The sequence below is a fragment of the Macaca nemestrina genome, chromosome 2 (assembly GCF_043159975.1).
Source record: "Macaca nemestrina isolate mMacNem1 chromosome 2, mMacNem.hap1, whole genome shotgun sequence".
Lineage (NCBI taxonomy): Eukaryota > Metazoa > Chordata > Mammalia > Primates > Cercopithecidae > Macaca > Macaca nemestrina.
Window position 1 is genome coordinate 22,355,883 of NC_092126.1, and position 1,153,433 is coordinate 23,509,315.

The following is a 1,153,433-nucleotide window of genomic DNA, read 5'->3' on the forward strand; positions in this document are numbered from 1 at the left end:
CCTCCCCTCCCCTCCCTTTCCCTTTCTTTCTTTTTTACAGCAAAGGAAAAGGTAATATTATTTGCTAATGATAGGGGTAAAGCAATGGATTAACTTCCAAAGAGAGAGTCAGGTTGGAAATGGCAGCCCTGGGGAATGGAACAGCATGCTGCTCAGGGAGACCTGCCTAGGGTGTTCAGAGGCACTAAGGTCAATTGCCACTCAGTTGCCACTGGAGACCATGATTTTTACAGCAGTGTTTTCTGTTAATGTTTGTCAGTTTTAATGTGCATATGAATCATCTGGTGATCTTGTTAAAATGCAGATTCTGATTCAGTGGACCTGGGGCAGGGCTGAAATTCTACAGTTCCTACAAGCTCCCAGGTGTTGCTGATGCTGTTGCTCTTTGAGTAGCAGGTGGTTTTTGCCATTTTTTCCAGCACCACTCAGGAGGCCTGGCGCAGAATGGAGCTGATAGAGAGAGGTCAATTCAATAGAAGGAAAAGTGGAAACAGGAAGTTAAGGAAGTTAAAAAGAGTAGATAACGCTAGAAGCTGTTGATGTGAAGAAGATGGAGAAGGGCTTGAAGATTGGAGTAGGCGTCGGATGGGGCAAAAGAACTTTCAGAACTGAAGGTAGGTAGGAGTTATCAGATATGCTTGGCAAGACAGGTTAAAAGCAACTGATGCAGTTTGTAATGGCTGAAATAGAAATTCAGCTACCTAATAATGGCATATAAATAACATGATAGGAAAAATACAACCTACATTCGCTTTATAGTCTTCCTAAACACAAAAAAGTTAAACTGGGTGCACTAAAATTCTTATCTTCTTCCTTTTTAATTAAATGTCTTTTGTTCCTGTTATCTTTGCTCTAGGTTTTACATTTTTTTTTTTTCCCAAGTGTTCATGTTTATTGAGGGCATTAGGGGCTACAAAGAAGCCCTGGACATCTGTGGACGAGGCCTGGCATTTGCCTAGACAGTGGCCCAGCGAGCGGCCAAGGATGGGGTCTCCACCACCCGGTTTACTTGAAAGTGTGGCTGTCGGCTCCACCCCGACCAAAGCCTTTCTGCTCAAACATGGCGGCGTAGCAAGGGTGGTTGCAGCAGGGCCTGCCTTCCTGCTCAGCGCGGCCCCCCGAGGTCAGCGTCTTCCCACCTTCTGGCACTTCAGGCAGGGCCGATGCCAGTCCTTGCCCAGAGAGGTCACCCTCTCGGCGAAGTACACCTCCTTGTCGTACTTGAGGCACTTAGGTATGGAGGCTCCGGTCCGGCGCAGGCGGCAGCGCCTGGGGCGGGACGGGCTGCAGGTGCGAGACTAGATTTTAAATTTCTACGAGGTAAAGATTTTACTTCGGGATTAACATTTATACAGCCTTACACTGCACAGGAAGCTTGGCTGATCAGCATATTTAAGTGCTTTTCTTCTGGACGAGTACATGAACTTATCCATAAATCCAGTCATTTTTTTTATCAGGAAAACCTATTGTCATCATCTTTCTCATTAAAACCGTGTAATGCCATTTTTTCGCAGTTTTTCTTTTGAAGAAGGCATCACCGGCATTCTTAGAAACATAACTCTGTTGTGTAAAAGACTGAACTAATGTGGCAATCCTGTAGTCTAGCACCTGTCCAATTATGTTGCACTTATAACGAGATTCTTTCATACTTGAATGGAACATTATTAATCTTTAGGAAACGGTGCTGTATGATGGGAATATAAAGGGGCATAAGATAGGATGCCTTCTCTTGGCTGTGTTCAAAGACTGAGATATACATGTGTAAAGTCTTAGGGAATAATATCAGGCAGTATTTTAGTTAAATCCCAGAATAAATGATATAAAGAGTTTAAAGGCAGTTTGAAAGGAAAAGCCGTTACCAGATTTTTTTTTTTTTTTTTTACTTTAGGATCAATTAAAGGCATAATTTTCAATTAGTGTTAATTCTGTCTTGAGTGCTATATTCTCTCAAACCTGAAATCAATATTATTAGCAGTTGTTATTAGCCAACACTAAACTGGAACAATGTAACTAGCACTTAAAATCATTATAAAATATTCTAGACAAGCAAAAAGGCATAAAGGATAGATAATATAATAAATACAAAATAGTTTTTCTTTCATATTTGCCAGTCTTCAGCCTAGCAGATACTCAGTAAATGTTTGCTGAATGAATAAATGATTCTCATTTATTATTAAATGCCTTGTCTCCGTATTTATAATTTCCTTGGAGCCAAGGACATTTGTCTTCCATGGTGCCTGTAAAATGATGGTTTTGTGGTTGGTGTTCAATAAATACTTGTAGGCTGGTTTATTCAAGGCCTAGGCTCCCTGTGTGTAGCTCTCTTTAAACTTGAACCCTAACTCATAGCTCTTTTTAACCTGATATTTAGCCTAATTGAAATTACTTTCTTATACATTGTTGATTAAATATACCTCTACAACTCTAAGAAGAGCTAGAAATTTAAACTATAGCTTTTATTTTGTTTTTTACATCCTAACGTCTTTTATTTTTTTACTAGAAATAGGACATTGTGTAACTCCATGTTGTTGCTTTAAAAAAAAAAAAATAGGACATTGCTTGAAGTCCTGATTTGTAATTAGAGTAAGAATAAGTCAAAATCTTATATTGCAAAATAGTTAAGCATATATATATTTTTTCTTTTTTCAACAATGAACTCAGCTTCAATTTTAAGAGTCCTCCAGGGACTACCAGGGATTCATCTCCATAAAATCCCATAAAAGCTCTATAAAATTATTCCATCCCTGCTGTGTGCATTTATTTTCTGCTTCTTCCTCTAGTTCACTGTTTTAATGTGGGGTTCAAGGACTACTTGCATTGAAATTGTCTGTACTGCTTGTTGTATAGATTCCTGACCCTCCTGTCAGGTCCTTCTATATCCCAAACAGGCCAGTGAGGGTGGTAACTTGTCACCCACATTTTTCAGCTCTCCAGATGCTTCTTAAAGAAGCTAAATTTGAATACATTGTTACTGCTGTTTTCTTAGCTGTGGTTCTCTTGTTCCACTTCCAGCTCTGGATTAGTTTTATATTTCGGTTCCTATTCTTCATCTTCCATACCCTACCCCTGCTTCCAACTTCGGCAGTTCACTAACAACACTCTTCTCTCAGTCATGGCCTCATGCTCTACCCGCTGACATGGAAATTTGGGAGTAGCCATTGTTACAAGATTGCTTGCCCTCCTCACTTTAGTCTCTGTAGCCATAGTCACCAGAGACACTAAAAACCATTCTATTTGGTGTGTGTAGTGCGATAGATCAGTGCTACCCACAGGAGACTATGAACGAGATAAGCTTGTGCTTGGATAAGCAGTACACTTTCAAGAAAGTCTTGTTAGTTTTATAGTGGTGCAAGCTCCTTAGCGCTTTGTGGACCAATAACCCATGGTCCATGGAAGGAACCATTCCACTGAGCACATTTTGAGGCCTGTGCTACAGATTTTTGAGGGAGATGACTTCACTGAGATATAATTCATATACCATAAAATTCACCCATTTAAAGGTTACAAAAAGTATATTCAAAGAGTTCCACGACCCTCACCACAGTCAATTTTAGAACATTTTCATCACCTTGAAAAGAAACCCTGCGCCCTTAAGCTGTTGCTCCCAATCCCCCAGTCCCCCAATCCTGTCCTCCCCCAAGGCTTAATAAATCACTAATATACTGGTCTCTCTATATTTGCCTGTTTGGGATATTTCATATAAATGAAATCATATAATATGTGATCTTTTGTGGCTGGCTCTTTCATTTAGCATGTTTTCAAAATTCGTCCATATTGTAGCTTGTAATAGTATTTCACTCATTTGATGGCCAAATAATATCCCATTATGTAGATATACCATATTTTGTTCATTCATCCGTTGATGGGCATTTGGATTGTTTCCACCTTTTGGACACTGTGAATAATGCTGCTATGAACATCCATGTACAAGCTTTTTTTGTGGGCATATGTTTTCAATTCTCGGGTGTATAGCTAGAAGTGAAATTGCTGAGTCAAAGGGTGTTTCTGCATTTAAATTTCTGAGGAACTGTCAAACTTTTCCACCATTTTACATGCCTACCGTATGAATGTTCTCCACTCCACATTCTGGCCAACATTTATTAGCATCTATATCTTTGCTTATAGCCATTTTACAGGTGTGAAGTGGGAGCTCATTGTGATTTTCATTTGTTTCCCTGATGACTAATGATACAGAGCGTCTTTTCAAGCATTTATTGCCTATTTGTATATCTTCTTCGGAGAAATGCCAATTCAGATCCTTTGCCCATTTTTTAATTGAATTACTTGTTTTATTATTGGGGATTGTAAGAGTTTTCCACTGAAAACAAGTCTATTATATATGATTTGCAAATATTTTCTCCCATTCCATGGGTTGTCTTTTCACTGTCTTAATAGTATCCTTTGCAGCACAAAAGTTTAATTTTCATAAAGTCCAATTTATTTATTTTTACGGAGGCTTATGGATTTGGTATTTAAGAATTTATTGCCAAATCCAAGTTCATAAAGACTTATCCCTATATTTTTATCTGAGAGTTTTATAGTTTTGACTCTTTCATTAAGGCCTTTGATCCATTTGGGATTAAATTTTGCATGTGATGTGAAGTAAGGGTCCAACTTTAGTCTTTGGTGTGTGGCTATCCAGTTGTTTCGGCATTGTTTGTTGAAAAGACTATTCTTTCCCTGTTGAATGATCTTGGCACCCTTGTTGAAAATCATTTGACTGTAGATATATGGGTTTATTTCTGGACTCTCAACTCTACTCCATTGACCTATATGCCTGTTCTTATGCCAGTTCCATACTGTCTTCATTACTGTGGCTTTCTAGTAAGTTTCCAAATTGGGAAGTATTGATCTTTCAATTTTATTCTTCTATTAGAAGATTACGTTGGTTATTCTGGGTCTCTTGAGTTTCACGAATCTCAGAATTGGCTTGTCCTGTTCTACAGAGTCAGCTGGAATTCTGCTAGGGATTGTTTTGAATTTATAGATCAGTTTGGGGAGTACTGTCATCTTAACAACATTGCCTTTCAATTCATGAACATTGGACATCTTTCGATTATTTAGATCTTTAATTGATCTCAACAGTGCTTTGTGGTGTGAGTACAAGTTTTGCACTTCGTTTGTTCAACTTACTCTAAGTATTTTATTCTTTTTGATGCTATTGTAAAAATGGGTTTGTTTTTTAAATTTCATTTTTGGATCATTCATTTATAATTTTTACTCCTTAGGGACATGTAAAGAAAAATAAATCTGTTGCAGGGAAAACTTGGCTGATGGCCTGGCAGCCATTATTTCTCAAAATGCATTCTTTGAGATTCTATGTAGAGAAGAAAGTGTTCTGTGGTCAAATAATTTTGGGGAATGCTGGATAATATGTTTATGATCCTCGTAAACATATAGAAAGGCCTGAGAAGTCAGCACCTTAAACCTTTAAATCCTGTGAAAGCAAAGTCCTTCATCTATTTTGAATTACTTAATCTTAAATGCAAATGAATTTCAGATTCTTCTTAATATGTGATGAAATATAGAATTTATGTGACTGAGGTCTTGAAAGGCAAAGTTAAGATACTTCATAATTTTGCCTAGAGTAGATATTAATGGTTGACCATGATGTTTATTGTAAAATGTACCCTAAATGCCAGTGAAAATAGTTTTTTTTTGTGAAAGTACCATTTAAAATCAACCAGCAGCCTGGCACAGTGGCACATGCATGTAGTGCCAGCTACTCAGGAGGCTGAGGCGAGTTCAAGGTTACCATGTGCTATGATCATGCCTGTAAATAGTCACTGCACTTCAGCCTGGGCAATATAGTGAGACCCCATTTCTAAAAATTAAAAAAAAAAAAAACCCTGTAAACTACTGTCTTTTTAAAATTTTTTTCTTTGAATCAAGTGTCTTAAATGAAAGTTTCCTGTGTATAACAATATAATGATAAGAGTAGGGTGTTTAGGAGTGAAGAAATGGGGCTTGAAGGAGCTATTAGATAAACATACAGTACTTTTAAGGTTAGGTGAGGTATAAAAAAGGAGCATGGCCTGAGGAGTTGAACACACCTATATTTGAATTGTAGCTCTGTGTGTATGACTTGAGTGATAGTGCACATATCTCATGGTTTTTCTGAATCTCAGTTTCATCACTTTAAAATAGTTTTAACAGCTACATCACTTTATAAAATATACAACTTCGTTCTCTAAAGGAGGGATATAGTATTTATAATTCCATTTTTGCATAGGCTTTGCTTGTGTCTCTTGGTCCAGCCCTGGAGACTTGTGTCTGATTTAAAGAAATACTGGAGATTCAGTTCTGGGGGCAGCTTAGAGGCTTGCGTAAATGGAGTAGATTCAAGCGTTCCACCCATCTGAACTACGCCTAAAGCTGGGTCAAAGCAAAATTTGGAATCACATGAAGTTTACCTGCACTGTTCCCTCAACTCTTATTTCTGTCTTCTTTCCCTGTAATCCAGTTCTTCCTTTCTGAAACAATCTGTTGTGACAAAACCAGCTTTCTGGAAATGTAATATCAAATAAAATCAATATCAAATCAAATACAATTGAATGAACAAGTTACCTGTAGCAGTGATATTTTCAGTTTTCTGTCCTCTCTAAATGTGAAATGAAAGGCGTTATTTCTAGTTAGATAAATTTTGAAACTTTGTCATGGATGGAAGTGAGAAGGTATGGAATTCTGTTTTGAATAGGTGATTCTTTCCGAAGGATTCTGATTTAATTTGGTGTGCTTGATGATTGATTCTATTACACCTTTCGCATGTGATTTTAGATCACCTTGGGTTTTTTTATGCTTTGTTGGTTTTACCTGTGGTGTTAGGAAGCTAGGGTGGGAGAAGGAAGAAGAATAGCTAGTTACAAGGAGACTGAGCAGACAGATGGAAAAATAATAGAATTCAGGTCCAATAATAAGGCATAAAAATGTGGCTACTTGCCTTTGTTATTGCAATTTCCAGAAGGTTTTTTTTTTTTCCCCCACTGGAGATAACTTCCCAAACACATCTGTTGACATGAAAATAGAATTATAGCTGGCCAGGGGCGGTGGCTCACGCCTGTAATCCCAGCACTTTGGGAGGCCGAGGCAGGCAAATCACGAGGTCAGGATATCGAGACCATCCTGTCTAACACGGTGAAGCCCCGTCTCTACTAAAAATACAAAAAATTAGCTGGGTGTGGTGGCAGGCGCCTGTAGGCCCAGCTAATTGGCAGGCTGAGGCAGGAGAATGGCGTGAACCTGGGAGGCAGAGCTTGCAGTGAGCTGAGACTGCGCCACTGCACTCCAGCCTGGGTGATAGAGCGAGACTCCATTTAAAAAAAAGAAAATATATATATATATATATATTTATATATAGAGAGAGAGGGTGGGGGGAGGAAAGGGGGAGAGAGAGAGAGCGCGCGCAAGTTACTGGGGTCTATGGCAGTGTTTTTGTTTGTTTTTGTTTAATTCTTGACCTTCCTATAATTTGAGTTTATTAGCAAATGATTTTGTGACTTGTTCTAAACTGATGAATAAAATTTAACATAAACTAATCAAGGGGTAGAACAAGGGAGCTTCAGATATGAAAACAAATCAGTTCACGAAGAATTCACTCAGTCTGTGTGCAGGAGACTTTTCAGGGATAGAGAAAATCTATATATCTCTTCTTCAGGAGGATTGAAAGGAACAGTAAGCTCATTTGACAGTCTGGACAGTCCTAACTCTCAGATACTACTTTTGTTGAAACTGAAGGCTCAGCTCTCTCCAGTGGCAAGAGATGTTGGATGACTGAGATTAGGCCAAACAATAGTCTCCTAGAAGCATGACTTCTTCTCCCATGACCTTTGAAGAGGCTGCTCTAATACAAGGGTAAAATAATTTTTTAAACAGCAAAAGGCATTTTTGACATTACCCAAACCAAGCACAAAATGGATCTAGCCACCTCTCTCCTCTGGCTCCTCTCTCCTGTCACCCCCCAACTCCTATCTCCTCTCTCCTCTCCCACCCACCCCTCTCCTCTCTTCCCCAGTCCTGCTGCTCTCCCCTTGTCCTCCTCTCTCCCCTTGTCCTCCTCTCTCCCCGCCGTCCTCCTCTCTCCCCGCCGTCCTCCTCTCTCCCCGCCGTCCTCCTCGCTCCCCCCCGTCCTCCTCGCTCCCCCCCCCGTCCTCCTTGCTCCCGCCCGTCCTCCTCGCTCCCGCCCGTCCTCCTCGCTCCCGCCCGTCCTCCTCGCTCCTCCCCCGTCCTCCTCGCTCCTCCCCCGTCCTCCTCGCTCCTCCCCCGTCCTCCTCGCTCCTCCCCCGTCCTCCTCGCTCCTCCCCCGTCCTCCTCGCTCCCGCCCGTCCTCCTCGCTCCCGCCCGTCCTCCTCGCTACCCCCCGTCCTCCTCGCTCCCGCCCGTCCTCCTCGCTCCCGCCCGTCCTCCTCGCTCCCGCCCGTCCTCCTCTCTCCCCGCCGTCCTCCTCTCTCCCCGCCGTCCTCCTCTCTCCCCGCCGTCCTCCTCTCTCCCCGCCGTCCTCCTCGCTCCCCGCCGTCCTCCTCGCTCCCCGCCGTCCTCCTCGCTCCCCGCCGTCCTCCTCGCTCCCCGCCGTCCTCCTCGCTCCCCGCCGTCCTCCTCGCTCCTCCCCCGTCCTCCTCTCTACCCGCCCGTCCTCCTCGCTCCCCCCGCGTCCTCCTCGCTCCCCCGCGTCCTCCTCGCTCCCGCCCGTCCTCCTCGCTCCCGCCCGTCCTCCTCGCTCCCGCCCGTCCTCCTCTCTACCCTCCGTCCTCCTCGCTCCTCCCCCGTCCTCCTCGCTCCCGCCCGTCCTCCTCTCTACCCCCCGTCCTCCTCGCTCCCGCCCGTCCTCCTCGCTCCCGCCCGTCCTCCTCGCTCCCGCCCGTCCTCCTCGCTCCCCCTCCATCCTCCTCTCTCCCCCCCGCGTCCTCCTCCCTCCCCCCCGCGTCCTCCTCTCTCCCCCCCCGCGTCCTCCTCTCTCCCCCCCCGCGTCCTCCTCTCTCCCCACTTTCCCCTCGCCCTCTCCCCCTTCCCCTTCGCTTCCCGCCACCTTGTAATCGTTAAACTAGAATATTTGATTTTTGAGCCGTACTGGTAAACAATGGAGGCTCTCATTCAGGGATTCAGGGCTGTTGAAAGAAGCCTGGTTGTATTCATTCTTTCAGAAGCTAACAGTGTGGGTAAAATATGACATGTTTGGTATCAAGTTACAGAAAAAAAGGTTCTCAAACTGGGAAGGGCCAATGCAATTCACTGGTCATATTTTTCAAATTATTACTCTTATATTCAAATAATAGGAAGAGTAAAAAAAAAATAGAAATATTTAGCTAGAAGGGAATACCAAATCTAAATCCCTTTCATTTTATAGACAAAGAAACTAGAGACCCAGATAAATTATACTTTGAAAGAATTTTTTAACAAATAAAGTCTGTAAAAATTGAAGCCAAGGAATTAAAAACTGCTGTGAAAAATTTCATTTGAGGTTAGTTATTGGAGACAAATGAACAAACAAGAAATGTAATGTGAAAAAGACACAGTGGGAGATAGTTTAATTAAAAGCAAGAATTGTACAGCAAGACAAATTCCTAGGAGAAATCCATGACCAAGGTAATAGCAAAACACTTCAGGCTTTTACTATATTCTGTATTATCAGATGTCCATGATCAAGTGAAGCAATCATTATGTAGTTGTCAGAGACCTCCTGGGAGGGGTCAGCTCAGCTAGTACAAAGATCACCACTGGAAAAATAGCAAGGCAGTGAATTTATAGATGATGTGTTCAGGGAAACAGATTTTTAAAAGACAGCCAAGAAATTGTGGTTGCCTGAACTTAATATTAGAATCACTGAGAATTTTTGTACTTAGAACTCTACTAGCAACCACTCTTACTCATCAGGAGAAATATTCTCATTTACCAGGTGTGAAAATTAAAGAACAAAATGGAAACAAGGAATCAATTGTAATAGATCTTCTGTGAGGCTTTTAAGGACTTCCTTCAATGTTTAACTGGAGGTCCTATAATTTCTTGGGAAATTTTTAAGGGCAATATCGTGAAGGAGCCATTACTTGTAAGAGGAAGACAATAACTGTGATCCACATTATTTTATTTTTCTGGTGGTGAAAGAAAAGAATGTACTGTAGTAGGCAAGTTAGTTTAATTTCTAAGACTTGGTCCCTGATTTTTCCCTTTTGTAAGAATGAGATAATAATAAGAATATTAGAGTAAACAAAATATGAAAATTCCAGGCCGGGCGCAGTGGCTCATGTCTGTCATCCCAGCACTTTGGGAGGCCAAGGCAGGCAGATCATTTGAAGTCAGGAGTTCCAGACCAGCCTGACCAACATGGTGAAACCCCGCTCTACTCAAAATAGAAAAAATTAGCCAGATGTGTTGGCTCATGCCTGTAATCTCAGCTACTTGGGAGGCTGAGGCAGAAGAATCTCTTGAACCCAGAGGTGGAGGCTGCAGTGAGCTGAGATTGCACCATTGGACTCCAGCCTTGATGACAGAGTGAGACTCTGTCTCAAAAGAAAAAAAATAAAAACAAAACCCAAAACTCCAAATGTACTAGTGACCTGCTCCTGCTTAAAAACTTCTTCAATAGTTTGCCATTGTGAATTTTCATATGTATGTTTGTTTGTTTGGTCCAAAGATAAAAACCCCTAACTTGACCCAATAGGCCCTGTTTCATTTGACCTTGGTCGTCTTCTCTTCCAGCAGTAGTTGTCTTCTCTAACTTCAACTATACCATGCTCCAACAAGCCTGAGTGTGTCATACATGCTACTTGCTAGTCTTGAAATGTTAACTCATATGTCATCCTCAGAGCTTAACATAATTTTCTCAGGAAAGCCTCCAACCTCCTGCTTCATTGTTTTTCCCCACCAATCACAATGATTTATTTACGCAAGTAGTTATTTAATGCCTTTTTTCCACATGCTTCATAGAGGTGTGCTTTAAGTCTCTCTAGTTTACTTCTACATCTGTAGCACCCGGTGCCCCATATGACACATGGTAGGTGTTTAATAAGTGTTTGTGGAATGAATTAACAGGCGCAAAAGACTTTACCTGGTGCATAGCAAGTAATCAATATTAACAGCATTGTTATTTTGACTTTTGTTTCACTCTCCTTCTGTTGTTTGCCTTGTTTGCCCAGCAATTGGAGTATGAGGAACTAATGGTGTGCTACTGTGTGGAATAGGAGCTTGATACACATCTGTATTTATTAATGATGAAGATGATAGCAAAGCTGCCTGGCCCATGAGCCTCTCCAACGCTGACCTTGGACCTGTTATCACTATAAACTGGGTTAGCACTCAGGGCACTTCGTCATGGTTAAACATATTAACTGTGGTGATACTACATTAGCTTTCTGTTTGGAAATTTTGGAGTTTTCTATTTACTTAAATGTTTATTACAAAGGACTTGTTCTGCTATGGGTACTTTTAGAAAGCAGAAAAGTTTTAACTCTTAGCTGGGTCAGAAGCTAAAGGATGTTTGTCAGAGCTAAGATATTTTAACATTTGTTCTTACCCTCAAGTACTGATATTTACCGTTCTTACTATCACCTTTAGAGTGGTCTCTACACCTGCTGGGTAGTAAAATTAGAGAACTGGAAAGGAGATTAAACTCACTACTCTGGAGGAGACAGAACTGGGTTCAAATCTCATTTCTACCACTTATAGCAGTGGGACTTTTTATAGATGGGATTTCTCATCTGTAATATGCGGTTTATAATAAATAATACCAAGATGTTCATCAAATCCTTTTTATATTGTTGAAAATAACAACATACATATCCTTCTACAACAGTGGTTCTTGATGGTGGTGCGAGAGAAGGCTTTTGTTTCTCAAAGGACAAAATGTCTGGAGACATTTATGTTTGTCATGATGGGGATGGTGCTAGTAGTGGTGATATGTTACTGGTTTCTAGTGGGTAGAGGCCAGGAATGCTGGTGAACATCCCACAATACATAGGACAGGTCTTTAAAAAATTACCCAGTCCAAAAAGTTGATAAGTGTTCTTAGTTGATAGCCTTTTCATAGTGAGCTCGAGAAATCCCTTTTAAAGTAAAATGGTAAACTAATCACTGCAGTTATTATAAGAACGAGAGCAATCTACATGCAGCCATAGAAAGATTTCAAGGATAGCCAGTTAAAATAACTAAAGCAACTCACAGAGCAGTATTTATAATACGGTCCCATTAATTACTCACCTCTTTTCTGTGTGCGTGTGTGTGTTTCCACATACTTATAAAGGATTTGGAAGGAAACATACCTACTTGTTAACCAGAGACATCTATAAGGAAAGCAGATTTTAAAGGAGTGTTTGCAAATTTTGCTGGACATACTTTTTTTATTGTGTTTTTTCAACCAGAAGGTATTATATTTATAATTTTGAAAAATTTTAGAAATAAATTCATATTTCATACAGCTCTTCTGAATATTAAAGTAGATAATGCAAGCAATATGTTAACACAGTGCCAATATAATAGGAGCCAATAAATGTTATTGTTTGTCATTAAAATTCTATATAATTTTTTCTTCTAAAAATTGAGTTTTGGAGGTAAAGGTTTACAGGTAAACATGGTAATTATAAGATTTCATTAATGAATTTGCATAGCTTCGGATGGGATAATATCCATTTTTCCATCACATATGAGTTTTCTTTTGTGCTTACTGAAAGAACTATTTCATTTTATATCATTTTGTGCACACATCAAAAGGAAGACAAAAGTGAAAAACACTGGTTAAGAGTATTCCTACCACTTCATATCCAGAGGGTGAATCTTCTGAATCACTGATCCACACAGAGGCATTAATGATCTTGTTTTTCTATACACTCTTATTTTTGTCAAGTGTTGGAAATACAGCATTTTTGGGGTAAACTTTTTATTAAAATAATGAAAAGTGTAAAATTCGAAAGTGTATAGCTGAGGGAATTCTCAAAATATATATTCACCCCCCAATTCAGCAAATAAAAATTATTAGCACCCAGAGTCTGTCTCCCACAGGTAACTACATCTTGACTTATAATATTATAGATTAGTTTTATCTGTTTTAAAATTTTATATAAAAATACCGACCATGGTAGCTCACGCCTGTAATCCTAGCGCTGTGGGAGGCCAAGGCAGGTGGATCATCTGAGGTCAAGAGTTTGAGACTAGCCTGGTCAACATGGTGAAACCTTGTCTCTACTAAAAATACAAAAATTAGCTGGGCATGGTGGTGGGTGCCTGTAATTGCAGCTATTTGGGAGACTGAGGCAGGAGAATCGCTTGAACCCAGGAGGCAGGGGTTGCAGTGAGCCAAGATCACGCCATTGCACTCCAGCCTGGGCAACAGAGCAAAAACTCTCTCAAAAAAAAAATAATAATAATAAAATTTTATATGAAGGGAATCATATAGTGTGTATTCTTTTATGTTTGACTTTAGGTTGCTATTTGTGAGACTCATACATGTTAAGTGTAGCGGTAGATCACTCATTTTTATTGCTGATCAATATTCCATTATACATACATACAATATAGCCGTTCTATCACTGATGGATATTTGGATTGTTTCTAGTTTGGGGCTGCCATGAAGTGTTGCTATATATGTTCTTGTGTGTGTCTTGGTACATAAGTATGCATTTCTATTTGTATATATCTATTGATGGCAGCAGTGGGCCATCTGGAGTGGCCATTGCCATCATGCTGGCCCCAGTGGGGAGGTGCAGGCGGTGGCAGCAGGAGCGGCTGCAGGAGCAGCAGTGGCAGTGGTGGGACCCCTGTGCCCCACATCCCCAAGGCAGCTGACTATACCACCCCCACCCTCGTATGGCTGGGCAGGACCCACTCCAGGCCTGGAGTCTCTGCTGCAGCCTCAACCTCACTCCTTGCCGTGTCTTGGGAGCCCTCAAGCACCCGGCTGAAGGCACAGCCAGGACTTTTGGAGTCAGCCCTGAGAGCATCAGATTTGTTAGTGTGCGGCTGGCCAGGGCGTGGCATCACCTGCACCTCACCTGCTGTTGCTCTGGGGAAAACGTGGCCAGGGCTGTGCACTCCATGGAGCCCGCGGGAACCATGGACAAGTGGGAGACTTGCCCCTTCTAAGTTAGTGGTGAGGGAGCTCATCAGGCACAGCCGCAGCTGCCCAAGTTGTGACTGCAACCTGGGAATCCCTGTGCTTCTGGGAACCAGAAGCAGGCAGAAGCCCTGCCCTCCCAGGCACAGCTGTAGCCACCCAAGCCGTGGCTGTAGACTCAGGGATCCCTGCACTCTCAGGGACCCAGGAAGGCCCTCCGTTTACACCCCCCAGGCTCGGAGGTGCCTGCTCCTACTCTCTGGCTTCTCTTCACTTTTGGCACCTGCTCTGATCACAGAGAAAAGTTGAGGCTACGCCTGGGTACTATTGCAGCCTGACTGGGTGTGTGCATGCTCAAGGCAGCGCTGACATGCCAGCGCCCTGAAGCCTCGGCCCCCTCTGGACTTTGGGTGCCAGTAAGCATGAGAGGGAGGCAGGGGGGTGCTGAGGGTGGCTTGGTGCTGGCCTGAAGGCGCCACCTCAGCACGATCAGCCTTGGCGCCCTGAATAGCAGCAGGAGGCAGACAGGCTACTTAGTGGAAATGAGTGGGTCCCTGGTGAAGCCCCACCTTAAGGCCTGGAGCCTGGGGGCTGAGCTGCTGATCCTGTGGACCAGAGGACCTAATGCCCATAAAAGCCCCATACTCAGGCTGGACCCAAAGAGATAATGGGATGACCAGCTGCAGAAAGGCGTCACCCTCTCTGCTAAGAGCTGAAGAGACAATGGGACCACCAGCTCCAGAGAAGAGCTGCCCTCTCTGCTGAGAGCTGAACACTCAGTGGGGACAACCTGCCTGCAGAGAGGAGCTATCATGTCTAAGAGCTGACCACTCACCGGGACATGCTGGCTACAGGGAGGAGCTGCCCACTGCAAGTCTCTTCTGCGTCGTTCTGTCACTCATTAAGGCTCCTCTTCACCTTGCTCACCTTCCACTTGTCTGCATACCTCATTCTTCCTGGATGTTGGAAAAGAACTTGGGACCTGTCAAATGGGGGGCTAAAAGAGCTATAACACAAAGAGGGCTGAAACATGCCCCTTCCTTGCCACTTTGTGAGCAACAAGAAGAGAAGAGAGAAGGACAAGAGCTGTGGCCCTTCAGGGACCCCAGACCTCCTCAAGCCAGGAGCTCCCCAAGCCAGGGCTGTGATATTCTCTTTAGGGCTCTGCCTGGTGTTTTCAAGTTTCTGGGCACCACTGTGTTCCCCGGTGCCAGTCATGGAAGCTGCTTGTGGTAGGCCTGGTCCAGCTGCAGCCTGGCAGGGAGCCAGCACCTGTGCTGGTGCCTGGGAGCAGACTGCTCCGTCACAGCCAGCATGCCTGGCTGTGTGCAGTGGACAGACCCCATGCTTGCTTATACACCCACTGCCACTCCATGCCTGGCTCGCCCTTGGCAGACATAAGATCCAGGCCAGTAGTGTGAGCTGGGCACAGCCTGCCAGGTCAAGTGGGCAGAATGAGCCCAGTGGGCCAGAGCAAAACTCGGGCAAAGGCACCACTGACCACAGAGGTTTCCGGCTGGTGAAGCGACACCCCAAGGATCCCATAACACTATGAGTTAATTTTCTGATTCATAAGATATATAAATGTTTAGCTTTAGCATATACGGAGAGACAGTTATCCAAAGTGGTTTAGTAGATTCTGAGTAACAGTCTTCCAAAGTGGTATCCAGTGGTAAGCTCCATAATACTAACAGTATATGAGAGTCTGTGTTGCTCCACGTTCTCACTAACATTCGGTATAGTCAGTCTTTTAAATGTTTGCTATTCTAATGGGATAGCGTTCTTTTTTTATTTTAAATGACTTATTAGAGCCTACTTTTTTTTTAAAGTAAAAGCTTTTGAGCATTTGCAAAAGGAGTAGAAAGATATTCACCAAACTGTTAACAGTAATTACCTGAATGGCAGAATTGTGGGTCAATTTGTTCTTTGCTTTTTCTTTCAACCAGAGATATAGTTTCTAAACATATAAATTAACATGTTATTTTATTTATTTATTTATTTAATTATTTGAGACAGAGTCTTGCTCTGTCACCCAGGCGGGAGTGCAGTGGTGCAATCTCAGCTCACTGCAACCTCCACCTCCCAGGTTCAAGCAATTTTAGTGCCTTAGCCTCCCAAGTAGCTGGGATTACAGGTGCGTGCCCCCACACCCGGCTAATTTTTGTATTTTTAGTAGAGACGGGGTTTCTCCCTGTTGACCAGGCAGGTCTTAAACTCCTGACCTCAAGTGATTCACCCACCTCAGCCTCCTGAAGTGCTGGGATTACAGGTGTGAGCCACTGTGCCCAGCCAGCATGTTCTAATAACAAAAATAAAAAGTGGCAGTAGTTCCCAAAGTCTTTACATTAAAACGTGAGTTCCAAGGATGTTAATAGATATTCCTGAAAAGAGTATCAAGACTAAATAAGTTTGACTTGCTTACTGCAGGACTGCCCAGAGGCTTTCTAAATGCTAGTGAGTTTTGTGAATTCCTTGTGCATGGGTACTATACAGTAGTGTGCATGGTTTCTGAAACTTATAATTTCCAAAATACTTATTTATACCTCAAAGTTCTAGTATACTGAGAAACAAGATTTACTAAATGCTGGAATGGAAGAAGCAAACATATAACACATAAAAGTAGATTACAAAAAGGCAAATAATTCACATAATAGATGGAGTGTTCACAAATAAGTCTTCCCTGTAAAACTAGACACTTTGAGAAATTTGTATGCTGCTTTCAGTGTCTTCTGAATTGAAGATATCTTTAATATCTTCTATTGTGAATTTGAAATTATCCAAAATGTGAATCCAAGAGTGGAATCGCATAGTACATCCGTATTTTTCCCTCTGCTTTTGAATGTTAGCTATTTGAATATCTTCTATGATGAGGACACTGGATGTGGATTATAAAGTTTAAAATTGCAGGCCGGGTGTGGTGGCTCATGCCTGTAATCCTAGCGCTTTGGGAGGCCGAGGTGGGCGGATTGCCTGAGCTCAGGAGTTCGAGACCAGCCTGGGCAACACGGTGAAAACTGTCTCTACTAAAATACAAAAAAAAAAAAAAAAAAAAAAAATTAACCAGGTATGGCGGCATGCACCTGTAGTCCCAGCTACTCGGGGAGGCTGAGGCAGGAGTACTGCTTGAACCTGGGAGGTGGAGGTTGCAGTGAGCCTAGATGGCACCATTGCACTCCAGCTTGGGTGACAGAGCATGACTCCGTCTCCAAAAAAAAAAAAAAAAAAAAAAATTGCATAGGTGCTGAGGTGCTGAGGTATCACAAGATTCACAGGACCTTGAGCTTTGGGTTCTCTTTGATCCTTTGGATTTCAAAAAGCAATTTGCTTTGTTTTTTGAACAAGGTAAGACAAAGTAGATTCAGACTGGTTTCAAAGAAAACATCTAGTCAGTCATACAAATGATAGACATTTATCTTTATCACCATAGTTCAGCAATACAATTCTACTGAGGGCCAATGGCTAGAATTATTCACCAGTGTTGCCAGCTTTTTAACATGTTGCCAAATATGCTATATTGCCAAGTATGTTAGCCAACTTGGCAGTATGACAAAAGGGTGTGGTTTGGAGTAAGAGACTTGAGCTTGATTTTCAGTTTCACTACTTACTCAGCTCTGTGACTTTTCTTTTTTTTTCTTTTCTTTTTTTTTTTTTTTTGAGATGGAGTCTAGCTCTGTTGCCCAGGCTAGAGTGCAGTGGCACAATCTCGGCTAACTGCAACCTCTGCCTCCTGGGTTCAAGCAATTCTCTTGCCTCAGCCTCCCGAGTAGCTGAGACTACAGGCATGTGCTGTACACCTAGTTAACTTTTGTATTTGTTAGTAGAGATGGGGTTTCACCATGTTGGCCAGCCTGGTCTCGAGTGATCTGGACACCTCAGCCTCCCAAAGTGCTGGGATTACAGGCATGAGCCACCGCATCTGGCCGCTCTGTGACTTTCTCTGAGCTTTAATTTTCTTGACTGAAATAAGGATGATAATACTACCTCTCTTAGGGTTATTGAAAGTTAATTAAGCTTCTATGTGTGAAAGGACCTGACTAGTACTGTAACAAATTGACACCAGGGTTCTCAGTAAGTGAGGCTTCTTAATGAAATAAAGTATATGCACTGGCAAGGCTACAGCTGATCTACTTTCAGACCTGAAGATGTTTCTTTTCTCCACTCAGTTTCACACAATTTGATGCTTTTGTTCGCCATCTCCCCTCCCCTCTCCCTCTATTCTTTTGGTACCGATAATTTCTTCCTTCCCTCCTCACACCATCCTGTTTCTCACTACTACAGAGACATAATGCTTTAACCAATTCTTAATCTGTTAACCGATAAAGTTAACAGATTAAAGTGTAAGGTATTTTACTCTTGCTGGTAGTCAACCAATAATACTTGAAAACACAAAAGACTCAAGGATGCTGAATAATGAATCTCAAATGGCCGAGTTTCAGCACCACCATGTATGGTGCATGAAATTTTTCTGACGGAGGCTTCTTGATAACACCTCAAATCCTTTTTTAAAGCAATTTTTTATTGAACACCAACTATATGCCAGGCACTTTCTTTGACTAGCTGGCATTATGTGGTATCCTCTTCATTGAACAGGCTAGTCTCACTCTTTTACTTTTCCCAAACAACATTTAAAACAGAAATATATTCCTTAAAGAGTCTGCATTCTTCAGCCGCCTTCTGGATCTTTCCACATTCTGACAGTCATCTCAAAGAGGAAAGCTGATAGATAAAAGATACTAGTTATATATGACATCAGGGCTGACCTCTTAATTCTTTAGAAACAAGTAATTTGCTATTTTTTATTAATCAGCATACTAAAAGATGGTATCTTCAAATTTTTTATTTTTAATTCCTACCTTATATAACTTGCAGGTACCTTTTTTGTTTTGTTCCTCCCAAAATGCTGGAATTACAGACAAGTGCCACTGTGCCCGGCCGTTCCCTACTTTTCTGAAATGAAAACGGTTGTGGTGGGAAAACCACTGCTATCTCATTTTTTTTTTTTTTTGAGACGGAGTCTTGCTCTGTCGCCCAGGCTGGAGTGCAGTGGCCGGATCTCAGCTCACTGCAAGCTCCGCCTCCCGGGTTTATGCCATTTGCCTTCCTCAGCCTCCCGAGTAGCTGGGACTGCAGGTGCCCGCCACCTCGCCCGGCTAATTTTTTGTATTTTTTTTTTAGTAGAGACGGGGTTTCAGTGTTAGCCAGGATGGTCTCGATCTCCTGACCTCGTGATCCACCCGTCTCGGCCTCCCAAAGTGCTGGGATTACAGGCTTGAGCCACCGCGCCTGGCCTGCTATCTCATTTTTTAAGGTGTGAGTCTTATAAACCTATGAAGTAACAATATCAGATGACTGTGGGCAACCAGAAACTTCAAATACAGCTTACTAATACACATGATAGACTGTGTATCTTGTTGGTGAAGGGCAGGTGCATGATAACATCTAATGTCCCCCAAAGTAGAATTTTCTCAAAACAAGATGCATCTTTGAAAGTCCATCCAATTATTAGACTTTGTTACAAAGGCCAAGAGCAACTTTCTTAAGACACATGCTAATTTTATTTTCCATGTTGTATGAAAACCCTGAATTATTATTGAGAACCCTGAATTACTGAGAACCCTGAAATATTATTGAGCTATATCAGATAAGTGAAAGTGTCCCTTCTATCTGTATAATTAGAATGTCACCAGATCAGTGTAGCTTACTTGACCAAAACCAGTCAAAACAAACTCCTGCAAAACAAAAAATCAAAACAAATACTGTATCCTGTAGTTACTGCAGGTAGAAATTGAAGAACTTTACCTGCTATCTGTCTTCCTAGTGGTAATAATACTTAGGAATATGATCATTGATATCTTCAGTCATCCACAAACACTTGTTACTTTTGGTGCTTAAATATCATTTTAAAAGTAAAAATATACTTATAAAATATTTGGAGCAATTAAATAGTTCAAAGAAGCAGAGTTAAGAAACTAAATTACATTTAAACATACAATAGTCATTAAGTAGGCAATCACTGAGTCTACGATAGGCCAGACATTAACAATTTTTCTTATTCTTAGCCCAGCAACTTTGTATATTGTAAGGATCCACACAATTAATGCAATGAGAAGGGAGAGGTGAAATTATAGACATTGAATTTTGAATTCAAATGTTAGCTTCTTTAAATGCTCCTGAGGTTAAAGATTTGTCCTCCTCCTCCCAACTGAATCTCAATGTTGGAATGATACACAACATTTAAGTGGAAACTATTGAAGCTTTGGCAGATACCTAGAAGTATGGTTTTGAGTTGCTATTTTCTTAGATAATTTACTTAGTAAATTACCTACTGTGTATAAAGTACGATGATAGGTGTGGCTTATCAGGTAAATTGTTTATTTTTATTTTTTATGTATATATATACTTTAGAGATGGAGTCTTGCTCTGTCGCCCGGGTTGGAGTGCAGTGGCGTGGTCTTGGTGCACTGCAAGCTCCACCTTCCGGGTTCAAGCAATTCTCCTGCCTCAGCCTCCCGAGCAGCTGGGATTACAGGCACATGCCCAGCTAATTTTTATATTTTTAGTAGAGATGGGGTTTCACCATCTTGGCCAGTCTGGTCTTGAACTTCTGACCTCAGGTGATCTGCCTGTCTCGGCCTCCTAAAGTGAGGTAAATTGTTTATTAAACAGCAAATGAATAAATATAAAATTGCTTTTCAATTAAATGATTAGCTCGAAACTATATAATTCGAGTGTGGACTTAAGGCAAAAAATGCATCTTCATCACCTTTTTAAATTCCCAGGTCCTGAGTACCTAACACAGCAGGAATTTAATTTTTTTTTTTCATTGCTACAATAGGGAACTATAAGATCTGAAAATAGAAATTCTGAAGTAGTTAGGATAAGCTCCTATGGAAGCTACTCAGAAATCTTGACTAAATAAAGACCTTTATACAGTCTATAGAAATGACTAATTTCTAGTTTTTCCTTTTGGTCAGTGCTTGCTATGGGGTAGAAATTAAGTCATTATATGTAATATATACATATAAAGTAGTATCTAAAACTAGGCAAATCTGATATAGAAGGTTTTTTTTTTTCTTTTTTTTTTGAGATCGAGTCTCGCTCTGTCGCTAAGGCTGGAGTGCAGTGGCACGATCTCAGCTCACTGCAACCTCCGCCTCCTGGGTTCAAGCGATTCTCCTGTCTCTGCCTCCCCAGTAGCTGGAATTATAGGCACGTGCCACCACACCCAGGTAATTTTTGTACTTTTAGTAGAGACGGGGTTTCACGATGTTGGTCAGGCTGGTCTGGAACTCCTGACCTCAGGTAATCCACCCCTACTTGAAAATTACTTTACATTACCCCAGAAAAGAAAGCTATGCTCAAGTTGGTACCATCAATTTTATCATAAAGATATGCTAAGTCTGCTGCACAGTTAAAAAGAACAATTCTTTAGAAGCCGAGATACTTTTAATCTAGATTCCGTCTTCCACTCATCACAAATCTCTGCTTTAAAAATGTTGATTTTCATGTATATTCAGCAATTCTTATTTGCAATTCTTCTGGGTAAGTCAATATTTTCTTAAAACTAATAACACTTATTAAAGGGTTTTTTTCATACTGAGAAGACAAAAGGACTCAATGCCTCACATAAGAGGCAAGTGAAAAGAACATTGTTTTTATTAATCTATTTGAGTTTTGAATATATTGTTTTATTCATTTCAAAATCTGAACCTAGGCCAGGTGCGGTGGCTCATGCCTGTAATTCCAGCATTTTGGGAGGCCAAGATGGGCAGATCACTTGAGGTCAGGAGTTTGAGACCAGGGTGGCCAACATGGTGAAAACCCCGTCTCTAGGAAAAGCACAAAAATTAGCTGGACATGGTGGCGGGCGCCCGTAATCCCAGCTACCTGGTAGGCTGAGGCAGGAGAATCGCTTGAACCTGGGAGGCGGAGGGTGCAGTGAGCCAAGATTGTGCCACTGCACTCCCACCTGGGTGACAGAGCAAGACTCTGTCTCTAAAAACAATAACAACAAAAAACTGAAGATAAAGAGCTTTGACAACTTAAGTTTAAAAAAGGAGACAGCTATATATTTTATAGCTTAGCTTCTACCTAATACTCTTCATTAAAAAACTCATTGCCTTTAACATTGACCCCTTTTCAAACAAAATACATGTGTACTTGGAGATGCAAACTCACAGTAAGAACACAAGATCATTTTAACAAGCACTAAACTGAGGCTCAGGGAAGTTAAATAACAAGGCTATCGGTACTTGGTCAGGTTCAGAAAAGTTTGCACCCCAAGTTCAAGGTAAAGAAAGACTTCACTGTTCTGAAGTCCCTCGTATGGCAAAGTTACATGGCCATCAGAGAGCTAATTTAAAAAAACTGTGTTTAAATTATTTCCATGTTTCAGAGTTCTCCACCTCTAGACTCAGAACGCAGTTTAAAGATGTGACCCGGGACATTTTTGTTTTCCCTTGAGAGGAAATGCACAGTTGGAAGTTCACAAAAACACCTCTTCAAAAAACAGCAATACTGTTTCCACCTTTAAAAAAGCTCTCATCGCAACTCTTTGGTGGCACTTCATGCCTTCAAGTTCTCATTTTGGTGATCGTTGGCTCCTTTTTAGTCTGTCTCACAAGCCAGGTTATAAATGGTTTCAAATCAGGGGCCCTGTTTTTATTTTGAACCCATCGCAGAGCCTGGCACAGCGTGGCAGAGTGTGCGCCCAATAAATACTTGAGTGGAATTACACTGAAAAACAGGAAGAAGTAAAGCCATCTTCCATCTGCCAAAGACTGTGGTGTTGCTGTATCGGTAATTTTCATTCTTAGAAAGCTTTAATGTGAATGAAATTTTTCCTTACTGTGCATTTGAAAATTCCACTGAAAGCGGTTTTAAAAATTAAGCCTGCCCTCTTAGAGGCAGGGGGCACAGTTCTGGACACATGAGAAAAGTGACAGTGACATCTCCGCATTGTTCAGAGAAGAAAGGTCAACAAAGAGTAGAAATAGAACACTCAACCCACCCTGCATTCATTCCCTAGAACGTTCTCTGTGTGTCCCTTATCATTTAAGCTTTTCATGTGTAGTGTTCTTGAAACTGACTATATCCTCTTTTGGGGTGAGGGGAGGAGAGGGAGGACGGAGATGGAGAAGGTCTGAGATGATTTGTTTTTGACAGCAGCGTCCACTTAGGCCCTTGGGGAGACCGGGTCACGGGGCCTCCTTGCACCAGTGGTCTACAACGTCTTGCCTGCGGTTTACAACCGCTCTTTAAAAATAATTTCCCTTTGGGACGGCCCCCGGCTGCTTCCTGCCACCCCCACGCCCACTCCCACCCCCGCCCCCATCCTCATCCTTAGAGGCCCCAGGCAAAGAAACGCTTCGGCTTCCCGGTTAGGTCTCAGAGTAAACAGCACGCTTGGAGGATTACAATCGACCCGAGGCCAATTCGACCCTTTCCCTTTGCCGCCCTCAATTGACCCTTGACAGCAGCCCCTGCTCTCCCTTCAAATGGAAAACCCACAGACACACACACAAACAAAAACCCCAAGTCTTCCTTTCGGTTGCTACCCGCAATGACGTTTTCCCCTCGGGTTCCGCCCCTCCAGGGGGCTTGGAATTTTGGGATTGGTCGAGAGGCTGTGGCGACAAGGCCCCGATTGGACAGCATGGCGCTGACTGACAGCGGGGGCGACCGCCGCGCCCTCCCTCTCTTCCCGGTGTGCAAATGTGTGTGTGCGGTGTTATGCCGGACAAGAGGGAGGTGACCGTGGCGGCGGCGGCTCTGTTTATTGTCCCTCTCGGTGTGTGTGTGTGAGGAAACCGGGGCTGCAGGGAGGCTGACTAAGGTGGCCTTTGAAGCAGCGGCGGCGACCGAGACGACTACTCTGGCGACTCGAGCGGCTGGCCTTCGCGGAGTGTGAGAAGGACAAGGCACCTCTGCGTCCTCGCCACGTCCGAGCGCCTCCGGCTCCCCGGCCGCCCTCGCGGCTCGCACGCCTGGGCTTCAGCCCGGCCTGCAGCGGCGCCCGCGGGCGGGCGAGAAGGCAGCGCCGCCGCTCGGCGGTCGCCGGTCGCTCCCTGCTTTCTCTTCCCCAGCCGCCACGCTAGGCCCGGGCGACGCGGACGCCGCGCCTCGAGTTTGAGGGCAGCCGGCGGCGCGGCCTCCTCAGCGGGCTCGGCTGGACGTCCGCTCCGGGTCTTCGCGATGGGGCGCGGGGGTCGGCGCGGCTAGGAGTGCGGCGAGTGGAGCGGTGGGTGCGGAGCGGCGGGGCCTAGCGGCCCGCAGGGAGGCGGGAGCGGCGGCTGCGGCCTCGGGGCCTGTGAGCTGGAGGCACTCGCCATGGCCAAGTCGGGTGGCTGCGGCGCGGGAGCCGGCGTGGGCGGCGGCAACGGTGCACTGACCTGGGTGGTAAGTGACGGGTCCCCGGGATGGGCGGCTGCATTGTTCCGGGCTCGCGGCGGGGGCGGAATTCCGCGGGTCCGAACGGGCGGGGGAGGGGAAAGGGAGGGAAATCCCATCTCCGGAACGGGCGCTCCATCGGGGCCTGTGCTTGCAGAATCCTCCAGCCGGCTCCCCGCGCCTTTTCTTTCTTTTTTCTCTGTGCCTCTCTGGAAGCCCTGACTGCCAGAGCGTAATGTGTACTTGAAACTCTGGGGGGACAAAATCGCGAACGTAACATACAGCCCCCGCTTCCTCTCTTTTCCTTTTAACCAGACTCTTCCGGGGCAGCCGGGCCTGAAATGGTGGGGAAGGTGATAATGCAAGTGTGTCTGTGTGGGGCAGCATTTTCTCCAAATGTAGTTTAAGAAAACCCTGGGAAAAGGGGTGTGTGTGTATTTTAAATGCAGCCCTTTCTGGGGCTTTAATCTCTCAAAGAAGAATGCACTGGAGCTTCTACAGCAACTTGCACTTCGATTTGGAAAGTCTCATTCAGTTGAGAGCGCAGTTGGGATGACTTTTACAGCAGTTAATACTGTAGGTCTTCACTCTGTCAGGGTGAGATTATTAAAAGAAGTGCTTGCCTACGTCAGCATCGCAGGTGTAACGGGGTGGGGGCTGAATGGGTGTCCCGGAGAGGTAACTGAAGTGCTTAGTCTTGGAGTTAAAGGATTTCGACGCTCAGTTCCTGCTGGGAAGTAGAAGTAGCTGCAGCGGAAGGAGGAAGGGAGACCGGATTCCCACGACAGATCGATAATTCACCGGCGTTTCACTTGCTCAGCGTGGAGTTCAGACCAGGGTCATTTCCTATACAGAAAATCTAGGTATTTCGGAGAAAAGTAAAAAATGTTACGTTTTTCTGGACTTTTGACGGTCTGTTCCCCCTTGCCTGTTTTAAATACCTCAAGGAAGCTTTCATATAGGCATTTTTGTTACTTAATTCATTTTCTCTTTGTTTGGGTGAGGTTTAGGTGAGTTGAGTAGCAATTTGTGCTATATTGATAACTGCTTCTTATAAAAAGGGTGTTAGTGACAGCAGCAAAACATTTTAATCACTTATGTTTGCGTGCCAGGGTACATTGCAAAATAACTTGCCAGGCTTTTATTGTTGCAATTCTCTGAATGTTGTATATTACACCAGTTATGTAGAATGAAAGTATGAAGGGACTAGAGCCAGGAGAGAAAATGTCAGATGCTAAGTGGTCCATGTGGACTTTGCAGTAAGAGGGTATGTGAGAGGAAGGAGGAGATGGACAGATACATGCAAAAGAATGACTTTTCAGAATTAATGGCTTTTACCCGTCACTAAAATCAGACATCGGAAAACTGACTGAGACAGCCAAATGGTATTGTAAGTTCTCATTAACTACTTGGAAGTGTTGAGGCCTGATCGGTGTTTCTTCTGAAGACCTCTGGTTCTATAACAGTAAACGTTTTTCTCCATAGTAGATTGTTGGCTTTAACATTTGATAGCAGTACTTTAATTTCCTGTTGTATAATTTTGTAGATAATTAAATAACAATTTATTTCTTTCAAGCTCCATAGGAAACTCATTGCTAATAAATTTAGCAAAACTTGGAGGATCTCATTCAACATAGAAAAATCCATTTGAAACTGAAATTGACTTATTGATTAAAGGAATTTTCATTATAAAGTGGATTATGGAAAATATGGGAAATGCAGTAAAATAAAGAGAAGTGAAGATCACTTAGTCTTTTATTTATAGAGTATATCTTATGGAATTAGAAGTTTATTAAAAAGATAATCACTCCTATAAATCTTCTTTAAGAGTTGATGCTTACTCTAAATTTCAGTTAGGTTATATGAGCATCTTTATGTCCATAATATACACCATTGATCATAGACTGATTTGATTTTATGGGAGGCAATATAGTGAGGTAGTTATGGGCTTTGACATCAGGCTGATGTAGGTTCAGATACTGTCTCTCCAACACATTTAGTTGGACTTTTCCCAAGGAACTTTACCTTTCTAAGCCTGTTTTTTTAAGCTGTCAAATAAGGTTGCATTGAGAATGAAATGAGATAACGTATGTAGCACAGTGCTGGGCTTATTGAATGTTGTTATTGGTGAACTTCAAGAAATGCACACTCAAATAATAATTGCAGTTGATTTTACATAAAATATCTTTTAGCTAGGGTAAAAGCAAATTAATTTTTCCTGTGCATGAGTTGGGGCTTTATTGCAGTGGTCATCTATTTTGAGAAAGGTAACTTCGTCTGCTTTATTGAAGCTAGTGTTATGTTGCCACCTGCGTGTGGATAACAGGAAGAAATAAAAATAGAATTAGCCCCTGATTTCTTTCTTCTGGGTGGAGGGTTGTATGCCATGTGTTGCTGATATTAACTACTGTTGGGATGCATGCCAGCATGTGGTGTTAATGTTGTCATTGCTTGAAAATTTACCTTTCAATATCTGAAACCACAAAGCCAAGTGGTTTTAGGACTGGCATTAATTTCTTTTAATAATTCATTTGGTTTGTGTTTAATTTGTAGTAGTATCTCAACCAGAATTTTTTATAATTAAAAAAAGTAAAAAATACAAGCATGGCAAAGCTATTTTGATTTAAAATGTATAGCAGTTACAAAGGCTTCTCTTAAGCCAGCAGGGTTTTTTGAATTAATTCTTTGTAAAGCTTTGATTAGTAGACAGTAATAGTCTGGTTCATTCTGTCAGTCTTGTATCATAATTGATTGTAGCAAATACATTTGTGGAAATATTAGAATATAGTTATATGACTTGATCCTTTTCCCAACAATATTCTAACTTGGTAGATTAAAAAAAAATTGTAATGGAAAATGTTAAGCATCTCAAAAAGTGGTAACCAGAATAGTATAACAGGCTTCCTTCTATTTAGCCTTAAGCTTCAGTAATTATCAACCTGCTGGGTGCGGTGGCTCACGCCTGTAATCCCAGAACTTTGGGAGGCCGAGGCAGGCAGATCACCTGAGGTCAGAAGTTCAAGACCAGCCTGACCCACATGGAAAAACCCTGTCTCTACTAAAAATACAAAATTAGCCGGGCTGGTTGTGCATGCCTGTAATTCCAGCCACTCGGGAGGCTGAGGCAGGAGAATCACGAACCTGGGAGGCGGAGGTTGCAGTGAGCTGAGCTCATGTCATTGCACTCGAGCCTGGGCATCAAGAGCGAAACTCTTGTCTCATAAAAAAAAAAGAAAAAAAAAATTATCAATCTAAGACCACCCACTTTATCCCTTCTCATTCTTTTGAAGCAGAGCAAATCCTAGAATGTTATCACTTTCTCTAAATATTTCAGTATTTATCTCTAACAGTTAAGTCTCTTTTTGAAAAACTGTAGAGCCACAAATATTGTAGTTTTCCCAAAAGTAAAATTTTTTGAAATATGTAACATATTTTTTGGACTGTGAATATCTCTAATTAAACATGACTATGTATTTAAATATTGTTTAAAGATTTGTTTTAAGAACCTTGCTTTAGTGGTTGTCTAAATTGCTGAGCTTTTCATAAACTATGTGCCCTTTCCAATGAAATTTATTTATTATAGTCTCCATAGTTAGATTTATCTCTTCACTGTCCCCTGTACAAGTTATGCTTGTTTTTGTCACTTTGTCTTTATATATTTACCTTCCATCCAGAATTACTCTTTCACTTCTCTTTACTAGTCTCAATCTTAACTGCTCTCTAGCTCAGAGCCTCATCACATTATTATTTTCCAGTTTATACTCATCTTTTTCTTTCATTGAATGTTTGTTACTCTCATGAATCATAAAACAGAAGTCTTTATTTTTTATGTAACTTTCATGCATGATAACTTTGCCTTAACAATATTACAAACTTCTGAAGTTAAGAGAGCATGTATTTTCCTTGTTTGTATCCTTTATAGTGTTGAACAAAGATCTGGATACATAATCCAGTCTCAGTTATTAACAAATTGGATAACTGACATACTGACTTCCTAGAAAGTATTCTGTCATTAGTAGAACAAGTGTTTAAGTAGCAGTGTTTTTTAGATACATTCTCAAGTACATGATATAGCAGTATTTAGGCACTTTTTAAATAAACTTAATTTTTCTGAATAGAAGTATGTTTACCTGTAATCCCAGATTTGTTGTTTAGGTGGTGGCAACAATTGCATTTGACTGAGTATACTTTAAAAAATAAACTTCTTGAATTTTTTAAAATATTAACACATATGGAACCCCATTTTAATGAAAAGTTGAAGTAGCTATAGTTGTTCCTATTTGCAGAGAAGAAAACAGGTTTAGAGATTAGGTAACAAATTCTTAGGCACATGGTTAAGGCTCAGGTGGAATTTAAACCAGACTCAGTGTTCTTAACATTTACATAGCCTTCAACTTTAAAAGCATTGAAAGACAAAACAACATATCTTATACTCTGATATGACAGAATAAGGAGACATCTGGGATATACCTATCTTTTTACTTTTACTTTTACTTACATACAAAAAGTTAAGGAGTATATTTCCTTTTTCAGAATACGTGTATCTAGTATAGCATAATGCTAAGAGTATGGGCTGTGAAATCAGATCATCTAGTTTCATAATTCACCTTTTTCAAGTACTAGTTTTGTTAGCTTTGGGAAAACACTTATCCCGACCTTAGTTATCTCATATCTGTACAAAGGGAATTATAACAGTGTCTATTTCATGGAGATACTCTATAAAGATTAATTAAGATTATCGTAGTGCTTGGCACATAGTAGCTCCCAGATGGGTTCACACATACATTCTCCCTTCTTTTTTAATCCAGTGATAAGTATCTTCATTCCCTTTATTATAAAGAAAGCCTATTTATTTTCATAGCAGAAGTCTAAGCATTTGTTACTGTCTTAAGTATCTCTTACCTCTTCCTTGCCCCTTTGTTTACAAGGGTATTTCTGAAGGACCATAAGACGGGGGACAATTTGTTGCTTTTTGCTTCATTAATGGTGGGTAGATAACATGGTCTCTCCATTTACATGTAGGTGAAATATGGTTAGAATGAACATCATGGGATGGCAGCCTTGAGGGAGAAAAGAGAGAGGAGATGTTATAAAAGGTTAGTGTTAAGTCTGAGGGGATTGTACAGAAGAAGGTAAAAGAAGGGGCTTGTTGCTAGGCTGCCAGCCCCCACTTCCACTCTTGTTGGCCTGGTGATGGAGAGCTTTCCGTGTCGATTATGTGAATGAGTGGCTCAGTTCTTTTTTAGTACCAACTGGCAAGCCATCTCCTTTACCCTCTTTGTCAGCAATTCATTCTCCCTCAGAAAAACAGAAACTGTAGGTGCTCTGCCAAATTGCTATATTTCAGGTGACAACTCTGTCCATTGAAGAATCTTTTGTTTTGCAGAATGATCTTGGTGTATAGTCGTTCTGAAAACTAGGAAGTTTTACTGCAATGTTTTCCATTTTCTTCTGATGATTGAGAAATGTTCTTGAAAAAGATCAAATCTTTGATTAGTATTAAATCTGTATTTTTATTAGGCATTAGCAATATTGCAAAAGTGCTGTAAGGTAGGTTAATATTTAAAATATATAGTCTGTATATTTGTTTTGATATTTTTGTTACAATTTTAAATTTTCCCCAAATGCTTTGTTTAATTTGGCAGCTGACTTTTGAAATTCAGAAAACGTCAATAATGTTATCATAGTTATAAATGAAAAAGAATAGAATTAAAAAAACTTTTAGATATGTGTAGGAAATTTATCTTAATATGGTGATTATTTTACATTTTTATTCTCTTTATGAGAATGAAAATGTAGCCTTGATTTTTTTAGATTCCAATGTAATTGGATGCTGGCATTATTTATTACTATAAGTAGTTTGGTAATTTGTTCACATAAATTAAGGCAGGGAAATAAATTACAAATAAACTTAAATAACAAGTTTTCAATTGTTTTATTTAGTCTCAATGCAAATTTATTCAAAATGCTCTTGGTAAATTATTATTCTTATTCTTATTATTTTTTTTGAGATGGAGTCTAGCTCTGTCGCCCAGGCTGGAGTGCAGGGGCACTGTCTTTGCTCACTGCAAGCTCCACCTCCCGGGTTCACGCCATTCTCCTGCCTCAGCCTCCCGAGTAGCTGGGACTACAGGCGCCTGCCACCACGCCTGGCTAATTTTTTGTATTTTTTAGTAGAGACGAGGTTTCTCCGTGATACCCAGGATGGTCTCCATCTCCTGACCTCGTGATCTGCCTGCCTCGGCCTCCCAAAATGCTGGGATTACAGAGGTGACCCACTGCGCCCGGCCAGTAAATGATTATTTTTAAAGACATGTTGTCAATTTTTATTCAATGTGGAGTACTGGGAGCAATTGCTATAGAACGTGATATCTTGTTACTATGAACATAAAAGAATAAGAAAAGGTAAAAGACTCTGCTGGGTCTAAAGTGAGCGTAATTCTGTTAACCTACTTGTGTCAAATATACATCACTCTCTTTTATCATCTGTGGAGTTGAGGTGCTTTTACAAACATGCAGATATGAGTTTGCTAGTTTGTGGTGGATCAAGGCAATTTCCTGTTCTCTTTTCTGAATATTGTCAGCAAAAGTGTTAAAACTGAAGAGCTACCCAGGGGTGACTTGTTTTTTAAGAGAGAGAGAGAGTGATGATAACAGCAAGGGAGAAGGTGCAGAATAGATTTCTCATTTAGCTTCTCTCTTCTAAGGCCAAAGGTGGTTTGTATTAAATATGCATACCTGTTCTAGGGATGGGATCATCTTATTAACTGGGTAAGTTGCCCTCGTTCCCCTTACCCTAGATTTTGATTTTTAGTATCCTGGACATTGCTCAGGGACAACTTTCTGCTGATAAACAGGAGTTGAAAGAGACTATTATTTCTGGTTTCTGTTGTAAAAACTTATGAAAGTCTCAGGGGAGAACCACCTGTATTTGCCACTAGTGAGCCAGTGAGCAATGTAAATTACCATTTGTTGAGAATGGGAACATAAAAGACAAATTGAATTCTAGTGTTAGTTTCTACTTTCTACTCTGCCAAGGCTGCCAATCTTATTTGTGTATTTTGATTTTGTTTTTGCATAGCCTCTAGTGAGAAAGTTGGGGTTGCAGAAGTAATAAGTAGGTATAAACATTGCCTCTAGGAAAAGAAACCTTCAGTTGTATTCTAGCTTAATTATGTTTTCACATGTATGGGTTAATAAGCCTTTAACATATTTGTTTATGCATTCATTGTAGGAAATTAGAAAACGTGTAAAAAAGATAAAAATGGCATGTATTTCTACTCTATAGATAATTTTTATTGATACTCTGTTGGGCATATTTCACATTTTTTCCTATGCATGCATATATTATGCATAATTTTTTCTGACAAAAATGGGCTCATGTTTTATATATACTCTTTTGTAATGTTCACTAAACAATGCCATTTTGATAAACGAATTTAAAAATACTTAATTATCTTTACTAATACAAATTTTCTATAAAAGAGCAATAAAAGATTAACACAAATTATTTTTAGTATAGTAATTATAAACTTATTTACTCATTGAAACGTCCAAGTTTAAGGGTTTATATTAAGGGTTTTTGTTTTTTATTTATTTATTTATTTTTCTGATGGAGGCTTGCTATCACCCAGGCTGGTCTCAAATTCTTGGGCTCAGGGGATTGATCCTCAGTCTCAGACTCCAGAGTATCTGGGACTACAGGTATTTGGCACCATGCCCTATGTCAGATTTCATAAGTTGTTTGATACTGTAATTGGGAGTAGATTTGAAATATCTGCAAATGATTTCCATTGTATTCTATAAATAATATGTATCCCTTAATGCTTTTCGTGACTTTAAATAGAATAGTATCTCTTTTTCTTTCCTCAATACTTGTCATATGATATTTAGAAAAAAATACATTGTCACACATTCGTCACACTCATTTTACAGTATTTTTATGTTCTTCCTAGAGAAAATTACGAATAGTATTAGACAAAGTCAGCTACATTTCACATATTCAATTTTTTTGTTGTAAAAAACATATAACATTAAATTTACTATCTTAGCTATTAAGTGTAGAGTTCACTAGTGTTAAATATATTCACATTGTTAAGCAACAGATCTCTAGAAGTATTTCATTTTCCAAAACAAACTATATCTACTAAACACTAATTCCCACTCCCCCCAGCCCTTGATTAACCACCGTTTCTATGATTTTGATTACTGTAGATACTTTATATGATTGTAATCATACAGTATTTGTTCTTTGTGACTGGCTTATTTTGTTGTTTAGCATAGTATCCTTGAGGTTCATCCATTTTATAGCACATAACAGGATTTCCGTGTTTTTTGAGGCTGCGTAATACTCCATTGTATCTAGATACCACATTTTAAAAATCCATTCATACATCAGTGGACATTTGGGTTGCCTTGCCTCTCGGCTGTTATGAATAATACCCATGATGAACATGGGTGTGCAAATATCTCTTTGAGATTTTGCTTTGAATTCTTTTGGATATATACCCAAAAGTGGGATTGCTGGATCATATAGTAATTCTATTTTTGATTTCTTGAGGAACCTCCATACTATTTCCATAATGGTTATAGCGTTTTTCTAGGATTTTATATTCTCACCAACAGTGTAGAAATGTACCAATTTCTCCACATCCTTACCAATACTTATTTTCCGATGGCTGTCTTAATAGGTGTGAGGTGATATCTTATTGTGGTTTTGATTTGCGTTTCTCTTATTAGGAATGTTGATTATCTTTTCATATGCTGTTGACCATTTGCAAATCTTATTTGGGGAATTGTCTATTGAAATCCTTTATCCATTTGAGTGGGGTTATTTTGTTATTGTTGTTGAGTTATAGAAGCTCCTTATCTAGTTTGGATATTAACCCTTTGATGGTTTACAGATATTTTCTTGATTCCATATGTTGCCTTTTCACTCTGTCAGTTGTTTTCTTTGGTGCACAGAAATTTTTAAGTTTGATGTCCTGTTCATCTATTTTTGCTTTTGTTGTCTGTGCTTTTGGTGCCATATCCATGAAAGCATTGCCAAATCCAATGTCTCAAAGCTTTTCCTTTATGTTTCCTTCTATGAGTTTTATAGTTTTAGGTATTACTTTTAGGTCTTTAATCTATGTTAATTTTTGTATGTGGCATGAGAGTTCAACTTCATTCTTTTTGCTTGTTATCTAGTTTTCCCAGCACCATTTGTTGAAGAGACTGTCCTTTCCCCAATGTGTAGTCTTGGCATTCTTGTGAAAAATCATTTGGCCTTTTATGTAAGGGTTTATTTCTGTGCTCTCTATTCTGTCTATATGCCAGTGCCACACTGTTTTAGATTTCTGTTGTTCTGTAGTAAAATCAGGTTTTCAAATCAGGAGGTGTGAGGCCTTTAGCTTTATTCTTCTGATTAAAGACTGATTTCGCTGTATGGGTCCTCTTGAGATTCCATATGAATTTTAGAATTTTTCTTTTTTCATATTTCTGCAAAAAATACCATTGGGATTTTGGTAGGAATGGCATTGAATCTGTAGATCACTTTGGATAGTTTGGACATTTTAACAATATTTTAAGTTTTTCAAATCATAAGAATGGAATGCCCTTCCATTTATTGGTATCTTTTTTTCATTTCTTTTAACAGTGTTTTGTATTTTGATGTTATTCTCACCTCCTTGGTTAAGTTTACTCTGTGGTAGTTTATCCTTTTTGAGGCTATAGTAAATGGGATTGTTTTCATAATTTCCTTTTTTGATTGGTCATGGTTACTGCATGAAAACATAACTAATTTTTGTATCCTGCAACTTGCTGAAATCATTTATTAGTTGTAATAGTTTTTCTGTGGAATCTTTTGGGTTATCTACTATAAGATTATGCCATTTTTGAGCATAATTCTACTTCTTTTCTAATTTGTATGCCTTTTATTTCCTTTTCTTGTCTTAATTGCTCTGACTAGGACCTCTAATACTATCTTGAATATTGGCAAGATTGAGCATCCTTGCCTTGTTCCTCCTGATCTTAGAGGAAAAGTTTTTAGTCTTTCACCAGTATGTATGCTGTTAGCTGTTGGCTTTTTGTGTATCGCTTTTATTATATTGAGGTGTTTTCTATTTCTAGTTTGTTATGTGTTTTTATCAGGAAAGTGTATTGAATTTCATCAGGTGCTTTTTGTGCATCAATTGAGATGATAATGTGGTTTTTGCCCTTCATTTTGTTAATATGGTATAGTACAATGATTTGTTTTTATATTTGGAAACACTGTTGCATTTCAACTATAAATCCTATTTGCTTATTGTGTGTAATCCTTTTAATGGGCTGTTGGGTCAGGCATGGTGGGTCATGCCTGTAATCCCAGCACTTTGGGAGGCCAGTGCAGGAGAATCGCTTGAGGCCAGGAGTTTAAGACCATCCTGGGCAATATGGTAAAACCTTGTCTCCAGAAAAGATTTTAAAATTAGCCAGGTGTGGTGGCACACAGTTGTAGTACTAGCTGCTTGGGGCAGGGGTTGTGAGGTATTGAGGAGGAGGGTGGGTGTGCTGAGGTGGGAGAATCACTTGAGCCTGGGAGGTTGAGGCTGCAGTGAGCCATCATCATGCCACTGCACTGCAGCCTGTACAACAAAATGAGACGAGGCGGGTGGATCACGAGGTCAGGAGATCGAGACCATCCTGGCTAACATGATGAAACCCCGTCTCTACTAAAAATACAAAAAAGTAGCTGGGCGTGGTGGCGGGCGTCTGTAGTCCCAGCTACTCGGAGGGTGAGGCGGGAGAATGGCGTGAACCTGGGAGGCGGAGCTTGCAGTGAGCCGAGATCACGCCACTGCACTCCAGCCTGGGTGACACAGCGAGACTCCGTTTCAAAAAAAAAAAAAAAAACAAAAAACAGTGCTATTGTATTGAGTTTGCTAGTATTTTGGGGGAGATTTTTGCATCAGTCTTCGTCAGGGATATTGTTCCGTAGTCCTCTTGTTCTGTCTTCTAGTTTTTGTATTAGAGAAATGCTGGCTTCATAGAATGATTCTGGAAGTGTTCTCTGCCCTTCATTTTTTTGGTAAGAGTTTCAAGAGTTAATTCTTTGATTATTTGGTAGAATTTTCAGGTGAAGCCATCTGGTCCAGGGCTTTTCTTTGTTGGGAAGTTTTTGATTACTGCTTCATATCCTTATTTGTTATAGGGCTGTTCAGATTATTTACTCATGATTCAATCTTGGTAGATTATATGTTTGGAATGTATTCATTTCTTCTAGATTATCTAATCTGTTGCCATATATGTGTTCATGTAAGTCTTTTATAATTTTTATTTCTGTGACATCAATTATGATGTCCCCTTTCATTTCTGATTTAGTTATTTGACTATCTCTTTTTTTCTTACGTAATCTAGCTAAGGGTTTGTCAGTTTTGTTAATTTTTTCAAAAAACAAACTCTTGGTTTCATTGTTTTTTTTTTCTCATTGTTTTTCTATTCTCTATTTTATTTATCTTTGTTTTAAACTTTATTTGCCTTCATTAATTTGGTTTAGTTTCTCTTTTCCTAGTTCTTTGAAAGGGTCTAAAGTTAGGTTGTTAATTCGAGATCTTTATTGATTGTTAATGTTAAGTGTAATACTGTTTTAGCCGCATTACATAAATATTGGTGTATTGTGTTTTTGTTTTCATTTGTCTCCTGATATTTTCTAAATTCCCTTGTGATTTCATCTTTGACCCATTGGTTGTGTAAGAGTGAGTTGTTTAACTTCTACTTTTTTGTGGATTTTACTGTTTTCCTTTTACTGTTGATTTCTAGTTTAGTGCCATTGTTGATAGAAAATATACCTTATATGATTACAGTCTTCTTAAGTTTGTTAAGACTTGTTTTGTCACGTAACGTGGTCTGTGTTGGAGATGTTCCATGTACAATTGAAAAGAATGTGTATTCTGCTGTTGTTCATTGGTATGTCTGTTAGGTCCAATTGGTCTATAGTGTTGTTCAAGTTCTTTGCGTCTTTATTGATCTTCTGTGTGGTTGTTCTATCCATAACCGAAAGTGGGCTAGTGAAGTCTCCTACTATTATTGTGTTGTTCTCTCTCTCCCTTCACTTCTGTCAGTGTTTGCTCATAAATTTGGGAACTGTAATGTTAGATGCATATCTTACTGGTGAATTGACCCTTTTATCATTATATAATGTCCTATTCTGTCTCTTGTGACAGTTTTTGTCTTAAAGTCTATGTTGTCTGATGTAAGTACAGCTACTCTCTTCAGATTCCAGTTTTATGGAATATCTTTTTCCATCCTTTTATTTGTAGGCTTTGTGCATCTTTGGATCTGAAGCAGGTGTCTTGTAAACAACCTATAGTTGGATCTTATTTTTTTATTTTTTATTTTTATTTTTTTTTTGAGATAGAGTCTGGCTCTGTCACCCAGGCTGGAGTGCAGTGGCCGGATCTCAGCTCACTGCAAGCTCTGCCTCCCAGGTTTACGCCATTCTCCTGCCTCAGCCTCCCGAGTAGCTGGGACTACAGGAGCCCGCCACCTCGCCCGGCTAGTTTTTTGTATTTTTTAGTAGAGATGGGGTTTCACCGTGTTAGCCAGGATGGTCTCGATCTCCTGACCTCGTGGTCCGCCCATCTCGGCCTCCCAAAGTGCTGGGATTACAGGCTTGAGCCACCGTGCCCGGCCGGATCTTATTTTTTTATTCCATTAGCTAATCTATGTGTTTTATTTGGGGCACTTAATCTTTTTTTTTTCTAGACGGAATCTCCCTCTGTTGTCCAGGCTGGAGTACAGTGGCACAATCGTGGCTCACTGCAACCTCTGCTTCAGGTTCAAGTGATTCTTCTGCCTCAGCCTCCCGAGTAGCTGGGATTACAGGTGCCTGCCACCACAGCTGGCTAATTTTTGTATTTTTAGTAGAGATAGTGTTTTACCATATTGGCCATGCTGTTCTCTAACTCCTGACCTCAAGTGATCTGCCCACCTCGGTCTCCCAAAGTGCTGGAATTACAGATGTGAGCCACCATACCTGGCCCAATTCACATTTGAAATAATTATTGACACGGACTCACTATTGCCATTTTGATTATTGTTTTTGTATGTCTTGTAGCTTTTTTGTCCATCTTCCCTCCCTTGCTGCCTTCTTTTGTGTTTCATTGATTTTTTTTTTTAGTGACATGTTTTGATTTTCTTCTAATTTCTCTTTGTGTATGTTCTACAGATATTTTCCTTGACTTTACCTTGCAATTTACATAACATATCTTCAAGTGATAAAACTAAATTTTAAATTAGTAACTTCAATTACGTATGAAAACTCTTCCTTTTTTCACCTCTGCCCTACCCTGCTTTGTTTTTGATGACACTTTACCTCTTTTTATATTGTGTATATTTTAACACCGATGTATAATTATTTTTTATGCTTTAAAAATTCTATACCATATTTAAGTGATCTGTATTACTGCATTACAATACTAGAAGATGTCATATTTCTTTATATACAAATAGTCTTCAAAAAGTTCATGGAAAATGTATATTATGAGAAAATTATGCATGGATTTAAAAATTTTTTTGTATCAAAATAAACTTCTAACTTGTTATAACATTTCTGAACAAAATCTAGTTTGAGGTACTAGGAAGGATAAGACATCATTTGGAAAAGAGCCCTTATCAGAGCAATATGAATTATGCTAAAATTGAAGCAAGAACAAACATCAAGTTTATGAAGAAGCTTAGGTGGAAAAATGGTGAAATCATTGATTTACAGTATGTTTACAGAGCCAATGTCTCAAATAAATGAGCAGTTTACAAATGGATAACTTCTTTTAAGAAGAGATGAGATGATGTTAAAGATGAAGCCTGCAGCAGCAGACCATCTGCATCAATTTGTGAGGAAAAGATTAATCATGTTCATGCCCTTATTGAAGAGGACCAATGATTAACAGCAGAAACAATAGCCAACACCATAGATGTCTTAGTTGGTTCAGCTTCCACAATTCTTAATGAAAAATTAAAGATTCACAGACTTTCCACTCAATGGGTGCCAAAACCATTGTGCCTAGATCAGCTGCAGACAAAAGCAAAGTTTTTAATGGAAATTTTAAACAAATGGGATCAAATCCTGACGAATTTCTTCAAAAAATTGTAACAGGAGATGAAACAGGCTTTACCAGCATAATCCTGAAGACAAAACACAATCAAAGCAATGGCTGTTAAGAGGTGGAAGTGGTCCAATCAAAGCAAAAGAAGACAGGTCAAGAGCAAAGGTCTTGGCAACAGTTTTTTAGGATGCTCAAGGCATTTTGCTTGTTGACTTTATGAAGGGCCAAAGAATGATAACATCTGCTTATTATGAGAGTGTTTTGAGAAAGGTAAAGTTTTAGCAGAAAAATCCCCAGGAAAGCTTCACCAAAGTCTTTCTCCATCGTGACACTACGCCTGCTCATTCCTTTCATCAAACAAGAGCAATTTTATGAGATTTTTGTTGATAAATAATTAGGCATCTATCTTATAGTCTTGATTTCGCCCCTTCTGAGTTTTTTTTGTTTGTTTTGTTTACTAATCTTAAATCTTTAAAAGGCACCTATTTTTTTTTTCAGTTGATAATGTAAAAAGACTGCATTGGCATAAATTCCCAAGACCCTTGGTCTTTAGAGATGTGCTAAATGGCTGATATCATCACTTATAAAAGTGTCTTGACCTTTAGGGAGCTTCTCTTGAGAAATAAAATTTATATTTTTTATTTTTATCTTTTGATTCCATTTTTCCAGGAACTTTTTGAAGTCTCCTTGGACTTTACCAGGGAGTTAAGTATTTTTGTGTTACTGTGTTGCTATTTTTTATCCTTTTGCTTTAAGGGACTCCCTTTATCATTTCTTGTTGGGCAAACCTAGTGGTGATGAACTGTCCCAGCATTTGTTTATCTGAGAAAGTCTTAATTTCTACTTCATTTTTGAAGGGCACTTTAGCTAGATATAATGTTCTTGGTTGGCAGTGTTTCTTTTTTTTTTCTCTTCAGTACTTCAGATATATTCTTCCAATCCCTTCTACCTTGCAAGGTTTCTGCTGAGAAATTGGCTAGTAATCGAACAGAAGCTCCTTTGTACTTGATGATTCCCTTTTTTGTTGCTGCTTTCAAGATTATCTCTCTGTCTATGACTTTTGACAGTGTAATTATGTGTCTTGGTGTAGTTTTCTTTAGATTTATCCTTGTTGGAGTTCTTTGAGCTTCTTTAATTTGTATGTCCATTTATGTCCTCAGATTTGGAAAGTTTTCAGCTATTATTTCTTCAAATAGGCTCTTTCCCCATTTCTCCCTTTCTTCTCCTTTGAGACTTACATAATGTATATGTTGTTCTGATGATAGTGGCCCATAAGTTCTTTAAGCTCTTTTTGTGTTTATTCATTCCTTTGCCTTTTTTCTCCTTTCCCTTGGCAGTTTTGAAAGTTCTGTCTTCAAATTTGCTGATTTAAAAAATTTCTGCCTACAAAGTCTACTGTGATATCCCTCTAGTGTATTTTCAATTCATTTACTGTATGCTTCAGTTCCAGAAATAATGTTGGCTACTTCATCATAGTTTTTATCTTTGTTGATTTTTTTTCTTTTTGTTTATGCATTGTTACACCGAGTTTTTGTTTGTCCATCTGTACTCATTTATTTCATTAAGCATCCTTTGGCAGTTAATTTGAATTCTTTGTATGACTATATTTCCATTTCTTTAGGCTCAATTTGTGGTGATTTATTTATTATTTTTTTGAGACAGGCTCTTGCTCTGTCACCCAGGCTGGAGTACAGTCGTGTGCTGATGGCTTACTGCAGCCTCCCAAGTAACTGGGACTACAAGTGTGCGTAACCACACCTGGCTAATTTTTTTTTGTTTGTTTTGTTTTGGTAGAGATTTGGCCATGTTACTCAGACTGGTTCTGAGCTCTGGGCCCAAGGGATCTGCCTGCCTCAGCCTCCCAAAGTGCTAGGATTACAGGTGTGAGCCACTGCGCCTGGCTACAATTTAATTTTTTACATTGAATCGGCCATATTTCCTTGTTTCTTTGTATTGTTATTTTCTGTTAGGGCTTTGGCATTTGAAGGCTTAGCTAACTCTCCAGTCTTTGCAGTCTGGTTTCATACTGGGAAGACTTTCTTCATCCAGTTTGTCTAGCTAGGTAATCCTGAGACCTCACAAATATTTTATGGGGATGCATCCTCTTTAGGTTTGTGCATGGAAGGTTTGCGTCTGTCTGTGTTTGCTCTCTCTGGAGTGTGTGTGTCTGCTTTACTTGTGGCCGCTGGTGCTGTAGTAAACTACAGTACTGGAGCTCCACCTTGTGTCTGTTTCTGATACTGCAGAGTCTGATGCTAAACTTTGATTGCCTTTGTTCTCAGTGACCCTCATCCTGGCACCCTGTTCAATGTCAGTACTTAGATTCAGTCAAGAGGTTTCTAGGGTAATACTGCCCCCAACTGTTCCATTGGAGGTATATTCCTCTTCTGCTCCTCCCTAGGGAGAAGGTGAAAGTTGCTGTTGTCATGTTTTTCTCAATCTTGCCTTGCTGGGGCAGATAGGAGGGAGGACATGAGCTTTGATGCTATTTTATGTTCACCTGGGGTGCTGGAATGTATCACAAAGGCAGTAGGATTATATGTTATTGTTGAATCCATGTCTTCATGGGGAAAGAAAGGCCTGGGGTTTCTTATTTTGCCATCTGGCTGACCACACTCAAATGTTATCTGTTTTTTTAGACATTATCTTAGCAAGAATGGCAAGTCTTTGAACTTGATAGAGGTTTGGTGGGTTCAAGCTTTCAAACATTTTTTTTGTAATATATCCATTTGGGAAGAGATGCAGGGAGGAAGAGGTGGTGATTATAAGTAAGGAAATATGGAAAAAGTTGTAAATTCTTAAGCATGAGGTAAGGCTTTACTCCTGTTTTTTGTTGTTGTTGTTGTTCGTTTTTTTGTTTTGTTTTGTTTTGTTTTTTAATCCCTGTGCGCCCTTTAGTTCAGCTTAGTTCATACAAATTAGATAGACATGAGCCTCTGGTTGAGTCTCATCTTGAAAATATTTTCTTTGTGATGGGGTTGGTTTTGGAAGAGTAGCCTGGAATAGGAAAGCTTTTACTTGTATGGTTATCATGTGTCCTCAACCTTTATGTCAATAATTGCAGACTTAAAATAGCAGTTCTGAGTTAATGGTAAAATGTTGCCTACCTTTGATTCCATAGCATCCATCTTCTTTGAGTACTTTCTTACAGTGTGATTTTAATGATTATGATCTTTGTTCTATTTTGAGGCTCCATTAAAAAATAAATTGTGATTTTATTGTTAGAATCATTTCTATAAATTAACGTCACTGTGCCTGGCCCTTAAACATAAGTTCGTTTTTACCAATCAACTATTTCTTTATAAAACACAAGGAATGTGATTAGAAATTTGAAGACTATCTGGTATTTAAAAAATAAAGTTCATCTTTCTGGCCAGCTAGTTCATCATCTAACTTTTGCAGAAGTAGAATGTGAAAACTTTGTGAAACAGAATTATTTGCTTTTATGCAAAGCCATTTTTAATTGTCTTTGAGCAGTGTTAATGGAAAAACTTATAAATGTAGGAATGTATAAGAATGTAGTTTAAAATCTAGTAGAATGAGTTGTTTTTAATACTTTTATTTTGAACTATTATTAAATCTTTAATTTTATATAAAACTTACTGCATTGTGAAATTATAATTAATGTTTGAATTTCCTCAGGATATATTAAATTCTTGGTTTAGACTTTTCAGAGGTCGTGTTTTTGATTTTTAAACATGCTTAATGAGAAAGTTTTTAAAAATAAAAACTTTAAAGAGGAATTAAAATTGCGTACTGCTTGTTTAAATGCACAAAATCTCTGTATCTTCTATTGTCTGTATTCTGTTTCTTTAATTTCTACTAAAATTTGAAGGCCTATGAAGATATTTTAATTCTCATTGTGTTATTTTTTGACTCTGAAAAAATAGGCCATCATATCTTTTCAGTGGGATGTCATATTTGTCAGCATTAAAGAATCTCAGAAGGAGAGAAGTATATTCTCTGCTGCTCTTAAGAAGACAAGGAAATTTGTAGACCTTGGAAATTTCATTTGACATCCTCATCTGCTGTAGGAATGTTTAGAATTAGAATTTAGAATTAGGCACCAACCTGTGCCTCCTTGAACCTGGTAGAGAAACTGGGATCAGTATTGGGGCACCCGGAGCTGATATGTGAGGAATTATTGGCATGATCTACAAATGTGTGAAATTTGAAGATTTTATAAGCTATTATATTTTCAGTCATATCAGTGTTTATTAACTACATAGGTTAATATTTTGCGTAGGTCATATTTGTTTGTACCGTAGTCTTCAGTAACTTAATGGTGGAGAGCTTACATCTGGAAGCTTCTGGGGCTCCCGTACCTAGCAAGGTTCAGTCATTGTGATTCTGTAACCTCACCAGAACTCAAGGTTTTGAAGACCACAAAAATTAACTTGAGGCCAGGCATGGTGGCTCACGCCTGTAATCCTAGCACTTTGGGAAGCCAAGGCAGGCTGATCACCTGAGGTCAGAAGTTCAAGACCAGCCTGGCCAACATGGTGAAACCTTGTCTCTACTAAAAATACAAAACAAAAACAAACAAAAAAAACCAACTAGCTGAGCATAGTGGTGCGCATCTGTAGTCCCAGCTACTCAGGAGGCTGAGGCGGGAGAATCACTTGAAACTGGGAGGCAGAAGCTGCAGTGAGCCAAGATCACACCATTGCACTCCAACCTGGACGACAGAGCAAGACTGTCTCAAAAACCAAACAAACTTGATATCTTATAGAATTGGGAAATGTATGTATTTTTGGATTGCTAGAGACTGCTCTAGTGATTCTGGTGACTATACCCATGTTTTGGGCTCAGTCAAAACTACAGGTTCACGTTGTATAATAAGAGCCAGACTGTCAGTAATAGACTTGTGTTTTCTTTAGGATTTAAAAAATCAGTGAGTCTGAAAGATAATTTTGCCATTAAAAAAGAAAACCCATGTCGTGTGTCCATACTCATTGTTTACTCCTTGGTAGGTTATTTAAATTTGATTTTTTGGTTAATTTTAGACTCTTTTTGATCAGAACAATGCTGCAAAAAAAGAAGAGTCAGAAACTGCCAACAAAAATGATTCTTCAAAGAAGTTGTCTGTTGAGAGAGTGTATCAGAAGAAGACACAACTTGAACACATTCTTCTTCGTCCTGATACATATATTGGGTCAGTGGAGCCATTGACGCAGGTAATTATTGCTAAAATTGATTGAAATTAGGAGATGTGCATCTATATCTACTTTTTAATGTTGATAAAATTGTAATTACATGCTTTGGAAATCTGTAATTTCACCTATCTATAGTCATGGTCAAAGTAGGGTGAAAGATCTAGAAGGAGAAATGTATTTACTTCTTTCTGGGGATAAAAACCATCACAAGAGCCCGGGCACGGTGGCTCACGCCTGTAATCCCAGCACTTTGGAAGGCCGAGGCAGATGGATCACCTAAGGTCAGGAGTTGAAGACCAGCCTGGCCAACATGACTAGTTGAGACTAGTAAGAACTGGGATTCAAAGTAGATCTCTCTGACTCCAAAGTCTTGCTTTGTTCGTATTATTTTACTTGCTCCCTGTATTATAAAAAAAGATAAAGCATGAATTTTCCATTATTTATGAAAAGTAATGTTTTTATTTTTTCAACTATTTAATTCTGTTTCTAATAATTATTGATGTCTTACATTAAAACTGACTTTAAGGCCAGGGGCAGTGGCTCACACCTGTAATCCCAGCACTTTGGGAGGCCGAGGCAGGTGGATCACGAGGTCAGGAGATCGAGACTATCCTGGCTAACACAGTGAAACCCTGTCTCTACTAAAAATACACAAAAATTAGCCAGTCATGGTGGCAGGCGCCTGTAGTCCCAGCTACTTGGGAGACTGAGGCAGGAGAATGGCATGAACCCGGGAGGCAGAACTTGCAGTGAGCTGAGATCGTGCCACTGCACTCCAGCCTGGGCGACAGTGCAAGACTCTGTCTCAAAAAAAAAGGAAAAAAAAGAAAAAAAGCTGACTTTATGTATAATAATACAAACTTGATACAAAATGAACAATTTCTCAATTTTGAGGTTAATTTAATATGAATAGTGAAGTCGACTATTACTGAAGTTGTATATGTTTTTCTACTTCGCAGATCTAAGTATTCGTATAGTGTAAATGACTGGATGTGGATTATACTATGAAAAATTGATGTTAAGGATTTATCGAGTAAAAAACTATTTTTGAATTTTTCAATGCAGTTCATGTGGGTGTATGATGAAGATGTAGGAATGAATTGCAGAGAGGTTACCTTTGTGCCAGGTTTATACAAGATCTTTGATGAAATTTTGGGTGAGTACTTGCTTAGGATTTAATGCATATTTCTATTAATATCATCATAATGTCCTTTTATATATAAAGCCAGACTTAACCAGTATAAACTTGAAGGGTATATCTCTGGCTTTTATCCTTCTGAATATAAATGATCTTCAGAAAATTTATACCATGATCTGTAGTGTTTATCTCTGTTTCATCTTTGTTTCATTTTCTTCATCTATGAAATCAGTGTGTTGTGTTTGTAATCCCATATTTGGTCTGTACTCCTCTATGTGTAGTCTTCCGGGATTTGCTAGCATCACAGTTACCTGGGGGCATCTTGAATATGGAGATGACAGGGACTGATTTTGCAGATTCATTGAGTTGGGATATGTAAATATGTTTTCACCAACAAATCAGATACTTCTGTTGGGCAGCCAAGTTTAATAACCATTGCTCTAAATGTTCTCTGTCCTCTCGAAATCACATGGTTAATTAAATTATGTGAATGCCTAGTCGACTGCCAGGGGATGCTTGTACTTTGGAAATATTCTAACCAAGGACACTCTAGAAATTCTCTTGCTCTGCCATCTCAGTGCAACTTGAGGTTTCCTAGTGTAGTTGTATGGGTCTCTCAGAGCTGCTTCTGTTGGTATTTGGTGAAGAAGTAAGAGATTAAAACTGGGTTACATTTTATACCTTAACTCTTGCCTCCATATTATAATTTTACTGTTTTAAGTTTATTACAAGGGTTTGTCAGGAACATATTTCTTCTATGATTGTGTTCAAATTTCCTTGAAGCAGTGGTTAATGAATGTAAAAATATTTATGTTGTCAGTTATAGTGCCTAGGATACAGAATTTTGATTTCTAAGGGTGTTAAACACTTTTTTTGGTAACTAAAAATGAACTGGTTTCTATTCAATATGCCTATAAAGTCACTAGTTTATTGAAAGAGGTCAGTAGAATGCAATTACTTGTTACCAAGAAAAAAATATAATTAAACAAAAGTTTTTACTTTTAGACCTGGATTTGGGTGTTGTAAAATGCAGGTGTTTGCTCTGACTTAATTTGTTTTGATTAATATGTATACTAAAACATTTCCTTCTCTTTTTTGTGATGGAAAACATAATAGTAATTTGATGTGATAATACAATTTAGGAATATTATTTAGAAAATAAGATTTTATATGAGAAGTTAATGGTACTTATTTTCATTAACTATTACCATATGTAGATGTTTATATTAAGCAGTGATGCACATAAAGTTGTGTCCATGTATTTATTTATATAATTTTGTATATTACTCACTGAGATGTTTAATTTTGTAGTTAATGCTGCTGACAATAAACAGAGGGATAAGAACATGACTTGTATTAAAGTTTCTATTGATCCGTAAGTATATTTAAAGTTTAATTTTTTATGCTGTTTTATTCAGATAGTCCCCAATTAATGAGTACTCCTCAAATAATGTATATGGGTAGTACTTTTTTGTTTCCCTGTTGTTTGAGACTTTGTAATTTTTGCCTCTTTTCTGTGTCATTTATTGTCTTTTCCTCCAAAGAACTTCCCTGTCGGGACTCTTGGAGACCATTTTTCTTTGATGCTATATATGCTATTTCAGCTGCTAGAGTAGTCACCCTATCTTTTCTTTGGGACTCAAGGCTAAGGGCCATTAGTGTGATTCCAGTTATACTTTAAATTTACTTTTCATGATTGGTGTTTGGAGTTTTCCATTATTTATGACATGATTTAATAGATTAGCTACTGTTGGTGTAACTAGTTGTTTGGCTAATTATATTACTGTGGTGATTTTTATTATTTTTTTTGCGTAGGATGAAGGTGTATTAAAAATAGTAGTGTTAAATCAGAAACATAACTGTTATATTTCTCCTGTTTTTACCAGCATGCCTTTTGTAAAATATTACATTCGTTTGTGATTTCATTAGTAATTTAGCATGATTTTAAGATTTTTCTCTAGTAAACATAAAAATCTAATAATTCAGGTGTAGTCTTAGTAATCTAATTTCAGTTAAGATTAGTAGTATAATAAAACTATAATTTGGTTATACCTTGAAGTTAACTGTATTTTATATGAAAATGTTACCATATAACTATGCTGTTGGATTCTTTATTTTTCTTCTCCATTCTTTTTTTTTTTTTTAATTTGGATTATTTCTATAATGAATGTGTTCTTGAGAAGTTATATAAGGTATACAAGGCATAAATTACAACTTATACAGAAGTTTAAGATGGTTTCAAGGAAATTTTGGCTGTTAAAATTCCTTTTCCTTGTTTAGGCAATTGTCAGTTAAAAATCATCTCTCTCTTCATTTATTATGTTTTAAGAGAGTAAGGAGTAATAGACACTGAATGTTTGATATTTTTGAATTGTTTTCAAAATTGAACAATTCTAATTGAAAACTAAGAAAGAACCCACTGTTGATGAACGTATTTGCAATTGTTTAGTTCTTTTATGTGGTACTAGCCATATTAGTCCAAATATTTTAGCCACATTAATACAATAAGATTAAATTTAAGAAATAGTGTATAGCATACCATCATAACAAAGTGACGAAGTGAGCTAAACCAGGTGCAGCAGCTCACGCCTGTAATCCTGGCACTTTGGGAGGCTGTCAGGCGGATCCCTTGAGCCCAGGAGTTAGACACCAGTCTGGGCAACATGGTGAAAACCTGTCTCTACCAAAAAAAAAAAAAAAAAAACAAACTTATCTGGGCATAGTGGCACGTGCTTGTAGTCCCAGCTACTCAGCCGACTGAGGTGGGAGGATTGCTTGAGCCTGGGAGGTCAGGCTGCAGAGAGCCATGATTGTGCCACTGTACTCCAGCCTGGGTGACAGAGCGAGACCCTGTCTAAAAAAAAAAAAAAAAAAAAAAAGACAAGAAGTGAGCTGTAAGACAACTCTGTAGACTGGATAAGGGCTCTTGGTTTATTTTACTTATCAGTTCATTACAGATTTTGTACAAAGTGTAATTCTACATAATTCTAGTAATTCTAGTGCCTTTATCACTCCATTTTATACTCTGTTTTTAATCAACAAGCATTTTTGTGTAGGCGTAAGAGGGAAAATTATAAATAAGTTTATTTGTTTTCTCAATGGCAATGAGGTATCAATTTTTTTTCATATTTCCCACCTCATTTTAACTGCTTCTGGTAGAAAATTATTTTATTTCAATATAAACAAAAATCCTTAGCTATTCCAAGAAGAAAAGGTGATGGTAGTATAGTTTTTCACCCCTCCTTTCTTATTTCTTTCATTGTTTATGAAACATTGATGAAAAATTGAGTCTTAATCTTGCCTTTAATTGAATTTCATATACTTCTAAAATTGGCGTTAGGCAAGCATTTTGTGAGAAGTTGCTGATTTGTATATTGTATTTCTGAGTTTTAACTATAGCATTTTGTCTCTTGTGAATTTTGTCCCATAGTCACTTTTTTTTTTTTTACCACATATACTATGGAAATTAGTATTATTTTGATTAAAATAAATGGTATTTCAGCAGTGCAGTTTTTGCTTCAGTAAGATTTCTAATTGTCATTTTAAAGCTAAATTTAAATGAGAAAAAGAGCTGTTGCACTGTTTATCCAATTGATCCAGTTTTATCTGCTGTCCATTTTTGTATTCTTTGAGTTTCATTCTTTTTAATATTTTTGTATAGCAGATTTTTATTTTTCTTTGTACATTCGTTCACATAAACTTCTTGTGTGGAGGAGAGGTTAAATTTTAATAGCTAATGGGCAAAGTATATAGGATATATAATACAGTCTAGCTCTTATTCTTTCTTTTCCTCCATAGTATTCTGTGATGTGGGCATAAAATTTAAGGAAAACATGGTTGTAAAGCCATGAGAATAGATTAAATACAAGGTATGCCATACAGAATTTGGACAGTTCTTCTAGAAGTTAGAGAAGTTAGAGCAACTTCTTACAAGGGAACTTAACACTTATTAAATAATATAATATAATAGTATTGAAACAATTTATTTGTGGATGTCTATCTGACTAAAAACAAATGTGGAAGCTGGGCACAGTGGCTCACGCCTGTAATCCCAGCACTTTGGGAGGCCAAGGTGGGTGGATCATGAGGTGAGGAGTTTGAGACCAGCTTGGCCAACATGGTGAAACACCGTTTCTAATAAAAATACAAAAATTAGCCGTTAGTGGTGGTGCGCGCCTGTAATCCCAGCTACTTGGGAGACTGAGACAGGAGAATTGCTGGATCCCAGGAGGCAGAGGTTGCAGTGAGCTGAGATCGTGCCACTGCACTCCAGCCTGGGTGACAGAGCAAGACTCGGTCTCAAACAAAAACAAAAACAAATGTGGAAAGCATATTAACCAGAGTTCAAAATATTCCTCTAGCTTAAGTATTCTTTACTTAGAATTGAAACTTTAAAACTATAGCTTAAAAAAAATATTGTATACTCATGCTAAATTATATATGTAGACATTTCTTCTTTTAACAAATGGAATCATAGTATATATACTATTTGATATCTTTCTCTTTATTCAACATATTATAGACAGCTTTCGTTATTAACTTACATAGATCCACTTAATTTTTTTAAACTACTTGCAAGTATTTTATTATGTTGATGTGTCATTTATTTAACCTCTTGCCAACTGATAAGTATTGGATATTTAGATTTTCAATGTTTTTTTTAGCCTAATTATTTTTGAAAATTTATTTGTAAACTATTAAATGCAATATTCTTATTCTTAATTTTTATTGAATATTATCAATGGAGCAAATTGTAAAATTCTGAATAATTGTTTAGAGATTACAGAGATAAATACCAGATCTGACAAATGATATAGATTGAAATTTTATAAGAGAGTTTGATAGCAAGTTCCAGTTTCATACTCATATGGACTTAGCTATGTTGAGGATGCCAAACGTTGATTTTTTTTTTTTTTTGAAATTGTGATGAAGATAATTAACTTACAAAATGCCTATTTTAATTACACTACCATGTGCTAAACATGATGAAACCTTTTTTTAAGGTTTTCTCATGAGTATGTTGCCTTTTTTGTCATCCTGAGATATTTAAGGTCTGTAATTTTCCATTCTTGCCTTTATTTCCTTCATAATCTTTCTCTATTAGTTATGACTCAGGGAAAGAAATGTTTGTCCTCACCGAGTATTTTCTTGAGAGATGAATCAGTGCCTTCCAATTGATAATGACTAGTATCTTATAATCTTTAAGGTTTATTCTAGATTACTTTTTAATGAATTAATTTATCTTGACTATTTTAAGCTCTAAATTCTGCTTTTCTTTTTCTTTTTTTTTATACAGTGAATCTAACATTATAAGCATTTGGAATAATGGAAAAGGCATTCCAGTAGTAGAACACAAGGTAGAGAAAGTTTATGTTCCTGCTTTAATTTTTGGACAGCTTTTAACATCCAGTAACTATGATGATGATGAGAAAAAAGTTACAGGTAAAGTCTGAATGGAATTTTGATTGAAAAATACTGTTTTCTTAATATAAAATGTATAACTTACTAAGGAAATTGTGCAGTTTTGGTGTGAGAAAATCATTTTCAGAATTAATATTTATAAACTATCATGTATAAATATTGTCTTGATAATAGTTTAACAGTGACATTTTATTTTATTTTATTTTATTATTATTTTTTTTTTGAGACGGAGTCTTGCTCTGTCGCCCAGGCTGGAGTGCAGTGGCCGGATCTCAGCTCACTGCAAGCTCCGCCTCCCGGGTTCACACCATTCTCCTGCCTCAGCCTCCCGAGTAGCTGGGACTACAGGCGCCTGCCACCGCGCCCGGCTAGTTTTTTGTATTTTTTAGTAGAGACGGGGTTTCACCGTGTTAGCCAGGCTGGTCTCAAACTCCTGACCTGGTGATCCGCCCGTCTCGGCCTCCCAAAGTGCTGGGATTACAGGCTTGAGCCACCGCGCCCGGCCAACAGTGACATTTTAAAACCTTAAGTCTGATAGTACATTGACTGTTGTTAGAACTGCTGGAAGTTTAACTTGGCTGATAGCTTGAGTTTTGATTTTAGATAGGACTAGTATGATGTCTATGTATATAAATTTTTTATTACATAAGTACTGTGTCTTTTGGTATTAAGTTACTTTTAAACTGTTTTCCTTAAGAAGGTCAGGTTCGAAAATCTAGACTCTGTAAATAGAGTTGAAAGTGCTTTGACCAAAACCATATGTTTTCATACTTATTTATGTTGCCCAAATAGGTTGATGGGTTTTTTTTGTTTTGTTTTGTTTTGCTTTTTAAATCAAGGCTCTGGGAAATGATATAGATTAAAATTTTGTAATAGAGAAGCAAGTTTGATAGAAAGTTCAGATTTCATACTCACAGAGATTTACTGGGTCATGAAAGATACAAAGCTTAATGTTTTTGAAATTGTAAAGACTGGTAAATGTACAAAATACCCATTTTAATTACACTACTATATATGCTAAATCTTAATTGTATCTTTCTTTAAATGAAAAAAATCTAATTATGCTCTGGAATAGTCAATTGGTGATTGATAATGCAGTTAGTGGAACAGTTTTGCAACAGCCTTGCCCTATGGTAGTAAATTAACAAAATTCCTTTAAAATCATTTTTACTAAACCTTTTACATTTAATTTTTCTTACAGGTGGTCGTAATGGTTATGGTGCAAAACTTTGTAATATTTTCAGTACAAAGTTTACAGTAGAAACAGCTTGCAAAGAATACAAACACAGTTTTAAGCAGGTATGCTAGAAACACATCTATTTCTTTTTTTAAAATAATGTTTTATTATTTTGTTGAGATAGTAGAACCTTAGATAAATTGCAGTAATGCCTATATAACTTCATTTTTTGTTTTCAAAGCATTATCCAAGTCAACTCATCAGAGTAAAGAGATGTCAGAATGCCTGGGAGATTTAATATAAGCCTATTCCTCTATCATTCCTTTAAAACAAAGTGCTTTATTTAACAGGCTTTATTTAACTTAAGTATTAGTGAAAATATCCTAAACCTCACAGACTCATGTACATGCAACCGCTTAGTGTGTTTGAAAAATTCCTCAATGAATCATCAAATTTGTATTTCAAAATTTTATTTTATTCTTGCAAGTCTATGAAAATGATTCGAAATTTTATATAAGCTAAAATAATTTTTATTTTAAGTTTTCTTTATTGCTTTCCAACAACCCTACTGTTGAAGTAAGCAAAAATAATTTTGTCAGGAAAAGCATCATGCATGTTTATTTTTCTAAAAGTCTATATGGTCATGTTGAAGAATTTGAAAGAGGTTTTGTGGACAGTTTAAAAATTTGTACAGTTTAGTTTATTTTTAACATGAGATAATTATCACAGTAATACAGTTGTCCCTCAGAAGGATTAGTTCTGGGATGCCCTTTCTATACCGAAATCAGAGGAGGATCAAGTCCCTTATATAAAATGGGGTAGTATTTGCATATAACCTATACACATCCTCCCATGTACTTTAAATCAACTCTAGATTACTTATAATACGTAATACAATATAAATGCCATGTAAACAGTTATGCTGTATTTTAAAAATTTGTATTTTTTATTATTTTTTCCCAAATATTTTTAAGCTGCAGTTGGTCAAATCTACAAATGTAGAACCTACCCAAAGGCTGACTGTATTTACTATTTTTTTTTTGTCTGTAATATTATCAAAGATTTGTTTGGTTTGTTGTGAGGTTGGAAAATTGATATCGTTTGATGAATGAATTTAATGAGCGAAGTCTTTATATATTATGAAATATGGAAGCATTATAGAAATATTTGATTTTGTTTCTTTTAAAGACATGGATGAATAATATGATGAAGACTTCTGAAGCCAAAATTAAACATTTTGATGGTGAAGATTACACATGCATAACATTCCAACCAGATCTGTCCAAATTTAAGATGGAAAAACTTGACAAGGATATTGTGGCCCTCATGACCAGAAGGGCATATGATTTGGCTGGTTCATGTAAAGGGGTCAAGGTCATGTTTAATGGAAAGAAATTGCCTGTAAGTCTCCTGTAAAATAGTTTTAATACTATGTTATTTTATACAGAGAATATTGTTGGGTCTTCCTTTTTAAAAGTTCATCTGGTAATCTCTTTTACTGGTGTGTTTAGATGATTCACATTTAAAGTGATTATTGATACATTAGCCCATTCTTTCTTCAAATAATGCTTCTGTCTTGTTCTTTCCTTTCCTTCTTGGTTATATATATGTTACATTCTTTGATATTGTCTCCAGTTCTTGAATGCTCTATTTTATTCACTCTACTTCCTCTTTTTGTATTAGTTTAATTTTTATTCCCCTCTCTTCAAGTTTACTTTTTTGCAATCTCTGCATCAAGTTTCCTGAAGAGCCTGTCAAAGGCATTCCTCATGCTTTCTATGTTTTTTATTTTTAGCATTTCCATTTGATTATTTCTTATAGTTTCCATGTCTTTGCTGAAGTTGCATGTTGTCTACATTTTCCATTAGATACTTTAACATACTAATGAATTGTTATTTAAAATATTTTATCTGATACGTGTTACGTCATCTGTGAGGTGCTTATTCTGTTTCTGATGATTGCTTTATCTTCTCAGATTGTTTTTTTTTCTTGCCTTTTGGCACGCCCTGTAAGTTGTGGAAAATCAGATATGTTTTGTAGGGCAGTAGATATTGAGGTAAATAAGCATTAGTGTAGGACTTAGGTTATATTTACCCAGGAGATGGGCTGTGTTTGAAGTTTATTTTTGCTGTAGTTATTAGTGTTGAGGTTTGTTGCTGCTGTGAGTACCAGAGACTTCCAAATTCTGTCTTGTTTTTGTCTTTCCCCTTGGCTTAGGGCCTTCTTTTTGAGCTGCCCCTCAGAGGTGATCTGACTCTTGCAGCTTTTCCAGCTGAAACCCACTGTTGTTACTGGAGGCTTGGTAGCATGATGGTAGATTTTGGGGGAGATGTTCTCTAATTACATCCCAACCTTTGGAGTGCATGGTGAACCTGTATCTCAGGGGTTTGACCTTTATAAGTTTATGCCTCTCCTCCATAGGTAAAGACTTTTTTCTGCCTTCTATTCTCTTTCCCCAGCTGCAGCAGGTTTCCACCAGTGACCAGTGTTCTCAGCCTATGTCCTTGAGGTTCCCTGCCCTGCAGAATAAGCATTTTTTTTTTTGGGTAAGGGAGATAGATCTGGGTGGATTTCCCAGTGACTACTGTTTCTCTCTCCCAGCTGGCACCATAGGAATGCAGAGGGGAAACCTTCTCTAGATTCTCACTGGTCTTCTCTGTGAGAATTTGGTGGGTTTTCTGGAGGAAAAACTTGCAAGTGTGTGAATAAATGAACTTATGACTATAGCCCCTAGAAGCTTTATGCATTCAAACTAGCATATACTCTTTCAGTAGTAATTAGTCAAAATTTCTAGTTTAATGTTCCTACTATATCTGCCCCAGGTAAGCAAAAGCTTAGGTTTTGCGGTCTTCTACAGACACTTGTGTCTCTAGGCTTCAGGATGGCCAGCTCTCCTGTGATCTCAATTCTTCAGTGGGTTCACGAAAAACTCTTTAATTTGTTGTCTGATTACCCGTTTTCTTGTAAGGATGGAAGCTTTTTTTCCTGCTAGTTCATTATCTGTCTGAACTGAAGCTAGAAGTCTACCATATCATTTTAAAAATATAAATTTCTGAAATATTTTATAACAATTTACCTGTCCCTTCACATCCTTTTTTTTGTCAAGTACACATAGAAATGAATTTCTTTTTTAAAGGTCAAGGGTTAAGGAATAGATCTGGGAAATGCCACTAAGATTTGGATCTGTACATTTAGAACTGTTGTAAATGAGATGAAATGAAAGTATACGTACTTAAGGTCATTCACCTATTTGAGCTGCCAGTATAAGATTTTTAATTGTTTTTGTTTTTTAAATTAATAGGTAAATGGATTTCGCAGTTATGTAGATCTTTATGTGAAAGACAAATTGGATGAAACTGGGGTGGCCCTCAAAGTTATTCATGAGCTTGCAAATGAAAGATGGGATGTTTGTCTCACATTGAGTGAAAAAGGATTCCAGCAGATCAGCTTTGTAAATAGTATTGCGACTACAAAAGTAAGTAAGCAAATTATTTGTTTCCAAGTCAGTGGTGGAACAGTGCTTCATTAAAAACTACAAAATAAATAACGATATCAGCAACCCCCAAAAAACCCAAATCTGTTTTTGTTAAATAAGAATTGACTTATGAAAAAGAAAACCTGGGCCGGGCGCGGTGGCTCAAGCCTGTAATCCCAGCACTTTGGGAGGCCGAGACGGGCGAATCACGAGGTCAGGAGATCGAGACCATCCTGGCTAACACGGTGAAACCCCGTCTCTACTAAAAATAGAAAAAACTAGCCGGGTGAGGTGGCGGGCACCTGTAGTCCCAGCTACTGGGGAGGCTGAGGCAGGAGAATGCCGGGAACCCGGGAGGCGGAGCTTGCAGTGAGCCGAGATCACGCCACTGCACTCCAGCCTGGGCGACAGAGCGAGACTCCGTCTCAAAAAAAAAAAAAAAAAGAAAAAACCTGTTTTCTATGAAATTGCTGTATTAAAATTTATTTAAATATTCATTGAGAAGTTTATATGATTAGTGTTTGTAGTTGAACATATTTATATTTTATGAAATTTGAAATGACAAATTCCTTTTTCTGTAGCTTTTAGCCCCACCTTCCCCAACCTCTGGGGAGAGGAGAGGGGGCTGGTGACTGAGTTAAGAATCAATTATGGCTATGTGATAAAGCTCTATAAAAACTCCTGAACAGTGGAGTTCACAGAACTCCTAGGTTGGTGAATACATTGAGGTGCAACAAAGAGGGTGGCATGTCTGGGTAAGGCATGGAGCTTTGTGTACCCTTTCCCCTGTACCACCATTTGGCTGTTATTGCTGGATCCTATATAAAAAACTGGTAAATGAAGTAAAGTGTGTTCTTGAGTTCTGTGACCTGTTCCAGCAAATTATCATTCCTGAGGAGTGGGTCATAGGTTCGTTAGAAGTACAGGAGGCCTAGGACTTGTGACTGGCATTTGAAGTGTGGGGAGTCCTGTGGGAGTGAGCCCTTAACCAACCCTAAATACTTGTGCTAACTCCAGGTAGTTGGTATCAAAATTGAATTACATCGTTGAACATCCATTTGGTGTCTGGAGAATCAGCAAATTGGTTGTTGGTGTTGAAAGCACCCCAGAATTGGTGATAGAATTGAAGTGAGAAAAAAGACCAAAACACCATAACAGTTGATTTATTGGCTCGTTAGCTAAAATACCTTATTTTTTTAAAAATCCCAACTCTCATTCTGAGACTCCTGTTACTCTTTTAGAAAATAGGGTTTATAATACAGATAAAATATTTTGCTACTTTAACAATACAGGAATTCGGATTTTACATGTTTTCTTTCTTTAGGGTGGACGGCACGTGGATTATGTGGTAGATCAAGTTGTTGGTAAACTGATTGAAGTGGTTAAGAAAAAGAACAAAGCTGGTGTATCAGTGAAACCATTTCAAGTAAGGGATGCGTTATATATTGTATATGATGCATATATATGCATTATATATATGCTGAATTACTAAATATCAGCTCTGATGTTGACTGTTTTTGTTATGTTTTCAACAGGTAAAAAACCATATATGGGTTTTTATTAATTGCCTTATTGAAAATCCAACTTTTGATTCTCAGACTAAGGAAAACATGACTCTGCAGCCCAAAAGTTTTGGGTCTAAATGCCAGCTGTCAGAAAAATTTTTTAAAGCAGTGAGTAAAACTTGTATAAAACTTGTATTATTTTTTATTGTTGTTATTAAGAGTTGATTAGGTAGTTTTCTTGATTTACTTTATTTGTGATTAGTTTCTTTCATCATATTAATTGTGGGTATAAGCATGCTTGCACTGCAAACTAATATGCTTAATTTGATAACTTTAAAGGGTAGACTTTAATGTTTCCTAAAACAATTGTTTTGCCAAGAACTAAAGTAGGAAATTGTGTAACTAATTGGATTTTTAGTTTTGCATTGACCATTGTAAAGGTCATATTTCCCCTAACAAATGTACCGATCCTCATGCAACTCTTTCATCTTTTATACTCTCAACTTGATCTACTGATTTTATCTTTACACATGTTTAAAAATTGTGGTAACATATGCATAACAAAATGTACTATTTTCTACATGTTTTAAAGTTGCTTTGCTTTGCACGTAATTTTTTTAGGCTACCTTAACTTCTCTAAAATAATGTGAGAGCCCAAATAAATAAATGAAGATGAATCAATCACAGCCTCTCCTCTTTGGAATTTTGGTGGGGAAATACTGTGTAACTGCACTAGAACTAACGTATTTCTCATATTCCAAAAAGTAGATTATCAGAAACAAAAACAAAAGTTGTTTTTAGGTTCTAACTTAAGGCCTGTAGAAATAGTACTTTTGGATCTAATCTTAATGAATTCTGAGTACAAATTACCCTATGTTAATGCTTTCCCAAATTTCTGTCCTCATAACAGTTGTTTCCTTGATGAAGTGATTTGACTTTAAATTTTATACTTTTTCATTTTAGGTGCACTAAGTTTAAATTTGGCAACACAGTTCACCTCTTTTGTTTATGTCTTAAACATTCCAAAAAACTGTTTTATACACCTAACATCAAATCACCCAGGATGATAAAAAATCTTTAGTACTTAGAGTTGGAGATGCTTAACTTTCTTTTCCTTTTTCTGTCTGGGTTAACATCTTGCCACAGATTGATTCACTGCAGAGTACAAACAATATGTAATGTTGAAATATTTGTTACCAAACTATTTAAAGAATAAAGTCTATTCATAAGTTACCAAGGTTATCCTAATGTTCCTTTTAGGTTAATACTTTTTGTCATAGTGAATTAAAGGCTCACATTTTGTATTGAAGGATATCAGAAATGTCAACGTCTAGAATTTCCCAGCTAGTAGGTTCATGTGTGGATCTGTTTTCACTGTGTTAATTTTAATAAAATTAATTTGTAACAAGAGCAATGTATATTCCTCATGGAGTTTATTATAATAGAATGTTTCCCATATGTAAAAGTTATCCTTTTTAATGTATTTATATTTTAGCTTTAGTTTTACTGTAGCTGAGTAAAAATTGGTTAGCATGTATCATGATGCTTATCACCATTATTGTTTTGCCCTAAAATACCTTAAAATTGCACAGATTCCAGGTCTTGCATTAGGCCCTATACATTTTAGCTAAATGTATGAATTTTCAGCTTGTTTGTATACCATTATTCTTTTATTTTTAGGCCTCTAATTGTGGCATTGTAGAAAGTATCCTAAACTGGGTGAAATTTAAGGCTCAGACTCAGCTGAATAAGAAGTGTTCATCAGTAAAATACAGTAAAATCAAAGGTATTCCCAAACTGGATGACGCTAATGATGCTGGTAAGATTGATATTTTTAAATAAGATTTTGATTTAAGTTTCACTTTTAATTTATCTAGTTACAGAAATTTTTTATTTTCCACATATAGTTAGACTATGATTTTCCATTGAGAGTGTAATTTTACTTCATTGAAATTATCACATACACAATATATTACTAGTTTTCAGGGGATAGGAATTCAATAAAATATACTTAATATTTGTACTGAGCAATAATGTAAGATAACTTTTATAATCTTTCACTGTCAGCATTCTGATGTTAATTTTCTGACTTCATTTTTTTCATCAGTAAAAGTATGAGAAATTTTTACTATGTATAATTTTAAATTTCTCTCAGGTGGCAAACATTCCCTGGAGTGTACACTGATATTAACAGAGGGAGACTCTGCCAAATCACTGGCTGTGTCTGGATTAGGTGTGATTGGACGAGACAGATACGGAGTTTTTCCACTCAGGGGCAAAATTCTTAACGTACGGGAAGCTTCTCATAAACAGGTATATATATGTATATATATGTATATATATATGTATACACACACGCACACATACATATGACATTTCTAATACTTTACTAAACTTGTGGAATTTTTAAATGTAATTTCTGACTCATTTTATATTTCAACACTTTGAACTACTTTCAATGCTTTTCCGTTTTGAACAGATCATGGAAAATGCTGAAATAAATAATATTATTAAAATAGTTGGTCTACAATATAAGAAAAGTTACGATGATGCAGAATCTCTGAAAACCTTACGCTATGGAAAGATTATGATTATGACCGATCAGGTTGGTTTTAAAGTTACCATATATTTTAAATTCATGTCTTCTTCAGATTCTACTTTTAATATTTGTTTTATGAGACTTGCCCCAAGATAGTATAACTGAAAGTGATTATACATCAGGGGAAAAAATAAAAAAACTTCATCATTTAGTGGAAACATTTGTATGAAGCACATTTTACATTATCTAATTTTTGGGGTAACAGTTTTATGGGTTAGTTAAAAATATTTTAAAATGCAATATGTGTGAGGAGAACATAATACAGTGTGGTAGTATGGCAGCCTGCCTACAAGCAGGAACAAAATTGTGGAATTAACAAGTAAGAAAGATTCATGATAATGGTTAATATTTATATATGATGGCATGATTTGGAATGCACAAATACCAAGAAGACTTAAATAGTAAAATGACAGTAATCAAGAACTAGAAAATTGAAAAGTAAGGATTTCAGATGCATTCAACTGTTTTCTCTTACACACTCTAAAGTATTTGTAGAGAAAATCTGCAACTGAAAAAACTATTAATATGTAGTTTTAAGCAGAAATTTTCCAATTTTTTATCTAAGGAAGACTTGTGAATATCTGTATTACCTGGATTTCCCTACCATTGCCCATTAAGGTGGCATCGTAGCCATGTTTTATTTTATGTATTTTCCATCCTTAAATCATTCTTTTAGTGAAATCTGGGGAAACTATAGAACAGATACAATGATAATACGTTTTTATAATGACAGATTCAGTCTATTACTACTATATTCTTTATTTGCATATTAAGAAAAAATTTAGTGTGATCATCTTAATAGCTTTTGTAAAGTGCATTTCTAAAATTCAGAATTTTGTTTTTTTGCATTCACAGGTTTTAAAATTTGTTTAAGTAATCATTTTATAAAAGTATTACAGGATTTTTTTACTTTACTAACATTTATTTAGGATCAAGATGGTTCTCACATAAAAGGCCTGCTTATTAATTTCATCCATCACAATTGGCCATCACTTTTGAAGCATGGTTTTCTTGAAGAGTTCATTACTCCTATTGTAAAGGTACTCTTTGCATTAATATATTTTTATATTGTTGTCTTAAAGGGTAGCAGAAAAACTAATTTTTTTTTTAATTAATTCAAGGCAAGCAAAAATAAGCAGGAACTTTCCTTCTACAGTATTCCTGAATTTGATGAGTGGAAAAAACATATAGAAAATCAGAAAGCCTGGAAAATCAAGTACTATAAAGGTTTGTATTTTAAAATACTTAGATTTTAAATATTGATATAAATGTATTCTTATGAAAGCAATCTAAAAGACATCTTGAAAGTTTGACTCTATTTTAGACTTCGAAAATAGCTATCACTGATTTTAAAATATTGTTACAGAAAAATTTATGCAAATAGAATAATGTAATAGATTCCATTGAATGGGATCACCATTCCAATGGCCAGTCTTGTTTCCTGTAAACTTCCTTTATTGCCACTCCATTAGTTTGAAAAAACTTCCAGACATTATAGTCTAGTATTTCACCTATAACTAGTATGTATTTCTAAAAGAATTTCTTTAAGTAACCCATAATACCATTATCATAACCTTCTTTAATATCCTATTGTTGAGACAGGGTCTCGCTTTGTCACCCAGGCTGGAGAGAAGTAGCATGAACACAGCTCACTGCCACCTTGACCTTCCGGGCTCAAGTGATCCTCTTGCCTCAGCCCCCCAAGTAGCTGGGACTACAGGCGTGTGCCACCACACCCAGCTAATTTTTGTATTTTTGTAGAGATGGGGTTTGGTTTGTTGCCCAGGCTGATCTTGAACTCCTGATTTCAAGCCATCCACCCACCTTGGCCTCCCAAAGTGCTGGGATTACAGGTGTGAGCCCCCATGCCTGGCTCCCTTTTTTTTTTGGATAATGTTAAATACCCAACCAGTGTTAAAATTCCCCTGGACTGTATTAAAAATGTTTATTTTTAGAGTTTTTTATTTTTATTTTATTTTTTTGAGATGGAGTCTTGCTCTGTTGCCCAGGCTGGAGTGCAGTGGTGGGATCTTGGCTTACTGCAACCTCTCCCTCATGGGTTCAAGTGATTCTCATGCTTCAGCCACTCGAGTAGCTGGGATTACAGGCTTGTGCCACCATGCCTGGCTATTTTTAGTAGGGGCAGGGTTTTGCTGTGTCGGCCAGGGTGGTCTAGTCCTGGCCTCAAGTGATCACCCACTTCAGCCTCCCAAAGTGCTGGGATTACAGGCATGAGGCACCGTGCTTAGCCTGAGTTTTTTTTTTTTTCCAAAGTTAGGATCCATATAAGGTCCACACATTGCATTTGATTGATAAGTTTATTAATACAGCATTTCTCTTTTTATATTTTTTCCTTGTAATTTATTTGTTAAAGAAGTTGGGTTGTTTGTTCTGTGTAATTTTCCACATTCTGGATTTTGTTAATTATATTCCTCTAGTTACATTTAATATATAGTATTTTCCTGTGCCCTTATTTTCGGTTAACTGATGGTTAAATCACAGGCGTGATCAGATTTGGGTTACAGTTGTTTGGCAAAAACATTTCATAGGTATCGCTGTGTACTTTCATCAGGAAGCATCTAATGTCTACTTTGTCTTTAGTTGCTTATTAAGATTGCAGTTGGTATAGGTGTTGCCAGCGTGATCCATCTGTTACAACTTTTCCACCAACTTTTCACTTGATGGTTTTGAACAGACATTGATATCCATGACTCACTTTTATTTTTAAAATTGTGCAGGATTGGGTACTAGTACAGCTAAAGAAGCAAAGGAATATTTTGCTGATATGGAAAGGCATCGCATCTTGTTTAGATACGCTGGTCCTGAAGATGATGCTGCCATTACCTTGGTAATTAAGTTAATTCTTTAAAAGCTTTTGTTAGCCATCCCCCTACCTTCTGTTCCTTTCCTCCCAGTCCTGGTTCCCTATGAAAAGTCTCTTTTGAATGCTCAAGCTAGTTAATTTTAGTTTTTTCCCCAGATGATGCTGTGCTAGTATAAACTTCTTTAATTGAAAGACCTTAGTTCAAATGTGTTTTTGATAAAAATATTGTAAAATAACCTAATTTTCCAGAAATTAAGAATTAGTTATTGGCCAGTTATATGTTTTAATTTTGTAATGAAATTTATTTTATTTTTAATGTGCAAAATCATTACCTGGAATCTTTCAGGCATTCAGTAAGAAGAAGATTGATGACAGAAAAGAATGGTTAACAAATTTTATGGAAGACCGGAGACAGCGTAGGCTACATGGCTTACCAGAGGTTAGTCTTAAGAGCGGTGACCTGGGGGAAGAAGGAGAGAGAGACTAGAATTCATGCAGTAATAATGATAATATTGCTATATAACTTTTCTCTTAGCAATTTTTATATGGTACTGCAACAAAGCATTTGACTTACAATGATTTCATCAACAAGGAATTGATTCTCTTCTCAAACTCAGACAATGAAAGATCTATACCATCTCTTGTTGATGGTGAGTAATGTTTATTTAAAAACCTCATTTTTGTATTTTATTTACTATAGTTTAATTTTATGTACTTTAAGCCATCCTTATGATACATATTAAAATTCTTACTTGAAATTTTGTATATGAAGAACTTGTTCAGACGAATTTAAGGCCTTTTTGATTTTGCTTTTGTTACATGTTTTCATAGTGCTGAAATCTTTAATATTCCTTAATTTGAAACTTTTAAACCCTTTCTGAGTTTTTCAGGAAAATTAATTTTAAAAGTCTTAAAGCTTTTGCCCAAGTTGTCTGCAAATTTTCTGAAATACAAAGTAAAATGGAATTTTGATCATTTCTAGAATATTTATCAGAGATTAAATTTTAAAAAACTTTTATTCCGCATTATCCAAAGCCTAAAGCTTTAACTTAACTTGAAAAAATTTAGGAACTATTTCTAACTTGAAAAAAATTTAGAAACTATTTCTTGTTAGTTGAAGCAGATTTTCATCTTCTATCTAGAACTTTTTTTTTCTCATAACCTTTACCATTTGTTGATCTTTGTATTGCTTGGCTTTTCTGGTAATAGATGATTCTACCTATCCCTCAAGTTCTAGCCACAAATTGCCTTTCTTCTATGAAGCCTTCCCTAGCAATTCTACTCTAAATTGGTCTTAGATACCTTAACTTCTATGCCAATTATTATGTACCTCTTATTTTACGTTTGTTCATTTTGCCTCTAGAATTAAATTACAAAATTCTTAAGGAAGTTACCATATTTTATCATCCTCATGTTTTATCATACTCTGGGTCCCGTATGATTACAGCGATGGCATATACTGAAAAGATTGTTACTGTGCTCATTGGCCTAGAGCAGGGGTGTCTAATCTTTTGGCTTCCCTGGACCACATTGGAAGAGGAAGAATTGTCTTGGGCCAAATGTAAAATACACTAACCCTAATGATAGCTGATGAACTTAAAACAAAAACAAAAAACAAAAATAATCGCAAAAACAAAACAAAACAAAACAAAAACATGATGTTTTAAGAAAATTGATAAATTTGTGTTGGGCCACATGCAGCCCATGGGCCATGGGTTGGACAAGCTTGGCCTAGAGCAAGAAGAATGATAAGAAAGCAGAGTGATTTGCCCACATTGTTTCATGCAATCCTTATGATAATTGTATTAGGAAAGTAATTATTTCTATTCCTTGGATAAGGACACAGACTTACTAGTTATTTGCTTAGTCACATGGTAAATGACCAAGTTGAGAAGAATATACAGATTAGTGAGATTCTAAAGCCTTTATTCTTCACTACCACAATAAACCTCTTTTTATAAGGGTTTTCCTGAGTGGGATAATTAGAATAGATTTCAGGATCCTTGATGGCATGCTGGCAGTTTAGTTAGCTACAAATGGCATTTTGGTTGTATGAGTGTTTGGAAACTACTGTTAAAAGAGTTTGGTGCCACTGGGTGATTCTTTAAGGCCAGAATGTTGTCTTTCAGTTAGCAGTTCACTTTTGGAATATATGGAGATGGCATAAAAACATGTTAGTGTATACCTGCAGATAGCTTTCTGGGGAAAAAAACAAAACAAAACAAATGTGTTAATATATACTTACTTTGGTACAGAATCTCAAGTAACAATTTTACTGATATTCTTGAAAAGCAAATTGTATCTTTGCTTTATTTCCCTGAATTGTTACAACTGTATCTTGAGGTAACATTTTAAAAGAACTCTTTTAAAAATAGGCTTTAAACCTGGCCAGCGGAAAGTTTTATTTACCTGTTTCAAGAGGAATGATAAACGTGAAGTAAAAGTTGCCCAGTTGGCTGGATCTGTTGCTGAGATGTCGGCTTATCATCATGGAGAAGTAAGCATTAAGATTGGAATCCGTTGAGAACTGTAATTATTGTCTTGAAGAATGATAATTACACGTAGTATTTTTCCTTTAGTAAAGTCTTCAGAAATGTAAAAGAGTTAAGAACAGAATATACAGATTAGTGAGATTCTAAAGCTTTTATTCTTCACTTGGATTTTAATACAAGTTGGGGAATAATTATAGAAAATTTAGAACATTAATGTTATGTTCTGCCGCCTTCTGTTGTATAGCAAGCATTGATGATGACTATTGTGAATTTGGCTCAGAACTTTGTGGGAAGTAACAACATTAACTTGCTTCAGCCTATTGGTCAGTTTGGAACTCGGCTTCATGGTGGCAAAGATGCTGCAAGCCCTCGTTATATTTTCACAATGTTAAGGTAAATATTTACTGATACAATGGTATAAAGTTTGATTTGATTTGGAACCAACTGACTAAATGTTTGATGGAATTATAGCTGTGGAGAGATGTGATTGATTGGTTATTCTACTTAGAAGGTGAATGTTCCAAATTATTTGACCACAAATAGAATGAAGTCAATTGACCTTAATTTTTATGAATTAATTGGTGAAATCAGTCCTAATGAATGCAGGGTGTTTTTCTCACTAACTTTACTCTTTAGGCTGAAGATGGGTTATATGCTTTATTCAGAGTAATAGGAAATTCTTAAAAAGTTATCAATATTAAAGAAGTCAGGTAAGTAAGTACCTAAGTAAAATAGGACTATTTTATTCTGGGCTTGTAACTGAGAGAAAGATGCATTTGATAATACAGTTAGGCAGATTTTATTGTTAAGCAAACGTAATCAACATTACTGAAAATGCATTCTCTTTAAAAGATTTATTTTTGCAATGTGAAGTTTTCAATTATGTATAAAGTTTCTTTCGCAAAGCCATGACATTTTTTCATTTGCTGCTTTTTTTTTCATTAGCTCTTTAGCAAGGCTACTTTTTCCTGCCGTGGATGACAACCTGCTTAAGTTCCTTTATGATGATAATCAACGTGTAGAGCCTGAGTGGTATATTCCCATAATTCCCATGGTTTTAATAAATGGTGCTGAGGGCATTGGTACTGGATGGGCTTGTAAACTACCCAACTATGATGCTAGGGAAATTGTGAACAATGTCAGACGAATGCTAGATGGCTTGGATCCTCATCCCATGGTAATTATTTTGAACTTATTGTTTATTTAACAAATGACAATGGGTAAGCTACAAAGTCCAGTCATTTTAGAAAAGTAATGGAGTATTTTTATTTTAGAACATATTGTAGACCATAAAGACCTAATTAGGGTATAATTTGATATGTGCCTACAGTAAAAGGTATAAACTTTGGAATGAGTTCTGGAGGTAAGTTTCATGGGGAGAAACTGTTTATTTAAATTTAGAAACACCTCATATTCCAGGTTTTCAAACCTCTAAACCATATATTAATAGAAAACAATCCTTTTCTGATAAAATTATATGTAACTTTGTTTCTGTTCTCAAACTACCACCTCTTATTAGTTTGTAAGCATGCTTAAAAACACATTGTATTCATTAGTGTACCATTTGTAAAAAGATAAAAACTACATTGTATATATTTTAAATATATCCGCAAGGCTGGGCGTGGTTACTCACACCTGTAATCCTGGCACTTTGGGAGGCCAAGGCCTAGGCCGAGACGTGTGGATCACCTGAGGTCAGGAGTTCCAGACCAGACTGACCAACATTGGGAAACCCCATCTCTACTAAAAATACAAAAAAAATTAGGTGTTGCTTGGGTGCGGTGGCTCACGCCTGTGATCCTAGCACTTTGGGCGGCTGAGGTGGGTGTATCATCTGAGGTCAGGAGTTCTAGGCCAGCCTGGCCAAACCAGGCAGAACCCTGTCTTTACTAAAAATACAAAAATTAGCCGGGCGTGCTGGTGGGCGCCTGTCATCCCAGCTACTTGGGAGGCTGAGGCAGGAGAATCACTTGAACCTGAGAGGTGGAGGTTGCAGTGAGCCAAGATTGTGCCACTGTACTCCAGCCTGCGCAACAGAATGAACTCCGTCTCAAAAAAAAAAAACAAATCCCCATTTTTTTAATGCTCTTTTCTTGTATCATTCACTCTGCTCAGACCTCCAAGAAAAATGTCCTCAAAAAATGTCCTTCCTTTCTCCCCATGATTTAAAATTACCTGGAGAAAAGTGTGTTTGTATTACCAAAATGATAATGCTTATTGTAGAAAATATAGATAAGGAAAGAGGAAAAAATCCATAATCCCACAATATAGAGACAATATTTTGATGTATTTTTCCAAGTTTTATTTCATTTTTGTATTTTAAAATGAAAGTTACTCTTTAACAATAAGACATATATTCTGCTTTTTCTCTTAAATATTTTAAAGTACTTTAAAATATTTCTAACATAAGCATCAAATTTTTAATGATAGTGTGTTACTGAAATGGTTTTGAATTCTTTAATGGATTTTAGATTGTTAAGATAGTGTATTTGATCAATAAATGCTGCTTATGTGCCTACTATGTGTATGAAACTGTGTAAAGTGGTGAGATAAAGAGCTATAGTTTTTGTCTTCGGAAAGTTAGACAGTTGTCAAGACAAGACATTGAAGCATCAAGGCCTGAAATTTAACAGTGACCAACGATACTGATAGTTGCTCAGTATGCCAGAAGAAATATCCTATGCTATGTGCTCAGTTTCTTTTTTTTTTTTTTGAGACAGAGTATCACTCTGTCACCCAGGCTGGAGTACAGTGGTGTGATCTTGGGTCACTGCAACCTCCACCTCCCAGGTTCAAGCGATTCTGCTGCCTCAGCCTTCTGAGTAGGTGGGGCCACAGGTGTGTGCCACCATGTCTGGCTAATTTTTGTATTTTTAGTAGAGACAGGGTTTCACTGTGTTGGCCAGGCTGGTCTCGAACTCCTGGCCTCAGGTGATCCGCCTGCTTTGGCTTCCCAGAGTGCTGGGATTACAGGCGTGAGCCACTATGCCCTTCCTATATATTCAATTTCTTAATGATAATAATGAGTAAGAATTTTAGAATAGGCCAGGCGCAGTGACTCATGTCTATAATCCCAGCACTTTGGGAGGCTGAGCTGGGCAGATCACTAGCTCAGGAGTTCAAGGCCAGCCTGGGCAACATAACAAAACCCTGTCTCTACAAAAATACAAAAATTAGCTGGACATGGTGGCACGCACCTGTAACCCCAGCTACTTGGGAGGCTGAGGTGGGAGGATCGCTTGAGCCCAGGTTGTTGAGGCTGCAATGAGCCAATATCGTGCCACTGCGCTCCAGCCTGGGTGGCAAAGTAGGGACCCTGTCTCAAAACGAACAAACGAAAACTTAGAAGAGGGAGAGATGACTTATAATTCAGTTGGGAAGGATGAATAAGATTTATGTAGATGAATGATGAATGGGGTTGGGCCTGAATATGTGTCAGGACTTGTGGATAGAGTGAAAGTGAGAATATTCAAAACAGTCAAACAAAATGTGGGAGAAGAGTAGTGGTTTTGTAAGACAAGTCATTAGAGAAAAAATTGAAAGCCAGGTTGGGTTCAGACTATGGAATGCTTTCAATGTGAGCCCCAAGGAGTTTGAATTTAAAGGATATTGATCTAGGGGAGAAGTAGGTGTAGGGGAAGTAGGCTGAAAGAAAGTACTGTTCCAGGAAGACTAGGAAAGATGATACTAACATTTTGAGATTGGAGGATGTTCAGGTTATATTAACAGAAGCTATGAGTTTAAGATCAATTGATAAGTTGGAAAGGGACAATTGAGGATGAGAAATTCTGTTTGAGGTACATTAATCTGTCAATGTTAGACCATAGAGTCATGGTACTGGTACTCAAGAGAGAAGTCAATGCTATTTACATTTTTCTCTACAGCTTCCAAACTACAAAAACTTTAAAGGGACGATTCAAGAACTTGGTCAAAACCAGTATGCAGTCAGTGGTGAAATATTTGTAGTGGACAGAAACACAGTAGAAATTACAGAGCTTCCAGTTAGAACTTGGACACAGGTCAGTGTAAATATGTGATTTGCCTGTGGGAAGGGCAGTGTATTAAGCAATTTTTTCTGGTAAGGATGGTTCCACCATTGTTTGTCCTAAGCATGCGTAGTGTTAAAAAAATTCCTGTAGCTTCTTTTACCCTTCAGTTGAATTTGTGCTTTGAATATTTAAATAGTATTTATATCTAAGTAGTGTAGTATGATTTATGTTAGGTAAGGCTTTTATAGACTATTATCTTTGTATTTATCTTAGAATGAAAGGAGTAGAATATGACATAGTGTTTTTAATTCTTATAAATGTGGTCAGTAAATTCATGTCAGTATCAACTTTACAAATCTAAAAGCTAGTTGATGTCATCCTTTTCATACTCAGCCTTTATCTTACCCTTTAGAGTATGAGTGGGTCAGCACCATTACTACTTACGTCTTTTCCTACCACCAAGATCCCCATATATTGCCTTCTATACTGATTGGATAGGAGAGGATAGAGATCAGGGTTTCCTTTTTAATTCCCCATAAGAGTTGAGAATTTTCAAAAGACTGTATGACTTGTAGTATGAGAACATGAGAGTGTGTCATGAAAAGAATCACTTATTTTTAAATCTTTTATAGGTATACAAAGAACAGGTTTTAGAACCTATGCTAAATGGAACAGATAAAACACCAGCATTAATTTCTGATTATAAAGAATATCATACTGACACAACTGTGAAATTTGTGGTGAAAATGACTGAAGAGAAACTAGCGCAAGCAGAAGCTGCTGGACTGCATAAAGTTTTTAAACTTCAAACTACTCTTACTTGTAATTCTATGGTAATTTATTAGATTTACTATTAATTTAATCTTTCTTGCATGGTGTAAGTCAGATTATTATAATTGGTTTCATAATGAGAGTGGCTGTAGTAAGCCTGAAGGCATTTTTTGCCGAAGATTCTAGGGCCACGTTCCTTTCTTCTAGTATTGTCCACTACCCTTACTCTCAACTCTGTGTTTATGCATCTGGGCTTGAATACACAGGATACACACACCTTCACACACATTGACTAAAAGTTATGAGAGTGGTTATTGGAGGGCCTTTGTGTACTTTATGCCCATCTCTATTAGCATTTTAACTGTAGAGTACTCGTAACTCTAATCTGCTTTATTAAACTTGTACATTTATCTTTGTACAACTGGGGAGGAAGGTAGAAACTTTTAAGTGTGTGATTCTTCAAGTTCCATTCCAAATTACCTTTTAGATTTAAAAAAGTAAAAAAAGTTCAGCAATGGTACAGTGGCTGAGAAAAAGTGCCATAGTCTGCTGAGAAAGGCTGATGGAAGAAAGAAAAAGGATAGGGAGTTTGGGTGACTGGATTACAGCAGATATAAAAGAGAGAGAGAAAGGGGACAAATGCATATACACAGAATATATGGGGGAGGAAAAACTTTAACATTTTTAAGCTTAGCAATAGAATAGGTATGTTTTCAGTTTGGGGAAAAATCATTTTTTAGGTGGTTTTATGGCTACTTTAAGAGCTCTTTTTTAAAGGCCTATTTTTGTCTTTCAAAATTATTCCTATTTTAAATAGTTTCGTCGTCATGAGAATTGATCAGCTTGCAGTCACCAAAGGAATATTTACAGAAATGTGCTTAATAGTTTTAGTTCTGTTTAATGGTTTTTAGGGGTAGTCTGTGTTCATATACATGCATTATGGTTATATATTATGGTTATTTTAAATTTTGTAGATGTTATGTAAGTTAAAATACCAGTACAGATCTATATGATCTGCAAAATATATGTGTTTCGCTTAGGTACTCTTTGATCATATGGGATGTCTGAAGAAATATGAAACTGTGCAAGACATTCTGAAAGAATTCTTTGATTTACGATTAAGTTATTATGGTTTACGTAAGGAGTGGCTTGTGGGAATGCTGGGAGCAGAATCTACAAAACTTAACAATCAAGCCCGTTTCATTTTAGAGAAGATACAAGGGAAAATTACTATAGGTAAGATACAACCTTTAAAAATTTGAACATTAGTTAAAATGGAAAAAAACTTTATTAATAGAAGACATTTTTATCAGTAGAATATAAGCAAATACAAATTGAATCTCTTATCTTGATCCTAACTTTATTTTTCCCTCACATAGAGAATAGGTCAAAGAAAGATTTGATTCAAATGTTAGTCCAGAGAGGTTATGAATCTGACCCAGTGAAAGCCTGGAAAGAAGCACAAGAAAAGGTAATCATTTGCAGAAAAAGACATTCAGAGAAGCTTTTAAAAGCAACTTCCAAAACAAACAAAAATTCAACCCCTAAATTTTAAATTTAGTACTACTAAAGGTGCTGAGTTGTCTGTTTAGAGACTGAAATCTTCTGTTTATCCACAGAACAGATACAGTATAGGAATTTATAGTACACACCCACCACAAAGCACTTGGCCAGTGTGACTCAACCAGAGCCTGGAGAAATGACTCCAGGTGTGAGAAGGTAGCTCAGTGTCCTTGACCTTTTTTCCCTGAGTCTGCCACTAAAAGGTGGTGTGGTGGTGGTTTTTATGAGGTACATGTATATTATCTGGGAATCAGACTGGTCGCACCCAGAATCAGCCTATGTTCACAGTATGGCATCCAGTCACCACTCACTTGATCTGGTTTTGGTTAATACTGGGAGGACAAGAGACAAAATGTTAATTATTATAGACAGTATTTATCAAACACCAAGCTCTGCTTCATTCTTGGATTTTTGGCCAGATATTTAAACCCTGGAACTTCAGATTAAATGTCTGATGTTTTATTAAGCAAGTTGGCCATTGCAGATCACAAAATAGTAATAATAGTTAAATGAATGGAATGTTGAAACTTTGAGATTCCCCTCAATTAGCTTTTTGATGTTTTGTATAACTAAAAGAAAAATGTAAACAACAGTACAACGTTGTGATTGAGAACAGAAATTTATTACAGAAGAGGAAGAAAAGTTGAATGATTAATTTTTTGGTTACTAGATTACTTGTGCTTATATGATTCTGATAACATTAACATCTTTAAAAAATAGTTATAATTATGTGACATAACTTGAACCTTTAAACTGCCCTGTACTTGAGTTCTCAATCATAATGTTTTTATATGTTTCATCAAACTACATTGAAATATTGCTTTTGTTTACATTTTTCAGTTTGAAGTCAATAAAAACCATGTATTAAAGTGAATAAAATTAGAGCAAGTTATATAGAATAGCAATTACATAGTAAGATAATAGGCTTATTCATTATTTGAAGAAAATTCGGTAGGACAAGATGGGCGCATTCAGAATTAAGATGATTGAAGCCCTTTGTTTTCCTCTTAATGTGTTTTATTGTATTGTTAAACCCCAAATTACGGTTTCTACAACACTTACCCTTCTGTATCACTGTTGGTTTAAGCTATACTTTTTTTTTAAAAAAAAAGTAACTAGTAAGCTGATGAATTTTTAATGCTTAGTCTTAAAAGCTAAAGATTTCTACAGTTTCAGAATGTCCTTCTGGTGGAAGTAGAATTTATGGATAAAGCCTAGCTTGATTTCAGTTATTGCGTTACCACCATCAGAATTTTTTCAGCATCTTGACCATGTGTACATTTTGGGGAGTTCAGGTAACAAAAGGAACTGCTCTTACAAGAGTGTCCTGTTATACAGAGTTGGAGAAGAGAGAATTATAAAGTAGTTAATTAGAAGATTAAAGTTTTTTATGAAGCATAATGGAATTTTGTCATTAGAACTTGCAGTTTATTTTTTTTTTAATTTCTGGAAGTGTCCTTAGTTATATTTCTGTTAACAGTGATAGATACACATATTCATAGAACACTTATTAATAATACTTTGGGTGCAGTCGAAACCTAGATCAAATAGACTTCCAAAATGTGAGTCTAAACAGGATTTTGTTGCATCCTAGTAATATTTTTATAGTTGTCTAACAACCTGAATACTCCATAGAAACGAGCTGTTTCATGAAGAATTTTTCAAAAGTGTAGAATTATTTGTTGTCAGTTATCTAGGTACTTACTAATCATCTGTCAACTCAACAACAGCATTCCTTATTTGGCTAATGTGGCTTAATCAAATTTATAGTTTTTGTTTATATAATGAAACATCTTGCTTTGCAATTTTAATTTTTATCTTATTTATGAAGTACATTTAAACTGTACTTTGTGTATACACATTGTTTTGCTTACAAATTTTAATTATAAAGGGTTTTTTTTTTTTCCTTTTTTGGTTACCAAAAGTGAACTTTTTGCTTTATGGAGTGTCATGGTTAAGTCAATCATCTTAAACAACTTAGATAAAATTTTGTTTAATGGCAGTTGTTATTTTAAAAAATTTAAAGGTGATATCACCTAAAATAACTTTTATTGAATTCATTGTATTTTGAAATTTAATATTAGCACAAGGTAATTTTTTTGTTGCAGCTGTTTCTGTAGACAAGGGCCTGATGAATAAAATTTCAGCAAAACCCTGACGAAATTCTTACTCTAACTCACCAACTCTTAAATTCTTAAGTGGACTTTCTCTGAGTCCAGACATGAATATTCTGGCTTTAGAGAATTTTTATTAAGAATTCACCCTCAGTGAGTGAATGTACCTTAACATATTTATTAATAACTGCAAAATAATTTTCACAACTGGTATTTATTTTGTATTTCAGATTGTTCATTCACTCACCAGTATAAAAATCTGACAAGATGCAATGATAAAACATTAATTCTACTCTATTAACTTTAAAATGTGGTATCCTCTCATTTTGTTACTTAGTACCTGAGGAAATCAGTTAATTTTTCATCAGATTCCTGAATAAATAGGGATAGCGTTTACCATTCCTTCTGAAGATCTTATTGTGCGTCTTTAGAAAATTTTAAACTTTTTATAAGGAAATATATTTTTATAGGTAATCTAAAATAACCCCACCATCCTGAAGATGTAGCATTTATAGTGTAGCACTTGTAGAATTTTAAACTAATTATTCAATAAAATTCAACATTAATTTGATACTATACAAGACTTTAATATACAGTTTGTTATTTTTTACAGGCAGCAGAAGAGGATGAAACACAAAACCAGCATGATGATAGTTCCTCCGATTCAGGAACTCCTTCAGGCCCAGATTTTAATTATATTTTAAATATGTCTCTGTGGTCTCTTACTAAAGAAAAAGTTGAAGAACTGATTAAACAGAGAGATGCAAAAGTATGAACTTTTGTGGGTTAAATAGTTTGCAACTATTTCAATGTTATCTGTATCTTTTTCTTTTTCCAAAAATAAGTATTTTGATTTATCCTTCATACGTTTTAAAACTATTGAATGTTTAAACTGTACTTTTTTATTATAGGGGCGAGAGGTCAATGATCTTAAAAGAAAATCTCCTTCAGATCTTTGGAAAGAAGATTTAGCAGCGTTTGTTGAAGAACTGGATGTAGGTTAAGTCTCTCAAAATTTATTTGGAAAAGTAATGTTTGTGAACAAGAATGAAATTCTTTTAAGTGATCTTAAAGTTTTCTTTAACTCTGTGAAGGTTAATGTGTTTATAAGTTGAGTTAGGATTAAGCTTCTGGTTATGTGAAGTTATAAACAACTTCTTGTATGGAGGAATTTAAATGCTATGAAGTTGAAATTTAGAATAAATTTAATATACTTTCAATTAGTTAAAAATTGTTAACTCATTTTTAGATTAAAAATTGATTCAGTTTAATGTTTTCCTGGAAAGAAGTAAGGCTAATATGTGTGTATAATTGAATGTAAGTACTTTGGTTTTAGGAGTAGAGAATGATAGTCTCTTTACATTTATAACAGATATTTCAATATTTGATTGTCATAACAGTTTTTTCCAAGTAGAATTCTAATTTAAAAAATAAAAATGTAGAGATAAGATATAAAAAGTACACCTTTTCTAAAATTGCCCACTTAAAATATTAGAATTAATGGTAACACTATGAATATGTGATTTTTGAGTAGCAAAATGTAAAATACCATTTATTACTCATATTACTTTTTTTTTTAAAGTTGCTTTGTTGATTTATCGTATACATGTTCTACTTTTACTTCGATGGTCTAAGTCAGAATTAGAGCTCGTAAGAACAAGTGTGGTAAATTAGTTACCTAAAAGAGTTTAGAATTTTTTAGTGCTATTTTTCTAGGCTCCCTCAACGATCTTTCAAGTGCTGCAATGTGAGTCTTCCTTGATTTGTGCTTTCCATATATTGTTCATTAATTAAATTTTTTTGCACATTTTTTCCTGCTGGGTTATAATTTATTTAAAAATTCATTAAAAATGAAGCCATCATATATTAAAAGAAAAATTATTCCTAATATTATTGATATCCTGATATTGCTTTACATTTGATCACTAATATAGTGAAACACAGGAAACTTTTGTGGTTATGCCTGTAAATTTCCTCACTAATGAAAAGTCGTCATTCAAAACAACCCTAGCAAAAAATACTGTTTCATGTTTAATTTTTCATCTTAGTTTATTATTTGACAATTAATGAAATAGGTCCAAACAACTATTTGACAATTAATGAAATAGGTCCAAACAACTTAAATTCTAGATGTATTTATTTTTAACATCTTAAAAGATTTAGACTTAAATTTCATGTCTCTCTGTATCATTTAAAGTCCAATGATAACACTAATTGAATATCTATCTATTGTACACTGGCACAGTCTTCTATGTAATGCTTAGAGTGACCCTCACCACAACCTCAAATGAATGAGATTATTATTAACCTATTATACAGATAAGGATCCTGAAGCTTAGAGAGGTTAAGTCACTTTCTTAGGAATTACATCATTATAGAATTACTCATCCTCTCAGACACCCACTTTCCTCATCTATAAAATGGGGATCACAGGGTTTTTAAAATACCTAGCACATGGTGGATGCTCTATAAGTAATCTGGCTTTTTTGTTTTGTTTTGTTTTGTTTTGTTTGAGACAGGGTCTTGCTCTGTCGCCCAGGCTGGAGTGCAGTGGCACAATCATGGCTCATTGCAGCCTCAACCATTCAGGCTCAAGCAGTCCTCCTGCCTTAGCCTACCGAATAGCTGGAACATGTGTGCCACCGCATCTGTCTAATTTTTGTATTCTCTGTAGAGATGAGGTTTTGTTATGTTGCCTAGGCTGGTCCCAAACTCCTGGGCTCAGGTGATCCACCCACCTCAGCCTCCCCAAAGTGCTGGGGTTACAGGTGTGAGCCACTGCACCTGACCTCTGTTATTTCCTGAGGATACATAACTAGTAAGTGGAAGTGCAGTTGAAATCCAGAACTGTCTGATTTCAAAGCTTGGGTAATTTCTATTAAACTATTGTGCTACAAAGATCTTTTAAAAAATCTCTAAAGAAATGTCATTTTTTCCTTGTGCCTTTCAAAGCCTATTTTAAGGAATAATTCTGGTAAATGCAGAATCTAGGATATTAATCGTGATTATACCATCATTTATCATTACATAGACCTGCCTAAGTTCATTTTTAATTTCTCATACTTTGAGTTTACATTTAGGAAGTTTTTTTCATATTTTCTGTTATGACTAAAGCAGCAGAAAAAAATAGCCTCATGCTTCTTAGCAGAACTGCCTTTGTAGATGATTTGCTAGGATTTTGATGATACCAGGTTATCAGAGGTCTTGATTCTGTAATATATCACGGGATCCAAGAATTGGCAGAGAGTTCTTAGGTTATTTAGTCACTATTGCCTGCTCGTATTACAAATGGGAAACTAGTTAGATGAATTGGGATTACAATCCAAGTCTTCTGATTTAGAATTCTTTATTTTTTTTCATTATTTAATCTTGAATTAGATAAGTTAAAAGGAAAGCTTCATCTTTACTGAGTGAATAACATTTGTTTCAATATTTTATGAAGTAGTGATTATCTTTTCTAAGAAGTTGTTTATGTTTCTTCTGCTGCCTTTTAATTATATTTTAGAAAGTGGAAGCTCAAGAACGAGAAGATATTCTGGCTGGAATGTCTGGAAAAGCAATTAAAGGTAAAGTTGGCAAACCTAAGGTGAAGAAACTCCAATTGGAAGAGACAATGCCCTCACCTTATGGCAGAAGAGTAATTCCTGAAATTACAGCTATGAAGGCAGATGCCAGCAAAAAGTTGCTGAAGAAGAAGAAGGTATGACATACCTCTTGTCATTGATAGACTCATCTCTATAACGAAATATATATATAATTTAAAAAATTTTAATGCGTGTTTAAATCATGCTTTGTTTTATTCAAAATATATTTCAATGGTAATAGGAAATCATTCTATGACAGCAGTTGATCTATAGAAGGAAAACATACTGGTAAAGGATCACATATTGTATTAGCAATAATTGTGCCTCGGATAAACCTCATTGGCTACGATACTGCCACTGTTCAAAGCTAGATCACATATTGTAAAGAGCTACGTAATTCAGCTTTTAAAATGAGAAATAGAAACACTCCACTCAGCTGCCTTCTAAATTAAAATCTTGGAAGCCGGCCGGGCGCAGTGGCTCACGCCTGTAATCCCAGCACTTTGGGAGGCCGAGGCGGGTGGATCACAAGGTCAGGAGATCAAGACCATCCTGGCAAACACAGTGAAACCCCGTCTCTACTAAAAACTAGAAAAAAATTAGCCAGGCGTGGTGGCGGGTGCCTGTATCCTAGCTACTTGGGAGGCTGAGACAGGAGAGTGGTGTGAACTTGGGAGGCAGAGCTTGCAGTCAGCTGAGATTGCACCACTGCACTCCAGCCTGGGCGACAGACTCCATCTAAAAATAAATAAATAAATAAATAAATTAAAATAAAAATAAAAAACTTGGAAGTCAAAAAGAAAAAAAAAAAAACCCAAAAACCCAACCATGAGTATATCAACTTTAAAGTATAAGCTTTAGTTCTATATCATAATCCGTTAAAGAAGACTTAGAGTGGGAAAGGGTCTGTTTGACTTACAAAGTACTCTGTCATCTTTTACTATTTACTTGTTTTTGTCCTTAGTTAAACTACTAAGCACATCCTATGTCATTGTCACTGATAAGTGCTATTGAGGATTAAAGAAAAAAATGACATTGACCTCACCTCAAGCAGGATGGACCGGACGGAGTTAGCAAGAAGAAGAAAACATCAGAAAAATGTTCAGAGCTGAGGAAATGGGGTACATGTTGGGCTTAGAGAGGCTAATGTTTTTGGACAGGTTGATTTTTAGAATTCAGGAAGTATACGTTTAGATGTGTCCAACAAGTAGGTGGGAATATAGCCTCATTCTTACTAGAGCTTGAAAAATTAGCCTAAAGAGCTAGAGTTAGAGATTGGAGAGTTCTCTGTGCAGAGCTAATGTTTGAAGCGTAGGTGCATTTTGACACCAGAGTGGGCTCTCTCTTCTACTGTTGTGATAAACTCAGGTCTATACTGCTTTCCTCTTACTTGGCTCCCCACCGCACACAGGTTCATTTACCTAGACACTCTTGCCTGTCTCCTTCGGAAAATGGCTTCTTTTCAGTTGGCGTTTGTCAGATTCATTTCATCAGCACTCTTCTCTCTACCTTAAATGGTCCCCTCAAGTAACCTCATCTATGCCTAGAGCTTATTCAATTCGTACTGATGGCCCCTAAATCTTTGTTCCTAAGCTATAATGCTTTCAGGAGTGCCAAGCTCATAGCCACTTGAATGCATGAAGCCCATCAAACTCAGCATGTCTGAAACTGGGCTCATTATCCTGATTTAAAAATCTGTTCTTTGCCTTCTCCCAGTTAATGACACTATCAGCCATCACTGATAGAAGCCAAAAACCTGGGAGTTTCCTCATTTAATCAGTAACTAAATCCTATTGACTGCCTACTAAGTAATTCCAAAATCCACCCCCTTATCTTGGTCCCCATTTGACGTTGCTGTAGAATTCTGTGTTTTCTGTGAGATACTTTAAAGTGGTCCTCTTAACTCTCTCAGTTTCTAGTCATTTAATTATGATTTCTACCACTTTCAACTTCATTCCTTTAAGTTCTATATTTTACTAGTAGAATGAAAATTCTAAAAAGTCAGTCTGATTGTTATGCTTAAAAATCTTCAGTGACTCCCCACTGACTATGCACACATTCTTGGTATACAGTGTTAGCACCTGTATGCCTCTGTGTGTTTCTCCTCCTGGCTACTTTCTTCTCACCTTTCCTTGAGTTCTAGCAGACTATTTCCTGTGTTTAAAAACCTAATTCTGTAAACATTTAATTCCTGTTAGATGACTTTGTGCCTTCTGCCTGGGATGCCCTTCCCTTCTTGCTTCTCACCTGACAAACTTAACGTGATTCCTTTAGAACTCAGTCAGAAAAGGCACTTCTCCATGGAGACTTTTTTGACCCTGCCTTGAGCAGAGTTTCTCACTTCTGCCCTCGGACCACGGCTCTACCAGCCTCTATGTTTGTTATTTGTATTGTAATGACTCATGCTTGTTGTGTGCCTCTGTGTTTCTAGTTTTTGTTTTTTTACCCCATAGTCTTAAGGTTGGGGTCTGCCTTACAGTGTCTAGCAGTGCAAGACACATGTTACTTATTTTCCTTCAATAATTTGAAGATTTTTTAAAAATTTACTTTTATCTTTATTTTTTTGAGACAGAGTTTCCCTCTCGTTGCCCAGGCTGGAGTGCAATGGTGTGATCTCGACTCACCACAACCTCCACCTCTCAGGTTCAAGCAATCCTCCTGCCTCAGCCTCCCCACTAGCTGGGATTACAAGATTTTTTAATAGTATATAAAGGCCTGCCTGAGCTATAGGAACTTATTTTGCAGGTACCTTTTAGCTAGTGGTCTGGAAATCCCTCTGATAATCAAAAGCTGCCTTATTTTTTATGGTTGCTTCTAAGTAGCTGTCATTTCACTGAATGTACTGGAAAATTAGAGTTATATGCAATATTATTTACTATAGATAAGTGAAGTAAAACATGGTCTGATCAAAGTCAGCTGTTAGGACCTCGTCAGAATCACAGTTTTTAAACTTCCTTATTTGGAGGAGCTATCTGTTGATTGAAACTATCTCTAAAATATGCGATGTTTTTATTTTTACTCGTGGTTTGATTTTCTTTTTATTATGTAGGGTGATCTTGATACTACAGCAGTAAAAGTGGAATTTGATGAAGAATTCAGTGGAGTGCCAGTAGAAGGTGCAGGAGAAGAGGCATTGATTCCGTCAGCTCCTATAAATAAAGGCCCCAAACCCAAAAGGGAGAAGAAGGAGCCTGGTGAGAAATTATTATAGTTTTGTGGGTGAGAGAGAAAAACCATATGTATAGAGTATTAGTAGATTCTTTTGATTGTGCTCTTTTTCTGTAGTTGAAATAATGCCTTCAATTTTAATAAACATTTATTATTTTTAATGAACTTTTCATTATAACAATTTTATTTTTACTAATGACGTTTGTATAAATATGGGTACATACTTTATTGCTATTCTTTTGCTTTTTAGGTACCAGAGTGAGAAAAACACCCACATCATCTGGTAAACCTAGTGCAAAGAAAGTGAAGAAACGGAATCCTTGGTCAGATGATGAATCCAAGTCAGAAAGTGACTTGGAAGAAACAGAACCTGTGGTTATTCCAAGAGATTCTTTGCTTAGGAGAGCAGCCGGTATTGTAACACAACTTGATATTAACAGTAACAGTAATTTAATATTACTGTATATTATAGTTTAGCCTATGCGTTGGTATTGTTAGTATTATCAGTGTTGTTTAAGTACTAAGCCATTACTATTTCAGACGTTACAGTTAGGAAGAAGAAAAAAATGCTTTATAGAATGGTCTTTCTAGCAACGTTGGACATAGATTTCTCTAAAGTGAATCATGTTTCCTTACTGATTTTTATTATAAAGTTTGGTTTATATGCCTTCCACAGTTTGAAGATGTTTGGGAAAAAATGTACCTTGCCACAATACCAGCAATGATAGATCTATTAATATTAGAAGTGCTTTGTGGTTTTATTTTTGTTTGGTTTCCTACCCCTTGTATCATAAAAAATTTCCTCCTGCTTTAGAAGTCTGAGTACATAGCTCTCTTTTAGGTAATGATAGTGGTATGGGTGAACTGCGAAACCCCATTTTGCTGTTATAGTAATATAGTACTTATAAGAATATAATTTGATCCTTTCTGAATTTTCATTAACAGGAAGTGTTGACATTATTAACATCTAGTGAGTTTTCTATTTTGTACATTCTTCTGAAATTTTGTTATTTGAAAATTTGTCCTAATTTATTAAAATGAATGATACAGCATTGTGGGTGTTTACTTCTGAGAGATACATTTTTAATTATACATCAGACCTTAAATGCTTTGGTTCTGTAATCACCAGGTGATTGAATTTCTTTCCCTAGTGTACATAGGTAGCATAATATAGGTGAATCTTTAATATGAGTAGTTTAAGTTAAATGAAAATTGTTTATTAAATGCTTTAAAACTGTATTTACATACATCAAAAGTAAGGTGTAAAATTATGTAACATTCAAGTAATTTAAAAATTTTATTCCATAATACATGCTAGAAATTATAATCAAACATACTTGCTTTATAGCAATATGCCTTTCACTATAATTGGTATCTTTTTATGCATTGTATTATTGTTTTGTGAATATATTGAGATCTTTATGTCTCCTGTCTTTTCTCATTCATCTAAAAAATTACTCTGTTATTTCATAGTAAAACTAACTCTGAAGAGAAGATAGAAGTTTTTATCCAAAAAGTTAAGAGAAAGTTTAGGTGTTGGTACTGTGACTCACACCTGTAATTTCAGCACTTTGGGAGGCGAGGAGGGAGGATCACTTGAGATCAGGAGTTCAAGACCAGCCTGGGTAACATGGCAAGACCCTGTGTCTAAAAAATTTTTTCTTAAAAATCAGCCAGGCATGGTGGCACACCTGTAGTCCCAGCTACTCAGTAGGCTGAGGGGTGAGGATTGTTCGAGCCCAGGAGTTTGAGGCTGCAGTGAGCTACAGTCATACCACTGCATTTCCTGTCCAGGCAGCAGAACAAGACTCTGTGTCAAAAAACAAGAAAGTTTAGCACTTTTAAAATAACTGTGAAATTTGTTGTTTGTGATTGCAAATATGGGAAACATTATATTCGTTGTCATTTGTATAATGGCTGTATGAGACAAGGCCATATTGACTACTTTCCTTAGCGTTTTTAATTAACTATATCAATAAGTACATTAGTTTATGCTCTCCTAACATGCACAGTATTATCTGGTAGCCTCCTGGAAAGTGTAAGACAGACATTAACACTACCAAATAACTAAGGCCAAAGTTGTTGGCTTTTATTCTGTAAATGCTTGCCTTTTTTTCTTATAGTATTTTTAGAGATGGTCAGAATATACTTTAAACGCTTTATCAGTAATAATATTTCACGTATATAAAGCTAGGATTTGAGTTTAACATTCATTTTTATTTTTCCTCCTAGCCGAAAGACCTAAATACACATTTGATTTCTCAGAAGAAGAGGATGATGATGCTGATGATGATGATGATGACAATAATGATTTAGAAGAATTGAAAGTTAAAGCATCTCCCATAACAAATGATGGGGAAGATGAATTTGTTCCTTCAGATGGGTTAGATAAAGATGAATATACATTTTCACCAGGCAAATCAAAAGCCACTCCAGAGTAAGTAATGCTATTTAGTGATGTGGTATAGTTAGTTGTAAACATTTGCCACAGATACTATAGTGAGCTCTTCTAAGAAATTGTTATTCTAGGCAAGGTCTTCTTCATGAAGGAATCAATCTTGTTAATATTGCAGCTGTTCCCATCACAGTTGCTGTAGTTTAAAGGAAGGATTGGCAAACTTTTTCCATAAAGGGCTCAATAGTAAATGTTTTAGGCTTTGTGGGCCATGTTGTTTATGTCACATCTTCTTAATGCTGCCATTCTAGTAAAAAAGCAGCCATAAATGATACGTAAATAAATGAGTGTAGCCATGTTCCAATAAAGTATTATTTACAAAAATAGGCAGCAGGCCCATGGGATATAGTTGGACAACCCCTGGTTTTGAGAAAACTTACTAAGTCCTTAGAATTGGGTGGTTTGTTTCTTCCCTAAATTTGGCCTCGATAGATTTTTCTTGCTTTTGGTGAGCATGAACACATCTGGGATTTGAGGTTTGTGAACTATTTTCGATTTTTTAAAAAGTATTTTCTCACGTATTACAGTTGGCCTTCACCAGATCCTGAAATAATTGCCCACCTGTAGTCTTGAATTAGAAATAGGATTGTTGCCAGGTGTGATGGGGATTCTGTCTTTCTCCTTGGGTTTTTGTCCATAGTTTGCTGATCTTAAATTCTGGAATGGTTATTTCTATCAACTATAGAATTTGGTTTAATAGTATTTTGAATAACTTTAAACCATTGCTTAGTTTCCATTCTTTTTTATATTAAATAATTGATTTGTATGGTGTCTGTGTGCATATATGGTGTGTGCACATGGATCATGGATATGTGTGCACACTTTTACACGTAAGAGAGAAAGAGTTTTATTACCCTGTCTTTAACAGAGAAAGAAATGAAAACTAAAGTTTTGTTCTGTGATTATAATCCTGCAGTATGTATTATATATAATTTATCAGGATTGAAGTCAGATATTTAAATTGTATCCTCTGTGGTGTTTCTTTTCTTTCTAATAGAAAATCTTTGCATGACAAAAAAAGTCAGGATTTTGGAAATCTCTTTTCATTTCCTTCATATTCTCAGAAGTCAGAAGATGGTATGTTCATTTAGTCTTTTCATTAGTTACTGTACTTTTGCTTTTAGTGGTGCAGAGAAAACAGTAAATAAATCGTTAGGTCATGATTTAGCTTCAGAATTTTTTATAAGTAGGAAACTTCCTTTTTATATTTTGCTCAAGATAATAAGATTTCTTTACTTTTTCTGAGGTGATTCCTAACTCATTGGTCAAAATAGGCATTATGGAAGCATTTAGGTGGACACGCAAATGCTTATCTTTGTTTATGGGTGTGAGTGTATGTGTAGTGTTTTAATGAGAGACAAGAAATAATGAAATTTTGAAAGCTTGAAATTTGATTTTCATGGCAATGTGAATGTATATACTACAGTTTTCTAAATCTGTAAGGGCACCAGTATGATTGCAGATTGGTTTTACTAAACCCTAGTTACCTGAGAGATTAAAACCTTCATAAGAACAAATTTAATTGGTGTATATACTTTTTGTTTCCTATATTTTTTTTGTATGGAATTTTTAAGGTTATTTAATTTATTCACTGTCATTTTTTAATACACACATCTATACATTTAGACATATTTGGTACATGTTCCATATGTATAGATACTCATTTTTGACAGTGTGTCAAAAGAGTTGTATAAACATATTTACTTACATCCAAGTAGCTATTTTAAAAGTTTGTGCTATGGTGTTAGCGAAGAACGGATTGATTAAACTAATTTGCATGCAAAAGTAAACTGAAGGTAAGCCTGTCTGCCTTTTGAATTAGTCTTCAATAATTTATTTTAAAATAGGAATACTTACTATTCTTTTAGATGTAAACATTGTTACTGATATTCCTGAAATGGTTAATAGTATTATTTATGTAGGTACTAAAATAATCCAGTGGAACATTTTCATATCTCATTTTAAAATAAATTGTCAGCATGTATTTTTGAATTGGTCAGTTATGTTTTAAATATTTAACATTTAGTACTTTTAATTTTTACTACTTTATGCACTTCTGTGTTATTTCACCACAGAGTTAACATTTTTGGTGTATAACTGATATGTTTTATTTTCTGCTGTTTGTATATTGTGGATTATCTGGTCACATAATAGTAACATAAGATCAATTGTCTAGCTAAAGAGAAGTCATCAGTTAAGAGTCAAAGTTTACTGAGAGATCTTTATAATATCTCTTTACTAAAAGAAGGCTTTGCAATTTTTAGATTCAGCTAAATTTGACAGTAATGAAGAAGATTCTGCTTCTGTTTTCTCACCATCATTTGGTCTGAAACAGATAGATAAAGTTCCAAGTAAAACAGTAGCTGCTAAAAAGGGTATGTACTTATATTTGATTGAGTTAAGCATTGCATAGAGATAGTTAATGTAAAAGGAAATGTAACTTAATTTGAAACTATTTGCATTTTTTATCATAAAACAATTAAGAAGTATAAGTGCTTACAAGGAGAACCTCTCTTGTTTTCTAACCATGTGAGGCAATTAATAAAATTCTAACCATGTGAGGGAATTAATAAAATTTCTTTAAGACTTCATTTTAAAGCTGTTGTAATTATAAAATAATCCCATGCATTGATATCTAAAGATAGCTTTCTAGAAAAGCTCCCTTGTGGTTAGGTTGTAATGGAGATTAAAATTTTGTCTTGCTAGTAGCCTGCTTCTGTTATCTTTGTTATCATTACTCAACTCCTTATGTGGAGGGATTGATCAGTTCAGTGGAGGTCCTCTTTTTCTATGTGAGTCATGCAGCTTCTCTCTTTTTCATAGCCTTAGATTGGCCACAAAACACTTTGAGTTGATTAATGGATCTCTTACTAGTACCAAGATATATGTACCTTGGTCTTTCTGAAAGGGGTCAGTATTTGTGCTTTGTGTTTGAAGGATGATACTTAAAAAAAACCCCACAAATCTAATTGAGATGTGTGCTACTTAAGATAGCAAGTAAATAATATGGATTGTTCCCTCAAGGATTTTAAAAATTCACAACAGACAACCTCATTACAGACACACATGTATTGAATGTAGTAGAACAATTTTGAAAAGTCCTGCTTACTCTGACTGCACTAGAACCATATTGAGAAATTGGTTATCTACAAGAGTCTCTGTAGCCAACACACTGAGTGACCTACTCATGTCCCAGGGCCCTTACCACTTAGTGCACATTGGGCAATGTCTGCATTCTTTGCCTGAGGACTTCCTCTTTGCCACTGTGCTGGAATATTAATGCTCCCCTGCTCCCAGCTGCCTTTAACTAGTGGATTGAGGAAAGTTGTTCTGTAAATATCTCAGTGTCCTTGCCTCTCATGTGAGCCAACTGTGAGATGTGTGTTTCACACTGGCTCTCAAAAATTTCTCGTGGAATTAAGCTCCTAGAGTGATGATTGGCTTGATAACTTACCCATTACTGGCTGCCTTCTCTTCGTTGTCTCATTTTTGTCTCCCTTTCCTTTACCTCTCAAATAAATACTTATACTTAAATCCTTACTCTAGGATTAGGCAGATTGGCCCAAATCTGGGGAACCCAAATTGAGATAGACCCTCTAATTTCTCTTTTTTTTAAAAAAAACAGGCTGGGTGCAGTGGCTCATACCTGTAACCCTAGAACTTTGGGAGGTCGAGGCAGGGAGATCACTTGAGTTCAGGAGTTTGAGACCAGCCTGGCCAACATGGCGAAACCCCATCTCTACTAAAAATACAAAAATTAGCCTGGTGTGGTGGCACGTGCATGCCTGTAGTCCCAGCTACTCAGGAAGCTGAGGCACAAGAATCGCTTGAACTCGGGAGGCAGAGGTTGCAGTGAGCTGAGATGGCAACACTGCACTCCAGCTGGGACGGTAGAGTGAGACTCCATCTCAAATAACAACAGAACAATCAAAAAACATGTTTTTAAAATAATCTTCATATGAGCATCTTATAAACACCCTGAAAACTTAGGAGCCATATTACTTATTGAAACATACCCCGTTTCCTTCATAGAACTGTTCACCCATATTGAACCTAATGAGTTTAGCATGACTAAAAGGCTAGAATATCATGGCACCTATTCTACTTGCTTCCTTCTTTAATAGCTGAACTGACCTTGTCTAAGTTGAATAGGTGACTGCCTGTGTGGTGTGATTTCAGGGACCCCAGCAAGTCCTCGACCTTCCTCTAGTCTCCCTTACAAAATACAATTCCAATTAAAATATCATTTCAAGAAGAGGATGCATGACATCCCTCTGTGGGATTGTCTGCGTTAACTCCAAATTGCATATATTATACAAGTTAAATTCTGTAGTTTACAGCAGAAAGGCAGCTGTAGTACTCAGATATCTGACCTGTTTGCCTGGTAAATTGAAAGTGCCATGTAACTCCAAGCAAAGGAAAAAAAGTGGTTCCTAGAACACCTGGCTGAGTTTATACTCCCTGCCGGGAGCTGCCCTGTGGTTCTTGTGGTAGATATAGTCATGAAAAACCACACAATATGGGTGCCACTTTCCTAGGGCTCCTCCTGCTCTTGGCTCATGATCTTGATCTTGGCTCACAGCAACCTCCCTTGCCTGGGTTAAAGCGATTCCCCTACCTCATCCTCCCAAGTAGCTGGGACTACAGGCGCACGCTACCTCATTGGGCTAATTTTTTGTATTTTTAGTAGAGATGGGGTTTCACCATGTTGGGTAGGCTGGTCTCAAACTCCTGACTCCAGGTAATCTGCCTGCCTTGGCCTCCCAAAGTGCTGGGATTACAGGTGTGAGCCATTGCAACTGGCCTGATTTATCAGTTTTCACATAGAACTGCAGATAAAGCTGTAAAACAAGGTCTATTTTTCAAAATTCAACAAAGCAAAGGCCTTGTATCTATTGTCTACTTATCTAGGACTTTATATTTCTTTCCATATAAAAATGCCAACTCTGGATTTCAGCTTTTGAATGGAAGTGAGTTGGTTTCTATTCATTGTATTTGAGGATCCCATACATTTTTTTTTTCTCTAAAACATTCTAAAAGGACTTGATCTGTGGTTATACTTGGGTTATAATTAATTTATCAAATATGCTACTCTTTTGTCATGACTATATTTAAAAGTTACTGCTTAATTTATTTTTAATGGCTCTTCCTTAAAATGTCTTAATTGTATTACCTAAGGGCAAATTATACATAATTAAATAAAAAGCATTTTGTCATCTATGAGAAATTGTTTGCCTTTACATTGCCGCCAAGCAGAGAGAAACCATTTCATTAAGGCGACTCAATTTTTTTTTTTTTTTTTGAGATGGAGTTTTGCTCTTGTTGCCCAGCCTGGAGTACAGTGGCGTGATCTCAGCTCACTGTGACCTTCTGGGTTCAAGCGATTCTCCTGCCTCAGCCTCCCAAGTAGCTGGGATTACAGGCACCCACCACCATGCCCAGCTAATTTTTGCATTTTTACCATGTTGGCCAGGCTGGTCTTGAACTGCTGATCTCAGGTGATCCACCCAACTTGGTGTCCCAAAGTGCTGGGATTACAGGTGTGAGCCACCGCGCCCAGCCAGGCAACTCAGTTTCTAATCAGCTATGAGAAATTCCATTTATATAGGACTCTCTTCAGTTTGATTTGTTGGTAAGTATATTGACCTGTGAAATGGAAATTTGCTTACTAGGAAAACCGTCTTCAGATACAGCCCCTAAGCCCAAGAGAGCCCCCAAACAGAAGAAAGTAGTAGAGGCTGTAAACTCTGACTCAGATTCAGAATTTGGCATTCCAAAGAAGACTACACCACCAAAAGGTGAGGATTATCTTCTTATAACCCTTTAAACATATACTGTATGGAAAAGATGGAATTTTTTCTACCTCATTGAATTTAGAGAGGCTAGGTATCTATTTTGTTTTAAATTGCTTTACTCCTCAGTAAGGGGTATGTCTAGCAATCAGTGCTGAATATAGTCCAAAGGAGGTATAGCAATTTAGTTCAGTCACTTTGTTTTACAAATTAAAAAAACTGAGGCTCAAAGAGGTTAAATAAGAATCCCTAAGAATGGTCCAAATTCTCCCCTGCAGCCAACTCACTGAAAGTTGTTATTAAAAAGTCAGATTAGCACTCCACACTAACTAAACTGTGACACTTATTGTAATGGGCTAGATCCAGGACTCTTAGGCTAGAACTTTTTTTCTCACCTAAGAAATAACTGTACTCAGGACCACACAAGGAACCAGCTCCAGTTCTCCGTGGCATCCCTTCTTTGTCTCCAGAATCTGGAAAGCCCTTAAAGATGCTTTATAAAATATGTTTGTAAGACATGATATGCTCTGAGGGTAGCTGCTCCATCTTTTATTCAACTGAAGGATATCTTCCTCGGTGTGGCTCTTCTATTTCTTAAAGGAGTGGTTGGGATAAGGAGCTGTGGACCAAAGGGAAATGGGGATAATAGGGTGGAAAAGAATCATAGGGACTGGGAAGGTAGTACTCATGATATGCAGGATTGAAAGCCTTTATCAATTCAAAAATGCTATTTCCCTGATTAATTTGATCAAATATGACATCCCAAGATTATGTAAGGCTATCTTTGTACTTGTCCAATCTAGCTGTCAAGGAATTTTTAAAGATTTAAAATTAATTGCTATTTAGTTCTATTTTATTTCATTGGCATCATTGTGGGATGGAGAACATCTGGCCCCTACTTAAATATTACCTTTTCTCCTTTCACCTCCAATGATGAGAATAAGAGGTTAGGTAGATGAAAAAAATGCTGCATGTGCCAAGTCTAGGTCTGAGAAGGAATATGTATTTGACATTTTATAGTCAATACTGGTGGTTCTCAGATGGTGCCACTCAACGTGGGATATGCAATTGGTTGTTACTAGTCTTTGATAAGTAAAACTGAGTAAACATTTAGACCTTGATGATAATTTTGTGTTAATAAAACAGCATGTGATTACATTTTTTAGTAATTTGTGTTCTATTGTATTTTTAAAAGTATTGGCCCATGACAAATTAGAAATTAAAAAAAAAAATTTAAATCACATGTAATTTAAAAAATACTTTTCCAAGGTATTTCCTTTTCAGGCTCAAGGACCACATAGCAAATACAGATGTTTTATGTTTGAAGGGATTCATCATTAAAATTTGTCTTTGGGACTTTCCCATTAATTTAAATATATTTGTGAAAAAGTCTTTGGTCATGTCAATCCCAGAATTGAAATGCTACTGCCAAGTTGTTTATAATCACTCATAGTAAGAGATTAGGACTGCAGTGTTCCACTGATTGGGCATGCCAAAGAAATAAACTACAATGTTGTGGCATTTATCTTTTTATATTGCACTTACCCATGGAAGAAAAAACCTTTTGTATCATTTTAAGGTAAAGGCCGAGGGGCAAAGAAAAGGAAAGCATCTGGCTCTGAAAATGAAGGCGACTATAACCCTGGCAGGAAAACATCCAAAACAGCAAGCAAGGTAACTGGGAACATCATTGCACATTAGTGCGTGGCTTTTTAAAAAAGATCTGCAACTGACTTAGTTTGCTTATTACTACAGTCCTGGAACAGCTTTCCACCTAGCATCTCATATCAATATGGGGCTTGTATATGGTTAAGGAATTATTCAAGTATAAATGTATATAATCAGGACTAGTTTCTAAATAACAGTGTGCTATAAATTAACCTACTTAGAATCTTCCATTTCATCCATTGAGCTATAGTACTGTTATGTTACCTAAATATTAGACTCTTTCAGACTAAAATATTATTTTTCAGACTAAAGACTGTTTCCTGTTAACTTGTATTTATTTGACCAGGGCTAATTTGATTTTTTTTTTAATTGAATTCATTCGACTGTGGCTAATTTTCCCAATTAGTCTGACCCTTTTCCAGAAGTACACTATTTTTTTTTAGGTAAATGAATGACATCAGCTACCTCCATCCCTTTTTTTCTCTTCCTAGTAAAACTTAAAAATACCAGTGTAGATGATCATAGCTTTATGTTGATTTCCACACTGACCTTTTCCATCCAGTCATCTTCTGTGTCTCAGGTCCACCTCGGTGATGCTTTGCATGTTTTAAAACACTTAACAGTGCATACTCCACGTGGTGCGGGAGTCTTGTTTCCTCCCATGAATTCTTGATACGTACTTAGCAATAGGACAGCTTGAATTTTTACTAATCTGGGCATTGTGCATACTTTTTGGGTAAAATATAATTTTAGAAATAAAAGTGTTACATTTTTCAGGCTAGAACTTGGTAAATATGAAACCACCAAGGTAGCGAATTACTGTATGTAATCTTTTTCCTCCAAAAAACAAGGTAACTGGTCTTAAACTTAGGTTAGCATTACAACTCTAATTTTAAAAGTTCCATGATTTGTAATACTTCCTAAACATAAGTGAAGTTTAAGGAGTGATAGTTCTTCATACTAGTCTTTATTTCTTTTAATAACTTTTAAATCTAATCTAATCTATTGAAAAAAAATATCTAGAAACCGAAGAAAACATCCTTTGATCAGGATTCAGATGTGGACATCTTCCCCTCAGACTTCCCTTCTGAGCCACCTTCTCTGCCACGAACCGGTCGGGCTAGGAAAGAAGTAAAATATTTTGCAGAGTCTGATGAAGAAGAAGAAGATGTTGATTTTGCAATGTTTAATTAAGTGCCCAAAGAGCACAAACAAACATTTTTCAACAAATACCTTGTGTTGTCCTTTTGTCTTTTCTGTCTCAGACTTTTGTACATCTGGCTTATTTTAATGTGATGATGTAATTGATGATGGATTTTTATTATTGTGGTAGGCCTTTTAACATTTTGTTCTTACACATACAGTTTTATGCTCTTTTTTACTCATTGAAATGTCACGTACTGTCTGTCTGATTGGCTTGTAGAATTGTTATAGACTGCCGTGCATTAGCACAGATTTTAACTGTCATGGTTACAAACTACAGACCTGCTTTTTGAAATGAAATTTAAACATTAAAAATGGAAATGTGTTTTCTGTCTCTTTACTGAAGATAAAGGTGTAGTAAAGGCTCCCACACACCTTTAAAATAAATATATTTTATTCTTTGCCAGGAGACTCCATGGAAAAAGGTAAACAGTATATGAACATAGAAAGCATTGTTAAACAAACAATCTCAATGTACAAACAGAGCCAGTGAAAGTACATCACAGACTTGCTAGTATATCAAAAAAAAAAAAAAAAAAAAAAATTCCACTAGTGCTTAAATGAGAACTAAGAAACTGACACTTGTATCTGTTAACCACTCTACCACAGCTTTCACTCTGCTTCATAGTGATTGAACAAGGTCAAAGGAGTCCGATTCTATGCCTGTGTCTTTGGGAGTTAATATTAGCCCCTCGGCATCAAGAAGGCTGGAAAAAAAATCCCAGTATCAGGCATGAATCAGGAAGGACACTAGAGTTACATGGTCCAGGTGGTAGACCAGCCTGCTAATTATCCCATGAAATTTCCCTAATGGCTTGTGAACAGGTAAACAAAAACTTAACACTGAAAAGTGTTTCTGCCTTGGAGGCTATCATTACTGTAAAAATTTTTTTTTTTTTAAACTGTGTAGTTATGTCATTAAACAAGTAATAAACCACTTTTAATTTAAAGTGACATTAACAATTGAACAAATGACATTTGATTAACTGAACTGGCAGTTACAATGATACAGAATTCTCTTCTGCTAGTGCAGGGAATTTGTATACGTTTACTGGGCAACATGAAATAAAAGATGCAGTTTGAGAGCATCAGAAAGAGCAAAGACAAGCTTCCATACTAACTAAATTAGAATATCTTCAGTCTTATCTTGTCATACTGTACAATAGTCCTGTTTCCTTACCTTGATGTCTTGACTATTCCATGAAAGCAAGACAGTTAGTTATCTTTTTGAACGTAGGTGGACATGTAGTCTGTTTCATAACCTTGGTGTCATGGTTATTTTGAGTATGCAAGACAAAAGGAAAGCACCAAACATACAGTATAGAAAGAACAGAGCCATACTTCTGTATGTACAAAGTCTTCAGAAACTTAACCAGGGGTGAATCATTTTGACTGGGTCTTTGCCATGCAATCTTGAGTGTTCAAAGAGGAAAATAGAAGCTTTTAACTAGTTTCTGGTTGCATGAAATGGCTGATTTTTTTAGAATTTGAAAAGTTTGTATTTCTAGGTAAGTTACACAGTGAGGAGTATATATATTGATACATACGAAAACTTCTTGGTCCTTCTTGAGTTTTAATATATTTTCAGTCCAAAAACTAAGCAGCAGTAAAAATGTTTTTTCTTGCATTTTAAATCCTGGAACTGAAGGTACTGGGGAATGTTTGAAGTAGCTAGAAAATGTCTTATTGCACAAGTGGTGACTGACTGACCCCACTGTTTTCCACTGAGCTGGGTGAGATGCTAGGACTGTGCTCTGCTGTGTTCCCACTTGAACTTGGGGTCAAGGGTTCATGTCCTTCAGAATTCTCCAGCATTTCTTGAATGAGAGGTGGCATTGATCCAGGAATTTCCATTTTCAAGGTAATTACACGTTCTGCACCTTTTCAAAAGAGATAATGGAAATCTGGTTAAGATAAGGAGTTAAGCTATGACAGATAACCAGGGACCAATTTTCATATATTTTAACAGAGGTGTTTCCTAAGACTGTCACTTAGGAATTATGAAATGTTGCTATCAGGTGGCTTTTTGTTGAAAAGGATCCATCGATTACTATCACACTCATAAATACAAAGATGTATTTGGAATGGGAATTGCATCCACCAAAAATCATGTTTGTTTGTTCTGAAGTTAGAATCAGATTGGGTTCTCAGCCAGCTCAGACTCACAGTATGTTGATAAGAGAGGGTCTTTTTATGATCTGCTAGAACTTTATTCGTCTTTTATGCAAGCAGTAACTGATACAATTGCTCCTTTTGATAACAGAAAATTATGCAAACAGTGCCTCCCAGAGACCATCCGTATTTTACACCATTAAAACATTTTTTACTTTATGGAAAAGCAGCAGAGATATGGTGACATTTAAACTTGATGTCTTCGTTTCAGGAAATAACAATTTACAAAGAGAAGTTCCTGATGAAAGAAGTGTATCTTGAAAAAGGTTGATGCCAGTTACCCGCAAACAGAGGAATTGACAATGTGCGGTTATTATTAACAACTTGATTTAGCAGCACTCTGTCCAGTACAGTACCCACTAGGTAGCTAAATCTGTTAAATAAAATTAGAAAAACAGTGCCTCAGTTGCATAAGCCACACTTCAAGTGCTCGAGAACCTCTTGTGTCTAGTGGCTACTGAAATGAACAGTACAGATTATTTCTGTAATTGCAGTAAATTCTATTAGATATCACTAGTCATCTGTACAGAATGACAGTATTAAGTTAAACAGCCTCGTTTTTAAAAATCGAAGATACCATATTCACAACCACACTGGTATCTGCTGTTTACTTCTCTTAATCCCATGCAAGGATGAATTCAGAATGCTCATCGAGGAGACCTCTTAGAAGGAGCTCAAGAGTTAAGACTGCTTATCAAACAAGTTCCCTGTGCTTTTAAGCACTTTCTGAAATACAGAGTTTATTCCTTGGCTAGCAAACATCTTCAGAGAGAGAGTAAGTAGTCTGATGGGGAAAGGAGAATGACAATAACCCATTTGGTACCAGGGATAGCTGCTGAGTTTTGTCTCTACATAGAAAAACCTTACTGTTAACATTCAACTGTGATATAGCTCTAGGCACCTCTCTAATTGCTTGAGTTGCTACATAAACAGAAAATCACTAGGCAAAGAGTATTTATACCTCTTAGGAAGGCAAGAATTCCTTTGCTTAGAAGTGTGCAGAAGGAAATCTGCCTATATACAAAAGAGCAATGGCTAAAGTGATTGAGAGAAACTTAACAAAGGTTTAGATATTCAGGAAAAACTGGAGTCAAGGTTACATAAACCAGAGGTGTGTAGAAAGCTGGAATTAAATGTATGAACCTAGACAATTAGCCTGTTATAGTACATTCTCTTGAAAACAATGTTTTTCTTATCGGTCAAATTTTAAAGCTCTTAATCATTAAGATAGTTGAATAGGGTAAGATTTGAGGGGTTTTTTGGGGGATGGGGTGGGGGGGGATACTATTTCTTTTGATTTCCATGAGAAATGAGTTCCAAAACTTAAAAAGCAGCCATTAAACATCCTGAATTGAATAAAGCGACACAACCTGGTAAGGCCCTCAAGTCCACTGTGTGACTACAGTATTGAGAACACAAAGACATACCTTTAGCACTGATGCTACGGAGATCTGTGATTTTCATTAAGATCTTTGGAAACATGTGAGGCTTGCTGGGTCGTCTTTTTCTGATATAAATTTTTAGTGCTTCCAGCAATGGTTCTTGTAGTTTATCTACTTTTGTCGGTTCCTCAAGGTCCTGGCGGTCTACATACCAGGAATAAAGTATTAAATAAAATCAGGATTTATGCCCTTTTCCCCTCTTCCTTGTTTCCTTATTCCTACTGAGTTCATTAATTTGGTAATTCAGTTACATACACAAATTTGCAGACTTATGCAATTGCTTTAAGCAGTGATACTTGAAAGAAAAAAAAACCGCCCCCCTTGGTAGTATAAACATTTTGATGGCTGGTTGCTTTTGTCCCAGGGAAAGAATTACCTCCTGTGACCAGAAGGTGTCACTACCGAACTGAATTAAAACCTTGAGCAGGATGGTTATTTTAGCACAAAGTAAATCGGCTCCTTAATTAAAGCCATTACTTTTTAACCACTTACGAGTCAGCCTCCTGTAGGCCAGTAGGGGTCACTACAGAGAAGAAAGCTAAATTTTATCCCAGTCCTCCAAGGGTTGGTGGGAGGGCCCAGCCAAATACTTGTATACCTACCCACTAAATAACAAACAGCACATACAAGTCCCTGGTCATCATTCAAATGTCCCCAGGCAATTCATTTTACAATAGTCTGATCCTACATTTAAGGAAAAAAAAAAAAAAACCAAAAAAACCCTGTGGCAATTGGAGTAATAGCTTTTTGGGATTTCTTTCTGAGCTGAAGGATCCCAAATACCATTAGTTAATTTGTAACAACATGAAAAAATACAATGAACCCAGGCATGTGTGCCTGGCTTTATTCACATCTTTTCCCATGTAAACAACTCCAAAAGGGAAATGAGGAATTTTTTCACAAATGGCAAGTATCAACTGTTCTTCATGGAATTTCATGAGGCTTTTCTACATAGTTGGTACCTCCACAGATTAAGCAGATGGCACTGAGAAGGCCTGTTTCTGTGTCATCCATTTCCAAAGGCAGGAGCTGGTTGGCAAAGGTGAACACAAGGTCAGTCAGAGGACCAAATCCAGCATTGTGCATCTGAGTTCGATTTAGGGTAAGGCCGTCTGAGAAAGTCATGGTGTCTTGTTCTGGGGTATACCTGGTGCAAATTCTAAGAATCTGGAAGGGGAAAAAAAAAATTGATGGATGTTCTAAGCCAGCCTGTCCTGAAATCATCAATCAGATTTAAGCAGGAAATAACATGAAGATTTCCAAGAAGCTCTTACATCACATGGGGCAGTCTGTCCCCCTTTCACATGTTGAATGTCTTCTTTAGCTCTTTCATTAAGAGACTACAGAAGTCAAAACCTAGGGGCTGAAGTGTTTTAGGAAATACTAAACAGGACCCAAGAAATTCTGAGAAATATCTTTTTAAAAGTAATTCATTATTTGATTCAAATAAACATTTACTGAGTACCTAAGTATGTCCCAGGCACTGTGCCAGGTGCTGGAGGTTTAAAAAAAAAAAAAAAAGATGAATAAGAGTCTATTTTTTAAGAGCTTACGGTGTACAATAAATGACAATATCATTTATTAAATGCATAGTATATATCAAGTTTTATACATACCCTATATTCAATCTTTCAAACAGCTTGGTAAAATGAATATTATTATTATTTTACAAATGAAGGACTTAAGATGTGCCCAATGTCACATAGTTAACATGTAACTGAATCTGACTCAAACCCAAGTTAGGATGACTCTCCCATGATGCCTCTGATCGCATAGTTACACAGACAGCTACAATACAAGGCACGTGAGTGAAACCAGCAAGGTATTAGGGAGTTCAGAAGAAGGAAAGCTCAGAAATAGGCAAGAGGAAATCAAGGGCAGATCCATAAAGAGGTGGCATTTCAACCAAACCCTAAGGTGTTGACAGGACTTCTACAGGCAAAAAGCCTGAGTCACTCCGCCAGAGTCTCCCAGTCCCACCCAGTGTATGCTTGACACATAACCCTGTTGGCCCCCTGGGGCGCCAGCTACTGAGGAGACTCCTGCTCACTGCCCTATGCCTCTAAGCCTCACTCAGAGCAAAACAAACTGAAAATGCCTTGCCGGGCTCAGGTTTCCACTGCCCTATGAAGCCTAAACGCTGGTGAGGAGCTCTGTGCATTCCAGAGCACTTCCCCACCCAGAACCACATTTCTGCACCAGCAGTAAAAGGTGTCTGACCAGGTTGCCATACTTGACTTTTCCCTCTGAAAAAGTTTCAGAGCTGCTTGAAACACAGAGAGAAGTAAATTGAAAGTGAACAACTCAGTAGGCTGAAGAAGTTGAGAGTTTTTCCCAGATACTGGCACTTAATTTGACTGGGTATAGCCCTGTGAATGTCCACCTCAGTATCAACCTACAGGAGGACAGATGTGATCGGAAAGGCCTGCTTTATTCCTGTTACATGGCCATGTGCAGAGACGAGTGGCCTCTGAGGAAGACACAGGACCCCCTACCTGGGAGGGAACTCCTCGTAGTAAAGCCTCTGCATCCTGCCCCTATTCCCATCAGGTCTCCTAAAACAAAACCTTCTGTCAAATCTCTCCTCTTGTCGGGGAAACACTGGGGGTTTGGGACCAGGACACTGCCCATGGGGAAGTCAGTCCCATCTGACTGGTGGTGGATCCACAGGAGCCTCACACCCAGTGGACCACATGAACCACGATGGGACAGTTGCACTGCGATGGTCACGTGCTTTTGGGTTCTCTATATCTCCAAGAAGGCAGTGACCTAGGAGCCAGCCTTCTTCCTACACAGAGGACTCCAGCGTGTATACGGAGGAAGGCACCAGGACATCCGATAGAGTGAGGGTGCAGCGCCTCTGTTGGCATATTTTTTTAAAAGTCTGACTTCAGTGTGTTATTGGTTAAAACTCCAAGAGGAAAACTGTGAATGAGTAGCACTCTTCATCCCTAACATACAGTAAGAGCTAATGTTTTACTGATCACCTAACCAGGTACCGTAACTAAACACTAGTGTATTATTTCTCCTATCAACCCATGAGTTGTTACTATTTGCTGGGGAAACACATCTGAATAGCTTATGCTAGGTCACGTAAGCTAGTAGAATGATTGGATTTAGGCTATGTTTTTCTAGAACCTGTGCTTTTAACCACTGCTCCATAGCTGCCTCATTTTCTCTTCATGCCAATACTCAAACCTAGACACCTCTCTAAGGTTAGATCACCTTTAGCCCAGTATTGACTTCAATATCAGCCTTACTGGGCACTTCTGTGCAGCACATAACTGCATAACTATTCACAGTGGCCTACCTGGTGTAGAGGGGTGCAGAGCTTGTGGCCTGGAAACAGAAACCTCATTTTATATTGGGAGGGGTGGTAGAGATATCTAAATCAGGACATGTCATCAAACTTCTTAATGCTCCTACTATATAATCAAGTGGCATAGTGAATTAGCAATTGACCGTTACTGTGAGTGGTTATCCAAACACTACCATGATCTCTCTTCATTGGATGGGTGGTTATTTTCACCTCCCAGATACTTGCCCAGAGGCCCTTCTGAGCTAGCCCAGCCATTTCCTCTGGGTTCCCAACTGGTTGACTTGTTTCACTTCACCTTGGTAACTAATGGGGTATGAAGCCATTCCCAATGTCAGAGCAGTAAGAAAACTCAGAAGTCATTGGGCATAAAGCCTCACATTTCCCCTGAAAGCCCTGGGAGATCAAGTGTGCCCAAGATCACACAAGCAACAGTGCTAGAGCCTAGAATACAGGTCTTCCAATCCCCAGCCTGATGTTCCTTCAACTACCTGGAGAAACATGAGGAAATACTGCCTATGCAGGGAGTTATCAAGTGACAGTCAAAGTTAGCACTTTGGGAGGCCAAGGCGGATGGATCATCTGCAGTCAGGAGCTCGAGACCAGCCTGGCCCACATGGTGAAACCTGTCTCTACCAAAAAGCACAAAAATTAGCCAGGCCTGGTGAAGCACACCTGTAGTCCCAGCTACTGGGGCGGCTGAGGTTGGAGAATCGCTTGCACTGGGAGGGGGAGGTTGCAGTGAGCTGGGATCACGCCACTGCGCTTCAGCCTTGGTGACAGAGTGAGACCCTGTCTCAACAACAACAATAACAACAACAACAACAACAAAGGTAGTATGCTCAATATTTATGGGCCCCGAATCCCCGGATACATTTCTAGTCTGGAATCAAATGGGTACTAAATAAGGCTTTGCATCTTTAACGTGCTGCCAAGAAATGAATGCATGAGATCTGTCCCCTGCAAAAATGCAAGAATCCAGAGATTTGTCGGAAAGGAACAGAAGACCAGGATTTAGGACTTCGCAAATTGCCAATAACTCACTTAGAAATCCACATCCAAACTGCAGCCCTCAAATGTTTCTAACTATTCTATTCGAAAAGGTTTTCCTCCTCAAAAGGTAGAATGTATTTGGATTCTGATGAGGCATTTAAACCATGTTCTGTTGCCTCTCTTCCTAGAAAGTTCAAAGCCGAAACCAAGTACAATCGGTACCTCCAGAGAGGAACGCACGTGGCCTGAGGAGGAAGACTGCTCAATGTCTCCTTTTATCCGAGGAGCCTCCATTCGCTGCCCCGGCCCCAGCCTGAAACAGGATGGCCCCAGGTGAAACGGGCATCCTCCTCACTGCTTCCGGCTGCTTCTGTCTCTGGAGAGAACCCAAGTCGTTTCATTTTGTCACACTAAAATCAAATGCCAGTGGCAACCACCAAGTACTTCTCCCGGATTAAAACACTCTTTGTTTGAAAGGAAGGCATCTTATCTGGAAAGACCAGCATCCAGGCCCCACGAGATGGGTAAAAATAGCCTAGGCCAGGCTGTCTCACCAAAGCAGGGCCCTGTTGGACAACACAAAGCTCCAGTTGATGGTCAAACTTGATCCTCCTCAGGGCAAAAAGAACCTTCTCTTCTTGCCGTCAGCAAAGACAGCTGTGCATGTCTCTGCTGCTTCTGATGGGAGTGTGAGTTCTGTGTGTGTCTTGGGGTAGGCCTGCTTGATAATGGAACCCTGGAAGAATCTGATGATGCGGGACCCCAGAGGCAGAACCAGGGGCTTGTCCACCAAGCTGCCATTACCTCTCTCATGGTGGGGGCCTCTGAAGTGATCCCTTATTTCCATTCCTGCTTGAGTACTACATGGTCAATCCACAGCAGCCAGAGCATGTTGTCCAAAATGTTCACCAGAGGAGAAGACTCCTCAAATGACTTCTAGTCCCCTTCAGAATAGAATCCAGACTTCTTCCTGTGGCCTCAGTGGCCTCTCCCTACCTTGCCAACTTCAACTACTTCTCCTTTCCTTTGCTCATGAACTTCTGGCCATCTTGGTCTGCTTTGTGAAGCTTCAGTGACGCACCGCTGAGGCAGTGTTTGCACTTGCTTTTCCCTCTGGCTTCAGTGCTTTTCCCTGATCTTCACATGGCTCACTTCTCAGAGTTCAGCTTGAATGTCACCTCCTCTAAAGCCTCAGTGAAAATGCTTTCTAAAACCCGTGATTTTCTATCCCATCATGCTTTTGGTTTTTGGAATAAGAAATAACATTGTTTTAAAATTGAGGTATAACATGTGGTGGTTTTAAAATGTGTGTGCAAATTCTTTGATCTTACTCCCTTTAAGGGGCGGAGCTTAATTCCCCTCCCCTTGGGTGTGGCCTGGACTTAGCGATTTGCTTCTAACAAATAGAATATGGTGAAAGTGATGGTGTGTGACTTGTGAAACTAGGTCACAAAAAGCATTGTCACTTCCTTCTTGCTTGCTCTTTCTTGAATCTCTTGCTCTGGGGGAAGCTAGCTGACATTTCAAGAGGACAGTTATCCAGCCCCATGGACAGGTCCACAGAGGAAGAAACTGAGTCCTCCCATCAATGACCAGCACTAAGTTGCTAGACAAATGTGATGAGTGATTGTGGAGGCAGAGAACTTCCAGCCTCTGGAATTCTTTAGATGACTGCAGCTCTGACTGGTGTCTTGATTGCTATTTCATGACAGATACTGAGCCAGAACTACTCAATGAAGTCAGTACCAGATTCCTGAACCACTGTGACTATGGGAGATAATAATGCTTATGTTTTAAGCTGCTAAGTTTTGTGGTATTTTGTTACACTGCAATAGATGATGAATATAGCATGCAAGCCTGGAGCTGTACACAAATCTCAAAAGTACAGCTTAAGGCATTTTCCCTAACCATATACCTGTGCAACTACCACCTAGATCAAGATACGGGTATTTCCAGCACCTACCGGCTCCTTTGACTACTCCTAATCAAACCTCTTCCTCAAAAGTAACCATTATTTTGACCTCTATTCCTACAAGTTAGTTTTGCAAGTTCTTGAACTTCAGATCAATGGAATTATACAGAATATTCTCTTTTGTGTCTGATTTTATTCACTCAATATTATCTCTGTGTGATTCACCCACACGAGTGTACACAGCAATAGTTCATTCTTTTTCACTGCTGTGTAGTATTCCACAATGCAAACCACCACCCTGTTTTCTTTTCTTCATAGCAGTTGTCACGATCTGAGTTTCCTGGCCTATCTCCCTTCTAGAATATGAGCTCTGAGAATGAGACTGCTGTTTACACCTGTCTTGCTCTCTGCTGTGTCTTTAATGTCTAGAACAGTGTCCTCCACACAGCAGGTGGTTAATGAATATTTCTTGAATGAACAAACTGAATTCCTTCATCAGACTCTCTTCTATCTTGTAAACCTCGGAGGGAGGCATCAAGGGATTGCCTGGTTTTCAGGCAAAGGAGAAAGCTCAGGTTGTTCACACATCTTGGTCACTCTACACTGATTGTGTTTGGCAACATGCGGGCAGATCCTGAACTGATTTGACAATCTATCCCCACATGCCTGTGGGAATGTTTAAGTAGTGATACTAGTAACAACGTTTAAGTAGAGATACTAATAACAATGACACATGCAGCACACACAGTGCCTGTTGTGATGAGTTCATGGGAACAGAACGTTTTCCCCAATGGGACCTGTAGCCAGCCTGCCTTCACTGAGGAGAAAATACAGACGTTAGAAGCAGCAGGAGAGCCTTGTCACTGTCACTGTCCCTGTTTTGTAGACCAGCACTCTAGTAGCCATTGTTTTGCAATGTTAAGAGAAATAGATGGAATTATTTTAATAATCTAGTTTAACTTAAGATATCCAAATTATTTTTGTTTCAACATGTAATCAATACAAAAAATCATTGAGGAGATGTTATACATGTTTAAATACTATGTCTTTAAAAGACAGTGTTTATTTTGCAATACCCACTTCACACCAGGCACATTTCCAGGTGCTCATGAGCCACAACTGCCTCACAGCTGCTGAACGTGACGGCGCAGCCCCAGGTGCTATTGCCTAGCCGCTCAGACACACCACTTCACAAAGGCAGCCTAGGCTTACTCAAGACTGACGATTACGGCTTATTTAGAGGAACGCTCACCAGGCGCCAGGAACTAATTAACTCAATTCTTTATTCCAGCAACCTAAATGGGGAGGAGCTACTATTCTACTTATTCAATTGGTGGGGAAACTGAGGCTCAGAAGAGGTAAGTTAGCTTCCCTAAGTTCACTCAGCTCCTACACGGCAGAGCTGGGATTTGAACCCAGGGAGTTGGACTGCAAAGCCCACCCTCTTAACCACTACACTGGCTACCCCACAGCAATTCCTGGTGCCTCATGCGGTAATCGTGCCACATCTACGGGTGGGTAAGCTGAGGTCAGGAGAGACCCAGGGCCTCCTCATGACGGCACAGATGCCCAGGCGCAATGCTGAAGCCTGAGCTCGGGCAGTGGGACTCCAAGGCCAGAGCTCGCTCCCCACCAGCCTGGGCTCTCATCTCTACTGACTCCCAGGAAGGGGAGAGGGAGCAACAGGTTCACATGGGAACAGCCCTCCATGGCTATACAGCTGCATGGTCTCCAGGGCCTCAAGGAGCCACAAATCACATTTTGAAGTCACACAGGCCATCACTTTTGCGTCACCAGAAGCAAGGTGCCGCTGTGACTGGCATGGGAATATTTTCCTTGGGGGCAGTAAGGGCAGTGGGTGGGTGGCAGGACTCAGGAAGTCGTGTGTCTTGTAGGGAAAGACTTTAAATCTTGAAGCCTTAACAGACGTGACATTCCAAAGGCAGTATATATGCTGGAATTTGAATTGTGACTTTTAATTCATTTGCCCATTCATTCATTCACAACTATTCGCTAAATCCCCCTTTCGAGCCTGGAACTCTGCCACAGCGACCAACCCAAAGATGGTTCCTGCTCTCACTGAGACAAGAGACCGGGGAGAAGCTGCTGGGAAATGCACCTGTAATTACGCTGTGCCTTAAGAGCTTGGGACAGACCCGCGGTGTGAGGAAGGAATCGGGTGGCTGGTCAGGGAAGGCTTTTCTGAAGACATGGCATTTCGGCTGAGATGAGGAATAGGCCAGGAAGGATGTGAGGAGAAGAGGGTGGGCAATCTAGACAGAGGGAATGGGATGTAAAAAGGCTCTGGGTCAGGAAAGAGCTTGACTGAGGCTCGAGGCAGCGCCAGGAGGTGATATAGCCAAGAGAGGCGCCCTTGTGAGTTGGGCCAGATGGACACCTAGAATTTCCAGCCAAGCTCTTCAAGCCCGCCTGCCCTGCCCCCAGTTTTACCGCAGTGTTTACCTCCTTCACCCACCCCGCCCACCCGTCCTGGCTCCACACTGACCCTGCTCCCCCTCAGCTTGCCCACGCTGTTGAATGTGGGCTCTGAGGGCAGCTCGCCTCTGTTCAACATCTGGCTCCACTGTTTACCAGCTGTGTGACCTGGGGAGAGTCGCTTCGCCTCTCTGAGCTTTCTCCCATGTTGACAAATACAATCAGTTGCCTTTCTGAAGTTCCAGCTTTGAGAAACACAGGCAACGGCTCTTCTACGAGGGCAACCCTGGCAGAGGCAAGATGGCCTGAGCCCCGGTCCAGGAAGGAAGGCCCCTCTCGCTTCTGCGGAGTGGCCTGGCTGCACCACCCACGCCTCACTGTGGCATACCAGCTTTCCCCGTCATTTGCCCACGGCGGCTGCTATGAAAACCCTGTCTTCAGAATCACAAGTGGATCATTATCCCTCACTGTGTTCCCACAGGGTTTCATTTCATTGTAAAAAATACAGCTACTTAATGAATTCTCCACCACAGTCTTTAAACAAACCCTGGCAAAGCAAGTCATTTTCTCATCTGAAAATTGCTCAAGGTTTTCTACTTTGCAAAAGCGATTTTGCCCTCCTTTATCCGGAGGCTGGAAACTCTCTCGGGGGAGCTCTATGGGTTTTTGGCTTCCCCTTGGGCCTCAGCTGCCTCGCCTGCAAAATGTGGACAATAACAGGACCCCTGAGGGCGTAGTGCAACTTCACAATAACACTCAGCGTAACTGAGGCCTGTGGGGTGCCACACACTGTTCCAAGCTCTACGTGCCACCTCATTGCATGCTTTCTAGAGCCTGAAAGGAAGCTGCTATTGCCATCTTCATTGTAAATACGAGGAAACTGAGGCTCAGAGAGGAAAGTAACTTTCCCAAGGTCACACAGCTAGTAAGCAGCAGAGCCGGAGTTTGAACCCAGGCATGCTAGTTTCAGAGCCCACATTCAACAGCTGGGCAAGCTGAGGGGGAGCAGGGTCCGTGTGGAGCCAGGATGGGGTGCAGTGGGGTGGGGTGGGGGTGAGTGGAGGAGATAAACACTGTGGCAAAAGAAGGAGCAGGCCAGGCGGGGCTGGAGAGCTTGACTGTAGAGTGCAACAGGACAGGGACTCTCCACTCTGCCATCACACATCCACGAAGTAAGTGCTCAGTAAATACGCGTGAGAATCATGACTTCAAGCAATATTGACGCAGTGCTGCATGACGAGACAGAGCGAACGTTTAAACCAAAAGTCAGACCGCGGTACACCTCTGCTCAAAACCCAGTGACTCTTTAGGAGACCAAGGAGGAGAATCTGTGCAGGATCACAGGCCCCACTCTGGGATCGAAGGTCTCGTCCCCCCGGCTCACTCCCTTCCAGGCACACTCACTTCCTCCAACCTGCCGGGGCTTCCCCTGCCCCAGGGCCTTTGAACTCCACTCTCTCTAGGCTCCCCAGGACTCGCACACCCCTCCCATCAGGGTCTTCTCCTGGGCCTGGCTCTTTCTGGGAAACACTGGGAAATTCTGTTTCTTCATTCGGGTTTCTTCAAACGCCATCTGTGTCTGAGCTACGGAAACAAGCCCCAGCCCTCCCTCCCATCCCAGATTCTGCTTCTGTCCTCCTTTGTTGCACGTAAGACGCTGTCTAATCCGTGTATCTGCTTCCTTACTGTCTGTGTCCCCCCAGGAGAAGGTCGGCTCCGTGAGGGCTGGGGTTTCAGCGTGGCTCCCTCTGCTGCCTCCTCAGAGCCTAGAATAGTGCCCAGCACACAGTAGGTCATCAACAAATATTTGTGGAAGGAGGAAGAGAAGGAAGGGAGGGAGGGAAGAGGGGTGGAGGGAGAGAAGAGGCAGAGAAACCAAAGTGTGACCACCTCAAGGTTTATTTTTATGATTTTTATTTTAAGTTGAGAGAGACTTGATCCTAATTATTGCAGAGGAGAAGAGGCAGGTGAGAGGGGGTGGAAGAAAAGGCAAAAAGGAGACAAAGGAGATTGAACAAGAAGGAAACATGAGGGCAGAGCCAGGTGAAGGGGCCACTCCTGCTCCAGGGCTCCCTCACTTGCCTGAACACAGCCCTAGGATGCTACCAACTCTTGAGTGAACATAAAAAAAACCCCATCTGCAGTGGTTATGAAGAGTCTGCCTATCTTAATAGAGACATTTTTGGCTACTTGGCTCCTGTGGGAAAACATGAAACTCAAAGCATGGCCTCAGAATCTTCTGGCTCCAACCTCATGCAGGAAGCCCGGCTATGGGCTGCCCACCAAAGGGTCCCCACCGAGCAGAGGCGAGGATGGGAAATTCCCGTGGAAGGTGAGCAAGGGCAGGACAGGTGAGGCCTTCCATCCTCTGCCTGTATCATGAGGGCCCTCACCTCGTGATTCTGAATCGACCCTTCCCGGAGAGCCTCGACTGCGTGTCCCACAGCTGACCGCATCTTCCTGGGAAAGTGCCAGCCCTGGTAGGCGCACAGTCAGAAATATTACCTTGTCTTGTTGAGAGACCACACACAACACAACGAGACACGTGGCTCTGAACAGGCCATACTCAATCAGGGCTGGTGACCCTTGAGAGAGCCTGGGTTTTCCTTTCTAGGGTCTGAGAATAACCTCAGCCTGCGTCTGTCTGTCTGTTCATCCTCTCGGTTTCTCTGTCCCACCCTATCTACATATCAATGACTTAGATAAGAAGATTCTTCTAAACAGCTGTGCCAGTTAACATCCTCATTCAAAATATGCTCTTTGAACTTCTGTACTTGCAGGATCTTGTGATTAACTGCCTTTGCTACAAATTCTTGGAAACAAGCTCTTGCCTAGGGCCAAATGCGTATTCCTTCGAGCTTTGTCTTGTGTGACTGGAGGTCTTTGCCCTTTAACTATCAGGACATTTTCCTCGCTGGCCTATTGCACCCCAACCCAGACTCCTCACCCCCATGGCCCAGGAAGGAGTGGTTGAAAGTTTCCTGATTCCCACCACAGGGCTGAAATTGCCCACATTAACCCAGCTTTGGCCTTGTCAACGTCATTGGTTAAGTACCTGCTGCATGCTAGGTATTACAGCTGTTAATATAGTTAATCCCATTTAAGTAATTACCTTATTTAATGCCTTAATGATTTGCATTTCTATTTTATATACATAGGTAAACAGAGGCTTAGAGAAGTTAAATAACTTGGCCAAGGTCACAAAAATTGGTTTCTGTTCTACCTGACTACTGAGGGGCTAATGGCGAATTCTTGGATCCACGGGGCTGGAAGACTGCTGCAGGATTCAGTATAAGCTGAGATGTGGAAAGAGAGCTGCTGGAGGCAGGAAGGGGATTTCTAAATTGAGGAAGGGGATTTAAATCTTGTGGAGACTGCACCCCGATCACTAAGTGTGTGGCTGTGCAGAAATAAGCCACTTTCCCAGAGGATCTCAAAGTATACCTCTCACTCCATATGCTAGGGCTGAGAATCACAAACTGTCATCATCTGGCAACTAGACAAAAGAAGGATTAAGGAACAAGGAGAAGGTCAAGGTCAGAACCTGAGGACTGGGAAGGCTCCAGGCCCTGCTGGGTGGCTGCGTGATACAGGCTGTCAGAATGACATAGCATTGCTTACTGTGGACTTGATTTGCTGTGTGTCACCTCACAGACCACTCAGACACTGTGGTGGTAACTCCAGTCTCCGCTAATATCTTGCAAGCGTTCTGAGGTTTAGGGGAAATTCTACTGAGTGTTACATTTTAAGTTTTTGTCAGGAAAGCATTAAAAGACCCAGTAATTTTTGTACATTGTTCTAATAGCTCATTGTTAATCCTCATTATTGATTTGTCAAATTGTCTCTGTCACTCTCTGGTGGTCTAGCTGGTTCTCTCACTGTGGCCCACAACTCTCTCATCTCTGCTGTCCCTAAGGGCTCCTGTTTATGCTTCATCATCCTCTTTTACATCCTCTTAGGCCTGGAGGTAGCCCAGTACCACCCCAGCTCTATACCCCACTCCACCCCTGATCTTGTACCACCCCCATCTGTGACCTTGGGAAGACCCCTGCCCTCCTGTTCTTAGTCAGTTCAGGCTACTATAACAGAGACCTGGCCCGTTAAACAACAACATTTGCTTCTCCTAGGTCTAGAGGCTGAAAGTCTGAGGTCAGGGAGCCGGTATGGCTGGGTTCTTGGTGAGGGCTCTCCTCTTAGGTCACAACTGCCTTCCTGCTATATCCTCACAAGGCAGAGAAAGGGAGCTCTGGTGACTTCATCTCCTTATAAGGGCACTAATTCCATCTTGGGGCTCCACCCTTGTGACCTCACCTAAACTTAATCACCCCCCAAAGGCCCCACCTCCTAATAGCACCACATTGGGAATTAAGGCTTCAACATACACATTTTTAGAGGATGCAAATATTTAGTCATAGCAGGTCCGTGGGCCTCAGTTTCCTCACCTGTACAAAGGGGATACCTGATGCCCCTTGGCTCCCTGCCCTGCTCGTGCTATGCTTCTAGAGCCTTAAAGAGGGTAAGGGGGCCAGCACCCTTTGTCTTCCACAGGCTGGATGTCCACCCTGTCTTTCCCTGGTGGGGACTTCAGGCTGGGACTGTTTCCTTGGATGGGAGCAGCTCCCATTAGACGTATGTATGCAGAGAGGCCCGTGGAGCCTCTCCCAGGGATGCATCAGAACATAGGGAAAGTATAATCAGCTTTTGAAGTGCTGTAAAAGCATTGCCTTTTTATTAGGTTTTTCACAGCTTTGGGTATAAACCATTCTGCAAAGCAAATACAGTTACTATAATTAAGCACATGAACGCACTCCCACTTAAGAGGAGAGAGGTCCCTGCGTGCGGTGGTCGTACAGGAAGCTTGAATGTTTATGTGTCCTGTTTGCTAAACAGACCTGAGGAAGAGTGGCAATGGTTACTCGGTAACTGACAGGTGCCAGGCGTCCTGACAGCATACGTGATTATTTTATTTCTTGTAAAATCAGGGTATCCGGGGTGAACTTAGAAACATTCAGGAAGACTGAAACAGACCAGCATTCACCTGCAGAGTTTGCCAACCTCAGCTCATTTGAGCTTCGCAGACCTCGGTGAGCCTGAGGGATGGGAATTCAGCCCATTTCACAGATAAGGAGCCAGAGGCTAGGTGAGTCCACCTACTAAGTCAGGTGAGTGCTAGAGTCGAAACTCAAAAACTCCTCTGGAGATCTTCAATGCCTCTTGGTCCCCTCCCCTCCCCTCCACGGTGCCCGCTCTCCCTCCCCAGCCCCATCATTGAGAGCTCAAAAAAGCACATACCAGGATGTCCAGGCAGGCGGCCTTCAGCAGGGTGATTTGGTCTGCGATGGTCAAGCCAGTGAAACCAGGCAGACGTTTAGCAAACTCCACGATCTTAATAATGCACTTGGTGGCCAGTTCACTGAATTTGTCCCAGAGGCCCAGGTCCAGTCGGACTCGATGGTCAGCACTGGAATTCTAGGACAGAGAGAAAATGTCATCAGATACAGTTTCTGGGAAGCACTACAGGAGGGGAGAAACTCAGTGTGTTTCCTATTAAAGGGGGTGACATGTCAGCCTTGAGCAGGCAGCTTGTTGGTGGAGCAGCTGTATTTTTTTTCAGCCTGGATTCATCTTTTTTTTTTTTTTTTTTTTTTTTTTGGTGAGACGGAGTCTCACTCTGTCATCCAGGCAGGAGTACAGTGGCACAATCTCAGCTCACTGCAACCTCTACCTCCCTGGTTCAAAGAATTCTCCTGCCTCAGCCTCCCAAGTAGCTGGGATTACAGGCGTGTGCCACCACGCCCGGCTAACTTTTTGTATTTTTAGTAGAGACAGAGTTTCACTGGGTTAGCCAGGATGGTCTCGATCTCCTGACCTCATGATTCACCTGTCTTGGCCTCCCAAAGTGCTGGGATTACAGGCATGAGCCATTGCATTCGGCTGGATTCATCTTTTTAAAATGCTTAAAATCTTATTCCTGTACCATTGGATAATCAAGTAACAGATGAGAGGGAGTTTCTCTGCATGCAGTTATCCAGCTAACAAACAAGGAAAGAATGAGGATTCACCATTTTCTAACTGATGAACGAATGGCTCTAAGCGTCGACCATCAGTAGTTGTTAATCTCTTAAAAACAGGCAACCTGTCATGCTGATGCCCTGATGGGAAAACACACCACCACCTCTGAAACATTCTGGCCAAAAATCAAACTTGAATCAAACTGAGACTCTAGATATAACCTCAGGAAATCCAGGGATATGGTAAACGACACAAAAGGGGTATAGCTGTCAACATCCAGAATGCCAGAAAATCCACAAAACCAATGAACCGGTTTTTTCAATGAGTACATTGCAAGAGAGAAAAACAAGTGGAGAGAGAAATGTATAGATTGAAAGCAACTCAACCCAAATGCTCGTTAACTGGTGGGTGGATAAATAAATTGTGATTACAACTTTGCATTGAAAATGCTAGGTAGCGTTAATAAGGAAGGAAACTGTAATACATGTTACAACATGGATAAACCTTGGAAGCATGCTAAACCAAAGAAGGCACACATAAATGCCCACATACAAAATGATTCCATTTATATGACATTCTGGAAGAGGCAAAACGATAGTGATTGAGAACAGCTCAGTGGTTTTCCAGGAGTGGGAATGCAGGTGGGGACTGACCAGAGGTGCACAACGAAACTCTTTGGAGCAGTGGAAATGTTCTACATCTTGACTGGGGTCAGGTTATGTGACTGTGTACTTTTGTCACACTCATCAAATTATACCTTTAAAAAAGATAAACATTACATTATGTAAATTATACTGCAATAAACCTGACCTAAGATACTGAGAAGACTGACAACCAATTGCGTGATGTAAACCTTATCTAAATTTTAATTCAAAAAAAAAAAAACTGTAAAGAGATGGTGATATATATGAGAAAACTAGAAATATGAGCTATTAGGTGTTGGAGATAATTTTATTTTAGGATGGTAATAACGGCACTGATGCTTTACTTTTGTTTGCAGAAGCTTCTTTCATTTAGAATGCATATGAAGATATTTACAGATAAAATGAGATATTTGTAATTTACCATCCAACAAAAGGCTGACGTTGTCCTCTGACAAATGTAAACAGCTCAGGAGAGGTACTGTGTTTCTCAAACTGGTATCTTTAGTTCCCCACCTCAGTTAAAATCAGTCTACAGGAAGTCAATAAAACTAGCTCTTGCTTTGAACGTCTGCATGGAAAGCCAGGAAGGAGAGTTTGCACGAGGTGCCCTAGACACCGTAAAAATGATGGTGGCCAAGTGTGCCTTCCATGACATTCCTTGTGGAGAGTAGACACGCATCCTTCAGATTTATTTTATTCCTTCCTCAAGGACCTTGGTGGAATACAGTACACTTGGGGGAACATGAGATCAAGATGTGTGGCCATTCGGACCGTAATTAAATTTAATAGGCAGTTTATCCGGTTCATAGGAAGATGACACGGAAGAGAGGGACGGAGAGTCAAGCTTATGGAGGGAAATCATTTTACTATAGAGTATCCATCTGGAAAAAAAGACATTGCCCAGACCCAGCAAGTGTGAACGAAATCTTCATCAACATTGGATGAGGTTACTTTATCACGCGCCAGGGCTGAGAGAGGAGCCTGTCGCACCTTCTATTAAAAATAATGCACAGCCGTCTTAACGGCATGTAAATCTAACTCACTATTATGCAAACTGAAGGGAAGAGGCAGTTAATAAAACACAAAATAACCTGGTGTTTTATTATACTGGCTGCTGGATTCATAGGCATGAGGCTTCAAATGGCTTATATATTATCTTCCAGCTGCGGCAAATGGAGAGCCCTGGCCTGCTTGGGTTGGTAATGAAGGCGGCTGTGGGGAGCACCAGGGAAGTGTGGATTTTCAGCAGCATTTCTGAGTGTGCAGGAAGGAAAACCAGCAGAGGAGAGGCAGAAAACTGGGTGGTGAGGAGGGGCCCTTGCTGTGAATATGAGGCAGGCTGATGAGGAAAACAGCCAAGGCAGAAGGGCAAGGGGCTCTCCTCCATCTGCTGCCAGTTGTGAGTCTGCTCAGGGCTTCCAGGGAGGTCCCCTCTTTGGCAGGAGACACAGGAGCTGCAGCGCCTCCCCAGGATGCTGCGCGGTGGCCCATATGGAGGATTGCGCCATGGCCTCCCAGGGCCATCTTAAGCAGCAGAAAAGCCCAATCCTACTATGAAATCCAATTAAATGGCAAGTTTTGCCACTCAAATGGATCCCTTTCTTCTGCTGGTTTGGTTCTCTGCTGCAACAGGCTGCCTTCCTGGACTGGCAGGACTTTCAGAACAAGACCCATAAAGGAAAGTGGAATCACCAGCATCTTTAAATCGCGCTGGAGGCAGCGTCTGGGTATTACAGTGGTTTGTTCAAGGGTTCTGGCTTTTTTTTTCAAAGCTAAGCAGGAAATGTAAATTTTCATTAAAGGAATAAAGAATGAAAGATCTGTGGCAATGTTGGGTATATCCATGGAGGTGCCTCCTTCCACCATCCTGGAGACTGATGTCCTTTCAAGTTCAATTTGCAGACTGTCCCTGTCACTCACATTCCATTCCTGCATTTTGTATGTTTTTGTAGGTAACCAACCCTTTTCTAGGGCTTGCCTCGTGCCAGGCACTGTTCTATGTGCTTAACAATCATTGACTCGCTTCACTTTTCACAGCGCCCCCATGCGGTAGGCACTATTATGGTCCCCATTTGGCTGATAAGGAAGCGAAGGCCCACAGAAGCGCAGTCATTTGTGCAAGATACTGCAGGAGAACTGGAGGATATGGGATTCACCCACACAATTGGGTTGGGGTGTTTAGGCTGCACCATGTCACCCCCCTCCCTACTGATTCCTCACATATTTCTACTTTCTGGTTAGAACTTCCTGACTCCTAAAGCCTGTGGTTGCATCTGTGATCTCCCTCCTTGTTGGAATCTCTGGATGCTTCCATCAGGTAGCTACAAGAGCTCCAGCACGCCTATAAAGAGAATGTTATGTGCCAGCCAACATCTCTTTGTGGTCAACACACACATTATCTAGGCACTATGACAAGATGGCTTTGGGAACGTCTGCCCCCAACAGAGGAGAACAGAAGAGAAGGCCCCCAACGTGCCTGCAGCATTTTCCTCAGGACCACATGCCTCCAGCAGTGGGGAGAAGGCAGCTTGGCAGCCACCCTGTAGCTCTGGGTAGACACGAGGGCGTCATCTTAACGGCATGGTGCACTGTGTGGGCAGAGAGGGCTTCGAGCAAAGGGCAATGGGAGAGGGCAAGTAGGGAGGGTCTCTAGAATCTTTCGAGTGTTTCCTAGCAACCTGGCTCACAGCAAGAGTGATGCTGCGGGATTCCCCTGGAGGTCATGCTTCAGGTGTGCTCCTGGACCACCATCGTCTAAGGTTCCTGAGCTGGGACATGACCCTGGAAGGGACCATCTGTCCATCTGCAGCCCCTTCACTCCTGGGGGTTCAGAGATCCGGGACCTTGGGTAGAGTGCAGGGGTGGTGTGGTGGGTGTAGTCCAAGACCCTAGAGGATGTCCAGGAAATACTGGAATTCTGGAGTGGTCCCAGCTGCTGAAAGGGGCCATGAATGCCTTCTGGAGCTGCAGGATACATCTGAGAACGATCAAAAGCCCTGCCCTGTGTCCCTGCCGAAGCCTTCCAGTCAGATACAGCAGCTAGGGGCCACCTTCTTGGAACTGCTTTTTCTCCTGACTAGAAACTCCCCTTGGCTCCCGAGGGCTAATATTCACACACTTTATCCCGCACCCAAAGCCCCTAGGAAGCCAGCCCCGAACTACCTCCTCAAACTTAGCTCTGCCTCCCTCGCACCCCGCCCCATCCCTGTGAAACCCTGTGCCAGGTTCACGCCATTGCTTTTGCTGGGAACGTCTTTCCCTTGTTCCACTACTCAGGAAGAATGTGGGTACTTAGTGCAGTGCCTACAGAACATTTTTCTTCAAAAGATCAGGACTTACGTGTGCTGCCAGAGGTTTCTAAATACTCACCACACTTGTGACAAAATTTGATTTCCAGCTAGGCTTTGCAGAGAGCGGCCGGCATGGAAAGGTAATGTCCGTGCACTCCAATTCTGCACTCACTAGGTGTTACTGTTTGCTATGGGTTAAACTGTGTCCCGTAAAAAGATGTGTTGAAATCCTAGCCCGAGTATGTCAGAATGTGATGCTATTTGGAAATACGGACTTTATAGGGGTAATCAAGTTAAAGTGAGGTTATTAGGGTAGGCCCTAATCCAGTATGACTGGTGCCCTTATAAAAAAATAAATGTGGAAATCTGGACAGAGGTTGACATGCATAGAGAGAAGACATGGTGAAGACACACAGGGAGAAGATGGCCATAAGACGACGGAGGATCGGTGTCATGCAACTACAAGCACCGCCTTCCATGCCGGAAGCTATAAGAGGCAAGAAAGGGCTCTCTCCTAGAGCTGTCAGAGACAGCGTGGCCATGCACACACCTTGATTTTGGGACTTCTAGCCTCCAGAAACACAATCAAATAACGTTGTCTCAAGCCACCCAGTTTGTATTATTTTGTTTCAGCAGCCCTAGGAAACTAACACAGTAGGTATGCAGTCATTGGTTGTTGCAACATGAAAGAATGTTCTAGGTCAGGGGTCTCCAAGCCCTGGGTCGTGGATGGGTACTGGTCGATGTCCTGCTAGGAACTGGGCCACGCAGCAGGAGGTGAGTGGCCAGGAGTGAGCGTTATAGCCTGAGCTCCACCTCCTGCAGATCAGTGGCGGCATTACATTCCCACAGGAGCATGAACCCTGTTGCAAAGTGCACATGCGAGGGATCTAAGTTGCCCACTCCTTATGAGAACCGAACTAATGCCTGATGATCTGAGGTGGGGTAGTTTCATCCTGAAACCATACCCAAGCCCCGCATCCATGGAAAAATTGTCTTCCATGAAACTGGTCCCTAGTGCCAAAAAGGTTGGGGACCACTGGCTGGGTGAAACCGGCAGCACACGTGTGTTTACTAGCAAGAAACTGAGGCTCACTAACAGCTGGCTTAAAGTCAGACAGCCGTGAGGTGAGAGTGGGGACTGGAACTCAGGTTTCGTGGCCCCCACTGACTTTCCACCCCTGCTGCTGCATCTCTCCTGGCAGGCCGAGCTCCCCGAGTTCCAGGTTCTGCTCCTCTGGCTGATCACAAATGTTAATTTCCAAAAAGCGCACCAAGTCCACCCATGACTACAAGGGTTCAAAACAGCCTTCCTTTTCTATGGTGTGTCTCCTGGAAAGTCTTTTCACGGTTTCACAATTCTGTTTGTGGTCATTTTTCCGAGCGGGTTAAGGGCTTCTTTTTTTTTTTTGAGACGGAGTCCCGCTGTGTTGCCCCGGCTGGAGTGCAGTGGCGCGATCTTGGCTCACTGCAAGCTCTGCCTCCCGGGTTTACGCCATTCTCCTGCCTCAGCCTCCGAGTAGCTGGGACTACAGGCGCGCACCACCACGCCTGGCTGATTTTTCGTATTTTTAGTAGAGACGGGGTTTCACCGTGTTAGCCAGGATGGTCTCGATTTCCTGACCTTGTGATCTGCCCACCTCGGCCTCCCAAAGTGCTGGAATTACAGGCTTGAGCCACCGCGCCCGGTCAAGGACTTCTTAAATCTTCATAGTTCACATTCACGAGCCCCTCGGAGGACAGCTTACCTCCTGCCAGGCCCCACGTGGTGATGAGCAGCGCGCACACGGCAGAGCTGCGGGAGGCCGGGAGCAGAGGCAGCCCTGAGCAGACAGCACGAGCTGGAGGTGGGAGCTACACCACCTGGAAATCCGTCCCACGGTCACACCCACGCTACTTTACAGAACCTGGGCATGTGGCTCGAAAAAATGACAAGACACTTATGATGGGACGGAGAGGAGGAGAGCTGCACATTCAGCAGGCCTCCTCTGCGCCGGAAACTGTGCAAGGCGCTCCATAGAGTTTTCTCGTGGAACCTCCTCTGCGCCGGAAACTGTGCAAGGCGCTCCATAGAGTTTTCTCATGGAACCCTCCAGGCAGGAGGTGGATGTTTTCAAAACGCCCGTTCTACAGATGAAGGAGCTGAGGCACACATGACGATGTCACTCTCCAAAGTCATGTAACTCCTAAGGAGCAGGGGTTAGAGTTGAACTTGAATTTATGAGGCCCTAAAGCCCAGATGACAGTCACTAGGGTTCACCCTAAGGAAATGGAGAACACGTCCTCAGAGCTAGGATGGTGCCTCTGGTTCAGTCCTGATTCTATTTCGGAAAGCTCATCTATAAATAGCTTCTCTCCTGCTTTCCACCTTTCCACGGGGAATCCACCCTCTCTCCTTTTATGGCGGCGGAGGGTCATTGGGTAGAAACCTTCCCGGGGATAACAGCTCTGAAGATTGTGGGTGAGTGCCCTGCCCTGGCCTGAGCTGGGGGTGGTGGGGATAAGCTTCTGCCTCTTCCATCCATTCCTGCGGCCTCCTGGGACCCAACCATTTGTCCCAAATCTACCCTAATTAGGGAAGAAAAAGGAACTACTCTTTCAAAGATCTGTAGATGCGCAGCTGGCTGCCTTTTTTATTCCTCTCTGCCCACTAATTCCAAAGGCATCTGACAGGGATGCCACTCTGGTGAAGATGACAGGAAGTTTCTTGCCGTGGAAGCAACTGCCGGTCTAAAAAAAGCTCTTTTTAAAAATGCTCAACTCGGAACTAAGAGCTTGCAGAGAATGTGTTATGGCTGCTGTTATTTATTTATACCACCGACTTCCAGAAAGGATTTTAAGTGGCTCACAATAAAAACACAGCTAGATCTGGGGAGGGATAGTAGAAATGAAGAGCGCGGTGAGCTGCGAGACTGGCTCAGAGCACCCTCCACCCCGCGGTGGGCAGCAGGCCTCTGGAAGGATGCCCAGTAGCCAAGGGCCACGCTTTAGAGATAAAATTGTGCTTCTGTTTTTCCTGCCTGATTGAAAGAAGTACAAAAAGTCTCCACAAAGTGTTTAGGAGGTTGGGCCCCAGTTGAGGACTGGGGGTGTCACCCCCATATTGGGGTGGATAGGAAAGGGCTCTGGAGGCCCACAGGGAAGCCTCTCTCTCAGGCCAGAAGCTGAGGCTGAGACTAGAATTGGAATGCACGGTGGTTTACGTGGGAGGGGATCCCAGGAAGCACTGGAGGAGCAGAGTGGGCAGGGAAGGAAGGCGGCCAGCGGAGTTCATCACTGTGGGCAGTCAGGGCTCCATCTAGTTGGGAAACTCTGGGAGATGGTTTAGAGGATACCTAAGAGTTATCCTGCCCAAGGAATCAGGAAGCCGAGGGGTTTACCTCTCCAGCTTCTACTCATCAGTGGTGAGGGACCACCCACAGGAGTGCCAATGCCTCACATGTGAGCCACCCTGTAGGAACCCCCGGTCACACCAGGCGCACGTTCCAGGAGGGGCAAATGCTGGACGTTGTGTTTGTCCTGCCCTCCTCCAGGCTAGAGTGGGAGCCGTTTCACCTGGTTACTAGGTGAGTCAGGGTCTGGGGACTGACTTGGCAGTGCTAAGATACCACCTGGAGGAGACGGAGGGGGCCCCTGATGTAGCAGTTAGTGGCCCTAGGTACTGCCATATAAAGTCTCTCACCTCATGAACTGGATCAAAAGTCTCCTCTTTCAGGAAGACCTCCCTACTCTGATCTCTTTTCCTCTGACTTTCTTGGAGCTACAAGATTGATTTATTCCTGGGTCACAGCTCTCTCCTCCTAGCTAGATGCCTCCAATGGCCCCAGCTTCCATTCTCCCGTTCTGGCAACCCTCTCGAGGGATTCTGTGTAGAGTGTAGTGGTTAAAAGAGTGGCCCTGGAGTCAGGCTGTTCAAGTTCAAGTCTCACCTCTGACCACTTGTTGACTGAGAGAAAGGGGAACGTTATCTAGGCTTTCTGTACTTGGCTTTCGCATCTGTAACATGAGGGCAACGAAACCCAATTCATAGAATCCTCACAAGGAGTAAAAGAATTAGTATACTTACAGTACTTAGCATGGTCCCTAGTACATAGTAAATGCTCAATAAATATTAGATGTAATAATGATTACAATGATAATAAAGATTTTTGACCACAACCCATCAATTACTGTTCATTATCTACGAACTAAAATACAGACTCCTCAACTGGCACTCAAGACTCTGCCAGGCTTTTCCCATTCTCTCTTCCCTCTCTCTGTCAACTCAACACAGTCCACTATTGTACAACGCCCGTTTTCTCTCATCTTCTGTTTTCATCCCTTCCCACGGTGCCAGCCTGAGTTCCCCCATTTCTTAGGTCAAGATGCCCCCATCTTGATACACAGCCCAGTACAGGGCCTGAAATGCCACTGAATGGCTGGCAATTAGTAAGTATTTCTGAAAGAAAGAAATGCCATACTTTTTGGTATTGCTTATTCATCATGTTACTTTTCTGTATTGTCAGATGCACCCAGCATGGGGGCCAGGTCCCTGGAGGGTCAGTTCATAGCCAGTAGAAGACGCACGGCTGGATGATGCTTCTGCCACTCCACTGCTAGGTAGATATATTTGGGTCCCATCACAGCAGCTTTTCACAAATTGTCTCATTTCATCCTCCCAACTGCTTCACATTATTCCCATTTAGAGATGGGAAACCTGAGGCTGAGAGACGTTAGGTAATTTGTTCACTGTCACGGGGCTGATGGAGGCTGAGCAGGACTTGAAGTACATTCGTGTGGTTCCAGGCCTCGGTTCTGGATACATGGGGTCACATTCCACTTTCTCTCCCAGGTGAAAATGAAAGCTCCCTTACAGTGTCCAGTCTTGTCCTGGCCTGTGTCCCTGCTCTGGGATGGGACAGTGCTCCCCAAGCTCAGTGAAGGCTGGTTGAGGTGAAGCCGAGCCTCTCCCTCAGCCTGGCAGACATGCCAGTGTTTCTCCTGGCTGACACCAGTGGGCGAGCTGGGCCCCAGGGTGCCACCCTGGCTCTTGCTTCTCAAAGCCCAGCTTATTTGCTCTTCAGAGTCTGGTCTGCAGACCAGCAGCATCAGTAGCCTGGCAGCTTGTTAGAAATGCCCCTAGGCCATGCCTGCTGCACCGGAACCTGCATTGTGAAAAGATCACCAGACGCGTCAGATGCACACTGAGTTTTGAGAAGTACTGCGCAAGGTTCTACCTCTGCTTCCAGATCCACCAGATCTGGGCTTAGCCAGGAGACTTATCTGTTTAAGGTGGGTACCAGCCCTTCAGAAGCTGGTGCCACCCAACTGTGTAGCCTCATCCTCATCTGAGAAGCCACCTAGGCGTGTGCGGGCATCAGTTTCCACAGGCGCCCCTCTGGGCCTGCTCCTGGTCCCCAATCTCGTGTTACAGATACCATGGTGGCACCAACATCCTAGCGCACTACACCCCATGCTCACCAAGAGCTGCTGCAAAGCCCCTCCACTCACTGTGGTTTTTTCTTGCTGGTATCACTATTCTGTCTTTTTATCTTCAGGACCTCCCATGCTATCCTTTTTCTAGCATACCAGTCACCAAACCACCAAGGGCTACAATATTTGGATTTTTTTTTTAAAGTATGTGTACTATAGCATTGTAGGTGAGCAACCTAAGGTTTTTAAAGAGGCCAGAACAACATTCTAGTTATATTAATTCATCAAATATATATTGAGTGTCTATGACATGCCACAAGTTAGAAATATACATCAGTGAACATAATATATGCAAAAACCACTTGGAAAAATTAAAGCACCTCATGACCTCTCCACTGGCGCAACCTAGACCAGCCAACATACACCTCCTGCCTTATTCACTCACTTCTCTTTTTCCTCCTTCTCTCTCTGTATTTCTAATCTCAGTGAAAGGTCATTCCTGGCAGAAGGCTGGGAAGCAGAGGGGGAACATTCACTCAACAGGCCATGGGGCATGCCTACCCCAAACTTTTCTAGGCCCTGTCTTAGGGGTTTTGTACATGTCCTCTCACAGAAGGCAGACCTTGGCCCAGGAGAGGGCCTCTTTATCTTGGCTGGATTTCACAGCTGGATTGGGGTTTTTAAAAGATCGGGCCCTTGTTCCCCTGGGTCCTTCTGTACAGATGTCTGTCATGACCCATGTAACGCTTCACAGGCTTTACTTGTTTCCTTCACCAGATCAAAGTCTCTGAGAGCAGCACTCAGTAGTTCACATTACCAGGGCTTGGAACACAGCCTGTCGTATAGCAAATGCTCAGTTAATGCATCCAGCGTGAATGCATGTGTGCATGACTGCAGGGAGGTGGCACTCAGCCTACTCACTGACTGCCCACGCCCAAAGGCTACCGCACAGAGGGAAGTGGCTACTACATAGCCCCAGCCGGCTAGCATGCAAGTCCCCGCCAGGCCCAGTGCAAAGCGTGTGTCTGTGTGTGTATCTCTGCACACATGCATGTGCGAGGTTTCCACACGCCCAGCAGCCTGGGGCAGGAGTGTCTCTTACCGTGGTGTATTTACCCAGCTGGCAGAGCGAAGGAAAAGTTTCCTGGTGAGCTTTTCGGATCTTCTCTGTGAGATCGTCCAGCTCGGCTGTCATTTCATAGCTCTCTGTGCATTCTTGCTTCGAAGTCTCCTTCTTTTTCTTGTTCCTGTCATTCCTGACAGCTGGAAATGAGAGAGAAGGCACATCAGAGACTGCTCCTGGGCTGGGAGGTTCCACCCCCCGATGCTGCCTTAAGCTCATTTGATATTTGGGACAGAAACAGTGGGAAGAGGTGGTAATGATACACCTCCCTGGAAAGGGATTTGGCAGCCGGGGAGTCCCGGCAGAGAGCTAGGTTCGTCTTTCTGTATATGCATGTGCCTGTCAGTTATTTGGAAAGCTTGGGCTCAACCCAGGAGGCTCAGAGTCTTGGCTTGTTGTGAGAGAACTTCTTCTGTGGACTGGATCTCTTGAAGAGAGAAGGATTTTTCCAACAGCTTTACCCTCAAAGGAGATGCCCTGAGTGACATTGTAAGGGAAGGGTCAGGTCTCTGAACAAAGCTCCTGTTGCTTCATAATTAGTATTTCCTAGTTACACATTTTGGTGTCTTCGCTTTTTACTTTTGAAGAAACTCATCTGAGAGGAGATAAGGATGATGGTTTTTGTCCCTTCGTGTTTTTCTTCTTTCTAAACTTTCTGTATGAACCATGTTATCTGTTTTGGTCTACAAAGTTACTTAAAAATAATAATTGATACAGTATGAAACCTTCCGCCTGGAAAACCGTTCATTCCCTTATTCGCTGGTGGCCACTCGACTCCACATTGTATCCGGAACACTGGACCCACAGCAGGCGTGTGTCCTCTCCCTCTGCATGCTCCGGACCAAGCACAGTACCGGGCACAAAGTCAGGGCCCAGGACACAGTGCTACGGAAGCCCGTGCTTCCTCCTGAGGCACAGGCCTCTGCTGTGACTGCAAAACCGCGTGTAACTCAAAGCTCTAGCCCCTGACTAGGATCTCGTGGGGAAAGAAACTGAAACCCTGGGAGGCAGACAGGTGAAACCAGACCATGCCACCCCCTCCAGGAAGTCCATGTTCCCTGGGGGCCCAGTGGGTGCCAGGCTGGACGCTGCCTGGCTATGCCAGCCGCCACCGTGACCTGGGAATCTGCACTGCAAAATGACCCAGGGCATAATCTGATCTGCCTAAGAGGATCTGGCCTGAGTTGCCTCCCTAAGAGCACACGGGTGATTTGAGAACTGGCAGTTCCCTGTGTCCACACCATGAGAACACCCATGTTTGGGGTGGGAGCTGAGGGCAGAGTAAGACAATAGCAAGAGGAGAGAGGAAGCGGTGAAAGGAAAGAGCAAGGGGTGAGAAGGGAGAGTAAAGAAAAAAAGGGAGGGGAGTCGTACTACAAAGTCAGTGTCTGTACAAGCCACTCCTACCTAACCAGGAGGGAGGGCAGCTGGGGAGAAAAGGAACAAGGAAATTTTTTTGTGTATGATGAACATGGTATCACAGTATCTCACTTGATCCTCTTATCAGGTAGGCAAGTTTAAACCCATTTTACAGATGAAGAAACTGAGTCTTGGAGAAGCTAAGAAATATGCTCAAGTTCACATGGTTGAGAAGTTCTTTCCTCACTTGGACTCACTCACTTATTCCTAAGGAAACCAACAGGTCTGAAGAGAATACCCTTCTAGACGGTTTCCTTCCCCCAGGACTCTGAAATGACACTGCTCATTGCTCAGAAAATTTCTCGATCACTGGTGAAATGAGTGGGTAGAGCAGCCTCAGCTGTATTCTTGCCCAGTGCAGACTGGCCCCTCGAGACCTCTGTGACCGGATCCCTCCCAGCCAGTGCAGGACGCTGGGTGAGAGCGGGTATCGTGGTTCAAAGCAGAGAGAATGCAAAGAAGCCGGTGGGCAAAGGAGACACAATGAGGGGGGAAGGTGTCATGCAGGGTGGCAGAGACGGCATGGTGGCTCTCTGTGAGGTGGAGCCTGGACTGCTGAAGGGAGGGAATGCCTGAAGGTTTGTATGTGAGTGCGCAGGATCTCAGGTGATCAGACTCCCCTCTTTTCCCCTGCCTTTGCCAATGGCCTTCTTTAGCTAATGAAAAAGTCAAATCTAAGCAGGATGGTCCTTCTAAAACGCAGCCCCGAGGAAAAGTACTCGGCAGTTTTTCACAAAGTTATACACAGAAGTACCAAGTGACCCAGCAATTCCTCTCCTCGGTGTACACCCAAGAGAACTGAAAATACATGTCTATGTAAAACTTGTCCATGAATGTTCATGACAGCGTGACTCACAGCAGTTGAAAAGTGGAAAGAACCCAAATGTTCATCACCTGATGATGGAGAAGCGGAATCTAGGATGTCCTTATGGTGGAATATTATTTGTCATAAAAAGGAATGAATTATGGACACATGCTGCAACACAGATGAAGCTTTAACACATATACCGTAAAGAAGCCAGTCACAAAAAGCCACACATTGTGTGATTCTAATGATATGGATGTCCAGAACAGGCCAATCCAAAGACAGAAAGTAAGCTTGTGGTTGTCAGGTCCAGGGGCCAGTTGGTGGGGAGGGAGGATTGGGAGTGCTAACGGGTTCAGGGTTTCTTTTTTTAGGAGATGAGAATGTTCTGGACTTACTGGTGAAGGCTGCACAACTTAGTGGATCCACTACGCACCACTGAATTGTACAGTTTAAAATGATGAATGCAATGCTATGTGAATTATATCACAAAACAACACCAACAAGAAACCCAGAGCCCTTTGGGAGGTCACACATTGCTAAATACTAGGAACTGCTTTGAGTCGATCATGAAGCGGAGATGACACCTACAGCTCCATTAAAACGCAGCAGCAGCTGCAATCAATACCCTTTAGTGATTGTACAGCAAGGGCCACTGGGGCACCAGCAGGTGAAGAATCCTAGCTCACGAAATCCCCACAGTAAGCCAGGTGAGGTGGGCATGATGACCCCATTTCTACACTCAAGGAACGTGAGGCCCAACACCACCATGTTTGAAAGTAGTCAACCCAATGTGCATTTCAGTGGAATGTGCAGAAAGAGAGGCCACCAAACAAACAACCCACCCAAGGATTCCCCATAATTCCATCCACAGGGAGCTCTTCAGGACCCGTGTCTGCTCCTAAGCATTCTGCTTCACTGTCTCCATCCACCACCAGGGGCCTGGAAAACTCAGATGAACAAACACGGCTCTAGAGGGTTACCAGGAGAGAGGAGACACCGGGAGCTCTCACCATGGAGTATCTGAACCAAGCAAGAAAGGGAGGGGTGAGGTCCTGTGGGAAGGGGCCCCGGGTGAGCTGCAGCTGGGCACCAAGTTGGGAGTCTCTTTTGGGTTGTACAGTGATAGCACCTGCCATTTGCAAAATCACAACTGTGAAGCCAGAGCACCATGTTCTGAGCTTTGGGCCCAGTTTGGAGCACCCTTTGCAGCTGACTCAAAGGGGACCATGGTGTAACCTCAGGCTGCTTTCCACAGTCCTTCTGTCCCCTAAACGAAGTCCCACCACCACTGTCTATGTAACTAAAGGACTCCTGGAATTATCACAAACTCTTCCACACGTGCAAACTGCAGGAACAACCCCTCTGGTGATAGTGCCCCAGTTACATACAGCTTCATAAGTCGCTGGACAAATTTTCTAAACATGTGGCTTCAGCAGCTGCTTCCCTCAATGGTTTTAAACTCTAGAAGAACGCAGACACAGTGTTTCAGAAGGGCTGCCAAGAACCACCAGAATCACGGAGGTGACACAGTGCACAAGAAGCCACAGGGGCCTGGGGATGGTAGCTTTGTCCAGGTTCTTGGGACCATTGGTCCCTCTGAGGCCTCATGGTCAGCAGCTCCTGGGGCAGGGCAGGGCTCATTCCCCTGGAGGTCAGCAGTGGGAGCCAAGGGGTGGCACAGGGACTGCTGGGGAAGTCAGGAGATTAGAACAAGTGCCAGCTCCACCACTTACCACCTGGGGTCAACTCCAGAGGAGGCAGCTCCTTTCAGAGCCTCCCCCGAGATGGCAGTAGCACCTGCATGGAGACACACAGATGGTGGGTTAGGTGGGAAGGAGGTAGACGGCTGTAAAGGCCCATGTGGGTTAGTTATGCAGGAAGAATGTAAGGCTCTTCTGTGGGGAAACGGATGCCCCAAACACCAAGGACTTGTGGGGATTACTGTGGGGCCTGTGGCTGTCAGTGGCAGAGGAGACTTGCTATAAAAAATGGTGCTTGGAGAAGCCATTGCAGTGGCACCAAATGAGTGGGTGGATTCATTTGTTCCTTCATTGTTTAATTCATTCATTCAATCAATGAATATTTACTGACCATCTACTACGTGCCATTGTGACACAGGATGGTTCTTGCTGCCATGAAGCAAAAGCTTATGGTAGGAGACAGACATGAATCATATAATAAAACAGTGACAGTAATAATAATAGAATATTGGCATCACTATTATGACATGTACTGCAATTAATATATGAGAGTATTATTTACCACAGTACTGAAAGTGTTCATTACAACTATCATAAAGCCTTCTATTCATGGTAGACCATTCAATCCTTACAACAACTTAATAGGGTAGATACCACTATTATGCCCATTTTGCAGATGAGAAAACGGAGGCACAGGAAGGTGAGTACCCTGCCTGAGGTCATGCATCCTGTGAGTGATACAGTCAGGATCAGAACTTAGGAAACCCAGTGTGCTCTGCTGAGTCTGAGCCTACCCCATGTACACACATTCTACAGTGTAGTGAGTGTAATGAAGCATGCTACAGGGACCTGTGCCTGTATATTACTGGGTGTGGCAGGGGGATCCTGCTGGTCCTAGATTAGGAAGCTAACCCTGGGGAATTGGGAGGGTAAGCTGAGGGGCGTTGTGGGATGGTGGGTGGGGAGATGACTCTCTTCTCTGGGAGCATAGGGTGTGTATCTGATGCTCAGCTCCAAAGGCTGACTGGGATGTTTGATGGTGGGCCTCTTCTTTCACTCTGATTGCAACTGACTGCTATATGCACTCATATACCTATGCCAGACCTGGGGGTTTGACAAGCTGCTTTCAGGTATGGTGCACCCTTGGGAGGGAATGGGGAGGCAAAGAGAGGAACAAACACTGTCAAGCCTGCATCAAAGCCCTCCCCTCCAAGTCTGTGAATATCTGAAAGGCAAAGGCCGCATGTTACTTGTCTCCATGTCCCCAGCGCTTAATACAAGATCCAACCCACAGATGGGGGCCTCATACCTGTTTTGCAAATGATAAGGTAGACATGTAACTAAATGTGATGTTCTGTCCACTGTCAGGGCCTATATGTGGCAATACAGAGTTCACCTGAGCCTCTTTCTTCCAGAACTTAAAGTTCTCATTATCACGTTGGGGCCTGCAGGGGAATCACTGACTACTCTTCACCCCTACAGTAGTAGCCAGAAGGTTGATGAAGCAGGTGGGGCATTCAGCGGGTCACAGATGTGATTTATACACCGGATAGAACCCGGCCCGATGTTTGCAAAGCGCTTCTTGGATGAAAGGTGCTCCATAAACTATCAAGTATTCTCCTTGTGAGGGGCTAAGTGCTACAAATCAGATTTGGTGGCATAAAAGTAACATATTTATGATCCACTATCATATTGCAAATGAAATGAATGTAATAAAAGTGTCACTTATACAAATACCTCTGATGTACGGATCTCGACCTATGAATATGAAAACAGACACCCAAGCACTTTTATTTGAATGTCTAATCATGGAAATAAATGAAGTCATGTTCATTTTAATGTGTGCACTTGTGCATGTATCTGGAATATTGATTTTCATGCACACAATAAAAATTTAATGCAGGAAACATGCAAAAGATGTAGATTCACTTGGAGTCAGGAAGAGATGAAAACAATGCTTCACTAAAAGTCCTTTCACATCAAAAAAAAAAAAAAAAAAAGGAAAATACAATTGATGGTATTTTTGTCCATAAAGTTCTTTATATTCAGCTTAGCAAAGGAAGCATGATGGTCTATTTATTCTTGCTTGAAAATTAAAGTCTGGAATTTGTTCATCTTGACTCTTCAGCCGCTTGCTAACTGCAAGAATAATGAGTCACAGTTGGCGATCAGAGCTATGAGGCTGTCATGAGTCGGGGATGACCTGTAACTAACGCACTGATATATTTAAAAGAAAAACGTTAAAACATGCTTTAATTTTAGTTAAAATATCATTTTCTAATCTCATTATGTAAACGAGCTACCATGGATCTGAAGGCAGGTGGATCTATTACTAATAGTTAGAGACTTGCTTTTCCCATAACCTAAGGATTTAACTCAAGCATTTAACACAGCAGGTCCCACGGTAAACTGGGTAGAGTTGGGGTGAGTAAATACTTCTACATCAGAATCTACCTGAAGGTGCGGACTGTGTCTTTTTCCTAATAAAGTTCGTGCCATGTGAATTCTAGTTGAAACTGGAACAAATATACAGAGAAAAAAGGCTAGCAGCTAAGTTTTCTTGCCACTCATGAGACATGTGCCTTTTGGGCCAGGCTGAGGGTAGGGCGCCGAAGAGTGTGTTTTGAATGAATCAAGTTATTCCATTTCCAGGGACCTTGATTTCAGGGTTTGTAAAATGGAGGTGAAAATGGAATCCTAAGAGAACCACTCCGAGTCTGCAACATGTAGCATATGTGCAAGGACTTCAAAAGGGGACAGGAGGCCCCATAAAACCTCGAAGTCTAAGAGATGACCTGGTGTCCACTGGGCCAGCAATCAAGCAAGGAGCATGCTTAGAATGTTTACAGAATATTAAAGTCTTAGGGGAAACAGTCTGGACACAGCATTCTGGGAGTTTAACACGGATCTTCCAGCCTAGCTCAGCTTCTTAAAGGTATTTAAAGAAGTTACAGAAAATCCCTGAAATATCAGAATGTACAGATGTCAAATACTTCTTTGGAGTTAAAGTGGTATGTTATGCTAATGAAACTTTCAAAACAAATTTAATCACATTTCCCTCACTGGTTACTTTTTGATATGCAGATTTTACCTCTTCTTGCGTGAAGAGTCTTTCAAATACTTTTTCCCTCCTCTGTCTGGGCTGGTAAGGGCAGCCCTACTGTGGTCGCATTCATTTTCAGACAAGCACAGTGTGGTGGGCATCCTTGCAAGGCAACAGATTTAGTTTTAGATGAAAAATCCTTTTCTTTGGACATATGAGCTATAAGAAAGATCTTAAGTTCAATTCCAGAAATGAGAAAAAAGAAAATGTTCCGGCATAATGTACAAAAGTAGGAACTCAACAGTGAGTAGCTGAGGGACCTCTGAGATGCTTTCCTTCATCAACGGTGGTGCTTCTTTGCACATTTCCTCTGGCAGAAATGGGCTATTCTCAGTGATGACTTTGCCTAAATCCTATCCAAAGAGGCATACGTGTCTGTGACTCCATGTTTGTGACAGAGCTACCCAACATAAATAAGAGCTGAGATGAAGCCCTTTACTGATGGCATAAAACTGAATGTTAAAAAATGTAAATGAAAGACATTGGGGCTGGCCCCTCTGCTTTTTAGCCAGGATAAAGTCACACACTTCCTGCATGATCAAGTCACCTTGTTTTTAAAAACTTCTGATCTAGAAAAAAAGAAGGCTTAGTATCACTTCCATAATCAATTTTCATAGGCAGGAAATTCTTTGTTATGCCAAACTCAAGTTCACTTCTGCTGAAGCCTAAGCTGCCCTCGTGTATCTGAAACACTGTGAGTGGGTCTTTTAACTTTTTTGAAAAAAGGCAGACAGTCTAAGGTTCAGGAACCAATAGCCTTCAAATAGAGGTCCCATATATCTAGGGTAAAAAAGTTGAGCAGGGATACAAGCACATCCCTTTATATTTCTTTCATGGAATAGGCATAGACTGCCTTTCAAACACAGAATCTGATGCAGGGCAGGAGGGCAATAAAGAAATTTCCCAACAGCAGACTGTTCCAGATAAGCTTGTATCTTGCTCTGTGTCATGTATATTCTTTATAACAAGTTATGGGCTTTCAAATATTAAATAACAGTCTCTATCATGACAAAATATAATGGCCCGATCTTTCATTCCTACTGTCCTTTAAAACCCAATACATATTTAGCAAATGAACCGAAGTTCTGTTTGATATTTTCATCATACATTTCCTCTTAAAATGTTATGTAAAATAGAAATGAAGTTTTTCTCAGCTTAGGAAAAGTTCTGAGAAGCAGAGCTTCCAAGAGACCATAAAGAGGACAGCCCAGTTGTTCCAACCAAGACCACACCAGATCAGTCTGGAGCCAGCTTAAACCTGGGAAACAGTGCGGGTAAGATCAGCAGAGTTGCCTACCCAATGAGAGAGCCCAGTGAACCTAGAACTGCAACCCAACTGATCCATGGTGCTGTGAACGATAACAAATGCTTATAGTTTTAAGCCACTGAGCTTGGGGGTTGTCTGTTACACAGCATATAATCTGTGTAATATAGTCTGTGTAAAGAGTGTTTTTATGCAACAGTAACACGTGTCCAAATGCCTTTTACCCTACAGGATATTTGAATACATGGTTCCCTCTATTCAGCATTTGAGGCAAGAAAGAAAATAATTGGTCATTCCTACAACTCAGAGTTCCAGATCCCACCCACATCTGTTACAACACACAGAAATGATGGCACTGTTCCCCATAGGTCTTAAATAATATGAAAGGAACATTGGACAAATGGAAGGATCCTGGGGTAAAATTTCAAAGGCCCGCATTTTAGCTCATCATTTATTGTACTATGTAAGCTCAGGATAGTCTCTTAATGTCTCTGAGCTTCAGTTTCCTCACCTGAAAAATAAGGATGTTAATTTTTGTTCATTGCACACAGGATCTCATATATATTTAGATATATACATGATTGCAACACAGTGTAACATAAACAAAAATAGTGGGAGTCCTATAGCAATTTGTTTATTCACCAAACATTTATTGAGTCCTGTAGCCACTAAAGAAACTGAGTCAAATAAAGCATGAGGGGTTCTCCTTTCAATAAATGAAATGCACATGATACATAATATAGAATATAAGGATTTAATATACACGAAAGCTTTGAAATGTGAAATGCTAAGGCAGCAGTTGAGGAAGGAAGGTAGAAAGAAATGAAGGAAGGAAAAAATGAGGGAGGGAGGAAAGAATTTTTATCCAAGGCAAGACCAGCATTCCAGCCTGGTGCTCTATAACTGGAGATGAAAGGGAAGACAGAGTATGGAAACTGTCAGTTATTAAGCTTCCAGTGAGTTCATCTCTAATGTTAGGACTTTGTGTCTGAACTTGGCTTAGTGAACATTTATGACCACACTCACGTCCTTGGGATTCTACATTTTCTGAGATTGCTTAACATACATGATGGATTTCTGCTGAGCCATCCATGTGTCAATAAGGTATCTGAGAGAGATAGACAAATGGCTTATAATTTTGCCAGATGTTTGCCAAATATCCTGTTAAGATATGAATGTAGAGAAGCTCTCACATGTTGTCAAATAAATTCTAGAAACCCAAATCATTAGAGAAATGGTCTACATATAGATATAGTAGGTGCTTATATCACGTAGTTAGTTTAAATGAAAAACCTCACTTTACAGCATTTCAAATGGTTTGCACCAGTCTATATACCCCTAAGTGATTCTCAGTGAGGTCCTTGAAGTGCTAAAATTTCTAAGGATCTTCAGAATCACCACATAGAAATCTTATTCGGTATAGCTTTTGTTCTAAATGCATTCTATTAATTTTAATTTTTAGAAAATTGTCAGTCCATGTATGAGATATATACTAGCCCACTGTTGGATATGATTAGTCAATTAACTATAATATTCTTTCCTAATCATTATAGATCTGAACAGTGTCATATAACTGGGAGTTTTTTCCATCCATCCATCCATCTGTCCATCCATCTATCCATCCAAATAGACATCCGTGAAAGAATTGCCTGTTTATCCAGTCCTTCTGTCTACTCATTCATAAACACATCCGTTTGTCCATCCTTCCATCTATCCAATGCAGCTGCCCATCTATCTGTCCCATTTTCCATCCATTGATCCATCTATTTGTCCATTTGTCCATCTGTTCATCCTTTTATCCATTCATCTGTCCATCTACTTATCTATCTAATCTATCTATCTATCTATCTATCTATCTATCTATCTATCTATCTATCATCAATCCATCCATCTTTCTATCCATCCATTGATCCAACCAATTAACCATCCATCCATCCAACCATGTATCCATCTATTTATTTCTTCTTCTGCTCAAATAGTTATTGAGCATTTACACTTTGTTTGGCATTATACATGTTAAAGAAACAAGAGTGAGAAGGTATCATTTCAAGAGATTCACATTCTAGTAAAAGACACAGTCATCTAAAGAAATAACTATCACGCACTGAGCTAGATGTCAGAAGGGAGATATTCATTCTTAGACTCAAGCAATATGAATTCAAAATCTAAGGGGCTGGTTGTAAGATGGTGCTGAGAGTCACAGATGAGGAAGCTGATAGTTTAGCCTCTGGGGCCGTAGGGAAAAAATCTCAGGAGACAGGAATCTTGAGCTGAAATTCCTTATAAGAATAGGCTAGGTCTTATTCACTCAGATATCCTCAGTGCATAAGGAATGTTCAACATATATTTCTTAAATGAATTGGTCTTAGAGAGGCTAGGAGACATTCTGGATGAAGAGACCAACGTGTGCAAAGGCCTAAGGGTTGGAAACACAAGGCTACATGATGGAATTTAGCTTTGGGGTGGCCTTCAAAGGGTGGGGTCTCATTCAGGAGGCCGAAAAGGGAGAGAAGAACATTCTGGATGGGACAGATATGAGAAAATACTTCCAAGAATGACTGCATCATGTTTGAAGGGGAGTGGAGTGGCTGGTGTCACTAAAGAAAAATGTGGAGACAGGGATTGGTGGGGAGAAATAATGAGGACAGACCGAAGTGGGGAGATATAGTGAATCACTGCAAGGAAAAATACGCTGGACTTGGCAACAGAATGAAAATGAGGATGAAAAAGAAGACTTAGAGGTAACAATAAGGTTTTAACCCTGTCTTGGGCTACTGATGGTATCAAAACAGAGAAGAAATGTAGGGTAGCTGGTGGGGAGTAGGGAAGCCAGTTTTTGGCAGACACACAATGAATTTGGTTTGAGGGGACGTGACTTAGGAATCCAGAGGCTGTCAGACCAATGGCACTGTGGATTTGGCAAGAGAGCAGCTCCCAACTTAGATTATTTAGGAGTCAAACCTTGGAGATGACTGTTGAAGTCATGAGCGAGGATGAACAATCTAAGGTGAGAGAGAGGAAAGATGAAATAAAATTCCATCCATCTTCCTATCCATCCATCAATCCAACCAATTAACTATCCATCCATCCAGGGCCAGGGTCAGGAACCAATCCTTGGGAATTGCTGGTGGTTGATGGGAAAGGGAAAAGGATAAAAGGATGAAAGCAGATGAACTGTGGGAGGACCTGGAATAAAAAACCACAGAAATCAATGGAGAAAAGAATTTGAAGCAGCAGCAGCCTGGCCAAGTAAGTGTTCAAGTAGCCGCCAGTCAGAAAGAATGAAGAGGGAGCAAAGTTCATTTGTTTTGGCAATGGAGAAAGTGGTGACTTTCAAGAGAACATTTGTAGCAGAGCAATGAGGATGGAAGCCAGACTTGGGGGTGGGGAAGGTTAAGAGGAGGCCAGAGAAAGTCCTTCAAAAATCAACCTAGAAAATAAACTTGAGGCCAAGCACTTGAAAACATGTTTTTGTGTAATCCAACCTGTAGGAGAGGTCAATGAAACCACCCATGTTTACAAACACAAAAACGCTGTATGAATTTTTCAGAGAATCTGAAATTGCTCATTTGCAGAGAGAGGCTCGCTGGAGGGTCACTATGGAGTGAGATCTTGAAAGATGCATTCACTTAATTTCTACGTAAATATCCAAAGCAGAAGACTTGAGCTAACCAAAGGCTGGGAGAAGAGAGTGCTTTCCAGGCAGAAAATAGAGCCAGTTTGCAGACCCAGAGAGAAGCAACAGGGCAGCTTTGGAGCTCTGCAAGGAACAGGGTGAGGCTTGCAGTTCTGGGTTGTGGCTGGACCACAGCTCATGTGATCGTGTGAACTTGGCCAAGGAGACTTGGCTTTTAAGTTTATCTGGGGTTGCTGTTTAGACGAGTCACTGTTCATGGTGAAGAAATGATTGGGGGTATATGGACCACTGAAGTCGTTGCTAGAAGTTCTGAGTGAGAGAAGAGGGACGTCTGAACTAGGGAGGGACTGTAGGGAAGTGCCAGGGGGAGCAGATGCAAGGCGCCAGGCAGCAGGAAGCGTCAAGGGTTTCCAGCTTGCACAATGGCGAGGGAACAAAGGAGAAACAAGGGCCTCCTCCTTCTCCACTTAGAATTCCAAGTGCCCATGTGCCGCGCAAGTGGAGTTATCCAGTGTGTGCTATATATAATTGGCTATCTGGGTTTTAGGCTCAGGAGAAGTGATAGGCTGCAGAGAGAGCCTTGGGAAAAGCCCACTTATGATTGGGATGGTATCTATGGAAAGTGATGAGGAATTCCTTAGTCCCTCTGGGTTTTGTTTCTTCTAGCTCTTGACTCCTAGAAATTGGCTGAATGTGATATAGACTCAGTTATTCATTCCACTAATAGTTACTGAGCTACTACTGTGCCACAGATGCTGATGTAGACACAGGCTACAGAGGAAATCAAAGCAGAAGTCTCTACTTTCATGGCAATTGTGTGTGTGTGTGTACATAATGCCAAATGCCAAGCAAAACACAAAGAAAGAGAACTTCTTATAAGTCTACTCTAAAGACACCCAACAGCACGTCATTGTGAGAAAATGCCTGTGCAAGGATGGATCCATATAATTTGCTGACCTACCTTGCACATCAGAAATTGTTTACAAGTATTACTATGAGAAGATAATAACTGTTCCTTGCCCTTGGCTTTGAAATGCAAAGATGAGAGAAATTCTAACCCAGTATGGAAATTCAAACTCATAATTGCCAACTGTCACAGACCAGTTTCTCAAATTAAGACCGTGGTGTGTGACCCAGACTTCTCTTGCATCTCCCTCAGCTGTAAGGACAGTTTGCCATGAACAGGCGACATCACTGCCGTCATCAACCCTAGCCCTTCAGGGTGCTGGCTGTGCTAAGTGCATGACATACGTTCTCATTTAATTCTCACAGCAGCCCTATGTGGTCGATGGCATGATTTACTTCCCAAGTTGCACATGAGGAAACTTTGGCCAAGAGAATTTAAAAGGCACATTTAAGCCAGTAATTTACAGGGCCAGAATTTGAACCCATTTCTAATTCCAAAACGAAATATTGCTCATACAATAATTCTTAAAACTTTTTGCTTTTTCAAAAGATTAGTGTTGGTAACAAGAATGTAATGAGGACTGTAACTGGGAAATTTTTCTACTTGGCCTTGGTTGTCCTGAATGCCATTGAAAGGTCACTCTCAGTCCACATGTGTTGCTAAAAGAAAATGTTAAAAAAATGAAACAGCAGAAATAAGCCACAGCTCCCGGGTCAATCTCAGCACATGAAGTGTTGGCTAGAATTGTAGCCAACTTAGCCTTCCCCTGAGTGAACTTATCAGTTTCTCAATATAAATAGATCACCCCAAATTGCACTGTCTGTAAAGGATTGCTGAATCCCATTTAGTTCACAAAAATCTTCTTTCTGGCCTACAGAACTTTAATTCTCAGGTATTTATTTCTCTGGAGAGTCATTTGGAAAAGAAATAAAGCCATCTCCACCATTCTCTGCATAGCTTACAGCCACAGTCTTGGATGTCTAATATTAACAGAAAATCCAGTTTCTATTCCTGGGAATGCTTCTGCTAAGGGGTCAAAAAAAAAAAAAATACAAGAAGTCCAAGAAATAACATACAAAACGTTCCTGCCAGCGCTTCACAATCCACTTCCCTTTGCCCTTCCTTTTCCCTTCCTTTAACACCCACACCCATGCCCAGAATGGACTTTCTTTCCCTTTTAATAAAAAAGACATCTGCTAATGCCTTCTAAGGTAGAGGCGGCCTCCAGGCCTTGTGGGAGAGAGGAAAGGCAATGGTAGATCAGCAAGTAGCAGAGAACTCCAACATCCCCAGGGCCATCTATTTCTCACCAATCCAGACCTTAGGGGTGTAAGATCAGTACCAATAAGACAGTGTTTGGGATCCAGGGGGAAGGCAGTTAACATCCAAGAAACAACTAGAGTACATACAAAGAAATCCTAGGCTGCGTGCAGTCCATTCTTAATATGATCATTCATTTTCAAATATTTGCTGACTAAATGATACACACATGACTAAAACTTAATCCTGACAGAGCTAGCAAAAAAAATTAACTGGGGATCCACTATGCTCCAGGTACTGTTCTAGGCACTGAGGATGTGGCGGTGATAAAAGGATGTTCCCTGCTTCTTGGTGTTTATTTTCTTCTTGGGGGAGGCAGATGAGAAACAAATGCATATCCAGTATAATGACAGGTAATAAGTGTTCTGAAGAAAACCAGTGCAGGGAAGAGAGAAAGATCGACAGGGGACGCTGTGCTGTGAGGTATGGCAGGGAAAGCCTCTCTGATGAGGCACCATCTGAGAAGAGAGCTGAAAGAGGTGAAGGAGCAAGTGTTGTAGATATCAGGGAGGAGAAAGTATTGCATGTATTGAGGGAAAAGGGTTTCCTATAAATTAAATAAACAAACTAGAGTAGCTATTTGTCTATTTACTCATTCATTCATTCACTAATTTTATTCAAATATTTACAGGGAACCTCCTGTGGTTTGAAGATTTTTCCCCTCTGAAACTCATGTTGAAACTTAATCCGCGATGTGGCACTATTGAGATGAGAAGCCTTTAAGAAGTGATTGGACCAAGAGTGCTCTGCCATCAGGAGTAGACTGACTCATTTATGAATTAATGGGTTAATGGATTAATGGGTCATGAGAGGAAGTGGTGGCTTTTTAAGAAGAGGAAGAGAGATGTAGGCTGGCATGTTAACACACCCAATATATGAGGCCCTGTGCCATCTTGGGACACTACAGAGATTCCCTATCAGCAAAAAGACCAGATGCAGTGCCTTGACTTTGGACTTCTCAGCCTTCAAAGTAAGAAATAAATTCCTTTTCTTCATGAATTATCCAGTGTTCTGGTATAACCAACAGAAAATGGACTAAGGTAGAACCTATGCTACGCTGTGCCCGGCACTGTAAGGGCTGCTGGAGGTGTTGATGGTGAAGAGGCAGACGGGGTTCCTCATTGAGTCACAGTCTAGCCCAGGATGTCGTATTTTTCTCCTAATAGGCCAGATAGAAATGTTGTAGGCTTTTGGGCCTTCCCAGTTTTTGTCACACTACTCAACTCTGCCCTGGTAGTGCAAAAGGAGCCAGGACTACATGTCAACAAACGCACAAGGCTGTGTCCCAGTAAAACTTTCTTTACCAAAATAAGCAGTGGGCCGGGTTTAACCCACGGACTGCAGAGTTTGCTGACCTGTACACTAAAAAATGTCCTTGATGGTTAAGAAGTTGCTTGTGCAACAAATCAAAGTTAGGGAAGAAAATAAATTTAACAAAAAGTAAAACAATTAACACCCACTCCCTCATGTTTTTTTGTTTTATTTCAGTTATCAGGCAACATACTAGATGTCAGCTGTTATTTTCTGCACATCAGTGAGCTCCCCCTGCCCTATACCTCCATACACAGATACTTTCTCTCGGGAAATCCCCTCCCCAATCATAACAATGGCCTGCAGTATTTGTAGACCCCTGCTTCAGAGGTAGACACAAACATTCCTCACTTAACCACGCACAGATCAACGTGACATTAAACGCTGAAAACACATGGGGAAACAGTGTGGCAAACACAGGTGACATGGGCTTCTTTCTAGTTGGGTAGGGGGAGTGGGAGGTCGGCCAGAGAAAATCTGCACAGAACATACCGCATCAGAATGTCTGGGCCGAGCACTGTTTAACTAGGTGAAGAACATTCTAGGCTCAGGGGAAAGCATGAGTAAAGATCTTGGGAACCTCTGGTATTTGAGAGGTGACTGGGAGATGTCAGGGATGTTTTGATTCTCATGAGGCCTGGGAACGAAGGTTGGCCTCCAATCCTGCCAGGCTGCAGCGAAGACCCAGTGACAATCCATGCAAATGGGTTCAGCAGATGCATGCCAAACGCCTTTGGAGGGCAGATGTTATCAAGGCCAAGGGAGTGTCGACACGTAAGATATTACAAAGGGAGTTTACTGATTGCTCCACATTCTTAGGAAGCAACACTTCAGATGACTGGTTTTTTGGTGATGTTAGAGAGAGTTCTTCCAAAATTCTTCCTTTATAAGTATCCAAAGACTTTCCAAGGCCATTGCATTACCTGTTGCTCCTTTGGAAGGTAACGTGGTCAGAAAGGGATGCTCACAAATAGCTGAGTCTAAATCACACAGAGATGAAGAGGAAGGGCTTAAAGATCCCTAGAGTTCCCTAAAGAAAATTCTCTGCTCCCCTGCCAATCATTCCTTGAGGGGTGGTGAAGAGTATGCCTGGGCACCAGAGGCAGAAACCACCCTCCCTCAAGGAGGCTCCCACGAGAGGCTAGGTAGCCGGAAAAGTCTGTAGGTAGCGATCAATATAGTTCTGTTTTATTTACTCAAATCTTTAAAAAAAAAAAAAAAAAAAAAAGCAAAAGATGGCAGGAAAAAAATCATCTCTATAGTACTAAAATTTTGAATATGTAAGTACTTTAACTCCTCATGCATTTCATAGTATTCACCAAGTGAATTATAGTTTGCCCATCTTCCTTTGCAGGATATCTGTTTTTCATTTTCAAGCTTTAAAACACAAAGTCATACCGTTAAAAAGGTATGTCATTAATTCCTCCAGTCCTGACAACTGGAATATGTATTTATATTTAAACACATCTGCTACATAAAATCTGAGACATACTTAAAGTAGAGACCATGATGTAACAGCCCCCATTCACTCAACACTCTGCTTCAATGGTCACAACTCATAGGCCAAACTTATTTTCTTCCTACTCCCACATCTCCCAAGATTATTTTGTAGTAAACCCTAGACATTGAATATTTACATCCATAAGTATTTCAAAATTCTCTCTTTCATTACCTTTATCATACCCTTGGTTCATTTTAGAGGGGTAAAGTAGTATCTCCTTCAGGTAGATTTTAGTAGGCAGAAAGATGAAGAGAACGGACCTTCTAAAAACTTGAGAGAGGAAACCAGACTAAGAGATGTGGGGTGCTCACTTGATCTAGATATGTGCAAAGCAGGGCCAGCTATCTTGGAAATATCTGGAATGCAGGCAGAGAGGTCAAGTTGCCCTAACAAGCCACTGACACGAGAATGTTCCCCCTCCCCTTTACCAAGTCCCTTCCACTTAACAACCAAAGCACATTCAGCAAGAATTGGCAGCCCTCCCACAATCCCAGCCATTTCCATTATCTTGAGAACGTATGGTCCAACTGTGCGTGCATTTAAGGTTGTCTAGATCTTAAGCTGGAAAGGAATGCTGGACTCTAAAATAATATTTTTCTCATTAATTTCATGAGACTGACTTTCCCTTTGCCCAGCCTGTTTGCCCACTTACCCTATAATCTTTTGACCAAATTCAGGAAATTGCACGATGGTTGGTCAGCTCCAGGAACTGCCATTTTCAATCACACAGACTGTTTTTGCTACCATGTACCTTGACTACAGAGGGGCCCGTGGTCAACTATGATTATTGGCTTTGCTGTCTCATCCCAGGGCTCTCGCTCATATCTAGGTTTATTTAAAAACAGGGCCAGCTCAGTAGGCTATGGGAACTTTTTAGGATGTCTCTTGACTTTAAAAAGTAGCAAGAACTATGAAACATGATTATTAAAAAATGCCTTGAGCTAACTAACTTCAAAAAGAGGAATGTAGGTAGGCGTGGACTGGGATTCCCCTCTCTCAGAACTATTGCTAACTTCCAGATTTATGGAAAACAGATAGAAGGCTTGATTGAGAAAGCTAAGAAACACTCAACTTCGGACATCTGCATCCTAGGATCCCCACAAGACCTATCTGGCAGCCCATCTAAAGAATTCTGTACATCTGGGAGTGTCCCTAGCCCTCTTCTTCCTCTATGTATAATGAGATCCATGCCCCAGCCCTCCACTCTCAACCACATATATCCAGGAGACTCAAATCTCAATCTCTAGCCCAGACCTTTCTCCTAAGCATCAGATGTGACCATCCCGTTGCCCGCTAGACATCACTGGCACCTCACGTTGATCTTCTCCCTAAAATGGACTCTTTAGCTGCTCCACATAACTCTTTCTCATTCCATGTTGCCACCTCAGTGACTGGCACCATAGTCAATCTGAGGGCCCATGAGTCCAACGGGAGAGGCAGACCTATCCTCCTCTCTTCCTTATCCAGTATATCCACCAGGGTCTGCTGAGTCTATCCGCTAGTTCTCAAACTCACTCCCTCTTTGAATGGTGCTTTGCAGACAATAGGTCATCTGCTGAAGGTAGAAAAATACCATATATGACAATGAACAGCAAAAAGTAAAAATAGTAGCGTTAGAGGTCAGATGGACTGCCTGGTTCCACAGATGACTCCTTACTCATTCTCTCTGGCTGGGCCCCATATAATACCTTGTGAATTGCTCAGGTAACCAGAGGTCTTTACTATGAGGACAGCATTTAAAACCTCTCCTTCCCATCCTAACTACTCTGCTAAGACCCTGCCCTTAAAGCCTTCAAAGATGATTTTTGTCATTAATTTTGTATGTCATCTTCTTAACCCCTTAAAACAGTCAATTCTGTAGACTCAATGTTTGTGTCCTCTCCAAATTCGTATGCTAAAACTTAATCCCCTAAAGAAAATGTGGTGCATATATATACATCATGGAATACTGTGCATCCATAAAAAGGAACGAGATCATGTCCTTTGCAGGGACATGGACAGAGCTGAAAGCCATTATCTTCAGCAAACTAATGCAGGTTCAGAAAACCAAACACCACATGTCCTCACTTATAAGTGGGAGCTGAACAATGAGAACACATGGACACAGAGGAGGGAACATCACACACTGGGGCCTGTCAGGTGGCCGGGGGAGGGAGAACATCAGGATAAATAGCTGATGCATATGGGGCTTAATACCGAGGCGATGGGTTGCTAGGTGCAACAAACCACCATGGCACACGTTCACCTGTGTAACAAACCTGCACATCCTACAGACGTATCCTGGAACTTAAAATGAAATAAAAATAAATACAAAATAGAATGAAACCTAATCCCCAATGTGATGGTATTTGAAGGCGAGGCCTTTGGGAGGTGAGTGGTCATGAGGGTGGAGCCCTCACGGATGGGATTAGTATCTTAAATTAGTCCTGAGGGAGCTTCCTTCCCCCTTCTGCCATGTGAGGTTACAGCAAGAAGACACCTATCTATGAACCAGAAAGTAGGACCTCACTAAGCATCTCCTGGTGCCTTGATCTTAGACTTCCCAGCCTTCAGAACTGGGAGAAATAAATTTCTGTTGTTTATAAGCCACCTGGTCTATGATATTTTTGTTACAGCAGCCCAAACAGACTAAGGGGGGCAGATGCAGACACACATACTCCTTTTCCTCAAGGCTTTAGGAAACTGCATAATGTCAAGAACTAATATTTTCAAAAGTGTAGACAGTGTTTACTGCCAAGTATCTTAACTGCAAAGGGATCCTCGTTTTCTCAACCTCAATGCAGCAAGTGTTCCCAGGTTAATCTCATCTTATTTTGAGTACTATAAGAGAGTATTCGCTCTTTCTGCTTGGAATGTTTCCAAGTATCAGGCAATAATGTTTGAACTCATACCCTGAATAGAGACCATCAGAATTCTACAGCTGCAAGGGACCTTGGAGATTATCTAGAATCATCAGTCTATAGAAAATCTCAGATATGGTGAGATCACAAAAGCTGACAGAGAGAGAGTTGGGCTTACATCTTGACTGTGTAGCTTTAGTAGTTGTGTAAATTTTGACAAATTATCTGGCCAATTTCAGTGTTAGTTGCCATGACCATGAAAGAATGGTAATGTCTCATAAAGGTGTTGAAAAGGCCCAGCACTCAATAAATGACAGCAAACTATGACTTTCCTTTTTCTCATCTCATAGCACACAACTTTATGATCTCATGCCATCTTGGTCAACATTCTTTGGATAATGTCCAATTCTAGGTAACTTCCCTCTTAAAATGAGGTGCTCAGAACAAAAACCACTAATGTTTCAAGGTGTGCTCTGATCAGTCCCCAGTACAGAAGGTTATGGTCTTTCATGATCTGATTAACCAAACACCTTAAAAGAGAGGACACGTGACTACCCCGAGTTGGTTCATGGCAAGCTTCTGGTCATCGGATCCTCAGCTTGATCCTTCCCAACCTGTATTTCCTCCACCAATTTGGCTGAGTCTGAATCAGAACATAAAGTTCACCTCTGTTAAATGGGATCTTGTTTGTACTGGCCCATCAATTACTTCTGTTTAGATCTTCTGGAGTCTTCAGATCTGAATTTCTCACTCTACCAGGTTCATCTAGGATTGATCTTAGAAGTGGGCCTTCTGTTTCGTCTGCCTTCTTTTTAGTCTCTAAATGCTTATCAGACCTACTACCTCTTCAGCCTTCATTATTCTGTTTGCTGCTCCTAAATGCCCCTCACCAAGAACATGGCACAAAACAAGAAACCTTTTAAGTGCTATTGCTTGTTAGGCCACCAGGTTTTGATAGCATTTCATACACATGCTAGATCAAATGGAGCTGCAAGCCATAACAGAGGAATTCATAATTACTAACCTAGATTTCGACATGACTGGAATTGGTTAGAAGCCACAAATAGAAAAAGTACAACTTACTTCCTAAAGTGAGTCAGGCCTCTTGAAGAAAACAAACATAATCAGGTATTGGGCTCTAAATATAGAGTCAAGCCTCCTACAAACTAGATACCTTGTGGCTCACCCTAAAACATCTATAATGTCAGCTGCTGCTATAATAGATATTGGAAAAAATTTTTAGAACTAAAATATAGTATTTCTCCAGGGAATGTATATAAAAATGGGAAGAAAGCAGCAATTACTAGAGAAACTCAATAAATAACTTAGCAACCTGTCACTTTTCTTCAGGTGCACTGATAACACATATTAAAAAAAGATTCAAAACTCGCTGCTTCTCAATTTTTTTTTTTTTTTTTTGCGGGGAGGGGTGGGAAGGTCAAGTTTTCTGGCAAGTTCCATTCAGATCATCAGCAGGAAAAAAAAATCCTCTATAATGCAGGCAAAGACTTGGAATGTGCATTGCATTTAAAGAAATGGGTTTGTCTAAGACTTTCCCTTGGCACTGCCTTAAAATCAAGGGAATCTGAATGCTGGTCCTCCTGTATTATTCATTACATAATTGCTGTGTTTTATTAGAAATATGATCTATTATAACCTTGAATAGAGTACATTAAATGACATTGAAAATTAGATTATTCTGATTATTAGAGAAGTGAGAAATGTGCTAAACATTTGTAAGACTGATAATCAATCAGGGTATCCATTTGAGTGTAATAAAAATCAATCTGGAGCCAGTGTGTTTAAATCTAATTTTTTAAGCATGACATTTTCCTCAGAGTTTCTTTCTAAAATGTCACCATCTTCTACCACAGTGATTGATTCTGTCTCTAGGGAGAAGCACTCACTCCAATTACTTCATCCACTGCACACAAACCACAGTCCACTTCAAAAAAAAAAAAAAAAAGCCAAATGAATCACAGAAATGACAGTATATTTTATGGGGGGGCACAGATTTATGTCACTCAAGCTAGAAAATCACCCATATTCCTTTTTCGGGATCAAACAGATAAAATATGCTGTTAAGATCATGATGTGTCTCTTTACTTACTTCCAACAGAAACGAGGGGTTTTTATATTGGGTTTGTATTTCACCTGAGAAAAAAGACTACACTGACTTATGTAAAATCATTATTTCCCACATATCTCTTCATAGGAAGAAAAACGATACAATGACTTTGTCTTAATTTACCCTTTTTTCCATCCACCCACTCTCTATCCTCCTTTCTTCCCTCTCTGCCTTCTTTGCGCATTCGTCCATCCATCTACTCATCCATACATCCATCCATAAACAATTATTCAACTCCAACAAAGGTTACCAAGATACTGCCAACTTGGGGGATCATTGATCTTTCTTCTTTTGAGTATATTCAGCTTATACAGGGTGAGAAGGATGACTTACGACATCCAAGGGGAACCCACTGAACTCATCCTGCATTCTGCAGGGGGTTCACTAGGTTGGCAGAAAAGCAATGACTGCCCAATAATTTGGTTTGGCCCATTAAATTGGCACATGGGACTATTTACTTTATGAAATTTTGGTATTTTCCTGGAAACAGTAGTGGAAGGGGGAAGATGGCAATTACTGAGCATTTACCACGACTAAGTACTTGACATTCATTAGTCTGCTGAAATTCCAATGGCGGGAGGAGACCTCTGCTTTTCTGGCCTTGGGTATTCATGTATAGACAGGCCTTTCACCAGGGTGACACTCCTGGCCTCTTTCTCTACCTCCCTTACTCATTTTCCCAGGGAAGAAGAGAGGCTTATATCGGTGAGTCTTAGTAAGGGCTCTTAGAATTCTGTGAACAAACTCTCCCAGACCTTCTCCATGTGTGTCTGCCTGCAGGAAAGGGAACATGGGCCTGTTCTCCATGACACAGAAGCTCCCAGGAGCAGGCTCTGCCCTTGGAGGAGGCCTTCAGGTATCAGCCCTGCTGTGACCAGGCAGCTAAGCTTATCTGATTTGGGGGTAAAGTTTTAGGAAGCCCATCAAGGCTGTACCTGTAAGCCCCACCCTCCACTAAGCAAATGGCTATATAAATTAACTCACACTAGTAGGAAGGAACATTATGCTGCCATTAAAACAATCTTTTCAAAGACTATTTGATGACACAGAGGAAATATTCACAATGTTAAACTAAAACATGAGGTAAGGAAAATTTAAATATGTGTGTGTATGCAGAGAAAAAAATCAGAATAAAAAAATATTAATAAGACATTTCTACACCCTAGAATTATGATTTGTATTTTCTTCTTTACAAATTTCAGTACTTTCCAAATTGTCTGCAGTGACCCTATGTTGCTTCGATTATTGTTAAAAGGGTACTCTTTTTTTTCCATTCAAAAGAAAACAGCTTTTCTCTGGCACTAATCCGTTTCTCAGACTAGACAGTGACTATTAGAAACGAGTTGCTGACATTCTGATCCCCATTCGATTTCCACAGCTACTTTGCAACTGGGCCTGAACGTGTGAGGGGTGGAGAGGCCTGTGAATACGGGCCCCTCCCGACCACTCACTGCTCCCTGCTCTCCAGGGTCCCAGCGCCTCTCATCGGGTTAGCTTCTGCAGCCCCCTCACACTCTCTCTGCCTCTGCCCTGCCCTCCCCTCCAGTCTGTGCTCTACAGAGCAGACACCTGGGTGCTATTCACCCCAGTGTGGCACTCTTCTGTGCAAAACAGCTGACGCCATCGAAGCCGGAGAAAAAAGCTAGAGTTCGCACACAGCCTTCCAAAGCCCATGTGAACAGGATCTCTTCCTGTGGTCTCTGATTCCTTCTCCCGCTGTGGGCCCCATCATGTATTCCCCTGTAGACACACTGGCCTTCTTGATGGTCCCTACACATGCTAGGACATAGTCTAAGTGCTTCTGCACTGGCTGTTCCCTTCGCCCGGGTGTCCTCTCTCCTCCTCTCCCCTCCCAGATATCCGCTGTCTCCCTCACCTCCTTCGAGTCTTTATTGACGTGACATGTCACCTTCTCATGAGGCCTTCCTTAACTACTTCATCAAAAATTACAACCCGATTCCCCTTCCTGGTTTTATTTCACTTCTTGTGTTGTCTTCTTTATTATCTTTCTCCCCAAACCTGCCAAAAAGATATAAGCTCCAGGAGGGCAGCAATTTCAAGAATTATTCACATGCTATCACCAGCGCCCAGAAGAGTGCCTGGTACATCCTGAGCCTTCCATAAATTGTTGTCGATGAAGGATCTGGAAGGGAGGCCATGTGCTGGGCAGGGAGGAGAGAGGGGTGCAGCCCTTGGTCTGTGGGCTTGTAGCTACCCAGGGAGGAGCTGCAGGACAGGAACAATGCAGAGAGGTGTTCTGTCTGACCTTTACAGCCCTGGCCCAAGGCTTTACCCGCTACTCAGAGCAATGCCAACTGCACATACAGGAGCACGGAGGGAATAAGTGTGGAGAGCAGATGAACATCGGATGGCCAGCTGGGTCTGAGGAGAACTGTCACCGCAAGTAACACACCTGGCCTCAAAGTCTAGGTTCTCCTGCAGCTTCTGGCTTGGGAGGGCATGACACAAGTAAATGATAGTGGGCTAGGAGAACTGACCCAGGCAGATGTCTAAGCCACACAGAGCACCATTGAGAGGCAAGGGGACAAAGCAGAGAGCTTCCTTGTGGCTCAATAGAGCCCATCACTGCCATCTTTCTTAAAAGTACAAAGGTATGCCAGATAGAAAATGCCTAGCCACCAGGCCAGGAATGGTGGCTCATACCTGTAATCCTAGAATTTTGTGGGGCTAAGGAGAGTGGATCACTTGAGGTCAGGAGTTCAAGACTAGACTGACCAACATCTGAAACCCTGTCTCTACTAAAAAATACAAACATTAACTGGGCGTGGTGGCTACTTTGGAGGCTGAGGCAGGGGAATCGCCCGAACCCGGGCAGCAGAGGTTGCTGTGAGCTGAGATCATGCCACGGCCCTCCAGCCTGGGTGACAGAACGAGACTCCGTCTCAAGAAAAACAACCACCACCACAAAAAGAAAATGTACAGACAATAGAATAAAATCCCTGATTTCTTATATCCTATTTCTTGAAACCAACAGCTCAAGTGAACTTAATGCAACTACAACTGTAGATTCTGTCTTAGCAATTGCTTGAAAAACTGACCTCCGTTTAGGACAAAAATCTACACATTCCAGAAAGAGGGAAGGCAAAAAGAAAGGCAGCTGAAAGTGCTCAGGGAAGGTAGCAGCCGCTTGGAGATATTGCCTGTAGTGTGTAGATCACTGAACGGGCATTTTGAGGAGTGGGCAGGGGAATGGCCATGTCAAATGAGCCAGACAGCTCTGCCTGTTTCCCATATTCCAGATGGGCAGTTCCACAGTCTACCAGGAGAAGGAAGAGGAGGAGGATTTTTTGGTGTTCAGCTAAACATCAGTGTGTGACAAGCAACACAGGGCATGAGATGAACTAACTGAAGTCATCTTCCAGGTAGTAACTGGTTTTTGGTGAGGATAGCTGCTAAACTACGTCTTGGGTAACTAATTTCCCAGTCTCCATATAGTATGAGAACCTCTTATTACTGCCAGGGAAGAGCTTCTTTGTTTTGAAATTTTACAAAAGTATCATTTAAAAAACAACATGGGCTCACTGTAGACAATTTAGAAAGTGCTGAAACTTGCTAAGAAGAAAATATAAATCTTAATTATCTACGCCCTCAAAATAAAGCCCTATTCACATTTTGATTCATTTTATTCTGTTTTTCTACGTGTTTACATATTTTTTTCAACAAAAGCATATACCCAGTTTTTCTGATCTTGCTTTTCATTTAAACTTAACATTGTAGATATTTCTTCATGTTGTTAAATAGTCTTTGGAAGAAAATTACTTTCAATGCCAGTAGAGTGTTCCCTTCTATGAGCGTGAATTAATTTGTATAGCCATTCTTTTCCCGTCAGTCCTTTATTACCCACTCTATGCTAGCATAAATAATGCTGCAATGAACATCTTTATACATCATGATTGCACACATTTTTCATTGCTCTTTAAAATAGCTTCAAGGAAGGGATCATAAAGGCTTTTTCAATACATGGCCAAGCCATATGCAGTTTCTAACGTGAAGCTTGCATCTGTCTGTCACAGGCTTGGTTCTTGCTCTTCACTGAAGATCATGGGGGTGCATTCTATGGAAGGTTACTTTTGCATTTCCCATCTTGCTCATCCCTGTGGGGAGCTGACTGCTCTTCTCTTGTCAAAGTTGCCCATCTGCTAGCCCCCACTGGCAGGCTATTACACCCTCCCTCTGGTCCATCTATCATTCCAAGGAACATTGCTATCGTCCATCTCACTTAGGTCAGCACTGCTTGCTTAATAGTTCCCGAAATGGCCACAGATGGCCAATGGGCAGATATAGCAACATAATCTGATTATAGAACAACTGTGACCCCCTTGGCCAACCACCCAGAATGAGTGGATTTGCCACACTGCCCCTCCAAGCTGCAGAGTTATTGAGGCACTCATGGAAGGGCCATCTTGAAGTACAGGGTTTAATTCTTTTCACCGCCTGAACAGATTGAATTTTCTGTCTTATTTGGAGGATGTATGTCAAGGAGAGTAGAAGCTGGTGGCGGGGCGGGGAGGTACCGTTAGGAAAAAAGACTTTCTGGCAACGCCTAGTTAATTAAGAAAACATTAACAGCTGATTCCTACTCACAGTGAGCTTTGTCTTTCAAGAGCCAAGTCATTTGTCTGTTCAGATCCCAAAGCTCTATGGATACTTTAGGTGGTCCCAAACCACATGTACATGTGTATATACATATGAGTGTCTCTACCTTGGCATGACTGATGTTTTCAGCCAAATATTCTTTGTCACAAGACCCATCCCAAGTATGGCAGGATGTTTAGTGGCATTCCTGGCTCTACTAGTATCTCTTCCAGGTGTAATAACTAAAAATGTCAACAGACATTACCAATGTTTCTTAAGCGGTAAAATCACCTGCAGTTGAGTGTCCATGGGTATATACAAATGTTAGAATCTTGAATTTGTGAGTGATTAAGAGCATAGGCTTGGGAATCAGATTACCACCATCACCACCAACTATGCAACAAACCACTTGATTCTGATTCCCTGTCTGCAAACAGAAACGATACTAAACACTTCACAGAGTTGCTGTAAGGATTATGTAAGACAATGGATGTAAGGACTTGGGAGGGCCCTTAGTAAGCGCTCCATAATTTTACTAATTACCTGCTCCATGGCAGTTACTAATGCTGTTAGGCACATTCACAGCCACACCCATGGAAATGATCATTGCACAAGGGAACAGAGGAGGGCAAAGGGATGATGACTTTTTCAGAAATATCAGCACACATAGCTGCAAAGCTTCATTACATCAAATTTTGTATTTTGGCTAAATTCTAACTGTCTTAGGCCATTCTTAGATGAGTTAAGACAACTGAACAACTTCTATTAATACTACAGTAGGAATCCCAGACTCTTGATTGCTCCCTGTGGTGGACCCTAGACAGTTTGGTTGATTGGGAGGAGCAGTACTTAGCATCTATTTCTCCACCTTACCACCACCCTACTTTCCTTTGGAAAAATTACCTCTATCCCACTGGGTTTAATTTTGATAGGAAGAAAAATCCAGTCATTTACTAAGGGATGAGGAGGCTCCCAAAGGCAGGCACCTAATATTCTACTCGCACAATCATTTTTAAAGATTTTTTTATATACTTTATTAGCCTGCAAGTGGAATGGAAAAACACGGCCTGTAAGCCACAGCTCTCTTTCTTTCAACACCCAAAGCAGACATATTAATTGATCATAGCTCTTCTCACGAATACAGCCTCAGAATCCAATGATACAACCACTACTAATTGATCAGCATTAGCACACAAAGTGAAACCACTTCTTTGCCAGCCCTAGTCTTAATAAAAGGCTAGAGCTTCGCCTAACTTTCCTTTCTCCTTCTTTCCTTTTCTCTCTTACATCCTTTCTTCCTTCTTCAGATGACAATTTATTTAACAAACATGATCGAGGTCAGCTATGCAAAGATGGTGGAAATATAGCCACCTCCCACGAAATGAATAGCAGAGTTCTCAGCTAGTACCATGGTGGTGGCCACAGAGGGGCTCAGGAGTCTGGGGTGGAAGGGGCCAGAGGGTAGTTCTGTAAAGCCATTGGAGACTAGACCAAATTCGAAAGTAAAAAGGAGGATATTTACACTGTCTGCTTACATCATGCACATATTCACAGTATATCACAATAAGGAGTCAGGTGTTGGAGCCAATGGACTAGAAAGCAGTTCCCTAAAATATCCAGGCTTTCGGCTGTGTAAGGGGAAATGTTCATGATTCTAAGCTAAACTCTCCCTTTTTGACTGTCAGGGGCATCCACTTACTCACTTGTAAAGCTTGAACTGGCCTTTTTTTGCAAGACGACGTGAAAGAATTCTGATTCAACCTTCCTCCAGACAGAGCTAGACTCATTCATCCATTCAACAAACATACATGCCAGGGACTGTTGCAAGCACTGGAGAGGTAGATAGGAACACAAAAGACAGAAATCTGTGTCCTCATGCATGATTACAGGAGAGTAAAGGTCAGAACGAAACACAGAAAAAAGACTGGTCAGAGAGAGAAGGAGAGAAAAACAAAATTCGGTCACAGTGGGTGAGGGAAAGTATTTTCAAGAATTGGTGGAGAGAGCCAAAGGCAGCTGAGAGGCTGAGGAGGATGAGGAGGGATTCAGGGCCACTAGAGTGGCTAAAATAAATGGATTTATTGATAGAGAGCAAGGGTCAGCCAAATGATCTCTGTGGGCCATACAGTCTCTGTCACAACTACTCAATTTTGTGGTTGCCCTGGGAAAGCAGCTTTAGACAATGAGTATAAATGAATAGGCATGGTTGTGTTCCAAAAAAACTTTATTTACAAAAGCAGGTGACCAGCTAGATTTGGTCCACAGGCCACAGTTTACTGACCCCTGATTTAGGTCGTTAGAGAACTTTAGAAAAGCATTTATTTTTCCTCTGCAGAGTGGTTGGGGTAGAAGCCAGAATGCAAGGCGCTAAGAAATGAGTGGGTCATGAGTTAAGTCAGACAGCCATTAAGGAGGAAGGCCCCAGCATAACCTGAATGAGTCCTAGCCAACAAGCTAGTAGGAGTGATTTCTTCCTTCTCTTTAATCTTTTCTATTATTACATTTCTTAATTACAAAAATCATACATGCTTATTATAACATGTGAAATAATGTTATGCTCGCTCTCTCACTCCTCCTCCATCCACGGCACCCTGGGGCAACCCATATAAAATGTCTGGTAACTATTTCTTGGTGCCTATGTCTCACCTTAGTGGTTATAGGATGCTGTGACCATGCCATCAGAAGCTGGGATGCTGGGTACAATCAGATATGCAATCTGGTTACTAAGGAAACAGAGGTCACAAAATTCACAGTAGAGAGACCTCCTTAATTAGGGATTCTAAAAGGGGAGGAAGATGAGGGTGGAAGTTAAAAATAACAAAGTGTCTATCCAGGGAGCTCACTGATAAACCAGATTCTAGAGAGTTTAGCTAGTTGGGAATTAGTTAATTGGGTAACCATACCCCGAGGTGTGGACCAAAGAGTTGGGGCCTGCCCAGACACTGAGGCTCCAGATCAAATTAACTAGGAAGATTAAAAAGCCTAAACCGCTTTCCTTCCACTAAAGCATGATTTCTTCTCGAAATATCTTACAGGATTAAAATCACGAAGCAGATATTACAGAATTCCATGGCCTGGCTAGCTGGATGCGTCATTGGATGGTGAGTGAAGGAAGGAATTGATCAATTAATAAATCACTGGGTCAATAAATAAAATAACCAATCAACTCAAGAAATTCATATGAAAAGGACTTAGCATTCTTATCCTTTTACAGTTGTCCCTCAGTATATGCAGGGGATTTCAGGACCCCTGTGTATACCCAAATCTGTGCATACTCAAGTCCAGCAGTCGGCCCTGCAGAACCTGTGTGTATGAAAAGTCAGCCCTTTGTATATGTGGGTTTTGCATCCCATAAATACCGTATTTTTGATCCACATTTGGTTGAAAAAGAATCATATATAAATAGACCCACACAGTTCACTCTAATTCATATATAAATGGACCCACAGTTCAAACTAATATTGTTTAAGAGTCAATTGTATAAGACATCAATGTGATGGGGATACAAAATAAGTAATGCAGTCGTAGATTACACTATAGGAAATACAGTGTATGGATCGAGGAAGATGATCATTTTCCTGTAGTCTGGACAGACCACCTCTGGAATACCAGGATCCATTAATGGGACTCTCTTATTTTAGGATGGACTTTGACTAAAGAGAAGGTAGAGAGTGTAGGGGAAAAAAAAAAAAAAAGAAATACAAAACAAGAAAAAGAAAAAAAGAAATAAAGGGAAAAAAACAGGCCAAAAAAAAAATTAAAAAAAAAAAAAAAAAAAGAGAGAGAGAGAGAGAAGAGTGTGACCAGGTGGTGAGTCTGTGGGTGAGGGGCATTCCCGAAGTCATACCACACAAGCAACCACTGAAACAACTAGAGATGTTTGGTTTGAAGTAGAGGAAGACGTTTCAGAAGGGACACAATGACTATGACCAAATACTGAGAATTATTCTCAGTACCTTGAGAAGGTAGATATAGGGCCAACAGGTAAGAATTAAATAGGTAGAGGTGGGGACTCTCTAATTGTCCCTGCTGGCCCCAAATAGAATGCTGTCAACCGTGAGACATTCTTCCCATGGTAACTGATGTGTCCACTGGAGGGATCATTGCCAGGGAGCTATGTGGTTTCCCTTAGGTCTCTTTCAAACCTTAAACGTCTACGCAGTTAGCATCTTTCAACTGTTTTGGAAAGCACAGGGAACTGGCCAGTTTGTTGGTATCTAAATGGTTGTATGAATTGCGAGAACTCAAATGTCATCAATGGTTATCTGTTCATAGATCATTCAAGGTTAATTATACACAAAGAAACCTTTTAAAAAGCTTTGGCAAGACTATTTGTAATTAAGCTTGCTTCAACTTGTCTGTGATTAGCAGAGCAGTATCTTGGAAAATGCTGGCTGTGGGTAAGAGGAACTAAAATGTGACATCAACTGCTTTTACCTCTTTGAACCCAAGTATATTTACCTGAAAAATGAGGCTTAAAATGCAATCCCTATCTCCCTCACAAAACCTGTTGTATAGCATCTCATTTGGTGTTGCACCAAATGAAATAATGTATGTTATACAACACATTTCCTCAAACTACTGCGATGAAGGACCATGATTCTAGTGTTTTCCCTCCATTTCTAATCTATCATGGACAAATGCTTTTATAAAATACATAAAGATGAACTACTAGGAAAAGGAAATGCTGCTTAAATGTTGTAGCAGTATCAAATTGCTAAAGTTTCTAAATGCCTACTCTCCACATCAGGCCCTAACTTGTGGGGCCTAGTAACAAATAGCGCACCAAACATCTCTGGTCCATGGACCGTACTTTGAGTAGCACTGCTCTAAACTGTTGAAGAATATTATTATGAACAGTAATTTTCTATGTTAATACATTTTAAAAATCACAATTACAAGACATCTAAAACCCTGATGTAAAGACAGAATTCAAAATGATGCTTAGCAAATGCTTCCCTTTCCTTTTGATAACCAGATGAGTTTAATGACATAACTGAGTCAAATTACAGGAATAACAAGAAAGTTCTATATAATTATGAAATGGATGTAAGTCTCCCATCCTGGCAGGTGGATTCCAATCTTTCTGGACACTGATGTAGTAGCATTGGGCATTTTAAAGTCCTTTCACAATTAAAAAGGTTGAGTTGACCTAGTGTCTGATAAAACAGTGAAAAAGAAACTTGTTACTGGAAAACACCATTGCTTTAAAAAAATAAAGTTTTCATTGTTGATTTTAAATCTAACTGATTACTTGGAAGCCCCTGAAAACTTCCAGAGACAATATCCCGCACACAAGGGATTTTGTTTCTATAAAGAGGCAGCAGTTTACACAGAGTTAACTCAATAAAGTAGCACTTTCTACTTGGATAAACTGACCTAGATATCCTGACTTCCATGCAAAAACAAAATAGGCAGGCTGAGATTTTGGGGGCTGTCTGTGAGGAAAGAAAAGGGGTAGGAGATACAGGTTGGGAGAAGGCCCTGGGTAAAGAAGAGCAAGATTCTTCATTTTGATTGTAGTTAAAACTTCTGTCCTCAGCTTTATGAACTGAAGGGTTCTGCTCCAGGCATTCAAAAAGAGAGTCACAAATCAAAGTGCATCATGATTCAGAGTTGGGCCCATAGAAGAGAGCCTCCTTATAAAAGGGAGCTGCAGAAATACACACTCAAACCCACAGTCCCCTCATTCCACAGGCATTTTCATGATACGGCAACGTGGGGTTAGGATCAAGGGCACCACAGTCAAGCAGCCCCACAAGACCCTCAGTAACTACATCTGTAATATGGGAATTATGTGAAAACTGAATGAGTCGGTGCATAGTATTGCGAATGTAGACTATATCAATAAGCGACGTTTGTGTGGGCACGCACACACACAGAGTGCAGCACACTCAGGGACTATTCAAACACACAACCAATTTTGAACAGCCGGGTAAGACAATCTCAGGGGAAGAGCTATATACAGTTGAAGTAATTTACAAGAACATAAGCTCACATTACTCAATTAGCTTGGCATGAGTTTAAAGCATCAAATGGCCCTTTCCAGATGCTTCTTGTTGTCAGCCGCTTTCCTGTCAGCAGGCCTTTCTTGACCAACCTCCCTTCCCTTCCACTAAGCCAAACCCCTCTTTCAACTTCCTCTGTCCCTGTGGGTTTGGGGTCTTTTCTTGACTCAGTTCCAAACCACCCCTGCCAGCCTCCAACTGCAGCAGGCCCCTCCTCAGCAACCTGTAGAGAGAGGACCCGGAGTCAGCTTTTTGATCCGGGTGCTCCCCAGGGGAAGCCTTTGACTAGTTTTTCTCATGATTCTGGGAATTTCGTCTCTTACTCAATTTCTCTGAACTGGATCCACCATCTTGCTTAGCACAATGTGGGTTTCTTTTCTTTCTCAATCGAAAATTTCACTGGAAAACTCCCCAACTTTCTTTTCCTAGGACTTCTAAAAATCCTATTTCACAGTGACTTTCATAAAACTCCCATGAAGAACCCTTTGCCACTTACCCCACAAACTTCCCACCATTTATTCCCCCGATGATAAGTTTCTGAGAGAACATTTCTTCCAGAAAGACTCAGCTGCATTTGCTTAACACAGCAACACATCTGCATTTTATTTTCCCTGCAGTTTAACTTTAGCTGTAACAAACGAATTCCCCTAGATCCACCAGAGCCCAGAGATAAAAATATTTGATTGTTTGTTTGTTTTTTGAAACCACAAATCTTATCTAGGTTTGTACTCTACTTTCTAAGGAATGGTTTGATTTAAAACATTTTACCCTCCTCCAAGTGCCTCAATTTCATTTTGTCTTTTTTCCCCCACGGTGGGTTTTTTCTGTAAGCTAGCTTGTGGGGTTGTAATGAACTGGCGTAACCTAACTTCCATTTCAACCTTCAAGGAACTGACCCTGCTAAGTCTTCTGAGGCATTCACACTTTAATATTCATTATTCCGTGTCATGTCTTTAGCACGACAAATATTATTAGCATTAGACTGGAATTCTGCATGCTATGGTTTCTAGGTCTGACTTTGTCTGTAACTAGCTATGTGACTTTAGAAAAGTTACTTAACCTACTCTTGGCTTTATCTCCTGCTCTTAAAATGATATTAAGTTAATTTTTTTGTTTCCCTATAAACCCTAATACTTGGGTTCTACTGAACATGTTTTGAATGGTGAGATATTAACAGCAGGTAGGAGGAAAAAGATTGTTTACTATAGTGGGTAGGTGAGAGTGGATGGGGAACCCTGGCATCACTGTTGTCATCTTTATGTCCTCCTCACCTTCACTAATGGCTTTCTCTGTATCTGGAACTCTTATAAGCCACTTCTTCGTACAGATGTTCCTTGACCTACAATGGAGGGTGGGGCTACATCTTGATAAACCCATTGCAAGTTGAGAGTATTCTAAGTTGAAATGCATTTAATACCCTGATAACATTGTAAAATAAGAAAAATTCTAAGTCTAACCTCATAAGTCAGGAACCATCTGTATTCACTCCATTTGCCCAACAACCTAATGAAGCAGGGATTCATATTCTTTCTCATTTAAGAGGTAAGGATGGTTTCCAGCTTCATCCATGTCCCTGCTAAGGACATGAACTCATAAACCATCCTTCTCAGCAAAGTAACACAGGAACAGGAAGCCAAACACCACATGTTCTCACTCATAAGTGGGAGTTGAACAATGAGAACATATGGACACAGGGAGGGGAACATCACACACCAGGGTCTGCCGGGGGCTGTGGGGGCTAGAGGATGGATAGCATTAGGAGAAATACCTAATGAAGATGACGAGCCGATAGGTGCAGCAAACCACCATGGCACTTGTATACCTATGTAACAAACCTGCACATTCTGCACATGTATTCCAGAACCTAAAGCACAGTAATAATTTTTTAAAAAGGCATAAAGACACAGAGACATGAAGAGGTTATTTGACCAATGTCACATGGCCAGCAGGTGGTAGAGTCAAGATATAATGTTAGGTTGTGTCCCTAAACACCAGACAATACTGCCCTGACATCACTCCAAGCAAGTGACCACTGACCCCAACCAAAAGATTTCCATTTCAGAACTCATCAAAATTCATTAATTAAGAAAAAGAAAAGAGGAACAAGTTTTAGAACGACTGATCCAAAGCCCTGATAAATTAAGTAACCAACAGAACACTCAGCTGGCCTGGCTAATAGTGGAGTGAAAACCAAGTCCCTGTCCTTACTGCTTTTCCTTCACTGGGAAACCCAAATCTAACTACTTTCTCCTCCTTCCATTGCATATCATTAATACGATACATCCAGTTTGCTCCATTTTGTTTCTCCTACAGCCACATGGCTATTTTGATCATTTTCATTCACTTTACTGGCAAGCATACACAATATGGCCTGGGCTTCAGAATGACACATCTGGGTGCCCCTGAAAGAAGGGTTACTGGAGAGGTGATGGCCTCCACCTCCTCAGCAGAAGCTGGAACTTCTTCCAGTGTTCAGTGCACTGGCAGTCCAGCATTAGCCTGTCCCATCTTTTAGTTAAAGATGATCAACTATTAGGTGCTAGTCCCAAAGCCAACAGGTAAGGGCTCTTTGGATAAAACAAAATACAAACCTAAAATGTGGTTCAGTGTGTTTCACAAAGTTTCCTCTGAAAAAAAAGAAACAAACAAAAACTACGGCCTGTGTCACAGAAATGTATCCAAACAGGTATGTTCAGCAGACACTGTGCCGGGGGGCCCAGGAAAGCCACTGATAAGGGAACCTGTTACACTCAGATACTTGAAGGAAGAAGGAAAAGCAGGAAGAGCGGGAAAAGCACACGTGACATTCCCACAGGGCTTATGAGCAGTGACCTTTCTCTACTTATGCTATTAAGGTAAAAAAGTATGAAAACCCTGAGTACTTCTCAGACTCAGCAAGGTAACTGAGGACCCATTAATAATAGTAATAATAATGAATATTTATTGAATGTAGTACTTATTATGTACCGGGTACAAAGTACCCAAGCATGGTACATAGGTTCCCATCCAACCTGCTCTACCATTAAGGTAGGTACTCTGATTACTCACCTTTAACAAATGCTCTTGGTTATTTGCTCAAAGTCTTAGGTCAACAAATGGTGAAGCTGGGTTTTCAACTCACATGGGCTGATTCCAAAGTCTGTACTGTTAATATTCTCATTTTCTGATGATTGATTATAAAATAATAAACTGAACTTTTAATTCTCTAGGAAGTTGGAGCTACATTGAGCCAAATAAAGTCAGGCATTTCTTCAACTGGCACATAGTAAAAACATTTCTTAAATTGCTAGACATGAGCAAGGGCTTATTGCTGCTTCCGAGGAGGAACTCTGAGAAGCCCCCTAAGAGCGCTGAAAGTTTCAACAGGAATCAGTCTCGCCATCACAACTGAGAAAACCAGGATTTAATTAAAGATTTATTCAAAGCATTGAAGTGTTAGGAAGTAAGGTATTTACTCTTGCCCAAGAGTTTACATTACTTTAAAACATGCTTTCAATTACATAATTTAAAACTTACTTATGCAGATAGTTCCCACTTTAAACTTAAACTTTGTAATTGGTTTTCTTTTTCATTTAGTATTGTCTAATAGAATCATGTGGGTTCTTTTTGCTCCCTCTATGGGATCGCTTTATGATTTCTGCCAATGATTGGGCAGAATGAAAGCAACAAAGTAGAAACCTAGATATATCATTTGCAAAGTAAGTACTTACTCTACTGGCTGGCACATAAGATACAATCTCCTCTCTCACTTCTCACTAATCAAACATATCCAAACTTTATCTTGCATTCCATGTGCTATACTACCCATGGGGAACTAAAAGCCCAAGATGCAAAATAATAAACAATGCTATCCTCTTGTGAAATAATACACCGCTAGTCAGGCAACTAATCACGCATTAAGTTTGGCTCATTAATGTTTTAGATTGACTTCGGTGCTATTACAATCCTCCCATATTCCAGTATTTCCTGATACCAATGTATTTATCTATTTCATTTCATATTTTTTTCAGGGTTAGCAAAACATAACATTTACAAAACTAACATCTTATTGAATACTGGCATAAAGTGTAATATTATGCTTATATAAATAAAGTAATGTGTCCTCTTCCCATAAAACTGCATAATTATTTTCACTTTATTTATAAAAATAGAGCTTTTTGTTAGTGTGCATTAACATGGCCTTTACAATGAATGCATTAGATTTAAAAACGGAGGTAGCCTCTAGAGTATTTTTGGCAAGTATTATTCTTTCATAAAGAATTCTCTTTGAGTTTTTAATATAATACCTCTGGCTCATTAGCTACACTAGTTTGGCATGACCTCAGTATTGCCTGCCACCTAGTGTCAGCAATCCTGAATTGCAAGCATAGGTCTCAAGCTGGTTCAAGAGTGCTAGACGTACTGAAGCCAGCCTCTGAAGTGAACTTCAAATGTCCTGGAAAGCAATGCCTTTCTTTCTAAAATGCCCAATTGTATTCCCTGGGAGGAATTCCCTCATCTTGTGGCTCGGTGTCTGAGCCACTCTCAACAAAGAATGAAGTTAAATTCTCACATTAGAAGCAGTTATAGGAAGCCTCTTTAGGGCTCCAGACATTTGGACCAAGTTCATAATAGTCTGAGAGTTAAATATTTAGCTCCTCTTCCTGGATGTTAGCCAGAGACCATTTACTAACCAAATCAGTTGGTCAAGCATTTCCACATTATATATGGCAGATTTCAAACACTCTTGGGAGGCAAAGTGCTACAAAAATAAAATAAATTATCACTAGAGAAACTACCACAACACTCTAAAATACTCTTCCCTCTTTTGCTTTGCGGAAACAGTATCATAAATAGGAGACATATCTTTTAAAATGAAAAATGCTATTTGTTTTTTTAACAGCTTCACTCTCCTTTCATCCCGCGCCCCTCTGCTGTTAATAACATCTGATCTTACATTTAAGCAGGAAGAAAATGTAGCCACATGATTTAAAAAGCATGTGTTTATGACTTGCCATGTTTAAGCACTGCTGAATAAATGTATATTGAAAACATATTTCAAGTGAGAAGCCATAATAAGGGGTTTAGGGATATTCAATATTACTCTACTAATTCATAGCACACCATAATTATGGAATGTGTAGACTTTCTAGATATAAATTATAATCCATGACTCAGTGAGAGCCCTTTGCAGCCCTCCCTCAGTGGAATGCCACAACATTACACATTTTAGGCAAATTGACAGAAAATAAAGTAAATCATGTCAAGAGCTGTATAAAACCATTATTTCAACCTTAAACATTTCATTAAAACTGTACAGCTCAAAATCTCCCCTCCCCTCCCCCACCTATCAGTCTGTATTGAAAAGAATAGGTCCAAATATCCTGAATAATGTAGTTTTTTTACATTTTCTGGTGGAAAGATTATTTTTACTAACAAAACTGAATCCAGATTTCTGTTCTCGTCCCTTCAGCAAAGACCCTGAGGGAAATTAAACTGAGCTCTTCTTTGCCCCTCTCAAATTCCTACCTGGCAGAAAAGAATCCTGACACAAAATTTTTATAATTTGCAGGCCATGAAAGTGGTATCCGCTTTTTTTTTTTTTTTTTTTTTAAGTGTCTGTATCTTTTCCTTGTTCTAGAACAAAATTTATCAAAAAAAAAAAAAAAAAATACAGAAAACTGTAGCACTTCTGGATGTTAGCCAGAGAGCATTTGCTAACCAAATCAGTTGGTCAAGCATTTTCACATTATATATGGCAGATTTCAAACATACATTGCTCTTGGGGGGCAAAGTGCTACAAAGATTAAATAAATTATCACCAGCGAAACTACCAGAAGACTTTAATAATTTGAGATACACAGATGTGTGCGTGCATGTGCACACACACATATATAAATCTATCTATATCTATCTATCTGTGTGTCGATCTTCCTCTTGGCCTTGACTTTCTCAGTATGTCCTGCCCTGACTTCCAACTACCCACACTTGCATCTCTTTGCTTGAGGGCTTTCTTTGGCCCTGGAGCCCATGTGGTCCACAGGTCCTGGGAATGAAGTTCTCCCAAGAGCAGCACTCGACCCTTAACTGATGCTTATTGGAGGATAACTCTGAGGCTTGTATTTTTCATTGCTTCTCATAGTTCCCCAGGTTAAGTTCTACTTGCACACAGAATAACTACCTTAAAACACACTCTTCTTTGGGTATCTTTACTTCCTTATCTCTATTTCTCCACCTGTGTTTATGGCAATTATGTAAAACAAACACACAAATAAAACAAAAACTATATGCATTCAAATCCTTGTCTTAGGGTTTGCTCCTAGGGTACAAAAGTTAAAACGAAAGTCCATATGATCCTGAAACCAGGAAGTGGCATTTGCTACATGCTGTCACCCTCTTAAATTTCAGTGGATAATTTTATTAGTTCTTCACCGTAGGCAGTAGGCAGAGTAATGCCTCCCCCACCCCACTCAAAGATGTTCACATCATAATCTCCAGAAGCTGTGAATATGCTATGTGGCAAGGGGGAATTTAAGTTGTAGATGGAATTGAGATTACTAATCAGCTGATCCAAAAATAAGATTATCCTGGATAATCCAGGTGGGCCTGCTGTAGTTACAAGACTCTTTTAAAGTGGAAGAGGGAGCCTGAAGAGTTACAATCAGAGCAGTGCAATGTGAGAAAGACTTTGGCCATGGCTGGCTTTGAAGATGGAAGTGGCCACAAGTCAAAGAATGCAGGCAGCTTCTAGGAGCTGGAAATAAGAAAGTGGATTCTCCCCTAGAGCTTCCAGAAAGGAATGCATCACTGCCAAAGTCTTGATCTTAGTTCAATGAGACACCATTTTGGATGTCAGATCTCCAGAACTACAAGATAATAAACTTGTGTTAGTTCAAGCCACTAAATGTGTGGTAATTTGTTACCACAGTAACAGGAATCTAGTAAACCCTTGGCCTGTGGAACTGGCCAAGTCTGAAGTAATTATCACCATGTAGGCTCTCCACGTCTTACCCATTTCTTCCCATTGTTTTTCCCCTACAGAATCAAAGGGGATGCCTGCATATCTCAACAAAACTGCACAAATCCTTCCGAACTCCTAGGATGTGCCAGACCCAGAGGACATAAGGGGTAGATAACACTCAGGCAGCCTTCAGCCTACTGGGACATAGAGAAGTCCATGGACAGCTGCAATCCAGCAAGGTCAGTGCTGAGACAGGAAGGGGAGAGGCAGCCACGGGTCCATGGGTTGCTCAGGGAGGGGAGGCGAGCAGGGACCAGGACGTGAAGGGCTACATAGGCCACATAGACAATCTGACCCTAACCCGAGAAAATGGTGAGCCACTGAGGGGTTTTAAAAATCACTTTTTTGAGTACCTTGTGTAGCCGTAAAAGGATATAAAGTACACATAAGGTATATTAAAAAAAAAATAAACATTATCTGTGTGCCCGCCACATACTCTTCTTTAACATGGGTATTTTCAACTGAGCTATACTTTACATACTACAAAATTCACCCTTTTTGGCATACAGTTCTATGAGTTTTAACAAATGTATACAGTCATGGAAAAACCACTATGATCAATATATGGAATAGTTCCATCATCCCCGAAATTCCCTCACATACTTTTAAGACAAAGCGTATCATGTTATCCTTTGAAGTCTCCTTTCCCATTTCCTCCTCCTTCAGAAGTAACTCCATTGTCCATTTCATCATTTCCTCAGTTTCCTTCTGAATTTTATCACACTTCTATCCATTAAGGAAAAGGTTGTTTTGCATGTTTTGAAATTTATGTAAATAAAAACATATGTGTTTCAGTTATTAGAAACAGATGCTTCTGTTGCTGACCCTATGTTAGGATGAATCCTAAGCCTCATCCATGTTTTTCTACTATACAATTTCATTGTTGTATAGTACTTCATTGTTTGATTTTACCTATGCATTCTATTGCTGATTTGAATAGTGTCGCTAGGAACATTCTTGTACACATTTTTCTAGGATGTGTATGTATACACTAGATGTGTATATACACACACATCACATATACACATACACATACTTAGGAAATAGCTATTTTTTTTCTGGGTCACTAGGTATATGCCTCTTTCACTTTACTAACTAATGCTAAATCGTTTTTCAAAACTGTTATATCCACTTGTCCTCCAACCAGCTGTAATATTCTAATTATTCCTTATCTCATTGTCACATTTGAGCTCTCTCCTGCTCAAAATTGAACAAATGAACAATTTTGAGCAGGAGAGAGCCACACATTGATTATTTATTTATTTATATAGCTTCAGAAAGACCACGCTAAGAGAAAAGCTAAGAGAGTAGTATGGCTGAAGGAGGTGAAGCCCAATCAGCGCTAACTTGCAATGATGAGAATGGATCCAGAGAAGGGTTCTTACGGAGGTGAGTCTTTACGTTTTTGTTTTACGAAGAATGGCTGCGTTTTAAAAGTTGCTGCTTCTGAAAGTGGACACATCAGACTACTCCGTGTGGAGTGGTCCTCTGGACAGATGCAAATAGAGGAGAAATAAGAATCTTTTTTCTTCTAAGGCAGCCATCTCTACCCTCCCTACCATGGGGAATATGGAAGCCCCTCGAGAGGAACGGGCCCTTCCATCCCTCAGGAGGAAGTAAGGGGAAGGAGACTGCTTTGAGGTCCCATCCACTGGACTGGCCAGTGCTGAATCACATGGCAGGAGGGGAGCCCTCCCTTCCTTCTACTCCTCCTCCAGAAGATACTGAGCATGAAAGAGGGAAACATCTGGGTGAGTGAGTTACCTCAGTTCAACAATCAGAGGATGGCTGGTTCCAAACACAGCACGGGGCCCATGCTGGAATTTCCCCTGTCCCAGCACCCTGTTTGGGGCCACTAAAATGTTGTAACAGGGTTTCACCGCACAATTTTGCACCAAGCTGTCTGGACTCAGGAGAGTACATCTGAGACTTTGCTCATCTTCTTGTCTCAGCCTCTTGCTGTCCTGCACAGTTGAAACAAATGCTGGCCATCTGGGCACACTGTCCTTCAGGGGTTTAACTGACCATTTCAAAACAGTTTGACAAGCTTCCTTGAACTCCATGGTGGGCAGGCCCTTTCTCCAAACACTCGAGGCTTGGCTTCAAGTCTGTCTGTCTTCCTTCCTCAACATCCACCAGCCTCTTTACTTTCTTTTCTCCTGGTGCCAACTCCGCAGACATTACCAATTAGTTAAACATCAGTGTTTGGCAAGCATTTTCCTAAGCCTTCTGGCTCAGCTTGCAGAGCACCTCATCCACAGGCCTCCCGCCTGGCTTTGTGCGGGGCCTTGTTGCTGGAGCAAAAACAGCACTCATTATGCTTTTAGTAGGAGACACTGAGGTAAAGAAACAAACAGCAAGAAAATCTGTGGGGGGCAAGGGGTAGGGCTTTTCTTTTGAGGTTTACAGAGTGAGTTGTTTGTTTTGTTTTCTCTTAAATCCATAGAGGCAAAGATAATCACAGTTAGTTTTACCGTTTTAGTCACTCAGGAGAAATAATCACATTTAGGTTTGTTAGAGGAATGCCAAGAGCATCTACCTACCCTCCAAAACCTCAAAAAACCCTTTTTACCTTAAAACATAAGGGTACACTACTTGTCCTTTGTTTCATTTACCCTGTGCTTGGAAGGTTTGGGACTAAATGCTTCCTGTACGAGCATGTACAAACATAACACACTACCAAGGTCAGCTCAGCCCCATTTTGTACTTAGGGAAACTCCAGTTCACAGACCATTTGGAGATGGAATTGAACCCACAGCTGACTAATTTCAAAGTACAGCTTTTTTGACCTCTATCCTAAAGGAAATTGGTTTACTTGAAAAATCCAATGCTCTTTCCCTACCATTTTTGGTGTTTCTCAGTTGCAGGCCTTGCCAGCTAGGTCTCCTTAGCTAAGGAGGAAATCGAGTCACAGACAAAGGTCCACTCCTGGGTTTCCATGAGCAGGCAGCTCACAGGGCGTTTCTGGAGCTGTTGCCTGCAGAGCTGAAAATATTTGCCATCTAGCCACTTGCTGATCACTGCTCTAAGCCCTTGCTGGTCAAAGTAGGACCTGAGGACCAGAAGGATCAGCATGATGTGGGAGACTGTTGGAATCCAGAATGTCAGGTCCCATTCCAGATTTGCCAATTCAGAATGTGCATTTTATCAAGATCCCCAGATGACTGATGTACATAATCCATTTGAGAAGCACTGCTCTAAGTAACTCAATCTTTCCCACTGCTGGCACTGAATAAAGTAGTAATTACACACAAACACATAAACATACACTTGCCCCTCACCGCCCCTCCCCCCCGTCCCCCCCCACACACTGCTTCCAGTTGCATGCTTAACTATCAGTAAGGTTTTCTGGCAAGAACATTCACTGGCAAATAATATAATACCTTCGCCAGCAGAACTCCATCATTAAAATAATGAGTAAGGAATCATGGGAAACTAAAGATATACCTGAAGAAGGGGAACATCTCTAAGTACCAGCTTAGATATCACTCTGTTCTCTTTAAAGTTTGAGAGTGGCCTGCCAGAATTGCATTGGAAGCCAGAGAACTAGTAACCAGCCATTCGTTCACTCACTCATCCATCCATCCACTCACCCACCCATCCAGTCCATCTGACATTCTCCATGTACCTTTTATGTACTATTTAATGTTGGTTCTATCTCTAATTTATTTATCAAAATCCATTCACTTCTCTTTATTTTAAAATTTAACTTAATTTTTCATTTTTAACTCCATTAGTCCAAGCCATCATTATGTTTTGCCTGGACAACTTAATTGACCACCTCACTTCCATTCCCAGCCCTTTGCCCAATCTATTCTCCACACAGCAGAATACAAAATAAGTATATTCAAATTGCAAATGTGATCATGTCACTCAATGTTTATCTCTTATCAATGGGCTACACTGCACTGAGAATAAAAATCAAACTCGTTCAAGTGGGTTACAAGAACACCGGCCTTTGGCTTTCTCTTCAATGACATATTGGACCACTTCCTTCCTTGCTTACTATATTCCAGCCCCAGCAGTTTTCTTTCATTTGGGTTCCTAGAAGACTTACCCCAACCCAGGGACCTTCTCCCATGCTGCTCTCCTACCTGGAATGCCCTCTTCTCTCCATACATGTGCTCAGGCTTCACACCTCCTCCATGAGGTCTCCCCTCATCAGCCAGTCCTAAGTCTCTTCCCCTACTTATTCTCTATCATAGTTTGATTGTTAATTATGAATTTCTTTGTTGCCTAGATTAATGTCTACCTTCCATATAAATGAAAACACCAAGAGGATGAACCATGACTGTGCCTGTTTTGTTTACCACTCACCCCCTACCATACAGCTCAGGGCTTTGCAACTGCTGTTCCTCTGCCTGGAACACTCTTCTTTTGATATCTGCCCGCTCACTCGCTCACTTCCTTCAGGTCCCTGCCCAAATGTTATCTTGCCAGACAGACCATCCATGACCACTTTTCATAAAATAGACCCCTTTGGCTCCATGATGCTCCGCTTCATATTTTTATATATATTTACATGACTACCACATTATACAGCACAGTTCTAAGCAGTGATGACCACCTTCTATATTATGTAAAATTGCTTATTATCTGTCTCTGTCTACCCTCTCCCAACGCTGAATATAAACTTCAGGACATCAGGAACCCTTTCATCAATGCTGACTTTCATCTAAAACAGCACACAATAAATATTGGTTGTTGAAAGACTACATAGTAAGTGCTCAGGAAATATGTGAATAAATGAGTCAATTCATGAAGGCATGAGCCCGAAGCTATGTTTGCTGAGGGGGTCTATGAAGACAATGAAGGGGAAATTCCTGACCTCAAGGAGCTTGTTTTTGAGTATGGGAGGCAGGAGTGATTTGGTGTCATATAAATACCTCCTACCTTCACCCTCTCTCCACTCTTTCCACACCAGCTCTCTCTGCCCCTTCCGTCCGCTGCCTCTCCCCTCAAAATGACACCACAGTTTCATTCTGCTTGTCCTGTGTTGCCTCCAAAATGAACAGAATAACCTAACATTCTGAGAATTTTCTTTCTGAGCTAGATCTCTGAGTGTTCTATTTTCCCCTCATCTATTTAACACCATGAACATATGGACTTTTGAAGAGCTTTGTCAGAACACTTGATGATGTTATGAGGTAAACTGAAATTTTCCACATAAAGTATAATTTCTGATTTTATTTCCAAGAGCTAGAAAAGAAGACCTTTTAAAAACATACAAAGGGCTGCATGTGGTGACTCAAGCCTGTAATCCCAGCACTTTGGGAGGCTGAGGAGGGTGGATTACCTGTGGTCAGGAGTTCGAGATTAGTCTGGCCAACGTGATGAAACCCTGTCTCTATAAATACACAAAAATTAGCTGGATGTGGTGGTGCACGCCTGTAATCTCAGCTACTCAGGAGGCTGAGGCAGGAGAATCTCTTGAACCCGGGAGGCAGAGGTTGCAGTGAAACAAGATTGCGCCACTGTACTCCACCCTGGGTGACAGAGTGAGACTCTATCTCATGATAAAAAAAAGTAATAAAAATAAAAACATAGGAAGCAAAAGGGACAGAAAGAAGAGGATAGGAAGAGGAAGAAACAAAGGAGGATGGAGGGAGGGAGGGAGGGGGATGACAGGGGGAAGGGATAACTTTTGAAGGAGCTTGTCAGTCTGTGGTTTTAGTCCTTAACTTCTATGAGATAAAAAAGATTTGTACTAAATTACTTAGGAGCTTCATCTTTATTCTACCAAGATGGAGAAGATGGTGGTTCCAGTGGGACTGCTGAGACTTTGCAAATCTAACCCAAATTTCTGTTGGACAAAGGTTCTGATTAAATTATCCTTTACATCTTATTTCTTCTGGCCAACACCTTGACCTTGACTGTAAAAGTACTTTCTGAACGGTTTGATTCTCCAAGCAGTTTTAAATGATTGCTTATGCTGGGTGCCGTGGTAACAAAAGTAGGTCACTATTATTTGGTTGTACGTCTTTCTGAGTCCATTAGAACTGTCGGTTAACTTCCTAAGCTCAAATTCCTCAGAAAGTGCATGTTTGTTTTCAGCCACACATTGTGTGGAGGAAAGGTAGCAGTTCTGATTTCAAATGCTTCTTACATACTTCAAGAATTTCCTTCACTTTTTAAACAAATTCCTTCCTAGCTGCAGTGAACAACCTATAGTATACAGAGGTCACAGCAGTGAAACCCACAGAAAATTCAATGTGCATCAGCCTTAGGCATTGCCCATAGGATATAACGCTACAACTTTTTAAAGAGGCAGTTTTAAAATTGTACTTTATATAGGAATGGCATGAGAGATTTCCCCCTTCTACTACTGCTAACAATGGTCCATTTAAAAAAATAATGCAATGTTACTAATAGGTCCTGTGCACGAGAGAAAAAAATTGTAAAAATTGCTGCAGAAGTTTTATGGTTATTTTTCCCCCTTTAGCTCTGAAAGTGTGAGTGAGGGCTGAGTCTTTATTCAAATAGGAAAAGAAGAGGAAAGCTATTTGCCTACCATTTTCAAAAAACATTTGTTAAGCCTTTTTTGAGGGAACCACATAAAGTATATGGGGTAGACATGGTCCTTGACTTTCAGACAATCCTAATTTGTAGGTTATTCAGTTCAGCTGGTAAAAGAAAAAAAACCCACTCCAAAGAATATCATGCTATGATAATAAAGGCACTCCCCTTAGAAACTGTACAGCCAGGTTCTATTTCTAGCACAACCTCTTATTAGCCATTGACGTTGCCAAGTCATTTCACGTCTACAAATCTTGAATTCCTGAGTCTTTAAACAGGAATTTCATTATCTCCCTTGTTTTCCTCATATGACAGCTGCCAAAATCAAACTACCTGGAGGGGATAATTCATATCATTCACTTTGCCAAAAAACGTACCCACACTTCCTTGAGACAATGATCACACCCTGTATTTGAAAAAGTCTTTCTATTTATAAGAATGGGATTCTTACCCCCATTAGATCAGAAATCAAGTACAAACAAGGGCAGAGAACCATTCCCTTGGGAGGACATCCCTCAACTCCATATATGTAAAGAAATAATGCTTCTGACAACACTGGGGAAACTTACTGGAAACCAGTGATATTCTCAATACATTCGGGCATGAATTTGCTGTTTTCAACACATAGTGGGATCACAATAAACACATAGTTGCCACCAAATCAAACATTTCCATGTGTCAAATATGAGCCCTTGTGACCAACAGAACTTTCTAGACAGCACCATCAAACTAGAAAACATTTAAATTAGATTCTAATCAGGCATCCATTTGTCCCTCACCCAGTACCTACTGGAGACCAACCAGCCTGGGTCTCCTTCTCTGTGGACAGAACCTTAAGCCAAGAATCTAGGGCCATAACATACAGTTTCAAAATATACCTTAGATGTGGTCAAAGAGGGCAGGACAGGGGCATCTCAGGAATGGAGATGCCCAACGGCTCTAGGAGGACCTGCAGACCTCCCCCTTACTCAGGGCTGTGCTTCTGGAATGAAATTCTGTGCCTTGATTGAGTCTGGGCCAAGCCTCTCCACTGTTCTCTGTCTTTGCTCCTCCCACAAACTGCCCTCACATCTACCTTCTCCTTACCTCCCGCCTCCAAATGTGCTCTCAAACAAGCAGGCAACACTTTACTTCCTGTCGGTTACCATGAAGTGATTTAACCTGCCACCTTTCCTTGGGGAAACTTCCATTTTCAGGGAATAATAAAGAAACCTTACTGCTAAATAAAGAAAACTTCTATGTTGAGGATGAAAAGCCAGAGACAGGCGGTCTGTGCTTGGACACAGAGTAGGGTGATGGGTGTATATTGTTACCTACTCGTAAAACGTGCCCCGCTCCCTATGCCTACCAAAAGGTTTTTAGACCATTCTCTTAGTTTCTTTCTTCCCAGCTGCAGTTTACTGGCAAGGGACATCGAAAGTACAATTTTGATGAGCTTTTAAGTCTACATGTTCATGGTAGATCCCCTAGAAAATGTAAAGTGCATAATTACAACTTTAATTATCTTCCATATCACAAATACAGGCCTTTTTCTCGACCACTTCTGCTTGAAGTATTTTGTTTTCATGTATTTTCTTGAGTGAGGTAATTAACCTCTTTGTGTCTCAGCCATTTCATCTCTAAAATGATGACACTCTTTTATAGCACACCATGACAAAAATGTTCAGAGATCCCCACATAAAAAGGTGACATATGAGAAAAAAGCAGCAAGAGAAGTCAATCTTGGCACATTATGTTCAAAAACCACTTAACAGCTCTCTCTCTACTGTATATGGAGCAGAACACAGTATGAATTAGGTTTCACTGTAATTATGTCCTGGAAGCAAATATGATTTTCAATGAAGAGGTTTTACTGACTCTAATTAAAGGGATGTTACAATCTATTGTCTCAGATTGTGTGATGTCTGGAAGGGATCTTACCGGTCATTGCCTCAATGTCCTCGTTTTATAGTCGTGCAGTACCCAGAGAGGTTAAGTGACTTGCCCATGGCCACCCAGCTAGTTGGGCATGGCTGGCCCCTACGTTTCACATTCTGGGTTCTCAGTGTAGTGCTTTTTAATAGACAGCTATTACATTAGACCCAAGTGGATACTGTATATTCTTTCCTACTGCACAGATCTCTTCTGCATTTATTAATGAATTACAGGCCAACAGAACCAAAGTTCCAGTGGATTCTCATATCTTATTTTTTCCCCCAGAATATCCTAGAAACTGTCAGAGGCACCAGGAATAACTCAGAAGCAGCTGTCAGCTCTCTGCAGCAGCAAAGTTCACATGTTGATTCACCCTTGAAACAGGAACGTGTGTGATGAGTTTGGATGGGAGGCGATGCTTGCGGCACCCCCGGTTTTGTATAATTAGATCTAGGAAGGAACTCTAAGAAAGATGGTTGTATCTTTTAGATGCGCAAAGTTTGAAAGCTAAGTAGGCCGGGGAAGTTCTATCGTGACAAGAGCATGCATAGCAAAGATTTCTTCACTGGAGACATGCTCTGTTCTCTGTAGACAGGAAGTCTTGGGTGATGTGGGCTTCAGGAGAAAGGTAATGCCCTTTCCTTGCCTGATGGGGGAGACCCAGACATAGGTTGCTCTGAAGGCTTTGAGTCAATAAAATTAACCACAATTATATCTTTTGTTTTGAAAGCATTTTGATTTCTCAAAGCACTTTCACAGCTTTTTGATACTCTTGATATTTTATTCTCACAGACTCCCTTAGGTGTAAAAAGGGTAGGAATGAAGACTTTTATGTTACAGGTGAGAAAACAGAGGCAGTTACTGTTCTTGCTTGAAGTCCATCTTAAAAATGGGCCAGTACATCATGCTCGCTTAAGGGAATTTGCTTTACGTGCCTTTTTGGTAGTTTATTAAAGGCATCAGTGAAGGGTAATAAGTTTGTCATGAGCTGGACTTAAATGTTAGAGTATTTCACTATATATCATGTGCGGCTATAAATGAGTGAGGTTTTATATGATATATGACTGTTCGAAGAAAAGTCATCCTGAGTTTACTTGTTCCAACTCTAGTGTCACTGCTTACAACATTTATCTCTCTCCTCTTCTGGAACTGCCTTCTGAGGCAATTTCTAGACAGGAAAAGCAAGCTCATCTATTCACAGTCACTACTTACTTAATCTAAAAAAAAAAAAAAAAAAAAAAAAAAAAAAGAGTTATCAGTTGGATGTTTAAATTCTCATCTATATGTGTTTTAAAAGGATATAACTTCATAGTTAGTTGCATTTGTATTAGGAACCAACACTTTTTATGTTCCCTGTACCTCAAATGACCAGATTTTGGAGGTTGGGAAAGGAATAGTTTAAGAATTTTCAGTTCAGAGTTGAAATCAGAAAGTCCCTACTGAATTGTTGAGATAGGATGGTAAGGCATGTAACCACTGAGTAGCTTCTATGAACTGGATAGAAATGAAGGCTGAAGTTACAAATTGCACATATATTTGGTATGGAACTAAACTCTTATAACCAGTGTTGGAATTAGAATAGAAAATTTTAAGAGTGAATACGGCAAGGGTTGGCAAAACTTTTTCTTTAAAGGGCCAGATGGTAAATATTTTAGGCTTTGTGGGCAGTATGGCCTCTGTGACAACTACTCAGCTCTGTTGTTTAGCAAGGAGGCAGCAGCAGACAACACGTAAGTGAATGCATGTGGCTGTTTCAATAAAATTGTATTGACGAAAACAGGCAGCAGGCTAGATTTGGCTCATAGGCTGACCCCTGATTATGGTCTTTTACACTGAGGTGAATATGGATGTTATCCTCAGATACCAACATTTCTAAATATTTAGGAATGGATTTGATCTTCTTTGGGGGAAACAAAGAAGTAAGTGCAAAAACAGTATTGGCCACAATTTTTCTCAACCATTTCTATCTAAAGCATTGTCAATATCCAATGTTATTTAGTGTTAGAAAATCAGGAAAACTGAAGTTTTACCTCAGAATAATCTGAGTTAATTCACTTTTTAAAAATAACTTTTCTTTTTTTTAATCACACAAACAAATGTGCACTAAAATGCTGAATGATAAAAATACAGATAAGCTCAAAACACGTGACAATAACTTTTGACATTTTGGGTTTTATCTTTCAAATCTTAGGTGTTGTTACAAATATGAGATCAAACTGTGCATAATTTTGTTTTATACTTTCTAACTTAATAAATGAGTTTTTGTTAAATTAGAAAGAAATGCAACATCACTAGTCATCAGGAAAATGCACATTAAAACCACAATGAGCTACCACTTCAGACCCAGAAGGATCTCTGAAATTAAAAGACTGAAATATCAAGGTATGGAAGGATGTAGAACAACTGGAATTCCCATACACTGCTGATGGAGGGTACAATGGCAGGTAGAAGAACCACTTGGAAAACGAACTGCTTTTAATAAAATTAAACACGTGTGTCCCTGTGACAGAGTAATTTCACTCTCAGGTCTGTACCCAGGAGAAATAAGTGGCCATGCTTCCCACAAAGCATGTACAGGATATTCATGGCAATGTTATTCATAATAGCTTCAAACCGGAAACAACCCAAATGTCCATCAACATGAGAAGAGCCTATCTATAAAATAGAATGCTACTCAGCAACAGAAGGAGCAAACAACCAGTACATGCGCCAACATGGGAAAATCCTACAGATGTAATGATGAATGAAAGAAGCTAGACACAAAAGAGCATACACTGTGATTCTGTGTGGATGAAGTTCAACAAGCAAAACTAACCTATGGTGACAGACATTGGAAGAGTTTACCTTAATTATAACCACCACCCAAATAAAGATACAAAGTGTTCCAACCCCAGAAAGCTCCCACATGCTTCTTTCTAATATCTTGACTTAGGAGGTGGTTTGAAGGATGCATATATTTATCAAAACTTACTAAACAGTACACTTAAAAGTCTATGCCATTAAGATATGTAAGTTATACGTTAATAAAGAGAAACATGTTCTAAAATAAAAAGTTGATTTCTACCTTAAAAGGGAAAATCAAACAGAAACAGACAATACCCATAAAGGCATTATTTGAAGGAGAGTGCTTTTAAATTATAGAATTTGAAATGGAATGAAGAGGAGAGTCAACTCTTGTTTTGAGGAAGCCATCTTTATTGTACTGTCTCCATTTCATGCCCATCGTTATTTCTTTTGGATCTAAGGTCATAAGGATTGCCTTGCTTTTCCATGCCTTTTTATTTCAATTTGGAAAACAGTTGAGATTGAATAACTACCTGGAGGGATGTCCTGAGGAAGAGCAACGAAAAATGTCAAGGACATCCTAAATTACGTCTCCCAGTACTCACTTTATAAAGACCTGTGGGAAACATTCATCTCAAACATCAGTATCTAGAACATCTGTGATTCTTCTGAACAACAAGGCTGTTTTCCTCTTGTGGACACCTAGAATCTTGTCACTGACCTTGTCCCCTTTTAGCTCTGAGTACCAAACAATTTTTACCAAATAAGAGCCCTCATCTAGTACATACACAACTTAGTATACGAATCTCACTCCAAGGTGTATTTTTGTATTTTCCCTTACATCAATTAATCTAACACTTTAAAATCGTCTGTTTTCTTTTAGAACTGAGATACAGTTCAAATGTTATAAATCTGCCCTTTTAAAATGTGTTATTCAGTGGTTTTTAATATATTCACAAATTTCACAAACTGTGAAACAGTCACCATCATCTAAGTCCAGAATATCTCATCGCCCCCAAAAAGGAACTCATTAGCAGCCCTCCCCATTCACCACTGATAGACAACTTCTAGCAACTCCGAATTTACTTTGGGTTTCTATGGATTTGCCCTTTCTGGACATTTTGTATGGATGAACCCATAGAATATGGGGCCTTTTGTGTCTGGCTTCTTTCACTTAGCGTAATATTTTCAAAGGTCATCCGTGTCGTACCACATATTAATATTTCATTCCTTTGTATGGATGAAAAATATTCTGTTGTAAGGATATATCACATTTTGTCTATTCATCAATTAATGGACAGTTGGGTGTTTCAGCTTTTTGCTATTATGAATAATGCCTCTATAAGCATTTCTGTCAAGTTTCTGTGTGGATATATGTTTTTATTTCTCTTGAGTATATACTTAGGAGTAAAATGAATGGGTACCATGATAACTCTCTGTTTAAGTTTTTGAGGAACTGCCAAACTATTTTCCATAGTGGCAATGTACCATTTATGATCCCACTAGCAGTGTGAGAGTGTCCAAATTTCTGTACATCTTCCTAACATTTGTTATTGCTCGTCTTTTTTATCATAGCCATCTTAATGGGTGTGAACCAGCATCCCATCATGGTTTTGACTTGCATTTCCATGACTAAAGATGTTGAGCATCTTTTCATGTGTTTATTAGATATTTGTGTATTTCCTTTGGTGGAATGTCTACTCAAATCCATTGCTCATTTTAAAATTGAGCTATTTGTCTTTTTACTGTTGAGTTGTCATTTTTTTCGCAATACTTTTGTAAGCCTCATTGTATTCATTGAAGATGGCAGTAAGAGATAAATATATTTCTATAAAGAGGGTGAGGGTTTGCTAATATTCGCTTTTGCAGAGATAACCAACCCTATTAGTTTTGATATTTTAGAAGTGATATTACATATGTTAAATCAACTTGTTAAAATACCATCTCATGAAACCACAAGTTGTATGTCTTCATGTCTAAATTTCAAATGCTGGATTAATTGCTCATACTCTGCAAACTGACATTAGGAAAGAATTTGTCATTTTTGCTGCTTTCTTTTCTGCCATAAGTATATATTAAACACTTTCAAATAATAAAAATAAAAAGGACAAGGAGGCTGGGCACAGTGGCTCACACCTGTATCCCCATGAGGGCGAGGTGGGTGGATCACTTGTGGCCAGGCGTTTGAGACCAGCCTGGCCAACATGGCAAAACCCTACCTCTGCTAAAAATACACAAATTAGTTGGATGTGGAGGCACATGCCTATAATCCCAGCTACTTGGGTGCGTGAGGCACGAGAATCACTTGACCCCAGGAGGCAGAGATTGCAGTGAGCCAAGATTGCATCACTGCTTTCCAGCCTGGGTGACACAGTGTGACTCTGTCTCAAAAAAAAAAAAAAAAAAAAGACAAGGAAATAAAGATGAATCTGATAAATTTAGAACTTACAAATAAATTACTCTGATGGCTTTTTTTTTTTAAAACTAGGTTGCCTATTGTAGCAGCTAAAACTTTTTGTTAACTTCCCTAAGCCAGTCTCAATTTGATTATTCATTTGAAGTCCCAGTTCCCTTTAATGAATAAATCAAAATATAAAGCACCTTGTTTTTTTAATTCTGGAAAAAATAATTAGCTAATTATTAAACTGGAATCCACATAAGTTCATAAATCACATTTTGAACACTATATTTCTTTTTTTTTAAATTATATTTTAAGTTCTAGGGTACATGTGCATAACGTGCAGGTTTGTTACATATGTATACTTGTGCCATGTTGGTGTGCTGCACCCATCGACTCGTCAGCACCCATCAACTCATCATTTACATCAGGTATAACTCCCAATGCAATCCCTCCCCCCTTCCTTCTCCCCATAATAGGCCCCGGTGTGTGATGTTCCCCTTCCCAAGTCAAAGTGATCTCATTGTTCAGTTCCCACCTATGAGTGAGAACATGCGATGTTTGGTTTTCTGTTCTTGCGATAATTTGCTGAGAATGATGGTTTTCAGCTGCATCCATGTCCCTACAAAGGACACAAACTCATCCTTTTTTATGGCTGCATAGTATTCCATGGTGTATATGTGCTACATTTTCTTAATCCAGTCCGTCACTGATGGACATTTGGGTTGATTCCAAGTCTTTGCTATTGTGAATAGTGCCGCAATGAACATACGTATGCATGTGTCTTTATAGCAGCATGATTTATAATCCTTTGGGTATATACCCATGAATACTATATTTCTAAAAGGAACTTACTGCCACTACTGATAATTTAACACTTAGAAATAATAATTCTTACCTTATCTTTTTTAGCTGTTTATTATTTGATGGGTCAAATAATTTTTCAAATATAACAGGCTATAAACAAATCCCTGGGCTATTAATTTGGAGTGCATAGCCCTGAAAGAAAAAGCTAGTTATGTGGGTTGATGCAATTTGGGGTATTAGATAACCATACTCAGAGAACTAGGAGTAGATCATGGCCCATAGTACATTTCTGGTGTTCCTTACACATTCAAAGCTGAAGCGAAAAGGGTCTCAAACCAGAGGAAAAGGCAAAATGCCAAGATGTTAAAACACTGCCTGAAGAAATGTTAAAGTATTAACAGGAAGGAAGATTCTTCTAATGAGAGGTATTACTCTTCTTGGTGCTAACACAATTTCTCTATGCACAGGAAGAAATGTCCATTCCACTACTCCACATTTTAATCTGTTTCTTTTTCACTGAAGTATAAAATACACACATAGTTTTGTATGTACACATCAGATTAAAGTTTAGAATGTCAACCACCCCACAGGGATCCCATGTGCCTCTTTCGAGTCAATATCTCCTTTCTGAGGGTAACCACCATTCTCATCGTTATCACATAGACAAGTTTTACTCATTTTAAATCTTTAAACAAATGGAGTAATATAGACTATTTCTTGTCTCTTATTCTAAGTTCCTTCACTCAATATCATGTGAGTTCATCCATGCTGTTAGTTCTTTATTACTAAGCATATTCCATGACTTGAATATATCCAATTTATTTACACAGTCTACTGTTGACAGACCTATGGGTTCCCCCCCACCCCAGGACTGGGAATAAATCTTCGGTGAACATTCTTGTATGTGTCTTTGGGTGGGCCCATACTCTCATTTCTATTGAGTATGTTCCCAGGAATAGAACTACTCAGTCATATTGATATGTTTAGCTTTAGGAGATACTGCCAAAGAGTGTTCCAAACTTTGGCTTGATTTATACTTCCACAAGCCACGCGTGAGAGTTCCAGTTGCTTCACATCTCACCAACATTTGCTATTGTCAGTCCTTTTAGTGTCAGCCATTCTGGTGGAGTAAAGCACCACACTTAAATCTGATGGATGCAGTTCTATTTTTAAGGAATACAATGCCACACAGAAGGCACTATCTGTAAAAACAAAATGGAGCTTTGCACTCCATAGACCCGGACACCATTGTTATCCTAAGAATGTGGGGAAGCCCACCTCCAAGAGTTTGCTCAGCCCCAAGAGGCAGGACGAAGCCCTGACGTCTTTCTTCCTGAAATAACTCACTCACTGCATCTATTAGAGTAGGGTAGGAGTATATTCTGAGACTGCGTATTTTCAGATTTCTGGGAGCTCAAAGTCCAAGGGCATCACAGCCAAGTTTCCATTCAGTTTAAAACTACTGAAACATTCTGTCTGGACACTTTCAGGATATAAAGTGGGACTCCTTCACTTATTACCTTTCGCTTGGTTCTCCTCCTGTCCTCATTAAATCCCTTGAGTCCAGAATTTACTAGAAGCAACTTTCGTCTTTCCCTTTGGAAGGGCCATATCATGACTGGCTCCCAAATGGGTCCATTTTGAAACACTAGTGAAGTTTCTTAGTTTTATTTTAAGATTTAAACAATGTTGCTAAACCAAAATATTGTTTAGAAGTCAGACCAACTGACCTTATAACTCCCTCCCCCTAAAAAACAAGCAAAGAAAAATGGAGGATTTGCATTTTCCAACATCAATAAGTTTGTCCTAAAATCATTTTGAAAATGAAACAAGCAGATTTTTTTTTTTTTTTTTTTTTTTTTAAATCACGAAGGTATTTTACGCTTGGTAAAATGAAGTGTCGGAACAATCAAGTGTGTATTTGGGACAAAAACATTCCTTCTCTTGAGAAAACAGGGTGTTTGCTTTGCTTGTTCCCAGTACTAAAAGATGTCTGTCTTCATTAATCTAATTCATCACATAATTGCTCAACTCTTTGTTTTCCAGCTGTAAAGGGAGAAGGATGAAAGAAATAACCTAACCATGATAGTTAATATTTTGTGATAGCAGAGGGAGAAGAGATAGGGTTTAAGTGCTTGATACCACTCCAGGAAGAGCAAATTCCAGACTGTACTCTATGTAAGGATTTACTGAGTGATTTAGGTAGCCACTCTCCTGAGAACTGCTGTCACTGGGAGAAGGTACTTAAAGGGCCATGTTCATTGCTCCAGAACACAGGGACTGCAGGAGAATTTCGGGTTGCTATTTTTAGGGAGACATTTGTTTCCAAACAAAGGGCTCTCTGCCAGCTATTTTAGAAGCACTTGCATATTTATTCAGCCAACTCTCTGTGCTGGGGATTGTCTTTGGGCATTAAGGTTTTATCAACGTCTATTTAAAGCAGAATAAAAAATAGCTCAAGATGAAAACATCCAATATTTCCAGTTTAGAATGTAAGGCACTTCCTTTTTTCTTACAGGGTTGATATCTGGTTTCTCCCTCTCTCCCTTCCTCTCCCCGTTTCTGAAATTGCCACCTGTCTTACAATCTGTAGTGTGTCTTGGTTTAATAGGCGCAGTTTTCCCTTTTAGTGGTATTTAAAATAATGGTGCACCTTAACAAATGATCGATCTGATGAAATATTTGTGTGTGTGTGTGTGTGTGTGTGTGTGTGTGTGTGTGTGCATAGCTTTGAGAGAAAGTAAATCTCTGTTAGGACCTATTTGCAAGCTTCATCTGTTTACATGCACCATGGAACAAACAGCATTGTGATGTCATGTCATGAAAGGGGTAACATGCTATCATTCATATGGTGCAAAGTGGGAAAGCAGGCAGAATGGGAAAGGTAAAAATGGGCTCATGATATCAATAAGACCTAATGTTTTCTTGGGCTTGTATTTCACTTTAGGTCCACGTGCTCAAATCTCTTAACTCTTGGAAAGATCAGGCAGAAGTTCCTGATTCAGAATCCCCAGTCCTTAAGTACCCTTTTCGTTCTTTCTCTCTTTTCCTTCCTTCTTCCTTCCTCCCCTCCCCTCCCCTCCCCTTCCCTTTCTTCCTCTCTCTCTCTCTCTCTCTCTTTTTGAGATGGAGTCTTGGTCTGTCGCCCAATCTGGAGTACAGTGGCACGATCTCAGCTCACTGCAACCTCCGCCTTCCAGGTCAAGCAATTCTCCTGCCTTAGCCTCCTGAGTAGCTGGGATTACAGGCACATGCCACCACATCCGGGTTTTTTATTTTTATTTTTTATTTTTTTGTATTTTTACTAGAGATGGGGTTTCACCATGTTAGCTGGGATGGTCTCAATCTCCCGACCTCGCGATCCACCTGCCTCAGTCTCCCAAAGGGTTGGGATTACAGGCGTGAGCCACTGCACTCAGCCGTACCCTTTGCTTTCAATTCATTCCAGAAACATCTATTAAGTACAAGGCACTGGGCTCACAATTAAAGATTCAAATAAAAACCAAACTCCATACTCGTCCTTGAAGCACCCCCAGCCAGTGAGGGACCTCCTGTGTGATGGGTTTTCTCTCTCTCAACACATATATACACACACAGACACCAAAATCTCCTGGACCCGCCAAAAAAACAGTTTGACTCTGAAAGTCATCTCAGTAGAGGTGCCACTAACACATCATAGCATAGAGAGGTGAGAGCGACCCCCATACACGCCTTGCTGTTAGAGAAGTGTGTCGTGTGTACATGTGCATGGCTGCTCATTTAGGAAGAAGGTGGCTTCAAGGAGGAGTAGGGAGGGAAAGGCATTGCAGGCAGAGAGAACAGCAGGCACAGCCTAAGAATGCTGTCACATGCGAGGACACTGAGTGGCTAGTGGCCAGTGCATGGCACATTTGGGGGCATGTGACAAGAGATCAGTGTCAGGCAGGCTGGGGCAGCTGTGCAGGGCTCTCTGCTCATGCTAACACGTTTGGACATTTGGAGTTGATTCTGTAAGTGTTGAATTCCAACATCAGATCATCTGGCTTAGAGCTGAAACTGCTTCTGGCCCCATCTACCCATCACCATGCTTTGTGGGGGTAGATGTGAGTCCCAAGGACACATACTTCTTGTTTTGAGTAAAGGGACCACTGGTCCGGAAGGAGCATTAGCTGTCCTGTACAATCACTAAGGACTACTGATGAATGAATACACCAATCTTTAGAGACTAGGGTGGCTCAGTCTCATAACAGATACCGGAACAGTAACAGGAGCTAACGCTTAGCTAAGTACTGTTTTTAGCCCCTGCCATGTATTAATTCATTTCCTTCTCACAATAACCACATGAAGTAGGTACTATTACTCTCTTCATGTTACAGACAAGCAACCTCGTGCACACAGATGTTAACTGACCTGCCCAAGATCACACAGAGCTAAGTAAGTGGTGGGTTGGGGTATGAAACTGGCTGCCCCTTAAGTTCCGGCTTTAAGCTGCATACTGCCTTGCCACTCTTTGGGAGGGGGAGTAAATGGTGCATCTTGAGAGTCTCCCATGTCTCTCATTATCCCTCCATCAGTTCCCCTGGATGCTTAAAATCCACTGTGACAGATCCACCCATTCATTGACCCTTTGTTTTATTAGGAAAGGTCTAAACCTTGAGGATCCAAAAAACTGAGACCCCCCCCTTCCCATCTTCAAGTTGTACACAGAGTTCAGGATGTGAGGAAGGGTTAGGGGCAGGCAGCAAGGCAGGGGCATGTCAGTGGGATCTGACCAGCAACTGAGGCACTACAGAGACTCTGAGAGGGCCGAGGCCACAGCTTAAGACTCTGCTTCTATTCCTAAGATACAAGAACATATAAAACCAGTGTTTCTCAAACTTCAGTCCTTTGAAGTACTGCCTTCACAATTTTGCACATATTCACAGGCTGCTATACACTTGTGATTTCTGTCTCAATTGGTTTTTTTCTTAAATAAAATTTAGAGGAAATTTTTATATTACTACTATAAAGGGGAAAGGAGTGCCATTTGCCATAAATAGAAAGGTAGGGTAAAAAATAAACAGGGTTTTCAGGTCAACTGCCCGTGTTTCTAAAGTCTGACTGGAACAAAGCCATGCTCAATTGTGAAGCTCTGAAGCTGCAATAGTAGAGTTGAGTAGTTGCAAAAAATACCAAATGGCCTGCAGACGCTAAAATATTTACTGCCTGGCCATTTAAGAAAATTTGCAGACCTCTGAAATAAATACAATCCAGTCCTACCTAGGTATTGTTGCCATCCTCTGTTAAAAAGAGAGATGAGCAGAGATTCAAGAAATATTAAGGCTGTATTGGCATCAAACTGAGATTTTTCTCATTGGTAATAAAAAGACAATAGATATTGAAAAGGAAATACTTTATCATTAAATGAGTAGATACGAACTCATGCCAAGTTCGTTATTCCCTAAAATTACATTTCATATCACAGCATGCAGTTTACACTTAAGGGAATACAGAATTAAACTAGTATACATATCAAATCAAACCACACATATGATTTTTTTTTTTTTTTGAGACAGTCTTGCTGTGTTGCCCAGGCTGGAGTGCAGTGGTTCGATCTTGGCTCACTGTAGCCTCCGCCTCCCGGGTTCATGTGATTCTTGTGCCTCGGCCTCCAGAGTAGCTGGGATTACAGAGGCACACCACCGTGCCCGGCTAATTTTTTTGTATTTTTAGTAGAGACAGGGTTTCACTGTGCTGCCCAGGCTGGTCTCAAACTCCTGACCTCAAGTGATCCACCCACCTCAGCCTCCCAAAGTGCTGGGATTACAGGTGTGAGCCACCATGCCCCATCTATAATTCTAGAATATTTCATTTGGGAGCGAATACAGGTGAAGATACTGAAAACTGTGTAACCTTAAATGTGTGCAAGAAGTTCATTGTTTAGAGAAGCAAAGGGTAGTTGAAAGGATGCTGAGAATTAGAATGAAGACCCATGGGTATAAACCAGCTGTGTGACCTTAGGCAGGTCTCTTACCCTCTCTCAATTTCAGGAAACTGAATCAGAATATGATTCCTGTCCTACCTGCTGCACAGGATAACCTGAAGTCTTGGGGCTGTTGCCATCGGTAAAGCCTCTTGTGACCATGAACTACCACAGCACCACTGATGTCCTCCCCAGCTTTCCTCTCGGGTGGCTAACAGCAAAAGCGGTCTTGCTGAGTAGAAGACAGAGTGGACAGGAGTTGGTTGGGAGAAGGGACATGATGGATCTGGAGGCAGGCAGGCTACAGAGTCCCAAATAAGGCAGAGGAGAGATGGAAGGTACCAGATGAGCGAAGAAAGGCAGCTGCTGGGAGGGCAGGGAAGGGGAAGGGAAGGGAAACTGCCTCTGTGGTGATTTAGCTTGGGCTCAGTACCACTGGAAGACCCCGATGGCCTCACCTTGAGCTGACTGAGGCAGGAAGGGGGCCAAGCATCCTTTCTAACGCCCCAGTTCAGTTTTCTCCATGGAGTTGCGTTCCAGGATACCAGGATACTCTCCCGTTCTCTGATTACACATGTCTCGGCATCTCTGGGCAAATGAGCCATCTGGCTCCCGGTTTAAGTAGCCAAGAAAGGTGGATATTTATTTTAGAAACCATGCTTGCAAGCTTTATTTTTAAGGCTGTGACATAATATTTGGGGCTGCACTTCTACGTTCTAAACAATTCAAAATGAATAGAGTCTCTACTTTTAACTTTTCTCCTGAAGTATAATCAAGGCTGTAACTATAATAACACACAGCTGTGGCAGCAGCCACAGTGGCAGCCAAACTGTGTCACCACAAGAAGCAGTGGCAGAGAACCACTCTCATTCAACACCTACTATGTGCCAAGCATGGTGCTAAATGCATTGCCCCATGAGGTCCAATCCACAAAACAATCCTGCAGCATTGCTGTGATAATCTCCACGCAATGGGTTAGTTCCTTTCACGTGAAGCAAAATTTTGCCATGTGCCCAAGTTGAGACAGCTAGAGGCGAAGGCTGCATTTGAACTCAGCTCAGGCTAACTTCAAAGCCCTTCGTTCTTTCCCCTGTGCTGTTCTATTGTGTAATGGAAATTTCTCATTTTTCTAAGGTGAGAATGTACTGAGTGTCCCCACTCCAGGAGACAGGCAGTGGGGAGAAATGTGTCAGTAAAGCTGAAGGAATGTTAATACTTCCTTTGCAGTCTGAGTGTTAATGGGCTTTGAGTCCCACAGTGGCACTGACATCACCGGGCTGCTGGTACCCAAACAGAATTTTTATTTTTTTAAAAAAATCTCCTAAACAGATGCAGGCAAATACTCCTATTTGGCAAGTAGAAAGGGGCAGCAGATTTTTATCTTCCAGCTTCTAGGACATTTTTAGATATAAAAGTAGGAAGTTTCCGGCCTTTCGCTTACTTTTGGGAGGCTCTTTGGGGATTTGCGTGCCGCAGAGCAAGAAGAGAAGGTGGGGGTTAATGGTAGTCTCTGGTGAGCAGAACAAAAGGATCACAGTGAACCTTGGAAGCAAAGTAACAGGCTGGGATCTAACACGGGAGCAAATGAAGAAATAAACTAAAATTAGAAAGACATTAAGTGCCCTGATGATGATTTTTATGTAATTTCCCAACTACACAGGGCAACCTACAATATGAATTTCCCTGTTATGAAGCCAGTAAAATCCAGCAGTAGAACCAATGAGCACATCAATATAATTTGTGCACCAGCAAAGGCGATTCTAACTAAGGTTAAGTGCCTTCAGTCCAAAAGGTTTGTTTTAATCTAAGTTGAACAGTAAAGGGGGAATGAGAGAAACATAGAACAACAAAATTCTCCCACAGAAGTATCTAAGTGCCCGTACAAAGCACATTCATTCCATCCAATCGACCCATGGGGACGTTCACGTCTAAAGTATAAACTGGAATTTAGAGACTTTATGAAAAGCTGTTTTTAAGCTCAATATGCCCCAAATGAAAAGGTGTCAATGAGTACTTAGGGACTCTTAAATTCAGAGATTATTCAATTGCTCTATTCTACAAATACACTTATGAAACTGTCATAGGAAAAAAATGCTGTGAAATAAACGTTAAAAAGCATTCTCAAACAAAATCAGACATGTTTTGCTCATCACTCAAGGGCATGGGCACATAAACATAACCTCAAAGAGAAATACAAAGAGGCTCCCCTGCATGAATTCATGGCCAGGGGTTTTCAGAAAGAAAGGAACTAGGATGAGGGGGTGGCAGCAACAGTACCTTCCATGGTGTTTTTGTTACAGACACAGGGTGGGGGCACCCAGTCTTGAAGGAGGCCAGTGACTCATGGGAACCTAGCCTAACCTCAGGGGCATCCAGGGTATACTACTGTCCCTTCCTCACAGCACCCAAGTCATAATGCTGGCTTAATTCTTGTCTTCCACTTTCCTTTTGACCTCCTGACCGCAGTGTCTCCCCTATCCCTGGACCCCCTTCTGTGATAGCTATGGTTTGGCAAAGGTAAGGTCCAAACCCCAACACATGCCCATCTTTGCTTCTCCCTCTTAACTGGGCTTCTGCCATGCACAACTACCCAAGACACCTGCTCAGCTCAGCCTTTTTCACTGGCAAAAGCCCTAGAAGATCTAATGTCTTCTGGGGCAGGGAACTGGGAAGAGGAAGCAGCTTATGGAAACACTGCTGTCTAAACAGGATTAAAAGCATCAATTCTCATGTCACGCCTGGGCTGTTAGGCAATACCGATGTTCCTCTCATCCAGGTAGAAAACACAGCCTCAAAGAAGTTGAATAACTTGTTCTGGGCCCCTAGAAGATAAATGAATGACTACAATTTGAATACACACCTAGAATTGTTTTGCCTCTGACAACTTTTCAGAATGTAAAGCCAGGCAGAAGCTGGGTTTGCCTTTAAAACTGGTCACATTTAACCACTTGATCATTCTAACTTCACTGAGCAAAGCTTCATGCTAAGTTCAGGGGCTACAAGGTGAGAAAGACACGATGCATGCCTTTTAGGAGTTTATAATCAAGCCAGGGAGACTCACTGGTGTGTGAAGAATCATACTATCTGTATAATATAATAAGTTTGCGGTTCATGGAGCTTTGTGCAAAGCACTGTGAGAACATGAGGTTGGGGAGGGAAGAATGAATAACTCTGCCTAGAGTGTGGAATGAGGCTCACGGGTGGCTTTAAAGAGGAAATAACATTTCATCAGGCTCCTGGGGTTCAACTGAAGGAGGAGGAGGTGAATCCTCAGAAAAATGGAGACATAGGGCTCCTAAGTCAGCATGGTGTAGTGTGGCTGGAAGCTGGGTGTGTCTACTGGTAGGAGATAAGCGTGGGATGGGATCACAGAGCAGCCCTAAGTGGCATCTGTGGCCACTGGATGAGCCACTTAAAGCAGATGTTGGCAAACCATGGCCTGTGGGCCAAACCTAGTCCCTCACCTGCTTCTGTAAATAAAGATTTACTGGAACATAACCACACTTGTTTGCTTATGTTTTCCATGGCTACTTTTGTGCTATCATGGCAAAGTTAAGTCATGAAGACCAGGACAAATATTTTCTTTTTTTTTGAGACAGGGTTTTGCTCTGTTGCCCAGGCTGAAGTGAAGTGGCATGAAAATGGCTCACTGCAGCCTCAACCTCCTGGGTTCAAGTGATCCTCTTGCTTCGGCCTCCTGATTAGCTGAGTAGCTGGGACCACTGGTCCACACCATCACTCTCAGCTAATTTTTAAAAAATTTTTGTAGAGTTGGGGTCTTGCCATGTTGCCCAGGCTGGTCTCATCAAACTACTGGGCTCAAGAGATCCTCCCATCTCCTTCTCCCAAATTGCTGGGATTGCAAGTGTGAGCTACTGCACAGGGCCTCAAAAATATTTTCTAAAATTTCAAACTTTTTTTTTTAAAAAGAGCTGTTTCTTTTTTTTTTTTTTTTTGAGACAGAGTCTCACCCTGTTGCCCAGGCTGGAGTGCAATGGCGTGATCTCGGCTCATTGCAACCTCCGCCTCCCAAGTTCAAGCGATTCTCCTGCCTCGGCCTCCTGAGTAGCTGGGATTATAGGCACGTGCCACCATGCCCGAAGAGCCGGTTCTTTTAAAAAATGGTTTGCTGACCTTTGGCTTAACGATCTGAACTATTCATTTGAATTTCTGTAACTGACTTAAATGCATATGATCAGGCTTGCTAGGGCTTTACTCCCATGGTTTCTAAACAGTATCATCTTAAATCTTCTTTCTCATCATGGACCATCAGCTATTATCTATATTATAAGCTTGTCTGGACATTTCTTTTATCATCCAAATGTTATGCCTTCATTTATTGTTTCTCTTTTTCATTAATTGTTTTTATTTCACGGCTTTGCCACATGCTTTCCTCTTCTGACATCATTACAAATCTCCCACGCCACCAGCAGAAGTTCATCATTCAACTTTGAGTCCATTTGCTTCCTTTGCCTCCGTTTCCAATTCTTAGTAAATTTTTGTACCACCTTTAGAATGCTGCTAAAAATCGATTTTTTTTCACTTGCCATTACCATGTTCAAATTCTATGCTTTGACAGACAGCTACTTCTCTGCAAAAAGGCTTCCCTTGTTCTATAAGCCCTTGGAAAATACAAGGTATACCCAGCAGTATTTACAAAACAGAAAAAAAAAATGAAGAAATAAGCATACTGTGCTGGCAGGGCACGTTAAAAAATTTCTTTTACTTGTAAATCCCCTTACATACGTAAAATCAAATTTGATCTATAAAAATTAAATTTGCACATGATTTTCTAGGGGATACATCTCTAATATAGAGCAAGGAGTATGGTTATTGTTTTATTAACCACTGGCAATAAAATAGAGTGGAAAAAGGAACTCGGAGTTTTAAATGCTGCTTCCTATGGCACGCAGTATATATTTCAATTTGAATATAGACTTTCTCATCAAACTGCCTGGTTCCAAATCTCAGTACTGCCCCTTACTAACTGTGTTACCTCAAGTAGATTAACGTCTCTGTGTCTCAGTTTCCATATCTGCCAAAAAAAAAAAAAAGATGGGACTTGGGAAGGAGGAATCATAACTAATCTATCTCATAGGATTATTATGAGGATCAATGGGATAAAGCATTAAAAGTGGTTAATGTAGGCCGGGCACGGTGGCTCATCCCAGCATGTTGGGACGCTGAGGTGGATGGATCACGTGAGGTCAGGAGTTCAAGACCAGCCTGGCCAACATGATGGAACTCCGTCTCTACTAAAAATACAAAAATTAGCCAGGCATGGTAGCAGGCGCCTATAATCCCAGCTACTTGGGAGGCTGAGGCAGGAAAATCGCTTGAACCCAGGAGGTAGAGGTTGTAGGGAGCTGAGATCATGCCACTGCACTCCAGCCTGGGTGACCAAAAAAAAAAAATAAATAAAAAAGTGGTTAATATAGTACTTGGCACATAGAAAATACCCTGTCTAGTTAGCTATTACTATAATGATTCTTAAATTTTCCCAGTTTTTACCCTTCTTTTTTTGTCCCACAGCATAAAGAAGAGCACCTTGGGAACAGCACTGTGGGACCAGACAAATCATGGTGGACATGAAGTCGTTTTTGCCTCCTGTCTTTCTGATTCCCCTCTGAGGAACATTTTCTTCCACACTCCCCACCCACATGGTTTGGGTGAAGTCAACCTCAATCCTGGGCTGTAGATAATGACACATAATCCAGACCTGGCTAATCACAATATTCTATCCCCCGCCCAAAGCAATGCATTCATAGAGGGGCACATGACCCAAGTTAGGCCACTGAGAATCTGTCCCTTGGCTTTGATGGAACAATCGGGATCTAAGAGTCTCTCTTTTGAATGGGTCAATAGATTATCAGCCTGGAGCTGTTGGTGCCCTTCTTTGTCAGACATGGGGAAAATCTTCCTGAGAATGAAGCCAGCACAGCAAAAATCAGCTGTGAGAGACAAAGAGAAACAATGCCCCGAAAACAAACATGTGCCCTTGGATCCAGCATATTACTCTGGACTTTTCAGTGACATGTGCAGAGTGCTGTAGCTTAAGCCAGCTTGGGCTGGGTTTTCTGTCACTCTCATCTAAAGGATTCTGACACATACAGATGAACTGACATGTCCTATGGCTAGAACAGAATGTGCATCTTGCTAATCTTGCTAGTGCAGAAAAGGCATGGGGAGGAGAGGTGGCTGACTTCACTGTATTCTTGGTTATGTCTTCAGCCAGTTGGGACAGCTGGGAAAACCGTTTCATCTTTCTGAGTCCTAGTGTACTTGTATGTCAAATGAGAGAGGTGAGTGAAAATCAATCTCTAAGATCCCTTTTCACTTCTAACATTCTACGAGTATCTAATATTCTTGGGTTCATTTCAGTTGCGTATACTGTGGTATAATTGGTTACTGATTCTCATATTTGCCTGCTTCCTTCTGTTTCAACTTTAAAAATATCCTATTAGACTCTCAATCTCTATATTCCAAGTGTTTATTTCCTTCCCTTCAATTTCCTTTTAACAAAAATATATTTATTTTTGTGTACTTGGACATAATGATCCCATTTTCTTCCCATTTCTATATTTTTAAATCTAATTAAGGTGATAAGCTCCTTGAGGGCTGATGCTAGAGTTTTCCTGTGGGTGTAAACATTATTTTTTTTAATTGCCAACCAAGCTGCCAGTTTTTACAGAGCAGCAGGATATGGGTTTTAAGTAATGTAAGCAGGAAATGGGTCTCCAGCCCACACAAAATAATGCAAAAGTACTGATTTTCCCCGAGACCACATCTGGCTTACTCATTTATAATTTCAGCCTGAACTGAAATTCTCCCACAGAAATGCTGCGTGACATCCATGTCTACAGAACATCAGACCAAAACTGGAGCAGTAGGTGATCATCCTGTGAATCTCACATACAGGAATAATCTGGCTATTTCAGGTTATCATACTTTTCTCTTCAGTGGTAGGATTTAGAGCCTGAGCCAACTGAATGTTAGCTTCCTATCTTCAAATGTATGGATTTTGAGTAACTCAATGGCTCTAAAATTTAGAGGGAGGGAAAGGAAGTGGATGAAATGTGGCCAAGTGACCGATCACCTGCAGATGGAACTGCCTAGGGGAAAAAGAGCTTCCCAGAAGGAATGGCACATGCAGGATGCTTTCCTGTCTGATGGCCCAGTCCATTCTCATTCATGAGGACTCTAAATATTAACAAGACGTCCATTCCAAAAGCCTTAATGGGTTCTTCTTGGCAAATAAAACGACCTGGAGGCAGTGGTTTCATAGGGCTGGCTGGTTCAGTAATTCCATGGTGCTATTAAGGGCTTGATTTCTGTCTTTCCACTTTTCCATCTACAGTGCATGCTTTGTCCTACAGCTGACTTCCCTGGGGATTGGAGGATGGCCACCAGGGTACTCGTGGCTACCGGTTTCCTTGTTCACATGCATAGAGGGAAGGGTACTTCTGTCCTGATATTCTACGCACGAGTCTTGAATTCCCTCTCACTGAACCAGTCTAGGTTACATGTTCACATATGTGGTTGGAACATAAAATATGCTGATTGGCTTTAATTGACTGAGTGGATCCCAGCCCTGAAGTTTTCTCTGAAGCGTAGAAACCTAACCGGTATAAAAGAAAACTAAAATCTGAGTACAGTTAGGAAAGGTGAAGGGGCAGGAGTACAGTTAGGAAAGGTGAAGGGGCAGGAGTACAGTTAGGAAAGGTGAAGGGGCAGGAGTACAGCTAGGAAAGGTGAAGGGGCAGGAGTACAGTTAGGAAAGGTGAAGGGGCAGGAGTACAGTTAGGAAAGGTGAAGGGGCAGGAGTACAGTTAGGAAAGGTGAAGGGGCAGGAGTACAGTTAGGAAAGGTGAAGGGGCAGGAGTACAGTTAGGAAAGGTATCTGGGTGGGCTACCGAGAAACATCTGCTACAATCCCTGAGCAACAGCTCTAAGCAGAGGCAAGATTCCCAGCTGGGCATCCTTAGAGCAGTGCCTCTGGCTGGCTCTAGGGGCTTTCCCTCTTCAGTCATTTCACCCAAGGGTCACGTTTCCCAGTTCCAAAATCTAAGAGCTCCTGATTCACAACATAATTCCTCCAACCCCATTAGAGGATTACGGTTGGGGTGCTTGGCTCTTTGTCCCATGCTCTTGGAGGGCAGTAGCCATGTCTCGGGTATCTCCAGGGTCCTCACGCAGCACCCAGCCCACTGCTCACATGTGCACAGCACGCCATCACCAAAATCCCCCCGTGATAGAGTGACAGGAAGAGCAGGAATCCCACAAGAGCATCACTGGGCACATATCCCCATGACATTCCCAGGCCTGCTTGAGCCAAGCCATCCACCTAATACTTTCTTATTCCCTACATTTGTACATGTCAAAGAGAGAAAGAGCAAAATTTGTTGTAGTGTATATATACTCTGTTTACACTAAAGCCTGTATATTTCAAATCCTTCCCTCCTAAAAAAGGGCAAATTATGACTACTGTTAACATTCATGCCTATCATTTTATCTTATCCTTACTGATACAGGCGAAGATCCTTATATCCATTGTCAAGATGGGGAAATGGAGTCACCATGTGACTGTGCGATATGCTTGAGTTACTGCTAATGGCTCTGGGATCCACAGCGAGTCAGCCAATGCTTTGGAATACAAATCTGCCATTCACAACACCTAACTCCTGCCTTTCCACCAACTGTCACTCAAGTTTCATCTCAAAATCTCCATATCAATCCCCATTTTCATGTCATCTCGATTCACACCTACCCTTGGCAAGATATCATTAGTGTCATGTGTGAATTCCACATGACTGTGGAAGGTGAGCAAATCACAGAAATCAGGAAAAAGGGAAAAAGGTTTTTGAGACTCCACTTACATTCTTTGGACATTCCCACTTCAAAGCACTTCTGGAGTCGACAGTATTGGCATCGATTCCTGGTGACTTTATTAATAACACAGTTCTTATCTCGGTGACAAGTGTAAATCATATTCTTCTGAATACTTCTGCGGAAAAAGCCCTGCAAGCAAGCAAGAAGATGAGAAAACTCAGTAAAGCAAATGAGCTTAATCAGAAATCAAAGCCAACCTTATCAATGCATTAATTGCTCTCTTTGCATAATGAAGTGATGGCAGCAGAAAAGTTAACTTACATAAACCTTAAAATCCTCGTGAGAGATCAATAGCTTCTCCCTTTGTTGCAAACCCAAAAGCCCCTTTTAATCAAAACTAGACATGACCATTATTATCTTGCTAAAGGAAAATTAATTCCAAGTTGATTTACTTGGAAAACACCAGAGTTGGGTTCCCTCCAAACAGGCTTAGCTTTCCTAACTGGCTCCCTTGCTGACCAGAACAATTTCAGATGAGCCCACTACCAAGAAACCCAATATATGAGGATTTTTACCCAATAAAAGAAATTATTGGCTGGGTGCGGTGGCTCACTCCTGTAATCCCAGCACTTTGGGAGGTTGAGGCAGGAAGATCATTTGAGGTAAGGAGTTTGAGACCAGCCTGACCAACATGGTGAAACCCTGTCGCTACTAAAAAAATACAAAAATTAGCCAGGCACAGTGGCGCACGTCTGTAATCCCAGCCTTGGGAGGCTGAGGCAGGAGAATTGCATGAACCTGGGAGGCAGAGGTTGCAGTGAGCCGAGATTGTGCCACCGCACTCCAGCCTGGGTGACAGAGTGAGACTCTGTCTCAACAAGAAAGAAAAGAAAAGAAAAGAGTAGAAAAGAAAAGAAAAGAAAAGAAAGAGAGAAAAGAAAAGAAATTATTTGCTTAATGAGAGAGTTGGTTTTCTCAAAGGAGTCTACTCTGAGTTCTTTTACATAGCTCCTCTCACAACATCTAAAATACAATTTTAAAAAACTATCCAAAATTGGAAACAAGAAATAAAAATGAGTGTCTGCCCATTTAATGGCATATTAGAGCTATGTTGTCCAACATGGTACCCATTAGTCACATGAAGTTACTTAAATCAAAATTAATGAAAAGTAAATAAAATTAAGAATTCAGTTCTTTAGTTACATTAGCTACATTTCAAATGCTCAATAGCCACATCTGGCCCATAGCTACCATATTAAACACTACATATATAGCATATTTTCATCATTGCAGAAAGCTCTATTGAGTAGATGTACTACAGCATTGACTGACAAGTCTACCTAAGTGTCATCTAACACTCACAGGAAATATAACTTTGTTTGACTTACAAAGTCTATTTACTATTGATTGGACCCAGATTCTATACAGACTGTAGAAAACTGGTAAATTACACTTAATTTTTGTCTAGTATAGGTGCAAAACATTTCTGACCAGATGAACAATAACCCCAAATATTATTGTTTTATTGCCCTGTAGGAAATGAACCATTTTCTATCTAACTTTGCAATCTTATTCTAGTATTCTCTTTTCCTCCACTCCTTTCTCTCTTGTTTTCTATCTACCTGAATATCTTTCTCATATCTCCCTTTAAACCAGCTTTGTCATCCCACTATTCCCTTCGTCAATGAGTTAAATAAATTTTTGGCATGTGCTTACTAAATACTTGAATGAGTTTTTTGCTTTTTAACTTTTTGAAAATCACATTTTGACAAAAGAAGCAATTTACCCTGATTTTCTGTGAAACACTGATGAGATAAAGCAGACTTCAGGCTCCAGAAGCAAGGATCCCCAACTTCCTCTTTGTCTTCCCTGTTTCTACATACAGCTTTGCAGACAATGGATGATCAAGTGATGCTTGCTGAATACACAGAGGAAGGGTATACCTGCTGCCTTTTCTCTCTTCTAAATGCCTAAGAAAAACTTCCACGTCGCTATGAGTATTAGGAATGAGGAAGTCTACCTTGCCAGTTGTGATGTGGCTTACACCAACACCAGAAACTACTCTCTTGAATGTAAGAAACACACCATCAAATGCGTTGAACAGAAACGAAGACCCACCATCTGAGTTCAACTTTCCCTGCAGTACATTAAGGCTGTGGAGGCCAGAGCTAAGAACACGCAAAGCTAAAGCACATTAGCAAAGAATGCTCGTGTAACACACATTGTTTAGGATACTTACATGGGCACCCTAGGATTTTAATGTCTAAATAAGCATATTTTTACTGGCATGGTTCAACCGTAAGCACCTGGAAATCTTGTTTAAGGTTGCAACTCCTGTCACATATCCCAGACACACACATTTTCCAAGCAAACACAGCTTATTTTTGTGCTTCTGGAGCTACAAATACGCTTAGAATCTAAAATAACAGGTTACCAATACTGTGAAATCCTCCCAGACTCTGTGCAGAGTGGTCACCTAAAACCATATCTTTCCCTACAAAAAATATAACTGCGGGCCACCTTCTGTTGCCAGCTGTAGAAACTCAGTTTACAGAAACCTCCATCGCTCTTCTGCCGAGAAACACTGACACGACGGAAGACACGGTCCTTTACACACGTGGGAAGAAAATGAGGTACGGACAAAGGTGACCCCCTCCATTTATTAAAAACCAAATACCCAGTTCAGCAAACACTTAGTGAGTGACCAGGAAGGAGAGAAAAACCATCTCATGATGCTCAAATGAAGGAAGACTGGAGAATTAAAGAACTTTATATGTCACTAATTACCCAGTCAGCGTGGTTCAGTAACAATGACGGCAGAAACTAAATAGGACTTCTTGGTTTTCCAAATCAGATTTTTGGCTGGATTTCAGGAGAAGGTCTAAGTTTCAGTAAATCATTTCCACCACGCTAGAACACTTGCTGACTAAAATATATGCTAGGAGGTATTTTTATACATGGGTTGAGTAAACAGACATGCCCTCCGAGCCAAAGAGAAGTTTGCATCGTACAAATTCTCCTCCTCCTTCATTGGTATCACGAATTGTTATATTAACCTCACTCCCTTCTGGATCACTGCTTTGAGGACCCAGTGTATGTGGCGGGTGAGGGCAGATATCCTCATACACCTAAAGTTTACTTAGCTAAGATTTCAATTGAGGTTGATTCCTCCTTTTAACACTATTTAAAGTGGAAACCATTTCTCTCTGGCTTACTTGGAAAACCAGATCAACTGTCAATATTAGAAGGTACTCATGAAATAAGAGAAACACAAACAATACAATAATCAGATGTCATTTCACTCCTACTAGGCACTGTGTCTGCTGCAGGCCAGGAGCCCCAGCCCTCCTCACTTCGTGCTGAAAAGGGAGCTTGGCAAGCATGAGACACACATCAGCACTGACTCAAGATTTTCTGTTTGAGGAATTCAGAGAAAAAAATAAGCTTCCTATTATGTGACCGATTTAAAGCCATGGATCTGCGCCACCTAAAATTAGAACCCTCAAACTTCGTGACAAAGTTTGGGATAGTTATTGAAGCCAAGGGATGGGTAGACACATCTGGAGGAGAGGAGATTCAAAAGTTGAGCATGTACAGAGGATGAATTCAGTCCCATTTGGAGGAGCAACCTGAGAGGAGAGAGCAGAGGTAGGACAGGTCCAGCCCTGGATTAGGAGTTGAACGCCTGGGCTGCAACCTCCTCATGGTCACTAAGAGGCCTTGAGTGAGTCACAACCATGTGGGACTAAGCTCTTTCTTTCCCTGAATGAGGGGTTGGGCAGTTTACTTGTAAGGTCCTCTCTAGTCACAAATTTCTGGGATTCCAAGTGTGTCATAACACCAGGAAGTGATGAATTGGGTAGCTAGAGAGTGAGACTTGGGGAGTTTCTGAGGGCAAAGAAATTGGCGAAAGAAGAGGTAGTATTTGCAGACTAAGGAAAGAGAGACCATCCACCTGCATGGGCAAGAATAGCAACTTTTGGAAACCAGCCTGGAGCTTAAAGGACACCATCATGAGGGCCTTTATATTTATCTGAGAACTGAGTCATTGCAGCACCTCAGTGAGGGCCTCAGGCAGGTATCTGTGCTGGACTGAAGTTGGAATGTTTCAATACTATCCCAAGTGATTGTGGCTAGAAGTCTTAAGATCTAGTTTTCGGCCAGGCGCGGTGGCTCAGGCCTGTAATCCCAGCACTTCGGGAGGCCAAGGTGAGTGGATCACCTGAGGGTTGGGAGTTCGAGACCAGCCTGACCAACATGGAGAAACCCCGTCTCTACTGAAAATACAAAATTAGCCAGGTGTGGTGGTGCATTCCTGTAATCCTAGCTACTCGGGAGGCTGAGGCAGGAGAATCGCCTGAACCCAGGAGGCAGAGGTTGCAGTGATCTGAGATTGTGCCATTGTACTCCAACTTGGGCAACAAGAGTGAAACTCCATCTCAAAAAGCAAGCAAACAAACAAAAAAACACCACCTGGTTTTCTGCTGCCAACTCTGGAACTGCTGACACCATAATTTTACTCTTTCATTTTCTGGGAACTTCCTTTTCTCAGCAAATCCAGGAAAATTCTATGAGGTCACTTTGGCCAGGAAGCCTTCTCTGACTGATCTAAGCCTACATGGATGCTTCCTCTCCTAGGCAACCATGGTATTTTGCTTTTCCTTCCATGTTATACCTATTCAAGGGTGATACTTAAAGTCTTAAACAATAGTACTGTCTGCTTTAGAGGTTACATAGGTAACATGGGGGAATGCCAACCTGTGGCTGGTGGCCACAGCCTCAGGGAGCCCAATAGGCATTGTGCATTTCTCCATTAAGGTGTCACAGTGCCACCAAGTGTGCCATCTTCCTTGCTGATACCCATGCCTGCCTGACAGGGGAGTAGGATAGGTATAAAGGCTGGTTCCTAGGAACCTGAGCTGACAACTTGGTGGACCCAAGGTGGCCTCCAGGCAGTGCCAAATATGACCTCCCTGAAACTAAGTCAGTACAGCTGGATGGAGGGAGGGAAGACCCAAGGCAATGGTCAGGCAGAAACTGGCAGGAAAGTGTTTCAATTTTTCAACACCTAACAAATTTTGTTGGGACACACCAGCTGAATAGCTCGGGGCTGGGACAGAACCTGACACACAGAAGATATTCAATTAATAATTGTTGACTAACAATTGTTAGTCAATTGTAATTGTAACTATAATCGTAATTGTAATTGTTGATGAAGTCCTAGCTATAACCAGAGCCAGAGTAACCATCTTGGATTATACCTTAGTTTCTTAAATATATTCCTTGAGGATGATATCGTCTGTATTTAAGAAATTAAACAGTAAGATTTCTCAGCTGTTAGTAGCAGACCCACTGATTTGAGTTGGAATCAGGTCAGTCAGGGCCTCCGTTGGCTAACTGTGACTTGTGCACGTTGACTATGACTTTCGTTATACATCATAGCTTCTGCTGGCTAATCATGAATTCTGTCGGTCAAACATGAGTTTTGTTGCCTAATAATGAATTCTGTTGCTTAATCCTAACTTTTGTTGGTTAATTATGACTTTTCTTTGTTAACCATGGTTTGATTAGTCATGACTTCTGTTGTTTATGATAGTTAAAGCCGTTAACACAATGAACACCAATTACCGAGATCGGAAAGACAGATCTGTGTTACAAACTGAGTCAAGCATTTTCTAACCGTGGATTTTTCAACCTTCCTACATCATGCTCTTCGACTGCTGTTATCAAAGAACTGAGGTACAACCAAAAAGGATAAAGAAAAACTCACATGGTGGAGAAGGCTATACATGCATTAGAGTCATTTGGTTCATGTATTAGCAGTAATTACGGAACGCCCATATCTGACTCAGATTACTTCTGTCTCCCTGAGGGTATGAAATACCACCGTTCCCAGTCATCCCTATTATCTACAGTGAAGAAAGAAGCAAAAATCAAAAGGAGGGATAACTGTCTTTTTTATACCTAAATATCCTATACCCAAATACATAAAATTTATAATTTTCTCGATGGACTCATCTTAAATCACAAATCGAGAAAGGACATGGAGAAAAGTGCCTCATCTCCCTGCACTCCTGCATATTTTGATATGGAATTGGGTTAGGCCATCTTCCCTCCTCCGATACCCTCAAATTGTTGCTCTAGATTTTTTTTTCTCCACACATGAACCCTGCTTCACCTTCTAATTTTCAGATATTATCACACAAAATAATCTCCACTATCTTCCACAGGGGATGATTTCTGTTGGTTTAGATACTGGTCTAGTGAAGTGTCTAGTTCAGGCACATGTGGATTTGAACTGTGACTCGGCCACTTACTATCTGTATGACCTTGAGTGAGTTCTATTAAGACCTCCATTTCCCCATCTGTAAAAAAACAAACAAAAAAAAAAGAATGACAAAGTACCTCATGAGAGAACTGTGTGTATCTAAAGAGGGAATGCATGCAAAGTGTTAGGACAATCTGGCCACAAAGCAGGCATCCAATGAATAGCAGCTACTGTTACTGACAAACCTTCTTTCCTCAAAGCTTTTTTCTGAACAATTTCCCATATACATTCTATGTTTAAAATAAAGATCCCCAAATAGTATAGGACAGTGTCCAACCTCTAAACAATATAGGCTCTTGGGGATGGACAACTTCATGATACCAAAGGCCATCTCTATATTTAATTGTTCACTTTTTGATTCATTCACTCAATGCCAATTAGAGTAGATGTGGTAAGCTTTCTTGGAGCGTACATAAGTGGTTCCTGTCCTTTCTCAGTATAGAAGAAACAATAAGTCAAGTGAACACTATGTAAGATGCCACCAAGCAGTGTGATAAGAACTTTTATGGAAGCAGAAAGTGAAAAAGTGTCCACTGTAGTGCCTGATCCACATATTGTAGACACACAAAATATTTATTGAGCAAATAAAGGCCTTAGGAATTCAAAGGAGTTAGAAGGAAGGAAAACTGGCACTTGATCTCAGCTCTAGTGAAAAAGTAGAATTGGAAAGGCAGGCTTTCCCCCAAGAATATTATGGGTAAGCAACAGAGGTCAGGAGTAAGAAAGTGCAGGGAACAGCCAGTGGTCCACGTTGGCAGAGATGTAAATGATGGGGGGGAAGGTGTAAGATACAGCTAGAAGATGGGGCTAATGTTTAAACAGGGGAAGATCTTAAAGGCCGTGCCAAGTGTTTACTAGAGAGACACTGTACTTGTCTGTGCAGTAGAGGGCTGAATTATATTCTGCCAGGATTGTCCGGGAAGCTGTGATTCATTGACTTCGTCACGTATCTATCTGAAGTAGATATTGAGCTCTGGGAATCAATACAAATACCTAATAGCCTGAGTCTGCCGTTGGGTCTAGGCAGGAATGTAGTCCAAGAATCCTTGCTTTCTGAAATAACAGTGCAATCTGCTGACTCATATTTAATCATACATTTGCTTGTGAGAATTCATACTGTGGTGTTTTGAATGGAAGTTACTTTTTAGCCTTAGAGCCATTGACATCAGGTTTAACATGTGTGGAATGTGTCAGGATTGTTTGAAGAAAGGAACTAAGTAAAAGATTAAACAAAAATTTTTAAGGCAATTTGGCACTCTATTTAGTTGTAAAAAGCATTGGATCAGGGGAATCCATCCAAAAAGTGGTGTGGAAAGTACATCTATGTGAGCTGGGCTATTGCAGAGTTCATTTCTATCCCATGCAAAGTTCAAAAGGATCATTTCTCCTTCTGGAGCAAAAGAAGGAAAAGCATTACTTAGTCATATTTTCCTCAGTCATTAAAAGATTCTAACCTCATCTGAATAAAAAAGTAACCAAATGACCAGCCCAGGTAGTCATTCGGCCATGCAGCAGGCTGGAACTCTGTGCGGTGTGACCCCAGGCCAGTAGAAAGCTTCCAGTAATGCTCATTTCCAGCCAGTAGTAAATGCTGCCAGTAGGAGGTGAGTGTGGAATAATCCCATCACAGCTACTCTGGGAAACATGGTTTTTAAACCAGGAAACACGTTGCCTTAAACAAACAAAAAACACCCTCCGGAGTGAGTGGAAGTCCGTGCGTGACAACGTCTGAGAAGTTATTAATAGCAAAATTTGGGGCGAGAAAGAGAAAAGTGAAGACCTTTTCACCCCACTGAAAGACAATGGGTGAGAGGGAGGGAGAAAGTAGAAAAACAGCCTATTATTTTGATGACAGCGAGCTTCCTTCTATGCAGGGAGGGTGGACATAAATGTAATGAAAAGAACAGTGAACAAGTCAAGTTAGAGGGGGCCAAACTCCGGGACACAAAAAAGAAAAAGACCAAATCCATACTCCAAACGAGAAAGCTGAGTTGTCTCAAGGGCAAAAGCTCAGAGTTGTTTATTTTTGTTTAAAAAAAAAAAAAAAGGTAATAAATCCCCACCAGGACATGGTTCCAGTGCTGGGGATTTAGTAAAGGTGTAGCCGTGGCTTCTATAAGGTCTGTTAGTCTATAAGCACCTCTTGCCTGCTAACTTGGAGGGTATCTTCTGGCCTTTCACTGAGAACTTGACCATGTATTTTAGGCCTAAAGGTCTCCTTTCAATTCCCTTGGTCTAGAAGCTTCCTCAGCATACTTACTCTTACCATTAGAAAAGAAAGCCTGAATTTTGAAAATATGCATAGAAAAATGTCCTAAAAAAGGCAGAGATTACAGATTTATCAAAACATCATCACTGTGAAAGCAAATCTTTCGAGAAGAATATGATTATAATATTTTCCTGGATTTTGTCAAGTGAACCCCTGAGAGCTGAACCTCTGTTAGACCCAGAGACAACAGCTGTCAATCCTTTTAATCCCCAATTAATTAAAACTCCCTGAGAATACCAATGAAAAGGTGGCCCATGTTCTTAACTGAGAACCTGAACTCACATCATCAGACATCAAGGTCTAAACTTCCAAAGTCTGTGATGTCCCAGGAAGGGCATGAAGCCAATGTATTCAGTTCACAATGTTCTTTATTTTAGAGGAACATGAGCCAGGGAAGAAATGTTACTAGGTAACGTAAACTGGAAACCAGTAGTAAGGAGAGATTACTCAGTTGGATAAAATGTCCTTTAATTTAGGTGAAAATATATCTTTTTCTATTTCCAAAACATGACCTTGGATAACATATTGTTTTAAATGACCAGGTATCATATAGGTCTGATGATCATAACCCCACTTTAATTGGTAGGCAGCAAGTCCACCAGGTTTTGTGACCAACTATCTCAAAACAAAATTTTCAGGGAGCAAGTTTCGTAAGGCAAGTAAACACTGCTAAACTGTCTTCGAAAAGTGAAGAACTGTGTTCTGGGCAGGGCATGTGACTATGCAGTCCCTCAGGGCCTTGCACCTAAGGGCCCGGAGCTTGGTTTACTGCTCTGCTGTCACTGTCCTAAAATTCAAAATAATTTTATTTTTTTATTTTATTTTTGAGACAGAATCTCACTTTGTTGCCCAGGCTGGAGTACAGTGGTACAATCTTGGCTCACTGCAACCTCCGCTTCTTGGGTTCAAGCAATGCTTGTGCCTCAGCCTTCCAAGTAGCTAGGATCACAGGCACCTGCCACCATGTCTGGCTAATTTTGTAATTTTAGAAGAGACAGGGTTTCACCATGTTGGCCAGGCTGGACTTGCACTCCTGGCCCTGAGTGATTTGCCTGCCTTGGTCTCCCACAGTGTTGGGATTACAGGTATGAGGCACTGCGCTCAGCCCTAAATAATTTTTGGATAAGAGATAAGCATTTTCATTTTGCATAAAGTCCTGCAAATTATGTAGTCAATCCAGGCTACAGAATACCATCTACAGCAAAAGTGTTCCACCTCTTTTTCCTTTATGAGGACATGGCAGTCTTGGATAGTCTCTCTTCTCTTCTGGTTGACCTAACGTCTACTTTAAAGACTGTAGATCAGACAGAATTAAGTAGTTCACTGCAAGCACACTCATTCTCCCACAGGATTCCCGTGGGACGCGTCTGAGAAAATCCACAACCTGAGTAAGAGCTAGAAAGAAAAACCTTTCAGGAGGGCTTTTATGTTTTACTACTGGGCTTTATTTCTCTAGTGGAAAAGGGACTTGGGGGTGGGGGTGCAGGGGGAGTGGGAGAAGCCAAGAGATCACAAAGATCTTCTTTGAAACTGGATAAATTTCCTTCGAAATAGCACACATATCTAGGCACGGTTTCAAGAGGATATCTAAAAGCTCATCATAAATCCCCTAGGTGTCTCTGACCACTACTTGGGAGCCACCAAAATAAAGGTGACTTAGAAAGAAGGGAAAGAGTATGAGGTTGAGTAGTTATCCAAAGGAATTTCTGTGCAGTAGGCTAAATATCATAAATATGATATCTTGGGAACTACTTTATCTCTTCTCAAGAGTTTGAATTAAGATGTGGCAGGTATGATGAGGGAAACAAAGCCTCTAAAATGGAAGATTTCGCTCTTCTCCACATGCTTTCTTTAAATCTGGTCTTGAGAATTTGAACCAACTAAAGACATCTGTTTTCTAAATTACTTGGGTCAGTTATTTTGTGCCCTTCCTTGGTGAAATCCACAGTTACCAATCTATTATCAGGATTACTCTAAGTATAACAGGGCAAGAAGCCAATGAATTTTAAGTTTTTACATTTTCAATTATTTTATTGAAAAAAAATGCAACAAAATAGTTGCTCAGCTACAGCCCAGGAGTTTGTGGACCCCAGCTGCTTTGCACATTAATTACTAAATCTCATCTGGACCCAGATTAAATTTTCTCATCTGTACTGAAAAGGGGGGAAAAACAGTAAGCAGAAGGAGAGAGAACCAAAACATGCTCAAATATATTGAAACTCTTTATCAAAGAGCATGAATTTTAAAATCTCTTTTGGAAGTTTGGTATGCAACATTTTGCCATTAAGAAAACCAGGACATGGCTCTATCATAACATGCTGGTTGACGGCAAGGCACATCACCATGGCAATGCTGCATATTGCCTAATTCAAAGGTCTCTCACAGACCCAAATAATTATGATGTACTTGTATTGCTTTATGATGTTAAGGACCTAAGTTAGTACAGAAAAATAAATGCTTGTCTATAACTTGGTGCCTTTTCCCCAAGTCTATTTAATTTTCAGGGCCATGTTGGGATCTTCTCATTGGAATTTTTCTCACTTATACATGGTTCCATCCTGACCCTGGAATAAAAAGGAAAAAATCATAGAGTATATGAGAATGGGAGAAGGAAAGCTAGTCAGGTATTTACATTGAAGTCAAGTCTGACAACTGAAAAATAACAGAGATTTATTGGATGTAGCCTTCTGCTTCTCTTCACCACAGACACTGCCCTGACAGTGCAAAAATCTCACGAAGTTTATTGAGAAAATATTACTTAAGTTCCAGCTCTCAAAATGGATTCTGTCCTTGTATGGAAAATCTGTGGTGAGTCCAGGCTGAGGCCCGATAATGCTGAGTATCGACCTCTACACACTGAGATCAGAGATGAAATGGTTTAAAACCCACCTGCCCCTCAAAGTTGCTCATGCCTTTGTCCAGTCATGCTTACCCAGGCGCCCCAAACCTAGAGTGTTCTCTCTCTGCTCGGTGCCTTTCCGCAGGCCCTATGACTTGAAAGTCCTTTCCTCGCTTTGTCCTTTGGCTCAGGACTGTTCATGCTCCAAGATACAGCCCCCAAGAGGGGTCAGGCTCCCACCAAGCCCCCACGACCAGCATATGCTTTTGGACCACTCACTCTACAACAGTGCAACAATCGATCTTTGTGTCTCTTTCTCCTTCAAAACAGGAGTCCTTTGCAGGCAGGGATGTAACAATCTTTTTTGTGATGGAGTAGGGCAACTTTTATAATTAAAAAATAATATTATATGGATATTCCATGTAGAAGGAGAGGGAAGAAAAGAAAGATCAGCAAAGAAACCCAAATTTAAACGAAAATACTTTATATGCAAGGAAAGGAAAAAGGAAGTGATATTTTCATTGGTAAAACTCTAATATAATAAATTCAGGCAGCAACGTTAACTTAATGATTTATCCCAAATTCCCCTCTTTCTTATTCCAAATTAGCAAAAAAATAGGCTCAAATTTCACCCACAGGCTCCTCTTTCTTGATCCTTAAAATTAAAGTAGCTATACTATGTCAGCACAGTGCCAAGATTTGAAATTAAATAGGTCCCCAATGCAAAAGAAAAAGTTCTTTTAAACAACATGAACTTGTCTGCAATTAGCACATTATAGCTTCCACCTAAGCACCATGCTATATGAAAATACACTCCTGGAGCTGCTGCTGTTTCAGAGACCTCAAGTTTTGCCCTTTCTGAAGTTGTTTTGTAGGAGAACATTTAGCAGAACACACACAATTAATTTTTTAAGTGTTACCTCTCTGCTTTTCCATTTCATATCTGACTTTAGTTTATAAAAAGAGGAACAGCCTTTTGACTACACTGGAGAGAAGGGGAAAAACAGTCTCCATAATAAAAGAGGTACCTGCCAATTAGTTAGATTGTTCTCCAGTTTTCAATTAAAGGCAGCCAAATGGATGTAGGGAGACCTGTTTTATTTTCCCTGACAGAGCCCTTATTTTTAAACTCTTAGCTTCATTTTCCAAAATTGCTGGCTTTAGACAGAAGAAACATATATCTTGAGTGAAAAGCTGTACTGTTCTTCTATTTCCTGTATCAAAATTACATTTTTCTCCTCAGTGGCTACTTCCCATCTGGCTCCACAAAGCTTTCTGCTGCCCAGGATGGGCTTGTTAACGGATGGTGGTCCCTGATGTTATAACCCACTCCAAAAGATGGGGTGTCAGATCCTGCCCCTGGGCCAGGAAGCCTCATCTAGGAGCTTTGGGGCTGTTTCGACCTAATTTTGCTTTCCTCAGGTGATCATTCCATGGAATGTCATTTGCCCTTCTCGTTTTCTCCAGAAGGACAAAAGAGATCGCTTAGGAGGGAGTGTTTATTTTGAACTCATCCAAAAGCACTTCAGTCTCTCCCGAGCGTCTGCCTGTGGATGAAATTTGGGAATCATTTTCCTTAGATGAAACAGGACTGAACATTTCCTTAGACATGGCTGGCCTTCTTCCTTGGAACACACACATATTCAAGATTGATATTTTTATTCAGAGTTTTCTCAAATGAATAATTACGAGATGTTCACAGGCAGGTGTAGGAAAAAGAGTGGGGCGGGGGTGGGGGCATAAATCATGATTAAACTACATTTAACCACCAAAGATCTGAACCACCTTTTGCTAACAGCTTAGCAGTTTTGTTTCTGTAGGATAGCAGTCCCTAGACTTTGGGGATTTGTGGGGCCAATTCCCCATACTGTCAATAATAGTTACAGCAGCTGAATAAATCCCTCCAGATTGGACCAACCACTCCCTCCAGGCTGGAAAATAAGCCTGAATCACATTATACTGGTAACTTGAGATTTAACATATCTATAGAGGGAAGACATAAAGCTTCATATATTAATTCCTATTTGTTTTCAACATCACCTGAAGTTTACTTGGTTCAGACCAAAGATGGCTACAAGAGACACATTGGAACAGAGCAAGACGCCTTAGTGAGCATTAGAATAGATCCTGTGAAAGCACCAGGCAGTGACACAAATGTAATGCTTTCATCCTGCCAAGAAAACAGAAAGGGCTTTTAGGAACCCCTCAGAAGGAGATTCTGAATTAATCTGTAATTTCAGGTTTCCAAATGGCTTTTATGAGCTTGCTTACCCAAAGTATTTCAGAACATCATCTCTTTTAATTTTTAATTTTTATCCGCGCAAAGCTCCAAAAATACACCGATCTGAATCATTGCCTCTCATCTTGTTATCTTAATGGGGGAAGGATAGAGTGTCATGCTGGCCATTCCGCATTAGGTGTCCTCATTTACAGATTGAAAAAAAAAAAAAAAAGTGCCGGACATAAATTATTGAAAATCTATTGTATCAGTGTGTGTTCTGTAAGCATTCACTACCGGCAAAGCAGACAGATTATTTTTCACTTTTAATTGTGTTGATACCTTATCTGCTTTGTTGAAAGCGGAGAGTGGTAGGTGAAACCACATCACACGCTGAGGAACAGAGAAGCGATGGGGTCTATTATTTAAAGCCGAAGTAACCCATTTAGTGGACACAACGTTAACACACTTCCACAGAAGGGAAAACCTGGAGTTGCTATTTACATCTGTAATGTGTGTCTGTTACTGTGTCAAACACGACTGAGGGTAGCACAGGGCCGGGTTCCTTAAGGAAGCTGTTAGCTGACTGCATCAGGGACACCAGACACTTCACATCACCATCCCAGCACAAAGGGAGAGAATGTGTGTAACTGAGCAGGGGAACTCGTTCAGCATCCCTCCTCTCTCTCCTCTCCAAGTCTCAGGTGTGTTGTAAAGCAATGGAAATCAGAGGTCATCATAGGTATACCTGACCTAATCCAAACCTTGTCCTAATCTAAGAAAAATATTTACAGTAAGAAAAATATACTTAGATAATAAAATTAATAATCTGTGATTGGAAACTGATCGAAATAAAATTATACATAGGGATACAAGGATTATTTGAATTCAAAATTAGCCCTTCTCCCATTGTCCCTGAAGACCATCATCAGGAAATGCACATATGTGCTGGATATATCAGAATGCAGCCAAAAAGTACCTCACCATTATCCAAATTTAAAAGACCCTTCCAAACTCAGCAACTTAGGAATTCATTTGGGTGAAGTGGCAGATGACGGCAGGGTATATACAGATAATGACTACAGAATTGTTCTGATGTAGTTTATTAAGTTGAAGACCTGTCATAACTCTAGCTTTTTGTATCCTCGGCACCAAATCCAGCACCTTGCCTGGCATTCAGTATTTGCTCACATGGATGGGTGGAAGTTTGCATGGGAGAGTGACTTCGTTTGCCAAATATCCTCTGCCAGGCCTGTAGGATGGCTGAAGTGACTTCTACTTCTACCTAAGTAGAAGTCCAAAGGGCTCTGGGCTAGTCTACTGTCTTCCTTTAATTGGCTTTAGACTCTGGGCGAACTGTTGAGTCATTTCTGTAGTTCCATTTCACAAGTCTGAAATGATCTCTACATGCCTTCTAGCACTGATACTTGAGATTTCCATGTGTCTTTTTAAAGGAACACACATTCATCATGTCTCCAATATAAGCCTTCGTTCTATACCTTTTGTGAGACGTGGCTGGTTTGGTAAGATGCAACGAGCTGAAGAAAGCCCAGTCTCCCAAATATGAACCCTTTTTGCCTTGACTCAAAATTCAGTAAAAAGACAACTCCCAGCAAAATACTCAAGTCAATACCCAGACACAAAATGGAACTGCATCATATCTGATATTTGTGAGTTTCATTTCCACACTGTCAAATATAATTCGTGGCAACCCACTTCAGTGAAAGCCCAATGTAAGCCACTGCACTGTTCTTACCCTCCAAACTCCACAACCCCAACCAGTGTGAGCTTCAAATTGAACTCCTGACCTTTCCAGCAATTATCCCCGGAATCTAGACAGCCCCATCATCACCTCAAGCCAACGTGTGAGAGGAGCAGCAGCCAGGAATGCTCTGCCTCTGTTCCCGAAGGGAACCAGAGAGAGAGAGAGAGGATCCTGCTTTCCTTTCCATCTGCTTTCTCCAATAAAAGGGAAAAAATAAATGGAAATGAAAAGTATACAATTAAAAAAAATTACATTTAACTTCCTTTTGCTAATGTCTGTAAGATGATTTTTGGCCTGGCAGGAGACTCCAGATGGGCCGTGTAATGAATATAATTTAATACAAAGAACCGGAGTTCACAGAAACACATTTTTCCAAGTCTGAAGGTAGTGGGTTGTCTCACACTGTTTAATGCAAAACACCAGGACAAGTCATTGCATTTATTTGCTGTTGCACATTGGCCTTTAAACCTAATATGAATGGGGCTAGACCTGAAGCCATGAAACCAGAAGCTGTCACTCTCTGAGATGAGGCTGGCACCAGTGCACACTCACCCAAAAGGCCAGAGACCACTAACCACTCAATGTGTTTTTCCTCTGGGGTCTGAGGATTTATATCACCAATTAAGGCCATAATGAGTGCCCCAAGTTGACCTCCTAGGAGCAAGAATTAATTAAGCACAGTATTTCTTAGTAAAGAATGACATTTTTCCAAACGAGTTATATAAGGTAGCCACATTTTCTGAGAGTACTGTGCTTCTATGTAAATTCCTAATTGTTAACACAAACAGAATATTCCAGGAACACAGCTTAGTTTATGTTTTTAATTTGACAGTAAAAGAAAATAATTTTTACTTTTATCCTTATTTTGGAGGCAAAGAGAATGTTTTGAGTGTATCGCCTGTGTGTGAAACACAAAATTCTTTACATTAGTAATATAATATCACTTCTTTCAATTATTAATATGACTATAAATGAAGGAAGCTAAGACTCATATTTATAACCTTCCCAGCTTTCAAAAATGAAAAGTCATGTTTTAAACCCAGTTGTTCTCCAAAATTCTTATGTTTCCATAAATATTGCAATTGAGGTTAAAAAACATAGGTTAAAGCTTCCATTTTTTAAACTACACCTTAGATAGCCTCATCCAGGGGGTGACAGATTTCTACAAAGGGCCAAATAGAAACTCTTTAAGCTGTGGGCCAGACTTAACTGCAAATACTCAACTCTACCATCACAGAATGAAAGCAATCATAGACAATACAGAAATGAATGGATTGGCTGTGTACCAAGAAAACTTTATTTATAAACACTGAAATTGAATTTCATATAATTTTCATATGTTATAAAATTAAAAATTTTTTTCAAGCACTTACAACGTAAAACAATATTCTTAGCTCTTGGCCGTACAAAAACAGGCAGCAGACCAGGTTTAGCCTATGGGCCATGATTTGACAACCCCTGGCTAAAACACATGTATATTTTGTAGTAATCAGTGAGGTTGGAGAAAACACGATCTCCTTCTCACTCTCTCGCAGATGCACACATGTACACATACACCCTAATTATCAACATCATGGTCTCAGAAACTGTTGACATAGTACCGAAAAAAATGTGGCTTCAAGCATGTCTCTTTTGCTATGAACCAAGACACGAAGAAAACCTCAGCCTTGAAGAAACGTTACGAGGGTGGTAGGAAAAAGAAATCTCTTTCCTTCTCGCCCCTTCTCATAAAGAAAATTCCTACTCTAAATTAGAAATCATGTCTTTCCCTCCTTTAAGGAGTTAACATAGCCAGCACGGATCTGGAAATCCCTATAGCCTACTTGCCAATTAATGTATTTAACTCTAAAGAGCAGGAGTTTTTTAATTTAGCTCATCCATCACTAATGGAACATTTTGGTAGAAAATATTAGGATTTCCAAATAACTTTATAGCTCTGTAAATTGCCAACATACCATCTGCAATTGAATTAACATTTATAACCGAACCCAAATAATAAATAAAGCAAATTACGCTGCAAATATTCGTGAGTGCCCAAGATGCACTTGAGAACGATAATTAGCATTTTATAATCACGCTTCATTTTCTTTATCCAACTCCCTGTCACATTAATGATAAAATATTTTAAACTGTGCTCTATCAGCAAATGGCAGTACAATCTCTAGATTAGCCATTAACTAACATGGAGAATGAACACAGTTTGTGCTGCTGACATTATGCATCCAGAAGTTTTACTCGTAATCACATCCTCCAGTCTCCCTTGCTCTTATCTCTGCGTTTTGTTTTGTTTTGTTTTCCTATGCTACCAAAACAAGGCTGAGAAAGCCAGTGCTTCATTTGCACCATCTGAACCTGAAGCTCTCTGGGAACTAAAGCCACACACTCTCTTTTTTGAGTTAAAAAAAAAAAAAAAAGAAAGAAAGAAAAGAAATATGATTTTTAAATTTATGACTTACTGATCTAGAAAACCAGGGTCTAGAGGTCAAGAAGCTTAAGTCACTCAAATGGAATAATTCTTGTCCTCAAATAATTCCAAAGTTCTCTCTTACTATCATCTGACATCCTCTACCATAGTATGTGCGATTCTTTTTCTAGGTTCAAATAAATGTTAATTCAACTAAATAAACTAGTAAAGACTATATATGCACACATATTTTTTCAACTAAAATTTCTACCAATTAGCAAAATTTCCCCAAGTTTTCCCATTATCTTCCTTGAAAATCAATTCCCTTAAAACAATTGTGTCCTGATGCTTTCTTGAATCATTTCTGCCTCTCGTTCCATGTGTGTTTGCACTTGACATTTCGGGGTTCTCTGCCGGTGTTGCTCGGCTGTAAATTCTCACATCTCTTTGATCCAGCGCTGTTCTGTCCACTACAGTAGCCACTAGCCATATGTAGCTATTGAGCACTTGAAATGTGGCTCATTCAAACTGAGATGTGTTAGAAGTGTGAAAGTTAACATCGAATTTTGAAGACTATGAAATTACTATGTAAAAATATCTCAATAGTTTTATATTAACTGTTGAAATAATTTTTTGATATTGCAGTAGATAATGTTTATTAGTAAAATTAACTTCATTTGTTTCTTTTTAAAAATGTGTCTGCTAGAGGGCTGGGCAGGTGGCTCACGCCTGTAATCCCAGCACTTTGGGAGGCTGAGGCGGGCAGATCATGAGGTCAAGAGATTGAGACCATCCTGGCTAACACGGTGAAACCCCGTCTCTACTAAAAATACAAAAAAATAGCCGGGTGTGGTGGCACGCGCCTGTAGTTAGCTGGGAGGCTAAGGCAGGACAATCGCCTGAACCAGGGAGGCGGAGGTTGCAGTGAGCCGAGATCACGCCACTGCACTCCAGCCTGGGAGACAGAGTGAGACTCCATTTCAAAAAAAAAAAAAGAGGCTGCTAGAAAATTTAAAGTTAGATGTGTAACTCACATTTGTGGTTAGCATATTTCTGTTGAAGAGTGCTGGTTTACTGGGTTCTAAATGCAGTGATGCCTGAAACTTTTTGTTGAGTACATGCTCTGCTATTGACCAACGTGATTATTATTGAAAGGCCAAATCAAGTAAAGCTTTTGATCAAATAAATCCTACATGAGTGTCAACAGGCAACTCCAGAAATTTCAAAGAGCAGTAATCTTTGTCTCAGCCTGCATGCAATCATATTTTTATTGAGACAAAGGTTTGATAAGCCAGACATACCACTTAAATATGGAAGGAAAATGGAAATGACTGTTTCCATTATAAGCTGCTATGTGCTAAGCCTCCCTACATGTCCAGCCAGGTTCTGCAGGGAAAAAAAAGGGACTGAAAGCAGAGGCTTCTTATTGTAGAGATAGTCTACTGGTTGTGGGCTTGGGTCCTGCTGCCAGATACCCTAGGTTCAAGTTCGGCCTCTGCCTGTTATTAACTGTGTGATCTCAGACAAGTTACATAACCTCTCTGTGCCATACCTTGTCTTTTAAATGGGGATAGTACTATTTCCTATCTTGTGGGATTGTTATGAATATTAAATTTGTTAAGAGCCTAAAACAGTACCTGGTAGAGCATAAGCAGTCAAAAAATATTTGCTGTTATTATGATTACTAGTCTTTACTGCCTTTAAAGACAGACAGAAGTGTTCACAAAGCAAATGGAAGTGGTAAAAGGCGCAAAGAAAGCTAAAAACAGAGAGTAGGGTAAGACCAGGAAAGAAGGGAAGTTGGAAGTAGGTGGAAAGAAGAGGAAGAATGGCTGCAACGTACCACAGGGACAATATGGTAAAGATGCACAGAAGCACTGTCCTGCTAGGACCATTCACACAAAACATGCTTGCCACCAGCTGATAGGCTGATTCAGTGACCATAACAGACAGGCTCTGCATGCTTAACCGAGGGAACAATCTGTTAATTCTAACAGTTTATGGATTTCCCTTTTAGGTTATAAAAGGAAAGCACATTTCTGGACTAGCTTCTGGCCTAGCTTTAAAAATATTCGGCCAGTGTTTTTCATAATTTTTTAGATGCATAAAAATTCAAAAAACATTATTCTTTTATTTTCATCCATTATTTCTTCCTAGCATTTAAGGCAGAGGTTGCAAACTGCTAATCTCCAAACTGAATTAAGCTAACAGACATGTTTATTTTGGCTCAGTCATGGCCAACACAGTCTTTTAAAAACTTTTAAATACATTGCCAATACTTAAAGAGTAGATTTAAATTATGTAAGAGATTGACTTAATGTTCTTTCCTATTTCTTGCCTAATCATTGTATGATCTGAGTGTTTCTTGGTAGTGAAATGTGTGGAGAACCAAAAAATACCTTGAAAAAGCCATAATCCTCAAGTAATAGAGGAATTCTCTTGAAATATTGGAAAACCTGGCAATGTGAGTTCCACATTCCTGTAGGGCAGTGACTCTCAAAATGTGGTTCCTGGGCTAGCACTCAACATTCCCTGGGAGCTTGTTAGAAATGCACATTTCTAGACCCCCTGAACCTGAAACTCTGGGAATAGGACCAACTAATCTATCCTTTGACAAGCCATCCAGGTGATTCTCATCATTCTAAAGCTTGTACTCTACTGAGGCATGAAGTAGCAAAGAATCAGAAGACAGCTACTATCTTTGCTACATTCCCCACTACCCTCTACTGTACCAAATCAGCCTGCATTATTTACTTACCTGCCCTGCCCTCCCAATAAAGCACCTGATTTCTCAAATCCAATAATAAAAATTAACTCTAATAAGAAAAAGTAAATACAACTTCTCAATGGGCTAATTTTTGAAGAAAATGATCAGGTATCCTTTTATCTAAACTCAACTAAATGGATTGGAATATACAGTGACTCTCACCTTTAGAACTATATGAAACATCACCAAAATGCATCCTTGCCATACTGTCAAGGACTAATGAATCAGATAATGTTAAAGACAGTAGTTAGTTACCTTAGCTACCATTTGAACCTAATCTGGCTCATGTCATAGGTAGGAAATCATGTTCCTAAAGGAAAAGGGAAAGAGAAGTAACTGAGAGGTTCACAGACTTGGCCCAGGTGCTACACCCTACCTGGAAAATGTTGCAGCAACAGCATCTACTTTATAGAGCTGTTATGAGGATTAAATGAGTTAAAAATATGGATCTGGAATACAGCAAATTCTAGATACATGCTCTTGGTACTAAAGAAGCACTGTGTATACACTACATTGTCTATTTCTCAAAATAATTCCAGTGCTCATATATTATTACATGAAAGATGAAACTGGATTTCAGTGGTTTGTCCAATAAAGTGATGGAGCCAAGATTTGAACCCAGGCTGATTTCCAATCCAGTGGAAATTACTGGCTTAGGCTAAGGGGCTGCATACCAGTAACAGGGAAAGCAGAATCCACACCCCTCTATAATGTTCCACCTCACCAAAATTGAGTCTGTTGTGAAATATACAAATCTCTCACTTCCAAACAAATACAACCAAGTTTTTTTTTTTTTTTTTTTTTTTAAATTCAGGGGTAATGGTCATTTTGTGGGTCATTCAAGTTCTTTTCCAGTTTCCTCGTCATTGCACTGCTGGTAATGGGAGCAAGAGGAGGGAGGAAGTCATATCAGTCTGTTTCACTTCCATGTGGTTGTTATTCAAAAACATTCAGTAGAAGAGGGGTTGAAAGATGCAGTGGAATTAACACGACCTGTTGTTTCTGTGATCAGTGATAATCCAGCTTCCTTTATGAGAGATAATAAAGCCTTGGTAGGTAGTAATGAAATGTTTGAACCAAGAATGAGATTTGAAGACTTCCAAGTCTTCAACTCTGACTAACCAAGTAACAATTCAGAGCTGTCAAAAACACTTCCATCATTCTCTAGATCTCCTTAAAATCTATGAAATTCAACACTTTCAAAAGTCATCACATGTACTTATAAGGATTCGAACAAAATTCAGCAAATTCCATTTCATTTTGTGTTTCAATTTTAAATAGGAACAAATTAATAAATAGCTTTTGGGGTTTTAATCTAATCTGAATTGTAAAAAAAGAAAAATAAAATTCATGGTCAGAGACAGGCATGGACTACAAAATACCAAGCACAACAAAGTTGAGATTTTACAAAGCAGCCATTTAACATAGAGTAAGACACCTCTCATTTCAGTATTACCATACTGAAACCAACGAACACACCATGATAGAGTCACTGAGTAGTTTTTAAGTAAATACCCCTGCATATTTTCTCATTGCCCTTCCCTTGACACACTGTACTTCACAAAAATTCATGTCCAAGTTCAAAGGCAAGAAAAGAAGACAGACAGACGGCAGTTTTTAAACAGTCCAGCCTTAGAAATATGCACAGAATTTATGCCTGTTTCAAGTGCTCTTTCCCCTTACCAGAGGGTACAATTAAAGGCCCATAGACAACTTCCAAACAGAGGCCGGCCAAAGAGAATTTTGGTCAGAGTCAATAGGAGTTCACCACCCTGACCATGCACAGGAATAACTCTCCCCAAAAGGAATAAATAACTATTTTGGCAACGAGCACCCTGAAAACACAAGGACTGGAACAGCTCACATTAGAGCCCACATTTGGTAAAAATAAAAAATTCACTCAGTGGCCTAGAATCAATATGAGAATAATGATATGATCTGATGCAACCAGGAGAAAGCAGGGGGCCTGAACTTGAGACCACTCCCTGAGAGATCAGCTTGCGGTCTGTTTCCATAATGCTGGCAGAGCCAGGTTTCACATGGGCCTTCTGATTTCTTCTTTTTCTCCCTGTGTCCATAGACGTCATGTCGATACTAAGGGCACTGCATTTTTCTCAGTTACCAGGAAAGCCAGAACGCATTCACAGCAGCTTAAAGGTGGGTGGTAGCCACATGTCCATCTGCCATTTAACTCAGTGAGTGTGTGCCCTGAAGTAGGGCAAGATGGGTGGTGGGAACCCACAGCTCCCTCAGCCTGTCTCAGTTCCCATCTGCTTTTCAGAATGAGCCACTAGTCTTCCGAGGGCATAGAGATGCATATTTTTCCTACAACAGGCTCTTAAGAACAAGCCACCTGCTTCATCTGGCATCTAACTGAAGAAAGAGCCTGTGATTCAAAACTAAACTCAGTCTGCAGCAGCTTGGATTTTCCAAAGATGGCCACAATAATAACTCCTTCCCAGATGCTCTTTTAAAGTGACTATGGCACTATCCCAATGAAAGGAGGGCTTATGTCCCCTCCTCTTGTATCTGGATGGATCTGTGGCTGCTTTAACCAATAGAATTTGACAGAAGGAACACTATGGGACTTCCAAGGCTAGGAAATAAAAGGCCATGTGGCTCCTATCTTGTCCTCTGCAACCCTAGTTTTTGGACCTCTGAGCCACCATGTAATAGGTCGAACAACTCTGAGACTGCCATTTTGTAAGGAGGCCCAAGCCACATCAAGAAGCTACTTGCATTGATGCTCCAGTTAGCAGCTCTAGCTGAGGACTTAGCAGGCAACACCAACTACCAGACCTATAACTGAAGACAACTCCAATATCTACCGGACCCTGAGTTACTCCCAGATGTTGACTGTCATCAGCTGGGCCCCAGAGAGCAGGAAGCAAAGACAAATCATCCCCACTATGCTTCCATAAATTCATGACCCACAGTCTGTGAGCCAAATAAAAAAGTTTTATGCCATTAAGATTTGTGATGGTTTGTTATACAGCAATGGTAACTGGGACACGCTTTGGGTGATTTAAGGGTCATTTTAACCATATACGATATTTAACTCATATGCTTATTCTAGAGGTTAAACCCTGAGGGAGAAGAGATTCCACTCTCTGTCTTACTTACATAATAGAGCTGTTATTAAAAGGAGATATTGCATATGTACGTCCTCAGTAAACTGCAGTATACAAGTACTTGTAGTAATTATAGGATTTATCACTTCAAAATGAACAGAAGGCGTCTGTTATTTCACTGTTGTATACGACAAATAGGGAAAGACCAATATTTGAAACCCAAAACCAGTTCAACTTGGGGCTAAGAAGTAACCTTAATAATTGATAAGTTCAACCATTGTGTAAAGGAAATAGTCACCCTTGGCAGACACCAAAAAGCCATCTCATCAGCTGGCAAACTGAGCCCAAATGTTGTTCTTGAGTCAACTACCCCATGCCCAAAAGCAGCATGACAATAGGCAACTAGGAAGAGACAGCAAGACAGATGGGGCGGACACCTCTGCATACCTCTGAGTGCTCAGATGAGCATTTACTTTCCTAGAAATAAAAATGAAATGAATAAAGGATGCCTATTGACATTTTCATTCTTCCTTTCTGATCTGTTAAGACATACTTGGCCAACATTATCCTAAACGTCTCCATTTGCCCTATAGCTATTGTCCTGTGATAACTTGGATCGAGTACAAATGTGCTCTAATCCTGTGTTTTCTCCCACCTCTTCTGTATACTATTTATTATTGATTCATTCAACAAACATTTATTGAGTGCCTACATCATGCCAAGATTTGTTGTGGGTGCTGAGAATACGGAAGTGAACAAGACTTACAAAGTTCCTATTCTCATAGCACTTACGCACTGGTGGGAGAGAAAAACAGTGACTAAGTAAACTATTCATGAAAGAGTTTCAAATAGTAATCAGTACCACAATGAAAGTTCCACTACAGGAAACTTGCAACCTCAGGATGGCTGCCAGCACTTCTACTCCAGGGAAGACTCAACAGGCCACAGTGGGAAAAATGGTGATTATACAGAATGGGACAGTTGTAGGCCCACGACTGGGTCTCTCACATAAAGACAAGGATAGCAGGTGCCCTTTAACTGCTTGGGGAGGTCCCAGAAAGGCAGAGGAGACTATGGAAAGATAAAATGAAAGATACGTTATGATCATATTCAGTTTGGAGAGAGGCAATTTGGGGTGTAACACAAACTTTTTTGCCTAAATCTACCCTATAAACTATGCTTAAGAAACTTTTAAAAGGCTTCTGCAGAGAATGGAGTGTAAAAATAGAAGGCACAGCCAAATAAGAGTATCTCTACTCAAAAGGTTTTACATAAACCACTTATTAAGGGCCCAGAAGAGTTTGACATTGCTGGGGAGGGGACGCTTTATCCAGTGCATGTAAATGCAGCTGTGCAAGACAAGTATACTGAGAACCACATGGTTATGGCAAAACAAACAATAGTTGTAATTCTTGGAGCAGAAGGAAGGAGTAAACATTGGCAACTGCCCATTCTCCTAGACACACGGTATGCTTGCATTTTCATCTATTCCATTTGGATTAGGTGAGGCCAAGAGAACTGCTTTAGTCAATGAATTGTGAGTGGGAATGATGTGTGTGAGATTCAGTAGAAAGATGCCAGTGCAAGTGGGCGATTCTCCATTGTTCTCCTTCCCCTTAATGCGAGAGCCAGTGATTTTCTAAACGGAGGTGACTCCATCAGTCTTGGTCCCTGAGTGAAGGTAACATGGAGTAGAACTATCTATCCAAAATGGACACATGGTGCGAGTGACAAATAAATAACTATTGTTTTAAGTCATTGTAATTTTGAATTTGTTCCTGCAGCAGAACCTGGACTTACCATGACTAAAATTGGAAGAGTTAGGGCCTCAATTGTGAACGGAAGAAAGGATGTTACAGTGAGAGTAACAAATGCCAGATTCATATCCAGCAGGAGTAATAGCACTGCAGAGCCGAGGAGACCAATCTTGAAGGCTACTTTAGAATGTTATTGGTCAGTGTGGATATGGCAGAGGACTTCCATGAGAGGAGAGGTGACTTGGGTTCCAGCAAAGATTCAGAAACAAAGATTTACCCACATCCATTGACTGTGCTCCCCAGATGGCTTGAAGAAAAAGAAGCAAGTGTCACAAAATATCAAGCCCAAAAATTTATCTAAGTTATTTTTTCTTTCCTATATAAATTCTGTTTTTTATATCCTTACAGGAATGTCAGCTTTATTATTTAAAATAAGTTACTAAAACACTAAATACTTAAGAGTAATATACTGTAACATAACTTATCTACAGTGATTTTTTGCAGGGGATCCCCTGCTTTGTTATGTGGCTAATAGCTTATCCACCCTGACATAATTCAGGTAAACATTTACTTCCTTGGAGGTCACTATTACCATCCCTCATCCAATGCTCATATTTCTGATAGTGTATGTAGTGGAAAACAGGAATAGTCTTTCTGAGGCCCAGAGCTCCTAAGAAATAAGACGGATAAAAATAATCAAATAATAAAGGAATATCTGATCTAGACTCAGTAATTCAAAAATACTCTTTTAGGTATCTTAAACCACGAAGTCTGGGACATCAATCCTGTGAACTCTCTAACAGCAAACATCATACATGTGAGCATAGCAAAAAAATGCCTTCGGGCGGGACGTGGTGGCTCAGGCCTGTAATCTCAGCACTTAGGGAGGCCGAGGTGGGCGGATCATGAGGTCAGGAGATCGAGACCATCCTGGCTAACACGGTGAAACCCCCGTCTCTATTAAAAATACAAAAAATTAGCCGGGCGTGCTGAGGGGCACCTGTAGTCTCAGCTACTTGGGAGGTTGAGGCAGGAGAATGGCGTGAACCCGGGAGGCGGAGCTTGCAGTGAGCTGAGATTGCACCACTGCACTCCAGCCTGGGCGACAGAGCAGACGCCATCTCAAAAAAAAAAAAAAAAAAAGAATGCCCTCATTATGAGTTTGGGTTTAAAACCAAATATATTCAGTGAGGACAGTAAGACCCATTTATGATTTGTAATGTAATTCATAATTTTGCACAGATCCTACCTGCCACAAATACTTATAGAAAAAAAATGATATCTGTATGTATATTGTGCACAACATGAGACTCAAATTTTTGGCCAACAGGCAAGAATTAGCACCAAACATGCATTTAAGTAGGGCATACTTTCCACCTAATTCTTAAAGCAGAAAATGATAATTTAAGAGCAAAATACAATTGAATTAGAAATTATACATTTAATTTCCTTCTAGGGAAATAACCAGAATGAGCAGAGTCACTTAATTTCTGATACCCTCTTTCTACATTTTGGTACTGGAATGAAAACTTTCATACTTTTTATCACAGCTCAACACAACAAACACACTAAAAGATATTCAAGCATTTCAGCATAATGTTTTTGATGAAATCATGAGCATGACAAACCGTAGAGCCAAACAGAATAAATGTCATCAAACAATATCTTATGGAGTATGGGGACTGTAAACTGGCTTAGGGTGCCAGCCGGCTGAAGGAACACCTAACGAGCAGGATGACTCTGGAAACTGAAAAATAAAAAATATACCACTCTCTCATGCTATTATTCTGAATTTATTTATGTTAATGAGCAATGATACACATAAATGAGAGCAGCAGCTTTCAAAAGTATTTCTTATTGAAAATATGACCATAATCCCAAAGTCCCCAGATATAGCATAGCTCACGTACGATTTGAGTACAATACAGAGAAGTAAGATCCAAACAAAAATTCTTATTTCCCTGAGGAACAGTCAGATGATCCCTACTGGGTTTGACTAATAAGGATAATTTTCCTGACGTGGGGGACTTTCCAGGGCTGTATGAATGGTGATGTTGTGTACTTAGAATTGCTGCTATTTTCAGATTCAAAAGCACAGCGGAGAATTAACATTGCGTGGTCATTCTAGTTTTCCCAAATTTGTTTAACCATGAAAATCCTTTATAAAACCATGGTATTCTCCCCATCGCTGACCTACCTCAGAGTTTTCTACCGCTCATTATTTTAAGGCTCACAGAACCTGAGAAGTACATTTTACACGCTCCAGTTCAGAGTTGCAGCCAACATAAAGGTTTTTCTTTTTCTTTTTTTTTTTTTTCCCCTCCCAGACATAGAAAATACCTCCATAGAAGCAGAATTGAGAGGGTCACCAAAGATTCTGTTTTCTTCTTATTGAAATATTTACTTTGCAAATCCACCAATCTCTGTTATAAATGAAACATTACATGAAGTCCTGAGAGGGAGGAGGAGCCCATGTTAAAACACAAGGCCTGCCTCAGAAACACTTGAGAACAAGTTAAGAAGTGACATTCACTGTATATATGCCTTCTCATACATCTTGACACCCGTGAAAAGGAAGCAGACACCCTGGCAGACGGGCCACCTTGACTGTACTGACAAGTTCGGTGACAAGCTTTATAAAAACAGTTCTACCTTGTACATTTATAAAGCCTGCACTTTGCTGCTTTTGAAATAAAACAAAACCAACCCCAACAAAAATGCCCCAGGCAATAGTGCTGGCCATGGAACTGGTGCCAGAAATCCAGGCAGGACGCTGCTAGCAAAGGAATGTCATCTTTTCAATATGGAACAAGAAACAAGGCTCTAATGGGGCCAGCCTGCCAGAACCCCAGCTTTTCCCCTTCACCCCAGACAATGCTAGCTTTGTACAGGCAGAGATGCACACAGAGTTTTATTCCTCTCTATTTTTTTTTTTCAGGGATGAGTTCTAGGGTCCATAGAACAAAATTTTCCCTTCTGGTGTTGCTAATCCATATGACACATTTAATCTTCTTTTCTGAGGTGGAAAAATACTCAATAACAACAACAACAACAACAAAAAGACATCGTTCCTAAAAGGCACAAGAGAAATTCTAATCCCAAAGAAACCATTATGGTAGAAGATAGTGACAAGAAGATATTGAGAGGGATGTGTGGTTTTCACGACATGAGCATTGTGTTGTGCTGGTATGACTGTGGCACTTAAGGACACATGTTTGATACAACAGGAGAACAGAAAACAAGTGTTTCATCTGGTGTTCGTGGAGTGATCTGTTTCCAGAGCTAGAGAGCAAGAACTGGCTTTGTAGGTCCTAATGAGAGGCATATGTCAGTCTCCAGCAGCGTGCTTTTCAAAGGGATTTTCTGGGGTCATTTTGTCTGCGTGTGATTTTTGCCTCATGTGATGACACTGGAATCTAACCCCTGATAAAGGCCTACCTCTATTGGGTAAGGATTTCCCAGTTTCTCAAAATGTCAAAGCTGAATGAACTAGGAATACGGGGATGTTTAGAATCATAGGCCTTGAAAAGATAGTTTGATAAGTTTCAGGGAAGCTTATAGAAATGTATTTAAGGAGGGTTCCCAGAGTAACCATTTCAGTAACAGAATCGGATTATAAATCAAAACCACAGATGGTAGAAGCTGGTCTCATAAATTTTCAGTTTCCTCACCTGTGAAATGGAGGGGGAAACAATCGATTCCACCTACTTCTCTAACTATGATGAGGATCAAATAAAAAAAAACCTATGGCAGAAACTGTTAGCTCGTCACCAAATCCATGATTTCTTTCCATAAAAGTAGGTCTGTACCTGAGCACATGGCTAGACTATATCTCCAAGTTGACCTTGCAGTTGGTTTTGGTCATGTGTCCCATTCAAGCCAATGAGGTATGCCATTCCTGGCCGGGGCTTTTAAGAAGCAGGTGTACTGCCTCCCCCATGCTCTCTTTCCATTCTGGTAGCTAGAATAAGATGATGCTAAGAACCTAAGAGGATGACAAGCTGCAGCACTGGCAGGAGTCCTAATTACTGTGTGGAAGAGAGAAGGCTGCCAATCAGGAGCTGATGTGAGAAAGAAATTCTGTAGCAAACGTTGTACCTTGTGGGGTTTATTTTTACTTCAGCTAAGCCTGGCTTAATTTAATTCCATACATGAAAATGCATTAGAAACACTAAGGCTAGAGGAATGTAAGACATAAGACAGTTTTATTATTTCTGTGGTTTTACACAGGTACGTGGGTCAGGAGGGAGGCAACTGTAGAGAGCGGGAAGACCAAGGGCTCTGAGCCCTGCCCTGACAAAGAGAAGCTAGAGGGGGCTGATGAAGAAGGAAAGCCTTCCCAGACAATTTCATTTCATATCACCTCTTTACAGGCGTCCACCCAGGAGAAGGAAATATGGAAAGCTCTCTAACTTTTCTAGTAAAAGGTGGAGAAAGAAAGAGGATAATTGCAATAATAACAGACTTTTAGTTTGTTATAACAAAAACAGCAAATGAAAGTGTTCTAGATATTTTCAAACAACAAACAAGCAAAGCAAGCATTTAAACAAGCATTCCTGAACATTTAACTATTAAAAAATTTATAAGTCCCTTAAAAACCACCAAATTCAATGAACTATTTTTACCACGCCAACACAAGGAAAAAAAAAAAAAAACAAAACACAGAGTTGCAGGGCTAATTCAGAATTCACCCCTCCCTCCAACTTCCTGTTTATTCATACACCAGAAGAAAAAAAAAGGCAGATTTTTCGGCTTTTTCAATCCAAAATCGGTTCTCAATTTGTTAGAAGAAGAAAAGCGTTTTCTCCTTCAGTAGGATTACTAGGAAAAGCTAGATTGTCATTTCAGCTGTCCTGAGGTTCCTCGATATGGAGGTAGATTCTCTAAGTTGAGATTTTTCTTCTCTTTAAAGCACTAACAGCCCTCAGTACTCTTCCATTTCAGTGTATCATTCCAGCCACTAGTTCTTAAGAGTTTGCCTAAAGATAGTATCAAAGAGAACATATCTTTTGCAATGAAGGTTAACTGAGGTAGAAGGCAGAAATTACTAAGAAATGAGCTAGACTTTGGTCACCAAAGACCTTGTCCTGCTTATAAATAATTCCATGAATGTTTACATGAAGGTATCATCTCAAGCCCTATGTAATTAGATGCAATTCATTATATAATTAGATAAAATGTATGAAATTAATATACTGTTTGCACTATTATGCAATTATGTCTTATTACACGTTATTTATAACTACACTAATTGCTATATAATTAGATATAACTTACGATAAAAGCACATACGCATTAACGTCCTACTACGTGCCTCCCTAGCACTGTGCAAAGCCCTAGTAATAAGGCTGTGACAAGAGAGACCTGCCCAGCCCTCCTGGAGTTTATAGCTGACATTAAACTAATGACTTGGTAATAATGACTTAATTTCAATTGTGTTAAATGCTACAAAGGAGAACAATAGCAAATGTAAAAGAGGGGGACCTAACCTGGGGGTTCCAAAGGAAGGCTTCTCTGAGGAAATGCTATTTAATGAGTCCTTTTGAATGTCTTTAATATCCTACGGATCCCTAGTTGTTTACATAGGGTTATGCAAAATAAATGTTAACAGAATGGATAGATTTCCATTTTTCCACGTAACTCTACATAGGCAATTTAATTCTGAGCACTCTTGCCTTCCAGCCCCAACTTCAACTTTTGCCTGGAACACTCCTCTCCCCTTCCTCATCTGGAAAATGCTTATACATCTATAAAATCACATCTTCTATAAAAGCTTTCCATGAATGTGTCAGAGGGATCCGAGGCTCCTTCTCTGTGCCCATCAACCCCTTAGCTACACTTGTCACAGCGCATGCCACACTGTTTCCTTGCTCATTCGTTCATCCATCCAACGAATATTTACCATTTACCTGTAATCAAGGAGCTTCGCTTTAAAATGCATTTTAAAACTTTTTTTTTTCCTTCTTGTTCTCAGCCTTAAAACGTACTTAAAACTTTTTGTTTCCCTCCCTTCCCACTAGACACGCTCTTGTACTACTAGCTTATCTAATTAGACACTTACTTAGAAGTTCCCGGAGCTAATTTTAAAACAAACCAGGTATGGAGACCCAGCTGTGAAACTGCAAAGATTACCTCACAAGGGTTAGTCTATAACCCGGGCATTGCTGAAATGACGACAGGCTACGCTCCAGGTGGACCGTGACTCAAGACGGCCTCTGGGACAGAACACACAGACCTTGCACCCAGCACCACTCCCACATGCCCCCACCCCTGCTCCACGTTCCCCTTTTTAAGACCCTCTCCACAGCCTAAAGTTTGGAATGGTCTTTTACAGACTTGAGCCTGGTCATTCCCCAAAGGCCAGAATTTAAATCCTTTTACCACACCTCGCTTCTCATGTTTTCTGCCTCCAAGCAGCTAGCAGCTGGACTTGAGCCAGTTACATCCCTATTATTGGACAGGCCTGGTTCTGTGTATTTTTTAGGCACCGGGATACAGCATTGGAAAGAAAATACACACAAAACTTTCATTTCTATATCCTGGAGCCTGTCTCATGGAAGGTACTTAATAAATGTCTGATGAATGAATCAGGGAACACATAAATCCTCCACGGTTGGCAGATTATAACAACAGGGAACAGAGAGCCGCTTTTCGGGTCTATGAGGGAATCTACTCTGTGTCATCCAATATCGTAATGAACTTTATGGCAGGTTTCATAATTCATTTTAGCTATCACATGTGGCACACGGAGTGTCCTGTTTTTGCTATTGTCTTGGGTGTGTTATTTTGTTCTTCGGGATCCATACTGTAGCAAACCCCTAAAACAGAAGCAACTATCAGGGTGAGGAAAGCTAAAAATATTCTCCAAAGCGAGCATCATGTTCATGTTTATCCACTCCAATTAAAAACAACAATGTGGTTTTAAATGGCCTTGGTCAAATAAAATCATTAAGCTCATTTAAAGTATTTAATAGAAGTTCTAAAATTAAGTGCAGACATCCATCTTCCTGATTGCAAAACTTTCTGTGACTGAACATTCTGCTTGCTGTCCGCCAGGAAAACCCAGCCCAGCAGCCGAACGCTGTCATGGAGATGAGGGCCTCCCTCTCTTCAGAGGCTAGCAAAACAAAGGCAGATGAGAAAAATGGACAAAATTAGCCCTGAGGGACTGAGGGGGCTAGTGGAGTTTAAACTCTTAAAAGACTGCTTTAAATAGAAGGCTAGCAATGTGACCTTCAGCAAGCATTTCCTCCGCGCCCTTGTGGAGAAGACACGCCATCACGGCTGTGCCAGGCCTCGCCCTGGGGCCTTCTGCAGGACAGGCTGGATCGTGGCCCCCAAAGGTTGGCTTAGGGATAGGAAGTTTCCACCCATCAAAGGCAAAATGTAGAGAACAAGGACAAAGCTGCATCTGGGAACATGCCCACGTGTGGGTTCTGCCGGCTAACTGTCTCTTGTTGGGACAGACTGACTGCCTTGTAAGCGCTTCCTTCTTAAATTTTTTGTTGCAGAGATGTCATTTCTTTTACGAAATGATCAAGACAATATGTTTTTTTTAAAAATATGCCCCTATCTGTTAGTTTTAAATTTGGTGGCCTATGAAACCCCCACACTAGACCATAACACACCACTGCTTCAGACCTTCTGTCTTAGGGTGGCTTGAAGCAGTGGGGTGTTTTCTAACAGGAAAAGCATTTGAATCCCAGCTCTAGCAAAGGCTAGCTGTGTGTCCTTGGCCAAGTTCCTTAACCACTCTGACCCTCTGTGACGTCATCTATAAAATGTGGGTCACGGAGCCTACCTTGCAGAGCTGTTGTGAGAAGTAAACACACTATGGTTTAAAAAAAAAAAAAATGCCCAAATGCCTGGTATACAGAAGGCACCCAACAAGCGTCGTTTTCTCCTTCCCTCTACTCCACATTTGGACGTGCAAACACTGAAGACCTCTCACTCCACATAACCAAGCCCTAACAAGAAATCAGTGCCATTACTGGGTTCACTACTTTTATGTCTGTATTTGGCATGGGACTCAGTTCAAACTTGTGGATTTGCTTTCATTTTACTGATAGGCTAAGGCCCAGAGAAGTCAATGGACATAGCCAGGAGAAGTAGAAATGGTCTGAGAATCCAAGTGTTTGGTTTCTGACCTAAAATGCTTTCTCTCTATGACTCACACTGCTGGTTCCTTCTCAGCCATGAGATCCCACCTGACCCCCATCACATCAGGCCTCTTTGACCCCTGTGAAATAGAATACCCCTAAATTATTCTTCATCAGACCGTTCTGTTTATTGTCTTCCAAATTTGAATTGTTTATCATCTGTCCGTTGTATGAGACACTAAATTCCATAAAGAACTTTGTCATGTTCACTGTTGTATCTCCAGCACCCGGCACAGGGCCTGAAACTTAGTAGGTATTCAACAAATATATGCTTAAGGATGAATGATTGGTGAATAGGGTTGTCAGAAGAGACTTACCCATCAAACTAGGGAATAATAGAAGATAGTATGTAATCAAATGAAAGCTCTGGTAGCCTCTCCCTTTTGCAAGGTGACTTTGTCACTTCTCCCCTCAGGAGGTAAAGTTCATTTCTTCATCCACAGAATCCAAGCTTAGTCATGTAACTCGTTTGGTCAAGAGGATATTAGCAAATGTGATGCAAGCAGAGGTTGAAGAGTGTTTGAGCACGGTTATTGTCTTCTCTTACTGATGGGAACCCATTCACCATGTGAAGAAGCCTCGGCTAGGCTAATGGTGAGCAACGACATGGGGAGAGGATCTGGTCATCCTGCCAAGGCCCCAGACATGTGAGTGAGACCATCCTAGACCACCTGGCCCAAGCCAAGTCATCCAAGACAAGAAGACCTGTCCAGAATGATAATGAATAATAAATGTCTATTGTTTTAAGACATTAAGCATTTGAGTTATTTGTTAAGCAGAAGAAGCTAACTGATATAACAGCATAGAATATGTTCCAGAAACCTCAAGGTGCAATGCCAGGCATTTCTGGAGGTAGCTCAATTACATGGATATTTCTAATTTCTCTGATTTTGGATGACGGGAAAGTGGGAGTTGAGTGTGAAAGGAAGGGTGGAGGAATGACCAGACATGGCTGAAAGCTTCTAAGGCATGAAGCCCCGGGCAGGTGGATGTGAACTTCTTTTAGCAGTGTGGAAGTGGAGCAGCAGACCCAGGCCCACAGCCCAGCAAAACCAGCTGGCTTGCCACTTTTGGCATGAGAGCTTTGGGACACCAGCTTCTGAGTTTTAGAAGTTGTAAGAAGAGTAACATCATCAAGGGCTAAATCTGGTCCACTGCTTTTGTAAATAAAGTTTTATTGAAACATAGCCATGCCCATTTTTTTTACATATTAGCTACAGCACCTTTCATGCTACAATGACAGAGTTGAATAATGGCAGCAAAGACCACATGGCCCTCAAAGCCTAAAATATTTACTACCTGACTCTTTGCAGAAACAATTTGGCAACCCCTGTACTAGGGTAATCCAGGGAGGCTCCATGGAATAGTTGGGTCTTAACCTGAGCCTTGAAGGAAAGAGGCAGTGTTATTTTGGTAGAAAAGAATGGAAAACTGCAGAAAGAACACTACAAGAAGAGTACTAAGATTATAACTGATGTTATATCACCGTGTGCAAAAGTCATTATAACTTAATGATAAAACAAACAATAGACTGGGAGCAGTGGCTCACACCTGTAATCCCAGCATTTTGGGAGGCCTAGGTGGGTGGATCACCTGAGGCTGGGAGTTCGAGACCAGCCTGACCAACATGGAGAAATCACATCTCTACTAAAAATACAAAATTAGACGGGTGGGGTCGCACATGCTTGTAAAGCCTGTAATACCAGCTCCTCAGGAGGCTGAGGCAGGAGAATTGCTTGAACCTGGGAGGCGGAGGTTGCAGTGAGCCTAGATCACGCCACTGCACTCTAGCCTGGGCAACAAGAGTGAAACTCCATCTCAAAAAAAAAAAAAAAAAAAAAAAAAAAATCAAAACAATAACTAAGCATGTATGTGCCACTTAGTACCTATCACTTAGTATGTGCTAGGTACTATTCTATATGTTTTATACATGGTAAAAACATTTTATCCTCACAACAATACCATGAGGTAGGTAATATCGCCCCCATTTTTCCAGATGAGAAAAAGAGAGAGTTGCACCAAGCTAGTAAGTAACCTGGCTAGAATTCAAATCCCAGCATTCTCACTCTAGACTTCACATTCTTCAAAAGCTATAAAAATGGAAATGGAAAATATGATTAAGGCCAAAATTTTGCATTAAATTTTAGCTATGAGCAATAAGACTGTTTTCCAAAGACATTATTTTGTCCTATTATTTTCTTTTTAATATTGCTTTTTTTTTTATACTGTTAAACATTCTTGGCTAACCACACTGCACATTCATTTTGTGTGCTCTTTGTCCCCTACACAAAAACTGCCATTGCTCAGCTGGAAACCCCCTAAACGGGGCATCCCTACCGTGTGTCTAGTGGTTATGCTGCCATGGTAATGCTGTGTCAATATAGCAGCCACTGACCATTCCCAGAGATGGACCACACCCATTTGTTAAATTCTGACCACCATCATATGGCTGCAGCAGAGGCTGAGACTGTCACCCAGTCCCTAGGAGGACGGAAAGTTCTCTTCCCCAAATAATAGTCAATTAGGTCATCCTGGGTATGACAGGCAGAAGCCACTGTAGGCATTACTTCTTGAAGATACACCAGGCTCTGGGAGTCCTACTTTAGAGCAGAGGTTCTCAGCTTACAGTAGTAATCTTTGATTTCCAGCCAAAGGTTGGGCCAGTTTCTACAGGTCAACCAGGGGCCTGTGGTGCATCTGCTGGTATCCTAAAATGATATCACACACTGGGCCCATAGTAAATATCAAATGAAATACAGGCAGAATTCAAGAAGAAAAGTTGCTTCTGGATTCATTACCTTATTATATCACAAGGGAGAGATTCTTAAGAGATAGTTTCCAAAAGGATTAACCTTTTACAGATTACTAGATAATAACCTTTTCTAGAGGGTATTTTGGCAATCTGATTCAAAGGCCTTAAAAATATGCAAAGCTACTGATCTAAAAATTCCACTTATACTAATTTATCCTTAGGAAATTTTGATCCTAAGGAAAATTTCAGAGATATCCCTAAAGGCCATACATTAAAGTGTTATTTATAATTGAAAAACACTGTAAGCACCTTAATTAATTAGTTAAATAAATTTTGACATAACCATAAACTACTATATTAATTGTATAACCATAAAAGCTATGCAGTTGCTTAAATTTGGGTCATAAAATATTATTAAAGATTAAGTTACAACCAGTATACAACACAAAATTTCATTTTTCTGAAACAATAACAATACGCATATACTTACAGAAAAGCTGAGTTTTACAGGGGTTCTCTCCCAGGGTAGGATCATGGTTGTTTTAAATTTCTATTTTGATACAATAAATTCTATACTGTATTGATAATTTTTTTAAATGACAATAAAATTATATTTAATTTTTTTAAAGTTATATTTCTTTTTCTTTGGCTGTTACATTTTACTGGTACCTCCTCCTGCTTCTCAGTTCTGTGAATTCTGTCACTCTATTTTCCCAGCAAGCTTAAATGTAGACCAAGTCTTTCTCAATGACCAGGGAGAAGGGCAATCCACCCACAATATAAAAAGTATCAAATTCAACTGGTTGCCGAACTCACCTGACCTTATTGGGTTTATAGCTCTGTTAACAAGATACACCATAATATGACTCTGTATCACTTAACTGAGTTTATCCAAGTTGTTTGTGCTGGTATGGGTTTTGTTTTTATTGGGTTTTTTCCTAAAAAAAGTCAGAATCCCAAACTAAGGTCAGATAACTCACTGACCATAAGCTGATTAAAGCAGTTTGTTCCATACAGATCGTGACACAGCTTCATATGCAGCTCCTAGTATGTGCCACAGAGACACGTTGGATAATGATGAGAGCAGGTAAGCTGAATTACAGCAGACCTCATTCAGATTTCTGGACATGAGATGACTTAACATTTTTCAGAAATAAAGAAGTATCTTTTCATTTACTTTTCAAATAAACATTAGAAAATGATTTATTTATATATTGCACAACAAGTGGACAAAATGAACTAGCTATTCCCCTGAAACCTTTCCAAATCTCAGGATAAATTTAAGTAGGTTCCGCTAGGGGTTACTAATAATAAAGCAATAATTGAATGAACAAATGTCTTGCTTTTTAGTCAGTTGCCAACTGGTTGCCCATATAACCGACTACCATGTCAGAATCTACTGGAGAAAAGAGAATTGCCATAAAATAGCACAATCCCAGAGGCAGAGAGATCTTCCTAAGCCTTTAATGAATTTCCCAAAACTGGCCTTACCTTATTATAGTAATAAACCATAATAAATATATTTCAATGATTTGAAAAGACAGGAAAAACTCACAAAATTACTTTGAGGGGTTGAGTGACATTTATGCATTTGTTCAGTCTTTAAGCACCCACTATATGCCAGACTGTGTGTGACATGCTGGGCAGTGGAGCAGGGTCCCCATCCACCTTGCGTTCATAGGCAATCAGACATGCAGTACAGTAGTCTAATTACAAAAATGACACCCATTCCCCCGGCCCCTCCACATCTAGATCACTTATTACTTTGAAGCTCTGCCCATTAAGAAATTGAGTGGGGCTGGATACGGTGATGCACACCTGTATTCCCCGCACTTTGGGAGGCCAAGGTGGAGGATCACTTGAGCCCAGGAATTCAAGACCAGCCTGGGCAACATACGTGAGACCCCCATCTCTACAAAAAAGTTTTCTCAAGTTGACAGATTAGTTTTATTTTATTTAAAAGAAGAACAAAAGTTGAGTTTATGTTCCTACCTACTGAGTCTAGGCTGACCTTACGACTTGCTTTGCCCAATAGTGTGGCAGAAGCGGTAATGAGATGCTTCTTAGCCTAAGCCTCTGGAGACCTTACGTGCTTTTGTTCTGTCTTCTGGAACCCTGCCTCTGTGAACAAGCCAGGGCCAGCCTGATGGAAATGAGGGATCACATGGAGGAGAGCTGAGTCTCTCCAGCCCACAGTCAGCACCCCCAGAAGCAGAGCCAACTAGCTAACCTACAACTGCCCAGAGATACATGGTGGAGCCTAGCCAAGTCCAGATGAACCATGCAGATGAGTCTGGCTGAAACTGCTGACCCACAGAATTGCAGGCTAAATAAAGAATTGTTGTCTTAAGCCATTTAGTTTTAGGATGGTTTGTTATACAACAGTGCCTAACCAATATATACAGTTTAGTGCTAACTCTGATAAGCCAAATATAAAATGCCATGGAGTACCTGTAACATTATTCCAACATGTTAACAATTACAAATGAATCATGCAATTTAGATGTATAAACAACAGATCTAAACAACCATCCAGAGAGGACTTAAAGAAGTTATATATCTAGGGAAGGGCTAGTTCAAGACAGCCATAGTTCCTTTGAGAAATTTTTTATGGATGAGTTAGTTATATTTGCCTTTGAAGTCATTGTTTCTTTTCTTTCTTGAAAATAAGAAGCTCTTTCACTCAATTAAGACTGTTGGACTTGATAACAATTGTCTTGCTTGATTCAAGGCAGCCATATACTACTCCCTGACACATGTTCAGCCTCCAGTATTCTGTAGGCAGGAATTTTAAATCCAGCTCCCCTTAATTTATGACACACATACAGTAGCAAGTCCCTACAGGCTGAAAATCAAACTGTAATTCAAAGGCCACAGAGCTGAGGAAAACAGCCAGGAGATAAATCCCAGTTTCAACCTTGGATTCCCTGCAAGTTGATTCAGTGGACTGTCAGTCATATTCAAAAATAAAATAAAACTACAGACACCAGACGGCACGTTCTAAAGAGAAACAGAATGATACTTCTCAAGATTCTTCCAACCAGTTCTTTGTTTTTGTTTGTTTGTTTTTTGAGACAAAGTCTCGTTCTGTTGTCCAGGTTGCAATGCAGTGGTGTGATCTTGGCTGGCTGCAACCTCTGCTTCCCGGTTTCAAGTGATTCTCATGTCTCAGCCTCCTAAGTAGCTGGGACTAGAAGCACCAGTCACCCACGCCTGGCTAATTTTTGTATTTTTAGTAGAGATGAGGCTTTGTCATGTTGGCCAGGCTGGCCTCAAACTCCTAACCTCAAGTGATTGCTCACCTTGGCCTCCCAAAGTGCTGGGATTACAGGCATGAGCCATCACACCTGGCCTAGCCAGTTCTTATCATCTAAAAAGAATTGTTATGTGGGGGTATTTTAAGGGCCTTAAAACCTTTGACCCTAATCAGTCATTTACAGAAGTTTCTGAATTTTAAACCAAAGATCTATAAGGAAGTAATAAAAACCACCGAATATAACTGAATTCACCACACTGATGGGAGGTGATGTTACACATCCAGCCCATTTCTGGAACTGGGTAGGTCACCTCCAGAAAGTACGAGGAGAATGAGAGTTCATCAGGTACAGAGGTGTGAACACTCACCTTACATCCCTCACAGGCGCTGACCCCATAGTGGTACCCTGATGATTTGTCCTGGCAGACGAAGCAGGGTTTGTACACTCGAGGGGGAGGAAGTGGAGATGGGGGGCTTGGGACGAGTTCCTCAGAGCTGGTGCTCTGTGTTTCAATTGCTATAATAGAGATGGGGTAGAGGGAGAAAAAAGAGAAGATGTATTTTAGTTCATTACTTTTTTCAACAGTGAATTCATATGCTTCTGCCCCAAATTCAGCAATAACACTAGCAGGGATGAGCTCATAAAAACAGCTGTCATTGTAGGCCCAGCAGTGGTGACACTGACATTGATGTGGTGCTCTACGGTTTACAAAGCAGTCACATACATCTCTCGCTTGTAGTCCACAGCTCACACAGCACTGTGAGGGCCATGGTTTTTATCACAATTTTACCCACAACAGAAACAGAAACTCAGAGGAAGGAAGCAACTTGTCTAAGATCAACAGAGCAGTGGTAGAGCCAAGACACAAATTCAGATAATCATACTACAAACCCCAGTAGCTTCTGATTTGTGTAGAGTCTCAAATGACTTGACCTTGTTGCTCACTTAACCAAAAGTAAATTTCCTTTGGGCCGGGCGCGGTCGCTCACACCTGTAATCCTAGCACTTTGGGAGGCTGAGGCAGGTGGATCACCTGAGGTCAGGAGTTCGAGACCAGCCTGGCCAGCATGGTGAAACCCCATCTCTACTAAAAATACAAAAATTAGCCAGGTGTGGTGGTGTGCACCTGTAATCCCAGCTACTCAGGAGGCTGAGGCAGGAGAATCACTTGAACCCAGAAGGCAGAGGTTGCAGTGAGCTGAAATCCTGCCATTGAACTCCAGCCTGGGCAACAGAGCAAGACTCTGACTCAAAAAATAAATTAAATTAAAATTTTTAAATTTTCCTTTGGACAAATGAAGAAAATGCCCAAATTATTCATTCAACAAGTGTATTTAGCATGATGCCGCCATAACTGATCTTCATTAATAACAATATGGGTAAGACCCTTGCTACTCAAAGAAGGCTCCTTGGGCCAACATGCATCAGCATCACTTAAGATCTTATTAGAAAAATAGTATCAGGTCCCAGCTCAGGCCTATGGAATCTGAAATCTGCATTTTGATGAAATCCCCAGATGACTAAATGTACAATTAATGTTTGAGAAGCAGTAGGTTAAACCTAGTGATGACACAGAGTGGTGCGATTCACTTTTAAGTCATGTTGCTCTTTAATCTAGATTTTAAAAAACATAATCCTCTATACTGTTATCTAATCACCCAAATTCCATGGGAAATGGGAGTTCACAAAATACAAGCACGGGGTGTTCTCCTACCCCTAATTCTCCAGAGTTGTACTCAGAATCAAAGCAAGAACTGGCTCTACTTGTATCACAGGTAACCATGCTCATAAAATAAGACGGAAATCAGGAAGGGGAATTAAAGTGGTTAAATGACGTTCCAGAATCCTCTAGTCTCCAAATTGCTTTTCAATACACAGTATAGTTCCCAGAATATAAAGTTTCCAGTTGCCCTACTGCTTATAATCTCCCAGAGTAGATATTCTCCTGACTGGATTATCCTGTGGGCAAGCTTTTAGCAAGTCAGGTCGACTCTACCCACTACGCTTACTGTTAATCCATCCCCATATCACTATGCTGCTACCACACCATGCTAGTAGTCCACCATCACCTCTCACAACTGCTGCAATAGCTTCTTCATTGATCGCTTCATGCCCCTTCTTCCTACCTAGGGTCTAGTCTTCAAACAAGCAGTCAAGATAGTTGTTCAAACGTTAAAATCCATTTCTTTCACTTGCCTATCTAAAGCCCTCCAACAGTCACCAATTAGATCAAAGTCAGACTCCTTAGTATGTTCTACAAGGCTTTTAATCACATGGCCTTTTAGCAGCATCATTGCCTTCAGTGAGTTCCCTAATTTATTGAGTTCTATATAATTGGCATCTATTCTGTCTTCTGAATAGGCCAAGCTCTCATACCAACTGAGGCTATTGCAATAACTATTTGTCCTTTCTGGAAATTCTTAGACCTTCAAATATCTGGTTGTTTTTCATTTCTTAGATCTCAAAGCAAATGTTTCCTTCCCAGAGATGACTTCTGTCATTAAAATGCCCCTCTCCTCTCCATTCCTGGTCACTCTGTCTCACTATTTTATTTCCATAAAACCCTAATCAGTGTTCAAATTTTAGATGTCTGTATATAATTTTATATTCTACATCTGCCACCCCCCATACTCTGAATGTTGAGTTTCAGAAGGCAAAGAAACTCATCTGCATTATATACACCTGTGTTCCAGGACTAGACGAGGTCCTGGCACATGGCAGATAATCAACCAGTATTTATCGAATTAGTGCATGAACTTTTTCCTTTTCCTTTTTCTTCCTCATTTTGAGCACTAAGTGCCCCCTCTAAGTTGTTAAATGAGAAAATTAAACCAAATAGCTCTTATACTCCTTTGCTTCCTTAAAAAAGTAATTAATTAGCCCTTTGGAACAGAATCAACTATAATTATAGTATTTTCATAATTCAGAAGAATCTTGGAATGAATTCATTTGAGTAGTGCAGGTCCTAGTAGATAAATCTATTATAGTCTTTACTGGTTAGAACCGAGGTATCTAGGATGAAGATAGCAATCTTGAGTATGTTATTTCTGGCAGATAGGAAGCCCTTACTTTGAATAAGTTGGCACAGTGGTAGCAACTGTTTTATAGAAGGGTTGGCATCCGAGATGTCACTAAATCTTATCAGCTATTAAGCAGTAGATGCAAAAGCCTTCTTCACACGGAACTAATCAGCTTCACTAAAAGCAAATCAACAAGAAAACACTATTTGCTAAAATTACAAAACAATGTATCACTCTTTGTTAAAAATCTAAGAAAAAATACACACTGAATCACCCACAATCTTTTCACTGTGTACGACCTTCCAGAATTTTTTTCTATGCACATAAATGTTTCGAGTTTGTCTACTAATGTGGAATTATACTGAGATTGCTGGGGACTTTGTTTAACCTATGATGTCATCGATTTATTTCCTTGTCGATAAATATTTTTCACAGAAAACATTCCATTGTGATGAACATCTTTGTAGCTAATCTCAGCACATCTTTATTTCCTTCAAATACACTACTGAAGTGCATTTATCAGATCAAAAGTTATTTTATAAATATTTTGTTTTTAATGCATGTTGATAAACTGACTTCTAGAAAGGCTGTGTGGATTTACACCCCTGATATTAACATAAGTGATCCCCTCCCCAGATGCCTCTCAGACCTTTTGGAGTGGTTTGATTTGTGTGCTTCTACTTCCATCCATGTGCTTCAACAACTGACAGAGTCATGTCATCACCACTACGATCAGTCTCCCACTGAGTTCTTCACAGAAGGAAGGTGGGGAGGGGTGTGTTTTAAGGTCCTACTCACTCGTGTAGAACAGCTAATCTGGCTTGTCTAGGAAAGTTGTAAATAGAATTCTGGTGGGGCTGGAATCAGCTGTCAGAGCTATGCCCTGAATTTCAAAAGTGGGTAGTAATTTTCATAAATATGCCACTTCAAACACATGCACTGAAGGGAGTCCACCATTTCATCTTCCCAAAGAAAGGAAACAAAATTGTGCATAATTTAATACCCAAAAAACTTGGGGCAAAGCACACAAAAAAACGTGAAGTCTACTGGATGTTAAAGATCCCAAAACATTTTGTGAAGATTGGATCTTTTCCTATGGATAAGAGTCATTTATAACAAATGAATGAATCCAGAAGGCTTTTCCTGAACAGTTGCCATGAATGAAAATGTTCTGTTGTAAGTAATCAATAGTGAGAGCCCTGGACTTTTATTTAGGTTGTGGTGATTTCACCAGAAATTCTAGGAACTTTCTCATATGAGTACAATAGATTCTCAGACTGTTCATGTGTTCAATCATTTGTTTGGCTGAGTGACATAACATGCCAGGCATTGCGCTATACGCTATGGACAGTGATAGTATATAATCCCTTATCCTCGACAAATTTGGCCTAATGGAGAATAAACCAACAATTACAATACAGTGGGTTCCAAACTTGGCTGCACACTAGAACTAGCTGGGGAGCTTTTAAACGTCCTAATGACCAAGTTGTATCCCAGATCTATCATGCCAGAATGTCTGAGAATGGAGCTAGGAATTGCCCTTTTTTAAAAATATTCTCTTTTAGCTGACTGTAAGATTTAAAACAGCAAAACAAAACAAAAAATAATAAAAGATATTCCCAGGCGAATTCAAACTGAAGTAGTTTGGGAACCACTAACATAATGCCAGAGAGAACTACAGGCCTTATTTATCCCAGGAGAAATCAAGGGAGCCTTCCAAGAGGAAGTGACCAGGCTATATTTTTAAAGGATAAATTGGTTCTTTCTACTATTTTTATAATTTGAATCCCACAAATGCCATAAATGAACATAATTTGAATGCTACAAATGCCACAAAAACAGAAAGGGAAAAGTGTTATGTACGATCCCAAACAAAATCATCTTTGGAAAAATTTTCCCACCGGTAGTAAAAAATTAAGTATTTGACTATATATATTCAAATATCACCCTCAAAATTGATGGTCAGTGGTCTTTTATTTCCTCTATGTGGCCTATAACACTGAGAACAACGCAAGGAAAAAAAACATTTTCAGTGGTATAGTCTATCAGATCACCAAAGCTTGCCTCAGGCGAACACGTCAAGACAAGTTCTAGAATTACAACCAGGATATGGCATCGATATAAAAGATTTGTACTTTAATGCAATCTCTTGCCTTTTTGGTAAGGTAGCAAAAACATACTTTGGCAAAGTTTCTTAGAGCTCCTTTTCTTTTTCTGCCTTCCTCCACTACCACCCCCCCAAAGAAAGTCAGTGAGAAACCAGCAGGGGGACAGCCCATGGCTTTCCTTTTACCAGTCATTTTTGGTATTTAAGGTAGATACAGAGTGCTCAGCCATTGATCTGTTCACTGTCATCCTGCTTAAATCAATAATCTATTAGTCCCTTTAAATTAGAGTTAGATTCATCAAAATACCCTTGAGAGGCCTCAAACATTTTGTTCCTTATTCCAGGCAAGCACAATCAGTCTATGGAATGATAAAATTTTTGCTCGAAAACTCTGCCGGCTCAGCAGACAATGTGTTCTGTATTAGCTCATTCAGCGATCTCAGGCAGGCCAAAAAAGCAGTTTTTAGACTTCCCAGGGGGGAAAAGAGGCTTGTGTCATTCAATAAAACAACTACACTGCAGCCATCCTGATGTGATTTCAGTTTGGAGAAGCAGTCTTTGAGGAATAATTCGGATCTGCTTTTTGTCTCCTGCTTTTATTTATTTCCTTGCCTACTTATGGACTTACTCAGTTCTGTTTGCTGATTGAATGCCCAACAAGCAGCAGCCTCCAATGTGGCGTCCAAACTGCTAACCAGATGGGCTGCCCTGCTTCGTCAGGGAATGGGCAAGTCAGAGGAACTTCTGTTACTCCGGTGAGATGGATGCTTGGCTCTGTGGGTCCCCGCCCAGAGCACAGTCAGCACCAGTGATGCTGAGAGGGCTGCTCTGAACTGCACACATGAGTGGAGACAGTGAGCCTCAGGGAAGATGAGAATGAACCAAACCTGCAGCGTCGTCGGAAGCTTCTAGCCCCTATTTTAGACCTCTCCACCCCCACAACATACAGATAACTATCAGTCAGGGAAGCAAAGCTAGAATCCCCTTCCTTGTATAATAAATTAGTCATGGGACTCATTTGCCTTTAAATCAATGTTCCTCGAAGTGTGGTCTGCAGCAGGAGAATTCTTGAGATTAGGGAGGACATTTGCTTTAAATTCGTGTTTTTCAGACTATCAATGGTGAAGCACCATTTCTTAGTCTTTCCCCCAATCCCTCATGGATTGATAAAATTCAATACAAATGAATCTCCAGGAAATAGGAGTCAAGGAAAAACAAAGACGTCCAAAGCACGAGCTCCAGCTTTTTTTTTTTTTTTTTAAATTTGATTTAACGGGCATAAAATAACCCTGTCAAATAGCTGCAAAAGTTTCGAAACACTTGCTCTCAATGTCTGAACTTCTCTCACTGCGGACGGGCACAGGTCTCCGGATTGCATTTTGAGAAACAGTCTTCTAAAAAGACTTCAAACTCAGAAGTTGTTTGCAGACAAAACAAAAACAAAGCTAAACAAAATCTCCTCCAACTGGGATGGTACAAAAGCAGAATTCCCGAGTTCCCACTGTCGAAGCTTTCTTAAACACTGCCACGACTCTCAGGTTGATTCACTCCCAAAAGAAAAGAAATTAACACTGCTGCCTGTTAAGAGGACTTGGCACTTACGAATTTAACTCACCTGAGAAAACACAGTATAAATGTCCTTGTTGTTACAACACACCTGAGTGTCATTTAAACACACAGAAAGTCTTCGACAATAGCTCCCTTCACAATTCCTTACATGCTTGGCATTTTTCTAAAGGTTAGATTAAGTAGCAGATAACATTTTTAAGAGAGCTCAGTATACTTTTTTTTTTTTTTCTTTGTGAGAGCTAATTTACGGCTGGCTAAACCATGTTGACAGATTTCAGGATTTTAGGTTGGGTCTGATTACAGGCAGGCAGGCAGGCATCATGCTTTAGGAAAGCCCAGCCTTTTTTACTAGAACCTTCTATGATTAAGACAGTATTTTAATGCACTCTCTGGGCAGCTGAGCTTTAAAAGAAAAAGGAGTTGTAAAGCAAAAGACATTTCCTGCATGGCCCTAGGGGAATTTTGAGCCCAGAACTCCGAATCCCAGTGGAAGGGAGTAATTTCAGCTAATTAAGGGAGAAGAGCGAAGTTGGATTTGGTCAAAATGTTCGTTTGGACTTCATTTTTGTTGGCACCAAAGAAGGCCGATCTGGATTTTTTTCTCCCTTTTTCTGTGGATTCACTGCAGGGCTGCAAAGCCTACAGCTCACATACATTAGGGAGAGAGTCAAAGGAAACGCAAAAGTTCAACTAAAGTACAAGTAATTAGAACCAGATTCTCTGCTGTTTGCATGTGCGCATGCGTGTATGAATGTGTGTGTAGACATTTTATTAAAATGTAATTTACATGCATCCAAACACTTGGGGCACGGAAAGACTCCACACTGTTACTCACTTAATTTTTATGTCGCCTTTTCAGGAGAGGATCTGCTTTTAATCATGTTTCAGGAGAAACGGTTTCCACACACATGGGTTTTGCAAATCTGTGAATCGCATCCTGAAATTAGGTAATTGCCAAACAAGAAAAACTCTGCTTTGAAATCTTGCCTTACTCTGCTGCTGGCTTTGTTGTTATTAAGCAGCTCCAAGATTAGTCCCGGGTTTGGGGTGGCCAGGGAGGGAGGAGGATGGGGAGTGAAGGAAAATATCATTGTGGGGCTTTGGCAGTCTTGACTCAGTAACCTGCCCGTGACCCTGAAGAAGTGTGTGTTTGCCCGGGTCACCAGGGATCCTGGCCGAGGGCTGGAGCTGGGTTGTGAGAAACCCTGCTTTTCTGACCACACATGCAACAGGTGCTGAACATAGGCAGGAGACAAAAGGAAAGGCTAGGGGAAAGATTTTGGTTTTGAGTCTTTAGTAAAGCCTTGCTCTGCAAAGTGTGGTCCTGGACCAGCAGCGTCAGCATCACCTGGAAACTTGTTAACATGTAGAATCTTGGCCCGGCACAGTGGCTCATGCCTGTAATCCCAGCACTTAATCTGAGGCAGGCAGATCACCTGAGGTTGGGAGTTCAAGACCAGCCTGACCAAGATGGAGAAACCCCCGTCTCTACTAAAAATACAAAATTAGCTGGGCATGATGGCGCATGCCTGTAATCCCTGCTACTCGGGAGGCTGAGGCAGGAGAATTGCTTGAACCCGGGGGGCGGAGGTTGCAGTGCCCTGAGATCATGCCATTGCACCCCAGCCTGCGAAACAAGAGTGAAACTCCATCTCAAAAAAAAAAAAAAAAAAAAAAAAGGAGAATCTTGGCCCCACCCCAGAAATGCAGAATCAGAATAGGCATCCTAACAAAACCCCTTGATCATTTTTATGCACATCGATGTTTGAGACACCCTAACATAAAAAATGTCTTGTTATTGTCCTAACCTTCCTGTAATTCCATTTTGCTGAGTTAATTTAGCATCAGAACTCTGTCAACTTGCCCTTTGCACAGGTCCTTACTAAATACTCCGCCTTGTTAAGTACTTAATGCATTAAGATCTTCAGGCTCTGTGTGTTTATGCTCATCATAAACCAGAAGTCTCCGTTCACTCTCACAGAATTTTGGCAGTGGCTTTTAGTTGGCAGTGTGTTCAAAGTTGTACCAGAAGAGCCTGAACTAAATCGTAATTACTATTTACTGAGCGCCTACTGTGTTAGGAGCCATGCAAAGTGCTTAATAGACATTAGTTCATTTACTCCTTCCCCATACCATGTGGAGGAGAGGGAGAACTGCGCACCTTAGAATTAGGAAATGTAAAACACAACAATGCTTTCAGCCTTTATAAATGAGATTTACATGACTTAATATGTTTACTATTATCTCACCAAACCTCCCACCTTTTTAAATTCTCATTTTCCATCTCCCTGATTTATTTCCTAGGCTAGAAAGTTCACAGGGTTTGGTCTGGTCAGGCCCACTTACTCAAATTTGAGAATTGCAGAACTTTGTAATTCTCTTGCTTTTAACTCATGGTTATAACTTTCCAAACACTGATTCAATTCAAGATATGGTTAAATTTGATAAGATAGTTTGGGCCTTAGAAAGAGAGTAAGGCTCAGGACCCACTAATCACTCTGTATTATAGCTATACCTGTCTGGGCTCATGGCCAGCAACAGAAGTTATTCCTGGGACTGGCTTTTACCATGGGAAGTGCTGTCATATTATCATAAGGTACCATGACACGTTCAACACCAACATTTCATTTTTATAATATGTGTTCTCACCACAAGGAGTATATTCAAAAATATCTCATAGGTTGTTTTGCATGACGTTTTAAACAGACGTTTTCTATCACTATTTTCTAGGACATACTAAGATAGCTTATGCCAGCGTTCAAATAAATCCTCTCTTACAGTCACTTAAGAGGCCAAAACATCTAACTGCTTATTAATGATCTGAACGTGGAGGCATCAGAAATGAAACTGCATTAAGTGAACAAATGCTAGAACAGGTCTCGGGAGTCACGTGTAGATGAAGCTAATTGCTTTGCAATATTGAGGTCCCCTGAAGAGTTTCTCTCAACATCAAGTGACTCAGCTCCATATTTCACTTCTATCGGGATTCCCATAATATTTACAAAAGGAACTATCACACTAATAAATGACATTATTTTATCTGATCAAATTTCCTGCACACAGGGTAGGTTAAAAGAGGAGCATTAACATGTATATCATTTCAGACATACACAGTCACATTCATTTCAGATACACACACACACACACACACATTCTTTGCTTATGTACTATATACCTATTTGAAAACCACATTGGTACCAGCCTGACAGAAAACTAAAAGGGAAACGCTTGGAAGACAACAATGAAATTATGTTCTGTCACATACCTTGCCACTCCTCTAAGATGTAAGGAAGTTCAAGTGTGATCGATTACACTACAATTTAGACAAAACCCTCTTTTTCTTAATAAAATAATGCTTGGCTTACTCAGAATTTTGCTGCAAAGAAATTTTTCTGTTTTGTTTCTTACAGGTATGCACCATATGAACAGCCTCAAAATAACTTTGAAACCGATTTAATCCTCACTGTGTGGGTTTTCTTGTTCCTAAAAAGAAAGAAAATGCCATGAGCCTGCATAAAATTGTGTGGAGGAGGTGATGGGAAAGTGGTAAGCTTTGCTGCCAGGTGGACCTGAATTTGAATCTCTCTTCTGCCACTTACTAATGGCCATAGAGTTTCATTTCTCTGAGCCCTAGTGTTTCTTTGCTGAAAATGAAGATAATCCTGATTCCTGTTGGTAAACCAGAGACAACGTTTGCAATTTGCCTGACACACAGTAAGTGCTCAATAAATGATAACCAACGCTCACCTCCACCTTTCCCCTCCTCCCACAAACACATTTCCCTTCCACCTTCCTTAATCTAAGGCACAGTTTTTTGTTGTTGTTTTTTGTTTTTTTTTTTTCTGAGATGGAGTTTTGCTCTTGTCGTCCAAGCTGGAGTGCAATGGCGCGATCTCAGCTCACTGCAACCTCCGCCTCCTCGGTTCAAGAGATTCTCCTGCCTCAGCCTCCTGAGTAGTTGGAATTAACAGATGCGCGTCACCACGCCCAGTTAATTTTTTGGATTTTTAGTGGAAACTGGGTTTCACAATGTTAGCCAGGCTGGTCTCAAACTCCTGACCTCAGGTGATCTGCCTGTCTTGGCCTCCCAAAGTGCTGGGATTACAGGCGTGAGCCACCGTGCCCAGCCGGGCAGGGGTTTTTAGCCAGCACCATTTTGTCTTTCACGGGACATTCTGCAACATCGGGAGACATTTCTGGCTGTCACAACTGGGGGCTGCTCCTGGCATCTATAGGTAGAGGCCAGGGACGCTACAAAACATCTCACAATGCCCAGGGCAGGCCCCTTCTCCACAATGAAGATTTATCTGGCCCCAATTATAGATAGTGCTGAGGTTGAATAAACCCTGATCTAGGCTAAGGATACTACTGGTGGGGAGACTCTGGGACCAAAGAGTGGGAACAGCAAAGAAAATACCACAGCTCTGGAGAAATGGCAACTGCAGAGTGCTACAGTGCAGACGGTATGAGCTCAGTTCCTAATGCTGCCTCTTACTAGCGGTCACTTGTCCTTCCTGATCCTCAGTTTTCTCATCTGAAAAATCGAGATGACAATCACGCTTACTACATTGCAGGGTTTACACTTCGTAAACTACAAAAAGTGTAAAAACATATACAAAGAATAGCTAATGCTTTATTATTAGACTATCTGGGGAAAAGGGGACTAAGTCCGTATCAATAATGCGACTAATATGGTCACCACAGAAAACAACAGAACCATCTCTAGAGTTTAGTCAAACATTTCAACAACAGTAATCGCTAACACTCATGGAGCATGCACTGTAGGCTAGTCATGCCCCTTCACTCTATTCTAAGCATTTTTAATCTACTAATTCATCTAATCCTCAGAGTGACCCAATAAGAGAGTAAGTCTTGACCAGGCACGGTGGCTCATGCCTGTAATCTCAGCACTTGGGAGGTTTTGGCGGGTGGATCACTTGAGGACAGAAGTTTGAGACCAGCCTGGCCAACATGTTGAAACCCCATCTCTACTAAAAATACACACACAAAACAAATTTGTGGTGGTATGCGCCTATAATCCCAGTTGCTCGGGAGGCTGGGGCAGGAGAATTGCTTGAGACCAGGAGGTGGAGGTTGCAGTGAGATGAGATCGCACCATTGCACTCCAGCCTGGGCAACAGAGCAGGACTCCGTCTAAAAAAAAAAAGAGAGAGAGAGAGATATTTTTAGTCTTAGTATTTCTTTTTGACAGGCAAGAGGAAACCAGAGGTATAGTGTGGTTAGGTAACTTGTTCAAGGCCATACAGCTGGTAAATAAAGAGCGTGGACTTGAACTTAAATGGTCTTAAGTTCAAGGGACTGGGTCTGACCCCCATGCTGAGAGAAGAGTATGACATCCCCTCTTAGGACCGTGCAGGACTCCTGTCACAAGCAGCTGTCCCTGGCAGGGAGTTTTACAGTATGCAGGGTATGTCTAAGTCAGACAGACAGACACACTGTTATCCCAGCATAAAGAACAAAAGTAAAACTGGAAAACTCAAAAGAAAGAAGTTAAGGAGACAGAAATAATGCCGTTTTTCCTTTCCAGTCAGAGCAATAAAGTAGGAAAGTCCCCCAGAAGCAAACGCAGGAATTAGAAGGCACCACAAACACACCCACTAACCCCTTCTGCATCTTCCCTGCTGAGAACCCGGCCCTCAGCAGGGAGAATGGCAGCAGCTAAGACCAAGATTCCAAAGGCCTCTGGCGGCAGTCCAACGGCGTGTGGCTGAACACCGTCAGGAGCAGTCACTCAGGCCAAAGGGAGTCTGCACAACCACCAGCTTCAGGGCTCTTCGGGGAGGCAGAGGAGGAGGGGACTCTGAGCCCCCAGCCCCTATGCAGGTTCTCCTTCCCTCACCTGAAGGCCACATATATTTCCTTAACCAAAATTTATGTGGCACATGAATGAACCCAATATCCACAATTGGCTGTGCAATAGCTTTTCTGTCACTGTCTACAGAATTAGCATGCCCCATAGGCTGGGCGCAGTAAGCCAGCACTTTGGGAGGCCGAGGTGGGCAGATCACGAGTCAGGAGATAGAGACCATCCTGGCTAACACGGTAAAACCCCATCTCTACTAAAATATACAAAAAATTAACCGGGCGCGGTGGCGGGCCCCTGTAGTCCCAGCTACTCGGGAGGCTGAGGCAGGAGAATGGCGTGAACCCGGGAGGCGGAGCTTGCAGTGAGCCGAGATTGCGCTACTGCACTCCAGCCTGGGCGACAGAGCAAGACTCCGTCTCACACAAAAAAAAAAAAAAAAAAAAAAAAAGAATTAGCATGCCCCAAAAGAGGGGCTGAATGACTGTCTTCCCAAGATGTCTGGGGGTTGGCGGGGGAGGTGAGAGAAGTAGACAGTGAACATCCTTAGTGTACCCTCTAGTTGACTAATATGAAAATTATATTACTGCTGGAGCTGAGCATAATGCATCAGTTCAAAGCATGCACTTGATATTTCATTTGAAAAGATTCTGGCCCAGGCGCGGTGGCTCAAGCCCCTAATCTCAGCACTTTGGGACGCCAAGACGGGCGGATCACCTGAGGTTGGGAGTTTGAGACCAGCCTGACCAACATGGAGAAACCCCATCTCTACTAAAAATACAAAATTAGTTGGGTGTGGTGGTGCATGCCTGTAATCCCAGCCACTTGGGAGGCTGAGGCAAGACGATTGCTTGAACCCGGGAGGCGGAAATTGCGGTGAGCTGAGATCATGCCATTGCACTCCAGCTTGGGCAACAAGAGTGAAACTCTGTCTCAAAACACAAACAGAAAAGATTATCAAGTTTCTATATAGAACTGTTCAAATTACAGGAATGCTGCCTTGTTGATTATTTTTTTCTTTCAGACAGTGATTCCTAGATATGAGAAAGCTAAGAGTTTCAAAGTACTTTAGCATTATTTCTTTTTTAAAAATGTTAAGAAATTTTTGAAAAAATAATTCAAAGACATTTTCACCAACCTTCCAACTGAGAGCAGTCCCCCAAGGTTCAGGTCTTTTTTGTATATTCCCGAAACTTGTCCACCTTGTCTATAAGATAAGTTGTCTGAGGCATATGGTTGGAAGTATGAACTCGGGAGTCGGCCTTCCTGGATTCAAATCCTAACTCTCCTACTTACTGGCTGTGTGACTTTTGGAAAGTTACTTAACCTCTCTGAGTCTCAATTTCTGCTTGTATAAAATGTCTATTCTTCATTGAATCATTGCGAGCATTAAATAACATCATTATAAAATACTTTGCACAATGCCTGCCACATAAGTGTTACACAAGCAGTTATTACCATTATTGTATCATGCTTATGTTGATGAATCTCAATGCTATTCACCTTCCCTTCTTTCCCCTGACTTGACTTGGTGACCTTCACTTCCATTTTCCCTCTCAAAATAATTTTCCCTTCTGATGTACCTAAGAAATTCTCTACAAGCTAATGTGAGGAAAGCAAGTCATGTCAGTTTTCCCTGTCTCAACTGTCCTTTCCTTCCCAGGCCCACAGGCATTAATCTGAAGTGTTCTCACTCCTAGTAGGTGTTCCTGGCCGATCCCCGATCCAGGCTGCCTAGCCCCCTCAGAAATGACTTCTTTAAACCCCTCTTTACCACAGCGATCTCTCATTCGAGAGCCTTCAATTGCTGTTCAAAACCCAAAGTCCCAAACCATTGCATGGACTAAGGTGGGTGGGGGAGTAGAAGGCAGTGATTATCAGTCAGCAACATCCAGCTGCTGACAAATATTTATTGAGCACCTGCCAGGGACCAGACCCCTTGATACATGCTGGGTTATAAAGAAGTTAGACTACACTGTCCCCTGCCCACGCAAACAGATAACTGAGAAATGCCACAGACCAAACACGGCCCCAGCTAGAAAAAGGATCTGATGGGGGTCAGAGGCTGTCATGAGTGGATGTGTTACTAGCACACACAAAGATTTTGGTGGCCTTGCCTTTAAATGCTCAGGGCTGAAGGAGTGTCCAGTACATAGCAAAAGTTCAATCAGTGTTGGTTAAAAAAAAAAAGAATGAAAAAAAATGAAATATGCATACAAATCCTTACATGTGATGTGAAATAAATACTTTCAGCCAGTTCAGTAGAATCTGCCAACAGCACACTTTATATGGCGGGGGACAACTTGAGGGGGGTTTTCACACACATTACCCCATTTGCTCCCTCTTGACAAAAGTGTGAAGAGCAAGGATCATTAACATGATCAGTTTTCTTCTTCTTTTTTTGATCTCCATTATTCACATGAGGAAACTGAAGCTTAGAGAGGTTAAATGACTTGGCCAAGGTCACACAGTTAGGAAATGAATTCAAAGTAAGTTCGCCCCCTGAATCCACATAGAAGATTAGTATAAATGAGAAACCAAGTACACATTTCTATTCCTCACAGTCCTATTCATTTTTTATGTTTTAAGGCAGGGTCTGCAAATTTTATAAATGGTCAGATAGGAAATACTTTAGGCTTTGTGGGCTGTCTGGTCTCTGTCACAGTCACTCAACTCTGCCACCATGGGGGAAGGCAGTCACAGACAAAATGTAAATGTATAGGTGTGGCACATTCCAAGAAAGCTTTATTTACAAAATCCAGATTTGGTGTAGTTTTCACCCCGGCTTTAAGATAAAGGAAATCAAAACTATTCCTCCTAACAGTGACTGCACATGTTACTATAAAATTCATGTGTTTCCTCACTTCCAGGGTAAAGACAGAGGATGACAGCCATATGTCACAGAGACGTGGGCAATATTTTAAAGATACGAACACTACTGTGTGTTGTAAGGGCTACGCATTTTCTTCAAAACCTCATGTATACATTTTTATTAGTTAGGGAGGTCAATATGTCCACCATAAATACATTTTAAAATTCCTTCCCACATATTCTGTCTATTGGGATTATTTATCATGCTTTGTTCCCTGGCGTAGAGCCAGGGAGAATATGGGAGTTTTAATACCTTTAATCCATTACATGGATTTTTTTAGAGCTCCATAAGACAAAATGAAATGCACTCTCATGGTCATATATGCAATAAACCCGGTATGTCACTTAATATTTCATGTCCCATTTTATATTTCAGTTGTAACTGTTCCCAGCTTTCAACATCCAAAATGACACAATTCCAGCCATCTTTTTGCTCCAATTTTTTTTGTTGTTGTTTAGAGAACTCCTGACAATTTATAAATAATAAATCTCACTGTGGACTTTGAGGGGCAATTATTATTGCTCTCTGATATTCCTTATTATTTTTTTGAGAAGGAGTCTCACTCTGTCGCCCAGGCTGGAGTGCAGTAGCGCGACCTCGGCTCACTGCAACCCCGTGCCTCCGGGGCTCAAGCAATTTTCCTGCCTCAGCCTCTTGAGTAGCTGGGACTACAGGCATGCCCCCACCACGCCAGGTTAATTTTTTGTATTTTTAGTAGAGACAGGGTTTCACCATGTTGGCCAGGCTGGTCTCGAACTCCTGACCTCAAGTGATCCACCTGTCTCGGCCTCCCTAAGTGTTGGGATTACAGGTGTGAGTCATGCGTCCGGACTGCTCTTTGATATTCTGAAGAAGTACTGAAATAACTGTCTACTGACATATGCCACCCAGTTTATGGCAACGTCGTGAACTGGTCATGCTTATTTTAATTAGGCCATGTTAATCTTGTTTTGAAAAAGAGGTACTCGGCCGGGTATGGTGGCTCATGCCTGTAATCCTAGCACTTTGGGAGGCCGAGGCGGGCAGATTGCCTGAGCTCAGGAGTTCAAGACCAGCCTGGGCAACATGGTGAAATCCTGTCTCTACTAAAATACAAAAAATTAGCCAGGTGTGATGGCATGTGCCTGTAATCCCAGCTACTCAGGAGGCTGAGACAGGAGAACCACTTGAACACGGGAGGCGGAGTTTGCATTGAGCCAAGATTGCGCCACTGCACTCCAGCCTGGGCCACAGAGCAAGATTCTGTCTCCAAAAAAAAAAGAAAAAAGAAAAGAGGTGTTCATTCATTTCTCCAGCTAGTTGATATGGTTAACACTGGTCTCTAAAGATGGTCTGCTCAATACACCTCACCTCCTGTAATGCAATGGGTCTTTTTTTTCTCAAATTGCTTGTAAAACTCACTCATAAATCCACAGGAGCCCAAATGTGAAAACCACCTGCCTATCACCTGCACACACCCTCTTTTATTTTGTGATGCAGATGTTTGCTTATAGGGCTGTTGTATTTTTACTTGTTCCTCCAGGAGATAAACTGAATCTTCCTCCCCATACTGGACACTGCAATTCAAAATAATAGCAAAAGACCTGCAGGTAATAGGCCATAATACTCACTTGATACCCACTAAAGGAAGGTTTAGATCACTTGTTCTCTGTTACCTTTCATGAAACATCTGTTTCATATGAGCCACTTAAAAGTGTATACATCTGTAAATAATAAGGCTGTATGTGTACATAATTTAATGAATTAGGACATAAAAAGGAATTGAACAGTAGGGGCTCAGCAATTAGAAGAACTGCCCATTTTGTTAAAAATGTATTATTTCCAGCTTTCACTTGGAAACCATTTTATTATTCTGTGGATTCTGAGGCTTCTAATCTTCCCCATCCCTCTTTCCTGCAAAGAAAATAGAAATTTATATAGTTGGCAAAGAAAAGGAACCCTACATTATACAAACTCGACTTGGGAACTTTGGACTTGCTTTCTCCTACTCAGGAGATTCAAGGTAGGTATTTGAACCTCTCCGTGCCTGGGAATCTGCATTTGTAAAGTGGGGCTAACAGTGCCTTTCTCTTCAGGCTGCTCTGAGGACTAGATGACATGGTTCATTTTAAGCACCTGACACATAATAAGCACTTACTAAATATTAATTATGATAGTGATTGTTTTACTTTAATAAAAATCAATCACAATTTTAAATCAAAGGGGTACGGAAGCAAACCGTGGTTCAAAAGTTTCTCTTGATAGCTGTTTTAGCTATTTATTTATTTTATTATTATTACTTTTTGAGACAGAGTCTTGCTCTGTTGTCTAGGCTGGAGTGCAGTGGTGCTATCTCGGCTCACTGCAACCTCCACCTCCTGGGTTCAAGTGATTCTCCCACCTCAGCCTCCCGAGTAGCTGGGATTACAGGCACCCACCACACGCCCAGCTAATTTTTGTATTTTAGTAGAGACAGGGTTTCACCATGTTGGGCAGGCTGGTCTCGAACTCCTGAGCTCACCTGATCTGCCCACCTCAGCCTCCCAAAGTGCTGGGATTACACACATGAGCCACTGCACCTGGTCCCTTAGCATACATATATATATATATATTTTTTAGACGGACTTTCTCTCTGTCGCCCAGGCTAGAATGCAATGGCGCGATCTCGGCTCACTGCAACCTCCACCTCCCAGATTTTAAGCGATTCTCCTGCCTCAGCCTCCTGAGCAGCTGAGATTACAGGCATGCTTTAGCTTTATTTTTATTTACTTTCTTCACACCATTTCTAGGGATAGACCAAAAAAAAGGGGGGAGGGGATAAGAGGGAGCAATAATGTCCTGGTTAACAGGAAGTACCATCAGAAAATCTATTTCTGTGACACCAAAGTAAGTGCCAGAAGCCTAGGGAAATATTCCATTCTCACGTTTCCAGGCCAGTTTGCCAGTAAATGCACTTACAAGGGCTTACTTACCTTGCCATCCCAGCCAAACTGAACCTCCCACGTTTTTGACAGCCCCCATCAAGTTTACTTTAGGTGTTTTGAATAACCAAAAAATATTAGCTCACTTGAGATGTTCTCAAGTTCATTTTCACTGAACTACACTCAGCATACTCCTGAGTACCTACTGTGTGCCGTGCTCTGGGTTATGAGCAGGGGACGAGTGTGAGCAGGAGAAGGCACCGGGGGAGAGCTCATGGTATTTCCTAGAAGGCAAACTGAGGCTTCCATAGAATATGGCCAGTTCCTCTCTGCCTCCCTGAAGTTTGTTGAAATGTTCAAGCTGAGTTGATAGCTTGAAAACGTTGGAAGATACTCTGCCCATCTCAAAACTAAGCAGGTGTGGAGCACAGGAATAGACATCGTATGTCACCATGATTTGATTGCTACAGGGAATGTAATTCCCGCCCACTGAGATTCTGCAAAAATCTTGGTTTAGCCGTGTAAACTAAATGTTAGCAAAACAAGTGCTAAATATTTGCCAGGCCCCAGGAAAAATAGTTCCACCCAGAAGGAAAAGGAGTTAAACAATGACTGAAATCACCACCCTACAGCATTCTGTTTATATTTTCCTGCAGTCTATTTACCCGCTACATAAAGGGATAATTAGAGCTTGCTAATAGCCATAGGAGAGAAGAATAAAGGCTGAAGGGAAAAAGGAAATAAACAAAGAGAATGAACAAATATTGAAAGAATAATAATAGCTGAAGTATGCAGAAGTGAATTGTGTAATACAGTAGCCACTAGCCATGTGTGGCTATTGAAAGTTAAATTAATTAAAATAAAATAAAATTGGCGGTTCCCGCCTGTAATCCCAGCACTACGGGAGATCAAGGTGGGTGGATCACGAGGTCAGGAGTTTGAGACCAGCCTGACCAACATCGTGAAACCCCGTCTCTACTAAAAATATAAAAATTAGCTGGGCGTGGTTGCACGCACCTGTAATCCCAGCTACTCAGGAGGCTGAAGCAGGAGAATCGCTTGAACCTGGGAGGCGGAGCTTGCAGTGAGCCAAGATCGGGCTACTGCACTCCAGCCTAGGCAACAGCGCGAGACTCTGTCTCAAAAATAAATAAATAAAAATAAAATTAAAAAGTCACTTCCTCAGGTGTATTAACTGCATTTCAAATGCCAACAGCCATAAATGGCTAGCGATTACGATATCAGACAATGTAGAATTATAGATCCTTTCCATCATCGGAAACTTCAAAGTAGGAAGTTCTGTTGAAGGGCACTGATATTGAGTATATTAAAGGGTTGCTTATTAGAACATACATGTGGGTTCAACCATAGTTTACTGAGGATCATAGACCAAGTACTATATTAGCACTGGGAAAGCAGAGGTAAAAAGCACAATACCTGACCTCAAAGGCTTCTCAGTTTAGTAAGGAGACCCAGTCAACAATGCAAAAACAAAACAAAACAAACACATGCAAAAGGGGAAAAGGGTGGGAACACCGAAAAGAAACCTGGTAATTTTAATGGTAGCTATGGTAGTAGGTACCCAGGTGTTTGCAGTAAAGCTGTGGTAACTTTTCTGCATTAAAAAAAAATTCATAGTAAAATATTGGGGAATTGGGTTTCCAATTGAGGCTCTCTGACGCCAGCGCCACCTCTAGCTTGCCGAGCTCTGGGCGAAGGAGAAGGGGGAAAGTAAGGAGGTGTCCATACCATGGTTCCTACAAAGCACACTACTCAAAAATCCACCCGTGGAAAAAGCACCCGGGAAGAAACTGGCCATAAAAGCCATTCTCGAGAGTGCGCCATCTACTGGAGGGGTGGAGAAACCTCATTGTTACAGGCCTGGGACTGGGGGACTCAGTGAAATTAGGCCTTACGGAAATCCACTGAACATAATGATTTGCAAACTTCCCTTCCAGTATCTTGGTGCGAGAAATTGCTCAGGACTTTAAAACTGATCTGAGCTTCCAGAGCACAGCTACTGGTGCTTTGCAGGAGCCAAGTGAGGCCTATCTGGTTGGCCTAGGCACCAATCTGTGTGTTATCCACATCAAACGTGTAACAATTGCGTCAAAAGACATCAGCACGCTGTATACGTAGAGAATGCGCTTAGGAGTCCCCTATGATGGGAAACATTTCATTCTCAAAAAAACAAACAAAAAAAACCCCAAAAAACAAAAATTCTCTTCTTCCTGTTATTGGTAGTTCTGAATATTAGTTTTTTGTTTTTGTTTTTCCCAATGCAGTCAAAAGTATATTGACTTGCAAGTGGAAAAATAGGGGACAGAAATTCGCTATTGGCAGTTTTTCCATTTTCATTTGTGTGTGAATTTTTAATATAAATGTGGGGATGTAAAGCATTAATGCAAATCAAAATGTTTCAGTGAACAAGGTTCAGGAGTTCAATTTTATAATAATTACAAATAAATCTGTTGAATTTTTCTGGACAATGCTGGCATTTGGATTTTTTTTTTTTTTTTTTTTTTTTTTTTGAGACGGTGTCTCACTCTGTCGCCCATGCTGGAGTGCAGTGGTGCAAACCTCGGCTCACTGCAACCTCTGTGTCCCAGGTTCAAGCAATTCTCCTGCCTCAGCCTCCTGAGCAGCTGGGACTACAGGCGCAGGCACCACCATGCCCAGCTAATTTTTGTATTTTTAGTAGAGACAGGGTTTCACCATATTGGCCAGTCTGGTCTGGAACTCCTGATGTTTGTTGTGATCCACCTGCCTTGGCCTCCCAAAATGCTGGGATTACAGGTGTGAGCCACCATGCCTGGCCTGAACTTTTTTTTAATAAATTTCTTTCTTTTTTTTTTTTTTTTTAGACAGGATCTCACTCTGTTGCCTAAGCCGGAGTGCAGTGGTGCAATCCCGGCTCACTGCAGCCTCAACATTCTGAGGCTCAGATTATCCTCCCACCCCAGCCTCCCAAGTAGCTAGGACTACAGGTGTGTGCCACCATGGCCAGATAATTCTTTTTGTAGAGACAGGGTTTTGCCATGTTGCCTAGGCTGGTCTCAAGTGCCTAGGCTCAAGTGATCTGCCTGCCTCGGCCCCCTAAAGTGCTAGAATTTCAGGTATGAGCCGCCATGCGAGCCTAAAGCAAGTTTCTTATTGACAACTGTGTTTATATATGAAAACAATCTATTTACTGAGCATCATGTGTCAAATACACTCTCTTATTTAAGGCTTTAAGACTGATCTTAAGCTTTCAAGGTAGATATTATGGATTCATTTTAAAGATTAAAAAAGAAAAAAACAAAACGGAGGCAACCTGAGCGCAAGCTTCCACAGCAAGGGCAGTGCACAAAGAAAGTCCACCCAACTTCACTGTATCACACTGCAGGGTACCATGCTGTATTTCACTGCATCACTGTTAGCATCTTACAGATGTAGATCTGCTTCCACTTAGAATGCACTACATGACTTCTAGCAAGTCACTTCAATTTGTCCCCCCGTCTCTATTTCCTCAAAATATATAATTCAGCAACAATTAGATTTCAAACAAAACAGGTAGAACATGGTATATAAAAATTCAAAATACAGAATACATTTCATTTAAGACATATCTGAGCAGGGCACAGTGGCTCACACCTGTAATTCCAGCACTTTGAGATGCCAAGGCAAGCAGATTGCTTGAGCCCAGGAGTTTAAGACCAGCCTGTGCAACATGGTAAAACCTGTCTCTCCAAAAAACTAGCCAGGTGTGATGACACACACCTGTAGTCTCAGCTACATGAGAGGCTGAGGCGGGAGGATCGCTTCAGCCCAGCAGGTTGAGGCTGCAGTGAGCTGAGATCATACCACTGCATTCCAGCCTGAGCAACAGAGCGAGACTCTGTCTCAAAAAAATAAAAAATAAGACATATTAGAAGTCACTGAAATAAGAGCATTATCTGAGAGGCCAATGAGATCCACTATGATTCATGTAAGTTTCACTAAATGGTAATGGTTAACTTAAGTTTGGGATCCTCTACATGTGATACTTAAATTATGTAGCAAATAAAAAAACATTAATTCGACTTTACTATCAGAAAGTTTTATTTCTTCCTCTTTGTCTTTTATTTTTTTTACTTTGGTAATGGAAGACAAAATAGCTCCATTTAATGAAGAGACACTCTCTAGCACAAACACTTAGCACCCATCTTTAGATGAGGGTTACCAGTAAACTAGAGCAACATGAAAAGCCCCGTTTCCCATCTCTCATCTTCTTGTGACTCTTCAGTAAATACCAGACTAATCCTGCTCTGAACCCCCTGAGCTACAGCAGTGACTAGGCCAGCGTAGACTTCAACAGCAAACAGGATGTAAAAACAAAAGGGCAAAAGAGTAAAATAGCCTCATAGTTTGGGCAGAGTTTCCTCCACAATGTAAAAGACTAGTTTATAGTAGAGAAAATAATGTAATCAGAGGAAGCTATGTGAGTTACAGTACTTTACCTCTCTTTTTCCTACCTCTCCCCTACACCAAAACACTTGGTGGTGTTTTATTCTTGGGATTATCAGGGCATAAAACATTTTTCAGGAATTCTTCACCCAGCTGATAGGATGACAAACTCCTGAAGCCGAGGGCCCCCAAGTGAGTAACAGCACATGGAGGCAAGAGAAAAGCCCTTCATGGGACTTGAAACCACACTCTGTCCCTTGCAATCCATGTTGTTCACCTTCCCTGAGCCTCCATTTCTTCATCTGTAAAATGAAGATATCTCACTTATAGGGTTGTGAGGATTAACTGAAAATGAGTATGTTGTCATTAGAGTAGCATTTCATTAAATATTGAACCCGCCAAAAAACTAAAAGCCCCACAACTGTTCTTCAATTTAATCATTTTCAGAAGACAATACTTTCTTTCTTGTTACAGCGCATATATGCTACGATGGTTATGGTGGGCATTCTTTGCCTCTCTCTCCCAAACTGAAAGGTAGTTATTGAAACTGGGCTGGCCCTGCGTCTGCTTCACCAGTAGAACAGAGTGAAAGTGACTGAATACCACTCTCTGGGTCTAGCCTTTAAGAGGACTGGGAGCCTCTGCCACCTCCTTCCTGGAAGGCTCACTCTGGAAATGCTGTCTCTCAGAATACTGCTGCCATGCTGTGACATGCACAAGTCACACGCAGATCCCGCAGAGCTCTCACCGACAACCAACACCCACCGCCAGCCATGAGAGCAAGCCTTTTTGGATTTCCAGCCCAATTTAGCCCTGGATGATTCAGCCCCAGCTGACAGCACGCAGAGCAGAGGGTCTGCCCAGCAGAGCTCAGCCCATCCACAGAATAATAATAAATTGTTAGACCCGGAAGTTTTGGGATGGTTTGTTACACAGCAATCAGTCACAGAAATCATAGAGAAATAAGTGATTTTTAAAAATCCAATAGAATCAAACCCATCCCCAAAGAACACGAATACTTAACAAGCTCCAGAAACATCCATAAGCAAATCTTCAAGGAGCTAGTTTGGAAGGTGTGCATTTATTCCACTGTTTAAGATAGGTTTAGAACTCCTCTTTGTGAACTACTTTTAGAGATGATCTATGAGGCCTACACACAGAAAAACTTCACGCCCGCTCCACTGTGACAAAAATGTATAATCCACTTGATCACCCACCATATAAACCAGCTGTGGTTCCTGGCAGTTCTTAGTTCTTTCCATTATCAATCTCAGGTTCAAAGACATGAGGAGATTTCTGGGTTTGTTATAAGGGGGTTATGTGACAATGACTTGTGTACACAAGTTCTTCCCATTATATCATGAGTTCAGAGGGAGAAGGGACAGTGTCTGATTCATCTTGGTGTCCCCCACAGATCACATCAAGGAGCCTGGCACATGGCAGACACCCAAGAGCCATTTGTTGAATGGCACATTGCAAGATCTAATCCATCAATGAGCAATAAAAATGTACAGTGCCACGACAGCATCTTTGGGCTAAGTGTATTGTGACAACTTTGAAGGTAACAATGCTCACTTGTAAAAGTCAATTATTTGCAAGAAATCTGGGGATCTGGTAAATGGATGCCCCTGAATCAGGCCACAGTGCTACCTGACAAACAGAAAGGACTGCCACCTAGGTTATGAGCTATAGACCGAGGAATCATTTCACCAAAGAAAAGAGATACCTACCTTAGATATGACCAAAAAAAAAAAAAAAAAAAAAAAAAAAAAAGTTTACTATTAGCAAAGGCACGTAAGCCACAGGTGTCATGCCAAAATCAGGGCAGAAGGCCTACCTGGTGACTTCCATATGTTTTCAAGACAAGAATAGAATCTTAATTTACATGATCTCTAATCCTTCTACAAATCCTGCAATGCAGACACTATTATTCCCATTTCATAGCTGTAGAAACCAATCCCGTGTCAAGGCAGGCTACTTGCATTATCTTGGACCATCAATCAGGCCATGATGGGAAGCAGAGGTGGAGAGATGTGTGGAAGGGTAATTCTGAGAGGATTAGGGAGAAGCAGCAGTAAAACTCTTGGAAAGGGAGAACTTTTCACAGCCTCTGCTGAGTGCAAAAACATTATACCCCCTTCTCTAGAAAGGCCTTGAGGTACAGGTGATAGCATAAGCTCTGGAAGAGTATCTGCAACTTCAGCTTCTGCCCGAACTATAAGCCCAGCATGGGTTTCTGGAAACTCTTGCCCAAGAAGTAGAGAGATGCCTTGATCATCTGCATCCCCCAACTTTCCCTGCAAATCCAAACCTGTTCATCCTACCTCTAGTTCTTATTGTTTCCTCTGATAAGCAGGGCCCCAGTGAACAATTAAAGCTTTCAATAAATAATCTCCAAGCACATTCATTTGATTGACTGTTATTTGATACAGCAGTTAGTTTCAATGGGGCAGTTAATATTGATCACATAAAGTACTCCAGACAAACATGAAACAGTTCCAGAACTCCATGGATTATTACCCTTTATCTGCCAGTCATCTGGGTTACTTGTAATGGTCACGGAATTTAAAATCAATAATAACAATTAGTGTTCTGTACACCAAAACGGATGAATCATGTGAAATGGGTTTTCATATAAAATCAAAGGTAAAGCAGGCCGATAGAATGGGGAAAAAGCTCTCTGAATTTCCAATGCACATTTGGCAAGGCACTTTCATGCAAATCCTCAAAACAGGAAGCAAGAGCGAAAGAAAGGTGTTCAGGAGAAGATGTGGCCATAAAAAGGCATATGAAACCCCTGACGATCTTAATCCAAAAAGATGAAGCGTAAAAGATAAAAGTGATCAAAATGAGTTCTAACAAATGTAGTAAAATTAATGGAACCGGTAATTTACTTCCTTGGAGATGTGTGTCTAGCTACCTTTTTCAGCTTTCAATTTGTAGGCATTAATCGTGATTTTTTTTGTAATAAAATGGCAACAACGGTATTTTAGTAGCTCCATGGCACCACTACTGTAATATAATGTATATATAATTAAAATGCAAAGCAACAGAGAAATGTTTCATCATTAAACTGTAACCAGCGCACTATGTGAAATCATCCATTCCAAAGACTTGTTTTTCATCAATTATTTGTTATTTATCTGATGTAAATATAAAAAGGACTAATTAAAATGTATGCCTTTTTATACAGCTTCTTGTCATTAAAGCCAATGAAAGCATTCTGAGGACCATAATGAAATAATTATGTTTGCCTTTAAGAATTCTCTTCAATAACACATGGCAGTACTGAGCTAAATTAAAACATCAGGAACTGAATTTCGCTGCCTCCATTTCCATTTTAGTTAATTAAACCCCCAAGTTTTCCAATAGACCAGACCCTAAAAAATCTTTTGAAGCTGAAATGGCCTTCAGATCATCGGCCTTTTTATAATTATGGACTTTGATGACATGACAAAAGTACTGTAGCCGTTGAAAGCTTTAATATTTTTGAGAAGACAAATTTATTACATGAGGTCTTCATTTGCTCAGGAAATGGGAAAAAAATTGGGATGTGATCCAAATCTTCTCTCCCTAGTTAACTGATGCACTCATCTTATTTGTTCTTTTACCTTCACAGTATTTTGAATTTAGCTATTTTTTTGACTTGACAAAATTTTATTCTATGATGAACAGTAATTTATCAATAACATAACAAACATTCCACTAAATATGGGTCAAATTAGACAGTGATTCTTTGTCAAACACTAAAACTTAAAAAATAAGAAGCAATCTTTAAGACGTCAGTGGACTGAGGAGAATCTGCGAATTTTAAGAAATAAAATCCTTCTGTTTGAATTTCTCCTCCTCCAAACCTCAAATCAGATACTTTGGAAGGCAAAGAATAGAATAAAGTAAAATAAAAATAAATCTGGGTTTAAGAGAAAGGGAAGAAGGAAAAAGGTGAGGAAAACTGCTAAGTGGTTTCAGGGCTGGTAGCAAATGAAATGGCTTTAGCAATGTTGTCATCTGATGCAGATGGGGGTGGGAACTTTGTACTTTCAAAAGTAAACAGAAGGGCGGGCGCGGTGGCTCATGCCTGTAATCCCAGCATTTTGGGAGGCCGAGGTGGGCAGCTCACGAGGTCAGGAAATCGAGACCATCCTGGACAACATGGTGAAACCCCATCTCTACTAAAAATACAAAAATTAGCCAGGTGTGGTGGCACACGCCTGTACTCCCAGCTACTTGGGAGGCTGAGGCAAAAGAATCACTTGAATCCGGGAGGCGGAGGTTGCAGTGAGCCAAGATCGCACCACTGCACTCCAGCCTGGGAGACAGCGCAAGACTCCCTCTCAAAAAAAAAAGCAAAAACATTAAGATTACCAAGGATTAACTCTGACAACGTGAATCCCCTCACATTTTGTTCTATACGGAGAGTTGGCGAGGTTTGTGAGTGGATCATATCTGGTGATTGCTGGATAGCCTGTCTAATGAGACATCAGCAGTAAATTGTTGACAGCTGGCAAACAAATACCTATTCTATGACAATGTGAAATTACAATTATAATCTCAGAATCCACTTTTATTAAACTACTTTATTCCCCCTAGTTTTTCTTTGTTCTCTCCAAAGAAATCTGCTTTTGGAAATCCGGGACATCATCACCCACTATCACCCCTGTAAAAATCAGTTTTCTTCTTTCTCCCTCCCCTGAGCTGGTTCAGTTCTTCAGCTGCTGGGGGAGGCCCAGAGACTCCTGGAATCCCTGAGCCCTGACTAGAGGAAATGCTTGGCCAGGTTGAGTCGCCTTGCTGACGTCAGTTCCTGTTATCCTCGCCTTATCGCGCAGGGGGCAGAGAGTCTTATCGTACTAAATGGCCCCCTTGTAGCTCCCCCACCTTGCAAGGCCAGAGAAAAAGCAAGTCAGCAGTTCCACTGCCTGTTTGAATTCCCATCTAAGAAGCTCTGAAAGCTCAAGACAAAATGCCAGTAGACTTAGGCTCTTCTGCTTCCTAGGTAGAGAGAACTTTTGCAACTTTATTTTTCATTCATTTAAAGGGGTTTGGGGAGTGGGATGGGACAGAGATCATGCTTTTTAATGATGGGGTAAGGAAGCTGGGAATGAAAAGAGGAGAATTCAGGGCAACATATTGACTGATAAGGTTGTGTTATTAGATCTTACAGATGGGGCAGGTTATCTCATCTCCTATTTAACAAGAGGTACTTAGGCCAAGCCACTTACAAGCAGGATACTGATAAATCTGAAACCTGAGTTAACTCTACTTTTCTCCCTCCATCACCCCAGCTCCAACTTTTTAAGAGGAAGCTGGTAAGGGCTGATACAGATTTCTTCATAACAATTTAATTCTACTCCCTCCTCCCCACCCTGTCCACGCACACACAGGTGCTAGAGTGAGAACCACAGCCCAGTCCATTTTGCAAGGAATGCCTTCTATTCACAGATCTATAGTTTGCTACGAAAGCAATTCATGTTCATAAGAATGACCCAGAAACACAAGGCGATCTTCAGACATAATGTAAAAATTAAGCTGTGAGAGCTCTACTTATATTGACTATAGAATCCAAACAAAGACTTTCTGTGCCACTCCTGGGTTCAACGGGCAGCCTAGGAGATGTTGTAATATTAAATATCTGGCATATTTCGATGATTTATGTGGGAACCGTGCAGGACATTTGAAAGTGGGTTATTCTAGAAAATCAGAGATATATGATTGTCATAACTACCCTGTAATTTGAAAGGCAAGATTCTATCTACATTAATATCTTTGGAAAGGTTTTCAGCCAAGATTTTTCTGATTAACCTTCATCAAAAACTCCCATTTCTGAAATAATCTATTTAATTGATAGTTAACTGAATTTATATTAGAACATTTAAAGTATAAAAATGTCATTTAAGGATAAATTTATGGCACTTACACATAACTCAAACTGTATAGAAGATTCTAAGATGTTTTAAAATGAACACTGCATTTATTGTTCAAGTCCTGTGTGACTTGAAAAGAGTTTTGTATTTCGCATCTTGGTTTTTACATCGCAATCTTCTGCCCAAAGAGTAACTTAAAATTCGCAGCTTTTTCTAAATTATTGATTTAAAAAATTATAAATTCCTTGAGAGCAGAATTTATAATCTTTGTTATTTATCATGTATTTCCCTTCTCAGATAGAGTTTAATGATATTTGTGGAATGTATAAAGGAGAAAACAGGTTCTCTTTCCTTTTCAGCCACCTCAAGGCTTAACATATGTTGCAGGTAAATTATAAGCATCTGATATCCAGAAGAACTTTCTTTTATTCTTACGCTTTAGACAAAAGTGCACAATACCCTCGGGTTGTACATATCAGCGCCAGGCTTCTAGAAATGAGAAGGAAACTTCTGATTCAGGCCAGCTAGCCTATCAGAAATAGCCATTCTGGTCATTTATCTATTAAGGAAAAAAGACCTGATTCAATGTAAGGGCTTTACATTATTGGCTGGGAAATCAAATTCTAACTAGAGCTTCCAAATCAATTCCATAGCTTAAGTTTAGGCAAGCAGATGTCTACCTTTCCTACTGTTTGGTTTTTTGATCCATCCTTTTCTGACAATAAAGTTTAAACGTATGCTTTTTCTTTTCTAAGTTGCACATCAATACTCACTCCCTTGTCAAATGTACCAATTTATCTGAATATTCACAATGTGATTTCTTTTTTTCTACAAGGGAGGAAAACTTTGAATCTTTCACTTGTTTTCAAACAACCCTGCCTGCACTCTCTTTGTGATTTAGGGAAAAGTCCCTCTTTTTCTCTTCTTTCTGATGGCATTAGTTACCACTGTCATGTGTCCGAGAAGCAGAAAATTATGTCCTACTTTAGAAAAACAATTGGGCCTTTTCACTGAAATATTTATTCAAAACCCCATTCAATTCATACGGTGGCTGTCAGTCTTTATTTAGTCTTTCTTTCAGAGGGTATCTTTGATTTTGCCACTTTGACCCCAATTTATATCTCACTAGGAGAGGATTTAGATACTGTTTAATACTTAAAATTTGGGTCCCAGAGCTTTGAAAAGAGGCCTTTTCTCATTCCCTAATCAAACATCACTACTGTTTGTTTTAAAAATAATTTCTTCTCATTAATGGGCAAAATCTTATTTCAAAAAGAAAATATATTTTTTTAAATTTTTGCTTTTGACATGTTGAGTAGGGAGAAAAGACAGGGAAAAAGGCAAGAAGTTGTCACACTCGTTATTTCACCGAAGTAACTATATTTAGACCACAAAATATTAAGATTTATCCTATGCCCACTGAGCAATTAATGTTGAAAACATCTGGAGCCGCCTAAAACCAAGATAATCCTGGAGGCATCTGAACAGAAATTCAGTGACTCCTATACCTTCCAGGGGCAGTCGTCAATCGTAATATTTAGACCACATTCCCTTAGTAGTCCCCTAATCCTGACTTTGAATGCTTATAACAAGCAATTCACAGACACTACTACAAATGGCAGCTGGCTGGCATATCATTTTTCTGCCTTTAAAATTAAAAAGCAAATAAAGGGAATATTTTAACACCTTTCAAAGTGAGCTTCTGGCGGTGTGCTCCATGTTCAAAGGTCTTACTTTATTTACTATGCATACACACACACACCATAAAAAAAAATCTCAAAGCAGAAAACAGTTTTGGTTGGAATTTAGTACTTTTTCTTCTTTGCCCACTGTTTCCTCTGTGTTAAAAGCAAAAACAGATCTGCTTCTCGTCAAAATAGCCATTAAGTAAAATGGAAAAGGTTGTGGTTATGTTCTTACTTACACAAATGTAGCCCTAATATGCTTTTATTTCAAAAGTTCTAAGTAGCTATACCACCCTGAACCAAACACTGCGTGGCACAGACATTTGTTAGAATCTTTAAAAAAAAAAAAAAAGTTTTAGTTTTATTTATGCTAAAGACAAAAAAACAAAACCTTAATCGCTAACAACTGACTATCATAAAGTGGTTTATGGAGGGTAAAGCAACTCTGCAATGGCACAAGCAATATTTACATTTTATTCATTTAACCTAAAGTTGGGGTATGGGATTCAAACTCTTGTGAAACTGACCACAATAAGAACTAATTGCCCTGCTTACAAAAATAAGACACTGGAATTTCTGAAATCCCTTTGTCAAATGCCTTTATTTACTTTGTCTAATGCAAGTTTCTTTGATTAGCTAAACTTTGCTGTTATCAACACTTCTTGCTTATCGGCTAGTTTTAGGCGAATGACACATTCACCGCTCGCTCTCCCTAGATAAAGCAAATCCCTTGTTTAACTTGTCCAAGAACAAACAAAGCTTTTCCCCCTACTCTTACAACTTAATAGGCATGTTTGGAGGGTTAATTACAAAAGGAAGAATGTCTACATGTAAAAACTCTATTAGGTCTAATAACTTTTGGCGAGGATCCTGAGCATTTTTTTTTCCTTCTGTTAAAAAATATGTTTCGTTACAACTTTCTCTAAGAAGAAAAAGTTTCAGAGAGCCCCAGTTCCCTGGAATTCCAACAGAAAATGTTCATACTGTTTTAATTGCCACAAAGAGGACAGGTCTGAAAGGTCTCTTCTTGGATTAGAAAATTATTTTGTAACTCAAGTTTCTTTGAGTTCTCCAGAAATAAAATAGGCACCAAAAAAGAAAAGGCATTTGGGGAGCAGCTGAAGATTAAGGCGCCTACTGAAAACGATATTCTTTTTGCCCTGCTTATGGCTCTACAAAATGTTAAGTCAGACAGCCAGGCTGTTGGCATCAAATGGTTATTGATTTTTCAGCTACAAACCTGTTGATTTCCTGGCCCAAGAAGCAAGTCTTTATTCTTAAGAAAAAGTTTCAGAGAGGGCAATTTAAATCCTGTCATTGTCCCCTCTCTCCTTTTTCTTCTCTCTTTAGATAAGCCACCATGTTATTAGGAAAACTCAATTTCTTCCAGTTAAACTTTGACCTCTTTGAAAACAAAGATTTAAAATGTCATTTTCAGGCTAATGCTCCAATGAATTGTCAAATAAAGTACTAAAAACATTTTGATAGATAGCTGAGCCATTTATCTAAATCACTGTCAGGGCGGTACAGCATCCTGCAGGCTCCCACTACAGCCACCCGAAGGTGGGATTTTCTGGGACTCCTGGTCATTTCTCAAGCCTGCAGCCAGGCTACTGTTGACCAGATGCGTACCTCGGCACTGTGTCAGCATCAGATAACAAACTAGTCAATATTTTTTTTTTAAATTGGGCTATCCCACTTATATTTCCTTTCCTTTAACTGATGTCCATGTTCCAGGCTGAATTGCAAGATATGAAAATAATGGATGGCTCAGCCCAAGGGGTGTTCATTGCCAGTAGTTTTCTAGCAAAACAGCAACTTCTTAGACCAACAAAGTGACTTGGAAAGGTGGCAGCAGGGTCAATGCTAAGAAATATTGCCTTTCCTTAGCAAGGAAAACATTGGAAGCGGCAGCTTGAACTGGTGGTTTATGAACTTCGGGAGCAGCAGCCACCTTAATTAAACTAAATTCCTTTCAAGGAAAATGTCATATTTTAATTACTTTGGACTGTTGGAATACACAAGGGGTGGAGGAACCTATACAACTAGTAGCTAATCCAAAGAACAGTAAAGTTAAATTCCACTCTGCACACATTTTAGTAAAAACTGCAAAATGGGTCAAATTGCCCTACTTGAAGAATGTTTTAAAGTCTTGTGGTCACCCTCTACTCCCCACCCCCCACACTTTTATGCATATTTTCAAAATTGTTTTCAACAGACTATAAGGTTGGTAAGGAGAGGAGCATGGGGGCGGGAGGGGTTATTTGGGAAGAAAACATCTAACAGGAAATTTTCAGCAAAGGGAATCAATATGCATGCCAGCATATCACACCCCTTCAGCATTAAATCATTAAATCCTTTGTCTTGCTACCAATGCAGTTTATTTCCAATGTCTTTATTGCATGCAAGAGAGACAATTTTTTTTTTCTTGGTAGAAGAAGGGAAAAAAATAAACCTACATTGAGCAGTGTGCCGATGCTGCCATTCGGTTTGGGTCAATCCACTGAAGCATGCTTTGAGAGCTTTCTCCTGGAGCATGCAGGAAGACGGACTCGCAGTGTAGAAATCCAGGATTTGCCCAGGACTCACTGACAGAACATCCATACAGTCAAACATGATCTCCCCTGCACTGAATGTCTGCAAAAGTGCTTATCCTCTAGGTGTGGAGGCAAATGGCATAGAAAAGTCCACCCAACTCCATCAAACTCTGCCCCTTTTTTGGCACGTAGGCTGTTGGTCTTTTTCCCAGCCCCGAATCATGAATTATGACAGACAAGCCAGCTAAAAGCCTGTAATTGATCCAAATGATCATTTACCATTTTCCAGGCTTGCTCGGCCAATCCAGCCGGGGCGGGGGGTTCTCAGAAAGATCCCAAGTTCTCCTTCCAAGTAAATGCTTGCAAAAAGCCTTCCGAATGCGTTCCGGATCCTACCCCGACGGTGCCCAGACAAACCCTGCTCCGATCGCTCGCGTTCTCGGCATCCCAGTCCTCAAACAGCTCGCATGGGGGAATTCTGGTCCCCCCTTTGGCAAAGAATAGACCCTCCTGCCTCTGAACAGCTCACTTCCTACTACTTCTGTCACACAGAATGAAAGATTGAATTGCCTAATATATGCGAGTGAACTTTCGGTGAACCCTACCCGGGCTGCTAACCTTCAAATGACCCAACTAGTCTGACATCACCAACTCCCAGGATTCTCACAGAGCTTAAAAACTCCCAGCAGCCCTGCAAAAGCAGACAGCCAGCGAGGCAGGCAGCGAGCGCACAAGCCGGCGCTTTCTTTCCTATTTCTCACCTTAAAAACAATACAAGAAGTGCTTTTAAAACGAGCAGGGGAGGAGCCGGGACGCTGCTCCTGGCTCACGTTGAGCACCAACTTCTCTCCCTTTACGCCTTTTTATTTGCGGCGGCTTAGCTTGGAAAACAGTGTTTCCCCGCCGCCCCCCCCCCCACCCGCTCCCGTTCGCCTCCCGCCCACCGCCTCGCCCCCCAGCCTACCCTTTAAATTCCTCTGTGCGCCTTTCTGTCTGTTAAATTCCTTATAACTTATGTATTTTTCCACTCCAGAAAAAAGCACATGCAAGCCCTAAACTGTAGAACAGAGAATGGCTACCCCTTGGGAAAGGCTTGAGTTGGGAAACTTTCCATTCCACAGTCTTTCTCTCTTTCTCCCTCTTGCAAGCCCCTGGCTGAAGTGACTGCATTCGTTTGCTCTGCAATCCAGCTTTCGGGATTCATTTACTTTGAGAAATCCTTTCCAGGTTCTATGCAGCATATGGAGTAGTCAAGAATTAGTTACCCCTGCCCCAAACACACAAGTCACACAGAAAATGAGATTTTAGATCTGGACTTGAAGAAACAATATAGTGGTCAAGAGCATGGACTGGGGAATCAAACTGAACTAGATTCCAATTCCAGGTCTGCCACTTACCAGCTGTGTGTTCTGGGACAAGTATTTAACTTCTTCGGGCTTCAGTTTCCTCCTCTATAAAATGGGCATATAATACTACCCACCTTGGTGGTAACTGGGAGGACAGAAATAACACTTGTATGGTGCTGGGTAAATATCATGGAACAAATGTTAGCTGTGACTCATCCTCATATTGTTCAACTGGGGAAACAATAGCCGGGGGAGATGGGACCCACCCAAGGTCACACGGCTCAGAGCTGTGACTAGAACCCAGCTCCCTAGGATCAAAGTCCAACGTGAAAATTACTTGCCTGTTCCCATATCCTTGCACCCCAAAACGCCATGTTGGTTGGTTGCCTCTCTCATCATACACCTACACACATCCCACCACATAATTAAACACATATTTTGTAAGCTCGTTTAAGTATGACAGTTTTATATTTTGAAGGACCAGTTTTCTCTCGTACCAGCCCCTGCCCAATCCTTTTATTAAAATACAGTAATTTTAAGGGAAAATGATTTTTTAGATCTCTGACACTGACCCAACCTACAGGAAGAAGAGTCTTTCCAGCCAGTCTTAAAACACTGAGAAGTATAGATGCAATATTTACAAATAAACCCAGCCGGATGGAGAGCTTTAAAAGGGAGAGCCAATTTACCCTGCAGCCATTTTGCACAACTTGCTTAAAGGATGCAACATACATCAAAGAAAGGAAACTCTGGGGAGGAATTTAAACACCCTGTCTTCTCCACTGCCTCTCTAGTATTTACTTATAGTTCTCCCACAAAACAGGGCAGGCAAGAGGGTAGGCAGGGAGGGACAGTCTCCTTGCCCAATGCAGGCAAGAGCACTGCTCCAGTCTGCTTTTTGTGGATAGTGTTGGAATGTGCATTGGCATCCAGGCCTTTTAAAAGCCTGTCAGGGGGCACCCCACCCCATGCTGAAACACTGCCCTGTCTAGCGGAGTTGCTAAGTGGCACTTGTGGTGTAACATGAAAAGTATGCATCGCACACACTTACCAAGTCAAAGATCCTTTTATGAAGGTACATTAAAACAATTTTCAGCCCAGCAAGCTCAGTTCTTGCTATTGAAAAGTTCAGGGCAATAAAGGGGTGAGATTTTTGCTGAATCTGTGTTTGTTATTTTTTTCCCCTCTCTTCTCTCTTTTATATGGCCATCATTTTGTAACAGAGACTTATTATAAGAAACCCTTTAACTACAAAGAAAACACACATTTTAAGCAAGGGAACACAGAGGAATTTACAAAACATTTTAACACACTGTCATTAAGGTAGTTGTAAAGATACACAAAGCACTACATTATGTGCCAATTTCTACTTGGTCCATGAGGCTTATGACTCCAAATGCTTATTTAAGGTCCTTAGAGTTCCTTGGAAACTGAGCTCATTTAGACCAGATAATGGAGGGGGATGAAAGTTGTTAGACAAGAGTAGAGGAAGCAGCTATATTGAAAGTACAGCAGGAGAAACCTAAGTGAGAGATGGGAAACATGGCATCACTGACAGGTATGTGTATACAAGGATCTGTTATCCAGGGGAGGCTGCTGCACATTCTTGCTTAACATCTTTTCAAAGAGTAGAGATGCACTGGTCCCAGGGAAGTGAAGATGGGGAGGGATGTCCTCAAAATTCTGTTCATTCTGATTTCTTAAGCTACGGAATCAGCCTCATCGAGGGAGAGCACTGCTTCCAAATTTCTTACCTCTATACTGTATCACTGCACAAAAATAACAACATTAGTGTGTCCCTCCATGTGTGTGGTAAAGGTTGGGCGACTCGATGTTTTCTTTCTTTGTGTAAGAAAATGTAAAATGTGTAATTACCTTAAAGTTCTCAACTGAGAAATGAACTTGGGCCTTGAAATGAATAATCAGTATTTAAATCCCAGTGAATGGAATAGTATGGGTTTCTTATAATGCGACAGTATTCGCTAGTCAATTAATCATTCCTCATCATGAATTAATTATGCTGATAGCAATAATTGGAGCTATTACTTAATCCAAGTATTAATTTATAAAACAGACCCATGATTTAGCCACATGCTAATTATTTCTTCATCAGTAAATGCTTACACTTCTTCAAAACTTGATTCTGCCTCCTAATTCTTCATTTTAAGTAAAATGAAGGAAAGATACATAAATAAGCCACAATTCTTTAAATACATATCCATGTACTATAAAGATTAATGAGTAGGGTAGAAAGTGAAAAATAGACCGATTTGTCCATAATGAAATGTAAACTACTGACACCCATTTTAAACATCAGTCACAGGGTTGGAAGAAACTTTCCCAAATATCTTCTTGTTATGGCATAAAATAACATTCTGATGTGTCATCTCTATTTTCTTTGTGTTTGATCAATGATCTAATAAATGTATTTCCAACCAACAAGCAAACAAAAAGTAAAAACCAAAAGCAAAAGTTTGAGAGCAAAATCCATTTTGTTTCAGAGTAACTGTATATTTGTCAGTGTGACACAGCACATTTGAAACCCATAATCATAAAACAAAAATTTATAGCCAGGGTTCAGGGTCTACATCTGTTTCTCTGGTTTTCGTACAGCAATTACCCACTGGACAATCCAGAAAGAAACACCATGAATCATGCTCTGCAAACATGTTTGAACTGGAGAGTTTTCTGAAGAAAGAGCAGTCGTGTCTGTGCACCAGTATTGCAGCCGGCCGTGTTCAAAATTGGGCTAATACCTTGTGATGTCTAAATAAGAAGATTTTCAGAGGCGCAGACATATCCCCCCACCACAGGCGCAGGCATGCAAAGGGCAGGCAGACACAAGCACAGGGCTGGGGGAGGCGGACACTGATTGTTTTAAAGACATGCCCACCTCTTTCGTGTTGTTTTGGCTTTTTGTTTGTTTTTTAAATTTTCTCCCTGTTAATCCCCTCTTGCCACAGCTCTGCCAGAAGAATAAATGGCTAGTACTGAGTGACATGTGTGTTCCAGCAGGAAAGCCAAGGCAGAGATGTCGCCAGCACGAGGCAAGTATGAGGCTGTTCCCAGGGCTTCCATACTAGCAGGCAGAGCTGCTTTTGTGTTGGAGGGGAGTGGGGGAAGTTCTAACAGTAATAACACATGGAAACTTTGCTTCTGGCCCTTCAGTATGAACACCTGCTCACATAACAGGACTGCTGATATTTGTGGATCTTATACCAAAAGACCCCAATGCGCTTTCCAGATGAACTTGCACGGTGGCTCTGGGCATGAGTATAGAGACTTTTCAGAAACGCTAGAAACACGTCTTCTTCAAAAATGTCTTTCTACTTTGAGTGTTGGCCACCGTGTCCTTCATTTGGCTCCTTTCTCTTCAGCTCTCTGCTTTTTCAGACTTTCCTCCACAAAGTCTTCCCACTTGGTTACATACAAATATTGTTCTCCCAAGACAAGGGCATACTTTTCTCTTTCCATATTTCTGAATTATTTTCTTTAGCGCTTCTGTGCTTTCTGCTGTTGATGACTCATAAAGACACCTCTTCAAGCCCAACAGTTTCCGTTGGTTCCAGCTTGAAAGTTAAATACAAACCCTGCTGAACGCCTCAGTACTGAGCAGTGAGCTGCGAACCATCTTAGCTGACTGTCACTGCTGGTGGTCTCAACATTAGTTTTGGGGAGACCTATCTTTGGCTGTTTCATCTTGTTTACATTTCCCTTTTTAAATCTAGAGCTTTACTTTTTTCCTTTTTTAAAATTTTATTTTCACATTTTCCATCACTCCCTATAAATCTAGATTTAAGTAATACACGCTCATAAAAATTCAAAGTCTAGTCCAAAAGATATAAAGTGAAAAGTAAAAGTTCTCTATATTTATTCATTAAATGTTGAATACCTACAATGTTCCAGGCATCTTAATTGGTGCTGGGCACGTATCTGTATATTTTTATGGGGCTGGGTGCTGTTTGTTGCTATTACACCAGTATTTATGATACATATTGCTCTGCAACATTTTGAAATTTAGCAATATTTCTTGAACATCCCTTCAAAATAAATAGTACATATAGAACTAGCTCATTAAAAAAAATAAATTAGAATCTCTTTACATCAATGCCTTGTATTTCATTTAACCAATGGCCAGCTGTTAGACGTTTAGGTTGTTTCTAACTTTCTAGTACTATTAGGTTGGTGCGAAGAAGCCCTGTAGGCCTGTGCACCAATACACCTGCTGGATAAAATTCTAGTAGCAGTATTCCCAGAACAAGGATTATGAGCATCTTAAAATTTGATGGACACACAAAATTGTACTCCAAAACAGTTATGTGAATATATGTTTCCTTTTTGTTCTAAAAGAGGGGTCAGTAAACATTTTCTGTATGGGGTCTTTGGAAATATTTTAGGCCTTGAGACTATACAGTCTCTGCTGCAGTCGCTCAACTATGCCATTGTAGTATAAAGGAGCCATAGACTGTATAATAAATTAATGGGCATGGATGTACTTAATAAAACTTAATTTACAAAAACTGATAGTGGACTAGGTTTTGCTCATGGGCTGCAGTTTGTCCACCTCTGTTCTAAACCAACATTGAACAATTTCATGAAATTTTACATTGCCTTGTCTCTCCCCTTATAAAACCTAGCTATATACATTTGGGTTTTGTTAACACTTTAATTTTCTTTCCCTTTTAAAAGCTTAATTCAGTTTCAACTTGTGTATCTCATGAAGAATAATTTGGCTCTTTATTATATTATTCATCGAGAATGCATTATATTACTTCATCCAGAATCATCTTTCCTTCTCTCTTGGCTGGTAATTTCTCACTTTTCTACCTTATTGTCTTCATTTCCTTCTATAAGAAGGAGTTTTGGATAGTATCTCTGCCTTCAAAATGTGTGCAGGTACCCCTGTTCTTCCACCATTAAACCCTTCTTTAAAGTCCATTATTTCCATCAACACCCCGCCTCAGTCCCATATATGATGGCAATATTTGAGAGATGGAAAATGTAATGGTGACCCCTGAGAATAAATGCCAATGGCACTACCATGCTACAGCTTGCTTGTGACTTCCCTGTACTATTTCACATGAATTTTGTCTCATCTCAGTACATCTTCCAATAAGCTAAGATTAGATGTGCCACTTAGTTGACAAAGGGCTTAGAAGAACACCTAGACTCTTTTCAAGGATGGAAAGAAGCACAAAGGATTCTAAGAGAGCTTTCCAATTATTTCATGTTAATATTATTAATAAAGGATAATGTCTATAACTGAGATGCCTGCCTTAGTTCCTAGTTCAGCACTTCATTTTTTTAAGATCATATGTATGAACAGAAACAGTCGGCTCTTAAGCTGTGCTGTTTAAACTAATTAAAATTAAACAATTAAAAATGGGTTCTCAGTCACATTAACCATATTTCAAGTGTGCAAAGGCCTCATATGACTGGTGGCTCTCACGTTAATAGGACAGTGCAGACACAGAATGATTCCATCATTGCAGAAAGTTCTATTGCAGCACAGTGCTCTTAAAGGTCAGCTTAATGATTAGAGAGGCAGTGTAACATGGTAGGTGGGGCCACACAGTTTAGACACTGCCTGTGTTTAAACCCCAGCTCTGCTTCTTACTAGCTGTCTGATTAGGCCAAGTTACTTAAAATCTATATTCTCTCGCCTGCAAAATGTAGATATTAATGGTACCTACGTCAAAGGGTGGTGGTAAAGATTAAATGAAGTAATACAAGTAAAAAGCACTTAGAACAGTGCCTCAACTATAGTATTTAGAAAACGTCAGTGCAAGGCTGGGCACAGTGGCTCATGCCTGTAATCCCAGCACTCGGGGAGGCCAAGGTGGGTGGATCACGAGGTCAGGAGATTGAGACCATTCTGGCTAGCACAGTGAAACCCAGTCTCTACTAAAAATACCAAAAAAAAAAAAAAAAAAAATTAGCCGGGCATGGTGGCACGCGCCTGTAATCCCAGTGCCTGTAATCCCAGCTACGCGGGAGGCTGAGGCAGGAGAATCGCTTGAACCCGGGAGGTGGAAGTTGCAGTGAGCTGAGATTGTGCCACTGCGCTCCAGCCTGGGCAACAGAGCAAGACTCTGTCTCAAAAAAAAAAAAAAAAAAAAAGAAAAGAAAAGAAAATCTTAATTCAGTATCTGCAAGGAGAAAATAAAGTCAGGCACACATTGCTCAATACTACTCAAATACTATCTTTACCAGATACGGAGAATTTTCTGTCAACCAGAATGCACATTTCAGGCTGCAGGTGGAGTGGCTACCGGCTGCAAATATACAATTAGGGCAAGTTCTCTAAGAGAATTTGCTGCATATACCTGATTAAGTACTACCACACTGAAGCATTTTTATATTTATATTATAAAGGAAGACGGGTTTCTTTCATTTCACAAAGCACACACTGAGTCAGAATGGCCATGAAATAACTGGCAAGCCCCACCCTGCTGTCCCTGTGGAAGACACAAAATACATCTTATGACGCTGTTTGTTTTGGTTTGTTTTTTTTGCATAAGTCATGTTGAGCCCCAGCACCTGAGGGCTGATGATAGTTAATTAAGTGGCAAAGGCATTGCGTAAGATGGAAGACTTGCATTATTAATCTATGTTGCCTTATCATGTTATCTTTCCACCCATCCATCCACCCACCCACCTACCCATTCATCTACCTGATATCCACCCATCCTTCCATTTACTGATCCATCCACCAATCCATCCACCCTTTTAGTTATCCATACATCCACTTGTTCATATACCCATCTACCTATCGACCCACTGATTCACTCTCTGAACCATCTACCTGTGACCTAACCCCCAAAGGTGATGAAGCAGACTATGGCTTTTTGCAGACAATATATAAAGTAGTGAGAGGGACAAAAGTAAAACTTCTCAGATCACGCATGTATCTTTTTCTAGAATCCTTGAAAAGAATTTTCTGATGAGATGTGCCGCCAGAAATAAGGTCAAAGGCACTGGTCACTAGAGATTTCAGTTGAACAGGTTTGATAAATCAGGTTGTGGCTGGAGAGCCCCTTAGATCTAACTCTGATCTCTAAGAGCATCCCAGGATTTGAAATGCTAATGAAGCCAAGTTCTATTAGCAACACAAAAGTTTCTGACTCTGAGGTAAAGCTAAAAGCCCAAAGGAATTTCCTTCAGATTCTACAGGGAAAGTGAACGTAAAAAGTACAAACACATCAGAGAGGCAGTTGGAGAGGGAATGGAGTTTAAATTCATCCTACTGTCTGACAGAGAAAAAGGCAAATAAAAAGCTCAATGTGATTGAGTGGGAATGATCAGGGTAACATAAAGCCAGATAGAAATCCCAGTGAAATTTCTGTTAGAGAAACAAAGAAACGCATATAAGCACATTACACACACACACACACACACACACACACACGTAATGTGAATACAATGTAAGTATTTTTTGGTGGAAAAAAATAGTTTTTCTCTCTTCTTTCGAACATCAGGGTATAAACCCACCTTCTCAACATCTACTCAGCCAAGAGCTTCAAAAGCTTCTCTTGGAGAGGACATCGTGGTGGCTTCCAATATTAGATTTCTGCATTTTGTTATTGTTTACTTAAGTTACAATTGCTTAAAAAAAGATAAGCAAAGATAATTCAGAAGGCAAGAGTTTCAAAATTTAAGGTAACACAAAAGCATGGGAGGTAAAGAAACGGAAAGAATAGACAGAAATATCAAACACTTTCCCTCTCTGCTTAAGCAAAATGCAATGATAAAATATAAGATCTGCTGCAATGATTCCCAAGGCTTGGTGAACTCAGGGCTTCACACCCAGAGCTACCTCACACAAATTTCTGGGGTGGGGGGTGTATTCAGTTGCATTTAAATCAAGGTCCTCGGGTTTTTATTCCACACACTACATTGTCAGACTGTCTGAGCTGATGGGACATTCCACTTGGTGAACACCAAGGCACCAGAGAACCTTTAGAGAACTTGGTATTGTGTCCGGAATTGGTAGGTTCTTGGTCTCACTGACTTCAAGAATGAAGCCGTGGATACTCGCAATGAGTGTTACAGTTCTTAAAGATAGTATGTCCAGAGTTTATTTCTTCTGATGTTCAGACGTGTTCAGAGTTTCTTCCTTCTGGTGGGTTCGTGGTCTCACTAGCTTCAGGAGTGAAGCTGCAGACCTTCGTGGTATTACAGCTTTTCAGGCGCTGCGTTTGGAGTCGCCCATTCTTCCTGGTGGGTTCCTGGTCTCACTGGCCTCAAGAGAGAAACTGCAGACTTTGGCGGTGTTATAGCTCATAAAGGCAGTGGGGACCCAAAGAGTAAGCAGCAGCAAGATTTATAGCAAAGAGCAAAAGAACAGAGTTTCCACACCATGGGAGTGCACATGAACAGGGTTGCCACTGTTGGCGCTGGCAGCCTGCTTTTATTCCCTTATCGATCCCACCCACATCCTGCTGATTGGTCCATTTTACAGAGAACTGATTGGTCCGTTTTGAGAGGGTGCTGATTGGTGCATTTACAAACCTTGAGCTAGACACAGAGTGCTGATTGGTGCATTCACAATCCTTTAGCTAGACATAAAAGTTGTCCAAGTTCCCACTAGATTAGCTAGACACAGCACTGACTAGTGCATTTATAAACCTTGAGCTAGACACAGGATGCTCATTGGTGCGTTTGCAATCCTTCAGCTAGACATAAAATTTCTCGAAGTCCCCACTTGACTCACGAGCCCAGCTGGTTTCGCCTAGTGGATGCTGAGACAAGCCAGGGCCGTGGGGCAGGTGGGGGAGGGGGCTGCCCATCAGTCCTGCTCCGCTTGCCTGCGCTCCTCAGCCTTGGGCGGTCAATGGGACCGGGCACTGCGGAGCAGTGGGTGGCGTCCGTCGGAGAGGCTAGGGCTGCACAGGAACCCATGGAGTAGGGGAGGCTTGGGCATGGCGGGCTGCAGGTCCCGAGCCCTGCCTCGTCGGGAGGCAGCTGAGGCCCGGAGAGCGCAGCACCAGCAAACCGGGACTGCTGGGGAACCTGGCCCACCCTCCGCAGCTGCTGGCCCGGGTGCTAAGCCCCTCACTGCACGGGGCCTGCGTTGCCAGCTGGCAGCTCCGAGTGCAGGCCAGCCAAGCCCAAGTCCACCCGCAACGACTGATGTGTCCCTCTGAAAGATCTGAGTAAGGTTGCCCAACACCATACTCAAGTCCAGGGGTTGGCAGACTCCAAAGGCCAAATCCAGCCTACCACTTATTGTAAAATAAAGTTTTATTGGAGGGGAGCAATTGCACATTAATTTGTTTATATATTGTCTATGCTGCTTTTGCACAACAACAGAGTTAAGTGACTGCAATGGAAACTGTATGGCCCACAAAACTGAAAATATTTACAATCTGTACCTTTAGAGAAAAAATTTTGCTGACTGTAAGCATTCAGTACCAATCCATTGAATTGGCTTTGAAGATGAACTCTAGCAGCAGTCCTGGAACTGGATAATATCAAAGGTTTCTTCAAGGTCTAAAAGTCTCAATTCAAACACTTCAAGAATCCTCTGCAGTTATTTATTTACTTATTTATGAGACAAAGTCTCACTTTGTTATCCAGGCTGGAGTGCAGTGGCGCAATCTTGGCTCTCTACAGCCTCAACCTCGCAGGCTCAAACAATCCTCCGGCCTCAACCCCGTCAGTAGTTGGGACTACAGGCATGTGCCACCACGCCTGGCTAATTGCTTTTATTTTTATTTTTAGTAGAGATGAGGTATCACTACATTGCCCAGGCTGGTCTTGAATTACTGGGCTCAAATGATCTGCCTCCCTGAGTGCTGGGATTACAGATGTGACCCACTACACCCAGCCTTTGCTTAGATATTGACATGCCTTGTTGCATCTTTTTCTTCAGTTCTTTTTGAATATGTTGCCATAATTAAGACAATGATGACCCTAATTAAAATAGGACTCTAGGTCATGTCCATCACTGTGTGTTCCTTGCCCCAGCATTTTTTATTTATAACCCTACCTGGCATGTATTTATTCTTTACTGTATGTCTATCACAAAAAAAGTAGTCTCTTCGATGGTAGCAACTCAGTCCAGTTCACTGCTATGATCCCAGTAATCAGAACAGTATACAACACATATCATCCCTCAAGGAGTATTTATTGAATGAATGAATAGCACTTCCTGGAAGACACTGACTAGCAGAGCCATGTACAAGTTGGTAGAAATTGAAAAGTTGGAAGAGACTATGATCTACTGTTGTAAGGCAATTAGAATGGCCTCACTGTAAGTAGAACAAAATTAGGACTAATTATTAGAAGACATCATTAAAACAATGCAATCTGATGGCACAGACCTTGTGTTTCTAACTCATAAATGGGGAAATCCAACCTATATAAAGACCAGGAAAAAGGTAGTATTTTCCTAAAAATAGTGCTGGAACAATGGGGTATATATTGCATACAAATGAAACAACAAAAATAAAGGATTTACACCAGGAAAAAGATAGTATTTTCCAAAAAATGGTGCTGGAATAATGAGGTATATATTGCATACAAATAAAACAAACAACAAAAATAAAAGATCCATAACCCACAGCATATGCAAAAATTCACTCAAAATGGATCCTGGACCTAAATGTAAAGCAGAAAATAGGAGAAAATTTTGTGACCTCGCGTTGGGCAATGGTTTCTTAGATATGGCACCAAAGTATGACACATTAAAAAAAACCAAAATAATTTGAACTTCATTATAATTTACAACTTCTATTCTTTGGAAGACTCTGCTAAAAGAATAAGAAGACAAATCATACAGCAGGATAAAAATTATGCAAAGTGTAATCCCAGCACTTTGGGAGGCTGAGGCAGGTGGATCACCTGAGATCGGGAGTTCGAGACCAGCCTGGCCAACATGGTGAAGCCCTGTCTCTACTAAAAATACAAAAATTAGCTGGACATGGTGGCAGGTGCCTGTAATCCCAGCTTCTCGGGAAGCTGAGGCAGGAGAATTGCTTGAACCTGGGAGGTGGAGGTTGCAGTGAGCCGAGATCGCACCATTGCACTCCAGCCTGAGCAACAAGAGCAAAACTGTCTCAAAAAATTGTGCAAAGCATATATCAGATAATGGATTTGTAACCAGAATGTTAAAAATTTCAAAATTCAAAAATAACAAAGCAAGTACCCTTCTTCCAACTCTTACTGGGTAAACAATTTGAACAGAAAGGTCACTGAAAACATTATATATATGGCAAATAAACCTATGAAACAATGCTGAACATCATTAGTGATTAGGTAAACGCTAATTAGGTAAATGCCAATTAAAACCACAATGAGACACCCCTACATACCTATTGGAATTGCTAAAATTAAAAAGCCTGCCATACCAAGTATTGCTGTGAATGTGGAGAAACTAGAACTCTCATATACTGTTGCAAGAAATATAAAATCATAAACCAGTTTGAAAATTTCTTAAAAAGTTGAACATATACTTACCAAGTGATCCTGCCATTCCATTCCTAGGTATTTACTCAGGAGACATTAAGGCATATTTCTATTCAATAACATGAATGTTCATAGTAGCTTTATTTGTAGTAATAACCCCAAACTGGAAGCAACCCAACTGTCCATCAATAGATGAATTGGTAAAACAAATTGTGGTATATCCATACAATGGAAAGCTTCTTGGCAATAAAAAGGAATGAACTATTGATACATGCTACAGCATAAATGAATCTCATAATAATCATGCTGAGTGAAAGAAGACGGATACAATAGTAGCTAATGTATAATTTGATTTATGTAAAGAAATTCTAGGAAATGCAATCTAATATACGTGGCAGAAAGGAAATCAGTGGTTGCCTAGAGACAGGGCTTAGGGGAAAAGGGAGGGACAGGAGGGCAAGATTACAAAAGCACATGGACAAACTTCTGGGTGGTGGTGGTGGTGGATATGTTTATATCTTGATTATGGTAATGGCTTCACAGGTGTATGTGCACGTCAAAACTTACACATTTTACATTTTAAGAATGTGCAGTTTATTAAATGTCAATTACAACTCAATAAGATTGTCATGGAAAATAGTATTGGGCAAAATATTTAACAACCAGTATGCTACAGACAATAATCCTTGAGAATAAATGCAGACCATGCCAGTGTGTTGCAGCTCAATGCCAACTAGCCTTGGTTGCAAAGGTGATCAACTTCATCGGTTATCCGGGAATAAAATGTAAGACCACATGCAGTAGCACTACACATCTACCAAAATGGCTAAAATTAAACAAACAAACAAACAAAAACAAGATACCAAGGGCTGGTGAAGATATGGAGAAATCTAAATTTTCATACACTGCCAGTGGGAATGGAAATTTGCCCAACTATCTTGGAAAGCCATTTTTCAGTATCTACTGAAACCTAATATAGCTTCAAACTCTCATAGCTGATAATTCCATTTCTATGTATATACCCAATAAAAATGCACACATATGTTCATGTAAAAGGCATATACACAAAACATAATCATAACTGTACTAATCATAATAGCCCCAAAGACAAAACTACCCAAATATTTATCAAGAGAATGGATAAAAAATGTGATATATTCACACAATAGAAGACTATCCAGAAATGAGAACAAACAAACTTCAACGATGTGCAATAGAGTGAATGAATGCCACAAACATAAAGTTGCATGATAAAAGACAAAAATACACAAAAAGTACAACTCTGATTCTATTTATATGAAGTTCAAAAAACATTAATGTTTTAGTTAATCTCATTAGAAGTGAGGATATTGGTTACGTTTTAATATATGTTGTTAAAAGTGAGGATACTGGTTATGTTTTAGTCAGGATTTAAGAAAGGCACAAAGGAGCTTTTGGTGTTCTGGTCACATTTTTTCTTTCTTCTTCTCCTCCCTCCCCCCGACCCCGCCAAGAAGGAATTTCACTCTTTCACTCTTATTGCCCATGCTGGAGTACAATGGTACAATCTCGGTTCACCACAACCTCTGCCTCCCGGGTTCAAGTGATTCTCCTGCCTCAGCCTCCCGAGTAGCTAGGATTAGAGGCATGCGCTACCATGCCCAGCTAATTTTGTATTTTTAGTAGAGATGGGGTTGCTCCATGTTGGTCAGGCTGGTCTTGCGACCTCAGATGATCTGCCCGCCTCAGCCTCCCAAAGTGCTGGGATTACAGGTATGAACCACTGCACCCGGCCCTTGGTCATGTTTTTTCTTGATCTGAGTGCTGGTTAAATGTTTGCGTTCAGTTGTAAAAAATAAGCTGTATACTTATGATTTATGTACTCCTTTCCATGAACGTTTTATTTCAATAAAAGTCTTTAGTTAAAAATAGAGTGGACAGATGACTCAGATTTAAAACAAACAAACAAACTCTCAATTGGTCCTGTAACTGAGAACGTTTGAAAACAAGTACTCTGGTCAACAGTCTTGAGAATGGAAGGAGCTCTCAACATGAGCAGGTCAGATACTGGGGGCTGGGAAAAGAGAAGCTGTGAGTCACCACAGAAGTAGCTTTATGTTTAACTCTAAAGGTGTTAAACGTAAATTTGGATGAAACTGCATGCCACTATCTATATAACTAGGCCCCTTGGTTAACAGTAACATTCAATAATAATAATAATAAAAAAAACCCAAAGCCTCAATATATTAAGATGTAATTTTTATCTGTTAAATAAAGATCTGAGTGATTAAGTGCAGGATAAGGATGAGAATTTAAAAAGGAGGACAAAAGAAAAATAAAATATCTATTGTCCTCTAGTTCATTGCCTGCTGTCAAATCCCCAAAATGAAGCACTTTGACCACAAGTTTTATTAGAAGCCAAGAGCCATTAGATAATTTGCAGCCATTTCCAGGGAGTCTCCAGTTCTGTAATACCTCATAATGACTGCCCCTCATGCTACCTACAATTCCTGGAAGAAAGAGAATGTTTAACATCAGAATGGGTGATTCCACTTGCATTTTCCATTTCCCGGACATCAGCTGCTTCTGCCCTCTTCCTATCTAGCCTTGCAGTCCCTACATGGCCTGTTGCACTGTCGTTCTTTCTCCAGGGTCCCCTGTTGTCTCTTCCAAAGTTGTCCCTGCATCTTTTGACTTGCTGGAAGTTGGGTAGTTTGGGGCCTTCTCTCTGGATGTCCAGGGGTCACTGTCCTTCCAGCCAGTAAATTGTTCTTGTTTACACCAACGTACCAAGACAAAGGGGCTCTCAGGCCATAACCATCAAGGGCAGGTTCTTTGGCCTTGACTTACATTACTAGTTTTCAACCAGAGCAGTAATATTCCTCAGGCAATTTGAGTGTCTGGGAGATATTCTTGGTTGCTTCTTGAGGTCACTACTGGCATTTAGTGGGTGAGGCCAGAGAAGTCAGCTGTTCTATGCAATGAGGAACTCTCCACATCTCACACGACTTTAGAATGTAAGTGACTCGTGTAGATAAATAACCTGAGCCTAGAACCTAATTTCTTCTTACATACCCCCACACACTATTTTTTGTATGGTTTTAACACGCACTGGATCTCCCAAGATGGGATTACCTTGGGAGTTGAGGGAAAAGTGTGTTTTCTATTGTGTAGAATTTTACCAAGAGTTGTTTATCATTTCATAAAATCACTGATTCACTAAAATCTGATCTCTGTAGGACTGCATTGTAGCTGCTGCTTTCATATCAGCTCTACAAAAAGGCGTGAACGTGTGACTTCTTCATCTTATCTTCCAGAGTAGTTATGCCTAAGAATTTACATGTTAAAACATAAACTATTATAAATTTTCTTTCATTTTTTTCTATATATTATCAAGATGCGATCCTGATTAAAAAAGGTAGATTACATTATCTATGATTTCGATTTCAGAAAAGTATAGGATATGTTACAAAGTATTTACTGTATAAGGGACACTTTGGGTTCAAAGGGTAGGAATCCACTGATTTAAAGAAATAGCTCTAATTCCTCTGAAAATGTTTCAAATGCTTCTGTAAGGCCTTAACTTCCTAAACTTCTTATGCCAAATACAGGCTGACCTTTGCCCAGTGGTATGCTCCTAAACATTGAGCAAGCGCTGTCTGCAGAGCAGGGGTTGGGGCAGGGAGCAGGAATTGAGAGGGAAGGAGGAGAGAAGCCCTGATATGCAGTGTTTGCTGATTTCTGTGGTGTAAGTACTCTGCACGTGGCCCATTTCAAGAATCAAACAATATGGCATCACTGGACAAAGAGCTGTGTAGAGATACCAAAAATTAGTTCTTATAAACTTAACAGGTGAGAGGACCTGAGGACTCAGTATATGTTACATTTCTGCTTAGACACCCCGATATTTTCTAGGTCACTCTAACAGGGCTTAGGGGACTATAAGGCAAATTAAGCAAAAAAGAAAATAAACAAGTCTGAAATGTACATGGGAAAGAAACACAGATGTCACTAGGCTCAGCTAGTTCACTACTCAAGATTCAAAGTGAATAAATACAATAACGAAATAATTCTTCATAAAGCTAGGAGATATCAGTTGTGATTCTACGATAAAAAGAACTGCCTTGTTCAGATGAGAACTAAAGGACACGGCAATATGTTCCTAACATTTATTCTGCTGCCAGCTTGAGGGAAAATATGAGAGACAGATTTGTGATATGGTTTAAAGGCAGCACCTGAGAAGCCCCATTTAATTCACCAGGCACTGGAAATTTATGGGAGGCAGACTACGCCTACTCATTTGTATCTTAGCTTCTATGTATTTGCTAATCAAAGAAAGGGCCAGCTATTGTGATAGACTAACCCACACTCTGTTGTCCTGTTATCGGTCATTTTCAGAACTTAGGGAATCTGTTTGGCCTAATTAAAAAATCTCATCGAGAGATTGATGAATGGATTATGGGCTAAGAGAATGAATGAAAACAAGAACTGGGTTGGTATAAGCAGTGCTAAGGCACGAAAAAATTGTCAAGATCTAAAGCAATGGGAAACTGATACATACACTCTTGTCTGATTTAGGATTTGTCTAGGGGCAAAATTAGCAATATTTTGTTCTGCAACTCCCTGATAAAGAACACTGAAGGATTCCTGGGATGTAAAAGTAAGACACCATTGTATAAAAGGCATTAAAGTACTTTTGGAATCTATGGTGACACGTGCAGTAAAAGTTTGGAAAGGAAATGTGGGGAGTTGCTCAGTCGGCTTGCACATGGACTGAAGTTTTACTGGCTACTTTGAATTCTGCATATTATTACAGAGATCACCAACACAAAGTCCTTTGTAATAATTTTGCACAGTTTGCACTCTGTATACCTCTTTACTGCTTTTATGTTTTCGGAAAATTCAAACATAGTCCCACATTAAAGGTATTACTGGCCAATATTAAAAGGTGTAAGACTCTGGGGTTTCACATTCTCTATGAGCCCTAAATATTCAAGGTGACCGGAGAAGGTTCTTACACCCTATGGAACTACAGAGTTAACACAAATTTTGAATAAATTGAGTCTATGATGAATGTGTTCTGAACATGAAAATGTTTACAATGACTATCAACCAGGAAAATGTGCAACTCCAGCAGATGATGGCATATGGTGTGCGAGCTGATGAGGAGGAGGAGGTTTGCAGAGCCTTTGCTAACAGATGCTCAATGACAAAAGAAAAGTCAGTGGTATGGTCTCTTGGGAAAACAACAAGAAAACATAGGTGAAAATTTTTTCTTTTTTTTTTTCTTTTTTTTTTTATTTATTATTATTATACTTTAAGTTGTAGGGTACATGTGCATAACGTGCAGGTTTGTTACATATGTATACTTGTGCCATGTTGGTGTGCTGCACCCATCAACTCGTCATTTACATCAGGTATAACTCCCAATGCAATCCCTCCCCCCTCCCCCCTCCCCATGATAGGCCCCTGTGTGTGATGTTCCCCTTCCTGAGTCCAAGTGATCTCATTGTTCAGTTCCCACCTATGAGTGAGAACATGCGGTGTTTGGTTTTCTGTGCTTGTGATAGTTTGCTAAGAATGATGGTTTCCAGCTGCATCCATGTCCCTACAAAGGATGCAAACTCATCCTTTTTGATGGCTGCATAGTATTCCATGGTGTATATGTGCCACATTTTCTTAATCCAATCTGTCACTGATGGACATTTGGGTTGATTCCAAGTCTTTGCTATTGTGAATAGTGCTGCAATAAACATACGTGTGCATGTGTCTTTATAGCAGCATAATTTATAATCCTTTGGGTATATACCCAGTAATGGGATGGCTGGGTCATATGGTACATCTAGTTCTAGATCCTTGAGGAATCGCCATACTGTTTTCCATAATGGTTGAACTAGTTTACAATCCCACCAACAGTGTAAAAGTGTTCCTATTTCTCCACATCCTCTCCAGCACCTGTTGTTTCCTGACTTTTTAATGATCGCCATTCTAACTGGTGTGAGATGGTATCTCATTGTGGTTTTGATTTGCATTTCTCTGATGGCCAGTGATGATGAGCATTTTTTCATGTGTCTGTTGGCCGTATGAATGTCTTCTTTTGAGAAATGTCTGTTCATATCCTTTGCCCACTTTTTGATGGGGTTGTTTGTTTTTTTCTTGTAAATTTGTTTGAGTTCTTTGTAGGTTCTGGATATTAGCCCTTTGTCAGATGAGTAGATTGCAAAAATTTTCTCCCATTCTGTAGGTTGCCTGTTCACTCTGATGGTAGTTTCTTTTGCTGTGCAGAAGCTCTTTAGTTTAATGAGATCCCATTTGTCAATTTTGGCTTTTGCTGCCGTTGCTTTTGGTGTTTTAGACATGAAGTCTTTGCCCATGCCTATGTCCTGAATGGTACTACCTAGGTTTTCCTCTAGGATTTTTATGGTATTAGGTCTAACATTTAAGTCTCTAATCCATCTTGAATTAATTTTCGTATAAGGAGTAAGGAAAGGATCCAGTTTCAGCTTTCTACTTATGGCTAGCCAATTTTCCCAGCACCATTTATTAAATAGGGAATCCTTTCCCCATTTCTTGTTTCTCTCAGGTTTGTCAAAGATCAGATGGCTGTAGATGTGTGGTATTATTTCTGAGGACTCTGTTCTGTTCCATTGGTCTATATCTCTGTTTTGGTACCAGTACCATGCTGTTTTGGTTACTGTAGCCTTGTAGTATAGTTTGAAGTCAGGTAGCGTGATGCCTCCAGCTTTGTTCTTTTGACTTAGGATTGTCTTGGAGATGCGGGCTCTTTTTTGGTTCCATATGAACTTTAAAGCAGTTTTTTCCAATTCTGTGAAGAAACTCATTGGTAGCTTGATGGGGATGGCATTGAATCTATAAATTACCTTGGGCAGTATGGCCATTTTCACGATATTGATTCTTCCTATCCATGAGCATGGTATGTTCTTCCATTTGTTTGTGTCCTCTTTGATTTCACTGAGCAGTGGTTTGTAGTTCTCCTTGAAGAGGTCCTTTACATCCCTTGTAAGTTGGATTCCTAGGTATTTTATTCTCTTTGAAGCAATTGCGAATGGAAGTTCATTCCTGATTTGGCTCTCTGTTTGTCTGTTACTGGTGTATAAGAATGCTTGTGATTTTTGCACATTAATTTTGTATCCTGAGACTTTGCTGAAGTTGCTTATCAGCTTAAGGAGATTTTGGGCTGAGACAATGGGGTTTTCTAAATATACAATCATGTCATCTGCAAACAGGGACAGTTTGACTTCTTCTTTTCCTAACTGAATACCCTTGATTTCTTTCTCTTGCCTAATTGCCCTAGCCAGAACTTCCAACACTATGTTGAATAGGAGTGGTGAGAGAGGGCATCCCTGTCTTGTGCCAGTTTTCAAAGGGAATTTTTCCAGTTTTTGCCCATTCAGTATGATATTGGCTGTGGGTTTGTCATAAATAGCTCTTATTATTTTGAGGTACGTTTCATCAATACCGAATTTATTGAGCGTTTTTAGCATGAAGGGCTGTTGAATTTTGTCAAAAGCCTTTTCTGCGTCTATTGAGATAATCATGTGGTTCTTGTCTTTGGTTCTGTTTATATGCTGGATTATGTTTTTTTGATTTGCGAATGTTGAACCAGCCTTGCATCCCAGGGATGAAGCCCACTTGATCATGGTGGATAAGCTTTTTGATGTGTTGCTGAATCCGGTTTGCCAGTATTTTATTGAGGATTTTTGCATCGATGTTCATCAGGGATATTGGTCTAAAATTCTCTTTTTTTGTTGTGTCTCTGCCAGGCTTTGGTATCAGGATGATGTTGGCCTCATAAAATGAGTTAGGGAGGATTCCCTCTTTTTCTATTGATTGGAATAGTTTCAGAAGGAATGGTACCAACTCCTCCTTGTACCTCTGGTAGAATTCAGCTGTGAATCCATCTGGTCCTGGACTTTTTTTGGTTGGTAGGCTATTAATTATTGCCTCAATTTCAGAGCCTAGTATTGGTCTATTCAGGGATTCAACTTTTTCCTGGTTTAGTCTTGGAAGAGTGTAAGTGTCCAGGAAATTATCCATTTCTTCTAGATTTTCCAGTTAATTTGCGTAGAGGTGTTTATAGTATTCTCTGATGGTAGTTTGTATTTCTGTGGGGTCGGTGGTGATATCCCCTTTATCATTTTTAATTGCGTCGATTTGATTCTTCTCTCTTTTCTTCTTTATTAGTCTTGCTAGTGGTCTGTCAATTTTGTTGATCTTTTCAAAAAACCAACTCCTGGATTCATTGATTTTTTGGAGAGTTTTTTGTGTCTCTATCTCCTTCAGTTCTGCTCTGATCTTAGTTATTTCTTGCCTTCTGCTAGCTTTCGAATGTGTTTGCTCTTGCTTCTCTAGTTCTTTTAATTGCGATGTTAGAGTGTCAATTTTAGATCTTTCCTGCTTTCTCTTGTGGGCATTTAGTGCTATAAATTTCCCCCTACACACTGCTTTAAATGTGTCCCAGAGATTCTGGTATGTTGTATCTTTTTTCTCATTGGTTTCAAAGAACATCTTTATTTCTGCCTTCATTTCATTATGTACCCAGTAGTCATTCAGGAGCAGGTTGTTCAGTTTCCATGTAGTTGAGCGGTTTTGATTGAGTTTCTTAGTCCTGAGTTCTAGTTTGATTGCACTGTGGTCTGAGAGACAGTTTGTTATAATTTCTGTTCTTGTACATTTGCTGAGGAGTGCTTTACTTCCAATTACGTGGTCGATTTTGGAGTAAGTACGATGTGGTGCTGAGAAGAATGTATATTCTGTTGATTTGGGGTGGAGAGTTCTCTAGATGTCTATTAGGTCTGCTTGCTGCAGAGATGAGTTCAATTCCTGGATATCCTTGTTAACTTTCTGTCTCGTTGATCTGTCTAATGTTGACAGTGGAGTGTTGAAGTCTCCCATTATTATTGTATGGGAGTCTAAGTCTCTTTGTAAGTCTCTAAGGACTTGCTTGATGAATCTGGGTGCTCCTGTATTGGGGGCATATATATTTAGGATAGTTAGCTCTTCCTGTTGAATTGATCCCTTTACCATTATGTAATGGCCTTCTTTGTCTCTTTTGATCTTTGATGGTTTAAAGTCTGTTTTATCAGAGACTAGTATTGCAACCCCCACTGTTTTTTGTTCTCCATTTGCTTGGTAAATCTTCCTCCATCCCTTTATTTTGAGCCTATGTATGTCTCTGTGTGTGAGATGGGTCTCCTGAATACAGCAGACTGATGGGTCTTGACTCTTGATCCAGTTTGCCAGTCTGTGTCTTTTAATTGGAGCATTTAGTCCATTTACATTTAAGGTTAAGATTGTTATGTGTGAACTTGATCCTGCCATTATGATATTAACTGGTTATTTTGCTCGTTAGTTGATGCAGTTTCTTCCTAGCCTCGATGGTCTTTACATTTTGGCATGTTTTTGCAATGGCTGGTACCAGTTGTTCCTTTCCATGTTGAGTGCTTCCTTCAGGGTCTCTTGTAAGGCAGGCCTAGTGGTGACAAAATCTCTAAGTATTTGCTTATCTGTAAAGGATTTTATTTCTCCTTCACTTATGAAACTTAGTTTGGCTGGATATGAAATTCTGGGTTTAAAATTCTTTTCTTTAAGAATGTTGAATATTGGCGAAAATTTTTTCTTATGTCAGTGAAAGATATTAATGAACTACACATTTTTTCTCTGCTCTTAAGGAACAAGGAATGGTGAGCTCATGGCAATGGGCTTAGGTCACTGAGGTCAGTGAGTACCAGGTTACTGGATCCTGCTGCGTTGGCACTCTCATACTTGAGCATTTAACAACATCACAGCTTTTATTGTTATTATTATTTTTAGACAGAGTACTGTTGTGTTGCCTAGGCTGGAGTGCAGTGGCACGGTCTCAGCTCACTGCAACCTCTGCCTCCTGGGTTCAAGCGATTCTCCTGCCTCAGCCTCCCGAGTAGCTGGGACTACAAGTACCCACCACCGTGCCCGGCTAATTTTTGTATTTTTAGTAGAGACAGGGTTTCGCCATGTTGGCCAGGCTGGTCTTGAACTCCTGACTGCGTGATCCACTCACCTCGGCCTCCCAAAGTGCTGAGATTACAGGCGCAAGTCAGCGCACCTGGCCCTGTTATTATTTTTTAAGTGCCATGGTGGCATATACCTTGTTGTTGCTTGACATGCCTGCCTCCTGGAGCCAGGCAAGTCTTCCCTTAGCAATTCTTTAATGGAAAAAGAACTGGTAACACTAGAAACCTTGCATAAATCACAACTCCAATTTTCTTATGGCCACTGTGTGGAGTGGTGTCAGCTGTTTGCAGCCTGATATGGTTTGGATTTGTGTCCCCACCAAAATTAGAGAAGGGGCCTGGTGGGAGGTAACTGGATTATGGGGGTGGATTTCCCCCTTACTGTTCTCATGATAGTGAGTTCTCATGAGATCTGATAGTTTAAAAGTGTGTGGCACTTCTCCCTTTGTTCTTTCTCTCTCCTGCTTGGCCATGGGAAGATGTGCCCTGCTTCCCCTCCGTCTTCCGCCATGATTGTAAGTTTCCTGAGGCCGCTCTAGCCATGCAGAAATGTGAGTCAATTAAACCTCTCTTCTTCATAAATTACCCAGTCTCAGGTAGTTCTTTACAGCAATGTGAGAATGCACTAATACATAGCCCATTGTTAGATGTTACTGAGGAATCCAGAAATGAGAGACAGAGCCTGTTCAGTGTAGTTGATGAAAGATGATATATGTTATATTTTTATCTTGGGTTGGGTTCCCCCAGAAACAGACATCGAGACAAGGTTTTGAGTTTAAGTGGTTTATACGGAAAATCCAAGAAAGCAGTGAAAGGTAAGTGGGGAAGTGAGACAGCAAAGAGATGGGGACAATAAAAGGTGTGTTATTGAGAAGTTACCACTGTGGGCAACTGGAGTTCGATCCTGCTGGGGATCTTGGGAGACATGAAGTGTATACTTGGGAGTTATCCTCCTAAAAGGGCAAGAGAGCTTGAGGATTTATCCACCAATTCCCCATCTTCTTGTTTAGGGCTATTTAATTTTCTTACACTTCTAGCTTATGCTGCATGAGGATCAAGGATATTCTCATGGCCAGGGAAAAAAGCCTTCATGCAGAGAACTGAAGGTATTCACAGTAAGCAGCTTTTGACATGTAGAAGGGAGGGTAAAAGGGACTCTGATAGTTATCTGCAACTCTGTATGTGTGCCTGTGTGTGACTGCTCGTGTGCGGACGTGTGTGCACATGTGCAGAGATATAAAACGAGGTAGATTTTCAAGAACAGAACTAAGATAGGCATAAAAAGGGGCAAGGTCACAGCCAGTAGGTGGGATAGTGTGCTCAAAGGGGCAGAAATGCAATATCCAAAGTAGAATCAGGGATGATGATAATTATTGTGCCTTTGAGAACCTACAATATTTAAGCAGGCCTCTTGTAAATGTGAAGTGTCCTCCCTAGCATCATTCAAGGTAAGGATTATTATCCTCAAATATGATGATGAAACTGAATTTTAGTTACATTATCCCAAATCTCAATGCCTAATGGCCAAACCAGAATTTGCAGTCTTTTTCTAAAGACTGCAGTTTTTTTGACTACCATGCTGCCTAGTACCCCCATTTGTCTGTTTGCAGTGACATCTCCAGAAGCTATCAGGAAGTTAGGTTCTGTGGAGGAACATATAAAATACTGGACTATAGACAGTGGGGAACTGCTGAAGGCATTTTGAAGAGAGAAGCACATGATGTGGCTGGCGAAATATCTGGAAAAGATTGGCTGAAAGCAGCCAGTTAGGTAACTGTAAAAATTTGTGGGTGGTAAAAATAGGAAAAATGACAATTGTGAAAGACAATATTTACTCCAGAAAATGTTACAGAATTTGGAACTCATTCCACATTAAAGGCAGAGAGAAGGAAGCGAAGATAACTTAGAGGCATCAAAACAAAGGGCAGGTGGGAATGATAAGCAGCCATCGCGATGCCTTGGTACAAAGGACGAGCTCAGTTGTTTTCACTCTGGGTTGAGGCAATGTAAAGTATGTGAGCACAAGCTCGTGGTGTGACGGTGGTAGCTGTGGCCTCTGCCATCCTGCTCCCTACTGTGCCTGATCTGGCTTTAAGGCAGATGCCCTTTCTCCCTTCATCCCCATTATGCACTTAATTGTGTTTCCTAAAATTTATATGCTGAAGTCCCAACCTCCAGTGTCTCAGAATATACTTGTATTTAGCAACAAGGTCTTTAAAGAAGTGATTGAATGAAAACGGGGTGTTAGGGTGAAGTCCTAATCCAGTATGACAAGATTATCCAATATCCTTATAAGAAGAGGAGGAGACACTAGGAGTGTGCACACACAGAGGACATCATGTGAGGACAAAGCAGTGAGAAGGCAGCCAGCTGCAAGCCAAGGAGAAGGGTCGCAGGAGAGACCAACCCCGCTGGCACCTTGATCTTGGACGTTTAGCCTCTAATACTGTGATACAATTCTGTTGTTTGAGCCACCCAGTCTTTGGAATTTTGTTATGGCAGCCTGAGCAGACAAATACAATCCCTGATGGAGTTGTGTGCTTCTTCGGAGTGAATGCCCTTCGTGTATACAGGAGGACAACTCTTCCGTCTCACAGCGATCCCTTCCTGGAACCTCCAAATAATGTTTGGAGCACATCCAAAAGATGGGTATGTACATCCGCGACCCGAATGTGGCCAGCCGTGGATATGGACAGATGCCTGGTCATGTTGGTGAAGGTCAGAGTCACAGGAATAGAGAGAGAGCAATCACAGGAAAAAGAAAGTAATGAGAAAAAAGATGGCCAGTTCTTATGGTTAGAGGATGGGAGCCCTCTAAAGCAGGAAGAGAAGGAATACTCTTGGGATAGTGACCACAGTATTACTGCTACTAATGTCAACACCAAACGTGTGTCAACAGTGCCCTTGGCTCATGCCGTCCCTCTGGACAGTCTTCACGCTTTCTCATTAGTGTCCTGCCCCTCCACCAAGAGCTGGCTCCTATGCCACATCTTCCATGAAACCCCTTGACCAAGATAACAGAAGTACTTTCTTATTCCTTTGAACTTTCAGAGCAGCACTGTCCAGTAAAACTTTCTGTGATGACAGAAATATCTGCGCCCTGTAATAATGCATCATTAGCCACATGCAGCTACTGAACACAAGGAATGAAGATACTGTCACTGAACAACAGAATTTTTTATTTCATTTCATTTAAATTTAAATAGCCACGTGTGGTTAGTGGTGAACATATTTCACAACACAGATCTAGAGTGTTTACTGTGGCATTCCGGGACTCACCCCACATTGCCTTGAATGATGGTTTTATCTTTGTACATGACATTCTCTAGCCCCATAGCAAGACAGGCGAGAGCAGAGCAGTTCTCTTAAGTAAGTTTGTATTTCCACAACACCAAACTCAAGACCTGATGTATAGCAATGCTTACAATATGTTTGCAAGCATATTCACGGCTATCATTTTGTCTTATTAATATAGCAGTTGTTTGTTAGTTTGCTTAATAGAGACAGGGTCTCACTATGTTGCCCAGGTTGGTCTCAAACTCCTGGCCTCAAGTAATCCTCCTGCCACAGCCAAACTCCTGGCCTCAAGCAATCCTCCTGCCACAAACCCAAAGTGCTGGGATTACAGTCATGAACCAATGTGCCCAGCCAGTATAGCAGATTATTTGTCAATCTTGTGGCTCAAAAGAAAAAGCTTTCAATGACTTTCATGCATTCCACTAAATGCTAGGTCTCTGCTCCAGTCTCTGGGGATTAAGGGATGGTTAAAAAATAGCTTTGGCCTCTCAGGGCTTACATCTCATGGAGCAAGCAGAGACATGAAACCTGCAAATGCCATTGAACCAGACCTATAGTTGGCCTAATGGGATTTAGAAATTATATTCCTGGCATTTCTCTTTCAGGTCCCCATATAATAAATTTTCTTTTCTGCAGATAGAAAAAAAGAAGATAGAATAAATGCTGACTGGGCATAAGACCTACTGGGTTACTGAAAAAAAAAAGTAGTGAGTACATTTAATTATTTCAGAAGCAATCAACAACTGGGTTGGGGGTTCAGTAGGTATAAAGAGGAATTTGGTATGATGTTTCAGAACAGAAACAACAAAAATCTTCACTTGTGTCATGTAACTGCAACGTGAGTCTAACTACATCACAAAAAGGTTTTCTCTTTGTGGGCAACCCTTGAAATCCAGAGACCATGCCTAATTTATTGGCATTTTCTTCTGCCCCATGCCCCTGCTTCCACTGCCAGTCCCTAAGCCGAGAACCTTACAAACAGCAGGCGCTCAAAAAATGTGTGAGCATCTACTCAAACTCTCCTCTTCATAGTTCCTGAATAGTGAAAAATACTATGTTTACCTTCTCTACCTTGGGTCAATTATTTATTCCCTAGAATCATATCCTTCATAAAAATGGAGAATATTAAATTAGCCCTCAGGTCTCCCTTTAGCCTAGTCAGAAGTAACTCTTGGAAAAAATAGTGGCTCCAGGGAATTAAAGGCAAATAAGCATTAGCAAGTCAACTTTCTACCAAGGAGTGAGTTACTGTTGGCTACACAGCACTCCAGGCCAGTTAAGCTAACCCTGTTGGAATGTTAAACAGAGTGCAGCCAACACCTTGTAAATGTGGAAGGAAACCGTCAGGGCTTTGCCAGGACTGCTCATCAGTGAGAAGGTCCCCTGGAAAGAATGAAGTAACAAAGAGCACTGAAAAAAGTATAAAGCAACCTGAGAATCCAGTGACACGTTGACAAATATCACTCCTCGCTGCTTTCCTCAAATCAAAACCAAGCAGTTGAAGCACGAGCAGTTTCTATATAAGATTTTCACTGTCCAAGATTACGCTCTTCCTTACCCTATCAGCAGCCTCTGAAAGGCTCCAGGTGGATCCTGTCCAGGAAAAAAAAAAATCCTGAAATATTGAGTAAAAAGTTATTAGGGAGGCTTTGGCCTATAACTATAAGCTTCTGGAAAAAAAATACCCCCCCGCTTTTTTTTAAGAAAAAGAAATTCACAGCTTGTGACACTTGGCATCTTTTTTTTTTTTCTTAATGAAGATGATGGCCAATTTCATAAAAGAAAAAGAAATGAAAGTAACAGCGCTAAATAACAGTGCTCAAATGTCAAAGAAGCCACATTTTTTTTCCAGGAAAATATCAGAACTCATCAAAAAAGCTGAAAAAGTTATTAAGACGGTAATATCGTTTGAGACACAGTCTCTTGTCACTTCAGAGTGTATTAAAAAATTATATCACAGAGCTGAAATTTTTATTTTTATTCTGGTTCTAAAGTTAAGCCAGGGTAACTTTATCCTAGCCTGAACTGCCTAGGATTACTCTGGTTTAAAGGCAAAGTTGAGGTCAAGTTTAACACGAATGTTTCATTCTCTAGCCTAAGTAACATGAATTCAAGTGACTTCACATGGCCTTACTTTTTTGTTTGTTTTGGGTTTTATTGTTTATTTTAAATTTTTTTTATTTGTAATTTTTGTGGGTACACCGTAGGTGTAGATATTTATGGGGTACATGAGATGTTTTGATACAGGCTTGCAGTGTGAAATAAGCACATCATGGAGAATGGGGTATCCATCCTCTCAAGCATTTATGCTTCAAGTTACAAACAATCCAATTACACTCTTTATTTTAAAATGTACAATGGAGTTATTACTGACTACAGTCACCCTGTTGTGCTATCAAATACTAGGTCTTACTCTTTTTTTTTTTTTTTTTTGAGATGGAGTCTCGCTCTGTCACCCAGGCTGGAGTGCAGTGGCATAATCTCAGCTCACTGCAACCTCTGCTTCCCTGGTTCAAGCAATTCTTCTGCCTAGGCCTCCCGAGTAGCTGGGACTACAGGCACCCACCATCATGCCCAGGTAATTTTTGTATTTTTAGTAGAGATGGAGTCTCACATGTGGGCCAGGCTGGTCTCGAACTCCTGACCTCGTGATCCGCCTGTCTCGGTCTCCCAAAGTGCTGGGATTACAGGTGTGAGCCACCATGCTTGGCTTTATTCATTCTTTCTGGCTATTTTTTTTGTACCCATTAACCATCTTCACGCCCCACCCCAACCCTCACTACTGTTCCCAGCCCCTGGTAAACATCTTTCTACTTTCTATGGCCATGGGTTCAATTGTTTTGATTTTTAGGTCCCACAAATAAGTGAGAACATGTGACGTTTGTCTTTCTGTGCCTGGCTTATTTCACTTAACATAATGTCCTTCAGTTCCATCCATGTTGTTGCAAATGTCAGGATGTCATTCTTTTTTATAACTGAATAGTACTCCATTGCATATATGTATCACATTTTCTTTATCCATTATCTATTGGTGGAAACTTAGGTTACTTCCAAATCTTAGCTGTTGTAAACAGTGCTGGACAAACATAGGAGTGCAGGTATCTCTTTGATATTCTGATTGCTTTTCTTTTGGGTATACACCTAGCAGTGGGATTGCTAGATCACATGGCAGCTCGATTTTTAGTTTTTTTTGAGGAACCTCCAAACTGTTCTCCCTAGTAGTTGCACTAATTTACATTCCCATCAACAGTGTACAAGGGCTCCCTTTTCTCCACATCCTTGTCAGCATTCATTATTGCACATGGCTTCACCTCTAAACCATGAACAAATTTATAGTGTTGGATGAAACTGGCTTTGAGTAATTGGGTTTTATCTAGCTTGGAATTCAAATTGTGTTATTTAACCTGTAATGATATCTTCCACTAATTTTGGAAAATTTGTGGCTTTCTTTTTAAAATTCTTTTTTTTTTCTCTGTACTCTTTCTAGAAATCCAACTGTATATGTTGAAAATTTTCAGGCTGGGTGCAGTGGCTCACTCCTGTAATCCCAGCACTTTGGGAAGCCAAGGCAGGTGCATCACTTGAGGTCAGGAGTTCGAGACAGCCTGGCCAACATGGTGAAACCCTGTCTCTACTAAAAATAACAAAAATTAGCTGAGCTTGGTGGCGTGCACCTATAATCCCCACTACTCAGGAGGCTGAGGTAGTAGAATCGCTTGAACCCGGGAGGCAGAGGTTGCAGTGAACTTAGATCACGCCACTGCCCTCCAGCCTGGGTGACAGAGGGAGACTCCATCTCAAAAGAAAAAAAAAAAATTCAATATGTATTTTTGCTGTTTTCTGCATTTTCCATCCTTTTATCTGTTTGTGCTTCAGTCTGAATACTTTCTCCTGACCTATCTTACAGTTCACTACTCCATTCTTCTGCGGTGTCCAATCTGCTACTAAGCCTAAGATCTTCATTTTAGTTAATATACATTTCGGTTCTAAAATTTCTATTTGATACTTTAATAAAGTCCAGTTTTCTGGTAAAATTCCCCATCTAATCATTTATTTCTTAAATATATTCATCACATTGATTTTAAAGATGATTATAATATCTGGATCACCTATGGTCTGTTTTATTATCTGTTTTTTTCCTGGTCTTGTTTCTTAGTATGTCTGGTAAGTTTTGGTAGAGCAAGGAACGTTGTGTATGAAAAGTTATAAAGGCTTTAGATGAAAAAAATATATATAAAAGCGATCTTTCTTTAGAGAGGCTTTACCCTTTCTCAAGGTAAATCTAGGTATCTAGAGTAGGGGGTGTATAATCTCGACTGAATCAAGGGCTCAGCTGACTGGAGAGAAAGTTTTCTCTTTCTCAGCCCAGGTCTACCTTGGGTCCACCCACTCTTATGGTGGTGTCCTCTAGGGATGCCAAAAGGAGCCTGAATGTTTTCCGCAGCCTCTCCTCCTGAATTTCAAGTTTTGTCTTTCTGGCACCATGAGATTCTGAAAACTCCACTCTGCTTTTTGGCAGCTTTTCTTTGGCTTGGCTTCTTACCCTCTTGCCTTATGCAACTAAGAATGAGAAAGTTACTGAGGGGGCATGAGTTTTGCATTGCCTTTTTCAGAGGGGTTGACCCCTCAAATCTTGGCGACCTTGGCAGATCTCTGACACCTTAAAAACAGATTCATATTTTATATTTATATTTTAATTTAATTTTATATTTATATTTTATTTTATATTGTCTGGTTTCTCTAGTTCTTCTTGGGAGCATTGGTCTGTTATAAGCTGTTCCATCCCAGCCAGAAGTAGAAGTGTTGAATAACTGTGGTTTTCGCAAAGGCAAAATCCTAGAGGCTGAAAACGATCCAAAAACCCAACTAGGAAAATTTATTCTATATGCCAGGAACTGATTTCTATTGGGGTTTTCAAATGAATAAAATAATATTCCCATCCTGAGGGCATTCATATCCTATCAGAACTCTTCTAAGGTACACTTGACTCTGTTCCATCCTTATTCTCTTCTTTGTTTATTTTAAATATTTAGTTCAAGACTCCCAATAAATCTTTGATGGAAGAGTTAGGTAAATATTGAGACCTTCTTTCCCTGAAACCTCATATTATTATTATCAGCATTTCACAGAGCAACATGTCACAATGCTTGAATTATTGAATAAATTGTTCCTTACTCCCTACTCCTTCCCCTTACCAGATCATGAGTTCCTTGAATAGAAGAACCTGGTTTGATGCTTATGCTATAACCTCCAAATCCATACATATAATAATTATTATTATTTCATCATGATCACTGGGCAAATTCCCAAACTCCTGGTAACTTTTGTGTGGGAAAGAATGGGGAGAAGGAAGTGTCCTTCTCTTCAGGATCCTGTCTATGGAAAGAGGAGAATTGAATTGCTGGGACTGTGTCTCTGGGAGTTAGTTCTCCTTGGCTATGCACAATCAAGAATGATCTGCCTCTTCTTCCAGATTATAGTAATAATGGGTAGCATTATTAAATGCTTCCAGTATGCCTGGCATTATCCTAAGCATATTATATATATTACTTCATTAACTCTTTAGGAGAATACTCAGAGGTAAGTCTTATTATTTCTTATCTTCATTTTGCAAGTAAGGAAATAGAGACATAGAGTGACAAAGTTTTAAAAACCTAACCATAAGGCTCACTTCTCTAGAAACATCAACAGAGACCCTAACTCAAGACATTCGTGGTGGGAGACCAAGAGGTGGATAGTTAATGGCAGACTTGCTAGTTGTATGCAACAGTCTCTGCCTGAGAGACAAACCTTGTATTTTCTTCTGGTTCCAGCTAACATTTTTCTTTTTCCCAATTTTAGTTGGTTTTAATATATCAGCTAGGATTGGGTTCCATCACAGCAGCTACAGTAGCTTCACAAGCTAAGGGCTTATGCTTTTTCCAGAACAAGAGGCCTGAGGTTAGGTAGTTCAGCACTCACACAGAGGCTTTTTGCTTCCTTCCTACTCTCTTAATTAAATATGTACAGGTTGCCTTCACATTTGCAAACTGGCTGCTACCTCTTCAGTATTGTGTGTGTATTTCAGGCAGGAAGAAGAAAACGGATGAAGCGGATAAGATAAAGAGTAAAGCCAACAATTCAGCTCCTGTTCAAACAGTTTTCCCAGAAGCCCCATTCAGTGACTGTCTTTACATCTAGGTGGCCCAGACTGTGTCATATGGCTACCCCTTGATGCAAGGGGGTTTGGAAGATGGAGTACTTTAAATGTACAAATTGCTACACTGAAGAAAATAAAGTTACTTTTAGCAAGGACTAGGGAGAGACTAGCGAGCCAAAATATCTGCCATAGTTATTAAACTTTTAACTGAAGTCAGAGGAAAGAACTTCAAAGCCAGTAAGCCCAGGGGGTTTATTTCTCAGTGAAGCATCATAGTGACACATGGAGCTAGAATAAGAAACCTGCATCTTCTTGGATCAGGTCTATGTATCTTTTTACCTGTAAGCAATCTCATGCTGCAAAGCCAGGAGGGTACAGTGAAAAGAGCCCTGAAAGCAGACGAAGAGGGCCACATATTGCTTTTGTCACATGTAATCTGGGGACTCTGGACAGATATTAACTTCACATTCCTTATCAGTAAAATGGGCAGAAATGCAAGGGACCTTTCCTTTGTGTAAGTCCATCTAAAATTACACAGGTATATGAATTGATAACATTTTAACATTTTGTATAGAGACATAAAACATATATTAATGTAGATAATTTTATAACATTAGAACATTTATATACACATGAATGTATTTATACAGTTATTTAATACAATTTTATAACATCTTTATAATGGAATATGGTAGAATATACAATGTGCTTTAGGATATCGTTTCTAAAATTAAGGACTTAAGCTTCTGGAATCCACCTGGTTTGCCAATCTACTTCCCATATAGGGGGAAAAAACAGGGCTTGGTTTATCCCAAATAAGGGGAAAAAAGAGGGCTTGGAATTATCAGTGTATCTCAACATTAAAACTGTCATCTCTCCCATTGGAAATATGGCAACTGTGTTGTGTTTTCTAAGATATATGCCAGCAATATTTCAAAATATGATTAACAGTGCCAATACCTTGTAAAGTTGGGCACATCTTTTCTTGTTTTGTCTTAGTGATACCGTCTATCTTTGTGAAAGCTGATATATTAAATAGCTTTTTAAAAGCCTTATTGTGGCTTTTCTTTCCCCTTGGTATAGTAGTGTAACTTTTATCGATAATAATGGGAGTTATGTTGGAGCATCCAGGGTGTTTATGTGGGTCCTGTAGTTAATGGTGATGGACCAGCCTTGAAATCGTGGCCTAGAGTTCAGGGGCCTGTCTCATTTTTTTATGTTCTCAGAGGGATGGAAAAGTGCCTGGTTACATCTCTTTTAGCTAGCCCCCAAACTTGGAGCTTCTCTGCCTTTCTATTTTGGTGGAAACTGGTGCTTGGATACATACATTGAGATGGAATAAAAACAAATTTCATGTAAAATTATATGATATCCGAATCCCAAAATTAGAGGAAATTTCACCCAAAAAGATTTACCTTAGCTTCAGCCTAAATTTTAGTTAAAGACTATATGAAAAATTATATCATTTTAAAGGTCATATAAGAGTTATAACCAGTTAAGAATATATAGACCAACCCTTGAAATGTATGTAAGAATTTTTTTTTTTCTAATCAAAACAACCCACACATTTTCACAAATCACGTAATTTTTGAGCTAGAAAAGGACTGTGAAGTGGCCTTATTTTATAAATGAAGAGATGAAGGCCCACTGAGGCTAAATGCATTACCTGAATTTTCATTCCTGACCACAGACATGGAAAACATTATGATAATGAAGAACTTGGTAAGTGAACAAATATATGTATGCTTGGAACAGAAAGGATACTCAATACTTTTTAAATAAATTCAATATTGGGGTTTTAAAATGCAAAGTACAGAGATAAACTAATATAAAATTATTGAGAGGTTTCAAAAATGTTGGCTAGGAGGCAGGACTAACTTGCAGGTCCCACTTGGATGACAGAACAGCGTGTGGAGACTCACACTGTGAACTTTTGCTTTGAGAACTACTGCAGAAACACACCAGAAAAAATGAAGGAATTCACAGACCCTTTGAAGGAAGTGGCTTGCCACCGTAAACTCTGTGAGACAGCCAAAAAACTGTGAGTGCCCAAAGTGTGATGGGGAAAGTCCACCTCTGAACACACATCCTCATGGAGGAACCTGAAAATCCAGATCAGGGGAGGATTTAACCTCACCCAGAGGTCAAACAAATTTAGAGAGCCAAGCGAAACATAAAGGTAGAAGCAGCAGCAGGAATACCCCTGTAGGCACACAGTCCCCAGGGAACCCAGGGAAGCCATTTCTGACTTTCTCTCACAGGGACCCTTGGGGAGGGCTGCCAGTAGAATTGAGGAAGGACCACATGGAGAAGGAAACTTCCAGCTGAAATCTGTAATAATTTCAACTTCCTGTGCAGAATCTGAGGTTGCGGGGGCAGCAAATGGGAAGTGTAGATATGCACACAAGAAACCAGGGCAGGTAAGAGTGGTGGGGCCTGAATGCCCTGATTTCTTTCTTAGCAGGGGGGCTTGTAGCCCGGGGCAAGATCTCAGCCATACTCACTGGTTGCCTAGATATACACTCGGTGCTGTTGGTGGGGCACAGTGGGAGTGAAACTGACCTTGCTGGCTGTATGGGAACTGGGTAAGGCCAGTCGCTGCTGGTTTTCCTCTACTTCCCTGGTGACCTGTATGATGCAGCAGAGGCAGCCATAATCCCCCTGGGAACATAACTCCATGGGCCTGAGAACCACACCCCCATCCCCCACAGTGGCTGCAGCAAACCCCACCCAAAGAGAGTCTGATCTCAGACATGCCTAACCCTGCCCTAACCTGATGGTTTTTCTCTACCTGCCCTGGGAGCTGAAGATGAAGGATATAATCTCCTGGGAGCTCTATGCCTACTAACCTGAATACTTATCCAGGAAACCTTAGGGCAAGCTTGTATCCGCACTATGCTACCACAGCTGATGCTCTTTGCAAAAGTGCCACCACCTGGCTGGAGACCAACCTACTCAAGCCATTCAGCAACAAAAGAACAACCCCACTTGAAGAAAGGAGGAAACAACAGTTAATTCCACCGCCTGTAACAGCCTGGGTAACCTGAGTCTGTCCACATGACAACTTCACGACTAGTACAACCAGCATTCAAGAAAACCAGCACACTAAACAGAACTACAACCAAGGACCCTCAGAGAGTTCAATTCACTGCCCTGCTACCTCCACCAGAGCAGGTGCTGGTATCCATGACTGAGAGGCCTGAAGATGGATCACATTGCAGGACTCTTTACAGACCCTCCCCAGCATAAGCCTGGAGCCCAGTAGCTCTGCTGGGTGGCTAGACCCAGAAGAGAAATAACAGTCACTACAGTCTGCTTCTTAGGCAGCCACATCCCTAGGGGAAGGGGGAGAACACCCCATCAAGGGATCACCCTGTGGGACAAAAGAATCTGAATAGAAGCACTTGAGTCCCATGTCTTCCCTCTGACGTAATCTACCCAAATGAGAAGGAACCAGAAAAAAGATTCTGGTGATATGACAAAACAAGGTTCTTTAACTCCCAGCAAAGATCACATTAACTCACCAGCAATGGATCTAAACCAAGAAGATATCTCCGAATTTCCAGAAAAAGAATTCAGAAGGTCGATTATTAAGCTACTCAAGGAGACACCAGTGAAAGGTGAAAACTAACTTAAAGAAACTTAAAAATAATACAAGATATGGATGAAAAAAATCTCCAGAGAAATAGATAGCACAGAGAAATCCAAAATACACTGCAAAGTTTCAACAGTAGAGTTGAACAAGTAGAAGAAAGAACTTCAGAGCTCGATGACAGGGCTTTCAAATTAACCCATTCCAATAAAGAAAAAAAAAATTAAAAAAATGAATAAAGCCTCCAAGAAATGTAGGATTATGTTAAACAACCAAACCTATGAATAATTGATGTTCCCAAGGAAGAAATTTAACAGCTTGGAAAACTTCTTTGAGGGAATAATCGAGGAAAATTTCCCTTGCTTTGCTAGAGATCTAGACATCCAAATACAAGAAGCTCAAAGAATATCTGGGAAATTCATTGCAAATAAAATCATTACCCACGCACATAGTCATCTGGTTATCTAACTTCAAGATGAAGAAAAGAATCTCAAGAGCTGTGAGGCAAAAACAAAGCGTAACCTATGAAAGAAAACCTATCAGATTAACAGATTTATCAGCAGAAACCCTTCAAGCCACAAGGGATTGGGGTCCTATTTTTAGCCTCCTTAAACAAAACAATTATCAGCTAAGAATTTTGTATCCAGTGAAACTAAGTTTCATCAATGAAGGAAAGACAAAGTTGTTTTCAAACAAATACTGAGAGAATTCACCACCGCCAAGACAACACTATAAGGGCTGCTGAAAAGAGCTTTAAATCTTGAAACAAAACCTCAAAATACACCAAAATAGAACCTCCTTGAAGCATAAATACCACAGGGACTATAAAACAATAACACAATGAAAAAAATAACTAAGGTATTCAGGCAACAACTAGCACAATGAACAGAATAGTACCTCACGTCTCAATGCTAACATTGAACGTAAGTGGCCTAAATGTTCCACTTAAAAGATACAGAATGGCAGAATGGATAAGAATTCACCAACCAAGTATCTGCTGTCTTCTAGAGACTTACCTAACACAGAAAGACTCACAAACACTTAAGGTAAAGGGGTGGAAAAAGATATTCCAGGCAAATGGACACCAAAAGCAAGAAGGACTAGCTTTTCTTATATCAGACAAAACAGACTCCAAAGCAACAAGAGTTAAAAAACACAAAGAGAGACATTACATAATTAAAAAAGGATTAGTTCCATAGGAAAATATCACAATCCTAAATATACATGCCCCTAACACTGGAGCTCCCAAATTTATAAAACAATTATGACTAGACCTAAGAAATGAGATAGATGGCAACACAGTAAGAGTTGGGGGCCTGTAATCCCAGCACTTTGGGAGGCCGAGACGGGTGGATCACAAGGTCAGGAGATTGAGACCATCCTGGCTAACACGGTGAAACCCCGTCTCTACTAAAAAATACAAAAAAAAACTAGCCGGGCGTGGTGGCGGGCGTCTGTAGTCCCAGCTACACGGGAGGCTGAGGCAGGAGAATGGCGTGAACCTGGGAGGCGGAGCTTGCAGTGAGCTGAGATCCGGCCACTGCACTCCAGCCCGGGCGAACGAGCAAGACTCCGTCTCAAAAAAATAAAATAAAATAAAATAAAATAAAATAAAAATAAAAAAGGGTTGGGGGACTTCAATACTCCACTGACAGCAGTAGACAGGTCATCAACACAGAAAGTCAGCAAAGAAACAATGGACTTAAACTATACCTTAGAACAAATGAACTTAACAGATATTTACTGGATATCCTAACCAACAACTGCAGAATATACATTCTACTCATCAGCACATCGAACATTCTCCAAGGTAGGCCATATAATAGGTCACAAAACAAGTCTCAGCAAATGTAAGGAAACTGAAATTATAACATGTATGCTCTCAGACCACAGAATAAAATTGGAAATCAACTCTTAAAGGAATCCTCAAAACCATGCAAATAAGTGGAAATTAAGTAATCTGCCTCTGAATGGTCGTTGGGTCAACAATTAAATCAAGATGGAAATTTAAAATTTCTTTGAACTGAATAATAGTGACACAACCAAAACCTCTGTGATACAGCAAAAGTATTCTTAAGAGAAAAGTTCACAGCATTAAATGCCTACATCAAAAAGAACACAAATAGACAAACTAAGGTCACACCTCAAGGAACTAGAGAATCAAGAACAAACCAAAACCAAACTCAGCAGAAGAAAAGAAATAATAAAGATCAGAGCAGAACTAAATGAAATTGAAACAATAAAAAAATACAAAAGATAGAAAAAACAAAAAGCTGGTTCTTTGAAAAAATAAACAAAATTCATAGACCATTAGGGACATTAACCAAGAAAAGAAGAGAGAAGATCCAAATAAGCTCAATTAGAAATGAAACAGAAGATATTACAATGTATACCACAGAAATACAAAAGATCATTCAAGGCTACTATGAACACCTTTATGTGAACAAACTAGAAAACCTAGAGGAGATGAATAAATTCCTGGAAATATACAACCCTGCTTGATTAAGCCAGAAAGAAATGGAATATCTTAACAGACCAATAACAATCAGTGAGATTGAAATGGTAATAAAAAAAAAAATTGCCAACAAAAAAAAGTTCAGGAACAGATGGATCCACAGCTGAATTCTATCAGAAATTCACAGAATGGGTACCAATCTTATTGAAACTATTTCAAAAAATAGAGAAAGAAGAAATCCTCCCTAGGTCATTCTATGAAGCCAGTATCACCCGAATACCCAAACCAGGAAAGGATATAACAAAAAACTACAGACCAATATTCCTGATGAACATAGACACAAAAATCTTCAAAAAAAATACTAGCTAACTGAATCCAAAACCCTATCAAAAAGATAATCCACCATGATCAAGTGGGTTTCATACCAAGGATGTAGGGATGGCTTAACGTATGGAAGTCAATAAATGTGATACACTACATAAACAGAATTAAAAACAAAAATCACATGATCATCTCAATAGACACAGAAAAAAGCATTTGACAAAATTTGACAAAACCCAGCATCGCTTTATGATGAAAACCCTCAGTAAAATCAGCATAGAAGGGACATACCTTAAGGTAATAAAAGTCATCTATGACAAACCCACAGCCAACATTATACTGTATGGGGAAAATTTGGGGTCATTCCACCTGAGAACTGGAAAAAGACAAGGATGCTCACATTCACCACTTCTATTCAACATAGTACTGGAAGTCCTAGCCAGAGCAATCAGACAAGAGAAAGAAATAAAGGGCATCTACATCGATAAAGATGGAGTCAAACGGTTGCTGTTTGCTGATATTTGACTGTACACCTAGAAAACCCTAAAGACTCATCCAAAAAACTCCTAAATCTGATAAATGAATTCTGTAAAGTTTTGGGATACAAAATCAATGTACACAAATCAGTAGCACTGCTATGCATCTACAGTGTCCAAGATGAGAATTAAATAAAGAACTCAACCCCTTTTACAGCAGCTGTCAAAAAAATATACATAGGAATATACCTAACTAAGGATGTGAAAGACCTATACAAGGAAAACTACACAACACTGCTGAAAGAAATCACAGACAACACAAACAAATGGAAACACATCCCATGCTCATGGATGGGTAGAATCAATATCGTAAAAATGACCATACTGCCAAAAGCAATCTAAAAATTCAGTGCAAATCCCATCAAAATACTATCATCATTCTTCATAGAACTACAATACACAATCCTAAAATTCACATGGAACCAAAAAAGAGCCGACATAGCCAAAGCAAGACTAAGCAAAAACAACAAATCTGGAAGCATCACATTACCTGACTTCAAGCAATACTATAAGGCTATGGCCACCAAAACAGCATGGTACTGGTATAAAAATAGGCACATAGACCAATGGAACAAAACGGAGAATGCGGAAATAAACACAAATACTTATAGCCAATTGATCTTTGACAATGCAAACAAAAACAAAGTGGAGAAAGGACACCCTATTCAGCAAATGGTGCTGAGAAAACTGGCAAGCCACATGTAGAAGAATGAAACTGGATCGTGATCTCTCACTTTATACAAATATCAACTCAAGATGGATTAAGGACTTAAATCTAAGACCTGAAACAAAAATTCTAGACGGTAACATCAGAAAAACCATTCTAGACATTGGCTTAGGCGAAGACTTCATGACCAAGAACTCAAAGCCAAATGCAATAAAAACAAAGATAAATAGATGGGACTTAAACTAAAAAGCTTCTGCACAGCAAAAGAAATAACCAAAAGAATTAACAGAACATTCATAGAGTAAGAGAAAATCTTCACAATCTATCCATCCAACAAAGGACTAATGTCCAGAATCTACAAAGAACTCAAACAAATCAGTGAGAAAAAACAGACAATCCCATCAAAAAGCGGACTAAGGACATGAATAGACAATTATCAAAAGAAGATATACAAACGGCCAACAAACATGAAAAAATGCTCAACATCACTGATTTTCAGGGAAATACAAATAAAAACCACAATGTGATACCATCTTACTTCTGCAAGAATCATCATAATTAAAACATAAAAATAGTAGGTGTTGGTATGGATGTGGCAAAAAGGGAACACTTTTGCAGTGCTAGTGGGAATGTAAACTAGTACAACCACTGTGAAAGACAGTGTGGAGGTTCCTTAAAGAACTAAAAGTAGATCTACTATTTGATTCAGCAATCCCACTGATGGGCATCTACCCAGAGGAAAAGAAGTCATTATATGAAAAAGCCATTTGCACATGCACATTTACAGCAGCACAATTCACAACTGCAAAAATATGGAACCAGCCCACATGCCCATAAGACAATGAGTGGATAAAGAAAATATGGTATATATACTGTGGAATACTACTCAGTCATAAAAAGGAATGAAATAATGGCATTTGCAGAAACCTGAATGGAGTTTGAGACCATTACTCTAAGTGAAGTAACTCTGGAATGGAAAATCAAACATTGTATATTCTCACTTATAAGTAGGAGCTAAGCTATGAGGACACAAAGGCATAAGGATGACACAATAAACTTTGGGGACCTGGGGGAAAGGTGGCGGGGGGTATGAGGAATAAAAGATTGCACATTGCAAACAGTGTACACTGCTTGGGTGATGGGTGCACCAAAATCTCGGAAATTACCAAGAACTTATCCATGTAACCAAACACCGCCTGTTCCCCCAAAACCTATTGAAATTTAAAAAATATTATCAAAGTTATTATTGTTTTGCTGAAAAGTACTAGGAAAAGTCAAAGTGCTTTAGATATACAGGGCTTAGCAGGGTTCTGAGAATCTACTAAGAGCTGAGTAAATATTTGTTGATGGAAGGAAGCATGTTGAAAGTTTATTGGGCATTTGATGAAATATGCCAAGAGAGTAATTTTTAACTTTTTCCTTTGATGACAGCTTTTACTACTGTGAAGCCCAAACTTGATAAATATGATAGGATATGCATTTCATTATTCTATTTGAGTAGACTTCCACTACATATTTAAAAGCCTGTACTGTTATATTTTGAAGAGAAAAAAATGAATGGGTCTTCTAATATTCACACAGATACCCTTCGTGTTTTTATATCCCACAGATTGTCTTTCACCCAGTCTTAGTCCGTTTGGGCAGCTATAACAAAATACCTTAGACTGGGTAATTCATGAGCAACAGAAATTTATTGCTTATAATTCTGGAGACTGGGAAGTCCAAGATCAAGGTGTTGGCAGATACAGTGTCTGGTGAGGGCTTTTCTTCATAGATAGTGTCTTCTATGTGTCCTCACATGGTAGAAGAGGCACACAAGCCTCCTTGTCAAACTCTCAAACTCCCAGGGTCAAGCAATCCTCCCTCCTCAGCTTCCTGAGTAGCTGGGGGCTACAGGCATGTACCACGGCACCTGGCTTTCAGGCCTCTTTTATAAGGGTGCTAATTCCATTCATGAGAGCCCTATCCTCACAATCTAAACACCTCCTAAAAGTCCTACCTCTTAATATCATCATATCGGTGATTAAGTTTCAATATATGAATTTTGGGGTGACACAAACATTCAGATGACAGCACTCGGTAAGATAAATAACCGCAGCCTCTGTCTAAGCCTTCAAATTTATCTTTCCGCCAGCCTCGTTTTACCCCTTGAGCCACAACTGATCCAAACTTATGTCTCCTTACCACCCGTCTGGGAACCTTTTGCTAGCTACATCAGTACTCTTCCTCATTTTCTTTACCTTTGTTCAAGACTCAAATATTATTGTCTTCTCTTTTATACATTTTCAGGCTAATGCTCTTTTCCCTTGTGCTCCAATGCGCTTCGAAGATAACTAGTTATTTTAATTATTTCTATGCATACAGGTGTACTTTCTATTAGTGTGAATTTTGAAAGGGCAGATATTCATACATTCTATTGATTTTTAGGTCCATAGCAAATAAGCCCTGTACTGAACACAGAGGGGATGCTCAGCAAATACTTGTAAAATGAATGAATGGAAAACCAAGGTCTCTCATTCTCCCAAAACCCAGTTCTCTGCACTGGTCCTCTACTCTAAGTACTATGATAACTTCCTATGTGCCAAGCAGAGCTGACTAGCCTATGTTGCTGTATTTTATTGTCACAGCAACAACACTGAGTTGGTCCTATTGCTGGTACCCTTTTACTGATGAGGAAATTGAGACTTTTGAGACATTTAGTTACTTCCTCAAAGTCACACAGCTAATCAGTGACAGATGTCCCTCAAATGATGGTGCTGTGGAAAAACGAGGGAAGAAGCACATGACAAAATGGACATTGTTGGGTAAAAGCCACAACAATAACCACAGCAGTGTACACTAGTGCTATCACTAAAGCAGCAGCAGAATAATCCAAAATGATTACTATCTAAAACAAGGAAGGCAAGGCTGTGGGTAACCTGACGGGTCTCACCCAATCAACTCTGGTACTTGGAATTCCATCAAAACAATGGACAGATTGTTTCTGCCACCTCCCCAGAAACCTCTTCCAGAGGCTCTGCATGTGGAAATATAACCTTTAGCCAACCTAAATGTGGCACGCTGCTCTCTGAGCTCCATATTTATTATGAAGCTATTTTCATCATCTTCCTTTTCCTTGTTTTTTGCAACTGGCATTATGTTTCTGTCCTCTATTTTATTCAAGAGGATGTGTTTCTATTCAATGAAACAGATCAGTGGCCTTTTCTACCACTAAATCATAAATCTCCTCTTACAACTTTGAAGAAAAACCTAGTAATAAAAACAGTTTCTAGATTTTTTTTAATACCTAGAAATTCACTGACAAACAAGATTGAAAAAAAGCCTTCCCACCTACTCCACACGCTTGTGAACATTTACAACGCCATCATTGTTTGTTGTGTTTGATTCATTTTTGTCAGCAGGCTTCCCTTGTACAGTTAAACTACTTTCTTATGCTAAGCTCTCTGTGAATTGTCACAATGGTTGACAAAAATTTCTGTATCAAATACTACTTAATTTTAAGCACTTCTGTCTTCCAATTTATTACTTAGTACAAATTTCATTTTGCCAGGGCAAAAAAACAATTTGTTTGTTTCATGTTGAAAACAGTTTTCAAATAAATTCTGATGGTACACTTATCAAGCCCTCTTATCTTTCATTAAACTAATGCTTTCAAGCATAATTAAGAATGAAAGGGAAAACTAAGTATATTGTAATGCTCTGATATTAAAGAAGACATATCAAAATAAATTTACAATCACATCATCACATCAATCTCTACTACGACTACAATAGTATTATAACCATAATTAATTAGCTATGGTACAAATTACTAATAAATCTTTAGATATTAAATGCCTAATTTTTCAAAACCATATGTCTTTGTAAATTGATTATTTAGAATTTAGAGGCTTTTTAATTAGGAAGAAATTTATGCAATGCTGTATGTAATAATTAGGAATCAGCTTTTCTGCAATACTTTTGAACATCAGCAAAAATTAAAGCTGTGGAAAATAGTCTGAGTTAATTACAGTATTTCACTGTCAAAAATCAACATATAGGTAAAATTTAGAGGTTAATGTGGCATTTCCATTTCTTTAACTTCCACCTAGCCTTATGTTCTTAGTGCTTGAATCATTAACCGAATCCAAAAATCAATGAGACGGGGGAAGTCTCCTTAGTGATTTATGCCTCTAAGAAAGTTTTCATTTTATCCAATAGTTTCAGCAAACCTCATCAATCCAGGTTAAACATTTAATGCTCTTTTTTTTTTTTTTTTCTATTCCCTAAGGATAAAGCGGGAATATTTCTGAGCCTTGCCATCATTTTTGGTAAGTGATTATTTTGACATAAGACAAAAAAGCTGCTTTGTCAGGAGGGTGGGAACGCCATTTGGGGTCAAAGACATTGCTGAAGTGAGACCTCATTGTGTGTGTGGTCAAAAGACCCCAAGAGATGGGGAGAGGACCTGATGGTGAACCACTTCACACTCACAGGGGCCTGCTGAGGGTGGATTTCAAAGTCAAGGCCCTCCTGTGTCCAGAGGACTTGTGGGGAGGGAGCCTCGGACATATCTTATTCTGCCTACACTATAGAAAGGTGTGGAAGATACTATAAATAAGAGAGGAATATTACAAAAAACAAGGAATGATTGCCTACACAACACAGAAGCCAGTTTTTTCTCCTTCTTGCTTCAACTCCTCCCCACTTCAGTTCTCTGAAGACATCCCAGCCAATGTGTTTCCTACCCATAAGGTGCTGTAGGAAAGAGGGCGGTCTAGGTAAAATTCACCTTTGTTCCTCCCATTATGTCTTATTTTTAAATTTATTTTCTTTAATAAAAACCTAGATCCTCAGTCACCCAAAGCCAGTGTCCTCCTGTCCATCCAGGAAACAGAATTTTTCTTCCCTGATGGCTCCAAAAGGAATTAAGCCACTGTTTTCTCCTGCTGGGTTTCTGTTGTGCATCTTCAAGCCATTTCTTCATCTGAAGGTCTTCAGGCAAACCCACTAAACCTCTTGAGCACATGACTCAAGAGTGACAATTGCTAACAGATGCATTTGTACATTTGTATTCTGGCAGAATTGGTCTTAAATTGTTGCTCATAGGAGAAAGGAAGAGCAACTGTAGCACCTCTGTTCACTGTTGCTGGCAGATAACAAACTTGAGATGAAGCCACATTTACAGGGGGAAAATTGCCTACGCCCACAGAATGAAATTTCAGGCTTTGACAGTTGCTAGGTAAGTAAATGAGAATCATTTTATTCTGAGTGAACGTAACACCTAGCACATCTTGAACAATAAGAAGAGTTGGTGGCCCGAGGGTGGTGACACCCCAGGTTGTACATGTTCAGAAGAGTCTCCTGGGAGGAAATATAAGGAACTAGTGGCCAAACAATCGCCCCCTTATGGTTCCTCATAATCTTAACTAGAAAGTACAGCTCCTCTCAAAGGGAACCTCAGAAAATGACTTTAATTCTCTGATTTTAATTCAACAAATATTGCACCAACTCTGAAGAAGCCCTGTATGAAGGCCCAAGGCCTCCACCTGAATCCGGGATACCTTCATCTCATGCCTGAATGCTTTTAACAACCTCAAGTAGTTTCATGACTTCAATCTTTGCCCTGCAGCCAGAAAAACAAAAACAAACCTTTCTAAAAAGTTACTTTTTCCCTTCTTATAAAATCGTTCAATAACTCCACCTACCATCAGGAACAATCCCACTTCTTGACATAGACCTACAAGGCCCTCCCATGCTAGCTCCTGTTAACTTTTCCAACTTGGTTTCTCAGTGTGACCCACCCCTCTCCACCCCAGCCTCTATGCCTTTGAGAGGTTGTTCCCTTTCCCCACCCTTCCCTTTCCACTTTTCTGGCCAACCTTTAGGTTTCAGCTTTAACTGCTCCTTTCCCCAAAAAGCCTTCTCTGACTTGTCAAGTGGGTTAGATGCCCTCTTTCTGTGGTTCCACAGCTCCGTTTGTGTCCCCGGTGTATCTTTATCAGACTTTATTGCTTGTTTGTATTCTGTCTCTGGATCCTTCAAGGTTACAAGGGACAGAAACTCAGCTCGAATCAGCTTAAGCTAAAGAGGAAATGTGCTGGGCCCTGGGTTAGCTCCCAGACCGCCGGAAATGCCAAACAAACAAGCTTGAGGAAAGCAGAAACTGGGGCCCCTCCCAGATCTCTGGATTCTGCATTAGGGCTTTCAACACTGATCACGGCATATCTGTGAGAGTTCTGATTGCTCCTTCTTAGGTCATGTGTTTGCCTAGACTAAGAACTGTGGTCCTGGTTTAGGAAATATATAAGAAGATCTAGAATTCCACTTGGAACACTTTTCAAACCCTTGGGTAACAGAAAGGGAATGAAGGAGAACAGAAGGAGGGCAGGGCAGGCTGTTATGTACATCACCTATTGCTGCAAAACTAACAACCAGAAAACCTCAGTGGCAAACAGCAATATATATATATTTTTAAATGCAATTGCAGGAGGTCAACTGATACAGTCTTGATGGCTTCGCTTTAATCTGAAGGTCTGGCTGAACCAGGATCCTCAAGGTAGGGGAAACTGAGGCTTACTCCAGGGATGCTCATTTGGGGCCCCAGGCTGAAGGAGAAATGTCACCTTTTCATTGTCTGTGTCTTGCTCAGTGGCTGACACGTAGGATAGGTGCCTCATAAATTTGAATTTAATAAATGAGTAATCACGTCCAGTGTCCAATAAACTACCTCTTTAGCTTAAGATGATTTGAGTTTCTGTCCCTTGAACCCTTGAAGGATCCAGAGACCAAACATGAACAGGCAACATAGTCTGATAAAGACATACCAGGGACACAAAGGGGGCTGTGTGGTCCTTTCTATGGATCTTGGCAAATAGACAAGTCAGGAAAAGGTGCTTGAGACAAAGGGAATAGTCTGAATTTGGTATAAGAAGAGAGAGGGCACATCTTAGAATGGCTATGTGACTAGTACATGGAACGCATTGCAAACTACAGGGCTACAATGGTAAATAGAGGACAAGTGCGGAGGGAGGAGTGTACGCTTTATTCTGCCTATAAGTATCTATTAGGGCCATGGGGGTACAACTCAATGTATGACCTCGTAGGTAAGAGTTTATGATGCATTTATGGCAAAACAGATTATAGGTGATATCTGAAATGGAATAATTTGGAACCAGTGCACCTATACAAATTTTTATTATTAGCTGGCTAATGAAGGAAAGAAATGCACTTAATTGGGTAAACAGTTTATTTCTTATCTTCTTTTAAGCTATCTGAAAAATAGAATTTGGCTAGCTGGTTTTCTACCCTTGAAAGTATAAAGAAGGCTGGACTGTCTGAAAATATTCTTTTCTGGGAGCATGTACGTAGACAACTGAAATAAACCGCAACTCACTGGTGCCAAATATATCACACAGCAGCCCACCTCCTGCCACGGTGAGCTTGTAGCAGAGAAAAGAATGTTCTCAGGTGAGGAGGATGTCAGCCTCATTCTAGAGAAAGAGGAGCCAGTCCTGCATGTGAGTGTGATTTCAAAGCTCGAGTTCTGAGGCTACAAAGAAAAAAAAGAGCTGAGGAACAGGTCCCTGTCCCCCGTCCCCAAACAATGATGCAGGGCCATCACCATCCATACCTTTTCATTTTAAAGACAGGAGTTGAGAGTCCAGTTGATAATTCTAAACACAAGCCTTTTGCCCAATATAGAGGACAACTCTCATTGTTATTCTATATACTGCTCATATTCCACCCTATTGGTTAATAGGAAATAATAACAATAAATAAAGCTTGCTCTGAGGAGAGAGGGAGGGAGGGAGGGAGGAAGAGAGGATGGAGGGAGAAAGAGAAGGAAGGAGTCATTGTACTGACTTTTCAGGTAAAAGCCAGACAACTGGTTAACAACTGCCATGCAGTAATGGGGCAGGGCTCTGCTGGGATGCAGGGACTCATGGACCCCCAGATAATTCTAATCAGACATGCTAGATGTTTGACAGAAAAGTGGATTCTGTTTGATGATTTGTTTCAAGAAGTTAAGGGGACAGAAGTTAAATTATGTTTCTGTTTTTTTCTTCCTCCAAATGAAACTCATTCTAAACACCCAACTAAAAAATGATCTTACAGATCTGTGTAGTCTAATGCCTATGGACATGTTGCTATTCAAATTTAAAATTAAAAACTTTTTTTTTTTTTTTTTTTTTTTGAGATGAAGTCTTGTTCTTGTCCCCCAGGCTGGAGTGCAATGGTGCAACCTTGGCTCACTACAACCTCTGCCTCCCAGGTTCAAGCGATTATCCTGCCTCAGCCTCCCAAGTAGCTGGGATTACAGTTGCCTGCCACCATGCCTGGCTAATTTTTGTATTTTTTAAGTAGAGATGGGGTTTCACCATGTTGGCCAGGCTGGTCTCGAACTCCTGACCTCAGGTGATCTGCTCGCCTCGGCCTCCCAAAGTGCTGGGATTACAGGTGTGAGCCACTGCACCCGGCCAACTAAAAACTTAATTTAAAAAATTAAATTAAAAAAATGTAGCTCTTTAGCAGTTACCATGTTAGATAACATAAATACAGAACATTTGCATCATCATACAAGTTGTACTGGACAGCACTGCAGATGCTGATGGTCACCGTTCTCTAACATTGCTCAGCCTCCTTGTTCTACCAACTGGAAGTCTGGGAAAATACTGGAGGATAGCAGAGGCTATCAATACAGGGGCTGTGAAATCTAACAGGCAAATCATCTTTTCATTTCTTAGGTTCAGAGAGGGGCTTGCCTGCTGAGGAGCCATGCTCTCTCCACGATGAAGAACTAGAGACCGTCTTGTGCAGCGGGCTGGCAGAGAGGAGCCAGACAGTGAACTGGAAAATGCCCAGGATCGCAATTCAGAGGACATGGGCTCTCACCTTGGCTCTGTGACTCGTTTTGTGCCTTTCATCCCTACAATCTCTCTGAACCTCAGTCTCTGAATCAATAAAATGAGACTAACCAAACCAATCTGGCTGAATATAAAGGTATAACATCCTAATCAGACACAGGAATTTGTGCTTGCATAGCAAATGCCTCAGTAGCATACCTTTGGGAAACCATTGCTCTTAGGTGGTATTGTGAACAATGGGCCTCCTAATCTAGGTGCTCTCACTCTAGTTCTTCCATGAGGATTTCTGGGAAGTCTGCCTATGAGGGAAGGTTGTGACCCGTGACCTACTGTTGCTTTGGGAGGTCTTCAGCAGCTGGTGCCAGCTGTGTTTTCCTGATACATTTTTTTGTTTGTTTGAGATAGATAGAGTCTTGGTCTGTCGCCCAGGCTGGAGTGCAGTGGCGTGACCTCAGCTCACTGTAACCTCCACCTCCAGGGTTCAAGCGATTCTCCTGCCTCAGCCTCCTGAGTAGCTGGGATTACAGGTGCGCGCCACCACGGCCAGCTAATTTTTTTGTATTTTGAGTAAAGATGGGGTTTCACTATGTTGGCTAGGCTGGTCTTGAACTCCTGACCTTAGGTGATCCACCCACCTCGGCCTCCCAAAGTGCTGGGATTACAGGCATGAGCCACTGTGCCCGGCCTCCTGATACATTTAATAAGAGAGGTATATGTAATCCTCTGCCATCTTTAACAGAGAGTTTCACAGGTTCTGTGAATTACCTGGTGCTCTTCAGGACATAGGCAATGCCACAAATATCACACCCACGGATGAGGCTACCCAGTCCATGTCCCTGCATGGGGAAGTTCTCCCACCACCCCAGAGCCTTCAAAGGAGCACACATTGATTTGCTCTAAAGAGTATCAACTTTGAAAGCTTCTAAACATGTCCCAAAGGAGACAATTTGAAAATTCTAAACACAGGTCTCATTGAACATTTATTGCCAGTTGTCTTGATTATTCTGAGAGGTGAAAAGCACTCATGTTTAAATCTACGTTTGGACCATCTAGTCTTGCCTGCCTATTCCATGAGAATAAAGAACATCTCTTTGTTTTAATCTGTCCTCACCTACTATATGCTTTTGGACTCCTACTCTTTGAGCCCAAAGAAACCCGCAATTCACTACTGGGGCCAAAGAAAGAGATGATTCTAATGTTCTTCAGTTAGAATATTGCTATCTTGCACCCTACTCAAGTTACTTTGAAGATGACAACATGGACCACACAATGGCTCAGGCTGTTGCTGGTGGTAGTAGTGGGGGATTGAGATGGAGACAGCTATGTTCTATATTCTGAAAGCAGCCTGAGAGTAGAGAGGGGATGTCCACCCTACAGTGGTAGTTCTTAAACGTCAGCATCATCAGAAGCACTTGAAGGGTTTGTTAACACTCAAATTGCCTGGCCCACCCTCCAGGTTTCTCATTCAATTGACCAGGGGTAGGGATAGGGCCTGAGAATCTGCATTTCTACCAGATTCCTAGGTAATGTTGATGCTGCCGGTCCAAGGACTCAACTTTGAGAATCGCGGCTTCAGGACCTTCTCACGCTTCATTTCATATGCACACATGCAAGGGGAAATGCATTTCTCAAAACATGTTTCCTTAAATGTGATGCCAACTTGAGTGACCAAAGCAAATGATAATGGCTAATATGTGCATAGCTCTTACTGTGTTCTAGGCACTGTTCTAAGTGCTTAAATATACTAACAGATTTAATTCTCACAAAAATTGTATAAAAGTTGTATTATATTATCTTTCTTTGACAAATGTGATCCGGAGAAGTAACTTTCCTAAGGTTACACAGCTAAAGTATGCATTAGGGTTGGTGCAGGAACACAGGAAGTCTGGCACCAGAGGCTACAGCCACTGCACTACATTGCCTCTCCCTGCAACCCCCTTTATTTTCCAACATTATCCTCATCCCCGGGCAAATGACAACATTCCTTTCAGAGAGTCCTCCTTGGGAGCCTCCCTTAAATGGGATGTTAACAACCTCAAGGCTGTTTGACGTTAGCCTTGGTCAAGTTTATTTTTAATACCTAGTAACTATAACAGAGCACAGTTTCTCATTTGCCTATACCCTGTCATTTTGGGAGTATCCTTGATTCAATAATTATTATTTTACAAGGAATGCAGAAAGACTTGACAAATAGAAAAACGGAAGCCTGAGTGAAGGAAGAGAAACAATAAACAGGAAAGAGAAAATAATAAAGCAATAGGAAGAAGGGTAAAAATAACCAGATGGAAAGGTCGAAGTAGATACAATGCAGGAGATAAGGATGGGAGAGAAAAATACGAAAACTAAACATGCATGACAAAATAGTTAAAGTCCAACTAGATGTCATACTGAGAAAATAGAAATATAAAACCTAAGCATAAAGCCAGTCACGATGAGTAAATAGAGGACATGAGGAGAGGAGGAAATTAGCAGGGGGAGGGAGACGAAAGATGCCACTAATTGGATTTTGAACTCCAGTTGCTATAATTGGGCATTTAAGCTATATCAACATTCTTCTTCATCTTTAGAATATTTCGCAATCTTTTAAAATACAGGAAACGCCATTTGATTTTGTCCCAACTCTGGCCACTCAAATCCTGGTTGCTTGTTTATTTTTTCTTGAGCAAGAAAAGTTTCACTAAGGGTTGGCATGCAGGATAAATCTTTTAGAGGAAAGAGGGGGAAATAATTCAATAGGAAGGAAGGATTCATTATGACAAGGGCTGGGTCAGGGAAATGGTCACATAACTGCATTCCTGAAAGCAAAGGCCTGCTAAAAAACTAAACCTGAGTCTTAAGGCTGTTTGCTCTGCCCTGGGATCGAGTTGAGGTCACTCTGGAGGCCAGTCACAGAGCCTGAGACTCTGAACGTTCTGTTTTAGATTAAGAGCTGGGTTCACCCAACGGGTACAGAGTGGGAAAGAGGATGGACGATGTCAGCTCTAGTCTGAGGGCTGGCGTCCTGCATGTGAGGATCCCATCACTCCGGGACCTCCCTAGGAGTTGGTTGTTCCATTAAATGGGGCACAGGAGGCCAGCCTTCACTGTTTATTCTTTCCCTTTCCCATTAGTTGTCAGATTCTTCTCTTTACATTTCTATTATGATATAATAGGAAATTCTTGGATTTTAAAATGGTATGCTTGCAAAATGTATTATCTTTCCCCCAGACGACTTCTTATCCAGTCCAACATGAATTTTCCAGCCATGCAGCTTACACAGTCATTCTTTCTGCAGTCTTTCAGAATCTGTCCTCTGGGGATACACCTCCCTCTTCCCACAGTTCCCTTGATCCCCAAGGAAAGTTATCTGAGGGGCTGTATTATTAAATTTCATGGAATCTAAGACACAATTGGGTATGAAAAAGAGTCACCATTAACTCATGCACCACTAAGAAAGAAAAAGTCTTCATTCTAAGATAGACCATTAGCTATGAGATATGCCTCAATTTGAGAAATATTATGTAAAATAAACAATGTCTCAGGTCTACAAAATGTGACATCTTCTCTATTTGACTGTAATCTCCTTGAGAGTAGTAACTGTGCCCTAGTTCTTTACCCCCTAACCTCTCCAAGGCAAATAGCTCTTTGTATTTTCCAAGCATGCTTGCTGACAACTCTGACTGCATTAAGTATGTGTGTATATGTGTGTGGTGTTTGATCACACATTTGCACAGCACGTTATAACCATTTTGTCCTTAATGTCCTAGGAAATTCAAGAATGTGACAGGGATTGAATTGCTTTTCTTGTTTACAGATGACCAGCCTGAAGCTTAGAGACATAATCTGACATACCCATGGCACTAGGTCACCAGTAAGAGTTGGAATTAGGACCTGCAACTAAGTCTGAGTCTAGTATTTTTTTTTTTTGTTTCCAGGTTCAACAAATAGTAAAAAGTAGAAAGATGTGGACTCCTCACCTCCTACTCTAGCTCCTGAGAAAAATCCTGCATTTGATGAGAAAATAACAAATGTTTCCATGCCCTAGTATGCTCTGGCATGGGGTTCCTTATTTCATCTCTGTGGCAGCTACCTGTCAACGTGTGATGCTTGGAGCTGAGGGTGGGGAGTTTGTACACACCAAGGCTATCTAAACAGACCATTAAGTGGTAGTAAAGTAACACATGTGAATGACAGGTCAATAAATCCCCAACAACTTATGTTGCCTGCAAGAAGCTGGCTGTTGCCGAGTGTTGTTGTGTTTACATAAAATCAATTTTACAAGCAATCTTAAATAATTAGGGAAGATGCCATCACACAGAGGATATTCTGCATTCACTGTAATCGCTCTGGCATTCATCTCATTGATCCCTTTTGTCTGATATTATGTGTGGGTTTTTTTTCCTCTCAAGCTGCTATCTTCCCTGATAGCTTCTTTATGAGATGCTGAAATACTACCTTATAAGAAACCAAGACACACATTCTTATCAGTATTTTACAGACCAAAGACCTTGAAGTTACCTATTAGCTGAGTCTTCCTGAAGCTCAGCTTTATATGTGTTTTTCTTTAATTCTCTAATCTCAAGCCCTTAAAACATTTGGAGACAGATAAATTGGGGTAGGGGGTAGGTACTGTAGATACTGAACATAAAAGTTTGAGAAAAAATTAAAACTGTGTTGGGTTTTATGATGATAGCAGGGAACATATAGACGAATATAGGTTTCTCTCAATCTTCTAGCCTTCTGGATGATGCTGACTTATCCTTTATAAAGTTTAAATAGAATAGATTTTTGTTGTTGTTGTTGACAGCAAATATCCATTAATGATACATTGCAGGGGTACAGGATGAAGCCAAGGGTCCCACCGGGGACAAAATTTCCTTTAGGGACTCCTAGACCAGGGATTTACAAACCACAGGCATCACGCCACTTCAGCTGTCCCATCAGGTAAAAGGGAGCCACTCTGCTGGTGACTGTAGAGCCATAAATCCTCATTTACCATGGAATACTGTGGCTTCCATCTGTTTCCTAAAGTGCCTACATAAACTAAGTCTTTGTAAGCCATCTGCAAAATGCCCTCGTGCATGCATGCCGGAGTCTTGTGCTAATGCAATGTGGTGATTTTGCAACTTCAAATAAGGTTCATTTTAATTGTCATTGTTAAGATCAAATGCTTTGCAGCTGTCTCTCTTCTACAGATGAAAAACATAACTTTGATGGCTAATATGATGAACTCTTATGTTCCATTTTTCATCTAAATTGCTACACTTCAGTGCCTATGTTGTCTATTAAGTGCCTAACAAATATTTTTGAATTTAAAAAATTATGACTAGAAAAAGGTCAGTAATATGGGAATAATGTAAGACTCAGATTTAAAAAGTGGGCTTTGGCTATTGCTTAGTTACTAAGGAGCCATGCGAGGGCCTCTTTTTCCCCATTTGGAAAATGAGTGTGTTGGGTTAAGCGACTCAAAGGTCCCTGCCTGCTCTAACATTTGGGTTCTAAATTTTAACCCAAATTCTCTCACAGGTAACTCAAACTTTGCTTGAATTTTCTAATCTAGGGAACAATGGAACATGACCCATTTTGGAAATTGTGTCTCCCTACTTTTTCTTTGTTCTACAATCCCAACTAAATGTTTATATAAACCAGCTCAGAGATTTTTCAGTTATCATTAATCACCTATTTTAAATTAAACTACTTAGTATAAAAGATGACTTAATTAACTCTGGCAATTTTTATCTGCTTAAGAAAAGCTATTTTCTATTACTGTACTTTAAGTAAAAATAAAAAAGCAACAGTTGTAAAGAAATATCTGACCTACACAGTGCCATGCCCAGCATGCAAGAATACTGCCATGGCATTAGGACTGTTTATTAGGTCTGCACATGTGTCTATCTGCACGTTTTTTCCTCTGTCTGCCTTGTAAAGGACAAAAGCAATGCACAGTTCTGAACACTGTTTTCTTAAGTCCCCTTTTCAATATGGGTTGGTATTTAGCCTAACAAGAAAAGCAAAGAAAAAACAATTAGACAAAGTCTAGGAATACCTGTCCTTTGACTGCTGATAAGCTCAACCGCATGGGGCATGTCTGAGAGGAATCTGTCATTAACACAATGTACTATTTGTCCAAACATCTGTAGGTCACATTATTTCTCCACAAGCCAGTGGTAGAAAAAGCAAAACCAAGATGGGTTATTAATCACTTACTCAGTATTTCTCAAGAAACACTAAAAAAAAAAAAAAAAAAAAAAAAAAAGAACCTAATAGATTGAAAGAAGAAAAACAAAGAATTTGTCATTTATTATGAAATGAGCCACCGAGGTCCCATTAAGACCACCTTTTACACATGGCACACTGGGTAGGCTCCAGGAGATGTAGGGGGCTAGAAATGGGACCAGTGCCTAACAGAGGACACCCTGGTAGTTCTCATTTCCTTGCGAAGGAAATGGAAATTCAGATTTGCACGTCTTTTCTATTTGTGTTGGAACTGCTTCCACCAGGGGTGTGGGAATCCACATGGATACAATGAGCCAAACAATTCTTGGGACAGCCTGATACTATTAGAAACAGGTAGACCTGGGGAGAAAAGTTCAACCGTCCATTAATGCCAACAGAAAAGAAACAGCGTGGTTTACTGGCTACTCACAGCTGTCAAGGTGATAGGGAGTTGTGTAGGTAGGTGCACTTTTACACATCTGTCAGCAAAAACCGGTTTCCAAATTTAAAAATCTACTACTCAGGAACGGCACGTGTATTGTTGACTCTCCCAGGTGGTTTCACAGAGCAAGGAGTGGATTATGAGGTGACATCAAGACAAGGTTGTATCTGGGGCCATAAAGACTGGTAATTACTCAGGGAGACAAAAATTTCTTCTTTGGCTGTATACTACATTAACCAAAAATAGTATTTTGAAACAAATTGGACTTGTGTCCTAGCGGACTACATGCATCTCACAGACAATAATGGAGCCCCTCGTATGTGTTATGCACTAGGCACTTTTCTGGGGAGTTAATAAGGGCTTCCAGGGAGGTAAGAGCATGGTGGGAATGGCAAGATATCCAAAGTGGAGTGAGCAAAATGTCATTTTATGTGACTAACTTTACACCAGTTAGTGATAGCCCGACTTTGAGGTTTTATTAATAAACAGTGCAATACATCATCAGACCTGCAATAAAATAATACTGTAAGAGCTAACATTTACAGAGTACTTCCTATGGGCCAGGCATGGTTTTAAGAGCTCTACGTGTATTAGCTCATTTACTCCTCATTAATCCTGAAGAGTTAGATGTAACATTATCCCCATTTCTTAGATGAGGAAATTGAACCATGGGGAGGTTCAGTAACCCTCAAGGCCACATAGCTAGTAAATGGTAGGTGGAAACCTGAATCCTGGAAGTCTGGCTTCGGGGTCCAAGCTTCTAATCATTCCCTTTCAAAACAAAAAATGCTATGGCTGATTGTGGCTGTCCACAAATAGCGTCTCAATTTTGATCATGGTACATGCATCCCAGCATACATCTACTTGTTTATACACAATCAGAGAATTTAGAGGGGGAAGAGACTGTAGAGATTCTCTCGACTAATTTGTGGTGACCATTTTTCAACTGATAGATATGGAAATGTAGACCCCTCAAGAATCCAAATTTGCTTCAAACAAAGGTATTCACTATTCAACCTATATATATTAGCCCCATATAGTCCCATTATCCATCCATTAAAATGGTAAAAGGGTACTTCTTCAATCCCAACACATAGTGATGGGAGCCAGGGGACCCAAATCACCTTGCCTGACTCCACAATCACCATATTATCACAAAGTTCCTTAGTAAGGTGGTAGCCCCTGATATTAACACAACAGTAGCACCAACACAGGAATCCTTCAGAGTTAGGGACTGATGGCTGTGGTGTTTCCTACAACACACACTGTTCTCAAGATATAAAACAGATCATCATTATGAGGTAATTCAGCCCCAGTGACAAGGTGGTAGAAATGCTTTGTTATCAGTGAGAAGGTACTGGCTCACCTACTATGCATAGAGTTCTACATTTATTGCCTTGTTTGAGGCTAATGATTTTTCAGAGGTGGAATATGCTGATGGATGATAATTTTCCAGGCTTTATTTTTTCCCTGGCAGATCTCCAGTAACACAGTTTTGGTGGCTAGCACCATGGAGTAATGATTTTTCATTGTTTGTTGACAACCTTGTTTATTTCTCTCTGCTTTAAGTTTTCAGTAAAGGCTATTCTCAGCCTGGAAGATGATCAGTGCATCTTGCACTAAATAAAAGGTAATGGATTTCAGAAAAGGAACCCAAGAAAAAAAAGGGGGAAAAAAAAATCTTAGAGTCTTCCCTGTGGTGTTCTCTAGATGTGCTCCTGCAGTTCATTTGTAGGCAAAATCAAGGTTAAAACTGCTCAGTGTAGCTAAATTTGTGGTAAAATCAGCCCTGAAGAAAGAAACCTTGTACATTCTGAAAAGCACACAAGTTTAGGGTGAATCCACTCATGTCAGAGGGAGCCAAGGGAGGATGGCTTCCACTTGCCCCTCCAGATCTATGATCTACTCTCCATTCTTCTTCTTGTCCCAGGAGGCTAACATCTATTCTGGATTCTGGCTGGAGATTGATTGACAGGAAAAAGCAGACTGAGATTGAGATGCTTATCTTCCCAGCTCCCACCCAATTAGGAGCAGCACGGAGCTGTGTTCTGTTACCAAAGGCCACTAGCTTCTATAGGGCAGCTCATCCTTATAATCTCCATGATCTGGTAACTGTTCCCTTCACCCTTCAAGCTGGGCATGATAATAAAGCCTTGCTGTTGCTAGTATCAGGGCACTTCATCATGTCTTGTTGGTCTCTCTTAACCCTTCCTCCATCTTTAGATTTTCCTCAATTAAACTACCTGTTTCCTGCTGGGAACTTACCCCATGTAAAGTCTAGTTTGTGATAACTGGTCCTGAGACTTGTCTACCTGTTCCCAGTCCTCAGACCCTGTTTTCCGTTTCTTGCTGTTTCCTGGTGCGTGGTGTGAGCACAGTGTGTGAATGTATCTGCGTGTGTTACTGTGCTCTCTAGGTGCTGACTGATGCCAGTCCCTGGCTTCCACATCCAGCTACATCCAACTCAGCCCTCCTACCCTCACCATTCACCCTACTCATGACTCTTGGGCCTCTGGAGTTTAAGTAGGATTCCAATTTGAACACGACTTTGTCTGAAAGTGGGCTGAAATATTGAAATATACCTAGGGATTTTATGTAATCATGAGCTGCCCTCATTTTATCTTGCTTTTTGTGATTTAATATATGATGGTTCCCCAACAATGTACTCTATCTAGCCAGACACTGCTCTGGCTTCTCATGTGTGAGCAACCCTGATTTTTGGTTCTTTCTTTTCCTGCCAGTTAGTCCCCCATTACCTGGATCTGGAAATCAGCCAAGACGAAGACAAATGGCCTCTCTATAGTTCAAGTCACTGATGGGTATCACATAAGAACATGGGCTTTTAAAGTTAGAAGGGAGTGTGAGAGGTTCTGTGGCCCATTCCCTGCCATGGTAGTAGATGGGAGTTTACAGCCCCCTTTTAATTACCAGAGGAGAAGAATACCCAACAGGGCAGATCTTAAGACTATGAAGCAATTAATTCTTTAAGTGCTGTAGAACATTGGGTGACTGACCCACGGACTGGCTTTTGTAGTTAAAAATGGTTAGAGGAGAAGAAACATTTAGAATCTCTCAACGCTAATAAGATTATTTATTCTGACTTCTGGGAACTTCTTATTCCTTGTTTTTCTAGCTCAATAAAAGCAATGTCTCAGAAGTGTAAGGGTCTGCACACGCATTCTCATGTTCCTCACCGCTTTTCTGGACCCTCCTCACTCACTGCACTCTCTTTCTTCATTTCCTGAGTTGGTTTCTCATCCAGTAGAACATGGAGTATGGTAGATGCCAAGCTAAGTCTCCTGGAATTCCTTCTTCTCTTCTCTGTTAGTACTGTCTTTCTTTCTCTCTCAGAAATCTCATCTTGACCCATCTTGACCATGGCTTTCAATACCATCCACACGCCAAAGACTTCAACAATTTTATCTCCAGCCCCAAGCTTCCTCCTGAACTCCAGACTTCTGTATCTAACAGCCTGCTTGACTGTGTTCTCCCTTGGATGTCTAATACATATTTCAGACAAACGCTTCCAAATCAGAGCATCTGCCTTTCCTGTCCACTCTGCGTCCCCACCCAGCCTTGCTCCTTTGTCATTCTCCTTGTCAGTAAAAGATACTCCTGGTCACCATATTGATCACATCACAAACCTTCTTTGACTCTTATCTTTCCCTTCACCCACATTCCCAATTCATCAGTAAATCCTGTGACTTTACAAAACTACAATGCATATTTCAAATCTATCCATTTCACTCTTTAAAAAAATTTTTTTAAGTTTACATTTTTCTTTTTTTCCTTTTTTGAGATAGGGTCTTCCTCTGTCGTTCAGGCTGGAGTGCAGTGGCATGATCACAGCTCACTGTAACCTCAACCTCTCAGGTTGAAGTGATGCTCCCACCTCGGCCTCCCAAGTATCTAGAACTACAGGCATGTGCCACCATGCTTGGCTAATTTGTTTGTTTTTGTAAAGACAGGGTCTTATCATGTTTGCTTAGGCTGGTCTCAAACTCCTGGGCTCAAGCTATCCTCCTGCTTCAGCCTCCCAAAGTGCTGGGATTACAGTTGTGAGGCACTGCACCCAGCCCATTTCTCTTTCTGCAGTTAAAAACTACCATCTTCTCTTGCCTGGAACATACTACAGCTCTCTAACTGGTCTTTTGGCTTTCACTGTTATGTCTCCTGCAAAAATTTCTCCTTGAAGTAGTTGGAGAGCGATTTATTAAAATCAGTGGTTTTCATGTGGGAGTCATTTTGTCCTACAGGGGCCATTTGCGAATATCTGGAAATATTTTTGGTTGACACGGACGTGGCATCTAGTGGGTAGAATCCAGGGATGCTGCTAAATATCGTACAATGCATAAGACAGGCCTCATAACAAAGAATTATCCAGATTGAAATGTCAATAGTGCCAAGGCTGAAAGACCACTATTTATTTATTTATTTATTTTAGATGGAGTCTTGCTCTGTCGCCCAGACTGGAGCACAGTGGCGCGATCTCGGCTCACTGCAAGCTCCGCCTCCCGGGTTCACGCCATTCTCCTGCCTCAGCCTCCCGAGTCGCCGGAACTACAAGCGCCCACAACCACGCCCGGCTAATTTTTTGTATTTTTAGTAGAAAGGGAGTTTTACCGTGTTAGCCAGGATGGTCTCGATCTCCTTACCTCGTGATCCGCCTGCCTCGGCCTCCCAAAGTGCTGGGATTACAGGCGTGAGCCACTGCGCCCGGCCTATTTATTAATTTTAAAAATTTTTTATTTTTATTATACTTTAAGTTCTAGGGTACATGTGCACAACGTACAGGTTTGTTATATATGTATACATGTGCCATGTTGGTGTGCTGCACCCATTAACTTGTCATTTACATTAGGTACATCTCCTAATGCTATCCCTCCCCACCCCCTTCGCACAATAGGACCCAGTGTGTGATGTTCCTCTTCCTGCGTCCAAGTGATCTCATTGTTCAGTTCCCACCTATGAGTGAGAACAGGCGGTGTTTGGTTTTCTGTTCTTGCGATAGTTTGCTCAGAATGATGGTTTCCAGCTGCATCCATGTCCCTACAAAGGACACAAACTCATCCCTTTTGATGGCTGCATAGTATTCCATGGTGTATATGTGCCACATTTTCTTAATCCAGTCTGTCACTGATGGACATTTGGGTTGATTCCAAGTCTTTGCTATTGTGAATAGTGCCGCAATAAACATACGTGTGCATGTGTCTTTATAGCAGCACGACTTATAATCTTTTGGGTATATCCCCAGTAATGGGATGACTGGGTCAAATGGTATTTCTAGTTCTAGATCCTTGAGGAATCGTCACACTGTTTTCCACAATGGTTGAACTAGTTTACAGTCCCACCAACAGTGTAAAAGTCTTCCTATTTCTCCACATCCTCTCCAGCACCTGTTGTTTCTTGATTTTTTAATGATTGCCATTCTAACTGATGTGAGATGGTATCTCATTGTGGTTTTGATTTAAATTTCTCTGATGGTGAGTGATGAGCATTTTTTCATGTGTCTGTTGGGAAAGGCCACCATTTAAATGGAAATCTGACCATGTCATGCTCCTGTTTAAAATCCTCCAATGGTTTCTATTTGCTTTTAAAATCCAAACTTTTTATCCTGGCCTACAAGATTTCAAAGGATGTGGCCCCACATGCTTCTTGGGTCTCCTCTATACCTCTCTTTTTCATTCTCACTTTCCCTCCAACAGGCCAAGTTTAGTCCTTAAGACATTGGTGGCAGCTGTGAGCCTGAAATGCCCATCACCCAGATATTCCCAGTGTTCAGTGTCAAACGCATCTCCTCAGTGAGGTCTTCCCTGACCACTCAACCTCAATACTCCTCATACACTTTCTTTCACACCACATCATAATTTATGTTTGCATTTATGACTCTATTTTCTGGTTTACCTATTATTCATATATTGTTAGCTCATGTGAGCTGGGAACATTTTCAAACTTTATCCACAAAGCCACAGTAAATGCTTTATAAATATTTGTTGAATGAATGAACTTCATGTTTGTACAGTAAAGGTTGATTGGCTTTGTGTGTTTTTAAGTGGCCTAATAAGGAACACCTACATCGAGAATAATTTTTGACCCCAGGCCAACGTTTACTTAAAACACTTACTGGGTTACTTCCACTGGAAAAGTACCCTCCTCATCTCTAAATATAGGCAATCTTTTTTCTATTGGCTTGCAGATTCATTTATTTCTTCATTAATTCAATAACCAGCAAATCAGAAACCATGAAAGATATTTTGCTCTTAATAATGACCAAGAAACATCTCCAGTCCTTGAGGCACCCTCAGGCTTGAACTGCCAGCACCATCTCCCAAGAAATCAAATCTGATTATATTATTTATTGCTTCTGACTTGCCCCATCAGCACTGTAGTAGGTTGAATGGTGCTCCCCTCCCCCGAGGCTTGTCCACATCCCAACCTTCAGAACCTGTGAATGTGACCTTATTTGGAAAAAGGGCCTAAGTAATGGTATTATTATTCCAAAATAATGGTATTAATCCATTCATGAGGGCACAGCTCTCATGAGAAAATTACCTCTTCAAAGTCCCACTTCTCAGCACTGTTGCATTAGGGGTTAAGTTTCCAACACATGAATGTTGGGGGACACATTCAAGGGTCCTTGCAGATGTAATTAAGTTAAAGATCTGTAGAAGAAATCATCCTGGATAATCCAAGCGGGCCCTAAATCCAATGACAAGTGTTTTTACGAAAGACCCACAGAAGAGATACGTGAATGAAGATAAGAGGGCCACGTGAAGATAGAGATAGAGAGTGGAGTTATCCAACCAGGGTCTAAGGAGCCCCAGCAGTCACCAAAAGCTCAAAGAGGAAAGGAAAGCTTCTCTCCTAGAGACTCTGGACTGTGTGCCACTCTGCTGGATTTGGGATTTTTGGCTCCCAGACCTGTTAGAAAATAAATTTCTGTTGTTTGAAGCCACCACACCTGGGGTAATTCTTTACAGCAGCCATAAGAAATGACATGCCTGGTTCTTCAGCCGTCACTCAAAGCTCTCCTGGCTTTGCCCTCTGCCTGCTCTCCTACCCATCCCCAGGTTCTGCAACTGCTTCCCACATGCCACACCATTCTCCAGGCCTGCCTCCACCAACCAAGCCATGCTCGAGTCAGAAGGGACTAGTTATGCTCTCCAAAAACCCAATCCTCTCTCAAATTTAAGCAGGTATTTTCACCTACCCTGTTCCTCCAACCTCTTCCCTCTCTAGTTAAGCCAGAAAACTCCCCCTACTTTTTTAAGACCCAACTTAGGTTTCCCTCGTTCCTCAACTCTTCCTTAAGGCTCTCGTGTAAGCACCTTGCTACCCTTATGGTATCAATTACTTCCTTATGGAATTTGTATAGCTTGGAGTACATACATTTACTCTAACACTAATTTTTATGCTAGTGTATTTTGATGATCAATTTTTACTAACTTTAATTATAGTATATTTCATGAATACTTTCTTATTTAAAAAGAAAATTATAAAGGTAAAGTGCTCCTTTAACCACATCCCCATCCTGCTTTCCTTGCAAATCTTATATAAAATAAATCCTATTATTTTATATGTTTTTAAATATAAGTCATACGTACATATCTATGTATGTGTATATATGCATACACACATACATGACACACTCTCTGTAAATATATACATAGGGTGTGTGTTTTGTTGTGCTCTGTACCTTTTCACTCAGTTCTCCTACTAGAAGATGAACATTTAGGCTATTTCCAATTTATCATTATTCCAAACAATGTGAAAGTCAACATCTTTTTTTTTTTGAGACAGAGTTTCACTCCTTTTGCCTAGGCTAGAGTGCAATGGTGCGATCTTGGCTCACCGCAACCCCCGCCTCCCGGGTTCAAGTGATTCTCCTGCCTCAGCCTCCCTAGTAGCTGGGATTACAGGCATGTGCCATGACGCTCAGTTAATTTTGTATTTGTAGTAGAGACTGGGTTTCTCCACATTGGTCAGACTGGTCTCGAACTCCCGACCTCAGGTTATCCGCCTGCCTTGGCCTCCCTAAGTGCTGGGATTACAGGCGTGAGCTACCGCACCTGGCCATGAAAGTGAACATGTTTGAATCGGCTTGCTCATGCCAGTGTGACGGCATTACTTACAATGGATACAAAGAAGTAAAATCTCTGGAATAGGCATCCATTTTAAATTTTAGCAAATACTGCCAAATATTCCTTTGCCATGGGACTAGAATGAGGGTGCCCACTTTGTAGTTTTTTAATTGACTTATCCACAGAATCTCGCTGCTCTGAGGATCAGCATCTTGTTTCTTCTTTTCATTGTTGTATTCTCAGGTCCCTTGAATAGTGCCTGGCACACAGTGGGCATTCAGTAAATGTCTGAGAATGGATGACCGTTGCTCTCTTTTGGTAGAATGTGAGCTTCCCCTGGGCAGAATTAATGGCTCACACTTTCTGTATGGCCAATGCCTTACAGTGTCAGACATAAAACAGGTGCTCAAAAGTACTTATTGTTGAATTCATGAAAAAATTTTCAACACTATAACTGTATACTGTATTTTTGATTCTCTGTGATGACCACATAGGTGTTTATTAAAATCAGAATAGGCGAAAGAAATTGTTATGTATTTTAAACGTGGAAACCATGATCTTGACCCACTCCTCTCTCCCACCACTGACAACTATTATAATTGGGTGTTTCACATATCCTATACATAAAATGCCACTAGTATTTGAAATATGTAATTTTTTAACATGTAAGTAGAGTTCATAAGGAGCGTATCACAATGATGTGGCTCAGCTTCCTTACCTGTAGTCCCATAACACTGCAAACGGGCAGTCAATTCGACAGTAGGGAATGGTTACCCAAAGGGGTCCAAATCATCTGTTAGAATCTGTAGTTATGAAATACAGGCTAAAGTAAGAGCAGCAATGGGTCCTGTAGGCTGACTCCAGGCCAGCACTGGATAGCATTAGGCAAATTTCATTCAGATGTAATGGACACACCTGGAAATCTACTTGCTTTTAGAAAAGGATAATGAACTCATCTATCAAGGCTAGAACTGTGTGTCAGCAGTTCAGGATGCAAAGCAGAGCCAGGAGTGCCTTATCATGACCTAGGTTTTCAGTGAAAACATGCACAATTCCTCACAAGCACATTGCCACCTCTTTCATTGGTGCATAGAGATATTAGTGGTCTTTTATGAAAGTATGTGAGTGTGCACACTTAAATAATACATTACAGTAAACATCTTTGAACTCGCCTGCTTGTGTATAAATGCTGTATATGGAATACACATCTTAATGACACATATGAATGAGAAATACTAAGTTTTTCTCAAAGTAAGTGATATAGCTATTCATTACCAACTCCATTGCCTATTGCACTATTTAAAGAATTCTTCCATTGTTTTCTAAAATGCAAGAGAAAAAATATCAATTGCCTAGTCTAGAAATTCCCAGACCTTCATATTTCATGAAGTAATTAAAACAGCTAACCAATAAACAAATTTGGAGTCTATTATGACTTGCCAACTTTTCATTTTGCCAAGAAAGGACATTAAAAAGAAAAACAACTATTATTTACTGCCATTATCATTTCATAAAAGGAAGATTTTCAAGCCCCTACCCCCTAAAAAAGTTCAGGAAGAACATTCTTAGAAGAAAGGAAAACCTTTTAGCTTGAAATTTTTGTTTGTAAAAAACCTAGGCCTAAAAAATATTTTCTTATATATTCTCATTTCACAGAGGAGCACCGAAAACTTAATTGCCTGCCCGCCCCTGTGCATGAAACAGTATTGTGGAATCGTCTTTCCAGCCTGTCTGCCTCAATACTCCCTTGATTCTTCTGAAATTCTCCTATGAAATTGAATAGCCACATTTCTTTTTTGTTGTTGTTTTTTGTGACAGGGTCTCACTTTGTCACCCAGGCTGGAGTGCAGTGGTGCGATCCTCTGGGTTCAAGCAATCCTCCTGCCCCAACCCCCTAAGTAGCTGAGACTACAGGTGAACACCACTATACTCAGCTAATTTTGGTATTATTTTATAGAGATGGGTTTTTACCATGTTGCTCAGGCTGGTCTCAAACTCCTCAGCTTAAGCGATCTGCCAATCTCAGCCTCCCAAAGTAATGGGGTTAAAGGTATGAGCCACCATGGCTGGCCGAATAGCCACATTTCAGCTGAGCTAGGGGACTGATACAATTCCACTAGCATTTATTGGGGCCCTGCTATGCGCTTGGACCCCGAAGTAGACGCTTTGCCAAAGCATATAAAAGTAGACATGCCATCTTTTAAGTTAAGGTATGTCCACTCCTGTGGTCCCCTTTTGCCATTTCACAGAAGGAGTTCCTGGCAAGAACAAGAACATGGGAAGAAAATTCTCCTGTCAAAGTATGACTGACGCCATTATGCTGGGTGCCAGAGGAGACTGCTCAAATGCTCTCGTAGCCTGGAATTGTCTGCCAAAATGATGCTCTGTGCCAACATTGAAAACCCAATCTTTCAAGTAAACATTGATAAGCATGTCTGTCTTTTGCTTTTCCTGGTATTATTCCAACCTGAGGAAATACTGGAAAGAATCTTTTTAGAGCTATAGATTCACATGTTTAGATTGACAAGAAAGAAATGATGGAATATAAACTCTTGGCTGGCAATAAGGAGGGTATGAGACAGGCTGCCTGTTTAAGGGTCATCCTTTCCTCTCCCTTCTTCAATCCAAATTTATGACATTCTGCCTGTTGCTACAATCCTGAGGATTCTGCCACAAGAAAAAAAAATGGTTACATTTGGGCCTGACGATATGTTTGCCACTCTGTGAGTAATCTCTTTACCTGATGAGGTAGAATGAGGCCCATGAACAATTCCAGATGCAAGGTTATTATTTAGGAAATGCTCTCACTGGAGACTCTCCAAAGAATGCATTCACTCTGTGCCACAGAGAGTACACGTGTACTCACAGAGACCCAAAACATGTAGGCAATAACGTAACTCAATATAGATTGATAAGAACAAGTCCCCCTCACAAATGTAGGCTTTTTGAAAACAGTGGTTGACCGGTGTTTAGGAACCATGAGCTAAAAATATTTTGATTGTGCCCTGTACATTATTTCCTGTATGTTGAGTTGACCAACTCCCCGCCGACTCTCAATTTCAAAGTTCTGGTTTCATCCGTTTTCTAGGAATCTTTGTGCTGTCTACACACATATTCGAAAGCCCTTTAAAACAGAGGTTACTTCTATTAACCTGATCATTGATTTCACATAATTGGCACTTAATTGCAATTGTTGTGCAGATGTTGTTTCCTATGTTTTTCTACCTATTATTTTACTAACAAAATAGTAATCCTAAGGGGTAGAAGGCAAAGCATCATATTCTAGTAGGGAGAACATGGGACTGGGAGATAATCAGTTGTAGGTTCAAATCTTTTCTCTACTACTTGTTAGCCTTGCAAACACAGTAAGTTTCTTAATCTCTTTGAGCAATACTTTCCCATTTGTAATATAGAAATAACAACATCCATATTACAAGGCTGTAACAAGTACGGAAGAAAATGGATGTGAAGCCTTAGCACAGTCCATAATACATAAAGTCCTTGAATGAATGGCAAGTCTAGTTGTGTCTCACCCCTGTAGGGAAAAAGTCAGTAAGAAGAAATCTGTTCAGCACTCTCCACAGTGATGCTTATATTTGTAAACGTGTGGTGTTTAAAAAAAAATGGTTACACTATTGACAGACTGCCTGTAGAGAGCTGGGAGGTCCCTGTTTCCTCTCCATGAATGAGGGCACGGTTGTGACTACTGTGGTATGGCAGAAATGTTGCCATGTGATTGCTGACATTAGGTTATAAAAAGCTAGGCTGTTTCTACCTTGTTCACTGAAATAGTTGTGCTGGAGGTGCCCCCATAACAAGTTAGATTACCCTGAGGCCTCCATGGTTGTGAGGAAACCAAAACCACATTGAGAGTAAGTTTCTTAGTCCACAATCTCAATCTTTGTATTATCCTAGCCCAGAAAACAGACACGAAAGTGAATAATCCTTCATGTGATTTGAATATCTGACCTTCAAGCCACTCTTGGATTTTGGACATTTTTTTTGCTGAGACCCTAGATATTGTGGAGCAGAGATAACCGTTTCTGTTGTGACCTGCTCAAATTCCTAACTCAGAGACTCTGTGAGCAGAATAAAACGGTTGTTTTATGCCCCTCAGTTCTGGGTGGTTACACAACAATTGTAACTGGAACACAGAACCATATTTTTAATTTGGGAGGGAGAGTAGAAAGCATGGATGAGCCAGGCATGGTGGCTTATGCCTGTAATCCTAGCGTTTGAGAGGCCGAGGCGGGAGGATCACTTTAGTCCAGGAATTTGAGTCCAATCTGGGCAACACAGTGAAACCCCAGCTTCACAAAAAATTAGCTGGGCATGGTGGCATGCACTGTAGTCCTGGCTAGGATCCCTTGAGCTCCAGCCAAAAAAAAAAAAAAAAAAAAAAAACCAAAAAAAAAAGAAAAAAGAAAAAGAAAACATAGATGGTTTATATACCTTTTGTATGGTACACAGTACTTTCCGGATAGGGAGCTAGAAGCCCAGAATGGTCTCATTTTCTGTATTGCCACATTTGGGAGAATTTTTAGGGTCTGTGAACGATGGGAAATTCCTAGGTATCCCCTAAATATCAAAACAAAGCACTAAATTGAAAACTTAGATCTCAGTGAATCAAATGATATTAATAGTAATCAGATTCTAAGATAATGAGGCAACTGAGATACGTCAGAAGTGTAAAGGAAGTTAATAAACTAAGATGTATTTTAATTGTCAAAATGAAGTACTTAACTATATCTTTTATAATAAGAGGGAGCTTGTACAAATCTTTTAGAAATTTTATCCATTTCACAAGTTTAAAAAGCAAAGGAAGACAGAAATAAATTGTGCAAATGTATACATTGAATTGGTGGTGAATAAAAGACAAATTACTGGGCACGGGTCCTCATGTTTTCTATTGCCTTGCATGTTACATAGAAACAACCTTCACAGTGGCATTCAAGGCCCTCTCCGATACAACCCAAATATGTCTTCCATTGCTCTCTTACATCATCACACACTCAAGCCAAATGGTTCCTGCTGAATCTCTAACCCATGCTGCACATTCCAGCCTCTGAATCTTTGTCCATATTGTTCTTTCTGCCTAGGACATAGGTTCTTAATCTTGGGTCCATGGATGATGTCTTAGGGTGTGAATGAGCCTTGCGGGTGTGAAGGCCACATTTTGTGTAAATTTGCAGATGTGCATTATTCTGGGAAGGAGGATTCAATGCAGGATTCAACAGACTTACCTAGGGGGCTGTGAGCCAGTGTTGTTTAAAAATTGCTCACCACCTCCACTTTTTGGAGTAACCCTAATTCCCTCATGAGTCCACTTGCTTACTTATTCATAAATATTCATTGAGTACTTGCTCTGTGCCAGACACTGTTCCAGGTACTTGGGATTTAGCAGTGGACAAAACAAGCAAGGATCCTACCCTTTTGGAACTCAGATCCTAGCAGAAGAATTTGGATAATAAATCACAAAATAAAACAAAAAAAGAATAGATAAATTATATAGTATGCTAAAAGATAAGAAGTGCTATATAAGAAAAAAGAAACTATAAGGAGAATCAGAAATGCTAGGAGAGGGTATTGAAATTTTAAACAGAAGGGTCAGGGTAGAACCTACTAAGAAGATGTTTGAGAAATGAGTGGAAGGAAGTTAAGGAAAGATCTATATGGATATCTGAGAGAAGATCATTTGAGCCAGTGCCAGGGACCCAAGATGGGAGTCTACTGTCACGTAAGAGGAACAGCAAGGCTGCCAATGTGGCTGGAGCCAAGTCAGGGAAAGAGATGGTAGCAGGCATGAGGCTGAGAGGTGCCGCAGATCATGTAGGACTTTGAGAGGAATGGGGAGCCACAGGGAGACTGGGAAATACAAGTGATGTCAACTGATCTGTGTTGTGCTGTGAAAAAGTTATAAGGCATTGAAAGGGTGGAGGCAAGGAAACGGTCTAGTAGGCTACTTCAATAATCTAGTTGAGAAGTAATGGTGGCTTGGACCAGGATGATGGTAGTGGAGAAGTCATTAGATTGTAGACACATACTGAAGATGGAGTCAATAGAATTTCCTCTTAGATCAGATGTGGTATAAGAAAGAAAGAAAGGAGACAAGAATGATGTCAAGTGGCCTGAGCAACTGGAAAGATGAAGTTGTCATCAACACAGATGGGGAAGGTTGTAGGAAAGTAGGTTTTCAGGAGCAAGACTGGAATTGAGTTCTGGACATGCTACATTAGGTATCTAAGTGGAGATACCCAGCTGGCAGCTGGATGTATGAGTTGAGCTCCAGATAATGTTTACCTGGGGGTAAACATTTGGGAGCCATCAATTTATAGATACTATGGAGAGCCATCAGACAACCCCACAGCCTACATCCCTTCTCTAACCTCTTATAACACTTCACTTGTACCTCCCTTGTGAAAATTTTTACATTTTTCTTTGTATTATATTTTTCTGTATACTTCTCTCATCATCCTTCCTGGACAATAATGTCCTTAAATTATGTCCTATCCAATTTTGCACTCTTCGTTTTGCCTACAAAAAATATGGGTTAGGTTGAATCAAAACATTTTTTTTAAGCTCCTATCCACTCAACTTTCATATTTCAATTGCCAGGACCTGTAGATCGATTGAAAGTAATTTTTTTTTCTTACTTATCAACATTTGCCACAAAATCTACGCTCTGTTCCTGGGCAAGATGGCCATATAGGAACACCTCTGGTCTGCAGCTCCCAGAGAGACCAACGAGAAAGCTGGTGATCTCTGCATTTCCAACTGAGGTACCTGGTTCACCTCACTGAGACTGGTTAGACAGTGGGTGTAGCCCATGAAGGATGAGCCAAAGCAGCGTGGGGCACTGTCTCACTCAGGAAGCACGAGGAATCAGGGAACTCCCTCCCCTAACCAAGGGAAGCCATGAGGGACTGTGCCTTGAGGAATGGTGCATTCCTGCTCAGATACTATGCTTTTCTCATAGTCTTTGCAACCCACAGACCAGGAGATTCCCTCAGGTGCCTACACCACAAGGGCCCTGGGTTTCAAGCACAAAACTGGGCAGCTGTCTGGGCAGACACTGAGCTAGCTGCAGGAGTATTTTCCATACCCCCATGGCACCTGGAATGCCAGTGAGACAGAACTGTTCACTCCCCTGGAAAGGGGGCTGAAGCCAGGGAGCCAAGTGGTCTTGCTCATCGGCTTCCAACCCCATGGAGCCCAGCAAGCTAAGATCCACTGGATTGAGATTACTGCAGCCAGCACAGCAGTCTGAAGTTGACTTAGGACTCTTGAGCTTGGTTGGGGGAGGGGCGCCCACCATTACTGAGGCTTTAGTAGGCAGTTTTCCCTTCACAGTGTAAACAAAGCCACCAGGAAGTTTGAACTGGGTGAAGCCCAACGCAGCTTGGTAAAGCTGCTGTAGTCAGACTGCCTCTCTAGATTCCTCCACTCTGGGCAGGGTATTACTGGAAGAAAGGCAGCAGCACCAGTCAGGGGCATATAGATAAAACTCCCATCTCCCTATCTCCCTGGGACAGAGCACCTGGAGGAAGGAGTGGCTGTGGGTACAGCTTCAGCAGACTTAAACGTTCCTGCCTGCCAGCTCTAAAGAGAGCAGTGGATCTCCCAGCACAGCACTTAAGCTCTGCTAAGGGACACACTGCCTCCTCAAGTGGGTCCCTGAACCCTATGCCTCCTGAAGGGGACACCTCCCAGCAGGGGTCAACAGACACCTCAAACAGGAGAACTCCAGCTGGCATATGGCGGGTGCCCCTCTGGCATGAAACTTCCAGAGGAAGGAGCAGGCAGCAATCTTTGCTGTTCTGCAGTCTCCACTGGTGATACCCAGGCAAACAGGGTCTGGAATGAACCCCTAGCAAACTCCAGGAGACCTGCAGAAAAGGGGCCTGACTGTTAGAAAGAGAACTAACAAACAGAAAGCAATAGCATCAACATCAACAAAAAGGATGACCACACAAAAACTCCATCTGAAGGTCACCAACAGCAAAGACCAAAGGTAGATAAATCCACGAAGATGAGGAAAATGAGCAAAAAAGGCTGAAAATTTCAAAAACCAGAATGCCTCTTCTCTTCCAAAGGCTCACGACTCCTTGGTAGCAAGGGAAAAAAACTGGGTGGAGAATGCATTTGATGAATTGACAGAAGTAGGCTTCAGAAGGTAGGTAATAACAAACTCCTGTGAGCTAAAGGAGCATGTTCTAACCCAATGCAACGAAGCTAAGAACTTTGATAAAAGGTTAGAGGAATTGCTAACTAGAATAAACCAGTTTAGAGAAAAACATAAATGACCTGATGGGTCTGAAAAACACAGCACAAGAACTTTGTGAAGCATACACAAGTATCAATAGCTGAATTGATCAAGCAGAAGAAAGGATATCAGAGATTGCAGATCAACTTAATGAGATAAAGCATAAAGACAGGATTAGAGAAAAAAGAATGAAAAGGAATGAGCAAAGACTCCAAGAAATACAGGACTATGTGAAAAGACCAAACCTACATTTGATGGGTGCACCTGAAAGTGATGGGAAGAATGGAATCAAATTGGAAAACACACTTCAGGATATTATCCAGGAGAACTTCCCCAACCGAGCAAGACAGGCCAACATTCAAATTCAGGAAATAGAACACCACAAAGATACTCCTCAAGAAGAGCAACCCCAACACACATCATCATCAGATTCACTAAGGTTGAAATGAAGGAAAAAATGTTAAGAGCCATCAGAGAGAAAGGTCGGGTTACTCAGAAAGGGAAGCCCATCAGACTAACAGTGGATCTCTCTGCAGAAATCCTACAAGCCAGAAGAGAGTGGGGGCCAATATTTAACCTTCTTAAAGAAAGAATTTTCGACCCAGAATTTCATATCTAGCCAAACTAAGCTTCATAAGTGAAGGAGAAATAAAATCCTTTACAGTCAAGCAAATGCTGAGGGGTCTTGTCACCACCAGGCCTGCCTTACAAGAGCTCCTGAAGGAAGCACTAAATATGAAAAGGAAAAACCGGTACCAGCCACTGCAAAAATAAATGAAAATGTAGAGACCATCAGCACTATGAAGAAACTACATCAAGTAATGGGCAAAATAACCAGATAGCATCATAATTACAGGATCAAATTCATACATAACAATATTAACCTTAAATGTAAATGGGCTAAATGCCCCAATTAAAAGACACAGACTGACACATTGGATAAAGAGTCAAGACCCTTTAGTGTGCTGTATTCAGGACACCCATCTCATGTGCAAAGACACACATAGGCTCAAAATAAAGGGAGGGAGGAAGATTTACCAGGCAAATGGAAAGCAAAAAAAGCAGGGGTTGCAATCCTAGTCTCTGATAAAACAGACTTTAAACCAAGAAAGATCAAAAGAGACAAAGAAGGGCATTACATAGTGGTAAAGGGATGAACACAACAAGAAGAGCTAACTCTCCTAAATATGTACCTTATACAGGAGCACCCAAATTCATAAAGCAAGTTCTTAGAGACCTACAAAGAGACTTAGACACCCACACAATAATATTGGGAAACTTTAACACCCCACTGTCTATATTAGACAGATCAATGAGACAGAAAATTTGCAAGGATATTCAGGACTTGAACTCAGCTCTTGACCTAGCAAACCTAGTAGACATCTACAGAACTCTCCACTTCAAATTAACAGAATATACATTCTTCTCAGCACCACATAGCACTTATTGTACAATCAACCACATAATTGGAAGTAAAACATTCCTCAGCAAATGCAAAAGAACAGAGATCATAACAAACAGTCTCCCGGACCACAGTGCAATCAAATTAGAACTCAGGATTAAGAAACTCACTCAAAACTGCACGGCAGCATGGAAACTGAACAACCTGCTCCTGAATAACTACTGGGTAAATAACAAAATTAAGGCAGAAATAAATAAGTTCTACGAAACCAGTGAGAACAATAACACAACATACCAGAATCTCTGGGACACAGCTAAAGTAGTGTTTAGAGGGAAATTTATAGCACTAAATGCCCACAGGAGAAACTGGGAAAGATCACAATTAAAAGAACTAGAGAAGCAAGAGCAAACAAATTCAAAAGCTAGCAGAAGACAAGAAATAACTAAAGTCAGAGCAGAACTGAAAGAGACAAATACATGAAAAACCCTCCAAAAAAATCAATGAATCCAGGAGCTTGTTTTTTGAAAAAAATTAACAAAATAGGTAGACCACTAGCCAGACTAATGAAAAGAGAAGAATCAAATAGACACAATAAAAAATGATAAAGGGGAGATCACCACTGAACCCACAGACATACAAACTACCATCAGTGAATACTATAAACACCTCTATGCAAATAAGCTAGAAAATCTAGAAGAAATAGAAAAATTATTGGACACATACACCCTTCCAAGACTAAACCAGGAAGACATTGAATCCCTGAATAGACCAATAACAAGTTCTGAAATTGAGGCAGCAATTGATATCCTACCAACCAAAAAAATCCCAGGACCAGACAGATTCATAGTTGAACTCTACCAGAGGTAAAAAGAGGAGCTGGTACCATTCCTTCTGAAATTATTCCAAACAATAGAAAAAGAGTGACTCCTCCCTAACTCATTTTATGAGAGCAGTATCATCCTGATACCAAAACCTGGCAGAGATTAAAAAAAAAAAAAAAAGAAAAAGAAAATTTCAGGCCAATATCCCTGATGAACATCAATGCGAAAATCCTCAATAAAATACTAGCAAACTGAATCCAGCAGCACATTAAAAAGAGTATTCACCATGATCATGTCAGCTTCATCCCTGGGATGCAAGACTGGTTCAACATACACAAATCAATGAATGTAATCCATCACATAAACAGAACCAATGACAAAAACCACATGATTGTCTCATTAGATGAAGGAAAGGCCTTCAATAAAATTCAACACCCCTTCATGATAATAACACTTGATAAACTAGGTACTGATGGAACATATCTAAAAATAATAAGAGCTATTAGTGGGAACCCACAGCCAATATTATACTGAATCGGCAAAAGCTGGAAGGATTCCCTTTGTAAACCAGCACAAGACAAGGATGTTCTCTCTCACCACTCCTATTCAACATAGTATTGGACATTATGGCCAGGGCAATCAGGCAACAGAAAGAAATAAAGGGTATTCAAATAGGAAGAGAGGAAGTCAAAATGTCTGTTTGCAGATGACATGATTATATATTTAGAAAACCCCCATTTTCTCAGCCCAAAATCTCCTTAAGTTGATAAGCAACTTCAGCAAAGTCTCAGGATACAAATACAATGTGCGAAAATCACAAGTATTCCTATACACCAATAATAGACAAACAGAGAGTCAAATCATGAGCAAACTCCCATTCACAATTTCTACAAAGAGAATAAAATACCTAGAAATACAACCTACATGGGATGTGAAGGACCTCTTCAAGGAGAACTACAAACCACTGCTTGATGAAATAAAAGAGGACACAAACAAATGGAAAAACATTCCATGCTCATGGATAGGAAGAATCAATATCCTGAAAATGGCCATACTGCCCAAAGTAATTGATAGATTCAATGTTACTTCCATCAAGCTACTGTTGACTTTCTTCACAGAATTAGAAAAAACTACTTTAAATTTCATACGGCACAAAAAAGGAGCCTGTATAGCCAAGATGATCCTAAGCAAAAATAACAAAGTTGGATGAATTGTGCTACCTGATTTCAATCTATACTACAAAGCTACAGTAACTGAAACAGCATGGTACTGGTACCAAAACAGAGATATAGACCAATGGAACAGAACAGAGTCCTCAGAAATAACACCACACATCTACAACCATCTGATCTTTGACAAACCTGACAAAAACAAGAAATGGGGAAAGGACTCCTTATTTAATAAATGGTGTTGGGAAAACTGGCTAGCCATATGCAGAAAAGTGAAAATGGACCCCTTCCTTACACCTTATACAAAGATTAACTCAAGATAGATTAAAGACTTAAATGCAAGACCTAAAACCATAAAAACTCTAGAAGAAAACCTAGGCAATACCATTCAGGACATAGGCATGGGCAAAGACTATGACTAAAACACCAAGGGCAATGGCAACAAAAGCCAAAATTGGCAAATGAGATATAACTAAACTAAAGAGCTTCTGTACAGCAAAAGAAACTACCATCAGAGTGAACAGGCAATCTACAGAATGGGAGAAAATTTTTGCCATCTTTCCATCTGACAAAGGGCTAATATACAGAATCTACAAGGAACTTAAACAAATTTACAAGAAAAAAACAACCCCAACAAAAAGTGGGGGAAGGATATGAGCAGATACTTTTGAAAAGAAGACATTTATGTTGCCAACAAACATATGAAAGAAAGCTCATCAACACTGGTCATTAGAGAAATGCAAATCAAAACCACAATGAGATACCATCCCATGCCAGTTAGAATGGCAATCATTAAAAAGTCAGGAAACAACAGATGCTGGAGAGGATGTGAAGAAATAGGAACACTTTTACACTGTTGGTGGGAGTGTAAATTAGTTCAGCCATTATGGAAGACAGTGGGGCAATTCCTCAAGGATCTAGAACCAGAAATACCATTTGACCCAGCAATCTCATTAGGAGGTATATACTCAAAGGATTATAAATCATTGTAATACAAAGACACATGCACACGTATGTTTATTGCAGCACTATTCACAATAGCAAAGACTTGGAACCAACCCAAATGCCCACCAATGATAGACTGGATAAAGAAAATGTGGCACATATACACCATGGAATACTATGCAGCCATAAAAAAGAACGAGTTCATGTCCTTTGCAGGGACATGGATGAAGCTGGAAACCATCATTCTCAGCAAACTAACACGGAACAGAAAACCAAACACCACATGTTCCCACTCATAAGTGGGAGTTGAGCAATGAGAACATGTGGGCACAGGGAGGGAAACACCATACTCCAGAGCCTGTCGGGCAAGGGGAGAGATAGCATTAGGAGAAATACCTAATGTAAATGATGGGTTGATGGGTGCAGCAAACCACCATCCACATGTTTACCTGTATAACAAACCTGCACATTCTGTGCATGTACCCCAGAAATTAAAGTATAATAAAAAAGAAAGAAAACAAAATCTAAGCTCTGTTGTTTTTTCTTTCATGTAAATTATTAAAGATTATCAAAGACCATGAAATTATACAGCAGAATTTCCATGTAGAAATAGACTATTATAAAAAGTACATTTATCAAAACACTAAGAATATTTAATGTAAATAAAACTTAGAAAAAATGTCAAAAGGCAACGTTTAAACCTTTTTTCCCCTCCTATAGTTAAAATTAGCTTTTGTACTCTGCTTTCATTTAGCTGAACACTTGAGTTTGGTGGATCTTAAGTTTCTTATCCAGAAGAGGAAGAAACTAGGCTAGAAGGTTCTAAAATTCCATAATTTTCTCTTTGAAAAATTCAGAATGGCTCTGTCAAATCACTAAAATCGCTAGATACAGCACTTACTGTCCTTAAAGCTAAGTGTAATCAGAATATCAGCAAGAAATAGATCTTGTAGTCAGCAATCTTTACTACATCTCCTTTCTATTAACTTGCAAACAGAGAATTTTTTAAAATACAAGAATATTTCTAAAAATGATGCTGAGCATTTTCTATGTAATAAAAGTTATTTTCCAAATTCCTGCTTAACATTTTTTTTTCTAATTAGTGACAGCTAAGTTCATTATAGACACATCCAATAAAAAAATAAGAGACCTACTCATTAAGCAAATAAAATTATTCTCTACGATCTGGCCCAAGTATGTATTATGAGACTTAGGATACAATTTGCATGACTAAACTGGATCTTGTGATTCTTACATTAGAAATATTTTAGCTAATTATGAGGTTTGGAAAATGCTGTGGTCACAATGTCTTAGCTTTCGTTTTGCTTTGAGTCTGATAACAGACTATTATGTTTAATCATGAACATCCTGATGACTTACAAGCAGCTCCTCTCAAAACTGATTTGCAAATGCCATCTGTAGAATAATGACAACTTTTTTTTTTTTTTTTTTTTTTTTTTTTTTTTTTTTAAAAAGGCTAGATCAGGCTCAGTGGTAAGTAGTGGAGGTCAAACAAAGCTAGGGAAGGGACAAAAAACCAAACAAGCTCCAGCCAGAGAAACTCCTGTCAAGAAGAGGCTAAGTGGCTTTGACTGAAGTGCCTTGCTATGTGACAAAGGGGTTAAAATACAAAGATTCCATCAGATTATCTCAGATGTTAAAGTCCTTGGAGAGTGGGAGGTCAGCCAAGGAAAACCTTGCCCTCAGAAGAGATGGATGGAAAAGATTTTTAAAATTCCCTCAAACAAAAAACACACCCAATAACCACAACAACCAGCCCAATGGTGGCAATCAGGCTTCTCATGCTTGAGTCTGACAGCATATCCCCACATGAATCTTCACTGTTACCCTCGGTAATCAGATTTATTTAAAAACACACATGTAGTGCTTTGAACACACCAGGTACCATTCTAGGCTCTTTACAAATATTATTTAATTTTCCTGTACATCCTATGAGGTAAGCAGTAATAGTATCTTTATTCTCTGGATGATGACTGTAGACCCAGCAAGGTACTATAACCTGCCCAAAGTTGCACAGTTTATGAAGTGGAAGAGCTGGGATTCAAATCCAGTCAGTCTGAATGCAGAGTGTGTGCTCACGGTTTCATGGTTTCTGTGTTACGCTATGCTGGATGGAAAAGGAAAAGAAAAGAAAAAGACATTGCAAACAAATGTATGTGGTTCAAAATTCCTACTTTTCCCAGTTCATGAAACTCAATAACCCTAGAGAGGACTCTTCAACAATTGAATAGCAGCAAAGCGCAGGATGTTTCTTAATTATGATTGCTTAGTGTGTCCAACCCTGTCTCCAATACATCAAACCCCACAAAGGCAAGATGAAATAATCAAGGCATTTAACTCGGAATAGGTAAGTGGGGTGCGCAGTTTGGTTTATGTCGAGTGCCTTAAAAATGGGCATCGAGGGGAGCCCAGTAAGTTCAGCTTCCAGTTCTACAATATATGAGGAAGAACAACAACTCAGTTTGCCTGTACCATGGGAAGGCTTTCCATGGCTTATGATAGCTCTTTTTCTCCTTTATCCAAAATAACAGAAAATAAAATAAATGAGTCGCTTACACTTCTGGGTCCAAGAGGATGTTGATATAAGTTTTAGAAATGAGAAGAACAGACCACCCCCAAGAGGAAATTCCAGACAGGAAAAACATAGCATCAGGGTACACACAATCATAACCTGATTTAGCATCCTATAAAACCACAGTCTCCTCAAGGATTTTCCTGATTACTGTCTTCAGAAGCATGACAAAGTTACAGGGGATTTTTCTGATTATTGAATGCAAAAGCATGAGAAAGTTCCATGAGTCACATTATAGACTTGCCGAACTTGAAGTTTACTGCCGGGCAGTTTGGAGGGTTACATTTTTGTAACTGCTACGTGACAGTTCTGGGAAAGGAATCTATGTTAGTCTTAAGAAATCGCATTCTCTAAGTGGACCAGAATCTTTCATTCCAGTACCCTTAACTATTTTTTGGGGGGGTGGAGGGTTTGGGGTGGAAAGGAATTGAGAGAGGGTCTTGAATCCCACAAAAACTATGAATGTACTGCCCCAGAAACATGCATGAACATATAGTCATAATATACTGCACTTTATTTTATGGGATTTGCAAACCTCTTCCTCTCTCTCCTTAGAAAGCATTTTATATATTCAGGCCCTAAAAGAATTCCATAGACAGCTTAAGATGATAGTCTAGAGCCACTCAAAGGCTGGGTTTATTGTTAGAACTGGATCAAAGACCACTGGGCCTATTTTTAGGAACTGTCTGGCCTCACCATAATTATCTGGCCCAAGAAGAAAATTTAGGGTTAAGAAGTATGGAAGTATCTGTCAATCATGGCCACCTTCCACATTAAGAGTTATCAGAATTTTAGTTTTAATTACTTTATTTCTTCACAACATTACTGAATCCACTTCGGGGTAAGAGAAAAAAAATCTCAGCAGCAGTTTTCCCACAAAAGATATCAATCTTACGGTTAATTTTAACAAGGGAAAAAATTACCTGTGAAAACTAACTGGAATCAGATAAGACAGGAAAAAAATAGGAACATCACAGGAATCTATATTGATACTGCCAAGCACCGAAAACAAACCTAAATGGTTCAGTGTAATGTTTGTCATTGATTCACTCATTCATGATTGATTTATGAATTAATTTAAGCAATTTTCTGCTGAGACCTTACTACGTAGAAGACTCTATAGTATGGTGATATAAAATTAATTCAGCAGGTTCTGTCCAGGTGTGCCACTACAGTACTGTGAGAATTCAGAGCTGGGTTTCTTGCCTCCTGCCATCAACTTAATCACCGCTTGCCATTGAAAGAGGTGGTAAGACAACCAAAGGCCAGATTATGGGAACTCTCTTGTCATGGGTCTAAACTTTAAAGTAAAGGCAGCTGTGTGTTGATGATGAAAACATCTCCAAAAGGTAGGTAGAAACTTCACTTGATTTCTGTACTCTAAGTGCTTCACACATTACTTGGCATATAAGAGGTGCACAATTAGTGTTTGCTCAGAAGATGACTTCTCACTTGGCTATTCAATGACTTCATAATAGGCAGGATAGTCATAATCATTTATGTTACACAGATGAGAAAAGCCGAATCTTTGAGAAGTTAAATGAATGTCCAAGGATAGTCCAGTTCATATGCTGCAGAGTCGCATCTGGAATTCAAGTCTTTTCAGCATTCAGTTCGATGTTCTCGAACTCAAGAGGGAGGTGGAAAGTAATGAGTGATGTTGCATATTCCTGAAATGGACGCAGTAAATAATGGAAGAGAAGGTTTGCAAATTTGAATTGAGGTCTGTTCAGAGCTTCCTAATAATTTTGTCCTGCTGACGTGATATAGGTCCATTTTGAGAAAAATGAGAAAAATAAGCTAATTAGTTAACCAAATCGCACACAGAATGTGAGAAAGAAAAAGACAAAGAAAATATCAAGTTTCTTACAAATTGGGGCAGGTTAATACTATAAAAATCGCAGAAGCAATGCTAAAAACAGACTTGCTTGACAAAGAGGAGGCAAGAAGATAAATAACAAACAGTTTTAAACTTGTTGCTGGTAGACTTCCATTATTAGAGGCCTCAAGGCTGTTGCCAAACCCAAGAGAATCTGAGATTGGTGTACGGCCATACCACCCTGAACGTTCCGTATCTCATCTGATCTTGGAAGCTAAGCAGGGTCAGGCCTGGTTAGTACTTGGACAGGAGAGAATCTGAGATTTTTTCCTCTCCTAGTTTTGGAGAGCCAGGGAACGAGTTGATATCAAAAAAGATGGGGATTCAGCTGAAGAGAGAGAGAGAGAAAGGAAGCTGGGGTGATGAAAAAGGGAACTGGGTTTACAGTCTTTCAATTAGGTCCCAATATGCCCATGGCCTCGCCTTGGTTCACTTTCAGAAGTTCAACTGGGCCACTTCAACGCAGAACTCCAGACTCACTAGTTCACAGCTGGTTTTGGGAAAGTGCCTTGGAGCAGTGTTTGCATTGAGGGTGCAAACTTACAGGACATTGTTGGTTTCTTATTTGGACTTAAAATGCACTTCATATTCTAGCATCTCTAGGCCTAGGATCTAAAATGGCTCAGAAAACTCTGACAGCTATAGCATCTTTGAAGAACTTGGTTAAGGTTATTATAATCAGAAACACCCACATTAGTGCTCTTAGAGAACACTCTTAGCCAGATGGCCTCCTTGTGCAGCCAGACCGGGCTGAGGCTGCTGTGAGTAGAGGAGCCATACTTCAGTGACACAAGCATGACTAGGGACAAGGAGGGGAATGGAACAAGGGAAACCAAAAAGACATGGAGGAAAATAACTAGAACACAATCCAACAGAAATATTTAAAATGTTTTTTCAAAGCAATTTTTTTAACCTCTTTTGAAAACACACAAGTGTCTTCAGGGCTGGTAAAATGGTTGGAAACCATAGCACTGAGGACCACTTTGCACAGAGCCAGAATAAATGGATTTCAGATAAAGACTCCATAAACGATAAGGAATAGACTAGGCATTCAAAGGCGAGGTCCCACAAGTGACAGTTCCAGGTGACCTGTAACCAAATGAGATACAAGCGCATAATATTCATTAAGAAAATCTGATTTTTCTGTGATTGATAAACAATCGAAAGAGTGCATGGACAGGAGGATGAGCACAAATGAGGATTCTAACAAACTATACCGAGTTTTCAAAGGGATGCTATAGAAAAAAAAAGAAAACATATATAGACTAGTAGAAAGCAAACTCGAGAGAAAAAGAAAAGAAAGAAAAAGACAGAAAGCCAGCCAGCCTGCCCGTCCCTCTCCATCAAGTGAAAGAATATAATGAAAAACTATCTGGTTAAGCCTCTTTTTAGGAATGAATAGCTAATGTTCACAAACTAGTCTTAGCAAGGATGAGGATATCCAAGTTTTAATTGGAAATAATATAGCATTGCACCAGATGCTTGTTCCTTAAAACTAAGGCATTAGATAAAGCCAGGTTCATGTTTCTCCCACCTCTGTGTTTGGAAACGGGAGCACAAAGCCTAATTGGCCAAATAAAGGAACTGGAGGTTCTACAGAAAAACCCTCTAACCCCATGATTGATGTCCATTGACACCTCCGAACAATGACACCATGGAAACTGGCAGAGGGTACACCCCGTATGCAACAAGGGGACATGCAGCCCAGGCTCTATAGAGAGAGACAAACCTCAGCCATAAACCCTGCATCATAGCAACTTATTTTGAAGTTGTCAGGTCTGCATATTCTCATAGGCAGATTTTCAGTTATGAAATGTATATACTCATTCATTCAATAAATATTTATGCAGGGCTTTCTGTGTGCCAGGTACTCTCGGTGCTGGGCATCCAGCAGAGAGCAAAAGAGACCGAGTGTCTTCCCCTGGGAGTTTTACTTTTGACTGGAGGGAAACAGACAATAATCAAGTAAACAACTACTTAATAAAGGATGAGGCAGTGGTGAGTGCTATGAAGAAAAAAGGAGGCAGGATAAGGGGAGATAAAGTAACTAGTAGAGTGTTTGGGCAGAAAGTTAACAGAGATGCCTGTTCAGCAGACACATGTCCTTGCACTCTGACAATTCTCTCTCAACTAAAGTCAAAGCCACTATTCCCTCTTTGGGAAGCACTATTGTTCATCCTGAGATTAACAACCTGCCTCTGTTTAAGCTGAGCTGGCCTGATTGTGGTACGGAATGCAAAGAGCTCTGAAACAGCAGGGAGTGGAAAATCCAGCATCATCATGACTGTGGTAGGCTGTTGCTTTGGTGGGCTCCAAAGACCCACACTTGCTGGTGTCCATGCCCCTGTGTCTACTCTCTCCTTGAGTTTGGGCTGGCTTTGTGACTCATTTTAAGCAACAGAATGTAATGCAAAGAATGATGGGCCAGTTCTAAGCTTAAGCCTACAGAAGGTCTGGTAGTTTCTGCTTTTGCATGCTGGGTACAGGCACCTTGTAGGAGCCCTACTACCCCGAGACCAAACTGCTGTGAGAAGCCCAAGCTAGTCATGTGGTGAGACCACAGGAGAGGAAAACCAAGGTCCCAGCCAACAGCTCCAGTACCAACTTGTCAATCAAAGTGAGTGGAGCCCATTTGGAAATAGATTGTTCTGGCTTAGCTGAGCCACCCTAGCTGACCCTACACAGAGCAGAGTCCCACCAAGAATGGTGCAAATTGTAGACTCATGAGCAAAGAAACAGAAGGGTTGTTTTAAGCCACTGAATGTTGGGATAGTTTTGTTACCCAGCAACAATTATTGAAAAAAAAGACTTTCAATTTCAAAATTAAAAGACACAAAACACACAGAACTTTTAAATGTACACCTTTGGTTTAAAATTTTTGTTTGTTTAGAATTTTTTGGTTGGCTGTCTGTGCTTTTGATTGTAAAATATCTCATTTGAGGACAGGAATTGCTGGATCTCAAATAAAGGAAAATTACGATCTGATTTAAGGCTTAAAAGTAGAGATGCCTGGATTAGGAGGACAATATGATTCTGCTGACCTTTTCATCTTACACGGGCCAAACTTATGTCCTGCCATAATTCTGTAAGTAGGAAGCTGAACTAGAATTGACCTCAGTTAGCATTTCCCCATGCAAGCGACAATACCCACCCTGGAATTCCTGACGACACTATCAACCTGATACAGCAGCCACATGCTGGCCATCCTCGAAAAGTGCTGGCAACAAAGTCTTGTTCAAACAGACGGACAAATCTGCCTAGTTTTATGCAAAGGAAAAGGAAAAGCAAAGCAATTAATTCACCCTGGGGAAACATGCTGAGGGCATGAATTTACCAGGTAGTGCAAGTCACTGTCAGTTGCATTCACAAAGAGGATGCGCCATCCTTCCCCTGTCCTCTGGACCCTTTCCGCCTTCATTGGGGGAAGGGTAATGGATAGTGTGGAGTGGGTGGAAGGGAAATGTAGCACATGAATGGGTAATCTAAACTGGAATGTAAAGGGAACATTACTTCTTGATGGCACTGATCCTGACGAGATTTGTATTATACATACACCAAAGATTTAGGGGAGGATGCAACCTGGGGAGTCTTCAAGATGCTCTACTGCAGTGTTTCTGAAAGTGTGGTCCCTAAGTCCAGCAGCATGGGCTTCATCTGCAAACTCATTAGAAATGCAAATTCTTGAGACCTACCCCAGATGGACTTAATCAGAAAGTTTGGGAGTCACAAACCCTCCAGTTGGCTTGGATGCATACCCAAGTTTGGGAACCACTAAACGTGTTGAAATTCAGGGAGAAAAGTTAGAGCTTCTATTTTGAATTTTTAGAAAAAGCATTAAGATTTACCAACACTTAAATTTACTAACATTTAATATTGACTCTCCTGTTCTTATCTGCTCTGTAAGTTGTGGGTCATGTGTCATGTGCAATTTCCACAACCCAAAGGACTTGCAATTATTATCCCTACTTGTTCATTCACTTTCAGCTTGCAGTATTTTTTATGTATTCCCACTGGTGGATTTACAAATTATATTACCTGCTTTTAATTTCACTAACTTGTCTCAAGTGGCCAAGTGGCTTGATTCCTGCAAAGAAGCCATCAAGCCTAAGCAAATAAGAAATGGGCAGAGCTGACACTTTTATACTGTCTTCCGAATCACACCACTACAATGCTCCCACTATAATTATTACTGAAAATATTTTAGTGAGTACCAAAATAAATTTTTATTTAAGATAATAAAATTTAAAATATCTAAGAGATTATTTCATTTTATCTTTTAGTTTTATATATCTGTTTTTATATAGTTTAAAAGAAACCTGAGGCTTATGAGGAAACTGAGGTTCAGAGGGGTTACCTAAATTTACCAAAAGTTTAAGGCCAAGATTTAAACTCTGGAACATCTGTTGGATCTCACAGCTTGTTGCTATCAGCTGTGTGGTGTATTAGCCCATGAAGCCTACGAAGATCATTATGGAAGATATAGGTTGGCCACACAAGACTGGAACAGGTGGAAAATGTGCATTAATCAGTAAGTTTGCAATGATTCTGGGAAGACAGGGCCAGTATTGCCCTCAAGGAATCCAGACTAATTGGAAGCAGTAAGACCAGATCAGATAAACTTTCCTGAGTAGAGTCTTCTGTGATATTACCAGTGCTGTACGTACTCCTGCAATATCACCAGTGCTAGGAGTGCTCTGCCGTTATCACCAGTGCTGGGATTTGCCATGTGTCCTGCAGGCAATGATGAACATGTGTGAATGATTGGAGCTGTCACTGCATTCACTCTTCCACCTGTCACATTGATTCCCTTTTTCATAAAATACAAATCCTGAAAACTGGCATGGATTTAAATAGCATGAGCTTTCAGGCCCTTTGCTGATTTTACAAAATGTCTAAACCTGAAGTTTCTGTTACCATGATACTTTTCTGTGCATTTCAGCTGCTAACTTGGGCTCCTTTGACACTGTTTGGAAAAAGAAGTCTGCACAAAGTGAACTTTATAGGAAACTAATAATAAATAAAATAGAGAAAACGTCATTTAAAAATCTAAGGGTGCCTAAAGGCAATTTTGTTATATGTGGTTGATAATTTTTGTAGAAGACTATCATCAAATATAGCTTTTAGGTGAGTGGCAATGACTACCTTCAGATGGGATATACCATAGCTCAGGATTGCCAGCTCTACCTTGTCATAGGCTCGAGCTGGTCAAGCCCACCATGAAGGATGGAAAGCCTCATCCACTTTTCACTTACGTGATTGAATTTGCATTCCACATTGTGTCATTTCAGAACTCCCTTACGCTTTGTAATTTCATCAGATCCAGCCAGCATGAAACCAGCCAGCCAGCCAGCCCTGGATATATCGAATTGTTCAATTTCTTAGAGTCTGCATGTGGACAGCTAAACCTTGCTGGGGGAAAATCCATGGTGTCAGTTTTACCAGCTGGTAATCTGGCATGTTTTCCTGGTCAGTCTGCTCCTTCATTCTCAACCACCACAATTTTAAAGCTTCCCTCTTCTGAAACCTATATTCCCAATGCTTTCTCTTCACAACACTCATTAGAGTTTGTATACCTACATGGAAGACCACTCATGAACGATCCTCTTACTAACTTGACTACAGCCCATCAGGGCAGAGCTAGTATCAATTTTGCTCACGAGAGCCTCCTTTTGGGGGCCTGGCACAGGGTAGATTCCCCAATAAGCATTGAGGGTTTGCTGTTTGATGCGAGATGAGCAGCTGCTTTCAAACCTTGAGCCTTGGGCCACGTCCCCCTCCCAACTGCCAGCAAGTCTTGTAGGGGGCCTCAAACAGCCTTGTCCAAACAGCTATGTCCAAACATCCTGTGTTGACGGAGGCAGCAATCAGTCACTTAGAGCTTCCTGATCAATTGGTGAGAGACAATCCGGGCACATTCTGCAGTGGCTGCAGAGTTTAAGTGATGTCCCACATCAGCCACGGGATGAAGTTTCTAAGGGCAAAATTGCCAGGGACTGGTGAGCTCATCTGAGACATACAGGAAACAGGGAGTAGAGATAAAAAGCAATAAATTCGATAAAAATGCTAATTTGTTTAGCCATCAATTTTTAATCATTTGACCACCTAATTAATTAATTAGTTTTGTTTGGACTGTAGTTCCTTCCTGAAAGCATTTGAGGCTGATGACTATAAAAGACACAAACACAATAACCCTAAAGGTTATTAAAAATAAGTCAGGAGAAATGTTGGCTTTCACTTTACTCCCTGTCTCAAGAAAATTCAGGCAACCCAGTTAAAGGATGTTGACCCTGGGGATGCTCTAATAAGATCCAGATGAAGGAAATGACAAAAAGAATTTAGAGACAGGGAGAGATCAAAAATAAACAGAAAAGGTATGGAAGTTGTTTCTGAATAAGGACAAGACTGAGAGACTACATGGAGAGAGGCCTCAGTTGTCCTTGCTTTGGCCATCCTACACCAGAGTGTTCACAACTCACCCACCACAGACGCATGAGTGAACCCAGCAGAGATGGATCAGCCGCAGCCCAGGTTAGACTACTCATTGGAGCCAGCCCCAAACTGCAGACTTTGTAGAATCAAGAACTAAAGTAAATGGTGGTTTCAACATTTTTTTCCTTTCTTTTTAAAAATTAACATGTGATAATTATACATATTTAGTGGTGGCTGTTTTAAGAAATGAATTTTGGAGGTGTTTCTTAGATAGCAAAAACTAACTGATACGGTTCATTTCACGCACAATCACTCTCTGAGAAACTTCAATCTTCAGCTTTACAGGATTAACAATATCTTTTTAGCTTTTCCTAAATCCATTTAAATTTAGTCCTTTGATAAATTTCTTTTTTTTTTTTTTCTTTTTTTTGTGAGATGGAGTCTCACTCTGCCGCCCAGGCTGGAGTACAGTGGCACGATCTCGGCTCACTGTAACCTCCACCTCCCAGGTTCAAGCAATTCTCCTGCCTCAGCCTCCTGAGTAGCTGGGACTACAGGTATGCATCATCATGCCCGGCTAATTTTTGTATTTTTAGTAGAGATGGAGTTTCACCATATTGGTCAGGCTGGTATATAACTCTTGATCTCGTGAGCCACCCACCTCGGCCTCCCAAAGGGCTGAGATTACGGGCATGAGCCACTTTGCCCGGCCAGATGAATTTCTTATAGTTTAACTCTATTTGCCAATATTATGATTACTGGGCACAACAGCCCAAGAGGAAAAATAAAGCGCTATGAATTTCTGCTCAGCAGCCTCAGCTGCTTCTTTTTCATGGAAACAAACAAAACAAAACAAACAAAAACCCCCAACCAAAAAAACCTCTAGAGGTTACGTTTGACTCTTACAGCACTGAACTCAGCTTTTGTGAGTTCCGTTTATTTAGGCTTTTTATTAGGCTTGAGGGTGGGCTGGTGGTAGTATTAATACTATTGAGTTTGGGTTGAGAACACTTTTTCTCTTTAGGATCCTGAGTCAGGGGTTGACCTAGAAAATCAACACCCACAGATATTTTCTACAAGGCGGTAAGTCAAGCAATCCAAACTTCAGCACGTCTGCTCTCTCATTTTAAGATAGTCTTTGTAAACCAAACAAATAAGCATAAAGAGAAAAAAGAAAATGCTTAAGACCATAAATGTCTACTTTAACTTACAAATACAAACATGCCAAATACTTTTCAGAAACCATGCATGAGAATGACAATTTAAGCTTAAGTCCTAAAAGCTCTCCACTCTCTCTAGCTCCCACATGTGTATAAAAGGTTTAAATGAACAAGAAAAACACGTTGGGATTAGGATTTGATTCCAAAAAGCTTTTATAGTCCTATAGAATGACCAGGAGTTACACTAGCTTCAAAAGACACACCAAACAAAAACTGATTTTTATCAAATAGTATTAATACTTGATGGACCAAAGTTGTTTTCACAAAGTATTTCCAAAATGAGGAGCTTGCCAAGCTGTGCCAATGTTCATAGCTCCAGGGGTCCTATCTTGGAACTTTCAAATTCAGTCAAAAGCAAAAAACATGTGTTTGTCTATCTGAACTTGAAAATTCGTCAACAAATACCAAACTCAGCACTTCTGAAACATGAATTGGAGGCCCATTCCTGAGCTGACTCAATTTCCTACTTTGACACAATGATCATTAGGCATATCGCACTAGAGTGTGGCAGACGCATTTTGATAAGTTATTTTGTCAATTAGCTCAACCACTTACCAATCTCTCAGGCATAAACACTACTGAGAAATTAACTGCTCTCAATTTGTTAGTATGAAAACTTGCCTGAGATTCTCAGGGACCTCAGACAAAAATTAATAAACATAAGTTTTTTAAAAAACAAAGCACCACATTTTTTCATACATATGATTTGACTATCTTCTTGAAATAACTCAAAAGTTCTCCAGCAACTTAGCTTGTAACTCATTTCAAATAAGTTTGCATGAAAGAAGAAATGAAGGCGTTAATATGCCCCATCACCCCTGAGGCAATTAGTTTAGAGAAGTGATGCAAGTCATTTAAAGAAAGTTTCTGGAGTACATTGCCAGGCTCCTGATCCTTAGCCTAACGCTTCTGCCAAAGTAAATTCTTTGGTCTCCATGCTATGCTACTCATTTAGAGACCATGATGGCAGGCATCAAACTACACTTTCCTATCATAACTTCTGGGTCTTTTTGTCTGCTTGAGTTTCCCTTTTTCTGAGCTGCCTTTTAGTTCCTTTATCCTTTTATCCTTTTAGTTCCTTCTTCACCAACGCCCTTGTGTTTTCCTCATAAGCCTTATGATCGAAAACAGCAGTTTCCAAACTTTGCCACACCTGAACACATATTAATAATTAGACAATCATTATTCCCTGATTTGTTGTCCTGGAATCCTTTTGGGGTTAAACAGGGACTTGAAGAGTAACAAACCATATACCTCTTAGAAAGATACAACATACATTAGTGTATCAAAGACTGTAACTATTTAATCCAGTATTGCTCAAATTAAAGAATTTATTTTAAGGAACTGGGTTCTGTGGAGTATAAATTTGGGAAAATTTCCTTTTCCAACGTGTATTTTCTGGAAAAATGTTCTTTTTCTTAAGGATTTTGGCTAACTCAGGGCTTCATGTTCTATTCAAAATATAGGAAGTATTGCTTGTAAAAACAAACAACAACAACAACAACAACAACAAAACAGAAGTGAGGGAAAGAAATGAAATGAATCTCCTCCAGACTTTAATTACATCTCTTCTTTTTTACAACTATGCATTCTAAGACAAAGGGGGAGAAAACTGTAAGTGTTTAATCTGAAAACATTGACTGATATTATGGTCTAGGCATGGCACTCTTCCTGGACCAGAGAAACTGAGAGCAACAAGACATGGTTCTTACCTCCAAGGTTCTCATAGCCTAGAGTAGAAGAGCAGAGAGAAGAGCAGAAGATGGTAGAGGTGCTTTGAAGCCTGTATCCACAAGAGTTGGTAGAGTAGCCACTTTGTGTTCAGGTCTTTCCCTCCATTCAGAGCCTTAAAAACCGCATCTAAAACCCTCATATTCTAACCACCGCCTCAGCACTACACATACACACACACACACACAAGGTACTTGCAACATGTACACAGGAAATCAGCTACACTGTATTATGAATACTTTCCCCCCGCCCCCTCTTAAACCATGAGCTCTGGCATCTCTTTTTCTGAGACTCACCACAAAGCAGCACCGGGCTCCATCACAAATCTTTCAAGGTTACAACCTCTACTACTTTAGATCCTTCTGTTTTCGTTCTACTTCAGATGATATTAAGCCCAGGCCAAGCTGTGCTACCTACCATCTCTGTTTCTGCTTTTGCATCATTAAGAAGATCATGAAAAAAGATAAGCTACCAAGGCAGAGAAATGTATCATCAGGTAGGGCTGCATTTAGCTGCAGGTAAAAGAAAACCTAATTATAGTGGCTTAAATAGAGGTAGGCTATACTTTCCTCATTTAATAATTAGTGCAGGCATAGGCAGTTTGCTGATACTGGGTCCAACCAGGAGAAACAAAAAGAAGGTTGGTACTTGTTTTGCCTCTCCCTTTTAACAGAAAAGCAAAAGCTTTCCCAGAAATCCTGTCTCAGCAGATCTGCTTTTTATCCCGTTGACCAGAATGGTGTCACACGGCTGTAAGAGAGAATGGGAAAGTGAGCCTGAATGGCTGTCCTAGCAGCCGATGAAGATTCTCTGCCACAAGATCAATCCTGGTTCAACTCCCAAAGATTTTTTGAAAGGGTTGGCATCCAAGTTCCTTTAGTGATAAAGAACTAAAGTGCTGAAATACTGCAATAAATCTATACATTAAAAATGTTATAGAGTTTATTAGTTCTATGTTCCCTTCATATTGTGACTGAACTCATTAGTTTCTTGAACTGAAATGGAGAAATCCAAGATCACTGGTCAAACTTCAGGTGATTCCTGAAACTGCAACTCTGCTTAACAACTTGAGTATCTCTTTTTCTTATTTTTCCATATTAGTTATTTCTTGATTCATTCATTCATTCAATAAATATTTATTGAGGATCTACTATGTGTTAGGCATCGTAATAGATGCTACAATACAATGGGGAACAAGATACATACATTTCTTCTTCTATGAAGTGTTGTTTTAGTGGAAGAGACAGATACAATGTATTTAATTATAATTGTGGTACATGCTATGTAGGGTAAGTACAAAGTAAAATGAGGATATTACAGGAAATCAGCTTAGTTTGAGGTGTGTCAGGAAAAGCTTTCCCAAGGCTCAATGAAACCAGGGCCTGTATGCTTCAGCACTTTTGACATTTTGAGTCAGATAATTCTTTGTTATGGGGGGCTGTCTTGCTCATAGTAGGAGGTTTAGTGGCATCCCTTGACCTCCACCCACTAGACACCAGTGGCTTTCCCTTCCAGTTGTGACAACCAAAAGGAGTTCTAAACATTGTCAAATATCCCTGGGGGCAAAATTACCCCCAGATGAGAACCACTGATTTACATAAAGACTTGGAAGATGAACAGGAGAGTCAGTCACACCACAGAGAGAAGTCATCAATTCCTGTCCATGTTTCACCCCAATCCTTCCTTTGGCAAACTTTTAAGCCCTCTTGCTTTATTCAAAGAGCTTTGAAACTTCTTCTAGGAAGTCTTTGCTGAAGACAAAATAGGTGGCAAATTCCCTCTGGCTCTCACCCTGAAAAAACCATGAGTTCCACAACTTTTTTTCTACCCAGTATTTCACAATGTCTGGAAACACAGATAACGCTATTTCACTTTTTCACAGATGGAAGACGTCCTTGATGATCTTATGTATATTCACCTATGTTTCCAGACTTCATGAACAGCCTCTGTACTTCTTTCTTTCTTTTGAGCACTCCAGAGACAAGTATTAAAGGTCTGCTTCATGCCAGGCATGGTCCTAGATGCTACAGTTTAAATATGAGTAAGAGAAGACTTTTGGTCTCCCAGAACTCGTTGTCTTGCTTCACTCAGGTACAACATGGAGGAAGCTGTAGAGGCAAAGTTGAATGTTCAATTAATTATGTTCTGCTGGCTGCATGTCCTTTCCAATGAACACAGATTGAGAGGCAAAGACAAAGCCTATTTAGCTCACAATTCCGCACCCATGAGGTTATGCAGAGAATATCTGCAGAAGATTTGATTGATAATTCTGATATAAAATGATTACTGAGAATGATTCTGTACTCACTCAGATAACCTCACCTGGAGTGGCAATTCTACTCGGCTTGATTCCTCATAATTATTTGCTGAATACATTGAGACTTGATTTTCATTTGCTTCAAGCTCTGTCAATAGCTTCTCCAAAGCGAGATCCTTCCTAAAATTCGTTGCCAGGCTTTGACCTACTTCCTTCTTATTCCTTCTCCCCTAGACAGAGCTTCCCCCTAAAATCTCTCTTGTTTATCACCTGTCTAGCCAAATCAACTGCCAAGGACAGGAATGCTGAAGTGAGGCAAAGTATTTATTTCCTGCTTTGTAGAGCCAGATACTTTAAGCGGAGAAAAAAAGTCCTCACTTGCTTCTAAGTAATGTTTTGTTTTGGTCAGAGCCACACATTAATTCACATGTCCAGGCTGCTTGTAAAATAAAACCAGAGGCATAAGAACTGATAAGAACATGCATTCCTATTTCCTTTCTCTACAAAAGAAAGCCTGATGGTGGTGGCTCATCACTTGTGAACACTGGACTTAAAATTTTAAAGAAAGCAGGGCTTAGCATGGAGGGATGGTTCTATCCAGTACTCAAATAAATGGCAAATTGAACTTACACACCGGGGAGGCAGAAGCAACTCACTAGGGAAGCTTCCTACAGAAACAAAAATTACTAAAACAACATGATGAGGTAAGTACAGTAGTACAATAAAGTCACCTATTTTTCTTCCATTAGTCTTTAGAGTCCTTTATAGTCAGCCCAGTGTAGTGACTGATCAGCACCAAAACTCCTCATTTTTCTTGGGAGGGAGAAACATGTCAGCAGGTCTCTGCACTTTACTATCACTGATATTCATCCCACCTGTTCTCTTTCGCTTTCCATGCTGTGTACCCACAGCTAGTAGGCTGCAGGTCTTTTTTTTTCTATGTCCATGCCAGGGCCTTTAAACCAATTCGGGACCTTCTGCATGGCTCAAGCTTGGGTCAGCTCCACAGCAGGCCTCTTATTTATTTTTTAGAAATTGTCTAAATTGCAACATAAAAACTGCAGTCAGAGTTATGCAAGTTTTATGTAGTTTTGTGGAGCCTGTTGAGGATGATCTTTTCCTAGAAAATGAATAGGTTTCCAAGCATTGCAGTATATGTGATTAATTGAGCCCAGTCTTCAGACCTTCTCTGGAGGTGCAATGCTATGGCTCCTGGGAATGTAATACAGTTGACTCTTAACATCCAAACTATGTCTATAATACAGGATCCAAGACAGCAAGATCCCTGTGCCTTTGCGGGTGTATGTGTTAAAACCAGAATGTCTTTTTTTTGCGGGGGGAAATGCTCTCAAATTAGGCAGAGTGTGATTTAAAAAAAAAACAAAAAACAAAAAACAAAAAAAACAAACTTAAGCTGAATTAAATTTAAAGGAATTTAATTGAGCAACGAACGATTTGCGATTCCAGCAGCCTCAGAGTAGACTCAGAGACTCCTGCGCAGCTACGTGGTGGAAGAAGATTTATGGACAGAAAAAGGAGAGTGACGTTCAGAAAACAGAAGTGAGGTACAGAAAGCGTTGAACTGATTACAGTTCAGTGTTTGCCCTATTTGAACATGGTTCAAACAGCTGGCTACATCTGAATGGCCAAACTCAGTGACCGGCACAAGTGTAGGCTACGGAGTATTTATACTTCCTGTTGTTATAGTTCACAATGTACAGAGAAACCTTCAGGCCAAGCTTAAAATATGGAAGGAGGCAGCTTTAGGTTAAACTTCATTTAGCAAGTGAGGTTTGTTTTGGTAGGGCAAAGCAATACAATTAGATCCCAGGAGACTTCTCCTTTAAGGGTGTTTCAAAACAATTTAATATTTTCAGATTATGTGACTTCCATTTCTGTTAAGCTAGTCTTGAATTTCTTATGAAGTAATGAACATAGACCTTTCAAGTGCAGGTTTTACTGCTATTACAGTCTCAGGTGAGGTAATAATCAAATATTTATTATATGGAAAGTAGTGGGCACTGCTACTCAGAATGGACCTTAACTGTTCTCTCGGAGACCTGGTTTTGAAGGTCCCCTGCTGTGCCAAGAACTAACCTTTGAGTGGTGATTTTGGGAAGGTCTGGTGAGGTGACCCTGGTGATGAAAGGCTCAGAGTAGTGGCCACTTACCAAGGGCTACACAAATATTTCAGTAATTTAATAACCACTAGAGTTGTATTAGTGAAAACTGATGAATGTCAGCCTTTCCTGGATAAAATTAAGTGAATAAATGAATGAACTTAAACTTATGAATAAGCGACATGACCTGAATCTTCCAGAAATCCACAAAAGCTTGTGCAGATAAGTTTGGTTTGCTAAATCTTTTCTTTTGAACTTCCCTATGGATAAAAGGGAGGTTCCTAGCAGGCTGACAGCTACCTTTTGGCTAGATGTCAAAGTAACTAGAGAGTGTAAATGATTCCAGCCAAACCATCAATAATTGACAGTGGGTAATTCAGTACATAGACTCCACAGCCACCTATCTACAAAGGTGGCAAAGAGAATGTCTGTTTCTCTTCACCCATTCAATTTAGACACCAGCCCACCCTTCAATAATGCCACACATTCCAATCATGAAAAACAAATGGTGTGACAATAGCCAGGGGACTTTCAGAGCAGAGCATCCCTTTGGTAAACACAGCCTCTAGATACTATCTCTTGCTCTCCCACGGGATGCCTGCTGCAAAGGAGGCTGAAATGCAACGGGTTAGGAAACTAGCGCTTTTATGGTCTAAGTGACCAAAATGTAGCTCATGAGTTTCAGAAAACGTTTATGTTTTGGTACTTTGCTTAATTCTCTCTCTCTCTCTCTGTGTGTGTGTGTGTGTGCCACACACACGCAGGCATACACATGTTTCAATGCTCAATAACAGTGATTTTATTGTGAAACCTATGGTTCAATGAAAGATTTAGTGTTGAATGTTTGTAGAGATAAATTACAATTTTTACATCTAACTGACCCGTGCTTTGGATTATTCTGTCTAGGTAAACTTAGTTCAACTAAATTCATCCATTTATTCATTCAACAAATATTTACTGAGTATCTACTCTAAATCACCTACTCTTCTAAGGCTCTGGGGATGTAGACAGGGAAGAGGGCAAACAAGAAACCTATCCTCCTGGAATGTACATTCTAGGGCAAAAAAAAGGTATTTATAATTTCAGGTAATAGTACTGTACAAAAAAATAAAGCAGGGTAAAGGGTTAGAGGTGACTGAGGATACCTTAGTAAGGGTGGTCATGAAAGGCCTTTGTAAGGAGGTGATGTCTGAACAACTAATTGAAAAATACGAGGAGAAGAGGCAGGTAAAGATTTGGTGGAAGAACATTTCGGGCAGAGAGAACAATAAAAGCAAAAGCCTTGAGGTGGGAATGATGTCGATGCATTTCAGACACATCAAGAAGTCGACTTTCCTGAGTAGAATGAACGAGAGGGCAAATGTAGAAAGTGAGGCTAAATGTAACTGTTGCTAAAGCCCCGTAAGGTGAGGTCTTCTGACAGACTGAGGGAACTTTTCAAATAAATGCTGTAGATTCTCTCTGAATTCCTAAGAGCTTCCTAAATTAACTCTAATGGTTGTGATTAGGATTCTGAATTGGAGAATCATGTTCATACACACAATACTTTATTATTGTTGATACATGGAACATTTTGCCTTGCTATTCTGTAGTGAATATATTCTAACTTTTTGTGGGGGTGGGGGTGGGGGTGGGTAAGAAAAAGGATGGTGATAGTGGTTGACATATCCACAGATGAGCAAAATGTACATTTTTTGTTTCTGCCTCTTCTGATTTAGTACATGGTCTCAAATCTCTCACTTTTCAGGGGCATCCCATTCTGATACATTGAGATCTAATGGCGTTTAGCTCTACTAGAAAGTAATATCTGTGAGGGCAGGGACTTGCTCATCACTGCATCCATGGTGATTTATAAATAATTATTGAACTCGTCCACACACTCTGCCCAGCTTCATTTACTTCCTTGTCCTTTATCTTTCCTCCCTTAAACCTCACCGAGAAGGACCCTGCTCTGAGAGGAGCACAGCAGGACACTCTGGGTCTCCCAAGTGAGCAGTTCTACAGTGTCAATCACTCTGTCATCCTGAACATAATGTGATACAGACCATTTCTTGGAAAAACCCCAATTCTCCCGGTATTGCTTGACCACATTAACCTTTAGGTAATTGGCACTAAACTTAGAACTTAGGATTAGTTCAGTGGAATTCCAGCTAATGAGAGAGGTGGCCATAAATGTCCAAATGTCACTGTTGAAAATTTGTTTCAAGTATCATATGTTACTGGGCAGACAGGAAGGACCATCCCTCCTTGTCCTGCTCCAAAGCTGAAATACTTATAAGCATTTAATATCAAAGAAGAATTGGGCCAGGCAGTTGTATTACAGAGAAGTCTAACATTTGATTTTTGCCCACAAGAGGTGGAATAATGACAATAATAAGAAGCCATTAAACAAATACTAAATGAATAAAATACATTTTATTACCAAGTACCTTGAACTCTAAAAGCACCTAAAATTATAATAGAAAATAGTAAGTACTGAAGTTATTTGTGGAATTAAATTTAATTGTGTTATTTATATTGAGGCTATTATTTTTAAAACATATATGTTGTTCTCATAATAGACTATACATATAAAAGAAAAGGTGTAAGAAAGAAAAACTGCTAAATCTCTGAACCCAGAATGACCTCTCTCAGGATTTTGGTTTATATTCTTCCAGTTGTCTTTATCTTTCTCTTCTTACATAGATAAGATCATATGGAATACATAATTTTATTTCCTTTTTTCCTCTTAAGATCATAGCATGTTTTGAATATTTTTTTCCCTCCCTAGTGGGGGTGTCTTCTAGTGAAAACCGAAAAAACCTACTAGGAAAATTCTAAAAGAACTTTAACACTTGTTATGTATGTTTTAAAAACCTTTGTTTTAGAGGCTGAATAATACTCAAATAAGTGAACGTTTATTAATGAGACTTTGAAAGTTTATGTATGGCTACACTACTAAAATATTTCCACATTTAAATGCTTTACATGTTCTCCTGTGTTTTCCTGTGGACTGTTCCCTGGTCACATAGGTGACAAAATATCAGTACAAGAAGAGAATATAGCAGAGATCATAATAGATGAGGTTGTCAGAGGCAGAAACAGAGTTTCCCTGTCTGCTCTTGCAGAAAGTAAATGTGAAATTCTGGCAATTTGGTTGGGTTATTTGGTCTCCAGCAGGGCCCCTCTCAGGAAGTGAACTCACAGTGGCCTTTCAGTTGACAGCCAGAAGATGGGGTAAATGCTGTTAGCAGTTACCCTAGGGCAGAAAACTTAAGAGGTGACTGCACAATGGAACTGGGGAAGCCAAGAGAAGGTAATGAGGTGCCAAACCTGGCCTGATATGCACAAGGCAGGAGACAGAAGCCAAGAAAATACACGCCAACATGCCGGGCTTCAGAGGTCTGTCACACCGTGGATTGCTTCTGCAAAGCTTTTCAGTTCATAATCAGTGCCCTGTAACTGATAATTATTTTTATCCAAGAATTAATTTTCAAAAATCCGTGGGCTCTGCCTTCTAGGCACTTAGGATGGCCTTCTAGCATTGTACTTACAAGTTCATGATGTGTGTGGCCTTATCTAAAATCGAGTGGCAACTGCTGCTTATTGAACATTTGGTATGTGCTACACACCAAAGCACTCACTGAACATCCATTCACTCAGTTAAGCCTCCCTACCAAACATATACAGTACGCCTGTGTGATTACCATCCCCATATTATAGCTGAGGAAACAGAGGCAGAGAGAAGTTGCCCAGGGTCAGCCAGCCAGCATGGGTGGGGGCTGGAATTCACACCCCCGCCTAATACCAGAGCCTATGCTCTTGACTCCTCTAACCCCTGTCTCTCCCCTTCCCTAAGTAACCCCAACAAAAGCCAAATTGTTTCTTATCTCCTCATTCTCCACAACTCACACTGATCTGAAAAAAGAAGGCGACCAACACATGTTACTTGAATTGAATCAGCCACAATGAATATTTCTTTTCAATTTCTTTGTCAAAGTAATATACATACATAATTAAAATGGTGCTGAAAGAAATTTAACAATTTAAGAAAATTCCCTACACCCTGAACTCTCATTTTTTCCCTTCCCGTTCCATTTTTTGGAGGCAACCACTAATTTATTTATTTTTTATATTAATGATTTACTTATTATTATTTTTAAATTATACTTTAAGTTCTAGGGTACATGTGCACAACGTGCAGGTTTGTTACAAATGTTTACATGTGCCATGTTGGTGTGCTGCACCCATTAACTCATCATTTACATTAGGTGTATCTCCTAATGCTATCCCTCCCCTCTCCCCACTCCCCACAATAGGTCCCGGTGTGTAATGTTCCCCATCCTGTGTCCAAGTGTTCTTATTGTTCAGTTCCCACCTATGAGTGAGAACATGCGGTGTTTGGTTTTCTGTCCTTGCTATAGTTTGCTCAGAATGATGGTTTCCAGCTTATTTCATGTCCATACAAGGACATGAACTCATCCTTTTTTATGACTGCATAGTATTCCATAGTGTGTATGTGCCACATTTTCTTAATCCAGTCTACCATTGATGGGCGTTTGGCTTGGTTCCAAGTCTTTGCTATTGCGAACAGTGCTGCAAAAATGTACGTGTGCATGTGTCTTTATAGCAGCATGATTTATAATCCTTTGGGTATATACCCAGTAATGGGATGGCTGGGTCAAATGGTATTTCTAGTTCTAGATCCTTGAGGAATCATCACACTGTCTTCCACAATGGTTGAACTAGTTTACAGTCCCACCAACAGTATAAAAGTGTTCCTATTTCTCCACATCCTCTCCAGCACCTGTTGTTTCCTGACTTTTTAATTATCACCATTCTAACTGGTGTGAGATGGGATCTCATCGTGGTTTTGATTTGCATTTCTTTAATGGCCAGTGATGACGAGCAGTTTTTTCATGTGTCTCTTGGCTGTATGAATGTCTTCTTTTGAGAAGTGTCTGTTCATATCCTTTGCCCACTTTTTGATGGGGTTGGTTTTTTCTTGTAAATTTAATTGAGTTCTTTATAGGTTGTGGATATTAGCCGTTTTTCAGATGAGTAGATTGCAAAAATTTTCTCCCATTCTGTAGGTTGCCTGTTCACTCTGATGGTAGTTTCTTTTGCTGTGCAGAAGCTCTTTAGTTTAATTAGATCCCACTTGTCCATTTTGGCTTTTGTTGCCATTGCTTTTGGTGTTTTAGACATGAAGCCCTTGCCCATGCCTATGTCCTGAATGGTATTACCTAGGTTTTCTTCTAGGGTTTTTATGGTTTTAGGTCTAACATTTAAGTTTCTAATCCATCTTGAATTAATTTTCGTATATGAGTAAGGAAAGGATATACTTTCAGCTTTCTACTTATGACTAGCCAATTTTCCCAGCACCATTTATTAAATAGGGAATCCTTTCCCCATTTCTTGTTTCTCTCAGGTTTGTCAAAGATCGGATGGCTGTAGATGTGTGGTATTATTTCTGAGGGCTCTGTTCTGTTCCATTGGTCTATATCTCTGTTTTGGTACCAGTACCATGCTGTTTTGGTTACTGTAGCCTTGTAGTATAGTTTGAAGTCAGGTAGCATGATGCCTCCAGCTTTGTTCTTTTGGCTTAGGATTGTCTTGGCAATGTGGGCTCTTTTTTGGTTCCATATGAACTTTAAAGTAGTTTCTTCCAATTCTGTGAAGAAAGTCATTGGTAACTTGATGGGGATGGCACTGAATCTATAAATTACCTTGGGCAGTATGGCCATTTTCATGATATTGATTCTTCCTATCCATGAGCATGGAATGTTCTTCCATTTGTTTGTGTCCTCTTTTATTTCACTGAGCAGTGGTTTGTAGTTCTCCTTGAAGAGGTCCTTCACATCCCTTGTAAGTTGGATTCCTAGGTATTTTTTTCTCTTTGCAGCAATTGTGAATGGGAGTTCACTCATTATTTGGCTCTCTGTTTGTCTGTTATTGGTGTATAAGAATGCTTGTGATTTTTGCACATCGATTTTATATCCTGAGAATTTGTTAAAGTTGCTTATTAGCTTAAGGAGATTTTGGGCTGAGATGATGGGGTTTCCTAAATGTACAATCATGTCATCTGCAAACAGGGACAATTTGACTTCCTCTTTTCCTAATTGAATACCCTTTATTTCTTTCTCCTGCCTGACTGCCCTGGCCAGAACTTCCAACACTATGTTGAATAGGAGCAGTGAGAGAGGGCATCTCTGTCTTGTGCCAGTTTTCAAAGGGAATGCTTCCAGTTTTTGCCCATTCAGTATGATATTGGCTGTGGGTTTGTCATAAATAGCTCTTATTATTTTGAGATACGTACCATCAATACCTAGTTTATTGAGAGTTTTTAGCATGAAGAGCTGTTGAATTTTGTTGAAGGTCTCTTCTGCATCTGTTGAGATAATCATGCGGTTTTTGTCTGTGGTTCTGTTTATATGCTGGATTACGTTTATTGAATTGCATATGTTGAACCAGTCTTGCATCCCAGGGGTGAAGCCAACTTAATCATGGTGGATAAGCTTTTTGATGTGCTGCTGGATTCGGTTTGCCAGTATCTTATTGAGGATTTTTGCATTGATGTTCATCAGGGATATTAGTCTAAAATTCTCTTTTTTTGTTATGTCTCTGCCAGGCTTTGGTATCAGGATGTTGTTGGCCTCATAAAATGAGTTAGGGAGGATTCCCTCTTTTTCTATTGATTGGAATAATTTCAGAAGGAATGGTACCAGCTCCTTTTCATACTTCTGGTAGAATTTGGCTGTGAATCCGTCTGGTCCTGGACTTTTTTTGGGTGGTAGGCTATTAATTATTGCCTCAATTTCAGAGCCTGTTATTGGTCTATTCAGGGATTCAACTTCTTCCTGGTTTAGTCTTGGGAGGGTGTATGTGTCCAGGACTTTATCCATTTCTTCTAGATTTTCTAGTTTATTTACATAGAGATGGTTACAGTATTCTCTAATGGTAGTTTGTATTTCTGCAGGATCAGTGGTGATATCCGCTTTATCATTTTTTATTGCATCTGTTTGATTCTTTTCTCTTTTCTTCTTTATTAGTCTTGCTAGAAGTCTATCAATTTGGTTGATCTTTTCAAAAAACCAGCTCCTGGATTCATTGATTTTTTGGAGGGTTTTTTGTGTGTCTCTCCTTCAGTTCTGCTCTGATCTTAGTTGTTTCTTGCTTTCTGCTAGCTTTTGAATGTGTTTGCTCTTGCTTTTCTAGTTCTTTTAATTGTGATATTAGGGTGTCAATTTTAGATCTTTCCTGCTTTCTCCTGTGGGCATTTAGTGCTATAAATTTCCCTCTACACACTGCTTTAAATGTGTCCCAGAGATTCTGGTACGTTGTGTCTTTGTTCTCATTGGTTTCAACGAACATCTTTGTTTCTGCCTTCACTTCGTTATGTACCCAGTTGTCATTCAGGAGCAGCTTGTTCAGTTTCCATGTAGTTGAGCAGTTTTGAGTGAGTTTCTTAATCTTGAGTTCTAGTTTGATTGCACTATGGTCTGAGAGACAGTTTGTTATAATTTCTGTTCTTTTACATTTGCTGAGGAGTGCTTTACTTCCAATTATATGGTCAATTTTGGAATAAGTGCGATGTGGTGCTGAAAAGAATGTATATTCTGTTGATTTGGGGTGGAGAGTTCTCTAGATGTCTATTAGGTCCACTTGGTGTAGAGCTGAGTTCAAGTCCTGGATATCCTTGTTTACTTTCTGTCTCATTGATCTGTCTAATGTTGACAGTGAGGTGTTAAAGTCTCCCATTATTATCATGTGGGAATCTAAGTCTCTTTGTAGGTCTCTCAGGACTTGCTTTATGAATCTGGGTGCTCCTGTATTGGGTGCATATATATTTAGGATAGTTAGCTCTTCTTGTTGAATTGATCCCTTTACCATTATGTAATGGCCTTGTTTGTCTCTTCTGATCTTTATTGGTTTAAAGTCTGTTTTATCAGAGACTAGGATTGCAACCCCTGCTTTTTTTTTGTTTTCCATTTGCTTGGTAGATCTTCCTCCATCCCTTCATTTTGAGGCTATGTGTGTCTCTGCATGTGAGATGAGTCTCCTGAATACAGCACACTGATGAGTCTTGACTCTTTATCCAATTTGCCAGTCTGTGTCTTTTAATTGGAATATTTAGCCCATTTACATTTAAGGTTAATATTGTTATGTGTGTACTTGATCCTGTCATCATGATGTTAGCTGGTTATTTTGCTCGTTAGTTGATGCAGTTTCTTGCTAGCATCGATGGTCTTTACACTTTGGCATGTTTTTTTCAGTGGCTGGTACCAGTTGTTCCTTTTCATATTTAGTGCTTCCTTCAGGAGCTCTTGTAAGGCAGGCCTGGTGGTGACAAAATCTCTCAGCATATGCTTGTCTGTAAAGGATTTTATTTCTCCTTCACTTATGAAGCTTAGTTTGGCTGGATATAAAATTCTGGGTTGAAAATTCTTTTCTTTAAGAATGTTAAATATTGGCCCCCACTCTCTTCTCGCTTGTAGAGTTTCTGCTGAGAGATCCGCTGTTAGTCTGATGGGCTTCCCTTTCTGAGTAACCCGACCTTTCTCTCTGGCTGCCCTTAACATTTTTTTCTTTCATTTCAACTTCGGTGAATCTGACAATTATGTGTCTTGGAGTGTCTCTTCTTGAGGAGTATCTTTGTGGCATTCTCCGTATTTCCTGAATTTGAATCTTAGCTTGCCTTGCTAGGTTGGGGAAGTTCTCCTGGATAATACTGAAGAGTATTTTACAGCCTGGTTCCATTCTCCCCGTCACTTTCAGGTGTACCAATCAGACGTAGATTTGGTCTTTTAACATAATCCTGTATTTCTTGGAGGCTTTGTTCGTTTCTTTTTACTCTTTTTTTCTCTAAACTTCTCTTCTTGCTTCATTTCATTCATTTGATCTTCAATCACTGATACCCTTTCTTCCACTTGATCAAATTGGCTACTGAAGCTTGTGCATGTGTCATGTAGTTCTTGTGCCATGGTTTTCAGCTCTATCAGGTCATTTAAGGTCTTTTCTATGCTGTTTATTCTAGTTAGCCATTCGTCTAATATTTTTTCAAGGTTTTTATCTTCTTTGTGATGGGTTCAAACATCTTCCTTTAGTTCGGAGAAATTTGTTATTACCGATCATCTGAAGCCTTCTTCTCTCAACTCATCAAAGTCATTCTCTGTCCAGCTTTGTTCCGTTGCTGGTGAGGAGCTGTGTTCCTTTGGAGGGGGAGAGGCACTCTTATTTTTACAATTTTCAGCTTTTCTGCTCTGGTTTCTCCCCATCTTTGTCGTTTTATCTATCTTTGGTCTTTGATGATGGTGATGTACAGATGGGGTTTTGGTGTGGATGTCCTTTCTGTTAGTTTTCCTTCTAACGGTCAGGACCCTCAGCTGCAGGTCTGCTGAAGTTTGCTGGAGGTCCACTCCAGATCCTGTTTGCCTAGGTATCACCAGCAGAGGCTGCAGAACGGTAAATGTTGCTGCCTGATCCTTCCTCTGGAAGTTTCGTCTCACAGGAGCACCCAACTGTATGAGGTATCAGGCAGCCCCTACTGGGAGGTGCCTCCCAGTTAGGCTCCTCGGGGGTCAGGGACCGACTTGAGGAGGCAGTCTGTCCATTCTCAGATGTGAAACTCCATATTGGGAGAACTACTACTCTCTTCAAAGCTGTCAGACAGGGATGTTTAAATCTGCAGAAGTTTCTGCAGCTTTTTGTTTAGCTATGCCCTGCCCCCAGAGGTGAAGTCTATAGAGGCAGGCAGGCCTCATTGAGCAGCATTGGGCTCCATCCAGTTCGAGCTTCTGGCCACTCTGTTTACCTACTCAAGCCTCAGCAATGGTGGACATCCCCCCCTTTGTCTCGCTGCCACCTTGCAGTTGGATCTCAGACTGCTGTGCTAGCAGTGAGCGAGGCTGCGTGGGCGTGGGACCCTTTGAGCCAGGTGTGGGATATAATCTCCTGGTGTGCCATTTGCTAAGACCATTGGAAAAACTCAGTATTAGAGTGAGAGTGTCCTGATTTTCCAGGTACCGTCTGTCATGACTTCCCTTGGCTAGGAAAGGGAAGTCCCCGACCCCTTGCACTGCCTGGGTGAGGCGATGCCCTGCCCTGCTTCAGCTCATGCTCTGTGGGCTGCACCCATTGTCTGACAAACTCCAGTGAGATGGACCCGGTACCTCAGTTAGAAATGCAGAAATAGCCCATCTTCTGTGTATCTCACACTTGGAGCTGTAGACTGGAGCTGTTCCTTTTCGACCATCTTGGAACCTCCCCCTATTTCACTTATTTGTTTTTACTTTTTTTTTGAGACAGAGTCTTGCTCTGTTGCCCAGGCTAGAGTGCAGTGGCATGATCTTGGCTCACTGCAAACTCAGCCTCCCGGGTTCAAGTGATTCTTCTGCCTCAGCCTCTCTAGTAGCTGGGACTGTAGGTGTGCACCACGGTGCTCAGCTAATTTTTGTATTTTTAGTAAAGATGGGGTTTTGCCATGTTGGCCAGCCTAGTCTTGAACTCCTGACCTGAGGTGATCCGCCCGCCTCAGTCTTCCAAAGTGTTGGGATTACAGGCTTGAGCCACTGCACCCAGCCCAGAGGTAACTACTTAAATCTCTAATCCATTTATTCTGATCTCTAGATTGCCAAATATCTTGTATTGCTATTTCTTAATATACCAATTTTATACTGCATATTGATATTCTTTATGGGACAAGAGGAATTAGCTCTCTTATACCATCCTCCTGCTTACTTCATTTAAAGATATATATTGCTAATAATACTTTAGAACTATTTATAATTCTTGATAAGGTTTTCGTTAAATAGTGTTTAAAAGTACTATGTATTATTTACTGCAAAGGCAACTAGTGTACTCCGTTCTATTTCTCATACAAATTCTTATTTTTCTGCAAGTTGATTGTTGCTTCTCTTTTTAAACTTGCTTAGTCATATACCTACTCTTAATTTTCTTTCATATGCCTCATTATTAGTATTACTTTGCAATAGTTAAATAGACCAGATAATGTACCAATTACATTGTTTGTATCCAATCTGAACTTGTTTCTTTCTAGAGCCATACATACAGCTGTCATGTGAGACTTTACCTTTTCTCATCATCTCAATATTGCTTTACATTTCTGATTTGTGTTGGACACTTAGTTTCATGAATCCTTTCTGTTTCATAGTTAACTGCCTAATCTGGTTAAAGCCAAACCTCAAGGATCAGATTAGTAAAGAGTACAGTGGAGAGAAACATTCTGAGACCTTACATGTCTAAAGATGTCTCTATTCCATGCTCAAACTTAAAAGTTTTGGCAGGTATAGAATTCTAGGTTGATAGTCGTTTTCTGTCAGAATTATAAAAATATTGCTTTTTTGTTTTTCTCTCTTCTATTGTAGCTATTAAAGTCTGATGATTTTCTGATTCAAATTGCTATGATTATAACTTTCCCTCTACTTTTTTGGATCTGTTATTTTGAAATATTGTAGTAGTGCTGCTTGATATGAATCTTTTAAAAATTTTTCCAATAACTGTACCTAGACATTTTACCCTTCTAGTCTGAAATTTTATATTCTTCAGTTCTCAGGAAATGCCCTTTTTAAAAAAAAAAAATTTCCTCCCATTCATTTTCTCTTATTTCTCCCTTAATTCTTAATAGCCAAATGTTAAACCTTCAGGGCTGATCTAAATCTCTCTTGCCTGCTCCCTCCTAATTTTATAATCCCTGTGTCTTTTTATCCTACATTTTGTGAGAGTGTCTTGATGTTGTCATCCAGCCTACCTATTAAATATTTTCCTTTCTATCAAAGGATGTTCATCGTGACTTTTCTGATTGTCTCAATGTTTCAGGAAGAGATTCCAGGGACTGACAACAAAAGGTGCCAACAGATCCACTAGGGAGATGCTAAAGAATGATGAAACTACAAAGGTAACTAGTTTGCTGAAAAACAGTTGGACTTTTAAGGTGTAAATCATGAAAAGAAGTTGTTTAATGTATTTTTTAATACCATAGCCTGTCAACCATATTATCTTGAAGTTTTTCTCTACCCATGAAAGGAACTTGGGCGATTTTCAGGTATTAAAAATAGTCTAAATTAGACAATTGTCTTACTAGACAACTGGGGACATCTTGTCTTTCCGGGGGTCCTTTTCAGGATGACTCAATTTCTGTTCCTTTCCACATGCAACCTTCAGGAGGTATAAACCTTTGTCCAACTATCAGTGAGACGCCGCAAGCCTTCACTGTAGCCCTTTCTCTTTGTTCTACAGTTAGGGGCAACTCCAGACAGCCTCGCTCCCACTTTTGACTTTAGCAGGTCCAGCTGGATATCAATCACACTGCCCCTCAGAATTTTAGGGAGATATACGGCAATATCTTTGAGTATTTCTCTAAAAGTCAACTCGCTTCGCTTCTGGGGTAGAGGGGGCAATCCCCTTACTTTCCCGGGGGGAGATAAGCAGCAAAGAACACACTGTTAACTCTCTTTAAGAAATTCTCATGACCAGCCTTCCTCAATAAATCTTATCTTCTTTCATATGTGCTTCAGGTAGGTGATGAAAGGGGATGTAAAGTCAGACTCACTTTCTCTTGCATGGTCTCAACAGGTGATTTGGAATCTGTTGGTCTTGGACTTAGCTAAAACTGAGTACGTAAGAAAATTTGCATTTAACAACTTGTTTCACTTGGGTAATTTTATCTTTATTTCCAAAAGTTCTTTCTTCCCCTCGCCCCACCACTTTGTTTTCTGCTTCCCCCCCACCACCCCTAAACTGAAGGTCCCCTACTGGTCTTGCTTCCATGAGTGTCCGTGACCAGAAAAAAAGGGAGAAGAACCAGTAGTATGGGGAGGGCTCATCTCCACAATTTTCCATTTATACACACAACTCACAGACAAGCATGAGTAAGCACTGCAGTTAGAAGTTGGCAGCAGAGGAAGGATAAGGAATAGGTGAGGAGTTGGGGTGTTATTAAAAAAATACCCTCCCCCCAAACTGAAGTGCCTGCGGGGTACGTGGTCTGTTTCTGTCAGAGCGTTTGAGCCAGATCGACTCCATCCAAAACAAGGACTGGGTAAAATAAGGCTGAGAGTTCCTAGGCTGCATTCCCAGGAGGTTAGGCCTTCTAAGTCACAGGACGAGATAGGAGCTCAGCACAAGGTACAGGCCACGAAGACCTTGCTGATAAAACAGGTTGTGGCAAAGAAGCCAGCCAAACCCCACAAAACCAAGATGGCCATGAAAATGACCTCTGGTTGCCTTCACTGCTCATTAAATGCTAATTATAATATATTAGCATGCTAAGAGACACTCCCACCAGCACCCTGACAGTTTACAAATGCCATGGCAACATCAGGAAGTTATCCTATATGGTTTAAAAGGGGAAGGGATCCTCAGTTCTGGGAATTGCCTGCCTCTCTCCCAGAAAACTCATGAACAAGCCACCCCTTACTTAGCATATAATCAAGAAATAACTAAGTATCCTTTGTGGAGCAGCCCATGGCACTGCTCTGCCTATGGAGTAGCCATTCTTTTGTTTCTTTATTTCTCTGATAAACTTACTTTCACTTTACTCTGTGGACTTGCCCTACATTCTTTCTTGCATGAGATCTAAGAACCCTCTCTTGAGGTGTGGATCAGGACTCCTTCCTGTTAACACTTCAACCCAAGAGGAATCAGAAGATCAAAAGTAATTTGGGAAGGCTAGAACTGTCAGGGATGGAAGGGAGAGGAAAAAACAGGGCTTGGTGGGGAGCTGTTTGGCAACTGGGGTGAAAGGATTACTCTCCCCCTGCTGAGATTCTCCAGTCCCTTCCTGTCTGTTAGGAGCACAGCAGCCTGCAACCCCTGTGGGCAGGTCTGGAGCTTCCAGATGTTCCAGGAAGGGGGATCACAAAAGCTTTCCCTCCAGGGAGATGATGGCACTGCCTCCCAGCTTCTCTGCCAAGGTGCAGTCATTCTTGACTTTCGCGTAGCAATTTGCTTGTAATTCATGCTTGATCCCCGTCAGCTTTTTCTTGATAGTGTCCTTGGAGTTGGCACAGATCATTTTGCTCTAAAGGGGTGCAGACTCAGGCCCAGAAGCTGAACACCAGGTCCTCCTTCTTGCTCTCGTTGGTCTCACAGTTTGCATCATAGACGGTATTGTGGCAGTCTTTGACAGCATCTTGACAGAGGTGGTGGAGAGGCCATTGACAGTCTGGCTGACATCACCCATCAACATCTGCTTGCCCTCCTTGAGGATGAGTTCTTGTCCTCACTCAGGCAGAAAAGTACCACCTTCCTGAGCTTCTTCACCTCCTCTGGTATCAACAACTTGTGCACCTTCATGTCATTGGATACCTTGGTGATGCCATCAGACAGACACACAGGAAGCTACATTTCCAGAAGTCAAAAAGAGATGGCAAAGAGAGCCAGAGAGGAGGAGCTCTGATTGGACCTGCTCTTTATTTTATTTTTTTAATATTTTATTTATTTATTTTTATTTTATTTTATTTTTTTGAGACGGAGTCTCGCTCTGTCACCCAGGCTGGAGTGCAGTGGCCGGATCTCAGCTCACTGCAAGCTCCGCCTCCCGGGTTCACGCCATTCTCCTGCCTCAGCCTCTTTTTTAATATTTTTATTTTTTGAGACGGAGTCTTACTCCGTTGCCCAGGCTAGAGTGCAGTGGTGCAACATCGGCCCATTGAGAGCTCCGCCTCCCGAGTTCATGCCCTTCTCCTGTCTCGGCCTCCCGAGTAGCTGGGACTACAGGCACCTGCCACCACACCCGGCTAAGTTTTTTGTATTTTTAGTATAGACGGTGTTTCACCGTGTTCACTAGGATGGTCTCTATCTCCTGACCTCGTGATCCGCCTGCCTTGGCCTCCCAAAGTGCTGGGATTACAGGCGTGAGCCACTGTGTCCGGCCTTGAACCTGCTCTTTAATAGTACACAGTATCTTCTAATTTATCCAAGACTAGAAATCAATGATTTTCATGATTTTCTTCCATTTCCTTTCTTAGCTCTGCTTCCTTGAGTGTCATCTTTTGTTTGTTTACTTTTGCTTTCTAGTTTAGCAGAGGCTTTCTTCATGTGCTTGGTGATCCTTGATTGCCTATTGTCATTTAATATTAAGGTACTAGAATGTGAATCGTGTTTAAGAAGGGAGATAAACTTGTAGTTAAGCTGAACACACTTAACTGGAAGTCTTCCTGGGTTTTGAAATCATAAATTTAGTTTAATTTCTAAATCTTATCCCTATATTCATCCATTTTAGGTTTGTGGTTTATGTTTTTTCTCCAGCTCTTCATCTTGGTGTGGGCATAGAGGTCCACCATAAAAATGTGTGGCCCTTCATTATCTAGGACAGTGTGGGTTTTCTGAAGAGTTCCTAAACTAGAGCTAAGTTATGGAAAATATTTCATATAAAAATGGATGAAATATACAAGCCAAAGTTATGGCATCTACTTTCCCATTCCAGGTATGCATTCATAGTTTCAATTTTGGAAGATTTTGAATAAGTTAAAAGAAAATCCTTGGGAATTTAAATTGAGTAGACTACTATTATAGTGTACAGCCACTCTTAGATTACTATGTTTTGTTGTGTATGAATGTTAGGGCGCAAATGGACAAATTCATCTGTTGCTAAAAGTGGCACATTTTCAGATAACTCTATTGTGGTAGGTTGTTCTTTAATAATGACCACAGCAATCGCTCTTATCCCACATGTCCTTTTGTAATGTGGCTGTGCCATTCCTCCTACTTTGGGTCTATTTCTCCTCAATCTTGTCTGACCCTGTGGTTTGCTTTGACTAACAGAATGTGGTGAAAGTGATGCTGTGTGTTGGCTGGGCCCAGAGCTTCAGAGATCACATGGCTTCTGTTTTTGCCTTGAGCCTCCATGTTTTTGCCTCGAGCCCAGGCTATTCTGTTGGAGAGAGGTCAATGGAGGAGCACTGAGGCACCCCTGCCAACAGCCAGGACCAGGGCCCCAAACATGTAGGTGAGGCCCTTTTGGATCCTCTGACCCCAGTAATGTGCAGACAACCCCACATGAAGCCCGGGGAAACTGGACCTGCTGAGTCTTGCCTAAGTATTTGACCCACAGAATCATGAGCAATAGAATGGTTTTTGTTTTAAGCAACTAAGTTTGGGGTTGGTTTGTTATACAGCAATAGAACACTGACCAACTCTCTTTAGAACTATTTAGAGCAGGGATTTCCAACTCACATTGAATTTTGGGTATCTGCACTTATGTGCACTTCTCAGAGGATCGGGGCCACAGCTTCTGATGTTTAAAGGAGTCTTTGTCTTCGAAAAGACTAAGAACCATTGAATTATGGGCCATTACAAGTTAAACACAGTATCAACAGATTTTACTTTATGTTTATACAATACATGCTTATGCCATTATAAAAATATGATTTTAAAATTATATTAATTCAAAGATGTCCCAAAGTCATAGTAAAAATTTTGTTTGTATCTTTCCAGAGCACAAAAGTATTAGGGATCTAGTTGGAGAAATTAAAATGGCATATATGTATTTATATACATGTGCCAATGTGTATACTGATATATAAATGAATGTACTTGGCCAGTAAGAAAATCAGATCTTTGAAATAGTAGTATGTATTGCAAATATCTTGTGTTAGCTTGTTGTTTGTCTTTTGACTTTTGATGAGAACTTACTTTTGTTTTGTGGTCAAATCAATATTTCACTTTCTAGCTCTTGCATTTCATGTCACTCCTAAAAAGGTCCTCTTTCCCTAAGTATAAAATAGACCCATATTTCTTTTAGAACTTTGCAGTGTCAACTTTTTCTTCGTCCCAATCATTTATCCCTCTATGGCATATCTGAGGTTTATTTTGTGGGAAGCAATGAGGTAGGAAGCTTGCTTTCCCCCACAACATTTATTAAATAGTATATGTTTTCATCACTCATTTCAATACCCACCTCTTATACTGAATTTCCATATGTATTTGGGAATACCTCCAGACCCAGTGCTGCACTATTCATCTTGCTACTCCAGTAACTCATTGTTTTGATTGCTATTGCTTATAATGCATTTTATTTCATGGAAAAGTGGTCTTTCCTTCTGTCTTTTTTTTCTACAAACTTTTTCCTTCAACTATTATCTTTTAATTTTTTCAGATGAACTTAAGAATCATCACTTCAATTAGCATCCATCCTTCTACTGCCTGCCTCCACAAATTCCCCAAATAATCTTTTTTTTTTTTTTTTTTTTTTTTTTTTTTTTTAAATTTTAGAAAACATCACATTGAATTCACAGCTTCTTCTGGGGAGAAGTTACAACTTCACAACACTGAGCTCTCTACCAAAGAGCAAGGTGTCTTTGCATTGATTCAAGACTTAAATGGCTGACGGTGCAATTTTTTTTAAATTTATTTTTTGAGATGGAGTCTCACTCTGTCACCCAGGCTGGGGTGCAGTGGCACGATCTCGGCTCGCTGCAACCTTTGCCTCCTGGATTCAAGTGATTCTCCTGCCTCAGCCTCCCGAGTAGCTGGGATTACAGGCGCCCACTACCACTCCTGGCTAATTTTTGTATTTTTAGTAAAGACGGGGTTTTGCCATGTTGGCCAGGTTGGTCTTGAACACCTAACCTCAGGTTATTGGCCCATCTCGGCCTCCGAAAGTGCTGGGATTACAGGTGTGAACCACTGTACCCAACCTGATAGCACAATTTAAAAATTTTATTTTGGTATCTGTTAAATTTTCCTGTAGATACTTTAACTTTTTTGGTCAACAAAAAAGACAGTGTATTACACCAATATTCAGTTACCTCTAGCTTGGTGGAAGCAGTACCTAACCACTCCATCCAAGTAAATGATCATGGTTTTTCCCTGTACACTTCAGACATTCTGGTCAAGTTCCCAAAGTCTGAATGCATCACACGTAACTTATAATGGGTCATTTGTCCTGTTTAACTCAGGAATAATTGTACTCAACAACCCTGATGGTTTCTAAGCTTATCCTAAACTTACTGTGCCTCATACTGAAAAAGGTCCGCTTGTTAAACACAGATTTCCACACTGGGGTTATACCACTTGGAAAAACAGTGCTCCCAAAGGGAAACCCAAAGTTCCTTTGATGGACTTACAGGCCCTGTAATTTGAAGGATATAAAGAATGAGCATGTTTAAATATCAATGTTGGGTGGATACCTCAAAATTTCCCAGGTTCTATCCTCTGCTCCATAAATCAAAGTATTTTTAAGGGATTAACTGATTAACATTGAGGCATTACCTGGGGTTTGACTATATGCTACAAGACTGAAGGAAGCGGGAGTTGAGTTCACTGGAAAAGAAGCCAAATCATATCTCTGGTCAAAAACAACAACAAAAAAGTAAATCTCAGGTTTCACAAAAAGCTCCTCTAGCACTTTTTTGAGAGGTATGTTAACATCAATAATTCTACCTACGGATTCACATAAATAGAAGTCTAGATTCTAAATATCACTTTGGTGCTAGAAGTGAGACTTAGCATTTAGAAGCAATAAATTAAATATTTGACATGAGGAACAAAGTAAAATGCAAGGAAATGGCAGAAGGGAAAAAGGTTGGAAATCCTGGGTCAGGGACTGATGAACTAGTAATGGCGTCAGAGCAGACAGGCTTTTTATTGGCCAAATTTTCAGTTGTATGTCCTGGCCCTGGAAAGCTCCTTTTCTGCAAATACCATAGATCATTTCCAAGGATGATCAGCCATAGTTTCAAACTGAAGCTGGTGTGAGAGTACTACTACAGAGAAAGTAATATCTTATGGAATGGTGATAAGACCTTACGAGTCATTTTAATTTACTATAATATTTTGAGGAAAGATAAGGAAGGTAATAGGAAAAAAAGAAAATGCCCTAATATTCTTTCTGAAAACATCCTGGCAATGTTCAATGACTGCACAGAATTTGCTGTGGAGAGGAATCGTAAAGATTAGGAAGTGGGTGTGGGGATGTTGTAGAGGTTGGGGTGACTTCCGGGGTCAGAAGTTCCTTAGCAGCGCTTGCCTTTGTCTAGATTGATGCATCAAGAGATCCAAAGGCAAAACATCCATTAGCAAAAAAAAGAAAAAAAAAAAAAAGATGATCTTTATTACAGAGAAAGCATCCCCACTGTTCCAGAAACAGACTGATTTATGGCAAACTTTTGACCACCCAAATTAAACTGTGACACTGAGATAGTGCTAGTTACTTTTCTAATGAACAGTTCTAGGCTAGATCACTTTTTCAAAAGAATGAAAAGAAGTGATCTGAGAGTATATCCTGAATCAATAAATGTCCATCTACAACTAACACAGTACAGAATCCACTGTGAACATCTCTCTTTTCTGGATGGTAAAACTCCTTAATTCTACCAATACAGGGTTTACTTCACCATCAGATCACTTTCTCATCACGACCTGTGTCTTCTCAGGCAGTGGTGAGCTCTGTTATTCAGGAGAAAAAAAACAAAACTGCCATGCATGCATGCAATCATGTTGAATGGAATTCTTAGGCCTGTGAGGAAAAGACCCTCATTCGTGGGTTTTCATGGTACCTGACAGCTCTTTAATTTTGGTTGGTCAGATGAGATTGTCTGGGACAAGGGATGGAGAACAGGCATAAACTAAGAATGTGTTGAGAAGGGAAATGGGTAATGGAATTGATGACAGTCTTACCTATAATGCAGCTGTCAGATTCAAAATACTCAAACTCCCTCACCCTGTCTCAACATGGCCATTCCACAGAAGGGAAACCAGTTATCTTTCCAGGGAATGAAATGGATGCTATTAAGATACTCCCACAAGGATTTAGTTATTATGTGGGCATTGTCTATGTCATTAAACTGTATCCCAGGAGGACCTGAGGGTTTGATGGCAGACTCTCAGGATCACCAGGATAAGAGGGTGAGAAAACATGCATGTCACTTCCCTTATTCCTCATGTTCCCCCACTTTTCAGAGGATAAAACTTCACCATTAATCTAAACACATCATTTGCCATATAAGAATTTTCTGTCATCTCCCCAGGTCTGAGAACACAAATAAATTGGTCCAATGTATTATTGAAAATCATCTTTAATATTATAGTTAATAAGAATTAATGGCTAAATTAGGTCTTCTCAAATCTAATTACTCAGTGATCAAACATAAACATGGAGTCCCGGGGCAAGACAGAGCATGAGTTATTATCTATGCTGGGCACCATAAGAGTTAAAATAAAAGGTTTGTTCATTGACACAGAGAAAAGGACATTAAGGATATTGTCCGATGACAATGCTGAAAAAATCAAAACCTTTCTGAAATTCCCTTCTGTTTCGCAGGTCATGAGAGAGTTTCAGGGTGATAATTTTTAAATGTGGAGGCCACTTACAATTCTGCTAAGCACTATTATAGTGGCTATGTGGCTGGGTGAAAATCATTCTTTCCGGAAGACCAAAGAAGTCTACATTTTCTCCTAAAGATTTCCTTCTTTAATAAGGACTTGAGCAGATCCCTGTCATTGTTCTAGATAATGGATTACCTACACATACATTTCCAAGTGTAATGACACTCTTGCTTATTAAAGACCTCTCAGCTGAAGGGGTAGAATATTATGAACTGGCCAAGCCATTCATTTTCTTGAATATGTTATTCAGTATTTTATGCTAAACCAGCAATACACCATCCATTTTAGTACAATGATCCTTATGTTCAATAAAATTGAAGTGTCGCATCATAAATCATTATAGTCATTTATTTTACATTAGACACATTAGCCACTATATTCCATAATCTATTACAATAAGGTGGATTTAAATGTACCCCAAGGAACTGCAATAATAACTCGAGAACCAAATATAGCAATTTACGGATAAAATATGCTTAACCTAAAACTGCACTAGCTATCGTGATGGCGGTGAACTCTGAATGGAATTTAGTGCTGATGGTGACTGAACTCAGCTATACATAAAGAGGGAGGAAAGAGAAAAAGAAATGGCAGACCTTCCTCTAATTTTCTGTTCATTAATTTAAAAAATGTACTAGATGATTACACTATCCGTGAGACAGACACATTTGGCTGGAGGAACTCAGGCTCAATTGAAACTTTTTCTAAGTAACACATGTTCAAAATCTCTAGTTAACTATTCAACAGGATGCCTGTTGTTTCCAACAACAGCAGTGTCTGGGAAGGCTTCGTCAATTCAGACGAATTCTACTAATTCCGCATTTGTGAAAATTCAGACAGGCTGGGTGGTGTGAAGAAAAAGGTTTGCATATGTGATTCATAGCGTAAAAGAGGTACCCCGATAATGTTTTTATACCAGAGAAGCATTTCAAAATAGCCTTAAGTTTGTAGGAGGCATTCTTTTACTAATAGTTGAGATGATAATTATAAATTCTTATCAATTAATGAAAATCATTTTCTCAAATGATCTCTTAGATAATATTAGCCTACTCCCATTTCCTATATGTATCTAAAAGCAATAAAACTGTGTCCCATAATTCAGATTCTTCACTAATTTGGCATCCCTCCACTTAATCATGGATAGTGAGGTCTTTGTAATTTTAGGTAAATAGTTACTACTCATGTTATTTACACTGCTAAATAGCTCACTCGGCAATCTCAGGTCTTTGAGATATGATCATGAAATGAGACTAGCCGGATATATTATATTGCCGGATATGAAGTCCTTGCTGTTCAAGATTAAAATATGTGTTTGTTTCTGTGTTCAGTTTGAGATAGCATGACCCAGAACTGGTATAGTTAATTCTTCCTCAGGAAATTAGGGAACAGATTTACATTTCCCATTTGTAAGTCCTCATTCACCTACCTTCCCTTCCTACCTCCCCTCCTTCCTCCCTCCCTTTCATCCAACCACCTAGTCATCAGCCAATGATCCATTTAGTGACTATCCTACTTATTTAATGCCTTCTCTGTGCCAGACACAAGGCAGGCACCAAGAACACAAAAAAACAAGACAAGGCACCTAACACTTGTAATAAGATATTTTCTATGATAACATTATTCCTTTTATCGATGCAAAAATGTTGTATTCTTTTACATCATTTATGATAATCAAATACTTAACAGTTAGTTATAAGATTTCCCTCAGTCAACATTTATAGAATTATAAATTTATACATAAACCAAATTCTGAGGGGAAACAGAGGACGTTGGTTGGCTAAATGACCTGGGGTGAATAATTTATTCTGTCTAACCCTCACTTCTTCATCGGTACAATGAGAGGGTTAACTGGATAGTTTCTTAGAGTTCCTTCTCAAATTTTAGGACTTGAATCATTTTCTCTGTCCTTTATAGTCATCGGTTCCATTTATTAAAATGTCTCCAATGCAAAAAGGGACAAAAAAGTTAAAGAACTAGAAAATGTCGTCATTGTCATATTTGTCAGTCCCTTGCAATCCAGTCTATACTGCTTCGTCTTTTCCTTTTACTGTCAACTGCTAATACCAAATGTGCTGTTCTCTAATCAGTTTGCTGTCTAATTTATGCCCGTAAAATATTGTTACCATCTGATGACGATGCGAACACCAAATCTGTTGTCTCTACTCTTCTAAATTCTCTTTCAGCATCAGTATCATCCTGGCTTTGCTCTTTTTCAGATATATCTGAATTATACATTATTTCCCCCAGGCATGCTTTTCCAAATTAAATAAAATTTCATTTTCTGTTTCTTGCCTTAATGCTACCAGATGACTTGGCTTAAAATATTTACAGATTCCACTTTGTACCATTTTTAATAACTTGGCCCTATTGTATGTGTTTATTTTATCTTGTGTTTTAGAGGGTTGTGGTTTGTGCTCACCCGTAATTAAGGCTTTCCTCTAATACCATATGTCACCTTTGGCATGCTCTGTCAATTATGGAGAAAAATTATATGCCCTACCTCTAGATAGATGGAATAAAAATTACATAAATAAATAATAAAGATATATAGATACAATGGTCCTCAGATCAACCTATGGGCTCAATAGGGTGCCTCATAAAAAAAGTTTATGTAGACAATAGACATCTATCTGTACAAAATCTTTAGGCCAAATTTAGAAATATAAAAATATTTCTGAGCATATTATTTGATCAAAAAACAAACATAAAACAGAGTCCAGTCTAGTAGATCTAGGTGACTGATAGAATAAATGTAATGTGGAAAGTAGTTACAAATATTTTGGACAATCTGAAAACGAAATGGTATGATGATAGATTAATGCAGGTCAGGTGCGGTGGCTCATGCCTGTAATCTCAGCACTTTGGGAGGCTGAGGCGGGCAGAACCCTTGAGGTCAGGAGTTTGAGACCAGCCTGGGTAACATAGTGAAACCCCCTCTCTATTAAAAATAAAAAATAAATTAGCTGGGCATGGTGGTGCACGCCTATAATCCCAGATACTCTGGAGGCTGAGACATGAGAATTGCTTGAACCCGGGAAGCAGAGGTGCAGTGAGCTGAGATTGCGGCACTGCACTCCAGCCTGGGCGGCAGAGCAAGACTCTGTCTCAAAAAAAGATTACCAGAGGCAGGAGGCACTATGCATCCTAGGCTGGAGAGCTAAATGGTCTCATCCAAAAAGCCAGGAGCCTTCCATCTCTTGCCAGTGCTTCCTTTTGGCCAAATCAGGTAAAAGGATAAGTGGATTGAGAGGGAAGTTAGGGAGTCTCAAGCTTCTGAGCCACTCACTGTGCACACTCCTAAGACCTGGGAGGGGTGCTAGCAAACTGTGTACATGGTCATATGTATACAGTTTGAAAAAGTATAGTATTTTAATTTAAATAGTTACAAGTATTTTCTTTTTGTACTTTGATATCCCCTGCATTATACTTCTCAAGTACGCCCCTATCTAGGGACTGATTAGGGGGAGTTGAGCTGGAGATTCATTTAGTTTCTGTCTAGTGGGATATGTGTATATGGTTCACAGTTTTTTTTCTGTGTAGATTTAAACCATCGGTTGTAGCTGACGTAAGAATTGAGGGCTACTAATACCACTCATTGTGTGAAGCCTGGGAATACCAGAGAGCCTGTAGACATAGAACTGCCCCATACGCTTAAGAATTTTTCCACATCCAGCATGAATTTTAAATGCCCACCAAGTGGATAAAGAAAATGTGGTACCTACACACCACCATGGAATACTACACAGACATTAAAAATAACAAAACAATGCCCTTTGCAGCAACATGGATGCAGCTGGAAGCCATTATTTGGTTTTCTGTTCCTGTGTTAATTTGCTTAGGATGATGGCCTCCAGTTGCATCCATGTTCTCATAAGTGGGAGTTGAACACTGAGTACTCATGGACATAAAGATGGAAGCAATAGTCACTGGGGACCACAAGAGAGGGGAGGAGGGAGGCGGAGAAGGAGTGAAAAATTGTTGGGTACTATGCTCACTACCTGGGTGATAAGATCAATTATACCCCAAACCTCAGCATTACACAATATGCCCATGTAACAAACCTGCACATGTACCCACCTGAGTCTAAAATAAAAGTGGAAAGTATTTTAAAAAATTTAAAAATGAAAATATAAAAAAGAAATACTCCACCAGACACTCAGATAGGTGAAACAAAAGGTTTTTGTTGATGTCTTGGTGTTAGAATGGATTGTAGTAATATACACACACCCATTGTGCCATTTTACCTGGCATTCACCTCAGATGTCTCCACCCCAAGAAACTGATGACAGACTCATTGGTTGCAACACAAGAAACTTAAACTATCTTAAAATCTTACAGCTCTCCTGTGAAAACAACTTGATAGAGGTTTTCCCACAATTGACAATGATCCCTACAATTTATGTAAGATTAATAATGTTATGAATGGGAACTTTTCTAAATTGTCAGTAATAAAAAAGTAAATTCCAATTAGCATACTGAGGAAAGACAATTATATTTCTGCTTTTCCTATAGAAAATTATTGTTATAAAAAGAAACAAAGATGAAGCTAAAAATTCTAGGAAAAAATTATGAGATATATCTCAACAGTTAATAAAATAAGACCTTATTTTTCCAGATTTTTTATTTGTTCTTGATTTTTAAAATTCTGAGTAAATTTTTAAGATTTGTAATGTTTTACAATTTTTTTTTGAGAAAGAGTCTGGCTGTGTCACCCAGGCTGGAATACAGTGGTATGATCACAGCTCATTGCAACCTCCAACTCCTGGGCTCCAGGGATCCTCCTGCCTCAGCCTCCCAAGTATCTGAGACTACAGATGCATACCATCACACCTAGCTGTTTTTTTTTTTCTTTTTTGTAGAGATGAGGTCTCACTATGTTGCCCAGGCTGGTCGTGAACTCCTGGGCTCAAGCGATCTTTCTGCCTGGACCTCCCAAAGTGCTAGAATTACAGGTGTGAACCACCACGCCTGGACTGTTATTTTTTTCTCCTAGGAAATAAATATTCCCTTTTGTACATAATTTTGTATGTATAATTTTGTATTATGACTAAAGACAGCCCCCAAATTGCATAAACTTTAGATCCTATAAACTTGCTGACATAGGAGCTTAGGAAATGAATTTTAGTTACCTAAAGCAACACAGAGTAGAATAGGAGAAAGGTGGAGAAGAGATCTGGGAGCCAGTTAGCAAAAGACAAGCACTACAGTATATTAAAGAGCTTGCAAAATCTCTGGAAGGTCCAGGGAACCAGACGAAGAAGTTTCACAACCAGAGATAATCGCTGACATCATACCAGGGAGTTGGGGAAACCTACTTACTTCCTACATTAGGCATAAGCATTCCAGTTCAAGCCACCAATGTACTGATAATGAATTTTGAATGGTATCAACCACTGACGTATCTGCCAGGGCTGTCTCTAGAAACCTGATGTAGATCTTGCAAACCAAACCACACATGCATGTCTGTTTGGGTCACTAACTCTTAATTCTAAGTCTGGTTTCTCTACATTTGATTGGAGTAGCCAGGGTCACTCATCCGAGAGAAAAAACAAGTGGGTCTTCTTATTCCCATAAGACGGGAACGTCCAAAGAAAGGATTAATGCTGGGAAAACAAAAACAAAAACAACAAACAGATATCCACTACATTCCACCACCATCATCCCTATTTTATAGAATGGAAACAGAAATGGAAGCCTTGACCTGGAAAGCAATTTGCCCACATTCAAATTAGGTAGAAATGGATAGAGCCTGGATGCTGCCTCCAGACTTGAAGACACAAATTCAAATGCCTCTAGAATCCAGGATGTGATACAGATGGGTGGAGAAAAGCAGCAGTACAGTGTGATGGAAAATATCAACAGACCATTGGTCACCAGGACTGGCGGCAACAGGGAGTGGCAAGATTGAGGCGAACCAGAGAGCTCATGACCATCTAAGAAGGACAGCTGCTCCCAAGTTCCTCCTGGCTGTGGCTGCATGGGAATGTTCCCCAGTGGGGCCATCTATGCAGATTGTAAAAGAGAGGTTAGAAATCTAGATTTTTATTATGAAATGTCCCGATTTTTAAATGTTTTTGACAATTGAAAAAACTTTGTGACTATTGTTTGGGCCACAATTGTACAAGCTCATCTGCTGCTAGATGATTACCTCAGGCTTCTATTTGCAATTTCTGCTCCAGAGAGAGCTCTCACTCACTAAATTATACTTCAATTAATTGCATTTTACAAACCCACTTTTAACTCCCAGCCTTTACTTTTCCTCTGTACTTGACCAGAGTTGAGTCGGAAGGTCTGAATTTTCAATCCTGACATACCGCTTATTAGCGATATAATCCTGAGTCCTTTAACTTCTCAAAATCTTAGGTCTTTATCTGGAAAATGAAAAAAAAAAAAAAATCCACTCTCCCTACCTCCTGGGGTTGTTTTGAGAATCAAATGAAACAATGAATATGAATGTGTTTTGAAAGCTATCAAAATCTACAGAAAAGTCAGTATATTACTTTTAATGATAACCTTAATTTTCAGAAAAGTAATTACCCCAAATTCCTCCTTTCCGTTTATAGAAAATAACACATTAATTTTTCTTCCGTGTCTGATTCTACCCCCATCATCCTTGGCATTTCAAAAATGATTGCCTTGTAGTCAATAAGTTCATTAACCACTTCCCTAAACACCACAGGAAACAACTCATCTCCCCCAAAGAACCCATATTTTGAACACAAGCATTTATTTTTTTACATGCTTTTTTTCCTTTTTTTTTTTTCTAACCAAGTACAACATTAATGAGTTGTGTTTCACTTGAACTTCTGTATGGAGATTTCAGGGTAACTGACTTGAACAAGGAGGCAGAATTTCTTAGGAGGTCAACCAGCAGGCAGAGCTTGAGTGTGAGTATCCACATCCCCCACTGTCATTCCTTGCGTTTTTTGAGTTTGTGTCATGAGCCTGAACTGTCTATGTACCATATGTGCCCTGGGGAAAGCCATTCTTATTGAAAGGCAAAATAAAGCCATCACTTATATGAAGAATGGAACCCATTTGGCAATGATATTCCTTTCCATGTTTCCCTTCTCCGAACATTCTGTTACAGAGCAAAGACAGGCATAAACCTCACCCTGCTTCCCTTGTGGAAGCCCTCGGCTACCCCGCCGTGAATACTGATCTGGCACTATCTGCCACCAATGGGAAATGTTTGGGGGGAACATCTACATATTTGATAGTATAGCTTTTGTTAATTAAATAAAAACTATAAACAGAGAATATGTGACAAAAGGAAAAAGTCCAGATTTGCAAAGTTCTTTTTTAGCTACAGGAGGCCTCTATGAGGAGGAAATGAAGATATCCTTTAGTACCGACCCAAACTGTATGGATGGCTAGTGCTGTATCTTTTAAAATTCATACCAGTGGACTCTTCTAATAATTGTCCACACAGGGCAGTTCAGAATCTGGTCTTCACTCCCATTCTTTGTACTTGCAGCTGGTACTCAATTCTGTTTTCACAAATATGCCACATGCATCCTCTCTTTCCCCTTCTTGAGGTGGCCGCCCTGTCTGATATGCCTCTCCTTTATGCCTGCCACCTACTTAGAATATAAAGATCTTCAAGGCTTGGAAAAAACCCGACACCCTCTATGAAGCCTTCCCTGATTGCGCTAATCCCCCCCTAAACTTCTTTTCTTCTGACCTTGACCCACAGTTTAGCATCAAATGTTGTATCCTCGTACCTAAGTGGCAGTCTCATCTGTTCCATTGGACTTGAAGTTTCAGGGCCATTATGTATACATCGCTTTTAATTTCCGGAGTGTGCAGTTCAAGGCAGTGGTTGGCACAGAATATAAACTGAGTAACAAATTTATTTACATGCAAATTCTGGCTATATCTCATGGCTTCCAGAACCTAAGTGCTTCAGAGTAAAAACACTGACATAGGCACTGCCTGAGGAAGTGCTGTACGTGCTGTACGTGCTGTTTCGAAAAACATTCAAGGAGCTGTTGAACAACCACTGGCACAGATGGTACAGAGTGGAGTCATGTGTGAATAGAGAGGGGGAAAGAAAATGGTAGCCCAGACAGGGATGGTTGTCAGCCCATAGTCACGCAGTAGATGAGTGGTAAAAGTAGCACTTAAACCCTGGCATTCCAGCTCCCAGCCTAGACTCTTTCTAAAAGTGTTCATGGACAATCACGTATCTGAAGAAACACTCTGAACATACTGCATTTTGTCTGCTACACGGTATCTGGAGCGGTCCAGGTCTCATGTGGTTACTACATGAAATGTCCAAACCCCCTATTTCCACAAGGGTAGAGACTTTTGTTCATTGTGATAACTCTGAGTGCTTTTCACATACTAGGTACCAAAAAATATTGACCTAATGTTGAATGAATGAGTGCCTAGAAAATCTGAGTATCAGTCATACAGACGAGGCTGTGTTGCAAAAACAATGCTCAAACTTCAGCCACTTATAAAAATGAAGGACTATTTCTCTCTCATGCTCCATATCCACCATGAGTTAGCAGGAAACTCTGCTCCATCTCACCTTACGATGAGACCCAGACTAGCAAAACAGCCACCATCTTGAGTGCTGCTGGTCACAATGCCAAAGAGAAAGAGCACTGGAGGGTTTTAAATGTGCAGACAAATGGTTGGCCTGGAAGCTACACACATCATTTTCACTCCAAATTCACAGGTCAGACTTCATCGCATGGCCTGTTCAACCATAAGGGGCCAGCAAGGGCAATCCTACCATGCTGCTAACAGGGGAAGGGGCAATAAATACCTGTAGAGCAGCCTTTGCGACTTTCATGAAGAATCTTTGCCTTCAGTGCCTTTAGTTTCTTTAAAGCCATCAAGTAGGTTGAAGAAGAATAAACAGTCTGGAAGAAGCCATCCTTCATGTGTGTAGGTAATGTACAAGGGAATTCGAGACATCTGTTTCGTTACTTCTCAGGTAAGAAGCAATTATGAGGCTGGGCACGGTGGCTCATGCCTCTAATCCTAGCACTTTGGGAGGCTGAGGCGGGTGGATCACCAGGTCAGGAGATCGACACCATCCTGGCTAACACGGTGAAACCCCATCTCTGCTAAAAATACAAAAAATTAGCCAGGCATGGTGGCGGGCGCCTGTAGTCCCAGCTACTTGGGAGGCTGAGGCGGGAGAATGGCGTGAACCCGGGAGGCGGAACTTGTAGTGAGCCAAGATCAGGCCACTGCACTCCAGCCTGAGCAACAGAGCAAGAGTCCGTCTACAAAAAAAAAAAAAAAAAAAAAAAAAGAATAGTGGCACAATGCAGGCAGAAATGACTGGGGACAGGAAAAAGAGAAAGTTAGGAAAATCAGCAAGGTACTTTTCTACAGATCAACAAAGGGGTTTTGGTTGATTTCATGGAGAGTCTGAATCAACAGTGATGCGGTTTCCCCAAAGGTGAATTAAATTTTAGGTTACATTAACAGAAATATAACTTCTAGAATGATGGAGGTGATAATTCTGCCTAACTCCACATTGGTAGAACCACATCTGGGATATCATGTTAGTGCCTAGTGAGGGATTAGTGCAAACAGAGGAACATGACTGGATTGCTAAAGAGCTCAATATTCTGCCACAAGAGGAACAAAGAAAGTAAATTGGAATATTTAACTTGAATTAGAAAATACTCACAGAGGCTGGGTGCAGTGGCTCAGGCCTGTAATCCCAGCACTTTGGGAGGCCAAGGCAGGTGGATCATTTGAGGTCAGGAGTTCAAGACCAGCCTGGCCAACATGGTGAAACCCTGTCTCTGCTAAAAATACAAAAATTAGCTGGGCATGGTGATGCATTCCCACCTACTCAGGAGGCTGAGGCACGACAATCGCTTGAACCTGGGAGGCGGTGGTTGCAGTAAGCCGAGATCACACCACTGCACTCCAGCCTGGGCAAGAGAGCAAGACTGTCTCAAAAACAAAAACAAAACAAAACAAAAAACACTCAGGGAGAAAATGATAATAGTTTTTAATAGCTGAATGATTGTTGTGTTGAAGAGCATTCATCCTTGTCCGTATGCCGGCAAAGCATAGGAATATGACCAAGGTAAAGAACTTACAAGGAGATAGATTTGTACTTGATACCAAGAAGAGTTCCTTACAGAACTATCAAAATACAGAATGGCATGTTTGGAGACTTAAAAGGTTCCCCAATAGCAAAAAGACTATTGTGGTAATCAAACATCGGCCATGTGGAAATTAAGACGAGGTGATTTCTAAGATTCCATCTCACTCAAACACATGATTTTAAGTTCCATGGTATCTACTCTTGCACTCACTGCTGGACCTACAGCTGTACCTACTCGTGGGCACCATAATTTAGGAGAACGTTTTAGAGGAACACAATCCTACAGGGCAGGGATTAGCCAACTTTTTCTGTAAAGGGCCAGATAGTAAATATTTTAGGCTTTGCTGGCCATATGATCTCTATTGCAACTACTCAACCCTGCTGCTGTAGTATAAAACCAGCCATAGATAATATGTAAACAAATGAACATGATTGTGTTCCAATAAAACTTTATTTATAAAAGCAGGTTTGGGGTAGCATTTAGTTTGTGGACCTTAGTTTGCAACCCCCTACTACAGACACTGAGAAAGATTCTAGCTAGAGAAGCTGCTTATCTAAGAAATCTACACCCTCTGAGTGCCTCGTCCTCATTCTAGTGACAGAGGCCAAAATGTTATAGGACCTACTCATCTCTGTCCAACGACAAATAAACTAAATAATTCCTGGCTTAGCAGGGGGTACAGAAAGCTCTGATCAAAGCACAAGTATTTGTGATAATAGCTTGAAAATACAAAAGAGGAAATGAAGATATTTTTGCATAACTTTCAAACCTGGCTCACTGTTGGAAACCAAAAACTGTGACCAGAGATGCCATTGAGGAATTTGTGTGTTGGCTAAGGGACTTTTGAGATTGGCAGTAATCATGCAATCATATCAACACTATGCCGAGAACTTACATGGCCATATTACAGATTTTTTTTTTTTTTTTTTGAGGCAGAGTTTCATTCTGTCTCAAAAGCTGGAGTGTGGTAGTATGATCTCAGTTCACTGCAATCTCCGCCTCCTAGGTTCCAGCGATTCTTGTGCCTCAGCTTCCCGGGCAGCTGAGATTACAGGTGTGTACCACCACACCCAGGTACTTTTTTGTATTTTTAGTAGACACGGGGTTTCCCATATGTTTACTATGTTGTCCAGGCTGGTCTTGAACTCCGGTTCTCTATTGATCCGCCTGCCTCATCCTGAGGGATTACAGGCATGAGTCATTGCGCCTGATCTATATTACAATTTTTAACTAATTTGGATAAATAGCTAACTGGTATCATGAGTGTTTTCTAGACTACAGTAAGACCAGACATACATAAATCTCTGGCACTAGTAGAATGTGAAGGAATGTATCTGTCTTAGCATGGGGAGCTTAATGCACCAACCCTAACAAGCCTGGACAATGAAAAGAGGGCACAGCCATGACTCCCACCAAGGATGGAGCCAAGCCAAGCAGACAATTCAAATAGACAAATGACTTCTGATTTGAAGTAAGAGAAATGTTCAACCCATCCCACTCTCAGCATGTTTAGCTCATAATCAGGCATTATTATAATGGTATGCAAATTGTGGAAACGGCAGACATTCTTTCCAACCATGTTTTCATTAAAGATTCAGCTTTTTTTTTACCCCAGAATAATAGTAAATGACATGCGAACTTCATATGAACTATAGGTCATGAAAGGATTTAGCATTGGCATTTTTAATCTAAAAAGTCTAGTGCCAGAAAATCAATATGTTTCAGTTGCAGCATTCGAATGCAATTTTCCTCACGTAACAGGGTTTCTTTCTTTCCTTCTTCTTTTTCTTCTAAGTCTTTTTTTTTTTTTTAAAGAATGAATAATTCCTGGTTTTTCTATGAAACAAGCTGCCGTATTATAAGGTAATGACATCAATAACACATTACATGTAAACAGAAAATGAACAAAAAATCATTCAAGGCCCTTTTGAAACTGGAGTGCTTTTCATCAGCCCTATTACAGGTTCCATTCACATTATCGGATTGAAGCATCCTGCATAACCGAGGTGCTGACAAGTCCTGATTACCCAATAACTCCTATATCCCTTTCAGGCAGGTTCACGGAGAGGACAGGAATACCAGGCCTTCCTGGGGGGCAGCTGGCCTGCCACGGAGACCCAATCAATGAAACTCAATGCCCTGTCACTTTCCTTCTCCAAAAATGGGGCACTGGACTTCCTGGTGCATAATTGGGTCTTTTTATTCCCTGTGTTCTCAATTGTTTCAGATAACAACTGTTTATAACACAGCAGAGGACAGGCCAGGTTAACACTACCAAACTCTTTCCCCCAAATACTTACAGCTCCATTGAAGCTCTCTATATGGCAAATTAGATAGTGTCTTTCTTAAGTAGCAGAAACAACTGAAGAGATTGGCACTTGGGACAAGGTGGGTACCAGACAGGCTGCAAACGTTCATCATCTGAATGTTTATATGTTTCAAATAACCACTCCGTTACACTTTACTCTTCAATCTCGAGTCACACCACTAATATAACACCCAAGGACCCTTTTCCTTATTTTTTATACCACTGTGTGACATTTTACTCTTTTTGAGGAAATTTTTGTTGAAGCCCAAGCTCTCTCTGCTATTCAACAAATGCAATATCACCCCCACTAGGTAGGAGAGCTGTGGACACCACGGCTCAGGTGTGACAGATATGACAGCCAGCTGCCTGGCTGGCCTGCCTGATATCTGTGGGGTTGGGGTGATTCTACTAAAGGTTCAGAGCCTCTGGGCAAGACCACAATTCATGTTCTCAAGACAACTTTGCAACCCTTGCATGGAAACTGCAGCCTGTTGCTTGTGGTACGGCTCTGAGAAGCAGCCAAGCCATTTAAAAATAAGTTTTGAAACAAGCAAACTGTGGCTTTTGCCTTTTGGGTGGTATATCACCATATATTTGACGTAATCTTCAGCTTGGGAGATATCATATTTTTAAAACAAATTTCTTGGCTTCCAGCTTGGCTCTGGGGCACTGCTGTCTGAGGACGTGGGTTTACCTAATGAATGCAGGCTCCAGTCTTTTTCTCTTTTTCCTTCCTTAAAATCTCTCCTCCTACAGTTAAACTCACACACTGATACATTTGCAAACAGAATAAAATAAATAGAGTACTGGGCTCCTTATTGAAGTGTTTCAAATTGAAATGAAGGTATAATTATGCAGGTTGCAGCACATCTCAGTGCATCCTACCGTCCAGAGGCAGGAGGGGGCAGTGGTGTAGAGTATGGGCTCTCTCATGGTTCGAATCCTAGTTCCGGTTGTGCACACTGTGAAAGTCTCCTGGCCTCTTTGTGTCTCAGTTTCTGAACTGTAACGTCACCTGTAGGGTACAGCAACCCTGAATCTGTCAAAGGCTTAGAACAATGTCTCTTGTGGGGTAAACACTTGTCAAATGCTATCATTATTACAAATAAAAATACCACTGGATTAAGTCTAAATTGTTATTGTGTCATGGCAGAAACTGGTGAGATCAGGTGTTCTTCTAAAGGCCATTAGAGAGCTTTGAATAGGGAGGGACATGACTGGACTTGCACTGTAAAAGGATCACTCAGTTACTGGGCAGAGGTCAGTCTATAAGGACAAGAGCAGAAGCAAGGACACTAATTAACTGACTACTATAATAACCCAGGTGAAATCAAATGGTACGTGGACTAGGGCGGTAGTGGTGGAAGTAGGAATCAGTGGTTAGATTCTGGATGACTTTAAAGATAAAGCCCAAAGAGTTGTGGAAGGATTAGATTTTGGGCATGAGAGGAGAAAAAGAGTCAAAGTTTATTCCAAATGTGGGCTCACCAGCTAGAATTGATCAAGGTTGATGAAAAAGTCTGAAAGAGTGAAGATAGAGACAAGTTGAAGAGTGAGGAAACAGACCATCTAAGAGGGCGATACTAGGCATAGCAGTTATGGCAGACATGTCATAGAGGTGGTAAGATTTGGGATCATCAGCAAGTAGAGGGGATCTTACAGGGCATTCTAAGCAGAAGGGGAAAAAGATGTGGAAATGGAGCAAATGTTTAATGCCAAAGAAAGAGGAGATGAGCAGAACTGAATAAAGAAGTCTTCTTAGGAAGCACTGAGAATAAGGTTAGAGGAGCCCAGTACAGCTGGGATGCAGAAGGCCTTGACTATCTGCCAGACAGTTCTGTTTAGTGATGGAATGGAAGTCTGGATGCTTGGGTTTTGGGTTCAGCTATCATCTGTGCATATATATTTATTTTTAAGGTTAGCAAAGAAAAGGTGTGCATGTACTCATACTACTAAAGTCAAGATGGGTCTAGGAGGATCCACTATGTTTTCCATTTTTTCGGGAACTTAGGGGCTGTTCAGTGTCCTTTTTCGTAGCGGGCACCACCAAGCCTCAGGAGTATATTGGATATGATCTGGCCATATTCACAAGCCTCATTAAACCTGTGGGCCACCCACAGTCACATTTCATCTTTGAACCCTGGACTTTGCAATTTGCAATTAAGAAACAAACCCAGACCAAGCAAAATAAAATAAAAACATGCTGCCAGGCTGGTTGTGGCTCTATGGAACTCAAAGTGGCTTTACTGAAATGCCGCCAGTGATTGTGGTAAGTTGTTATTGTCCCCCAGTTTCACAAAGAAGGAAACCTGAGCAACTAAATAACACACACATTTATTGAGGGAAGACAGCTTATGAACAGTACCATGCAGAAAAGAAATCGTTTTTTCTCAATGAGGTTTCAACCATGTGGCAAATGTCTACGGGTATCTGCCCAGCAAAAGATCCCAGGAGATTAGAGAGACATTCAGCTAACGTCAGAGGGGACATGGGTCTTCATTTTGGCACTCAGTCAGTCACGGCCTTTTGCTTCACTTAGTCCTTGGACTAGCTCAAAAAAATTAATGGGAGCTCAGCTCTGCTATTGTTGTCAAATATTATGTTCTAGCTTAATTGCAGTCATTACTAAGCAGAAAGTCCTGTGACAAATGCAGTCAACAGGAGTTCACTGTTAAAAGCACTTGAAGAATCAGATTAAAGGGGCTTGGCAAACTTGGGAGGATACAATCAGCATCAGTTTTCTTTGCTTCTTGGGTCACAGTCTCTCTGACTTAGGTTTTCTCACCTGTGAGTGGAGACAATAATACCTCCCAAAAGTTCTTCAGAATATAATATAGGCTTTGAGGCTGGACCTGCTGAGCATGTCAAGAGGTTGTCTATATAAAGGACCAAGGAGCCTACTGAGAAAGAACTCAAGGAAATAAGGGAATACATTCAGGCTCTGACGGCCATCAAGGGTCAGAACATTCTAAAGAGAGCAATGAGCTTGCCATTCAGATTATTGTCTAGTCTAGCTCCCTTAGAAATAGAGAAGCTTATATGTAAAGAAAAATACTAAAAAAGCAATTTATCTCCCTTTCTCTTACAGACACACAAATTCTGTGACAAATGGGGAACAGCGCTTTAACATCCAATCCACATAAGGGTGGATAAATGGAATCATACTCACAGGACCTTGTATGATTTCCATGGGGGCACAGCCCAGCTTTGGTGGAGGTTTTTTAAAAAATGGCTTGAGATACAATTCACAATAACATGAAATTCACCCTTTTATAGTATACTACTCGGTGGTTTTAAGTCTGTTCACAAAGGTGTGCAAATATCACCACTATCTAATCTTGAAACATTTTCATCATCTCCCAAGGAAACCCCATGCCCATTAACACTCACTCCCCCATTGTCCCTTGTCCCTAGCCCCTGGAAGCTACTAATCTACTTTCGGTCATATTTACCTATTCTGAATATTGCATCTAAATGGGATCATACAGTATACGGCCTTTGTGACTGGCTTCTTTTACTCATCATAATGTATTCAGGGTTTATCCATGTTGTAACATGTATTGGCACTTCATTTTTTATGACTGAATAATATTCCATTTTGTGGATATAGCACATTTGTTTATCCACTCATCAGTTGAATATTTGGGTTATTTACAATAATGAATAATGCTGCAAGAACTTTCACATTCTAGGTTTTGTGTGACATGTTTTCAATTCCTTTGAGTATATCCTAGGAGTGGAATTGCTGGTTTATAAGCTTAATCTTTGCTTAACCTTTTGAGAAATGCCAGACTGTTTTTCAAAGCTATTGCTGCATTTTATAATTTCACTAGCAATATAGGAGGCTTCCAAATTCTCCTTATCCCTGTTATTGTCTGACTTTTTGGTTTTAGTCATGGTAGTGAGTATAAAGTGGTATCTCATTGTGATTATGACTCACTTTTATTTATTCTTCTTGGCATTAATGTGAACTTAGTGTGAGGACTTGCTATGGTTTTGCTGTTAGTTTCTCATGTGTGTCAACTGATTTCACTCCTGTGGGCCATTGTCCTTTTCTCCTGCTAGGTCCCTTTTAGTAGTGACAATTACTTGGGCCTCTGCTATTTGTGGGGCTACTGAAGATGTGTCTCTAGCACCATGACCCCAGCGCTGACACCAATGGTCTGGCACCTATGCCAAAGATACTTTCTCAGATGTGATATTGGTGCCACCTTCCACTGGGGCTGAAGCCGTAAGTAATTGAAACTGCCACCGCAAGAACCTCAGATGTTAGGGACAGGAACACAGGGTCTTTGTTCTTGTCAAGACTAGCACTTTAAGTCCTGCTTCTAGAATCCTCAGTGTTCTAAAGCTCTGCTAGATTTCCAGTTTAAGATGGTAGATGGAACACCTGCCAAAATTAATGCCCAGGCCCATCTCCATACAAAATGCAGAAATAAGAGATATAATTAACAAGTACATATCCACATTCTACAACACAATATGAACGCACTACATAGAAATGGAGGAACATGTAGGACCTTATGGTGATAAGGAGAAGGTAGCCATGATTATATCACCAGCACAGAGCTGTGAGTAACTCTGTACCTCCTGTAAAAGCTCGAGCCAACAGTGCCCTAGGGCTGCCTCAACATCAGTCTATAACAGCCCAAGACATGCAAGGGAGGATCCTCCCACAGAAGATATGCACAAAATGGAGAGGCCCCAGGTAGCTGAGGAAGACTAACCCCATTGGTATTCAGACTGTAGTACAGATGCTCCTCAACTTATAATGAGGTTATGTCCTGATAAAACCATAGTAACTTAAAACTATCATAAATAAAACAGAAGTGAAAAATTCCTTTAATACCCTGATAAACACATCATAAAGTAAAAAAAAAAAAAAAATTAAGTCAAACTGCCATAAATCCAAATGTTTCTCAACTCACAATGAGGTTACCTCCCATTGTAAAGTTGAAAAATCTAAGTCAAACCATTGTAAATCAGATTTATTTATTTATTTATTTATTTATTTATTTATTTATTTTTTGAGGTGGAGTCTTGCTCTGTAGCTCAGGCTGGAGTGCAGTGGTGCAATCTTGGCTCACTGAAACCTCTGCCTCCTGGGTTCAAGCAATTCTCCTGCCTCAGCCTCCCGGGTAGCTGGGATTACAGGTACCCACCACCATGGCCAGCTAATTTTTTTTTTTTTTCATATTTTAGTAGAGATGGGGTTTCACCATGTTGCCCAGGCTTGTCACAGACTCCTGAGCTCAGGCAATCTGCCTGCCTCGGCCTCTCAAAGTGGTGGGATTACAGGCATGAGCCACCGTGCCTGGCCGATGGTTTGTATTTTATTATAGCAGCAGCTAAAAGTGATTCAAACAGTGGAGATACATACAGTCCTAGCTTCCCTGAGTAACTATTATGGTCTCTCCTTTTTAAGCCTTTATGATCCTGTTACAGAAAGCTTTGGTTCCTTCTGTACTTCTCAGAAAACTGCCCTCTGCCTGCAAAGGTCCCTGCAGAACTATTTGTACCGTGAGACCCTGTCCCTGTGCCTCTTCAATGGATCAAGAAGGATATCCAAAGTAGACAGTCATATTCTTTCTTCTAGAATTTAGAGTTAATGATTCAGAGACTAGATTGTCTCTATTAATGGTTAGACCAAGAGTCTTACACATTGTGAAAAATTATTGTTCAGCACATACTCACTCTTCTTCCTCCACAAAGACAAGATCTAGACATTGTGCCACATTTTACAGCATCTTAATCATTTTTCCACATTGAGGAGTTATACATTTGTGCTGAACAAATTATAATGCAAGGACATTTTGTAGAAAACTGTCATGTTTTGTCATATAAGAAAGTGTTTATCAGACACACAGCAGCAGTGATAACAGAAACACAGGTTAAATTTAGAGCAGTGGTTCTCAAATTATTTCATGTGATATCATCTACTCCTCAACCATATCTGATGAAGGTATAAACTCTGAAGACTATGCTTAAATGAACAGAGCTTGGTGTTGAAATCGAATCAAATGAATTTTAAAAATCAATTTGACACATATTTAATGCTATGCATAGTTGTAATTATATGGCATGGCAATTAGACATAGGAAGCAAACTGTTCAGGTAGATTCTTATGCAATTATTTGACTTTTCCACAGTCAGTTGCAAGAGGGCAAAGGCAAATTATTCTCGAACAGGAAAGATGAAGAAATTACTATTTTCTAGTCTTTAACTTCCTACAGGAGAATCTCTGAAATTTTCTTTTTTTTGGTGCCACAGACCTTTTAGTAGGCTGATGAGGGTTGTAAACTTCTTATCAGAATAATGTTCCTAAAATAAAACATACAGGATTATAAAGAAAACCAATTTTAAAACTTTTAAAAACTTTTAAAAACTTTAAAAAATAACTGTCTTTTAAAAAAATTGAAATATTGCAACAATTAAATGTGATATTAAAAAATCACAGGCACTGCTTGTAATACTGTGGTTACTTTCATTCATAATTTCAAATTTCATTTAGGAGTGAGGTGGGCCAGGTGTGGTGGCTCATGCCTGTAATCCCAGCAATTTGGGAGGCCAAGGAGGGAGGATTGCTTGAGTGCAAGAGTTTGAGACCAGCCTGGGCAACATGGTGAGACTCTTTCTCTACAAAATAAATACAAAAGTTAGCCATGCATGGTGGTGCATGCCTGTAGTACCACCTACTTGGGAGGCTGAGGTGGGAGGATCACCTGGACCTGAAAATGTCGAGGCTGCAGTGAGAATGAAGATGCATCTTTCTTTTTTTTGCTATTAAAGTTGAAGGATCCTCTGAATTGAGGTTAAGAAGTCTGCCCTGAGGGGAGAGGTCAACCACCATTCTCCAATAAATACTCACTAAATGTTACTTATTATAAAAACCCCAAACTAATAATAAACAGTTTTTACGTTACGTAAACCTGGGCTAACACACTGACCTTATATGAACAAGTCACCTTAATGCCATTACCAGAAAGCTGTTTTAATAACTATGCAAGTCTATGATATCTATGATGTGAACAGTGACCCCTTAGATGTGGAATGCACATTAGCATAATCATACAAGGGAATCTTAATATCGGTATTTCAGATATTCCAGGTCTCTCCAGGAATTTGGAATCAGGTCTGTCTCCCAACCCCACCTTCAGTCTGAGGGAATCCTTGAGGGGTTCTTGGACAATTGGGCAGAGTTAAAGAAGCCTCCACGCCCATGGATCAGGTTGTACATGTAAGTTATTAGAAATTCCTTTAGAATGTTCCAATTCTCATCCTCAACCCCCTCAGGGAAGCTGAGAAGTTTTTCTCCTCCTTGGAAACAGTAGACCCCATGCATCCGATCTCCTGAGACACCCAATTACAAGACAGAGGAGGAAGATTGCTGGAATCCCCAAAGCTAGTGTCATACCTGGACTAAAAATTAGAGGCAAGCTTAACTCAATACTATGCAAATCACCATCCTGGGATTTGATTCTAAAACACAGACACACAAAGAATTGTTGAATGAAAGGAATGTCGGCATAGCCTGCTCTGGCTATGCCATCCCTATCTCTGTATCTCAGCTGAGTTTTTAAGCATATACTAGAGGCCAAGGCGGGTGGGTCAAGAGGTCGGGAGATCGAGACCAGCCTGACCAACATAGTGAAACCCCATCTCTACTAAAAATACAAAAATTAGCCGGGCATGGTGGCGCATGCCTGTAATCCCAGCTACTCAGGAAACTGAAGCAGGAGAATCGCTTGAACCCGGGAGGCGGAGGTTGCAGTGAGTCAAGATTGCACCACTGCACTTCAGCCTGGGTGACAGAGCAAGACTCTTGTCTCAAAAAAAGATTTGGTAGCAACTCTTAATAAAATTATATGAGTGTTTACATAGTCAAAGTAGTCCTTTTGTAAGCTGCACAAATAAATACTATTACCCCTACCCTGAACCTCTGCTTTGAAGAAAGAACACGTGCTTAGCTATCTTTTGTCCTATATTACAAAAGAAAGTCCCTTTCTGTGGAATATCTGAATCATTCACTGGCAGTTTCTCAAGGTAAACAGAGTAAATTAAAAATTAATGTTTCTCATATGTATATACACACACACATAAGTGAATGCAATTCTTCCTGGCCCCACCAGGCATTAAAAGCAGTCGAGCCCATCTGTCATTTCAAAAAGCCTCTAAAAAAGTAGAAATCTAGGACAACATCAAACAAATTCTGAAAACAACCTCTTGGATAAAGATAAATGTTCTTCCAATGATTTGTCTTGTCTAATTAGTCCCAGGCATGAGACTAGAATGGGGAATGAGGGGAAAAAATGGGATCATGTCTAGGTTTTAACAGGGGACAAAACAAAAAGAAAAAAACTAAGACTGTAATTATGCTGATAACTTAAAGGAAAAAAATCCCATGAAAATCTGCTTTTCCCTGTACATGATTAGCTTTGCTTTATGAATTAGGTTTTTGATAAAAGCTGTTTCAGATTACAAGAAAACAAACAAATCATGCTTCTTATGAATTCATATAATATTACATCTCTGTAGAGGAAGCAGGAGTGCCTTTGACCAGTCTAAATCCAAGATAAAATTAAAAGTAAGCTGTAAGTCGAAAAAAAAAAAATAGCTTCTGAGTCCTTACGTTTTCAAGCCATGTCAGGAGTAGGGAGGGAGAGGTTGTAGGGCTAAGTGAACTGATTGTAATCTCCTTTCGTTCTCTGATTCTATGTTTCAGTTATAGGCCTAATTATTCCGCTGGTAAAAAATCTAGACCTTAATTCCCTTACTTTATCCTAAGTTATTTGTTAACCATTTGAGAATATGATGAAAGCAATTAATCCTCTCCTAAGATGTACACTTGTGTGGGAACATCCCATTTTGTATACCATCACAGAGTTCATGGATTTCCTGAAGTTTATATACATGGAACTCTTAGAAGTCTACACAGGCCAGATAAAAGACTTCGGTCTTTAGCCATTTGAGAATCCATTTAGCTCTTTCACGGATACTATCTAGGTAGGGAATGAGAGCCCTACACAAAACTCAAAATCTCTAGGAATCTTCTCAGTCCGCGAGCCTCACAGACCGCCCATGATACCGAAGGCATATCTTCTCACTCCTATAAAATATCTTGTCCAGGGCAGCTTAGAAGTGAAACACTGCTAGGATGGCATGCCAGTGAGATGTCTGGCTCACTTAAATATATTATGGATTCAGGCAAGTGAACAAAAGCAATCGGACTTCCAAATTCTAACTAGTAATACATGGACCAGTTCATGGGTCAGAGTTAGAGATTCATTCTGAGAACCACTGAGTTAAACAGTAAACAATCTGGACAGGGAATAAGTTGACCCTCCCAGTTAGAGTGAGGTGCTTTTATTTTCCCCCTCCAGTAATCCAGATCATTTCATTCTTTCTCTGCCAGACCTTTACCACTGAATAATTAAAATAATTAAACTAAGAATTTTTGAATGTTTACTACCTGCCGGCTACCATGGTAAATATATTCATGTATGAATTCACTTCAACCTCCCGTCGACTTCAAGAGGTAGGTACAATTAAAATCAACATTTTGTAGATGATGAAACAGAAGCACAGAGATAATTTGCCCGAGTTCCCAGAAAGCTAGGAAATAGTGAAGTTACTTCCTACCTTTCATTTCCCATGGACATAGATAGCTTAATTTTCCTGTAAGTAGGAGCTTCCAGCAAAAACCTAATTACCAACTACTTTGAGGAAAAAAGGCTTTCTGGCAGATTCCAGGCTGCCTTGCCTTTCGAATTTTCTACTGTGGGTTTGAGAGGATTTTTCCTTGTTTCTGGAACACTTCATGATGTGTGTGTCTTCTTACCCTCTTCTAAGTTTCTTCTTTCAAGGCTCATCTCAAGTTTTGCCTCTTTTGGTGGATGTCCCTAGGGTTCATTCTATTATGTAAGATTAGGCACCCCTGAACATACTTTCCTTAGACAGTTGATTCAACTAGATCCTAAGTCTCTAATATAGAAAACCACGAAAGTTTACTGAGTCAACAAGATACACTTTTGAGAAACACCTTTGGTGTGTGAAGCAAAGCTCCCTTTTCTCCAAATAAATCTTCCATCTCCATATGCCCTTTTCTCCCCGCTGATGCTTCTGAATTCTCCTTGTAGCTGCTGTGGTAAAGGGGTTAAAGGGTCATGAAACTTGTTCTCAACGTATTATTTCCTGCTGTTGATGATCTGCCTTACATTTAGATTGGTATTCAATATCTAGCATGTGGGTGCCTTAGTCAAAACCAAAGGAGAAATAGTCCCATCTTGTCCATATATCACAGCAATAAAAGTGGGCCACTCATATATCAGAATCTTAGGCCTGGGAGAATTTTCATTTAATACTTAAAAGAACACAGCCCTACATATTAGGCAGATAAAATAAAAATGTCATGAGGTTGGGACCCTTTTCAATTCCATCATACAAACAAGAGAACAGAGAGGTTAATGTCTTAGTTTGTCCAGGTTGCTATAACAAAATACCTTAGACTGGGTAATATATAAACCATGGAAATTTATTGCTCACAGTCCTGGAGCCTGGGAAGTCCAAGATCAAGGTACCAGCAGATTTGATGTCTGGTAAAGTTCAGTTCTTCATAGATGGTATCTTCTCACTGCATCCTCACATAGTGGAAGGGCAAAGGGGTCTCCCTCAAGCCTCTTTTATAAGGGCAATAATGCCATTGATGAGGGCAGAACCTCATCACCTCCCCAAAACTCTACCTCTTAATACCAACATGTTGGAGATTGGATTTCAACATGAGGATTTTTGAGGGACACAAATATTCAGACCACAGCAGTTAAAATGCCCCAAAGTCACAAAGCAGGCACAACCAGGATTTGAACACAAGTACTTAAGAGCTCTTGTTCTTAACTACTGTACCATGTTGCCTCTCTAGCATAAGAGAGTTACATGGGAAGTGGTAACACATAGTCTATATAATTTGGGTGATATATTACTCTTTTGGGAAAATGGACAGATTGTCTTTCAAGGAAAAAATAGAAATACTTTCTGGCATCCATGAGATAGAACAGGACTGATCACATAGTCCAGGGCTAACTGGGGCACTGTTACCTGTGTATATACCTCACTGGGGCACTGTTATCTGTGTATATACCTCGACACCCTGTGATAAAGAGCAGAGCAGGGTAAGGGCAGGGAATGAATCTGAGAGCAAATCTGCAAAGCTGGTGATTTTTCCTCCTCCTTCCCCCCTTTCCTCCTCTCTCTTCTTTTACTGAAACAGCAGGAGAGCCGGGCGCGGTGGCTCAAGCCTGTAATCCCAGCACTTTGGGAGGCCGAGGCGGGTGGATCACGAGGTCAGGAGATCGAGACCATCCTGGCTAACATGGTGAAACCCCATCTCTACTAAAAATACAAAAAATTAGCCGGGCGAGGTGGCGGCGCCTGTAGTCCCAGCTACTCGGAGGCTGAGGCGGGAGAATGGCGTGAACCCGGGAGGCGGAGCTTGCAGTGAGCCGAGATCGGGCCACTGCACTCCAGCCTGGGCGACACAGCGAGACTCCGTCTCAAAAAAAAAAAAAAAAAAAAAAAAAGAAACAGCAGGAGAAAAGACTGGGAGGCGGTGAATATGTTGCCAACTGACTTCTAGGAAGCTTCCGCCAACAGGCAGTTGGAAGGAGAGAAGCTATGGTCTCTCTCCTCTCTCTCTCTGCCTTAGGTGGCTTCTCCCACAGTGACTGAATTTCCTCTCTGGTGTTAGCTTCCACTGTCTGCCCAAGATCTTAACCTCCAAAAGCACCATCTCTTCCTGTAGTCCCTTCAGCCGGGGTTGGGAGAGGGGTAGTGACTTCCTGTTGTAGCTAATGTCTGGGTGGCCCCATTCTGCAGTTTCTTCTTTTAGCTCTTACATCAACTGTATGATCAACTCCCCGTGTTAAATTCCTTCTGCTAGAAATAGCTGGAATGGCATTTAGTTTTCCTTATTGCATGCTGACTGGTAGAGAGAATTAATTTAAGACCACAACTTGCCTAAGTTCGGTACTAAAGTTAAGTTCCCAGGGTTCAAATGTCTCTCTTCAAAACCTGCACTTTTCCTACTAGAATATGCTGCTTGTCAGTGAGTACCCAATGTTTATAAACTTAATGGTTAACGAATGACAACATAATCAAAATATAGTGTTTTTTGGTTTATCTCAGTCCCCTTTGGTTTTTTAAGTACATTGATCCTTTTGGCAAGTTCTGACTTGTTCATGGAATTCTTACAGATGTGAAGCTCTTTCCTGGGAAACAGGCTGCATTTTCCTTGGTGAATCCTTTGGTGAACATCCCCTCCTTACCTCCTCTGAAGTTATTGTCTCTGTGATACTTGGGCTGAAGCTGAGAAGGCTTATTCAAAGGAACAAAGCCCTTCGAACAAACGAGAAGGGCACGGACAACCGATGAGCCATGAGTAGCCACTCCCAGTTGCGACACATGTGAAATTGAGCCCCAGCATTCTTGGCTTGAATTTCAAAAATGTGACTAGGTTGTGACCCCGTGAGCCTGGCTAGGATAGGTGAGCAGAACCAGTTCTTCATTTTGGTGGGAGAGAACAGACAGAAGACAAACACATACAATCTTTTTAGCCAGAACTCCTAAACCTGAGACATTTCCATTTAATCAGAAGCAAAGATAGAGATACTAGGTGATGATGGTTTTAGGCAGATAGGATTAGTTATTGTCATAGACACAGCTGCTTCCTATCTCTGGATTTTTTTTTTTTTTTTTTTTTTTTTTTTTTTAGTGGAGTAACTCTAGCCTTGGGAAATTCTTTTTCTTTTGTGCAGGGTTCTGCAAAATATCATCTGAAATTGGAAAATGCTGTGTCGTATGTTGGGTAATAGGCATTCTTCCCATCGTCAACAATACAATAGCATCAACTACAAAAGAAGCATTAAAATGTTAATGACAATGAACATTTGAGGGCTTGTGATGTGTCAGGCACTGGTCTAAGTGGTTCATTATAAAACATCAACTCTTAAGGACTTTATGAAGTAGGTATTATTATAGCCTCATCTTACAAATGACAAAACTGAGTACAGACAGGTGCTCACTGCCCAGACTGAGACGGCCAGTAAGTGATAGAACTGGCATTTGAACACAGAAAATTCAGGGCCTTTGCCCACATTTTTAACTACAGTACTGTACTGCTTCTCCATAATGTATCAGAATACAAATACAGGTATATGGTGAGACATTCTACATAACGTGTCTGATCTGGTTGCGTGACTGCACAGCCAGGCTGTGAATAACTAGGAGAGCTAATCTTCTGTCTCCATTGGATTCTCAGCCACAGAAAAAAAAGAAAAAAGAACACAAAAAACCAAAACCCACCGCCTTTACTGAGTGTCTAGGATCTTTTTGGCTCTTGCGGAGAACACATCATGCTTAGTTTGCATTCAATTTTGGGGGCGTCTTCAGTTTCATAGACCCTAAAGGTATTTTCAGGCTAACATGAAGGCAAAGCTGTTTCTAAGTGACCAGCCTCAAACAGGGCAGGACCATGTTTTCTCATAACACAGGCCTGCAGCTAAAATCAAGGGCACGTTTAAACACGCCCATTTTGAATCCAACCCAGGGCTCTTTCTTCCCCATTTGCTAGTGGGGACAGCTGATCATATCAAAGGGAAGGGAGCTCCTGAGGAGTCTAGTTTCTGGAGACTTTGGTTTCTGAGGATTTAAGAAAGCTAAAGAGGGAGGCATTAATATAAATCTTTCGTTGCCTAACTCTGTCTGGGATAGGAAGCTAATAGCAATGCAAGCTCCCTCTTGTTTTAGAATAATTTTTTCATCTCATAATCTACTTTAACAAAAACTACAAAGGTTTGTTTCTATAGGCTTTTCTCCATCTACTCTTCCCACCTCAAAGGAAGACGGGGCATAGCATTTGGCTCCCCTCTTTGAGAGAAAGCTCACCATTCATTTAGTGACATGACCCTGCTCACATGAAAGAAAATGGTGTGCGTGCCCCACTTCGCCTTTAGACTCTGTGACATTGGGGAGGACTTGCTCAATGTGGGACATTTCTTGGACACATTTCCAAATTACACTTTGGTGGGGTGAGGGTGGGAAGGGGCCATCTCGCCATCCAATGGCCCTAAACTCGCTGCATCACCAGTGGTGAAGAACAGCCCTTGTATTTTTGTTAATTTGTCAAATTCTCCTGCTGGGGACAAGAGAGCCAACTCTGCTCATCAGCAACCCCTAAAGCAGGGTATTCTTCAAGCAAAGGATGGGGAGTTTGAGAAACAATTAATCTCTATCAAAGTTTGGCAAAAAAAAGTGGGAGGAAGACTCACTACCCTCTTCTCACATATTAGAAACACCGTCGTATTAAATTGGTAAAATTTTAATGAGAGGAGTGGTTCTGTCGCTCCCCATAAGAGAAGGAAAGTTAAAATCCTGGGTTAAAGATTAATATTCCAAGTTCAGAACAAAAGGATGTTCTTTTGTGGCTCTGTGCTTATGCCTCTGAATGTAAACATTGTTCTGAGAGCCATTTTTTCTTTGCCAGATCTTTAAAGGGTAATAAATTAGCCCGTGGACAGCCATACAAGCTGCTACTAGATGTGAATGTGAATGTGTCTGAAGAAAAGGCTGACTTTCAATCAAAGTCTATTGAAAGAATGGTTGGATTTTCTAAAGAAGCATGTTGTGCCTATTAACCAACTTACAAAAGGGGCCATTTCCTTGATTTATGTTTGGTTGCTATAGAGATCCTGCAGCCCAGACTGGCAGGTGAAGCTCCCCTCTAACAATCTCAGAGGTTTTCCTTAGTTATCCTCTGAGGCTGAACTGCTGCAGCGGGTAAAAGGCAGTGTGCAAACAAGCTGTGCGTGTTCAAAAAAAAAAAACAAAAAAAAAAAACCAAAAAAAAAACACCAAACATCTGGCTCAAGCATTTTTACCCCTATCTCTTAAATTATGACTTATTATTTCTGAGACTTAGGGCAAGCATTTTTACAGCACTTGAAAACATGAGTACAGAGAAAAGTTTATTTTTCTAGTTGGGAGCATTAATGACTGGTTTCTGCAAGTGCGGTTTATTGCTTACATTATTTTACGGAATGCACAGCATTCCATGTTTGAACTCAAACTGATCTTCAAGAATGAGCTGTCCCTTCATGACCTGAGGGAAGATATATATGTGTGTATCTATGAGTGTATTTGTGTACATTTTTGTGAAGCAGATGGATTATACTCATTGCATGGTAATGCTGGAAGGATCTTAAAGATCGTTTGGCCTCAACCCTATATTTTTCAGAAGGGGAAACTGAGGGATTTCAGAAAGATTTGCCCAAGTATGACATAAGTGATCTGTTGTAGGGCAAAATTTGTCTCTTTACCAAAGCTCTTGCCATCATTCCCCTATCATATGAGCAAGCTCATAGAAAACTTCAGGGTCAGAGAGGTGAGGAGAGGGCTTGAGCACTGGCGATGATATAATTTCACGTATAATTCACAAGGAAAACATTATTGCTGGGTCAAAGACTAATCAAAGTTTATGTTCTGGGGAAAGCAAGAGAAGAGGGGAGAGAAAGGGAAAAGTAAAGGACTGAACAGAATGCTAAATGCATCCCTCACTGTCAATGGCCCTTATATATACAGAGAGAGGAAAGACAGCCCAAGATTCCAGTTATCAACCAATAGAGCAAAGTCACTGCAAGGAGGTGAATTGCCTGAGCAGGACCACTTCTGACTCCTGAACCTTTTTACCATGTACCCACTTTGAGTTTCCTAGTATCAGAGACACTCCTTGTAAAGCCTTCTGAACGTTTTAAAGGGATCATGAAGGAATCCTCTTCTGCAGTCATGAAGGTGTGTTTCCTGTGTCCCTCCACACAGTGGATTAGTTTTCTAGGGCTGCCATAACAAAATACCACAGACTGGGTGGCTTAAACAACAGAAATCCATTTTATCACGGTTCTGGAGGCTAGAAGTGTGAAATCAAAGTGTCAGTAGGGTTGTTTCTTCTAAGGCCTCTCTCTGGGGCTGGTAGGGTCAGTTCCTTAAGTGTCTTTACATGGTCTTCCCCCAGTTCATGCCTGTGTCCTAATCTCGTCTTCTCATAAGGATGTTAGTCCTATTGGATTAATGACTTCCTTTTAGCTAGATTGCTTCTTTAAAGACCGTATTTCCAAATGTAGTTATGTTCGTAAGTCCTGGGGGATGTCTTCAGCATATAAACTTGGGGCAAGGGGGACACTGCAGCCTGTAACACAGTTAAATGAAATTACTATCTGAATAGCTCAATGCTTCATTAGCCTAAAGAAAAGGGGAACATTCTTCAGAAGGTTCTCTTAAATCCCCCAAGCCCAGGACCGAGAGGGGGATTTCCACAGGCCCTCCCAGTACCTGCCAGAGTCTTTTCCTGATTTCCAGTAAAGTCAGGATTTCTTCCCAGCTCAGAGTTGTGGTGACATCCTTTTAGCCACTAGGAATTCCTGGTAGCCTCATTCCTCACAAGATCTTAGGGTCTCCGGTTAAGAACTGTTTACTAGTGGCTGGAAAATTAATCCTTTGGTTGATTTCCAAAAATTATGACTTATTCCATTGCTATCCAATACTTCCAAGAAACCAAAGGGAATAGCCCAGATAGAAAAAAATCCATTGCCTTCCTCCCACTCCCTTATTATGCTATAAACATTTGTTAATAGAGCAATTATCTTTTGAGTTGTAAAGGCTAAGTAACTACAAGGAAGAAAGGGGTGAAGGAAAAGTGCAATTCTTCAAGCTTAATGAAGTCAAGTGAAATTATTTCAAGTGGATGTGAATTATGGAGAACAGAATCCTCTTTTGCCAAAGTTTAATAAATGATGGCAAGCCATTTTGTTGAGCCAAACCTCCTTGCAGCTTGGTTTTGTCAGACAACATATACAAGAACACAATAAAGACATCTGTGGACAGACCTGGCCTTTTGGAAAAGGGAACTCTTTGTGGTTGAGAGGTGACTGATGGTAACAGGGAAAATGGATACTCCGTCTCTTGGATAGCCCCTTGTTAATAAAGCCAGCTTCACTGAGCATTTGCCAAGTGTCCACCATTGTGCTCAGTGCTTTACACACAGATCTCATTTCAACCTCACAGCATCCCTGTGAGGGAGGTCTTACTTACCATTTTGGTGAATGAAAAAAACAGGGTGAGACACTCTAAGGAAGCTGATTGCGGTACCACAGCCTACAGTGGGTAGAGCTGACATTTGAAATTGACAGTGGTTCTAAATCTGAGCTCTAATCCACTACATGAAACAGCTGAAAAGACTTCTCTGCTGGTCCAGGCAACTGCATGCTCTTTGACATTATGCAGCATTGCCTCAGTGGCGGAACAGTATGAATGAGTTATCATCATTGGTTCATGGGAGTACTGTTCCAGAAATTAAGGTTTCCAAGTATAGGTGAAGTATGAGGGCTGGGAAACAGTAGGGGTCCTTTGCCTTTTGGAAAATAGTTGTTGGTTGAAACTTGCATAAAAGGGAGGGCTAACAAGAAGAGAACAAGTGGAATGAACATCAATGTCTCAAATTTCTACAGGGACAATTCAAAGCAGACATTTCAATCTGTAGGGGAGAAGAAAAAAAAAAGAACAGAAGAGGAAAGTTCCAAAAGATAATTTCTCTTAGAAGGGGACAGCTCTGAGACAGTTCTGCTTGGCTCTCTTCTGTTATTGTTTCTGGTACAGAGAGTACAATGGACGATCAAGAATGGAAGCATCTCCAGTGGTGAAAGCCAGTCTGTGGCCAGGTAATCATTCACCAAATGGATACCACCTGGGGTAGAATCACTCACACATGCAAATTGGCCCAAATAGTGTCCTGGGCCCATGGGTTATTTAAATGAATGCAGCTGGGATTTGATTTCAAGTGGCAGCAAAAATACCAAGAACGTTCTGCACCAAAGAAAACAGCACATTGACTGTGTCCCCTTTGCTTCAATTAGCTGCAAAAACCTTACAGTAATTCACTACAGTCTAGCATGACTAGGGAGAGAAGAAGTGATTAACTGCTTTATGGTCTGCTTTTGAACTCAGTTCCAAAGTTTCACTAGATCATTTCCTTTGCTGCTGTTTTTATTTTTAATATCTAGAATGTCTTAGCCATTTTCCTCCTTTCTCTCCAAACTAGGGCTACGGTGCAAACAAAATTTACTGCTAAATGTGATATTGCCTATAACCTACCCTGGACAATTCCCTGTAGCTTCTTTATAGTATTTGCAGCTTGAATTTCTTTGACAATATCTTGCTATATTTGGTGCTTACTTTTAATACCAAACTTGATATTTTAAATTGTATGAACATGTTAGATATTTAATTTCTATTAAATATGAACTTTATTTTTAAAAATATACTGGCTTTGTGGAAAATTTAATAAGTGAAAAGTCTCTTCCCCTTCTCCCCTTTATCATGCATACTGAATTAAGTTTGTGATCTTACATAGAGTGTCCGAATGTTTAAGATCACAGTCGATGTACTTTTATCAAGCTCTAAGTGAATATGGCTGACAACAAAGAGTAGAGAAATGTATTTATCAAAAGCTGCAATCATTTCTCAAGATGTCCATTTGGATCCTTCCTGGATATGGTTTTATAAAAACTGAACAGTGGAAAACATGCAATACATAAGACATTATATTTGATTAGGCCACTTTCCAATTGACAAAGGGTTTTCCAGGCATCACATCAGTTGACAAAGGGGAAGATCCTTAAATTCTTTGAAACCCACACAAAAGAAGTCAGAATTTGTGAGGTGACTCTTGAAGCTGGAGAAGGCTGCTTGGCCCAATACTAAAGCAGGCCGAGAGCATCTATCTGTGTGTGGACCAGGATAGGATGGGTGGAAGCAGTTATCATCTATGCTTCCCCCTCCTGCCCTCCTAATGACCTAAGCTCTGGCCTGAGGGACCAACATCCCTTAGAATGAGAGGTTATTTAGTTTTGATATGAGTGCAGCCTTGAGACTCCCTGTAGAGAAATTGCTTATTCCAAAAATTTAGCTTGTTTCTCTCCCTTATATGTGGAAACACAGGAAGAAATGTGGTCTGGAATACAGAGTGTAAGGGAAAAACAAAACCACGTCAGAAATGAATTTTGGATGAAAAAAGAAGAGTAAGTGCAGTAGTGTCTGCTGGAAAGGGAGTGACACCAGAGTTTACAGACAAGCACCATAGGTTGTTAACTTTGTTCAAGATGTTATACACTTCAACAATGCATTCATCCCCAAGATATAAACCTGTACCACTAGAATGTGAATTAGTTTATGTGGTGTATAAATGACCAAATTGAGTCACATAGAAACAAACTGCCTCTTCCATTGTTTGTAATTACAGGCAGGAGAAAGCCTTCACTTTTGTGTTTTTACCACTCTGATCTCCCCTTAACAAAGACAGAGCGCATCATGAGTGATTGGGAGTTTTTCATTTGTGGCCATGATACATAAATTTTCTTGGAAAATAGATATCTTGAAGTAAAAGCGTAGGATTCTTTAAACAGTTGAGAGTGATAGTACTCTGCTGTGGACTTATTCTCCTTGATCATGGATCTATTCCTCTGTGAAATGTAAAAATAAAAATGCCAATCTCGCAAGGTTGTTGTAAATATTACACATGACTTTGTCAACTCTCAAAGTACAATTAAAATGTTCAAATGGGCAGGTAAGAATGAATAAAGATTAAATTAATTGGGGGGAAGGATTATAAAGAAAAATAATTTTGGAGTTTCCTCCAAAGGGCCTTAATGGAGGAGTAAGGAGGTGAGACTTCGGCAGTAAGAAGGAACTGAGATTTTTGAACAGGGTGTATTATGATGAATAAAGTCAATTCAACAATGTTGTATAGGACACACTGAAGAAGAAAGGCTCGAGAGGAGGAGAAACATCAGAAGGTTTCTCAGTAGGCTAGAGAAGGAAGGAAAAGAATGTATTTGAGAGAGGTTGTAAGAGAAGGATCAAGACTAGCAATTAATTGAATGGGGGTGGGTGGCTAGATAATGGCCTAACACAGATGGTTTAAGGAAAATAAGAATAGGGAGGCAGAAAAAGTGATGGGGTTTAACAATTTTTTGAGTTTGTGTGTGTGTGCACACCCTTGTTACTGAGCATGTACAGATGTATTTGTATGTGTATATTGGTGGCTACACCACCACAGAGACAGAGAAAGAGAAAGCCAAGTAGCATGCTCAATTGTCTAAAATGGAACATATTATCCATACTCTTCCTTCTTCCTTTGACTCTGCTATCAACTTTGGACAAGTTGTCACTTTCTCTAAGAGCCCCCTCTTTGGTAAAATGGGCACAGTCACACCGCCTCCTCTGCATTCCCTCCAATTCATCACCCAGTCTGTCTATTTCACCTGATAAGTTTCTCAAATGCTCCCCTCTCTCCAGCCCTTGGCCATCACCTTAGTAGTATAAGGCACCCTCCCCTCTCACCTAAGTTATTCCAAGAGCATCTTAATTGTTATCTCAGGATCAATTCAAGTTCAACTCCAACTGTTTCTCCACACTGCAGCCAAAGTTACCTTTCTGAAGTGATCATGTCACTACCAACTGCCCCCTTAAATGGCTTCCTATTGTCATGTGCCCTACAAACTGCTGCGCAGCCTGCCCAAAATCCACATGTCCCATCTCTCTCTCTCCTCTCTTCCTAGAGCATCAAACAATGGGCCTTCCCAACAAAGGGGTTTTGAATACACTACTTTGACTGGAAAGCCTTTTCCTTTTCTAATTCACTTAATTCATTCTTCAGAATTCATCATATCACTTTCTCAGTGGAGCTTTCTCTAACCCTGCCTCAATATGGGTCAAACTCCTTTGTTAGGACCATTTCTTTACTTCAGAAAACTCTCTCAAGTTTTAATTGTATATTCACTGTTGTGATCATTGAGGTAATGATGCTCTCAGCTATTAAACTGGAAGCCCCATGAGGGCTCCATGTATCTAACACAGTACCTAGAGATGCAAAGGTGAATAAGAGAGGGAATAAATGAGTGAATAGATGAATAAACACAGGAATGAGTAAATATCAGGGCACCTATCTCACAGAGCTGCTCTAAGGACATTTAGCAAAGGCACAGTCATCCCTTGGTGTTGCTTCCAGAACTCTCACATATACCAAAATCTATGCATACTCAAGTCTGCAGCCAGCCCTGTGGAACCCACATATACAAAAAGTTAGCCTTCCGTGTACCTAGCTTTGGCATCCCATGAATACTGTGTTGTTGATTTGTGTTTGGTTGATAAAATCCACATCTAAGTGAACCTGTGCAGTTCAAACGCATGTTGTTAAAAGGTCAACTGCAATTGTTATTCAAATATGAGTCGAGGTTCTGACTTATAATCCTGAGTGCACATCCAAATAGTTTTATCTTGAGAACTTTCCCTACCTTTCACCTTACAGGGATTTATGAGGTGCTGACAACCTACATTTTAGAATGCTGCTTCCCTCACTTTATTAGTTAGCTATTGCTAAATGCTGTTGTTTGAAGCCACTCAGCTTTGAGTAATAAAAATATCTGAGTAATATTTTTCCTTGAGTAATACTACTCAAATAAAAACACACTTGAGTAATACTACTCAAATAAAAATATTGCTCAAATATTTTTATTACTCAAAGCTAAGTGGCTTCAAACAACAGCATTTATTATTTCAGTTTCTTCAGGTCAGGAATCCAGGCTTAGCTTAACTGGGCTCTTACTTTCAGGGTCTCTTATAGGGTGTAGTCAGGTGTTGATTAGGTTTAGTCATCTACAGGCCTGATTGGGGAAGGTCCACTTTCAAGTCCATGTTGTTTCTTTGCACGATTCAGTTCCTCATGGGCTGTTAGACGGAGGGTCTTAGTTCCTCCACGGGTGTTGGCCAAAGTTCAACCTCATTTCCATGTGGGTTTCTCCAGCATGGCAGTTTACTTCATCAAAGCAGCAAAATGAGAAGGAGGGAGCGATGGAAGGAAGGAGAGAGACTGCCAGCAGGAGAGAAGTCACAGTCTTTTATAACCTATACTTGGAAATGACCGACTATCACTTTTGCCATATGCTACATGTTAGGAGAAAGTCACTAGGTCCACTCCATGTGTACAAAGGGAAGAGATTATTCAAGGGAGTGAATGCCGGGAGGTGGGGATCATTGAGAGCTACTAGAGAAGGCTGCCTGCCCCACTCATCCAAATGCCCAAAAGTAGAGTTGCTTAGCGACATGTCTCTAATCTTGTCTGGGTCCTAATGAATGCCATTCACAAACTGCCCCCCTTAGAAGGGCTTGTGGCTGTTCCCGATGATGGAATAATCCAGCTCAGTACAGCAGTCCCACAGCAGATGACCTTATTGATCTGCAGCTTAAAATTTGTCTGTTTCTTCACAAGGTGTGTCAGGGAGAGAAACAGTCAGTCTGACCCAGCAAGGTCATAGTTACTCCATTTCCATTAAATAAATATTCATAGACTCCAATGAGCCACCTCTAAGGTGTCAGGTATTATGTTTTAATTTCAGCAATTACGTGGCCTCCTGTCAGATTGATGTGGCACTGGTGTTGAGATACAGAGGAACTCAAGAATTTCCACTTGGGGTCAGGCCCGAGATAAAGAGGGAAGTCATTTAATGTTCTGCAACCTAAGTGGACTGGGTATGATAGCAAAAACGACTGGCCATAGAAGAGGCCCACATGTTGAGTTGCTATTCTCAGACCTCTGACTGGTTTCCACAAGCCCAGCTCTGCTCTTTTGTCTGGTTCAGGCTGGCAAAAGTGAGAGGTCATTGCCATCATTCTAAGAGAGGACAAAGCTTCCCAAGGACTTAAACTTTTGATTTTGGCCTCATTAATACTATCCTGTGCGCAGTCAAAAGGAATGATCTGGAGTAAAACAAGGGCTTTGGAATCAGGAGACTCAGATGGGTAAACGTGACTTAGTGATTTACTTGTGAGACCTACAGCCAGTTACATAACCACTCTGAGCGGCCAGTTGCTCATCTGAAAAGGGAAGAGACGGTGTCGCTCCTCCATGTTCTTATAACGTCCAGTGACAACGAGTTGGATTGGTTTCCGCAGCTTTCATTTTACCCTCCCCTTCTATTTGGAGGAGTTGAAAATATAAACACTACATTTACCAGGCTGTCTTCCTGGAGATTTGGAAGCTGGAAGTGAAGCAGAAGCCATCTTCCCATGGTGTCCAGGGCTTACGAGGAAGCTTCCAAAGATGTAGGTGGTGGCGGTAGTGAGCAGTCCTCGTGGGTGCACTCATAGGCACATCAGCAACAGTTTCTAAATGATGGATCACAGTTATGGTGGTGTGATCTTGAACTCACAAGCCTAGCAGTAATGCCCTGGCTTCCTCTGCGCCAGCTCTTCTGGTAATGCTGTAAGTGCTTGATCCACTCAGTAAATATTTATCAAGCACCATCTATATTCCAGGGACTAATTTAGGACTAATCAGTGAACCAGAGACAAAATCCTGCCTATGGAGCTTACATTCTACTATGTGTGGGAATAAGTGATATACATATTAAGTATTTTTTATCCTAAAAATGAGGTGCTACGAAAAGTAGAAAAAGTATAAGGGGCATCAAAAGTGCTGGAAGTGAGAGTGGGTAACAATTTTAAATAGGGTAGTAGAGGCAGGGCTTACTGAAAAGGTAACATTTGAAGAATGATTTAAACATTCAAGAGTCAGCCATGTGGTATCTGAGGGAAGAGTATTGCAGACAGAGGGAATGGTCGGTGCAAAGCCCCTCACTGGGAGTGTGACTGGGGAATTTGAAGAAGAGGAAGCAGTCCAGTGAGGTTGAAGCAAGGCAAGACAGGGAAGAGGGGGTACAAGATAAAGTCTGTCGGGTAATAGAGGGCCATATCTGGCACCTAATTCCTTATATTAAATCTCTTCCTGCATGAAACAACTACAATGTTCTCTCTTTCCTCTACTAAACTAGGACTGATGTATTGCCTTTGCATACTTTTATACTCGCCCTTATCTAATTGCACTGAAATTATGCTTTTGTGTTTGCACCCACTCCAAAGACAGTGCCTCATTAATCTCTGTAATCTGAACACCTAGCCCAGGGCCTTGCAGAGCAGGCACTTAAATATACGATTAGTAACACAACATGAGCACAGCTATTTCCAAACTACTGCCTCTTCAAAACAGGAGATATCTCTGTAGGAGGATGCAGCTTCCAATATGGCTGGATATGTGGGGGGATAAAGACCTTCCTGGTTGAAGTAATACATTTAGTATTCTAATGAAGTAATTATAAAAGTAAGTAATTATTGAAATAACCACATCAACTCCCAGTCATTAAAATCCTCCTAAACAGAGCTGGCATGACGGCTTAGGCTACTAGAAACCCTGGCAACCACCCAATGCCTACAATAGCTTCTAATTAATTGATCTCACCTCTAATCTGCTATTGTTAGCCCAGAGCTGATCATTTGTTTGGCCTACAGATCCTATTGCCCCTTCCTTTTGATTGTATTTGTTACTGTACCCTCTCTATCTCTTTCAATTAAGCACAGGTTAAGTGGTTCACCCGCAAGAGAATAGGAGATAATGGCACCAATCAAAGTAATCTCTTTAATTTGCTAAATGGATTACAGGGAAACCCCAGCCAAAGTGAAGTCATAGCTAGTGGCCTTCACTTGAACTATACACAAGGAGTATCTAATTATTAACCCATCGTAAGCCAAGCTTCATTGTGGAATAAACGTCTACAAAGTTAGCAAGGTATAGGCAGTTTCAATAAACGAGATGGCCCTCTGTGACTAAACTGTTCCCAGGGTAAAATGTCTCCACTGGCTCCATTCCCAAATTTCTTGCTTGCCTTAACTTTCAAGTGAAACACACATCCTCACATACCAATCAAAATACTGCCCAGCACTCCAGTCAAGAGAGTGGATTTATAATCTCTTTAAGAGCATTCTCTAGTGAGGATTCATTCTTCTTATTTGTACTATAAATGCAAATGCAGTTTCATAGGCACAATGGCTCTGGCTTTTGCTGACTTTGACAAAAGTCTGTGTTTAAGAGTAAACAAGTTTGTTCTTAAGCTGGTAAGTGATCTTCCTTCTTTTTGTGACCCTGCTTGTTCCTGCCCTTATACGCACAGACACACCCCTCCCCATAAACCCACTCCGAGACCAAGATTGGGTAGAGGACAAAAAGACCCCATGCTACTGGAATTCTGGCTTTGCACATGTCCTTGGTTGATTAAGCCAGGAAGCAAAAAATGGCAAATCAAGGCATATTTCAGTAGAATATGGGATAATTGCAAGAATACAATGGAAGGTGAAAACATGCTGAAACAAAACTCCATGAACTTTCAAAGATTGAGGGACCTGGTTCCTAATTTGAAGAACTCAATAAACATTGACATAACATCTGTGTCTCTGTACCCTCCATCTTTGTGGGGGTGGGTGGGAGGCACTGTTTTTTCCAATATCCAACTAAAATTATTTGATACCCAATACCCTATGTTCTGCAAAAAGTCTAGTGACCTTTCCCACATTTCTGAGCATTCCTAAGGAGATTTATGTCCAGGTTATATCACTCAGCATTCCAACTCTTCACTCTGATGGGGTTCAGGACATGCTACCCCAAAATATGGCACCTTGGCATTTGAGAAAACAGCAGAAGCAGGAAAGTCACTCTCATCTTCTCCTCATCCTTCTCCCCTGAAGCAGGTCATTTGAGAGGTGGCCTCCCTATACTCACAGGAAAGGAATATTCTTATTTCTGGAGTCACAGGGTCAGAGAAAAGAATCTGAACAAACAGGCCTTGCTAAGTTCCCCCCAGTTTATTAGCATCAGATTGTACCCTCTTGTCCTCCAATCGTATTTCTCCATGACTGCCTACTATGTCAAACCTGAGCACAACATTACACAACTGTAACTCTTTCTTTGGGCCTTCATTTCCTTATGAAGCCTCCTGTGTCACATGAAACATTTATATTAAATGAATTTGTATGCTTGTCTCTAGTTAATCTGTCTCTTGTTACGGAAGCCTCAGCCACAAATCTAGCAATGTGTGAGGAGAAGAAATCTTCCCTCCCCTACAATTCTGCCTCTCAATACTTTCTTCCTGTCTTGCCTCCTGAGGCACTTGACCTCTCCCTTTAGACCAAAGACTGACTTAACCCCTCTTTCCTAAAGTACCATTGACACAGGATGTATAATGTAATATTACCAAAGTTTGGGACAAAATTACCCACAGTGATATTACAACACAGAGCAGAGGAGGAAATGGCTAAAAGCTAATATAAGATATCGCTAGTCCTCAACCATCCTCACTGCCTAGACCTTGTCATTCTTCACTGGTTCTGGCCATCCACCATCTCTCTCAAAATCACTCTAACTTTCTTTACCATTTTCTCCTTTTTGATCCCAACCTTTCTCCCAAGCTGTCAGAGAAAAACATTTAGTTTTTTTTTTAAAATAGATCAATAATAACTGTCTCTTCCCTAGATTTGCTTTGCAAACTATTTTTGTACAATCAGAAGATCCCTTAAGAATTTTTCTCGGTCAAGAGTCCCTTTCTTTCCCTAGAAGCATCTGAACTCCTAGAACAACCTATTAAAATTGTAACCAAATGATAAAGAAACACAATTATCTCAGCTACATTAAGCACCCGTTATGCTTAAGATGCAGCAGTGGGTGCGAGAGAGAAACAGAACACAGGACAAGAGGTACCCTCTGTTCTCAGGGCATTTATGATGCAGTGGGGGAGGTGATCATGCACCTGAGAAGCTGTGTAGTGAGTAGAAGGAAGTTGGAAGGCAGAAGGTCCAAGTTTCAGTGTTGATTTTACTATAATGTGTCCCTGGACAAGACAAGTAACCTTCTGCATTTTGATGTTGTGAACATTCCACAACCTGCACCATTTCTGGGGCTTCCGAGACGGTAGAAGGGAATGATCTGTGTGGATGGGTTATAAAAATCATAAAGCCCTGCATGAGTGTATGGTGTTGCCATGATCACCACGTGAAAAGTAACACACAGTAGCTGGCTATGAGTGCAAATCCCCACTGCTGCACAACCTTTTTAGGGTTTAAATGCTAAATATGTTGATGCTGTGCTTACAGGGACTAAAGAAACTAAACATCAAATAAGTTGAGAATTATTACAATGAAACCACAGCCACTTACCTCAATAGCTTCCCAAATCTACAAAAGCATTCTTAGCTCCCATATGTGTTATCCTTTAGTAGTGTTACTGAGTAGAACGTGCTGCCCCAGCTATGTTCTTTCATATGCTCACAAGTGCAAATTCTCACATAATATGGTAAATATGCAAATTTGCTTTATAACTGGGCTGATCTTTTGCTATCTCTTTCTGCTTACTTTCAAGCAGCTGTATCTGGGTTTCTACGCATTTAGATGACCTGTTCAAAGTATCTATCAAAGCTAAGAATCCATCAATCCTTGGATACAGCTACTGGATTCTTAGCTGTGGCAGAAATAAAATCTACACATCCATAGATATTCGGCAGTGCCCCTGTGTAGAGACACTGTTGTACCTATGTACCTTGACCTAGAGTGAAGAACCACTGTTATAGACCCCATGTTCTATAAGGATTTGGAAGGCCTGAGAGTGGTTAGACAATATTTAGTTCAAGAACGCTGCTGGCCCGATGGGTAGAGAGTAAAACAGAAGAGGGTCTTCCAAGGGGCAACTCTCATATCTGCATCATATTTAAAGCTCACAAAAGTTTCACATACATTATTTCATTTAATCTTTACAAGAAACAGTGAGATTCATTCATTTCCCAGATCTAGCAGCAGATACTTAGAGGTAAGCCACAGAAGATGTATGCGTGTACCGCCACCCCCAACACCACACCAAAATGTACAAGAAAACCTGTAGCTGCAATGCTCATAATGGCCCTGAAGTGGAAAAGTCTCAAATGTTCATCCTCAGTAGGATGAAAAAATACATATGAATTGAGCACTATATCATCTAGCAATGAGCAAAGCCAACCACAACTATCTGCACAAAAGGATGAGTCTCTCAAACATTACAGTGAATTCAGAAGACATAAGAGAGAAAATATTGTGTGACATCATTTATGTAAGCAGAAAAGCAATCTGTCAGAAGTCAGGAGTTGTCATGTTTACAGGAGAGTAGTGACTAGAAGGAGGTATGTGGTCTTCTGAGGTATAAGACATGTGTTTCTTGACCTAGGTTCGGGTTACTTGTGTGTTCACTTTGTAAAAATTAATGAAGCAGTGCACTTATGTGCTACACTTCAATAAAAATTGACATTAAAAAAGCAGAGGGACCCACACAGAATGGCCAACTTCTGTTTTGCTAAGTAAGCAAAAAGTACACCAAACTCTATTTACCATCTATTATCACAATCTAAACATTTTAAGACAATAGAATTGCACTAAATATAGGAAGGACATACAACTATAGCGTTGCATAACTTTATAAAAAACAATTTGTGTATTAGCCTTATTTTGCTCATTTTACTCTAGGCCCATGAGAGTCTTCTGAGGACAACTCAATTTGCAAACTGTTTTCTGAGAACCACTACTTTGGGATGTAGATAAAAACTCCCCTTTTTGTTTATTGATTCACAGGCAATTTCACTTGTGTCTTTCCACTTCTGCAAGCCAGCAGCTTATTTTAATAGTGACTCACTGGAGCTCTTTGGAACTCTTGGAGTGGATTAGGATGACTTTTGGGTGACTGAGAAGGTCCTGGACTCCATGTCCCAGGCTGCTCTGCTTAACTGGCTCTTGTTGGCCTACCTGCCCTCCACCTACATTGGCCTCCACAATGCAATCTACCAATTATTTGACACCTACCTAGAGTTCTTCCTTACCAGCAACATTTTAAATCATGCCTTGAAGGTTTGAGCTTCTTTTCTACTCCTTGGATAAACAGTTAGCTAACTTTTCCAGTAATATGTGGATATAGGCTTTGCTGTTGTCATTATTAACCTTAAGAGAGATACTCTTCATTCCTATTTAATTACCCAATTATTCATTCATCTATCCATGCATTCACTCATTTTCACTCTTTTTTCCTTTCCTGTCTAAACTCTTACCAATGAGATAAGATGACCAGTCCTAGATCTAGAATTTAAGTTTAAATTTTATGAACTGTTATACAGATTACTGCCAATATATACTGTATTAGTCAAGTGCTTTGGATTCCCAGACTGTCAACCAGTCTTATGAAGTGACTGGTTTGACAAAACTTGGTCTTTACATAGCCATTGGGTTTACTACCAAGGACTGTCCTCTTTTCCAGGTGTTTGCAAATGGAATACAAGCTGGCTTTTCTTTTCTTTAGGCCTTTCTTATGCTAAGTGTTCAGTCTATTATGTCTATAATCACTCTTTAAAATTAGAGGCATAATGTCTTTTAACATCCTTTCTTCCAAAACTCTTACAAGTCACAGTTGATGGTCTGAGAATTTCTTTGATCAGTTTCCTAGTTACTAAGAGAGAGAAAATGAAATATGGAATTAAATTCCTTCCATTATATTTTACTTCATTTTGGTTTCCTATGTTCCTATTCTACAAATTATACTTATTGAGTATTTTGTTTGTAATGAATACATAATTGTACATATTTATTGAGTATTGTGTGATGCTTCAACACAGGTATACATTGTATAATGATCAAATCAGGGTAGTTAGCATATATAATGGGCTGAAGACCTATACAGACATTTCTCAAAAGAAAACACACAAAGGGTCAAAAATATGATGAAATGCTCAAGATCACCACTAATCATCAGGGAACTGCACATCAAAACCACAGAGATACCACACTACCCCAGTTAGAATAGCTATTATCAAAAAGGCAAAAAGTATTTTTTATGATTCACACGTATTCTAAAGCTTTTACATGAATTGCCTCATTTAATTCTTACACTATCCCCATGATGTAAACATCACATTATAAACTCATTTTACAGAAGGGGAAGCTGAGCCTCAGAGAGGTTAAGTGACCTAGGGATGTCCTAGCTTCATGTGAAACCCTGTATTTGGCTCTTACCTTGCTGCTCATTCTAAGGTAATTTCCTTCAATTGAACAAATCTTTATTAAGGGCAATGATGCCCATCATTGAAACTGGCATTGGAGATTCAACTATGACCAAGATGGGCTTAGTTACTGCCCTTACAGGGCTTCTCAGTTATAGGACAGATAGTTCTTGAATATGCATGATCCTAAGGTGATACATATTATCAAAGGGTTGCCCTATGGCTAACAGTACAAAGGGGTAGCTTCTGGCTGGTGCAGGCAGTAAAGCCAGGTGCTAAAAATACAGACTGAGTTTGTTTTGTTTTTTGAGACCAGGTCTTGCTCTGTCACCCAGGCTGGAGTGCAGTGGCCCAATCACGGCTCATTGCAGCTTCCACCTCCCAGGTTCAGTTGATCCTCCCACCTCAGCCTCCCGAGTAGCTGGGACTACAGGCACACACCACTACACCTGGCTAATTTTTGTACCTTTTGCCATGTGCCCAGGCTGGTCTTGAACTCCTGGGCTCACTCAAGCAATCCTTCTGCCTTGGCCTCCCAAGTGTTGAGATTAAAGACATGAGCCACCGTGCCTAGCCAGACTTGGGTTAAGAGGTGCTCACGGAGACTCTGTGGGTACGACGTGGTCACCACTATGACTGAGACTGTGTACAGTGAACTCTGATAGCACGATGGAGCAGCATATAAGAGCATGGGGCCAAGAGAAGCCATAGATCTTATTTTTTAAAAATCAGTATTTTTGAGCTTCCAAGCAAATGCTGATCAGCTAAGTATCCTTACATGGTATAAAGAGTTGATTACAGGCTCACACTAGTTCCTTCCCTCCACTGTGGGCAAGGATATTTCCCTACCCCATTGCTCTTGAGCTTGGTGATGTGACTTCGTTTGATCAAGGAACATGGGTAGAAATGTCAGTCTGCCAGTCTTGACCCTGAGCCCTAAGATGCCTTATGTATTTCCTCTCCCCTTCCTGTATTTTTGCCGCTGTAATGAAAAGACTATATAAAGAGGCAGCTGCTGGTCCCAGAATAAGGGGACATGCGGAAGAAAGCCAAGTCCAGCTGATTCCCACTAAGCCCTCCAAAGCCCTGCAGAGCCAGGCTGACCTACAAAAAATAGTTTGTTATTATAAACCACTGAGATTTGGAGGTTGTTTCACAACAATATTACAGCAAATACACACGAGATGTGTCTTAGGTCCCCTTTCCAGGGAGCCAGGCTCCAGAAATTTCTACTAGTTTTCCCACCTTTTTACTCAGCCGTCCCGAGTAGGAGAGGCCTTCCTAATCACCCTGTATACACTGGCAGCTTCATAAAGGCGACACCTGATCTGAGTCTTCAGGCTGAATCGGGATAAGCGTGTGAGGTGCTTGTGAAGGAACTGGAAGAGCGTCATGCTGTATGGCAGCCTGTGGCCATTAGTCACGTGTGGCTCCTGAGCACTTGAACGGTCCCATTCAGATGGAGAGGTGTTATAAGTATAAATACACACTGGACTTTGAAGACTTAGTATGAAAAACAAAACGTATACTAGTTAATTTTCATGCAGGCTTTGTGTTTAAATCATATTTTAAATATGTTGGGTTACATGAAATATATTGTTGAAATTAATTTCACTGGTTTCTTTTTACTTTTTCTTAACGTGGTGATCAAAAGGCTTTAAATTATATATGTGTCTCAGGGGACACGTCTACTAGGCAGCTGTGGGCTAGGAGGACTTCCAGGCCATAAGCCAAGCTGAGAGTGAGAACCATCCCAGGTTGGGGACAGGCTGCCGCATGCAGCAATAGTTAGGGCACATACAGTGCACAGTGCAGGGGTCGCAGGCCAGTTGGAGTCACAGCAAATGGGCTATGAGGTCTGAACACCAAGCTTGGGGCCTGCACCCATCACCTGGAGGTGCCTGAAAAAGGATGTTGCTAAAAGCAGGATGCCTCGACGCTAGGTGGTGGGTTATAAGAGAAGACTGGCAGACACTGAGGAGGTGAACTATCTGTCACAGTGAAGTCAAGTGCCAGCTAGCAACTGCTTTCCTATTCTAAGGCACTTACAGGTTGATTCATGGGCAATTTGAAACCATAAGCAGTTTCGGTGATGAAACATGCAGACCAAATGATATCACATTCCTTATCTTTGCCAGTGAGCAGACTTTCCCCTCTGCCCACTGTCACAAACACTGTCACCTTGAAATGTGCTATCCTATCACTGTATCTGACGAGCTGAGCAGGGAGATGTCACTTCTAACAGCACCTTGAAGTATGGGCCCATTCGGAGACATATTAGGCAGCCTCTGAGAAAGCCAGCCTGCTTTGGGAAAACGCAAAAGGGAAGAAACTCAAGTCATAACCAGATTAGAATGTCATGATAAATATAACTTTCACCTTAGTTTCCATTAGGTGATGATTTTAAAGGTTACTTGGAAACATTCTGAAGTAGGCAATATAATGATTAAGTGAGCAGCTCAAAAGACTTGGGATGTAAAAGAAAGCATGAGCTTCTCATGCACAATAGCCGAGGCCAGTTCGAGTCCTTTGTTAGACACAGAAATATCAGCAATGATTCTGCACTTAATAGGACATGTGGATCCACATGGAAGTGGCTAAATATTCTGCTGGATTCTAAACTCAGTGTTTAGAATTTGTCATCCTGTTCCCCCAATACATTGAGGAAGCTTGGGGCTATTTGGGTAGACTCAGGGCTATCTATGTGCTTGCAGAGCATCAGCTTATGGGAAATGTAAAATGCAAATGAATGAGTTGGGATGTGAACAGAAAAAAAAAAAAGTTCTCTCCACAGTTTGATATGAACAGTTCTGTTGGCTTAAATAGGAATGGGTATTTCATAAACTGATAGAATTTGGAGGTGTGTAATGAGCGACCCTGTAGTTTAATAGGGGAAGATACTGAGGCTCAGGTGGGACTAACGTATCCAAAGTTACACAACTAGTCAGCAAGAGGGCTGGAAATCAAACCGGAGTCTCCTGTATCACTGTTCAGTCCTCTTATGTGACTTGATACCTGTGGCTGACCCAGGGACACAGAAGCCTTGCAATAAAACTACTTAAGGTGCTGAGAACAGGCCTTAGGGCAGTAGTTCTCAACTCTGGCTGAACTTCAGACTATCTCAAGACATTGCTCTGGCCACACACCAGAGCAATTAATAAGGAATTTATGGAGATAGGACCCAGAACACTGTATTTTTAAAAGCTCTCCAGGTCATTCTAATACGTAGTTGAGAATTACTGCCTAAGGGGATACCGGAGTGATGTAGGAACACACCCAGCTTTCAAAGGCAGGACATCACCTGCCTCAGATGACTACCATGTCTGGGTCCATCCAGAGGCCTCTGTTATAGAGGAGGCGGAGATCAAATCAGCAATATTATCTTGATCACAAGACTTTGTTTGGCAGGCAGACACCGGTGAATTGTAAAGTCACCTTAATGTTGTCCAAAGGAGATCATGGCATATCTATCAGCCCTAACCAGCCGATGGCTTTGTTGATGTAAAAGTAGGTTCCCTCACATCGGTGCCATATGGCCAGCACAGGACACAACTGGAGATGAGCAAGTTTTAAAAGAAAGCATATTCAGCTTTTAAAGATGTTACACTGTCCATAGAATTTTCTGCTATAAATGAAAATGTTTTATAGCTATACTTTCTAATATGGTTACCAGTAGCACATGGCTGCTGAGTACTCAATATTCCAAGCATGACTAAGAAAATAAATTTTAAATTTTATTTCATTTTAATTATTTTATCTTTGAACTTAAATAACCACATGTGGTTACTGACCACTTTATCAGACAATGCAAGGAAGTTCTCAGAACTCTCCCAACCAGGCAGGAGACAAAGAATTTGTAAAGGACAAAGATAAGTATTTTAATTTTAAACTGTGCTGTTGCCTACTTACTCTATACATGTCTTTAGCTTATTCAGCAAGATTGGACATTTTAAAAAACCTTGCTAGAAAATGGTTTTTGACAATAAAGGTACAGATAGCATTGATTTTTTTTTTAAAGTGCTTTAGTGTATTTGGTTTTCTTTTATAAACAAGATTACTGAATAAGAACATTCTTACCTTGGAATATTCAAGTTTCTGATGAGAATGAGTTTTGGGAATAGCAAGTATCTCATAACCTTCCTCTCAGATGCTTACAAGAGTCATATTGCAGGAAAGATGGAGCTATCATTTCATCTAATGACCACCTTTCCATGGAACCTCTTCCAAAAGAAAGGTAGTTGTATGCCAATATCAACTCATTCTCCCAGAAACACAGAAAGCACCTCATTTTCCTAATGTAGATGCCTTTGGGCAAAGAAGGTGACTAAACTTTCTGGTCACTTCTTTCAGCTCAAGAAACAAATACTCTTGTGTAGGCTTTGCATTGAGATGAGATTCTTGAGACATTGATATGCTTATCCTACATGGCATTTCAAAAGTTAGTTATTTTTGGTTAGCACATTATTTGTATGAAAAACCATAGCATGCCCGTGCACATGCAAGCCTGCAGCCACCCCTATCTTACAATTTTATCTCATTTTTAAATACTTGATAGTAGTTCCTGATTTATACTAATAAAAATTGAGGGGAGAAAAATCAAAGCCATATTCGATCATAATTAGGGGGTGCAATATCTCTGCTGCTAAAGTTAGAGGTGACAAGAGACTTATGTTCTCTTTGCCCATGCTGATGCCAATGAATATCATTTGTATTTCACTGGAAGCTGGAATGAGTGATGTATTTATGGAGTAAAAGAAGATCTGGTCAAGGGATGGTATGACTTCAAGGACAGAACAGAGGAATAAATGCCTGAAGACTGGGGGCTTAAGCCCTGACACCAAACTTACCGGTAATATTAGATTGGGGCAAAAGTAATTGCGGTTTTTGCCATTACTTTTAATGCCCGTTGCTTTTAATGGCAGAAACTGCAATTACCTTTGCACCAACCTATTACAACCCTGAACACCACACCACTTAATTTTTCTGAGATCCATTCTCCTCATCAGCACTAAAGGGATAAAAATAGCACTACTTCAAGGGATGCTGTGAGAACATCATAAGGTAATATGTGTGTTTTGTAAACAATTAATATTACCCAGGTATTAATGATCAGTGATAGGCTGGGATAACACGGCCTATTCTTTCCCCATTAAGTTTTGCATATAAACCTTCTTTTTTAGGTCTATCGTGAATTTAAACAAATATGTACACATTCCATTTGCTTCAAATGTGACAGGTTTTAAAAATATATATATCTTTTTTTATTGTGGTAAAATATGCATAACATTTTTACCATTTAAAAAAATTTTAGGTGTACAGGTCTCTATGAATTTGACTACTTTAGATACCTCATGTAAGTGGAATTACATAGTACTTGTCTTTTTGTGTCTGGCTTAATTTCACTTAATGTCCTTAAGGTTCAACCATACTATAGTATGTTGCTGAATTTCATTCCTTTTTAAAGCGAAATAATACCCTGTTGTACGTACAGACCACATTTGGTTTATCTGTTCATTCACCAATGGAGATTTGGGTTACTCCAACTTTTAGCTATTCAGTTGCTATGAACATTGGTGTAAAAATATCTGTTTGAGTCCCTAGTTAACACTCATAAGTGAAATTAATGGATGATATGTGATTCTATTTTTAGTATTTTGAGGAACTGCCATACTGTTCTCATAGAAGATGCCACATTTTCTGTTTCCACCAGCTAGACCCAAGGTTCCAATGTATCCACAACCTTGCCAACACGATTTTCTTTTTTTCCCCCCAAATAATAGCCATACTAAATGGTATGTGGTGGTATCTCACTGTGGTTCTATTTTGCCTTTCCCTAATTATTAGTGATGCTGAACATCTTTTCATGTGCTTAATGACCCTTTGTATGTCTTCTTTAGATACATTTCTATTTAAGTTCTTTGGTCACTTAAACATGACGTTTTTAGCATAAAATGAGTATATACACATTTTGTTAAAAAATATATTTTAGGATATAACAGCAAAGTCATAAAGCCCTTAAAAGTAGCTGTTAAGTGAGTTTACTATTATTGTTGCTATTTGTATCATTTATAATTACTACTGCCATTTTATCTAGCATGATTGAAGACTAGCTATTTTCTAGGTACTGAGCAAAGTAGTACACATATATTAACTTACTGGATCTTCACACTTATTCTGTGAAGAAGCAGCTCATCTTGTTAGTATCCACATTGAACAGCCAAGGAAACTGAGGTATAAACAAGCTAAAGTAACTTGCCCAAGGTCATGCAGCTAGTAAGTGGAAAAAGTGGGATTTGAACCCAGGCAGTTGGACTCCAGAATTTTTGTTCTCAGCTGTCACACATTCTCACCTCTCAATGATGGATGGTGCTGAATGATCCATTGATGAGCTTTATGAATAATAAATATTTATTATTTAATTATATATTTATATAACATATATAATTTATAAAACGTATATATTTATATAACATATAATTATACATTAAAGAATAATAAATAGGTTATTGTTCATGATCTTTCATTTCAGAATATTTAAGGAGATTCATCGACTTATTTCTATGACTATTCAATGGACTTCTAAAATAAGCCAGCAATATGACTATTTGTTTGCTATTATTTGACAGCCCAAAGTTGAGACATATTTTGGCACATACTTGAGAAATTATATTCCACTGCACTGTGCCGTATTGGTTTGACAGTTTATTGGAGGGTAGAAGATAAGATCATAATCACTTTGGGTATTCAACATTCTTTATATACTATTGGAAGATAATATTTATACTTTCTCCATTTATTGCTCAAATCTTTATTGAGTGCATATCCTGTGCTAGATACTATTTGAGTTTCTGGAAATACAAATGGATACATCTCTGCTCTAACAGGTGATTGTGTTGGGTGTGGTTTGACAGGCTGTAAACACAGAATTGCAAAGTGCACAAATATTTTGATACCAAATCATACTGGGGAAGAAGAAAAAGCAGGTAAGAGGAGAGAAAGATCTGAAGCAGCGCAGAGGGGCTGACATGTTAGGGTTGTCAGGCAAGGTTTCCATAATGAGATAATGTTTGAGAGAGACCAAAATGAAATGAGAAAATGAACCATGGGTAAAAGAGGATCTCAGACTAAGGGAACAACCAGTGCAAAGGTGCTGAGGCAGGAGCCTCCCAGGAATGTTTGTATAACAAAGAAGGCAGAGTGAGGGGAACAGAGTAAAAGAGGGGCTAAAATTAATTAACTCTTCCATTCCTTGAATTCTCCATGATAACAATGGAATGTATCAAACACTAAACTCTGGTGGGGACCAGGGTCAAAATATACCATATCTAAAATCTGGGTTGGAGAAAATAATATGAAAAACATAGATTCACTTTTGTAGACCACATGGCATCCTGACTTTTTTTTTTTTTTCTCTATTTTCTGGGGGACTGTGAATCAGAAGTTCTATGAACACAAAATAGATTACAGATATGATGTGCATTTAGCCACACTTGAATAGGTCCAACATTAACATTCATTTCTTCTACATCAAATAATGAGCCAGCCCTTCAATGGTGGATCTACCTGGTCCTAAAAAAAGAAAAAACATATCAATGGCAGTCACCAAATGCTCTCTAACAGAGATGGAGAAATCCACTGCTGAGAGCTGTTAAAAGTTCAAAAGAGGAAGGTTGATGTCATTCATGTTAGACTGTGACCTCAAACACATTTTTTGTTTGGGAAGATTATCAAATTTTATATACAAATCTCTACTATGTTCCAAGAAATTTGACATTGTAACCACTGATGACTTAAGAAATATATAACTCTCCTCCTAGCATTTGAAAAAACCTTGAGAGAGATTATCCAAATTAAGAATATAGTTTCAACATTATGCGTACACATTTGCCAATTTTTCATATTAGATTTCTATGCTCATTCTTGAGTAGCTCAACCCAGAAACAGTGGAAAATAAAAGTACTTAATTCTGTGACATTATCATATATAACGTTGTGATTTTTACTATCTATTTAACCAAATACTGGAGTAACCATAAATTATAGCCCTCCAGTCACACAAAATGAACTTCCAGATAGCTCCCAAATTTGAGTAACTTAAATGACTCTATTTCAGAATAATATCCAAACACTAAAAATATTTGTCACATTTGCTGCAGATAAAAAATAACCTCACTCAAGCATGGGGAAGAGAAGGCTCTGTAGGATTCCAGCCTCCAAACACCACTCTCAAGCCAGAAAGTTATTCTAAAAACAAGAGGACACTGAACAAAAGGTGATAAAGACAGATCAAAGAAGTAAGTGGTAGAGTTAGGAAAACAGTTTAAACTCAGGAAAGACTAAAATGTAGAGACTTTAGGACATCTGGATAAGGAATAGACAGTGGTAATGTGAGGTGGAAGACAGGGGATGTGAAAGGCCAGAGTGGAGCTGGGGGCACTATTTGGCCTCTAAGAGAGGCCTTCACTGCTTTAACATTTAAAGGCTTTCCACTGTCTGCTGTGTTCCCACCATTTCCTTACGATGCCTTGTATACTAGCTGCTCAAAATGATATACTCTAAATAAAGTCTGGTTAAAATGAAGGTGCTTAGTAAACACTGAAGCAAAGTCTGCTTAATCTTCTACCTTCAGAATATCTCACTGTAGAACACTCAGCACAATCTGCTGGAGCTACCTAAGGCCTCTATGGTATCAGATCACCCGTGGGAAGTTTCCTTACATATTTATGCCTAAAGAGCTTCAGGGAAGGGGTCAGAATCACAGAGCATTTAGGAAGGGGGAAAAATTGAACTATAGGCAGCTTTGTGGTTGCTCAGTATTTCTAAGCTGGTGATTGTGTTAGTCGGCTTGGGCTGCCACATCAAAATAGCATAGCCTAGGGGCTTAGACAATAGAAATGTATTTCTCATACTTCGGGAGGGTAGAATTCTGCAATCGGGGACCGGCATGGTCAGATTCTGGTGAGGCTCTTTTCCTGCCTTGCAGAGGGCTGCCTGCTCACTGTTTCCTCAGATGGTGGGGAGAGAAAGCAAGTTCTGGTGTCTCTGTCTCTTTTAAAAGGACACCAGTTCTATCAGATAAGGCTCCAGCCTTATGACCTTACTCAACCTTAATCACCTTCTTAAAGTCCATATTTCCAATTCAGTCACTTGGGTGTCAGGGTTTCAACATAGGAATTTTGCAGGGACGTAGTTGAATCCATAGCCGTGATGGTTTAAGTTCAAAGATATGACAACAAAGCCTGATAAAAAGGACCGAGGAATGTGGACATAAAAATTTTAAACTTCTGTACAGAGACCATAAGTTTTAAAAAATGTAAAATTAAGAAAAAATATTTGCAACATACATATAATATTCTTAATATATTAAAAACTCCAGTAATTAAGAGGTCAACAAAGATAAGGGGAAAAGGTGTGAAAAATTCAATCATTGAAAAAGGACAGAAAAACATTCTAGAAAGGATGCCTGCACAGTATAATCATAATTTTAAATTTAAGTGATAGAAAAAATTTTCATTTTAGATTCCAAGGGGCTAGAACCCCTATTGTTGTATTAGGCAAAATATTAGCCCCTAAAAGCCTAATGTTGTGTTAGGCAGAATATTAGCCCCCAAAGATATCTATGTCCTAACACCCAGGATCTGTGAATATGTTAGGTTACATGATATTTAACATATTAGGTTGTAGATACAGTTATAATCATTTGACCTTAAGAGTGAATTGATCCTGGAGTATGCAAATGGATCCAATGTGATCACAAGGGTCCTTAAAGCTGGAAGAGGAATGAGAAGGAGTACTATAGAAATGACTGCGTAAGGATCAATCACCAGGTTGAAAGTTGCCGGCTTTGAGGTGAAGGAATGGGGCCGTCAGCCAATGAATGTGGGTGGCTTCTAGAGCTTGTACCAAGCAAAGCAAGGAAATGAATTCTCCCCTAGAGCTTTCAAAGGGAACCCAGCCCTGCTGACACCTTCATTTCAGCCAATGAAGCCCGTTTTGGTTTTCCGGCCTTCAGAATTGTAAGATTTAATTGTAAGACATATTTGGGCCGGGCGCGGTGGCTCACGCCAGTCATCCCAGCACTTTGGGAGGTCGAGGCAGGAGGATCAACAGGTCAGGAGATCGAGACCGTCCTGGCTGACACGGTGAAACACCGTCTCTACTAAAAATACAAACAAACAAACAAAAAATTAGCCGGGCGTGGTGGCGGGCACCTGTAGTCCCAGCTACCCGGGAGGCTGAGGCAGGAGAATGGTGTGAACCTGGGAGGCGGAGCTTGCAGTGAGCGGAGATCATGCTACTGCACTCCAGCCTGGGTGACACAGGGAGACTCCATCTCAAAAAACAAACAAAAAAATCTTGTTGGCCAGACATGTGGTTCATGGCTGTAACTCTAGCACTTTGGGAGGTGGAGGCCTGTGGATCACTTGAGCCCAGGAGTTCAAGACCAGTCTGGGCAACAAGGAGAAACCCTCTGTCTACAAAAATACAAAAATTAGCCAGGCATGGGGGTGCATGCCTGTAGTCCCAGCTACTTGGGAGGCTGAAGTGGGAGGGTTGCTTGAGCCTGGGAGGTGGAGGTTGCAGTGAGCTGAGATTGTACCACTGCACTGCAGCCTGGGCGACAGAGTAAGACCCTGTCTCAAAACAATGACAACAAAAATGTGTGTGGTTTAACTTGCCAAATTTGTGGGGTTTTTTTTATAGTAGTAAAGGGAAACAGTGAGGAAGTGGGAAACTTGCTATCAATTTATACAAATATTTTTAGAGGGCAATTATGTATGTATTTATCAACATCTAAAATACAAATATTCTTGTACCTAAAAATGGTAACTTTTATGAACTCATTCCATGAAAATAATTAAGCAATTGGTCTTTTGTTTTGCCTTCAAGTAGTAGAAAATGGAATATAAACTGAGTGGCCTGTACTGTAACCACAGAATACAGAGCTATTACTCTTAGTCCATTTGGGCTGTTATAAAAAAATGCCATAAACTGGGTAACTTACCAACAACAGAAATTTATTTCTCACAGTTTTCTGGGCAGTCTGAGATCAAGGCATTGGCAGATTTCGTGTCTGAGAAGGGCCCATTTCCTGGTTCACAGAGCCTGTTTTGTAAGGGTGCTAATACTATTTCTGAGAGCTTTATCTGTGTGACATAAGTACCCCCCAAAGGCCTCACCTCCAAATACTATCATTTTGGGAATGTTTTTACATATGAATTTTTGGGCACACATTCAGTCTATAGCACTAAGGATAAAAAAAAAAAGGGCAGTATGTCTTCAAAGAATAAAAATTCTTCACTGAATATAATTACAGACAAGTATGTTCCCAGTGATTTCAGTTTTGAAAAAGGAAAAAAGTGTGTACACACCCACACAGAAGGAAAAACCATCTGAAAAAATATATTCCCATATTATTAACAGGATTCTGATGGGTAAGAGTTTAGGAAAAATGCCAGTTACTACCATAATTATATGTTTTTATATTGTTTAAACTTTCTAAAAATTAATAAATGTTAGCATCTGATATTTTAAAAGTAAAGATATTTGCATAAAATTGTACTGAAAATAAAGCAATATGTAATTTTGGCTTCGAAGTAATTAAGATTAAGTTAATCATAAAAAAGCTATTCAATACCTTTCTCAGTCTACTTGAAGATCCAACAACAGAAAACAGAGAAAGACCAAATTCACTGAATTCATGTGGCATTGTTCAAGGTTTTGCTGGAGATTGAGTCTTAGCCTTCGCCTTATATAAAAAAATAAAATAGTAGATCTTGCCCATCATGTCTACTGAGTGGAGAAAAACCAGTTTCCCTTTTCACCGCAGGGTTCTTGAAGGTATACTGGGATGATGGTATCCATTTAATGTTGTTCACACTTTCCTTCTTTCTTCCTTAGATTACAAACCATTCAGGTTACAGTTTAGCAAGAGCTGTGAATTCAGTGAAAAATATCATTGGCTTTCTAAACAAAGTTGTTTGCAATAAAACAGAATCAACCTTTTTAAAAAAAAACAACAATGCCCCAAATGGGAAATACATATTATTAGTTTACCCTGCCATTAATTGAACTGCTGATATGAGCACGGGAGTCTTCTGAAAACTTAGGAATTCTGTTACCATTGTGCAAAACAACCTCCTGATATCCCTTGCCTTTGATGGCTTCTATTACATTCTAGAGCTCTAAGAGAAATAAGCTTGTCAGTACAAAATGCCTTAAAGGGCTCTTCCCCCTTCAGAACTGCTGAGAAGACACAGAATTTGTTGACCGGGAGGAGGCGATCAGTGTGTCCCCCAGAGACAGCATCAAAGGCAGATGCTGTAAGCAACTGCAGATTTAATGTGCTTCATCCCTCCATCTTTCCTCCCTGGCACACTGGCCTTCCCCTAGGACTGACTCTCACCAAACTGACAAAATGATCATCCGTGGACTCACGGTTAGGACCAAGGATTTTCCCAAAGACCAAGGTGGCTTTGAAAGATAATACATGGCTCATTTTTACACTTGAGGCCCATAGCCTGTGTGTGTTAGAGGTTGGCTGGCTGAAAAATCTCAGATGGAGTCAGCTAATTCACTCAGTTCTCTTCTTAAACCCATGAGGCTAAAGGCTATTAGGTTTCATGAGAAATAAACAAAATTTCAAATTAACTATAGTGGCCTCTCATTTAAGCAGACTGGTCACAGAAGGGATTGTTTGGGTTGGCAAAGTAGACTAGTTAACTCAGAATTACTGTATACTAAGCCGGCTGACACTAGGCAAGTTATTTAATCCCCGATGCCACAGTTTCCATATTCATAAAATGGGCAATACTAATTATTCTTACAGCAGAAGACTGTTGTAAAGACTAAATGAATTAACGCATGAAGGTACCAAGAAAAATGTCTGATATGTGATATACAATATGTAACTTTATTACAATATATAATTTTATTATCGACTAGAGCAGGAAGACCAGTGCAACTTACATTACTACCATCACATTGGATGACAAATGCTCATAGAAATGGAATCATTAACATGCATAACTCAAATTACTGGGCATAGATTAATCCCCCTTCTGTGCTGATCCCTAGAAGGGTCCTAGGTTATCACTAGATATTTGAATTACCTATATTATTTCAAAACATGTATAGAAAGTCTTCTATTTACTCTTAAGGCAGGGATTCAAAAATGAGTAAGACCTTAAGACAGTCAAAGTTAAGTCAGAGAGACAACATACAAATGCTTATGACAATATTTACTAATGTGGAATGATAGAGGTAAGCACAGAATGTTATAGGAACACAGAGAGACATTGTGACAAGGCAGAATGACATCCTCTCCAAAGATATCCAAGTCCTACTTCCTAGAAACTATGAACATGCTTCATTATAGGATATAGGAATTTAGTTTGCTAACCAGCTGACCTTAAGATTGGAAGATTCTCCTGGATTTTCCAGCCGGGCACATAGTAAACACAAGGGTCTTTAAAAGTGAAAGAGGAGAGCAGAAGTATAGGTCAGATTGATATAGTGTGAGAAGGAGTCAACCAGCCATTGCTGGACTTGAAGATGCAGGAAGGGGACCATGAACATGGGATGCAGATGGCCTCTAGGGCCTGGAAAAGGTTAAGGACAAGGATCATGTCCAAAGTCTACAGAGAGGAACGAACCCTGCTGATGCTCTGACATTAGCCCCAGATCCATATTAGATTTCAGACATGCAGAACTGTAATAAATTTGTATTGTTTTCAGACACTAAATTTGTGGGAATTTGTTACAGCAGACATGGAAAACCAACACAGGATAGAGCCCAACTTGCAGGTGAAAAGGGAGAGGAGTGATGGGGAGGAGGGCATCCTCTGGGACGGATCACGGCTGAACGTTAGAGGGAGAATAGTCATTACGTGTAGTGAGGGCGCGCACTCTGGGCAGAGGTTCTGGTTTGGAAAAAAGACCTCTTGGTGAAGTTCCATTGATCTGGTCCGGTGAAAAAAGTTTGAGAAGTGAAATGGTTAAAAATGAGACTGCCCCGTAAGACCAGCAGGCATTAGTGATGGCTTGGATGTGAGGCATGAAGGTAAAGAAAGAATCCAGAATGACCTCTGCATTTCTAGAGTGGGTGACCAGAGAGATGAAGGTGCCCTTGAGTGAGATACAGAATGGAGGAACAAGAATTTATTTAGGCAGAAGATAACTTTCCTTTTGGATGATCTGGGATGACCAGATGGAGACATGCAGCTGCCAGCCAAGTAGCAGCATCTGTAACCTGAATTAGTGGAAGCCTGAACTGATGAGGTGGATTTGACATCTGAAATGAGCAACTTCTACCAGCAGATGGGAGATAACTGAAATACTATAGACTATTTAACAGATTGAATGATATCACTCCAGCATAAGAAGAGTGATAGGTTGAAAATAGAACCTCAGGAGACAGTAGCATGTTACAGGTACTGTAGAAAAGAGACACTCATGAAAAAGGTGGGAGAGAAATGAGCAGAAAACAGCCTGGAGAACTAGTAAGGATGGTGATCCAGGAGCCAAGGGAATAGAGTTTAGAGAAGAAGGGAAGGATAAATAGGGTCAAATGTAACAGGGTCCAGAAAGAGAATAATTAGATGATGAGATGACAATGATGGTGGTGATCATGATGACCATCATCTAACTATAATAATGATGACAATAGCAACTAGCACTTCTTGAGCATTCATTATGTGCTAAATACTACAATTTATTTAACTAACACATATAGAACATGTACTCCCTACCAGAAGCCCAGTGTTTTTAAAGGTTTAACTCATTTAATTCCCACAACAACCCTATGAGGTAGATACTATTCTTAGCTCCATTTTACAGATAAAGAAATAGAAACAGAGGTTAAGTGACTTGTCCAAAATTACTCAGTGAGTAATAGGACCAACATTCTCCAGAGGCTATTTTCCTAACTACTAAGCTTTGCTGTCTCATGTCCTATTTCATTTAATTTTCTCCATACGTGAGCCAATGAGTACATTCTGCCATCATACTAATTAAACAGATAAAACAAGAATCAGCAAAGTTAATCAACTTGCCCAAGGTCACCCAGCCCCAGTGACAGGCTGAATGGGTGACATCAGGCTGAATTAACTGGTATGAATATTGAGATTAGCGAAGTTAATCTTCAACTGAACACAGGTGGCTGCAGATGACATCTCTCATCGGAGCACTAGAAGAAAAGAGATGGGACCCCTCTTCCTCTAGTGGGCAGATAAGATGAAGGGCTGGGTTGGGGTTGGGTTGCAGTTTTTAAGACTTGGCTCAATTCTGATTTGTTTCTACTCCTTGGATATGGCTTCTCCGACTTTTAAGAACCCAGTGGGTCCCTGTCTTTTGTGAGATTTTCTTCTGCCCTTTGGAGGTTTGTAAATGTCTTCTCTCACTAATAAGGAACATGAACAAATCCCAACTAATTAAACTCTTCAGTTGTGTGGTTTTTGTATGCATGGTAGGCTAACATAATCTGGGACAGTTCTCTTTTAGGAATTCTTTATTGGTTTAAAACAGAACATGGAGTTTCCAAAACCACATATATATGTATTTCTTATTCTATACAAAACACTGCAGCTTTCTTGTCTATGAACAAAGCCTTGCAAAAGCCTGGTGTTCCTGCACTCACGATCTCCCAAACCAGGCTTAAAGGAATGCAACCAGGGTTCCCTATTCCAGGGAACACTGCCCACCGGGTATCAGAGGCTGATCTCAGAACAGTCAGTACAAACAACAAACAAAGCTGAAACTCATCTGGGCCTTGTGCCCAAGAAAACCAGCCACACACGAACTCACACCATGGGGGAAGGAGAAAGGGGAAAAACGTTTCAAAAACAAACCGAGGAGAGTAAAAGGCTGGCTGAGAAGTTGGCTCCACACTGACTGCCCCCCTCCCCTCCGTGAATGCCAGAGAGACAAAGCCTGAGAAAGAAAAGCTTCCCTAATCTTGTCCAGGAAAGAAGCTCAAATCTCTTTACTTATGTGGAAAGCAATGACAGATACCAAGAGCTCTGACTTGACTGAGGAAGAAGATGGCTTTGGTTCATGCATAAAATAAAATGGGTTTGGCTGAAGAAGAAAAACTCAGAAATGCTTTAACATTTCCAATATTATTTATATGTAGAAATTTGCCTAACTGATGCATTTATTTAAAACTGTATGAACTAGTTATATTCATGCTAGCTGCTGTAATGGATAAACCTGAAACTTCATTAGCTTCGCACAACGGAAGTTTACTTTTTGCTCCTGTGAAGTCCAGTCAGTAGATGGGAGGAAGAAGTGCAATGCTCTGCTTAGGCAGTCATTCAGGGACCTAGGCTAAAGGTAGTTTTGTCAACTGTAACATGTGACTTCCTAGGTTACCTTGGACATTGACATCCAGCTAGTATAAAGGGAAGAGAGAATGGAGAATTATACAGAAGATTTTTATTCACCAGGTCAACAAGTGATATATGAGACCTAATAAACATTTTTCTTACATTTTTTACATTTACAAAAGTACATAAATACTTTTGCCTGCATATCATTGGTCAGATAGAACTCAGACACATGGCTACATCTAAATATGAAGAATGCTGGGAGATTCAGTCTCTGTCTGAGCAGCCACTTCACAGCAAAAACTCCCTATTATGGAAAGGGAACGCTAATCATTGGTGGAAACAAGATGTTTCTTCCACAGTGGATTTGCTCTGCTTTACCATGTCTATTTACTGTATTATTAAATAGTTTAGTGTTTCTTGAGAGGTGAGTTATTGTCGTTTTGCATGAGAGTTACCTGGTTGCTGTACTGTTTCTCATACTGAAGTATGTTCACACTCCTGGTCCCTGCCTACTAATATCAGAAGCAGTCTCAGACACCATATACTATGGTTTGTCCCCACCAAAACTCATGTTGAGGTTTGGACTCCAGTGTGGTGGTGTTGAAAGGTAGTGCCTTTGAGAGCAGATTGGGTCCTTAAGAGAGGTTTATGCCTTTCTCTTGAGAGTAAATTCAGGGACCTCTATTAAGACTGAATTAATTATTGCAAGAGAGAGCTGTGTTAAAGTGAGGCTGCCGCTCCTATTTGGTGTCTTTTGCAGGTGCCTGCTACGTACCCTTCTGCTTCTTCTGTGTTATGAGGTAGCATAAAGCCCTCACCAGAAGCCAGTGAGATGCAGCTGCTCATCTTAGACTTCCCAGCCTCCAGAACCATGAACTAAATCAACCTCTTTCCTTTATAAATTATTCCATCTTAAGTATTTTGAACAGTAACAGAAAACAGACCAAGACACCATGACAACCCAAACCACTATACATTCCAAATGCCCACTTCGGGGTTGGTACTTCCCTGGGCTAAGGACCACAAGCAGTCAGAATTTCAAGGTACTGGCTAATTCTTTACCCTTGCTAGATCATGTTATCAGAATCATTTCATCAAGCAAACCTCCCAGCAGCTACCATTCTGATTAACATTTCCCTAAGGAATCCTGCATTCTACCTACTTTACAATATCAATTACGACCATAAAACAACATACAAATATCACAGAAGAGTGCTGACCGTTCAAAATCATCACTTTGGGGTGACTAGCTACTTAGTGTAATAAGTTTACCATTCCTTTAAGTGTTTTTGGAGCTGCTCATTTGCAAATCACCTTTAGAGGCAGTGCTACATAGAAACATGGAATTATTAAGCTCAAGGGAAACTCAGAGTTTCCTCAGTCCTAAGTTCAATCTGATGCCCCAATCCTTTCTACCATGCCTCTGCCAGCTATTCATCAACCTTTCTTCATGTGTTCTGCATGTTTTCTGAGGCACTGCCTTAAAGCTGAGGACAACACAATGATGAAGTCAGGATTCCTAACTTCATATTTTAATAAGGGAGATGTATATAAATGGATCATTACAACATAAGTCGGTAAATGCCATTGCTATGGCAGGAAGAGAGTGCTGTGGAAATACAAATGATGAAGGGGCTAAATTAACTTCATGAGTAGACACATGATTTGTGCTTTCATGAGAAAGGTTGAGTTTTTCCGGCTGAGAATGCAGGATGGTAGCTGGGGTATTTTAAAGGACTAGGTAACAGAGAGGGCTTAGAAGGTTTGGGAAGAAATAAGGCTCCTGGAAAAGATAGAAGGGGAATAAAACAGATGAAGAGAAGTTGGGTGGAAAGGGGAGGTCTTGGAAGACTCTGTAAATAGAGAGCAGATAGAGCCTGGGAAGGAGGGGAGGCACCAAGTAGGCTGCAGGACTTGGAAGAACTTGGAGACAGGGCTTTCCACTTAAACATCATTAACAAGACAGACCTCCTGATGAAACTGACTCCATATCTGGACTATTTTAGATGTTATATCTCATTATTCATCCAAAACCTGCCCCACACTAGTTCCAACTATTCTGTCCTGGTTTTCTTCTCCTAGACACAGAGATCAATCATAATCACTTTTCCAGAGATCAGCCCTTCCAGAATCTGAGGACAATTATTACATCTCTATGAGTGTCTCCTCTTCTCTAAGCTAAATACCCTGTTCATATGTGTTTTTCTGCAAGGCTGTTTGCAATTCCCTTTTCATTCTACTCTCACTCCTCTATGTGGGACATAGTCCAGTTGGTCAACATTCCCCTTAAAATGCGGTACCCGGAATGGAACACACTACTCCAAGTGTGGTTCACCATCACAATCTTTGATCTGCATTCAAGCATCAAATTAAGTCACCATGCAGACATACCACATTACTGAGTCATGCTGAACTTACCGTCAACCACCATGTGCATTGCTGGTAAATTCATACCCTATTTCATTCAGGGGCAGATGTTCTTTAAATGTGTGCATAACTCTACATTGATGAACTTGCATTTCCCTTGGCAAAATCTAACCCTTTTTTGAAGCTGTCAGGAGCTTTTAGGATAGTCCTTATTGTATGATATTTTGGGCAAGCACGTCAAGCACAAAGCTAATATTCTCTTCCAAGTTCTTGATGATGTTCAATGAGAAGAGCCTGAGACAGAACTCCATAAACTGCTACTCAAGACCTCTCAAAAATAGGCTGTTTGTGCCACCTCTTATTTTCACATTCTTGGATATTTTTATTTTTTTTCCATACTTTAACATATTTCAATCATTGTACACATGTTTGTCAAAGAACTCTATATGTAGCCAAATTGGTTTCTTGAGTTTATCTTTTCTGCTCCACTGATTACACAGAATTTCATTTATGACACCCTTCCATCCTTTATGACAAGACTATCCTTTGAGTTTTTGTCATACATTTCAACTTATATTTGCTCAAATACTGAAACATTCTGAACTCATGGTTATACATTTGATTATGGGCTAATTTGCAGCACAGTATTTTGTTTTCATACGAATTTTTAAAGCAGCATGGACATCCTTTAAAGGATCTCTCTCTTTAATCAATTTCTTCTCAATGATTATATACATTTCCCTTATTGCTTCTCTTGCATTCTAGGACATCATGTCAACAAGAGTGAAAGAATAAAGGTAAATAGATTTTCTAGATTGAGGGAGCAATATGAGAAAAGGCAGATAAGTAAAGGTAACAGTGTGTTCTTCAGATTCTTCACATATATATGTTTAGTTCATTTCTCTCATGTAGATTAAAATTTTCTTAATGGCAGGAAGGGGCCATATCTTTTCAGTGGAATATTGGTTCATGTGGTTCTATAACATGACGAGTATAAAACAGGTGCTTAATGAATATTTTTGAACAACAACAACATCAACAACATGGCTTGTTTAAATGGGCACATACTTTCATTCACTGGTTGAAGTAATTAAGGTATTGGAGATTTGTTCAATGTGTGACTTCATTCCTACATAGAAATATTGTCAGACATTTACGTGATATGATACATTAAGAGATGGTCACAAATAATCAAAGTTAAGAAGGAAAAGGTCACTTTTAAGAAATCTCACTGAAAAATCAAAAAATCTGTGGGATATAAACATTATTAAAGCATTTCACATTAATAGAGATAAATAAATAGATGTAAAGTAATTAACAAGTACATTTACAAGCATACACACTTTACTCATCTATTCCAAGGATATAAAAATGATCATTTTTTAAAACTATTGTTTTCAGAAATTATACATTAAGGAAGAAGAGGTTCCAATTGTTTTTGGACTTGAGTAGCTCAACTGAAAAGTCAACAAAACTGTACTGCATAAACCACTCTAATATCATGCAAAGTCTTTCTACAATCAAAGACTAAAATTACAGTTTGTTTTTCACCTATATTATCAGTACTTTGAGACATCTACATGGCAAGTACTGACTCTTGTTCACCAAGATAAGGTATTAGCTTTTTTTTTTACTTGCAATGTGCATAATGATTAAAGATTCTAGTTGCCAAGGGTGAAATGCTTCAAACTCGAAGCTCAATTGTTTTGCGAATTCGTAATTGTACCCTTTCTGAGGGATGGAGAAGGCAGAGGAGGAAATTCACAAAAGTGACACAAAGCAGATAATAACAGAGCCTCATGAATTCATAATGATGTTCAAGGTATAAGGGAAATTGTTTTCATCACAAAGAACAATCTGTGATCACTTACTGCTAGTCACTGCTGAGGTGGCTGTGATCTAAGGACCCACTTTATGTTCCAAAAACAGATTAAACATCCAGGTTCTGATCTCCAGAAAAAAATCATATTTGTGTTCATCTACCACTGTGTCTATGAGGGTTGGGGGAGACTGCATGAGAGAACTAACTAGACATTCATTTGATGCTCGTGCCTAGTAAAGAAATGTGTGCATGTTACCCTACAGCCAGATCCAAATTTACACTGGTCAGTAAGCCTGATGTTTGGCCAATTTTGAGAGCAGCCCCTAATTTAGACACAGAGAGAAATAGAAGGATGCTAATATATTTTGAGAATGTAGTAGGTGTCAGGTACTATGCTGGATTCCTAAAAAGTCCAAACTGTCAGAGAAGGAAAAACCAGTTGGCTGCCAAGGTAGTGCCTCAATAATATTCTCAATCCAAACACAAGAACACCAAGCTTGAGAGCAACATGTAAGTTGTCCCAGGTTAGTGGCAGAACCAAAGACAGTTTTATATCCGTCCAAATATCATCACACTATCTTCTTCTTTATCCTACTTCATTTTCTTTTATCTCCCCTTTGGACCCAGATTTTTGTGATATAGTCTCTGACTAACCAAGTCATCCAGAACCCTCCCTCTCCTTCCTTCTCACTGCACCCACAAGGCCTTGAGTTGATTTTAAATATTTTAGGCATGATTTCAATAGCCACCCCCCACACCTCCTTTAAGTGATACCTTTAAGGAAAACTGTCAGAGAAAGAAAAACCAGTTGGCTGCTAAGGTAGTTCTCCAATAATGATATTGCTTCAGTGTGATTTCCATTATCCTTGATGTATTTTTCAGCTTTGCAAAAGCAAGAGGGGGATGCTATTAGTTCCTTTAGAGATAATCAGCCTCTAGGTGACTAAAGTTCACTCAACTTGCAAGAAATCAATTACTAACACAGAAACTCCTAGACTAAATTAAGAGGAAAAGCTACCCATGTAGAGATGTAAATCTTGTTCAACTGTTTCTCAATAATGGGGACATGAAAAGTAAAAAAAGACAGGAAATACTCTTGAAGTCCATAAGGAACACACAGATCTCTCTCTTTTGGATAATAGGAAACACTGATACATTTTTAATATTAAACTCCTTATTCTATGATGTATTACATGTCTCATGAAGTTACGCCAAGCAATTGAAAGGATTGACATTTTATTTCAACTCTTCTCTTAGACAGTTCGGTCTGTATTGGTTGAGTCCATTTTGAGAGCAGCCCCTAATTTAGACACAGAGAGAAATAGAAGGGGTTGATTTTTCAATCTCAAAATATTACTTTTCCTTGATTTTGTAGCCAATTACTAGAAAGCACTTTATATGAACCCCTTATGCATTGACTACAGTGAAATCCTTTTATTCTCTTAGGACATATTTCCCTACCGATATTCTAGCCCTTCTAACTAACATTAGTATCTATTAGAGGTTCTCACAAGATATTGTTTTAAGCTAAAGGTGTGGTTCCAGAAATACAAGCAATTTGAGGGACCACTAGGGCTCAATGGAAAAGAAAGGGGTCTTTTAGTACCCTTCAAATAATATAACCTTTATAGCCTTCTTGTCAACTGATAAATCATATACAAATGAATAGATAAATCATCTCTTGTGGTGAGCTATAGCCTTTGACTATTATTCTTACCTGCTCTATTTATTCTAGAAATTAATTCTATTTTCCTCTTTCTTGAGTTGTTTATTCATCTATCCATTTCTTCCCTCTACTCTTCCTTTCTATTACCTTTGAAAATTCAGTATATCTCTACCTAGGCAATATATAAATTATGTTTGGGGACCCTCCTGGTACATAAAGTGGTTTGCTGCTCTAGAAAATCTAGTATATGGACATTTACTATTTCTTTGAAAATTTTATAGATCCTTCAGGGTAAATGGGTGGGCAGACACACCATAGAGTCTCTATGTATTTCAAAATAAAGTTAAGCAAAGTGGATGGAATTTCCCAGAACAGTAAACTTTTCTTGTTGATGCTGGTTATGTAAAACTATTCTTTTAAGATAGGCAAAATACAGATGTACGACTCAGTCTTCCTTTCCTTCAGGTTTTGATAGAGAATACAATAAAAAAAACACATGTGTATGAAAGTGTCAGCTTTATTAGCAATTACAAGTATCTATTATCCCCCCCAAATCCAGAACTCTTTGGCAGTACTAGTAGTTGACAGGACTGGAAAGCAGATTAGAAATGAGGCAAATGGGATAATGAAACCTCCTACCAATACCTTCCACATGTAATCAAGGTTTGTGAATTCTAATGCCTATGAAGAGAGTTCAGTTTAACTTACATACTTAGTCACAGACACATAAATTGGTACAGAGAGGGAGAGAGTGCATATTACCCTCCCCTTCATAGAGACTCTGCTCAGTTGAGCTCAACAAATGGGACCTAGAAGCTGAGGAGAAGGGAAAGTAAAAGCCACTGTGCCAGATAAAAAAAGATCCGTAAGTAATGACTCATGCTTTGTGTGTTGGGCTTTCATCAATTAGATTAGATGCTACTGTTCTCCTGGAGAAGAGTTAAAAGGGATACAAATTTGAAGCAGTCCTTCTACAAAAAAATTATTAGAAGTAATAAATACATTCAACAAGGTGGCAGAATACAAGATCAATATACAAAAGTCAATTGTAGTTCTATAAACTGGCAAAGAACAATCTGTAAATGTAAGAAAATGAAACATCCTGACTAACATCTCAAACAATAAAATAGTTCAGAATAAGTTTAGCAAAAGAAGTGCAAGACTTATCCACTGAAAGCTACAGAACATTATTGAAAGAAGTTAAAGAAGACCTAAATAAATGGAAATATATACCATGTTCATGGACTGGAAGACAATATTATTACATGACAATATTTACTTAATTGATCTACAGATCTACAGATTCAATACAACCCCTACCAAAATTCTAGCTGGCTTTTTTACAGAAATTGACAAGCTGATCCTAAAATTTATATATAATTGCAAAGGCCCCAAAATAGCCAAAACAATCCTCAAAAAGAAGAACATAGCTGGGGGACATACACTTCTCAATTTCAAATTTACTATAAAGCTATAATAATCAAGACAGTGGGCTAAGAATAGACAAATAGATCAAAGAAATAGATGTGTAGTTCAGAAGCAAGCACTTATACCTGTGTTCAATTGATTTTGACAAGGGTGGCAAGAAAATTTAATGGTAGTAAAGAATAATCTTTTTAATAAATAGTGCTTGGACAACTGTGTATTCACATGTAAAAGAATAAGATTAGACCCCAATCTCACATCATATACAAAAATTAACTCAAAATCTATTGAGACTTAAACATAAGAGCTAAAACTAGAAAACTGTTAGAAGAAAACACAGGCATAAGTTTCTGTGACTTTTGGTTAGGCAATGATTTCCTAAATACGGTACCGAAAACACAAGCAAAGACAAATTTGATAAATTGCACTTTATCAGAATTGAAAATATTTGTACTTCAAATGACACCACCAAGAAAACAAAAAGACAACCCAAAAGATGAAAAGAAGTGAAAAAAAGAAGTATTTGCAAGTCATATGTCTGAAAAAAGGCCTTCATTCAAGATGTATAAAAATTTCTTACAACTCAGCAACAGAAAGACAAATACCCCAATTAAAAAATGGGCAAAGTATTTGAATAGACTTTTCCCAAAAGAAGATATGCAAATAGCCATTACACACATCAAAACCTATTCAATATCATTAGTCATTAGGAAAACGCCAACCAAAACCACAATAAGGTCATTTCACATGCACGAGGATGATATCATTACAAAATGGACAAGTTTTGGAGAGGATATGGAGAAATTAGCATGCTCACAGGAATGTAAAATTTTGCAATTACTTTGGAAAACAGTTTGAAAGGACCTTAGAAAGTTAAACATACAGCTACCATATGGCCCAACAATTCCACTCTTGGGTGTATACCCAAGAAAACTGAAAACATATGTCCATGCAAAAACTTGTACACAAATATTTATAGCAGCATTATTCATAAGAGTCAAAAAGTAGAAACAACCCAAATGCCCATCTTGTAAAGAATGGATAAATATAACATTCTATATCTATAAAATATTATAATAAAATGAATGAAGTAGTAATACATGCTACAATATGGATGACCTTGGATATATTGAGGTACGTTAAAGAAGCCAGTCAAGAATGCATATTCAAGGTGGCTGAATAGAGGAATGTGGTACCCACTCCTCCACAAACAAGAACCTAAACAGCAAGTAGATAATAGAACACCTAACAGAGAACACTTTCAGTAGAGAAGTAACAGGAAACACCTAAGGCAATGAAGAGGAGAAAAGCAAGGTAACATGCTCTGCTGGGATCAACTGGAAGCCTGTAGAGGTTCCCAACTGTGGGAAAAGGGTAAGTGAACAACCCCCCATTGGTACAGATTCCCACCACAGACTCCTGCAATCTTAGCCATTGTAGAGTCTCAACCCTCGTGAGTCCTGAGACTAACATGGAGTTGCCTAGGATCACATGACAGCATTGCTTGAGGAAGGGAATTCACACTGGATTCCATACAGCCACCAAGTTCTCAGCAGCTATCGCAAGGTGCCACTTGGAGAGCCTAGTCCCTACCAGACTGCCTCCTACCCTAGGGCCCAACAGCCTCTTCATCTCCACATTTCTGAAGCCCAGTTGACATCCCTTGCCCGCAGCCGACTGTCACTTCTGGCTGCTGCCACCAGGCATGAATCATAAGTCACTGTCAGTGACCCCACAAACCCGGTAGTGGGGACACCACACATCTACAAGTGCCATGAGATGCTATCCTGCCCAAAGCCATCAACTGGGACAAAAGTGTTCATGCCCCAGCTGCCTGTTTATGGTTGCTGCCACTGAAAACAACTTTGCCCTCCTCAGTAGTAGGACTGCAGCACAACCACTGCTGCCCCGACTCAAGCATTCATCTGGGGTCCTGGGAATTACCCTATCAGTAGTAGGACTGCAGCACAACCACTGCTGCCCCCACTCAAGCATTCATCTGGGGTCCTGGGAATTACCCTATCCTTGTCTACCATAGCCAGTGCCTGCAAACATCACATGGAGCCTGAGGATAGATCCACCCAGGCTGGCCCTGCCTCATTCACACACAAGCATGCCTGGGGATCACCCTTCCCCATCCACCATTGTTGGCATCCCTCACAGGGACCTGAGAATAAGCTCACCCAACCTGCTGTTACTACTACAGCTGGCACGACCTGTACATGCCACCTGCAGGTCTGAGTACTGATCTGCTCAGCCTGTCACAGCCACCACCAGCACCAGTATGGACCACCTGGGAGTCAGAGGGTTGTCCTACCACTGCTACTACCATTAATCAAGCAATTTCTGATGCCCACGGGACTGAGGACCTTCCTACCCACTCAGCTCACCACCATTACTATCAGCACCAGAGAAAGCCACCTGGTGACCCAATAATTAGCCCAACTAGACCTGACAATACTGCTGCAAGCATATGCCACCCTGGGACCCCAAAACAGGAACATACAGCCTGCTGCTGCTACCACTGGGGCCCAAGGACTGACTTACCTGACATCCCCATCCCTGAAAAACTTCATCACAGATTCTACTAACAACCATACCCTATGTAACTAAGGGAATCACAGACACTGCTGATGCTGTTTACAGCTCCCCCCCGCAAAAAAAAATCGTACAGAGACTACACTACTGGATACCCAGAATCAAAGCCGAACTGCCGTACCCAACCAACATCATGGATACATCTTCAGGAAAACCTCCTCTACAAAGCAAATTCAAAAAAAATAAAAGAAGCAACTATTATGTCAGAGGTGCAGATATCAATGTAAGGACACAAGAAACAAAAAAGCAGGGATATATGAAATCTCCAAAGGATCACAACAATTCTCCAGCAACAGATTTCAATGAAAAATAAATTTATGAAATTCTGGAAGAAGAATTCAAATTAATGATATTAAAGAGCTAGTGGGATATAAGAGAACGCAAATGAACAATACAAAGAAATCAGAAAAATAATTAAGGACATAAGAAATTTATTAAGAGATAGATACCATAATAAAGAAACAAATTCTGAAACCAAAGATTCACCAAATGACATAAAAATACATTCAAAAGCTTTAATAACAGACTAGATCAAGGAGAAAAAAGCATTTCAGAACTTGAAGACAGGTCTTCTGAAATAACCCAGATAAAAATTTAAAAAAATAAACAAGAATGAAGAATGCCCACATGATATATAGAATGCCATGAAGTGACCAAATATTTGAATTTTCAGTGTCCCATAAGGCAAAGAGAAAATGAAAGACACAGAAAACCTATTTAGCAAAATAATAGCTGAAAACTTCCTAAGTCTAGGAAGAAATTTAGATATTAAGATCTAGAAAGCTCAAAGACTTTCAAACGGACATAATTCAAAAACTCTTATTCATGGCACAGTGCAGCCAAACTGTCAAAAGTGAAAGACAAAGATAATTCAAACAACAGTAAGAGAAAGAATCTAATGACTTATAAGGGAACCTCACTCAGACTAACAGTAGACATCTAAGCAGTAGACATCTTACAAGCCAGAAGATAGTAGAATAATACATTTTATATACTGAAAGAAAAAGTTGCCAGCCAAGGATCCAGCAAAATTATCCTTTATAAAAGAAGGACAAATAAAGTCTTTCTCAAACAAGCAAAAGCTGAAGGAATTCATCACCATTAGTATGGTCCTGTAAAAAATGCTTTAAGGGAGTCCTACACCTGGAAACAAAAAAGGATACTATCTACCATCATGAAAACTCACAAAAGTATAAAAAACACTGGTAGAGCAAACATACCATAAGGAATGGAAAGGATCCAATGGTTACAACTACAGAAAACCAAACACAATGATAAACAGGAAAGAAACAAAGAATATTCAAAACAACAATAACTCAATAAAATAATAGGAGTAAGCCCTCCCATATCAATAATAATCTTGAATATAAACAGATTAAACTTTTCACTTAAAGGACAGTGGCTAAATGAATTTTAAAAACATGATCCAACTATATGCTGCTTACAAGAAACTCACCTCACCTTAAAGACATATAGATTGAAAGTAAAGGGATGAAAAAAGATATTGGATGCATATGAAAACAACAAATGAGCAGGAGTAGCTATACTTCAAAGAGACACAAAAAGTCATTATGTCATGATAAAAGGATCAGTCCAGCAAGAGGAAATAAAAATCCTGAAACATATATTCACCCAACACCAGAGCATCCAGATATATAAAACAAATATTCGATTTAAAGGAAGAGAGGAATTTCAATACAATAATACTTGGGGACTTCAACACTCCACTCTCAGCATTAAGCAGATCATCTAGATAGAAAACTAACAAAGAAATACTGGATTTAAACTGTTTTAGACTAACGGATCTAACATTCATTTACAGAACATTTCATCCAACAGCTACAGTGTACATATTCCCTCTAATCAGTACTTGGAACATCTTCAGAATAGATATGTTAACATAAATAGGAACAGCTCCTGTCTGCAGCTCCCAGCGAGGCCAATGCAGAAGGTGGGTGATTTCTGCATTTCCAACTGAGGTAGCTGATTCATGTCATGGGGACTGGTTAGACAGTGGGTGCAGCCCACAGAGGGTGAGTAGAAGCAGGGTGGGGTGTTGCCTCACTTGGGAAGTACAAGGGGTGAGGTAACTCCCTCCCCTAGCCAAAGGAATCTGTGAGGGACCATGCCGTGAGGGATGGAGCTATCTGGCCCAGATACTTGGCTTTTTCCAGGGTCTTCACAACCCACAGACCAGGAGATTCCCTCGTGTGCCTACACCACGTGGGCCCTGGGTTTCAAGCACTAAACTGGGTGGCCGTTTGGGCAGACACTGAGCTAGATGCCAGAGTTTTAGTTTGTACCCCAGTGGCATCTGGAACACCAGCAAGACAGAACCATTCACTCCCCTGGAAAAGGGGCTGAAGACAGGGATACCAGTGGTCATGCTCATCGGATCCCACCCCCACAGAGCCCAGCAAGCTAAGGCTTACTGGCTTGAATACTTCACTGCCAGCAGAGAACTCTAAAATCTACCTGGGATGCTTGAGCTTGGTGGAGGAAGGGCATCCACCATTATTGAGGCTTGAGTAGGTGATTTTTCCCTCACAGTGTAAATGAGCTCCCAGGAAGTTCCAACTGGGCATAGCCCACTGCAACTCCACAAAGCAACTGTAGCCAGACTGCCTGTCTAGATTACTCCTCTCAGGGCAGGCCATCTCTGAAAGAAAGGCAGCAGCCCTAGTCAGGGGCTTGTGGATGAAACTCCCATCTCCCTGGGACAGAGCACCTGAGGGAAGAGGCGGATGTGGGTGCAGCTTCAGCAGACTTAAACGTTTCTGTCTGCTGGATCTAAAGAGAGCAGCAGATCTCCCAGTACAGAGCTTGAGCTCTGCTAAGGGACAGATTGCCTCCTCAAGTGGGTCCCTGAACCCCTTGCCTCCTAATGGGGAGACACCTCCCAGCAGGATTCAACAGACACCTCGTAGAAGAGAGTTCCAGCTGGCATCTGGCATGTGCCCCTCTGGGATGAAGCTTCCAGAGGAAGGAGCAGGCAGCAATATTTGCTGTTCTGCAGCCTTCACTGGTGATACCCAGGCAAACAGGATCTGGAGTGGACCCAAGCAAACTCCAGCAGACCTGCAGAAGAGAGGCCTGACTGATAGAAGGAAAACTAACAAACAGAAAGGAATAGCATCAACATCAACAAAAAGGAAGACCATGCAAAAACTCCATCCAAAAGTCACCAACAGCAAAGACCAAAGGTAGATAAATCCAAGAAGATGAGGAAAAACCAGCACAAAAAGGCTGAACATTCCAAAAACCAAATGTCTCTTCTCCTCCAAAGGATGACAACTCCTTGCCAGCAAGGGAACAAAACTGGACGGAGAATGAGTTTGACAAACTGACAGAAGTAGGCTTCAGAAGGTGGGTAATAACAAGCTCCTCCATGGTAAAGGAGCATGTTCTAACCCAATGCAAGGAAGCTAAGAACCTTGAACAAAGGTTAGAGGAACTGTAACTAGAATAACTACTTTAGAGAAGAACATAAATGACCTGATGGAGCTGAAAAACACAGCACAACAACTTCATGAAGCATAAACAACTATTAATAGCTGAATCAATCAAGCAGAAGACAGGATATCAGAGACTGAAGATCAAATTAATGAAATAAAACATGAAGACAAGATTAGAGAAAAAAGAATGGAAAGCAAAGAACAAAGCCTCCAAGAAATAAAGGACTATGTGAAAAGACCAAACCTATGTTTGATTGGTGTACCTGAGAGTGATAAGGAGAATGGAATCAAGTTGGAAAACACACTTCAGGATATTATCCAGGAGAACTTCCCCAACCCAGTAAGACAGGCAAACATTCAAATTCAGGAAATACAGAGAACACCGCAAAGATACTCCTCGAGAATATCTCCTTGAGAAGAGCAACCCCAAGACACATCGTCATCAGATTCACCAAGGTTGAAATTAAGGAAAAAATGTTAAGGGCAGCCAGAGAGAAAGGTTGGGTTACCCACAAAGGGAAGTCTCTGAGACTAACAGTAGATCTTTCTGCAGAAACCCTACAAGCCACAAAAGAGTGGGGGCCAATATTCAACATTCTTAAAGAAAAGAATTTTCAACCCAGAATTTCATATCCAAGCAAACTAAGCTTCATACGTGAAAAAGAAATAAAATCCTTTACAGACAAGCAAATGCTGAAGGATTCTGTCACCACCAGGCCTGCCTTACAAGAGCTCCTGAAGGAAGCACTAAATATGAAAAGGAACAACTAGGACCAGCCACTGCAAAAATAAACCAAAATGTAAAGACCATCGACACTATGAAGATACTTCATCAACTAATGGGCAAAATAATCAGATAGCATCATAATGACAGGATCAGTTTCACACAAAACAATATAAATCTTAAATGTAAACAGGCTAAATGCCCTAATTAAAAGGCACGGATAGGCAAATTGGATAAAGAGTCAAAATCCATCAGTGTGCTGTATTCAGGAGACCCATCTCACATGCAAAGATACCCATAGACTCAAAATAAAGGGATGGAGGAAGATTTACCAACCAAATGGAAAGCAAAAAAATCAGTGGTTGCAATCCTCATCTCTCATAAAACAGACTTTAAAGCAACAAAGACCAAACAAGTCAAAGAAGGGCATTACATAATGGTAAAGGAATCAATGCAACAAGAAGAGCTAACTATTCTAAATATATATGCACCCAATACAGGAGCACCCAGATTCGTAAAGCAAGTTCTTAGAGATCTACAAAGAGTCCTAGACTCCCACACAATAATAGTGGGAGACTTTAACACCCTACTGTCAGTATTAGACAGATTAAGACAGAAAATTAACAAGGATATTTAGGACTTGAACTCAGCTCTGGATCAAGCAGACCTAATAGACATCCACAGAACTCTCCACCCCAAATCAACAGAATATATATTCTTCTCAGCACTACATAGCACTTATACTAAAATTGACCCCCTAATTGGAAGTAAAACATTCCTCGGCAAATGCACAAGAACAGAAATCATAACAAACAATCTCTCAGACCACAGTGTAATCAAATTAGAACTCCGGATTAAGAAATTCACTCAAAATGTAACAACAACATGAAAACTGAACAACCTGCTCCTCAGTGGCTACTGGGTAAACAACGAAATTAAGACAGAAATAAATAAGTTCTTTGAAACCAATCAGAACAAACATACAACATACCAGAATCTCTGGGACACAGCTAAAGCAGTGTTTAGAGGGAAATTTACACTAAATGCCCACAGGAGAAAGTGGTAAAGATCTGAAAATGACACTCTAACATCACAATTAAAAGAACTAGAGAAGCAAGAGCTAACAAATTCAAAAGCTAGCAGAAGTCAAGAAACAACTAAGATCAGAGCAGAATGGAAGGAGATAGAGACACACACACACACACAAAAACTCTTCAAAAAAAAATCTATGAATTCAGGAGCTAGTTTATTGAAAAGATTAACAAAATAGACTGCTAGCCAGACTAATAAAGAAAAGGGAGAAGAATCAAACAGACACAATAAAAAATGATAAAGGGATATCACCACTGATCCCACAGCAACACAAACTACTATCAAAGAATACTAGAAACACCTTTACATAAATAAACTAGAAAATCTAGAAGAAATGGATAAATTCCTGGACACATACACCTTCCCAAGACTAAACCAGGAAGACATTGAATTCCTGAATAGACCAATAACAAGTTCTGAAATTGAGGCAGTGATTAATAGCCTACCAATTAAAAAGACCCCAGGAACAGACGGATTCACAGCTGAAATCTACCAGAGGTACAAAGAGGAGCTGGTACCATTCCTTTTGGAACTATTTCAAACAACAGTAAAAGAGGGACTCCTCCCTAACTCATTTTATAAAGCAAGCATCATCCTGAAACCAAAACCTGGAAGAGACACAACAAAAGAATAAAATTTCAGGCCAATATCCCTGATGAACACCAATGGGAAAATCCTCCATAAAATACTGGCAGACTGATTCCAGCAGCACATTAAAAAGCATATCCACCACTGACAAGTCAGCTTCATCCCAAAGCATATCCACCACTAACAAGTCAGCTTCATCCCTGAGATGCAAGGCTGTTTCAACATATGCAAATCAGTCAATGTAATCCATCATATAAATAGAACCAATGACAAAACCCACATGATTATCTCTATAGAAGCAGAAAAGGCCTTTGATAAAGGCCTTTGAGTGTTTTCAGGCTAAAAACACTCAATAAACTAGGTATTGATGAAACATATCTCAAAATAAAAAAGAGCTATTGATGACAAACCCACAGCCAATATCACACTGAATGGGCAAAAGCTGGAACCATTCCCTTTGAAAGTCAGCACAAGACAATGATGTCCTCTCTCACCACTCCTATTCAACATAGTATTGGAAGTTCTGACCAGGCAATCAGGCAAGAGAAAGAAATAAAGGATATTCAAACATGAAGAGAAGAAATCAAATTATCTCTGTTTTCAGATGACATGATTGTATATTTAGAAAACCCCATCATCTCAGCCCAAAAACTCCTTAAGCTGATAAGCAACTTCAGCAAAGTCTCAGGACACAAAATCGATCTGCAAAAATCACAAGCACTCCTATACCCTGACAACAGACAAACAGAGAGCCAAATCATGAGTGAACTCCCATTCACAATTACTACAAAGAGAATAGAATACCTAGAACTACAACTTACAAGAGATGTGAAGGACCTCTTCAAGGAGAACTACAAACCACTGCTCAAGAAAATAAGAGAGGACACAAACAAATGGAAAAACATTCCATACTCATCAATAGGAAAAATCAAAATTGTGAAAACGGCCATACTCCCCAAAGTAATTGACAGATTCAATGCTATTCCCATCAAAGGACCGTTGACTTTCTTCACAGAATTAGAAAAACCATCTTTAAATTTTATATGGAACCAGAAAAGAGCCTATATAGCCAACACAATCTTAAGCAAAAAGAAAAAAGCTGGAGGCATCACGCTACCTGGCTTCAAACTATATTACAAGGCTACAATAACCAAAACAGCATGGTACTGGTATCAAAACAGATATATGGACAAATGAAACAGAACAGAGGCCTCAGAAATAACACCACACATCTACAACCATCTGATCTTTGACAAACCTGACAAAAACAAGCAATGGGGAAAGGATTCCCTATTTAATAAATGGTGCTGGGAAAACTGGCTAGCCAAATGCAGAAAACTGAAACTGGACCCCTTCCTTACACCTTATACAAAGATTAACTCAAGATGGATTAAAGATTTAAACATAAGACCTAAAACCCTAAAAACCCTAGAAGAAAGCCTAGGCGATACCATTCAGGACATATGCATGGGCAAAGACTTCATGACTAAAACACTAAAAGCAATGTCAACAAAAGCCAAAATTGCCAAATGGGATCTAATTAAACTAAAGTTTCTGCACAGGAAAATAAACTACCATCAGAGTGAACAGACAACCTACAGAAAGGGAGAAAATTTTTCCAATACATCTATCTGACAAAGGGCTAATATCCAGAATCTACAAGAAACTTAAACAAATTTACAAGAAAAAAACAACCCCACTGAAAAGTGGGGGAAGGATATGAACAGATACTTTTGAAAAGAAGATATCTATGTGGCCAACAAACATATGAAAAGAAGCTCATCCACTGATCATTAGAGAAATGCAAACCACAATGAGATACCATCTCACGCCAGTTAAAGTGGCGATCATTAAAAAGTCCAACAGATGCTGGAGAGGATGTGGTGAAATAGGAATGTTTTTACACTGTTGGCGGGAGCATAAATTAGTTCAACCGTTGTGGAAGACAGTGGGGTGATTCCTCAAGGATCTAGAAACAGAAATACCATTTGACCCAGCAATCCCATTAGTGGGTATATACCCAAAGGATTATAAATCATTTTACTATAAAGACATGTGCACACATATGCACATGCACTATTCACAATAGCAAAGACTTGGAACCAACCCAAATGCCCATCAATGTTAGACTGGATAAAGAAAATGTGGCACATATACACCATGAATACTATACAGCCATAAAAAAGAATGAGTTCATGTCCTTTGCAGGGATATGCATGAATCTGGAAGCCATCATTCTCAGCAAACTAACACTGGAACAGAAAACCAAACACTGCATGTTCTCATTCATAGGTGGTAGTTGAACAATGAGAAAATATGGGCACAGGGAGGGGAACATCATACACCGGGGCCTGTCCGGGGGTTGTGGTGGGGAAGGGGAGGCATGGCATTAGGAGAAATACCTAATATGGATGACGGGGTAATGAGTATAGCAAACCATCATGGCATATGTATACCTATGTAACAAAACTGCATGTTCTGCACACGTATCCCAGAACTTAAAGTATAATTTTAAAAAGACATAAAACAAGTCTCAACAGATTTTTTAAAATCAAAATCATAACAAGTATCTTCTCAGACCACTAAAAATCAGTAACTAGAGAAACTTTGGAAATTGTACAAATATATGAAAATGAAACAGCATGTTCCAGAATGATCATTATATTACAACTGATACCACAGAAATAGAAAAGGTCATCAGAGACTCTTATGAACAACTATACACGAACAAACTGGAAAATCCAGTGGAAGTGTATAAATTCCTTGACACATGCAATCTACCTAGACTGAATCAAGAAGAAATAGAAAGGCTGAACAGACCAACAATGAGTAATAAGATTGACTCGGTAATAAATAACTTCCCAATAAAGAAAAGTCTAGGACCAAATGGCTTCATTGTCAAATTCTACCAAACTTCCAAAGAAGACCAATTCTTCTCAAACAATTCTAAAAAGTTGAGGAGGAAGAAGTTTTCTCTGATTTATTCTACAAAGTCAGAATTACCCTGATACCAAAACCAGACAAAGACACAACAACAAAAAAGAAAACTATAGGCTAATACCCCTGATGAACATGTATGCAAAAATCCTCAACAAAACACTAACAAACTGAATTCAACAGCACATCAAAAAGATGATACACCATGATCAAGTGGGGTTTATCTCAGGCATGTAAGAATGTCTCAACATATGTAAATCAATAAACTTGACACATTACATCAATAGAATGAAGGACAAAAACTGTATGATCACTCAATAAATGCAGAAAAGGCATAAGATTCCACATCGCTTCATGATAAAAAACTGTCAACAAACTAGGCATAGAAGGAATCATACCACAAAATATGATAAAGGCCATATATAACAAACACATAGTTAACATTATACTAAATGGAAAAGAGTTGAAAGCCTTTTCTAGAAGAACTAGAACAAGACAAGGATGCATACTTTCAACACTTCTATTCAACATAGTACTGGAAGTCCTAGTCAGAGCAATCAGGCATGAGAAAGAACTCAAATACATTGAAATTGAAAACGAGGAAGTCAAGTTGTCCTTTTCTTCAGACAACATCATCTTATACCTAGAAAAACCTAAAGACTCCACCAAAATTCTTAGACCTAATAAATTCAGCAAAGTTGCAGGACACATAAAACATGCAAAATGCAGTAGCCTTTCCATACACCAATGATGAACTAATCGAGAATGAAATCAAGAATTCAATCCCATTTACAAGAATTACAAAAAACAAAACAAAACAAAACAAAAAACCTAGTAATAAATTTAACCAAGGAAGTGAAAGACCTCTACAAGGAAAGCTACCAAACATTGATGAAAGAAACTGAAGAAAACACAAACAAATTGAAAGGCATCTATGCTCATGGATCAGAAGAATTAATATCATTAAAATGAAGATACTACCCAAAACAGCTTACAGATTCAGTGCAATCTCTGTAAAAATACAAATGTAATTTTTCACAGAAATAGAAAAAATTTGTATGGAACCAAAAAAAAAAAAAAAGCCTGAATCACCAAAACAATCCCAAGCACAAAAATCAAAGCTGGAGGCATTACGTTATTTGATTTCAAAATATATTTCAAGGCTCTGCTAACTAAAACAGGATGATATTGGTACAAAAACAGATGCACAGACCAATGGAACAGAATGGAGAACCCAGAAATAAATCTATATATGTATAGCCAACTGATTTTTGACAAAGAGGTCAAGAACCTATACTGAGAACAGGACATCCTCTTCAATAAATGGTGCTGGGAAAATTGGATATCCATATGCAGAAGAATAAAACTGGACTCTTATCTCTCATCAAATTGAAAAATAAACTTTAGATGGATTAAAGACTTAAACATAACACTCAAAACTATAAAATTGCTAGAAGAATACATAGGGGAAACACTTCAAGACACTGGTCTAGGGAAAGACTTTATGGCTAAGATCTCAAAAGCACAGCCAACAAAATAAAAAATCAACAAATAGGACTATATTAAACTTCTGATCAGCAAAGGAAACAATCAACAGAGTTACAGAACAACCTGTTGAATAGGAAAAATATTTGCAAACTATTCGTATGCCAAGGGACTAATATCCAGAATATATAAGGAACTCAGACAATTTAATAGTAATAAACGATCCCATTAAAATGTGGGCAAAGGACATGAATAGGCATTTCTCAAAAGAAAACATTTTTCATGGTCAACTGATGTATGAAAAAAAGTTCAACATCACTAATCATCAGAGACATACAAATAAACACCACAATGAGATATCATCTTACCCCAGTTATCGTGGCTGTTACTACTCTTTGAGACATAGTCTTGCTCTGTTGCCCAGGCTGGAGTGCAGTGATGTGATCTCAGCTAACTGTAACCTCCGCCTCCCAGGTACAAGCGGTTCTTCTGCCTCAGCCTCCCGAGTAGCTGGGACTGCAGGCACGTGCCATCATGCCTGGCTAATTTGTGTATTTTTAGCAGAGAAGGAGTTTCACTGTGTTGGCCAGGCTGGTCTCAAACTCGTGACCTTGTGATCCACCCACCTCGGCCTCCCAAAGTGCTGGGATGACAGTTGTGAGCCACTGCACCCAGCCCGTAGGTATTATTAAAAAGACAAAAAATAACAGATGCTGACAAGGATGCAGGGTAAAGAGAATTCTTATACACTATTGGTGGGAATGTAAAGTAGTACAGCTACTATGTAAATGTGTATGGCAATTTTTCAAAAAACTAAATATGGAACTACTATACAATCCAGCAATCCCATTCCTGGGTATTTATGCAAGGGAAAACAATCAGTATATCAAAGGGACACCTGTACATCATGTTTACTGCAGCACTATTCACAACATCAAAGATATGGAATCATTTTAAGTTTCCACCAACGGATAAATGAATAAAGAAAATTTGGTCTGTATTATATAATGGAATACTATTTGGCCATACAAAATAATAAAATCATGTCATTTTTAACAACGTGGATGGAATTGGAGGTCATTATGTTAAGTGAAATAAGCCAGGCATGGAAAGACAAATATTCCATGTTTTCATTCATATGTAGGAGCCAAAAAAAAAAAGTGGATCTCATAGAGGCAGAGAGTAGAGTCCTAGATACCAGAGGCTGGGAAGGGTGTGTAGTGGGCTGGAGGATGAAGACAGGTTGGTTAATGGTACAAACATACAATTAAATAGAAGGAATAACTTCTAATGTTTGATAGCAGAGTAGGATAACTATAGGTAAGAGCAATGTGTTATATATTTCAAAATAACTAGAACAGAAGACTTCAAATGTTCCCGACATGTAGAAATGATAAATACTCAAGGTGATGGATATCCTAAGTATACCTTCTATGCATGTAACAAAGTATCACACATACTATTTCTATATATGTACAAATATTATATATCAATAAAATAAAAATAAAGAAGCCAGTCACAACAGACCATATATTATATGCTTTCATATATATGAAGTATCCAAAATAGGGTTGGTGCAAAAGTAATTACGGTTTTTGCATTAAAAGTAGAGTAGGCTAGAGTAGTATTTGCCAGGGGTTGAGGGGAAGTAGAATGGAGAGTGACTGCTAATGGTTTATGATGTTTCTTTTTGGGGTGGCATAACATGTTCTGGAATTAGATAGCGATGATGGTTGTGTAACTGAATAAATTAAACTCACTGGATTGTACACTTTAAAATGGTGAAATTTATAATATATAACTAAATCTCAATAAAGCTGTTATTTTCAGAAAGAGTTTCTAACAAAAAAAGGTTTTACATTATATTTTTAGAGGGTGGCTTTTTAAAAAATCATATATTATCTGCTCATGTAAAATAAAAAACTGTTTAGAATATACATTTTTCTCTCTGGTAAGATTTAGAAAATACCATATGGCATTTGGAATATTGAAATGCAAAAAGAAAAATAAACGGCAACAGTGATCAGATAGGAAAAAGAAAAATATTTACTAAAAGAATATTCTGGTTACCTTAAGATCATTTTATAATGCTGCTTTGGGAAGCCACCCTTTGGGGTTGTCTAATAAATGCCACCAACTTCTAATGAGATCATCTCAGTTTTTCAGTAACCAAGTTCTCTAAAGGGATTAGCTAAAGTATAATGAGTATTGTTCTATATAGAATTCCTCTGTTTTGAGGTATTAACCCAAGAAAGCAACGCCAAAAGTACAAGTGCACAGTTGATTGACTCAGTTCTGGAAGACCAACAGCTTGTGTTTAGAGTGAGGTAAAGAAACAGGATAAGATAACAGAACTATCAGAATAATGATATCCTCTGAATTTCTGGGGTTTTAAATAAACATTATATTAGAAAACTCTATTAACCTTAAAAAATGACGCAACATCTTCCAGATAAATAACACATTCAAAACAGTTCCTAGCACTCTTAATAAAATGTATGGCAGGAGGAGACGTTCCACTCTATTTTTCTTATGACCCCTACCAAACACCAAATTCGATATGAAATGCTAAATAATTCAAATAGCAGCAGACATACATTAATGTAAAATCTAGCATTTATTTTCGTTATTACACATGTATATATTAATAGTTTGGAGCACTCAGCACTTTTATATGTATTAAAGTGCATAGTGAGGGGTTTCTTTCCTCTTCTCTTTCCTTCCTCCTTCCTTCCATCCTTCACTAGATCCCATGTTCAATTCCTTCCTTTCTTTGTACTAGTAACATAACTATTATTTATGTATTGTTCATGGTTTTTGTTTCAAAAACTCAGGACATTTTAGAAGAGGACTTCTTAGTCTTTAGAAGGTCAGCAAAGTGAATATGTGGCTACGGATATGTAAAGCAACAAATGAATCATCTGTTATTTTGAGATAAGAATTAACAGGATATTATTACCTTTGAAATTATCTGGAGCTTAAAACCTGTTGCTGAGTAAAATTAGGCAGAGTGCCTAATTATCCACCACATGCATTGTTTTTGTTTACTGCTCTAATTCTTTTTTTTTTTTTTTTTTCGAGATGGAGTCTCGCTCTGTCGCCGGGGCTGGAGCGCAGTGGCCGGATCTCAGCTCACTGCAAGCTCCGCCTCCCGGGTTTACGCCATTCTCCTGCCTCAGCCTCCTGTGTAGCTGGGACTACAGGCGCCCGCCACCTCGCCCGGCTAGTTTTTTGTATTTTTTTAGTAGAGACGGGGTTTCACCGTGTTCGCCAGGATGGTCTCGATCTCCTGACCTCGTGATCCGCCCGTCTCGGCCTCCCAAAGTGCTGGGATTACAGGCTTGAGCCACCGCGCCCGGCCAACTGCTCTAATTCTTGCAATTAGCATTGTTCTTGGCACAATTAATATTTGTTGAATGAATAGAGCAGGGCAAGTGGCTATATTTATAAAGTTATTTATACAGTGAGCTATAACTACATCATGAATGAATCAGAAATATGAATGATATTTCTGAGGAATACACAAAAATATATCTAGAAATACCAAAGAAGATAGAGTTAAAAGATCCTCTGAAATAATTCACATGTACTATTTTTTCAGGATATATAGACTTGAGGCTTATAATCTTATAAAGTATCTAGAGATGTTTGATTTTTTACAATCCTAGAGTTGATTTAAAATATAAGAAAACAGAGTTGATTAACATCTCTAGTATTCAAATAAGTAGTGGAGTAATATGTGGCACTGTTTATTCACAGATACAAACACTATGGGGAAAATTATGACATTTCTATTTATATTTTAATGGACAAACAAAAGTGAGTAATAGTCAAAGAAGGGGTTTTAGAGCAAAACTTTCCACCTCCTGTGTTTGTGTGTGTGTGCTTGGACGCATGTCTTCATTCTGCCCTATTACCTTGTAACCTCACTCAAGAGCTGTAATAGATAATGGAAAAGTGGTTAACCACATGAAACAGCAGACTTGCTTATTTCAGCTATGGAATGTTTTGTCTGTGATTTGAGTGAGTAAAAGGCATGATGACTATCACAGACACAGAGGAAAAAGGCGGTTGAAATTCAACCATAATGAAGACTAAACACCTTTCAACTTTGCTGAGACTCTGAAAATACCTCTGATCTCCTTTTGGTGAGGAGACAGATACTGTCTTTATATAGTTTGGTATTCTAAGTCTCTTTAAATATCCCCCAAATTCTGAATCTACTATCATTCTAATCCCGACTTCCAGAAGCATCTCTTCTTCTGAGTAAAATTTTGCTTATGATATTTGATGATGAGAACTTACAGTACTGATCAAGATGGAGTAAGTCCACTAGAGACCACTCTCTCTACTTACCACAACCAGAGTTTCAGACAGAATAAAAAGCAACTATCTGAGGATTCTGAAAAGTAAACAACTGCAGGCAGATAATAAGGAAGCAAAAACTTGAAGAATGGCCAGAACCACTAAATTTTCTGGTTTACTGAGGATAAGCTTAGTGGCCTGAGCTGGAGAACAATGTAGTGATCATGGGCAGTAAGAACTCTGACAGAAACTCCTATTTCTGGCCAGAGATCCAAAAAGGGGGCCCCCTGTGAACTAGACGTTGCAGGGGAAGTAACTGATATATTTCTCCCTTCTTTTTTCTCCCAAGTCCTACTCTAAGAATGTTCCCAGTGATAAAATTGTGTTGATGTGGTGGAGACAGCAGCAAGTAGCATGGGTAGGTAAAACCCCGAGAAAAAAACCTGCCTATGCAGACAGAGGAACCAGAAAAATGGGTCCCTGTGGGCTGAAGAGTGTGCTTGGGGTGAAATCTTCGTAATTTCTTCTTCCCTCTTTGCTCTTGTTGCTTCAACTCCAAAGGCAGATAATCACTCAGAAATGTGCAAGAGTTTAAGGGGAGAAATCTATGTTTCTGGTTAGAAGAATGAAGAAAAGGGAACTATCTGGGATCAGAGACTATGGGAAAAAAAAGTCCCAGGGAAAAGAGAAGTGAGGCAGAAGATCCCCTAGCTCTGTATTATAAACTGACACAGGTTCCAGGTTCACCCTCAAGCCATGCATGGAATAGACCCAAAGAAAGAAATAATATAGATAGAAGAATAAAATTGGAAACAGAAAATCTATGGAGAAAAATAAACAGCAAAAGCTGTGTTTTTAAAAGGATCAACAAAACTCTTAAGCATCTAGCCACACTGACGAACAGAGAGAGGAGACACAACTTACTAATATTAAGAATAAAAGAGAGGATATCACTACAGACTCTACAGGCACAAAGTCTAACAACTTAGATGAAATGGACCAATTCCTTTAAAGATACAGACTAACAAAAGTCACTCAAGAAGAAATCTATAACTTGGATAGTCTACATATATTAAATAAATTGAATTCTTAGTTGAAAACCTTAAACAAAGAAAATTCCAAACCTAGATGGTTTTCCTGGTAAATTCTAGAAAATATTTAAGAAATAATTAATAGCAATTCCACATAATCTCATTCAGAAAATTAAGGAGAAAGTAATATTTCTCAATTCTGTTAATGACGCCAACATTACCCTAATAGCAAAACAAGACAAAGACATTACAGGAGAGCTACAGATCACTATCTGTCATGAACAGCCTTTGAAATCTTCAACAAAATATTTGCACATTGAATGTAAAAAGAATAATACATCAGAAAACTGGGAGTTTATTCTGGGGACACAAGGATGGTTCAACATTCAAAAATCAATTAAGTTATATGATGGCATTAACAGATTAAGGAAGATGAATCATATGATCTTCTCGATATAGAAAAACTATTAGACAAAATTCAACATCCATTCTTGATTAAAAAAAAAAAAAAAGAAAAAAAGAAAGCCAAACAAAAATGCCTGGCAAACCAGACAGCAACAACAACAACAACAACAACAACAAAACCCCCATAGCTTATATGGGTTTCATGCTACAGGGTGAAAGAGTGAATTATTTCTTTCTGATATCAGGAACAGGACAAGTATGTCTGTTCTCACTATTCTTATTAAATATTCTAAAATTTTTAGCCATGCAATAAAATAATTAAAAGAAATAAAAGATATACGGATTAGAAGGGAAGAAATACAACTCTCTATTCACATTAGAGATGACTGTCTACATGGAGAATCTCAAAGAATTTATAAACCCACACACACAAACCTCCAAGAACTAATAAATGATGTTAGCAAGGTTGCAGGATATAAGGTCAACATCTATATAAATATATATTTAAAAATCACTTGTTTTACTATACAGATACTCCTTAACTTACAAACGGGGTTATGTTCTGGTAAACCTATCATATGGTCAAAATATCATTAAGTTAAAAACTCATTTAATGTCTGGGTGCGGTGGCTCACACCTATAATCCTAGCACTTTGGGAGGCTGAGGCAGGTGGATCATGAGGCCAGGAGCTTGAGACCAGCCTGGCCAGCATGGTGAAACCCTGCCTACATTAGCCAAGTATGGTGGTGTGTCCCTGTAGCCCCAGCTACTTGGGAGGCTGAAGCAGGAAAATCTCTTGAACCCAGAAGACGGAGGTCGCAGTAAGCCGAGATTGCACCACTGCACTCCAGCCTGGGTGACACAGAGAGACTGCCTCAAAAAAAAAAAAAAAGGCATTTAATACACCTAGCCTACCCAACATCATAGCTTAGTCTAGCCTGCCTTAAATGTGCTCAGAACACTTACATTAGATTACAATTGGACGTAATCATCTAACATAAAACCATTTTTATAATGAAGTGTTGAATATCTCATGTAATTTATTGAATACTATACTAAAAGTGAAAAATAGAATGGTTGTATAGATACTCAAAGTATGGTTTCTATTGAATGTGAGTCATTTTTGGACAATTGTAAAGTGGAACAATTGTAAGTTACACCATCACAAGTTGGGGACCATCTCTATATCAGCAATGCACACTTGGAAATCAAGATTTTAAAAAGTACCATTTACAATAGCATTGATACTTAGACATAAACATGAAAAATATATGGACTAGACGTGTATGCTGAAAATGACAAAACGCTGGCCAAAGAAATAAAAAAAAAAACCTAAATAAACCTGAAGTTTTCTTTTATTTGGTTTATTTGGGTTTTCTCTTATTAATATATAATACATAGAGATATACTAGATTCATGGATTAGAAGTGTTAATATTGTCAAAATGCCAATTCTTTTTAAATGACTCTATAGATTCAATGCAATGATATTCAGTATTAGGTTGTAAATACCAATAAGCTGAGTCTAACACTTACATGGAAAGTCAAAGGAACTGAAGTTGTTAAACAATTTTGAGGAACAAAATTGGAACAACCATACTATCTGATTTCAAGACTCATAAGCTATAACAATAAACACAGTATGAAGTTGGTAAAAGGATAAACACACAGATCAATAAAACAGAGTAGAGATTCCAGAAACAGATCTATACATCATGATTAATTAACCTTTTACAAAAGTGCAAAGGCAGTTTTGTAAAAAAATAAGTTTTTTCAACAAATATCCCTCAGAAAATGTGGTATCTATATGCAAATAAGGAATCTCAAACAATATCTCATAGATCTAAATATTAAGCATAAAACTTTATCACTTTTAAAAAGAAATATAAACTTTGTGACCTTTGTTGGACAATGAGATCTTAGACATGATACCGAAAGAAAAAAAAGATATATTGAGTTTCATCAAAATTAGGGACTTTTGCTCTGTAAAAGACACTAAGAGAATGAAAAGATCTGCTACGAATTGAAAATAAATATTTGCAAGTTTTATCTCTGAAAAACCCACATAAGCAGATTATATAAAAAACTCAAAATTCAACAAGAAAGGATGCAACCCAATTTAAAAGCGTGCAAAATATTTGAATGGATTCTTCAAAGAAGGCAAGTAAACACATGAAACCATGCTCAATTTTATCAGTAACTCACGAAATGCAAATTTAAACCAAAATGAGATACTTTTACACACTAGAATGGCTAATTTAAAAAATAAAAGTCATTACTAAATGCTGGTAAGATGTAGATGAACTGGAACTCTCACAAGTTGGTAGTCATTGATGCAGCTTACCTTCTCAAAGGAATAACCTAAAACATATCTGGGAGCTAATTGCTTCCTAACAAAGAGTATTGCTTGGCTGTAAGAACATAAAACTAAAGGTCTACAAGGATTTCTTGGTTTGACTTCGGACAACTAGAAGACACCCAGTAATCACAGGTACCTTGTCTTGGTGCTTCTAAACAGGAAAGATCAGTGTGATATAAGCTAACTTCAAAGAAGCTAACTTTAAAGAAGGTGTAAATGCTTCTATTTCCTGAGAGAAGTGAGCATTGCTTTGCTGGCCCCTGTCTTGATGAACAATCCCTTTAATTAAACTTTCCAGAAATGTTGAGTTTTTACCTTCAAACGTCATTGTTTTGCATAATTAAAATGTTAACAGCAATGTGTAAATCTGTTCTTGGCTACTTGGTATAAAAGTATTTGCTTAAGGAGGGATTCTTCTCAGGAGCTCAGAGCCAATAAAACAAACTTACAAAGCACACATTCTGTATATTATTAAGATTTTCTTATTTTCCTAATATTTTAGAGATATCATAGTTTTTGTTCAGTGTATTAGTTATCTGTTGCTGCATAACAGAAAACAAAAAATGAATCTTATAGAAGACCAACTAGATTTGTGTTGTCTAATATGGTAGTCCTGTGTGGCTAAGTTTAAAATGGAACAAAATAGTTTCTCAATCATATTAGCTACATTTTATTATTGAGCACATGTGCTCAGTAGCTACAAGTGGCTAGTGGCTGCCCTGTTGAACAGCACTATAACAGTGAAGCCTAAAGACAAAGCCTGTGGGTCCTGAAGTTTGGAAGAATGTAGTTTCCATTTAGACCTTAGGTAAACCTCAGCTTTCTATAAATCAAAGAATATTTCCTAACTGGGAAGATTAAACCAGGTGATGTGTATATAATGCCTATCAGAATGCCCGACACGTCATGACTACTAGATCAATATTAACTATAATAATTATTGCTAGAAACTGATCAGTGGGAAAATATAACCTACCTGGGATAATTTAACTTTTCTTTGAAATACTGTATTCCAAGGTTGAGTAACAATTTATGTTGGTGAATAGGACATTATGTTTATTTCTTCATGTCATTCTAGCTCCCTGAGATTTGGGGGATGAATGGGAGAAAGAAAAGTGTGTCCTGTTTTTATTTATAATTTCATGAAATGGGGGAAGGACAGCTTGACCACTAAATCCACTTCATTTCTTAGAAATCCATAGGTTCCCAGTGTGTAAAAAGGTATGTGACATGTTCAGAGAATAAATATGTTAGGTTTTGGGGGAAAGATGCAATAATCTTGCTGTTCTTAATCATTATAAAATTATTCCTCTCCAAATAGTTATTTAGAATGTGTTTCTATATAAAATAGAATGGTGGGAGAAACAGAGAAGACAGAAGGGGGAATCTACGAGAACTTCCTAGGCTAAAACTTCAGTATAAGCATACTTCATTCATTATTTATTTTTATTTCTTTGGTGTCACTAGGCATCATCATTCATAATATATTTACTCAAGATCCTTCCCCACTCTAGAAACATGTTTTATCATACAAGTCTTTGATAATCTCAGAAGCTATAGTGCACTTCATTACAGAGTATACTTAAAGAGAGGATGAGCTTCAGTTGGGGTGACCTGTCACACCCAGCTCATCCATTATATCTCTTGTCACAACTGTTTACTTTTTCACACTGTGCTGAAGCCATTAAGAAGGAACACGAAGGTAGGATTGGCTACATGCTGTTCTCCTCTTGACCTGCCAAGGAATTAATCTTGAATGCTCAATTTAATGCTTTCTAACAACGACTGCTGGGGTGGGGGGTGGGGAGATGTCTGTTGCATTTAAAAAAAAAAAAAAAAAGGGTGCCCATTCAAAGCATAGAACTTAGTTTCACTGATGTACACTCCGTCATTTTATCTTTGATAGGGAAATAGCAAAAGGTCCACACATTTTTAAACTAGTATACAAGATTCTCAGTTGGGGTAGAATGCTTACTTATGTATTAATGTAGATAAATATCAGTAATAGATACCAATTTGTAAACAAGAATTGCACATGGTGGTAGTTTATGTAGAGTTGTACTGTCTATGGTCAATTTGAGAAAGGATTTTAAAACTTTTTTGTACTTATCAAATTCAATTGAGAAATATTTGTATTTTTGTATACCTTCAGAAAGAAATTCATCCAGTAAAAGAGAATAAAGTTATGTATATTCTCTTTGTTAAAATGCATAGAAGGGAATAAAAGGAATAAAAAATAGAACAGAAAATACAATCTATGATCAAACTAAGAAACAACTACAACTACAAATAATGGACTAAAAAGATGGTTTGCCTGAGACAGCAGCAGCATTTGCTCCAAGTTGAGGTGTAAAAACAACTGTCAATAAATCTTCACAAATTTATCTGGCAGGATGTAGATCTTTCTGAAGGTAAGTCAGCAGGTCTTGAAAGATTCAGACAATAGCCGATCCCTTAGAAGAGTGAAGACTGAGTTAGTGGATAGGACAGCAGGGACAAAAACTTCCTGGTAGAGTTCTGGCTCCTGCAACCAGGAGAGCATATTGTAAAGGAGGCAAAACAAAGAAACAAGGAAAAAAGAGAAACAAATTGCAACTTGGTGAAGAATCTTCACTAGGAGTCACTCCAAGGATTACTTCAATGATTTGCTCTTCTAGGAGAGAAATATTCACCTAGAGAAGAAGCTACATTGGTGAGAGACTATCCATGCTACTCTCTACTGCATGTGTGCTTTTATTACTTAAACTAGAGTTAGCACACCAAAAAGTCACACATAGATAACTTATACTTAGTAAGGATCAAATATGCCACCTGCACATCGTTACCATTGCATTTCCTGGTCTCCCACCAAAAAAAGTTAAGGCAATCAGTAAATTTCAGGGAATGGGAAATGAAAAGGACTACAGACAAATATTCCTCTCTAATAAAAAATGGAAGAAAATATGGAATCTTTAGTAGCTGTGAAGAATATCAAAGAATCAATATAGGAGATAATAGAAGAGAAGAGATAATTAAAGAGATAAAAGGCACTCTGATCATGCTTAGAAGATAAAGTCGTAAAATTATTGAAGAAAAGGAAAACACATTAGAAGCAGAAATAGAATGGATACTGCTAAAAATAGAGGCAATGACAAGGACAGGCATGAGAAAATAACATAAATGCAAAGGAAAACTAAAAATCAATGAAAGTAATACAAGATATAGCAAATAAAGAGTAGAGTATCCTTAAAAAAAGAACTGGACAAATGAACAACCGACAAAAAGCCCAAAGACCCTCAAAGTCACCATAGATGAAAACTTTCCAATGAAAAAGGAAGTTCTGTATCTGCACATCCAAATGGCTCAGCAATTATTCTTAAAAATAGTTATAATCAGTAGAATCATATATTCTGGTGAAGTTTTTGAACTTCAGGGATAGAAATGTGAGAGTATTGAGACAAAAAATTGTTAAATCACCTACAAGATATAAAACTCAGGCTGGCCTCAAACTTCCACATAGCAACATTGACTCCCAAAAGACATAGAGGCAGTGTCTACCTGTTTTTAAAAGAAAAACAAAACTAATATACCCAGACAAGGGTTCAGTCTTTTTTAAAGACAAAAAAGTCATTCTAAAGCAAGTGAATACTTTGTAAAACCTGATTGGGATAATGGAACTCAGTCCATCAAGAAATCAATGAAGGGGTTGTACAACTCAGGGAAGACAATCTATGAAACGAAGGGATGGTCACTGAGACTGGTTCCCATGTAAATATAGTAGAGACTTAATGATAAACTACTACTGGAATTATGATAATAAAAGAGAGTATAAATGCCGTAAACATTCATAATGCCAATATAATAATACAGCAGATGATGTAGTTGTTATGGGAATGGGGAGAAGTATTAAGCAACCAACTTGTAGCTACTTTCTTCATCTTCCACAGCAAGCTGTCAACAATTACTTTCTAGAGGAATTTTATGTCCCAATATAGAGAACATCTGTATTACAAGAAATAAAAAGAATAGTTGTGGAAATATATATGTAATATAGTCCTAATTGTGAATTTTGGTAGGGTGGGGGAAGATAAGATTAGCAAGAAAAGAGACCTGTTAACACTTATGAACAGTATGAAATTTCTGTAGTGCTTTTATAATGAATATCAAATAAATTCCCCTTTTGAATGGATAAACACATCTACTATGCTTAGTTAATATGTCAAGCTGATTTATTTTATTGTATAACATATTCTTTTGAGAACATTTCCTAACTCAAATATTCAGACTTTTATTGATTTCTTTGAAGTTTTTCATTTTTCAGTATCATTTCAGCAAACTTATTTACCTCCTCAGTGAGCCCACGAGCCCATCAAAGACCATCTCTTAAATGGCACACATGCTGTCCCAGCCCTGCATGTCTCCTAAGCAACATCTTTACAGTGTCCGACCCACCAGTTCTGGAATAGTGGATTAAAACTCCAAACAGTAAGAGTAAATGGGCTCACTAAGGAAAGCAAATCATCTAATTAAATAAACAAGAATCATCTTATGCTTAAACATTGTGGGTGATCATAAAATTGGTCTCTTACAGTGTGACACATTTTGAATTGTGAGAGAAACCACAGAGTTAAGTCTTCCTGAGGTGCAATTAGGGATAACTGTGGGTAGTTCCAAGCTCCCTACATTCAGCCCCTCTTGAGCCTGTCATAGCTTGATCTGTTTCTAATGTGTCTCCTTGTGTTTGATTCACAGAGCAGCCTGATAGGAAAGGACATGGAGTTGGGGAGAATCTGCCAGAAAAGTGAAGAGAGACACTATTTTTGATTGAGTACCCACCAGCAATTCAGACAGCAGCCGACCTGCTTGAAGACAAGTTGAGTGTAAAATCAAATTCACACCCCTCAGCAGATGTTCTACTTGTTCACCTGTCATATATGTGGTATAGATTATATTAAGACATTAGGATTGGCAGGTTTGTAGGTTTTATTCTGAGAAAACAAGAAAACTTGCGTAGAAAGCTCTACAAAATGCTTGAAAAATCATCATAAACCTGATTTTAAGTCCCTTTTCAAAAGAGATTGGCCATAGTGCTTTTTTTCCTGAGAGAAATATTACAATGAGGCTATTTAGGGGTAAAACTAAATTATCTTGAAGTCAGAGCAAGTTCACTGCTATTTTAAAGTAATTGTAATCTAGCTCCATTGTTTAATAAAGGCTCTTGTAATACCTACTAAAATAAACTTCAATACTGTAATATTGAGGTGCCTCATTTTACAGAGTAAACATGAAGTCTACAGAGTAAACATTGAAGATATTTCTAACTCAACCGATTATTTAAGTGAATAAGGGAAAGGCAACATTTTTAAAAACCTGATGGCAAATCTTTGAGAAAAGTGGACACATCTTTCCTTATGCATTCTGTAAAATTGAATTTTTATATGGGCAGTTTGCTTAAAAAAAGCTACTGTTGTCTTTATCAATTGTAGTTATCTATGAATATTTAAACTGCAAGAGATTTAGCAATTGCTTTTCTTATATATCTATTTTCTGATTTTAGAGGTAATAAATGCACCCTTACTTGGAAGATGACTAAACAAACTTTGCAACACAAAAATCTGTAATGGGTGCAAGGTTGTTGCGTGAGTTATCAGGTTGTTCACCTCTAACTTCCCTTTTTTAAGGTCCAATCAAAGATATCATCGTGCTACTTAAGCAAATTAAAATAACCTATTGACTGAAAAAGACTACTGTCAATATTGGTGTTGGTTATCTCCATCACAAATATATGTGCGTATATGTGAGAGTATCTGTATGTCTATATTATCCAGTTGTCATATTGCCTGTAAAATTCTCTCTCACTTTTAACATTATTTTTCATGAAATTCCAGGTCATGACATTCTGTTCTATCAATATCCTGTTTTGCGAGACTTTAACATTTTTATTATGGTATATTAATTATTGGGAATTTAAAGATTCTAGAAAGTATAGGGTCTTACAATGATGCTGAGTTCCATTTATTTGGTGTTGAAATATGGCCAAAGTCATTTTGACCTACTGATGTGTATCACACCTTGAAAGCATTTATATCCCTCCAAAATGGAATCCAGAGAGAAGATACTCAGTTATTACCCTTTTCATAGAGATGATTTGCAGCCCCAGGAATCACCTTTATCATATTAACTTACTAAAATGCCTCTCCTCTTAGAAGGCCTAGCTCACAAGTCACCTCTTGAAGCCTTCTTTAATTATCTTTCCGCATTGAAATCCTTTGTTTGTCCCTTTGCACTATCAGAGTATTTTATTCCTGTGTTATAGAGCATCTGAACTGTAGTAAGCATCTCATCAATAATTTTTGAATTAATGGATAGATGAAGCAAGTCAGAGTTTGATCTAGTGGTAAGGGCACCCCAAAAGCACTAGTTTAGGTATCACCTTAAGTTGTAAAACACAATTCAGTTTTATCTTAATGGTTCACTAGATTTATAAAATTCAGAGTACTACAGAGGACTACATCTAAAGCTGTCTTATCTTCTGAATACAAATCCTGTGAATGTTAAGCTGCTTAGATGCAGTATATAATAAGAGGTGACTGGCACTGTGGCTGACACTTGTAATCCAGGCACTTTGGGAGGCTGAGGCGGGTGGATTGCTTGAGCCCAGGAGTTCGAGACCAGCCTGGGCAACATGGCAAAACCCGTCTCTACTAAAAATACAAAAACTAGCCAGGTGTGGTGGTGCGCACCTGTAGTCTCATCTACTTGGGAGGCTGAGGTGAGAAGATTGCTTGAACCCAGGGGGTTGAGGTTATAGCAAGCCATTATCATGCCACTGCACTCCAGCCTGAGCAACAGAGTGAGACCCTGTCTCAGATAATAATAGGCAAAATTAATCTATTAAGATTTCAGGTGAGCTCATCTGAACACCCAATTTCTGGAAAGCTTAGTGACTTTGCAGACAGAAAACATCTTAAAGGCCAAACAAAGGTTTCATTTAAGGCATACAAATTAATAGATTTTGCCATTCACTGTGATTTCCAGTAGACTTGAGGCTTGGTCTGCTTCCAGTACAGAATTTGGCCTTCATTTGTCTGTTTTTCTTGCTTTGGCATCAATTCTATTTTAAGCTCTATAGCTGGCACCTTATAAGTTATTTTTTCCTTGATATGCTCTGAAGTATCACTCAACATAATAAACTGCATACTACCAGTCCTCTTAAGTTTGGATATGAACAAATAAGCAAACTAAGAGATCTTTTGTTTTCAATTCAGTTCAATAAATTAACTGCTTGTTTGTTGGGCATTAATAGGCTATTAAAAGTTATCTTCAATGGCACAAAATTTTCTACCAAATGTATGAATTGAGGCCATTTTCAAGAGTTGTTTCCTCTTCTGTCAAAATAAGGACATTAGACTAAACCATCTTCAAGTGTTAACATTCTATGGTGTTCTGTTTCCAAGTGTACCATTTCTTGATTATGCTTTATATGTTTAGAAAAACCCTTGGAACTGAAGAGCATGTATAACTCAAAAAATTTTTAAATATTTAGAAATACTCAGGGCAAATAAAAAGACAGTGCATAGTAAATGTACTAAGTTAGTTATCCCAAAGCTGGGAATTTAGAATAAAATACACTGGATTGGAAAAGCATTTAAAATACTCGGGCGATTGTACTAAAAATAGATCTGAAAGGAAACTGAAATATGTGCAGAGAACTGAGTCACTTTACAAGCACTTCTATGGTAAGTGCTCAATAACTGGTAACTAATGTAACTTTCTCTTTATATTTTACCCTTATTTTGAGGGACTGCTCTCTTCATATGACTACTGTACACGGATGATGAACATCTATTAACGTCTTCATTCACTCATTTAACAATGATTTATTCAGCACCTAGTAAGTGCAGGCACTGGGCTAGATATTGCAGACATAATGGGAAGCTAGAGAGCATGGTTCCAGCCATCACTTAGCTTTCAAGCTTGTCATTGTAGAGTATTAAAAAAATATATTGGAATAGAAGGCATTTGTTCTCTATTCAAGCAAGAATACAAATTGCCACCTTTATGCTTCTTATCAAATTCATATGGATATTTCTTCTAACCACTACACTTAATATTCCTTAAGCTTTATCCTCATAAAAATAAATCCTAATGAAATACTGTTCAGCAATAAAAGTGAACATAATATGAATACATACAACAACATAGATGCCATATGAAAGAAGTGTAAAGACTACAAGTATAATTCCATATATATGACATTCTACAAAAGATAACATTATAGTGACAGAAAGAAGCGCAGTGGTTGCCTAGGGCTGGGGGTGAGTTGGTGGGATCCACTGAGAAGGGGCATGAGGGAACTGCTCAATACCTTGATTGTCATGGTTACATGATTATATATAGTTACCAAGATTCATCAAAATTTATTCACACAGGGTAAAGTTTATTGCTTATAAATTATACCTCAATAAAGCTAAAAAATAATACATTATTATTATCTACTTTCTAAAAATAGTTCAGAAGACAGAAGTGATATTAAACATTAGAAAAAACGATCCTATTCATTTTGGTAAGTTTTCTCTTTTTGCAAAGTAATTTATATACTTGAATTTCATTAGCTTTGCTCTTCACAAAAATGCCTTAAACAGACAATATTTTAAGATCTTGGCTTTATCAGAAGGTGAGAATAAAAAATTGCTATGAAGAATGTTACTGTGTTTCCAGTATTATTACCATTGTAGGCAAAGTCCATCAAGTTCTTAGCATCTCTTATATAAAAATCTACATAAAAATTAGAATATTAAAAATGAAGTTTCTAAACAGAATAGTGCTCATTCCTTACATCTATCAGCTTTTTCATTTTGCTTTCTCAGAGACGAATATAATATTCAACTATATCAACTCTATTAGCCTTGTTTTTTAGTATTTTTTCTATCTTCTATTTATTGGAGTGGCATCATTGTGTAAGTTTCCTTAATGTATTTGAGAATTATATCAGCTATGAATCATATAGAAATCCACAGGCACTTTGACAAATATAAACTGACTCTTAAAATACGAATCTTCAGGAAAGAACCAAGTGACTCAGTTACGTACCCAAAGAAATGAAAGTCATATATCCTTGGACGAGTAAGAAAATCAGCAGTAAGAATGAAAAACTTAGAAGAGTTTAGGGGCAGGTGGTCACTGGTTTTGATAGCTTAAAAATAGCTCAACTTTAAATAGTAAGAAGGAGATAGGGCTCAATTATATAGGCCTCCTGGGCCTTAGGTTGCAGTCATCATACATCTGCCCCTTGATGCTTTCTGCACCGGATAGTCCTGCCTCTGGAGTAACACCTTATTAGTGGGATTTACCCTGTTGATGAATTACACTAATGCATCATTAGAATGACAGGTCACGCCAGTGATGTATTGCCAAGTAACTTAATGAGAGTGATAGCTCATTCCGATTACCCTCCCATGAAAGGAGGGCTCCGTCTTCAGAAGAACTCATCTCTAAGCTGATTCTGCTTAATTACAGGATACAACATGTGCTAATAGTAATGTTAAGATGTTCTTTGGCACCATAGTTTTGGCACTGATCAAAATATGATTTATTGCTCTATACACTTGGAAATGTTCAAACAGGATGCACAGTCTCAAGATGAGAAGACACTCTGGAATCCACTTAGTTTCTAAGCTAAAAACACACACATTTCCATTGTAGATCTCTAAATTGACAGCTGAAAGATTCAGGTTTGAGAGCTTGTGTCAATCAAGTTCTCCTAGAAGCAGCATTTGGTTAAAAAGAAATGGGGGAGAGAGGAGGAGAAATGATTTCTCTTTAAGACTGGCAGAAATGGTATATTATACAAGTGGTATCTTCATAATGGCAGATTACTTTCAGGGGGATTAGACTTATACCCACCAATGTCTTAGGCTAGTGCAGAATTTTGACAGTATTTGTATCAGCCTAGGAAAGCAAGAAAAACATGATGATGAAGAAGAGGAGGATTATTTATTAAACTTCTAAGAATAATCACTACCACGATTATTATTAGCTGCAGGCTTCAGGCAAGGTACTGGCCCTGACACCGTGGTTTCTTTAAAAAGTGGTGATGATTTATGAAACCTGTGTTATGTAAGATATAAAGCTACCTTAGTAGCACTCAGTTATGAACTAACTTAGCACATAGCATAAGGACAAAGAGTTGTCTCAATTAGACTGGGAGAACCTTGCAAAAATGTGTTTTTCTTTTTCCCTTGACTGCTATGATGCTTAGGGAATTTTACGTTCAGTCTTGGTAGTTTCTTCTAATTCCTCTTGCCTTTAGTATCTGGCTGCTTTTTTTACATCTTCATTTGATTAGTTCCATTATATCTGTATCTCGTATGAAAAGCCACTTCTTTGTTTTTTGGAAAGTAGAACATAAATTACAAGTGAAAAAAGAGTAGATTTGCAAAGCTGTTGAGTGTGTGTGTGTAGCAGGGGAGGGAGCCTTAAAAACACCACCAAAAGAATAATCCATTGCTTTACACTTTTGCAAGTGCTATTTGTTCATCTCAGTTGACCTGCATCAGTGACCCCATTAGATAGCCAAGACCATGAAAGACCATCTCCACTTAAAAGATGACTTGCCACATAAGAAATACGTGGTTGACTTAGTGTATTCATCCATTTTCACACTGCTATAAAGAACTGCCCCGGACTGGGTAATTTATAAAGGAAAGAGGTTTAATTGACTCACAGTTCTGCATGGCTTGGGAGGCCTCAGGAAACTTACAATCATGGTGGAAGGTGAAGGGGAGGCAGGCATCTTCTTCACAGGGCAGCAGGCGAGAGAATAAACACAGAAGGAACTACCAAACATTTATAAAATCATCAGATCTCATAAGAATTTACTACCGCGAGAACAGCATGGTGGAAATTGCCCCCATGATTCAATTATCTCCACGTGGTCTCTCCCTTGACACGTGGGAATTATGGGGATTATAATTTTGAGATTTGGGTGGGGACACAAAGCCTACCCATATAAGTTAGCTTTTGAAACTGGGTCTTGTAACCCCTAATGTGTTAGTTCTCTTTGATATTATGCTTTCTCCAAAAATAATCACAGTACTAATCAAATGAGGTTTGATAACTTAAATATTGGTTAAAAACACAACATCTAAGTTACTGCAAGATGAATTCCTACACATGGAAAAATTGTTCTGTTTTCCTAACAGAAGGAAATTTCCTACTACTTGGCGTCTGCTAAACCATACAGTTAGGGAAATGTAGCTGTCAGACTGATTGGTTGAGTTTGAGTTAGCAATGAAATAGTCCAAAGGCAGTTCAATTACAATATTTAATTAATGGCTACAGGTGAGGATTTTATGAAACATGTTAAATAGTGGATTTCTTGTTATTTTATGTAAGGTGATATAGATGCATTCTTTAAGATAATCCGATATCCCTATTCAATAACTGTCTTTAGAACAAAAGGAATGAAACTCATTTTTCCTCAAGTGTTTTACTCCAAACAATAGTTTTAAAATGAGGTATGTGTGCCACATTATGCAGATTTACTTCTATTTTTGCTTTTAGATTATCTTTTCCTGTACCAAGGTTCACACTTTACTCTCTTTGGATAAGTCTAAAAACCTCTGTGGAGCTGGCAAGGTGAGTGTGTAGGGACCTGTATTCTGAAACCATTTGGGAGTATGGTTCTTTGACAAAACTAATGGGACTTCTTGAAACCTTGAAGTTGTGGTTCATGATCCAACTCAATTGTCCAGAAAAAAGCACAACAGTGAGCACATGTTTAATTTGAAGATGCTGATAAGACGGGGTTTGGGCTTGGGGAGCGGTGGCGAGGGCAGCATACGGCTCTTCAGCAAATGTGATCAAACAACAACAAAAGAACAGGCACTTCCCTCCCTGCTTCCTTCTCCCCAGATCCTTGCTTTTGTTACCAAGAGATGCATCAGGTTTTATAAAGCAAATTGTCGATTTTTGACCACAAGAATAAGTTAGTATTAACTTCAAATTAGGAAAGACTCAGTGGTTCAGGCCCAAGAACTCAGAGCCATTACATGGTTATTCTTCTGCCTCCTCCTTCCATGCTCTCTCTCTCTCTTTTACAGGAACAGTCAGAAAATGAGAATAAGGTAGCTTGAGACTTCCTTAGTCTTCGCTATAAGATGGTGTATGGATGCACCTTTTTTTTTTAACCTAGAGGTAATTCCTTTATCAATTTCCTTTCAAGAGAGAAGATCACTAAAAATTGACTTTAATAGGAAACTTCAGATATTATCTATTAAATTTTATATATAAAAAATTTTCTTCCACTTGACTATAAGCAACTTGAGGGTCTTTGGTTCCCTATGAATGAGGGCACAGAGCTTAACACATAGTAGATGCTAAATAAATACTTATAGTTGAATGAATGGATGCCTACATGTTGGGTTGACAAAGGGAATGCAATAAGCTTCAAGTGACTGTATCAGCTGGAAATCCAGGTGCAAAGGCCAAGATCCATCTCACCAGGAGAGCAAGGCAAGGGTGAAGGTAGAAACTCACACTGCTCTGAGATAAATGGAAGCCCAGGGTAGGGTAGCAGAAAGACCACTGGATGGGGAGTAAGCAAAGTTGAGTGTTAGTCCTGGCTTTACAGTTCTGAGGTCTTAAGTAACCTCTCTGAGCCTCGATTTCCTATTTTTTGAAATGGGAATAGAACTGTCTCTATAGCTTTCCCCAGAATTATCATAAGAATCATAGGCAGCAGGGCACATGAAAGCCTTTTGCTAGATATGGTCAAACCCTATAACAAGGTAAGGTCTTAGCAAATGACTTCCTGCTTCTCTTGCAGTTGAAGAAGTTTTCTGTTTCCTGAGGGTCCTCCTCTCTGTCTAGGTAGATAGGGGTCATCCAGTCCGAGAAACCACAGGTTGAGGTTGGCCTTGCTTCTTCTGGTTTCAGCCACAGCATTCAGAGAGGAGAATTTCTTCCACTTTGAAAATACATGACAATTGCTAAGCATGTTCCTATTTTACAATGATACTTTTCACAAGTGAAAAGGAACAACTTGGGAACTATAGAGCAGCACCCTGGGTATTTAAAGGGGCCTTGTTGGGGGCTGTGTAGTAACAAAAAAAGCAGCCTCAGGGGTGTGTGTGTGTGTGTGTGTGTGTGTGTGTGTGTGCACGTGCACTGGGTGGGGGTGCAAGGCTGGTGACTCACATTCCTGAAACAGTGCCAGGAAAAACCATCCTCCCTAGAAGCTGGAGTCCTTCAAGCTAGATAAAAGTGGGGGTGACTGTCCTCTGCCTGGGAAGCCCACAGTGCTGTAGCTAAGGGCATCCTTTCAAAAGCTAGAGAAGCTGGTTTGTATTATAATAAAAGGCTTATAGGAAATACCAGTTAACTTTATTCAGAAAACAAAGGGAATGAAAATAAACTTTATTGAATGGCAATAATGAAAACTTCCTGTAGATGAAAACAAAAAAGAGTAGAGGGATTTTTTTTTTTTTTAAAAAGAGAGAACCATATGGATTCATGGGGCTTAAATCTTTGAACATGTTGCCCAATGAATGACCCCATTTTTAAAAGCGCTTCCATTTCTCATAAGTTTGCCTATGGCTAGGTCTAGAACTCATTGTCTTTAGGATTTGGTGCGTATCCCTTTGCAAAGGGAGCTCAGGACAGGAAAGGAACTTGTACTGAATGCCTACTATGCAGCAGACATTGTGCTAGGTGCTTAGTGCACATTCTCAATTAATACATTACACTGAGCTAAGACAAAACTTATTACTCTCAATTTCACAGATGAGGAAAGGGAGTCTCAGAAATGTTCAGGGGGAGACACAAGGTCACACAGCTAGTAACTGACAAACCAAAGATTCAATCCCAGGTCTCCTGGCAGTGACTCCAAATCTTGAACTCTCTCTACTATGCCATCTTGCTTCCCTTGGCCATACAACTTTCAAGGATCAGAATGGCGGGGTGGGAGTAGGCCTTTTCAGGCTCCCTTTGTCCTCTCTCAATCATCCCTGTGGTAATGGCTATACAGGCATAATATTGACTATCATATAACCATAAAAACATTCTCCTAAGAGATATTGTAACCACTATGATAGATTGAAACAAGTCATATATGCTTATTATCCCCAGCTCCTAATGATACAAAAATAATAAAATGGCCACCTTTTTGAAAGGATGCTAGGGAATTGAGGGTTTATTTTGAACATTGGCAAAATGAAATGCTTAAATATTTATCCTGTTCTTCTACAAACTGTACCAACAGGTAACCACATTGTAGATGAGAGGAAGTTTCTCTGTATAGAAATCAATTCTAATAAATTAATGAAGAATAAAATTGCAATATCACTACTTCCTCCTAATGAATGAAGGATTGAGAAGCAATGGCTGCTTCCAAGAGAGACAATTAGATAGCATGCATCTCTTGATGAGAACACATCACCATCTAAGAAGCCATCCTTGAACAATCAAATCTGGATGTCATTAGGCCCTAGATCCAACTACCAATTTGTAAAAAATACGTAGTCCGGAGAAAGATGTGACTCTACACTGTGGGAATGAAATCAGCAAAATCTCAGCTGAGGGAAATAAGAGATGATCTGATTTCTTCAACAAGTAAATTGCAATGAAGTAAATAGACCAATGGAGGAGCAAATCTATAGACTAAAAGAGCTCGAAATAATATATATATATATATTTATATGTGTGTGTATATATATATAAAATACATATATATTATGTTTCTTCCAAAAAAAAAAAAAAAACGGGATACACATGCAGAATGTGCAGGCTTGCTACGTAAGTATACATGTACTATGGTGGTTTGCTGCACCTATTGACCCATCCTCTAAGTTCCTTCCCCTTACCTCCCCCACCACCCCACAATAGGCCCTAGTGTGTGTTGTCCCCCTCTCTGTGTCTATGTGTTCTCAGTGTTCAGCTCCTACTTATGAGTGAGAACATGTGGTGTTTGGTTTTCTGTTCCTGTGTTAGTTTGCTGAGGATGATGGCTTCCAGCTTCATCCATGTCCCTGCAAAGGATTTGAACTCATTCCTTTTTATGGCTGCATAGTATTCCATGGTGTATATGTACCACATTTTCTTTACCCAGTCTATCAGTAAATATTTTTTCAAAGCAGGCAACATTTAGTGTTTATGGATATACATTTGGCCGATAAAGGTATAAAGAAATGAAAAAAATAAGAAATGAATTACCATAGAAATCAGTGATTCCTCTTGTGGGGGAGAGGACTGTGTTTAGGAGGCAGCAAGCTGGGGGGGCCCGTGGGCTGTCTGGTAACATCCAGCCTCTTCCATGGGTGGTATTCTGAGGTGTCCACCTTTAATAATGAAACTACACATTTACGTTACTTTAACAATAAGTACATATGTACACTGCACCTCTCTGACTGCTTCAAGCACATATTTTTAAGTTTAGGGCTCTGAAAGCGTTAGTCCATGTCCTTGAGTGTGAAAGGCACTTCTGGGAAGAATTTCTTTTAAAACCTGGCTTAGTTGAAATGAAAATTCTGAAGTTCTTTCCCTACAAAGTGCCATTTTCAGTTTGGTATAAAAAATACTACAGTCTGAGATCAAAATATGCCAGACATTACTTTCTTAAATCACAGAGTACGGCTCCATGTGTAGAACATTCCAGGGAAGAGTCCTGGTCCTCTTAAGACCCAGGTGGCCTCTTATTTTTTCACATTTGAATGACTCCCTTCATTCTGAGCTTCCTTTCCATAGACAGAAGGCCAGAGGAACTGTGATGGGCAAGCTACCAGGAAAGGCTGGTTTCAAATCATAGAGAGAAAGGATCCCCTTAATACCCTCCAACACGCTGTTTCTGTTGGTCCCATGAAGTCCCTCAGGCATGGGTTCCCGAGGCAGAACTTCCTCCTGCTGCACTTCAACACCCCAGGCCTTCTTGCCACGTGTGGAGAGGCAATAGAGATGACCCCGCTTCAGTGCTCACTCACTCTCTTGTCCACATTCTTAACTATGTGAATGGTCAGTACTGTGGATGGACACGTCAGATGACCTCCATAAATTACGTTCTTTTCCATTTATCGTTTCACTAATGTGTCATAGGTAGAACAGTCCACAGTTTGTCAAACCCTTTCCCAAAAACACTTCTATTTCCATGTTTTCTTTTAAAAAAAAATCACATTTATGATTTAGCTTTAATTTTTCAGCCTACAAAGACATTTCATCTTAGTCTGTGGTTCTCAACCCTGGCTACGAAGAACCACCTAGGAATCATTTCAGGTAAACTGCTGCCCAGGCTTCATCCAAAACCAAATGAAACAGAAGTTAAGGTACTGACACTTGGGCCCCAGGTGAGTCCATGTACAGCTGGGATTAAGAACCACTGGCTGGGATTTTTACTAACTTGAGTGAAATCAATCAGCCCCACTATATAAGTGTTTTATATCTTCATGGATTTTCCACCTGCTACTCACTGGACATGTATTCTGATTCCCATTCTTTCCTTCCCTAGTCATTCATGTTGTTGTTGTGTGTGGTTTACATGCACCCTCAAAAATAACTTCTGTGACTCTTCCCTGAGGTAAGAGTGGAGAAAGTGGATGGGTGAAGGTCATAGGTCTACTACTTGCTAACTACATGCCACTGGGGAAGAGGCTCAGCCTCTGTTTTTGCATATATAAAATGGGAACGGCAATGTTATCCTTTCAGGGTTGTCTCAGAGATGGGAAGCAAAGTTCAGAGAGAACCTAGCCCAAAGTGAGGGCTCAGAACAGGAAATTTTCATCTGTGTAAATTGAGCCAGTTCCACCCAAGTGCTGAAGTCCCTTCAGGGGCATTTCAGGGCGCCCTGTGAAAATGTTGAGGATTCTTACAGTAGGAAAATTTCTTCTGCAGACCCATTAATTCAATGTGAAAAATACAGACTTATACAAATGGATGTTCGTATTTTATGTATTTATATTTACATACATACTTACTGAGACGCTATTTTAAATTTATTTTTAAAAGCCACTGAACCCACCTACCCCAGATATTGTCTCCCGGTGTGTGGCTGAAATACTTGTTATAAGCACTCATATTCTTCAAAATTAGAAAAGTGCTCCTAGTTAGCACAGGCAAGATCTTATTGGTAGGAAGTGCTCCAGTGCAGCTCATTTGCTCAAGTTAATCGCTCAAAGAGAACTTCTCTTACCTGGCCTGAGCCTCTCCCTTTGAAGTCAACAAGAGCCCTGCCAGCACAGAGTGAGAAAGCAAAGAAGCCAAGGATAGGGCCCCACTAAGTGCTTCGACCTGAGTTTCAAACTCAAAATGCTGCTTTTCTGGGAGCACACATGCTTTATATTTGACCTCAAAACTCCCATCTGTCTATGCTGACTATGAATCAACTGTATTGCATTTTCACAGAAATATATGAAAATGCTCTGTATGCATGGCTTTGGTGAGTTGGCATCTCTGGATTTTTTTTTTTTTTACTAGTATTTCTATGCTTTGGTTGGCCAACAGCGTGTCTAGAAATATATGACAAAATCTATATTCATTCATAAGGAAAGAGCAGATCATATGGGAAATGAATGGTTCTGCAAAAATGACATTGCCAAGTAAGAGAAACTTATCATAAGAGTCCAGACTTATATTATGGAAGGTGCCCTACCTTGCCATTTTAAATAGGCATTATTGACCACAGTTTGACATCTTTGGTGAGTCAAAGCTAAGCACTCCTAAACATTATTCTAACTCTCATCGCTGTTGCCATCAGTATGCCTGCCTTTAGCAGGACTGAATTCCAGTTTGTTTAAAAGCTGTTTTGGGCTTAAGGAAATTGTTCCACAGAAACTATTAAAGCTGAACATATGTATATCCTACAACTCAGCAATTTCACTTCTAGGTAGATACTCTGGTAATGCGCACATGGTCACCAAAAGACATGTACGAGGATGCTCAGAGTGCCTTATTGGTAATGCTTCAAAACTGGAAACTTCCCAAATGTCAATGCAATAGAATGGATAAATAAAATGTGGTATATTCATACAATGGAATACCACCGAGAAGTGAAAAAGAACCAACCATAGCTACATGCAACAATACGAATAAATCCCAAAAACATAAAATTGAGCTAAAGACGTCAGACAAAAGGGCCCAAACTGTGTGATTATAGAGTATAAAAACAAGCTGTACAGATCTATGCTGTCAGAAGGCAGGACAGTGAGGCCTTGGGGAACAGGAAAGAAAGAGGGAAAATAAGGTGCTCGTCAGGTGCTGGTAATTTTCTCTTTTTTGATCTGAGCACTATGTACACCAGTGAATTATTTCAACTATATTCTTACTATATATATAGTATCTTATATGGATGGCAGGCTTCATTTAAAAGTTAAAAAAAAATATTGTAGTGGGCAAGAAAAAAAAACAAAGCATGGTCTTTAAAATGTGAATTCGGAAGAAAACCTGAGAGCTTCTCCTGAGAGTAAAATACAAGAACACTATGTGCCACAATGCTCAGGGACCTCCCTTACTTCCCATCCGTGGCCTAGTTCAGGCTCCCAAGTGAGTGACCTGTGGTAACTAAGATTTTTACTCTACATAGCTTTACTTGGAGTTTCCCTAAATTGCTTTGGTCTTTTAGTTCACGGGGAAATGGAGTTCAAGCTAATAATCACAGGTTTGTAATATATTTTTTTCATACTCACAAAAAAGTGGAAAATAACTGGCACATTTATGGAAATAGCATCAGATGGAGAGATAATAGATGATATGAAGATTTATGGACACAATGGTCTAGATAGCACACTGCCTCAGATTTAACATGATTTACGTTTTCTTTTTTTCTTTTGAGACAGAGTCTAGCTCTGTTGCCAGGCTGGAGTGCAGTGGTACAATCTCAGCTCACTGCAACCTCTGCCTCCCGAGTTCAAGACATTCTTCTGCCTCAGCCTCCCGAGTAGCCGGGATTACAGGCGTGTGCTACCACGCCTGGCTAATTTTTGTATTTTTAGTAGAGAAGGAGTTTCGCAGTGTTGACCGGGCTGGTCTTGAACTCCTGACCTTGTGATCTGCCCACCTTGGCCTCCCAGAGTGCTGGGATTATAGGCGTGAGCCACCGCACCTGGCCAATATACACTTTTTCTAATGTAACATAGGTCATGTAAATAGAAAGTTGTTAAAATTATTGATGCTCAATTTAGCATAGTCTATATTATTTATTTCGGCATTGAGCTTATTTACTTTTTCATTTTAGAATCACAAAAATAAAAGTAGGTTTAGGTAAACTTTTTAATCACAGCCCATTGCTGGTTTCTTGTTCATTAATGTCTTTGACAATGTCACTTCAACTTATTAGAAGAAAACGACAATGCTCGCCACCTACTCTAACCCACTAAACAGAAATCCCCAGCAAAACAAAGTGAAATTTAGGTAGTAAAATACATCTCTTTTCTTTCAGATAGACCTTATGTTCTTGGCAAATGGATATATTTTAAGTGAGGGAAATAAAGTTGTATATGCAAGAATGGGAAAGTGATGGAAAGAGAAGAAAAAGGAAACATGATTTGTAATTATTTAAATCATGAGTCTGCAAATTACGGGTCGGGGCCAAATTTGGCCCATCACCTATTTTATAAATTTTTGCTAGAACACAGACATACACATTCATTTATATATTGTTTATGGCTGCTTTTGTGCTATAACAGCAGAGTTACAAAAGAACACATGACTCCCCCAAAGCCAAAAAATTTTACCGTTGGGCCCTTAATTAAAAAATGTGTCAATCTCTGATATAAATAATACAGTTTACATTTTTGAATTTCAGATTTGAATCATGGGGAGCTGAACCAGGCAGCTGTTCCATCCCTTGATGCTGGAGTTCTCATTCTACAAGAAAATATCCTATGTATTTTTTTGTGCTATTGATCTTTATTAATAAATTTCCATAGGGCTATAATGCTTTTGCAATATATTGCAAAACATACTATATCCTGGGAACTATTTCTTCTAATGGTGCTTTTAAAATTAATGACTGCAGTAATTTGATATCTATTCTAAAAATATTCTTTCTTGTGTCTTTGTAGAAATGGCTTAAATCTATGCTAATCAAGAAGCTTTATAGAACAAATTTCTTTCCTCTGCTCAGCACTCACCCTGCTGTCAGTTCACTTTTAGGATTCCATCTACTTTATGTTTTTGCCACTCTCAAATAAAATAATCTAGTCAAGTACCTTGAACATGTCTGTCTTGGTCCTTGGTAACAAGACCATATTTTCAGCATCAATAATATCAATTGATTTGATGAATGAAAATTAGTATTTGTTAAGAGCTATGTCCCAGGCATGACTCTGAGAGCTGTAACTTCATTAATTAATCTTTACAACTTTATCAGATAGGTACTGTTATCAAAATGAGGAAACTGAGGCACAGAAAGGTAATTGACCCAAAGTCACACAGCAAATAAGTGTCTGGACCAGAAGAATCCATATCAATGTTAAAAAATAATGTTGAATGGACTTTTATGTGGTAGGTCTACAGGAAGAGTCAGTAAACTTTTTCCTGTAAAAAATCAGATAAAACCTGGGCATGGTGGCTCATGCCTATAATCCCAGCACTTTGGGAGGCTGTGGTGGGTGAATCACCTGAGGTCAGGAGTTTGAGACCAGCCTAGCCAACATGATGAAACCCCATCTCTACTAAAAATGTAAAACTTAGCCAGGCATGGTAGTGTGCCCTGCAATCCCAGTTACTCAGGAGACTGAGGCACGAGAATTTCTTGAACCCGGGAGGCAGAGGTTGCAGTGAGCCGACTCTTACTTGGGCAACAGAGTGAGACTCTGTCTCAAAAAAAAAAAAAAAAAAAAAAAATCAGATAAAGATTTTAGGCTTTCAGGGGTCAGATGAACTCTCTGCAACTTCTGACCTTGTGATGAGAAAACAGCCATAGATAACACATAAGTGAATGGGCATAGCTGGGTTTCAAGAAAATCTTGTTTACTCAAGTAGGCTGCATACACACCGTATTTGGCCTGTGGTCACAATTTGCTGGCCTGTGGTCAAGATGATCCTCCTAACCTAAAAATTTTATTATTTTATATGCCTAGCACTGTGCTGCACAGGGTGTACTGGGACAGGAATGAGAAATGATATGAAGAGAATTTTCTCTAGAATCCATTAACCCAGTGTAGACTGTAATGGACAGGCCATGCCTAGCTGTCTTACTTCACAAATCTTTTCTGCTAGCTAGTATCTACTTCTATTATTTTCTATCTTAAATTGATAATCTGAGAAACTATAGAGCCTATTCTGAAACCTCATCTCCAGAAAATAGAACCAGCTCAGGAGAAAAGTGTTGGTAAAAGACAACAGAGAATGTCTTGTGGGGATAATTTCAGTAAGATGTTGGCTGTAGTAATATGTCATAGAGGGAGAGGGATTAACAAATTTATCTTATTAAGAGAGTTTAGTTTGATAACTTTGAAATCAAAGTTAAATGTAGGAAGATGACAGAGGAGAGCTTCCCGGTGGTAGTTTTGGTCACATCACAGGGCAGACAGGTGCAAAATTTCCAAAATGCATTCTTAAGGCCAACTAACCTTCCAACCTAAGGGAAGAAGATGTTTTCAGTTGAATAGGACTGCAATGCAAGTCTGAGAACTTGGTCTTCTTTTTATTTTCAAAATGACATGGTGGCAGGGAGCAGGAGAGCTAGGGATGGAGGAGAGACATAAAGCTGAGGTCCGCTCTGCACAACTGTGAATGTTACACCCAGCAGAAGCAGAGGTCCAGCTAAGGAGGGTGAAAGAGCCGAAATGTATTCTTCAAGCCATGTATCCATGCGTCTGCCTTCCTTCAGGGTGATTCCTTTATCACTTCTCACAAAAGCATCCTATGGTGCTGTAAAACCTTGACTTTGGCAAATCTTTGGGCTGTGACTTCATGGACATGAAGTATGAACTCATCCTAGCCTACATGACTACAGGACTTCATCACATCTATATATGCTTCTGTAAGAGAAGAATAAACTCCAAAGTGTCTTCAACACACACCCGTGGGATGACCATGCACCCAAGAAAGTGCTCGTGCTTCCAAACAAAGTTGAATAAAATCACAACAGCCCAGAAACAACAGAGAGGAGTCAGTAACTTCCTCTGGTCCCAGGGATCTTCTGCATGACCAACCTGACTCAGTCACCAGCAAAATGGAGTTCCAGCTGACTGATGAAGGGGTCCAGTGGTTGGGACCCATGGAAAGGCAAAGTCAAGGTTTGACTAAACTGTTGTCTGTGGACTCACATATATTAGTGTCCACGTGTTATGCTGACAGTGGGAACAGGTGACATGTCTTCAGCCTTCTGTTTCATTTTTAACCTAAATCCCTCGTCGCAACACAGGGAGCCATGTTTCATGTTTGTTTGCAGACGTTCACCTAGACCCAGGGTAGGCTGCTGCTTATGTATTCCGTGTGGAGCACTTTATTAAGTAAAGAGTTCCTCGATAAGAGGAAAGACCTTTTCATGAACTCTAAAGATAATGAAGAAGGCAGGGGCTTCCCAGGAGTATGACAGACCCTGTGTCCAGGTCACCTTCCCCTGGTGAGTTGCAAAAGGTGCAAGTTCAGCAGCTGGGGACTTGGCAGCCAGCATCTGAGGGGCTCAATGAGATCTCATTACTTTAAGAAAGGAAATACATTTTTTTTTCTGTAAAACAAATAACAAAAGGAGATAACATTGTCATGTCAGAGGGCCGGACCAAATGTATGGTGCAGTGAGACGTTTTCTCTTCTAGAAAAAAAAAAAAATAGACAAAGAGAGTGAAAGGGAATAGTATCCTATTTCAACACAGTATGGCACTGATATTTAGGATGAGACTACATCCTAGATTTTGGGGCTATCTCCTAAGGTGAGCTTTATTGATAGAATATTTAAATATAGCCAAGAAATGCAAAATTAGAGCAAATGACTTGCTTGAAAAGTCAGCAGGAGAAATTCAACAGAATCACTGGAATAAAGTTGAGAAATCAGTATTTTACTATCTATAAGTGGATGAGACTTCTGATTAACCTATATTCAAAATTTCAGAATATTAGAAAAAGAAAATTTTTTCCCTCAGATTGAAACTGAAATCCTTGGATCCCTAGTGTCTCATTCAGAACAATAAATACACTAATAAAGTTTGGATGTCCCCTCCAAATCTTATGTTGAGAAGTAATCCCCAGTATTGGCGGTAAAGCCTAGTGAAAGGTGATAGGATCATAGGGGCAGATTTCTCATGAATGATTTGGCACCACCCCCTTGGCACTGTCCTTGCAATAATGAGTGAGTTCTCATGAGATCTGATTGTTTAACAGTGCGTAGCACTCCCCTGCTTTGCCCCCGTTGCCCTTTCTTGCTCCCGCTTTTGCCATGTGACATGCTAGCTCCTGCTTTGCTTTCTGCCATGAGTAAAAGCTCCCTGAGGCCTCTTCACAACCCAAGCAGATGCCAGCACCATGCTTGTACAACCTACAGAACTGGAACTGCAAGCCAATTAAATCTCTTTTCTCTATAAATTACCTAGTTTCAGTTATTCCTTCGTAGCAACTCAAGAACAGCCTTACACACATTCTATCTCTCTGAAGAGTCTTAATTGCATATGTTCATTCATTCATTCAAGCAATATTTGCTGAGCACCTTAATGCTGTTCTAAGTACTTGGGGTATGTTAGGGAACAGCATAAACAAAACCCTTTCGGGGGTTTTATTCTAGCAAGGAGAGAGAAACTAAATAAATAAGTAAATGGTTTGGTATAATAAAATGTGTAGTATAGAAAAAACGAGGAGGGAAGGGAAATACTGACATTTTTATTCATGTTTTGTAATTTTACTAGTTATTATCCCTTGTCAAGAATGGTCACTTTTTATGTGTTTGATATATAACCTTCCTACTATTATTCAGAATATATAAGAAGCACATTAAAACAAGAAAGAGAAGATATGACTACATGTCCCAGACAAGCTGTGTTTCCTTGGGAAAAGCAGACCACTCTCAATCTCAAATTCCTCATTGTTAAGATAATGTCATTGAACGTTAAGTGAATAAGAAGATACATGATCTGAAATGAGTAGACGGGCACAGGGGAGGACCACAGAGATTTTCTTAGTAAAGACTCAAAATGAAAACATACTTAGTAGATCTGAGTTGGAATTATATCTCCAGGCAAATGACCTCATTATTCTGCCCTGAATAAGCAGCAAATCTTCAATGAAAAGCAGTAGTGATTTATACATTTTCCCCTGAGTTTCAAAATGTGACCAGACTGATAATTTATTTCTAAAAAGTTCTCATCTTAACCTCATGGTTCTGTGATTCTAAGAATAAATCATTACCTTATTAGGAGTGAAGTAAATAACCATAAAAAAAAGATGTCAGAGTAAATTCTGCGAAGTCCTCCCTTTCATAAAGTTCATTATAATCCACTTTCACATGGTCAAGTAGCTGTGGGTGCACCTGGGACTGATCACTGGCGAGGCACTAACAATTGATTCTAGCACTCAGGTAGTCATCAGTCTAAGTGTAAGTGGTGAACATGGATGAGAAAAAGTAGTCAGGATTTGGAGAAATCTCTTGGAAGCTATCGGGCATGACAAAGCATCCATAGCACTCTAGCACTGAAGCAGTACTCACCCTATCATATTTTTTCCAGAAAGAATAATCCCAACATAATTTTTGTGTGTTTCATTGACCTATTGTATTTCATGCAAATACTGTTAACTCTGTAATTTACATATCTTTAAGGGGTTTCTCAAGCACATGGGTAGCTTAGAAAGATAAAAGATCTGAAATGGGTAAATGGGCACAAGGAATGACCTCAAAACATTTTCTCAGTAAAGGTTCAAAATGAAAACATACTTAGTAGATCTGAGTTGGAACTATATCTTCAGTCAAATGACCTCATTATTCTGCCCTGAGTAGCCAGCAAAATCTTCAATGTAAAGCAGTAGTGATTTACACATTTTTTCCCTGAATTTTAAAATGTGACCTGAGTGATTTAGGTGTAAAAACAAGTAAACATTCGAGATTTCCTCTTTAGAATTACAAATTTCACTTGACAATGCCTTAAAAATATCAACTTTATGTAACAATACTAGCAAGTTCAATTTTGAAAGCTGTTTTAAATTGCATGGGCAAACAGAACTAAGGAGGGGATTCACTTGAGATAAAATATTATTAGAGCTGGAAAATGGAACTTGAGAAAACAATGAGCCATATTATCACCATCTATACAGATGATCCTTGACTTATGATGAGGTTATGTTCCAAAAAAACCCATTGTAAGTTGAAAATATCGTAAGTCAAAAACATCCGTCATACAGCTAATCTACCAAACATCATAGCTTAGCCTAGTCTACCTTTAAATGTGCTTGGAACACTTAGACTGCAGTTGGGCCAAATCATCTGACATAAAGCCTATTTTATAATAAAGTTGTCTTTGTAAAAGAAAATAAATTAGCTGGGCATGATGGCTCATGCCTGTAGTCCTAACTACTCAGGAGGCTGAGGGGGGAGGATCACTTGAACCCAGGAGGTCAAGGCTAATGTGAACCATGATTGCACCACTGCACTCCAGCATGGGCAACAGAGTGAGACCCTGTCTCAAGAAAAACAAAGGTTTTTAAAATTTGGTTTTATTTATTATTTTTATGGGTACATAATAAGTGTACATATTTATGAGGCACATGAGAAATTTTGATATGGGCATACATTGCATGATAAACACATTAGGGTAAATGCGGAATCCATCAGCTCAAGCATTTATTCTTTTTTTGTGATAAAAACATTCCAATTATATTCTTAGTCATTTTTAAATGTACAATTATTGTTGACTATAATCACTCTGTTTTGCTGTCAAATACTAGATCTTATTCATTGTATTTTTATACCCATTAACCATCCCCATTACCGCCACCCCTAACCTTGGATGACCTTTCCCAGCCTCAGGTAACTATCATTCTACTTACTTTTTCCATGAGTTCAATTGTTTTAATTTTTAGCTCCCTCAAATAAGTGAGACCACGTGATGTTTATCTTTCTGTGCCTGTCTTATTTCACTTAACATAAAATGTCCTCCAGTTCCATCCATGTTGTTGCAAAGGACAGGATCTCATTCTTTTTCATGGTTGAATAGTAGTACTCCATTGTGTATATATACCACATTTCCTTTATCCATTCATCTGCTGATGGACACTTAGGTTGCCACCAAATCTTGGCTATTGTGAATAGTGCTACAATAAACATGGGAGTGCAGATATCTCTTCAATATATTGATTTCCTTTTTGGGGGATATATACCAAAAAGCAGTGGGATTGCTGGATCATATGGTATTTCTCGTTTTAGTTTTTTGAGGAATGTCCACTCTTTTCTCCATAGTGGTTGTACTAATTTACATTCCCTCCAATCCTGTACAAGCATCCCTTTTCTCCACATCCTCACCAGCATTTGTTATTGCCTGACTTTTGGATAAAAGCCATTTTAACGTGGGTAAGATGATATCTCACTGTAGTTTTGATTTGCATTTCTCTGATGATCAGTAACGTTGGCCACCTTTCCATATACCTGTTTGTCATCTGTATGTCTTCTTTTGAGAAATGTCTATTCAAATCTTTTGTCCATTTTTAAATCAGATTAGAGTTTCTCCTATTTATAGGAATACTATTTATAATAGTTTTTCCTATTGAGTTGTTTTTATATTCTGCTTAATTCTTGTCCAAATATTTTCTCCCATTCTGTGGGTTGTCTCTTCACTTTGTTGATTGTTTCCTCTGCTGTGCAGAAGCTTAACTTGATGTGATCCTATTTGTACATTTTTGCTTTAGTTGCCAGTGCTTGTAGGGTATTACTCAAGATATCTTTGCCCAGATCAATTTCCTGCAGGGTTTCCCCAAAATTTTCTTTTAGCAGTTTTATAGTGTGAGGTTTTAGATTTAAGCCTTTAATCCAGTTTGATATGATTTTTGTATATGGTGAGAGAGGGGGTCTAGTTTCATTGTTCTGCATGTGAATATCCAGTTTCCCAGGACCACTTATTGAAGAGATTGCACTTTCCAAAATGTATGTTGTTGGCAGCTTTGCTGAAAATGATTTCCACTATAGACGATGAGATTTATTCCTGGATTCTCTATTCTGTTCCATGGGTCTATATACGTCTATTTTTGTGCCAGTACCATGCTGTTTTGGTTACTATAGTACTGTAGTATCATTTGAAGTCAGGTAATGTGATTCTTCCAGTTTTGTTTTTTATGCTCAGGATAGCTTTAGCTATTCTGGGTCTTTTGTGGTCCCGTATACATCCATACACATTTTAGGATTATTCTTTCTGTTTCTGTCAAGAATGTCATTGATATTTTTCTAGGGGTTGCATTGAATCTGCAGATTGCTTTGGGTAGTATGAAGATTTTAACGATGTTAGTTTTTTAAAACATTCCATGAACATGGAATATCTTTCCATTTTTTTGTGTCATCTTCAATTCATTACATCCATTTTTTTTTTAATTGTAGAGATATTTCATTTCTTTGGTTTACTCCTAGGTATTTTATTTGTAACTATTGTAAATGGCATTACTTTCTTGATTTCTTTTTCCAATTTTTTTTTTTTTTTTTTGCTATTGGTATATAGAAATGCTACAGAGTTTTTGTATGTTGATTTTGTATCCTACAACTTTACTGACTTTAACAATTCTAATAGTTTCTTGGTGGAGTCTTTAGGTTTTTCCAAATATAAGATGATGTCATCTGCAAACAAGGATACTTTGACCTCTTCCTTTTCAATTTGGATGCCTTTCTTTCCACTGTCTTATTGCATGGCACTGGTACCAAAACAGAGATGTAGATCAAAGGATCAGAACAGAGGCTTCAGAAATAACACCACACATCTACAACCATCTGATCTTTGACAAACCTGACAAAAACAAGCAATGGGGAAAGGATTCCCTATTTAATAAATGGTGCTGGGAAAACTGGCTAGCCATATGTAGAAAGCCGATACTGGATCCCTTCCTTATACCTTATAAAAAATTAATTCAAGATTGATTAAAGACTTACATGTTAGACCTAAAACCATAAAAATCCTACAAGAAAACCTAGGCAAAACCATTCAGGACATAGGCATGGGCAAGGACTTCATGACTAAAACACCAAAAGTAATGGCAACAAAAGCCAAAATTGACAAATGGGATCTAATTAAATGAAAGAGCTTCTGCACAGCAAAAGAAGCTACCATTAGAGTGAACAGGCAACCTACAGAATGGGAGAAAATTTTTGCAACCTACTCATCTGACAAAGGGCTAATATCCAGAATCTACAAAGAACTTAACAAATTTACAAGAGAAAAATCAAAAAGTGGGCAAAGGACATGAACAGACACTTCTCAAAAGACGACATTTATGCAGCCAACAGACATATGAAAAAATGCTCATCATCACTGGTCATCAGAGAAATGCAAATCAAAACCACAATGAGATACCATCTCACACCAGTTAGAATGGTAATCATTAAAAAGTCAGGAAACAACAGGTGCTGGAGAGGATGTGGAGAAATAGGAACACTTTTATACTGTTGGTGGGAGTATAAAGTAGTTCAACCATTGTGGAAGACAGTGTGGCAATTCCTCAAGGATCTAGAACTAGAGATACCATTTGACCCAGCAATCCCATTACTGAGTATATACCGAAAGGATTATAACTCATGCTACTATAAAGACACATGCACATGTATGCTTATTGTGGCACTATTCACAATAGCAAAGACTTGGAACCAAACCAAATGCCCATCAATGATAGATTGGATTAAGAAAATGTGGCACATATACACCACAGAATACTATGCAGCCATAAAAAATGATGAGTTCATGTGTTTTGTAGAGACATGGATGAAGCTGGAAACCATCATTCTGAGCAAACTATCACAAGGACAGAAAACCAAACACTGCATGTTCTCACTCATAGGTGAGAACCGAACCATAAGAATAGCTGGACACAGGGCAGGGCACTTCACATGCTGGGGCCTGTCTTGCGGAAGGATAGTATTAGGAGTAATATCTAATGTAAATGACAAGTTAATGGTGCAGCACACCCACATGGCCCATGTATACATATGTAACAAACCTGCATGTTGTGCACAGATACCCAGAACTTAAAGTATAATAATAATAAAAATTTAGAGATGATTCTATTAATGATATACTTGATAATCTATAGATACATGCTGACCATGAAGAATTTTTAAATGACTTGAAGCAGAGGAACAAATATAACCACAAAACTCCCAGTCTTGTTTGCATTAGTTCACTTACCAAATAATTGATTTAAAATAGAGCCATAAACATTGATTCCAGGAAATTAACAGATTGCAAATACTTCAGATATATATATATGTATTTTATAGAAGATGTTTACATTTTCATATTTTATCACTCAAGAGATGGCTTTTTTTAAATCTGATTAGCTTCACAAAATTTCTACATAGAATTTTAAATTAGATTTAACTTCCCTTTTCATTCTGGGAATGAAACTGTAATTTCACAATAAGTTAATGATAAAATACAGTCCACTGAGCTATAATTCACTATCAAGTTAAATTTTCAATGCACCTTTGTTCCATAAAAAGAATTTTAAACTCATTGATCTTCATAAGGTGCTAAGAAAACGCTTGGGAATTCAGTAAAGGTGGAAAGTTGTACTAGGAATAAAATATGATGAATTTATCTGGAATAAATTCAGAAGTTGAATATGATATTAGGGATATCCAAGCTAATGCCACATGTGCTATTTTTTAATGTCTGAATCATCTTAATAAATATTACTTTAGCATGTTACTGCTGAAATTAACCAACCAAGTCCAATGTCATCAAATATCTATTCCTTTAGCCCATGAATAACTATAAGAAACTTTCTGTAAACTATTGCCAGAAATTGAGCATATATGACACTACATATTCTTAAGTGATACAATTTTAGGTCTAGGCCTGGGTTGATGAGGAATTGGTAGGCTCCCAAGAAATGGATAACTTCAGGTGAAACTGTTTGGAAAAGAACTTTTTATAACAAGACCTAAAGAGAGGATGGGTAATAGTTTGTATGATGGGATTTCAGCAGTATGATAAAGACCTTTTGTACCATGAAATATCCGTTGCCTTCTAATTACTGACTGATATCCAGCACACAAGCACACACTTTTAGAGACACATTTTAAACTTTTTTGTTAAAGCTTTTGTTTCTGTTAAAAGAAAATCTCCACTGGAGGTATAAGAAAGCAAGTCATATAAATCCTTTACTCTTTAGTATGAATTAGTGTCCTTTTCCACCATACTCTTTCAAGCATGCTTTGAAAAGCAGAGCCAGGAAAAGAAGAGAATGTCACTGAATGTTCAAAGAGGCACAGACCACAGCAGCCATCATAGCAACTTGATACTGGGGTTCACAGAAATTAACAAAATTCTATAGTCTTTTTTAAAAGTTAATAAAAGTAGCATTGTGTTAATTTATTTGATTCCAGAATGCTTACACAAATATGCACATTGTTTTGGTCAATAAACATTTATTTAAAACTTCAATGCATTGGGAAGTGGAGATTGAAATAAAAAAAAAAAAAGCGACCCTGTTCTCAAAGAACTCTAATTATGCTCTTATGACAGCTTTTCATTTCCAGGTAATCTTTTCATTAAATGGTATGTATTTAAGGTGTATAACATGATATATACATATATATATCAACATATATAACACCATATATCTCTCTCTCTAGATCTATATATAGATCTATACATATATATATGGTAAAATGATTACTACAATCAAGCAAATTATGCTATCCATCACCTTCCATGGATATCTTTTTTGTGTATGTGCATATGGTAAAAGCACCTAAAACCTATTCTCTTAGCAAATTTTCAGTATACAATATTATTAACTATACTCCTGCAGTACGTTAGTTCTCTAGGCTTATTCATGCTACACAACTGCAAGTCTGCATTCTTTGACCGACCTTCTCTCTCCTTCCTGCCCCGGTAACCACCATTCTACTCTTCGTTTCTATGTACTGAACGGTGTTAAGATTCCACATAAGCGAGACTGTGAAGTATTTTTCTATGTCTGGCTTATTTCACCTAGCATAATGTTCTCCAGATTTATCTATATTGTCCAAAATGGAAAGATATTTTCCTTTTTTAAAGCCTGAATATTCCATTATTTACATGTACACACACACACACACACACACACATATACATACCACAATTTCTGTATCCATTCATCAGTTAATGGATGCCTAGGCTGTTTCCATATCTTGGCTATTGTGAATAGTGTAATATTAAAATACAATATTTTCATCTAAATTGTGTAGCTAATTAATCATCTTACTAACTGGTTAATTACATATACAGTTTTGAATACTTACTGGTATATATTTTGAACCGAGTGTGAGTATAGTGTGTATGTCATATGAATACAGAAAATGTACATATTGCACGTTTATATAGTCGCCTTCATTTCCCTTTTTTCCTTTTCCATTTGAACATTTTCTTTCTCTGAAAAACAACAATCTACATACACAACAGAAAAAAATTAGAATGAGAATTGTTGAAATATGTCCCTATAAAATATCACAACAGCTGCTAGCAAAGAATATATTCCAATGTAGCAGCAACAAATAAGACGAACAAATACTAAAATGAACAATAAAATTTGATAATTTCTACTATTTTTTCTGACAAATTTATTGCCTAGAATGAGATGCTGACAAGCAATTACAGTTGAGTTAATTGAAACATATAAAGCAATAAAAAGCACAGTCAGATCATGAGTACGATGAAGTATCTTACTCAGATAATTGATTTCTGAACTTTTTAGGGACTTAAGGTTTTAATGTTGCTATCTTTTTATTCCACTACAAACAGGTTTTATTTTTTATTTTTATTTTTTTAGAGACTTCTTTTACATTGAAACAATCTTTAAGATTTCTAAATATCTAGTGGAAGGTAGCTTCTGTTCTATGAGAATATAATGTTCTCTTTCTTCATTCTTCCTTTGAATGGGGAAGAATGTAAATAGAATTAAAGGGTTCGGAGAAGTTGTGATCAGCGGAAAAGGGAGACATACAACTAAGCCAAAAAGTCAAGATTAAAAGGAGGCTGATGGGACAAGTGATGACATGCTTTTCCATTGCTTGTAATGTTAGCAACCGCTTGAGGCCCTTATGCCTATAACTCAAAGTTTTCATTTGCCTGCTTGGTTTAATAGTGAATGACAGTTTGTCTCTTGCTTTTTCCACCTGCAATGTCTAAAGGAACATTTATTTAGAGCTTCTTTCTAGAATGTAAGCTTCATGAGGGTCTGGCTCTTGGTTCCATTTACATATGTATATTCTAAGAGCCTGGAAGAGTTGTCTGACATACAGTAGGTACTCAAGGAGTGTTTGCCTACAATGGACTAGATACTATGCCAGTCACCTGCTCCCAATTATGAGTAAGACCATGTCTAAAGATGCTTGTGTTTTTCAATTAGTGTCACTGGTGTTTTGAGCAGAACAAGTCTTGTTTTGTGTGTGTGTGTGTGTGTGTGTGTGTGTGTGTGTGTGCGTGTATGTGTTTGTGGTGCAGGATTGTCTGAGGCAGTACAGATGCCAAACCTCCTTGTGCCATTCATTAATTGCCAGTGGTATCCCCTAGTTATGGCAAACCAAAAACTTTTACATAATTCCAAATGCCTGCTAGGGGACAGTTCTGCCCCAAGTAGAGAACCACTGATGGAAAACATGATGAATAAAGAGCGTAACTAAATGTTAAATTAATAAATAGCATGACAGGTTATTTACAAAAAACTTTTAATTCCTAGTACAGGCATATTAAAAGTTCACTTATAGTGTCTATGTAGTATTTTATTGAATAGGTGTATCTTATGTTCAATCATTTCTCTTCCATTAATCAGGGAGGATATTTACATAGCTAATGCCACAAAACTGTCAACCAATAGTTTTAAAACAATTACACGATTTTTACCAACCAAAATCTTTTAACTGTAGCAGGATATCTGAAGAACAGCTTATGAGATGCCTCAAGAGGCTACTATGCTTCAGTCTGATGTATAAATTATTTAACTATGAGAGGTTATTTAGTTGTACTTAAAGAATCAAACCAACAAGGTTTCTCATTCTTATTCTGCTATTCACAACATCGTTAAGCAAAGACACTACCATCACGTCCCACAAGATCCAAAGATGAAGAATCATGTAAATGTTAGATTTTGAACATTCAAAGCTCTCAATCATTGTTACACTTTTCCAAAGCTGTTTAAATAAGTACTTCCAGAATAACTGCCGTGATTCGATATTATGTCAACACTCAGTCTCTTCCCCTAAGAGACTCTCTTCTCCACATCCCCGCCTCCTCTGCCTGCTTTACATTAAAGGAAAACTTATACATCAGCAAATTCACAGGATTCCTTGACTATGTAATCAGAGACAACATGGGGAACCTTTTCTCAAAGATTTGTCATTGAAGCAAACTACTGTACCTTGTAACACTGGATTATAGATATTTTAATCTTCACTGAGGGAGTATAATTTGGGAACACAGAATTCCTGATTTAGGAGATGCCATTTCAAATCCTTGCATAGATGGAAGAGACCAGGTTAAAAAGTCTTCCCCCAATGCAAGTTACTTAGTTATTGCCCAGCTTAGTTACCGTAACACAATCCAGGAAAGTGGTTTAAAAGCTCAATATGGATCTTTTCACTTATTCCCCCATGTGCTTTGGAATGAAAATTCATAGCTGTCCATTTTTGGATTCTTTCCTTCATTCAACAAAGTTGCTCAGAATCTCCCTGGTGAAAGACATCACCCTAAGTGAGGTAGGAGACAATATGGCATTTGCACTTAGCACTGGAAAATTTCATGGGAGGGAGAAATGTTTAAACCAATGACCACATTATAAGATGGAATAAACAAAATTCTTTATTAGAGATATAAAATTCATGTGTCAAGGGCCCAGAGGAAGTAAAGATGGATTCTAAGGGGAGCTTTCATTCAAAAGGGAATAATATTGTCCCACAAGCAATGTCCCAGTGTTCATGCAATATTGCTGCCAGTATTGTGAGTAACAGAGTCTATGTAAGAAATACGATTGCTTGGGGTTTTGAAAACTTTCCCCTCCTATTTTTTTCATGGACTAAAATGCCCTTTTAATATATGAACGAAAAACATGGAAGTTATATCAAAATCTATAATACATGCCCATGCTGACAGCCTCCCAATAACTTTGTGTTTACAGAGTTGTTTTTGCTTTATACAAAGCAAATGTGAACCTAAGGAGGAAAAGAGGAAGATGATGGGCGAGGCCCCCAACACAGATCCATAAAAACCAATCAGTTGCCTTTAGGGAATTAATTGACTCTGACTCGATTTAGCACAAGTTTCTGAACCGGATGATTTTTTTTGATGGCACATCTGGCAACATCATAAAAACTCCAAGTCCCAAGTGATTAGACACGAATTACTTTTGTAAATCATTTATGACTATTACTGATGTGAACTCATTCTGAGCAGCACGCAACAGAAGTAGCCAAGGACAAAGAAAAAAAATCTAGAAGTGGAGAGGAGACCCTTTCTCTTTGAGATGCCTTTTTGGAGGAAGGGCATTTATCACTTGAAACTAGAAAACTGTTGTCATTAACAGATTGGAATTAATTAACCATACCTCAAGGAATCACCTGGCAGTCTCTTTTTCATTTGCCTGTTAAAGAAATGCATTTTTTAGCTGATCAGTTGAAGCTTTCCATGAAAAAACGTGGCACATTTTGACCTCAAACAGAACATGCCAGTTAAACATCTCCTGGAGTGCTCTCTAATGAAAGACCCACAGTAAGATTAGAAATACTTTACACTTCTACCCAAAACATAGATACACACATACATATGCATATATAGTTGCACATATCAGTACACAAAAGAAGGGATTATCATTTGGAAACATGAACCATCTTCCCCCTTGTGTGTTTTTGTTGTGTGTGTCTACCTGGGATATGGGCCTGGTAGGGCGCATAAGGGAACATGTGAGTACATTCGTTGACTGTTCCTATGTCCAGAGAGAATTAGATTGAGGAAAATTAACTCTTGAATCCATTTGTTTCTACTGGTCTCCTTCTATGAGAAAGTTCTAGATATTATGATTTTCCATTTACACTTTGCCTTTATTTCTTCATATTCCTCCTCTTCCCCCAACCCCTTGCATCACAATCAATAAATGGACCCATACTGAGGAATAAATTGGGCTTAACTGAGGCTCTATGCAAAGTATCTCCCAAACATTACTTCGTTCAGTTCTAACTCTGGCCCCATTGCAAGGCACATAAAAAGGAGAGTTGAGGTGTTTATCCAGGGGTCACACAGCTGGGCCACAGTGAAGCATTTTCTTTCTTACCTGTTCCTTTTTGAGACAGTGTCACTCTGTCATCCAGGCCTGAGTGCAGTGGCATGATCTCAGCTCACGGCAACCTCTACTTCCTGGGTTCAACCAACTCTCCTGCCTCAGCCTCCTGAGTAGCTGCGATTACAGGTGCCCACCACCATGCCAGCTAATTTTTGTATTTTTAGTAGAGACAGGGATTTGCCATGTCGGCCAGGCTGGTCTTGAACTCCTGACTTCAAGTAATCTGCCCGCCTCAGCTTCTCAAAGTGCTGGGATTACAGGCGTGAGCCACCATGCCAGCCCAACAATGGACGATTTTCTGACTCCAGGGTCTAAGCTTTTAAACATGCTGCTCTACATTTTCCACCACCTGTTGTCTGTTGGAGCCGATTCAAAATGATTGCATGAGGGAACATTTTGGCCTTTTCCTGGGCACTGCTGGGGCCCCTGCTCCTAGGGGTGGGCCGGGCCTTTGGCTCCTCAGGTCCTTGTCAAGGGAGTATTACTTCAAATTCATGGTTTCTCAATGCTTACAAAAATCTTTGGCTAAGGAAAATAGTTTTTATGGATAATTGCCCGAAGGCTATGAAGATCATTTATTTATCTTGACACTCTAATATTTATTTTTGGATTAAACTCAGACTGTCAGAGAGCTATGTACCTGGAGACAGGGTTTAGACCCCTGCAGGGACCTGCTTTCGCTGACTGACCTTTGGAATGATTAATTTAGCCTACATTGAGGGAAGATGTTAAAAACACAAACACACATAAAGAATCGTATTTACTCTAAAGGTAGAGTTGGGATGTGGTTCATGGTACAGTCATCTGTGCTTCTCCGCGTGCCTGGATGACTTCATTTTATGAACCCTCTCAACTATATGACTTTGTGACTCCTATTCTTGGGTTAGACTTTTAGTTTCTTTGAGCAACGTTTATTATCTATATCATAAGATGCATTTAATGCATGGCCTCAAATTGGCTTCAACCTGTTTCCCTGTACTTATATTCTCTTTCCCCAAATGTCCTCATTTACAATTGTAAAAAGTTACACATATAATTTTTTCACAAGTGGTCATAAAATCTTTCTTTTTTCAAATAAAACATGGTATGTATAAGTAAGTGAATTCAAGAAATAGCTCATATATCTATTGTGGGTAAAAAACAAGATGATGTATACAGTTTCTCATACAAATGGTAGTTACAATTATTATAGATAGTAATGATAACATTTATAATTTATCTCAAGCCTAATAAAATAGAAAATGCCTTAGTCGTGGGTAGAGTACATGGATATCAGATGATACAGCTTTCAAAGAAGCTGACAGAATAACTTTTGTACTCCAAAATACCTCCTTGGAAATTCTACCACTGCAGGGTCAGGACCTTAAATTAAAAGTTCACACTTCAAAATGCAAATATCCCTCTGAAGGGTTAATGTCTTGGAAATAGAATCAGGCATGAATACTTTTGATCTTGATTTAGCTAGGATATTTGGTTTAACCAAATACAATTGAATTAACCCAACAAAAGGTCTCCCTTTTTAAAATTAGTTCCATAAATTGTTATTAAACACACTTATTTATACAACAAACATTTAGTGAGCACCTACTATGTGCCAAGCACCAAGCTCCGAGCAATGAGTATTGAATGATGAACAAGATGTCATGGTGCCTGAGTAAAGATAAATAAAATATCAGGGATAATTCCCTGACCCAAAAATGAAGACTACTACTATGCTTGCCAGAATTTGTCCTAAACCCACATTGATACCCCAAAACATATACACAATATATAGGTTTAAAATGTAAGAATATTGTCTTGATACTTAATATTTCATTCTATTAATTCTGTAACTTGTTTATCTCATTGAATATTTCCATGTCAATATAATCATTTCTCCATCAAAATTTTAAGGACTGCTTGTTATTTTCATTCTCTAATCAGTCACCCCTTATTAGCCAGGAAGGTTGTCTCCAGGTTTTTAATTACCAATATGTCTGTGTTAATATCTGTGTTGGTCCCAAATACAGTAAAACATGTATTTATTATGAATAAATTCATAGTAACAAAATGTAAAGTCATAGGTAAAAATATTTTAAGGCCTTTTTCCTAAGTTCAAAATTATTTCACAGAAAGGAGATATTAATGTTCATTCTCCCCATCAAGGCTGTAACGGAGTGTTCATTTCTCTGTAGCCTGAACACCACCAGAAATCTTTCTTTTAAATCTTTGCCTCCTCACAACAAATAAAATCTTCATTTGCATTTCTTTTTAAAATTGCTTTTGTTCAATTATTTTTAAGACAAAGATTAAAAGTATTTTTATTAACCATTTGCCTTAAAAAAAAAACTTTCCCTTTCTCCTGTCTCTAACATATAAAGGATATATTCATATTTTATCTTTGTAATGTACATTTAATAACTATAAAAATGTAACATATATGCATATGGCAAAGCATACTGGAAAATGAATACTTAATCCCTTAGAACTTCATCCTTTCTGCTGTGTCTACCCCTGTGCTCTTTATCCTACCCACTTGCCTGTCCCACTGCACCACCAAGAAGTACCTGTTATCTCAAATTTAGTGTAATAACAAATAAATAATATATAGCATTCTTACAAATACCTATTTTTCTAAACAATGTTTATTTTAGATTTTAACAGGGTTCAGAACATGCTATACCTAAAATACGGCAGCATGGTTTTTGAGAAAAAAACAGAGGTAAGAAGGCCATTGTCTTCTTCTTCTCACTCTTCTCTCCTGCAGGTCATAAGACCCTCATTTGAGAGGTGCCCTCCCAATAAGAGGAGGAAAGGAACATCCCTATCTCTGAAGAAGCAGGGACACAGACAAGAATCTAAGCAAACTGGTTTTGAGAAGCACCCCTCAGGGTATTACCATTAAATCCTACTTCCTTTGTTCAATTGTAAGACTGATATGACCAGCTACTCTTCATCAAGCTTTGCAGGAAAACATGTACACACACATACACACACGTACACACACACACACATGCACACACATACAGGCTTACCTGTTTCTTTGGGTCTTCATTTCTGAAGGTTCCCATGTACATATAACTTACATTAAACAAATTTGTATGTTTTTCTGATGTTAATCTGTCTTTTGTTATAGGGGTCTCAGTCATGAATCTAGAGATGGGTGAGGAAAAAAATCATTTCTCTTCTACAATTTATAAAAATGTTGGCATCCTAAATGTGCTCTTAAAGAGTTTTTCATTCAACATTATCTTTCTATGATCTAATCATGTTTGTTGTATATAAACTTTCACTGATGAATAATAGTCAGTTTAGTGAATATACCACTTATTTTGCCTTCATCTGCTCATATTCAAGTAGCATCCTTTTTTTATAATCTATGAACAGTGCTACCATAAACATTCTTAAACCTAAATTCAGGCCGGGCGCGGTGGCTCAAGCCTGTAATCCCAGCACTTTGGGAGGCTGAGACGGGCGGATCATGAGGTCAGGAGATCGAGACCATCCTGGCTAACACAGTGAAACCCCGTCTCTACTAAAAATACAAAAAAAAACTAGCCGGGCGAGGTGGCGGGCGCCTGTAGTCCCAGCTACTCGGGAGGCTGAGGCAGGAGAATGGCGTAAACCCGGGAGGCAGAGCTTGCAGTGAGCTGAGATCCGGCCACTGCACTCCAGCCCCAGCGGCAGAGCGAGACTCTGTCTCAAAAAAAAAAAAAAAAACTAAATTCATATTAAAGAGATTCTCTAGAATAATACCCTAGAGGTAAAATTGTTTGGTTGAAATTGAATCTGAGTATTCAATTTTATAGAATGTGCTAAGTCATTTTCAAAACAATTATACTACCAGAGGTTTCACCAGTCGTGTATTTCAAAGTATCTGTTGATCCACACTCTTTCCAACACTTGGTATTGTAGCTATAATTCTTAATTTTTGCATCTGTAGTGGATATAAAATGGCATACCATGGTTGTCTTGATTTATATCACCAATATGAGGTGATATGGGATATCTGAATTTCTTTGTAGTGAAATAAAATATTTTGTTTATTTTTGGTTGGGGTTGTGTTTTTGATCTGACTTGCACAAAGTCTATATACATTCTTTATGTTCTTATATATTTTGTCTGTGTTAGTTGTATTTTTAATTGGAATGCTGGAATTCCCAGGGTCAAATTTTGTTCTTCTTCCATTCCATAATACTCCTTTGTTTGCCCAATACTGGACATACAACTCTGTTTTCTGTTCTTAAAGTGAAGACAGAGAAACTGTGGTAAGTGTTAAAGATGATGTTAGCCTTTACAGCAATTTATATATAATTATATTACATGTTAAATGTAGTCACCAAATATTATCATCAATAGTGACATATGAATTCTTTGATTTGTTATTTGGCTTTAGTTCTGGAATGAGATTTCTTACAGAAGAAAAAAATGAAAGACAAATTCTAAAATTGCCTACACAAGGTTAGGACAGAAGTCAATGTGGCTATGAAAGTCACTTTATTTAAATGTCTCAGAGATTTCCATCAGGACTCACAGAAATTCCTGTTTTGGCATTCTAATAAAAGCCATTCTGATAAAAAAAAAAAAAAGATCTACTAAATATTCTTAAGGGTAGAGTTCTTTTTAACCATGTGGTTATCATTAAAACACTATTCACTTGTATGAAATGTCAAGGTTAGTTTTTCTCCTTAGGTACCTCTTTTTGGTTAGCCAATTCCATAACCATTAAGCAATTAATATTAGTGTTGGAAAGTGTTCATTATTATAAACATCACTGAAATTAAATCAAGCATTATTACAGATTGTTTATAAAGGACAAAGTGACATGTAGACCCTGCAGGTCCTAAGAGAAAAGGAAGTTCAGTCTTTAAGTTCTCCGACTCTAAAGGACCCTCATCTATGAAAAATAGCCTTAAATGTTGTGTATTTCTTGGATGTGAACTCTTCATGATAAATACAAAATTATTCATCAGGGCAAGCTTACTTATGTCTTTTCCAATACCCAAACTTAGGATTGCCCCCTTGAGAATTCTTTTTTTTTTTTTTTTTTTTTTTTTTTTGAGGCGGAGTCTTCACTCTGTCGCCCAGGCTGGAGTGCAGTGGCGCGATCTCGGCTCACTGCAAGCTCCGCCTCCCGGGTTCGCGCCATTCTCCTGCCTCAGCCTCCCGAGTAGCTGGGACTACAGGTGCCCGCCACCTCGCCCGGCTAATTTTTTTTTGTATTTTAGTAGAGACGGGGTTTCGCCGTGTTAGCCAGGATGGTCTCGATCTCCTGACCTCGTGATCCGCCCGCCTCGGCCTTCCAAAGTGCAGGGATTACAGGCGTGAGCCACCGCGCCCGGCCGAGAATTCTTAAATTAAAAAAAAAATATCTTGGCAGGGTATAAGCTCTATGAAGTGAAAACTTCCATATGCCTAATGTAAACTTTAGAAATATGTGGAAAAGCACATGCACATGTAGAAAGACCTTTGCATTTTGGAAGTTAGAATGCATAATTAAGGGAATGATTGTCCTGTGACAACAAGATTTTTACTAGTAAGTGGATGAATTGTGGCTGCAACGCATGGATAATAACAATGAATGCTATTATTTACTAAGTTTTTTCTTTTTTTTTTTTTTTTTTGGACACAAGGTTTTGCTTTGCTGTCCAGGCTGGAGTGCAAAGATGTCATCATAGCTCAGCGCCGTCTCCAACTCCTGAGCTTATGTGATCCTCCTGACAGTCCCGCAAAGTGCTGGGATCATAGCTGGGAGTCATCATACTTAGCCTACTTTTTAGTCTTATAACACTGTTATAAGTAGTTTACATGTATCAGTCAATGGAAATTGATCATAATGAACATCATAATCTTTGGAAGATAAATTATCCTTATTTTACAGAGAAAACAGCACAGAGAAGTTAAAAATCTGTCGAAGGACACAGACTGGGTCTGTGAGCAGCAACCTCTTTCTCACTCCCATTTTCAACCTCCTATCTTTCTGCATCCCCCACCCACTCCCCTAGATTTTCAACACTAACATCAACTGTGGTTCAACAAGATGAACATTTCCTAATTATTAATTCTGAGTTAACTATAAGCTCCTAGAGGTTAGGGGCAGTCTCCAAGTAGTACTTCTCACAGAACCACATGTGATTTACCATGAAATAACAGCCAGATAACTCTCTGCTGTCACCTGTGCCCACGAACCCACAGATAAACACTAGCCTTACTCTCAAAATGCCCCATTTTTTTTATTTTGTCTAAACATTTGCAAAGCTTATGGGCATTTGGCAAAGGATCTCAACACTAAATTATCAATGCACATTCTCATTGAAAAGTAGTCATTTTCACCAAAAGGTACAATGGCTTTTTTCGGATTTGGGCACTAACTCGAAAAAAAAAAAAACCAAACTCTGTATTTGTAGATTTTCATGCTATTAAGTTTGATTCATCTGATTAACATAAAAAGACAAGGGTAGGGGCCAAGTTAACCAGGGAGGGATTTAGTTAGGTAGTTAGGGCCAGAATCCTTTAGTAAAGTTTAAATGTGGTGAAACCCTAGGTTACTGCAAAGAAGCTTACGTAGGCTTTTGGCCATAAGAAACTAAAAGAATCCTGGATAAGGAGAACTAATGGGGACAGATATAAAGACCAGGACACCAACAGTGTGTAGAACTAATTACATAACAAAATTAGCTCTAAGTATAAGGGAGAAGATAATAAGTGTTATTGCAGGAGAGATGCTAGGGCTGGACAGAGGAGTCATTAAAATTTGACTGTTGAAAGACTGTCCAAGAATTTTGGACACTAGAAGCTGAGGCAAAGTCAATACGGAAGTTTGTATGATAAATTTATAGTATACAAATCCTAAAGAAAGACTACCAGAGAAGCCAATAAAGTGATGTCCAAGATAATACAGAACTGATAATTATAATAAGATCACTGCCACCAATAATCCCTCGGTGACTGAAACTTAAATATGAACTTGTAATATGAATGGTTTTTCTGAAGAATCTCACAGACTCCAATTTGACAGTGATGAGTAATCCTGCAGGGTTTTGAGGCAAAGGTTTTAAAATGAAGAAAAAAAATGAATATTAAAGAGAACATGTTGAGGTCAAGAAAGGAGATGGGAGTTTGCCATCCAGTAAGACAAAATGAAAACCAGAGGAAGAGAAAGAAATTCATTCTGAAAAATTGTGAACATTGTGAATTATAATCATGGACTTGTAGCTGCCAGGGCCAAGACAGTTGGCTATGTAGTAATAAAAAAAAACATATTTTCTTCAAATATTATTCATTAGTCCAAGCCAAAGAAGCTACATAAAGTAGGAAAAGAAAGTCATTATAAGGATAAAATTATGAGAAAATAAACAAATTAATGGATATTTTTAGATGGAGAAAGTATCAAAAACATAGTTTTTTCTTTTTAGTAGTAAGAAGTTATGGTCCCTGTATCAGTTTTCTAGAGCTGCTGTCACAAAATGCCACAAACAGTTCTATAGGCCAGAAGTCCAAAACCAAGGTGCTGGCAGGGTTGGCTCCTTCTAAGAGCTGTGGGGGAAATGTGCTCCATGCTCTCTCCTAGCTCCTGGTGGCTTGCCAGCAGTCTTTGGCTTTTGGCAGCTAGCTCCAATCTTCACATGTGTCTCTATCTCTTTGTCTAAATTTCCCCTTTTTATAAAGACATAGTCATACCGGATTAGGGCCCACCCTAATGACCTCATCTTAACTCAAACCTATTTCCAAATAAGGCTATATTCACAGGTACTGGGGGTTAAGCCCTCAACATCTCTTTGGAGGACACAATTTAACCCATAATAATTTTAGAATTGTTCCTGCTAAATACTAATATAATGTTTCATTGGAGATAGAACCTGACACCACACACAAGTGAAAACCCATCATTCTCATGGATTTACCCAGAAAATTCTCAAAGAGCTTCTGAGGTGTCTAACACAATACCTGACACAACACATATGTGTTAAATATGTATCAGAAGAGTGAATTCATTGTAACAATACCTTTGAGTCCCTTTTGTACCCTTTGGGGACATTGGCTACATTGGCTACACATCAAGAAATGAAGGCAAGAGCTAGATGGTCCTTCCTAACCCCATATGCCATCCAAGACAGGAAACTTTCCTGCTTTCCCTGGGCCTTCTGCATATGGCTCTTCCCAGCACCATGCCCACTGCCACTACCCCAGGGCATAATCGCTGGTTCTGATGTTGCAAGCCCTCTACTGTCCATCTCACTTATAAACTCCCTTCCTCTCCTCTTAATAGCCAGAGCATTTATTTTCTAGTCAGTTTATTTCACAGTGTTAGTTATTTTTTCACTAATTCATTCATGTATTCATTCATTCACTCATTCATTCCAAAGATTCTCAACCCTTTGGACCTAATGCTTCCTTTAGCAACATATATCATGTGCTGTATGATTCCAAAATGAAAGTCATGGGTAATATAGGCCACCTACACATGTAATTCCAAATAAGTTAATACATTTCTCTGACTGCAATACCAAGGATAGATGGAAAAATGTAATTTGTAATAAAGTAATGGTTATTTCAATGTGTAATTGTTCAGGCATAAAGAAGTGATAACATGCTTGCCCCTCTATGCATAATTACAGTGAATGTTTTAGCTACGAATGCAGATTGATACAAGTTTGTGGTATTGGCGACTTGAATACCAAGAACAGCACTGCCATCAGTGACATGAGTTTATAAAATGATGAATGACTCTTAGAAAAGTTCCCAACAGAACAAAGATCAACCTACTATTGACTTGCATGGCAGTTAAAGTCCTAACTAATTTAGGATATAATAAAAGCATAAAACAATGTTTTGTATTTATATGTAAAATGAAGTTATGATTTAGGATCAGTTCATCATAATTTATTTGGTCGGGGGGCGGTTCTTAACAGGAATGCCTGGTGGGACATCGAAAAGTCATGAGAACACGAGGCACTTCTTTATTATTTGCAACTATTGCATACATTGAAGGACACTCAGCCTGCTAGCCTCTGCCCACTAAATCTCTACAGTGCTCCCAATGAGCATGGCACCCAAAAGCGTATCTACAAATTTCTAAAATTCCCTCACCAGCAAGAACCATTGATTCAATCATCCCACAAAGATGAAATGGGTTTCCACTATGTCCGATGTATTAGATTAACAGACAAGCAGAGGAGGAAAAGTTATGAAAACAACTAAAGACAGCAGAATAAGACATGCATAGTAAATCAAAGTACTTACGATGCACAGTGGGTACCTGGGTGGGATGGAATGTTACAAGCTTTATAAAATCTAGGTCCTGAAGGGCAAAGAGAGATCAGGGTTTTAGATCTAAATGGTTTTCAGTGATTATGACTTCTCAGTAGGAATGCAATATCCTTAACGACAGACGCAGTGCTTTAAAAATCTGTGTGTCCCCTCAATATCCACAGCAAACATAGACTTATGAAAAGAGGACTGACTTTGGTCAGAACAAGAAGAGTTCAAGCCCAGCCCCACCACTGAGCAAACTTAGAAAAGTTGATTACCTGGATCTTACCTTCTCTATTTCCCTTTTCCAGTTGGCAGACAGAGGTAATATATGTAGCAAAATAAATGTTATTTTTGATAGTTAATTTTCATAGCAAGGTTAAAAAAAAATCAAGGGAATTGATGGTACCACCCCCGCATTAGTTGGTCTGGGAGCCCTAAGTTTTTGGAGGTGCTCAAATAACAGGACTAATTAGATTCGTTCTTTCACTCTCTCCCTCTCTTTTTCTACCTTCCTCTTTCCTTCTCCCTCTCCTTCTTCTTCTAGATAAAATTACAAAGATTCATTCAAACGTCAGAGGGAACTAAAGGAGAAAACACAGAAACAAAGACAGAATAAGGTGCTGCATCATGTCAGTGACAAGGCATAAATCACCAGAGCTTTTGTGGGACTGCCTGGGATACATCCTGAAGATGGCCCAGGCCACTCCACCTGACCTCATGTCCACCTACCTGCATGGAGGCTAATCTCTCATCACTCAAGGTCATCTGAATATAGCCTATCTGAAATCAATAGGAGTTGCAGATGGATGCGTTCATTGAGGCAGAACTTTAGAACATGAGATATGGAAAGTCTCATTTTCTATAATGAACTCAGCCAACTCAAAGCCATTGTCATGATTCTAACTTTTCCAAACTTCAATTTTTATAAGGTCAAAATGCTCTTTTTAAATGTCTACATTTTAACTATCTAATAAATACAACTGGGATGTCTTTATCTAAAGGAATTCTAATACAAATTCTTAAACCATTACTCCATCTTTTCTCCATTCTCAGTCCTTCCTTGTGTATATTCTTTCATCATGTCCTCCAGAGGTAAAAAATGATTGGCAGGAGTAACTTGAAGGTAAATTCATTCCTGTCTTTATGATGGCCTCTATGGACTGAAAGCCTACCTCTACTTAGGGACACACTTCCACAATTGGGACACTCCTTTGGGCATTGTAGTTAATTTGATGAAAGTGAATGATATGCTTTTTGTTTTTAATTCATGTTCATATATTCTTGATCCCTTTGGGGGTAAAGATCAAAAAACAGAATGAGCTCAGCCCCTCATTAGAACTCTTCTGAGGATTATTAGATTGATGCAAAAGTAATCATGGTTCTTGCCATTACTTTTAATGGCAACGTGATTACTTAATACATGTTATGCTCAACCAGAGTCTGGGGAAATTGTAGAAACACCAAAAAGACACAAAGATTGTTGTATTTTCGGGGAAGAGAGGCACTGAAGTAATCAATACCTGTTCACCTTTAAGGAATGGTCTCTTAAAATAATACACATATGACTCTGGGCCTAAGAAAGTCCACCAAAATAGTTCCATTACGTCAACAGTATAAACTCTATTTCTCAAACATTCAAAGCCTTTGATCCCCCTAAGCCAAAGATCAAAGGCAGGTGAAATGGGCAAAACTATTATAACTCAAATTCCCAAGAAGTGTCTTACTTTCACTTATTTTTATTTGGTTTAACAATGTAAGGATACACAGATATAAACAATACTATTATGTTTGACTTTCACAAAATACCAGCAATATATTAAGTCCCTGATATCTTAAAATCAAATGTGATTCCTGTCCAGTAGAATCATTGTGTCAGTTTAAGGACAAATATAACTCAACAGGAAGAAGACAAGACTATGGAGTAAAAGGTGACGGTAGAAATTAATGAGTTGGATTTACTTGCCATCAATCTGCATATATCTAAAACAGGATCCACACCTCTGAGCCAATTGTCCCAAACATGTAAGAAGGAAATTCAATCTGTGAGCACACCCCGCTTTAGACAAGCTAGGTAACAAGGCTCTTCTTAGTTTAAGACAAAAAATAGAAACAAGACTCATTTTATGTTCTGTCATTGGTAATTCTGAGATTGCACAGCCTGTCTCTCCAGAAGGTTGGGATTTTTTAAGCAAATATCCTATTTTGTGATTTTGACAGGAGAGCACTTTCTGATCATTAAAGAAGCGAGGGAAAAGAATTCGCATTTTAAGATGCTGGAGTTAAACTAAGATCATTCTGAGAGAGGTTCTGAAGCCAAAACACTTAACAATATTTTCCAGCTTGCAACAACCTATAAAAAGCACATGTGCAGCAATAAAACAGAACAAGCAGCCATGAAAGGAACATAAAGAGAGACAGACAGACAGTCATCCAACTCTCACAGAGAGCCCTACCACATAATATTTTGAGTGTTCGCTGGCATAGCATATCAGGCTCCTCTCCCATTGGAAGTCATGCTTATCAAAGGCACTGCGGTGGCACCCTTTCGAATCTCCACTGTGATGAAAACCAATAGTGGCTTCCACAGTAGTTGATTAAATTAAAGGGGATGCAAGGTCCTTTAAATATCCATCATCTCCAAGGACTTTCTGGAACATCGTGGAAAAAAGATGTCCACAATGGGGCCGTGAATTTTCCAAGGGATTATACTGGCCTCATGGCCCAAAACACTGGGAAAGGCATGCACTCTGGGGTCTCGAGGTCTGGATGTGGAATTTGACTCCAGCATTAACTGGTTATGTAAGCTCTTTACTCTCTCTAAGCCTCCTGGTCTTTATCTGTAAAATGGAACTTCTGTAATGTCCTGGCAGTGACGTCGAGGCTATTAAAAAGACTAAGAATGGCATACACTAAATGCTCTGTGGGTAATCCAGGATGTGCTCAATGCATGGTAGTTTTTCTTATTACATATTTTAACTCCCCCTTTTTTCATATGTTCCCTGTGTTCTAAGCTTAGGGAGACTCTATGCTGTAAAAATTAAGTCAGAATGCAAAGACAAGGGCATGTATACACAGAAGATGCTTTCAAGCTCTCTTCTGCAAATATCTTTTCTCCTTTAAGGTAGAAAGCTCTTGAGAACAGACCTTCTGAAAAGTGGCCACATCTTCCCCTCTGAATTGCCAGAGGTCACAAATGATCATACCAATAGCCAAGTATTCCACACTGCAAAAAGAACAGGGCCCACCCCTGCAAATGGCATGTGGACCAGGAGACACCTGAGTTATGTGAAATCATCGCCTATTAGAGTTGAAAAGATTTTGGGGATGACCTGATTTCACCCCTTTATAGTACAAGTTTCCTTCCTAATGTAGACTCCACCTTCATTCTTAAAAGATTTAGATATATAGTAAAACGCTGTCCTATAAATAACATAGTTGATAGAACAGAAATTCAGAGAGGTTAAATGACTGCAAAGTAGATATAACATCAAGAACATGTTTACGTGTGGGAATGGAGTCATTGTGCTGTAGGCTTAGAGAAGTTCAATATGCAGAGCTCAGGTTCAGGTCTAGGAGATAAGGCTGACCAGAGTCAGAAGTGAATGAAGGAAGGGTGAGGAGCAGGTATAACTTCAGTAGCTGCTATGGAAATTGTTCTTACTTGCTTTTGAGGTAGAGAATTCTTGAGCCTTTACAATTACTTAGTGCTGATAGACCCTCACTCCAGGGGCAGGAGAATTTATTCTTTCTAGTGAGCTGCAGAATCAAGACACGTACAGATAACAAAAGAGATATCAGTAGGTCCTACAGTTCAATGACATGAATCTCTTTACAGTCATTCTCCATTATGTTTGTTCCCTTTTGATTCCACATTGGTCAGCTTTTCCACCCAAGTATGTGTGTTGCTAGTTATTGAGTCTACAGAATTTGGCTACCTTCCTACTAATCTCAGTACATGTACAAAACCTTAAATTTATTTTTAGCCAAGTCTGTGAGTAATTTTCAAGACTTTATCCTTTTCTAGGAACTTTTGAAAACATGGGCTTTAACAAAGACAATTCGTCCTTTGAGGGCCAACTAACAGAGTCATATTCACAGTGGCTTCTTCTAATCATTTCCATCCGAGCAGCTTTCATGTGCTTCGACTGTGGCAAGAAATAATAAAACAAGGTATTAGGGTATGAAGTAAGTCATCTTTGATGTTTCCAGCCTGAACTTTCTGTACCTAGTCCTTTTTCTGCCCCTTCTCCAAACACATTTCAAGGTGCAGTTACTTAGCACTCTGCTTACAAGGCCCTCAAGAAAAAAGTCATCAATTATTTATCCCTTTTTTTTTGAACTTCAAACCCTCTCTTTCCAAAGGTTGAATCTATATATCACCAGTTTTGATCTAGAAAATGACAACTGCATTATAGTTCAATCTAATAGTAATGGCATCTTGTACTTTATTAGTAACTGTGAAATAAAAATAATTACCTTGTATTTTGAGTGGAAAAGAGGCTTAGATATGATATATCTCAACCACTCTTCCATTTAATATGCTCCACATTTTCCTTAAAATCAGTAGTAGCCAAGACCAGGTGCGGTGGCTCACAGCACTTTGGGAGGCTGAGGTGGGCAGATCACGAGGTCAAGAGATTGAGACTATTCTGGCCAACATGGTGAATCCACGTATCTACTAAAAATACAAAAGTTAGCTGGGTGTGGTGGTGCGTGCCCGTAGTCCCAGCTACTCAGGAGGCTGAGGCAGGAGAATCACTTGAACCCAGAAGGTGGAGGTTGTAGTGAGCCAAGATCATACCACTGCACTCTGGTCTGGTGACAGAGAGAGAGATCATCTCAAAAAAATAAATCAGTGAAAGATAAATGGAAATAAAAATAAAAATAAAAATAAATCAGTAGCCAAAGAAGCCTAAAGCCCAGAGTTGCTTTTGGGAACCTAGAGGTTTCAGACTGCCTTAGAGTCTCAATCTGCTCAATTTGATCATTCAGCATGGGAATCCTACTCATATCTCAATTTCTTGGCTACATCTACAAAATATGCTTCTGATCTCAGGAAAGAAACCTGTTAAAATGTGCTATCAGGCCAGTTGAGCAATGGAATTAGAGGCTCATAGGTGAAATTTTAATGACTTTATCAATCATTTAGGCCTCCTCATTTGCTAGCTAAAAGTAACCTCATTACATCATTTGCATATTGGGTGAACATGATTTGAAACAGCACTTGTGTCAGCAAGATATTTTGAGTGCTGGTACTATGTCCATTTCTCCGGATAGTCAATAAGCTGCTTTGGCCGCTTCAACTTTCAGTTTGAACTTCAGAAGCATGGGAGAAGGGTTTTAGGCAATTCCAGAGACATTAGGGTCATAGGATCAAGCCAGAAATTCAAAACACAGAAGGAAAGAGCCATCAGCAAATCAAGTCACTGTTTATCAGGAATGATAGAGCACTACGATTGCAATCAACATCCCAAAAGTGAAAATCCGTCATCTGTTTGCCTATCTGTCAGTCTGTCTGTCCATCCAAACATCCATCCCCTTGTTCTACGTAGGTAGAACAAGCTCCCTGCTTTCAGTGAGCTAAGGGTGTAGTAGAAGGAATGAGTGAGGCACAAAGAGCACATTATAGAAAGATTAAGGTGGTATCCCAATGATACCACGCTAATGTTTGGGGGAAGTCCTTAAAGTGAAGCAAAATGCAAAACAATCACCAGGAAGAGTTACAAAGAGCTCCTGTTGCTCTATGAGCCAGAGAGAACTTGGAGAACATGCTGTGGATGCCTGTTGTTAAATCAATATGCCTTTTCACCTCCAGATGCTAAACCAAGTAAGTTGTTATTAACAGGTGGAAAAGCTCGCTGGCTACCACAGTTTGTCTTTAAACAGGCAGAACTTTCTAAAAATTGCACAATATAGATGTTTCAATATGGAAGTCATATCAGTCTTGGAGAATTCTAACTTTGACTATTTTTATTTTATAGTACCTTATACAGAAAATTTAAGGGAAGATCTGGGATAAGAAATAGCTAGTACAGAAACAAAAGGTGTCAAGAACACTAAAAAAGCTTAATGTGATAGGAATTGGTAGCAAAGGTCTATGGGAAGTTGAGAACAATTACAGATATCATTTGTACACAGGAAATAAGTGTAAGATTCAAAGGAGATCTCACAACCAAAATAGATTTTAACTCTAGTATTATCATTAATGATTTTTATGGTATCATCTCCTAATTCGCTGCTTCCATTATTTATCACATGGCCAATTTCTTTAGGTATTGACCACAGATGTTTACCCCATATGCTCATTATGTTTTGTGTTTGCATTTTATGAAATAGAGCAAAATACCAAAGCAGCCTTGAACGGGCTGAATTCTAAAATTTGCCACTTATCTAGTTTCAAATCATATCTCTTTCCACAGAACTAAAAGTAGAATTCAAGACCAAAAGAAACCGGCAGCCAACGAAATGAGAAATTGCCCGGGATACCAACCATCCTGTTTTCTCAGGTCCCTTCATCCAATCAACCAAGAGAAAAGAGAGCAAATCCAGCAGGACTTACTTGCTGGTGATGGGGTGCTGCACCCACTCGGAGGCGGATGTCCATGAAGGCCATGGAGGGGAGGCAGGGAAAGTCCTCCGATGACAGGTGGAAAAAGTAATGGGTAGGGTGTGGCTGGATAGTGAGTCATGTGTCCATTCACTGCTGGGACCGGACATGCGTGGCCGCTAGTGGTCATGTTTCGGGCCTCACAGAAAGAAAGGTGCTCTGGAGCAGGAATACATCACTCCAGGTCTTGCACGAAAGTGAGGGAAGTAAATGCACTGCAGGAGTTGAGGCTGAGCTGTGTTCTGGGCCAAAGTCAAGATGGTTCAATTGATGACCTTGTTTCTTCCCAGCACGGTTTTTCCACCTCTCATTTTGTTACACTGATTACAGGAAGGATGCTTTCTTCGTTCAGCTTCTCAGTTCAAGACCGGGGAGACACTAGCACCTTCAAATTTCAGAGCTGTCAATTCTGTAAGAAAAAAATGAAAAACATAGGTATATATCACAAAGAAAAAATCTCTCCCTCTTTATCAAGTTATTATACAAAACATTTCCAATACTAATCCAGGTCTCCTAATTCCTTGTCTTCCTACAGTTACTACTTCCCCCTTTTCTCACATTCTAACATAGACTACAACTTTTACACAATTTAAAAATAACTGACCATCTGATATTAAATAGCAAAACCCTCCACTCCTATGTTATTTCGCTGTATCACTCTGCTAAATTTTTCTCCATGGCAGTTAAACAACTTGATATATTACATGTGGGAGTGTTTGTTTTTGTCTGTCTCCCCCATTAGCATGCACTCACCAGGAGGGCAGACTGTTTTTGTTAACAGTTATGCTTTAAGCTCCTAGAAGAGTACCTGACAAAGGAGAGACCCTGAGTATGTATTAGTTGAATGAATGAAATTTTTTTTCTTGCTTTTTTAGGGAAACTATTTAATGCTATTCTAACTGATATGCTTTCAAATTTTACTTCTTTTATATGAATAACTTTGGATTTTATTGTGGCTATTTGGAGTCATATAGCCAAGATAAATAAAATTATAGGAGAAACTATAACCTAATGAGAGAGTAAAACATTATGTATTACTTCTTTATTATCAACATCTTTCACAGTTGTCCATCCATCCATCCATCCATCCATCCATCCATCCATCCATTTGTTGACCCATTTGTCTGTCTATCCAATCACCTACTCACCAATCAAATCTCACTATTATGTGCCAGGCGCTAATGTAGGAACTGGAGATATATATAGTGCTAAAGAACACTAATGTGATTTCTGCCCTCACTGAGTTGCTAGTTTTAACAACTCTTGATTAAGGTCATATTGTGAAAGAAGCATAAACTGCCCCATGATTCATGAAGGACAATCCAGAGATGCTCAACACCTAGGATCCCTTGAGACTGGGAATAGAAGCAGCTTAAATTCTAGAGTAGGCTGGATGTAAACTTCACAGCCTCACCTTAGCCCTGATAACCAATATTAATTAGAAGCTCCCAAACTCTGCCCACTGAATGGCAACCTCTGAATGTATTCACGTGGCACGAAAAAAAAAAAAAAAGATTCATGTGGCACAAAACAAGAGTACTTCAAGGCCAGAATAGAGTAGTTGTTAAGAGCATGATTGTAGAGCCAGTCTGTCCAGCTCAAATAATTGTGCCTCTCAGGCAATTATTTGTCCTTTCAATACGTAATTTTTTCCCTATAAAATAAGAATAATAGAATTTACTTCAGAATGGTATTGTGAGGATTAAATGAGGTAATACAACAGAACAACAGTGCCTGGTATATAGTAAACAAGAGGTAAATGGTAAACAGTAAAAGTTTCTATTAACGTTAACATATTTGTTATGTCAAAATAATATGCTTCTCACAACAAGCTTGCTGGAATAGACAAGAGGTTTTGGGGTTAGGGCAGGGAGACTATATTATAGTAATCCCAGCAAAAGAATATTAGGACTAAAGCTTATATCCTTGAAGGAAGGAAGAAAACAAGGGATCTGGGTAAGGCTGAGAACAATCACTCATTAAGCCTTCTTGACTTCAGTTTGTGAAGTGAGTCAGTTTGTTTCTTATAAACCCCACAATGTTCTAGTCAAATATAATTTTCACTGACTATTTACCACATGTGAGGCACCTCACTATAAGCTCTAACCCTTTTAAGGCAGATATTTTTTTATTTTCCAGATGAGAAGAGTAAGTCTCAGGGAGTTTCAATGAATTTCCCCCAATGTCACAGAGTAAGCCCTCGGTAAGCCAGAATTTGAATCACCTTCTCTGCTCTTGCCCCTCTGCCAACCTAAGCTTATGTATTTTGAACGCCAATGTTATGCTGGTTGTACTCTACAGTGGAAAAACTCAGTGAGCAGTTGTGATGTTTGCTTCTGTCCTCACTTAGATGACATCTGCCCCAGGGCCTTGAATCCCTGGCCTATTAATATTAAAAATGAACAGCGTCAACAGTGAGACCATATGGTCCCAGGCCCCCTAGTACTCTGCTGAACTTACAAAGGAGATGACATTGCCGGTTGGCTTATACAACACACTAACTCTAAAAATCCCCCCCAAAATATCAATGCCTTTTTCAAACTTTCAAACTACAACTTGTTTCTCTGATGAAAAGAAAGTAAACAGCCTCTGAATCCTTTTTATCTCAGAGGTGCTTTTGATGCTTTTTCTTCTTAAAAACATACATTATCCAATATATTCAATAGCTTTATTTTGTAGTTTGTAGCAAATTAATTAGAAAATAAACAATACCATTTAGTATTTGCTGAGTTTCCACTCAATTTGATTTTTAAATCACACACAAAGCACAGCATTGTTATAAATGGTCTTTCTATCTCCATTTGACAAACTACCTCATTAACTGGTGGAGCTGACAGTTCAGCAAACCCACCCCCGCAGGGCACAATTCTGATTTTTAAAGCTGTTTGTTTGTTTTTTTAACCAACCAGGGACTGGTTGGGAAAAAACCATTATTCCACCCTCAATAATCCCTCATTTCTCTTTGCTTTCAAACACTGCAGATTGTCAGCATCTTGCCTGTCTGGTGGAGAGGTCTGGTATCATGTCTGGGATTTTTTTTTGTTTTCTTTTTTAACTACTTATACTGATAATAGGCAAAAAAAAAAAAAAAAAAATCAATGTGTCAAGAAAATCCCGACATTAGGTTGGTGGAAAATTGTCTGAGCAGTCACTGGGTCTATGTTCACATATGTGACTGATTAAGGCTATTCCTGGAAGCAGAGAATTTCCTTTGTTTCAGGCTTTTAGAAAAAAAGATTAGCAGCGCTCTTTTTTCTTTAAGCTTGATTTGAGTTTGGGCTCATCTGGGGTTCTTTCCTTCACCACCTCAGGCAAAGCAAACAGGAGCTGGTAGGAAGAGAGGAAGGAAGTAGGGACTGGGTTAGGAGGTCTTGGATTTACCAGACAAGAGATTCTATGGGTATCAGTTTAAGATTCTGTAAAAGGGGTCAAGTGAAGAGAAGTAGGCTTTATGTCACGTTTCTCAAACTGCATTTTCTAGAAAATAAGTGAAAAAAAAAAGATTAAAATAATTGTTTGCATAGTTGATACTGTTATGCAATAATCAGCCTTTGATAAACAAGATGCCAGACAGGAGGAAGCATGATTGGTTTACTCACTGACCACCTGAATCATACATGCACATTTAGTGGTGGGGCCTTGGTAATCTCTGCAAATCTTAATATTTATGCCTGTGTCTATGATATCTTATTAACCAAATAATTTATTTTTCTATTTTTCTCCACACATATGTATATAATTTTTCTCTAGTTTATTATTTTGGTTCTATGAAAACATTTTTAAAGTAACATTTGAGTGACTTTCTGTTACATTTCATTCACCAGAGGTCGTTTTTGCATTAAGTTTAGCTCAAATTTGCATGTAAGTTTCCAACCTTATACTTCTCAACAATTCAAATTTATTTGATAAACATAATACTTACAACATGATTTTTAAAAGTCAAATAGTTTCTTTAGATCAGTGATTCTCAAAGCGGGTCCCTCAGCTGGCAACATGAGCATCACCAGCAAACTGGTTAAAAATGCAAATTCTCCAGGCCCCACCTGAGAGACCTATGGAATCAGAAACTCTGGAAAAAGCCATCCCTCACCTACGTTCTAACAAGCCCTCCAAGAGGACTCCGATGCAGCTAACATTTGAGAGCCACAGCTCTAGACATGAGGTTGGCAAACTTCTTCTGTAAAGAGCCAGAAAGTGAGTATTTGAGACTGCGGTTCATACAGTCTCTGTCACACTCCTCGACTCTTCTGTTGTAGCAACTGATTTCACACAAAAACAGCCACAGAGAATCCATACATGATTTGGTGTGGCTGTATTCCAATAAAGCATTATTTATAAAAACAGGCAGCCTCATGAATTTGACCCATGGCCCATGCTTTGCTGACCCCTGCTTGAGACTGATAAAGAATAACAGCTCTCTATCCTTTCCATTCTTGAGTTCCCCTCAGAAGCAAGTACTTCAATTTCTTTCTTTTTTTTTTTTTTGAAACAAGGTGTCGCTCTGTCACCCAGGCCTGAGTGCAGCAGCACAATCACAGTTCACTGCAGCCTCAACCACCTGAGCACAAGCAGTCTTTCCACCTCAGTCTCCAGAGTAGCTAGAACTATAGGTGTGTGTCACCACGCCCAGCTAATTTTTGTATTTTCTGTAGAGACGTGGTTTTGCTATGTTGCCCAGGCTGGTCTCGAACTCCTGGACTCAAGTGATCTTCCTGCCTCAGCATCCCAAAGTGCTGGGATTACAGGTATGAGTCACCGTGCCAAGTCAAAATTTTTTTTATCTCTTGGTTCCTACTATAAATATAACTCTCTTAAACTATTGCTCACACACAGAAACCTCTTTCTCCTCTTACTTCCAACATAATTTTATCACAATTTTAAAAATAAAAATCATTTACATTATATTTACATTATGACCAGATAAATATTGTTACAGTTGAGTTACGTGATATACTGCATTTATAGTTTTCTTATAAAATTGTTTTTTTTTTCCTGGAGCTAACAGCTTTATTTACATAATTTGATTAGTCTTCTTTGTATCTGTGAATAATTCTTTTCTAAATCTCTAACAATTTTGTCTGACATGTCATGTGATAGATGAATTCCACAATTGGAGACATTCCTCCTGCTCCAGGGCTGATTGGCTTCTTTCCCAGTCCCCATGCACTGATGTCAGACTAGGACTTTCTATTATTGCTTCTCTCTTTTTTCGGAATCCCCATTTCCTGAAACTCATGTCTTTCTTTTCTGGCTTTCTTCAGTTGGGTAGCTTTTTTCCTAAGAGTTTTCTGAAGGATGTTATGTGGGAGGTAAATTTTTTGAGACTCTGCATGAATTACCGTATTTTTATGTTGCACTTCACATATGTTTAACAGTTTGGCTAGGTATAAAATTGTGGATTAGAAGTCATTTTTTTTTAAACAGAATTTTCAGTATGTTGTGCCATTTCCCCAAGCTTTTTACATTGCTTTGAAAAAGTCCAGTATTATTCAGATTTCTGATCCTGTGTGTGAAATTCTTCCATTTCTTGTACTCTTTAATCCCAAGGATCCCTTTCTTTGCTTTATTGTGTTATGCACTTGGTAAATGTATTCAATCTGCTGACTCAAGTCCTGTTAGGAAACATTTTATTTTACGCTTCCTTTGCTAATATCTTCCTTAACTTCTGTTTTGCTGTCTCCATTTGGAAATCTTATTTAGATGGTAGACATTCAGAATTGATTCTCTATATTTTCTATTTCCACTTCATCCATTTGTTCTCCTTTCTGGAAGATACCCTCACCTTTAACTTCCAATTACTCTATTGATTTTTACATTTGTGGTAACACATTTTTAACATCTAAGAGTTTTTCTTGTCTTTTCTTATTTATACATTGTTCTTTGTCATGACTGCCATGTATTTTCTGATTTTTTTTAGGATATTAAGAACAGTTCTAGGTGGGGCGTGGTTTCTCAAGCCTGTAAAACCAGCACTTTGAGAGGCTGAGGCAGGTGGATCACTTGAGATCACGAGTTTGAGAATAGCCTGGCCAATCTGGTGAAACCCTGTCTCTACTAAAAATACAAAAAATTAGCCAGGCATGGTGGCACCTGCCTATAATCCCAGCTAGTTGGGAGGCTGAGGCAGGAGAATCAATTGCTTGAACCTGGGGGGTGGAGGTTGCAGTGAGTCAAAATTGTGCCACTGCATTCCAGCCTGGGCAACAGAGCAACACTCCATCTCAAAAAAGAAAAAGAAAAAGAAAAGAGAAATGTTCTTTTCAGTGTTTTATTCTGCTTACTATATTATTGACTCTTTCTCTTCACTTTTTTTGTTTTATTTCCATTAACATTAGATGTATTTCTCATTTGTATTGTCTGCCAAATTCTCTAGTCTGTCCATTCATATTCAAAAGAGGAAGTTTATTGCAAATTGTTCTCATGGCTGAACCTTGTCAAATGAGTGAATTTCATAAAAAGTTATATAACTGTTACATTTATTTCATTGTGGGACTCCCCAAATGTCAGATTTATGGGCTTTTTATTTGGGACTCTTGGATAACTCCATTGAGCAATCCTGTAAGCATCTGCCCAGGGTAGGGTGGAAAGAAAAAACCTTATGAAAGACTCTAGTATTTGAATGGAGGAATGAGGCTGTGGCTACTGGTAGACTTACTATGAAATAAGTAAGTGGCCTTTCACGTCTGTCTTCAGTTTTCAGTCAACCATTACCACCTTATGGTATATTCATGCTTGGTATCTAGAACTCAGTAACCCCTCCGCTTTAGTTTCTTCAAAGAGTAGATTTACCTTTCTTACCAGGGATGGGTGACTATAATCAAGATAAAATTGGTAGAGGAGTGAATTTATCTTCTGCTTACTTGGAACAACAACCAATTTTCCTTTCAATCATCACTTCCTTGTTTCAGGATAGCTGGTGCCTCTGCTCTCTGGGACTGGCCAAGATTCCACAGCTAGTATCTCCTTGCATCCCCTTTTCATCTTCTTCTTTAGACACAGCAATCTGCTTTCAGTACTTTGTTCATTTATTTGACACTGCACATTTGCTCTCCATCTTCCAAAAAAGTTGGTGCCATCTCTTGTCAGTGATTAGCATCACTCATGTTCTTGTTACCTTTGATGATTTATACTTTTTACATCTCTTGTCATTTTAGTGAAGATTTGAGAACAGGAAAAAGTGCATGTCTTTTAATAATTATATTTCACTGGATGTTCATTAAGTTTAAAAACAAGAGCTCTGTGGTCAAATAAGTTTGGGAAACCTACACTGGATGATTCCTTAACCTTTTCAGCTCTAAATGTCTTCTCTGAAGAGGGAGTTAAATAATAATTTAACCATGAGGAAACGTTTCACTCAAGACCACAGCTGAGACAAGATTAAATCAATAGCTAAATTGGTATTCCCTTGTGGCAAGAGAAAGGCAGTAACAGCACCAATCTGAAATTGAACAATAAAAAAGTGAGATTTGACCTGCCATTATGGACATGCCATGGGGCTGTGTCAAATGCTTCTACAAATATAAATAAAATAAAGATGGGATTTGGCTTGCCTTAGACACACATCTGCAAATATAGCGGATAATGTGAAATGCCACTTAACACATTGATGACTTGATATGTGCTTTCTTGAAGACTCTACCTTGGAGACAGGACTGTTATTGGAGTTGGCCTTGAGACACAGGAGCTAAACACTTTGACATGGTGAGAAGCGTTAGTTTTACATCGTGCTGCCTTCAAGAGTGATCCAAGCAACAAAACAGACAAGATTTTTGGAGAAAATGTATCCATTTCCTCTGGCTGCAATTTACTCACACCATGGCTGATGTGGCTAACATAAAAAACAGAAATAAGTGAAAAAGAGATTTTTAAAATGTCTTGTGACACAGTACAACAAATTCTTTTGTACTTCTCTGGCTGATTTAGAACTTGGTGTGGGAAATCTTTGCTTTGACAGGCACTACATATATATTGCCATTTTTTTCCCAATGTATTTTAGCTCAAACCTCCCTATTTAAGAGATTGGTTCCAGGTAATGCCACTTAAAATGTCTCAAATGCATTCAGCCAAATACCTGTTTTCAGCAAAAATGCCAGACTCAGCACAAATCCTGTCAGTTGCTTTTGCTGCTGTTCTTGATAGAAAAGAAACATGGATGTAAAGAAGTCAGTTTTGCATGCCTGGTGGTTTTGCAACCTCTCGTATATTCAGCATCCTCATCATAAATATTGCTGATAAAATTACTCTCAACTTAAAGAGAAGCCACAATGGAAAAACTTGAATTTGGCCAAAAAAGAGGCACTTCTTATTTCCTTTTAATTTGGGAATAAAGGAGAAAGAAGAGAGTAATTTAGAGGAAATAACGCAGTCAAAGGAGTCTTAGACCACCAAGTGAGGAAGGATGAAATCTAAATAGCTTCCTCTGCATCAGGAGGGGTCATTTGATACAGTAAAATCTTTTTTAAGAAGCTTATAAAGAATGTCCTTGTATTTGTTTTTAGGCCATTTAAAAAAATACGTAAGATTCCGTCTGCTAAAGAAACAAAGTTCAAATATGACTTTCAGAAAAAACAATAGGCAGAAATGCACATATGTTAACAATATATAAAACACTAAGATTTTACTTCTATAAACTATGAGAGCAGTAATGTAAATAGGGGTTTTTAGGGAGTCATTCAACCCAAAGTTGTTACATCTGCTAGCATTGCACACACATGCTGAAGTCAGGCTTCACCTAAGGTCTTTTCAGGTAGATTTCCAAACATAAGGTGTAGATGTATTGGACTAAAGGTCTGCTGGTACCATTGCTTGTTTTTGAGAAAAGCAGTGGTAGACAACTCCTTGTACAATAGTTTCCATACTACATATTATGGAATCCTCCCAAGCCTAGGATTTGGTTCTCAAGGAAAATTCAGTTATCTACAAGATCTAAAGGCTGGCAGAAGCCTGTGAGACAGCGTAGAAGTAGTAGTGTGCCCAGTGGGACTCTTCACATTGGATGTTGACCCATCTGTCCTATCAGAGCCTTGCTGCTGATTGGTTCTGAATGCCTAAGACACCAAGAAAGACACACAGAGAAGACGGGCATAGAGATGGAAATGTATACAGAGAAGCAAGGTGGCAGAAGCCATGAGATTAGAGAAACCACGTGTAAACAAGAGACATGAGAGAGAACAGAGAAGCAAGGTACTGATAAAAACAGACAAAATGAGTCACAATAGCTACAACTGTGCTTCTGAGTGAGGCTTTAGTGAACAGCATTCTAGACATTGTGAGGCCGGTGTCTTTAACCATTGAAACTGGTTTGTATTTTTTCTTTCTTCTTCCTTAAAACAAACTCCAAAATTATCTCTCTAGGCCTTAGATCTCAGAAGGACCATACTAACCCAGTACTTAACTGCCCCTTTTAAGAGAGTAAGGTGCACAATCTTCAGTTGACTGTGATTACAGACCATGACTGAAGGTTGACCTTCACATTGAGATTAAGCCTGATAGGTTGAGTGGGATTAGGAAGCATTCATTCATGAATGACACAGTGCTGGAAAGAACAAGACAGGGACACAGCTGAGATTCCTGGACTGTTGTAGTTTATAATTTATGATAGAGAGTTAAAAACAGTCACAGCATACTTGCTATAGTCAAACTCAGTATGTATGCATATCCACTTTTATTTGAAAATAAGTTTATGGAACATTTATTCATTTTATAAAAGAAAAATTCATGTAATTAAAACCATAACAGGGTCCCCAAAGTAGCAGATTTAAAAAAGTATTTAATATTTAAATATTACAACATATCTATAATTTTGAGGGGTATATCTATTCTAGAAAAGGAGGTCTAGCCATAAATATATTTTTAACAATTTCATTCATTTGAATTTAAAAGTCAAGACAACAAAAAAGCAAGAATTTTCAAGGTCCATTTGAGTTATTTGTGGTCCAATAAATGAGATAGCCACATAGTTCCACAGGTCAGGACTGTCCGAGTTGCCACAGAATGTCAGGTCACTGAACACATGGGTTGCCCATGCTTCCTCAGCACTAACGCTGGCCTTCCCACCTGTATGAAGCAGGTTCGGCACACCTTAGGAGCTTCCTATAATGGCAATCAGGATCTCTAATAGTCTTGCTGCTCAATATCCATTGGGCCATGGGTGATATCTGGACCCACTCTCATCAATTTCTTAGGTGAGATCCTTGACCATCCTCCAACACTCACCCCTACTACCTTCCGGCTGAGGTCAAAGATATAATACCTAGTTCTTTCCAGCTACCTTCTCCCCAGTGGCCAGACTGTATCTTCATGCTTCTAGGATCTGCATTTTTATGTCAAGCCAGGCAGCCAGTCTGGGACTGTCACCACACAACCCTGACCTACCACCTCTGTCTGCACTCATTGTAGCTTGGTCTATTCTTCATCTACCATACTCAGCCCCTTGGAGAGGAATCAGTACCCATTTTGGATACTGTGTGACACACAGTTAGTTCCTTTGAGAACAAGGCCTATGGCCAGGGAAGTTCCCATACTCAGGTCTTCTCCTATTCCATGCTCTTTTCATTCCCCACCACCTTTACCTCCTGAGGTCAAAAGAAACATCACAACTGAATTTAGTAAAATTGAGTAATTGGTGTTCCAGAAAATGGATTAGAGGTATGCCTGTGACTTTCGTCTCCCCAGTCTCTAGTGGCTTGGTGGGGCCTGAGAGTGAAAGAATGGGGCCCTTGACTCAATGAGTCCATCCCTTAGCAGACTCTTTACTGACCACCAAGGGCCATGCGCATATTAATTTCTGTGTTCCTTGATGTGGAAAAATGTCAGAAAGCACATTAGAATTATGATATTTTCATAAGGAAGGCAAGACCAAATACTTTTTTTTTTTTTGAGATAGGGTCTTATTCTGCTCAGGCTGGTGTGCAGTGGCATGATCTTGGCTCACTGTAGCCTCACCCTCCCAGGCTCAAGCAATCTTCCTGCCTCAGCCTCCTGAGCAGCTGGAACTACAGGGAAATTGCCACCATGCCCAGCTGATGTTTTATTTTTTTACAGAGACAGGGTTTCCCTATGTTGCCCAGGCTGGTCTCAAACTCCTGGATTCAAGCAATCTGTTCACCTCAGCCGCCCAAAGTGCTGGGATTACAGGCGTGAGCCACCACACCACAAATAACTTTTCTTCAGGTGTGGAAGAAATGTCTAGTGTCTGTATTTTATTTAAACCAAATTTGATTGGACTCTAAATCCTTATCCTGACACATAATAGGAAATTCAGCTTACTGTTACGGTTTTCTCCCTCTCTCAAGGTTTTGCAACAGAGAGATATGCAGACATTGAAATGCTTTAACATTGCTGGTGAGAATGTCAAATGTTTCAGCCACTTTAGAGAACAGTTTGGCAGGTCCTCAAAAAGTTAAACACGGAACTACCACATAACCCAGTAATTTCACTTCTGGGTGTATACAGTCAAGGGAATTGAAAACATGTCCACATAAAACCTTGTACACAAATGTTTATAGCAGCATTATTCACAATATCCATACAGTGAAAACAATCCAAGTGTCCATTAATTGATGAATAAACAAAATATGGTCCATGTGTACAAAATTATATTGATTGACCATAAAAAGGGAATGAAGTAGTGATTGTGGATGAACCTTGAAAACATGATGCTACAGGAAAGAACCCAGACATAAAAGGCCACATATTATATGATTCCGTTTATATGAAATTCTAAAGTAGGCAAATCTTGAGACAGAAAATAGATGAGTAGTTGTCAGGTGCTAGGGGGAGGAAAGAATAGAGGGTGACTGCTGGTGTGTGTGGAGTTCCTTTTTAGAGTGGTCTAAATATTCTGGAATTAGATTGTGATGATGGTGAACTAATTTGTGACTATATGAAGAACTACTGAATTGTGCATCTTAAAATGGTGAGTGTTGTTATTATTTGAATTATATCTTGATAATTTAAAAAGAATAGCTGGGTGTGTGGTTTGTGCCTGTAATCCTAGCATTTTGAGAGGCCAAGCCAGGAGGATTACTTGAGACCAGGAGTTTGAAGCCAGCTTGGGCAACATAGCAAGACCCTGTTTCTACAAAAATAAAAATAAAAAATGTAGCCAGGCATGGGGGTGCTTGCCTATAGTCTTAGCTACTTGGGAGGTTGATGGGGGAGGACTGATTGACCCCAGGAGGTTGAGGCTGACTGAGCTATGATCACACCACTGCACTTCAGCCTAAGTGACGGAGGGAGACCCTTGTCTCTAAAAAATAAAAATAAAAAAATAGGTACATACATACATACACACACACACACATACACACACACAAACCAACCCACACACCCATCCCTGGGGTTGGGTTCTCAGGCCTCAGTGCACACAGGTTCTGCTGATATATGCCAAAAGTGTGAGGCCAGATTGTCCTGTGTGTCTGTCTGTCTTGGTCTCTGTACCCTGGGCACAGAGTCTAGCCTTCCTATGGGTACCATACAGCCTCTTTCCCTGGAAGGTTCTCATATCCACGGGGCTCTGCCAGGGTTAGATCTTGGTCCTCACCATGCATACATTCCATGGGCCCCTTCCCGTATTCATCTTCAGGGAATATCTAGAAGATATTTTGTTATGAACTTGCATCTGTTATTTAAAATATATTCAACATTTTGGAAAAAATAAGTGAATAAGATACACACACAAAACTAGCTCTGCAAAGAGATATGCACAAGAATATGTACTAAGAAAAGTGGGAAGGAAAAATGGTGGAAGAGAATGATGAGTGTTTTACATTTATGAGCCAGTGGAGACCATGATGAAAGTATGGAGAAGCAGAAGTATCATTAATTTATAATCCTACATTAACATTAAAAGCACATGGAGCTAGGCCTCTGTGAAACAGAGTTAGCAACAGTAGACAGCAGAATGGCCCCCACAGTGTCCATGTTCTAATTCCCAGAACCGGGGAACATTACCTCATATGGCAAAAGCACTTCGTAATGTAATTAAAGTTAAGAATCTTGCCATCAGCCAGGCGTGGTAGCTCACACCTGTAATCCCAGCACTTTGGGAGACTGAGGCAGGAAATCACTTGAGGTCAGGAGTTTGAGACCAACCTGGCCAACACAGCGAAACCCCGTCTCTATTCAAAATACAATAACAACAATAATAATAATAATAAAATGGGCGCGGTGGCAGGTGCCTGTAATCCCAGCTACTCGGGAGGCTGAGGCAGGAGAATCACTTGAACCCAGGAAGCAGAGGTTGCAGTGAGCTGAGATTGGGCCACTGCACTCCAGCCTGGGTGATGGAGCAAGACTCTTTCTCCAACAAAAAGGAAAAAAAAAAAAAAAAGGAGATGATACTGGATTATCTGGTAGCCCAGTGTAATTACAGGGATTCTTACAAGAAGGAGGCAAAGGAAGATTTGATTATAGAAGAGGAGATGGTGATGTGATGGAAGCAGAATTTGGGGTGATATGCTTTGAAGGTGAGGAATGGGCCAAAGACCAAGGACTATGGGGCAACCACTAGAAGCTGAAAAGGGCAAGGAAACAAGTTCTCCCTGCAGATCCTTCTGAAAGAACGAACCCTGGCAGCACCTTGACTTTAGCTCAGGTAAGCTGATTTTGGACCTCTGACCTCCAAAGCTATAAGATAATACATTTCTATTTTAAGCTTGTAGCAATTTGTTATCACAACAATAAAAAACTAATACATCAACCCATGCTGAACCTCAAAGGACATAATCAAGAGCATGAGCCACAAATACTGACAAATTATTTCTGCTGGATTCAGTAGCCAGGATTTTTGTTGTTGTTGTTTTTCACACATAGGGGAAAATCCAAAGTGTGGTGTTGGGTAGTGAGAGCAACTTGAAGATGCTCACTGCTGGCTACGAAAAATCCCGGCAATGCTGCGGCAGAGACAAAGCCACATGATGTCAGTTCTATAAAAGGCGTGGGTTCTAGAAGCAGCCAGGGGTCAAAGTCATGTCAAGAGGAAAGGTAAGAGTGTGGTAATTTTATTGGGAAAGTGCAGCCATTCCTGAAAAAGTATTTAAAATGTGCATTTGGCTACTTTGCTTTCTCTACTTTGCCATGTGGAAATTATGTAAGGTCATTTATTTATCGGTAGCCTTGGAGCTGTCCTGAAAATTGCCGGAGCCTAGAGATAATATATGATAGAGCTATTTCATCTGAAATAGATATGATGGAGACAGTTAAACAGGTACAGGAAAGAATGACAGGGTTCTTGTACCAATGTGTGAGTTTAGAGAGAGAAGCTGAAACAAAAAAAATCAAATCTCCGTGTTTTGTTTTTTAAACTTTTTGTACTCAAGAATTTCCTTTACTGTCTTAATTAGCCTGTGGTTTTCAAGATACTTGGGAGAAGAAAGAATGAGTAGTATCCTCTTCCCCCAAAATAAAGATGTGTCTGAATTATCTCCCTTTTTCTCTTTGTGGGTGTTGGGGGTGTCAGTACCTAGAAGAAAAATTAAAGCTTATCCTCATTTGAATACTGGAATTTGGCCTCCTCACATTAGGAAATGACATTTTAATTAATTCCAATGCTTTCTTCTCCCTAATTCTGGCAGCTTGGCTATGTGGCCTCAACTCCCATTCTGAGACCTGCCCCCTTTTTTTGTTGTCAGAAAACCCTCTAAAAGATGACTGAGAGATCAAAGAGGATACAAATGTTTTGCTTCATTCATCTGAATGAAGCCATGTGTGCAATATGGGTAAAAGGTATACGATCACGTAAGAAGTCAACCAGAATATATTTCCAAGTCGCACTTTTCCTTCCAGACAGTCATAGTATGTGACTTACAACTTATTCAGATGACACTATTACTCAAGACACTTTTGGGCTAGGCGGGGTGGCTCACGTGGGTAATCCCAGCATTTTGGGAGGCTGAGGCAGGTGGATCACCTGAGGTCAGGAGTTCGAGACCAGCCTGACCAACATGGAGAAACCCCGTCCCTACTAAAAATACAAAATTAGCTAGGTGTGGTGGTGCATGCTTGTAATCCCAGCTACTCATGAGGCTGAGGCAGGAGAATTGCTTGAACCCGGGAGGTGGAGGCTGCGGTGAGCTGAGATTGCACCATTGCACTCTAGCATGGGCAACAGAAGCAAAACTCCATCTCAAAACAAACAAACAAAACAACAACAACAACAACAACAACAAAGACACTTTGGAACACTTTTCTTGGGAGAAATCATCACTAGAGGAAATGTGGCAGAGACATTGCTATATTCTCAACAAATACCATTTTCTTTTCTTTTCACTTACACAGCCAAAGAGTATTTCCCAACTTCTTCTGCAACTAGCTGGGGGCATAAAACTGAGTTCTGGCCTGTAGAACATGGGTGATGTGATGTCTTCCACTTCCAGGCCTAGTCCCCCAAATCTCCTACAGAATTTCTCAGGCTCTCTCTTCTCTCTATTGCTGACTGAATGCAGAAGGTTCAATACAGAACTCCGAGGACCTAGAAGATATCAGAGCCTCTACTGGGAAGCAGCTTGGGTCCCTGAAGAGTTGTATGGAGTAGAGCCTTCCTACCAGCCTGCACTGGATGATGACATTAGTGAGAAATAAATCTTTATTATATTTAGTTGCTGAAATTTGCAGATCTATGTTATAACTGGACAAATAAAGTCATTAATTATATAAAGATAATAATTTCATGACTTTATATTTGTACTTCAATTTTTGATTCCAAATCTTCTCTGCCCCTACTGACTACACTTTCTTCTGAAATTATTTTTTAAAGCAAATATATCTTAAGGATGAAGACTTACCACCTCCCCCCCAAAACTAATACTTTTAATTGCTACAAAGGCAATTAAAAAACAAGAAGAATTCAAAGGACAATCTGATAATTAGTAGCACCACTGATATAGGTCTACGGCTTCTTCAAGGATCATCTTGAAAGCAAACAGCACTCGTTTGAATTTATGGGAGACTTTATAAGCAATTGTAGCAAAGAATGTAAGCCATGGAACTATTGAAAAATAATACTTTTCAATGATTAATATTTAAACAATTACAGCATTCTAATAATTGGAGCATGATTTGGTTTTCTATATGGTATAAGGTGATGGTGTGATCTCTCAAGTGAAATTATGGTAGCCAGTCCCCAGGATAAAGACAGGGGAAGGAAAGTTTGTAAGGAAACAGAGCAGTATTATCTTGATAGGCTGGCTGGTAATACATGAGCAGTAATGTTTCTTAGCTGCTTATGTGTTTGGGTAGGAAATTATGTTTAAAGTAGTTTAACTTCATTGGTGCAAATATTACATTATGGGGAAAATTGCTATTTATACATGTGCATTCTTTCGAAGTCAAGATAACCACACTTTGGAAAAGTTATGAATTCAAAATGTGTCAAATTACAGACACTCTGGATAAACAATAGTCTGCTGCATCAGTTCTGGTGTGTTTGATTACAGTTGGTCAGCACATTGCTTTGTGAATTCACACCTTGCAAATAAAGAGGAGAGTCTTATTCAAGGAAACAAACCATAGTAATCAAGTTTCTGTTAGAGGCAAAGAGTAAAATCTCAACTTGAATCTCAGCTTTCTGATTTTAAAATGAGAAAATAATAGGACTTAGCACACAAATTTGTGACGAACATCAAAAGAGTTAATATAGATACTTAGGGCTGGGCATGGTGGCTTTCGCCTGCAATCCCAGCACTTTGGGAGGCCAAGGTAGGCAGATTGCTTGAGGCCAGGAATTTGAGACCAGCCTGGTCAACGTGGTGAAACCTCATCTCTACTAAAAATACAAAAATTAGCTGGGTGTTGGTGGTGCACGCCTGCAGTCTGGTCTCTGGAGGCTGAGGCTGGAGAATCACCTGGGAGGCTGAGGTTGCAGTGAGCTAAGATTATGCTACTGCACTCCAGCCTGGGTGACAGAATGAGACACTGTCTCAAAAAAAAAAAAAAAAAAAAAAAAAGAAGAAAATAAATATATATATACACACACACTCACACATACACACACACACTTAGAACTGTGCCCGGCACTAAGGAAGCACTAATTATTGTTAATGCTGTTAACATTGTTAATTTTGTTAATATTGTTGACTCCATGAAAATACCTGGTAAGTTTTAGCATGTTTAAGCCAGTTCACATTCACACATAGCTGGAAACAGAACGAAACACTTTTTTCCCATATTGGTTTTGAAGAGATACCTTATTGTTTCCTATATTATTTTTCTATTCATTTGTTTATCTCAGATATATGTTTATATGCATACACATACATCCTTTTTTAGAAGTCAAACTTGACTTAAAAATTAATTTAGGAAATTTATTAAGAAAATGATAAATGTATGAACGTGGTCATTATTTCCACTGACTGAGGTTTTACAAGTGCCTGCTACGATCGCTAGCCTGACCTAGCTCCAATATTTCAGCTGTCCAGTTAGCCAGAAGTTTAACTGAAAGGCCTGCCACATTCCTAACTATTGTGTCACTGGAGCAATCTGCTAGAGACAGCACCTCTTTCAGCCTTGTTCTAGTTAAGACTCAGCCTGCTTCTCTATTGCTTAAACTCTTTCAGGAGGGAAAAAAAAATCTGCCTAAAAATTCCTCTGGGCCAAAATACAGCCTTGGGCATCTTATGCCAAGAAGGACTCAAAAATACTGGCTGAGGCATTTTTTGAACGTGTTGTAGGAACGAGAGCATCTCCATTTAGACTCTGTGCACATTTTTTAAATAACTATTTTGTTCTGTCTCTGTGGACAAGCACTTTAAAAATTAGGATTAAAAATTAAGTGTAAAGTCTAAATGCCTTTTTTTTTTTTTTTTTTTTTGCAGTTGGGGGTAGAGTTTGTGTGATTAGAGTCAGTTAAAATGAAGGGAAATTAATAGCAAGAAAGCATTCACTAGTGATGTGAATGAATGGCCACATTTCCATGACATTTTACTGCATCCACTCAAACAGATGGGATTCCAGGGCTTACTGGCCTCTGTTGAGATGAATGAGATTCCACAACTATTAGCACATTGGCATAGAAATGGGCTGAATTCAGTTGCAGAGGCATTCTTACAGAAACAAAGAAGATCACAAAGCTACCTTGTCCCCAGTGTCCATCAACACAGACCCATTCGTTATCAAATCCCATTCATTCCCGCTAAAGCTACATTCAATATCAGATGACATTCTTCAGGCACCACAAGGAAATTCTGAGGATTTGATCATCTATTAACTACTATTGATGCTGATGTGGCTGGTTTGGCTACAGAAGACCAAACAGCACTCTCACAAATGGTGATACAAGTAAAAAATTGCCAGGCAAAAAAATCAAACACACAGAGAAAAAGCAGACTCACCAATAAGCAAATGAACTAAGGCCTCCTGTGTTGGCAAAGGTCACCCAATACATTGAAATTCAATGAAGGGGGTTTTAAGTTAAGGAAAACAGGCGAGCACCAGGGAACCTATCATGTAAAAAGGCTGGGAACCAATGCCCCCTTTCCTATAGAAAGGAGCCAGCATGGGGTATGCTTTGCAGATGGGCTGGGGTAGCAGACAGGCTGCAGAGCACATCTGGCACACAGGTGTATGGCCTTGTATTCCTAAGCCAGCCATCAACAGTCATGTGGAAAGAGTCCTATTGCTGTTTTGGGTGGAAATCAAGAGGAATTGTAGCTAAGAGATCATAAAGCTTTTCAAAAAAAAGTGTGTGGGTCCCAGCCAAAACATTCTTCCTCCAGATTATATTTTTAATCCACCTACTTAATTAACTAGCTCCTCAGTGGATCAAATGATATTAGTGAGTTAGAGTAATATTGCCACTGGAGCAGCCATTTAATTCTAGCAACTCTAAAGCAAATTATTTCATAAATGGATAGTTTATTCAATTCTGTTCAGTTCCAATTCAATTCTGAGCCCCTTCTATGACCAAAGCACTGAGATAGACCAGTGAGGGAACAGAGTAAGGGAGGAACAATCCCTGCCCACAATCTAACAGGGGAATAGTGAGTGCTACAAAATAATAGCAATATAATGCAAATAAAGTATACGTGTGCTGGGGTTGGAGGGGGAAAGAGAATTAGTCCTAAACGGGAGGGTGATCACTTTCATGGCAGGAAAGCAGAAAAGACATGATAGAACAGAGAGCATGGAAGAAAAACTTTAAAAAAATACAAAAAAAAAAAAAAAAAAAAAGAATTGAGCAGACAAGACAGATACATTGGGGAAGCAGTATTTCATTTTAGATAGAATATAATGCATATGGGAAAAGAATAGTGATGAAATCTAAATTAGAGAATTGCAATGAGAATAAATAACAGAATCAGATGTGAGAATGATATAATGTTAACAAGTGATTGAATGAATTGGGCAAGTTTCATGAATAATTGCTATGTGTTAGGTTCCACATTGGATGTTGGGATACAAAAGTAAAAGGCATGCTCATGTCACCCCCTGCTTCCTCCCAAGTAGCTCACAGCCTACTGGGGAAAAGACAAGCCTTTAGGGTTGTCTCCATGCTCAGATGTAGGTAGGTGCCGGTATTATGAAAGCACACAGGATGCACAACCAGCCAATAAAGGACTGGTTGGGGAAAGGTGACAACTGAACTGGGAAAGAGCCTTCTGCCCAAAATATAGAAAATGCAAACTCTGAGCTGAGGAGTATTAAGAGATTGGAATAGAAAGGAAGGATCTGGATGTAAGACCCTACACACGTAGTTTGGGCGACTGGACTTTTCTCCTGCATGTACCCACTGGTGAGTCATTGGAAGGTTTGAAGTAGGGACATGACATTGTCAGATCTGCAAAGGCCACTTTGGCAGCTGTGTGGAAAACAGATTGGTAGCAAAGCTTTGAGGCTGGACAACCAGCCAGGAGACTATTGCAAGGGTCCCACTGAGAGGGCCCAAGACTTTGGTCTCTGCCATGATGAATCCAAACAATATTCATGAGGGTAGCACAGATAGAATCAGACATAGATTGGACATGGGATTAAAGGAGAGTCAACAATGAAGGCTGACTCCAGAATTCTGGTTATAGAAACCAAGCAAATAATGGTGCCTTTCAGCAACTAAGGAACTTGGATGGAGCAAAAGGCTTCAGAAAGGATGAATGTAGTTTTGGATGAGTTAATTGAAATGCCTGTGGAGCATACTAGCAGATATATCCATTAGCAACAGTTGATGTGAAAGCAAGTCAAATCATATAGAATAAAAGGAAAAATCAATAAGGTATTTTTAATTGTGTAACACAACATAGCTGGCTTCTTAAAAATCCACATAATCATAGAAGAGAGTGATTTGGAATGAGCATAATAAAAGTGAAGAGCATAAAAAGATAAAGTCCAATGCAAAATGCTTTAATGTAGTGTGAATTCTCCTCATTCTTCATGTACCTCTTTAGAGACAATATATTCTGTAGAAGCCTCAGTAAATGTCAACAGGATCTGAGCTCCAATTTGCCTGGCTCTTTTATTTAATAGGCCCTCATTGAGAATATTGTGAACGGAATATTGTGCTAAGTACAATGCACAATATTGAGGCAAGTGTGGCAGAAAGACAAACATCACATGTTCTCACTTATTTGTAGTATCTAAAAATCAAAACAGGGCCGGGTGCGGTCACTCACGCCTACAATCCCAGCACTTTGGGAGGCCTGTGCTCTGACCACAGTGGGTACATAATATGCACTGTTAATGTATATTAGGCCTGACTGTTGAAAAACAACATTCTTAACTACAGTAGTGCACTATTTATCAAACAACTCAGAAGGCTTTCACATTGTTGAATTATAGTTATATATTCTTATTACTGTTTTATATTGGCCCAGTGCACACAGATACTCAAGGCAAGACTTTCCAACCCTAACCTCACTGAATTGTCAGCATCTGATCAGTCCTTTGGTAACAGCAGATGTTGTACAAATGGACTGAAGTCAGTGTACTTTATGGCTCGATAAAGAAATTATCTCTGCATGTTCTTCGTAAGGAATGAGATTTTGAGCCACATTTTGGCAGACAGCTCATTAGTGACATTTCTGAGGACTAAGCTGATTTGGAAATTACTTATTAAGAGTCTGGCAATGACATGCACAAAACAACACTTCTGTGTGTTTTTGTGCCTCTGCGTGTGTGTAATTGCTATACACGTGTTTCCTGGTGAAGGATCAGCATTCAGGACAACTCTACTGAAAACACACACACACACACACACACACACACACACACACACACACACGCGCTCTGCTTCTATTACTGGGTTGGTTTAGATTATGAATGTTGGGTAAGCCATGAAGAATTCCGTGAAAGTAGTAATGAATAGTGCTTATCAATAGATTCAAAATTATTCTGTCCTTTTCCCCTGAGGAAGTTTGTCCCTTTTTTTCCTTCAAACTGTTTTTCACGATTCTACTTGAAATAATGTACAGAAGAAGTTTGTATCAACCACTGCAGTCCACATATTTTTAGAAGTTTTAGATTTTCTTGGAAGCATCATCTGGCTGGCAGCTCCACCTGACCCTATTCTGTTTATGAATTTTGATGAGCACATAGGTCGAAGCATTACTGCTCTAAGTAGCATCTTAAATGATTTTAATACACTCCCATAAAAGGTCAGCTGCCAAGACTCACAATTATAGACTCCAAAATATAGGAACTATGTAGAGTCTAATATGTAGAGCCTTTAAAAATATTAAACAGTTTAATGTACCAGGCTGGTCGTATTATTGTATATGTATTATGTGTACATAATTTTATAATTAAATATATATTATATATAAACACACAATATATGTATGTTTCATGGAATAACATATTTTTTCCTTCCCTGAGTGCAGTGTTTAATTATATTAAATGAAGACTAGTTTACTACATTTTAGTTCCTTGTAAATAAAAGAAAAAGACAGTCGATAATCATTTTCCCCTCAGTTTTTCCTTGCCACAAAATAAAACCTCTTTGGACCCGAGAAGAACAGAAAGTACCTACTGCTAACCTGCTTTATAACATAATATTTTGTACCAACTTAAAAATATGTTAACTAGGTTTGCTGTGGAAAAGGGTAAAATTTTTAGCCAAGTTTTCCTAAAATAAAAAGACAAGTGAGTTGAAAGCATAGCAATTCAAAGTCAGAGAAAAAAACAACTCTACCGACATCCACATGTCTAGAGAGTATTTAAACTATTTCACTTTATAAACTTCAACGGGAGATATGATTTCTGGTGTTCTGGCTTATAGAATCACTTGGGAATGAATAATTCATAGGCTTTTTACCAAGCCTCAAGTGTAAATCAGTCAAATATAGCAACATGATATTCATGCTGAATTTTTAAGTACTTAAAACATTTAGATGGAAACTTTTTCAAGAGAGAGGGAAGAAGAATGTCATTTTCCCTCTGCTCACGTTGCCCAGGCATACTTTCATTTTGTACTTAAAAAAAAATCTATAAAAAGGGATTTAATTAAACAATAAACCAGTTAACAGTAGCTGAAGTGAAGAAAAGCCACAAAAACTTTCTCAGTGTTATGTTTTCTGTATTAACATACTGATGTGAAACTAAACAGAAAAAGCAATCTAATAACAAACATTCCTTTGAGACGTGTTCAGGGAGCAAAAGGACATCCACTTATTGTTCCGCCCATCCGATTGGTCCATATATGGCAATAAAGGTACAATAGACGGAAACAGGAAACAGACTGGCACATCTGTAGTATCTTATTAGCAACTAATGGATATCTGAGAAGAACACGCATATAATGCTGAATCGTCTGTACCAATCTCCTAAGCAATTACTCTTAATTAGTGGGTTCTGTTTATAGATTCAACTTAGTGTACCCTTATGCATCAAAGAGACGAAGGCAGCTGGAGAAAGAAATGATGCTCTTAAAGGAAAAGTATTACAAGATGTTGGCGGATTTCTTCCTGGTACAGTGAAACTTAATGTCTTTCCCTGCCCTGGTGTAAGGAGGGGCTTTCTCTTTTGTGAACGATTAAAGAAAAGAGAGAACAAAATTTCTAAGGCAGGCTAAGTAAAAAAGTATTCTTGCCATTTGCTTCACGGAAATGCAGAAAAAAAAAAAAAAGTCACCAAAACCAAATAATTGCGCAGGATGAAGACACTACCCTCACACTGTAACTCTTAACTATTTCCAGGAGGCTCCATCCCCCACCTCCGAATGCAGTGCTCTAATTCAGAGATGCGGCACCTGCATTTAGTGTCTGCCAAATGGAAAGCCAAGGGGCAAAATGGGCGGTGTGACCAGCTGAGAGAACACAAAATGAGTTTTCCAGGCCAATCTAGTCAAAGGGGATCTGAGTACATACATGGAGCCACTGAGCCAACTGCCCACTTCTGTAAATGGAAAAATATTGTATAGCATCCCCTCACCCCCAATGTATATCACATAACTGCCTTATGAGCAAAAACAAGAAATTCCTTTTGGATAGTGGATATTCAGTTTGTACGTTACTATTCCCATGCAAACAGTTGTCTAGGTATTTTTCCTAAAGAGAGCCAACACTGCGGTCCTGTCTCTTGGGTTTCTAAAACTACTAGAAGGCTGGATTTTTGTTTCTGATTATTTTTACAATACATTATTGTGCTCTCTTGGAAGTTCAAGGAAGTTCTTTCCTGGTCTCCTGGAATTCTGTTTAAAAAGATCATTGTGAATACACAACCAGTATACCAATGTCTAACCTGGGGCTGTTCTCTCAAATGATTACACTCTGTGTATACATAAAAAAACTGGGCTGGATTTCTTAGAAGGGTGGAGGAGAAAATTTCTTTCTTGTCCATAGGTTACCACAGATCAAGGTAGAATGATCTTTTTCTGCATCTGTCATTCTGAATGTTGAGAAGTCTATACATGAACCACTCCCTCCCGAAAGCATTCAGACCATGAGAAACCAAACAACTGGCCTTTTTCACCGGCTTAACTGTTCAGAGGAAAGGTGGAATGCTGCCAGTCAGGCTTGGGGCTCTAGGAATCAGCGCTGGGCTTATTCTCCCTTGGGAATCCTGTCCCTTCCTGAAACCAGCTCCAGAGGTACTCCTCTGTTTGTCAGATGAACTAGTCTCCATTGAGCATTTGCTCTGTTTCATGCTATGCATTTAAGCTTCCATCAGGTTAGATGTTTAACAAATTTTTTTTTTTTTTTTTTTTTTTTTTTTTTTTTTTTGAGACAGAGCAAGGCTCTGTTGTCCAGGCTGGAGTGCAATGGTGCGATCTCGGCTCACTACAACCTCTGCCTCCCGGGTCAAAGCGATTCTCCTGCCTCAACCTCTGAGTACCTGGGATTACAGGTGCCCACCACCATGCCCAGCTAATTTTTATATTTTTAGCAGAGACAGGTTTCACCATATTGGTCAGGTTGGTCTCAAACTCCTGACCTCAGGTGATTCACCTGCCTCGGCCTCTCAAAGTGCTGGGATTACGGGAGTGAGCAACTGCATCTGGCCAGATATTTAAGATTAAAAAAAAATGTTCTGCTGCTCATGCGTATGGATAAAGTTGTTAAAATTTCATTAAGGGCATAGATGGCATTCTTCTGCTGGCTTGCTTTTGTGAGGAGTATGACAGAGTTGTAGCCAAAGAATGACATGCCAATGGAGACCTTCTTCATTGAACAAAGATGTGGAGAGGGGAGGAGGGAGAGGGAGGGAGAGAGATGTTACGTTATACATGCATCTAATTCATGCACGGGTAAACTGTACGAGCAGTGGGTATGGAAGGTGAGTGGGAGACAGAAAGAAACAATTTAGGCTGGCCGCAGTGGCTCACGCCTGTAATCCCAGCACTTTGGGAGGCTGAGGCGGGCAAATCACAAGGTCAGGAGATCGAGACCATCCTGGCTAACACGGTGAAACCCCGTCTCTACTAAAAATACAAAAAATTAGCCGGCCGTGGTGGCGGGCGCCTGTAGACCCAGCTACTCAGGAGGCTGAGGCAGGAGGATGAGGTGAACCTGGGAGGCAGAGCTTGCAGTGAACCAAGATTGCGCCACTGCACTCCAGTCTGGGCAACAGAGACTCCCCATCTCAAAAAAAAAAAGAAACAATTTAATTTAATTACTAGATGGTGATTCTGTCTTCCCTCTGAATGAGCTTACACTCCAGCACTGGAGTAAAATGTGGGACTTGATTGTGCCATATCCTCAGTTAACCTCTTTTCCCATGCAGCTTTGGCAATGCGTGTATGAGCGTCACTCCATCATGGAAATGGCTTGGAGAAGTCACTCGCCCACAATCACATTTTCTGGTAGAACGATGGTTAGCAAATGTGCTTTTTATTATATACTATATATTATTCCACAGGTTGTACATTTACATAAATATATTACTGCAAAGAATTGCAGATGACAAACCAGTCATGAAAGAACCATTTAATTTTCTGGGTACATTTGACAAAATTCAATTGTCAAATAGAAGCATTCTTCACAAATTTTAGAAACTATTCCTATGGAAGATTAATTGTCATGCCACTATATATGTTTTCTATAGACTAAATCATTCCCTCTCCTCCCAATCTCATCACCCTTCTCTCACCAACATGGTAGTAATTATTTTGGGTGATAATTTTTTTTTTCCCCCGCTCAAGACTGTTACTTCTTGGAGAAGTTCAGAAAAAGGTGATGTGATGGCCATGTTGCTAGGAAGTTTCCAGTCTGACTCCTTAGCATATCAAAGTAAAACTAGTTCTTTACTTATTTCATATTTTTCTATTGCTCAGAGGCCACAAAGATAGGCCAGACAGAGAGAGGAATGTTTGAAGTGAGCTAAGAGGAAGGAGATAAAATGAAAAAGGGGGAAGGAGCCATGCACAACCTTTTTCAGGGACTGGCTGTGCAAGGGTAGACATCCAAGCTGTGGCTTTTTTTTTTTTTTTTTTTTTTTTTTGAGACGGAGTCTCGCTCTGTAGCCCAGGCTGGAGTGCAGTGGCCGGATCTCTGCTCACTGCAAGCTCCGCCTCCCGGGTTTACGCCATTCTCCGGCCTCAGCCTCCCGAGTAGCTGGGACTACAGGCGCCCGCCACCTCGCCCGGCTAATTTTTGGATTTCTTAGTAGAGACGGGGTTTCACCGTGTTAGCCAGGATGGTCTCGATCTCCTGACCTCGTGATCCACCCGTCTCGGCCTCCCAAAGTGCTGGGATTACAGGCTTGAGCCACCGCGCCCGGCCCAAGCTGTGGCTTTAAACGGAGAAAGGGAATATTTAGCAACTACTTACAAGGTACAAGGCTCTGTGATAGATATATTTTCACATATAATTATGTTCAATCCTTTCAGTAATGCTGAGGGGCAATAAATATTCACTCTTTACACATGAGGAAACTGAGGAACAGAGATATGAGATATGCTTTAGATCACAAAGGTAGGGAACCTTTAATAACACAGTCTATACCTGTATTTTCCACTGCACCACATGCTTCCATAAAAGTACAGCGACCGTGATTACTTAGTAATTAGTGATCAACTCAGTAAATATAGTAGAAATGGCCCCTGTAAATCAAAGAAGATCCAGTAGAGAAAGCCATAAAAATCCTTAAGAGACATTTCTTACTGATACAAGTTCACTGATTCAATAGAATTCCCTGATCCAATGATTTTGTAACATATCAAGGTTATAATTTATGAGGCCATTTAAAAATTATTTTTGTAAAGTATCTGCCATGTTCACCAGCACATATATTCTTAAAAAATGTCTGCCTTCTATTAATTGAAATAATTCTGCCTCTAGCCAGTGAATTGAACAGTGTGTTTCTTAGACCTGCCAGCAAAATGCCCCCTTGACTGGCTCATTCAGAAGGCTTACATCAATATGTTAGGGTGTTAATGTCTCTTAACTATTGCAACTTCTGTAATAAACGAAAGTGTAGCTTACATACCCAGTTAGGAATTCTCTTTTTGTCTGCAAGTAACAGAATTCCTGAGTGGTTTAAGTGGCAAAAGGGTTTGACTAGATCACATAAACAGTAGTCTGTAGACAAGGCAGACAAGAGGAGGAATATGGTTCAAATAAATCATCAAAGACCCTGGACCCTCCAATATTTTCCTACCTTCATTAATGTGTTGGCTTTTTGCCTCACAATTACAGATGTATTCAATGCAGGAAGAAGAGGGAGAGAGTATGAAAGGGTATGAATCAGTTTTACAGGAAAACCAAGCTTTATCAAAGGGATCTTGCAGATTTCAGCTTAAGTCCCATTGGCTAGAACCATGTCACATGGCCAGCCCTCTCTGCAATGGAAACTGGAACAGTGAGTAGCTTTTCTAGCTTCTTTAGTAGAAGGTAATATGGGAGGATGCCTAGGTATTCCTTACACCAGCTTACAGTTACTATCGCTTATAAACAAATGTCAGGTTTTATATAATTTCTGTTTATCCTCCATATTCAAGAACTGGAAAATCTTCCTGATCCTAGACCATCAACCTGATTAGTAGAGTAACCACTTTCCTTTCATTCAAAACTGGAATTCTTATTTTGAAAATGAGACATAACACTTCAACGCAATCCAGGAAAATCTATGTCATATAGTTACATGCTTTCTAGACTAGGACAGTATTTAAAATCTCTACTCTAGAAGAAGTAACTCTGTTAGGCAGTCTAGGGCATCCCAGAGATGTGGCCATGGCACACTGGAACAAGGGACTGCCCTGGCATGGATGAACTCACAGTTTTAGCAGGGGTCTCCTAGCCTTGGTGTTAGGAAGAACTGGTAGAACAAGTAATATTTCATGGAGAGGATGGGGAAGAGAGGACAAGTTTTCCAAACCTGCCTGAAGATAATCACCTAGAGTGCTTGTTAAAATACAGATACCTGGGTCCCAACCCAAAATTGAATCAAAATTTTCAGAAAATAGGTCTGGAAATTGGTTTTATTTATTTTTTTAGCAAGTGTCCCCCAGTGAATTTTATCTTCAGGTGAGTTTAGAAACACTAACAGCTATTCCCCACCCTGACTGCTCACTAGAATCATCTGGAGAGCTTGGATAAATAACACCCATGACTAGAGCCCCACCCTCGACCAATTAATAGAGCACATAGCCTGGGCATTCATATTTTTAAAAACATCTCTAGCAAGTCTACCATGCAGGTCTGACAGTAGCTGCACTCGGTCAAAGGAAGGGGCTCTGGTATGGAAGGCCAGATCCTAAGTACCACAGCTTAGGGAAAAAGCTGAGATGGCTAAAAAACAAATTCAGAACTTGGCAAATTATAGCCTGCAGGCTGAATCCTCCAGCCCGTGTATTTTTGCAAATTAATTTTTATTGGGATATAACCCTGCTCCCTTTAACGTATATTATCTATGGCTGCTTCCTACCCTATGATGACAAAGTGAATAGTTGTGACCGAGACGATATATGCACCCTCCGCCACATAGCCCCAAATATTTACTGTCTGGCCCATTATAGGAAACATTTACCAACTTCTGAACTAATTGAACATTTAGATCAGGAGTAGTTGATAAATAATAACAAGGACTGATTATACATAAGACATGGGTGCCTTGTCTCTATTAGCTCCTTAATCTTCATTTTACCAATAAGAAAATCAAATACCTGAGAGGTCAAGAAACTCAACTGAGGTCACAGAGCTAGTGAGGGGCAATGCCAGGATTTGCATGTAGGCTGCCTGACTCTAGGAACCACATACATGCTTGAATCACTATGTCTCTTAGGCATGATTTTTTTTTTTTTTTTTTTAAGACGAAGTTTCACTCTTTGTTGCCCAGCCCAGGCTGGAGTGCAGTGGCACGATCTCGGCTTACCGCAACCTCTGTCTCCTGGGTTCAAGTGATTCTCTTGCCTCAGCCTCCCGAGCAGCTGAGATTACAGGCACCTGCCACCATGCCTTGCTAATTTTTTTCTGTATTTTTAGTAGAGATAGGGTTTTACCATGTTGGCCAGGCTGATCTTGAACTCTTGACCTCAGGTGAGCCACCCAAAGTGCTAGGATTAAAGGTGTGGGCCACCACGCCTGGCCAGGCATGAATTTTTTGACAAGGTATAAGAAGAGCAATATCCTTCCAATTTTCTAGCTAGTGGTAAGTAAGGAGGACATATGTCTGAACTAATCTAAGCAAGCACTTGCCTTTTCCCTTGTGCCTAATGTCCACTGGAACAATCAGACTGAACAGGATTCATTCTTTTAGCAAGCTTGAAAAATGGTGAGTGCTGAACTGTACAATTTCTTTTTCTTTTTTGAAATTTACAATGTTCAATATGACTAACTCTATAAGCTGGAGTTCTAAGAATCACTCAGAGTTCCCAGACATATGGCATTATGATCACTTCCTTGGCTGCATTAAGCCTCACACCCTTAATTTGTTCTGTGATATATTCAATATGTTCCTAGTTTTCCACAGGGTCAGCAGGATAGACAGTTTGCTGGTAAAGATTACAGACATTATTCTGGAATCACCATTGCTGTGGCTTTCTGTCAAGGGAACAGGGAGGCGGTTGGAAGAGAAGAGCATGCAGCCATTAAACACAGAGGAACAAAGACCATGTGGTGGCTGGTAAGACAAAAATAGCAATTTTATTGTCAATATTTTGCTTTACAGGGAGCCAATAAAGCAATTGAAACATAAATTAGATGCTGAGAGAACTCAGTCTACAGAAGGGCCTTGGGAGTAGCTTCTGGATCATCTGCCACTGACGACAGAGCCCACAGCCTCTTAGGTGCAAAGACAAAAGCCAGAGCAGGTCTGTGTCTTTCTCTAGTCAATGTGCATTCCACAATGTTGTATTATGAAAGTTAGGCATGCTGTATGCTGAAGTGCTAATTAGACAATGTAAACGAAAGGTGGCAAGAGTCTGCCATCACACCACTCCACCAAAATTCATTTATTGTTCATTTATTGAAGAATTTATTGTTCATTAGCCTATATAGCCTTGAGGTATATGGGCTGATCACGTGCTGCTATCGGCCAGGCATTCTAGCTTTGTTTTCAGTGCATACCAGACACTGAAAATGTGAGGCCACTGTTAAGTAGACTGGCAGTAGTGTTAATCACCAATAGGAGAAGTTAGCTCAGTCTACCTAATGTTAACATCCATCCAAATAAGCCTGTTAAGCATCTGGCACTATGCCAGCTACCCAGGTATTATTTGAAGAATGTATAGTTTAGGGAAACTTTTCCTTTTTTGGTCTTGCTACATCACATTGCCACTTTTTAAAAGTTGTATTATGGGTATTTGATCTGAATTCTTTAACTAGAGAACATGGGTCTCTAGTTCTTTGCTGACCTTCTCCCTTACCACTCTATGCTGTGGGAACAGCTTGCCTTGTAGTTCTTCCCCAACCCCTCCCCTAGAACCTCCTCCAAATGGTTTTTGTTGTTCAGAATTTTAGCAGAGGAGTGTGAGCCTCTCTTCCCCACAAGGTAACAATTCTGTTTTCTTCAAGCAGAATTTGAAGGGCCTCTTTGATTCTGAATCCTCAGAGTACTGGTCTATAAGGTTTTTAAGTCCCCTGCCATCTTCTGCATTGTATTAACTTTTCAGATACTTACCTAATTCATCCCACAAGAATGTACAATCCTTGAGAATGGAAACCTTACATAAGTGGTTTCTCAACGAATTCTGTTGAATGTATGAACTAAGGTTGTCAGCAACAGGTGAGCCTACCTGGTTAAAGAGGAATGCAAATTTATTCCTGTAAGAAAAAGTGTTGTTCTGGGGCCTTTCACTCTCACAAGGTTATGAATACCTTTCATAGAAAGTGAACTGGGTTGATTTCTCCCATTTAGAGCTGCGAGGAAGGAAATGAGTATTTCTAGGTGACTGCTAAGCTTTAGGCACTGTGCTATCTTTTGTTCCTTGATGCCAGGCACTTTACACACATTACTTCATGTAATCCCCTCAGCAGTCCATTGTACAAATTAGGAAACTGAAGACTCAAATAAGCTACATGCTTCAAGTCACATAATTCCAAGGACTGGGGCAGCATTTCAAATCAGGCAGTCTAATTCCAAAGTACACATACTCATCCACTGAGTTATATTGCTTCTAAATCTAAAAGTTGGGTGATTTGGGGTTGTTCAGGTTCAATGTTATTACAGGGGAGATGTAAAGACCTACAGAGGATACCAGGGCATCATGTGGGCATCTCTGAATTGAGGAGGAGTGCCTAAGCTAGAAGGACGAAGTACCAGGTAGCCCAACTCTAACCTGAGCTTGTGTGACACACACCTTTGGAATGCCTCCCTCATGGAGGCTGCCTCATCATCTATTGGATCAGGTGGGCCTCAATCCACATCTAAACGTTAGGCCAAACTAAATTACACAGCTTGGCTAAGGTGCATACTAGAGGGGTTTTTTGGGGGGGAAAAAAACCGATAAATGGATTCTAGTTGGGATTTACACAAGAAAACCAGTTCTTACAGTGCCCCAGCAACTCACCTTCCCTCTTCATCCTACACTGTCAGAAAAGCTTAGTAGCTGCCTCTTGCAATTTGCTTCAACGTGTTAGCAGATGCTAGCTAAATTAAGGCCTCTGAGAGACTGCTAGGTGAGTTGGGAGTGTGTGTCTAAGTACAGGCTCCTGAATGACAAAGAGAGTAAATCATTGTCAGGTGATGATTTACCTGCTATCACTGGATACTCCAGGCTAACTTCTACTCAGAATAAATGCCCGTCAGCTAAAAGCTCAACTTTTCTGCCTGCTCCAGCATTCTTTCAGAAATAGTCCAGAAAATTCCTATCACTACTGTGACATTCTTTTTTTTTTTAAATATAATATGTATTTTATGTAGATGTTATCTCTGAGACTGGATCAGTCATTCAGCAGATGACCAGACACAGAGATCGCTCTGCTTTTGTTTACTGAAGACAATTCCTCAGTGGTTACATTTTCTCCCACATCTTGACCACAGATCCCGAGGTAAAACTCAGACCTGCCAGCTGTAGATTGCCACCCATTTGCTGACTGCTCTGCTCTTGGTTTCTGGAGGCTTTCTGGGAGGCAGCATTTCCCCTTCAAAAGGTAGAAATATCTTCTGCCTGTTAACCCAAAGTTACCTTTCCCCCAAAGCTAATGATGCTGGTAAATGGCCATGTTCTCAGATATGACACGGATGGGATATTTACCACAAAAATACAGGCAGTGATTTCCTGCATTGGGAGAGAATGCTAGTGGGAGGGGGAAGGACAGAGAGATTATATCTTTGCCTCAAAGTATTATTATGAAAGATCAATGAACCGGTATAAGGTATAGCTTATAAAGGTATAGGGCAGGACTTAAACTTTCATAGGCATGCCAGCCACTTGGGGTTCTTGTTAAAATGCGGATCGTGATTCAATGGTTCTGAGTTGCATCTCAAGATGTTTTTTTCTTTCTTTCTTTTGAGATAGAGTCTCGCTCTTGTTGCTCAGGCTGAAGTGCAGTGGCGTGATCTCAGTTCACTGAAACTTCCACCTCCCAGGTTCAAGCGATTCTCCTGCCTCAGCCTCCTGAGTAGCTGCGACTACAGGTGCCCACCACCATGCCTGGTTAATTTTTGTACTTCTTTAGTAGAGATGTGGTTTCACCATGTTGGCCAGGCTGGTCTTGAACTTCTGACCTCAGATGATCTGTCTGCCTCGTCCTCCTAAAGTGTTGGGATTACAGGCGTGAGCCACCGCACCCAGCCAAGATTTTTTATTTCTAACAAGCTCTCAGGTGAGACTGATGCTGCTGGTCCTAGGACTACACTTGGAATCACAAGACTTTAAAATATTCTACACATGGATGCCATGAGTATTAGTATTTCCAATGCTCAATCTTATAACCAAGAAATTGGTCATATGCATGTATCCTACTGACCTGATTTTCATGCCATTACACTGTCTATAGAAGGTGAGGGAGACACTTGATATATTATAAAAGCAGTTTCATTTTATAAAAATCTAGATTTACCAAACTGATTTATATTTCTTAGAATTCACCTTAGGATTCCTAAAAGTAGAAAGCACTCCTTTTAAGAAAATATGATGTTTAAAGCCCTAATTTAAATATAGAAGTGCAGAAAGCTATTTTTAACTAAACTGTGAAATATCTAGATTGGGAAATGGTGGCAAGGAGTTAATACCACAGGATTGAAATGATAGCCCTTTTATTTTCTGTAGATTTGAATGACTACTTCTGCCATGGTCCTAAGGCTTTTAGGTACTCCCAGACAATGGGAGGCAAGATTTCAATAGATGGTCCCTCTCCTAAGACCCTCTGCAATTGGCAGATCATTCTACCTATCAGTGGCCACCTGGGAAGTGGTAAACTGGGTCAGCCCAAATAGGTCAGGTGCTTCTTCAAAAACCACTGAAGATACAAAGTTAAGCTAAAAACAAATCAAAGGAACCCAAAGTTAATTCTATTTGTACCATCATTACTCATCTAGTATATTGAATTCAAATAGTGGCAGAATGTGTGTTTGTCAGTGTCAAAAGTCATGCAAGGACAGGCAAATGTCTTTGGAGAACAGTTACCAGTTTCCTGGGTCTATGAATTTCATCTCATAGTGTGATTGAATCATCTTTTAGAGAACTATATTTTATATGGGATATGACAAAAGAGACACATTTTTTAATATAGATATACCTCAAAGATATTACATGTTTAGTTCCAGACCACTGCAATAAAATGAATATTGTAATAAAGTGAGTCACACAAATGTTTTGGTTTCCCAGGGCATATAAGAGTTATGTTAATATACTTGAGTATATTAAATGTGCATTAGCATTGCATCTAAAAAAGTCATCTACATAACTTAATTTTAAAATAATTTACTGTTAAAAATTGCTAATGATCACCTGAGCCTTCAGTGAGTCATAATCTTTTTGCTGGTGGAGGTCTTGCCTCAATGTGGATGAGTGATGACTGATGGATCAGGGTATTAGTTGGGTGGCTGTGACAATTTCTTTAAAAAAGACAATAATGAAGTTTGCTATATCATTCTTCCTTTCACAAAAGATTTCTCTGTAGCATGCAATGCTGTTTGATAGCATTTTTCCCACAGGAGAACTTCTTTCAAAATTGGAGTCAATTCTTTCAACCTCTGCTATCACTTTATCAACTAAGTTTATGGAATAGTCTAAATGTTTCATTGTCATTTCAACAATTTTCACAGCATCTTCACCAGGAGTAGATTCCATCTCAATAAACCATTTTCTTTGGTCGTCCACAAGAAGCAACTCCTCATCTCTTCAAGTTCGATCTTGAGACTGTAGCAATCCAGTCACGTATTTAGGCTCCACTTCTGATTCTTGCTTTCTTGCTATTTTCACCATATCTTCAGTTACCTCATCGAGTAGAGTTTTGAATCTCTCAAACTCATCCATGAGGGCTGGAATCAACTTCTTCCAAATTCCTGCCCAAATATGGGTATTTTGACTTCCTCCCATGAATTGCAAATGTTAATGACATCTAGAATGTTGAATTATTTCTAGAAGATTTTCAATTTATTCTGCAAAAATCCATCAGAGAAATCACTATCTATGGCAGCTGTACTTTACAAAATGTATTTATTAAATAATAAGGCCTAAAAGTTGAAGTTACTTCTTGATCCATGAGCTACAGAATAGGTGTTGTGTTAGCAGGCATTCAACAAACAAACAAAAAAAAATGTCCTTGTATATCTCCATCTCTTGAGTGACCAGGTGCATTGCAATAAGCAATAATATTTTGAACGAAAATCTTTTTCTGAGGTTTCAAAAATAGGCTTAAAATATTCAGTAAACCCTGCTGCAAACAGATGTGCTGTCATCCACACTTTGTTGTTCCACTTACAAAGCACAGGTACAGTAAAGTTTACATAATTATTAAGGGCCCTAAGACTTTTAGAATGATCAATGAGCATTGGCTTAAAGTCACCAGCTGCATTAGTCCCTAAAAAGAGAGCGTCCTTTGAATCCATGCACTGACTTCTCCTCTTTAGCTATGATAATCCCAGATGGCATCTTTTCCCAATATAAGGTTGTTTCCTCTACAGAGAAAATCTGCTTAGTGTAGCCACCTTCATCAATTATCCTAGCTAGTCTTCTATATAGCGTGATGTACCTTTTTCCATCAGCACTTGCTGCTTCACCTGGAAGTTTTATGTTATGGAGACGGCTTTGCTTAAACTTCAGAAACCAACTTCTGCTAGTTTCGAACTTTTTTTTCAGCAGCTTCCTCACTTCTCTTAGCCTTCATGGCATGGAAGTGAGTTATGACTTTGCTCTGGATTAGGCGTTAAGGGAATGTTGTGATTGGTTTGATCTTCTATCCAGACCACTAAAACTTTCTCCGTATCAGCAATAAGGCTGTTTCATTTTATTATTGTTAGTGTGCTCACTGCAGTACCACTTTTAATTTCCTTCAAAAACTTTTCTTCTGCATTCACAACTTGGCTGTTTGGTGCAAGAGACTTAGCTTTCAGCCTCTTTTGGCTTTCTTCACTAAGTTTAATCATTTCTAGCTTTTGATTTAAAAGGTGAGACTTGTTACCCTTCCTTTCATTTAGAGGCTATTGTAAGGTTATTAATCAGCCTAATTTCAGTATTGTTGTGTCTCAGGGGATATGGAAGTTGGAAAAGAGGGAGACAGGGAATGGTTGGTGGGTTGAACAGTCAGAACACACATGGTATTTATCAATTAATTTCCCCATCTTATATGGGCATGGTTCTTTGTGCCCTGAAACGATTACAATAGTAACACCAAAGAATGCTGAATCTTAACAGATATAATAATAATGAAAAAGTTTGTAATATTCAGAGAACACTTGTGACAGAGAGAGGAAGTGAGCACATTCTATTGGAAACAGTGCTAACGGACTTGACCAACACAGGGTTGCCACAAGCTTCAATTTGTAAAATATATAGTATCTGCAAAGCGCAATAAAGCAAAGCACAATATAATGAGGTATGCGTGCACAGAATTCTTATTAAATGTTAATTTAGTCAAGTTAAAATTGAAACTAACAGTTTCACTCTTTTGCTTATATGTGGTCTCAATAAAAAATAATTGTCCATGTAGATACAACAGGATGACAATTTCTATAGATAACTGATAACTGTAATAAACATAGTCTTGAATATCTACCTTGATTTTCTTTTCTTAGAAACTAATGTTGTTTTTAAATGTCCATTCATGCTCAAATCTATCAAGAAAGAGACTCATGTTACTAATTAGAATTCTGATTTAAAGCTTAAATACAAACAGTAAAAAGCAAATGCAAGTTGAATAGTGGTCTATTTTGCATTACTCTATAAACCTTGGTACGACAAACCAGGGGCAGGGACTGAATGAATGGTCATTTTTAAAGCAATGTTCAACCTAGAACCTGGCAGGATTTTCCTTTGGCTACAAAAAAAAAAAAGAAAAGAAAAGAAAAAAAGTCTCATTTATGGTGCTGCTTTTAAAACGATGTATCACAGACTGGAGGCAAAATATAAACAGCTAACTGTTCGTAATTTCTTCATGGATATATCTGCTTTCATCTATGTACAACGGTAATTTGACTATTCCCCAAAAGTCTCCAATCACTTTGTGACTCTTGGGCCCTGCCAGATGTTGTTGGGGAATTGCTTGAAAGGCAGGCTTGTAGCTCCCTGAAGACCGAAATTCCCAATACCCCCAAGGTATATTATCTGGAGTCAAAACAAAGCCTTCTTGACTTGTTCTGCTAATCTTTTATCTCTTCAGTTGCCTGACCATGGCTTCCCTGAAAGAGATCTCAAATTTGATCTTAGGTTAAAAGGATGTTTTGAGTATCTTTACTCTTGGGTAGACAATGGCTATTTCAGAGAGCTCTGGTATTTCAAAACCAGAATCTTCTTTTAAACTCAACTAACTCTTGCCTTCAGGTCTTACAAAGTGGTTCTGCCACTCAGTCATGGCTGTGGGCCGAAAGGACAGGGTGATTGGTGATTAGAAGGGTGGACTCTTTGGCTAACATTCCTTATAGAATGCCAATGGGACCTCAGCTAAGTATATGGCTTTTTAATCACACAGTTATTTAAATGACAATAAACTAAGCTGCAACAAAGAGGCCCTCATGGGTGTGGTAAATCTTCCACTAAGATATTAATTTCCACTAGAAATTGAGAATTACAGTCAAATTCAATAAAAGTGATTATAATTTATAAAGCTCTTCAAACTTTAACATCTATGTGGAAAATAAGAAAACTTTCTACTAAAATCAAAACTCCTTTGCTTTTTCTATATCTGACCAAACTAATTTCACTGGGTTTTTTCTGTAAGTTATTGTAAAATATTGATAAACCAACCCCAAACCTATATGACCCAGTCGTCCTGAATTTCAGCATTACCAAGCTTTTTTAAAGCTAAAGAGAAGGGAGCAAAAATCACATCCTTTATTGATGTGCATTTCACCATTGAAATAAAAATATATCTTAAAATGTCAAGCTCTGTCCTATGTGAGAAATGATAAATTATAAGAATTCCAGCTACATTAAAAATTCCTTCAACTTTAAGTTCTTAAAGTTTGTTTTCTTTGGATGTATAAGGGTGTTCTTTTAAATACAACTCAGCCACAGTGAGCAGTCTTTTGAAATGGTAGAAATATTAAGTGTTTGAAGATAATAATAGGGCTTGTGGTCTGCATTAAATAGACTGAGATTAATGTACTTTCATCTCAAAGCAGTGTTTAAGCACGTAAGTGATTACACAAACAGTTTGAAAATCTGTCTGCTGCTACTCCTTGCTTAATATTGTTTTCTTTTTGAACAATTTAGGGGCACTCAAATCATGGGCAATTCTGGGCTCCCAACAAATCTGTGTGGTTGTTGATGCCATTAATAATCTTGGCCCAACTTGCCAAATATGTGTTCCTCTACTTCCCTAGTGAATGCTCTGCTATGGACACCACCTTCCCCTATGCTATGTTTCCTGAACCCAACTTCTAAGCCCATGATGGTTCTTCTAAGGCCTTCCTTCTTCATCCCCAAACTCTCCCCATCCTTTGGTGTTGAAATCCAGGCCTAATACACCTATTAAATCATCTTCCCTCCCAGTTAGCACACTGCTTCTAACGTGTATTATTAATTGAAGGTATGTGGCATATGTTATATTCAGCTTTGTGCTGGTTCTTTTATTGTGATTTTCTATGGCCATTACAATAATTGTCACATAATCAGTGATGCACTGTTTCATGAAGTTATTAATCTAGTCATTTAGTACTCCTACCATTTATAAAACAAAACACTCTAGGATGCTGTGTTATTTTTACAAAACATAAAAATAGATGTCTTAATTAGGTTAAAAACCAAGCAAAGTTTTCACAGTAACCCATAAACCCATTAAAAGAGGTATCATCACATGAATTTTTATACAATCATGGCTGGGAATGGTTGGAATTGTTTTAATATACAAGTATAAAGACAAGAAAATAAATGGCTTATCCATATGTGTTCTAATCCCAGCTTTTTCTAAGTATTAATCATGGAATTCAACCTGCACATACTATCTTCAATAGAGTCTTTAATAAGCCCTTTGAGTAAAGCTTCTCGTCATGACATATGCCTGTCAAGGGTTCAGTCTATTCCCCTGGCATATTGAGGGACCAATGGACCAATAAATCCTTTTTATTCTGAGGTTTTTGGACAGCACGTTATTCTTATATTCTAAAAGAAGTCAGAAATGAATGCTGCTAGACCCAAGAAGGTTGGGTCGGATAAGGAGTCATTCCACATGTGAATGTTGCTTATCCCTCTAAATGCCAAGACTTCTTAAACATTTTCTTGTAGAACATTCACAATTTTGTATTTCATTTTTTTAATGAAAGGAATTTTACACAGATAATAAGCTTTTTGTTGACAAATTCCTTTCAAAATTGTGAATACTATTCATGATGTTGTGGCATTATCTGGAGTTTGCCCTAAGTTGAGCTTTTAGCCTTGGTGCGTGGCCCCAGATTGATATGTCCTTATAGTTCTACTGACTCCTTTTTCTGTTTTACTTCATTTTTATTTGTGTTTCATGCACTGCCTGTCCAAAAAAAATGACTTAATGCACTACTTGCTTTTAAAAAGGTCTTTGCTCTTTTCTTTCTACCATTTAGCTGTATCTTCTCACTGACATCAATGTGTTTCTGGTTTTTCTGGCTGTTCTATTTTACACACAACTGTTCAGACAAGAGTCCCAGAGTGCCACAACCTATCCTGTTGAGAAAAACGCTTTGACATTACCACGAATCATTTGCAGCATAATAGTGGTCTATTTGCCATTCTAAGGCTTTTCCTACTTACCTCTGGTTTTCAGCTAGCAGATTAAAGCTTACTTTTCCTAAATATCAGACATCCAGGTAAATAGGGTTATTTCATAATTCCCAGGGAAATAGAAGTAATATGAAGAACGCTTTAGAACTGTGTCATCCAGTATGGTAGTCAGTAGCCACATATATTTTAAATTAAAACAAAATTAAATTTAAACTAAAGTTGAACTTTAATTAACATTAAATAAAATTTAAAAATCAGTTCCCTAGCTGCACTAGCTATTTTTGAGTGCTCAATAGCCACACCTGGCTATTGGCTCCTCTATTGATGGATCAAAACAATTTCTACCGTCCCAGAAAGTTTTTCTGGATAGTATGCTTCAAAGAATTCAGGGAAGCATGGTTCTGGGCCTATTAAACTCAGACCAAAAGAAAAAAAAAAAGAGAAAAGGAAAGAAATGATGGGACCTAAAGGACCTTTATTATGCCTTTTTCAAATATTTACTATGTATTTTTTAAACAATGGCATCATACGTAGAGTTTAATCTTCATATAATATTAGTAACTTTTTTTTTTTTTTTTAATGAAAACAGTACTCTCCAGGAAATCTCAGTTTTTGTTTTTGTTCAAACAGGACTGTAATATTTAATTAACTTCACAGCTGGATCAACATATTTATGACATTTTATACTCATTTTTCTTAAATCCTTCCCCCTCTCCTTGTGTCACACACATACTTTTTGTTTTCATCAGTGTTGATTAGTCTTTTTACTTGGAAGTGTGTCTGCATATGTGCGTACAAAAACTCTCATATTTTAGTGAACCTCCTTTCTGAATCTTTATAAGCCTGCTGTATTGAAAAACAAAGTGGATTATGTGTAGTCACAGAAAACAAGTTTTAAAGAATAGGTATAAAGTTAAGAAAAAAAAACTGAATTTATTAGAATGCATTTTTGAGATAACTTAAGGCATAAGCGCCTGGGATTTATTCCTAGCCGTGCCTCAAACCAAGGAAGCAGTAAACCATGTCACTGATCTTAAATTGCATATTTGTTTCCCTTTTAATATTTGCACTTACAGTTACTATCCTCCAGGGTGCTGACATGATTGTCACTGCCTAAGTGCCCAACCCAAAACTTGCAGAGTAGATATCACAGGCTTGGGAAAAAAATCCTGGCAAAAGCAGTGGAGCACTCTTTTAAGAAACACTTTGTAACTATGTTTTTAACGTCACAAAGAATGCTACTCTTCGGGAAAATAATCAGTGATTCTGAATTGAAAAGTAATTGAGAAGAGTCCATCTTTAAAGGTGGAGACATTCAAGTTAAATGATTAAAATATTTATGAACATCTTAACAAATTTATTTCACATATACTTCCCCTTTTACATATGGTTAAGGATGACGTGATAAAAATGTCTAAATTAAATCTAAAAGAACTCATTCAACATCAAGAATGAAAATTCAGAGTGATAAGAAAGCATTGTGCCATTGTTTAACCAGCAGTTGTAAAACTTTTTATAAAATAATGGTGCACTTTATAATCAAACTGTCTTAAATTTGATAAAATACCATAAACACAGATACTAGCATTAGTTAAACCTGGAGTAAGTCCTTGATCTTTTTTTTCCCCCAAATATTTTATTTTTAAAAATATTTTAAAGTTTTATTTTTAATTGACAATTGTATAAATTTATGGGGTACAATATGATGTTTTCATACACATATACATTGTGGAATCATGGAATCAGGCTAATTAATGCATTTATCACCTCAAATACTTGTTTCATTGTAGTGAGAACACTTAAAAGCCATTATTTTAGCTATTTTGAAACATACATTATTATTAACTATAGTCACATGCTGTATTAATCCTCTACTGCTTAATACCTGTGAATTCTTAAATTATTTTATATGTTGATTTTTCATCATCTTTTACTTTGATAAAAGTGCCTAGCATAATGTTTTTTGAGAGAATCAATTGCAATAAAACAGGGAATGCATCTTAGCACAATGCCTAGCATATAATAAGGATTCTAGCTCCCGCTATTATTACATGTGTTAATATGGGCAAGTCACAAAATTCTTGGATGCTGAGTTAATTGTGAATGTGTGTCTAAAATGTCCTGCTGGGTTTCATAAAGTTGTTGTGATGTTCAAATGAAATAATATCATGAAAACACAAGATGGCAAACTACTGTACAAATGTGCTATTATTATTTATAATTATAGTAGCAATTGGTTCTATTAAACATAGATGCTTTTCCCATGATTATGAGCACTTTGGTATAGGAAAGACTTACTACTTGGATTCAAGCAGAAGTTGAAAGAAGGAAGAGACTGAAGCCTTCCTTTAGGAGAAGAGAGGAAAAGCTGGGATTAGATCATCTCTTCTTTTCACTTGTCAACTTTTTTACAATATAGTGTAATGTGTCAAGATGTGTCGAGAAAGAAATTTATAGCAGACAAGTACTTGACTCTCAATGGAGCCACACTCTTTAGACCCCTACTTTTTATTTTCTGGGCCTCAACCCACACTCTTCACCAATCTCACCTTCTTTTGCACCCCTGATCCCTTTTATCCTTTCTTCCAAGAACCCACAATTTCCTCTGCCTTTATCTATCCCAGATAGATCTAGTGCTCGTAATGGTGAAAAACTTCCCAGCTTGGTATTTTGTTGCCCTTAATTTTGGGGAGGGGTTGGGAGTGGAAAGAAGAACTATCAATCTTGGCACAAATTCTCAGATTAGAATTTAAAGTCTTTGGGGCCTTGTCTCTTCTCTCACTGGACAGTGTGGCAAATGGCTTCACTCTCTCTCCTCCTTGATATATTTCTATTGCGAATAGGATCCATCATAGACTTTTTGATTCCTGAAATCTAAACCTTTTACGAATATATATATATGTTTTTCAGCAAATGAGAAATTTTGAGAAATTATAGCATGCCAGACGGGTTTAAACAATTCATCTGGTATGTTGAAGCTAATTAGACATGCAACATAAACACTGTCATGAATAAAATGTACAGAAAAGGCATTTCACAAACAATACAACTATAAAACCCTACATCTGATAAAAAATGTTTAAAAAGAAACAAGGCTTTGCCAAGATTATTTTCCAAAGTCCATTATTTCTAGTGCGATATCTGCAAAGGGAGCCAAGTCACTGAACAGCCTCATGTAAAAGAGCAAATGACTCCAGCTGAACACAAAATGATTAGGAACTCAGGGGAAGCCAGTAGGCCTTAACTGAGTCATGTTGTCCTTGGCTCTAAGCTTGTGAATTTTGCCTAAAACTTGGCTTATTCTGTAGGTACCTCACTCTACATAACTTTTGGGTTTGATTTCTGGGTATGACCTAAGATCTCAACTGACTTTCCCTTGAAGCTTGATTTTCAGAAGACAAAGAGGTTGATTCCACATAAATAGAGAGTTTGGGAAGAAATAATACTAAATATTGATAAGTCTGTTGGGACACACTGACATATTATATGAGGTAGAAGCAGAGATGAACAATTCATTAATTCAGAATTTCCAGATCAAGCAGTTTCTGTATGCAAGGATGAGGCTGCAGGAGACAACAGGATGAGTGAGACAGTGTTTTGGCCTCTTAGAATTTGCTGCAAGACATTCATACCAGTAACTATAAAAGATGACTCAGGTGGGGCATGGTGGCTCATGCCTGTAATCCCAGCACTTTGGGAGGCTGAGGCAGGTGAGGGTCAGGAGCGAGACCAGCTGGGCCAACGTGGTGAAACCCCGTCTCTACTAAAAATACAAAAATTAGCCAGGCGTGGTGGCAGGTGCCTGTATTCCTAGCTACTCGGGAGGCTGAGGCAGGAGAATTGCCTGAACCCAGGAGGCAGAGGTTGCAGTGAGCCAAGATCACGCCATTGCGCTCTAGCTTGGGCGACAAGAGCGAAACTCTGTCTCAAAAAAAAAAAAAAAAAAAAAAAAAAAAAGTGACACGATGCTCAGGCAGGGTTGAATTGGAGCAGAGAAGGCAAATTCCCCCACACTCAGGTCCCTCTCCTGTTTCAAATATACTGAGGCTTAATAGGAGATGCAATCCAGGTCTGCAAGAGTGAGAGAAAAAAAATGTAGTGAGCCAGGAAGAAAGGAGAGTAAATAGAAGGTGGTACATTACTAATCTGGCCACTATTTTATAAAAAAAATCACAACATGCTCAGTCTTGCTGGAAAAGTCATATAGGAACATAGCTCCTTAGAACAATTCTTCAGCCTCTATTTGTCAGAGTTAGTCACAGAAGGGAAAACGCAGCATACTTTCTAATGAAGTCCAGCTGAGAGAATTCAGGGAACACTGTATGTTTAGGTGACATTTTAGCTGAGCCCTAAAAGTCAAGTAGGGTTTTGGCAGCTTCCACTAGAGGGGAAAGCCTTCCAAGACAGTGAAAACCATGTGTAAAAGTCCTCAGTAAAGACTGGTGCTACTGAAGGAATAGTTGTTTTATTCCCCTACCTGGAAATGAACAAAATATAGCAGACATGAAAGAGGCCTGTGATGTTCCTGTTTGTCCTATGGCAGTCTTATTTTAAATGAAAAGAACATTTTTGCCCACAGTTTCCCATACTAAGGCAATCAAGCTTGAACAAGATGTTTAATAGGGTCTTCCTAATGATACTCCACGCTGAGTTTTCAAATCCAAAGATTTGACTATGAGGACTGAACAGGTTTTAGTGAAGGAAAGCCTTTATAAAAGAGAGCGTCTGAAATGAAACCATGTAAAAATCAATTTTTAATCAGCCAAAAACATTCCTAAACAATTTCTAATCACTTTCTTCCTCCATTACTCTGCACCAAAAGGTGTGTAGTTAATAACAAAATGATGACAAAAGATGGCTACAACATTTAGGTAAATAGAAAATTCCAACCATATGCAAAAACATGCTTTCATTTTTAAACTTTTCTTTTAGTGAATTTTTCTAAAATTCATAGTATTTTAGAAATTTATAGTAGTCATTAATTCACTTATTCAACAAGTATTAAATACCAGATAGAGATGAGTCATACTCTGATATGTTATGCTTATTGAAAATAAAATATTTCGTAGTCTCTGCCTATAATTTGGACACATTGAAGGGTTAAAGTGAGAGTAAGTTTAAATGCAAAGACTGAGGCTATTGAATCTATTTCAACTTGGTCTTGAGATAAGTTATATCAATACCAATTGAACCTACATCATCTCATTCTAAATATGCCTGTTATCCATTTGTGCCCCAAACTGTTTTAAATAAGGGAAGCTCAGGAAACCTGAAACCATTTCTCCACAAAAAAAAAACATACTGTAATTATAATTGATGCTTTAAAATATATATTATGGATAAAGAAAAATCTACCTTTGTATGAAAATTCAGAAATATAAATCATGGTTCTAATATTTACAAACAAAACATTGATAGAGTGTGGAATAAATTGAAATAATTCTTTTCCACCAGACTTGTCTTCTGCTTCAATAATTGATTCCTTACAACCAATAAAACAGTAAGAAACACATCCAGTGTAATGATTTAAAAAAGAAAGATATTATCTACCAAACATAAAATTCTTATTTACTGAATTTCTAGAATGGGTTAACACTATTTTTTCTAGATATTGCCTCTTTCTCATTAGAACTTACACTGGACCTTCTTACCCTGTCCATGTTTTTTAATTTCAGTTTTGCATGTCATCATTTTGCCTTCCTCAGCTAATTACATTATTTTTTCCTACCTTGCTTCCAGTTAACTAATCCTCTCTTCAACAGATTCTAATTTTCTATTGATTCACTCATTGATTTTTTACTATTACAATGTTTGATTTTTTTTTTCTATATCTCTTCCTTAAAATTTCCTCAAGTTCATCATCATTCTTTTTTTCAGTGATTAATCTAAAACTCTCCCAGAGTATTTAGTTGTTTTCAGTGAGAGTACTATCCTAGGTATCTACTTAAACAGGGCATGTCTCCTTGTATAACTACAGGGGGATCATTTATATCACTTTTCTTATAAAATTATGTGCCCTAACTTGCTGCTCCCCTACTCACAAAGGTAAAATGTAAATGTTACACAAATTACATGGATTGCAAAATAAAGGCTGCTTCCTAGAATTGTGTAGGATTCCATGTCCCCAAAAGTACAAAAAAGTGATATATTCTAGTATATATTATATACTAGATATATTTCTAGTATACTATATACTATTATATGAATTGTAATTTATAAAATATAATTTCATATAATTATTTGAAATTATAGTATATAGAAATATATACTATATTTATATGTTCTCTAGTTTATATTTCTATAATACTATATTATATACTATATAATAGATATTTCTATACTATATTATATACTATATACTATAATATATAGAAATATATAATTTCATGTAAGTCTAGGTACTTTACATGTATGATTTTAAAACCTTACAAAGATTATTATTTTCATGTTAGAGCTGAAATAAGGAGGCTCAGTAAGTTTCAGATGCTTTTGCAGAGTCAGATAACTAAGTCAATATTTGACTTAGGAGACTCCAAAATGCACCTTCATTGCACACACTACATGTACCCAGTTACTTGCAGTGATTCTGCTGTCTTTGTCATGCATGGTCAGCAGGTTACAACACCAAAGAAGAGTGGGAATTAAATACCCAAGTGAACCAGAGTACTTTGTTCTTCCCTATGACCACAAACCACTCCAGTCTTAGGCGACCAGTTAGCAAATGTTTGCTCTTTGTCCCCTACAGCCAGCTTAGAAACCTATCAGATGTATTAACCATAGTGGAGGAACTTCATTAGGAGTGTCATCCTTATGCATATTTACCCAAATGGTGCCTTTTTTGTTTTTCAAAATTAAAGTTAATGATGTTACTAAAACTCAACACAGAAGTGAACTACTCTTCATAAAAATATATGTATATATATATTTTAGGCCTTTAAACTATACATAATTTCTATTACTGTCTTCCCTAGACCATGAGAAAATAATAATTTATAGTACCACTCACTTATCAGATTGAAACATGGGGCACATTTTGATCAAAGGTAGCTGGGTTGCCTTCCTCCCTCCCTCCTTTCTTTCTTTTCTCTCCTTCCCACTTTCTTCCCCTTTCCCCATCACTCTCCTCTCCTTTACTAAATATGGAGCCCCTGTGCAGCTTATATCCTAGTGTGGTACTGGGAAGTCAGAAAATGAACACGTAAACAGAGATGCAAAAAATGGTACTTTCAGGCAGCGATAAGGGCTAAATAGGAAATAAAGCCGATAGATGAAATACAGAAAAATTGGGGCACAGCTAAATTACAAAGGGCCTTGAGGGGCTGCCAGAATGAGAAGACACCAGCATAATGGGAAAGGCTTTCCAGACAGAGAGAAGCACGAATGGAAAGCTCCAAGGAAGGAAGGAAGGAGCGTGGCCCGCTGAGTTCAAGGAGTTGATAGAAGGTTGCTGGGCTGTGGCAAGGCCCAGTAGTGAGAGGTCCTAGGAAGAGGTGAGGGAGGTTTGCAGGGTCAGATCAGGTATCTCTTGTATGCCACAGTCATGGGTCTGGGTTTTATTCTATGAAAACGAGGAGCTATTGGAGGATTTTAAGCAGAGAGTGACATAGTTTGATTTACACTCTTCCAAGATCACCTGGTTGCTGTAGGACAATACTAGAGGTAGGAGATAAGTTAGGGGAGTCTACTGAGTGCAGGTGAAAGATGATGATGGACCTGACTGGAGTGGTGTGGCAGAGATGGAGAGAATAAGATGAAGGTGGGGTGGATTTTGATAGAACTTGCATTGAATGTAGTGTGTGAAGAACTTGCATTTGATGGAACTTGCATTGAATATAGTGTGTGAAGGAGACGGAATATCAAGGACGACTAAAGGTTTACCTTGCGTTTTAGTTGCCCTTAGGACTAATTCTCAGATAAAAGAAAACACATGCTGAGTAATTCAAGTGAGAGACTCTAGCAAGTTATTCCAAAGAAATTGTCCATGACATGGTGAAAACTAGCCAGACTATAAACACAAAGCTGGTGTTCCATTGACCAGTGATGTAGTTTGCTTTTCAGGAGATGAAAGTTATTGCCAAGAGCTTTGCTACTTAAAGCATTGTTGGGGCCAGCAGCACTGGATCACCTGGCTGGAAAGATAGTCTTTGTCTCTACTCCAGTCCCATCGAATCGAATCTGCTTTGTTCATGTGCACATGAAGGTTTGAAATGTAGGTGCAAAGAGACATTTTAGCATACTGGAACCATATCTTTCGTTTTAAGAAATGTACAAAAGCACCATGCTTGTTTAGCATGAGTGACCTTTAAAAAAAAAAAGAGAGAGATTGCTTTCACTGGAAAAATAACAATAACAAAATACTAAACAGTTTCTGCAAGCTTGCTTCCAATCACCTTACTGACTAGATTTCTTTCCCTTTCCAGTGGTCTTTCTTTCCCATTTTAGTAATTGCACACAAGAGAATGGAAATCTGCACAAATCTGGTTACCAGGCTTCAGGGTTTTGTGGTCAGAAATACTGCTCTCCAGTAATATTTTAAAGGAAACATTACTTTCTTTAATTATAAATGGAGGTCATAGCAATTTCTGCACAGACCCCTAAATGTTTTATGATGTTTTTAATGAAAAAAAGGCAAAGGAGCCAGCACGTCAATATATCACACACACCAGAGCAGCAAAAAATTATAATAAAAATCTATGTACTCAACTACATTTTCAACTGGCAGTGAATCTATTGAGAATGGAACCATTTATACAGAGCTAATTTCTTACTTGAGTTCAGGGGAAACTCACTGGGAAGGCCACTGCCCTCTCTCCCCGCTCAGTCTGGTTTTCCTGCCTGGAGAAGTCACCTAAAAATGGAATGCAAAAGCCATCTGTTTAAAAACCAAATCAAGATGTTTTCCAGAGCAGTGGTGCTGATATCACTATATTGGTTTGCACAGAGGGGTTATTAATCAAAGTTCAATTCAAGTCAACAAGTATTTATTGAACACCTATAATACTTAGGTTTTTTTGATTTATGTGCATATAGCGCTACTGAAAGTTGCTGATTGAGAAGTTTCCACATTGACAATTTTAAAGACAAAAGAGGTGAACTTTCCTTAAAATGCTTCTGATTATGGAGATTTAATCCCACTGTCGGAGTATTAAATTTATTATGTCTTCTTTCCCCTTGTTTTTAAATATCTGAATCTAGCAGTACTCTTTAAATGCCTCCTCCTCAGAGAAACCTTTCATGCCCACCCAATCGAACATCAATTTTTGCCCTGGTTATGCCTTCATACGCCCTAGTACTTTCCTTTCATAGCACTTAATACATGCTGCAGTGTTGTGTGTCTTTATTTGCTTGTGCTCTGTCTTCTCATTAGAACAGTCCTCATGAGAACCGGGGCTGCTCTGATTTGCTCTCCACTGAATCCCAGCTGCTTAGTGGAGTACCCGTCCAGGCAAATAATAACTATTTGTTGAATGAATACACAAAAGTGTTAAACTGTCAAAATCTTTTCTCTGCTCCACTGATTACCTCCTCATTTCAGATGCCCTGATTAAACTTCGTCTTTCTCTGAATTTCTTATTCTTCATTTGTTCATTCACTTAGCAACAGTATGTGTCTGGGTAGAATGTGTTTGGTAGAAAAAAATCAATATTTTTTGAGGCCTCCCACTTTAAATCTAAGCTGTTCTAATCATTTCTTGCTGTATTTAATTTCTGATTTTTCTTACTAGTAAACTAGATGATCTCAATCAAGAATTTTTATCAGTTGCTAAACAGTTAAGTTTGATATGTAAGTCATTGGTAACAAAATTTCCATTAAAATCACTTGCCTTCTTCTATATTAACCAAATGAATTACATATTTTGAAGAAGCAGCCTGAAAAGACCAATCTATTGTAAAAACACATAAGGAACACAGAAATAGGTGACCAATGGTATGGTATCTACAACACAGCTGCAGCTAGGCTGACAACAAACACGAGGCAAATAAAACCAATGTGCCACAAATAAGGACCATAAATCAAATGGAGAAAGAAAGCAAATACCTCAATCTCAACTTGTCTCCAGGTCAAAACCTCAAAGCTGCATTTCAGTGGATATGTTTAACAGGTTCACAAGGAGCAAGACAGAGGTTTGGAGAAATATTTAGGAAAAAAAACCTGAAACACTGTTGTTTCCAAGGGGAAAATAATTCTGTAACAGTCATTTTGACTCTACCAATCTATTAGGTCCAGAAAGGGTGTGAAGAGGGACCTGCATGTACATTCCATAAAATTCCCAGTACAGGATCAAATACCTATTAATGTGGTAAGTGTACTTTTTCATTATACAAGAAATGAAGACCATTTAAGAAAGTTCAGGAAATAAAGGGCTGTATCCACACTTTTTTTTTTTTTTTTTTTTTTTTAGAGACAGTCTTTGTCTGTCACTCAGACTGAAGTACGGTGGCATGATCTTGGCTCACTGCAACTTTCACCTCCTGGGTTCAAGTGATTCTCCTGTCTCAGCCTCCCAAATAGCTGAAATTACAAATGCCTGCCACCACACCCAGCTAATTTTTGTTATTTGTGGTAAAGACAAAGTTTCACTATGTTGGCCAGGATGGTCTTGAACTCCTGACCTCAAGTGATCTGCCTGCCTTGGCCTCCCAAAGTGTTGGGATTCCAAGCATGAGCCACCACACTCAGCCCTCCATCCACAATTTCTGACATCACCAGGGTTCACAGATTAACTAATAGTAAAAATGGGCAGCAAAATAATGTTTGTCATCTATTCATCAGTTTAATATACTTGCTTGTCAAGATTACTGGGAGGAGCTTAGTGTATTGATTTGAAAAGAGGGCATTGAATGCATTCAAGTTTAAAAGGAATGTTTAATTATAGTTATTTATATTCCCCCACTTTCTACAAGTTCATTGCTAAATAATCAGAGGTCTGAAGCTGGAGGAGACTTTGAAAGGCCATTCAGGCCATTACACTGACTGTTTTCTCAGCTCTCTCAAGTCTCACTGGTGGTGGGCTCTGTAATGGATTCACATTCTTATTAACATCCTTTCCGTTCCCTCCTGGTTGAGTACTGGCAATATAATACTAGTAACACAGTTTGGAGAATTTCCCTTTACTAAAGGGGTGTATCTGAGTATTCCAAAGTTATCTTTGACACAGACTAGTTCAGGACTGAGACACTTTGGCTAACAAGATAAGACCAGATGCTTGCTATTTACCTTTAGAAAGTTCTAGAGAAGGCAACAGGAAGTGAGCTTCTCCCATAGCCACGTGAAAAACATTAGAGATAGTAGATGAGGGAGAGGAAAAAGCAATTCTAGATAATATGGTTGAAAAGATAGATTTTCAAACACTAAGCCTATGACTAGAAGAGGGTAAAAATAGGCAGCAAAATAATAGTGGGTGTGAGCTGCTCCTTGCTGCTTCTCATGAGATATTACAAGAAAGAGATGAGCTTAAACAAGAAGTTTTTAGTTTGCAAGGAGAAATATAAGGGAATGAGGATAGAGTCCAGCAACTAGGTGTTAGGTTATATGATGAGAAAAGGTGATACAACTGTTGCTTTTCTCTCACGGGGGAATATTTCAAGTGGGCTTTGATATATCCACCGTCAGTGTGAAAGAGATATATGGGTAGAAAAGAAACAAAGGTGAAATATGTCTAGTGAAGAACACTGAGTGTAGTTACTGGCACAAGGAAGTTAATGGGCACCAATAGAGGAGAAGCCCACTATGATTTTGAGGAAATCATATTGCCAAAGAAACCACAGGAGCAGGCTGCAAAATTCTATGACTATTCCACCCCTAAACAGATGCTCAGTCCTGAAAATTGACATCAATAGAAATGAAATTGTGAAACACGCTTCCCAAAGTAGACCACACATAAAGCAATGGAAGGTGAGAAGCACACACAAACCTGTCAATGAATGGAGCCAGAGGACACAGCAAATAACTGGAAAGGAAGTTTTACCCAGACAGCAGAAAACAGTTAAGAAACTCCTCCCTGCCGACACCCCCAGTGCCAAGTCAAAGTGTATCTCACTGCTCATGCAGGAGAATTGAATTGTTGCCATTCATCAGAATGGCAGTTTTTAATGAAGTTATACCGTTCCTGAGTCACCAACTATGTACACGTGTTCTGGCAAAGTGGGGTAGATAACTTGCCTTTTATGATATGTCAAGATGACAAGGTGCCAACTCCAGACCTGATGGAAAGGATTTAGCATCACCAGAGATCTTGAATGTTATAAGAGTTTGAGATATTTTGGGTTTCTTCCCTTGGGAAATGTGAGACTATTGTGTGCGTGTTAGAGGGGTGGACTGCAGCTGAGATTCAGATGTCCACCAAAATCCATCCTCCATCTTCTATACATGCCTGGCCCGTGGTTGTCTAGCCACGTTACATTTTCCAGCCTTACTTGCTATGACTTAAGACCATTTAAGATCTCCTTAATAGAGCATGAGGAAAGTGATATCAGAGTACCAGATGGGGACCTTCAAGAGAGCTGACTTGCCCCCCTCATACTTTCCTGTCCCTTGCCGTAAGTCTGAGTATGGACACATCCACAAGCCAGCTTTAACCATGCATTCTGCATATAAGAATGTCCCAGACCAGAGCTTCCCAAACTTCAGTTCACGGCACTGGAAAGTTTAAATAATCTTACCCCTAGGCCAAAAGAAATATCTAATGATTCAATTTAAAAGCAATTAGTTTCAAAAAACTTAGTATGTCCTAATCTAGTAAGCACTTGAAACAACAGTTAGAAATTGAGAGACAAATATTTGCATTTTATTCTTAATCATTACTAATAAAATTTGTCCATTTGTTAAGCATCACACAACTTCTCAAATACCACCAACCTCAACACTGATTTTTGCAAAATACTAGCTTTTTCAAATCAACAATTTCTGAAAAACAGCTTCACAAAGATATGCCATCATTGAAAAGGGTGTAGTGTGAGGTCTGACATTGAAACTGATCTTATTTGCATTGTGGATTTCTGTGTTGGAACAATTAACATTATCCTAACTGATACATAGATTAAACTTTTGAAAGACTTTCAAAGAAATATAAGAGAATGTCACATTGAATCAGAATGAGGCATGGGTTTCCCTAATACAGCATTGCCTTTCTTAGGGCTGAACTAAGATGTACAAGGAAGAATAAGGAAGAATGAGGAAGAAAGTAGAAGAACGTGGCAGGCCCCCTCTGGGATATAATCCTCCAAAGAGCTCAGTGAACCTCCAAATGGTCTTCAAATACACACAAGACTATCATTCCTAGTCTTCTTAGGAGTTGAATGTTCAATAGATAAATCTTAATGAATGTGTAGAAATTTAAAAAACATAAATTATTTTACGTTTTTTATTAATTCAGCAAGTATTTACTAAACACCTACTATGTACAAGTTACTGGATATCAAAATACATACAAAATCCAAAGTACCATTACACATAAAAAAATATTCTTTGCAAGCTACCCTTAGGTAGAGCAAATCCCCATTCCACTTATGCATTGGATTCTAATACCTCGCTAAGCCCAAACTCACTGTCCACTGTTTTCAACAGAGAGGAAAACATAGATTGGTGTGAGATATTTTTCTTTTGCACCATATTCATCATCCATCTTTACTGGGTTGTTTATTCATCAATTGTGTTATATTTTTCAACTATTAAAGTTGAATCAAAGAAGCTGTTTTTTTCTTTAAAAATCTAAATAGGAAGCTAGAGATTCTGAAAACTGAAAAGGGGGTGAGCAATGTTCTTTATGGCTTCCTTGATTTATTCTTGGGAGTTTTAAGCCCTCTTGTATCTCCTCTCCTCTATAAGCTTAAATCATCAGCTGTGATCCAAACATGTCATGCCTGAAACTTCTCCCTTTTCCACTTGGGGAACTCTACCGTCCCCTTTGAGACTTAAGTCAAAAATGACCTTTCCAGTGTAGCCTTCCTCACTGGCACCCAGAAATAGTGACCCCTCCCCTTCTTCAGGCTTTCCCACCACTTTATACACATGTATGTGAATTCAAGCATCCATACTTCTGTTACAGTACTTTTCAAATTCTATAACCAGTTTGGGGTTATATTTATTTAAATCAGGAGCTGGCCAACTTTTTCTGTAAAGGATCTGATAATAAATGTTTCCGGCTCTGTGGGCCATAGGGTCTCTGTAGCAACTACTCGGTTCTGACATTGCCATGGGAAAGTGGCCATAGACAAGGTGTAAATGATGGGTGTGGCTTATTTTCAGTGAAACTTTGGTAGCCAGCTAGATTTGGCCAAAGGGCAATGGTGTGAGGATTCCTGATCTAAATCTTTAAGACAAAAAGCCTCATACTGCTTATGAAGTCTCCATAGGTCATTTATCTTCATGGAATTTGCCAGGTCCTCTTCAGCCATTTCCCCAAATTCTGGGTACCATTAAGATCCACTTTTGACTGACAAAATTTTAGACTTTAGTTTACAGTATATAACTTACATCCAATATGAGGTGGTTGAACTGCACATTCAGAAAATTATACTGTAATAGGCATACCGATATACGTGTGTGTGTGTGTGTGTGTGTGTATGTATATATATTTTTGCTGCTGTTGTTTTTCTTTTTGGCTGATAGTATTGACCCATACAGTGTTTTACATTTAACTGGTTAATGTGTATAAATAGAGATATTAAACATTTTTTAAAAGAAGGTGTTTACTGTTTTTCTTGACAAGTTGGAGGACATGGCTTTACCTACCTTCCCTTATGGTAACAAGTCACTGGATCTGAGTAACGGCTGCTCCTTTTAAAAGGAGCATGTAATCTCTAGTTTTTTATAGTCATTACTACTCTCTACTGTCTCTCCAATGTTTAGTCCAAATGTCAGTTGCCATTTACCATCTTTCATCTGCCAGCCTCTTGATGTTACCCATCTGGTTCCTGTGGTAATTTGGGTTTGTAACCCTGATATAGTGTTAAGAATTCCTGCCAGGCGCGGTGGCTCACGCCTGTAATCCCAGCACTTTGGGAGGCCGAAGCAGGCGTATCACAAGGTCAGGAGATCGAGACCATCCTGGCTAACACGGTGAAACCCTGACTCTATTAAAAATGCAAAAAAAAAATTAGGCAGGCGTGGTGGTGGACGCCTGTAGTCCCAGCTACTCAGGAGGCTGAGGCAGGAGAATGGCGTGAACCCGGGAGGCGGAGCTTGCAGTGAGCAGAGATCGCACCACTGCACTCCAGCCTGGGCGACAGAGCGAGACTCTATCTCAAAAAAAAAAAAAAAAAAAAGAAAAAAAAATTTCTGGGAGACTCAGACCACAAGTCCTTCGCTTTCTCTTCACCCACGCACACTTTATTCCTGTCCTGAACACTCAGGATTAGGTATACCAATTCCTGTGTGGGATGATTTTAAAACTGTATGCCTTGAAGCTGGGAGGGGCTCCAAACTCTCCTTGTGCTCTATATCCATCAAACCATCACTTCTCCTTTCATCCAGCCTTTGTTCTACTTCCTGATTGTCCACAGTCTCACATGTTATCTCACTTATCTACTCATCAGATTTTTTTAAAGTGCAAATGCCCATTCATTTTTCAATGATAAAATACAGACACCAGCTCTAGGCATCTTATAGTCTGTTAGAAAGTCCATCTGAATGTTTATTGTAGCCATTTGCTATACCAGAACAAACGAACACATTTTCAAATATAAAGTTAATTTCCTTACTGTTGACACAAGAGCAGTGTTTCTTTTCTTTTTTTTTTTTCTTTTTTTTTTTTTTTTTGATCACTTTTTCTCTCATGGTGTTAGGCTGCGCTGAGTTACACCCATTCATCTGACCTACCACCTGTCCTATACTGCACCCTGCATTTGTAAGATGGATGGGGGTCAGGGTGCATGAGACCCATAATAGCAGCCAATGTTTGTTGAGCCTTGTGTGTACCAAGGACTATCCTACATTCTCTTAACATCGATTATTTTGCTTAATCCTCACAATATGCCCATGGAGCGTATACTATTACTACATTCGCCTTACAGTTGAGAAAACTGTAGCACATAAAGTTAGACAGTTTGCCAAGGTCAAATGGAGGAACAAGGGTTCAAACTCCCTAAAAATCTGATTTCAGAGCATATTCTCCTTACCACTGACCGCTTAGTCCCCACCAGCTCACTGCCAGTAGATGACCATAGAACAGAACCAACCCTCCTATTCAAACAAGTTCAAATCCAAGGTATTGTGAGGAATCTACTAAGTAAGCTATCAAACTGAAATCTCACTGTAATAATATTGCATTCCAGAACTACCCATATTCCTATCTTGCTTCGTAATGAAAAGATAATAAAGATTTACTGTTCCTAGGCTTAAACATCCTGGGATATTGGTAAAAATTTTGATGGAAACTTTAAAAAACTGCATTATACTTTTTCAGCTTACACTGGGAATGACACTGCTCAAAGCTCTATATTCTCTGGATACTCTATTTACTGAGATTTTTATTTTTTTATGATCAAAGTGGGCATTTGGTTATAGCTGCTTTAAAGTTTTTCTGAGATAAAGATGAAAGTTATGCCTTAAAACAGGGAACTCTGGGACCTCCATTCCCATCTGTCTGTATTATAATGGACCTAAAATGACTTTCTGGGGAGGATCTTGTGTTGCCTGGGACTACTCCTATGGCTCATTGCTAAGCAAAACCAGGTATCCTTCTACCAAGACATATCTCATTGTTAAACACTTTAACTTCAGCAAGATATTAATTTCGCCCTCAGCTTGGCTGAAAAAGCACATGGCTTAGCACTTCCCGACAAAACAGAGCAGCTATCCTCCATGTACTTCTCAAGGAATATAACCTTAAACTCATTACTGATCCAGCAGTATCTTCAAAAACTTGGCTAATAGAAGATATACCTACAGAGGATTCCTCCAAAGCTATATCTTTGCTCAGACACAGTGGTCTTTCCTTTTGGCATAAATTACACAGAATGTGTATATATGTACTTTTTATCAAACATCAGGGATTGCAGAGACACGAGGTGTGGGATACTCCACATTCCATCCTGGATAGATGGCAGACCTTGAGAAAGTGACAAATCTGGACCACATCAGGTTAAATCTGATGAAAAAACTCCTTTTTTTTTTTTTTTCACAGAATTGATTTTCGATTAATTGTATCTTGGCAGATACACTGGTCCACATTGGGGAACTGTATAGGAAAGAGCTGATGAAGGTTATCACTGCGTTTAGGATGGATACCATTCATGACATTATACAGCGTCCTCTCTAGAAAAACTTATTGGAGAAATTTCTCTTTGGTCTCAATATCAGGCAGGATAGAGCTTCTCCAAGCAATTGGTTTCATTTCACTTATGAACACTATAAATCATGTTTGCCTCCTATCTTGGACGGCTAGAAAGCTTAGTGTCAAATATGTGACACTTCTTTACAAAGGAGGTAAGACTTCAGTGATGTGCTGGTTCTACTCCTGACCTTATTTCGCCCTTCAATTATAACTTTCTCTTTCCTTCATCTGTTTATTGATTATCTCTTGTTATACTGAAGACATTTCAGTAACACATTTTAGCATGATTTTTTTGGACAAGGAGGGATATAAATAATTTCTTTGGTGTTTTTTTTTTCCCCTGGAGACTTGTTCCACCAATGATCCAGGTAAATTCTGAAAGCCATCCTCTGCTTTTCCTTCTTCCTTGCACCCAACAACTTCAAATTCAGCAACTTATATCTTCGCTGCCATTACTCTAAGCTCAGGCCACCAGCAGCTCTCTCCTTGGCCACTATAACAATTCACCTGTTTCCTCCCACATGTCTAATCCATTCCCTGTCCATCCTCTTCTCTGAGCGTCAGTTGTGCTTGAAATCCTACATTGGCTTCCTTTGGCCTTAGGATATTATTTAACCTTCCTCGCAGGCCTTACATGTCCCTGGTAAATCGGAATGAGTGCTCTTTGATTGGGCCCATGGAACATTGCTTTACTTTCTTCCTGTTCTGGACATTTACGCATGCTGTTCCCTTTGCCTAGAAACCTCTTGTGCCATGCTCCTGGTGAACTTTTATTCAGTTCTCAATTTAAATGTTCCTTTCTTGGAAGGCTTTGGTGGCGTCTTAGATTTGGTTACATATTCCTGTTACACACCATCAGGAGCAGTTATTACTTGAGAAGTAGATTATCATATTTGATTTCAATTACTTATTGGACAGTTGATTCTCTCTGCCATGCTATAGGACATGCGCTCTGTCTGCCCTGTTTATTCCTCTATTCCCTATGCTAAGCACAGTGCCTAGCACATTTAAGCATTCAAAAAACACTGGTTCATTGATTGAATGAGAAACATTTTGATTAAAGCATCAGAAAGGATGATTTCTGGCTGGTATATCTTTAGTGGACCCACAAATTTCATGAAACAACCTGTAAAGTTGCTCTTATTCTTATATTAAAAATTATATTTGTTTACTTCTTGTCTATCCAATTTTCACTTTAAAATCAGGAAGAGGAAAAATGACACAACGTATCATTCCTAGTCTGATCGTTTATTCAGTTGCCATGAATCACCTAGGGTAGTGCAGCAATAGAAGACAAAGCTAGTCTTCAGAGTTCTGTCCTCTTATCAAGGGTTACTGAGTCATTTAGACTTAAAGGAAGGCTTCGGTTTGTGTGAGAGAAAACAGAGGGGAGAGATAACAGCCAAGTAATTCAAAAATATCATTTACTTACCAAAGTCAATGGTAGTTTCACATCCTCTTGCATAGCCAGTGTAATGCAAGCTAGTTATGACATCAAGCATTTCTGCCTTTTCTTTAAAGAGGTGGTTGTTACATTTTCTGCACACATCATAAAAAAATACAGCATCACAGACCTCTACTCTTGGACTGAAAGTACATAAGTAGACCCAGGATGGACGAACAGGTATCCTGGCTTCATTTCCTTTATTGTCCTATATGCCCAACTCGTTTGTTTGTAAACTTTAATAAGATGTTTCTGTTTGATAAAGATGGGGTCATGACTTGCATAAAGTGGAAAAACAAAGGGGAGGGTGGCTGAATACCTTCACTTCTGCTAAAACACACATTTTAAACTCAAGGTTGCTTCTAGAGCATTTCCAGACTAGTGACAACTCTCAATTACTTGCAAAGGGGAAAGGGGACTCCTGGGTTGCTGCAGTATACAATTTCACAGACTTGGCTACCTTCCATTCCTGGGTTCTTCGAGATGCTCCGTGCTCTACTGCAGTTACTTCGGTTACTTCCAATCAAAAGAATATGAACTAGTAGAATATGAACTAGTAGAGCAAAAGTTTAGTCAATGAGATATCAAACACTTGGATGTTCTGAAATATAGACTGCCATAAAGAAAGTAGAAAATCACATCCTGAAATTATCTGTGGGAGAGAATCCTCGGGAATCTCCTTAATGACAAATGAAGATTATCTGCAAAAAATGAAAAGTGGGCCAGGCATGGAGGCTCATGCCTGTAACCCCAGCACTTTGGGAGACTGAGGCAAGAGGATTCTTTGCAGCTAGAAGTTCGAGATCAGCCTGGGCAACATAGCAAGACTACACCTCTACAAAAGTAAAAATCAAAAAATTAGCTGAGTGTGGTGGCATGTGCCTGTAGTTTGAGCCCAGCAGCTTGAGGCTGCAGTGAGCCATGATGGTGCCACTGCACTCCAGCCTGGGTGACAGAGTGAGACTTGAAAGGAAAGGGGAAAGGAAAGGAAAAAGGAAAGAAAGAGAAAGAAAGGAAAAAAAAGAAAGAGAAAGAAAGAAAGAAAAAAAGAAAAGAAAGGAGAGGAGAGGAAAGGAGAAAGAAGGAAAGAAAGAAGTAAAGAAGAGAAAGAAAAAACTGAAGAATACTAAGCATAATTAGAAATGCTGACTCCTTCTGCACATAGGTTCAGCCAAATTAAGTAGCCATCTTTTGCATTATATTAATACATATAGGCGCACCACACACTCACCCAATTGTTATCTGTTCCTAACTGAATTTTATAGATGTTACAATGTCATTAACAGTAAAGCATAATGTTTTTTTATATACTACTAAGACACAGAAAATACTGCCAATTAAATGGTAACATGATGCTTTCTTAATACTTATGTTAAATGTTATACTTCTTGAAATTTCTCCCTGGGACTTAGGTAGATAGTTTTTTTAAGTAAAACTATTGTATTAAGTAAAACATGGCTAGCTAAGAAGGTTCTGGGGACCTGGAACTTGCACTCAGTGGTTATTATCAGGATTTGATGAAGCCAATGCATTGGATAATTGACAACTCAATTATTAGCAGGAAGTTGTACAGAAAAGGAATTACAAATTTTTCTCTTTCTATGAAATAAAGCAATGTTTTTAAGTAGTTATCATCCTTGTGCACTAACAGGGAAATCTGAGCTAAATACATTGGTTAATGTACTCCTAAAACTTCTTTATACTCAGAGTCCAACACTTTCAAAATTACTTTTCAACTCAGTCTTTTATAACTTTTTATTTTATACAATATCATCCTCTATGGCATCAAGAGCAATGATAATGCAGTAATTTTTAAAGAGTGTTCCACTGTTATCTTTAAGCTGGAAACCATCATTTGGCATGTTAGAGCTTTCCTGATCTTGCCAGAGGTGTCAACAGAAGGTGTTCAGACAGCAACCTAATCTTCCTTCCTCCAAAGATCCCTACATGGTTGTCTAGGCACACAACTAGAAATAACAACCATATTAATTCATGCAAAGAATGGCAAGTGTGTCATGACTGCTGCTAACAACACTTGCAACTGTAAACTGTATGCTGGATCCCGATTATACAAATACTAAAATGGGAGGTGGTGGCAAGTGGGAAGTTTTTCTTAGAATCAGTAAAATACAAAGTTACACATCCTGGAGCACAAAGTAAAATCCCTACAAGATGGGATCATCATTTTTACTTCTGCTAAAAGAAATGCTTTAACTCAAGGATATTTTCAGAGCATCGTCAAACTAGTTAAAACTCTCAATTATTTGCAAGTGGAGTAGCTCAGTGGTAGGATAATGAACGCAAAGCCTCAGCTACTCCAACTGTCTGGTTTGGGCACGAGGTTCTTGAGTAAAAGGAACTTCAGAGCAGAGAGTGCTGCACCAAAGGAGGCAAGAGTTTCCTGAAGGGTAACACTTTCCATTGCTCCCAGTTACCCAGAGATGGGTGGGTGGAACAGAAAAGGCTTTAAACACAAATACTATAAACACATAATTGCCTTACCTCACCTCTACCTCTCCTTACAAATAATGAGGATGATGATGACGCAGGTTGCATTCTTTTGAAATGCCCAAGAAACAAACCATTTAAGTAGGTGTGTGGGTTGACAAAACACTTCTTACACCATCTTTAAATCTCTCAAACTTTTTGAGTTAATTCACAAGCTCCTTCAAACATAAAATCTAGGAATGATAGTAATCATTTCAATGGGAACAGGGCAGACATTTCTAGCCTGGCAGATCCCTTACACATGTTATCTTAGACTCTGCCTTCTGACAAAGAATGTTGGCAATGCAACCAGCCTTTCCTGTTCTCTGCTCGGGGTCCTTTCCTCCTGCCTTCGTGGTCACTGGCTGTTGCTGGGGAAATTTCTGGAACTGCTTTCTATCTGCTATCTTTTAATTCAAGATCCTTCCCTAACTCAATTGTCTATATCCCAGCAGGAGGTCAGGACTGTGGACTGTTTTGTCTGCAAAACCCTGGGGCCATGGCTAGCTAAGAAGGTTCTGGGGACCTGGGGCTCGCACTCAGTGGTGATTATCAGGATTTGATGAAGCCAATGCATTGGATAATTGACAGCTCAATTATTAGCAGGAAGTTGTACAGAAAAGGAATTACAAATTGTTCTCTTTCTATGAAATAAGGCAATGATCTTTCTCTTAGGCCTTGTACTTGGAAGACAACTTCATTTCCTAAGAAAACAAACAAAAAATATTTCCACTGTATGTTTATTATTAGGAAATGGTAGGTTTTAGGATTGTCAAAATAAACCAGAATGAACAAAATTCGACTTTTAGGAAATTTACAGTGATGCTAAAATGTATTGTACCCAGAGGTAATTTAATTTCCTTATCAGTGTCTCCCAAGAGAAACTGGGAACAGAATGTGTCCAAGTCCAAGAATTCCTGAAGAAAATACAGAAAAGGAGCTAACTGCTAATTGAAACAATTGGTACCAGACCACATGAGTTCAGATAATACAGATACAAAGGGGCAAAGGCAAGGAAATGATCAGTGAGAAACGAGAACACGAAGAAAAAATCAGAACAAAAATAAAGCAAATGACAGATAACTTTATAATGTGATTCGTTTCCAAATAAACAGCAAGTCAGAACAAAACCACAGGAAAATAAACTGGCTCTCAATGATGCTGAATATCTCATATCAAGAGCTCTACAAAATCAGATATATATGAAATAAAAATACCCTAAAATTCAGAAAAAAATGTAAGGTTGCAGCTGAGAAAGAACACAGAAGATCTTACACAGTCTGTATAATTTTTACACCATGATGTTCACATGACTCTGCCCTCAAAATAGAATATTGAATATCAATTTTCTATATAGGATGGTTAGAAAAACTATTAGCTTTTTTTCCCTTTTTGAGACACGGTCTCACTCTGTTACTCAGGCTGGAGTGCAGTGGTGCTATCGTGGCTCACTGCAGCCTCGAACTCCTGGACTGAAGTGTCTCCTACCTCAGCCTCCTGAGTAGCTAGGACCACAGGTGTGTATGACCATGCACAACTAATTTTTTTATTCTCTGTAAAGACAAGGTCTCCCTATGTTGCCCAGGTGGGTCTCAAACTCCTGGGCTCAAGCGATCTTCCCACCTCAGTTTCCCAAAGTGCTGAGATTATAGGTATGAGCCACCACTCCTGGCCACCATTAGCTTTTATAACGAAGTATTGTTATTTAATACCCCATAACAATTAAAAAAACAAAACTCATATATAATGTAAGAAAATCTCTTTTTAATTTTATATCAAATTTTAAATGAAGATATAAATAAGATTGAGAAACTTGCCTGAGAATCTGCATTTGTAACAAGCTTCCAGGTAATGCTGCAGCTGCTGTTCTGTGATTTGAGTAGCAAGGTTCATCATGTGGCCTCTATTTTTGGTGGAGTCTTTCACCAGTGATATGAGGACTGAGAGGATGACCAACTTCTAGTTCAAGTCCATGTCAGCAATTTGAATCTGGTCTCATTTACAGATCTTGACTTAAGTTACTCAATGTCCCAATAATTCTTAACCTCTACAAGAGTCTGTTCTTTTATTTAAAATTATTATCATAATCAAAACACTGAACAGCTGCCTACTATCTGTGGGGTGGCAAGTTAGATTGCAAAAGAAAATACTGCCTCTTGCCACCTAGGAGTTTATAATCTAACACAAAAACATTGATGTTGGTGTGTATGTGACATTCCAAAGCATGTCTTCAAAACATATCCAAATCAAAGGTTTATTTTAAGAATTAAGGGGGGAAAAAGAATATGAAATTTTTTGGAGCCGGGCCCAGTGGCTCACGCTTGTAACCCCAGCACTTTAGGAGGCCGAGTCAGGTGGATCATGAGGTCAGGAGTTCGAGACCAGCCTGGCCAACACAGTGAAACCCTGTCTGTACTAAAAATACAAAAATTAGCTGGGCATGGTGGCAGGTGCCTGTAATCTCAGCTACTTGGGAGGCTGAGGCAGGAGAATTGCTTGAACTCAGGAGTCGGCGGTTGTAGTGAGCCGAGATCGCACCACTGCATTCCAGCCTGGGTGACAGACTCCCTCTCAAAAAAAAAAAAAACAAAAAAACAAAAAAACAAAAAACACCGTTGTTAGAAATGGAGGTAACATTGTTAGAAATGGAGGTAATTTAGCTAGGAAACTTAAATTACGATATATATTATAGAGCTGTCAGTTTTCTTTTGGACCATCTCTTGTGAAAGGGCATGGCATTTCAGAAATGATTTTAAATCAGTTTTGCTAGGCTGCTAGTGAGAGAGAAATTCCAAGGAACAACAACAAATAAGGCTACAGGTGTTAACGGTGTTCCTAGTGGTTAAAGCAGACACGGACTTAATACCGACAGTGGTCAAGATGGCAGAGAACTTAAGAATAGCTGCTGGTAATTAATTTTTGAAATTAAATATTATTTTGACTCTCAGACATAATTGAAGCACTTCCTAAAATTATGCCACTGAATTTTCTTCTAAAAGCTTTATACAAATATATCTCTTAATAAATGAAATCAAAATAGTATTAGGATTGATTACTTGCATCTGAAAAAACAAGATGGATTTGATACGGATTCTTGACTTCCTTGCTGTCATAGCCGTACAAGTATTTAAGTGGTAAGAAAATAATCCTGCCAAGCCTTAGAAAGACTCAGGAAAGAGAGCCAAGATGTTAGAAATATCTTCCCATTCCCACTGTTCTTCTTTCTGTCAAACTCATAAAAATGTATACGATCTGTACACATTTGTAAAAATACACTCTATTTATGTCAAAGTAAACTTAAATTGGGGGCTTTATGTGTCTTTCACGTAATGCAGCTCATTGTTTCCCTGAGAAATGAGGATGAGATATTTTGATACCTGGGGCAAGGCTAACATTATTCAATTTGAGTGGGGTAATTAAGAACAGATTCTTACCACTAACACTTGATTGGTTTAAACTGAGCTACAATACACTAAATACTCCTCCTTCCTGAGATTTTGAAATTTAATATCTTTTAACATGGAAAAGGCAAAAATCATTTCTCTCCTGAAATAAGACATAATTATAGCCTTCGGAGGCTAGCTGTAGCTACAGGACTAAACTAAAAAAGTTATTGAATTATGACTCTCCTTTCCTAGGTGAACTGGCACTTCATTTTCTTGTTGGATGAAGTCTTAATATTTAAAAGAAATTTTGCTCTAAAATGCAACAACTGGTATTTTTTTAAAAAAAGTATTTAATTAAAATATTTGAAGCTGAGTCCCGGGCTCCTCCACTTAACTCACTCAGTGATTCTGGCCATCTCTGAGATTGAGTTTCCTGATTTGTAAAGTTCCTCGGAGACACGAATCAAGGCTTAAATGAGATAACACATATGAATGCCCTTAGAAAAGTACAGGATGCTGTAAATATATTTGTTTTACATTATTTTTGGAAACAGCAAGAGCAGTACCTATAAACAACCATAAAGTAAGACACATTGACATATATTTAGCCTAAGCATGGTCAACTATCAATTTATGAGTATTGGAATTCCCACATCCCATTTGTAGGGATTTTTTTGGAGGATACCACTCCTGGTATGAATGTTTCAATCAGTCAGGAGACAGAAATCACACTGGAGAGTTTAACAGACAGGATATGATGTCAAGAATTGTAAACCAGATCTTGGGGAACTGAAAAGGCAAAAGAAGAACACAAGTATTATAAGGTAATAATTTCGAGGAGCAACTCTCGCTCATAAGCTGGGGAAGCAAAGGGATGAAGCTGGAATTCTTATAACAGGAGCCTGCAAGGGTATCTCGTGGGGCTGGGATCCAGGCCTCTGAAGGAGTCCACCTGGTAGGTGCTGGTGGCTCTGAGGCTGTTTCTGAGAGTGTTGGAAAAACTTTAACTTGGAATCAACTGCTGCTTTTGAAACAAACTGCTGCTGCCTGAATGAAGAAGCATGGCTGACATAATGCTCATGGAATGGGAAGCAAACTTGCGTTTTGCTTATCCTGCCTCCCAGTCAGTCTCCAGTGTCCCCATAGGCAGAGTCAATAGGTGTCCAGCTGGAAATGATGAATGTGGTTGCAGAGTTTTGGGGTCAGCAACACAAAACAGAGAGTAGAAAGGTACACTTGAATTTGAGTAACAATATTTTAATAACCAGCATATCCAACTTTCAAATATATTTTGCATTTCAGGAGACTGTTTAAAAAACATGTAAATTTCAGTGTTTTTGTACTTGTACACATTATTCAATCACAGTTCCTACTACTTATTATCATATTTGATTTGATCCCCCCAGGTCATAGTACCAAAATGCCACAACCAAAGATGCTGTGGGCCATGCTTCCAGTGTTTATTCTACTCAGGAAATAAATCAAAGAACCCGTCATCCATCAGGTGTTGCAAACCAAAAAATGCAAAGGTTAAGTCAATTAACATCTTCAATCATATCTACACTCAATGAAATACCAGCTAATATATTTATATACATTTAATTACTATTTTAATATTATATGAGGTAACTATACCTACCCATTTGAATGCTTATCATTTGGCAAACACTGAACTAGGTGATTTGCATGTTACATCATTAACACCTTCAGAGCTATTGTTATCTGCGTTTTACCTAAGAAATGCCAACTTTAAAAGGCTAGGTGTCATGTTCAAGATATTATCACTGGTGTGTGGCAATGCAGGGATACAATCTGGTCTGAATGACTCCCAAGCCTGAGATCTTTGCTCTACAGCCCACTGTTTACATGTTAATTTTATATGGAATACGCACTTAGAAACTGACACAGAATGTTTGCATAAGGAGATACGGAAATACTGCTATGACACAATGAGACTAATTTTCAAGTGATAGTAGTTTTAGGAAAGTTGAAAAAATTAGCTTAATTACAGTTAATTCATATGTAGTTTTAATTTTAAAACTTGGTACAATTTGAAGACGGTAAAAAGCATCAAGAAAAAATAGCTTTGGAATTGCCAAAAGTGTCACAAACTCTCCATACAAAAACACCATAGCAGAGACTGATAATCTGTCCATCAAAATCCATTCTTTTTTCCCTGGGCACTGAATTAGACATTTACCAGGCTTCCCGGCAGTTAGATGTGACCACATGGCTGAGTCCTAACCAATAGGATTATGAGTGATGTACGACACTTCCTGATCTGGTCCATAAAACCTCCAACTGTTATTTATCTATCTCTTTCTTCTTCCTCTGGGTGGAGACAGATGACATCAAGATACCAGGTGATAGAGGAAACCCTTCTTGGAAACAACCCGGATAGCTGAATCATCCCGTGAAAGATACCGACCTGGCGACCTCAACCCTAACCTGGGCTCTTCTGTATGAGACATAAACTTCTATCATGACTGAGCCATTTCATATTTCAGTGTACAGTAGTCCCCTCTTATCCATGATATTTTTTCCCATGGTTTCAGTTATCCACAATCAACCGTGGTCCAAAATGTTCAATGAAAAATTCAAGAAATAAGCAATCTCTAAGTTTCCAGTTGTATGCTGAGTAATATGTGGAAATCTTATGCCATCTTTCCCATGCCATGAATCATTCTTTTGCCCAGTGTATCCATGCTGTAGATGCTACCCACCCATTAGTCACTTAATAGAACTCGGTGACCAGATCTACTGTTATGGTATCACAGTGTTTGTGTTCAAGTAAACCTTATTTTACTTAATATTGTCCCCAATGTGCGGAAGTAGGGATGCTGACCATTCAGATATGCCACAGAGAAGCCATAAAGTGCTTCCTTTAAATGAAAAGAAAGTTCTCTACTTAATAAGGAAAGAGAAAAAAATGTATGCTGAGGTTGCTAAGATCTACGGTAAGAACAAATATGTTATCCACGAAGTTGTGAGAAAAAAATGTTAGTTTTGCTGTTGCACTTCAAACTGCAGTAGTCACAATTTGTGATACATTTTATGACAGCAGATTATTACCACTGTCCTATTTTATTATTATTGCTGTTAATCTTTTACTGCACCTAATTTATAAATTAAGCTTTATCATAGGCATGTATGTGTAGGAAAAAACACAGTATATATAGGGTTCAGTACTACTTGTGGTTTCAGGCATCCACTGGGGATCTTGAAATATATCATTTGTGGATGAGGGGGAAGACCACTGGATTTATTTCCACTGCTTAATTCATCTTTAACATATGCATGAATTTTAGTAATTATATTCATAACAATACTAGAAATAATGATAGCAGTTAATATTAAGCTCTACTAAAATGTTAGAAACTGTTCTAAGTATATTACATAGATTTATTAATGAAAGACCTTGCAAGGCCCCTCTCAGAACCTCTCTACACTTTACACAAGGCACAAATGAGCCTAGATGTTCTACAGTACAGATTTGACTAGGGGAAGAAAACAAGAAAACAGAGCAAGATGTATCTGCATCTAAGATAACTGATAAAAGTACTGACGTCTGATAGCTTGATGGCAAAGGAAAAGGCAGAAGGAGCCAGGTGCGGTGGCTAATGCCTGTAATCCCAGCACTTTGGGAAGCTGAGGCAGGTAGATCACCTGAGGTCAGGAGTTCGTGACCAGCCTGGCCAACATGGTGAAACTGCCTCTCTACTGCAAATACAAAAATTAGCTGGGTGTAGTGGCGCTTACCTGTAATACTAGGTATTTAGGAGGCTGAGGCAGGAGGATTGCTTGAATCCGGGAGGCAGAGGTTGCAGTGAGCTGAGATCACGCCACTGGACTCAAGCCTGGGTGACAGAGCTAGACTCCTTCTCAGAAAAAAAAAAAAAAAAAATGCAGAAGGAACACAAACCATTTAAGAAAAAAGTGCAATCTGGAGCCAACTGGTATAGGGCCATAGCTCCAGCAACCCACTGAAGAATCACAGTATAATTGCTCCTTTCAATAGTTGATGTTCATAATAATGATTACGTTATCAAAAAGTTAAATCACGTTCCCTAAGCTCTGCTTAAGAAAGCAGGAAAGTGTTACAATATGCATGGGAATATTTCAAATTCACATGGTCAACATTAAAAAAAAAATACTACTGCCTAAGGGATGTGCTTCAGTTAGCTGTTAAATTTACTTAAATGAGCCAGGTGCCATGGGCTCATGCCTGTAAACCCAACACTTTGGGAGACTGAGAGGGGGAACTGCTTGAGCCCAGGAATTCAAGACCAGCCTTGGCAACATGGCAAAACCCTGTCTCTACAAAAAACAAACAAACAAACAAAAACCAAAAGAAAACAGCTGGGCATGGTGGTACATGCCTGTAATCCCAGCTACTCGGGAGGCTGAGGCAGGAGGATCACCTGAATCTGAGAGGTCAAGGCTGCAGTGAGCTGCGATTGCACCATTGCACTCCAGCCTGGGTGACAGCGAGACTCTGTCTCAAAAAAATAAAAGAATTGTATTTGTATGAAACAACAAATTCCTAAAATTGTGGTATATTCCCATGCATTTCTCCAAGAAACCACCCTTTGAAACATCACAACTGTAAGTTCTGCCGCAAACTCAGATGACATTTAGGCTTGATACAATACAGAATATCAGGAACAGCCCTCATTTTTTAATGCACTCCCATTTTATGGGAAACAAATAACGTCTTCAGCTGATGTGAATTACAGGTGCCCATTCTCACAAGTTGTTGCCTAGGCTTACAGTCCTTGCTGACTTTCCGCTGTTGTCATTCTGGGGTAGCTACTGCGGTCTAAATGATCTGAATTACCTTCCTGCTGGGATTACTAACCACCACACTACCAAATTGTACTGTGCAATGGGCCTGGAGGTTGCGTTTAGATTACATTTCATTTCTATACTCGGGAAATGCATGCCTGAATTTTCCTCTTATGTTAAAATTGATAAGGCATGGAGAAGAAGATATATGTTCATGATAGTGACTTTATAAAGTGGTTATGATTTTCTTTATAATAGCAATGCTTATACCATCAAATGTGCATTTGTGATTTAGACTGGCCAGGCTATGGAAAAAAGAGACTGACAAGTAAAAACATTGGGAATGGGAAACAATCCCAACTACAAGGCAGATAAAAGAAGCTGCTTCCCCTGACATAGCAAGGAAATGTCAAGAGAGTGCAAATTCGGTAATCATATTCTTCCAATTCCTCCCTCCAAATGCACCAAGACCTATAAACAGCTGAATCCATTATTCACAAGATAAAGGCCAAGGAAAGAACTAAGGCTATTATATCAGAAGCAGTGCAGTCATACCTGGCAAAACATATGACTGATGCCATTTTATGGCATCACAAATCTTTATTTTTTTTTGCACGTGTATACACTAAACAGCTGTCACTTCTTTTTATACCTGTTATGAATTTTTTAAAAGTGCTATCAAAGCACTTGTTTTACTATCTTTTTACTATCTTTCTCCCCCGCCCCTTTTACAGTTGGTCTCAGAGAAGCCTGAATGCACATCCTAAAGCTCATTAGGTAGGGGAAGAAGAAAGTCCAGTGGTGTGTAGATGCTCTGTAGGGATTCAGGATATTTGTATGTGGTATAAACCATGGGGAGCAAAAATAAAAATTCTCTAACACTAAAAATAATGTAATTATGAAAATATTTTACCTTTAGTGTAAAAATGTTTGAATTAGTCATTTTTCTAAATCAGGAACTTAAAAAATATTTTATGCTTTTTATTAAACTATTCATTCTTATAGAAAAGCACACAAACTGTACCTGTACAGCTCAATGAATTTTATTGACCAGAAGGAGATTATCAAAAGCAGAGACACAGAAAGAGTGAAAAAGGCTGAGACAGACAACCCTAAGACCTGCCATCAAAACGGAGGAAAATAAGATCCCCATTCATAATACTTTTTAAAGTGGATATGATGTACTTTATAGTAGCAACATTCAATTCATGGAACTAAGTGATACCAGGTAAGTTATTTCATCTCTAGAAAATTAGCTGTGAGAATTAGCTGAGGAAAGATCTGTATTGTTTCCAGTTCTATTCTTCTCCTTGCTCAAAGAGGGCCTTCTGTTGTCACCTGGGGACAAATCTTTCATGATTTCTAGTCCATCTGTTCCTGAATTAGTAGGCTTTTTAAAATCCTCCTGAAGATGGCAGGAGTTTAGGCAGTTAATGAGTCATCAAAAGAATAAGATTTTTCCTCCATTTTTGTCTAAAGCAAGGCAGTTACATTTGGATCAAGTAAGTCATCTTTAACCATGAAAGAGGAGGAAGGGGAATGGGGTCCAATAATGGAATTGTGAGAAGAAGCCAGTTCATTTCTCCTGTCACTTACAATGGTGCATATCACCTGTGAAATGTTTTAAGAAGTATTCATTTACTCACTGAGTCCTTAACAGAACTCCCCAAATGGTTTCATGACCAATAATGAAGTCAATCATTGGCCAATGGTAACACATTTCTCCCACCCAAAGAAAGCAATGCAGAACGGAGGGGAACTAAGATCATGATCTTGGCAGCTCCTTTTAGCCACTTCTGCATGGTTTCAAGCTTCCTCGTCTTATACTCCCTCAACAGGTTCTACCTCTGTGCTATCTACCAATCCTAGAGGAGTCCTCTTCTCTAGTCTAGCAGTTCTAGTGCAGTGTCACAATCCCGGCTCACTGCAACCTCTGCCTCCTGGGTTCAAGTGATTCTCCTGCCTCAGCTACCCAAGTAGCTGGGATTGCAGGCATGCGCCACCACCACCAGCGAATTTTGTATTTTTAGTAGAGATGGCCAGATGTTGGCCAGGCTGGCCTCAAACTCCTGACCTCAGGTGATACACCCGCCTCAGCCTCCCAAAGTGTTGGGATTACAGGCGTAAGCCACAGCGTCCAGCATGAAGCAGTTCTTTATACAAGCTCACGGCATCATAACTGAAATTCTAAAATTGAGAAAGCTCTGAATTTAAAAATATATATTCAAAATATATATATTTTTTGAACATGTATATTATTATTTTTTTCTTTTTTTTTTTGAGACAGAGTCTTACTCTGTCATTCAGGCTGGAGTGCAATGGCACGATCTCGGCTCACTGCAGCCTCTGCCTCCTGGGTTCAAGTGATTCTTCTGCCTCAGCCTCCCGGGTAGTTGGGATTACAGGCATGTGCCACCACGCCTAATTTTTTTTTTTTTTTTTTTTTTTTTTTTGAGACAGAGTCTCGCTCTGTCGCCCAGGCTGGAGTGCAGAGGCGCGATCTCAGCTCACTGCAAGCTCTGCCTCCCGGGTTCACGCCATTCTCCTGCCTCAGCCTCCCGAGTAGCTGGGACTACAGGCGCCCGCCACCTCGCCTGGCTAGTTTTTTGTATTTTTTTAGTAGAGACAGGGTTGCACCTTGTTGGCCTAGCTGGTCTTGAACTCCTGACCTTAGGTGATCCACCCGTCTCAGCCTCCCAAAGTGCTAGGATTACAGGTGTGAGCCACCGTGCCTGGTCAATCTAAATGTATTTCCTGGCAAGAACCTTTCCTGAACGGATGTGGGGATATCTGCCATCTTAGACCATTTTGTGGGGAGATTCATGCATTTTGCTGCAGAAATGCTAACGTGCTTGCTTAGGGAGTTCCGGCCCAGACTAGACTGGGAGTGGTACCTAATTTATGGTATCTGTACTTATCTTTCAAAATCTAAAAAATTTTAAATGTTTTCATAAATCTGGATCCAAAAATGTTGGTTTAAGGATTGTAGACCTGTACCATGCTTACAACAGACATCATTCTCGAACTTCATGTCCTCTGAGTGTTTACACGTTATTCTGAATTATTTTAAAGTGTTACAAATCAAAACAAAGAAACACAAGTTTTTGCTTAAATAGAGCAGCCAAAATATAAAAATGTTAAAGTACCCAGGGTGGAAGAGGATATGGGGAAACAGGGATCCTCATACACTCTTGGTGGGAATGTATGTTGGTACTCAAAGAAAATTACAAATAGCCTTTCAAAAAGTAAATGCATTTTGATCCAGCAATCCCACCGCAAAGCATCTATGGAAAGAGTCAAAAAGTATGCCGGCCAGGCGCAGTGGCTCACACCTGTAATCCCAGCACTTTGGGAGGCTGAGGCAGGTGGATCACAAGGTCAGGAGTTCAAGACCAGCCTGGCCAAGATGGTGAAACCCCATCTCTACTAAAAATACCAAAAAATTTAGCTGGGCGTGGTGGCAGGCGCCTGTAATCCCAGCTACTCGGGAGGCTGAGGCAGAGAATCGCTTGAACCCGGGAGGTGGAGTTTGCAGTGAGCTGAGATTGCGCCACTGCACTCCAGCCTGGGTGAGCGAGACTCCATCTCAAAAAAAAAAAAAAAAAAAGAAAGAAAAAGTATGCCAAGGATAGGGCATACTGAATGTAATAAAAAAAAAAACACAAAGATTTAGCAATGAAAGGATAGTTAAATAAATGTTGATATAACTGTGCAAAATAATACAGTGTTGCCTTTAAAATAACAAAAGTGATATAGATCTATACATAATGATATGGAAAAGTTTCTAAGATAAAACAAAGTGAAACAAACAATTTTCAAGACAGTGATACATAACATATGTATATTATATATAACTAATTTCTAAGGATATACTTATATTCTAGGTAATACAATTTTCTCATTACACATATATTTACAAAAACTCATAAGTGCTTATGTTAAGCATAGGAACAAGAGAAGGAGGCTTTCACTGTCTGATGTACATGTTTATTACTTTTTTTCTTTTCCATGTGCATATTTTGCTCTTCTTATTGGTTTCCAGTAAGTTTGTGGAATTCTCACAGGCTCAGGTATAGTATAGGTCATCAAGGATCTTTTCTGAGACTAGAAGTGCCATAAGGTGAAGCCTCTAGTCACCAAAAATCCTCATTAATCTTGGCTTCTACTAACTCTTTTTTTTTTTTTTTTTTTTTTGAGACGGAGTCTTGCTCTGTCACCCAGGCTGGAGTGCAGTGGCCGGATCTCAGCTCACTGCAAGCTCCTCCTCTCGGGTTCACGCCATTCTCCTGCCTCAGCCTCCCTAGTGGCTGGGACTACAGGCACCCGCTACTTCGCCCGGCTAGTTTTTTTGGTATTTTTTTTAGTAGAGACGGGGTTTCATCGTGTTAGCCAGGATGGTCTTGATCTTCCGACCTCGTGATCCGCCCGTCTCGGCCTCCCAAAGTGCTGGGATTACAGGCTTGAGCCGCCGCGCCCGGCCGGCTTCTACTAACTCTTAAGATAGACCCAAGACCTGTCAGTAACAAAAATCTCTTTAAATGATATTATGGAATTCCAGAAATGATGTTCCACCAAATAAATCCAATAATCACCTCCAACCACCCCTTAAATGTTACCTGTGCAAGGCATATTGACTCTATTTTAGCCTTTCTAATCCATGATTTCAATTGCATGATCTGTGCTTCAGCTCCGAGTGTGGTGCTAAGAGCTAACAGGGGTCTAGGATTAATTAATGGACTTGAATCTCAACCTTAGTGTAATGATCCAAGTTTCTCTACTTCCCATTTCCATATCTCACCAGACGTGTGAGAGATGGCTTAAATCTTGGTATATAACCCTGTGTGTTGTCCGTTTTGACACTTGACCGAGTGGCTATGGGAATCTCCTAGTTTAAATGGAACAGTAACACAGGATGAAAACTTCTATGGAGCCTTCCCACTTGCCTAGTGTTAGAATTGGATAAGGCAATAAGAATAGCAGAGTTATCTTTCATTATCAGATCACAAATACTATGTTTAATACCACCCCTTCAGATCAATAGAAACATAAAATAAATAAAACAATTTGGTTGGTTATACTACTGAAAGGTACATGTATTCTTGAAAACCAGATCTCTGGCTATACTTCAGGCTTTATTATTCTGAACTTGAAGTCTTCTCTGCTTTTCCTAAGCCATTCACCTTCAAATATATGTGTGTAAATGTAGGCACACCCTAGCCTTCAACTAAATTCTATATCTAGAACACACTTCTCCCTGGTCTCTGCATGCTGGCTCCTTCTTGTTATTTAGATCACAGTTTAAATGGCACCTGGATTTGTTCCTCTGTCCAAGCACTGTAACATTTAAAAATCTCTGTAATCCCAGCACTTTGGGAGGCCGAGACGGGCGGATCACTAGGTCAGGAGATCGAGACCATCCATGGCTAACACGGTGAAACCCCGTCTCTCCTAAAAAATACAAAAAACTAGCCGGGCGAGGTGGCGGGCGCCTGTAGTCCCAGCTACTCAGGAGGCTGAGACAGGAGAATGGCCCGAACCCGGGAGGCGGAGCTTGCAGTGAGCTGAGATCCGGCCACTGCACTCCAGCCTGGGCGACAGAGCGAGACTCCGTCTCAAAAAAAAAAAAAAAACCTCTGTATATTGCTTATCGTTTATTTCCTTAACTTGTTATTTATTCAATGATTGCTGATTTATTTCTCATTCCCCAGGATGTAAATATAAAAACAGATGTTGTCTGTTTTGATTGTCACCATATTTAAAGTGATAATCACTTTGCCACTTTGGAGGGATATGACAGTCAATCCAGGGATAAGTGAATGAATGAGCACTTTGTCACCTCTCCTCCCCTAAAAGCGTAGCTAGGTGTTTTTGTGGTAAAAAGGCAAAGCAGATATCGCTTTTGTTTAGTGGAAAACTGGCCAGGTGAAACCAGGAAATGATATTTTAAAGTAGACTAAGATAGTAGACCAAGAAGCCAAGGTAGTCCATAAGGAAAAGCATTTACGAATAGCTACTAATGTCTTCCCATGCCTTTCCTGCATGTCCAAGTCAGGGGACTGCACACACAAATGAAGGAAAGCAGGATGGAGGTAAGTCAACCTCTGTAAAGGTACTTCTGCAATGCACCACGTTCAGGTCTATGATTGCCGAGACCAGGAGAACCGAAAAAGGACAGCAAAGGCCAAAGGGAAGGACTCCAGCGACCTTCCATGGACAGACTGACATCAAGAAAACCTTTACACAAATGTTTGGGCATCTTCCACTACATAATGAAAGTTTTTTTTTTTTTCTTTTTAGTCCTGAAAATACTCATGAGAAAGGTAGAGGAAAATTGACAGTAATGGAACAATGTTAATAGTATAATAATATCTAAGAAGATATAATTTGATTCAATGATACATATGCATCTTAATCTTGGTATTTTTCAGATGAACTTTTTCCCCCAGTAAGTTGTTCTTTTCTAAGACATTATAAATGAAATGCTTCACTCAGAACATTCACATTCTGTTACATTAATATTTTTCCTTTGAAAGCTTGTCTTGACAATCTAGCCCTCCCTTTTCCCAAGGTTGCAAAAATACCTATAAATGTCCTCAATAGGTCTGTGTCTCCTCTGAAACAAGGATGGACAGGTAACACTGGACTTTGGTCAAGAAGGCAGAAAAGGTAAGAAGGAGGCCGATTTTCCTCAGGGATGTCAGACAAATGAACTGCTGCATTTAAAGCCAAGGGCTTTGGGAGTGCCTACCTGTTCTGTTACCATATTCCCTTTTATGCTCATCACCTCCAATCATGACTACTTAATCACTTATCTCTCACAGGCTCACTCTTGCATGTATTCTCTGTGCTAGGTACACAGCCAAGCACTGAGGTTGCAGCAGGGAATGGACCCAAGCCTCGGCTTTCACGGGGTTGATACTACAGCCACTGAAAGTAGGGATGTCATGAGGTTGCAGATCTTAAATCTCTTAGAGGAAAACATTCTTTAAAATTTCTTTAACAACAAGCCTAATAAAATGAAGAACATTTTGCAAGGGCAAGGGGTTGATGTTGAGGAGGAAGATAATATGTTAGGCATTAACACTGGATTTATTCTGAACAATTATTAATAACAAACACATGGTAAATGTATAGGATTGGGGTCAGTAAACTACTTCTATAGAGGACCAGATCACAAATATTTTAGGCTGTGTGGGCCAGTTCAACTACTCAACTTTTCCACTGTAGTGCAAAATCAGCCATAGACAATGTGTAAATGATCACAGCTGTGTCCAATAAAACCTTATTCGCAAAAACAAGTAGCAGGCTGGATTTGACCCCCAGCCATAGTTTGTCAATTCTGATCTGGGTTCATCTTTTCCCAGCAATCCTTTACAATGAAGAAACTAAGCCTTATATAGGTGGACTTCTTTACCCAACGTTACACAGGTAGGAATTGCTCTCATTCTGTACCACTGACTTCACCTTCTTAGAGAATAAAGCCAACCATTAGAAAAATAAGCATGAATAATACAGCATGATAGAGATCTCTAACTTCTAAGTTATGTGCTACAATTTGGGTAACTAACTGTGATTAAGAGATGCTGACCAGTGAGAGCCAAGGGGTTATGAAAATCTTTCTGGTAGACTGAAAGAATTCCTGTCCTGGAATATCAACTCTCCTTTCCACTGCCTGTCTTTGCCTGCCTGTAAATAACAACTTCTCACCCTTCAGGCCACCCCTCCAGCTTCACCTCCTGTGGGAAGCCTCCCCAGATTTCCCTGGCCCCTTGTACAGTGCTCCCCTTGCTCTTGGTGAAAACTCATAGCTGTGTGTGTATACTTTTCTGCATGTACGTTTTATTTCAGTAAAAAATAAAACAAACATTGACAGTATTTATTCACATGGTACTGTGGACTAGTCATTTTCATGTCTGAATCTCCAAAGGACTTTAAACAACTTAAGGGTAGGGACCATGGTTTTCTCTTTGAATTTTGAGTCTAACCCAATACAATACTGACATGCAGTACATGCTCGGAATTCAAGTTAAAGTAAGGGTAAGATTGGGATGAGCACAAAGCATATCTCCCAAAAATACACTCCCAGAGGAGAACCACCTGTGACCTGAGACATGGATATGAAACTAAGGCTAATGAGGAGGGAGAACAGTAGGAGGTGAACTTGAGTTTGGACCTGATCTGGGACATGCTCAGGAATCTACTGTCACATTACTGGTGGCACTGCTCTCCCGTAGGTAAGAATTGGAAAGCTTTTGTTTTTAGAGATGATGTCTCACTATGTTGCCTAGGCTGGAGTATGGTGGCTCTTCCCAGGCACAATCCCACTGCTGATCAGCATGGGACTGTTGACCTGCCCCTTTTCTAGCCTGGGTAGGCTCACCCCTTTCTTTAGGCAACTTGGTAGTCCCATGCTCCAAGGAGGTCACCATATTGATGAACTTAGCGCAGGCACCTGATTGGCAAGAGCACGCTACAGTCCAGAACTCCTGGGCTCAAGTGAGCCTCCCTCCTCAAGCCTGAGTAGCTGGGCCTATAGGCATGCATACTTTTGGAAAGTATTTCTGATTGCAGATATTTTCATATAGAATATTAGTGAAATCAATTTCCTTCCCCTTCCATGATGAAATTGTACTACTATTTTATAAAAGCATTCAAGTAACCCCCTCAATGTTTTCATGTTACTTTCTTTCCTAGTACCTGCAAATTTGCTTTGAATAGATTTCTATTTTAACCCATGCTGCTTCTCTTAGCTTCTCTTTTAGTTTCCCCGCAGTAAATTGTTGGGTATAGTCATCAAATAGTGTTTGGTTCATCTCCATGAAGCGGTCCAAGTGCACTGCAAATCAAGTCATGCATGTATTGTTTAGTTTCAGTGGTTCTTTCATTCATGGCACAAAGGATGGGAACATGAAGGGTAGAATCATTACTGTATCTGATTGTTTGCTATTCTTCTATCTTTCAAGTCACTTGCACCCATTTAGCTAAATTGCTGCAAAAGAACTAAAAGAAATAACCTATAAAGCAAGATTTCTGAGGTGGTGAAGATACCTTTTTTATTCTTGGCTATCAGCAAAAAAGGGTTGTACCTTCTTATGCAAAACCTCACAGGCTGGAGAAGATTTGGTCAAAGAGGTTTCAGGTAACTGGAAAAGAAACAGCACTTTATATCCCATATCACTTCTTAGTCGATGCAGGAGTTGCTAGCCACTTTCTTACTGTGGCACCTATTCCTTTGACAATGTCGTGTCTATGAATAGATTAGTCTTCCCAGGAGCCTCAACTGACAGATGATGAATATGCAGGGTCCACCCCCAGATTAATCATATTGAGATACTAGGAGGTGAAACACACCCACTCAACCCAGGTAAAAGTGGCTAAGCTGCCCTCTTTTCCACCCTCTCTTGCCCTTCTTCCTCAGCGTTTTGATTGCATTTTTAACTATCTGTTCCTCACTACATGAGGGAAACAGAAAAAGTCAAATGATGTCAGAGTCAAAAAAGTCAGTTATTGGATACAAAATGATACAACTAAAAATAGATAACTTACTAAATTACAGGAGGATATTTTGTGTATAAGGCATCTTAGAATTGGTGACTAATGACTACCGTCAAACAACTGGATTTTTGGAATCTGCACATTAAATTTAGATACAACTTCGCTTAACTCTCTCCACAATTGCTCCAATGGTATCTGGTCTTACATAAATGCTTATCTTCCTTCTCTCCCCTCTTAAGGCTCCATACAAGTTCTTGGTTTAATTATATTCCATTAACTCCACCCCTAATTCAATATCCTGGAATCTTAATTCTTTCACAAACTATTGTCACAAGGACCAACAAAACCTAACCCAAGTAGCTACTGAGTGAAGTCCAGTGGCAGACACTTGAAAAATATGACAAAAACCAGCCACGTTGAGCGAACACGCAACAAAGGGCATTAGGGAAATTGGTTAATATACTGAGTTACTTAAAATTGTAATGTTGAAAAAAATTGTGGCAGCAGGGAAATGATGCCAATTAAGTAGTCCAGTAATGGGAAAGAGGCAGGAGAGAAGTCACTTTGCCATTCATAATTCAGCCCCTTCACTTCCCAGGCAGTGGAGCCTGCTTTCTGCCAGAGCGCTGAACTGTTTGGAAGATGTAGATTTCAAATGCATTGAGATTTTCAGGAGAAAACAAAAGGTGCCAGTTAAGAAGACATCACCATTAACTTCAAAGAGCAGGAAGGAAGAACTGTAAATGACTAAAGTGAAATCAGATGACAATACTTACTGCTTTCATTCTTCTCCAGAGGCCCATTTTTCCTTTTCCTTTTTTTTCTTTTGATGGTGCAATACTCTGGCCACCCCCAGAAAGATTCCAAAATCCTCCCTCAGCTTTTTATTCTTGCTGTTCACAACCTACACCACCAGGAAATCCATCTTTCAATACAAATCTGAATGCCTTGTACTGTCATTTGGGTTTAAATATATTTCTCCACAGCTCTGGCCTCAATATAAATAGCAGACAGCTGGTCACCATGTTCCACATCATAAACCTGTTGGGAGGATGTATGGCCAAGGGGGTTGGCTTGCATTGGAATCACTTGGAAAGCTTGTTAAAAACACAGATTGCTGGGCTCCACCTCCAAAGTATCTGTTTCTTAGGTCTAGTGTGGAACCCAAGAATTTGCATTTATAAGAAGTTCCCAGATGGTGCTGATGTTGCTGGTCCAGGGACCATACTTTGAAAACCACTGCTGTAAACCAGTGCCAAACCTACTCTCTTGAAAGTGATGGCAGTGGTTCCCAAATTCTGTTGCATATCAGTATCACTTGAAGAGCTTTTAACATTCTGATTCATTCTACACCAAGTAAATCAGAATGTCTAGAAGTAGACGCCAGGCATTTGTAATTTTTAAAGCTCTCCTGGTGATGGCAATATACAGCTAAGTTTGGGAGCCACTCAATCTTCAGATGAAGTCTTCAGCCAAAGGGAAAAAAATCACTGGACCAGAGGCCAAAAGGAGGAAGAGCAGCCCTAGTTAACTGTGACCTTGAGAGAATTCCTCTGTTTCTTCAGTCTTTTTTCTCATTTGTCAAATGAGGTAACTATTTGTTTACCTTTTTCTCAAGCATCTGTAGGAAGAAAAATACATCAAACAAAAGTGAAATGGTTTTGAAAATTAGGAAGCAGACTAAAGATGTAAGACATCAGGAGAGTCCTGCCCAAGGTGAAAGGCCAGAGCTTTGGCACAAGACGACCTACATCAGAACTCTGATTCTGAGTAGTCCTGTGACCTGAGCAAGTTATTTAACTACTGTGTTGCAGTTTCCTTTTTTTTTTTTTTTTGAGATGGGATATCACTCTGTCTCCCAGGCTGGAGTGCAGTGGCATGATCTTGATTCACTGCACCCTCTGCCTCCCAAGCTCAAGCCATCCTCCCCCTAAGCCTCCTGAATAGCTGGGACGACAGGTGCACGCCATCACACCCCGCTAATTTTTTGTATTTTTGGTAGAGACAAGGTTTTGCCAAGTTGCCCAAGCTGGTATCAAACTCCTAAGCTCAAGTGATCCACCCACCTTGGCCTCCCAAAGTGCTGAGATTACAGGTGTGAGCCACTGTGCCTGGTCATTGTCCTCTTTTTGTAAAATGAGAATGACATTACCTTCTTCATGGGGTTCCTCCAGAGAATTTTTGCTATTTGCCCAGGATATAGTAGGTGCTCAATAAATGACTATTAGGCATATTTGATGGGGTATAGCTACATATGCCATCACCCAATGATATGGAGAAGGCATGCCCTTAGGAAGAATTTCAAACAGACTTTAGTGATATTAACAGTGGATAGGCTGGAAAACAGCATTGAATAGACTTTCTGTATGCAAGTAACAGATAACTGTGAACATGTGAAAATTCAGCTCAGTTTAAGTAACTCAGTGACTGGTTCTTAAGGCAGTAGAATCCTTAGAATTGCTAGGTTCTGTCATCATTTTCTCTGGGTCTGGACAATACCCACTTATAAGCTAGTTTGCTCCTCAGGCACTTCGTTCTGGGTTGTTAGTCTGAACTTGAGAGTACACACAGATCTTGTATTTGGTATTTTGTTTTGTGTGTATATGTGTTTCTCCTGGACCAGACTATAAACTCCCTGAATTTCACAAGGTTTATGTTTTCCTAGATCACACACAGGTTGACTATTCTGAGTACTTAGTATTCATCAATTTCTCATCTACCTCCAGAAGGCCCTCTTTTCCATTTACCATCCACAAACCCCCTAGAACAATCTTTCAAAACTCCGAATGCCATCTCCTGCTTAAGCCTTCCAGGGTTTCCCACTGCTCAGAGGATCCAGTTTAAACTCCTTAGTGTGATTGACAAAGCTCTTTGTGATCTGGCCTCTGCTGACTTCCCCAGACGCAGCAGAGGGCCAACGGCCAGGGATCTGGTGTCACAGAGATTTGGGCCTGAAGTTCAGCCCCGTCTCTGACAAGCTGTGCACCTGTCAACAATTTCCATAATCTCCCTGAACCTCAGTTTCTTCGTTTGCAAAAAGGAAGTCACTTTACTTCCTTTTCATGTTTGTTGTAAGGCTAAAATATCTATAAAATGCCTGGGACATGATAGGTATATTTTTAAACATAAATATAAACTGCATTTCCTGATATTATCACATGTGCACCCCATCTAAGAAATTGTCAGCTCCCCCAAACCCTCTATGCTGCATTATGCCTATACCTTTGAATGGCACATCCCTATGTCATCAGTTTGGACACTTCTCACTCTTCAAGACCCAGGTGAATTTTCTTCTCCTGTGACATCTCCCTAACCCACATGAACAAAGCTGCTCCCTCCCATAGTGTCATGTTGTCCTGATACAGAGCTCTATCTGTCCAGTTCCAATGCAATTAAAGTTTATATACCTTTCTCTCAAACCAGATAGATGGCTTTGGCTTTGTGAAGGTCAGAGACAATTCCATATTCACTTAAGCACAACGTGAGACTCACACATAGTAACTGAAAGCCCCCCTCCTCACAGTTTCTTCTCTGTTTTTAAGTGCGTATATAACCTGCTGTGCTGTAAGTTCATACAGGGTACTCCACGACCTGGCTACTCACACACCAGGAGCATCTGCATCTCCTGGGACTGTAGAGTCTCAGGCACTTCCCTGGACTGCCTGTGTCAGAATCTGCATTTTCAGAAGTCTCACAGGTGATTTGATGCACGTTAGAGTTTGAAAAGTGCTGTCCTAAACCTCTCTGCACCTCCTCCAAAGGCATACAATAGGCATTTGATAAGTGAATGAGAGTACTGGCAATTCACCACACACCAGCAAGAAAGAGAAAGATACTCAAAGTGTATTTCAATCCCAGAAAAATACTAGTGATAGAAAGAGTCCTGTATTTTAGTCTATATAACACTGTGGTGATAATTTCTAAGCTTCATCCTCACAGGAGGTCCTTGTAACCACCAAATGGGTTCATTTTGCCTGCTGCCCAGATAGAGTCAATTTATCAAGACAAGGGAGTTGCAATAGAGAAAGAGCATAATTCATACAGAGCTGGCTGAATGGAGACTGGTGTTCTATTATGACTCAAATCAGTCTCCCTGAAAATTCGGAGGCCAGCGTTTTTCAAGGATGGTTTGAGCAAAGAGAAAGGGGTGGCTAGGCAATGGGTGCTTGTTGCCAATTGGTTGGGGTGTAATCATAGAGGTGTGGAAAATGGTCCTCATGTGAGCTTAGTCACTTCTGGCTTGGCCACAGGAGCGGTCCGCAGTCCAGGTGGAGCCATGGTCATCATCAGACATGCAAAAAAAACCTGAAAAGCTATCTCGAAAGACCAATCTTAGATTCTGCAACAGTGATATTATCTGCAGGAATAATTGAGGAAGTTGCAAACCTTGTGGCTTCCAGAATAATGGCAGGTAATCATTTACGTCTACATGTAAGCAGAATTCAGGCTTATCTCATCTTCCTAGCCTGGTGGTGTCTCATTAGCTTTAAAAAGGTGCTCTAGTTTGGGGGAAGGGCTATTATCATGTAAACTATACATTAAATGTCTCCCAGAGTGAGTTTGGCCCAAGCCCAGGAATAATTAAGGGCAGTTTGGAGGCTAAAGGCAAGATGGGGATTGGTCAGATCAGATCTCTCTCACTATCATTATTTTCTCACTGTTACAATTTTTGCAAAGGTAGTTTCATTCTGAGAAATATTACTCCCTAATTTTCACCAACAAAATTAAAAGAATAATCTGTCCCAATCCAGCTCCTCGTATAAAAGAAGTATCAGAGAGCTTTATATAATGCTGGATCATTGAACAAAAAATAAAACAGCCAAACCCTAATTCGCCAGTTGAGAAGGTAGCAAAACTCATGACCAACATGTCCACTGCGAGCAAGAGTTTTTTTTTTTTTTGAGACGGAGTCTCGCTCTGTCGCCCAGGCTGGAGCACAGTGGCGCGATCTCGGCTCACTGCAAGCTCCGCCTCCCGGGTTCCCGCCATTCTCCTGCCTCAGCCTCCCGAGTAGCTGGGACTACAGGCGCCCGCCACCTCGCCCCGGCTAGTTTGTTTGTATTTTTTTTAGTAGAGACGGGGTTTCACCGTGTTCGCCAGGATGGTCTCAATCTCCTGACCTCGTGATCCACCCGTCTCGGCCTCCCAAAGTGCTGGGATTACAGGCTTGAGCCACCGCGCCCGGCCGAGCAAGAGATTTTTAATAACCCACGTGTATCAGAGCGTGGCATGACCATGAGAGGAGACTAATCCATAGTCAATATCATTGCAAGCAACACTTGTGCTCTAAATGGGGGTGGAATGGCATTTAGTGGAAAGGCAATTGTAAAACTTAAATTCCCCTTTCTCACTATACCTCTGTAATGCTATAAGAAACGTTTCAGTTTTTCTTAGCTGTAGAGTAAGTTGTCTCTCTCTGCCTCCTAAATGAACATTAGAGACTGAATAAGGGCACAAGGAGCATCATTCTCCCTTACACCTGAAACTCATGTTCAGGTGACACGATCTGAGAATCCATTCAGTGGAAAAATGTCTCCATAACCAGTAACAATTACATGGCAAGACAACATACTTCTCTCAGAGGCCTATCTTATCAAAAAGAAGGCATTCGCAAAATTTCTGTACAATTAAAAAATCTCCCACGTTGTTTTCTGGGAAAAAAAGAGCAAACATGTAATTTGAATCAAAGATTACAAATTCCAGGTGGCAGCCTGTTTTTGGTGGTGTGGGGAGAGGGCTGGGGTTAACAGATATTGTATACCTTACAGCCACGCCGCGAAAGCTGGTATTAGGAACAATAGCAAAAATAAGAGAGACAACTAGATTACGCTTCAATTTCCTCTAAAATCTTGAGGAATCCCTACTTACAAATTAGCAGAATAGAAGACTAGAGACACTTCACATGGAAACAGCTTTTTGTTTTTGTTTTTTTTTAATATCTTGGGCAAACAAATGATCAAACAAAAAGTTCTAAATGAAACTAAGAGAAAAAGGCATTTTGAGTATTTGCTTTGCCATTCTGTTCTCAAAAGAGCTCAAACATCACAATAGTTTGCAACCTTTTCGGTTGGATACTTTTTTCCATCACTTAACAGATGGGAAAGATTTTGTGAACTTTTCTGAGCAATAGACGAGACCGCCTCCTCTCTCCTAAGTGCCTCGTCAGCAGATTCCTGGAGCCTGGCTGTAAAAGCACTTGTTTCTGCTTTTCCCCAATCTAGGAAAGATGCCTCTTAAGCTATAGTGAGGCAGAGCATAGCCATTCAATTATCCAAATACTACAAGTACATAAAAGAACATTGTGCTGCAATTGGTTTCTTAATTTGAGTGAAAGAGCACACCCTGACACCATCCCTCAGATTCTGAAAATAAATCTCCACACACATCTTCCTATTCAACCAAGTTGCAGGATGCATTTTTATCAATTTTGAGATAACTTGCAGAATATGCAGACCAAACCAACATGATCACAGCACCACAGAGGGAAACATAAACCCCAAATTAAACCTTTTTACATGAATATGGATGGTAGCAACAACAGATTATATTTTTTTGCCTTTTTTAATACAGATGTTCAGATTTCAATTTCCAGAATGCTTTTAAATGTATCCAACTGTTTTAATGTGACAAATGCCTTTTAGTGCCCACTCCACAAATATTCCAGTCATACTTAGCTGCCTGCATTTATGTATATGGGCACTTGGAGAGTAAGTGGGGAAAAAACCCTAAACAAACTAAAACCTAATTGAGAAGTCTATAAAATTTATATCTACCCCATGTGAAACAGATGGTGGATTCTGTAGAAGGCATAAAGCAACGAGCTGTCCAGTGTAAAGTTTAGTTCAGAAGCTGCTATTTCCTAGGAAAGGTAAATCACAGCTTCTCTGCACTTTTCCTGTTTGCCAAGGACTCACCTGAGCTCAGAAAGAGGGCAGTAGCTTGAGAATTCATTTTCCTAAGGAAATCATAAAATTCCACCGACAGGCTGGGTTCAGCTTCCAACCTTTGCCATGAGGAGATGTGTATCTTCGAACCTCAGAAAGCATCCAGGCAGCACGGTGCACATTCAATTCTCTGTACATCTTGCAAAAAAAAATACCTCTCACTCACTTGTACGGATCTCTTTATTGCAGTTGACATGGGCTTGCCCAGGGGACTGACTTGTTGTTCTATAAAGATCCTTAAATAGGCACTACTGATGAAACATTTAATCCAAGCCCCAGGATCAAATGGCTGCTACTGCCAGGAACAGTGATAGAAAAATCTATTCCCCAATTAAATAATTGCACACAAAGCTATAACTGTTCATTATGTCCTTTAACCTGGTTCAGCTTTTCTGGAACACAGCCAATAGGCTTCATATTTTATTTTAATAATATACATGTAGCAGTTTTGAAATCATGGATCATCTTAAACATTTCTTGAAGGAAACCATCTCTTTCCACCACATGAAAAATAGAGTGTGAGTTTGAACAAGAGATGGTTGTTGTGATACACCATACAGCAATTATTCATTCTAAGTGTATATTGGCCGTTTCTGAAATTCTTCTCGGCTTATGGTTTAAAAGTTAGACTTCATTTGAGGGAGAGCATTTTTGTCTCCTTAGTACCATGAATACTTTGTCTGATCTGAACTGTTTATATAGGAAGTGAGAAGAGACTCATTGTCTATATTAAGGGCTGTATCCCAAAAGTCTAATGAAAAATTTTGTCCCCCAAGGGAATGACATCTACATTATATGACAGCATCAGACAATAGGAATGTGTTCAATGGAAAATGTTCAGAATGATATTTGTTCTCAGGTTTAAACATCTTCAGAGCACAGGAGATGGTGACAAAAGTGACAGTGTTTTGTTTTTTGAAGTTTGGAAGTTGTATATTGAACACAGGCAGTGAAATAGTTCTTAAGATTAAAATATTTGTGCAAAACAAGTTAACATTGTTTTTGAAATGCAAAGCTGTTAGAAAAAAGAATGAACACCAGAAGCATACACAGGCTGAAGAATAGACAATATTAAAATGTTTCCTCAAGTACTTATTTTTCCCAAGAACTTAAAAAAAAAGGTATGCATGGTTCTCAGAGGGTTTATTTTGAATGAAGTTCTTTTTGATGACATGCAAAGGTGCCAAGAGGTAAGCTAGCTCTCTCAGAGCTTGTTTCTCACCTCCTTCAAGGAAATGGATTTTTAATTCTTCAAAGTTGACCTATGTCTGTATTATTCTGTGCTTTCATTCAGATTAACTATAGATTTTAATTACTGATTTCTGTCATTTGGTTAATGTATATTTTTCTGGTAAGTTACACCAGTAGACCTGGATAGAAGTCACATCCTACATCAGGTCAATGTGAAGGAATTGCTCTCCAAGGCCCATTGATTTTTGTGTCATTCACTGGGGACTTTGACTGCTAATATACCAACATCTGGGAACTGTCTTTCTCTTCATTTCAAAGGATTCGGATTTAACTAGGAATAGAATCTATGAAAAGCACTATTTCCATCTTGACTCCAGTATCATTCATATGGAAACTATTTATCAGTTCAAACTCCTTTAAATAAGAGGAAATGAATTATAAATATTCTTGGCTTCTCTTTCAAGGAGAGGCTTGCTATTGCTGAACCTCACTGAGATAAAACAACCCAAAATAAAACAAGTAACTTTAAATGTCTCTATCAATAGGTGCACGAAAAAATGAATTACAACATCTTGCTTCAGACCACTTTTAAGTGCTTTTTCAATGGTAAGAACAGTTAATTTACTAAATACAGTGAACTGATATCAAGCAGTATTTCAACATACTCTTTTCATAATTAGGGATATTTTTATGGGATATGATTGAATCCTGATCAATACTTTCAACTCTCTTTGGTTTTATTTGTGCTTCCTTTATTTATCCCTGCTGGAAAAACACTCTCAATTACTAAAATACTTTGTGTAAATAATAAAAATAAAATGTTCTGTATACTCCAATTGACTCTAATTTTGTATTACTGTGATATATTACTCTGGTCTTAGCATTATTTGCAAAACACATCCTTTTTTTTCTGAGCATGCTATTGAAAAACAATAAAGTATCTTCAGCTTGCAGGGTAATTTTTATGGAGGAAAACCAAAATAAACCAAAAATAAATTATAAAGTCTGTTCTTTACAATGAATTTTTTTAAACAAATTGGTTCACTCTATTATTTCTAACCCTTGAGAAGAATCTCTAATTACTTTCAGAAACTTAGTATCAATCTCTGCACCCTACAGAAATGTCAACTTAGAAAGTTTCACAGACTCTTACTGAATTAGTAAAACTTAAAGGGGGCAGGGTGGGGAGGGAACAAGGCATTAAATTCAGCAAATATTAGAATGACAGGTTCTGCGAGCTACATTGTGATAAAGCTGCCAAAAAAATCTGTATTTTCCTTCTTTTTTCATTATTAGAAAAAAAGAGACTTGTGCCATTTAAAAAAGAGCTTTCATCTGCTCCCCAGTCAGCAACTTAGCGACTTGTCAGAGACTCTGGGAGCGGCTTTTCAATACTAATAACTTGAAGTACTAATGTCAAATTTTGCTTTTGGAATAGCAAATATATCTGGTTCACCAAATAGCTTCACTTTTCTTCAGAAATGCCTCACAATGAATACATTAGCTTTAACATCTATTCTTTGGATAAGCCATCTTGAGGTGGTCTGACTTTTGTTTTCTTTACTTTCACAAACACACTCCTCACCATGATTAATGGCCTCCCATTGGGTATATGGAAAATTTCCCAGCCCGGTTCCCTTGAGAATGCTCCACTACATGGATTTCTAAGCAAAGCTAGATTAAAAGAGGAGGAGCATGGGCTATAGTCCCCCTACCCCACAGCCATCAATTATATACAGTTATAAATCAAAGTTTTCAGCCTGAACAAAGACCAGCGTGGCAAGCAAACAAGGGCGTTCACGGCAAATTGTTTTGAGACCGAATAAAACTCTTGACAGAAAACAATGGAGTTGGGAAAGCCACTGTCAATATCACTCTAAAGTTTAGCTGATTTATGAAGAATTAGACATGGTGTATCAAGTCGCTGGAGGATTGATTGAGACAACAGCAAAGAGAAGTGTGAATAAGCTAATATGAAACCAAATGAAGCTCTTCCTTCATCACGAAAACGTTTCACCAAATAATGTTTTGATTCATATGAATTTGACCCCTTGCCTTAGATCCCTACTGTGAAATTGCTTATCTCCCTCCACCCCCGTTCCTACTTATTTTTGGTTTCTTTGCTAGCAAAACTACTGTCCTTTACAACCTTCTTGTGAACCATGATTTCAGGCTCATAGCTTTCTTACTATTTTGTTCCTATACTTGGGAGAATTTAATTTCCCTTGTTTCAGATACTGTTTACATGCCCTACATAAAAATCTATTTTAAAAAAAGAAACAGAAAAAGTATTGACTTTTCGGGAAACAAATGGAAATACCATCATAGGACAAAGCAAGCAGAAGGCATGAAGTTAAATAAATAATGCTATAGTTTTCTAGTGTTTCGTTTTATCCTTAAGATCTAATATTTGTCAAGCACTTTCTTTTAGTGCCAAAAATTGTTCGTACCTGTAAAATATGTATGTACTTGGGTGACAGGCTGAATAACAATTATAATAACAACAGTCTCCATTACTATTCTAACACTACTGAGCTTTTACCATGCGCCAGTTATTCTTCAAAGTAATTTATGTGTATTATCTGATTTACTCTTCCGAATGAACCTATGAGATATTTACTATTATCTTGCCCCATTTTATGGCAGAAGAAACAGATGCTTAAAAGGGCTAACTTGCCCAAAGTTACATGGCTAAAAGGCTATACAAGTAACACATGATAGATTCTGGTTTTGAACCCAGGAATTATGGCTTCTTCCACCTACAATCTGAACCATTACACCTAATCTCACTTTGGGGATAAAAAAAATCAAATATATATCCTTCAAAACCTGAGATTCTGTAAATCAAAAATAAAATTCTAACGTCCCCAGCAACTGAATGGACCCCTCCTCTTGGCCAACGGCATTCTAAAGTAAATCTGAAACACTAGTTCAGGACATGAAGGGAAGAGGTGGTCAGACAGGCCTAAACACACCTTCCTCTCGTTGGAATTCAGGCACAGCTGACTGGTACTAACATTAAAACAGAGTCCTTAAGACAAAACAGGCTCTTCGTAGCAATAAGATACCAATGAGATGGCAGGCCCTAAAAACATTGAATTGTATTACCCAAAAATACATTTCTTTGACATATTTTGAAATGGTCCTGCAAAGCTGTCTCTTGTTGGGAAAAATCAACATTCTGTAGAGAATCCCCTTCCCTTTCCAGATCTTTTTCCTCATCCAGGAGAGAATTAAGTAAGGAGTCTGGCACCTTTCTAAGTCTGATTAGAAACATTCGCGATCTATTCTCTCCGAAACAGGCTATGTGGAGGCTTTATCTGCATAATAAGAATCTTGGTCTCCACAACCCCTTATCTTAACCCAGATACTCCCTTCTGTCAACTCCAGGTCTTTAGATAAACTCTTTCAACCAACTGCCAATCAGAAAACCTTTGAATACACCTATGACCTGGAAGTGCCCCCACTTCCGCAACCCCCCACAGTGAGTTGTTCCACCTTTTCAGACCGAACCAATGTACATCTTACATGTATTGGTTGATGTCTTATGACTCCCTAAAATACATAAAACCAAGTTGTAGCCCAACCACCTTGGACACATGTTCTCAGAATCTCCTGGGGCTGTGTCATGGGCCATGGTCACTCATATTTGGTTCAAAATAAATCTCTTTAAATATTTTACAGAGTTTGATTCTTTTCTTCAACAATTCAAAATCTTCATAAGGTAAAAAATTTTTCTGAGAAAAAATGTCCTGACTTCTGTCAATCACCTTCTTACATTAGCAAATTGTAAGAATCAAATCAAATGACACAGTATACAAACAAGGATGGGAAATCTTGTAAGATGTATTGAACATCTGAAGTTACTTTGCCCACTATTGCTTTCTTTAACAAAACTGTTCTTTCCTATGGATGGCCCATTGCATGTTCTTCTGGTGGGAACTGGGTGAGGGATGGGCGTATGATTCAGGGCTAATTAGAATTCACCATTCCTACAACCAGAATATGAGTGGATATGATATGGACCATTTCTGGACCCAGGACATTAATAGTTGAGTGAACCTCCATTATGTTATCTGTCACTAAGAGATCTGGATATAGTGAACCCATAGTGACCACATTGACTAATCAAGGATATAGAGAATGGCAAAGCCACAAGATGTAACAAGCTCGAGTCCCTGCATTGTTATGTGGAGGAGAACTGCTTCCAACCTAGATCACCCATTGTAGGTTGTTATATAAACAAGAAGCAAGCTTCCTTCACATTTAAACATTACATATTTTGTTCTATTTGTTACAGCAGCTTAGCCTACCCTCATTCTTCCAATAATAGTGCAAAAGAATTTCAGCTACACTTTAAGTTCAGATTACTTTAATAGATTAGTCAAAATAAAGATCATGGAACTGGATTTGACACAAATCTGAGCAATTATGGAGGGACTGGGTCACAAGATAAAAGGAAGATGATTACTTTAATAGATTACTTTAATAGATTACTAGATTACTTTAATAGATTAGTCAAAATAAAGATCATGGAACTGGATTTGACACAAATCTGAGCAATTATGGAGGGACTGGGTCACAAGATAAAAGGAAGATGATGAAGCCAAGTGTTTTTTTCATCATTTGGAGACAAGCAGGCACTGAATAAGATTAAAAAATCTAATTTACAAATATTGCAATATTTGTCTTCAGTTTTGTGTTCAGGAAAGAATAAAGGAAGATAAATGAATTGAAGTGGTAATGGTATAAAGAAAAATTGATAGGCGCCAGATGAGATCCTAGAGTAAGAAAAACATAGGAAGGAAGAGAAAGGAGGGTAGGTAGAAATGTGAGAGAATGGTAAAACACAATTAGACTGAGAATTCCCACAAACATGTTTCTTACTGGAATCTGGAAAATCTTTAAGAATGACTTATTCAGATTTTTCCCATTCTATGAAATGGCAAATAAAAGTATATCCACTATTTAAAAAGAACCCCTAAAACAAGTTGACTAACCTAAGAATGATTAGTTCATGCTTCAATTTAGGATGTGTTAACATTTTATGGCTTAAATTTACATTGTTATGTCATAGAAATTCTATTTTCATATTTTGAATAGATGACACTGTTGCTTGCCGAAGAATAAATCCCAACTGATAAAATAATTCCATATTTTGAACTTCAGGTGCCACATCTATAGTTGTCTCCTCTTGGTATTCTGCTTTTGGAATGATGCATGCCTTATACTGTCTTCAAAATAATGGATCCTATTAATCTATAGCTTATCCAACTTAAAGAGCTGCAAGCCCTGCTTTGTAATTTCATATTTAAAGAATGGCACATAAATGATTTGTTTGTCATGCTCATTGCATAAAAATGTATTGTGAAGTCATGGCAAAACTGCTGATAATTAAGGGAATAAATCAGTTTATGGTAGGGTTTATACAAGCTGGTAAATTCTCTTTTAAAATGTACTCAAAATAAATTGACTTTAAAATCTAATTTAAACATTATATTAAAATAAATATACATATTAAAAATAAAAATAAAATCCAAAGATCTGGAAACAAACATTAAAAAAGAAACCCAAACAGATGGAATATAAAAAAGGAAAAATGCAATAGCAGTAAGAGATAATATCCAAACATTATCCTCCATTTTCTGCTAAACCCCAAAAGAAAAACTCATACATCTCCTTTAAAATAGTGTTTCATAGACCCCCCTTCCAAATGTCAGTAATTTTCTAGTCATAAAATATCCGAGATGTTGCATATAGAAAGATAATGTGTAAAGAATCAAATAAGTATTGATGGCATCAACACATTTCCATTGTAATCTAAGGAGATGATTAAAAGTCAACAAAAATAAAACTTTAAAACTGTATTACAAATTACCAAAAAAAAGGGGGGGGGGTTTGTACAATTATAGGTATCCACCATGACCGAGTGACACGTATAGAATTTAACCTTCATAGTTGTTCTACAGAACTATAAATCTGGACAGAACACATACAGCAACTGTTTGCAGGGGTTACACAATAGACTGTGACCCTTGAGGAAAGGGAAACACACGAGAGAGTTGTTTCTGCTGGGGAAGGCATTCCAAACTGCGGCACGGAGAGGAGGAGCTCTAACAGGAAGCAACAGATTCCCCGAGAAGAGGTGGAGGAAACTGGAACACGGAACCGCTGAGTTAGATAGAATGTGAAGAATAGGATACCAAATAGGGAAGAAATGCTATTGGACACACTATAGGGGTCTTACTGAGTCATTAGTCAAATACTGAGATACAAATCCAGAGGATGAGACTGAGAGAACTCTGCCAGAGAAAAGCTACTGAGGGGGTGGAAGATGAACAAAGATTTCAAAAGCCACACAGTACTGGACAACATTTCAGTTTGCCAGAGTGGATACAAATTGCTGAATACCCAGAGCATCTAGTTGAAACTTTATAAAGGCCATATCTTAAAAGTATGGCAAGTCTAACCCTAAAATAAAGCTACTTTAGATTTGTCCCAAGAAAGCCTAAAACCAAGTTGAAAGTCCAGTTGCAAAACAACTAGAACTCCAGAACAAAACTCAGTCCTCTTTAAAGGATGATAATACAAACCAGAGTCCCAACAACATAGCATTTACTATGCCCAGCACACACTCAGTAATTACTGGAAAACAAAATCTTGAAAAAATAACCATGAGAAACAAACAGAATATAGAAACACAGACATGACAGACTTGTTAGAATTACTGAACAATGGTTTCAAAAGTTATTGAAAATATATTCAATAGTTTAAATAAAAGATGGACATAATGAGTGAACAAATGGCAAACCCCAACAGACAAATACAAACTATAAGAGAACCAAATGAAAATTCTAGAATTGAAATATACTGTCTGGAAAAAAATAAATCACTGGATGAACAATAGCAGATTTCAAATGCCAAGAGATCAGAGAGCTTGAAGAATGACAGGAAACTATCTAAAATGAAGCACGATGTTAAAAATGGAAATAAACAAAAAGAATAGAGCTTTAGTGATCTGTGGGACAACATAAAATAGGTTACCATACATGCAGTTAGGATCCCCTAAAAGACAGATTGGGTAAGAAGAAATATCTGAGCAAAAAATAATCAGTAATCTTCCATAAAATTGTATCAAAATACATTTTAACTATTTAAATTCAAGGGTCTTAATGAATCCCAAACAGAAAAAAAGAAAAATCATACCTAATGATATAATATTAAAAATGCTAAAATAAAAAAGTCTAAAAGCAGCCAGAAGGAAAAAAACACATTACATACAGAGGAACAGTAAGAATAACAGGTGTTTATTAGCAATAATACAGGCAAGAAGGCAATATAAAAACATCTCTAAACTACCAACATTTTTAAAACCAGCTTCCAGCTATAATTGTATATCCAACAAAAATATTCTTACAAAATAAAGGTGATATTGAGATGTTTTCAGAGTAACAAAACTTTAAAGACTTTAGCACCAGGAGACTTGCAATCTATAGACTTGCATTCTACTAATATTTATTGGAAACATCAGAGAAAGTTCTTCAGGTTGAAGTAAAATACTGTGAGAAGGAAATTTAATATAAAGAGCTCAAGAAAAGACAAACGTGGGTAATCATAAGCAATATTTTTTGTTTCTTAATTTATGAAAAGAGAAGTGACTGCTTAAAGCAAGAACAAAGTGTTCTGGATTTCATAAAATACCTAAAGGTAAAAGACATTAGAGAAATAACACGAAAGACAGGAGAGGGTAAATAGAAAGACAACATTGTAATGTTTTAACATTATTCTTGGAGAAATATAACTTTAAATCAAATAGGCTAACCTGAGTTGAAGCTGTATATTATAATACCTATAACAAGTGCAAAAATATGAAAGGGTGTAATTACTGAACTTAGAGAAAAAATCAAAATACTAACAAGCAAAAACAAAACAAAACAAAATTAATCTTAACAAGGCAAAAGAGAAGGAAGAATAGTTATGAACAGATGGGAGAAATGCAAACAAATAGCAAGACAGTATATATAAACCCAACCTATATAACATATAAACTGACTAAATAATTAAAAGGAATAAACTGACTGGATATGGAAAAAAAGTAAGTTCCATTTCTACAGTCTTTAAAAGCATATTTTACACTTTAAATTTAACATACAAGTATACAGGTTGAAAGAAAAACTGATTAAAATATATAATGGAAACCAGTATCAAGGAAGCTGGAGTGGCTATATAAATGTCAGCAAGGTAGACTTTGATAGATTATTAGCAGAGATCGAGATCATCAAAAGTAAATTCAAAAAGAAGATATAAAAATCCTAAATGTATATACACCTAATAACAGAACTTAAAAATATATGAAGCAGGCCAGGCACAGTGGCTCATGCCTGTAATCCCAGCACTTTGGGAGGCTGAGGCAGGCAGATCACCTGAGGTCAGGAGTTCAAGACCACCCTGGCCAACATGGCGAAACCCCGTCTCTACTGAAAGTACAAAAATTACCTGGGTGTGGTGGCGGGTGCCTGTAATCCCAGCTGCTCAGGAGGCTGAGGCAGGAGAATCACTTGAACTTGGAAGGTGGAGGTTGCAGTGAGCTGAGATTGAGCCACTACACTCCAACCTGGGCAACAAGAGCAAGACTCCATCTCAAAAATAATAATAAATAAATAAAATAAATAAATAAATAAATAAATAAATAAATGTGTGTGTGTGTGTGTGTGTGTGTGTGTGTGTGTGTGTGTATGAAGCAAACACTAGCAAAAGTAAAGGGAGAAACAGCCACATGTACAATTACAATTACGGTTGGAGATTTTAATGTTCCTTCTCTCAGGAGATGATAGATCAAGTAAACAAAGATCAGTAAGGATGTGGAATATTTGAACTGCATGATCAATCAATTTTACCTAAATGATACTTAAAAAGCACTATATTCCACAACCACAAAATATTTATTTTTCTCAGAAGCACATGGAGCACTCACCATGAGATATACTGTATGCTGGTTCATAAAACAAAAACCTTAATAAATTCTAAGTGTCAAATATTATACAGAGTATGTTTTCTGAACATAACTGAATTAGAAACCAACAGTGAAAAGATAGTTGAAAATTAGCAACGTATTTCTAAATAACTCATAGAAGGATAATTTAAAAATATTTTAAATTAAATTATAATATAACTCAATGTACCCAAACTTATGAGATGCAGCTAAAACAGACACTGCTCAGAGGAAAATTGGTCTAATGATCTAAATTTTCACCATGAGAGAGTGAAGAAGAGCAAATTAAACCCACAGTATGCATAGAAGAAAATAAGTGAGAGATCAAATCAGAAACAAAAAGGCAAGCAAAATACAGAAACATCAACAAAATCAAAAAATTTTAAAAAATTATTAAGATAAATAACTACAAGCACAAGCAATGAAAGTAAAAATAGGTACACTGGATTTCATCAACATTAAGAACTTTGTGTAGTTTTTAAAAAGACCTTAAAAGTAGAAAAAAATTGCAAAACATATCTGATAAGGCTTTAATACCTAGAATAAAGAATTCCTATAACTCAACAATAAAAAGTCAACTCAATTAAAAAATAGGCAAGTGGCTTAGATATAAATTTCTCCAAAGAATGTAGAAAAATGGCTAATAAGCACATAAAATGCTCAACATCGTTAGTCACTGGGGAAATGGAAATAAAAACCTCAGTGATCTACAGCATCACACCAAGCAGGATGGCTAAATTCAAAACAATACAAAATAAGTGCTGGCAAGGATATGAAGAAACCGGAACCATCATATTTTTTCTTATGGGAATGAAAAATGGTATAGCTACTGCAGAATACAGTTTGGCAGTTCCTCAAAAGGTAGACATAAAATTACCATAGATCCCAGCAATTCTACTCTAAGAGTTGAGAGCAGGGACATAAGCAGGTATTTGTTCAACGATGTTCATAGCAGCACTATTCACAATAGCTAAAATGTGGAAAGATCTCAAGTGTTTGTTAACATATAAATGGATAAACAAAACGTGTTATACAAAGATAATTTAATATTACTCATCAATGAGAAGAAATAAAGCTTTGATACGTGCTACAACATGGGTGAACCTTGAAAACATTCTGCTAACTGAAACAAATCAGACACAAATTCAAATGTATGATTCTACTTTTATGAAATACCTAAAATAGGCAAATTCCTGGAGACAAAGTACATTAGAGGTTGGCAAAGTCTGAGGGAGAGAGGATGGGAGAATTATTGCTTAGTGACTACAGAGTTTCTGTTTGGGGTGATGAAAAAATTTTGGAAATCACGATGACGGTTATACAACACTGTTTAATGCCACTGAATTGTACACTTAAAAACAGACAAATGGCCAATTTTACAAGGAAGAAATAATACCAAATTTATACACACTCTTTCAGAAAACAGAACTCTTTACAACTCATTGTATGCAGCCAGGATAATCCTGTTAAGAAAACTAAACAAGAAGCTTACAAGAAAAACTTAGACTAATATCCATCATGACCACAGTCATAAAAGTCTTAAAACTTTAGCAAATTGAGCCCAGCAATATATGAAACCTAGTTTTATTCTAAACCTAGGTTAGTTTTATTCTAACCTAGTTTTATTTTAAAACAAATGTAATATACTTTTAAAAAATGAATCATTGTTATTCATCACATTAACAGAATAAGGAAGAAAAACTATCATCTAAGTGGATATGGAAAAAGTATCTTCAAAAATTCAATGCACGTATTATGATAGAAACCCTCAGCAAACTAGAAATTGAGAGGGAATGCTCTTAACTTAATAAAAGTTAGCAAAATATTTAATGGTAAATGATAAGCAGCTGTTAGTATAATACTTCAGGGTAAATGACTAAATGCTTTCCCCTTAAGATTGGGGGAAAAGGCATGAATATCCACTTTTTGCCACTTCTATTCAACAATGTATTAGAGGTTCTGTCTGGCACAATGAGGTAAGAAAAAGAATTAGCATTCAGTTTGAAAAGGAAGAGGTGGCCGGGTGCGGTGGCTCATGCCTGTAATCCCAGCACTTTGGGAGGCCAAGGCAGGCGGATCACCTGAGGTCAGGAGTTTGAGACTAGCCTGGCCAACATGGCGAAACTCCGTCTCTACTAAAAATACAAAAATCAGCCGGGCGTGGTGGCAAGCGCCTATAATCCCAGCTACTTGGGAGGCTGAGGCGAGTGAATCACTTGAACCTGGAAAGTGGTGGTTGCAGTGAGCTGAGATTGCACCACTGCACTCCAGCCTGGGTGACAGAGCGAGACTCCCTCTCAAAAAAAAAAAAAAAAGAAGAAAAGAAAGAGGTAAACTGTCTTTATTCAAAGACAACACAACTATGATTTGTCCATTACAAGTTCTAAGATATTTATTTAAAATGTGTAAGTAAATTTAGCAAGGTAGAAGGATACAATCAATATGCAAAAATAAATTGTATTTCCAAATATTAGAAATTCAGATAAAATACAATACTGTTGACAAGAACAAAAAATGAAACATTTAGAGATAAACTTAATAGAGTATGTGTAAGCATCATATTGTGAGAGAAGGAAAAAAAAATCTACATAAATGCAGAGATATACCATGTTCATGGCTTAGAATATTCAGTATTATTAAGATGTCAGTTTTCCTCAAATTGATTTATAAATTCAGCACAATTCTAACAAAAATCTCAACAGGCTCCTATGTAGAGTTCGACAAGCTGATTCTAAAATTTACATAAAAATGCAAAGAACCCAGAGTAACCAAAACAATAATACAGTAGAAATACAAAGTTCAGCCAGGTCTGTAATCCCAGCAGGTCTGTAATCCCAGCACTTTGGGAGGCTGAGATGGATGGATCACCTGAGGTCAGGAGTTCGAGACCAGCCTGACCAACATGGAGAAACCCTTTCTCCACTAAAAATACAAAATTAGTCAGGCGTGGTGGCACATGCCTGTAATCCCAGCTACCGGCTCAGGCAGAATTGCTTGAACCTGGGAGGTGGAGGTTGCGGTGAACTGAGATCGTGCCACTGCAATCCAGCCTGGGCAACAAGAGCGAAACTCCGTCTCAAAAAAACCAAAACAACAACAACAAAAAACAAAGTTGGAGGACTCGCACTACTTTATCATTAAGTTACAGCTATTAAGACACTGTGGCATTGTAATAAGGATAGATAAATCCATCAATAAAATAAATAGAAAATTAAAAAATAGAACCACACTTAAATGGTCAATTGATTATTCAAGGAAGAACCAAAAAAATTCAATAAGAATATGAAAATCTATTCATCACATAGTATTGCAAAAACTGAGTGTTAATACTGAACTTACATTCCAGCTTTATACCACACAAAAGTTAATTCAGAGTGAATTAAAGATCCTGAGATAAAAAGATAAAATCTTACAGCTGCTTGAAAGCAACACAAAAATATTTTTGTATCCTTTGAGTAAGCAAAGATTTCTTAGAATACGAAAAGCACTAACCAGTTAAGATTAATAAATTCATTAAATTAAAAACTTCTATTCCTCAAAAATCATCAAGAAAATTGATGAGAGGCAAACTATCTCTATATCTCAAAATATTTATATCTAGAATGTATAAACTCTAGAATTCAATAATAGAAGTCAAAAATAGGCAGCAGATTCATAGAGCAATTTCAGAAGAGAATATTAATAAAAGCCATGGGAAAAATATATATGTATATGTATACACATATATATATCTTGATAGGGACATTGCATGTATGTGTACATATGTCAAAATTTATTAAACTCTATGTAAGATCTGCACATTTGCTATGTGCTTATTATGCCTTGATTCAAAAAATAATGCTCCATGTGCTTGGTTTAGGAGGAATAGTTTAGGAAAACATATGCTATTTGAGGAGCACATTAATTATCAATATTGGGTTTGACCATATGGGGAAGACCAACATATTTCTTTCTGGGACCAAAAGTATAGCTGCCTTACTTTAGATGGTATGTAGAAAATAACTTCAAAAGAAGTTGCTCCTTTTCCACACAAATCTGGGAAAGCACAAAAGAGACCTGCTGTCCTTACTTACAATGATGTTTATTTATAGCTCCCATCATATTGGATGAGATTTTTCCTGGAAATCCCACTGTTATGGGAAATGCCTCATGGGAAGCACTGTGGTTCATAAAGTAACCTCACATTTCTTGAAGTAGACTGAGGGTCTCTTGTTCTTCCATGTGGTAATTGGTCTGATTTCAATGAAGACTTCAGTGGTCATGTAGGATTTGAAAACACTTGGTTTTATTAAAAGGCAAAGAAAAAAAAAAAAAGAAAAACGAAAAACCAAAGCTTTTTAACAAAACAAAAAATTTGTTTCTTACAAAACAAAATTAAGCTTTTAAACAAAGCTTAAACATAAGACCTACTCAGAATCTTTAATATGCAAATGTTCAAGGTAACTCTTCAAAAGTAGAAATACATTGGGAACACTTTTTAAACCTACTTTAGCATGGAATCATTTATTCACTAAAAATATCAGCAGAAAAGAGTTTCATGGAAAATAAGTTTGGTGGGCAAATTTAAATCTAAAATAGCCATGGATTTCTAGTAATTGCCATTACATGTTCAAAGCATATATAATGCTCCTGAATTAAAAAATTGTTTCTGGCAGGCTGAGGCAGACAGATCATGAGGTCAGGAGATCGAGACCATCCTGGCTAACACGGTGAAACCCCGTCTCTACTAAAAATACAAAAAATTAGCTGGTATGGTGGCAGGTGCCTGTAGTTCCAGCTAGTCGGGAGGCTGAGGCAGCAGAACGGCATGAACCCGGGAGGCGGAGCTTGCGGTGAGCCAGATCATGCCACTGCACTCCAGCCTGGGCAACAGAGCGAGATGTTGTCTCAAAAAAAAAAAAAAAAAAAAAAACTGCTTCTGTGGATACTACTTACTATTCAATTTAAGGACTTAATTTAACTGAGAGCTGAAATCTTTAAACAAATTATTGATTCATCCTAATAAAGATTTTTGAGATTGCAAAGCAATAAACTATATCCTAATTAATTTTTAACAATTCATTTTGATGACCAGAGGCTGACTATGGGTTTTCTAGCATTCTCTTTCAGATATCTAATCTAATGGCACAATCAAATAAACAACTGGTTAGTCTACAAACTGAAGTGTCAAGAGAGATAACTCTTCAATTTGTTGATTCATTGGTCAGTTGATAAGCCTAAAATCATTATACTTTTCATACAAGCTCTTCAACAGAAAGCTCCCAAATCCATACTTTCTCTTCTCTGCCAAGTAACTCCAAAACAGTGTGCTGAAATAATATTTTACCAGGGGATTCTCCAACAAATGTCATAGTCATTTGCTTCTACAATTTTTTTTTTTTTCCCGAGGACAACTCTCACTAAATGATCTCTACCCTCCCATCCCCTCTCTGTATATGGATAATAAGAGGGTTCTCAGCAATTAGCAGAGTTCCAGTAAAAATATTTCCCCCAGCTATAATGTAGCAATGGCTAGAGAAAGTAGGGGAAATATTTTCCCTATCTACTTTAATAAGTGCACATCCAAGTAGGGACATGTAGGGTATTGGCTCAGGAATGCCCCAGGCTCAGCATCCATCTTTCTGCTCTTTTGCCACTTCCAGACTGACAGCTAAATTACTGCACAGAAAAGGTTTCTGTGGGCTGTAACCATAATGCTGCCACTGAAACTAGTTTGTTGGCTAAAGGATAAACAGAGATTGAAGGACAATTTTTATTAACCGAGAAAGATGGGGTATAGGAAAGCAGAGCTGGATCTGCATGGAAAAATAAGCTCAGCAAACTTGAGGACAAAATGCAAGCAGACACACTCTAATTGTGTTGTAATTTTTTTTGTTACGTGTCAGGAGCACTTGCTAAATTACTGGAAGATCCCCCACATCTGCATCTTAGACTGTGTTACATATTCTCTGTGCCTGATGGCTAAGCATAGAGGATGGTTTTACCTGTAAATATAATTTAAATTTGAGCAATAAAGAGAGGGAGTTAACAGTTTTTCAAAACTGAATTGACACATTATTTTCAGGAAAATTAACTTTCTTTGCTAAGATGTCCTGAAACTATAGGACTGGGAACCAAGATTGAGAAATGTGAGGAAAATCAAGTTCACATTTCCTAAATTATTTGCCAAATACGTGCAAGTCACTGCGCTACATATGTACGAAAAGAGTCCTGGCCCCAGTGACTATAGCTCAGATTAAGCAGAAGACAGACATATTCAACCATATACCAGGTTGCAAAAGTGAGGCTGGTAGGACTCACATTTTCCTTGGTATCTATTTCATCTCCATTTGTCAGTGGTACAGTATGAGTGCGGTATACATAGTAAGTAGTAAGTCTTTGATATACATTTCTTCAAGAAATAAACTAATTTTTTTTATAGAAAGGAGAAAGTCACAACAGTCATTAAAAAAAGCTACAGATATGTAACTTGGTAGGTTTTGAAGGGTGAAACACTTACTCCCAGTCAGAAGGGTCAAAGATAACTATGCAGATATGGCATGTGATTTAGGCCTTACGTAGATTGACAGAGACACTGAGGGAGAGCAAATAACAGTGTGAACATAGAAGTGGAGAATTCCTAGGGAGTAACAGCAAATAGCACCAGGATCCTTAATGGTCAGTAGCAACTGTCCAGGATAAAATAAACACACTCGTATCATTCTGATATTCAGTAGGTGATCAGGAAGCAGATGCTATTTTTAGCCACCTGTGTAACTGAAAACCTCCAACTCAGGTCATACTATGACTTGGTAAATAGTTGCGGACAAAGCTATTCTTTTTCAAAATGTCAGAAAAACCCTCACAGGGAGGAAACGCTATTCCTTTGTGTGTTACTAGTTTTCCATTGTGATAAATTATGAATTGAAAACATACGCTTTAATTTGATCCCTGGTTTATGTTAGAATTGCCACTAACTAGATCCATAATTTGATCCAGATTCTGCTCAGTGTCTGGCACATTACCTGACACGTAGTAGGTGCTTGAGAAATATTTGTCCAATGAATGAATAACAGAAGTCAAGATTGTGTCATGTACTGAGGCATAGACTATTTTACAGATGGATAAAAGCATGATTTACCAACTCTAGTCTCATACTTTGACATACTTTCAATTTAAAACTGTGAAATCCAAACACTCTGAATAAGAAAGTCTAATTCACAAGGTAGCTGATGGAAAAAAAAATCACTATTGTTTCCCACTTCTACTTTATACAATGAAATTGTGGTTTCTAACTTATCAAAGCCACTTACAGGCATCCTTATTGTAGCCATGATATTTGTTTCTTTCTCAACATCTACTGTTCCCCTAGGATTTTCACTTACAGGAATTACACGCACATTAATTTCTGCAAAGTAAATTACCGCGTGGTCTTCTAAAGTACTTTGATGAAGTATCCACAGAAAGGGGGTCCAAGGGTCAGATGAGTTTGAGAAATGCTTCATAGTCAGGGCTTACTCTTAGAGGTTTACATTATAAGTCACACATTTAAGGTTCTGAGAAACCCTGCAATCAAGAAACCTAATTAACTGTTAAACCCACTGTTTCTCCAACTGTTACAATCATGGAACCCATTTTGAAAGGCTTTCATTGTCTTGCAGAGCTAACGTTCTGAGGTGCATCCTTAGGACAACATCCTAACATAGAGATTATGAACTGATGCCCTGCATTGAATTTGTGTTTTAAAATTGAGGGATCAAACACATTAAGGCAAAGAAAGGTGGGAGAAATGTCAGCAAGGTCAGTCTGGGAACACAGGGACTGCACTTTCACATAGCATTGGTCTTGCTACCTCCATAATGGTCCTGCTTCCTCTGCTTCATAATAGCTGAGATATTCCCTTTGTATGACTCCCAAATTATTTTAGATGCACACATCACTTGCCTGGCTCCTGCAGATATTTGACTTTGGAATTCTTGCTCTGGGGTGTCTTAATCATTCAATTGTCCCTAATACTCATTTAGGAGAAAAAAAATGACAGTATTCAAAAGGCAGGAAAAAGAGGTCAGTGTAAAATGAAACCCTCCTTGTAGGTAGGTAGAAGCCATTTCTAAGCCTGCTGAATTTCACACAAACAACAGAACTCAGTGAGGTTCCTATATCAGATCGTGGTCTCCAAATGCTATTTGCCCCATTCTTTGCATCTGAAAACCCAAAAGTTCTTAAAATATGGGAATCTTATGGTGTTTCCAACAGTTATCTCTATCAAGTAGTTCATTTGTGCTCCCCCCCCCCAATGGATCTTCCCTCCCAAATGGTATCACTTCTCATTTCTTGTTTTGTCTCTTGAGGCTCACATGCCAGCGACTGGTTGCTTAGCTCGACCATGGGGTTACAGAGCGAACTCTCGCATCTACTAACAAACAGCACTGGGTCTTCATAGCAGATCACCCTCATAAGGCAGTGACTGGCTCTCCAGAACGTGTCCTTATTCCTATTTTCATGCTTACTCTTCTGAGCTGAAATTGTAAACTTCCCAGTTTTAAGATTCAAATTGTTGTTTTCCTAAATTTTAAAATTAAACACATTTTAGTTTGCAGATTTTGAGGCAATGGGAGGACTGAGGCAGAACAGAACACCAGAAGGGACATTTGGCACACTATCATCATGCGGCCTTCTAGCAACAAAGACTAACACAGAAATGATGATTGGTCAAGATAAGAACCACCACAGGGCAAAGGCAACAGACACCATTTTCTGTCTATTTCTCATGTGGATTCTCCAAATAGTGTATGCCATTTGTAGGTAGCATGGTTTGCCTTGAAAATAATAGGTCCCAAAAGCATTTAGATATCACACTGATGGCTTTCAAGCATCTTTGGGAAGCTTTTTTTTTTTTAACCCCAAATATTAGCACATTAAGCATGACAACAGCATGGCAATAATATTAGCACACTGGGCATGTTAAAGTGTCCTACTACTTACTTTATTCTTTATTACTTTGGGCTAAAAGGTGAATTTAAGCAATAGCCTCTCCTTATAAGACCAGAGTTTTATAAGGTTCTCCTCCAAGTATTTTCCAATTTGAATCTTTTACCTTTTTAATCATGCCATTGATCAGCATTCCGTAATTCATTATTATTCTCCTTCCTCTCAGCCAACTGATTATATTGTGACAAGAGAGTATATAATCTTGTGGTCTAGACAGGAAGCAAAAGAACTAAGGTTCCAAAGTAGTAGCTTTTTGTTCATGTTTTTCTCATTTGGCAAGAAGGAGTTTCAAGTAGGAATGCCATACACACAACCAACCAACTCAAATCAGATGGGGCATTTGGATTATCGAGTGTTGGTTTGGGTGTGGAGGGAAAGATATATTACTTCTCTTTCTAGTGTGGTTGTGTTTCTGCAAAGTCTCAGATTAAATCCAAAGTATCATGGCATGTTTATATTTTTAATTTTACAGCCAAAGTAATTGCTTGTGATTATCAAAATCTCCTAGCACCCTGTCTTCCCTGGTATGATTTGGGTTTTGGATCTAAATTTCCTGCTAATTCCTTTCATTCATTCCATAAATATTTATTGAACACCTACTAATGGGCCAATTTCTCTTCTGAACACTGCAGAAGTAGCAGTGATGAGATAAAATTCCTAACTTGCATGAAGCTTACTTTTAAATGGTTTTATTTTTAAGAAGCCCATTAAATCCTTACATTTTAGTGTCTCCATTTTGCACTGGTTTTTGTTTGTGGCACTCAAGACTCAGAAGATGCATGGTAGATGCAGTCTGGTAAATGTCAACGCTGCATCCCAGGGCAAGGGAAGAGCTTGCATGGAATTCATTCTGGCTACGCTTTAAAGGCTAATACCCCGATACCTGGATCCTCCCCTAAAATGTAACAACAAGGCAATAGAGACAACAGTACTAGTACACTGGGCATGCTAAAGTAATAGATGGCCATGGAGTTCATTTAATCATATTCTACAGATGAAATGACTGATGCCTGCAGGGACTAAAAAACCCAAATATACCTTGAGAATATAAGCTCCATAAAAAACAGGCTCTACCTTGAACTTTCCACATAGGGTTGTCATGAGGGTTAAAAGAATGTAAAGCAGTTGGGGATTGTGTCTGGCAAATATTCCTGTGCTATATAAATGGTTTGCTACTATTATTACTAATCACTACTGTATCCTCTGCATTTTGTATATTGTAAGTACTATAATTTTATCTGTTTCTGTAAATAATGGGTGGGGGGAGGTCTTATTTTGATTATTTCATATAACTCCAACAGCACCTAAGAGTCCTTGATACCAGTGATTTCTAGTTAAGTGTTTATTGAACTGAATTAGAAAAGCGTGTTTAAGTCTGTTCAATTAAGACTTCCAACATCTCTTATAGTCACAGTTATGGGTTAAACTACATACGTGCACTCCCTCTTCCCCCTGCCCTCCCAAAGGATAGGTTTAAGACCTACCCCTCTAAATGTGACCTTATTTGGAAACAGGGTTTGATGCAGATGTAATTAATTCAGATGAGAACACTGGAGTAGGGTGGGCCTCTAGTCTAATATGACTAATGTCTTATAATAAGAGCCATGCAAAGATAGAGACACACAGGGAGAACGCCATGTGCTGGTAAAGGCAGAGATTGGAGTAATTGAGTTGCAAGCCAAGGAACCCAATACGTTCCTGCCAAAAAACCAGAAGTTAGGAAGAGCCAAGGAAGGATTCTCCACCACTGGTTTCAGAGAGAGCACGGCCTTGCCTGATACCTTGATTCCAGACTTATAAGCCTCCAGAACAGTCAAGCAACAAATTTCTGTTGTTTTAAGCCACCCAGCTTGTGGCACTTTGTCATGACAGCCCTAGGAAACTACACTCACAATTCAGCCTCACTGTGTAGTTCATATGAGTAATCGGGTCAGATGGGCTCCCCTAATGGAGGCCACACCACAGAATGTACATTTAGTGTCTCAACATTTGTATGTGTGAATATTTGCTACTGAAGGGTCAAGACAGAGTCGACTGTCCCAGCAAAAAGACTGCTCATTCATCTAACTTTCCCTGCCTCCCCCTCCTCTTTCAGATGTGCTTGACATACGCCAGATAAAACGTTGTGACAGTGTATACACAAGGAGCCACAGTACAGTTCCCTCTGAGATTTACAGTGCTCTTGCCTTTACATCCAGGTGGTAGACAGTGAGATGAGGAATTTTTGAGAGAGACATGGGAAGTAAGATCACTCTGGGAAGTTTCCAGAGTTCTCTTGGTGACCTAAGAACTCTATTCTATAGGAAATCATTCCTTGCTTGGGTGGAACGATCCAGCATATAAATTTGGTACGATATATGCCAGTTAATTCAACAAAATGTCAAACTATCTGGGAAAGCCCTTAGAAAAGGTTTACTTTCTGTGTCACCAGGGAACTGAGTGATAGGAAGGAAAGCTCATGAAAATGAGATTTTCTTTAACTTCTGCCTAAAGTGAATAAATCAGTGGGATTTTTCAAGTTCCCTCAGTATCAATGTGTTTATTTCATAAAGCAGGCAAGTATTTATAGACTCCAAAAAAAATAAAAATAAAAATCTTTCTCCTTTCTCCCAGTCCTGCTCTAGCCAAATTGCTTGCTTTCCTCTCTCTCTTCCCTTTCCTTCTTCCTTGCCCTTCTCTTTGCATAGCTATCGGAGAAAAGATTTGTCTGGCAACTGCCCTTACCTTTTAAAAACCATGATGAGTATGGGAGGTCTTGACTTCATGAGTTGTTTTTTTTTTTTTTTTTTTTTTTTTTTAGAGGAAGATTTAGTCTCCCTGCCCTGAACTGGGTTTAGGGTAATTGTGTATCTGCTTGGGGGCTGAATGCAATCTCTAGCCTTTTTCATAAAGTTTATGGCCCTATTGCCCCTTTAAAGGTCTCATGTGGCTGATTGATAGGCTCATTTCTGATACTAACCATAAAGAATTGGCCATCCTGAAGATAAGCCGCTCTTCCCCTGAGCATTACAGGAGGGAAAGGCGGGCCGCCATTATAGATGACGCCTCCATTATAGATGGTGCTTCTTGCCTCAATCAGATTCATCGTTCAGCAGCCCAGGCAGTGCTCTGTGCTGAGGGACTACACCATAGGCCACAGAAGCTCAGTCGAGTCCTTTTAGTTAATGGGTACCTAAGGATTAAAACATCATCATGGACAAGTAGAAGAAAGCACTAGCTAACACCCCATTTCATAACTTTTGTTGATTTTCTTTTGGTGTAATTAACCAGAAAAGAAGTTACCAGACTCACAGAATGTGTAATTTAAGCCTTTTTATTTAATTTAGCTATTCCTCAATATTACCCCCCCTTTCATTTTCTTAGTTTCCTTCTAAATCTATTTCTTGCCTCCTCAAACTATCTTTCAAATATCATGGGAGAAGTATGGTGATTAGTGATTCTTCTCCAGCTTGTGTATTCTACAAACTAAGATAGGTCAAAATGGAACTTGAACTCTTAGAAAAGAGCAAAGGAAGGAGGAAAAGAGAAGCAGATGAAAGGGGAGAGCAGTTGTGGGTGGGGGAGGTACACTTAGAGTGGGAGAGGGGGACAGATTTTTTGAATGTTGAACTTTAATCCTTAAGGTTTTTTTTTTTGTTTTTTGTTTTGTTTTGTTTTGTTTTGTTTGAGACAGAGTCTTGCTCTGTCACCTAGGCTGAAGTGCAATGGTGCAATCTTGTCTCACTGCAACATCCACCTCTCCTGGGTTCAAGTGGTTCTCATGCCTTGGCCCAAGTAGCTGGGATTACAGGTGTATGCCACTGTGTGCAGCTAATTTTTGTATTTTAGTAGAGACAGAGTTTTACCATGCCAGCCAGCCTGGTGTCGAACTCCTGACCTCGAGTGATCCACCTGCCTCAGCTTCCCAAAGTGCTGGGATTACAGGCGTGAGCCACCACACCCGGCCAAGATTTAATTTCCTGGGAGAATGGGAGTTAATTTGTTTCTAGCCAAAAACTGTGACACAGATGTTGCAAAAGAACTGATATAACCTGACAGCCTATAAAGTGCAGGAAGCAAAAAGAGAGAAAGACTAGAAGGCAACGGTGGTGAAAGCATAGGAGGAGAAGTGGGTTTGCAAAGGAAGATTTATTCATTCAAATATTTACTGAACACTTTTTATAGGGTAAGTATGGTACTAGGACTAGGGATAACAGATAACATATAGTCAATGCACATAAGGAATCCACGTTTTAAACAATGGAAACATCAGAACTGTACATCAAATAATTAATGAAACATTAAAATGTGACAAAAGGCATGTAGAAATGTTGCTAACACCTCTACATCCACTCCAGTCTGGTTTCTTTCCTGCATCACATCATAAAACAGCTCTTGTCAATGTCTGAACCAATGGACCACTTCCTCCGTCTTGAAGCATTCTTTCCTCATGCTCTCTGTGTATCATATTCTCTAGTTTTCCAACTACTTCTCTGCATCTTTTCAATCTCTTTTGCAAGCTCATTTATTTAAATGTGATTTCATTAAAGTCGGGCCCCATGCTCACTTTCGTTTTTCATACTCTCTTGGGCAGTATCATTCAACCTCTGGCTTCAATTGCCTTTAGTAGGACAAGGGCACTCAAATGACCTCTCCAGGCAGGCTTCCCTCTCTACAACCATGTGTCCACCCATGATCAGCCATATCCTTGCGCTTGGGCCCCTTCTCAATGAGTGTACGTCAGTCTACATCTGCCAGTTAGGATCTATGCATTTCGCAGCTATATGCTTTCAGTGGTTAACATGGTACCAGCATGCAGTAGTAGTTCCCTGCTTACTTCACTGCTGACTGGAACTGAGGCAGGGCTTTGGAGAAGAATGCACAGTACCACTCCCCAGAAGGGGAGGCTGGGTCATTCTGCTTCAGCACTGTGAATACGTGACCAGACCGGTGAGCCAAGATATAGGAGAACAGCTTTTCAGATGATAACTTATTACATGAGGCTTACCTAAGATGAGGACAAAGGAGTATAATATGGCAATTAACAAAGATAATTTTTATTTTATTTTTCTGGGTTTTTTTTTTTGTATTTTTGGAATTTTCTACAATGTTTACATACTATTTTTGTAATTGGAGATTTTTTCAAAAATGTAAACTTCTTTGGAAATCTGCCTGATGATAGGGTAAGAGAGAGAAAGATATGTGCATGTGTGTGTGCATGTGTGTGTACATATGCATATGCACATATACACTCAGAGTCAGGAGAGTAAAATGTCAAAGGTGACTGACATAGGAGTAGGAGTTCTAGAAGTTGAAACTCCTGGATTTGCCCAAATTGCCTTTATTCCTAAGTAACGTTTAGGTAAGAATAGGGAACAGATTATTAACTCAAATGACCTGTTACTCTTGATTTTCAAGTATTAAAAACAGAAAAATATTTATGGATAATAAATTTGATAGTAACATGTGCTCTCCTGAATTTTAACTCAGTCCATAATCTTTACTGATGAGTATAGACACTGACATTCTAGTCACCCAATTCAAGTCATCAAAATAAACAACCTTTTATGAAAATGAAAACTGAATATTACATTGGAGAAATGGAAAGCACGTTTTATCAAAGGCAATTTGTTTATGATCTGACAGCCTTGAAAAATACAAGGAAATTATTTGTCTCTCACATTAAAATGAAAGGGCAGCAGCTTCTTTAGACACCACAGTAATAAGGGAATCTTGGGGTATTTAGAAAAAAAAATCTGTTTATTCTACATGCTGAATATTCTATCTAAATTCATCTTCTTTGCATTTGCTGAAATAAAATTGCACATTTCTGCACTAGTTAAAGAAAGCAATACCACTTTCTTTAAAAATATATTCATTTTTGGTAAAAGAGAGTCATCCACAGAAAGCAATACCACTTTCTTTAAAAATATATTCATTCTTGGTAAAAGAGAGTCATCCACAGAACAACCACAAAGGTCATCAAAGTGTTAAAATCACAAGATACACCAGGTAACAGTGGCTTCCTTCTCCATCAGAATCAGAGCCAATGGCCACCATTGCCTTCCTTCTATGCGTGAGCCCTCTGACATCATTCTTCATGTGTGTGACCCATAACCTGGGTTAGTGTAGAGCATTTGCATTCCAGATTCTCAGATATGGTACGAAGTGTCATCCAACTACACATTTATTTGAAGGACTTTTAGTCTCTGCTCTCTGTGATAAGAAAAAGAGTCATGAATTCTGTTCATACTTTGGGTGGAACAATCGTATCTTTATCTTGGTTAGCGTTTTTAAATGATCACATATATAGCAACAGAAGACTTTACTAGAATATGTGGCACATCTAGCGAAAACACTTTTACAGTGCTTGAATCAGTATCACACTATCAGAACTGTAGTCACTGCTGCTTGTATACTTCAAAGATTCATTTATTCCATTAAAAAAGTTTAAAATTATCCTCTACCAAAACATCTTCAGATTTTTCAATGCACTGTCTAGAGGAAAAGCAGAGTTAGTAACCTGATAGTTTTTAACACTAATATTGCAGAGAGCTTGAGTTTTACTAAAGTGATATAGTGATATTTCTTCCTACTTGATATAGGAAGAAATGATATACAAAACAGGAGAATCTCAGGTTGTTTGCAAGGAGTTTTAATAACTAAGGTAATAACGATTTTTTAAAAAATTCCACAATATTGTAGAAGTGACCCCAAAAACTGAAAAAACAAATGAAGTTCTAGAGTAGGGTTTCAAAGGAAGCAGACTTAACCAATCTAAAAGTCCCGAGGTGTGCCAGGTAATAGTGACTTCCTTCTCCATCAGGATCAGAGCCAATAGCCATCATTGCCTTACTCCTCTGCATGAGCTCTCTGACATCATTCTCCGTGTGCGTGGCCCACATAAGCTGGGTTAGTGTAGGGCATTTGCATCCCAGATTCTTTGCTTTCTTCCTGTTCAACTAAATGAACCTCATGGATTATGACATTTGATCACTACCCTTTGTATCTAACAGCATCAATGAGTAGAACGCTTCTGAGGCCTGGGAAAGCTGACCCATATGGGATTAGTCTGGAATTCAGATTGTGGGGCTCTGAGTCTAGTGGAATAGAGAGACACAGAGCTCTGTTATTTTCTAGCTACATGGTCTCAGAACGTTACTTTCCTAAAAATATAATTTGAAAAAACCGCACTTCCTTCTAGTATTATTAACTCCCTGTTTTCCCTACCTACATTTCACAATAGCACTGGGTGAAGTTGACCCCTTTCATGGATGTTTTTTCCACCCTCTTGGGATAATTAGCTACATGAACCATAAATGTCTTTTGGTAATACTGTAAGAAAGTTTCAGTGAGCACTAAGCAGGAGTTCTTTTTTGGATAACTTACAACTGTATGTGAAAAAGACATTTAAAAATGCTATTTTTGATTGCTGATGTCATGGACATTGGCAAGAATATTGAAGCTGTATATCAAAAAGATATTTTGGGGATAAATCAGCATAAGAATAAAATAGAGCGCTCATAAAATTGAGAGATCTCTTTTGTATCAAAGTATATTTATGAGATAATATTTCAACTGAAATGGAGAAAAAATGGAAATCTATTGCCATTATATTACTATTTTGTTGAGATGGCAATCTTATAATGAAATCTAAAATTCCAGTTCTCATATCCTAAAGTGGATGCCTGCTTGCTTTAATCTTGGTTATCAGTATATCACTAAAGCAATCATCAAAATTAGCTTTGGCGTTTTTACAATAAGGCAAGCTAGGTTCTATCTACCCACTGCCCCGCATCTTCCTTAACTTTTGTAATCCCTTCTCTGTCTCTATGGCTGCCCTGAGAATAAAAGTTCAAAAATATTCAACTGCAATCAGAAATGAAGAGATCATTTGAATCTGGCATTTGGTAAAGTCTTCCCTGAGTCTTGGTAAGTCACAAAGTCCTGCTTAATTCTATCTGGCTCTCCTAAACCACAACTTCTGAGACTCTTAGTGATATGGAGTAAGAGGAGCTAACAGTGCTTTTCTTATCTCGAAACTGAGTCTGAAAATATAACCCGTGGTAACCCTGTGCAAGACCCTAACATCCCAAGGTCTGTTTCCTCATTTTTAACAAAAAATAAAAATACAAATTATCTCAAACTACAAGGCCTACAGACCCCTTTGAACCTCAAGATTTTATGACTGTGGTAGTCTTTAAGTTGTTTCTTAAACTTTAGTTAGTCAGATTCCACCGGCATACATTTTGCCCTGTTGGAAGCATTTTTCACGCACATTTATTTCATGTTTTTTTGTTTTTTACTATATGTGCATTTAAAAATTGACAAATTATGACACTGCCATAAATACTAAATTGGCTTCACTTACTTTAAATAGAAGGTAGCCCATAAAAAGAAATAGGATGGAAAGCAAACAATGTAATTGAGTTCAAGTTAGATGGCGCGGCTTGAGGAAAGCTCTGGGTCTCAAATCTGATCTCTCTCAGTTACAAAGAGATACAGAAGACATAACACCTTCAAACCACTTTTCTTATCAAGAGAATCAGAAGTTTTAAAGCAGAATTGAGAGGGGAATAAAATAATTTCCTCAAAATGCAATTTGTATGATTTAAATCATTGCAGGTACCACCATTGGTATAGGTTCTATTATATTCGCCGGGAAAACTTCTGTGGCTATTCAAAAGGTAGTGTTACATCTTTAGTCACAACTCCAGACAACTGAAGCACTGATACCCTTTATTATTCCTTGTCTCTAAGAAGCATCTCAGAAGTTGTCCTAAGTTACACAGTTCTCATCTGAAAAGTCAAAAGAGAGTTTCACCAACTCTGAGTTGTATGACTCAAGTTTCATCATTCCTAGTTTTGAACATGTGCATTAAAAAAAAAAACCCTTTGAGACATGATTCACATACTCTAAAATTCACCTATTTAAAATGTACAATTGAATGATTCCCATATATTCACAGAATTTTGCAACTATCACAATGGTCTAATTTGATAACATTTTTATTTTCCCCAAAAAGCAATCCTACACTTATTAGCAATAACTCCCCATCTCACCTCTACTGGCCCCAAACATAGGCAACCAATAAGCTACTTTCTGTCTCTAAACATTTGCATATTCCGGACATTTCTTGTAGATGTGGAATCAGACAATATGTGTTCTTTTGCACTGGCTTCTTTCACTTAGCATAGTGTTCTCAAGGTTTATCCAGGTTATAGCACGTATCAATACTTATATTTCATTATGTTGACATATCATGATTTCAGCAGGCTTTTATTTTCTGTTATAATGCACAGTGAGCATTTTCAACATGTATCATGTGAACTTAAGTCATCTTGTAGAATATTTTCTGAGAAGTGAGACAATTGGGTTACAGAATGTCTGTAATTAAAATTTTAATAGATATTGGCCAATTTTATGCTAGAAAAAGTTATTTCATGCTATAGTCCCACCTACAAGGAATAAGAGTAGAGATTTCCTATAGCTTTGCCATTGCTGGCTGTTATCAAGGCTACATTTTGTCAATAAAAGGCAAAACACAAAATACAGCTTTTATATGTATTTAAATATTAGTGTGCTTGAACACTTTTTTCATTTTCTTCATTGGCCATTGCTATCTCTTCTGAGAATATCCAGTTCATGTAATCTATTTTCCCACCGAATTATTTATATTATTTTAATGGATTTATTGATATAAACACATTCCATTTTCATTTACAAAAATGCTTTAGCTTCATTTACCTTTTGCCATAAAGATATTTTATACTTCTATATTCTTGTTTCCCATCATTGATTCTTGATTCTACTATTATTTTCTCAAGTTGAAAACCACTTTTATTCTATATTAAATTTCAATATTTAGAGTTTTTCCAGATGTGCTGTTCTATTGATTTCACTCTTTACTCTTATGCCAGTGCCAAACTGTTTTAATTACTTAAACTTTAGTAGAGTATATGCTGTGTTATTAAGTTGGGTAAGTTCTTTTTTCAAAAATTCATATACTTATTCTAAGAAATGAACATTAACTTGAATCACTTTTTCCCTCTAAATTGTAAACCATCGTCATTATTAATACTTAACTAGTATAAAACACCTTTCTCTCCAAAATATAAAATTTAGTGGATCAATATATTGGTATTAAACTGCAACAATAAATTAGAATTATTCCAGCTTACATTTAAGTTTAGATAAAAGCGGCTAGCTCTGAATAAAAAGCAACAGCAAAACAAAATACCAAGAAAGCTGTCTGTGTTCAAATCTTAAAGTACTCAACGGAATGTATAACTACACCAAGCAGAGAAGAAAACAAAGTTACAAAATCATAAAAAATACATTAAGTTCAAAATCAATTAGAGAAAAGCAATTAAGTTATTTGGAACTGCTATAGATTGAACTTACCCAGTAGATACACTGGAAGATTAAATAAAAATATGATTATAATAAGAGAAATTTATAGTTAAGCCGCATCACATCAATTCCTTATTTTCTCCTAGTACACTTGGATATGTTTACCTTTGCTATTATTTGTATGTACATATTTATCTTTCCCCCAAAATATAATGAAGGAAATGATGAATAAATGAAATTTTATTTTCACTGTAATTAGATTTTCCCTCTAAAAAGTCTTCTATCTTTTTTGAAATCACTATGAAATAAACTATAATGTTTCCCTTATTGCAAAAGTTCCAGGCCAAGTATGTTAATCCTTTCTCAGGAAATCTCAGGACCATTCTGGTAATAGTTATGTCTACACAACCTTTGCCAACAGTTTGAAACACGACTTTTAAGGGGATCCATATGATGTACGTCTTTGACTTGTTGAGACACAGTAAATTTGGCCACTTCTTCCTTATTCAAATGCTTCATCTATGTGAGTACATAAATTCTGCTTTTACCCCATCCCAAAAGAAAGAGAATTTTCTTACCTACTAACAGATAAATTACATAAATTATTTCACTTAATCTTCAAAACAACCCTGCAATCTGGGTATCAGTACTCACACTCTGCTCATGAAGCCTGCGAGTCTACCTACCTTCACCAAGGTCATGGCTAACACTGGAAACTCAAATCCAGTTCCTGCCATCTACATCTATGATAAACACTGTATTTCTCCTTCAGCTTCATTGTTTTCTAAATCAACTTAATTTTTTTCCTTCTGTATTTCAAGAATTAGCAAACTACAATCTGCAGGACAAATGTTGCCTGCTGTTAGTGGAATGTAGTCACACCACTTGTTTACATATTGACCAGAGCTGTTTTTGCAACCCAACAGCAGGGTTGAGTATGTGACAGAAGCTGTAGGGTCCACAAAGCCTAAGTATTCACTATCTAGCCCCCTATAGTTTGCAACCCTCTGCTGTATACTATCCAAGTGTTAGAGAGAAAATAAGACATTGTGTCTCTACAAAATATACATAAAAGAACAATTTGTAGAACCATTTTTATGTATGATTCCACTTTTTGAAAAAATAAAAATAATGGTTTTTATGTGTATATAATAAGTACTTTCAAAATTCATATGCCAAACTGCAGTTATATATGAAGTGCTAGATTATGGAGAACTTCCATGTTTTTCAAAATATTTGTTCGAATGTATTTACTTTTTCTTTCATTACTTACCAGGTATGGGTCTCAGGGAAAGTTACTTCATCTCCGCAGTACTCTGTTTTATCTGTAAAATAAGTGGCTGGATAAGACAGTCTTCCAAATCCTGTTCAATTCTAACATTCTATCACTGTATTTAACACTGCTACCCAATTTTCTTATATAATTTAATTTTGATAACTATTTTAATAGGGAAAGATATTTGCCAGGGATCCCAAACTTAAGATTTTCCATTTACCATTTCTAGTAGAATGTCATTTTCACCGACAACTCACTTCTTTCAGATTCTGTCAAGGTAAACTCTTTCAAGAGAAAAGTCACAGGCATTCTAAGGTACTACCATATTTACCAACCTAAGAATATATTTCTCATCAGAGATTGCAGCAAACTCTGATTTGTGGGGGACAAAGAATTCTCTGCCCTGATTTTGCTTGCTTTTATTTAAATAGGAGCTTTTGTTGTTCCCATTCTATTACTTGTATTCTCTTGTAATTTGTTGATTTGCTTTTGTAAACAGCATCACCTTGAACTTTGTCTCCACAATGCTCATATCCTAGAAGCTCCCATTTCCTCTAAATTTGATTTTGTTTCTAGTTTTATTTTTAAAGCAGCATTACAAATCTTAAAGCATCATTAAATATGTATTCTAATTTCACATGAAATATAAAGTACAGAACATGGTTTTTTAGTCATTTTATGACTACTAAAATGACAAAAGTTAAAAATCAAAACAAGTACCTAGTAAAAGTGAGGTATGGTGAGAGTGGACATGTCTCCAGCTAGTGGAAGTCTGTATCAGTATGGTTTTTTTTTTCAGGGGATATTTTTCATCATATATCCAAAGACTCAGGAGTTTAACCAAGCAATTTTACTTTTAGGAATGTGCCCTGAGGAAATAATTAAAAGCAAGGAAAGAGATAGGCATCCAAGTATTTATAAAAATGAAAAACTGAAAACAAATGTACATAAATAGTGCCTTAGGTTAACTCACTGAGATGCAACAATGTAATTAAATACTATGCGGCCACTAAAATTATAGTATAAAAAATGTAAAATATTATGGGAAAAGTCTCGTTCCAAAATGTGGAAAATGGTTGTAAAATAATGTGTATAGTTAGATTTCTTGTACTAATGCACATGTATAAATATTTATGCATGTGTTAGAAAGTGACTGGGATACTGGCCAAGACGTTAATACTGGTTATCTCTTGGTGGTAGAATTACGGGTAAAAATTTCTTTGGAGTTTTTTGTAACTTTCAAGTTTTCTACATTGATTGCATATGTTATTACCATAAGAATTATTTAGAAGCTATAAATTACAAATATAAAAATTTTCAAATGTCTAGATTATATTCACTCATAGGGACCTATCAAACCTAGATAGAACCAATCATTTTACTAATTCAAAAATCATGTCATTTTAATGGAATCCAACAAATTTTTGATCAATTGCATAACCAATTGGTTGGTTTTTGTTTATATAGGAGAAAATTAAATTAGTAATAATGAACAATAAAGAAAATAATACAATAAGATCATCTACCCCACTCATGCCCCTCTTATTCTTATCTTAGGACACTGGGTGTTTTTAATTTCAAAGATTTTACTTTAATAAGTTGTAGTAACTGTACTTATTTGCTTTTTACTTGGTATTGGATATGCCCATCAAAGCTTCATGAAGGCATGGATTATATCTTACTGGTTGATTTAGTACAGATTTCACATTTGTTCAATGGGCAGAGATAAAAGAACATAACTGTGTAAGCTTTATACAATCTGAAAACCGAAAGTCATTAGATTGGTCAGTTCCTTTAACCTATAAAGACCCATGGTTGGCAAAATGTTCCCTGAATTTCACCACTTGGAGTTTATACAACCCAACCACACAAAAGCAAAGCATACTATATCAACATCCCGGATATTTATGAAAATCAAGACCATTAATCTTTATGACTGAGGGAAAGTTAACCTTCTTTACCTATACTGCCATTATTTAATTTTATGCCTTTAAAAGATTACATCTGATAAATCAGCCATAATCACAACTTTGAACTCCAAATATAATTAACCAAATGGCAACCCAGTGCCATTTAGGTGAAAGTTAATGGACAGGAAGTTTATGCTCTAAAGTCAATTTTTATAACCTAAGCAAAGTGGAAGTGCAGTACATAATTCAATATTCATTTGGGCAGTATCAGGAGGGGAATAGTTTAATTCAGGATAAAGAATCAAATATAATGATAATTGTTCAGAAGTATATCTTTGTATCACAATTCTATATACATCATTTTTATTTAAGTAATAATTCAATCTCTTTAAGAGCTCTTTTAGAGGACTTTATAGGTCAAGTTCTAAATATACTTTCGATGGTTAAAAAATTCAATTTATTTTAAAATGATAGTTTAGCTTTCTCAATCATTTGGAATAGTCTTTTTCTAGTAAGTCTGAATGAATAAGGACTCATCATATTCTTAAAATAAAAAAGCAAGCATGAGTATAAATCAAAAGCCAAGAAACTGAAACAAAAGAAGTCCTCTTCATTTTTCCTTTGAAGCTGTTTTCATCCCATAGGGTCCACAAATGAGTAAGCCTTTCCTATGCCAAGTCTTTCAAAGCAAAAATTGGAAGTGGAAAGTTACTCAATTAGCTGGCAAATTCAGTCAGTGAGGCGAGCCAACCTAGATTAATTGAGGCTTTATTTTTGTATCTATTTTTGCTTATGATTTTCCTAAGAGATTAGAATTTAAAATTCAGTCTCAAGGACAAGTATTTTGTTTTGAATTTTAAGTGTGGAGAAATGGCCAGAATACTGAAACCTAACTCTCCTTCTCAAACATAATTTGAAAAATTATGGAGATAATGACAGGTCCCTTAATGATGGAGCATCTTACGTTAAAGTCATAATGGGAACACAAGAATGCTTATTGCAAAAGAATCCTAAGATTCTATTCCTGACTGGCTTATGACTGCCAGCAAGGGCTGGTTTGTGGGTTCAATGCAATAAGCATGGAAGATTCAGCAGAAGTACTTGTACTCTTTAAATAAAACAGTGGGACCATTTAGGCTCAGCCCATAAGCTTCAAGACTGAAAGCTAAGACTTTGAGTAATCTACCCGATTATGGATGATGAATCATGGCAGAAATTCCAAGGTACATGGGAAACATACTGGGGAGTGCCATCATGAAATACAACTTCTGAACATCTAACAGTGAAGGCTCATACACTAACCATATGGTTTACTTCAAGGTTTAGTCATTAGTGCTACAGTCAATCAATTTACACAGACTTTAGGGGAACACTCATCGTTAAAGAATTTTTTCTCTAATGATTCTAAGGAGGGGCAAAGGAAGAATTGTAGCAAGATAGTAGTTTGTCTTTAAGAGACAACATTATATTTTGCTGAATAATTAAAAGAATTCTATCCCCTCAAAATGCTGATGGCAAAACTCTCAAACAAAATAAGGGTTGAATTCTCTTATCATATATACAAGTATGTATATCATATGATACATTGAGATACATACAAGTATATAAATTGGATATGTATTGGATATATACTAAAGATTTCATTATAATGAAACTGCTACTAAGAGGATCTATTGCTCTGGGACAGAGTCCCAACTTTTAAACATGTGGCAAGAATCCAGTCGATTTAAGCACTCTTCTCGTTTTATATTTGCTTTCCGTATTCTAGAAAGTTTTCTGTAATTGTCCAAAACAATATTTATGCACATATTAAGGTCATTTGTTTTAGACAGTCAGTGATAAAAATTGATAGGCTACTGGGCAAATTATGTTCACAAAATATACTTTTGAGCCAGTATTCCTTAAGATTGAATTTTATTGCTTTTAGATGGGAATCTCTCTGGCTTTCCAGAAGCTTTTCTCTCCCCTGCTGCGCTACACCCAGCCATTTGGAAGCTGTCTCTCACCGAGGTTATCTGCTTGGCCTCTGAAGGCAGCTGAGATGGCTACCCTGATCCTGATTTGTTTTCCTAATTTAGGCTGCCTAGTATGTGTTGATTCTCTTTGACCAGCCTGTTACCAGCAGGAAATAGATCTCTTGACCCCCCTGAAACCTCTCCCTGCACATTGGGCTCTGAAACAAGACGACACTAAGAGTTGGGCATGTTTCCCAGCAGGGTAATAGTGAGTTCTTTACTGTTGGGACAGATTGGTTAAATTAAACGTTGTTCCCACAGCATTTAACGATAATTATGGAGTATCTAACATGACTGGTGTGGCAGATGCTGTCAGAGCACTGCCCACATGTCCCCAGATCCCTTTACCATCTTAGAACATGCCAACTCCCCATGCACTTTCACTCCCAACAGCCAGCACCTGTAACTCTTTTTGGAGGTTTGCTGCATAGAGGTGGTTTAAATACACCAGCTTCTGGTTCCTGGTTGTGATGATTCTGGGGTATGCCCTACCCTAATTCTAGAGCCTCTGAGCAGGATCAAACCAAAGTTACTCTCTATGTAACTTTGCTTGCTGCCATCCCTTTATTGGCCTTGTCTTTCTAGTCCCACTCCTCCCCAAGTCTTCCTAATAGCCTTTCCCCCAATCTTCATCGCAAGATCTATTTTCTGTAGAAATCTACTTAAGAGAGCTAGTTTTCCAAATTTGTAAAGAATAAGGATAATGGGTAGCCAACTCTTCCAGAGACCCTGTAGTTTCCATAAAACAAAGTATTATAACTCAAGTTGGAACTTGTGCAAATTATATGTACCATCTCCCTACATATATTGTACTTTCAATTCTTAAGGGCCCTCAGTGCATAAATCAGTTACACAATGATGCTTGTTGTTGACAGCAGAATTATTCATCAAATACATTCATGGTACTTGGCAGGTACTCCATGAGAAGCCAAATTTGCAATAATATTCAAAAATATCTGCTGCTATCAACAAATTATGGGATACCTCACAAGATCAGCTTCATCTTCTTTTTTAATTTACCAAATGACAGGATTAATTTACAAATCCAAATACCAAACCGTGATGTGGTCGCACATTTTAAATTTTGAATAATATTTCTGAAACTTTGACTTTTAATTTGTTACTCTTGAGAATTGCTTTTGAGCAAAAGCAGAATGAATAAACGCTAATGATGTATAAGTCCCTGGTTCAGAGACCGGTGTCACAATTTTCTAATACATGAAGTATTTAAAGACTGATGAGACAGTACATTATACCTGCATGGTAATTTAGTTCAGAATTCACAATTATTTTATTTTCAGTATTAATTGCTTTTGTCTCTCAATAAATGACTCTGTAGGAAGTAGAATTCAATTTCATTCATTTTCAATAATCGAGATTGCTTTGAACTAGCTCAATAACTCTCAGCTCCTCTTGGCCTTCAATATATTGCTAGTGGTAGCACATAAATAATCTGGGTTTTCTTTTCCGATTCCAAAGCAGGGCTGTCTGGCCTTTGGCAAAACAGCTAGGTAGACACAGTTTGTGCTCCATGTTTCCACCTCTTTTGCTATGCCCTACTCAGCATCCACAGTTTCCCTGCATCTCAGGTTTCTCCTGCTTCCCCTTTCCTCTCAGGGGCAAGTGCTAGGAAACATTTATATACACACTGATGAGAGTCAGCCTCTCTGACTTCACTCATCCTGTGTCTTCTGTCTGAAGTAGCTTTCTGCCTTCAAATCCAAATATATGAAGTGAGATCATGGTTCATGCCAAACACCGCCATCTCCACAGCGCTCCTGCAGACCTCCCTACGTAGAAGAGGGCATTCAGTTCCCTCAGGACTTCTCTGTATCTCTCTTATGCCTCTTCATCTCCTTACACTGAATTAGAGGCATTCACACACCTCCCCCAACTAGTACACAATCAATTTCTTAAGGTTGTGAATCACAAGCCATTCATCTATTTATTTCACGTAGTGCTTAGCCAAGTTTCCTGTCAAAAAACATCGGAACGAAAAACCAGTGGATGAATTAATGTATGCACATTTGGTTTAAAAGAGGCTTGTCTATGAGTCTACATTTTAGTCACATAAAACTACTTCTTTCAAAACAAGTCTCACTAACTCACCTCAGAGTCTTTGTTTACTCATAGGTTTTAGCTTTGATCAAGCTGTACTGGAACTGTGTCCACACGGACTCTCCCCCCCCAACCCCCATGAAACCAAGAACTCCTCGAGTGCAAGGACAATGACCTGCACCAGGCCCAGGGTAGGAGCACAAGCCATTTCTGTAGACTGAATGGGATTACAATGCCCTGTGATTTCATATGTTCCTTTCCAAAGACACATTTCAAAAGATGAGTATGGGCAGGACACTTCATGGACCACTGCATTTGAGCTCACATTCTTAGGTCAGTAAGGAAGAGACATGGTAGCCTTCCTCATAAACCCTAACCTTGCTCCAGTTCCATAACTGATTCGGGTACTCTACAGAAACTTAAATTTTTTTCACCTAACATTCAAAGCAAAGTGATTTCCAAAATCACTAACCTATCAGAACTCCATCAACAGTTATGGAACACATGGGCTATTATTTATTGGCCTGAGTATTCTTTGTATTTGTTTGCAAGTCACTTTCAAAAGTGTTGTAACTCTTTTCCTCCCCAGCCTACAGATGCCTAGAGGAAAGGACATCTGACTTTTTCAAACCACGGTTCCGGCTGGAATGGCAATGCAAACTTTGCATTTGTGTCTTAGGAACTGCTGCCAAGGATTCAATTCAGTTCAACTCAGTAAACATCTACTATGGACCTGCTAAGCAAAGGAAACTGCTTTTGGAATAAGGAGGTGTCAGATATAAATGGAACCCAATTCTTACCCCTAGGAAAGCTTGCAGTCTTGTGAGAGAAAAAGACAGGTAAGTGACTATTGTGAGATACAAGGCAAAGGCTGGAAGTTGTAGCAGATTTTCTTAAGAATAAGTTGTTTAATGTGATTGCATGAAGGGATAAAGTTAATTATCACCATCAAACCTTGTCGTAAGTCACACTCACATGTAGTCCAGGGGTGCTGCTATTTACTAGGTTAATTACGTGGCTTCAATTGCTTAAAATCTATAATCTCTCCCCTTAGCCTACTCCACTTCTTTTCCCCTTAAGGATACTTTCCAGTTTTCAATGTTTCAATTAATTTTCCATGTTTCACTCTGAACTCACACCCCAACTAAACTGGAATGCTCCAAACTATAAACATGCTTTAAAAGTTGTGTCCAGGCAACCTAGAGGAAGGATGATCTCATTGCTTCTGCCAAATTGTCTTCTTTCTCGGCATCTCACAATCTAGAATCTTTTTTTTTTCTTCTATGACTGTTTTACCTCTCATGTGGGACCCCGCTTTTACTACTCCTGGCTCCTCTTCTCTTGTCACACCCAAGAAGTCACATACATATTTCTAAATGGAGAACACAAAACTACCTCTGGTGTAAGGGAAGAATGCTTTAGGATAAAGATAAGAGAATATAATTGTTAAATTGCAATCTACTTTACTATTTTCACCTGAAGAACTACCTGCAGGAGCTAACCTTCAGGAAAATACTTTCAATTATAATCTAACCAACTTTTCTGTGCTGCTATGTGGTTCTACATCTGGTCCACCTAAAAGAGTTAAGACATTTCCTACCCTATTTTAGTTTTTTTGATACATTTGAAATATAACAGCAAAATATATCTACTTACATTTAAATTTTAAATGAAGAAAAATAATTTTTAGTATAGTATGCCCCAAATATTGCATGGGATATACTTACACTAAAATGTATTTTTAAAAATATACAATTCAAATTTACTTTGGTATCTTGTATTTTTATTTGTTAACGCTAGCAATTGTACTTCTCTGTATCTCAAAATTGAGTTTCAATGAATCTGTAATAGAATTTGGGAGGCAGTTAGGTGTGATGGTCAAGAGTAGAGGCTTGGGAATCATATACACAATGGGATACATCCTCGCTGTCACATATTGTGATAATAAGGGCTTTAAACCAATATTCTTATGCTCTTCTCCTCAGGATGGATATAAGATACATTCCACCTCCTCTGTCCAGTTTAAGTTAGGTGTAGGCCAATTAGCTTTGGCCAGTGAAATGGGTATGGGGAGCTCTTTCTGTTTTCTTCCCTTAGTGCTCACAAAATCATATACTGAGATGGAGCCTCCATTAGCCTGGGTCCCTGAGTATCCACAATAAACAAAACATACTGTGCCTGTAACATGAGTGTCAAATATATTTGGGAGGTAGAGAGAGGGTTAAATTCGAGAAATTGGTAGGATAACATAGCTTTTATGGGAAAGTCTTTTCACACAGAATCCATTTCTCACCATTTTTGTACCCGTTTCTTTCACAGTCCATTTAAGATGCTACCTCCCTTCAAGCATAGAAGTAGTTTCTCATCTGCATAAATTCTTAACTAGGCTATGTTCTCTCCTCTATCATACCCCTTTCTCTCTGTACTTATGATAGCTTATCTTGCATTATTTTGTTTATACGCTTGTCTCATGTTCTTTTCTGAACTGTAACTTTCTTGACGTATCTATCATCTAACGGCTCACTGTTCCTAATGAATAATAGTGTCTTTAAAAATATTGATTAAATTGAATGTGTAGTCTTATTTTTATACAGGTAGGTAACAAAACTCTTAACAATAAAACGTTTTTCTTTACTAATTCAAATATATACTGCTTGATCTTTGCAAATAGTCTTATTCTCCTCTATTTTTATGCACATAGGATTCAAAGAGGCTGGATTCTACTTTGGTTTTTAGGCATAAAGCATCTTTAGACAGTTCTTTGAAAGTACTTACAAGCTTCTTCTTTCTTTCCTTATAACCCTCAGGTCAGGGTCTATCTTAATACTGGAAACACTCCCTTTCTCCTACAATAACAAATATAATATTCACAACAATTACACGTTTCTATTCCTCCCCCATACATGTATGTATTTTATCTGTGTCTTCATATCCTTGACAGGTGATTTAAACTCTGCTTTATCTCAACACCTGCTTTTCCTCTGTGATCATCAGACGCTTTTCACTTACAATTCTACTCCTTCCTTTTCTGTGGCTTCACACAGGAAGCCCTATTCTAACTTGCGTTAAACATGGCATATCAAAGACACACATTTATCTCTACCTCCTCCCAAAAGCCATAAATCCACAAAGTTAAAGAGAAGGAGAGATGAGACAACAGTAAATGAATGACGTCAAATTTTTAGAAGCTGGAAAGCATATGGGAGACTTGGCACACCAGAAAGAATTAAAACATTAAACTCTGTTGAGTTGAAGAGGAGTGGATGGTCAACAAGAAGTTCATTTACATGACAGAAATAAATGTCTTCCTAGTACATGGCATTTTCATATATAAGAAATATTTGCATACTCATAAGTGTTGAATATTGATTAAATAATTATGACATAACTATATTGGAGAACGGGGGAGGAAGAATGAGCACACAAATGCGACATGAAAGAGTTAAATCTTTTTCTATAATTGGATGCCAGCAAATGATTAAAATGAATTTTTTAAAGTGTAACAAGGAATTTAGAAATATTGGAATGAAATACAAGACACTTGCTGAAAAGCTGAAAATGGTTGCCTCAGGCGAGTAGGAATCAGTGGTGGAAAAGGGTGGAGTAGTGCTAAAAGGCTTATAGAACTATTTGACTTCTTAAACTGAATACACATAATACTTTTTCTCTAAAACCAAATCACTTCACTTGTGTGTAAAAAGATGAGAGTTATTATTATTTTTTCTAACCATGACCTTTTGAGAAGTAAAGATTTAATTAGAAGTATTATGGTTCTTATCTTAGGGATTGATCCTTGTGTAAAATACAGACCATTTCGTGATGACTTTGGTCATAAGGTGATGCAGTGTGTCTTATCTGCCTGAAAGCAGCTCACCTTGACATAGTAAATGTACCTTCTAGACTCTTTTCCACAGCCACAGCCTGGGAGTCAAGGAGAAGCAGAGATTTCTAGGTTTTACTGTTGCAGAGTCATTTCAATATACAGTCATCTGGTTGCCACACAAAACTCCAAGCCTAGAAACTTGTCACACTCATACAAACTTGGGATACGCTTTTCCACGTCTCCAAAATACCCTTCCTCACCCACCTAGAAAACTCAGCCTTTAGAATCCAGATTAAATACCCTTTCCTTCTATGAAACTTTTCTTCTCCAAATAGTTAATAGTGTCCACTTCCTATGTGTAATATTGCTCACCACATCACTAACAACAAATTACCTGTCTACATGTCTTTCCCTTTACTAGACTTTGAGGTCCATGAGAGAACTATATTTTGCTTTTTATTCACAATGCCAAAAATACATATCAAACAAATAAACAGTTTCAGTAAACTGGGCAGTTTCAAGTAATTAACTGAAATGTTGATGAAATTTGCAGGGAATCATCCATAGTTAACACATCAGTTTGGATTGGTTGTATCTTCACACAAATGTGAAGATGCTGAGCTGAAATAATGTCCTTAATTTTTTAATTTTATTTTTGCATGTTGTATTCTCTTTATATAGTTATTCAGAAGTCTGACACCAATAGGATGCTTTAATTTTTAACACTACATAAAAAGCATGTGGTATAGACATACACATCTACAGAGGTAAAATACTCAAAGTGTGCATTCCTGCCTTTATGAATCTCACAACCTGTTCCAGAAAGTCTCCCACCTTTTTTATGACAAGAACCTCAACTGGAAAAACAATAGTCAAAGTGATGTAAATAAGCAAGGATAATTTGCCAGGTCAAAGTATACATATTCTACCATAATCAATGCTGATCCCTAGAACCCTAAATCGATACTTGGCAAACTTTTGACAATTCTGAGTCAAGTCACGTGAATGCTAGAGTCTGTAGTAGTAGAAGACAAATTTCTCCAGATTGGGCAGAGGGACCTGTTTCTTGATGAGCTTCAGCCTGCCCTTTGAAGCCCGTTTCTTGATGAGATTATTTCCTTTCTCCCAGTTCCTTAGTTCTTCCACAAGCATCCCTAAAATGTCTCACTGCTTCTGTTGAGATCCTTCGACCTAGCCTAATCCACAAAACTTCTCCAAACCAGCTGAAAACTATGGCTCATCTTTCTGTATCAGGGGCAATTATATAATTTACTGAAATAAAATTAAAAGTGGTCTTAATTTCTTTCTCTGCAGAAATGCCATTTTTAAACCCCTAAAATTACAGAAGTATGGCCAGATGAACCACAATAATCAGATAAACACCAAAGAAATCTGAAAGTAAGTGCTTTTGGCCAGAGAAACCACTAATTTTCTGCCATCACAAAAATTAATCAGCATACACAGAATGTCCCAGAAATGTAGACACAATTATAAATATTTTTAGAAAACAACTTGAGTGAAGATGTATAAGCAAACCTGTATAATGAAATAAGCCCTGGACAGAAATAATACACTCCTTCAAAACAGGACATTTTGCATTTATTGACATGTATTCATAGAGGAAAGTTGTGTGTACTTAATTGAGAAATCATATATTGGATGGGGGTCAGGAGAGTGCTTTATACAAAACATCAATCAAGGCATAGCTATTTAGATCAACCAAGTAGGAAATCCAGATTGGTAACTTAGATGACCCAAATCACCAAGTTAACCATTTTTCAATCCAGTGCTTTCCACTGAGTAGATAATATTTATACTAAATGAAGAGATGAAATGAGTGATTATCCTGTGTGTTAGTCTGTTCTCAAACTGCTAATAAAGACATACCTGAGAATGGGTAATTTATATAAAAAAGAGGTTTAATGAACTCACAGTTCAACATGGCTGGAGAGGCCTCACCATTATGGCGGAAGGCAAAAGAGAAGCAAAGGCACGTCTTACATGATGGCAGGTGAGAGAGCTTGTACAGGGGAACTCCCATTTATGAAACCATCAGATCTTATGAGACTTATTCACTACCATAAGAACAGTGTAGAAGAAACAACCCCCATGATTCAATTATCTCCACCTTGTCCTGCCCTTTACAGGTGGGGATTATTACAATTCAAGGTGAGATTTGGGTGGGGACACAGCCAAACCATATCATCCCACTGCTCTATACAAGCAAAACCACCTGCATAATTCAGGTGAGAAATGCAGATAGACAGTATGGTACAGTGGGAAGAGTAGGTGTTGGAATTCAAAGGACTTAGGTTCAAATTCATTGAGCCTCTCTGTTTACTTATTTGCAAAAACAGGGAAAACAAAAGACCTACTATATTGAGTGAGAGAGAGCACTTAGCATCGGCTAAACAGTGGTGATTACTCCAAAATATGCTACTGCCCTTCATTTCCCCATGTACACAACGGCCTCTAGTTACTATGAAACACTGTGTTCCTTGACATTTGCTATGACATCCAATATAATAGATGTAGAGTCTGAGTGAATCCTTTAAAAACTCCTTTTCTTTTTCACAGGTTTCTTTTACATAAACATTTTTTTAAATGAATCCCCCAGCTTTTCCTTATGGATTGTGCCCCTGACCTAATTACATAAGTACCTGATGGGCTGGAACGCTTCCAAAAGGGCCTCTTAGGAAAAACAATCTGAAGGGTTTTCTTCTCCTTCTTTTGTAATTACATAATTACTCAGCTGACTAATATGAGTCACCATGTGCCATTCTAATCTCCCAGGCACAAAATAGTTTTATTATTTTCCTTGGAACTACCTAATTACCCAATGGATAGCAATAACTCCTGGGCTCTTTTCTGTAAGTAATCTGTAAAGCTCAAGACAAATTCCTCCAGAAGTCTTTGCAAATGGAGGAGAATTTAGAATAATACTATCATTTGCCACATGAGACACTGGAGCTCTTAGTGACAAGGGTGGTCCAATGATACACCACAAATAAATTCAGAGAAAAATTTAAGACTCTGGGCACAGGATAAAATATTGAGGCACATTCTCCCTGCTGTGTTCTAGGAAATAAGTGTTCCTGAGCCAAAATAGCAGTGGCTGAATGCACATCTCATCTCTTAAAAAACTAGCAAGCACTCCCGATATATGTGTATTAACGTATAAGTTATATGCACCTAATATAGTTTCATATATTAACTATTAGCCAAGCTTATTATTTTAATAAAATCCACATACTAATATAAATTATCAATTATAGGACAGGCATGGTGGCTCATGCCTGTAATGCCAGCACTTTGGGGGGCCGAGGTGGGAGGATCGCTTGAGGACAGGAGTTTGAGACCAGCCTGACCAACATGGTGAAACCCCGTCTCTGTCAAAAACTACAAAAATTAGCTGAGCATGGTGGTGTGTGCTTGCAATCCCAGCTACTCAGGGAAGCTGAGGTAGGAGAATCACTTGAACCCAGGAGTAGAGGCTACAATGAGCCAAGATCACACCACTGCATTCCAGCTTGGGTGACAGAGTGACACCCTGTCTCAAAAATAAATAAATTATAATATTTTTCATACCCCAATAGAAGCCTAGGATATCTCGTCTTAAAGAGTGCTGCCTTCCAGAATATCAAAGTCTTCATTAGATCTTAAAATTGCTCTATGAATGACCTATAGTTTCTCAGTCTCTATTCACTTAGGGAATAACTTAGGAGACTGACTATTTTGATCCTTTTCTGCAGTTTTTCAAAGGCATATGCAAGAAAATTACACAAGTCTTTGAGCACATCAGTCTACCCTAGCATATTTTCTAGGGGGTGCTCAGGCCAACAAGCTCAGCAGTTTTTTCTCCATGCCTTTCTTGACCTCATTTTCTTTCCCTAATTTCCCATTCGACCCCAGAAATGGTGGGTTTGCAAAAGCCTCCTCCTGATCTAGGACCAAAAGAGCTGGGCAGACTACATGATTTCCAAAGCCAACATATTGGCCTACGCCCTGGGTATGACAGATTTCTTATAAAAAGAAACATATTTATCCAAGCCATTGAACAGCCAGGTCTAATGAATATTAAATCTGATCAAGCCATTTTCCTATGTATAATAAAATACCAAGTCATGTTGTAATTTAACTGTATTTAGAACTGTCCTCCTTAGTTTACATTCATTAAAACATTTTAAGAAAAAGGCTACATTAAATTTTACTTTGGAACTAATAAAAATATTAAACCTTAAGAAGTTCTGAAGCTTTGCTAAGGCAGCTGAACTTAATATGCTTGTAATTTCCCGAAGTAAGAGATTCAATTCCATAACAATGAATTTTGTATTCCACAGACTCATAGCTCACATTTTTTAAAAGGTTCATGAGGCATTAGAAAATATAAATCTGAAAAAAAAAAAAAAAACTGTTCAGTCATGTCTGATTGTTCTGGTACATAAACCAACCCATACACTATAGTAGAAGTAGCAACACTGAAGTCGTTTTGACAGTTGAACACAAACAGAGGCCCCAAACAAAGAACACACAGAAACAGGACACTCCTCTGGAGGGAGGGAGCTCTGGCTTTGAATGTCAGGAAGGGAGCCAACAGGCTGTCCGTTTACTTAAACTTCTCAGATACAAACAGTTACCTCGCTTTCTCTCTTGGAAGGGCCTCCTGATAAACCTCCCTCCTGTCCCACTGCAGACCCCCAATCTTCCTCAACTCTGTTAATTAGGGGAGAGAAAAAAGGGAGAGGGAAACCAGAAAGCTCACTGACCTATCTATAAATGCACAACATTTCACTCTCTCGTCCAGGCTCAGAGGTTTAAGACTCCCCTTTCTCCATCAAACACCCAGAAAAGTTGCTTTTGCCAGAAGGCACTGTACTTTTGCTATTCCAGCTTTTAGACCAGTCATTTCCTAGAAACAGACCTGACATCTTCCTCTCCTCTCAAACCTCCTGGTGCCACTAAACTCACCAAACTAAACTTTTTAGGTTTTCGAAATTTGTCTTTCAGAAGTCATTGGTCATAGTCCATTCCTCCAAGTAGAACAAAAAAATGCCGGGAGGACTTTGATTATAAGGTTCATGACTCCCCCCTTCAAACTATTAACTGTCAGATAAAAACAGGGCATTCACTGAGAACAATGGAGATTAACAGAGAGAGACAGGACTGCTGTCTGGGGGGAAAGAATGGTTCAAAGATTCCAGGACTGGTCTTCTATAGTCAGTTGGCTATTGTATCCTGTAGGTCCTAATGTTGCTAGGAAGAAGTTCTATTTGATTGTGGCCTCTTTCAGTAATATTAGAAAGATACTTATTTGAATTAGCTATTCATTCCATCTACAAAAAGTTCAGTATCTTCCATTTTCCAGACAGTATTTGCAGGGAACAAGAGAGACACATTCATTTACTTCCCTAGAAATATTTCAAGTATTTATTATAAGCCAGGCATGTGCTGGCCATGTACCACGACTCCTAACACATGGAACCTTGAACACCAATCCCAGGCTCTGATTACTGTAACAAGGTCTGATAGGTGAGAACTCAAGGATTTGTTTTTCAGCCCTGTAATATACAAAAATAGACATCCTCCTTTCCTTCCTTTCTTCCTCTTATCAATTTAACACATATTGATGAAGGGTCTGGATACATTTGGTAGAGTGCTAGGCGCTGAAGACACAGCAGTAGGCAAACTCAAATACAGTTCCTGCCTGTCATTTAAAAAAGTTGACACAAGGCCAATTTCTCATGTTTTGCCCAGCTGGGGAATAAGATATTAATGTCAGAATCACACATACATCAAATGTTGCAGCTGTCATTAGTCCTTGAAGGTGAGAAAGGAAAATGTGAGGCATTTAACAGAATTTTGTTCAAAAAAGAGGGAAGGGTCTATTAAATAATTTATTAAAAGGGCTTTGCTGTTTAAAATTCTTCCCTGAACTTGTTTACCTTCTGTTGACTCATTTTCATTTATTTTGAAGGATTTCATTGGACTGAAACTCTAATTTAAAAAAAAAAAAAATGAGAAAACCTGAGAGGTCTGCAGAGCATCAGTCCGCCAGTCAGGAGGCCTTGAACTCCATATCCACATACACATGCTTTCTATTAAAACCACTGAGAGGTACTTCTGAATAGCATCAACCACACATTTCCTCAATGAGCCACAAAATAAAGTGCTATTAATTCTCACCAATATTCATGAAATGATTGCTTTTTATTGCATATGTCTAACCTCCTACCATGGTCCTGAAATTTTCTATCCTTTTCTGACCTATGGGTGACTTCTGCATCTCAGGGAGCATACTGAGTGGTCATGTAAATGCTTAAGGGTTATAAAGTCTAATATGCTACTCAGATAAGAATTATCCTGATATAATTATAAATAGTATCCTTTAAAAAAAATCCTGTAACGCCTCCTTTACCTTTTCTGTCCCTGAACTCCATGGGAGAAATAAGCTTTCTTTCTAGAGAAAAACATTCTTTCTTTTTAAATCTATTAATACATCAGTCCAAATTTTTCCTTTTTAAAATTCCAAGTCCTGTTCAAAGAGGTTTTAAAAAAAAAAAAATTTAAAAAAAAAAACCCCACACATTACACTTCACATCCCCTCTGACCATTCTCAGGTTACAAGCCTCTGAAGTATGCTTGGCCTGTTGCCAGTGTATTTATTACTATTAATAAATGAGTCACTGGCGTAAGAATGCAAATTTTATGTGGCCCATGTATAAATGAGCCTGTTAAGAATGGCCAGATACACATTTTATGTGACTGCTAAATAATTATGTCATAGAAATACAGCTTGTGAATTCAACATTAAAAAAGAAATGGATTCCAATAATGTTAGAATGAGTATTTGTCAAAACATGGTTTTGATGAGTTGTGACTATCAAAAAAAAAAAAAAAAAGATGAAAGAGAAAGTGATCAGGTTCTAGGGAGAGCAACATGGAAGCTTAAGCTTACTACAAGAGCCTCTGATACAATGTCCTTGGTCGCTCCCCTGCCTCACGCCATTATATCATGAGGGCACATCCAATTCACAAAACTGCTCCTATGCTTTCAGCATTTTCATCTGTGAAGACAATTACTGGATGAGGGATATCTGAAGCTTTGTACAGAGCTACAAAACCCCGACATCAGAACTGAGAAAATTATAAAAGCAGAGAGTAGGAAAGTGGTTGTCAGGGGATGGGGGGGGGTAGAAGAAATGGGGATATATTGGTCAAGGGGTACAAAGTTTCAGTTATGAAAGATAAGTTCAATTTAAAAGAATTGAAAAACTTATCACAGATAATAGGAACTTGGAAGTGAACAGACAGGATCTTGGAGCTCACATTCACATTGACACGGACATTCAATAACTATACAGTGGATTACATCGTTATAAGTGTGTTAAGTATTATTCAGTGCTCATCAAGTGGCACAAACCAGAGCTCACCAAGGTGACATTTCCATATTAAGCTGTCCTATCTCATCAGAAGCCTGGATGTTAATTTAATGTCATATCTCTAATCTGAAGATGAACCGACAGCTTCAGATAACAAGGAAAGACTCAGATCAGCTGGCTGAAGAGGAAGTCATGAGCAGACACTGAGGTATTCTGCAGAGCAAAGGACTGCAGAACCAAAACATTACTGGGTGTTAAAACACTTGGAGCATTCTGGAACATTTTAATGAGACGATAGTCTTGGCTCTGGACACAGCTTCAGAACTTAATTTACATTCCTAATGCCTTGAATAACAGCACTAAAATAAACACTGTGCTTTCATATCTGTTTGATTAGTAGACCTGTTGATGAACAAGTAGAGTTTGGGAGAGTTTGTTCAGCCATACAAAATTTTAAAAATAGTAAAAATTGCTACTGTTTAAAATCAGTTTGGAAATAAACAACTAGATACCCAGCTTTTTTAGAAAAATGGGAAGGTCTGATAATATTTCCATATCAGCATCAGTCAGCAGGAGCACAGTGGCATCTGGCTTTCAAGATGGGGATGTGCTGCCTGTGTTACCACAGTCCCTTCCATTCCTGATGTTGTTACACCTAGGGCCAGGGGAGCTTCTCTCATTGACTGTTCACACCCTGCCCTGTGGGGGACAGCTGATTTGTGGTATCAAGCTTTAACTGCAACATCAATTCAGACAATCCTTCCTATTCAGTATTTTACATTCTCATGTTCCATGGATGCTACATTACCACATCCACTTAACTTAAATTTAATTCTGAATCTCCAATTCCATTCTCAATTATCTATATATTTATGCATTCAATAATTTTTTTATTATTTTATACTAGTTGGCGTTGGGGAGGAAAAATAAATATATAAGGCACAATCTGTGTTCTTAAGAACTCCAGAATCTAAGAGAGGAATTTAGAGCTGGGAAGAGCAGTGATTTAAAAAAAAAAAAAAACTTAGCTGGAGAACTATGTGTTATCTCATCAATTTTGATCTATTGATCTATGTATTGTAGAAGGACATGGCAAGACCTTTTTTTTTTCAAATGTCCTCTCTCTCAACTATGTTCTCTAATGTCTTCCTCTACCTCCTTCCACTAAAGATGTCGGACCAGTTATTGCAGTTAGGGGAAAAGACAGAATATTTATTTGAAAGTCAGATCTAGGGACTTTGTTCTATGAACTTTCCAAGTGAAAATTCCTAAAGATGGATTTGAATATTTAATTAAATGGCAACCTTAAAAAAACTTGTGAAGCATGTGTATCAGTAGAAAAATTAATCCAACATAGAACATTAGTGCTGGAAAAGACACTTCTTTTTACAAGTAGGAAATTTAGGGTGGTAAGTGACATCTCCCAGGCCTTGGAAACAGTAAGTGATAGCCAGAACATAATCTCAGGTTTAAGCATCTCCAGATACTTTTGTTATTAAATACTGAATGGCAATAAAGACCATATGATAATCCTACTGCCCACCATTTTAAGTTGTAAGGAGAAAGCAAAATTTAAAATAAAAATTTTAATCATTCCATACATTCAGTAGATACTTATGAAGTGCTTTCTTTATGGCAGACACTGTGCTGGATTTCTGTTGACACAGCATGAATGATACAACCAAAAACTTTTGCCCTCAAAGAGTTCACATTCCAGCTATGAGCTGACTTTGAATCTTTCAGGCTTATAGGACTCCAGACAGACCTTAGACCAGGAAGTCTCTCCACCTCCTAGGACTATTGTGACTATCTAGCGAGGCAATGGCTAAGGAAAATGCAAACCACAATGTTTGGTTGTGAATTAATATTTTTTTGAGACAGAGTCTCACTCTGTTGCCCAGGCTGAGGCACAGTGGCATGATACTGGTTCACTGCAACCTCCACCTCCCAGGTTCTAGCAATTCTCCTGCCTCAGTCCCCCAAAGTAGCTGGGACCATAGGCATGTGCCACCACACCTGGATAATTTGTATTTTTAGTAGAGATGGGGTTTCACCATGTTGGCCAGGCTGGTCTCAAACTCCTGTCCTCAAGTGTTCTGCCCCACCAGGCCTCCCAAAGTGCCGGGATCACAGGCGTGAGCCACTATGCCTGGCATGGTTGTGAATTCTAATATGTCAAGGAACAATCCAGCTCATTTGAACAATCATAATGTAAAAGAAACCATAGTAATGGATTCCATCCTCCTATGAACCACGAAATATTTCCATTGGCTTACCCTTAACCCAAATCAGATGCAAGTTTGTTAAAAGAATGGCAACTACATTGACTACATAAAAAAGGCCAAGTGTAGAACTGAATAGCAGGTCTCCATTCCATCAGTATAGAAACATACAAACGAAATCATTTGTTCCTCAAAGAGCTTCACTTTCCACTTCCTTTTGTCTCTGTTGACAGAATTTTTTTCACTGCTCCCACAATAACATTTCAGACCAGAAAATAAAATGTACATGCAACTCACATTACCATGAATGCCCCTGGCCTGGCCAGCAGGGCTCACCTTCAGGATATCAGGAGAATGTCACCATAAAGTTGACTTTCTCCAGCTAACATCTCTTTCACTTTTATTTAGCTAAGTAAAACTCTCTTCTGAGGACAGTTACCTCTCCTTCACTTTCTATCCCAACCCACAAGACAATTTTGTCTTCTACCCAGCCGAGAATGATGTATCATTAAGTTGCCCATGGGCCACATCTAATTTTCTGCAAAAAACTATGCAACAATTCTCCACTTTCTTCACCTCTTTTATTAAAGAGATTTCTATGTCCATAGTTGACAGCTCTTCATACTGGGGACTTCTAACAGGAATGGGAATCCAAAATAATCTTTGGTGCCCAAAGTTCTACTTCCAAATTATTATAATAAAAGAGGCAAAGAAAAAAGCTTCTTGTCCTTTAGATCTCAACTTTCATCCCCAAACGGTTTCTTAGCTTTTTCATTATTTTTAATAATGTGCAATTTTAACAACACAATCCACAGTGTGGTTGGTTAGGCCCATGCCCCACTCGAATGTGAGCTCTAGGATCATACCTATCTCCTCACCACTGTGGCCCTATTTCCTAATATAATTCTTGGGACATTAGAGATTCTTAACTATTTGTTGAATTACAAGAACAAATAAATTACTGAACACATCATTTGAACCGTAAACTCCTTCTTACCAAGCTTTCCCAGAACAACATTTTTCACCATCAGAATTAAAAGGCTTTACTGATCTGCCCCACCACTGTCTTATTTAATGCACAGCCTATTTTCCACAGAGGTTTGATCTCAACACCAATCATTTTCTGCTACTACAGCAGGACTCAATGTTCTTAGCTTCTCACTTCGCCTCTGCCTCACCCTTCTTTGTTTCATACGTATCCCTCTAATCAAATGCAGAATGTATGAAATAGGATACGTGATCACATTAGCACAGCTTTATTTTGATGTATTATTGTCAAGCCTGTACAGACAAGTGGAAAGAGAAGTGTAACAGAAGCTGGGAAAATACTGCCAGAAATTATGTCAACAAATAACTTCAGAGTTTACTTTCCCATTAGTTCTAAACCGTTTAAGCAAAGTAGCTGCTCCTCTGTCTATAGGTCAAAGCCTGAACCTGAATGAAGGGTAAAAAGGCAAAGCAAATCCCTAATAGAACACATTTCATACCATGGTCTCAGAGATTAGATTTCTTTCTATTTTTACTTAAAACAACAGAGGTTTATGCCTCCTTGTCTTTTCAAATCATACCCAGAGGTTGGCAATAAGGCTCTAGGTTGGTAGTTAATAAATCTCAAGTAATGTATCGATCACTCTTCGTGCTTTTTCTATTGTTCTTAAAACATAAGAACTGTCTCATTATGTTAAGAAAAAAAGGACAAGTTTCCACACTTAAATGCCAACCAAGGAAAGAAATCCCTGGGAAGCTAATAATGAAACAAAGGTGGTTTTCTTCAGCAGAACTGTGTGTGCTAAATTGCACTTTTATGTGATTTTTAGGGCAATTTGCCACTTTCTTGGCACCACTTCATCACTTTCCTTCAGCAACAAAGAAAAAAAGGAGGCCACAATGACCTATATATTCCAGCTCTAACAATGTGTGGGGGTCCAGTCTCTCCAAGTTTATGAGTCAGATTTAATAATGGATATTCCATTTTCTTAAGTTAGAGAAACTCAAGGGTACATTCTCACTCCCCTGAAGACTTTACTGCTCCTCCCAGTTTGTCCATTAGACAATTTTTTCACCTTTAAATGTCATGAACAGCAGTGTTCCCGTTGCATTCATTACCTATTATGATTTATATGATATACACAACTTCATTTTTACATGAATTTGACTTCCTAAGAGGTTCAACTTACCAAGTATCTATCAAATTCCTTCATCACAAAAATGGGGAAACTGAGGCCCAGAGATGTAATGTGACTTGCCTTCACTTACAGACCGTGCTAAAGGATTAAATGGCTGTTAAGGTAGGCTATGCTTTAAAGTGGGCATGACAGTTAATAGCTAAGTGATATTGGAGAGGTTTAGAAGCAATTTGAGCCTCATTTTCTCCATGTCTAAATGGGATAATAATTAGCTTGCCAAGTTATTACTTATCATGGCTGGGGGGTTTGAAAATGAAAAGTTCCCTCCAGAATATTACTCTTTTTTCTCTTTCTCCCTTTCACATCTGATGCCAAATGTCCATGTTTTCCAGAAGCCTTTGCAGATCTTTCAAGCTAAGGTCCCCGACACACAGGACACCTTGTACTTCCCTGTTGTAAGTTCATCACAGTGGTGATTAAACAATGTGTAGGGAATTTGCTTTCAACTTCACTATATATAAGCTCCATGAGGGCAGAAATTCTGTCTCTATCTCTGTACACTTGCTCTTGAGCTCACTTTCTCTCCTTCTCCCCTAGCCCTTGGGAGGTGCTCCAAAAATACTTGCTAAATGAGCACCACAGTACCTATTTAATAGATGAAAGTCCCAGCCCTTCTTGTTGTTGAGCCAAGTGACACATACTTAGTTCTTTTCACTCTCCAAGGTAGGTCAATCCGTTCACCTCCTTAAAAATTACTTAGTCCATAGTTTCTGTGTAGGGATAGCAGCTTCCTGATGTCTGAGATTTTCTCTCTCATTGCAGTGTGAACAAAACAGTCAAGGAAAAGTCACTTCTGTGCTTAGCTCTTTTGGCAAAACAAACCTCCCTCCTCCCTCCACCCCATCTTTGCCCTGAATTTGACTTCACCACAGTCTACATTAAGAAGAACAGCAGCTAAACCTTCTTTGAAACTTTATTCGCCATGGCCAACAGGGAAAAAAAAAAAAAAAAAAAAAAAGCTGGTGAAATTCCTTTAAAACGTGCTTTAATCTAGCTGGAATGCCATAAATTGCTTCCAGATGTGCACGATACAAAAGTCAATCAGAGCTATTTATACTGACACTCTACAGTCCAAACAATCTGAAGCCAAATGCCATGTCTCCGCTTCAACGAAGCTATAAATGTCAGTTTTGTTGAATTTGGAAAGGTGTTGAAGAGTTCATGCAAGTTTGAGTTCTTGACTCTTTTGGAACCAGCAGTAATTTTGACAGGAGGGAAATAAAACCATCACACATACAAACTTTTGTAAATCCCCATCCTCACTGAACACACCTGACACCTCTCATGCATGACCTTGAAAGTATCATAGGTTAGAAGACGAAACTCAATTTTGTAAAACAGAAGAATGTAGCTCTGGGACAAGGTGCCAAAGAAACTCAGATAATCTGGCCAGATCCTCCCGCCCCACCCTGAATGCAAACAAGCACACTTGGGAGTTAGTTGGCTGCATGGCTTGTAGTGATGCCTTTTCGACATCCTAGCCAGACCATTGCTCTCCCAAGTAGCCCTGCAAACAAAGATAACTCAGGTTGTTGGCACCACACTCAGGTACTGGTGTGGGCACAGAGCCTGAGGTCCAGGTGGCCGGTTCTGGGGTTTCATCACTTAGAGACGTTTGTTGTCCCTTTCCACTGGAGTAATCTTCAGGCTTGTGTTTTTATCTAATTCTGCATCACATTTCTAGTGTTGGCACACAGTAAGCCATCAATACATAATGCTGAAAAAAATGAAGACTTAAAGGAAAAGATAATCTATTAGTCTAGTTGTTTCTTTTCTGGCATGTAATTAGTAGAGGTAAATTCAGAGTAAAAATGCTGTACATTTTTAGGGTAGAATGGAGAGGGCTTGGGATTTGGAGCTACAGACATATGGCTTCAAATTCTAACCTCAGGTACTGATTAGTGGTATGGCTTTGTGAATGTTTCATAACAGCTCTGACCCTCAGTTCTGTCCACAGCAGAGGGAGCTTAAGATGCCTTTCTCATACAACCGCTGCAAGGAGGTTCTTGTTTCATAGTAGGCCTTTGATATTCACTCCCTTATCTTTGTCCCCCTGGCTGGGATTGCAAGTGTTTAAAAAACATAAAAAGCCAGAAATAACTCAAATTTGGAGACAGAAATAAATCAAAAGTAAATACTTGTCAGTTTTCACAGAATGGCATAGTACTTGGGTTAAACTATATGAAATTTCCACTATTTCAAAACAGCAATTTCCTACAGTTCTACCTGCTATGAAGGATCACGTGAAGGACCACGTCACAACATCTGTGGCCTACCATGGCAGGTCACCATTTAGTTACCGAGTGTATAACCACCCTCTGTTGTTGCAGTCACCCGAGGCTCACAGCAAACGGGTGTAGACCAGTGTGTTCACAAACTACAGCCTATAAGCCAAATCCAGCCATTTACTGTTTTTATAAAGTTTTATTGGAACACAGCCACACCCATTCCTTTCCATATATTCTTTGGCTACTTGCATACAAGGGCAGAGGTGAGTCATTGCAATAGAGATGGCAGGGTACACAAAGGTGAAACTAAATTATTTACTATCAAGTCCTTTGTAGAAAAAGTCTGCTGGTTCCTGTACAGACACATAGTTTAGGTGAAGCAACATCAATATGAGTTTGGGCTCTCAAGTTATAAGAGATTCTATTTTTCTGTATCTGAATGTTGGCTGCCTCACTTCCTTCAATGTATCTCAGATATATTCCTTAACTTCTTTAATCTCAATTTTTTATCCACATGATGGAATAGCTACCTTGTAAGCTTGAGAGAATTAAAAAAAAGAAAAAGAAAGAAAAGAAAAGGCTGGATGTGGTGGCTCCCACCTGTAATTCTAGCACTTTGGGAGACTGAGTCGGTCAGATCGCTTGAGCTCGGGAGTTGGAGACCAGCCTGGGCAACATGGCAAAACCCTGTCTCTGTAGAAAATACAAAAATTATCCAGGGTTGGTGGCATGTGCTTGTAGTCCCAGCTACTTGCAAGGCTGAGGTGGGAGGATTGCTTGAATGCAGGAGTTTGAGGCTATAGTGAGCCATGATGGTGTCACTGCACTACAGCCTGAGTGATCAAGTAAGACCCTGTCTCAAATAACAAACAAAAAAATGCAGTTAACAGTGCCTGACATGTGATAAGGGTTAAATAAATTGAAACAGCTTTTTCATTATGATCCTAACCCATTAATACTTCTTTACTTATTAGAAATATCATATCACATGTGGAATGATAAATGGCAAGGCATGTGCAACCTTTGTGTCAATGGACAATTCACAGTGGTGGAGACAGTGGCAATCAGAAGAGCACTTTGTGTAAAGTGAGCAGCTGCCACTGAGCTCCAGCTGCAGTTGCCACATGGAAATGGCACTCCAGTGTTTCCAGGTCTTCTGAATTTCCAAGAGACACTGGAAGTGTGGATACTTACACAAAATCTCCCATTTTTAAGTGTTGATGATTGATTCAAAATGTTTCAAATCATTCATTCTGTGAGCCAAAAACAATGTATGTAGACTTGTGTTTTTTACTGATGTTTGGCTGAGTAAGTCAAAGACTGTCACAAGGAGGAAAGGAGGGAAGAGCTTTTTGTATCCGGCATAGAAGATGGCAGATGTTTGTGTTGGAACTGATGTAAAATAGCTTTGTTGAGCCATAAAAAAACAGTTTTGTTGAAGGTTTACTGTTTGCACATCTACTTTTGTAACACTGAACTATTAAATATGCAGCCATCTTCTGCATAGAGAAACCACTGTCTATACACTTTTCCATCTACCCCCTCATTCAAGCCCTTATTTCCACCTACTACGTGCAATACATTGCATTTTTAAGCTAAATAGAGAAACACCCTTTAAGTCACAATGCTCCGGTCCTCTCGACGCACAACTGAGAGATCTGAAATATATCCAAGCAGCTATTCTTTTTGCTTTATTATTATTATTATTATTATTATCATTATTATTTTGAGATAAGGTCTCACTATGCAGCCCAGACTGGAGTGCAGTGGCATGATCTTGACTCACTGCAACCTCCACCTCCCGGGTTCAAGCGATTATCCTGCCTTAGCCTCCTGAGTAGCTGGGATTACAGGCACATGCCACCACATCCAACCAATTTTTGTATTTTCAGTAGAGATGGGGTTTCACCATGTTGGCCAGGCTGGTCCAAACAGCTCTTCTTGACTCCCATTGTGAGCGCAGGAGAGGAGGCTCAAAAACACCCTCAGAGCAACACAAGCTCAGCCAAGAGTGACTAGATCCTACGGCTTCAGAAAAACAAGGATTTCTAAAATCAATCACCTGGAGACATACATTTTACCAACATTTAAAGCATCAACTTTCAACCATTCGTGAGGAGAAAAGGTCTGGGAGAAGAAAACCCATGTACGTTCTTGAATATACGTTTGTCAGTAATGTAAGCTAGGAGATTTAAACTAACAAATATTTATTGTGGTATTTTTTACTGTGCCAACTTGGCTAGGCCAAAGTTTGTTTCCCAGAATCCCCTTCCCTGTGTGGTTTCAAACTATAGTTAGTCAACAGAGCAATTTGCCTGGGATCTGGAAGACAGAGATAAAGCAACAGCCACTACTCTCTGAAATCTTCACGTTTGGATGTGGTTCTGGCTTGACCTTGCTGTCCTCCAGGGGGAGCTCTTCTTCACTGTTGACCTGATTGTCCAACATAATCTTCATGTCTCTTGGCAGATGCTTGGCAGTGGACCCGAAAAAGCTGCAGCCACATAGAGACACAGCTTCTCTCAGCTCTCCCACATACTTCCCTGTGCAGTTCCATTTGAGGGACTGGAGGTGCTTGTTTCTCAGATTTTCTGGTTAATAACTTCTAATTCACCATCTCTCCCATTTCAGACATTTAACTTCCCAGCTTCTCCCATGACTGGGAAGGTCTAATTTCTAGGATAAATAATTTATTCTGAGACCTTGACTGATACAGCTATCTTTAACAACAGATGAGTGACCCCTACTTTAATTGTCTTTGCTCCACTTGCTTGCAAGTTTCTGGTGGGCTAGGACTCCGTTGTTTCTTTTGAAAGTTCTAGACCTTCATAATAATACCCACTCAATAAATATTAGCCGAACAAAGGAAATAGAATCATTAATATTCTCTATCCATTTTAAAAACAAAAAGTACAAATTTAAACAGATCAAAAGCCTAGATGAATAACTGGCAAGTACAAGACATTTGATAATTATTTTAGTAATTGAGTACAAGGAATAACTTAAGTTGACGCGTGATGAGGGACTTTTCAATTTGACTGTAATGGTTTTTATTGAGTACTGCTTATGGGTTGCCAAATACTGTATTCATTGCATGAGGTAATGTATTGTCCCATTAAATGACAATTGAACTATTTTCTTTTTCATAAACATTGCTACCACAACGTAATCTAGTCCTTATGTCTTAGTGAACTTTTATAAATACATTTGTAGAATAAATTCTTAGAAGGCAAGCTACTAGAACAAAGCGTGGGTTCAGTTGCAATTCCAGCATATTACCCTCCCTGCCCCCTGCTGAAATACCCTCCCTTCCACCTGTGTTCCACCAATTTTATACTTTCACCAACAGTGTATAAAAGTGACTGTTTCCCACACAGCCTGACCAACGCTATGTATTTTGAAGCTTTTCAACCTCAGCCAATCTGATAGGAGAATAATGGAATTATCAGTGTTGTTTAAAGTGAACACTGCTTTTGAATATGCAATAGTGCCTGAAGTTCTCATCTCTGCTTCCCTTCAGATCCACGTAATCAGTGAATAAGGCAGTCTCATTCTGGGGTGGAATTAACTATATAAACCAACAAGGGATAATTAGCATTTATGTAGCACTTCAGCTAATGACTGAAACTGGCTTTGGGGAAAAAAGTACTGCTGCTAATTTTCATAGCCCAAAGGGACATTAGCTTTTACTGTCTTTGTTTTACCATTCTTGTCTTAGGTAAGGGGAAGGTGGGGAAAGGCAGGCTCCATTATGCAGTCCATGGCTTAATTAAGATAAATAAGACAGCTCACTGATTGCGGATGTCTTTTATAATCCAATTTTAATGATGGCTATTGTCACCAACACTGGCTACTATTGTAGTAGAGGGAAACAATTAGTAAATTTATGAATGATGGCCCTATTAATAGTTTTTTAGGGAGAAAAACAATTTTAGCGCAATGGATATTTTATGTCTTGATTACAGGCTTAGTAGATGGGTGTGGATGTAGAAAAAAAAATTCCTTCTCCTGGCTTTAATATAGACAAACTCTCTGAGGAATAATAAATTATCAACTCTAACAATAGGGTTAAGAAAAGTCAAATTTATGAACTTTCTTAATATATTTTTCCTGATCAGGAAAATTTTTTTTTCTTGGTCAGGTGTAGGGTTTTTTGTTTTAGTTTAAGTACTAATATGAACCCCTAAAACTGGAGTAACTGGTTGGGATAAGTATATGAAGATATGGAATTATTTACAACCGCCCTTTTTAGTTTTCATTTCACATATGGTAGTAACACAAAATATCTGACATTCTCAAGTCTGGCTAATAGAAACATGCAAGTCCATAGAGAGTTCCCTTCCCTAGGTCCCTACCCCAAGTGCTTGCTAGATAGTGAGGGGGGATGAGAGAGAGAGTTCATCAGGTAAGAGGAAGCTGGTCAACAGTTAGTGGGCATAAATAAATCTACTTAGTTTTCAAGGCATTCTCTTTGCCACATTATGTTCTTCCTACCCGTCACCCACCCACCTCTGCAATTCTCTACTCCAGACATCAGCAAAATGTGTCCACATTCTAAGGGGGAGGCCTCATAATATATATTTTCACTAAAATGATCAGTTCTCCTTCCTTGGGAATTTGTAGGAAAAGCTTACCGGCCAGGAGGAGGGCAACTAAACTAGTTCGAGACCTGCGCCATGTTTCTGTTTATTAACAGTTTTATGGTACGAGAACAGAATGTGTGGCTATGTGTGTTAAATAACACTGAGCTAGTCCAGTGGTTCTCAGTATGGGTGTGTGGGGAGAGGGGTTTGGAAGGGGAAGCAATTTTGTCCCAAGGATACATTTCTAAAATCTATGGGCACATTTTGGTTGTCACAACTTGGTGAGGGTGGTGCTAGTAGCACCTAGTGAGTTGAGGCCGGGGATACTGCTAAACATCCTGCAATGCATGGGACAACCCTTCGCAACAAAACATATCAGGCCCCAAATGTCAGTAGTGCTAAATTAAGAAACCCTACTGTGGCCCATCAAAGCAAAGGGTTACATTCCTACAGTAGAAGGTGAAGGAGAAGCAGCCTCCCGAGTAAATATCTCGGGATGAGAATATTCAGAGCCTGACTCTGCTGCCTGCCCCTGTTGAAAGGGAAAATAAATTTTTGATTTTGTTTCGTATCTAAAATGAGCTGAGGACAAACTAGAAAAGAGGTCTTTGCTCTTGAACTTACATTTAGTGTTATAGAAACCAGACAGGCACATTTGGTAAACGCAACAGAGCGCCCGAACATGACACAAGTAAAAGCCAGATCTTCAGCAGGACCCAATATTTTCCACAGCTTTTCCAGAAAGATTCAAGATTTCCTCAAAATTATGTGACTAAACATTGAATATTCTTTTAGGCGCTCCTACTCTGCAAAAAGCTGAACTTTTCTAGACCCCAACTTCTTAATTTAAAGGACTGCCAGGAAGAAGCATGAGATAACATAATAGAAATTATAAACTTTTAACTAAATTAAACCTCAAAAATGTCTTCCTCATTGAAAACATTTTTAAACATGTTTGACATCATCATTATTAAAAGATAATATAGTTTTAAACCAAAACCAAATCTATGAAAGAATATGGAATTAAATACTGATATGTACAATACTCTTACTTTGTTTATAATTTCCAGATTTACATTTCCAACCTAGCTTAATAGTCATTTTCAAAAGGCAGAAGAAATTACTGTAGGGTGACGATTTAAAAAATACATCTAATTTTCAGCTAGCGTTGCTGGCTTTAACATGTGTAAGGGCAGAATATAAAACACAAGTTGAACAATACAATATTCTTCCTCTCCCCAATCTTTCTCAATCTTGCACAGGCTCAGGCAGAAGATAATAATTATTTTCCAGTAACATAATAATAGAAAAGGTATTGACTAGCAATACAATCTACTTGATCACCCTGCATGACTCCATTCTAGCACTGAAAGCTCAATTTGATGGCATGAGATATCTGTCTCTCAGAGGAATAAAGGGCTTTCCAACTGCACTATAACTGAAGGATGTGATTTGTCTTGCCTGACACCATATTCCATGCATCCCCAAATTCAGTGACCCTGTCTCATACATCATCAAGCAGATATTTTCACTCTGATATGATTTCTTGGGCCCAGTGTTCTATGAAAGCTAAATGCAACTAAAGGATTTCTGACTTCTACTCTGTCCCATGTTAATTTCCTTTTCCAATTTGGATGAAATAGTAGTGTGACCCTCATTGCCCATTCCTAAGATGAAAAGCAGCTCTGCTGTGCCACACGTGACTTATTCACTACTTTATGGACCCACACCTCTCAAAGGATTACCTTTAATACACAAGGTAACCTGGAGTGCTAAATGGTGCTTCAGGGTGTCAATGAAGTGGGTGAGAAATAGGTCAGAATCACATGGAGAAAAGGCAACTCCCCACTGACCACACATTTGAAAAAGCTAAGAAGGCTCATCAGTGAAGACCTAGGAAAAGGCTCCTGTGGACCATTTATTCATAAATGAAACTGGGAAATACTTTCCACTTGGAATTTATTCCCAGGTCACCAGTTTTGAAGCAGTTATGCAAAGCAGAGTAGAACCAAGTTCAAGACCAATTCATTCAATGTATTTATCCTTGGAGTTTGTCTTTTAGGGTAGAGCCTCCTGCTTTCTAGGAAGAGGAAATTTATCAGTCATTTGACTCTTAGGTTTCTCACCACTGACCTATGATTTTATGAGTTAGAAGGCTGTTAGCAAGACAAGTCCTGGGTGACAAAAGGATCATGGTTTAGTCTCAGTTTGAATGTGACGTCCTTTCCAAGACAGTTTCCCCCTTTGGAAAATGCCCTCTCTAGAAGTGCAGAACTTGTCAGTACACAAACCAATGCCATCTGATTAAAAATGGTCCTGAAGTGAAGTTGAAGATAGACAACTGAATATGGCAGCCGGGATTTTGCCAGGAGGCCTGTCTAAGGATAAGGTCCTCTCGTGCTTTACTTTGGAGAGGAATACTCCCATCCCCAGCACAGTGGTGAGAACATGCCTGGGCTCTCTTTGCCAGCAACAAACAGGTGGGCAAGAGCTGGAAGAGAAAAAGAGTAGAGGCGGGGTGGACTTGGGGGTTAACATGGTCAGGCACATTTGTTAAATTCACAAGAGGCCCAGAATGGGACAAGTGAAAACCAACTCTCCAGCATGGCTTCTCCAGACAACCACAGGATATTCTCCACAGCTTTTCCAGGAAGTTGCGAGACTTCCGCAAAGTTATAGGACCTGGAAAGTTCCCTTAGGCACAGGAAGGGGTGGGACAGCCAATACCTTTTACTTCTCTGTACGTGGCTCTCCCGGTAAACCAGGTTCCGCTCCCCCAACCACCCTTTATCTTCACACACTTGAAACCACAGAAACACCCTTTCCCATGATTCCTTCTTCCTCTTCTAAAATCCACTCTGTACCTATAACTGTCTTTATCAGACTAACATGCTTCTCTCCCTAGTGCCAAATGGAAGTACCCAAGTCCATTATTTGAAACTACATATTGGCAACAACTCTGCCTCTTGCTGAACCCCACCTCCAGGGGAGGCTCAGGAATTTGCATTGCTAGCAAGTTCCCAAGTGACACTGATACTGCTGGTCCAGGGACTTCACCTTGGGAATCACTGGCATAAAGAGATGGGAGAATGAGAGAAAGCCTGACTCCTGCCTGTTTTCTATGGCAGAGCTTCCAGTCAGACAACCTGCATCAGAATCACCTGGAGGACTTAAGACAAATGACAGGGCCACACATACAAAGATTATCCTTAAGTAGTTCTGAGGTAGGGCCTGATAATTGCATTCTAATGGGTTTCCAGGAGATACTGCTGGTCCAGGAAACACTCCTTGAAAAGCACTGGGGCAAGAATCCTAACACAAAGTGATGTAGGTGGGGGTGACCAACATGTTATGAGCTGATTACTTATGTCTCCAGATAAACAATGTATTGACTAAAACCATTTTCAAGATAGTTCTGAAATGGTTAGGAAGGCATATTTACAGAAGGGTTTGAAAAAAAAAAAAAAAAAAACTCCATGAGCCAATGAAGACCTGTTTATTTCAGAGACGGTCTTGAGTGTGCACAACCCTCGTTTTTCTTTTTAAATGACCTGTTCAACAGCACAGCAACCAGGCGCCCTGCCATGATGTAGTCAAATCATAAAGCATTCACTGAGCCTTACTGCTGAAGTGAAAGCAGAATTCCTCTGGGGCTGCCTGAGTCTCTGATATAGTTCACACACCTTTCTTCTAAGCCAGACGCACACTGAAATAGGTTACTTGTAATTGCCTCTGAGAATCATAAGGGAAAAAAAAGCATTTTGATAGAAATCTCTTTTATGATCTTGCTAACTATATATTAGTGACAACAGAATTGTGGGGTTTTTTCTTTGCTTTCTACAAAGTGTACCTTCTGCAGTGACTGTCATATATGAGGGACAGATACTCACCTCAATTATGGCTGTTTCCCCCATAAACTGGCTTATACAGACAGAAAAATGAAGAGGGCTTGGCAATTATTAAGTGATAGGATCCCAGAATTTCAGAGATGATTGTCTACCAATAAGTCATATGGGAGGAAGATGAATTTTAGAGAGAAGGACACTGGGGCTCAGAGAGGCCACATCTTGCCCCATATTGCCGAGTCTGCTTGGGCACAACCAGGATAGGAATTGAGGTCATCTGACCCCGGGACTCACTCTTTCTATTATTTCTAATTTGCTGCCCCATCAAAACTTGCTCGCCCTTCCAAACTCTCCATCCCTCTCTCATTAATTTTGGATTCTTCCTGTTTATTTTCTCCCATATCCTGTCACTCATTATAGCCAATATATTGTCTCTTTATAGTTTCTGAGTAAATTGTTCTTTTCCATTCCTAATGGCAGAATTCTACTTAAGGGCTACATAACTCAGTGATAGGCTAGGACTAGCTTGTACAGCTCTTGAGAGCCCATTGTTAAATTTTCAAGAGTTTTGCTAGCTAGCTTTTAAAGACAGCTATTATTAAAAATTAAATTATATAAACTTACAATAAAATAAATGATATTAATAAAAATGAAAACTAAAACTCATCTCTTCCTAATCATCTTACTATGATCTATGCCCTTGAGATTATTTTTGTTTGTTGTGTTACAGAATTGCTACATATTTCAGCCATCTTCCCAAATCCATGGTTAATGATGTCATGTTGGGGTAACCTGAAATTAGACAAGTATTGACACCACAAAAATTGGGCAAATGCTACAAATAATATTTTTTCTCTTCATAGAGATACACATAAAAATTTACACATGAATAGTCATGGGCTAAATTATGTTCCATCCAAAATTCATATATTAAAGCCCCAACCCCTAAGTACTTCAGAATATGATTTGGAGATTGAGCCTTCAAAGAGGTAATTAACATTAAATGAGATCATATGAGTAGACCCTAATCCAATCTGACTGGCGTCCTTATAAGAATAGGAAATTTGGACACACAAAGGGGCACCAGAGATGTGAGTGCACAGGAAAAAAGACCACGTGAGCACATGTCAAGAAGGGAGCCACCTACAAGCCAAAGAGAGGGGCTTCAGAGGACACGACACCTACCAACACCTTGATCTTGGCCTTGTAGCCCCCAAAATTGTGAGAAAATGAGCCCACTTATAGAAGACTTTAAGAAAAATTGTGAGAAAATAAATTTCTATTGTTTAAGCCGCCTAAGTGTGTAGTATTTTACTAGGGTAAACCTAGCAGACTAATACACCACTATAGTTAGATCTCCTTACACGTGTGTCGAATCGAAGTCCTTGACTTCTAGGTTTTTCTCAGCCCCTTTCTTCATATGCCACAACTTTATGCAAAAGTGCAAGCATCTAAGAAGGCCCACAGCTTTTATCAAATTTCTCAGGGTGGGGGGAGCAAGAGTACTCTTGAAAACTTAAAACTCACTTTGTACTATTCTATTTCATCTAATTTGTACATTGATTCTGGCAATGCGGACTACCAGTCTCTTTACTTTGGAATTGCAGACTATCAGATTGAATCAGAGAAATTACTGATATCTGAGCATTTTTTAAGCCATAAAAATAGCAATGTTATATGATTCAATTTAATATAATTTGACATGTAGCTCCTTCAGATTTCTTATCGTTACAATGTATTTTGCAAACTGATACTTAATGGGATTTATATGGGCCACAGACCAATATTCTTTGTTTCACAAAGTGATTACTTGCAGGTTGAAATTGGTTACCCACATTTAAAAATTGAGCAAGTACTTTAAGAACTCTGGGAAACCCAGGATACCAGGCTACAGTGGGCCCATGTCCCTCCTGGCAGCTGGTCCCTCTAAATGGAACATACTCTCCAGATTGTCCCCATTCCCTACATAGGCCACTTTGTTCATTTGTAATACCTTCCTGGCCTTATGTTTATCTGTGTACGTAACTACTGTAACTTATAGTTTCTACTTTAACTTTCTACTATCCTGGCTAGTTCCATATCTTTTCAAACAGTTGGGCACATCCAAAGAGAGATAATGAATCATCTGGGTCAAGATTGCAAGCCCAGAAATGTAGATCCTCCAGGGCTTAGCACAAGTCTATACAGTTTAGTTTGACACAATATAGACATTACTTAATATTTGCATGCAAGTCAAAAGAAGGGCTTCAAGATACAAAGTCAACTGGTATCAAAGTTATTAACAGAATAATTTGCTGACAACTCCCACAAGCATTTGCTATCACCTGAATGAAATTCAATTACAATTAAAGCTCATCTTGGAAGTGCTATGCAGATGAAAATGTTCTAATCCCTGTATTTCAGAAGGACATCAAAGGAGGAATATCTGGTCTTTATTCATATGAATGCTTACAACTTTTCTTGGCAGACATGGTTTTCTCTTACTAATTTTACTCCCATTCATGTACTAAACCAGGCCCAATCCTGCTTAGCTTCTGAGATCAGATGAGATTGAGAGTGTTCAGGGTGGTATGGCCATATTCACTAACCAATTTTTCTTTTTAAATTTTTTTTTTTTTTTTTTTTTGAGACGGAGTGTCACTCTGTTGTCCAGGCTGGAGTGCAGTGGCATGATCTCAGCTCACTGCAACGTCTGCCTCCTGGGTTCAAGCGATTCTCCTGCCTCAGCCTCCACAGTAGCTGGGACTATTGGCATGCGCCACCATGCCCAGATAATTTTTGTATTTTTAGTAGAGTCAGGGTTTCACCATATTGGCCAGGCTGGTCTTGAGCTCCTGAGTTCAAGTGATCTGCCCGTCTTGTCCTCCCAAAGAGCTGGGATTATAGGCATGAGCCACCATGCCCGGCTTTTTTTTTTTTAATTTCAAGATTTCTTATCTTGCTATAGCTGAAAAAATTGTCTAATGACTTTCTAGTCCACTGGACTACCTCTTATATTTAGAGACTATTTTAGGTTGCTTTATTGATAAGAAACTTATTCTAAGTCTCTTATCTGCAGAGAAGATAAATAGAAATTGATCTCAAAGGCACATTTTGTTGCTTAATGTTCATGATAGTCTCTGTAATTCCTCTCAAATCTTATTACTTTTAATCATGTCAGTTTATATGAATTAGAAAGTACAACACAATTATATCTCCATGGTCTCAATGTTAGGGCAATTCACACTCAGAAATAGTTTCTAAGTATTCTGATAGTTTTATTGACTAACAGACAATAAATAATGCTAACCAAATAATTCTATTTTGGCCGTATCTACTAAATCAAACAATCATTTCAAAAATTAGAAAAGACAGGTCTACGGTTTCTCAAGGCTGAAAAGAAAAATCTACAAAAGTCTTGTGCATTTCTACATGTTTTAATCATCCTAATTTTCTAATTTGAGACTCAGGGATTAGGGTGCAATGGAGGGCTCATTGGAGGGCATGTTATTATGGCCGATTAATACTGGAAGACTGACAGTAGAGCTTGATAGTCCTTAAGGATTATCTAAGCCAAGCTCCTTCATTTCACAGATGTAGAAAACAACATATGGAGAGTCAGTGAATTGTCCAGTAACAGAGTTAATGGTAAGACTCAGACTATGATATCAACACACATACACACACAGTCACACTCACGTAATCCTCTACCCATCTCCCCAAACACCCACATCTAGAGATATTTCTGCATGTGTTACTTTTTAATGTACCCTAAATTAATTTCTCCAGACTGTTATGTTGTCATTCAAATGACTGTTTAGATAGCTGCTCTGATCTGTGGAGGTTTCACTAGATAACCTCACGGAAGAAACTTCCGCTCTGTCCTTTCATAGCTGTCTCCTATACAAACATCCACATACCACAGCTATAGATTTCACACACCTGGCTAATCACAGTGGCAGGACACATCCCAAGTCCCTAATAACAGTGACCCAGAGACTGAAAATCCAAATTCTAGTTTTGATTGGTACCCCCAGAAGGATAGGCTCCCTTTGTGATGAAGTCCTAACCGCCGTGTTTCGCTTATGTTGAAGCAAACCTCAGCTGTGTCAGTGTATCCTGTGAGTGCTCATAAACACACACTGAACTATTAGTCCTAGGCCCTTATTTAATCAATAAGAGACAAAGCCAACATTCCTCTTAACCTCAGTAAATAAAAAAGACAAAGAAGCCATCATTTTAACTGCATTAATCAATCAATCTCCTACCCAAGTGCTCAGAAATTATTAAATAGGCTTCTTGATTAAGCAGACTGAAGCTAAGATTGTGGCTATACTTTTCTCACGTTACTGTGGAGTAGAATCCTGTCCCCAAGGGTTGCACGTCACAAAGGGTCCCAAGGTTATGGTAACATCAGGTTCTTAAATTAGGCCTACTATGGACCTGAGACCCAGGCAGGCCAAGTAGCCACAGAAAGAGGACTCCTTACTGAAAGAACTGAAGCTGTTCTGGGCTATTAGAGCAGCTACCTATCAATACCCATCTCCGTCCCTCTACCCATTTGCCCCTCCAATTTGTAATCCATGTAGCAGCTAAAGTGATTTGGGCAAATCTGATCAATCTTCTCTGCTTAGGGTCTGGTGATGACCTTCTCTTGCTCCGAGTATGAATATAAAGCTCCTTAGCTCTCCAAGGTTCTACACCATCAGGCCACTCCTGACATATCTGTCCTCATCTCCTCTGACTGTCCACTTGTTTCAGCCACCCTAGCTCCCTTCACCAGCTCTTTCCCACCACGCTGCCTCTTGCCACTAGTCTTTACACAAAGCCATTCCCTCTTCCTGGAGTACTCATTGTCATCTTGTTAACTACGTATCAACATTTCCAATGTCAGCTCTTCAGGGGAGCCTTCCCTGTCCTCCCTCTTTAGAAATTCAATTAAATCTACAATGTGACACTATGTACTCAACAGAACAGTTAAAGTGAGAAAGACTGAAAGTGCCAAGGTCTAGTAAGCATAGAGAGGAACTGGAATGCTCTTGCATTGCCAGTAGAAATGCAAAATGGTACAGCCGCTTTGGAATAGTTTGAAAAGAATATTTAAAATTAGAAAAATTAAAAAATTAGAAACGACTCCCATTGCCCAGTAACAGCATCGGTGATAAAGTATACATATAAATGGAATACTGTACAACTTATACACAAAAATATGAATGTGTCTCACAAAGGGAATGTTGAGCAAATTAAGTCAACACACACAAAAACACACAAGCTATGTCATTCCTTTTATATAAGGTTTACAAATGGAAAAACTAATTAATGGCTTTAGAAGTCCAGATATTGGTTATCCTTGGGGTGAGTAATGACAAGGGTGGCCAAAGGAGGCTTCTGAGTTGCTGGTCATGCTCTGTTTGTGAAAATCTGTTGAGTTGTGCATTTATGATTTGGTTACTTTTATAAATGTACATTATACTTGGGTTTAAAAAGTTCAAAGCTCTCTAGTTTCTGGCAGTCATAAAAACTTATTCTTTGTTGCACTTATCTCTCTTAGGAATTTACCACCGACTTGTGTCATTGCTTGATGAGTGCCTCTGTTGCCCTCTAGAGTCTAGACTGCAAGCTCCATGTAACTGGGAAATTCAGTTTTTAACAATCATCACTACTTGGTGTCTAACTCAGTATTTCTCAAATATTTGATAAATTAAAATGAATCAATACAGCCCGACTCAGTAATTCAGAGCATGAACCTGGGAAGCAAAGGACCTGTGTGTTAAAACCCATTTTGTAAGACCAGCCATATTTGGCTGAGGGAGATAGTGACTTGTGTCTTTCTGGCCAACCACTGTTTCTTTGGCACTCAGTACATTTGGACATTATAGGTCCTCAAATTCTTTAAAAAAAATTTGAACAAATGGAAAACTGAATGTACACCTAAATGAATTGGGTATCTTTTTTTTTTTCCAGTGAACAATACTCTCAAGTGAATGAAAACACCAAGATGAATTGTTTATTTTTCCTATCCTGGTTGCAATAAACTACGTATATAAGTCTATTTCTAAGTCTTCAAACCATTGCCCTGACAGACTGTACCTCTGCTCCTCTTTACTTATCACTTCCTGGTCCCAGATCCCATTGGCATGGGATGTTGTTCTGGTGAGTTTACGGCTTTTGAGGTGATTCTTAGCTCATTTACAAGCCGAGATCGTAGGGTATTTTTGATCTGACTGAAAAAAGGCAATTACTGACTTTCAAGTGACAAGGCTACAAATAAGTCAATCTTCTACTTTCTCAGGTAATACCAGAAAAAATTCTTGACTGACATAAATATAGAAACTTCTAGAGATGGAGATTGAATGCTTATATACATATTTAGGGCAATTTCCTACTTTAGGATGTAAAATTAAATTAGTAATATATTACCTTCAGAAGTACTATTCCTTCTCATTTCAAACAATAGTGTTGAAATCCTTCACATATATCTTTTACAACAGTGTTTACCATCAAGAGAACCATATTTTCATAATCTAAGAATTTTTTCAGGATGCATCATTTTACTTTCATTAGAGATGCTGCACTTTTTGAATGCAAGTAAAATGATGCCACTAGAAAAATCTAAAATATTGATTTTTTTTTTTTTTTTTTGAGATGGTGTCTCACTCCATTGCCAGGCTGGAGTGCAGTGGTGCAATCTCAGCTCACTGCAACCTACGACTCCCTGGTTCAAGCAATTCTCCTGACTCAGCCTCCAGAGTACCTGGGATTACAGGCACATACCACCACGCCCGGCTAATTTTTGTAGAAAAATATAAAATATTTTAAATGAGAGCCTCAAGCATTCATTTACAAAATATCAGGATATGTGACTTGTTTATTCATCCCATATGTATTTATGGGTGATCTCTACAACATAAGCACTGCTCTATTGCTTTTGAAGGTGATCTTCAAAAACCTATATGCAATGAAATCAAACACCATATCACATTTCTTTGCTTTTTTTTTTTTTTTTTTAAAGAAAACCTTTTTCCTGTGACTCCCATAGGTATCTAAAACCAGCATCAGAGAAGGATATATTAGATGAATTTGCTTTCTCCAAACAGGATTTTTGGTTATTCAAAATAAAGTGATTATGAGACTGTGCTGTATGTGCAGATGCTTTATAGAGGTGCACCTGTAGTCACAGCTGCTACTTTGCAGGCTGAGACAGGAGGATCGCTTGAGCCCAGGAGCTCTGGGCTATAGTGCACTTTGCTCATCTGGTGTCTACACTAAGTTTGGTATCAGCATGGTGACCTCTCAGGAGCAGAGGACGGCCAGGCTGCCTAAGGAGGGGTGAACTGGCCCAGGTCAGAAACAGAGCCTGTCAAAACTCATGTGCTGATCAGCAGTGGGATCATGCCTGTAAAAATAGCCACTGCCCTCCAGCCTGAGCAACCTAGTGAGAAACCACATCTCTCAAAGAAAAAAAAATAAATAAAGAACTTGAGTATACATCTGTACCTTTTATTCTGAGAGCTTGTTTTGGGTAAAATCCTCAACTTATATTTACTCATATAAGAAAGGTCACATTCTCTGTGTAAGTTGGAAGAGGTCACCAGTGAGATAAATGCACAAGAATCAAATGATCTGTTTCCCCAGGGTTAAGAGTATGCAAGTTGGGCTGAGAGCTGGGAGTCTCTTTAGTCTCCCAAGCTCCCAAGCTCCCTGCTGCCTATGAAATGAGTGCCCCCATGGAAGACCTCACAGAACTCAGAGCCAGCTGAAGCTCAGATCATCCAGCGTTGGTCAGCATACGCTGGCTAACACTGCTTTCCAAAATATGCTGCCCTCCTTGGGTACCCTGTTGGTTATCTTCCTAGGAAGCAACGTAATAACCATGTTATGTCTCAGCCTTCTCCACCCTCCCCCTGCAGCAAGAGGGAATGGAAATGAATGCCCTACCTGTCTGTCTTTTGAAAGAGTTACAAGGTTTGGTTATTGTCTATGCTTCTCTCTGAGGCACAGATAAAAAGCCCTGATATTCACATTCACAGCACATCATGTACTAATGCAAATTAAGCTTTCTGAACCTTGAGCTACAAAGAATTATTTTTAGAAGGTTATAAACCCGTGAAGAAAAAAGAAAAAAAGGGAATTTGGCATCCCTGGCACTCTCGTAGATAAAAACTGGATTTCTTATGCCAATCCCAACCTAATCCCATTAGCAACTGCATGGCTTATCTCCCTCCATGCTACCCTTCGTCTATCATATCACACCTCTATCTTTCTTTTCAGCTTCTCTAACAACCACGCTGGCTTTTTTTGTGTCTTATTTTTATTTCTGAATTTCTATTACACTCAAAAATAGTTCTAAATTTGATTCAACATTTTTAGGGCATTTTAAAAAATAACAATAATATTCCACAATCCTAGACATAAAATTCTTTCTCCCTAGCATAGCTCAGATGCTACGGTGAAGTGTTCAAATGAGGTATGACATGAGAACTCTATGGTTATAATGAAAAGGTGATTTCCCAAGAGTCATCTCTCAGTTGAAGCCATTTAAAACTAGCTCAATATTTGAACAAGTTGCTTTTCTTTTTATTCCTGGTTTAAAGAGGCTATAATTTCAAGCCAATCACAAATGTGAACATCCTTAATTTGGAGTCCTTAGGTTTTGGGTTTGTAGCATAAACTTGAATTAGGATGGTAAGGGGAAAAATGACTGAAATGAGTTTTCAAATATGTGTTTTCAGTGCTGGTGCTTACGAAAGTTTCTTATCCATCACCCAGAAAGCTTGCTATTGTAAAGCAATATAATGGAGGTAGAACTCAAGAGCTGGATGGAATGATACAATTTTAAATAGTAGCAAACTTAAGTCTGAGCAGGATAGTTGCCCAGGTGTCTGAGTCACAGATGTAAAGTTGAGTTTTCCAAATTTTCTGACTTTATATACCATGACTTTTCTAACTACATGAATATTATCACCTTAACATTTCAAATGAATGTGACCTGCTCATATGGCCTCGGTTTCAAGATCTAGGAGACAATTTAACAGTTGCCTATTATTAGTGACAGCCTTAGAGAGAAACAGCTTTAATAAAGAAGATACCTTCTAATCATCACAACTTTGAGGCCTACTGTGAAGATACTAACATTCTTGCCAACTTTTTAAAAAATAATCCCAACTTGACTTATCTTTCTTCTCATCCATTGCCATCTTTGATCGCAGCCTATGATAACCAGATCAACAATTGGAATTACAGTTTGTGAGAGATTAGGGGGGAAGAATGATTATACTGCTTTAGAAAATTTAAAAAAACATACAAAACAATGCATCTACCTGCCTATGATGGCCTATAGTTTCAGAAAATCTGATCTAACAGTATTTGCTATGCTATGTGTACAATATGTTTGTTTTACTGTAACACATTGTGTTTGTAGTAATTATGCCATTCATTCAGTTAAACATTGAAAAACAGGCCTTATAAAACTTTCAATGTACCTCTGTGCAAGTGTCTTAGTCTGTTTGGGTTGCAATAACAAAATACCATAAACTGGGTGAATTATAAACAACAAATTTATTTTTCACAGTTCTGGAGGTTGGGAAGTCCAAGACCAAAGTATGAGCAAATCGGTGTCTAGAGAGGGCCTGCTTTCTCATAAAGAGCCCTTTCCATTGCATATATGGTGGAAGGGACAAACCAGGCACTAATCCCATTCACAAGGGTTCTGCTCTTACAAGCTAATCACCTCCCAAAGGCCCCACCTCCAAATACCATCACACTGGGGATTAGCTTTCAATATATGAATTTGTGGGGGGAAAGCAAACATTCAGACCATAGCATTAAGGATTAAGCCTATTCTTTGTGATCTGCCATTTAAAAACTAAGTGATTGGCCTTGATTCAGAGGCACTAAGTTTAGAAGTACTCATTAAAAGTGCAGTTTAGTCTACCTTAAGAGAAAAAGATTACGGTTGACACAGTCTTAACAAGCTGTCTTCCTGTTTCCACCTTATCTTCTATTATATAGATATTCATCTTTAAACACAAAGGTATTTGATCAATCAAATAGCTGAAGTTAAGATAGTTATTAGGTGTACTGCTTTCTTAGAACATATGTTAAAAATGCACCAGATAAGTCAATGCTCCAGAGAAAACATGACCTTCAGATTCCTTCTAAATTTTATATTTGAATTAATGTTGATTGCAGATTCATCAAAATGGGAGAATTCTTCTTTAATCTTTTTTTTTTTTTTTAACATGATGAATTGACTTGTTTAAACTTTGAGAAGACATAGCCTGGGTTATGTGGAGTCTACATGGAAACACAAAGATGATTTTATTTATAGCCAGAAGAGAAATTAGTCATAACTGAGTTCAATTCTTATTTTAGAGATTTGGGAGTTTAGGTTCTGAAAGGGGGAATAAAAGGCCAGTTAATTTGTAAACGACAAGTTCAGGATCCAAGCATGGATATGGAAAGCTGCATTTTCCAACAATGACAGGAACAATATCTCCCATCCCATGTGCTCTTCTGCAACATGGCCCTGCCACTCTACACCAAGAAGTAGAGTCTACTTCCTTTCTCCTTAAACATGGGCTGACTTTGGTGACTCATTTGTAACAAAACACAGTGGAAATGATGCTATGTGTCTTCTAAGGCCAAGTTGGAAGAATCTGTGTTAACTTCTGCTATAATCTTTTGAAGTGGACATTCCTCAGAACCCAGATATTAGAGGATCTAAGGGGACAGTATAAATCAGATGCTAGTGCCTGGTTAGCTTTTACTGATATTTGTTCTTGTAAGTGTTATCAAGAAGCATAGAGAGAGCACAGGATAGGAATTCTAACAGAGGACTCCTACTCCTCATTCTTGAGCACTATGTCTCTGTGGCTTGGCATACTCTGGGGGGGGAATAGAAATGCTATATTGACCATGATTTCTGCCACCCTATGAGAGGGGTGACACAATAGAAATTAAGCTCCCCCAAATAAAGTTATATTTCTGGCACACTTAAGTTTTGTACTAAGATGATTGTATCCACTGTACCTTCTTCTGAACGCAAATCACAAGTGTGATATCTGTGAATGTTCCAAACTAGTAATTCTTAACATTGGATGATTCCCCTCTCCCACCCTGCCCCAGCAGGAATTAGTCAATGTCCAAAGACGTTTTTGGTTGTCTCAGTTTGGGGGGAGGGTGTTGCTGGCCTCCAGAGGGTAGAGGCCAATGATGCTGCTGAACATCCTACAATCTGCAGGGCAGCCTCTCACAACAAAGAATTATTCAGCCCAGAACGTTATGAGTGGCAAAATTGAGAAACACCACTTTAACCTTAATCACCCAGTAGCTTTCCTTGGACATGAGTTAGTATAGTATCTTAATCCCACAATCATGCTTCATTTATTTCGTATTGAAATTTATAAGTACAGTGTGCTCTACATGCTACACAATAATACTAGCACTTCCAAAAATTCTTACAAGCTACAAACAGGTAACTCCTGTCTCAGACTGAGTTTGCCCTTGCCAAATTCCAAACACTTGTCCATTAGTCATCCTGCAAATAGCATGTACCTATTTTTCTATAAAAGATCTGGAGACCTTATGAAATCATGGAAGAAATTAATACATTCCAAGTTTTTGTACAATGCTTTATACCTAAAACAGAGTGAAAGCAAAACTAAAAACAAACCCACTGGGATCCATTGGGCTGTGGGAGGAGGGGTCAACATGATATGACTTGATTTACTTATGTTGAATCAGAGCACTTTGGGTTGGTGAATATTTATAATCAGCTATTTGTTCTCACTCTATGTGCTTGTCCATTGACTTATTGAAATGCTTGGCAGTTCATATTCACATGCATATAGTCTAAAAGCACTAAATCTGCTTCCTGTCTGACCAGAAACAGAAAAGAATAGCCTCCCTTCTTGGAATGTCTAACAGTGTAGAGAGGAACAAATGGCTTGAGGAAACTCCCGAGTGCATCAAGAGGGAGGCTGTGGGAACCAGGCTCATTTCATTGGCAATGTCTACACATTACAGAAGATGAATTCCTCTGTATCAGTTTGGAATTATTGACAGGTCCTATCAAGTAGTTTCCCATTATGCCTGGGTCAGGTCAGGAAACAAAACTCTTACACATAAATGAGGGAGGGTGTAAATCCGCTCTTCCACTCTGAAGACAACAGACTCCATTTATTTCACAGTTATTTTAACAAGTTATAAAGATAATATTTGCTCCCAAGGAAAGATTCGTTTCTTGAAAGTTCAAAGAATTCCTCACACCTCTCTAAGAAACACTGTAATAAGAAATTTAGAATGAACTAAAACACAATGAATGCTAAATTCATGTGTTTAGTAGATCTTAACCTATAAGCATTTTTAATTTCCTTCTGTGCTTTTTGATCTTATATAATATGGTTAGCATTAATGAGTATTTTTGAGGTGAAGTCACACCATCATATATATAGGTTTTGCTACAGAACCTCAATTCTTCAGCATACTGTATATGTAAGCTATCTTCACCTTATACACAGACACTCAAAGCCAGATTTTTCAGAACAGAATGCAAAATGTGGAAAAGTCCTGATCACAAGCACTTCAAATCTGTTTGTAAACAATGCTCATTTCCTGTGTCATAGTTAAACAAATACAAAAAAGTATACAATTGGTTTTAATATTTGTGGGCTCCATAAAGACAAATAGAAACAGAAGTATAGACAAAGTTAGGGAAATAAAACCAAAATAAGTGGGAGGTGAACTTGTGAGGGTTTTCTGCATAATTATTCCTGTGATACTATCCTTATTTCCCTTGGGGCCACACAGTCCCTACTATCAATCCTAGTGTTTCTAGTAGGGTCCATCTCACTCTCTAGCTCTAGGAATGGGTAGGTACAAGACAATTCCAGTCCTCTACTGCTGGATAGCAAACTATCCAATGACTTAGTAGCTTACAACAATAACCATTTTCTTGTTCACAAGTCTGTCCATCAGGAACATGGGCAGGGTCTCTACTCTATATGACATTGGCTACACTTATTCAGTTGCATGCTGACACCTGGGTTCAACTGGAAAGTCAAAAATACATTCCCTTACATGACTGGGGTCTGGACGCTGGCAGTCATTTGAGAAAACTCATCTTTCCTCCACGAAATCTTTATTTTCACAGTGACTATCATCCTTCTGAGCCTCTCTCTACAGGTAGCCTCTCTTCACATAAATAGTTTGAATTCCTTACATGTGGTTCAAGGTAGAAAAAGAATTCAGGAGCTTCCAAGACTCTTGAGGCCTGGGCCCAGAACCGGCACAGCATGAACCCAGCACATTCTATTGGTCCAAACAATGCAAAAGACCAGTCATGTTTCAAAGGAAGGGGAAACAGACTCCATTTCTTGGTGGGAAAGAGACATAGTTATATTGCAAAAAGGCATACGAAAGTGAAGAACATATATGGGGGAAAAGAACATGTGCCACAAAATGGCCTAAGCCATATAGCAACAAGGGAAAAAGTATTCTGTTTCTGCTTAAGCTGATAAGGAGATAAGTTTCGAGTTTCTGGCTCTCATCTTGTCACATGAGTAGAGAACTGAAGTTGGAGGAAATTTAGAGTTGAGAGAGGGAGAAAGGTAGACCAAGTCCTGATGACATTTAAACACCTCAATTCAAACAAGCCTGAAGCTAATACTATCCTACACTTTTCAGTTTTGTGAACCAAAACATTCCCTTTTATGTTTAAGCTAGCTTTAGTTGTGTTCCTGTTGTTTGTAATAAAAACAAATCTGAGTGACACAGACAGGATCTGTTAGTATAGCGAGAAGAAACTAGTCCAGTCCCCCCTTGAGCCTTGAAGCCCTGTGTGGGAGACCTTTCTGACCAGCACATGGTCCCTCTCAACTCCAGAAGTTCTTACTTCTCTGTCAGCACTACTTAACAAAGCTATCTTCAGGGCGTAGGTTGTATTGTCCTTGATTATCCTATCCTAGAACTGAGTGTTTGTTTTCCTATAATGGCTGACTCTGATATTGTTAATGAGATGAGGGCAAATAGTGGTTAAGGGTCCAAGTCAAAGGTCAGAGTCCAGGAAGCAGTACCAAGCATGAGGGTCAGTCTTCATGGCAGGATGACTGAAACAGGAAATCTAATCACAAAGTTAGATGAGATGGTTAAGAATAGTTGAGAAAGTAGAACAGATCAGGATGACAGTACAGTTTGAATTCAGTGAAACCAAGTACATTTCTAGATATCTATGTGATGGCAGTGAACATGGAATATAGGGCCAAATGCATCTTTCATGTGGGCCATTTCAGGGAGCCAAAAGAGGTTCCCAGGTTGACCTAAGGGTCTGAGATAGCTCTGAGATTGTTAAGCAAAGCTAAACACTGGTCTTCACACCAAAGTTCATCTTAAACTTTGAGTTGACTCAAGACCTAATGGAACTAGTCAGTCATTTCTTGAAGGCAATGCTGTCTGCAACCACTGCCTAGGTCTGTTGATTCAAATGGACTAGTACTTGAGCAGAACCAATCAGGTTAGCAATACTACAGTGGGTCCACACCAGATGAAACAACTCGCTGAGATTCCTTCCATGTGCATCTACCCTTTCTCCATAGACACCAAGTAGGTTTCAACCTGAGAAAGATATCAAAAAGATTCTTAAATACCAGCAGCTATTATTAATCAGAGTCCTAAGTTTGGTGCCAGAAACCGTACTAAGTACCTCATGATCTCTTATTTGACCTGTGGAGTTGGTCTTATTATTATTTCCATCTTTCAGTTGTGCCTACCGTATTGTTTATATATAATAAAGCCAAACAATAATCAATTTATTTCATTTTATGAGCACAAATTTTGTATATCTCTCACTTTATTTGCAAGATTACTTTTCCCACTGAAGATAAGGTGTCTCATTTTTCCAGCTACCTAAAGGAAATAAAATGTAAATCACCTCAAACAACATTTAGGTGCTCACTCATTAGAAAGTCAAAATATGCCAAACTACAGAAGTAATGATAGAGGACATTTTCCTTTCCAGGGCTTTTGCATGTGTAATAAGACAGTAAAATTGAAATCAGTGTATCATTCAGGTTTCTAACATCCAGGAGGAGGAGCTGACAGTCCTGAGGAACACAGAGCCTCTAGTACAGTTTCTGAACCTGGCTGATGATCTGAATGCACATGGAGCTGGTTAGAAAAACTCATTCTGTTGCCCCAATCAAGACCTTCTGAATCAAAACATCTGGGGATCGTGTTCTAAACACTTCTCAGGTGATTTTGCTTGTCAGCTAGATTTGTGAACCACTTTCTTTTTAATATGAAACAAACTGCTTTAAAAGTCAAAGATTTCCTATATATTAGTAATATTTTAGAACATTAATATCAGCTTGGAACATTTAACGTATGCATCAATATGCTTTTGATTTCCTGTTCAATGTTTAGTAGGGTCAATGTAATCCAGAGATATGAAGACAGGTATTTAATCTGTCCCTGTCTGAAATGAAACGAAGCTTAATTACTGTTTTCCCCACTGAGACTAAATTTATATGTTGAATTAAAAGTACGTGTCTATTTCTCATTGTGGGATTTCTAATCCAGTGCAGATGATGTCAGTCCTGTCTGCCCTGTTAATATCAGAATATCCATTTATGACCTTTGCATGAAACAAATGACCTTTTCTCTCCCTAAACAAAATTGTGCCTCTCTTTTTCAGGGACTGGATCAAGATTCTGAACTCTGACAAACTCCATGGCTTAGTGATTATGCTATTAATTTAAATTCCTACTTTGCTTTAGATACACCAGATTCCTAGGTGTGGGGCTAGTCGGCTATGTGGATTATAAAGTCCACCAAGGACACACCGACTTCTTTGACATTGTTTCCATCCTTAAAGCAGTAACTGCCAGAGTAGGTATGAGATAAGAGCTGACGAGTAAGTGAATGGATGGACAGATGAATGACCTGGATCTTAACGTTTAATTGGATGTTCAGTAGGCTGCTGAGATTTCCTGGTCAATCTAAGGCTAAGAAAGTAAGTGCTCTTTACCTCATTGAGCCTTAATTTCCTCATTGATAAAATGGAGACAGAAGAGGCAGACAAGATAATTCCTAACTAAATATAGCTACAATTCGATGGAAAAATCTGACAACACTTGGCTTTACCATTAACAAAATTTTAGACTCACATTGACTTTTAAGAAATTACTGTCATAAGTACATGGTTTGCTCCCTCACCTCCTTCACGTTTTGTTCACAAGTCACTTTCTCAGTGGAGCTCTTCCTCGAACGCCCTATTTAGAACTTACAATCTTTCCTCAGCTTCCCCCGATCTGCTTTATAACTCCACAGCACTATCCCATATGGTACTAACATCATTCAATCATTTATTCCATTTATTGCTCATTCCCTTTCGCTAGAATGTAAGTTCCATGAAAGCAGGGATTTCTGTCTGCTTTATTCACTTCCACAACCTTAGCATCTTGTCTGCCGCCTTACTGGCATTCAGTAGATAATTGTTGAATGAAGGAATCAACAAAATAGCAATGGAACAGACATAGGTTAAGTTGATTCCATTTAAAAACGTGAGCACAGCCACTGATATAAACAGGAAAGATGCATGCTGAGCATTGCGGGGACATGAAAAGAAAACAAAGCCTTGGCCTCGATGGTCACATCGAGACAAGGAAAAATCTGGAGAGGTAGATATTGATAGAAAGATAATACTAAAAGGCAGAATTACATAAATATCAAAAAGAGTCACGGCAATATTTTATGAGAGTTTAAAAGAAGGAGTGGTTAATTCTGACCAAAGAAGGACTGGGGAGGGTTCATGAAGGGTGTCATAGGAGTTAGTGCTGGAAGGATTTGGCTCTGAGCAAATCACAAAAACCTTCCTAAGCATCACCTTGCTCTTTGAGAAGAATAGAAGAGCATTAAATCCCTCTCACAGGGGTACTGTGGGGGTTAAATGAGGTAATGAATGTGAAAGTGACCACTTTGTTGCAACTGGATAGAAGATTCTCCAGTGTTGGTTGAGTGTGAGTCTCTACAATAATCTGTGGCTCCCAAAACAAAAGCATCAAGTACAGTAGTGAACACAGATTTAAGTTGGTGTAAATATTATGTTCTATAACTAAAGTCTGTATGCAAAGTAAAATATCGCACTCTTTGTTACATGTTAGGGGCACTGTAATAATGACACAAATGGTTTTTTTCAATTTTGTGCATGGAGTTATAAAATTGACTGTCATAGCAATTCTTTACATCCTGGCTTAGTTTATTTAAAACTTCTTATAATTTGTGCTAGTTCAAACAGTACAGAGAAGGAATTTTAAATTTAAGTTTGGAAAAGGCATGGACTCACTGTAGGAAAGACATTTAAGATAGAAAATCTGATGGAGAAAGGGTGTACAATTAATCCGCTATGTTTCTTAAGGTTTTCTTTAGCTCCTCTGTCCTTCTGGCCTCAGTGTAAAAAAAATGTTGGGACCCAATATTAAAAGGGAAAGAAAAGGGTAAGTTACACTAAAAAAAACTTTACCTGAACTAAAGTTATAATAAACAATCAGTCAAAGGGTCATGACCCAGCATTTGGGACTGGCAGAAGGTAAGAGGGGCTACTTGAACGAGACAGGCTGGCTTTTATAAAATAAGAAACAGCTTTGACGTCAGTGCTGTCCCTGAACTGAACTGCTTAAAGGCTCAAATCGGGTTCAGTTAAATTATCCCTTCCTTCCTGCTTGTCTCTCCTTCCACTGCTTCCCCTAACCCTGACACTGCAGTCATTCCACCCTGACCTTTTCCAGACAGAATAAGGCCAATGAGCATATTTCCCATCCCCCTCTAAGCCTTCTGGAAGGCTTTTCCCAAATCACACTCCAGAAAGCTGGAAAGGGAGACATGGTGAGCAAAGGTCAGCTGTGGTAAGGTTGGAGCAGGAACTCCTTTGAGACTCAGGCGGTGAAATGCCTAAGCGTTCCAGTGTGTTGCCAGCAACACAAGGGTAATCATGAATGAGGACTCCCTGTGACGATTAGATACCTACTCCTAAGGGAATGACCTGAAACCAGAGATTTTAGAACAGCTCTCTCAAGTTGGAGCTGCTTACTGGACTCACAGGATCTGAATTTTTATGCCGATCACAATTACCCATTTTATTTGTGAAGACCAGTGGAGGATAAAAGCGGAGACGTAAGGCCATGATTGCTTTAAGTGGGATTGTAGATGTGGTTAATTGGAATATTTTCGACATAAAAAAAATGAAATGTATGATTACCTGTAAAGAGAAAACTGCTCCATTAACTAAGTCACAAAATTATAGACCAAAGTACCTACGTATCTTCTGTCAGCCATTCTATCCTTCATGCTCACACCCATGGCCTCTCTCGTAAAAGTCATAGAATTGGGGAGATACTATTTTCTGGTTAGCCAGAAATGTCCAGCATTAAGTGACTTGCTCAAGGACTCCAACCAATTGTGACAAAGCCTAAATCTAGTCTTCACTGATTTAGAAGGGAAAAGTCAAACGAGAAGGGACTGATTCAGAAGGGACCAGCGACTTCTTAACAGGTCACACCGCTTCTTCGGCAAATAGACTTCATTTCATTGCTTTTAACTTTGAAGCAAACTCAGGAGTACTACAATATTAGATCTTGAAAAATTAAAACCAATAAAGAGGACAGTTATTACTAGTAAAAGTTCCACATAATGAAAACCTGGAGATGAAACATATCAGTGTGTGAAGCATACAAAGGAGGTCACCATTGCCCACATGACCAAAATATTTGCCAATGGCTACATTATATTGGGAATGTCCATATGAAATGTCTCAAGGGCCAGGCTGGTAATACATGTGTGAATCAGGCAGGGTTGAGGAGATAGAGAAGGTTTCTGGAAATGGGCTGACTTGGAACAAACTAAATTTTTTGCTGACAAAGTCTTGAAAAACTGGAGAAAATAATGGTGATGATGATGATCCTTCTCTGTTTCAAGGTACTAGAGAAGTACCAAGGCAGCCAAGACTCAAGCAGTCAAGGAGAAAAATCTTACTGAGGTGAGCCCAATATTTCACACCAATTTCCCTGTCAAGGCATTCAAAGACTCCTAAGCAGTACTCCTGGGGAGGCTGAAAGGACAAGGTAGTTACTTAGAGGCAGAACTTTCATCATCCTCACAAGACTGAACTGGAGTTAAGAGCTATATGACAGCTAGGATTTCAGAGGCCAAGTTCCTGAAGGTGAGCAGGCAAACCAAATTTATGGTGATTCGAGTCAAAGCAGTGGTCATCTGTATATAAAAGGAAACGAGTAAATAGAGGAGAAACAGACAGGCTTCTACTCTCAAGTTAAAAAATTACAGGGAGTAGCAGGGCTTGTTGCAAACTGCTAAAATGTACAAGCCCTGCCAAAAGGCACTCAAATTCACACTTCCTGAAAACTCTGAATTGCCCAAATGAAACACGCTTATGAGTCATACATCAGCTTGCAGGCCAAGAAATCTGTAGAGATTACCTATTACAAGAGCTACAAATACAAATATCTCTGTAAGAGGCTTCAAGATTCAACGTTATAATACAGAGCTTTTTATGTGCCAAAAACAGCTGTGCTAAGACCTTACATATACCTTTTCTTATTTTAACATGCCCACAACAACCCTGTGAGTTAGGCATACAATGATCATCACAGTATCAATGCTCAGGTTCCATAATTTGTCCAAGGTCACGCTGTGGGTATACAGCAGAGCATGGAATTAAACTATGATCATCTGACCCAAGTCCAGGCCTCTCTCCACCACAAAGACGTAACACATATCACAAAGCCCCAGAGCTTTCAGTGTTGCAATTGAAAATGAAGATAAAACATCACTGAGCCCTAAATCAAGAAAATGAGTTGTGAGAATATTTACTGTGTAGTGGGTACTTGAGTCTTATAAGGCAGTACTCATTAGAACTTTTGAAAGTTTTCTTTTTTTGTTTTCCAAACCTGTATGCACTGCTTTCAGAAAATACGAGGTTTTTTATGGTTTTTTTTTTTTTTTTTTTTTTGAGACAGCATCTCACTCTGCTGCCCAGGCTGGAATGCAGTGGTGCAATCTCAGCTCACTGCAACCTCCATCTCCCAGGTTCAAGTGATTCTCCTGCCTCAGCCTCCTGAGTAGCTGGCTTACAGGTGCCCACCAGCATGCCCAGCTAATTTTTGTATTTTTAGTACAGATGGGGTTTAGCCATGTTGGCCAGGCTAGTCTCAAACTCCTGACCTCAAGTGATCCACCCGCCTCGGCCTCCTAAAGTGCTGGGATTACAGGCATGAGCCACTGTGCCCAGCCATGAGTGTGATTTTGGTAGCTAGCATTGAGTTGTACATTTAGGATAACATCCTTTATTAATTAGGCACTCCTCAATGATGTCCACTGACTTGGGCAAGATCAAAGGGCATATGTTGCAATTTCCTTTGCTTTCCTGTTTATAGTAATCAGAAGATACAGGCTCCATGGCCTTTTTCTTCGTTGTAAGTTTTCTTAAATATTATTGCGTTCATGTTGTATCTTTTGAGTTTGGCAGATGCCAAAAGTCTGAAGCATAAATCAAACTCAGGATTGAATATCACAGTTCTTTCAAGATTCTTTGCAATCATTGTTTGCAGACTCATTCTTATTCAGAAGAGCATGTGAATATCAAAAGGACTGAAAACCAAAAGGACTACATAATACTGTGGATTATTAAAAATATTACATTGGAGGATATTTAGTCACTGACCTTCTGCTTTCATTGTAAAGAGCTCCAGAACATAAAAAATTTGGTGTTGTTAAAAAAAATTCTATTTAGTGAATTTATAAATCAAATAAGCACTTTAAACAGTAACACCCCAAACAGGACTCTAAGGTGTAATGTCTACTCCTGGAGTAACAGTGGTCTCAACCAGACGAACATAGAGTGGATTAAAAATTCCATGTTCAAAATCTATTTTTTACCTAATTGCCTGAGATTTATAACAACTTTGGCAATAGACCTTCATTAAATCAGAAATAACCAAACACTGAAGTCTTTATGATTACTTGTTTCTGTCTCACCATTTTGAAAACAGAAACAAGGTATCAAATTTATCTCAAAAAAAAAAAAAAAAAAAAAAGAAGTTTCCGAAGTCTTGTGCAATATCCATCTCAGTGTTCCTAAACTGGAAACCAGATAGGATGCCAAAAAAGTACTTTAAATATTTTTTAATCAATACCACAGCCATTCAATTACAGACGTGTAGTTGTATTTATTTGAAAGTCCAGCGTCACAATTGTATCCACTACCTATCTGTTAAACAGGTATTTATCTCCTACTATAAGATGAATCATATTGCATTTTTTTATAGCTCAAACTACAATAAACAAGGCACACTGACAAGTATTGAGAGAGTACGAACAAAACAGAAAACGTTTTTATAAAGCTCGGTTGAGTTTAGAGAGATAGACAAACTCAAACATCAGTGCTTATATACGATATGAATACAAATGAAGCAACATAAAGAGAGAAAGAGTAAGCTGGAGGGAGACTGTTTCATAAGGTGGTCAGGAAAGGTCTTTCTGATAATACAACATTTGAGTAAAGACCAAAAGAAAATGAAAGCGTGAACCCTTTGGCTGCCTGGTGAAGGACATTTCAGCCAAAGGGAACAGTGAGTGCAAAAGCCCTGAGGCGGGATTTTCATTGGCCTCTTGTAGGAACAATAAGCTAGTATAACTGGAGTATGTAAGAAAGGGGGGAGGGGGGAGACGAAGTCAGAGAGGTCACAATGGGGCGACATAATATAGGATTCTCCTAGGACTTTGAATTTTATGTTAAGTGAAATGGAAAACCCTTGAAAAGTTTTCAGCAGAAAAATGATACAATCTGATTTGCATGTCCAAGCTTTCTCTGATGGCTGGGTGGGGACAAGACGATGGGGAGTGTAGTAGCCAGACTCCAAGATAGCCTCCATTGATTCTCGCTTTGAGTAGTCACACTCTTGGGTAGTCCCCTCCCACACTAAATTGGGTTGATCCATCCAACCCACAGGATATTGTGGAGATGATGGTTTGTGGCTTCTAAGGCGAGGCCATAAACAATATTGTGGTTTCCATCTTGCTATCTCTTAAGTCATTTGCTCTTGGGAAGCCAGTTACCACATTGTGAGGGCACTTATGTAGCCCTCTAGAGATGCCCTTGTAGTGAGGAGCTTTCTGCCTACAATCAGCCATAACTTGCTGGCACTTTAAGTGAGTCACCTTGGAAGCCAATCCTACAGAGGCCAGGTAAGCCTTCGGCCCCAGCTGACAGCTTGTCTGGGACTTCATGAGAAATTCTTAGGCAGAGCCACTAGCTCAGCTGCTCCAAAATTCTCGACCCACAGAAAAAATAAAATGATAAATGTTTTAAAGCACTAAGTGTTGGTGTAATTTCTTACACATTAATAGATAATGGATACAGGCAAAGGTGGAAATAGTGAGGCAAGAATAGGATCAGACTAGCTAGGAGGCTATTTCATTCAAGAGACATGGCAATCTGGACTAACTGGTAGCAACAGAGGTAGTGAGAAGTGATTGGATACTAAACATACTTCTATAGGTACGTTTGGTATCTAACCACTAAAACCACTAGAAACACTAGCTTTACTAAAATTCTGAATAAATTTTACAAATTTGATGTAGGGTATGGGAAAAAGGAATCAAGAATGACTGCAAGACTAGCAAAATGAAACTTCCATTGGCTAAATAGGGAAAGCTGCTGAAAGGAAAAGGAATGGCGAATTAGAATTCAAAATAACCAAGTAAGTAGAACTGTCCTGACACTATTCGAAGATACGTGACAGAATTCTTTTTTAAAAAACTTTAAAAAATGCTACCAGTAGTTGACTTTCACAGCTAATAAATACCATGAAACGGCTATTTAACCTTTTCAGTTGTCTCATTTACCATCTCAAAATTTGGAAAAGGCTAACTGTTGGGAATGAGTAGAGGCTGAACAGTTTCGCAGGGAATGTTACGCTGCAGAAGTGACAACATCATAAGCTGTAGTTTGAATGTCCCCTCCAAAACTCACGTCGAAATGTAATTGTCATTGTGACACTATTAAGAAGTGAGACCATGAAGAGGTGGTTAGGCCATGAGAGCTCTGCTCCCATGAATGACAATAAATGAACGAATGCTGTTATCATGGCTTCCTCATAAAAGGGTAAGTTCAACCCTTTGCTCCAACCCTCTCTGCCCTTCCACCATGTGATGACTTTCACCACTGGATGCTGGTCTCTTGATCTTGGAATTTCCAGCCTCCAGAATAGTGAGCCAATGAATCTGTTTAATATAAATTATCCAGCCTCAGCTATCTTGTTATAGCAGTACAAAACAAACTAAAACACTGTATTTTCACTAAATCCTATTTTATTTTTCTCTTTTTGAGCACAGAGAAAAAAAATCTTTTTAGGGTTTCATGCTATTAGGTTGGAGTCAAGTGACTACAACCTGGACAATAACATATGGCTATCAGTGATGTGGTCATCATTGCCTTAGCCCTTAAAAACATCCCACAAAACCTTCATGCTCTTGAAATGGCAGCACCATAGGGTAGAGAAAACTTGAGTCCATGGAGCTCCACATGAAGGAACTTGTACTAGACTTCAAATAAGACAAACTATTTTCTTGGCTCAGCTACTAAAATCTGGAGTTTATTTGTTATCACAGCAAAGCCTAGTCTATGCTATTATGCATGACCTGCATGCTCTGATGAAGCCAATCTGTTTTCTCAGGTTAATCACGTGGCCAGGAAAAAGCTCAGTGTGCTGTCAAACCATACTATTCTACAAACTATAGGGCCCCAGTAATATAGATCCCATCAGTGAAAATGGAAGTGAACTTCCATGAGCCTTTTCTGTGACCTTTTATCTGTGTATCTCTTCATATCACCTCCAGGCAAGGAGTGGTTTTCTTACTACCTTATTCCATACAACTTCCATTCATCTTCAGTAAATACTCAATCTTGCACAGATCATATTCTATTGTAAGTAATTATGAGATCCTGGCAGGCAAGATCTTTGTCTTTTTATTTTCTTCTTTCATGAGTGTCTAACACATAGAAGGTACCAAATAAATTTTGGACATATTAGTAAGGCCAGTAGTTGTACCCATTAAAACATTTACATGTACTATTTCTGTCATAAGATGAAATATCACAGTGCTGACAAAATTGTAAATCAGTACAAAGATATATCTGACAAAAGTAGATATAAGAGTGGACCATCTTGTCGTTACCAGCATTATATTTTATTTAATAATAGAATAAACTATATTGCTATTTCAGTGCAAATTAGTAACTTGCACTCAGTCTAGGTCCACTTTGACATGCTGAGCTCTCCCTGCCAAGCTGGTCTGATGCTATCACGGCTGTTTTGCTTTTCCTTCCTAAATGAAACACCCTGTAATTATTCCTAATGACCTTTATTTCAATAGCATTTTTTTTTTTTTTTGCATTATGATCTTTTGCCTTAGAACAACAATTCAAGCAGAGTTATAAAACAAAGAGGGGCAAAGCTAAGCAAAGGCTATGAGGATCAAGATCAAGGATGGCCACCATTCATTACATATAATACCAAAAATTCAGAAGTGACCAAATGTTCGACAATTAAGAAATAATTAAATTATATTGCACCTCTTCAAATAATTTTACATGGCCAATTAGTTTAGGTATGAAGATGTTTTACTATTGTCAAGTAATCATAAATGCAATCATACCAAATACTCATATGAAATTGACCAGGAACCAGATACTTTTCTAAGCATTTTATATATAAACTCAATTGATCTCCCTAACAACTCTGAGATATTCTTATTATCCCTATATTATAGATGATGAAACAAAGCAATTAAAGATTAAGACACTTGTCCAAGTTTTTATATACACACACACACACACACAATGTCTTTTATATACATATGTAAATAAATGACACATATATAGATTTATATGCATACATGTACATATTTACTTTATATATATATATATGCAAATAAATATGTAGCATAGAAAAAGCTGTTAGAAAATACACCAAAGTATTAAGTGACTTCCTGGTTTTTAATATGTAAAATATTATTCAACTCTGTTTTCTATAACCTTTATAATCTAAACAAAATTAATTTTTAGCCTAAAAATAAGATAAGCTGGATGTATTCTAAACCTAGTGAACTAAACTCTGCAGGGCATTTTGGCCTGGATGATGCCCAGTGTGTTGGCTACTGTATGATTGTCATTAGTTGATTCATTCCTTCTTTCATGAGAGTTTCCCATGTGCCAGGTACTGCTCTAAGCACTGGGGATACAGTGTGTGAACATCTCCAAAGAATAAATGTCTACAGGGTTCTGTGTTTCACAGTGAGATGTAAATGATCTTGTCTATCTCCTGAAGCTGACAGGAAGCCTGATAAAGGTGGGAAGTGTGCTCTCCCCTGTGTCTTCACACCTTACCACATGCTGTTACAGAAAGTGTGCCCGATAAATGTTGAGTGAATGTTGTCATGTTTGAGGCAGATTTTACATTTTAACTTCAGGAGCCCATATTAAACCAAAATTCCCTCCCTAAATCCACTGTCCCAAGAATCTCACATATGAGCCAGGTGTGGTGGCTCATGCCTGTAATCCCAGCACTTTGGGAGGCTGAGGTGCAGGGATCACTTGGACCCAGGAGTTTGAGACCAGCCTGGGCAACATGGTGAAACCCTGTATCTACAAAAAATTACCACTTGGGGTGGTGGGTGCCTATGGTCCCAGCTACTTGGGAGGTCGAAATGGGAGAATTGCTTGGGCTTGCAGGGCAGAGGTTTCGATGACGTATGAAACATATGGATGGGTAGTAGTGATAGGATTCAGTGAACACATTTCCATGATCAAAGTAGCTATAAGTAAAAATGAAACTTGAGATAAGTAAAAAATCATATGCAAATGAGTTGCATTTAGCAAAGATGGGATGGAACAATACTTATCAACATTTCTCATGTTAGACACACTATTTTAAGTTGATTTCTTATCAGCAGCACAGCAGTGGAACAACAAGCGTGTTAGAATGTAACTGGTGCCACGTAGCTAATAGCTGATCTCCTGGCTTAATTCTGAGGAGGTGGGGTCACAGTCAATCACTGCGGTGGCTCGCCAACATCAGCCTGTAAAATGGATCTCCCCACTCCCACGTTTTTTCTCTCTGAGGGAGAGAAGACAGTTGAGGAGGATAAAGGCAAAAGTATCCACATTGCTACTCGGCTGAGTGGCTTGGGACTTATCACAACCTCTCACAAAAGTCGTTTGTTCCTTTGGGCAAATTAGAACTCTAGGTTGAATGCCTTCACATTCTTGAAGCAGAGCCACTGTTGAAATGTTCTCATGCTTGGCAACTGTTTTTCTTCAGAAATAAAAACCACAGCTGGTTTTATATTATGTATTTTGGTTAAAGACGTTGTAATTTTTGCCTTTATTTATTTATTTTAAGCAGTGTTAGTAGAAAAACTGTCTCATCTACTTAATATGATTAATTTGTCCCTTATTCACCTCCTTCCCTCCCCATCCTCACACATTTCTCAACATTTGACTCAGCATTACAGTATGGCCACTGAGACTGTAGGAACTACTTACAAATATTTACTTTTTAATGGCTCAAGTCCATGTTTTGGTGGGGCCTCTCTTTCAAATTCTGCTCATTTCAAAAATCAACCATAATTTTGTCCAAGTATCAACTGCTATGTGAAAACTACACATAACTGAGACCATTTTTCTGTTGAAAAAGTCACAATTTGATCTTCATAAGTGCTCTTAATAAATACATACATATAAAAATCTATAGCACACTTTTGTAAGTGAGCTGATGTGAACTGTAGTATTTGTAAGAATACAATTATTACTGACAGATTTTTGAAGTAAAATTATGTTCTCCACTTCTCTTAGAGGGAACATTCTTAGAATCAGGCCTCAGATGATGAATGAAAGCACTGAGATACTCACATGACATTCTGTGTGCTCATTTGCAATATACACATGCATATACTGAACAGATTTTTCTTAGAGACCAGGGATATGGAATAAATTACAGTCACCAATTTTAAAAGATTTTTAAAATCTAGGGGTTATATGATTTTAAAAATCAGCCTCGCAAGTCAAAGGAATAGTTAAGACTTCCATGGTGGGGGAAGACTCTGAAATAAGATAAAAGAAAATGCAAAAAGAGGATTTCTCTCTGTAAGTAAGTAGGAGAAATAAACCAAACTAACTGTGGCCTCATAAGTGATTTAGTACATGCAAGTATCTGGGTAGTGGTCATGGTGTTACTGGACCTGCCTCCTCCCACTGCCTTGAATTTGTGAGGTCTATGAAACACTTGTGTTACTTTGAATTAAGATAGATGAAGTCAGCCTAAAATTTGCATTCTAGAAGTAAAGCACTAGTACCTCAAACTTATGGAACTACCAGAATCTCTCAATCACTGCACCCATATCGAAGTAGAAATTTTGTAGTAGACACCTGTTGTTTTGATTGGTCATCATCCTTCTGTAAACATAATACCTTTTTCCTTTAGAAATGGTCTCTCATTCTAATGATTGAAGCGGAGCTCTGTTGCCACTGAACTGGTATGTGACCCTGATCAGCCAATGTCCCCACTTCTCCTCATAACAGATCTCAGGAGTGAATTTATGATTCAAGAAGAACCAGTCAAAATATTTTTTTGCATTAATGGGGCTGTTGGGGAGTAAAGGGGTCTCTTTTTACCTTGCATCAAAGGCTAAAAAAAAAAAAAAAAAAAAAAAGGGATAATCCTGGAGTTGTCTGGGGCCATTTTTGCTAGTTATGGAGAAAACGTCCCTGAAGTTAAAACTTATACAACAGAGGCAAGATATAGAGTGAGGGGGTGGGATACTGCCATGAGTAAAGTGCAGTCTACCCCTTAGAGGTCTTGGCTACAGGGGAGAATCAAGTCTTTTGTGCTGAAGAAAGTGTAAGTTGTATTGCTAATGCACACAACCAAAAGGGCTGAATAATAGCATCCTCACTGTGCCTTGAATTTGGGCATCGCAGTCTAAGAAACATCTGTGCTTCTATCTTTTCTGCCTATGATGTCATCAACTACTGACTTTAAACAAGTTTATGAAGACATGTACAAAAGTATGTATTGGTAGGCTTTGATTTCTTAATGGGATCTGTCTTATAGCACAATACCCATGCGATATGGGTAATAAACAATGAGTTGTCTTCATTGCTGTCCCAAATATCTCTTGAGGCATCCTCCCCAAACTCAGCATGCACACCAGCAAAATCTGATATGCATGGAAATAGGTCACTTTTACACCAAAGTAAGGGGTAGAAAGGGTTTTTGGAGACATTATGGGTGTGACAAAGGTGAGTTTTTATAACACGGCTGTGTACTATGTGTTTTTACATGGTAATGCAAGACCTCTATAATTTCATATCATGGGATGAACATTCAGCAAGTACATAAGTACTTCTATACCTAACATATTATATATTCTAAATAAAATTGGTACCTGTTTATCTGTATAACAGAAAAGCCCAAAGAAACTTAATGTCATGCAGAAAAGTGCAACACACACTTGAGTGAGATTGACCAAAACCCCATGCCAGCTGGGCCCATTAGGGACTGGGCTCATATATATTCCTGTTTAAATTCTTGGAATCCAATTTTTTTCATTTTTAGGGTAAGGATAATACTTTGCAGGTGACTTTTGCAAGATAATAGAATCAGACATGTGAAAGATCTTAGCACAATATTCATTATGTAGTAGGTATGTATAAATATCACTTTACAAGAATATGTTATAAAATTGGCACCAAGTTTTTTGAAACACTATTACAATATCTACAGGAATTTGGATTTTTGAAAAGATGTTAGGACTTCAGAGAAGTTTAAGAAGACATGTAAGAACTAGCTGAGTTTTTGACAAAGAAAAAAGGAAAATCCCTGGAAGATATATAAAAAAGGAATGTTAAGCTAGAGTAGTAATCTCCAGAAGCCTGTAGAAACATAAGGGATATTGAACTAGACATAACTCCTTAGGATAAAAGGCAAACAGAACAGAACATGTGGCCTGAGGCCCATTAAAGCCTAGGCCTTCAAACAGCTGTTCTGAACGCAAAAAGGAATACTGCAAAAACTCCCCTCCCCCCCCTTTTTTTAAAGCAGCAAGGAACATTTCTGTCAGTCAGGGGTCTTTGTGGTGACAATGAAAGTCTTCCACAAAAAATCCAAACACCACATCTGTGCCACATACATAGGATCATATGCAACTAAGTTCCAGTTTCCTATGTTAACAAAATGAATTTATAACTTTTCTTAATGCAAATTCCTACGGCCCCAGGGTGCAGAGGACTCCAAAGAAAAAAAAATTACAGGTCAAAAGGCAGTGAACCACCATGAGAGGTGAGAGCAGTCAACGGGAGAATTAGCTAAAGTCACCCAAGAACTACAATAATCTAATAGAGTCCATGTTCATAACTCTTCAAAGGCTAAAATGAAGATTGAAATGGATTCTGAAAGAATAAGTACATTTAAAAAGCAGGTTTGAAAAGAAAGTAAAACATCTAGAATTAAAAAGTCTATAAAACCCCAAAGAATGTTTAGGTAACTACGCTGAGTTTGGACAAAGTATACTGCGAGGTTAAAAATAATGATACAGAAAGAATATCACTATATAATGATAAAATACTTTATTGTAAAGATTTAATTTAGAATTTCTATGCATTTATTAACAGATTCTAAAATAAGGATTTTAACAACTCAAGAAGTTGTATATAATGCACATATGTAGACTGTTATACCCACTATTTAGAAAATCTACCTTTTTACATGTATATACAGTGAATTTTAAAAACTTATGCTGAATAGGCTGCAAAGTAAGTTCCCACAAATGGCTATAAATCAACAGTATATAGTTTAATAAATTATATTAAAATGTAAATCAGGCCAGGCGCAGTGGCTCACGCCTGTAATCCTAGCACTTTGGGAGGCCAAGGCAAGTGGATTACCTGAGCTCAGGAGTTTGAGACCAGCATGGCTAACATTGTGAAACCTAGTCCCTTGTAACTACAGAAAACCACTCAACTGCAAAAATTAACAATATGAAATTAAGGAATGAAGAACATACAAAACAACCAGAAAATAATCAATAAAATGACAAGAGTAAGTCCTCACCTATCAATAGCCATGAATGTAAATTGATTAAATTCTCCATTTAAAAGATAAAGACTAGATTAAAAAAAAAAATGACCCAACTTGACGCTGCCAACATCTCCTATAAAGACACACATGTGCTGAAAGTGAAGGAATGAAGAAAAATATTCCATGCAAACAGAAACCAAAAGGGAGTAGACGTAGTTATACTTATCATGCAAAAGAGATTTCAAGTTAAAAGCTATAAAAAGGAGCAAAAAAAGGACATTATACAATAACAAAAATATCAATTCAGCATGAGAATGTAACAATTATAAATACATATATGCACCCAATGTTGGAGCCCTCAGATATATAAAGCAAATATTATTAGATCTAAAGTGAGAGATAGACCTCAATACAATAATAGCTGGAGACCTCCACATCCCACTCTCAATATTCGACAGATTGTGTAGATACAAAAACAACAAAGAAACATTGGATTTAAACTACATTATAGACCAAATGGACCTAAAAGACAGTTGCAGAACATTTCACCCAACAGCTACAGAATACACATTCTTTTCATAAATACATGGAATATTCTCCAGGACTGACTATATGTTAGGACACAAAACAAGTCTCTAATTTTTTTAACAAACCAAAATAATATCAAGTATCTTATCTGACAATGGAATAAAACTAGATATCAATGACAAGAGGAACATTCAAAATTATACAAATACCTGGAATTTAAACAACATGCTTCTGAGCAACCAATGGATAAAGGAAGAAATTATGCATGAAATTTAAATATTACTTGAAACAAATGAAAATAGAAGTACAACATACCGAGACATATGGGATATAGCAAAAGCTATATTAAGAGGCAAGTTTATAGCAATAAATGCCTACGTCAAAGAACTAGAAAGATTTCAAATAAACAATCTAATGATTCACCTCAAGGAAGTAGAAAAACAAGGATAAACAAAACCCAAAATTAGAAGAAAATAATAAAATCAGAACAGAAGTAAACAGAATTGAGATTAGAAAAGCAATCCAAAGGATCAATAAAACAAAAAACTTTTGTGAAAAGATAAATGAAATTAACAAATTAGGTAGACTAAGAAAAGAGAGAAGAACCAAAATCAGAAATTAAAAAATGGACACATCACAATGAATACCATAGAAATACAATAGATCATTCAAGATTACTATGAACAACTATATGCCATTAAATTGGAAAAACTAGAGGAAATAAATAAGTTTCTGGACACATATAATGTACCAAGATTGAACCACAAAGAAATGGAAACTTGAACAGACCAATAACGAGGCATGGGATTGAATTAGTAATAAAAAGTCTTCCAACAAAAAAAAGTCCAGAACCAGTGGCCTCACCTCTAAATTCTACTGAACTCTTAAAGAACAATTAATACCAAATTCTTTTCAAACTATTACAAAATATTGGAGAGGAGGAAATTATTCTTAACTCATTCTATGAGGCCAGCATAACCTTGACACCAAAACCAGATGAAGGCACAATAATAAAAGAAAACTACAAACCAGATCGTGATAAACATAAATGCAAAAATCCTCAACAAAATACTAGCAAACCAAATCCAACAACACATCAAAAATATAGTGCAATATGATCAAGTAGGATTTATCCCAGGCATACAAGGATGGTTCAACATACACAAGTCAATTAGTGTCATAAATCACATCAATAAAGTACAAAAATCATACGATCATTTCAATAGATGTAGAAAAAGTTTTTGATAGAATTCAACATCCCTTCACGATAGAAACTCTTAATGAATTAGGGATGGAAAGAAAGCACTTGAATATGATAAAACCCATATATGAGAAACCCACAGTGACCATCTTACTGAATTGGGAAAAGCTGAAGGCTTTGCCTCTAAGAACTGAAACAAGGTAATAATGCCCACTCTCACCACTTTTATTCAACATAGTACTGGAAGTCCTAGCTAGAGAAATTTGTCAAGACAAAGAAATAAAGGGCATCCAAACTGGAAAGGAAGAAGTCAAATTAGTATTCTTTGCAGATGACATGTTATATATAGAAAAACCTAAAGACTCCACCAAAAACTCTTAGAACTGATGAAGTACAGTTGCAGAATGCAAAATGAACACACAAAAATCAGAAATGTTTTTATACATGAATAAACTAGCTAAAAAAAGACATAAAAAAGGCAATCCCATTTACAACAGCTATAAAAAAAAAACCTGGAAATAAATTTAACCAAGGAGGTGAAGGACCTTTACTAAAAAAGCTATAAAACACTGATGAAAGAAACTGAAGAGGATACAAACAAATGGAAAAACATCTTATGTTCATGAATTGGAAGGATCAGCATTTTTGAAATGATACTACTACTCAAAGCAATCTACAGATTCAATGCAACCCCTCTTAAAACATCAATGGCATTCTTCACAGAAATAGAAAAAATATCCCAACAATTGTATGGAACCACAAAGGAGCCCAAATATTCAAAACGGTCCCGAGCAAAAATAACAAAGCTAGAAGTATCACACTACCAGACCTCAAACTATACAACACTGTAGTACTGAAATAGCATTATACTGGCATGAAAACTGACACATACAACAATGAAACAAAATAGAAAATCCACATACAAATCCATCCATTTGCAGTCAACTAATTTTTGACAAGCACACCAAGAACATACAATGGGGAAAGAGCAGTCTCTTCAATAAATTATGCTGGGAAAACTGGATATCCATATGTAGAATGAAACCAGATTTCCTCCCCTCACTCTACCCAAAAATCAAGTCACAGTGGGCCAAAGACCTACATGTGGTACTCAAAACAATAAAACTACTAGAGGAAAAAATAGGGGAAACACTTTAGGACATTGGTCTGGGAAATGATTTTATGAGTAAGACCTCAAAAGCACAGACAATAAAAAGCAAAAATAAACAGAATTACATCGATCCAAAAAGCTTCTATACAGCAAAGGAAACAATCAGCAGAATGAAAAGACAACCTACATAACGGGAGAAAATATTTGCAAACTACTCATCTGATAGAGGATTGATATCCAGAACATACAAGGAATTCAGATATCTCAACAGGAAAAATACAGCCAATTTTTAAAATAGGCAAGTAATCTGAACAGATATTTCTCAAATAATTCAAACAAGTGATCAACAAATATATAGAAAAATGACCAACATTATGAATTATCAAAGAAATGAAAATAAAAACCAAAATGAGGTATCATCTCACCCTAGTTAGAATAGTTATTATAAAAAGACAAAAAATAACAAATGCTGGTGAGGACGTAGATAAAAGAGAAATCTTACACACCATTGGTGGGAATGTAAACTAGTACAGCCACCATGGAGATCCATAAGGAGGTTCCTCAATAAACTACAAATAGAACCACCATATGCTCCAGCAATTCCACTACTAGGAATTTATCCAAAGGAAAGAAAATCGTTGTTTCAAAGAGACATCTGCAATCCCATGTTTACTGCAGCACTATTCACAACAGCCAAGATATGGAATCAACCTAAGTGTCCAATAACAGGTTAATGGATAAAGAAAGCATGGTATATATATACAATGGAATACTATTCAGCCATAAAAAGAATGAAATCCTGTCTTTCATGGCAAAATGAACTGCAGGATCATATGTTAAGTGAAATAAAACAGGAACAGAGTTAAATATCACATGTTCTCACTCACATGAAAGCTAAAAAATGTTGATCTCATAGATGTAAAAAGTAGAACAGGATTTGAGAGACTGAGAAGGGTGGGGGAAGGGAAGGATAGGGACAGATTTGTTCAAGGATATAAAATTACAGCTAAATAGAAAGAACAAATTCCAGTGTTCTATACCACTGTAAGATGAGTATAGTTAATATTACACAATTTCAAATAGCTGGAAGGAGAATATCAAATGTTTCCAACATAATCAATATTTCAGATAATATGCTAATGTGATTAATATGTATGAATGTATTGAAACAGCACTATATACCCTATATATGTGCAATTGTTACTTGTAAAAGACTGAAAATTTAAAGCATAGCCAATTATCAATATTAAAATTTTTTGTCCACACTTTGCAAAATGCCTTATTAATAAGTCAATCTGTTTAGAAAAATTAAAACCAACTGTGCTTCTGGCATGATAAAAACATGGAATTAAATCAGGCATAATTTATGTAAAATGTTGTCAAAACATATTCCACACCATTTATAAAAGTTGAGAATTTTTTTGCATCTCTGATTTTTTTCACCAGAATCATGTCATGTTTGTATGTGTTTTCCCTATATAAAGAAAAAGGTTAATGTGTGTTTGTATGAATATTTAACTGGAAGTATCCATGGAGTTGGCTAATGTATATTCACTTTTTATTGTATATAGATTTCTAATATTTTTTATTTCTGTAACATTTAATGTTCCTTTAAGTAAATTTGCTAAATATGCCTCAACATTTTTCATTTAAAAAGTGAATAACACTGTAACAAAAAGTATATTTTAAAAAGTAGAAAACTCAAATAAATCTATGCTATTGGTTGAACTGTCTGCCCCCCAAATTTGTATGTTGAAGTCCTAATCCCTAATGCTACTTCAAAATGTGACTATATTTGGAGACAGGGCCTTTAAAAGGGTAATGAAGGTAAAATGAGGTCATATGGGTGGTCCCCAATGGATCTGACTGGTGCTCATATAAGAAGAGGAAATTAGGATACACAGAGGGAAACAGGAAGACACAGTGGGGAGATGGCCATCTACAAGCCAAGGAGAAAGATTTCAGAAGAAACCACTCCTGCTAGATTTTGACCTTGGACTTCAAGATTCAGAATTGTGAGTAAACACATTTCTGCCATTTAAACCACGCAGACTCTGGTATTTTGTATGGCAGCCCTAGCAAACTAACACAATTTATAGCCATGAAACAGATCAGTAGTGCTTTTTCTTAATATGTCACAAGAGAAACATCCAGCAGATTTTCTCTGGTTTTAGGGCCAAGAGTACCAGCCTCTGTTACTTAATAGATGATCCCTATCTTACATAAGCTGTTTAAGAGGACAGAAAGATGAAAGCACCTCAACTAACTTTATACTTTTATAATAATCATGACATCAAAACCAGGTAAGAGATAGGCAAAAAAGAAACATGTCAAACTTACTTATAAATGTGGATGAAAATACCCTAAATATTTTTTTAAAAATCCAGGATATTTATCTCAAAATGCAGGATTACTAATTATGAAATAATTTAATTCTACTTCTTCCAAACAATATAATGATATGATAGGACACAGTAAAGTAGGCATGCATTTTAGGTTTGGGGTATGGAGGAGCAAGTCAAGGTAACCCAGACCAGGGTGTCAGAGCCCTGCCAGAGTTGCAAGGGCCCACGTGGGGCGTGCCCTGGTGTAAGGAGAGCCAGACTACCCAGGCAAGGGGTGGCATGACATAGAAAGCCTGAGCAGGGGAGGAAGGCACACCTCTGGAGAGTCTGAAACAGGGTACTGGAGCTCACCCTAGGTGAAGAGGTCCTCATGCTGGGGGCAGGGGGAGGTAGAGAACAGACTGGCACCAAGTGTCAGCTGAAGCCAGGTGAGGAGAGGTGGCTGAGCACGTGGTATCAGAGATTACATTAAAGGAGGTTAAGGGGAGCAGGGAGAGAAAAAAATAAACACCCTCCATATGGCTCAGCAGATGCAGCAAAAGCATTTGATGATGAAATGTGCTACTTATATGCACTTTTAAAACTTTATCAAACTAGTGGTAGGCAATTTCCTAAACCTATAATACAACTGCACTTAATATAAAATATAAAATCTCCCTGAAAATCAGGAAAACTACAAGAATGCTGAAAGATTAATATTCTATTAAACACTATATTTACTACAGTGCAATAATACAAGAAAAATGAAACAGAATAAGATTGGGAAAGGAAGGACCAAAATGATTATTTTATTTATTTATTTTGTTGTGGGTTTTTTTTTTTGTTTGTTTTTTGTTTTTTTGAGAGAGAGTTTTGCTCTTGTCGTCCAGGCTGGAATGCAATGGAGTGATCTCGGCTCACTGCAACCTCCACCTCCCCGGTTCAAGTGATTCTCCTGCCTCAGCCTCCCCAGTAGCTGGAACTACAGGCATGCCCCACTAAGCATGGCTAATTGCTTTGTATTTTCATTAGAGATGGGCTTTCGCCATGTTGGCCAGGCTGGTCTCAAACTCCTGACCTCAGGTGATCTGCCCACCTCAGCCTTCCAAAGTGCTGAGATTACAGGCATGAGCCACCATGCCTAACCCTAATTTTTTTTTTAACAGATAATTATCTATTTAGAAAATTCAAAACAAAATATTGCAGACTATTGGAATAAGATAATTCAACAAGGCTGCTGTTTACAAGACCAACATAAAAACAGTAACATGGCCGGGCGCGGTGGCTCAAGCCTGTAATCCCAGCACTTTGGGAGGCCGAGACGGGCGGATCACGAGGTCAGGAGATCGAGACCATCCTGGCTAACACAGTGAAACCCCGTCTCTACTAAAGATACAAAAACTTAGCCGGGCGAGGTGGCAGGCGCCTGTAGTCCCAGCTACTCAGGAGGCTGAGGCAGGAGAATGGCGTGAACCCAGGAGGCGGAGCTTGCAGTGAGCTGAGATCCGGCCACTGCACTCCAGCCTGGGTGACAGAGCGAGACTCCGTCTCAAAAACAAAACAAAACAAAACAAAAAAAAAAACACAACAAAAAAAAACAGTAACATACCTATGTAGTATAAACTGCTAATTAGAAAATGTAATTTTTAAAACAACTCTATTCACAATAGCAACAAGAGCCATGAAATACTTAGAAATCAATCTAACAAAAATGTCCAAGACTTTTACAGACCAAAATTTTAAACTTTGCTTTACTATTTAATGATGTCAATTTTATCTTAAATTAATCCATAATTCAATGCAGTTCCAAACCAAAATCCCATATGGGATTTGTTGGATGCTTGTCAAATTAATTTAAAGTTTATATTAAAAGGTAAAGATAAAAGAAAAGAGTCAAAAGAAAATTTGAAGAAGGTAATAACATGGAGGCAGGACTAAACAAGCCAAAGAGCAGGACGTAATAAAAAACACTAACAGAAACACAGGGGTACTGTTTGAGATCTAGACAAATAAACAAAATAGAGTGGAATGTAGGTTGCAGAATAGAACTATGTATTCATTTAAGCTTGGCTTATGAGAGAAATGCAAAAAAGAACAAATCAGATATCTCACATCGTATTTAATAATCTCAGGCAAAATAAAAAATATAAAAATAAAACTTTAAACTTTACTAGAGTATATCTAAGTACATTTATGTTAGATTAAGCAGGATTTTTTTTTAATGTAGAAAAGTCCAATTACATTAAAAAGAAAAACATGACAACGGTTAACGTGAAAATTGGAAATTAAGCTGTAGACTGGGCACCTATCTGTGCTTTGTGCATGATTTATAAAGGCTTAGTATTTAACACAATAAAATGTCTAAACAGAAAAGAGTAAATGAGAGAAATAAAAGATGAGACAATCTGAATGGTTAATAAATTATGTTCAACTTCACCAATAATTAGAAAAATATATATTAAACATCAAGGGCAGATGATATTTCAAACCTAGCACCCAGGCAAACATTAAAATACCTTGCAATATCAAGCATTTGTGAGGATATAGGGAAGTGGAAACTCGAGAATATTGCTGGTGGGAGTGAAAATCGATACTACAATATTAGAAAGAAAATTCTAATTCAGTAATGTTTTCCTGTGAAACAACAATTCCTCCTTCTAAGTATTTATCCGAGAAAGACTCCAGCACCCAGGGCTATTACTTAGCTGATACACCTGATATAGCTATGACAATTGTTTATGGCTGACATCCACTCTTGTTATTCAATATCCCATTCTTATGGGCTCGCATTCCTGCCACACAGATTGCTAAATATTCTATCACAGTAGTACCATGTATATAAGAAATAAGTACAAGGAAAAGCACTGCAGAATTATATAAAAATAAACAATAAGTGGACCGGTGCGGTGGCTCACGCCTGTAATACCAGCACTTTGGGAGACCGAGGCGGGTGGATTACCTGAGGTCAGGAGTTTGAGACCAGTCTGGCCAACATGGTGAAGCCCCATCTCTACTAAAAATACAAAAATTAGCTGGGCATGGTGGCACACGCCTGTAATCTCATCCATTCAGGAGGCTGAGGCAGGAGAACTGCTCGAGCCCGGGAAGTGGAAGTTGCAGTGAGCCGAGATTGTGACACTGCACTCCAGCCTGGCCAACAGAGCAAGACTCTTGTCTCAAAAAAATAAGAAAATAAATAAATACATAAATAAATAATAAACAATAAGTGGCCATCAATAGGAGAATGGATAAATTGTTGTAATGACACATAACGGATCACTATTATATGGTAATCTGATGAATTAGACCTATGTCTAACAATAATTTGATATCATTGCACATATAAGATTAAATTTTAAAAAATAAAGTTGTAAAGGAAGGTAGAGTGGGATAGTATTAAGGTAAACTTTTTACACAGAAGAACCAAAACTATTTTTTTTATAATCTATACTTTATCTCATAAAACACACGAACCAGAAGCATGCTTCACCAACTTTAGGGTTTTGTTTACACTTATCTGGGGAACAAAGGAAAGAAATGGAATTGGACAAATCTTCAACTCTACATGGATTAGTTTGAATATTCTCAAATTAATATTAAATCTGGTAGAAAAGAACATGTTACATTTTTCTGAATGCTTTGTAATATATTTGAAATATTTTATAGTTTTAAAAACATGATAACAAATATGAACCAGTAACTTTGCATTCTTGACCCTGACTGAAAAATAGACATCCATACCTACTCACACCCCCTAAGCGCAAATCATGGCTTTTATTTTAAGTTCGATTATCCCAAATGGTAAACAAGTAGATTTGTATCCATCATACTTTCATATACAACAACATACAGATAAATGCATGGTAACCGTGGGAGACATCATGACATGAGTGCTCCCAAGATGGGATCACATTTCAAATGTCTTAGTTAAGGGTTTTATATGAGACAATTACATCCAGCAAGCGTTTCAACCATGTGTTCATTCTAAAGACAATTTCTCAAGTACTCTATTACTTACTGTAGAATGTTCTAATTACAACTAAGGATGAGAACTGGAAAAAAAAATGGAACGAAAGGTCTTAAAATTGATATTGAAAGAAGAGAAGCCAAGGTTTATGTTTTCTTGTTGGTGTTATTCTGTCTCGGTTTTTGTATGTGTGTATGTAATTGTGTGTGCATACATGCACACATGTACGTTTGAGGCCTTTGTGTCTGTTTTGGGGACAGGAGGGTTCGTTCAAATAGGGGGCTGAAAGAGGTCTGTGTTGCCAAAACTCAAATCCATTACCTTATTTTCAACTTGCCCATTTAAAAGTGTGTGGAGTCAAATTTGGAAAAATCTTTTTCCACCAGGATTTAGACCTAAATAATCTTCCCATATATTTTTCTCTTAAAACCTGGCCGTTAGCTGTGTAGAACAGTCCCTCAGGAGGGATATAAGTCTCTTGTCTTAAAAAATGGAATATATTTCTTATGTTGCCCCAAGGCAAGTGAATAATATAACAGTTTTGCATCAGAGGATCTATCTCTTTCTTTCTCTAACCCCCCTTTGCAGTGTTTATTTAAGATAAAGATTTCATCCAACCCCTCTGGGGTCATCATTTTCCACACTGCACCATTTCTCCTTCTTAAGAGCTTTTTTCTTTGCTGCTCTCTTTTTAATAGTCACTAAACTACTTTTCCATTAGAATTCCACCCTGTTGACTTTTCTGTATGCTTTAGTTGGTGTCTTTACCTTGAAATGTTTTAATGAAAAGTGGAGGAGAATAAAAAAAAAAAAATGTTGATTTTGAAATACAGATTGAAGCCCAAAGAAATAGCAGGTGATTAAGTTTATTTTCCTTAACAGACAAGGTTTTCTGATTTTTATGTTATGAATATATACTCCTTTCACTGGCCAAAGACTTAGACAAGTAACTTCCTGAAAGCTAAGAAGAGTTATAGCACTAAAAGCGAAGTGATTAAATTAGAATTTTTTTGAGAGAAAGACAGTTTTCAAACCCGTATTTTTTGAAGAAGCATCCAAATTTTGAAAATGGAAAAATGACGACTGTTGAAATCTACATGATCCTGGGTTATGAGATTTTGATAGGCTATTCTTAGCTTCTTTGGCCCAGCTGAAGCATAGCACCCCACTGAGAGGTAAAACTGTTGAGGTTCGCTTTTCTGCTGTTTCGGCAAAGGGGCAGGAGTTCACCGCACAGCAATCAGGAGTTAACAGGGGGAAGGCTGCGATGTGAATCACCATGCTGATTTCCAGTGAAGTTACAGTACTGCTTAGCTTCTCCAAAATAACATCTGTTATTTGAACCATAAAACACACACGCTGCAATCTCCCAGAAATTAACTACAAATTGTTTTTATTCTCTTGTTTAATGATCTTTATGAATCAATTAGAACAAAAAATAGCATTATGCAAGCAGAATCCAGAGAAGACAAATTAAATTTCAGCGACACAACATTAACTACTATTAATATTTCTTTAACTAAAACCACAAAACCCATTTGGACATCAATCCCAAAGTAATCAACAAACAGCCAAGACTGATTTTGGTAAAATAAAACTCTAGCAAGAATTTACGATACAAGTGGAACTTTTTAGTTTTCTAAAATAATTTTTATCTTCCAGATCTTTAAACTATGTCTGCCTGATATTGATTTTTCTCTTGAAGAGATGAAAGTTGGAAATTTGACTAATATTGAATAATTATACACATATAATAACACATATTTTGCATTTTTACTACATTGGACATATTTATTACTTGAAGATGTTCTGTATAATTTTAAAGTTCTATTTTATTCACCTCCATATCTCCAGCCTTAGTACAGAGCAGGAACACACAGACATTCAATACATATTTCCTGAGTCAATGAACAGTACTACACAGTGTTCAAAATCAAACAATTTATAGTTTAGCACTTAAAACCAGCTTGTCACCACTCTAGGTGATTTTACCCGTGGTTCTTAGAATTATATTCAAATATTCCAATGCTGGGGAGAAAAGTATGCTCATATTTAATCCCATAAATATTTTATGGCATATTTAATATGGACACAGATGAGCGCTAAGTCTCTGTTCTTAGTTTATTATTTTTCTCTTTGCAGTTCTGTCCTGTCCTTTTTGTTCGTCTGGGACTGGGACTACAGCGGGATACTGACATGCGTGGAGGCTCATGGCTGCCAACGCGGCAGCAGGCACAGGCCTCAGCGCAGTGACATATCTATCTAATTAACACAGCTGCTGTAGCTACTGTGCAAAGTACAAAAGAGTGGGACTGTTCTGGAGAAGGCACGGCTCATAAAATGTAAAAAAAATGAACAAAATTTCTGGAAACAAAAGACCCACACTTTTTTCAAAACCCCCTTTTTTTCTAAAAGGCAAACATCTATTCTTTATACTTTGCCAATCTGGAGATTCAAACCAAAGGGCTTTTGACATGTATTTTATATTTCTTGAATCATGATCCTTGTTTCAATTTTTCCCCAAAGGAAAACCTGCAAGGTAAAATTGCTTTGTGCAAAGTTACCAATTAACTAAATATTGTAGCAAAGGTTTGTCTGTTTTTTCCCTTGAAGTTTATCAGGAAAGTCACAGAATTCTGTTTAGTTTAACCCAAATATGTTACTGTTCAGCTGGGAAACGTTCTTGTCAAAAATAACCACGAGGCAAATGCCATGGCAGTGATGGAAGCAGTGTAAGTCCAATTGCTGCTCTTAAGGTTTCAAGATGTTCACATGCAATCTCAATGCCCCATTAAATTTCATGGTGAGGAAGATAAATTCTTACGTGATTTAAGATAACTAGTAAGTTAGTATGTGAACAAGTAAAAGGGCATGAACTAAAATTACTGTTAATATTTTGAAAAGAACCCCTCACCATTTCCATGCTAGTCATTAAGTGGATATAAGTTTATAATATGACTGAGAGAGTCAAATAAATATTTAATGAATTTCCAGAATAAAATGAACCAGATGATCTCTTTGAATTCTGAAAGTCAAAATTCCCACTTTCCAGACAAGAAAACTGAGCTTCAGGAGGAAGAAGCGACTTTCCCAGAGAAACTCAGGTGGTTGGCAACAAAACTCAGAACAGGAAATTGCAAGCTATTGCTTTTGGAACTTACATTTTCACTGAGCTAAAGATGTTATGCGTACACATGATGTTCTGCCATATATACACACAGTGAAATGATTACTACAGTAAGCAGATTAACCTATTTCCCCGCACAGCAACTTTTCTGTGGATATAACATCTAAAATCTTTTTAGTAAATTTCTAGTGTAATATACAGTATTATTAACTATAGTCACCATACTGTACATTAGAGCTCTAGATTTATTCAAAATACATAAATGCAACTTCGTATTCTTTGACCAATATTTCTCTGTGTTTGCCACCTCTCTGTTACTATTAGACTCTGGTAACTTCTATTCTAACTCTCTATGTATTTGGTTTTTTAGATCCCACATATAAGTGAGATTATGCAAAAGAAATAAAGAATAAACATTCAAAGTTTAACTCTAAAAAAAGATATTTTCTGAATTTAAGAAACCCTACCCACCCACACATTTTCTCTTTTCCTCTCCTTTCCCACAAATATTCTCAGCAGTGCTTCTCACTGGTATGTACTAAATAAATTCTAGTTGAACAAATGAGTGAACAAACAGTCACAAACCTACTTTAGTAGTATCTAACATAGTTTTATGCTCATTTCCATGTTGCTATTGCTTTATATTTATTAGCATCTCCACCTGTTCTTTGCCATTTAGGTTACTTTTACACTGTGATGAACACCTTCACTGATTTGGTTTATTTCTTCCCTTTTGCTTGGCTTAGCTTACATTTTCAGGAAAGAATTACTCGATCATTGTAATGACTGTGGATTATATAGCTAAATTGCTTTCCCTAATAATTTTATTAATCTATAATGATACCAGTGGAGTAGTGGCAGAACAGTTTCATCACAACCTAAATTAGAATTAGTGAGAATCATAAAAAATATAAACTAAATAGAAAATTAATTGGAAATTGCTTGCTCTTTTCATTTGGTTTATTTTATTGCACTATTTCTACATGTCTTTTTTTGTAATTGTATTTATCCTGTTTTGAATTATCTTTCATGTTCTTTAGTATCTTATATTATTACTTAGGTAAAGAACTCCCTCTTCCCCAGCATTTGATAAGCTTATCACCCCCTTCCACACGTTATGATTTAGCCATGATGCTGAGCTCATGGAGGAGAAGCAGACAGACCAAAGGTCCATTTTTTCCTAGCAAATATAATGAAATTCATAGAAAATATTATAACCTATCTACAAACATAATTCAAAAAAGCAACAGTTCTCTAGTAGCAAGATAAAGGTTCTCACTCATAAGCGGGGGTTGAACAATGAGAACACATGGACACAGGGAGGGGAACATCACACACCTGGGCCTGTCAGGGGGTGGGGGGCAAGGGAAGGGAGAGCATTAGGACAAATACCTAATGTATGCCAGGCTTAAAACCTAGATGACAGGTTGATAGGTGCAGCAAACCACCATGGCACATGTGTACCTATGTAACAAACCTGCATGCTCTGCACATGTATCCCAGAACCTAAGGTAGAAAATAAATAAATAGAAAAAGCAAGTCTTATCATAAAACCAGGGGAAGGAAAAAGATGCTAATAAATATCAGTGACTTAACAATGAAAAAAAAAAAAACCAAGGAAATACATGTAAAATGTATTTTAGCATGTAAGTGCTCAAGTACCATTCTACTAAAAGATATAATGAGGTTGGCAGATGTGTGTAGCTATATTGCCATATCACCAGGAGTGTGACAACTACAAATGCTCACTAGTACGTGTGTGTTTTATTGGCAACTCAAATACCAGGAGTGGCTCTCCTATCAATGACATGCAAATTTAAAAACAAAATGAAGTAATACTCTCTATTTGTTTGATCGTTACATTCTTGGAAAAGTCAATATATATTTAACATATGTATGTATTTATATATGAAAAGGAGTTACAGTATAGGTTCAGATAGTTTCAAAAAGAATTCTTACTTGTGCTAATTTCCAGATGGACATTTAAAGGTCATGCAGACATAGGACATATGTGTTGGGGGATGGGACTCTCATACTTTGTAGGATATTCAACTTCCCTTGGCTAAATGCTCCTAGAGTTCTCCAATAATTATAATGCCCCAGCTCCCAACCACTCCAACACATTTCTAAAATTTCCCCAGGGATGGTGTAACTATTATTAAGAGCCACGGACAGAGGAGAAGTGGGAGCTAGGCAGAGGGACAGTTAAACAAAAACTGTCAGGGAATTACGGAAAGAGGAGAAAAGGGAGGAGGGGATCTGTCATATTGTACTCTGATTTCACTTCTTTTCTGTCTAGAGGAGAAAGTATTACTCAGGTATAAAGGAAAACCAACGATGGAGGGGCCCAGCTTCCCCCTTAGGACTCAGAAAGCATACAGCCCCCTAGACCACCTCATTCTATTCCACTTGGAGAAGGACCACATCAAAGTTACTGAGCAGCACAGTGTGGTCAGGCAAAAGTTTAACTTGCCTAAACCAGCCGTGGTTCCACGCTGGTTTGGAAGGAAGCCTGAAGCTCTTTTACACCCTGAGAGAGGATGTAGAAATCAACTAGGATTTGGATAAAGCTTAGGCTGGAAGGAGCAACCATGAGAAACACAAGGTAACCCACCTGGTTCAGAGTTACAGCCTGGTCTCAGGGAGATTGTAGAACCAGAGAAAACAGAGGTGAAGCCAAGTCAGCCACAAAGAGCAGCTGGGCCCTGACCAAGCTGAGAGAGTGCCCAGGCCACAAGTCCCACCATCTGCAGATGTCATCTGACCACACCTGCCAGCAGGGCATGCAGGGATGAGGCAGATACATAATATCATTGAAGCAGTGGCTGGCCAGGACCCAGAGAGCAGCACAGAATGCCCAAGTCAGAGCCAAGATTCCCCAGGTTTCCCTTTTGCCTTAAGGTCACAGTAGCTACACTCCTTTTCCAGACACTCAGACACCATCTAAGAAAATTTAGGGGTGCTTCCACGATGGCCGAATAGGAACAGCTCTGGTCTACAGCTCCCAGCAAGATAGAGACAAAGGACAGGTGATTTCTGCATTTCCAACTGAGGTACCTGGTTCGTCTCACTGGGACTGGTTGGACACTGGGTGTAGCACATGGAGGGTGAGCTGCAGCAGGGTGGGGCATTGCCTTACCCAGGAAGCGCAAGGGGTCGGGGGATTTCCCTTTCCTAACCAAGGGAAGCTGTGAGGGACCGTGCCTGAAGGATTTATGCACTCCTGCCCAAATACTGTGCTTTTCCCATGGTCTTCACAACCAGCAGATCAGGAGATTCCCTCCTGTGCCTGGCTTGGTGGGTCCCACGTTCACGTCCGTGGAGCCTTGCTCGCTGCGCAGTCTGGGATCAACCTGGGACACAGAAGCATGGTGGGGGAAGGGGCATCTCATGTTGCTGAGGCTTGAGTAGGCAGTTCTACGCTCACAGTATAAACAAAGAGGCAGGGAAGTTCAAACTTGGTGGAGCCCACCGCAGCTCAACAAGCCCTACTGCCTCTCTAGATTGCACCTTTGGGGGCAGGGCATGTCTGAACAAAAGGCAGCAGACAGCTTCTACAGGCTTAAATGTCCCTGCCTGACAGCTCTGAAGAGAGCAGTGGTTCTCCCAACACGGCATTCAAGATCCATTAATGGACAGACTGCCTCATCAAGTGGGTCCTTGACCCTCGTGTAGCCTGACTGGGAGACATCTCCCAGTAGGGGCTGATGGACACCTCATACAGATGGCTCCCCCTCTGGGACGAAGCTTCCAGAGGAAGGATCAGACAGCAATATTTGTTGTTCTGCAGCCTCTGCTGGTGATACCCAAGCAAACAAGGTCTGGAGTGGAACTCCAGCAAACTCCAACAGACCTGCAGCTGAAGGGCCTGCCTGTTAGAAGGAAAACTAACAAACAGAAAGGAAGAGCATCAACATCAATAAAAATGAAATCCACACCAAAATCCCATCTGTAGGTCACCAACATCAAAGACCAAAGGCAGGTAAATCCAATAAGATGGGGAGAAACCAGAGCAGAAAGACTGAAAATTCCAAAAACCTGAACGCCTCTTCTCCTCCAAAGGAACACAACTCCTCTCCAGCAAGGAACAAAACTGGATGGAGAATGAGTTTGATGAGTTGACAGGAGTAGGCTTCAGAAAGTCAGAATAACAAACTTCTCCGAGCTAAAGGAGCATGTTCTAACCTATCACAAGGAAGCTAAAAACCATGAACAAAGGTTAGATGAACAGCTAACTAGAATAACCAGTGTAGAGAAGAGCTTAAATGACCTGATGGAGCTGAAAACCACAGTATGAGAACTGCATGAAGCATACACAAACGTCACAAGCTGATTCCATCAAGTGGAAGAAAGGGTATCAGCAATTGAAGATTAAATTAATGAAATAAAGTGGAAAGACAAGATTAGAGAAAAAAGAGAAAAGAAACAAAGCCTCCAAGAAATATAAGACTATGTGAAAAGACTAAATCATTTGATTGGCATACCTGAAAGTGACGGGGAGAACGGAACCAAGTTAGAAAACACTCTTCAGGATATTAACAAGGAGAACTTCTCCAGCCTAGCAACGCAGGCCAACATTCAAATTCAGGAAATACAGAGAATACCACAAAGATACTCCTTGAGAAGAGCAACCCCAAGACACAAAATTATCAGATTCACCAAGGTTGAAATGAAGGAAAAAATGCTAAGGACAGCCAGAGAGAAAGGTTGGGTTACCCACAAAGGGAAGCCCATCAGACTAACAGCGGATCTCCCAGCAGAAACCCTACAAGCCAGAAGAGAGGGGGGCCAATATTCAACATTCTTAAGAATAAAAATTTCAACCTAGAATTTCATATCCAAACAAACTAAGCTTCATAAGTGAAGGAGAAATAAAATCATTTACAGACAAGCAAATACTGAGAGATTTTGTCACCATCAGGCCTGCCTTACAAGAGCTCCTGAAGGAAGCACATGGAAAGGAAGAACCAGTACCAGCTACTGCAAAAACATGCCAAATTGTAAAGACCATTGATGCTATGAAGAAACTGCATCAATTAATGGGCAAAATAACCAACTAGCATCATAAAGACAGGATCAAATTTACACGTAACAATATTAATCTTAAATGTAAATGGACTAAATGCCCCAATTAAAAGACACAGACTGGCAAATTGGATAAAGAGTCAAGACCCTTTGGTGTGCTGTATTCAGGAGATGCATCTCACATGCAAAGGCACACATAGGCTCACAATAAAGGGATGGAGGAAGATCTACCAAGTAAATGGAAAGCAAAAAATAAAGCAGGGGTTGCAATCCTGGTCTCTGATAAAACAGATTTTAAACCGACAATGATCAAAAGAGACAAAGAAGGACATTACATAATGGTAAAGGGATCAATCCAACAAGAAGAGCTTACTATCCTAAATATATATGCACCCAATACAAGAGCACCCAGATTCATAAAGCAAGTTCTTAGAGACCTATAAAGAGACTTAAGATTCCCACACAATAATAAAGGGAGACTTTAACACCCACACCACTGTCAATATTAGACAAATCAATGAGAGAGAAAATTAACAAGGATATCCAGGACTTGAACTCAGCTCTGGACCAAGCGGACCTAATAGACATCTACAGAACTTTCCACCCCAAATCAAAAGAATATACATTCTTCTCAGCACCACATCACACTTATTCTAGAATTGACTACATAATTGGAAGTAAAACACTCCTCGGCAAATGTAAAAGAACAGAAATCACAACAATCTTTCTCTCAGACCACAGTGCAATCAAATTAGAACTCAGGATTAAGAAATTCACTCAAAACTGCACAACTACATAGAAACTGAACAACCTGCTCCTGAATGATTAATGGGTAAGTAATGAAATGAAGGCAGAAATAAAGATGTTCTTTGAAACCACTGAGAACAAAGACAAAACATACCAGAATCTCTGGGACACATTTAAAGCAGTGTGTAGAGGGAAATATATAGCACTAAATGCCCACAAGAGAAAGCAGGAAAGATCTAAAATCAACACCCTAACATCGCAATTAAAAGAACTAGAGAAACAAGAGCAAACAAATTCAAAAGCTAGCAGAAGACAAGAAATAACTAAGATCAGAGCAGAACTACAAGAGATAGAGACACAAAAACCCTTCAAAAAAATCAATGAATTCAGGAGCTTTTTTTTTTTTTTTTTTTTTTAAGATTAACAAAACAGACTGCTAGCAAGACTAATAAAGAAGAAAAGAGAGATGAATCAAACAGATGCAACAAAAAATCATAAAGGGGACATCACCAACAACCCCACAGAAATACAAACTACCACCATAGAATACTATAAACACTTCTATGCAAATAAATTAGAAAATCTAGAAGAAATGGATAAATTCCTGGACACATACACCCTCCCAAGACAAAACCAGAAAGAAGTCGAATCTGTGAACAGGGCAATAACAGGTTCTGAAATTGAAGTGATAATAGCCTACCAACCAAAAAAAAGTACAGGACCAGACAGATTCACAGCCGAATTCTACCAGAGGTACAAAAAGGAGCTGGTACCATTCCTTCTGAAACTATTCCAAACAATAGAAAAAGAGGGAATTCTCCCTAACTAATTTTGTAAGACAAGCGTCGTCCTGTTTCCAAAGCCTGGCAGAGACACAACAACAAAAGGAGAATTTTAAGCCAATATCCCTGATGAACATTGATGCAAAAATCCTCAATAAAATACTGGCAAACCGAATCCAGCAGCACATCAAAAAGCTTACCCACCATGATCAAGTGGGCTCCATCTCTGGGATGCAAGGCAGGTTCAACATATGCAAATCAATAAATGTAATCCATCACATAAACAGAACCAACAACAAAAATCACATGATTATCTCAAAGGAGAAAAGGCCTTCAACAAAATTCAACAGCCCTTCATGCTAAAAACTCTCAGTAAACTAGGTATAGATGGAATGTATCTCAAAATAGTAAGAGCTATTTATGGCAAATCCACAGCCAACTGAATAAGCAATAATTGGAAGTATTCCCTTTGAAAACTGGCACAAGACAAGGATGCCCTCTCTCACCACTCCCTATTCAACACAGTATTGGAAGTTCTGGCCAGGGCAATCAGGCAAGAGAAAGAAATAAAGAGTATTCAATTAGGAAAAGAGGAAGTCAAATTGTCTCTGTTTGAAAATGACATGATTTTATATTTAGAAAACCCCATAGTCTCAGTCCAAAATCTTAAGCTGATAAGCAACTTCGGCAAAGTCTCAGGATACAAAATCAATTGGAAAAATCACAAGCATTCTTATACACCAAGAACAGACAGAGAGCCAAATCATGAGTGAACTCCCATTCTCAATTGCTTCAAAGAGAATAAAATACCTAGGAATCCAACTTACAAGGGATGTGAAGGACCTCTTCAAGGAGAACTACAAACCACTGCTCAATGAAATAAAAGAAGACACAAACAAATGGAAGAACATTCCATGCTCATGGATAGGAAGAATCAATATTGTGAAAGTATCCATACTGCCCAAAGTAATTTATAGATTCAATCCTATCCCCATCAAGCTACCACTGACTTTCTTCACACATTTGGAAAAAACTACTTTAAATTTCATGTGAAACCAATAAAGAGCCCATATAGCCAAGACAATCCTGAGCAAAAAGAACCAAGCTGGAGGCATCACACTCCCTGACTTCAAACTATACTACAAGGCCAAAGAAACCAAAACAGCATGGTACTGGTACCAAAACAGATATGTAGACCAATGGAACAGAACAGAGGCCTCAGAAATTACATGACACATCTACAACCATCTGATCTTTGACAAACCTGACAAAAACAAGAAATGGGGAAATAATTTCCTATTTAATAAATGGTGCTGGGAAAACTGGCTAACCATATGCAGAAAACTGAAACTGGATCCCTTCCTTACACCTTACACAAAAATTAACTCAAGAAGACTTAAGTATTAGACCTAAAACCATAAAATCTCTAGAAAAAAACCAAGGCAATACCATTCAGGACACAGGCAGGGGCAAAGACTTCATGACTAAAAGACCAAAAGCAATGGCAACAAAAGCCAAAATAGACAAATGGGACCTAATTAAACTAAAGAGCTTCTGCACAGCAAAAGAAACTATCACAATGAATAGGCAACCTACACAAAGGGAGAAAATTTTTGCAATCTATCCATCTGACAAAGGGCTAATATCCAAAATCTACAAAGAACTTAAATTTACAAGAAAAAAAAAAACCTTCAAAAAGTGGGCAAAGGATATGAACAGACACTTCTCAAAAGAAGACATATATGCCACCAACAGACATATGAAAAAATGCTCATCATCACTAGTCATCAGAGAAATGCAAATCAAAACCACAAGATACCATCTCACGCCAGTTAGAATGGCCATCATTAAAATGTCAGGAAACAACAGATGTTGGAGAGGATGTGGAGAAATAGGAATGCTTTTACACTGTTCGTGGGAGTGTCAATTAGTTCAACCATTGTGAAAGACAGTGTGGCGATTCCTCAAGGATGTAGAACTAGAAACACCATTTGACCCAGCAATCCCATTACTGGGTATATACCCAAAGAATTATAAATCATGCTAATATAGACACATGCACATGTATGTTCATGGCAGCACTATTCACAATAGCAAAGACTTGGAACCAACCCAAATGTCCATCAGTAATAGACTGGATTAAGAAAATGTGGCACATATACACCATGGAATACTATGCAGCCATAAAAAAGGATGAGTTCGTGTCCTTTGCAGAGACATGGATGAAGCTGGAAACCATCATTCTCAGCAGACTATCACAAGGACAGAAAACTAAACATGGCATGTTCTCACTCATAAGTGGGAGTTGAACAGTAAGAAAACATGGACACAGGGAGGGGAACACCCCACACTGGGGCCTATTGTAGGGTGGAGGGCTAGGGGAGGGATAGCATTGGGAGAAATACCTAATGTAAATGATGAGTTGATGGGTGCAGCAAACCAACATGGCACATGTATACCTATGTAACAAACCTGCACATTGTGCATGTGTACCCTAGAACTTAATAATAACAACAACAAAAAAATCATAGCCAACTCCCCAAAACAGAAAATTTAGCAGCAGCATGACAAAAATACAAGAAATTGAATATTTTTACCTAAAGAAGCTGAGTTTAAGCTACCCTCCAAATAAAACTGCTTAAAAATTATTGCATTGGACTCAGACAAAACTGCTGGATAGAACTGAGTTAATTACGTAAGTCTTTCCTTTCCCTCATCCTGTATAATAGGGGAGGGAGGTTAGAGAAAATTACAGAAAACTTAAATGTATGTATTCTCTTTCTGCATCTCGGTGTGGCATGAACAAATTTGCATCTCATTAAATCATTTAATTAAAATAACAATGATAATTCATTAGAATGTAAGCTCTTTGAAGGCAGGGATTTTATCTGAGCTGTTTTCACATGCCTCCCCAATACCGACAGTGCCTGGAGTGTTGTAAGTAGGTGCACAGGAATTTTTCCCGAGTCAACAAAAACCGAAAAAAACCCAGTAATGTTAATTTTATAAATAACAGTAGTAATAGCAACTATCATTTATTGAGCAACTAACATTAGGCAGATAGAATTAGAATTATCAGCACATGCTACTTCTCACCATGACAGCCAGGATTTAATTTCAATAGATAAACTGATATTCATGATACAGATTCTAACCCCAAATCCCTATGCCATGCTATTCACTTTAAATGAAGTCCAAGTACATTATTGTTTCAATCTATTTCAGGAACTCATTTCAACTTAATTAAAATTAAAGGCAATTTAAAATTCACTGCCCAAGTCATACTAGCCACATTTCAAGTCACCAGTCAATAGCCATAGGTGTCTGTGGCTACCATACTGATTGGCCAGTGTGCCTCTAAAAGCTAAACAATCCAACCTTGTATAACATTTCCATCAAACTTTTATTGGACAGCACTGACTAGAGTGCAAATGAAGCTTCCATCTATGTCTAAAGACCTTTCCAAAGCCTTCATCTTCTTTAAAATGTTAATGGTTGAGAGTGTTCCTTATACTTGTTTCAGTGGCTAAGAAAGGTGTAAGTTTATATTTGCTGATACTCATTTATAATTTCTTATGTATGTCTTTCTGTATTAAGGCCTAGGGATACTATATATTTGTTAATGCACATATTGATTTGATTTACCATATTAGGAGCCTAACGAATCCATAGACAGCCTTACTGGGAGGGAATACCATTATTTAACAGAGATTATTGATGTAATGGTGAATAAAATAAGGAGATTTGCTTCATCTTTTTTTCAGAGGCCTATGCTGAGTCAGTTGATTCGTTTCATCATGTATTTTAACATCCATGACACTGGAACCAAGAAAGACAATGTGAAAAACAAATTAATAGAACAGCTGCTGTGCAAAACTCTTATCTTCCAGGTGGGCTCCTTTTCAAAAACAAAACTTCTAAAAGTTAATATTTATTCATGATACAAGAATCCTCAATAAAATACTAGGCAAACTAAATTCAAATGTGTTTAAAAAATTATTCACCATGATCAAGTGGAATTCATCCCAGGGATGCAAGGATAATTCAATATATGCAAATCGATAAATAACAGAACCAAGAACATAAACCATACGATCATTTCAATTGATGCTAGAAAAGCATTTGATAAAATTCAACATCCCTTTATGTTAAAACCATAAAGAACTGGGCATAGAAAGAACACACCTCAAAATAATAAGGGCCATATATGACAAACCCACAGCCACCATTACACTGGACAGGGAAAAATTAAAAGCCTTTCCTCCAAGATCTGGAACAAGACAAGAATATCCACTTTTACCACTTTTATCCAACACAGTACTGAAAGTTCTGGCCAGAGCAATTAGGCAAGAGAAAGAAGTAAAGGGCACCCAAATTGGAAAGGAAGAAGTCAAATTAGACTTGTATGCAGATGACATAATCTTATATTTTAAAAAATCTAAAGGCTCCACCAAAAAACTGTTAGACCTGATAAATGAATTCAGTAAAGTTACAGGATACAAAATTAACGTACAAAAATCAGTATTATTTAGATATGCCAACAGCAAACACTCTGAAAGAAATTACAAAAGCAATCCCATTTACAGTAGCTGCAAAGAATATAAAATACCTAGAAATAAATTTAACCAAAGATGTGAAATATCTGTATAAAGAAAACTATTAAAATACTTCAAAGAAATTGAAGACATGCAAAAAAGTGGAAAGATATTCCATGCTCATAGATTGGATTATTGTTAAAATGAGACTAAACAAAGCAGTGTACAATTCAATGCAATCCCTAACAAAATATGAGTTACATTCTCCATAGAAATAAAAAATTCTAAAATTTGTATAGAAACATAAAAGACCTCAAATAGTCAAAGCAATGCGGATCAAAAAGAAGTTGGAGGCATTATACTATCATACTTCAAAATATACTACAAAGCTATAGTAACCAAAATAGCATGGTATTGACATAAAAGCAGATCAATAGAACAGAATAGAGAATCCAGATATAAAGCTACACTTTTACAGCCAAGTTAGTTTTGACAAAAGTGCCAAGTACATACAATGGGAAAGATCAATCTCTTCAATAAATGGTGCTGGGAAAATTGAATAACCAAATGTAGCAGAATGAAACTAGACCCCTATCTCTCACCATACACAAAAAATCAAATAAAAATGGATTAAAGACTTAAATCTAAGACCTAAACTATGAAACTCCTAGAAGAAATTTTTGGGGAAATGCTTCAGGACATTGGTCTGGGCAAAGCTTTTTTGTGAAAAACCTTAAAAGCACAAGTAACCAAAGCAAAAAATAGACAAATGGGATTTAGATCAAACTAAAAAAGTTCTGCATAACAAAGGAAACAAACTGAAGAGACAACACATTGAATGAGAGAAAATATTTGCAAACTATCCATACGACAAGGGATTAATAACCAGAATAAAGAGCCCAAACAACTCAGAATACTTACAAATGGCCATGGGGTATATGAAAAAATGCTTAATATCACTAATCATCTGAAAAATGCAAGTCAAAACCACAGTGAGATACCCAGCTCACCCCAGTTAACATGGTTTTTATCAAAAAGTCTGGAAATAACAGATGCTGGCAAGGATGTGGAGAAAGGGGAACCCGTGTACACTGTTGATGGGAATGTAAATTAGTACAGCCACTACAGAAAACTGTACGGAGGCTCCTCACAAAGCTAAAAATAAAACTACCATATGAACTAGCAATTCTACTGATGGTACACATCCAAAAGAAAAATAATCAATATAGCAAAGAAATATCTCTACTGCAATGTTTATTGCAGCATGATTCACAAGAGTTAAAATGTGAAATCAACTTAAGTGACTATCAAGTAGATGAATAGATAAAAAGAAAGTACAGCATATATACGCAATGGAATATTATTCAGCCACAAAAGGAAGGAAATCTTGTCACTTGCAGCAACACAAATGGAACTGGGAGTTATTATATGAAGTGAAATAAATCAGGCACAGAAAGACAAATATCACATGTTCTCACTCATATGTGAGAGCTCAAAGAGTGGATTTCATGAAGACAGAGAGTAGATTGGTGGTGACAAGAGGCCAGGAAGGGTAGTGGGGAAGGTAGGCTGAAGACAGGTTGATTAGTGAGTGCAAATACTCAGTTAGACAGAAGAAAGGACATCCGGTGTTCAATAGATCCATAGGCTGACTACAGTTAACATTAATCCATTATACATTTCAAAATAGCTAGAAGAGAATAACTCAAATGTTCTTAAAGAAAAATATTTAAGGTGACAGGTAACCAAATTACCCTGATTTGATTATACACATGTATCAAATTATCACATGTAGCCCAAAAATATGTATATCTATTATGCATCAATATAAACAAAAATATAAATATTTATTCATAATACTGAGAATATACCGATGCTTGTCATGGAATCACAAAATTTTGCTTAACCTCAACATAGAAGGATTATAGGATAAAATTTTGTATTTTATACACCACATAGCCAGCCCATACCAAGCCCAAGTTATGATAATAAAAATGTTGATTATCCTTACTGTTCCAGAAAGCTGAAGCCACTGCTCTGATCATGTAATCACCTCCTTTGTCAGTACTTTTAAAGCAGCTATGTGCTGCCATTTTTTTAGAAACCTACCAATGTATCTTCTAAAACACCACTTTAAAAAACAAAAACAAAAACAAAAAAACAAAAAAAAACAGCTTTGGCACTTAAAGAGTAAGCTTTAAAAATGTAGAAATATCATTACAAGTAATACTTCACAATATCAGATAAATAAGGAATGACTGGTATTGGTCTACTAGAGTTAAAACACTGTTATCCTAAATCTTTTACTAAAATTGTGTCTATCTTCAAAAACTTCTAAGGATAACTATTATTCAAAACACTACATACAGGATTTTGCTTCTCATGTTTTCCCTTCAAATAACATCAATCTAGAGTCCAAACATCAGGGGAAAAGTAAATAGCTAAGAATTAAATGACTAACCTCCTAGCCCCAGCTTCCTTATCTGTTGAATAAGAATAATAATGGTATCCATTTCATAGATTTGTTTTGAAAACTAAATGATATAATGCATGGAGACAATTGAGATGGTACTTAACACATTATAAGCCTTCAATAGATGTCATTAGAAATATCATTTATATGATCTCACCTGTTAGGCTCTGATTATCTTTGCCACATTTAAAATGATATCCATGTCTCCTGTACTGCATATAACCTGATAAGAAAATACATTGGAACACTAGAACGATGATACTGGGAGCACCAAGATGAAGAACTAGCACCGGGGTGAGCAGTTAGTTGAAAGGAGAACAGTTGTAACTGATGAGCTGTCTCATTAGAGAAAATAGTCTAAGCATCAAGTAGAAAGTTATTCAATTGACATGAAAGTCAACAAGCTCCTTAGAAGTCTTTCTATTCTCATGACTTGGAATTTAGAGTAGGTAAAACAGCAGTCTTTAAATCAAGCAGTCGGAAATGTAAGTTTATGAACTAGAATTACTCCATGACAAAGTATTCATGAAGAATGAGGAAAATACATTTTACACAATGCTGTATTTTTTTTTTTCCAATTAAAAGGACTATCCTTTAGGTCTTCTCCGAGTACTAAAATGAAGTGTCTTTCTTGTGCTACAGGTGATAGCCAAGGGTGTGTGTGTGTGTTTACATGACTTGGTGGAATTTATTTTAATTAGCAACTGTTGATCTGATACATTTTCTGGTCTTTGACATTAAAAGTCCAGTTAACTACACCATTATCAATATCCAATCTTATAAATATAAAGGACACACAGAGTAGACTCCCCAGTACAGACTAATTATAAAGAAGATAGAATTGTCTTCTTGTCTAGTTATCTTAAAATGTCTGTGGATGGCATCACAATCCAGAGGAAGCTGAAATACTCGTGGTGGTTTCGTTCTCACCACTACAAACAGCTATACCTACATCTTAAACTTTCTTAGAAAATAAACGTTCTTTGCTTTGCTGATTGCCTAAAAGATTGAGAATTCCTTCTAAATCAGCAGTGGGTAAGCTACAGCCACAGGCCAAATCTGACTCACTGTTGCTTTGATAAAGTCTAATTGAAACACAGCTTCAACCGTTCAGTTATCTGTTGTCTGTGGCTACTTTGCCTACAAAAACAAAGTTGAGTCATTTAATCAGAGACCTTATAGCCCACACAGCTACTGGTCCTTTATAGAAAGTTTGCTGACTCCCGTTTTAGGTGATCATTTCTTTTTTTTTCTGTTAAAATTAGGTCATGGTACATAGTGTCCCATCCAATCTAAGATTAAACTGACAGCTCTGAGCATTTTTGTAGTAGTAGAGCTCTTTACACACACAGTTTGATGGAGAAGGAAATACATAGCTAAAAGTATATTTAACAATGAAACTGTAATGGTCTAAATGGACACGCCACTCTCTGAGGAAACATCTTCTCCACGTCTCCTATTATCCAAAGCTCTGAAGCAGAACTTCCTGCCTCATTGCAGTCATTGGGAATTACACAGAAGGCTTGGTGAGGAAATAGTAATTGAAATTCCACACACTGTCTAGCTCTCTTCTCCTTCTTAAAACAAAATTAGTTGGCAATTTGATGTATTGAGAAAGACATAAGTATCTAAGCTCTGGTATGGTGAAATGAGATGGCACATAAATAAAAGAGACAGAGTAACCTTACATAAAATTATACAGAGATTGAACTCAACACCTGAAAGGTGGACAAGTTATAGAAAAACAATGGCTGGCCTAGAGAGATTTGTGGCTCTTGTACAATCGAAATGTCACTTCTGGGAAATAAGCTGTTACTGACATCATTACTATTATTTAACAACAATAACAACAGCAGTGTCATGAGGCACTGTGGGTCATAATAATGCCCCTCACAGAGCATTTAAGATGGTGCTTTCTTTATGCTAGGCACTAGGCTAAGCTTTTCGCTGATTTCGGTAACAACTGTATAGGGAAGGTACTTTTGCTATATTCTTTTTATAGTTAAGAAAAGAGATTGAGAGGGAAATAAACATGCATAAACATCTGACAAATACAAATACTTCTACATTTATGTAATATTTATATACATAGATTTATACAACTTCAGAAACTTTACCATTTATTCAAAATTTTGCGAATAATTCTAAATGAATATTGTATCAGAATTACAAATCACAATTTTTCTATCCTGTGCCTGGCAGGTAACTTGATTGTAGAAAGTCTGACTCTAAGGAAAAAAAAACATGACCAAATATACCTAAAATTACCCAGAAAAGTACTTAGCACATAGAAGGTATTCAATAAATGTGAATTGATTGATATGTATCTGAAAGAACCCTTGTGGTAGACAGAGTAATGACCTCTCATTTTTATGTGTTTCCTTGCATCCAAGTCTGTTTGTAGTCTACCCACTCACACTGACTCTGGGCTTAGTCACATGACTTGTTTCAGCCAATGGTTCAATAGCAATTGTAAGGCAGAAACTTAAATATTTGCACATTGGGACTTGCCCTGTCTTCCTGTCTTTAGAACCCCTTGAACCCTATGAGCAAGTCTGGGTTAGCCTATGGGAGAATGAGAGAGATGTTACCCATTTACCCATAATGCCATAGCCACCTACCAGATATGTGAGGCCATAAGGGACTGACCAACCCCTAGGTCACCTGTCAATTGTCCACAGAAACAAGAGGTACTCCAGCTAAAATCAGCCCAACTGATCCCAGCCGAGAACTGTCCAGCAGAATCATGAGCTAAATAAATGGTTATTTTAATGATTAACCACCACTAATTTCTAAGGCGGTTTATTACATGGCAAAGTTAACTGATTCTCTAACCCCAAAAGAAAAGTATGTTATTTTAGTCATGGGAAACAAGAGAACTATAGTCTTAGCAAAAGAATGAAGATCTTTTACCCAGTCATTACAGGGACCATGGCTTCAGGGAGCCCTTTAAAACTGATTTATGTAGTAGAGATATAAAGACAACTAGTCACTTTGGACAATGTGGCAGATGGCATTAGATTTACACATATTTAGGTAGCACATCCTTAATTGTCTACTTTACTATCCATCTTTGGCCCTCAAGTAGATGGTTATTTTCAATAATTATAATACTTTAACTGGCTGATGCTCCAAACACAGCTTCTTCCTTTCGATGCACTAGGAAAAAAACCAAACCAAACAAAAAAGACACCAAAGCTCCAAAGAGCTATTATAATTGTTTTATAGTTTCATTAGAAAACATCCTGTCTGTTATGCTTGCTTCCGGAAACTCTAATGATAATAGTGTTTGTTGCTACTGCTTAATTCCCCCTTAGGGTGTCTGCCTTTTACAGTTACAATTACAATTGGAAAGTCATTCAACCACATGTTCACATCAATTTATCCATTAATTTATTTGACCTGTTAATCCATTAGTTACTCATCCAATAATCCAATAAACTGCTTAAAATAATGTTTGCAGTCTCTAGTGTGGGATGCCTTTGGGTCAAAGATGACGAATCCAAATTATTAATGATGAAGCTATTTTATTCATTTTGGAAACTTTGATAGTGCTATAAAGCAAACTGTGAAGGCCTTCTTAATTACATGACTGCAGAGCAGCTCATAAAGGGCAGTGGTAGGGTAATAACTCATTCCTAGGCTCTTACTATCACTCAACCAGTTCATTCTCTAACCTGGCAAATCTGCTGAAAGATGCATGCATGTGGGAGAAACACTCTACTTGATACTATCAGAGACAAAGTGGGAAGGAACGAACTAGATTCTACTCCTAGAAGTTGACCATCTGAGTTGAGGAGACAAATTTACAAAACAACTACTTAGAATTTGCGTGGATAGTGAAGAAATACAACGCTAATGGAAACAGAGGCTTAGGCAAACATAGGCAGCCTTGAGAGAGAATCTGGCTTCTACTGCAAGGTCATAAGCTCAAATCTTACAGGAGACAGATGCTTTCAGGGAATGAATCTAGCTGAAGGAAGAAAAGCAAATGGGAGTGATATCAACTGTGACCAACCAGAAGCTTATCTCCTGTCAAAGTAATGGCCACAAGGCAGCTCCCGCCATTACTATGGAAGCCCATGATCTTCTGATTTTTCAAGATAATATGGAAATTTCTATGTGAAATTGTTGACTTTTGAAGTCTATGTATCTAATTCAAAACAGTAAATAAATCTACACAAAGTAAATGAAAGACATGGACACATTTAATTTTGCATATGGGCATCTGGCTTGTGACTTCCATGATAGAAAGCATTCCAGGATGAGCCAAATATGCGAAATTAAAATGTATGGTGAATTCAGGGCGGGGTGTGTGCTTCAATACAGTCAAAACGTGTAGGACTTTATTAATTAATGGATATAATGATCACCTATAATGATCACCTATAATGATCACCTGAATGATTTTAACATAGTACAGTTATCTATAGAATATTTTAAGAATTCATGCTGATCACCAGAAAGATAAAAATGTAATGTGAATCTTGTTGTTGTTGTTCTTTAAAGTGGGTGAGCCCATACTTTGGACAACCCTGGTCTGTTAAACACCTGTCCAATGTCTTCACTGTTCTGCTTCTTGTTAGAGACTTCGGGGCCGGGGGGGAGATGAATGTAAACCAAGGTCAGACACAGATGATGGTAGAAATGACCTTTGACATTCCTGTACTTAATCAGACCAAGGAGTGTGCTAAGAAAAACACACACTGAGGTGTGGAAACCATAAAATATCACCAGGGAAATGAGAGAGAAGGGTTGGTTTGAAATGTAAGCCACCTGCTGATATTGTACAAGTGATAGTAAGACACAGATAGGAATAGAAATCCCCAAGTGTTAAACCAATACTCACCTCCTTTCATTTGTTAAAATTGTTTCTTTTAAGTAATTAAGTATTAATCTCCTACAACTCCCACATCCCAGGCATCATCAACCTCACCCTTGGGCTGATCTAACAGTCTCTTTTACCTCCCCCTCCTTCTGGTTTCCCAAATTCCAGTAATAGTTACATGTCCACTCTCTCCTTTGGAATGTCTCTACAATTAAGTATTAAAAACGCCAAAGGTCAGTGCCAAAGAAAAATAATTTAACAAGCTAAAATAACAACAACAAAAAGATTCAAAGATAAAGGTGCCTCTTTAGTTGCATTTCTAAACTTTCTGAATATGTTTCCCAACTTATTTGCTTTAATAAGGCTAACCAGGCCAATGAGACTTTCTATGTAAACCTGCGTGTTTTTTCTAATACAAAAATTAGATGTGCACAAAAAATGTAACACTAATACCACATTACTTTTCTTCAGTGTTTTGCAATGACAAATTCTTTCATAATTATCCTGTATTCCTTACAAGAAGAGTATGACGTACCGTTTTTTTCTGGAGGGTCGGGGGGATGAGGAAACTGGGGTTCAGCTAAAGCAACATTTCCAATAAAAGTGACAGAATCATAAGACTATCATAGTAATGAATGGATTTGAGGTTTGACTATGCAGCAGGCATCCTCTAAACATTTCATGTGTATTATTTCATTTAATCCTTGTAACTGCGTGAGGCAGATACTACATTTTTCTGTATTTTATAGCTGGCAAAACAGGACAGAGGAGTAACTTGATGAAGGTCATCCAGCAACCTTTAGGGTAGTATTGGAATGTAAATGAACAATCTGGCCTGGAGTCCATGAGCCTCATGGTCATAAAACATCACCTCTCCATTATGAAAACCCTGGTTCTCTGATTCCAAATCTATTCTTCTTTTAGCTTTACCCTGATTGTTTTACTCATAAACCTGGAAGACAAAGCCTACCTACTTTTTCCATAGACTGAGAGTCAGCCATCAGCCTTCCTCAAAATGACCTCAATTAATGTATTTCTGGTTTCAAATATTTTGACATTTTTTGTTCTGCTTTGGCATGACCACTCTATTCCAGGATTTGGAAATTCCATACATTTATTTTTATACTCTCCTAGGCACCCAGATGGATACAAAATACTTGACAAAAATACATTCAACACAAGAAATTAAGTGGGGAAAAAATGAGAACTCCACACGTGTTGATGTCATGAGATCTTGTGCCCTTAACCGGAAGTGAACCTGGTAAACATGGCTCTAAAATTTCTAGCACCCAATGTAGAAAGGATAATCGATTACATGGGCTAGTGTTTCTGTAAATCTAGAACTTAGTTCCAGTTCTGTCTTTAGAATCAAAGCAATTCATCTTCATAGTATCTTTGGTTGCCAATACTTTTAATCACTATGTATAGTTCATAGATGAGACCAGTACAAATGAGTTTCTTCCTATGTGATGTGAATTAAGAAACCTATCCACAAATATCTTTCCCACCAGCCTGAGGGTACCCAATAGCCCTGCTATTAGATAACTCCCTTGAGGGAGAACATAAAGGAGGGGCATCGCCTTTAGGGGACATCAATAAGCATGTGCAGAATGCCTGGCAAGGAGACAATTGCTCAGGTACATTTCTACATATCTGTGAAACATACCTCTGCACTGAAAAATCATCAGATTAGTCAATGGTTACTCCCAACTTCATTGGCTTATAGGTACCAACTTGTGGACAGGGCATGCATAAGCATCAACATATACCCCAAACCATCTAAATCTCTGCCTGTATGTGTACACAATAATTGTACACCAGCTATTCTCAATCATGGGTGTGCTTTCAGGATCTAAAGTTTTCTGAATGTTAAAAGGGTTAGAATATAAAATGGAGAGTGGTGGGTTGATTAAAATGTTCTCTTAGGCAACCAGGTTTTGAAAACACGACTCAATGGTTTATGCTAGAGGCCAATATCAATAGTATTACAAAGCTAATGCTTCATGTGATATATACAGGAAAAAAAAAAAAGAGGCTATTTCTCTCTTAATGAGGGTTAGCAATGAACAGATTCCTATTTAATTTGTAAATCAAATCTGTAAATTTGATTTGTACATTCCTACAAAATACCAATTCCTATAGGCGTAGCCTTTATATAACCAAATTAGCAGAAAACATTTCCACAATGCTAACCTTACTTTTTATACACAAAATAGGGCTGGTTATACCTTATACAGTATATGGGGTGGGGGGTGGAAATCAACATTTTGTAGTTCAGTAAAATCTCAACTTGAAAGGACTTTGGCAATCAAAACAGAAGGAAAACAAGGAGAATGAAAAACAATGATCAAATACTGAGAAATTCTGTGTCCCTTTTGTTCTGTTCTGGCATCATTTGTCAGGTATGGAAGCCCTCTGCTGGTCAAGATTATATACAAGGCGATTCACTAAAACTCTGGAAAAGGCTTTTAAAAAAGGGAAGGTAAAGAATTTTTTTCTCCCAAAATGCAGTTGAACTTGTCTCTGAAATTTCTTTTAAAGATTAATCAAATATTGATTGCACCTAAGTAAGTTGTTTTCAGAAAAGAAGACAGTTATTCTAGGTTCCTAGTTGTATTACGTATTTTCTCACAGGTGCATTCCTGTGACTGAAAGCATGAACTCTACACTCTGCCAGAGACCCTCGGCCCACACTGCCTTGTTCCTCTCCACTTAGTGCTTAGGAAACGTGCCTCGTCTGTGTGACTGGTGAGCTTTAGCCAGGTTTCTTGAATTCTCCAAGTCCAGTAGGTTTTTCAGGATTTGGAGAATTTATTTCTAAAAGTTATTCTGCTTCCTGAATTTGGGTTATTAAGCAAATAATAGCCATAATGTAATGGAAAATAATCTCATTTTCAGGGGAGGCAAGTGTAAGACCAAAGCAAGCACGAGAAGGCAAACTAGATCAAGAGGCCATGAGCGTGACAACAAGGAGGGGAAGCCATTAGGCCCTAATGCTTTAGCTATAGCACAGCTGACCAAGGACAAAAATAGATGTGTTTCCAGTGTCTTGCCTCTGTGAGAGTGTTTCCAATTAACTCACTGGCATTTATATCAATGCACTCCTTTGCTTGATGTTGCAAAGGAACTTGCCCAGAGCTTACCCCATTTCAAACAGCCAAGGGGCCAAGGACAGATTAACCATGCCCTGTGGATCAATATGTAACTTGCTTTTAAAAAAGAAAGATCGTCATCAACACCAAATCAGTTTAAAAACTGGAAACAATATCAAGAACAAATCCTCAGACATTTGAAGAGAAGTCCTCCACGTTTATGGTTCATCAGGAGGCACAAATCACTTCTGTAGAACAAAAAGGAATAAACAGTTAAGATTATAGGGATCCATAGGCAGGCTGAAGGGATTAAATTATGGATGGGCAACTTCTGCAAAGTATTTAACCGGTCTGTATCAGTTCCTCATCTGTAAAATGGGGATGATAATAATGGAATCTACCTTAAAAAGCAGCTAAGAGGATTACGTGAGTTAACACATAAAAATGGGCATAAAAGGGTGTGTGACACATGATAGTACTCATTGATACCATTTAGCGCAGCAGCCCCCAACCTTTTTGGGAGCAGAGACTGCTTTCGTGGATTTAGGATGAAACTGTTCCACCTCAGATCATCAGGCATTAGTTAGATTCTCATAAGGACATGTAACCTAGATCCCTTCCACGTGCAGTTCATGACAGGGTTCATGCTCCTATGAGAATCGAATGCCACCACTGATCTATCTGACAGGAGGTGGAGCTGAGGCAGTAATGCTGGCTTGCTTGCTGCTTAACTCCTGCTGCACAGCCTCGTTCCTAACAGGCCGTGGACTGGTATCGGTCTGTGGCCCAGGGATTGGGAACCTCTGATTTAGTGTAGTAGTTTTTAAGCCAGAGTGGTTTTGCTCTCAGAAAATATTCAGCAGTGCCTAGAGACATATCTGATTGTCAGGACTGAGGGTTGATGCTGGCATCTAATGAGTAGAGGACAGGAATGTTACTAAATATCCTACAAGGCATGGGCAGCCCGCAGCAATCAAGAATTATCTGGCCCAAAATGTCAACAGTGCCAAGGTTGAGACACCCTGATCTTTCGAAGGATATTCTTTAAAAGACACCCAAAGGGAACACTAAGGTTTTTATGGCTATTTTTCTCACATACACACTTATAAGAAAACCAAAATGCTTTGTTTCTGTAGACATTAAGTACAGGGTGTTCTCAAGCCTAGATTAAATGGAGATAAACCAAATTAATCCATTTTAGTCATCAGCTTTGCTGATTGTCCAATGGTGTTTTGGAGCCTCAGTTTCCTATAACATTAATTCCCTGTTCTGAGTTGATCCATCACTTCCAATATTCTGAGATAGCTCGATCCTCAGAACTCCATGCCCCGCCCTCCCTCCCCACAGTGTGGCAAGGTTCACTGAATTCATCTGTCTGAACAACCTGGAAAGTCTCAAATGATTCGTTCCATAGATAAAGAGTTATTACCATTATTAGTAGAGGATTGCTTGATCTAAAAAAATTAATTCCGCTTTTACAAACTCTCTCAGATACAGAGAACAGCCAATTGTAATGTGATTTATCAATTTCAGCATCAGTTAATATCCATGAAACTGAGTGATGAAGCCGTTAGTCTGTTAGGGAGATTTCAGTGAGAACGTGAATGTTATTTCCAGTTATTCATTGCACAATATTTGCATATTTATTCTTGGTCTGGAAAAAGGTGGAAAAATTAGAGCTACTGTATAACTATTCTAGCAGAGTACCTGGCACAGTAGATGTTCAATAAATATTTATTTTTTTAATTGAACAACAGAAACTCTTTGGTGTCTCAACTAAAATTTGCAATTGAATTCTAGATTCCTGTTTATCATTAATTATAATAGCAAAGTAACTTATAATGACAGAACAGGTTTTTTAGTTTTCAAAAATGCTTTCTCAAGTCTCTTATTTAATAGTTTTATCAAAACAGATTGCATTAAATAAATATGACAAATAAGAAAATAGACTTGAGAGGTTAATTCCTACCCCCTGCCAGTCCCTCTCACAGGCCTGCCACTAGTTACCGTCAAGATTTCACAAAATGTTCTTTTCCATTCTGTCATTCCTAGTCATTGTTCCCAATCCTACCAAACATTTTTATGTTGATGTCAAGATACACTCTGCCTAAAAATCATATATTCTAAGATTTTTTTTAAAAAAGGAAAGTATCAATGTGACACACCAAAGTTAAAAAAAAAATCCAAAGGTCCAATTCTCAACTGGCAATTACAATTTTCTATTCCTTTACACAACGTATGATTGTAGCTACCTTGCCAGGTGTTAAATCATTCCATTCACTGCATTTTATTTTGGTTTTGTTTTAATCAGAAGGAATAGATCACATATTTCAATTTAGCATACCTGGAGGGTGTCCACAATTTTCCATTTTCCACATTGTCTCTTGTCACCACCTCCTCTGCCTTACTCTGCCTCCGAGCCCAAGTGTGCATACAAAGATGTGAGTACCCACAGGCACACACACAAACTGGCAGGATGTCTGCTCAACTGAAAAGATGAGCCCATTATAGGTTGGGAGAAAATATTTTCAGGGAGATTTTCTTTTCCTAGGAAACAAAATGTTTCTCCCAGGAACACATCTCAACATTTATAAAAGTCATCGTGCTGCATAACTTACTTTAGCAGGTAATACATAGATATAGTCATAGAATACACCAATTTCATAAGATATATTATCAAATAGCATTTTAAAGGCAACCATCTGATATTCAAAGATGTGTGCCCTAAAAACTCCAATTTAAGTACTAGAGGAGATTTTCCTCAAAATATAAGGCCATAATCCCATTATAACTATCAGGAGGTAGAACCTGAAAGGGAAGGAACATTGTAGGAGAAACTAGAAGAGCAGGAGGTCTCCACATGTTCAGTTCCATCTTTTCCCCTGATGTGATTTATTGATAGTTCATTCTTTGTACCGCTTCTTTCCAGGATTAGCCACTGTCTTGGGATTGGATGGACTGGAACCCAAATCCTAAATCCAACAATTAACTGAGAGATCTTGAATAAGTCTCCAAGCTTCTCTGAACAACCATATCTTAAAATGTAAAGATAATAATGCCAATTTCCTAGGGTTCTTGTGGACATTAAATAAGATCACTATAAACAAAGGGCTTAGATTAGGTGCTTCTCTTTCCCATCTCATTCCCCTTGTTCTTTGCTTGTAGTCTCCCTCCCCCTTTCTTTTTCGTTGAACATAAAGGAAAGATCTCATTGTCAATTATCCTCTGGCTTTTCATTTTGTTTTAATCTCAGCCACATGTGATAGGGCCAGGAGGCAGAGAAATTCTAGACAGAAAAGGGCAGTGTCCCTGGCAAGGGACCCACTCTCAAGCCTGGAACCTCAGCCCAATGTGAGAACTTTACATCCCCATCTTCCCACTAGAATGCTGCCTTTTCCAAAACTACTCCTGGCCTACCCTGCCCCACTCTGTCCTATAACCATAAAAACCCCATGTTCCACTGGTAGAAAGCAAAGAAGGGGAGAAGAGAAGCAGCAGCTGAATGTTGGAGAGATGTTTGACTCCAGAGGGATGGCTTGATGGTAGGACTTCAGGGGAAGAATACCTTCCTGCTCCATCCCCTTTCCAGCTCCCCTTCTCACTGAGAGCCACTTCCATCGGCAATCAAATCCTCTGCATTGACCACCCTTCAATTCATTCATGTGACCTGATTTTTCCTGGACACAGAACAAGAGCTCAGGGGCTATATGTGCAGATGTGAAAGGCTGTCACACTGACCCTCTGCCCCTTGCTGGCGGAGAGCAACTGCCTCACATAAAAAGGCAGAGGACCCACTCAGCTGTTTACCACTTAAGCTGTCCATGGAGGCCGAAGCTAAAAGAGAGTACTGTAATGCATGCCCTCTGGGGCTTCAGGAGTTGCTGGTACTCCCCCTCCAGAAGCTACTGTGGGGCCTGCACCCAGTTTTGCTCCTGCTGATGCTCAAAAGCACTTGCCCTGGCTCCTGCACCAGCTCACCTGTGTGATCCCCCTCCCACAAGGGATTGAGGGCTGCGGGCTGAGTAAGCAAAGCACCCCTGTCCTGAGGCCCATGAAGCAGTCAGGGAAAATTTCCCATTTCACATGTTTGACTTAAAATACTGCTAGAAAAGACATGAAAAATCTCAAGTGCAAATCTAAGACAGGGGCTATGTTTTCATATTGTTTTCATGGCCAAAGACTTATCTCATCAGACATCAAGAAACATCTGATTAACAAATCTAAAATTTTACAAACTCCAGGACTCTATAACTTCTATTTAATTAAACACATGCTTTCATTCTCCGCTTCTGAGTGGTCACCTCCGTGAGGTTTACCCCTCATTATGTGCAAAGTAGCGCTGCCTACAGTCAGCCTGAAAGAAAGCACAGATCAACTCCTAACCAGTGAATGAAAAGGAAAAAGTGAGACCTAAAGAGAGCAGCATACATTTCTAAAAACCAGGGTGTGAGAGAATTTTAATGACTCTGTTTGTTTTAATTAAATTGCCTTTATACTTGCTTTGGCAGACATCTGGGAACCAAATGATTAATTAAGAACAGAGAGAACAGTTTTCTCCTTGCCTTTATTAGAGGGCATATAAGGAGAATGAGTTTTGAGTAAACTATTAATTCTAAAGTTCACTGAGTGTTCCATGATAGCTCAAAAAAAAAAAAAACAAAAAACAAAACAAAAAAAAACCTGAGCAGCTCAGGAAGCTTCAGGTCCTTCCTCAGATTCTGTGTTTTTTGTTTGTTTGTTTGTTTTGTTGTTTTTTTGAGACAGAGTCTCGCTCTGTCACCCAGGCTGGAGTGCAGTGGCCGGATCTCAGCTCACTGCAAGCTCCGACTCCCGGGTTTACGCCATTCTCCTGCCTCAGCCTCCCGAGTAGCTGGGACTACAGGCGCCCCCCACCATGCCCAGCTAGTTTTTTTTGTATTTTTTTAGTAGAGATGGGGTTTCACCGTGTTAGCCAGGATGGTCTCGATCTCCTGACCTCGTGATCCGCCCGTCTCGGCCTCCCAGATTCTGTGGTTTTTTAACACGTCCAACACTTGAATGCCTCCCTGTTATCCTTTACTATGAGAGTTCAAAAATGTAACTATCAAAAGCTGCTGAGCTAGGGCTCCAAGAGCCCTGTTGGAGTGTGTTGAACCTGGCTTATCTGGGTTCACAAGAGCCAGATGTTAAATTTTTAGGATTTCGGTGAGCAGGTTGTTAAACATAGGCACCAACAAAAATTATTGTATTAACTTACAATCAAATTATGCTAAGACAAAGTCAATACATTCTCAAAACTCCTATTTGCTAACTGTTGGTCGTATTTTACTATTATCTTGGAGTTCTATACACCTGTTTTATCTGTGTGGTATAAATACTGTATTATGAGAATGAGCACTGCTGTGATTATACTGGAGATACGATCACTTTTTGCCCTGCCTACCCACTCTTTTCTAAGGGGATTTAACTCTGCCTGCATCATAGGCAGCCACGTTTTATACTCTGACTGTCCCTTTCTGAGAACTGGTTGGATGCAGATGAGGCCAAATTTGAGTAAGTCACCTGAAAATGCTAGTAATTGGCAAAGAACTTTGCTTGAAACCTCCAAATACTCAAAATGATAGGCTATTAGAGTTTTAAGGCTCAAAGCATCTGGATAACAATGTTGATTTTTCAAATTCTGTAAATAATCATAGCTTTCCTGAGAACCATCTTTTCTTCTTCACAATTCTGGTTGTGTACACTGGATCTTTATCCTTGGTCACTCTCCCTAAAGAACAGTAAAGCAAACTGGGAGAACATTTGACGTCTTTCCACTTCCACAGACTGACAACTCTTATGGGCTGTGGTCAGCTAGGGGTCCAAGTAAGATCCCTCAATAATATTTATAAAATAATGATTTTTGTTAAAACTTGAAGGTCTGGTTTTACATTTCTGAGGGAAGGACAAAACAATACTTTGGGGGTCATTGTAGGTCTCGCGGTATCCTGAGAACGGCAAAGCAGTACTCTCTAGGCCGCTGTAATATATTTGGAAACAACTAGGGTTTCTGCATTGGATTCTTGGTGCTTTGTCCAGATTCCACTTCAGAAGTGAGGCACTCATTAGCCCTGCTGGAATGCTGTCTGCTCACAGCTCTTGGTGAAGGCCCTCTCTGGCAATTTCCCTCAGCAGAAGACAGTCACCTTGTTCAATATTACTCCTTCTCTCCAGGGGCAGCCAGCATGTAATAGCTGATTGGTATGAAATACAGAGATCCATCCCTTTGCCTCAGTTCTCAACCATTCAAAATAGCATCTCGACTCCATAACTCAGAGGGATTGGCCGATACCTGTACTAGCTGTTGCAACTGTATTGAATTCCTCCTTCTCTCTGGTCCAGCTTTCCTCATTCTCTTACAGGCATAGAACCCAAAGGAACTTTCCAATAACCTTCCTGTGTACAAATATCTAGCGGACAGTCTGTTTCCTGGGGAAGTTGACTTAAGTTCACTTCCTAAGCCTTTGTATGACCTGTGAACATGATCAGACACTACAATGTGAAGAAGATCCAATGCACCATCTTCATTAGACTTGAGACAAAGTTAAAGGTAATTTCATACATGTGGCCCTGTTTAGTCATTTTTGGCAAATAGTCAACACGTCTATGTATTACCTTCCCAGAGTAGTTTCAAGCCACAAACTGTGTCTGGGATTATAACGACAAGAGACACACAGCTTGAGGCCAGGTTTCAGATCCTGGTTTCAGAGCCAGGCAGAATTTGTTTGTACTTCACTAACCTTCAAAGTGTAAAAAACCAGCCCCAGCAACTCCAGACCATTGATACGTGCGTATTGTTCACGTGAGGGTGGTAACCAAGAGTTCAGTCACAAATCCAAAACAGCATTACTATTTGTTTAGTACATGGTATATATTAAGCTCTCTAAATAACATTCTCATTCGTGACATCTAACTTGTGAAGATATTATCATCTACATTTTACAAATGAGAAAACTGAGACCTGGAAATATTTCTAATTATTATCTTCATTGTCCCCTTCTCTCATCCTCCTCAGAGTGAACTTCAATGTCTCTCTTGTTGAAGCAAAGAAAATGGTTACCCAAAACGTAGCACTTCAGTAGTCTTAGTACTTGGAAAATGGAAAGGCTCAGAAATGAGCCTCAGAACCAAGATTTCTCTCTAACCCCGCTCTCCACCCCAACCCCTCCATTCAGAGATCAGGGACTCTCTGAATTTCCTAATCTGACTAAGACAGCCTGAGTGCAATTGTTTTAAGACTCCCCTCCCTAGGAATTTCATCAAATAACCAAGAAAGATTCCAGATCAACCTCAAGAGAAGAGGAGACTGGCTGTCATCCCTATGCCCAAAGAGACATTTTACCTATTTTTCCGAGGGCAACACTAAGAGATCAGCCAGGGGACTTGATCTACATAATAAGACCACCTTCATTCCTGTGCAGCTCCACTCCTTGCCTTACCTAAGGTCTGCCTCCCACCTCCAGGTACATTTGTTCTCCCTGATGAGTTGCTCTCCAAAAAAATTAACATCCCCAGCTCCCTTCCACCCCCTATGAAAAAGGGCATATAAGCTTGTGCACATTAGGGTAATCATTTTCCCTGGGATTCCACATAGAAATAAAATTTTACATGCCATGCCTTTTCTCCTATTAATCTGCCTTTTGTCAGGTGATTTTCAGCAAAGCCTTCGAGGACAAAGGGGAAGATTTCTCTTGGCCCCATGCTGTTGATATGGACAGAAGCTCCTGACAGCCAGGTAAAGGAGCCACACCCTTGTTGCAGGTCCTATGAGGGAGTCAAGGGAATTCTTTCATCTCATTCTTATCTTAGAACTGCTTCCTTTCTCCACTTTCCTTCAGCTTGGGGAAAGACCCCCAAATTCTACTATTAAATCCATTAGCAATAATGACTCTATCCCCTTCTCTCCATATCTATTGTCTCTCACACCTTTCCGTAATGTGGTGGACTTAGTCACTTGATTACAAGTCAATATCCCTGGGTTCTAGATTGATGGAATTGCCATTTATAAAACTTTGAGTAAATCACAAGTTCTTTGCACCCCAATTTTTAAATCTGTAAAATAAGGGGATTAAATTTATTCTATGCTTTCTCTAAAGATGACTCAGGGACCACATCTTGACTTCTGATTTTGTCGTAATTTCACATGTAGGACTCAGCTGCTGCTTAAGTCTGATTTTTTTCATGCTGTCAAGTTGCACTGCAGAGGAAATAATGGAATTCAGCCCCAATTCTTACCCACTAATTCTACAAAGTCCTTTCCTATTATCCATACCATGGGACACGTGATGAATTTTGAGGTGGACTTTTCAAGATCCTACCTCACCATCATTTTATAAAACATGTATATGTATTGACTGAAATTGTCTATTGTTGTTTCAAGAATTGAGTGGCCTCACAATCTGGCAGGAGTGTTAGAATTTCTATAATTCCCAGAGGTACCTATAAAAAGAGCAGGAACAGAAAACAATGAGGCAGGAAAGTCAGACACATATGGGAAAAAAAAATAGGGAGAAACAGGAAAATGAGAAAGAGAGAAACAAACAAGTAAAAAGTAAGGAAAAGGACAAAGAGACAAAACTCATCTGAGTACTCAGAAAAGAAAATAAGAACAAACAAAGCTCAATTTATTGTAAAATAAAGAAATTCTAGTGGTCCTGTGTCTACCCTTTTCCCTCTAGCACTGGTCACACATCCAAGCCTTTGAAGAAAGTTAACCTCCTGGACAAGAAGTCAAGTAGGAGTTGAATGGGTACAGCACATCATAAATGTGATAAGAAAATGCTTTAGAAGAGTAGGGGAATGTATATGAGGGTAAGAATAAAGAGAGTTCTATTTTTGATTTGACAGAAGAATTGTTTTTGAAAAAAAATCTGTAATTTCCTAGGCACAAAGGCCTCTTCTGACATATGAGATCATTTATCTACTATCTATTCAGTGTCTATCTATCATCTAGCTATCTATCATCCAGTTATCTCTATGGCAACGATAACCATTGCAGGTAGGTGTTTTGACACTCCAGAGCCAAGCTTTGAGTTCATGGGATCTGTCGCCTGAGGTGAACACAATGCAAGAAAGTGCTCTCAGTCCTTTCTTAAATGCACTCATGTTTCCAGAAGACTGCATTGCTCAGGGGTACTAAGTGAGGCCCTGGTTCTTTAAAGCAATTCTAACCAAGATGTTTCCATTTATTTTAGAAAATAAATCAGGTATAGATTGCTTTTTCAGGTTTTTGCTTCCTAATTTTCATTTCTTTTTCTTTTCTGATCTCCTTTTGAATATGCATTTCTTCCTCCCACCGTGCCTGCTGGCAAACTTCCAAGGATTTTTATCAAATGTTCTAGGGAATGAATTACTCATTTTTGGTTATTTAAATGAAAGAGATGCATAATACCACTTCACATTCAAATTTCATGAAACCCTGCCCATGAACTCTTTTATCTACATGCATCTATATGCCCCCAAAGCCCAGCTCCAGCTCACTATTAGCTTTCCCTAGAAGATATAACAGCTAAATGGAGTTCATTTAATACTAAACAAGCAAAGCGTTTTTGGCCACGAGTAGTTTCAATAGGCTATACTATATAAATATTCTTTCATACTTAGCATGCTTTGAGAGCTATGTTATGCCCTGACATTATGCAGCTTCTGATGCAAAAGAAAAAAAAACAGCAACCCTCCCCACACCCCCCACCCCAAAAAAAAAAAAAAAAAACCCCACCAGTTTTACTGTTGGGGGTTGTTACCTTTTATGGTAACAACCTTAAATTCAACGAGTTACATAGACAATTTAGAGAAACTGAGAATTGGGTTTAATATTTTTGTAATGAATCTATCAGGGAAAGGGAGAAAAAAAGAGGGTGGAGGAGATAATGGGAGAGCGAGAGCTTTGAAAAGCAGGTACACAAAGCAGCAGCAGTCTTCAGTAGCAATTAATTGGTTTAATGAATGTTTACTGAGCACCTGCTGTGCCAGGCACGGAGCTAGAGACTGAGGGTGAGTAAAGCCCATGTGGTCTTTTCCTTCTAGGACTTGAAGGAGAGGCCATTTGAAGCAGACAAAGGGTTAAGTCATGTTAAGAAGTTAGCGCTGGAGTGCAGGTAGTGGGGGATGGGGGAGTGCCGTTAGCAGAGAGTACAATACATGTTAGTAAAGGAAAACCTAGAAAATAATTATTGAGAGGGTCAAAAACAAGTTTAAAATCTCAGATAATGTGTATTTCATTGGGTGGGGGGGTATAAAAGTTGGGGGTAAGCTCCTTCAATTAAATAAAAAGAAAGTATTTGTTAGACTACATCTCACTAATCATTAATTGTCTAAATTTAAACCACTGAAAAAACAAATGTTACTTTAAAAAAAAAAAAAAAAAAAAGAGACAGGGTCTCACTATGTTACCCAGACTGGCTTCGAACTCTTGGCTCAAAGGATCATTCCATCTTAGCCTCCCAAAGTGGTAGGATTATAGCATGAGCCACCACATCTAGCTGCAAATGTTACTTTCAAAAAAAGAGAAGTTATGGAGAAAGCTATTTTAGCTATTTGTGTCTAGCTGAACAGATAGTAAAAGAGTGTGATAATCACTCAAATACAGGGCAATTTGCAATGCACTGCATAGAGCAAGGGTGCATTATGTTTCCTATAATCCAAACTTGCAGAAACTATTCTCCACAAGAAAACAAAGGTGAGTCAAATCCCTCTTGGTGTTACCTGTAAGGTTAATCAATAAATTGTTTATCCTGAATATATTTGTGTCCAAAAAAGTGGGGATTAAATGACCAAAGGAGCAGCATCTCTCCTCTCGCATCTTGTGCCCCTTTTGGGGGTCATTGGCATTGGTTTCCTATTGACTAAATGATTTTTATTCTCTCAAGTATCTATAGACACATCTTTTGGACAAGTGTTCTAGAGTGAGTGTACCAGAGACGGGCCCCAGAGTCCCAAAACGGATGCCTAGTAGAGGGATGTAAGACATTATTGATCTTATGTATCATCGGACCCAAAACTTTGTCACTAGGAACACCGATCTTATGACACTTCTCAGCAAGCATTTAACTAGTCATGTAATTCTCACAGATCCTAAGCACATCACTCTCAGGATTACAACACTCTTCCTCTGGAGTGTCCGATGCCCTAGGACACAGCCTAACTTGTCAGCACTGCACACGTGGCCTGTTCTCTGGCCATGGCTCCCTCCTCTCTCTGTGTTCTGGATGCACTGACTCACATCCAGTTCTTCAGAGTACCATGATTTTCTTCCTCTGCACCGGATGTGTCTTCTACAAGGAGCCTCCTTTCTGCCTCCCCTCCTAGAGGTCTTACCTACTTGTAACACCATGACTTGGAGCCTGGTTGGAAATGCCACCATCCTTCCTTGAGTGGTAAGTGCGTGCACATAAAGCCTTCTGTTGGATAAGCTTCTCTCCCTGCCTTGTCATCATAAAAGTCATTGAAAAGGTACTTTCAAAGCATTTTATCCAGAGGAAGAAATATTCCCATAGATCACTACTAGTTTGCCCTGTTCTTCTTGTCCTTCAGGTCTCCAATTCTCCCAATCCTGCAACTGGGCTTGGTGACACACAGAGAAACCCTCTTGAGACCATCTAGAAGTGTTGACCGGATTTCAGGGTGTCCCGCCACCATTGTTTGATTCAGCGGGGTGGAGGTATTTGCATTTCTATGCCAGGCATGTTGATGGTGCTGGCCCAGGGACCACACTTTGAAAAAATCACTGCTCTACATTATGCTTTATTTTTATTAGTTGGTGTGTTCAAGCTCTTATTTATATAATATCCTCTCTTTCTCTTGCCAAATCACCTACCTTTTTTTTTTTTTTTTTTTTTTTTCCTTTTCCTGCTTCCTCTTCTCCTGCCTATGCCCTAGGTCTTCCAGTAACCCTGCTGGGTGTTGTTTAGCTGTGCTCATAGCAAACATGACAACAATTGTTCCCATCTCTGGCTCCGTTATGTTCACCTCTAAAATATCAGATGTAGCTGTGCATTCTGCCAGGCAAGCTAATCTGTGATATTTCAAATGCATTTCCTGGACCAGAAAAAACTAGCATATTTGAGCAAAGCTGTGTTCTGGATATATTAAAGTGTAAAAAACTGGCATGAAAATCAGGTCTCATGTAAACAGGAGATTATTATTACTTAGAATCCTATAATGTGCCCATCATATGGATCTCTAGGGCATTTGCAAACCCATTTTTACATAATTATGTGAAGAACATGTATTTTATATGAGATGGTGAAATTAAATACAAAATAGGGCATTTTGAAATGGCTGTAATGTTTTAAATGAAGAAATGAAACTGTTTCGAGACATATGTAGGAGAGAAAATTTATAGACGGCAGTTTTTAAGAGGCTCTATTAATTCCGAAGAAAACACAGAATGAAAATGAAATACCTAAAGAATAAAATGAGAGGTCTCCCATAAAAATCAGTCTTTGTGATTCAAGTGATTAGGCTTGCTTTCTCACAATGTGAATTTTACAAGGTGATACTCACCTACATTAACATTTCAATGGCACAATATTTTTGTTACACATTGTTGCAACTGCTATAATCTGCCTTTTCACTCTTCCCTCTGATCTTGGGTGTGATCCAAAGGTACAAAATATGACTGGCTGGTGAATCTGGTGTCAGTTTCCTTATCAGTGCCAACGTAGGCTAGTATTTATTTTTACCCAGTTGCCGGATATTGGAGGAAAAAGTAAAGGAACAAATCAAATTCATCTTGTGACCGTTCAGAAAGCAACCAATTGATAAACTAGCTTTTGGAATTAAAGAGTACTTTATCCTATCTCAGAGACTCTAGTGTAATGTCCAGCACAGAGGGGAATCCCAAGAATGCTAAGATCTGAATACATTTTAGATAGAATCGAAGGATTCAAGAAGTACATATTCTCACTTCAAAATTTCATAGTCACATTTTGTTTTCAATAGAATCAAAGGATTCAAGAAATATGTATTCTCGCTTCAAAATTTAATAGTCACTTTTTGTTTTCAGTTTTCTAATACAACATATATCCTTATAGGGAGCATAAAAATGTAAATGTGAAATCACATTACAAACTTTAAATTGCTATGAAGTGAGTTATTTTAACAATTTCCCTTTTCTCCTATTTGATCTTCAATTTTACCATGCACCCTCTTCCTAGTAGGTGAATTGAAGGTCTACCTACTTGCACAGTATGTTCAGGGGGGCAAGGGGGAAGATAGGACATCTTTTCCTATCTCAGAGGAGGTCCTTGGGCTGCCTACGTCAGTTCTGACCAGGAAAGATGTGTGTTTCTGTTACACTTTTTCCCATCTGCAACACAGCTGCAAGAGAATCATGACTGTTCACTCCTGGTCAGCAAACACTCCAACACCTGAGGTCACCGGCAGGGAATAGTTACACCCCTCTTTACAGTGGGAGTTATAATTGTTGCTTTGACATTGGAAAGCTCTGGTTCTAAAAGATGGTGAGAAGGAAGTGCAGTGAGGTTTCCCAAGTTGGTAGGCAGATGCTGACATGGGCCAAATGGTAACCAGGGCTGAGAAGACCCCAGTCTTTCAGCAGGAACGGAATATGTCCTGTGACCTTGCTCTGCAGAAGAGATTACTGCTGTAATGGTTCATTTATGTGCCACTGTAAAGGAACATCTAAGACTGGATAATTTATAAAGAAATTATAATTATCATGGTTCTGCAGGCTCTACAGGAAGCACAGTGCTGGCATCTGCTTCTGGTAGGGCCACAGGATGCTTCCAATCATGGCAGAAAGCAAAAGGGAACAGGCACGTCACACATGGCAAGAAGGAAAGCAAGAGAGGGCAAAGGGGGAGGTCCCTCCAGATCTCACATGAACTGAGTGAGAACTCATTCATCACCAAGAAGATAGTGCTAAACCCATTCATGAGGGATCTGCCTGCTTGATCCAATCCCCTCCCACCAGGCCCACCTCCAACATTTCGACATGAGATTCAGAGGGGACAGACATCCAAACCACTAAGACAGAGTTTCTCCATGGGGAATAGGTAGGGAAGGGATGGGCCATTAAATAACACTCAATCACAGCATAAGAATATCTTTACCTCTTCAATTGTCTTTCAGTCTGGATGAATAGAAGGTCTAGAGGTTTGCTAGCCTAAAAGAAAGGAACTTGATGGAAATGATGGGCAGAAACAAACATCTTTTTAGCTTCTATTTATCCACACTCTGTGTGGTCCACTTTCCACTTCTTGCAGGTGAAAAGAAAACAATGTCACCTAGCTAGGAAATGGAGGATCTAGAACTTGAATCCAGAATTTCAGTCATATGTGTTTTTCTTTTCCTGTATCTCCATCTGACCCCCCTCTGCCTGGACTTTTTCCATCACCGTGGGCAGGGGGATGTGCTTCCTATACCTGGCCTTCCTCTAGTGGGTACACTGAGACTTCAGATCTTCAAGGCTGCCAGTGCTTTCTACTCAAAGACCCTTTCAACAGTCTGAAGTAATCTGAGCACAACTCCCCAAACCCCCTGGCCTGAGAGATGAGCCTTGAATCCTGGCCAGAAAAGGCTCATGTGATTATGTGTACTATGACAAAGACATTATCAAGTAGGTACTTGTCTAGATGGAGCAAAAAGAGTTGACAGACCTATATATGTTCTTTACATAGCCACTTTCTGAAAAAAAAAAAAAATAGGTAACATCATTATCATTAGGCATGCACTACAAGCCTTGCCTTATTCTTAACCACCTTACTGAGGCACATCTTTTACAGATATGAAGAGAAAAAAATGATTCCAAATAATTGGGTCAGAGTCACACAAAGCTACTAAATGGCAGTGTTGAGACTTGATTGCAGTTCTATTTGACTTGAGAATCTGGTCTTCTCGGTATCCTTACCCGCGTTCCTCCCTTCTTTGCATACTATGGCTAAAGACCATGCTTTACTAGGGTAAGGAAACCAACCGTGCTACTGTTACCATACCAGACTGGATGGAGAATCTTTGACACATACCATTGTCACTGAAGGTCATCTGTACTTGTGAGCCTTTCTTCAGCTATAAAAATGTATCCCCATGGAGCACCATAAATAAAGATGTCCATGCTTCCACAAAGTGGAAGAAATGTTGGCTCACAGCCTGAGCCTTCCTTAGTCCAACTTCATGATTTACACATGTTCTACTTCTCAAAATGAAGCAACACTCCTCTGAACACATATAATATCCAAAATTTAATCTTGCGAATTACCTTTCCAATGTCCTGATAAACTCAGTCATTTTGCTATAAAATGTGCATCTGTAACACAAATTAACACGATAGAATTGGTAAACAGAGAAATGATGTCATCTTAAAGGAAGATATTATATAGGTTCATGTATGACTTTTCCCAGTACATTCATATTTTTCAGTAAGACACAGAAGATAAACACAAGATATTCTAGTACAGAAAGCTGTGGAAGAATGTACTCTATATAATTTGCCCATGTTTCTCCTCTTGGCTCAATGTAGACATATGTCTTGTCTTGGAAAGGCTTATCATATGCTTCTCCCCATTTAGTCTTATCTCTAACTCAGCAGCCTCAATCCTTCCATCAAATTACCTTCATTTTTATTAAAGGTCAAGTTTCCTATATATAATGCACTTTGATGAGAAATTTAGCAAGTCTTTTCAATGGCACTAATTTTTAATTAGGTTTATGCATGCTGAGATTCATGCCTATCTTTTGAGTGGTCTGTTTTTTCCATGAGCCTTGCTATTATTATTATTATTACTATTCTTATTATTAGAGACAGGGCCTCACTCTGTCACCCAGGCTGCCGCGCAGGGGCACTATCATTGCTCACTGCAGACTCAACCCTCCCGGCTCAAATGATCTTCCCACCTCAGTCTCCCAGGAGCTGGGACTACAGGTGTACCACACCTGGCTAAGTTTTATCTATTTTTTTGTAGAGACAGGATCTCACTATGTTGCCTAAGCTGGTCTCAAACTCCTGGGCTCAAGTAATCCTCCCGCCTCAGTCTCCCAAAATGCCAAGATTACCTGTGTGAGCCATCACACCCGACCAAGCCTTGCCAATGTTAATGTATCATTTTTTAGAACTCTAGGTTTTTTTAAGAACACACACATTGTGTTATAGTAGAAACATCTGCATTATAAATAGCTTGGCAACCATATTTGCAAGACATTTTGCAAAGAAAGAACAGCACTCTTCATTATATGCTGTCTCCAACTTCCCACCACCTTCTAATTTCTAAAGGCAATGAATTAAGTTATAAAATTATCACTCTGAACTGGCTCAGTTTTCAAAAAAATTAACCCAACTCTGGAAAAAATACTATATTGTCCATCAACTATACTTGAATTTCAGCGATTTTTTTTTTTTTGTTTTTAAGACGGAGTCTCACTCTGTCCCCCAGGCTGGAGTGCAGTGGCATGATCTCGGCTCACTGCAAGCTCTGCCTCCCGGGTTTACGCCATTCTCCTGCCTCAGCCTCCTGAGTAGCTAGGACTACAGGTGCCTGCCACCACGCCCAACTAATTTTTTGTATTTTTAGTAGAGATGGGGTTTCAGCATGTTAGCAAGGATGGTCTCGATCTCCTGACCTCGTGATCTGCCCGCCTCAACCTCCCAAAGTGCTAGGATTACAGGTGTGAGCCACCGCGCCCGGCCTTCAGCAATTCTTAAATAATACATTATGAAGTTCTCAAGATAGCTTGAGACATTAGAGTCAGTGAATTCCAGAGAGAACATGTGGTAGATAAACTTTGGAGGATGACTTACCAGTTTGAAAGCAAAATATTAACTATGATGAATTAGCCTTGTTGTTCACCATCCTCAAGCCCTGTGGATGCCTCACTGACTTTAGAGAGAAGTAGTGCCTCAGGGAGTTGTATAAGGTGTCAAGGAGAACAAGAAATACATCTATTTCAGGTTTGCTCTCTGTTGGCTGGAGGCCAGCATATAAAGATGCTTCAGCAATCAAATGTGCCAAGGGAATTCCCTTTTAATTCTTGCCAAAGAGAATCACCAAGGATAACATTCTGGAAATACGCTCATTCAAAGAAGCCATCTTTCTTCAGTACTACAGAGATTGGATAAACAAGATACCCAGAGAAAGAATCATATGGGAGAGGCAAGCTGTTTCATGAATTGTTTGAATCAAAAGCTAAATAGGTTGGCCCCAAGATATGCCAGTCAACCATCCCCTCAAACTCCCACTGCCATCACTTTTGTCTCATAGGCATTTGCAGGTGCATGTGTGCGTGCACACACACTGCTGTTATCCTGATTTAGCTTCAGTTCAGTCTCTGGGGATCATGTGATGCCCAAAGACAGATGTAGGCAACTCTCACCTCAAAGGGTGTACAGATCCCTTTAAAAGGGAGAGAGAAAAAGAGATGATGGCTCTCTCCCAAATCTTAACAGACCTATTCTTACATAAATATACACAAATATGAAATTGCAAACTCTTTATGTCTAAAGTACACTACGGCCATAAAACCAAAAGAAGTTTACAAAGAAAAGCAAACCCATGAGACTATAAAAAACTAAATTTACCACATAACTTCAACATAATAGGTAATATTGGTTTTATTAAAACTATATGACTGTTTCCCAAAAACTATGTCACTGTTCCCCATGTGAATGTTCCCAACTGGAAAGCCACACATGTTCACACACGTGTATTTTCACTTTATCATTGCTTTGTGCTTTATGGGCATTTTTTCCCAATTTCTCTGTTGAAGCTCCTCCAAACCCTTAATGTTACTAACCTTCAATGGCATAAACCTATTATCTTCATATCTACTTTGCCTCTGTTCCTCCCTGAATCATGTTCTATCATTGAAGCAACACTAGTTGGCACTAACATCATAGTAAACACACAATATGGTCACCCAGATGATCAAGAATATGCTCATACCTGTTCTACTTAGAATACCATTCCAATAAAAACAAATGCAAAACAAGTCACCCAAGGAAACTCACCAGTCCTCAAGAATATATAGAGACCCAAATTTGAGGATAATCAGCTTTGCACATAAGTGTCGAAAGGACAGAATCCACACTCTATATGACTGAATGATAGGCACAGGGTCAGGCATTTGTAGGTTTAAATTCCAGCTCAATTACTTCTACTTGTGTAATTTTAGACAAACTATTTGGTTAATCTCCCTTAGACTTAGTTTCCACATCTGCAAAGCAACAAAGGCAATGCCTAAGAACACATCAGTATGGATTAAATGAGATGATGCGAATCAAGTATTGAATACATAATTGAATACTCTATAAATGTTAGCTATTTTCATGTTTTCAACAACAATCATACAGCAAACGTTTATTATGTGTCAAGCACTGGACTCTGTGCTTGAGACCTAGAAAGAAAAGGCAGAATTTACATCCCCAAGGGGATCAATGTCTATGGAGAACAAATGAGAAGGCCAAAAAGATAAACCTCAAGAAGTCCGTGAGTGAGAGAAACAAGAATGTAAGTGAAGTCTGCCATGGGCTTTGAACCAGACAATCACTGTCCCATCTAGGACTTCATAATATCCAGTAAAGGGGATGAGTCAGACTTCAACCAGGACAGGGTTCAGGGTCCCAAATCTCCCTTGATCACTTCATTTAATATATTACAAGGCAATATTTTCCTGAATGACTATATAAAGTGTTATTCACAATATTATTTTTCACTCTTGCTCTGAATCGGAACCATTTTTCTTTTTTCCCTTCTCACTTTCACTTTGAAAATTAAAATGCAAGAATGTTTGACACTGAAATATCCTTCTAGAGGTCTTCAGCCTCTGTGACATAATGACCATGACAACTGACCCCATTGAATGCTAAGTTTTCAAATGCATAGAAGACTGCAGATTCTAATCTTTGATATTCTGTCATTTCACTCTGCTTATTCAGAAAATGGATCCATCTGTAGGTGCAAAATGCAATTTGCAGGAAAATGGCACCTTAAAATATTCTGACACAATATTCCATCAGTAGTCCTTATAGTTAGACAAATAAAGACAATGAAGAGACTTGCAGACCTGTTAACATCTGCTCAAAACCTGCACCCGCGTTTCCTTGCCTCTGCTAGCACTAACTCAAGCTAGAATTCATTTAGATAATTCCTTAAGCTCAGAATGCTTAGCATGTCACATTTCCACCAAGTCTCATTTATATAATTAGTGCTAACATATGGCCCACAATCAACACTGGAGATTTGGAATCATTTTTAGCATGCCGTTAGACCTAAAGGGGTATGGATTCAATATGGAGGGAAGAGAATTAGGCATGCAAATTCCATTTACGATAACAAGAGCGTAGCAATGGAAATTTACCCCCAAAAGGTTTGGCTGCTAATCACATTGCAAGCAGAAAGAATTACATTCTTAATAACCTTCACCAAGTGCAATAAAAGGAAATAGAAGTTTGTTTTATGTGATGCTTTTGGTTACTATTTCTCCCCCTAAACTCAGAAGTATTTTACAAAATAGTACTAACAATTGAGATTACCCCAACAAAATTCTCCCATACGTAGTCCGATTTAGGAATCTAAGTCAAGAAACTCTCTTGGTGTCATCCACTAGGAGTTCATGGACTATATGCCATAGAATCCACAGTGGTCACTCTTTCTTTGGATTGTACTAGCTGGTCTTCCTACGGATTTTTCATTCAATTCTTATTCCAAATATTGACCTTTCCAAAACTTTTGATAGCCCAAATCTACCTTGTTTCTCTTACATTTTTATTAATAATTTTTAAAATGAGGTAACAGGAAGATAAAAGAAAAATAGCTAAATGATGGAGCCAGGTTCTAGATGATTTTGTGAAATCTTACGGATTCAGATATTGAATCCATAAGTTGATAGAGAAAGAACTCCCCTAAACCAACATACCTCACTTTTTTTCCTCTCTCAATGCCACTAATGCTCTTGACAGTAATCTTTACTGAGTACTTACTATGTGCCAGGCAACATAGTGTGTATTTAACAAGCATAATACCATTTGATACTCAAAAACCCCTCAGAATTGAAATGATCTTGACTACAAAGATGAATGAACTGAGATTACATGATTTGACTAAGGTCACTTAGGTAGTAATGGCACAGAACTCCTAGGTCCATGCTTATCCTTCTGTGCTCAAGTTCTTAATTCTCTATATCTTTGATTTCTCTATCTTTAAACCTTCATGGTTAATCGGCCATCAAGTCTTGTTAACTCTTAACACCAACATTCCTCAAATCTGTGTTCATCCCAAGCCACCTCTTCAGATGAGGGCCTCGTTTCCTTACATATGAATTAGAGTAAATAAACCCTAAGGCCCATTTCAAATTTAAGATTTGATACTTTTATCATTATTTCTTTCTAGATGATGCCATCCTCCCAATTCTAACAATTATGAGCATAGTTACAGAACTATTTTGGTTTATTTTTATATCCCAGCACCTAATGCAGTGACAGCCTACAGGGGGTGTTAAAATGAGTGAATGTTTAGCTGAACCGGGAACCATGAAACCTGGTTTCAATCCCAGTTTTACCACATAATAGCTGTATGACCTTGAACAAGTCACTTAACTCTTCTACACTTAAATGAAAACATCTGTGAAATGAGGCCATCGGACCAAAAATTATCTAAGAAAGCTTTCACATCAATATGGCCAAATAATTTCTGTGCTGTGGAAATTTCTTCCCCACTCTGGGGGGAAAAATACATGTTTCAGCCTGGGATCCTGATTAGCAACACTTTCTCATGAGAAAATCTGATGAGGTGAGAAGAGAACTGCAAATTCAAAAGATTAAGTTTACACTTAAGTTTTTGGCCTCCCAACTGTGTAAATTGGGCAAGCTACTTCCTATAGAGACTGGATCCTTAGCTTTATGAGGAGATGGAATCTGGATTCAATATTCTAAAATGTTAGTGAATGAAGTGTTCTATAGTCCACAGAAAAATGAGGCAAAGATAAAGATAACATAGTGAATTTTTCATACAGCTATTTTATTCTGTTTAAAAGACTGTCTTTTGGCCAGGCACAGTGGCTCATGCCTGTAATCCCAGCACTTTGGGAGGCCAAGGTGGGCGGATCACAGGTCAGGAGTTCGAGACCAACCTGGCCAACATGGTTGAACATTTAGAAACCCTGTCTACTAAAAATACAAAAATTAGCCAGGCATGCCGGCAAGTGCCTGTAATCCCAGCTACTCAGGAGGCTGAGGTAGGAGAATCACTTGAACCAGGGAGGCGGAGGTTGCAGTGAGCCAAGATTGTGCCCTTGCACTCCAGCCTGGGCGAAGAAGTGAGACTGTCTCAAAAAAAAAAAAAAAAAAAAAAAAAAAGAAGGACTGCCTTTTATTCGGATTGTCTCATATTTTTACATTAAAATATTTAAGAAAGAACTATATTTTTTGAAAATATCCTTTAGACGTAATAAAAATTGCCAGCCCAAAGTTAGTCCAATATCTCCAAGAATGCTAAGGAAAGCCCCATTTCCCTAATAATCACTTTATTTAGTTTTCTGATTCTGATGAATTTCCCTATCCACCCTCTATCCTTCTATTCCTTTCTGCAGTCTCTATTAGTTCAAAAGTCGAACTCCTTTCCTTTACCTCATCCCCATTCTAAATTAAAGTATCAGCAATAACAATAATTTCCTCATACAAGTTAATAGTAACGGAAAGAGTTCTATTTCAACATAGGATGGTAAATGATTCAAAATTTAATGTTGGTTGGCCCTGTTCTTAAAAGTTCCTTAGGAATTATCTGGGATGAATTTACCTCACTGACCATCTCTCCCTTGTCCCAGCTCTCATTTTCTCCCTAAATTGCTATATTTTTCGCAAAGAACCTATAAGATGGAAAAGCTTACTACTTCAAAAAGGTAACTGACTTGCCTAAGTTGACAACATCAGTAAGGGACTGAAGCCGACCTCAATCCCTGAGCCTTGTGACTCCAGAGCCTATGCTTTCCCCACTTCTTGTCATTGCCAAGCAGCAGAATGGGAGTCTATGGTCCATGCCTTTCCCTCAGCATGTGGTAAGTTAGATTGGCTGGTTACTCTAAGAACACACATGGACAGGAACTCAATTTGGTCCAGCTAAAGGAGGGTGCCCTGGGGAGTATTGCCATAGAGATGCAAGACAAGGAAAAAACATAGGAAAGGAATTGGATGGAGAGGAAATTTGAGTTGTTGCTTAGCCAGGCAGTTCACTTGAATGACTATTTTTAAAACTAAAATGGTATGAAATCCTTCCTATCCCCTTCTCTTGTTGTATAAAGAGGAAATGAAATTAATTTAGGTCTTTAAACAAAAGACATCATTCCTCCCTTTCCACATTGAATCTCCTCTCTACGTCGCCAGCATCACAGACCTGTATCTTAGTCCTCAGTCTTTTTGAGCCCATGAAGAAATTCCCACCCACTGAGCTGTTCCCATTATTTCCATGGGTGAATAGAAAGAACTATTCAGTATGAAATTGTTAAATGAAACTCCTTTTGTACTATGAAAAGATGAAACGACGTGCCACACCTTTGATTGCAGACACAGACCACCGCCACCATTTAAAGGAGACGTGTCTAGATTACTGCCAAAAATGACATTTCTTTTCTACTAAAATAAATACTGAAGGGTTTCAGAGCTTACGTTAACTCTACACAGTCATCCCCAGAGCTCATTTACATAATAACATTAAAGAGTGCTTAAATGAGTGAGAGCATTGTTTTGATTGGAATCACAAAATTTATCTAAAATGAGTGACGTTTGCTTATAAGGAGATGTATGGTACAACATGTTATTTGTGTATATAGACTGTATCGAGAACTTCCTCCTCAGTGTTATGTATATTATTCATGGTCATACCACACATGTTTATGTATGATTACATAAAGGCAGTTTTAATATAGAATGCATTGTAGGGTACTAATAAATTAACTTCCAGTATTAGAACAATGGAAGCCCAGAGGAGTGTAATTGTTAGCTTTACAAAGAACATGCTCATCAGCATGATGGTTTTCATAGAGGAATTAAAATGTAAAAATTCATCACCAGAACAGTTCATCTGAAACCAAAATGTGCTGTATATGAGCTTGAAAAAAGAAAACGATGGTGTTGATCTAAGTTTGACCCCAGTGAAACTCACTTTGACTAGAATATTTAAAAAGAGTTTGCCTTTTTCTGACCCAAAAAATATTTTCTATGGCAAAATAAAAGAAGAGCCTGGCTTTATTGTAATATAAAAGAGAATAAGTACTGTAAGTACTGTACCTGGATTTAAAAAGACTATATAATGCAGCTGGTGTTTGTCACCTCTATAAAATATGTAACAATTTGACAGTTCCTCAAAAAGTTAAACATAGAATTAACAAATGATCCAGCATTCCATTTCTAGGGATATGCTCAAAAGAATTGAAAGGAGGGACTCAAACAGACACTGTACATTAAAGTTCACTTAAGCATTGTTCACAAAATGTGGAAACAAATTAAATGCCCATTCAGATCACTTGAGGTCAGGAATTCGAGGCCAGCCTGGCAACACAATGAAATCCCATCTCTACTAAAAATACAAAAAATTAGCCAGATGTGATGCTGCACGCCTGTAATCCCAGCTACTCAGGAGGCTGAGATAGGGGAATCACTTGAACCTGGGAGGTGGAGGTTGCAGTGAGCTAAGACCACGTCAATGCACTCTAGCTTGGGCAACAGAGTGAGACTCTGTCTAAAAAAACAAACAAACAACAACAACAAAAATACTCATTAACAGATAAATGAACAAAATGTGATAAATGTGAAAAATGGCATATTATTCAGCCTTAAAAAGGAATAAAACTTTGATACATGCTACAACATTGATAAACCTCGAAAACATTATGCTAAGTGAAATAAGCCAGATACAAAAGGACAAATATTGTATGATTCTACTTATGTGAGATACCTAGAATAGGCTAATTCATGGAGACAAAGAATAGAATGAAAATCACCGGGGACTGAGGGCGGGGAGAAGGTAGATCCACCTAATGGGTACACAGTTTCTGTTTGGGATGACAGAAAAGTTTTAGAAATGGATAGTGGTGATAGTTGTTCAACGTTGTGAATGTGCTTTATGCCACTTAATTGTTCATTTAAAATTTACCATTTTAACCATTTTTATGTTGTGTATATTTCACCACAATATGTATAATAGTCTCTCTGGGTTTGGAGTTATTGGAGCTAAGCATCACAAAGAAATGAACCTGTCTGTAAATTAAATTCTTTAATAAATGAGAAACAGAACATCTACTGGACTGAAAACAACAACAACAAAAAATACATCTATGGCAGAATGAAAGGGACAGGCATTCCGTAAAATGGGAGCATGGCACACAGAAATCCTAGGAGTCTAAAAGGAAACATACAGTTCTCTAACTACAGCACAACGAAAAACTCTAGGGCTGTCATATGGAGATGTTTTTAAGTGAGAGAAAATAGATTGTAGATATAAAATTGCCAGTGTTCAATTGATTTTGACCTAAAAGTGTCAATTTCATATGGTTCGACTTAACACCTGGAAGGCTACCTTACTATACACTCCCTTCTTTCATCTTAACATTGGCCCAGCCAAGGTTAATCTTAATCACCTCTCAAGCTCTCCATCCCTCCCTCAAACAATCACCACCACCACCACCATGCGAATCATTGAGAGTGTGTGTGCAGATGTATGCACAGGGGGTACACATCCCAATCCATACAGAAACCAGGAAGAAATGTACTGAATCAAGTGAGTCATCAGTAAATACAGTCGCCCTCGTCATGTGTAGCCTCCTCAGATTTAACTCAGAGAACACAGACCCCTGTTGGCCTTCTTCTGGATTTTTCAAAGGAAACAAAAAAATCTAGATTTGGGATTAAAATCTCTTAATTTTTAAAGTGTTGTCCCATTTTTTATTAAAAAAATTCTGCATGCCAAACAATATCTGTGGGCCCAGCTCGCTCCACCCACTTGCCAGTGTGCGTCCTCTGCTGTATAAGGATACCCCAACAGTGAGGAGCAATTACCTGAATAAATGTTTTGATGCTGTCTCCCTGAACGGTTCTAAAGTTTCCTTTGTTAAGCCAAACCACAGAAAAATGAGGGCTTTTCCCATACCGCACCCTACTGCTTGCTTGTTTGCTTCCTGCCTTCCCCTTCAGTTGGTCCAGGCCCTAGGATTTGCCTTGGGATCTGGAATGGAAAAGAGTTTTATGTCATCTGGCACATATGTACATGTGGGTGGGGAAGCGTTGCTGGGAAAGGGTAGTAAGGATGAAAAGTAAGATAAAGTAGGACAGTCTCAACTTATCTCTGGAATCAGAACAGGTTTTGGCACCAGGGTAAGACTCTTCATGCAAGAGAATTGGGCGTGTTGATAGCCCCTCTCCAGCATACTGCGTTGCACATAGAAGCGAATTCTCTAACATACATTGAACCAAATTGAGTGGCAACTAGTTTCTGGCAGAGAATGGAGATGTGTTACAGGAAAAAATAAAAGAGCAAAAATAAAGAGAAGGAAGACACGACTTTAATTTTCGTTTCCATATAATAAATCTGCTTTACCAGTTATTAGAAACTAGGACATGCCTTATATGAGACAATCACTTTTTGAAGTGATATTCTTAAATTACACAAAAAGATGAATGTTATATTCTTCTACAGACAATAGTCAAGAAAGTTTCATTTTTATTTCTCATGACAGCTTCAACAGTCATATATGACTGGCACTGAAGACTTATCCAGGCTCCTCATAGATATTTAACCCAGGAATGGCCTTTTCCTTCGGAATTTTGGCAAAGCACACCATACACACTACACAGCATTTAATTAACCGGAGACCATTCTCAAGTACACTTAATTATAGGTCAGTATTCTGACTATGTAAATCATGGAAAAGGAAAGGAAATGACACAAAAGCCCTAGACTAATATAATTTATAGCTATCTGAACTAACACAAGGAAGAATGGTACTGTGCTATAATTAAAGATTAGGTTAGTGCCAAAAATCATAATTTTCTGCCTGGCTTTAAAAGCAAATGTCATGTTAATGACAGTTAACTTTTGATTATGCAGAGATGATTATATATAGTTTGTGGATTATCTATGCCCTCATTTTCTTTCCCTCTTTCTCATGTTGCTTTATTGCTAATTAATCCCTCTATCAGAATTCTGATTAAGGAGGAGAAGTAGAAAATCAAATGAGTCATTTGAGCTGATTGTTAGCTGCCTCGGTTAAGACTCTTGGTTAAGCTAATATGAAAAAATGCCTTTCTGGATTTCGATCCTCTATACTATTCTGTGACTTTTAAACAGATTATCTGAGGTTGGGTATCATGGGAAGATATACAGATTATAGTCTTGGAATATTTTCATTTTATTGTGTGATCTGAGACCCTAACATGTAACATTTAGAAAACTCTTCTACTCAATATGTTAATTTGTAAAATAGAATCTCAGGAATATTTCTGTGTTCCATCACCATCACACATCTCCAAATTGTGATGCTATCTATGAAGTATTTGCACCCATTCCATACTCTATACAAACATGGACCTTGGACGGGGTGATACAATTTCTAATCATAAAACACATTTCAAAGAGTGTCTCTAGAATATAATTCTGGAAACCTAAGAGGCTTTCCTCAAAAGGTATGTTGTGGATCCTCAGCAACTACACTATTTTCAAACGGTGAAGTTCCAGAAGACGTCCAGGTCCCCTCAAATTAAGTTTTCAATTTATACATTTTCCTAACATACCATGAAGCAAAATTCACCTCCTCTGTGCCAATTTATTGGTGGTTAAAATGAGAGAAGATTAAACATGAGTAGAAACAATAAACAATTGGACAGAGCTCTCTGCCAACAGGCCTGCAATAAAAATAAGCCAACAGACTGCCATGTTGTTGCAATTCAGTTACGATTATGCCATATTAGAGTAATCACACAGGCAAGTGAAAACAAACAATCCAATTTTTGAATTTTAACAAGATTTTCTCATCCTGCCAGGCCTACTTGAAAACACTCCACCGATTTCCCATCATAAGTCGTCTTCCTCTAACATATGGCAGTGCATTCTACGTCCTAGGGATTGTGAAAAATCAGCATAAAACTAGTTTTCCAATATTTGCCTATAGAATTAGGGGTGTGAATATTTCAGAACATTAACACAACAGATTTTTAAAATTAAGCCCACTTCTGCTGTGAAATCATAACAGACTACTGTATGAGCAAGGGTTGAAGCAATACAAAAGAAGGCTCAGACACAAAGTAACAGAGCTGAAATAGGATAGATTTTTCAGGTTTTCATAAAATGCTGTAGTGTGTCTCAGAGTGTGGGTGTGTGTGTTTTAAAGACTTCTGTTTGCCTGTGGAGGTCATATACCAGGGAAGGAAATAAATTAAGTACTGTTTTCTTTTTTTAACGACTTGAGCTCAGTGGGATATATTAATATACACATGTAGGATGACATAATGCCTTTGTTCTATACCTAAATGTAACAAAGCAATTTGACTTCTGTTTAAAACCTGCAACAGAGTATGAAAGCGCCTTATGGATTAAATCAGCCAGCTACGGCGCATTACTGAGCTTTATGAAGAAAATGACAAAACATTAATAAACAGCCACCTTTCAAAAATATCCACCCCTGGAAAACATACGTTAATGCAATCATAGTCCAAAAGGGATGTAAACCAACATTATAGTACCACATGATAGGGTTCGTTAAACACTTCAAGTCTTTAGGGTGCTTTTTGGAATTGCAAACTATTTCTGTCACATCCCCATGGTAATTTGGTACTCCAAAATACCATTAACTTTTAAATGTACCAATTTGCTTTTTGCTGCTTGATAAATCATAGTCGTCATTCATAGGCTTTAAATTCATTTTATGCTTTATAATAGCTCACTCAAAAACTTTTTCCAGTGCAGGGAATTTCTCAATAAAAACCTTGGAAATAAAATGGCATTTGGTCATAACAATATAGGAATATGGCCAAGCATTTTCTTCTTAGACATTAAAATTGATTTATAGGAAGAAAAATATTCATACTTTGAATATGAAAACAACCAAAACTTTTACTAAACCAGTGTGAAATTATCAGTTTCTTGCATAAAACTACAAAAGGACAGACGTTTCTATCAACAGAGGTGAGATTTGGGGCTTATTCTTATATAATTTCTAGACCAAGACCAAATTCAGTTTCATAAAAGAAATTCATAGTGTATGGTATGATCCCTCAGCAAATGTGTAACTAAAAGACAAAAGTAATTTAAATCTTCAAAGTCATCCAAACACTACATGAAAAAGAGCTATTCTTACCAGAAAAACCTGCCAGAATATTCTGGGCTACGCTGATTCAGCCTGAGATGTGCCGGTAACTCTTCCAACCCCTCAGCAGAATGGTAGGTAAGAAGTTTTCAGACTAACAACTGGAAAAGCACGGCATTTGAATTTTCACTCTAGGAAGAGCCACAATGAACTGTCTTGGCCGGTTCCCTCCTCTGGCTAGCTAGTACCAAGGACACAGCTGAACTTCACAAGTCATGATGAACACAAAACCGCAGACAATACCTTTTGGCAAAATAACAATTGGAAAAGCTGTTATTTATCATCACGCTCTTCAAAGGGAACTTCATTGAGAAGCTGTGGGAAGTCTGCTTAACAGAACAAAACAAAACAAATCCTTCGATAAGGATTCCAAGGATATTAAAAACAGTTTTTTTATTCTCTTATTAGAATGTATACAGTTGATTACCATTTTGGAATATACAGAGAAATACAAATGCATTTCTATTTGTATGTGTACTTGAACTTCTAACAATTTTTTTGTTTAATACTTTGTCCAATCCCTCCTTATTTTACATTACATCTTACACACTATAAAACAAAGATAAAAAGATTATGGGAAAAGTGATCACAAAAAGTCTATTTATTGATATTTTATTTTTCAAGTAAATTGCTTTAAAAATTGTTAAAGTGGCCATTTTATAAAGGTCGCTGGCCTACTGGAACATTTGTTTCTTTCTCCAAGTGCTGTAATAATTTCTGCTCTTGAAGAATGCAGCTGTGAGTTTATGTCTTAGGCATAGAGTCCTCGTTTGCTCTGCCCATCAGCCCTTACTGCCTCTCCTGGCTGGAAGAGGTCAGATCTGCAAAAGCAAAACTCTGAAGGCCAAGACTCACTAAAGAACCTAACAAAGCTAACGAGTTTGAAAACACAATTTTATTTGAACTGACTTCTTGAAAAATTTCTTGTCAGGGTGCAAAAACTGCACTTATGGAAATGTTTTAATTGGCTTAGAAACAGTGTAGAAGACATCAGATATGTTTCCTAATAAATTCATTTTTCAAGTATTTTCATGAAGCTCTGTAAAAAAATGTATAGTGAAATATAGTTACTGGTTTTTTTTTCTCAAATTGAAAACCAGCGATTCTCATTTCAGAGACTAAAAAGATGCAGAGTTATTTGAAGGAATGTTTTTATAGGATTTGCATATTTTTATTGCTTTTTTTTAAAAAAGGATTCATATTACAGGGAAATAAACAACTTATTTTTTTCTGCTGAATTATGTTTTCTCCTGAGAAAATCATTTTTCCCTTATTTATGAAAATACAGCTATACATTGAAACGTCACAAATCTGGGTTACATTTTATTTACATTTTCTGAAAGAAGATAAATTTCTTCTGCTCATTAAATGAATCCACCAGTTTTCTCATTTAAGGCTATTTTATTCGTAAATAAATTGTGTGGGTTTTCTCTCTTCCATAATCATTAATTACTTTCTGAGCAGGAAAAGAAAGAAAATAGAACAGAGATTAGCACCTCCATGAATTCTGTAAGTAAGTGTGGTAGTTTTCTCAACAAAAGTAACAATCAGGATATAATCCCATGGAATGTTTCTTGTTTAATTAATAAATACTATTTTCCTGGCCACATATCAAAACCTCTATTAACAGTCCTCTCTGAATAACTTGTTGAAAGCAATGCTATTGGGCCCTCATTTTTTTCTAATTCTAAAAACATCAAATTAGGTAAGTCAGAACCACTTAACCGTGATAAACGTATAGAAGACTTTGAGCTTACTGTAAAATTACAACAGAAATATTCAATATGTAGTCATAGGTATGTGTGTAAAACTGCATATGCATATGTAGAGTACACTAATGAGCACTTTAGAGTTGCTATTGAATATTATTTCAATGCCAACAAAAATGATTTAAAAAGTATTAGCAATGTAAACAACTCTGGTAGTAGATGTCCCTACATAAACGAGAGCTGTTGCAAAAATCTAAGTCTAAGGGACACTATTCATATCATAGTGCCAGATTTTTCCAGATCCCCCATTCTGGTGCAGGGGAGCTAAAAGCAGGAGAGGGGCCCAGTCCAGTTTTAGGATGGTGACTTCAAGACACTTCTACGAGTTACTGCTTCCTCCCCCTTTTTCTCTGCTTGCCCTATAGATCAAGGACATGCCTCCAAGCATCCTGAGTTGAAAGGGCCAAACTTTGAAGCCCGTCACTGCTTTCTCATTAGAGCATATGGTACTTTGACCAGGTAAACAAATCAAAACACTTTTTCTTCCAAGCAGGCTCCCCAAGTTGGGAGTTTCTATTTGTCATGGAAATCAAAGGTATCCAAAGATGGCATTTGGCATTCAGTTGGAATCACCTCTATTTTTCTATCAAATCAAAAGTTTTGTGGAAGGAGATGTAAGTTTAGGAACAAGTCTGGAAACTGGCTGCATAGTCACTACTCACCAAACAACTAACAGAAGCAGAGTCACAGTTGACACTCTCTGGCCTTGTGAACACAATAACTACCTCACTCTCATTCTACAAAACCTTGTTGAGCTTCTACTATTTGCTAGCAAGTTTGCCCTGTATTGCTATGGCAGTGGCACTGATCAAGTCTAAGTGACACCATTTATATTACAGACTATGGGATGCCATAAACGGGTGTGAACACATGTGCACAGGTGCTTGCAAAGACACGTTGTGAGGTCTACAGGACTTGTTCAGTGCAAAGTCTTGTGACTGTACCTATCAGTCTGTTGTACCAGATACTTTGCTGTACTCTGCATTATATCTACAAATTAGATAATTCTCTGTAGACTTTACCAGGTGACATTTAATCTGGTCTTGATGAATCTACAGAACTTGGCCAAGATAAAAATGGGGTTGGGCAAAGGGAAGTAAAGAGCACTGAGGTACAGAACAGCCTATTGAGAGCATTGAGGTATTTTATGCATCTTGTACCCTAGCTATAGGGGAAGTACAGAGAAATAAGGTAGGAAATAGGGCCAAATAGGAAAAACCTTAAGTGACATGCCAAGAAGTATAAGCTCTGCCTCGTGTAGTTGGAGGAATAGGAAATTTTCAGGCAGCAGAGAGAAATAATTGCTTAAAAACTACACTTACACTTAAAACATTTTAAAAATATATGCATGGAGACTGGAGATACTAATAATATGAACCAATGGCTCTCCCTAGAATATATGCAGTTCAACGAGGCATAGCAGAGTACTTAAAAGTATAGACTGTAAAGCCAGACTGTCTGGGTTTGAATTGCAGCTTCTATACTTAACAGTTGTGTGACCTTGAACAAATCACTTAACTTCTTAGTGTTTAAATTTCCTCTTTTCTTTTTTCAGAGACAGAATCTCACTCTGTCACTTAGTGTGGAGTGCAATGGCACAATAATAGCTAACTGCAAATGGGCACAACACCTGGCTAATTTTTAAAATAAAATTTTGTGAAGACACTGTCTCATTATGTTGCCCAGTCTGGTCTCTAACTCCTGGCCTCAGGCAATCCTTCTGTCTTGGCCTCCCAAAATGCTGGGATTATAGGCACAAGCCACCATGCCTGGCCAGGTCTCCTCATTTTTATTAGGGTGCATATCTTACATTATTGCTATAAGGATTAAGTAATGTTTGAAAAGCATTTAGAACCGTGTTGGGCACATAGTAGACACTATATAAATGTTTGATAGATAAGCATGTATTTAATGTTAGTAGAACTCCTCTTATGTGTCAGGCATTGGGGATAAAACATTGAAGGAGAGATAAGGAAGCACCTGCTATAATGGAATTTACAGCAAAGCAAGATTCAAGGCCCTATTGAATGGCTTTCATTGGTTTTATCTCATGATTGTGAATTGAAGTTACTTTGGTTTGGGGAATATTGTTAAGAATTTTATGATGCTAGGTATAACCATATTTTGCAGTTCTAGCAACACTCACAAACGCAGTTAATGGTGGTAAAGCTTACGCCCCTGGATGCATCCCACCTCTAATCCACTTCCCTTTCATTCAGAATCATAAAAGAATAAGACTCCTCAAAAGCAGCCCTCAAAGGAGAGCTCTCTACATTCTGCCTAAATTTAGACAGCTGTTGCGTTAATTTTCCTTTTTATTTCTTGTTGTCATTAATTCTGTTTTAATAGACCTGTTTCTACTTTGTGTGTTAGAATGTTCTTAGGCAGTATGACCAATAAAAAAAATCCCTCTATTGTTTTTCCATTCAAATTAATGTATTTCACATCAAAAGAAGTTGCAGGATATTGTCAATAGCCCTTTAAAATATAAAATATCCAGATTTATCACTTACTGAGCTATCATACTCTGTACCAAATCATTTAACAATCAGAAACAAGAGAAAAAACTCTTAAGAACAGCGTTAAAATAGGTAAAACAAGATACACATTATTCTTTGGAATTGTTAAGAATTACTTTTCGTAATTACTAAGTTCTTTATCATGGTTAAGAATTTTTTTAAAGGAGTCAACTCAAAACAGCAGCTTATGTAGCAGTACTGCCCAGGCATTACAGCCAGGCCACATTGACAACAGCTGGGAAGCTCTGCTCCCTCTAGAAGTGCTAGGGGGGCAGATCTCAGAGACCAAATAAAAAGTAGAGAGGAATAAGAATTTTAACAGCTTAGCTGCTAGAAATGAGCCACAAATTACTGTTGTTTCTTTTGTACCCTATATCTTCAGAATCTAGTACGGCGTTTATAATCATGTAAGGGGACTCGCCAATTATTTGCAGAATGAATGAATAATGACCAGTCTATGGTGGCTTTTTTGCTAAAAAACATTTTTAGGTAGAATAAAACCACTCTTTGCTCTTTCATAAGTGATATTTCCAAAACCATATTATAAACTACAGCTCAGAACATTTTTCCCCTTAAAACGCATTTTTATTGAATATCATCGGTCACTTTTCTGCTTACTCTCAGAGCATGGTTAGATCTTCCTATAATTTATCCATAAGAATAGCTAGTGTAATGTGCAAACGCAGAGATTTCACTATGCACTCTAACTTCTAAATCATTTATTAAAATATTAAGTAAGGCTAGTACCCGGGTTCATCTCCTAGGAGGTTCCATTAGTAACCTGTTGTTCTGTTTCCTCTTGAAATATTTGAAAATACGTTCCCTTTATACATTTGTTTACTAATTAAACATATTTTCAAATGATATTAAAAATTTGGCAGGATAATAGTAGGAAAACTATTCATATCATTATCTCATTACTTTTACATGGTATCTTTTCTAAAGCTCCTTTTTAAAACACAATAGACATTTCAATGTATGCAATAAACACCAGGAGAAAACATGATCAAAATACTAATGGTGATCATCTCTGAGTGAAAATATTCTCTTTTCTGTTTCAAGGCTTGGTGTATCTAAGTACATAATTGCTTTCTTCAAACCAACCCAATTTCTAGGAATTACTAATATGAAATAAGGATGCTTTTTAAGCCATATTATTTAGAATCACTACATATAATCTAAGAAACAAGAGAACCTCTAAGTGGAAGAAAAATTGTCTTATCATTGGAGAGAATCTAAGTGAGGATTTGGTAGCTGAGAAAGTGAATTATCCCCAAGTATCTGTCTGTGGAGGGATATACAGGCCTTACTTGGCTACTGTAAAAGACCCTGAAAAGCATAAGCAGACAATGAAATAGCACTTTTTACTGAGAAGCTTAAAGCTGAAAAAACACAACCACAAAAAAGAACTTTCAGAAATCGAGTCTAAATGTAAAAATAATTAAAATTACAGAACAAGGAGGAATAATCCATCATTTAGCTAAGAAAAATAATCTATTAAAACAAAAGATTCCTTTAAGTGCAACACATTTCAGGTGGCAGAGTTCATTTGCTGCACCTAGGTCTCTCCATCTTGGTTTGATGGCGCACTGGAAGTTAAAGCATGGTGTCTTCCTTACAGGATGGGTAATATTTTATTGTAAGTATGAATTACAATTTTGGTACATAATAGATGGATCACACTTTTGGTACAAAAGGCATGTGATCTTTGAAATCCAGTCCACCAAGACCAGAGATACTTCTATAAGGGATGAATTAACCCCTTCATTTATGGTACTGCATAAGCAATGGAAACACCTACAATTGACGTTGACTTTATACTTACTGACTTACAATGGCATAAACCCACTTAGACCTCAAAATTCTACCATGTGAATTTTGCTTTTGTGAATTGATTTTCTACTCTCAGAAAACGTTAACTTCGACTTGAAATGCTCTGTTCAAAAATATTTATAACCCCTTGGGTGTCTCCTTTCCTATTAGATCCAACAATAAAGCAATCTCATTGCGCAAAGATGGTAAGGATTTGGTTTGGGAATACATCTGCATTACAGGAAACAAAGTAATCCTTTGACACGTGTTTGTCACTTTTGCGGCAGAGCACAGTAAATGTTCTTACCCTCTGCCAGTTGGCATTAGTGTATACTGAAAACATGAAAAATTTCTAGCATATACTCACACCAACTCATTTGAAAGCATGCCAAAATCAGCATCAGTGATTCTACTTTAAAAGATACACTTTAACAAGATTAGCATATTGAGGGAAAAAATAGACTGGTGAGTCTATATAATAATACACCGATCAATTATGGGTAACAGTGTTTCTTAGTATGTGTTGAGGGTATGAATAGTTCTTGGCTACACAAACTTTAAGAGCCACAGGCTTCTTTGCATTTTCTAGGGCTGTAGCTATACACTTCAACTCTTACCTGAACTATTGAAGATACCCTTCAACTCTTACCTGAACTATTGAAGATACCCAAATTTTTTAAGGGCTGATAATTAAGCAGATGTCACATAGAGCTTTCAATCTCAATACATCCCTAACCAAAGACAAAAATCTTGGTAACTGCATTCCATTGCTGTGCAGAAACCACATGAGTTACAGGATTGCATTATAAAATACAAATTCCTTATTTGTAGCTTTTTTAAAAAAATTATCCTTTTAGAAACAATGGAATACAAACTTACTCTGAGATTCAGAACTAAGGAACTCAGAACAAATTAAGACATTCCTATATAAAGATAAATACATTTAATGATAGTTAAACTGTGGCATGGAAATCTTCAGGTTTTACTTTTTTTCTAATTTTGTAATGCAAATCTAAGAGTTTTACTGGATAACAAAGATACTGGATGAAATATTTGGCACTATAAGGACAAAAATGGTTCTGCACAAAAAAGTATAATTTGAGAATGTGTGAGGTTAAAGTAACAACATTACTGGATCAAGCTGCCATGCTGGGGTACTAACTAGGCAGAGATGACAGGAATCCATTCTTCTCCATCTTTGAGAGTCTTACGTGTACTTTAAATTAATGAAATCAGCCCTAATGACTCATTTGGAAGTTCAGCTGAGTTATAAAAGAAAACACTCAAACTAGTCTTTTCACTTAATTTCTTAAGATGAGCACATTTGTTTTGTGAATAACTTAATGGGAGTATATATATTAAACCTCATTTGGGGAATTTATTATAACTATACAACTATTTGAACAATATAGTTTGTTCTTCTAGCAGCCTAGAATATAGTACCCAGAAGCTCTGATTTGTAAGGGCATGCTATACCTTTATTTATGCCTGTCCAGGTGTCATCTCCATTATGATATACCTCAAATCAAACTCCTCATTCTTACTGCAAGTAGCTCTCAACTTCCATCTTTCTCCTTACCACCCCCAGCTTCTCAATTATCCTCAAACACCTCGAAGCATCACTAACTCATCCTTTTTGCTTAACAGCTATATCATAAGTTATCAAGTCCTGGTGATTTCACTACATTTCAGGTGATATTTTAGCACTATCTATAGACAATAGTTCCACTTCTCAACTCAGATATATTTGCGGGTCAACAATCTCTCTTCAGTTGAACCTATATTTGATGGCAAAACTGTTGCCATTTGTATTTAAAGCACCACATAATTTAGCAAGTTGTGGAGAATAAATTAGTTCCTCTGAAACAATACTTTGATATTCACATGGTACCCTATACTTTTAAAAGTAGGCTTCAATTTTACACACTTTCCACTGCAATCTATCTCAACCTTACTATTAACTTCTTCTTCCCTAATGTTTAATGTAAATTAAGTGTCTTATTGCTACTAAGCATCCTACTGCTTTGCCTCATTCTCTTTGGTCAAACAAAACTCAGTATTAGGATCCTGTAAATCAAAGCACATTAAGAAACTGAAATTTTAAAAATGTGACAAAGACTGTATTTTCTATAAATGCCAAAGGCTTGTGAGTTATCAACAATAAATTCACTTTGCAAGAAGTATTCTCAGATCACCTACTGTGTGCTTCTGTTACAGACAGGACTGTGTGTGTTCCTAGAGATAGTAGACATCAACTTCAAAGGACAAGTCACTATAAAACCAAAATAACTTACATGTTGGTAAATACAAGCTAGTTAGGAGACAAGCCCACAAATGGAAAGGTTGAGAAAATTGGAATGAGATTGTAGAATAACGAATGCTCCCGATTTCACATGAAAGGTATTTTGTAGGCAAGAGTAAGCTATTGAAAGTTTTGAACCTGAAAATACTAAGACAGAGATCTCTATTAATAGCTTGCTGCATTTCAAAAGGAGTAGAGGTGGTTGCAAAACCATATGCCATGAGAAGTTTTTTTTTTGTTTTTTTTTTGTTTTTGTTTGTTTTTTTAAAGACAGGATCTGGCTCTGTCACCTAGGCCAGAGTGCAATGCTGAGCTCTCAGCTCACTGCAGCCTCCCTCGATCTCCTGGGATCAAGAATTCCTCCCACCTCAGCGTCTAGAGCGGCTGAGACCGCAGACATGCACCACCATGTCCAGCTACATTTTGTATTTATTGTAGAGACAGGGTTTTGCCATGTTTCCCAGGCTGGTCTCAAACTCCTGAGCTCAAGCAGCCCTCTGTATTCAGCCTCCCAAAGTGCTGGGATTACAGGCTTGAGCCACCGTGCCAGGCCTGAGATTTCTTTTCAAGGACATATCTACAACAAAATGGCAAAATATTAACAATCTGTAAACCAAACTGTGAATAATGGAGTTTGTCATATTTTCTGGATTTTTATGTGATAACTAGTATTTTGCAATTAATAGTATATTTAAAAAGGGAAAATGACATCTTCTTTCCTTTAGTAAATATTTGAGTACCTTGAGTATGCCAAGTAGGGCATGAAGTTGTGGGGATATAGTTTTTGTTTCATTTCACTGGTTAATGCATATGAGAGGGCTGGGAAAAGAAAAATGAGAATGCCAAGATTTCCCTTTTGTTACCAGGTGCTCATTTGTGCCAAAGAATATGGGTGAAGGGGCAGGGAACAGTGGCAGTGGTCAGCCCAGGAACAGGCGATACAAGCTTGCATTGTCTATAGTGGTCGACTACCACGTATTCACCCTCTTCTATGTGCCAGGCATCATCTTCAGCAATTCACATCTATTAATTCCTTTACTCATCTATACTCTTTATAGCACCCCTATAAGGGTGAGGGGTATTACCCCACAAGAGGTTAAGATACTTGCCTGAGTCCACACACGGTAGAGCTAGGTTTTGAGCTTGGACCCTACAGATCATGCCCTGGAAAGTACAATGCTATACTCCTCCCAAAGTACAAGATTGAGACTAAAACATTCAGTCATATTCAAAGGTAATAGCATAACCTCATTGACATCAATAGTGTAACATATGACACAACTGTGATGTAGCTTTATGTACTGAGTAAAAATATTCAGAGCTATGCTGTCCAATATGATATCTATTAGCCATATTTGTCTCTTTAAAGTTAATTAAAAGAAAAAATTAGATGAAAATTTTACTTCATCTCACATTATCCGTAATTCCAGTACTCAGCAGCCATATCTAGCTACTGGCTACCATACTGAGGAGAACAGATATAAACATTTTCATTGTCATAGAAAGTTATCTTGGACAGCACAGGTATGAAACATTTCTGGCATCACAGAAAATCCTATTTGACTGTCCTGTTCTAGAGTCCAAGTTCAATCAATTCTTCAGCTGAGCTAAAGAATATAGAAATTCATTTGAATGACTATTTTATCAAAGATGGTACATAGTTATTACCATTTTAGATGCAAAAGATACCTTATGAAATTGAAGGCTTACTTCTCTCTAGGAATTCCTGTTAAGAAGAGCCGATTCCAAACTCCTGCAAAAATAGAGAGTTTATTTCTGGGATGCCTCTGGTAGGGAAAAAAAAAAAAGTTTATGACTAGAAGACTACGGTTTTTGGAGTGCAGACTTTTGGAGCCTAGACCTGGCTGGGTCACCAGATTGCATACTTCAACAAGCCATACAACCTTAATAGATCACAGATTTAATTATGTAAAATGATATTATTTCACCTGTTAATTTCTATGATTTCATTCCGTTGAAATATCTAAAAATCTACAACCACAGAAACCATCCTCTTCACTTCCTCCCACTCCAAATTCACTGTTAGTACTTTTAAAGAAGATTAAACATTCACCACAATCTAGGAACAGGAATTTCTAGTTATTTCTTCATGCTCTACCAGTCTTTAAGCTTCATAAGCTACTAAACTCTGGGTTTGTTCAGGCCGGTTTATGTTCACAAGACTTCCTAATAATTCCACGTGATTCAGCCAGCTGTCTTCAGGATTAAACAGTCCTCTTTAAGGTAATTCTTATACCTTGCCCTAAGCAAAGGGTTTCTATGGTTAGTGCTAAGTCCACTGAGGTTTATTCTTGTTACCTTTGCCCAGTATCTCAAAAGGCAAATTGTCAGAGCTAGAGCTTTGCCTCTACATGTTGAAGACTCAAAATAGAAAAGAAAAAAAAAAAAAAAGAAAGAAAAAGAAAAAAGAGTGCCTATATAAGGCTTTAAAATAACGATTCTATAATTATTGGTAGATCTCAATGGATTTAGTACATCACTAATTATACTGCATTACTGTCAAATGAATTCTTTTAGCATGATTAATGTTATTATGCCAAATCCCAAATTAATTCACAATGAGTATCTTAAAGTCTCAGCAATGCTTTAAGAGGGAAGAAAGATGACAAATTAAGCTGGGCCATTATAGTGAAATACAGAGAGGTTTGCTATCTAAGCACTTCAAATATATTGCTAGAATTAACCTATATATTTATGAAGCACCTTTCTGATCTTGGTTCAGTTTTGCAGTAGATTTCTCAGCTGGAAAAATAATGTGCTAAATGGATAGCTCAAATACCCAGTCTCTTGACCTTTTACCCTTGTCTGAACATGTCTATTGTTTGTGTGTCCTTTGTTGTAACCTGCTGCAAGTCATCATTAGGGAAGTTGGCAGGATCCAAATAAGGAATCCAAGAACAAAGAAAAAATACAGTCTCTTTGTCAGTTAAGCTTTTTGATTCATGATTACTAAATTACTTTTCTGATAAATGTAGTCCTCTCTAGCTCTCCCAAGATTTTATTATCCCCAGCCAACTTGACCATGAAGACTCTAAGCGTCTACAACCCTGAGACGCCCTCCCCCAACCCCTTTTTTCAGTGAGACGTGTTCGGCAGAGTTGGAAGCAGACAGCAGTAGCAATGAACACTTAGTCTTTCTATTATGAATTGCAAAGCTCTGTATTTTAAATTCAAATTTGTAAATTGCCTACCCTAGCCTTCCTTTCCCTTGATCAACCTTTGGGCTGACCCGTCTTCTACACTTCTCTTCTTTCTACCACCATGAGGCAGCACAGAGGTTAAGTGTATTGATTTCGAGGCAGATTCCTTGTTTGTATATCCAGCTTTTTCAAGCTGTGTGTGACTTTTGACAGGATACTTCTGTCAAACTCAGTTTCCTCATCTCTAAAATGGGGACAATAAACACCTCCTATAAATACCTATGACCCAGGACTGCTGTGAGGATTAAATGACTTGATATGAACTCAGCACAATACCTGGAAAAGTCTAATTGCTTGATACACATTAGCTTTCATTATTTTCTCTTCCCTGAAGATAAAGAATGCAGAGGCAAAAACCTAAAATCTCCATCATCAGCATCTTTTTCTCCAACATGCAGTTCTATGTGCCAGGAATTGTACTTCACATTTTATAAATATTACCTCCTTCAACCATTTTTACCTCCATTTCACAGGTTTACACAGATGGCAGTGACAGAACCAGGATTTGAAGCAGGGTTGAATGCTAGAGCCTATGTTAACACTTGATACTAGAAGTGCTTTCATAAAATACTTTCCTATATAAGATAGTGGTATATTTTACACATGGAGAAATGACATCTTAGCAAAATAAACTTGTCTTAGCCCCAAGGGTCTAGCATGCAGACCTAGAGACTCTACTGCATCCTTGACCCTAGGACAGTATTGTCTGCTGAGATCTATCAGGGATAAAACAATGTTGGGCAGGTAAGCATGCATCAGTCTGTAAACTTCAAGTCAGCAAATCATGAATTGCTTAATCCTAGAATCAGGGTATATGAAATGTATAACTTCTTAGGATTCTGCATGGTCTAATTATTGCTGCATTGGATTGCTAACTGCAGAGATTATCCTATTATATTTTTCCTATTTGACATTTTAGTCTAGGTCCAGATAAATTTAGTCTGAGTAGAGGGCATTGCTGAAGATGAGGACTAGTGTAGCTCTCTGGGGGAGATACTAAGGTCTGGGCTAGACTATGCGGGAAGAGAGTTAAGAGGATATGAGTGGGGACCTCCTTGCTGATTGGGTGCTGAGATAAGACACGGAAAAGAACGAAGGTTGATGTGAAGAGCGAGGCAGGAACCCATTGGTAAACACTGGGCACGTGGTCAGAAGGACCTGTGGTGGGCTGTGTTGGTGCAAGGTCACCTAAACGCTTATCACAGGATTGCTTCATTTTTATATAATTAAAGACAAAAACATGCTCCAGAGTTTGGAGCAGGGCTGATTTTCTGTGATAATGGAAGAAAACAGTAGCATGTAGTGCTTTCTTCTAGTCACTCTAGCTTTAAGGAACAGAGTGATACAGAGAAGTTCATTACACTGGGATAAAATCCATTTTTTCAGATATAGAAGTAGGTAGCATGGTGCTGAACATACAGCAGGATCTCAATGTGTACATCTGGAGTGCAGTAATGAATGAATTTAAAGGAGTCAGGAACTGATAGTCTCATGGGCTATATTCAAACTGCTTGTACTAGTGTTAAAAAAAAATTCAGAATTCTCTTCCAGCATATACTAGTTAAGAGATTAGTAATCATTGTCTATAGAACAGACAGGTGCCACCTTGACCTGCTTGGGTTTTGTAGGCCTCTGCACCAGCAAGCCTTGACCTAAAGACATGACTATCATAGTAGAACTATTGGCCACTATGAGGGGAAGTGATGCCATAGAAAGCTTAAGAGAGCCAATTAGGAGCAAAAGGACTTCAATTTGACACTCCAATCATATCAATTATGTAGAACTGTCTCACTCTGGTTCTTGAGAATACTCTATAAATGCAGCATCCAATTCGAAGTTGATTGACAAAGGTGAGAGAGACTAATGACTGATAAAAGCTGAACCACAGACAGAAAGTTGGCTCTTTCAAGGAGTTTAAAGACTTGTGGAACTGAGGACAGAATGGAAGCCACAGTGGCATAACCAGAAATGGAACTTAACACAGTATAGTAGATGGAAAACAAAATTGAGAGTCAGGAGAGAAGAGTTCTATAGTCTAGGCAGCTGCCAAGTGTTCTGACCGTGGACAGGGCCATACCACCCTCTCTTTGTTCTTTGTCTGGAAAATGAGATAATTGGAGTAGATTAAATTCCCAGTTTTAAGCTAACTTCCACAACCTTACAAAATTAACAGCTAAAGCTACAATGTTTAAGGGAGATCTGGAAAATTGGAGATGAAATGGGTATGGGAAAGACTACCATTTTTAATACAATATTTAGATTTCTTGAAGTTTTCTCATTTTAAATCTGTGATTATCCTCTCTGAGCTGGTTGCAATACCAACTTTCCATTATATATTAAGGAAATATTTGTTCTACAATTTAGAAGGATTAACAAGATTTGCATTGGAAATTGGCCCTAATTGGGGATAGAGGTGGACTCTTTTTAAGGACTTCAATACATTATTTGTATGCAAATGGTGCTGCTAATTGCCAAATTAAAAGTAGTCCCAGCAGGACCTCTTCAAGAAAACACTTGGCTAACAGCTAGTTCACATTGTTAGTGTTATTGAAAACTAATGCAATTGTTTTTTATTTTTAAATAAACTTAAATTCATTCTCTTTGGTTTGTATGACTAGCATCCTCCCAATCTCTCAAAGAGAAATTTAACTCAATAAGCAGTGCCCAACAAAGTTATTACAAAATGAACATATTAAAACTCGCATATTTTAATTTGTAGGCAGAGAACACAGATCTTCATTTTGCCATTTTGGACTTTTGTACCCAATTGTATCAAGACTGTTCAGAGTTCAGCAGCACCCTGGAAGTTGTAAATGAGCAGAAAGAGGAAACTGCTAGAGACAGCACTTCGAAAAGTCTGATGAGAAGAAATTAAAGGCACCATGAAGAACAGTAAAATTAGAAGTCAGATAAGGAATTAGAAGAGCACACTGTTCTAGGTCCTTTTAGACGTACAGTAAATGGAAGTGAGGTACAGAAACAGCCGGATTGGTTACAGCTTGGTGTTCGCCTTATTTGAACAGAGTTTGAACAATTGGGCGTCTTTGATTAGCCAAAACTCGATTATTGGCAGAAGAGTAGATTACAGTCTGTTCACACCTGCATTTCGGTTATAGTTCACTTTGTATGGAGAAACTTTTAGGCTGAACTTCACATATGTAAGGAGGCAACTTTAGGCTAAACTTAACACATCTCAATACCAAATCTTGGGAACAAGGACAGTCATCGAAGGTTAAGAACTTTTGATCCAAAAAGTAGTGAAATATTATGGTCAATGCCTCTACATCATTATCATAGTAGTAGGAGTTGACATTTATTAAGCTCTCAATATGTTAATTGTGTGATAAGTACTGTTTATCTCCTGCAATTTTCTTAAAATTACTATGAGGGACATATTCTTAGTACCATTTTATAGAGGAGTAACTTAAATCACTGAGAGGCTAAGTAATTTCCAGAAGCCACACAGTAAGGATGAAGGAAATCATACTGTACCAAATTCAGTTCTCTTACCCACAAAACTCTACAATTTTGAGTTCCATCAGTCTAAGTTTTATTTTTTTAATTTATTTTTTATTTTTTGAGACTCTCGCTCTGTCATCCAGGCTAGAATGCAATGGCACGATCTGGCTCACTGCAACCTCTGCATCCTGGGTTCAAGCAATTCCCCTGCCTCAGCCTCCCAAGTAGCTGGGATTACAGGTGCCCACCACTATACCTGGCTAATTTTTATAGTTTTAGTAGAGACAGGGTTTCACCATGTTGGCCAGGTTGGTCTTGAACTCCTGAGGTTCAGGCAATCCACCCACCTCAGCCTCTCATAGTGCTGGGATTACAGACATGAGCCACCGTGCCCAGCCCTAGTCTAAGTTTTACACAATATTTTTAACAGCTTTGAGATGTTATTAACATACCATAACATTCACCTGTTAGAAGTGTATAATTTAATGATTTTCAGTAAATTTACAAAATTACGCAACCATCACCAGAATGGGGTTTTAAAATATCTCCATCACCCCAAAAATATACCACTTTCTCTTTTGCAGTTCATTCCTGTTCTCTCCCAGGCAACTCATACCTACTTTGTGTCTCTACAGATCTGCATTTTCTAGGTATTTCATAGAAATAAAGATTACGATATAAGGTCTTTTGATATATGGTCTCTTTCAGTTAGAAAATGTTTTTGAAGTTCAACCAAATCAGGTTCTAGTTCAACCAGCATGTATTAGTAATGTGTTCATTTGCATTGCTGAATAATATTTCATTGTATGGATGCACCATCTTTTGTTTAGTCATTCACCAGTTGATGAAAACAATCCAAATGTTTATTTTTTTAACTACTAAGAACAATGCTATTCTGAACATTCACCTTGAGGCCTTTGTGTAGATATATGTTTTCCTTTCTTTTGCATAGCATGCTAGGTGTGGACTTGCTGGGTTGCATGGTAATGTTATATTTAACATTTCAGAAAACTGATCAAACTGTTTCCTAAAGAAGCTGTACCACTTTGCATTTCTGTCAGCAATGTATGAGGGTTCCAGATTCCCCACATCTTCACCAATACTTAATCTTTTTGTTATAATCATTCTAGTGGGTGTGAAGTAGACTGTGGTTTTCCCTAAAGACTAATGACATGGGCTGGGCACGGTGGCTCACGCCTGTAAGCCCAGCACTTTAGGAGGCCAAGAGAGGCAGATCAACCGAGGTCAGGATTTCAAGACCAGCCTGGCCAACATGGCGAAACCCCGTCTCTAGTAAAAATGAAAAAATTAGCCAGGCATGGCACACACCTGTAGTCCCAGCTACTCGGGAGGCTGAGGCAGGATAATTCTGGAACCCAGGAAGCAGAGGTTGCAGAGAGCCGAGATCGCACCACTGTACTCTAGCCTGGGTGACAAAGGCAAGACTCTGTCTCAAGACTAATCACATTGGGCATATTTTTATGTCCTTATATCCTTTGATGAAGTGACTATTCAAATCTTTTGTCCATACTTAATTAGGTTGTCTATCACTGAGTTGTGCTTCGTTTATTCTGGATACGAGTTCATAAAATATGCTATTTGAAAATATTTTCTTATAGTATGTGATCATCTGTCTTTTTTACTTAATGTATTTTGAAACATACATTTTTTAAGTTTAGTCAGTTTACCATTTTTTTCTCTATGAGTCATGCTTTTCATGTTGTATCTAAAACTTCTTAACCTAAGGTCATAAATTTTTTTTCTAAAACTTTTATAATTTTAGCTCTTCCATTTAGGTTTGTTTGCATATGGCAAGGATAACATCCTAATTTGTTCCCACTAAGGTACCATTTTTGCAAATAATTCATACCCCCAAGACTTTATTATAAAACTTTTTTAAATACACAAAAGTTGAAAAACGTTTTACAGTGAACACCCATGACAACTGTTAACATTTGCAGTATTCACTATTCTTCATAAATTAGTTATACCTGTGAAAATTCATACAAATGGAATAATTGAATATGTACTGTTTGTGTTATGTTTCTTCCACTCAGCAAAATATTATAAAGATTCATCCGTGCTTTTGCTAAGTTTCATTATACAGGTAGGCTGCAGTTTGTTTATGCATTATCCTTTTGATGGACACGTGGGCTATTTCCCATTTTGGGGTGTTAAAACATGTACCTTCTTGTACAAGGGTTTTTTGTTGTTGTTGTTTGTTTGTTTTGAACAGCAAACACATAGGAATGAGACTGCAATGCCATAGACTAAATGTACATTTAATTTTATAAGAAACTGCAATACTTTTTTTCCAAAATGGTTATATCATTTTATACTCACATGAGCAACATAGAAGATTTCCAGTTTCTCTGTATTATCAATATACTTTTCTGGGAAGCATCACTCTCTGAAAGTGTATTTTACTCATTAGCACATCAGACATCATGTGTATCACAGAGGGTACAAGAATAGTTCTTCAATATACATACAGGGAGTAGCTAACAACCAATCTGGGCTTTCATTCTGCAGAAGAGGAGACCAGGATCTTCTCCTTAGCAGCATTTAGGAACACTAAAATGCTGCAGGAACAGCCCTGGAATGAAGCCTTATTGGTCAGGAGACATGGGATTACGTTAATCTTGCTCTCCTGATGCCCTTCTGTGGGGCCTGAAGAAAATCAGGTGTAGTAGGGAACGTTGGTTATCCTTAAGATTCTTTTCAACTTTCTCTTTTTGCACCTACGACTAGAATGGAGGGAAATGCTATCTATTTCCCTCAAAACCATAAAGAGGGCTCTAGCTTTCACTGTGTCCTACTGCTTTCTGTGAGTCATTTTGCCAACTCAGACATAAACACAGACATCTCTGCTTGTGCTCTCATTACACAGAAGTAAACTACTATTGACAGGCCTAGTTTTTTATTAATTCTCCTTGTCTACCACTTGAGTCAATCAACTTCTGTAAGGCTTCTGATTGCTTTCTACTTCTGAAGTGCTGTCTCCCTCCACTCAGGCCTTGAATGTAGGTGCCTCTCTCCCTGACTCCTGTGAACCTGCTTTTCTGCAGCCTCTCCCTTGATGCACCAAGGTTTCCCCTTCCAGCTTTGTTTCTTGGCTTCAGAAATCCCATTCCTTCTACTGGGATGAGATCACTCCAGACGGATCATTCACAGCTTAATAGTCACCTATATTTGTATAGACCCAGGATCAACATATTAGCATTCCCAGAAGAAAGCTATTTGGTGAGCTCACCATGGCTAAAAGTCACCTCATGTCATATATCAGCCGAACCAGATCCAAGTCACATACAACACCCACAATGTTGTATGGCAAACACATATATAAAGTCTGAAAATGTTATTTCCCTTTCTCAGGGGTTTAAAAACCTTTGTCATGAAACAACATTTGGGCATATATCTCCAGTTCAAAATTTCTCCAATGGATCAGGCATGATTTCCTAGCAATTTAGGAGCAGTCTTTGGTCTGGAGCTGTCCTGTCCAGTTTGATAGCCCTTAGCCACATGTGGCTATAGAGCAGTGGGAATATAGCTCCTCAGAATTGAGATATACTATAAGTGTAAAATGCACACTAATTTTAAAGATGTAATACAAAAAATGATATATGCCAGTTAAATTTTAATATTGTGTGTTAAAATATTTCAAATATGTAAAGTTAAATTAAAATTAGTTTTTCCCTAGGTCTGTACTTTTACCACTGTGACTACTAGAAAATTGTTACATATTTGACTTATATCACATTTCTGTTGGACAGCACAGATCTACAGCATTTTAAAAGAAAATGTTCCTTTCAAAAACAAAAAAGCTTGTCCTTGTTTTCTTCAACTTTTGTATCTCTTGTCTAAAACCAACAGGACTAGTTCTTCAGAAACACCTCTTGTAAAGACTGGTCCTCTCCTCCCTAACCACTAAGTGCACAGTTGGAATGACTACTTCTATGTTTCAAATCAGCTTTCTAAAGACAAACAACATCAATCTCTATAATGCTATGTATGGAAGCTGGGTCCATCCTGCAAAGTCAAGTTATTATATTCACTTTAGGAAGCTGGACAACAAATCACAAACAGATCACAGCGAGGCACATCTGTAGCACACATGTAGTTAAGACAGGATAATAGCATCTGTTAGTACTGAGATTACCACATCATTTCGGACACTGTACAGTGGGGCCCTCTGTATCTCGAGTTCCACATCCTTGGATTTAACCAGTTTCAGATTGAAAATATTGGGAAAACATGAATGGTTGTACTTGTACTGAACACACAGACTTTGTCATTCCATAAACAATACAGTATTAAAACTATTATATAGCATTTACATAGGACTAGGTAATCTGGAGATGATTTAAAGTATTCAGGAGGATGTGTGCAGGTTATATGCAATTACTACAGCATTTTCTATCAGGGACATGAGTATCATGGATTTTGGTACCTGAGTGGGGAATCAGAACCAGTCCTTTATGGATACTGAAGATCAGCTGTACTTTACACATAATTGGCAGAAGATTTTCCATCTATCAAATCCAGAAGGTTGAATTGCCTCTTCCCATGAGCAAGTAGGATGAGGCCTGAGAGGGCATACCTGTCCTGCCCTGCTCCCAATATTCCTGCAGCAATCCCCACCTTTAAAAGCTTTGAAGCTTCAGTGAGTGGCAATATTCCAGGGCCCTAGAACCCATTTGTCACTGAGATGCCACAGGTACGACATGGAAAATGTTACTCGTCAAGAGATTGGAGCATGTGTTGCCGTACCACTAGAGAAGCTGGAAAAATTTAAGCATTTTGTGTCTCACATCCCTGAACTATAACATGTTGGAGCATACAGAAGGTGGAAAGGTACATGATTTGAGATTTTCCATCTGCAATCCTTTCTCTTTCTAATGCTGCTTAAGTAGCATCAGGGACAACATGATTTAATGTGTGATTGGCACCATCTTGGCCACACCCATTTCACTGTGGCTACCTTTTGCATCTGGCTGACTTGTGTGTATTTCCATGGCATAGAGACAAAGTCAGACAAGCTGATTTTAGATAGGCTAGAGTTTAAATTCTAAGACAAATTATTCTGTTTCTTAATACATAGTGAGTCAACCCAGAATAAGTGCTGGAGTACTATTTTAGACTGGACATCCACTTTTATGTTGCTTTTAGATTTATAAATTCATCATTATTGACCTGATCCTTAATCTTGATACCTTTTTCCCCAAAAACGTTCAAAATATGGGACTGTAAAGATGAATTTTCCTTACCAGCTTCATTTTATGCTGGCTGTTGAACAGACTCAGATGAGTGTTATCATTTCACGTTAAGATGTACCTTTATTTTGATGAAAGAAATTTCTGGCATTTGATTGTCCACTAATTGAGATAGATACAAGTTGGAACCCATTTTTGTAACAATATTTCCTGTTATTTCAACTCTACTGCTGTAGAAATAAGTTAACACACAAATTTACTCTCTGAAATTGTATTTTTTCACTCTGCCCTTAAATTGAGAGAAATGTATGAGCTATATTTCTGAATTAGTACTACAGATGACCTCCGACAAAAAAAAAAAAAAAAAGAAAAGAGAGAGAGAGAGAAAGAAGAATATATCACTTCATACATTTGTAAATTGTCCCTACAATTGTCTCTAAATTGAAGGAAATCTCAGTAGGAAAACCTTATGTTAAGAAAAGAATCAGTACCGGCTGGGCATAGAGGCTCACGCCTGTAATCCCAGCACTTTGGGAGGCCAAGGCGGGCAGATCAGGAGGTCAGGAGATCGAGACCATCCTGGCTAACACGGGGAAACCCCATCTCTACTAAAAATACAATAATAAACTTAGCCAGGCATGGTGGCGGGGGCCTGTAGTCCCAGCTACTCGGGAAGCTGAGGCAGGAGAATGGCATGAACCCCGGAGGTGGAGCTTGCAGTGAACTGAGAAGGCGCCACTGCACTCCAGCCTGGGCGACAGAGAGAGACTGCGTCAAAAAAAAAAAAAAAAAAAAAGAAGAGAAGAGAAGAGAAGAGAAGAGAAGAATCAGTACCTTATGTGTGTATTGCCACTTTAGATGACCATGGGTCAAGTTTCCTTAAGAGACAACATGCTTGTATGGGATAATTTTCCAGTCTTTCAATCTCTTCCTGGATTTGAGAAACTTAACAAGTTACACTTTGAAAAACATTTTTCTTAGACATGGGGATAGAAAAAATATCAGATTCAGGTTCTTTCTAACCTCCTTTTCTATATGATAATTGTTAAAAACATTCACAGAATGCTAACTTTAGATGAAATGTCAAATGCAACTTAGTTTAATCATGTAGAAAGACTTTCCTCTTCTCTGAGAAGTAGTGGCTTCTTCTATTTAAATCCTCCCAGTGATGGGAGTTCATTGCCCTGTGCCCTGGTTCTATTTTTATCTGTTTCAAGGATTATTAAAAGATTGGCTATGTTAAGCTGAACTGCGCCTTCCTAAAACTCAGACCCATTGGTTTCTATTCTCCCTACAAGGCCACCTGCACTAAACCCAATTCATCTTACACCTGGAAGATACTCACATATTTGAGGACACCAAATCATAAAGACCACTTATTGAGATTTTACTGTGTACCAGACATTGTATTAAGTATATTACATGTATTAACATATTCTTCATAACAATACGAAGAAACAGGTACATGAATCCTTTTATAGAACAAAATGGAGGTGCATAAATGTTCCCTAACTTACCCAAGTTCAGATAGATAAAACATGGAAGAAGTAGAATTTGTACCTTGTATGCCTGATGCCAACAAAAGCTTGCGGACACTATCATGGATCCACATTTCCCCCCTGCCTCATCCTCTCCCTCATTCTCAAATTTCTAGCAACTCTCCCTCTATCTGTAGGATATGTAAGCACAGCAGGAGACATGGAAAAGGCACTCAAACAATATTTGTTTAGCAACAATGTGCATAAGTAAATGTTGCTAAAAACGGTTCTGAGGTCTCATGCTTTTTTTTTTTTTTTTTAAATGATTGTAGGTCTGGAGACTTGAACTTCTTTAAAGCAATCCTATGTACTGTATTGTCACAAACATTAAGATTCATTTTTACATGAGCACAGTCCTAAACTTTTCTAAGAGAAGAGCACAGGATGCTTTGAAAATCTAGTGAAGTCTATAGAAAATTCTTTCCAGAAAAAAACATACTCCCACAAAGACACATTTTAATCCACAATATGGTACTTTTTTTTTTTTTTTTTTTTTTTAAGAGACAGGGTCTTGCTATGTTGCCCAGGCTGGTCTTGATCTCCTGGCCTCAAGTGATCCTCCCATTTTGGCCTCCCAAAGTGCTAGGATTACAGGTGTGAGCCAGTGTGTCCAGCCAGGATTTGGCACATTCATACATTCCTCTGATACCATCCATGGAGAAACCACACAATCCAAATTTATTCAAATTTTTCCATGTTAAGATGCTAGCATTTAATAGCAAAAGCAGACAAAAAATAAAAATAAAAACTGGATAACTGTTTGACATTCGGTAACATTTGTGCTTGGTCCCAAACCATGGGACCATTCCTCCTCCATATTTCTGTGCATATGCATCAGAAATTGTTTCTAGAGTTTTTTTTTCAGATGTCAGCTCATTCTAGGTTTAGCATCCTTAAAGTTATTAAAAGTTTGTACCATTCATTTTTACAGTTTGGTAAACATTTTTCTTGATTTTATATAAATTCCTTTCTGTTACAATCAAACAGAACAATCCTGCCAATGTCACTTGTTGGGAGGTCTGTGTGTTCATTTCTAAAAAATTCTAATTCTCTTTTACTGAGTACTACGGCTGTGAACAAAGCCAAGTACTTTCTTCCAAGAGAGAAGATGGTTTCATCCTAGAAATACTTTTAATTATTAAGCAGTCCAACTTAATTCATCATTAGTGCCCATAATGAAACACAATAAGGCAATTTAGAAGGAATGAAGCAGAGGTGCTATAAAATAAAATATGAAGTCATAACATTTATCACAGCTTGCCGAAGAGAAATTTATTCTGCTGGAAGCAATAGTTATAGGCATAAAACCTTAGCTGTTAAAGAACTTATGTTGGCCCCGTGGCAGAAATTGGCTATAGCTGTGCACAAAATCTAGTTCCTTTTCCTTTTGGGCACAGAGTAGACTACCAGCCTCCCTTGTGGTTAGGAGTAGCCACAAAACTGAGTTGTAGCCAGTGTAATGCAGCAGCAGCAACGTATGCCATTTTGGGGTTTCCACAGAAAATCCTCCCTCATAATTCTCCCTGGTCTTTTCTGCATCTGGTTGACTATAATGAAGACCCCCCAGGGTAACCTGAGACACAAGCATTGAAAAACATAGGGTTGAAAATGGAAGGAGATGGAGTCTCTGAATTCAATATTGAGAAAGAACTACCAGACCAGGAGCACCCAAGTTAGACTGTTAAAGAGTGACAAATTTTTATTGTATTGAGCCTCTGAGATATTGGATGGGAGAGTATCTGTTACAGCAACTAGGATTATTTTAACTAAAACAGATCTCCTTTGTAAACACAGATATTCACGGGTCCTAACAAATTACAAAGCTTGTATATTTACTCTATATTTATCACAATATGTCATCCAATTATTTTGTATTTATTTAGCTTAAATGAGATAATAAATTTCATTATTAGTGGGTTTGGGGTAAAAAGAGCTAGACATTAGTGTTAATGGGACTGAACCTAAATGGGGAAACTAGAAAATTTACTTGCAAGTCTTTGAAGGGATGGTGGAAAAGCAAATGCAATTCAACATTCTTTTGCCAGCACCCCCAACCCCTCTAAGTTCCTAGGCTTAGGAAGAACAATTTTTCAATGTGAAATTATATTTAGCTTGTAAAAAATGGAAACATGGTAGAGTAAAAAAAGAGTTAGACTGCCTGAGGTTCAAATCCTTTGCCAAAAATGGGGATAGAAAGATCCAGATTTGTGTGGTTGCTATGAGAATAAAATGATAACATACCTAGTATGTAGGAGCTTTACAATAATCTCTGGCTAGAACAATTAAAAGCAGACTTTTTCAATTTTGTGACACAAATGTTTTGGGAAAAAATATATAGAAATTTGACACTTTACTGTGGAAAATACACACACACACACAGAAACATGTTACTTGGCAAATATAGACATTTCTGCTAACATGCATACAAACATTAAAATTCTATGCCCTACACAATCAGACATCAAAAATAAGAGGTGACGGAACAAAAACAGGTCAGGGTAGGCCACTCAATGTACGTACCAGTCAACCAGAGCAAAAAAGCGTCATCATCTTAATTTAAAAATCCATCCCAGTTAAAAGACAGGATGAATCCCTAGTACATAAAACTGACATATAAGACTAACAAATGTAAAAAACGGCGGAGATAGCTTGATGGAAGGTTTAAGTCAAAGCTGAGTCTTGGAGATGAGGTAAAAATACAAAAAAAAAAAAAAGAGATGAAAAAACTAGAATAATAAGTACTTCCAAGATGGAATACCGAGCGACACTGAGTCACGAGGAGGAACGTAGGAGACAGGCCTCGTGTGCACACTCTGTTCTTTCATAGCTCAATGCATTCACCTGAATCAGAACTTTAATACGTCAAAAACTAATGTGCTGGAAAGCACCAAGATGATCCCCATATTTTAGCAATATCGTTCTATTTACCAATCATGTGTGTGCTAATTCATCTTACAAAAGAAATATGTGTTATAGAAGAATATAGTAGGTGCTCAATGAATATTTGTTGAATGAATGAATGGATAAGTGCCCTAGTGGTTCAGCGAGAACAAAGACAGGCAAGTAATAGAGGACAGAGTATAACATTTGCAGCATAAATCCTGACTCCGGCCCTCATCTACAACTTACTGGCTTTTAACCTCAGGGATTTGGTTTCCTCCTCCACCAAAAGGCCATTAGAATAACCTGTCTCCTAGGGTCATGAAAAATAAAAATGATGCCTTTTGGAAAAAGCGCTAACATTTCTAATGTGTTATATAACGGGAGAGATCAATGTCATTAATAGCATTATTTTCTACTGCAGTCTTCGGCAAATTGACATATCATGGAAAAAATAGGATTCCATTAGCCATTATGGGGAGTTGAATATGGAAAGTTGAAGGATCTGGGAAAGCAGAGAATGTGGGTCAAGGCATGGAAACTGGGAAAAAAATAGATTTAAATTGTACTCGAATAGCAGTGAGTCCACTAGGTATGTAAATCTCAATGGTTTATAGAACTAGAAAGGTAACAGGTCTCTTAAGGGCCAGTACCGGGCACGGCATTTCCTTTTTCTTATTAATATCTCCCTAGACCTTCTGTATGATGTGAATTAAGTGTATGCTAGTCAAAAAATAAAAAACACACCGTTCTAGTTACCTCAAAATTATGAATTTTAGAGCTAGAAACCTTTATGTGTATCTAGTCATTTACTTCCTATCCTCAAGGTGACCTCGTTTCTGCTCTTCAAGAAAGCGTTTCCCAACCAAAGCAGCTAAATTTTGTTCATTATGTTGAACTAAGCTGCATGCAAGTATTAGTCTTATCAAGGAGAAGATCCAAATTGTTAAGGTTCTTGCTTCATTGATTTTCCTTGATGGAAGCTGTAGGTGTATTGACTTTCAATGCACAGAGCATATGGTGACTGCAATCTCTTCTTCTAGTATAGATTCTACTGGTACATATTTTTAAGAAAATAGGCATTTGCAAAAAATATATAGCTACTGCATTTTACACAGAAGTTATCTTTAGGTAACTTTTTAAAGAAAATTAAGAAAGCAAATGCCTTAAATCAATCACTCTAACAATAAAAATCCAAGTATACCTCCAGGAGACCAAATATCTGAAAAAGAATCAGTGCTTTTTCTCCACTGGCCATCATTCAAAGGCTTGGAACATGCTGTGCTACTACACAGATAGAATGCTTAGTATAGCATTTATGCATAGTCCTAGGAACAGGAAAGGAATACCTCTCAAATCCTGAGCTTCTCTGGGATGTCGATAAAGATAACGAAACCCCCTCACTCCAATAACCTTCATTAACCAGTAAGATTTAGAATTGCAGAGGGAACATTTCCAAAGGGTGCTCCTTGGACCACCTGTCCCTAAGAGAGCCATGCAGAAACGTATTTCCTTGTCAAATAGTTGTGGTTAATATTGCTTACTAGATCCCTATCTTGGTAATATACAAAGTTCATTTGTATATTTAAAGGTATGGAGAAGTGCTGCTAAAAACACATCTGTTTAGCTCTACCTTGGGCAGGGTTTACTAGATATTTACTTATTAAATCTTTCTTTTCAAGTATGATTTATGTACCTATCAAAGCACTTTGGGGAAAAGGGTTCAAAGATTGTTTATTCAGAAGAGAAGCAAATTTCTTAAGCTGACTACACATGCCATCCCATATCCTTATTCATCACATTCCAACAGTCATACTAACCATGCTTCCACTCAGCTTCTCTTGCCCTTTTAACTAAATCCATGGGATGCTTTGGAGTTAGTCTGACCTCTCAGCATTTAACAACATTTAATGATAATATACCTATTAATTCATTTTTAAAACTTTCATTTTCTTGGCTTCTCCCTATATCCCTTAAGCTCTTCCCTCTCAGTCATCTTATAACTAACTCTCTTTTCTAATCCAGCAATACTAAGTGTAGCCCTAGGCCTGTGGCATCAGCATTACTTAGGGAATTGTCAAAAATGCAGGATTTCAGCTCTCACTTTAGACCTACTGCATCAGATCACTGGAGTAAGGCCCAGGAAATTTGTTTATAAACAAATTCTCTAAGTGATTCTGATGCTAAAGTTTGAGAAGTACCACTCCAGCCCTGAAATAATCTGGTTCCTCAGGGCTTTGCCCATGACCCTTTTCTCCTGGCTTCAACTACCATAAGTATTCTAGTGCCTAGCATAATACCTGTCATATGGTGGGTGCTCCACAAATATTGGCTGATTGAATGGACAAGTAAGTCCAAGTCTATATCCCCAACTCAGCCCCAAATATTCCTACCGGATATCTACACTTGGCTGTCTCTTGACTTGTGAAATTCACCATCATTCTCTTCCTTCTCTTAACCTGATCCAACAACAATACTGAATATTATTTGTATGTTCCAGGTTTCTTGTGAATTATCACATACGATTAGTGTAGTTTTAAGGAGACAGAGTCTCACTCAGTTGTCCAGGCTGGAGCACAGTGGCACAATCTCAGCCTTCCGGGTTCAAGCGATTTTCCTGCCTCAGCCTCCCAAGTAGCTGGGATTGCAGGCACCCACCACTATGCCCAGCTAATTTCCCCCCCCCCCCCCAGTAAAGACAGGGTTTCACCACATTGGACAGGCTGGTCTCGAGCTCCTGACCTCAGGTGATCTGCCTGCCTCAACCTCCCAAAGTGCTGGGATTACAGGCGTGAGCCACCACTCCCAGCCAGTGTAGCTTTAAAGATAGGAATCTTGAAGATTAGAGAAGTTAGCCTTCCCAAAACTATAAATCTAATAAAGGGCAGTATTCCAATTTACACTCAAGTACTTTTGTTACAACAATCTCAACTATACTGTCTTTAAATGGTGCTCCTTGACTCTGTCATTTGTTATATTATTTTTGCCTAAGCCAAAAATCCGAAGCATTCTGAATTTTCATTCTGCCTGTATCTGCTATATCCAAGTCAATCCAAACACTAGGATCCATCCATTCTTCTCTAAACCCAGCCATCATTCCAGCCCTCAGCTCCAGAAACTCTCCCTGAAACCTCCTATACCCTCCCAAATAGACTACTTCCACCCAGCTACTAGCTATAGCAAGTTTTCTAAGACCTAATACCATAAAAATCCTAGAGGAAAACCTAGGTAGTACCATTCAGGACATAGGCATGGGCAAAGACTTCATGTCTAAAACACCAAAAGCAACGGCAGCAAAAGCCAAAATTGACAAATGGGATCTCATTAAACTAAAGAGCTTCTGCACAGCAAAACAAACTACCATCACAGTGAACAGGCAACCTACAGAATGGGAGAAAATTTTTGCAATCTACTCATCTGACAAAGGGCTAATATCCAGAACCTACAAAGAACTCAAACAAATTTACAAGAAAAAAACAAACAACCCCATCAAAAAGTGGGCAAAGGATATGAACAGACATTTCTCAAAAGAAGACATTCATACAGCCAACAGACACATGAAAAAATGCTCATCATCACTGGCCATCAGAGAAATGCAAATCAAAACCACAATGAGATACCATCTCACACCAGTTAGAATGGCGATCATTAAAAAGTCAGGAAACAACAGGTGCTGGAGAGGATGTGGAGAAATAGGAACACTTTTGCACTGTTGGTGGGATTGTAAACTAGTTCAACCATTATGGAAAACAGTATGGCGATTCCTCAAGGATCTAGAACTAGAAGTACCATATGACCCAGCCATCCCATTACTGGGGATATACCCAAAGGATTATAAATTATGCTGCTATAAAGACACATGCACACGTATGTTTACTGCAGCACTATTCACAATAGCAAAGACTTGGAATCAACCCAAATGTCCATCAGTGACAGATTGGATTAAGAAAATGTGGCACATACACACCATGGAATACTATGTAGCCATCAAAAAGGATGAGTTTGTGTCCTTTGTAGGGACATGGATGCAGCTGGAAACCATCATTCTTAGCAAACTATCACAAGAACAGAAAACCAAACACCGCATGTTCTCACTCATAGGTGGGAACTGAACAATGAGATCACTTGGACTCAGGAAGGGGAACATCACACACCGGGGCCTATCATGGGGAGGGGGGAGAGGGGAGGGGGGAGGGGGGAGAGGGGAGGGGGGAGGGGGGAGAGGGGAGGGGGGAGGGGGGAGAGGGGAGGGGGGAGAGGGGAGGGGGGAGAGGGGAGGGGGGAGGGGGGAGGGGGGAGAGGGGAGGGGGGAGAGGGGAGGGGGGAGGGGGGAGGGGGGAGGGATTGCACTAGGAGTTATACCTGATGTAAATGACGAGTTGATGGGTGCAGCACACCAACATGGCACAAGTATACATATGTAACAAACCTGCACATTATGCACATGTACCCTACAACTTAAAGTATAATAATAATAAATAAATTTAAAAAAAAAAACAAAAAAAAAACAAAATGTGGTCACAACATCCCCTCCTGATGTGTGAAACCCACCCTGCTAAGCCTAGGTCCTCATGCTTATCGGCTGTGTCAACATTCATTCCTTTGTTCTAATTTTGTTTGTACTGTATTTTCTGAGAGGAACTAAGACCCCACTTTGGTATCCCAGGTCTTATCTTACCTATGCCTTGTGCATAACAGACTAGAAAAAGTCAATATCAAAGAGTTCAGTATCTTGTCTAGTTTTAACAAGGAAATCAACAAAACATCAAGTCTTCATTGCTTTGATGGATGAAATAAAACCATGGTAAAATAGTCAAGATTGCATACTGTGGCAAGTAACAGAAAATATGACTAAATAGTATATAAGTAGGTATTAATCAAATTCATATAGGAAGTCTGACAAACATCCTTAGCCAGTGCAACTGCTCAGTGATGCTTTCAAAGACCCAGGCCCCAGTTATATCTATGATTACCCTTCCTCATTATTGTGTCTCACTCAAGATGACTACTGCACCTCCAGGCTTCTTTAAGCAGGTGGCAAGAAGGAAAGAAGGGCAATAAACAAAATGCTTACAAAGTCAAACTCTCCTTTTCCTTTTTTAAATCGGGAAAGGAAAGCTTGTCCAAAAACTCTATCTAGTAATCTCCCCCAGTGTCTCACTGGCCAGAACTGTGGCCTGTGGACATCCGTAGAAAGGAATGAGTCAGTCCATCAATAATGAGTATCATCACCACTGTTACTGCAGCAGAAAGATGAGCAGTGTGAGAAGAGATGTGGTCAGATGTGTAAAGAAAGCAGAGGTATTTTTGTCTTGTGCTAAAAGGATGCATTTGGCCTTAAGACAATGAGTTAAACAAGACATAGAATTGGATTTTTTTTGTTTTTTTTTAGAGAACTCACTTTTATTATTGTCATCACATTTCAAACTACCAAATCACAAACCCCCCAGGGCCCAGGGTAAGGAAGAGATGGCTATTCACTCTACCATCTGTGAAATAAACAAGTCACAGATTCACCTTCTATAGCCCTGTGGTAAAGGCTTTCATTATTTTTATTATACTTTAAGTTCTGGGATACATGTGCAGAATGTGCAGGTTACAGAGGTATACATGTGCCATGGTGGTTTAGCTGCACCCATCAACCCATCATCTACATGAGGTGTTTTTCCTAATGCTATCCCTCCTCTTGTATGATGTTCCCCTCCCTGTGCCCATATGTTCTCATTGTTCAATTCCCACTTACAAATGAGAATATGCAGTGTTTGGTTTTTTTGTTCCTGTGTTAGATGAAGCTGGAAACCATCATTCTCAGCAAACTATGTCCCTGCAAAGGACATGAACTCATCATTTTTTATGGCTGCATTGTATTCCATGGTGTATATGTGCCACATTTTCTTTATCCAGTCTATCATTGATGGGCATTTGGGTTGGTTCCAAGTTTTTGCTATTGTGAATAGTGCTGCAATAAACATATGTGTGCATGTGTCTTCACAGTAGAATGATTTATAATCCTTTGGGTACATACCCAGTAATGGGATTGCTGGGTCAAATGGTATTTCTAGCTCTAGATCCTTGAGGAATCGCCACACTGTCTTCCACAATGGTTGAACTAACTTACACTTCCACCAACAGTGTAAAAGCATTCCTATTTCTCCACATCCTCTCCAGCATCTGTTGTTTCCTAACTTTTTAATGATTGCCATTCTAATTGGCATGAGATAGTATCTCATTGTGGTTTTGATGTGCATTTCTCTAATGACCAGTGATGAGTTTTCATATGTTTGTTGGCTGCATAAATGTCTTCTTTTGAAAATTGTCTGTTCATATCCTTTGCCTACTTTTTGATGGGGTTGTTTTCATGGCATTTTCTAGTAACATCTTTGCACATTTAATCCCATCTTGGTGTCTGTTTTTCAGGGGACTTAGACTAACATACACATTACATCATGTAATACTCAAAATGGCCATATTAAGCCAATGTTATCATTTTAGAGATAAGACAGTTGGAAGTTAAAGAACTTGCTCAACTGTAGTCTCTGGTTGGTTAGTAAGAGCCAGAATGAAGAATATGACAATTTTGTTGTTGTTGTTTCTAAAATCAGCATTTGTTGTTTCTAAAATCACCATTTCCTTCACCTTTTGGGAAAAGATTCATTCCACAAGACACAGGTAGAAATCAAGGCCAATTTTATACAGATTTCATATATGACCTGGTGGTAACATTCCTTCAGAAATATAGTTTTTACTTCTAGTACTTGTGACTTAGGTATCTAGATCACTCCACCATATAACTTATCACATTAAAATTCGATGTTATAGCAATGAAGTTTTTGCTATTAATCCTAAAGATTGTTTTAAAAATGTATAGAGAACATATTTCAGTCTTCTCAAGTTACTGGAAACAAAGTTTTAACGTTCCTAAAATCTGCTTCCTTTATTGGCCCTGACGTCAATATTTATCAGAGACATGATACTTTCCACTTGAACATCAATATCTTAAAGCCCTCAAGACACCATGCTGGATGTTGGACAAGATCAGAGCAGCATGAGATCAAAGTCTTCTGAATGTGTTGTTTGCATAATTCCTAAAACACATTTGATGGACCATGCACCCCCTTTCATGTTAAGCTGACATCTGAAGATTTTCAGCATACATTGAAATGGTTGAAAATATTAAATATATTTATGATTATATTGACAAGTACAAATATATTGTGATTACAAATATATAAAGAAAGAACTTTTAAACTGTATTTAATAGATTCTGAACACTAGGGAAACTTAATACTTATCAATTTCAAATACATGGACAACTCATCTAACAGAAATTTTACATTGTTACTTTTTCTAGTGTTTCCCTTCCTCTACTTCACATAGAGGTTTGTCTTAATGTCATATTTTTATGCTTATTATTTCTTCCTACTTCTGTCCCAATGCATCATTTTCTTTTCTTTGACCAAAATGCTGTCCTATTGTAAGACAAAAAAATCATTTAAAGTTATCATTACAGTTATCTATGTCAGAAATTAAGTATCAAAATTATGTTATTAAAACAGTATTAAAAATTTATTTACTACTTGGAGATTTTTCATAAATTCTTGTGTAAAATTTGAAAGCATGTCAAAACAGTTTTCCCAAGATTTTTCAAACAACAGTTATTCCTGTTAGTCTTCAGCTTAGAGGCACCGTGTTTCTCTCAATATATTTTGAAAGGTTTGAAAAAATTAGTTTAGAAACACCCTTATCAATATAAAGATAATCAAATACTTTGATCTTATTATGAACTTTATATTTTTGCTAAAACCCTTAAACTGCAGATTTAATATACATAATTAATGTAAAACATCCACCATATAACCAGATTGGCAAAGCCAGCCCTCACTGTCAAACCAACCAAATTAGACTCATTTTTATCAAGAAAGGTAAACTGAAACTTTTTCCATTTCAAAACATGTCAGTGAGCATTTTTTATAATGACCATATTAATCTTTATTTGAGAGAGAGAGAAAGAGACAGAGCCCAGAGCATTCTTTGACATACCAGGAGATAAAAGGGGGAGGTCAGTGAGCAGTCTCATCATCCTCGGTTCACTGTACAATACATACAAATTCATAAAATTCCCAACCCAAACTAAATTATCCATTTTTATCATCCTCATGTTGTCCCCAACAGAACATGTCTAAATCTTAAAGCACTGCCAAATAAGCCAAGATTTGGAGGGTGAAAACTGTTCCTGTCTTCTGCAGGGTAGACAAAAAGTGGAAAAAGAAAAAAAAAAAAAAACCTGGTGTCAACTGAGGATGGATGTGAAATCACTCTGAAAGCGATTCCCTGGAAATTTAAATTCTACCTCATTGGTTGACCTGTTCTCCTGAAGCATTCACAAGTTAGTAGGGAGGCATGCCACATACGTACTTAACCTAACGGAAATACGAAAATGTATTTTGGAAGCAGTAGTTCTCTAGGGACACATAAATCTGTGGTCAAATTCTAGACCTGCTACTTCCCAGACGTAGGAATGTGGACAAGCCACTTAACCTTCCTGAATCTTTAAAACAGAGATAATAACAGCATCGATCTCATATAATGGTTATGAAGTTAGATAAAATATATATTTCTTTGCTGTTCTTTCCTTATTTATGTTTTTATATATGTTATATATATTACGTTTATATGTTATATAACATTTATATGTTATATAGGTTATATATTACATATTTATATGTTATATATGTTATATATATTACATATTTATATGTTATATATGTTATATATATTACATATTTATATGTTATGTTATATATTTATATGTTGTATATATTATATATTTATATTTTATATATATAAATATATTAGGTTGGTGCCAAAGTAGTTGTGGTCTTGGTCATTACTTTTAATGGCAAAACTGAAGTTGATTTTGCACCATTATTATTAATACTTTATATATATAAATGCTTAGCACCTGGTATAGTAGATGCTCAACAAGATATTGGCCCTACGTAATGGCCTAATGACTGTACATCTTAAAACTGCCATTCTAACAAGCGACAGCTCAGAGGAACCCCCCCTAGTCAGCAAAGGCTCCCTGAATCAAGGTGAGCTAGGCATCACAGGAAGGATAACTTACATGGAGAAAGGAGAGCTAATGGACATGCTAGAATGGTATTTGAAACTTTATTCACTCTTAAAATCTGAGCATACTGTGTATTTTTATATGTTTTTAAGAATTGATTACCAAAGGCTTTGATAATGTGTTTACATTTGTATTTTTTAAAATCCCTGAACTGGGCCCAGTGGCACTTGCCTGTAGTCCCAGCTAGTAGGGAGGTTGAGGCAGGAGGATCACTTGAGGCTAGGAATTCCAGGCCAGCCCTGGGCAACATAGTGAGATCCTGTCTCAAAAGAGTAAAAAATATAAATATAAATATAAGATGAAATCCACATAGATTTGGGGTTTGTTCTATTGTTCTCCTTTCAGATAGGGGCCTCCTAATGCCTTCTTTCCCTCTATTTTCTTTGAAGAAATTTTTTTTAATTATTATGCTTTAAGTTCTAGGGTACATGTGCATAACGTGCAGGTTTGTTACATATGTATACTTGTGCCATGTTGGTGTGCTGCACCCATCAACTCGTCAGCACCCATCAACTTGTCATTTACATCAGTATAACTCCCAATGCCATCCCTCCCCCGTACCCCCTCCCCACAATAGGCCCCAGTGTGTGATGTTCCCCTTCCCGTGTCCAAGTGATCTCATTGTTCAATTCCCACCTATGAGTGAGAACATGCGGTGTTTGGTTTTCTGTTCTTGCGATAGTTTGCTGAGAATGATGGTTTCCAGCTGCATCCATGTCCCTAACAAAGGACATGAACTCATCCTTTTTTTTTGGTTGCATAGTATTCCATGGTGTATATGTGCCACATTTTCTTAATCCAGTCTGTCACTGATGGACATTTGGGTTGATTCCAAGTCTTTGTTATTGTGAATAGTGCCACAATAAACATATGTGTGCATGTGTCTTTAGAGCAGCATGATTTATAATCCTTTGGGTATATACCCAGTAATGGGATGGCTGGGTCATATGGTACCTTTGAAGAAATTCTTAATTGGTTTACGTCCACCCACAATACTCCTGGGTTCCTTTAAATACCCAATCATTCATTGACAATTGCAGCTCCCAGTTTCCCAGGAAGGGACACTGTTTCTGAAGTCATTATATAGCTGTTATGTGCAAAAATGTTTAGACACTGTTCTCTCTTTTTAATGCCATTGGCCATCAATTTACACCAAGCTTTTTATCCAATTTATTCCAAGAGCCATAAACCTAATGAGTATTTAACAGAGCATAAATTCCTTTTAGTGGAGGGAAAAAAACAAAAGATGAGACTCTAACATATTTGAAGTCCTGGTTGGGTTATGGGAAACTTACCATATTCTCTTCCAATATTGGATCAATGAAACTTGTATGTATGCATCCCATATTATGTAAATGAATTGTTATTTTTAAAACTAAGAGTTATATTATTTATTCTCTCATATTCCTTCCTATTACAATCATCCAACTTTTCCCTGCAATTTTATTATAACATCACTTTCATGGTATCACTGCTCAAACTGAGTGTGCTGCTGTGCTCAAATGAGACATGCTTAGCAACATTTAAGAAGTTGTGCTTAAATGTGTTTGCATCAGCTCTCTCATCCCATCTTTAGAGAAACAGGCAAACAACTCTATTGTGCTAGTTTTCAAACAACTTTTTTTTTTTTTTAAAGCAAGCTTTGGCAAATTAGATAATTATTAAGCAAAACAATACGGTGCCCAACATGATGCATTAACAGTTTCTAATGTTATTGAACCAAACGACAAGAGAGGCACTTTGTTCTTACTTACTTGGCAGACAATTATTCTTTGCTCCAGCCATACTTCATGTGCATACTTGCAAGGAAGACTCATGAATGCAAAGGTTCATTAAGGGAATGAGAGAATCGATTGTAAAATGGAAAAGGCCGGGTGAAGTCATATTTCAAAGAGATGAATATGGTACACTCCATTATGTTGTAATCAGCCTCTCTCTTTCATTCCACAAACTGTAATAGTTTATCCTAATTTTTTAAAAAAGGAAAACAATTCCTTCAGACTTCTGACCAGCTTCATCCTAAAGCCAGGGAAGGAGTTACACACACTGCAGGCATTTTCCATTTACCACAATCCTTGGAGTCTACCAAACTGATGTTACTGACCATTTTTCTCCTTAATAAGAAAAACATTCAAATGCTACTATTATTGCTGCCCTGGCAAACCACACTTAATAGATGGGACTTGCCCTGCACATGACACTTACAACATCAATCAAGACTGAATTTTATTTCAATTTATTATGGTTGCTGTCCAAATGAAAAAATGCTTATATTGTAAAAATGTCTTGCAATATAAATGTGCCAATGATGTAATCACAGAATTCAGGCAAAAAAAAAAAAAAAAAAATCCCAATTTGGGTTAAAACATTTGCCCATCCTTCCTCCTAAATTTTTCACTGAACTTAAACATAACAAAATAATGGAACCATTAAGAGGTGATGTTGGTACAAAGCAGAAGTCACATGTTAAATATTTTATATCTTTATGAGGGAGCTTTATTATATTTTCCTTCTTTAAGAAGGGAGTTGAGATTTCCAAATGATCTGGGATAAATGACTTTAATTTCACTTTCATTGAAGGCTCATCTGCAATTATTTTTTTCTCCTTGAAACAACCATTCATCAGGGGAGAACACTACCCAGCTTATTAGTCTGGAATTTATCCTTGGCCACAGCTGTTGGCCGACAGAAACTCCTCTGGGTCCTACTCAGTTCCCACTAGGCTTTTGTCCCCAGAGAGGGAGAGAGACAGATGTCAAGAGATACTTTTCACCAATGGCAAAGAAAACCATATAATATGCGGCCTCTCACAAGACTGGCTGGTGACGGAACCTTTCCACAAACAGCCTGGTACATTTCTCAAGAAGCTGGAAGTGCTGGGAGATAACCGAGTACCTGTTCTAGGCTGCCAAATGCACTCCTTCAGTGGTTCTCAAGCCTGTGAATATGCCACAGAATCACCTGGAGGACTCATTCTTTTCATGACAGAAGGTAGGGCTAGCTTCATGTGCATGTGATCTGTGCGGTCACACAGGGCCGCCTGCTTCAAAGGGCTCCATGCTTAGTTTAATGTTCTGCTGTCCTCTTGAAATTTGTAATAGCGATTGAAGAAAGAGCTACACATTTCCATTGTGCACCATGCCCCGAAAATTAAGGCACTGGTCCCAATGGAAGGTCAGGGACAGGGCCTGAGAATTCACATTTCTAAAATGATCTTAGATCATGCTACTGCTGCTGGTCTGTGGACCACACTTTGAAAACCTTGAGAACTTGATTTTTCAAGCCACCTTCAAGCCAGAGGTGGTCATGAAACAATTTTGGCCAATGAGTTGTACATGGAAGTTTATGGAGAAGAGCCCTCTGTTCCTGAGTAGAAACACAATCCTTCCAAAAAGTAGATTCTCCACCCTTCCTACCTAGAATGTGGTGTGCAGCCTGGTGGAGAAGCAGCCATATTTGCAATAAGGAGGACAAAAGCCAAATGCTAAAAACATTAGAGCAAAAAGCTAAATGCAGCTACCATAGTAGGGTTTCTGGGGCCAATATATCAACTATAGGGGAAGGGGGAATTTCTAGAAAATAGAGCTGATTAGAATAAGAAATCTATGTACTACAATTGGTATATAAAATAGAAAAGTAGAAGAACAAGTATCCACCCCAAATCCTTACCAAAATATTGCCAACATGTGGGCATTATGCCTTCCAATATTTGTTCTATGCATATTATTTTTCAAACATTGCTATGATTATACTATGTAATTACACTACATGTAAAATTTCTATCTTGATATAAACACGGTAACAAATATTAAAGCTATAGTCTAATTATACTGATAATTTCAGTGCTAACACTCTGAAATTATTCCTATAATTTATTCTTATTTATTTATTCCTATTATATATAAATCATTTTATTCCTATTTATTATATATCATATAATATATAATTTATTAATATTTTTCATTTATTTCCTACTTACTCTACAAAGCTATTTCACAAGCATGTTCTCTCTTGCTCAAAACCATCCAGTGCATTGGGTATGAGAGAAAGCAATGCCCTAATCACATGATGAAGCATCAGCCACAGCAGGGTCTGTAGGTGACAGGCCACCAACGTGGGGACTCTAACTCTGGGCTTGATTCCTAACTCCATGGCCTTTCTATTATCCCAAAGTGAAAAATAATCTTTTTTTAAAATCACATAATGCCAAATAAACCATGAGGTCTAAAGTGTTTCTTTCCTCCATTTTTCTGATGAGAGAAGTTGGACTAACTTTCTCGACATCCATTTTATTTTCTCCCACTTCCATGAGACGCCTCTGGGAAAATAAAAAGGTTCCATAGTGAGTAAGTTTCAGATGACTGTATTGATAAATTTCTTCTTGGCAATTCACAAGGCAAATTAGCAAAGAAGGGTTCTTAGATGTCCTGCAGTTTCTTTTAAAGTTTTATTTAAACCTATTTGCCAAAATTGTAACAAAACATTTCTTTTAAGAAAAAAATTCCCCAGAGCATTGTGTTCTATGGAAAATACTGTGATGGTCTCTGGACAGAAGGCACTCTGGTTTTAAGATTTCATTGAGTATAAAAAGGAATGGAAGGCCTAGAAAAAGAATAACTACCACATAAAGTTATTATTGTATCAAGTATTAATCTTGTAACAAATCATATTTTAACAAATATAGCTTCTAGTGATTTATAGTATTCTATCTTTTCTATACTTTTATAGTTTACAGTTATAGAATTTGCAAGGTAACTTGGTCACTTCAAAGTGATGAATTTATTATTAAAATAGAGGTGAGATATTTCAATCCAGGAGCCATCTCCCCTTTTGCAAAAGTGTAATTCAGACAAAAGAAACTTCTTTTGAAGAATGACGTCAAAAACTACACATGCTGTCCAAAATTAATAGCCCTAACTTGAGCTGCAAAAATCGCCCCTGAGCGTTTTACTCCTTATATTTATTTTACTATCAGGTTTTTTGGCAAAGTTCATTTTGGTCACATTTAATTGAGTTAAACAGCTATGCCTAAGGTTAGAAATTATGAAATGATAGATACAGACAACTACCCAAAATGGCAATGTTCTGCTTTATGGAGGAGGAGAGACAGGGCATGATGCTGGCTTTACACGTTTATCTAATTAGCAGCAGTCTAATTTAGACATAAGTGTCAGAGACAGACTTCAGGGATGCCACATCAGACAGCCTCTGACTTCCAGTCGTTTTCCGTGAGCTAAAGTTACCGACAGTGACTTTCCATTCAGACAAATCAAGATGTGTTATTTTCCTGAAAGCCTGGCCAGGGGTTGAATGTGAAGGGTTAACTTCTGGGCAAGTTCAATGTGTCCATTATTTTTCTAGTTCAGTTTTCATAACGGCTCAAGTCTTCGTATGAGACATTTCTAAAACAGAGGTCTATTTTTCCATTGTAGGAGACTATACTGCCCCATTCCAAGTTCATTTCAAACACGACTATCTAGCCTATTCTAACAAGCTTGGGAGAAATAGGAAGAGAAAGAGAAAGGGTATGTGCAATATTCTTCATAGTTTTTTTTATTGTATCAAAATATACAACACAAAATTTAATATTTTTAAGCACATAGTTCAGTGGCATTAACATATCCACAATGTTGTGGAACCGTCACCACTGTCCATCTCCTGAACTTATCATCCCAACTAAAAATCTGTACTGGGGCCAGGCGCAGTGACTGGTGCCTGTAATCCCAGCACTTTGGGAGGCCAAGGTGGGGTGAAGCACGAGGTCAGGAGATTGAGACCATCCTGGCTAACACTGTGAAACCCCTTCTCTATTAAAAATACAAAAAATTAGCTGGGTGTGGTGTCATGCACCTGTAATTCCAGCTACTCAGGAGTCTGAGGCAGGAGAATCGCTTGAACCTGGAAGGCAGAGGTTGCAGTGAGCCGAGATCATGCCACAGCACTCCAGCCTGGGCAACATAGCAAGACTGCATCTCAAAACAAAAAAACACCACCACCAAAAATCTCTGTACCTGTTAAATAATAACTCCTCTTTCTCCCCTTCCTCCAGGCAGTGGTAACCATGATTCAACTTCATCTCTAAGGATTTTCACAATTCTAGGTTGCTCATATAAGTGGAATAGTGTGATATTTTTCTTTTGTGTCTGACTTATTTTACTTAGTATAATGTCATCAAGGCTCATACATGTTGTATCATGTAACAGAATTTCATTCCCATTTAAGACCAAATAATATTCCACTGTATGTATAGACCACAGTTTGTTCATCCATTCATCCTTTTATAGATATGATTTGTTTCCACCTTTTGGCTATTGTGAATAATGCTGCAATAAACATACGTGTACAAATATCTGTTTGAGTCCTTGCTTTCAGTTTTTGGGAGTGTATGCCTGGTTGTGGAAGTGCTGGATGTTATTCTGTGCTTCATTTTTTGATGAACTGCCCCGTTTTCCAGCACATATGCACCGTATTATATTCCTACCAGCAATGCGCAAAGATTATTTCTCCACATTCATATCAATACTCGTTATTTTTCTGTTTGATAGTAGCCATCCCAAAGGGTTCAGTCCCTTTTAAAAGACCCAATTGTAAGAAGCAAGTGAGATAAAGATAATAAGCATTTAGAAAGAGAAAAAATGTGCAAATTTTGCATTAATCCCTGAGTGCATTTTAAACATCTACACCTAGATAAATAAGCTTTAATCTAGAACAGTCGTTCAATGTGTGGCTTGTGAACCCAAACTCTGAGCTTCACCCTAGTCCTTCTGAAACAGAAACTCTGGAGGTAGGACCAAGTAGTCTGTGTTTTAACCTACTTTCCAGGTGATTCTGATGTACAACAAAATAGAGAGTCACTAATTCAGAGCTAAGGATTAATAAAAGTAATATCGAATATAACTGGAAGCTGGCTGTAAACTAAATATATTGACCAAATCTATTTTTAGTCTACCTATTTAATGAGTTAGCTGGGTGATATGAGACAATTCATGGAATTCTGAGCTTCAGTGTCTTCGTTTGAAAAAAATAGAGATTATACCATTTAAATGGTTGATTAAATGATTCTTGTGAAACTTAGCATATCACCTGGTAGTCAATAGGCAGCTTTACTTTCCTAAATGTCATAAAACAGATTAAGTCTTATATCAATCATTTTTATCCTATATAACTTAGTAAATCTATTGGATAAATTAAGTACCTCTCCCTGGCTAAAGCAAAGGTCTTTCCACATATGTTCTTCAACTCAATTCAAATGCTACTTCTTTTGACAAACCTCATCTGACTCTCCTTTTAACCCATATATTTAGCTCAGACCTCCCCTGTAGCTTCTACCATATTATTTTGCTCACATTGGATACTGGTCTCCATGAGCGCAAGTACTACATCTTCCTCATTGCTATTTCTCTGACCCCTAAACACATAATTGATACATTATGGTTACTCTATAAATATGCTAAGTAACTGATTTATATTGGTATTATTTTATCATCGCTAGCCAAGAGTAAACTGGCTAAGTCACAGAACTTTCTGAATAATTATTATTCAAAAAGCATTCCCGAGTATATATCCGAAAGAAAATAAATCATTATACCAAAAAGACATGTACTCACATGTCTGTTGCAACACTATTCACAATAGCAAAGACATGGACTCAACCTCATACCCAACAACAGTGGACTAAAGAAAATATGGTACATATACACCATAGAATACTATGCAGCCATAAAGAAGAAGAAAATCGTATCCTTTGTAGCAATATAGATGAAGTTGGAGGTCACTATCCTAAGTGAATTAACACAGGAACAGAAAACCAAATATTGCATGTTCTCACTTATAAGTGGGAGCTAACCATTGAATACACAGACACAAAGATGGGGCCACTAGATGGTAGAGAGGTAGGGCTGGGGACAGGGGGTGGGTAGTGTGCTGAAAGATCACCTATTGGGTACTATGCTCATTACCTGGGTGATAGGATCATTTGCACCCCAAACCTCAGCATCATGCAATAAACCCAGGTAAACATGCACATGTATCCTTTAATCTATAATAAAAGTTGAAAAAACAATTCACACAAAGACTCTCAAAGACAAAATGTAGAGGAAATAATTTCTAATCATTTGAATAGGATTCTGCCAACTCTTTCTGTTCAGTTATTTGTTCATTTGTTTGTTCAACAAATATTTCAGATAGCATAAAAGCACAGGCTTGTGTTAGGTACACTAAAACTACAATTGTTTTGAGCTTTTGTAGTCACTGGCTTTATCTGAAAAGCAAGTGAAAGTGTTATAAACATTCCTCCGGGAAAATGCACATGACTACATCCATAAAAACAGTTTTACGGCTGGGCATGGTGGCTCCCGCCTGTAATCCCAGTACTTTGGGAGACTAAGGTAGGAGGATTGCTTGAGGCCAGAAGTTTGAGACCAACCTAGGCAACATAGTGAGACCCCATCTCTACAAAATTAAAAAAAAAAAAAATCAGTGAGGCATGCTGTTGCACATCTGTACTTCTAGCTACTCAGGAGGTAGAGGCAGGAGGATCACTTGTGCCCTGGAGTATGAGGTTGCAGCAGTGAGCTATGATCTACTGCACTCCATCCAGCCTAGACAACAAAGCAAGACCCTGTCTTTAATGAAAAAAAGTTAAATCAATATTACATATACAGGCATTTTTTTATGTCATCAGGGTAAGCTGTTTGCAGTGAAGAGCCACATCTTATTCATCTCTGTCCCAAAGCATGTTGCACAGAGTAAGTGGCAAAAAAATAAAATAAAAGCTGTCAAAGTCTTCAAACATTTAAATGAATATTAAACATGTTGCACAGAGTAGGTGGCAAAAAATAAAATAAAAGCTGTCAAAGTCTTCAAACATTTAAATGAATATTAAACAGTTTATTTTAAATGTTTAGTTTATTCCTCAATTTTGAGGTGTTTACTTAATAAACCCATGTAACCAAATAAAAATACGGTCCTTCTTAAAATGTCTCCCAGGGACTACTACCAGAATGCTTGTCAAGATCAAGACATTGAATTGGTAACAATCTCCCAACATGGTTTAGATGCAAATTAGATCCATTCTATTGACGGAAAACCATTGTAAAGTTGTCAATTAGCAGGTGTCCCACCATTACTGGAGTTCATTTAAAGGATCCTTTGGGCAAATATCAAAGTGACTTTAGCCCCTGATAACTAAACATCACTCTGGATATGTCTGGTACAGGAAACGCACAGAATTCTCTTGAGTCAGCTACTTCAAACGTGGTCACTGTTAAGATTCAGAGAATACTACCCTGAATGAAAAGCAATTGCCAAAAGACCACTTACAACATTATAGCCCAGTGATAGCCCAATGGCAGGCAGGTTAACTACTCATTGCTTTAGATCTCTAACATCTATACCTATATTATGGTAGGTCATCAACTGAATTTAAGATATTTTGGGGATATGTCTCTTACATTTCTTGTAACAGTATATGTTGCACACATGCATACATGCTGGAACAAATGCAGTGGTAATGACTGGCTCTTACACTAAGAATTACATTCTCAGATAAAATACTCTAAGGATTCCTTCATGAATCTGCTAGAATCATAATTCCAGGAGTCAGGGTCACTGATTCCTTTGAGAAAGAAAGGAATATGTTTTGGCCATTCTCTTTATAAAATGCTCACAGACAAATTCTCAAAAAACTCATATCTTAACTATTGATTGAGGTTGCAAAATTTAATGCAGTGCTAAGCTGAAAATGCAGAGAACATATTTATTTTGTCTTAATCTGGCCACTTTCGTAAGTTGTATCTGGTTGGTGCAAACAAACAACTGAGCAGTTTATACCATCAACTGGACTAAGCTTTACACAGTCTTTAGTGACAGATTCAGCTTTCTCGATTACAATGCACCATCTCTCAAGATAGCCCTAAGCTTCCTACCTCCAGCCCATTCTCTCCCTAAAAGTGTACTCGGTTGAGCAGAGAGGGAATGCCACCTACATCCCTCTTGTTTTTCTCAGAGGGCATTCAAGTGAATTAGAAAAGGGGCTTTTTACTTCCCTGGGTGGATGAGTTGGGCTCCTTGAGAAACATGTCCTCCTTCATCTGGCTACCTTTGGTCCTGTAACATTCCCTGTTGATATGCAGGGATGGCTTAACCCATCATTTGTCTCCCCACAGGTTATTCCCTCACAAGTCTAACTAGGCTGTAGGTGGGCCTGGGACCTGTATTCTTTGCAGCCCTCTAGTCTCACATGCCAACAATCTCCTTTGGCAAATTCTCAACCACTCTCCCCCATCTACTTCTGTGGGTGGAGCTCCAGAATCAAGGGGGACTCAGGAAAGTTGAGCCCTATGGGTATGCCCTGGGCTCTGGGCAGCCTGAAGATGGTGAGCAAGGTAGAAGCTCCATCCTGCAACTCTTTCTCAGCATACACTCTAGGATGTTTAACCACTTTGTTCTCCTTGACCTCCCGATTTCTGACAGGCCATAAAATGGTTGATCTTGTTCTTTAGTGCCCCCTACATTGGTTCACGTTTGCCTGATTCCCCTCACACACTCCACACTATCAGTGCTAATATTTTATTTAGCCACAAAAAATTCTGATGAAAAGGCAAATGAATATTAAACATTATATATTTATAGAGATGGGGGTGGGTAAGCAACAGGTAACATTTGCTAAATGTTTACTATATGCTGAGAAATGCATAGAAAGCACTTAACAGCACTTCAGATGTGAGTTTCTCATAATACTCACAACTAACCTAATGGGGGCTATGATTCTTCCCACTTGGGAGATGGGAAAACTGAAGCACAAGGAAGGTAAGTAACTTGCCCACGGCTGCTTAGTAAGCAGAACAGATAAGCTTCCAATGTAGACATCCTAGGTGCTAGGACCCCTGCTATTAGTTGGGTAGAGCATGTATCACCTCTAGCATGAATGACTCATAACCTAGTTTGGAGGATAATCTAAATGAAAGATAGGAACATATGTAGATAGGAACTTCAAAGACAAAATGTCACGACATATTATCAAAAACTAAAATTTATAGTTCTTGGTAGGTTTACTTTTTACATTTGGGATTTCATTTGTTTAAAATCAAATGCTATGGGCTGCATTGTTCACAACTTTCCAGACATACTGAAACGCACTGAGCTTTTCCACATGATGTCATCCTTGGTGCTACTTTCTTCACAAGTGCTGCACCATGGCTTACAAGGCTGCTAGTGGGTGTCTATCCAATAATAGCCCTAATTATTCCCATTTTGCAGAAGAAACAAAGCCTTAAACTAATTTGTCCAAGATTACACAGCTGGTAAATGAACCCAAACTCAAACCGCAATTTTTTGTATTACTCCAGAGCCCTCTTTCACATATCATGCAATATTGCCGAGGCATGTAGGAAGAACCCACCCAAACAACTCTTTGTCCAGGAAAAAACAGAATAGAGACCTCTATATTCAAGGATTTGTAAAAGGTCAGATATTCCTTGTACCATTCCATCTTTCTGTTCAGCCAGGTTTCTTCACATCCTATGGTGACCCATATGTCAAGGTTATAGTCAATTAAAAACGTGACAAAGTCATTTCTTTTAAAGGGTATTTCCCTCCTACGCCTCCCCCCACCACAAGAGATGGGGTCTTTCTATCCTCCCCAGGCTGGTTTCCAACTCCCAAACTCAAGCATTCCTCTTGCCTTGGCGTCTCAACTTGTTAGGATTACAGGTATGAACCACCATGCCTGACCTACAAAGTCATATTTCTTCATGGTGTTGCTCATGAAGTAAGTCCAAACTCTCAGAAAGCCTGAGATATGGTCAGTGTGAATGTGGTTCTTGAATTTCTGGAATCCCTCCTATAAGTAACAGAGAGACAAGTCTAAAGAACTTCCACACCTTCCATGGCTAGGGACTCTACAAGTTAGAAATACATACAGGTTGAGGCTTAGCACCAACTGGGAATAGAGGAGAGTCACTTCAATTCTTATTGAACCACTACAGACAGCACCAGTATGGCAACTTTTAAAGATTCGTGCTTTTAGAGGCTAGGAGAACTGAAAAGAGCACTTCTGTGTTAAGACAAACAGTAGTAAGCCTAAGTCACATGTAAGCTACCCTAATTCTTCACTATTTTCATCTGGTAATGAAGAGCTGCTATAAGTGTAATTACTGCATATACTGCTGATCGCATTAGAATAATGAATGTGCCATAAAACATTCATTATTAAGGTTTTTCTTTCAGGGCTATCCAAGAAACTTTTGAGTCAATTTTTTTTTTTTTTTTTTTTTTTTGCATGCCTACTCTTATTCTGAAGGTAACTTCTTAGAATGGTCTGCCAAAATTCTCAACAGCTCTTAATAAATATGAAACTTTTGTTTCTAGAGTCCTTTTATATCTTGGACCACATTTAAGAGTATAAACAAACAAGAACACAGACTCACATACTTTAAAAATTAGAATTTGTGCCCTTATTGCAGATAGCTTTAAATGTATACACACATACAGTTTAAGAGGTGATTCAATACATTTATTGGAGATGGATGGGAAGAAAGACATACCACTCAAATAGTAGAAATTGAAAACAAAAATCTTTCTAAGCAAATGTTTGTTATGAAGATTCCAGGAGCACCGAAATTGGCAAAGACGTGTACCATATAATTTCATCAACGTAAAAATTTCTTTGGAAATAAATTATGATTTGCCTTGCTATTTTCTGAGCTGATGTTCTTCCTTTTTACAAATATAAAGGTAATAAACAATGTAAACACTGCAGTAACTGGAGGGTTGCAAACACATTGTTTTTTGAAAAGTCAAGATTTTCTCTCCTGCTTTGGCTCACTAATGGAAAACCCAGATTTAAGGCCATAAGGTTGACTCTCTTATTAGTGATAATAAGCTGCCCCAGGATGACTTAGTCAAGGAAAGCAAAACTACTGCAAAAGGTGATAATTGTGGTTTGTGGGGATAGCACTCCCATCAGCAGCAAAAGCAAAGGAAGTCAAAACAAAGGAAGAGAGATGGTGCTTCTGCAGATTTTGATGAATCCACCCATTTGGTGGGCTGGATCCATGTGCAGTGAGCCCTCATAGGGGACAGTGCATTGCTCTCACTTCCTGCCCTCAGCAGAACATCCCATCCTCTATTTGCAAAATTCCCAGTAATTCTATTATCCAATTAGAGAAGGAAATTCACATTATCATCAAAAGGAAATTAGTCTGACAGTTACTGTTTTCCAGTTAAATAAGGTCCGGGACTGTCAGCTATAAAGTAAAGTGAACTTGCTAAAAATGCAGTCAGTTGAAGCAGAGGCCTGAGGCAAAGTCTCTCTACACAGCCCTGCTCTAGTAACCCTATGGAGAAGATGGAACTGCATATTCTAAAACAAGAATATGGGCACCTCTCACTTCTTTCCACAATCCTTCTCTCCTGTGTGCCCAAAATGTACAAAATATATAGCAGACATATTTGTATCCATCAATGCATAGCCTTTATTTTCCATCATTATAAGTACTAAGCTAACATTATGTTAGGGACATCACAATTCCCAAAACAACATTATACAGTTAAATGTTTTTACTGTCATTTTACAGATTTTTTTTAAAAAAAAGCTTGAGTGTTAAATATCATATTACTAGCATTTAAACCCAACTTTGGCTGATTATAGAATCTTAGCTTTTAGTTTCTATGCATGATCGTTAAGAATAAAAGCTGTAACTGGCTGGGTTCAAATCCCGGCTCCTACCGTTAATACCCACGTAACAACTTTTCTGGCCTCAATTCTCATAGGGTTATGAGTTTTTAACAAATCAATATATAAAACATTTGCTTAGCACACACCAATAACTATGAAAGTGTTTGCTATTATCATTATCTGTGTTATAGTTACTATGCTTTATAAAATAATTTGATATTCCATGTAGAACAGCCCATCTTTGGGTTTCAGGATGTGTGAAAAGGGCTGTATCTGGCTATTTCAGTACTTCTGTGCAGCAAGGTGGATTTTTTTAATCCCTCAAAAGTGAGGACTCATAGTAGTTTAAGCATTACTTATGAATCACCAAGAGTCATGTAATAAGAGTATCCAACATATGCATGTAGGCCATGGGCACTCACATGATGCTGACAGACCAGCTAGTCACACAGTACATAGGGCCAAGATCCAGAAAAATCCCACTGGAGTTATGCTGCCTCAAACCTCACCATACCACCTCTCCCTCAAGGCCATCAGCTTCTTCCCATTACATGCCAAGAGTGCTAACATCACAGTAAACCACTGCTGGCAAAACCCAAAACCTGACAGAGCTGCTGCAAGTCAGTAGTGCCTTCCCTCCAAGTGACCAGCAGCAGAGGGAAATACTGAAAGGAAAAAGGTAATTTAAGACTTCAGAAGTCACAGTGTAGAGTCAACCATAACAATGTGCATCGCTTCTAGCAGGAGGAGCTGTGAGAGTTGTCAGATTATTCTAGAAACCGGCCTGCAGATATTCTTTCATTACAGTAAGTGTAAAACTATTGTTCAATTGCTGCTATGTGTCTTAGTTAAGTATTTACTAGCCACTTAATACATATTATAATCATAACCATAATATTCTATCATAAAATAGTGCTAAGCTTCAAAGAAGGTACACTCAATACTGTAACTCTCAAGGAAGCATTGAGACAGAAAAGCCAGCCTCAGCAGGCACATTTATGAAGCATTCTTCAGAGTTAATATACTATGAGACATGCTGTAATAAATTGGCCTCAGCCAAAATTTACCTTCCAATATGTTGCAGATATAAATCTTTCATTGAGATGATAGCTTATAGAAAATTATTTTCTATTGTATTCAAAGTATCCTTTTGTCTCTTCCTCCCCCCGTCTCAAATGTTTTCTTCATACATCATCTCTACTCTACATCAGCATACTAGTTAACAGAAGAAATGTGACTTTAAATCCTTTGCAATCCTATTATGAATAGACTATTTTGTAATTGATGGTCCTTACTTATGAAGCCTGAATCTTCAGGCATTCAGAGTATACCGATTTTCATGCCTCTATGGCATTAATTCAAAAAAGCAGAAATGAGTAGACAAACGTAAGTCTATGGTTCTTATCTGAGAAATACTTTTCAAACTGTTAATACAATGTTTTATTAAAAGTTTGTATGCAAAACTCCCAACAGGAAAGAGGATATTTAGAAACAATTCAAACTGTTTTGTAGACACATGGTCTGTACATTGTGGACACTAAAAGCTTAATATAGGAAAGCAACCTAAAATGAATCCAACAAACAGAATTTCTCTTTTTCATGATTGCCTTTACAGATATCATTAGCCTGTCTATGTAAGATCAAGTTGCCCTAGGAGTATCAAGTTTCGTCTACAGGTCAGGCACGGTGGGTCATGCTTGTAATCCCAGCACTTTGGGTGGCCAAGACAGGCAAATCACTTGCTTTCAGGAGTTCAAGACCAGCCTGAGCAACATAGCGAGACCTCGTCTCTACAAAAATTAAAATTAGCCAGGCGTGGTGGTACGTGCTTGTGGTCTCAGCTACTCAGGGGGCTGAGGTGAAAGAATGGCTTGAGCCTGGGAGGTCAAGTCTGCTGTAAGCCATGATTGTGCCACTGCATATCATCCCAGGTGATAGAGCAAGATCCTGTATCAAAAAAACAAAAAAGTTTGTTTACAGATACTTTCTGCTGGGAGGTCAGGGCATCATGAAGCTTGCTTTCCCATAAGGGTCCTCTTTTCAGTTAAGGATTAGGTGAGCCAGCTCAACTGAACAACCATCCATGGGTGCCTGACACTGTCAGGGACTCCAAAGAGATGAGTGAATCAGCCCCTCCCATCAAGGGGTGTGCAGTCTATTTAGAGAGGCCAGACATATCCAAGCTACAAATGAATAATAAAGTCAGGTATATTTCAATGTCAAAATTTACCTCACAGAAAAGAAATGACTAAGAGGCAAAAAGTGTTTTCCAGCCTTAGCTATGACTAGCAGGGAAGATTCTACAGAGACCTAGGGGCTTGAGCTGACATGGAAAAAGGAAATTGTAAATAGAGTCAGAAGAACCCTAGTATATGGGCTCAGCTCTCCGTTAGCAAATGAGGGTAAAATTATGAAGCCAAGATTACCCTTGAAAATCCCCTAAATCACTCTATAAAGTACAGTTTAGCATATGAATAGATGGCATGTAACACAGATATAGAGCAATGTTTTATAACACTATGTGCATATAGTTTAAGTTGCTTAAAGGCACATGTGATACAACTTCACTGTAAAAGATTTCAGCTGGCCTATTTGAAACATCATCTGGTTTCCCAAATGTCCAGTAGAAGAGCACTAAATGGGACTACAGACCCTGCTTTAAAGAGAATTTTCTTCATGTCCCAAGGTCTCCAAACTATACTCTAGTTTTATGTCTTACCCAGTTCTAACCCTAGGTTAGGAATCTTAACACTGGACCCTGCTACTCAAAATTAGAATTCTGAAATTTCTTCCCATCTATTCTTCCTAAAAATTTAGGCTCATTTGGATGTTAGTGATTTAGAGCTACACTACAGCCATGCTAGACGGCACTCATTCTAGAATTCTATGAAAACATCTTAAAACAACTCGATTTAGTATTTACAGCTCTCCATGGGAATTCTCCATTTAATATTTAGAACCACAGATTCTCAAGGTTTACAGCAACATTAAAACTTATTTGGTTCAATCATAATTCTGATGCTCAAATCCCCACCAAAACATTCTTGTCAAAAGGCCTCACAATCTCCATTTTAGCAATTCCATTGACTAACTGGAAATTACCAAATTCCCAAAGGCATCCCATTTCAGCCACTCAACAGTTCCTTATAAATCCCTCCCTTATATTGCAATTCAATCTCTCTCTCTGATACTTGATCCTACTTGAACCTTTAAGGCCAAGAGTAGAACTGCTCTTTGCTTGTCCCTAGCCAATCATTAATGTCACTCCCTTTTATTCCCAAAGGTTCCTCTACTTGGAAAATAAATTATGTAGTAATTCTAACATAACGGATTCTGGCCAGCTGGTAGACAAGCTGAATCCCTAACTAAAATCGTCAAGGTCCTTCCAATATTCTTCACCTGGAATCATTACGTTCTGCCACCATCCTGCCTTTTCTTTTTTGAATACATAGTAGTTGTTATCTATGAGAGTGTGGGGAAAAGATGTATGGCCCCACATCCCCTATTCTCTGTAAATATGTTGCTTTACGTTTGACAGTCACATCACATCTTGTATTCAGGTTATATTTTCTTTCTCGTAATAGTTTACATTTTTGCAGTGATCCTCTGTATCTCATCTACTTTTCAAATAGAGCTTCTACACAAAGAGTTAATTAGATGTTATTGAGGACAAAAACAATATGAGATTCCAGTCAATGGTATTTAACCATTTTATAGCTGTTAAAACATTATCTCAATAACATCAAAGAGCTTTCATAAAGAAATCTAGAAATAAGAAAAATACTATGGACTAAGAAACAATACAATTGGTAATGAAGTTTGAGGCAAAAGCATTAAAATAGTTAAAAAAAAAAAATCCAGCCAAAATCCACCATCACTAGGCCACTGATATTTTATCTCTAGAGATCATCCTTGGAAAAAGAAAATTGTGCTATGCAACTTTGAGAAGTTTGGAGATGTTCTCTGGAAAACTGTGCCCTCAGTATTTCCACCTCTGTTGCATGCATGGCTTGAAAAAAGAACTCATGTACTTTCCCTTAAACCAGTCCTTCATAAAATGTACAATGAGTAGATTCTCTAATGGCTTTCATATTTCAGTGTAATAGATAATATGGCATTGCCCTTCCTACCTCCTTTACTGGAGAATCAACAGTTTCACAGACATTTTCATTTCAGTAGACCCCATATGTGGTATTCACAGGACACTGGCATTAACATTTAATAGAGTCTGTGGGCATAAAGCACTTTTATGGACACCTGCTACAGAGCTTTATTTTCCTTAAAAGTTTTATTGGAGCTGTTACATTTTTTGCAGTGTTTTATGTGGCTTGCTGTAAATGATTATTGTATTGCATTAAACACAACAAAATCGCTGGTGTCAGGCAACCAAGAAAGTGTATGACCAGATGCTTGTTACCTATTTAGATGGGAGAAACAAATGTAACAATACCCAAAAACAACCTTGTTTTGCTGGTCAGAATAATGAAAATTAAATAACCACATAGAGTCTAAAATGAGAAATTTGATATGATACATAGATATAAATGAAGTATTAAAATACTAGCAACTTATACCAAAAATCATTGACTTTTTCCCTCTGATGACTATTTCAGTAATCAGAGTATATTAGGTACTTGCTTGCTTGCAATGTGTTTTATTAATGCTCTGTATCTGACACCCAATTTGGAAATCAATGCTTATTTCATCATTTTTCTCTGAGGGATTCTATTATTTACAATTGATTTAACAGGAATGAAAGGCTTACCATTAACAAGACCCCGCTGCTGACACTTCACAGATGAATTATTGAACTTCAAAAAGTGAATTAACTTAACCATCGCCAAGACTGATGGTTTGATGATTTTTTGCACCAAGTCTAATGTATTTATAATTAGAATGTCAAAACAGTAGTGTTCCTGCTTGGCCCTCTTTGATTCCTTTATAGTATTTAAAAATTTGTTTGCTTCATAGACCACCACTTTTGAGTTTAAAAATATTCCTTTAGTGGTTTAAACACACACACACACATACACAAAATGATTGTTGAAAGTCTGGCTTCAAACATGCCCAAGTAAACGTGAATCTTTCACCCCTGAATATCAAAGGACTACATGCACCTAAGAGGATTTAATTAGAGATCAATGACTCTAAAATGCAACTTGCTTTTGGGAAAATATCAGTTAAATTGACTTCAGTTGGAACTTTAAAATTCAGCTTTAATTGACTGGCTTAAAGAAAGGGGATTTTTTAAAAATAGTTTTTTTGCTGTTTCAAGTCTGGAATTGGGTCCCAGGGTGGGTTAACTTAGTGGCTCTACAACGAATGTCATGAAGAGAGAGGTTCTTACCAACTCTCCGCTTGACATGTTCAGCTTCAGCTCCCCTTAGTGCTGCACGCAGTTTGAGGCATCACATCTCACCTCACCACCACCCATCAGAAGAGAATAAATAAGGAAACCCTTTCCATATACCCTATCACCACCACCACCAATGAAGACTCTCCCAGTTAGGTGTAATTGGTCAGCGTTCTGTCATATATGCCTTCATCAACCAATCATGGGTCAGAAGAATGGGATTTCCCATGCTGGTTAAGCACACGTCTATAGAGAGAAGGGTGGCGTTCCTGGACAACATCAGCATTCTGACAGCAGAGACACAGAGAATGTCTGTTGAGTAACAAGTTAAGCCTTCTATACAGATTTGAAGATATTGGGGCAGTGAAACTATGAAAAATGTAAGCAACTCTATTCTTCTCTAGTAAATACACCACAAAATATTAAGTTTGTGCTGAGAAAATACTGAAGTTTAAATGGATGTGATTATGTTCCCATAGATGACAATAAAATTAACTGCAGTCTTTGTATCCATGGGGGATTGGTCCCAGGAGCTTCTGAAGATGATCAAGTTCCATTCCTGATATAAAATGGTATTAGCATTTATGTGTCACCTATGCCTACCCTTCCATATACTTCAAATCATCTCTAGATTACTTATAATACCTAGCACAATGTAAATGCTAGAGTTGTTTTTATTGTTTACTGAACAACAACAAGGAATATCTAGAGTACAGACACAATTTAAAAAAATTTTTTAAATGACAATTGGCTGAATCAACACATCCAGAATTCATGGGTACAAAGGGCCGACTGTAATCAGTTATGTTTGTTTAATGTAACTCAAGTCTCTCAGCTATTTGTTCTGCTCTATCTTCTTTAAAAATTTTATTGCTAATTGAGTTTAATGCAGAATGTTACTTACTAAATCCCCTAACTCTTGCCTGTCATTCTACCTATCCGCCCCCTATAGACACTATTCTCTTATTCTCCAAATATAAGTCACTATTCTTTCATTTGTTCAATATTCAACTTTTCATTGTTATGGCAATATTTATATAATCTGCAGCTGAGTCATGTGGCACATGATTACCTATCTTTTTTTCATAAAACTGTTTTCCCAAGAGCTACAAATTGAGTCAATATTTTTGGTCTAGTTCTGTTAGTTTAATTTCACTAATTCATTCAAAAACTCTGCTGAAGTGCAACTCTCCTCAATTCAAACAGTTCAAAAAATGATCAATTTGATTATTTTCAGCAGTCATCACTCCTGGGACACTATTTTCCTCCACTCTGCACAGGGAGCCTTGGGCCACCTGCCACAGCCATCATTGTGCTCTTATTCTGACATTCTTGGGTTGGTTCCCATATTTTCCTTCAGAATTTTGAAGGTATTGTGCTCCACTGTCTTCTGGATTCCGATAGCTTTTAAAAAGATCAATGCCACTATAATCCTCAAACATTTAGAGGTAATCTGTTTTTATTTTTCATTATGAAAATATTCAAGATTTTCTCTTGGTCCCCAGAGTTTTGACATGTCATAATATGCATACAAATCAATTTACTAAGTACTCAATGAGTTCACTCAATCTGGAAACCCTTGTCCTTCATTTTTAAAAAGCTCTTCTGAATTGAGAAATTTCTCTACTCTTTCTCAAATCCTATGTACCAGATCTTGGACTCCCTGGGCTAACTGCTTAGTTCAGCAGTTATCAAACATTTTGATCTCAGACTTTACTTTCTTAAGAACAAATATCCTGTATTAGTTTGTTCTCACACTGCTATAAAGATACTACCTGAAACTGGGTAATTTATAAACAAGAGGTTTAATTGGCTTACAGTTCTGCATGACTGGGGAGGCCTCAGGAAATTTATAATCATGGCAGAAGGCAAAGGGGAAGCAAGGCACATCTTATATGGCAGCAGGAGAGAAAGAGAACAAAGAAGGAACTGCTAAACGTCTTTCAAACCATTACCTCTCGTGAGAATTCACTCACTGTCATGAGAATAGCAACCCTATGATCCAATCACCTCCCACAAGGTCCTCCTCCCTTGACACACAGGGATTATCATTCAAGATGAGATTTGGGTGGGGACACAGAGCCAAACCATGTTAGATCCCAAAGAACTTCTACTTACAAGGATTAAGTCTACAGATCTTTATAGTAATAGATAATAATATGGAAAAAGAATTAAACATATTTAACAAGTTCACAGTAACATAATGTTTTTATAAAAAGTAACTATATGTCCCAAAATAAAGTTAATGAGAAGAATAGCATTTTACATTTTTGCAAATCTCTTTAGTGTCTGGTATAATGGCACATATTTGGATTCTCATATCTGCTTGTACATTCAAATTGTTGAGATATATTATCATTGCAGCCTATGAAGAAAATTGTTACTCGTACCCACATATAGGTGACACCTCATGAAATCTCTTCTAGGATTTTAGTGAACTCTCATGGATATTCACAACCCGTGTGAGAACCATGGGTAGACTTTTCTAATATTTTTCTCTTGTTTTCTATCTCTTTACATATCATTAAGAACAAATAGGTATCTTCAACTACCCCACCAAAACTACTCGAATATTTCTATCCCTTGAAAATTACATGGTTATAAGATTATTTTAAGGAAGGTTTATCTTCTTTTATCTCTTCAAGGATATTAATTACAGATTTGGGCTGTCCCCCTCCCCCAGAGTTTTCCTCTGCTCCCTCGCTGCCTATTCTTTTCCAAAGATGCCTTCCTCCCCCCCTTTTTTTTTTCCATCTCTCTTACATGATGGGTATTCCCCAAATGTCTGATAGCCATAGATATCTGTTCATTTGCTACAGAAAAAAAAAAAAAAAAATGCAGTTAACCATTTGGGGTGGTATAACAGACCAGAATCTATTACAAACTCCCACTCAGAACAACTAAAAATTCTAAAATGCTTTTAAAAATTAAGCCTTGATGAACTGGCAAGAAAGCAAAAAATAGAGGGTAAAAAATATATCAAAAACCAGGAATGTAGAGGTAAGGGGAGCCCCTTATCCTGTTTATGTCTTTAAGCATTTACTGAATTAGGTGCTCTTGAGCTTCAGTTTTCAAGGCTTTGTAGGACAGAGGCACAACACAAAACTCAAGAACTTTACAAGATGGGATTTCACGCAGGACAAAACTCCCTGAATAAATATTCTCAAAATCTACACCCTTAGTGTAACTGTAAACTAAAAACCCATCTGAGATCTGCAAGAAAATCTACACATCTTGAATCCTGGTGAAAAGTGAAAGACAAAAATCTCTCCACTGAGAATTGGGAAATCCTAGCAGGACCTCATACAGGTTTACAGCATAAGTTAACTTCTGCCAAGGTGATCCTAAATCCCTCAAGTCAAGAATGTAAAGTGATTCGGTTTTTTGTTTAAGAGATCGGGTTCTGACTATGTTTTCCAGGCTGGTTTCAAACTCCTGGCCTCAAGTGAAACTCCCACTTGGCCTCCCAGAGTGCTGGGATTACAGACGTGAGCCCCCACACCCAGCTTTAAAGTGATTCTTGATTGTTAATCCTCCCAGGTTAAGGAAAAAAAAAAAAAAATCAGATCCTTTCCGGTGGAACTCTATTTTATTTTGAGATGGAGTCTCACTCTGTCGACCAGACTGGAGTGCAGTGGTGAGATCTCGGCTCACTGCAAGCTCCGCCTCCCGGGTTCACGCCATTCTCCTGCCTCAGCCTCCCTAGTAGCTGGGACTACAGGCGCCCGCCACCTTTTCTGTATTTTTAGTAGAGACAGGGTTTCACCGTGTTAGCCAGGATGGTCTTGATCTCCTGACCTCGCGATCCTCCCGCCTCGGCCTCCCAGAGTGCTGGGATTAAGGCGTGAGCCACCGCGCCGGGTCACAACTCAATTTTTAGCTCAGGACTTAAAGACTACCACAAATGAAATTCCAAGAAAACTAAGTCTACAGTGAGAAGAAAATACATAAAACATAAAAGAAAAGTAGGTGTGAAAGTCAGTTAATATATCAGACTGACAATGACTTCAGATATTGATATTATTAGATATACAATGTAAGTTTTTATTTTTTAGTGAAAGAAATAAAAGAAATTTTACAAATGAATAAATGTGAAAAATAATAAAAATGAAACTGTCTTCAACCAAGTCTTCATCTATAGGCAGGAGATAGCAAGGTTTTTCTCTGGGCGATCTTACTAGTCCAAGAACAGCCAGAGATTCTGACACCAGGGGCTCTTCTACAAACAGTACCTGCAAATCACCCTGCAGGAGTGGTTCTCAGCTGGTTGATTTTTAGACTTCCGACTCCAAGGCACATTTGGCATATGTGGACATACTTTTGGTTATCACAATTGGGGGATGCTAATGGCATCTAGTGGGTAGAGGCCAAGGATGCTGCTAAAAATCCTACAATGCACAGAACAGCCCCTGGTAACAGAATTACCTGCCCCCAAATGTCAATGCTAATGTTGAGAGTCCTGCTTTAGAGTAATTCTCACCATTGATATGCCCCATCTGCGTTTTCAGAGCCTCCAAGTCAGCTCTTTTGCTTCCCACTCCAAATCATAAGGAGTTAACCAAGGTTTTTGCCAGTATCTGAGGAAAGCATGTAAAACAAAAGAAACAAAAACAAGCAGGGAAAAAAACAAAAAACAAAACAAAAAAAAACACAGCTTGGAAATAAGCCAAGCAGAAAGATGAAAACTTCAGAAACAAAATCCAATTGCGTGCTAGATGTGAGACACACCTAAAGTAAAAGAAAGTTTAAAAAATGATGGAAGAGACATACCAGGAAACTACAAACAAAAAAAAAAAAATGGTTTGGCTATATTAACATAGGCAAGACAGACTTGAGGACAAAAGCTGGACTAGAAGAGTTATGATAAAAGACTATTCATTAAGACAAAACAAAAATTCTAAACAAGTATATGGCTAATGACATAGCCTCAAAACACTCACTCTGTGCCTTTCTTTACTGTTCTCATTTTGGAACTTTGCACATAGAGCACTTTTATTATCCCTTTATGTCAATAGGAAACCGAGTTGGTGACTGTCTGTTTTGTCTTTCCAGCTAAGTGCATGTCTGTGTTGTGAAAAACACCTAGTGATATATTTTGAAAAACAGAAAAATCTTCGTTAAAAGCCAGTTAGAGTGCCCACATGCATGTAGGCATGTGTTGGAGGTCTGTGGACAGGTAGATTTTCCTGCATGGTGACCTGAAGATCATTTCATTAACAAGCCCTCATTTGCCACTACCTGTCGGTCTTTTTCCCTCTGCAGGAGAGGGGCCTCTGATCTCGCTTCTGAGAGGTATGCCAGCCTGCCACTCATTGTTATCAAAGATCAGTGGAAGACCAGACTTGGAGGTCTCCCTCTTTAGCACATAGGTTTATACTAAAACCTCCTGCCCTTAGGCTGGTATTTCAAACCTTGGCTGTACCTGGTATCTTGGCTGTGGTCTTGTTGGACCATCATCTTTAGAAGTGAACCTTCAGGATTTTGTGTAGGAGGATGAAGTCACCATAACTGTTTCTTTTATAGCCTTTCAACAAATTCTCCTATTTGCAGCCATACCTGCGCTCTACTTTTAAAGGTTCTGGGGCTTTCTATTCTTAAGTCTTTCTAGAGTTTCAAGAAGATTGATGTGAATTTACCAAAAAAAAGTAAGGTTGCTTTAAAAAATTACTATCATATAAATTATGACCAATCTTAGATATGCAAATGTATAAAAACTTTAGAGTTTAATGTATTTATCCTCTTTTTCAAAACTGTGTTTAAATAGTTAAAAGTGAGATACTATCTATGAATCATTGTGCAGCTAAGAAATGTTCCCAACTAAGTTGAAATAATAGTTTTCAAAAGATAGATAGATATATTACTTTTACATTGTGCATCTAATCATTAAACAATCTTCCAACTTGGGGCACTGCTGATAAAAATTAGAGAAAATATACATGATAAAACAAATACATTTACATATATTGTCATTTCAATTTGCACTATTAACTCTGAGTTTTAAGTGTTATTAATATTCCAAAATCCTAATAGCACTGGCATTAATAAAATGATTTTTCTTGCTTAGTATTTTATGATAAATCTATTTTGCTTCTGAGTATGTTTATGCCCAGGAAGGACATTACATCCATCAATAATACATACTTGATAAATGAAATGCCATTGTCTAAACTCCATTTTTCTAAATGGCATCATGTATCCATATGTAAGAAAATTTTGTATTTTGGTATATCACATGGCAAGTTGTTTGTTTCCCAAAGAGAAAGATTTCCAGCAATTAATATATTGTGGGTCCTTGAAGACACATTTATAAAATTGCATTAGAAGATAGACTTTGGTTTATACTACTTAAGACTGAGAAATAAGATGTGTAGTTCATAAGATCAAGACGTATTTCTAGAGTAGTATGAGTTGAAAAGCTAAAATTAAATGCTTGCTAAGTAATATATTCACTTGCTCAAACATTGCAGACTTTATTAAAGTTGATTATGCTTCACAGGACTGAGCTACCTGACCGATTCTTTTTCAACCCATTATTATAACTTATTTTCATTGGATTCTAACCCGTAATAATATTTGCATTAAATGAGGCAGAGAGCATCTCTTAATTATAGGAAAAAATGTGAATTAATATCAAAGAAATGAGGGAAGCAGAAAATTACCATTAAGCAAATACTTCAGTGATAATTGTCATAGGCAAGATCCACCAATGGATACTAAAATTAGCAGTTGAAAGTTTGAAGAGACTCAGGATATCTGCATAGCCTCAAAGTTTCTTTCCCAAGATATTAATCACAATGAGAAAAAAGTAACTTCAGAGTGGAAAAAACACTAGACACCACCTTAAACAAGTGATGAAAGTTATCAGTAATAAGATGCATTGACATCATGTATCCTTGATGCACTGAAAGGGGCACATCACTTCCATGGAACTCTAGGCAAAAATGTATAACCTCAACCCAATCATAAGAAATTATTAGATCCGAATAGAGGGACAGTCTAAAAAACAATTAGCAGAGGAGTCAAACAAACCAAACAAACCAAAAAGACAACTAGTACTTTCCAAAAGTGTGAAGACCTTGAGGGACAAGGGAGGAATAAAGAATTGTCAAGATGATATAGGAGACTATAAAAACATGACAACTAAATGTAATGTGGGATAATGGATTCTATCCTGAAACAGAGAAAGGAAATTAGGGAAAAACTGGTAAAATTTGAATAAGGTCTGTAATTTAGTTAATAGTATTATATTAATGTTATTTTCTTGATTTTGATCATTATATTATGGATATATAAGGTATTAACATGAGGGTAAACTGGGTAAAAATACATGGGAACTCCCTGAAATATCTTTTGTAACTTTCCTGAAAATAGACATTTCACACTAAAACAACATTTTGAAGTTGTAATATATACACAAATAATTTAATAGCTTACATTGGAGTTGCTTACATTAGACAAGGCAGTACCATCAGCATTTTTAATGCATTAATTTATTCAGTTCTCATAATAAACCTATGAGAAGGTGCTATAATTTCTCCCATTGTACAGACAAAATAATTGAGGCTAAAGTGCATAAGGAACTTGCCCAAGATTACATAGTTGCCAAGCAATCCTAAAAAAAAAACAAAAACAAAAACAAAAAACTTTGAATCCAGAGCCAGAATGTTAAATTACTGTACAGACCACATCACATAATTTATAGCTGGTCTAAACCAGGCTTACAAATTGCTGGAGTATTTGAGCCTAAACACAGCAGAGGTTTCCCAGATATAGTACCAACCTACACACATCCTCTCGTATATTTCAAATCATTTCTAGATTACTTATAATACCTAACACAATGTAAATGCTATGTAAATACTTGTTATACTGTATTTTTATTAGTATTTTGTTGCACTGCTATTTTTAATTTTTCCCCTGAACATTTTTGATCAGTAGTTGGCTGAATCCATGGATGCAAAACCTACGGGTATGGAGGGCTGACTGTACAATTTAGTTAAGCATCAATAAAATTTTTTAAACTACACTTAGAAATGTAAAAAAGACCCCTTACCAAATTGTCAAAAGTAGGTATCGAAGATATAAAAATATTCAAAGATAAACAAATGATAATATTTGGACATGTGTCCAAATATGTGGGATGAAGTCAAGTTACTTGTTTGGGGAAAATTTATAGCTGTAAATTATATGTATATCTAGAAAAAAAAGGAAGGCTGATAAATAACAATTTCTCCAGAAAACATAAACCCAAATAATAAAAAAGTACTAAATAAAAATATGGACAGGAATTGATGAATTAAAAAAATCTTACTGTAGAGAGAACCAACAATCCATTTGGTCCCCTGAGAAGACTAAAAAAGAAAAACACAGTAAAATCTCTGTCAAGAATAAGAAAAAAGAATGGAATAATATATTAATGTTTAGGATAAAAGACAACTGATAAGAAGTGCAGAGATTTAAAAAGATAATTATAACAATTTAAATATAAATAAAACTGACTCAAGAACAAATTCCTAAATGGTCCTACAACCATTAATGAAGTCTTAAAACCATTAATGAAATTGAAGAAAAAGTATGTTCACAAAGAAAATTCTAGGCCTAGATGGTTTTATAAGCTATTCATTGACATAAGAGATAATTCTAATCTTACAAAAAGATAAGCATAATAAATCAAATGTAGAACAAGTTTCAATTAGCATAGGGCATGGGCCAAATCTAGTTTGTCATCTGTTTTCATAAACTTTTATTGGAATATAGCCCCACTTTTTAAAAAATGTATTGTCTGTGCCATAACTGCTTTTATGCTAGAATAGCTGAGTTGAATAGCTGTAAAAGAGGATGTATGGTCCACAAAGTTGAAAATTCTTTTGGTCTTTAGAAAAAGTTTGCTGATTCCTGATACTGGACGTTAGAAAATAACTGGTGTGAAAACAGAACAGTAAGTGAGAGTCAAAGTGCATGGATGAGTAAGGGATGTGCATGCATGAGAAATTTATAATATTACATAGGGTAGAGAAGTCTATACAGAGAAGGTGCTATAGTTCAGATGTTTGTCCTCTGCAAATATCATGTTGAAATGTGATCCCCAATGTTAGAGTTGGGGCCTGATGGTAGAAGTTTGGGTCATGGGTCCCTCATGAATGGCTTGGTGCCCTTGCTGTGGTAATGAGGGAGTTCTCACTTTATCTGTTCATGCGAGAGCTGGTTGTTTAATGGAGACTGGTACCTCCTCCTCCCTCTCTTGCTGGTTCTTTCAGCCATGTGTCAGAACTGCTCCCCCTTCACCTTCCACCATGGTTGGAAGCTTCCTGAGGTTCTCACCTAAAGCGGATGCTGACATTGTGCTTCTTGTACAGTCTGAAGAACTGTAAGCCAAAATAAACATCTTTTCTTTATAAATTTCCCAGTCTTAGTTATTTCTTTATAGCAAGGTAAAATGGAATAATATAGAAGGTGAGATTTGTGTCAAGACTTGATGGAGATGGGGGGATTAGGAAAGTGGATTAGGTAAGAGCATTCCAGATGGGAGAGCTGAAACAAAGGCAGCAAGGCAGAAGTCTGCCTTCTATGCTCAAGACATAGCAATGAGGCAGTGAGGCTGCCACAGTGTGCAAGGAGGATAATGGTAATGATGGAGGAAATCAGGAAGGGGGTATACTGGCTGGAAGGGGTGGAAGTTGAAGTTCCTTGTAGTTCCTTGTAGGCCACTCTAAGGATTCTGGCTTTAAGTCTAAGTGAAATGGGGAATCATTCCAGGACTTTAAGAAGTGTCATGACCTAACTTACTCTCTAAAAGAAATACTAAAAGGTTATGTTGAAAATAGTTTGCAGAGGGGTAAGGGAACAAAGCAGGGCACTTTTCAAAGGCAAGAAATGACAGTGGATCAGACCAGGGTGATGGTAGGGGAAGTGGTGAGAAGGGATAAGATTCCACATCTATTTTGAAAGAAGAGCTAATAGGATTTCCTAAATGATTACTAGTGAGGCAATAAAGAAAAATGCGTACAGAATAATCCCAAGGTTTTGTTCTGATTGGTTTAAGGAATAAAGTCTCAATAACAGAAATGGAGAAGACATACATGGTGCAGGTCTGGGGGGTGCCGGGAAGAGAGATAAGGAGTTTAGTTTTAGACTTGTTAAATTTGAGATATGTACTAGGCATTCAACTAGAGATACTAAGTAGTAGCTGGATATCCAATCTAGTGTTTGGGAGAGGGCATGGAACGCAAGACAAACTTAGATGTTAGCATAAAAGCCAAGGACGTAAATGTTGATAAATGAGCAAAGTCCAAGAACTGAGCCCTGGGACATTCAATCATCTAGGGTTTGGGGGAAGAACTAGAGGGTGCGTGAAAAGGAGCAATCACTGAGAAGAGGAAATGCAGGACGTGGTAGTGAGGGAAGGCCCTAAAAGCCAAATGAAAAGTGTGTCAAGAAGGACTAAGGAACTTTGTCAGAGGTTGATAGCTAAAATAGGATGAACAGTGAGAATTGACCATTTGATTGACCATCAAGAGATTTGAAAACTACGTTGTCTCAATATATATTCTTTAAAAAGACATTAACGTTAAGAACTAAAATAAAAATTCTCTGAAAATTAGGAATAGAAGTGAATTTCCTTAACCTAATAAGGGGTTACTGTATAAAAAAACTTCAAACTCGCTGGTTAAAAATTCTCTTAAAAATTAGAAAGAAGACAAGGTTGGTTATCAACATAAGTTCTATTAAAAAGTGACTAACAATTAAAACTGAACTCATGGAATTAAAACAACTGAACACATGAAGATAGAGTACAATGATGGTTACCCAGAGGGTGGGAAAGGGAGTGAGGAGGTTCAAAAATATAGTTAGGTAGAATAAGATCTAGTATTTAAAAACACGACAGGGTTACTATAGACAACAATAAAGTACTGTATATTTTAAGATAACTAAAAGAAGGAAATTAGAATGTTCTTTACGAAAGAGTTGACAAACGCTTGAGGTGATGGATCTCCCAATTACCCCAATATGATTATTACACATTGTATCCCTATATAAAAACATCGCATGCATCCTATATGTACCTACTATGTACACATATTTTAAGTGTACTAGAGTTCTTAATCAGTGCAGTAAGAAGTACTCATCCACACCTCCATCAAACACATACATGCAGGGCAAAATGACTGAAAGAGAACAAGAATCACAGATAATATGATCCCCAAAATGCTACAATCAAATGATTAACATAGTTCCTTAAGTTTCTGGATATAAAATTTAATTCTATAGATAGAAGGCTTAACGTGTCAGAAATCGAGACTTAGTATAAAGAAATATTAAACAAAGCAGTGTTAATATAAATTTATAAACAATAAAACATAACTAAGAGCCCAGAAAAATACATATAGAAATTTGACTTATGACAGAAACACTATTAGTGAGATAAGTTTGGACTATAAAACAGTGTTGGTACAATTAATTTCCCTATTATGGAAAAATAGAATCCCTACCTTCACATCAATTACAGACATCAATTCCAAATGAATCATATGAAAGACAAGATTTAAAGATGTTCATAGGAAAATACTTTTATTTTCAAGAGATCGGTCATAAAGGAAAATAAATTAGAATGCATTAAAATTAATAAACTGCATTCATCAAAAGACACCATAAAGATAGTTAGAAGACATGCTTCAAACTGGGAGAAGATATTTGCAACACAAGTAATTAGCAAAGATTAGTCTCTAGGATATACAAAGAACTTTTAGAAATCAAGAGAAAAATATCACAGGTGTTTCATGGAAAAATACAGCATAAATGTTCACTGAACATGAAGTGATACACAACTTAATTAGTAAATGCCAACTAAAACTGAAATGAGATTTTCCATACTAAGTACAGAAAAATGAAGTTTCACAATACAAAAGGCTGATGAACATATAAAACAACTGGAATACTCATATTCTATTGTTTCAGCTTGCACACAAATAACAGAATGATAAACAAGGGAATGATTAACACAAAATTCAAGAGTATTGATAAAATTCTGTTAGGAAGAGAGACGGGATAAACAGAAATACAAGTATGTTCACTGCTTATAAAATGCAAAAAATTTAAAAATGTTTTAAGGTCTAACAAAAGAGAATATGCTACACTACATCTGTATGATGAAGTATTATGCAGATATATAAACATCACAATTCCAAATAGTGACAAGAAAACTATAGAACTGTCCATTTACAATATGATTCTAATTGGGGGAGGGAATAATTCATATGTATGTGCATTTTGTAAAACTAGTTTTGTGAAGGGATTCATTTTCTCCTTTAGAGTTTTACTCTATTTTTTATATTTCCCACATCAAGCTTGTTATAATTAATCAAAAGAAAATAAGCATTTTCTAAAAATCAGGAAACATAATTTGATTTGTCTTAATTTTATATTCATGTGAAAACCATAAATTCTACACTCTAGAAATATGCTGATTGTACTTCCTTTAAAATCTTTTTCCAATACATGGAAATATTATACACAAATACCTAAGTTGACCAAATTTGTAAACCAACTTAAGACACATTATGAAAAATCTCACACATGAAGACTTTAGTTGCAATTAGTGATTTAAATTGTACATTCTGTATAAGACATTTAAAATAACATCATACATAAATAAGACTATACTTTATTAAGAATTATTCTGAGTTTCTTGGATGAGAGAGATATAACTTGAAGAGTATTGATGAAAAGAGTCAAACTCTAAAATATTTGAAGAGATTTTTTCTGAGCCAAACATGAGTCATCAAAGGCCTTTGACGCGGCCCTCAGAAGATCCTGAGAACATGTGCCCAAAGTGGTCAGGGTACAGCTTAGTTTTATACATTTTAGGGAAACATGAGACATAAATCAAATACATAGAGAGTGTACATTGGTTTGGCCCAGAAAGGCAGGACATCTGGAAGTGGCAGGGTGGGGCTTCCAGGTCATAGGTAGACAAAGATTTTCTGTTAGCAATTGATTTACAAAGTTATTGTCTATGACTTAGGAGTGTCTGGGTTAAGATAACGGGTTGTGGAAACCAAGGTTTTATCATGCAAGTAAAGCCTCCAGGTGTCAGGCTTCAGAGAGAATAGATTGTAAATGTTTATTATACTTAAAGAGTCTGTTCTACCAAGTAATTCCAAAAGGGAAGAGGGTATGATGAGGCATGTCCAACCCCCCCCTACCTTCCCATCATGGCCTGAACTATATTTTTCAGGTTAACTTTGGGATGCCCTTGGCCAAGAGGAGGAGTCCATTCAGATGGTTGAGGGGCCTTAACTTTTTTTTGATGTTGTTTTACAAGAGTATTGAGTTCTTGCTTCACAAAAATAGAAGAGGAAAGTAGCCACAACAGAGTTAATATATAAAGTATTTTGAAAAGAATTCACTTTTTAAAAGCCTTATAAATGGATTAAATACTAAATAAGTCTGGCATCATTTGTACAGATGTGTTTGAGGTGTCTTCTATTTTTGTTGTGTATTAATTATTTTGATCTCTGAAACCTAGATTTTCTATATCCAGACAATACCATCTGGACAGATTTTTAAAACTGGCTAACACCCACATGTAACACATGCATTTGATACTGTTTTATTGAACCTACATTAAAAAGATTGAAGTGTAAGTGCTAACACAGCCCCAGGAAAATTATTGTAATTTCACAGATAGTTCTTACAACTCAGATATCAAGCCCCATTTTCTCTGCAACCCATCCAGAGATATGGAATTGCATTTTCCTTAGTAAGGATGAATCATCTCCAACCCTGATCACTTCAATATGGGCATCTGTTATCTCAGTGAGCACTTTTATCTCAATGGGGAATCATTTGACACTCGACTTGGAAATCTGCCTATGGTTGACTTGAACTCAATGGCAGTCAATGAAAATTTCCCAAGTATCTACATTTCCTTTTGTTGTTTTTGTGGGCTGGAGAGAATTTCTAAATTTGATTTTTCAACTTAATGGACCACTAAAAATCTGGCAGGACCTGAACAAGAGGATAGAGGCATGAGCAAGTATATGCAAAAATGACCCTGAGGTCTCCTTCTGAGTTGCTTCAACACTGAGCACACTCCCCACTTCTGCCAGGAAAGGGGCCTGCACCCAAAGTTTGCTTCCCATGAGACCAAAGCCTCCCTCCCCTACAGAAGGGTAAGTAATCTCCACTGGGCCTTAAGGTTTCCAGGTGCTAGGCAGCAGGACTTCTGAGACAACTATATGAATAGTCACTGCTTCAAAATCTAGTCCATTTGGTGCCAAGCTGACCTGACTTGTTTTCCTCTAAGAAGTTTCCTCCCTCAAGCTTTTCCTAGAAAAGTGAGGCTGCCTTTGCAAAAATTATTAACAGTGAGAAAATTATGGCAGTGAAAGATCTTTTAACCAACTCCCATCTTGACTTTAGCCTTCAAACTGCCCTTCTGTATTCCTGGGCTTTGCCAAATGAACTTTGGGAGATATTTAGTTTATAGTTTTTAATGATAACAGCCCCTTCCCAAAGCTCAACCACCTTTGTAAGGCTAATGAGAGACCACCAGGCTAGGATGAATTCTGCTAAGGTGTAGACATAAACAATTGCCATCCATAATTCCAGAGATCACAAAATATAAACTTCCCCAATTACTCCCACAGATAACATCACTACCGTAGAACCTAAGATTGGCCTTTTGAGATGTTTTTTCAGGTTTTTTGCATATCTGATAAGCAATGGCTCCACTTGGACCTGCAGACCCTCCTGTGGCCCCACCAAATGAGGACAATTTCCCACACCCCTATGATTGTACCCCCAGCCAATCATCAGCAAGCATCCACTGCCTAGTCACTCCCCCTTTCTTCCCCCAATCTATCCTTGAAAAACCCCAGCTTCCAAATTCTTGGGGAGGCTGATTTGAATAATAAAACCCTGGTCTCCCCTTTAACCAGCTATACATGTGTAAAACTCTATTTCAATTCTCCTGACATGATAAATCAGCTCTATCAGGGCAGTGGGCAAGAAGAACCTATTGGGCAGTTACAAACTGAAAAGCAAGAAGGAAAAAATACTCTGCATTTGGAAGACAAACCCACATACTGCGAGGCCTGCAGGTAACTGTGACCTGGAAGCCCCTTGGCAGGTGAGGGGAGGTTGGGAGCTCACATCTTCCCTTCTCTTGCTGATCCTGGCTTTGTCAGTTTTCCCATTCTCCATGAATCCTTTTTTAAACCAGGCTGTGTGACATGCTGGAATTCATCTGGAATCATGGGTACCTGAGAAAAGGCAATCCAGAGGGCCTTGCCATGTGTTACAATGGGTCATTAGCTTCTTTCCCTGTATACATGTCAGTTTAAATAGTTCATGAGGCGACTATGCTAAAGTAGAATTTTAAAGGATGAAGAGGAGTTGAGAGTGGAGTGGATTTGAGGTGTGGGCTTGAGGACTGGAAAAAATAGTCACTCAGAGAAATGGGATGTGCAAAAGCGTGGAGGGATGAGATAGTTCCTGGAATTACAAGCCATTCGGACTGGTAAAATGGAAAGCATAAGAGAATGGTAAGAGATGAAATGAGAGGTTGGCAGGATCAGGCATGAAGGGGCTTGAACATCAGCCTGGGACTTAGACTTCATCCTGGGGCCAGCATTCCTCAGACTGGGGTCCGCAGCTAACCACCTTAAAATCTAGAATCCCTGTGGCATTCAGGACCAATGTTTTACTTTTGATTGTGTGGATAAGTTGTAGTACCTAGAAATAGCTTAATTAGGAGGAAAGAGGTTAACTTAATATTCATGTGGCACATTTAGGCCAAATGTCATCATATTAGGTATAAAAATAAAAGTTTCATAAGTGTTTGAAAAAAAATGTAATAACTGAGCTAACACGCCGCAGGCTGCACAATTAGGTCAAAGCCACAAGAATCTCACTGTCGCAAATCAACACCCATTCATGCTGCAATAGACAATATTCAGTAAGACTGCAGTGATGTGTCACATCAATTTAATGTTAATTTAGATTTTACTCAAATTGTTTGTATTCACTTTGGTTTTATAGTTGTACAAGAACTAGTAGCATAGAAAAATATATCTAGGTTTTCATTTGTATGTATTAAGTTATAATAAATATAAGAAAATCACCATGGGACAGAGAGGTGGAAGAGTGCAATGCGAGACTCAGTAAAGCATGGTCTCTGGAACCAGATGGCTTGGGTTCAGATTCTGATTTCACAGCCTTCCTGCTATGTGACATTGTTATTGAAATTAGGTTTGCTCCTCTGGAAAATGGGGATAACAGAAGTTCCTACTACACTGGGTATTGTGAGGATTCAATGAGTCAATGCTGAAGATGCTTGGCATAAAACATACAGTTGAACCTCGAGCAACATGGGTCAAACTGCAAACATCCACTTATACGTGAATTTTTTTCAGCTTGGATGGAAGACATTGTATATGCAGGTCTGCAGGGCCAATTGTGAGATTTGAGTGCACATAAATTTCGGTATACACAGGAAGTCCTGGAACAAATTCCTCTTGTATATTAAGGGACTCCTGTAGTTCATGCATATACTACTGTGGTCCCCAACCTTTTATTGGGGCCTATAATTTATTCAACTTGATGAATATTATCTATAGGTAATGAAGGGACCCTGAGAACTTGTCATGTAATAGGCAGACATGTATTTCTGAAAAAATCTTTTGGCAGCACTGAAGAGAATAGATTCGATGGAGATGAGAGATTTAATATCTATTTAGGAGAGAAAAGCGAATGACAACGTAATTGTGAACCCAGAGTCTTTTCAAAGTGTGGTTCCTTGACTAGCATTACCTGGAAAGTTATTACAAATGCAAATTCACAGGTCCTTGAATCAAAAACTTTAGAAGGAATACCTAGGAATTTGTGTTTTCACACACCTTCCAAATGCTTCTGATGCTCTGGGACAGGGGTTGGCAAAAATTTTTTGTAAAAGATTGATAGTAAATACTTTAGTCTTTGCAGGCAACATGATCTTTTTTAGAGCACACACACACACACACAAAACACCTTGAAAAATAATAGCTGTGGTCATATTCCAAAAAATCATTTACAAAACATTGGCAGACTGGATTTGGGCCTACCAGCCATAGTTTGTGGAGTTTGATGCCTGGGCCCGAGACTAGCAATAAAGAAGGAACAGGGTTGAAGAGTAAACTAAGTTTGGGTATGAGATAGTGAGTCTGAGTTGAACACCTGGTTCTGGAGTTCAAAGGAAACAGCAGGAATGGAAGTAGAGATTCAGAAGACACAGTAAAAGGTGCTTATTAAAATGGCATGTGCAAACAACATTGCCCCAGCAATACACGGAGCCTAAGCAAGGAAGAGAGCCAGGGAGGTATCCAGAGGCCTACCAACACTGGACAGCAAAGAAAGAAAAAACACAAAGGAACAACATTGAACGGCAAAGGAAAATAACGAGGAACCAGGTCGATGAGACAAACACGGTGAAGGATGGATGGTGTGTCTGACATGAGAGGACGACAGAACCTGGACACAAACAGTTCCAGTCCCTGCCGTGTTATACAACGTGAATGCCATCATGCCTGCAATCAGAACATCAGTGACTGTGTGCATGCTCACAGTTCAGTGTATGGGTGAAACAAGTAAGCTCAGTGCAAGTGCAGCAAAAGGAGGATAGAGGAGCAAAAGTTAGTGAAACTTGGCTACATTTCTAAGCTTAGGGCAGAAAATCACATTCACGGGCAGAGACAGATTGAAAATACACAAGTTAGGGTTAATGAAGAATTGAGATTGCTAGGGAATTGAGATAGGGTGGCTCCAAGAGCCTCAGGGAGGGACGGGCCTTGAACAGGAGAAGGCCTGCCTCCATCCTCACACGTGGGCAGGAGGAATGGAAACACAGATACAGATGTTTCTGGGTGGGCAAGAAGTTCAGCTCTTTATTTTCATCATCTCAATTTTATCAGCGAAGTAGGAGGTTATCAAATAAGATTAGAAAAGTGTTAGGCTAATGACAGGAGGAAAGTGAAGATAAAGCAGCATTTCTTAAAAAAAAAAAAAAAAAAAAAAAAAAGCTAAACTTGTTGCTTCATAGAAAATTTCCCCCTCCCCCAGTCAGTGAAAATTAGTGGTGTTCTCTAATTAAATTGGATTTATGAACAGGCCAGGCAAACAAGAAATCTTATTCCCTGTTTTCTGTTTTGGTATTCACTTCTTGATGCTTTCCTTCCCCTAATCCAGGTTACGCTGACTTGATCTTTGACTTCCCACAGAGAAGTGTTCATTTTAACTGGCAGGCAAATGATATTACACTCCAAAGGCCCATCATGCTAAATGACCATTAAACCATTACACTTAAGAACTGCCTCTCAAGATAGAGACTCCAAGTGCTTCACACAGTATCACTGTTTAACTATCAGCATTTTATAGACAGGGAATTGTCATCACCAAGCTCACATGAATTCCTGTGGTTATAAACAAAACATCTGTGGCTGGTTAGCTCGGTTGGTTCATCCATGAAGTTAAATGGCCAAAATCTTGGGTGGAATCCTTGTAAAGCTCTGTTAGTACGGCTCTTTTCACAAGCCATTTGTCTGCAGCCCCAGTTAGATGAGGCATCTCAAAATGGATGCTCCTGATTTGGACAGGGTATGGCTATCACCCTATCAATCAGCCTCCTCTTTCCTTAATCTTCAGCACATGCTCTGTGTTAATGGGGCTATTCTCCTTTCTGGCCATCTCTGCCTCTGTGCCTTTCCCCACGCTATTTCTTCTGCATTATTGTTTCCATCTAATTCCTCCCTGTACTTCAAAGTTTGCCTCAATTCTCACTAAAGCTCCAGTATTTCTCTCAGCTGACTCCAGCCTCTGTGAGTCTATATAACTGAATGGCCAGCTTCGGAATCCATACTCCATAAATTCAGTTGATTATTTAGTTTAACTCTAGGCTGCCCAAGGGCAGGTACCAGAGATATAATATAGCATAATATAAAGAGAATATCTTATTTCTACTTTAGGTTTAGTAGAGTAGCCCACACCCCTATACATTGGGCATACATTCCAAGACCCCCAGTGGATACTTGAAACTGTAGATATATAAACCCTATATATGCTTTTTTTTTTTTTTTTTACCTATAATTGAAATAACTGCTAAGTGACTACCAGACACGTAGAATACACAGCATGGATACGGTAGACAAAGGAAGATTCACATCCCAGGTGGGATAAAGCAGGATAGCCAGAGATTTTATTGTTATACTAAGAATGGCAGGCAATTGGAAACCTACGAATTATTTCTAGGATTTCCTATTTTATATTTTCAGACCAGTTAACCATGGGCAACCAGAACCGTGGAAACCTAAAACATGAATAAGGAGGCACTACTGTACTTCCTCACTAGGTAATCTTGGAAAATTCACCTACCTCTTTGGACATTCGTTTCCTCGTTTGAAGATGAAAAGTCATATAACTCACTACCTTATACTTTTTAATCACTACAGCCTTTAATAGGACTCAAACTTGATGACTGATGAATCAAAATTCTATGAGTATAAATCTATAACAAGAGTGAAAAACCAAACCCACACCTGATGGCAATGTGGGTCAGCAGCAACAGTTCTTTCCTTCATTTTTCATATTTCCAGCCATACCATGTAAAGTTGTGAAGAGCAGCGTGTCTTATACACAGGTAGTAGTGCTACTGTTGGAATGTTAGCTTACAGATTTTAAAAGGTGGTCATTTGATAACCATCTTTAGGCTGCAACTTCGACGGTGCAGTTACAGTGAGAAGCTTATGCCTGGTCAGCAGGACAACTGATCCACTTACATAGAAGGAATTATATATACCTTGTCCATGGTTTACTGCTCTATCAGTGGTTCTTAAACTGTGGTCCAGGGAGCCCTGGTGGCCCCTGCAGGGCATCCAAGAAGTCAAAAACTTTGCTAGTAACATTAAAATGTCACTTGTCTTTTTCATGCTCATCCTTTCATCGGTTACAGTACAGTTTTCCAGAGGATACATGATGTGTGATATCACTACAGTTTGAATGAAGAAGCAGATACATGAACCCAGCTATCTATAAAGCCAGACACTAGAAAGACCTACAAAACTGTGGGGGAAAATTGCCATGCTTCTCACTCACTTTTTTGCTTCAGGAAATTTTATATATATATATATATAATTTATATATTTTATATATATAAATATCAATAGGCATAACTATATACATAGATCTTTGAGGTCCTTGATTTTTTTTCTAGAAATATGAAAGTGTTATAAGACATTTGTGAACTGCCTCTTTGTATTAATGAAGGCATAAAATAAACACAGTTGTCCTTTGATACCATAAAGGACTGGTTCAGGGCTCCCTGAAGATACCAAAATTCATGATGCTAAGCCTCTTTATAAAATGACATAGTATTTGCATATAATCTATGTACATTTCCCCATATACTTTAAATCAACTCTAGATTACTTACACCTAATACAATGTGAATGCCATGTAAATAGTAGTTATACTATATTATTTAGGGAATAATGACCGGAAAAGCCTATACACATTCAGCATAGATATCGCCCACCTCCACCAAATGTTTTCCATTTGTAGTGGTTGAATTCACAGGTGAAAACTCTCAGTGGTCAACTATATACACCAAATGTAAGGCATATATCCCTTAAGGATGGGGATACATTCTGAGAAATGCATGAATAGGTGATTTTGTCATTTTGTGAGTTTCACAAAATATACAAACCTAGGCTACATGGTAGTCTATTGCTCCTAGCAAACAAACCTGAGTAGCATGCCACTGTACTGAATAGGCAATTACTAGTACTTAGAGTAAGCACTTGTGTATTTAAACATAAAAATGGGACAGTAAAAACACCATGTTGTCTTGTGGGACCACTAGCATATATTTGGTTCATCATTGGCCAAAACATCAATAGGCAGAGCATGACTATATAAGCTGAACTCTGAATTATTGCTAAGACACAGACAAAAAATACATTAATGGATGACTGTCGTTTGTTGATATCCAGAACACAGGATTTTCTCCAAAGGATGGCAGTAAGGTCCACACACTCCAATCTCCTCTGCTTTCAAATCCAGCCCCACCAAACCCTCCTGACTACTGGCTGGCTGGAACAGGAGTGAGGAGAGAGCCATGTTCATGTTATTACCTCTCCTCCAAGAGAAGAGTTCAGGATAGTCCCTCCTACATATACCCCTTGTGATACCATGGATATTAGTTTGCTATAACAAAATGGAATCAGTTGGGTGGCTTGACAGAAATTTCTCTCAATTCTGGAGGCTGGAAGTCCAGGATCAAGATGTCAACAGGTTTGATTTCTCCCGCGACCCTTCTCTTTGGTTAATAGATGGTTTTCTTCTCACGTGGCCTTTTTTTGTGTGCTCACACATCACTGGTGTCTTCTTATAAGGATATAGTCATACTGGATTAGGGCCCACCCATATGACTTCATTTAACCTTAGTTTTGTTGTTTTTGAGATGGAGTCTCACTGTCACCCAGGCTGGAGTGCAGTGGCACGATCTCAGCTCACTGCAACCTCCACCTCCTGGGTTCAAGCAATTCTCCTGCATCAGCCTCCCGAGTATCTGGGACTACAGGCACCTGCCACCATGCCTGGCTAATTCTTGTATTTTTAGTAGAGAGGAGATTTCAATTTTGGTCAGGCTGGTCTAAAACTCCTGACCTCAGGCAATTCACCCACCTTGGCCTCCTAAAGTGCTGGGATTACTGGCATGAACCACCACGCCCAGCTTAGTGATCTATTTAAAAATCCTTCTTTCAAATACAGTTACATGCTGGGGCACTGGAGGTTGGGAATTCAATATATGAATTTGGAGGTAACAAAACAACCCACATAAGAAATTCACATTCTTCCATTTGTTTCTTTCTTTTAGAGACAGAATCTCGCTCTGTCGCCCAGGCTGGAGTGCAGTGGTGTGATTTCAGCTCACTGCAACCTCCACCTCCTGGGTTCACACCATTCTCCTGCCTCAGCCTCCTGAGTAGCTGGGACTACAGGCACCCACCACCACGCCTGGCTAATTTTTTTTTTTTTTTTTTTGTATTTTTAGTAGAGACGGGGTTTCACCGTTTAGCCAGGATGGTCTCGATCTCCTGACCTCAGGATCCTCCCACCTCGGCCTCCCAAAGTGCTGGGATTACAGGCGTGAGCCACCGTGTCCGGCCTCCATTTGGTTATTTCTAAAGGTTTATATAGCTCACTATGTCAACTACACTACCTACCTTTCTAAGTCATTAGTATACAAGAAGCCCCTTGAGTTCATATAGTTCAAGTTCCTCTTTTTAGAAAGTGACTCAGATAAGCTACTTCACCTCTCTTTAATGTCACACAGCACATTATCAGCTGACCTTTTTAAATAGTCTTAATTTCAACATACTTAGGGGGTATCCTATTTAGAAAAAGCTTGCAATGATTTAGAAGAAATTTAAAGACTGCATGCAATGCTGTCTTCTGTAAAGGATTTTTTTCTTCAATCATCATGCCTCAACTTAAGTATTTGTGTGTAAAGAGTAAGAGAGTGGGGCAGTGGATGGATTTGTTTTCTATACTAGAATTTGCCTACACTGAGGAATAGCTATGGTCAAACGACCCTTGCCATGTGTTTGAAAGGAACTCCTTTAATCACAGAGAAGCAATAAAATCAGAATGTAAAGAAATCTTCTGCCAAATGACCTGTTGAAAAGCAGCAACCAAGTTGACAACTCTCTCATGTCCTGCTAACTGACTAAAGAACTAAAAGAAGGCTGAGAGAGGGTGAGAGGTTGGGAGGTTACTGGCTGGGAAGGTAGAATGTCCCGAATGCAAAAGGTTTATTCCTAGAACAATCAGAGTCAACACCCAAGATGCGCCAGGTGACTTCAATATTTGGCACTGCTCCCCTTTTCCACAATGGGCAGCTAAAGGTATGACGCCTACCCCCAAGAGGCACTAACCCCTCTGACATAGGCCTCGTTCATTTTGGGAAATGATTAGTTTAACATGAACATAATACAAGATCCTTGCAGCACCAGGGAGTACAAACTAAGTGGAGGTTCACAGAACTTGTTTTATTGATCTAGAGGTAGGTCAGCAAACTACAAACTGTAGACTGAATCCATCCTTCCACCCATTTTTTTGTTTTTATTCCCAACCTTTGAGCTGGAAAAGAAATAGCAAGGAAAATATATTTCACAACATAGGAGAATAATATAGAATTTAAATTTCAGTGTCTGCAAATAAAGTTTTATTGAAACATAACATACTCCTTTGCATCTTATCTAGGGCTGCTTTATTGTTCAATGGCAGAATTGAGTCATGTGACAGAGACCACATGGCCACAAAAAGCCTACAATATTTACTGTCTGGTCCTTTACCAAAAAGGTTTGCAGACACATGATGTAAACTTCCAAGTCCCCAAAGTGTATAAACCTTACATTTCAGATTTTAATATCTGCATATTTTATCCTGGAAAATCTTAATGACTAAGCAAAGCATACCGATTATATTGGTTGAGTCTGGGATCTTGTGGAACATACTAAACCAGAAAGATTACCACATTTAAATCACCAGAATACAGAGGTTTGAGACCAAAATCTTCTAAAGCAAGAGCTGCTTTAGAAGAGTCTGTTTAACTTCCAGGTGAGTACAATAACATGGCACCTGAAAGCATTCTAATGCTTAATTATTACACCTACATGAGTTGTACTAAAAACTCAGTTCACATTTCATCACATGGCTCTAAAACTAAGTTCCACTCCCTAAATCCATTCCCAATTTCTCGGTCACAACTTTCTCCTCCACCTCAAACAAAAGCAAAACTCTCAAGCTCCCAGAACCACCTTGTTTCAAGAGACATTGCAACAGAGGAAGACATCAGCTCAATTCTTTTTTTTCTCATCTCTTCCTGGCAAGAAACTGTTGCCTTGAGTTGAACTGATTAACTGGAATAAGCATTCTAAAAACCAGATAGGGCTGATTACAAAGGGAATTACTGACCATAGCTTCTAATAAGAATATTAGGGAAGTTTTTTCCGTTTGTTTTTTGAGAGAGTCTTGCTCTGCCACCCAGGCTGAAGTGCAGTGGCACAATCTCAGCTCACTACAACCTCTACTTCCCCAGTTCAAGCGATTCTCCTGCCTCAACCTCCCGAGTAGCTGGGACTACAGGTGAGTGCCACCATGTCCATCTAATTTTTGTGTTTTTAATAGGGACGGAGCTACACCATGTTGGCCAGGCTGGTCTTGAACTCCTGACCTCAAATGATCCACCCACCTTGGCCTCCCAAAGAGCATAAAGGAACTTAAAAGGACTAAACCTGAACGTACCTCCTCGCTGCAGATTGTGAGAACAATTCTCCAGATGAGCAGGACTGGTGACTGTCTTTTTATGATGATGTTCAGGATTCTGTAAAAACAACAGTCTTCATTCAGCAGTCTTAAACATCATAATGCAGAAAAAGAAATTAAACTAGATTAATTATTCAAAATCTTTGCCTGCTTCTTCACAATACCTCCTTTCCATGATGTGACATAGTTAACCGTCTTGAAATGAGGAGACCACCAAGTTCTTTTGCTAAATCTTAATCCAAACTGAAATTTCTTCACTGAAGCTGTACCCTTTCACAAGGAGGGACTCACATCATAGGGTGCAGCCATCTTGGTTCAGTGCTTCATATTAACTGGGCTCAGGGATGGGCTCATGTGCTTTAAATGCAAAAGAATTCACACAGGTGGCAATCGTTAATTACAGTGCACATCCCACGAGCATGGACTTTTGACCCAATAGCAAATTAAAAGTAGATTGGATAGAAGTTCTGCTATAATCCAGGCCCATGAAGATTTATAAGAAGAAGAAGAAAAACAAAAAAACGTGTAAACTTCTTGGTTTCATCACTTTTTACATAATAAAATAAGTTCTAGGGTCTACTGAGAGATACCTCTAATTACTACCTCAGCAATTTTAGGGAAATATGACAATAGTTTCTAATCCTAACATTTTTTTAAGAAAACGAAATCTTAGGTTCTAAATTGTCTTTTATTCAAAGAATATAATTTAGTTTTCTTAATTTCCTCCGGCTAGGGAAACCAAATAACTTGCCTTAGAGATCCTCTTTGATTAAAGTTTAACCATCACAACAAAATATTCCTTTTTGGCAGGGGGGGAGCGGGGAGACAGCAATTTGCTGCTCTGTTGCTCAAGCTGGAGTACAGTAGCATAACGCTCACTGTGACTTCAAACTCCTGGGTTCAGGCTGTCCTTCCATCTCAGCCTCCCAAGTAGCTGGAACCACAAGCACACGCCACCACTCCAAGCTATTTTTCATTTTGTTTTGTTTTTTTGTAGAGACAGGGGTCTCGCTATGTTTCCCAGCCTGGTCTTGAACTCCTGTGCTCAATGATCCACCCGCCTTGGTCTCCTAAAGTGCTGGGATTACAGGTGTGAGCTACTGCACTGAAATCTAAACATCATTAGTTAAAGAGGAGTAACTAGTGTTGGTAGAATTTACAAGTAAAAATACAGGATGCTGAGTTAAATTTGAATTTCAGGTAAACAGCAAATACATCTTTAGTATATGTGTATATACCATGTAATATTTGAGACATATTTGTATTGGGGACCTAATCATGCTAAAAAATATATTTGTTGTGTATCAAAAATTCAAATTTAGCTAGGCATTCTGAATTTTATCTGACAACCCTAGAAACATCTTTAATTCAAAATGTTTCTGGGTGAACGAGCAGCGGGGGAAAAGTTTAGTGAGTGTGTTGTGCCTAATCTTGGAAGGTAGAAATTCTTAAAAACTTTGGAACAGACTCCAGTACTGTTAGGACTCTCAGTTCTCCCACCTGAGGAATGAGGGGTGTGAAGTATAAATGTTGCATGGGCCTGTAAGGAGAAATTTTAAAAAGAATGAAAGTCCAGTTTGGTATAAATGGCAACATGCTTGATTTTTTTTAACTTCTTTAGATTGCTTGTATATGAATCTTACTCATGAGCGTAATTAATTTATTAGTGAACTAAATGCATAAAAACTGTTTGGATGCTTTCAGCTCCAGTCATGGACCACAACATGAGCGATCAGGTGTAGCTTAGCAACTCAATAATGAGAAGGCATTTTCTTTTCAGCTTTGGTGCATTTTCTCTACCAAATAAATCAATTTAAAGCTCATCTTGACACTCCTCCATCCCCCGCCCCCATCATTTCAATGTGAAAAGAGGAGACAGATTCAAGCAACTTAATCCAATTGCTTTTTCGAGATACCGACTCCTTAAGTATTGCCTCAGACTATGTCTGACCTCTTGAACTCACAGAGGGGAAATTAAGGCAGAAAAATCTAGCAGTTCAAATTGTTGTAGCTTCAAGACCTGATAAGATTTAATCTTTTTGGTTCCCTAAGGCAAATAAGGTTGAGCAAAATAACCAGAGAGTAACATGTTGAAGAATGGTTTATTTTTAAGGACTGAAAATGGCCCCAAACACCGAGCATTTAGGAGGGTAGAAACTACAGAAGTTCAAGGTTATTTAGTTACCAAAGCATAACGACATAAGTCAACGAATCGGGAGAGAGGTGTTGAGTGCAAAGCAAAAGAAAACTTAAATAGTTAGGTACAGTATAAGGAATCTTTTGCCTTGGATAACTTTAATTTCAAGGTAATTATGGTGGACATAATACCATATCTACCTCAGAGTTACTTTTATGCAGTGGGTCAGGACATGCTTCTAGTTCTTAATACTATTGATTGGCTTCCTCTAAGGAGTCCCCTGAATATTCAATCCAGGAAGCCTCGCCACTAAGTGACAAAACTCTCACTATAATCCCCAAGCATGCCATGGTAGGTCTAAAACCTGGCTCATTTTGGGGAAGGTCTTAGAGTCTCATGAATGAATTTTTATCCCTGGAAAATTCCACTGCTAGGGCATTGCAAATAATTTAAAAGGGATCATGGAACATTTATATGAGAAGAATGAAGATCCTCAAAATATTGTATATATTCAAGAGTCACCCAGGAAAACTTATTGTAAATGCAGATTTCCAGTCTCCATCTGGAAGACTGAGACAGAATCTGCTGTGGTAGGTCTTGACTTTTCCGTTCAAATTTTTTTAAACAATCCATATAACATGTTTTGATTATGTCTTATGATCAATGTAATGTGCTAAGTGCTGGAAGTTTAGAATTTAAATATGTACATATTCCCTCTCAAAAGTGTATTATTTGATCATGTTTATTTCTCAGAGAAGGCCTATAGGGAACAGGTATACAAAAGAAAGCTGCGATCCAAAAAGATACAGCATATACTAAAAGACACATAGCCGGTACATACAGAAGTCAAGTCTGCAACGAGGTAAGTTAATTAATTCATTATTTTTCATCTGTTTTCCAACTATTTTCCTGCCACGCCTGTCTATTGTGTTGCTGTGGCCTACTCACTGCCCTCTGAACCCACCAGACATACACTTGCCCCAGGACCTTTGCTGTTTTTCCTTCTGTCTGCCCAAAGTATTCTTCCCTTTATCTGACTTACTTCATTTCCTTCTGTCTCAAATCAAGTGTCACCTTCTCAGTGAGACCTTCTATGACCACATTATTTAAAATTACAGCCTTCCCACAGAGCACCCTGACCTTCTTTCCTATCTTCCCAGTCCTTCATGAAATGTGAAATTTAATGGATAAAGTGAAGACACTCCATCTTACAAATCTGACGTGTAGCATACTCATCACTTGGAGTGATTTACTTATATGTATACATCTAACAGTTTCTTGCCTGTGTCTGCTAGGATAGTAATTCTCAAACCTTAGCAGCATCAGAATTATCAGAAGTGCTTTTGAAAACACAGATTCCTCCTTCCCAGTCCCAGAGATTAGATTGAGGTCGTGCTAGTGGTGCCAGTCAGCAGATCATTTTGAGCAGTCTTGCCATAAGGCACTAGTTCTCATCTAGGGATGATTTTGCTCCCAGGGAACATTTCATACTATTCAGAGACATTTTTTATTGGTACAGCTGGAGTGGGGGAGCCACCTGGCGTCTTGAGAGTAGGGGGCTAGGAATGCTACTAAATATCCTATAATACACAGGACAGTAGTGAGGGAGTTGAGTAAACCTGTCCTAGATGAATGCTTCTTAAATGCTACTATGCATCAAGAAAAGGAGGGCTTATTAAAAGTCATATTATCAGATTGCACCTCCAGAGTTTCCGATTTGTTAGGTGGGTTCAGTGTGGAGCCTGAAAATTTACATTACTACTAAGTACCCAGGTGAAGGAAATGCTATTGGTCCAGGGCCAACACTTGGAAAACAATTGCAGAAGGAAAGCTCCACAAAGCAGGAATCATGGTCTCTTTATTCCTTCCCCCAGCAATAGAATATGGTACAGTATAGTCACTCAACTTTCTAATTGTTTAATAACAGCACCACTATGCCATGCACTCACGTGATGATTCTGACACCAAGGATTCTGGGATCACACATTGAGAAACAAGAGTTGTTGTTTGGGCAGCAAATTTCAGATGCCTTCTATTCCTATTGACCCCTCAGCTCATTTACTACCAACCAAAGAAGTCTAAGGAGAGTTTGCGTGTTTGCCCCAGCAGGCCTAACAATCTGCCTGAGGGCAATGCTCAAATTACATCCCCACAGTAAGCTCTGTACAAAAGAAACAAACTGTCAAATGCAAGTCTCTGCAGTCTCTGTTTATGATGAAACTACAAGACCCTACAACCACCTGTCACACAATTCCCATTTTCAAAAAGGCCAGAGAATTTATTCACATATACAGACACACACACACTTAGTTCTTCAATCTGATCCTTGAGTGAGGTCTCTAGCATTGTAACATAATTGGGAATCGGTGTGTCTTGAATGTACTTGCGCTTCCATAACCACATCTCTGGCAGCTGTCCACTTTAAGATGGTATCTTCCAGGTGCTGCCAATTAACTCTCCTTACATCATTTTCTGGGGGAATATTAAATTCAGTTCCTTTTATCCTGTGCCCAAAGCCAACAATGAAGTAGTTGATCTCCATAATTCAAACATGTCTGATATCTTAGATTCAATGGCCCTGTTTAAGACAGGCATTTAATGAAGAACTGGTGAATGAGAAGTTTAATGGCTAGAGTGAAGACACTCCATCTTATAAATCTCTTTTTACTCATGTGGAATCATCAGCCAGTGTTATTGATTTGCATTTACTGATTGGACTTTCTACTGTGTTCAGATGTTAGTATCCTCTGCTGGTGCCTGCAGGCTATTAGTTCAGGGTAAAGCTTGCTGTTCTGAAAACCAACTTCTTCTCTACTGAACTGAAAAAGCTGAAGCATTCACAATGGCTCAGAGAACCCAACACATTTTAGAAAGCCGTAAAAAGTACTTCACTAGTTGTCTTTATTTTACAACAGTGAGAATTGACACAGAAATAATCAAAATCTATAAAGAGACAGTTCTATTATTATTATTATTATTATTATTATTATTATTATTATTTTGAGACAGAGTCTCGCTTTTTCACCCGGGCTGGAGTGCAGTGGCATGATCTCGGCTCACTGCAAGCTCTGCCTCCCAGGTTCACACCATTCTCTGGCCTCAGCTTCCTGAGTAGCTGGGACTACAGGTGCCTGCCACCATGCCCGGCTAATTTTATTTATTTAATTAATTAATTAATTTTTTTTTTTTTTTAGTAAAGACGGGATTTCACTGTGTTAGCCAGGATGGTCTCGATCCCCCGACCTTGTGATCCACCTGTCTCGGCCTCCCAAAGTGCTGGGATTACAGGTGTGAGCCACCGTGCCCGGCCAGTTCATTATTTTAAAAGCAGCATTATTGCGATATAGTTTATATATCATACAATTCACTGTATAAATGTACAGTTCAAAGGTTTTTAGTAAATTTAGAGTTGTGCAGCTATCACCACTAACTTTAGAACATTTCCATCATCCCCACAACCCCCCAAAAAGTAACCCGGGGCCAATTTGTAGTTACCCACCACCAGCCCCAAACACTAATTTACTTTCTGTATCTGTAGATTTGCCTTTTTTGAGAATTCCATATAAATGGAATCATACTATATGTTGTCATTTGTGTCTGGATACTTTCACTTAGCAAGATGGTTTTTAAGGATCATCTATGTTGTAGCACATATCAGTACTTCATTCCTTTTTGTTGCAAAACAATTAATTGTATAGATATATCACAATTTGTTTATCCTCCAGTTGGTGGACATTTGTTTCATTTAGTTGGGCTATTATGAATAATGCTGCCATAAATATTTATGTACAAGCCTTTATGTGGACATATTTTCATTTTCCTTGGGTAGATTCCTAGAAGTAGATATCCTGGGTCATAAAGTAAGTCTATGTTTAACTTTTTTTAAATGCCAAACTGTTTTCCAAAGTGGCCGTATCATTTTGTAATCCCACCAGCAATGCATGAGGGTTCCAGTGATTCCACGGTCACTGAACCTCCAGAGTTTCCAATTTGTTAGATGGGTTCAGTGCGGAGCCATAGTCTCTCAAATATTTGTTATTGTCTATTGTTTTTAGCCACATACGGTTCACTCTTAATGTTGAAATGTGTGAAACAGTGCTTTCAGATTTGTCCCACAAATATAAAAATACATCCAACGTGTATTGAGGGCCTGCTCTATGTAATGTCTTTTAAATATAGTACCGTTAACCCATCACTAACAAAATGAGATATCATCTTTAGTTTATAAACAAAACAATTAGGTTCAGAAAACTTAATTTCCTCATGGAATTCCAGCAACCAGGTTGCAAAATCTGAATTCAATGCCACAAAACGTGAATGCAAGAGTTATTTATGCAAACGTCAAGAAATATTTGAAATACAAGCATGGGCTTCCGTTTACTACTCATGGCCAAGATATTTCTACTAATGTCATTAAAAAGAGGAATAAACACTAAATTTAGTTCTTTGCAATGATTACACATTTTCCTTTGAAGAAACTATACTGAAATTCTAATGAACAATTTCACCTCAGAATTTTCTCTTAACATGTCAAATCCCAAAGCTATAGTTTTGACTCAGGATTTAACCAGCAAGATATTTATGACAATCAAAACTCAAATGAAACATCCTTCATAGCAATGAAAATGCTGAATGGTTTTTATTAACTCTACTAAATCATTTGCTACCATCAAAAGATGTAAATTCTGACAACTGCTGTTCATGTTTGAGTGCTTAAAAAACATTTATTGCCAGTTACTGGAGTCCCGCCTGTGATTGAAGAGTATTGATATTTCATCTAGCATGTATTCCATTATAGATAGGCTGTTGGCAGAATGGCGGCCAAAGTCACTGGATGGAACTGCTTCAGCTGAAAACCTTTAACTTATCACCGAATCAGACCACAACTTCCTTTTTTTTTTTTTTTTTTTTTGAGAGAGTCTCGCTCTGTCGCCCAGGCTGGAGTGCAGTGGCACGATCTTGGCTCACTGCAAGCTCCACCCCCTGGGTTCACGCCATTCTCCTGCCTCAGTCTCCCGAGTAACTGTGACTACAGGCGCCCACCACCTCGCCCAGCTAATTTTTTGTATTTTTAGCAGAGACGGGGTTTCACCGTGTTAACCAGGATGGTCTCGATCCCCTGACCTCGTGATCCGCCCGTCTCGGCCTCCCAAAGTGTTGGGATTACAGGCGTGAGCCACTGCGCCCAGCCACCTTTTGTATTTTGTAGAGGCAGAGTCTCATCATGTTGTCCAGGCTGGTTTCAAACTCCTGAGCTCAAGCAATTCTCCCTTTCCCAAAGTGCTGGGATTACAGGCATGAGCCACCACAGCAGGCCTGGCCACAACCTCTTAACCTACCCATGCCCTCTCCTGCCTCCAATATGACTTCATCTGATCTACCCTTTGTCATTTAAACGGCCAACCTGCTTTCTCAAAGCTAATCCTTCCCTGCCTTGGAGATAATCTAAACACTGGCTTGAAATGATCAACATTTCAGAAAGGATAACTTCATTCCCCTGGGATTCATTATTTGACCTGTTTGACACAGAAGGTTTGCTAATGAGTACTTGCTTCCCTGTTTTGTTTCAGAATATCTGCTGATGTAGTTCCTTGCTCCTCAAAGTATGGCCCACAGACTGGCAGCATCAGCATCCTCTGCAAGCTTGTTAAAAATGCAGAATTTCAGGCCTCATCCTTGACCTACTGATCAGAATCTGCATTTGAACAGTCTCCTCAGGTGATTCCTATGTGCTAGGTTATTAACTTCAGCACAGGCTCTTGGGTCTAACCCACAGACCCAGAACCTCACATTACCCAGTTGAAAATCTGCCCCTATCATAGGAGTGATAATAATAACATTTATCATTCAGAAAGCACTTCCTTCTCTTCTGTCTGCATAGGTTTCTTCCCTCTGCCCCCAAACATGCTAAAGTCACTCCCTATTAAAAAACAAAATCTCTGGTCTCTGTTATCCCTTTGAGGAAGAGTGCAATATTGTTCACATTTATCTACTTCCTCTCCTTGTGGGAGTATCTAACATCCCCATCCTGTTGAGTCCAGAATTGCCCATATGACTTGCTTTGGCCAATGAAATGTAAGCAAAAGTGATACGTGTCATTTCCAAGCCGGAAACATTTCAGGCTTTGCAGACCGTAGGAACTCTCTCACAACTACTCAACTCTACCGTGGTAGTGTGAAAGCAGCCTTAGGGACTACATGAGTAAGTGGGTGACTGTTGCTATGGTCTGGAAATTCATGTGGTGGAAACTTAACCCCCAATGCAGCTGTGTTGGGAAGTGGAGACTTTGGGGATGTGTTTAGGTCATGAGTGGATTAATGCTGCTATAAAAAGGGCTTGCAGGAGTGGATCCACTCTCTTGCCCTTCAGCCTTCTTCCAGGTAAGGACACAAAAAGGAGGCCTTCAGCAGATGCCATCATCTTGATCTTGAACTTCCCAGCCTTCAGAACTGCGAGAAATGTCTGCGCTTTATAAGTGACTCAGTCTCCACTATTAATTGTTATACCAGCACAAAACAAAGACAACTGTGCTCCAGTAAAATTTTCTGAGTCCAAGTTTCAAAACTGAGAAGTTATTCGTAGCTCATCTACCACCTTAACTCCATCTGCACTAAGCCAAGTATCAAATGCAAAACCACAGAAATTCCACCTGCAGGGGTATTTGACATCTTTTAGCTCATTCCCATAATGGATGCTGAATGGGTAAACAGCTATGTGATAAAGCAAGGATAGTAAAATGTTAATTGTAGATATAGACAATGGGTATATAGATATCCCCTGTAAAATTATTTTAACCTATTTGAACATTTTTACAATGTTGAGGGGAAAATTATCAAAGCTAAAGTGTGTAAGTCCTGGGACATAATCAACTGACTTATGAAGTATAATTTCACTTGCTAAACATCTCATGGAAATTTAGCAGGCAGGATGTGAAAAATAAGGTCTGAGATACCAGCTCAAGTACTTCCATGGTCATTAATAAATACTTTTTGAGCTCCTACTATATGTTAGGCATTGACACCTTGGTAAAGAAGATAGATGTAGAGTTTAACGGTAGACAAATGCTGACCACTCCCAATTAAACAACTCTATTGACCAAACCTTGGTGGGTTTGAAATTCTCTAACACCTATTGTTCCATCCATTAGGAACTTAATGTTTATTATGTTGTACTTGAGCCTTTCTCTGAGAGATTGCAAGCTCCTAAAACTCAAAGATCTGTCCCCTGACCTTAGTGCCTTGCATGTCATATCCACAAAGGCTGCTGCCATGCTCATTCATAAAGGAACGGCTTTGATGAACAATATGTGAAGGTGTGGCTGAGGTGATGCTATGCCTGCATTTATGTAGGAGGCAGACCTCTGTCAACATGATCCAGCAATTTTTAAATGGCTGAAGGCAAATATCTTTGCCTCTTTAAGTGAGTGAAGTCAATGAATTATTATTCTTTCATAAAGAAAGCAGAGCCAGCTGTCAAGAGGATGGTTAAATAACAATATATACTCAATCCTACTCATTAGTGGAGTCCATACTTGTGAATTTGCCTACTCACTAAAGTTCATTTGTAACCCCCACAAAATAATACTTGAGGCCGGGCGCGGAGGCTCAAGCCTGTAATCCCAGCACTTTGGGAGGCCGAGACTGGTGGATCACGAGGTCAGGAGATCAAGACCATCCTGGCTAACATGGTGAAACCCCGTCTCTACTAAAAAATACAAAAAACTAGCCAGGCGACATGGCGGGCGCCTGTAGTCCCAGCTACTTGGGAGGCTGAGGCAGGAGAATGGCGTGAACCCGGGAGGAGGAGCTTGCAGTGAGCTGAGATCCGGCCACTGCACTACAGCCTGGGCGACAGAGCGAGACTCCGTCTCAAAAAAATAAATAAATAAATACTTAAGGCACTTTATAGTCATTCTAGGGCAGGAGCAAAGCCATTAAATGTTTGAGTGGCCCAATGTGCAGGTCAGCTGAGGCCAGACAAGGTAACACTCTGCCTTTCTGTTTCAGCTCACATGCTATAAACAAGTGCAGGGTTTTTCACTCGTCTTCTTAGTGCCACAATTTTCCTACATTTTGTGGTATGTGTTGATGACTTCACTGCTCAAAATGGCCTGCAAGCATATGCTGAAGTGTTGTTTAGTGTTTCTAAGCTCAAGAATGCTGCAATGTGCTTTATGGAGAAAATACATGTATTTGAGAAGCTTTTTCAGGTGTGACTTACAGTCCTATTGGCTGTGAGCTCCATGTTAATCAATGTGTACTAAATAAGGTGTCTTTAAACAGAAACACACATAAAACAATGCTAAATATTGCTCAATTGATGGAACTGTTGTAACCAGAGGCTCACAGGAACCTAACCCTGTATTTGCTAAGGCAGCAATCTTGGTGACTTTATAGAACATAAGTGGCAAGAATAACTGGAACCAGCAGCTTCTTGAGAGCCATTACTAAGCTCTGCCACAGGCACAACCATTCTCACTTTCTCCATGAACACATGCGGCATATACAGTAGCTCCCCGCTTATCCGCAGTTTCCCTCCCTGCGGGGCAACCATGGTCTGAAAACAGGTAAGTATAGTACAATACCATATTTTGAGAGAAACTACATTTACTTTTTTTTTTTTACAGTATATTGTTATAATTGCTTATTTTTATTAATCTCTTACTGTGTTTAACTTATAAATTAAACATCATAAACTTTATCATGAATGTATAGGAAAAAACATTATATAGAGAGAGTTTGGGACTATTCTCCATTCCAGGCATCCCCTTGGGGGCCTTGGAAAGTATCCCCTGCAGATAACAATGGACTTCTATAGCCAGAATGGCTGGGTAAGGAAGCGTAAGCAGACAGGTAGATGTTGCAAGACAATGAAATTTAGTGCAAGCCTGTCCAAAGTGAGTAGTAAGGAGAAATCCATAATCAACATCAAATAAATTATTTCTTCTTTGGGTGGCCATAAGGCATAGACAGTCATACCTGGATATAAACACAGTTTATGATAGTCTGAAAGGTCACACTAAGGCCTGAATTTTCCTGTAAATAACCCTCTAGGACATCGTGAAGTAAAAAACAATCAATCATGGAAACAGATGGGATACAGAATATGCTGCTATGTTGCAATTACTAAAAGGGGCTATGGATAAAGCAAAACTCATTATGCTGAAAAGCAGAAGCATTGCAAACATTAAAAGACCTTGTGGTCAGCCACAGCTGTACACTGAAGGACAGATGTACCCTTCGTGAGGCAGAGAAAAGGCCAAAAATGATAAATACTTCCCAGGTTGTTCGCAGATGCTCATCCCAAACAAGGAAAAGCATTAAGTAGTACTTAGGCAGGAACTGAGAAGTCAATCGGCTTAAGAACGCTCTAGACATGACTCAACAGCAGTCACCTATCTTTGTATTTTAAAAAAAACAGTTAAAAAGAAAGAGAGACAGTACTTGGATTTGAGGTGTTTAAAACCTTACAGGGCCGGTGCCATGGTTCACACCCATAATTCCAGCACTTTGGGAGGCTGAGGCATGCAGATCACTTGAGCCCAGGAGTTCAAGACCAGTCTGGGCAACATGGCAAAAACCCTGCCTCTACCAAAAAGACAAACATCAGCTGGGCATGGTGGCGCATGCCTGTGGTCCCAGCTACTCTGGAGGTTGAGATGGGAGGATCCTTTGAGTCCAGGAGGCAGAGGTTGCAATGAGCCAAGATTGTGCCACTGCACTCCAGCCTGGGCCACGGAGCAAGACCATCTCAAAAAAATTTAATAAAATTCAAAAAGTCTTTCAGCTCAGAGGAGTGGAGATGTATTGATACTTTATGTATGAAGGCAAAACCCATAATCCTGAAGCATTAAATGTGACCCTCAAATGCTCTCTAAATTTGTCAGGGCTGAGTAGTCTACTTGCAGTTTAAGTGGCTAAGGGGCATCCTTGGTCTTTCTGCACATAGGCCAGCTCTACCGCCTTGCTACTCAAAGTATGGTCCACAGCCAAGAAGCGCAACATCACTTGGGTATTTGTTGAAAATGTCTGAAAATGCAGGCTCTCCAGCTCCAACCTAGAAGTACTGAATCAGCTTGTATTTTAACAAGATTTCCAAATTATTCACGTTTTAAAGCTGGAGCAGCAATGGCCTACAATTAGGGTGACCAACCACCTAGGGCCTGTTGTAAGAACCACAAGTCCCATGCAGTGTGAGAAACCTCTTGGTCTCAGACACATCCAGATAGTTGGTCACCCTATTTTATCCCAATTCAACAACCAAAGGAAGTTCTCAAATGGAAGACTTGAGACTGAAGAGCCACTTAGGGATTATTGTATCCTGAAACAATTTCCACTGTTTACAGTTTACTTTGGAGTCATCTGGTTCTATGTGGTTTTCACATAAGGAAAGTAGAACAAGGGTGGAAGAATTCATATGGAAAACTAAGACTTTGAAGAACAATCTTCCTCCACATCCAGTCTTCCACTCCAGGATATACCAGTCCAAGGAACTGAGCAGAAGAAAGACCAGGAGGCATTCTTTAGGGGCCTAGAGTCACTCTGTGTGATTGGTTACATTATCACCACACCTTTCAAAGCCAGGGACAGCTGCTCTTGAACAATGGGTCTCAGACTTTAGCTATGTCAAAAGACACTTGCAGGGCTTATAAAGCACAGATGGCTGGGTCACACCCTCAGACTACCTGATTCAGTGTGGCCCCAGATCAGCAGCATCCAAAACACAGGAAAGTGTGTGTAGAAGCAGAAGCTCAGGCACCACCCCAGACCTGCTGAGTAAGGATCTCTATTTTACCAAGATCTCTTGGTGATTTGCTTGTACAGTAACCTTTGAGAAGTATTGATACAGAAGGACACTGACGAATTTGCTGAATCCGCATCCTGTGTATAAATACAACTGCTTAATCTTCTCATTGAGCAAATCTGAATTTCATGCTCTTCTCTTTCTTTTTTATTTTTTTCCAATTTTGGCCATAGAATAGGTGGAAGTTCATTGCCACACAGGTATACAGATTCATTGTTAATAAAGCAAGTTACCCTCAACACCAAGAACAGAAAGTGCTCTCACTGACCATGAAGGAGCATTTGCCCTGGCTCAAGGAACATAAGGTCTTCTGTTCTCCTCAGGGAAGCAGCCACTCAGGGGAAGCTACCACTCTCAGACTAAGGACATCTGGACACAGCCAGTGCCAGCAGCCTGTGTACTAGGCAGACGTACTTCGGAATCCCTGCCCTCCACAACAGTTCCTGCAATTTGTTGGCCATACCTCATAGGAAGGTTTCATTCCTGCAAGGTTAGCTTACTAAGGAACAGCATATTCCCTTCTGCAAATAGATAATGCTGATGTCACATTTTCTGCCTCTACTTCACTGTTGCCAATAACAAAAGGCCACATATTCTGTTATTTTCTTATTTGAAGTTCTTGAACTGGATACCAGTTCTCCTGGAATTTTTTTAAAGAATGCTAATAACTAATATTTATGAAGCATATGTTAAGTGCCAGATGTTGTCTTAAATACTTAACATTCCTTATCTTATTTGATCCACACAATAACCCAGGAGGTAGCTACTATGATTAGTCCCATTTTACACATTAGGGAATTGGAGACACAGAGTAGCTAATTAACTTGCCCAAGATCACCCAGCAGGTAGATTGCAGAGCCAACACAGTGATGAAAAAGATGTCAAACCACCAATTTTGTCTTACCTTTTCTTTCCAGAATGTTCTACCTTAAAAAATATTGTAATAACAGTGTTGCATACAGGAGTGACCCTGTTGCACTGGAGGATGTCTTTTAACCTGCATGCATCTCAGCTCCTCCTGTGGTAAGTGGAATAATAATAAGCACTCTGCCTCTCGCAGAGGTATTGTGTAAGTCTGTGCCTGCACAGTGTAAACTGTAAAAGCACAGGACAAAGACAATGATCAAAGCGATGATAATCACCCCAAATAATTCATTAATTCTCACAACAACCTTGTGAGACACAGGAAATCGACTCTGGATTAATTGCTGGCAACTGTTAAAATGTGGCATGCCAAGATTCTATTCTTGTTCTTCAGGTGGGTGGAAGGGGGCTATCTGCTGCAGAGAACTGACTCTCAAGTCAGGGAGGGAATGTCAAACCTTTCCAAGGAGCTGCAGGAGAAACAGAAAAAAGAAACAGGGCTGTTCCCACTTGTACATGAGTGCAGCAATGACTGATAAATGATCATCAACTCTGGCACTTAGATAGGCTACATTTCTCAGCCTCTTTCACAGTTAAACATGGCCATAGGATTCAGATTTACACAATGGGATGTGAGAAATCATGCCCCATCAAAATCTCCCATGCATGATTCTCTCTCTCTTGCCCCATACGCCAATTGAATGTCAATACCCAGAGCAACCTAGAAAACCACACATGGAAGACAGCTGAGCCTTTGTTATCCTGGGTCCCTGAATGACTTAGTGGAATAATCCTTCTTACCTACTGCTCCTTCCTAGTCCAGGTATACCATTATTGCACTGTTTTCTACATATTACATCAAATTTAATTTTATTAAGCGACTGAAATTGGGTATTTATCTGATATCATAGCTAGTATTAGCCAAACCATTGATCAATGTCCCCTTTAAAAATCTGCTTTATGCCATTTTAAATATGTCACTCCTGTTGTAAATTCTCATGAATAATGATTCCACCTAGGTTAGAAGAGAAAAATATCCTTAGTAGATTAGGGGAGATTTTATTCTTATATGGATGCTAATCTGATTGTTTTCCTAACTCCTATGTGGGATTGGCCATGGTGGGTAAATGACAGTTTTGGTTGTTGAATAAGAAGAAATGTTTTGCAGCAAGGACAGAGGAGTTTGCTGAAGAGGAAGACGTTGGTCATTGTGATTTCACCATATTTCCAAGACCAAAGCAGAGTTGGAAAGTAAGGTGGGATGGCTCCAAAAAGAAGTCACCTGACTTGACGATTTTGCCAAGACAGACCTGTGGAGCAGGGACAAAGAGGAGGGTAAGAGTGCTAACTCCCTGGGGAAGCAGGTTCCAGATCGCAGGGGTCCAGAGAATATTGGTATGAACTTCACTGAAATATACTCTGGGTATAAGTTGATAAAATTCCATTTAGATACATTTATCACAATGTTATAGATTGAAGAAGTGCCATATTTGATTTGCCCAAGGTCACGCACTACAATTCATTTCCCAAATCATCAAGGGCCTGCAGTTTTGTTTCTCACAGTCTTCAAGGCAGCAAGTTCTCTCCAGCAGTTTCATCTTGCTCTGGGTAATAGCTGCTCCCCAGTTTTTTCCCACTGCAGTCACATCCTATGCCAGCCTGGGAACCAACAACTTGGAAATTCGAAATCGATAGAGATTTTGAGACATTAACAGGTTAGTTGCAGATGTGGGAAAATTATAATCCTGGTGCAGTCCCATTGTACCTACTCTTTGCCCCTTATGAGCATGAAAAACGGTTTCCAAAGCACTGTGGCACCAGTCTTGCCAGACAGGGAAGAGAAAGAAAAAAAAGTGCTCCCAGGCCTTTGTTCTGGCTGCACACATGTGACAGCTTTCAGAACCTCAGCAGATCTCCTGGCAAGAATAGCAGAGAGCAAACCCCTCCTCCCCATTGGGCAAGGGTAATGCCTCCTGGCAAAGACCTCAAGTACATCCATCTCTCTCCAGGCCCTTCTAGGGCTGCTGTGCATCTGCAGAACAGATGGGAGAGTCTGCTTGTCTGACTGTTGGCTGTTTTATTTCACTCAATAAACATTTATTGAGGATCTACTTGTGCCAAGCCCTAGGCTGAGGGATGTTCCATTGATGTGTGTGCAAGTGAGCATGCATTGACCAAGGTGCAAGTGCTGAGAGAATATGGGTATCTGTGTGTGTGTGTGTGTATGTGTGTGCACACATGAGCATCCCCTCAAATCACCAAAACAACAGGAGAATGGTGAAAAGGAATGGACAACCAACAACACAGCTGATCGACTTTGCCATAGGAGAAATGTCATGGTCTATCTCAGTGCTTCTCAAACTTGGCTGTGCACACAAATCATCTGGGTATCTTGTTAAATTGTAGATTTCAGTTCAGCAGGTCTGTGGTTGAGCCCTAGATTCTGCATTCCTGATGGGCTCCCAAATGATGCTGATGCTGCTCATCGGGGACCATAGTTAGAGTAGCAAAAGGCTCATCTAATTTTCTTGCTGATCTGATATAGTAGTTTGATGGTGTGTGGGCTGGCAGAAGATACATATTTGATTCAAATCTATATGAGGGCGATGAGTGTATGGAACTCACTTTAAAATGGACCCGCAATGTGCCAGGTACTTTGTCTATGTAAAGTCAACTAATTCTCACAGGCGGGTGTTGTTACATCTCTTTTACAGTTGAGAAAATGTAAATTCAGGGCAATGAAGTAACTTTTCTGAGGTCCCACAGCTAGTAAGTATTAAAGATAAGATCTGAAATTAAGTCTCCCTGTCTTTTAAAATTAATGTTTTATCTACTTCCCTAAGGGGTCTCTTCATCCATTTAAGTTGGCTCCTGTCTGGAAGAGATGGTCTGAAGCACCACAGATTTTGAATTGGAAGCTGCTGTCACATGGCCCCTTGACAGTCAGTGAAACCTAATATGGAATTATCTGCTTAGCAGCATTGCTCAATTAATCCAATTTTTAAAGCATGGTTATCATTAAAACCTCTAGGTGAATGTTAAAAAAAAATACTGTGTTAGCTGGTTTTCCCTTCCTGGTAAGGATCTGACAACAGTGAACAGGTATCAGTATCAAGAAAGCGATGGATTTCTGTCATGTCAGAGCAAAGGAAATAATAATAATAAAGGCCAAAAGTGAGATCCCTTCCACTCTGAGAAGAAATACTGTGAGGACTGTTCACTAGGAGCCACGGGCTCAACCCGGCCGTCTCCAGAGAATGAACATGTGACTATCGTTATGCGGCCCAGCCAAGTATTCAAAATATATTGGGTTTCATGGTTAAAGAATTATGTTTATTGTTTCCTCTAATCAATTTTACTTCACAAAATAAAGAGTGATATATCACTCTTAAGTTCTCGGAAGAAAGGAGTGTCAGAAACCTTACAAATAAAGTATGTGTTAAAGAAAATGGGTATAGAGTGGGCTCCGAACTGAAGAGAGGATATATGGCCCACTCTTTAAGCTCATAGGAAATTGCGACCTCGAAAAAGTACCCATGATTTCTCAAGAGAACTATTACTTAACAAAATCTCCACAATAACAATGAATAACGGCCTGCCAAAGAATATAAATAGAAAAGGATTTAATATATATCCCATAGTTATGAGATTATTGGCCAAGGGAGTCTCGTGCTAATAAGATCACTCCCTCAACCCCCAAATCAAATTCCTCACAAAATCATATTCATATTACTAACCTTTATGAGGAGAGAAGATAATCCTCTATAATTTTCAGCCCAATTGGCATTTATTTTTCTATAAAGGAAATAAAGAAATCAAAGCGATAAAATAATTCCATTTTGAAGTAGTTTTTAATGTGCTGACCTAACTATAGCTTTGAATTTATAATGGAATAGTTTATATGTTTTATATCTAAAGACAATGACTCTCTGATAAAAAACAAAAAATGAAAATAATCTGAATTATGTTCTATCATTTGCTTATTTCCATAACTGTAGCCAGTCTTGGGCAGTTCTCAGTCTCTTCTCTCCCTACTTCGTTCTATTACTCTCAGGAATGTTGCTCAATAGAAAATCGAACCAACAAAAATGGAGAATTCTTAATGCATCATTAGGTCTTTGGAGCATGTAAATAGACTGCATCAATTAAAAAAAAGGGGTCCAGGAATATATTTTCTGTCTTCTAATTATGAAAACTAAAAAGAGAGCATTTCTCAATAGGTTCTTTCATACTTAATTTTATTCTATGTAATTATATTTAATATGAAGGATATAAAATTCACAAATAGAAGCATTAATAAATGTAAAATAATTTCTAAAATGTGTGTAGTGTGTATACACTATTTTTAAACCTTGCACATCCATTATTCTTCATAGATATACAACTGCTGCTTATAATTATGAAATATGTTTGCTAATTATTTCATTAGTAGTAAACCAGTTTTATTAGTTGTCATTTGTTATTACATTAGAGACATTTTTAAAAGACTATTAGGATTAGAATTATGTAATGAACTTGCCCTCTGTTGGTCTAGTTGTTTTCTACTAATCTAAAATATCAAATGGACAGAATAGTGTTCAATTTTGATACAGGAGTTACTATAAACTTGGTTTCATTTTCTTCCCTTGAAACAGAATTCTCAGCATGACCTTTCTATATATGGGATTTCAAAACTGCAACACACTGTCTGTAATATCCTAAATTAAACAAGGACTTCCTGATCCACTACAGTGGTTTGAGTAATGGTTACATCTAAGCAGCAGTTCTGACCAATTACAAACACATGGTCGTGGGCTGTGAGTGAAGAGCAGGGTTTGTGTATGTACGATCTACGTTGATACTATTTCTGGAGCTACAGCAGGTAAACTCCTTTCTCCTAGTTAGGTTTTGAAATCTTATGTAATATTTTTAGAGATAACACCTTAGGTGGGAAAAATGGGAAAGCGTCCATGGAATTGTTGAATTGAGAATGCAATAAAGTTCAAGAAAGCAAATGGGGACACATTTGGTTTTGATTAATGGTTTTTGTGTTTTACAGCATGTCCTGGACACTTATTTCCAGCTAAAAAATATTTTAATGATATTTCAATTAGGATGTCTTTCTGTACTCTCTCCACACTACTGCCCCATTGATCTCCAAAATACTGTGCAAAACCCCACATCGCGTGAATCATAGTGCATTCTGGCATTTGTCTTCCCAGCTAGAACATAACTTTCAAGAAGCTAGGTGCTAAGTGTGTGTGTATCTTTTGATTTTAGCCCCTACACCGAGCATATCTGGAAAAGGATAGATGTCCGGTAAACATTTATTAAGTGATTTGGAAGTGGTTGTGCTCAATGCTATCTTTACATTTGTGCTCCAAGTCATCTTTGCATTTTTTTTTTTAATCTTACTCATGCTTGACTAAAGAAAATGGTCCTGTAGGGGCAACAGCAAATACTAACCATTTATATTCCAACGCTATAAAAGACCTTTACATACATTGTTTCAGGCAACCCTTTCAAGCCCGTGAGTTAGGAAACTTGGTTTTATATGTCATACAAAAGAAATCTAAAGCTCAGATAACTTATGTATATTTTCCGTATTCATGGTTTAGCTGGAATGTTGTGAAAGCAATACGTGCATCAGGTCCTTAGGCATCAAGTCCAAAACTGTTGCTATGAACCCACAGCAACCTTCATTCCTTGCTGGGCATTTCTGAGAAAACCCTCCATCTACCTCAACTAAGGTGGCAACAGCCAGAGAAGCAATGAAGGATCAACTGATTCAAATTCTAGCTATCCTGTACCTCTACACCTTCACAGCTCCATTTAATAAATAACAGATAAATATTGGTCCCATCTAGGGAGTTACAAGTCTCTTATTTTTAAATCCACAGCATAAGAATTGATGGTCGTTGATAAGATGCCAGGTGTCCAGATATAGAATCATGTTACAAGAACCATAGCAGTAATACTTAAGTGCTTAAAAGTATCCATTTAATCTTCACAACAGCCTCTGAATTAGGTGCTAATTATCTTATTCTGCAGGTGAGAAAACCTAGACTCAGAAAAGTGAAATAATCTTGCTAGAGGTCATTTATCTGGCGAGTGGTAGAGTCCTAACTCAAACTCTCATTAGTTTGAGTCATAGAGCTGTGCTCTCAGCCATGATACCATCCAATCCCCTGCTCCCACTCAGTTGGAGATATTTTCTAAAACCTTATGAACCTCAAACTCGATCTGTAGGATAAATATTTGAGCCTCTTCATGCACTTCGATTCATTCTTTAAAAATGATTTTTAAATTAGTATGCATTTTAAAAGGATATTCTCTCTCTAGTTCTAAACACAAGTGTAATTTTGTGACAATCTGGATTTGTGCTTCAATTATCCAAACTGTTTCTCCCCGCCCCCACACCCCCAGTTTTTTTGGTTTTTTGTGTTTTTTTTTTTTTTTTTTTTTTTTTTTTTGAGACAGCGTCTTGCTCTGTAGCCCAGGCTGGTGTGCAGTGGCACAATCTCGGCTCACTGCAACCTCTGGCCCTGGGCTCAAGAGATCCTCCCACCTCAGCCTCCCGAGTAGCTGGGACCACAGATGTGCACCACCATACCCAGCTAACTTCTGTGTTTTTTGTTTTTTGTTTTCAGAGACAGGGTTTCTCCATATTGCCCAGGCTGGTCTCGAACTCCTAGGTTCAAGCAGTCCCCTCACCTCGTTCTCCCAAAGTGCCGGGAACATAGGCATGAGCCACCATGCCTGGCCTCCTTCCCATTGTTTTCAAATTCAGTGGATAATTCATCATGATTTATCCTTATCCCTTTTACTTGTGGAAACCTAAACCTAAAAAGTATAAATCAAGAAAAAGTGGTATTCTAGACACTCAAATAAGGTTAAACACTCAAGAACAGCATTACAGCAGTTTCTTCTTTATTTTTTGCTTATATTTTTTACTATGGATTAACAAAAGTAGACCACTAAAGTTGCATGCACTTTTACTTCTGAAAGCTGAAGCCACAAACCTCCTAGCCTTGCTATACTGGAGTAAATTAGTATCTTTGTCAATGCCAATTCCTAAATTGAGTATTTTCTATTATATTAAATACTTTTTTACTCAAATATGTACTTTGGTCCATCTGACTAAAACCATAAATTGCTAACCAGCAGCCCACAAGCCAAATTTCATCCCATAATATATTAGGTTTTGGTGCTTCTTTTGTTTTTAGTTTTGATTTAGTTGGCATTAAAAAAAAAAAAAACCTGGAGATTTTACACAGATTTCCAGAGTTACATAAAAATTCAGATTTCTAAATCCTCATATAAAGTCAGACATTTATCATTACTAGGCTGAAATTGCTCCAAAGTAAAGCAAGTTCCTGGAGCTGAGTTAGGACTGCCCTCTTTCATGTTCTTAATCCATATTGTTATTGTCATATATTATTGCTGCCTCCCTTCTTGACTCCTGACTCCTGAAGGCATTTGAATGTTCCATCCCAGTACATGAAGTATTCTTTGTTTATTTAAGCTTACTTTTTGGAGGCCACATCTCATAAAATTAAATAAACTATTTCTGTTTTGTTTAATACCATGGCTATCTTTACCCTGCGGTGGCTTTATTACAGGATGTACTAGAAGATCACTGCTTTTTCCTTTGCCAAAAACTTATAGCTTTCCAATATACTTGTCAAGCTATAGTGTCTGATAGTTTTTAGGTTATCTGGTCTTTCTCAGTTGACAACCGTATCATCAGAGGTAGACTTCATGGGCCCTGGTAAGCAAAATTCTGGCCATGCTGTCTGTCACTCTGCCATTGCTCCTGTGAGTATGTTACCTTTCATGGCAAAAGAAATTTTGCAGATGTAATTAAAGTGACTCATCAATTGACCTTAAAAAAAGGAGAGATTATCCTGGATTATCTAATCACACAAGCCTTTAAAAAGCTGAGAACTTTCTCTGGCTGCAAGTAGAAGAGATGTAGGAAAAGTGGAAGTCAGAGAAATTGGAAGTACAAGGACTCACTGTTGCTGACTTTGAAGAAGGATAGAGCCAAAGAATGACTCTTTTTTGAGAATGATCCCCAGTTGACAGCCAGCAAGGAAATAGGGAGTTCAGTCTTAGAACCACATGGAACTGAATTCTGCCAACAACTTGAACAAATCTGAAGGAAAAATCTTCTCTTAAAACTCTAGATAAAAGTTCAAGGTAGCTGATGCCTTGATTTTTGGCCTGGTAAGCCTGCCTGGACTTCTGACTTATGGAAACGGTAATATAGTAAATGTGTGATGTTTTCAGCCACTAATTTTGTGTTAATGTGTTAAGGCAGTGATAGAAAACTAATACAGGCTTCATGGTCACTGGTGACCCTAATGAGTAATATCAGAAAAAACTCAGAATGCTTCATTCACAGCAATCATTATTTCCTTTTTGGTGTGACTTTGTCATTAATCATTTATGTTTCCAAGCCAATTCTGGTGATTTAGAGCCTGCACTAGTTTTCGATCTGTGCCATAACAAAATTAACACAACCGGAAAATAAGAGGGCCAAAATCAGTACTGAAAAAATAAACTGAGTACGATGAAAATCACATAGAATCTGAACCTCTTCAATTTAAACGTTTCAGCACTATCTCTTTTTACTGTAATATTGAATATATTCACATGTGAGGCAAGAAAAAAGCTATCTACTCTAAGTTTTACTTCTTTATTAAATTATCAAAAGAAAACTACAATTGTCATTGTAACACTGGAACATTTAACACAGTTCTAAAATTAAACGCAGAACACATTTACAGAAGCCATCAATTTGGGATCTTCTTTTGTCAAACTGTTTTTCAAGCAATATTTTAGTAATAAGCCTTATTTCACTAGTGGAAAAATCTTAAGGAAGACAAGACTATATATTCACTCAACACAAGACTGTTTAAACTTTACTCATCTCTCTGATCTCTACCATTTGCAGATGACCACACTATTCATGGTTATTACCAGGAATATGTGGGATCTGCAAGTAAAGTATTCTCCACCTTGGATATTACCTGGCTAACTCAAGTCATTCATTCATTCATTCATTCATTCATTCATTCATTCATTCAACAAAGGAGGCCAATGGATAAGGTCAAAGAGGTAAACTATATGATAAGGTTTTCTTCATAGGATATATTGCTATCTGAAATGATCGTTTTATTTGTCTAATTTATTGTGATATTTGTCTCCCAATAGAACGTCAGCCCCAAGGGGCTGGTGAATTTATCTTCCCATTTATTGATGATCATCCAACCTTTAGATTGGCAGATCTCAATAAATACTTATGAAATAAATACATACATAAAGGATAAAAAAAACTACGTCAGCATCCAGAAGTTCTGATATACTACTGTTATTCACATTCTCTAAATTGTTTCTGTGCTTCTTTTTCCTAACACCAATTTCTCCAAAGTATCTTCAATAAAACGGTAAATCCTCTCCCGCATTGATTCAATAAACACTATTGAGCACCCTGGATATTCCCTGTCTCGCTCAAGAATCATTTACTCATTCATTTATTCATTCATTCAACAAAGGAGGCCAAGGATGTGGCCAGAGAGATAACAGGGGACAGATCATAAAGAGCTTGGTAGGACACTGTAAGGTCTTGGGCTTCTAGTAAGAGTGAGATGGGAAGCCATTTGGAGGATGCTGACACAATAAATGTCATGTTCTGATTAACATTTTATTAAGGCCAACGTAGCTATTATGTGAGGCAACAGTAGAAACAGGATCTCCAGTCATGAAGTTGTTGGAATATTCTCATGTTTTTTTGACTGCCAGTGTTTTCATGTAATTCAAACTAGGTTCTTGAATAAACTTTGCTAGAAAACAGCAGTCATATTTGAAACCTTAAAAGACACATTACTGATTGCCAGCTGTCCTCTCTTATATCCAGTCTCTTGCCACGTATAAGATCCTGGGGCATTGCTGCTGCAAAGAATTAGAGACCTAATTCCAATTGCCTCCATTCACAAAAGAGGAGATTTTGCTTTGCTCCTTCCTTGGAGGTCAAGGTTCACTTCCTTTACACAATGCTGTCTTATTTCTCCTCTCCTCAGATCTAGCATTATCTACATTCACTGTCTCAAAAGACAAACTATACCATGTTTACCTAAAAATGTGAACAGGCATTGTCCTGAAAGAGAACACAGAGCACTTGCAGAGAGTCACTCAAGTCTCTTCCAAAGCCCATGATGTTTAGGTCATCCTAGACTGAAAATCCCACTTGTTTTCAGGCTTCCCCGGTAACCACATTGAAGAGACAATCTATGGTGAATTGCTTCTATCATGCTTTCTTGTGAAGGATCTAACCTTAAGATGGACTCAACTGACCTATATGTCTTGGGCCCCCAGGGCCAATGAATACAACTTTCACCACCCATTGTTTCTTTGAGGTGTGTCCGTATTAATGTAGATAATGTGGCTTCTGGGCATCTCGACAGTGCTCTATCATTACGAATATATTCATAGATATAGAACCTGGTTTTTCCTGGGGAGGTGCTCTACTACAGAATAAAGAACAGCAGTTAAGAGGATCTGAATTGCCACTCCCATGCTTTTGGTTCTGCAACCTTTGTTCCAGTTGTTTAACCTTGTTAAGGCTGTTTCTTTACCTATAATATGAGCCTACTGGGCGTGAAGAATAAATGCAATAATATGTGCCAAGCTTTTAGTACAGAGTCTGGCACATAGAGAGCACTCAATCAATATTAGTAATCATCATTTAAAAACCATTATTCTAATTTTCACCATCCCTGTGAAGATGGGTATGAATCTTCCAAAATGGTACCTGAATTCAGGAAGTTATTTACTTGGCTTGCTACCTTTCTGCCACCTGCTTGTAAAAACTACAGTATTGGAAAAGGGACATTCTAGAGCATGGTAGCATGGATCCACAGACACATTTTATCAATTCCCTTTCTTCCATCTTTTCAATGTTTACTTATTGGCATAGGTGAAACTGAGGCAAGAGTTTTAAGCTTCTTGATATAAGTTTGACATGATAAATGCGAAGACCATCAAGTACAAAAGGCAAGGGCAATGCAGTAGATGAAATCCTATAATGGTGGAAATAGCCAGGGCAAAACTCACACAGATATTTTTATTTTGTTTGTTTTTGCTTATGTAAGAGGATGAAGAAAGACAATTTAAAAGGATAAGGGACAGAAGAAGGGAAGAGAGAGTGGAAAGGCACAGCAGAAAGTGAAGAAAGAAGGAAGAATTGAAGAAGATGAAAAAACTAAAAAGTGGGAAAAAGGGAAAAAGGAAAGGAAGAAATAAAAAGAAAAGGGAAAGTTACTATGAGACTGGTTCTACAGCCCAGAGCAATGCAAAGGCAAAAGCCAGGATCAGCACAAAAAGACTAACAGAGAATATAACGTGGGCTTACAATTGAACAAATTCTTCTTGCAGTCCTGTGACTCTTTTGTGAGTAAAACTGCTTCTATCCCTAGAAAATTGAAACTTAGATTTTTCTTGACCTTCGAGTCCAATGATACCACTGAATGATCACTGGACTCTTGTTTACATGATTACATTGAGGTCATCACTGTTCTTTTGAGGGAGGTAAAACCTTTTACCTTTACCTCTCAGATGTACCACATACAAAGTGAAGTGAACTCAAGGATGCCAGTTATGCTCAGAACAGTGGCTTCCTAGTGAAAGAGGGGAAGCCTGCTACAACAGTCCTGGGGTTGGCATTAATGATACTTCTCACTCAAATATTTTGCTTTCATTTTTAATTTTTGTCAAAAAAAAAATCTGTATACAACATTGAACATGCTTGATTCTCAGTCTTTTAAATATATTTCTAAGTTTATTATGATATGTACTCCGCTGGCCAAGAGAAAAAGCAGGCTATTCAAGATTATGATTACTTAAATTTACTTTTTTTTAGTGGTAGAATTTAATCTGACTTCATTTTCCTAAAATTAACAATCAAGCATAGTACTGTGTTCCAAATTTGGCAAAAGTGAAATTCCATAATCTGTCGCTTTAGCGTGGGATCCACTAAGCATATTTCTCAGCTCACAAAGGACTTCTACCTTGGAACATATCCAACCTCTTAGTATTAAATTGGTGAGTTACCATGAAAGGTATAAGCTCTTTCTTAATTGCTGTTCAAGTTCCTAATATTAGATTGTGTGAAACTTATATAATCTGCAAAATATAGCAAATCAGTTTATCTTTAAATAGTGATACTAGTCACACACATCTATCATGTCAGGACAAAAATAATAGATGAAAGGTGATATTGGCCTGGACACTAGGGGTTATGATGGAGGTGAACAAAGGTGAGATATGAGCAGGGGTAATAGTCCAAAATACTTACCAACTGGTATGGCCAGAGCACTGGCCAATCAGAACAACTGCAGACTATAATCCACCAATGCTGGCAGGCCTACCTGTGGGTATCAGGCACATGCCTACCTTGGACACAATGTACATGACAAATAAAGAAATAGTTGAGGCAAAGGAATAAATCTATGTTTCTAGACTGAACAATTAGTATGGTACTGTCATTTCCACAAATGAGGAAGACTAAAGAGAGAATAATTTTAGAAGGTTATTGGTAGTGATAATATAACCTTTAATTTTGGATGTAAAATGTTGGATATGCTTGTGAAACATCCAAATGGAGATGTTAAGTGAGCAATTGAATAGATGTTGCTGGAGCTCAGAGGTCAGGAGTGGATTAGAGACATAAATTGAGTTGTTGTATGGATAAGACTTAAAACCATGAGAATGAAAGATATTACCTAAAGCGGAAGGCGGGGAGGGAAGAGGAAGGCGATATAAAAAGATGGGCTAGAATATAGCCCTAGTGTTGGAAAGATCCAGTCTTTATTTAGAGATGAGATCATGGAAGGGGAGCCAGCTGGGAAATAATCAACTCTAAAGAGGAGAACTAAAGACATACAGTCCCACGGAAGCCACCAAAGTCAATGAAAGATGCCAACAGAATATACCTTATGACAGAAAAGGGACAAGTCAACTCTGTCCAATGCTCCAAGAAGTTGAGTAAGAGTGCAGATCACTGCTCAGTAGTCACTGCTGATGTCAAGAGAAGTTGTTTTCGTAAGCGGTGGAGGCAGAAGCCACACTGGAGGAGGACCGACAGTAAGGTAGAGAGGAGGTGGAGATTAGCATGTGGAGATTAAAATGTGCAGACAAGCCTCACCAGAAGTTTGACAATGACACGGAGAAAATAAATGAGGTAAGGGATGCTGGGAAGTATGGGATCCAGCGTTGGTTTTAAACATAGAAGACATTAAAAATATGTTGACATGTAATTGTTGTAAAAACCCCATGATTTAGGGAAGTGTTCTTTCTGTCATTTATCAGATGAGAAAACTGAGGTTCAGAGAGGTTAAATAACTGGATCAGGTTCTCATAACTAGTAAGAAACAGAGCCGAAAGTTGAGTCTAGCCTATTTTATTCCCAAGTTCTAGGATAGGTGGACACTTCTCATATTTTATTGCATTTATTTTCCCACATAACTGTGTACTCATTTTAAGAACTTTATTTTTAATAGACATTCATTGTATATCTTATGGGACTCAATTTTTTCTAAATACAGGGGATGAGTCTAACTCATCCTTGAAACCCCAGTACCTAGTACAACAGTTGGTCATTAATAATGGGTACTTAATAAATGCATAGCACAGAAATGAATAAACAAATGAGTTTGTAGCCAACTAACTGCTAAGAACTTACCCCAATCTTACACAATCACCAGGCTCCACTGTAATGAAGGGCTTACTTCCCACTTAAATTTTTTTTTCTCTGTACTTGAAATATATACAAAGTCTTTATTCTCTCATGGAATCTATTCTCAGGTAATACTGATTTCATTGTGCTCTTCCACATGAGATCAGCAGATTTGTATGGGAAGGAAAAGGGATATTCAATCACTGTGATATTTTATGAGTCTGGTAATAATAAATAGATATTTTTAAACATTGATGTGCTTGATTGATCCTTCTTAACCACATGTTTTGCTCAGCTGTTTTGCTGGCATTTTACTTTACAGCCTTTTTAATGCAGTTATTATTTTTTCCCTTTATCATATGAGTAAAGAAGTTTTAACAAATGTCCCTAAGGTTAAAACAATGCACAATACTTTTAAAATGTGTGAACTCTGATGATTAATTGTCTTAAGATGTTTATAACTTAAGTTTCTGCTGAAATAATTTTGCTTTGAACTTCTTCCAATAAACTCCTTCCTTCTTTCAGAAAATTTACCCTTTGTAAGTCTGAATAGAAAAAAATAGTTTTTCAGATTAACAAAACTGCTTCATGGCATAATGTGTGGCTCTTCAGTTCAGTTTTGTTATGATTTGCTAGCAAAGAAGTTTAGGGTCTGTGCATCTCCTAATTACATATATATTGTTAAAGCTACCTTAGCCAAGTTAAATAAAATAAGGATGCCTAAAGTAGGTTAAATTTGCATTCTGATTATTTGCAACAGTTTCTAATCCCACAGAGTTTCTTTTTTTCTTCATGCTTAAGGTAAGAATTACCTACTAGTTCCCCCCGCCCCGCCATATCTATAAGCATCACGTATTTTTTTGTCCAAGAAGGAATATACTATACAATTTAGCTATTCATTTATGCAAATGATGGTAAACAGAATTATAAAGACAGATAATAAACAGCAAATGAGGTTATTTTGTTTCACGCTTTATGTTGTCAGAGTTCTGAGCATGGTTTAGTGTTTTCTATTCATGACTTTATATTACCAAATTACTCCCTGATGGCGTCTCAGATGTGCTTTTGTCTGCAAATGAGAAGGAATAAAATACCAGGACATTAACGTTAAATTACAATCGTTAATGGCGTAAATACGAAAATAATTACTGCATCATACCATCAATTGTTATGTTTTCATTACTGAAGTTCTTGTAAAGCCTTCATTTTCTTGTTACAATTATTTTTTCCTTTATTTTTGTCTGGCTATTTTATAGCTCTGACAGTACTTTAGCAACATTCAGCAGTTACACAAGCCATTTAATCCGGCTCAAAGCTTCATTTAAACTTCATTTAGCTGCATTTTATTTGTGTATACATGCCTTTTACTTCTTTCTGACAGTCAAAAGGTACTTCTGGAGTAGGTGCTGTAAAGATGTGTCAAAGGAGACTATCTAAAACCAGCAATAAACTTCGGAGAGGGTTTTAGACTTACTTTACCATGGCTCGATAAGATACCTTTATTAAATAATCAAACTTATTGCGCCCCCATCTCTAAAATTTTAGCTTCAGGGCTCTTTTCTTCTTCTTCTCCTACTGCTAGAACCTCTTTTTAAAATTAATTTATATATCTGCGTCCAATCAGGTAAGATGCATTTACATCTCGGCTCTCGACTCTCTCCCATTCTGTTTCTTCTTCTCTGCTCCGCCTCACCTGTCTTTCTCCCGGTCCTACCTCTTTCCTCTTCTCTCAGTGGTCCCTCCATAGCTGGCAGAGCAGGGACCCCCTCCAGACAGACAGACCGACAGACAGACACACACACACACACACACGCGCGCACACACACACCCTACACTCTAGCCGTCTGGTCCTGGAAGGGTCGTTCAAATGCACCCTTTTGTCTGCTTCACTCTGCGACCATCACTTCGCCTCTGCCTGCCTGCCTCGGGCGGGGAGTGTCAGGGAAACTCAACCCGCGCTGAGAGCTGGAAGGGGGCGGGGCGGGGGTGTGTGGAGGCACAGCGGGCGGTCCAGCGCCCGAGCATCCTTGGCCACGGTGCGCGCGCGCGCACACACACACACACACACACACACACACACACACACACGTCTTCTGTCACCTGTTCACTTTCAACGCCAGCTCTAGCTCTAGGTAAAACTTATCCCTCGTCCCCACCCCCACCCCCACCTCCGGGAGTCCACGTACAAGACATCGCGTGCACACCTTCTTCAAAATATCCGGAGGGAGAAAAGTGCACACTGGGGCACACTACAATTACACAGAACCCTAGTACCTCTCTCTTCTCTGTTTTTCCGCCCATCATCTCCACAATCACACACAGCCCCTTCCTGCCAAAGCGCGCACACAGCAAGCACCCCTTCCCGGCTGACAATCCAGGCTTGGAGGCTCAGCCTCCAAGGCTCGGTCCCTGGCCGGGTCCCTCTGCCTAGCGCCAAGCCCCTAGTACTCTCTCCAACTCCTGCCATGTGCAGCCTGGCGCTACCCGCTCCCTAGGCCCAGCCAATGCTCAAACTTTTTCTCGCCCTTTCTCCGGCCCCAAAGCATGCCGCGACCCAGAGGTCCGATACCCCGGCCCCGATCTTAGACCTCCACAGGGGAATGGAGCGAGAACCCCTGCTCCCGAGGGCGCCAGGTCTCGCCGTGTCCAGCCCTAATGTGAGCAGGACAGCGCTGGACCCGGCAGGGATGGGAAGGGAGCCGGGGAGGATCCGACTGGCAGGTGCAACTTGCCAGCGACTCCTGGGTTCACGCCCCTGGGGACGGCTGGTTTGGCCTAATGAGAACAAAGCTGGAGTCCGGGGAGACTGTCAGACAGGCGCTAAGACAATAGCAATAAAGGGAACTTGGAAGAGGACTGCTGCGCAAAGTTGTCCTCGAGTCCAGATGTCCTGGGATCGGTCGCGGACTCCCGCTGCAGACACCCCACCCCCAGCCCCTGGCCCCGCCGCGGTACACGCAAAATCCCTGCTAGGCAGCCGGTCCCTGGATGCCATGCAAATGCCCTGGTCTTCCAGACCCAGCTTGGGGCTCCGGGGACGCTCGGGGCTTGGACAGCAGCCACCCAACAGCAAGACCCGCCAGCGCGCTCTCCTGGCTTTACCTTTCGGCGGGCTGCCTGGGAGTCCGCGGCGCGCCGCCCGCTGGCTGTGCCCTCAGCCCCTGCCGCCGCCGCTGAGAGGAGACAGCGGGAGCCCGGCTCGCTGCGCCCCGCCCCCGGGCGCCAGGCCCCGCCCCCGGGTGCCACGTCCCGCCTCTCCACGCTGGCCCGCAACCGCGCGGAGCCACGACGGCCCAGTGGGGTTTCCGCGTGAGCTGAGCAGGAGGCGGCGGCCGGCTGTTACTGCTGCCACTGCTGCTGCTCTGGTTGCGGCCCCTGCCGCCTTCACCGCTGTGGCTGATGCATGCCACAGGCCAGCCAGGATGTCCCAAATTGCCAAGGGGTACCGCCACCCTCCTCCCCAACAAAAGAGACTATTGGAAATAAACTCCAGAATAGGGCTACTCTGAGTGTGTTCCATGCACTGGCAGCGTCAGCATCACCTAGGGGCTTGCTAGAAATGCAAATTTCTGGGTCCTACCCCAGATCTAGTGAACCAAAATCTCTGGGGAGGGGGCCTAGTATTGTGTATTTTAAGAAGCTCTCAGGGAGATTCCAAGCACATGAAAGTTGGAAAAGCACCGCTAAGAGAACTAATTGGCTGATGAGATGCATGCTCCCGCAGTCCTGAGACTCACAAGCCCACCCTGGCTGAGGGTTTAACTTGGCAGTGTTTGCAAAGCTCAAGAGTACTTGTCTGCGCCCTGGATGTCATTCATCTTGCTTTATTGACTGAGAAGTCTTTAGAGATAAACAGAGGGGGGAATACATTTACTTCTGATCTGACAGCTCTAATGAGCTCAAAGAAGAATTATGTAAACATTATTAAGTGTAATAAACACGTGTCGGCATCAGGCAATCTTCTCTGGAGAAGGCTTGGCAAAAGCCGGCATGAGCCAACATTTTATTCATAATGTCTTTTTAACTTTATGTTGCCTGTGTAATAGGCCTTTGGCTTTGCTGTTTCCCGGACGGAAAATCATTACCCCAGTAATGGATGAGCCAGTTCAGAAGGAGAACCACTGGGATGCTGAGCACTTTCATTCATAAATGCTATGTATCAGACACAAAGGAAACCATCTTCTGTCAATGTGCCATTTTAATTATCTAACTGCTGTACAGGTTTCTTGTTTCAACTTCCTAAGGCATCAACTGTAGAAAACAAATAAAAGTTAGCCATTCATTCACTCACCATTTTATTTGTAGTGAGTTCTCCTCACTTTTTCCCACTGTACTTTCCAGAACTTTGGACATTATTAAATACAGATGTTCCTAGACATATGACAGGGTTACCTTCTTATAAATCCATTGTAAATTGAGAATATCAAAAATGCATTTAATACATATTACCTACTAAATATCAGAGCTTACCCCAGCCTACCTTAAACATGCTCAGAACACTTACAGTCGGTAGCCTACAGTGGGGCAGGATCATCTGGTAACACAATACACTGTAGAGTATCTGTGGTTTACCCTGGTGATTGCATGGCTGGCTGCCGCTGCTGCTGCCACTCGGCCTATCTCTCAAGAGTATCCTACTGCTTTAGCACTATCGGAAAGTCAAAAATTTAAAAACCATAAGTTGAACCATCTTAAGTTAGGGACTGTCTGTACTGGAGGAATTGATGATCCATTGCCAGGGAAGAAAATGATGACACTACCTTGACCTCCACTGCTAGCTCTAGGAATTGATTCTGGTTTTGAATATTTATTTGGTGTAGATGTAGAAGTTTGAATTGGTTCTGGTTTTGAACATTTATTTGGGGTAGATGTAGAAGTTAGAAGTTCCGGTCCTCAAGAAAGCCTTGTGAAAGCCTTACTCTGGTGTTCAGAGCAAGTGAGCCTTCAAGAAAGCCTCTTCTGTGCCACCTTCATGTTCCTCCTTCCTAAAAAAATGTCAACCTGCTCTCAGCACCAAAAACATTACCATTTTAAGTAATGAAAGAGGAACATTATTATCAAGACAATCAGTCCATCAAAGAATCCAAACAGTTTGGCCTCTCTTCCCAAATTCCAAGAGTAACATGGGAGAAAAGACTAGAAATCTGGAACCACAGTGCTTATTCTGGAAAGGATATAGAATAGGAATGAAAAGAAAGACAAGGAAAGGATGAAGGAAGAAAAGAAGGGAAAGAAAGAGGGAGGAAGAAAGAAGGTAAGAAGAAAGAGAAGGAAGGAGAAGAAGAATGGGAGGAGAAAAGAAGGAAAAGAACATTAACCACTATTAAGACATTTGAAATTAGAAAGAAAATTGGAAAGAGATGGCAGGATGGATGGGGGGCAATGTGGCAGAGAGTGCCATGCTTATCCAACTGTATGTCAAGAGTAGGTTTCTTAGGTCAGTTTCCAAAGGAACAGACCCTGAGTAAGGATTCAAGTGATTTATTAAGAAAGTGCTCATAGGAGAAATCAGTAAGGATATTGGGGAGAGTGGCAGGGGCAGCAGAACAGGAAAGAGAATAAGCTGAACAAGAGTTCAAAAGTCCCACAGCAGTGGATAGGGCTTGGCTTGATTCTGCAGGGAACTTCCAGAGTTTAAGTTAAGCCTCTAAATTGCCCTACACTGAATGAAGAGAGCTAGGCAGTTTATTTACCTAGAAGGTAAACAGCCTCCCAGGGGAAATAAACTTCTTGGTACATCTGTAGGCTCCAGTAGCTTGAGGGCAGTCCTTCAGAGAAAAAGCAAAGTTGCTAGTAGTTGAAAGCAATGGAACTCAGAAATTTGGGGAAGGTGGGATGTCACACAAAAAATAGTAAAACAAATTGTATACTACGTGAGTTGATTCTTGACTTTGTCTACTTCAGACAAAGTCAAATGTGAGTTTTCCATTTTGGGTACCAGGCATGAGCTGAATGACTAAAACCTCACCCAAGAGGGCTTGACATTGGGAAAGAGAACCTCAGCAATAAGTGGCTATGGGATGTCCTACGTGATGGGATAGTGGCGGAATTAAAGAGGCTTGGAAAATGTGAAGTCATGTCAAAGCACTGAGATGTAGGCCAGCTCTCCAGTGTCCTCATAACCTTGTCACCCACATGAACCAGCATTTGGCTACCTGGCATAAGAAGGTATCGACAACAAGTCCCTCTTAGCCAAAGAATTCATGACAACTCACTCAAGTGCAGATAAATAGTGGGAATTTGCCCGTCCTTCTCTTTTCCCATTCCTGCTCCTAAGACCAGAGGAAAGGGGAGTTGTGCCTTGAAAGTAGAAGGAAAAGGTATCTCCAAACCAAGCCTGGGTTCTCCTGGAATCCTTTGTGCTGATTTGAAAAGAGGAATAAGAACAAGCTTGTTGCCTTCTCAACGAAGGCTCCTTAAGCTCAAGACTGGTCTGTGATCAGGAAAAGAGAGCTCTGAATTGGAGACAAAACTGGAAATTTAAATTTAAACTTGATGGATTTTTAACAGTTGAAACTGAGTAACTGAAAGTTAACCAGAAATGATGAAATCTGCCCAAGGTCTTGTTAAGGGGTCTTCTACCTTACGGAAAAGGGAAAATTGACATAATGCATTTGAGACAGTGGTTTGAGAAAAATGTAATAGTTTCATGTTTATACTTCAGTTTGTACAACAAATTGGTTATATTTGAAATTGTTTACTCCTGGCTGCCTCCCATGCGGTGTCCTCAAGTAACTTTCCCTACCTTAGGTGAGCCTCCACACCAGTGTTTACTGGGATGGCTGTGGCCTGGCATGGCTAGTCCTGCCCAATCGTCATGTGCCCCGAAATATTAAAAGTATTAGCAAGGCACAAAGGAAAAGCTATCATGTAACTATACATGGTTAAACACCACGTATAGTGTAAGTCTAATTATTTTGCTTTATTTTGAGGAAAATGACCAGCTCAGAAATATTCATAGAATAGCTTCTTCTCACTTTTCATTTGTAATTTCCTTCAAAATATCTCTATAAATACGTTGCTTTTATTTTGGTTGGAATGTTTGGCCCTGGGTATATGCACGTTGGTTCAATACTTTGGGAAACTGTTTCTATCATTAACTAAGAACAGATTTGGATGATAATCTGAAGCTGGGAGAATCTAGTTTTGAAGATATTGTCATTCTGCCATCATAGAGATGTCAGGAGTCCACTGTTCATTTTCACCAGTGTTTGGAATGCTCTGTTCTGTCCCAGTTAGAGATTCCAGCTCAAGTTTTCTATCTCTTCCTCCATCCTGTCTGGCACTTCCTAACCTGCCCTCTTGTTAGATTCTATTCCCAGACTTCACTTGCTCCGTTTCCCACTTGGACCATGAGTCTAAGATAAGATACACAGTACATCCTGTGCTGAAACAGGGTGATAAATATGATTCATTAAACACAGTGTACATCAATATCAGGTCACGGTAGAAAATATACAGCATAATGAATGGTCTACAGTTTGAGATTCAAGGAAGTGCAGTCGTCCCATAGAGGGTTTTCAGTGGCATCATCAATCATGGAAGTAAAAGTGGAATGGTTTGTGGTTTACTGGAATGCCATAAAGATGTTTTCCACTTCTATTCTCACTCCCCAACAAACTCTCACCTGATTTCCTTGATGATCATAAAATCAATCCACCACCCGTGAGTAACTCACAATTACCCTTTCCCCCTATTGATATCACTTTTTAGGGCATCAGTTAGTGTCATATGATTATCCAAGAGAAGCTTTCCAAAAATAATTTAATATAGGTTGCCAAAACTTATTGACTGACCATGGCCTTAGAATTCAACATCTTGGAAGGGGGTTGAACTACTGATTCCCCAAAGACTAGAATTTCTCTGAAAAAAATTATAAGGTCTGGCTCTAACTGCTCACTTAAAAAAAAAAAATTCCCTCCCATTTCAAATTATTTCTTAAAGGCTCAGTTTTCAGCAAATTAATGTCATTGATAGGGGAAAATGTGAATCTACCGAGAAAATCAGGATTTATGGAGAGTGTACAATGTGCTTAATACAATTGACTCATGAAATTTTATATTCATAAATATTCTTGTTCAATTTTTCTGAACTGAACAGCTGTTTTGGAAGAGAAATTTTCAAATGTAAACTCATTTCATGTATACATAAATTATTAAGATCATTAAAATATGTAGGTAATATTCCCAAGTTGCAGTAGTAGCATAATAAAATATGTGTTTGTGTAACACATCCAAAGATTTAGTTAGCACAAAGATCTTGTATCTATTTTTTTTAGCTTTTAAGAAAATTGAGAAATTAAGTCAACTTCAATTAAAACAAAAAGATATATATAAACATTTCATCACATTTCTATAAATTGTATACTAATTGCATAACTGATTTCTATTACAATTATCGGGAGGACTTAACTTCAGTTTAAAAGACTATATTCAAAACCTCATGCTTCCACTTCAAGTATCTTTTCTTCCTTCGTCACAGCCTCTCAGACATCTGTCTACAACCAAATCAAGTCTCTCTGTGAAGTACTTAATGCTCTGTAAAACTGACACACAAACACACTTTTGGCATTCACCAATTTACATAACCTTAGGAGTAGATTTCATCACAAATCTACAGTGACTCAAAACTAGGTATATATGTCGATATGTGTACTCACAGGACAATATTTTAGATTTCACATAAAGTTATGAATAAATAATTCACCTCTTAAATTAGAAGTGAAGGAAGGTCATCTTCAATTTAATGTTCACTGACTGCTCACTGCGTACTAGGGGCTGTTATCATAAAGATGAACAAGACACAGCCCTCCCAGCCCACTGTAGATGTAGGGCCATATTTGCAGATTGCATAAACTCCTACATAAATGAAGGTGGTAATTCTTCACAATTGGCATATTCCAAAACGCTCATATTTTTTACTTGCCTTCACAATTATAATGAGATTTTCTCTTAGACGAACTTTAAAACTGTAGCTGTAGTTTGCCGAAAAAATAATCCTTCGGGAATTTTAATTAAAATTGTATGTATCAATGTGGTACATAGGACACTTTCAGAATGTAAATATTGTTTTAATTTTTTAAGTTCATATTTCTCACTAGGAAGATTAAGTAGCCCTCTTCTTTTTCTCTAGTGATTTGGAGATTATAATGTTCAATATTTACTCTATGTGGTTAAATAACATTTTGAACTATATATCATTATCTTTATCAGTAATTAAACATCTTTTTAAAACAATTTGTGAGAGACAATAATCTTGTATGTCTTTATCTTCTTCCCCCCCAAATATCCCCAATAAAAATTTAAAAATAAAGAAATATGACATCTAGATATATAGTACTATTAATTTTTGAATTCTGTGCATGCTCTTCTAAGAAGTATATTTAACATCTCTATCAGGTTTAAAAATCACACAAATAGGCCGGGTGTGGTGATTCACGCCTGTAATCCCAGCACTTTGGGAGGCCGAGGTGGATAGATCACCTGAGGTCAGGAGTTTGAGACCAGCCTGACCAACATGGAGAAACCCTGTCTCTACTAAAAGTACAAAATTAGCTGGGCATGGTGGCACATGCCTGTAATCCCGGCTACTTGGGAGGCTGCAGCATGAGAATCCCTTGAATCCCGGAGGCAGAGGTTGTGGTGAGCCGAGATTGCGCCATTGCACTCCAGCCTGTGCAACAAGAGCAAAACTCTGTCTCAAGAAAATAAAAACATAAATAAATATAAACAAACCACACAAATACAGTACTAGTTAGTTCTGGTGCTGCTATGCATGCATACTGGAATTGAACAATTAAGTAAATGTTAGATTGGCAGATTGTAAGAGATAGGTTTATCACTGTTTGCAGTGGGAGCTAACAGATAAGCAAAGAGGATGCCGGAAGAATCCATGAGATAACAGATTACAGTTTGAAACATTCATATAAACTCATGTTTAGCTTAATATACAGAGAGATAATTATGTATAGAAATACTTATAGAAATGTCGATATATACTCGTTAGTATACATGTGTATATCATCTTGCTCTGTCACCTGAGTGGTCCTAGAAGCAAAGACAGCCCAGTAGCAATGAACATACTTAGCACCCAGATCTTGGTTTCTAATACCATTCTCCAATAAACAGAACCAAGGCTTCTTGGAGAAATGACTGACTCTAGGGTTGGGGCAGGAAATATTAACAATTATCAAAATAACTAATACTTATGACATCATTCCCCTGCTCCTATAAATGAGCTATGTATTTTATACGTATTTTTCTCCTTTAATACTCACAAAAGTGGCCAGAGCCTGTAATCCCAACACTTTGGAAGGCTGAGATGGGAGGATTACTTGAGACCAGGAGTTCAAGACCAGCCTGGACAATATAGTGATACCCTGTCTCCACACAAAAAAATTTAAAAATTAGCCAGGTGTGGGGCACACATCTGCAGTACCAACTACTCAGGAGGTTGAAATGGGAGGATTACCTGAGTGCAGGAATTCGAGGTTTCAAGGTTGCAGTGAGCTATGATCAGGCCACTGCTCTCTAGCCTGGGTGACTGAGTGAGACTCCCACCTCCCCCCGCAAAAAAAAGATACTCAATAACCCTATTAGGTAAGAACTACATCTAAATTTTAGGGTCTCACAACTCAATACCATTTTGAAAGCTATGACAGTTAGGTTTTTATTTGATTTTTTTTTTTTCTTCATGACTAAAAACCAGGAAAACCCTTTCAAGCAATTTATTTTTCATTAAAATTCTTGGGGTGGTAATATTTGTTAGTCCACACATATCTGACAGTATCTTTTTGTTAGCAGTGACCATTAAAAAAATGACCTAACCAGGAATACGTATAATTAGACATAAAGAGTATTTTCTCTTGAAATTCTATAGAGATTCTTCCTTCTTTGGGAACATTTAGATTTTGATATAAGCTGGTTGTGTTACTTCTTTGGGTAATACAGCATTTATATGATGCTAATTTACTTTTTTAAATTAATAAGGTACATCAGGAAATGCTTGGGTATGGGCCATTTTGGGTAATACTGATTAATACTCAAATCATGAAATGATCTGAAGGCTCAAGTATTTTAGATAAATTGTCCGTATTTTAAAATTTGTAACAGACAACATTCATATGCCTTCATGTTATCTAACTGATCCTTGATTTTGTTTCATTATCTGCACTCCTCAAAACTGTGCTTCAGAGGTGGCAGGAGGCCAAGCCCTACACTGGGGAAAACGTAATTGTTCTAGGTCAATCATGGTGGCCCCTTTTCTGCACTGGGGGCAGGAACATGGGACGCAAGTTCAGTCAATGAGTCAAGGGGAAACGTGTGTGTCTGTGTGTGAGTGAGTGTGCATGCACACAGGGAAATTGTCCTTTTCCTTAAAAAAAAGAGGGATCCACTGCTCCGCATTTGTGACAACCATCCTGTAACAATAAGATAATGTAATATTATGAAAAATATAGAGTAGAAAGAGGAAGAAAAACTATGTCCTTGATGACATCATTGGGCTCCTATATTAATCTAACTTGGAGCTATCATATTTCCAGATTTCTTGCTTTAAAAAATAATATATCATTGTTCCAATTATTCTGAGTTGAGTGTATTCTACTTATAGACAAAAGCATCATAAAATATTTTAACATTCTTTTATCTATTTTCTCCTTTTTTCTTTATTTCTCATAATTTATATTGCCTCTTATAGATATATTTTTAAAATTTCATTATGAAAGATAACATATTTACAGAAAATGATACAACACATGAATGTAGAGTATAATGAGTTGTTATTAAGAAACACTACTGGAAATATCATCCAGTCACCCAAAAGCCTCAGTATACCATTCTTCAATTCTCTGTCCTCTTCCTTGGTAGTAACCACTCTTCTGACTTCTAAAATACTCTATAGTGGTACTTTTTTTTCTTTTCTCTATAGTTTTCCACTGATACTTTCCTAAACAATGTAGTTTGGTTTGACTCTTTGAAGTTTTATATGAATAACACAGAGTGTATTATTTTAAGACTGCTTCCCTTCTCTCACTCCATGTTATGTTTGAGAATTTCATCCACGTTCTTTTGAGTAGCTGCACTTAATTTTGTTGTAATATATTATTTTAATATACGAATATAACACAATTTCCATATTCATTACACTGTGGATGGATATTGAATTGTTCCCAGTTTTTGCCTATTGCAAACAATGCTGCTATCACTGTGCTTGTTTACTTATTATGATGTTAGTACCCACCACCATCTGAGAGTGTATATTTTGAGTAGATTTGCAAGATTGTAAGGGAAGTATACAGCCAATTTTACTAAAAAATGCCTGATTGTTTTCCAAAGCAATTGCACCAATTTACACTCACTGAAGTAGTTTATGAAAGTTTTTTGTTGCTTCACATCACTGCCAACATTTGGTATTGTTAAACTTTTAAAAAATTTTTGCCAATCTGTTGGACAGGTACCTCATTATGGTTTTATTTTGCACATACCTAATTATTGACGGGAATGTTTAAAATATGGCACTTTTCAGAAGTTTACCGGCCTAATACATTTTCTTGTTTGTTAAATGCCTGTCTTAGCCTTTATTGTGTTTCAGTGAGGCATTTATCAAAGGAAATTCTGACTTAAAAACTTTAATATTGACAACACAGGGCCTCTAAAAGAACTTGGTGAATCTAAAATTAATATAACTCATCATTCCTGATGCACTTAAAAACCATTTCACTTGGACCTTGAACTCCTTTTAACTTCTCACTGCCAAACCAAGCTAACAATAAATTTTAAATGCTAGAAGAAAATTAATACACTTAAATTCATTAATCTGTCTACATCTGTAAGATGAATTGTGTAAACCTCTTAGCAACAATCTGTAAAATATATTGTAAATACTTTTAAAACCCCTTCAAGTGATATTCCTATTTAAATTTTAGTTATGATACCTGAGATGCCACATTCTGAATTTTAGTATAGTTTTAAATTTTCAGTAGATTGTTATTCTATTATATAAACAGAAATATTAATGGCAAAGTCATTTATTGAATTTTTGTCTACTGAAAGCAAAGGTCCTGGTGGAAATTGATTGGTAAGTTGAAGCCTGACTTTAAGAAACAATGGTCTCTATCTGAATTACACATAATTTTCAAAGTATATATAGAAGTGATTTGATAAAATATCACAATAATTGAGTTCCGCTTCTTCTCTAAAGAAATACATATTTTAAAACATAGCACATAAATATAAGCATATAAAGTTCCCATGACATGTTTCTATTTTTGTATGTGTATAAATACAAAATATTAGCATTAATCAAATTGTGAAGCACAAGTATATATTAATCTGTTTTTATCAAAATAGAGTTAATATGTGTTATACTCAGAAAGAAAAAATAAGAAAGTTCTCTTTTTTGAAATACATATGATGTGTGTGTGTATTGTGGGTTATTAGGTTTTGCTTATTATTAGGTTTTTACTTGTTTCCAATAGGGCTATTAAAAAATGTTAACATGCTATATGATTTTGCTCTTAGAGAAGTACAGAAACATTACAGAAAGCTGGTTTAAAATATCCATTTGAAAATGACTTCATATTTTAACTATGACTGAGTAACCAGATGAGGACCTCTGACCAAAAGGAATTATAAAATGGTAACAAATATATGAAGAGATCATTTGCAGGAATTAATCAATAGGCTGGACAAGATTATGGACATTGAAAGAAGAGGAACACAAGAAGTGAGCCCTGTGATCACTCCAATGACACTTCAGCTTTCTCAGTGGCAGGAAAATGGAACTTACAGGATTAATGGTCTCAGTGATTTGAAAAGGGAGAGATTGGTGATCAGGAATGTGAAAACATCTGAAATTTGCAAGGCATGTTAACTAAGAAGATCGAGCTATGCTAAAAGGGGCCCCAGCAGTGTGTGTGGGGATAAATTGGAGTCCTTGGCCAAGGACTGGGCTATGTATGTGCAGAGTGAGGCTTCACAAAACCTAGCTAAGATTATTTTTTTCAGGGCTGAGAACTGAATAGTAATACTACAGTATATATACTGCTGGAATTCATTGGAATTCCAGACAGCCAATGTGATGAGATCTCACTTGTCATTCAGTTGAGATTCCGATAAATCATATCTTAAGAGTAAGGACCATGCCCTAGAGCAAGGGACTGCCCCAGCCTGAACTTAATAACTAAAAACTAAATATAAATAAGCCATTAAAATGAATAAATCTACATAAGACAAGATCCAAAGCATCCACCAGTGATTTAGCTGTCAGACTTAAAAAGGCAATTGTTTAAGAAAGACAACACAATTCTAGATGCCCTATAATTTATGACTTATAATGCCCAGCATATAACCAAAAATTACTAGACATATCAAAAAGAAATGAAAAAGGTGACTCATAGTTGAAAGAAAACACAATCTATATAAATCAGTACTAAATATACAGATGTTGGAATTAGCAGACACAGATTTTAAGCAGGTTTTATAAATATTTTAAAGGATAATGTGATCATGATGAATGAACAGATGGGGTTTCTCAGAATAGGTATGAAAACTATCATATGAAAGAAATGGAAATTACATAATTGAAAAGTATTATATTTGATAAAAATTCACTTCATAGTGTTAATCATAGACTGACAACATTATAAAGGTCATTGAGTTCAATAACAAATCAATATGTAATTATGTAATTTGAAGAATAGAGAAAAAATAAGGTAAAAAATTGAACAGTGTTGAACCTGTGGGACAATACCAAAAATTACAACACAAACATAATTGAAGTCTTACAAGAAGAGGAGAAAAGGGGTGGGGAGAGAGAAGAGAGAGAATATGAATAAAGCAGTAAACAATATTTAAAGAATGATAGCCAATATTTTCTGAATTTGGTTAGAAACATCAACTTAAAGAGCCAAAAAAGCTAAGAGAACACCAAATAGGATAAACGCAAATAAAATCATGCCCAGACACATTGTAAACAAACTGACAAAAACCAAAGATAAAGAGGAAGTCTTTAGAGCAAATAAAAAATTATGACATGTTCATGAACATTATGTACATAATCATGTCACATTATGACAGCTTATTTCTTGTGAGAAACAATAGAGTAAAAAAAGCAAATGCAATGACATATTTAAGTATTGAAAGAAAAAAAAATCCGTCAATTAAAAATTCTATATCCAGCTGAAATAGTCTTCAAAAATGAAGGTGAACCAAAGATATTTTCAGATAAATGAAAACAGAAGGAATTCATCAGAAATGGACCTGCATTGTGAAAAATGGCAAAATAAGTTTTTCATGTCAAAAGAAAATTATAGCAGACAAAAATTCAGATTGACAGGAAGAAAAGAGAGCACAGAAATGTTAAATATGTGGGCAAAATATAAAAGACTATACATTTTTCTTCTTTTATTCCTTTAAAAATATTATTCTTTACAGTAAAAATTAGAACAGAATTTTAGACCTTTTAATGCATGTACATGCATACACACATGCATCACACACAATATCACAAAGAACAGGGATGAATGAAACTATAATGTTTCAAGGTTTTCATGTTTTACGTGAAGTGGTACAATATTACGTAGACTGTTTTTTTTTTTTTTTTTTTTTTTTTTGAGACGGAGTCTCACTCTGCCGCCCGTGCTGGAGTGCAGTGGCCGGATCTCAGCTCACTGCAAGCTCCGCCTCCCGGGTTCCCGCCATTCTCCTGCCTCAGCCTCCCGAGTAGCTGGGACTACAGGCGCCGCCACCTTGCCCGGCTAGTTTTTTTGTATTTTTTAATAGAGACGGGGTTTCACCGTGTTAGCCAGGATGGTCTCGATCTCCTGACCTCGTGATCCGCCCGTCTCGGCCTCCCAAAGTGCTGGGATTACAGGCTTGAGCCACCGCGCCCGGCCTGTAGACTGTTAAAAAGGACATATATAATCTCTAGAACAATCACTGAAACATATCGCAAGGAAGTATAGCTAAAGTACCTATTTCTCATTTTATTTGTAACTACACGAAAGTAGAGAGGAGAAAAAAGTAATATATCTTCACCACCTACCACAAGGGTCATGGTCAATACTATAACAAAAACAGGTCAGCAAGAGAAAAGCATAACAAATTCATTTAACAAAGTTTTATGAGACATGAGAGCCTTCAGAAGTGAAGGCCCATAGACCCAGAGAAAATTGTGTTTAATGCTAAGTTTGATAAGAGTGGTAGATAGTTGTGGAGAAACATGATTAAACAAAAAGAGTATAATTGAATGGTAAAAAACTGAGTGGAGAACCCAGCAAGGCCTGTTCAGATTTTTTTTTCTGTCTCTGTTAAGATACCCACGCCCCCAACTCCCCAGTATGGAGCAGGTTACTTGTTCCATTGAGGACCTTCAGGAGGAAGGGAGAAAATCAGATCCCTTCCTAGGTTGTATGTCTTGCTCTGGGGGAGAGAAATTCTAGTTTCTATGACTTACTTAGGGGATAATGGAACAGATGGAGAGAAGAGGATGGAAGAAGGTCAGAGAGTCCTTGCTTCTGCAACTCTTCCAATCTCCTTCAGGTCAAAGTACTCAGCATCTTAAGATACCATAGTTTGGGGTATTGTGTTCTGACTCCCAACAGAAGAAAACAATACAAACATCAAGGTACCAAAATTCAAGGAGTGAGATTAAATAGGCGATCCTAAATCTTTGAATACTGATGAAAAAATATATATGTATATGTTTAATATGTTGAGAAGTATGTATTTCAAGATAGGTTAGCTTTAGCTTGCCTGAAAATGGTAAGTTGTCCTACCGGCCAAATTCAGTTTGAGGTATTCAAAATCATACAAAGTGTAAACATTTTTAAAGAAGACTATTAGTAGATCTGTCATCCAGTTACATCTGACTTATAAAATAAGTGGAAGTTGGGATTTTGATTTGCTTTTACAATGTGCACACATAGTCTTAAGACCATCAGTATCAGTGGATTTTCAGTGTTTTCTTTTTCCCAAAGCACTTTTTTAAAAATTGAAGTCCTTTCTAGAAGACCAAGATAGAAAAACAGACATGATAAGTAATGTAGCTTTGTCAACATTAAGGTGGGGGTTCTACAGAAGATTTCCTATGTCGATCATTTCTGGTGAACCTCCCTTCAATGTCCAGATAAGCACTAGAAAAATCACTGATGTGAAACATTTCCCTTACACACATAAAATTTCAACTAATACTCAGATTCTGTTAAATAATTCTCTTGGAATCTATGTTAGAATCAGAACAACGACCTTTATGTTATTCTATTGTGAGATTTCAAAAGCATTAAAAATAGGGTATATATTTTAGACCATATCTTAAAATAGCTTTTTATATATGCTGTAATTTACAATTGGGATTTAGAAATTGATAAAAGAAATCAATCTTCTATCAATTTACCAATTCTCTCACTTGTCTATCAAAATGACCAATACATTATTGTATTGCCAGATATACTTAAAATGGCTAAAATAGCATACTGTCCATTTATTTTGTCTTCTAACTTCTATTGTGCCTTCATTCTACCAGCTTGGACATTGGAAGGAATCACCACTGATATAAATCCCAATTATTTCTTAATTTATAAAAGAAGGGAATAGTCAAGTTCATTTTGAACTGTCTCCTAACTCATATGGAAGCATATTAAAAAAAAATCGTTTGTAAATTTTTCTTAAAAATAGACATCTATCTGATTGTTTCATTAACACACTAAACAATTATTAACACACTAAACAAATTTGATTGTAATAGACATGCTTAGTTAAAGCTCCTCTTTTACATTGTTGTTTTTAACATACTAAACAAAATCATTCTATTTAAAATAACGGGCATGAATTTTCATTGTATGTAGAGTTCCTTTGTCCTTGAATTTTTTTTTTTTACCAGTTTATACAAATAGGTGAAGAAGAATAAAATAGCATTACAGACTCATGAGAGTAACATGCTAAAGTTCAGGGCACACCAAGCTATAAATCTGAAAGATCCACTTGTGTGGAATAAATCAACATAACTATTCAACAATTAAATCTATAATGAATATATTTCTTAATTACCAGGCATTTAGTTTCCTTTTACAAGCTTACTGTTGCATTCTTTATAGCTGATTATCACATCATTCTTTATAAATGATACGTGATAAAGTGGCTGCATAACCTCAGAATATTCATCAAGAGACATATGTATCAGTGATTTACCACTGATACACACACTTGTACACTTGACTTGTACAGTGCCAACAGATGAAGTGCTATCTTCTAGCTCCCTACGTGTGAACCGTGTGGGTACATAAAACTACAATTTAAACAGCTAAAATAAAATCCAAAGTAGACCAAGACATTGAGTTAAAATTTCTCAAGACCAGACCAACCAAGCAAAGAAACAAAATATACATTATTTTCCTTAGTTTGGTTTAAGTTAATAATTTCCACTGTTTTAAAATTGTCTTCTTTACTAGCAAGCACTTGAAACTGACTTTGACAGAATGGAGCTGGAGGGAGAAGCTTCCAGAGCTAAACAAAAGAGTGACAGATACTGAAGAAACAAAAAGAAGCCAAAAAGCTCCCAAAAATCCTGGTAGCGGGGGTGAGTCCACAACTTTATTAGTTATCTATTGCAGTTTAACAGATTACTCCCCAAACTTAGTAGCTTAAAATGACAACAAGCACCATTATCTCTCACAGTTTCAATGGTTAATAACTTGGGAGCATCTTGGCTGTTTTTGTCTCAGTGTGTCTCATGAAGTTACCATTAAGATGTTGGCCACAGGCTGGGCATGGTGGCTCACACCTGTAATCCTAGCACTTTGGGAGGCAAGGCGAGCGGATCACCTGATGTCAGGAGTTCAAGGCCAGTCTGACCAACATGGAGAAACTCCGTCTCTACTAAAAATACAAACATTAGCCGGGTGTGGTGGCACATGCCTGTAATCCCAGCTCCTTGGGAGACTGAGGCAGGAGAATGGCTTGAACGTGGGAGGCAGAGGTAGTGGTGAGCTGAGATCATACCATTGCACTCCAGCCAGGGCAACAAGAGCGAAACTCCATCTCAAAAAAAAAAAAAAAAAGATGTTGGCCACAACTGAAGTCAGGTGAAGGATTAACCAGAGTCAGAGATCCCAGTTCCAATGAGGCTCCCTCACATGGCTGTCAAGCTAGTACTGGACTTTTTAGCAAGAACATCAGTTTTTCTTCACATTCAAGTCCTCTAGGTCAGCTTGAGTGTCCTAACAGCACAGTGCTGATTCCTTTTAGAAAGAGAGATGAGAAAGAAAAAGAGATGAGAGAGAGAGAAGAAAGAAAGAAAGAAAGAAAGAAAGAAAGAAAGAAAGAAAGAAAGAAAGAAAGAAAGAAAGAAAGAAAGAAAGAAAGAAAGAGAAAGAGAGAGAGAAAGAAAAAGAAAGAAAGAAAGAAAGAAAGAAAGAAAGAAAGAAAGAAAGAAAGTAAGTTCAAGTAAAGTTGTATCCTTTTTATGACCTAGATTTGAGAGTCACACAGAAATTATACACTCTATTCCTTAGAAGCAAGTCACTAAGTCTGTCCCAAAATCAAAACGAAAGGAATGAGTTTCCATCTTTCCAAGGGAGAGGTGTCAAAGGATTTGCAGACATATGGAAACCACTGCAACATCCTTCCTAGGGCTTCTACTGGAATGGATAAACTCCAGATGTTTTATTCTAGTTTTGTATCATCCTGGTGAAAGTTCAAAGTCAAAGGAAAGCCAAACTGTCATATTTTGTTCATAGATCTACCCTTTGGTGAGGGAGAGGCTAGAAATCTTGGCTTAAATTTCTACTAAAACTATACATAACGGAAATTATTAATAATTCCTAAAAGAATTTATAGGTTTTATTATTTATATTTGTGTAATACAAATGATTTGAATAGTAAGATTCTCAAAACAATAAAAGTTCACAATATAGGAAACAGCAAATTTGAAAAAAAAAAAAAACAAAATTAAACATACTAAATACCTATCAAATACAATTCCCTGTCATGTTGCATATTCTTTGACTAGCACAGTACTAACAACACTGTTCACAAGATTTAAGACCTCCTGTATTGCTTTTCAATCTAATATCTCAAGCACAGTTAGATTTTCCATCTTACACAACTATGGATTTCTATTCTTCAATACTTTCTCTGAGCAAACGGTGTAACTGCTTATTAAATTGCTTCCTCTTCCAACTGTATTTCAATTAGTGGTAACATTTTTCTGTTACAAACTCTTGAAATGAATTCTATTACCAATAAAACTGTTCTTACTTCAGAGATGAATAAAATCTTCTAAAAATACTTTCTGAACTGACACTGTTATCCTCTCAGGATATAAGAAACTTTTATAACATCGCTTTTCTTGGTGTACACACAACCCAGAACCAGCTTCCACCTGTTTCCCTCTCTCTCTGTCTTTCTCTCTCTCTCTCTCTCTCTCTCTCTCCCTCTCTCTCTCTCTGTCTGTCTCTCTTTCCCTCCCTCTCTTCCTCCCACCCCTTTTCCGGGGGAATCAGTCACCATGACATGAGAATGCTGCAAGTGTCTCACATGAAGAGTCTGGTGCAGTTTCAAAAGTGAGGTGAACAATTTGGCAACACCAAGCATGCAGCAGACATCTCAGCAATAATTTAAAAATTAAAATAAAACTAGAAATTGATTTACCCCACCAAGAATCTATCAGTCATAAAAACAAAGAAAGTAAAAGAAAGAACTTTCCATTTATTTGAGTAAATGATTTTTGAAGGATGGCTATAAAGGAAATACAGTCAGTGTTTAATCTTGTAGTCCATAAATGTTTTCTTCAAGTTGTAAGAAGGAATTGAAGCGTAACAAAAGAGGGAAGGAGTGTCTCACACCCATTCATGCCAAATGAAGTAGATATTTACTAATACATGTTCAGAAAGGGGGTAAGATGTGAACTGCAAAGACATAGGATTGAGGAGTGCACTAATGTGATATCACGTGGTTTGAAACTTCTAACTTCTAAATAGAAAATAATAACAATAATAGTTACCTCTGAAAAGACAGAAATGAGGCTCTGAGGTCAGTAATCTGAGAGGGGTATAAATGCATTTTTCACCTCCGCGATTTAGGGAATACTTATGCCACATCAGAGCAGACATTGGAACCTATTTGAATATATATTTTCAATATCAGTTTGGCCTCACTGGCCTCATTTTTTTGGTGGGAAATAAAAACTACTCAAGCTTATCAGTCACATCCCACCTGTTCTGAAAGAATAAGAAACAGTCCCAGCAGACAATGTTTTCATACTTAGAAAGCTCAAGGTTCTTAAAGAAATAACATTCTAATTACTTCTCTTCTGGCCTCAGATGACTACAATGTGTTTTCTATTTTTCTAAGATAGTGCTTTCCTAACCATAGAGTTCCTGGGTTCCTCAGGGTTCTTCAAGACTGGATGTGTTTGGGGTGGGGGACTTGGGCCTAGGTCCTCCCACACCAGCTTCTTCCACCCCAAGTCGAGCCACCCAATTGTATCTTTCACATGTAGAACTTACAAGCAAGATGCCATGTGAAGAAAGGGCTTCACAACTGAAGAGAAATTTGAAGACTGTTCCTCTAAGGCAATGGCAAACACGAAAACAAAGAAGCAAGCAAACAACACAAACCAGTTGGCCGTTAAGAGTGGAGTAAATGAAGGAAAGCAACCTATTCTAGAGCTGGACTCCATGACAAATTCTGCTTCAGAAAAGGTCAGGCATTCTCCCACTACAAGTTCCCCCAAAGAGGCTCACCATTTCCTTGTGCGCTCTCAACATAACAGCAGGTTCTAAGACACAGTGAGACATCTGAAAAATAAAAAGATAACCTCTTTCTCCATTTACTAGCTTCTGGCCCCATTGGCCTTTCTCCCATCTTGGCCATAGTCCTTGCCACTGCCTCCCATGCTTCTCAAAGACTTCCATTGCCTACCTTCATCCAGGCATCACTCCCAGCTTTCACCAAATTTTACTTTCTTTTCCTCTTCCTTATCAAAAGTTGCCTGTCCTGGGCTCATTTCTTCATTTCTATGTGACTCATTAGTTCAGCTAATAACCAATTTTGCCCAGAGTGATAATGGCTTAATAAATAACCAACTATTTATTCAATCATTTGAATAAATTAACTCACTCATCTAATATTGTCAGGCTTTGTATTCCTAGAAAAAAATCAAGTAATTTAAGTCATTATGATAGGTCAGTGGAATGACATATTCGGGCAGGGAAACCCCACCTGGCACCCCATAAATGGCTGCTACTGCCCCCAAAAAAGAATTTATTATAGTTCATGGTGTTATGATACTTGTTTGTATGTTCGTAGAGGGAGAAGTAGAAGGAAGAAGTTTTTTTCTGGGAGAAATAAAGTCTATCTGTGACACGAACTAGCTGGATGATTTTGAACAAGTTGTTTCAACTTCCTGATTTCAATTTCTACACCTTTAAAATGAGTGATCTAGAGCCAATTATCTTTAAGCCTCTTTACAAATCTTTATTCAATCTTAGGACTCTTGTTCTCAACAGGAGATATCTTCTTTTGCTATTTCCTTTCATAATATACCTGTCACTGTTACAAGATGCTTCTTCACCTACTACCCTAGAAGGAACACATAGAAACTGAGAACAAATAGAAACCCAGATTATTAGTTTGTTCAACCAGAGATGTCCTTAGTGCCTTACAGCCCTCTGCATGGAAAATACTTGGCTCACGTTAGCTCCCTGTCACTTATTTCATTTAAGGACAATCCCAGTTCAGTATTTTGATAAACACATAGCCAACTTAATGATAATGGGAAACTTCTTCCCCCAAAATTCCATTATGAAAATTTTCAAATGTGCAGAATATGAAAGAATAATAGTCACTATAAGGGCGCCTCTTGGATTCTATAATGAACATTTTGCTATATCACATTACTATTCATCCATCTCTCCATGTTACCATTAATTCAGAAGATAAGGATTTAGTAAACAATGTTAAAAGTTACCAAATTTGATAATAAATTGTTTGTGAATGTTTATAGTTTACATTTTGCTATCATATATCCAAATTAGGAATATTAGAGTTTTGCTCCCGGCATTTTGTGTTCTAGTAAGTGACAAGGAAAAATTGATACCACAGTGTGAATATGTCAGTAATTTCTGCATGTCTCAGGATATATTTTCTAATTAATTGGAGGTAAGGTGATTTTTTTTTGGAAAGGATAGCTTTTATAAACAATTTCATTATATTTAGGACATATTTACTGACTTTCCCCTATGTGCTAGTCAGGATAGACATACCTCTTACCCACAGGGAACATATCATCCAGAAGAAGTAATAAAATACAACACTGTGTCACATACAGTTATTACAAATTTATAGTTAGGAACCCATAGTGGACACTGTGGTACGCAACCCAATCTCTCTTTAGTAAGGACTGTGGGGAGTTTTGGAGAAGAAAGGCTTTAAGCTGAACCTGTTTCCTACTAGCCTCAGCAGCAGAGAACCAAGATCAGGTCCTTCCCAAGGGGCAGGCCACATTCAAATCAGGCCTATGCAGGGGTAGAAAGACCCAGCCTCTTGTCTCAGTTGGGGATCTCACTGAAGGGTCATCTCAGTTCTAGAGCTCCCCATGATATCAGCTGAAGTCTTTACTGACACTACATCAGAGCCCAACTATATCCAGTCATTCTTCCATTACTTTCCCATAGGTGTTGACCCCAAGTGGCTCACTAACAAACTTTCTCGATGCAAACTTTAATCTCAATCTGTTTCAGGAAATCTAACCTAAGGCAGAACCTAAATGAAAATCCACTGCTCTAGAATGAGTTCTTTTCTGGCATTATTTAATCATAAGAATTTTCATTTTTATAGTACTTATAATATATCACAACTAATATATTAAGTGTTTTATAGACATTAGAAATGTAGATGATCTTACTTAACCCCAAGGATGACTTTATGTCATGGGAACTATCACTATCCTCATTTCACACATGTATCAATAGAAGCTAAGAAGTTACTTCACCCTTTTTATACAGTTTGTAAGTAGAAAGGCCAGGGTTTGAACCTAACCCTTGCCAATTGGATCATACTATACTGTTTTCTTTAATCTTGCTGACACAAAAGATTATGGAGTCAACCTAGCAATTCATGTTTTAGTCATCCTATACATTATCACTTTCTAGATGTATTCAGGTCTTTATATTACACATGTCAAACTGGAGATGACTTCAAGATCAAAGGCATGAAGAGTGACAGTTTCTTCCCCATGTATTGATCTCACAGCCTCACCTGTGAAATGCTGAAATGTTGGAAATTTTGCAGATGGACGTACCTGAGAAGAATTCTAGCTAGCCTTTTGTAAAGGAAAGCTATTTTGCCATTCAGTGACAGTTCAATGACATTCAAATGTGAATGCAAGTCAGCAGTGGAGAGAAGAGAAAAAGAGAAAACAAGGAGGATAATGAAGGTGAAACTAAAAGAAAATTAAGACAATGTCTGATTTAAATAATATATTGCAACTTAGGGCTCCAGAACAAAATAAGCCAAGAAGCTTTGGGCCAGTCAACATATAGTAAATGATACTAGTAATAGAACAAAGATGACATAATTTCACCAAACCAGATTTCTGTGGAATAATAGGCAGTCTTTTGAATTATACTGCTTTATACTGTTTTATATTTAATGATGCTCCCTGACATACAGGAAAAAAATCAATATTCATTTATTTCCTTCAAAAAATGCTCGAAGAGCATTTTCTAGAACTATTTCCTAAGTGCGGTGGATAAGGTAAGGGTAAGGAAACTAGTTATTATTAGAACTTTCACAGTGCTCCAGGCATTGTACTAGACCTACCCTTTGCCATCTGATATTTCATTTTGTCCTCATGAAATTATAGGATCAGTGCAAGTGTACAACTTTGTCCTTAGGAGCTTTCAAAATATTTGAGGTATCAGGACTGAAAAGGCTAAAAAGTATCAACAGTAGCCAATGCATATAAAGTATTTATTTGTCAAGTATTTTCTTCCTACACTTTAATTCTTTTTAAAGAAAAATCAATTTCTTTATTATAATTGACACAAAACTGTACATGTTTATGACATACATAGTAATATTTCAATGCGTATAATGTGTAGTGATCAGATTAGGGTAATTAGCATAGCCATACCTCAAACGTCAATCATTTCTTTATGTTGGGAACATTCAATATCTTTCCTTTAGTATTTGAGGCTATCTGGTATATTATTAACTGTCATCATCCTCCAGGGGTGTAGAACACTAGAGCTTATTCCTCCTACCCAATTGTAATTTTGTATCCTTCAAGAAATCCCTTCCTATCCTCCTATTCACCCCTCTTCCCAGCCTCTAATATCCTCTGTTCTACTTTTAAATTCTGTTAATTCTTATAAATCTCATAATATCTATTATGAGAATAGAACAATATCCATTATGGGCATTCTAAGTCAAGAGAGGTAATGTAACTTGTCAAAAGTTACAGGGCTTTAAAAAATTACAGACCTGGGATTTTAATCCAGGCAACTTGAATCCAGAAGGTAAACCCTTAATCCTGACTCTTCAATGTCTCTTTTTTCCAGGAACAAACATAACCCCTCAGCAGACAAGCTGCCAACATAGGGATATGAGTGACTGTTGCCTTTGCAATAGCAGCAGCAGCCACAGAAATATTTATGGAGCACTTACTAGATGTCAAGTCTTGTGCGAAGCACTTTACACGCTTTCTGTCATTTAAGATCCCAAGATTAAAAAAAACAATTTTCAGGGAAATGAATGTGTCTGACAAGAAGTGCTCTAAAACAACATAAGTGGAAAAATTATCACGAGCTGAAGTGAGGGTGAGAGGTAAGAGGAGTGTTCTTCACAGCTAAGGTGCAATTTATTTTAAATCTGAAGGAATATACAGATAAAGCAAATTAGGATGTATTAAGCACTGTATGCCAGATCCTTTACTAGGATGTCTTATATGCATGATCTCATTCAGCATAATTAATCATTATTATTTCCATCTAAAGATGAGAAAATTGAGCTCTGGCCAAGTGAACAACTTGTTTGAGATCCTACGGCTGGGCATGGTAGTCAGGATCAGACATGGTCTGTTTGACTCCAAGCCTTCAACAGTCTGTTGCTCATAAGATTTGGATTCCCTAAAAAATGACAGAGCTAAGTTCTAGATGGGAACTCAGGGACGGAAATGAGCATGATATGACCAAGTGAGCATACTTGGGCCATTGACCAAAGCAAAATGTTACTGTAGGGATAGTAAAGAGGAGTACATACAGAAAAGCAAACTGATGCAATTGGTGGTAGACCAGGTTTTAGAGTTTAAATATTTTTCTCTAGACCTTATAGGGCCTGTGAAATTCTTGAGCAGGGATATTACATAATGAATAGGTATTTTGGAAAGATATAGAGAGTAAATATGCATCTAAAAAATACCTATGCTTAATGACTCATAAAAATATTAAGTTGGTCCAATACACATCATTTTTATTATATATATACATAAATATTCTGCCACTTTAAACACCATGTTCATATTATGGTTCTCTTCCCCAGGGAGAAACAATATAAATTTTATCTCGCAGTCACATTCAGGCTTTTGAAAACAACAGCACTGTTCTCTTTCTTTTTATACTACCAGATCTGAAACTGCACTTACGAACCTTTAGCTTAAGTCAGGATCCTTAAAACTGATTTTGAAACATGCCTTTAGTTATCATAGTGATGGATATTAGTTAGATAGAGATATATGTCATGTTCATGTGATCTTTTTACGTACAGAAGGTTAAGAAGTTAAGGTTAGTAGAAGTTAGTAGGTTAAGAAAAAGTTCAGTTAATCTTTATTTTTTTATTTCTGTTTTTCTCTGAATCCCTGAGCCTATATATTAAACCTACTACATATAATTTTTTTGTCAATATACCACAGGTAAAAGCCCTCAGTAGCAGCATCTGAGACACTTGTGTATCACATTCGGAGAGAGTTAAGGCAGATTAAAATCAGTAGCCGGTTTCTGAAACTACCAAGGCAGCACCAGCTTTTCAGACCTCCCAGTTCTCTTACCATGTATGATAAATACACTTGGTACAGGGAAAAATGCAGAGATCCAAGAATCAAAACTTCCATCTCACCGCCACTGAGATATTTTTATTGGCAAGATGGGGCAGCCATGAACCAGGGAGGATGGCCAGTGAGGACAGGGCGGAGAACTCAGGCTGGCAAGAGGTGTTGGGGGCATGGACGGATCCTTGTCTCCATCACACATGTGAAAGTTTTAGCAGCTGCCATGAAGTTGAAGCTAAAACCACCAATTCTTTCACTCTTAAAACACGCTGTGCATTGTAGCCAGTTCTAAAAGTGGGAAACTCTTTTCTGTTATTCATAAGACTCTCTCTCGCTAATAATTTGCATTTGCCTCTAAGAACAAAAAACAAATAGGTATATCTGTGTCTGTGGGGCATCTCACATAAAATTACACAATTTTTTTTTTTTTTTTTTTTTTTTTTTTGACAGAATCTTGCTCTGTCGCCCAGCCTGGAGTGCAATGGTGGGATTCTGATCACCATAATCTCCACCTCTTGGGTTCAAGTGATTCTCCTGCCTCAGCCTCCCAAGTAGCTGAGATTACAGGCATGCGCCACTGCACTTGTATTTTTTGTATTTTTAGTAGAGATGGGGTTTCGCCATGTTGACCAGGCCGGTCTTGAACTCCTGACCTCAGGTGATCTGCCTGCCTCAGGCTCCCAAAGTGCTGTAATTACAGGCATGAGCCACCAGGCCTGGCCCACACATGCTTTATAAGAGGTCATCAAAGGTCCAAACAAAATTCTACATGTGGCTACTTAGTTACTAAACCTATGAATGAAAGATGCAAAGGGGTCTATCACCTGATATAACATTGTTTTTCTCATTCAGACTAACGTCCAAAATGAACAAATTCCATGACGCCAAGTCACATGGCAGCATGTTGTGCTGGCCTCAGTGGACCTGTCACATCCATGATCTCTATTTTGTTTGAAATGTGTAAGTTAATCCACAAGTGCCCTTGTGTGATATCTCCATAATATGGGTACAAATAGTATTTGGAAGTCTATCTCTGTCAAGTGACTAGATTAAAAGAGCAGCAGCATTCCCTCTTTGCACAGAGACAGTAATGTTCAAATAGGCACCTAGGAGATGGTGAGTACTTACAATGAGTTATGGTTTGAATGGAATTGGTGTAACCTATTTCTACAGACACACCTGTTAAGTAACTGCTATAATGGCTTCCTGTGCTGAAATAAATGGAATTTCCACCCCTTCCCACCCTACCCTATGCCCAACAAGGAAACCCTCCAAACTCTTCCTCAGTTTGAAATCCCTAAGGCAAGAAGATTGCAATGAAGGAAATATGAGCACTTGGTTCGTTAGTCTCCAGTGCTTCCTGAGCCATAGACACACGTAAAGAATGATGCAATTATTGCCTACTTTCCTGACACTCCTGAGAGTACAGGGACCCGGGAAGATGTAATCACAGAGACTAGAAATGACCAATTAAAATAAAACAGCATCATCTGTGACTTCATCCTGGATTATATCCACTCAGTCGGTTGTGCTAAATGAGATACTAAGGGGAAAAAAAAATCATTTTTGAGAGATCTTTCCACATTTGCTTGCATTGAATTTTGAAACTATGTATATGTCATTACTAACTGTTCCTTAATATTTGTTAAAAATCTGTGAGTCACACAGATGCTGTCCTTTTAGGTCAGATGAAGCCTTGGAGAAGAGGTTCACCTGCCATTGTTTGCCATCAGCAATAAGAAAGATACCAGAAGGGGATGCTGTAACACAGACAGTCCTGCTTGCTTTAGCACTTGAGAGAGATGAGATTCTCTGCCCAGCAAAGCTTTACTGGAGTGTGGTTAGATGGGTTTCCTGGTAGGGCTGCTTTACATAGCAGATAGAGAGTGTGGATGTCAGAGTCACAAACACGGGGTATAATGAACCTCTATATTTTATTCTTCGTGTGACTTCAGTCAAGCAAGTTAATTAAGAGAGTCAATCTCTTATGCAAGCTTCTAAAGAGACTGATTCTATTGCAGTAGAGTATATACATACATATATTCCATATACACATAATATATAGCATCATAAACATTACTTATGTGTAATCTGATAAAAGATTTGTATTCTGAATATATAAAGAACTCTCAAATTCAAATAAAAAGATAAATAAGCAAATAAGACAAGCAGATAACAACTATAAACTGAATAAATCCAAATCAACAACCTTCAGCCTCTGGAGAGTCAAAAAAGAAAGCAGATTTAGGAAGAGAAATGAAACTTTGAAGAAGCACCTGGCATAAGATACATTTTCCATTTTTATAAATTTTGCCTGAGAGCAGACAAGAGTTAAGATATGGCAGGGGACATTTAAAATTCTAGTAGAAAACCTGCCTTTTTTTTTTTTTTTTTTTTTTTTTTTCTGAGACAGGGTCTTGCTCTGTCGCCCAGTCTGGAGTGCAGTGGCATGGTGTGATCATGGCTCACTGCAGCGTGACATCCTGAGCTCAAGCGATCCTCCTGCCTCAGCCAACCAAGTAGCTGGGACTACAGGCATGTGCCACCAGGGCCAGCTAATTTTCCACATTTTTGTAGAGACAGGGTTTCACCATGTTGCCCAGACTGGTCCGGAACTCCCAGAATCAAGTGATCCACCTGCCTCAGCCTCCCAAAGTGCAGGGATTACAGGTAAGAACCAGCACGCCTGGCCAAAATCTGACATTTTTAATATGCCAAACAATCCAATAGAGTCAAGGACAAAACAGCCATTGGAGAGTGGGGAAGGACTTCTAGAGAGGAGAACACCAGAGAAGAAAATCCTCAAACTAAACATAAAGTTTGTCCAAGTCTCTGATTGACCCCATAAACCATGTATGTGTGGCAAAGGCCAATGCAGACTGTAGCTAGTTTATAAGAACTGAGATTTGATCTGCTACTCACCATAGGCCACAAAACATTTTCAGTTTGAGACTAATCAAGTTAATTGATTTCTAAAACAAAAACAGCATTACTGTTTGGAAGAACACAATAAAATTTCTAGTCTTTACAACTTGATGTTCACAGTGTTCAGCATATAATCTAAAATCATTAAAAATATACAGAACCAAGAAATTGTAGGTCATTCTTAAGAGAAAATGCAATCAAAAGAAGAAAAGTCAAACCATAACCCAAATGTTGGAATTATTAGGCAATGCATTTTGAAAGCTTTTAAATAATTAAAAGTGAAGGAAAAATATTATAATATGTGAAAAGACAGAAGATTTAACATAGAAAAATAAAATTTAATGAAAAATCAAATGGAAATTCTAGAACAATTCATTAGGACAATTGAGATGATTAAGAAAAAAGTTGATGAACTTGGATTTTACTCTTCAAAATATACTAAAAAAACAAGCCATAGGATAGAAAAATTATTTCATATATAAATAATATACATAACATATATTCTATAATATACATATTACATATATGTATGTAATACTGACAAAAGTCTTATATTCTGAATGTATGAAGAACTCTTAAAATGAAAAGACAAACTGGTAACTAAAAATGGGCAAAAGCTTTGAATGAAAACTTCACAAGAGAAGACATACAAATGGTCACTAAGCACATAAAATAAAGGTTCAACATAATTAATCATCATGGAAATGCTCATTAAAACCACAATGAGATACAGAGCCCTTAGCTTAGGATGGCTAAAATTAAAAGGGCTCATAATGCCAAGTGTTGGCAAATGGCCCAGCATTCTCATATATTCCTGGTGGGAGTGCAAAATGGTGCAAGCTCTTTGGAAAGTTGTTTGGCAGTTCCTTCTAAAGTTACACACGAACCTGCAATATTCCATTGTACAATCTACACTGTACATTGACATTATACATTCTACAGCTATTTTATTCGTTGTTGTTCACCCAAGAGAAATAAAAGCATATGCCCACATAGAACTCATACACAATGTTCACAGTGCATCTACTCACAGTAACCAAAACTGGAAAGAACCTAGATGTCTGTTAATAGGTAAATAGAGAAACAAATGCAGTAAATATATATGAAGAAATAGCACTCAGCATTAAAAGGAATGGACTACTTTTTGCCCAAGAAAAAGCATGAATATGAAAATCTGCAGAGAAAAGAAGCCACACACAAGAGTACATGCTCTGTGATCCCATTATATAAAATTCTAGAAAACAAAAACTAATCCATTTTGCAAATAGATGCGTGGTTGCCTGGAACTGAGGGTGGAGGAGGGGTGGTCAGTGAAGAGGTACAAGGACACCTTTCAAGATGATGAAAATATATTTGTCTTGATTTTGTCAGTGGTTTTATGAGTGTGTATGTCTTTAAGACTCATCAAATTGTGCACTTTAAATGCAAAGTTTATTGCATGTAAATTATTCCTTAATAAGGTTGGTAATAAACACAAAGAGCAAACTATAAGAATTGCTTATCACAACAATATAACACATTTGACTATTTCTTAACATTTTTTAAGAGTTCCAACAAATGAGTATGAAAAATAAGTGATTCAATAAGCAAACGAGTAAAATATATTTAAAAATCATTTATAGAAAATACAGTATGAATGGCATTTTAAGAAGTACTCCTTTTTGCTCATTAGTGAAAGAAATACAAATAAAAACTATGAGATACCATATTAAATTGTTCACTGAATTGGCAAAATGAAAGGTTGATGATGCTCCAGAGAGGGGGAGAGCCAGTCTCATACACTGCACGTTATAAACTGGTGCCGCTTTTCTGAATGGCAAGTTGGCAATAGCCATACAAATTGAATGTCCAGAGGCTTTGACCCAGAAATTCTACAGCTGGGGAAAATATTATTCAAATGTACCATGGTACATATACAGAGATGTTCATGGAGACATTGCTTGTAACACCAACAATCAGAAACAACATGAGTTAATAAAAGACTAGTTATGCAATGTATGACACATTAAGTGATAGAATACTATTTTGTCATTGAAAAGAACGTGGCTCATTAATATGTATTAACATGAAAAAAATCAGTAAATGATGTTATTAAGTAAAACAAAAACAAAGCAAAACAAAACAAAACAAAAAAACAAGCCCCACAAAATGCATATAGTGTAATTTGGGTAAAGCAAAAGAGATATACATATATTTATATTTTATTATATATATTTGCATGTATATAAATGTGTGAGCATATGTGTATGCATATACATACAAATATATATTTTACTATACATATTTTTACTATATATGTATGTATATACTATATATTTTACTATATATATTTGTATGTATATACATATGTGCGAGCATATACATATATTTGTATATATACCCCTTATATGGGGTGTGAGCATACTTATACATATACAAATATATTACATTGATAGAAACATCTTCAAGAAACACATACACATACACATACATATATACACTATAAATTGTAGTTACTTTGGCAGACAGAAATGATGAGAGGGAGGGAGTTGTAGTTCAACAAATCCACCTGTACTCTGAGTTACAAAGCTTTTCTTCTAAATTTTCTTCTAATTATGTGAAAATCATTTCACTTTTAATTATTTAATTCATATGTAATTTAGGATTGTATATAGTATATATGGTAGCAAGTAGGAATTCAGTTTTATATAAATAATTATAGTCACAGGTATTGCATCCTATTGTCATTCAAAACTCCTACTGAATTTTAATTTTTAAAAACTTCTTCAATTTATGTTTTTTACTTTTTTTTTTCTTTTTGAGACAAAGTCTCACTCCGTTGCCCAGGCTTGAGTGCAGTGGCAAGATCATGACTCACTGCAGCCTTGACCTACTAGGCTCAAGCAATCCTCCCATCTCAGCCTCCCAAGTAGCCGAGACTACAGGTGTGCAGGTGTGCACCACCATGCCCAGCTGTTTTGAAATTTTTGTAGAGACAGGTTTTTGCCATGTTGCCCAGGCTACATTTTTGACTTTTAAAAATAATTCTAGTCTTGTTTTACAGATGCACTATTAGATCATCTTTGAGAATACTAATTAGAATTATAAAAATATCTTGGGGGATTAGGTTATCAGTTTATTCTGGTCTCTTCCATGATACAGGTTTTTTCCTTGTGTTTCTCTTTTATGATACAGGCTTTCTTTACACATTCAGTGGACCTTGGGGATTCTATCACACATCTGAAGGACAGAAGCCTGGGTGGTAGCTGTGTGGATCTGGGTGGAACTTGTCCCTGGCAGGCTTCTCAGAGAAAGCAGGTAGGGAGGCATCGATGATCGCTCTGCTGCCCACCCCATGCCAGAGTGGGAAGAACTTTAATCTAAGGTGCTTCCACTCATTCACATTCCCTGTGTTCGGGGGTTCATACTGATTTTTTTTTTTTTTTTCAATAGAGAAGAGAGTATTTCTCTGATCTTTTGGCCTGAGGGTAATTGCTAGGATGCCTATGCTCCACCTCTGGAGGTTGTAGAGGAAAGTAGTTCAGACTTTTAATTGTTTCCTCTGTCCTTAGCTACATATCTCACTTCTGCTCTCTAGAGTGAATCTCTGGCCTTCTCCAGGAAAGACTGTCTTTTCTACCCCTTTGGAGCCCTCAGTGTGTATTCTAGGCTGTGGCTTCCTCCACTCGGTTTCATTTGTTATTGCTCTTAGACCCATTTTTAATCTCAGAAATGTATAGATGTCTTTATCTGCTATATCACTCCTCCTATTCTCTTTGCTTTTGAAATAAAAGAGTTCCCTGATCCCCCTGGCAGGATGTGCGACAGGGGTGTGGCTCACCTGTTTGGTCATTGCCACTGCTCAGACCCCTTATGGGACAGGGAGCATTCAGACAGACAGGTGAAGGAGGCCAAGTGGGCATGTGTTACAGCATGCCTGTTTAGCCTTGCCATTTGCCCACGGCTTGAGTGTTAACCAGCTCAATGGACCCTCTGCCTTTCTGCAAGGGCAGGGGCCAGTGTTTTGACAGCCTTTGGTGTCCCGAGCTCTTGTCCAGTGTCCCGGAAAAACTGGGTCATACACAGACTTGAAGAATGAATGCAGGAGATTCATTGAGAGGTGGAGGTGGCTCTCAATGGGATGAATGGGGAGGCAGAAGGTGGGGATGGAGTGGGAAAGTGATCTTCCCCGGGAGTTGGGCCATCCAGCAACCAGACTCCTCTCTGACCAGCCCCAGCCAATTCCTTTCAGCATTCAGATATTCCTCCTCTTCTCTCTTTCTCTGCTGTGTCATTCCACCATTTGTCTGATTCTCTTGTCTCCTTATCTGCTGGTATGCTCTGGACCCTGGGGTCTGGGGTCTATATGGGTACAGGATAAGGGGCATGATGGGCCAAAGGCAACTTTTTGGTGAGAAAACAGGAATGCATGTTTTCATTTAGGGCCATGGATATCCAGCTTTAGGGTGGGGCTTTTGCTGGTGGACTGCCCTCTTCTACCAAGTATTTCCCTGTCTCTTATCTATATCATTTTTATGGTTTTATCTCAGGTGTATACCTTTACTGTAACTTTAATTTGAAGGGGTAGGAAGTAAATGCACTTTCTCAATTAATCACCTGGAAGCCCAAGAACTAAGTGTTAAGCCAAGCAGTGTTGGCTATCATTTGAGACAGCATCATTATGTGGTGGTGAGAGGCATCCAGGAGATATTACCAAAAAGCTTCTATTAAAATAAAAGACTGGGGCAAAAAAGACAAAATGTCACTGCATTGGGGATGTCACCGGAAACCCATGGAAGAACAGTTTATTTGTATTGATGGGAGTGGAATCCAAATTTTAAGAGTATGAGAAGTTAGTAATGTCCACCCATGAGTGGCAACTTTAAGTGATCAACCTTGTCCCTAAATACCAGCTGACACACTGATTGCAAACCTTTCTTCTGACCCCTCTTTTTGAACCCTTTCTAAGTTGCCTGTTCCCTTCTTGAGACCTCCCAGATACTGATTTGAAGCTTGTTTTTCCATTTTTATTTTTGCTCAGTATATAGGCAGATGCATCCCAGATCCAGGTTCTATTTTGTCCACTACTACCATAGGGTAAACCTGATATTCATCTACCTCTGCCTCCCCTGCAACCGCGCACGACACACAAGCTGATCAGGCTGGCACTCTTACCCATCTGGTTCTGGCCCCATGAGAGACAACTGAGGAAAGAGTGAAGCAGTGAAAAAAGAGTTAAGTATAGGTGTAAATACATCAGAGTAATAACGTGATTATAATCTCCTTAAGGGCAGCAAAAAGGTCTTGTTTTTCTTTACACCATTAAGAACTGATCAAGCACAATAAGCACTAATTAAGCCGAATTCAATTGAATAGAGCATTTTCTGCCTCTGTAGTACTTAAAAGCACCAATAATGTAATCCTCTCAACACACCTACAAGGCAGGCAATTATAAATGCTTCTCATCCTAGATACTGAGAAAAGGCAGAACACATATTCTTCCATTTGAGGTTATCTCATACATCCTAACGTGTTTTTTAGCAAACAACATTAAATATAACCATTGTTCTATTTTTATTCATTTATTCCACAGATGTTTATGGAGTACCTATCATGATTCATCACTGCTGTGGCACTGAGAATACAGCAGTGTAAACACACAAACAGACAAACAAAATCCCTGCCGCTGTGGAGCTTACATTGTGTTTAGATAGAGGTGATCCGTGCAACAGCAAAATGGCAGCTTTTTACACATTTTCAAATTATTTCAATTCTTTTATTTTGAAGGGAAAGGGATTAACTGATCCTTGGACAAAAAAGAATCCACAAAGCTGTGCCTCTTACCCATGATCACAAATTGTGAGGCTTTGCAAGCAAAGTTGTCATGCTTAGTGATGGTCACCAGATCAGTGTCCCAAGAGAAAGGTAAAACTCTTGAGGAGGATAGCCGTGCCTACAATCTCCATCCTTCAGGGCTGTCCATGGTGTCCATGATGTTTAGTACCAAATCAACTCATTAACATAGGTTTTGTAGATGTCTACAAGCTAGAACAACAGAGAGCAATGACTGACTTAATACTGCTAAGTTAATGACCTCGTTCTCCACATGGCCCATTATGCAATCTAATCTTGGAGTACTGTGATTCAAAGTGACTGTAAGGGCTGCAGAAAATAGCCCAAATTTTTATTTATCCTGCTAAAGTTTATTTGGCTTTATCTCATCCTTGTAAATTTACATGGATTATCAGTGATCCAGTCACAGTCATAGCTACTATATTATACAAATTAAATCAAAATTGCCCAATAACCTAACCCTTCTCATGCTGCACAGCTTACATGCTTCCTATTTCTCACAAATGTACAAATTTAAAGAGAACTCATCAAAATTAACCAGAAATAGACTTTTAAAAGAATCATATTTTTTTCTCTATACCATTTTAATTTGTGTCATTCATACTGCACCCAAAAACAATTAACTCATAAAATACAGTGGCTCTAAAGTTATATTAGCTTTTATCTCTACTCTTATTGTGTTTACTTTCAAAAATATGAAACCATAAATCATAAATAATAGACTTATCTTATGAAAATGAAATGTCACTCTGTTTATTTGGCTCCCAATCATGGCAGAAATAAATAAGGAGATGGAGGGAAAGATGAATCAGATCTATACAGGGTGATGCATTCCCTTTTTCCATTTGTCTTATCATGTCAGCTCATATCCTGCAAAAATGTTGCCATCAAATTGTAAGGAGGAAAATCTGTCAATATAATCTTGGAGGCAACTACAAATTTAATCAACTGAGAACAAGGGTGACTAATAAACTCCAATGAGAATTAAGAATCTGTTCAAGAAGCAGAATACATGTTGATGTATTGCTTGAAAATACGACTATCATTCCCTAAAAAGTCTATTCATATCATGCCCTTTAGATGTCTGAATTTGGCCAACAGTTCTCAGAAATCGAGCAAAGGTGATCACACAAGTAGAATGTATTAATTGCATCTCCCATGGTGGAAGGGCAGGTAGGGCTTGGGAGACTGACATTACATGTGTATCAGGTAAAAGAGCAAGAAATGGAAGAAAATAAGGGTAGCTGAGGACATATTCTCTCGCTTCTCTCTGCTTGCTGGTACGTGACCATCTGTTTCCCATCCATAGGAAATAAATAATGCAATTAGAGTAGAAATTCAGGTGGGTAAAGGAAATAGCTGTGTATTTTTCACACCTTGTTTTGTTTTGTTTTTAAGAGACAGGGGTCTTGCTATGTTGCTCAGGCTAGTCTTGAACTCCTGGACTCAAGCAATCCTCCTGCCTCAGCCTCCTGATTAGCTGAAACTACAGGTGTGTGTCATGGGACTGGGCAGAGTAGCAGATCCAGATAAAATAAACTTCTTGTATCTTAGAATGCTGGCAGATAGGATTCTCTTCTGTCATGATCACGGCATGCCAGAAGCATTGAGTTATATTCCAGACACCTGGATAGGTCTATATGAGGTTCAGGGACTTGTAAAAGAGCCCTGGACTAGTTAACACTTTATGGGGAGACTCATCTAATGGAATGGGATTCCTTAAACATGCCATACTGACAAGAGGGTAATGTGGTCCCTGAAAGAAAATCAGCAAAACGAAGAAACAAATCTGGCAGAGTGGACTGATCTAAGAGTTAAAGCAGAATTTGCAAGAGACCGATGATTCCAAATCACCATGACTCCCATCTCATCATCTCTTTCTTCCCCTCCCAGAAAATGTGGGTAAACTCTAAGCAGGCGAGAAAAATGGCAGAGACCAATCATTCTTAAATCTTAAGGAACATAAAAAATAACTGTAGCTTTCGTTAAAAATACAGATTCTGGTTAAATAGGTCAGGGAGCAACGGGAGAGGAGGGCTGAGGGTGAGTAATTTTCATACTTCCCAAGTGATGCTAATGTTGCTGGTACATAGACCACACTCTGAGTGACAAGGGTCAAGAAGATTGCTGGGTCACTTAGGATAATCCATTAACTGTTGGGACCCTCTGTGAAATGCTGTCAGAAAAGCAGGAAGGATTTTCCTTGGGCTAGAAAGTAGAAGACCTACAGTGGTCATGAATGCAGAGAAGGACTACACTGCTGAAGGCAGCTGGGAGACATGAATGGTGGGTAGTTCACAGAAGATCTGTAGAAAGGGAAATGGGTGAGGGCTCAAGACTCAGTGTCAAAATGACTTGAGTTAGACTTCATCTTCCTCGTTATCTTAGGCAAGCTGTTCCATCTCTTTGAGTCTGTTTCTTCATCTCAATATAAAATGTGATAATAATTGTACTTACTGTCAGTGATTGTTGTTGATTGCTGTGAGGATTAAATGAGGTAATACAGGGACAATTGTGGTACCTACTGAGCGCACAAGAATGCAGTTGTTGGTTATTTGTCTTTTGACTCTCAACTTCATTTTCAACCTTCCTGCCTGAAAGCAATGCTAGCCGACCCCCTGGCCAGCTAGTTTCTGTTTAACCTCTTCCTCCAATATTGGAAGATATTGGAGGAAGAGTGAAAGTTAGGAGAAACAATAAGTCATTTTTTTCTTCCTTTTTTTTTTTTTTCCTGGCTCTGGAAGTGACAGCAGTCAAATCCCAAAAGCCTTAGAAACGTGAGCTCATTGACTCTGATTGCAGCAGCTGCTGCCGCAGTGAAAATGGCAAGCAAATGTAGGTGACTGCCAGGTGCTGCATTCGTGCATGGTTATGGCAGCTGCAGCAGCAGAAACAAGTAACTATGGACTCCAGAAGTCTCCGCAGCATCAGCAACACTGGGATCCAGGGTTCCTGAGGGTCAGCAGCAGTGCAGGCTTCCAGCTTGCGGCAGAGCCACAGTGGTAGTGGTTTGGATAACAGCTGTGACACTAAACACTGCAGCACTCTCAGCAGCACAGCCCTTGTGGGTTCCATGAAACACCACTATCTCTTTTGTCCCTTGGCTCTAGGTGGGTAGAGGCTGCTCAGGTACTAATCTCCAAATAACATCTCATCTCTTCCCTTCTTGATTCCCTAGTCCTTCCAAGACTTTTGTAAATAATTCACTTTGTTAAATTCTCTTTGTTTAAAATAACCAGAGTTATTTCTATTTTCCTGGCGAGACACTGACAAGGACTTATTATTGACAATGATGATGTTATTGGGCTGGAGTGAGGTGGGCAAGAGAAGTGCCCGTGGCTATTGAATCTTGGTCCATAGGAGGTTTGTAGCCTGAAATCACATTTTGTCCTTCCCCCTCTCCTCTCAAACCCTGCCCCCAAAACATACACACATCCAGATGTTATAATTCCAAGATTTCTGGTTATAATGGCAGATTTTTGAAATCAAACATGTGATATCGGAATTAAAATAATAAAAAGACTGGTAAATAGAATTACAAAATTGTCCCACCAAACTTAATAAAATAAGAAATGAAAAATTTTTGAAAATAAAGGAAATTTGAGAACCAGTCAGGAGTCCAAGCATCCAAATCATGAGTCTCAGAGTGAGAGAACAAAAAAAGAAAAGAAAGGAGTAGAAATTATAAAAAATAATATGAAAAAAATGTGCAGACCTGAAGGGCATGAGTTTTCAGATTGTAAGATTTCCCTGTGTACCTAGATCAATAAATGAAGACACAATCATATAAACAACACCAAGGCACACAATTATTAAATTGCAGGAAATCCTGTTAAAGACAAGTTCTGAAATCTTTCAGAGAAAAAATACATCATATACAAAAGATCAGAGATTATAATGACATTGAACTTCTTGGAGCAGCACTGGAAGCCAGCAAGCACTGGGATAACTAACTCACTTGGAAGCTAAACAGGAAATAATTTTGAAAATTATTTTAATTTTATATAATATTCTTATATATAGTTACTATGTTAATTATTTTACACATAAACTAAATTGTAAATCCAGTATGAGACTAGAGACCATGAATCCAGTGCAATGGCTGTCTTTTGATGCAGAAGATCTCAAAAAGTGTTCCTTCAACTGGCCCTTTCTAGAAACCACTAGAGGTTTTACTCAAATAAATCAGAGTAAAACAAGAGAAAAAAACACCTGGTATCTAGGGGAAAATGTATTGCCTTACTTTGGATGGTACAGGAGCGGGCTCAGAGACAGGGATTTGAGTGTCAGCAGGGTGATGGAAGAAGTGCAACGGGGAAGAAACGGCAACCAACAAGGAGCACGTTATCAAGCAAGGCACCACAGTGGGCAATCAGAGTTTGATTCTGCTGGGGAACTTCCGGGAAACAGGGCAGACCACATGACTCAGAATTATCCCTTTCAAAGGACAAGAAAGATAGGTTTATATCCATCTTGTCCATCATTTGTTCAGAGCTATTCCCAGAGGGGGTTAATTCTCAGGCACTTTCAACCCCCTTATGTGAGTGGGCAAGGCAGGCCCTAGGGGGCAAAGAAAGTCCTCAAGATAAAAAATCCAGGTGCCAGCAGTTGGAAGCTGGACAGATATGTGCACCAGGCACCATCAGTGACACATCAATCCACTCACATTCCATAAGTGAGAACTAGCCATAAGGGCCCACCTAGGTGCAAAAGAGGTTGGGACATGTAGTCCTGGCAAGAGAGCCTTTTTCCCCAACAACTTTCGACTGTGGGAAATGGGGTGTGGGGGTGCAGTGGGGGCAGGGTGTCAGTCATTGATGAGCAGGTATCTTCTGCCACAGCTAATTTATTCTTTTATCCACTGACAGCCACTAAAATGGAACTAGTGCCACTGGGAGGTATCCAATATCATCCTGACTCTCAGATTTTTCCTTCTAAGTTGATTTTGTTTCCTCAGAAGATACAGCTAATGACATAGCACTTTTTCTCACTCTGAGCTCTAGTTAGCCTCAAGAATAGTGTATGTAAATCCCAGGAACCCATTTAATTCAATTTAGTTTAATTCAACAGATATTTAGAGTCCCTTCTGTATTGCAGGCCTTGGAAATACAAGGATAAATAGAACACTTTGTCACCTTCTAAATTCGAAGTGCAGGGAACTAATCATTCCAAGTGGTGTCTAACACTGGTGCCGTACTCTATTTAGCTTCATGTGTCTCAGGACATTTTTTTGGGGGAATATAGGTGATCCCTAATTATCAAAATAATACCACAATTTTCAGCACAACATCTAAAATCTCCTATGCAGGAAAACTACTCATCTGCCAGTACCCAGATCAAACGTCATCTTTGATAAACCTGCTCCCAGGAATTCCAAATGCAATTACTGACTTCCTTCTAGGTGCTCCATAGTACTCTGCATTCTGGATTGTATTTTAGTTATATTGTTGCTTCAAAATTTTCTCCACAAAAAAAAAAAAAAAGAAAAAAAAAACCCTTTAAGCTCCTCTAGGCCAGGAACTTACCTGTGCCTCGTTGTTTTCCAAGCACCTAGCATAAAGTATATATAATGTATATCCTTATATGGATTATAAATGAATGAAGTAGAATTCACCATTTTTTTTAAAGTTGATATTTGGAATCAATCAGTAACTACTGTTAGAAATTCACCTAGATCTTGATGCTGGACATTTTATTAGAAAAGGTTGCATTTTAAAATGTTTTCTGTAAGTGTCTATGAAGAATGCTCTCTGTAAGGCATTTTACTTAGTTTCTAGTACCATTCATCTGTGAATATTTAATGCCAATTGATAATGAATAATGGATGCTAGATTATGATGATTAATATATTGGGCACTTTAGTTTAGAAACCTAGTAGTTATATACGGAAAAATACTCCCTAAAAGTTAGCGATCTCATACTAGAAATTCTGGGTCCTTACCCAGCTCTACCACTCATTAGTTATTTGACCTTAGCAAGTTATTTAACTCCCTTCAGCCCCCGTTTCCTCTTCCATAAAATGCAGAGGATAATAGTTATACAGTCGTAGTAAGAATTTAAAAACTGTAAATCTTTTTTAACTATGCAAAACTGCTCAAATGTGTTTAGCCCCTGTGCTGGGAGTTAAACCAAGAAATATCTGACATAATCTCTCTTAAGCAGCTTATAGTTGTGTTACAAATCAACATGAGAAAGACAAATAGCTCTTTAGAGAACTCTACAAAGGGTACAAGCATTCAGGTTGCAGAAAAAGAAATCTGAGTGGCCAAAACCACATGAAAAGACACACAGTCTCACTCCAAATTTTAAAAATGCAAATCGAAACAATGAAATCTTTTTTTCACTGACTAGATTAGAAAAAGTCAACAATTTTATAATACTTAAGTGTCCATGATGATGTGTAAAAGGAGACGCATTCAAACGCTGTTGAAGGAAACAAAATCAGTACAAATAATTTAAAGGAGAAGTTAGCATAGCTGTCAGAACACCAATGTGTTTTAAGGGTCGATACCCTTGATCCACAGTTCTACTGCTGGGAATTTATCCTTTGGAGATACTCAGAAATAATAATGTATGTAAAAGATTATTCATGGCATCATTAATAACAAAAACTGCTAGCAATTTGAATGCCTATCAGTTAGGAGTAGCTTAAATAAATAACAGTTCTTGCAAACAATAAATCAAGCACTCCTCAGACATTAAAAACAATTAGCTATCTCTATGTATGTGTATAGGTTGTGGTAACAGTAACTACTGACACTGATCTCAAAATTTCAGTGTCTTAACATAACGAAATTTGATGTTTTTACTCATGTTATAGCCCAATGCAAGTGCTCTGGTCACAGGTTAGGGAGTTCAAGGGTATGTGCTCACCTCAGTCCTGCAGACATCCAGATTGATGGAGGCTATACCATCTTCAACATCTGGATTCCACGGTCACCCTTATCATCAACATCCTGCTAACAGATAGAAAATGGGGAGATGATTATTCATGGATATTTTTATGGACCCGATCTGGAAGAGGCACACATCACTTCCACTCCCATTCTACTGCCTAGAATTCACTCAGTTGGCCACACCTAACTGATAGGGAGTATTAGAAGTATGGTCCATTGTGAACCTAGGAAGGCTTTGATGATAAAGACCAACTGACAAGGTCTGCCATGATATTTTAATGTCTGTCAACTTTGAAGATACAGAGTTAAGAAAAAAATGCAATGTACAGAACAGCATATGCACATATGTGCATATGTGTATAGATCCCATGTCTTTAGATTTTTAAAAAGGCATATGCCAGTATGCCACCATGTTTTTAGAAGGGCATATACAAATATGTATGTTCTGTTTTTATGTATGTATACTCAAGAAAATAACAAGTGGTTATTTTGATGAGTGAGACTAAGGTTGTGATGAGGAAAGAGACTTTACTCTTTCTTATACTTTTCCTTTTGGTTACATTTTTTAAAATTATGTGTATACAACTTGTATTTTAAAAAATGCTTTTAAGCAATGACGAAAATATCCCACTATAGACACATGACTACTATACTCATCTTAATTATAACATAATTCATTGATAAATGGAAGCCATATCCATCTATCTATGGGGAAAGTACTTCATAAATATCAAACAAAGAATAAATTAATGAAGGAATTGTATAAATGATATAAAGGTAAATAAATTCAACTAAGTGAAGAATGAGTAGGTGTTGTGATTGTCATGGAAGCCTTCTTGAAGAATACTGGATGCAAATTAGGTCTTGAAGTATGCCTTGAATACTGGAACAGAGTGTTGGGAAGCAGGAATATCCAAGCCTTAGAAAAAAATTTTTAAAAAAGACACAGGCTGCATTCTGTATTTCTAGAACCATTTTGTGTTCACCAAGTTTAAATTGTCCATTACTTGGTTTCCCTGTTTCACAGCCTTTAGAACATTATATCCTACTCTGTTGTTTTATTTTATTTTATTTTTGGCCCTCAATATGACTAAGATTTTTCATTCTTGTCCTGTTTTCTAGGTACCTTCTCATTTGTTATTTCTCGCCATCCCCTGGGCCTCCACTACCTCTTATATAAGACTTGCTGCCTTTATGGGCATCATCTTTCTGTGGTCCATTACCAGGAAAGGAGCTTTGGGACTTCCACCTTCACTGCTTTCTCTTGCCTTCAAACCTCCTGCTTGTGATCATGTGAGTAATGCAATTTTACTGAAAGAGGTATATTTTCCTTCACTTCAGAAACCTTTGTTTTGTGTACCATAGTTAAAAAAATATGTACAGGGTTATGACTATTGTATTTTATCAGCTAGAAGTAAGGAAATTATGTGGGGAGGAATGTTGGCTTGTAAAAGATATTATACTGCTTTCTGCTTTTGCTCTATATCCTGCAGGTAAACTGACTGATATTTTAATTTCCTCAGACTCTTTTGAAAACTCTCTAAATGAATGTTCTGAAGAAAATATATAACTTTGGTTATCATACTTTATGGTTATTACTGTGTACACATTAAATGTGAATTAATGCAATAAAACAGTGCATTTCACATAAAAATACTATGAATTCCACTGCTGCCACTGACATAACACATGTATCAATGTAATAATGGGTTACAAATCTTTGCCAAGAGAGGAAGTAACATTTATTTGATATTCACTTATTGTGAGAATTCAAAACAAGTAAGGCACTTTGATACTGCACTTGTACCTGATCCATTTCCCTTACTTGAGGTGCCTTTTAGGAAATTAGCATTTGCTTTAGACTTATCTTTAATTTGATAACAGGTAGTGGTACTGGAAATGTTTAGGTAAGACTGGCATCAGTGACAATCCACATACCACTAGAAATGAATAATTCTCACTACTGAAATTTATGGAGATTCTGATATCTTCCCCAGATATAATCAATGTTTACAAGGTATTTACAGTCTTTTTTTTTTTTTGAAACGGAGTCTCGCTTTGTCACCCAGGCTGGAGTGCAGTGGCCGGATCTCAGCTCACGGCAAGCTCCACCTCCCGGGTTTACGCCGTTCTCCTACCTCAGCCTCCCGAGTAGCTGGGACTACAGGTGCCCGCCACCTCGCCAGGCTAATTTTTTGTATTTTTTAGTAGAGACGGGGTTTCACCGTGTTAGTCAGGATGGTCTCTATCTCCTGACCTCGTGATCCGCCCTTCTCGGCCTCCCAAAGTGCTGGGATGACAGGCTTGAGCCACCGCGTCCGGCCAGTATTTACAGTCTTAACATTACACTAGATAGACAAATAATATGGACATTACAGCAAATTGTTACATGCTAGCTACTCTCTACAACAGATACTAACAATAAATTCATTTACAGACATTCAACTTGGAACTTTTGGGTGTATATATACACATATATATACTAATTCTACTTTAAATAAGCTATCCAAACTTCATTAAAATAGTGTTTATCAGTAAATGAATTTCACACATTTTGATGAAAGGAAAAAAAGCTCAGGCAATATTTAGAATTGTAAGCTATAAGATCATAAAGATTATTCTTTAGAGGCAAACCCTAACTATGGAAAAATTTCATATCCCCTACAGCACCTAGGACAAAATGTGAATACTAGTAAGTACTAACTGGCATGATTTCTCAGAACTTCAATTTTTACTCCCTGCTATAGCTAGATTACTTTACCAAAACCCAGCCACTGTAGGTATGAATATGAGGGTACATATGTATGTACACATGCCCCACAAGGAAAGGAGCATAGTATATAATACCAGAAGTTGTCTCTCCTAATTACATGTTTGTCCACATAAGTCATCCTTCTCCCATCTCCTTCACCTCCTTCATCCTCGCTAATAGTGTACTTCTCTATTTTCAGGCACTGGGCAGGCACGTAAAAATTCTGGACAATGTAATATAAGCGAGTATCTTCTGAGAAAGAAGTTTCCTCTCTAATAAGAGAGGGGTTACATGAGGAAAATTGCTCTTTGCAACATAACCTTCTATGTCCTGCCTTTGAATCTGTGTCAAATGGAACTGTGGTGCTTTCAACTATGGTTGCAATCTTGAAACAGAAAAACCAAGAGACATCAACCCAGCATCTTGACATTGTTCAGTCCCAAAGTCATCCAGCAGCTGCCTGCCTCTGGGTTTCTTAGTACACAAAACAAGTAGATGATTCTTTTTATACACTATTGCTGTTTTGTAAAACATTATTTAAGTATCTATTTGAAGTTTCTGGTAATTCCATAAATTGAAACCAGCCATCTGGGTTGTGTGATAATTTTTCTAGCAGTGTTCAGATGAGTCAGTAAAGATGTGAGGAAAGGGAAAGTTTGGGTTCAACAAGGACTGGGGTTCTATTGGGTAAGTACAGTAAAGGGAGAAGGAAACAGGGAGTTGAGAGTGTTTGCAGAAAAGGTGATTCTAATGGGAATCAGGGAATGTAAGCAAGATAAAGAGGAAAGTCAATATTGAGAGGTCAAATTAGGTCTTAATGAGGTCAGAGAACTCTTGCAGAGGGCATATTGGAGTGAATGGATTGGAAATATAGGAGAGGGTGGTTAGACACTAGAATGCTTGAAACTGGAATAACAAATGGAGGCATTACAGATGATGAGAAGTCAGAAAACCACTTTGGAGATAGGGAGGTCAAAGCCCAGAGAGATCAAGTTAACGTAAAAGAGAATGAAAACACACACACACACACACACACACACGATCTTATTCATAAGTGGATAATATATTTAAACATTCTTATGCCATCCTCCCTTGCATCCATTTCCCCCATTCTCTGCCTGTTCTGTGACCTGTGAGGCTGATATCTATAAGCTGCATCACTCAGGTACCCTGCTCCTGTGGCTGTGGTTGGGTTTGACCAAGGAAAGTTGAGGGGAAAAGAAAGTTGGAGCATTTCTTCCCCTCCCCTATCCCTTCTTGACTGTGGTTGTAGCAGTGGCTGAGTACCAGGGTTACAGGTCCTGATGGAGGTGAGCGTTCTTCTCTCAGAGCTCTAAGCCGTCTGCAGGCTCCTATAACACATCGCCCTCATCATTGTGCCTTTCAGCCAAGAGGCGACAATGACTTCATGCAGCCTTCATTCCCCATTTGTTCTCTTAATCTACATTATATCCCTCCAAATATTTTCTTAATTTAACTTTCTTCAATTAAACTTTTTGAGCGTGGTACATATTTTCTTCAGGATCCAGGCTATTTCAGTCAATTTCACAAATTGACTGTGAAAAAGTTTACACGATTTAATTTACAAAAGAATCAACAATAGGAGAAAAAATCTTAAGGAAAGTGTCAAATATTTTGATACCTAATATAAACTAATGAGAGGGTAAATAATATTTTGGATTATAATTGAACTGTAGAGTTTTTAGAATTAGAATTATCTTTGACAATTAAAACCCAATCTAAATGCTTCATATTTTGACTTTTTTTTTCAATATAGAGAGGTTAAATGGAAAATTTTGCATCATGTAGACAATACTGTTTTAATTTGCTCAGATGACCTTTGTGAAATGTGAAACCTCACAACCTTCTCATTCCCAACCTAATTTTATCTGGCAAAATAAACTGTATTATTTTTGAAGTAGAACTTACAAAATCTAAAATTTTACTCACTGAATAAAAAAGATACACTGAAACTGCTGATCTTTTAACTTACCCTAATTTCTACATCAATTGCTTCTTTCCTTTGAGATATTTCTGGAATTCCTCGATTCATATTTAAAGATCATCTAAAAATTTCTTTGATTTACCATTTTACAAAAATAACACTGATTACAGATTATTTTATAACAGTAATGCCATATTACCCAGAAGCCCATGGAAAGACATAGTTACATGTGATCCTATGCAGCTACTCAAGGTTGTTATATCTCCACAGGAGATACCTCTATAAAGATAAAGCTCTGATAGGAATATTTACTTATATTAGGAGACAGAAGAATAAGTACCACATGCCTTATCTTTTCTATTTGTACAAGCAGCAGAGAATATTTAATGACAAACATTCTTATTTCCATTTGTCACACAATGCTTTTAACAATGTATTATCATCAGCTCATATACCAAGAGGTTGCCATTGATGTTATGTGTCAGGAAGATGCTTTTCTGATGACCTTTAAATACCACAATCCCAAATGATGATGCAGAATGATGTTCTTTTATCCCAGACCTTCTTTAAAAAATTCAAATGCTTTGGGGTATGTCATTGGGCCAATGATGCAGTGTTATATCTTTTGCAAGATGTTAGAGGAAGGAAAGGCTGTTAAACCTTGAATGTCAATTGTTACCTTTACTAAGCTATTTTTACCTTACTTATTCGTAACATTTTTCTTCTAAAGAGCACAAAGACTGTATGCAAAAGCATGCAAAGGACCCTCAATATTCCAAATTGTTGATAGAAGGTGGATTTTTTTTTTCTTTTGGGTCAGGGGAGTTGTGCAGAAATACGAAAGCAGTTGAAAACAAATCATCTCCTATGATGATCTCAATGAGGAAAAATTTTAAGCTAGACTGTCCCATCTGGCACATGCAACATTTCACAGATGAATCTATGACACTCATCAAACCACACTCAGATCAGATTCTGATACTCCCAACAGGTGACTTTGATATTGAGTCAACTGTCAGTACAAACATATCACTTGAGAGGGGTATTTTTCCCACATCATTTGTGTAAGTCATGGGATCATCAAAAAGGTTGATTTTCTTTCTTCCAAAATCCCTATTTCCATTATTTCCCAGAATTCTTCTCAGGGTTGAAAAAGATCCTTTGTTAAATTAAAGTTGAGAGAAAACCCAAAAGGCAAACTAGAAACACTACATGGTCAACAAATGTCTTCTAAGAAGTGGAGGAGGGATCTTATAACTAAGTGGCATTATAATTGCTGAGCACTGTGTTCGGTGGGGCTTATGTATACTGGAATAGATCAGAATTTACCAACTCAATAGGGAAGACTATAAGCATTTTCTATGGTTTGAACGGGTCCCCTCCAATATTTAGATGTTGCCAATGCTATAGCCTTAAGAGGTAGGGCCTTTAAGAGGTGATTAGGCCATGAGGGAGGAGCCCTCATAAATGTGATTTAGGTCCGTGTGCAAGAGGCTTCATGCAATACTCAGCCTGCTTGCTCACTGGTTTCCATGTGAAGACACTTCGTTCCCTCCAGAGGATGCAACATCAAGGCACAATCTTAGGAAAAGAGAGCAGCCTTCACTAATCCTGCTGGCACCTTGATCTTGGAATTCCCAGCTTCTAGAACTGTAAGAAAATAAACTCTTATCGTTTGTAAATTACCCAGTCTAGGTATTTTGTTATAGCAGCACAAAATAGCTAAGACATTGTTTAAATGAAATGCAGGAAATAAGAAGGGACTATGAAAGACAGATGTTTAATGGGATTTGTGAAGACCATGAACAATGTAATGTAAATATCGTTGTAATGTGCATTGTAAACCCTCTCCTCTCCTATGAAATCAACATAATATTTTGCACTACTTAATAACAATATTGGTGTGATTGAGTTATCCAAGAGGAATGTAAGGAATAGTGGATGCAAGGCAAAAGCAGAGATATTTCAATATTTGAAAAATTTTTTGATAAAGAAAGGGGCTCACTTCTTCAGGAACATTTTCTCTGCTTTTCTGTGCTAAGTAAGAAGTGTTCACTTTCTTCTATTTTCATGATGGTACAAGGAACTTCTAGTTTCTACTTGGGATGTAGAAATCTGGAAAGAACTATGCCTCCAAACTTACAACAACAATGAAAAAAGTAAAACAACCTGCAAGTTAATGACATTACTTGAATGCATCAAAAAGCTGATATTGCTGGAAACCAACCATCCAAAATATAAGGAGAGGCAGATGCCTGTTGGGAGAGATGAAATGTGAGTACTTGCTTATCTGAGGCAGACACAGTTGGATATTAGTAAGAATAATTGGGCTAGAATAGTTAACAAACTGGTGGAAGCTGAGTAGGGATTGTTGAGAGATTGTGGAACCATAAGACATGAAAATACAGCAGTCCTCCATTATCTACAAGGGATATGTTCCAAGACCCCCAGTAGATGCCTGAAACCACAGATAGTGCTAAACCCTATATATACTATGTTTTTCCTATACATACATACCTATACATACAAGTTTAATTTATAGATTAGGTACAGTTGTGTTTAACAACTAGTAATAGAATAATTATAACAATATACTATAATAATAGTTACACAAATATGGTCTCTCTATATGTAGATATAGATATATTCAGACCATGGTTGATTATGGGTAACTGAAACTGAAAAAAAGTGAAACCACAGATAAGGACTACTGTATAGGGGAATTCAGACTCTCTTTCTTGCAAACTTTTCTCTGTGGATCTCATAGCTTCTCAAAAAAGATTGGTACGAGTCTCAAGAGAGCATGCCTAATGGTGTAACAGTGAAGTTCTGAGAGAGGAAAACAGCAGCCACTGTGGGAAAAGCATATATCCAACCATATATCTCCTATCTCCTTTATGGGGAAAAAAGCCATAATCTATGGAGTGAAAGACAACCAATCCTCTTACCCTGAGGCAATGATAAAAATCCATTTTAGCTTAAGAAGGAAACAAAAAATAAAACCCTCTACCCTTGGAGAAAGACCAGGAATATGTGCTGGATCTGGAACTACAATTAAGAAATGGAGAGGAACATTATGAACGTTATACCTGAGGCCCAGGCACAGTGGCATACCCCTGTAATCCCAGCACTTTGGGAGGCCAAGGTGGGGAGATCACTTGAAGTCAGGAGTTTGTGAGCAGCCTGGCCAAAAAGGTGAAACCCTATCTCTACTAAAAACACAAAATTTAGCAGGACATGGTGGTAGGTGCCTATAACCCCAGCTACTTGAGAGGCTGAGGCAGGATAATTGCGTGAACCCAGGAGGTGGAGAGGTTGCAGTGAGCTGAGTTCATGCCACTGTGCTCCAGTCTGGGCAACAGAGTGAGACCCTGTCTCAAAAACAAAAAATAAAAATAAAAAAAGAATGTTACACCTGAGACCTGAGACATAGCACTTGCTTAGAGTGAACCAGAACACTGGGCAAACAAGCATTAATTTTAAAAAGTAATAATAGAAAACTGCTGGAATGCTGGAGATGAACAATGTCTGAGATATAGTGCAAAGGGAAGACCTAAAGCTGAGGATGAAACAGAAATTAAGTAAAACCCACTGACAAACCAGCTGCCACTCAAAACACAAGATATCATCAGAAGAATTTGCAACCTGTTTAACACTGAGAGTAACTATAGTAAAAAGAAACCCAAAGTAAATTCCTACTACTGGTTGAATTAACTTAAATATGCACATTAAAGAACCAGCAGGAAGGAAAAAAATAGAGACCTAGCAAAAGCAAAAGCATGCCCATTTGTAAACATAAAAGCTATTTGCCTTAGACTCTATTGCCCAACATAATATGTTCCATTTTCAACAAAAAATCAAGACGTACAAAAAGGCAAGACAAAACAATACAGTGTCAAGAGACAAAGCAGTCAACAAAACTAGACTCAGATATGACACTGATGTGGAACTGAAAGGTAAATTAAAGTATCTATGATTAATATGTTAAAGACTCTAATGTAACAGGAGAAGACATGAATGATTTGATGGGAAATTTCAACAGAGATTCAAAAACTATAAGAAATAATTAAATGAAAATGCTAGAAATGAAAACACAGTAACAGATGAAGAATGACCTCAACAGGCTCATAAGTAAACTTGATATAGACTAGGAAAGAATCAGTAAAGTGGAAGAAAGTCACTAGAAATTATCCAAACTGAAGCTGAAAAAAAAAGTGTGAAAATAAAAATAAAACATTCACGAGTTATGGAATAATTCCAATCAGTCCAATAATCTAATAAGGATAAGACAGAGAACGTGGATCAAAAGAAATATTTGAAAAAATGATGGCATAGAATTTTCTAGAATTAATTACTGACATTAAACCACAGATCAAAATAGAGAATGCTGACTAAGATAAATATCACAAAAACACACCTATGCATAGTAGTCAAACTGCTGAAAACAAAAGGCAAAGAGAAGTTCTTAAAGCAGCTGGGGATGGGGGAATCCTTTACATATACAGGAACACAGATGAGATGTGGAGCCATCTTCCTTCCAGAAACTACCCAAGCCAGATTACGATGAGACCTTTTATAGTGCAGCAAGAATGATTTTCTTGTCAAAAGTTTACCCAGAATTTATAGGCAGTGAATATAATTTTCAAAAATAAAGTAGGAAAAAAACTGAAGCAGAAATACTTTCTCAGACAAATATGAAGGGAATTCATTTTAGTGTAGAAAACCTATACTAAAAGAAATGGTAAAAAAAAATTTTCTTCAAAAAGAAGATGATATAAAACAGCAATTTAGATCTAAATAAAAAAATAAATCACATCACATTAGAGATGAAATAAATGAAAGTAAATAAAATTTATTTTTTCTTACTTTTAATGACTCTAAAATAACTAATTGTTTTGACCAATGGTAGCAATGTAGTGTGTGTTTATGGAAAAAAATGTAATATATGACAGCAATAGCACAAAGTTTGGGAAGGAAGAATTGGGAGTTTACTATTTAAGATTCTTAAAGTCCTTAAATTAAACATTAAGTAGTATAAAAGTATTTGAAGATAGACTCCAATTACAGTTGTATCCTGTAAATTCTAAACCAACCCCTGAACAATTTAACAAGAGGTATATGTAATAAGTCAAGAGTTGAGATAAAATAGAATAATAACTGCCTGATTATTCTGCCAAGAGAAGCCAGAAAAACAGGAGAGGAAAAAAACAAGGAATTGATGGAACAAATCAATTATAGATATCAAGAGGATAGATCTTAAACTAATTATATTAATGATTATATTTAACGTGAATGGTCTAAACATACAAATGAAAATAAGGTATTGTCATATTGGGTATAAAAGGAAACTCCAATGATATAATGTTGATATGGTTTGGCTCTCTGTCCCCAGTCAAATCTCATCTCGAATTATAATCCCCACATGTCAAGGGAGGGAGGTGACAGAATCATCAGAGTAGTTTACCCCATGCTGTTCTCATGACAGGGAGTGAATTCTCATGAGATCAGGTGGTTTTACAAGTGTTTGAGAGTTGCTCCTTCACATGCTCACACCGTCTCCTGCCACCTTGTGAAGAAGGTGCCTGCTTTCCCTTCTGCCACGATTGTAAGTTTCCTGAGCCCTCCCCAACCATGGGGAACGGTGACTCAATTAAATCTCTTTTGTTTATAAATTACCCAGTCTCAGGGAGTATCTTTATATTAATAGCAGTGTGAAAATGGACTAATACAACTCTTTACAAGATATCCACTTTAAATATAAAGGTAAAGATAGGTAAAATGTAAAAGAACAGGAAAAATACACCATGCAAACACTCATTAAAAGAAAGATATAGTCGCTATATTAATATCAAGGTGGACTTCAGAATAAAGAATATTATCAGAAATAAACATTACAGAATGATAAAAAGGTCAATTTTCCATGAATTGTAACAATTTTATATCAGCATGCACCTAACCAGAGATTAAAAATGCATGAAGCAAAAATTGCTGAATCTGAAAATAGAAATACATAAACCCACAATAAGAATTAGATGTTGTAATAATCCCCTCTTAGTAATTGATGAAAAAGTAGACAGAAAATCAATAAAGATATAGAAGAACTAAATAACACTATCAACCAACTTGATCTAACTGATATTTATAGAATACTCCAGCCAACAATAGCAGACTGTACATTCTTTTCAAGTGTTTGGGACATTCAAGATAGACCATCTTGTGTCATAAATAAGCCTTAAAAATTGAAAAAATTAGAAATTATAGAAAGCTTAGTTTTTGGACAATAATGTAATTAAACTAGGAATAGGTAACAGAAATATATCTGGAAAATCTTTGAACATTTGTAAATTCAACAAACACAATTTTTAATAGACCATAGGTCGAAGAAGACATTTTGAGAAAATTTGAAAATATTTTTGACTTAATAGAATAAAAACTAAACATATTAATTTTTTTACATTAAGCTAAGTAGTGCATAGAGAGATCTTTATAGCATAAAATCCTTATATTGAAAAGGAATAAGAGGGGGTTGTTGATTAAGATGGTGGAAAGGAGGCAGGTCTAGCTTGCATGCAGCTCCTGCTTGGACAGACACAGCAGCATGTGGAGATTCACATCATGAACTTTTGCTCCAAGGACTACTGCAGGAACATGCCAGGAACGCCAAGAGAATCCACAGACTCTTTGAAGGAACTGGATCACCACTGCAGGCTCCCTGGGACACTAAAAAAAGTGAGTCTGCTTGCTTTCCCAACTGGGAGGCTCATGGTCTAAGGTAAGTTCTCAGCCCTGGTTACTGGCTGCCTGGAAATAGACTCAGTAGTGTTGGGGGTGCGTGGTGGGTGTAAGACTGGCCTTTAGGACTGTGGGCTACATGGGAGTGGGGTGAGGCCTGTGACTGCTGGCTCTCCCACACTTCCCTGGTTACCTGTGTGACTCAGCAGAGGCAGCCATAGTACCCCTAGGAATATAACTCCACTGGACTGGGAACCACACTCTCGGCCCCCATAGCAGTGGCAGCAAACCCTCCCCCAAGGAGAGGCTGAGCTCAGACATGCCTATCTCTGCTCATACCTGGTGGTCTTTCTCTACCCACCCTGGTAGCTGAAGACAAAGGTCATAATGCCTTGCTAGTTCTATGGCCCTGCCCACTGCCTAAGAAACCTGAGTACGTAACCAGGTGTCCCTAGGCCAAGTCTGAATCCTCCCTATAGGAATGCAACTGATGCGCTCTTTTTTTTTTTTTTTAATTTTCATAATTGAGATTTTATTGGTTGAGGATCAGTACAGACATTTCAATTTGTACACAATTCTTAACATATGTAACGAAATTCTAAAAAGCCATGTATTGTAATTCTTTTTAAAGTTATTCCAGTGACTTTCCAGCTTAAAATTTGGAAGCAAATTTTCCTTAAGAGGCTATCAGGTACCAGTATCTTCACATGTTGGTCAGCTGTTACATATGGCCCACCAGTTCACAACTGAATAGCATGTATACTACATATTCAAATCTGTAATCTTTCACAGCACAGTAACAAAGTTATTAGGAAAACAGGACAAAAGGGAAAAGGGGAGCAAAGGGAAAACAAGCCGAAGTGGCTAACCAAGAAACTAAAGAAGATTTACCTGCAGAAAATGGGGAAATGAAAACTGAGGAGAGTCCAGCCTCTGATGAAGCAGGAGAGAAAGAAGCCAAGTCTGATTAATACCATATAGCATGTCTTACCAGTGGTCCCTGTCTCCCTTCTTGTACAATCCAGAGGAATATTTTTATCAACTATTTTGTAAATGCAAGTTTTTTAGTAGCTCTAGAAACATTTTTAAGAAGGAGGGAACTGATGCGCTCTTGAAAGCACCACCTCCTGGCTGGAAGTCAACCAACACAATACCAGGGCACTAAACAAAAACACAACCAAGAACCCTCACAGGGTCCACTTCATTCCCCTGCTAACTCCACGGGAGCAGGTGCTGGTATTCATGGCTGCAACCTGAAGATATAACACATCACAGGATTCTGTGCAGACGCTTCCCAGTACCAGCCTGGAGCCCAGTAGCTCCACTGGCTGGCTAGACCAAGAAGATCAAAAATGATCACTACAATTTGGTTTTCAGGAAACCCCATTCCTAGGGGAAGGGAGAGTGCACCATATCAAAGGGTCACCCTGTGGGACAAAATAATCTGAAGAGCAGGCCATGAATCCCAGATCTTCCCTCTGATGTAGTCTACTCAAATGAGAAGGAGCCAAAAAACAAATTCAGGTAATATGACAAAACAAGGTTCTTTAACACTTCCAAAAGATCATGCCAGCTCATAGCAATGGATCTAAACCAAGACAAAAACCTCTGAATTGCCAGGAAAATAATTCAGAAGGTTGATTATTAAGTTAATCAAGAAGGCACCAGAGAAAGGTATAGTCTAACTTTAAGAAATAAAAAACATGATACAGGATATGAAAGAAAAATTCTTCAGCGAAATAGACAGCATAAATAAAAAACAATCACAACTTCTGGAAATCCATGACACATTTAGAGAAATGCAAAATGCACTAGAAAGTCTCAGCAATAGAATCGAACAAGCGGAAGAAAGAACTTCCGAGCATGAAGACGAGGTTTTTGAATTAACCTAATCAGTCAAAGACAAAAATTTTTTTTTAATGAACAAAGCCTCCAAGAAGTTTGGGACTATGTTAAATGTCCAGACCTAAGAATAATTGGTGGTCCCAAGGAAGAAGGGAAATCTAAAAGTTTAGAAAACATATTTGAGGGAATAATTGAGGAAAACTTCTCTGGCCCTGCTAGAGATGTAGACATCCAAATACAAGAAACTCAAAGACCATCTGGGAATTAATTCCTAAAAAATTATCGCCTAAGCACATAGTCATCAGGTTGTCTAAAGTCAAGATGAAGTAAAGAATCTTAAGAGCTGTGAGACAAAAGCATCAGGTGACCTGGAAAACCTATCAGATTAACAGCAGATTTCTCATCAGAAACCCTACAAGCTAGAAGAGATTGGGATCCTATTTTTAGCCTCCTTAAACAAAACAATTATCAGACAAGAATTTTATATGCAGAAAAATGTCACTTTATAAATGAAGGAAAGATACAGAAATGCTAAGAGAATTGACCACTACCAAGCCAGCACTGCAAGAACTGCTAAAAGGAGTTCTAAATTTTGAAACATAGAATGATTTAGGGAGGAATCCCTCTATCTGTATCTTCTGGAGTAGTGTCAATAGGATTGGTATCAGTTCTTCTTTGAATGTCTAACAGAATTCAGCCTTGAATCTGTCTGGTCCTAGACTTTGTTGCTGGCAATTTTTAAATTACCATTCCAATCTTGCTGCTTGTCATTGCTCTGTTCAGAGATTCTGTATCTTCCTGGTTTAATTTAGGAGGGTTGTATATTTCCGGGAATTTATCCATCTCCTCTGGATTTTCTAGTTTATGCACACAAAGGTGTTCATGGTAGCCTTGAATAATGTTTTGTATTTCTGTGGTATCAGTTGTAATATCTCCCATTTCACTTCTAATTAAGTTTATTTGGATCTGCTCTCTTCTTTTCTTGGTTAATCTCACTAATGGTCTGTCAATTTTATTTATCTTTTCAAAGAGCTATCTTTTTGTTTCATTTACCTTTTGCATTTTTTGTTTGTTTCAATTTCACTTAGTTCTGCTCTGACTTCATTATTACTTTTCTTCTGCTGCATTTGGGTTTGAATTATTCTTTTTTCTCCAGTTTCATGAGGTGTGGCCTTAGATTGTCTATTCGTGTTCTTTCAGACTTTTTGATGTAGTATTTAATACTATGAATGTTCCTCTTAGCACCACTTTTGCAGCATCCCAGAGGTTTTGACAGGTTGTGTCACTATTATCATTCAGTTCAAAAATATTTAATTTCCATCTTGATTTCATTGTTGACCCAATGATCATTCAGGAGCAGGTTATTTAATTTCCATGTATTTGCCTGGTTTTGAGGGTTCTTTTTGTGATTTCCAATTTTATTCCACTGTGGTCTGAGAGAGTATTTCATATAATTTTGATTTTCTTAAATTTACTGAGACTTGTTTTGTGGCCTATCATATGCTATACCTTAGAGAATGTTCCATGTGCTGATGAATAATAGAATGTATACTCTGCAGTTGTTGGGTAGAATGTTCTGTAAATATCTGTTAAGTATCACCCTAATACCAAACCCAGGGAAGGACATAACAACAACAAAAAAACTACAGACCAATATCCCGGATGAACATAGATGCAAACATCCTCAACAAAATACTAGCGAACCAAATCCAACAGCATATCAAAAAGATAATCCGCCATGATTAAGTGGGCTTCATACCAGGGATGCAGAGATGGTTTACCATATGTAAGTCAATAAATGTGATACACCACATCAACAGAATTAGAAACAAAAATCACACGATCATCTCAAGTAAAGCAGAAAAAGCATTTGACAAAATCTAGCACCTCTTTAAGATTAAAACCCTCAGCAAAACTGGCACAGAAGGGACATAACTTAAGGTAATAAAATCCATCTATGACAAACCCACAGCAAACATTATACTGAATGGGGAAAAGTTGAAAGCTTTCTTCCTGAGAACTGGAACAAGACAAGGATTCCAACTTTCTCCACTTCTATTCGACATAGTACTGGAAGTCCTAGCCAGAGCAGTCAGACAAGAGAAAGAAAGAAAGGGCATCCAAATCAGTAAAGAGGAAGTCAAACTGCCACTGTTTGTTGATGCTATGATTGTATACCTAGAAAACCCTAAAGACCCATCCAAAAAGCTCCTAGAACTGGGTAAATGAATTCAGCAAAGTTTCAGGATACAAAATGTACACAAATCAGTGGCTCTGCTATACACCAACAGTGGCCAAGCTGAGAATTAAATCAAGAACAGCCTTTCACAATAGCTACAAAAAAAAATAAAATACTTAGGAATATACCTAAATAAGGACGTGAAAGACCTCTACAAGGAAATCATAGATGTCACAAACAAATGAAAACACATCCCATGCTCATGGATGGGTGAATCAATATTGTGAAAATGACCATACTACCAGAAGCAATCTACAAATTCAATGCAATTCCCATCAAAATACCACCAGAATTCTTCACAGAACTATAGAAAAAAAAATCCTGAAACTCATATGGAACCGAAATAGAGGCCGCATAGCAAAAGTAAGACTAAGCAAAAAGAAAAAATCTGGAGGCATCACATTATCTGACCTCAAACTGTACTATAAGTTCAGAGTCACAAAACAACAATGGTATTGGTATAAAAATAGGCACATAAACCAACGGAATAGAGAACCCAGAAAGAAACCCAACTGATCTTTGACAAAGTCAGCTGACCTTTGACAAAGACAACTGATCTTTGACAAAGCAAACAAAAACAAAGCAGGGAGAGAGGACACCCTATTCAACAAATGGTGCTGTGATAATTGGCAAGCCACATGTAGAAGAATGAAACTGGATCCTCATCTCTCACGTTATACAAAAATCAACTCAAGATGGATCAAAGACTTGAATCTAAGACCTGAAGCCATGAAGATCCTAGAAGATAACATTGGAAAAACCCTTCTAGGCAAAGGTTTCATGACAAAAAACCTAAAAGCAAATGCAATAACAAAATTTACAAATAGATGGGACTTAATTAAACTAAAAGCTTCTGTACAGCAAATAATAATAATAACAACAATAATAATCAGCAGAGTTAACAGACAACCCACAGAGTGGGACAAAATCTTCACCATCTATATATTTGACAAAGGACTAATATTCAGAATCTACAAATAACTCAAACAAATCAGCAAGAAAAAAACAAACGATCACATCAAAAAGTGGGCTAAGGACATGAATAGACAGTTCTCAAAAGAAGATATACAAATGGCCAACAAGCATATGGAAAAATGTCCAACATCACGAATTATCAGGGAAATGCAAATCCAAACCACAATGCGATACCACCTCACTCCTGCAGGAATGGCCTTAAACAGAAAATCAAAAAATAATAGATGTTGGCATGGCTGTGGTGAAATGTTACATTAGTTTACAAACGTTTACAACCACTGTGGAAAACAGTGTGGAGATTCCTTAAAAAACTAAAAGTAGATCTATCATTTGATCCAACAATCCCACTACTAGGTATCTACCCAGAGGAAAAGAAGTCATTATATGAAAAAGATACCTCCACACACATGTTTATAGCAGCACAATTTGCAATTGCAAAAATATGGAACCAGCCCAAATGCCCATCAATCAACGCATGGATAAAGAAAATGAGAAAATGTGGTATATATATAACATGCAATACTACTCAGCCATAAAAAGGAATGAAATAATGACATTCGCAGCAACCTGGATGGAATTGGAGAGTATGATTCTAAGTGAAGTAACTCAAGAATTGAAAACCAGAAATTGTAAGTTCTCACTCCCGTGGGAGCTAAGCTATGAGGATGCAAAGGCATAAGAATGATACATTGGACTTTGGGGATGCAGGGGAAAGGTTTGAGGGTGGCGAGGGATAAAAGACTATACACTGAGTACAATGTACACTGCTTGGGGGATAGGTGCACCAAAATCCCAGCAATCACCGCTAAAGAACCAAACACCACGTGTTCCCGAAAATCTATCAAAATTTTTAAAAATTAAAAGAAAAATTAACTGGGATTAGTGGCAAGGGCCTGTGGCCCCAGCTACTCAGGAGGCTGAGGCAGGAAGATCTCTTGAACCCTGGAGTTCAGGGCTGCAGTGAGCCATGATTGCACCACTGCACTCCAGTCTGTGTGACAGAGTGAGACTTTGTCACACACACATGCGCGCGCACACACACACACACAAAGAATGAATAAAGATGTTTATGGCCAGGCGTGGTGGCTCATGCCTGTAATCCCAGCACTTTGGGAGGCTGAGGCAGAAGGATCACTTGAGCCCAGGAGTTCAAGACCAGTCAGGGAAACACGTGGAGACCCACGTCTCTACAAAAATCATTTTTAAATTAGCTGGACAGGATGGTGCACACCTGTAGCCCCAGTTTCTGGTAGGCTGAGGCTGGAGGACTGCTTGAGCCCAGGGATTTGAGCTAGGACTGCCCCCACTGCACTCCAACCTGGGTGACAGAGTGACATCTTGTCTCATAAGTAAATAAATAAATAAATAAATAAATAAATAAATAAATGGAGCTTTATTACACTCCTCAAAATGGAAAGCTAGAATCATCTGCCATAAATGAAAAAGTAAAAGTTCAAAAAGGAAGTAAGTCACAAATAACAAATTTAATCCCTCTCTTTAAGGGACTAGAAAAGGAAGATCGAATTAAACTCAAAGCAAGCAAAAGGAAAGAAATTTAAAAAGAGAAGAGCAGAAATTATGAAATTGAGGATAGAAAAACAATAGAGAAAATTAGTGAAACTAAAAGATGATTGAAAATCATCTTTAAAAAAAAAATCAATAAAGTTCAAAAACCTGTTTCCTGACTACCTAAGAAACAGAGAGAAAAGAAAGAAATTACTAATACTAGAAGTGAAAGATGGGAGGGATATACAGATCCCACATAATTAAAAAAAGAATGATACCATAACTCTTAAATACTCATGAATTCAAAAACTTAGATGAAATTAATCAATTCCTTAAAAGACACAAAATGCCAATACATGCTCAAGAAATAAGGAGATCACTGGAATAGCCCATATGTATTGAAAAAATTAACTCATAGTTTGAAACCTTCCAACAAAGAAAACTTGGCCCAGATGATTTCACAGGCAAGTTCTACCAAAACTTTAAGAAAAAAATGATACCAAAAATAGCAGAAAAGGGACCACTTTCAAACTTATCTTAGGAGATCGGAGTTATCCTAATACTAAAACTAGACAAAGTAATTACAGAAAGAGAAAACACTATTTCTCATGAACAAAGATATAAATATTCTCAACAGAATGTTAGCTAATCAAAACCAACCATATGTATATATAAAGGATAATATATGATAAGTAGGTGTGTTTATCCCAGAAATGCAAAGCTGCCTCTGTATGTAAAAATCAATTAATACAATTTATCATATTAACAGACTAAAGAAGAAAATGCAAATGAATTATCTCAATAGATAAATAGCATTTGATAAAATTCAACATTAATTCAGGATAAAAAGCTTTCAGCAAACTTAGGACAGAAGGAAAATTCATTAACCTACTGAAGGACATCTATACAAAACCTGCAGCTAATATCATTCCGTTAAAAACCAAATGCTTTCTCCCTAAAATCAGTAAAAAGACAAGAATACCCTCTTTCACCACTTCCATTAAACATTTACTGAATGACCTAGCCAGTGCAATAAGGCAAGAAAGAGAAATAATATATTTAATCCACATACATGGTATATCTCTCCATGTATTTTAGTCTTCTTTAATTTATTTTATCAGTGTTTTGTTGTTTTTAGCCTACTTATCCCACATATTTTTTAGATTACATTTATAATATTGTTAACATGTCAAATCTATTTTAACCCATCGTTAAAATGTCAATTCTATCCAAACTGCTTTACAGATTTAACACAATCCTCATTTAAACCCATAGGGTTTTTTTGTTTTTGTTTTTGTTTTTGTTTGTATACATTGAAACACCAATTCTAAAATTTGTGTGGAAACATGGTAAAGAAAGCAGAATAGCAAAAACAATTCCGAAAAACAAGAACAAATTTGGAGGATTCATACTATCTGATTTCAACATTTACTATAAATCTGTAGTCCTCAGCATAGTTTTGCATTGACAGCGACAGATACAAGATCAATATAACAGAACAGAGATCCCAGAAGTAGATTCACACAAATATATTTATTTTTTCATAAAGGTGCAAAGAAAATTCAATGGAGAGAAAATAATCTTTTCAACAAATTTACCAGAACAATTGGATATCCACATGCAGATAAGTTAATCTCTATCCATAGCTTCTGCCTGACCAAATATTAAATCAAAGTGGATCATAGACTTAAATGTAAAATGTGAAATTATAAAACCTTTTCAAATAAAACATAGAAGATAATGGTTGTGACACTGAGGTAGGCAAAAAGATTCTTAGAAACAACAGCAAAACAGTGAGTCAAAAATTTTTAAAGACGAGTTAACTTTATACTTTTTAAAATTTTAAACTTTTGGTTAGCAAAGCCAATGTTAAGAGAATGAAAAGACAAGCATAGATCAGGAGAAAATATTTGCAAGCCAAACCGCATATCTGACAAAGAACTTGCAACTAGAATACAGTTTTTAAAACTCTCACAATTCAATAATAAGAAATCAAACAATCCATTTAAGAAACAGAACAAATTAGAACAGACTTTAACAAAGAGGATATACAAGTGGCATATAAGCACATGAGAAGATGATTAATATCATTTTTAGGGAAATACAAATTAAAATCACAAATATATATCTGCTAAAATAGCTAGACTTAAAAAAAAATAATGCCAAGTGCCAGTGAGTATGCAAAGCAATTGGAACTCTGATATGTGGCTAGTGAGAACGCAAGATGGTACAGCCTCTTTGGGAAACAATTTGGCAGTTTCTTAAAAAATTAAACATATACTTACCACATGGACTAGCAAACCCACTCCTATTTCTTCAAAAGAAATGAAAATGTGCATTCACATAAAAACCTATATGTGAATGTTTACAGAAGTTTTATTCATAGTTAGCAGAAAGTTGAAACAATCCAGATGTCCTTCAACTGGTGAATAGATAAGCAGAATGGTACATTCATACAATGAAACACTTCCCAGCAATAAAAAGTAATGAATTATCGATGCATATAACAACCTGGATAAATCTGCAAAACATTTTGCTAAGAGAAAGAAGCCTGACTAGATGTTATAAGGTTAAATACAAAAAGAAGTATACTGTACACAATTACAGCACTCTAGGTAGAATTTTTTTTTCTGATGTGGTATGGGTTAAGAATTCTGAAATTACTTTACGAATAGATCAGAGTTGAACAAATAACTGAATACACTGTAGGTTTCTCACTATTTGAGACAGAAGTTAAAATGAAGATGAGGAGAAATCTAAATGAACCCCCTGATGTTAGATTTGAGCATGTGGTATCAATATAAACTCTTATTTCTTATTATTTGATATGCAGATGAATACTGAAATACAGAAGTGTTTGTCTGCATAGATTAGTATAAATACATATATACATATAGTTTCCAGTGTTGCCCACTGAGAGGACCTAGAAACAGCTACAACTCAGTAGTATCAGCATACTCAGCTCTGAGATATTGGTTTCTCAATAAAAGGACCCAGAGCACATGAGATAAGTGGTCTGGAGCTAAGTAAACACTGGCTGGCCTGTTACATCATGTGGTGCCAGGAAGTAAGACAGTTCTCAGAAAAGGATAAGCCAGGTAGAAAGGACACTGAGGACAGCCAGGAAAATCTCCCAAAGGTTAAAGCTGGAACAATGTGAACAACAAAATAAATAATGATAGTATTAGAATAGAACTCATAGAATAAAATAAATATCCATAAGAACATGCTGATATAAATAAGTAAATGGAACAGCTCTTCCCTACAGAAGAATTCCAATTAATCCATTTAGAAGGAATAAGGAAATTAGAAAATATTAAACACTATAGTAGTAAGAATTGTTACAGACAAGATCAACCAATGAATACTAAAATAAGTGGGTGAACATTGGAGCAGAAACATGATATTTTTATAACTTTGAAGTATCTCCCCTAGAATTGTTACCAATGACAAAGGGAAAAAATAGAAACTTCACAGTGGAGAAATCGAGCCAACACCATTTTAATCCTAGTGATCTAGTTCCGATTACCAATCATAAAACAAATGGACATCATGTATTTCCTTTTATGATGTACTGAGAAACACACATCATCTCTGTGGGATTCTTCTCAGAGGAGCCTACTTTCTGGTTCTTTTATCCTTTGTAGATTCTTAGGAGATTTTTTAGTCTCTCTAAGCCATAATTTTACACCATATTGTCATTTTCTCATAGTTTGTATTGTGTCTTGAATATATATCTTTAAATGTTCACCTTTGGGCTGTTAACTTTTTAATCTAGGTTTTTCCAGATTATCTCATCTTGATAGCAAATAAAAGAGAAGTATTGAGAAGTGCCCTGTTTTTAATGATCATCTATGACTAGTGCCAATTCAGTTACAAGTTAGGATCAATAAGTGCTTAAAATCGTAATTGCATAGATCCTCAGGCTCAGATTGTCTCTCAGTTTCTCTCTTTCTTCCCTGCCCTCTCTATGTCAATGTCGGTCTCTACTTTCCGTATCTCTTTCCTCTTTTTTTCTCCACTATCTTTGCTAACAGTAGCAGTAGATCACAGCAGTTAAGTGCAGAGCTTGAGCGCCCTCTGTCTGGGGTCAAGCAGAGCTCTGCTATTTGGCCCTGTGATACTGCATGAATCATTTAACCCCTCTGGCAGGTGATTTCCTCTATCTGCAAAGCGGAGATAATGATAGTACCTACCTCACAGAATCATTGTGGTGATTAAATGAAATAACACAATTAAAGCACTTAGAAAAAAGAATGGTTAGCATACAGGCAGTTCTTAGTAACTACTACTTATTTTACACCTAGGTTCAGAGAATTAAACTCCATCATCAACAATTTGGATAAATTCACTTTCTCATTTTCTCTCTTTTTTGATAACGAGCATCTCCTATACTTCTCCACTCTTCCATGACAACCACTCTACCCTATTTAATATAAGTTTTTGGAAATATAAGTTTCCTAGGAAAATATATTTTATATATAGGTATGTCCTAAATTTATATATGCCCTATTTGTTGCATTTTGAAAAAAATATAAATTATATAAGATACATTTTAATTTTTAAAATATATATGCAAATTTCTATATGTCTGTCTTGTTGAATGGTTTTCAACTGTGAAATCACTTTGAGAACTTTTAAATAGCACCAATCCCCATTCTAGATCAATTAATCCAGGCACAGGGGCTTAGGCATTAATCATTTTTATTTTATTTATTTATTTATTAGAGACAGGGTCTCACTCTGTCACCCAAGCTGGAGGGCTATGGCACCATCATAGCTCACTGAAGCCTCAAACTCCTGGGCTAAAGTGATCCTCCTATTTCAGCCTTCTGAGTAGCTAGGACTACAGGCACACGCCACCATGCCTTGCTAATTTTTAATTTTTTTTTGTAAAGATAGGGTCTCACTATGTTGCCTGGGCTGGTCTCAAACTCCTGATTCAAGCAATCCTCCCACCTCGGCCTCCCAAAGCGCTGGGATTGCAGGCATGAGCCACTGTGCCTGTCCGGGAGTTTTTAAATTTCCTCAGGTGAGCAGCCAGAGTAAGAACCACCAAATTAGTTCATGGCATCTAATTGCTCCATGGTATGCCTCCACCATTGTTCATCCATCCATCCATCCATCCATCCATCCATCCATCCATCCCTCCATCCATTCATTCATCCACTCCTTGGTGGTGGATGCCTTGCTTTCTTCCTGTTCTCTATTAACTACATGCAATGTCTTAGTAAACATCCTCATACATGTTCCTTTATGGGTTTGGAAAAGATGTGTTCTGGGTTATAAACACAGAGGGGAACTATCAACTTGTTGAATTTATGCACTTGCCTAAATAATGCCAGGTTCTCTCCAGGGTGTGTGCATTAGTTGAATCTTTCACAAGAGTGCATGATGAGTCAATTTCCCCAAACCATAAGACCTAGAATGTGCAACCTCTGTTGTAAAGAAGAGCCACATGCTTGGTTGAATGCTCTCCTATCATCATCTTGAAATTGTTAATAATTTTTCTTGGACCTTGTGGTTTACAAGAGAAATCAGAGGAGACAATGGAGCAGGTATATGAAGAGAGGAAATACACCCAAGAGAAGCACACCCCACAGAAGTAGAGCCATTCACTTGTGGTTTAGAAGCAGCTCACATAAGCATGGACTCAGGCCTATGTTCACGGCAAACATATACCATGAGACAAATGAGATGTCATTTGAAGGTTTTGAATAGAGGAGTAACTGATTCATCTGCCATTTAAAAGATCACTCTAGCTTCTATGTTACAAATAGATGAGGAAAACAGAAAACACTTGAGAAGCACGTTCAGTTATAAAGTTAGGAGCCTACTGCAATAATTAAAGAAAGAAATTATGGATTCCTGAAGTTGGAAGCAATAGGGATGAAGAAAGTTGGATGTAGATATAATTTGTACTAGCATCCCAAAAAGGGTGCAGTGTATGCCATCTACTCCAGGGACAGGCAATAGGTAGAGAATTATCTGCAGAGAATTCATGAGTGACATTAAAACGAACTAAAAGTCAGTTTGCTTTTTATTGTTACCATGAACTTGCAATTGTAAACAATGTCAGTGATAAAATACTCCTCTGAGAAGAAAAGCTCTTTAGTCTAAGTTCTAGTTCTACACAAGTGCTGTAGTTTCTGTTGAGTTTTAATAATATACATGTGAGCTACAATTTAGCATATTTTAAATTTCTTATCCTTTAATAAACACTGTATGACAGATGGAAGTTATTTCCAAGAAGCTCCAGTTGCACGGTTGTCGTCTAACACACATGGACTCAGTTGCCTGCACAAGTTTTGAAAAAATGTTTATGTGGTGTTGGGGAATTCCTGGTGCACACTTCAGGGGCACGACTGGGTGGTACCACCTATCTCTGCAGTTAGGAGATTAGGAATACACAATAGCACAGTGATTATAAATATGAAGAGATAGAATTTGAATTATCTCAATTCTGTAATTTGATGTGACCATTTGGCATTTTCACTTGTTTTAAAAATTTCTGGGTTTTATTGTAAAATGGGGCTTTTATCTTTAAGACTTTTATGACTGTGCATTTATTGATTCATGTAAATAAAATTTATAAAAAGTATTCTTTGGTCAGTCATGAAGGAAGATTGACAAATCTGGCTCTACTCTATTAAACATGAATATGTAAAGAAAGTTAATTTTGTTGAAGTCATTGACAAGTTTGCAGAACTCAAAAGTTCTGAGTCTGAAGGCTCAAACATTTCATTAATCCAAAAACAAATATATAGATACAGTTATTTGTCTCTTTTATAACAAGTAATATAATCAAGTAGTATTTATTCATACTTTTTTCCTTGTTTGTACTGTAATTTTTATTTTATTCTTTATTTTTTACTTGTAATATTTATTTTTTTCTGACATAACTTTATATATGAAGTTCGGTGAAAGAAAAAGTCAGGCCGGCTCAGTGGCTCACGCCTGTAATCCCAGCACTTTGGGAGGCTGAGGTGGGCGGATCATGAGGTCAGGAGATCCAGACCATCCTGGCTAACACGGCGAAACCCTATCTCTACCAAAAATACAAAAAATGAACCGGGCGTGGTGGCGGGTGCCTGTAGTCCCAGCTACTAGGGAGGCTGAGGCAGGAGAATGACGTGAACCCAGGAGGCGGAGCTTGCAGTGAGCCCAGATTGTGCCACTGCACTCCAGCCTGGGAGACAGAGAGAGACTCGGTCTCAAAAAAAAAAAAAAAAAAAAAAAAATCATTGTATTTCTTTTCTAGCCATTACTATTATCTTCTTTACTTCATGATTATTACTGAAAATAATTTTGTCCTGTAGATGAGACATGTCAAAAAAAAATCTGCTATGGTTGTCAAAGCCCATTACATCACTGATAATTTGAAGTGAGGACCAATAACACTGCTGGTGGGTAAGACATGGCATGCATAAAGTAAAAAGGTTTTTGTTTGTTTGCATGTTTTATTTTGTTTTTGTTACCTGGGCTACTGAAAGGATGGTGTTGCCATTTACAGGCTTGTGGGGGAAAAGTAGATCTCTGGTTTGGGATGTGCCAACTCCAAGCTATTAGAAAAATAAGTGCAGATGTTAAATCGACCATAGATACCCAAATTCAGAGTTCAGGGGTGAGACCCACGCTGCACAGTAACAGCATGAAGCTAGTATTAAAGACAAGAACCGGACGAAGTCATGTAGGAGAAGAGTATATACAGAAGGGGAAGGTGGTCTGCACCGGAGTCCTGAGTTATATCATCATTTAGAGATTGATCCTTTGTGGCCCACATTGCTATGAATATTCAGTGTGTGCTCACAAAGAATGCACATTCTCTTTTTATGGCACAGGCTTATGTTGAGGAATTTTTGTCTGTGTGATCAATTCCTTGAATGTGTTAAAATGTGTGGAGTACATTTTTTACTTAATTTGTTCCTCCCCGTAATCCTGTCATTTGTTGCTTTCTCTAATAGACTGTACATTTCAGAACATCTGTTGGTTTACAGAAAAATTAAGACAGTACAGAGAGTGCCCATGTACTCCTGCAGGTGGGGTTCCCCCATCAATTAATGTGACATCTTACCTTAGATGGTAGATTTGTTACAATGAATGGATCAATATTGAGACATTATTATTAACTAAATAGTTTATATTCAGAGTTCCTTAGTTTTGGCCTGTTGTCTTTCCTCTGTTCCAGATTCTACCCAAGATACCGTATTATGGTTATTGATCATGCTTCCTTAGGTCCCTCTAGATTGTGGTGGTTTCTTGGGCTTGCCTTGTTTTTGATGACCCTGACAGTTTTGAGGAATAACTGACCAAGTATATTGTAGGATGTCCCTCTTTTGGAATTTGCCTCAATAGTTAGGGGTTATCAGTGTTTTAGAGAAAATATCACAGCATAAAGTGGTATTTTCATCACATCATATCAACATAATTCATGACTTGATACTGACCTTGATAACCCGGCTGATGCAGAGTTTGTCAGGTTTCTCCACTAGAGAGCTGCTCATTTCTCCCCCTTTCCAGAATATATTCTTTGGAAGAAAATCACCAGATGCTGTCCACACTTAAGGAGTGGGAAGTTATGCTCTCCCTCTTTTAAGGCAGAATAATTACATACATTATTTGGAATTGTTCTGTATAAAATATTCATTTCTTCTCTGCCATTTATTAATGGTTTCAATCATTATCAATATGGACTCATAGATATTTATTTTATACTTTAGGTAATTATCCAATATTGCTTTATTTATTTTATTGTTTGAATCACTAGGATATTGTTGGCACCTGTGCCCCTTGAGACATACACATCAATGGGGGTAGAGTTTTTTGTTTCTTTGTTTAGGGATTTTTAAAAAATTATTTTATGTTATTTTATTTATTTATTTTTGCACTTCTTTGCTTTCTGTCTGGCACTACAAGATGCTTCAGACTCATCTTATATATTTCCTACCTGGGTTCTAGAATAAGTCATTCTACAAGGGCTCTGCTTGCTTTGACTGGAGAATGGCACTAGGAACCAAGATTTGGGTGCTAGGTACGGTCATTATTACTGAGGTGCATCCATTTGTTGCTTTTTGTATTTTAAGACCCCGTGCAGCTGGGCGCGGTGGTCTCACGCCTGTAATCCCAGCACTTTGGGAGGCCGAGGTGGGCGAATCACAAGGTCAGGAGATCAAGACCATCCTGGCTAACACGGTGAACCCCGTCTCTAATGAAAACACAAAAAATCAGCCGGGCGTGGCGGTGGGCGCCTGTAGTCCCAGCTACACGGGAGGCTGAGGCAGGAGAAGGGCGTGAACCCGGGAGGCGGAGCTTGCAGTGAGCTGAGATCCGGCCACTGCACTCCAGCCTGGGCGACAAAGCGAGACTCCGTCTCAAAACAAACAAACAAAAAAACCATTGTGCATACACACACATACACACACAAACACATATTCATGATGATTATTGATTATTGTAACTTCTCAGTCTACTGTTTTTTCTTCTAATATACTAACCCTCTTTTACATTCATAATTTTAACTTTAAATTCTTTATTGCCTGATATGAAAATGGCTATGCCAGATTTCTTTAGATTTGGATTTATCTATACAGCATTCTTAGATTATTTTCAAACTTCTGAATACTGTTGTTTTAAATATGCCTCTTGTAGACAACATATTGATGATTTTTTTTTTTTTTTTTTTTTTTTTTTTTTTTTTTGAGATGGAGTCTTGCTCTGTCGGCCAGGCTGGAGTGCAGTGGCCGGATCTCAGCTCACTGCAAGCTCCGCCTCCCGGGTTTATGCCGATGAATTTTTAAAACACAGTCTGAAAGTTTCTCTCTTTAAATGGGGGATGGAAACTTCATAATAATTCATTATGTTCCTGATGATTTGGTGTTTTGAGACTAATTTCTGACATTCTATGTTAATTGTTCCATTTACCTTACTTTCTTGTTTCTTCATCCTCCTTTTCATCTTCTGTATAAGTTTTTGAATTTACATCTGCTGTTCTGAAAGTCATACATTCTGTTTTTAGTCTTCATCTGGTTATCCCTATTAAGATTCAAACTTACATTTTATTTTTTCCTATTAATTTGTTAATATTATCAGAATCTATTTTTTTCTAAATCAGACAAGTACACTTGTGTGTGCTCAGCTCCCTCTCATATCCATGACATTCTCTGTTCATCGCAACCTCACCATGTTGAGCTAATCTAGAACTGTACTAACATGGTAGCCACTAACCACATGTGGCTATTTAATTTTAAACTTAGATGAATTAAAATTAAATAAAGTAAAATATTCACTTTACTTTTCAAGTATTCAGTAGTTGCATGTAGCCCAGATATAGAACTTTCCTGTTATCTCTGAAATTTCTACTGGACAGTGCTGATTTATAATTTTATTCCACATTGTTTTGAATATATTTTTGGTTGTTGATTGCTTTTTTGAGAAAATGGTAAACTTTACTAAATAATTTTCTATTCTTACTTCCCATATGTTTTATAGCATCTGCCAGAATTGTTTTCTCTACTTTGGAAAACTTACTCCCAGAGTATTTCAATGGAGGCCTTGGTGCGGAAAACCCTATGAGGCATTTTACAAATGAACATATCCTTATTTTCACCTTGCATTTAAATGGTACATCATATGAACATAAACTCTAACATAAAATATTCCTTCTTTGTTGTTCTGGTCATTTAATTTTATTGTGTTTTTTCATTGAGTAATGCCATAGAGAACTCTGATAATAGTCTGACACTTGTTCTTTGTAGATATTATGCACCTACTGTCTCAATTTTTTTGTTTTGTTTTGTTTTAAGGAGCGGAGAGTTTAATAGGCAAGAAAGATGGGAGAAGGTAGAAGATAGAAGTTCCCCCACACAGAGACAGAGGGAGGGGGGCTCCAAAGCGGAGAGAGGGAACCCCAAGTGGGACAGAAACCAGCCAGGTGTGTATATATAGAGGCTGGAGGAGGCAGCGTCTGGTTTCCATAGGGCTTGGGGGATTGGTTTGACTAGGCATGTCATTCACGTAGCCGGAGGAAAAGCTGGCCCTCCCACCCTAGCCCTTTAATATGCAAATGCAGGGTGCCATGGTGTTCTACACACGTAGGGATATGTGGGGAAGCCTTGTTGCCAGGAACATGTGGGGCAAGGGCAGAAGGCCGTGGGAATCGCCATGTTGGGTGGACCCAGTTTCTAACGGATTGCGTTTGCATATCAAAGATTGCCAGCCTCGCTGGATCTTGCTCTCTCTCTTTCTCTCCCTCTCTCTGTTATTCTTCAGCAACACTATAATGCCTTGTCATTTTAAAATTGTTCCTGTGAGTTCTGTTAATTTCTGCATGACATCTTTCTTTTCTTTTTAAAAACTTTCAATAATTTTCTTTACATATATTTCCCCCCCTTTATTTCTTTTCTCTGTTTCTGGGATCTGTATTATAGTCATTTTGACATTTTATTGTTCTCTTTTTTTGCTTTCCTTTGAGTATGTTTTTGATTTGATCATTTAGTTCAGTAAAACTTTGACTATTTCTTTTGTAAGTTATCCCATATACTGAGGTCATTATTTCAATATCTTCAATTGGTTCTTCTCTACTGGATAATTTTTGTTTCGTGTTTCAGATATCATCTATTTTTTCAGGTTAAATATTATGTTGTTTTAAATTCTTGCTCTGTTATGTCTTTTATCTTCTGGGTTGTTCAACTTATTAATCTTTTAGAGTGTTTGTGTTCCTCAAATATGTCACTGATTGCCCTTGTGAGCTGATACACCATTTAGTATCTACTAACTTGACTAGTAATGCATATCTGGGGAGAAAATGAAGTCCAGGCTCTATATTTCAGCTTATTCCCCACCTCCCTGGTTGAGAGAGTTAGAAGGATATTCATTGGGTTTAAGAGGCATTTTCTTTTAGTGAGGAAATTAGAAGAGCAAAAAAAGTTCTATATTAGGTATGTTAAACCTACTTATCCTATTGATATATTTTGCATAGAAGCATTAACTTGATGCTTTTAAAAATGCTTTATACAATATAAGTTACATTTTGCTACTTTACAAACCATCCCAACACATAGTGGTTTAACATAACAACTTAGGCCGGGCTTAATGGCTTATGCCTTTAATCCCAGCAAGCAGGAGGATCACTTGACCCTAGGAGTTTAAGACCAGCCTGGGCAACACAGGGAGATGCTGTCTTTAAAATAAGTAGGTAGATAGACAAATAAACAATTTATTATTAGGTATTACAATTCTGTGTGTTGATTTGTCTCAGCTAGGAGGCTCTTGTTTTGAGTCTGTCCTGAAACTACAATCAGATGGAGGTTAAGCAGGAATGCAGGACTCAACTAGACTGGACATACATGATGGCTCTCTCATGGTGGCTGGCAGCTAATGTTGCCTGTTCACGGGGAATCAAGCAGAGAGCTTTAGATTTCTCACAGAACTGTGGCTTTGTCCTTAGAGGAAGCATTCTAAGGGTCAACTTTCTAAGGGGTCCAGGAGGAAGGCCACATGTTTACTCTGATATAGACTGGTGAGTCCTGGAGTCTCACTCCCACTGGATTCAGCTAGTCATACAAATCATCAAGGGCAACGCAGAGTCAAGCGGAAGAGCAGAGCACTCACAGAGGGGAAGAAAGAATTGATGGTGGCCATAATTGGAAACTGCCTTCCATGTATACTTTACTTTGTGGATTGTATTTCTCTTCTCTGACATGTGTCAGCCTAGAGTAACTCTCTCTCTCTGACCGCCATAAGTGAAAACTACTGACTGTTTTTTTTTTTCCCTAGCAAAGGAAATAAGCTTTGCCTTTGCCCATCAGCTTTGTTTTGGGTTACTAAAAACTAAATATTGTTTTATCAGCGCCTGTAGTCCCAGCTACTCAGGAGGCTGAGGCAGGGGAATCGCTTGAACCTGGGAGGCGGAGGTCGCGGTGAGCCGAGGTTGCACCACTGCACTTCAGCCTGGCAACAGAGCGAGACTCCATCTCAAAAAAAAAAAAAAAAAAAAAAAAGAATCTATAGGCATTTTCTCTTGGAACAGTGTGTTCTATGTATGGTCTGTGTATGTGTGTGTGTGTGGCTCTCCCCACACATACTCACCATGCAAATATTCTAGAATTGCTAGATATTTTGGTCTCACTCTCTTTTTAAAATTAACTAGATATAAAGCTGCTTACACTAACAAGCCATTCATCTTTATAAGTCAGTTGCAATTTAAAGAAAGCAGTTTCTTCTCAATCACTGGCATCGATCATCTGGAAGTAAGTTTCTCATTCACTTATGCTGCATCATGCCAAATACAAATCACATGAACCCTAAAGCATGTTTGAACTTCAGAAAAAAGGAGAAAAACAAGCTATAACCATCGGAAATATTGTAAGCAGCTTTAAATCCTTTGGTTAAGAGGAGATATAATTTGCTATAATTTTAGTGAATTAGAAACATTTGCCTTTATTTCAGGATGTAAAACTCTAATCTTTAACATAGTATTTTCTTTCTTAACCGTGTTGACTTAATGTTTGCTTTGTGATTTCTGCTCTCACAAGTGCTTTATTCTATTTTAAAATCATAAAACACATAGAAGATACTATACCATATCCTCAGGGCATGTTGTGTGTCCTCTTACATGAGAGGCTGAACTGGTGGAGTATAAATTCTAATTGGAATATTCATATTATAATAACACGAAGAAAGGGTCTGACAAATTTAGTCAAGAATTTCAGCAAAACCTTATTTTGAAATGTAAATGGTAAAGGATGTGAGCAAAGAATTCACAAAGAATGAATAAAGACAGTCAATGGATATAGAAAAAAATGTTTAACTTTACAATTTATCAAAAAGTAGACTAAAACAAAAGACTATTTTTCCTAACAAATTGGCAAATTTTAATTAAATTATATTGAATGTTATTGGTTTTTACAGGAACAATTAGACAAAAACTTAAAAATTGGGATTGTCCCCAAAAGTTTAAAACATTTATTTATGATGAAATTTGTTCATTTGCAATCTGGATAAATCTATTTAAACAGAAAACAAGAACAACTGGAAGGATGCCTGAAAGCATAAAACCACATTATCACAGTGTGTTTGGAAGTTATCTCCTTCAGTTTTCTCCCCAGATTTCCTGGTATTTTACTCAGCAATCTGGCCTTCAAGTTTAAGAAGATCCCAGTAAATACAATGATTAATATTGTTTATTTAGTAAATGTGATTATGTCTGAATAGCTGCTACTTAGAAGAGGGATCAACAAACTTTTTCTGTAAAGGGCCAGATAGCAAATGTTTTAGTTTTTGAGAGCCGTAAAGTCTCTGTTACAACTATTTAACTGTTGCTGTGCTGTGAAAACAGCCATAGAGATTACACAAATGGATGGGTATGGCTGTATTCCAATAAAATTTATTTACAGTAACCATCAACAGGTCATATTTGACATGTGGGATGCAGTTTTCTGAGTCTAGCTCTAAAATATACCTGTATATTGTCTCTTAATCATAGTGTCTAGTATATTTGTATTTATTTATCCAAGGAAGATGCTGAGAAGCCCGGAGGGGGCGTAGGAGAAGAGGGGAAGATTCTGAGGCCAAACTTAGCCAAACATAGGCAGAGAAAGGATGGCAAGCTTCCAGAATTATCCTTATGTTGTTAACCAGGTCTACGCAGAGTTGGCTACACTGGGCAATAACTTGAAAATGTCTAGATACTAGATATGAACAAAGAAAAAAATTATCGCTAGTGGTAATTATACTCAATTCTTTCAGAAGGTCCTAGCAGAAAAGAGATTAGAGAGGGCAAAAAGCAAAAAATGTAACTTTTATTGAAAAAAGAAAACATGTTTGGAAGTTTTAAAATTAGTGTTAGAAAAGAATGCACTCAGATACTGATGTTGCTTCAGAAGTTCTTGCTGTGAATGTAACCTTCATGGAGGTAGAAAAAAACTGACCCTCCAATAAAATAGATGTGGTTTGGGTCAGCAGTTTTCTTTCCCCTTTCCCAGCTCTTTTTCCCTTTTCCTCCTGAATCTGCACTGACCTCCCATCTCCCTCTTGGGGGGCAAAGATTAAGCTGATGGGGGCACCCCAATCAGAACTCCCTGACCGTCCCGTCCTTGGTTATTTAACCGTGATGGGTATTTCCGGGAAGGTCATCATTTCTTTCCATCGCAATGAGTGATCGACTCAACATGGAGTTCATATTGCACCAAACACTTTCAAAAATGATTCATGTTAATGGCATGTCTCAGGGGATTGATGCTAAACAGAAGCTACAACTAAAGCTTAAAAAATGATTTAGCAATAGGAAAGCCCACAGACCACGGCACACGTAGGCACAGTTGATGGTAAACATCAAAGAATAAATACAACTAAAAGTCATAAAATCGGATAGACAATAAATCTGACAGTTCAAGACCTTTTGGGGCTTGAATCATAAAAAATAAAATTACTTACTCAGGCATTCCTGGGTTTATTTATTTATTTATTTTTTATTTTTTTGCCACATATCTTTTACAGGGCAGTGAACTGAAAACAGTTTCATATTTCTGACATGTTAGTGTGTTTTACAAAGGTGGTTGCTACACAAAATAAAATCAAAAGGACATATTGAAAAAATACCCCCCTTTTGTCCATAATACTGATCACTCCTTGAAGGGAGAAGTTGTTGGGAATTTATCCACCAAAATCAGACTTGAAGCTTTTATAGGCTTCCCATGGCAGCCACAAAATGTAACAAAAAAAAAAAAAGAACTGATATATCCAAATCATTCTTGTTTTTTATTTCCCTACAGTCCTTTTATCTTCTAAGGGAGTTATAATTGGTTTTGTAGAGTCTATTTTATAAAATAAAAAGGAGAAAAGCATTGTAATGTTTTAGATGAACTGAAAGGAGAAAAGAAATATAGGATGCTAACATTAGATTGAAGACAATGTTAATGTCAAAAATACCTTTTCTTCAAATATAAAATGTTTCCTTAGGAAAAGTTTCTGCAAAAGATCTAAACATAGATAATCCTTAATGTATTTTAACTAAAGGAAGAAGAAAATAATAAGCAGACTTATTATACCCTTTGTTTCTTCTCAAGACTTGCTTCCCATCTTCACTATTAAGTCATAATTCAAAAGCAATATTAAACCACCACTTATAAAGCATTGTGTTAAGACCTCTGTAATATTTAATAATGATGAACAAGGCAAGATTCCACCCCCAAGCCTGGGTCTAGAAAGCTGATCCTGAAGGGAACCATTAAAACCTTACTGAGTAAAGGGAACTGACCTTGACTGTCTCAATTCCTTATGCATCTTGCTAATCCTCATACATAACTCAAAATAAGCTCGTGAATATTTTTGGTTTTACATGTCTTGCCTTCTTTTCCCTATTAGATATTAAAGTCCTTATCCATATTTGAGAAATATTGATCATCTACTGTGCATCAGAGACCATTCAACAATAACCAAGACATGTTCCTGCCACTACAGAGCTTGCAATTAAGAAAGATATTAAACAATAATTATACAATGAATTATATAATTAATTTTGTTATAAAGACAGCAATCAACATTACCTAGTAGATTTATCTTATACATGTTCTTCATACCCACATTGTTTGAGACATTCCTCTGGAAAAAAAAAAAACAGTAGATAAACTTGTTGATCATGTGACAAAATAAATTTTAGGAGTTTTGTTAGGTTACATGGTTTAGGCAATGCATTTTCCAAAGGGTCAATATTGCCCTCATAGGGGTGAAAATTGGTTTTGGCAGGGATGAAAAAAAATACTTCTTTTAATGTATAAAGCAGAGACAGCTATACATGCAGCATATAACCAGATATATGTCATATGTGAGACATTAAAATATGGGGGAGCAATTGGAAAATATGTCAAAAAAGGTTTATTAGGGAGGGAAATTATGATGAAAAAAAGACTGAGAAACACTGGTCTAGGCAATCCCTGCTTACTAATATTCCATTTGTGTATACCCATTCTATACAATGTTCTCACACTCTTTCTCCCCAGTCAGGGAAAGTGCTATCATCAGAAACTCTTGCCAGCCAAGATGTATTATCCTTTGGCTCTGCTTTGACAGATGCTGGTTGTAGAACTCATAGTAAATAAAGGCTACAATGTAAGATAGCTTCAAGGTGTATGGGCTCTGGGTTTAAAGAGAGCTCAGTGCTCTTTATATGATAGCTCAGTGCTATCATATAAATCTTCAATGGGTAAAAATAATAAGAGCTACATTTATTGGGCATGTTATATATGCTAGGATCTGCAGTAAGTGCTTTAGATACACTCTCTCATTTAATCCTCAAAACTCTGTCATGAGTATCATTAACATCCTCATTGTACAGAGGATAAAACTAGGGCTTGGATTGGTCAAATAATTTACTTAGATGGAACTTGAAATTGAAACCCAGACTACCTGATGTCAAAGACTATCGTCCTAAACTTTTTCTATTATTACCTACTATAAGGTAAACTATTAATATATTTCTAGGTACCATTTGCAAAATGGTTTCTTTGGGAAAAGTGATCTGGATTCCAAAAACTGATTCACAAAAAGAATTATCAAAACACCTGTTTACTACAGATATAGGATAATGTATACTGCTACTTGGTACTTCTGGTAAATTAAAGACAGTCATTAAATTTTTTGTTTCTGTACCCACCAAGAAGTGGAGTCCAATTATTCACCCCCTGGACTATGGGTTAGGCCCTGTCATGTTTTGATTGATAGAATACAGTAAAAGTGATGCTGTGCCAGTTTTGACCCTAGACTTTCAGAAGTCTGGCAGCTTCTTCTTGGAATCCAGCTGCCATGCTGTGAGGAAGCTCAAGGAGCCACAAGAAGAAGCCTGTATGGAAAAGAATTGAGGCCACCAACTAACAGCCCCAGTTGAGCCAACAACAGCTTACCAGCCCTGTGAGTGAGGCCATTTTTTGAAAGTGGACCTTCCAGACCTAAGCTATGCCTGATGAATCCTGCTCAAATAGCAAAATCCTGAGCAATGAAATGATTGATGTTGTTTTAAACCACTAAGTTTTGGGCAACAGATAATCAGAACAGTACCCCAATACAGAGTGATTAAAAATGAATGATGATTCCCACAAATAAAACTGGACAGATTCTCCTGATGTCAAATGATGGACCTCAGATTTCCAGAGATGAGAGTTTGACTGCTTTTTGTCTTTTCACCAAGAGGGAAAGGTTATAGGTAGACTCTTTCAGCAGTAATCCTTTCTGGAACTCTAAACGTGTGTTTTCTATTGTCAAGGTTCCCATTTTGTAGAAGTGCCTACACTGGCATTACTATCGTGAGCAGAGGTAGGTTAGGTTTGCCTAAGTTAAACCAACACAACTTGCGATTTTACCTTGAAAGGGTTTTTTAAGGGAAACTTTTGAAACAAATCAATAATTTCAGAATAATTTATAGTACACATAAAAAAGAAAATCACTTTACCAAACAATTACATTTAAATGTATGTATTCTACTGAGCTGTCAATGTAAGTCTAAGCACTGCCCTATCCTTTCTAAGATATTCATATTTATCCCCCTTTAGATGTGTAGGCCGGAGCCTCAGTCCCAGCCTTGGTTATTGATGCATTCATGACATGTCTGTTTCTGTCAATTTCATGTAGGAAACTCTGTGCTATAAACGCAGTTGTGTCCCCTAAAATTCATATGTTGAAGCCCTACACCAGACATGGCAATATTAAGAGTAAGGAAGTAGGTAAGGCTAAAAGGAGTTATAAGGGTTGAATCTTGATATGATAGCATTAGTTAGTCTCCTTATGAGAAGAGACCTGAGACAGCTTTCTCTCCCTACCGTGTGAGGACACAGCAAGAAAGCATCTGTCTGTAAGCCAGAGGAAAGCCTTCATCAAAATCTGCATCTTTTGGCACCTTGATCTTAAACTTCCCAGCCTCCAGAACTATGAGAAATAAATTTCTGTTGTTTAAGCCACCCAGTCTGTGATATTTTGTTATGGCAGACTGAGCAGACTAATACACTATGTTCATAGAATTTTAAGTGGAAAGAAATGTACAGGTCAGTCTCCCCATATTTGTTCTTCTCTTATATGGTAATAGAATTTTTAGTTGGGCACATGGCCAGCCAGATTAAAAAATATATTTTCCAGCCTCTCTTTTAGATACAGCCAAGTTACAAAGCTGAGTTTTTACAATGTCTGGGGGTAGATGTTCAACTGCCATGTTGCGTAAGGGAAAAGCATGCCTTCCTTGTCCCTTTTCTTCTTCCTGAGTGAGAAGTCATCATGGAAGATGGCAAAGCCATAAGATAAAAGGAGTCTGTGCTCCTTTGCAAAAGGAACCTGCCCTACCAACTCAGGCTGTTACTTGTGAGAGGAATGAACTACTATCTTTTTTAAAAGTCACTGTTAATTTTGGTTCCAGAATTTTACAGAAGCCAAACTGATATTCTCACTAATTTATATGATCATCTACTGCAGGGATTGGCAAACATTATTTGTAAAGGGCCAGATAATGATCATTTTAGGTTTTATGAGTTTCGTTAATGAGTTTATGAGCCACATGCACTTTGTTGCAACTGCTCTGCCTTTGTAGCATGAAGCAGTCATATACAATATGTAAATAAATGAGCAGTATGGTTGTATGTCAACTAAGTTTTATTCATAAAAACAGGTGGCAGACCAGATTTGGCTCCTAGGCTATAGTTGTAGACCCCTGACCTATTATTATTAATCCCTTTATGTGAAAAGTGATGAAACTGATATATACAGATTTCAAATTATGGTCACACATAGCTAAGACAACTTAAATACCAACTCAGTTCCCTACATTCTCAGGTCAAGATTCTATCCATCCACCTCATTCTCTATTATAGAGGCTTCTAGATATCTCTCTGCAGATGCTTAGTGTTTGTTCATTATAACATAAAAGCTTTACTCTTAAAAAAATGTGTCTACATCTTTTTCTCTTTTTCTTTGTCTCTATACTATTTTCCTTGCATTTTTCTTTTTGCTCTTTTCCATTAAAAAATTTGCACTTTTTATTATACATCCATATCTCCTGTTCTCATGGGTCACTTGTTTTGTGTATTCGACAGTAAAGTTTTTAGGCCAAAGACATCCAGACATCGATCTTTATTAATATCACCTGCCTCAGATGTTTCTTGGAAGCAAGGCTTTAAATAGAGTAACTTCATTTATATTAATAACAAAGATAACATTTTTTGTAAGAATACATAGAAATTCCTGTGTCCATGTGATTCTAACTAGAAACCAAAACACTGTATTTTCTCCAGGTTCAACATTTTTGTGCCACCCTCCAAAAATTATTTAGATGCAACTACAGACTTCCTGCTCTTTCACTACTCAGGGACCTGAGGTTTAAAAATTAAGCCAGTTTCACATAGCAGAGATAGATTTTCTATTTATTACAAAATTATAATTGACCTTGGCCATTACATTAAAAATTCCTCCTTGAACTTAATACCAGAAAGTATTTGTCTCTAACAAATGAATGCCCTTTTTCTTAAACAATGCAAAATATATAATTCAACGTATTTTCTATTTTTCCCTAAGTTACCAGGAAATCTGTAGCTTGCTCAAAGCTCATCTCTCCTCACTCGGCATCCTGGTCTCCTGGTAACAGCTACTCCCTTTCAGCTAGTTTTTATTCTTTATGCAAACAATTTTATTATCTCGTTGCATACTGTATTTGATTTTGCTAATTTATTCAATTACACTTTGGAGTTGCGTGGGATCTACACCAATTTGATAAGTGGCAATGGTGAAGTATCTCTCAGCTCTCAGGGGATCAACTAGAGGGGGGTCACATCTCCACCGCAACACCTCAAGAATCTCAGCAGTACCTTTCAGCGTTCCTTGGTTCTCACAAAAGGAGGGTCAAATCCAAACAATAGTAGAGAAAAGTACAAACGGCAAATAATCGTCCATATAGATATTCTATTTGGGACACCTTCCATTTAAGTCTTCTCTAGGGCTTTTTGTTTCTTTTGACAGTATGTCCCAAAATACGGTTCCTAGCTTTCTTTTTAAAATTCATATTTCTTAATCCCCAGATGTACTGAATCAGAACGTCAAAAAGTAGAGCCCAGTCATCAGTATTTTCACGGGTTCTCCTGGTGATATGAATAGTGAATAGCTGCCAAAGCTTAACGCCATTGGCCTTGGAATTAAAGTCCAGATCTCTGAATGTTTCATACCTTCCAGATTCAGGCACTACCTTCTGCTGCCATGCCACTCTACAAATCTCCGCTTCTTTTTTTTTTTTTTTTTTTTTTTTTTTTTTTTTTTTTTTTTTGAGAGGCAGTCTCGCTCTGTCACCCAGGCTGGAGTGCAGTGGCACAATCTCGGCTCACTGCAACCTCTGCCTCCCAGGTTTAAGTGATTCTCCTGCCTGAGTCTCCCAAGTGGCTGGGACTACAGGCGCCCACCACCACACTTGGCTAATTTTTATACTTTTAGTAGAGACGGGGCTTCACCATGTTGGCCAGGCTGGTCTTGAATCTCAAGTGGTCTCCTAGCCTTGGCCTCCCAAAGTGCTGGGATTACAGGCGTGAGCCACTGCACCTGGCCCAAATTTCCCCTTCTAGCCCTACAGGACCACATGAAGTTTTCTCGATTATCATTGCTTCTTCAAGTGGCAACATTCCTGTGCTCTCTGCTGGGAAGTTCCTCCCTGGCCTCCCCTATCTGAGATACTACAACTTGTCCTGTAAGAAACACTCACACGTGCCTTCCAACAGTCTTCCCTGATTTTGCCCAAACCACATTCCCTAGCCTTACAGTCAAGACCTTTTTCCTCTACATTCCATGGTTCTCTGTTCATTCTGCCAAAAAGCACTTAGCACACAGTGTCATGATCCTGTGTTTTGAGGCCTTCCCCATTAAACTAGAAACTCTTTAAAGGCCTGCCTTGTTATTTACTTATTTTTCTCCTTTGCTTATAGTTTAAACTTAAAACAATGTTGAGTGAATAAATGAATAAACAAATATGTATGTTATGTGTTCTGTATATGCCCCATAGCCTCTCATTCTGCTCTAAAGTCAAATAAAAAGTCCAATTCTGCCTGTTTTGGCCCCTGCTCCTCCACAGTCATGAGCATGACAATAACTGTTAGTAACCAGTGCACTCGACTGTTTGCCCGGCATTTATGCCCTCTCCTTGAAACAACAGCACCTCTAATTTATGAACTGCCACTTTGAACTAACTCCTATTTCAGTTCAAATGACTCAATGGTTATTCGAATAGCTCTATAAGGGTTCAAGCCTTTTTAAAAAATGATGCCATATCTCATAAAACTATGGTTGATATGGTTATAAATTTCAGGAATGAGACCTAGGTTCTTTGTGCAATCACATTTGGGTTCAGGGCACATTCCAGCCATGGCATCTCATTCCTCGGAGGGGATGAAGGCCCCCCTCTCCGCTAATTATCAGGCCACATTAGAATCTCCTCCTCTTATGATAAAAGCTTTGGCTGTCTTTGAATAAGGCACTTCAAAGTCTCCCTTTCTTAAGATTTTTGAAATCTCAGCCCATTGAGACTGTCACAGCTTGACATGCTTGTGCATTTGTCATACTTTCTGGAAGCCCGCCTCCAACCCTGGACTTGGGATAAACTGAAAGCTCTTCTACTGATAACACTTTCTTAAGGAGGAAAAGGAGAGAGAGAGAGAGACAGCACACTGTCATAAAATAAGGAAAAATCACTCCATTTTGTCCAGGAATTTTAAATATGGATGTTTTTTTCTCACTGTCAGAAGGCAAGGATGACGTCCAGCTGAGAAGTTTCCCTGGACAAAGGCAGTACCCGGTTCCAAATAAAAAGCAGACTGGTGAGTGTATGTCAGGGTCCTGGCAAAAACAATGAGATATTTGAGCTGATTTTAAAGAACAATTTACAAAGGTATAAACAGGATTTAGGGAAGCCAACCTCGAATGATGCAGTGCCCTAGGGCTACCTACAGCGGGGGAGTCTTTAGCACTCCAGACCTGAAGTGGGAAGGAGAAGGAGCAGCTAAAATACCTATAGAGGTGGATAACGGAACTGACCACCTAATGGAAGCTACGGCCTTCCAGAGAGGGATGCAGTCAACCTTAGCCACTCACAAGGAGGCAGTTAGAGAAGTAAATGCACCAACCTCACTTTCTTCTCATCATTCAAAAGCCTTCCTGTGTTTCCTGTGGACTGAATTGAAGCCAGAAGGCAAAGACATTCCTTGACAATGTTCATGTGGGGCAGCCTGTGGGGCTGCCAGGCTGGAGAAGGCAGAGATTAGTGTAGAGGGACATGCAAAAGACATCCTTCCTGGGGGGTTAGATGGAGGACTGAGGTGAGCATGGGACAGTGGAATTTCCTTTTTTTCTATTGAAGGAAGGAAGGTATGCTTTATTTGGTACACATACAGTGTAATGGAGCAAGATTTACTAATCCTAAGGACCCCAATGACTTCTCTCTTCTCTGCTTCAGGTTCTATTAAGGTTTTGAGAATCTGCATTAATGATATGATGTGGATGCTGTGAATTAATTTTTAAAAAACAACCTACTGAAAGGCAGCAATAATAAATGTTTAACTTGACAATTACCTGAGAATAGACAGTTATCAATTTATATGCCAATTATGCAAGTAAAATGAAAAAATGTAGACAAAACAACAATGGCCCTTTAACTCATATATCTATAATAGATGTGATTATGTTGAGGACTGCTGATATCAGGGCCTGCTCCGGCCACCAAACAAACAAAATCAATGACTACCTGCATGGTGTGAATCAAGGCAGGAATGAGAATTTTGAGGGCCAATTGTCCCCAGTTCACCCCAAAACCAGTCACTCTTGTCTAGGATTCTACCATTATTCTAACATCCTTTTCCTTTTTTTTTTTTTTTTTTTTTTTTTTGAGGCAGAGTCTCGATCTGTCACCCAGGCTAGAGTGCAGTGGTGCAATCTCAGCTCACTGCAACCTCCGCCTACCGGGTTCAAGCAATTCTCCTGCTTCAGCCTCCTGAGTAGCTGGGATTACAGGTGCATGCCACCAAGCCCAGTTAATTTTTTGTTATTCTAACATCTTTGTGTTTCAGATACTCTAGATTTATTGGTATACTTTCTTAAAATTTATGCACTCCAAAAGCAACATCAGATTAGTTATTAACATGTTAAATCAATTAGCAGTAGTAGTAAGAACTTGCTGATTAATCCCATTTAACCTAACAACTATTTCCAGTTTTGAAAGGGAGGACGGTAGAACTGTTGCTCAGGCCACTGTCAGAAGAGGACAGGCTCAGATGCCTCACCAACAGGTGAGACAACCTCCGGACAGTGAGGAAACACGAAGTGGTAGGAAGAAGTCAAGGCCAGAGGAAAAGTTAAAGAAAGGAACCTGAAGGAAAAGAAAGGTGTCAAATGATTCAAGAGAGGAAATAAATTATACAACATGCATTTTTTGCAAGGCATCATGCTAAGCTGTTTGCATGTATTGTCTCATGTGGTCTTTACACAAATTCTGTGAAGTAAGCACTAGTAACACCCATTCTTCTAGGTGAGGTGAATGAGGTTAAAGGAAGCTAAGTAACTTGCCCAAGTCACAGAGATAGTAAATAATGAGAGAGAAAGCAAATTCCAAAACGTGTGTGTTATTTCCTCTGAGATACGTTCACATCCTCTTTGCCTCTCTATAAGAGGCTCAGGGAAGGATGAACTAGAACTGGTAGTAAATGAAATATAAAAGGGGGTGGAGGCAGACACAGTGGCTCATTCCTGTAATCCTAGCACTTTGGGAAGCCAAGGAAGGAGGATGGCTTGAGCCCAGGAGTTCGAGACCAGCTTGTGTAACATATTGAGATCCCATTTTTACAAAAATAAAAAAATAAATAGCCAGGCATGGTGGCACAAGCCTGTGGTCTCAGCTACTCAGGAGGCTGAGGCAGGAGGATCATTTGAGCCTGGGAGATGGAGGCTGCAGCAAGGTATAATCTCGCCACTGCACTCCAGTCTGCATAACAAAGTAGACCCTGTCAAAAAAAAAAAAGAACTAAAAATAGTCTGAATGCAAAGCACCTGTGTAATGTCCCCGGGGAGACATTGGGTAATTGATTCATTGTCCAGTGGATTTCTACTGAATACTGACTATAACCTGGGCTTACGCTAAGTTCAGAGGCTACAAAGGTGAGAAGACATGATCATCTGCTTCATAAACCAACAGTGCAAGAAAGCCACTAATCTGAGCATGTACTCTGAGGACACAATGGCAACGCTTGTTGGGAAATGAGATGCATCACTTCTGCTATTATTTTATTGGCCAGAAATCGTTGCATGGCATCCAACTACAAGGATGATAAGGAGAGTCATATATTGCAGAACTCTAGTAATGTCTATTATAGTACTTCATAGCAAATGCACACTGACTGTTTGACTATTTATGAGACTATAGCCTCCCATAGTGCCAACATTATTATTTGTGATATCTATGTTTTTGATGTGGAGGATCCCTGATTCAGGGTGCCATTGAAAACCAGAATAGAAAAGTTGACTGAATGCAGATAAAAGGAACATGAACATGGTCTAGTCCAATCTCCACCCCAGCTAGACAACATGGTTCTTCTTGAAAAATGACTCTTGCAGACTAAAATGGGGAAAACATTCATTTTGCTCCTGGCTGTCATAAAACATCTGCAGGACCTCCCTTGACAACAAAGAACTTTATCTTCAAGGGTAGTATTTCAAAAGATAGTTTAGCTTTGGTCAAATTGCATAGAAAAGAAAAACTCCAAAAGTTGCAATTAACAAATCAGGCACATTAAAGGTCTGAACACACTAATTAGTTCTTGGTCAATACACTCGAAGGCTACCCTGAAATTATAGCTAAATTGCATAAAAAGAAACATGCTTAGAACTGAGGGGGGAATTGAGAATTTGGGAAATTAAACTCATTACTCCATATTCTTCTGTTATGGCTCAATTCTTTTTCATTGACCCTTTTTGAACCTTTTCTATGTCTGTTGTGCTCCTGAGCTGAGTAATGGAATTTAATATTAGGGTTTTTTTTTTCCAATTGCAGGTGTTATTTGGTCTTGTGCAAGAGTAGCAGGATATTTAACAATGTACACAAAAAGTCTTAGACAATATTCAAGAAAGTGCTTTTTCCTAGCATGCTGGGTAAGGGTTGCTCCAAAGGAGAACGGTGAAAGGGCTTTGAAATTTTGACTATGGGATGAAATCTACTAGAAGCAATGAACAAGAGGCTAAGTGGGAACAGAAAGAACATTGAACAGGAGTCTGAGACTGGGTCCAAGTCCCAGTTGCTCTGCCAAATAATTTGTAACCTTGGGTAAGTCACTTCATGTGGTGAATGCTGTGATATGCTAGTCAGATGCTTTCTTCAGGATTAAAGAACTCATTCCCCCAACTGCTGGGAAAATTCCCAGCAGATACATTCAACCGTCAACTCTTTTGGAGATTGCCTTGTGACTGGTCCGTGAAGAAGCCTGGCCCTCTTGCCCTAATTTGGAAAATCTCAGAAATGATATTTTACCTTGAGAGGTCCCCATGGGTCAACTGAGGCCTTTTTTAAGAACACATTGCATCTCAACTTCTCCCTCTGCCCATTTCTGCTTTCTTCTTCTTCCTTGCATAGGGCTTGATCCCAAGAGTACTTCCTAATAAACATGCTCTGTCTCAAAATCTGCCTCTCTCTCAAAATCTCCAAATATTGCAAAGAACACTGAGCAAGTATTATTGTATTCATTTCAGAGGTGAGGAAACTTACAGATTGCTTAAGGGATTTATTTAAGACTTCTTATTAGTGTTCTGGTTTCTAGTCTTTCTGAAATTTGACCAATAGGTAAAGACAAAACAGATCCACTAAATGAGACCAAACTGTGTGGAGAATGGAAATCCTGTGTTAGCCTTCTGTGTCATATTTCCATGCAGCAACTGGAAGGATAATTTCAAAATGTGTATCAGATCACATTACTTTCCTGCTCTCAACCCCAGAGTGGCTCCCCATCGTAGTGAATAAAATCCTATATCTTTCCTCTGGCCCACAAGGTCTTATAGGCTCCAGCACATGGCCACGTCCCTGACTTCATTTTCTCCCATTTTCCCCATGACTCACCCACCTCTAGCTTTCTAGTTTTTGAACCAACAAACTGTTTATTTTTATTTTTATTTTTTGCTACCTGCTCTTCTCTCTCTCTGGAACTTTCTTTCTCCTGATATTCCCAAGAATCCCTTATTCCCAGAAAAGACTTCCCTCACTACCCTTCCTGAAAAAGCATCTCCATCAGTCTGTATGTTTTGACTCTGGCTTACTGTTATTCATAGTTCTTATAAATATTAAAATTATATTATGCATGTATGTGTTTATTTTCATATTTGTTATAATATTTGTTTCATATTCCTTATTCACGTTTATTTATTGTTTCTTTTCTTCAAATATAAACTCCTAGAATATAGATATACAACAAAGGCAGGGATTGTCTCTGACTTGTTTACTGCTATACCCCCAGTGCCTAGCAGAGTGCCATACTCACAGTTCATGCTCAATATTTGCTGAGTTTTGAATAAATGAATAAAGTTTTACTGAAAATGCCAGGTAAGCAGTCGAGATTACAAAACGTCTTACATTTGCCTCAGTCAGCATTTCCCTTCTCATTAACTGAAAAACTCTTTATGAAATACGTGATGCATTAAAAGGCTTTCAGAAGAAAGAGTTCCATCTTGGCTTTACTACTTACAAGTCATGGGAGCTTCCATGAGTTATATTTAATCTTATTCATATTCTGATACTAGATTTCCTCATCTGTAAAATGGGCACCCTTGTAGTTGTCATAGGAATTAAGATATTAATGTAAAAAACAACCACAATGTCTGACACATGGTAAATGCACAATGAATATTTGTCACTAGAGTTATAACTATCATGAAGATGAATTACAAACATAGTTATCCATTTATTTACTTATTCATCATCCAAATACTAATGGACTAGGCACTGGAGAAGCAGGAAAGCATGAGATTCTCTTCAAGTTATTAGAAAGGCCTGGCGCTTGCAGGGGAGAGAGAGTGTGTCCATTTTCATTTGTTCTCTTGTGTACTTCCAGAAACTTCTACCATATGTATATGTAGAAAGCATTCAATGAGATAATTTGCAAGAATCAAATTCAGTATTACATTGAATGATTTTCCTCATTTAATCCTCAAACAACATTGAAGACATAGCCATGGAGAAATAGACATAATTTCTGACCTAAAGAAATGTACAGTTTTATGGGAAAGATAGACATTAGGCTACTCGTATCCTGACCCTGCCTGAGGACCTGGTGTGTGTGGTCTGCACTGTCATTATGTTGAAGTCTTAAACTGTCACGCTTCCAATAAGATCTTACTGAAAAATCCTGATTCTAAACTTCTCTTGAGAAATCTGATGTTCTGTCCATACTGAGCCTGCATTTCCTTCTGGCAAGAAAACTCTAAAGCTGAACAGTGCTTGCCCCCTTTAAATTAACGCTCAAGATTTTAAAAATCTCTACAGTTTGTCTATATCCTTGTATTTTTTTCTATACTGTTTCCAATAGCCAAGTGTTAAAATCTCCTACAATGATTGTATGTTTTTCGTTTTCTCTATATAACTGTCAGTGATTGATTTATGTGTTTTAAGACTGTGTTGTTAGGTTCATATACATTTATGATGGTAATACATTCTTGGTGGATTGTTGTTTTTATTATGATTTAATGTCCCTTTTTGTTCCTAGCAATTGTTTTGCTTTAAAATCTATTTTTGTCAGAGTTCATATAGCTGCACTGGTACTCTTTTGATTATTATTTGCCCGCTATATCCTTTTCCATTCTCTTATTTTTCCCACCTGTCAATTCCATTCTAGCCTTTACTCCTTTCTGTCTGGCAGTTTTGAAAGTGTCTTCACCTGTCCCCTCATTCCCTAAGAAAGAGCTCTCACATCTACACCTTTAGGCTACCATCCGAGAGGTCACTGAGAATTCTGCAGATCAGTCACACTGCCAACAGGTCAGGGACTGATGGAAAGGCCGGGTTGGCATCCTGGAGCCCCCAAAGTTACTCATCTTAATTTGGATCTGGTTATGGTTTTCTCTTTTTAAAATTTTCTTTTTTAAAAATATTATCTATCATTGCTATATATGGAATTTGGATTGGTTGGGGGCTATTTTTCAAGGCATGAATCTATAAAAACATCAAGATGAGTCATTCAGGATATGTGATGATGATTGTGACAGATAAATACAGAGAGTTCCTAGGTCTGTGAAGAGAAAATGACATCTTAAGACCCTTCCTCAGTAAAACCAATGAAGCTGGTTTCCTAGTACAAAGATTCCATGAGCAGCATTTTCTGCCATCCTTTATGGCTAGAGAGCAGGCTTTGGAATATGAGTGTCATTCCCTGGGTCATAATAAAGATAGATGTCTTTAAATAAGTTTTTCATTCTCAGTTTAGGATCTAGTAAGCACAGTATTTGATGATTATATACCTATACCTAGCCTCAACAGTATATCTCAAATACCTAATCAACACCATTAATATTTTTTTTTTAGTTAATTTCACAATACTATTGAAAAAGAAGGAGAGAGAGAGACAGAGAGGAAGCAAAGACTGAGATAAAAGAATTGGTGTATAGGAAAAAATAATTTACCATGACCTAGAAAAATGTATATGTAGTTGGGAGCCTAAATTTAAACAACTTGATGCTTCCACAAACTGAAAATCTGCCTGTCCTGCTATGTCCATTCAAATTTCCCTAATCTAACCGCTTCAATTTATTGTTCACTAATTAGATAGAATTGTTGTCCAGAATAAAGAAATCACCACCCGGTAATTACTTCATTGTAAAACGTAATGAGCATCCAAATGCTGACACATACTGTAAAAATCGCAGCACAATAAATAGAACACTGTTTTCCAACAATAACCCGGCAGTGAATTCTGCTAGTGTATTTCTTTGTGAAACATGTTTATGTGATAGTCTTCCAATTTTATGGCAGAAGTTTATCACCATAAGGTGCATTTCATGACAGCCAAATAACTACATTCAGTTAGGCTTGTCACCATGTGCCTTCCGTATCAAGACACATGCTGATTGTATCAAATACTGTTGACGGTCTTAGTGCTGTGAACAGAAAAGATGATTATACTGTTCTGTGTAGATATGATGCAATATTATTCACATTGCAAGAAATTGAAGGTCAAGGTTGTCTAACAACATTAGAAAGATTGGGTATTGAATGCTTCTTAATGCAGTGATGATTCACTAATGGGCAGATGACAGGTGTACCTTAAGATGTGGATGATTCTTTATGTAAATAGATGGGATAGAGGTATATGCACATCAAATCAATGTATGTTTTGGGGTGGGAATAAGGATTATTAATTTACCTTTTGGAAAATAAATCAAAGCAATTCTCTAAGTGTCCCCCTTAATATATGTATTGATTTATCTCAAATCTCTTGGAGGACAAGAGATCTAAAATTTTGCCTCTGTCCTGCATAGATGCATTCTGTGATGACTTTAGCAAATGAAGAGTTTGCCTCATACCTTGGTATTCATCTCTGTTTCTAGCTTTAGCGCAGGTCCTGTTGAGTTTTACTCTTATCTAGTATATATGCTGTAAAGCATCTTTGTTACACTAGACAATCAGGTCCATGTCTCTAAAATAGCAAAGGTTATTAGCAAGTTAATCCAATTTGAAATTTATTTATACTCCATTGTCAAACAGCTGTTATGGTCTGGTCCCAGCTCTGCAACTGATATAAAGTATATGACTCTAGAAATTTAATCAAAATCTCATTTTGAGATTTGATATGCAGTAGTCTGTGATCTTGTTTGGTTCTTACAATCATTTTATAGTCATGCTGTATAGCTCACAAAAAGAGAAAATATATTTTCTAGGATGATTTTCAGAGTAGCATATTTTTTATCAATTCTCGCTTCACTTCCATCCACTCATGAACTAACTTAAAACATAATAAAGTTACAATTTCAATAATTTACCAAATCAATGTACCAATTTAATAAATTGAGTAACCATCCATATTGAATCCAATCACAGGTTAAATGCTGATATTGGAAATTCGTTGACATAACAGTTATGTCATAGGGACTTTGTATTGGCTTTCAAAGAATAAGAGTCTGGTGAAATTAACAGCAATTGTGTGTTTACCACTTAATCATGCCACTTTAAAAGTTATTAATAATTCTCCAATCCATGGCCTTTTTTAGCATGATCCACAACATGCCGTAGCAAGGACCTATTAGGTGTATTCAAATGGGCAAAGGGAGAGGCAACTCAATCTGTAATTAGAGCAGAAGAGATGCTGAATTAAGGGCCAGCTAGAGGTGCTAGGAGAAAATATTCAGGCAGATCAGTCATAAGGAATAGGAAATTCAACATTGTCCAGTAGATAATAACTGGAAAGAGTATCTTCAAAGAGGTCAGAGAGAACTAACAGGCTGTCCCAACATCTGAACACTGCTAAGAAATCTAAGAGATATAATGGCAAGTCCATGGCCCTGGCTAGTTGCCATCGCTATAGTCTGTTCTAGGGATTAAGTCCTCAATCAATGCTACGGTTCCTGGTGAAAGGATGAAGAAACCACAAGGCAAGGATAAACTGTGTGTGTAATCGTCTTGTGGACTGGGTTGGACAATAAATTCCATTACTCAAGGGGACCAACCTGAGGAACCTGAGGCAGGTGAAGCAGAAGGCTGTGGAAAAGAGCCAAGGAAATCATTGTTCCACAAAGGAAAACATGAATGACTGCAGAAGAAAAAGTAAGATCAGGCTTTAGGAGAGTAAGAACTAGATAGAACGAAGCTCAAGGAATGGGTCATACCCCACAATTCAGAATTGGGAGTCTGTATCAGAGGGATGTTGCCTTTTCCTCATGGTCTAATATAGGTTTTTCTGAGCTGGGCCCTTTGGCCTAATGGAATCAGTCAGGTGAAGAATCAAGATACTTACTTCAATAGTCTTAACAGCCTATCTGCCTGGCCATTTGGTGATTTAATAAAACCTTGCCCATTCAACCACTATGTCAATCATAATGAGTCAAATTAACACCAAAAATAATAATAGTGCAATAAGAATGCAACCTACTTATATTTGGGCATTATAGGTCTTGGAGAAGAGATTAACTGAGACCTTCTAAAAATTTATTCTGAAGTTTTTGGAGGTTCTGTCTCCTCATTGCTCATAAATCAGAAAGGCTTGACTTAATTCAATAATTCAATAATTACTTCTTGGTTATGTGATACTATCGTGGTAGCTACATTTGTGTGTGTGTGTGACGGTCTCATTCTGTCACCCAGGCTAGAGGGCAGTGGCATGATCTTAGCTCACTGCAGCCTCAACCTCCTGGGCTCAAGCAATCCTCTCGCCTCAGCCACTCAAGTAACTGGGACTACAGGTATGTGCCACTGTGCCTGGCTAATTTTTAAAATTTTTATAAAGACAGGGTCTTGCTAATTGCCCAGGCTGGTCTTAATCTCCTGGGCTCAAGCGAGCCTTTCACCTCAGCCTCCCAAAGTGTTAGGATTACAGGCATGAGTCACTGCACCCAGCTGTAGCTACATTTTTGTAAGTTAAAAAATGAATGCAAACTTGACTTGGTAGGAGACATTACTTTGAATAGAAAAATAAATTCGTAGTTAATAGATTCACCATCCCTAAAGCCTCAATCGAGAAGTATAATTTAACTACTTTCTAGGTAATACCACCCTACATTTATAGAAAGTTAGCAAAGCCTGATTTAGGAATGATGTTCACAGTTTAAGTAGTTCAAAAGAGATTTGTTGCAAGCTTAAATAGGTACACTTAAATTAGCATTTTCTATAGTGTATCCGTGTTCTCTAGAGAAACAGAACAAATAGGGAGTGTGTGTGTGCATGTGTATGTGTGTGTGTATGAAGAGATTTATTAGAAGAAATTGGTTCATATAATAATGGAGGCTGAGAAGCCCAGTATTTGCAGCTGGCAAGCTGGAGACCCAGGAGAGCTGATGGCGTAGTTCTGGGCCAAACGTAGGTATACCTGAGACTCAAGGATTGTTGATGTTTCAGTTGAAATTCAAAAGCAGGAAAGAACAGATATTCCAGCTAAACTGCAGTCAGGAAGGAGGAATTCCCTCCTACTCACAGGAGGGTCAGACATTTCGTTCTAATCAGGTTCAACTGATTGGATGGAACCGTCCCACATTAAGGAGAGAAACCTGCTTTACTCAGTCTACTGATTTCATGTTAATATCATCCAGAAACACCCTCACAGACACACCCAGAATAATGTTTCACCAAATGTCTGGGCACCCCATGGACCAATCATGTTGATACATAAAGTTAACCATCACGTGTAGCAACTAGATATTTTTCCCCTGGGTCTAAAATACAGTCTTCCATTAAAGTTTGTCAATTCAGATATTAATATTTCTGTGACAAAATATGGGCTTCTCTGCCTGCTTGCTTCTCCAAGAATTAAAAGAATCAGCATTCAGTGAAGTAGTCAGAGCTTGATGTGGTGAAAGGAAATTACCTGGATGGTTAAGAGGCTACCTGCCCCAGCTACCACCAGCCATTACCTAAGCTGAGTTTAAAAAAAAAAAAAAAAACTCTGATTACTTTCATAATTACTGTCCCTGAAACTGACTGATTCCAGTTAGAGATGTCAAAAATATGAAAGTATGAGCTAAGCCTGGCTCCCTGTTATAAAATTAAAACATACTTGTAAATTACATGTCTTTTGTTTCTTTTTGTTTGTTTGTTTTGAGTCTCATTCTGTTGCCCATGCTGCAATGCAGGGGAACGATCTCAGCTCACCACAACCTCCACCTCCTTGGTTCAAGCGATTCTCCTGCCTCAGCCTCCCTAGTAGCTGGGATTACAGGCGCCCGCAACCACACTTGGCTAATTTTTGTACTTTCAGTAGAGATGAAGTTTTACCATGTTGGCCGGGCTGGTCTCGAACTCTTGACCTCAGGTGATCCACCCACCTTAGCCTCCCAAAGTATTGAGATTACAGGCATAAGCCACCGTGCCCAGCCTTTTTTCATTTTTATTTACCTGCTCTCTTTTGAAATTTCAATTTTCTCAGTTGTAAAATCAGAGTTTTTGGTATCTGATATTTTATAAATTTTGTCATAATCTTTGGAAGCAAGAGTCTCTTAAACATTTACATATGGAAATAGAATTTTGAAAACAAATACAACAGATTATTCTATTTAGCACTTATTCTCATACTAACCAGTTTTGGGTAATTAATTTATAATAAGGATTGATAATTTTCCACCTTGCCTTAGGGAATAAATTCAAAACTATGGAGTAATATTCCCCGAGAACAGAAATTCACTATATAATGTTTTGGGAACATTGCTGTTTGTGCAGAAAGGAGAGGAGCTTATCATACCCACATTCTAATCAATAAATAGAACAGAAACTTCTTAACTGTTATCTGAAGAACGGTTGTTCCATGGAAGAAAGAGAAACAGGGAGGAAAAAAGGAAGGAAAAGGAAGAAAATAGAGAGAAAGACAGAAAGAGGAGGCCTCAAAGTGAATCAACCACAAGCTATCAAAGAGCTTACACTCTGTCAAGGGCAATGCAATAGCTGAACTGGAGTGTAGACTTCAAGAGGCCACTGCCCATTGACACAGACCTGGGGATTTGACCTTCAGCATTTTCATTAAAACCCAAGTATTCATCATGTCTCACACTGGGTCAGAAGTTTGAAAGGAACTGTTTCTGCTCTTAAGCTCAGTGGCCTCCAGTTAATTCAAAAGGGGTTGCTGCTCATAGGGAAAATGCTACCAGGAAAATTAAAGAATAAAACTTCCCGTTTTTAGGATATCAGAAGTCAACTTTTGATTTATTCTTTCATTGATTATTAGTACCTTGAAATTAGTGGCAGCTGGAAAACAGGCCTATACACAAAAATAAGTGAAGAAACCACTGTTTCTCTTCTAATTTGCTCTTCCTCCCTTACACCACCCTTTCCCTAAAGTCAATGGTTCCAGAGATGGAGCACGGGACAGTTTGACTTTGCCATGAATTTATCCAGCCCAGAAAGTTGGAGGGTGAACACATGGAGCAGAGATGAATTGTCCCTGTTGTCTCACCCTAGGCAATCCCTGACAATTGACTCCCCTGCACGGGAAGAGCTCAACCAAGGTCAACAAAGCACTAGTCAATGAGTGTGTGCAGTGAGACCAGAAGACCACTTAGCTGTCCTGCAGATTTAAAATCAGTGTGTATGGTTTTGAGCCACTAAGTTTTGTAGTTGCCTGTTAACTACCATTATGGTTGCAATAAATAACTGATACACTGCCTTTATGCTACAATTTGAGTATCCTTAATCCAAAAATCCAAAATTTGAAATATTCCAAAATTCAAAGCTTTTAAAGCGCTGACACAAAGCTCAAAAGAAATGCTCATTGGAGCATTTCAGGTTTCAGAATTTTGGATTAGGGATACTCAACTGGTAAATATAATGCAAATATCCAAAATCCCCCCAAAAATCTAAAATCCAAAACACTTTTGGTCCCAAGCATTTTGGACAAGAGATACTCAACCTGTATTGTGTGTACTGCCACCTGGTATTTTTATATAACTCTTGAATTGATTCTTGGTGTTTTATAGAATAGAAATAACATTATCTCATATTTATTGAACGCTTTCTAGGTGCCAGGCACAAGGAGTGTTTTCGTTCATTCACTCAACTAATAAACATCTAACACTGCTATGTACCAAGCACTGTGTAACATGTTCAGGATACAGTCATAAGAAACCACACAGAAGCCCAGCTATTACAAATTTACAATCTAGCTGGGAAATGATGTTAATTAAATCATCTTACAAATGTATGAAGACCATTATATGGGTCGTGAATAAAAAGCATAGAGAGATAATAGAGCTTAGAAAGGGGATTTATCTAACATGGATATCAGGAAAGGAGGACTTTCCTGAAAAAGCAATATTTGATGAGAAAGAAGAAGAGTGTTTACAGGCAGATAAAATCTGGTATGCAAAGACCCTGAGCAAGAAGGAGCAGGGGTTTATTCAAAGAACTGAAGGGCTAGTGTGGCTGGAGTCTGCAGAGTATTAAGGTGAGTAGAGATGTGGACAGGAGCTAAATCACACCCTAGTGAAGTTTTGGCCCTTATTCTTTTCTTTTCTTTTCTTTTTTTGTTTGAGACGGAATCTCGCTCTGTCACCCTGGCTGGAGTGCCGTGATGCAATCTTGGCTCACTGCAATCTCCGCCTCCTGGGTTCAAGCAATTCTCCTGCCTCAGCCTCCCAAGTAGCTGGAATTACAGGCACCTGCCACCAAGCCCAGCTAATTGTTGTAGTTTTAGGAGAGACAAAGTTTCACCATGTTGGCCAGGCTGGTCTCAATCTCCTGACCTTTATGATCCACCTGCCTCGGCCTCCCAAAGTGTTGAGATTCCAGGCATAAGCTACTGCACCCAGCCTGGCCTTTATTCTTATGCAATAAAGCCCTTGAAGAGATTTCTTATCCAATAATCACCATTGCCCTAGCAGGTAGGTCATTTTATTATGTCCATTTTACAGTTAAGGAAACTGAGACTTGGGGAAGCTAAACAACTTGCCTGAATTCACCATTTAATATGTCATACTCAAAAGCCAGTTCTTCAGTGCTCAGCTACACCTCTTTTCCCTGATAGTTTTGCTAACACCTTGAGTAAGCTGTGTTATACTTTCTTGTTTCTACTCCCTCTGGTCCCTAGCAGAGTCTCAGTAGGGCACACAGCATAGGCCCGGGAGCCAGACAGACGTAGGTTGACACCACTTAATTTTTCTAAACCTCTGTGATTTTTGTTTCCAAATTAAAAAAGGGATAATGACACCTCTCTCCAGGCAGGAGCATAGAGACATATAAGTAAAAAAAAAATCTAGAAAATAGTGGATACCCAATAAATGCTGGTTGTTAGTATGATTACCAGAGATTCAGTAATGGAATGTGAATCTAATGTTTACTCATTATCATTATCATCAAAAGGCAACCAGCCTTATGACACTCATAAGTCCAAAAATGACAATGACATTGAGCTTCCCTGAGGATTAAATAGCTCAATTAGTAAGAGGCCCTGCTAATTTCCCAATCCACATCCAACTCTGGAAGGAGTCTCTGGTCTTAGGCCTGTGATCTTAATGATTCACACATGGGTCCCTTCTATCTGACCCCTCCAACATTCTCTGATGGGGAGGGGGTGGATAAAAGTTCTCTTCCCATGAGAAGCATCAGTCTCAAGGTTATTTCAGGAAACTTCAAGCCTCTGATTTCTCATATTCTCCAGCTCTTTGCAAGCCTAGTCTACAACCCTACTGGTTTGGGTAAAGAAAATAAAAACAAACAAACAAAAAACCTGTTTGCCTGCATGCCTGGTCCACAGAGGCACAGAGGGGCTCCTTCGGTGTTCATGGAGTGGATGCTGCCTTTGGAAGTGTGTATAGTGAAGATGAAGAACCAACCTCTGGATACAGATAGACTCCATCCTTCTACTTGCGAGCTGTGTGAACCTGGGCAAGTTACTAAACTTCTCTGAGCCTGTTTTGTCTGTAAAATGGGGATAATAACCACTCTATGCAGTTTTTTTTTTTTTTTTTTTTTTTTTTTTTTTTTGAGACGGAGTCTTGCTCTGTAGCCCGGGCTGGAGTGCAGTGGCCGGATCTCAGCTCACTGCAAGCTCCGCCTCCCGGGTTTACGCCATTCTCCTGCCTCAGCCTCCGGAGTAGCTGGGACTACAGGCGCCCGCCACCTCGCCCGGCTAGTTTTTTGTATTTTTAGTAGAGACGGGGTTTCACGGTGTTAGTCAGGATGGTCTCGATCTCCTGACCTCGTGATCCGCCCGTCTCGGCCTCCCAAAGTGCTGGGATTACAGGCTTGAGCCACCGCGCCCGGCCTCTATGCAGTTTTTTAAAAGAACAAATGTGATCACGTCTGTAACATTCTTAGTAGAGTGCCTGGCACACTGTATGTGCTCCACACATATGTCATTATTGTTACCCTAAATACTGCTGAGGCTGTCAGTCTATCCCAGAAGAAAGCAGAGCTCCCCCACCCCCAGCCAATGTGTTTATTTGCTCAGGTAGAGGAATGCAGCAGAGTTCAGTTTTAAATTAATATGAAAAGCGCTTCCTTTCCCAGGCTCTTACCAACTGGGAAAAGGTTGCCGAACCCTCAGCCCCACCTACCCATTGCTTCTTGTTCCCCTTAATTAATTATTGGCTCTTGAAGATGTAAATCCCTTATCCCCAGAGAGTGAATCAAAAAAAAATCTTTAATATCTCTATAATGAAATTCATAATATGCTAAAAATATTAGAGGGAAACTGAAATTGCTATTTTGATAAGTCAATATTTGACTGTTGTCTCAGCTGGGAAAAAAAAAAAAAATAGTCCAAAGAAGCCTGGTAGCTACCAGACCAGAGTAAGTCAAGGTGAGACAGTAAAAGTGTGTTATTTTTAAATTGTTTATTTTAATATTCCTCTTTCACAAATTCTTTTTGTGCCTGAATGAAGTGAATGAGCCTGGATTTCCCTAACACCCACTTCATTCCGCAAGATCTCATCCAAACCATCTTCCTTGGCTATCACATTTCCCTTCTGTTGTTATCACAATCATTTTAGAGAATCAAAGAGCCACGGGGGGGAGAAAGATCTCAGCAGGCAAGCCCCTTCCTCTAAACACAGACCATCCCTGGCATGTGCTGCCGACTCCATGTCTCTGAAAATCCATGCCAGCTGGTCTTGCCATGCTTTGATAATTTTTTCCACAGAGCCACAAGCCTACAGGGATTCCGGATGCATACAGATTCCTTCTTCATAAACAATCTGATGTTTAGAGTAATTCTCAAAGCCACAGTCTGGACTCCAGAAATCTCGACTCCACCACTTTTCAGCCTTGTAACCTCCGTCAATTGAGAATTTTCCATCTGAGAAAAAACTGGAAGAGTGATACATGCAGCACTCTCCTCCCTGGCAGAGCTCATCTTCTGTGGAAAATGTTTCACAAAACTGTCAGCTGCCTTGCAAAAGCGTATTTCTCCTACCTGGGCATATAAATAAGATCTTAGGAAAACCTGTATCCTCAGTCACTTGATCCAAATTAACTATGAGGCCTAATTTATATTGTGCACATCCATTTAAAAGCTCCAAGCATGTAAGGCAAGTGAGCACTGAGGCAAGACTACAAGACACAGTACCACATGTTTCATGGTTTCCAGTTGCTACCCTGTGTCATGTCAATTAAGAGACATGATTAAAAGTTCAGGATGCCCAGTCTCAGCCAGGTAGCCTATCTGTTACCATGTTGCTTGGCATTATAAAAACTTTCAGGGAGGCTGGCTGCGGTGGCTCATGCCTGTAATCCCAGCACTTTGGGAGGCTGAGATGGGTGGATCACCTGAAGTCAGGAGTTCGAGACCAGCCTGCCCAACATGGCGAAACCCTGTCTCTACTAAAACTACAAAATATTAGCTGGGCGTGGTGTTAGTTGCTTGTAATCCCAGCTACTCAGGAGGCTGAGGCAGGAGAATAGCTTGAACCTGGGAGGCGGAGGTTGCAGTGAGCTGAGATCACACCACTGCACTCCAGCGTGAGTGACAAGAGCAAAACTCCATCTTAAAAAAAAAAAAAAAAAAAAAAAACTTTCAGGGAAAAAAAAGAAGCAAGAGCTTATCGACTAATTTTAAATTAGAGCAATATTGTCCTTTCTGCAATGAATGATTCCTTTCTTTTCAGGAAATATAGCTTTAATTTATTATATTAGTGAATTCAACCAAACAGCTTAAAATGTGATTTAATGTAGATATGATAATTTAAAAATGCGTTGGTTTAAAAAAACAACACACACAAATACCGGCCAGGTGTGGTGGCTCACGCCTGTAATCCCAGCACTTTGGGAGGCTGAGGCGGGCGGATCACAAGGTCGGAGACCGAGACTATCCTGGCTAACGTGGTGAAACCCTGTCTCTACTAAAAATACAAAAAATTAGCCGGGCATAGTGGCGGGCGCCTGTAGTCCCAGCTACTCCAGAGGCTGAGGCAGGAGAATGGCCTGAACCCGGGAGGTGGAGCTTGCAGTGAGTCAACATTGCACCACTGCACTCCAGCCTGGGCAACAGAGTAAGACTCTGTCTAAAAAAAAAAAAAAACCTAGGAGGGCTGTATCTCTGTGATAGTCACTCATTTATGCAATCATTCATTCCACAAATATTTATCAAGCATCTGCCATGAGTCAGGCACACATTCTAGGTACTAGGGATGTAGCCATGCAAAAAAGAGCAAAGATAGGAGATCTGCATTAATTCGAAGCATGGCTAGTCATTTAAACCATTAGAAGGACAATTTAATGTGAGATGACGTTCTAGCTAACTCTTTGTCAAATACTCTGTGAGAAATCATTGAATTTTGCATCTGTTTGCATTTCTTCTCCAAATAAGATACACTGTAATGGAAAGGATATAGGAGTCAGATAAGAAGCCCCATGTTCTACACCTAGCCTTGCCGAAAGCTCACGGTATACCTGATTGGGTCCCTTCCCGTTGTCTGAACTTCAGTTTCCTCATCCATATAACGAAGGTGTTTTCTAGTTCTAATGCATATGAGTCTCTGATTCCATGACTGTTTAATTCAGCTGCTAACTGGCAGTCTGTTCACCCCTCTGCTATTTTGCAGGGCCAGAATAGAGCCACTCCATAGTTTTTGTTCTTATTCTGTTTTTTGTTTGTCAGCACATGGAAAAATTGAGATACTTCTTGAACAATCTTGATGTCCAAGTTCTCTTGATAGATAACATGCTCTAGCCACCCAGGGACACCTTCCTCAGGGCAACAGTGGGTCAAGGACTGAGGAGATGTCACTCCCTTCAGACGTTCTCTGGGCTCTTGCGTTTGCAATATTCTCTTTTGCTTTCTTCTGTCTCTTGAGGATCTGCTGCTGAGAGTCTGTCTTCCTAATTCTTAGCATCCTTCACTAGTTCACATTACCTGTCGGTCTCAGATGTAGTGCTGCCATATAGTGTTTCAGACTTGAAGATCTTCAAAAGGAGAATTCTAGAACCACAACCAAGATATCTCCCTGAGGACCCTTGAGCTAATTAGAAAATAAATTGGAACCACATGGGAAGCTTTTAAAAAGCACCAATTACCTGGACTCCGCCCCCAGAGATGCTGATTCAGTTGGTGTAAGGTAAACACACCATCAGAAGGTTTTAAAAGCTCCCCAGGTGCTTCTAATGTGCAGCTGTAAGCCATTCTACAGCTTCACATCAATCAAAGTGGTATAATGATCTTGCTGTCTGACTCAACGAGAAATCCCCTTCAGCATGTCCTAGATCTGAGTATCTGGACTTATCACCATGCCCACGGCTGGCTCCATGGGCATGTGATGGTGCGGTCACACAGGACTCCATGCTTAGACAGGGCCCTGTGCTTGGGTTCATGCTCTGTTGTCACCATCTTGAAATTATTGATAATTTTGAACAAGGAACCCTGCGCTTTCTTTTGTACTGGACCCTGCAAATAATATAGCCTGTCCTGCTTCACACCATTCTGGGGCTGGACTTCTCCAAAAAGCCATCAAACCCTTATCTCTTGGCCTGTAATGGAGATCATGGCAGTGGCATTTCTTAGCATTCTGAAGAAATGAGCTGCTTTTAAAGGGTATTTTCTCCCTCTTTCCCTGTGTTCCTGCCTTGGCTCACATAATAAAAACATCTGTTCTCTTGGAAGAACACTGACACTGCTCACTCATTCCTCCAAGGAGTGACTTTCATCTCATTGGTGAGATAAGGAGAAGGCTCATTAAGGCCCCTGCAGACCCTCACACACTCGCCACTCTGCCCAGCTCCCCCGGACCAGCTCTGCAGGAGAAGGAGTTTCCCCTCTGCCAGGTGCTTTGCCTGCTTGGGACTAGTGTAGTGATAGCCCGTGCAGGATGCCAGGTTATCAGTGCTATTCTGTCACATACAAGCTCTACAACCTTACTCAACCTGTCTGTGCCCCAGTGTCTTCACCTATAAAATAAGGATATAATAGTATCTACCCAAACGGATTAGTGTAAAATTTAAGCGAGTTTTTATTCCATGTCAAGGACTTAGAACACATATTAAGTGCTAAACATAAAAAAAAAATTATTAACTTGGAACAGGGGGTGCAATCAGGGAGGGAAAGAGTTGGAAGCCCATTTGAGTCTAGTCCCAAGCCAGGTTTCCAGTTCAAGGTTGCCAGTAATTAGGTTGACCTTTTGAGCCCTGGCTCCTGCATCTCTCTCTCATGTGGTTTTGAATCTGGAGAGGAAAGCACATGATTCATATTTCCCTTAGGCCACAACAAAGACCAGTGGTAAGCTTGCTTTGCTTCTTCTCTAATCCCACTCTCACTGTGCACCTGGGCTCTAGACAATCCCTTAAAATCCCACTCCTCAGGCCTACAGTCTGGAAACGTCACCCTTGGGTCTGGAATCCTCAAGTCAGAAAAGCATTTAGACATAGAAAGGAGTTAGCAGATCATCTGTCAGATGAGAAGACTAAGTAGAGAAGTCCAAGTTTGCCCAGGTTGTCAGAGGCAGATGAAGAATGAGAATCAAGGCAGTTGCCCTCACCACTGTACCACACTGCTGGGCTTTGTGAGAAATTCTTTTACATCGTGTGTGTGGATAAGGACACATCTGAATGTGTGGCCATCCCTCTTCTTCCAACTACTACTGCAGAACAGTGATCTTTGGAGATTAAGTCATTCCATAATATTGCATGTGTTGAATGTCAAAGGGGATGGGATAAGACCTGGTTTAGCAATGTGAAGTGAGGTTGGGGAGAAGGGGAGCAGAAGGAAACAATAACAAGTAGGCATTCCTTCCCTTGTTTAAAATTGGGCTTACAAGTCTCAGCTGTGAGGGAGGCAGCATCCAGGCAGTGTGGTGAGAAAGGCAGGTCACACCGGGGTCTTCCCTCCAGGAAATAACCTCCTTCTCTCTAGCAGCATTGTTTTCTAATATGGAGGATAATGAACAACACTGTTGATCCAATTTGCTTTTTCTCTCAGTGTAGAACTTTGCCCATGCTGTCAGGCTCTTTGGATTTATTGATACTGTAGGGAGTTTGGAGAAATATAGACATTACCTTGGCTTTCGGCTTCTTTGTTTCAAAAGAAATGTTTGAATTGTCCTACTTGACAAAAGTAAAAGAAACTAGGCTTGACAGTCAGAATGGCTATTTCTTACATTGAAAGGAAGGAAAAGAAAAGACAAAGGAGGGAATAAAATCGGTTTTTATTCTATGGTTTTCCAATTAATGATATAGAACACCAATGATTTCGGTGGGAAAAGAATTATATAATAAACAAAAATACCCACCCCTAATAATGAAACACTCTTCGTTATTAGCTTGATAGATTTTCCCCGCAAATACCATCAGAGCAGTTGGCCAGAGTAATACTGAAATGTATTAAATATATATTTTTATATATATCTACCACTGATTGTACAGAACAACTCAGGTCAGGCCCCATTAGTGAACACACCTAATACTGTTTTCTAAATTTTCAACAACTATTCAAATAGAAAGCCAGAAAAGAAAAATTGCCTCTCACTGCAAAGCCTTAAAACACACAAAAAGGCACCATATTGCCACTTTAGGGACACATTTGTTCCCTGCTGTTGCTATTTTATATGTCATTTCATTCCTGCAGTTAGCTATAAAGCAAATCTTTTCTTTTTCCGGAGAGGAATAAGAGCTGCCTGAAGGGAAACAAGAATGGGAAACATCCTTAAAATGACTGATTTACAATTGGCAAAGAGATACAATATGAAAATTATAGCTTTCTCATTTTGAAGGTGGGAGCCTCAGTTCTTACTCTAAAAATACCCCCTGGGGGTCCCCTATTGGCACAAAAGAGAGACTGTCATGAAGGGGCTACTCAGTTTTTCTGAAGGTATGGGAAAATGGTGAAGGGTGTGTGTGTATATGTGTGTGTGCGTGTGTGCTGGGGTGGTAAGGAGATGAATTCAGCAGGGGTTAGGTAGAATTAAAGGTAAATTCAGAGTAGTGAGTGCATGCCACAACTCATTAGGCACCGGAGGTGGTCCAGTCTAAACATAAGCTTGGAATTCAGATACCTTGAGTTGTAATCCCTCTTCTGACAGTGATATATGGTATACCCTTCGGCAATTCCCCTGACTGTGTTTTGACCCTAACTTATCATCTATAATAAGGAAAATAACACCCACTGATGGGGGATATTGTGGAAATTTATTTATGTTGCCAAAGGGCATGGGGGACCATAGGTGAAAGGTTGAAGATAAGTCAAAGACTCTTTGCCTGTCAGCAACTATTGTGTAGCTCACGTGTAGTTCCCCTGGGTTTAAACTCTTCTTCAAAACCTTCCCCAATACCCCTCTGGTGTATGGCCAAATGAAAAAGACCCTGAATCCTTTCTTAAAGAATATGGGGAGAATTTACACAGCCCGGTGTGATAGTAGGCCTCCAAGATGGCTCCATTGATCCTCACTTCCTTGTATTCTCTCTTTTGTGCTGTCCCTTTCACATTGAATCACAGCTCACCTATCTACCCAATAGACTATGGCAAAAGTGTATGACTTCCAAGACAAACTTATAAAACGCATTGCAGTTTTTACCTTGGAATCCACTTCAGATTGCTTTCTCAGTGGGAAGCCAGCTGTCATGTCGTAAGGATATTCAAAAAGGCCCAGGAAGAGGCCTAAGTAGAAAAGAATCAACTTATCAGAACCAGCTTGTGAGTACATGAGTGAGCCACCTTGCAAATGTATCTTCCAGCCACAGTCAAGCCTTCAGATAACAGCAGTCCCATTTGCAAATAGATAACCAACCCTATGTGCAAATAGATAACTAATCTACCTACAGTAAACTAGGGTTGGGGTAATCCTGGTGCCATTCTACTGAATAATTTACCTTCAAGCTACCGTAAACTTTGACAGAATGTTTAGTCTAGATATTGTGAATCTTCTCAGAAGGCCATGAATCTACTGATGATTCATCCATCCTTTAATTCACCAAATATTTATTAATCATCTAGCTATTGGGTTCTAAGATTCTGCAATAGGCTCTGGAAGATAAGAGTTGGTTAAACCAAGCATATTTAAGACATCCCATCAGTGTATTGGTGGAGACAAATAATAGACATCAAATAGTGTTGCAAAAAATATGATGGAATTATATTATCCTATTATCCTATTAAAGAGAATATTGTGGAGAACCCTTGCTTCAAGGAGAAGCTAATTCAATGTTGAAGAATCAGTAAGGACTGCTCTAAGGCAGGGACACTTAAGGACGTTTCTCAAAGGTCAGGTAGAAGTTATCAAAGTGAAGTAGAGGAAAGGTAGGAAGGGCTGCAGCATGAAGAGGAACGAACGGCACACACAAAGACCAATGGAGCTGCACTGTATAAACCAGAGGGCCCTGAGTGCACTAACCTTGGCTGTAGAAAAATGATTTTTTCCCTTTCATTTGCACCTTAGGTAAATAACCCTTTTCTAACATAATTAACCTTTTCCCTATGAGAAATATTCGACTCCACAAGCTGTAAAACAAGCAATGAAACAAGAAGGCTTCATTTCTACATTGATACCCTTTAATTCTTTCCCCAAGTTATCTGCTCTCATCCAGATTCGTGTGCTCTTCATTCCCTTTTGCAAGTATTGTAGGGAAGTGACTTGTACCTCAGGGAAAGTGCTGAGAGCATTGTGGTCATTAATGAAATAACCAAGGTCTTTCAAGATGATACGTCATCTTCTCCCAGATGCCTCTTCTGGCTCTTCCAAATAGAGTATGGTTCCTTAAGGCCTCCAGTAGACCTCATTCATAGGGGTAATCACAGAACTCCTACACTGGATTGTCACCTGTTAGATCATCTGTTGCTTCCCTAATTAGAGGGAAAATCTGGTGCCTCAGTCTTAGATGATATCTCTATTATTCCAGTGTCTGGCACACTCACAGTAGGACCAAAGAAATGAAAACGACCCTCTTCATTTTCTCTTAAACTATCCTATTCTTCTCATTTAATGCTTTCTTTATCATTGTTTGAAAGTATTCATGCATATGCATTTATTATTATTATTTTTTGGTTCGCTGGTTCAATATTACTGATACATACACCCCGATACATACATTGATTATTCTTTAATTATTACAGAATCATTAGGATTCTGTAGTAATTGGAAACTTGCATGCTTGTATCCCACTATTTACAAAGTATACCTGGTATACAATGCTGGGCAGTTAGTTGGCTTTCAGTAAATATATTTTTAAATAACAAGATAATTTAGTGATTGCTGTTGAGTTAAAAAAAAAAATCAATGTGGTTCTACATTCTTGTGTACTTGTGAATTTTTCTTATGACCTTCTTAGAAAATTGATCTCAGATACCAATAACATAGATGCCATTTCTCAGTGAAGTGTAAAGAGTTTTAATTTGGTTTCAATAAATTCGTTTTTATTAGGCTTATTATCCACCAGCCCATTTCCAAAAGAACACTCAAAGATCCTTATAAATATGCAAAACCAAAGTCTGTATGTTTTTGCATGAACTAAAAAAAAATAGACATAATTGTCTGGGCAACAAAACAAGACCCCATCTCTACAAAAAATAAAAATAAAAAATAGCCAGGCATGGTGGAATGTGCCTGTGGTCCTAGCTACTTCGGAGTCTGAGACAGAAGGATTGCTTGAGTCCAGGAGTTCCAGGCTGCAGTGAGCTATGATCACACCACTGCACTCCAGCCTGGGTGACAGAGTGAGACTCTGTCTCAAAAAAAAAAAAAAAAAAAAATTCCATTACTATGTAAGTACTGGATTAACACTTAACAAGATAGCAATGGATTGGTAAGTGAAATAGAAAAATCCCCTAGCATGTGTACAAGGCATTGTATTTTTACACTATGTCTAATGAACACAATGCCTTTGACACAAATCTAAACTTATTAGCCTTGGATTTCTTTCTGCAAGCTAGGAGTGTGAAAGCAAAGCTGCAGGTTTCATCCTTAAGAAGGAATGTGTGTGTTTGTGGTTGGCAGCAAAATGGTTTCAGCAGGGACCTAATCAGACATCTCTTCTTCACACAGCCAACTGGCAGGTGGAGGTGAGAACACAAACAAGCAGATGCTCCCGAGGCACAGAGGAGGAGCTTGTGTGGCAGGGTCTGAGGAGACAGAGGTCTTCTGGAATGAGGGGTGAACTGTTGGCCATTAGCCTTAAGGAACCTAACTCAACTGTGGCTGACATTTCTTAAAGAGAGTAATGGAGAAATGACAGAAGTGCAAGCTTTGGCCACAAGGAAACGCTCTCCAGCCTTTCTGGATAGTAACTCCTAGGACAGATAAATGGGCAGTGGGGGGCTGAAAATAAAAAGGGGGATCCTAGGCCACCCACATATGCTAGGGATGGATCAGTGAAAAGCTGGAAGTGTTTCATAAGGTCTTCCTCAAAGGAGAAATTTACATATGGGATCACTCTGAGAATTTAAAAAAGACATTATCTAGGTAGAGAGATTATTTAGAGTTATATGCTTATCTATTTAGAATAAATTACATATTTCTGTTTCTAAATGTAACCCTTCAGTTAGAAAAGCAATTTTTATTTCTTCTTCAACTGTCATTTTAGATTTATGGGATACAAATACAGGTCTGTTAAATGAGCATATTGTGTGATGCTGAGGTTTAGGATTTGGAACCCATTACCCAGGTAGGGAGCACAGTATGCAATAGGCAGTTTTTTTCCCACCCACAATGCCCTTTCTCCTCCCCCATCTAGTAGTCCACAGTGTCTGTTGTTCCCATCTTTATGTCCCATCTATGTGTACTCAATGTTTAGCTGCCACTTATAAGTGAGAACATGCAGTATTTGGTTTTCCATCCCTTGTTAATTCACTTAGAATAATGGCCTCCAGCTGCACCCATGTTGCTTCAAAGGACGTGATTTTGTTCTTTTTATCGCTGTATAGTATTTCATGGTATATATTTGCAACATTTTCATTATCCAGTCCACCATTAATGGGCACCTACGTTGATTCCCTGTCTTTGTTGTTTTGAATAACATGGCAATGAACATATGCGTGCATGGATCTTTTTGGTAGAATGATTTATTTTCCTTTGGGTACATACCCAGTAATGTGATGTTTTGGTTTAGAACTATAGTCATAAAGCCACAGGCTACAGAAAGCAGAAACTGAATTAATAACTGTAAATTCGGTTTTATCACGTGTACAATGAGGATGATCAGAACTAAATCATAATCTGATGTTACAAAAATATAAATATAAAGGATCCCACACCAAGTTTGGTCTTAATCAGTAGTCCATGAATCTTCAAAGGATACTTTAAATAAGTGGCATTAAGATTACTAGCCAATCAGTTAGCTGTTAAAATATATGTATTTTAGTCTTGTGATATACCAATTATAGTCAATATTTGATTTCTGCAATTATTCAGTGGGTATTTATTGAGGACCTACCATGTTCCAGGTACTGTGCCAGGATATGAATCAATAAGGTATGCCTTCTGCCATCAACAAACTCAACATTGTAACGGTCTAGGCCTTGGTCTTGACTTAACTTCAAAACATATATTTTCTTGATGAGTGCCTCCACACATAGCTCATTCAAAAATGAGGACATTTTAAGTCATTTCTATGTGAATTCAAAAGAATTGAGCCTATTTGGATGCATTCATTTCAATGTTAAAAGATCCACAACACCTCAGAAAAATAATGTGAGCATCATAAAGTCCTGATTCTGAAAGAGCTGAATAGCTTTAGTTTCTCAATCTGTCTCATTACTCAACAGTAATGATACAGTGCCTTGTCACTGCCTCTCTTAGCTTGTACTTTTACCAGAGAGGGATTATTGTGTCTTAAAGGGCATATCTTCAACCCTCTTTTAAGCTCGGCATTCAGAGTTTCCTAGCCTCATGGAGATTATAGGAACTATGACAATTATTTAATCCATTCCCTTTACTGTATCAGTGAAGAAGTTAGGATATAGAAGCATGAAATGGTTTGCCTCAAGATATCAAATTCAGCTACTCACATAACTAGAAATGGAACTCAATTCTTTCTGAAATCTTCTCCAGAATTAACCAGAAGAACTATGGAAAGATGCCCAATCACATCACTAAATTATTTGAATAAGTAGAGCAGCCAACAAGGTCCATAGGAAGTGGAAAGTTAGGTTCATAACTCTCACAATTAAGTGTTAAATATTAAAAAATGCAATAGACCTAGTCATGTTGTACCCTATTGTTTAAAATGTCTGTGTCTGAGAAATTGCCAGGGGATTCTCAGCTGAGATTCTGGCCATTTGCCATGTTACAATACACTGGGAAAAGAAAGGAATGCATGATACAGGAAGACCTGGGCTTCCATTCCCAGAAGATTATTTCTTATGTTTGCACAAGGGAGAGAATGAAACCGTGTGACAGACTTAATTTTCTATATTTCTCAAAGACATGAAAATCTCTACCCTCTTGCTATTTTGAACTATTTATTCTATAGTAGGGTGTCTCAACCTAGGCACTATTGATATTTTGGGCTGGTTAATTCTTTGTTGCTTGGCTGTCTTCTGTATTGTAGGATATTTAGCAACATCCCTGGCCTCTACCTGGTGGATACTAGCACTATCCTTCCCTGCCATTTGCGACAATCAAAATATGCCTCCAGACATTGCTCAGTGTCTTTTGGGGAACAAAATATTCCCTGTGAGAACCAATGGTCTAGAAAATCAAAGAAGTCCAATCTTGTTCCGGATGAGAAAGGAAAGTTGATAACTGGATAGCATCACGGTCCCTCATCAGAGACACAAACAATGCCGGCAGGTCTTTTCACCAGAGGGAAAGAAGAGATTCCCGCCTCATGGCCACAGAGTTTGACCACTAGAAGAAACTCTATACACTTCTACTAACAGAAAGGGTGGGAATGGGGAGAATGCAGAAAAATCCTTCTGTCTGATTTTCAGACTATTGGAGTCCCAACCCTTTAATCCACTGCCATATAAATGTAACTTATTTATTAATTTATGGAATATAGAATGGCTAATATTTCCCCTAAAATAGATATTTTTTGTGATTAGGGTGGTATACAGGGGAGAAAAAACACTTAGGGCATAGTTTTCAAAGATGCTTTCAAACACCAATGTTTTCAGTTAAGGTTTCCATTATGTTTCACTTTGGTTAATCATTATTTAGCTGATTGTGGTGGTGAATTTTAAGTGTCAGCCTGGCCAGGCTATGGTGCCTGGTTTTGGTCAAACACCAGTCTACATGTTCCTGTGGAGATATTTTTTTAGATGTGATGAACATTTAAATCAGTAGACTTTGAGTAAAGTAGATTCTGCTTCATGATGCATGTGGGTCTCATCCAATCAGTTGAAGGCCTTAAGAAAAATACTGAGGTCTCCTGAAGAGGAAGGAATTCTGCCTCTTGACTCCCTTTCAACTTAAGACTACAGCATCAACTTCTGATGGAATTTCCAGCCTGATGGCCTGCCCTATAGATTTCTGACTTCCCAACTCCTACAAATCACCAGAAGCAATTTCTTAAATTCTCCTCCTTTTCCTCTTTTTCTCTCTCTCTATCCTATTGGTTCTGTTTACCTGAAGAAACCTTTCAAATGCACTTACTATCTAGTATTTGTACTAATTTCAGGTCATTTTCAACCTTTCTAATATTAGATTTTATAAATCCTTTAGATAAACAAAGTTTTAAACAAAAGTAGGCAGCTAAAATACCACATGAACATTGGTGCATTATTTGCCAAATCTAATATGAGATTTGATAACCTAAAATTGACCAAAATTTTTTTGAAGTAGAAGGTTCAGAAGAGCTTTTCTGATCAATATTCAAAAGAATATCAGCCAATGTTTATTTTATTTGTTTTGCTCTTAACCAGTTTCATAAGCTAAGATACATATGATAGCCCTACATTTAAGTGACCTAATGGAGTACATCACTTAGGATGGAAACATTGTATTTTCTTCATATTAATGAATTTACATCCACATACTGAGATATATATATATACACACACATATATATATAACAAAATATATATATATTTTAAATTTGTTTATATATATGTATTTGTTAATTTTATATATATATATATATTTTTTTTTTTGAAATCAGGATAATTCCCTTTTAACCAGAGTAACCATTGGAATAATCTACTTTTAAAAATTAGTTGCTTCTATCCATAGATACAGCAGTCTATTATACCTATGTAGCCCACAAGAGGGGATTTTGATAGGTTAGATATCAAGATCTGGTTTGCTCTTCTTTTTCATTCTAGGATGACTTGTAATATCTCAAGCAGTGTTTTCAAACTTGTGGTTCATGAAACATGCACATCAGAAATATAAAGATGCTTCTTTTTATTATTATTTTTTTCTTTTGAGACAGAGTCTCACTCTGTCACCCAGGCTAGAGTGCAGTGGTGTGATCTCAGCTCACTGCAACCTCTGCCTCCCTGTTCAAGCAATTCTCCTGCCTCAGTCTTGCAAGTAGCTGGGACTACAGGCATGTGCCACTATGCCCAGCTAAATTTTGTATTTTTAGTAGAGATGGATTTCACCATGTTGGCCAGGCTGGTCTCGAACTCCTGACCTCAAGTGATCCCTCCACCTCAACCTCCCAAAGTGCTGGGATTATAGGCATGAGCCACCGTACCTGGCCTAAAGATGCTTCTTAAAACTCAAGTTCATGTTTACAGAATTCAGGAATCTGCTTGTCCTACGAGTAGCCCAGCTGATTCAATGCACACGGAAGTCTGAAGATAACTAAACTAGAAAGAATAGTTGGGTTAAATGTTTTTGTGGGATACAGATATTTCTTTAATCTATAAACTAACAAGTTACATGTCTCTTGGGACTGATATAATATAGAAATCCAGAGAGCTTCAGGGTTTGTTATGGAACATCTTACTAAAAGCTTCTTGGAAACCCCAATATTTAGAATTTCTATAATACAAGTACTGAATAAAATTTGGTCACCAGATCACAGGGCCAGATCTTGGGAAGAAATTAACAAAAGCCCTGTTAATAAGAATATAGGAAGCTACAACCTCAGAAAAGTCTCAAAGAGAGGCAATATAAAATTCACAGATGTATAACCCAAGTAAACGTGTAATTTCTTTAAAATTCATATAATATCCTAATATTAGCAGATAATAAAAAGTAATTGATAATAAACTAAAATGGGTCTTCATTCTTAAAATAACTGTGAATTACACGGTGGTCACATCCCTAGAAAAATGGATGTGTATTAAAACCATGAAAAACTGCTGTTTATATATGAAGCATAGATAAATGAGTAGCTTCAGATAATTAACAAGAAGTTTTCCACCTAGACATAATGCCCAGGAGGGCATTGGAAGGTTGTGTGGGATACAACACAGTTGTTCATTGTAGGACCCTCCTGTACAGTGTAAGATGTCTAAAACTGGCCTGCATCTACAAAATGCCAGTGCCCATCATTATGAAAAAATTAAAGAAGTCCTGTATTTTCTTTTTGACCACCTCTACATTATTGTTTCTTTATCAATTCTTTTTCATCACGTCCCATAAGAGTTATACAATCTCCAGCAGGTAAGGAACCTCAAAGCCAACTTTATCCCACTTAGTGCTTGAATCTCCTCTGCAACATCTCCACCAAGTGGTTGTCTGACCTAGTGTCCTAAATTTGGCTATTCACATACCACCTTGATAATATCTGAATAGCTCAATTCCCTTCTTTTCTTGTATCCCTAAAAAGCATATGATGGTGAATATAGAAGGTCAACTCACACAAAACCACACTAGCAGTCTATATCTGCTATGAGTAGTACAGATGGTTTTGATAAAAGCTTTACTTATTAAAGGCTTGAAACAATTGTGGACATGCTTGAACACATTATCTATAGTTCTTACTATTTTCCATTTGTGTGTGAAATCGTGGGTTTGATGTGCTATTTGTTTTATATATATGTTAGTAAACATGAATGTATAACAAATTTAAAAGATGAGCTGTATACCACCAAAATCATCTTGCAGTCCACACTTTAGGTATCACTGGTCTATTCTATTCTCAAATATTTATGATGTGACTTTTATGTGAACTTATGAAAATATTGAGGAAATGCTAACCTTAAGGCCTATATATGTACTTATTCTTCCAACAATGCCCTGAGGCTGAGATCATGCCCAGGCCTGAGCCTGAAGTCCTCTTCCTGTTGTTAGTCCTTTCTTTAGCTCAAATACACTTGTCTGTACAACATTTTATCTGTCAAACTACTTCAGTCATAAATAGACAACGTCTCCTCTCCAGGCCTTTTTTGTAGAGTTCTGGCCTCCTTTTCTTTTTTTTCTTTTTTTTTTTTTTTTATTTTGTGGCCTCCTTTTCAAGTCCCTCTCTTCTAGAAATCAGCTAGTGCTTATCTCTGTTCAGCTGTTCTCATGAAGAACATGGACTCTCTTTGCCCTCCAGGTCCTGGGAAGCTTCAACTTTTCACCCTGTCACAAAGGAAAGATGAAGAAACATGATCTGAATTGCCATGCACAGGGAGTCATACCTCTTGCTTTTTTGTTTATCCCTGAGGCTGCACAGTCAGACTGTTTGGATACAAGTGAAGGTTTAGGATTCCTTTAATACCTGTGACCTTTCCATACAGTCCAGGCATGAGAATTAAGAGAAACAAAATCTTCCAAGTATTTATCATGACTTGAGACTGAGTAATAAGCTTTCCCGTGATTGTCAGTTCCCAATGAAGCTATTGGGTACAGAAACGGTAGCCGCCCTTTTGAGATTGGACTTCTTTTTTAAATGCCTCCACTGTTACCAGGAACAGATGATTTTATTCTGCAATCCTACTAGAGGAGATACAATTCCATGCCCAAGAAAGTCCTTCCCAGAAAATTCTATTTGCCCCTTCTTATTAAAACTGCTTCTGTAATAATCAAGCAGCTTGCATCTTCAGTCAGTCAACACATATTTGCCAAATGTATTTTGTACACATGTTACTCTACCAGTTGCTGCTCTGGGAAAACCACAGCTGTAAAATGTTGGAGAAAATGTGTTTTACCTAAATTCTTTGTGGTGGGTTGGCTGCCCCTACAGACATCTTAGAAGGGTGTGGAAAACCCAAAATATGAAAGAGAAAAATCTGGAACTCTGGATGGGCAATCTAATAAGGGCAGAAGGCACCAAGATCAACAGAGTAAGAAAGTGGGGAGAAGGGGTATATACATTCTCTGCAACGTGACTACTCATACTCAGCCCTCCACAAAACTCCATCAATTTTTCTGAAACTCATGAAATGCCTGTTGGAAATGGATGTCTTAAGGAAATAATAAGGGCATCTGAGTTTTACACCTGGAGTCATATGGGGTAAAGCAGAGACAATGCTTATAGGTACACGAATCAGAGGCACAGGGAGGCATCAGGTGACCCATGGGCTGCTAAAGCATCCTTGCTTTAAAAGATCTTGAAATCTATTGAAGGAGAAAAGTTACCTACTCATAAGCCTAAAGATATAATGAAATACATAAGTGCCAAAACAGTGACGGTGAAGTTATAGTTTAGTTGGTATTCAGAGGAAGGAGAGAATCCTTGTGAGCAGAAATGTTCAAGAAAAGTATCATGGCAAGATATGTGAACTGGCTTTTAGGGTTAATTTTTTACTTTGGATATCAGTGGCTCCACAAATATGCATTAGTAGCAGGGGAAAGGGGGATTAAAAGTGATTGTTAGGATGAATTAAATGACTACCATTATTTCATGGTTAAGTCATTTGTGTGAATGTTAGTTGCTCTTAAATATGATTTTTAAAATTTTTTTATTTCAATAGTTTTGAGGTACAGGTGGCTTTTGGTTACATGAATAAATTCTTTAGTGGTGATTTCTGAGATATTAATGCACCTGTTACCTAAGTAGTATACACTGTTTTCAGTATGTAGTCTTTTATCCCTCACATCCCTTCCAATCTTCCCTCTCAAGTCCCCACAGTCCATTATATCATTCTTATTCCTTTGCATCCTCATACATACCTCCCACTTACAAGTGAGAACATATGATATTTGGTTTTCTATTCCAGAGTTACTTCACTTAGAATAATGGCCTCTAGCTCCATCCTAGTTGTGGCAAAAGATTATTTCATTCCTTTTTATAGCTGAGTAGTATTCCCATATATATATAGATTATTTTTTTTTTGCAATTGCAAATTGTGCTGCTGTGAACATGCATGTGCAGGTGTCTTTTTCATACAATAACTTCTTTTTCTTTGGTTAGATGCTCAGTACTAGGATTGTTGGATTGAATGGTGGTTCTACTTTTAGCTCTTAAATAAGATATTTTAAATAAGACATGAATCCATGGGTAAGTTACAAAAAGTGATTCTCCAAAGAGAGAGCAGAAATATTTCCATTTCTCGAGTTTTAGTACATTCAAAGTTTGAAGAAGTGCCCCCATTAAGTTCATAAAAATTACTACTTCTCAAATCTCGAGGAGACATTTGCACTCCCATGCAAAATAGCCAAGAGGTGGAAACAACCTAAATGTCCATCAATCAATGAATGGATAAAGAAGATGTATATACGTTCAACAGAGTATTATTTAGCCTTTAAGAAGGACATTCTGACACATGTTACAGTGTGGATAAACCTTAAGAACATTATGCTAAATGAAATAAGTCAGTCACAGAAGGACTTCACTTACATGAGGTATCTAAAATTGTGAAATTCAAAGAATCAGAAAGCGGAATAGTAGTTACCATAGGCTAGTGGATAAGGGAAAATGAGTAGTTACTGTTCAATGAGTATAGAGTTTCAGCATATAAGTAAAAATAGTTCTGGAGATCTGCTGTACAACAATGTGCATAGAGTTAACAATACTGTACTATTCTCTCAGACATTTAAAAGGATAAATTTCATGTTGTGTTATTTAGCACAATTTAAAAATTCAGTATGTTTTAAATGCTTACATTGTGTGAATACCATTTTCATCACATCACACAGATAATAATAGTCAATATTTATTAATAGTTTCTGTTGCTTAAAAGGGCATATTCTCATTGCACCCTTACAAATCCATAAAGTGCTTGTTATTATCCCTATCACACAGTTGAGGAGACTCAGTCAGAGAGATTATGTGTGGTGCCTGAAGTCACACAGTACTAAGATGTAGAGCCAGAATTGGAAACCAGGTAGCTGACTCCAGAACCCATGCTCTCAATTAATATACCATAAAACTGCTGGTATATTCTCATCCACAGAAAATGTTACTGGCTAAATTTAAAGTCTTTCAGAAATGTGACTCTACTTTCTGTCATAGGCTTTGAAGAGACATGCAAACGAACAACTTAGGTACATCTGCATGTTTAGAAGAATTATATTCTTGAATTTTAGTCACTAGGACCAGGAGTTGGGGATCAACCCCTGACATAGAAAAGCCTCAAAAGAAACATTCTCCGTATCCAAAGACCAACAGTGAATGCCTAAGCTTCTGTCCTGAGCTCTGTCCCTCAGGCATCAAATTCTACATTCACACAAGCATGGAATAAAATTACACCAACTAATTGTGTTCTGCGGCTCCTCATAGGTTACCATGAGAGCAAAGGGACAGCATTTCTGGTAATTAAGTCTCAAAATCAGCTCCCCATTAAAATGAATGAAGAAAGTTCATTTCTCCTAATGATACTGTATTAGTCTGCCTGCTTATTCTGCAAAATTAGCAGAGATTAATTTACATTCTCAAAAACGACGGGTGAGGGAAAATGGAAATGCCTCATGGAAAAGAAGGCAAATTTAGGTCATGGCTAGAGATATCAAATGGGCCAAAATACAGTTTATTTATATCTGCTAAATCCCAACTGCTAGCATCTGACCACAGCATGACAAGCTTGGAATAGGGAAACCTGGACTCTACTCCAGTTTTGCCCCTTACTAGCACCATGACCTTGGAAAAGGTATTTGACCTCTCTGAGTTTCATTATCCTCACCACTGAAATAAGGATCATCTTCTAAACTCACAAGACTGGGGTGTGGGTGGAGGGTGGTGTCTTCATGGATACAATATGTTAGAAGTCCTTTTTTGGACTCCAGAAGCTATAAATGATGCAACCGTATTTATTAATCATTAATATGAACAGGGCCAACCATTTCTGTATTATTAACACTGCTTCTACCCTAATGATTCAATTCAGATGACAAATTTACAAAGCACTTCACACCAAGAGCTGAGGATTAGGGCCACTTCGTTCTTCCCAACACAGTGCCTCCAAGCCAAAATTGGTAGAACCAAGAGTTCTACTCTTAAAGCAGGACCCCTCTAGCCTTCCATTATCTGGATGAAAATGAGCTTACTAATTTAGAAACACAAGTGAGTGTAATCTAGGCTAACCAAATTAATTCTTCTCTAATTATTGAGAACATTAAATGCCACAAGCTGATCTCAAAATGTTAGTAAAATAAGTTAAATTGTTTTGAAATGCAGGAAATGTGATAATAGGGTAGAAATTGGGAAAAACGAGACAGAATTGAAATATTATATTAATCAAGTACTAACTGTGGTTTGAGTGGGTGAATGCAAGAGAAGACCTTTCTTCCTTCTATTGCTAAAAGGGAGCATGCCAAGATGGTAGACAGAAGCAGCTCAAGATGTAAAGAAGGAACCAACCCACTGGGGGAACAAGTATATGCTCTTCTGAAAATGGACTATTTCTGTCCCCGTAAGCTCACATGTAGTACACAGAACCCCCTAGCTTTCCTGGAACTTTTATTAAAAATTGATTATTGACAATGAATATAAAGCATAAGAAAACTGAGTGGAAAAATTCTATATCATATAATTACTTGGACACTTAAAAAACAGTGGCTTGAAAGAATCATCTTTTTAACATTCCATTATCCATCTTCATTCCTCTTAAATGCCCATTTTCCTGTCATCATATCCTCATGTCTTCCTCAACATTTAACGTTTTTCTCCAAAAATTATATATTTTTCATCAATTTTCTCTGAAAGTTTATTTATAGCTAATGGATATAAATATTTAAATGTGTGTTTATACATACTAATAGTATAAGAAGTATTAGTGTACAGTTTTAAAATTAGAAACTGTCTATAATTTCATTTTGTTGAATCTGACAATTATTTTTTAAATCATATACTTATATATAAATATTTGTAGTCCAGTTTACATACAATTTTGAGTTCCATTGTTTTATGTAACACTGTCTTATAAATATTTCCATGTTAGATTTCTCCCAGTAAAAGCGATCAATGGTCATATCTTAAACAACATGTAGATTAGCCAGCTTTCTAGAATATCTTGGATACCTTTTTATTCTAAAAATTTAATTATAATCAATAGAACAACATTGGTAATAACAAGGATAGTGATAACAGTGGCTCACAGAGTTGCCACATATGGTTGTGTACTTTGAACGTGGCACAATTCTAAAGGCCATCACACTTGTGGTCACCGTAGATTTACACTTTTCTTACGCCAGTATTCCAAAAGATGGCAGGAAATTATGTGGGTAAGGACTGGCTTGGTCTAACTATTTGGCTGAGCTAAGGTGGGCTGCTCTTATTTACTAAATGTTTACCATGTGCCAGGCTCTGTTCAGTGAGCTTTTCCCAGATTCTGTCATTTGCAACTGTGCAAGTATAGAAACTGTTATCGTTAGCTCCATTTTACAGATGAAGAAACTAAGACTTCAGTTCACTCAGTTTCCAAGTTGCAGGATGAGACTGATCTAAGTTCATTCCAACTGCAGAATCAAAATCCACCCAACTGTTAGTGAAAATTAGTTGTCATTTTACTGACTTTTAACGAAAATCAATCGGTATGGCCAAATAAATCCTGCTTTTCTTCTTTTAGATTCTTTCCTCAAAGTAGAATTATAGTTAAAGGGTAGACCCATTTTAGGGTCACATAATCTACTCCGTCACCAGTAATGTAGTTAAGTTCTGTTACATCTTTTCATTCTTCATTCAGAAAATATTTATTGATCAACTACTATGTATCAGGCACTGTTTAAGGAGTTGGAGAAACAGCAGTGAGCAAATTGCCCTCTTTCCTGTTTTGAAGAAGCTTAACATTAAGCAGGAAGTGGATGAACCAGTTGTTACTCTCTTTCCTTTTTCTGAATTTGACCGGTATAAAATAATCTCACCACTGAAATATACATTTTTAATGAACAATACAGGTTAATATGGATCCCAGTGGGCTTTAGAAATAATTACTATGGTGAATATGGAGGAGGGGTGGAAACTGAAGCAGAAAAGGCAAAAAGGGACAGGAATTATTTCCTCCTTCTGTTCAATCCTATAGTATTTTCTTCATACAATATTATAATGCTTTATGATTTAGTTATCTGGATAAGTGTCAGATTCAAAATTTTTTCAGGCAGGAGTCATATTATACGAAACTTTTATAAAACATGTTTCTTTGTTAGCATTTGATATAGTTCAGATGTTTGTCCCCACCAAATCTTATATTGAAATGCAATCCGCAGTGCTGGAGGTGGGGCCTAGTAGGAGGTGTTTGGGTCATGGAGGTGGCTCCCTCATGAATGCCTTAATGGCATCCCCTTGGTGATGGGTGAGTTCTCACTATGAGAAGATGTGGCTATTTAAAAGTATGTGGTACCTGCCCCCTCTCTCACTCCTACTCTTGCCATATGATGTGCCTGCTCCCCCTCTGCCTTCTGCCATGACTGTAAGCTTCCTGAGGCCCTCACCACAAGTAGATGCTGGAGTCCTGCTGGTATAGCCTGCAGAACAGTGAGCCAATTAAACCTCTTTTCTTTATAAATTACCCAGCTTCCGGTATTTCTTTATAGTGATGCAAAAATGGCCTAATGTAGCACTCAATAAACATCTGTCAAATTAGTGAAAACACTACATGAATGACCAATAATATGAAAGATCTGAATAAAAATTAAATAATTACAAATTTATTCCTCATATATGTGTTCATGTCTTTTTATTTTTAAGGAAGCTTTGGAAACCAGACTTCACATACATGATTTTTTGAGCAAACAAAATATGCCAAGGCAATGCTAAATATCATTTATTTGTAATACTCGTTTGCATGATTTCCAAATCTTGCCTGATCATAAAAATTGGTTTTGAAAAACAGTAATTCCCAGGACCCTCCTGACGGAATGTGATCTAGTTGGTCTAAGAATCTAATTTGAACAGGTATTACAGGTGAGTCTTACAATCTGGAAAAATTTTAAAAACTACTTTTACAAAATGTGTGACATGAGAGCTCTGAATAGGTGAGCACAATTTCTAGTACCTTATTTAATGCAAATATAATGGATAAGATTTGGAGATTACCTGTATGCCTGCTAAAAGTGGATTTGAAGCTATTCTGTTACATTCTCACCTTCAGCTTTGAAAATGGGTTCGGAATATGTCATTGTATGGGAGAAATAATAATTTATTAAGTTCCCTAACAAGATAGATGCAAGTAATAGTACAAATAGACTAGAAAGGGTTACCAAGTTGGAAAATGCTCTCCCAACGATAAAATTTGAATTAAATGATGGCCATGCACTAATGCTATGGGAGAAGGCATCTTGCCTGTTTTAAGCAATCCTCAGTTGAGTTGTACATGTATCATTCTACTCATATAAACTTCAAAAATTTCCTAAGTATAACCCAGCAGAAATATCCTTATATGTTCCCACTGATGTCCAAGAATACAAAAATGTTTATCCACAAGAATAGTCATGGAAGCCATATTCCTAGTATCACCAAAATAGAAACAATCCAAATATCCATCAACTGTAACATACTTAAATAAATTGAGATACATTCCCACAAGGGAATATTTTAGAGCAATGACAATAAACACATTATTACCACAAACAGCCACGCAGATGAATCTCACAAACATAATGTTTGTGAAAAAGAAGTCAGGCATAAAGGAATAAATATTGTGTGATTTTGTTTATACAAAATACAAAAAACAGGCTAACTAATCTACAGTATTAGATGGCAGGAGAGTGATTACATATGGTGGCTGTTTACTGGGAAGACAAGGGGGCTTCTGGTGGTGCTTGATATAGGTGCTGGTCACACAGGTATGTTCATTTTTATGAAAATTTATTGAGTTTACACTTAATAGTTTTTGCACATTTCTGAAGGTACGCCATTCATCAATATACTATTTACTTCCTGAAAAAATGTGAATATTATTCTGAATTTCTTCCCAAATTCTATGGCTGCTAATAGGGTGGGGAAATTGTTTCTGGTTATTTTCACTAATATAAAATCTCCTGTCCTACAGAAAAGAGCTACAGAGAGTTTGTATAAGAAATGCATGACAGTTTTCAAATGAAAAGATTATGCCTTTTATCTATTTCCAATCTATTATTTACTTTGAATGTGTTTTCCGATAATGGCCTTATATTTGTGCTGATTCATCCTCATGACCCTGCCAGATTTGCTGCTTACTAAGGAGTATACTCTGTGAGGATAGAACAGAAAGAAGAATCTATAACTCATTATGCTGGTGCTTCTAATGAAGTCTTTGAGAAAGAACAGACAAGGGCTCAGCTCTCCAAGAGTCACCTCTGTCAGCCCTACCCCAATCAGCTGCTTCTTCCATGTCAAGGGACACTGTGGTTGAGTGTGTTGACAGTATGTATGTATGTATGTATATATGTATGCGTGTATATATATACACACACACACATATGTATATATGTATATGCGTATGTGTGTGTATATATATCTCACTATGATTAGAAGGACAAATCAGTGAGCCAATAGAACTATTGAGGGAAAGGACAGTGAGATTGGTGCTATTAAGTAGAGGGACTTTTGAAAAATCAATATTGGAAAACGGATTCTGTAGCAAATAATGTGAGTGCTGCCCCAAGATCCCCACTCATCCCTTTTTACTATCCGGGGGCACCTCCCCACAAACATTTGGTGTGCTCTCAGATCCAACAGTCAGCGCCTATTATTCCTTTCTCAGGGGATTTTTGGAAGCTCCTAGAGCTGCTTTATCAGCATTTGCAGAGACCTAGAAGTCTTGAAATTTATCCCTAGTGACAGCTCCAGCTCCTCTACTTCTATTTCGGAGACCACTGAGGCAGGACTAGGACAAGGATGAGGTGAGGGAGGCACATGGTTTAAGGGGGCACCAATAACACGGCTGTCAAGATAAAGAAATAATATTTTAAGGTGATATTTTTAAAAATTCAGAATGAATGTTAAAAATCGATGACATTCAACATACAGAAATTTTAAATAAAGGCAGGATCAGTATCATCAATATTTCCTTTTACCTCAGGTTCCAATATGGCTTCACACAGCACTACTCCAAGGTGTAACTCACTCACGCTCCAGGGCTCTCTCCTAGATGTTTTTCCCATGTCCGGGTGGAGGCAAGTGATGAAATGGGTCATGTGTCATTTTGATTTTTTGGTTTTCTTTTGCCTCACAGGATCTTTAGTCCCTCCTCCCCCCAGCTCCCACCTTTTCTTCCCCAAACTCCACACAGTTTCCAAAGGGAGCATCCCGCAAAAGTGTTGGCTTGCCCCGGCCAACACTCTCCTCTCTGAGTCCTTTCCCTGGGCTCAATGTACTGACCTACCAGGACTCCTTTCCAATATTGCATCTGGTCTTCTTTTTCATATGACTTGAGCTCAATCTCCTCTTTCTCTTTCGCACAGCCATTTTGCTTCTCGCACCCCAACCCCCGCCCCCAACCGGCCCCACCACCTACCCTACCGTAACCCAGCTTGAGGCAAATATGCAAGGCACAAGAGAAAGTTTCTGTGGAATATTTTCTTTTTCTACCCACAGGTAACATGGAGTCTCTTGTGCCAAAGGCGTAGGGTATATGTAATCTTATTTGTTCTTCCCATTCATCTGTATAATTATGGGGCTTTTTGGAGAGCTGGACTTGGTCAGTTGCCATTATCTTTGGCTCCCAATATCCCCCTGCACTGGTGATCCCTGTGGAGAGCCAGCTGAATCCACAGCCATTGCCCAGGCTGCTACCTCAGTCCGATCTTTTTCCTGAATGCTTTCTCCTATCCTCAGGATGACAACATCAGAAGTGGAAAATGTGAAGCAAAGAAGAGTGTATAAACCTTAGCATTCAAAGTATAATATCCCTTTCACAGAAAATAATAACCTTCTCTAAAAATATTTTACAATTCATTACAATTCATGAAGTTCCACTATGAAAATCAAAACCCCGTCACATAAAAAACTCTAACTACACATGTAAACAACTACATACTCTAAGTGGAATATAATGTTGGATTCATGTCTTTAAATTTACTTTATTACGAGCTATATTGTGGCAAATGAAGTGCTGGGAAGCTGAAACAAGAAGTGACTGCATAGGTTTCTTGGTTCATGAGTTTCATAACATACATTTAAGGTGCCATCTCCTGGTGATAGCTTTTCTATACCTCTAATCCACGGCATGCATTTTGTCTTTGTGCTGAAATAGGCTGTAACAATGGCCTCTGGCACCTATGTTTCTAAAATAAGTATTAAAAATCTTTTGTTATTATTTAGTCAGTTAAAAGTATGAGTCTTCTGAATAAGCTCTGTGGATAACATCAAAGTCAGTGTCCTGGTTTTGGTATTGTACTACAGTGATGCAAGATGTCAATGCTGGGGGAGGCTGGGTGAAGGGTTCAGGGGAGTCCTGTGTACATTTATTTGCAACATCCTGTGAATCTATAATTATTTCAAAATAAATATTCATAAAGATTTTTTTAAAGGTTTTTCTTGTCCTACAGAATAGCTTTTGGCTTGAAACATGGGGCAGTGCTAGTTAGCAGAGACCCAAGAGGCAATCCATGCAGGGCAGACATCTTGCCCAGCAACCTAAATTCTATTGCAGATGATGTCATCTATAAATGCCTTATCAATGGAGCATGGCTCATGTGCATCTGCGACATTTATCTACACTGATACCCAGAGCTACATGAATGGCTATTTTAGTACTTCAGCAGACAGCTGACAATTGTCCGGGGACTGCTTGTTCTAATTCTAGCCTGCCATGCTAGTAAGTCTTCCGGAGAACAACTTATACATCCCACAGTAGTTGGCTGTTTGTAGTAGGTTGAATAAAATCTCCCAAAGTATTAGATTCCAATTCGTAGAACTTAAAATTATTACCTTGTTTGGAATAATGTAGATGTGATTAAGAGTCTTGAGGTGGGGAGATCATCCTAGATTATCTAAATGCCCTAAATGCAATCATAAGTCTCCTTGTAAGAGAAAATCTGAGATCCTGTGAGATTCCACACAGACATGCACAAAGAAGTCAATCTCAAGATGGTAGAGAGAGAGAGAGATTTAAAGATTCCTTCCTTGAAGAACGGAGAGATGCTGCCATAAGCCAGGGAATGCCCGCAGCCACACAGGCTGGAAGAGGCAAAGAATGGATCGTCTTCTAGAGTCTCTGGAGAGAGTACAGGCCTGTAGATACACTGACTTCAGCAGAGTAATATGGTGCTGGAATTCTGGAACTGTAAGAGGATACATTTCTCTTGTTCTAAGGCATCAAGTTTGTCATAATTCGGTACAGCAGCCACAGGAAACGGATACAGCACTATAGGAGGAAATTCAGGGCACTGATCCAGAACATAAAAAGAGGAGACCCTTTGGGAACTGTGGAAGCAGCACTAGACAGGAAGCCCTTACCCTCTGGTTGATATCTGAGATCTTTTTCTGACACAAAGATACTAGTATATTTCTAAATTCTGCTCTGTTGCAACCTCTGTGCTCCATGAAAAAAAAAAAAAACACAAAAAGTCTTCCCAAAGTTAGTGTAATCTTTTCTTATACTGCAAAAGGCATGTCCAAATGCTAATTAAAGTTCACCGTCTTATCCTACCACATCCTGAGTATGTACTCTAATTGGTTCCAAACCTGCCCTTTCCATTTCTCATTATGTTGGTATAATGTTTTCTAGGACACTGCAATTCAAAATGTGATTTACAGGGCAGCTGCATCAATGTCACCTGAGAGCTGGTTAGCAATGCAGGATCTCAGGCCCCACCCCAGGCCTGTTGAATGAGAGTCTGCATTTTAACAAATCCCCAGCTGATTGTATTAAAGCACAGGAAGTGCTGCCCTAGGACTACAGAAATAAACAGCATCTTGAAATGGCCTCCACTAGCTGAGCCTACATGGAAATCCACAGCCAGTCGTAGTAGTAACCTACCAGGAAATTTCAGTGTTTTAAAGAACATCTTAATGATGCATGGATACAGCACTGAATTCAACACTGGTTAGCAGAAGACTGTTTTGACATCATACATACCATTAGTAACACTGCAAACATGGTATTTTCTCTAAGAAATAAAGACTATGTCTTTTCCTCAGGATTTTCTAAAATACACCTTTTATTTGGGGCTCTCCATGTGCCAGGTTTCATGTTGTTTTCTTCAGGCAATGTTATTCCGGTGCCAGCTGAGAAGGGTAAGCTTAGCCCAGCCGGGTTTTCCATTTCTTATTGTTGCTTGCTTGGAAGTTACAGCCTCGCCTTCTTTGGTACCCAGTTTGAGAGCTCCGTGGGTGTTCTCTGGGCTGGTAATTGCAGGGAGTTTGTTTGGGAACAGTAATGTGTCCACAGTTCCAATTGCTCTGTTTGTCTGGCTCCCAGTTACCAATGTTTTCAGTCTCATTGAGGGATACAAGGCAAACTTGTTCATATTTATTTGGCCTGGAAACCTTGTTTGCAACAATGTGGCATTTAACCTGATATCACAAAAATAGGTAGGGTAATTTCTCCCTGTATTTCCCTAATTAGTTAGTTTGAAGTGTTTTAAATTTGGCCTATTTTGTCAGGATTAAAGCAAAAGTTAGAGTCAATCTACTTTTAGCTGTTCTAACCTACATTCCATTGACATGAAAGGGGCATTCTTGAAGTTGATATATGTGGACACATTATTTTGTTTTCCTATTTGTTTTGAGTGAAAATGTTTCTCTTGGCTATGTTTGTCCACTAGAAAAGAGTCAATGATCACCAATAGAGAAGAAACCAAAATGATAACTAATTACTTAAAGAAAAACTCTTTACTAATGACTTATTGTGAAAGAAAGATACAAAACTCATGCACAACTGATTTTAATACTAATTCTGCTTTCTGGAATGTCTCCTGGGGCTACAGACTATGCCATCAAAGCCACCAACAGCAAATAATCCAGGAAATCACCAGGGCTGGAAGGTAAATATGAGCAAGTGAAGTTTAATTCTCCTCTCCTGGAAAGGAAAGCAGTTACAGGATAATTAGAAATGGATTCAAATGCTACTCTTTCTTCCATCCAAATATTTATTTAAAATAACCATATGGAAAAAAAATTGATATTTGCCTTTACTTTCTATTTCCTCCTAGGCAAACAAATAAATGGCGGTGTTTTTAAATGGATAAACTGGCTTTAAATGGAAACTGTATAGCAAAGTCAGATTGATTTGGATGTGAGAATCATATGAAAGTCAATGAGGGCATTACTTTTGCTTAAGAAGAAAGCTTTTTTAGTGACCAAGAACTTTGAAGTTGCTATTTTCTGAGAGTAATTCTTCTCCTATCACCTGATATTTCATATTATCTACTGCTAGGCACTGATTTTAATTCAAAATTAGTATAGATTCTATTATTCACATGGTAAGCAGCCATCATAAAAGGGAAACACCCTTGGTATTGCCAATGCATGTTTCTTTCAGAAACCATCCATGAAATGAAGGATGATGTCAATAGAGTTTGGGAATTTACAGAGAACTGTATAAAAGTGTGTTGCAACTCTGCAGTAACAATCTAAGATGAGGAAGAAGGAATTATCAGTTTGACCTTGTCAGGATTGTATAACCTTGGTTGAACGTACTTTCTGAGACTCAGTTTATTGCCATGTAAGATGTAGAGTTATATTGGCATACTTTAAAGGGTGTTTGTAAAGACTAAACGAGATCTCAAAAGTCAGCCCCCTACAGTATTCTGCCTGGCACATAGTAGCTCAGTTCCTTGCTTGTTGTTCTTTTTACTAACAACTACATTTTCAAGGGCTTGCCCTTTAGTGTATTAATCATACATCATTGTAAAAAAAAAAAAAAAGTTAAGTCTTCATAACCTGCTATGTTTCTATCCCTAAAATACTCCCACATAAATTCAGTCCCCCATTGGGTTACTACAAATTTTTCCTTGAGTATGACTGAGGATTATTCCCTTTCCTCATCATTCCTACTCCTAAGGTTTGACCCAGTTGAAGACGCTGATCCTTCTGGTTCACGTCTCTAAAGAGGAGATAAGCTTCATTTAACTGAACCAGAGAGGGCCTGAGTTTTCAGCTTTGACCAGGATGGAGGGGTCCTGGAAGCCTCACCCTGTGACCCTGTCTTCCGAAAGCATGACGTCCTACAGAAAAACACAGCAGCCCTGAGGCCCATCCATGAGTTGCACACTCTGCCAATGGATGCAGTCAGGAAACTGCCACAATATATACTTGTTAATTGACTCTGTAAATGTAAGTTGTTGGTTCATATAAATAGCTTGCATTTATGACTTTTTAGTTTGCACCATTTATTTCTTAAGTATCTCTAGGAACAAAATGTTATATTTATATACTACTAAAAGTAAGGACATCAAAATGATGCAGTATTCCTAAAACAATGTATTTTTTCTAAGCTAACAAACAGCTTGATCAGTCCACAGACATCACATATACATAAAGTAAACTCTGACTTTTTATATATAAGCCTTGTGCATGTTACTTTTTTGCTTGAAATTTATATAGCTTGAATTTAATGAGAAACATAACTTTAGATAGTAATAAAAACTATAAAGAAGTGATTATATATAGGTTAGCTAATACTGTGTAGCAAATTACCCCAAAATTCAGTGACTTAAATCAGTAAGAATTTACTATTGCTACAGATCAGCTAAATGAATGGTTCTTCTGGGCTCAGCCAGGCTTAATCTTGTCAGTGGACAATAGCGTATTGGGTCAATGGTTCTACTGATCTTGGCATGAGTCTGTTTGACGTATGGGGATCAGTACTGACAATGGCTGAGACAATTGAGCTGTCCTACACTTGGGCTGTCAAACTCCAGCGGACCATGCTTGCGCTCATGTTGCTTCAGTTTCATTCTGTTGGCCAGATCAAATCTAAAAGACCAACACAGATTCAAGTGGTAGGAAAGTAGATTCTACCACTTGATGAGAGGCAAAAGGTACGGGTACATAAAGGGATGGAAAATTGCTGGCATTTTTTAAGTCAATCTATCCCAGTAACTTTATGGCCACTTGGAGAACAGTCGTCACAGAAGCTTCTTGAGGTAGGTGACTTTTGAGTTAAGGATGAGTTGGCCATGTGAAGACTCAGGGACCTGCCCTGAAGAATAGGCAGCACATGTGAAATCCCTGAGGTGAGTCTCTGTGACTTTGATATTTTCAAGAAATGAACACAAATCCTTTTTGGTTATCCTTCTTTTCTCCTCTATCGTGTAGAAGCCACTTTTGTAGGTTGTACATTTGGCAGAGAAGATCAAGATGAAAAGCTTAAGAGTAGAGGTAGAGGAACTAAAGATCTAAGATTCTAGGGACTAGAACTAGGTCTATCTCCTTTGTCATAATGAAAAGCAGTATCATTGCTTCCACACAGAACTCCCCATTTTGTAATGCTTCCTATCTCTCACAATTTACAGAGGCATTCAGGGTTGGATTTCCAGATGTAGGACACTTGCAAAGATCAAAATAGAGAATTTGTTACTACAGAAGACACTAAACACTATCTCTAGAGTAGATAACTTTCATCCCTGCCCGCAAATACTATGAAGTTTTTCTTTCTCAGTTAGGACTATAGAATTTTCCTAAGTAGTTTTATTTGATCGCTTTTTGGCACTATCTTCACAAAAACATTCCTTCCAGTAACTCAAAGTATAGAAAAGTCTAACTCATCGCACCAGGGAAATGAATACAGAAACTACAAGAGGGAGAAGGGCAGTTCAAGGCAAAGTCAAGATTCTGGCCCACGTTCCCATATCATCTCCACAGCCAGTATTCTATTAGTCATTTTAATGCCTAACAAGTGGAGTCTCTAAAGTAGGAGTCAGAAGGCTTGGGCTCTAGCCTGGATCTGAGCCAGAAAACAAGGTCTATGTCTTGTTCATCTTTATGGAATTAGCAATTTTAAGAAGAATTTTAAGAAGCATTTAGGCAGGCTAAATGCTGGCTAACTGGTTGGTTGGTTGGCCAGCAGTCTGCCTGGTGACTGGTAAATGAAGGAGAATGAAGGGAGTAAAAAGAGCACAGTTGAGAGTGAGATTGTCCAAAACCAGAAAGAAATGCCTGAGACATTGCCAATGGATGATTAGTTTTCTCTTAGTTGGCCATGTATAAGAAAAGACATTGGATGCATTTCCAAATGAATTATCATACCACCCCACAAAGACTGAAATCAGGGATGTGATTTTGAGCAAGTCTATCAAACTTCCTAGGCATCAACATTCTCATCTCTAAAATGGAACAGCTGGACTAGATGATTTCTAGCTCTAATACTCTAGTGTTCTATTATATGCACTTCTGAGTACAAGAAAACCTCTGGTGATGAGAAATGCGTTTTGGAAGATCATCAGTATATGGGCAGTGGCTCTTTATGCCATTTTCTTTTTTCAATGAAAAAAGTGCTTAGAAAACACTACTTATTGACATCATTTAAAATATTGAAATTAGGTAATGTGGAATTAAGCATTTTAAATATATGGAATTTTTACAGTGAGAGAAAAAAGAAACACTAAATTCATTTTCTCTGTGGATTTTTTTATTCTGTAACTCATCCTGTAATGGGGTCAAGAATCCGTTTGACAAGAGACTAATTCCGCTGCACCCTTCAAAAATCTCCATCTGATATGTCTGCTGATTGGTCAGAATTCTGTTCCTTGTTTATAACCCCTCTCCCGACTTTTTTCACAGGGCGTTTCCTTTTCTCATTCCATGTTGTTCTGGTGACTGTCAAGCATGTCACCAAGTTCCACCACCAGACACAGACATGGGCGCAAAACCAGAAGTGTCCATTCACATTCTACTTTCTAGGAGTTGATTCTTGGATGGCTACATGAAGAGACATAAGTGTTTTTAGAGCTGAGTCATTCAAGGACAGTCTGCAGTAGAGAAACAGCTGAAGGTATTCTGGTCCTAAAATTTCAGGCGTGATTTTCCAACTCAAGCTTACATCAGAATCACCTGAGGGCTTGTTATAACACCACCGAAGGACCCCACTCCAAGATTTGTGGCTTAATAAGTTTGATGTGGGGATGAGAATTTCCAATTCTAACATGTTCCAAAGTGATATTGATGCTTCTGGTTTAGGAATAACACTTTGATAACTAATTATTTCCAGAACTACCCTGTATCCTTTCTATTGAGGACTGGTTTTCCAATGCCTCCTTCAAACTATAAACTATTCAGCATCCTTCTCACAAATTCAATTTTCTTGTGTAAGTTACTTGGGGTTGGTCAGATCCTATAACTTCTAATAGAATGTTGAAAACAGATTTTTCTGATGCATGGGATGCAGTAGTCAATAGCTTAAGTACTCTCAGTCAATGAAATACTTGCATTCACAAAGTCCACAGAAACGCAGATGAATCCTGCCATTTACTGCTCCTTCCCTGAGTCTCTGTCTACTCAAGACTTTCCCATAGTCATGCTCCAACCCCAGCACCGCCTGAATTTCCTCTGTTCCAAATACCTGTGATTTGAGCTAGTTCCTAGTTTCATAATCACCCACATTGCATGCATCCAGATGGGCAGGAGCCTTGACTAAACCCATTGTTCTAGGAAGTCTCCCTTTTCTTCCCTCTTCTTTGAAAACAAACCTTACATTGCTTATGTATTTTAAATCTTCATTTTGCTTGACATCCAAACTAAGTTTTATTTTGTGTATTAAGTTACAGTGGTGGTCTTAAAAATGTTCTTCCCATAGCATCCCCAAAATAAATACTCATATTCAGGATACTCTCCTACTCTCCTGGGAGCAGTTTCCAGAAATTTCAGCAACTTGCTTCAAAGCCAGCTGCTCTCTTTATAGCTTCTGAATTTAACAACTCTCAAAGCTGAACTGAAGATGTCTAATCTTTGGTAGTGTTTTACAAGATGATAAACTTCAAGTTCACATAGATTGAGAGAAGAAGTTCCTTTTATCTGACCAACTCCTTCTGTTCCTCTGGAATCTCAGCTTCATTGTCACCTCCTCTGGGAAGTCATTCCTGCCATCTGCCTCAGGACTGATGTTGTTGCCCAGCCTGTAGTTCCCATAGCAACTTCTTCTTCCCCTATTAAGTCAAACCACCTTCTTTTCTGATACTTCTGATACATGTCAGTATTTTCTCTTTCGTCCATCCAATGGTAAGCTTCTTGGTAATTCTCTCTTAATATATCCCCAGTACCTAGGAGAGTGCCTTATCTGCTGAAGGCACTAAAAAATATTCATTGAACATTGTGTAGATATAAAATGTATTATACTGGTTGAGTATACATTGAGTATACATTGTTTTTGCCTGTCCAGCATTCATTTCCTCCTTCTCATAACTGCACTAGGGCATTCCTTTGGTTTATTCATCTTTCCCACACCCTCAATTAATGTGCTTTGAATCTGGCAGACTCCACTCTGGGATCCTGGGAGAGGTACAGGATCAAAGCTTAATATTTTAAGCATCTTTGACCAAGAGTCTATGTATATTTTTCCCGGGCTTTAATTAATGAAATGATTCTTTGATAAAGTAGAGAAGAACTCTGAAATAGCTCAAAGCATTTTCCACCAAAGGTCCTTTAGTTTTTTTGCCCAAGAAAAATTGCCACACAGCAAAAGTCCAAAGGTCCTCTTTGGAGTGCATATAAGCCACATTTTCTAAAAGACCCCTGGCATACCTGGCCATTTTTTAAGAGCACCCTGGCATGCCTGGCAAGTCCTATCTTTTCAATGCCAGTGACTAGTTCACGAATGGAAATGACACTTCACCAATCTGAGAGTCTGGCTAGCTGGGCAAAAAGCCCCCCTCTCTCTGCTGGGTTGACTAAGCCTGGAGGTGCTGGTGACCACCCTTACATCCTCATAAGAACAGTTTCTCTGAGAATTAAGCCAACATCAAGAGTAAAAATGCAGAACTGAAACCAGGAGGAGAAAGATTCTGATAAAAATCCTTTGAGCACCTGGATTTATCTATGCTTGAAGTGAGATTGGTCTTGAACTTCTTTGCAAGAGTCAATAAAATCCCTCTTTTGCTTAAGCCAGTTTGAGCTCAGCTTCTTCAGTTTTCAATTACAAATCTGAACTACTGGATTGTGCAATATAATTGCTTAACTAACATTCTTAGGTAGAAGTTATTAATTTTCTAGTTTTAAAGGTACAGTTATTAGCATATGGAGGTTGTCTCCCACTATGTGAACTTCTCCAATGTCACACAATTAATAAGTGACAGAATCAAGAACCTGAACCTGGTTCACCCTAGCTACAAACGCCAGGTTCTCACCACTGTGTGACACCACCACCTACATAGGGGGAAACAGAAACACAAAACAGAAAGGCAAGTTAATCCATGCCATGTTGTCAGGACGCACAACTTATTAAGAGAACTCCTAACCTTAAGATCCATACAGCTCCTCATGCAGCATATAATGGCATGGAGGTGGGGAAGGGAATCCAGTATGTTCTCTTTACTTGCAAAAACAACATTTTACAGACACCTTTCACTGACGGTGAACCACAAATATCCACTTATCATAATAGCTTTCTCTCGGTAACTTTCCATCCTACTTGATAGGCCACAGAATCCAAGATTTCTTAGAGATTTTTAGAGATTATATTTGTATCTAGTCACTCATATGCCATGAAGGGTCCCAGAGAAAGAAAACAAATTGGCTGTTATAAACCACAAAGAGAGAATAAAGGGCCAAGTTTCAAATTCTTCACTCTCCCTGACCAGTAGCCTAGAACTGTTTCTACTATGGTTCAGGGTCGCTGTTGAATAGGCTGGTTTTGTCCACATTATACTGAGATTTGCTAAGGAATCCCTACCATTCATGAGGTTCCAGAATTGTACCAGGCACACTGCAGTTGCAAGGTCTGAGTTACACCCAATCCTCCCAAAGCAACTCCTACCATACTCCGGCTTCGGTAAGACAGCTGGCATCATTTCAGGGGTCATCAACCTCCCTGGTTTCCAAACCTTTAAGGCGAATCTCATGAGAAGTCCATCTGGGGACTAGGGTGTGTTGAGATAAGAAAGAAAGCGGATCCATGTAGGGAAACCTAGTTGATTTGGTTCCTCACTTGGTCCCTCACTTTGCAGAAGAACTTGCCTCTGCCAGAGAACTATCGTTTAAGGGTAGACAAATGCTTAAGCATTGGATCTGTCTGGCTTAGATGTGAATCCTTGTATGACCTTGGGCAAGTTACTTAACCTTTCTAAGTGTGAACTTCCTCGTCTGTAAAGTGCAGATGATAAAAGTATCTGCCACAGAGTACTGTTGCAAGGATTAAATAATTCTGGTATATATTAAGGACTCAACACATGTTAGCATTATTAGTATGTATACCTATAGTACAGGTATTTTGACTGAAAGGCAACAAAGCAAGTGTCTGAGTTGTTAGCACCCAAGAGACCAGCATTCCCTGATATGTCTGGAAAATTTAATAACATGCCATATTTTGAGCTTGTTTGCTAAAGACTTTGCTTCCATAGATCCAGTTTGCAAAATCCTCCAATAATTTATTTTATGTTTACTTTTCCCTTTCTTTAATGTTCAGGTATATCCTAATTGTAGTGGCTGCTTTAAGGTCTGGCTTAATACAAGCGCTTCTATGTGTGGAACTGGCCTCAAATGCACATGATTGCTAGTGAGACAGTATCTGCCTGCCTTCCTCCATTCTACACAAATTTTAAACCTTCCATTTGTTCTTCTGGACATCTTCTTTCAAGCTGATGCTTGTCTGTCTTAAAGATTCTCCCTTAAACCTAAGATGGTCTGATTTTCAGGAAGAGCTTCCAATCCCCAATTCCTTCTTCATCCTTTGGGTTTGGCTTAACACAAATATCTCAGTAGCAGGTAATACTTTACACCTCTTATGAGGCATTGCCTCTTTGATGCCAATAGCAGGTTAAGACAGGAATCTGAATAGATCTTTTGACTCATTAGTCATGGTAGATTGCTTAAGACCATGGAATGCCACTGAAAATTCTATAGAACTGGAAAAATCAGCCAAAAAAGGAAAGTTAGAGCTTCCAGAGACAAACTTCTACCCCGATTATGTAAAAGCAATTTTATTTAAATGGTACTGATGCGGTTAGGTAATGACAGAATTTAGGCTTCTTTAAATATTAACAAATACTGGTGGTATATAGTTTCTTTCTCCCCTACTCATTATTTACACTCCCTTTTGCTGATGACATTGTAAGTTATAAATGTCTCTTCTATGGTTTTGATTCTGTATTATAAAGCCCTTTTCATATGATAACCACATGCAACTTGTTATTCTCTTTAGAGTTTGTACAATTTCATTAGAAATAGAAAAGCTTTTGGAATGTTACTAGATTGGCAGTGTTCTCATGGCAATAGTTCTTGGCCTTAATAGGACAGGATTGGATTGAATTAAATGACTAAATTCCTAAGTGAATGATCCAAAAATGTTGGAGGAATAGCAAGAATGCTTGCCAAACTGAAATAGATACCTGTGGATACAGGCACGTGAAAGATTCTTTTACTCTGTGTACTTTAAATGGTATATTATTTATTTCACCAGGAGCCTAATAAAATGGTTTATTGAAATAGTTACTATTTAAAAAAACTTTATAAATTTTTTTTAAAAAACATTGTATGTTATTTTATTCAAAATAATGATATCATTGCTTACTTTTGAATTATAAAATACTTGCTTTAGCTTAACATATGATTATAACTCAAAGTGTTTTCTCTGTGACATTAGCTGAGCAGCTAGAGTGGTGGTTCTCAGCTGGGAACAATTTTTTCCCCAGAGGACATCTGGCAATGTCTGGAAACATTTTTAGTTGTCACAACCATGGGTGGATTTAACTAGCATCTATTGAGTAGAGGCTGAGGATGCTGCCAAGTGATGGTTAATTCGCTATTCTCTGCATTTTAGGAAGGATTGACAGAGCAAAAAATAGCATAGTTAACTCTCAAATTATCAACATACGTGTTGAAATAATAGAAAATACAAAATCATCATTGAAAAAAATGAATCAAATGTGCTCAGAATGGATTTTATGTAAACTTGGCTAAAGTTATAACCAGTAATGTAAAGCATACTTACCATTCTAATATTCATATATAATAAAAGTAATCAATAACATGTAATAATTAAGAAACACTAAATATAAATTACTTGTTTTAAAAAATGGCCCCAAATATATGATATATGAAAATAGTATGCTATTGCCTGTTTCTTAGCTGGCCAGATTAAACCTATCTCATCCCCAAATATTAAATAAGAACCAGAAATAGGTCAGCAATACAATTCCAACTATTTTCTACATCACTTCCTCATTTAATTCCTCCTTTAACACAGTGCTGATGCCATGGGGACATAATCCTTAACTGTATTCCTCCTCTCCTCCCTCTGTGGTCAATCTCTGCTTTTGTCTCAGGAAGGGTTGTGATCAAAATAGGAAGTGATAATCTGGTCGACTATGGAATTGAAGCTTTATTCCCAAAGTATAGTGCATAACTATGGCACTGTGATTACTCTGAAATCCCAAGCTATTAATACTTTACAACATGGATTTTTTTTCTTGCTGTTTTGTAGCAATATTAATTTTTCCTATATTAATGCCTATTTAAAAATGAAACCTACAATTAAATTGCAGATCTACATATCTTTTTTTTTTATATCATCAGAAGGTAACATTTGTCTTCTTTGGAGCACAATAGATTTAGTTTTTATATAATAAAATAACCAGCTGATAAGCTGTAAACCTGAGAAAAACATCCTAAAGAAGCCTAATGAGTGGAATTCCTTTCTTAAAAAGTCAGTTAGCTGAGTTAGGTCCCTGTTTGTCTATACAGTTGGATACTGAAGCAGTAGGATAACACAGCAATGCCATATAGTTCCAATATCCTGTCTTTTTCTCTGTGGTTCCTTTATACAATAATACTATCATATATCTACTGCTACTGCAGTCAACACATGCTGCTGATATATTTATCCTTGGCCAAAAACGGAAATATTACATTAAAATAAGACATTATCTTATGAAGAGGAGATGAAATATCAATGCTCCAACTCCCTAAAAAAGAGATAATAGAATTGCCTCTGGTCTAAAAAGTTTTCACCTGGTTGAATGAATGACTTAAACAACAAAAGTGTCATCTAAATCCAGGTTTCAGATCACACCTGTTTAATCTCCCACTAACAGCTTTTGGTAATACATCTGCCCACACATGAAGAATCCCAAGATAACTCAAAACTTTATAATCACATGGAAAATGTCCAAAGGAAAGATAATTGTCTGTGACAAAGACAGGAATTAAAAATCTGCATAAAAGCAGACATTATAGTCACCCAGTTTGCAATACTTGAGAACATTAGGGAAAGAAAATAAACAATTGAGCTTCACACAAACATTTCAACATGTTTAATAATGTTATAGTAAAGAAACATGTTTTTAAAATTATGTTTCAGGACTATGAACCAAATATGTAGGTTGTTATAGTTGGAGTTCCAGAGGGGAGGAGAGAAAGAATGAAGCATACAAAATATAATTAAAGAAGTAATGGCCAGACTGGGTGCAGTAGCACATGCCTGTAATCCCAGAACCCTCGGAGTCCAAGGCTGGTGGATCACCTGAGGTCAGGAGTTTGCAACCAGCCTGGCCAACATGGTGAAACCCCGTCTCTACTAAAAATACAAAAAATTAGCTGGGCATGGTGGTGGGTGCCTGTAATCCCAGCTCCTCAAGAGGCTGAGGCAGGAGAATCGCTTGAATCTGGGAGGCAGAGGTTGCAGGGAGCCAAGATTGCACCATTGCACTCCAGCCTGGGCAACAAGAGTGAAACTCCATCTCAAAAAAAAAAAAAAAAAAAAAAAAGAGAGAGAAAGAATGGCTAAACATGTTCCCAAGTTGGTGGAACACATAAATTTATGAATTCAAGAAGTTTAGCAAGGTTCTAACAAGATAAACACAAAGAAAATCACACCAAGGTATACCTTGGCCAAGCTGTTAATTTCGAAAAGTAAACTCAAAACCAGCTAGAGAAAAGTGACATTACGTAGAGGGAACAAATCAAAATATTGCTGCCTTTCCATCAGAAACAATTAAAAGAGGGTGAAATAACACGTTCAAGAGCTAAAAGAAAATACAAACTGTCAATCCAGATTCCCATATTCAGCAAAAACATCCTTCAAGAATGAGTGTAAAATATAGATAGGTCCAGATGAAAGAAAATTAAGAGATTATATTACCAGCAGACCTGCACTACAGTAAATGCTAAAAGAAGCATTGGTTTAGGCTAAATGAAATGATACCAAATAAATATATAAATTTTCAGAAAAGAATGAAGGGCAGTAGAAATAAATAATTCCCTTCTTTAATATTTTACATTAGCTAGTGCAATATCAACCCTAAATTAACAGCGACAAGACACTTATTTTAATTCTTAGAACAACCAACAAAATCCTCAGTTATAGCTTAAAAATTATTAATTAAATTAAAATAGAATTATAAAAATGTTCAAAATCCAAATGAAACTACATAAGGAGAAATAGAAACAAAAAACTAGTTAGGAGATAAACAAAAATTTAAAAGTAAAATGGTAGAGTTAAATTTTCTCTTGTCAAAAATTTTCTTTAACTTTTAAGTTCAGAGGTACATGTGCAGGTTTAAATGTTGATAAAATAAGCATGAGAAGTTAAAGGAAAAAAAATTTAATACTTTTTAAAAGCATGACCCAACTATGTACCTTTCACGAGACAGACAGAAAGTAAATAGTTAGAAACATATTTACCATGACAACAGTAAGCTTAAGAAGGTTTAAGTGACTACATTAATATCCGATAAATAAAACTTCATGACAAAGAAACAGAGTAAAATGGGTCAGTTCATTAGAAAGACATAGGAAACATAAATATGTATATCTCTGATGAACAGTTTCAAAATCCATGAAGTAAAAATTGACAGAATTAAAGTGAGAAGTGGACAATTCTATCATCATAATTGAAGATTTTTTAATACCCTCTCTCAGAAATTAATAGAATTAGGAAAAAATATAAAGAAAAACGTAGAAGATTTCAACACTACTAACCACTTGGTTCTAACTGGCATTGATAGAAGACTACACCCCAAAATTGTGGAAGGCATACATTCTTTGTAAACATATGGTACATTCACCAAAACCATCTTTCAGACCACTACCAAAAGCTCAATAAAACTGAAAGAACTAAAACCATGATTGTGTTCTCTGACAATAAGAAAAAAGTAGATAACTATAACAAAAAGAAAGTCTAGAAAAACCCAAATTTTTGAAAACGAAACCATATATTTCTAAAGAATCCTTGAGTTAAAAAAAAAAGAAATGTAAAATATGTCAAATTGAGTATTTTGAAATTCCACATATCAAATACTGGGAATTCATTTAAAGTAGTGCTTAGAACAGGAGTGTCCAATCTTTTGGCTTCCCTGGGCCTCATTGGAAGAAGAATTGTCTTGGGCCACACATAAAATACACTAACACTAATGAGAGCAGATGAGCTAAAAAAAATTTAAAAATCACAAAAAAATTTCATAATGTTTTAAGAAAGTGTATGAACTTGTGTGGGATCACATTCAAAGCCATCCTGGGCTGCATGTGGACTGCGGGCCACAGTTTGGAGGAGCTTGACTTAGAGAAAACTTTATAACAGTAAATGTTTTATATTAGAAATGAAGAAAAATCTAAAAAAAAAAAAAAAGATGTGAATTTCCTACCTCAAGAAGCTAGAAAAAAGAAGAGCACAGTAAGCATAAAGGAAGTAGAAGTAAGAAAATACTTAAGAGCAGAATTAATAAAATAGAAAACAGACAAATAATAGGGGAAATTGGCAAAGTTAAAAGTTCATTCTTCAAAAAGATAGCCCTCATATAGAAAAATAAAAACAAATCTCCAAGACAATCCTAAGTCAAAAGAACAAAGCTGGAGGCATCACACTACCTGACTTCAAACTATACTACAAGGCTACAGTAACCAAAACAGCATGGTACTGGTACCAAAACAGAGATATAGACCAGTGGAACAGAACAGAGTCCTCAGAAATAATACCACACATCTACAGCCATCTGATCTTTGATAAACCTGAGAAAAACAAGAAATGGGGAAAGGATTCCCTATTTAATAAGTGGTGCTGGGAAAATTGGCTAGCCATAAGTAGAAAGCTGAAACTGGATCCTTTCCTTACTCCTTATACGAAAATTAATTCAAGATGGATTAGAGACTTAAATGTTAGACCTAATACCATAAAAACCCTAGAAGAAAACCTAGGTAATACCATTCAGGACATAGGCATGGGCAAGGACTTCATGTCTAAAACACCAAAAGCAACGGCAACAAGAGCCAAAATTGACAAATGGGATCTCATTAAACTAAAGAGCTTCTGCACAGCAAAAGAAACTACCATCAGAATGAACAGGCAACCTACAGAATGGGAGAAAATTTTTGCAATCTACTCATCAGACAAAGGGCTAATATCAAGAGCCTACAAAGAACTCAAACAAATTTACAAGAAAAAAAACAAACAACCCCATCAAAAAGTGGGCAAAGGATATGAATAGACATTTCTCAAAAGAGGACATTCATACAGCCAACAGACACATGGAAAAAATGCTCATCATCACTGGCCATCAGAGAAATGCAAATGAAAACCACAATGAGATACCATCTCACACCAGTTAGAATGGCAATCATTAAAAAGTCAGGAAACAACAGGTGCTGGAGAGGATGTGGAGAAATAGGAACACTTTTACACTGTTGGTGGGATTGTAAACTAGTTCAACCATTATGGAAAACAGTATGGCGATTCCTCAAGGATCTAGAACTAGAAGTACCATATGACCCAGCCATCCCATTACTGGGTATATACCCAAAGGATTATAAATCATGCTGCTATAAAGACACATGCACACGTATGTTTAACGGCACTATTCACAATAGCAAAGACTTGGAATCAACCCTAATGTCTGTCAGTGACAGATTGGATTAAGAAAATGTGGCACATATACACCATGGAATACTATGCAGCCATAAAAAAGGATGAGTTTGTGTCCTTTGTAGGGACATGGATGCAGCCGGAAACCATCATTCTCAGCAAACTATCGCAAGAACAGAAAACCAAACACCGCATGTTCTCACTCATAGGTGGGAACTGAACAATGAGATCACTTGGACTCGGGAAGGGGAACATCACACACCGGGGCCTATCACGGGGACGGGGGAGGGGGGAGGGATTGCATTGGGAGTTATACCTGATGTAAATGACGAGTTGATGGGTGCTGACGAGTTGATGGGTGCAGCATACCAACATGGCACAAGTATACATATGTAACAAACCTGCATGTTATGCACATGGACCCTAGAACTTAAAGTATAATAAAAATAATAATAATAATAAATAAATAAAAGAAAAAAAAATAAAAAACAAAAATTACTGAGATCACACATAAAAGAAGACTGTATTTATTGATCTGTGTGCTGGTTTTATAGTTGTATTCCTTTTATAAAAATGTATTCAGGGGGTGCTGGCAAGATGGCTGAATAGGAAAGGCTCCAGTCTGCAGCTCCCAGCGAGACCAATGCAGAAGGCAGGTGATTCCTGCATTTCCAACTGAGGTACCTGGATCATCTCATTGGGACTGGTTAGAAAGTGGATGTAGTGCACAGAGGGAGAACAGAAGCAGGATGGAGTGTTACCTCACCCAGGAAATGCAAGGGGTCAGGGAACTCCCTCCCCTAGCCAAGGGAAGCTGTGAGGGACTGTGCCAAGAGGGACGGTGCTATCCAGCTCAGATACCATGCTTTTCCCATGGTTTTCCCCCAGACCAGGAGATTCCTTCAGGTGCCTATACCACCAGGGTCCTGGGTTTCAAGCACAAAACGAGACTGCCTTTGGGCAGATATTGAGCTAGCTGCAGGAGGTTTTTTGTTTGTTTGTACCCCAGTGGTACCAGCAAGACAGAACAGTTCACTCCCCTGGAAAGGGGGCTAAAGCCAGAGAGCCAAATGGTCTTGCTCAGCAGATCCCACACCCACAGAGCCCAACAAGCTAAGATCCACTGACTTGAAATTCTCATGGCCAGCACAGCAGTCTGAAGTTGACCTAGGATGCTTGAGCTTGTTGTGGGGAGGGGCGTCTGCCATTACTGAGGGTTGAGTAGGCAGTTTTCCCGTCACAGTGTAAACAAAGCCTTGGAGAAGTGTGAACAGGGTGCAGAACCCACCACAGTGAAGCAAAGCCACTGTAGCCAGACTGCCTCTCTAGATTCCTCCTCTCTGGACAGGGCATCTCTGAAAGAAAGGCAGCAGCCCCACTCAGGGGGTTACAGATAAAACTCCCATCTCCCTGGGATAGAGCACCTGGGGAAAGAGGCAGCTGTGAGCACAGCTCCAACAGACTTAAACATTCCTGCCTGCCAGCTCTGAAGAGAGCAGCGGATCTCCCAGCACAGTGCTCAAGCTCTGCTAAGGGACAGACTGACTCCTCAAGGGGCCCCTGACTCCTGTGCCTCCTGTCTGGGAGACACCTCCCAGCAGGGTTGACAGACACCTCATCCAGGAGAGCTCTGGCTGGCATCTGATGGACGCCTCTCTGGGACAAAACTTCCAGAGAAAGGAGCAGGCAGCAATCTTTGTTGTTCTGCAGCCTCTACTGGTGATACCCAGGCAAACAGGGTCGGCAATGGACCTCCAGTAAACTCCAACAGACTGGCAGCAGAGGGGCCTGACTGTTAGAAGGAAAACTAATAAACAGAAAGTAATAGCGTCAACATCAACAAAAAGAACGCCCATGCAAAAACCCCATCTGAAGGTCTCCAACATCAAAGACCAAAGGTAGATAAATCCACAAAGATGAGGAAAAACCAGCACAAAAAGGCTGAAAATTCCAAAAACCAGAATGCCTCTTCTCCTCCAAAGGATCACAACTCCTCACCAGCAAGGGAACAAAACTGGATGGAGAATAAGTATGACAAATTGACAGAAATGGGCTTCAGAAGGTAAGTAATAACAAACTCCTCCGAGCTAAAGGAGCATGTTCTAACCCAATGCAAGGAAGCTAAGAACCTTTATAAAAGGTTAGAGGAACTGCTAACTAGAATAAACAGTTCAGAGAAGAACATAAATGACCTGATAGACCTGAAAAACACAGCATGAAAACTTCGTGAAGTATACACAACTTTCAATAACCAAGTGGAAAAAATGATATCAGAGATTGAGGATAAGCTTAATGAAATAAAGCATGAAGACAAGATTAGAGAAAATAGAATGTAAAGGAACAAACAAAGCCTCCAAGAAATATAGAACTATGTGAAAAGACCAAATTTATGTTTGATTGGGATACCTGGAAGTGACATGGAGAATGGAACCAAGTTGGAAAACACACTTGAGAATATTATTCAGGAGCACTTCCCCAACCTAGCAAGGCAGGCCAACATTCAAATTCAGGAAATATAGAGAACACCACAAGCATACTCCTTGAGAAGAGCAACTTCAAGACACATAATCGTCAGATTCACCAATGTTGAAATCAAGGAAAAAATGTTAAGGGCAGCCAGAGAGAAAGGTCGGGTTACCCACAAAGGGAAGCCCATCAGACAAACAGTGGACCTCTCTGCAAAAATCCTACAAGCCAGAAGACAGTGGGGGCCAATATTCAACATTCTTAAAGAAAAGAATTTTCAACCCAGAATTTCATATCCAGCCATACTAAGCTTCATTAGCAAAGGAGAAATAAAATCCTTTACAGACAAGCAAACGCTGAGGGATTTTGTCACCACCAGGCCAGCCTTACAAGAGCTCCTGAAGGAAGCACTAAATATGGAAAGGAAAAACCAGTAACAGCCACTGCAAAAACATACCAAAATGTAAAGACCATCAACACTGTGAAGATACTGCATCAACTAATGGGCAAAATAACCAGCTAGCATCATAATGACAAAAACAAATTCACACATAACAATATTAATCTTAAATGTAAATGGGCTAAATGCCCCAATTAAAAGACATAGATTGGCATATCGGATAAAGAGTCAAAACCCATTGGTGTGCTGCATTCAGGAGACCCATCTCATGTTCAAAGACACACACAGGCTCAAAATAAAGGGATGGAGGAATATTTACCAAGCAAATGGAAAGCAAAAAAAAAAAAAAAGCAGGGATTGGAATCCTAGTCTCTGATAAAGCAGACTTTAAACCAACAAAGATCAAAAAAGACAAAGAAGGGTATTACATAATAGTTACGGGATCAATGCAACAAGAAGAGCTAACTCTACTAAATATATCTTCACCCAATACAGGAGCACCCAGATTCATAAATCAAGTTATTAGAGACCTACAAAGAGACTTAGACTCCCACACAATAATAGTGGGAGACTTTAACATCCCACTGTCAATATTAGACAGATCGAGACAGAAAATTAACAAGGATATTCAGGACTTGAACTCAGTCCTGGACCAAGCACACCTAATAGACATCTACAGAACTCTCCACCCCAAATCAACAAAATATACATTCTTCTCGGCACCACATAGCACTTATTCTGAAACTGACCACATAATTGGAAGTAAAATACTCCTCAGCAAATGTAAAAGTGTGCAAATCGTAACAAACAGTCTCTCAGACCACAGTGCAATCAAATTAGAACTCAGAATTAAGAAACTCACTCAAAAGCACATGACAACATTGAAACTAAACAACCTGCTCCTGAATGACTGCTGGGTAAATAACGAAATTTAGGCAAAAATAAATAAGTTCTTTGAAATCAATGAGAACAAAGACACAATGCACCATAATCTCTGCAACACAGCTAAAGCAGTGTTTAGAGGGAAATTTATAGCACTAAATGCCCACAAGAGAAAGTGAGAAAGATCTAAAATTGACACCCTAACTTCACCATAAAAAGAACTACAGAAGCAAGAGCAAACAAATTCAAAAGCTAGCAGAAGGCAAGAAATAACTAACATCAGAGCAGAACTGAAGGAGATAGACACATGAAAAACCCTTCAAAAAATCAATGAATCCAGTAGCTGTTTTTTGGAAAAGGTTAACAAATAGATAGACTACTTGCCAGATTAATAAAGAAGAAAAGAGAGAAGACTCAAATAGACACAATAAAAAATGATAAAGAGGATATCACCACTGATCCCACAGAAATACAAACTACCATCAGAGAATATTATAAATACCTCTACACAAATAAACTACAAAATCAAAAAGAAATGGATAAATTCCTGGACACATAACCCTCAGAATACTAAACCAAGAAGTAAAACCCCTGAATATACCAATAACAAGTTCTGAAATTGAGGTAGCATTTAATAGCCTACCAACCAAATAAAGCCCAGGACCAGACAGATTCACAGCCAAATTCTACCAGAGGTACAAAGAGGAGCTGGTACCATTCCTTCTGAAACCACTCCAAACAACAGAAAAATAAGGACTCCTCCTTAACTCACTTTATGAGGCCAGCATCATCCTGATACCAAAACCTGGCAGAGACATAATAAAAAAAGAAAATTTCAGGCCAGTATCCCCGATGAACATCAATGTAAAAATCCTCAATGAAGACTGGGCATGGTGGCTCATGCCTGTGATCCCAGCACTTTGGGAGGCCGAGGTGGGTGGATCACCTGACATCAAGAGTTCGAGACCAGCCTGACCAACATGGAGAAACCCTGTCTCTACTAAAAATACAAAATTAGCTGGGTGTGGTGGTGCCTGCCTGTAATCCCAGCTACTCGGGAGGCTGAGGCAGGAGAATTGTTTGAACCCAGGAGGCGGAGGTTGCAGTGAGCTGAGATCATGCCGTTGCACTCCAGCCTGGGCAACAAGAGCAAAGCTCTGTCTCAAAAAAACAAACAAAAGAAAAAATCCTCAATGGCAAACCAAATCCAGCAGCACATCAAAAAGCTTATCCGCCATGATCAAGTCAGCTTCATCCTTGAAATGCAAGGTAGGTCCAACATACACAAATCAATAAATGTAATCCATCACATAAACAGAACCAATGACAAAAACCACATGACTATCTCAATAGATGCAGAAAAGGTTTTCAATAAAATTCTACACCCCTTCATGCCAAAAACACTCAATAAACTACGTATTGATGGAACGTATCTCAAAACAATAAGACCTATTTATGACAAACCCACAGCCAATATCATACTGAATAGGCAAAAGCTGGAAGCATTCCCTTTCAAAACCGGCACAAGACAAGGATGCCCTCTCTCATCATTCCTATTCAACATAGTATTGGAAGTTCTGGCCAGGGCAATCAGGCAAGAGAGAGAAATAAAGCATATTCAATTGGGAAGAGATGAAGTCAAATTGTCTCTATTTGTAGATGACATGATTGTATATTTAGAAAACCCCATCATCTCAGCCCAAAAACCCCTTAAGCTGATAAGCAACTTCAACAAACTCTCAGGATATAAAATCAATGTGCAAAAATCACAAGAATTCCTATACACCAATAATAGACAAACAGCCAAATCATGAGGGAACTCCCATTCACAATTGCTACAAAGAGAATAAAATAGCTAGGAATACAACTTACAAGGGATGTGAAGGACGTCTTCAAGGAGATCTACAAACCACTGCTTAAGGAAATAAGAGAGGACACAAACAAATGGAAAAACATTCCATGCTCATGGATAGGAAAAATTGATTTTGCGAAAATGGCCATACTGCTCAAAGTAACGTGTAGATTCAATGCTAATCCCATCCAGCCACCATCGACTTTCTTCACAGAATTAGAAAAAACCACTTTAAATTTCATACAGAACGAAAAAAGAGCCTGTATAGCCAAGACTATCCTAAACACAAAGAACAAAGCTGGAGGTATCATGCTACCTGACTTCAAACTATACTACGAGGCTACAGTAACCAAAACAGCATGATCCTGGTACCAAAACATATATATAGACCAATGGAACAGAACAGAGGACTCAGAAATAACACCACACATCTGCAACCATGTCATCTTTGACAAACCTGACAAAAACATGCAATGGAGAAAGTATTCCCTATTAAATAAATGGTGTTGGGAAAACTGACTAACCATATGCAGAAAACTGAAACTGGACCCCTTCCTTATGCCTTATACAAAATTTAACTCAAGATGAATTAAATACTTAAATATTAGACCTAAAACCACAAAAACCCTAGAAGAAAACCTAGGCAATACCATTCAGGAAATAGGCATGGACAAAGACTTCATGACTAAAACACCAAAAGCAATGACAACAAAAGCCAAAATTGACAAATGGCATCTAATTAAAATAAATAGCTTCTGCACAGCCAAAGAAACTATCATCAGAGTGAACAGGCAACCTACAGAATGGGAGAACATTTTTGCCATCTATCCATTTGACTAATATCCAGACTCTACAAGGAACTTAAACAAATTTACAAGAAAAATAAACAAACAATCCCATCGAAAAGTGCGCAAAGGATGTAACAGACACTTCTCAAAAGAAGACATTTATGTGGCCAACAAACATATATAAAAAAAGCTCATCATCACTGTTGATTAGAGAAATGCAAATCAAAACCATAAGATATCATGTCACACCAATTAGAATGGCGATCATTAAAATGTCAGGAAACAACAGATGCTGGAGAGGATGTGGAGAAATAGGAATGCTTTTACACTGCTGGTGGGAGTGTAAATTAGTTCAACCATTGTGGAAGACAGTGTAGAAATTCCTTAAGGATCTAGAACCAGAAATACCATTTGACCCAGCAATCCCATAACTGGGTATATACCCAAAGGATTGTAAATCATTCTACTATAAAGACACATGCACATGTATGTTATTGCAGCACTATTCACAACAGCTAAGACTTGAAACCAACCCAAATGCCCATCAGTGATAAACTGGATAAAGAAAATGTAACACATATACACCATGGAATTTTATGCAGCCATGAAAAAGAATGAATTCATGTCCTTTCCAGGGACCTGGATGAAGCTGGAAGCCATCATTCTCAGCAAACTAACACAGGAACAGAAAACCAAACACCACATGTTCTCACTCATAAGTGGGAGGTGAACAATGAGAACATATGGGCACAGGGAGGAGAACATCACACACCAGGGCCTGTCGGAGAGGTAGGGGTAAGGAGAGGGATAGCCTTAGGAGAAATGCCTAATGTAGATGATGAATTGATGGGTGCAGCAAACCAACATGGCACATGTATACCTATGCAACAAACCTGCATGATCTACACGTGTATCCCAGAACTTCAAGTATAATAAAGCATAATAATAAAAAAAGGAAGCCGTACCCTTGCTTAAACTGCAAAAAAAAAAAAAAAGTATTGAGATCCACACTTATCATTTGTGAATTTCATTTATATTGAACTTCCACAAATAGTTTACCTAAGAAGAACAAGAGTTCTGAGAATAGAAAGTACTATGCTTGGATCTTTGATTGCTCTCGAAGTTTGAAGAAGGGATAAAATCAAACAGCGGGTATATTCATTAGCTCAGGCTGCCACGACAAAGCGTCACAGACTGGGGGCTTAAATGACAGAAATGTATTGTCTCATGATACTGAAGGCTGGAAGTCCACGGTGTGACAGGGTGACAGCCTGGTTGGTTCTGGTGGGGGCTGTCTTCCTGACTTGCAGATGGCTGTCTTCTGGCTGTGTCCCCACATGGCTTTTCCCTGGGTGCATATGTATGCGGAAAGACAGATCTCTCCCTTTCTCTTCTTTTAAAGCCACCAATCATATTGGATCAGGGGCCTACTCTCATGAACTCACTTAACCTTAATTACCTTCTAAAAGTTTTATCTCCAAATACACTCCCCTTGGGGACTAGGGCATCAACGTATGAATCTGGGGGAACAAAACTAAGTTCATTAACAGATTCTGATATGGCATGCAAGACATTTACTAGAAAGTGTCCTTAAGATCAACACCTGAGGAAAGGAGGAGAAAGAAGCATGACTGCACAGAAGAAGAGGGAGTGAGATGCAGTCTTAGCAAAGGCCTCAGCTGACCCAGGGGGAAGCTCTGGCACTGGACGGTCCTTGGGAGTTGCCCCAGTTAAGAAAAGGGAACAAGGCCTCTGTTCCCTTACACTGACCAGTCACTGGAAGTAGGCTGACCTGGGAAAGGGGATGATTTGGGGGGCAAGATGACTATCATTAGCAGTGGCAATTCTGGAGATGAGTACCAGCTGACAACCTCCCCAACAGCAGGGTGAATGAATCCTTCAGTCCCGATGGAGCAATCTGGACAGTGCAACACAGCATCCTCAAAAGGTTATTGCCTAGGGAAAGTTAACTGTACACCCTCGTCTTGGTGACAGACCCTCAGCCTAGCAAAGTTGTTCTGACCAAGGATACTAACTGAACTTGATGAGGTTCACAAAGGCTGATATATGCAATCATCATATCAATTAATTAATTTGCAATGATCTCTATATATTTGACAAGGTAAAACTCATGAGTTTCCAATCTATAATCAATAAATTCTTGCTTAGCCTAGGAATAAAACAAGAACTAGTCATCATTTGAATGTTTAATGACATCAAGCCCTGATAACCCAATATTCACAGAATGAAGTAGAGTCCAATTTGTGCCAGTTCTGTAATATAATAAAAGAGCTGTGTTAGCCATATTATGGAGCAGTTAAATTTATTACTCCTGTATTTTAGGCTTTCTCACTTCCTCCTCTTTGTCTATAGCAATTAAAGTAAAAACACTCCAAAACCTGACCCTGAGGGGCAGTCAACACTCTGCTCCCTAAAGAAATCAAACTGAATGATGAATCCAGCAATGCGGAAAAAAATGAATCACTTTCCCCTTTGGGATATCAGGAAGCTGTTGTCAGGGGACGAGTGAAAATTTCAGTTCTCTGTGCTCTTTTGTGCTTGACTGATAAAATAGAAAGCATCACTATTTATCTGATAGAACTACAAAATGGAGTCAGCCTGAGGTTTATGTAATTAGATGAGCAGGACCTTCAAACAGCACAAATGGAGAGGGGTAGATCACAGATACAACAAACAGAAGAGATTCCTCAGAACGGAGTATAAAGAAAAGTGAATCCATCTAGACTATGTTAGAGAAAAAAATGGATAGTTTCTTGGGGGTGAGGAGATATTTTTATTTCTGGAAATAACTCTTTCTTGACAAGTCCAGGTTTGATCTTTAAAATGATGTTATTACTCACGTAAAACTATGGATAAATCTCATAGACATGTTGGGCTAAATACAAAATAGAATACACAGTATTTTCTGTTCATATGAAATACAAAGTCTGATATAATTATTTGATGGAGATAGAGTTTACATCAGTGGTTACTTCTGGAGGAAAGTATTGACTGAGGGAGGCCATGAGGCCATCTATGGGACGGGAAATGTTCTGTATTTTTATATAGGTGGTGGTCGCATGAGCGTATACATTTGAAAAAACCCCACCAAGCTATAAACTTAAGATCTACACACTTTTATAGTGTAATAAATTGTACTTTGAAAGGAAGTACAAAGCGAAAAGAATAAAGTGAGATTTCATCTGTTCTTGTGAATCATGCTATCTACAGTTTACTAATTCGGGGGAAAGAAGCTCTATGTAAAAATTTGCATAAATACTTATATTTGATTCATAACAATTACAGAATCATAGAATGTTACGACTTCCTGAATTATTCATCAGGTAATTGGTATATGTTAATTTCCTACTATGGGTAGCATTTCACATACGTGATTTATTTGAAACTTCACAATTATCATCTCCAATTTACAGGTGAAAAAAAATAAGCCATAAAATGGCTAAATGAAGTCAACAATTTGCTGGGTGCCACAGGGGAGATTTGATCTCCAGGTCTATCTGTTCTCATGCTCTCTTCACTTCATAATTCTACTTTGCTGGAATCAGCTGAGATGACACTGTTTCCACTTCCTATAAATTGGGGGGTGTTTCCAAAGTTCAAAAAAACAGGGTCAGTCAGACATACTTGCCCAAACCACTTCTTAACATCCCTCCTTTTGAAACCAAAACCACTAGCTAAGGATAATCATATAGACTAGAAGAGAAGCAAGTGTAAGTATCTAATGTGGTGTGATTTGAGGGGTGCTAGAAAGTCACCACGTAAAATTGTTCATCCCAGCCCCTTGCTCTTGCTCACTCCCTTCCCATTATGATATCCTAAATATAATATGCAAAATCAATTAATTCCTTGGGATTTTAAATGATTTTTTTTAAGTTGTTCTTATGCTATAGTCTGAATGTTTGTGTCTGCCCAAAAGTCATGTGTGAAAATCCTAACCCCCAAGGTGATAGTATTAGGAGGGACCTTTGGAAGATACCTTAGATCATGAGGATAGAGCCCTCATGAATGGGATTATGTACTGCCCTTATATAAGAAGCCCCAGAGAGATTCCTTAACCCTTCTCACCACGTGAAGTTATAGCAAAAAGACAGTGGTCTAAGAGAGCAGTCCCCAACCTTTTTGGTACCAGAGGCTAGTTTTGTGGATGACAATTTTTCCACAGACCTGGGTGGGGGGATGGTTTCAGGATGATTCAAGAGCATTACCTTTACTGTGCTCTTTATTCCTATTATTATTACATTGTAACATATAATGAAATAATTATACAACTCAACATAATGTAACATCAGTGGGAACCCCATTTGGGGTGATGGGAGACAGATAGATCATCAGGAATTAGATTCTCTTAAGGAGTGCACAACCTAGATCTCTCGCATGTGCAATTCACAATAGGGCTTTGCACTCCTATGAGAATCTAATGCTGCTGCTGATCTGACAGGAGGCAGAGCTTAGGCTGTAATGCAAGCAATGTGGGGGTGGCTATAAATACCGATGATGCTTTGCTTGCTTTACTTGCTCGTCTGCCAATCACCTCTGGCTTTGAAGCCCAGTTCCACTATCAGTCTGTGGTTTGGGAGTTGGGGACCCCTAGCCTAGGAAGCAGGCCCTCACAGACAGTGAATCTGCCAGTACTTTGATCTTGGACTTCCTAGCCTCCAGAACCGTAAGAAATCAATTTCTGTTGTTTATAAGCCACTTAGTCTATGGTATTTTGTTATAGCAACCTAAATGAACTAAGACATCTTATTAACATTCAGATATTCCTAGTGTGTCTAGAAATGAGAAAGAAGAAATATGACAATGCAAATCACCACAGCCAAGCTTTATCTTCTTAATGAACTTGCCTATGGCCATCTTTGTCTCTGTTTATGTAAATATTACCAATTAAATAATTCTGGTAATCCAGCTCTCATATTATAGCCATAATTTCTGCAGCAATAACATTTACAATTATTTCAGCCACAAGAATAGTGTGGTGATGGCCTTGACACTACATTACCAGTATTTAGCTGACAAGCTTTTATTGAGAATACTATGTATGCATAGAGCTATGCCTGGCGCTGGTGAATCAGCAGCAAAAAAGGATAGCAGAGCCTCCCTGCCCTCCTCAAAGAGCTCACATTCCAGTGGAGGAGACAGCCCTCACGTATCTAAACAATAGTAATTACAAAACATTCATTATAAAATCACAGAAATTTTTAAATTATAGTTCTTACAAAATTGAAATCAGTGCTGTGAGGGAAAAAGATTTCTTTTTTTTTTTTTTTTTTTTTTTTTTGAGACGGGGTCTCGCTCTGCCGCCCAGGCTGGAGTGCAGTGGCCGGATCTCAGCTCACTGCAAGCTCCGCCTCCCGGGTTCCCGCCATTCTCCTGCCTCAGCCTCCCGAGTAGCTGGGACTACAGGCGCCGCCACCTCGCCCGGCTAGTTTTTTGTATTTTAAAGTAGAGACGGGGTTTCACCGTGTCAGCCAGGATGGTCTCGATCTCCTGACCTCGTGATCCGCCCGTCTCAGCCTCCCAAAGTGCTGGGATTACAGGCTTGAGCCACCGCGCCCGGCCTGGGAAAAAGATTTCTAAGACTAAAAAAAAAATAATGGTGAGAGACTTTAGACAGGGTGACTTTAAGTCAGCCCTAATGTTGTACAGGGTCAGAGGGGGTAAACATCACTCTCACAAACATTCATGAGACAATTTAGTTGGAGTGAAACCTGAAAGGAAAGCCAAAGTCACAAAAGGGTAACAGACAGTTTGATAGAGCTTATGTGGAAATGCAAAAATACGGTCCCACTGATTTCGTTTTGAAAGGTAGAAGCTTAGGAGTTATGTTTGAGATTATTATGGGCTTATAAGATACAAATATTCTTACTGCCAGCATTGACCCTCCCTGGATCCTTCACCAACCTTTTAAGCAGTAATCCTGTCTAGTAACCCTCCCAGATTCTCTCTGGGCAAAATGCTGAGGAGGGCAGCTCTTGCTTGGGATTTCTTTCACGATTGCAGTTGGTTATCTGCAGCAGCTGCAGTCATTTAGGCTCAGCTGAGCTGGCCATGGGCAATGCTTCACTCACATGGCTGGGAGTCTGTGCTGGCTGTTGTCTGGGTACGAAGCTGGGCAGTCAACTCGAGTGGCTACACGTGTCCTCTCCAGCATGGTGGTGTCAGTGTGGTTATACATCTTACATGGCACCTGGCTACCAAAGTTTTTTGAGTTTCTAGATCTATGGCAATAAAACCCAAACATCCATAAGCAGACGATGACTTTGGTTTAAGGGTGGAGTGGGAATGAATGTAATCCTGCCTTAAATGCAGAGTTCTGCAGAGGACATAAGCTGCAAAATCAAGCTAGGTGCATTTTCTAGAAAGTACATGGTAACCCACCTCCTCTAAGGTTTCCAAATACCTGAACTAGGAAACACAAGATTCATATTCTTATTAAGAGGAAAAATAGATAGCTATGCCTACTCGTTTGACTAGAAAGGCTTTTACGTGTCAATAAAATGCTGGTTTTCAACATTATGTGGCATGCAGGCACATAAAGAACAGTTGCTGAAAGTCTTGGAACATTCAGATAAAAATAAAACTGCTGAACAAAAGCTATATTGTACATAGACCTAAACTTGAGTAGCTAGAGGGGGTTTTATATGAGTGTTTTTAGCTACATACTCTGAGAATATACCTAACTCTAGTTCAGTGCTTATTGAAGTGCCAGAAGTGTTTATGAGCAAATGTATTTGACTGAGCTATACACATTGTTAAGGATTACTGTATACATTCAAGTACATGGATTTCACATCTCAAAGCCAAAGTTATCTGTTGATAAACAACAAGCTTATGAGAAAGTGGGCAAGTGATTTAATGTTTCACTTTTAAAAACATAATTTCTGAATGTGGTAGCAAAACTACTTGTGGAAACCAAAACCACAGTAAGTTTTGGGGAAAGAGTGAGTCACAGCATCATACTGTCCCTGATCTCAGTCCACAGCCTAGGAACTTGGAAAATTCTTACTTAAAATTGTTCTGGCCACAAGACGAAAAGGCAATTGTAAAAAGCAAAGCTAAAAATATTATATGTACAATACCAATTATCTGCAGGACCCCTGGTCCACTCTGGGCTCCTGGAGTCCTGCATGTTCCCTGTCCTGTGGCTCCAGGATGCTCCACTCAACCAATGCCCCAGCCTGGAGACCTCCACACAATCCAGGAGCTGCAATGCCTTGGGAATTAATCAGGTAGGTAGCTGGAGATTTCTGAATCTAGCAGTGTGTAGACAAAGACATCAAATCACCCTCTGCTATAGATTGAATGTTTATGCCCCCTAAATTCATATGCTGAAATCCTAACTTCCAAGATGATGGTATGAGGAGATGGGGCCTTTGGGAAGTAATACGTCATGAGTGCAGAGTCCTCAGAATGAGGCTAGTGCCCTTACAAAGTAGGCTGGAGAAAGGTCCCTTGCCTTGTGTACCATGTGAGGACACAGTGAAAAGACAGTCATCTATGACCCAAGAAGTGGGCCCTCACCAGTCACCAAGTCTGCCAACTTCTTCATCTTGGACTTCTTCCCAACCTCCAGAACTGTGAGAAATCAATTTCTGTTGTTTATAAGCCACTGAGTCTGTGGCATTTTGTTATAACAGCCAGAGCGAACTAAGACAATCTCATAGAGGAAAATTCATGTTGACTAGTGTTTGGCCGTCTTCCTAACTTTCTAATGCCGTTGTATTACTGACCCAATTTATTAATCATAGCAAAATGTCCCCATTCAAGGGACTGCATGGGAAAACTGACCAACTTTTGAAGTATTATTCTAGAGTATTGACTTTATTTTCATGTAAATGATGAAATTTACATTGTTGATCATGCCTGGAATTTCTTTACAATTGTGCAGGGCAGTACACTGTACAAAGAAGCCGGGAACCTGGGACTTCATCTCTTTTCCTAGCTCTTCTCTTCGGTAAATCAAGATCTTTCTCCGTCCTTTCATTGATTCTCATATGGTAGAAAATTTTTTAGTGTTTTCTAGTTATACAAATAAATTACAACAAGAAAACAGTAACCTGGCTCTCAGGAAAAAGAAACATCTTTAGGTTAAGATGCTAAAAACTGTGGAATAGGACATTACAGAAATACATTGTATATTAACAGAAGGAGCACGCTGGTAGCAATTAATTAATCCAGTTTCATGAAAGATTTCAGGATGCTTTTTTTGTTTATCCCATACATAAGCATCACACAAATAGGACTGGGAAAGTGAGCTGGAAATTCACAATAGGTAAAAGTAGTACCTATAAGGTAAAACTAATAATTTGCAAGCATTTAGTATTTATCTTCTCTTTAATCAACAAATTATGTTGTTACCTTTCAGCAGACTAATAATTTTCAAGCATTTCAATGAATTTTTGACTAACAATTTGAATGTTATTTTTTTTTCAACTAACACTTTTCAAACTAATTTTGAAGCATTTAGTATTCATTGTATTCTTTAAGCAACAAATCCTGTTCAGTCATCTTTTGTGTACTGGTTACCATTGTGTGTTGAGAACAAACACTAATTACAGGTTGACTTCGGATAAATAAAAATATTCAGTTAACGCTTCTGAAGCTTGCATTTTATTTTTCTGTTCTCCATTTTTTAAACTGTTAGTTTGACTTGAAGATGTGGCTATGATTATTTGGAGTCTCTTTCAGCCTTTTATTCATTATTTATAATTTTGTGTTTGATTTTTACATAACAGACTTTTTCTTCACAGCTTGGTAGGTGCTATGGTTTGAATGTACCCATCCAAACTCATTTGTTGGAAACTTAATCCCCAATGCAGCAAGGTTAAGAGGTGAGATCCTTAAGAGGGCAAAACCCTCCTTAATGAAGTGCTGCTGTTATGGTGGGAGTAGGTTAGCTACAGCGGGAGTGGTCTCCTGATAAAAGGATGAATTGGGGCCTCTTCCCTCCTCTTGCACTGTCTGTTGCTCTTTCACTTCTGCCGTAGGATGACGCAGCATGAGGGCCCTCATAGGTGGGGGCTCCTTGACCTTGAACTTGCCAGCCTCCAGCATTGTCATAAACCTCTGTTCTTTATAAATTACCCAGTCACAGGTACTCTGTTATAGCAGCAGAAAACACACCAAAACAGTAGAATTGACCTGGGTTCTAGAGGAAAACATTTGCGAGACTGGAGATTAAAAAGAAAGTGAGATCATCCACCCAACCCCCGACCTCCCGTCAAAGTCAGATCCCTAACGCAGAGGTCCCATAGATCAAGTCACAGAGAAGGTGGCAACTGAAGGATTGGACCAGCACTTGCCAGGCTTATTTCTGTAGAGAAGCTATAGTTGTATAGAAAATCACCATGACTAGTGGATGGGCAGAGAAGTTGAGGATCATTCTAGAAATGGATCTAAGAAATAATTGTTAGCAGTGATAATGAAACTGATTTCTATCAATTACAAGTGTAATGTGCGCAAATACTCGATGATACAAGAAAATCAGCAATAACAGCCACAGTCAAGTGGTCATTTCAAAAGGAAATTTTTAAATAGCATTTTTTTCTTTCGATACCTGATACCACAGCAACCAATGACTCATATGTTTAAGTAAATATCCAATTTAATAAAATTACATCTTGGTTTCCCATTATATATAAAATGTAAATTAATATGTATTCACGGTCATGTTTTTAACAATGTCACATACTACACATTTTAGAAACAAACATTTAGCAGAAATGAAATACTCTGGTATATAAAAAGAATCACAAACCGTTGTTTTGTCCTGAATATTCAATTAAAAATACCAAGTTTCCTAAGAATGTGATAATGATCTGAGCAGTAATGACCTTGAAAGCAAAACAAATTTTTAGAAATGACTATCGGGATCCGACACAATTGAATGAAAATGTGGCTCAGAAGTACCACCAGATGGCAGGAGAGGAAAAAGAATTCCAAGTGTGACAAGATGCTCCGCTCGCGTGACAGAGGGTGACATTTTTTAAAATAAATATTTGTCTACTAAGCTGTCAGCTTAATATTTCCTCCTCTCCAGCTATTGTGAGAACATATAAAGCCTCTGAAATTAAGTCAGGAGTTCAGGACATTTTGCAAAAACCTCTGTAGTGGAAACTTGACACATCTCTTAACTGAAATTCAGCCATAGAAAATGCCAGAAGCCATCATACCTACGAGTCCCAGGGCCTCCAGGGTCGGCCTTGTGGTCTTGGTCCTGCCATTCACTGGCAGCAGGACTGGGAGCAAGTCACATGACCTAAGCTCTTTGCGCGGCAGTTTTTTTTTTTTTTTTTTTAGTACATCAACTACCGCATAATACTCAAGAACTTATAATTAAAAAAAAAAAAAAAAAAAAAAAGGAGTGTCCTCTGAATACTTTTCTAACTTTGTCTTCCTTTTAGGCAATATTTAACAAGATCTGTACTGCTCTTTAAGATTCCAGAGTTAATGGCCTTGATACAGAGCTGCCACATTGCCCAACTCCAGGGTGCCATTATCATACCATCTTTGCAAACAGAGCAGCTGCCAGTTATGCCTTGAACCTCCTGAGTAGCTGCACTCAGTGGCCCTGCCCTATTAAACTGCAGGTCAAAGAGCTTAGTAATCTATAGATTCTCTGAAAGCATTTACAACAGCCCCAAATTGCAATTCCTTTATAATTTCCCTAGGTAATTTTTTGAAAAGGCATATGTGTGTCTGCATATGTGTATATGAGGAATGCATTACATTATATGTTACATTACATGACTTTACTTTGACTCACAAAGTTAGAATCTCAAAGTCTGAATTCTTTTTTTATCCCTTACTTAGCTGTATGGCTTAAAGCAAATTACTTAAATCCTCTGTGCCTCAATTTTCTCATCTACAAAGTAGGGTTAACCATAATTTCTATTAAGTAAAATCATTGTGAGCAGGGCAATGATAAAACTTTCATAGGCACTTTGATAGTCTTACTTTACAAAATAGCAAGCACATTTTCAAAAGGACACACATTCCTTATTAAATATAGGCAATTGTTTCTAAAATATTTAAGGGATTTTATCATTTTGTTGTAAAATTGATTAATATTAATTTCAATTTTGTGGTTTTCCTTTCATATTTTCTTTTTCATCTTTTTCTTTTTTTCTTTCTTTTTTTTTTTTTTTTGTGAGATGGAGTTTTGCTCTTTTTGCCCAGGCTGGAGTGCAATGGCGTAATCTCGGCTCACTTCAACTTTCGTCTCCCGGGTTCAAACCATTCCCCTACCTCAGCCTCCCAAGTAACTGGGATTACAGGCATGCACCACCACGCCCAGCTAACTTTTTGTATTTTTTTTTTTTAGTAGAGATGGGGTTTCACCATGTTGGTCGGCTGGTCTCGAAGTCCAGACCTCAGGTGATCCACCCACCTCGGCCTCCCAAAGTGCTGGGATTATAGGCATGAGCCACTGCGCCCAGCCTCCTTTCATGCTTTCACCAAGTCTCTCATACCTTGTTGTTGAGCCATAGGCCATAGTCACCATGCCTGTAGCGGTAATACATATTACATCTCTCACTGTGAAGTTTAAATGAGATCATCCACATGAAGTGATTCAAACTGTGCTGACCCATAAAAAGCTTTCAACGAATGTCAGCTGAGATTACTCATCATCTTGACTTCCTAACTCCTGAGGCTATCCAGAGACATAAGAAAAGACCAACAAGAACCAGAATGTTGGCGAGCTAGCTAATAGTTACCAACCCTGGCTGCGTATTTGAATCACTCACAGATTTTTAAATCCTGATACCCAGGCCACTTGCCGACTCAGTTACAACAGACTCTGGGAGTGGAAGTTGGGCAATGGGCGTTGTAATGCTACCCAGGTGATTCCAATGAACAAAGCTGAAATCACTTAGCTAAGCAGCGAGGTTTACATTCCCCATGCACCTCCACAGTCATTAATTCGCCTCTTTCAAAAATAAGAATGTTTTTCTTAAAGCCATGGTTCTCAAAGATTAGTCCCCAGACCAGCAACATTGGAATCATTTGGGAATCTAGAAAAACCCACATTCTCAAGCCCCACTGAATCAGAAATGGTGGAGGCCCAGCTATTTGTCTTCTAACAGACTTTCTGATACACAGTACCTTTTGAAAACCACTACTTTAAAGAAACACATCTGTATTCTGTCAACTCTCAAGATTTCATAATTGACTATTTAAAAAGAATAATTCTAGGACAACAGGGCTTGAAAATGTCTAATATAATTTGGGTCACAGTACATTTTATTTTCTTCAAAGAATTGACCAGCAGAATCTTAACGCCTCCACCTCAAACCACCCGCTCAGGTAACAGCCACACTTCAAACAAACAGATTCAATTGTCAAAATTATCTTTCTTCATATACTATACGTTCAACTCACCCAGTCCATACTCACTCTTCTCAAGAGCTGAAGATGTAGTGAGTGGAATCAGAATTTCTTCTTTCTCCATCATCTACAATCTGTAAATTCTGCTTCCACAAACATCCTTTGCAAACCTCTATCAGCTCATTTCTTTCTAGACTTCCAGCCACATAAGCACTTTTTTGAACCTTCTTCAGACAACTTTCCCCCTGCCTGAGAGCCAGTTCTACACCAAAGGTGTGCCTCGGTCCAATCAGTGGGCAGGATGGGCGTGGCCTCTCGCATAGGGCTCCCGGGTACGTCTTTCTCCTGCTCTTTCTCACCTCTATTTGATGGGTGTGCCTATTTGATGGGTGATATTTGGCTTTTTTAATACTCTTACTAAATTAATCTAAAATTTTCATTTTGCATCTGTCATATCTCATCAAATAGCCCTGTTGAATATCACCTCACTTAGCAACGCCAACGATTCCAATGCGTTTGAAGGGCAACCTTCAAAGTACTACAAATCTCTTCCAGTTTGGTCACGATTTAAAAATGTCAAGTGCCTTTTCTCTAGGATGGTGGATATAGTCTGAATAAAGAGCCTGGCTGCCCTTTACTTATCTTCATCCAAGTCCTTCCCCAAATCCCAAGTTTCTTTGGGCTTCTAATGGACTGAGACATGCCCCAATAGCCGCTCCATATAACCTCTACCTCCTTCTCTCTATTCTGATGTAACTGCTTTGGACTGAAACATGGACATCAGGAGTTTTTTAAAGTTCTCCTGGAGGTTCTGACATGCAGCAAAATGAGAACCACAGCAAAATGAGAACCACTGGTCTAGAGAGAAGCTTCCCTGCTAAGTAACATGGCCCCTACACCTGCGAATCAGCGTTGCCGCAGGCCGCAGGCCCAACTGCCTGGCACTTTGCTGCCCTCTGCTGGCTTCTCTCAGCGGAGCTTCAATTATAATGGGCTCAGCTCTGAAAGCTGTAAAAAGAACTCTGGTTTAAAAGTGATTGGAAAAGTAGGTTGCAGGTTTTCAAGACATGTAATATACTCTAACTCTCTCCTTTTCCTTCCTTTTCATTTGTTTTTTTCACCTGAAACAGTTTCTGGGCAGGAAATCAGATTATTTTCTATAGCCTATTTTCTTGACTGAGTAGGAGATATGAATGAGCCCCGGGGTCAGGAAAGACCAGAGCAGGTGACATCTATTCCAAGACAGCCCTGATCGTGAGGATCAGGACAAGTTCTGTGGAATATAGAGATGTATCTTGACTCGCTGACAATGCTGGAGAAATACAATTTTAAAGTGAATATTTCCTTTTCTGTGCTTTGAACTATAACTCACGCTGTACTTTATCACAATGAAAACAGCAATAATATTTGTTGATTTTTTTTTTTTAGTTTTTACTCTGTGTCAGCCACAGTTGTGGATGATTTACGTGTCATCTCACAACAATATTTTACCCCTACATTAATGATGAGGGAGAGATCTCAGGAGAATTAAGTGACTTGCCCAAGAAAACATAGTAAGTGTTATAGGCTGGAATTCTGTCTCCCCAAATATTGATATGTTATTGATATGATATGATATGAAATATTGATATGATATGTTGAAGTATGAATCCCCAGTGCCTCACAATGTAATCATTTTTTAAAATAGGGTCTTTAAGGAGGTAATTAAATTGAGGTCATTAAGATGGACCCTAATCCAATATGACTGGTATCCTTAAAAGAAGAGGAACTCTGGACACAGACACATACAGAGGGAAGATGACGCCCCTCCACAAGCCAACAGAGAGGCCTGGAGCACAGCCTTCCCTCACAGCCCTCAGAAGGAACCAGCCCCACCTACATCTGGATCTTAGACTTCTGACCTCCAGAACTGTGAGAAAATTAATATCTACGGTTAAAGCCACTGAGTCTGTGGTGCTTTGTTAAATACATTTCTGTTGTTTAAGCCGCCCATTCTGCAGTACTTTGTTACGGTAACCCTAGCAAACAAATACAGTGATAAAGTCAGAATTTGAACCCATGCATGACTAATTTCAAACCTTTGCTCACTCAACCACACCACAACATTAATCTTGACAAATATAAGCTATTTTATAAACTATTATTTTATATAAAACAAAATATTATGCCCATGCATAGTAATGACCCCTTATTTTCACTTCTCGAATAGTGATTTTTTTTTTTGCATTTCAGCAGCCAAAAAGTCTTCCTTTGGTGAAATTAGCTGTATACAGTAACTGACAATATATCTTCATATGTTTTTTTAAATGTTTGCTTTTCCTCTCTCTGGCTTTGCTACAAAATTCACTTTCAATGCTTGAACTTCAGCACCCTTTAGGTCCAATTCAATCTAAAATTGTTTTTATTCATCTTTTTAAAATCATAAACATACCCCATTTTTCATCTCTATTATCTGATTTGCCTTCTGTGGTTACGCTTTCAGTAGTTCTTCTGTACTCCTGAAAATTCTGAACACTTACATATTTTTCACACTAAAAAACAGATAACCATGCTCTACTTTTTTCCAATAACCAACTAGATAATTCAAACTGCCCCTTTTATCCAAACCCCGTGATTAGCTAATGAGCTCAGAAGCTGCTCAGAAAATGATTCATCCATCTTTTGCTAATTTGGACATGTTTTTTTTTTCCTCCTTTTTCTATAATAAGATGCTTGTTGATTTTCACTGTAAGATATCAAAAAACTGCCCACCCTTTGATCATCTTTACTGTTGTGAGTCAATAACAACAACATATTTCTGAATCTCACTTCCTTCTACTTGCCCCCTCTTTGGTTCATTCGTTTGTTTTAAAAAAAAGCTTATGTTATTGCCTTTTTGGCATTTTGAGGACAGCAGGCAAGATTTGTAGATCATATTCCTATTGCAACATCAGGATGAAAATACCACAAATGTTTCCTGGGTCTCCATAGCCCACCTGAGGTTTTCCTATGACTCAGAAAATTGAGGCTGTCTCTGTGAATCATGTAGTCAGGCAACCACAGGACTAACCTCACTCCTCAACTGCTGAGGATAAACATCTGTATATAGACACTTCTTTTGCGCAACCAAGCAGACTTTTCTGTAGGCTTTCGAGTGAGTTGGGTCCTGGAGTTCTTTTGGAAATGCAGCCTGCATCCTACATGCTTGTGGGTTTAGAATGTTCCTCTCTCAGAAGAGGAGATTTAATGTGCTGTTTGCGGAGTTCTCAGTGCATAATTCAAGCTTCTTAGTTGGAAGAAACAAAGTGAATCTGGATAACAGAAGCAGAAAAATAATTTATTGAAAAAATATTAGATAGCTTCCAGAATTACTATGGAAGCCAGGGAGCCGAGCTTAAACAACAGAAAACAAGAGAAAGTGGACAGTAGCCACACCACACCTTGGCACAGATCTAGTCCAGAAGGGACAGTACTTTCAGGTCCACTCAAGCCTGAATGCTACTGTGGCTTCTAAAAATCGGATGCTGCTTGGTTCAAAAATGTATTCTTCTCTGGTTGTAGCTTCTTTGCATCTCTATCTCCAGACTCAAATGCAGGCCAAGCAAGTGTGACTGGCCAAACCCATGCCAGGTGCCTGCTTCTTAGTTGCCAGATATACCTGATAATTGAGCATCCAGTCTTTTAAAATTATAACTAGAAATTAGTCTCCGTCCCCTCTCAGGACTCATAAAATGAGTAGCAAACAGAAAATACAATTGAAGGGGTGGCCTGCCCCTCCACACCTGTGGGCGTTTCTCGTAAGGTGGAACGAGAGACTTGAGAAAAGAAATAAGACACAGAGACAAAGTATAGAGAAAGAAAAGCGGGGGCCCAGGGGACCGGCGCTCAGCTTACAGAGGACCCACGCCGGCCCGGTCTCTGAGTTCCCTTAGTATTTATTGATAATTATCTTTACCATCTTAAAGACAGGGGAGTGGCAGGACAATAGGATCAAAGAAAAAAGAGGAAATCAGCAGTAAGACATATGAACAAACACCTCTGTGACATGAATAAGTTCAAAGGAAAATGCTGTGCCTTGAGATGCATATGCAAACATCTCCATAAACCTTTTAGCAGCATTGTTTCAGTCTGTCACATGGGGAGAAACCTAGCTTTCCTAGGCAGAGGTCCCTGTGACCTTTGGCCGTGTACGTGTCTCTGGGTAGTTGAAATTAAGAGAATGGTGATAACTTTTAACCAGCAAGCTACCTTCAGGCATTTGTTTAACAAAGACACATCCTGCACAGCCCAAATTCCATTAAACCTTGAGTCACCGCAACACATGTCTCTTGCAAAGGACAAGGTTGGGGGTAGGGTCACAGATTAACAGCATCACAAATACAAAACAAAATGGAGTCTCTTATGTCTACTTCTTTCTATATAGACACAGTAACAGGCTGATCTCTTTCTTTTCCCCACATACAATGTCCTCTGCAGTTTGCCCCATTAGCAGCTCAACATCCTACTTCTTATTACAGACTTTATGATATTGCACCTACTGGGTTAATACATTTATTTCCCCTTGATATATCTAAAAATTCACTCTTGTCAAAGAGAAAAAGTTTGCATCTCATTATTTACTGCATCCAGATCTAGTTTAGAATTTCTGGATGAGGTAAATTATTCTGATTTTATCATGATTCTGTCTCTGTCTTCATTTCTGGACTCAACTGGATAGTTAATCATTCCCAACCCATGATATATAACACAATAGCATAAAGGAAAAGTCAAGAAAATCAAGTTAATAAATAGTATAAATGTAAAAGCACATATATATGTGTACATATATATGTGTGTGTGTATATATACATACATATACATTACTAGAAGGAGAGAAGAGTAGGTAGAAACTATAAGGTTATGTTACTCATTTTTACAACTAGTTCCTTTCTGCCAGTCTCCATTGAAAATTATTACAACCTCAGCTCTTTAGAGTTCTTTATCTGGTAAGATGGCCTGAACTTCCATTTCTGAGGCTTCTGAGTAACATGGGAGATACCCCAAGTACTGTACTAATTCCTCTCTGCCCCCATTGTATAATAGCAACCCAATTTCTCCTTGACAGCCTGCTTCTCGGCCATCAGTTATCAAAGACAACACCATAACCTACTTTGACTTGTTCACCCAAAGGCAATAGGAGCCAAAAATGACCTAGGCAAAAATGTATAACATTTTCATGTTTGTAACCGAGGTTTTATTTGTTATATTTAATTTAGATATTTCCTAAGGATGTGGAAGATAGCAGAGGTTTATTAATCTCATTAAGTACAGGATTTCTTCAAGGTGTAGAACTAGAATGTCTACTCTTGTCACCTATACCTGCTCCATAGGCCACCTCATTCACACTCACCAACTCAAGTACTAACTCTTTGTGAATTGCCCACTCATTTTTATCTCTAGGATAAAGGAGCCAAAGGTGGCAGTTTCAGTTAACAATTCAAGAAAAGCATTTTTGTGTAGAAGCATTCATGTCTAGCATGTCAAAATATCTAAACCAGCAGCTTTTAGAGTCACAGGAAAAGAAACCACATTTTTTTCAGTTGATTCATTAGGAAAAATAGTGATGGGCACACCCCTCCCTCTCATCACTTGGTTCTTGAGCCCTTATGTAGGCTATGAAAAACCAAACTGCATCCTATACAGGTCATTCACTCAGAGTATATACACATCTTACAAGACAGCACCCAAATCGTATAGTGTGTAGTCTCCTAGTGGGTTCCATAACACAGTTTCAACAAACCATGCCACCATTCAGGGGTCATTTTCTGTACAGGAAATAGAGCATATGATCAGACCAGCCAATCCTGGGAGCATCAGCATCAGCCCATTTCTCTTTAAGTCAGCGCCTCATTTGGAATATCACAGAACATCATGAGGGTGTACGGGCATTCAGGAAGTCTGTAGATAGTGCTGGAAGAAGCACGGCAGGAGGAAGGGCAAATCCAAATTCACAGTAAGAGTTTTGTTTGTTTGCTTCATGACAGAAAGGGCTTAATAGATGATAACGCAGCACGTACCATCTACAACGAAAGGCTGAAGACAACTCTTAGGCAAAACTTATTCTTGAGTCTGTAGAAATAGTAAACCTCAAAATAAAAGTAAAGAATGCACACAAAATGTTAGACAAAAAGGCGCTAAGGCCTAGAGTTTTCGGTACATAGAATGTGCTTAAAATAATCATTGTTTCTCTTTTTGTTTACCCTGAGAGTGGGATTTAAAAACATGTAACTAATTTTTCATTTATTCATTCAATAAACACTTTTGGATGGTAAAACGTGTCAAATAAACCATTGCATATATAAGTAAGGAGGAGTTCAAAAGAGTTTTGAGCTAGAGACAAAAATTAGTGGGCACTTGACATAGAGTTAGTACCTGAGTTGGTGAGCGTGAATGAGATGGCCTACAAAGCAGGTCTAGGTGGGAAGGTAGACATTCTAGTTCCAAACTTTGAGGAAATTCAATATTTTATGAGATTAACAAACCTCTGCTATCTTCCATGTCTCTAGGATACATCTAAATTAAATATAACAAAACCTTAATTACAAACATGAAAATGTTCTGTATTATGAAAAATAACACAAATAAGGTTATATAAAGATCAACGAAAAAATTTGGTGCCTAGGAAAAGGAGCATTAAATTCATTCCAGGTGTCTCCTAGTACTATTCAAGGGGAGATGAGATGGTTTGATTCATCTGGAGAAAAACTCAGCCTAAAGTGGAGCAGCTTATCAGTTTACATATGTGTACAGATTTCCAAACACAGTTTCTCCAATCCTGCCTAGGCAGGAGAGTGATGGTTCCTAGACAGGCTTGAGGGGAAAGGGGGACTTACCCTTTGAGCCTGGAGGAAAGAAGGTAAGAATAGTTGTGTATACAAAGTGTACAGCGTAAGGGCAGGCAAGTAGGGAGGACACGCACGATGACTCAGAGTTGGCAGCGAGTCCTGATGGATAAGATGGGTGCTGGTTGAAGAATGAGGACATTTTAAAATTCAATAAATAAGGGAAATGGAACAAATAGCTGGCAGAGAACTCATAACAGAACACACAGGTAACGTTGAGATTCCTGTTCAGGTAAGTAAGCATGAATTTTATATAGGTGGCTTTATATATACTTCAAATAAAACTGTCTTTATAACAAGCTTGTCTAGCCCATGGCCCATGGGCTACATGCGGCCCAGGACATTTTTTAATGTGGCCCAACACAAATTTGTTAACTTTCTAAAACATCATAAGATTTTTTGTGTGTGATTTTTTTTTTTTTTGGCTCATCAGCTATCATTAGTGTTAGTGTATTTTATGTGTGGCCCAAGATAGTTCTTCTTCCACGTGGCCCAGGGAAGCCAAAACGTGAGACATCCTTCCTTTATAGCATTAGTAGTACCTTAACTTATGGTGGCTGTCACCCAAACAATCAGCTAGTTAATTTTTCTGTAAAAACTGAGTATTAGACAAAATTATTGACTAGCTGAAATTTCACTTTGGAGACAGTTGTTTTTGATGGTGCAGATAGAACTCAGTTTTTCCCACTGAACTAAAGCAACTAATCTGCTATTTCATAGATCTTCTCTAAAAAAAATTACAGAGAGAGGCTTGGTTAAACAAAAAACAGAAAACAAAAACAACCTGTGCCACAAGCCAAGCCTAGATTACCATTAACCATCCTCTACCCTCTCTGTCTCACTTCCTACCCCACCATAGAAGGTACTAAAAGAGACTTTCAGTCCCGCAAGCCCCACCCACCACTATGCTTCTTAGCTTAGGACAATGGCTGACCACAAGGCTCTAAATCTTAGGGATTCCTCTTACCTGTGGAGCTAGAGTATGGTTAATCATGGAGACCTGAGGCCAGTCTCGCAGGAGAGCTTGCACAACTGCAGGCAGCAGCCCAATTATACCATATGTATATGTCTGCCCCTTCACAAAGTTGATGAGGTTAGAAAGATTTTGTTAGTGTGGTTTTTTGTGTGTGTGTGTGTGTGTTTTTTATTTTTTTGCACCAAAATGAAGTCAAAGCTAAGAGAAATCAATGATATGTCTGAGAGCAATGGATAAGTAAGTAAAATACTTGGTCTCATTCCACATTCTATTTCTTTTTACCAGGCAATATGAACTTCCTCCTACGTACCTGAACACTGTTATAGAGCCTCCTGGAACTTAATTTTATTTTTCTGAAGAAATGTTACCAGTTCCTAAAGACAGGAAGATTCTTTCAGAATGCCACTCCTGCCTATTTCTGTAAAATATACATTAGGCGAATAATTCATTGATAAGTCCCTATTCTAAGTTATTCAAGTGCTATTTTTAAAATGTTAGATAAAAATTCCATTTTCAGATATTCATTTCTCCAAGGAGCTTTAGAGGAAATTACTGAATTATATCAGTACACTGTGTTTTTCTACATGTTTTTCTAGCCAGTCTCTCCATTAGTGAAATCAACTTGAACAGCCAACGAAATAATTCAATGAGATAGCAGAATTTTAATACTGGCTAATGAAACTAATTTCTTGATTCATCCATTTGCTTTTTTCAAGGGCATCCAAACAAACAAGCTTTCAGAAAAATTAATATGTTGGCTTCCTATTATTAAATCAACTCTGAGAGATTAGTAAAAAGCATTGCAGAAACAAAGTTCAGTTGTACCTTTCAAATCCTACTGGGCAACCAGACTGAATCCACTGTTTCTGGCACATCAAAAAAGCAATGGCCTAATTAAGATATATATGAAATTGGGGGGCAAGTGTCATTTTACATGTTTACCTCTTTAGCACTGATTTGCTCTCAGTGAAGGTTTACACACTTGGTCTGCTCTCTTTCTTTGAATTGGCAAGGGTTTCTATTCCGTCTGTACACCATCTTTAAAAACCGGTGAGTGCTACCAGTGTTATTTTGAATTTCATAGAGAAAGAAGCCCCAGATTCTCTCTATTCTGCAACAATCCCTCTTGATAAATATTAATCTTTAGAATTTAAATTGTTATATATTTATTGTTTATTTTAGAATCTCATTACCATTTAGAAAAGAGCATGTAATGCTAATAAAAGCTTAAAAATATGTAAACTATATATCCACTGTCATCATCATCATTCTCTCTGCCCTCCTCACCCCTTTCTCCCTTGCTAATATTATATTATCTCTGTTTCTATCTCTTATCTTTCCTGAATTCTGGATTACTAAAATTTCCTCTGTAGGGACACCACTAATCGCCTACCCAGATCCCCGGGAATCCCCACAAGCCTTACCTACCAGCTTCTCACTGTATGAACAAAAGGAACTTTTCTTTATTAAAGCCACCAAAAAAAAAAAAAATCATATTTTCTGTTCTTAGCAAATGAACACACTCATAATTAATGCACAAAGAGATCTCATGAAGGAGATGTGTTGGTAAAGAAAATAACCTGTTAATTAATTTATTACCTTAACATTGTAACCTTTAAAGCACTTATATCAGGATAAAAGTTTCCAAAATTGATGATTCTTTTATCAAATTCTGACACAAAGATGCTTATTTGCGTTATTACTTTGTTGCAAGATTATAATTAGTGAGTATAAAATCTGATTTTTCAACTATAAAGGTACATTTATTAACAAGATTCTTATCTCAATCTTCCTTTATTTCAATTCAGAAATAACACTGTTGCTTTAGGTATTTTTCCCTCAATAATAGTTTTTGTTTTTTGTTTTTTGTGTTTTTTCGTTCGTTTGTTTTTTGAGACAGAGTCTTGCTCTGTCACCAGACTGGAGGGCAGTGGCACGATCTCGGCTCACCGCAACTTCCAACTCCCAGGTTCAAGCGATTCTCTTGCCTCAGCCTCCCAAGTAGCTGGGATTACAGGCGCGTGCCACCACACCCAGATAATTTTTGTATTTTTAGTAGAGATGGGGTTTCACCATGTTGGCCAGGATGGTCTTGATATTTTGAGCTTGTGATCCCCACCCCCCTTGGCCTTCCAAAGTGCTGGGATTACTGGCGTGAGTCTCCACACCCAGCCAGTAATGGTATTTGTATAGATGTATCTGGTCAACTTGGCTTTTCTACATAATTAATGATCTCAAAAAGACATATTCGCAAGTATTTTCTATTTATAATTTTACCAAGAATAGTAAAGGCAAATACCTGACATCCTCCAGCATACTTTCTCCTTCTGAGCAAGGCATGACCTCAAATTTGTTCTTCTGAAAAAAAATTAAAATCTCTCTATTTCAGACACCTACTACCATCCTATCAAATTTGGCACACAACATGAAACCTATGTACAGCCTTGGCTTAGTGGTTTAGCAATTAGTTTAATAAATAGGATAACTTGGCTTCATTTTAGTCAGTTAGCAGATGATTTAAGCATAAAACTATTATTTCCCTTACTATATGTCAAGTAAAATAAGTAAAATAGAGCCCACTACAGCTGACAATGTCACTGAGTCCACAATCTCACAGATCCAAATAGTCACCCAAAATATAATAACCACAAACAGAAAAAGCTTTATATAACATCCTTAATTTATGAGTTAAATTAAAGAAGTCTACCACTTATTTCTTTTGCTATAACAATTTCAAATAATGAACTTAAATGCAAGTAATTTCACTTGACTCCATGATTACCATATATGTGTGCATGTGTATACATACACACACACAAATATGTGATCTTCATATCCAAATGTGTGTTACACATGTGCATTTTCAAGCTTTTGAAATGACTCAGAAGAAAGGAAGATAAAAGACCAAAATGTCTTTTTATCCACATTTAGAACCTGGCAACCAAAATATAAAACTGACCAATTCAGATGGATGTAGTGGAAAAAATATCAGCTTTGCGATCAGACAAAACTGGGTTTGAATCTTAAATCATGAGATTTACTTTATTGAGTTACCATGAGTTTTAAATAGAACCTTATTAGCTCATAAACAAAGAGACTGTAATAGGCTCTCAGTAATGTTATACCTTTTTCATTCTATTAGAACTGGACTGTACACATTTGTAGGGCTGAAATTATGCCCTACCCACCATTATAACCACAGACTCTACAGTACAAAAGAAATGGTCACAGTTTATAGAACCAATGATCAACCAGTCATTTTAAAAGGGTAATAATGCTGCGCTTGGTGGTCAACAGTGATAAAAGAAAGACTTTCCTTTCAGCAGGCCTTGAATGCATGGCTCTTGTGCACCTCTGGACTATGCCATGCAGAAGGAGACTTAATGAAAAAATTCATTCAGCATGACAACAGCTATGGCAAAGTTCAATGTCACCGTGGCAGCAACTTGCAATACTGCCTGCTCCCAGAATTCAGTGGATTGTCCGTCCTTACAATGAATTTCTGCCTGGAGTTAAATGAGTAGAAATGCCTCCTCTGCATATATATATATATATATATATATATATATATATATATATATTATAGGAATGATCTAGTATTCTTCTTCTTCACCATTTATTAACAAAAATGCACAAGAGCGGATGCAAACTGACAGGCAGGTGTCTATGACTCATTGTGCTGGGCATGAAATAAAAGTAGAGCTGATGCAGATGCTACTACAATAAAATGAGGACATAGGAACCCTGATTTTTCTGGCCGTTGAAGCAACCTCTTGAGAGAAGATGTTGTATTATTTGATTTGGATGCTAAGCATAATCTATCAGAACCTACAAAATAGTAAGAAGATTCCATTCCTTTGGCAGCCTATTTTTGAGAGGGAAGGAAAAGGCATCTTAGTAATCATTTTTTCCTTTGATCTGGATCACTCTTGTCATCTGCCTTCATACTGTGTGCCTGTGTGTGTGTGTGTGTGTGTGTGTGTGTGTGTGTGTGTGTGTGTAATCCTAAATGCCACATCATTGCAGCAACCTCCTCCGCAGCCCTCGAGCGAAGGTTGGGGTGTGAAGGGGAAGCAGGTTCCCCTACCCTGCCTGGTCTCCTTTCAGAAGAGCTAGTGATACCTAATCAGCTTGCTAACTCCTTTCTCAATGTGAATATGAATGGCATTGTTATTTATCGCCTTTAATATTTTTAGTACTCATATCTGAAATTAGATCAATGACCTGATCCATTTAACTCTAATAGGTTACCGGTGGCTGAGAACTGATAGAAGGCCATAACTTTGACATCTTACAATGGCTGATGATCACTGTTATGTAAGAGTCATGAAATAAATGATAAAATATGTTAAATATTATCTTAGAAGGAGGGAAAATTTGTAGATCATGTTGTAATTATAACAACCTTACAGAGAAAGAGATTTCTAATGTATCAAGGAAAAAATCCTGGCAACTTGGATAAATAGTCTATATAATTTCAAACATAGGCATATCTTAGAGATACTGCAGGTTAAGTTCCAGATCGTCACAATAAAGCAATGTCACAATAAAGGGAGTCACCTGAATTTTTTGGTTTCCCAGTGCATATAAGATTTGTATTTACTATTCTTCAGTCTGTGAAGTGTGCGATAGCATTGTGTCTAAAAATAACCATGTACATAACTTAATTAAAAATTACTTTATTGCTTAAAAAGGCTGACACAGAGGCACAGAATGAGCACATGTTATTGGACAAATGACACCAATAGACTCATTCTACACAGCATTGCCACAAACCTTCCATCTGTAAAAAATGCAGTATCTGCACAGTGCAATAAAGCAAAGCACAATAAAATGAGGTATGCCTGCATTAGATTTGCAGGCATTTTCATTCCTGAATAGATATTGGTTTAAATACCTCAAAGCTCCTTTTACTAAAAGCAACTGAAATCTGGGGAAAAAATGTTTAAAATCTTTTAAAATGTATTGTGAAGCTGGCAGAAAAAGAAAAGGAATCCACAGAATCAAGAAAAAAGAGAAAAGTAAAGAAATAGGGAAATCTGGGGTACAAGCAGGTTCACCTGTGAATTCTGCAGAATCCCTGTGACCTTGGACCTCCGGAGTTTGATGATGATTCAGGAGACAGGACAAAGCAGGGATCCAAACGGGCTCATCTTCGTAAGAAATAATGCTGTAACACAGATGAGAGAATGAGGACGCTAGTCTGTCTCGTCTCAACCCTGCTAGACAGAAAAATAATGCTGTCCTGAGAATCCATAGTAAGTCAGCCAGGTGTGGATCCAGAACTCCTGGGACCCAAGCTTCAGCAAGCTAGGAAAGGAGGCCTCATTAACAATAAGAATATAAGATTACAAATACGAGGTTTTAGACTAAGGAAATACATCACTTTGAAATATACATCTCTAAAAGCTGACAAATATCACAAACATCAGAAAATCCAGAATAATAGAGCATGTCTTATTAAATAATTGCCTAACACATCACTTTACTAGTATTTTTCTACACTTTTTCACTGCAAATTCCTTGACTACCTCTTCATATGTCAAGATGTTTGTCACATCAACTCTACTAAGAAGATAGATAATTTTATCTCTTTATTCCAGCATGTTTGGTCAGAAACATTTTTTGTTTATGTGTGTGTTTGTTTTAGACAGGATCTGCACTACATCCAGGCTGGACTGCTGTGGTACGATCATGGCTCACTGCAGCCTTGACTTTCCAGGCTCCAGCAATCCTCCCACCTCAGCCTCCTGAGTAGCTGGGACTACAGGTGCACACCACCCTACCTGGCTAATTTTTGTATTTTTTGTAGAGACGAGGTTTTGCCATGTTGCCCAGATGAGTTTCGCCACGTTGGTTGCTCACTTAACTCCTGAGCTCAAGTAATCATTCTGCCTCGGCTTCTCAAAGTGCTGGGTTCTAAGCATGAGCCACCACACCTGGCCCCAAAACAAAATTTTAATCAATATTTAAAATAGCTTCCTTCTGCTTCACAACTTACTATTGCTAACACAGAAATATTTAAGATTATTGTCAAGTACAGCAAAACCTATACGGTTTCTTCATTTTTGATCTAGAGGGCTTCAGGGAACTTTGTATTTTCTTGCACAGTGACCAATCTTAAGCACTCTGAATTGATGATATTCATTAAGCAGTTTGTCATCTACGTTCTCATTATGCTAACATAGTATGCATTTTATGTTTTCATCTTCAGTGTTAATATTACCTGTCAAAACAGCACAGAGCTTAAATCTTTTTAATGTGTTTATGTGTCTCATCTCTTTTCCTCAGTTGGATTATAAAACAATCCAAGATTCTATTCACTATTTCCATTTGAAATTTATCTCATCCTCTTAATGAAATACTGCTTTCGGTATGATAGATTCAAAACAAATTTGTTGTTAAACAATTTGTCTCAATGTCAGGATAATTCCTTTTAATTTCGTTAGTCATCTTTATTGCTTTTGTTTCAAATTCCTTTTTTTAATCTGAGTTATCTCTCAATATTTTAGGAAATAAATTTAAAGATGACAAAATATGTCTTAGTTTGTGCCAATGAAACTAAATGCTGAAGACTGGGTAATTTGCAAGAAACAGAAATTTATTTCTCACAGTTCTACAGGCTGGGAAGTCTAAGGTCAAAGTAGCAGCAGGTTTGGTGTCTGGTGAGGGCTCTATCTCTGCTTCAAGATGTTGTCGTGTTGCTGTATCCTCTGGAGGAGAGGAATACTGTGTTCTCACATGGCAGAAGGGATGGAAAGGCAAGAAGGCAAACCTACTCCCTCAAGCCCCTGTATAACGGCCTTCATCCCATCCGTGAAGGCTCCGCCCTCATGACTAAATCACCTCCTAAAGGCTACACCTCAATATTAACACATTGGTAATTAAGTTTTCACGTATGAATTTTGGAAACATATTCAGACCATAGCAATGTCTAGTAGAAGCCTATAATTAATTACCTGTTTTATTAAAGTATTCCAAAGTATCCTTCCAATTTTAGTAAAAATATTACATTCCCAGCTCAGTTCTTACTCAGATCCCCAGGAAGCCTAAGGTTGCTCCAGTACTACCTAATATGAAGGGAGGTGTGACAGAAGGACATTGGAGCAACCGCGGTGACTGTCAATACCAAACGCTGTCAAGGGCGTGGAGCAATTGGAACTCTCGTACACTGATCCTTGGTATGGACATTGGTAGAGCCACTTTGGAAAATGCTTGACACTATCTACTAAAGTTAAATATGTATATACTGCAGGATCCAGTGTTTTATGTTTATCTGTATGTACAAAATAAATGGTTACACATGTATAACAAAAATGAATCAATAATATCATACTTTTACAATATTGATAAAACATATGACCCAGTAAGCATATTGCTAAGACTTCTCTAGGTCTTGGAAGAGGCCCTTGTAAGGAAGGAATCCCACAGGAGCCTGTAGCTAAAGCTCCATTATTTACCCAGGAAATCTACTTTTCAGGCTAACCCTCATAAGCATAAAAAGCTGGAATTACTGCTACATGTGTAGTACAGAAAGCATGAAGAGCAAAATTTAATTTAAGGTAATTCCCAATTGGTAGGACCAGCCCCAGGCAACTGAAGAAAAAAAAAAAAAAGCACTTTGAAGTCTCCTCTGGAGGGATTAACTTTTTATTCTTATCTCAAAACACTTCCATCATGATTGAGGGTCTGATGAAGTCACAGACATCAGAATGAGATGTGTAAAACATTGGATATTGGAATTTTGGTGTCTGTAGTAGAAAATAAGTATATATTGAATACATTCAATATCATTAAAGATAGGCAGGCAGAAAAATATGGATGAGAAACAAGAGTCTATTTTTAAAAACATATCTAAAAATGAATCAAATAAAACTGTAAAAATTTTAACTAAAAACTCAATACATGGGTTAAACAACAAATAAGGCACGCATGAAGAAGTTATTAGTGAACTGGAAGAGAAACCTAAAGAAATTTCAAAAGTGAACCAAAAAAGACTAAGAGAAGAAAAATATTAGAGGTTGCAAAGCACAAGGGCTATATTATGAAGACATAACAAATGTCAAATGAATATTCTAGATGAATATTATAAACAGAATGTTGAAGAGGCACTGTTGAAGAGATTATGCCTGAGAACTTTCCAGGCTTATTAATAGGCAAAAATTCTCACATTCAGAAAGCCCAACGAATCTCAAACAGGATAAATAAAAAAAGACACATCTACACAGACACAGCATAGTCAAACTGTACAAAAGCAAAAAAAAAAAAGAAAGAAAAAGAAAAAGGAAAGATAAAAGAAAACATTTTAAAAGAAAACAGATTACCAAATAAAAAACAGCATATACACTGATGGCTAAGTTCTCAACAACAATGGAAAGCTGAAAACAATAGACTTATATCTTCAGAATCCTGAGAAAAATAACTATCAATCCAAAATTAAATGCCTCAAGAAATTACTTTTCAAAAATGGTAGTAAAATAAAAAGACCATTAGACAAATCAAAACAAAACTGAGAAAATTTATTACTTACAACTAGTAGACCCTCACTAAAGTAAAATATCTAAATGATTTTGTTCAAGCACAAATAAAATTATTATTGCAATTATGCTAAAACACAAGAAAGAAGAAATATGTATCTATAAATATATGGATAAATCTAAACAAATAAGGCTATATGAAATAATTAGAACAATAACTATGGCTAATTTGTGGAGTAAAAACATAACAGAAATGAAATAGTTTAACACAAAAACACTTAAGTTGGAAGGAGATGGTCTGAAATGTTCTAAGGTCCCTCGTGTTCTTCAGTAGGAGGCAAAAATATTGATTAACAATAGACTTGGTTAAAGTTACACATTCAGATGTAGGATAAACACTGAAAATGGAAATATAGAGAGTATACTTTTCAAAATAATAGGAGGATAAAATTTGAATAAGAAGTAAAACATTCAAAAATAAAAGGAGAAAATAAAACAGAAAAAGTGAGACAAACAGAAAGCACAAAATAAGATAACAGAAATAGAACCAAACACGAGTATTCACAATCATTGCAAATTGATTAAACACTCAACTAAATGATAAAAAAATCATCAGATTAGACTAAAACACCAAATCCAGCTATTTTTTCTTGTTGCGAGACATATATAAGCTACAAAGCTATAGAAAAATTCAACATAGAAGGATGGAAAAGGCATAAGGAAAACAATGACAGGCTGGGCGCGGTGGCTCATGCCTGTAATCCCAGCACTTTGGGAGGCCGAAGTGGATGGATCATGAGGTCAGGAGATCGAGACCATCCTGGCTAACATGGTGAAACCCTGTCTCCATTAAAAATAGAAAAATTAGACAGGCGTGGTGGCACACGCCTGTAGTCCCAGCTACTCGGAAGGCTGAAACAGAAGAATTGCTTGAACCCAGGAGATGGAGCTTGCAGTGAGCCAAGATTGCGCCACTGCACTCCAGCCTGAGCGACAGAGCGAGACTCAATTCAAAAAAAAACAGAAAGAAAGACAGACAAATGGCAATAAAATGGTTCAGGGCAAATGATGTAAGTGCAATTATTTTGTAAGATAGAAAAATATTCTGAAGTTATATTTACTGAATATATTTTCCTCAAAAGAGTTCCTTTTGGCCGGGCGCGGTGGCTCAAGCCTGTAATCCCAGCACTTTGGGAGGCCGAGACGGGCGGATCACAAGGTCAGGAAATCGAGACCATCCTGGCTAACACGGCGAAACCCCGTCTCTACTAAAAACACAAAAAATTAGCGGGGCGAGGTGGCGGCGCCTGTGGTCCCAGCTACTCGGGAGGCTGAGGCAGGAGAATGGCGGGAACCCGGGAGGCGGAGCTTGCAGTGAGCTGAGATCTGGCCACTGCACTCCAGCCTGGGCTACAGAGCGAGACTCCGTCTCAAAAAAAAAAAAAAAAAAAAAAAAAAAAGAGTTCCTTTAGTGAAAAAATTAGGAGAAATCAGAAAATGCAACAATCATGCTTGAATTGTTTAGCATAACTCTCTCTGTCATTGATAGATTAAAAAAATCGTTGAGGATACAGATTTGAGATATCCAATAAAATACATTATCTAATGTAAGGGTAAAATCTTGGCCGGGCGCAGCGGCTCACGCCTGTAATCCCAACACTTTGGGAGACCAAGGCGGATCATGAGGTCAGGAGATTGAGACCATCCTGGCCAACATGGTGAAAAACCCCGTCTCTACTAAAAATAAAATTACAAAATACGAATTACAAAAATACAAAAATTAGCTGGGCGTGGTGGCGGGCGCCTGTAATCCCAGCTACTTGGGAGGCTGAGGCAGGAGAATCGCTTGAACCTGGGAGGCAGAGGTTGCAGTGAGCCGACATCGTGCCACTGCCCTCCAGTCTGGTGACAGAGCAAGACTCAGTCTCAAAAAAACAAAAAACAAAAAAAAGGCAAAAACTTTTATATACATAAACACAGCATTACACAACTAAGGAATACATATTCTTATAAAGCACCACATGAAACATTTATAAAAATTGACCATGAGCTAAGCCATATAGAAGACTTCAACACATTTCAGAATATTGGTATCAAACATACTACACATGTGTCATTGAACTAAAAATCAAAACAAAATTAAGAGAAATCTCATTACTTTGAAAACAAAACACATATATTTCTAAACAAAATGAGAGCCCTGGGGCAAAATAAAAACAAAAACAAACAAAAAACAGTTGTGAATAAAAATTAGAATATATTTAGACCTTAATGATGAAATATTTGCAGATCAAAACTTGTGCAACATAGCCAAAGTGGTACAGGAAAATTTATAGCCTTATATGATTACTGATGAGGAAAAAGGCAAAGATTGTGTTAAAAATTGACTAAGAAGTTAGAATAAAACGCAAAATAAACCCCAATTGAGTGGTAAATAACAAAATGAAGAAAGAATCTCAAGAGTGACATTAGCAAAATGACCGACTACAGAAGTCTGGCACTCCTCTCCTACATGACAGGATCAAGGCAACGAACAAACATAAGATTTGGCTGGAGTGTCGAGCGGAGAGCTCTAGAGTGCAGCCGGGGAGTGAAGATGCACCTGTAGTGATTGGAAGTACAAGGGGACCATATGGAGGCACTCAGCCTCTGCAGCCTGTGTCCCCTATCCAGATCGCATCTTCTAGGACAAGCCTACTTTCAAGCCAGCCAAACCACTGTGTATCCTTCCCTGAGCAGGAGAGGCCCCTGAGCCCCCAGGCTGGCAGAGTGGCTACACACCAGCATTCAGGATCTAAAAAACGGTCTCCTGCAGACACGTTCCTGGTCTGCCCAAGGGCCCTGCACCTGCAATAATGGCCTGAGAAACAGTCTGCTCCCGGTAGACATGCTCCTGAGCTGCCAAGCAGCCTTGCACCTCTGTCCCAGACCTGAGAAAGAGCCCCATGGGCCTCTCCCAGAAAATGATGCTCCCAGCCAGACCAACGTGCTATGTGCCCATGTCCCAAGCCCAAGAAACAGCCTCATGAGCCACCTCTAGTGGACATGCCCCGAGGCCAACAGAGCAGGCCTATGCTTGCACTGTAGGCTTACGAAACAGCTCCAGGGATCATCCCCCAACGGAAATACCACCAGCCTGCCAAGCAGCAATGCAGCCATATTACAGGCCTGGAGAAGCAGTCCTGTGGGCTGTACCTGGTAGATATACCCACAGGTCAGGTGAGCAGCTGTGCACCCATGTCCTGAGCCAGAGAAACAGCCCTGTCAGACTTGAGGGAGTCACCCTCAGCAGACATACACGCATGATCACATGGCTTAGGCCCAAGAAGAATTTGTTTACCCCTGGCAAACACACCCCTCAGGCCAACAAAGTAGCTGTGCAGCTGTGCCCCAGGCCTTAGAAACAACCCTGCAGTTCACCCCTGGTGGGCACTCCCCTAGGCCAACCAAGAGTCTTGGCTTGAGAAACATCGAAACGTCCCTCAGGCTGCCCCTGATGGCTATGTCTCCAGGCCAGCTAAGCACCTGTATGCCCATATCCTAGGCCTAAGAAACCACCCTGCAAGCTGCTCCTGGCAGGCACACCCCTAGGCTGCCTGAGTCATCATATGGCTGTGCTTGCAGCCAGAGTAACAGTTCCATGACCTGAACCCAAGTGAGACAGACCCAAAGGTGACTGAACTGCTATGTGCATGCACATACCCCTGACCTGAGAAACAGCCCAGCAAGCCTACCCCTGGTAAAGCCACACTACGGTCACCACAAACTCTCTCAACCTAGGCCACTGAGAAACTCACAAACACCATTAGTATGAAATACAGCAAAAGAAGCTACACAGATACCACACTACTGCATCCACTAGAACCAAGGCCAATGCACTCCACCAAACCAACACCCCAAGACTCATTCATACAAATAAGTCTTTCTCTACTAAACCTACTCCATAAAATGGAAGAGATGACTTTTCTGCCAGATTCATAGAAATCAACATAGTGACACATTAATCATGAAAAAGCAAGCACATATCACTCCCAAAGGAAAACAATAATTTTACAGTAACAGATTTCAATCACAAGAAAATATATGAAATGCCTGAAAAAGAATTCAAAATAATAATCTGAGGGAAACTCAGTAAGATATAAGATAATACAGAAGACAATTCAATGAAATCAAGAAAACAATTTCTGATGAAAACTAATAATTGAAAAATTCAACAAAGAAATAGATATCTAAAAAAGAACTAAATAGAAATCTTTGAGCTGAAGAATTCAATGAATAAAATAAAAAATAAAATCAGGAGCTTCAACAACAGATTAGACCAAGTAGAAGGATTAATTTCTAAACTTGAAGACAGATCTTTTGAAATAACACAAGCAGGGAAAACATGAAAAGAGAACAAACAAAAATGAAGAAAGCCTACAGAATTTATGGGACACCAGTAAGCAAACAAAATTTTATATTATGGGTGTTCCAGAAGGATAAGAGAAAGGAAGAGGTGAGAATAACATATTTAATGAAATTATAGCAAAAACTTCCTGTCTTGGGAGACAAATGGACATCCAGGTCCAGGAAGCTTTAAAAAGACAAAGCTTCAGATTTGCCCCTCTGAGGCAAATTATAGTTAAATTGTCAAAGTCAAAGACAAAGAAAATGTACTAAGAGCAACAAAAGTGTCAAGTCACATATAAGATAATTCCTATTCAACTAACAATTATTTCTCAGTAGAAGCCTTTCAGGCCAGGAGAGAATGAGATCATATATTTGAAGAATGGAAAGAAAAAAAAAAAAAACCCATTAGCCAAGAATAGTATATACCCAGAAAAGCTATCATTCCAAGATGAAGGAGAAATAAATCTTTCACAGACAAGCAAAATCTAAGAAAATTCGTCACCACTAGGCTGGAGTTACAGGAAATGCTCAAGGCTTACATCTGGAAGTGAAAAGACAATAACCCTCATGACAACTACAAAACTATAAAACTCACTGATGGAGCCAATACACAAAGGAGAAGGCAAAAAAATCTAATCATCTCACTACAGCAAACCACCCAATCTAAAAATACACAATAAAAGAGGAAGTGAGGAACAAAGGATAAATAAAAAAAAAACCAGAAAACAACCAATAAAATTACAGGAATAAGTCTTTATCTATCAGTAATAACCCTGAATGTACAATGGCCAGGCACTGTGACTCACACTTGTAATCCCAGGATTTTGGGAGGCTGCGGCAGGTGGATCACCTGAGATCAGGAGTTTGAGATCAGTCTTGGCCACATGGTGAAACCCTGTCTCTACTAAAAATACAAACATTAGCTGGGTGTGGTGGCACACACCTGTAATCCTAGCTACTTGGGAGGCTGAGGCATGAGAATCGCTTGAACCCAGGAGGTGGAGGTTGCAGTGAGCTAAGATCGCATCACTGCACTCCAGCCTGGGCGACGGAGACTCTGTCTCTCAAAAATTACAAATAAAAGGATATAGCCTAGCTAAATGGATTAAGAAAATACAAGACTCTACTACTGCTGCCCACAAGAAACTCACTTCACCTGTAAAGACACATAGAATCTGAAAGTGAAGGGATGGGGCAAAATATTCCACACAAACAGAAACCAAAAGTGAGCAGGAGTAGCTATACTCATAGCAGACAAAACAGACTTACAGTTAAAAAATGTAAAAAGAGACAAGGAAGGACATTATATAATAATTAAGGAATCAATTCAGCAAGATAATATAACAATTATAAATATATATGCATCCAACACCAAAGCATCCAGATGTATAAAGCAAATATTATTAGATCTAAAGGAAGTGATACATTAATAAAATAATAGCTGAGGACTTCAACACCCCACTCTCAGCATTAGATAGATCATCTAGACAGAAAACTAACAAACAAACATCGGCTTATTTGCAAACTGCACCATGGACCAAATGGACCTACCAGACATTTACAGAACATTTCACCCAACAGCTTCAGAATACATTCTTTTTATAAGCATATGAAATATTCTCTAGGATTGATCATATGCTAGGACATTAAAAAGTCTCAGCAAATATTTAAAAATTGAAATCATGTCAAATATCATATCTGACCACATTGAAATAAAATTAAATATCAATAAAAAGAGGTACATTCAAAAACTGTACAAATACATGGAAATTAAACAGCATACTCCTGAACAACCAATGGGTGAAGCAATAAATTAAGGATGAAATTTAAAAATTCATTGAAACAAATAAAAATAGAAACACAACATTAAAACCTATGAGACACAGCAAAATGATATTAAGCAGCAAATATGTAACAATAGATGTATACATCAAAAAACTAGAAAGATGTCAGATAAACAACCTAACAATGCGTCTCAAGGGACTAGAAAATAAGAACAAACCAAACCCCAAATTAGCAGAAGAAAAGAAATAATAATGATCAGAGCAGAAATAAACCATACTGAGACTAATAAAATAATACAAAAGATAAAAAAAAAAAGCTCTTTTTTAAGAAGATAAACAAAATCAACAAACCATTACCAAGGCTGAGAAAAAAAGAGAGACAATCCAAATAAATAAAATTATAAATAAAAGACAACAAAAAGGATGTCATTATGGATGGCACAGAAATACAAAGGATTACTACAGACTACTATAAAGAATCATATGCCAATAAATTTGAAAACCTAAGAGAAATGGATACATTTCTGGACACATACAATCTATCAAGATTGAACCACTAAGAAACAGAAAACTTGAACAGAACAATAACAAGTAAGAAGATTGAATCGGTAATAAAAATCTTCCAACAAAGAAAAATCCAGGACCAGATGGCTTTACCACTGAATTCTACTGCATCTTTAAAGACTAATCAATAAAAATATTTCTCAAACTATTTCAAAAAATAAAAGCGTAGGGAATTCTTCCTAATTCATTATACAAGGCCAGCATAATCCTGATACCCAAACCAGATAAGTACACTACAAAAAAGACAACCACAAAACAACATCCCTGATATACATGCAAAAATTCTCAACAAAATACTATCAAACTAAATCCAAGAATACATCAGAAAGATAAGACACCATGATCCAGTGAGATGCATTTTAGGAATGCTAACATGGTCTAGCATATGCAAGTCAATAAACATCTCACATCACATCAATGGAGTGAAGGACAAAAACCATATGATCATCTCAATTGATGCAGAAGAAGCTTTTGATAAAATTCAGCTTCCCTTCATGATAAAACAAAAACACTCCGAATAAATTAGGTATAGAAGGAAAGTGCAGCATAGTAATGATGATATACAACAAACCCACAGCTTACATCTTATTGAACAGGGAAAAGCTGAAATGTTTTCCTCTAAGAACTGGAACAAGACAAGGATGTTCACTCTTACCACTCTCATTCAACATAGCACTGGACATTCTATCAGAGAAATTTGTCAAGAGAAAGAAATAAGGCACCTTCAAATTGGAATGGAGGAAGTCAAATTTTCCATTTGCAGATGGCATCATCTTGGGAAAGGCTAGTCTCTTCAATAAATGGTTCTGGGGAAACTGGATGTCTGTATGCAGAAGAATGAAACTAGACTCCTATCTCCTACCCTACACAAAAATAGACTCACAATGGATTAAAGATTTAAATGTAAGACCTCAAATGATAAAACTATGAGAAGAAACTATGGAGGAAATTCTTCAGGACATAGTCTAGGAAAAGATTTTATAATTAAGACCTCACAGGCTACAAAAGCAAGAGTGGAAAAATGGGACTTCATTAAACTAAAAAGCTTCTGCACAGCAAGGAAACAATCAACGGAGTGAAATAACAATCTACAGAATGGGAGAAAATATTTGCAAACTACTCATCTACGGGAGATTCATATCCAGAATACACAAGGAACTCAAATATTTCAACAGCGAAAAAAAAAATCTGATTTATGAAGTGGGCAAATGATATGAACAAACGTTTATCGAAAGAAGACATACTACTGGCCAACAGATATACGCAAAAATGCCCAGCATCACTAATCATCAGGGAAATGCAAATCAGAACCACAATAAGGTATCATCTTACCCGTCAGGATGGTTATTAACAAAAAGACAAAAAATAGCAAATGCTGGGGAGGATTTGTTATTTTTGTTCCTGGAAAAAAGGGAATGCTTAAACACTGCTGGTGGGAATGTAAACTAGTAAAGCCACTGTCGATAAGAATATGAACTACGCAAAACTACAAATAGAACTATCATATGATCCAGTAATCATACTACTGGGAATTTATCTAAAGGAAATCATTACACCAAAGAGACATCTGCATCCTCATATTTACTGCAGCGCTATTTACAACAGGCAAGATAGGGAACCAACCTAGTGTCCAACAACAGATGACTGGACAAAGAAAATATGGTATATACACACAATGGAATACTCTTCAGCCATAAAAAGAATGAAATCCTGTCATTTACAGCAACATAGGTGGAATTTGAGGACATTTTGTTAAGTAAAATAAGCCAAGAATAGATAAACCCTGCATGTTCTCACTCATAGGTGGAAGCTAAAAACAGTTGATCTTATAAACATAAAACATAGAACAGAGGAGAGTAGAGGCTTGGAAGAGTAAGGGGATGGAAATAATCAGGAGAGATTTGTTAAAAGATAAAAATTACAACTAGATAAAAGGAATAAATTCTAGTGTTCTATGCCACTGTAGGATGACAATAAATAACAATAATAAATAGTTTCAAATAGCTAGACAGAGGATATTGAATATTTCCCAAAGAAATGATAAATGTTTGAGGTGATGGATATGCTAGTTACTTTGATTTGATTACTATCCATTATATATATTGAAACATAAAAAATACAAATAACTTTAAAAAGCGATCTCACAACCCTTTAATAATGTACTAGATTATTTAATTAAATTGCTATTTGCTAATTGTCTATCGCTACAAATGCAAATGCTGGAAAACTATTTTCAAAATTATTTCAGCAGTATTAAATTCCTAAATAAAATAATAAGAAATTACCAGGCCAACCTTCAAGAGAAACTGGAAGTGTATAGACATAAACCTGGTATTTAGAACCTCTTTTGCCCTTAGGATTGCTAATTTAGAAGAGCTTCTTAGAGTTGGTTGCATGAATGCTGAAGACTAGCACTTGCACAGAATGAGAATCCTCATAAATCACTGCATGATTACATAGAGAACAAAACTGTACCTAAGAAGTAACAGTAATATGGAAGTAAAACATCCCTCCCAAGACTGCAGCCTGAGTCACTTGAGTGGCCTGGAAAATATCAAGCCCTGGAATTGGATTAAGTTTATCTTATAGTACTAGTGCCTATAGGTGCCTGGCAAAAGTTACAAATCCTCTTAGAGGAGGACAACATGTTTCTTAGCCTAAAATTATTTCCATAGATAATTAATTATAATATCCAGCTCAAAATTATTGATATAAAAGCAAACTAAGAGATGAATGAAAATCAGAAACAAAAGACAATATAGGCAGATGGATAAGGATTTCAAACATTGGAACTTTAAGACCCAGATTTTAAACAAGTTACGCTTAATAAAGCTAAGAAGAGAAAAGACACGCTTGGAAATTTTGATAGAGAACTGAGGTCATACAAATGCCAGAGAAATTCTGACAAAGAACTAAATAGAAGTCCTAGCATTAAACAATATTTAATAAACCCAACTCAACAAATGTGTTTTATAGAAAATGAGACACAACTGAGATAAAATTAGTAAAATGGAATGTAGGTCAAAGAAATTATCCTGAATGGCCAGGTGTGGTGGCTCATGCCTGTAATCCCAGCACTTTGGGAGGCCAAGATGGGAGGAACACTGGAGCCCAGGAGTTCAAGAGCAGTCTGGGAAACATGGTGAAACCCTGTCTCTACAAAAACACACACACAAAAAAATAAAATTAGCTAGGCATGGGGGTATATGCCTGTAATCCCAGCTACTTGGGAGGCTGAGGCACAAGAATCACTTGAACCCAGGAGGCAGAGGTTGCAGTGGGCTGAGATCATGCCACTGCACTCCAGCCTGGGAAACAGAGTGAGATCTTGTCTCAAAAAAAAAATTATTCTGAGTGAAGTATAGAGACAAAAACTGATCAGATATATGGAGGAGACAGTGAGCAACATTGAGGTTACAATAAAAAGGTAAACATTTAATTGGAGTCCCAGAGAGAGAAGAAAGGAAGAATGAGGCAGAAACAGCACTTGACAAGATAATGGCTGAGAGCTTCTCAAAACTGATAAAACATACCAATATACTGATTCAAGAATACCAATAAATCCCAAGCAGGAAAATTTGAAAGAAAAAAACTCATACTTAGGCACATCACATCAAAATGCCAGAAAGTTCAGAGACAAAGAGAAAAACCATAAAAGTAAGGCTAAGACAGACTTTATCTTCAAAAGGATAGCAGTTAGATTAACACCAATAGAAACTAGAAAATAGTAGGGTAACATTTTCAATATGCTTCCTAAAATCCTGACAACCAAGAATATTAAACCCAGAAAAAATGTCTTTCAAGATTAGAGGTAAAAATATTAAAATTTAGGAAAACAAAAACCAAGAGAATTTACTGCTAGCAGACTGACACTAAAAAATAGAGGTGGAAGAAAAAGTGGAAAAAGGTGGAAAAATCACAAAAATAAAAAGTACATAGAAGGCAGAAGGAAAAAAAATGATCACAGGTTGAAAACTGGAAAGAGAGAGAAGACTGGAGAACAGACAAAATCGTGAGTATATCAGTAATACTAAATACAATTTGACTGTATTAACAGTCAAATGGGACTATATAATAAAAAACATAGAATTAAAATACCCCAGTATCATAGCACATAAGTCAGGAGAAAAATATTAAATTAAAGCATTCTAAGTTCCTTTTGCTCTCTGGAGTCAAGTTCTATACAATGAAAAATTAACATAAAGTATTGATTAGCGAAGGATTTTATTTTCTAGAGTAACTACTCTAAAAAGAAGAAAGTATGTAACTTTCAAACAAAGAAAAAAGGAAAAAATAAAAACTTACCAGTCCCAAAGAAAAGAAAAAGACAAAAAAAAAGGGGGGGGGATATACACTGGAAAGTAGATAATACAACAGTAGATATAAATCCAAATGTTTCACTAATTGCATTAAGTATAAGTGAAATATAGACAAAGCTTCTCAAACTAGATTTACATATACTTGTATATATACACATAAAAACACATTATTTCATAAGACATAGATCTAAAAACATAAGGATTCATGAGGGTTAAAGTAAAATAGTGATAAAGATGAATCATGTAAACACTAAACAAAGATTGTGTAGCTTTATCAATATCAAAGTAAACTTTAAGGCAAAAAAATAACATTATTTAGGATCAAGTTGGTCTATTCCTAATTATTATTTACCAGAAAGGGATGATGATTCTACATTTGTATGTACCTAAACTCAACTTAAAGTGATTATGTAAGTAAAATCTGAGAGAAATACAATAAGAAATTAACTCCACAAAGTGATAGATTTTTAATTTTTTTGACACTTTTTCAAACATGTACCAAAAATATTGATAATCTAATCAAATAACTAATCAATATTTCACTCAATGGCTGCAGAAACACTTTCTTTTCAAACACAAACAACATTTACAAAATTGATTATTTACTGGGACACAAAACATCTATTGAGAAATGTCAAAGGGCTAATAACATACAGAGTTTCCTAATCATAATTCATTTAAGCAGGAAATGAAAAGCTTCAGTCAATCAAAAAAGAGGAGAAATTTTCCATATGGTTATAAGTGAAAGCTTAAAGCTATAAATCACACATGATTAAAGAAGTAATCAAAATGCAAATTAGAAAGTATTCTTAACTTAGTTTTAACAAAATGCTACATTTCAAAATTTACAGAATATCCTAAATCAGGTTTTCTCAATTTCAGCACAATTGATGTTTAGGCATAAATAATTCTTTGTGATCACTGGCTGTCCAGTGCATTGTAGGATGTTTAGCATCCCTGGTTTCACCTGCGAAAGGCAAATAAGCATTTTCTCCTAGTGTAACCACCAAATTTGTCTAGAGATACTGCCAAATGTCCCCAGGCAGGCAAAATCACCACAGGTCGAGAACCACTGTTACAAAGAAAACAGAAAGAAAAAAAAAAAAAGACAACCTCATGAGTGAAGCATACATCTATTTATATCCACTTAAAGAATTTTTTTAAAATAGCATATTAAAACTTACAAATGAAGGGAAAATAATGTAATAAATACAAGCAGAAAGTTAAAAATAGAAAATGAAATAAAGGGAATCAACAAAGCCAAAATTTTCTTTTTGGAAAGATTAATAAAATTTATACACCTGAGGCAAGACTAATCAAGAATAGCAAGGAAAATACAAATAACCAATAACAGCAATGAAAAATAATTACAGGACATCCTTTAAACATTAAAAAGATTAAATGATATTAATAACTTTTATCTGAATAAAACGTTGCAAAATTAGATAAATGAAAAAATGTCTAGAAAACTACATTCAAAAGATGAAATAGAAACCCTCAGTAATCCTAAAACCATTAAAATAAATCTATAATTAGATACCCCTCCTCCACGCATACACACAACAAGTATAAAACAAAAAAATACCACTCCAGGCTCTGGATGCTACACTGGAAAATGGTACCAAATGTCCAAGGAAAAAATAGCATTTATTCTCTACTAGAAAGAGAAGGAATAATGATCACCAATTCATTTTATGAAAAAGCAAAATCTTGACACTGAAAACCAACACAGAATAAGAAAAAAAAATCACAAGCCAATCTCATGTGTAACCATAAACACAAAACCTCTAGACTCAATATTATCTAACAGAATCCAGCAATATACGAAAAAGATAAAACATTATGAGCAAATTGAATTTATTACAGGAAGATAAGATTAATTTAATATAAAAAAATCAACCACATAATTAACAGACGAAAAAAGAAATTTATGACTATTTCAGTTGATGTAGAAAAAAAGCATTTGATGAAAGTTAACATTATGTCAAATGTGTTTAACAATCTAATAATGTAATGGAAAATCTTTAATATGGGACAGGGGCGATGGCTCACGCCTGAATCCCAGCACTTTGGGAAGCCAAGGTGGGTGGATCACGTGAGGTGAGGAGTTCCAGACCAGCCTGGCCAACATGGTGAAAGCCTGTCTCTACTAAAAATCCAAAAATTAGCTGGACGTGGTGGCAGTCACCTGTAATCCCAGCCACTCCAGAGGCTGAGGCACAAGAATCACTTAAACCTGAAGGCAGAGGTTGCAATGAGCTGAGAGCGTGCCACTGCACTCCTGCCTAGGTGACAGAGCAAGACTCTGTCTCAAAAAACAAGAAATTCTTTAATATAATAAAAGGTAACTACTCCTTCCCAAAAAATCCTACAGCCACATCATACTTAAAATTAAAACATTTAAACCTTTCCCTTTGAAATGCGAAACACAGCGAAACTGACCCCTTCTCTATGACGCTGCACTGAAGAGCCCAACCAAAGTCAAGAGGCGATAAAGCCAAACAAAAGATCAAGAACTTGGAAAGAAGAAATAAAACTGACATCATTTGTTGATAATATAATTGTGTACACAGAATATCCAAAAGCATCTATGGACAAGTTATTAACATTATTAAGAGAGTTAAGCAAAGCAGCTGAATACCAAATTAATTCCATAAAAATCAACTACATTTATATTCCAGCAACAAACAGAAAATGAAACATTTTAAACAGTATTTATATTAGCATTAAGGTTTGCAATACATTTTAGTTTTCAATCTATTTACACATACAATTTTGATAAAAATCAAAAAGAACAAATCAAGCAAATTATCACTCAAAAAACATAGTGAATAATTTGTTGTTCTCACTGTTGCCATAAAAGTTTTCAAATATACCTTTTCTTAAACAAAAATGAAATCCATCCAATATGGAGTGCTTACCTTCAAGGACTCTGCTAAACAATTTGTTTCATTTACTCTTGAAACAACAAAGTGGTAGAAACATTTATCCTCATGTGTAGATTAGGAAGTGTGACAGGGTGGGAGCCATGTCTGGAACTCAAGTCTTTCTGACTTCAAAGTGCACTCTCTTTTCATGATATTTACTTTTTTAAAAAACCGGTCTACTTAATAATAGACAAATCCCATTTATGTAAATGTTCATGTTCACCCAAAATGTCCTTTTGATAAACTTTAATGTGATATTGGCAACAAATCAATATCATTTCACTACTTTTTAAACTAAATTAGTAACACACTTTAATTAAAGAATTTGACAAGTTTATATACTATATTCAATGTAATAGCCAGGACATAAAAATTCTGGTACTTATAGTCATCAAACTAATATTTTCCCAAGTTATTATGGTTAACCTTTGTAGTTTTGTTTCTATTATGAAGTTATTGAATTAAGTATTTTCCAAAATTTATTCATAATATTCTGCATATTGGGTTCGTGGAAGGAGGTGAGGATAGTTAAAAGGCTTTGTAACTATGAATGAGAGCAGGTCATCATTGTTCTGCCCTTTCTACAGATCTTCAAGTTTATTAATTAATTTCACAAATAACCTACTGCATACCACCTGTCTGTGAGACCTTCATTCCTTTATTTATGTATTAATTCAATGAGAATATATTGTGTGCCAGTCACCAAACTATGTTCTGGGGATATAGTTGTGAACAAAAGAGACAAGTCCCCTGTCCTCATTCCAGCAGGGCTTTGTGTCCATGCAGAGAAAGTTACCAAACCCAAATGTGGGAGGATTTCCAAAGCCGTGGAGAACACTCTCTACAGTGCTTTCTGGGTATGTAAACCACCTCTCTCAGCTAATAACCTAACTGCTCAGTGAATGATGCTGCAGAGACTATAATGTTTTCCAATTTGCAGCAAAAATTTATAGTCAGAAAAATGAATAATGGCTCTATTTATTCTTTGATTAATGAGTTAAATGTAAAGTGACTAAAAGAGAGTATCCTTAAGTCTTATCACAATGACTATTTTTTAGAAGCCAGACCTCTAATCTTCATCTTACTTGGGCAGGTTGCATAAGAGAAGCGGTGGTAGACTCATAAACAAAACGGAACTCATGTTTCTATTTCAAGCATTTGGTGTTAAATAACTGGAGAGTGTTAGTAAAAAGCAAGTTTGATCTGTGCTCAAATTCTGAATTCCAATTAATACATATGTTGAAGTACTTAGAGAGAAGTACACTGATGACTGCAACTTGGTTTGAAACACCTCAAAAATATGATATATTGATGAATGGCTAGAGGCATGAATATGTGATAAGGGAAACATTGAAATATTAATTACAGAATCTAGCTGGGATGTCTGGGTGTTCACTGCACAACTCTTTCAATTTCTGTGTATGCTTGAAAATCTTTATAATAACATGTTGAGAAAACATGAAGTACAAAAATGTTAAACAAAACAAAATGTTTTTAAAGCATATATTACTACTTTTCTGGCGATAACATTTAATTTCATTAAGTTTTAATTATACAAATATGCCCAAGTACATTCATAAAAAATGTTCAAACATTAAAGATAAAATCTTCCTTGACCAACACCCTAAATCCTAGACCACTCGCTAGAACTAAACCTTGTTTTGAAATATACGTTTTCTCCAGATGTATCTGTATATATGTTTCTGGAGAAATATATCAGTCTTTCCCTAAGTAGACTACAGTTCTATTAAGATGGGTAGCATTGATGTCTTTTTCAGTTCTATACGTAGTATCTAGAGTTGTATCTGATGGATAGTAGGTGCTTAAGAAATATGTGCTAAATGAATAATTATGAATAATGAATAATTAAATTAGCCTGAACACAGACTAATTAAATGAATCACAAATTCCAACAAATAGCAGGATAGCAACAGTATATTATAGAAAACCAGTTTTTCTATGATCTCCAAATGCCAATTTGGAGCTGGTCTCCCACTCCAAACGGACAAAAAGTTAGGTATCGCATTTAATTGATAAAATAAACATTTTCTAAAGTTAAGTAGTCTTAGCAAAGTATAATTTAATAATTCCCTTACTTATGCATTCATGCAGTCAACAAGCATTTATTGACATCCTATGTACAAAGCGCTACGCTTAAGCCTTCAGGTCACAACAGTTTTCCACTACAGTATTATTGACAACTTGAACCAGACAATTCTTTGTTGTGGGGGCTGTTCTGTGAAATGCAGAATGTTTCCTGCAATTCACTGGTCTCTATTCACTACCTGCCAGTAGCACCACTCCTCCCTGTTGTGACAACCAAAAATGTTTCTAGATATGGCCAAGTATCCCTGGGGGGACAGTATTACCCCCAGTTGAGAACTGCTAGGTCACAATAAGGTTGTGGTCTCTAACTTCATAGGAAGAGGCCTTAGGCTTCTCTAGCTGTGAGTACCTGAAGCCTACACCACCCTCCCTAGCCCCTATCTCTTAGGTGTTTAGAAACTTATATTTTTAGAAACATAAACAGAAAAAATATATAATTACAGTACATTTCCAGACAATAAAGCTACTATCCCTTCCTTTTTCAAATGACCTATACTTCTGAAGGAGGAAATGCAGATGATGTTGAAGAAGCTGGAAGAACAAGATGAGAAATCATCCTCAATCCATCAAAGATGAGTTCTGCTCTCCTCTGATGGAGAAAATTTCTTGACCCTCTGTGAAGCTAAATAAAACAAGCATAAATTTAATCTTTACTAGGGCATTATGCTACATACCTAGGCTCCCTAAGTCAGGAGAATTCCCTGAGGGTCACCTGAAAAACTGAAATCTAACTCTTTAAACGTAATTCTGTAAGCACCGGACTTAGTATAAGGATTGGTACATAGCAGGCACTCAATAAAAACGTGTTGAATGGATAGATGAATCAGGCTTCGTGATAGCAATGTCTATCAAACTATTGCTATTGTCTATAGAAATATGCTGGCCGTGCTCTGTGATTAAAGAGCAGATATACACATTTTCTCCTTTTCATTAGCAACACTACAAAATGCATTTTGCTTTATTTCATTGGACATTAACCTTTACTTGATGGTTAACCAACCTTCACACCAATTTAATGAAGGTATGTTTTAAAAAATAATTTTTAAAAAATAAAGTTTTAAAAATCTACATGCCAAAACCAAAATGTTCATAAGGAATAATTCAGTTTAATGATATTATAAGAAATATTTCAATTCTATTTTATGCTATCCCATATTTCTGCTGGATGTTAAAGTAAATGTGATTCATTAAAACCTCATTCATTCATTATGAAAATAGAGTAGCAACTTATATTCATTGTAAATGGACTCATTATGGGAGTAATTTGCAAACTATATTAAGTCCTTACTTTCTAAAGGAAACTACATATTTTATTCACATTGCAAGCTAATTATCATTTTAAAAGTCCTACACCATATTCCTTATTTTACAAATTTTGCTTTGCACAAATCCCTCCAGTTAGTTATATCTTCTACATAACAAATTATAGCCTGTATATCTGCCCAGCAGAATTATAATTTAACCACTTACATAAAGCTTGAAATAAAGGTAAAAATACTCACTTAGTGTATTCTATATTTATACATAATTTTCTTTCCCTCTCTGATTTGTATATTCCTGCCTTGACCCTGAGAAACTGTAAAATCATCTTCTATTTCTTTTCTATTTTTGTACTATGTTAATTTTTAAACTCTAAAATGCAACACAGAATTTAAGCAGCATGAGAAGAACTTTAAACACAGTTTAACCCCCTTTGGAGACATAAAATCTGTCATCCAAAGCAGGTTTGATGTACTTCCTATGTTACAAGACTCATACTACTGTTTATTACTGAGAACAGTACAGTACAATTGAGTTTCCCGGGAGAAAGAAAAAGGGCCTATTTATTACTCATAGAGATGTCCCATACAGTAAAGTCAGTCATTCTTTAGCAAGCTCTAATTGAAAAGCCAGAAGATGTTATTTTTGGAGGATAATTTGCCAACAAAAGCAATCGCACCAGATTGCTTCGAGATGGCATCAACATGGACTGTCAATAACTGTAAGTGGGTGTCAAGAGGAACCAGAGGGACAGGCTCACTTCTGCTGCTTGATCCCTTCCCTGATTCTAAATGCCTTCACGGAGACAGATGACCACTAGTCAGAATTCTTAAATGGAAAACTTTGGCCTTTTACAGTTTTTACGATGTAGTTTCACAAAGCATCCCAGTTTAAACAACTATAGCTATTTAATCTTATTCAGGAACATGATAAAATAAATATTTAATGCTGGTAAGATAAAAAAAAAACTTGGATGTTAGTGTGGCTCAGATTCTAAACTTAAATAAGAGTATAATATAGGGATTGTTTATAAAGATAACTAAATTTTAACATTTGAGTTAAAGTGTTGATGCTTTAATATATAAATGAATGTCTTGATAGAGAAAGAATAGATGATGTCAGATATAATTGCCTTATGAAAACTTAGTTGACTGTGTCACTTTAAAATTTTTATTTTTCTAGAAATGGCTAAGATGAGTGCCAGTGTTATGTTCCTTGGCATATATCTGGAAATTATTGGTGAACAATTCAGATCACATTTAATTATATTTCATCCTTTATTTTCTTCACAGGCCTCTTAAAATTAAACCTACTAGGTATAAAAAGAGTAATGCTGTGGTTTGAATGTGTCTCCCAAAAGTTCATATGTTGGAAATTTAATCCCCAACACAACTGTGTTCAGAGGTGTGATCTAATTAGAAGTGATTGGGTCACGAAGGCAGAGCCCTTATGAGTGAACTAATGTCATTATCATGAGAGCAGATTGGTTATTGGGAGAGTGGGTTGTTATAAAATGAGTCCAGTCCTTGGTGAGTCTCTCTTTCTCATGGGTTTAACTCGTCCATCTTCTGCCCTTTCACCACAGGATGATCCCCTCCAGATGCCAGGGCCATAATCTTGGACTTCCCAGCCTTCAGAACTGCAAATCAAATAAACTTCTGTTATTTCTATTACCCAGTCTATAGTATTCTGTTATTGCAGCAGAAAATGACCTAATACAAGTAAGTAGTAACAAAGTGTTCAGGAAAGCTTGCTAGATACGGAAGATGGTAATGTGTCATGAGAATATCAAGGAATCTAGGACTTTTGTTTGTTTCTCTTTTATAAACACAAATAAAAAAATGTAGTCAGTCTCAAGCCACCAAACTAGGAATGCAAAAATGTATCTTAATTTTAGCTTAATTTCTTTAAATCAACTTGGTTAAATATTCAACCTTACTCTCTGGAAATGATATTCAACCTTCGCTACTCTAGGGTCCGTCCCACCTCCTCAGCTAACCTCCACCAAACCCCAGAGATTAGGCTAACCTCCACCAAACCCCAGAGATTAGGCTAACCTCCACCAAACCCCAGAGATTAGGCTAACCTCCACCAAACCCCAGAGATTGGGCTAACCTCCACCAAACCCCAGAGATTGGGCTAACCTCCACCAAACCCCAGAGATTGGGCTAACCTCCACCAAACCCCAGAGATTAGGCCAAGGTTTGGAGGTGTGTTAGAGTACACAGAAGAATTGAAAAGGTCCTTAGTCACCATCAAACTTTTACACAGGTTTCCTCCTAGACCCCAACTGTCCTGCTTCACACAGTCTCTATTCTGTTAGTACTCTGGGGGCACAGAAATATTTTCAGACACTGAGAACTCAGGGGTAAGGTTAGCACTCCTGGATGTACCCCATGACCATTACCTGCTTAAGTCTAGCTACATAGTAGGGTGATGGCCAATAGCATTTTCTCTAATTTGTTGCAAGTAACATTCATTTTTATAGTATCTGGCTGGGACATCACCAGTAGCCCCTGAATAAAGTGAATAAAGGTAACTAATCTCTACAGATGGGCCCCACATGAACCACGACTCCTGGTATTCAGACTCTTGAACAGTCCCGTTCTACATTGAATGCGACTGATCCTGTGACTTGAATCAACAAAATGTGGGAGAAGTGAGCTGTATCAGATCTGGGCTTATGCCAAAAGAACTGGCAACTTCCAACACTGCAGTTCTGGGAGCCCTGAGTCTCACTGCAAAAAGTCCAGACACCATACAGATGGATACTTGGGAGAGGAAAATACAGAAAGGGAGGCTTGACCAGGTGCAGTGGCTCACGCCTGTAATCCCATTGTGGGAGGCAGGGGCAGACAAATCACTTGAGATCAGGAGTGTGAAACCAGCCTGGACAACATGGTGAAACCCCATCTCCACTAAAAAAAAATAATAAATAAATAAATAAAAGCGGGGTGTGGTGGCTCATGCCTGTAATTCCAGCTACTTGCAAGTCTGAGGCAGGAGAATCACTTAGTGAGAGTCTGTCTCTAAAAAAAAAAAAGAGAGAGAGAGAGAGAAAAAAAAAGAGAGAGAGAGAGAAGGAAAAAGAGGTCTGAAACCACATATGGAATGACACCCAATCCTGGCCACCATCTGACTGCAGTTATCTGGGAGACTCCAACTAAGACCATCAAAAATAAACAAATAAATAAATGTTCACCTAAGCCCCAGTTAACCCACAAAATCCTGAGAAATAACAAAACAGTCATTTTAAACTCAAACTTTTGGAGTGGTTTGTTTTATAGTAATAGAAAACCAAAACAAATAGAGAAAAGATATCTGCCATCTTGTATTAAATACTTGCTGGTTAACTAACACTGTTTTTATCCATTCCTTACCCTCTTTAACTTTCTCTATTGTATTGTTGCTTACCCAATACTACTAGAGTCCGGGAAAGTATACCATACCGGCGTGATGTGCATTCCCTGCTTATTTCCCCACTCTGGCTCTACCAAAACATGGGGGAGGAGGTCAAGCGGTTTAATAGCAGAGAACGGGCTCCCCACCAACACCACCTGGGTCTCCTCCCTCTACCCAACAGGAGCTGATATGGGCTGTAGCTCTTACTCTCCTGCTCAGCCCCTGTGCACCTGTTATGCATACATGGTGGAGGCTCCCACTAGGGAAGTGACCAGAAGACACTGTCTGGCTGGGTCGCACTGGCTGATGTGCTCTTGCACTCCTCGCTGGCCCTGCCCCCTGTGGACACACACGTCTCCCCGCCAGGTTCAGGGACCCGGTCAGTGATGCAGCCTCGCCTTGCGCCCTGAGCCCAGGCTGAGTGAGCAGCCTTGTTCCAGAAAACTGCTGAGAAAGCAGCCTCAGTTGCATGAACCCACCTGCTTCCACCCGGAAGGCTGCAGGCAATCGTGGAGAGAAACCCAAGACTTTCAAGACCCTTATTTTTATGTCTTCTGGGCGAGGGGTGAGAGGCATGGACAGTGGTGAAATTCAGGGTCGGTCCATGCCTCACCCCCAAATCCCGGGCGGGAGGAGTCACCACAGGGGGACCCTGGTGAGGGTTGGGCTCCCAACGCAGGATCTGCCCTTCCTTGTCTCTAGTCTCTTGCTGCCTCTTGAGCGCAGCCCTGAAAATACCTTCTCCTGAGGCGCCAGGAATCTTCCAGGAGGATTTGTTACCATCAGAGCCTTTTCCTACCGCCTCCAGCTTCAGCTGATCGCGTGCTTGTTTTCCACTTCTCAGCTGTACACTAACATCACGGGAGAGATGTTAAAAAATAGCCACTCCTGATCATGGGCTTTCTTTTGTTATACAGGACATTATTGGAAAAATTTACAAAATCTCAATAAGGTTTACAGATTACGTAACAGTTATGTTAACTTCCTGATTTTTAATGGTTGTTCTGTGGTTATGTATGAGAATTCCTCATATTTGGGAGATATTTGGGGATAAAGGGGCATCATATCCACAACATACTCTCAAAGAGGTTCAGAGTATTATATATATAAAGAGAGAAACAGGAGAGAGAGAGGGAGAGAGAGAGATTTGGCTGAAGGGTGAATTCTTTATTCTAATGCAACTTTTCTGCAGGTCTGAAATCGTATCAAAGTAAAAAAAAAAAAATTATTTTTAAATAACTCATGCCTGGGTTCCACCAAAACTATTTAACCAGATTCTGGGAGTAGGGCCTGGGCATCAGTATTTATAGTTTCCAGTCGATTCTGATGAACAACCCAAATTGAGAAACGGTACACCAGATCTGCCAACGGAAGGACCCTGTGAGGGAAACTAAAAAGCAAGGCCGGGAGATGGAAGTGAGAGCCAGCTTGTTCAAGCTCAGATTGTACAAGTGCAGGTGGATGTAAGACAGCTGTCAAAGCTGATTTTCTACTAACATCTCCTGGGTTTGCCCCAGAGATATAGTTGAAAAATGACAATTACTTGACAAATAATGTATCTTTAAAACAACCATAAGCAATGATGATGGCAGTGATGCCTTGCTATTATGGTGAGCTAGAAAATCTATTACCCTCACTCCCACTCCATCAAGCACAACTCATTAAATTATCAGCTCGACTCATTTTTCACCTGTTGGAATTTCCCTCCCTTGAATAAGAGTTAACCATGTCTTACAGAAATTAAATGTTGTAAAGTTTGAATGGTATGGGCCACTTTTAGGAATTTTTTCCTCTAGTCTGTGTTTCCAAACTATATATTTTACATATGCAGTATATTTTTGAACATGAATTGAAAGGAAGAAATCTTAAAGCAGAAATTACATAAATATCTTCGAGTTGCTGCAAGATTCAGAAGTTGGCAATGAATTTATCTAAGACCAGAATGTACATCTCCTTCACAGGAAGGTTTGGATTTTTATCATACATCATTTCTATGGCCAACATTTACTCCACTGAGAACTTCTAACTGTTTACACAAATGTTTCCATACATCATTAACAGGGGAGCTGTTTTTGAGTTTATCCTCCTGAATTTGGATGCAGCGGTTGCAAGTAACAGGAACCCCAAAGCAAGTGGGCCTGAGAAACATACTCTCACTCCACATAAAGTCCTGATTTGGAACCAGCTCTGTGATCAGATGGCTCCGCGGTCAGCAGCTGCATCTAGACTGGACTCTCTCTGTGCTCCCATGGTGCCTTCCTCAGTGAAGTAGCTTTGTGCACAAGCTGCTCGCCTTATGGTCCCAAGATGGCCACTGAATCTCCAGGACTCACAATGATGCCCAACACAGAGAAGAGAAGGGAGACAACATCTCTTCATTGCTTATTTAGGAGCAGTAAGCTGTTCTCAAAATCCACCCAGTAGAATTCCCTTTGTCTCATATTGGCTGCAATTGGGTCACATTCCCATTTCTTTCTTTCTTTCTTTCTTTTTTTTTTTTTTTTTGAGATGGAGTCTCACCCTATCACCCAGGCTGGAGTGCAATGGTGCGATCTTGGCTCACTGCAACCTCTGCCTCCCTGGTTCATACGATTCTCCTGCTTCAGCCTCCCTAGTAGCTGGGATTGCAGGCACCTGCCACCACGCCCAGCTAATTTTTGTATTTTTAGTAGATATAGGGTTTCACCATGTTGGACAGCCTGGTCTTGAACTCCTGAACTGGTGATCCACCTGCCTCGGCCTCCCAGAGGGTTGGGATTACAGGTGTGAGCCACTGTGCCTGGCCCACATTCCCATTTCTAATGTAAACATTGACAAGGGGAATGAGATTGCCACGTTTGGTGTTGGCTACTCCGGATCCACATCTTGGAACTGGAAATTGAGTTTGCATTCCCTGAAGTCTTACTCCTCAAAATGTGCATCATAGAGGTGCAGAACTGGCTCTACTGGGGAGCCTGTTAGAAATGCAGATTACCAGGCTCCTTCCCAGACCTACTGAGTCAGAATTTGCATTTTAGCTAGCTCCTCAGGTGACTCCTAGGCACATTGAAGCTCAAGAAGGCTTGCCCTCAAAACAGGGCTTAATGGTGGAAAGTAGATACCCAAACAAAATATAAACAGGCAAGTTTGGTAGAAGGAAAATTGGCTGAGGGAAAACAGTCACTGGTTCGTTCGGCACCACATCTGCCATGCTATTCCTTTATAAAAGCAGCGCTTCTAATTGAGTCTGAAGGTCTAAGGAGTACGGACTTAACAAAACCTTGAGTCTTTTAGGTCAAAAGGCATTGTTGATTTTTTCCTTAATATGGATACCTTTAGTGTTTTTCAGAAGTGTATTTTTAAAAATACACTGCTGTCCAGTGCTTTTAAAATAATAACTTGGGGAAAGGAGAATGGAAGTGAATTCCTTGCTTTTGATCATCAGTGTTTCTCAAGAGTGCTATTCCCTTTTTTATCTGCCTGAAGCAAGTTGTAGTTCCAATAAAATTATGGACTCTTGGGGGTGTCAGTGACCCCTGCTTCTTCAGTCACAGACATAACAGGACTTATTTTGAGGCCATTAGAATTCTGAGCTCATGGTGCATTGGCAAATGGGTTCTCTGCTAATGGGCATTCTGCATTTTCCCATCAAGCTCAAAGATAAAATCATTATGATTTTCAAGAAAGCAGCAGCAGAGCGTTGAACCAAGCATGGGTTCCTTCTTAGAGGCTACTTCCTTCCTAATGGTTCTGTCCAGGAAGTTGGGCTCAAGGACTTTCTACTTCATTACTTCCTGTCTCCACTTTCCCAATTCTAAGGGAATTGTTTATCTAGTTTTGAAAATGAAAGCAAATCTTTCCCCTGTATTTTTTCCTAAACCTTGTGTCTATACCCAGAATTCTCTCCATTTCTCCAAAGGCTTAAACCATTTGTTCAGACCAAGAAAGCACATGGGCTTTGTGCGTCCCTATCTCTGCCCCCTATGTCTTAACTCTTTCCCAGGTTGGCCACTGTGGAGGAGCTTTCTGGGATCTTCCTTGTGTTTTCTGGCACCTTATTTCCCCTGCTGGTTTTACTTGTTTGATGAGTAATTGGTAAAGAATACCTAGCCTATCCTGGCTTTTTTTTCTAGAGTCTGTGGTTTTGACCATTTTGTTTCCAGTTGCAAAATCACTACCCAGATCGTATTTCTTAGAACTAGAAAAGCTTGATTAAGTCATCCAGGTGTGGAGAGGCTCTGGAAATGTGTTTAGGCAGCTAAAGAACTAATGCATTATGGTTAAATAGAGCTGTATAGGTCAAAATAAACTAGCTCCATGGAAGAGTTAGCAAGAACTAATGCATTATGGTTAAATAGAGCAAGAACTAATGCAATATAGTTCTTGCTCTATATATAGCAAGAACTTGCTCTATCTATAGCAAGAACTAATGCAATATAATGCAAAATAGAGCAAGAACTAATGCATTATGGTTAAATAGAGCTGTATAGGTCAAAATAAACTAGCTCCATGGAAGAGTTAAAGAGGCACTGAAAACTATGCCATTTATTCCTAATTTTGTAATAAAATATGACTGACACCAAATGAAATATGACTGACACCAAATTTCTCCTTCAACACACATTCTTTTAAAAAACTCAATAAAATCATTTTTATTGAGAACAGATTTTGATGTTTCTTTTAGCTCCTTAAATAAATAACCAGATTTCTTTTAAACACAAATTACATGGGTATAGTTAATTATATGTAAATGAAAATGTATTTAAAATATTTGATATTGCTGTGTAAGTAATTAGTCAGAAGCAATGTGAAAACCATATTGACTGAAAGTATTTTTATTTTAAAATTGTCTGCCTTGCAGAAGGAAACTGGCATAGACTACTGAAGAAATATTTCTCTCCTAAACACTTTATTGCACTGCCTGTGTACATAGAAAAAGCAGTCTCCCTATGTGAATATATGGGTGTTAAGGTAAATGGAGGGAACTTTAGAATCATTTACAATCATTTGTTTATAGTCACGGTTCATAGATGAAGGAAAAACAAATTCTGGCAAAGTAAAAACAAGTTTAATTGCCTTTCTCACCAGTATTATCTCATTAAAGTCAAGCTCTCAAAGCCTGACACTTCCAAGTAAGAGCAAATTACTTTGCATTCATATCACTAACTGTTTCTTTGTCAAAATTCAAATGGGGAGCATATAACAGTGAGAAGCAAAAGAACACAAGAATTTTAGGTCACAGGAGTAAGGTACAGAGAGAAGGCTGTGTACTTATAAAGGCTCTTGCATTATGCCACTCCAGAGGGCACCATTTACACTGCATTCCACATCAGGCAACACAGTGACCCTGGCATTCATTTTCCCATTGTTTCTTAATGTTTCTTGTTATTTCCAAATTTGGAACAGAGGTTAGAAACATGGTGACTGCTTAGTTTTGGATCATCCCACTTCTCCTCCTGGAAACCAAATAGAGCAACAAGGAGAACAAAAATAAAGTGATGAAATACATTTTTGGTGAAAGTAGGAGACAGAGAAAAATCCACAAACTCCAAATTATGTATAAGTGTGGCCAAAAGAAACTGAGATCAGCAAGTCCTGTGCAGGAAGCTGTCACAGTGTACTGGGGAAGAGCAGGGAATAGAGAGGAGGGCTTTTGGGATCAAATGTCAGAAATCAACAAATACCCGACTCTAAGGAAGACCTATTTTAACAAATTAAATATAACCGGGCATAATTGCTGGAGAAGGTAGAGAAAGGCATGAAAATTTGGAGTAGAACCCAGAGAAGACAAATCTCAAAAAGTGACACCTGAAAAAAAAAAAGAAGAAGAAGAAGAAAGAACATTTTGAAAGACGGGGGCTATGTCTCCTGGTAGTAGCAGCCAGCGAAGGACTCTAAGGAGTTCAGGAATGGTGATAGAAGCATTCCAAAGTCCAGTCAGTTTCTTAGAGTCAAAGGAAGGCCAGCTACACAGCTTTATCAGCAAGAAACAATCCATCATGGTAGCAACAAAGGAAGAAGAAGAAGCAGAAAAACCCTGCAAACTCATCTATTCCCACCGCCCACCTTGTACTCCACAGATAGAGGAACGTCCGCAAATAGCTAGTCCAGGACAATGCAAGTCATTCAAATTTGCTAACAGGAATATAAATAAACTGATTTTCAGTTTTAGTTTTGACAAGTGAAGAGCTCAGGAGTCGTCACACCATCCTTATAACAAGCAAAGGCTGAACAAACTAAAAGTCAGTAACATATCTTAGATATATTAGAGAACTGAGGTTGCAAGGCAAGTCACCACCCTGAAATCTGGAGAGACAGGTGAATCTAGGTTGCTTGGAGACTGAGTGTGGACTAACGTGAGAATGAGAATATCTTGGGGTCACTGCCCTTTGGTAGGCTTTGCCTTCAGTAGTCCTATCAATGTCTCACAGTGAAGATCCAAGAAGCCCCTCATGACTCTAGGAAGAGAAAGCAGAAAGAGTAATTATTGTGAAATATGCCCAGAGTATTCTCCATAACAAAAGCCTATTCTCCAGGGGGAAAGATACTGTAAGAGCTTCATCCCACCCAGTGGAAGGGCTTCTCTGACTTCATCCTCCTCTAATCCGTCTCATCTAAAGAGTGGGGGTTAGGAAAGATAAACTAAAAAACATTTGAAAAGGTCATGGTCCCGGAACACAGGCTCAGAAAAAGAATAAAAATTAATCATAAGATTATAGAACGCTTTCCCTGTCCCATACCTTACCACAACAACAGAACTCTAGTGGGATGGTGAATTAAAACTGTAAGAGTTGCAAGATGCACTCAGAGGAAGAGCTCTTAGGGAAGTTCAAAGACAATAAGAAGACAAAAACAATGACACCAGAGGAATTTGAAGCCTTTGGTAACTACAGCTACGAAAAGCATGAAATATAGCCCAGTTCTTAGCCAACTTAACATAAAACTTACACTAAATGTTGATTTACTATTGACCAATTTATTATGTCTAGCTTTCAACAAAAAATTACAAGGCATGCTGAAAGGCAGAGAAAACAGTCCAAAGAGACAAAGTAAGCATCAGAACCAGACACAGATTATAGAATGATCAGGTGGAGAATTTAAAATAAATATGATTAATATGTTAAGAGCTCTAATGGAAAAAGTAGACAACATACAAGAACAGATGAATAATATTAACAGATAGAGAGATGGAGACTCTAAGAAAGAGTCAAACAGAAATGCTAGAAATCAGAAGCACCATAACCAAAATAAAGAATGCTGAACATTTTTGATGGCTTCATCAGTAGATTGAACATGGCAAAAGAAACAATTAGTGAGCTTGAAACTAGGTCAATAGAAACTTCCCCAACTAAAATACAAAGAGAAAAAGGAATGAAAAAAAAATAGAACAGAACATCTAAGAACTGTGGGACAGTTTTACAGGATGTATCATAAATGTAGTTGAAATACCAGAAGAAGAGAGAAGTAAGCAAAAAACAAACAAAAAGTGTTGAACTGAATAATAGATGAAAAATTTTGAAAATTAATGACAATCACTAAACCATAGATACAGGAAATGCAAAGAATGCCAGTCAGGATAAATATCAAAATGTCTCACCCACATGTATGTTATTCAAACTGCAGAAAACTAAAGACAAAGAAAAAATTCTTGAAAGAAGCTAAGGAAATTAAATACCTTACCTACTGGAGGAAAAAAATAAGAAATATAGCAGGCTACTCATCAGATGCCATGGAATCAAGAAGAGAGTGAAAATTTTAATGTGCTGAAAGAAAGAAACCCACCAACATAGAATTCTATATCCAGAAAATTATTCTTCAAGAAGAGAAGAATAAAGACTTTGTCAGACAAATAAAAACTGAGAGAATTTATTGTCAGCAGACCTGCTCTAAAAAAGATGTTTAAAGAAGTACTTCACAGAGAAGAAAAATCAGATAGTTCTAACACTTAGATGTCCACATGAAAGGAAAAATCATCATAGAAGGAATATATAAAGGTAAATTGTAATCTGTTTTCTTTATTCTTAATTGATCTAATGGATAAATGTTTGCTCAAAGTAGTAATAGTAACAATGTATTGAGTGATTTTAGCATAAGGATAAGTGAAATGAATGATAACGATTTTATAAAAGATAGGAGGAAGAAATTGGGAAAAGTTTGTTACAAGATACTTGTCCTACCCATGGAGTGGTATAGAGTTAATTGAACGTAGACTTACATTAGTTATAAATATATACTACAGTATCTAGGGCCATCGTTACAAAAATATTTAAACAAGTATAGTTAATATGCCAAGAGAGAATATAACATTAAATCATTTAAAATGTGCAATTCAAACCAGATAAGGCAGAAGAAGATGAGGAGGAAGAAACAAAGAACAAGTGGAAAAAATAGTTACAAACATGGTTGCTATTAATCAAATTATATCAACAATAATTTTAAATGTGAATGGTCTAAATATACTAATTAAACAGGTTCTAAGAGGGGATTAAAAAATATCCAGCTGTATTTTGTCTACAGGCAACTCATTTTAAATATAACGACTCAGAAGGTTAAAAGTAAAGGAATAGAAAAGGCTATGCCATGCTACACTAATCAAAAGAAAGCTGGAATAGCTATATTAATTTCAGGCAAAGCAGATTGCAGAACAAAAGAAATAATTATCAGAGATAAAGAGAAATATTACACAATGATAAGAGCATCAATTCTCCAAAATGACACGACAATCAACAGTTTAAAGAAGAAAATAGTATTATATTAAGTAATGCAGAAAAAGTGTTGACAAAATCCAACACATATTCATTTTAAAAATTTTCATCACGCTAAGAATAGGGAAGCTTACTCAACTTTATAAAGAACATCTACCAAAAACTTACGGCTAATATCATAATTAAACATGAGAAGCTGGATGGTTTCCCTCTATAATAGGAAACAGCAAGGGTGTCCTCTTTCACAAATTCTGTCCAACATTATACTGGAAATTCTAGCCAGTACAATAAGAAAAAAGGAAATAAAGAGATATGGATTGGGAAAGAAGAAACAAATCTGTCTTTATTTACACACAACATGAATGTGCATGTAGAAAATTCACCTCTCAAAAAAAAAAAAAAAAAAATCAACAAAAATCTCCTGTAACTAACAAGTGACCATAACAAGGTAACAGGATATAAGGTTAAAATCACTAATAGTGGTAGTATCCCCTTTATTATGTCTGTTTGATTCTTCTCTTTTTTCTTCTTTATTAGTCTGGCTAGCAGTCTATTTTGTTAACTTTTTCAAAAAAAACTACTCCAGCCTGGGCGACAGAGCCAGACTCTGTCTCAAAAAAAAAAAAAAAAAAAAACTAGCTCCTGGATTCATTGATTTTTTGGAGGTTTTTCTGTGTCTATTTCCTTCATTTCTGCTCTGAGCTTGTTATTTCTTGTCTTCCGCTAGCTTTTGAATTTGTTTGCTCTTGCTTCTCTAGTTATTTTAATTGTGATGTTGGGGTATCAATTTCAGATCTTTCTAGCTTTCTGATGTGGGCATAGGATGCTATAAATTTCCCTCTTAACACTGCTTTAGCTGTGTCCCAGAGATTCTGGTACATTGTCTCTTTGTTCTCATTGGATTCAAAGAATTCTTTATTTCTGCCTTAATTTTGTTATTTACCCAGGAGTCATTCAGGAGCATGTTGTTCATTTTCCATGTAGCTGTGCAGTTTTCAGTGAGTTTCTTAATCCTGAGTTCTAATTTGATTGCACTGTGGTTTGAAATACAAACAACCATCAGAGAATACTATAAACACCTCTATGCAAATAAACTAGAATATGTAGAAGAAATAGATAAATTCCTGTACATGGAATTGTACATGGAACTGTACATGGAAATGGATAAATATACCCTCCCAAGACTAAACCAGAAAGAAGTTGAATCCATGAATAAACCAACAACAAGTTCTGAAATTGAGACAGTAATTAATAGCCTGCCAACCAAAAAAAAGCCCAGGACCAGATAGATCTACAGCCAAACTCTACCAGAGGTACAAAGAGGAGCTGGTACTATGCCTTCTGAAACTATTCCAAACAACAGAAAAAGAGGGACTCCTCCCTAACACATTTTAGGAGGCCAGCATCATCCTGATACCAAAACCTGATAGAGATTCAACAAAAAAAGAAAATTTCAGGTCAATATCCCTAATGAACACCAATGCGAAAATAAATACTGGCAATCTGAATCCAGCAACACATCAAAAAGTTTATCCACTACGATCAAGTTGGCTTATCCCTGGGATGCAAGGCTGGTTCAACATGTGCAAATCAATAAACATAATCCATCACATAAACAGAACCAATGACAAAACCCACATTATTATCTCAATAGATGCAGAAAAGGCCTTTGATAAAACTCAACATCCCTTCATATTAAAAACTCTCAATAAACCATGTATAGATAAAACATATCTCAAAATAATAAGACTTGTGTATGACAAGCCCACAACCAATATCATACTGAATGGGCAAAAGCTGGAAGCATTCCCTTTGAAAACCGGCACAAGACAAGAATGCCTTCTCTCACCACTCCTATTGAACATAGCATTGGAAATTCTGATCAGGGCAATCAGCCAAGAGAAAGAAATAACGGGTATTCAAATAAGAAGACAGGAAGTCAAAGTTTCCCTGTTTGCAGACTACATGATTGTATATTTAGAAAACCCCACCATCTCAGACCCAAAACTCCTTAAGCTGATAAGCAACTTCAGCAAAGTCTCAGAATACAAAATCAATGTGCAAAAATCACAAGCAATCCTATATACCAACAATAGACAAGCAGAGAGCTAAATCATGAGTGAACTCCCATTCACAATTGCTATAAAGAGAATAAAATACCTAGGAATACAATTTACAAGGGACGTGAAGGACCTCTTCAAGGAGAACTACAAAACACTGCTCAAGGACATGAGAGGACACAAACAAATGGAAAAACATTCCATGCTCATGGATAGGAAGAATTGATATTGTGAAAATGACCATACTGCCCAAAGTAATTTATAGGTTCAATGCTATTCCCATCAAGCTACCATTGACTTTCTTCATAGAATTAGAAAAAACTACTTTAAATTTCATATGGAACCAAAAAAGAGCCCATATAGTCAAGACAATCATAAGCAAAAAGAACAAAGCTGGAGGCATCATGCTGCCTGACTTCAAACTATACTACAAGGCTACAGTAACCAAAACAGCATGATATTGGTATCAAAACAGATATATAGAACAATGGAACAGAAAAGACCTCATAAATAACATCACACATCTACAGCCATCTAATCTTTGACAAACCTGACAAAAACAAGCAATGGGGAAAGGATTCCCTATTTAATAAATGGTGCTGGGAAAACTGGCTAGCTGTATACAGAAAACTGAAACTTGACCCCCTCCTTACACCTTATTCAAAAATTAACTCAAGATGGATTAAAGACATAAATGTAAAACCCAAAACCATAAAAACCCTAGAAGAAAACCTAGGCAATACCATTCAGGACATAGGCATGGGCAAAGACTTTATGACTAAAACACCAAAAGCAATGGCAACGAAAGCCAAAATTGACAAATGAGATCTAATTAAACTAAAGAACTTCTGCACAGCAAAAGAAACTATCATCAGAGTGAACAGGCAACCTACAGAATGGGAGAAAATTTTTGCAATCTATCCATCTGACAAAGGTCTAATATCCAGAATCTACACGGAACTTAAACAAATTTACAAGAAAAAAAACAGCCCCATCAAAAAGTGGGCAAAGGATCTGAACAGACACCTCTCAAAAGAAGACATTTATGTGGCCAACAAACATGAAAAAAGCGCATCATTATTGGTCATTAGAAAAAGGCAAATCAAAACCACAATGAGATACCATCTCATGCCAGTTAGAACGGTGATCATTAAAAAGTCGGGAAACAACAGATGCTGGCAAGGATGTGGAGAAATAGGAATGCTTTTACACTGTTGGTGGGAGTGTAATCAGTTCAACCATTATGGAAGACAATGTGGCAATTCCTCAAGGATCTAGAACCAGAAATGTCATTTGACCCAGCAATCCCGTTACTGGGTATATACCCAAAGCATTATAAATCATTCTACTATAAAGACACATGCACACGTATGTTTACTGCAGCACTATTTACAATAGCAGAGACTTGGAACCAACCCAAATGCCCATCAATGATAGACTGGATAAAGAAAATGGGACACATACACACCATGGAATGCTATGCAGCCATAAAAAGAATGAGTTCATGTCCTTTGCAGGGACATGGGTGAAGCTGGAAGCCATCATTCTCAGCAAACTAACACAGGAACAGAAAACCAAACACCACATGTTCTCACTCATAAGTGAGAGTTGAACAATAACAACATATGGACACAGGGAGGGGAACATCACACACCAGGTCCTGTTGGGTGTTGGGGGACAAGGGGAGGGAGAGCATTAGGACAAACACCTAATGCATGTGGGGCTTAAGACCTTGATGATGGGTTGATAGGTGCAACAAACCACAATGGCACATGTATACCTATGTAACAAACCTGCCTGTTCTGCGCATGTATCCCAGAACTTTAAGTAAAAAATTTAAAAGAAAATACTAATAATATCAAAAAGTGCATTCATGTATCAAAAATGATAATACTGAAATCAATTGCTTTTCTATATACCAGCAATGAAAAATTGGAATTTGCTATATTTTTTAAAATACTATTTAAACTAGTGCTCCAAAATTAAACAATTAGATGGAAATCTCACAAAATATGCACAGAATTTATATGCTAAATAATTGCAGTGGCTCATGCCGGTAATCCCAGCACTTTGAGAGGCTGAGATAGGCTGATCACTTAAGTCCAGGAGTACTAGACCAGCCTTGGCAACATGCAAATCCTGTCACTACAAAAATTAGCTAGGCGTGGTGGTGCCTGTAGTCCCAGCTACTCACGAAGCTGAGGTGGGAGGATGGCTTGAGCCTGGGAGGTAGAGGCTGCAGTGAGCCGAGATCACACCACTGCACTCTAGTCTTGGCAAAAGAGTGAGACCCATATATATATAAATGGAAAAATAATTTATGATCATAAATGGAAGACTCAATATTGTGAAAATATTAATTATTCTCAACTTGGTCTATAGTCAATGCAATCTCAATAAATATCCCAGCAAGATATTATGTAGGTAACAACAAACTGAATATAAAGTTTATGTGGAAATGCAAAAGACCCAGAACAGTCAAGATAATACTGAAGAACAAAATTTGAGAATTCTCACTACCTGACTTCAAGACTTACTACAAAGCTCTAGTAACCAAACCATAGTTATCAGGAAAAATGTAGACATATACATCAAAGGAACAGAATAGAGAGTCTAGAAATAGGCTTATACAAGTATGGTAACCTGATATTTGACAAAGGAGCAAAAACAATTCAATGGAGAAAGGGTAGAGTTTTCAACAAATGCTGCTGAAACAATTGGATGTCTACATGCAAAATAATGAACTTACACACAGATCTTACACCTTTCACAAAAATTGACCCAAAATGAATTAGACCTAAATGGAAAATGCAAAACTGAAACACTAGAAGTAAACATAGGAGAAAATTCAGGCAACTTTGGATTTCCCAGTTAGGCTTTAGGTAAAACACCGAAACACGATTCAAGAAAAAAGAGATGATAAGTCGGACTTTATTCTGTTCTGTGACAGACGCTGTTAAAATAATGAAAAGACAAGCCACACACCTGGAGAAAATATTTGCAAAATAAATATCTGATAAAGGACTTGTATCCAAAATATACAAAGAACTCTAAAAATCCAACAATATGAAAACAATCAAATTTTAAAATGGGCCAAAGATCTGAACAGATACCTCACCAAAGAAGATATACAGATGGCAAAAAAGCATATGAAAATATGTTCAATATCATTTATCATCGGGGAATTGCAAATTCAAACAACAAGATACCACCACATAACTATGCAAATAGCTAAAAAAAAATTTTTTTAATTTGACAATACCAATTGGTGGTGAGGACATGGAGCAGTTGGAATTCTCATTTATTCCTGTTGGGAAAAGAAAATCATACAGCTACTTTGGAAAAAAGTTTGGCAGTTTCTTACAAGCTAAACATAGTTACCATATGATCCAGCAATCATGTTGACTTGAAAACATATGTCCACACAAAATCTGCACATGAATGTTTGTAGCAGCTTTATTCATAATCATGAAAAACTAGAAGCAACCATAACTATAATGCATTAAAAAATAATGGTATGTCAGGCAGGAGTAGTGGCTCCTGCCTGTGCTCCCAGCTACTTGGGAAGCTTAGGTGGGAGGATCACTGGAGCCCAGGAATTCAAGGCTGCAGTGACCCATGATTGTGCCACTGCATTCCAGCCTGGGTGATAAGAGCGAGACCCTGTCTCAATAATAATAATAATAATAATAATACATCCACACAATGGAATATTATTCAGCAAAAACAGAAAATGTGTGATCAAGCCACAAACATGGCAAATCTTAAATGCAAATTGGTAAGTAAAAAGAAGCCAGCTTGAAAAAGCTACATACTATATATTTCCAATCATAAGATATTTTGCAAAAGGCAAATTATAGCAATAGTAAAAAGATTAATGATTGTCATGGATTCAGGAAGAAGTTGGGGAAGGTTAAATAAGTAAAGTGTAGGGAAATTTTTAAGGAAGCAAAACTATGCTTTGTGACACTATAATTATAGATACATAATATTATGCATGGTCAAAATCCAAAGAACTTTATATTATCAAGACTAAGCCTTAATGTATTAAAAAATTTAAAAACGCATTTAGGATGGAATGTAGAATGTGACAATTATCTAACTGTATTAAAAATGTATGAAACAATCTTACTTAAGGGACTAGAGAAAAAAGTTACTGACCTAAGAGACTTTGGAAATGAAGGGATTCTATAAGACTGAAGGCATATGTGTATATATATACTTTTATATATTTTATATAGAGTGTGTATATATAGTTTATATATAGTGTGCATATATAGTTTATATATATAAACTATATAGTGTATATTATAGTTTATATATATAAAGTATATGTAGCTTATATATATAAATTATATATTTAAACTATATGTAGTTTATATATATAAATTATATATTTATATATAAATCTATTTCCATCTTTATAATATATAATTATATATTTGTCTTTATATATTTATAAAATATATTAAAACAAAAAATGATTTATACATATAAATATATTAAAATATAGTTATATAAATATATATAACTCCTGTACTCTAATAAGATTGTTTATCAACAATACAGGTGATACTTATTAACAATTTTGATACTAGTATATGCTATTATATGGAACAATTAAGTAAATGGAATAGTGGATAGTTGGCCCAGGTTTCTCAATATTGGAGCTGGAGGTTATGTATAAGAAAAGGGAGGGTAATCCATGTGGTAATGGTTGGTGTTGGAACCATTGATATGAAATGATATTCAGTTCAATATAGATACAATGGTTACCTGTAGAAATATTTATAGATATCTGTATATATCCAAATTAGTATGCAAGCATATTGTTTTTGTTCTGTCATCTAAGAAGACCTAGAAGCAACAACGCTGTAGTAACAAGCACACATAGTGCCTATAGCTTAATTTCTAATACGATTCTCCAATGAAAGGAACCAGGGCTCCTTGAAGAAATGGAGGATTCCAGGACTGAGGCAGGAAACATACAAGATAACCCTGGAGCAGCTTAATGTCAGAAAGTAAGAAAGTGCAAATAAATAAATAACCTTCAGTGAAAGAGATATGTCAAAGGGACACAAGAGCCAGCTGAAAGAGCAACCAATGGCCAAAGGTTGAACAATTTCAGCAACAAAATAAATAAAGTACTATTGGATTATAACCCAATAAATTAAATAAATAACCATGAGTTAATATTGGTATAAATAGTTAAATAAATAAGAGATACTGCTCACAGGCAGAAAAATTCTAAATTTTATGTGTGTATATATATATATATATATACTCTTTCCTGAAAGAAGTGGTCATAACTCCTTACTCCTTAAGGATAACCTAGATATAATAACTTCCTTCCAAAGAATACAGTAGGGAAAAGTATAACTGCAGGAGAGGAACATGACAAACACTATCTCAGTCAGGATATCAAGGTCAGCATCAGCAATGATCAGCCATGTTGACATCATTTTCTTTGTTTGTTTGTTTTTGAGATGAAATCTCTCTGCGTAGCCCAGGCTGGAGTGCAGTGGCACGATCTTGGCTCACCCAAACTCTGCCCCACTGGGTTCAAGCGATTCTCCTGCCTCAGTCTCCCAAGTAGCTGAGATTACAGGTGCGCAGCACTGCACCCAGCTAATTTTTTGTATTTTTAGTAGAGACAGGGTTTCACCATGTTGGCCAGGCTGGTCTTGAACTCCCAACCTCAGGTGATCCGCCGGCCTCGGCCTCCCAAAGTACTAGGATTAGAAGCGTAAGCCACCATGCCCAGCCAAAAAAGAAAAAAAAAAAAAAATTCAATAAAACTTACCATGCAATTCAACAAATTTACAAAATACAATTCAATAAATGTATACATTGAAAAAGAACACTATAATGCAGATAAAATTAACCCAGAACAGTAAATGCTAAGATATACATTATTAGAATTATTAAAATTTAATTCAAGGAAAGAATTCTTTGGGCATCGAGATGAGAGCAACTCATTTATAAAGGAAAAAGAGCTAAGCTGGCATCAGACCTTTCCACTACAACATTTAATACCAGAGCATGTGGATCAACTACAAGATACCCAGGAAAAGCATATGCAAGCCACACATTTTGCAGCCCACCAGACTGTCCTTCAAGAGTAAAGACTAGAAGCAAAGAGTTTTGGATATGAAAATTAGAGTGGATGGGGAAGGCTGGGGGAGAGGAAGATGAGGGTAGAAGGGATTAGACCAAATCTTTTTTTATTATTATTATACTGGCAAAGGACTAACTCTAACATGTCTTCAGAAATTCTAGATCATAGATTTGCAAATGAGATCTTACAAGAAGTGATCAAAAGTTTCAGATAGCTCTAGCTTCTGCCATCTCGAGTAATAAAATATGATTTACTACTCTGCGCCCTGCCAAGAATTACTCAAGATGCATAGACTCATGTTGACTTAGGGTTCCTGCAAAAAATGAATTGACAGCAGTATGATTTCTGGATTTAAAACAGGTCATAAACAGACTTTGATAAGTGATATTTTATATAGTTTATGACCTACTTATCTAAGAGCAAAATTTGTAACATAAAAACTAAGCCATAATAACAAGAACTTTAGCTTTTTTAATAATCAAACCTAACTATCAATCTTAGTCTTTCAATAACCTTGCAAAAGTACAATGATACAAGAAGTGCTCATGACAGTGTTTTGGCAAGAAAAAAATTACTTTTAAATACCATTGAGTAAGTTAATTTCATTTGCAGGTTCAAATCTTCTGATTCATGTTATCAAAAATGTGATTTTTTTGCATAGTGATTTAACATTGAAATAATCCTTGAAAAGAGAGTGTAACATCTTTGTCTAAGTTAAAGCTCAATAATTTTCTTGGCTATGTACCCCAATCTAATCTGGAAACTTGTCAGGTAAGAATATCTAAAAGTGGCAATTTATTTAGCTATTAATGTTTAAGAAGAGGTCCATGGGGACTTCCTTGGTAATTTTTTCCTTTTTGCTCTGCATATCCATTTATATGGATTACTTTTACTCATTGTACCTGGCAGTGAAAGATGAAATACATGCGTACCCTTCATTCTTAATGCTATTAACAAAGCTCCAGGAAGTCATTTTTCTACTAGTTTGTAATTTTGGGGATAGCGTAGGAATCATTATGGGCTCTTTTGAGTATCTGATACAAGTTATAGGCCCTCTTCCTGGCAAATTTTCCTTTTTGTATATTCTTTGCATACCATTTCAGGAGAGTTGAGGACCCTGAAACCCATAGGTAAAGCCCCTCAGAACACAGACTCCAAGTTAAGCATTCTTTTTTTTAAAAGCATTCTTAATCTAACCCTTCACTAAAAGACACTGAGAAATTAATTTTTAAATAATGGATTTTTAGCTCATCTCAGTCACACATTCTAGTAAGCCATATTCTTGCAAAATAATTCCTTAAAGTAAACCTAAATTACATAAAGTCTCGTATCTGCTCTCCTCTTACTATTTTACGGTAAAGATCCTCTTTGGAAATTCCCTTCTTCATTTGAAAACTTATATTGGGCTGCAACTGAACTCCCTACTTTTGAGCCTTAATTGCTATAAGCTTTCTTTGAATCTTTGTTTTTCTAAATGGTATAATATATGTGAATTAGTAAATTATGATTATAATTATTTGTAGGCACTAATAATTTCAGTAATGCATATTTTCGAAAAATAAAACATTTTTTGTTGTCTTTAAATTTGGACATGATAATCCCACAGTGGTTACTCATTTCTGTTCAAACAGGATTTGTAACTTGATCAAATTCACAGTATACTAAATGTGGATGGAACATTGCATAGTTTTGTAAAAAGTGCTTAAGACCAGGGTTGATTTCTATCCAAACTATAAAAACAAAAAATAAACTTATTCCAATGTCCAAACCACATACATGATATGACTATATTTGTTGTAATAGCCTAAGTAAAATAGCAACATATTTATTAACTCATTTTTTAACCTTAGAAACTGGCCTTATAGATGTTAATCAAAAAGAGCAAAGAAATTATCTATCTATGACAGAAGATAGAAAGAAGGGAATTTTATTATATCAGATATTTTTATTCTAGGAAAGGAATTTTGGAAAATATATTAAAATACTGTGTTGGAGGAATAATGAAGAATGCTTCCCTAGTCAATTAATTACATAGCAAGGAGGCAAATTTTGTATTTTTCCAACACCTGTGACTTTAAGTATGTGATGAGTCAATACTACAGCTGAAATTCAACCTCTTAGAGCAGACAGAGGTCCTGGCAAAGACGGAACTTGCATGTACCAATCGCCTCTGTAAATTACCTCAGTCCTAATTACTGCAGTAAAAGGGCACCTTCTACATGTGATGACATTAAAATGAAAAAGCTTTATGTAAATCATGTGAAAAGTTAACCAAGCACAGACAACGGGTAGTTTTGTCAGCTCCATCTTGGGGCAAAAACTGGAGAAAAGATTGAAAGAAATTTGTGCAATAGACAAAGAATGTGATCATAAAGGGTAGGGTTGAGATTTTACATACAAGTGGTTAAACTGGACCTGGATATATGAGCTCTGGATATTGTGAAGATATTTTTTCTCCAACATTTTTTGTTGTAGCCAGTGCAAATAAATGACACAGTTTCAAACATATGTTTGCCTCACCTAGTTTGTCTCATGTTATCACTGCAAGTAAGGTATGTTGGATGAGAAGTTCAAGGTCTTATTCTTGGGTTTTTTCAAAAATTGGTTAAGGATTATACTAGCCTGTGTCTTACTGACTCTCCCTGCCCCCTCATCATCTTCCCAGAGAGTTGAGCTCAAGAGAGTGTAGGTGTAGGCCAGAGGACGTATTTACCTTGTGTATTAGTCTGTTTCCATGCTGCCAATAAAGACATACCCAAGACTGGGCAATTTACAAAAGAAAGAGGTTTATTGGACTTATAGATCCACCTGACCAGAGAGGCTTCACAATCATAGTGGAAGGTGAAAGGCACGTCTCACATGGTGGCAGATAAGAAAAGAGAGAGCTTGTGCAGGAAAACTCCCCTTTTAAAGTCATCAGATCTCTCTCTCTCTCTCTTTTTTTTTTTTTTTTTTGTGACAATGTTTTGCTTTTGTTGCCCAGGCTGGAGTGCAATGGTGTGATCTCGGCTCACTGCAACCTCCACCTCCCAGGTTCAAGCAATTCTTCTGCCTGAGCCTCCCGAATAGCTAAGATTACAGGCATTCATCATCAAGCCCAGCTAATTTTGCATTTTTAATAGAGACATGGTTTCTCCATGTTGGTCAAGCTGATCTCAAACTCCTGACCTCAGGTGATCTGCCTGCCTCGGCCTCCCAAAGGGCTGGGATTACAGGCATGAGCCACAGCACCCAGACTAAAGCTATCAGGTCTCATGATACTTACTCGCTATCATGAGAATAGCATGGGAACGGCTTGCCCCATGGTAATTGAATAATTACTTCCCACTGGGTCCCTCCCACAGCACGTGGGAATTAAAAATGAGATTTGGGTGGGTACACAGCCAAAGGATATGATTCTACCCCTGGCCCGTCCCAAATCTCATGTCCTCACATTTCAAAACTAATCATGCCTTCTCAACAGTCCCCCAAAGTCTTAACTCATTTCAGCATTAACTCAAAAGACCACAAAACCATTTTTTCTTCCTAGACCTCCAGGACTGTGATGGGAGGGGCTGCCATGAAGACCTCTGACATACCCTGAAGTCATTTTCTCCATTGACTTGGGGATTAACATTCGACTGCTCATTTCTTATGCAAATTTCTGCAACAGGCTTGAATTTCTCCTCAGAAAATGGGATTTTCTTTTTTATCACGTTGTCAGGCTGCAAATTTTCCACTTTTATACTCTGCTTCCCTAATAAAACTGAATGCCTTTGTTTCCACGCGGCTGATAAAGACATACCCAAGGCTGGGCAATTTACAAAAGAAAGAGGTTTATTGGACTTAGTTCCTCTGGTGAGGCCTCGCAATCATGGCAGAAGGTGAAAGGCACATCTGACATGGCAGCAGACAAGATAAGAGAGCTTGTGCAGGGAAACTCTCCATTTTAAAACCATCAGATCTCATGAGACTCATTCACTATCACAAGAACAGCAGAGGAGAGACCTGCCCCCATGGTAATTGAATAATTACCTCCCACTGGGTCCCTCCTACAACACATGGGAATTCATGATAAGGTTTGTGTGGGGACATGGTCAAACCATATCACCTTGTTTTCTCAGTACTCCCTTTTGGCAAATCTGTGTATTCTAAAAGGTATTTTTTTAATGAATTAAGTGGACTTTTAAGGCAAAAAAAGCTTTTATGAGAAGATTTTTAAAGTCACCTTACACATTTAATACTACTTTAAGCCAATCAACATTCATTTACAGGAGATAACATTTACAAAGCCATTTTCACCAGAGTTCTGCCTAAGTACTTTGCAAGGAAATTTATCTATCAGCCTTAATCCTAATGGGAGACACATGGTAGATTTGTTGAAACAAGTCCTGAAATTAGTGTACTTGTTCTTGGATTATAGGTAGATGATTGACATGAAGAATGAATGGTACAGTCCTCCATTGGTAAAACTACTATGTGCCAGAGATTTCAGCAGATGCTGGGAATACAGTGGCATCCAAAGCGCTCTCCATCTAGCAAGATGCAGTCTTCATGATTACCAAATAGCTATTTCTAAGTAGATTTTAAAATATAGACCATTGGAATAGATTTTGCTGTATTTACAATCAGTACTAATAGATGTAGCCAAATCAGATTTAACACTTGATTTTGGTGATCATTTCATCACAGGACACAAAATTTAGCTACCATTATGGACAAAACTACCATTAAAGATATGGATTTAAGAGATTTATAAATTAATAAAATATCAAAGGGTGGGACTTTTTGATATTTGTGTACTTAGAAGCCTCTACCTCAGAGACTGTGTCTAAGATGGTGATTTATACCACATACATAATGCCCTTGTGCACAGGGGGTCAATTTGGGAACGTGATTAATTTTAATGTTGCCTTTAAAATATAAATTCTCAGAAATAGTATTTGATATTTGCATTAAATGAAGATCCTGGGGTTGAAAACCACGTGGAAGATAAGAATGATTCGTGAATTGTAATCATTTACATTTAAAGAATTCTGGATTAGTTAATGTATAATCTGCCCTGTGTCTAACTGCTACCAAGATCCTTATTTAAAAAGTATCCTGTTTTCCTAAGAAATGGTCTTCATCTCATTTGCTTGAAACAAATGAGTTTTTGTTTTTAATTGAAAAATGTGTCTTGTTTCCGGATATGACAGAGTAGGTAGAATCAGACCAACCCTCCCGCTGCGAACATCTGTAAAAACTTGTGTAAAATTCAAAAAAACAAAGAACAAACAATGCAGCTATTTGAAGGCGCTGGAGGCAAAGCCAGTCAGCCACAGGGTTTTTAAAAACATAAGATTTACAACCTAATGTTTACAAAAGATATATTTAAAATAAAACAAATAAAAATAAAAAATAAAAGGATAAAAACAGTTTAAAAAATTAACAAAGGGAAGGCTAAAATAGAAATCCTAATATACGGCTAATTTTAATTCAAGGCAAAAGATAGTATAAGGCATTTTTTTAAAAAAGTGTATACTGGTAAAAGACCTAATAGAACAATAGTTTTAGCCACCCAAAATGCATCCTCTCCTAACAACACAACTTCAGAACATTTACAAAATTTTAGTGAGAATTGTATTTATCAATAACTATAGTTGAGGATTTTTACATACCCTGTCTAAGACACTTGCAGATCAAACAGATGAAAAGTCTGCAGATGTTTGGAAATAAATTGAGCAATTTAATTAATAAATTTAAGGAATTAGATACATATGAAACCATGAAACCAAGAAAAAGAAAACACATTCTTTTTGAGCACATTAGAGATATACACAAAAATTGACTGTACATTAGGCCACAAGAATAACTTCAATAAATTCCACAGATTCTCTGTAATATTGACTATATTCTCTTATTATAATGCAATAAATTTAGAAATTATAATTAAAAAACAGATTTTAAAAATTCCTCTTTTTAAGTTAGCTTAGCTATTTGTCATCTTTATTTTTTCACTTACGATTTATTGAATTCCTAAAAGAAATTTAAAAATTTTTATAATACAGGCAATTGTAACGCAATGCACATAGATTTAAAATGCTATGTGTAGAAACTAAATAGTGTATTGCCAAAAAGCTCTTGGACTAAAAAAGGAATAATGAAATGCTTAAAACTAAATGGCAATAAAACATTCTATATTCAAATTTATTTGACACAGCTAAAACAACACACGGAGATTTATAGCTTTAGTACATTGACCAGGAAACAGGAGAGGTTAAAAACCACACACTAAAAATTCAACTTAAGAAGTTAGAAAAATAGCATCAAAGAAAACCCAAAAAACATGATAGAAAAACAAAGATAGAAAACAACGGAATAGGAATTACAGTGCTTAGTAAAACTGGTAAATATATCACCTTGGAAAAATCTTTCTACACCATATATAACCAAATACAAATTATAAATAAAAATAAGAGACCAGTCCTGATAGGATCAAAAATTACAAAGTATCCAGAAATCACAAAGCATACACAAAAACCCTAAGGGGGAAAATTTAAAAATTGATTAAAAAAAATAGAAGATGATATAAATAAATGGGAATATATTCCATGTTATTGAACTGAGTTCATATGACGATGTCCATTAAAAATGATATGAATTCAATATACTTCAAATAAAATTTTTTTAAACTTTTTTTAGGAATTCAAGAAATTAAATTGTAAGTGAAAAACAAAGGTGACAAATAGCTAAGTTAACTTAAAAAGAGAAAGTAAGCTTGTCCTACCAGATATTAAACATAAAAAGCCAAAATTACAAAAACAGTATTCTATAGTCATGAGTCACTTAAGGATGGGGACACTTTCTGAGAAATTTGAACATCATAAAGCATACTTACACAAACTCAGATGTATAACCCACTGTACACTTAGGCTGTATGGTATATAGCCTACTGCTCCTGGGCTAGAAACATATACAGCATGTTACTGTACTGAATACTATAATACAGGCAATTGTAATACAATGCTAAGTTTTTGTGTATCTAAACATGTATAAACATAGAAAAGTTACAGTAAAAATACAGCATTGTAATCTTAAGAAACCACAGTTGTATGTGTGGGTTGCTGTTGACCAAAACGTCATGATGTGGTACGTGACTATATTGATTCGAGAACAGAGAAATTGAGCTTTGGAAAAAATGGAGTGTTCAGGGAGGGAAAAAAAAAGTATGTGTATAAGAAAACATTATTATTGAGATAAAATCACAAACTAATGTGAAAAGAACCCATTATCAGCGCAGAGAAAACTGGCTCCTCTATGAGGAAAAGTAAAATTGAATAGCTGCCTAACATCTTATCAAGATAGACTCAGGATGTATTAAAAACCTAAGTGTGCAAGTTAAAACTAAAAAGGTAAGAGAAGATAATGTAGGGGAATATTCTTGTGTCTGAAGTGGGATTAAGGGAAAGAACTTCATTCATAATTAAAACTCTAAAAAATATGAATTATGGCAGCAAAAAAGAGGAATTGATTGTATAAGAAAATTACAACTTCCGTTCAATTAAGTACATTAGGAACAAAGGTAACAGCCAGTTGACAGACTAAAAGAAAAAAAACCCAGGGATTAATATCTAGAAAGTAAAAATAATTCCTGTAATTAACAAGAAAAAGACAGGGACCCTTCCAGCTACAAAATGAGTAACAGAATATTCATAATCAAGGAAACCTAAAAAGATGATTATCTCACTGTCGTTTTTGGTGGTAAGAAGTTGAAGGCAATCATCAAGGAATGGATGCAAAAATGGGGTAAATGTATTGCGTGGAATTTTAAAATTCCAAAATCTTTTAGAAATTCCAGAGGCAGCCATTGGTAGAGAAGGCCAGGGCATGTGGAGAGCAGTAAATTATAGCTTTCTTTCAAAATTCTAAGAGTGGGTATTGTGAGGAGAAGAAATACATGATGTACTATGGTATGTTCCATTTAGATCACATTTAATAAATATATAATAATATTTAAGAAATTTTTGTGGATCATCTTCTATGTGTCCAGTACTTGTGATATAAATATTTGTTGACTATCAGATTGTTGTTTGTGACAGTTTTTGGATTATAAGAAAAAAAAGGGATTTATAGAATTATTTGCTATTAAAGTGATAGTTTTACCTTACAAAGTTGAAAATATATTTTTTTAATTTACTGTTTTACTATTTCCCTTCAAAGATCTTTTTCTTTAAGGTTAACACACTGATTTCTTGTACATGTGGTGGTATTTGTGCATAACTTTTGTATAGTAAATCAAAGCTTTATAAGAATTTTGAGTGATTTCTTAAGCTGAATGGTTTTTTAATATTAATGATAATATTAATTTTAACATTAATATCTAAAATATATATGCATGTAAGTATATACTATACATAGAATATATTACATTTTTAAGATAAATGTTTAACATATAAAACATTTAATAACATAATTGTGAAACTTATCTATCAAAACACTCAGTCAACGCAGAAATACTCCTTATTTAAAGCAGTGTATTAAAATTTTACTATATTTATTTGTGGTAAAAGTTACATATTGCTTGAATGAAAACAGGAGGTTTTGAAAATATATATGAATAGTTCCTTATTTCCTTAGCATATAAAACTATTTAATCATATATAGACATATACAGTATATACATATATACATATATACATATATAGTAGTATGATTTGTGAATTAATTTCAAATGAAGACAAGATTTTTATCTAGTTATAACTACACTCTTGAATATTCAAAAAGCACTGATTCATTTATTCATTCAGCAAATATTATTTTATTCAACATCTACTATATATCTGACCGCTTTTGAAAAGCCTTAAACATAAATTATTTTACTCCAAAGAACAGGAAATAATTTATTAATATTTTCAACTGTTTAATATCAAGCCAGACTTCACGAACCTCAACCAAAGTATCTTTAACCTATCTCGAGAAAGAGGAAAGAATTTCCAATTGTGTACTCTAAATGTAAGATTTATATACAAAATATCTCTTCCTGGATATCTTTTCAAGAATGCATGTGCATTATTTATTCCTTTGACTTCTTTGCAAGGGTGCTACCTTTGACTTTTCAAGCTGTATACTGCACAGGTGCCACCCCTAACAGGGTGCCATTTATATCATTATAATTTTTCTTATTTTGAAAAGTTTTGGTTATAATTGATCAATTTTGTTCATAATTTTAAAGTTGACTGACAGATGGGAGTAAGCTCTTTTCTTCTAGCCAAATAAATATATATTGTGAGTTTTCTGGCTGATGGAAATAAAGTGCTTTACTCTAACATGGTTGAAATGTATTGCTTATGAAAACTTACAAAGTAGAAACAATTTTAACAATTAAAACACCTTGTTGATCTAACAACATCTCAAGTAACCTGTGCCCCTAAAATGTAGCTGCTGTTCTTCAATGTTGCTCTCAGTGTGTTGGCTAAGTTTGATATTTGGGATTGATACTTACATATTCTAAACTCTACAACTACTTTAATTATGTCCTTAAATATGTGTGATAACCAAATTCATTTACCTTTAAAGATATATAAATACATATTATATCAACATAATCATACTAATATTCTAGTCACTGGGTTTTAAATTTCATTAGTATAAAAATTAATCACTTAAAATTGAGCAAGCTAAATGTTACAAATTCAAGACAAAATATTTTTTCTGTTGCAAAATTGAAAATTTTATATAAAAGGCAGGATCAAAAAACAGAAAATGACAAGGTATTAAGATAAAAATTAAAAATAGTCTTTATATTATTAAATTTGAGGGAAAATAGCTAGAATACAAGAAAAGGATTTTAGAACTAATAATTTCTGCTACAAAATTTCTAATAATTTCTGCTTTCAGAGCTAGTAACTCACAGTTACATTATTAATAGATCAAAGAATGCCTTATTTTCTAACATCATCTCAATCATAATATACTAATTTTAAAGAAAACTAGATGAGGAAAAATAATCTCCATTAAAATCAATGTTTTTCTGGCGACAGAGCTACATGGCAGCATAATCCAAATATTAAACAACAGCTGGCCTCATTGAATGTTATCCATTCCACGCATGAAACTTTAATTTTCCAAAAGATGAAATAGGTAATAAGGTTTTGAAATATTAAACACAAATTCTTTCAAATGGTAAAAATAAATCTACTTCTAGGAATTCCATACGGTGAACTTTGAGGGAATTTTTTTTGAAAGCTATCTATTTTCCCTTTGTTGCCTGTGCTTTTGTGTCATATTTAAGAAATCATTGCCAAATTTAATAGCATGAAGCCTTTCCTCTATGTTTTCTTCTAAGATTTTAATAGTTTTAGCTCTTACATTTAGGTCTTTGATCCATTTGGAATTAATTTTTTATACCGTGAAACGTAAGATTCCCACTTCTTTCTTTTGCATGAAGGTATTTAGTTGTCTCAGCACCATTTGTTGGAAAGACTGTTCTCTTCCCCACTGAATGGTCTTGGCACACTTGTCAAAAACCATTTCACCATATATGTGGGGTTTTATTTCTGGGTTTTTCATTCTATTGCATTCATCTATGTTGGTCTTTATACCAGTACTGTATGTTTTTATTACTGTAGTTTTGTGATGTTTCAAAATCAGGAATTATGAGACATCCGAATTTGTTCTTTTTCAAGATTGTTATGGCTATCTAGCATCTCTAGAAAAGGTATATAAATTTTAAGATGAATTGCCTGTTTTTAAACACCCAATTTCTAGTAGAGGATCATCTGTAATATTATAGAAGCATGACAATGTTGGCAGAAACTGTAAAAAAGTTTTGATTATTTTAAGTCAGAATATCAATTCAGAATACCAACAATGAAACCAAAATATTACAGTAATTATGTAAAATATATGACCAAATACCTATAATTATAGCACATTCAGTGACTGAAATCTTTTAGAATAAGGTTAAGGAATTATAAATATTTCTAAATCATTCTCAACTTATGACATAAACAGTGTGAATCAGATAGCAATTCTTAATAGATTTATGGTTTCTCTAAAATATAAATATTTCTTTTTGAGAACATTTTGGAAAAATTTTTTTCAGTGACATGACTACACACACACACACACACACACACATACACACACACATACACACAAACACAGAAATGAAGATACTTTCCAAAGCAAAATCTAGACAAAAATAATATGTGGGTCCAGGGACACAATAAAACCACAAATGTGTATGGAAAATATAACAGCTTATAACAAAAATACTTTAAAAATAAAACCTATAGATAATTCTTTATTACTTTTCTGCACATTTATTAAACTTAATAAATGAAAAATAAAGCAAAAACTTCAACACCACTCGATTTTTTATAGCTTCCAACAACTATACAGTGATCTTTGGGCTTCAGTGAATTATTGGAGTATATTTAATAAAATATTGATTTGAAACACATTTATCAAATATAAATTTGAAACTGTTATCAAATACACAGTGGGAAAGTGGTTGTCATGCTATCCAATAACTAAAACTTCAGTTAGAGGCAGTGAGCCATACTCTTTTACAAATTATCTATATTATTTGTAAAGTATAGACTGTGGAATAAAAGGTCTAGGAGGTAATATGATTCATTTAGAACAATTCATTACAAATAATGTATTTTCTAAAGGATGTATCACATATAATTATATTATACATAATTATTTTATAAAGGACTGTATTTAGTAACTGTAGTCCTTTAGAAAATAATTCTTTTAAAATGCATTTGCTTCTGACTAACTTGGCAGAATGATAAAATATTATAAGCAAAATGATGCAAGATTAAAAATTCAGTGAACCTATCACCTTGAATATATCAAAGGGTTAAGAAATTATTCCAAGAAAAATAAAGCTATCTTTATAAATATATAATTATATATTATATGTATATAATTATATATTATATGTATATAATTATATATATAATATATATATTATTGATCATGTGGTGGGTTCTAAGATGTACTGCCGAGATTCCCCTTTTGCTGGGAGGACAGACAGATAACTGTTCTCAGCGGTCAGTCCCTTTCCTGAATTGCCTTTGCTAAAGAGAACCACCTTGTCCAAGAACATATCCCCTTCCTGGGGCAGCCAGCAATTTAACTTCTAATCAGCATGGGGGTATAATGGACAGTTACCTTACCCCATCTCTGAACAACTACAAAGAGCCATCTCAGCTCCAGGTCCTGCTGTGTAGTTGGCTTTGTCCTTGTTGAGACTACATTACAGCCCAACTTTCCCTCTACCCAATCCTGATTCCTTCTCTTTCCTCACTTCCCTCTTCCTCCCAAAGGTGTTGATCTCAATAGAGAGTTCACCAATACATTTCTTGCATGCTAATATGTATCTCAATTTTACTTCTTAGGGAACCCAACCTACAGCACTCACTAAACAAACGGCACCCCCGACATTGACCACAATGTCTCCAATGTAGAAAATACTAGTGAAAAAAGGTGAAAGGAAACTGATTTCTCCTGCAAATCTGATGATCAACCTATATATGACGCAACAATATCATCTTAAAGAAAAGTTTAAGATACTGAGAGAATGACATGTTCTTTTTCTTGCTCCAGATCCGTGTCAGTCTTTGTTTTGACACAAGCAAGATAAAGGTCACAGAAGTTGAAATACATCATTTGTAATGAATTGTTCTAAATGAATCATATTACTTCTTAGACCTTTTAGTTATTTAATCATCACATATTTAATCAGCCCTTTATTAGGTATCCATTGCTGCATAATAAATTACTCCAAAATGTAGCAGCGTAAAACAACAAACATCTATTACACAGTTTCTGAGGATCGGGAGGCAAGAGCATCTTAGCTAGGTGAAATGCTCCTCCCCAGAGGTTGCACAAAAGCTGTTGACTTGTGTTGGTCTGCAGTCATCTCAAAGCTCAACTTGGGCTGGAGGGTCCACCTCTCAGCTCACTCACACAGTTGTAGACAGGGCTTAGTTCCTTTCTGCTGTTGACCAAAGGCTTCAGTTCCTTTCCTCATGAGCCTCTTTATAGTGTTTCTCACCACATGGCAGCTAGCTTCCCCCAGAAGAGAAAGACAGCACCCAAGATGGAAATTGCAGTACGCTATTGTCTCATCTCAGAAGTGATGTACTATCGTCTCCGCAGCATTCCACTGGTTACAAAAGAGATCAATTCTGCTACAGGTAGGAGGGGACTAACTAGACTGTGGACACCAGGAGGTGGAAATAAGTGGGGTCATCTTGGAGGCTGGCTACCACAAGCACCTTCTCTTGGCTAAGCAACGCACTAGCGACTAGGGGTAAAACAGACATGATCCTTTCGTGGATCTTCTATTCTAAAAGCAAAACTGACATTAAACAATTATGTCTCTATTGCTACAAAACTTGTCATGATGTTACAGGCAGGTATAACAGGGAAATCACTGAAGGCTTCTCTGAGGAGGTGTCATGTCAACTAAGTCCTATGGGATGAATAGGAGTGATTGGATGAAGAAGCTTCAAAGGCAATTTGTGAGATTTTGTTTTGAGAGAAGATGGTGTTGAAATAAGCCTCAAAATTGACAGAATGTAGAAGAAAAGCTTATATGCGCTGCTTTAGAAAAATACAGGATTCGAAATAAATTTTTCCATTAAGAATGGAAGTCAGTTTCTGAAAAGCAAATAACTTGGTAGCTCAATTCGGAAGACTAAGAGGTTAAGTGTCAAAGCAGCCAAATGTCTGATTTCACTAAATTTCTTAAGCTCCTGACACCCAAGGACAAGGCAGAAATTTTCCTAGCGCCAATAAACCTGTTAATTTACTTTCTTGTTACACACATTAAGGCCCTTCATGTAATAGTTGTTTAAGATGCTTGCAAAACGTCATTTAGTTAATTACTTGAGTCATAAAACAACAGCTATTGTGAAAATTAATGATGGGTTAACAACGATAACTGTGGTTGTAAATGATTAACAAGTAAGCTTACTAAGCTTTTCCTAAAGGTGTATTATACTCAAAAGCAATAAAAATACAATTTGGAAATGTGTCATTAAAAGAGCTATCCTATAGTTTTATTTCTACTGCAGTAGAAATTTTTTAATAAGGTAATTTCTAAAAGTCCTTTTCCATAAAACTAAGACTTGTAGATGCTGGGGAAAAAGATGTGAAAAAAAGCTCTTCTCTAACTTATCGTAGCAGTTTACAAATCTTAGCAATTTTATATTAAATACACTCTGTTTGTTAAAACAGATGCCTGCCTGACCTCTCAACACAGTCTGCCTAGGACTTTTCCAGTTTTAGCACTTACGGTTCCGTATCCTGGGGAGCCCCTGTCTCATTTCATCAGCCTTTGATAACATATGAGTTATCTCTCTTTTTCAGTGGTTGTCATCCAGAGGCCATTTTGCTTCAGGAAACATTTGAGAATATTTGAAGACATTTTTGTTTTACACAACTAGGGGCAAATGTACTACTGGCATGTAGTGGGTAGAAGGTGGGGATGCTGCTAAACATTCCACAATGCACAGGAAAGTCTCCAACAACACAAAATAAGTATCCCTTCAAAAGTCAATAGTGTGAAGGTTGACAAATCCTCTTGTGTTCCATAAAGTTTCCATATCTTTGCAGGTATAAAAACAGGTAGAAATCCTTCCAAGATCCCTAAAATCCCAACTTATCCCACAAATACTGTCAAGAATGTCACCTTGTCCCAACCTAAGAACCAGAATTTGCAGGGATACTGATGGGTGAAAGCAGCAAAGACCCCAAAATATCATAGCGCATGCTTACTTAGCTGATTAGTGCCTGGATTCGTGGAAGGACCAAAAGGTCTGTGACTTCTGAGATGTCCTCAAATGTAAATTTTGCATTGACAAGCACAGCTGATGCTAAAGCCTCTCTTTTATTGTTTCCTTCATGACTCTGCTCAGGATCTCACCCATTCTTTACTGTTTGTACCACCATGCATTCCATCAACTTCAGAGCCCAGATCAGGTTCAAAGACCAACCTCTTTGAATGCCCAGGGCATGCTAATAAGACTTGAGGTCCTAGAACACCTGGCCTGGTCCCTGTGCTGTCCTAATAGAAATAATTTTCTTTCAAATGTGTGCCAACCATATTCTGCTTCTAAGACCCAAACTTTGCAAAGAACGACAAGTTTACTTTTCATAACCTAGCTCTTTTTTTTAATGCAAGACTGTTTACTCATTTGAAACTATTTATTCCTGGCTGACCATAAGTTTGAGTTATTATTTCATTCTACTATTCATCAATTTTAAAGGCAGAATAGAATTCTATTACATGAGTAAGCTATAAACAATCTCTTATTAGGTTGGTGCAGAAGTGGTTGCGATGTATTCTATTTTTCACTATTATAAACAACATTTTGACAGGCATCCTTGTCCTTATATTTTTATATCATGTTTGATTGTTTCCTTAAGCTACATTTCTAAAGTGGAATTACTGATTCAAGAGGCATGACCATTTTGAAGTACATTTATAACATTTGAACCCACCAAACTTGTGTGAAAGTTCCTGCTTCCCCACATTCTCTCCTACTCTGAGTTTTGTCAGATTTTAAAATCTTTCCAAACATATAAAGTGAAAAAACATCTTTTATTTCTAGTGTAGACTGTGAATAATTTCAATGTTTATTATCACTGTACTTTTTTGTGAAGTTATTTTTTCTGAGTTGGTGTTTCTTTTTGTTAATTTAAAAAGTTTCTGTTTGTCTTTTCTAGGTGTATATATTACAAATGTCTTACCGAGGTTATTTTTAAACTTTATTTTATAGTATGTTTTTCTACATAGAGGTTAAGGTTTTTTTCTGTAGCCAGATCCACCAATTTCATGTATTTCCTAGCTTTGTGAGGAGTGTTCTTACATCCCACCACCCCATTTCTCCCTTTGTTATTTGGAGAGGGGCGGTGGCCAGGATGGGGAGATATGAAGACTGAGGTATAGCTTTAAGTTATTATTTTGATTTGTCTTGGTTTGGTTTAGAATAATTTATGTTTTGCCTCATTGATTTTAAATGGCCCTTCCACAATGTGTCTAATACTGTGCCAGCTAACGTTCTATTATATGGCAGACAAGTCTTTCTTCGTGACTGTTTTTTTCCATATCTTATACATTTTGTTTTTCTCAAGTTACTTTACATTTAAAAAAAGAATCCTCATTGGTTTATCTTGAAAATAAGGTAAAATTTGAGTAGATTTAGTAGAAATTGACACCTTTACTGAGATATCTTAATAAAAACATGGTATGCTTCTAATGAAACATTATAGATGGTTATTAAGTTATTATAACTATATATCTATTGTTTAAGCAGAAAAAGTACACTGTGGTAGCAAAACACCCTCACACATGTCAGATGTGCCTTCACCCTCCCCAGGCCTCACTCGCCTCTCTCCATACTCCAGCATCTCCACGGATGCTCCAAGACAAAGAACTAGTGCACATTCATTTGCTGCAAGTTTTGTTCTCTGAGCAACCTGGGTTAAGACAATAAAAACCCAACAGGGAAATGGATAAAAGGCTTGAAAAGGTACTTCAGAGAAACCTCACATTAGTACAAAACCAATTAGCTACCAATAACTTAATAAATAAAAATATATACTAAGTCTCACTAATATATATTATCAGGAAAATGCAACCTAAAACCGCCCTCAGGTACTGTTATAAAGCTACAAGATGAGAAACACCAACAAGTGTCGGGGAGAGGGTGGGAACGTTCTCTGCCAAAACTGTAAATTGATCCAACCACTTGAAAAATAGTACAGCATTACTCAGAAATGTTTAAAATGTTCCTATCCTATAATCCTACAACCCCACTGTGAGGTTTATATATACAAACATACAAGTATGTGTACCACAGGAGATGCACTCAAAATGTTCACAGCAACATTATTTGCAATCTTTAAGTATTAGAAACCATCCATACGTTCATCAACAGTAGAATAGATAAATAAATAACGGTGTATTAACACAACAAAATACCTCACAACAATGAAAATGAATGAAGTGCAACCACATGCAACAATATGAACAAATTTCACTACCATAGTGTTTTGCAAAAGAAAAAACACAAAGAGATACATATAGTATATTTATGTAAAGTTTAAAAGCAGAAAAAACTGAACAATATTTTTAGGGATGCATATGTAGATGATAAACTATAAAGGAAAGCAAAAGAATAGTTATCACAAAAGTTAAGAAAATGGTTACTTCTAAAAAGGGAGGAAGGGGAAACACCACCAGGGTCAGACATGCGGCTTGTAGATGATAATATTCTTTGTCTCATTTCAACAGTGGTAATATGTGTGTTTGCTTCATTATAATTCTTTAAAAGTTATATACATTTTATATTCTTTTCTGTATGTGTGTTACATTTCACAATTTTTACTGAGAAAATAAAAGTATCCAGCTCACCACAGTCTTCCCCAAGCATCTCATCAGATGCTAGGCATCTGTTCCATCCTCCTCCTTCTTCACACACAGAGATAGGCCTTTCAATCTTATATAGAAGAAGCAACCACATCAAACATAATTAATGCATAATTATTTGAGTAGTTTGGTTTAAAGAAAGATAATGAGAAACAGCTCAAATGTCTAAAATAATATCTCCTTGTCTTATCCATTCTCCAGATTTGGGGCACACAAGATATTTTGAGTATATTGCTCCATCTCAGAGAGAAGGTTTGAAGGGCTCTTGACCCACAGTCAGTCACCTTATTGTAGGTTCCTTCAAAGGCCTGAGCAGTATCTCTGGGAGTTCAAAGATCTGCCTACCCTAGAGGAAATGTTGGCATCTTAGACCTCTTTAGTCTGGTTAAAGTATCCATGGCTTCAGCCAGACAGGATCAATCAAAATATTTTTTCACATCCAATATACATGAATAAAAGTCATGTGTTCTCTTAGTTGGGATTCTTAATTGTAAGCAACAGAAGTTGCCTCTGGTTTGTAAAGCAGAAGAGAAGTTTTTGAAAATAATATTGTCCATTTCACAGAATCACTGGGAGAATGGAAATCCACATCCAAGCTCAGCTTCCAGGAACAATGTCCAATACTCCACAGCAGAACTGACCTGGTGAGGAGAGAAGGACCACAGCTCTTGCCATCCATCAATGTCACTCCTGGGACAGAAGCTCAGGCTCACACCTGTGGCCACCCTAGAAGCCGGAGGCCTCTGCATGCCACCCTGCCATGGAGTCTATATGGCACTTCCTTCTCAAGTTGCTCACTCCCAAACTGAGGTGTCACAGTGAATGTGTCTGACTGGAAGAACTCAGGATGCTGTGGTTACAGCTACAAGGGAAACTGAGAATGACGTTTTGGGGTTCTACCAATACACTGGGCAGCTAGAAATCAACAATGTCTACTTCAGGTGGTTCATCTGTGCTCTTTTGCATATAAAACTTTCTGTGTGGTATAACTTATGGAATAACAAAAATCCAGTTACTGCCAATTTCTAACTACATGATTGATGATATTTTTAACTCTCCAAAAAAAGCATGAAATCTCACCATCTGTTTTGCTCTTTTGTCCCTTGTGGGCAATAAATTTCACAAAGTCCCCATGATTCAGAGGAGACAGAGGTGGAGCCTTTTTCTGGATCTGCATGCATATTTTATATCCATTTTCCATATCCTTTGGAAGGGATCTGGTAACCAGAAATGTCTGATTCAACCATTTGGGGGAAGCAGCTGGCATACGAGAGCCTTGAGGAGGCGAAAATCCACCTTTACAGGTGATTCTAAAACCCTGAAGTCTCTAGGTGAGGATGGATCGAGAATGGTCACAGGCTGGACTGGATGCCAAACTGTGATGGCTAGCGGCCATGCAGCTCCCTCACAAGCTGTTGTATTTTGAAGCTATCCTGAAAGAATTTCTGGCACGTTGGAGAGAGATTTAAGAGTGTGAAAGGCAGACTCCTTGTTTTCTATTCTGCTTGGTAATTTAATACATTTGCTTTCTACACTGAGACCTTCCATCTCAAAGGATGGCATCTCTGCACACTAAAAATCGATGTTTACATAGGAATTCAAGGTACCTGGTGAGACTGAGAGAAAAAGTGGAAGGGGAAGAGACAAAAAGCTGCTGGGATTTTTTTTTTTCCCCCTTGCTTAAAATAATTTAAAGCAATTTTTTAAATCTTATTATCTTTGTTATTGTTATTACTATTTTTTCTTAGAAAACAGCTCAGAATTTATCATCAGTCCAAGTTTTTAAAATGGTTTTCAAAATAGGGCTTCAGATACATGGGGAAAATGTGCCTTTTCTTCTGTTTTAATTTTCAAAGCACTTAAGGCAAAAGCGTTGAGTTTCTGCTCCCCTTATATTCTGTGGTGTCTGATTTAGGGGGATGGTTGGATCAGGGCTTACGTAGGTAGCTGTGGGATGGATGAGGCCTCAGACTCCAGGCATGGCACCTGGGACTAATGAGATTAGAGAAAAATTGGATTCAATCCGGGAGAAAGGCTAATGGGGTTGGCATTTTGAGAGAATATATGGTGCCCTGCTGCTCATTTTCCTAAGAGAATCTGTGTCTCTTCTCTTTTCAGAATATTGGGATGAGATTTCAGTGTTTACTGAAGTCACAGGGAAGTACATCACCGTGTTTAAGACATTGGTGCCCCCTCCTTATGTTATTTTAAAATATGTGGAATCCTTTAGGCTTCAGATAGAACAGAAAACAATGTGTGTGCCAAGGAGTTCATCTGCAAAATGGGAGCTGGGAGCAGGTCAGCAGCTTCTGCTCTGGAAACTTTTAAGAGAAAGCAGCTGTCAAAGGAACCAATAAAGTGATGAGTGGGACATAAAGAGATTCCAAAAATATATTCTATAATACATGGGAAGGTAATATATGATTAAGCCACCATCCCAATTCACTGAAAAAGGATGGATGTTATAGTCAACTCAGTTGGGTCACTTGCTTATCCATCTGGAAGAAATAAAAGTAGATCCCTTTCTAACACCTTATATAAACAGAAATGGGTGGATTAAAAAGAGCTAATATTTCTAGCATAAAAATATCAGAAGAAGGTATAAGTGACTATGCATATAATTTAAGGATAGGTGAAAAGTGTCTCTTTAACACACACACACAAAAACAGACCGCACAGTAAAAAAAGTTGACTAATGTACATCCAAATGAAAAACTACATAGCAAAGATGCCATAAACAAACTAAAAGCAAATTTTAGATGGGAAGAAATTATTTGCCACCTTGTGGTCAATATCCATGATATATTAAAAGCTGCAACATATTGATCATTAACACTCAAAAGTGAGCAAAAGATGTGCAGTACAAATAGTGACTGAACATATGAAAATATGCTCAATCTCACTCTTGTTTGGGAAATTAAAACAACAGTAAAAGGCAATTATTTTTGTAAAGAAAAAAGAGCAAATTATAGGTTTTTAAACTATATTTATAGTATAATCTTGTTTTCTTAAGAAAGAAAAAGAGAAAAAGGAGGAAGAGAGAGAAAGGCCCTAGCTATGCATATGTATGTTTTGGAGGAGACATCTCAAAATGTTAAATTAATTACCTCAAGGCCAGGGGGAGAAACTGAGATGAAAGAGCTGAAATTTAATTTTCTCTTCATTTATCTTTATAGAGCTTTACTTGTTTTAAAGAGGATTTAAAAAAAAATCCAACAATAAAGTATTGTTTTAAAATTAAATGGGTGATTGATTATTGTGATGAATTAGGACAAATAAAGAGTCAAAGTTAAGCCCTAGACTCTGGTTTGGCTTATTGGCTGAGATAAAGACATTTCCATTGCAATAAACAACTGTTCTTACATATAAATTTTTGTCCATTTATACAGAGGGTAAATATCAGTCCACAAACTAAGGTTCAAAAAAGATTACTTCTTTCTTTCATCAAAATAATTTTGACCCTGAATTCATCCATCACATGAGGCTGTTGGGACATTTGGTCTCCATCATGATTGGACCCTGCCCCCCATCCAAGGTCCCACCGTACCCTGAAAAATGACAAAGCTGCCACAACCATCAAGAAGCATGGGAGAGGAGGCCCGGACTTAGAGACAGCAGATGTGAGTGGCGGTGGTCTTACACCTTCCAAATGGTCCTGGGCATGTTGCTGCTACTCTCTGAGCCTCAGTTTCCTCATCTATGAAATAGGATTGATATTATTTGTTCTGCATGCCTCAGAGAGGTATCATGGATCACAGCCCTTTAACATTAACCTGAACCCCTTCATGATACTGTTGAAGTGACTTTCTCTGAAGCTCATGATGATCTTGTGCCTGGTTGAATGACTGCCCACTGAACTGTGTGAAGAAAGGCAGGTCTTTGAGAAGATAATGTGTTTACAATGAAGAGATGTTGGAGAAGCAGGCAGAGATGGAGGAGAGGGAAGATGACGGCGATCTGAAATTCAGATCTCAGAAAACTAAGTCACCAGAAGCCTCAACTGATCTAAGACCTCTTAACATCTTGCTCAGTGCTTCCTCCAACAGAACTGTTGCATGGAATGGTGGTTTGTTCTTTATAAAATAATTATAAATGAAATAATCTTGATTTCTGTTTTTCGCTTGTCACACAGAAATTCTTGTCGAATGACTAAAGACTTCATTTAAAATTTATTGGATAGCTCTTTAGAGAGATGTTTATCATCTAGATCCTTCTCCCAAAACTCTAAGAGAACAAGGATATGATTTATGAAATGTTCAATGAATATCTATAATATCTACACTTGTGTTTACAGCCACAGTTTAGAACCATTTCTCTGAGTAGGAGCACATTGCACTCGAACAGTATTTCAGCAGTGCCTCATTTACTCTGTACAGGCTATGTCACAGAAGGGTTAGATGTTGTTTAGGAAATATGAGCCCTAGTTTTATCCTAAATTGGTCATCCATTGAAGTGTGGACACTGGGCCAGTGGCTCTCCCCAAGCCCTTGTTTTCCCCTCAAGGTAAATAAGGCAATTTTACAATCTGGGATTTAGATGATGATTTTCTGCTTTAACATGATAATAGAAGGGTCCAGCTAGTGGGTTTTGCTTTTAAATTGATTGTCTACAGTTTGTTTCACTTTGTGTTTCTTGGGCAACTTTTAACCTCTACATACCATGATTCAACTTCAATAATGACTGTAATGTTTCGTATGCATTAGAGAATTCTTGCTTTGAATTTGAAATGAAACCAATTATACTAATAATTGACATTTACTGCTATTTTATTAGCAATAACTAATAATGAGATTAGGACAGGTTCTGTGCTATGTAGAACTGCTCATTGACATGCTGTAACTTCACTACAAATTCACTCACCTGGTATGACCCACCAGTAGAGGAATCAGCAAACTACGCCCCCGTGGGCCAAATCCAACATGCTGCTTGTTTCGGGAAATAAAGTTGTATTAGAACACAGCCACATGCATTTCTTTATGTGCTGCCTATAGCTGCTTTCATGCTACAAAGCACACTTGAGTAATTGCAACAGAGACGGTATGACCCACAAAGCCTAAAATATTTACTATCTGGACCTTTACCAAAAAAAAATTTGCCAACCCTTGCACTAGTGTATCTCTCCCCTTAATTGGAAGGCTTTGATCCATTGGAGAAGGTCTGTACTCCTTGAACTGACATTTGGGCTTCTCTCCCTTCCTTCCTTCCTTCCTTCCTTCCTTCCTTCCTTCCTTCCTTCCTTCCTTCCTTTATTTCTTTTCTTCCTTTCCTTTCTCTTTCTTTTTTTTTCTTTCTCTTTCTTTCTTTCCCTCTTTCCTTCTTTCTTTGTCTTTCTCTTTCCTTCTTTCTTTCTTTTCTCTCTTTTCTCTTTGTTTTCTTTTTTTTTCTTTCTCTCTCTCTCTTCCTTCCTTCCTTTTTTTTTTTTTTTTTTTTTTGATGGAGTTTCGCTCTTATTGCCTAGGCTGGAGTGCAGTGGTGAGATCTCAGCTCACTGCAACCTCCACCTCCCAGGTTCAAGTGATTCTTCTTCCTCAGCCTCCCGAGTAGCTGAGATTACAGGTGTCCACCACCATGCCTGGTTAATTTTTTGTATTTTTAGTAGAGACAGGATTTCATCATGTTGGCCAGGCTGGTCTTGAACTCCTGACCTCAGATGATCCACCCACCTCGGCCTCCCAAAGTGCTGGGATTACAGGTGTGAGCCACTGCGCCCAGCCTAGGGCCTCACTTTCTGAGCCAAGTGACTTTTCATTTTTCCCTTCCCTGAAGCCTCTACTTCAGCCAAGCTACCCTAGTCCCTTTTCTACTTCCTCCAGATGAAATATGCTCCTACCCATTTGACATACAGCTCACACCGTGGCCCTAATTCATATACAGTAGTTTTCTTTATCCTTGCCTCTCAAAGTATGGTCCATGAATCCCCAACATCATCACCTAGGAGCTTGGTAGAATTACAGACTCTCAGGCCTCAACCCAGACCAACTGAATCAGAATCTGAATTTTAACAAGATCCTCAGGTAATTTGAAGCACTTCTCTAGAGCAGTTCTGTTCAATAGAACTTCCCGTGATAATGGAAACGTTCTTTACTTAACAAGCTCCACTATGGTAGCCATTAACCACGTGTGACTATCGAGCATTTGAAATGAAGCTAGTGAAACTGAGGAACTGAATTATTTTTTAATTGAATTTTAAGTTTAAATAGCCACATTTGGCTGGTGGCTACCATATTAAAGAGTGCAGTTCCACACTGTGCCCTCAGAAAAGGATCTCAGGTAGGACACTTATGGCTCACTCTCATAAGCCACCAAAGTCACCCGGAGCATTCCCGTATCAGCCTGAGTCCTAAAGAGGATCTGCCTTATGGAACATCCAGCAAGGTCTATGGGAACTGTGTGCTATGTCTTGAGTGCCAAATGTATCCCCAAGAGGCATTGCAGGGGCATTGGCTGTAAGTAGAAACTCAAAGGCCAAATCCTCCCAAAGCACCCATTGGTCCCAGGTAGTAGTTGAGACACAAGGAGGATCAGATCTAAGGATCATTCCAGCAGGGTGGCGGAGAGAGGCAATAGCTCCATCAAGCTGGTACATCCCATTGAGGGAGCCAGTCCACAAGGCAAAGTCTTGCAGACTCCGGCCTGACTGTCCCCTTACTGAAACTATACAGGCTTATGGACAAGGAGGTCCCAGGCACAAAGACCTTTAGAGGCCATCTTGTGTAACTTTTAAAAATAAATGATTAATGTTACTGAGGTCCTCAGAGAGTGAGGAATTTGTACAAAGATATACAGGGAGTCAGTGACAAAGTGAGCTGTGAGCCTAGGTAATCTTTTCATAATTTCATGGATGCAGCACTTCCATCTCAAGACAGGGCAGGCAAAGACCCTTCTGTCTTGTCTGGTTTAGAGTCTATATCCTCACTGAGACTGGGACCCCCCCCCCAAACCCAGTACTCAGTGCCTCACACCATATGCTTATGGTCTGGGAGCTGCTACTAAGGAAAGCTGAGGAATGCCCTGAGGGGCCCGACTGTTACCTCTTTCATCTCAGATTCAGTTTCCTAGAAAAGCTCTGCCTGTCATAAGCTCAGTATATTCGTTTCCTAGGGCTGCCATGAGTAATTGCCACAAACTTGTTGGCTTAAAATAATAGAAATATATTTCTTACAGTGCTGGAGGACAGAAGTCTGCAATCCAAGTGTCAGAAGGGCCACACTCCCTCCAAAGGTTTCAGGGCTGAATCATCCCTTGCTCCTTTCAGATTCCGGGGTCTCCTGCTGTTTCTTGGCTTGTGGCGACATAACTCCAATATCTGTTTCCATCTTCATGTGGTCTTCTTGCCTGTGTCTTTTTGCATCTTCTCCTTTCCTATCTCCTAGGGCCCATCCTAATCCAGGATGATCTTATCTTGAGATCCTTACCTTAATTACATCTGCAAAGACCCTATTTCCAAATAAGATCCTTTCACCTGATACTGGGGTTCAGGACTTGAGCATGTCTTTCTGGGGCCACTATTCAGCCCACTATACGCAGTGTCCGGGATCAGTGTAAATACTTATAGAACCATTTAATTCAAATAAAGAAACACTCAGGGTCATAAACCAATTTATTCTCACTACTCAAGAGATAAAAAATGCCAGAGTTTGAATTCCTTAAAACAGTTTTATAATTTCAGTTGCTAGGTTAAGACTGTGTTTATATAGTCTTTCATTATCAGAAAGCACTTTGCAAATTACTTTACAGCTTTTCTAGTGAATGGATTTGATTAAAAACTCACCGTAATGACAAACACCCCGTATTATTCTCACATTTATTTACTGAAGGTGTTACCAGCAAATTACCTAATCGAAACCCTTTATTCTCTTTTAGCATTGCCCATGCCTTGACCTTTGTCCCAGTGTTTGTAAAACAATTCCACTCTCATGAGTAGTATATTAATTGTGAAAGAAAGAAAGGAAGGAAGGAAGGGCAAAAGAAAGGAAGGAAGGGCAAAAGAAAGGAAGAAAGAAAAAAAAAGCTGAATTTTCTTGCTTTCAGCCTAAACTTATTGACATATCTCTAACATTTTCTATTCAATGGATTTCTTTTCTGAAACATCTTTCTCCCTTACATCTTTATCCATGTAACTTCTTCCTTTTTAGCCCCTTGGTGTTTGATACTACCTTCATCTTACATCTTTGGCTTTGGTTCCTGTTTTCCTAATTTTATTCAACATCTCCCATTTCTAAGTCCTTTTAGTTCATTTATTTAATGATCAATAAGTGACATTACTAATGGATTGTCAAACATAGACATAAAGGAAGTTGAGTTGACAATGGCCTATCAGTCTTAGTGATAGGTTCCTGAGTACATGTGGCCAAATTCTTGATATTAAAATATTTAATCCCACAAGAGCTTGCAGACATTTCTAAGACATAGGCCAACAGTTATCTTATATAATTACAGGGTGAAAAGCTTAATATTTTGAACATAGCAAAGTGATTTTTAAAAATGCATTGTGTGCCTCTACATGTCAGGCATCATGCCAAGGGTGTGGGGAAACAATAGCGTATAAGAAAACTTCAGACACTAACAATTCATGAAGCTAACAACTAAGTGTAAGAGATGGGCTTTAATATACAATAACAAATTGTTATTTTACAGTTATTGGGAATGCTATGAAAGAGACAGGGTGCTGTAAAAGGGTGTATGATTGTCGTACATGGCCCACTCCGGGAATCATGGAAAGTTGCTCTAATAAAACTGACATTTAGGCTGAGTCCTCAAGAATCAATACCTGTTGGCTAGGTAAAGAGAGGGAAGAGAAGTGTTCCCACTAAGACAATAGCATGCTCCAAGGTCCTGAAGCTGGATGGAGCTTAGTAAATAAGAAAGACCATAAGAAAGTTAGTGTGGCTCAAATAAAGAAATCAAGGTAAAGAAAGCTCAATTTGAGAACTGGAGAGATAGGCAGTGGTGAAAGCTGGTGGGTTCTGAGTGGGCAGACAGTGAAGGATTTTAGTCAGGGAAATTACATGATAATATTTGCATTTTAAGAGCATGCTAGTTGTACTGGGGTGAATGGGTTGGAAGAGGTGGGGACAGGACTAAAAGGAAGGAGACCAATTAGGATGTTGTTGGTTCAGGAGGGAGATGATGATGAATTGGACTGGGGTAGCAGCTGTGGAAACAGATAGAAGTAGAAGGATTTGGGATATATTTAGAAAATAGAATCACTAGAAGCAAATGTTTGATTCTACTGATTTTACTTCCTAAATATATTCCAAATCTATATTATATATAAACTCTAAATCTTTCCATTCATCTGTGTGCATATATGTGTTAGATCATGGAGTCAAGCAAGTAATTATTTCACTTTGCTCCAAGCTATGGCCAGCAGCTCCAATATCAGCTCAGGACTTCCATCTTTGGAAGTCTGTTAGTCACTAGAGGACTGATGGATAGATCTAGACACTGGATGGACAATGGCACCCAAAGCCATCATTAACAGTGGAAAAAAATAACTTGCAACATGTATTCTATTGACCATGCTGTCATTACATTTGCATAGAAGGAACAACCAATATACATGAATACAAATAAATATTCTTATCTAACATGATTGAAAGTAAAGTACTCTATTTTATCAAATATGGGTTACCAGCTTTCCAAGCATGAGTAAATGATAAATTTTAGAACATAAATGTTCCTTGGACTCAGGAGAACACAGCACTACCTAATACGACCTATTTCATAGACACATTCTGTTACTTAAACAATATGTTACATTAGAAACTATAGGCCGGGCACGGTGGCTCAAGCCTGTAATCCCAGCACTTTGGGAGGCCGAGACGGGCGGATCACGAGGTCAGGAGATCGAGACCATCCTGGCGAACACCGTGAAACCCTGTCTCTACTAAAAAATACAAAAAACTAGCCGGGCGAGGTGGCGGGCCCCTGTAGTCCCAGCTACTCGGGAGGCTGAGGCAGGAGAATGGCGTGAACCCGGCAGGCGGAGCTTGCAGTGAGCTGAGATCCGGCCACTGCACTCCAGCCTGGGCGACAGAGCGAGACTCCGTCTCAAAAAAAAAAAAAAAAAAAATAGAAACTATATTAAAGTTTCTGCCACATAGTGGGTATAAAAGAAATGATAGCTAAGACTTTTATCCTGAGAATCATCATGAATATTACTTATTGTGTTACAATTTTTCAAGCTGGCTAACAGTTTCAGTTGACTATGCTGAATAACCCAGCCTTTTCTACACGTGTTTTTAACCCTGACTGTGATATTTGGAAATGACTAACTTTAGAAAATTAAAAACTTGGCTATTTAAAGCTATGTGTGTGGTACACTATCATGAGTCCTGGTACATGCCCCACACCTTCCTGAAGAATCCTCAGAATTCTGATTTCTATCTTTGCATTTTCAGGCAATGTCAAAGGTTACCAGACATTATCAATTTATGAAGGTCTGTATAAGGCTAAAAAAAAGTTTCCAATAGGAATTATGCTACTGAATATGATCTCTTAAAAGATATAACAGGTCTGATCAAAGATTTTTCAGAACTGATTATTATATCTACTGCAAAGATATTCATATATCACAAGGTTGCTTGTAGAGTCAAGATGACAGCTGATGAGCATTTCAACCAAAAGATTAATAGAATACTAGAATATCCCTTTAGCTATGCAATTATTAAACTGGTTATCTCATGTATTTTGTTTATGGAAATTAAAACAATAATCAAAACTTATAATGGATGTTTATATTTTGAAGTTTAGATGTTTGATGTCAGCTTCAAATAGAAAAGTACATTTTCAAAATAGAAAAATGCAAAAAGATTTATGGATATTCTTTAAAACAAGCTTCCAGTGTACCATTTCTTCATGCATTATTGTAAAACTGCCATTATCACACATTATATTATATACAAATATATAATAGACTAACATATGCTATAATAGAATCCAATTTTCTAAAGGGAGGAAGAAAGTAAACCCAAAGTGATTTTAACTAGAAGACATAATTATTTTTTCATAAAATCATTGGCTAGGTGAGGGTTACTCGACACAATTCTAAACTCATTTTGAATATACACTATTTCCCTGAAGCAATAAACCCTCCTTGTCATGTTTTGCAAACACTCCTCTATCGTGACTCACTCAATCCCTGGCTGCTCAAGCCTGTTTTCTCCCCACTGATCCAGACCTCAATTCTAATTGCTTCTGGGAATCCAAACCCTTGTCCCATTCTCTTATGATTCTGGCTTGGTTTTACAGTGAGTGGCAATGAGTTATCAGTCAGGTAAATGTGTTCCTTATGATATATCAGGCAACTAATATGTGACCCCCTCTTAGGTGGCAAAATGCATTCCTCGCCTTTGGGAGAACCCTAATAAATGAAGTGGATGGAAACTTCAGACAATATGATAGGCCAGGGGTAGAAATACTTTTAGTTCACATAAGTAGCTATAGAGTTCTGGAGAATATGTTGCCTTCTCTTCAAACCTGGATGAACCTTCATCATCTTCAGGCCTGAACTTCAGGCCCCACAAGCTCAACCTGAATATATCCTCTCTTATTGAGACTTCAGATATTATTGTTATGAAGATAATCCCCAAATCTCTCTCTCTCTTAAAGTTTAACCTCCAGTATATTCCGGTCTCCAGTTTGCTTACTATCTACTGAATATTTCCACACGGGGTCCTGCTGGCATATCAAATTCAATATATCTAAAATGGAACTCCTCTCCCTGTATTCAATCTCTTTATCTAATTTCTTTGTTTTCTATTAACAGTATCTCATTTTTTTCAGGTAGTTTAGGCTTAAGAGTCTATATTTACTGACTCCTCCCTTTTTTCCTTTTTCTCTTCCTTATACCCTCAACTTCCAGGAGCCCTAATAGAAAAAGATAAAGGACAGCAACATACCTCCCTGTGAACTCTGGGCTGCTCAGTCTCTATGTGGAGTACTGTCTGATTCTAGCTACCCTCATTTCATGGAGTATATCGACAAATGGAAAGGCTTCTAGAAAATAGTGAATATTCAAAATTTGTATTAAGCAGAAACAGGATGGTTGTTATAGAACAGAACAGACATATATTGTACTTTGTGAGACACTAAAGTTAGATGTGAGAGCAATCACCAAAAAACAAATTTTCCAATGAAATATTGAGAACCGGTCACAGGATACATGACCCTTCATCTAGATTAAGAATTTAAAAGAGCTAGCTTTTGTATAAGGAAAGAAAAATTGTGAAGCAACCTCTTCAGAGACAGTTGTGCATTCCATTTCAATCCCCTCATTCCCAAGCCCAAGCCCAGTGTGTGTTCTTCAGTGTGGTGGGAGAGATGGATGTGCATTTCCTGCACCTGAAGGACAGAGGGACTGGGGTTTCATTCATCTCTTGGAAAGTTACAGAGCTGTATGGCTGCTCAGAAAACATGGCTGTCTAGGAAGCAGCAGTACTCACGTCAAAATGAAGATCAAAATTAGTGAAACCCAAGGGCCAGAGGTGTTATCTGTGGAAACTGACTCTGATGTTATATTGAAAAGTATTCTGACCAAGCGTGTGGCCTTCCAGGGTTAGGGTCCCCAGCAGTAAGGGGCAATGATGTATAACACTGTGGGCTGGAGTTGAAAGACAACTCACTGAAGGAGCAATGTTTCCTGTATTAAAAGAATTATAGTGAGTGGACCAAAAGGACTCTCTAAATCCTTGTTACTCAGAGCATGGACCATAGACTAGCAACATTTGCAGCAGCTGGGAGCTTATCCTAAATGCAAAATCTCAGACATCATCCCATATGTACTGATTCAGAATCTTCATTGTGATAAGATTTCCACATGATTAATGTGCACATTAAACTTTAAGACTTAGGAGCTGGTTTGGGGTGGTATTAGTCAAGTAAGAACTTTCCTGTGCTCCCTTAACTTTTCTCTCTCCCCTGCTGAGATCTCTGTGTTTGGGAGCAGCAGTGACAGAGTTGGAAGATGAGCAAGGGAGAACGTAGAGAAGGCTGCCATGCTCTCATCCTTAAAGGCTGGAGGCAGGAGTATGGAAGATGACTTAATTCCAGTGAAAATGAAAAATCAATTAATATGTTTGATTGGGACACTTTAAATAACTGTTTTATTTTAGTATTTACAACTTAAAGTAATGGTAGAATATCTCATTCCCTGAGTTTGAGCAGAAATGGCTTGGGCATGGCACTGCAGGGGGCTGAATACCTCTGAGCAGACTCAAAAGGAAGTGGGAGACGAAAGAGGAGACGCTTTTTGAAGACTATCTGTGATCCTGGAGCTTCTGATTACCATTCCACACTGGGTAACTCTTGTCTCCTCATATTTGGATGACTATTATGTAGAAAAACACCAAACACTAGTCAAATGGCAGACATTACCAAACATTACTATGAGATTTGGGTTGGCAGACTGTAAAAATCTTCTGTGATTGCTAATGACTTCTAATCAAAAAAGAGAAGTGCATTGTCATATAGAGCGACGCATTCCTTACTCCACTAAGACCTAAGTAGAGAAAAAAAAAAAATACCTGTCTGGCCCAGGATGCTATATTGAGACTTTCTCCTTCAGGTGAGAGATATGGTTTATATTGACCCTAAAGGTCTATAATTTTTTGCTATAATCAAAGTTGTGCCCTCAAGGACTATTTGAGATGATGGGTTTGTCTTTCTCTATATTGGTGACCAAAACTATTACCAAAGCTTCCTGACTTTTTATATCTATGGCTCTTTACATTTTTATGTTTCTTCCCTTGATGTCATCTTATCAGCTATTAGATCTCACTTGCTTCCTACTCAGTCTTAATTTGCTGTTTCTAATCATCTGTGGGTTGCAAAAACATATGGCCAAGCTTCAGAGAACTGTGTACAAACAAAGTAAACAAGCTCTGAAAGTGCTGTCCCTTCTTATACATAGAGAATTTGGACTTTGTTCCATCTATTTGGCTGCTTAGGGGTCTTCTCCTCTTACAATCTAGTTCTCGGGAATGTATCAAATGGGCAAGTTTGGTAGCCAAAGAAGTCATTGTTATTGTCACAGCAAACCATAGCGAAGTGGTAGTTTAAGATGCTGTAAGCATCCTTGCAGGGCAGATAGTTTAACATACGAAATACACATCTCGGGGTACAAATTCGGATTCTATTACTAGTAGTTGGTAATCCAAAAGTGAGACTCTTAACCTCCAAAGCCTTACTGTTTTCATTTGTAAATGAGGTAATAATACATTTTGTAGGGTTCTGGAAACAAAATTAGCCAGTGGTTGTGATGCACTTGGCTTGTGTATAACCCGGTCAGTTTTTGTTCCCTTTCCCCACCCAATCTTACCTTCTCTTCAACTCTTGGAACTACAATGTATAAGGAATATAAATACACTGAAATACTTGAAGGAGGAAATAAAATCATGTCACACGAGCAGCAATTCAAAGACCTGGACACATTTGCTCTGAATAAGCAAAGATTCAGCAAATAACAATTGTCCTCAAAGGTTTGAAGGAGAGGCTGACGGCAGAAGGGTCAACTTTGATCAATATCTGATCAGAAAAGGAATTCCTCCTCTTTATTTTTGGATTCTATTCTGAGCTGTCCATCCTCCTGCCACCACTTCATGCCAGGTAGTCATTATCTGTCACCTGGACCCCTGTAGCCACCTACATACTCAGCTTCCTGACTCTAATCCAGTCCATTTTCTACATGACATCCAAAATGACCTTTCAAAACACAACGCTGGCCATGCCCTTCTGTTTAGGATTCTTCAGGCCCCCTTTGACATACGCCGCATTCGCACAATAGGCCATTTGTGTCTATTATTCAGCCTTATTTGCCCCCACTTCCGTGGCTCCACTCCTACCTGCTGCTCCCCTCACCTATATATACCTCTTGTTCAGCAAAACCAAACCATGAGAATTTCCTCAGAGATACTGATCTGCCTCGCTGTCTTTAGGCCTGTCTGCTTGGAACATCCTCCAACTTGCCCATGGGGTGAAATGCTTAAAACTGAGTCATATTCTCTGGGAAGCCTTCCTATTCTGTCCTCTGCCCCACCTTCCGCCCACAGGATTATTCACTCTTTCTGTCCTACTTCTGTATCTCTACTGTGAAGTGTATTATATTTACACATTTGCCTGTGAGTCTCTCCTTGTTGACTGTGAGCTTCCTCACCACACACATTCTAACCATGTCTCCAGTACAGTGCCAGGAGTTCACCATGGAAAAGCCATAGCACTTAACAACCTCCAGCCCAGGCTGAGCTGCCAGGAGGATGTTCAGTGGCAGAGTAAACCATCCAGGTTCTTCTACCTTGAAGATTCACTGTCTTCAGGTTTTGATGGTATATTTTTAAGATACCTTAATTTATACTGAGTTCCTTTAATTTGGAAATGCCATTATAAAGAGGAAGTATTAGGCTGACTAGAGCTTCTCAAATTTAATGTCAAGAGTCACCTAGAAAGTCTTGTTAAAATGGAGCTTCTGATTCAGCAGATCTGGGTTGAGGCTTAAGATTTTACATTTCTAACAAGTTCCCAGATGCTGCTGGTCCATAGACCATATGTTGAGTGGCAGTGGTTTATAGAATATCAAATTCAGCTGAAGTTTGGGTGTTAGGTTTACAATGAAATTGAAGCAGAAAATCTAGAAGTCAACATTTAAAAAACTTAAGCCAACACAAAACTAATAAACCAGTTCAATTATACCAGTGATGGAGAAATAAAGACTACTTTTTAAAAATGAGATTTTAACATAACATTTCAGAAATCCATCTACTGAATAAAGCATAAAACTTAAGACATGTATATAATTTGTAAACTTTTTAAAAAGTACTTTAATGAATAATTCTTTTCAAAGAGTTGGCTGACTATATGTAGAGGTAGCAGTTCAAAGAGATTAAATGCAGAAAAAAGTTAGTTACTAAATTATCATTTTTAACTGTTAAAGCTTTCTATTTGACTGGAAAATAAGTTAAGCTAATTACTTGTTTTTAAAAAGAAACAGAACTGCTTCTCCTCCAGAGGTTTCTATGGTTTCATTTAATACTTTTCTATTAATAAATACATTAAAATAGGTTTTTGAAACACAATGGACACTAATTATGAGGAGAGAAACAAAGATTCAAATATATAGAAACTGAAACATTGCTTTATGTTCCCTGGGTCAATGACTCACAAACAGAAAATCTGTGCAGAACATTATTCATTCATGTTGCTGGTGTTGAAATGATAAAGAAGCATTTCCAGATCTTGTGACTTAGGAAATTATTGGTGAGACATAAGGAGTTAGAGAGCTACAGGATAGGGAATGTGTAACTTATCAGGCTAGAAAAACAGTAGAGTTTATAAAGCCATTCAGAGGGCAAGAGTCCACAATCCTTTAGTCAGTCATATTTCTATTAAAAATGGATATAGGGACATGCTGCAATATCCAAAGAACAATACAAACATTTCATGGGCAAATGTCACATGCTGCCATCTCTCATCAGTAGCAAATGTGACATTCTTTATCAAAGAGGTGTGTTTTGCACATTGCTCTGCAAACTGAGAGTCTTAAGAAGATATTCGTATTGTTCTGTTCTTACGTAGATGAAGTGATCCCACACTCATTCTCTACTCAGAAAGAATGTATTTGTTGACTCAACAGAGTCACGTATGTTTTCTCACAATGGTTTATTGACATCCACAAACACATTCACTATGGGATTCTAAAGTAAAGCCCCCCTCCTCCTGAAGCTGAGCTATACTCTACATGCCTATAACGAATCCTGTCCCAACAATGCCAAGTGTGATTCTGATCCAAGCTTCTGTCATCTTCTTTGGAAATCCTTCCAAACTCAGGGCCAGGAAACAATGATTATTTCTAAAGAGACTGAATTTACTTAATAACATCTTGACAGATGAAAAAAAGAGAGAGAATTTACATAGACCACACGAGATTTGAACTAAAAATATCAACAAAAACACATGATCACTGATTTTAGGGAAAAAAAATAAAAATAAAAACCAGAACATTTTTCTCCCAATAAGAATGCAAATTAATCTCTTTGGTTTTTTTATTTTTTTTTCTATCATCTCAGTCAGGAAACTAGAACTTCTTTGCTCAAAGATTAGCTCCCAGAGGAAAAGTTCATCAAAATAGTGAAAACATGAGCCTGTTCCTGCCCCCTAAAGTGTTATGCTTATACATGGTCATATTTTTCCCATTAGAAAGTGTGGGTGCCTTTTACTCTTTGTAAGCAATGTTTTCATTTGTTTTCTTTTTTCCACTTTCCAGCAGAAGAGATTGGCATGAATCTTTGTCACTCCTAGGAATAAGCATTGGTGTAAAAGTTTATTAGCTTAATTCACTACAGCCAGCTAATGAGGTCAATGCCATGAATTCAGTCCTGGGAGAGAGAAGGAAAACTTAGTTCCAAGCATTAGATAGTCTAAACCTTCTTGTCATATTTGCACACCCACATCTGTGGTTTTCAAATGTATCTGTACATAAGGATCACTTTGCCTTTCCTTTAAAGCTGCCTCAAGTCAATTGAGAGTGACCTGTTGAATCTGCCTCTTTAATCACTGCCCCATGTCGTGCTGATTCAGGTGGCCTGGAACCTTAATTCGGGAAACTCTTTAAATTCATTGGTCTGTCCAAAAGTCTGCGAGTTGGGAAATCAAATGACTGAGAAAGAGAGTAAATGCAAGTCGGAGCAAAGCTATGGCCCACTGAAGAAAGAGGTTAAAGAATGATCATCATGGAATAAAAATAACTTATAGGGCAAATCAGGGGAAAAATATCTCTTACTAATTTAGATCACAAAGTACATACCTGCTCAGCAATGTATAATAAACTCTTCTTACCCAGTTCTTTGCCTTAAAGGCTTTCCTAATAAGAGAATGCAGAGAGAGCTGTCAGTTTTGTTCAGAATTGCTGCAGTTGGTTTAAACTTTACACATCAACAGTTCCAGGAACTGTTGGGCTAGAGATATAAATAGAAAGCAATAACAGAAGTAATATATCATAAGAGCTAAAGCAATGGTACTTTCAGACTATTAAAACAATTTATTACCTTGGAGTAGGGAAAGAGAGGGTGGTGGGCATAGAATCAGGCTTGCTCTGCTTGCTTTTATCTTAGCTGCAACAATCATAGGAAATATCTGGATTTCCGGATGTTCCTCAGAAACTCCAGTTTTAATGAATTGAGAAGAGTTGCATGCAGGAAGTTGATATGTACCTACCTTTTCCATCTGTTATTTTATCCATGAAGCTTCATTTTTTAGATCAAGAATTTGCAGTGGTTACCATTTCCATGAGTGGCAGCTTACAGGTAGGAGTGTAAGAGTTGGGTTGGGGTGAGGGAGGGTCTACAGGTGAAAATGGGGGTACAGGAGGGTCTGTAATGGGTACAAGCCAGAAGAGAGAAGAAGACAGTTGAGTGCTTCGTTTCTGTCTTAGGCCAAGTTCTTCTGAGACTTGTTGCTCCATAGGTGACTGGGGGTAAGAGTTCAGGGAGAGGGATGATAAAGTGGGTGAAATTGGTGAATGTCTTTGATGAATGTCTTGTCATGGGTTTCCCCAAAACATGTCCTGAGACATGGATGTGTTACAAGAGCCTATTCAGCAGGTAATACCAGCAGGTGGAGAACTTAGGACCATTGCCTTTGGGGAACTCTGATTAATTGTGTAGAACATACTTCAGTATTATCCCAACTAAGGCAGGAGGCAGCTGGGTTATTCTCCACTGAGAGCATTATTTCCTGGGTTATTCTCCATCTTTCTCAGTCCTGGTTAAAGCTGGCTTTCAGGTGTTACCTCCTAGGCATTTCTGGTCTGGCCCACACATGGACTAGGTGAATCCCAGGGGCCAGAGAAAACCCTGGGGGGGAAAGTCACAAGAGCTTACGAATTGGGGTGCCCAGAAATGGGGAGCTGAGGGAATATGAGTGGGACACCAACAGTAACTGCTACCAGGGAAGACACAGGATGAACTGTGAGTCAAAGATTACAGTAACCAGACAGGGTAGCTCAGTTTCATGTGAAAGATCAAATAATCTCTTTTGTTAAAAATAAATGCTCAACTTCATTTTTTTCCTACTCCAGAAATATATCTTCTGTGGCCAATCTGCCTCAACGAAAACAAAACCCTGTAGCAAGCTATATAATTTAAATGTAATATGGCATCATTTCACATCATATCATATAATTCATTAATAACTTTCTTAGTAGGAAATGGGAACAATGTTTTTCTGTTGTCTGCCCACTACACTACCACCATTATTTTCAAAATGATGTTGATGGTAGCAATAAACTTATTATTCAATAACAAGTTTTAAAATATAGCTAAGGATGTCCTCTGGGTAGTTTCCTGGTGGAGAGGTATCGATTCCTCCCATAAGGATTGCCTAGTTATCATTGTCATATTTTATTTCTTCCATAATTAGCTTGGTAATTGTTGTCTGGGAATTAAAAATTTCAGCTCTTTTTTTCCTTCATTTCTCCCTTTCTTTCTTTTCTTCATTTCTGCCTTTCTTTCTTCCTTCTTTTCTTCCTTCCATTTTTCTTCCTCCCTTTCCTCCTTTCTTTTCCTCATTTTGCTTGTTTATATTTGCTTTTAAAGTTTTTTACAATTTGTTTTTAAGTTAAAGGAGTCAGGGAGTTGGAAATCACTCTTGGGTTTCTCTGGGTTTCTGGTTTCAATAGGGGTTTGGAATGAGAATTATTCCAGGCTCCCAGCCCTTCCCATGGCTCCTTGCTGACCGTACCTGAGCTGCCGGACTGCTGTGGTATTCCATGTTTGCAGCTGATGCGCGTGCACTATGAGAAAAGAAAGGTTGGCTACTCTGCACTTCTCTCTTGGTGACTGTCCAGAATTTTGTTTAGACTCTAGAAGGGCTATTCCCTTGCTGCTGCAACGCTAATCCTGTGTTACCAAACTACCTGCCAAGGCAGCTTTGGGGCTGAGACAGATAGAATGGGGAGATAAGTCCAAGGAGACTGCTCATATGACCCTAAGCCGCACTTGAGAGTACCCCAGAGGGTGCACTGGAGGGAAGAAATCAGATATCAGATCCCCCCAAGTGGAAATTTCCCAATGCACTCCATTTACCACTAACTGCTTGGTTCAAATGAAAATTCCCAGAGACCCACAGGAGCTTGGCAGAAGGCTGTATCAGCTGGAAGGCTGGGTTTTAGAGAGATGGTTTACCATATCACTAAAGTCAAATCTTGGGAATCCTCATAATTCCCTGCAAATCCAGAATGTTTACAAGCTCCTATGATGTGATTACTCCAAGTTCCCACTGGTACCCACATATAAAGCAGCTTCAATTAACCACAATGGGTAGAGACTTAGTCATTCTGCTTCATTTAACTTTTCTGGTTACAAAACCTTTCTTTTGTTTCAAGTCTTATTTAAATTTTCTTAAATCTTCTTAACTCACTAAAAAGTCTAAAGAGCAGACAAATTTTATTCATTCTCTGAGCCATTTTTGCATTTAAAATTGATCATTCGAAACATATTATTTTTCACTGTGTACTATTTTTGTTGCAATCAGAGAAGGCAGATAGAATATTAGATTCTCAATAGACACTAAGGTCAACTTGTTTTCTCATGTTTCTGTTCTTTCTTTAAAACTCTACAGTAATTAAGGGCTGTGTTTTGTATGGTTGTGATGAGTTGACGTTTAGCAGTGGTAAGTTTACCCTATGTTTATTTGCCCTTGCTGATAAATTTCTTTAGATGTGATTTTAAGAGTTTTTAAATTTTGACTTGGTTCACCAGTGCAGCTATATTGCAAAGCAACTCAAAGGGAAGGCACTCACTTGAATTCAATATAGCAAATGTCTCCAGAATATCTGCGTGCCAGGCACCTGACTTCAATTGTTTTTCTATTTGCCCATATTACAGTGTTTAATCCCTTAGGAATCACTCAACCCATGTGTTTGGCGGGTACACAAGTGTGCTATTAGGACCATCATTGTGATGTTCGTGACTTGTCACTTTCTGTCTCTTTTATTTGCAGTTCTCATGAAAATCTCCTCAAATACAAATATCACCCACACTTTCAGTTCTTTGCTAGTGGGATTATTATTTTCTTCTTTCAAATATCGCAGCATTTTGGATGCTCGGGGTTAATGGTCAGCCCCAGAAGAACCTATCCACTGGACACAGCCAAACCTGGTGACACATGCATCAAAGCAAGGCGATGTTTTCATCCCTTTTATAGCTTCTGCTGGTGCAAAAATTGGGGCTGTACTGTGGGATATTGAATCACACTTTCAAAGCTTTTTCAAGAAACTGAGGAAAAGGCTTCTTTTTGCCCCATTTTTAAAAATACCAATGTTAAACCTATGAGCAAGTATAATGTCCGGACAAAGCTTACCAAGGAAATTCACAGAGCATGACAGATTTCCTTACTTTGCCGCACTATGATATAATTAATTTGAGAAGGGACATTCAGAGCATTTTAGAAGTCCGCTTTAGGAACAGTGATCATAACACAGTAATTCCATCTCTGTTCTAGGGAAAAGAAGAATAACCACACAGGCCGTGTTGTAAAGCCTCTTTGCCCAAAAAGGGCTTTTTTAAGGATTCTCACAATGGTAAATTTGTCATTTGCAACTTGAAACACATTTCCCTCTAGAAATTATGTATAAATAGCAGTGTTTTCAGGTAGGAATTTCTTCCCAGAATTTCATGAGAAACCATTTTCCAAATCCTAGATTCCAAGAAAAACTGAAAAACCAGGAAAATAGGGAAAAGAATTATAATTCTCCTGTAAGAATTAAACCTCACCAATCAACCTAGATGCCTCATTGGTTCTAAGAAATTCACAAATATCAAGTCAGAAGCAAGAGAAGTAAAAACTGACACAAGAGATTGAAGGTAAAAGTCAAGGTTTTCAGGTAACATAATAGGTTTACATAGGAGAGAAATGACCAGTCTAATCAGTCACTTTCGCTTGCAGCTGCCATGTCGTGTGTATTCATAGCATATATGTATGGTATCCTTCATACAAATGCTGTGAGAGGCATTCAATTGATCAAGTTTGAGAAACAAAATGTGTCCTTAAATGGGGAATTTAGACACGTACTTTAGTATTGTGTTGTTAATTTGCTAGAAGATGTAAATGTAACATCATTTGAATACTACCAAACAATGTTCACTACCATTTTCCAGTATTTAAATACTCACTGTAGGCTACAGTTCTTAGTAAGTTTTTTCTAAACTTAGTATTTTTTATTTATTAATCAAATTTTTCTAGGTAGCCACAATCATGCATTTTAAGAATATGAAGACTGTTGGACATATTTTAAGAATAACATAATTTTGGAAATTCCCAAGAATTCCAATTTCTTTTTCTGAATTCCAAATATTAAAATGTGTCAGAACTTGGAAATACTAGCAATTTTCTTTCCAGGCATAGCAAACAGACATTTATAGTATTGTCTGCCCAACACCACTCCCTTCTTCTGGACCCATGTCTTTCTCCCCTCCCCACCACACAGCCACAGCAAAAGCTGTCATTCTCTTTCCCCTGGCCACACATGACTGGTCCAAAGATGACCACTAATGAGTTATCCTCTGAATTTTATCAGATTGGAACTAGGAAAAATAGTCTGCTTCCACCTAAAGGCAGAAGCTATGAAATGTAAACAGTACGTAGAGACATAGATGAGGAGCATAGAGTGAAAGAGAGGAGGATGTTCAAGTACCAAGTTCCCATTGTCTATGAATCCACCTGCCCCTCTGTCTTTCCCGTGGGTTGGTTGTTCAACCTTGCCCTCAACTACTATCATGGTTTCCTCCTCTTTGCTTCAGTAGTTCAGGCTGGGTTCTGATTTTTGCAATCAAATGAGGAATTGATTAATACATGGTGTTAACTTATTTAATACTAACGTAGTTAAAATATTTGACCTCTGATCACAAAGAATTATAATAACTAACAATAACAATCATAAAAATAAAAAGAAAGATGACTTTAAAATGGCAATGCTACTGTAGCTGTGAAGCAGCCAGTAATCATCAGATATCAATATGTTGGGGTGAGTTAAATTATCAGAACTCCAGGCTAATAGGGCAAGCAACAGGTTCCCAAAACACCCTACCTTTCATTTCCTTTCTTTTCTTTTCTTTTTTTTTTTTTTGTTTGCTTTTCTTTTCTTTTCAACATATTTGTCTGTTTCCCTGTTTAAGTGGTTTGTCTCACTCATAGCCTTCAAGCTGTGTTAAGCGTAGGAGTCATGACTATCTCCTATATCCTCAGTACCTAGCACAGAGTCAGACACATAGCAGTTGCTCCACAAAGATTTCTAGAATGAGAACTAAGGAACACATAAAAGTAGCAGCACTCTGGGCATGTGGATGAAGACAGAACTGGACATTGGACTTGACCCCAGTACCTTGACTGGTAAGAAAGAAGGAAGGTTTATGCATCGAACAAAACTAAGGAAAACTCCAGACAACAGGACAATATTGTCGGCCTGACATTAAAGGATCATGGTCATGAAAGGAGAGAGGAGCGATACCATCTGTCACAGAGCTGTCCGGAATAGTCCCGAAAGGATCCAGGCCATCACACAGCTTCAACAAGATCCACCAGTGTCGGCCTCGGGGATCTGAAGTAGTTCTTCTCCAATCCCCAACTCCAACCCACCACATGCTGAATTGGACCGGCAACAAATGGAATTGGGAAGGCTCAGCAAAAAATTTACTTTGGATTTATTTGAAAGCAGAAGCCACAAGAGGGCAGAATGAATGCTGAGGTTGGGGCTTGTTGCCTGTCCTGTCTCAGCTGCCTTCAGTGATGGGGTTGTGAGGGTAGACAAAAAGTTACTGGAATTTTAAATTTGGGGGTTTTAGCTCAAGTGAACTTTTTTTCCACATGCTAAAAATGAAGGACTATCTCTAGACTGGAGATCCTAGAGAGTACATAAATACTTTAGGCTGATTGAAGATGAAGGAAAACGGGTTTTAAGGCTGAGAACTAGAGAGCGGCCAGGTCCTTAGAGCTTAGCGAATGCAATTCCAAGGAGTTTGTAACTTTATCCCCTAGGCTGCTACTACTCAAAGTGTGGTCCGTGGGCAAGCTGCGTTGTCATCGCTTGTTCAAAATACAGAATCTGGAGCCCAGACCTATTGAGTCAGAATCTGCAATTTAACAAAATGCCCAGATTGTTTGAGCTCATATTAAACTTGGAGAGGCATGAGTCTAGACAATGGGGAGTCATTAGAATTTCATGTGGGAAGTGTCATGATAAATTTGTGTTTTGGAAAGGGGATTGTAGAGGATTGAGTAGGGGACTGGCATTGAGCCACAGACCAGTTAGAAGGATATGACAGCTGTTTAGGCATGAAATGTTACAGACTCAACATCAAAATGAGAATGTTTTTTAAAAAGCAGAAGTAGCATATACAATTAAGATATATTTGAAAGATAGAATCAGCAGGACTTGATGGTATATTAATTAGATATCAGGTTTAAAGAGGAGAGAGGGGAGAAGTACAGTAGGTGTCTAGATTGTTTGCCAGATAGGCCAATGTGGCAAATGATGATACAACTCTTTTTAAGATCAAGAATACAGAAAGAAAAACAGGCATAGAAATAAAGAACTATTATTTTAGCTTTTGACATATTGACATCTTAGGTGTGCCTAGAAAGCAGGTGGAAGCACTGGTGGGAAAACCTCACAGCATGACTGTGAAAACTAAAGAAGGCATTGTAGCAAAAACACGTGGCAAATCACCAAACACTACAAATACATTAAATAGCATTTTAAACAACTTATAGGTTTTTGATAGGAAGTGATGTCTCACGCCTGTAATTCCAGCATGTTGGGAGGCTGAGGCAGGTGGATCACTTGAGGTGAGGAGTTTAAAACCAGCTTTGGCAACACAAGACTCTGTCTCTATAAAAAAATACAAAAAGTAACTGGATGTGGTGGCACACACCAGTAGTGCTACTCGGGAGGCTGAGGTGGGAGGAGCGATTGAGCCTGGGAGGTTGAGGTTACAAGTGAGCTATGATCATGCTGCTGCACTCCAGTTTTGGTGACACAGGGAGACTCTTCTCAAAAATAAAACTAAGATAAAATAAAAACAACTTACAGGCTTCATTGCAGTATGTTTTCTTTTATATTCTCATTTTGGTTAGATAAGGAAGGATTAAGAGGCATCATCATTATCCTCGTGAACCCTAATTTGGAGTTCTAACAGCAGACATCAAGGTGAAAAACCCAGCAAGAAGGGTAGGAAGGACGAAACCTAAAAGAAGAGGAATAATTTGCAAATAGTTTAGTGGCGATTGAAAAAAAGTAATATATACACAACCAGAAGTCACTGATAGTACGTACTATAAACCTACATTATTAAACATGGTAGCAACTAGCCACATATGCCTACTGAGCACTTGAAATGTCCCAAGTCACACTGAGATGTGATGTAAGTGAAAAATACACACAGGAGTCCAAACACTTAGAAAAAATAAGCGGAAGTATTTCATTAATTTTTATATTGATTATATGATTAAATGATGGTATTTTGAGTATATTGAGTTAACTCAGATGTATAATTAATGTGGATTTCACCTGTTGATTTTCATGTATGTGACTCACCTCTGTGCCTCATATGACATTTCTGTGTGACAGTGCTGGAATAGAACATGACTACAAAACTGACTGTTATTGAGTCTCCAGGATTCTTGCATCTCGCTTTGGACACGTCTTCCCTTACATTATGTGGACTGACTCTCCAAAGGTTTCCCATTCCATCCTAATTCCTTTCTTTGCTCATTGCTTCCCACCAGAAAGTAAAGTGTAACTAATAGAAGGAGATGGTCTATGTCTTGCCACATTCTCTTGGACAGATCTTCTGCTCTCTTCTAACAGCCTGTCTCTCAAATTTATCCATCACAATAAGCGATCTCTTGAATTTGGGTTGGAAGGAAATCTCAAGATAATCTAATCCCATATCCTCCTTTTATGGATGAAAAAACTGAAGGTCCAGAAATGCCAGGAAGTACACCTAATGATATACCTCCACTTGTACTTTCCTGACACTTTCTCCCCAGACCTAGCTGACCTGAAGCTGAATTTTATCTTCAAAGATGAATGTTGTGGAAATATGTAGGAGGAGATACAATGTTGATCTGAACACTACTTGGGAGATGATGGGAGGAGAGGTGAGAGGATTCATTTATGAATCCCCCATTTCATATAATGAGCAGGAGGGTAGGTCATCCGGAGAGAGTTAGAGTGTGCGAGAAATTTAGAAAATTAGAAATTTAGAAAAATAACTGAGAAAAATGGACAGGGAGTCAACAAGAGATGAATACAAGGTTTGCCAAGTAGCAGTGAAGGCTTGGTCTCTGTGCACCACAGTAAGTAGGTATTCAAATAGAATATGTTATAAAAGAAACATGCAGGAACCACTCTGTCCTGTCTCCCTCCTTTAGAAATAGTTGAATGCTTAGGATACACGTAATGGCTAGTAGCACTTACTTTAGTCATAGACTAGGAAAATATTTGACACTTCTGTGACACACCAGTTGTTTGACATCATAATCAGGCCATATTTCCTCTGGCTGGGAGGGATTTTCAAAATATAGAGTATATGAGTTTCCTAGGACTGAAGTAACAAAATACCACAAACTAGATGGCTTAAAACCGTAGATGTGTATTGTTCTCACAATTCTGGAGGCTAGAATTCTGAAATCAAGGTGTCAGCGGGGCTACGTTTTCCCTGAAACGTGTTGGGGAGAATGCTTCCTTGCCTCTTCCTATCCTCTGGTGGTTTACTGGCAATCCTTGGCATTCCTTAGCTTGCAGCTACAAAACTTCAGTCTCTGGGGCCGGGCGCGGTGGCTCAAGCCTGTAATCCCAGCACTTTGGGAGGCCGAGACGGGCGGATCACGAGGCCAGGAGATCGAGACCATCCTGGTTAATACGGTGAAACCCCGTCTCTACTAAAAAAAGTACAAAAAACTAGCCGGGCGAGGTGGCGGGCGCCTGTAGTCCCAGCTACTTGGGAGGCTGAGGCAGGAGAATGGCGTGAACCCGGGAGGCGGAGCTTGCAGTGAGCTGAGATCTGGCCACTGCACTCCAGCCTGGGTGACAGAGCGAGACTCCGTCTCAAAAAAAAAAAAAAAAAAACTTCAGTCTCTGCCTCCATGATCACATGATGTCCCCCTCTCTGTGTCTGCATCTCTGTGTTCTCCTCTCCTCTTCTTGTGAGGACACCAGTCATATTGGATTAAGGGCCCACCGTCCTGCAGTAGGACCTCATCTAACTCATTATAATGTCAGCAACGCTGTTCCCAAATAAAGTCACATTCTGTGGTACAAGGGATCAGGACTTGAACATGTCTCTTTGGGAGCCACAATTCAACAACAGCATAGAATGTTCCTTCTCTATAGATGCATTACATTTGAATAAGATGCTTATCTAAGACTTTGGGTAAAAGTCTTAGACGAGATGGCATAAGTCCATTCCTCTCTGCTCCTCTCTGCCCAGTAAAATTATGAACCCCTGGAATAGCACAAGAGACAACCGAAGAAAAACTGCAAAAAGCATGAAGAAGAAGATAAACTCATGTGAGATCCAGAAATGGAGGAAAAACACAGCAGGGTGTCTTACATCCCCCACCCAACTGAAAAACGTGACTCAGACCCAACATGACCTAGAAACTGAGTCCATCCAGGACTCCAAGCAAGCAACAGAAGGCAGTCTAGGTAAGGTCATTCCTCCTATGGCTGGACCCTCTGACAACACCAGGTAAGCCTCTGGTCCCATTGTAAGAGGGGTTTGGTTCGGAGTCCCACTAACAATAAACCAGGCGGAGAAGTGTTCCCCTTTTCTCCTCTGCTTACACTCCCCTCCCCTAGCAAAAGATACTGAGGCGCCCAGCAGCATCAGCAAGAGGGATCTCATCACAACAAGCCTGGCCGAAGCTTCATTGCCTCCACAGGCCTGAGACTTCCCTCCACCAGCCAGAAAAACAGCAGTGCCCATTAGGAGAGATCCTGCCACAACCAGCTCCTGGACTGAGAAATGCTTTCCGTCTCCCTCAGGCAGGCATGATCCCAGCACTATGAGGGCAGGAAAGCCTCTTTGTCCTCATGAGCCAGAGGCTCCCTTCCCCCATGAAGAGACATCTGTGCCCCAGGGTGGAGAAACCTCTCCCAGCCCTTAGGCAGCACCAGTAGGGATTAATAGAAGTCCCAGTGGCACCAGATAAACCCAAGCAGACCAAAATAACACCACAAAGACTTTAAAAATTAAACTGTCATTGGAACCACAGCCCACAATAGTATGCCAGGATTTGCAGGATAAAACTAAACAGAGTGACTTGCATGCTAAACTAAAAGATTGAAATAGGACCTAGAATCTCTTCACAAAATACACAAAATGTCCAAGATACCATAAAAATTACCTGTCATACCAAGAAACCAAAAAAAATACAATTTGAATGAGAAAAGACTATCAACTGATGCTAATCCTGAGATAAATTGGATGTTGGAATTATCTGAGAAGGATTTTAAACCAGCTGTTATAAAACGTTTTTACAATCAAGTACAAACTTCCTTAAAATGAATGGAAAGAAAAGAAAACCTAGTGTTGGAACCGAACTGTCGATTCCCTCCTGGGCAGGGGTCGCCGCGAAGGGAGTTATTTATTACTAGAGCGCTAGGGTCCCAAGCTCTAAGTTGGCCCTGGGACCCCGACTGTTTGTTACAGGCTGTTTACATAGGCAAACACAAGTTCAAACACAGCTTATGGCGCGAAATTCAAACAAAGCTTAAGGCGCAAAATGATTGGGTCTAGCTATGGCCTGAGCAAGGTGTCATATGCTAATTGGTTAGAGCAGGACCTTATGAGGTTTTTTTCCTGGAGTTGTTGATTCCGGGAACTTCGAGGCAGGGTGGGACCCCCGGAATTGGCAGGGTGGGACCCCATGGGGTTGTTTCCCGGAATTGGCAGGGTGGGACCCTATCAGGGTGGGTCCCTATCGAGGCAGGGTGGGACCCTATCCAGAGCCACCTGGTGTTAATTTTTTCTATATGAGGCCTAGTTTCTAAGTTTTATGAGGCCTAGTTTCACTAGGAAAGAAAGAGAAGTTATTAAAAAGTATCAAGTGGAAATTACAGAACTAAAACAATAACAGAAATCAAGAAATCACTTAATGGACTTAATAGAGTGGGACATGACAGAAAGTAGAATCAGCGAATTTGAAGACAGAAAAATAAAATGTATATAATCTGACAACAGAGAAAAAAATTGAGAAAAAAAATGAACAGAACCTCAGGAATCTATGGGGTAGTAAGAAAAAATCCAACATTTAGATCATCAGAGTTATAGAAGGAGAGGAGAAGGAGAGTAAGACAAAAAGAAATATTCACAGAAATAACAGCTTAAATTTTTCCAAATTTGGCAAAACACATAAACCTACAGGTACTAGAAGCTGAGTCAATCCCAGGCAGGATAAACTCAAAGAAATCCACGCCCAGAAATATCATAATTAAACCTCTGAAAATTAAAATGAGACAAGGGAAAAAAATCTTAAAAGTTATTGTTGCTGACAGACCTATCCTTAAAGACTGAATAAGGGAAGTGCTTCAAGGAAAAATAAAATGGTAAAATAAAGAAACGTGGAGTATCAGGAAGGAAGCAAAAAACATAAAGAAGAGAAATATAGGTACATAAAATAGACTATCATTTTTCTCATGATTTTTATGAACAACATTTGATTATTGAAAGAAATCTATAAACCGTCTTATATTCAATACGATATTTAGAAGTGAGGAAGGTAAAGGAAGCTAAAAGGAATTTAGGTTTTCATATTCCACTAAGGTGGTAAAATGTTTAAACCAATAAACTCTGATAAGTCACATGTAATACTTAGTGTAATACTCAGGCAACCACTCTGAAAACTATACAAAGAGGTACACTCAAAAACAGTGTAAATAAACCCAAATGGACCTCTGGAAGTATTCAAGTAAACCACAGGAAGTCAAAAGAACAGAACATGGGAATGGGAACCAAAGGAAACCAAAAAAGTAAATACATACTATGGCAGATTTAATCAGTAACAAATTAATAATTACCTGAAAAGTAAAGAATTTAAATACACCAATTACAAGGGACCCGAATAGACATTTCTTTGAAAAAGAAATGCAAATGACCAACACATACATGAAAAAATGCCCAACACTACTCATCATTAGGAAAATGCAAATTAAAACCAAAATGAGATATCACCTCACATTTGTCAAAATGGTTACCATCAAAAAGGCAAAAGATGACAGGTATTGGAGAGAATGTGGAGTTTTCTCCACTTGCATGCTGTTAAAGAGAATGTAAATTAACACAGCCATTATGAAAAACATTGTGGAGGTTGCTAAAAGAACTAAACTAAAATTACCATATAATCCAGCAATTCCACTTCTGGGTATTTACCCCCAAATTTTGAAATCAGTATGTCAGAGAGATATCTGCACTGCCATGTTCATTGCAGCATTCTTCACAACAGCCAAGTTATTGAATCCACCTAAGTGTCCTTCAGCATATGAATGGGTAAAGAAAATGTGTTTACACACAATGGAATACCAGCCAGCCTTTAAAAAGAAAGAAATGTTGTCATTTGAAACAACAGAGATGGAGGCTGGGCACTGTGGCTCATGCCTGTAACCCCACTCTTTGGGAGGCCAAGGTGGGTGGGTCACCTGAGGTCAGGAGTTCGAGACCAGCCTGGCTAACATGGCGAAACCCTGTCTCCACTAAAAATACAAAGATTAGACAGGCATGGTGGCATACACCTGTAATCCCAGCTACTCGGGAGGCTGAGGCACAAGAATCGCTTGAACCCAGGAGGCGGAGGTTGCAGTGGGCCAAGATCGTGCCATTGCACTCCTGCCTGGGTGACAGAGTGAGACTCCATCTTAAAAAAAAAAAGAAAAGAAAAGAAAAGAAAATAGAAATAACATGCATGGAATAGGAGAACATTATGCTAAGCAAAATAAGCCATGCACAGAAACACAAATGATGCATGTTCTCACTCACATGTGAAATTTAAAACAAGTTAACTCAAAGAAGCAGAGAGTAGAATGGTGGCTATCAGAGGCTGGGGATTTGGGGTCATGGGGAGATGATGGTCAATGTGTAAAAGGCCCCAATTAGACAGGGAAAATACTTTCTTTTTTACTTTGAGATACATTGCACGGTGTGGTGAATATAGTAAATAATGATGTACATTTCAAAAATCACTAACAGTAAATTTCAAATGTTCTCACCAGAAAAATTGGGAAACATGTGAGGTGATGAATATGTTAATTAGCTTGATTTAATTATTTTACATTATATTCATAATATTCACTTTTTCCCTTTTATTTAAAAAGTTATACAAATTAGGCCGGGCACAGTGGCTCACGCCTGTAATCCCGGCACTTTGGGAGGCCCAGGCGGGTGGATCATGAGGTCAGGAGATTGAGACTATCCTGGCTAACACGGTGAAACCCCATCTCTACTAAAAATACAAAAAAATTAGCCGAGTGTTGTGGTGGGTGCCTGTAGTCCCAGCTACTCAGGAGGCTGAGGCAGGAGAATGGTCTGAACCCGTGAGGCAGAGGTTGCAGTGAGCCGAGATTGCGCCACTGCACTCCAGCCTAGGCAACAGAGCGAGACTCTGTCTCAAAAAAAAAAAAAAAAGTTATACAAATTATATTTTGTTATTTAACATTTACTGCCTACGTGGCCCATAAAAATTTTTATTTTACAATTAAGTTTTTAAATAACCCCTGAAGAAAATCACAATTACATTATAAACTAAAAATTTGTATTTGATAAATCAGTGACGGCAATGTTAAAAAAAGAGAGAAATTGAAAGAGAGATTTAATAAGGGTTTCACAAGTATCTAGGAGCATCTCTAACCTCGTTTTAGAGAATTTAGGTCAAAATCCTTACCTAGACTGCACATAGAGCAAGAGCTGCGGAACACATGGATTAATATCCATTGCAGTCTGTGTAATGGCACCTGGACCGCTTTCCATGTCGTAGTCTTAGTCTTTTTCTTTTCCTGGCATAATTCATGATTGAGCACCATTTTCATGTCAAATTTAAATTAATGGGATACTAGTGATAGTTTTGCTTATGAATATTAGTACTTAACCTGTTCTAGATGGCAAATAGTTTAATCTGTAATATCACCTTATGGATTTTTGTCTCTTTATAATTGATTATCCTATTTAAATTAGCATATTAACCTAAAGGTGTAACTAAAAATATTCTAAGGATATAAACAAAATAGATTCTGAGAAAAATGTATTGTCATTATTAATGAGAGTCAGCTTTCTTAAAGTATCATTTATATTTATATGCAAAATGAATGATACAGGACAAACTAGGAAGTACTGACTTACTAGAAGGACAGCACTCTACACACAGGGAGTCCGTGATTCTCAAACCTACTGATGCCCTGTACTTCTCTACAGATTCTGGTAAGCCCAGAGGCTGAGCCCTAAACTGCTTTGGAGCCACTGAATAAGAATGTCTGAAAGAAAGATGAAGAATTTGCACTTTTAATTTTTTCCCTTCAGTTTTTCCTTCTGATACACAGAGTCTACACAAAATTCTGGGAATCAATATATTAAGTCAGAGTCAGAAAACTCTTTTTCTGAAAAGGTCTGGATCATTTATTTGTTTGTGTTCCATATGATCTCTCTTTCAACTGTTCAACTTTGCTTTAGTATGAAAGCAGCCATAGACAATATGTAAACAAACAGTTGTAGCTGTGTTCCAATCAAATGACTTACAGACACTGAATGTGAATTTCATATAACTTTCACATGTCATGAAATAGTTCTTTATTTGACTGGGCTCAGTGGCTCACGCCTGTAATCCCAGCACTTTGGGAGGCTGAGGTGGTCGGATCACTTGAGGTTAGGAATTCAAGACCAATCTGGCTAACACGGTAAAACCCCGTCTCTACTGAAAATACAAAAATTAGCGGGGCATGATGGCGCATGCCTGTAATCCCAGCTACTTGGAAAGCTGAGACAGGAGAATTGCTTGGACTTGGGAGGTGGAGGTTGTGGTGAGTCGAGATCGCGCCACTGCACTCCAGCCTGGGCAACAGAACGAGACTCCATCTCAAAAAAAAAGAAAGAAATATTTCTTTATTTGATTTTTTCAGCCATTCAGAAATATAATACTATACTTGGCTCTCTGGCTGAACACAAACGGGCAGCAACAGAGATTAATATGACGGCCTTAATTTGGTAAGCCCTTTATTAAATCATTAATCTTACTACTATTTCCATCACGGTTAATGATTATAAAATTGACCCTGAACAACGTGAGGGTTTAGGAGTGATGCCCCTCCGTGCAGTTGAACATTTGTGTTTAACTTTTGACTTCCCAAAAACGTATCTACGAATAGCCTACTATTGACCAGAAGCCTTAGTGATAACATAAACAGCCAATTAACGTGCATTTTGCATGTTATATGTATTACATAATGTATTCTTACTATAAGGTAAGCTAGGAAAAAAGTTGTTAAGAAAATCATACGGAAGAGAAAATATATTTTTCATTAAGTGGAAGTGAATCATCATTAAGGTCGTCATTGTTGAGTAGGCTGAGGAGGAGGAGGAGGAGGAGGAAAAGTAGGATTGGTCTTCCTGTCTCAGGGGAAGCAGAGGTGGAAGAAAAGTTGCATAAAAATGGATCCTGCAGTTCAAACTCATGTTATTCAAAAGCCAACTGCAGTGTATTTTATATTGTTTTAAATCTTCTGGAAGAGCTCAGCATCAATTATTATATTTTTTCTTTTTTGAACTAACATTGTTTTAAGAGCTCAAAATCCGATGTAACTCAAAAGTGAAAGGTGGAAAAAATGAAATTAATCTGTCTACATAAGCCTCATGGCATATCAAGGCATTATCTAAATTTATGGATAACAAATAAATGATGTTTTGTGCCTAAATTGATCAATTTGAGCATCATGAGTGACAATTTGTTTTTAATTCTGTCCGGTTCTCTATTATATGTGTAGAGTTGTAATTACTACATGATGTATGATGGTTCATTTAATGTAACTTTAAATGATGTTGGTTTAATTTGAGTAGCTTTTTAATTAAAGTAAACCAACATTTGCTGCTTCATTGCCTAACAGAATAAATTAGGAGTGAGAGTAATGCATGAATATGAAAATTGTATAATCTAAAGTTGATGACTCAGGGTCCTTCTTCCATGTATTTTTTCTTCTAGTGAAGTAGAAAGGAGGCTTTTAATTGTTCTGTAGAACTACAGATTAGGGTTTCTGCTGCCTCTCTCATTATGCTACTACAGTTTAAAATAAATTAGAAAGTATTCAACCTTGAAAGAAAAAGCCAAGTCCCCAGGTGCTATCTAGTGTACACAGCTGAACAGTCTAGATAAATAAAAAATACATATATGTAGGGGACTTATAATCAGTGGGGAGTTACCTGGGTTTTTTTTTTTATTATTATTACACTTTAAGTTCTAAGGTACATGTGCACAACGTGCAGGTTTGTTACATATGTATACATGCAACCTGTTGAATGGTGCACCCATTAACTCATCACTTACATTAGGTATTTCTCCTAATGCTATCCTTCACCATCCCCCCCCACCCTCGATAGACTCCAATGTGTGATGTTCCCCACCCTGTGCCCATGTGTTCTCATTGTTCAATTCCCACCTATGAGTGAGAACATACAGTGTTTGGTTTTCTGCCCTTGCAATAGTTTGCTGAGAATGATGGTTTCCAGCTTCATCCATGTCGCTACAAAGGACATGAACTCATCCTTTTTCTATGGTTGCATAGTGTTCCATGGTGTATATGTGCCACATTTTCTTAATCCAGTCTATCATTGACGGACATTTGGGTTGGTTCCAAGTCTTTGCTATTGTGAATAGTGCCGCAGTAAACATACGTGTGCATGCGTCTTTATAGCAGCATGATTTATAATCCTTTGGGTATATATCCAGTAATGGGATTGCTGGGTCAAATGGTATTTCTAGTTCTAGATCCTTGAGTAATCGCCACACTGTCTTCCACAATGGTGGAACTACTTTACACTCCCACCAACAGTGTAAAAGCATTCCTATTTCTCCACATTCTCTCCAGCACCTGCTGTTTCCTGACTTTTTGATGATCGCCATTCTAACTGGTGTGAGATAGTATCTCATTGTGGTTTTGATTTGCCATTTCTCTGATGACCAGTGATGATGAGCATTTTTTCATGTGTCAGTTGGTTGCATAAATGTCTTCTTTTGAGAAGTGTCTGTTCATATCCTTTGCCTCATTTTTGATGGGGTTATTTGCTTTTTTCTTGTAAATTTGTTTAGGTTCTTTGTAGATTCTGGATATTAGCCCTTTGTCAGATGCGTATATTACAAAAATTTTCTCCCATTCTGTAGGTTGCCTGTTCACTCTGATGGTAGTTTCTTTTTCTGTGCAGAAGCTCTTTATTTAATTAGATCCCATTTGTCTATTTTGGCTTTCGTTGCCACTGCTTTTGGTGTTTTAGACATGAAGTCCTTGCCCATGCCTATGGCCTTAATGGTATTACCTAGGTTTTCTTTTAGGGGTTTTATGGTTTTAGGTCTAACATTTAAGTCTTTAATCCATCTTGAATTAATTTTTGTATAAGGTGTAAGGAAAGGATCCAATTTCAGCTTTCTACATATGGCTAGCCAGTTTTCCCAGCACCATTTATTAAATAGGGAATCCTTTCCCCATTTCTTGTTTTTGTCAGGTTTGTCAAAGATCAAATGGCTGTGGATGTGTGGTGTTATTTCTGAGTCCTCTGTTCTGTTCCATTGGTCTATATCTCTGTTTTGGTACCAGTACCATGCTGTTTTGATTACTGTAGCCTTGTAGTATAGTTTGAAGTCAGGTAGTGTGATGCCTCCAGCTTTGTTCTTTTTGCTTAGGATTGTCTTGGCAATGCAGACTCTTTTTTGGTTCCATATGAACTTTAAAGTAATTTTTTCCAATTCTGTGAAGAAAGTCATTGATAGCTTGATGGGGATGGCACTGAATGTATAAATTACCTTGGGCAGTATGACGATTTTCACAACATTGGTTCTTCCTATCCATGAGCATGGAATGTTCTTCCATTTGTTTGTGTCCTCTTTTATTTTGTTGAGCAGTGATCTGTAGTTCTCCTTGAAGAGGTCCTTCACATATTGCAGGAAGTCAGGGACCCCGAATGGAGGGACTGGCTGAAGCCGTGGCAGAAGAATATAAATTGTGAAGATTTCAAGGACATTTATTAGTTCCCCAAATTAATACTTTTATAATGTCATACACCTGTCTTTACTGTAATCTCTGAACATAAATTGTGAAGATTTCATGGACACTTATCACTTCCCCAGTGAATATCCTTGTGATTTCCTGTGCCTATCTTTAATCTCTTAATCCCGTCATCTTCTTTGTAAACTGAGGAGGATGAACGTCGCCTCAGGACCCTGTGATTGTGTCAACTGCACAAATTGTTTGTAGAGCATGTGTGTTTGAATATGAAATCTGGGCGTCTTTAAAAAAAAGAACAGGATAACAGCGATGTTCAGGGAACAAGAGAGGTAACTTTGAACTGGCCGCTGGTGAGCCAGAGGGAAGTAGAGCTATATTCCTCCTCTTTCATAAGCAAATAGGAGAAATATCACTGAATTCTTTTTCTCAGCAAGGAACATCCCTGAGAAAGAGAATGTGCCCTGAAGGTAGGCCTATAGATGGCCCCTTTTTAAGGCATCCCGTCTTTTATGGTCGAAGCCGATGGGATGAAATAAGCCCTGGTCTCCTATAGTGCTCCCAGGCTTATCAGGTGGACAAAAATTCCCACCTAATAAATTTTGGTCAGACAGGTTATCTGCTTTCAAACCCTGTTTCCTGATAAGCTGTTATCAAAGACAATGCGTGCCCGAAACTTCATTAGCAATTTTAATTTCACCTGATCCGGTGGTCCTGTTATCCGCCCTGCCTCCATTTACTTTGTGATATTTTATTACCTTGTGAGGTATGTGATCTCTGTGACCCACACCCTATTCGTGCACTCCCTCCACTTTTGAAAATTGCTAATAAAAACTTGCCGGTTTTACGGCTTGGGGAACATCACGGATCCTGCCGACATGTGATGTCCCCCCAGGACACCCAGCTTTAAATTTCTCTCTCATGCTCTTTCCCTTTATTTCTCAACCCAGCCGAGACACTTAGGAAATAGAAAAGAACCCACGTTAAACATCAGGAGCAGGTTCTCCCAATATTCACAGCCCTTGTAAGTTGGATTCGTAGGTATATTTTTCTCTTTGCAGTAACTGTGAATGGGAGTTCACTGATGGTTTGGCTCTCTGTGTGTCTGTTATTGGTGTATAGGAATGCTTGTGATTTTTGCACATTGATTTTGTATCCTGAGACTTTGCCGAAGTTGCTTATCAGCTTAAGGAGATTTTTGGCTGAGATGATGGGATTTTCTAAATATACAATCATGTCATCTGCAAACAGGGACAATCTGACTTCCTCTTTTCCTAATTGAATACCCTTTATTTCTTTCTCTTGCCTGATTTCCCTGGCCAGAACTTATAACACTATGTTGAATAGGAGTGGTGAGAGAGGGTATCCCTGTCTTGTGCCAGTTTTCAAAGGGAATGCTTCCAGTTTTTGCCCATTCAGTATGACACTGGCTGTGGGTTTGTCATAAATAGCTCTTATTATTTTGAGATACGTTCCATCAATACCTAGTTTATTGAGAGTTTTTAGCATGAAGGGCTGTTGAATTTTGTCAAAACCCTTTTCTGCAGCTATTGAGATAATTATGTGGTTTTTGTCTTTGGTTCTGTTTATGTGATGGATTACGTTTATTGATTTGCGTATGTTGAACCAGGCTTGCATCCCAGGGATGAAGCCGACTTGATCTTGGTGGATAAGCTTTTTGATGTGCTGCTGGATTCGGTTTGCCAGTATTTTATTGAAGATTTTCGCATCGATATTCATCAGGGATATTGGTCTAAAATTCTCTTTTTTTGTTGTGTCTCTGCCAGGCTTTGGTATCAGGATGATGCTGACCTCATAAAATTAGTTAGGGAGGATTCGCTCTTTTTCTATTGATTGGAATCGTTTCAGAAGGAATGGTACCAGCTCCTCTTATACCTCTGGTAGAACTCGGCTGTGAAGCGGTCTGTTTCTGGGCTTTTCTTAGTTGGTAGGCTGTTAATTATTGCCTCAATTTCAGAGCCCATTATTGGTCTATTCAGCCATTCAACTACTTCCTGGTTTAGTCTTGGGAGGGTGTATGTGTCCAGGAATTTATCCATTTCTTCTAGATTTTCTAGTTTATTTGCATAGAGGTGTTTATAGTATTCTCTAATGGTAGTTTGTATTTCTGTGGGATCAGTGGTGATATCCCTTTATCAATTTTTATTGTGTTTGTTTGATTCTTCTCTCTTTTCTTCTTTATTAGTCTTGCTAGTGGTCTGTCAATGTTGTTGATCTTTTCAAAAAACCAGCTCCTGAATTCATTGATTTTTTGAAGGGTTTTTTGTGTTTCTATCTCCTTCAGTTCTGCTCTGATCTTAGTTATTTCTTGCCTTCTGCTAGCGTTTGAATTTGTTTGCTCTTGCTTCTCTAGTTCTTTTAATTGTGATGTTAGGGTGTCAGTTTTAGATCTTTCCTGCTTTCTCTTGTGGGCATTTACTGCTATAAATTTCCCTCTACATACTGCATTAAATGTGTCCCAGATATTCTGGTACGTTGTGTCTTTGTTTCATTGGTTTCAAAGAACATCTTTATTTCTGCCTTCATTTCGTTATTTACCCAGTAGGCATTCAGGAGCAGGTTGTTCAGTTTTCATGTAGTTGTGCGGTTTTGAGTGAGTTTCTTAATTCCTGAGTTCTAATTGCACTGTGGTCTGAGAGACAGGTTGTTGTGATTTCTGTTCTTTTACATTTGCTGAGGAGTGCTTTACTTCCAACTATGTGGTCAATTTGGAATAAGTGTGATGTAGTGCTGAGAAGAATGTATATTCTGTTTATTTGGGGTGGAGAGTTCTGTAGGTCTATTTGGGGTGGAGAGTTCTCTTAGGTCTGCTTGGTGAAGAGCTGAGTTGAAGTCCTGGATATCCTCATTAACCTTCTGTCTCGTTGATCTGCCTAATATTGACAGTGGGGTGTTAAAGTCTCCCATTATTATTATGTGGGAGTCTAAGTCTCTTTTTAGGTCTCTCAGGACTTGCTTTATGAATCTGGGTGGTTCTGTATTGGGTGCATATACACTTAAGGCAGTTGGCTCTTCTTGTTGAATTGATCCCTTTACCATTATGTAATGGCCTCCTTTGTCTCTTTTGATCTTTGTTGGTTTAAAGTCTGTTTTATGAGAGACTAGGACTGCAACCCCTGCTTTTTTTTTTTTTTTTCTTCCCATTTGCTTGGTAGATCTTCCTCCATCCCTTTATTTTGAGCCTATGTGTGTCTCTGCACATGAGATGGGTCTCGTGAACACAGCACACTGATGGCTCTTGACTCTTTATCCAATTTGCCAGTCTGTGTCTTTTAATTGGGGCATTTACTCCGTTTATATTTAAGGTTGTTTTTTGTTTGTTTGTTTGTTTTTGTTTTTTGTTTTTTGTGGTTTTTTTTTTTTTTTTTTTGAGATGGAGTTTTGCTCTGGTTGCCCAGGCTAGAGTGCAATGGCACAATCTTGGCCCAACGCAACCTCCACCTCCTGGGTTCAAGCAATTCTCCTGCCTCAGCCTCCCAAGTGTCTAGGATTGCAGGCATGCGCCACTATGCCCAACTAATTTTGTATTTTTAGTAGAGATGGGGTTTCTCCATGTTGGTCAGGCTGGTCTTGAACTCCCAACCTCAGGTGATCCACCCGCCTTGGCCTCCCAAAGTGCTGGGATTACAGGCACGAGCCACTGCACCTAGACCTAAGGTTAATATTGTTATATGTGAATTTGATCCTGTCATTATGATGTTAGCTGTTTCTTTTGCCCATTAGTTGATGCAGTTTCTTCCTAGCATCGATGGTCTTTACAATTAGGCATGTTTTTGCAGTGGCTGGTACTGGTTGTTCCTTTCCATGTTTAGTGCTTCTTTCAGGAGCTCTTGTAAGGCAGGCCTGGAGGTGACAAAATCTCTCAGCATTTGCTTATCTGTAAAAGATTTTATTTCTCCTTCACTTATGAAGCTCATTTTGGCTGGATATGAAATTCTGGGTTGAAAATTCTTTTCTTTAAGAATGTTGAATATTGGCCCCCCTCTCTTATGGCTTGTAGGGTTTCTGCTGGGAGATCTGCTGTTAGTCTGATGGGCTTCCCTTTGTGGGTAACCCAACCTTTCTCTCTGGCTGTCCTTAACATTTTTTCCTTCATTTCAACCTTGGTGAATCTGACAATTATGTGTCTTGGGGTTGCTTTTCTTGAGGAGTATCTTTGTGGTGTTCTCTGTATTTCCTGAATTTCATTGTCGGCCTGCCTTGCTAAGTTGGGGAGGTTCTCCTGTATAGTATCCTGAAGAGTGTTTTCCAGCTTGGTTCCATTCTCCATGTTACTTTCAGGTACACCAATCAAACGTAGATTTGGTCTTTTCACATAGTCCCATATTTCTTGGAGGCTTTGTTTGTTTATTTTTACTCTTTTTTCTCTACACTTCTCCTCTCTCTTCATTTCATTAATTTGATCTTCAATTACTGATACCCTTTCTTCCACTTAATCAAATCGGCTACTGAAGCTTGTGCATGTGTCACTCGTGCCATGGTTTTCAGCTCCATCAGGTCATTTAAGGTCTTCTCTACACTGTTTATTCTAATTAGCCATTCGTCTCATCTTTTATTCAAGTTAGCCATTCATCTAATCTCTCTAGTCTTTTTTCAAGGTTTTTAGCTTCTTTGTGATGGGTTTCAATATCCTCCTTTAGCTCAGAGAACTCTGTTATTACCGACTTTCTGAAGCCTACTTCTGTCAACTCGTCAAAGTCATTCTCCATCCTGCTTTGTTCCATTGCTGGCGAGGAGCTGCCATCCTTTGGAGGCAAAGAGGTGCTCTGGTTTTTAGAATGTTCACCTTTTCTGCTATGGTTTTTCCTCATCTTTGTGGTTTTATCTACCTTTGGTCTTTGATGATGGTGACCTACAGATGGGGTTTTGTTGTGGATGTCCTTCGTGTTGATGTTGATGCTATTCCTTTCTGTTTGTTAGTTTTCCTTCCAACAATCAGGTCCCTCAGCTGGAGGTCTGTTGGAGTTTGCTGGAGGTCCACTCCAGACCCTGTTTGCCTGGGTTTCACCAGCGGATGCTGCAGAACAGCAAATATTGCAGAACAGCAAATATTGCTCCTGATCCTTCCTCTGCAAGCTTCATCTCAGAGGGGCACCCGGCTGTATGAGGTGTCAGTCAATCCCTACTAGCAATTGTCTCCAAGTTAGGCTACATGGGGTCAGGGACCCACTTGAGGCGATCTGTCCATTCTCAGAGCTCAAACACCATGCTGGGAGAACCACTGCTCTCTTCAGAGCTGTCAGACAGGGACGTTTAAGTCTGCAGAATTTTCTGCTGCCTTTTGTTCAGCTATGCCCTGCCCCCAGAGGTGGAGTCTACAGAGGCAGGTGGGCCTCCTTGAGCTGTGGTGGGCCCCACCCAGTTCGAGCTTCCCAGCCACTTTGTTTACCTACTCAATTCTCAGCAATGGCGGAGACCCCTTCCCCAGCCAGGCTTGCTGCCTCACAGTTTGATCTCGGACTAGTAGTGAGCAAGGCTCCGTGGGCGTGGGACCCAGTGAGCCAGGTGCAGGATATAATCTCCTGGGGTGCTGTTTGCTAAGGCCATTGCAAAAGCGCAGTGTTTCGGTGGCAGTGTCCCGATTTTCCTGGTAGTCTGTCACGGCTTCCCTTGACTAGGAAAGGGAAATCCCCCAACCACTTGCACTTCCTGGGTGAGGCAATGCCCCACCCTGCTTCAGCTCACCCTCCTCCATGGGCTGCACCCACTGTCCGACCAGTCCCAATGAGATGAACCAGGTACATCAGTTGGAAATGCAGAAATCACCTGACTTGTGCGTCTATCCAAGCTATCTGGTTTTTTAACAGAATTTCTATTATTGGATCTAAAAACTCATTCAACAAGCACCTACTCAAAGCCTACTATGATTCACACTAGGCTGTAATGCTGAATACCATACTCAAGTCTACCTTCATAGAGCCTCCGTTCTAGTGGAAAGAGCCAGATAAGAAACAAGCACACCATTCAATATATAGTTTGTCATATGGTGGCAAATATTAAGACAACAGGAGGAAGGAACTATGGTATGGGGATGGTTACTATTTTATATAGGGTAATCAAGAAATAGACTTTGGGGAGATGACATTTGAGCATAAATAATTAAATGAAATGAGAGAACAGGCCATGTAGATATCAGCGGAAGATATTTCCCAAGTAGAGAGAACAGTAATTGCAAAGGCCTGATAAAGGGAGCATGCTTAGAATTTTCCAGGAATAGCAAGGAAGCCAATGAAGATGGAGGAGAGTAAGCTAGTGGGTATTCCATAAGAGCAGGTAATTTTTTTCTGCTTTATTTACTGCTGTATCCTCAGCATAAGAGACAGTGTCCAATATATAGTAAACACTAAACAAATATTTGCTGACTAAATGAATGTATGAGGACAGGGAGAAAGAAGAGGATGTAGATCACATAGGGCCTCATAAATCACTGTAAGAACTTTGGATTTTACTGAGTAAAACGAGTAGCCCAGGATTGCTGGGACATGTGGTAGTTCTGTTTTTAATGTCTTTAGAAACCTCCAGACTGTTTCCTTTAATGGCTGTACCAATCTACATTCCCAACAATAGTGTACTAGAGTTCCTTTTTCTCCACACTCTTGCCAACATTTATTATGTTTTGACTTTTTGATAGTAGCCGTCCTAACAGGTGTGAGGTGATACCTCATACTAGTTTTGATTTGCATTTCCCTGATGATTAATGATATTGAGCAATATCACATATTTCATATATCCATTGTCTATTTTCATGTCTTCCTTGGAAAAATGTCTATTCAGGTATTTTGTCCATTTTTAAATTGGGTTATTTTTCCCCTATTGAATTGTATGAGTTCTTTATAAATTTTGGATGTTAATCCTTAATGAAGTATATGGTTTGCAAATAGATTTTTCCTAATCCATAGGCTGTTGTTTTATTTTGTTGTTTCCTTTGTCGTACTTTTTAATTTTATGCAGTCCCATTTATTTGTTTTTGCCTTTGTGATCTGAGCTTTTGGTGTGATAGCAAATAAAACAATAATAATAATAATTGCCAAAGCCAATGTTCAAGCGTTTTCCCCTTTGTTTTATAGTTTCTGGTTTTATATTTAGGTATTTTATTCATTTTATTTGAAGTTTGGGTATGATTTAAGGACCCAATTTCATTATTTTGCATGTTGAAATACAGTTTTTCCAGCACCATTTATTGAAGAGACTATTCTTTCCTCATTGTGTCCTCTTGGTACCCTTTTCAAAAATTAGTGCACTCTATATGTTTGGATTTATTTCTGGACTCTTTGTTCTACTGGTCTATGTGTCTGTTTTTATGCCAGTACCATGCTGTTTTAACTACTATAGCTTTGTAATATAATTTTAAATCAGAACGTGTGATGCCTCCAACTTTTATTTTTTTTCCCTCAGAATTGTTTTGACTATTAGGGGTCTTTCATGGGCCCATACAATTTTAGGGTTGTTTATTTTTATTTCTGTGAAGAATGCCATTAGGATTTTGAGATGGATTGCATTGAGTCTGTATATTGCTTTAGGTAATGTGAACATTTAAAAAATATTAATTCTTCCAACCCACGGACTCAGGGATATCTTTCATTTGTGTGTGTGTGTGTTTTTTTTCTAATTTCTTTCATCAATGTTTTATAGTTTTCAGTGTATACATGGTCAGTAGCTTATAATGGTCTGACTTATAATTTTTCAACTTTACAATGGTGCAAAATCATCAAAATTTCAACATATGTATAGCATTCAATGAGTTACATGAGCTATTCAACACTTTATTATAAAATAAACTTTGTTTTAAATGATTTTGCCTAACTGTAAGCTAATATAAGTGTTCTGAGTACATTTATGGTAGTCTAGACTAAGTAATGATGCTCATTAGGTTAGGTTTATTAAATACTTTACATTTTCAAATATTGATGGGCTTATTAGAAGGTAATTTTATCATAAGTCAAGGAGCATCTATATAGATTTTTCACTTCTTTGCTTAAATTTATTCCTAGGCATTTTTTGCTGCTATTGTGAGATTTTCTTGATTTATTTTTCAATTAGGTCATTATTTGTGAATGAGAATGCTACAGAAAGAAATTTAAAATAGAAATACCATGTGACTCAGCAATCTCTCTTCTGAGATTATATGCAAAGGAAATGAAATCACCACTTGATAAAGATGCCTGCACTCCCATGTTCATTACGACATTATTCACAAAGCTAAAATACGAGAACAACCTAACTATCCATAGAGGGACATAAGGATAAATAAACTGTAGTACCTATTTACAGTGGAATATTAATCAGCTCTAAAAAGAACAAGATCTTGTCATTGCCAGAACGCAAATGAACCTAGAGGACATTATGCTAAGTGAAATAAGTCAGACACAGAAATGAAAATATTGCATGAATAACTCACCTATATGTAGAATCTTTTAAAATATATCAAATCTTTTTGATAGGGATTGGGGGAGGGCAGGAAATGGGGAGATGGACGTCAGAGAATACAAAGTGGCAAATATGTATGATTAACAGTTCAGATCTAATGTATGACATGAGAACTATAGGTAATAAAATTGTCCTGTAGGTGAGGCTCAGGCTAAATGAGTAGATTTTACCTGCTCTTGCCATGAAGACAAACAGAAGGGTAACTATGTGAGATGATGATTATGTTAATTTGCTTCATCATAGTAACCTTTCTGCCATGTATATGCATCCCATAACATCATGTTGTATGCCTTACTTATACACAATAAAAATCATTTAAGAAAAACATAGCCATTAAAGTGGTCTGAGCAGAGAAGTGCCATGATCTGTCTTAGATTTTAATGGATCACTATATTTATGATAGATTAGACTTCAGGGAGAAAGGACTGAAGTAGAGAGAATAGGAAGAAGGTTGTTTCAATGATAAACTGCATCAAACAGTAGAATCAGCATGTTCTGCACAATAATTATATAAGATCTGAAATACAGTGACTTATAAAGCTGAAGGGATGGTATATATTAAGCATGGGTCAGACTAAGCTATGTAGTAATAAAATGAGACAAGCTAAATACTCCAGTTAGATCTTCAGGTGGTGGGGGTGCAGTTGATAACCTAATCCTCAGTTTTGCAAATTTAGAGGGTGTTTTGTCAAGTCACACGTGACAGGCTCTTGAAATAAACTCAAGTCAACCAAAGTCCCACAAGGAAGACTATAGACATATCTCACAGAACAACTAGTATAGGTCATTGGCATGGACAGAGACTGATTAAGAACTGAGCTAACTAGGCAGTTTCCAAGGTGCCAATTTATAAGGGTTATGAAAATGTCACTGGAATTATATCAAATTGAAATAATTTTTTTTAACTAGACTCCTCCCAGAGAGACTAGTCCCTGAAGATAGCTCTCCAATGAACAATGCCGGCAGCTGACGAACGATGCTCGCGGTATTCATACTCGCATGTATTTGTCTGCTCTCTCCTTGACTCTGGACTGTACATGTGACTCATTTCTCACCAATAGAATGAGGTGGAGGTGACCCTGCATGGCTTCAGAGGTTAGGTCAGAAGGAGCCTTACAGCTTCCACTTGTTTTCTAAGAACATTCACTCTGAGAAAGCCATTGGCTGTGTAAAAAGCCCACTACACTGCTATAGAAACCACGTGGAGGGGCTCTGAAGCTGTATGGAGAAAGAGAAGGCCCGGAGGAGCCTGGCCTTGCAGTCATTCTGTAAGGCAGCAGGCATATCTTGAATGCCCTAGACCAGATGAGTTACTAGCTGAATACCCCTGAGTGACTAGTCAAAAATCATCCTGCCAAATTCTCCCTAAATTCTGGATGATAGAATCATGAAAAAATACAATGATTTTTACTTTAAGCCACTAAGTTTTGAGGCAGTTCATTATGCAACAATAGCCATTATAAAAAGAACAATAGTGTATACGTTTGGTAGGAATAATTTAACAAACCGCTTAGAGATAAGACTCCTATAAGGCCCGATCATAGGCATAATCACTGAGCATCATTACACTAACTTCTAATGAAAGAGGCTAGCTGCAGTTATATAATGGTAGAGGATGCATGTGGAACCAGACTTTTTAGTTTCTTAGGGCAGCGGAGGAGAGGAAGCATCACCACCAGTGACCTTCCTCAGTCTTTCTCCCATAGCACAGGGTGTGGGTCTCAGTTGGGATGCTGGTCACCGCTTCTCTTTTCCAGGAGACTCATTCAGAGGAAAAAGAAATCGTATGTCAGTATGTTGCTCTTTGAGTACTGTATTAACATTATTAACATACAGGGAACAGATATCTTTGTTGGAATTGTGTTTGAGGTAGAAACTAGATGTTTGAGGCAGACTCTAGATTTGGGGTTTTTTAATTTTTTTTTTTTTTTTTTTTTTTTTTTTGAGATAGATAGAGTCTCAATCTGTCACCCAGGGCTGCTGGTGCGCAGTGGTGTGATCATAGCTCACTGCAGCCTAAAACTCCTGGGCTCAAGCCATCCTCCTGCCTCAGTCTCAGCCTCAAGAGTCACTGAGACTATAGGTATGAGCCCCAGTGGACACTAGATTTTAAAAATTCCTGGAAAGACACAATCCCAACTTCGTGTTTTAATAACCTATACTCTATGGTCCTAATTGTCTTAGGATGGAAAAATATTTTTCCGTAGCTATTGATTGCCATATTTCTAAAAGCTATATGTACATCCATTCTCATTATAGGACAAATAACACTCACATTGTAATTTGGTCATCATTATCTAAGATTCCAAGTATAGACATTATTTTATGATTCTCTAAGTCTCCTCCAAGACCATCCCCAACAAAATGAGCCAGGTTTAGCTTTTTTCACTTATGGGATTCAGTGTTTAAGTAACTTATTAGTATGTAGTATGATTTGATTTGAAAATATGTATATTCTAGAAGACATACAATCAGAAGAAACCTTCATTTAGTCTTTGGTATAATTCCTAAGGACAATAACACTTAACAATAACCAACTTTAAAGGAATATTCATTTATGGTAAACACTACGGTAGATAAGTCTTATAAATTTCACACGAAACCCATAAGGTAGATATTATTACAATTTACATTTTACAACTAATCATATTAGAAAGCTAAGGCTTAGAAATCTTAAATATTCACTCATGGTTAAGTAACAGTACCTAGCTCCTAAGTCTGTGTTCTTAAAACATTAGATTATTGGTGATTATAACAAGGCAAGATCTGACTGTAAGAATTTATAAAGATAATCATTGGCCACTAAGAAGGTAACTTTTTTGGTTTAAAACTCTGTCTCAATCACTTGAACCTGGGAGGCAGAGGTTGCCGTGAGCCAAGATCACGCCACTGCACTCCAGCCTGGCGACAGCGAGTCTCCATCTCAAAAAAAAAGAAAAAAAAGTCTGTCTCAAACTTCATAATATAAAAGGTAGAACATATTTGTGCTGTTTATTATCAACACTGGAAAACTATGGAAATATTAATTTGTGTTAGATTACCATATACTTTATTATACAAATTACAAAGAATTGCTATAGGTCAAAAACACAAAACAATTTATCCCCAGGAAAGCATTTCACTGAACTTTTATACCCTTGGGATAAATATGAGAAAAAGGAACAGTAAAATCTTGAAAAGCATTCGAACCCATTTCAACATCATGTGTGATTCTGGCATGCTTCTCCATTTATTTCTCCTTTAGGATTTTCACAGTATTGATGACATGCCCACAAAAAAGGGAAAAATAGTCATGATTGAAAATATGGATCTGATTTAAATGCTCATGAAAATTCCAATTTCAACACTCAATATTTGGTGGACTTGTGTGTTTGTGGCCAAAAGACATAAATTCTTTAATGTAAAAACTGGTAAAGTTAGGTTTTTTTTCATTTAAAAGTGTGTTGAGTTAGCCTCTTTGCTTTCCAACTCAAATACCTTTGAAGTTCCAGAGATCTTATAACAATGCTGAAAATTAATACAACTTATCTAAGGCCAGCATTAGGAATGTGTTTCTAACTATAAGGCTAATGGAACTAGTCGAAGAAAAACCAGATGGCCCAATGATGCTTTGCCCTTAAATAAGACAGAATCCCTTCTTTAAAAGAATGGAAAAAAATAGAGTAGGAGACTTCATCCTTTTTCCATTTTCCCCCATAGATCTGGGGCAATAACCAAAACGAGTGACATTCTCCTGCAGAATGCTGCTTTTCCGGGATTCCAAAGGGATGCCTAGCAACTTTACAATTGTGTTGAAACTATATCTGCCAGAACATAGTAGGATGTGGAGTAGGGAGGTGTTCAGGATGGAAGAAAGTTGTGCTAGCCTGAAAGTGGTACCCTTTGCCTCTAGTCCCCAGAAACAAAGAGCCATAAGAGTAAGAGCTTGGCTGCTCATTATGGGGGTGGGGGAGGGTACCTTTTATCATGTGTCTATCACTTTAGCCCTATGGAGAAACAGGCATGGGTGGCAAGAAAATCCTTGAATCATGCTCACAGATTGTATTTTCTTCTAGAATCATTTCTTATTGTCAGAAAAAAAAAAAAAAAAAAAGAAACTCACAATGAGAGGATTCTTTCCTAAAATTTGAATAAAATATAATTTAGTCTATTAAAAATGCAACTCTCTTTTCAAAACTTTTCTGTCCAGCTAGGAAAGTTCTTCAGCACCATTTTTGGCACTTGCATTTCTTTAAGCAGCATGGAAAGGGTGAAGAGCTCTGAAAGCAACCAAAAAAAATAAAATTAAAAAAGTCCTTTGTAGAACATATTGCACCAACTGCTTCCAATCACTGGTTTCCAATTACTGTCAAACAAGAATTCTGTTGGATTTCTTTAGCTATTTTCCTCTTTATCTTGATTTTGAATTTTTAAAAATGAATAATTTAGAGAGAACTGAAATTGTCATCTATAAATTTTATCATTCCTTCCTTGAATAGCTATGGTAAATGACTTGAAGGCATTCATAATACATGTTCTCACTTTCTGAACAAATTCCTTGAAAACGGTACAAAGAGTTATGTGCCAATTTTCTAGAAGATGAGATTGTGAATTAAATCATTTCTATATGTGGGAAAATTATACAAACCTACCAATACTAATGGCGTGTGTCACTTTGAGAATTAAGGTTTGACTCCTATCTTGATGTAACTCCAAGCTCACAACCTCTACTCTCAAGAGTCTTCCACCAACTTAGTTGGGTCCCTCATCCACAAAGTTTTCCCTACCTATATCATTGGTGAATAAATAAAATGCTATCATACTGACTGCCTGACTGCCTGTTTTTAAAAAACGGAATGTAATACAGTTTGATCATTTACATTCAGGTCACTTTTCATAAAAGTTTCACTGTCTCTTCTTGGTAAGAGTCCATGCCACTTGAGTTATGAAATGGACAGAAAAGGTCCCTGATTCTCTAGTAAGTCTCCTTATTTCCTTAAGGGAATAATCTCAAGGGCCTTTGTTAGTGAAAACAAGTAAATTGATGATTAATTTTTATAAGAACTAGTGCATCAAACCTCAGAGCCCCTCTTTTCATCACAAATTTCATTTTCACTGTAGAGTTTGATTTGAATTGAGAATAGTTTCTAGATAGAGCTGAAAATCAAAAAATAAAATAAAATCTGTGAAAGAAAAATCCAACCTTGCAAGCTACTCTTTCTCATTAGGATGAAGGCTTCTATTCTCGGTTTTGCCCTATGATGCTTCATCATTTTTCCTCTAAGGAGGGAAATAAGAATTCATTCCTGAGTGCAGAGTATTCTGAACAACTCCTCCCACCGACTATTAACAGGGGAGAGAGAGAATTTAGGGTTATTTCCCATGTTACTAAAAATTTGAGTTTTTTGTTTTTTCACATATTCAAGTATCCTATTAAACACTGAAAACTGGGAAGGAAATGTTTGAACAAGGTGTCTTCATGAAGAGTGCAGCATTTGTTGACATTTTCAAGAAGCACGATGCCCTCAGTGTGAGGAACCACGCCCACAACACAGCCTTTCAAATGTAGCGCTATCTGTACAAGCAGCCTGACTATTTTTTAATCAACTTTATTATTCCTGGAAAACACTCACATATAAATAAATAAATAAGCTGGGCAATCTCAGCTACTCAGGAGGCTGAGGCAGGAAAATCACTTGTACATGGGAGGCAGAGGTTGCAGTGAGCCAAGATCATGCCACTATACTCCAACCTGGGCAACAGCGTGAGACTATCTCAAAATAATAAAAATAAATACATAAATAGGTATATAAGTTCAAGGTCATAGGCTCCTGTTGCTAAGAACACAAATTGGGTTGTGTTCCCATCTGTTTTCTTCACTCCCTAGGTCATTGTGAGGTGCCTAGGAGAAAAAGTTGAGTCTGTTAAGGACCTTAATGATTTCTGGTGGGTAGCAATTTTTATCATTATCATGTCTTTTGCAGTGATAGGAGTGTATAGCAAGGAAATTAAGCCAGAAATAGTGACTTCCACTCTAGAAATTTGCTAGTGTAAAAGTGGGAGATAAATGAAGAACTCAAAGAAGTAAACATAGTCATAAAAACATATTATTCAAATTTCTTGGAGAAGCAAAATTTAGGCTTGATTAAGGTTTACAGCAGGGTTCTTCTACCATGGAACTACTGACATTTGAGCTGGATAATTCTTTGTTAGGAGGATCTTCCCCATGCAGATGTTGAAAAGCATCCCTGGCCCCCACCTAACAGAGGACAGTAGCACCTCCCCATACCAGCTGTGACAACCAAAATGTCTGTAGACATTGCCAAATATTGCCTAAGAGGTAAAGTCACCTCTATTTGAGAACTACTGGCTTACAGAAAGAAATATTTCCTTAAAGAAATAAGTTAGTTCAAGAAATTGACCTTGGAAGAAAGGTCAATGATGGGGCAGGATTGCAAACATGCAGATGGGATCAAAGGCACCTATGTGGGAACTTATTTTGGAAGGAAAAAGGGGCAATTATAGAAGGGAAAGAATGGGAGCAGAGGTGAAGAGATTTTGAGAAAGACAAGAGGCAGGTTGACAAATTGCCTTATTTCAGAAAAGTACAGAGGGGACCCAGGTGGAAATTAGGAGTTGAAACTGGAAAATGTCAATAGCCCATGCTATAAGAGGGAAGTGAACAAAGTGTCAAATGAATCGTGGCTTTATGAGAACACTGAGGATCTATGTACAGAAGAATTCAATCAGAAAGGTCATACGGCTTCCTTCTGGGATACTCAGCCCGTTGAAATTATTATGTGACTTTCTCCAGGAGAATTCATCTCCAGAAGTGACAGCTGAAGGAACAGATTTTGGTGTTCACCAAAAGTTGGGAATCAGCAAAGCCCACAAGCTAGAAAATCAAAGGAGAAATTATTTCTGTGATGCTATCAAGAACATTAATTATAATGATTTACAATAGAAGTAGCAGCGGTAGATACTGGAGGATTGGGAAATAAGAGAGGGAAGGGATTTTTGGTTTGTTTGTTTTCCTAAGTCAACAAATCTTTATTAAAACCCGCAGTTACTAGGAGAAGGCCATGATGCTGGATGCGCTGTCTTTTTTTTTTTTTTTTTTTTTTTTTTTTTTGAGAAGGAGTCTTGCTCTGTCACCAGGCTGGAGTGCAGTGGCCTGATCTCAGCTCACTGCAACCTCTGCCTTCCGCCTTCCGGGTTCAAGTGATTCTCCTGCCTCAGCCTCCCAAGTAGCTGGAATTATAGGCCTGTGCCACCACACCCAGCTAATTTTTGTATTTTTTAGTGGATACAGGGTTTCACCGTGTTGGCCAGGATGGTGTTGATCTTTTGACCTCGTGATCCGCCCGCCTTGGCCTCCCAAAGTGCTGGGGTCACAGGCATGAACCACCATGCCCAGTCAGGATGCACTTTCAAAGTCGATCTTCTCCACAATGTTCTTGGGCTTCATGCTTTCTTCTTGGCTACAGATGAAGATCTGCCCTGACTCATCGGTGCTTCAGCCATATTTTCTCATCCATATCTTCAGCTGGCTGGCTGTCAAATCCCTGAGCATCTCAGCCAGCAGCCAGCAGTAAGGGTGCCAGTTGAATGATATCCATGACATGGCAGACAAATTTTCTAACCACCTTCAAAGCCAGTTATACCTTCGAAAAGAGTCATGTTTTCATCCAGGGTTTGCCAGAAAGCCTGGGAGTGTCAAGTCTCCAGCAGATCCTCCAGGTACAAAATCTGTTGGATCGGCTACTTTTCTTGATGTGCTTGGATGAACATGGGCTTGCACAGGGTGAAGTTGGTGAGGCATGGGTTGGTGAGAGCCTTCAGTGGGATCTGGGTGGTGACCGTGGTCTGAAAGAAGCCTGGGTTGAACTAGCACAACTTCAGGACAATGAAGTTGGCTTCTAGATAGGCATTCTCCTTGACCTGCATCTCCACATAGCTCCCCAGGGTGGCCAGGTTCTCAGAATTATACCTGTGGATATTGTTAAGCAACTTGCCCACATTCACTCTCATCTGCTAAAACATCACTATGACTATGGTCACCTTCTACAGCCAGGGCTGGAACAGGGAAGTTTTTTAATGAGAGAGAACAGGTTCTGTAAGAGTGACAATAGGAGAGAAGAATGGAAGTAGTGGTTCAAGAGCAGAGTTTCAAACCCAGGCGTCTTCACTTACCAGGTGCAATAAAGAGTCTAGAGAGGTTGTTGGAAAGTGAGGAGGGTGACAAAATTGTAGACTTAACATATTGAAAAAGTCATAAACACATATTCTAAAATAACCAAAGAAAATGTTTAGGAAAGATGTATAGAAAAATACAAATGATGTTAATAAAAATAAGGCTCTTAAACTTAAAAAAAAAAAAAACTTTTAAACTTTTACAGTGTTAACTATGTTGACTTTTAAAAGAAAGAACTTCATAATCCATCATCTGTATCCAAAAATACTAAATCAAAATGTTCTATAAAGTGCCCACAAAATAAACTACTCAAACTTTAAATATGCTTAACAATTTTTCTTCAAATTTGGCTTCCTTTTCATTTCTCATTAGGAGCCGAAATCCTGCCAATGTTGAAATGTATAGTTTTACCTATTTTTAGTTAAATTAAAGTTTAAATACATTTTCATGATTTTTTTCTTTATGTTCCCATGTAAAAAGATCTTGGGCAACCTATTCAAGGTTCTCCCAAACAGGTTAGAATTTTGTTCAAATAAGAAAAAGTTAACCTCACTGCCATTCTTTGGTTAATGGAAGAATTAATTTTTTACATATTTCTGATTCCTTTTATCATAAAGAAGGTACAGTATGGGGAAAATAGCATTTAAATTACTTTTATAAACTGATTTATTTACATTTAAGTTAAATTACTTTGTCTTTTAACTGCTTCTCATACAGCATTTTAAGACAAATTCAGGTAAGACATAGCTATATAGTAGAGGAAAGGGCAGACCTCTAAAACTAGGCAGGTAGGAAGGAGCTGGTATGTTATTTTTGTTTTAAGCATTTCCATACGTGACCACTAAATCAGGATTTCTCACCCTGATTAATAATTTTCAATTTTTACTTTCTATAGTTTATGCTAGAAAAACAAAATCTATTGAATGTGCTTTTTTAAGCTACGCATTCTCCTCTCCTTATTCTGATTCTTCGTTTTACCCTTCTATCAATGTCACACCTTAAGACTCGCCACGCTAATCTAGTCTTTTGGAGTATTTTCTATTTTCTCAGTTTTTATAAATACCAATCAATCACTAATGACTTAGAAGTCATTGTGAGTTCATTCAAACTATTGATATAGCCAAAGTACAGAAACAAAAGCAAATCATCTTAACTGACTTACAATGTTTACTAAAGCTAAACAAATGTTTATAATGCAGAAATTTCACTTAAAGGTATATATTCATGATAAATGAGTATCTATGTCCACAAACATCCATGTTCAAAGCTGTTCATATCAGCATTATTCAGCATGTCCAAAAACTGGGAAGAATCTAAATATTCCTTAATAGGAAAAAAGATAATGGAATATTGTGCTGAAATAAAAAGAACTAATTATAAACAAATTTACTAATGTGACTGGATACAAGATAAATGCTTTTAAAAATCAATAGTACTTTCAAATAATAGCAATGAACAATCCAAAAATGAAATTAAGAAAACAATCCCATTTGAAATAACAGCAAAAGGAATAAAACAAAATACCAAGGTATAAATTTAGCAAAGGAAATGCAAGGCATATATAGTGAAAACGATAAAACATTGTTAAAGGAAATGAAATACCACCCAAATAAGTGGAAAGACAGCCCACATTCACAGATTAGAAGACTTAACATTGTTAAGAAGTAAATACTCCCAAAATTGATCTGCAGATTCAATGCAAACCCTATTAAAGTTCTAGCTGCCCTTTTTTGAAAACATTGATAGTTTGATGTTATCATTCATATGGAAATAAGAGACCCAGACTAGCTAAAACTATCTTAAAAAAGAACAAAGTTGAAGAACGTGCATTTCCTGATTTCAAAACCTACTACAAAGCTATAGTAATCAAGACAGTGTTGTACTGGCATAAACAAAAAAAAAGGATATAAAAATCAATGGAATAGAATTGAGAGGTCATAGATAAACCTTCACATTTTACGGTCAATTGATTTTCAATAAGGGTGCCATGATAATTCAATGAGAAAAAAATTATCTTTCCAGTGATTGTTGTCTGTAAATTTTGTTATCTACATTCAAAAGAAAATGTGGACCTCTACTTCACCTCTTACACCAAAGCTAACTCAAAACAAATCATATACATAAATCTAGTACCTAAAACGATAAAACTCCTAGAAGAAAATATCAGAGTAAATCTTTGTGACCTTGGTAAAGATTTAAATTAACATTTCTTCAAAGAAGCTATACAAATAGGCAATAATAAACACATGGAAGAATGCTCAACATCATTAGTCATTAGGGAACAATAAATCAAAATCCAATGAGCTATCATATCACTTCATACCCAATAGCATGGCTATAGCCAAATAAGATGGACAATAGCTAGTACTGGTGAGGATTTGGAGAAGTTGAAGCTCTTGTAAATTGCTACTGTGAAGGTACAATGGTGAAATCACTGTAGAAAACAGTTTGACAGTTCCTAAAAATGTTAAATATAGATAATGACCCATCGGTTGTACTCCTAGCTATACAGGCAACAAAATTAGAACATATTTCCACACAAAAGTTTCTACAAGAATGTGTATAGCAACATAATTTATAATAGCCAAAAAGTAGAAACGACTCAAATGTCCACCAACTGATGAATGTATACATAAAACATGATATATTCATAAAATGGAATATTATTCAGCAATAGAAAAGAATGAAATACTGATGCATGCTACAAAAAGGATAAACCTTCAAAGCATTATGCTAAGTGAAAGAAGCCAGTCGCAAAGGACCACATATTATGATTCAATTTATGTGAAATATCCAGAACAGGCAAGTCCATATAGAGACAGAAAGTAGGTTAGTGGTTACCTGGAGCTAGAGCAGATTTGAAGGTTGGGGGCATATAGGCAGGAATGGGGAGCCACTGCTAATTGACAATTTGAGATTTATGTGGGGGTTTAAAAATTATATTTTGGTGATAATTACACAACTGAATATACTAGAAATTGCTGAACTGTGTACTTTAAATGTGTGAATTTTATGGTATCTGAAATAGGTGTCAATAAAGCTGCTTTAAAAAAAAAAGAGCCAACTAATGAAACATACAACATCATGATGATATGATAGTTGCCTTAAAGTTGTCTCGGAAGAAAATGCATATGAATGTGTTTGATAAGTTGCAAATGTTAGTGTATTTATTATAACTACATGGAGAATGCAAAATTCACATATTTTTCAAGTGAATATATTTGGGATTTTCTTTTTTTTTTTTTCTTTAAGACAAGGTCTCACTCTGCCATCCAGGCTGGAGTGCGGTGGTGTGATCATGGTTCACAGCAGCCTTGAAACTCTGGGCTCAAGCGATCCTCTCACCTCAGCCTGGCAAGTAGCTAGGACCACAGGCACGTGCCACCATGCCTGGCTAAATTTTTTAATTTTCACTTTGTAGAGATGAGGACTCCCTATTTTGCCCAGGCTGGTCTTGAACTCCTGGGTTCAAGCAATCCTCTTACCTCGGTCTCCCAAAGTGCTGGGATTATAAGCGTGAGCCACTGTGCCTGGCTTCAAATTTTCCTAATTTAGATATCTAGCATAATAACTTACTAAATTATGCTTTGTGCTAATGTACTTGGACTAGGGGAAGGATGTGGAAGAAATAGTCAAGTGGAACTGGTGGTTGTATTTTTTGTAACAATATTGTTTGCTACATTTCCCAACAAAGATCTCCTCATGAAGATCCACAGGAGACCTTTCTGTATTTTTATATCACTAAATCTCTGGCGATTTTTTTAATTTACGGAAACTGATTATGTTTTCATCTTTAAGATGCCTGTGAAAAACACGGAGAAAAATGTGTCATCTTGGCAAGGAATAGGGCTTCAGGACATGCATGTTGTACACTGTGGTCACTCAGCTTTATTCTATTTTCCTACTCATACTCTCACTCTGCTTCAGTTCTCAGACTGACTTTGACTTGTTGTGACACATTACATATCTTGAAAATCTGTTTTAAATCATCTTTAGAAAGAGATGTATAATGAACAAACAATAGCAATAACAAAGCAACATAGTTAAATCATTATCCAATTTACCACTCCTATCTACTACAGAAGTCAAGAACACAGACAGCAATACCATAATAAGAAATACCCATATGTATAAACACAGGGACCCTGTTGCATGGGAATCACTGAACAAGCTTTTGTGGTGCCCTTTATGCTCATTTTAATACCAGAAGTCTACTGACTAGAATAGAATCCTCAGAGGGACAGGGATTTGGGTCTATTTTGTTTACTTCTCCAATTCCAGCAGCAGGAACAGTGCCTACCTTATGGTAAGTACTTAATTAAGATTTGTTGAATTAATTAGAACTGCATGTAAAATGTAGCTTTTTACTTCCTCGGGGCCATGGCTATAATTAGACCAAAATTCTTTCAAACAACCATGAAAATGTAAGGTATACATACGTGGTATATAACAGGCAGAATTAAGTGAAAAGTACCTCACTGATATTGAGCAAACCAATTAATATTTTGGTTTTCTTATTGGAATTGTTTTAAATAGAGATAATAAAATTGTCTAGTCCGAAATGGAATTTTTCCATCTAAAACATTATTACTCTCAGTTCTACAAATAAGATGCTCAATTATTTTTCCTTATATAAGTACAATATATTACGATAAGAAAACATATAACTTAATTTTTTATAACATGTCATTCCTTTAAATCAGCCAGTGACCTTGATATTTCAATTTCTCATGAAATATCCATTTGGTATTTCATGAAAAAGATGGAAAGGAGGCTTTTAAAAAAGATGTACAAGGATGGGAAAACAGAGGAAGAGAGAATAGCAATAAACATACTGTAAGCTAGAAAGTGGGCAGATGAGCAAATACCAATTCAGAAGGCCTGAATCCTGAGTCAGCAACAGCAAACACTGAAAACCAAACCTGTTCCATGCCACAGAACTCTCAAAGGACTCAGAGACGAGCAGCAACAGGCGCTTTTGGAAGAGGGTGAAGGAATAGGGACTTAAAAGAAAAATGATTGGCTAAAAGCACTTTAAGAAGCAGTTGTTTTCTCAAAACCTCTTCACTATCCCATGCCACTATGTAAAAGTTCTTCCTTCACCCTAGCAAAAGACTGTAAGTTTATTTTCTAGAGAGGGCAAATGGAAGGACTTTGTACAGGGAAGTACAGGCACAGCTGAGAATGTAATTTTTGAACCAAAAATGGGCATGGACTGAACATATGCTTACTGGATGCTGAAATTCCCAATCTTCAGGACACTGGCAGTCAGACCTTCACCCTGCAGGCAGACGACTGGAAAACACTTCTCAGAGGAATCTCACCGGCCCATGAGTAAACATATAAAATACTGACATTGGGTTGAACTACACACAACCTAGCTGACTATCCTAAACTGAAACTAAATGTCAACTGGCCCCACTCTCATACCAAGAGTTTATAGTTAGCTTTTAGCGTATAAGCAAGCAATTGATTTTTGTATATTTACTTTATAGTCTGTGACCTTCCTAAGTTAGCTTAACAATTGTGAATAGTGTTTGTAGATTTGTTAGAATATTCTACATAATTAATCATGTCATCTGTGACTAGATGTTAGAATATTCCACATAATTAATCATGTCATCTGCGACTAGATTTTATTTATTTTCTTTCTTGCCTAATTGCAAAGGCTAGGTTCTTCAAAGCTACATTTAACATAAGTGGTGAGAGTCAGTATCCTTGTTTTGTTCCTGACCTTAGAGAATACGTATTGTATCTTTCAACATGTTCCTGACCTTAGAGAATATGTATTGTATCTTTCAACATTAAATGTGATGTTAGCTATACATTTTTCATATATGGCCCTTTCCAGATTAAGGAAATTCCTTTTGTTTCTAATTTGATGAAATGTTTTATCATAAATGGATATTGAATTTTTTCAAACTCTTTTTACATCTATTGAAATGATAATTGTTTCTCCTTTGTTAATATGGTGAATTAGTTGATTGATTCTTGAATGTTACATCAGCTTTGCTTTTCTAGAACTTATTTGCTAACATTTAATTAAGAATCTTTGGGTCTATGTTCATGAGCATTGATGTGTATGTATGTATATATACATTTACATCTTTTTTTTAAGTGTATATTTTTAATGCTTCTGTCTGGCCTTGGTATTAGGGTGTTATTGATTTCATGAAATGAGTTGAACAGGGCTGTCATCCTCTACTTTCTGAAAGATTTTGTGTAAAATTGGTATTATTTCTTTTTTAAATGCTAAATAGATTTCACCAATTAAGCCATGTGGGCCTGTTTCCCAATTAGCTTTTTAGTCTTCCACTCTTAAATACAGACATATAGACATCCAAGGATTGACCCAGTCTTAACATTAGAATCAACTGGTAAGCCATGAAGAAATATGTCCCAATAGCAGAGGTCTGGGTTTGCTTGCCTGTTGTGGCCTACACATCAGTATATTTTTAAAGCTCCCTAGGTGATTCTGATCATGCCTAGTGTTAAAAACCTTCCCTGGGCCGGGCGCGGAGGCTCACGCCTGTAATCCCAGCACTTTGGGAGGCCGAGGCAGGCGGATCACGAGGTCAGGAGATCAAGACCATCCTGGCTAACACGATGAAACCCCATCTCTACTAAAAATACAAAAATTAGCCGGGCGTGGTGGCGGGTGTCTGTAGTCCCAGCGACTCAGGAGGCTGAGGCAGGAGAATGGTGTGAACCTGGGAGGTGGAGCTTGCAGTGAGCCGAGATCGCACCACCACACTCCAGCCTGGGTGACAGAGCCAGACTCCGTCTCAAAAAAAAAAAAAAAGAAAAGAAAAGAAAAAAACCTTCCCTGTAACATGGAAGCTAGAGAAAAAAACCAAAAACAATCAGAAAAGAGTAAACTAAAAACAAAAAAACAAAAAACAAAACACAGAGACTGTGCAAGGAAATGACAACTCTAAAGAAGTTATTGCTGATATCATCAGAGACATAAGAGAAGATAATGACCTCATGAAAAAAAGAACAAGATGCCATAGCAAAGACCATCCAGAGACATCAACAACTGCATGTATTGCTTTCAAAGATGTGATACCATGTAGAGGTTAGGTTTTAGACTCAGATGTTAAGAAGAATTGATTTCAAGTACTGGATCTCCATATTTTACTGACTTTGTGACCTTGAGCTAGTTACTAAAGTTCTTTAGACTGTGTTTCCCTAGCTACAAAACAGCAATAGTGATAGTATCCACCTCATGGGGTTGCTGTGAGTAATCAATGGGAATAATACTCATAAAGTAGTTGGGAGAGTGGTAGCATGATGAATTAATAATGTGCAGTCGTCACTCTAGTTTAAACTCCTGTTGATTGTTACTTGTTATTTTGAGTCAAGTAGGACTAATGCCTTTGGCAGCATTAAATTAAATAAGCAATTTAACTAGTGAATTACCATCCAAATTTAAAAAGCAGACAATACATTAGTCCATGGAGAAAAGTAGAATGAGGGGAAAGTGTGTAAAATAAAGTTATTTTAATGAAGTGATTATTCATTTCTAAAATGTGCCCTCATTTACCAAAATTAGCTTGGAAGCTTCTTGCTCATATTTCCTTGGTATTTGGCACAAGTTCAAATGTGTCACACAACCCTGGACACTCAGCAGCATCTGTGCAGCAAATCATAGAACAGACTAGAAGAGTGGCTCTATGAGATCACTCATTATATATTTTCTTAAGCTTTAATCTAGTTTCATTTTCAGTATTCTCTAATTCAGTGACATTTATACTTTAGAATAAAACAAATAACAATTAAATGTACAATTCTCTACTTCTGCTGAAGACATTGCTCTGTTTTCTCAAGGCTAGAAGGAAGATTGAAAGAATGCCGGAAAGACGCATTGTTTGGTCCATACCTTTAACAGATGTTAATTGGCATTTTCATTATCATCATCATTATGTTTCAGGTTAGGACTAGCTAATGGTGAACTTGAAATTTCCCACATACAACATGAGATTGTTAGTTAACCTGGGATAGTTCTATATTCCCTAATCTCAAAACGTTCACTTAGAATAGCTACTTGAGATTTTACAGTTATTTATTTTCATATATGTATCTATTTTTATAGAATATCTATAGTGTTCATTAGTACTAAAGAATGTAGTTTTTGGACATATCATTTGGTCAATCTACATTCATCACTTACAATGTTTTGCTTTGTAGGCCAGTCAAAAATGTGAAAATAACTATTCAAGAATTATTTACAGTAAGAAAATGGGAAAATTCTTAAGTTTGACTTAAATGACAAAATGCCCTTCCCTGGGTATTTTTATCTCTTTGATTATTGGAAATGAGAATGACATCCTCTGAGTTAGGACCAAGTTCCATCAGTAATATGATCTCACTTAAAATCTTCCTTGTCGAAAGAATATATATTGCCTTGTGTTACTGCATGGAGGCTGTTGGACAAGGTGAACATCAAAAAAGTTCCATAACCCTCAGAAAGAGCCTAAAAATTATGTTTCTTAGCTTTCAATAAGCTTCATCTGGAATTTTCGGACCAAAAATTAGTAGCACTGAGATGTGTTCCAGAATCATCTTTTCTGAAAATTGGCAATAAAATAAAATATTATAATTCTTGAGTCTACAAAATACTCACAGGAAATGGCCCTTTTCATGTCCTATGAGCCTGGAAGAATATGTAAAACCTAGAACTTGTCTGTTCCAAATACTCAATACTGACAATCAAATAAAACCACCCCTCATAAAAAGACATAAAGTTTCAGTTAGTGTCATTTGCAGAAGGTAGCACCACTTAAGCAATAAATGGGAAAAAGTAATTGATAAGGTTGCACACCAGGCATCTGGGCAAGTGCAGGCAGTCCTCTTTATCTTTGTATTCTTGAGAGCATCTAGCCTAGTTAGAAAAAGAAGAAAGTAACACCAGAAATATAATAATCATTTTAACATTAGGTAAAGGGCCTGAAACTATTTCTTTTTAGGGCTATTCAAGTGAAAAATACATTCTCACACCAAGAACCTTAGTTTCAAGATTCCATTTCTACCTAGATGTCTCTTGAATGATGCTGAGATTCCTCTTTGGATAGAGGGAGATTGTCAACCTTTAGATTCAATAATCCTATTAATGCACCTCTGTCAGATTTCTGTGGGCCAAACAGTTTCAGCCAGGGCTCCCAGAATATATATATATGCCAACCATGAATTGTTCAGAGTCGAAATTACCCAAAGAACTAGTATCCTATTGAGACTTTCAAACTGGAAAAGTTCAGAGACCACTCTTTTTACTATATATTGGAAAATTAGGCTGAATGTGTGCGAAAGTATATGAATCTTTTTGTCTCTTCTGCTCCTATGGTGCTTTATTTATTTTTTCTGTACTTTCATTTTCCAAGACAATCTCCGAAAGAGATTTTACCGAGATTAATCCATAAGATGACTGCACTGATGATCACAAAACCCTGCCATACAGATTCCCTCCCAAGTAGAGAAAGAAGACCAAATTTACAAATGAGAACAGTACCCTTTGCCTTGATTGCTTCTCTCACTGATGGCATTTTTCCTGGAAAACTGTTAAGCAGCTGACCTGACTGTTCACACTGTGGCTCCCGAATACCCACGTTCTTCCAGTTGCCAGGAAGAAAAATCTTTGAAAACTCAGAAAGCATTTGTTGCTTTAAATACTGGTGGTTTCGTAAAGTAGATGTAATAGTTATGTAAACTGATTCTTAATAAGTGGTTTGCTTAGATAATTATTTCCTGTTTTGCTCTACAAATAAATGGCAACTGAATTTCATGTGGGTATGATCAATAATGCAGGTTCCTTATTACGTTAAATTGCATTCTAATTCCTCCACATTTGCCATTCATTGATACCACTGTGACTCACCAAAATGACAAATCGATTTCCAAAAATGTCCTTGTAGAGAGAGGAGCAAATATTTATTTTTAGAGAAGCAAGAAGGGCCACACTCTTGCAAAAAGAGGTCAGCTGGCCTGAAAAAGAGCCAACTTCAGTTGTATAATGAAAACTGACCCAGGCTCTGAAATCTCACTTGGAGGCTTCCAACAAGATTTCATCACTACTCGGACTACGGTATTTATATGGGATGGTCTAGTTTAATAAGCTGTTTCACCAGCTTCTTAACTTTCACTGCAAGTATTTCTCCAGAAGCCAAGCCCTCCAATCTTACTCCTTTTGTGGGTTTGAAGTATTAATTATTGTTTAGATTCTACAAAAATGAGTAGAATGAGCTGTAAGCTTCTATGTCTGTTGGTTCCTAAATTGCTTGGCCATAGTTCTGTTTTGTTATTGTTATTTACTCCATTGTTGTTTAGTTAGCAGGAAGTTCAACATTTTAGGAAGTTGAAATAACCTATAGATCTCCCACAAGCCCTAATTCTTTAAAGGGCTAGTTGTCTCATCTTATAAAATATGCTACTAGTTCAGGCTTAAAATCAATAACAAAAGAGAAAAATATATTAAGTCACACGCATGAACAAAATTTGGTTCAAATAATAACTTAAGTCAGTTTTAAAAGTGACTTTTACGTTAAATTAATTTTGCCACTAATTTTTCTAAAGTTTTTATATCAAATATGTATTATTTTTATTTAAAAAATAATAACAAGAAATATTTACCATATTTTACTGACTGGCAAAGCCAAGGTCTTATTCTAAACTTCCACTGTTATAAATATATGGTTCTTATATGATTGTAATCATTGTGCATATGCCAGGTAATTGCTATTTATTACTTAGCAAAGAGTTTTCCATGTGTCTCTATAGTACACATATTTGTCAGATTTATAGGCCATAAAATATTTTATTGATAGAACACAATTAACTAAGTCACTTCCCAACATTTAGACATTTGCCCTGACTTTTAAAATACATACATTATGATTAGACACTGTATTAGCTTCCTAAGGTGCCATAAAGAAGTATCACAAACTAGGATGGCTTAAAATAACAAAAATGTATTCTCTCTTAGTTTTTGGAGAAGTATAAAACCAAGTGTTGGCAGGGCCATGCTCCCTCTGAATCCTATGGGGGAGAATCCTCCCTTGCCTCTTCCAGCATCTGTAGCCTCACACATTCCTTGGTTTTTGACAGCATCACCCCAGTCTCCATCTCATATGGCCATCATCCCCCATGTCTCTTTACTTTTTATAAGAACACCAATCATGATGTGTTAAAGTCCCACCTGACTCTAGTATGACTCCAATTTAACTAATTACATATGCAACAACCTAATTTCCAGATAAGTTCGCATTCTGAGCTTTCAGAAAGCACATGAAATTTAGGGGAAACTATCTAAACCTGTACATATGTCCTGAACCATTATTTATAGATATGCTAAAATTCTCAGTTTTCATGGGACAAGAAAATAAAATGCTCCACATTTTCAAAATGCATATTTCCAAAAATAAATATGTATTTTGTTTGTCTTAGCTCTCCAATCTGTAATTTCTGTAAGAAAATGAATTCTGTTGTTCATATTGTTTTTAAAATCCCAATTCTCCCACAGACATAAAATGCAGCTAC

At 38.7% G+C, this 1,153,433-nt stretch overlaps 2 protein-coding genes, 4 long non-coding RNA genes, 1 other non-coding gene and 2 pseudogenes across 15 annotated transcripts; 3 read left to right on the forward strand and 6 right to left on the reverse strand.

Moving 5' to 3' along the window:
- Positions 1–24,277: 24,277 nt before the first annotated feature.
- Positions 24,278–90,906, forward strand: LOC105488936 (DNA topoisomerase II beta). 2 transcript variants are annotated; one of them, XM_011753457.3, is made up of 36 exons: positions 24,278–24,433; positions 43,509–43,664; positions 44,709–44,799; positions 46,093–46,156; positions 50,078–50,223; positions 51,404–51,501; positions 52,568–52,780; positions 54,681–54,854; positions 56,179–56,280; positions 56,390–56,527; positions 58,040–58,178; positions 58,515–58,672; positions 58,839–58,964; positions 59,888–59,998; positions 60,080–60,185; positions 61,697–61,806; positions 62,129–62,221; positions 62,318–62,432; positions 64,158–64,279; positions 64,519–64,667; positions 65,220–65,451; positions 68,159–68,293; positions 68,896–69,096; positions 70,075–70,270; positions 70,414–70,505; positions 73,325–73,480; positions 73,623–73,706; positions 76,217–76,411; positions 79,345–79,489; positions 79,714–79,875; positions 81,696–81,900; positions 82,916–82,995; positions 84,183–84,293; positions 87,591–87,716; positions 89,290–89,384; positions 90,402–90,906. In XM_011753457.3, exons 1-36 carry the CDS (start codon positions 24,365–24,367, stop codon positions 90,570–90,572), a joined length of 4,866 nt encoding a protein of 1,621 aa, XP_011751759.1. In that variant the 5' UTR covers positions 24,278–24,364; the 3' UTR covers positions 90,573–90,906. The 2 variants fall into 2 exon arrangements, with proteins under 2 accessions (XP_011751759.1, XP_011751757.1); XM_011753455.3 differs by having other exon boundaries at positions 24,298–24,433; positions 43,494–43,664.
- Positions 76,536–76,664, reverse strand: LOC112427903 (U4 spliceosomal RNA; annotated as a pseudogene).
- A 51-nt stretch (positions 90,907–90,957) lies between the features above and the next one.
- On the reverse strand, positions 90,958–861,250 carry LOC105488933 (retinoic acid receptor beta). Of its 6 annotated transcripts, XM_024795091.2 has the most exons (11): positions 861,168–861,250; positions 830,524–830,602; positions 628,871–628,922; positions 513,088–513,544; positions 228,018–228,166; positions 188,112–188,253; positions 119,313–119,473; positions 108,145–108,321; positions 95,158–95,362; positions 94,181–94,339; positions 90,958–92,461 (listed from the first exon to the last, which is right to left on the reverse strand). In XM_024795091.2, the coding sequence occupies exons 4-11, from the start codon at positions 513,263–513,265 to the stop codon at positions 92,265–92,267; spliced, it is 1,368 nt and encodes a 455-aa protein (XP_024650859.1). In that variant the 5' UTR covers positions 513,266–513,544; positions 628,871–628,922; positions 830,524–830,602; positions 861,168–861,250; the 3' UTR covers positions 90,958–92,264. The 6 variants fall into 6 exon arrangements, with proteins under 6 accessions (XP_024650859.1, XP_070946911.1, XP_011751753.1 ...); XM_071090810.1 differs by lacking the exons at positions 830,524–830,602; positions 861,168–861,250 and adding an exon at positions 763,399–763,416; XM_011753451.3 differs by lacking the exons at positions 628,871–628,922; positions 830,524–830,602; positions 861,168–861,250 and adding an exon at positions 561,064–561,120.
- On the forward strand, positions 185,438–187,883 carry LOC139361854 (uncharacterized). The gene is made up of 3 exons (XR_011619624.1): positions 185,438–185,537; positions 186,048–186,173; positions 187,767–187,883. It is a non-coding gene; the product is annotated as an uncharacterized lncRNA (long non-coding RNA).
- LOC105488934 (uncharacterized) lies at positions 255,225–309,168 on the forward strand. 3 transcript variants are annotated; one of them, XR_011619621.1, is made up of 7 exons: positions 255,225–255,363; positions 264,763–264,846; positions 304,478–304,517; positions 305,270–305,428; positions 306,677–306,745; positions 307,457–307,656; positions 308,934–309,168. It is a non-coding gene; the product is annotated as an uncharacterized lncRNA (long non-coding RNA). The 3 variants fall into 3 exon arrangements; XR_011619623.1 differs by lacking the exon at positions 306,677–306,745 and having other exon boundaries at positions 307,457–307,706; XR_011619622.1 differs by lacking the exon at positions 306,677–306,745.
- Positions 357,372–357,436, reverse strand: LOC112427900 (U7 small nuclear RNA). The gene has a single exon (XR_003019658.2). It is a non-coding gene; the product is annotated as a U7 small nuclear RNA (small nuclear RNA).
- Positions 367,364–377,163, reverse strand: LOC105488962 (cofilin-1-like; annotated as a pseudogene).
- LOC139361855 (uncharacterized) lies at positions 509,537–513,081 on the reverse strand. The gene is made up of 2 exons (XR_011619625.1): positions 511,005–513,081; positions 509,537–510,673 (listed from the first exon to the last, which is right to left on the reverse strand). It is a non-coding gene; the product is annotated as an uncharacterized lncRNA (long non-coding RNA).
- Positions 861,251–1,092,576: 231,326 nt separating the features above from the next.
- Positions 1,092,577–1,106,893, reverse strand: LOC105488930 (uncharacterized). Its single transcript, XR_011619324.1, has 3 exons — positions 1,106,837–1,106,893; positions 1,093,900–1,093,961; positions 1,092,577–1,092,736 (listed from the first exon to the last, which is right to left on the reverse strand). It is a non-coding gene; the product is annotated as an uncharacterized lncRNA (long non-coding RNA).
- Between the last annotated feature and the right edge of the window lie 46,540 nt (positions 1,106,894–1,153,433).

Excerpts from the sequence above, each read along its gene's own strand:
- LOC105488936 (XM_011753455.3), top strand. The coding sequence starts at position 24,365 with ATGGCCAAGTCGGGTGGCTGCGGCGCGGGAGCCGGCGTGGGCGGCGGC. Across the intron at positions 62,433-64,157 it reads TATACCATCTCTTGTTGATG|GCTTTAAACCTGGCCAGCGG; the intron begins GTGAGTAATGTT and ends TTTTAAAAATAG. Across the intron at positions 69,097-70,074 it reads CTCTTACTTGTAATTCTATG|GTACTCTTTGATCATATGGG; the intron begins GTAATTTATTAG and ends TGTTTCGCTTAG.
- LOC105488933 (XM_024795091.2), bottom strand. The coding sequence starts at position 513,265 with ATGACCACTAGCGGCCACGCATGTCCGGTCCCAGCAGTGAATGGACAC. Across the intron at positions 228,167-513,087 it reads CAGCACCCCATCACCAGCAA|CAATTGAAACACAGAGCACC; the intron begins GTAAGTCCTGCT and ends TCTCTATTATAG. Across the intron at positions 95,363-108,144 it reads CCGCCTGCCTGGACATCCTG|ATTCTTAGAATTTGCACCAG; the intron begins GTATGTGCTTTT and ends TTCCCCTTCCAG.